This window comes from Ovis aries, chromosome 5 (genome assembly GCF_016772045.2).
Source record: "Ovis aries strain OAR_USU_Benz2616 breed Rambouillet chromosome 5, ARS-UI_Ramb_v3.0, whole genome shotgun sequence".
Classification (NCBI taxonomy): domain Eukaryota; kingdom Metazoa; phylum Chordata; class Mammalia; order Artiodactyla; family Bovidae; genus Ovis; species Ovis aries.
This window is the reverse complement of record NC_056058.1, coordinates 55071878-56191756: the sequence shown is the minus strand read 5'-3', so window position 1 is coordinate 56191756 and position 1119879 is coordinate 55071878. Positions and strand designations below refer to the sequence as shown.

At 40.9% G+C, this 1119879-nt stretch overlaps 6 protein-coding genes, 2 long non-coding RNA genes and 2 other non-coding genes across 39 annotated transcripts; 4 read left to right on the top strand and 6 right to left on the bottom strand.

Moving 5' to 3' along the window:
- Positions 1–153375: 153375 nt before the first annotated feature.
- PPP2R2B (protein phosphatase 2 regulatory subunit Bbeta) lies at positions 153376–675627 on the top strand. Of its 6 annotated transcripts, XM_004008931.6 has the most exons (11): positions 351141–351333; positions 351850–352043; positions 374313–374397; positions 545257–545354; positions 548550–548715; positions 555046–555158; positions 600667–600844; positions 615741–615905; positions 655904–656073; positions 672295–672386; positions 674908–675627. In XM_004008931.6, exons 3-11 carry the CDS (start codon positions 374361–374363, stop codon positions 675185–675187), a joined length of 1299 nt encoding a protein of 432 aa, XP_004008980.1. In that variant the 5' UTR covers positions 351141–351333; positions 351850–352043; positions 374313–374360; the 3' UTR covers positions 675188–675627. The 6 variants fall into 6 exon arrangements, with proteins under 6 accessions (XP_042106552.1, XP_042106551.1, XP_042106553.1 ...); XM_042250618.2 differs by lacking the exons at positions 351141–351333; positions 351850–352043; positions 374313–374397 and adding exons at positions 153376–153498; positions 153619–153696; XM_042250617.2 differs by lacking the exons at positions 351141–351333; positions 374313–374397 and adding an exon at positions 193486–193842.
- On the top strand, positions 244496–244567 carry TRNAF-AAA (transfer RNA phenylalanine (anticodon AAA)). The gene has a single exon. It is a non-coding gene; the product is annotated as a tRNA-Phe (tRNA).
- LOC121819650 (uncharacterized) lies at positions 635313–641938 on the bottom strand. Its single transcript, XR_009600867.1, has 3 exons — positions 641601–641938; positions 639391–639628; positions 635313–636917 (listed from the first exon to the last, which is right to left on the bottom strand). It is a non-coding gene; the product is annotated as an uncharacterized LOC121819650 (long non-coding RNA).
- An 86075-nt stretch (positions 675628–761702) lies between the features above and the next one.
- GPR151 (G protein-coupled receptor 151) lies at positions 761703–765812 on the top strand. The gene has a single exon (XM_012178694.5). It carries the CDS (start codon positions 763244–763246, stop codon positions 764507–764509), a length of 1266 nt encoding a protein of 421 aa, XP_012034084.1. The 5' UTR covers positions 761703–763243; the 3' UTR covers positions 764510–765812.
- A 1719-nt stretch (positions 765813–767531) lies between these two features.
- Positions 767532–818815, bottom strand: TCERG1 (transcription elongation regulator 1). Of its 18 annotated transcripts, XR_003589456.3 has the most exons (25): positions 818740–818815; positions 812450–812675; positions 810233–810385; positions 808924–809257; positions 808508–808627; positions 804385–804627; positions 800085–800147; positions 798728–798928; positions 797940–798052; positions 796928–797016; positions 789931–790091; positions 788762–788818; positions 788552–788618; positions 787434–787484; positions 785939–786074; positions 785029–785118; positions 781717–781835; positions 778271–778421; positions 773952–774116; positions 773517–773699; positions 771916–772095; positions 771175–771258; positions 769780–769880; positions 768879–768974; positions 768588–768606 (listed from the first exon to the last, which is right to left on the bottom strand). XR_003589456.3 is itself a non-coding variant. In XM_027970361.2 (24 exons), the coding sequence occupies exons 1-24, from the start codon at positions 818796–818798 to the stop codon at positions 768405–768407; spliced, it is 3348 nt and encodes a 1115-aa protein (XP_027826162.1). In that variant the 5' UTR covers positions 818799–818815; the 3' UTR covers positions 767532–768404. The 18 variants fall into 18 exon arrangements, 17 of the variants coding, with proteins under 17 accessions (XP_027826162.1, XP_027826165.1, XP_027826163.1 ...); XM_027970361.2 differs by lacking the exon at positions 768879–768974 and having other exon boundaries at positions 767532–768606; XM_027970364.2 differs by lacking the exon at positions 768879–768974 and having other exon boundaries at positions 767532–768606; positions 804385–804543.
- Positions 818816–838163: 19348 nt separating this feature from the next.
- On the bottom strand, positions 838164–838267 carry LOC114115050 (U6 spliceosomal RNA). The gene has a single exon (XR_003589553.1). It is a non-coding gene; the product is annotated as a U6 spliceosomal RNA (small nuclear RNA).
- A 17444-nt stretch (positions 838268–855711) lies between these two features.
- Positions 855712–903747, bottom strand: LOC105606686 (uncharacterized). 2 transcript variants are annotated; one of them, XR_009600698.1, is made up of 5 exons: positions 903475–903747; positions 898007–898121; positions 868053–868130; positions 858915–859071; positions 855712–856864 (listed from the first exon to the last, which is right to left on the bottom strand). It is a non-coding gene; the product is annotated as an uncharacterized LOC105606686 (long non-coding RNA). The 2 variants fall into 2 exon arrangements; XR_006059973.2 differs by lacking the exon at positions 868053–868130.
- A 16426-nt stretch (positions 903748–920173) lies between these two features.
- On the bottom strand, positions 920174–922698 carry POU4F3 (POU class 4 homeobox 3). Its single transcript, XM_015095719.3, has 2 exons — positions 922579–922698; positions 920174–922263 (listed from the first exon to the last, which is right to left on the bottom strand). Exons 1-2 carry the CDS (start codon positions 922696–922698, stop codon positions 921367–921369), a joined length of 1017 nt encoding a protein of 338 aa, XP_014951205.3. The 3' UTR covers positions 920174–921366.
- Positions 922699–969224: 46526 nt separating this feature from the next.
- RBM27 (RNA binding motif protein 27) lies at positions 969225–1033093 on the bottom strand. 4 transcript variants are annotated; one of them, XM_012178689.5, is made up of 21 exons: positions 1032875–1033093; positions 1023076–1023194; positions 1019423–1019547; positions 1014879–1014970; positions 1014018–1014211; positions 1012829–1013092; positions 1011064–1011351; positions 1006891–1007025; positions 999628–999792; positions 997591–997740; positions 995427–995571; positions 994864–995017; positions 992155–992451; positions 990692–990832; positions 986499–986618; positions 985535–985609; positions 985227–985391; positions 983572–983676; positions 983270–983461; positions 978886–978996; positions 969225–976956 (listed from the first exon to the last, which is right to left on the bottom strand). In XM_012178689.5, exons 1-21 carry the CDS (start codon positions 1032931–1032933, stop codon positions 976873–976875), a joined length of 3180 nt encoding a protein of 1059 aa, XP_012034079.1. In that variant the 5' UTR covers positions 1032934–1033093; the 3' UTR covers positions 969225–976872. The 4 variants fall into 4 exon arrangements, with proteins under 4 accessions (XP_012034079.1, XP_004008974.1, XP_042106548.1 ...); XM_004008925.6 differs by having other exon boundaries at positions 1012829–1013089; XM_042250614.2 differs by lacking the exon at positions 999628–999792.
- A 16819-nt stretch (positions 1033094–1049912) lies between these two features.
- On the top strand, positions 1049913–1116729 carry LARS1 (leucyl-tRNA synthetase 1). Of its 4 annotated transcripts, none has more exons than XM_060415881.1 (33): positions 1049913–1050699; positions 1055717–1056156; positions 1059898–1060016; positions 1062009–1062096; positions 1062490–1062570; positions 1064638–1064775; positions 1068039–1068200; positions 1068834–1068946; positions 1069606–1069669; positions 1071254–1071321; positions 1071425–1071650; positions 1074569–1074656; positions 1074740–1074816; positions 1076045–1076098; positions 1077182–1077322; positions 1080543–1080620; positions 1084213–1084298; positions 1084392–1084457; positions 1084684–1084766; positions 1085164–1085302; positions 1086210–1086422; positions 1087816–1087873; positions 1089892–1089955; positions 1093911–1094094; positions 1097982–1098072; positions 1099314–1099454; positions 1100441–1100581; positions 1100818–1100928; positions 1103113–1103223; positions 1106049–1106153; positions 1108128–1108223; positions 1109609–1109741; positions 1114803–1116729. In XM_060415881.1, exons 2-33 carry the CDS (start codon positions 1056124–1056126, stop codon positions 1115006–1115008), a joined length of 3558 nt encoding a protein of 1185 aa, XP_060271864.1. In that variant the 5' UTR covers positions 1049913–1050699; positions 1055717–1056123; the 3' UTR covers positions 1115009–1116729. The 4 variants fall into 4 exon arrangements, with proteins under 4 accessions (XP_060271864.1, XP_060271863.1, XP_027826161.1 ...); XM_060415880.1 differs by having other exon boundaries at positions 1055361–1056156; XM_027970360.3 differs by lacking the exon at positions 1055717–1056156 and having other exon boundaries at positions 1049913–1050051.
- The last annotated feature ends 3150 nt before the right edge of the window (positions 1116730–1119879 follow it).

The window sequence follows — 1119879 nt, the reverse complement described above, 5'->3', positions numbered from 1 at the left end:
GACGGAGGATGGCGCGGTGGGGAGCTGGCGGCGGGGTCCCGCGGCGACTTGGCACGATCTGGAGCCGCCGGCAGGCAGAGCACGCCCCGACTTCCCGGACCAAGACCCGGTTCCCCTGAAGTGACCCCCTTCCCCCCAGCAAGAAGCCCAGGCGGTGCCGGGGAGGAAAGTGGATGTGGGAATGGCAGATTCTTAGACTTCCTAAGGGATGTTACGAAGATCCAAGAGAAGGTTGAGAATTTTATAGATCCTGACCTGCAGGATCATTTAACGATTCCTTTTTCACACATTTCCCCGTTGCACAGCTGGGGAAATTGAGACACAGAGAAGGAGAATGCTTGCCCAGTGTAACGTAATTAACGGAGAGAACCTGTTCTAGACCCGGATCTCTTGGCTCCCCGAGCCCCCGTGTTTAACCTCAGTGCCACTCGAGGTTTCTTTTTTCTCTTCCATGGCAGTTCCTTCTACTTCCCCTCCGTAATAATCAACACGCTTGAAATAACTTCTTACCGTTTTCCCTCTGATTCAGGAGTCACACACACTTAAGCCATTGGAGAATTGACACATAGGTTTCTTTTCTTTTCTCTTTTAGATTTTGAAGATCCCCCGGAGAAGGGTATGGCTACCCACTCCAGTATTCTTGCCTGGAGAATCCCATGGACAGAGGAGACTGGTGGGCTACAGTCCATGGGGTCCTGAAGAGTCAGACAGGACTGAGTTTACTTACACTTGGACTTTTCATAGTTGTTTCACTGTATATAAAATAGATAACTCCTGGCACATAGGTTTCTTACTGAAATGACCAGGGTGTGAGAAGGTGGTCAGTGGTGAGGCAGGGAGACCAGAGGGTGTAGGACTAGTCTAGGAGTGGGTTGGAAACAGTTTATATTCAAGTCCAGCATTCCCCTGCAATGTGAAAATGCCAGCTCTGTGTTGCCAAATATTCAGATTTTAAAAGAGAAGCTAGAAATGAGAACTTCTGTATGAAATGTCCCATCATGTATAAACATTGGCATATTTTTAAAATATTTAAAAACTATGTTGGTCCAACAAAATGCGTCTGTGGCTGATGTGTTTTTTTCAGACTCTACTTTTTAAAATTTATCTAGATATAAAGTTGCACAGAGCCCTGGAACCACCTCGAGGTTCAGTTCAGTCGCTCAGTCATGTTCAACTCTTTGCAATCCCATGGACTGCAGCATGCCAGGCTTCCCTGTCCATCACCAGCTCCCAGAGCTTACTCAAACTCATGTCCATTGAGTCAGTGATGCATCCAACCATCTCATTCTCTGTCGTCCCCTTCTCCTCCTGCCTTCAATCTTTCCCAGCATCAGGTCTTTCCCAATGAGTAAGTTCTTCACATCAGGTGGCCAAAGTATTGGTGTTTCAGCTTCGGCATCAGTCCTTCCAATGAGTATGCAGGGCTGATTTCCTTTAGGATGGACTGGTTGGATCTCCTTGCAGTCCAAGGGACTCTCAAAAGTCTTCTCCAACACCACTCATGGGTATACTCTATCCTAGGAATGTAAAACTTGACATAACCTTGAACTTCAACTGGCCTACTCTCTCCTTTGACAGTGGAGGTCCTGAGGAAGGAACTCCTTAAAAGCCAAACTGAGTTGGTGGCAGAACTCTGTAGAAATTTACTTTATATTGCTAGCTCCTTATGAAAACTTGTTTGAGAGAGGATCATATGATGTAGCTGAACATTTAAAGTGGAATTTTGGTCAATTTCCAAAACAGGACAATCCAATTTAGGAAAAAAAATTTTTTTTTAAGAATTTATTTTGGAGGAGGGCATGTTATTTTTAAGGCACAAATCAGACACCTGACTGAAAATACATTGTTTTTATATAACATCTGGTAGTTTCCAAAATACTTTTGTCTTCATGGCATTAGAGGGGCAGTACAAACTTATTGGACCTATATTATTATCAGCCTCTCTCCACTAGGAGATAACAATATCCATTTTATCACTGAGAAAACTGGCGTTGCAACAAAGTGGGCTGAGACTAGAACGGAAGTCTCTGGAAGCTGCTTTTGGTGACAGTTAGTATAATGAGCTTTGGAGTTTCCAGTTTTAGTAAAGGGCGTAAAGCTCATTTTTATCAGCTCTGATTGATGGAGGATTAAATGAAATAATATATATAAAGCAGCATAGTATTCTTGCCTGGGGACTCTCATGGACAGAGGAACTTGGCAGGCTACAGTCCATGGGTTGGAAAGAATTGGACATGACTGAGCGTCCAAGCACAAGGAACACAGTAAGCACTCAGAAACCGGCCACCTTATGGCTGTTGTTTTCATTAGCAGGCTGCCAGATTTGGCCCCAGTACGGTTCGGATATCTTTTGGCTTCCTGTGTGATGCAGTGGTAGGGAAGGTCCCTTGGAGCAGAAATGGCAGCCTACTCCAGGATTCGTGCCTGGAAAATTTCATGGAGAGAGGAGCCTAGGGTGCTACAATCCATGTGGTTGCAAAGAGTTGGACACGATGGAGCACACATGGTTTGTAAATATTTTTTTTTTGTCAGAACAGTAACTTTTTCTTAAAACTACTCATCGGTCCTAGTGTATTTAGTCATGTAAAGGCTTGGCATACCCTGGGTTTTATAGAAAAAATATTGATCCTTATTCTTGTTTCAAATGCAGACCTGTTTCAAAGAGCTGATTGTGTTTTAACCTTTTCTTTACCCATTCACTCATATTCTCTTGTCCTTATTCCTATCTTAAAGCTGTTTAAGGAGACTGCCATTAAGCAGTTACTCGAGAGACTAACCTAGCCAGATACTTTTATGATCTTTGGAGCCCTCTCGTGGATAGGAGAATGAAGTGACCAGTAAACCAGTGAGGAAGTCTTGTCCAGACAGATTCCCAGAATTTTTTTTAATTTTTTCTTTTATTATTATTGTGGTAAAAGTCACATACTATAAAATATACTGTTTTAACCATATTTAAGTATTCATTTCATTGGCACTAAATACATGGACATTATTGTACAACTCTCACATCCTCCTCCTTAATTTTTCCTAAACTGAAGCTCTCTCCCCATTAAACATTAAGTCCCCATTCCCCCTCCCCACCATCCTCCCACGCCAGACCCCTGGCATCCTCCCAGTATATTTCTGACTTTCTGAACTTGACTATTCTATTCTAGGTACATTGTATAAGTTAGATATCCAGAATTTTTTTTAAAAAAAATGCTTTTTTTGAGTCATGGCTTACAGCACAAATGCTAATACTGCACCAACCCAACCATGACATTTTTGGCTTGAAGCTGTCCACTGGGTTCCACCACATTGATAATAAAGTGACACTTTTTTTCACCAGTAGGTAAAACCTTATTACACTCATCTTACATGCTAGTAAAGTAATGCTCAAAATTCTCCAAGGCAGGCTTCAACAATACATGAACTGTGAACTTCCAGATGTTCAAGCTGGTTTTAGAAAAGGCACAGGAACCAGAGATCAAATTGCCAACTACCTCTGGATCATCAAAAAAGCAAGAGAGTTCCAGAAAAACATCTATTTCTGCTTTATTGGCTATGCCAAAGCCTTTGACTACATGGATCACCACAAACTGTGGAAAATTCTTCAACAGATGGGAATGCCAGACTACATGACCTGCCTCTTGCTTCCTGTGTGCAGGTCAGGAAGCAACAGTTAGAACTAGACACGGAACACCAAGACTGGTCCCAAATAGGAAAAGGAGTATGTCAAGGCTCTATATTGTCACCCTGCTTATTTAACTTATATGCAGAGTACATCATGAGAAATGCTGGACTGGATGAAGCACAAGCTGGAATCAAGATTGCCGGGAGAAATATCAATAACCTCAGATATGCAGATGACAACACTCTTACAGCAGAAAGTAAAGAAAAACTAAAGAGCCTCTTGATGAAAGTGAAAGAGGAGAGTGGAAATGTTGGCTTAAAGCTCAACATTCAGAAAACTAAGATCATGGCATCCGGTCCCATCACTTCAAGGGGAATAGATGAGGTAACCATGGAAACAGTGTCAGACTTTATTTTTTGGGCTCCAAAATCACTGCAGATGGTGATTGCAGCCATGAAATTAAAAGACGCTTACTCCTTGGAAGAAAAGTTATGACCAACCTAGACAGCATATTAAAAAGCAGAGACATTACTTTGCCAACAAAGGTCTATCTAGTCAAGGCTGTGGTTTTTCCAGTGGTCATGTATGGATGGGAGAGTTGGACTATAAAGAAAGCTGAGTGCCAAAGAATTGATGCTTTTGAACTGTGGTGTTGGAGAAGACTCTTGAGAGTCCCTTGGACTGCAAGGAGATCCAACCAGTCCATTCTAAAGGAGATCAGTCCTGAGTGTTCATTGGAAGGACTGATATTGAAGCTGAAACTCCAATACTTTGGCTATCTGATGTGAAGAGCTAACTCTTTGGAAAAGACCCTGATGCTGGGAAAGATTGAAGGCAGGAGGAGAAGGGGATGACAAAGAATGAGATGTTTGGATGGTGTCACTGACTCAATGGACATGAGTTTGGGTAAACTCCTGGAGTCGGTGACGGACAGGGAGGCCTGGTGTGCTGTGGTCCATGGGGTTGCAGAGTCGGACACGACTGAATGACTGAACTGAACTGAAAACCTTATACTTTCCTTTCCCTGTCAATTGGTTGAACTTCATCTAGGGCCAGTCACTCCAGTGATCATGGCTTTCTGTAACACATGCTGAGATTGTCCCCACCAGGACACTTGAACGGCCCTTATTCGTGCATGGACATGGTTCTGAATTCCTTATCAGTCAGCTGTCATCTCAGTTCACCTTTCTCTAATTGAGAGAAACCTTCCCTCAACTTCTTACCTGAAGTTGTTTCCCTGCCACTTTCTCCATTCCCCACCACACTAATTTCTTCCATCTTGTCACTTATCATAACCTATAATTAATTTGCTCATGTAAATTCTTTGCTATGGTTTCCCCCATTGAACCCAGGCCCTGTAAGGGAAAGAATAATATCTGTCTTATTTACTTATTTACCATTATACATCAAATGCTGAACTAGTGTTTGATAAATAGATTATATTTAATTATATACTTGAATTTTTATCATTCTTTTTATTAATTTTTCTTAATAAATGCTCATTTAAACAATTTTTATGCTCTACAGTGTTGTGTTGGTTTCTGCCAAACAACAGTGTAAATCAGCCCTAAGTATACATATGTCCCCTTCCTCTACAGCCTCCTCCCTCCCCCACCCCATTCCACCCCTCTAGGTTGTCAGAGAGCATCAGGTTGAGCTCTGGGTGTTACAGAGCAACTTCTCAATAGCTATCTATTTTTGTAATAGTAATACACATGGTTCAATTCATCATTCTTTTTATTTCTTAGTCCAGGAGGAAAATATAAAAAAGATAGATTACACATCAAAGCAGTAACCATTCAGGATGTAAATGGACCTTTCAGTTCAGTTCAGTCACTCAGTTGTGTCCAACTCTTTGTGACCCCATGAACCGCAGCACACCAGGCCTCCCTGTCCATCACCATCTCCAGGAGTTCACGCAAACCCATGTCCATTGAGTCAGTGATGCCATCCAACCATCTCATCCTCTCATCCCGTTCTCCTCCTGCCCTCAGTCTTTCCCAGCATCAGGGTCTTTTCCAATGAGTCAGCTCTTCGCATCAGGTGGTCAAAGTATTGGGAGTTTCAGCTTCAACATCAGTCCTTCCAATGAACACCCAGGACTGATCTCCTTTAGGATGGACTGGTTGGATCTCCTTGCAGTCCAAGGGACTCTCAAGAGTCTTTTCCAACACCATACTTCAAAAGCATCAATTCTTTGGCACTCAGCTTTCTTCACAGTCCAACTCTCATATCCATACATGACTACTGGAAAAACCATAGCCTTGACTAGAGGGACTTTTGGAGCCATATTTAAAAACAACAAAGACAAGTAAGACATGACAGCTGGACATGAGGATTTTGTGGTTTGAATGGAAGTGTAGCCACAACTTGAGATTGATAGGTGTCCAGTGGGAGCCCCTGGAGAGCACTGGTTACCTCTGCCTGAAGGTGCCAGAAGGTTCTATAACATTTGATCAGTTTCTTGAAGGATGAATGGAGCATTGTTAGAGGGAGAGCAAGGCATTTCAGATCTGCAGACTGGAGGCATAAAAAGCATAGTTTTATGGGATACATGGAAAAGATTTAGTGTGACTGGTGAGTAAGGAGTAAATAAGTATAGTGGGAGTAAGAGGGGATGGAAGAAAGTTCTGAAGAACCAAATACACTGTGCAAAAGAGCTTGAGGTTTAAACATAATGAGTGTGGAAAGCCCTCAGATGTGTTAGGCAGGAAAATGGACCTCTTTAGAGCTGAATTTTAGTATGATTGCTCTAACCTCTCCACATAAGACAAAACTTGATTTTCTTTTGTCCTGATATGCAAATTATTCTGCTACTAAAAGGATAAGTTCTCTCTTGTAACAATAAGAAAATTTTCATTAGGTTTCAAATAAATCATCAGATCTTAGCATAGTGCCTCAAATTTCGGGAGTTCTCAAATATTTGTTGAATGCCATTTAATGTTCAGTTTTTCCTGGTTTGTCCACTTCTACCAATTTAATTACGTGTAGAAACTGCAGTAGCCTGAAGTTTTCTTTTAGCTACTATTTTTGCAAAGACCCTCCATTTTATTTCTCAGTTTCATGAAATGAGTGACATTTGTAGTTTCTAAATGGCCTTTACAAATTCTGTTACCTCAAGTTCACAGTTTCTTTTCACAGCCCATTTCTGCAGGTTTTATCATTTGTGTGCAGTGGGACCAGCATCATGCCAGCAGCTGGAGACACAGAGCTAAGCAGGGCACCCCTGTTCTTGAGGAGCAAGCCCTCGGGTGAGTGAGTGTGCGATATGTATCACAGTCTTCACCACTCTGCCTGCGAGCATGGCATAGTTTAACTGAGGTAGAGGGAAACGATAGGATGTAATGGGAACATTTTATATGTATTGTCCTAAATAAAAAGATAGACATAGTATCAAATAGTTCCCTCATATGTGCTCACTTGAAACTAAATAACTGAAAAAGAGAAAGAGAGGGAAAATGGGTGAGTTCAAATACATAAGAAATAAATAGTTGTGGTGCCTACTCTGTATCCTCATTTGTGGGCTCATTTATTCCACAGCATTCACTGAGGCATGAATAATTTAACTGTCCTCCAGAGAACATGCACAGGAGAGTGCTGTTGATGAAAAACAAATTTTGTTAGTGTCTGGAAGATCTGGGTTTGTGTCTTGAGTTCACCATCTAAAGCTTCATCCCTGTGCAGTTGTTTAGACTCAGAGTCTTTGTTTCTTGATCTGTACAATATGGATGCTTGTAGAACATATTCCCAGTGAGGATGGCAATGAATAGGTGAGATAATGTATGAAAGCACTTTTTGCCATGCTTAGTGCAGAGAAATACCTAATAACTACATTACTATTATTATTACTACACCAAATGTCTCTCTTTTGTACAAAAAGTGTGAAGAATGCCCATCTCACTCCACTCTCCTCAGCACTGTTGGTTTGGAAAGCTCATTGCGGGGAGACCTGGTTGCAAAACTGAACATTATAATAGATACGTATTCTTAGGAGCTCATCATCTACTCAAACTTCGGGCAAATGAGTCGGCAGTTTCAAGTCTAGGGTAATTGGGACATGGTAACAGAAGTTAGGGTGCTTTGTGAGTACGTATAATAAATGAAGTACATGGTCTAATCTAGGGGTGGCGACAAAGCTGTCACAAGAGTGTAGTAGTCAAGTTCAGTCCTGAAGGCAGAGTACACAGTGGTTGTGCAAAGGGAAGGGGAAAAGAGTACTTCAGCCCAGGAGAACAGCATGTGTAAAGCTCTGTGGGCAAGAGAGGGTGGGCTGTGTTCAAGGAAACCAAGGAGCTTTGGTGTGGCCAGGTTGCGAAGGAAGGAAACAGAGAAAGTAACAAGTGCAGTCCCCTGCCTGTGGCAGAGGCAGCGTGCACTGTGTCAGTCACCTAGTCTGCGCGACAGATGCGTAAATCTGTGCCGCTGCATTCTGTCTTCAGAAAACAGAAGCTCAAACTGTTTCAGTAAGTTTCCCAAACTCCCAGCTCTGGTTTACTACAAAGTCAGTGTCCTTCCCACTACACCATAGGCACTATAGGCTTCTTCTCTGTATGGCGTGTGTGTATGTGTGCCTGCGTAGATGCCTCTGTGTGACACAATTGTGATCCCTTCTTCTGTATCATAAATACAATAATCAAAAATGTAACCTTAAAGAGAGTGCCTGCCCATAAAGTTGCTTTTAAGCCAGAAGATTTCAACCTGGCTTTTCTTTCTTTAAAAATAAGTTTATTTTTAATTGGAGGATAATTGCTTTACAAAATTGTGTTGGTTTCTGCCACACACCAACATGAATCAGCCATAGGTACTTTGGCCACCTCATGCGAAGAGTTGACTCATTGGAAAAGACTCTGATGCTGGGAGGGATTGGGGGCAGGAGGAGAAGGGGACGACAGAGGATGAGATGGATGGATGGCATCACTGACTCAATGGATGTGAGTCTGAGTGAACTCCGGGAGTTGGTGATGGACAGGGAGGCCTGGCGTGCTGTGATTCATGGGGTCGCAAAGAGTCGGACACGACTGAGCGACTGAACTGAACTGATACATATGTTCCTTCGTTTTGAACCTCACTCCCACCTCCCACACCATCCTGCCCCTCTAGGTTGTCACAGAACACCAGGTTTGGGCTCCCTGTGGCTTTTCTGATGTCAGTTAAATGATCAACCAAATGATCTATGACTGACAGCTCTTAATATACAGAGTTTTAAATTTCTCAAACCATCTCTGTATATTATAATAAAGAAATGAGACAGTCACAACTTGACTTTGTTCTCTACCTCATTAGTTTATACCCGACTCTTATGAAAGGTTAGATAAAATTGTGACTGTGGGGCAAGGAATTGACCTTACTCACCTATAAATAGTTTGACTCCTTAAGTCACTGGTTCTTTCCTCAGTCCTCTCCTCTCACACGCTCTCTCAATAGTGTTTTGGAGCCTGGTGGGCTGCCGTCTACGGGGTCGCACAGAGTCGGACATGACTGACGTGACTTAGAAGAAGGATACCCAAGAGCATGCAGACTTGGTATTTACCTATCAATAGATAACATAGCAAACTAATAAGTGGTTGCCTACCATCTGCTCTTTCCCTTCTTTTTCTCGGTGTTTTTCTTGTTTTTCTCAGATGGCTTTGCAGTGAACTGACCTCCCATATGACCCATATGAGCTGGCCCTCCGTATGACATGGAGTTGTGTTCGGACAATGGAAAATACATATGATGAAATCACATTTCTTTTTTTTTTTAATTGCCTAGGGACTTATTTAAAAATCTATAAATTTATAAATACATATTTTTCATGCTGAGGATGAATGTTAGGTGTCATTGGATCGGTTGCTGTGTTTGTCTTGGACTCTTCTGTGTACCTTGGTGAATTTCTGAGGATAGTGTTTTTTCCCCCCTAAAAATTACCCTCTTTAGATACAAATGTTTCTCAGTTTCACCTATCCATGCTGGAATTAGAGATGTTTTCTCCTAGAGTTCTTTTGAATTTTTCTATTTTTGGAGGCTATTTCAATGAGAAGTTTGAAAAAGGCAAATATGAAACAATCCAGGATATAAATCAAACCAAGAAAGAGTGAAATATCTTCAGGTATCTCTGAAATTAAGGATAAAATGCTATCCTTTACTTCTCTCAAAGCTGATCTCCATTCAGCGCATGGTTTCTGTAGGGAATAGTGTAGGACCTAGGGTTGGTGGTGCAGACTGGGTACTTTGAAAGGAAACTTTAGATGAACTACATGGAGTACTGTAGGTACTATATTGAAGGTAAATTACTAAATCAATTTCAGTGTATTTGTCCTAGCCAAAGAAGTATCTTTTCCAAAAGTGTCTGTAAATTGTTCAGGTCAGCATGACACAAGTTCACAATGATGTATTTCAGGTGAATTCCAAGTGTGAAATACATGAATACTTAAAGTTCGTATGGTTTCAGTGAAAATCCAAGAAAGGGCCTTATTATCCTTTGTTGGATATCCCTTGTTGTAAGGAACAAGAAATAAAGATAATGATGATGCTAATGAAGGAAAAGAGGAAAAATAGATTAAATCTACTACTGGAAATTTCCTGGAGGTCCAGTGGTTAAGATTTCACCTTCCAAGAATATAGGCAAAACACTCTCAGACATAAATCACAGCAGGATCCTCTATGATCCACCTCCCAGAATTCTGGAAATAAAAGCAAAAATAAACAAATGGGATCTAATTAAAATTAAAAGCTTCTGCACAACAAAGGAAAATATAAGCAAGGTGAAAAGACAGCCTTCTGAATGGGAGAAAATAATAGCAAATGAAGCAACTACAAACAACTAATCTCAAAAATATACAAGCAACTTAAGCAGCTCAATTCCAGAAAAATAAACGACCCAATCAAACAATGGGCCAAAGAACTAAATAGACATTTCTCCAAAGAAGACATACAGATGGCTAACAAACACATGAAAAGATGCTCAACATCACTCATTATTAGAGAAATGCAAATCAAAACCACAATGAGGTACCACTTCACACCAATCAGAATGTCTGCGATCCAAAAATCTGCAAGCAATAAATGCTGGAGAGGGTGTGGAGAAAAGGGAACCCTCCTATACTGTTGGTGGGAATGCAAACTAGTACAGCCACTATGGAGAACAGTGTGGAGATTCCGTAAAAAATTGCAAATAGAACTACCTTATGACCCAGCAATCCCACTGCTGGGCATACACACCCAGGAAACCAGAATGGAAAGAGACCCATGTATCCCAATGTTCATCGCAGCACTGTTTATAATAGCCAGGACATGGAAACAACCTAGATGTCCATCAGCAGATGAATGGATAAGAAAGCTGTGGTACATATACACAATGGAGTATTACTCAGCCGTTAAAAAGAATACATTTGAATCAGTTCTGATGAGATGGATGAAACTGGAGCCGATTATACAGAGTGAAGTAAGCCAGAAAGAAAAACACCAATACAGTATACTAACACATATATATGGAATTTAGGAAGATGGCAATGACGACCCTGTATGCAAGACAGGAAAAAGGACACAGATGTGTATAACGGACTTTTGGACTCAGAGGGAGAGGGAGAGGGTGGGATGATTTGGGAGAATGGCATTCTAACATGTATACTATCATGTAAGAATTGAATCGCCAGTCTATGTCTGACGCAGGATACAGCATGCTTGGGGCTGGTGCATGGGGATGACCCAGAGAGATGTTATGGGGAGGGAGGTGGGAGGGGGGTTCATGTTTGGGAACGCATGTAAGAATTAAAGATTTTAAAATTTAAAAAATAAAAAACTAAAATAAATAAATAAATAAAAGCTATAGTAAAAAAAAAAAAGATTTCACCTTCCAGTACAGGGTGTGTGGATTCAGTTCTTGGTAGGGGAACTAAGATCCCACATGCCCCACCCCCCAAAAAAACCAAAGCATAAAAGAGAAACAATATTGTAACAAATTCAATAAAGACTTAGAAAAGTGGTTCACAGTAAAAAATATCTTAGAAAAATAAATTAAAACTAATAATAAATATTTATTTATCATTTCTTATGTGCCAAGCACTGAGCTCAGTACTTTATTTGCATCCCCTCAGTGCTACCAAGGCCAATTTTCAGTCACAAATACTAGGGCTTCAAAAGGTCAGAGAGTTGGCCCAGAGTCACAGGACAGAAGCCAAGTAGTCTGACCTCAAGGTCTGTGCCTTTCACCACTGTAGATGTTTTTTTTTTCTGTGCGTGTGTGTGTGTGTGTGTGTGTGTTCAGCCACTAAGCTAAGTCATGTCCAGCTCTGTGACCCTATGGACGATAGCCCACCAGGCTCCTTTGTCCATGGAATTTTCTAGGCAAGGATACTAGAGTGGGTTGCTATTTCCTTCTCCAGGGAATCTTCCTGATGCAGGGATCAAACCCAGGTCTCTTGTGTCTCCTGCATTGCCAGTGGAGTTCTTTACTGCTGGGCAAACTGAGAATCCTTTCTTCTTCTGTATGACACTCTTAAATCTGGATTTAGCATACTGCAGCTCCCTTGTCTCCTGAAACACTGATTGGGTTTAGCTCTGTATCTGTGGAGACATCATCAGCCCCTACCTCAGATCAGACTTCCCATCTGTGAAATGAAGACGTTGGACTGAGTTGTTTCTGTGGTCCCTTCTAGTCCTGTTTGTTATTCTGTGATTGTGGAACATGTCCCATGACCCAGCTGGAGCAACCAATGAACACTGCCCAGGACTGAACGTGTTACTGAGATGTGGAAATTTCAGTCTAGGGCAAACCTGGAATGTTGATCACATATTACAGTGCCTGCTGCTTTGACCTCGCTATTCTGGGCACGAACAGTTTTTGAAGAGTTCTCTGAAGTCCTTTGAACTGGGACTTCCTGTTTCTTAGATAAGGTCTTGAAGAACTGGAGAGGAGAGTAGATTATTCAAAAGGTCAGGGCCTGCTTTCTTCCAGGCATCCTATGCTTGAGTTGTTGGGATAGTTTCACCTTCTTTTCCTTTTACTTCAAAATAGTGCGTTAGTTTGTTTTGCAAATTTCCCTTTGCACTGACACTTTAGGAGTGCACATTGACAAGATTCAGTTCAGGTCAGTCGCTCAGTCGTGTCCGACTCTTTGCAACCCCATGAACCGCACCACGCCAGGCCTCCCTGTCCATCACCAACTCACGGAGTACACCCAAACCCATGTTCATTGAGTTGGTGATGCCATCCAACCATTTCATTCTCTGTTGTCCCCTTCTCCTCCTGCCCTCAATCTTTCCCAGCATTAGGGTCTTTTCAAATGAGTCAGTTCTTTGCATCAGGTGGCCAAAGTATTGGAGTTTTAGCTTCAACATCAGTCTTTCCAATGAACACCCAGAACTGATCTCCTTTAGGTTGGACTGGTTGAATCTCCTTGCAGTCCAAGGGACTCTCAAGAGTCTTCTCCAACACCACAGTTCAAAAGTATCAATTCTTTAGTGCTCAGCTTTCTTTATAACTCTCACATCCATACATGACTACTGGAAAAACCATAGCCTTGACTAGACAGACCTTTGTTGGCAAAGTAACGTCTCTGCTTTTGAATATGTTGTCTAGGTTGGTCATAACTTTCCTTCCAAGGAGTAAGCGTCTTTTAATATCATGGCTGCAATCACCATCTGTAGTGATTTTGGAGCCCAGAAAAATAAAGTCAGCCACTGTTTCCATGGTTTCCCCATCTATTTCCCATGAAGTGATGGGACTGGATGCCATGATCTTTGTTTTCTGAATGTTGAGCTTTAAGCCAACTTTTTCACTCTCCTCTTTCACTTTCATCAAGAGGCTTTTTAGTTCTTCTTCACTTTCTGCCATAAGGGTGGTGTCATCTGCATATCTGAGGTGATTGATATTTCTCCTAGAAATCTTGATTCTAGCTTGTGCTTCCTCCAGCCCAGTGTTTCTCATGATGTACTCTGCATAGAAGTTAAAAAGCAGGGTGACAGTATACAGCCTGGATGTACTCCTTTTCCTATTTGGAACCAGTCTGTTGTTCCATGTCCAGTTCTAAATGTTGCTTCCTGACCTGCATACAGGTTTCTTCAGAGGCAGGTCAGGTGGTCTGGTATTCCCATCTCTTGAAGAATTTTCCACAGTTTATTGTGATCCACACAGTCAAAGGCTTTGGCATAGTCAATAAAGTAGAAATAGATGTTTTTCTGGAACTCTCTTGCTTTTTCCATGATCCAGCGGATGTTGGCAATTTGATCTCTGGTTCCTGTGCCTTTTCTAAAACCAGCTTGAACATCTGGAAGTTCACAGTTCACATATTGTTGAAGCCTGCCTTGGAGAATTTTGAGCATTACTTTACTAGCGTGTGAGATGAGTGCAATTGTGCGGTAGTTTGAGCATTCTTTGGCATTGCCTTTCTTTGGGATTGGAATGAAAACTGACCTTTTCCAGTCCTATGGCCATTGCTGAGTTTTCCAAATTTGCTGGCATATTGAGTGGAGCACTTTGACAGCATCATCTTTCAGGATTTGGAATAGGTCAACTGGAATTCCATCACCTCCACTAGCTTGTTCGTAGTGATGCTTCCTAAGGCCCATTTGACTTCCCATTCCAGGATGGCTGGCTCTAGGTGAGTGATCACATCATTATGATTATCTGGGTCATGAAGCTCTTTTTTGTACAGTTCTTCTATGTATTCTTGCCACCTCTTCTTAATATCTTCTGCTTCTGTTAGGTCCATACCGTCTCTGTCCTTTATTGAGCCCATCTTTGCATGAAATGTTCCCTTGATTTCTCTAATTTTTTTGATTACAGCACTGCTATTCCATTTGAAGAAAGAAATGGCAACCCACTCCAGTATTCTTGCCTGGAGAATCCCATGGACGGAGGAACCTGGCGGCCTACCATCTATGGGGTCACAAAGAGTTGGGCACGACTGAGTAACTAAACAACAACAAACGATTCCATTTAAAATGACCTCCACGGATGAAAGGAAATGGTTATGTGGAACACTAACTCCATTTTATTAAGCACCTGCTCTTCTAAAGGCACTTTGTGTACACTAAATGAATTGTGACAACAGTGATTCCATATAGCTATTATTATCCACACTTTAACAGCAAGGAACCTGAGACTCAGAGAAGCTGAGTAACTTACTGAAATAAACAACTGAATCTAAACTAGAATTTGAACACTGGTCAGAGTCCCTGTTTTTCCAAATTCAGAGTCCCTGTTTTTCCCATGCAAGTGGTGACTTCTGCTGTGCAAAACAGCTACAGTTTCTAGTTTATTTGAAAATGGGTGCTACTTATGTTCTTGAAGATTCCAAGTGAACTACATTTAGACATCCGGCTTCTTGCTTTTAAACCCTGACTTTCCCATGCAGAATGACGGGATCATTTCTTCAACAGATAAGAAGCAAGTGTCTTAGAGATTGCTGTATTTTCCCCCTTCTTTGTAAATTCTGTTTCATTAGAACAGAGTTGCATTTCCACTTATTGTAAGAGTAAGTAAAGATGTATTTTAATCATTAGGATAAACAGACAGTATCAATAGAAAGTTAAAAAAAATACTATTTCCATGGAATTCAGGCAATAAGAAATAACATTTCAATGAATCCCAGCGTTTAAAAGAATTTACTTATTAAACTTCAGTTTTGAATAATATAAATTCCAAAATGTGTCTGTTTAAATCCAGTATATAATACTAGAATGCCTGGAGAATCCCAGTGACGGGGGAGCCTGTGGGCTGCCGTCTATGCGGTTGCACAGATTTGGACACGACTGAAGTGACTTAGCAGCAGCCGTAAGTATAAAAAAAAGATGAAAATATAGTTTTGAAATCTAATCATCAATCAGCATTAGCACTCTTTTTGCAGTATCTAAACAAACAAAATCACAAAATTATGGCAGTGTTGCAAACATTTATTGTATGCTTACTCTGTGAATTTAATCCTCACAAAAGCCTATAGATAAATAACTTTTCCTATTGTACTAACACAGACTCTGAAGTTCAGCCAGATTAATTTATGTGACTAAGAAATATGAGAGAAAATATTAGAAACCATATTGGAACCTTAGTCAACCTAATATCACTAGGATGAATTAATCCAGAAATTTATTTATTTTTGAATTCTTTCTCTGGGATGTTCTATTGTATATTATAGTAAGCCTAAATAACTCAGGCAAGGTTACTTCTCATGACTATATTTAAATTATTCAATATATTTTAATGCATCCATTGTTAATCTGATCCTATAATGTATGTGTGTATATGATTGCAAACACCCTGGCTATTCTTATGCAGCTTAGAATTTGGAAAAAATGTTGAAATATTAATTCCATTTTTCTAACTTTTTCTGGACTATAGCCTCTTTTAAATATGGTCTCTTTTTCCACATTCTACCTTTACTGAAAAGCTGTCTTTTTCCCAACCAAGAAGAGTTAGATAAACTTTTCAGTGTGGCATTTTTCTTAATTGTAATTTTAACATTTCACTCTCATGAGACACTCAGTATGTTTCCTCTGCTGTCCAGTTATTTCCTCCTTATATGTTATTTGTTCTTTTCAGGAACAGGAAGTGAATGTTATCCAAATACTAATGAGAGTTAAACTGCAAATTGTATTTCAGCAAATGAGACGTTTCTTTTCTCATATATGGAGAAATTAACAGCTCCAAAATCCTTTAAAAGAAGAAAAATTTCATTAGTAAAGATTATAGAAAGCAATTAGGTTCTGAACTAATAAAATGTTGACTTCCATTTATTTGTTGTCATTCAGTTGCTAAGTCATCTCTGACTCTGCAGCCCCATGGACTGCAGTGTGCTAGGCTCCTCTGTCCTCTGCTCAAATTCATGTTCATTGAGTTGATGATGCTATCTAACCATCTTATCCTCTACCACCCTCTTCTCCTTTTGTCTTCAATCCTTCTCAGCATCAAGGAGTCGGCTAATATCCAGTGAGTTGGCTTTTTACATCAGGTGGCCAAAGTATTAGAGCTTCAGCATCAGTCCTTCCATTGAATATTCAAGATTGATTTTTTTAGCATTGACTGGTTTGATCTCCTTGCTGTCCAAGAAACTCTCAAGAGTCTTTTCCAGCACCACAATTCTATTCCTCAGTGCTCAGATCTTCTTTATGGTCCAACTCTCACATCTGTTCATGACTACTGAAAAACCATCACTTTGACTGTATGGACCTTTGTTGGCAAAGTGATATCTCTGCTTTTGAATATGCTGTCTAAGTTTGTCATAGCTTTTCTTCCGAGGAGCAAGAGTCTTTTAATTTCATGGCTGCAGTCTTCATCCACAGTGATTTTGGAGCCCCCCAAAGTAAAATCTGTCACTGCTTCCACTTTTTCCCTTCTATTTGCCGTGAAGTGATGGGACCAGATTCCATGATATTAGTTTTTTGAATGTTGAGTTTAAGCCAGCTTTTTCACTGTCCTCCTTCACCCTCATCAAGAGGCTCTTTAGTTCTTTGCTTTCTGCCATTAGAGTTGTATAATCTGCATATCTGAGGTTGTTGATGTTTCTCCTGGAAGTCTTGTGATTCATCCAGCCTGGCATTTCGCACCATGTAGTCTGCATTGAAGTTAAGTAAGCAGTATGACAACATACATCCTTGTCTTACTCCTTTCTCAATTTTGAACCAGTCAGTTGTTGCATGTCCAGTTCTGACTATTGCTTCTTGTCCCACATACTTATATTGATAGTTAATATTAAATAGTTTTCAGTTTGCATAAACCAAAGTTTAATCAGAAGCAAAATTCTACTTAAGTTTGCGTGATTTATTGCAGACTCAAACACTTGTAAGCATATCATTAATCAATTAAAAAGGATTATCGTATTAACGTGAAATATAAATATCACTGGGCATGCTTTTATTTAGAGTATTTTTCCCAATTCCTCTGCCATTCCTATGAGAGAAGAAGGAACTTATTTTGGCTTCTGAACAGAAGATTAAATAGGTTATTTGTTTTATACAACTTAAAAATGTGACTAGTAAATAGTGAACAATTTGAAAAATAGAATGCATTCTGCCAAGACCCCAATAGTGTTCACTGAACTTATTTCTTAGCTGGATTATAAAATATAAATCTCATGTTAAATTTACATTTCAGTGGCTTCTTTCAGAGCCCCTAATTTCATGTCAAATTCTCTGTAGTCCCCAATAAATTCCAGGTCTTTTTTATTTTTATGTTTGGTATTCTTTTCTTATGACAAAATTTTATTGCCAAATAATAAATGTAACAAAACTTTTATAATAAAATTCGCCCTTTTAAAGTATGTCATGAGACAAGTTTTTGACAAATACATGCAGTCATGTTATGTTGCTTGCTCTTATCACCTCTGCTGTTAATACCAATTCTTTGACTTGACATTCAACCCACAATTTTCTCACCATACTTTAGTTTACATATTTTTTTTTACAAAGGATCAATTAGTAATTATTTTAAATTTTGTGGGATGTATACTCTCTGATACAACTGCAACTCTGTAGTGTAAAACATAGATGAAAATGTAAACAAATAACAGTGACTATTTTCTAATGAAACTTTACTATGAGTACAAATATTAATTCCATATAATTTTACATTTCACAAAATATTATTATTATTTGATTTTTTGGTGATTTAAATGTGTAAAATCCATTTTTATCTCTCAAGCTATACAAAAACAGGTGATGAGGTGGATTTGATCAATAGGCCTTAATTGTCCGATCCCTGCTGTAATCTGCTGTTGTTGTTCAGCCACTAAGTCATATCTGACTCTTTGTGACCCTATGGACTAGAATCCTCTGTCCTCTACTATCTCCTGGAGTTTACTCAAATTCATGTCCATTGAGTCAGTGATGCTATCTAACTATCTCATCCTTTACTACCCTCTTCTTTTCCTTCAGTCTTTCCCAGTATCAAGGTCTTTTCCAATGAGTTGGCTCTTTGAGTCAGAATTGGAGTTTCAGCATCAGTCCTTCCAATGAATATTCAGGGTTGATTTCCTTTAGGATTGACTGGTTTGATCTCCTTGCTGTCCAAGGGACTCTCAAGAGTCTTCTCCAACACGTAATCTAATGGGTCATAATATCAGAATTCAGTGTAAGGTCTAGTAAACATCTCATCTGGTGCTTTCTTTCTTAAAATCATATACAAAATGAAACTAAAAAACAGTAATGTAATCTAAGGTGTTTAAAAACATTCTATGGAATGTCAGAGAATTTGTGCTGGTTACCTGTAGTGGCTGTCTGGAGTGCTGTGTTGGGAAGAACTTTGAGGTCCGGTCTTGGTCAAATGAGAGAAAAATCATGTTGTGAATGATTGATTATGTCTGCCTTGAGTACTACGGTAGAATCACATCAGAGGGATATTTAATGTAAGCAAAAATTCTCCTGTTTATGCTCTGCTAAAGAAGAGGGTCTCCCGCACTGCAGGCAGACGCTTTACCATCTGAGCCACCAGGGAAGCCCGATAAAGAAGAGGGAGGAGAAAAGGTGGGCCAAAAAGATAGAAGTCAAGGTTGTGTGAATGAATGGTAGCTTGAGGATGAAGGTGAGAACAAATAAATGAACAACAGAAATACCGCAAGCTCTTCTGATTAGCTTCCACTCAGGGAGTATGTTCCTCTTTGTTTGAGAAGATGGGTAGGAAAGTCTTGTTCTCTGTCAGGAATATTCACCATACAGAGACACGCTAGGGTTTAAAATACTTTATTTAAAAATTGCAATGTCCCAAATGTAAGCCACTTACATAATCTAGTGTTCAATCAGAAAAATAAAAGAAATATGTTTCAAGAGAGGAAAATTTGGCTGTGTTGGATGTTTTGAAACATCCAACATAGAACTTTGGGTCTATGTTTAAATCCAACATAGAACTTTCCCAAATGCAATTTTGACTTGCTGCGTTTTTACCTTATGTGATGTACTTAACAACCCAACCTTCTTGAAAGATGTGTTTCTGCTGTAGGTCACAAATTTGACATTCTATGTTAAGCCCAAGACAGCACTGAACATTAAAACTCAATTTTTAACTTTCTTGGTATCCTAACCCCCATGGGTATAAGTGTCTGAAGAATAGTCCAGTGCTTAAGGAAGGGTGCTGCCTTATCACACTTAGGAGAAACTGAGTCAATTCATCCTACTCTTTTGAAGTTAAGAACGACTTTCTAGAATGGTGTCTTTACTCATGTCTTTACTCATTCTTCTCAGGCTTTTATATCTGGAGTAAATACATAGCAGGGCCAGAGACTATTCTTTACCTTTCTAATAACTTTATTGGGTGATCAATCCATGAGTTTACCTTAATCATTCAAGTATCTATACTAACTGTTCACCCTTGCAGCCTTCCTACAGAACAAATGGGATCGGACAAACAAGTGTTCAAACAGTGATACTGAACTCCAGTAATATAAGCTCAGGCCCTGGCTCAGGGTCAACCTTGGCCTCTGCCTGATTGGCAGCCCAGGACCATACTGATAGCAATTTACATAATCATGAGTCATGGCTGCCATTTTCCCATGCTCAACACTGCTTCTATTATAGGGAAGTTGGTTACAGACAGAAAGGGCAAACACAAGCAAGAATTCTAAACATCATTCCTGCCTCCAGTGCAAGGGGTGTGGGTTTGATCTTGGTCAGGAAACTAAGATCCCACATACTGCACAGAGTGGCAAAAAAACCCAAAACATTCCTTTCTTTGTTCTCAATTTATAGATCCTTCTGTAAATCCTTTGGAAAGTATAGAAGTGGCATATTCCAAGTACAGACTGAAGTGTTAATCAGAGATTAAAGATACTCCATTTCTATGCATCCTCTGCCTTGTTTGCTGGTTCTATTCAACATCTCTTATCTTTGGAATAAAGGAAGTACTGTATTTAGCTCTTTTGGCACAAGGGAGCTATTGAGGATAAATGGTATACTCTGCTTCAGTGTAATTCATCAGTTAATTATATTACCATGTAAAAATTATGATAATAAACATTATTGCTCTAACCATTATTTGTGGTATATGACAGATAGGCTTATTTTCCTCCAATTAGTTCTAATTTACCAGCAGATACCCTTTTTTTCTTACAGACTATAACTATCTGCTAAGTACACTCTTCCAAATGACTGGTTAGGCAAGAACAAAAAACCATTGCCTTTGCTGTATATTAACTAGATAATTGGCACAAATAATCCTTGTATTATAAATAGTTCTCTTTCATCCCAGATGCAACTAGAAAGTCAAAGAGAATAATGTGATAGATGAAGAGAAGGATTCTTTCCATTTTCTGGAGGGAACACAGTGCTGCCAGTGTTCACTTTTTTCCCCCTTTCATGATTTCTACTGACACAGCCCGATTGTGTGGCCCTGATAATTTTCCAAATATGTGAAAGATCATATTTTGTGTTGATAAAGTGACATGACAGCTCTCTTTTACAAACTTGAAAATTCAGTACTTCCTAATTTTTGGAGGAAAGTCAATGCTATACAGGTCAAATTAAATGTCTTTCTAAAATCTTAGTGTTAAGATAATGCTTTCTTATTGTGGTAAAAAAAAAAAAACCACACACTATATGAGACCCCCTCTTAACAAAATTTTAAGTGGAAATACAGTATTGATCAGTGGGAGCACAATGTACAGTGGCTCTCTAGAACATTACATCCCTCATGACTGAAACTTCATGCACACTGCATAGCTACTCTGTGCTTTTCCCACCCAGTACATGGCAACCAGTATTTTATTTTCTGACTCTGAGTTTAGCTACTTTAGATACTTTATATTAGTGAAATCATGCAATATTTGTCCTCTGTGTCCTTATTTCACTTAACATAATGTCTTTAAAATTCACTCATTTTGTAATATATGACAACATTTCTATGATTGAATAATATTCCAGGAAATGCACTTTTTAAAAATCCATTCATCTGTCAGTGGACATTAGGTTGCATTCATGTCCTGCCTATTTTGTATAATGCTGCAATGTACATGAGGGGGCAAATATCTCTTCAGGATCCTGATTTCAGTTCCTCTGGATAAATACCCCTAAATTGGAATTGTTGAATCGTATAATAATTCTGTTTTTAGTTTTTTTGAGGAAACACTGTACTGTTTTCCGTAGTGGCTACTCTATTTTATATTGCTATCAATAGTAAGGAATTCCAGTTTTTCCACATCCTTATCAACACAGTATTTTCTGGATTCTTTTAGTCAAGTAGGCCTTAGGAAGCATCACTATGAACAAAACTAGTGGAGGTGATGGAATTCCAGTTGAGATATTTCAAATCCAAAAAGATGAGGCTGTTAAACAATGGAAACAGTGAGGGACTTTATATTTTCCTGGGCTTCAAAATCACTGCAGATGGTGACTGCAACCATGAAATTAAAAGACGCTTGCTCCTTGGAAGAAAAGCTTTGACCAACCTAGACAGCATATTGAAAAGCAGAGATGTTACTTTGCCAACAAAGGTCCATTTAGTCGAAGCTATGGTTTTTCCAGTAGTCATGTATGGATGTGAGAGTTGGACTACAAAGAAGAGTTGGATGCTGAAGAACTGACGCTTTTGATCCTTGGTGTTGGAGAAGAGTCGAGAGCCCCTTGGGCTCCAAGGAGATCCAACCAGTCCATCCTAAAGCAATTCAGTCCTGAATATTCATTGGAAGGACTGATTCTGAAGCTCCATTACTTTGATCACTTGATGTGAAGAACTGACTCATTGGAAAAGACCCTGATGCTGGGAAAGATTGAAGGCAGGAGGACAAGGGGATGACAGAGAATGAGATGGTTGGATGGCATCACCAACCCGATGGACATGAGTCTGAGCAAGTTCCGGGAGCTGGTGATGGACAGGGAAGCCTGGTGTGCTGCAGTCCATTGGGTCACAAAGAGTCAGACTGGACTGAGTGACTGAACTGAACTGAACCCAGCAGGTATGAGGTGCTAACTCATTGTGTTTTGTGTGTGTGCTCCGTGGTTTCTGACTCGTTGTGACCCACCAGGCTGCTCTCTCCATGGGATTATCCATGCAAGAATAGGGGAGTGGGTTGCCATTCCCTTCTCTATTGCAGTTTGGATTTGGTTTTTCTGATGATTAGTGGTATTGGTCCTGGACTTCTCTTTGTTGAGAGATTTTGATTACTGACTCAATACCTTTTTTAGTTATAGGTGTGTTTACATGTTTTATTTCTTTGTGATTCAGTCTTGACAGATTGTGTGTTTCTAGAAATTTATCCATATCTTCCAGACTATCTAGTTTCTTGATATGTGATTGTTCACCACAGTCTTTTAGAATTCTTTTCATTTCTATGGCATCAGGTATCATGTCTCCACTTTTATTTCTGACATTTTTTGAGTCTTCTCTCTTTCTGTCTTAGTCTAGCTAAGGATTTGTCCATTTTGTTGTTATTTAAAAAATTAATACAAAGGCTTGCTTACAGCCAGTTTAGTGATCTCAGGTAACAAGAAAAGGGGAGAGGAAGACTTTGAAGACTGGAGAAGGGAAAAAAGGGAGGATAACAGAAGACGGGATTATTAAACTGGCCTTACTGTAGCCAACTGAGGCTAACCTTGTAGGAACCGTCTGAAGAGCCTATAGGATATTCCCTGGAATAGTCTACCTGAGGATGGATGAGAAGAGTATTCACTGCTACATGTCTCTTTAGGATATTGTAATTCCTAGTAACTTTATCCCACTCTTGACTGTTCCTTAAGAATACAGTCCACATTCTATATCCCCAGTGTCTACTACAATACTTTGTACATAGAAGGTATTTTATTCATAAATACTGAATTAATCAATGAATGTGCTTGCCTCAGTAGTTATTCTGAGCCAAGAAAGGGGCTACGGAAATGCACAGGGTAAATTTAAACTTTCCCTTAAGCAAAGATGATGAATATTAACCCAGAGTCCATTTGAACTGCTAAAATATTAATAAAATATCATGCTGGCCAGAGAGTTCTTTTGGATTTTTCTATAAGATGTTTTAGAAAAACTTGAATGAACTGTTTGGCTAACCCAATACCACAGACGAGGTGGCTTACAAACAACACACATTTACAGGTCACAGTGCTGAATGCTGGGAAGTCCACGATCAGGGTGTCCTGTGGAACCTTCTGGTGAGGCTCCTCTTGGTGGTTCTCAGCCTGTACCTCCTCACTGTGTCCTCATGGCAGGAGGGGCTGGAGATCTTTCTGGAACTGCTTTGTCAGATGCTAGAGATCCCTCTGGAGCCTCTTTGTCAGGTGCTAATTCCATTCATGAGGGTTATACCTACTAATAACATCACACCAGACATTAGATTTTCAATGTATCAACTTTGTGTGGGACACAAATATTCAGACCACGGCATTAACCTATGTCTCTGAATAAGTGCTCAACTTATTCTCTACCTCTTGACCAAGGGTGCTACTGGTGGGGTGGAAGTTTTAATATCCTTCATATTTTTAAAATTTAAGAATATATATCATTGTTCTATAGTTCCTTGTTTATTTTAAACACATCTACAGATGTAGGCAGACACATAGACAGACACACATAAAACTTGCTCCAGAGTTAGACTACCTGGGTTTGAGCCCTGATATATCTATTGTCTAGATATATCAGACAGCTTTGGGCAAGTTGCTTAACCTCTTTGTTCCTTTGATTCTACACTGAGAAAATAACAATGATTCTAATACCTACCTCATGGGAGAATTATAGGTGATAAACCATGTAACCTGCTTTATAAATAGGTACAAGTCCCCCCAAATGAGGAATTTTACTGATAGTGTGTAGTAATAAAATCAGTTTGGGCCAGGGAAGTATATTCTGTGTATCTCTGGCATCATCAGAATACACATTATCAGGGGCAATGTTGAAAGTTTTTAACAGTTGTCTGGCATGAGCATCAACCAGAATGGTCACTAGTCATTAACGATCATTATGGCCCTGCTGGTATGTTGTTGTTCTTGTTCAGTTGCTAAGTCATGTCCAATTCTCTATGACCCCATGGACTGCAGCCTGCCAGTTGGCATCTGTCATTCACTCTCTCCCGGAGTTTGCTCAAACTCATATCCATTGAATCTGTGATGCTATCTAACCATCTTATTGTTTGCTGCCCCCTTCTTTTGCTTTCATTCCTTCCCAGCCTCAGGGTCTCTTCCAATGAGTCTGCTCTTGGCCAGAATATTGGAGCCTCAGTTTCAGCATCAGTCCTTCCAATGAATATTCAGGGTCAATTTCCTTCAGGATTGACCCGTTTGATCTTGCAATCCGAGAAACTGGTATGTACATGCCAAATACAAGTGTGCACTGCTCTTAGAACTTTTCCAATGCAGAGGGCTCCTCTGATACTTCCTGACTCCACTCACTCCCAATTTGCCAGTTTCCTGCATCCTGGGGTGGTCCAGGATTGTGCATGAGTCTGTGCAGGCAGAGTCAGATGGGAGATAGGCTGCTGAGAGGTGAGGAGCTGTTGCCTCTGGGCAAGGGTATTGATTGTGGTGAGGAAGAGCCCTCCCATGCAACTCTTAGACAGTCTTGCTGCAGTTTTAGAAAATCAGGTGTGCTCTGCTGTGGGGGAGGACCCTACATGTCTTTGTCCACGCATAGCACCAGAGCCACCTGGGGTCCCCTTGCCCACTCCACTCTCTCAGCATCTAAGGGCACCAGCAAGCCCAAACTTCCATCTACCTATGGTGTAAGAGCCGCGGTTGCAGGCAGCTCTCAGACAACTGCCGTTTGTCTGCCTCTGCGTGGTTGTGCACTAAAGAGGAAATGTTCACCTTTATTCATCAAAATAGTGACTAGAACAGAAAGCTTACAGCCACCTGATTTCTGAAGAGGGGTAAAGGTTTATCCACTGCCTCAGTTTATCAAGCCAAACAGCTAAAGTGTAATTACTTCCCACTCTATCACTGTGGGATACATGGATGCTTTTGAAAAAGGAAAGAGGCAAACTGGTTTACATGCTCTTTTTGCATCACATAACCTTATAGATTGCCATTCAACACGTAAAAGCTAGAGACATGAACTGATAGGCGTGAATCCCCAGAGACTCTTGGGATCTGTGTCGCTGGATTATTTTTTAACTTACTGCATCAAGAGAAGGAACGAAAAGCAGTGAAAAGAATAGGCGACTATAAGGGCTGGTTTGGTCTCTGACCTGCTATATTCTAACTCTGGGGAAATCAGAAAGTTATTGTCCCCATTCTGAGAGCATCTGGTTCTTCATCTGTATCAAGGTCTTCCTTGTGGACTGTATAGCCTCATTGCTGTGACGCTCTTGAACATAGTCATGAAGGGGTTGAATACATTGCAATGTGTTCCCATCCCCACTCCCACTCCTCAAGTCCTCTGGGTCAGGTCTCGGATGGACAAAACCTCAAGACTGATTACCTCTGGCTGCCAGCTGTCTTCTTCGGGTACAACCTTTCCTTGCGACAAAGGACAAATGGGGCTGCTACAGGAATCTGTATTCTAGTTGTCCGAAGAGCACATCACAATGCCCAAAATGTGGTTAGTAGAGCCAGACATCCTGGAATGTGAAGTCAAGTGGGCCTTAGAAAGCATCACTATGAACAAAGCTAGTGGAGGTGATGATATTCCAGGTGAGCTGTTTCAAATCCTGAAAGATGATGCTGTCAAAGTGCTCCACTCAATATGCCAGCAAATTTGGAAAACTCAGTAGTGGCCACAGGACTGGAAAAGGTCAGTTTTCATTCCAATTCCAAAGAAAGGCAATGCCAAAGAATGATCAAACTACCGCACAACTGCACTCATCTCACACGCTAGTAAAGTAATGCTCAAAATTCTCCAAGGCAGGCTTCAGCAATACGTGAACCATGAACTTCCAGATGTTCAAGCTGGTTTTAGAAAAGGCACAGGAACCAGAGATCAAATTGCCAACATCCGCCGGATCATGGGAAAAGCAAGAGAGTTCCAGAAAAACATCTATTTCTGCTTTACTGACTATGCCAAAGCCTTTGACTGTGTGGATCACAATAAACTGTGGGAAATTCTTCAAGGGATGTGAATACCAGACCACCTGACCTGCCTCTTGAGAAACCTATATGCAGGTCAGGAAGCAACATTTAGAACTGGACATGGAACAACAGACTGGTTCCAAATAGGAAAAGGAGTACATCAAGGCTGTATATTGTCACCCTGCTTATTTAACTTATATGCAGAGTAGATCATGAGACACGCTGGGCTGGAAGAAGCACAAGCTGGAATCAAGATTGCCAGGAGAAATGTCAATCACCTCAGATATGCAGATGACATTACCCTTATGGCAGAAAGTGAAGAGGAACTCAAAAGCCTCTTGATGAAAGTGAAAGAGGAGAGCGAAAAAGTTGGCTTAAAGCTCAACATTCAGAAAATGAAGATCATGGCATCTGGTCCCATCACTTCATGGGAAATAGGTGGGGAAACAGTGTCAGACTTTATTTTTCTGGGCTCCAAAATCACTGCAGATGGTGACTGCAGCCATGAAATTAAAAGACGCTTACTCCTTGGAAGAAAAGTTATGACCAACCTAGATAGTATATTCAAAAGCAGAGACATTACTTTGCCAACTAAGGTCCTTCTAGTCAAGGCTATGGTTTTTCCTTTGGTCATGTATGGATGTGAGAGTTGGACTGTGAAGAAGGCTGAGCACTGAAGAATTGATGCTTTTGAACTGTGTTGTTGGAGAAGACTCTTGAGAGTCCCTTGGACTGCAAGGAGATCCAACCAGTCCATTCTGAAGGAGATCAGCCCTGGGATTTCTTTGGAAGGAATGATGCTAAAGCTGAAACTCCAGTACTTTGGCCACCTCATGTGAAGAGTTGACTCATTGGAAAAGACTCTGATTCTGGGAGGGATTAGGGGCAGGAGGAGAAGGGGACGACAGAGGATGAGATGGCTGGATGGCATCCCTGACTCGACGGACGTGAGTCTGAGTGAACTCTGGGAGTTGGTGATGGACAGGGAGGCTTGGTGTGCTGCGATTCATGGGGTCGCAAAGAGTCAGACACGACTGAGTGACTGAACTGAACTGAAAGGAGAGTAAATTCAAATCTGGACAGGGGACCTGGGAGATGCAGTTGTGTTTAGATACCCAAATCTGTCTTCCCATGCACGCAGCATGTCTGTTCTTCAGCAGTATACATGCCCTTTTAGTGTTAGCCAGACTGGCTTCCCAGGTGGCGCCAGTGTTAAAGAACCTGCCTGCCAATGCAAGAGACATAAGAGACGCAGGTTCAATACCTGTGTCAGGAAGATCCCCTGGAGAAGAGCATGGCAACCCACTCTAGTATTCTTGCCTGGAGAAGTCCCATGGACAGAGGAGCCTGGCGGGCTACAGTCCATAGGGTTGCAAAGAGCTGGACACAACTGAAGCAATTTAGCGTGCACACACACACACACACACACACACAAACTTGCTTTAGTTTCTCTGAACAAGTATGTGAATTCTATAAATTAAAGTTCTGTCGCTGTTTTGAAGCAATAAGAAAAAGATGATGAGATTAAAAAGTTTATTTTTGTTATCAAGATGTTTGTCAACAAAAGATAGAGGAACTGTTAGTGCTTTTAGACAAAATAAATTTTTTTGAATATGTGAATACTGAAAATTATGTTCATTGTTTCACCACATTCTTGAGCAAATAGTTATTTTGTGGATAATGTCTAAGTTGAATTTGAAGGGCTTATCATTCAAAAGTCTAGATCAAGCTATTATTTGAAAGTTATACAAATTGAATGTTTAGAATAAACTATAATGTTTTGTACTTTATTTTTATAGTGATATGGAAATTTCCAAGCACAAACACACTAATATCTCTCAGTTAACTCCTGCATTCTGTATCAATGTCTTGATTTTCTGTGTACTGACTTATGGGGTGAGCTTGGAGCTCTTCAGAGAAAATTTGTAAGAATATGCTCACACACACACAATTCTTATTCAAAATACCAGGGAAACTGGAATATTTCAGAATTGAATAAACAGAAAGCAACTTCTATCTACTGCTCCAAAAGACATGGTCTCCAATTTCCACATATCAAAGCCTGAACAAATACAACTGCTCCTTTAATTTATAATCCTTTTAAAACTTTTTGTGGCCAACATGTTTATTGAATTTTTTCTTTCTGTAAATGTGCTTTGTTTTAGCTTTTAAGGCCCTAGAGAGCAGAAGCATGTTTCAGAACTCTAGACAGATGCGTGTATTCTTTGGATGATTTAATTTTAGCACTTTGTGCCATCAGAGCCAAATAATGTACTCTCGCTCTTCTGGGTCTCAATGAAGCAGGCAAGGAAACAGGGCAATGTAATCCTTATCTCCATTTTTAAACTGAGAGCATTAAGACACTGAAGGATAACACTTCACAATGGTTCTGGTCATCCTAGTTCTAGATCATGTACCGACTCCGTTCACTTCCCTCTAATTTCATTCTCTCCACCTTCTCTTGTGTAACCTCAGTCTAAGCTGCCATCATCTGTTACCGGGACCATGCTAATAGACTTCTAACTGGTTTCCCTCTCCTTATTTTCCCTCCCTCCTTACAATGTATTCCCCACACAGCAGTCCAATCCTATCACTTTCCCCAGGGTGGAATTCTTCAATGATTTCCAGTCGCACTTGAAATAGAATCCAAACTCCATTCAGTTATGACCTAAATCAAACCCCTTACAGTGGAAGTGACAAATAGATTCAAGGAATTAGATATGACAGAGTGCCTGAAGAACTATGGATGGAGGTTCATGACATTGTACAGGAGGGAGTGATCAAGACCATCCCCATGAAAAAGAAATGCAAAAAGGCAAAATGGCTGTCTGGGGAGGCCTTCAAATAGTTGTGAAAAGAAGAGAAGTGAAAGGCAAAGGAGAAAAAAAGATATTCCCATCTGAATGCAGAGCTTCAAAGAATAGCAAGGAGAAATAAGAAAGCCTTCCTCAGCAATCAGTGCAAAGAAATAGAGGAAAACAATAGAATGGGAAAGACTAGAAATCAATTCAAGAAAATCAGAGATACCAAGGGAATATTTCATGCAAAGATGGGCACAATAAAGGATAGAAATTGTATGGATCTAACAGAAGCAGAAGATATTAAGAATAGGTGGCAAGAATACACAGAAGAACTATACAAAAAAGATCTGCATGACCCAGATAACCATGATGGTATGATCACTCACCTAGAGCCAGACATCCTGGAATGCGAAGTCAGGTGGGCCTTGGGAAGCATCACTACGAACAAAGCTAGTGGAGGTGAAGACATTCCAGCTGAGCTATTTCAAATCCTAAAAGATGATGCTGTGAAAGTGCTGAACTTAATATGCTAGCAAATTTGGACAACTCAGCAGTGGCCACAGGACTGGAAAAGGTCAGTTTTCATTCCAATCCCAAGGAAAGGCAAGGCCAAAGAATGCTCAGACTACCGCACAATTGCACTCATCTCACATGCTAGTAAAGTAATGCTCAAAGTCCTCTAAGCTAGCCTTCATTAGTACACGAACTGTGAACTTCCAGATGTTCAAGGTGGATTTAGAAAAGGCAGAGGAACCAGAGATCAAATTGCCACCATCCACTGGATCATCGCAAACGCAAGAGAGTTCCAGAAAAAAAAAAATCTGCTTTATTGACTATGCCAAAGCCTTTGACTGTGTGGATCACAACAAAGTGTTAAAAATTTTTCAAGAGATGGGAATACCAGACCACCTGACCTGCCTCCTGAGAAATCTGTATGCAGTTCAAGAGGCAACAGTTAGAACTGGACATGGAACAACAGACTGGTTCCAAATCGGGAAAGGAGTATGTCAAGGCTGTATATTGTCACCCTACTTATTTAACTTATATGCAGAGTACATCGTAAGAAACTCTGGGCTGGATGAAGCACAAGCTGGAATCAAGGTTGCCGGGAGAAATATCAATAATCTCAGATATGCAGATGATACCATCCTTATGGCAGAAAGTGAAGAGGAACTAAAGAGCCTCTTGATGAAAGTGAAAGAGGAGAGTGAAAAAGTTGGCTTAAAACCCCACATTCAGAAAGCTAAGATCATGGCATCTAGTACCATTGCTTCATTGCAAATAGATGGGGAAACAATGGAAACAGTGACAGACTATTTTTTGGGGCTTCAAAATCACGGTAGATGGTGACTGCAACCATGAAATTATTATTTTTTTTATTTTCACATGTTGTATATATTTATAATAAGAAGTTTTACCATCTTCAGATAAATGTCAGTTTTAGCATTATATGCATTTGTTTTTTGTAGAAACCACATTTCTTTTATTTATTTTTAAAATATAAATTTATTTATTTTAATTGGAGGCTAATTACTTTACAATATTGTATTGGTTTTGCCATACATCAACATGAATCCACCACAAGTGTGCACATGTTCCCCATCCTGAACCCCACTCCCACCTCCCTCTCGTACCACCCCTCTGGGCCATGCCAGTGCACCAGCCCTGAGCACCCTGTATCATGCGTCGAACCTGGACTGGTGATTCGTTTCTCATATGATATTATACATGTTTCAATGCCATTCTCCCAAATCATCCCACCCTTGCCCTCTCCCTCAGAGTCCAAAAGACTGTTCTATACATCTGTGTCTCTTTTGCTGTCTCGCATACAGGGTTATCATTACCATCTTTCTAAATTCCATATATATATGCGTTAGTATACTGTATTGGTGTGTTTCTTTCTAGCTTACTTCAGTCTTTATAATAGGCTCCAGTTTCATTCACCTCATTAGAACTGATTCAAATGTATTCTTTTTAATGGCTGAGTAATACTCCATTGTGTATATATACCACAGCTTTCTTATCCATTCATCTGCTGATGGACATCTAGGTTGCTTCCATGTCCTGGCTATTATAAACATTGGGGTACACATGTCTCTTTCAATTCCGTGCAACCATGAAATTAAAAGGCGCTTGCTCCTCGGAAGAAGCTATGACCAACCCAGACAGCATATTAAAAAGCAGAGACATCAGTTTGCCAACAAAGGTCTATCTAGCCAAAGCTCTGGTTTTTCCAGTAGTCATGTATGGATGTGAGAGTTGGACTATAAAGAAAGCAGAGCACTGAAGAATTGATGGTTTTGAACCGTGGTGTTGGAGAAGACTCTTGAGAGTCCCTTGGACTGCAAGGAGATACAACTAGTCCATTCTAAAGGAAATCAGTCCTGAATATTCATTGGAAGGACTGATGCTGAAGCTGAAACTCCAATACTTTGGCCACCTGATGGGAAGAACTGATTCATATGAAAAGACCCTGATGCTGGGAAAGATTGAAGGCAGGAGGAGAAGGGGATGACAGAGGATGAGATGGTTGGATGGCATCACTGACTTAATGGACAAGAGTCTGAGCAAGCTCTGGGAGTAGGTGTCCATCGACAGGGAAGCCTGGCATGCTGCAGTCCATGGGTGGCAAAGAGTTGGATGTGACTGAGTGACTGAACTGAACTGAACTGTAGCTTACTTGATCGGATGTGATCTGACTCACTCAGATCATCTCCTCCTGAGTTACCTGACTTAATGTGCCTCAGCCACCATATAGACTGATCCTTGATTTTGCCCAAGCTCCTTCATCACAGCTTCTACATTTGCAATTCCCTCTGTGTAGGATCTCTTTGCTCAGATCTTCACAGCCAGCAGCTTCTTATTCTTCAACTCTTGACTTCCCTAACTAGTGAGAACTTCTATGGCCATCATGATTAAAGTAGCCTTCCAGTGGAGACCCCAGTCTCTGTTTAAGGACTAGGTTTGTTAGCATCATGCTCAGCACCCATTCAGATCTGAATTTATCTTGCTTAACTATTTGTTTCTATATTTATTTTCCACTTTCCAGTGAAAGACAGACTCCTTGAGAGCAGGCAACTTGTCTCCTTTTCCCACCAGTAAATTCCAGGCACTATTAGAGTACATGGCAAATAGCAATTGATCAGTTATTATTTGCCAAAGAAAAAATATATGAATGAGTGAAATGTACCATGTCAAGTACTCTGAAATAACTTCAGCAGGTTACTGGATCAGAAGTTCCTTCTGAGAAGGTAGAAGGAAAAGAAGTAGAAATTGCTAAAATTTATGCAATCAAAATGGTATTTCCTTGTCAGTTGGAAATCGAGCTATCAAATAAAAGCAAAAATAAACAAATAGGATCTAATTAAAATTAAAAGCTTCTGCACAACAAAGGAAACTATAAGCAAGGTGAATAGACAGTCTTCGGAATGGGAGAAAATAATAGCAAATGAAGCAACTGACAAGCAACTAACCTCAAAAATATACAAGCAACTTATGCAGCTCAATTCCAGAAAAATAAATGACCCAATCAAAAAATGGGCCAAAGAACTAAATAGACATTTCTCCAAAGAAGACATACAGATGGCTAACAAACACATGAAAAGATGCTCAACATCAATCATTATCAGAGAAATGCAAATCAAGACCACAATGAGGTACCATTTCACATCAGTCAGAATGGCTGTGATCCAAAAGTCTGCAAGCAATAAATGCTGGAGAGGGTGTGGAGAAAAGGGAACCCTCTTACACTATTGGTGGGAATGCAAACTAGTGCAGCCACTATGGAGAACAGTGTGGAGATTCCTTAAAAAATTGCAAATAGAACTGCCTTATGACCCAGCAATCCCACTGCTGGGCATACACACCGAGGAAACCAGAATTGAAAGAGACACATGTACCCCAATGTTCATTGCAGCACTGTTTATAATAGCCAGGACATGGAAACAACCTAGATGTCTATCAGTAGATGAATGGATAAGAAAGTTGTGGTACATATACACAATGGAGTATTACTCAGCCATTAAAAAGAATACATTTGAATCAGTTCTAATGAGGTGAATGAAACTGGAGCCTATTATACAGAGTGAAGTACTCCAGAAAGAAAAACACCAGTACAGTATACTAACAAGTATATGGAATTTAGAAAGATGGTAATGATGACCCTGTATGTGAGACAGCAAAAGAGACACAGATTTATAGAAAGGACTTTTGGACTCAGAGGGAGAGGGAGAGGGTGGTATGATTTGGGAGAAGGGCATTGAAACACGTGTACTGTCATGTAAGAAACGAATCGCCAGTCTATGTTCGATACAGGATACAAGATGCTTGGGGCTGGTGCACGGGGATGATCCAGAGAGAAGATATGGGGTGGGAGGTAGGAGGGGGGTTCAGGATTGGGAACTCATGTACACCCGTGGTGGATTCACGTCAATGTATGGCAAAACCAATACAGTATTGTAAAGTGAAATAAAGTAAAAAAATAAAATAAAATAAATTTTAAAAATTAAAAAAAGAAAAAGGAGGTAAATAATTTTTTTTCAGGTTCGCTCTACTAACAGTCAGGCTAGGATTCAAAACTAAAACTATCTAAGTCTAAAATGCATGGCCTTCTTACTGCACAGCACTGGCAATAAGTGGCTAGGTTTCTTTCACTTAAGACATTGTCCACTGGCATAGTGGTTAATATTATTACATAATTTTTGAAACTGTCATCATCTCAATCAAATATTTACGATGTTTTAGAATCACATTCTTTCTTATAAATATTATTTTTATTCCTCTGAAATTATTGCAGGATGCTGATTCTCTAATGAAATAAAGTGATATTGGCAGTAAATTTCCTCTATTCTGGACCACAAAGACATGCAAAGAGAAGATGAGTTTTAAAAGAGTGCATTTAGTTGGAAATAAGAAACTAATTCTGGGAAACAGATCTAATTGCCTGACTGGAAGCAATCCCAGAGTTTTGAGAGTTACTCTTGAAAATAAAAGGGAAATGTTCTAAGAAATTAAATGGCTGCCTATAAACCACAGTGACTGAACCTCTCATCTCATGAGCGACAGGCTCTGCTGTACAAGAAGTGAATTCTCTCCTTCTAACGAGTGAATTCTCAACTCAGGATCACAGTCAGGCGAACCACGCAGCCAAGTCTACAAATGAAGCCATTTACTCTCTGGGCAATTATATCTGTGGGTTCTACTGTCCACATTATCAGTTATAGTCAGTTCTGTTGTGCTAAGTACAACTACTTACTGTATCGTTTTGTTCTCACAGCAATCCGATTTCTCCTGTTTAATCAATTATGTAACTGAATCTTAGAGAGAAGTGACTTGTCCAAGGTTACACATCTCCTAGGTATTAGAGCTGAAACTCAGTCACATAGGGTAACTTTAGAACCCAAACCCTAAACCATTCCATTATGTTCCATGTTCTTACAATTGAGAAAGAAGCTGACTCTTTTTAAGTGGAAAAAAAAAAATCTTAGCTGGTTTACTTTTTTATTGCAATGTTGCTTACTATAAGTGAAAGCATAAAATCTGCATTTTTTTAATGCTTGAGTGCATGCATGCTTAGTTATTCAGTCCTGTCGAACTCTTTGTGACCGCATGGACTGTAGCCTGCCAGGCTCCTCTGTCCATGGGATTATCCAGGCAAGAATACTAGAGAGGATTGCCATTTCCTCCTCCAGGGCATCTTCCCAACCCAGAAATGGAACCCATGTCTCCTGCATTGGCAGGTGGATTCTTTATCACTTAGCCACCAGGGAAGCCCCCTATTTTTATGCTTAGAGCGTAGATAAAACCATAAAGCCAAAATGCAGTTGGAAGTTAATTATAAAAAAGAATGGTATTCAAATTAACACAGTTTTATGGGGGAAATGGATCTTGCTTTACTGAAACAAGGGTGGGATATATGGTAGTGATTCTGGGGTGGGGATCCTTTTTGATTTTGCGTGCCTCCCATACTGTGGGCCATGATGTCTACCACCGCTTTTCTTTTCCATTGATAATACCAAGGCACCTTGGTTTTGTGATGTTGTTTGTCCTTCCCGTGGCTTGAGCTTGACATTAGCGTATTGGCTCCTCTTTTATTTTCTTGTTAGCCTGTGACAATTGAAATGGTGCAACCAGGTGCCAAGGTAAGCATAAGCACAGGTGTGAATGCAGGCACAAAAACCATGCAGTAATGAAAGTGAAAGTCGCTCAGTCATGTCCAACTGTTTGCAACCCCATGGACTACACAGTCCATGGAATTCTCCAGGCCAGAATACTGGAGTGGGTAGTCTTTCCCTTCTCCAGGGGATCTTCCTGATCCAGGAATAAAAATGGGGTCTCTTGCATTGCAGGTGGATTCTTTACCAACTGAGCTATCAAGGAAGACCTGAGCTATACTTTTAGAGTAATCAGTTCGTTCAGTTGCTCAGTCGTGTCTGCCTCTTTGCGACCCCATGGACTGCAGCACACCAGGCGTCCCTGTCCATCACCAACTCCCGGAGTTTACTCAAACTCATGTCCATTGAGTTGGTGATGTCATCCAACCATCTGATCCTCTGTCATCTCCTTCTCCTCCTGCTTTCAATCTTTCCTAGCATCAGGGTCTCTTCAAATGAGTCAGATTTTCCCATCAGGTGGCCAAAGTGTTGGAGTTTCAGCTTCAGCATCAGTCCTTCCAATGAATATTCAGGACTGATTTCCTTTAGGATGGATTGTTTGGATCTCCTTGTGGTCCAAGGGACTCTCAAGGGTCTTCTCCAACACTGCAGTTCAAAAGCATCAGTTCTTCAGCACTCAGCTTTCTTTATAGTCCAACTCTCACATCCATACATGACTACTGGAAAAACCATAGCTTTGACTAGACGGACCTTTGTTGGCAAAGTAATATCTTTGCTTTTTAATATGCTGTCTAGGTTGATCATAACTTTTCTTCCAAAGAGCAAGCATCTTTTAATTTCATGACTGCAGTCACCGTCTACAGTGATTTTGGAACCCCCAAATATAAAGCCTGTCACTGTTTCCATTGTTTCTCCATCTATTTGCATTGAAGCGATGGGACCAGATGCCATGATCTTATATATAGTAATACTTGTGTAGAAAGTATTATACTGTAATACTTGTGTAGGAGTATTATACAATAATGTAAAAGTATTATACAATAAATATTACTTATACAGAACCATTACAGAAGTATTATACAGTAATATTTGCATAGAAAGGGGTCATCCAGGTAGTCAAGAAGAGCTGGAAGTCAGTGTTTTAGGATAACCAAACTGAACATGAAATTTAAAAAATTTAGAGATGACTGTGAAAACCTGAAGAGTATGTCCCTGAATACCCTCAAGGGTCTGCAGATCCCAGTTTGAGTAGCCATGTTTGCAGTTGATCAATTTGAGTTCAAATGATGATGTTACCGATTTGCCAACTGTGGAAACTGGGTACAAGTTACTCAATTGTTGAGCTCAGTTTCTCCATCTATAGAATAGCAATAGAAGGCTGTTTGATATAGTTGTCATGAGTGTTAATGGATACAGTGCACAAAAATTGCTCAACTTATATAATAAAGGATAAAAGCTTTGTAAATATTTTCTAGTATTGTTAATATTATAATCAGGGTATAATAAGGAAAGTAGATATGCATACAATGAATAAGACCCAGAGAAAAACTGCTTTGTGTCTTTATATGTAGAGCGCACAGTTAGCATAGATAAGTTTGCTATGCAAATTTGCATGGCTGGTAAGTGATAAGGCTGGGATTTCAACCTGAACAGTCTGGCTCTGAGTTGTGCTTTTGAGTTCTTGAAAGAGATTTAAAATTAATAAGTAAAACAGAAGAACGCTGGTAAGCAGCAGAGTCAGTCCATCTGATGCTCAGATCCGTGCACAAATTACTGAGATCCAGGCCTCCTGTAGCAAATGCCACAAAAGATGGAATTTGATGAGCCCTATTCAGTCTTGAGGCACTTCCCCTCACCCTTCCTGGCAAGTATAGCTATTGCTCTGGGGTTCCTCCTACACTGTACATCATACATTTTAATTTTTTGTAAGTTGTTTTTTAATTGAATGAAAGATTCTTTAAATTTTATAGTTTACAATTTTCAAAAGTTTCTCACGTGATTTCGTAGTATCCCGTAATAATCCTTTTCTTTTCCCATATACTGCTCCCTCCCCAGCCGTTTCCCACTGGTAACCACTAATTTGTTCTCTGTATCTGTGAGTCTGCTTCTTTTTCATTTTATTCACTATTTTGTATTTTTTTAGATTCTGCATAGAAGTGACATCATACAGTATTTGTCCTTCTCTGACTTATTTCACTTAGCATAAAGTGTTCGAAATCAATCCATCTGTTCTTGCAGATTATAAGATTTCATTCCTTTTTTATGACTGAGTATTATTCCATTGTGTGTGTGTGCATGTGTATATACACACCACATCATTATCCATTCTGTTGATGGACGTTTAGATTGCTTTCTTATCTTGGCAATTATAAATAATTCTGCTATGAACATTGGAGTGCACGTATCTTTTTGAATGAGTGTTTTTCAGATATATACTCAAGAGTGGAATTGCTGGGCCACATGGTAGCTCTATTTTTTTGTTTGTTGAGAAACTTGCATACCGTTTTCTATAGTTTACATTGTTTATATAGTTTACATTCCCATCAGTGATGTATAAGAATTTCCTTTTCTCCACAACCTTGTCAAAACATGTTATTTGTGGGATTTTTTTTTTTTTTTTTGTGATAGTCATCCTTTCTGACTAGTGTTTAAGTATTAGGTGATATCTGGTGGTTTTGATTTGCATTTCCCTGATTATTAGCAATGTTGAGCATCTTTTCAAGTGCCTGTTGGACATCTGCATTTATTCTTTTGAAAAATGTCTGTTTAGTTCTGCCCATTTTTTAATCAGACTTTTTTTTTTTGATGTTGAGTTGTGTGAGCAGATTATGTATGTTGCATCATACATTTTAAAAAGAAGAGAGTGCTCCCAAGTCCGTACTGACATAAATCACTTAGTTCCAGCAGGAAAGAGTCAAGGACACCATCTGATCTTCCCCAACCCCTAGAGAATGTACTTGCTTCTGCACAGAGTTTAAGAAATTCAGTTAGTTTTCAGCACTTAAATGTCAGATTTTATATAAAAATCCAGGTTTCTTGCATCTGTGGAACAATAAGAATATCTAGAAGCATTGAGCCCATGTTCCCAATGAAGGCAACTGAATGGTGTTTAGCTGCAAAATAGGGACTTGAGCCTTTTACTTTTTTTGTCTTAGTCTCCTCCCTAAAATAATCTTCTCATACCATTAGTGGTAGCCTGGTCCCATAGACACCGATGTGGGAGATGCCTGGAAAGCACTCAGAGTATGTCTGCTACTACCACTGAAGCTGTGTGGTTTTTGTGGGCTGGCTTAGATGCCCAGTACTCTCAGAGCCTGGGACTTGGGCACTGTGGCAGTTGGCAAAAAGTGTCCACAAATTTCTCCTAGCCTGTACACACACCCGTTTATAGTACAGTAATCACCTATGTCGGAGAAGACAATGGCGACCCACTCCAGTACTCTTGCCTGGAGAATCCCAGGGACGGAGGAGCCTGGTGGGCTGCCATCTATGGGGTCACACAGGGTTGGACACAACTGAGCGACTTCTCTTTCACTTTTCACTTTCATGCATTGGAGAAGGAAATGGCAACCCACTCCAGTGTTCTTGCCTGGAGAATCCCAGGGACAGGGGAGCCTGGTGGGCTGCCGTCTATGGGGTCGCACAGAGTCAGACACGACTGAAGCGACTTAGCAGCAGCAGCAGCAGCAAGCCCCTATGTACAAAACTTCAAGTTGTGAACTTTCAAAGATGCCAACGAGCATCTGGTTCCAGCAAGGAACCAGAACCTGTGCCACCAACACCAGATGTGAGTGACATTGCAGCTTGCTCTCCATCTGCTCTCTCTATCCTTCAGCTCTGCCATCTCCCACCTCTCTCCCTCCTTCAGTCAGTAACTCTTCTTGCCTGTTCACTCCACGCCAGGCCCTATATGCCAGCTGTTGTACTACTGTACTTTTCACGGTACTGTACTGTAAGATTGTTTGCTTTATTTTTTGTGTTTGTTTTTTTAATGTATTATTTGTGCAGAAAGTATTATAAACTTATTGCAGTAGAGTGCTATATAGCTGATTGTGTTAGTTGGGTACCAAGGCTAACTTTGTTGGACTTATGAACAAATTGGACTTTCAAACATGCTTTCAGAACAGAACTCATTTGTATGTAGGGGACTTACTGAGTAACTTTGCCACTTTCCCTCTCTGCCCTGGAAACCTGGGCCTGGGCTTGGCTCTGTGACTTGCTTTGGCAGATGGGCATTGGCAGGCTGTGCTTATGTCTTGGGGTTTGCCCTCACTGGCTGTTAGGAAACCTTTGCCACCATGTGACAAGCCCAGCGCACCCACTGGAGGATGTGTGACCACGTGGAGAGATGGGCCTGGACCTGGGAACAAGGTTACCTGTGGAGTCGGTCAGAACTGACCCCCAGATCAGGAGAAGTAAGAAATCACTGTTGTGTTAATGTGGGTTGACTTTTAGACAGCTGACTCACGAGAAGGCAAAGACTTAGAACATCTCCCACGTGACACATACTCCAGCATAAACCCTGATACTCTTGAGGGTCTTCTTAGGAAAGAGAATGAGGCATTCTCTCTACACATACGTTTTAAAGCAAATGACTCATCTGCTTTAGTTTTTAGTGAAAAAGGAGAGCATTAAAATCACTGGTGAGAGGATATTTAAGGTGTGTTTATAATTGGGAAATGAATGTTAAGGTATACATACAGAAAACCAAGGTTAAGGTGATTTTTTTAATTTAAATTTTTATTTTTACTTTATTTTACATTACAATACTGTATTGGTTTAAGGTTAAGGTAATTTAATCAGCTTATAGATGTCAAAGAACACGCAAAGCAGTGTACATAAACCATTCTAAGACAATTCCTTGATAATTTTTCTAATTATCAAGATTCTATTCATGTGCATACAAATTTATTCTTTGAAAATATATCAAAATGATAATAAAATCAACAATAAGAATAAATTCTATATTGAGCTCATAGGTATCCAACACTTTTCTAAGGACTCATGTAGATTTTCTCCTTTAAATAGAACACCCTATATGGGAGGTCCTATTGTTACTATTATTGAAAGTATAACTTACTTAAAATATTGTGTTAGTTTCAGGGCAATAGCAAGCAGAGTGCTTTGGTTATATATATATATGTATATATAAAGCTCACTTTTAATTTGCTAATAGAATAGCAGGATTGACTGGAGGCATTTTTATTCCAGTCCACCAGAGGGCAGTATGAGGCAGCGTTCGCTTTGGAATAAAAGCAGCCTCCACTTTCATTTCTATCGCCGGCTTTTTGCGTTGTTGGCTTTTTTCATTTTAAAATATTTGGAGACGCCCTTAATTTTTAGAACACTGTTCTTTTCCAGCTAAGCACCCTGTGGCTGTGGAAACAGTGCTGGATGAAATGCCTGGGTGCTTCTTTGCTCGTGGTCCTGCATTTGTGATTTTTGAAATCACATAGCTTCCTGGATCAGATTCATTATCAGTCAGTCAGTACTCTGTCTTGTCTGACTCTTCTGTGACCCCATGGGCTGTAGTCCTCCAGGCTCCTCTGTCCATGGGATTTTTCAGGCAAGAATACTGCGGCAGGTTGCCATTTCCTCCTCCCGGGGATCTTCCTGACACTGGGATCGAACCTGAGTCTCCTGAATTGGCAGGTGGATTTTTCACCACACCAGTTCTTACATTCTACAATTTCTAATGTAGAAGGTTCTATGAGTCTTTTTTTTAGCACTGTGCAAACAAAGGTATGTAAAAAGTGTCTCATTTGTTTTCATTGTTATTAATAAATAAAATTCAATAGAACTGAGTTTCCACCCTACCAGGTTGATAAAAATGCAATCTGTAATTATTGGGGCTCCCTACAATTCTCATCAACCCCACTTGCCTTGTGAGTGTTACAGAGTGTCCAAGGATCAGGGTGGAGGCTGCTTTTGTGTTTCCTGAGGTCAAGCAATGGCTTGGGAAACTTCAGCTCTGTCCATCTGTCTACCTGTTTAGAGCTCTTGGCCTACATCTGGTCCTGGCCCTCTGTAGAGCTCTGTGGATTCATGCTCTTCTGGACACTCTACACTGGACCCTCCCAGGTGGCGCTAGTGGTAAAGAGCCTGCCTGCCAAAGCAGGAGACATTAGAGATGCTGGTTTGATCCCTGGGTCAGGAAGATCCCCTGGCGGAGGAAATGGCAACCCACTCCAGTATCTTGGCTGGAGAATTCCCTGGACAGAGGAGCCTGGCGGGCTACAGCCATAGGGTTGCACAGGATTCGACACGACTGAAACGACTGAGCGCGCACTCTTTATTGCAGCGTTTTTCATCTCCTTTGTTGCTCATTCTGTAAACAGATCCTGCTCCAGGTTCAAGACCCTAAGCCAGATCCACAGCCCCACAACCCGACAACCCCAGGCCCCCCAGCAATGATCCATTAAGTGCAACAAAGCAAGGTCTATTGTACCAAAATAGCTCTACCGCATACCTTGTCATAGCAGAGCACAAGGGTTAACCACTGTCCCATCCTCACCAGCATTCCGTCTCCACAGACTTCCATTATTTGCCTTTCTTTTCAGCTGCTTTCCATTGTTTGTTGTTAATTTTAGTAAAAATATATGACATGAAATATACCCTCTTAAACTTCTGAGCATATAGAGCATTTTCTTGTGTTTTTATCCTGTATACCCTAATGACTAAGAAAATTAAGCATTTTTAAACAGGTTGCTAGGTTGACACTTTTGTGAGTGGTCTCTTAAAACTCTTGAAAAACTTTAGCCCGTGTCTCTGTTGTTGTTTTTGTTGTTGTTTTGCTCTTTTTAGAAATTAATTTGAGTTCTTTACATACCATTTATGTTAGACCTTTGTTAAATATATGTGTGATGAATGTATATTCTAAGTCTAAAGGTGATCTTTTCATTTTGTTCATAGTGCCTCCTGATGAAGTTTAATGTGCTAAATCTATCAATTGGGCTCTTTGTATTTTGTTTAAGAAATCTACACTGAAAAAATGGCTGGGGTCAAATTTTAATGAACTGTTGCTTGCCTAACCTCAAAAAACCTTTCTAAGATCTCTTTTAAAAATCCCCAAATTGAAAATGTCCACTTTAAGGATATTAGTTGGTTAAATGCCGTTGATTCAACTAGTTTGCTCATATGAAAGACAATAATGACAGATTCCTACTTTACATGAAAATCAAGGCTAAGGACTTAAAAAACCTATGAAAAGAAAAACTTTTAGAAAAACATATAGGAAAAAGAACTTATTTTATTAAAAAGCCTTTCTTTCAAAATTCAGCCCTGCTCTATTTTGTCAGAGACCCATCACAGTGACTGCAATGAGCAAGTTGTAGTGCAGCAGAGAGACATCCCTGGAGCGGCCAGCCACGTGGCTGTTCATGCATTAGCACCAGATCCTCAAGGGTCTTGACACCAGGCCATAAAGTTGGAATTTTCCCTGGATGATAAGACAGCTGTTGAGAGGTTTCACATAGGAATTTTACATCAGATTTGCCTTTTAGAAAGATATTTCCAGCAGGAATAAGGCATAGACACTGTAAGAGGGAGAAATAGGGTGGAGTAGAAAATGGTGAGAAGGCTGTTGAGTAATCTAGGTGACAGCGTAGGGGCTTTAGATGGGATAGCAGGTGTTATGATGAATAAAAGAAGGGGTGGATTTAAGAGCATTTAAGGAGACAATTTGCTAGAAGCTAGTTATTGGAAATTAGCTTTTTCCTGGTTCCAAGTAAGGTTAATAGGCCACCTAGGAAATACAAAACTGGAAAGAGGCACAAAAGAGAAATCTGAGTACTATGTGAGGGCCAGTTCTGGAGTTGAGGAAACACACCTGTTTCATTTCCTTCATCTCAAAACTCCTCTTTTAAGGAGATGGAAAAAATATCTTTCCTTGGTGAGTTCACAGTTCTTTTACAATAACATTTTCATACTAAAAAGCACGTTATTTGATTTTGATCACATTTTTTATTTTACAAGGAAAAAAATAGAGGCTTCCAGAGTGGTGTTTCCTGGTGAAAGAAAGGATTCTTCAAATTCACAGAGCAAGATGAAATTTAGAACAAATTGATGAGAGGAAATTATGCTTAATAAATGTTCAATTGTGAAATACATGTTATTCACCTGCAGTCCGTGCCTTTTCTGAGTGTAAACACAACGAGGAGCTCATTACTTATGCTAGGAAATGCCTCCCTACCCCACCACTGCCCACGAAAGCCATAAAATGTTAGTGCTTTAGAAAAATGAGACAGTAATGGGGGTTGAAAGAAGGGAGGGAGGAGATTGCTTTTTAAAACAAATTAGTTGGATGAAATAATACTTGTGACTTCTATAGCAAGGATGAATTGGAGACTATATATGCTAATTTGAATGAAGTTGTCCTAAAAATACTTACCTATGAGAAGGGTAAAAAAAGTTTATTTGCTCCCAATGGCAGTTGGGTTTTTTTTGTCTTTGTATGCAGAATTTGCCCCCAACTGTTCACGCACACAGGTTTTTTTTTTTTTTTTGTCTAATACAATTTCTTTGCATTTATTTTTATTTTTTATTGAAGGGTAATTGCTTCACAGAATTTTGTTTTCTTCCAAATCTCAACATGAATCAGCCATCAGTATACATATAGCCCCTCCCTGTTGAACCTCCCTCCCATCTCCCTCCCCATCCCATCCCTCTAGGTTGATACAGAGCCCCTGTTTGAGTTTCCTGAGCCATACAGCAAATTCCTATTGGCTATCTATTTTACGTATGGTAATATAAGTTTCCATGTTACTCTTTCCATAGATCTCACCCTCTCCTCTCTTCTCCCCATGTCCATAGGTCTATTCTCTGTCTTTCTCCACTGCTGCCCTTCAGCAATAAATTCTTCAGTACCATTTTTCTAGATTCCACATATGTGCATTAGAATATGTTATTTTATCTTTCTCTGACTCACTTCACTCTGTATAATAGGTTCTGGGTTCATCCGCCTCATCAGAACTGACTCTAATGTGTTCCTTTTTATGGCTGAGTAATATTCCATGGTGTACATGTACCACAATTTCTTTAGCCATTCATCTGTCCATGGACAGCTAGGTTGCTTCCATGTTCTAGCTATTGTAAATAGTCCTGCAGTGAACAATGGGATATGTGTGTCTTTTTCAATTTTGGTTTCCTCAGGGTATATGCCAAGGAGGGGGATTGCTGGTCATATTATGGTTTTATCCCTAGTTTTTTAAGGAATCTTAATACCATCTTCCGTAGTGGCTGTGATAGTTTCTTTGTATTTTGTTGCTTGAGGAGAGGTGTGTCCAAGTGCAAGCTTTGCAGAGTTGCAGGTAAGAGTCCCAGGTCCCAGGTCTGTCTCATTTCCACTTGTGATGACATTAGCACTGTGGTGGACAATGGCTACCCTGGTTTCCCACTTCACATCTGGCTACCATGTCATCAGGACACATTCATCAGCCCACATTTATTTAATTCCTCTAGTCAGAGGAACGAATGTGCTGCTTGCCTTAAGCCAAAGTTAACAGAAGGAATCACTATGTCCAGGGGACTGAGATGATTTTGATTGACTTTGGGCTATCAGAGTCCACCCTGGAACCTGGAGATAAAGTCAGCTTAGCTTCAAAGTACTGGAGAAGGTGATGGCACCCCACTCCAGTACTCTTGCCTGGAAAATCCCATGGACAGAGGAGCCTGGTGGGCTGCAGTCCATGGGGTCACTAGGAGTCTGACACGACTGAGCAACTTCACTTTCACTTTTCACTTTCATGCATTGGAGAAGGAAATGGCAACCCACTCCAGTGTTCTTGCCTGGAGAATCCCAGGGACGGGGGAGCCTGGTGGGCTGCCGTCTATGGGGTCACACGGAGTCGGACACAACTGAAGCGGCTTAGCAGCAGCAGCAGCAGCTTCAAAGTACAGGACTATTTAGGAAAAGGCTGGATAATGGAATAATCTTATGAGTTCTGCTGTGGTATTTTCTAATAGTTTATACTTGATAAAGAAACTTAGTTGAAGTATGGGTGCAAATTTGAGTCCTTATACTTTTCAAAGTCCTTTTACACTGAATCTCTTTTGATCTCTGTAAAAGCCATTAAGATTTTCAAGGTAGGCAATGGATTCCCTTTCTTCTGCAGATGGAGAAACCAAGGAAGGAAGGACTTGGAGGAGAGACTGAATCTTGGTTGTGAATCTGTGAGAGAGAGTGTGATCTAGTGTTCAATGCTTAGGTTTTGAAGTAGGAGACCTCTGGTTGTTTGGGCAGGTTCTTAGATCTCTCAGAGACTCAGTTATTTCAGCAGTAAACAGGGATTAAAATATCCACCACTAATGACTATAGGAGGAGAATTAAAAGGGGTTATATAGGTGAGGCATGGACTCTCTGGATGGTTCTGAGGACAGGTGTTGAGAGGTTAAGGGTTCAGGTATGAGATAGGCTATCTGGTTCCAATCCCAACTCCATCATCTACTAGTTTCAGGACCTTGACAAGTCATTTACTTCCCTCTGACCTTCAGTTTCTTGATCTACAACATGGGCTGATAAGATAAACTCTTACTAATAGAGTTTCTAGGAAAACAAATTGAAATGATGACTGTAAAACATTTAACACAGTATCGAGCACCAAGTGAGCATCAGATAAGATTTGGGTGTGATATTTTGATCATACGTTAGCTAGGACCCTCAATACAGGTGGTGTGGATTATCTGAGGGTACTGGCCTTCATCTGTAATATGACCAACCAGACCAACAACTGATCCTATAACTCCAGAACCCTTTCCTTTACATGACCTGGGATATACCTTCGTTTCTTTGGTAGGAGTCAGTTGGTGCATGGATGCATACAGCTTTTTTATTTATTTATTTTTTTGACTATTAGGAACTTTTATTATTTTTAAAATAAATTTATTTAATTGGAGTCTAATTACTTTACAATATTGTATTGGTTTTGCCATACATCAACATGAATCTGCCATGGGTGTACACATGTTACCCATCCTGAACCCCCCTCCCATCCTCCCCATACCATCCCTCTGGATCATCCCAGTGCGCCAGCCCCAAGCATCCTGTATCACGCATCGAACCTGGACTGGCGATTCGTTTCACATATGATATCATACATGTTTCAATGCCATTCTCCCAAATCATCCCACCCTTGCCCTCTCCCACAGAGTCCAAAAGACTGTTCTATACATCTGTGTCTCTTTTGCTGTCTCGCATACAGGGTCATCATTACCATCTTTCTAAATTCCATATATATGCGTTAGTATACTGTATTGGTGTTTTTCTTTCTGGCTTACTTCACTCTGTATAATTGGCTCCAGTTTCATCCACCTCATTAGAACTGATTCAAATGTATTCTTTTTAATGGCTGAGTAATACTCCATTGTGTATATGTACTACAGCTTTCTTATCCATTCATCTGCTGATGGACATCTAGGTTGCTTCCATGTCCTGGCTATTGTAAACAGTGCTGCAATGAACATTGGGGTACATGTGTCTCTTTCAATTCTGGTTTCGTCGGTGTGTATGCCCAGCAGTGGGATTGCTGGGTCATAAGGCAGTTCTATTTCTAGTTTTTTAAGGAATCTCCACACTGTTCTCCATAGTGGCTGTACTAGTTTGCATTCCCACCAACAGTGTAAGAGGGTTCCCTTTTCTCCACACCCTCTCCAGCATTTATTGCGTGTAGACTTTTGGAGCGCAGCCATTCTGACTGGTGTGAAGTGGTACCTCATTGTGGTTTTGATTTGCATTTCTCTGATAATGACTGACACTGAGCATCTCTTCATGTGTTTGTTAGCCATCCGTATGTCTTCTTTGGAAAAATGTCTGTTTAGTTCTTTGGCCCATTTTTTGATTGAGTTGTTTGTTTTTCTGGAATTGAGCTGCAGGAGTTGTTTGTATATTTTTGAGATTAGTTGTTTATCAGTTGCTTCATTTGCTATTATTTTCTCCCATTCAGAAGGCTGTCTTTTCACCTTGCTTATAGTTTCCTTTGTTGTGCAGAAGCTTTTAATTTTAATTAGATCCCATTTGTTTGTTTTTGCTTTTATTTCCAATATTCTGGGAGGTGGGTCATAGAGGATCCTGCTGTGATTTATGTCAGAGAGTGTTTTGCCTATGTTCTCCTCTAGGAGTTTTATAGTTTCTGGTCTTATGTTTAGATCTTTAATCCATTTTGAGTTTATTTTTGTGTATGGTGTTAGAAAGTGTTCTAGTTTCATTCTTTTACAAGTAGTTGACCAGTTTTCCCAGCACCCCTTGTTAAAGAGATTTTCTTTTCTCCATTGTATATTCTTGCCTCCTTTGTCAAAGATAAAGGTGTCCATAGGTGCATGGATTTATCTCTGGGTTTTCTATTTTGTTTCATTGATCTATATTTCTGTCTTTGTGCCAGTACCATACTGTCTTGATCGTAGAGCCTGAAGTCAGGCAGGTTGATTCCCCCAGTTGTATTCTTCTTTCTCAAGATTGCTTTGGCTATTTGAGATTTTTTGTGTTTCCATACAAATTGTGAAATTATTTGTTCTAGCTCTGTGAAAAATACCGTTGGTAGCTTGATAGGGTTTGCATTGAATCTACAGATTGCTTTGGGTAGTATACTCATTTTCACTATATTGATTTTTCCGATCCATGAACACGGTATATTTCTCCATCTATTAGTGTCCTCTTTGATTTCTTTCACCAGTGTTTTATAGTTTTCTATATATAGGTCTTTAGTTTCTCTAGGTAGATATATTCCTAAGTATTTTATTCTTTTTGTTGCAATGGTGAATGGAATTATTTCCTTAATTTCTCTATTTTCTCATTATTAGTGTATAGGAATTCAAGGGATTTCTGTGTGTTGATTTTATATCCTTCAACTTTAGTATATTCATTGATTAGCTCTAGTAATTTTCTGGTGGAGTCTTTAGGGGTTTCTATGTAGAGGATCATGTCATCTGCAAACAGTGAGAGTTTTACTTCTTTTCCAATTTGGATTCCTTTTATTTCTTTTTCTGCTTTGACTGCTGTGGCCAAACCTTCCAAAACTATGTTGAATAGTAGTGGTGAAAGTGGGCACCCTTGTCTTGTTCCTGACTTTAATGGAAATGCTTTCAATTTTTCACCATTGAGGATAATGTTTGCTGTGGGTTTGTCATATATAGCTTGTATTATGTTGAAGTATGTTCCTTCTATTCGTGCTTTCTGGAGAGGTTTTTTTTTTTTTATCATAAATGGATGTTGAATTTCGTCAAAGGCTTTCTGTGCATCTATTGAGATAATCATATGGCTTTTATTTTTCAATTTGTTAATGTGGTGTATTACACTGATTGATTTGTGGATATTGAAGAATCCTTGCATCACTGGGATAAAGCCCACTTGGTCATGGTGTATGATCTTTTTAGTGTGTTGTTGGATTCTGATTGCTAGAATTTTGTTAAGGATGTTTGCATCTATGTTCATCAGTGATATTGGCCTGTAGTTTTCTTTTTTTGTGGCATCTTTGTCAGGTTTTGGTATTAGGGTGATGGTGGCCTCATAGAATGAGTTTGGAAGTTTACCTTCCTCTGCAATTTTCTAGAAGAGTTTGAGTAGGATAGGTGTTAGCTCTTCTCTGAATTTTTGGTAGAATTCAGCTGTGAAGCCGTCTGGACCTGGGCTTTTGTTTGCTGGAAGATTTCTGATTACAGTTTCAATTTCTGTGCTTGTGATGGGTCTGTTAAGATTTTCTATTTCTTCCTGGTTCAGTTTTGGAAAGTTGTACTTTTCTAAGAATTTGTCCACTTCTTCCAAGTTGTCCATTTTATTGGCATATAATTGTCATATAGTATTTTTTATTATTTCTGCTTTATCACAGGCTAGGCTGGGTAGAAAAATATGGGAGCCCTGCACCCACACCCAGCTTCTGCTCTGAGGAGATGAGGCATCTTCACTGAGGAGGTGAGTTAAAAACAAAGCCCTAATGCAAATCATGCTTCAGTTATATCCATTTCCCAGATTCAAGGGAAGACTGCAGTGCCAACTTATCTTTGTGTGAAAAAGAAGCAGAACATTTGATGTGAAAAAGGCATGCTTTGACAGTGATTTCACACTCCAATGAAAGGCATTAGCTCTTCCCCTAGAACTGAAAAGGCAGAGTGGAGACCGACCACATGTGTAAAATGTCAGAGAGCACGGCAAGTCAATTGCAGTATTTTAGTGCTTCATATATAGGCCTGTTTCACTTCCTGACATCTGTTTTTAATCCAGAAGCTTACGGAGAAATAGGGTATTGTCCTGGTGAAGAGTTATTTTCTCAACTAAGTCAAAATATTTTATGGAGAAGTGTTGTTGTGAAGCATTTTTCTGATTGTTTGACATTTCAGCGCAAGTGTATTGATTATAATTTATTATAACTGTGACATTAAACATGTTTATTAATTAATTTTAATAGAGTTGTTAAGAGCCAGTTATGCTCACGAGAAAAAATGAAGTAGCAAACACAAATAAAAACAACCATAAGCCAGCAAGTGCTATGGATTCTTGATATTACTTTGCATTTATGTTTTCATGCATTAAAAAAAAAATCTATGGTGCATATTGTGGATGTTTATATATATTTCACTCTGTTTCCCTGTAATAGGACTTCCCTGGTGGCTCAGATGGTAAAGCGTCTGTCTACAGTGCAAGAGACCCGGGTTTGATCCCTGGGTTGGGAAGATACCATGGAGAAGGAAATGGCAATCCACTCCAGTACTATTGCCTGGAAAATCCCATGGACAGAGGAGCTTGGTAGGCTACAGTCCATGGGGTCGCAAAGAGTCGGACGACTGAGCGACTTCACTTCACTTCCCTGTAATATATTCAAAACATCTCTCATGATCATGATATTTTCCTCTCTTTTAAAATTTTTAATTCTTATGAAATATTTTGGACACACAAAAAGGTGTAGAGAATAGCAGAACAAATACTAAGTACCTCTAAACACACACAAAAAATCACAAACAATTCAGTTGAATCTCTTATCACACTGGCAAAATTAACTGTGCATTGGACTTTGGTGTTTATCATTTTCATAAATTGTATGTTCTTTTATGGTACATTTAGGTAGCTTTAATATTTTTAGTACTGTTTCATGTAGTTCAGATTTTCATCTAAGTGGTGTCAGATAGTAATTGTTCTGTAAATTGCCTTTTATATTTACTCTGTGATTTTTTTTATTTTTCAGTTTCATCTATGTTGATACTTGTAGCTCTAGTCATTTTTATTTGAATCATATTCCATTTTATAAATATGACACAAGTTATTTGATCATTCATCAGATGATGGGCATAGTTATGCATGTTCATAGGTATGAATGCAGCTCTATATGCCTAGAAAGGGAATTGAAGGGTATGAATATCCTCAAATTAGTTAGATGTTGTCAAATATTCCCAAAGGGGTTGTATCAGTTCATACCCATTAACATGTTAAGCATCCCATTTCTTTATTTTTTAAATTTTTTTTGTTTTCAAACTTTCTTCTTTATTCTTTTCCTTATTTGGACAGTGTTCTTTATAAACATGAGTGTGTACCATTTACAAAAATATATATATGGAAGCAACTTTCTTTGTTTTCTTTTTTTTCAATTTTTATTTTTACTTTATTTTACTTTACAATACTGTATTGGTTTTGCCATACATTGACATGAATCCACCACGGGTGTACATGCATTCCCAAACATGAACCCCCCTCCCACCTCCCTCCCCATAACATCTCTCTGGGTCATCCCCGTGCACCAGCCCCAAGCATCCTGTATCCTGCATCAGACATAGACTGGCAATTCATTTCTTACATGATAGTATACATGTTTCAATGCCCTTCTCCGAAATCATCCCACCCTCTCCCTCTCCCTCAGAGTCCAAAAGTCCGCTCTACACATCTGTGTCTCTTTTGCTGTCTTGCATACAGGGTCATCATTACCATCTTTCTAAATTCCATATATATGCATTAGTATACTGTATTGGTGTTTTTCTTTCTGGCTTACTTCACTCTGTATAATCGGCTCCAGTTTCATCCATCTCATTAGAACTGATTCAAATGTATTCCTTTTAATGGCTGAGTAATACTCCATTGTGTATATGTACCACAGCTTTCTTATCCATTCATCTGCTGATGGACATCTAGGTTGCTTCCACGTCCTGGCTATTATAAACAGTGCTGCGATGAACATTGGGGTACATGTGTCTCTTTCAATTCTGGTTTCCTCAGTGTGTATGCCCAGCAGTGGGATTGCTGGGTCATTTCTTCAAATCTTCCTCAAGTCTTTAAATATTTTTGACTATCACACAGGTGTGAAATAGTTTTCCATTGTGCTTTTAATGATTGCTTTTATGATTGTGCATGAGAGTGAACAGATTTCATCTGCTTTTTTAATCTGTTTGAGTTTCTTTTATAATATTGGCTTCATATGCTTTATCAATGTTTTAAATTTATTACTTATTTTATAGGTATGTGGAAAATATATGTCTGTGGGAGTGAATACACACGCGCACACACACACATATATACACATATGCTAATCTTTTATCATATTAACAAAATCTTTAGTTTCTGATATGTGTGGCATATGTTTTTGGTGTCTTTTGATGAACAGAAGCTTTTAATATAGTTGAATTTGTTAATTTTTATTTATGCTTTTTGTGTTTTATTAACACTTTTCGTGTCAGAAAGCTGATTTGAGTATTCTCCAGGTTTTAAGGATTTTGCTTTTCACTTTTCGATCTCTACCACACCAAAAGTTGATTTTTGGTTTCAGTATGTAGTAAGTTTTTATCCCCCATATATGTCCCAGCACCATTTGTAGACAGCTTGTCGTCTGTGCTCTAATCTTCAACATCTTCTCTGACTTAGATGGCTCCTGCATATGCATGGATCTGGTTTTGAGCTCTCTGTTTTGTTCCATTGGCTAATTTATCTAAGTATACCAATGTGTTGTTACCATATTACAATAGCTCTCTAATGTATTTTGATATCTGGTGGTAAAAATCTTCAACTTTAATTTTCTCTAAAGTTCTCTGAGCTATTACTGGACCTTTGCAATACACATTAATTTTAAAACTGACTTTTTACATTCCATGGAAAACATATTAGTATTTTGAGTGGCATGAATTTATAAATTTATTTTGGAAGACTTGACATCTTTACTATGTTAATTCTCAATTATTTCTTCATTTATTTAAATTTATTTAAAAATGAAGTTTTCTGATTTTTCTGTAGGAACATTGCATATCTTTTATTAAATCTATTTCTAACATAGTACAATGTACTGCTAAAAATTCATTTGCTAAATTTTATTTATAGTTAAATGAGAATAAAATAATAAAGAATAAAAATGCAGTTGAACACTCAGTTAACAAAATGGGTTCATGTATTATCTTTTATTTTTAATGTAGATAATCATATCATATCCAAATGATGAGGATTTTATTTCTTCCCTTTAATATGAAGTACTATGAAAGTAGATTTAGAGGCATGTCCTTAAACAAATTAAGACAGTTCCCTTCTATTTTTTCTGTGCTAATTGCTTTATTGTTAGTGAGTGTTGATAAAATTTTCTTTAATGCCTGGTTTTGCTCCATCTATTGAGATGAACTGTGTTGTTCTCTTTCAATCTCTTAATATTATGAAATACATTAATTTTCTACTATTAAACGATTTCTATATTACTGGAAAAAATGTAACTTGCTCATAATAAGACAATAATTTTACATAGTGCTGCGGTTATGTAGTGCTAATATATTCTTAGGATATTTGCATTTATAGTCGTAAGTTCACCTAATTGTTAATTTTCCTTATTCTCATGGTCCTCAGGTTTATCCTAGTTTCATGAAATGAGTTTGGAAATGTTTTGTTTTTTCCTGTTTTCTGGAAGCCTGATGTTTCTCTGTGTGATTGGTATAATTTCTTTAATGAGTAAAGTCTCTTCTCATTTTCTGTTGCCTTTAGTGTTAGTTTGGTAAGCTATTCTTTCCTAAAAATGTGTGTTTCTAAAATTTATTTTAAATTGACTTGTTATGAAATTTAAAGTTTATGCTTTAAATTTAGGCATAGGCTATGTGGGCTCATGGTAACATTATTGTCTGAATTCTTATATTTTGGTTGTTTTTTGCCTTTATGTTTGAAAGTTGACTGAATATAAAATCTTCAGCTCACATTTATTTTAGTGTCAAATATGTTACTCCATTGTCTTCTGATATAAAACATTGATATTGATACTTCTGATGATGATTTGATTTTTTTTTCTTACAGTCACTTTGTCTTTTTGCTTATATACCCCAATATTTTTTTCTTTTTCTTTGAAGTCAATAATTATGGCAAAAATATATCTTGTCCAATAAACAGAGAAAAAGATTTACAAAAATCCAGTATCTTCCTCTAATAAATAAAAGAAGCTCAACAAACAAGGAATAAAATAGAACTTCCTCATTCTGATAAAAGACATCTACAAAAAACTCACAGCTAACATCATGCTTAATGGTGAAAGACTTATTTCTCTCCTCCTAAGATCAGGAACAATAAAAGAATGACGGTTCTCACACTTTTTACCCAACATTATACTGAGGATTCTACCCAAAATAAAAAGGCAAGAAAAATAAGTAGAGACATTGAAATTGGAAAGCAAGAAATAAAGCTATTTCCATCTCAGATGATACAAACTTATATACAGTAGTCCCCCCTTATTCACAGGGGATACATTCTAAGATGCACAATGGATGTGTGAAACTGTGAAAAGTACCAAACCCTGTATACATTGTGTTTTTCCTATATATAGATACATAGGATAAAATTTAATTTATAAATTAGGTGCAATAAGAAATAAATAATAACAAATCATAAAATAGAACAATTACAATAATACACTATAAAAAAAAAGTTATGGGCATGTGGTCTCTCTCTTGCTCTCTCAAAATATCTTACTGTATAAATTTAATGTATTTTCCATCTTATTTAAATAAATTTATATTAAAAACAAAACAACAAAAAAGGAATGTTTGGAATCAAGTAGAAACAAAAAACATTCAAAACCAAAAAATAAATAAATAAATACTTACCATGCACAGGGACTGTAACTTCTGCAGGCTGAGTTGTAAAAGCAAAACCAGCATGGACTTCTTTTTCTTTCTTCACAGTTTTGTGGATAGAGTAAGTTTTCTTACTATAGATGTTAGTAACTGTATCATATAATTTTTTTTTCTTAAGTCAAGAACTTTCACCTTTTCACTTAAAGGAAGTACTTTAGAGATTCTCTTTAGCATATCTGAATCACCAGCATCATTACTTTTCAGCTTTGGGATCATTATTAAGTAAAATAAGAATTATTTGAACATAAGCACTGGAACACCATAGCCGTCTGATAACCAAATGGCTACTAAATGACTGACAGGTGGGATATCCTGGACAAAGACATAATTCTCGTTCCAGGTGGGATATAGCAGGATGGTGTGAGATTTTATCATACTTCTTAGAATGGTGCACAATTTTAAATTTATGAATTTTTTGTTCCTAGAAGTTTCCATTTAATAGTTTTAGATCTTGGTTAATTGCAGGTAACTGAAACCATGAAAAGTGGACTCGTTATTGTCGCAAGGTAAAGAAACAAAAGTAAAATTCACTTGAAAAGTTGAAATTATCAACTGCAAGATATATTTTTATTTTAAAGGCATTTGTAACCAGGTATTCTTATCATCAATTTTACCTGTCTCTTGTCTCTGCTGTTTTCCTCTACAGTCGTCTTTCGTAGGCATTTCTTTACTTGTTGTTGCCCTGTAGTGTTTTTTTTTTTTCATTTGACCTATACTGACTTAACAGCTCCACTGGAAAGAAAGCTTCTCTTTTTCATGTTTCCTGTGACTCATAGGATTTATTTGATTGAACCAGGTGGTCATCTATGAACCTAAATGGGACATGTGCTTAGTCCTGCAGTGCGTAATATGGACATGGCTCAATAGTGTTCTGATTGGTCAGACCAAGATAATATGAAATGAAGTAAGGAAGAAAAAAGAAGTGTTCTTTTAACAATGAGTCAGTCAGTCAGTTCAGTCGCTCAGTCATGTCCAACTCTTTGTGACCCCATAGACTGCAGCAATCAGGCCTCCCTGTCCATCACCAACTCCTGGAGCTTACTCAAACTCATGTCCACTGAGTTGATGATGCCATCAGACCATCTCATCCTCTGTTGTCCCCTTTTCCTGCCTTCAGTCTTTCCCAGCATCAGGGTCTTTTCATAAGGGTCAGTTCTTCGCATCAGGTGGCCAAAGTATTGGAGTTTCAGCTTCAGCATCAGTATTTCCAATGAATAATCAGGACGGATTTCCCTTAGGATGGACTGGTTGGATCTTTTTAATGTCCAAGGTATTCTCAAGAGTTTTCTCCAACACCACAATTCAAAAGTCTCAATTCTTCGGTGCTTAGCTTTTTTACAGTCCAACTCTCACATCCATACATGACTACTAGAAAAATCATAGCTTTGACTAGACGGACATTTGTTGGCAAAGCAATGTCTCTGCTTTTTAATATGCTGTCTAGGTTGGTCATAACTTTTCTTCCAAGGAGCAAGCATCTTTTAATTTCATGGCTGCAATCACCATCTGCAGTGATTTTGGAGTCCCCCAAAATAAACTTTCTCACTGTTTCCACTATTTCCCATCTATTTCCCATGAAGTGATGGGGCCAGAGGCCATGATCTTCATTTTCTGAATGTTGAGTTTTAAGCCAGCTTTTTCACTCTCTTCTTTTAATCTCATCAAAAGGCTCTTTAATTCTTCTTCGCTTTCTGCCATAAGGGTGGTGTCATTTGCATATCTGAGGCTATTGATATTTCTCCCAGCAATCTTGATTCTAGCTTGTGCTTCATCCAGTCCAGCATTTCTCATGATGTACTCTGCATATAAGTTAAATAAGCAGGGTGACAATAAACAGCCTTGACATACTCCTTTCCTGAGTTGCAGCCAGTCTGTTGTTCCATGTCCAGTTCTAACGGTTGCTTCTTGACTTTCATACAGGTGTCTCAGGAGGCAGGTCAGGTGGTCTGGTATTCCCATCTCTTGAAGAATTTTCCACTGTTTGTGGTGATCCACACGGTCAAAGGGTTTGGCCTAGTCAATGAAGCAGAAGTAGATGTTTTTCTGGAACTCTCCTGCTTTTTTGATGATCCAACAGATGTTGGCAATTTGATTTCTGGTTCCTCTGCCTTTTCTAAATCCAGCTTGAACATCTGAAAGTTCACGGTTCACGTATTTTGAAGCCTGGCTTGGAGAATTTTGAGCATTACTGTGCTAGCATGTGAGATAAATGCAATTGTGTGGTAGTTTGAACATTTTTTGGCATTGCCTTTCTTTGGGATTAACAGTGGCAAAGAAAGTTAGCTAATTAAAAGTAACCTCTGTCCACAAAAGGATCTCTGCTTATACCATCATTATGATTTTCCCAGCAGCTTTCTGAGATAGGCAGAAGTATCATGTAGTCTTGAGTGATTCCACGGTCTTGAGGATCAGTGAATAAATTGTTCTCAGTCTCCCAAGTGGTAAAATGTAGAGCTTGGGCTAGATTTTTTTTTTTAAGCGGTAAATTCCACTTGGCTTGGATAAAAGGCTCCATAATAATTTAAAAAATTCCCAAGTTTGATCTTCTACAGTTGTTTCCTGAACTCTTTGGGTAATTAGCTAGATTCCCAGTTAGCCCAAGATTTCCAGAGACTCTAGTGCTTGAAATTCAATACAGTTTTCACAACTGTGTTAGCTAGAAACTTCAGAAATCTGCCATTTTCTGTCTCATAATTTATAGCCAGAATGTGACACTGCTAGTTAGTCTTCTGCACATCTTTCCTATCTTTGTGCTTTGGCCCTGGGAGTTCTCTCTCACTGGGATGTTGCCTTCTTTATGAGTCTAACTATTACCCCTTTTTGTAGATGCATTGCTGTTTCCTCCTAGAGTCTTTCTTATCTACCCCAGACAGGATTAAATACCCACCCCCATACTCCTCTCTGTAGGCCTCTGGCTTAACATCCACCACTTTCTGTTGACATTTTCTTTCTCCACCAGGCACTGAGGTAGGTTCTTGTTGGAGGAATTGTAACTTGTTTTTCACTGAATCCCTGGAGTCCATCATAATGCCTCATACATAGTAGGCCCTTCAGTTCAGTTCAGTTCAGTTGCTCAGTTGTGTCCAACTCTTTGCAACCCCATGAATTGCAGCATGCCAGGCCTCCCTGTCCATCACCAACTCCTGGAGTTTACCCAAACTCATGTCCATCGAGTTGGTGATGCCATCCAGCCATCTCATCCTCTGTTGTCCCCTTCTCTTCCTGCCCCCAATCCCTGCCCGCATCAGAATTTTTTCAAATGAGTCAACTCTTCACATGAGATGGAAAAAGTATTGGAGTTTTAGCTTGAGCATCAGTCCTTCCAATGAACACCCAGGGCTGATCTCCTTTAGGATGGACTGGTTGGATCTCCTTGAAGTCCAAGGGACTCTCAAGAGTCTTCTCCAACACCGTAGTTCAACAGCATCAATTCTTTGGTGCTAAGCTTTCTTCACAGTCCAACTCTCACATCCATACATGACCACAGGAAAAGCCATAGCCTTGACTAGATGGACCTTTGTTGGCAAAGTAATATCTCTGCTTTTGAATATGCTATCTAGATTGGTCATAACTTTCCTTCCAAGGAGTAAGTGTCTTTTAATTTCATGGCTGCAGTCACCATCTGCAGTAATTTTGGAGCCCAGAAAAATAAAGTCTGACACTGTTTCCACTGTTTCCCCATCTATTTGCCATGAAGTGATGGGACCAGATGCCATGATCTTAGTTTTCTGAATGTTGAGCTTTAAGCCAACTTTTCCACTCTCCTCTTTCACTTTCATCAAGAGGCTCTTTAGCTCCTCTTCACTTTCTGCCATAAGGGTGGTGTCATCTTCATAGCTGAGGTTATTGATATTTCTCCCTGCAATCTTGATTCCAGCTTGTGTTTCTTCCAGCCCAGCGTTTTTCATGATGTACTCTGCATATAAGTTAAATAAACAAGGTGACAATTTACAGCCTTGATGTACTCCTTTTCCTATTTGGAACCAGTCTGTTGTTCCATGTTCAGTTCGAACTGTTGCTTCCTGACCTGCATATAGGCCCTTAGGTACTTAGAAAATATATACTGAATAAATAGAAGACTACTTTAAGAAAATAAGTACTGCGTCAGGAAAATTAGATGATATGAATGCGACATAGAGAAAAGTTGGCCTGATTAAACAGGTCCCTGGAAAGATGACTTGTTGGTAAAATCTGGAGAACAGTGATCCAAGTAATAAAGTACAAGCAACTAGATGTCACTAGTACTTAAGCTGGAGAAAGAAAGAAAAAAAATTTTTTTAATAATTTTTTTTAACAGTCAAATGGGTTACCCATTTAGAATTTGTCAGGCAGAAAACTATCACTAGAAGCTATTACATTTTCCTCTATAAAAGGTTCACTTATCTTGTAAATAATGACAAGCTTTGTTTGAATAGCACTTTAACATTTGAAAAGCTCTCTGGCTCTATAATCTAATTCTGTCATTTGGCAAATATGTCCTGAAGCTCTATGAAAGACAGTATGTGAAGCATAGAGGCAAATAAGAATTTTGTCCCTGCCTTCAAGGAGCAAAGCCTATTGATAGAGACAGAGGTAAAGAGTTACAACACATCAGGAAAAAAGCTTTATTATAGGGTTTGTGTCCCCAGCATATGGCCCTCTCTCAAAGGAGAGGGGAAAGTAGAAGCTTTGCAGTGAGGGTATGCCTTGGGAGAGGGGAGTTAGGTAGAAAGACAAAGAAGATGTAAAGGATATTCTGCTGCTACTGCTAAGTCGCTTCAGTCGTGTCTGACTCTGTGTGACCCCATAGACGGCAGCCCACCGGGCTCCCCATCCCTGGGATTCTCCAGGCAAGAACACTGCAGTGGGTTGCCATTTCCTTCTCCAAAAGGATATTCTAGACAGACAGAAATGCATCCAGAAAGGCAAATATTGTTGAAATGATAGGAATATGTTCATAAAACAATAGAAAATGATTGTGGCTACAAGTTATTTCATATTCCTCTTTTTAAACTTGTTTTCTGTTCAGAATGTTCTCATTTTTTTTCTTTTTTTAAATTTATGTTTTATTTATTTTTGGCCTACTGCACAGCATGTGGGATCTTAGTTCCCCAGCCAGGGATCAAAACCACACCCCCTGCATTGGAAGCAGGGAGTCTTGATCACTGGACCATCAGTGAAGTCCTTGATACTCCTCTTATACCAAGATGTGGTCCATGGCCCTTCCTCTTGAATCTGGGAAGCCTTGTAATCAATAGAACCCAGAAAAGTGACATGGCCTGGCTTCTGAGGCTAGGTCAGAAAAGGTGATGTGGCTTTTTTTTGCTGTACTGCCAGGGTACCAAACCCTGGGTTACTGTGTAAGAAGCCCATCCCCTTGGAGGTGGATTTCCAAGCTGAGGGGCCATGTGTAGGCACTCAGTTGATGGTCCAGCTGAGCTCCCATCAGGCAGCACTGTAGTCATCTTGTGAAAGAGCTGTCTTGAACATTCAACCCAGGCGAATCCTCAGATGTCTGTAGCTCCAGCTTACATCTCACTGCATCCACAAGGGAGACCCCAAGCAGGAACTAAGCCCTTTCTGAATTCCTGACCTCCAGAAAATCATGAATAAAACAAAATAATTTTAAGCCACTAAATTTTAGAGCCTAGAGTGGGAGAGACATTCTTATGGGTGAGGACAATAAAATAGCCATTGTTTCTGCCAGGCTAGCATTATTTCGGTGATAGCAGTCTCATTTCTGTGGATAACTCTACTGTTCAGTCATGTATTTCAGGCAGGATTGTGCCAGCCAGGCCTCTTGGATGACCCTGTCTTGTGACCATTTCCCTCCTAGTCACAGTGTCTAGTTAAGGGCTTGTGATCCATGACCCAAGGCAGACTATTGTGGCTTTGCCTTGTGACTTGTTAAAATTAGTGAGAAGATGATGTTCTCTTTCCAGAGAATTACTAAATAAGGACTAGGCAACCCTGAAACTTCTGGGGGTAAACTTGTTATTGAGTGGGAAGAGCCTAAACAAGAAAAAAGTCACTATGAGAACAGCAAAGCAGAGGCTGATGAAAAACAGCTTTTCAATGTGACTGTTTGAGCCTTTAGACCCTGTTGTACCTGATCTGCCCCACGCTTTTTTAGTTTCCTAAGTGAGTAAGTTCTCCTCTGTGGGTAAGCCTATTGGAGAGGTGATTCTGTCACTTGCATCTGAAGATACCTAAGTCTTAAGGTATGTAAGATCAGGGTCATAGAGGGCTTTGTATCATAGGCTGGCAAGTTTGCATTTTATTCTCAAGTGATGGAGAGTCATATAATACTTTTAGTCAGGATCAGCATGATGAGATGCGTGCTTTAGCACAACAACCAGCTGCTGTACAAGAGAGGATTGATGATGGTGCTGAACTAGGAACAGAGGGATTGGTCAGAAGGACCTGGTATTAGTCTAGTGAGGATATCCAAATGCCTGAACTAATGTAGCTGGTGGGAATGGAGACAGGGAGATTTGGGAGATACTTAAGATATGAAATCAACAGAATTCAGAAATAGATGGGGTCTTGGGGGGAAAAAAGAAACAAGGATGACTTGTAGATTTCTGACTTATATTCACATGGATTGTGTACCATTGAAGAAAGAATGTTAGCTCCATTTTATGTCTGAGGACATTGAGACTCAGGGAAGTTAAGTGACCTACCCAAGGTTGTGTACCTCATAAGAAACGGAGCCAACCAGATCTTTAGGCTTTAGGATCGCTGCTCCTTCAGCCTGTGTTCAGGCTGCTACGGGCATTGCATTCCTAGGAAACACACAATGAATGTGGGGTTGCTTGTTTTTCAACCCATCACAAGGAAAATGATCTTATTAATAATTTATTTGGGGCCCCTTGCAGTGTCTGCCTCACCACCAAACAAACCCTGCAGGCATTTGTAGCACTCGGGCTTCCCTGGATGACTTAACAGTGTTCATGGGCGGTAAAGCAACTCTGGTCCCAGCCTCTCTGCATTCCAATTTCTGAAGCAGATTATAGACACAGAAGTCTCAAGGGAGAGGAAATCTATTCTCCAAAATGGACTATTGATTTGTACTAAAGACCAAAAGGGTGTGACTTTTCAATAGGTACTCTGGAGGAGGAGAAAGGCAAATAGTAAGGGAGTGATTGAGTGGGAGCAAAGGCCTTGTTAAGAAGAAAAATGTGGAAGAAAAACTAGATCAATTTGGTTTTAAGGCAGATATAAAGAGGTTTTGAACTTTCTGGAAAGAGCATCAGAGGAAGAGAGGAAGCAAGCTGAGTGGTGAGTACTGGTTCTCATACTTTTCTTTGCTGCTGGTTGAGAGGGATGGGGGTGCCTTCGGCTCAGTCCATCTCTCTTGAGCTGGGCTTCACACCTGAAGGGGAGGCTGGGTAGCATGATGGTTAAAGTTCAGGCTCTACACTTGAATTTGACATGAATTCACATTCCAGATCTGTAATTCATTAGCGGTATGAACTTAGGCAAGTTGTTGCACATCTCAAAGACTCATTTTCCTCATCTGTAATATGGAAATGGCAACCCACTCCAGTACTCTTCCCTGGAAAATTCCATGGACTGAGGAGCCTGGTAGACTACAGTCCATGGGGTCGCAAAGAGTTGGACATGAACGAGCAGCTTCACTAATATATAGGTAATAATAGCATAAACCTCAAGAGATCTGCCCTGTATAGTGCCCTTAACCAGACAATATTATCCCCTTAGAACCCAGAGTAGGGAGAAAAAGAAAAAATGTGCACAAAAAATACTTTTCATGATTCTTTGGCTAATAAATTTTAGCCATTAGTGTTGTGATCAGTTTCTTCATTCCTATGAATTATCTTAATAACTCATGGCTTCCAAGAATATAATTTTGTTTTTATTGTATGGATTCTGATATTAATAATAACATCAGTAATATTAACATCCTCCTCCTCAGAGGTCAGTCGCATGGATCCTCTGTGTTGGATCTTGTGTTTGCAATGTAGAGTGGCTGAAATGTTAATGACAGTGTTATCTTTCCCCGTGCCCAAGAAGATTCCATTTGATTCAGTTCATTTCTATTGGATTCAGTTCAGGCGCCACATCAGGCGCTGGGGGGAGAGCAAGGTGCAAACTACATTTTATGCTACAGGAGCTCCCAGTGCAATGTGATTCCTAGATCTTTAAGTAGTAGGAGGTGATCAAATGCTGTCATTTTATACTGAAAGCTCTTTATGCAATTCATGAGAGTAGCATGTGATTTTTGGTACATGTCTAGTGTAATGTTTGGTTCTTAGCTTTTGGAAGGAATTTATGATCTGAAGGAGATCTGATAGTATACCACTTCAGAAACCCATTCATGCATTCACTTGAAATTTCTGGGTCTCATTCATCACAATTTTAAAGACATTTTAATCTATTTTGTCCATATTTAAGGAATAGCTGCTTCTTTAGTTATGTTATATTGTCCAAGTCCTTTACTATCTTGGGGCCACAATGATCTCATCAGTAATACTTTTTACCATCAAGTTTGCTGTGAGTGTCAAAAAAATAACAGTCTGAATGTGCATGGCTATGTACTTGTTAGGTGGAATCTACACACCTGATGCTTTTGCCTATAGAATTTCCTATTCTCCTCTGTAAGCTTTTATTGATAAATGCAATTAGGATAGGGAAACTTCTGCTAAAATGATCCATGTATATTTCATGGATGTTGAGTAGACAAAACAGCCAACATTCATTTGTAGAAAAAATACCTAAGGCTTACAGAGGTTTGACAGCTTGTTCAGCTGTCAAAGGACCTCAGGTGGGTTTTTCTCAGAGGTGCCGGGTAAGATGCACTGGTGCGACCTGGGGGCAGTGGCAGCAGCAGCCACAACAGCCTCCTTCTGGCCTTCACTTTACATGGTGGCTTTTATCAGAGGAGAAAGTTGACACCCTGGACTGGAGAGAATGCTGTAAAGGTCAGGGCATCTCAAGCAGGGAAGGAAGAAGTTCTGAATGAAGCTGGGAAGTTTCAGATATGATGGTGAGGTCGTGAGTCAGGGAAAGGTCGCAAGTGGGGAGGGTGCTTGTAGACTAGCACAAGGTCTTCAAGTTTTGGATCCAGTGAATTTGTGCTCAAATATTCACTCCTTTGCCTACATCCTGTTTGACTTCATGCAAGTGCCTTAACTTCTCTAAGCCTGTTTTCTCCAACTCTAAAATGGAAGAATAAGGCCTTAGTTAACCATCATTATTAGTATCAAATATGATATGTTTTGTAAAGCCCCCGCTCAGTCTACTTACTTAGGAGATGTTCAAAAAGTCTAGTGATGGTTAAGGCTAGCTATGGTTGCTTCTGCTGCTAAGTCGCTCCAGGCATGTCCGACTCTGTGCGAACCCATTGACAGCAGCCCCCCAGGCTCCCCTGTCCCTGGGATTCTTCAGGCAAGAACACTGGAGTGGGTTGCCATTTCCTTCTCCAATGCATGAAAGTGAAAAGTGAAAGTTAAGTCGCTCAGTCGTGTCCGACTCTTAGCGACCCCATGGACTGCAGCCCACCAGGTTCCTCTTTCCATGGGATTTTCCAGGCAAGAGTACTGGAGTGTGTTGCCATTGCCTTCTCTGAGTTATGGTTAGTTATGGTTAATTATGGTTAGTGACTTGTTAGATATTGGTAATGACTTTTCATTGTGGACTAAGCCTCAAGTAAATATATCACCTGTGGAGTAAGACTGACTGAGTGTTACCCGATTCAGATGGGTTTATTACATGGCCAAAAATTAGGCAATGTAATAAAACTAGGGAGAGTTTGACAAAGTCTGAAAATCAATTCATTAAATTTTCAACTTTTTAATTTTTAAACTGAAGTGTAGTTGATTTGCAATATTGTGTTATCTGGTGTTTTGAAAGCAGAAATTAATAGCAGCCCATCCCTAGTCCTGTTTCAGTTTGAAGTCAAGGCCAAGGCTTGAAGTGAGAGATGGAAATAGGCTAGTTGGTCACTAAGATTCAGAGATAGGATAGAGGTCAGAAATATTTGTTGTAAATTAATGGATTAAAAAGATCAATCAGTGCAGACATGTTTTACTTTTTGAAGCAACTGCCTCCTAATTTGTCTGGAAGGTTCTAAGTTAAGATTCATCATTGGAGGTAAACAGGCAACTCATCATTTTATGCTCACTGAATTTTATGTCCAACTTTCTGTGTAGTGGGTGAGGGCCATTTGCTAAATTTCATTTTTACTTGGCCCTGGATACAACTAGCTGGTTACAGGTCAATGTGTGACCTTGCAGAAGTCACTGAAATTGTCTGTGGTCCCTTTTTCTCACCTATGAAGTGGGGATACTATTAGTACCTTGTTTGTAGCCTATGTGTGAAGATTATGTGGAATCGCTTTATAAAGTGTTTAGACTGATGTTTGGCTTTGAATATGTGCTTAGTAAATATTGGGTCACTTTTATAAGTTACTGTCTCAGAAAGAGAATCAAGCTTTAGAGTAAGCCTGTGTAAAAATCCCCCACTGATTGCGTTGATTATTCGCTTTCTGCTTCCCCAAACATTTTAAATGGAAAGATGTGACTTGTAGAGGTGAATATTGTTCACAGTAGCTAGGAGAGGAAAAGCTATTGACAGGGAAAGACTTTCAGGGGGCAGGACTTCACAGCAGGACAAGGAGGATGGAACCCACTGAGAAAATAGAATTAGGTCAGTGAAGTTGGGCCTATGGGCTGCTCAGTGGGAAAATGATCCCACATTAGATCCGTGTTGGATCAGAGGTTGTAAAGTCCGCTTTCTGCCCCTTCTCCCTTCTGATGTGTGAAGAGCCATTTGAAACATCCTTTGTACACTTAATACTGGCCTCTTTTGTTTATTTATTAAATAAACTTTAAACAAGTTTTTTTTTATTTCGCAACATTTGGTAACTTATTTTTAAATTCTATAGTGCTTTACAATTTTTAAAAGTTTCACACATATGATTTCATATAATCCCATAAGAACCCTTTTTTCTCCTTACCCCTATATTGCCCATCCCTCTCCCTCTTCCTTCTGGTGACAACTAGTTTGTTCTCTGTATCTGTGAGCTGCTGCTTTTTTTATTCACTAGCTTACTGTATTTTTTAGATTCCACATATAAGTGGTATTATATAGTATTTGTCTTTCTCTGTCTGATTTCACTTAGCATAATGGCCTCCAAGTGCATCCATGTTGCTGCAAATAGGAAAAATATATCCTTTTTATGACTGAATAGTATTCCATTGTATGTATGAACTATACCTTCTTTATCCATTCACCTGGGTTGCTTGCATACCTTGGCAGTTGTAAATAATGCTACTATGAACATTGAGGTGCATGTGTCTTTTCAAGTTACTGGTTTTGATTTTTTTTTCAGATATATATAGCCAGAAGTGAAATTGCTGAGTCACATGGTAGTTCTGTTTTCAGGCTTTTGAGAAACCCCTATACTCGTTTCCATAGTGGCTGCTTCAATTTATATTACCACCAACAGTGTACAAGGGTCTCCTTTTCTCCACATCCTCACCAGCATTTGTAATTGGTCTTTTTGATGATGGCCATTCTGACAGAAGTGAGGTGATATCTCACTGTGGTTCTGATTTGCATTCCCCTGACCATTAGCAATGCTGAGCATCATTTCACGTGCCTGTGGGTAAATAAACTTTTTTTTTTAAAGAAGAGTTTACAGAATAGTTGCCAAGATCATACAGAGAGTTTCTGTACACCTTTCACTCAGTTTCCCCTACTGTTAACATCTTGCTTTAGCATTTAGCATTTTGCTTTAGTGTAGTACCTGGGCCAAAACTTATGAACCCATATTGATACACTGTTACTGACTAAACATCATACTTTATTTGGATTTCATCATTTTCCCCTCATGTCCCTGATTGTCTGCCCCAGGATCCCATTCAGGATACATATTATATTCAGTTGTCACATCTCCTTAGACTCCTCTGGGCTATTTCTTAGACTTTCCTAGTTTTTGGTGAGTTTGACAATTTTGAGGAGTACTGGTCTGGTATTTTACAGGATGGCCCTCTCTCTGAAGGGTTGTCTGATTGGTTAGACTGGAGTTATGGATATTTTGGAAGAATACCAGAGGTCACAGAATACTACAGAGCCGTTTCATGATATCACATCAAGGGTACATATGATGAACATGACTTATCACTGTGGATGTTGACCTTGATCGCTGGGCTGAGATAATGTTTATCAAGATCTACACTGAAAGATGATTCATTTCTCCCTTTTGCATACCAAACTCTCTAGAAGTCATTATGTGTAGCTCATACTTAAGGAATGGGAAAATTACTTTTTGAAATGAGATGGCAATAGTATCAGCGACAACAACAATAATATTTGTAAACAGGTTTTAAGGGCTTATCACATGCCAATAGCCTTGTTAAAGCTTTCTTCTGTATTAACTCATTTCATCCTCATAGCAGTTATTAGAAATCAAGGCTCCGAATATGATGTGTCTGATATGACCTGGCTACTCACTGCAAAGGCTTCATCTTCAAAGCCAGCCTCTTTGATCATCTCCCTCCTGCCCACCAGTAGGATTTCTAAATGCTTTGCTGTGGTCTGTGCAGTCTGATATATCCTATCTGATGAGTGAAAGAGTCTCTTATATTCTCAATACCTAGGCATTATTCTTTTCATGTCCCGCTGTAAGTTTGGTATACATCCTTGCCCACTCTCCAGGCCTGTGGTGCCCATGATATAGCCTCTCAGATATTCAAGGGTGAGCCTGAGCCCTGCCACTCCCTGGGCCCATCCTCATGACTCAACATGTTGCGTGACCTTGCCCTTCAGTCATGCTGTTCACAAAGGCTCATCCTTCCTAAGCTTCCAAATTACAATAGCCTCATCTTTCATCAGATTTTATCTTTCTTCTCTCTCTGGTATTCTTTTGCAGTAAGGAATATTTGGCAGCTTTACGTTTTGTAAAACAACAACAACAACAACAAAAATAAATAAATAAAAACTGCCTGCCTTTCATCATGAATGTTTTATTCTATCTAGTTGGGAAATCTCGTGAGAGAAAAGAGCCATTTTCCTTGTGAAAATGTGACAGTGAACATCCTTGGAGACAAATCATTGTGCACAATTAATGCCTTTGTGATTAACTTGTGCTTTTCTTCTCTGCTCCCCTCCATTTAATGTGGGTAATCAAGAATCAACCCAGCCTTAACTATTGCAAAGACAGTTGCTCACTGAAGAACAGTGATTCCATCTGTCCTGGGTTCAGAATCTTTCAGAGCCTCAAAGAACACATCATCTCAAAAGACCCACAATGTGTTTTTATCAGAAAATCAGAATGGCCGATGACCATGGAGGTTGCCAGGCACGGAGTGAGTAAATAAAGTAGCCTGGGTCCTGGGATCATACCTCTGTTCTCAGAGCAGTGATGCACTCTGTGACTTCAGCGAAGCTGCTTCTCTGTTCCTGCACCTTTAGGTGTGACCCCGCATCCCTTCCTGGGAGAGGGGACCAGGATGAATGAAACCAGGTTTCCAAGACATCGTGTGGCCCTTTTGTGAGTTAAGTCCTCAGAGGTGAAAGTATCAATTGTTGCCACACTTTCAGTGACGGTTCAGATGGTTCAGGAACAAAAACATGCTTTGAAGGTCCTAAGTTGCCTTACTTAGGGATAAAAGAGAGGGTGAATCAATAGCTGTAGCTTCCTCTCAAAAATTGCAGTCTGTTTATTACTATGATTCTGTTTTCAGGTCTGACCCAGGTTATTACATTAGGGCAGGATTTATCCTGTATTTCCCAGAAAACTAAGAAGTCTTGTAAAAACTGTGGAGCAAAGGCCACAGAGCTCACAGATTCATGCTGGGAAGTCAGAGCTGCCCAGCCAAAACTGCCCTTAATTGCTACAGCTCCAAGAAGTGAAAGCTGCAGTTTCTAGGGAAATTAATGTTTAATGAAAAGCCAAGTGCTTGAAAGAGTTCAAGATGCAGTAAATACTCCAGGGAGGCAAGTTTATCCCCCTGCCCACCTGCCCCCCCCCCCAATTTTTGCTTCCATTTCAGAGATATCCACTAAAGTCGGATGAACTGTTTATTTTTTTCCAGAGTCTTCTTTCATTCACAAACTTTGCAATCAGTGGTTGAGAGATAACTTTGATCCCTTCTGTTGGTTATTCTACTATGATTTCAGTCTTGATCAGATGATGTCATTCATGTGTGTGAATGTGCTCCTATAGGTGGCTCATTTGTAATGACAGCTGTGTAACACACTAATGACTTCACACTTAGACCACTCATGTGCTTCACATGCCTTGACGGTTATTGCATAGTGTTCCAAAAGTCTTAAGAGAAAATGTATATATTCAAGAGAGCAGAGCAGTGGAAGTTAGGAGGGAAATGGGAAGAAAGAGAAAAAGCTCCTTTTCAATATAGGGATCAGATTTTGAGTCAACCCCCAAAGGGTTTTAAGACCCAGACTTTGATTTTGTTGTTCCAAAAAGCTGACTTCTTAACTGTTTAGTAGTCAATCTCAAATGCTTCTGCCAGGTTCACTTGTTATAAATGGAAAAGGTGGAGGAGAAATGACTGGCCCAAAGTCCGACAAGTCATCAGACTCCAGACCAGAAAGCCATGGTTCCCCTGGTGGCTGGTGCCATGTGAACATCTCTGCTCTGGAGCACCAGGGCTACCTCACTAAATGAAACCATGTCCTTGCCCATCTGTGTGGGAGGCCACCTGGTGAGGCACTTCCAACACACAGAGGATGGGCCTGAGCGCAAGAAGGATGGACGTTCAGATCCCAGCTTTGCCACTTTGATAGCAACCTGAGATGCCATCAAAGTTCTCTGAATTTCTGGTGGATAATGAGGCCAGCCTTGCACAGGCACTGTGAGTGGGCCAGAGTCAAGTGTGACTTATAGAGACAATTATATAGATTAACTTTGGGGCTTTTTACTTTGGCGAGTGGAGTATGACATCTGTTAACAAGAGGAAGATATGAATTGCTGGGGCAAAACAAAAGGGCCCTTTTAGAGGCTGCAGGGAGATGGACATGAGGAGAGAGAGAGCAGCAGGGAGGGTGTGTGGAGAAAATTTGAAGCGAAGACTGACATGCTTAGTGGTGGACTTAGTTTAAATTTTGTTGTGTGGAATAGGGTGTTATGCTGTCCTCTGTTCTGTGTGATACCTTCAGTTAAAAAAAAAATCATTACTAAGCTTTTAAAATCAGATGTGTGTGTGTGTGTCTGTGCACGTGTGCATGTATGTATTAGTAAGGAAAGCAGTGATGTTTTGGGATAGGCCAGGGCTCTAGGCAGGCAAGAGGCCAGTGTCAGAACACAGGAAGTTTGCTGCGGCATGTACAACGTATGCAGCGACCCTGACACAGTGTCATGTCCCATGCGTGGTCCTGAATCAAGACCTATTCTGTACCTGTAGAGATTCTCTGATTATCATTTAATAGACTCAGATAAACAATAAATCAAATGTTCATTACATTTGCCAGGCGCCTGGTACTGTGTTAGGCCCAACAGTGGGTGTGACTCAGTATATGCTTGCTGCTGTTCTTCAGTCACTAAGTAACGTCTGACTGCAACCTCACGGACTGCAGCATGTCAGGCTCCTCTGTCCTCGACTATCTCCTGGAGTTTGCTCAAATGCATGTTCATTGAGTCAGTGATGCCATCCAATCATCTCATCCTCTGTCACCCCTTTTTCCTCCTGCCCTCAATCTTTCCCAGCATCAGGGTCTTTTCTAATGATTCAGCTCTTCGCATCGGGTGGCCAAAGGATTGGAGCTTCAGCTTCAGGATTAGTCCTTCCAATGAATATTCAAGGTTGATTTCCTTTAGGATTGACTGGTTTGATCTCCTTGCAGTCCAAGGAACTCTCAAGCATCTTCTGCAGCACCACAATTTGAAAGCATCCATTTTTCAGCACTCGGCCTTCTTTATAGTCCAGCTCTCACATCTGTACACGACTACTGGAAAAACCACAGCTTTGACTATATGGACTATACTATCTGTTTCTACACCAGTCTTTCTCTGTAGCCACACTCTTACACACAAACCTAAATTCCCTGATATAGAGAGGCTTATGCTATAGAGGGGAGGCAATGAAAATCACACGAGGATGTTGAGATCCCAAGTGTCTCAGACAGACAAGAATTTCTAGTGGCTATTATTTTCGGTTCAGTTGGGCAACCTTCTGAAGGCTCCTCATCTCACACTTTAATTAAAGTTAAATTCCTTTCCACAGAATACAAGGCCTGTGACACCTGGCCCTTGATGACCTTTATGATTTCATCTCCAAGCCCTCTTCACTTCCTCAGCCACCCTGATCTCTTCCTTGTTCTGTTTTCAGGAACAGAAACAGAGGAAGTCCCCTACAGTAAGTTCCCTACATACAAATGAGTTCTGTTTCAGGAGCACATTTGTTAAGTCCAGTGTGTTCGTAAGTCCAATGGTTAGCCTAGGTGCCTAATTAACACAATGGGTTATATAAATACTGTAATAGGCTTATAATACTTTCACACAAATAATACATAAAAAGAAAACAGTTTTACAGTATGGTCCCTTGAAAAGTACGGTAGTACCGTCCTGGCATCCTGGGGCTGGCATCCAGTGAACAGGCAAGAAGAGTTACTGACTGGAGAAGGGTGAGGAGGTGGGAGAGCTGAAGAATAGTCAGCAATAGGGGGTGGAGAGCAAACTTCAATTTCACTCACACCTGGTGCTGATGAAACGTATGTCTGCATCTTTAAACAATAACAACTTGAAGGTTCATATGTAAGGGATTTACTGTATTATCTCTGCCTCAGGACCTTTGCACTTGCTGCTCCTTGCTTAGAACATCTTTCCCTCCCTATCCGAATAGCTTAGTCTCTCAGTTCTTTCAAGAGTCTACTCATGTGCTATCTTATCAGAGACTCCTTCCTTGACCACTAACTACATCAACAACCCTCGGCTCCGTTGCTCGACACCTTATCCTGCAAGTTTTCTTCACAGCTCCTGGCATCACATTATTATCTAAAGCAAGGAAAGAGGAGGGAGGGGGGCAGTTATAAAATTGTTTGGAGGGTAGAGTTTATCCAGAATTCTCCAGCAGATTTCCACATTTACTTAAATGGCGAGAAATCTAACTATATCCCCTGGTAAATCTTAGCAGCAAGAGTTGCTACAAAAGTAACTGTTTAAGCTTCCCACCTCACAAAGGGCTTCCCAGGTGGTGCTCATGTAAAAACCCACTTGCCATTGCGGGAGACATAAGAGATGCGGGTTCGATCCCTGGGTCGGGAAGATTCCCTGGAGGAGGGCATGGCAATCCAACTCTAGTATTCTTGCCTGGAGAATCCCATGGATAGAGGAGCCTAGTGGGCTTCAGTTCATAGGGTTGCAAAGAGTCAGACATGACTGAAGGGACTTAGCGCACACACACCTCACATAGGTATGGGTGTTGATTTTAGAAATGTACAACATGAGAGTTAAGTTTTATTTGGGGCAAAATGAAGACGGCAGCCTGGGAGACAGCACCTTGGATAGCTTCGAGAAACTGCTCTAAGAAAGAGAGGGGAAGGTCAGTATATATAAGATTTTGGTGAAAGGGGAGTACATGCAATCAGGCATAAATTTTTCCAGAAGGTTTCTGATAGTCACAAGGAACAGTCATCACTATGAAAAATTTTAATGTTTATTTTAGATATAAGGAGATACAAGAATTGGGCTCATAAACCAGCTCCTGATAATATACTAACTATCTGAAGATCTGTCCTGCCAGATTTCCCCACTGCCTGAGCACAGAATGCCTCATTCCTGATCTCCACCCTGAACTCCTTTTAGGAGGTACTGAAAATCAGCAGCTGCAGCAGCACATGATTGAATTCTTGTAGAGCTAGATGGCAAGTGCCCGTGGCAAGTGCCAATTTGTAGTTGACATGAGCAAGGGACAAAGAGGTTTGAAAGAAAAGCTGTATTAGGTGACCAACTTGTCCATCATGGTCAATACTATTTTTTTAGACTACATTTTGCAGATGGAGAAATGGAAGCCTTAGGGTGTGTTGCTTTTCCACAGGCCCACATACAGTGGTGGCAGAGCCAACATTTGCTCGTGTGTTCTGCTCTCTGAGCCTAGAGTCTGAGGTGTTAACTGTTGTAGTGGTCTATGTCATTATACCGATGATAACCATTTATACAAGTTTGTTCAGTTGAGTTCAGTTCAGTCACTCAGTCTTGCCCAACTCTTTGCAACTCCATAGACTGCAGCATTCCAGTCCATCATCAACTCCCAGAGCTTACTCAAACTCATGTCTGTTGAGTCGGTGATGCCATCCAACCATCTCATCCTCTGTTGTCCCCTTCTCCTCCCACCTTCAGTCTTTCCCAGCATCAGGGTCTTTTTTCATGAATCAGGTCTTTGCATCAGGTGGCCAAAGCATTGGAGTTTCAGCTTCAACATCAGTCCTTTCAACAAATATTCAGGACTTATTTCCTTTAGGATGGACTCGTTGGATCTTCAGGAATCTCAAGAGTCTTCTCCAACACCACAGTTAAAAGTATCAGGTCTTCAGTGCTCAGCTTTATTTATAGTCCAGTTCTCACATCCATACAAGACTACTGGAAAAACCATACCTTTGACTAGCTGGACCTTCATTGTCAAAGTAATGGCTCTGCTTTTTAATATGCTGTCTAGGTTGGTCATAACTTTTCTAGCAACTCATTTCTTCCAAGGAGCAAGCGTCTTTTAATTCTATGGCTGAAGTAACCATCTTCAGTGATTTTGGAGCCCACAAAAATAAAGTCTCTCCCTGTTTCCATTGTTTCCCCATCTATTTGCCATGAAGTGATGGGACCAGATGCCATGATCTTAGTTTTCTGAATGTGGAGTTTTAAGCCAACTTTTTCACTCTCCTCTTTTACTTTCACCAAGAGGCTCTTTACTTCTTCTTTGCTTTCTGCCATAAGGATGGTGTCATCTGCATATCTGAGGTTATTGCTATTTCTCCCAGCCATCTTGATTAAAGCTTGTGCTTCATCCAGTCCAGCATTTCTCATGATGTACTCTGCATAGAAGTTACATAAGCAGGATGACAATATACAGCCTTTATGTACTCCTTTTCCTATTTGGAACTGGTCTGTTGTTCTATGTCCAGTTCTAATTGTTGCTTCTTGACCTGCATACAGATGTCTCAGGAGGATGGTCAGGTGGTCTGGTATTCCCATCTCTTTCAGAATTGTCCACAGTTTGTTGTGATCCACACAATCAAAGGCTTTGGCATAGTCAATAAAGCAGAAGTAGATTTTTTCTGGAACTCTCTCACTTTTTCAATTATCCAACAGATGTTGGCAATTTAATCTGGTTCCTTAGTCAGTTCAGTTCAGTCACTCAGTCATGTCTGACTCTTCATGACCCCATGGACTGCAGCATGCCAGGCCTCCCTGTCCATCACCAACTCCTAGAGTTTTGCTCAAACTCATGTCCGTTGAGTCAGTGATGCCATCCAACCATCTCATCCTCTGTTGTCCCCTTCTCCTCCCACCTTCAATCTTTCCCAGCATCAGGGTCTTTTTCCAGTGAGTCAGGTCTTTGCATCAGGTAGCCAAGTATTGGAGTTTCAGCTTTAGCATTAGTCCTTCCAATGAACACCCAGGACTGATCTCCTTTAGGATGGACTGGTTGGATCTCCTTGCAGTCCAAGGGACTCTTACGAGTCTTCTCCAACACCACAGTTCAAAAGCATAAATTCTTTGGCATTCAGCTATCTATACAGTCCAACTCTCACATCCATACATGACCACTGGAAAAACCATAGCCTCGACTAGATAGACCTTTGTTGACAAAGTAATGTGTCTACTTTTGAATATGCTCTCTAGGTTGGTCATAACTTTCCTTCCAAGGAGTAAGCGTCTTTTAAGTTCATGGCTGCAGTCACCATCTGCAGTGATTTTGGAGACGTCATCAAACCTTGATATAAGTTCACTATGGAGTCATTTCCATCTTAAAGGTAGATACTTAAGAAAAGCATTACATACTGATTTGCTCAGTTTTTCCCTCTCCTGTCCATCCTTCAATAATTTGCTTAAAAGCTGTGAAATATTCAAAAGAGTATAGATGATGAGAGAAACAAATCATAATCTAGGAATTTGATATATGTACAACAAAGACATTATTATTTTAGGACAATATATGGTTCAAGCTTCATGATAAAAATGGAAGTGCCTTTGTATTCTTCCTAAACATATGGTAAAAGTAAACCTACTGGTCTTGTGGATAAATAAGTTGACTTGATAGTATGCATAGAATAGATAACTAATGAGAACCTACTGTAGACCTCAGGGAACCCTACTCGGTGCTCTATGGTGACCTAAATGGAAAGGAAATGCAAAAAAGAGGGGATATATGTATACTTATAGCTGATCCACTTTGCTGTACAGTAGAAAATAACTACCCATATATTATCTGAAAGATAGGACTCTAGCCAGGGTTAGGGATAACGGGAATAATAAATAATGAAAAAAACCCTGAAGCAAGGTCCATTGTAAAGCATTGTAAAGCAACTATACTCCAATAAAAGTTAATTCAAAATTAATAATAAAGTTAAAAAAATGATTATTGATGGAGGGAAGGAGGAGAGAGGGTGAGAAGAAGGAAAGAGGGAAGAAGGGAAAGAGAGAGAGGTGAGGCCTAAAGGTGGTGACTCATCTTTTAAAATTAATTTTTATTGGAGTATAATTGCTTTACAATGTGTTAGGTTTTACTGTACAGCAAGGAGAATCAGCTATATGTATATATATATATAGTTGTGTGTGTATATATGTATATCCTCCCTTCTTTGAATTTCCTTCCCATTTAGGTCACCACAGGACATTGAGCAGAGTTTCTTGTGCTGTACAGTAGGTTTTCATTAGTTATCTATTTTGTATATCATATCAATAGCATATACATGTCAATCCCAATCTGCTGATTCTTCCCACCTCCCTACGTCCCACCTTTCCCCCTTGGTATCTGTAAATTTGTTTTCTGTGTCCTCACTGAATGAAAATTTCTGCTCATCCAGGGTAATTTGCAAGCCAAAAAGCCAAGAAATCTAAGTCCTCCATTTTGTTAAAAAAAAAAAAATGTGGTGAGTCATATTTCTTTTGTCTCATGCTCTTTTTCCCCTAAAGCCTGGTATGAGGCATCAGCTAAGTTGTCAGGGCATCTCAACCCCTAGCCCAGTTATATCTGTGGCTAGAATAGGACCAAGCTGCTGGCATTTGATGCTAACTTAGGAGCTGTTTTGATAGAACATCTTTCACTACCCATATATTATCTGAAAGATAGGACTCTAGCCAGGGTTAGGGATAATGGGAATAATAAATAATGAAAAAAAAACACACTGAAGCAGGGTCCATTAAGGCTTGGGTGCCATCTCCATCACTGTGACCTAAAATAAAAAGAAGAACATAGAAAAGGACTCTTTCAATCTCTGGGCATGAGTTTCTTCATCTCTAAAATAGGGGAGTTAGGAAAAATGATATTGAAGATGCATTCCATCAGTTAGGGTTGTTTGTTTTCAGGCAACAGAAACCAATGGAAAACTCAAACAACTGAAGAGAAAGCTCAAGAACCTGTCTTGGAAGGGATGAAAGTGACAGATGCTTTGTAACATGGGAGTAGTAACTGATATGCTTTCTATTCCCAGGCTATTTTCAGGGCTATGCTTACTGTCTAGCCAGTAAGCATCAGATTGGCCTATGCTAGGTCTTTAAGGCCTCTGGTAAAGAATCCACCTGCAATGCAGGAGACCTAGGTTTGATCCCTGGGTTGGGAAGATCCCCTGGAGAAGGGAAAAGCTACCCACTCCAGTATTCTGGCCTGGAGAATTCCATATACTGTATGGTCCATGGGGGCGCAAAGTGTCGGACACGACTGAGCGACTTTCACTTTCACTGCAGTGGAAGAACAAGAACCTCCCTGATATTCTCCCAAAATAACATCATTGGGAAGGAATCATTATTCCAAAAGCTTGTGTTGGCATCTGTACATACTTTGATATGATGTGTGTATATATGAGCATACATGCATTGAATATCAATTGTTCTTTCAGTTCAGTCACTCAGTTCTGTCTGACTCTTTGTGACCCCATGAATTGCAGCACACCAGGCCTCCCTGTCCCTCATCAACTCCTAGAGTTCACCCTAACTCATGTCCACTGAGTCCGCGATGCCATCCAGCCATCTCATCCTCTGTTGTCCCCTTCTCCTCCTGTCCCCAATCCTCCCAGCATCAGAGTCTTTTCCAGTGAGTCAACTCTTTGCACGTGGTGGCCAAAGTACTGGAGTTTCAGCTTTAGCATCATTCCTTCCAAAGAACACCCAGGGCTGATCTCCTTTAGAATGGACTGGTTGGATCTCTTTGCAGCCCAAGGGACTCTCAAGAGTCTTCTCTAACACCACAGTTCAAAAGCATCAATTCTTTGGCGCTCAGCTTTTTTATAGTCCAACTCTCACATCCATACATTACTACTGGAAAAACCATAGCCTTGACTAGATGGACCTTTGTTGGCAAAGTAATGTCTCTGCTTTTGAATATGCTGTCTAGGTTGCTCATAGCTTTCCTTCCAAGGAGTAAGCATCTTTTGATTTCATGGCTGCAATCACCATCTGCAGTGATTTTGGAGCCCCCCAAAATAAAGTCTGACACTGTTTTCACTGTTTTCCCATCTGTTTCCCATGAAGTGATGGGACCAGATGCCATGATCTTCGTTTTCTGAATGTTGAGCTTTAAGTCAACTTTTTCACTCTCCTCTTTCACTTTCATCAAGAGGCTTCTTAGTTCCTCTTCACTTTCTGCCATAAAGGTGGTGTCATCTGCATAGCTGAGGTTTCTGATATTTCTCCCAGCAGTCTTGATTCCAGCTTGTGCTTCTTCCAGCCCAGCGTTTTTCATGATGTACTCTGCATAGAAGTTAAATAAGCAGGGTGACAATATACAGCCTTGATGTACTCCTTTTCCTATTTGGATCCAGTCTGTTGTTCCATGTTCAGTTCTAACTGTTGCTTCCTGACCTGCATATAGATTTCTCAAGAGGCAGGTTAGGTGGTCTGGTATTCCATCTCTTTCAGAATTTTCCACAGTTTATTGTGATCTACACAGTCAAAGGCTTTGGCATAGTCAATAAAGCAGAAATAGATGTTTTTCTGGAACTCTCTTGCTTTTTCAATGATCCAGTGAATGCTGGAAATTTATCTCTGGTTCCTCTACCTTTTCTAAAACCAGCTTGAACATCTGGAAGTTCACAGTTCAAGTATTGCTGAAGCCTGGCTTGGAGAATTTTGAGCATGACTTTACTAACGTATGAGATGAGTGCAATTGTGCAGTAGTTTGAGCATTCTTTGGCATTGCCTTTCTTTGGGATTGGAATGAAAATTGACCTTTTCCAGTCCTGTACCCACTGCTGAGTTTTCCAAATTTGGTGGCATATTGAGTGCAGCACTTTCACAGCATCATCTTCCAGGATTTGAAACAGCTCCACTGGAATTCCATCACCTCCACTAGCTTTGTTCGTAGTGATGCTTTCTAAGGCCCACTTTTTTAGTACAGCTCTAATCCATGACTTGGAAATGGCGGTGGATTTGAATAGTGGGTAAGGGTCAATTGCAGATCTGTTCATTTATACTGTGAAATTAGCAGCAGGAGGAGGATTAGGCATTGGGCAAACAAAAGCAAGACAGTCTTGATCTGAGTCTGGCTCCTGGTTTAGCAACTTTGGTTCATCAATAAGAATAAAAATTTCCATTTATTGTGTACCTATGATATGCTGGAAATTTTGTGGGATACTCTAAGCCCATTTGTCTTCAATCTTCACAAATTAGGTGTCTGTTGTCCACATTCTTCAGAGAAGCAAATGAGCTTAATTTACATGCACATATCTAGGGGGCATTAATCAGCAAGTCATTTCTTGGCAGCTCTGAAGTGGCTTCCCACGCCCCATTCTTCTTCCAGGAATCCTCTTTTGTTGAAATGTTTTTCTTTAATGTCATATGTTTAGAGTGTCAGGATAGCATTTCTTGGGGGAAATTGATGACATTATGTCTTCAAGGAATAAAGTCATTGACACAAACTCTAATGCCTCTTTGTCCTCCACCTATTTCTAAAAACCCTCAGTGGCAATATTTAACTGACATATTACCATTCCAATTTCCATACAATGTAATTCAATGAAGACAATGATAGCAACTCTGAAAGGCGGGGGATAACTAGAAATTTTATTGTTTAGTCCTGAAGTAAATCTCTATTAACAATGAATTCCAGTTAATTGATGTTCAAATGCAATAGTGCACAGTTTAAATGTACATTGTTTTAATAAATCACTGAAGTTCTCAGGTGCTTTGTCCACGAGAATAACTTAACATCTGCATCCATGCACCTGGCAATCCTTGCCCATTGCATTCTGACTGGAAATGTGAAAGTGCATTTCCTTGTGTTCCTTGCCAGTGCAGTTCTGTGAAACACATCTGTAGGATTCCAGTCTTGGCTAACATCAGCCTCTGAGGATCTTCTTCACTCTTCTTGCAGGTTACAGTGGCAATGTTCTATGTTGTTTCCAAGGGTCTCAGAAAACAATTTATTGTTTCACCCCTAAGGCTGTCCTGTCTCCATTACTTTCCACTTTCTTATAGAACAGGATGAGACTGAAAAAGAATGTAATTAAATGTTAAACTCATCAATGATTTTGGCTTGGTAGTGTAGCCCTGCCGAAGAGAAGCTCCTGCCAAACTGAATGACTCATTATTCCTATGTACCATCATCTCTTTCATCTTGATCTTTGCTTAAACTTGTTCCCTGCCTGTCATGACTTCCCTCATTTCTCTGGAGACCTTGTTAAAACCCAAATTCCTGAACCTGATAGAGTAGGTCTAGAATGGAACTGAAGCATTTGCATTTCTAACAAGCTGCTTGGTGATGCTGAGGATCCTGGTCCAAAATCATAAATTTGAGTAGCCTTGTTCTTGTATCCATTATGATAAGAATAATTAAAGTGCTTGTGGAAGTCAGTTCTGTATTATGATTTTAAGAAGAGGGTTTTAAAAATGAGATGTAGCCATTCTCAAGGTGCAGATGAACATGTATGCACACATGCAAATGTGCAATATATCACCTCCTCCTCTGGAGTAACTGCAAGTGAACTACAGACCATACATCAGGAGGAAACATGAAGTTAAAAATGAGTCTGCCTAGAAGGCCTCTCCAGGTAAACAGTGACTCTGAGCTTCCATTATGAACGCTGCATGAGGGGGCAGGTGGTGGAGCGTACAACTCTTCCAAAGTGGGACCTTGATATGAGATCTCTGCTCTCGGGATCCCTAAAGGGCCATAGCTTCAAACTAAGAGGAAACAAGAAATGAACCCAGTGCTCAGGAAGGAACAACACTGAATGATAGGAAAACTGGAATACACAAACATTTCCTTATGGCAACTCACTCCAGTAGTCTTGCCTGGAGAATCCCATGGACAGAGGAGCTTGGTAGGCTACAGTCCGCGAGGTCACAAAGAGTTGGACACGACGGAGTGACTTCACTTTCATAACTGTAAGTTCATCCTTGTGTGGTTTTGCAACTGAATCACATTGTCTATAGGATATGAAATTCTTCCAGAGGAAAATTTGATTATGGGAAGTCCCAAACTATTAGTATCCCCAGGTGGTTACAAGAAGAACTGCAATTTTTCTCTAAGGAATGAAGCCTTGAGTCAAGCTCCCCAAAATTGCTAGAAGTGAATTTGCAAGGAATCTGAATTCACAAGCAGGCACACGCACATAAATGTACCCGCAGGCAATACACATGGAAATAGGCAGCATGGAAAAGAATGAGAAACAGTAGTCAGCAAAATAGTAAAAAGACCTGTATGATTTTGGAATTACCAATAAGGTAAATAAAGGGGCATCCCTGGTGGTCCAGTGTTTAAGAATCCACCTGCCAATGCAGGGGGCATAGGTTCAATCCCTGGTGTGAGAACTAAGATTCTACATGTCTCAGGGTGACTAAGCCTATGCGCGACAGCTCCTGAGCCCTTGTGCTGCAACTACGGAAGCCCGCGTGCCTGAAGCCTATGTTCCACAACAAGAGAAGCCTCCGCAGTGAGAAGCCTCTGTAACGAACTGGAGAGTAGCCCCTGCTTGCCGCAGCTAGACAAAGCCTTCACATAGCAGTGAAGATGCAGCGCAGCCAAAAATAAATAAATACTTAAAAAAATTGGAAGACATTTTTAAAAAATGAGGGAAATAAAAAAATAACTCTTTGTAGTATGTTTAAAGAAAAAGTGATTACATGAATCATCGTTGTATTTCCCTGTTACTTGCAAATAGTAATTTTTCAAACAATATTAGTTGACTGAATGAAGAAAACAGATAACTGCTTCTTTAATAGAGATGATCAAAATCCAGGGTTTAAACAGTGCTAGAAGACAGTAGTCAGTTATGTTCTCCCAGCAACAATCAGTTGACATCAAGGAGTCAGTTACCCCTAGAAGTTCCTAGGTTAGTAATCCTATACCTTCTCTGAGCCTGGTAGAGCATTTTGTCTCACTCAGAGTGTTAACCTTTCACAAACTTAAATATTTAAGGGAACTTCTGAAGTGTCTAGGCTCTTTGTTGGTCCTGGGTACACATCTTTTCATTCTACAGATATTTAGAATTCTGAAATAAGCTGCTAAGTCACTTGACAGTAGAACAGGAATGAGGGGCTGCTTTGGCATATAAGAAATCTAAAACTTCATGATTGTTGAAAATAACACAACATTTTTACCTGAAATTGAATTTAGAGATAAATTAGACTAAAGTCGTTGAACTTGGAATTCATAGACATTTGGGAGCCCATTACAGGGTGGTGGTTGTTCAGTTGCTCAGTTGTGTCTAACTCTTGGCGACCCCATGGACTGCGGCACACCAGGCTTATCTGTCCTTCACTATCTCCCAGAGCTTGCTCAGATTCACGTCCATTGAGTCAGTGATGCCATCCAACCATCTCATCCTCTGTCGTCCCTTCTCCTCTTGCCTTCAATCTTTCCCAGCATCAAGGTCTTTTCTAATGAGTCAGCTTTTCGCATCAGGTGGCCAAAGTATTGGAGCCTTAGCTTCAGCATCAGTCCTTCCAATTTATATTCAGGGTTGATTTCCTTTAGGATTGACTGGTTTGATCTCCTTGTAGTCCAAGGGACTCTCAAGAGTCTTCTCCAGCACCACAATTCAAAAACATCAGTTCTTCAGTGCTTAACCTTCTTTATGGTCCAACTCTCACTTCTGTACATGACCCCTGGAAAAACCATAGCTTTTACTGGGTTTCAAGGTGTCTTTGAACTTATGGATCATAAAATTTGCATTTTTCTGAAGAACAGATCCACAAACATCATTATATTCTCAAAAGGATCTGTGATCTCAACAAAGGATATAGAAAGATTTTTTTCTATGTTTTTCCAAGATGATGGATCCACTGTCACAATTTCACAGGTACGTCTTTATTTTGAGTGTCAAGCACAGCCCAGGAGAAAAGCTTATCCATTCAAAAATCCCTTCTTTAGTCAAGGCACCCAAAGAGTGAACAGGAGTTTGAGCAAACTCCGGGAGTTGGTGAAGGACAGGGAAGCCTGGCATGCTGCAGTCCATGGGGTTGCAAAGAGTCAGACAGGACTGAATGACTGAACTGAAGTTCTCAATTAGTACTATTTTTATTGTGACTGTCTACTAAAAAAAAAAAGCACATCCTGAGAGTTGTGAATTAAACTTTATTTGGGGCAAAATGAGGACACAGTCTGAAAGACGGCACCTCAGATAACTCTGAGGAACTGCTTCAAAGAGGTAAGGGAAGGTCAGTGTTATACATGATTTTAGTGATGGCATGTGCGGTCAAACATACATTTTGGCAGAAGCTTGCAGCTAGTCATGAGAAGCAGATGTCACTAATAATAATGTTAGTGCTTTTCTAGATATGAGGAGATGTAGGAATTGAGCTCATAAAATCGTCTCCTGAAAATATCTCATATCTAAAGACTTGTTCTGGTTTTTCCCTGAGCACAGAGTGCCTCATTCCTGATCTTCTCCCTAAAATCTGGGTGTGTGGAAATCAGTGGCCTCAGTGGCTAGTGACTTAATGCTTGTAGAGGCAGATGGCAAGTGCCCACATTTTTGTTGGCATGACCATTATGATTCATGCTCATCAGGCTTATTAGAGGTTTTGAGATTTACGGATGATCAGTGGTATTTTAAAAATTAATTTCTATTGAACAACCAGATTGGCACCCAGCACAGAACAGGTGCTCAGTTCTGATTGAGTGAATCCCCTGTTTCATACAAGGCAGGCTCTTGAAAGCTTTGAAGTGAAGTGAAAGTGTTAGTGGCTCAGTTGTGTCTGACTCTTTGCAACCTGATAGTCTGTCCATGAAATTTTGTAGGCAGAAATACCGAAGTGGGTTGTCATTCCCTTCTCCAGGGTATCTTCCCAACCCAGGGATCAAACTGGAGTCTCCTGCATTGCAGGTAGATTCTTTACTGTGTGAGCTACCGGCCTTAGGTGGCTTTGAATATCCTGGAGGTTCTGATGGCCCTGGCTCCTCCCCACCACCCTTTGTCATCTAATCATCTTGCAAAGGGAGAGGGGATATAAGAGTCTTGAAAACTACCACGGTGACTCTGCTGTCAGCCCTGCCTTCATCAGTGAGAAAGCTTTTGGCAGGATGAAAGAGCACAGCTGCGGGAAACAGAGAAGAGGAACCTGATGCATGCTCCCAAAGGGGAAAAGGGAAGCTATTCCTGAGGTGTCAGCAGCCACAGACCTGGAATGACAGATGCTGGCAGACGTGGGCTTGTTCAGGTTTGCTGACAGCAGAAGAAGGTTAGATACCACGTGCATGCTCAGTTGTGTCCGGCTGTTTTTGGATACAGGGAGCTGGTAATACGAGTGGCGATAAGTGCTGGTTGTCATTAATACCATCCTGCTCAGGACATAGGATCTTTGGGCATAGTTTGGGAACAGATGGCAATTGTACAGCCTCTCACTGCTGAATGGTTTTCATAGCTCACACCTTGGAGTGAAAAGTGCCAGGTTGTTCATTCTACTTACCAGCGAAATAACTTTGGTCAAGTGGATACCTTGTATGAATTCCAGTGTCCCCATTCTCCATTGGCTAAGCCACCACCTCCCTTCCCAGCTTGGCCCTGTGAGAACTACATCAGACAGTGGCTGACAGGCACTTTCCACACTTTGGAGGGCTAGACTGATGGTACTGCTGTGACCCAAGGGTTGGGCCTTCTCCAGATACCTCTGCCTCTTCATTCAGGGGAAATGCTGGCTAGTGATTCAGTAAGGAAGACCTACATCAGTGGTCTTTCAGTCCACTTCAGTTCAGTCGCTCAGTCCTGTCCAACTCTTTGCGATCCCATGGACTGCAGCACGTCAGGCTTCCCTGTCCACCATCAGCTTCTGGAGTCCACCCAAATTCGTGTCCATTGAGTCGGTGATGCCATCCAACCATCACATCCTCTGTCGTCCCCTTCTCCTCCTGCCTTCAATCTTTCCAGCATCAGGGTCTTTTCCAATGAGTCAGTTCTTTGTATTAGGTGGCCAAAGTATTGGAGTTTCAGCTTCGGCATCAGTCCTTCCAATGAATGTTCAGGACTGATTTCCTTTAAGATGGACTGGTTAGATCTCCTTGCAGCCCAAGGGACTTTCAAGAGTCTTCTCTAACATCACAGTTCAAAAGCTCCAATTCTTCGGCACTCAGCTTTCTTTACAGTTCAACTCTCACATCCATACATGACCACTGGAAAAACCATAGCCTTGACTAGATGGACCTTTGTTGACAAAGTAATGTCTCTACTTTTTAATATGCTGTCTGGATTGGTCATAACTTTTCTTCCAAGGAGCAAGCATCTTTTAATTTCATGGCTGCAGTGACCATCTGCAGTGATTTTGGAGCCCAGAAAAATAAAGTCTCTCACTGTTTCCACTGTTTCACCATCTATTTGCCACGAATGATGGGACCAGATGCCATGATCTTAGTTTTCTGGATTTTGAGCTTTAAGCCAACTTTTTCGCTCTCCTCTTTCACTTTCATCAAGAGGCTTTTCAGTTTTTCTTCGCATTCTGCCATAAGGGTGGTGTCATCTGCCTATCTGAGGTGATTGATATTTCTCCCAGCAATCTTGATCCCAGCTTGTGCCTCATCCAGCCCAGCATTTCTCATGATGTAATCTGTACTTAAGTTAAATAAGCAGGGTGACAATATATAGGCCTGACGTACTCCTTTTCCTATTTGGAACCAGTCTGTTGTTCCATGTCTAGTTCTAACTGTTGCTTCCTGACCTGCACACAGGTCTCTCAAAAGGCAGATCAGGTGGTATGGTATGCCCATCTCTTTCAGAATTTTCCACAGTTTATTGTGATCCATACAGTCAAAGGCTTTGGCATAGTCAATGAAGCAGAAATAGATGTTTCTCTGGAACTCTCTTGCTTTTCAATGATCCAGTGGATGTTGGCAATTTGATCTTTGGTTCCTCTGCCTTTTCTAAAACCAACTGGAACACCTGGAAGTTCATGGTTCAAGTATTGCTGAAGCCTGGCTTGGAGAATTTTGAGCATTACTTTACTAGCATGCGAGATGAGTACCCTTGTGCAGTAGTTTGAGCATTGTAGTTTGGCATTGCCTTTCTTAGGGACTGGAATGAAAACTGACCTTTTCCAGTCCTGTGGCCATTGCTGAGTTTTCCAAATATGCTGGCATATTGAGTACAGCACTTTCACAGCATCCTCTTTAAGGATTTGAAATAGCTCAGCTGGCATTCCATCACCTCCACTAGCTTTGTTTGTAGTGATGCTTCCTAAGGCCCACTTGACTTCACATTCCAGAATGTCTGGCTCTAGGTAAGTGATCAGACCGTCGTGATTATCTGGGTCATGAAGATTTTTTGGTACAGTTCTTCTGTGTATTCTTGCCACCTCTTCTTAATATCTTCTGCTTCTGTTAGGTCCGTACCCTTTCCCTCCTTTATTAAGCACATCTTTGCATGAAATGTTCCCTCGGTATCTCTAATTTTCTTGAGATCTCTAATCTTTCCTGTTCTATTGTTTTCCTCTATTTCTTTGCACTGATCACTGAGGAACCCTTTCTTATCTCTCCTTGCTATTCTTTGGAACTCTGCACTCAAATGGGTATATCTTTCCTTTTCTCTTTGCCTTTCACTTCTTTCTCTTCATAGCTGTTTGTCAGTGGTCCCTCACAACCCTCTCATTCTGAGGATTAACTCAGCTCTGGGCTGGATGTCTTTACCAGAGTCTTAGCAAGCAGTAGTAGCCTGACTGGGTTCAGTTTAGTTCAGTTCAGTCACTCAGTCGTGTCTGACTCTCTGCAACCCCATGAATCGCAGCACGCCAGGCCTCCCTGTCCATCACCAACTCCCAGGGTTCACTCAGACTCACGTCCATCGAGTCAGGGATGCCATCCTGCCATCTCATCCTCTGTCGTCCCCTTCTCCTCCTGCCCCCAATCCCTCCCAGCATCAGAGTCTTTTCCAATGAGTCAACTTTTTGCATGAGGTGGCCAAAGTACTGGAGCTTCAGCTTTAGCATCATTCCTTCCAAAGAAATTCCAGGGCTGATCTCCTTCAGAATGGATTGGTTGGATCTCCTTGCAGTCCAAGGGACTCTCAAGAGTCTTCTCCAACACCACAGTTCAAAAGCATCAATTCTTCGGCGCTCTGCCTTCTTCACAGTCCAACTCTCACATCCATACATGACTACTGGAAAAACCATAGCCTTGACTAGATGGACCTTAGTCGGCAAAGTAATGTGTCTGCTTTTGAATATACTATCTAGGTTGGTCATAACTTTCCTTCCAAGGAGGAAGCGTCTTTTAATTTCATGGCTGCAGTCACCATCAGCAGTGATTTTGGAGCCCCCCAAAATAAAGTCTGACACTGTTTGCACTGTTTCCCCATCTATTTCCCATGAAGTGATGGGACCAGATGCCATGATCTTCGTTTTCTGAATGTTGAGCTTTAAGTCAACTTTTTCACTCTCCTCTTTCACTTTCATCAAGAGGCTTTTTAGTTCCTCTTCACTTTCTGCCATAAAGGTGGTGTCATCTGCATATCTAAGCTTATTGATATTGGTTAGGGGTCATTATTTTCTTTAAAGAATCACTTTACTGGTCTCAGAATCATATCCTCTTGGATCGGCTCATAACATGGATCACATTAAAGGATCCATTAACGGCAAAGGATCACATTAAATCTTGTGCTTTAACAGCAACAGAATCTGACTTATCCACACATTCTGTGTGTCAGGCACCACTTTGGGTACTAAAGATTCAGAGGTTCCTGATTTCATTGGACTCAGCTTCTCTTTGAAACTCCTTCATCTCAAAGGGGAAGAAACTGGGGCTAGCAGCTCAGAGGTGAAAGCACCTAGGGTGGCCTCTGCCTACAGCAGCTGGAAGCAGGATTTCAGTTCCTGGCCAGAGGTTTAGGTCAGTAAATGGAGTGACTCCTAGCCACCAGACCAATAGTCAGTGACAAGGCCTTGGCTCTTCAGCTTTGCAGAAAAAGAATTCCCACAGAGGTAGAGATTTGTGAATAAATAAAGTGTTTATTAGGAAAAATGAGTATAGTACGTGTGGATAGACACATGGACGGGCTCAGAGAGAGTCATGCCCGTGTGGTAATTTGAATCACTTTTATGGGGCATTTCTTCTGGGTTTCCTTTGGCCAATCATCTTGCCTTGCATGGTTCTTATCTGTATTAGGTATATCTTAGGGACCTCCCATGTGTGCACATGCATCTCTTAGGCAAGATGGATTCTAGTGAAGAGGCCTATGGGTAGTTGACATTACTTACCTAGGGTGATGCCCCCTCCCTTTCTGACCTCCAAGGAGCCTTTCTCCACATGTGTAGTCAGGGAGGTCTCCTTAACTTTGAGAATGAGGAATATTTGATCTTTTATCTCTTATCTTTGTCCATCATCCTGCTTTTATGGAGTTTCTGTCTATAGGGAAGATAGATGGCCTGAACCCATCTATCTTGGGCCTCAAAGGGACTTGGGAGCATCCTGTTTTGATATTATAGCTGAACTGTATCCTCAGCCCAAGGTCTCACTTGTACTCCAGGCTTATTCCCTAAGTATAATCTTACAGACTGAGCAAGTTCTTCTTTTTTTCCCTTCCCTCTGAAGTTACCTGTTAACTCCCAGCCTCAAAAGAATATGGTATGCTATGTCTGTAGAGGATCAGGCATCTTTAGGAGGAGAATGAAATCACTGTTTTACACTGGGCTTTCTTCCCTCTGCATTTTGCTGATGGCATTGTTTTTGCCATACAGCTTATTAACAAGAGAAAAGATGCCAGGGGCACAGCAAATAAAACTCCTGAAAACTTGCTGAGCCTTAGGGGTGACTCCACAGCCTCTTGGGCCTTCTTTCCCTTTGCTATTTTCAGTTGCATCCCTTGCTCTGGCTTGATGCCATATATTAGAAAATTGCTAGACAGCCAGGGGCTTTGTGAGGTTGCCGGTGCCAATTTCCATGGCAAGGGGTGATTCTGGGCCTGGGAAATGCTCCTGCCATTGAAATTACCAAGGTTCCCCAGTGCAGGCACCAAGTCCTCTGTGTCGCCCCTCCCTGGGCATCGTCAAAGTCCTTCAGCAAAACATGGAGCAAACAGAAAAAATAAATCCACATGGGCCATTTTACTCCTTCAATTTTAATTCTTAGCTCTTAATGTTTATTTAGTAGGTGTATGTGTTTAGATATCCCAGTTGAAACCATTCCTATGTGAAGGACATTTCTCTCAGTAACAGTTAACACCACTGGATGCTTTCCATGACCCAGACATAGTGGCCAGTGGCTCACTGCATTGACTCATTTAATCCTCTTAGACTCCTGTGAGATAAACACCATTACCCCCATTTTACAGATAAGAAAATAGAGGCCCAAGAGCTTAAGCACAGGCGGCTGCGAGCCGGCTCAATAAGCATGGCAGAGAGGAGCTACCCCACGTCCAAGGTCAGGGGCAGTGGCCTCGAGTGCCGGGCTGCGACAGCACAGGGACGGCCGAGAGGAGCTGCCCTGCATCCGAGGTCAGGGGCAGCGGCCGAGAGGAGCTACCCCGTGTCCGAGGCCAGTGGCGGCCGGGAGGAGACACCCTGCGTCCGAGATCAGGGGCGGCCAGGAGAAGCCACCTCGCGCCCGAGGCCAGGGGCAGCAGCTTGGAGGAGCAACCCACGACCGAGGCCAGGGCCGGCGGCCGGGAGGAGCAACCTGAGGAGTGGTGGCTGCAAAGGCACAGGAGGGCCTAGAGGAGCTATTCCACGTTGAAGGTCAGGAACACTGGCAGTCCAGAAAGAATGAAGGGATGGAGCCAAAGCAAAAACAATACCCAGCTGTGGATGTGACTGGTGATAGAAGCAAGATCCGATGCTGTAAAGAGCAATATTGCATAGGAACCTGGAATGTCAGGTCCATGAATCAAGGCAAATTGGAAGTGGTCAAACAAGAGATGGCAAGGGTGAACGTCGACATTCTAGGAATCAGCAAACTAAAATGGACTAGAATGGGTGAATTTAACTCAGATGACCATTACATCTACTACTGTGGGTAGGAATCCCTCAGAAGAAATGGAGTAGCCATCATGGTCAACAAGAGAGTCTGAAATGCAGTACTTGGATGCAATCTCAAAAATGACAGAATGATCTCTGTTCGTTTCCAAGGCAAACCATTCAATATCACAGTAATCCAAGTCTATGCCCCAATCAGTAACGCTGAAGAAACTGAAGTTGAATGATTTAATGAAGACCTACAAGATCTTTTAGAACTAATACCCAAAAAACGTCTTTTCATTATAGGGGACTGGAATGCAAAAGTAGGAAGTCAAGAAACACCTGGAATAACAGGCAAATTTGGCCTTGGAATGCGGAATGAAGCAGGGCAAAGACTAATTGAGTTTTGCCAAGAAAATGCACTGGTCATAGCAAACACCCTCTTCCAACAACACAAGAGAAGACTCTACACATGGACATCACCAGATGGTCAACACCAAAAGCAGATTGATTATATTCTTTGCAGCCAAAGATGGAGAAGCTCTATAAAGTCAACAGAAACAAGACCAGGAACTGACTGTGGCTCACTTAAATTGAAGAAAGTAGGGAAAACCACTAGACCATTCAGGTATCACATAAATCAAATCCCTTATGATTATACAGTGGAAGTTAGAAATAGATTTAAGGGACTAGATCTGATAGATAGAGTGCCTGATGAACTATGGACTGAGGTTTGTGACATTGTACAGGAGACAGGGATCAAGACCATCCCCATGGAAAAGAAATGCAAAAAAGCAAAATGGCTGTCTGGGGAGGCCTTACAAATAGCTGTCAAAAGAAGAGAGGCTAAATGCAAAGGAGAAAAGGAAAGATACAGCACCTGAATACAGAGTTCCAAAGAATAGCAAGAAGAGATAAGAAAGCCTTCTTCAGCGATCAATGTAAAGAAATAGAGGGAAACAACAGAATGGGAAAGACTAGAGATCTCTTCAAGAAAATTAGAGATACCAAGGAAACATTTCATGTAAAGATGGGCTCAATAAAGGACAGAAATGGTATGGACCTAACAGAAGCAGAAGATATTAAGAAGAGGTGGCAAGAATACACAGAAGAACTGTACAAAAAAGATCTTCACGACCCGGATAATCATGATGATGTGATCACTCATCTAGAGCCAGACATCTTGGAATGTGAAGTCAAGTGGGCCTTAGAAAGCATGGGGATGACCCAGAGAGATGTTATGGGGAGGGAGGTGGGAGGGGGGTTCATGTTTGGGAACACAGGTAAGAATTAAAGATTTTAAAATTAAAAAAATAAAATTAAATTAAAAAAAGTCCCCCCCCCCCCCAAAAAAAGAAAGCATCGCTGCGAACAAAGCTAGTGGAGGTGATGGAATTCCAGTGGAGCTATTTCAAATCCTGAAAGATGATGCTGTGAAAGGGCTGCACTCAACATGCCAGCAAATTTGGAAAACTCAACAGTGGGCACAGGACTGGAAAAGGTCAGTTTTCATTCCAATCCCAAAGAAAGGCAATGCCAAAGAATGCTCAAACTACCACACAATTGCACTCATCTCATATGCTAGCTAGTAAAGTAATGCTCAAAATTCTCCAAGCCAGACTTCAGCAATACGTGAACCATGAACTTCCAGATGTTCAAGCTGGTTTTAGAAAAGGCAGAGGAACCAGAGATCAAATTGCCAACATCTGCTGGATCATGGAAAATGCAAGAGAGTTGCAGAAAAATATCTATTTCTGCTTTATTGACTATGCCAAAGCCTTTGACTGTGTGGATCACAATAAACTGTGGAAAATTCTGAAAGAGAAGGGAATACCAGACTACCTAACCTGCCTCTTGAGAAATCTGTATGCAGGTCAGGAAGCAACATTTAGAACTGGACATGGAACAACAGACTGGTTCCAAATAGGAAAAGGAGTACATCAAGGCTGTATATTGTCACCCTGCTTATTTAACTTCTATGCAGAGTACATCATGAGAAATGCTGGGCTGGATGAAGCACAAGCTGGAATCAAGATTGCCGGGAGAAATATCAATCACCTCAGATACGCAGATGACACCACCCTTATGGCAGAAAGTGAAGAGGAGCTAAAAGCCTCTTGATGAAAGTGAAAGAGGAGAGAGAAAAAGTTGACTTAAAGCTCCACATTCAGAAAACGAAGATCATGGCATCTGGTCCCATCACTTCATGGGAAATAGATGGGGAGACAGTAGAGACAGTGTCAGACTTTTATTTTGGGGGCTCCAAAATCACTGCAGATGGTGACTGCAGCCATGAAATTAAAAGACGCTTACTCCTTGGAAGAAAAGCTATGACCAACCTAGATAGTATATTCAAAAGCAGAGACATACTTTGCCAACTAAGGTCCATCTAGTCAAGGCTATGGTTTTCCTGTGGTCATGTATGGATGTGAGAGTTGGACTGTGAAGAAGGCTGAGCACCGAAGAATTGATGCTTTTGAACTGTGGTGTTGGAGAAGACTCTTGAGGGTCCCTTGGACTGCAAGGAGATCCAACCAGTCCATTCTGAAGGAGATCAGTCCTGGGATTTCTTTGGAAGGAATGATGCTAAAGCTGAAGCTCCAGTACTTTGGCCACCTCATGCAAAGTGTTGACTCATTGGAAAAGACTCTGATGCTGGGAGGGATTGGGGGCAGGAGGAGAAGGGGACGACAGAGGATGAGATGGCTGGATGGCATCACTGACTCAATGGACGTGAGTCTGGGTGAACTCCGGGAGATGGTGATGGACAGAGAGGCCTGTCGTGCTGTGATTCATGGGGTCGCAAAGAGTCAGACACGACTGAGGGACTGAACTGAACTGAACTGAAGAGCTTAAACCTTTGTCCAAGACTGTATGCTCAGTATGTGTTGAGCCTGGGACTGGAACACAGATCTACCAAACTCTATAGCCCATGTTCTTTTTTCTTAAATTTTTATTGAAATGCATCATTGATTTACAGTGTTGTGTTTCAGGTATACAGCAAAGTTACTCAGATATTTTTTTTGCAGGTTCTTTTCCATAATAGGGTATTACAAGATATTTAGTTTAGTTCCCTGCATAATGCAATAGGTCCTTGTCATTTATCTATTTTGTATGTTGTAGTGTGTATCTGTTAATCCCAAACTCCTAATTTATCCCTCCCCCTCTCTTCCTCTTTGGTAACGATAAGTTTGTTTTCTGTGCTTCTGAGTTTATTTCTGTTTTGTATTTCAGTTCAGTTCAGTGCAGTCACTCAGTCGTGTCTGACTGTTTGCAACCCCATGAATTGCAGCACGCCAGGCCTCCCTGTTTATCACCAACTCTTGGAGTTCACTCAGACTCATGTCCATCGAGTCAGGGATGCCTCCAGCCATCTCATCCTCTGTCGTCCCCTTCTCCTCCTGCCCCCAATCCCTCCCAGCATCAGAGTCTTTTCCAATGAGTCAACTCTTCACATGAGGTGGCCAAAGTACTGGAGCTTCAGCTTTAGCATCATTCCTTCCAAAGAAATCCCAGGGCTAATCTCCTTCAGAATGGACTGGTTGAAACTCCTTGAAGTCCAAGGGACTCTCAAGAATCTTCTCCAACACCACAGTTCAAAAGCATCAATTCTTCAGTGCTCAGCCTTCTTCACAGTCCAACTCTCACATCCATACATGACCACAGGAAAAACCATAGCCTTGATTTAAGTTCATATAACTTCATTTTTATCATTTTTTTAGACTCCACGTATAAGTGATATCATATGATATTTGTCTTTCTCTGTCTGGCTTACTTCACTTAGTAAGATGCTCTCTAGGTCCATCCACATTGCCTCAAATAGCAGTATTTTGTTCTTCTTTATGGCTGAGTAGTATTCCATTGTATATGTGTACATCATCATCTTTCTTAGTCATTAAATGGGACTGCCACTCCACGGATTTCTCCTTGGAGGCAGGCAACAAGAACACAGCAGCCTGACACCTTAAGGCAAGGCGTCTTCATGCTGCTTGAGCCTTGTGAGTCAGCTTATTCACTGGGTTTCTATTCCACTCTGTTTCTGGAGTTTAGTTTTTCTAATAGAATGAATATCTAGTACAAGGAAATTGCATTAATTCCTATTTCATGAGAAGCTCAAGTTATATTAGTGAAATATAGGCTAAATATGAGACTACTATAAGAAGAATAATGATATCTAAAAATTTTCTATTTCTCCTGGTTTATAGGAGGGTCACTACCTATATGTGTGTAATCTTACTAAGAATCCACGGAGGTTCTAAGGGTAGAGTCCAAGGTTGCTTCACTCTGAACCAGAGGCTTAGGGTTATGTTTTGCAGGCAGGACTTCCCTTGTAGCTCAGTTGGTAAAGAATCCTCCTATAGTGCAGGAGACCTGGGTTTGATTCCTAGGTTGGGAAGATCCCCTGGAGAAGGAAATGGTAACCCACTCCAGTGTTCTTGCCTGGAGAATCCCATGGACTGTAGCCTGCCAGGCTCCTCTGCCCATGGGATCGCAAGAGTTGGACACAACTTATTAACTCAATCACCACCACCAAAAATGAATCCAGTTTTCCTACATGTATGAACCCTGAGTGAGTTATTTAACTTACCTGAGCCTCAGTTTCTTTATCTGTAAGATGGGCACAATAGCCCCTTTTGCCTATATATCCTATGAATCCATTGTATTTGGTATAACCCTACCAAATAATAAAATTATTATAGTGGTAATAGTAACAATAATAATACAAAATCACTAGTTCAGTGTCTTCAAATAACAACAATGAAAATAATCAATGTCTGGTTGAACATTTGCTAAAATCCAGTCTCTGTACTAAATATATAATTCCAGCAAGGAATTGCTGACTCCAACATGTAAGATGATCATCATAACAGCTAACATTTACTAAGCCTCTACATATTTTGGAAGCTAAAAATAATAGGTCTACTTTTTATTTGTCTCTCTTTTGTAGATACTTTGAAGGAGCAAAGCACACGTATTCTATGCAATAGGATAAAATCCTACCGTACCTTGCCCCCATCACTCTTTACTCATTTGGTTTTGACACTGATCTAGCTAGTAAGCTTGCTGTGGAGACTCAAAGAGCTTGCATCATAGAACTACTCATTTTAACTGTTATTGTAATCATCATAATTTTTATTATAATCATGAAAAAACTATATGGAGCAGAAATTCAGATTATTGAATGTTCTCATTCCTTCTTTGTCTTTATAGATATAACCTAAGAAAAAAAGTAAAATGAAAACCATTAAAACTAGGCAAATGTCATTGTTGAGGTGGTTTTAAATGCCCCCAATACATCATGTTACTCCCCCTTTTCAGCAGTTAAATCCTTCTTGGCTGAAGCACTTCTGTATTAATGTTCAGGTTCACTCAGACTAAATTCATTTCCACTCTGAATAGAATTAAATGATGTGAAAATTCTCTCATCTCTATTTTCCTTATTAGTTATATAATTGGAAATTTTTAAAGAGTGAGGACTGGAATTTTTTTACATTTCATTTTGTGCATTTCAAAATTAAACAGAATGAGTATTTGTGCCTCGACTATGAAACTTTTAATGGCTCAGAATATTTGTGAAATATTGAAAGCATGTCAGCAGCAACAGGATTTTAAGTTCCATCAAGTCAGCCCTGGAAAAGCCTCTCTTCCCTTTGTCTAGAGGCTGGTATAGCTTTATGTATTCAAAAGAGGCTTGATAAATGTATAAATACAGAGTTTGTAGCTGAAAAACTGAAAAAATAAAAGAACTCATCTGGGTACTCAATAATGAGGTCTTAGCACTAATTGGGCAGAGCTCTAAAAATTCCAAGCTTACTATGATTATTTGTAGAAGCTGTGATTCTTTGTAGGATCCTACTACTGGTTTATTACTATTATTGTTAGCAACAAACAGAGGACAAGAGCTACCATGTTTGAGCCTCTACTACTGTGCCTGGGGCATGCTAGAAGAGTTACATACATAATCTCATTTATTCCTCATACACATTCTGTGAGGTTGTTATTAGTGCATCCATTTGACAGCTGAGAAAACTAAGGCTTAAAAAGTGTCTTCTGTGGTTACACAGCTGGTCAGGGATAGGGCTGGTATTTTTATACCAGGTCCCCCTGATTTTGAAACCATGTTCTTTTCAAGAACAGCACAGCTTTTTGCCTGTGTTGGCTGGACCTTTTCTGTGCTGAAGTTGCATTCAGAACTGAAAATCTCTAGGAATGTAGAAAGGCTAAAAATACCCAACTGTTCTACTCTGTGACCTGCCTGGGGACTGCCTTCAGGAATCTCAGCTAGCAATGAGTGCCAGAAAATATCATTACAACCCCATCAGTCCCCTGGAACACTCAAGTATGAAGACAGATTTGATGTTGGAAAAGCTCCTTATAGATCTGAATGGAAAGGCATTTAATTTGCAAGCCCAGGCCATGTTACATGAGATCAAAGAAAGAGGGGGTTCCCTGGTGGGTTTGAAGATGCATTAAACACACATGGAGCCAAATTTAGCTCCCTTCCCTTTGTCTTGGCTTATGGGTCAAGGATCAGTGTTGCATAGTCACATTGTGGAAACTCTACTGAAGGCATAGTCCCTAAATGAGGTTTCTGAATTATATGTGTGACCTCTAGTGCCTTCTGCATTTTAATTAGGAAGTTTGGAAGTAAAGACCATTATTTCTTCCTCTGAGTTCCCCTTGCTTCAAGTTAATTAAGTTTGCTGCTCTCCAGATGCTCGGCTCGCAGTGCCCTGAGGAAGGGAGACTGTGTGTGAAGGCCCAGAGCTGACAGGAAGTGTCGCCAGATTGCTATGCAGCCGGAGGAGGGCCTGGCCTCCTAAGACCTTGCCGCTGTCCCCGCAGCTTGCCACTGAGAAGCGTCTAGCTGCCAAGGACACAGAGACAGTAAATCTCTACTCTGGCCTTCCGGAGAATGAGACAGATCACTGAAGGAGGTGTTCTCGCCACATTTCCCTCCAGGATCCATGCAGCTATGGCATGAGTAATAAAGCTAATGTGTGCTGAGTGTTCATCGCGCATCAGGCAGTGTTTGTTCTGTGAAATGACTCAGGAAATTAACTCATTATATCCCTTCAACATTTCTATAAAGTAGACTTCACAATCAGCCTCATTGTGCCCTTGAGAAAATGAGGCACAGAGAGGTTAGTACCCTGCCCATGGTAACACAGCTAGTAGAACATCTTTCCGTTAACCCAACCAACTACCCATCAGTATCCCAAACTGCAGTACAAGCACACATGGAAATGCAAACCAGTTTATCTCTCTCATCTCTGTTAGAGGCCTGTCCAAAGTTAATAGAATCAGCAAAAGCATCCCAGTAAAGAGGCTTTTGTAGTACTCCTTCAAATCATTTAACTGATTTCAGAGGCTTACTTAGAACTTTGTGACAGAATCCTTGAGCACTACTATCCAAAAGAAATATATGTCATTAAAAAAAAAAAAGAAATATATGTCATTTTAAATTATCTAGTTTAGTTCAGTCCACTTCAGTCACTCAGTCGTGTCTGACTCTTTGCGACCCCATGAATCGCAGCATGCCAGGCCTCCCTGTCCATTACCAACTCCTGGAGTTCACTCAGACTCACGTTCATTGAGTCAGTGATGACATCCAGACATCTCATCCTCTGTCGTTGCCTTCTCCTCCTGCTCCCAGTCCCTCCCAGCATCAGACTCTTTTCCAATGAGTCAACTCTTTGCATGAGGTGGCCAAAGTACTGGAGTTTCAGCTTTAGCATCATTCCTTCCAAAGAAATCCCAGGGTTGATCTCCTTCAGAATGGACTGGTTGGATCTCCTTGCAGTCCAAGGGACTCTCAAGAGTCTTCTCCAACACCACAGTTCAAAAGCATCAATTCTTCGGCACTCAGCTTTCTTCACAGTCCAACTCTCACATCCATACATGACCACAGGAAAAACCATAGCCTTGACTAGATGGACCTTTATTGGCAAAGTAATGTCTCTGCTTTTGAATATGCTATCTAGGTTGGTCATAACTTTTCTTCCAAGGAGTAAGCATCTTTTAATTTCATGGTTGCAATCACCATCTGCAGTGATTTTGGAGTCCCAAAAAATAAAATCTGACACTGTTTCCCCATCTATTTCCCATGAAGTGATGGGACCAGATGCCATGATCTGTGTTTACAGAATGTTGAGCTTTAAGCCAACTTTTTCACTCTCCTCTTTCACTTTCATCAAGAGGCTTTTAGTTCCTCTTTACTTTCTGCCATAAGGGTGGTGTCATCTGCATATCTGAGGTTATTGATATTTCTCCCAGAAATCTTGATTCCAGCTTGTGTTTCTTCCAGTCCAGCGTTTCTCATGATGTACTCTGCATGTAAGTTAAATAAGTACAATATACAGCCTTGACATACTCCTTATCCTATTTGGAACCAGTCTGTTGTTCCATGTCCAGTTCTAACTGTTGCTTCCTGACTTGCATATAGGTTTCTCAAGAGGCAGGTTAGGTGGTCTGGTATTTCCATCTCTCTCAGAATTTTCCACAGTTTAAATTATTTAAAAAGTAGGAAGAAGCAGACATGAATAGTTTTAATCATATATTTTAAACTAGTAGATCCAAAATCTTACCATTTCAAAGAATATTTTTTTATTTGGCTGCGTGGGGTGTGGCATGTGAGATCATGGATGTGCTGCGTTGAGCAGTCTTCTCTCGTGTTGTGGTGTATGGGTTCCAGAGCACGTGGATGCAGTGGTGGCATGGAGCATGGACTTATTTGCCCTGTGGCATATGGAATTTTAGTTCCCTCACCAGGGATCCAACCTGCGTCCCCTGCACTAGAAGATGGATTCTTAACAATCGGACCTCCAAGGAATTCCCCCAAATCTTATCATCTTATCATTTTGATATGTATTTCATATTAAAAACTGTTAATGAAATATTTTGCATTCTTATTCATCTAAGGCTTTAAAATTCAATGTATTTTACAGCACATCTCAATTCTGACTAGCCACCTTTCAGATGATCAGTAGAAAAATGTGGTCAGTGGCTGTCATAGTAGACAGCTCGGCTCTGGAAAGTTGCAGGGTGGTGGTAGGGGTGATGAGGGGTGGGCAGGGAATAAATAAGGTGTCCATCCTCAAGGAAGCAATAGTACCAGAGGCCAGGAACACAGGGCAATGATTATAGTGCAATGTGGAAAGTAAAATCGTAATGAAGGCACATTGACAGGACATAAGAGGAGCCATAATCCAACCTGTAAAATGGGAAAAATAGAAAAGTCTTCTGGAGGACATGTCATTTGAGCTGACTCAAATGACGAGTAAGAGTAAACTAAGTAAAGTTAGAGAAAGTGTTTCAGGAAAGAGGGTATGTTTTTGTGCAAAAGTCTGAGAGGGCATGAGCTGCTCAAGGAAACAAAAATAGCTGAGTGGGATTGGAGGTCTGAGGGGAAGCACTGTGGCATGATGACAATGGATACATATTTGGATCATAACTCTATCACTTAGCTGGACAAGTGACTTTACGTCTGTAAACTTAATTTCCTCTTCTGCAAACTTAATTTCCTCTTCTGCAAAATGAGAATGATACCATCTACATAAATATTCTTTTAAAGATTGCATAAACTATATACTACAGAGCTACAGTAATCAAAACAGCATAGTATTGGCCCCAAAACAGACATATAGGTTAATAGAACAGAATAGAGAGCCCAGAAATAAACCCACACACCCACAGTCAATCTATGACAAAGGAGGCAGAAATATGCATGGAGAAGAGACAGTCCCTTCAGCAAGTGGTTTTGGGAAAACTGGACAACTGCACGTAAATCAAAGAAAGTAGAGCCCTCCCTCAGACTATATTAAAACTATAAATGCAAAATGGTTCAAAGACCTAAATACAAGACCTAAATACATGGCACCACAAAACTCCTAGAAAAGAACATAGGTAAACCATTCTCAAACATAAACCATAGCAACATTTTCTTAGATCATCTCCCAAAGCAAAAGAAATAAATGCAAAAATAAACAGATGGGGCCTAATCAAACTTAAAAGCTTTTGCACAGCAAAGAGAACCATCACCAAAACAGAAAAGACAACCTTCAGAATGAGAGGAAGTATTTGCAAATGATTCAAGTGACAGGGGATTAATACCTTAAACAAACAAATAAGTCATACAACTCAATATTTAAAAAACCAAACAATCCAATCAATAAATGGGCGGAAAACCTAAATAGATATTTCTCCAAAGAAGACATACAGATGGCCCATGGTGCCCATGGGCACATGGAAAGATGCTTAACACTGCTAATCATTGAAGAAACGCAAATCAAAACTGCTAATCATTAAAGAAATGCAAATCAAAACCATGAGATTTTATCTCACACCCATGAGAACGGCCATCATCAAAAAGTCTACAAACAATAAATGCTGGAGAGGTTGTTAAAAAGAAGGCAGCCCTCCTACACTGTTGATGGGAATGTAAATTGCTACAGCCACTGTGGAAAACAGTATGGAGATCCCTTAAAAAACTAGACATAGAGCTTCCATATGATCCTGCAGTCCTACAATTCCACTCTTGGGTACATACCCAGAAAAAATGAAAACTCTAATTTGAAAAGATTTACATACCCTGATGTTCATAGTAGCATTATTTACGATAGCCAGGACATGGAAACAACCCAAATATTCATCAACAAACAGCTAATTTAAGATGTGGTGTGTATGTGTGAATAAATATATATGTACACACAATGGAACATTACTCTGCCATCAAGCAATGAAATACTGCCATTTGCAGCAGCATAGATGGACCTAGAGAACATTATACTTGGTAAAGTAAGATGGAGAAAGACAAATATTATATGGTATCACTTATATGTGGACTGTAAAAAACAATGCAAATGAATCTATACACAAAGCAGAAACAGACTTAGCAGAAGAACTTTTGGTAAAGGGGGGAGGGAATGGGGGAGGGATAAATTAGCAGCATGGGATATACAAAGTACTATATATAAAATAGATAAGCAACAAGGATTTACTATATAGCACAGGAACTATATTCAATAGCTTGTAATCTTGTAAAGGAAAAGAATCTGAAAAAAGTTATATATAACTGAATCACTTTGCTGTACACCTGAAACTAACACAATATTGTAAATCAACTATATTTCAATTAAAAATAAAGAAGTCAAATGGCACAATGACTTTAGAAATGTTGCATGGCCTCTTATCCTCTAGGGAATGAAAACAAGTTCATAAAAGTCTTGTGCTATAATTTCTAACAGCCTTAAACTTAATTGCCTAAACTGGAAACACCCTGTGGTTAGTCAGTTGGGAAAAAAAAAAAAAAAAAAACTTTTAAAACTCAAACAGTGGAATACCATATAGCGATTAAAAACCAATGATACATGCAACAGCACAGATGACTCTCAGATACAATATGTTACATAGAATAAGGCTTAGATAAGAGTACATACTATATAATTCGGTTTATAGAAAATTCTAGACTAGACAATGCTAGTCTAAGGTGGAAAAAATCAGAATAATGGTCACTTCTGTTTGGGAGGTGGGAGTGGCGGCTGATGGATAAAGGACAAGGGGAAGTATTTTGAGGTGACAGATCATGTTATCTTGATAGGAATCTAGGTTATAAGGGTGTATGATTTTGTCAAAATTCAAGCAAATGCACAGTTAAGATCTTTGCATTTTATTGTATGCAAAATTTGCCTCAAAAGAAAAATCAGCAAACACATACTGAATTGTAGCTAAAGATATGCATACTAAGGTATTTCGGAAAAAGTGTTCTGATGTTGGCAATGTATTTTAAAATGTGTTTAAAATGAGATGGAGGGATGAATAGTTGGAGGTTAGATAAGTTGAAGCAAATGTAGTGCAGTGTTAATGTTGTTCGGGTAGATGTGGGTGTTTACTGTAAAATTCTTTCAACTCTTCTGTTTGAAAATTGTTATATTATTGGGAAACAAAGCTGTGTTTGAAATCTAGTGATAGTACTACCTGTTTTTGTCACTGTCATTGTTGACTTACTAGTCTATGCCTTAGTTTTTACAACATAAAACTGGAGATGTTAACTCTGAGCAAGGAGTATAGAGTACTGACTGTATGTGACCCTGCAAGCTCTGCTATAAACGGCCAGTAAATGTCTTCTGTTTTAACTCCTAAAGCCACTCAGTACATTTTTACTTCAGGAATTATAGGCTGTTCAGTTCACTTCAGTCGCTCAGTCGCGTCTGACTCTTTGCGACCCCATGAATCGCAGCACGCCAGGCTTCCCTGTCCATCACCAACTCCCGGAGTTCACTCAGACTCACGTCCATCGAGTCAGGGATGCCATCCAGCCATCTCATCCTCTGTCGTCCCCTTCTCCTCCTGCTCCCAATCCCTCCCAGCATCAGAGTCTTTTCCAATGAGTCAACTCTCCCCATGAGGAGGCCAAAGTCCTGGAGTTTCAGCTTTATCATCATTCCTTCCAAAGAAATCCCAGGGCTGATCTCCTTCAGAATGGACTGGTTGGATCTCCTTGCAGTCCAAGGGACTCTCAAGAGTCTTCTCCAACACCACAGTTCAAAAGCATCAATTCTTTGGTGCTCAGCCTTCTTCACAGTCCAACTCTCACATCCATACATGACCACAGGAAAAACCATAGCTTGACTAAATGGACCTTTGTTGGCAAAGTAATGTCTCTGCTTTTGAATATGCTATCTAGGTTGGTCATAATTTTTCTTCCAAGGAGTAAGCGTCTTTTAATTTCATGGCTCCTAAAGCCACTCAGTACATTTTTACTTCAGGAATTATAGGCTGTAGTAGAATAATTCATACTGAATAGCTCCTGCAAGTCACCTCACCTCCTGTCTGCCCTTCTTTCAGTCAGGGATACTAACATAGACACTAACAGTATCTTAGGCTTGGTGAAAGTCAAATATGTCTGGGTAAAAAAAAAGTAAAATAGAGCCTATTATCAGAATTATGTAAATTCTGATAAATAAGGGATTTATTTCAGATTTCCTTCATTCTCTGTCCTGGAGACCTTGGTGTATTCTTACACATCAAAAGGGCACTACCAATTCAATCCTACAAGGAATCTCTTCTTCAAGAGGAAAAGAGTTGGGCTGCCTCAACTCAGAATTGTGCTAAGTGTGAATAAGGATAGCAAAGTTCTACGTAAATCCTCTTTCCTGGATCACTGTAGAGTTGTTGAGAAAGGAATAAGGTTCCTCTATGCATTTTCTGAGGTGAAACAGGCATTCTGATGAGCGGCCATCTCTAGCCATCCTTTGTTTGAGCTCTTGGCTATCTGCTGCTGAGGTAAGTTCAGTATGGCCATAGGCAGCCCTGATGGAGGGGAGTGAATGTAATCTCCTCACTTAGGATCTCCAAGGAAAGCATTTGATTATGCAAATTAGCACCCAGTACTTCAGGTACATCCATTATTGAACAATCATGTCTATGGAGATTTTTCCTGGTAAAAGATCTTTCAGGAGGAACACTTCTTTGCAAGCTGTTAATCAGTTCATCAGACTGGATGTAAAATATCATGGCAGCCAGTACCTCAGTCCCATGGATTTTTCAAGTGGAGAATTCCAAAGCTTTCTAAGGCTGTGAATTTTAAAATTCCCATTTCTTAGTACACTAAGCAGTCATTAAAATGTTTTCAAAATGAATAAATGGATGGATGAATGCAAGAATTTGGAAGCATCCCAATGATTGAGAGCATATATTAAAATGAGGTTTCATTTGAGGATGGCCAACTTGACCAGTGAAGAAGAAGTCATTACTGTATGAAGAAGCTGAATGATTCTTTTCCTTTAAATAATATTGCCTTAAGGTATCAATTGTACTGAATTAACTTTGCAAGTGCTTATTTAATCCATCCATCCATTTTAATTTCACTTTAGGCTTCATAAAGAAATAATATTACTTTTGATTTTAACATTTAAAAAAACAGTTAAAATTTTCTCTTATTTCTGCTTCAAAGTCTACAAATTATAATTTTTTATTATTCATAGCTTTTGGAAAAAGCAGTCATTTTTAGTTTAAAAATAAGGCCAACATTGGTATCTAATATATACTCTCAGAACAGAAGATAATTGGCGGCTAGATATTGGGTGGATCACCTGAGACACCAAGTCTTTTCATATCCTAGGGATTCTGAAATTCCTGGGGTAAATAATACTTCACTCACAAATATCTTTTCAAAATTTATTGATTGGCTTCTTGATAATAAACCTCATTTTAATATCTGTTCTTATTCATTGAGATGTTTACAAATTCTTGCATTCATCCATTCATTTAGATACTCATTTTGCAAACATTTATTGCTTGCTTGATATACTAAGCTCTGTGCTATGAAATGGGTTTTTAAAAATGCGTATGATATTGCTTCTATCCCCAAGGAGTTCCACTGGGTAGATGACTCACAAATAGTTAACAACAGTAAAATATGAGATTTATAAATTAAATGTAGCCATTTAAAAAAAATGTTATACGGCAACCAAGGAAGCAATTTCTAGTCCCACTTTATAAATGGATAACACACAGAGGCCCAGATGTGTGACTTCCCCATAGTCATACAGCTAGTTAAGCTAAAACCGGATGCAGAACTCAGGCCTTTTCTTTGCTAACCCAGGCCTTTTTCTATGAAAGCCTACTTTCTATATTTAGTGATTATGCTTGTTGCTTTAGTTAACTTTGCATATCTACTTGGTGCTTAAAAAAGAAACAAAATCACTTTTTCTTCAAGAAAAAAAAGCTGACTTCCCTAATTGCAAGCTTAACCAAGTACTAGGGTATGTATGCATGGTGCATAGATTATTACCGATTAAAATTTGTAGAAAGAAGCAGCTGATGTAGCTAAACTTACAAGAAGCAATATGGCAAAATTGAAGCTCTCCTGCCCTGGGTGTTCACACATATGCCTAGAAAAGTAGCCAGTGTGTCTTGATAGAGAAGGGCCCACAGAGTTTCTTGACACATCTGTGAGTTTGTCAACACTTTTTATGAGTACATTCCCAGGGTAGAAACATTTTGGTTTCATTCTCTAGGAAAGAGCTTGGCAAGAACCATCCTTCAGACCGAATCCAGCCCACCTCTGTTTTTATAAATAAAACTTTATTGCAAACAACCATGTCCCTTTTTCTATAAATTTTCTGTGGTTTCTTTCACTTTTAAACAGCAGAGTTCAGTAGTTATAACAGAATCACATAGCCCACAAAGCCTGAATAGTTACTGTCTGGCCCAGTACAGGAAGTTTGTCAAGCCTTGCTCTTGAATAAAAAGTTTTTTCAACTATTAATTTACCCTACAGATGAGTGTAAACTGGTGCATACTTTCTGGAAAGCACTTTAATCATCTTTATTAAGAAAGTAAAAATGTACATCCTCTTTAATGCAGTAATTCCTCTTCTGTGCCACAGAGCCTGGGTTGAAGTAAAAGGGTGAAGTAATTATTGCTTAGCACTTACTGCCTGCTAGGCATAGGACTAAGCACTACATGCATAATCTCATTTCAGTCTTCCAACTCAATAAAGTAAGTATACCAATAAGAAAACTCAGTTTTCAAGAGTTTAATTTCCCAAGGTCACATCATTAGTAACTTACAGAGAGTTTTGGTACCCCGATTCTAAAGCCAACTGATTTTAAATACCATACATCACTGTCCATAAGTTAAAAAAAGAAACAGATATAATGGTTAGCTATTGCTGTGTAACCAACAAGCCTATATTTAGTGATACCAACAACCATTTTATTGTGCTAATGATGTTATGATTTGGGAATTTGGGCAGAGTACAGAGGGAATGGCTTATTTTTGCTTTACAGTGGCTTTAGCTAGGTTTCTCAGATTTCTTGAATTGTCTCAGAAGGCTTCAGTGGTAGCATATATCCAGACTCTTGATTCTGACTGTTGGCTTGTTTCCTTGGTTTTAAGCCACTTGCTTCTGTTGGGGTTAAAATTTCCAAGATTTCATTGTTCTTACATCTAATGCCTGAGTTGGGCTTACAGGAAGAGCTAGGGCTGGCTAAGCATCTCCCTCTTTTCACACAGTCTCTCCTTTGGCTAGCTCAGGCTCCAGGACAGTTACAGGGTATTCAGGCCTCTTACATGGCTGCTAGGTTCTCCTAAATGGAGTCTTCTGAGAGAAAGAAAGTGGAATGTGCTGATTTCTTAAAAGTTTGTGCTCAGAAACTGGTACAGCATTTCCACTGAATTCTACTAATCAAAACAGTCATAGCAGTCATAGAGCCCACCCAGTGAGGGATATAAAGTCAAAGAATTGGCAGTCATATATTTAATCTATTATGCATTTTTCAAGAGAAAATGCCTTTTGGGGAGAAACATTGATCATATTGATGCCCTTGGGTGATTCTCAATGTATTTTGTCTATTAAAAGACTATGAGAATACCCAGAATGAACAAAGCTGCTTCCCAAATATATTTAACCAAAGAACATTATTTTTGTATTACAACTGTTGATATACTACAGCACTCACTTTATGAAATATTTTTCTAAGGAAATACCCTGAAATGGGATAGTTTCATGTACAGTGATCTTTTTTGCATTCTTATTTGTAATAAGTTCATGTTTATACAGCTCTATGTTAAATATCTGATACTGTTCAAGAACTGGTAAGACAAATAATGTTTCTATAACAGGATATTATAAAGGCATTAAAATTATGTTTACAGAGCGATTTCCTATCTAAAATTATATTTACATGGTAAAATGCTTATGCCAGATTTGCTTTGCTTTAACTGTTCATTTTAAGATAACTGTAGACTCATGCGCAGTTATAAGAAATAATACAGCAAGATCCTGTACATCCTTCACTCAGTTCCCCCAAGGGCCATATCTTGCACACCTGCAGTCCAATATCACAACCGAGAAACTGATATTGATGCAATCCACTGATCTTATTCAGGTTTTATATGCATGTGTGTGTGTATTTAGTTCTGTGCAGTTTTATGTTTACTTTCGTGTAACCACCACCCCAGTCAAGGTTCTGAGCAGTTTCATCACAAAAGCCCCTCATGCCAGGCTTTTGCGGGCACAGACACCTCTTTGCCCCACTTATCCTGGCAATCTCGGCTGTGTTTTCCATCTCTATATAATCTTATCACTTCGAGAATGTTCTGTAAATATATACAATATGTAGTATTTTAAGATTGGTTTTTATTACTCAGCATAATTTTCTTGTGGTTCATCCAAGTTTTGCACATATAAATAGTTCTTCCTTTTGGTGCTAAGTAGTATTCCATGAAATCCTTCCTCAGAGACCAGTGCGAAGAAATAGAGGAAAACAACAGAATGGGAAAGACTAGAGATCTCTTCAAGAAAATTAGAGATGCCAAGGGAATATTTCATGCAAAGATGGGCTCAATAAAGGACAGAAATGGTATGGACCTAACAGAAGCAGATGATATTAAGAAGAGGTGGCAAGAATACACAGAAGAACTATACAAAAAAGTTCTTCATGACCCAGATAATCACAGTGATGTGATCACTCACCTAGAGCCAGACATCCTGGAATGTGAAGTCAAGTGGGCCTTAGGAAGCATCACTATGAACAAAGGTAGTGGAGGTGATGGAATTCCAGTTGAGCTATTTCAAATCCTAAAAGATGATGCTGTGAAAGTGCTGCACTCAATATGCCAGCAAGTTTGGAAAACTCAGCAATGGCCACAGGACTGGAAAAGGTCAGTTTTCATTCCAATCCCAAAGAAAGGCAATGCCAAAGAATGCTCAAACTACCGCACAATTGCACTCATCTCACACGCTAGTAAAGAAATGCTCCAAATTCTCCAAGCCAGGCTTCAAGAACATGTGAACCATAAAATTCCAGATGTTCAAGCTGGTTTTAGAAAAGGCAGAGGAACCAGAGATCAAATTGCCAACATCTGCTGGATCATGGAAAAGCAAGAGTGTTCCAGAAAAACATCTATTTCTGCTTTATTGACTATGCCAAAGCCTTTGACTGTGTGGATCACAATAAACTATGGAAAATTCTGAAAGAGAAGGGAATACCAGACCACCTGACCTGCCTCTTGAGAAATCTGTATGCAGGTCAAGAACCAACAATTAGAACTGGACATGGAACAACAGACTGGTTCCAAATAGGAAAAGGAGTACATCCAGGCTGTATATTGTCACCCTGCTTATTTAACTTCTATGCAGAGTACATTATGAGAAATGCTGGGCTGGATGAAGCACAAGCTGGAATCAAGATTGCCGGGAGAAATATCAATAACCTCAGATATGCAGATGATACCACCCTTATGGCAGAAAGTGAAGAAGAACTAAAAAGCCTCTTGATGAAAGTGAAAGAGGAGAGTGAAAAAGTTATCTTAAAACTCAACATTCAGAAAACAAAGTTCATGACATCCGGTTCCATCACTTTATGGCAAATAGATAGAGAAACAGTGGAAACAGTGTCAGACTTTATTTTGGGGGGCTCCAAAATCACTGCAGATGGTGACTGCAGCCATGGAATAAAAGGGCACTTACTCCTTGGAAGAAAAGTTATGACCAACCTAGAGAGCATATTAAAAAGCAGAGACATTACTTTGTCAACAAAGGTCTGTCTAGTCAAGGCTATGGTTTTTCCAGTAATCATGTATGGATGTTAGAGTTGGACTATAAAGAAAACTGAGCACCAGAGAATTGATGCTTTTGAACTGTGGTGTTGGAGAAGACTCTTGAGAGTCCCTTGGACTGCAAGGAGATACAGTCAGTCCATCTCAAATGAAATCAGTCCTGGGTGTTCACTGGAAGGACTGATGCTGAAGCTGAAACTCAAATACTTTGGCTACCTAATGCAAAGAGCTGACTCATTGGAAAAGACCCTGATGCTGGGAAAGATTGAAGGCAGGAGGAGAAGGGGACAACAGAGGATGAGATGGTTGGATGGCATCACTGACTCAATGGGCATGAATTTGGGTAAACCCCGGGAGTTAGTGATGGACAGTGAAGCCTGATGTGCTACAATCCATGAGGTCGCAGAATCCAACAAGACTGAGCGACTGCTGAAGTATTCCATGATGTGAATGTCCCACTGTTGGTTTGCCTATTGAGTCATTGGAAAACATGGCATTATGTCCAGCTTCGGGCTTTTACAAATGAAACTGCTGTGAACATTTTTATACAGGTTTTTTAAAAATTGAAGTTTAATTGATTTACAATGTTTTGTTTCAAGTATACAACAAAGTAATTCACACACACACATACATATATGTGTGTATATGTATTCTTTTTCCAATTATTTCCTCTTATAGGTTATTACAAAGTATTGAGTATATTTCCCTGTGCTATACACTAGGTCTTTGTTGAGTATCTTTTATATACAGTAGGGTGTATAGTATTGGAGAAGGAAATGGCAACCCACTCCAATGTTCTTGCCTGGAGAATCCCAGGGACGGCTGAGCCTGGTGGGCTGCCGTCTATGGGGTCGCACAGGGTCAAACACGACTGACGCAACTTAGCAGCAGCAGGGTGTATAGTATAATCGGGTATATATTAATCCGAAACTCCTCATTTATCCCTCCCCCACCTTACCACTTTGGTAACTAGAAGTTTGTTTTCTGTGTTTGTGAGTCTATTTCTCTTTTGTATACAAATTCATTTGTATCATTTTTTGTAAGGTTACACATATAAGTGATATCTCATGCTATTTATCTTTGTCTGGATTGCTTCACTTGGTATAATATCTCTAGGTCCATCCAGTGTTGCTGCAGATGGCATTCCCTTCTTCTTCATGGCTGAGTTGTATTCCATTGTATATATGTGCCTCATCTTCATTCATTCATTTGTCAATGGACGTTTGGGTTGCTTCCGTGTCACCACTGCAGTAAATAATGCTGCAGCGAACATTGGAGTACAGGTATCTTTTCAAATTAGGTTTTTCTCCATATATATACCCAGGAGTGACATTGCAGAATCACATGGTAGCTCTACTTTTAGTTCTTTAAGGAACTTCCATACTGTTCTCTGTAGTGTCTGCCCAGTTTACATTTCCACCAACAGTGTAGGAGAGTTCCCTGTTCTCCACACCCTCTCCAACATTTATTGTTTGTAGACTTTTTGATGATGTCCATTCTGGTTTGAGGTGATCCCTCATTGTGGTTTTTATATGAATATAAGTTTTCATTTCTCTAGTATAAATGCCCAGGAGTGAAGTTGTTAAGCTGTACGGTTATAATTTTAAGTGCAAATATCCCCAGCAGAATTGTATTGAAAACTATGTAAAAATATATAGTAAAAAACTAGAAATGAATATCTCTAAAATATTAATGATGGTTACTGCTTGCTGACAGATTTATAAATTTTAAAAACCATTTTATATTTCTCTAATTTTTCCTAACAAATAGAAATTATTTTAAATATAGAAAAAAAATTTTTTTGAAAAATAAGAAACATAAACATGGGAGGGAAAGGGCTAGACTACTTAAATAACTCTAAATAATGAGACTAGATAATTTTAATCTTCTTTAAAATGTTAAGAATTTTCTAAAATTTGAGCATTCATTACCCTTAAAATTGGGATAAAATGGTGTGTTTTAAATGATGAAATTATTCTTGTTGCTGTCTTTAGATCTTAGTCTCTATTTTTCTATAGATCCATATTTTTAAAGCAATTTTCACAACCTGACACTTTTTAAAATACTTATCTTATTTCCTACTGAATCTTGAAACTTCTCTTTTGATGGACGTCTCATGGTACACATTTACCTTTCCTAAATTCTCTACATCAAGTCAGAAATAAACTTCAGATCTCCTGAAAATTAGCTCCAGTTGTTTGGGCCAAGCTTCTGCCCCCTTACTATTTATTACAAAGTTTGAATCTTGCCAAAAACCATATTGGCATACAATATCTTAGCACAGAGTGAAGATGTACATCTAATGGAATTAAGCTAAAAAATGGATCAACAGCCAGTAACTTTCTCTGGGTCTTTTTCTGCCATATTTCATTCTCCCAGCTTCCCACCTGTTTCTCTTTTGTAACCAAATAAAATAGACAGGTCATTCTCTTTACTTGGGACCCTATCACCAATCCATTTAGTAACAGTTAATAATTTGATAGTTACCTTGAAATAAAAATGCCCAAATTTTGATGTTCCCATGGTTGAGTTTCTGTAATTGAGTTTTTATCGTACTTACGGAATATTTTACCTACCAGTATTATTTCATTCTGAAGCACATCTTTGTTGAATCTTCTGTAATATGTCTTCTCCTCACTTCCAACTTCCAATGAATTAGATAGAATTCATTCAAGATAATTTTCATTTACCTATATGCTGAAAAGTATACAGTACACTGAACACAGGCCATTAGTTTCTCTTTATTAAAGACTCCTAGACTCATCTTGCCTGTGAGTGTCCAGGAGTCTCCAGCAGAGGTGTGGGTTGGTGCTGGCCTGCTGCAGGGTTGGGGGCATTGAGTGAAGCATGGGACCTTTTGAAGGAGGTTGCGATTATCTTCATTACCTCCACCAGGGTTTGGCCTCAGGTCAAACAGCAGGGAGGGAACACAGCCCCGCCCATCAGTAGAAAATTGGATTAAAGATTTACTGAACATGGCCCTGCCCATCAGAACAAGACCCAGACTCCCCCTCAGTCTGTCTCTCCCATCAGGAAGCTTCCATAAGCCTCTTATCTTTATCCATCAGAGGGCAGACAGAATGAAAACCACAAACACAGAAAACTAATCAAACTGATCACAGGGACCACAGCCTTGTCTAATTCAATGAAACCATCAGCCATGCCATGTCGGGCCACTCAAGATAGTCATGGTGGAGAGTTCTGACAAAACATGGTCCACTGGAGAAGGGAATGCCAAACCACTTCAGTATTCTTGCCTCGAGAACCCCATAAACAGTATGAAAAGGCAAAAAGATAGAACACTGAAGATGAACTCCCCGGTCAGTAGGTGCCCAATATGCTACTGGAGAACAGTGGAGAAATAACTCCAGAAAAAATGAAGAGGTGGAGCCAAAGCAAAAACAACCTCCAGGTGTGGATGTGACTGGTGATGGAGGTAACCTAATGCTGCAAATAACAATATTGCATAGGAACCTGGAATGTTAGATCTATGAATCAAGGTAAATAGAAAGTGGTGAAACAGGAGACGGCCAGACTGAACATCAACTTTTTAGGAATCAATGAACTAAAATGGACTAGAATAGGTGAATTTAGCTCAGATGACCATTATATTGACTACTGCAGGCAAGAATCCCTTAGAAGAAATGGAGTAGCCCTCATAGTCAACAAGAGACTCTGAAATGCGGCACTTGGGTGCAATCTCAAAAACGAGAGAATGATCTATGTTCATTTCCAAGGCAACCCATTCAGTATCATAGTAATCGAAGTCTATGCCCCAAACAGTAATGCTGAAGAAGCTGAAGACCTACAAGACCTTCTAGAACTAATACCCCCAAAGAGATGTTCTTTTCATTATAGGGGACTGGAATGCAAAAGTAAGAGTCAAGAAAATACCTGGAGTAATAGGCAATTTGCCTTGGAGTACAGGATGAAGCAGGGCAAAGGCTAATAAGAGTTTTGCCAAGAGACTGCACGGGTCATAGCAAACACTCTTCCAACAACACAACAGAAGACTCTATACATGGACATCACCAGATGGTCTATATTCTTTGCAGCCAAAGATGGAGAAGCTCTATACAGTCAGCAAAAACAAGACTGGGAGCTGACTGTGGCTGGGATCATGAAGTCCTTATTGCCAAATTCAGACTTAAACTGAAGAAAATAGGGAAAACCACTAGGCCACTGAGGTATGACCTAAATCAAATCCCTTGCCATTATACAGTGGAAGTGGCAAATAGATTCAAGGGATTAGATCTGATAGACAGAGCGCCTGCAGAACTGTGGATGGAGGTTCCTGACATGTACAGGAGGCAGTGATCAAGACCATCCCCAAGAAAAAGAAATGCAAAAAGGCAGAATGGTTGTCTGAGGAGGCCTTACAAATAACTGAGAAAAGAAGAGAAGCTAAAGGCAAAGGAGAAAAGGAAAGATATACTCATTTGAGTGCAGAGTTCCAAAGAATAGCAAGGAGAGATAAGAAAGTCTTCCTCAGTGATAATGCAAAGAAATAGAGGAAAACAACAGAATGGGAAAGACTAGAGATCTTTTCAAGAAAATTAGAGATACCAAGGGAACATTTCATGCAAAGATGGGCTCGATAAAGGACAGAAATGGTATGGACCTAACAGAAGCAGAAGATATTAAGAAGAGGTGGCAGGAATACACAGAAGAACTGTCCCAAAAAATCTTCACAACCAAGATAATCACGACGGTGTGATCACTCACCTAAAGCCAGACATCCTGGAATGTGAAGTCAAGTGGGCCTTAGGAAGCATCACTATGAACAAAGCTAGTGGAGGTGATGGAATTCCAGTGGAGCTATTTCAAATCCTGAAAGATGATGCTGTGAAAGTGCTGCACTCAATATGCCAGCAAATTTGGAAAACTCAGCAGTGGCCACAGGACTGGAAAAGGTCAGTTTTCATTCCAATCCCAAAGAAAGGTAGTGCCAAAGAATGCTCAAACTACCGCACAATTGCACTCATCTCACATGCTAGTAAAGTAATGCTCAAAAGTCTCCAAGCCAGGCTTCAGCAATACGTGAACCGTGAACTCCCTGATGTTCAAGCTGGTTTTAGAAAAGGCAGAGGAACCAGAGATCAAATTGCCAACATCTGCTGGATCATGGAAAAAGCAAGAGAGTTCCAGAAAAACATCTATTTCTGCTTTATTGACTATGCCAAAACCTTTGACTGTGTGGATCACAATAAACTGTGGGAAATTCTTCAAGACATGGGAATACCATACCACCTGACCTGCCTCTTGAGAGATTTGTGTGCAGGTCAGGAAGCAACAGTTAGAACTGGACCTGGAACAACAGACTGGTTCCAATAAGGAAAAGGAGTACATCAAGGCTGTATATTGTCACCCTGCTTATTTAACTTCTATGCAGAGTACATCATGAGAAAAGCTGGGCTGGAAGAAGCACAAGCTAGAATCAAGATGGCCGGGAGAAATATCAATAACCTCACATATGCAGATGACACTACCCTTATGGCAGAAAGTGAAGAGGAATTCAAAAGCCTCTTGATGAAAGTGAAAGTGGAGGGTGAAAAAGTTGGCTTAAAGCTCCACATTCAGAAAACGAAGATCATGGCATCTGGTCCCATCACTTCATGGGAAATAGATGGGGAAACAGTGGAAACAGTCGCTGACTTTATTTTTCTGGGGTCCAAAATCACTGCAGATGGTGACTGCAGCCATCAAATTAAAAGACGCTTACTCGTTGGAAGAAAAGTTATGACCAACCTAGATAGCATATTAAAAAGCAGAGATATTACTTTGCCAACAAAGGTCCGTCTAGTCAAGGCTATGGTTTTCCAGGAGTCATGTATGGATGTGAGAGTTGGACTGTGAAGAAAGCTGAGTGCCGAAGAATGGATGCTTTTGAACTGTGGTGTTGGAGAAGACTCGAGAATCCCTTGGACTGCAAGGAGATCCAACCTTTAGGATCCAGTCCATCCTAAAGGAAATCAGTGCTGAATATTCACTGGAAATACTAATGCTGGAGCTGAAACTCCAATACTTTAGCCACCTGATATGAAGGACTGACTCAGTTGAAAGGATTCTGATGCTGGGAAAGATTGAATTCAGGAGGAGAAGGGGATGACAGAGGATGAGATGGTTGGGTGGCATCACTGACTCAATAGATATGAATTTGAGTAAACTCTGGGAGTTGGTGATGGACAGGGAAGCCTGGCGTGTTGCAGTCCATGGGGTTGGATACGACTGAGTGACTCAACTGAATTGAAACTCATCTCCCATTTTAGCTAATGGAAGAGATGAGCAGTGTGGGGAAGGGCCAAGAGAATTAAGTGCCTTCAACAGGGTCACAAGAAAATCAGTGATTCTGAGTTTGTAATTTCCAATTTCCACATTCGTGCTCAGAGAGGCTGGTCATTGAGGGCAGGTGGAAAAAGGACATGGCCCCATCTTGTACCAATGGAATCTACTTTGAGGAAGTAACACTGAATCTGCTTTAGTTTCTATTTTCATCCTATAATTGACCCCTTTGCAAAGAAAGCATTATTATTGAACCCTCATTGGGCCAAATGTGAAGAGTTGCTCAAAAAGCGAGGTAAACTACTTCTTCAAGGCAGATTCTGCTAAGTCAGTTTTCCAACCAATTTTGTAAGTGGCAGTAGTTCCGTCATATGACTCCAGACCACAATAAGAAGTTTCAGGGTACGAAAAGTAAGAATTCAGCCTCATTAAGACATGAATTATTTTTTTCTCTAGTGTAATTACCAAGAAATAGGCTTCCCTTGTGGCTTAGCTGGCAAAGAATCCACCTGCAATGTGAGAGACCTTGGTTCGATCCCTGGGTTGGGAAGCTCCCCTGGAGAAGGGAAAGGCTACCCACTCAAGTATTCTGGCCTGGAGAATTCCATGGACTATACTGCCCGTGGGGTTGCAAAGAGTTGGACACAACTGAGCAACTTTCACTTCATTACCAAGAAATATTTCAAATAAGGGAGTAAACAGCTAATGCTTATGGAAAGTTTTAGTTGGCACAAGCTGGAGCTAATCAAACTGATGAATAACTTTGTATCCCCACATTTCAAGTCCCATGTCAAACATACATTCCCAAGAAAGACAGTATTGTCCAAAACACTGTGAATATGTTAGAAATGTCTAATCAGTGGTTTATCCCATCTTTTCTTCCTCCCTCCCTCTAGTAAATATTTGTTAATCACCCTGTCATTCACTGTACTGGGCATTATGGCCAAGAGAATGAATGAATACCTAATCTAAAAGAAAATCCATGTGTCACCTGGCTTCTGTAAACAGTTTCCTTCTGATTCCAAATTGAATATTGCTTTGAGAATGATTCCTCCCCCATCGTTAGACTTGGTTACTACTTAGCACCGAGCCAAGGCATGGAGCATATGACCTAGATCTAAACCAGTTTGCTTCAGGCAGTGATTGATTCAGTAATAGGCATAGTGAAAGTGAAGTCACTCAGTCCAACTCTTTGTGACCCCATAGACTGTAGCCTACCAGGCTCCTCTGTCCATGGGATTTTCCAGGCAATAGTACTGGAGTGGATTGCCCATGAGAAGCAATGGCATTATCATGGGAGTTTTAAGAAAGAACTTCTTTCTCTTTCCATTAGAAGTAAGCAAGAGACAAAGGCTGGAGCTGTGGCAGCCATATTGCAAGCAGTGGGCCTGAGAGTGAAGTAAATATTAAAGATGAGGTCAAGAAACAAAGTAAAATCCTGGTGACATTATATGAATCTTGAATCAAATGATTTCTATAAAAGATCTGTCCCTAAACTGTTCAGTTTTGTGAGCCAATAATCAAATTGTTTTCCCTTTCTGAAGCTTTTTGTGGAGAGGATTTCTAGCCTTTAAACAGATTCTTGACTAATATACATAAGAACAAAGAAAACATATGGCAAGTGCCACAGCAGATGTGTGGGCTAAGTCAAACTGAAGTTCAGGGGACAGAAGGATTACTTCTGCCCGGGGCATGAGAGAAAGGGATAATGTTCTAAGGAGACACCTGCCACCTCTGAATTAATCTAAATGTTGTAAGGATGTTGATTTTGAGTGAAACATTTCCACATTTTTAGAATCTGGCCACAAAGTATCCACAGGCAGAAGGAAAGGCAGATTAGGATTTAGGTTGGAAGCCTAATGCATAAAAATCCATCAATCTTAAAACTTATTTTGAGTATCTACTATGGCTTTTTACTGTGTTTAGAGCTAAGGTAGTTGCAAAAGACGAGTGAGATCTTTATAAAGGCTTCTCCCCATCCAAAGCTCATTCCTCTTATTCTAAAATTTCTTTGGGGTAAACTTTTACTTCTATTCCATTGGGTTAGGTGCTTGGATGGGGCAAACTACATATCTGCAGCTCCAAGGCGTACATGTAACTGAAGCTGGTCCAATGCAGAGTCCCATCTCCTGGGATGTACATAGGAGTGGCTGGAGAAAGGCACGCTATATTCCTTTGGGCTGACTACTGTGAGGGTGTGAACATGGCACTCCCAGCATTGGGGGTGAGCCTCCAAGGAAACAGTACAGATGGAAGCAGATCTGAGAGGCCCAGAGAGACTGGACTGGTGGTATCTTCTGAGCCTCTGGATCCAGCTGTACTTGACCTGACTCTGGACTCTGGGCTACATGAACAATTAAATATCTTGGTTTATTCAATATCATTTTCATATATTAGTATTTTGGGAATGCCTACCATGCTAATGGTACTAAACACTGACTTCAGAGAGCTTATTAAGTGAGGAGATAAGTCTTACAATGATGAAAGAATTTGAGAACACAATGACAACTGTTTCAGAGAAAGGAGACATCAGTGTGAGTGAAAGGCTTTTGGAAGGAGGTGAGATGTGAGCTGAAATATGAATTTATGTATAACTCATACTTCATTTTGTCATGAAGTATGTTAGCAGAACATACTGGGACCTTTTCTTCAGAGCAACATTGACACACATATGTTCAAATAAAATAATGTTCCAATTCTCAAGCTACTCATTTGGCAAGAAAAATAGTTTCATTCCCATTATAAATAGAAGGAGTTAAAGAACACAAGAAAGAGGAAGGGTGAACAGTAAAAACATTATAAAAATTTTATTGAAATACTGTAGTTGTAGTAATAGAACAGTTTTGATAGCAGTAGTAGAAGTATGGTAGTTGGAAGAGGAGGAGGAAGAGTAATGGTAATTATTGTTCAGTCGCTCAGTTGTGTCCAATTCTTTGTGACCCCATGGACTGCAGCACACCAGGCTTCCCTGTCCATCACCATGTCCTGGAGCTTGCTCAAACTCATGTCCATCAAGTCGATGATGCCATCCAACCGTCTCATCCTCTGTTATCCCCTTCTCCTCCCACCTTCTATCTTTCCCAGCATCAGGGTCTTTGCAAATGAGTCAGTTCATTTCAGGTGGCAAAAGTATTGGAGTTTCAGCTTCAGCATCCATCGTTCTAATGAATGTTCAGGACTGATTTCCTTTAGGATGAACTGGTTGGATCTCCTGGCAGTCCAAGAGTCCAAGAGTCTTCTCCAACACCACAGTTCAAAAGCATCATTTCTTTGGTGCTCAACCTTCTTTATGGTCCAACTCTCACATCCATACATGACTACTGGAAAAACCATAGCTTTAACTATATAGATTTTTGTTGGCAAAGTAATGGTAATAGTAGTACTAATAATGGTAGTAGTAATATGGTGATAGTGGTGGCAGAAATAATAGTACTAGTTCTTATTCAGTTTTTCACTATCTCGTTGCTTTGCTACATGATATATATGTGTGTGTGTGTTTCCTTACACAATCCTCACAACAAACCTGAGTGAGTGAAAGTCACTCAGTTGTGTCTGACTCTTTGCGACCCCATGGATTGTGGCCTGCCAGGCTTCTTGTCCATGGAATTCTCCAGGCCAGAATACTGGAGTGGGTTGCCATTCCCTTCTCCAGGGGATCTTCCCAACCCAGGGATCAAACCCAGGTCTCCTGCATTGCAGGCGGATTCTTTACCATCTGAGCCACTAGGGAAGCCCCACAACAAACCTAGGATGAGGCTATCATCATTATCTTTATTCTATATATGGAACCAAGACTTACAGTCAAGGTCACAGAGCCTAAATTTAAGTCCACATCTATCTAATCTCAGAACTTGTGTATTTAACCGCTAGTTATTCATTCCCATTTCTAATCCAAAAGAGTGAGTGTCCGGCATTTGTATTGATACTGATAAAGATGCATAGAATATTTCAGGCCTCAACTTCAAACCAGCTGAAATGCCTTCTAAATGCACATCTGAAGCAGCTACTAGACCAGCCACCAGTCATGGTCCTGGGGCCACTGGCAGTAGGTCCTGCAGATGGAAATATGCTAATGACAAGCTGGGCCATCCTCTTGGGGAATGGGCTTATTTTTTTTCAGCCTTAATTCCTTCATCTTACTATATGCATTTAATACTACATGAGAATTTTATATGTAAGTGAAGTTCAGGTACAAATGCCAGAGAAACAGTTCATCTTTCCCCCTCTAAATCTGAAGGCTTACTTGAGGGCAGTTTATGCTTTTTACTTGGTAAATAAACACTGAGCAGGTGTTTTAGAAAAATCTCTTGCTAAACCATGTTTATGTAATATAATTAACTTTCATCTTTTGGACTTTATTTTAGATCTCCTGCTTATTGAGCTTTTCTAATTTTAATGTGTTTTTAAAGTTCTGAGTTCAGTCAATTCTAGCATGTGACAAGGAAAATCAGAGAGAGTACATTATTAATAAATTGAATCTGTGATTGCCCAGGCTTCTCAGTGGTTCTCTCCTGAAATAAGTCTTAATCCTGTCAGTCATGAGACCTTGTCTGGAGGAGAAAATGGCAGTATTCTTGCCTGGAGAATCCCATGGACAGAGAAGCCTGGACAGTCCCTGGGGTTGCAAAGAGTTGGACACAATTGGTGACTTAGCACACACAGCACTGAGACCTTGGTCTGGGGATCTGTTTCACTGTAGACTGAGGATGGTGAGGTTTTCATATCGACTGACATACCCTGTTTACCTCTTGTATATCTGCACCACCTCCAGGATGGGGAAAATTTAGCCAATGAGACACCCTATTTCACAGACAAGGTGTTAGAAGAATTCAACCTAAGAGAACATTTCAGGAGATCCAAATACTCTGAGCAGAAGCTGAGATAGGAAAGTGCATGACTAATTGGCTCCCGAATTTATGGGCCTGGGATGACCTTAGGCAACATACTCAGCTTTCCTAAGCCTCAGTTTCCATTTCTTCAGAATAGGGGATACCAGTACCTATCGCTTAGGGTTGCCATGAGGACTAAATGAAATCATGCTTAGCACATAGTAAGTCATTAATGAAAATTAGTTGCTATCATCATCATTATGTTTTTAATTGTAAGAACATGGAGATGTGAATCTTTCAGCTCATCGCTTAAGACAAAAATGCTGCCTTTTTGCTTCTGCTTAAGTACATGAAGGCCAGAGCTGACTGACGACTCAGTCGTGTCCCCAGCAACAAAATCTGGGAGGGCGGGGAAGAGAGAGAGACTGAGGAATGAAAGCTAGAACCGCGGGGGGCAGGTACCACAGTTGCACGAATGATTATAACAACTGGGGCAGCGTAAACAAGCATTGGGAAGATGGCCCTGTTTTCTGTAGCCTGTGGAGTGATGTGTCCTTGTCAGTGTTTCCTGTGATGGTCTTAACTTTCCAGAAGCCATCATATTTTTTTTTTTTTGAAAGCAGACCAAGTATAAATAATGAATAAATAAATAAATTGTCCTTTGGGTACCATGCCCAGGGAACAAGTGCTCAGCCAGTATCTTTTAATTCTTTTAAAAGACTATTGCTGATGAAGTAGAATAGAAAGGGCCAATATCTTAAACTAATCAGGAAGGTGCTGTAGACTGAATGATGGTTCCCTGCCCTCCCATCCAATCTCATCTGTTGAAGGCTAACCCCAGGTGTGATGTATTTGGAGATAGGGCCTTTGAAAGGTAATTAGGTTTTGAGAAGGTCATAAAGGTGAGGCCCCTGTGATTGGATTCATGCCCTTTTAAGAAGAGATACCACAGAGCTTGCACATTCTCCCCATCACAGGAAGACACAACCAGAACGTGGCCACATACAAGCCAGGAAAAGGGCTCTCACCAGAATCCAACCATGGTGGCCTCTTGATCTTGGACTTCGAGCCTCCAGAATTATGAAGTGTACATTCCTGGAGCTTAAGCTGCTCAGTCTATGGTATTTTGTTGTGGCAGCCCAGCTTACCTAAGATAGGAGGGTTCTCTGCAGTCACTGAGGACTGATGTGTTTCCTCCCACAGGAGGGTGGGGAGGGGACCTGGGGAATGAGGTGATGCATGGGCTGGAGCAGGGGCTGCCAGTCTGGCCCCGCAACAGCCCAGTTTGGGGATGGGGACAAAGACCCTAGAGTGTAAACAAGTTACCCAGCTGCTTCTGATATGTGACCAGTTATGACAGTCCCTGGTCAGGTGGAAGCGTTGTCAGGCTTTGGAGGGAAGCTGACCCAGAGTACAGACTCTGCCAGGCTTATGGCCTCAGGCTGTTCACCCATTTCTCTGTAAGACTTAGTTTCTTCATCTTGTAGAAATGGAACAAAAGTACTGCTAATACATATTGGGGCCTGCCACCTTCTGAGTATTGTGTAAATGTTCACTGTACATTATTTTTCATAGAAAATTTTATTTTTAAAGTGATGAAAATTAGGGAGAGAGAGAGGCTAAATGCCTTATTGAAAATCCCACAGCTGGTAAATGCAAAGTTAGACACCAGATCTGTGGTTTCTATGAGAGATTGTTAGTTAATTTTCAAGAACTTCAAGAGACTCATAGCTGACATATAGTATTTGTCCACTAAATTATAGTGGCTGCTATTATCTCTGTTGAATCAGTATCATTTATCTTCGTCATTGTTATTTAGGACAGACCTGGGATTCAAGTCTGGGTTTCAATACAAGTTGTCATGTAGAGATGTCATCAAGACCAAAGTATTTTGCCGGAAAACAGGTACCTCTGCTTTTCTCAGATTGAAATGAACTCTTGCAAAAGATAACAGAGCAGTCTATTAAGGTTACTGGTTTTGGAATCAGAAGACTATCAGCTAGTAGTTGTGTAATCTGGTCAGGTCACTTAACCTCTCTGTGCCTGCTTCCTCATCTGCAAAGTGGGCTTACATGACAATTTTACGAGTCAGCTTGGCTGGGCTAAGGGGTTGCCTGGATTGCTCATAAACATTATTTCCGAGTGTCCATGAGGGTGGCTCTGAAAGAGAGTCCATTTGAACCAGTGGACTGTGTGAAGAAGATCACCCTTCCCAATGTGGTGGGCTGTTGTGGTCCTTTAATGGACGGGAACCTGGTGGTCTAGAGTCAACAATAAGAAAGTGAAAGAGAGAAAGAAGCTAGTATTCCCTGGTTTACACAGAGAACCAACAAAACCCTAGAACAGGGCTTGCACCACTCACGAAGGCACAGGGCTTCCTCTCAAGGAGGTCTTGAAAGCCAGGGCAGGAGAGTGAGTTTGGTGGGTTTCCACACTCCAGAGAATTAGCCAGAGCCGGAGTGGGGGGGGGGGGGGGGGGGGGGGGGAGAGAGAGAGAGAGACAGGGACCCTAGTCTCTGGTGGAGCAAGGGTGCTTTAATGATCTTTCTGTGAGTATATATAGGCTGTTATACAAGGAATTTCTTTTGACAATGATAAAGATCAGAAAACCAGCTGTACAGCAACCATTATCAAGGAAACAAGGAATTAGCAATGGTCATAAGGTCAGAAGGCAATCCATATCTCAAGAAAGAGGGTCGTGACTAAGCAGTTTTGTCATAAGGAGAATGTTTACTGAAGGAAGTCCATGCATGCGTTTTATCTCATGACCTCAGTCCTGGGAGCAGCATGCAGCTCCACTCATTACCAGGAACTGATAAGGAACAAAGGACTTATGAGAGACAAAAGCAGCACACAGGAATCCTCCTGTTAAACGTTCCCTGACAATTCCCCCTTATTTATTATATTTGTAAAAAGGGTCCTGATCATTTGAGTTTGTTCAGTTAGGCAGTGGTAAACAACAAATATAATTGTCAAGACAATCATCAAAGTCATAGTTCCAGACCCGACCTTATGAGTAATGTTCTGAAACCATCTGTGTGGGTCTAGCCCAGATAGTTGATCAGCTAGTTGTTTAGCTAAAGTTTCCAAATTAGTGGAAGAGGACAAACTTTTAGAAAAGGTTTCAAAGATTTCTTTTTGTAATAACTGTACATTCAGAGAGGCATTATCATGTATGTTTTGTAAATGAAATTTGATTTGTTCCCAGTTGTAGGCACTGTGATTGAATTGAACAGGAGTCATGCAAAATTGAGTAGAATTCAAATCACATTTTAGTATCACTTGTTTTTGTACATCTATTAATTGATCTCCAACCCATCTGATGGCTGTTTTTAGTCCCTGTATTTCATCTTGAATATCCTCATCTATCTAAGCCTGAGTGGCCCACGTAGTATGAGCATCTTTAGTCCAATTTTGGATAAAATTATGTGTTTGAATTGAGGTTTGTAAAGCAACACCAGTGATAGCAGCAGTGGTGCAAATAGCTATTAATCCCAAAATGTCAAGAATCAGCCATCCAATGAATCGTTTAGATCACCAGAGCAGTTTAGTAAGTAACTTGGAAGCAAGTCCAGCCTGGGACCTTCTTCCCAGGGCTGCTGGAGATTTATTGGTAACCACAGACTACATCAAGATCGAAGAATCAAAAGGGATTCATTTCTTAAAGAAACAGAAGCATTAAGACAAGTATATAATTTGCAATTTATACAAGTTACAGAACGTAAAGTCTTATTGAATTGCAAACTCCCTATAGCTATAACAAAAGGAAGGGGAACACAAGCTTGTATGAAATATGATTGATTATAATGAAAAAAATAGTTAGTATGACTACAATTGGTCCCTGTGAAATGTCCTGTCTAAGTTCCAAGTTCTTCGGTGCTTGCAGCTAGTTTTCAGATGTCCCTTTGTTCAGGCCCAATTCGTTTATTGAGGACAATTTGAGGGCGAGAAGGTGTCATTTCACTGTCAAGCCAGCCAAGAAGTTCTTTTCATGGAAGTGTTTCATTGAACTGTTGGTAATCTTCTTGAGTAACATAATCACATATAGTACTGTTAATATCATTTGAGCAGTTAGATAACCAGATACCATGGGGTCCCCAATCGACAAAGGTGTGATTAGCCATAAACATTAAATTTTCTGATTTAGCTTGACATCTATCTCAATAAATAGGAGTATATTTAAAGTCTTTATAAGTAAACCCCTTACATTTTAACTTTTGTTCTTTTCCTAGAGTTTTGGTAGTATCGATATGGTTTTCATAAAAGGACAAGGCAGTAAACAATTTAAGCAATGTGTGGAAGTTCTTTTTTGGAGGCAGGACGAAAGCCCATGTTTGTTGACTAACATTAATACATAATTTTGTTGGGTCCATGCATAAAGGAAGGATTTCATAGCCTAGAAAAATGTTAATTAGTTTTCTTTCTTCCTCAGGATGAGAGGGCCCCTCCAAGCTCCAAGGAGGGGGCATATGTGTTGAATCATTGGTGGATACTATTGGTCTTATATCTGTCCATTCTACAACCTACAATAAAAGGGGGGTTAGGTATATAGGCCCAATAAATGTGATCAATCAAGTCAGCCTGAGCAGGGGAAGCAGAAGCAAGCAAAGCAAGCATAGTAACAATAATATTTTCAGGATTCCGAGGCAGTCCCTATTGAGAAATCAGATTTTCAGCTTGATTAGTAAGGGTTTTTATCTGTCTCCAAGTAGGGAGATCATAAGGTTGATGACATTGAGTGTGGCCTTTCTTGGAAATTTTTTAAGCCACCATGGCTTGCACTGGAAATTTCTCTTCCTGGGGAAGAATGAAAAGGCAGAGGAGGGGCCAGTTTGCTTTATCTGCTTGAACTGAGACATCCAACTTCATCTACCCTCAGACGTCAATGCCCCCGGTCCTTGGGCCTTCAGATGCATACTGTTACTTACCCAATGGGCCCCTTGATTCTCAAACCTTCTGATTGAATTACACCACCACCTTTCCTGAGTTTCACCCTTGCAAACAGCAGACTGTGGGACTTCTTGGCCTCCATAACCATGTGAATCAATTCCTACAATAAATCTCCTCTTATCTACATCTCTATACATCCTTTTGGTTCAATTTCTCTGAAGAACCCTGACAGCTTAATAATGATTCCCCTCTGAGAGGATGAGTGTAGGAATTAAATAAGATAATTCCTGTAAAACATCCAGCATGGTGCCTGATATATTAAGTACTCAGTATGTGGACGTTATTAATATTTTTTATTATCATTCAGGAAAGGTCTTTGACCTTTCTGGGTGACCCCATCACACAGATGAGAAAATCTTAGACTATGCACTTTCCAAATTTGCTTTGACTTCTGTTTTAGAAGAGCAGAAAATCTGAAGCACAATTGGCATGACCTTGGGTTGTACATTATGTCCCCCTGAACTCAGGCAGGATGACATCCAGGAAAGAAAGGGCAGAGTGGGCTCACTGCTCTCCCACCCAGACAGCTGTCTGTTTCCACTGTAGAGGTCTGATGGAGGTGTGTGGCCTCCCCAGCTACCTACACATCCTGTTGGGCAGGAATGGAACTAGATTCTTACTGCATTTTGTGTAACGGGTCCCAAACACCATGTGACAGTCTCCTGTATGTAGCTGTATTTAAAGGTGTAGAAGGGATGGAGCCAAAGCAAAAACAATACGCAGCTGTGGATGTGACTGCTGATAGAAGCAAGGTCAGATGCTGTAAAGAGCAATATTGCATAGGAACATGGAATGTCAGGTCCATGAAACAAGGCAAACTGGAAGTGGTCAAACAAGAGATGGCAAAAGTGAATGTCGACATTCTAGGAATCAGCGAACTAAAATGGACTGGAAGGGGTGAATTTAACTCAGATGACCATTATATCTACTACTGAGGGCAGGAATCCCTCAGAAGAAATGGAGTAGCCATCATGGTCAACAAAAGAGTATGAAATGCAGTGCTTGGATGCAATCTCAAAAATGACAGAATGATCTCCGTTCGTCTCCAAGGCAAACCATTCAATATCACGGTAATCCAAGTCTATGCCCCAACCAGTAATGCTGAAGAAGCTGAAGTTGAATAGTTCTATGAATACCTACAAGACCTTTTAGAACTAACACCTAAAAAAGATCTCCTTTTCATTATAGGAGACTGGAATGCAAAAGTAGGAAGTCAAGGAACACCTGAAGTAACCGGCAAATTTGGCCTTGGAATGCGGAATGAGGCAGGGCAAAGGCTAATAGAGTTTTGCCAAGAAAATGCACTGGTCATAGCAAACACCCTCTTCCAACAACACAAGAGAAGACTCTACACATGGACATCACCAGATGGTCAACACCAAAATCAGATTGATTATATTCTTTGCAGCCAAAGATGGAGAAGGTCTATACAGTCAACAAAAACGAGACCAGGAGCTAACTGTGGCTCAGATCATGAACTCCTTATTACCAAATTCAGACTTAAATTGAAGAAAGTAGAGAAAACCGCTAGGCCATTCAGGTATGCCCTAAATCAAATCCCTTATGATTACACAGTGGAAGTGAGAAATAGATTTAAGGGCCTAGATCTGATAGATAGAGTGCCTGATGAGCTATGGAATGAGGTTCGTGACATTGTACAGGAGACAGGGATCAAGACCACCCCCATGGAAAAGAAATGCAAAAAAAACCAAAATGGCTGTCTGGGGAGGCCTTACAAATAGCTGTGAAAAGAAGAGAAGCAAAAAGCAAAGGAGAAAAAGAAAGATATAAGCATCTGAATGCAGAGTTCCAAAGAATAGCAAGATGAGATAAGAAAGCCTTCTTCAGTGATCAATGCAAAGAAATAGAGGAAAAGAACAGAATGGGAAAGACTAGAGATCTCTTCAAGAAAGTTAGAGATACCAAGGGAACATTTGATGCAAAGATGGGCTCGATAAAGGACAGAAATGGTGTGGACCTAACAGAAGCAGAAGATATTACGAAGAGGTGGCAAGAATACACAGAAGAACTGTACAAAAAAGATCTTCACAGCCCGGATAATGATGATGGTGTGATCACTCACCTAGAGCCAGACATCCTGGAATGTGAAGTCAAGTGGGCCTTAGAAAGCATCACTACAAACACAGCTAGTGGAGGTGATGGAATTCCAGTTGAGCTGTTTCAAATCCTGAAAGATGATGCTGTGAAAGTGCTGCACTCAATATGCCAGCAAATTTGGAAAACTCAGCAGTGGGTACAGGACTGGAAAAGGTCAGTTTTCATTCCAATTCCAAAGAAAGACAATGCCAAAAAATGCTCAAACTACCACACGGTTGCACTCATCTCACATGCTAGTAAAGTAATGCTAAAAATTCTCCAAGCCAGGCTTCAGCCATATGTGAACCATGAACTTCCAGATATTCGAGCTGGTTTTAGAAAAGGCAGAGGAACCAGAGATCTAATTGTCAACATCTGCTGATCATGGAAAAAGCAAGAGAGTTCCAGAAAAGCATCTATTTCTGCTTTATTGACTATGCCAAAGCCTTTGACTGTGTGGATCACAATAAACTATGGAAAATTCTGAGAGAGATGAGAATACCGGACCACCTGACCTGCCTCTTGAGAAATCTGTATGCAGGTCAGGAAGCAACAGTTAGAACTGGACATGGAACAACAGACTGGTTCCAATAAGGAAAAGGAGTACATCAAGGCTGTATATTGTCACCCTGCTTATTTAACTTCTATGCAGAGTACATCATGAGAAACACTGGAAGAAGCACAAGCTAGAATCAAGATTGCTGGGAGAAATATCAATCATCTCAGATACGCAGATGACACCACCCTTATGGCAGAAAGTGAAGAGGAACTAAAAAGCCTCTTGATGAAAGTGAAAGAGGAGAGTGAAAAAGTTGGCCTAAAGCTCAACATTCAGAAAACAAAGATCATGGCATCCGGTCCCATCACTTCATGGGAAATAGATGGGGAAACAGTGGAAACAGTGACAGACTTAATTTTTTCGGGCTCCAAAATCACTGCAAATGGTGATTGCAGCCATGAAATTAAAAGACGCTTACTCCTTGGAAGAAAAGTTATGACCAACCTAGATAGCATATTGAAAAGCAGAGACATTACTTTGCCAACTAAAGTCCATCTAGTGAAGGCTATGGTTTTTCCAGTGGTCATGCATGGATGTGAGAGTTGGACTATAAAGAAAGCTGACCACTGAAGAATTGATGCTTTTGAACTGTGGTATTGGAGAAGACTCTTGAGAGTCCTTGGACTGCAAGGAGATCCAACTAGTCCATTCTGAAGGAGATCAGTCCTGGGATTTCTTTGGAAGGAATGATGCTAAAGCTGAAACTGCAGTACTTTGGCCACCTCATGTGAAGAGTTGACTCATTGGAAAAGACTCTGATGCTGGGAGGAATTGGGGGCAGGAGAAGAAGGGGACAACAGAGGATGAGATGGCTGGATGGCATCCCTGACTTGATGGACGTGAGTCTGAGGGAACTCCGGGTGATCGACAGGGAGGCCTGGCATGCTGCAATTCATGGGGTCGCAAAGAGTCAGACACAACTGAGTGACTGAACTGAACTGAACTGAGAGGTATACTTCTCAGTGAGCACAAATGTGCACCAGAGATTTTGAAATTAAAGAAATCTGTGGTTGATCCAGAAAAATAAAAGCTCAAAACCCAGTGAACAAGAGGCCCTGAGCTGCCATCATCTGGGGTTTGGGCCTTTCCATCTTTAGCTTTTATAACCAGAAACAGGTCAATTTGTTAATAATTCATTAATAACATCATTTATTATATACTTTTATGATAACATAATAAATGATCATTTATTGGGAATTTACTATGTGGCAGACACCAGGCTAAGTCCTAAATATACATCACTCCTTTTTTTTTAGTTGAAGTGTAGTTGCCTTAAATATTTCAGGTGTAAAGCAAACTGATTCAGTTGTTTTATATATAGATATACATATATAAAATACATATGATGAGATGGTTGGATGGCATCACCAACTCGATGGACATGAGTTTGAACAAGCTCTGGGAATTGGTTATGGACAAGGAAGCCTGGCGTGCTGTAGTCCATGAGGTCGCAAAGAGACACGACTAAACTGAATTTATACATATATATACATGTATATATTTACATATATATTCTTTTTTATATTTTTATAGGTCATTGTGCAATATTAAGTGTAGTTCTTTTTGCTATGTAGTAGGCCCTTGTTTCTTTTATATATAGCAGTGTGCATATGTTAATCACCAATTCCCAATGTACCCACCCTCACCCCTACCCTTTTCCTTTGGTAACCATAAATTTGTTTTCTATGCCTTTGAGTCTGTTTCTGTTTGTGTATAAAATCATTTGTATCAGTTTTTCAGACTCCATGTATAAGTGATCACATATCATATTTGTTTTTCTCTGTCTGACTTACTTCCCTTAGTATGATAATCTCTTTGCACATGACTCTTTGATCCTCATCACTCAATGAGTGAGCTGTCATTTTCAGCAGGGAGACCAGGAAACTGAGACTCAGAGACAAAGTAATTTATACTAAGTCACACATGTACGGCAGAGCCTGGAATTCAACAGAGGTAGTTTGGCTCAATATCTGTAAAACCTGAATTAGCGTTTTTTCAGAAATTTTTCAAATACGTGATTTTAAAAGTATGCTTCATTTTAAAGTGTTATTTCTTATCACATCCAGAGACCCTTTTCCCCTCAACTCCTACAACACCTCTTGGTTATCATGGGAACCAATGAACTGATTGGAGTCAGCTAACTAAAATTTGCTGTATAGAGGCTCTTTGCCCAAACACATCTCTTCCTGCTGGGGAAGGCTACCTGTAGTGCCAATATCTAAGAAAGTATCATTTCTCTGCATGGGCAAACTAATGGGAGCACTGAGCAATTATCTGGAAAATGCAATCGCTGCCAGCAGGCAATAAGAATAATTTAAACCAATAAACTCTTTTCCCTCAACCGCAAGGCTCAGTGTAGGGTTTTCTTTGCTTGTCTTTTTGTTTTGTTTTCCATTGGCTGAGCTTTCCAAATAATTGTTCCATCTGTCCACTTCACTTTGTCTGAGTAGTTGCAGCCCGAGGGGAGTTAGAAGTCAAACGTCAGACATGCAGGGAAAGCTAATGCGTGGGAGGCTGTGGGAAGAGAAATCATTGTCTGTTCTCCTTCCCTGCAGCTGGCCCAGGGATCTGAAAGTAAATTATAAGCACCAGTTGCCCCAGGGAGGAAGCTAGATTTTTGGGAAGGGGGGTGGGGGTACTATTTGGAAGATCCCATTGTCAGGAGTGTCAACTACCAGGAAGGAGCGCTCTTAGCAATAGGGTTAAGGAGGGAGATCATAGCTAAGCCAGAGATGAAAAGTGCAGAGACAGGAAATAACAACCAGAACCCTTGTAACAGCTATTTACTGTGCCCTTTACTCTGAGCTGAGCCCTTGGCTGGACACTCTATGTAGAGTATAAACTAAACTGTATTATTTTGATCCTTCCAACAGCTCTGTTTCACAAATAAGCTGAGGCCCAGAGAGGTCAAGTAACTTGCACAAGAACACACAGCTAGTTAATCAGAGTCAGGATCTGAACTGAGTTTTAACTGAGAACCCTTGCTCTTACCCACTGCTCCTGGCTGCTGTAACCCAGAGGTGCTAACCAGAGATGGAAGTAGAGTTCTGTAGAGGACACAAATAAGATTATAAAAGCCTAGGTACTCTTTATTTTGCATCAATATATTTTACATGCATTAGAAATGAAATGCCTAGATATTCTGTAATAACCAATATAGGAAAGGAATTCTGAAAAAAAAAAGAATATATGTACATGTACAACTGCATCACTATGTCGTACACCTGAAACTAACATTGTAAATCAACTAGTCTCTAACAAAAATTTTAAGATAAATTAAAAAAAATAAAAGAAAATGCTTAGAAGTAAAAACAGATTAGATTTTCAATTTACAAAGGCACAGAGAGGTTAAGTAACTCAACTGAGGCCACAAAGTCAATAAATAGGTTAGTGGAGGATTTAAATCAGAGTCTGTGAACCCAAAGACTGTGCTTTTCAGTATATTAGACAGCCTCCCTTCTTTCTTATGATCAACTTCCAGGTAAAGCAAATGAGCTCTTTCTCTGATAAATAGAATATGCTATTTCTCAAGACACTGAGCAACAAATTAACATATGTTTGCAAAAATGCTATGTTAAAGAAGGTTAAAAAGATTTATAAAATTTAACACTTCTCCCAACATCTGACTTGCTGATGTCCACTGTAAATATCTAAGACTGGGAAATGATAAGCAGAATATCTCTAATCTGTTTGAGGAACCATTTTTTTCATTGTTCAAGATAAAGCTTGGACAATGGTTGACCAATGTATCCACCATAGATATGGCTTTGCTCCTGTGCTTGTGCCTCTGTCTAGCAGAATGGAGGCTTTTTAAAACACCAGCGCTCACACTCTTTGCTGCCTAATACCTGAATCTTATATTGGCTGAGCTGCCAATTGCAAATATGGTAAGGTCTCTCCAAATTTCTATCTTAAATGCTCTTATGTGACCCCTCCCCTGTGGGGTGCAGTGAACCACAAAGAGATCATTCTATGCTGATAAAATATTAATAAAAAATAATGACTTCATTTCTTGAAATATCCTATGGAAGGATCCCTGAAAGGAAATGTCAGTGCAAAGACATGCCTCTTAGTAGTGGAATTTTAAGCACAAAGATCTGCTTATGCCTTGAGGAATGGATTGTAGGGTCTTTCTGATACTAAAATGTAGGCTATGGCAATCTCTCTGAAGATAAAGGTAATATGAGGATAAGAGTTTCAGAGTGATGTTGGAGGTACAGATTGTATGAGTAGGATGTTCTGGTGGGTTGAGTAAGACCACAGAGGAATCCTAGAATAAAATTTCCAATTACCGTGGATGGAAAACTTAAAATTAGGCAGCCATATTGCCATTTATAATCAAGAAAATAGATCGTCAATATTTATTTTGTGAATACATATATATATAAAATGTCTTTTTAACCAATTTTTATTCTTAGAGGATAATTGTTTTACAGTGTTGTGGTGGTCTCTGCCATACATCAACACAAGTAATAATTATATATATATATATCCTTTCCTTCTTGAGCCTTCCATCCTCACCCCACTCTACCCATCGAGGCTGTCACACAGCACCAGGCTGGGCTACCTGTGTTATATATCAGCTTTCTGCTGGTTATCTATTTAACACAAGATAGTATATATACGTCAGTCTACTTTCTCAATTTGTCCTACCCTTCCTTCCCCAACTGTGATGACCAGTCTGTTCTCTACATTTGCATCTCCATTTCTTTTCTATAAATAGGTTCATCAGTACTATTTTTCTAGATTCCATATATATGCGTTAATACACAGTATTTGTTTTTCTCTTTCTGACTTATTTCACTTTGTATAACAGGCAAGAGGTTCATCCATTTCACTACAACTGTTTCAAATTTGTTCCTTTTTATGGCTAAGTAATATTCTATTGTGGGCTTCCCTGTTGACTCAGTGGTAAAGAATCTGCCTTCCAATGCAGGGGATGTGGGTTCAGTCCCTGGTTCAGGAAGATTGTCTGAAGGAGGAAATGGCAACCCACTCTAGTATTCTTGCTTGGGAAATTCCATGGACAGAGGAGCCTGATGGGCTATAGTCCATGGGGTTGCAAAGAGTCATATACAACTTAGCAACTAAACAACAACAACAATATTCCATTGTCTATATGTACCAGAACTTCTTTATCCGTTCTGCTGATGGACATCTAGGCTGTTTCCATGTCCTGGCTATTGTAAATAGTGCTGCAGTGAACATTGGGGTACATGTGTCTTTTTGAATTGTGGTTTTCTCAGGGTATATGCCCAGTGGTGGGATTGCTGGTGATGGTGATTGTTCAGTTGCTAAATCATGTTCTACTCTTTGCTGGGTCATATGGTAGTTTTATTTCTAGTTTGTTAAGGAATCTCCATACTGTTCTCTATAGTGGCTAAAACAAATTACATTCCTACCAGCAGCACAATAGGGTTCCCTTTCTCCACATCCCCTCCAGCAGTTATTCTTTGTAGTTTTTTTCATGATAGCCATTCTTTATTGAAAGATAGCTGACTTACAGTGTTGTTAGTTTTAGGCATATAGCAATTGTGATTCAGTCATATGTATGTATATGTGGTGGTGGTGGTTTAGTCACTAAGTCATATCCGACTCTTGTGACTCCACAGACTGTAAACTGCCAGGCTCCTCCATCCATGGGAGTCTCCAATCAAGAATACTGGAGTGGGTTGCCATTTCCTTCTCCAGGGGATCTTCCCAACCCAGGGATCAAACACAGGTCTCCTGCATTGCAGGCAGATTCTTTACTGACTGAGCTACAAGGGAAGCCCCTTATATGTGTGTGTATGTGTGTGTGTAAAAATATGGGCTTCCCTGGTGGCTCAATGGTAAAGCATCCTCCTGCCAATACAGGAGAGGCAGGTTCAATCCCTGGGTTGGGGAGATACTCTGGAGAAAGAAAAGGCAACCCACTCTAGCATTCTTGCCTGGAGAATTCTTGCATGGAAATTCCATGGACAGAGGAGCCTGGTGGGCTATATACACTCCATGGGGGTTGCAAAGAGGCAGACATGACTTAGCAACCAAATAGTCCCCTGTGCTATACAGTAGGACCTTGTTCTTTATCTGTTTCATATATACTAGTTGCTATCTGTTAATCCTTAACTCATAATTTATCTCTTGCCCCTCTTTTCTCTTTGGTCACTATATGTTTGCTTTTGTATGTCTATGAATCTATTTCTGTTTTATAAATAAGTTCATTTGTATTCTTAGATTCCACATATAAGCAATAAATACATTTTCTTTGTCAGTTCAGTCGCTCAGTCATATCTGACTCTTTGTGACCCCATGGACTGCAGCACACAAGGCTTCTCCGTCCATCACCAACTCCTGAAGCTTGCTCAAACTCATGTCCATAGAGTCAGCGATGCCATCCAACTCTCTTATCCTCTGCTGTCCCCTTCTCTTCCCACCTTCAATCTTTCCCAGCATCAGGGTCTTTTCTAATGAGTCAGTTCTTCACATCAGGTGGACAAAGTATTGGAGTTTCAGCTTCAGCATCAGCCCTTCCAATGAATATTCAGGGCTGATTTCCTTTAGGATGGACTGGTTGGATCTCCTTGGAGTCCAAGGGACTCTCAACAGTCTTCTCCTACACCACAGTTCAAAAGCATCAATTCTTTGGAGCTCAGCTTTTTTTATAGTCCAACTCTCACATCCATACTTGACTGCTGGAAAAACCAAGCTTTGACTAGACAGAACTTTGTTGGCAAGGTAATGTCTCTTCTTTTTAATATGCTGTCTAGGCTGGTCATGGCTTTCCTTCCAAGGAGCAAGTGTCTTTTAATTTCATGGCTGCAGTCACCATCTGCACTGATTTCGAAGCCCCAAAATATAAAATTTCTCACTGTTTCCCCATCTATTTGCCATGAAATAATGGGACCAGATGTGATGATCCTAGTTTCCTGAATGTTGAGTTTTAAGCCAACTTTTTCACTTTCCTCTTTCACTTTCATCAAAAGGCTCTTTAGTTCCTCTTCTCTTTCTCCCATAAGGGTGGTGTCATCTGCATATCTGAGGTTATTGATATTTCTCCCAGCAATCTTGATTCCAGCTTGTGTTTCATCCAGCCTGGCATTTTGGATGATGTACTCTGCATATAAGTCAAATAAGCAGGGTGACAATATATAGCCCTGAAGTACTCCTTTCCCAATTTGGAACCAGTCGGTTGTTCCATGTCAGGTTCTAACTGTTGCTTCTTGACCAGCATACAGATTTCTTAGGAGGCAGGCAAATTTTGTAATTCTAAAATAGCATCAGCATTTAATACCCTTGAATTAAACTGGAGGTATGACCTGAATTAAAGGGGAAGAGAAGATGCCAACTCCAGTGGCCTCTGTGCGGGTCATTCCACTGATGTGGCTCTGCTCTCTGACCTGGTCCAGGCAGGCTATGGAAGCAGATTTCAGTTGGCCCAGTTCCTTGCACAGGAGTCATTAGGAGTAATCACTCCTTTGCATTGTTTTCATTCACTCATTCACCAGTAACTGAGTGCCAGCTACAAGCCAGGAACTGTGGGAGGTGTACAACGGAGAGAGTTAGACCTAGTCACTGCCTTCAGGGGACTGCACTCCACGGAAGATGGTGGATGTCAGTCCACTTCATGTGTGTGTGCATGTTAAGTTGCTTCAGTTGTATCCGACTCTTTGTGACCCCATGGACTATGCCCCATCAGGCTCCTCTTTCCATGGCATTCTCCAGGCAAGAATACTGGAGTGGGTTGCCATTCCTTTCTCCAGGGAATCTTCCCAACCCAGCAACTGAACCCAGGTCTCCTGCATGGTCGACAGACTCTTCACTGCCTGAGCTACCAGGGAAGCCTGGAGTGGGTAGCCATTCCCTTCTCCAGGGGATCTTCCTGACCCAGGGATTGAACCTACTTCACTTGTGTCTCCTGTATTGGCAGGCGGGTTGTTTACCACTAGCATCACCTGGGAAGTCCAGTCCAATTCACACATCATAGTAAATAAGGTAGCTTTGACACCGAGTAAGGAGACATAGTGAAGGAAGGTGATGGTATGTAATGCCTACTTAATATGTAATGGGCATCTGAGGATAACATAGACTCAGCACCTCCTAGCCTGCTCCCCGCCCCCATCTCAGCTCACGATGACTCCATTTTCCCAGTCATTTGGGCCAAGTTCATCTTGGCATCACCCTTCACATCTGTCTTTCTTGCATATCCAACATTCGACACTCCTTAATACCTGCACTGCTACCATTCCAGTCTATTTCTTGCTTGGTTATTCCATTAGCCTCCTAACAGAATTCTTCTTTTTTTTAATTTGTTCTTGCTCTTGTTTCTTTCTGTACCACAGCCAGGTGCTCCAGTAACTTTTTGTTTAGGGTCTAAGGTAAAAGTCCTTGTAGTGTCCTAAGTGTTCAGCCCTAACGATCTGCCTGCTGCCACACCCTCTTTGTCCCTGTTGCCTTCTGTTCCCCTCCTTCCCCTTCGGCAGCCACACTAGTTTCCATAGCGTTCCCAGAACACAAAGCACTTACTAACTCTGGGGATTTTGCAAAGGCTGTCCTCTCTCCCTGGAATGACTTCTCCTTGCTATCTGGTTCACTGACTCATTTTGGCCTGTTCAAATGTCACTTTGTTCAAGGGACCTATCTGACCTTCTTATGTAAACTAATGCCCTGTGTAGATTTTTATGCCCTTTAACCAGCTTCTTTGTGCTTCATAGAACTTGTTGTTGCTGTTCATTTGCTAGGTCACATTTGACTCTTTGTGACCCCATGGACTGCAGCATGCCAGGCTTCCCTGTCCTTCACTATCTCCTGGAGTTTGCCCAAATTCTTGTCCATTGAACTGGTGATGCCATCCACACATCTCATCCTCTGCTGCCTTCTTCTCCTTTTGCCTTCAATCTTTCCCAGCATCAAGGTCTTTTCCAATGAGTTGGTTATTCGCATCAGGTGGCCAAAGTACTGAAGCTTCAGCTTCAGCATCAGTCCTTCCAATGAGTATTCAGGGTTGAGTCCCTTTAGGATTAACTGCTTTTTTTTTTTTTTTTAATTGTCTGTCTGCCCATCTCTTTCCATCTCTATAAGTTTCATGAGAACAGCAGCCTTATTTTCCATATCCCCACAACCCTGGACATAGATGACCTTCAGTAAATATTTGCTGAACAGTTTATTGGATGAACAAATGATGTAATGAGAAACGTAACCCACTAGCCCTAAAGCTTGGGGAAGGGGCCCAATTCCAGTAACATTCAGCTCACGTCGTCTCTCCTGCCATTTTGTGTCCTTCCTACTGTTTATTAATCAGACATCATTTTTTCGCACACAGCTGCAAGAGGTTGGCTAGCTCACGCCCCTCAGAGCTGCGTTTCCCTCAGTAGTTCTCTCCCTATTGATGATAGTCCTGAGTATAGTCCAGTGGGGTTAGTTCAGCTGGTGAGCCATGTGTGTCTAGTCATCTGGGGACTCTAAGCGCCTGATTATTTCAGGAGACCCTCCGTCTCACATCCTGGGCTCCAGCCAATGAGTTCTTCCCCTGTGACAGAACTGTGTGACCTAAAAGAAGCATGAGAGGGAGAAAATTTAGATCATCCAAAAGCAAACCACAGCATTTCCTCTTTTATGCCCTTCTTGACTATCACCTTTGGTACTTAGCATGCATGTAGAGTTTTAAGAAAGGTCTGAATTTACTAATTGACCATTACTAATGGATGCTCCATTTACCAAAAGTACCTTGAGGTTCCTCTTTGAGGTTCCTTTTAACCAGCAAGCTTCCCTCATACCTGTAGGCAAGAATTTAGGTCACAGAAATTCCATCTGCCTTTTATAAAAGAGACATTTGATGGAGATGTGATGAGCAGGGAGGCCTGACTTCTGAATCCAGGTTTGTCTTGCTTAGCCACATGCTCTTGGGCAAACTCCTTCACCTCTCTGTGCTTTCATGTCTTTGCTTGTAATCATTTAATTTATGGGGCTGTTGTGAGGACTCTTTGAGTTCTGCTTGTCTTGGTACCCAGCATACAACAAAACCTCAACATATAATAGTTACAGAGAGCGTCTAATCTGTAAGCGGTTTTCAGTATCTTATTCCTGTATTTCTGCATGCATGTTCTATTATGCTAGGTTGATGGCTGTTGTCATATACATCAGTGACGGTTTGTAGCTTCAGTTTACAAGAAGCCCATGTTGACGTGCTTACCTACTATGAGTGGCTGTCAGGGGCTCCTCCGTGATCCTGGAACAGATTTTATTATATATTTTTAAAATATTTCATGGTTGTGGTGGTGGTTTAATCATTAAGTCGTGTCCAGCTCTTGTGACCCCATGGACTGCAGCCTGTCAGGCTCCTCTGTCCATGGGATTCTCCAGGCAAGAACACTGAAGTGGGTTGCCATTTCCTTCTCCAGGGGATCTTCCTGACTCAGGAATCGAACCCGGGTCTCCTGCATGGCAGGCAGATTCTTTACTGACTGAGCTGTGAGTCTTATAATAGGATAAGAGAATTCAGAATTTGAGTCCTGTGGAAACTCAGAAAATTAAACATTCATGTTGATGTATGGCAAAACCAATACAGTATTGTAAAGTAAATTAAAGCAAAATTAAAATAAACATTTAGATAATTTTTTTTTATATGATAGAAAGCAAAACCTCGTGGAGCAGGCATTAATGAACTTGACTTAGGGCAGTGTTCTCAGTCATGCCTCTCCAAATGGCCTGGAACACATTTTGAATGACCATCCCTTGCAGTATTTTTCATGCCTGCAGATTCTGAGATTTGTTTTCTGTTTCTGTTTGCTGTCAGTGAATTATTTTAGCTTCTAAATTTGCAGATCCTAATTGCTTATACTTTTTTTTTTTTTAACAAAGCAAAAAAAGCCTGTGGATAAAGGGAGTGAAGGACAAGGGTACCAAATCCGGCTGTACCTGCTTAGCTGGCTGGATTTCCTTCCTTCCTATTTTGATGCGGCATTGTTTGATTTCCCTGTTTGCAAATGTGCTCATTGCTTCCCATCTTGCCAACCTCTTGATCATTTTCTTCCTTCAGGAGGAAAAAAAAACCCAGCTACCACCAAAACTTCATTTGCCATACAGTTTAATTGAATTTATGGCAGCTGTCACAAAATAAAACAAAAACCTCACAAATACGAATAGGGCAACTACTAGGATTAAGTAACCTCTGAAGTTTTAAAAGAATTCTTCAAGGCATTTATTTGCAAATTGGACTCTATTTGCATATTTCATAAGCACAATGCAAATGTATTATTTATCAGGTGGTCTAGGCATGCCTGTTCAAATGAATGGTAGCAAATCCAACCTTCATATAAAAAATCCTTGTTATAAATTTATTCCCCCAACTTGCAGGACAAAAGGGCTTTTCAACCCTGACTTTCCTATTTTTTTTTTTTTTTCAAAATACTCCAGACTACACACTAAGAATGACCTTTCTCAGGATTATAGGCCTGTGGATTTGAAAGAATGGCCTCCAGTATATAAAATTACAAGGTAATTTACAATGTCAAAATTGCCCATTCGCATTGAGTTGCATCTATCACAATACCCATTCCAAAAATGATCTTGCAAGGCTTTAGGCAGAAGTACAACCTGCTCACACTTAAGCAACTTCAGTTGTGAATGACTCAGGAGTTGGGTGTTTCATGCATTAATAACTTATCTAACCTTCATGGGCAGGCCTGAGAAGAAACTGATTTTGAGCTGGTGCTGGTTCCTGCTGGTCTCAGACCCCATGGGCCAGAGAAAACCACACTTCTCAGTTCCAGGCAAACTAATGAGTGAATAATCTGCACAGGAGAAAATAAGATTCAATAAGCAGGTCGTTGTTTGGCTTTTTGCCACTTGTGCTTTATGAAGTCACCATCCATTTTAAGTGAAGCAAGTAGGAGAGCTTTTTTTTTTTAAATATGATTGCTGTCTTTGGTGAAAAATAATTACAGGCAGAAAATGCTGAACATAGAGGAGTATTTGCTAAAGCATCTATCAGGGCTTCATTTTTTGCACGTTTCCCTGCACCCGCTGCCCCCCACCGCCCCGGATGCTGAAGGCATTTTCATCCTTGTAGAGATGCACAGTGTTCTCTGTATGAAGAGACTGAGACACTGGTTTAGTGACAGAGAGCTGGCCCTATATCCTGACTCCTTTCTGCTTGCCTGTCATATCATGTTTCTGAGCACTGGTTTTTATCCTGTGGCAACAGCTTCCACCCTAGGATTAAAGAGCTTCTTCTCCTGCTAGTCTAAATAAATTAAACACTTATTTCCTGACCTTTTAATAAGTGCCAAGAGATGTTTTAGGTTCTAAAGGTGAAAGGATAAATAAGACATAGGTCCTGCCCTTAAATAATTTAGAGTCTATAAACAGATGTAAATAAAGAATTATAATGTAATACTATTTGTACTTTGATACTTGACATTTTGGCTAAAGGTTGAATGCAGAGAGCCAGAAGATGGGTAAAATGTATTGTTCTGAAATGATATACCTCTTAAAATCTAAAAATGGCTGGTTTTTCTTGTGGAAGAATTAAAAATGATTGTATAATTATGCAAAGATAATATCCTCTTTTTCCATTTGTGTATGGGGGACTAGATTCAGCTGTAACTGAATAAAGAGTGGCTTCAACATATTAAGTTGGGCATTTTTTCTGCCCTGAAAAGCCAGAGGTAGGCCATTGCTATGTTGGTTCAGTGGCTTAAATATATCAGGGTCAAGGTCTCTGTGGTTCTTTTTCTTTGGAATACCAGGAGACTGTGATAGCTCCTGTCACCACATATTATTCCAGAAAGCACAAAGGGGAACAATGGGATATGGAGGAAAAGTGGCATCTGTATCACAAGACAAAAGATGCTCCAGATACTCCTAGGAGGAGCAGATATGAGTCACATGACCATTCCTAGCTGCAAGAGAGTCTATGATTCCAAGATTTTTGTTTAAACAAGACAGTGGGTAGTAATGAACAAAATCAAGAATCTGTTAGTAAGAAATAAAGAAAGGATGGATAATGCATTAGGCAGCCAGGAGTTTCTGACTGCCCAAAAGTACAAAGTAAGAGGACAATATGGAAGACAGAATAACCATCTGAGGACATAGAGTCTGCTGCAGGAGCTGGGGTTTGATATGGAAACAATAACCTTATTAGAAACCAGAACTATATCATAAAATTGTTTTGATTATGTATAAAATTTCAAAGTTAATTTCACATGAGCAAAGATTCTGATCATCTATGTGATATGACAAAAAAAGTATTCATTGTGTCTAGAAATGGTCTTCTATGGTGACTTATATTTCTACTCTCAGGAATTTTGTAAGAACTTTTCAAAGAATCTCTTATAGTGCTATTAGTTATAGATAATAAAATAGTAACTCAAGGTTTAGGATAATTGGTTTCTCTGGTTAACCCTACCTTTTGCAGGAAACATGGTCTGAGGGAGTGTTGTGGATAAACACACTGAGGCCACAGGGATGATGGGATGCCATGGTGGGAAGCTAGGAACTTCTTAAGGCAAATGAATCTTTTCATTGGATGGAAACATAAACAGGCAAAAATAACTGAAGATAGTTGAGGGCAAAGAGTTATGGAACATAAACATAGCTTAGTAGATTTCTACCTTCCTTTTTTCCTTCCTTTCTTCCAGGCCAGATGACCTAGCTGGTGAAAGCTACCACACATTTAAGGAAGATATAGTACCAACTACATACAAACTCTTCCAGAAAATTGAAGAGAGGTGAGCAATTCCCAACTTATTCTGTGAGGTTAGCAGTCTTTGATCCCAATTTCTCTCATGTATAATTGCAAAAACTATAAACAAAATTTTAGTGATCAAAATCTAACAATATACAGAGATATAGTGCATCATGACCAAATGCAAGCTTACTTTAACATTAAAAATTGGTGCAATTCATCTCATAATAAAATATTAAAAGTAAAATATCACCACAATAGATGAAGAAAAAATATTTCACAAAATCTAACATCCCTGATAAAATCTCTCAGCAAAGTAGAAATAGAATGGAACTTCCTTAACCTGGTAAAAAGGTAAATCAATCTGTGAAAAATCTACAATTAATATTATAGTTAATGGTGAAAAACTTAAAGGATTCCCTTTTCAGTTTAGAAATAAGACAAGCATACCTAATTTCACTTCTTCTGTTAAAATTTTTATAGGAGGTTTTAGCCAATGGAGCAAGGCAAGAAAAATAAGACATATACATAGCAAATAAGCACCAGCAAAGATACGTATTTAGGAAAGTGCACATTTAATACACAATAAGCTACTAGATTCCCAGTAGAATGGCTAAAATATCTGCCTATACAGTGGGCTGGTGTGGATGTGGGTTAACTGAAATTCTCAGATCTGTTGGTGATAACAATCACTTCAGAAAAAAAATCAGTTTAGATTGGCATTTCTTATTATTAAAAACAATTGCACATACCATAATACTCAACTATTCCATTCCTAGGTATTTACCCAAGAGAAATAAAAGCATATGCAAATACCTATACATGAATGTTTCTAACAGCTTTACTTGTAATAACAAAAAGTTGGAAACAGCTCAAATTCAGGTAATGGGTCAGCAAACTGTCCTCTATCCATATAATGCAATGCTAGTCAGCAATACAAAGGTATGAACTCTTAACACAAAGATGTGGATTAATCTTAATTTCCTGAGTGAAGGAAATCAAAAGGAGAAAAGTATATATAATAGACTTTCATTTATATAAATTATAGAGGATACAAGTGAGTGAATAGTAACAGTGAACTGATCAGAGGTGCCTGAGATGGGAGGTTGAGGAAGGTAGGGGGTGGTGAGCAAGAGCTGGAAAGAATGATTATAAAGGAGCAGGAGAAATATTCTGAGGGTGTTGGCTGTATGTATTATATTGATTTGAGTGATGTTTGGAAGTGGTTCAGTTCAGTTCAGTTGCTCAGTCATGTCTGACTCTTTGCGACCCCATGAATCGCAGCATGCCAGGCCTCCCTGTCCATCACCAACTCCCAGAGTTCACTCGGACTCATGTCTATCAAATCGGTGATGCCATCCAGCCATCTCATCCTCAGTCTTCCCCTTCTCCCCCTGCCCCCAATCCCTCCCAGCATCAGAATCTTTTCGAATGAGTCAACTCTTCGCACGAGGTGGCCAAAGTATTGGAGTTTCAGCTTCAGCATCAGTCCTTCCAATGAACACCCAGGACTGATCTCCTTTAGGATGGACTGGTTGGATCTCCTTGCAGTCCAAGGGACTCTCAAGAGTCTTCTCCAATCACCACAGTTCAAGAGCATCAATTCGTCGGCACTCAGCTTTCTTTATAGTCCAACTCTCACATCCATACATGACCACTGGAAAAACCATAGCCTTGACTAGACGGACCTTTGTTGGCAAAGTAATGTCTCTGCTTTTCAATATGATATCTAGGTTGAAAGTGGTAGCATATCTCAATACATGTCAAAACTTATCAAATTTTATACTCTACATATGTCCAGTTGAATACATGTCAAGTTTACCTCCAGAAGCTTTTTTTAAAGAATATAAAGGACTACAATAACCATCTGTTAAGATCTTATGATAAATAATAGAAAATCATTACAAAATAATCATTGTGTATAGGGAAAACTTTCAGAAAAATAATGCTTTGATATATGCTACTTTTTAATCCTATTCCCAAGTGACATGCTAGGATGCATTGGGGGAAGAATAGCTGTCTTCTCATTTTCTCAATATCTAACACACAAAAATTTACATCCGTCTTTTTAAAGTTCTTAGGCACCTCCATTTTCTTTGATTAGTAAACTGGAGTGAGATTACCAGTCAGGCACATTGCTATGTTATTACTTCTTTGAGAGTATAAAAACTTTTTCTTTTGTTCAGCAAATAAATCCTTAGGATGTAGGAACAAAAGAAAAATTAAAATGAGTGGCTCCACTGTCTCACCCACAGCCCCAGATTTTGTCCCCTTGTCCCTTCCTCACTCATACATCCAGTCATCTTGAGTTCTTCTGGATTCTTCTCTCTTAACAATCAGTCAATATAGCCACTATCTCTCACCCTCTTGTCCTTCCTCCCATCAGATGGTTTGAAAGTCAGTTTAGCCAATTAACAATTTGCTTGTTGATTAACCTCTTACAGTGAATAGTTGACGTTCAGTCTCTCAGTCATGTCCAACTCTCTGAGACCCCACGGACTGCAGCAAACCAGACTTCCCTATCTTCACCATCTCCCAGAGCTTGTTCAAACTCATGTCCATTGAGTTGGTGATGCCATCTAACCATCTTGTTCTTGGCTTTCCCCTTCTCCTCCTGCCTTCATCTTTCCCGGCATCAGGGTCTTTTCTAATGAGTTGGCTCTTTGCATCAGGTGGCCAAAGTATTGGAGCCTCAGCCTCAGCATCAGTCCCACCGATGAATATTCAGGATTGATTTCCTTTAGGATTGACTAGTTTGATCTCCTTGAAGTCCAAGGGACTCTCAAGTCTTTTCTAACACTACAGTTCAAAAGCATCAATTCTGCAGCACTCAGCTTTCTTTATGGTCCAACTCTCAGATCCATACATGAAAAATTTAAAACTATAGCTTTGACTATACAGATCTTTATCAGCAAAGTATTATCTCTGCTTTAAAATATACTGTCTAGGTTTGCCATAGGTTTTCTTACCAAGGAGCAAGCATCTTTTAATTTCACGGCTGCAGTCACCATCCAGAGTGATTTTGGAGCCTAAGAAAATAAAGTCTCTCACTATTTCCATTGTTTCCCCATCTGTTTGCCATGATGTGATGGGACCAGATGCCATGACCTTCATTTTTTGAATGTTAAGTTTTAAGCCAGCTTTATCACTCTTGTCTTTCACTTTCATCAAGAGGCTCTTTAGTTTCTTCTTTGCTTTCTGCTATAGGGTAGTGTCATCTGAATATCTGAGGTTATTGATATTTTTTCTGGCAATCTTGATTCCATCTTGTGCTTCATCCAGCCTGGCACTTCACTTGATGTATTCTGCATAAAAGTTAAATAAACAGGGTGACAATATACAGCTTTGGTGTACTCCTTTCCCAGTTTTGAACCAGTTCATTGTTTCATGTCTGGTTCTAACTGTTGCTTCTTGTCCTGCATACAGGTTTCTCAGGAGGCAGGTAAGATGGTTTGGTATTCCCATCTCTTTAAGAATTTTCCACATTTTGTCGTGACCCACATCAGTTCAGTTCAGTCACTCAGTCATTTCTGGCTCTTTGTGACCCCCATGGACTGCAGCAGGTCAGGCTTTCCTGTCCATCACCAACTCTCAGAGCTTGCTCAAACTCATGTCCATCAAGTTGGTGATGCCATCCAACAATCTCATCCTCTGTCATCCCCTTCTCCTCCTACCTTCAATCTTTCCCAGCATCAGGATCTTTTCTACAGAGTCAGTTCTTCCCATCAGGTGGCAAAAGCACTGGAGCTTCAATTTCAGCATCAGTCCTTTAGAAGTTCTTTGTTCATGTACTGATGAAGCATGGCTTGGAGAATGTTGAGCATTGCTTTGCTAGCATGTGAGATGAGTGCAGTTATTTATTTATTTATTTTAAATGTTTATTTTTACTTTATTTTGCTTTACAATACTGTATTGGTTTTGCCATACATTGACATGAATCAGCCACGGGTGTACATGAGTTCCCAATCCTGAACCCTCCTCCTACCTCCCACCCCATATAATCTCTCTGGATCATCCCCATGCACCAGCCCCAAGCATCCTGTATCCTGTATTGAACATAGACTGGCGATTCATTTCTTACCTGATAGTATACATGTTTCAATGCCATTCTCCCAAATCATCCCACCCTCTCCTTCTCCCTCAGAGTCCAAAAGTCCACTCTACACATCTGTGTCTCTTTTGCTGTCTCACATAGAGGGTTATCATTACCATCTTTCTAAATTCCATATATATGTGTTAGTATACTGTATTGGTGTTTTTCTTTCTGGCTTACTTCACTCTGTATAATAGGTTCCAGTTTCATCCATCTCATTAGAACTGATTCAAATGTATTCTTTTTAATGGCTGAGTAATACTCCATTGTGTATATGTACCACAGCTTTCTTATCCATTCATCTGCTGATGGACATCTAGGTTGTTTCCATGTCCTGGCTATTATAAACAGTGCTGCGATGAACATTGGGGTACATGTGTCTCTTCCAATTCTGGTTTCCTCAGTGTGTATGCCCATACACACCAAGTGCAGTTATTTAGTAGTTTGAACATTCTTTGGCATTGCCCTTCTTTGGGATTGGAATGAAAACTGACCTTTTCCAGTCCTGTGGCCACTGCTGAGTTTTCCAAATTTGCTGGCATATTGAGTGCAGCACCTTCACAGCATTATCTTTTAGGATTTGAAATAGCTCAGCTGGAATTCCATCACCTCCACTAGTTTTGTTTGTAGTAATGCTTCCTAAGGCCCACTTGACTTCACACTCCCAAGATGTCTGGCTCTAGGTGAGTGATCACACCATCATAGTTATCTGTATCATTAAGATCTTTTTCATACAGTTCTTCTGTGTCTTCTTGCTACCTCTTCTTAATATCTTCTGCTTCTGTTAGGTCTCTACTATTTCTGTCCTTTATCGAGCCCGTCTTTTCATGAAATGCTCCCTTGGTATCTCTAATTTTCTTGAAGAGATCTCTAGTCTTTCGAAATCTATTTTCTTCCTATATTTCTCTGCATTGTTCACTTAGGAAGGCTTTCTCATCTCTCCTGGCTGTTCTTTGGTACTCTGCATTCAGATGGGTATATCTTTCCTTTTCTCTTTTGCTTTTACTTCTCTGCTTTTCTCAGCTATTTGTAAGACCTCCTCAGACAACCATTTTGCCTTTTTGAATTTCTTTTTCTTGAGGATGATTTTGATCACTGCTTTCTGTACAGTGTTACAAACCTCCATCCATAATTCTTCAGACACTGTGTCAGATCTAACCCCCAGAATTTATTTGTCACTTCCACTGTATAATCATAAGGGATTTGATTTAGGTCATACCTCAATGAACTATTGATTTTCTCTACTTTCTTCAATTTAAGTCTGAATTTGGCATAAGGAGTTCATGATCTAAGCCACAGTCAGCTCCCAGTCTTGTTTTTGCTGACCCTATAGAGCCTCTCCATCTTCAGCTTCAGAGAATGTAATCAATCTGATTTCAGTATTGACCATCAGGTGGTGTCCATGTGTAGAGTCTTCTCTTGTGTTGTTGGAAGAGGGTGTTTGCTATGACCAGTGTGTTCACTTGGCAAAACTCTGTTAGTCTTTGCCCTGCTTCATTCTGTACTCCAAGGTCAAATTTGCCTGTTACTCCAGCTATCTCTTGTCTTCCTTCTTTTGCATGCCAGTCCCCTATGATAAAAAGGACATCTTCTTTTGGTGTTAGTTCTAGAAGGTCTTGTAAGTCTTCATAGAACTGTTCAACTTCAGCTTCTTTGGCATTAGTGATTGGGGCATAGACTTGGATTACTGTGATATTGAATGGTTTGCCTTAGAAACAAGCAGAGATCATTCTGTCATTTTTGAGGTTGCACCCAAGAACTGTATTTCAGACTCTTGTTGACTATGAGGGTTACTCCATTTCTTCTAATGGATTTTTGCCCATGACAGTAGATATAATGCTTATTTGAATTAAATTCACCATTGGTGGTGTTGTGGCTCAGATGGTAAAGCGTCTGTCTACAATGCGAGAGACACGGGTTCGAGCCTTGGGTTGGGAAGATCCCCTGGAGAAGGAAATGGCAATCCACTCCAGTACTATTGCCTGGAAAATCCCATGGACAGAGGACCCTGGTAGGCTACAGTCTATGTGGTCCCAAAGAGTCGGACATGACTGAGCAACTTCACTTTCACTTTCACCCATTCTGGTCCATTTTAGTTCAGTGATTCCTAAAATGTCGATGTTCACTCTTGCCATCTCCTATTTGACCACTTCCAATTTACCCTGATTCATGGATCTAACATTCCAGGTTCCTATGCAATATTATTCTTTACAGCATCTGACTTTACTTTCACCACCAGACACATCCACAACTGGGTGTTGTTTCCACTTTGGCTCAGCCTCTTCATTCCTTCTGGAGCTATTTCTCTGCTCTTCTCCAATAGCATATTGGGCACCTATTGACCTGGGGAGTTCATCTTTCAGTGGCATATCTTTTTGCCTTTGCAGTGAATTGAACCCAACAAAATCAATCCAATAATGATTTCAGTGTAATATCAGTGTAATGGTTACTTCAATTCGATGCAAAGGAAAAGTTTGACTTAAAAAATCTAACATATTGAGACTTCCCTTGTGGTCCTGTGGCTGAGAATCTGCACTCCCAATGCAGGGGGCCTTGTTTGATCCCTGTTCCTGGAATTAAGGGCTTCCCAGGTGGTGTAGTGGTAAAGAATCCTCCTGCTAATGCAGGAGACTTGGGTTTGGTCCCTGAGTCAAGAAGAGCCCCTGGAGGAGGAAACAACAATCCAATCCAGTATTCTTGCCTGAAAAAACCCTATAGACGGAGGAGCCTGGAGGGCTGCAGTGCATGGGGTTGCAAAGAGTCAGTCATGACTGAGCAGGCACACATGCATGCAGGGAATTAGATCCCACATGCTGCAATTATGACTCAGTGCAGCCAAATAAACATAAATAAGTAAAATTTTTTAATTAAAAAATAAAAATATGATAATATTTGTTAATACCTTTGCTGGTTTTGTTCATATGTTCCTGTTCTTCATGAGCTCACTGGTAAGCTGGGTATGTAGAAATGACCTATTTTTCCTAAACACAGTGGCAATTGCTAAAATGGAGCAATATGTAAGATGTTAAGGTAGCAAGTTTTAAATAAAAATAAAAGCCTGCCTTCTATTAGTCTAAGTCTAGAGTCCTCTTTTTAAAATTATAGTATAAATATAAAATTATAGTATAATATACTTTTTTAAAATTTAAAATATAGATGATTTACAATGTTATGTTAATTTCTGCTGTACAGCAAATGACTCAGTAATACACAAATATACATTCCTTTTTATTTTTAACTCTCTCTGATGTGGCAGTCTCTCCTCTTGGAGATCCAGCATCCTAGATCGAAAAGTTTTTATACTAAGTTGTGGCTGTTGTGTTAGCAAGACATACATTCACAGTGAGAGCCTTTTTTAAGTCATCTTGGTCTCCTCATGACAACACAGAATCGCACAATTGTAGGCTGTCTCTATGCAGTTGAATATACATCTACAGCTGTCTCATAGCCAACTGCAAAATAGATTCTTCTCAAAGAAAATTTTTCTGGGCAAGAATCAAGTCCTTCTCTTGCCTCTGTCTCTGTCTCTTTCTACAGAAAGAAGCATGCTGCTGATGCCAAGCCCCTGAAAATAACTCTTTACAGCAGTCTCCCAATCAACAAGGAGCTTTATTGGCTGCATATCACACCCTCTGTTCATTGTATTCCCGCAGCCAAGTTGGCACAGAAGAGGCAGCACAAAGGCTGACCCCCAACTCCGAAAGGGCCCCACCAGGGCAGCGCAAGAAGAGAGCCAGTGCTGGGCATAGGAACACTGGCATCTAGCTCCAACTCTGCTGTGAACTCACTGTGTGTCCCCTCTGGGCCCCAGGTTCCTCTGATTTTAATGAGGCAATTGGACCACATGCTCTCTAAAGGCTGATCAAATTCAGAAATCAGCTCTTACATGAACCTAGAAAGAAGACAGGTGCATGCCTCTGTGGGCTCTCCTCCTGGCCTTCCAGTAAGTGACACTCAGACCTTCCTGAGCCATATTTGTGAGAAGAGAGGAATAAGCATCTTCTGAGATGTGTAGCTATGTGATCTGGTAGAGAATGGCTTATTGACCACATTACCATAGCAACTGGAGTGCCATTTGGTACCAAGGTTCAGGAAAAGGCTCAAGGTGGATAGTTTAAGAGAAACACAATTTCCTTTCTCACCTATGTCAACTTCTTTCTCCCAGCCCATCCACTTTAGAAATTAATATACTTCCCTAAAGAACCTAACAGAAGCAGTAGATATTAAGAAGAGGTGGCAAGAATACATGGAAGAACTGTACAAAAAAGATCTTCAGGACCCAGATAATCATGATGATGTGATCACTAATCTAGAGCCAGACATCTTGGAATGTGAAGTCAAGTGGGCCTTGGAAAGCATCACTACGAACAAAGCTAGTGGAGGTGATGGAATTCCAATTGAGCTATTTCAAATCCTGAAAGATGATGCTGTGAAAGTGCTGCACTCAATATGCCAGCAAATTTGGAAAACTCAGCAGTGGCCACAGGACTGGAAAAGGTCAGTTTTCATTCCAATTCCAAAGAAAGGCAATGCCGAAGAATGCTCAGACTACCACACAATTGCACTCATCTCACATGCTAGTAAAGTAATGCTCAAAATTCTCCAAGCCAGACTTCAGCAATACGTGAACCGTGAACTCCCTGATGTTCAGCTGGTTTTAGAAAAGGCAGAGGAACCAGAGATCAAATTGCCAACATCTGCTGGATCATGGAAAAAGCAAGAGAGTTCCAGAAAAACATCTATTTCTGCTTTATTGACTATGCCAAAGCCTTTGATTGTGTGGATCACAATAAACTCTGGGAAATTCTGAGAGAGATGGGAATACAGACCACCTGACCTGCCTCTTGAGAAATCTGTATGCAGGTCAGGAAGCAACAGTTGGAACTGGACATGGAACAACAGATTGGTTCCAAATAAGAAAAGGAGTACGTCAAGGCTGTATATTGTCACCCTGCTTATTTAACTTATATGCAGAGTACATCATGAGAAATGCTGGGCTGGATGAGGCACAAGCTGAAATCAAATGGCCGGGAGAAATATCAATCACCTCAGATATGCAGATGACACCACCCTTATGGCAGAAAGTAAAGAGGAGCTGAAAAGCCTCTTGATGAAAGTGAAAGAGGAGAGTGAAAAAGTTGGCTTAAAGCTCAACATTCAGAAAACGAAGATCATGGCATCTGGTCCCATCACTTCATGGGAAATAGATGGGGAAACAGTTAAAACAGTGTCAGACTTTATTTTTTGGGGGGCTCCAAAATCACTGCAGATGGTGATTGCAGCCATGAAATTAAAAGACGCTTACTCCTTGGAAGAAAAGCTATGAGCAACCTAGATAGCATATTCAAAAGCAGAGACATTATTTGCTGACTAAGGTCTGTCTAGTCAAGGCTATGGTTTTTCCTGTGGTCATGTATGGATGTTAGAGTTGGACTGTGAAGAAGGCAGAGCGCCGAAGAATTGATGCTTTTGAACTGTTGTGTTGGAGAAGACTCTTGAGAGTCCCTTGGACTGCAAGGAGATCCAACCAATCCATTCTGAAGATCAACCCTGGGATTTCTTTGGAAGGAATGATGCTAAAGCTGAAGCTCCAGTACTTTGGCCACCTCATGCGAAGAGTTGACTCATTGGAAAAAACTCTGATGCTGGGAGGGATTGGGGGCAGGAGGAGAAGGGGACAACCGAGGATGAGATGGCTGGATGGCATCATGGACTCGATAGACGTGAGTCTGAGTGAACTCCAGGAGATGGTGATGGACAGGGAGGCCTGGCGTGCTGCGATTCATGGGATCGCAAGGAGTCAGACATGACTGAGCGACTGAACTGAACTGAACTGAAAGAACATTCACTAAACCAGACAGGTATCTTACTAAATCATCACCATAAGAGGGAGCCGGGTGGTTAAAGAAAAATCTGGTATCAGAAATGAAACTGTCGTTTTAGAGTACTAGGTCTGCAACAGTACCCTTGCTGTATTGAGTCCTCTCCCCTGTTGGGGTCTTGCTTCCTGATCTGTCAAGTGGAAAGAATCAGTCTAGGTATTATCTAAGGTGTCATTCAGTTCAGATATTCTAGCCTGAGGTTTGCAAATTGGTGACCTAGAGATCATATTCAATGTGCAGATGTGATGTGTTTGCCCTGTGTTAGCTCAGACACAGTGTTCAAATTTGAATTGATTGACTACATTTAAAAATTTTGAGTTTATGCATAATAATCCAGATTTCCCACTTCTTGTGAAAATTAAAATCCAGGCAATCTAGTAACACTGGACTGAAATCTTCCATGGCAGCGATTAGCTGGTACTGAGTAGCTGCTGCCCCCTTTGTACAGGTCCCACCGTCCCTGCCATTTCTGAGGTGATCACTGACTCAGGTCACATATCAACTCTTCTGAACATCTGACAGCTAGCCAGCCTTTCCCATCCTAATTGATCAAGGCATTTGTGTTTTTAGCTGCTGTAGCTCTTTTAGGATAGAGAGGTCATGATCCAAACTCTCTTTTCATCACTAATGCCATCACTAGGCAATGATTTTAGTGGAAGACAGAAACTGAGTCTGAAGACGTCCTTGGATGAGAAAACTGGCAGTAACATTGGCTGCTTTGACCTCTCATACTAATCAACAGAGCTCATGAGCCTAGGCAATCATATCTGTGGGTGATGGTTGGAAATGTCACTGACATCCCTTGCTCTGTAACTCTCAGCAAATTAGGAATTCTCTATGAGTTGGTCTTTTCACTTGTGAAACAAGTTGATTGACAATAAGCAAGCTAATTTAGCTTTAGCTAAAATTTCATGAAGGAAAATGAATACTCATACAAAGGCCCGTATTTTTTTTTAATTGTTGAAGTATAGATTTATAATATGTTGATTTCTGCTGTATAGCAAACTGATTCAGTTACATATATATGCATATATATGTACATTCTTTTTCTTATTTTTCCCATTATGGTTTAACAGGTTATTAAATGTAGTTCTCAGTGCTACCCAGTAGAACCTTGTTGTTTATCCATCCTATATATAGTGGTCTGTTTCTGTTAATCCCAAGCTCCCGATCCATCCCTCCCCCTACCGCCTCCCCCTTGGCAACTACCAGTCTGTTCTCTGAATAGATAGGTTCATTTGTGTCATATTTTAGGTTATACATAGAAGTGATATCATTTAATAGTCTTTCTGTTCTGACTTACTTTACTTAGGATGGTAATCTCTAGGTTCATCCATGTTGCTCAAATGGAAAGGCCCATATTTAAATCTGCCTCTGTATGTGTGTGTTTCAGAGTTATACATGTCTGCTTATTTTAAAGCGCTTTTTTGGTGAGATAACAGATGCAGAGTCTACACTTAGAGTCCAAGTTAGGAGTTAGACTCAACTGCTATAGGACTTGCACCAGGACAAACATCAGGAAGAACTTTATCTGTGACTGGTGTTCCCTAAGAGATAGAAGCAGTCCAGACCCAACAGCAGAACTGGCAGTTTAGACAGGACTAGCATGACTCACAAAAGAAGAGTAGAAACTTATCAAAGAAAGCCTAACATTGAAATCCAAGGCCAGAGCTAGAAATACAAGCTAGAAATCCACATTGCAGGTGGATTCTTCACCAGCTGAGCTACCAGGGAAGCCCCAGAAATATAAAAAAGTATCAGCAATAGGCCTGTGGGTTGTGGCCTCTCTATACCCTAATAAATGCTGTGAAATGCCTTTTGTATTTTCTCCCAGAAGCTAATTTTATAGAGAAATTATAGCCCTGTGTAGTCTTAGAGGAGAGACAGGTATTTTCATTACTGACATCTGGAACTGTATTCTAGCTCAGCTTTCCAAATGAGACTTTAGTTCAAGCTGTGTGGTCTGTCTGGGCCTAAGGACTCTATTAGATGGGCAGGCTGACCTGGACACACTGGGAATATTGGAATTTCATGGGTAGGATGACTTTGGCAAAGAGGGAATACTGGAATTCAGACAGCCAGAGTGGAAATCCCAGCTCAGCCATGTCCTAGGTATGGTCTCAGATGAGTTCTGAAAACTTCCTGGGTCTCAGGTTCTTCACCTGTAAAGTGGGGTTCTAGTAGTACCCTCCTTGTAGTGAGAGGAGATGTGAGAATGGGCTAATGCATTTAAAGTATTTAGCGCAGTGTGTACTTCATAGCTACTAACTGAAATTTGCTCAGCTTAAATTCTTCTTTTTATTAACTAGTGAACATTTTAGGTCCTTCACCAATTATAATATTCCTTATTAAATTGCTTGATTGTGCTAAGTGCCTTCAAAATGGACAACTCTAAGAGATGGGTACTGTACTATTACTGTCATTTTTAAAATGGAAAACACAGACTCATCATGTCTGGGGACTTGTGTCAGGTCAGAGCCAAACTACAAACCCCAGCTGACTGCAGAGTGTATCCTCTGCGTGATGACCCTGTGCAGCTTCCATCCAGGGTGCTATCAGCAACAGTGAGAAAAGCAGATGGGCAACAACTCCACTCTCAAGTGATAATGTGAGCGAGGGTTTCCATGTAGGAGTCCAGGAAAAGTCTGTCATGGGTGATGAGGGTGGCTGCTTAGCTCTCTGTGTGTTTTCAAAAGGTCAATTTGGTTTCAATGTTTGATTTTTTTTTTCTGCTAATGTAATCATTCTTAAATGGATAGACTCTGCCAAAATTTGATGATGCAATATTCCCCTTAATTGTAAAACATAGTGGAATTGAAAGGAACATCCATGCTGTTGATAAGTATTCTGCCACTGCTGCCATCCAAAAATGTTCTGAAAAGGGCCATTTTGACTTGAATGTGTGTGTGTGTGTGTGTGTGTGTGTGTGTATAAATATATATATAAGTATATGCATTAGTATTGGATACATATATTTTGGGGAATTGGAAGTCATAGTAAGTCAGAAAATCTACCCCTACCAAAGGTCCAGTTCGAATTCGACAGAAATCCACACCGGCCAAAACAGGCACCACATTCGCCAGAACTGAATGCCCAGCCCTGTGTCAGCCACCCCCCCGCCGCATCACCAGCCCTGTCTCACTCGCCTCTACTCTTCAGTCAGCTTCGACTTTGGCAAGCAGTCAAGAAGGGAACAAGAGAGGTGGGAGTTGTCTGAGTATCTGACCCCTTACTGGCCATTCAGCCATGCACGCTGTGAGACCAGTTTAAAAAAAAAAAAGCAAAACGTCGCCTTTCTTTTCCTCTCTCCCCTCTGACAAACTGCCTCTTTCTCCCTCCACCATCGGCTGGGAAACAATGGCCAGCCTTAGCATTCCCATGAAAAGGGGCAGTCACCCAGGGTGTGGCCGCAGGCCGGCTGTAACTGCTCCAGGACACTGCCAGGGGCCGAGAAGGGACAGCTCGGGTTGCTCCAGCTCAGACTGGTCCTGGCACAGTCAGATGGAGGGGCCAGAGCTGTGATTTGCTGCAGGACGCCATACTTGCAGACCGGGCATCCTTCTAGGAACCACGAGGTTCTCCTCTCCCCAAGATGATACCTGGTGTGCAAGTCATCTTCTAGAAGTGCATAGATTACACTCTGTGTTTCTTTCCTTGTTGGTCTCTTCAGGACAACTGGGGGCCCTCACCTAACCCCAAGTGTCTCCTTGTGTTGCTTTCAGGACTTGGGGCACTCACCCAGGACACACTATGGTGCTTCAGCCAGCTGAAAGGCACCGTGGAGATTGGAGCCACAGAAGGTAGGAGAAAGCTCCTGCTCCCCCTTTTCCTTGCCTCCTTGTGGTTTGAGTTGGTTCCAGATCTGAAATGTTCATCTCTGTGTCCATGAATGTAAGTCCCCACACATCCCAGAATAGCATTCTGAGCTAGAAATGGATTTAATCATCTCTTTCTACCCCACCTCCTTTTTTTTCTGTTGAAGCTTATTTTATTCCCACTAATGAGGCAGCGCCGAAAGAAACTTTCAGTGGAATTGGTTGGCAGAGAGAGGCTAAACCAGGCAAGTCTTGTTTCAGAATGAGCTGTTAGTTCTATAGGATTCTCAAAGCAAACATTTCAGGGTGGTCAGACGTTCATCTCATCCTTCCATTCCATGCTGAAGATGACTTGCCACTGTACCTAAAACACATGGGAAGAAAGAGGAATTCAAATCTGACTTGAATACAAACGGTGGGTACATTGATTCCCCATCTCAGCGTGTAGTTTCCTTTCTGGCTCTCAGGAGATGATTCTATTCCAGGTTCTTTACCTGGGATATTGCATTCCTTTTCCTCCTCCTGAAGAACTTGCATTTAATTCTCTTCACTTTCCTCCCTTATAAGCCTGAGCTTGGAGACCTTTAAGACTTTCCCATAAGATGTCTGTGTTTCAAAACAGCTTAAAGTGAAAGTGAAAGTGTAGTCACTCAGTCGTGTCTGACTCTTTGCAACCCCATGGACTGTAGCCTACCAGGCTTCTCAGTCCATGGGATTTTCCAGGCAACAGTACTGGAGTGGGTTGCCATTTCCTTCTCCAGGGGATCTTCCCGACCCAGGGATAGAACCCCGGTCTCCCACATTGTAGGCAGTCGCTTTACGCTCTGAGCCACCGGGGAAGCCCTAACAGCTTAGTGATAGGCAATTGGAAGGAACTAGAATGGCACTTCTGGGTGTTTTAAATCAAGGTTTACCTGTCATGGCAGAATGTAGTAAGGGTTTCCTGAAGCAGACTATGGAGAAGAAAATGGCAACCCACTCCAGTGTTCTAGCCTGGAGAATCCCAGGGACAGGGGAGCCTGGTGGGCTGCCGTCTATGGAGTCGCATAGAGTCGGACATGACTGAAGCGACTCAGCAGCAGCAGCAGCAGCAGCAGCAGCAGCAGCAGCAGCAGACTATACTGCATGGATGGGAAGTATAGATGCCAGGTGTGGTATAAGACAGATCTGAAACTAGTTACCAGTGAGTGAGGATGTGAATAGTTTGACAGAGTTGAACCAGAATATGGAAACTAACATGCATAAACACATGGAAACTTTGGGGTCATTCTATAGCATTTTAATTCTGAGTAAAAAATTGGTTAAGTAAAAATGCTTTTGAGTAATTTGGAGGAGGTATTTTATCAGCAATCTTGCTTTAATTCATTTCTAGAAGCACAGCATAATTAACGGTGGATATCTTAAAACCAAGCAATTTATGAGTAAAGAGTGAGAGAAAGCACTCTAAGATAAATTAATGACTAAATCTATAGAATTATAGTTTTCTATAGCATTTGCTGTTTTTTCAATGCACAATTAAATGAAGCTTTACAAACAATTCTTACAAAGCCCCTATGACATATACAGAGCAGATTTTAGTAGGCTGATTTATGTTCATCTAATCAAAAATATTTGTGTCTTCTATATAGCAGCACTGACCTAAGCGCTAGGAAAAAAGGGAAGGGAAAAAATGCCTTACTCCCTAACCTTATGAATCTTAAGAATACTGAAGCTCAAGTTAATCAGTTGTTTTAATTCTTGGTTGTGATTCCGAATCACTTGTGCTTTTTAAATAAGAGAAACTTCCAGGTCTTGGAGATATTGACTTAGGGGTTAGATGACCAGGGTGACACAATGTATTTTAATGAGCTCGTCAGATAATTCTGATGATGTGGACTGGCTTTCGGGATCACCAGGCTAGATGACTTGTTCCAGATTATCCATTACTCTCAGACTCTGGACTTAAATCTTGTCTGTGTGACTGTCTCCCCACCTATTATAAGGACTACGAGTATCTACTCAAGGTACAATCAGTGGAGGACTTACTATGTAGTGTTACTCTAATAAGTGGATAAAACATTTTTCTTTTGTTTTTTTGAATGTTTTTTGTTTTGTTTTGTTTTGTTTTTTGAAAACCAAGGTTGTAGAATTCCAAAGTGTTTTTCAACCTTGGAACCTTAAGTAGGATGCCCTCAAGTGGACTGATTTTAGTCCTTAGAGAGTCAGTGTGTGTGTTGCTGCTTATTTAAATACAGTTCAGTTGGAGCCTCAAGAGTGCCAAGGTCCTCTCTACCCTTCCAGATGCCGCCTTCTTCCTAAAACCAGGAGAGGTGAACACCTGAGCAGGGGATCTCAGGTGATGTAATTTAGTCCACCAGTGCCTGCTCTGTTGAAGAGCTCGGTGTCCTTGAAGAAACAAACTCGTGGAAGGGCATGTTTTCTTATTATATACTAAAAACTTCTTATACTAATTTGTACCGACATCTCCTTGATTGTGACTTACGCCGAGTAATTATGAAGATTTTTTTTTCTTCTGAGTATTGCACGAAGGCTACCAAGTTGGAACAGGCAAGTTCTGGATGTGAAAGCTTTAATTTATCTACCTCATTCATGTGTTGTTTTTGTAGCTATAGTCTCTATTTTCCTATTGGATGACCGCTGAAGTGTTCCTAGACCCTATCGTAAACCTAAGAGTTGATGTGTTGGTGGGAGCAGCTGGAAGTTCAAGATGTTGTGATTCTTTTTTTCCTTCTTCTTAATCCCCCTTCTGTATATGTGCTATTAAGCAGACGATGAAGCCTTCCTCTTGAAGATTTAACAAGCAAGGAGAAAGACCCACATTTCTGGGTGAGAAGTCTTTGCCCCTCTGTCTGGAAGAGTGGATTGTGGCTTTTCTCAAGTCTGTCTCTTGGTAATTGCACCTGACTTTAGGACTCCCCACCATAAATTTTTTTGTTTTGTTTTGCCAAGTTGTGCCTTTCCTTCTGAAATTGTAAGTGAACACAATGATAGTACCTGTTTACACTGTGAAGCGGATATTGTTCAGAAGATAGACCAGAGGCTTTCTCACTTGTTAAGCTTAATAACGCCTTGTGAATGTATGATCTGCGGAGAAACCCCTGTAGTTTTTACCTGCTGATGTTGTCTGTCTGTTGGAGAACAAATTTTGAATGGTTCTTTTAAAAAAAAAAAAAAGAATGTAGGTATAGCATTTGCACAGTGCTTTGCACCTTGTGAGTACTCAATATTTGTAAGCAATTATTACAAATATTATAATTAGATCTTCATTCTAATTTTAACCCTCACCAAAACCTTGTAGGTGGTAGATGTTTTTATTCCCACTTAACTTATAAAGATATTACAGCTAAACAAATAAATAATGAACAAGATCTTTGCCAAAGGCTCCCTAGCTAATCAACGGGTGAGCTGGGTTTCAACGCCTTCTACAGGACCCCAACCCCTGCTCTTTAAACACTGTTGTGAACACAGAGACTGGCACATAGTAGGTTGGAATAAGGCACAGGAATTGGCATTTTTCACATATGCCCTTATAATCATCATGGCAGGTGAACAGAAGATGGGTTTAAATATCTGCTGCTCATAAGTGAGTACTGTAACTCACTTGAACTAACCGTTAATTGAGTCATAGAGTCAGAGTCAGAATGACGATCACTCTTAACTTTGATCTTAAAAAAAAAATCACTCTAAAGTGGTGGAAAAATGGAGAATCGCTCTTTAAGAGGAGAACCAGATTGGACCCTAACATGTCCAACTAATACTACCTCAGTGGCAGTTGAATATTTGTTAAGTGAATTAATGAGTGACCTTCAATTAAAAAAAATTAAGGTTCTTAAAAATTAGGGTTTTTACAGTTGGACTGCAATATCCAAGTTGGTTTTCTGCAATGTTCAAAGTCAATAAAAATTATTCAGCTTTTTTCTTTTTGCTTAATGAATTTCCTTTTTTAAAAATTGAGGTATCATTGACTTAGAATATTGTGTTAGTTTAAGGTGTACTTAAATTAATCACAGAAAGTGATTCAGTGTTATACACTTTTCTTCAGATTATATTTCCATTATAAGTTGTTACAAGATATTGAATATAATAGGTTGTTATGAGATATTGAATATAATGTACTGTACAGTAAATCCTTGTTGTTTATCTATTTTATGAATGCTAGTTTGTATCTATTTTGTACATAGATTCATTTGAATTATTTTTAGATTCCACATATAAATAATATCATATAATATTTCCCTCCCACTTTACTTATTTCTATGAATGACTTTTCTGTTCTATTTTTACTGCTTTCTAGCAGGTAACCTTGGCCAAGTCACTTAACGTCCCTGTGCTTAAGTTCCCTTGTCTGCAAAATGAAGATAATAATATAGGTATCAATTATGATGGTGTGAGGGCTAGGTGATTATTGTTGTTATAAGATGCTCAGATCACATTACCTACTATTGCTGCTGCTAAGTCACTTCAGTCATGTCCGACTCTGTGCGACCCCAGAGACGGCAGCCCACCAGGCTCCCCCGGCCCTGGGATTCTCCAGGCAAGAACACTGGAGTGGGTTGCCATTTCCTTCTCCAATGCATGAAAGTGAAGAGTGAAAGTGAAGTCACTCAGTCGTGTCCGACTCTTAGTGACTCCATGGACTGCAGCCCACCAGGCTCCTCCATCCATGGGATTTTCCAGGCGAGAGTACTGGAGTGGGGTGCCATTGCCTTCTCTTTACCTGCTATTACTGTATTATAAAGGAAGGGCTGAGACTAGGTGAAGTGACAAAAATACAGATAAATATTTTAATTCAATATTTTTTAAAAAGCAAAATTACTGAGAAGAATCCATGATGAACAAAATATCAAAATGTTTAATAAAGAAAGGATCAGTATTACTAATTTATTTTTCCAAGATCAATATGGCTCAGTTTGGCACTGTTGCTGCTGATTTAATTAAATGTATATCATGAGTATCAACTAGTAGGATAGATTTTTTTCACATTCCAAATTATTTAGTAGGATATTAGATGATTGATACTTTGGCCACCTGATGTGAAGAACCAACTCATTGGAAAAGACCCTGATGCTGGGAAAGATTGAAGGTGGGAGGAGAAGGGGACGACAGAGGATGAGATGGTTGGATGGCATCACCAACTCGATGGACAGAAGTTTGAGTAGGCTCTGGGAATTGGTGATGGACAGGGAAACCTGGCGTGCTGCAGTCTATGGGGTCACAAAGAGTTGGACGTGACTGAGTGACTGAACTGAACTACAAATCCAACAATGAATTTAGTGAGAACTCATTAGACCTAAAGCACTACCCCAGAAACTGAAAGTGTTATAAAGATAAATATAGTCCAAGCTTTCAATGACTGCACCATTTAAGGGGAAACAGGCATTGGTACAGGAGAATAAGGCATTACATCAACAAATATGATTCGCTCAGTCGTGTCTGGACTCTTTGCGACCCCGTGGACTGTAGCCTACTAGGTTCTTCCATTCATGGGATTTTCCAGGCAGGAATACTGGAGTGAGTTGCCATTTCCTTCTCCAGGAGATCTTCCCGACCCAGGGATTGGACCCACGTCTCCTGTATTGTAGGCAGACGCTTTACCATCTGAGCCACCAGGGAAGTCACCATGATAAGGTCAAGGTGAGCTAAAGACAAAGTACTTTGACTAAAGACTAAAGTGCTTTGAATACAAGAGACTGAAATCTCTTATATTTGAGGTTACTATTGAAATAGTTCTTATCAGAATTCTGATGAGAGGCAATGTGGCTTTATTAGCGAGGAAAAGTTGTAGATGATGAGAAAAGAAGAGACTCAGTATATATTCTGGGGGTAAGAAAGTGGGCTTTAAGGGAGAGATAATATAGGGAATTAAGAGAGCTCCCGGGTTTTGGCCTTGAGCAATTGGATGGTTTGTGGCACAAGTTATTGAGACTGTGAGAAATGTGGAAATGAAGCATGTTTGGGGGTTCCCACCACTCTCTAATGTTCATCATCTGTGAAATAAACTAGCAACAGGGAGATCAACAGAAGAAAACATACACAGATGCATGAACTTTGACTATGTGCATGAAGGCAACCCAGGTGAAAAAGTGAATACTAAACAGCCAGTGAGATTTGAGGTTACCTACCACCTTATTGCCTTATCATACTGTTCATGGAGTTCTTGTTGCAAGAATACAGGAGTGGTTTGCCATTCCCTCCTCCAGTGGACCACGTTTTGTCAAAACTCTCCACTATGACCAGTCATGGGTAGCCCTGCATGGCGTGGCTTATAGCTTCATTGAGTTATGCAAGCCCCTTCGCCATATCAGATCCATGAAGGATCATGGTTTATATACCATCCTAATAGTGAAGAACAGAGGAGCCTGGCATACTGCAGTCCATGGGGTTACAAAGAGTCAGACACAACTTAGCGACTGAATAACAAATACCATCTTGACAGGGGAAGGGGAAATGATGTAGGCCTCTTAGAGGAGAATGAATAATTTTTAGGAAAGATGATTTCTTAGAAGAAAAGATGGAAGAGATGAGAGTTTGTGACAAAGTTTCTGTACAGTGGTGTCCCCTAATCTTCTCTCCTGTAGTTAGTCCATCTGTGATAAGTCAATCTTCCCTGGTTGACAAGATTCCCAGGGAGGGGTCTTATAACATGACCATGAGTTCCTTTTGGAGAATCTGTCTTCAGGTAGATAAAGAGAATTCAGAGAACGCCTCTTCCTACATGTGCTGTTTTTCAAATGACTTCAGCTCAAAATAATCAGTAATCAAAATATCAAAGTAGCATGCTTTGAGGTTGCATGTCCGAAATTCCCTTCTGGAGAGATATCAAGAGCTTCCCTTTGAGCATAAGTGTGAAATGGTTGTAAGACACTCAGGGGTAGATACTAAGAAGGAAATTGTATGTGAATGTGGCTCTTTGGAGAGAGAATGGGAGATGGAGCTGGGAGGCAGGCTGGTATCAGCAACTAGATGGTATTTGGAACCATTGAGCTGGAGCAGACCAGCTCCATACACATCATTTGACATGCAGTCACCCAACAACCTGTCTGTGGCCTGAAGCTTTCCCTCTTGCTGGTGGTTGCTGTCTACATGTTGTTCACTTACTTTAGTTTTTGGAAGATTCAGTTTCTGATTCCCCATGTGCAATTCTTGTGTTTGACTTGCCTAGGATGCACATTTCGTATGTTAATACCTCATTTCATCTCATGCAGTTTTATACTACATCATCCTAGGAACACTTTACATGCTGGAAATTGGCTACACTGGACATGAGACAATTTCTTGAGGTTTTGTGTATGAGTCTGTGCGTGAGAAATCAGAAATATCTGGTGGGATTTCTTGGTTTTCTTCTTAGCTGTCATATATAATCATTTTCTTTCTGCCACTACAATTCTAGAATTCTTTTTATTTCTTCCTCATTCTACAGTTCTTTAACACCTGTCAGTATAGGTCATTTCATCTTATTCACGAGAAATAAACATGGTGTTCTGATTTTCTGCATGACAATAACCTCCTTTCCTGCCCCTTCCAAAAAAGACAAGTCATAGAGGGAAGGATGAGGCAGTCTATTGATTCAGTTGCCTTCAGTTCAGTTCAATTCAGTCCCTCGGTCATGTCTGACTTTTTGCAACCCCACAAACCACAGCACGCCAGGCTTGTCCATTACCAACTCCCAGAGTTTACTCAAACTCATGTCCTTTGAGTCAGTGATGCCATCCAACCATCTCATCTTCTGTCTTTCCCTTCTCCTCCTGCCCCCAATCCCTCCCAGCATTAGGGTCTTTTCCAATGAGTCAACTATTCGCACGAGGTGGCCAAAGTATTGGAGTTTCAGCTTCAGCATCAGTCCTTCCAATGAACACCCAGGACTGATCTCCTTTAGGATGAACTGGTTGGATCTCCTTGCAGTCCAAGGGACTCTCAAGAGTCTTCTCCAACACCACAGTTCAAAAGCATCAATTCTTCAGTGCTCAGCTTTCTTCACAGTCCAACTGTCACATCCATACATGACTACTGGAAAAACCATAGCCTTGACAAGACGGACCTTTGTTGACAAAGTAATGTCTCTGCTTCTTAATATGCTGTCTAGGCTTGTCATAACTTTTCTTCCAAGGAGTAAGCGTCTTTTAATTTCATGGCTGCAGTCACCATCTGCAGTGATTTTGGAACCCAGAAAAATAAAGTTAGCTACTATTTCCACTGTTTCTCCATCTATTTGCCATGAAGTGACAGGACCAGGTGCCATGATCTTCGTTTTCTGAATGTTGAGCTTTAAACCAACTTTTTCACTCTCCTCTTTCACTTTCGTCAAGAGGCTCTTTAGTTCTTCTTCACTTTCTGCCATAAGGGTGGTGTCATCTGCGTATCTGAGGTGATTGATATGTCTCCCGGCAATCTTGATTCCAGCTTGTGTTTCTTCCAGTCCAGCGTTTCTCATGATGCACTCTACATATAAGTTAAATAAGCAGAATGACAATATATAGCCTTGACGTATTCCTTTTCCTATTTGGAACCAGTCTGTTGTTCCAGGTCCAGTTCTAACTGCTGCTTCCTGACCTGCATACAGATTTCTCAAGAGGCACGTCAGGTGGTCTGGTATTCCCATCTCTTTCAGAATTTTCCACAGTTTATTGTGATCCACAAAGTCAAAAGCTTTGGCATAGTCAATGAAGCAGAAATAGTTGTTTTTCTGGAACTCTCTTGCTTTTTTGATGATCCAGAAGATGTTGGCAATTTGATCTCTGGTTCCTCTGCCTTTCCTAAAACCAGCTTTAACATCTCAAAGTTCACGGTTCATGTATTGCTAAAGCCTGGCTTGGAGAATTTTGAGCATTACTTTACTAGCATGTTAGTTGCCTAATGAGAGAAAAATATCAATTTGGCTACCAATGTATGCCATATAGCCTAAACTAAAAATTAATGATAGCGAGGACTTTTCTAGCAAACAGGACTCCTCTACCTAGAAGATTCGCAAGAATGTCAGATCTTTGCTTTGATGTTTGAGAAATGTGGGGATCATAGGAATGATTTTTCAGGTTCCCTTCAGACATCGTGACTCTCCGCTGTCACCCAGAAAGAAAAAGACTGATTGGGTTATCTCAAAGCAGTGTAAAGACTGGGACCCTCTTATTTTATGGAAAGAAGTCTGTGATTGACAGATAACCTTTCTTAAATATTTATGCCACATAAATGGCACAGGGTGATTGTTGTGTTACCTCACAAATCTTAGCCTAAATGATATAGAGCCTTTCTGGCCTCATTCCTCCCACTTCTGGATGTAGGGTGCAGTGGCAGCTGTGTGATTAAAACCCCTGCTTTGGGGAAGGAGAACTCTTGTTTTTGGACAGACACTTTCTGGCTCAACAACTTCAAGCCACCAATATAAGGTTATGAATCAAGTTGTAATTTGAAGTCAGTTATCTTTAACTTTATGCTGGGTGAAGCTACTCAGTTAGTGACCTTAGGTCACTGAATGATTTTCAAACATTATTGTGCATATGAATCACCTGATCTGCATGCATGCTTGCATGCTCAGTCATGTCTGACTCTGATAGCCCACCAGGCTCCTCTGTCCATTGGATTCTTCAGGCAAGAATTCTGGAGTGGATTTCCATTTCCTCCTCCCAAGGATCTTCTTGACCCAGGGATCGATCTTGCATCTCCTGCGTCAGCAGGCAGATTCTTTACCACTGAGGCACATGGAAAGCCCATGTAAATCACCTGAGGACGGTGTTAAAATGCATATTTCAAGGTCCCACCCTTACCGATTCTGGTTCAGAATGTCTGAGATGACAAACCTTGCAAATTTCACAGGCATCTCAAGTAACTTTACCATAGGTCATTTCTGGTGGCTCAGATGGTAAAGAATCTGCTTGCAATGCAGGAGACCCAGGTTCAATTCCTGCATCAAGGAAGATCCCCTGGAGAAGGGAATGGCTACCCACTCCAATATTCTTGACTGAGAAATCCCATGGGCAGAGGAGCCTGGTGGGCTACAGTCCATGGGGTTGCATGGGGTCGCAGAGTCAGACACAACTGAGTGACTAACACTAAATTATACAAGAGACACACCAAGAAATTCTATTTGTTCTTTCCTGACATCAGGGGACTATTGTGAGAGCAGAGCAGATAGCATATGTGAGTGTATTTTGAATGCTTTTTAGAGGAAGGCAGAGTGCCAATAAATACAAGGTTACTGTGCAGCCAGTTTTCTCCCCCAGGCACTGAAGGAAGTAAGAACCTCTCCTCTGTGAGTCAAAAGGAAGCCCGGAATCTCCTCTCTGCATCCAGTCATCTACAAAGAGATTTCCTACACAACTGTACTTTGTACTGGGCTCCAATCCGCTGGAAGCAAAATTGGTCTGATTGTGAACAAGTTGACATGAGATGAAAGCATTTTTCTCCGCTCTGATGGAGGATGTCTTGTTGCAAGAGAGCTGCGGGTTTGCTATGCTCTGAGGGCGCCTTGGTGAGAAGTGGACTCGCAGGAAGTTTGCAAGGCTATGCGGGGGAAGGGAAGCAGATCCTGCACACAGCACTGAGATCAGACATCGTGTTGTCTCTGTAAGCATTAGGTAACGAAACCTTTCTGAGCCATGAAAGAGAAAAAGCTCCATCGCTGTCCATTTCACCCCTGCCCAGATGTCAGTCACTTTGAATGTGTTCCTCAGCAAATATTTATGGAGAACACACTATATGTCTTCTCCACACAACAGTTCAAAAGCATCAATTCTTCAGCACTCAGGTTTCTTTGTAGTCCAACTCTCACATCCATACATGACCACTGGAAAAACCATAGCCTTGACTAGATGGACCTTTGTTGGCCAAGTAATGTCTCTGCTTTTTAACATGTCGCCTAGGTTGATCATAACTTTTCTTCCAAGTAGCAAGCATCTTTTAATTTCATGGCTGCAGTCACCATCTGCAGTGATTTTGGAGCCCCCCCAAATAAAGTATCTCACTGTTTCCACTGTATCCCCATCTATTTGCCATGAAGTGATATGACCAGATACCATGATCTCAGTTTTCTGAATGTTGAGTTTTAAACCAACTTTTTCACTCTCCTCTTTCACTTTCATCAAGAGGCTCTTTAGTTCTTCCTCTTTCTGCCATAGGGTGGTGTTAAAGAAGACTCTTGAAAGTCCCTTGGACTGCAGGGAGATCCAGTCAGTCCATCCTAAAGGAAATCAGTCCCGAATATTCATTGGAAGGACTGATGTTGAAGCTGAAACTCAAATACTTTGGCCACCTGATGCAAAGAACTGACTCATTTGAAAAGACCCTGATGCTGGGAAAGATTGAAGGCGGGAAGAGAAGGGGATGACAGGGTATGAGATGGTTGGATGGCATCACCCACTCAATGGACATGAGTTTGAGTAACCTCCAGGAGTTGGTGATAGACAGGGAGGCCTGGCGTGCTGTGGCCCATGGAATTTGCAAGAGCTGGACACGACAGAGCAACTGAGCTGAACTGAACACCATGTGTCAGCTACCAACTTAGGGAATAAGACACCATTGCTCCCCTACTGTGAGCCATTAACACTCTCCTGAGGGATAGCAACAAGTTGTTGTCAATTGCAATCCATGTGAGTGTGGAATAGATTAGAGAAATAGTAAGCCACCTAGTTCAACCTACAGTGGAGTGGCAGAGAGTGGCAGGGGAGGGTTGCTATGGTAACTGCCAGCCAATCTTAGATCAAAGAAAGGAATAGGAATTAGCCAGGCTTTTTAAACACACAGATGCAAGTTTTATTTAGGTTTAACTAAGGGGCTTTCCTAGTGGCTCAGACAATAAAGGATCTGCCTGCAATGCAGGAGACCCAGGTTCAATCCCTGAGTCAGGAAGATCGCCTGGAGAAGTGAATGGCTACCCATTCCAGTATTCTTTCCTGGAGAATTCCATTGTCAGAGGAGCCTGGAGGGCTACAGTCCATGGAGTCTCAGCCCATTCCTTACCCCCAACCCCTGAAGCTTTGTTAACAAGATCTTGAAAAGTATTGCACAATACTTGGCCACAGTAGAGTACTAATAATGATAGTTCTATTTAATCAGACTTCACTGGGCCAGGTTCTATAATAACTTTAAATATACTATTTAATTTTTGCCACAACAGTAAGATACAAGACAACTTAATCTCATCTTAGAGGGAAGGAAATTGAGACTCTGAAAATTTAAAGATCTGGAGCTTCCCTGGTGGCTAAATGGTAAAGAATCCACCTGTCAAGGCTGGAGACGCAGATTCGATCCCTGGGTCAGGAAGATCCCTTGGAGAAGGAAATGGCAACCCACTCCAGTACTCTTGCCTGGGAAATCACATGGACAGAGGAGCCTGGTGGGCTACAGTCCATAGGGTTGCAAAGAATTCAAGTTGGGCACAACTTAGCAACTAAACAACAACAACAAAAAGTTTAATAACCTACTCCAGTAGCACACCTTTCTGACCTCAGAGTTTGTGTTCTTAACCATGATGATAGTGCATCCCTGGAAAATAGCCTGGTACCAAGAAGGGGCTCAGTGACTACCTAATGAATAGGGCCTTCAGCAAATAATAAATATCAACAAAGCAAAAAAAAAAGAAAATTCATGGTTACCATTAATACAACACTAATGAATGTTTACAGGAGAATGAAATAGCTCATTTGAAACAACTCATCATTATATACATAGCACTTTTCTGCTTATAACATGTATGAGTTATTTATTTCTTAAAATCCCCATGGGAGATAACTAGAGTAGGTTTTATAATCTCACATTACATAGATAAAAGAGATAGCATAGATATTACTTGTCCAAGGTAAGGAGCAGCAGCTGTGCTTTGCTGGAGCAGCCGTGAAGAGATACCCCACGCCCAAGGTAAGACAAACCCAAGTAAGATGGTAGGTGTTGCACGAGGGCATCAGAGGGCAGACACACTGAAATCATACTCAGAGGAAACTAGTCAATCTAATCACACTAGGACCACAGCCTTGTCTAATTCAATGAAACCAAGCCATGCCTGTGGGGTAACACAAGACGGGCGGGTCATGGTGGAGAGGTCTGACAGAATGTGGTCCACTGGAGAAGGGAATGGCAAGCCACTTCAGTATTCTTGCCTTGAGAACCCCATGAACAGTAGGAAAAGGCAAAATGATAGGATACCAAAAGAGGAACTCCCCAGGTTATTAGGTGCCCAATATGCTACTGGAGATCAGTGGAGAAATCACTCCAGAAAGAATGAAGGGATGGAGCCAAAGCAAAAACAATACCCAGCTGTGGATGTGACTGGTGATAGAAGCAAGATCCGATGCTGTAAAGACCAATATTGCATAGGAACCTGGAATGTCAGGTCGATGAAACAAGGCAAATTGGAAGTGGTCAAACAAGAGATGGCAAAAGTGAATGTCAACATTCTAGGAATCAGCTAACTAAAATGGACTGGAATGGGTGAATTTAACTCAGATGACCATTATATCTACTACTGTGGGCAGGAATCCCTCAGAAGAAAGGGAATAGCCATCATGGTCAACAAAAGAGTCCGAAATGCAGTTCTTGGATGTAATCTCAAAAATGACAGAATGATCTCTGTTCGTCTCCAAGGCAAACCATTCAATATCACAGTTATCCAAGTCTATGCCCCAACCAGTAATGCTGAAGAAGCTGAAGTTGAACGGTTTTACGAAGACCTACAAGACCTTCTAGAACTAACACCCAAAAAAGATGTGCTTTCATTACAGGGGACTGGAATGCAAAAGTAGGAAGTCAAGAAACACCTGGACTAACAGGCAAATTTGGCCTTGGAATGCAGAATGAGGCAGGGCAAAGACTAATAGAGTTTTGCCAAGAAAATGCACTGGTCATAGCAAACACCCTCTTCCAACAACACAAGAGAAGACTACACATGGACATCACCAGATGGTCAACAACGAACTCAGATTGATTATATTCTTTGCAGCCAAAGATGGAGAAGCTCTATACAGTCAACAAAAACGAGACCAGGAGCTGACTGTGGCTCAGATCATGAACTCCTTATTACCAAATTCAGACTCAAATTGAGGAAAGTAGGGAAAACTGCTAGACCATTCAGGTATGACCTAAATCAAATCCCTTATGATTATACAGTGGAAGTGAGAAATAGATTTAAGGGCCTAGATCTGATAGATAGAGTGCCTGATGAACTATGGAATGAGGTTCATGACACTGTACAGGAGACAGGGATCAAGACCATCTCCATGGAAAAGAAATGCGAAAAAGCAAAATGGCTGTCTGGGGAGGCCTTACAAATAGCTGTGAAAAGAAGAGAAGTGAAAAGCAAAGGAGAAAAAGAAAGATATAAGCACCTGAATGCAGAGTTCCAAAGAATAGCAAGAAGAGATAAGAAAGCCTTCTTCAGGGATCAATGCAAAGAAATAGAGGAAAACAACAGAATGGGAAAGACTAGAGATATCTTCAGGAAAATTAGAGATACCAAGGGAACATATGATGCAAAGATGGGCTCAATAAAGGACAGAAATGGTATGGACCTAACAGAAGCAGAAGATATTAAGAAGAGGTGGCAGGAATACATGGAAGAACTGTACAAAAAAGATCTTCATGACCCAGATAATCATGATGATGTGATCACTAATCTAAGGCCAGACATCTTGGAATGTGAAGTCAAGTGGGCCTTAGAAAGCATCACTACGAACAAAGCTAGTGGAGGTGATGGAATTCCAGTTGAGCTGTTTTAAATACTGGAAGAAGATGCTGTGAAAGTGCTGCACTCAATATGCCAGCAAATTTGGAAAACTCAGCAGTGGCCACAGGACTGGAAAAGGTCAGTTTTCATTCCAATCCCAAAGAAAGGCAATGCCAAAGAATGCTCAAACTACCACACAATTGCACTCATCTCATATGCTAGTAAAGTAATGCTCAAAATTCTCCAAGCCAGAGTTCAGCAATATGTGAACCGTGAACTTCCTGATGTTAAGCTGGTTTTAGAAAAGGCAGAGGAACCAGAGATCAAATTGCCAACATCTGCTGGATCATGGAAAAAGCAAGAGAGTTCCAGAAAAACATCTGTTTCTGCTTTATTGACTATGCCAAAGCCTTTGACTGTGTGGATCACAATAAACTGTGGAAAATTCTGAAAGAGATGGGAATACCGGACCACCTGACCTGCCTCTTGAGAAATGTGTATGCAGGTCAGGAAGCAACAGTTAGAACTGGACATGGAACAACAGACTGGTTCCAAATAGGAAAAGAAGTACATCAAGGCTGTATATTGTCACCCTGCTTATTTAACTTACATGCAGAGTACATCATGAGAAACGCTGGACTGGAAGAAACACAAGCTGGAATCAAGATTGCTGGGAGAAACATCAATCATCTCAGATATGCAGATGACACCACCCTTATGGCAGAAAGTGAAGAGGAACTAAAAGCCTCTTGATGAAAGTGAAAGAGGAGAGCGAAAAAGTTGGCTTAAAGCTCAACATTCAGAAAATGAAGATTATGGCATATGGTCCCATCACTTCATGGGAAGTAGATGGGGAAACAGTGGAAACAGTGTCAGACTTTATTTTTGGGGGGCTCCAAAATCACTGCAGATGGTGACTGCAGCCATGAAATTAAAAGACGCTTCCTCCTTGGAAGAAAAGTTATGACCAACCTAGATTGTATATTCAAAAGCAGAGACATTACTTTGCCGACTAAGGTCCGTCTATCAAGGCTATGGTTTTTCCAGTGGTCATGTATGGATGTGAGAGTTGGACTGTGAAGAAGGCTGAGCGCCGAAGAATTGATGCGTTTGAACTGTGGTGCTGGAGAAGACTCTTGAGAGTCCCTTGGACTGCAAGGAGATCCAACCAGTCCATTCTGAAGGAGATCAGCCCTGGGATTTCTTTGGAAGGAATGATGTTAAAGCTGAAGCTCCAGTACTTTGGCCACCTCATGCGAAGAGTTGATTCATTGGAAAAGAGTCTGATGCTGGGAGGGATTGGGGGCAGGAGGGGAAGGGGACAACCGAGGATGAGATGGCTGGATGGCATCACAGACTCGATGGACGTGAGTCTGAGTGAATTCCGGGAGTTGGTGATGGACAGGGAGGCCTGGTATGCTGCGATTCATGGGGTTGCAAAGAGTCGGACACAACTGAGCGACTGAACTGAACTGAACTGATGGTAGATAGATTATTCCTCATAGAGATGAAAAGATTAAGACAGATACAAATAAATTTTAAATTGCCCATGGTCTCATAGAGACCAGAAAGCAAACTTTTGAATCCCATACCAGAGATTTTTCCTCTGCTCAATATATAGAGCAATCTAGATTGCCCAGTATACTCAGTATAGGTTGATAGTGGCTTTGGGGTTGAGAGCACTGTGTTCTAGAAGTGCTAACTTTGAATTTAAAACATGTTTGACAGCCTTGAGAATCCAGGGCACTGGTCACATGTCAGCTCAAGGGAAATTCTTCCCTTAAGATGCTTTTCCCTGCGACAGGAAAATTCATCTCAAAACTAATGGAACAGTGAAAGAGTTATTACCTCCTGTTTAGTTCCAATATACCTACTCATTACCTTCTGAGTTGTAGGCATTCTAGGCCTTGGAGATTCAGTAGCAGAAGGGATAGACAATACATAAAGTAAGTGGAATATAAGCTATAAAGTTATAAGGGCAATTGTGGAAAGTGAAACAATTGAGGGTCTAGGGATGTGGGTGTTCGCTTTTAAATAGGATGATCAAGAAGTCATGTGAAAGGTAACATTTTGGCAATGAGATGAAGAAGGTGAGAGAGCAAGTCATGAGGATGTCTGCAGAAGCATAAATGCCCTGGGGCAAAAACTCATCTGGTATGTTCAAGGACTAGACATGAGGCTTTGTTGTTGTTCAGTCATTCAGTTGTGTCCAACTCTTTGCGACCCCATGGACAGTAGCACGCCAGGCTTCCCTGTCCTTCACTATCTCCCGGAGTTTGCTCAGACTAATGTCCCTTGAGTATCCATTGATGCCATCCAACCATCTCATCATCCGTCGCCCTCTTCTCATCCTGCTTTCACTCTTTCCCAGCATCAGGGTCTTTTCCAATGAATCAGTTCTTCGCATCAGGTGGCCAAAGTATTGGAGTTTCAGCTGCAGCATCTGTCCTTCCAATGAATATTCAGCGTTGATTTCCCTTAAGATGGACTGGTTGGATCTCCTTGCAGTCCAAGGGACTCTCAAGAGTCTTCTCCAGCCACCACAAGTCGAAAGCATCAGTTCTTCAGAGTTTAGACTTTATGGTCCAACTCTCACATTTGAATATGACTACTGAAAAAACCATAGCTTTGACCACATGGATCTTTGTCAGCAAAGTGATATCTCTGCTTTTTTAATATGCTGTCTAGGTTGGTCATAACTTTTCTTCCAAGGAGTAAGTGTCTTTTAATTTCATGGCTTCAGTCACCATCGGCAGTGATTTTGGAGTTCAAGAAAATAAAGCCTGACACTGTTTCCATTTTTCCCCCCATCTATTTGCATTAACTGATGGGACCAGATGCCATGGATGTTGAGTGTTAAGCCAGCTTTTTCACTCTCCTCTTTCACTTTCATCAAGAGGCTCTTTAGCACCTCTTCACTTTCTGCCATAAGGGTGGTGTCATCTGCATATTTGAGGTTATTGATATTTCTCCCAGCAATCTTGTTTCCAGCTTGTGCTTCATCCAGCCTGGGATTTCACATGATGTGCTCTGCATATAAGTCAAATAAGCAGAGTCACAATATACAGCCTTGATGTACTGCTTTCTTGATTTGGAACTAGTTTGTTGTTCCATGTCCAGTTCTAACTGTTGCTTCCTGACCTGCGTACAGATTTCTTAAAAGGCGGGTCAGGTGATCTGGTATTCCCATATCTTGAAGAATCTTCCACAGTTGTGATCCACACAGTCAAAGGGTTTAGAGCAGTGGGGCTGGAGTTGAGTGACCAAAGGGAGAAGTTGTGGGAGGTGGAGACAGAGATAAGGAAAAGCAGGTGCAAGTAGGGGGCCTTAGAGACCATTTTAAAGACCTGAACTTCTGCTTGAATTAGATAGAGAACTACTAGTCACAAAATGCTCATTTAAATAGTAGGTCAATAATAAATGGTAAGGTGCCAAGGTCAGAAGCAAAGAGCACAGTTGAGCTTAGGTCAATGTCATAAGTCAGTTTTTCACAAAATAAGCCCTGAGTCAGGTGTCCTGCAGAGTTGATTAATTCCCTGGCTGGAGTACAGCATGCAGAACTCAGATTCTCTCCATCTCCCTGCTTTGCTGCCCTTGGAATGTCAGCTTTGTCCCAAGACAACTGTAGGCATTCAGGGCGTCACATTCAGACACAACTAATTCTGGTGTAAAGACATCGTTGTGGGTTTTTGTTGTTGTTGTTGTTTTTACAATTCTTTTGCAGTGTCCCTAACAATTTCTTGTGATGGCCCTTTGGCCTTAGACTGAGTCATATACTCACTTCTCAACCAACATTAACAAGGAGAATGGGATTAGCCTAGCTGCCCTATGCAGATCAGGCTTGCACAGGAACTTGAAACGGCATGGTCATCTCCAAGTAGAAGATACTGTGATAAAATCTGGGCTTTCCAGCAGGAACCATGCCAACTACAGGAAGCAGAGGCAGACGAATTCTATTGCTGAATGCATGCTAAGTCACTTCAGTCATGTCTGACTCTGCAATGCCATGGACTATAGCCGGCAAGAATCCTCTGTCCATGGGATTCTCCAGGCAAGAATACTGGATTGGGTTGCCATGCCCTCCTCCAGGGGATCTTCCTGACCCAGAGATCAAACCTGTGTCTCTTATGGCTCCCGCATTGACAGGCAGGTTCTTTACTACCAGTGTCACCACTGGGCAAAGGGTAGAAGTTCATTGGCTCGTTCTTTGTAGAACATTCAGTTCAGTTCAGTCACTCAGTCATGTCCCACTTTTTGTGACCCCATGGATTGCAGCACACCAGGCCTCCCTGTCCATCACCAACTCCCAGAGTTTAGACACTTTGGGCTCCAGTAAATCCAAAGGCCAAGCTTCTGTGGGCTGACTTCCTTAAAGCTGGTATCTGGATATATGAGACAATAACTTGCCTTTTGTTTTCTTTTTGTGTTACTAATTAAGCAGGCTCAGCATCATGCCAGCTTATTCCCTGTGTTATTTGTCAATGGAATTTAAAAGCTGAGAATAAATAATTAAGCACATAGACAATGTGGAGAGGTACCTGGTTTTGTGCTCAAGGTTTCAAGGAAGAATTATGGCTTTTTCTTCTGTGTTTATTTTTAATTTATTAGGTAGAGCTTCTTTTTTCAAAAAAAAAAAGAGTGTAGGTACCTTTATAATAGTATGATTAGGGGTAAGAATATTGAATTTCACTCAGCTACTTGTTTGGTAAATATTGAGTACTAGCTGTTGAAAATACAGCAGTACTTGAAATAACCAAGGTCTTTTGTGTTATGGGGCTTTCATTGTAGTAAGTGAGAAAGATGACGAATAAAGCAAGCTTTTGGAAGCACAGGTAATTTCAGATGGTGACAAGTTATAAAGAATATACAATGTGATACTGGGGTTGTGGTCATATGAGGTGATGGGGAACACAACCTCGCATGGTAGTTCTGTGAGGCTTTTTTTAAAGAGGTGAGACCCAAATAATGAGCAGAGTTCAGTTCAGTCGCTCAGTTGTGTCCGACTCTTTGCAACCCCATGAACTGCAGCATGCCAGGCCTCCCTGTCCATCATCAACTCCTGGAGTTCACTCAGACTCACATCCATCGAGTCAGTGATGCCATCCAGCCATCTCATCCTCTGTCATCCCCTTCTCCTCCTGCCCCCAATCCCTCCCAGCATCAGAGTCTTTTCCAATGAGTCAACTCTTTGCATGTGGTGGCCAAAGTACTGGAGTTTCAGCTTTAGCATCATTCCTTCCAAAGAAATCCCAGGACTGATCTCCTTCAGAATGGACTGGTTGGATCTCCTTGTGACTCTCAAGAGTCTTCTCCAATACCACAGTTCGAAAGCATCGATTCTTCAGCGCTCAGCCTTCTTCACAGTCCAACACTCACATCCATACATGACCACTGGAAAAACCATAGCCTTGACTAGATGGACCTTAGTCGGCAAAGTAATGTCTCTGCTTTTGAATATACTATCTAGGTTGGTCATAACTTTTCTTCCAAGGAGTAAGCATCTTTTAATTTCATGGCTGCAGTCACCATCTGCAGTGATTTTGGACCCCCAAAAAGATAAAGTCTGACACTGTTTCCACTGTTTCCCCATCTATTTCCCATGAAGTGATGGGACTGGATGCCATGATCTTTATTTTCTGAATGTTGAGCTTTAAGCCAACTTTTTCACTTTCCTCTTTCACTTTCATCAAGAGGCTTTTTAGCTCCTCTTCACTTTCTGCCATAAGGGTGGTGTCATCTGCATATCTGAGGTTATTGATATTTCTCCCAGCAATCTTGATTCCAGCTTGTGTTTCTTCCAGTCCAGCATTTCTCATGATGTACTCTGCATAGAAGTTAAATAAGCAGGGTGACAATATATAGCCTTGACGTACTCCTTTTCTTATTTGGAACCAGTCTGTTGTTCCATGTCCAGTTCTAACTGTTGCTTCCTGACCTGCATACACATTTCTCAAGAGGCAGGTCAGGTGGTCTGTATTCCCATCTCTTGAAGAATTTTCCACAGTTTATTGTGATCCACACGGTCAAAGGCGGTTCAAAAGATGTGCTGGACTACTGTTTTGACCCAGGGAACAGTAAGTGCAAAGGTCCTGCGGCAGAAGCAAACTTAGCATGACCAGAAGGAAGACCAGAATGGTGGGATGGTGGGTGGGGGGAGGATGAGGTCATGAAGGAGCAGCAGCAGGTTCAGGTGAGGCCTGGAAATCTGTGGCAACCACTTTGTGTCTTGTTCTGGATATTGCAGCCATTGGAGATTTTTAAGTATGGGAGTACCCTGATGTTTTCAGAACTAGTAATAAAATGGAGAATTGGTCATTTGACCTCCCAACAAGGCCTAGGTCATTTCACCGCAATGGAGAACTTTAGTAATGTAACTTTCCCTAAAGTTGTATTGAGGAAGTTAAATCTCGTCTCTAAACTCAGACTTTTTTGTCACATGCTTTTTTGTTTTGCATTCAACTCAGAGGTCTTCATACTCGCCTCTCAGAATTCAACATTACCTGTGGTCTGGAGCTCACTGTGGCCTCCTTGCCGAAGACCACAGTAGGAACTAGTGAAATTTAATTTTAGTCAGTGCCTAGAATTTGACTTTCAAGGCATTGTTGAGATCACTTTAATTGGGGAGTCCACAGAACTGAGGCGTCCTTGGTTTATATATAGTTCAGGGAATGGAGGGATCTTTTTTTTAAATTTTACTCTTTACCATGCTGGGCATTTCAGAACTTTTGTCAGCTCTTTCTTTAAGAATCATGATAACTTGTTTTTCAGGAGTGATTCTTCTGATCACAGTTTAAAACAACCTTTCCCCACATTATGGCAGAAGTCAGTTCTTGATGTGAGCCTACTCTACTCCGTTCATCAAATATATCAGGCAATTTCAGTGCTGACAGTTCTATGCAAACAGTATTCAACCAGTAATGATTTCCAAATATTGATACCAAGTGCCTATTTTCTAAGGAAAATGGATGCTAATTTTCTACAACTTACCATTCACACATGGGTAAGAATTTACATTCTTCCTTTTTATTAGTCTATGATTGATGTAAAGTGCAGCTTCTCATGGGATGTATCTGAGAGAGAATGTATTTCAATAAGTAATTTACAACTTGCTGAAGATAAGCTGTCTTTACAAAATATTTTATTTAATAGCACCTTAAACCAATTCATGAAGCTAAAACTGAAAAAGTAATTCACAAACTCTACCTTCCCCATGCAAATAAAGAAAAACAAACAGCAACAGCAAAATGCCAATCAGCTTTAACTTTTAAAATATTCGATTCAGTTCAGTTGCTCAGTCGTGTTTGACTCTTTGTGACCCCGTGGACTGACTGCAGCTCACCAGCTCAGACTCATGTCCATCGAGTCGGTGATGCCATCCAACCATCTCATCCTCTGTTGTCCCCTTCTCCTCCTGCCTTCAATCTTTCCCAGCATCAGGGTCTTTTGCAATGAGTTAGTTCTTTTCATCAGGTGGCCAAAGTATTGGAGTTTCAGCTTTAGCATCAGTCTTTCCAATGAATATCCAGGACTGATTTCCTTTAGGATTGACTGATTTAATCTTACAGTCCAAGGGACTCTCAAGAGTATTCTCCAATACCACAGTTCAAAAGCATCAATTCTTTGGTGCTCAGCTTTCTTTATAGTTCAACTCTCATATCCATACATGACTACTGGAAAAACCACAGCTTTGACTAGATGGACTTTTGTTGATAAAGTAATATCTCTGCTTTTTAATATGCCGCCTAGGTTGGTCATAACTTTTCTTCCAAGGAGCAAGCACCTTTTAAATTCATGGCTGCAGTCATCATCTTCAGTGATTTTGGAGCCCCAAAATATAAAGTCTCTCACTGTTTCCATTGTTTCCCCATCTATTTGCCATGAAGCAATGGGATGCCATGATCTTAGTGTTCTGAATGTTGAGCTTTAAGTCAAGCTTTTCACTCTTCTCTTTCACTTTCATCAAGAGGCTCTGTAGTTCTTCACCTTCTGCCATGAGGGTGATGTCATCCGCATATCTGAAGTCATTGATATTTGTCCCGGCAGTCTTGATTCTAGCTTGTGCTTCATCCAGCCTGGGATTTCATATTATGTACTATGCATATAAGTTAAATAAGCAGAGTGACAATATACAGCCTTGATGTACTGCTTTCCTGATTTGGAACCAGTTTGTTGTTCCATGTCCAGTTCTTACTGTTGCTTCTTGACCTGCATACAGATTTCTCAAGAGGCAGGTCAGGTGGTCTGGTATTCCCATCTCTTTCAGAATTTTCCACAGTTTGTGGTGATCTATACAGTCAAAGGCTTTGGCATAGCCAATAAAGCAGAAATAGATGTTTTCTGGAACTCTCTTGCTTTTTTGATGATCCAATGGATGTTGGCAATTTGATCTCTGGTTCCTCTGCCTTTTCTAAATCCACTTTAAACAGCTGGAAGTTCACAATTCATGTACTGTTGGAATTTTAAATATTGGGTTGGCCAAAAAGTTCATTTGAGTTTTTCCATTATATCTCACAGAAAAAGTCAAACAAACTTTTTGGCCAACTCAATAGTTGCATTTCTTTTCAAATAAAATGATACTCAGTATCCCTAATACAGACTTGAGGAATGAGGAAGAATGGATTTATCAGAGTTAAAAGCATGAACTCTAAAGAGAGAGCCTGGGATTGAATCCCAGTGGCACCCCATTCTATGTCCCTTTAAATAAGTTACATAAGCTTTTTTGACTGAACTTTACTTTTCTCCTCAGTAAAATGAGGATGGGGGGGGTGGGGGCCGGGTAATAGTTTTCTCCTTTATAGACTTGTCATGAGCAGTAAATCAACCATGTATAGCACAGAACCTGACACCAAGTAATTACTAAGTGAATGTTAGCTATTATGCTAATGAGAGAGCACAGATTATACAAAAATAAAAATAACCTGTCATCCCACCATCCAGGTAATTATTTCTTTAATATTTAATATTTGGTAAATTTGATACATTTTTTTCAACATGAATTTAAAATGTTCATCAGTCTCATGTGTTTAGTAAAAGGATTACTTACACATGGGTGCAAACACAAGCCTTATCTTTGGGAAGAGCAATAAAGGTCTATAGATGATTCTGGGCTCAGTTTCTACCTACATAATGCCATAACAGTGGGAAGGCGATTGTAGATAGCCAATAGCCTCTATGTTATTAACAGACATGAGCAATCTGTTAATACTCATTGTGCTGTGCTGTGCTTAGTCACTCAGTGGTGGCCGATCTTCACCACCCCCTGGATTGTAGCCTGCCAGGCTCCTCCGTCCATGAGGATTCTCTAGACAAGAATACTGGAGTGGATTGCTGTGCCTTCCTCCAATGGATCTTTCCAACCCAGGGATCAAACCCAGGTCTCCCGCATTGCAGGTGGATTCTTTATCATCTGAGCCACCAGGGAAACTATAATACTCATTCAGTTCAGTTCAGTCACTCAGTCATGTCCAACTCTTTGCGACCCCATGAACTGCAGCACGCCAGGCCTCCTGTCCATCAACAGTTCCTGGAGTTCACCCAAACTCATGTCCATCAAGTTGGTGATGCCATCCAGACATCTCATCCTCTGTCGTCCCCTTCTCCTCCTGCCCCCAACCCCTCCCAGCATCAGAGTCTTTTCCAATGAGTCTACTCTTTGCATGAGGTGGCCAAAGTACTGGAGTTTCAGCTTCAGCATCAGTCCTTCCAATGAACACCCAGGACTGATCTCATTTAGGATGAACTGGTTGGATCTCCTTGCAGTCCAAGGGCCTTTCAAGAGTCTTTTCCAACACCACAGTTCAAAAGCATCAATTCCTCAGTGCTCAGATTTATTCACAGTCCAACTCTCACATCTATACATGACCACTGGAAAAACCATAGCCTTGACTAGATGGACCTTAGTTGGCAAAGTAATGTCTCTGCTTTTGAATATGCTATCTAGGTTGGTCATAACTTTCCTTCCAAGGAGTAAGCGTCTTTTAATTTCATGGCTGTGGTCACCATCTGCAGTGATTTTGGAGCCCCCCAAAATAAAGTCTGACACTATTTTCACTGTTTCCCCATCTATTTCCCATGAAGTGATGGGACCAGATGCCATGATCTTCGTTTTCTGAATGTTGAGCGTTAAGCCAACTTTTTCACTTTCCTCTTTCACTTTCATCAAGAGGCTTTTTAGCTCCTCTTCACTCTTTGCCATAAGGGTGGTATCATCTGCATATCTGAGGTTATTGATATTTCTCCCGGCAATCTTGATTCCAGCTTGTGCTTCTTCCAGCCCAGCGTTTCTCATGATGTACTCCATAACTCGTAATCAAAGTATTATTTGTCCATATTATGTTCGTGAGCAAATAGGTAACTGTGATTGGAACACTTCGATTCATACCATACTGTAGTATGAAGGGAGGTTGACAGTCACATCTTATTTCCACATTGTATAGATATGGGAGCCAGGGTGCAGAAAGAAAACAAAACATAAACAAAGCTACAAGTTTCCATCTCCTAGTTACCCCTGAATGTATCCACCACTCAGGTTCCCCTGTCACACTATGGGGTTAGATTAGCACTCTAATCTCCTTTCCAGTTTAAAAATTCCAGGAATCTGTGGTCCCTGACATCTGGCCACCAAACGTCTGTGAGGTTTCTGACTCCTCTGGGAGCCAGTTGTTTTCTTTCACCTAGACACTGAAATACTGGCTCCTTGCCTCACAAAGGTGCATAAAGATGGGGAGAAGCAGGTCAGCAGCCCCTCCAAGGGTCTCTGTGGGGTCTTTGGGGCGACAGTCAGATTAATCACATCAGAAGTTTGGCTTAGCACTCTGGATTTAGCTTCTGATGAAGCCTGGATCCCTCAGCCTCCTCTGAACCTTCCTCATAAAACACTGACATCTCCCAACTTCATCTGGACAGCAGTGGCCTGACAATGGAAAAACAGTTGACTAGAAATGACTTTCCAGAAACCTAACACAGGCATTAAGACAGGAGCCATGCCTATTTTGTCTACCTAAAACAGTACCTGGCACTTATCAGAAATGTGATAAACTTTAAGTTGATTAGAAATTGTATCCGGCACCAAGCAACATTTCCCAGATACTAGGCTCTTGGCCTGTCAAGTACTTTCTAAGATCTGACTTTTTAGTGGAGGCAGCTTGACACAGCAGTGAAGAACACAGGCTTCAGAAATGCAAGAGAATGTTTACATCCTAGTTACTTAGCTCAGAGTATGCATTTAATCTGTCTGGGCCTCTGTTTCCTCATCTACAATATAGAGACAAAGAAGCTACTTCAAGGGACCTTGTGAAGATGAAACTAGATAATACATTTAAAGTATTCATAATACAGCATGGAATATAGTCACTATCAATAAATGCTTGCTCTCTCATTATTAGGGCTAATTGAATCATTATACCTGGAGAAAGGCATGGCAACCCACTCCAGTATTCTTGCCTGGAGACTCCCATGGACAAAGGAGCCTGATGTGCTACAAGTCCATAGGGTTGCAAACAGTCAGAATGACTGAAGCAACTTAGCATACATGCACGAACACAATCATTATACCAACTCCGTGAAGGAGGTATTTCTAATATCCAGATTATGGCTGAAGAAACTGAGATTCAAAGAGTTTAAGTGAGGCAGTGATTCTTCTAGAACTTTCTAGTGACCAGAAGACCTATGATTTAAACCTAGACGTGAACAACTCAAGTGAATTAGTAATGCTGATATGTGGTGGTTCAGACAGTGGGCACTGGAGTCAGGAAGCTGAGTCTGAATCTTGGCTTCATCATTTTCAGTTGTGTGTCCTTGAGCACTTACTAAGAATAATACATCCTGTATCCCAGGGATGTTGCCAGACCTAAATGAGATAATGCTTATTATTCGTTAGCTCAGGGACCTGTACTTAGCAGGAGCCCCATAAATGTTCTTTCATTTTTTTTTGTTATGATCAGCAATGGCCTTAGTCAAGTCCACTTCCTCCAAAAGCCCACCCACACTTTAGAGTCCCCTATGACTCTGTCTTCCTGACTTCCCGGAAAACACACTTGCTTGTGTAGTCTTCGTCCTATGTCATCCTTCCTTCAGAATATCTCAGCTACAGTCTCTGAAATCTCTTGGTCTCTCCCACCCCATTGCCACGATCCCAATTTGGGTACCATCTTTCCTCCTCTGGATGCTGAAACACTCTCCTTGGTTTTCTGCACCCTCCTTGTCTTGACCACCTCCAACCTGTTCTTCCCCCTGTACCTGCAGTACTATTAATCATTTCTTGTGTGCACGCATGTCACTTGACTCCCTAAGTCCCTCAGTGGGCTCCACTGTTCTCAGAATACTTCCAGCCTCACTCGTCATTTTTCCTTGTGCCCCACATGCTCCATATCCCTTCCCCTCCAGCATGCTGCACAGCTGTCGTCTTTGCCAAAAATGTTGTTCACCTTCTTTTCCCCTGGTGCACCCCTACTTATCATTCAGATCTCCCCTTGATTTTGCTTTTCCCAGTAAGCCTTTCCTAACCCTGAACTCTCAGCTTGATGGCCCTTCTAGGAGGTCCTGAATGTGTGTGTGCTCAGTCATTCAGTCGTGTCAGACTCTTTGAGACTCCATGGACTGTAGCCCACCAGGCTCCTCTGTCCATGGGATTCTCCAGGCAAGAATATTGGAGTGGGTTACCATTTCCTCCTCCAGGGATTCTTCCCGGCGCTGGGATGGAACTCACATCTCCTGCATCTCCTGCAGCGGCAGGCAGATTCTTTACCACTGAGCCAGCGGGGAAGCCTGTTTTATTTCATAGCGCTTCCCAAATGCTTTATAATTTTCTTACTCCTTGCATGCTTGCTCTACTAGATCTTAACCCCTGTGGAGACAGAGCCATGTATACTATGTCTACTACCTCTACAAGTCATATAAACAGCCCTAACGCCCAGCACAGGGCCTGGCACATAGTGTACTGAACAAATATTACTGAATAAACGCATGCATGAAATTGGCAAAGTGCAACAAGACAGAGGAAGCTAAGAAAATTCATCCTACTGGCAAGAGTGATGTTTCTTATTACTAGTTCAATGCCCTGTCAGGCAAATTGGTGGATGAGATTCCTTCAAACTTGAATAATTTATCACAGAATAGAGATTCCATTTTTCAATGTGCCAGTATCAGTGGCTGCCTAAAGACCCAGATTAGACCAAATGGCATCAATGATATATTTTGAAACTGTGAAAAAAATTCATGAATATTGTTTAATAGGATTTATACACCAGATCTGTGTGAAAATGAGGTGAAGACTGAGACACGAATAAGTACAGTTAGAGCTCAGTTCTCCTTATTTCTAATCAATGTATTACTTACCCACATTATGCTGCCTGATGTACAATCTAGGAGACCATGACCCTAGACCTGTTCTCTGAAACCATGTTGCTATAAATCAGTGATTGTCATTGTGGGGGTGGTTACGGGAGGGGGGTTGCTCTTCATGTGGATATTCAGCAGTATCTGAAAACAATTTTTTTTATTGTTACAACAATCAAAAAGGTGGGGAAGGATCGATACTGGCATCTAGTAGGTAGCAGATGCTACTAAACTTACAACGCACAGCATAGACCTCCTCCCCCATCCTTCAGGCCCTGCACCCCCAACCTCTCTGCCACCACCAACAGGGAATTATCCAGCCCCAAATGACAACAGTGCTGAAGCTGAGGAGCCCTGCTGGAAAGCAAAGCTTATAGACAGAAACAGAGAGGAATATAAAAGTGTAAATCTCCAAAGATGCAGAGAGACTTGTGGGTGAACGGCCCATTTAAAGGCATGAAGTTTGCATTAAAATATAAAATACTCCGCAGGCCAAACAGAGCTCCTCGCAGGCTGCATGTGCAGTGAGGACTCTCTGGGGAAGTCTTGGCTGAATGAACAAGTCTTGGTCTGTGCCTCAAGAGCAACAAGTGGAACATTTTCTCCCCTGTTACGTCCTGAAAGATTTACTATTATGGCCTCTCAGAATCAAGGGAAAACTTGAATTAAAAGTGTTTTCCAGAGAAGGCATTAAGCCTGATCACTCAAATGCCTTTTCTTGCAAAGGGTGGCCTAAAGGTCAGAAAACTGTCTCACCACCAGGCTCATGTGCCGGTTGCCTTAAAATCCTCTCACGTTCTCATCCCACCAAAGGGAAATCGGGCTGCTGAATATTGGGGCGTTCGGCCAGAATGGACATTGTCGTCAGAAAAATCCTTATGAGATATGTTGTTGTTATCTTAGCATATTATTGCTTTTCCTACTGTTCACGGTTTAATTAAAACCCAGAACTGCACAGGAGAAAAGCAGACAAGGCAATTCCTTTTGAGGAACTGGAAACACATCCTGGATTTACATTGGAATGCTTTCTTCTTACAAAGGCTTTAAGACATTACACAGACTGAATAACTGGGTTGTTCTTTACCCAGCTTGGATAAGGGAGATTGAAGTCCACTGTTTCTGAATGCAAGCCAGTGAGTGCACAGACCCAGCTTAGAAGTTGGAATCTTTATAAATTTAAAGCACATTTTATAATTCCATTGATTTACAGTAAATAGGGGAAAGAGTGAATTTGAGTTGTAAATATATATTAAAATTTTTACTGATATTATTATTTTCATGTTCATAAAGTAGCATTAAGAAATGTCTTATAATAGAATGACTGATAGAAGCACTTATTATTCCCCTATATAATTCCTGAGGTTCCTTGTCTTCAAACTTTTGCTCTCATTATTGCTGCCTATCAGAATGTTCTTACCACTCACATCTCTACAGATTCAGCTTCTCCCCTTCTTTTAAGGGCTATCTCAAATGCCACCACCTCCAGGAAGTCTTCTTGGAATCTGACTCCATGTCCCAATTAGGTATGAGTTTCCTGCTTTGCACTTTACCTGTTACTGTATTGTGGCCTTTCTGTAATTTTTAATATATTCATATTTTTCATATCTTTATACTCTGTTTTTTATTCATCCCCCCACTTTGCCTGCCAGTGCAGGAGACATAAGAGACTTGGGTTCAATCCCTGGATCAGGAAGATTCCCTGGAGAAGGAAATGGCTACCCACTCCAGTGTTCTTGCCTGGAGAATCCCACAGATAGCCCGGCGGGCACAGTCCATGGGGTCGCAGAGTCTAACATGGCTGATGCGGCTTAGCAGGCACACATTCCTACTGTCTTTGGCACTGTATCTTAGAAACAGTAAACCTTCAGTGCATATTGGCTCTCTGGGGTCAGTGATAGGTGGATGCATGGATTTGGTTAGATTCCCCAGCGTGATCATGCTAGGCATTAGCGAACCCTTGCTTTAAATAGGTCAGAAGTAAACTTGACTGCTGCTGCTGCTGCTAAGTTGCTTCAGTCGTGTCCAACTCCGTGCGACCCCAAAGATGGCAGCCCACCAGGCTCCGCCATCCCTGGGATTCTCCAGGCAGGGACACTGGAGTGGGTTGCCATTTCCTTCTCCAATGCGTGAAAGTGAAAAGTGAAAGTGAAGTCGCTCAGTTGTGTCCGACTCTTCATGACCCCATGGACTGCAGCCTACTAGGCTCCTCTGTCCATGGGATTTTCCAGGCAAGAGTACTGGAGTGGGGTGCCATTGCCTTCTCCGAGTAAACTTGACTAGCCCTGATCAAATGTTCACAAATTCCAAACAATTAGACAGAGGAGTTTAGTCTGATTCTAGGTGTTCTGTCCTACATCAGACCACACAGGAGAAAACGTCAAGACCATAAAGTCCAAGTAGCAGCATGGCACCTATACAGCAAGGGCGGGGGGAGGAGTGAAAAGTCCAGGCCGGAATCGAAACTCTTCTACCTGCTTGCACTTGGCAGGTTACTTAGCATCTCTGTGCAAATTTCCTCATGCGTAAACAGATGAAAACATTTACTTTATTATAATTTTTAAGATTAAATGAGATCTTCTAGGTGTAGTGGTTAACCTAGTGGCTAAACCTAGTAAGAACTCAGATTTGGTGGTTTTGTAATGACGATTCTTATCCTCATCTATTAAAATCAAGTCATGTTTCTATGGTTTAGATTTTATATATGGACTTCCCTGGTGGCTTAGTGGTAGAGAATCCTCCTGCAATGCAGGAGATGTGGGTTGGATCCCTGGGTCAGAAAGATCCCCTAGAGGAGGAGATGACAGTCATGGCAATCCTCTCCAGTATTCTTGCCTGGGAAATTCCATGGACAGAGGAACCTGGTGGGCTACAGTCCATGAGATCACAAAAGAATTGGACACAACTGAGTGGCTGAACACACATGCATATTTGCATATATATATATATATATAGAGAGAGAGAGAGAGAGAGAGAGCATGTGTGAGAGAGCACATATCTTTATATATCTTTATTTCATGTACCTATCCATCAATGACCCCCAAACAATGCCAAGGACTATGGTGGTGGGGGCGGGGGAGAAGGATAAGGCACAGAGTGTAAAGTTGAGTAGGGAGGTAAGAAATAAACAAGTTGGCTATTTGCTCCAATGTCTCTTGATAAATTGGGAGAAGTTACTTGTCTATTTTTGTAGGTACTGTAAGAATTAAAATAAAAAATTTAGTGGGAAATGTGCTTGGTTTTATTATGCTTTTTATTCTACAGTCTTTTCAATGAGAGCCAAAATCTTCTGTTCTAAGTGACTACATTTTGTCTCTTTCTTTGCTGCATGCTAGCAGCTGCTCTAAATTGAGCCCGTCCTCCATCTCCAGAATCCTCTTTAGTCTTATCTGTGGCTGCCCACCTCTCACTTGCTTTAGTCATTTGCCAAGACAGCTGGCTCAGCAGACGATCCAGACTGCCAGTCAGAAAAGTGGATCAGGTCTCCACTGACTTCTCAGCTTGGTCTGGGGGGGATGCCACAATGATGGAGAGAGCACACCCTGTGTCCCCACCAAACTTATAGTAATGCAGTGAGTCAAACACTATATAATTTATTACTTTATTTTTTGGAACATATATTGTATTTTTATTTTTTTAAAATTGCCATATAGATGATTTTGTTTCTTTAATCAAATACTTCAGCCATTAAATTAGAAGAACAAATTGCTCTGAAGGTAAATCAGAGGCTTCAGAGGGAAAGAGAGGACCAAAACCCTTCTTGGCCAGCACCTTGTCTTTCAGTCTCAGCTGAAAATGTCATCTCCTCAGAGAAACCTTCCATGACCATTCAAGCAAATCAGCCACTCTAACTGCATCCCTCAATTTATTTTACACAGTCTACATTTTAAAAAATGAAGTATAATTGACAAATAACATTAGTTGTAGGCATATGTATTAATAGTTCTGTTCAGTTCAGTTCAGTCGCTCAGTTGTGTCCAGCTCTTTGCAACTCCATGAACTGCTGCATGCCAGGCTTTCCTGTCCGTCACCAACCCCCAGAGTCTGCTCAAACTCATGTTCATTGAGTCAGTGATGCCATTCAACCATCTCATCCTCTATTGTCCCCTTCTCCTCCCGCCATCAATCTTTCCCAGCTTTAGGGACTTTTCAAATGAGTCAGCTCTTCACAACAGGTGGCCAAAGTATTGGAGTCTCAGTTTCAACATCAGTCCTTTCAATGAATATTCAGGACTGATTTCCTTTAGAATGGACTGGTTGGATCTCCGTGCAGTCCAAGGGACTCTCAAGAGTCTTCTCCAACACCACAGTTCAAAAGCATCAATTCTTCAGCACTCAGCTTTCTTTATAGTCCAACTCTCACAGCTGTACATGGAAAAACCATAGCTTTGACCAGACAGACATTTGTAGGCAAAGTAATGTCTTTTCTTTTTAATATGCTGTCTAGGTTGGTCATAACTTTTCTTCCAAGGAGTAAGCATCTTTTAATTTCATGGCTACAATCACCATCTGCAGTGATTTTGGAGCCCCCCAAAATAAAGTCAGCCACTGTTTCCACTGTTTCTCCATCTATTTGCCATGAAGTGATGGAACCAGATGCCATAATCTTAGATTTATGAATATTGAGCTTTAAGCCAACTTTTTCACTCTTTTCTTTCACTTTCATCAAGAAGTGTTTTAGTTCTTTTTCTGGTGTCATCACTTTCTGGTGTCATCTGCATATCTGAGGTTATTGATATTTCTCCCAGCAATCTTGATTCCAGCTTGTGTTTCATTCAGCCCAGCATTTCTCATATAAGTTAAATAAGCAGGGTGACAATATACAGCCTTGATGTACTCCTTTTCCTATTTGGAACCAGTCTGTTGTTCCATGTCCAGTTCTAACCATTGCCTCCTGACCTGCATACAGATTTCTCAAGAGGCAGATCAGGTGGTCTGGTATTCCCACCTCTTTCAGAATTTTCCACAGTTTGTGGTGATCCACACAGTCAAAGGCCTTGGCATAGTCAATAAAGCAGAAATAGATGTTATTCTGGAATTCTTGCTTGTTTGATGATCCAACGGATGTTGGCAATTTGATCTCTGGTTCCTCTGCCTTTTCTAAAACCAGCACAAACATCTGGAAGTTCATGGTTCACTTATTGTTCGAGAATTTTGAGCATTACTTTACTAGCATGTGAGATGAGTACAATTGTGTGGTAGTTTGAGCATTCTTTGGCATTGCCTTTTTTGGGATTCGAATGAAAACTGATTTTTCCAGTCCTGTGGCCATTGCTGAGTTTTCCAAATTTGCTGGCATATTGAGTGCAGCACTTTCACAGCATCCTCTTTTAGGATTTAAAATAGCTCACTGGAATTCCATTGCCTCCACTAACTTTGTTCATAGTGATGCTTCCTAAGGCCCACTTGACTTCACATTCCAGGATGTCTGGCTCTAGGTGAGTGATCACACCACCGTGATTATCTGGGTTATGAAGATCTTCTTTATATAGTTCTGTGTATTCTTGCCACCTCTTCTTAATATCTTTTTCTTCTGTTAGATACATACAATTTCTGTCCTTTATTGAGCTCATCTTTGCATGTAATGTTCCCTTGCTATCTCTAATTTTCTTGAAGAGACCTCTAGTCTTTCCCTTTCTATTGTTTCCCTCTATTTCTTTGCACTGATCACTGAGGAAAGCTTTCTTATCTCTCTTTGCTATTCTTTGGAACTCTGCTCCCTTAGTTACTTTCAAATATGCAATAGTTTTATTAACTATAGTCACCATACTTTGCTTCTTTATGACTTACTTATTTTTTAACTAGAATTTTGTTCTTTTGATCTCTTTCAACTCATTTTGCCTCCCCCTGCCTCTGGCAACCACCAATCTGTTCTCTGTATCTATGAGCTTGGGGTGGGGATTTTTTGCTGGTGATTTTTAGATTCCACATATAAGTGAGACCATGGTCCTTATTTTTTTCTGTCTGACTTAGTTCACCTAGTGTAATGCTATCAAGTCCCATGCAAGTAGTCACAAATGGTACAATATCCTTCTTTTTAGGGATGAGTAATATTCCATTGAGTGTGTGTGTTTACAAAGCATATCTTCTTTATCCATTCATCTGCCAGTGGACACTTAGGTTGTCTCGACATCTCGGCTATTGTAAATCGTGCTGCAGTGAACATGGGGGTGTATGTCTTTTTGAGTTAGCGGTTTCATTTTCTTTGGATAAATACCTAAAAGTGGAATTGCTGGATCACTATTCTTCTTTTTGCCATCTGAAATAACCTTGTTGATCTAATGTTGACTTGTTTATTGTCTCTCTCCTTCTTCTAAAATATAAACTCAATGAGCTAAACCTTAATACATTATTCACTGCTGCACCTCCAACATTCAGAGGCGTGCCTAGAGTTTAATAGTTACTAAAAATATTACCTTGTATCAGTGGATGAATGAACTAACCAAAAAGAGGTTCCTCTTCCTTGCAGATCAGAATGTACCAGGTTATAAAATTCAGGCATTGACTGGAGAGAGTGGAGAGGATGATGGCAGTTATGTCAGAATTCCCCGTGTTTGGTTCAACTCAATTCAGTCCTGCACATATTTATTGAATTCCTTTTATGGGCCAGGCAGTGAACTTCACACTCAGGATTCAGCAAAGAAAAGTCAAAGCCCTACCCTCACTTAGAGCCTGGCCAGGGAGATAGACATTTCATAGCAATTATAGAAGTAATTGAATAGCGTTTGCTTTGGACCAGGTAGAATTCTAAGCACTTTCATGAGTTACCTCATGTAATCCTTACCGTGGCTCTTTATGTTAGGAGCGATGATGATACCCAAAGAAGAGAGCAGGTATTTTTATCTGTCTACTGACTTCTTAGCACCATGTACAATGCCTGGCATATACAGATGCTGGACAAATAGGATCAGTAATACATGTGTGTTTTTAAAGGGGAGCATGGTATTTGAGAGCCAGTAGCAGATGGATTTGACCCTGTCTGAGGCATTAAGAAACCTCTCTCTGATGTGATATTTAAGGACTTGATGAATGAGTAGGAATTTGCTCTGCTTTGACTTGAGAGTAAAAACCTGGGCAGACTTAGCCTGACTGATATTAAATAAGCTAGTTTCCTCTCTTACCTACCTCCACCCAGAATTTAATTTTCTTAGCAAAATGAAAGACCATGATAATGCAACTTGCCCAAAGGAGGTTGTGGAAACATGCTGAAAGAGACTGATCGGGGTAGCTTTCCCTTAGGAGTTGGGCTTCAGTGAGAGAAGGCAGCAGAACTGGCACTGATGGGCATGGATTGCTTAGGGACCCCCAGCCCCACTGACCCCAAGGCAAAAGTTCCAGTTGAGACTTTGCAGGACAAAGTCGCTTATTGAGCTCCCATGAGTTCAGTTTAAGAAAGCTTGGAACAGCCTGATCCATAGTGCAGCACTCAACAGTCTCCCAATTAATTACTTTTTTTGTTTTGGCCATTTGATGTCAGAACCTGGCATTTAGAAGTCATCTGGGGCATTTGTTGTCCCTGGGCCAGACTCCAGGCCCTTCTCGCATGGCACCTAAAATGGGTCACCTTTATCTTTCCCTCCTCCTAGGCTTCTCATTTCCCTTTCTCTCTGCTCACGGGCCTTCCCTTCAGGCACCTCTGCCACTGCCTTGGAGCCTCCCTTTGCCATAGAAAGATTCCATCCTCCGCTGGCAGCTATGCTCTGATCTGTGATGACATGAGGCACATCAGAGTCTAGTTGAACTTATGGAATAAATGACTGCTAACTCTTTATTTTCTAGGTTTCCAGTAAGACCATTTCCTTTTAATGGGAACCTTTCATAAATAATACCTAATGCAAATTATGGATCTCTTTATGGGCAAATACCATATTATCATCGTTCCTCATACTGGGTTGCTGACACTTGGACAGAATATCAGAGATGGAAGCCAGTCTGTCCTTTGCCAGTGGACTAGACACTCAAAATGTAAAGATGAACATGGTAGGTTGACCAAAACTGCCTAGCACTGGGTGGCCTTGGATGACCCTGTGTGGCTCTAGGTGACTCTGGGTGGCACTGGGTGATCTTGAGTGATGTGAGGTGACCCTGGGAGATTCTGGGTGAACTTGAGTGGCCTGGGTGATCCTGAATGACCTTGAAGAAAAGCATGGATCTTTAATGTTGACCTTTGGGGCTCCATAATCCCAAAGAAACTTTTCAGAACCTCTACTTGCTGTCACCTCTATCGTGCTATATATGATAGTTTATTAGTTCTTTTTTCTGGAAAACATACTCCATTAGAGCAAGGATGGTATCTTATATCCTGTATCCCCATTGCTCAGTCTGATGGCTGATATAAAGTCAAGTAGAACTAATTGTTGGGCAAAAGTGATATGACAAACAATTTATGAGAACGATGTTTGAAAAACTTGCGCTGTTACCCTGACCCTTCAAGTCAAAGCATGAAATGAAATACCTTACTCCAGAGGTTCTCAAATTTTAAGAATCACATGGACTGCTAAATACTCAGATTCCTTGTCTATCCCCAGAGAGTCTGAATCAATAGGCTTGAGAGCTACTGCGATCTTCACAAGATCATCCAGTGATTGTGATGCAGAAACACTGGATCTCCTGGTTTGGCGGGGCATGGGATCAGGGTCTGTTTGTCTCTGGATAAACTATTATATCCTCTCATCCTGTTTTTACTTCCATAAAATGGAGTTGTTCAGAGAATCAAAGAGAGAAAGACACAAAAGCACATTGAGGAGTTCGAATAGTGCAGTGCAAACCACCCACCTGGGAATCACCTATCTGAGGATATTTCAAATCTGGTTTTCCTATTCCTTGCCCGTTCTGCAGATGGGTAGGTAGGGTCCATAGGCCTGGCACTAAATCAGTCATTTTAAACTGGGACTGGAGAAGACATTTATTTTATGACTGAGGTTATGAGGTTCTGACTGGTTGCGAGCGCCCTGTGTCCCGTTAATGTTCATTTATTTATTTAGTTCTTTAAGGAACATTATGGGCAGCACCATCAGTGAGTATTTTTTCACCCAGGAAGTACTTATTGAAGGTCCACCAGTGACTCCGAAGGTATTTACTAAATGCCTACTGTGTGTATCTAAGACTGAGATATGCAAAGTTGAAGCATGTCTCTCCATGCATTCCATAATCTCTTTGCTTAAATAATATATTCCAGCTTCATGATGGACTCAAATTCACTTCATTTGTGGAGGGCACTCCACAAAAATTATAAAATTATAAAATATCTTTCAGAAGCTTTCTCCATTATATGTGGATTCATTCACTCAGTCATTAGCTTATTCATTCAACTAATACTGATTGAGTACCTACTTCATTCAGGCAATGGGTGAGGCACTAGGAGTACAAAGATGAATTAGACATTGATATCTCCCCTGAGAAGTTTACAGTTTCATTGTTTAGATAAGATAGGTAAGTAAATGCCATAAGATACTGTGACTAAGGGCTGATATTACTGTTATAGACAATAGCAATTAAACTTATGAAGCACTTACAAAATTCTAGGCCCTGTGTGTAACCCTTCTATAAGCCATCCTGTTTAGCCCTCATGCTATCCTGTAACATTCTATTATTATTCTATTACTATCCTTATTAGCTCTGTAATAAGACTTGCTCTTGTTGTTTAGTTGCTCAGTTGTGTCTGACTCCTTGTGACTCCACGGACTACAGCACACCAGGCTTCCCTGTCCCTCACTATCTCCCACAGTTTGCTCAGACTCATGTCCATTGAGTCAATGATGCTACCCGACCATCTCATCCTCTGTCACCCGCTTCTCCTCCTGCCCTTAATCTTTCCCAGCGTCAGGGTCCATTCCAATGAGTCAGCTCTTCACATCAGGTGGCCAAAGTACTGGAGCTTCAGCTTCAGCATCAGTCCTTCCAATGAATATTCAGGGTCAATTTCCATCAGGGTTGACTGGTTGGATCTCCTTGCTGTCTAAGAGACTCTCAAGAGTCTTAGAGATGTTAAGTATGTTGCCCAAGATCACACAGTAAGTCAATATAAAAGATTGGCTTAAACCCAAGTGGTGTAATGGCAGCACCACTCTCTTAACGACACCCACTCTTTCATTACTCTGACAGTGTTTGTGGCTGTAGGAGCTCAGAGAAAGCTGACGAGAACAGCGAGAACAGTAAGAACAGCCTTGGCAGCGACAGTTTGGCAAGTGTCTATAATGAACAGGGTGCATCCCATGCTTATTATCTCCTTTCACTCAAGAAAGTGGGAGGAAAACCTTGTTGTTTCCATTTTATAGATCTGGAAACTGAGGCTAACAAGTGTTAAAGCTGTGTTTATATCTTCCCAGCCAATAAGTGAATGCACTGGGATTCAAACTCAGGTCAGGTTGGTCCCAAAGCCTCCTTCCATTTGGCTTATTACTGATCAGGGATTAGATTTCTGTATCTCGCAGGAAGATGCCTCCGGATTTGCTCATCTGTTGTGAATTTGACATTATCCACACAACTAATCCAGACCATTTAGGCATTGTCTAAACAGCACCTTATTTGGGATGGCCCAGCCATACCAGGTCTCAAGGTCTAAGGAAGTGATCGATAACACGATTATCAAAGGGTTAATGTTCCGTCCCCAGCAGTAGTTTGTCATCATGTTGCAGTGGTCCAGAAATCAGGGAGAGAGCATGTCGGTGGAAGAGTGAACTTACATCCTGGCCTGCGCTGACTCTATAATTACTTACAGCTCTAAGTCTTTGCTCTTGTGGGCAGACTAGCACATTTCTCCAATGCTAAATTAAGGATTTTTTCATAGAGAGGAGAGCCCATAAAGGCTCAAAAATTATCCTATCAGATTTCAAGGCAAACTTTACATTAAATCTTATTTTTAAAATTTTCACTCAGGGGAACATTGGTTTTCCTTTATGGGCCATTTAAATAATTTCCTGTGCCTCTGAATTCAGTACAGAAAATATTCACCTGTTTCTCTTTGTCATACTCAATAGTGTATTTGATGGAACTTATAAATCCCAAACTGATGATGTCTTGTGCTTACCTTCCAGCAGTAAGATTTCCAAAATTATTACCATTTCCTGGGTCATAACCAAACCAACTCCCAAATCTAAATCGTTTGTATTTGGCAATTGGTCCTTTCCTTTAATATTCTCTCTCTCTGTCTCTGCAATCTCAGTGAGAGTTTTGGTAAAGTTGTGTAATCCTTGCATCAAGTTCCTTGTTCCAGATTTTCGTATGCCATCAGGGCACACAGGTTGGTGAAAGGCCACTTCCCTTGGGTTTAGCCTCTATTCTTGTGTTGTGGCTTTAAATTTGTACAGCAAATAACTCAGAACCAAGTTATTGCCTCGGCGTGAGTGCTGGCAGGAAAAAACAGCCATAGTGGAGCCCAGAATCTGTCTGTGTTAGCCCTCTGTCACCGACTACTCAACCCAGCGTTTGGCTTCACCTAAATGATAAATGGTCCTATTGTCTGGGTTTCGTATTAAAAAACTAGAACTCAGTCTAGATTAAGCAAGGACAGAGACCCATTTCATTGCTGTACTTTAATATTCCTGAGACCCATGGCTTTACGGCTGGCTCCTTTTAACAATCATCTCTCTCCAGGGCAGAACACTATGCTGTCTTTGTTTCATCTGATCTTTCAGCTAAATAAGAGATGGTCACTTATCCTCACGCCTCCCATATCCTGCTGGATTTCTCTTGCTAAAAGAGAAACTGACCACACGGGAAAAGAGAGAGGTTTCAGGCAGGGCATTTCAGCGTGTGTTTACAGGCAAGACTGACTTACTCAGCAAATCCTGCTCAGAGGAGCTGCAGCCAATGAAGAGGCTATATCGCGGCTTGCTTAGGGGCTTCTGAGTTTGAGCTGCATGCAGAAATGTAAGGCAGTGCTCCCTGGCGCTGATGGCAACATGGGATCCAGCTTCAGTTATTCCTCAGGCTCCCCAGCTCTGCAACACGGGGAGAGAGCCTCCGTAAACATGTGGGTGATGTAGCCAGCTTTAAAGGCCGAGAGAATCCTGATGGATTCAGGACACTGTTTTTTTATTTAGATTTTTTCTTTTGCCTTCTTTTTTGGAAGATGAAATGCTTCTCTCGTTACCTGCCTTACATCTTCAGACCTCCGAACACCATCCTCTCTTCCAGCTGCCACACGGAAGGTACAGACCAGAGAGGGAGAGTGTCTGGGTGGGTGGGAAAAAGTGGGCTGGTGTCTGACTTCCCACAGGCTCTACCGAGACTGCCTTCTGCAGCTCCTAGAAGACTCTCGTGCCTGGCAAAAGCGTCTATCTCACAGACTCAGATCTGCTTCTAAAATCAGTCTGTTTTCTACAAGGAAAGTCTTTTCTGAAGAGCAGGATAACAATTGCAAAGGTGGTCTCAGCACTGATGCAGCTGAGTAGAAAATAATTTAGAAATGTTTTGCCAATCTCCTTGTTCTCTTTCACATGCAAACAAGTAACTGGAACTAACGTTAAGGGGAAAACAAATTGCTGTAGGTGCCACCACATACATTTATCCAAGCTCTCTTGTTTTGTCACTGTCCTTTTAATAACTTGGTGCATGCCCAAGAAAGCAATTAGCAAAATAGAATGGGCTTATTACTGTATGATGATAGAGCCTCTGTTGGTTGTTGGGTTGACTTGCTCAGAGTCTGCACTTGGGGTGCAGGGCAGGAAGATCGCAGCTGAGTTTCAGTGCTTGCTGGCAATGTGGTCTGTGGGGTCCTAAGTCGATGCCTTAAGGCAAGGCTGAGCCGAGTCTTGTACAAACAGTTCCTGGTCCTTTGGGGGACCTTCTCTGCACCCTCTAACCTAGCGTGCTATGCCTACGTGAGGGGGACTTTCTACGTGCACGTGTGCAACGCCTTGTAAACATACTGGCAATTCCCCATCAACTAAGCACTGCAGCTTTCAACATTTCTGGAGTCAGTAGCTGGTCTTGCATCTTCTCTGTGTGATTTGCCTGTTTCTTTTGATCTGATACATCCTAGGAAAAGAGCAATTTCAAGAACAGTCAGTGACTGGCTGTTTTTCAGCTGTAGGGGTTGTCCTACAAGCAGTCCTTGATAGAGGGTTAAGGTTGGTGAGGAACAACAACTCTGCCTCAGGTCTAGACACACTCTTCTGGAAGTGAGCTGGTGAGCAGCCTGTTCTGAAAACCCATGCTCGTTTGTTATCCTCACAGGAAGAGCCTTGGACTAGGGGCTGTGTATTTAAAATAAGAGAAGTGTATATTGTACCATAAAGATGCTTTTTAATCAGTATTCTCAGGAAATGGGAGTAGAAGTTTGGAACTGAAATTGAGGGTGGTATTTTCCATAGGCATTGATAATTCATAGATTTTTGTTTTTAATTTGGATACTTTAAAATGTTACTGGTGGCTAAAGGAGATGGCCCACTGAGAAGTCTTTCTTCCCTCATAGAGACTTAGCAAGTCCCTATATATACTGCGGATAGACAAAGAGTAGCATGGATAGAAATCTCCATGAGGGAAACTTTCCAATTACAGAAGACTTAAACTCATATAGGAAGCTGCCTCAGTGATTTCTGATTGGTGCCCTGCCTCTCCTCCCAGCTTAAACTTTGAGAACTCAAACACTCTGTCTGTTCAGTTGCTGTTTTGTATATGAATCAGACTAAAGACCGTTCCTTGCGCAGACAGACCACCACCATAAGAACTTTCTTGAAGTGTGTTTTATATCAAATTTAACTGATTAATTCCATCAAAATGGAAACCTTGTTTTATTCATGTCAAAGCAAACGATCTCTGAATCACCACCTAAATCAGATTTAAGTGTGTGTGTGGCAGGGGTAGAAAGACTATAAATTTCTTGTAAACCTATTAAAGACGATGGTCAAGGGGAATAGCATCTGCCAGACATTAAGATCATGGATAAGGCTCTGGGGCAGAGTAGAAAAGGCAGGGGTTAAATATCAAGAGGCCAAGGCCCAGTCCCTTAATTGCTTTATGCCCAGTTTCGTCTCTAAAATGGAAATAAAGAGACCTACTTCCAAGATATTGGACTTGCTAGGTAGATCAGTGGTAAAGAATCTGCCTGCCAATTCAGGAGACATGGGTTCAATCCCTGGATTGGGAAGATTCCCTGGAGAAAAAAAATGGCAACCCACTCCAATATTCTTATTTTAGCAATCCCATGGACAGAAGAGCCTGCCAGGCTGTAGTCCCCAGGGTTGCAAAAGAGTTGGACACAACTTAGCCACTAAACAACAGCTGCTGCTGCTGCTGCTAAGTTGTTTCAGTCATGTCCAACTCTGTGCGACCAGGCTCCCCCGTCCCTGGGATTCTCCAGGCAAGAACACTGGAGTGGGTTGCCATTTCCTTCTCCAATGCATGAAAGTGAAAAGTGAAAGTGAAGTCGCTCGGTTGTGTCTGACTCTTAGCGACCCCATGGACTGCGGCCCACCAGGCTCCTCCATCCATGGGATTTTCCAGGTAAGCGTGCTGGAGTGGGGTGCCATTGCCTACCAGGATGTTAAAAATTAAGTGTGATAATTAAAGTTCTTCATAAAACTTACTACATGATACATGCCCTCCATTTTTTAGTCCTATACCCTATGTGCTTTCTTAGATATTCAAGTCTCTGTTATCATACTCTCTTAAGCAATGAAGTGGTTTCCCCCGACGCAGCACAGTGTCACTAGAAACTTGTTACACTTATATAGAGTTTGAGGAGAAAAAGATGTCAGAAGGAATCTGAGTTTATGTTTCTACATTGTTAGCTATCATGTTACTCTATAGTCTATTCTGGAAAAGTTATGACTGGGAACATTTATTTAATTGAAAAAGACAGTAATGATTAACTTGTGTCTGTCCCTGTGAAAGTCAAATAAATCCACACGGTCTAGACAATCCCCTTAAGAATAATTCTGGAACAACTTTAAGAGCGTTAACAATTCCTGGGCTGCTTCAGGGATGGAACCATCCTACTGAGATGACTAGTATTATCCTCCCAGCTTTGCCTTGACTTTGTTTTCTCAACATAGGAAGATCCTGGGGACTGAATCCTAGCTCTACCACTTGCCAACTGGGTGAAGTTGGGTAGTTCCTTTACCTCTCTTAGCCTGTTGTTTAGTTGCTAAGACATGTCTGGCTCTTTTGCAACCCCATGGAACTGCAGCCTGCCAGGCTTCTCTGTCCATGGGATTTCCCAGGCAACAATACTGGAGTGGGTTGCCATGTCCTTCTCCAGGGGATCTTCCCAACCCAGGAATCAGGCCTGCATCCTGCATTGGCAGGCAGGTTCTTTACCACTGAGCCCCCGGGAAGCGATTTCTTTTATCCTAAGTTCCCTCGTTTGTAAAACATGCAAAGAAATACATTCAGAATGCCATACACAGTGTGATGATAATGGTACCCAGCCTGTACTTCTATTTAGTGCATCCAAGGCGTTACCTAACACATTATATACAGCAACACATTGCACATAGGGTAAATCTATAATATGTAGTCAATAAATAGTTCCTTTTTCCTGCACTTTCTCATTCTCATCCCTCAAGCCTGTTTCTTCATCCATCATATAGAGAGTTGGTTCATATATTGCAGTCAAAATTCTTGTTTGAAACATGATTCCACCCCACCACCTCAAACACAGACACACTTGCACTTAACCTGTCGATGACCTCCCCAGGCCTGTGAGGTCCTGCATATTCTGACCCCTGCCTGACTTTCCTGAGTGACCCCAAACATGCCTTCTTGTTGGCTCTCCAGCCATAAGCTGTCTGTCTCCATATTCTCCCTCTGATCACAGATTTGGGGGATGGTTCTCTCTCCCCTCTGCCCCATTCTTTAATTCAAGCCATCGATTCTCAACTGAAGCTGAGAAGCCATCTTTGACCCTCAGCTGATCTTAGCTCTTTTTTAAAGAAATGTATTTACTTATTTGGCTCTGCTGGGTGTTAGTGGCAACAGGTGGGATCTTCGATCATCACTGAAGCATGTGGGATCTTTGTTGTGGAATGCAAACTGTTAGTTGCAGCATGTGGGATCTAGTTCCCTGACCAGGGATTGTACCCAGGCCCCCTGCATTGAAGGTGTGGAGTCTTAGCCACTGAACCACCAGAGAAACCTCTGATCATAGCTCTTTAAGAACTGGGTTTCTTTCCTTCAGAGCACCTATCCTAGCTTGCCATTATGAATAGACTGATACAACTGATTTGTTAGTATTTGTTTCCTTACTGGATTGAAAGCTTTAGGAGCAAGACTCTTATGTAATTCTGCTCTCTGTTTTAACCTCATCACTAGAACAATACCAAGTACACAATAGGTGCTCAATTTTTATTGAAGATTACAAATACCAATATTGTTGTATAGGTAAGTCTTAAAAACATGTGTACAATATTCTGCAAAGAATTACCTTTTATGGGAATGCTAGTTGTTTTAAGCATGGTGGATTGGTGAGTTTTTGGTGGCCATATTTGATTTTATTACCATATTCTAGTAATACTGTAACTTGAAATAAGACACATCCAGAAAAAAAGGACAGCTAAATAGTGCTGATGCAAGAATACAGGTAGGGTTTTGAGAAGACAACTGGATGGTATTCCCTTCTCTGTGAATCCATCAAGTGAGCACATAACTCCCTCCTCCTGATAGGGAAGGATTCATACAGCAAAATGGCTTCAGGAGCAGAGAAGCAAAATTCCAACTGCAATCAAAAGGAAATCATTCCAGACAGGACAGAGGGGCCTAGGAGACCCACAGAATGAGGGAACCAGGAAGGTATGAGGAAACTTGCCTAATATTCTCTGATGGGCCTGATTTGGTACCTGACATGAAGAGCTTTTATTTGGATTATCTTACAAATTGGTGCAGGTGCTTTCTTTAAGCAAAGGGTGATGTGCTGAGCCAGAGACGGTATCCTTTCCCTGAGTTGCCTGGTCATCATTTCATGCTGCAAACCCCATCCATCCTTTAAAACTCAGTCTGAGTCACATCTTTCTAGGAAGACTTCCTCAACAAGTCCGAAGACAGAAGTGTTTTCATGAGTCACATAAACCACAATAACAACAGAAGAGGAAATGAGAGAGAAGCAGCCATAGCACCGCAAAGCCTGTGGGCCTTTGGCTGTGTGCTGGGGGCCATGGCTGTATGATCGCATTGGCCCCTCATGCAACCTCTTGTGTCAGACGCCGTCATCTCCATTTTACAGATGAGGACACTGATGCTCACCACCTTGCCCAGAGCCTTAGTTAGGAAAGTGGCAGAGCCAAGACTCAGGTCCAAACAATCTGAATCAAAACTTGGTGCTCTTCAGGGAACTCTGCTCAATGTTACATGGCAGCCTGAATGGGAGGGGAGTTTGTGGGGACCAGGGGAATGGATATAGGTATATCCATGGTTGAGTCACTCTGCTGAGTACCTGAAACTGTCACAACATTGTTAATCGGTAATGAAATTATTAGTTGCTCAGTTGTGTCCAATTCTTTGTGACCCCACAAACTGTAGCCCAGCAGGCTCCTCATTCCATGGAATTCTCCAGGCAAGAATACTGGAGTGGGTTGCCATTCCCTTCTCCAGAGGATCTTCCTGACCCAAGGATCGAACCCAGTTCTCCTGCATTGGCAGGCAAATTCTTTACAGTCTGAGCCACCAGGCAAGCTAACTGGTTATACTTTGATACAAAATAAAAAGTTTAAATAATAGTAATAAAACCCTAGTAGCCATATATCACATGGGATTGTGTGGGTCTGGTGACTCTTTGGTCTCTTTCTCTAGGCTGTTTGATCTTTGAAGGCTGGTAGATAATAAATTACTGTTGAATAAGACAAAACAAAAACTCAGCGCTCTTGCCCCTTACATTGCATATTTCCTCCTTAAGATCTGCATGAGAATAGCCTTCAGGCTATATGAAACAGTTTAAGTCTGCTGCTATCTCCTGGTGACCAGGAGCAGCTTGAGCACAGGAACCCTGCCCTAGTTGTCCTCGGTCTCTGCAACCTGGTCGGTACAGAGCCAGACTGGGTAGATGCTCAAGAAATCCTTCTAGAATGAAGGACTGAATGACAGAGTGAGTGAACAAACTTATCTGTCTTCTTTCAATCATGCTCCTTCAAGACGAGGCAGGTTCTTTTCTCTCTTTGACTTTTTAAAAATTGGAGTATAATTGCTTTACAATGTTATGTTAGTTTCTGCTGTACAATGAAGTGAATCAGCTATATGTATACATATATCCCCTCACTCTTGGACTTCCCACCCATCCCCCCATACCCTCACTCTAGGTCATCACAGAGCACCGAGCTGAGCTCCTTGTTCTGTAAAGTTCTTGCAGCAGAATATCTTCCAATGATACCCAAAAGCAGGACTGCTGGAAGTACACACACACACAGAGGAAAAATACACTTTTTTTTTCAAACTCTTTACTTGTAGAAGTAAACCAAGCAGTGTTCTCTGCTTTCTAGGCACAGTTCCACTCTGTGTGTATATGGATGTAGGTACAGTTACCTGTTTGTATTCCTCACAACAATCCTATGAAGTAGGTACAGTTACTATCCCTGTGAGTTAAACATGGGGAAACCAGAGCACATAGAAGTCAGGTATCTTGTCCAAGGTCACACAACTATTCACGCAGTTCAGTTCCAAAGTACCTGCCAAGAAAGGATTTTGCTCTATTTTGTGCCTTTTTACATATTTATAGAATTCTTATATGTATTTGGAATTCTTGTCTCGGCCCCTTTCACGTATTTAGAACCAACCCACTCTTTGGGTCCAAATCAAACGCACTTCCACCTACAGCGTTCCCTGACTACTCATTTTCTCGTTGTTACAAATACGCAACTACATTGAAAATCTTTCCCAAGTCACATTGTGATTCTCTGTAACACAGAAATAATATTCCACCACATGAAGGGGTTATTATAAGGATTAAGTGAGACAAAACCTTACATTGTTTGACTCTGCTTTGCATTTCCAGTCTGTTTTCCATTTTTATGTGCAGTAGATGAACAGCCCCTGCTTTCATCTGCAACCAGTCCTCCCCTGTGAGCTGAATCCTACCCCTGAGCCCCACTCAAGCCCCTCACACCTGCACTCAGCCCCTCTCCCTCTGCTCTGTCTTGCCTCTCTACAGGATCCTATGGGGCTGTATGGGGACTCACAGACACGCTGTAAATCAGCTCACTTAAAGTAATCATCTCCTGACCCTGTATCCCCCTCAGCTGCTGCCTCACTCTCCACTCCCCTTTCCAGAAAAAAAAAAAAAGAGCCTTGAAAGGGTCCTCCACACTGTCACCGTGTCTTTTCCTCTAGTTTGCTCTTTCCATCCCTCCACCAAAACAGCTCTCGTGAGAGTCACCAGTAACCCTCTCATTCATGAATCCTGTCATCCTCTGCTGCAGCCCTCACTAGTTTTGGCCCGCGCAATCACTGCTTCCTTCTTGAGAGAGTTTCTTGTCTTGGCCGCAAGGCCACACTTTCTGTTTCCCTCTCCCTCACTGGCAAGTCCTTCTCTGCCTCCCTAGCTGATTCCTCATCATCTTCCCGACCTATAAATATTGGGGCCCCGGGCTCAGTCATCTTCTTAATCTATACTTGCTCCTAGGTGATCTCATGGTTTGAAATCTCTTCTATTCAGTTTATATTTCTAGCTCCAGCTTCTCCCTACAATACAGACTTGTATATCTATCTGCCTACCTAGTATTTCCACTTGGATGCACAACAGAGATCTCAAAACAGAACTCCTGATTTCCTCTCAAGAAAAACCTCCTTGTCCAGCATTTTTCTCCAGCTCACTAAGTGAGAATTTCATTCTCCTAGTTACTCAAGTCAAGCACTTTGAAATTGTCTTTTATTTCCTTCTGTCTCATATCCTTCTAATTCTACAATAAATCCTCAGGCTTAAACTCCTAAAACTTACCCAGAATCCGAACACATCTTATCATGTCCATCACTCAAATGTTTCTTTATCAGAAGCATTTCTTGGCCTTCCTGTCTAAAATAGGGACATCCTGGGTAGCTCAAAAGGTAAAGAATCTGCCTGCAATGTGAGAGATCTGGTTTCAATCCTTGGGTTGGGAAGATCCCTGGGGGAAGGACATGGCAACCCGTTCCACTCTTCTTGCCTAGAGAATTCCATAGACAGAAGAGCCTGATTGGCTCCCGTCCGTGGAGTCCCAAAGAGTTGGACACGACTGAGTCTCACTCCAATGTTAATAGCAGCATTATTTACAATTGCCAAGATACAGAAGAAATCTAAGCATCTATCAACAGATCAGTGGATAAAGATGTGGTACGTATATACACAATTGAATAGTACTCAGCCATAAAAAGGAGTGAAATCTTGTTATTTGCAACAACATGAATGAACTTGGAGGGTATTATGCTAAGTGAAATAAGTCAGACAGAGAAAGATAAATATTGTATAATATCAGGACATATGTAGAATCCCCCCCCCTAAAAAATACAACCAAGTAGTGAAAATATAAAAGAAACAGACTCACAGGTATAGAGAACAAACTAGTGATTAAGTGGGGAGAGGAAAGAGGGCAGGGGCAAGATAGGAGTATAAGATTAAGAGGTACAAGCTATTATGTATAAAATAAGCTACAAGGATATATTGTACAATACACAGTTGCTCAGTTGTGTCAACTCTTTGCAACCCCATGGATGTAGCCCACCATGCTCCTCTGTCCACAGGAATTTTCCAGGCAAGAATATGTGAGTGGGTTGCCATACCGTCCTTCAGGAGATCTTCCCAACCCAGGGATCAAACCCAGGTCTCCCACATTGCAGGCAGAGTCTTTACCGTCTGAACCACTAGGGAAGCCCAATATTTTATAATAGCTATAAATGGAGTATAATCTTTAAAAGTTGTGAATCACTATATTGTATACCTGTAACTTTTGTGCATCAACTGTACTTCAATAAAAAAAAAGAAAAATAAGATTACATTATAGCCAAATGGAAAAAAAAATTCTCACACACACGCATATACACAAATATATACCCCCTCAGTTACCTGTACCCTGCTTTATTTTTCCTCTGTAGCACTTACCTTGACCTGACACGTTATATATCCATTTACTTACTTGTCACCAGTCTTTTTGTGTTCTAGAATCTAAACTGCATGAAAGCAGAGACATTCTCTGTTTGGTTCGTTTCTGTGTGTCCAGTACTTAGAACAGTTTCTAGCACATAGCAAGCATGGCAAAGACGCTTATTGATTGAATATGAATCAACATTTATATGAAATTTTAGTGATAAAGTAGAAAGAGCGAGATCTGAAGCCAGATGAATCTGAGTTCCAATCTCAGACTGATAATTACTTGCTGGTGACCTTCAGTTACTTACCTGGTATATTTCTTTTTCTAATAATATGTCAAAGTATTATCATGAAGGTGAAAAAAATTATTGATAAAACTCCTAGCATAAGGCCTGTGAACATTCAGGGACTTGGACTTATTATTTTTTTGTATCCCCACTGCATTTACCACAGCTGTTACATAGAGGCATTAAGGTTGCATGTTGATTGAATTTTTTGCCTATCTGCATAGCTAGCATTGATTGTGGGTTTGTTATGTGCCAGACCTTGCATTAAATACTTTATAGTTACTTCCTGCCATAAATCTCACAAAAACATCACAAGTATTGATGAATGTTATCACTTTACAGATAAGGGAACGAGGCATTGAATTGTATAGCAGCACTTACTCAAAACCACACAGCTAATATGTGGTAGATGAGGGTTCACATCCAAACTGCCTGACTCCAGCATCCAGGCTCTTAGCTGCCTCCTGCTACTGCCTACAATATTCAGGCATTGTTCTCAGCACATGGAAACTGAAAAAATAGAAAAGATTCATTCCCTTTTTATGAAACTGTGGTCTACCAGGAGAGAGAGAGGCATGGGCACTCAGCTCTAACCGTATGTCTTCACCCTGGCTGTGTATGAGAATCAGCTGTGGAAGGGCACAGGGCTGTCTCCGCCCCATTCTCCATGGAAATTGGCCCCAGGAATCCTGGTTTTTAAGATCCCTCAGGTGCATTTTAGGAGTAATCAGAGGCTAGAAGCTGCGTCTGTGATAAGCAGCAGCCATGACTGACGAATATCTTCAGAGCTCCAGGGAAGAGCTCTGGGAGAAAGTGACTGATCGGTTGTGGATCCCTTTGAAATGACAGACTAAAATCCTGCTGCTGACAGAGGCTGCTTTTGGTCAAGATGTCTGGCAGAGAGGTGCCTGTCCTGAAAGGATTCAAGGTCAGTGCCGTCCTCTTAAACATTCAGTGAACCTCTATTGTGCATTTGTCTGCTTCCCAGTAGCTATGAATTTGCTTCCTGATGTTTTATTCAAGTACTGGCTAAACTATCTACCTAACATAGAGAAAATCACTCAAGTTTTGTTATCTATCAAAAGGGGGATAAAAATGATTCACATACCAAATGTGCATTTGTTCAGCAAATATGATCATTCATACAAAGAGAGTAGTGTGGTTCCAGGTGCAAATAAAGAGTTCGCTGTTGTTTTTATTAATGTGATTCTTATTAGGGAAGCGCCTGGAAATCAACTCCTGCCCTGTGCATTTTGACATGATGTGGTGGAAAATATTCCGGCCCAGCAGTCTGGACTGGGATCAAGTTCTCTTCTGACATTGGTGTCTCAGGAAAATGGCTAATCCTGCTGTGCCTTGTCAAACAATGATATAGCATCAGTAAAACTTGGTGGGATTGGTGTGAAATTGAGGGGTGCTTTGTGCAGTATTTGTCTTGAATATTTGACTATTAAATCATCTGTCTGGGAGTGGTAACCCTATTTTAGGAATTTCTAATAAAAATCCATAACGAATTCAACAGTGGGTAAGAAATAAGAAGGACAGAAAATAATGTTTAAGTAGAAGCCAATAAGGCTCCAGGTACTCTGCATGTATTACTATCACCCGGAGATAATCCTGCCTGTTCGTATCCACACTTTGCAGGTGAAGATGCTGATGGAGGACTGATGAGATGAAATACTGGGTTGACCAAAAAGTTTGTGTTCAGGTTTTTCCATGACAGCTAACAGAAAAATTCAAACGGACTTTCTGGCCAACCCAATATTTAGTTGGAAACACTTTGGCTTTGGAATCTGATAAACCAGAGTTCCAAACATGACCTCAAGTTATGTATCCTCGGAGTGTCTGTTTTTTCTGCTGTGAAATGAAAGTAAATGATGCCTCCTTTTCATATTTATTATAAGGCTAAAGACATTGAACGGCATGTGCCTGGTCGCCACTTAATATACTGTCTCTGCTCTTGCTGTGATGGAATGTTTGTCCAGGTCTCACCAGTGAGTCTGGTCGCAGATCCTGAATTCCCTGTATTTCATCCCACTCCCATCAAAAAAGCTTCCTTTTTTTTTTTTTTTTTTCTTTGATTCTTTCAACCTCCATCACCTTTCCTGGTGCTTGCCTGTAATATACATTGGTCAGTGTTGTTCTGAATTGTGTTTCTGAATTCATTACTTGTCTCTGGTAGTTGTGCCCCAAGGCAGTGCCTACATTTTGACTCAGTTTTAGAAATCTAATAGAGAAATCAACAGTGGTGAAATCATCATTGTTATTAGAGAGTCTGGCCCATTAGTTTTCTGAGTCATTGTTTCTTCACTGGCAGACTGAGCTGGGAGGAGAGAGAGGCTGAGATGGCCAAGGGCTTTGCCTTTCCAAGTGTCTATAACAGCCCAGTCAGTAAGAAAAACAAAGAGGAGGCAAAGATGTGCATGAAAGCCCTATCTGAATCATATACATGGCAATGTCACTTACCTGAATATGTTTGGAGCGAATTCATTAGTCAGGGAACCTCCTTGCAAGAGAAGTTATTAATGTATTTATTCACTTATTTTAAAAATACAAAGAACATCTCCGTTCTTAATGTCAAATATTGGCTAGGCAGTGGGTTCCCTGGTGGTAAAAATAGATATGGTTCAAACCCTGTTGGAAGAAAAACGAATCAAATGAACATAAATTGTGGTAAACGCTGCAATGGAGAGGACATGGAGTTAGGACAGGGCCTCAAAGCGGTTTGCAATGCACAGGGCGAAAAGTATACTTTCCTTGGAGAAGTGTCAGAGCTGAGATCTGGCGAATGAGTAAAACTTAAGGAGGCAGGATAAGAGAGAATCTTCCATCAAAGATCTTGTCACCAGAGAGTCATGGTGAACATGAGGTCCTGAAGGAAGGCCAGTGAGGCTGGTGCACAGAGGCCAAGAAGGAGTTTGGAGGAGATTGAGGCTATGAATACTATGACCCTATGTGTCTCTGTGGTGTGGCTGATGAAACTGGTCTTGATCCAAAGACCAACTGGAAATTATGGAAGTATATGAACTTGGGGAAAGAAGCCTAAAGACCCTTCTGACTGCTGTGACAATAGAGTAGAGAGGCTAAGAGGGACTGGGCATATTTTAAAAAGTTGGCTGCTCAGATGTGTGGTTGCTTTCCTAGAAGCAGTCCTTATTGTTGCGGTGCAGGAGACTTGTATTAATAGATAGTTCTTTGTACTCCCCAAATTCCTCAAGGTGCATTTGCATGTTATTAAAACAGTCTTACAAACACAGAAATCTGGCCACTGTCTTGACATTCAGACAAGGAAATTGTTATTCTAGATGAGCAGTGGCAGGAACACACCAGGTTGTGTTTTGAAGAGGCAATAAAGACTGAGCAATGAAAAATAGAGTGTGTTCACTCTTCCAGATAGAGTGCTCTTGCAAAGCACAATATTTAGAAAGAAGAGAATGGCCGTCTTAGGGTAAAACCATTAAAAACGTCGTCATATCTTGTTTGTTCAACAAGAAATAGCTGCTACATCCAAGCCTCTGGAGAGAATGGTACATATGCTCAGCTGTGTATCTTTATTTATAAACAGCAAGGTGGCCCTCTCAGGGGACTGCTGGCCAAAGGTCACTCTTTTAGGAGCAAAGGTTAGGAAGCCATGTCCTACCTTAATTGTAAACTCATCCTCTCATAGACCTGTAACCCAGATAGCATGTCTAAGCATGCAATGGGAGCCCCAAACATCCTGCAGGAGCCAAGCAGGTAGCAATTACCAGAAAGACATGATATTGGCATCATGTGTGTACAATATGTTCCAGCCCTGACAAAAGGCAACACTAGTTAGATAGAGCCCCACCCCCAACCCCACCCAGCCAGAAAAAAAAAAAAAACACTACTGAGAAAGGAAAGCAAATCCAACCCATGTGCCCAGGCCTTTAGGCCACCTGTTTCCATCCCACAGAAAAATGTTATAGAATTTTCATTTGGGAGATGACCTCTGATTCAGGGACCTTTGCAGGGTCCGTGAACCACCTCACAAAATTCCTGGTAAGATAATGGTGAAGAGCTAGCTTTCTGCCCAAGTAGGCCATTCAACTTCAGGACAGTGCTGACCATGCCTCCATCTTTAAGTTGTGCTGAAATCTATTTCTTAGCACCATCAAGACAGTTCTGCATGTGCACAAAAATGCTTTGCGTTCCCCTCTACAAGTTAAAGATCGTTATTCCCTCTTACTGGAATGTTCTCCCAACCCTACAATCCTTTCTTTCACTTCTTTTAAGGCTTAGTACAGATGTCATCCTTCAAATAGGCCTTCTTGCCTACCTTCTCTGAAAGGACACACCTCCCTAGCACTTAACCTTGGTTTTACATCATATTTTCTCACTGCTTCACATGTTAGATGTTTGCATTTGTTTATCATTGTTTCCGCTCACTAGACCGTAAACTCTCTGAGAGAGCAGGTACTTTGAGCCTTTCTGCCCACTGTACCTGGTACACAGAACATGCTTGCATGCTCAGTCACAAAGTCAGGTCCAGCTCTTTGCGACCTCATGGACTGTAGCCCACCAAGCTCCTCTGTCCATGGAATTCTCCAGCCAAGGATACTGAACTGGGTTGCTGTTTCCTTCTCCGGGGGATCTTCCCAACCCAGTCTCCTGCACTGGCAGGTGGATTCTTTACCACTAAGTCATCTGAGAAGCCCATACTTGGCACATAGCAGGTGAAATATATGATGGTGGAAAAACAGATGATGAATCTTCATGTTGGCAGCAGAGTAGGCAAGTGGAGTGACCCGCGTTATGTTTGCCTTCCTTCTTCTAGGACAATGGTTCCCAAAGTCTAGCCTAAATAAGATTAACTAGAATGCTTAGTTTAAAATGCAGATTTGGGGGCTCCCAGACTCTGCTGAAATTCTGAATCAGTGAAGCCAGAGTGGAGTCCAAGAGCTTCCATTCTTAAGCTGCACTCCAGCATCTGTTGAGGAAGGAACCTCAAGTGCAATAATTCAAGAGGCACTGTCCTAGGTTAACAGGAAAGAAAAGAAAAGCAACACTACTAAATGTTGCCTGGTTTCCTTCCTCCCTCCCTCCATATCTAGCCCAAGATGTGGAAACTGCAGAGATAGAGTCAGAGAGCAATGTTGCTCAAGGGAAGGGGTTAGGGGAACCCATTTGTAAACACCCTGATTCTAAATCTCATTTGGGAGATGGCATGATTGCAGACCTCCAAAGATGGGTGAACTTAGAAGCAAAGGGTTAACATCATTTCCTTCCCTACCTGAACACAGAGTATTTTTCTGAATGGCTGCTGCAGCTGGTGAGTGGGGCAGGGCATCACCTTGGTCCTGACAATTTGCATCAAACCAGATGCATAGCCAGAGCTGGAAGAGACAAGGCAACCAACCATGTTCAAAGCCCCGCCCTCCACCATGCAGAGAGATGAAGTGAACCATCTAAAAGCACACAGCTAATTAGTGTCCGGGGCTTCCCGGGTGGCTCAGCAGTAAAGAATCCGCCTGCCAATGCAGGAGATGTGGGTTCAGTCCCTGGGTTGGGAAAATCCCTTGGAGGAGGAAACAGCAACCCATTCTAGTATCCTGGCATGGGAGATCCCATGGACAGAGGGGCCTGGAAGGCTATAGTCCATGGGGTTGCAAAGAGTTGGACATGATTTAGCAACTAAACAGCAACAACAATTAGTATCACAGAGAGAAGAGAGAAAGTCGCTCAGTCGTGTCCAACTCTTTGCGAACACTTGGACTATACGGTCCACGGAATTCTCCAGGCCAGAATACTGAGTGAGTAGCCTTTCCTTTCTCCAGGATATCTTCCAAACCCAGGGATCGAACCCACGTTTCCTGCATTGCAGGCAGATTCCCACAGCTGGGGCTGAAAGCCAGCCCGTGGTTTCACTGTAGTGTTTCGGCCTCAGTACTCCTTTGTTATTGGTTTGACAGTTCCTGACAATCTTGTGGATACATTAGGATGATAGGCTGGCCCGAGTAGAGACTCTATGTGGAAGAGAGGCAGGGAAAGCCCTCCAAGATACCCTGTAAAGACTTTCCTTCCTTTCCCATGGCAGGCTTGGGTCCTGATAAGCCCTCAAGAGAGAACCAGTTTTGAGGTAATTTTAAATAACCGAGTGAGGTATGTGTAATGATATTATTATTTTAAAGTTTTTTTTAATAAAAGGAAGCTTATTTTTCTTTGAAATTGGCCCTATATACACACAGAATCAGCTGAACAGACTATTATCTGGTATTAAACTTTCGGGAATTTTCTTGTAAGTGCTATCTTCCCCATTTTGTGTACCTAATAACGTGGCTTGGACCAGGGTATGGAACACGGGTTTCTCCATAATTGCACCTCTCCAGTGCCGCTAAGCGATGGGCTGAACTTGATGGTGTAGAGCTCAGGACTGGGGCTATGGGGCAGTCAGATATTACCCAAACAAATTCTCCTCCAACATCTCCTGCTCCAATCTCAGACATGCCACTGCGCCAACTTGCACTTTTCTCTTCCCTGTCTAACTGCCTGATGTGAAGCTTGCTGTGCATGCTGGGAACAGCCTCCTTCAAATTCACTTCATTTGCACTCATTTCCAGTGTTATTTTGGAAATTGTATTTTTGGCTCCAATTCAGATCAAGTCAAAGTGAGATGATAAATGGAAACGATCCTCTGGGTGAAGCACTGGCCAAGGCTTTAGTTATAATTTTCTATTGATCCTCAGACATGCTCTGGGCATCACACAAAATTATTATTATTATTTTTAATACAGCACTATCAGATATAGGCTTCCCAAGTGGCACAGTTATAAAGAATCCACAGGTCAATGCAGAAGACACAAGAGCTCAGTTTCCCTCCCTGAGTCAGAAATATTCCCTGGAGTAAGAAATGGCAACCCACTCCAGTATTCTTGCCTGGAAAATTCCATGGACAAAGGAGCCTGGCAGACTGCAGTCCTTGGGATCACGGAGAGTCAGACATGATGGAGCACACGCACACATCAGATATTGGTGCAGACCTCAGTGAACTGGTTAAAGTCTGAAGATCCAGGGATACCCAACCTTCATTTTAAAGAACCACTTCCCTAGCCAGATGTGGTTTTGATATCTGAAAGAAGAAAGGCATCTTCCACTCTCTATATTTAACTCCTTAAAAGGTTGACTGTGTGGATCACAACAAACTGTGGAAAATTCTTCAAGAGATGGGAGTACCAGACCACCTGACCTGCCTCTTGAGAAATCTGTATGCAGGTCAGGATGCAACAGTTAGCAACACGGAACAACAGACTGCTTCCAAATAGGAAAAGGGGTACGTCAAGGCTGAATATTGTCACCCTGCTTATTTAACTTATATGCAGAGTACATCATGAGAAATGCTGGGCTGGAAGAAGCACAGGCTGGAAACAAGATTGCTGGGAGAAATATCAATACCCTCAGATATGCAGATGACACCACCCTTATGGCAGAAAGTGAAGAGGAGCTAAAAGCCTCTTGATGAAAGTGAAGGAGGAGAGTGAAAAGTTGGCTTAAAGCTCAACATTCAGAAAACGAAGATCATGGCATCTGTTCCTATCACTTCATGGGAAATAGATGGGGAAATAATGGAAAGTGTCAAACTTTTTTTGGGGGGGTCCAAAATCACTGCAGATGGTGACTGCAGCCATGAAATTAACAGATGCTTACTCCTTGGAAGGACAGTTATGACCAACCTAGATAACATATTAAAAAGCAGAGACATTACTTTGCCAACCAATGTCTGTCTAGTCAAGGCTATGGTTTTTCCGGTGGCCATGAATGGATGTGAGAGTTGGACTGTAAAGAAAGCTGAGCGCCAAAGAATTGATGCTTTTGAACCGTGGTGTTGAAGACTCTTGAGAGTCCCTTGGACTGCAAGGATATCCAACCAGTCCATCCTAAAGGAGATCAGTCCTAAGTGTTCATTGGAAAGACTGATGCTAAAGCTGAAACTCCAATACTTTGACCACCTGATGCAAAGAGCTGACTCATTTGAAAAGACCCTGATGCTGGGAAAGATTGAAGGTGGGAGGAGAAGGGGACGACAGAGGATGAGATGGTTGGATGGCATCCCCGACTCAATGGACATGAGTTTGAGTAAACTCCAGAAGTTGGTGATGGACAGGAAAGCCTGGTGTGCTGCAGTCCATGGGGTTGCAAAGAGCTAGACACGACTGAGTGATTGAACTGAACTGAAAAGGTGGACTCCCAAAGCTTCTAACTTAACAGGTAAATAACTGAAGTAAGATACGTTCCAGGAACAGTGCCTGGGACTTAGTGGGGACTCAGTAAACATTGCCTTCATTGTGGTATTCCACCTGCCTTTCTCTACAGACACAACCAAGTGTTGGCTCATTTATTGGTCCTTTTATTAAATGTTTCTTGTGCACCTACAATATGTTTGTCATGGTTCTAGACACTGAATGTGTTTTCAGTCACTCAGTCATGTCTGATTCTTTGTAATTCCATGGACATCAGGCACCTGTGACAATGGGATTTCCCAGGCAAGAGGACTGGAGTGGGTTGTCTTTTCCTTCTCCAGGGGATCTTCCCAACCCAGGGACTGAACCCGAATCTCCTGTGGCTCCTGAATTGGCAGGCAGATCCTTGACCACCGAGCCACTCGAGGCGCCCTAAGGCATTGAACATCTAGGAGTATAAAGATAGTTAGATCTCTGTTCTCATGGCCTAAAGTTCTGTAGAGGAGACAGGTGATAAACCATCACAGCCATTCCATCTCAAGTAAGAAGGGAACCAAGACAAAACAAGACCAAATTTAAAGTGATGAGCTTGCATATCATCTAACTATAGAAATACCCCCCAAATTGGTCTTCTGGCAAATAAGTTTCATACCTGGTGGCCTTGGCAGCCTTCAGAGAACTCACAGCTCCTTTTGGGTGCTTATTGGACGGTATTTCTCAGGTCTCTGAAAACACTTCTCCTTTCCCATCTTGCACACTGAATGGTGGGCAGGTGTTGTCAGTAGCATGCTCTTCCATAAAAGTAATGCTCTCTGAGAGCTGAGGCTGCAGATCCCAGGGAGAGCGTAAATTCATCATATGTTTTTAAAGCCTCCGTGAGGGACCAGGCAGGGTTCCATCTTTAAGGAAATTTAAGGAAGGAAGCAAAGCAGCTGCTACCCCTAATCTTGTGGTGCTTACATTCTGGTTGGGGAAAAAGATGACCACAAGTAGACATCAACATCCAGGAACTTTCAAATAGTCATCAGGGCTGGGAAGAAATTAAAAACAGGATAAATGGAATAGCGAGTGACTCAAGAATGGTGGCTGGCTAGGCATAGGGTGGACAGGAAGAAATATATTTGAGCTGAGGCCTGTCTGATAAGAAGAAGCCAGCCATGCAAAGAGCCCGGGGAAGAGATTTGAGGTAGTTAGTGTTAGTCGCTCAGTTGTGCCCGACTCTGCGACCCCATGGACTGCTGTCCACCAGGCTCCTCTGTCCGTAAGATTTTCCAGGCAAGGATACTGGAGTGGGTTGCCATTTCCTTCTCCAGGGGATCTTTCCAACCCAGGGATCGAACCTGGGTCTCCTGCACTGCAGGCAGATTCTTTACCGACTGAGCTACAAGGGAAGCTTTGAGGTAGAGGTACCTGCAAATACAAAGACCGGAAGGCTGAAATAAATTGGCAGTCTTGCTGAAATACTGTACTCTTTTGTAGTAGACTTGATAGCTTTGTTTAAAAATATTCTTCTCATATATTCATTATACACTTCAAAGAAGCAGAGTATACTAGTAGTTTAAAAACCTTGGATTCTAGAGACACTGTGCTTAAATTCTACAATGGAGTAACTTAATAATTTACCCTTAGAGTCAGACTGCCTGGATCCACTGCTAGATTTTTCCATCCACTAGCTGAGAGACTTCTGTGCCTTGTTTGCCATCAAAAGGTGATAAGACTAGAGCCTGTTGCATGGGAATCTTTTGGTAATAAATTAAGGTAATAAACATACAGTGCTTACCAACACAGGGCAAGTACTCAAAGTATGTCAGCTATGGTAAACCCTCCATTCTTTTCCCTAGGAGTGCATTTTCTTGATCACTTTTGCCATTCTTTTTATCTTACCGATCACTCATTGAATAGATTTCTGAACAATCAAGTGGAAAATAATTTCCCCTAATCTTTAAGACTTGGACACCATTACGGAACTGGATAAATGCAAAGCTCTATGTTTAATTTCTTCAAAATGTATATATTTAGCACTTTGTCTTATGGTTCTTTGAAATACCTCATTTATGAAAATAATTAGCTATTAAATGATGAAAAAAATTGTTACAAGATAACAGCTATATTTCCCTGTGCTATACAACACAACCTTGTTGCTTATCTATTTTATACATGTTGTTGTTGTTAAGTTGCTAAGTCATGTCCAACTCTTCGCAACCCCACAGACTATAGGCTGCCAGGGTCCTCTGTCCATGGGATTGTTCAGGCAAGAGTACCGGGGTGGGTTGCCATGGGTTCTTCCTCCAGGGTATCTTCCTGATCCAGAGATTGAACATGCATCCCCTGCATTGGCAGGCAGATTCTTTACCACTGAGCTATCTGGGAAGCATTTTATACATAGTAGTTTGTGTTTCCTAATTCCATACCCCTAATTTCACTCAGATGGTAAAGAATCTCCCTGCAATGCAGGAGACCGGGGTTCAATCCCTGGGTTGGGCAGATCCCCTGGAGGAGGGCATGGCAACTCACTCCAGTATTCTTGCCTGGAGAATCCCCATGGAAGGAGGAGCCTGTTAGGATACCTACACCCCATGGATTGCAAAAAGTCAGACACACTGAGTGACTAGGCACAGCACAATTTATTTACCCCTTCTCCCATCTCTCTCCCCACCTTTGGTAAATTACCCCTTCTCCCATCTCTCTCCCCACCTTTGGCAATCGTTAGTTTGTTTTTTATATTTGTGAGTCTGCTTCTTCCAACTGTGTGTAAGTCTTCAACTATCTCAAAGTTAAAGCTTAATTTTAAACATTAGAGAAAAAAGACTTGGGCATCATCGATATTCTTGAATGGTTTTCAGTGCAGTTTCTTAGAGGTGGACCTCATGAACACCTCATTAAGTTGGTTCTAGGTCCTGGACCATGTTTTCCTCAGGAGAGACAGTTGGGAATACTATATATTAATAGTATTTGTCCATAATTCTTTTTCTCATTTCCTTGCTTTTTCATAGCATTTATTACCATCAATCAATTATCCATGGTTTTATTATTATGCTTAACCTACAAGAAGAGAACCTCTAAGAGAACTAAGACTTGTTTGCCTTGATCAGTGTACCATCCCCCAGTTCCTCTAACAGTTCCTCTACTGAGTAGAGCTCAGTAACAGCTTGTTGATTGAACTGATATCTACATACCCCTAGAAAAAAATACTAGGGTTGCTAATAGGTTGAGGACCCTTGCTTCTAAAATCATCTAATGTATTTCATGCAGTCAGAGCTGCCAGCTTCTCAGTGACCCAGGAGAGCAATGATTCACAGGGAGGATCTGATCCAATAAATACAAAATATTACATTCATTTATTATTCATTTATTCATGCAACAAATACTTATTAGGTCCTGACTTCATGCCAGGATGTTGGTACACAATGGTGAACAGAAAAGACATGGTCCCTGCCCTCAGGAGATTAGAGTCTTGTAATTAATCAAACTAGTTATTATAAAAAGCATCTTATCACCAGATTTGGCAATATCATCTTTTCATATGAAACTGAAGATTAGAACCTACAGAAGAAAATAAAACCTTCTGGCAATGTGCCAGTGAGTGGGCAGTCAGGAAATGCTATTCTTGGCCTGACTCATCCCTCTTCACATCGCTCCTGGGGGACTGGTTGTTTTCAGGGCTGTCTCCAGATGGCACACGTGTACATTTCCCCATGGCACACCACAGTTCCTCTCTCACCCTATACACACGTGCAAACACACGCCACCCAGTATGAAATGCTCATCAGCACCAAAAACCCATCCTGAGGAACTAGAAATAAAATTCAAAGTGGCACAAAAGCGTAAGCATTTGCCAGTCTGAATACCTCTTTACAGCATGTAATATCACACCCTCGATTTGCCAGCTGCCTGTTGGTAAGACAAACTGGATCATGCAGAGGAAAACTTTCTTTTAGCAAAGAAGCAAAGGCAAATATTGCACAGGAAATCTCAGAGAATTTGCTGTTTGTTGGCAGAGAATCCAAGTCCATATATATAATCTCCAAGTCAAGGGTGAGACCCCATCTTACTTTCTATCCCCAGGTTACTGACTTGGAGCTCAGTTTCCCTTAGATCATGATGTCAGGAGTCACTCTGTCTTGAGTCTTGTCTGCTTTTTTTTCTTTTTATTGAAGTATAGTTTGACTTACTACGTCATGTTAATTTCAGGTGTATAGCAGTGTTTCAGTTATATATCTCTATATATGTATGTATATAAAAATGTATGTATATATTGTGTGTATGTGTGTGTGTGTACTTAGTTGCTCAGTTGTGTCCAACTCTTTGTGACTTCATGGACTGTAGCCTGCCAGGCTCCTCTGTCCATGGGATTCTCCAAGCAAGAATACTGGAGTGGGTTGCTATGCCCTTCTCCAGGGGATCTCCCCAACCCAGGGATTGAATCCTCCCACAATGCAGGCATATTCTTTACCGTCTGAGTCACCATATGTATATGTATGTGTGTGTACATACATATATATGAATATATATATTCTTTTTCAGGTTCTTTTCCCTCTTAGGTTATCAGAAAGTATTGAGTAGAGTTCCTTGTGCTCTATAGTAAGTCCTTGTTGGTTATCTACCATATATACAGTAGTGTGTCTCTGTTATCCCAACCTCCCTCTCATCTGCTATTAACACTGTGGTGAGCTTGTGGTTTTGCCTCATCCGTAGACCATTTATCCTGTAACTCCTTTTGTTGTGATTTAACTGTTTCATTCATATGATTATATTTTACCCCCAAAAGCTGTAGATTCCTTGAAGAGTTGCATGTAGGTATGTTTGGATTCTCAGGTTAGATTGTCTGGGTTCACATGACCCTACGGCACGCTAACCTCACTAACATATAGTTTGCTCATCTGTAAAGCTATGTTTATAACAATATCTTTCTCAAAGGCTTAATATGAAGTTAAATAGGCTAATTCACAGGAACTGCTTAGCAAAATTCCTGACACATTTAATTTGCTTAATAATATTTGCTAAGTATCTCTTTAATATTTTGCACCCCCACCACTGACTGATCTAGACATAAAGGAAGCCACCACTGAAATGTGACTGATTTGAAAAACAACCTTCCTAGCAATATGATTGTGTGACTATATTTAACGGATTTCACATCAAGGCTGATTATCCATATACAAAAAGATAATCACTTTTTATACCTCAAGATATTAATACAGAAAATTAAAATTCTAAGAAAGTTTGTTGAATAGAAGCAACAATTTAAAAAAATACTTTTTTAAACAATTTTTAAAAACAATTTAAAAAAACCACGTTCCAAGTGCTTTAACACAATTCTACCTTCATGATGCCAAATAACCAGATAGAAAAGTAATTAAAAATTTAGCCAATTATCTAAACTCTCCTTTTCCATTAGTTTTCACCAAGACATTTGCAGTTGCAGACAGGCTCTGGGTCCATGAGGTCTCCTATCATCCTAAGATTTGCCTCAACTATTTTTCTCTCTTCATAGTCTTTTCTACTTCAAACTGTACACTTCTTGGTATTTAAATGCATTTCTATGTTGCATGTAATTTTGCTTCTGGCTAACAGAATGAATTGGCCGAGCTAAGCCCTAAGATTAATTGACTGAGCAAAGTCAGCCTTTCTGATTTTCTTGAACTCAAAACCTTGAGAGTCCACTAATTAGACAGTTGTTCTAATAGAGGAAAAAATTCACAGTCAGTGATCTGATTTTGGTTTGTCTTTCCTTCTGGAGAAAATGCTAAGTTAGCTGAGTTCAGAGTTTGCTATCAAAGTTTTATTTGGTCACTATGATACAAATTTCTGTCTCTCTCTATCCTACTATCATTGATAACCTAAAGGATTCTTGGGTGGGGCGAGTCAAAGTGATGCAAATTCCTCCTTATCCTCCATGATTCCTCAGTTCCTGAGGTTCACTTGAGAAAGAAAAATGGAATATTGGTTAGCTTTGTGGCCTTGAGAGAGTAATCGAAATATCACAAACTTCAGAGTTATATAACAGGATCTAATGCAGAGGATTGGTGTAATAAATAAATGAGATAATTGAGCATATTGTCTGGCATAAATAAGAGACTGAAAAGTGAAAGTGAAGTCGCTTGGTTGTGTCTGACTCTTTGCAACCCCATGAGCTGTGGCCAGCCAGGTTCCTCCATCCATGGGGATTCTCCAGGCAAGAAAACTGGACTGGGTTGCCATTTCCTTCTCCAGGCGATTGAGACTAATAAATGTTAAATCATTTTAGTTCCATAAGGAAAGAATATAGGTGGGGGAAAAATATGGATTTTAAGCTTATTTGGGAGTTTGGTGATGGACAGGGAGGCCTGGCGTGCTGCAATTCATGGGGTCGCAAAGAGTCGGACACAACTGAGCAACTGAAGCTTATTCTATTTTTTTATTTTTAAGTAAAGGAAGAATAAATGAGCAAGAGTGGTGGGAATTACCTGGCAGGTCAGTGGTTAGGGTTTGGTGCTTTCACTGCCAGAGCCCAGATTCAATTCCTGGTTGGGGAACTAACATCCCACAAGCCACACTGTCTGGGTGGTGGGGGGCGAGGGGGGGCCAAAAAAAACAACAAACAAACAACAAAAAACAACTATAGAGCAACAATGGTGTGAGAGACCGCTTCTCCCTTCATTTCACTCATCCATCTGTGTATTCCACAAAAAGTAGTATCTATTGTGTGTCATATTATTTTTAGATGCTGGGGAGATGGTAGGCAGTAAGATAATCAAAAGAAAACACATCAATAAATAAGATAACTTCAGTTGGTTAAAAGAGCTGTGAAGAAAATAATACATGACAATGTCATAATGAAAAATTATGTGTCCATAGATGGGATGGTCAGGGAAGCGCCAGACTTGAAGGGTGTGAGGTCATCATTAACATAAAGACTAGGTAACAGGATCCTCCAGACAAAGGGTAAAAGGGACCTCAGGCATCAATGAGCTTGCTTTGTTAACAAAAGGAAGCAGGGCAATATGGCCAGAGCTCAGTTAGCAAGTTGGCTTTATTATTAATTGTAGTAGGAAGCTTGGGTGGTTTAAAACAGGGTAGGGACATAGTATTTTATGTTTTTCTAAATGCCACTTTGGCTTCTGTGTAGAGAATCAGTTCAGTTCAGTCGCTCAGTCGTGTCCAATTCTTTGTGACCCCATGGACTGCAGCATGTTAGGTTTCCCTGTCCATCACCAACTCCAGGAGCTTACTCAAACTCATGTCCATTGACTCCGTGATCACCTTCAATCTTTGCCAGCATCAGAGTCTTTTCCAAGGGGTCAGTTCTTTGCATCAGGTGGCCAAAGTATTATAGTTTGAGCTTCAGCATCAGTCCTTCCAATGAATATTCAGGGTTGATTTCCTTTAGGATGGACTGGTTGGATCTCCTTGCAGTCCAAGGGACTCTCAAGAGTCTTCTCCAACACCACAGTTCAAAAGCATCAGTTCTTTGGTTCTCAACTATTTTTGTAGTCCAACTCTCACATCCATACATAACTACTAGAAAAACCATAGCTTTGACTAGATGGACCTTTGTTGGCAACATAATGTCTCTGCTTTTTAGTAGGCTGTCTAGGTTGGTCATATCTTTTCTTCCAAGGAGCAAGTATCTTTTAATTTAATGGCTGCAGTCACCATCTGCAGTGATTTTGGAGCACCTCAAAATAGTTTGTCACTGTTTCCATTGTTTCCTCATCTATTTCCCATGAAGTGATGGGGCCGGATGCCATGATCTTAGTTTTCTGAATGTTGAGCTTTAAGCCAGCTTTTTCACTCTTCTCTTTCACTTTCATCAAGAGACTCTTCTTCAGCTTCTGCCACAAGGGTGGTGTCATCTGCATATCTGAGGTTATTGACATTTCTCCCGGCAATCTTGATTCCAGCTTGTGCTTCATCTAGTCCGGCATTGACTCAGAGTATAAAGCATCTGCCTGCAATGCAGGAGACCCAGTTTCGATCCCTGGGTTGAGAAGATCCCCTGGAGAAGGAAATGGCAACCCACTCCAGTATTCTTGCCTGGAGAATTGCATGGACAGAGGAGCCTGGTGGGCTACAGTCCACAGGGTCACAAAGAGCCGGACACGACTGACTGACTTCACTTTCTGTCGTTCTTTCTTTTACTCTGCTTATAAGTTAAATAAACAGGGTGACAATACACAGCCTTGACATACTCCTTTCCTGATTTGGAACCAGTCTGTTGTTCCATATCCAGTTCTAACATTGCTTCTTGACCTGCATACTGATTTCTCAGGAATCAGGTCAGGTGGTCTAGTATTCCCATCTCTTTCAGAATTTTCCACAGTTTGTGGTGATCCACACAGTCAAAGGCTTTGGCATGCTCGATAAAGCAGAAGTAGATGTTTTTCTGGAACTCTCTTGCTTTTTCAATGATCCACCAGATGTTGGCAATTTGATCTCTGATTCCTTTGCCTTTTCTAAATCCAGCTTGAATATCTGAAAGTTCATGATTCACATACTGTTGAAGCCTAGCTTGGAGAATTTTGAGCATTATTTTGCTAGCATGCAGAGAATAGAGGGAGTCTGTCAGAGTTGATGGGAAAAAGAGGAGAGGCTTGGACAAGGAGGCAGCAGAGGTGATGGAGAATGGTTTTGGGTAAATTATTTTGGAGGCAGAATCAATAGGATTGCTAATGGATTGGACAAGGAAGTGTGGGGTTAATAGAGGGATGTGAGTGACATCCCCATAATGAAGGCTGACTTTGTATGTAGGATTACATTTTACAAAGAATGAGGATGAGGCCTCAAACCATCCACATCCCTCCCAACTCTACTCCAGCCAAAAGTCATTTCAGAAGAGAAAGTTCAGTCTTCTCACATTTGTTCCACAAATAATCACTCAGTTTCCTTTACTGTGTTCTGGAATAAGTTATGAGTACTGGTCAAACAGTAGGAAGCAAAAAAGACATACCTCTGTTCTAATGGAAGTTATATTCTAAGGGTATGAAATAGAGTATAAATTATAAATAATGAAAAATCAGACACCTTTGGTCCCTACTGATAAAAATAAGAGCAGAATGACATGTTAGTAGTTGGTGGGTTGCTATATTAGAATATTTTTTAAGGAGGGCCTGTGTAAACAGTTTTTTCAAGCAAAATGACTTTGAGTTATGTATTAAACGGCTTCCCTAACAGCTCAGTTGGTAAAGAATCCACCTGCAATGCAGGAGACCCGGGTTTGATCACTGGGTCGGGAAGATCCCCTGGAGAAGGAAATGGAAACACACTCCAGTACTCTTGCCTGGAGAATTCCATGGACGGAGGAGCCTGGGGGGCTACAGTCCATGGGATCACAAAGAGTCAGACACGACTGTATGACTAACTTTCACTTTCGTATTAAGCATCTGTCAGGGACATCAAATAGATCATTATTAGATGTCTGTGTCTAGAATATCAGGACGAGAACAGTTAGAAGTAGAGGTGGTATTTAAAGCCATGGGCCTGGGTTATCATTAAAATAAAAAAGAGAATAGGAGGAGGCCCAAGACCAAGCTCTTGGAATTCTCCAGTATTTATAGGGTATATATGAACCAGCACAGATTGGAGCATCCAGACTTATAGCAGCAAAATCAAGGGACTGTGGCATTAGAACTATATATGCTGAACCTTGTCCCCCATCTTCCTCCACTAGCCTTTCATCCTCAGGGAATTTCAGATAATGATGACTTATATAACACATATAATGGGATTTGGGTAGGGCCCAGCATTGACATCCTGCTTCTCATTAATGTAAGGTGGTACCCACTCAATCAGAATTCATCTGGCCCAAGTGTAGATGAGTAATTGTTTTGCTGTTGGAGGAAAGACAAGGCCTTGCATTGTGGAAACTCTGACATCAATCTGACCTTCCTCCTTTTAAGCTCATAGGCTTTTGAATCAGTGATGCTCTCCAAGGCTGGCAGAGAGGTATCTGATATACAAACAATATTTAATTACTTCAACCAGGCAACATAATGGGTTCTTTTCTAGGGGAGCACAAACAACAAGAGAAATCTTCTTAGAACACTCCAGCTCTATAGAATCCAGCCACTGTTGCACTTCTTGAAACAGCAGGCAGATGCCACAGGATAACCAGGAAGATAGCTTGGTGCAGGTTGAGAGGTATCAGGGAGAAGAAAGGTAAAATCTGGGGCCATGTCATAACAATATATGAAAGTCGTAAGCTAAGAAAATTAAAAAGTTCAACAACTCAAATTAAGAACTCAATCAATGTATTTAAGAGCTGCAGTAGAGATTACTGACCAGGAAAGCATGTCGATTAAATATATCCAGACTGAAACAATTGAGTGAAAAATAAGAGAAATAAGAAAAGAGCCTAAAAGTTACACAGAACAAAGTAAATAAGTCTAACTTTACATCAAAAGTCCAAGAAAAAGAGGAAGAGAGGTAACAGGCAAAATCAATACTTGAGAAGACTTGCTGAAATTTTTCTAAAAGTGATGAAAATCACTGGGCTACAATTAAAGAATTGCTGTAAATGCCACTTGAGATAAATAAAATCATCATTAGATCTACATAGTATTACTGCTAAAAATTAAAAACAAAGAAAATCTTAAGAACAGAGGCAAAGTCATGTTACCATTAAGCAATTGCATAGCTGAGTTTTCAATAAAAATTATGGGATCCACAAGACAATGGCATGACAGTTTTAAAAATACTGAAAGAAAATGCCGCTACTCTAGAATTCTAAGGCTTCCTCGGTGGCTCTGCAATAAAGAATCCTCCTGCCAATGCAAGGGAGGCAAGTTCAATCCCTGGGTCAGGAAGATCCCCTGGAGGAGGAAATGGCAACCCTCTCCAGTATTCTTGCCTGGAAAATCCCATGGCCAGAGCAGACTGGCACACTACAGTCCATAGGGTTACAAAAGAGTCAGACAAGACTTAGTGATTAAACAACAGCTGGGATTCTATATCCTCTGAAAATATCCTTCAAATATAAAGGCAGAATAAAGATGCTTTCAAGTAAATAAAATCTGGGATGAATTATTACAAGGAGACGTGTGTGTGTGTGTGTGTGTGTGTGTGTTTAATGAAAAATACATGGGCATCAACCCAAATCACACAGAAATCTGGGCAGAGCTAGGCATGACCACTAGTGGTACCAGTTGTCAAGCTGTGGTCCCTCCCACTGTGGTACAGGTGTAGCTACCTGGCACTGCTCTATTGACCATCTCTGCTAGTTCCAGATTGGCAAGGCCCAACCAGGAGTCACTGTCAAGCTGTTACAGAGATCATCTTTGGAAACTGGTGTAAAACTCAAATCTTTGAAGTCTTTAAAGTGGCAGCCCAAATGGGAGACCCTTTTCATCAAACCAGCTTCTCTTATGGCAGTGGGATCATATTCCACTCCTTTTCATTTCTGTTCTCATGAGAGTGGGGCTTCAATGATAGCTGCAGAGTAGACATTTTTCCTTAGGATGGAGTGCACTTGTGTCTGGAGGGGATATAATTGGTTGCTCCTCAGGGACATGATGGACAGCATGGGACATAGACAAGTGAGAGCCAGGCAGACATGTGTTTTAAAATTCAGAAATGAATGAAAATCAGTGAGAAGCACTGACTATTGATGAAAAATTAAAAATGATAGCTTTATGTGTTGTTTAAAATACAGGTGAAAATAACATAAAAGGCTGAAGGGAGAGATGAATAGAGTAAGGTATTCAAAATGTTTAAGGCTTTATGTTTTGGGAAAGAATAGTAAAATTGTTAGCATACATTACATATATCTAATAATTATTAGGTAAATATCATAATCTCTAGTGTAACCATTATTTTAAAAGAATAAAATAATCCAAAAGTAACCAACTGAGAGAAGAGAAAATTTTAAAGTTAAAAAAACAGTTATCCAAAAGAAGGCAAAAAAGGAGAGGAGAAAAATATAAAACAAGTGGGGCAAGTAAAATAAAAATAATCATGTGTTCAATTAATTACAGTAATTATAAATGGACTAAAATCTCCTAAGAAGCAAAGGTTCTCAGACTGAATTTTAAAAATCTGTACTGTATATATAACAAAATCTCTTAGCAACTTTATGTGGAAGAGAGCATTTTAACGTGATGAAGGGTACTACAGAAATCTTCTCTCAAATTCCATACTTACTGGGAAAATGGTGAAAGTGTGCTTACTGGCCATTTTTTAATGGCCAATCTTTTTAATTTTAGCCATTCTAATAGGTGTATAGTGGTAACTATCGTGAATTTAATTTGCATTTCTCTAATACCTAATGAAGGGCTTCCCAGTTGGCACAGGGGTAAAGAATCCACCCCCTGACACAGGAGATGCAAGTTTGATCCCTGGGTGGGGAAGATTCCCTGGAGGAGGAAATGGCAACCCACTCCAGTAATCTTGCTTGGAGAAACCCATGGACAGAGGAGCCTGGCAGGCTACAGTCCGTGGGGTCGCAAAGAGTCGGACACAACCGAGCATGCATGCAGTAACCAATGCAGCTGGGCAATTCTGCATGTTCATGTTCTTATTTTCTATCTGTATTTCTTCTTTGAAGTGCCTGTTAACATCTTTTGCCTATTTTTCACTGGGTCGTTTGTTTTCCTACAATTGAATTTTGAGTTCTTTATCCTAGTTATAAGTCATTTATCAGATACATGAATTGCAAATATTTTCTCATAGCCTATGGGTTTTCTTTTTTCTCTCTTCATTTGTATTAATTACTTTTAGCATATTATCTCCTCTATTGATTTATTATCTACACCTTTTTTATTTTTGTGTGTGTGTGTGTGGTTGCTATAGAATTTGTAGTATAAATTTAATTTATTATAGTCTGAGTATTATACCAGGCTATAATAAATGTATAATATATACAGCATTATTCCTTTGTGTTTGTGATCTTTATGCTACTATTTCCACATAGGAAATAGGTGTACATATATACAATATATGTACATATGATAAAACAATTCATTCTTACTCTATTTTGTTTAATAAGTTAGATATTTGCTCGTCACTTTTTAAAAATATATATATATATAATGAGAAAAGAAGTCTTTTACAGTTATGCAGCTCTGAAAAAGCATTGGCCAAATTAATGGAAGCCCTAAAGCAAAGATGGTCAGGAATGGACAGCTCTAACACCCATGCGTCATTTATTTCATTACTTTTGAGCATCCTATGGAGAATAGAGCCTTGACGTTGACGCTATGGTGAATCCTGAAAGGGTGGCAGCTGGAAGATTCAGTTAACAACACTCCTTATAGCACATAGTCCCTGAAGGAAGATCCAAACAGAGCGCTCCCATAGCTGTTATACAGGATAATTGAACTTAGCCTGGGAATTGGAGGAAGGATTATCTAGGACATACGTAAAACAATGACTAAGTGATTAACATCTTTTACATTGGACAGTGGAAAGGCTAGGTATTCAGGCCACGTATGAGAACATTTATTTGACTAGTTGTTAAGGCAAGGGCCACTTTGCTGTATTTTGGTGATATACCCTATATTTAAAACACTCTGTGATTTCAAACTATAACCTTTCAGACTAATGGATATTAATAAGCAAAGTAAAAATACTTAGCTTGCATTAGCTCTCACTTCTCTATATTTTCATAGTTACATCATTTTATTCATTTCGAAAGCTAAAAATCTTCCTTCTAACCCACCCCCATGTTAGTCAAAGATACCTTTATGCATATATCTCATTCTAAAAATATTTATTGAACACCTAATATACTACAAGCATTACCTTATGAACTTTCTCTTATTTTGACTACTAACAGTATCAAGAAATAATTTACATTGAATCTTTTTTACTTAACATGCTTTCCTTGACCTCAGTAGATCACATTTATATTTTTAAACAGCTACTGTTGTGAATAGCTTTGATTGTTGAAGAGCAGTTATTTAAATATTTATGGTCAATCTGTTCCAAAACAATATTGAAAGCAGCAGTGCACAGTTTAAGAAATACATAAAAATCAATGGGGCAAATTTATGTATCAGAAGATCTACATTTCTAACTATGTGCCAGATTTCCCATTTATAATTCTTGCAAATGAAACACTTCGGGTAGTCATAAATACTAACCTCTCTGAACCTTTCTCTGTGAATTATGGTCTTGCAGTAATAAACAAAGAGTAGGATTTGATTTGTAGGCTGAACTATACAAAGCAAAAACTCAATGCTAATGCCTTTGATAATTCTTGTTCATTTTAACTGGCCAAGAGGGAGATGGCAAGAAGTCTTTGATAACATCATCACCTTCTGTTCTAAGTGTACCTAGTGTCTGTCTTGACACATTTTCTGCACAGTAGCTGTCCCTAACTTTGTGTTTGGCATGGAGAGGACATTGTTAAATATTGTTTATAAATTTGATAGTCTAAAGTCAACATTGCTGCTGCTGCTGCTGCTAAGTCGCTTCAGTCGTGTCTGACTCTGTGACCCCATAGACGGCAGCCCACCAGGCTCCCCTATCCCTGGGATTCTCCAGGCAAGAACACTGGAGGGGGTTGCCATTTCCTTCTCCAATGCATGAAAGTGAAAAGTGAAAGTGAAGTCGCTCAGTCGTGTCCGACTTCCAGCGACCTAATGGACTGCAGCCTACCAGGCTCCCCCCGTCCATGGGATTTTCCAGGCAAGAGTACTGGAGTGGGGTGCCATTGCCTTCTCCGTGTCAGCATTGAATGCTGCTTAATTCATCTTGGACCTTGGTTTCCCTGCAAAAGTTCCCATGAGAAGCACAGCCTTACGACACCAATCCCTGTACTGTTGGTCCCAAATAATTTAGTTAACTAGGCTTTCTTTTTTTTTTTATTATCTTTTCAACATTTACTCTAGGAACTATATTTACTGTAGTTTCTAGAATCTAGATAAATGAGATTTTCTATTTAGAAGGGTCTTTAGGGATAATATAATCCAGGAATAAAAAATGTAATTTATTTTAGTTTCTCATCTTAATAGGAAGTGATAAATGATGTCTTAAATGGGACTTAAGGCAGGAGCACCAGATAATGGGATTTGAAACTGAGTCCAACTATCCATCCTGACAGGTGACCATCAACCTCAGCCCAGATGCTTTTAAGGCAGTAATACAGTGCTTTTCAAGGTGGCTCATGTTGTTACTAAATGATAGAAGTCCTAGTTAATTAGCTGAAATCTTCATGTCTACAGCTTACACACTTTGAGTTCTGCTTTTTTGAGTCACATGAAAATCAATATACTTTTATTCTATGTGATAGTACTTTATATATTTGACACAGTTTTTTTGAGCTCCTTTTTCTGTTTCTTAGTCTCCAGTTTTCAGCATCTTTGACATTGTATTTATGATGCTGAAAGTTTTCCAAAAGAAGTTCTGAAATAACTGCAAGGTGTCTGTGTATGTGCATGTGTGTGTCCTAGATTATAATTCTTTCAGGCCTGGAAGACTTCCTCACATGAAAAGCAACACTGTTCTGTTTTGAGTATATTCTAATTCATCTTGGGCTTTAATTCCCTCGTAAAGACATTGGTGCTACCTTTCCATTTTGAAGATCGTTCCCCTTGATAGGATAGATAAGCAATGGAAATGCTAGATGCTTCTCTTCTCTCTGTCATCTGTTAACATTACATCATCTTTTCCAAGCAGCAGGCTTAACCTTTTCTTGTTTTTCTCCTTGCTCCAAATCTAATTTAAAATGTCTCTGCCAAATCTAAGAAACCTTTCAGTCCATATCTTATTTTGCATGGAAGCTGTGTTGGACACTGTTGATCCATCCCCTCTTCTTTAAAAGCTCTGCTCCTTTGACCTTAGCAATTTATTTTCATTTGATTCTCCTCTTCTTTTTCTCTGTGTGTTCCTAATTTACTTCCCCTGTGGCCTCCTCCTCCTCTGCTTTATCTGCTGTGTTTACCAGGATTCTGGTCTCTACATAAACTCTACACTTGAGTGAGTTTCTACACTCTCATGTTTAACCACCCTGTATCCTGATATGGATGAGATGGTTGAATGGCATCACTGACTCAATGGACATGAGTCTGAGCAAGCTCCAAGAATTGGTGATGGACAGGGAAGCCTGGTGTGCTGCAGTCCATGGGGTCACAAAGAATCGGACACGACTGAACTGAACTGATCCTGATGACAGTGAAACCTTATCTTCCTTCCCTGTTGAGGACTCTGAGTACTGATGTTCCAGTTTGAATGGAAACTAACTTGTCATCATCTTCCCATGTGCCCAGCCCCTCCTCCGCTTCTTCTCATCAATATCCTTTCTTGGTGATTGGCATTCCCTTCTGCACAGTCATCCAAACAGAACCCTAAGCTCCTCTTTTCTCCCATCTAGTTCATTACCAAATCCTGTTGATTTTGTTGCCATTAGTGCTTTTTTAAAAATAATTATTATTGGAATATAGTTGTTTTACAAAGTTGTGTTAGTTTCTGTTCCAGCAAAGTGAATCAGCCATACATATATACCCTCATTTCTGGATTTCCTTCCCATTTAGGTCACCACAGATCATGCATACAGTTCTTGATTTCATCTCTCCACCTCTTACTGTATTTCCCTGGTTAGCATTTCATTTTTATAGCTTGGAGCTGTTCAATAGTCTCCAGACCTGCTTTTGTATTGTTGCTATTTGTTTGTTGGTTGCTTTGATTCTAATGTTCCTCAGGTCTAGCTGCTACACGTAGCCACAGGAATCTATAAAACAAAAATATGATCATATCCCTATTCCATTTAAAATTCTTCAGGTTTCCCTTTTCCCTGCAGAATTGCACTGAGTATGCTCTATGACTTGCCTACAACTCTCTCTTCAAATTCACATGCTCATGTTCTTTGCTCTGGAACAGAAGCTGCAGTCACACCACATGCCTGTATTACCCAGCGTGTATCATGCCGTTTCAAGCCTTCTTGCCTTTGCTTATGCCATGTCTTTTGCCTGGATGAAATGCCTATTCTACTCTTGTTCTTTTGACTGATTCTCACTCATCTCAAATAGTTGAGCTCAGATATCACCTCCTCTAGGAAATACTTCCCAAACAACCCATAAGGGCGGAATATGCTCCGATGTTCCCATAACACCCTGGGCTTGCTTCCATTCAATCACTTACTGTGGATATTGACTCTCCAGGGAACCTGTATATAGTGCTCTCTCCTCGGTGACAGGGACCACGTCTTGTTGAATTTTATTTTTGTTCCTTGACTTTCTTTCCTGACCTTACATTTCCTTGGGACTCTTTTATAATGATTTAGGTTGATATTTTCTTATATAATGAATTCTTCTTGTACACTTGGAAACAGAATTTAAAAAACCCTAATGTTAGCAATTTTCATATTCTATGCTAACAATATCTGAGAACTAAAAGTCAGATAAGAATGGATTTACTTGCTAGAGGATGATTGCCAAGAAAAAAAAAAAGCTCTTATCTTTTTAGCAAGTATCTTTAACTTAGAGGAAAATACCTTGGTCTTAATTCTCCAATTTACTCAGTAAAAGTTTACTGAGTACCTAGGTATATAGAGAAGTAAATTATATACTTATCTACTTTCAAAAAGCTTACAACTAGCAGGAAAATAACATATATCAAGGAAGAAATGATATTGGTGATAATAGTGTAATAGGTAATGTTTATTGAGATCAGACTTATGTCTATTATCTTGTTTAACTTCATAGTTATATTGTAAGTAACCTACTACCATCCTCATTATCAGAGAATGAAGACTTAGAGAATTACTAATACACTCAAGGTCACATGCTTAGATTCGTGGGTTCTTTACCACTAGAGCCACCTGGGAAATCAAAACCCTTAGCCCTGTGCTGTACTCTCTGCAATACTATGGTATGCTATGAAGGTGAGTCAGCTAACAGTAAGACTCAGAGAGAAGCGAGCCAGACGGCTTCCTGCTGGAGGGCTCAGAGAAGGCTCCATGGAGGAGGTGGCATTTGATCTAGGCCACGCATGTTGAAAAGTGATAAAAATTTAGACCTTCAGAGAGGCAAGGAAAGGGCATTGCAGACAGGGCATATAGCTTCAATATAGGCGTGGAGGTGGGACACTGTGTAGCACGTGTGCTCAGTTGCTTCAGCTGTGGCCAGCTCTTTGCAGTCGTATGGACTGTAGCCCGCCAGGCTCTTCTGTCCATGGAATTTTCCAGGCAAAGATACTGGAGTGGATTGCTGTGCCCCCTTCCAAGGGAATCTTCCCGACCCAGGGATCGAACCCAGGCATCTCCTGCGTCGCAGGCAGATTCTCTACCGCTGAGCAACCAGGAGTATATAATGTAAAGCAAGGGAGATTGGTTTGGATGAAGCAGGGGAAGAAAGAAACTCTAGAACACAAATTGAAATATTTGTAGGTCATTCTATCTTACTGAGTCATATGAATTTCCTTCTAGAGTCACAGAAAAGCAATGAGAATTTCAGAACAGGGCAATGATATATGAAGATTAATCCCACCAAAGCCTGTGAAACTGATGAGAGAAAAGAAACTGTGTTCTGTGCAGGGGCAACATTAGTGAACCAAACAAAAATCCCTGCTCTCACGGAAGTCTTCTCATTGTAGGAGACAGATAATCAACAAGTAAACAACACACACACACACACATTCATATGAACTCATGTATCTACATGAATGCTGCGATAATTATTTATATTATATGTGGGCTTCCCTGGTGGCAGTGGTAAAGAATCCGCCTTCCAGTGCAGGAGGTGCAAGAGACATGGGTTCGATCCCTGGTCAGGAAGATCCCCTGGAGAAGGGAATGGCAACCCACTCTAGTATTTTTGCCTGGAAGATTCCATGGATGGAGGAGCCTGGTGGACCACAGTCCATGGGGTCGCAAACAGTTGGACGCAACTGAGCACATGCGCGCACACACACACACACACATATATATAGTATTCTATATTATATACACACACTGTGTCTCTGTTACGAGAAGATTTATTTTATATATGTAATATATATTATATGTATAATAATATATACATATATACTTACAAGGCATGTGTCTGTTAGAAGATGATAAATGTTATGGACGAAAACTAAGCAAGGGAAGAAGATAGAAAGTTCCTGGATAGGAACAAGAGGGCATTTACAATTTCGTATAGGACGGTGGTTAAAGGGCTTACTGAGAAGGTGCCATATGGACAAAAGCATAAAGCAGGTGAGAAAATGAGCCATGTGGAAATCTGAGTAAGGGTATTGGAGGCTGTGAGCATGGCGATCACTCATATTTAAAGCACAGCAAAGGATGCTCTGGTTTCTCCTCAGATTATATAGATCTTATACTTTCACTAAAGACAGTGAAGAAGCCATGAGGCTGGAGTGGGCTGGGGAGGGGACAGTGGAAGGAAAAGTGTGCTGAGAGGTTGCATGGATAAGGAGCACTGCGAGGACTTCAGCTTTTTCTGTGAGTGAAATGGAAGCCACTGAAGGGTGCTGAGTCATCGTGTGGTCTGGTCAGACTTTTGTGTTCGTAAAGGAGAATTCTGGTCCTTGGTGGAGAATCTCTGTACGGACGAGAGAAATAAGTGGGGACTGAGCCGGGAGGTTATTCCAGTGTGGAGGACGGTGCCAGCTGTGGACCTGGAGGGTGGTTGCGGATGTGCTGACCAGTTACATGTGGCGTGGGTTAGAAAGGTGCCGAGAATGACTCCAATAGTCCCTGTTCTCAGCAATGACGCCTGAATGTGTTTGTCTTGCTGGGTTTGTGTTGGATAGGTACACTTTTTATACATTATGTTTTTAGCCCTTTCATTTTAAGCCACAAAATTGGAATTTCCTTTTTGACAAATAAATGATATCCCTACAAAGTATGTGCTTATGAAGAAATACATAGCATACTGCTTTTGATTAAGACTTTATAAAGTGCTTTCTCATCTCATTTTCTACTGACAACATTTCTGTATTAGGATGCCCATAGTTGTACTAAAAATGCATTAAATTACCTCCAGATAAAATATCTTGAACCAAAAAAGGACATAAACAAGCTTCAGAAAGTTAAGGAATAATTGCTTTAATAATAATTTGATACTTGGGATAGTTGGTAAATTGGTAGCTATGTCTATATATGCCAAATATCTGGATATAACCTATAAAAATGATCTGTATGATATTAAAATTGGTTGGAACCATGTAGAACAGTACCTTTAGAAGTTCAGATGTTCTAAAATATTTGGTGCATCTTGCATGTCCTAAAAATTTGAGTTTTTTCCACTCTTCAACTACATGTCTTAGTAGGATATAGAAACTTTTACCACCAACTTTAATTTTTCCTTCCCCCTTATTATTCTTCCTCTTTCCTTTTTCTTTTAAAAAAGAAATTTATGTGTATGTATAAATGATTCACTGTGCTATACAGTGGAAAGTAATATACCATTATAAACCAATTATATGCCAATAAAAATTAAAAATAAATAGAAAAGAAATTTGACTGCACTGGCCTTAGCTGCGGCATGTAGGCTCGAACTGCCTGACCACGGATCAAACCCAGACCCCTCTACGCTGGCTGGGAGCATGAAGTCTTAGTAGATCACCAGAGAAGTCCCGTTCTTCTTTCCCTTTCAAAACATATATAAACTTTCTAAGGTCCAAGTTAAGTATTGGAAATTCAAAGAAAATAAGATATATCTACCTTCAATGAAATATTAATTAGGAATCTATCTCTTAACCTCTTTTATAAAGAATTCAAAGTGTTTTAAAGGAGTACATAAGCAAAAAAAAAAAAAAATACATAAATGACTGAAAAGACTGATAAGCAAAAAGTTAAAAAGGTAAGACTAAAGAGCAAAGTTAGAAAAATAACGTGAAGCCAGAAATAGTAACAGTATAACAAGAATGCACATCAAAACATTCTATAAAGTGTTCACTTGGAATTTTCTCCTAACCAGGGAAAAAGAGAAAACAGGACAGGATTCATTGCTATCAACAAGATTAAAGCTCACCAGTTGCTTAAAAGAAGTACATTTTTTTCCTGGTCCTCAACCAGGCAGACAATTTCCCCAGTGAGTAATAAGGCATACTGTGGGTTTTTTATAAAAATTTTCTGACATTAACATAGCAATGGGTTTTATAGGATCGTTCTTACAATATTACTTAATTCAGGGAGATTGTATGTGGAAGCATAGCACAATAACGAGGCCCAACAGTGGGAGGAAAGGACACATCCCCTTATGTTCTGATGCATGAATACTGCTTACCTTGAGAACTGAGTGGCAAAAACAAAAGTCAAGTTCAATTCCCTGAATAGAACTTAGGGTTCTGTTATTTTGGTTCTTGGTTAAAGCTTGACAGTCAACCAAAGCAACTTTGACAACCAGCTGAACTGAGACTAGAATTGATTGCCCCGCATAAGGATAAACTGCTTACGGAGGATAGTGGGACAGAATGGAAACCCCTGAGATTTCCGAGGTGTGCTTGGATGGCGTGACAGTAACAAATCACAGGGGCGCGCCATGGGTGACACTTGAGTCTGATCTCAAGGGCTGGACATGATTTTCTTTTTTTTAGTTTTTATTTTTGGACAATTTTTAAAGATTACTTTCCATTTATAGTTACTACAAAATACTGGCTACATTCTGCATGTTGTATAGTACGCCCTTGAGCCTATCTTACACTCAACAGGTTGTACCTTTTAATCCCTTACCTCTGCATTACCCCTCTTTGCTTCCCTGTCCCCAGTGGTAACCACTAGTTTGTTCTCCATAGCTGTGAGTTTGCTGCTGCTTTGTTATATTCACTGGTTTGTTATATTTTTCAGATTTCATAGATAAGTGAAATTATACAGTATTTGTCTTTCTCTGCCTGATGGATTTCACTTAGCATAATGCCCTCCAAGTTCATCCATATTGCCATATTGCTGCAAATGGCAAAATTTAGTCCTTTTATGGCTGAGTAGTATTCCATTGTATGAGTATGTGCTTTTATGCCACACTTTCTTAAAGGATGGATGTGATTTTGATATGAGAGGAGAGGCCATTCCAGGCAGATGAGTTTAGGAAAGGAGTTAGTTTACACAGGATGTTAACAAACAGTAGAAACTCCTACTTAGTGAGGACTAATGCCAGCAAATTTGGAAAACTCAGCAGTGGCCACAGGACTGGAAAAGGTCAGTTTTCATTCCAGTCCCAAAGAAAGGCAATGCCAAAGAATGCTCAAACTACTGCACAACTGCACTCATCTCACATGCTAGTAAAGTAATGCTCAAAATTCTCCAAGCCAGACTTCAGCAATATGTGAACCGTGAACTTCCTGATGTTCAAGCTGGTTTTAGAAAAGGCAGAGGAATCAGAGATCAAATTGCCAACATCCACTGGATCATGGAAAAAGCAAGAGAGTTCCAGAAAAACATCTATTTCTGCTTGATTGACTATGCCAAAGCCTTTGACTGTGTGGATCACAATAAACTGTGGAAAATTCTGAAAGAGATGGGAATACCAGACCACCTGATCTGCCTCTTGAGAAACCTGGATGCAGGTCAGGAAGCAACAGTTAGAACTGGACATGGAACAACGGACTGGTTCCAAATAGGAAAAGAAGTACATCAAGGCTGTATATTGTCACCCTGCTTATTTAACTTCTATGCAGAGGACATCATAAGAAACGCTGGGCTGGAAGAAGCACAAGCTAGAATCAAGATTGCTGGGAGAAATATCAATAACCTCAGATATGCAGATGATACCACCCTTACGGCTGAAAGTGAAGAGGAACTAAAAGCCTCTTGATGAAGTGAAAGAGAAGAGTGAAAAAGTTGGCTTAAGGCTCAACATTCAGAAAACGAAGATCATGGCATCTGGTCCCATCACTTCATGGGAAATAGATGGGGAAACAGTGGAAACAGTGTCAGACTTTATTTTGGGGGGCTCCAAAATCACTGCAGATGGTGATTGCAGCCATGAAATTAAAAGATGCTTACTTCTTGGAAGGAAAGTTACGACCAACCTAGATAGCATGTTGGAAAGCAGAGACATTACTTTGCCAACAAAGGTCCATCTAGTCAAGGCTATGGTTTTTCCAGTGGTCATGTATGGATGTGAGAGTTGGACTGTGAAGAAAGCTGAGTGCTGAAGAATTGATGCTTTTGAACCGTGGTGTTGGAGAAGACTCTTCAGAGTCTCTTGGACTGCAAGGAGGTCCAACCAGTCTATCCTAAAGGAGATCAGTCCTAGGTGTTCATTGAAAGGACTGATGCTGAAGCTGAAACTCCAGTACTTTGGCCACCTCATGCGAAGAGTTGACTCATTGGAAAAGATTCTGATGCTGGGAGGGATTGGGGGCAGGAGGAGAAGGGGACGACAGAGGATGAGATGGCTGGATGGCATTGCCGACTCGATGGACATGGGTTTGAGTGAACTCCGGGGGTTGGTGATGGACAGGGAGGCCTGGAGTGCTGTGATTCATGGGGTCGAAAAGAGTCGGACACAACTGAGTGCCTGAACTGAACTGAAATAATGATTATCAGTCCAAAAGGTTTGTCTTGATCTTTCTAAAGACTTTCATTTAAGATGCTGCATTTCATGTTTCTAACCTTACATACTGCATCTTTGGAATAAAGGTAGTGCAAATCCACAAGGGACAAACTGGAAAATTGTGAACAAGTTATATGACTTGATAAACTATAGGAAGCCTTGGTGAGGGGGGAGAACGGTTTATTCTCAGGTCTCAAAGAAGTCAGGGTATACGTAATCAGAAGGGAACCTTCAGAGATGACGGAAACAAGAGGTATTTGCTGATGACACTGACTGCTTACAATATTCAGCCCACACTCTGCTTTATGTGTGTTACTATAAACTATACTCAGTTACTATAAACGTATGTGATCAGTATTATTATCATGACTTCATGGCTAAGGAAAAACAAAGGCCCAGAGAGGTTTAGCAATTTCCCTAACGTTACACAGCTTGTAAATAGCAGAGCACTTGAACATAGCAGCTTGGCTCCAGAATGCCTTCTCTTTAGCACCACCCCTCCTGCCTCTCTGTTTTAAGGAAATGTTAGAGCTGGAAGGGTCTTTGAAGTCATAGAGCTCAGTGATTATTGCCAGTGGCCTTTGGCCTGGAGGGATTAGAGTCAGGTGAATTCACCTTTAGGTCCAAAATGTCATGGGGCTCTAAAAACACTCAGTGATCAAATGAATTGTATTTTAATAAAATAGTTCTTAAAAATCAAAATAATGTAAAACCATATGAATAAAATATCAAAATTTAAATAAAGATAGGATCTCTGTCCACAATAAACAATGGATCCTTCTGGAGTTCTTTCTCTGTTAATGGCACCTCAGCCCGGCTCCTGAAGCAGCATCAATATCACCTGGGAAGATGTTAGTAATTCAGATTCCCAGGTGCCACCCTAGGCCTATTCAGTCACACACTCTTGAGTGCAGGGGCAGCAATCCGTGTTTGAACCAGGCCCCCAGATGACACTGATGTGAGTTCAAGTTTGAGAACCACTGGTCTAGTCCAGTGCCTTCATTGGACAGAATGGCGAAAGTTGCCTGTTAGTGGCAGAGCTTGCAACTTCTCTTAAGTTTAGGGCCCTTTCTAGCCTACTGTGTTGCTTCCCCTTCCCTTGATTGGGTATAGCTGGTCACTTCTTAGTCTGTTCTATCTTATATGCCAGGATTTCTGTGTATTTCTTTTCAGTAGGCAAGTCAATTTGCAACTGACGCATTCTCTGTTGATGATGACACTCAATCAGATAGAGAAGGAGCCACGTAAGGTCCTCTGGGAGATGGTTTAGAATAGCGGTTGTTAAACATGGTGGCAAATTGGAAGCAGCCTAGGAGCTGGGGGAAAGTACCTCAGACCTCACTCAAGCAAGTCAGCCAGAATCTCCGGAGATAGGGCTTGAATACTAGTATGTTTTTTCTGTGTGATTGTAATGTACATCCAGGGTTGAGAACCACTGGGTTGGCAAATGAGAGAGGAGCCACGTCCGGTGTTTACTCTCTGTGCACTAGTCATACACTGGACGTCATCCTCACCGTCTTCCTTGTCGTCATCCCCTGCCCACCTCCACTCCAGAATCCTGTCCACATTAATGCATTTCTTGCTCCTCAGTTCATCCACTTCTCCATCCCAGTCGCCATCATTCTGGAACAAGCCATCCTCGTCTCTGCCCTCCGAAGAGTGCTTTCTGCCTGGCCTCAGGCACTTCTTCAATCTCTGCTTCACCCTGGAAGCACAAAAATCATTTCAAAACAATAGTCTGACTGCAGAAGTTGCTCGTTCCCCAACTTTAAAATTTCTCACGGCCTTTCATTGCTCTCAGGATAAGAGAGCCTTCTGAACTCATCTGCCACAGTCCTGGGGGTGCTCAGCCAGCCCACCTCACTCATTCTTGCCTAGAAGTTTGCCATACTCTGGCTACATGCTGTTCCCTCTGCCAGGAATGCTCTTTCCTGTCTTATTTGCCTGGTGAACCACTAAACATTTAGATTTCAATTGTGGTTTTACATCTCAGGGAAACCATCTTGATTTCTCTGAGGAGGGAAAATCCTCCTGTCATAATTTTTGTAATAATGGTTTTCCCTAAAGAACAGGAGAGGGGGGCTGAAATTCACCTGGGACAAGCCCTGTCATCAGTTCTTAGAGCAGCCGCTGCTTCTTATTCGTAACATAAATAACGGTTGCAATTTTGTTTATTCATGTGGCCATTTGAATCACATATTTACTCTGCAATAGAATTTGTAAGGACAGGGACCTCGTCTTCTTCGGTGTACCACTGAGTCCACAGCAGCTAGGTAGTCCTAGGAACACATCAGGTGCTCAATAAATAATTGCTTGTAGAATGAATGGGTGAGCACCTAGCAACTATGGCAGCCCAGAGTGAGTCATTTCATGGGCTCAATGAATTGTATCGGCAAGATCTCAGAACCAGAGACTAATTTTTAATCTAGGTTCTGATCCTTTCAAGCCCTGTTACCTGTGAAAAGGCCTTTGACTTCTTGACATCAGTCTTTTTCTGCAAAGTGTCAGGGGGCTTCTAACTAGGCTTTGTTGTGTCTTTCAGGGTCAGTGGGTGATGGGGGTAGGGACTGGGAAAGACAGAAGGAGCAAATGGGATGAACTCTCTTTTTATCTACTTCTGGGTAGCATTTATTTTGAAGACAAAGTTGCTTGTCTAAAAGAAAAAATAGTTCCCAAACCACTGTGCTAGAAGGTGCCCACAAGCCCATCTGGCTGACATTTCTGTGACAAGAAGTCTTGACTCACACGTACTTATGAGGAGACTGAACAGCTGCTGCATTCAGGTTTCTGGTTTTCTAGAAGGCTGCAAATGGGCAGGCAAATCCAGGTGGGCTTTTATTTTCAGGGGAAAACAAAAAACAAAAAACTGGCATAGTTCAGTGCAGCTGCCTAAGCAAAGCACAGTGATAGGCATAAAGACTGAGTCACTCCCGCTTCCTCAGTTGGCAGTTTAACAGGCTGCCCAGATTGTTGGGTTCAATGCCTGGTGTTTACCGAGAACACATCCCTAGACAGGTGGCTCAGTGTCAGAGATGCAAAGTGCAAAGGCAATGCGAACACTCGCATTTTCGTGGCACTCACCTCGATCCTGTAAGGGCCTCTCTGCCTTGAAGATCCCCTCCCCTTTCTCTGTCCTGAGTCTTTAGGGAAAAACACAATCACAACAAAAACAAATTTTCTTTTTGTATTAATTAAAATGCCTGTCCTAGGAATATGATAGAATTTCCCTGAGGCCTTTGAATCGGGTATGCGATATGAAGGGGGAATTAAACCTATTTTCTGCAGTAATGGGCCTTGCCTGGAGCCCTGAGGGCTAAGGGAAGAGGGGAGGAACGGGGCGTGGCTGGGAGGCTGTGGCAAGAGACAGAGATCTGATTCCCTCCCCCCTTCCCTAGAGTGCAACCCAATTATCTTTTTACATTTGGGGTTTGTATTTAGATTGCGTTTAAATCAAAGGTTATAGAGCTTTTAAAAGAGAAAAAGAGTAGGTCCTGAAACCCACACATTTAGATGATGGAAATAAAAACTCAGCACTTACTTGCCTTAATTACCTGATTTTTTTAGACTTAAGGCTCCTGGGTAATTTCTTTCTTTGTCCATAGAGATGTTGCTAGGCTTTGCTAAAGCGTCTACTTAATTCACAAAAATTAAATTTCATCCATTCTAAAGTTTTACCACCTTATATTACTGGGTCTGCCTTTAGCTCACAATAATGCGGCAAGCCATAGTGATGCCTTTTTCTTCTTTCTCTCCATCTTTCAATTCATCTATTCTCCAACATTGGCAGGTGACAGAATCTCCTGCAGGCATGTCACATCAAGGCTAGCTGGGCCCACCCCACAGTTTCTGATTCCGTAGGTTGGGAAGAGCCCAAGAATTGGCATTTCTAATGAGCTTCTAGGTGAAGCTGGTGCTCCTGGGCTTCCCAGGTGGCGCTAGTGGCAAAGGACCTGCCTGACAATGCAGGAGACTTAAGAGACCTGGGTTTGATCCTTGGTCAGAAAGATCCCCTGGAGGAGGGCATGGCAACCCACTCCAGTATTCTTGCCTGGAGAATCCCATGAACAGAGGAGCCTGGCAGGCTACAGTCCATGAGGTCACAGAGTTGGACATGACCGAAGCAACTTAACATGCATGCATGCTGGTACTCCAGCTTCCAGGATCTACCCAAAGAGAGCCTTGTTTTAATTCAAAAGAGTCCTGGAAATGGAGAGATCAGGGTGTGTGAAGCCCAGGTGCAAGGCCACCTGTGTGCTGGTGTCCAGCTTGCTCAGTCTTATGCCCAGGGCACATCTGCTGAGCTGGATGCCTTGAGCAGATGGTGGTTGAAGCCCTCACTTTGCTGAGTCATCTGTGGTGCTGCTGGTCAACACAAGTGCTTTCACCAGGAACCAGAATAGGAATGGCTACAGGAAAGGATCTGAGAATCAGAAAAGTACCTCTGAAAACAAGTTCACCCCTTCCTTTCCAGATCTGCCTCTCTGGCTGCTGCTTGAAATTCTGCTGTTAGTACTAAGTTTCTTGGTGAGGCCCTGTGCCTTGTGTACCTAGCAATATCTAGCAGGACCAGGAAGATGCCCGGAAAGCTTAACCCCTGAGTATGTTTGGTCCTGGTGGAGGATGTAAATTGGAAAAATGTAGAGCTATGGAGGTGGATTCAATCCTGGGTTTCAGACTTCCAATTTCAAAAGGTGAAGTGGAAGTTCAAAGAGGTTATTTTTCCTAAAGTCCCAAAGCCAGGCAGTGGAAAGCCAGGCTGGGGAAAGCCAGGCTGGGGGGTGGGGGGCGGGGTGGGAGTTGTTTCTGCCAAAAGAGGGCAGGCTTGGATGGAGAGCAAGTTGGGGGACCTAGGAGGGTCTAGGAGCATGAAGGCTTCTGGGAAAGGAGAGTGAGGGGAGGAGGGAATGGGGTGGGGTGGAGACTGCAGCTTACCTGAGTTTCCTCTCTTAATGATACCATCAAACTGGACATGTAGGTCAACGTGGACTTGGTTTTCAACATCCTCATGAGTCACAGTGTCTTACCAGCAGTCTCCTCCTTTTCATTACCTCTCCTACTGCTGGAGTCCAGGCCCTCTGTGTCCCTAGAGCTTCCTTTGTCATTGCTGTTCAGTTGCTAAGTCACTTCTGACTCTTTGCGACCCCCTGGACTGCAGCATGCCAGGCTTCCCTGTCCTTCACTCTCTCCTAGAGTTTTCTCAAATTCTTCACATCCATTGCATCAGTGATGCCATCCAACCATCTCATCCTCTGTTGCCTTCTTCTCCTTTTGCCTTCAATCATTCCCAGCATCAGGATCTTTTCCAATAAGTCAATTCTTAGCATCAGGTGGCCAACGTATTGGAGCTTCATCTTCAGCATCAGTCTTTCCAGTGACTATTCACAGTTGGTTTCCTTTAGGATTGACTTGTTTGACCTCCTTGCTGTCCAAGGGACTCTCCAGAGTCTTCTCCAGCACCACAATTTGAAAGCATCAATTCTTCAGTGCTCAGCTTTCTTTATGGTCTAACTCTCACATCTGTACATGACTACTGGAAAAACCATAGCTTTGACTAGACAGACCTTTGTCACTAAGTGATGTCTCTGCTTTTCCACTGTCTAGTTTTGTCACAGCTTTCCTTCCAAGAAGCAACTGTCTTTTAATTTCATGGCTGCAGCCACCATCTGCAGTGATTTTGGAGCCCAAGAAAAGAAAATCTGTCAGTGCTTCCACTTTTCCCCCATCTATTTGCCATGAAGTGATGGGACCAGATGCCATGATCTTAGTTTTTTGAATGTCAAGTTTTAAGCCAACATTGAGCCTCCTAATTCATCTTTATTCTAGTCCTGAAATCACCCTTCCATACAGTCACCAGAGCTCTCTTTGAGCAAACCTTGCTACCACTTGTGGGGTCTTCAGTAGCTGCCTGAAGCTGACAGGTATCAATCCATTTTCTTGGTATAGCAATCAAGTTGTTGGATTCTCTGAACTCAATCTCATTTTCACTCTGGTGTCCTTACATACTCTTTATGTAAACTCTGTCCCAGTCATATGACCTAGAGCTCCCTGAACATACTCTATACTTCCACATTCTGTTTGTACTTAAGTTAATTCCTGCAACTGTGTCTTCCTACAGCCCAAATGCTCCTCCTCATTTAAGGTCATGCTCAAACTTTCCTCTGAGAAGGTTTCCCCAGTCTACCAATTAGACCTGATTTCTCCCTCTACGATGATCTGGTAGCATTTTTATTGGCAAATCTCTCATGGACCTAGCTGAACTCTATCCAGTGTGAGGATTTCCTTAAGAAATTACTATCCTACTATCCTAGGTCCTGAAAATAGCTGAAAGTAGAAGGGTTTGTTTACCCTATTCCCAGGATTTTGATGACTCCTGCTCAACATTTAACCAAAATTGTCCCTGTGGGTTTTCATTTTTATCGTGATGACAGGGCTGAGATTTGAATTGGGTCTCCAGAGCACACTGAAACGTGACGTATATTTCACAGGCAATACCGCTGACTTTATGAGCATAGGATTGTTCTCTCCATCCAACAATAACAAACTATTCGTGCTGTGACTCAAAAGTCCCGAGGAGGGAATCTTGCCCTCTGGTGCCCCTCTCTATCTTGGGTTATGCTCATGATCCCAGCATCTCCCTGGTCTGACCTTATATCTATCATCTTGAGTGTGCTTTCTCTTCCAGTCTTGTGGAGCTCACAGTCTTGCTCACTAGAATGGACACTGCATTCGTATTTTTCTCTGAGACCCCAGAAGATGATCCCTGACATGTAGTAGCTATTCAGAAAGTGGGCAGTTGAACTTGTGGAAAGGCAGGTGGGTGGACACCATAGACATCCTTTATTTCCTTTCCACTTCTTGGCAGAGTGCCACCATTTGCCTCAGCAAACTGAGAAGTGCCTGCATTATCTCTGAATTCAACACATTCTGCCTTAAAAAATTCTTTTTCAGAATGCTGAACCTATCACTCATTATATCTGCACTTACAATGCCTGCTTCCTTGGGGTCCCAGCCTCAGCAGAGTATGTGGCTTTTTCTATGGCAGATCATCTATTCCTTAATTCCATGGATGATGATGACATTACTATGTGTTAAAAACAGGGCCAAGTACTGCGGATTCAGCAACATAACAGGCATGCATTCCTCCTACTTAGTGATAATAGAAATACTGATCACCATGGAAGCATACTGATGAGAAGTAGAACCTAGCGTGAAGATTCAGAAAGGCCTGACTGAAGAAGGGACATATAAGTGGGGATGGGAAGAGTGTGTAGGAGAAGCCAGCAGGAGACAGAGGATAATAGGTTCTGTGCAGAGGGAACAGGGTTGTGGAAACCTCAGTCATAAGAGAGTACGGTAACTTAAATCACTGAGGCGTCATTGCCTCTGGGAATTCTCCCCTGGTCCTCCTAATCTTGAAATGGAGGCTCCTCCTATATGTTCCCAAGCATCACCACGTCCATCAGCACAGCCCTTATCACTTTGTATTGTGTGTCTGTTTGTATTTGTATTGGGTGTCTGTTTACTAAATTATATATTCGTTATTTATTAAATTATATATTTACTTGTTGATCTTTCCCACTAAGTAATGAAATCCACAAGAACAAGCAGTATGTCTGTCTTGACCATTACTGCATCTCTTGCCGTTGATACAGTGCTGGGTATGTAACGTCTTGAAGGAAATGCCCTACACATAGCCTTACCATTCAACATTGCTGTGTGTGCTTGCCTGCCTGCCAAGCATCCACGCCTGATGTATGGGCAGAGGAGGCCCTGCTAACAGAGAGCTACAGATGTCAGGGAATGAACGCCCCCAGGAGCAGCCGCCGCCAAGGGCTCTGAGGGGCAAGGGATAAATACTACAGCAGTTCTCTTCTCAGGTGGGAGAGCTCTGAGGGGTACGCCCTACAGCAGGATTGCACTCCAGTGAGCCCAGCACTAAACTGCTTGAAAAAGCATTCTTTATCGGCTGCCTTCCCTTCTCACTCCCTTCCTGATGTTTCCTGGCTCCCCTCCCAATTAGACCACTCACAATCAGGTCCTTGGCTCGGGGTCAGCTTCCAAAGGAACCCAAACTAAGATGATCCTTATTAACTAGGTGGCTCCTGTCTCAGCTGCTTGTTTGCTTTATTAAGCAAGTTATTATATCGCTGAGCCTTCACCCTGTCCCCCCGCCTCCTCTGCAAATGCCCTCCCTCCCTCACCAGGTTGTTGCATGGCTCCAGGGATTCAAGGTGCATGAAGAGCCTGCTTGAATGTGTTGTGCCTTGTTACATGCCCATCTAAGGAGCTGGATCACAGCAGAGGAAGAGTTAAATGTCTGGAAAAAGATTTTCTGATTGCCTATCTTGACCTCAAGAACCCCAAATCTGCACTAGTTATTGCTGAAGTGGGTCCATACCCAGAGGGAAAACACAGTGCTTTTAATGAGAGGTAATTTCCTGCAGGTCACACATAGCTCTGGGGCCTGTTCCTGCCTCCTGGCTTAGATTGCAACTCTCTCGAATCCATAGAAACTGGCTACTAACCATTCCAGCGTTCTCACAGAGGGAGCCAGAATTTGGTTTCTATGTGTTTCACATTCGCCTAAAACTGTGTTGGATATTTTCAGTTAAAGTGACAATGAGAGTTGACAAAGACATTGATGGGAACAGTGATGACAGTAGGGGTCATTTTTCAACCCTGCTAGGAGCTAGAAGCTGCGCATTTATCACCAACCTAAAGACTCCAAATAGCGCTATAATGTAATTGTTGTTATCACCATTTTGCAAATCAGGACACTGAGGCTCAGAGAAGCTGAACTGCTGCTCAGGATGAGACAGCGGCAACTTAGAGAATTAAGCTCAGGTACTAAATCCCACTCTCCATGTAATCCTTATTAGATATTCCATCATAAGAGAAAATTGAAGATTTCACTATAGGTAGAGCTACCATAGGTTTTTGTGGCCTTAGCACGAAGTAACATCATCTATCAGAGAACACATGTCAGCAAAGGTTGAATGAGAGCCTAGACTCCCACCTTTAAGAGTCTGTAAGGAAGAAGTGCAACATCTCCATGCAGATGAGGTCAGAGAAGGCCAAGCGGGAATCCAGAACTTTCATCCCACCAGGTGGTAATGAGCCCCCTGGCGCTACAGGGCCGGTGAGGCCCCCATGAGGCACCTGGGAGTCCACCCCTCCCTGGCAGTGATGAAACATCCCCCCTTCTCCCTGCCTAGAAGGGTCTCATAGGATACCCAGCAAAGAGTCAGGACTGTCACCACCACCCACCAGAAACAAGGCGAGATTCTCCCTCCACCCCAAACTGCCATCACTGAAGGAAAGCAGTAACAAGTTCCCACCCTTCTCATCCAGGGAGGTATTAGCGAGGGCTGCTAAGGAGTCAGAACCTCCCCTTCCTACCCCTACTTCTAGAGTCTTCCCTTTCAGCTATCGATGTAGGCAATGAGAAAGCTGGACTCTTACCCCCAGATGACAGTTGCAAAGCTACACCCCTCTCACTTCCCCTTCTGGCAGAACCTTAGGCTTAATATATCTAAATTGTATTAAATAGTCCACATAAACAGAAGATAGAAATTGTCAAAGTCCCTATTGCAGTAAACACAGAAAAAACTATACGAAATGGTGAAATGGGGGAAAATGTTTACTTTGCATTACAGAAAACGTGCTCATTTCTCATATAAATTGATGTTAGAACTCCACAGAAAAATGGGCAAAATAATAACAAAGTTTTAGAAAACACAGGTAGGTTCTTACACATGAACAGATGCTCACTCTCATAAGGTAAATGATAACTACAATTTCACTAAGGTTTCCCTCTTAAATTTGGACTTGACTTAGTGACTCAAATCTAGAGACTAGAGTATGGAAAATGGAAAAAATAAAGTAACATCATAGTGCAGAGATATAGTGCAGACACTTCCCTGGTGGCTCAGACGGTAAAGTGTCTGCCTAAAATGCGGGAGACCCAGGTTCGATCCCTGGGTTGGGAAGATCTCCTGGAGAAGGAAATGGCAACCCACTCCAATATTCTTGCCTGGAAAATTCCATGGATGGAGGAGCCTGGTAGGCTACGGTCCATGGGGTTGCAAAGAGTCGGACACGACTGAGCTACTTCAACGTCAATGTCAATATGGTGCAGGAATTTGACAGACAATACCAAAACTAGATGTAAGATTATTATCCTGTTAGTAAAAAAGGATTATTAACCTATAAGAAAAAAATCCTTTAAGAAAAAAATATCAGAGAAACCTGAATTAAGGGATAGTCTACAAAATACCAACTAGTTCCTCAAAATTGTCAAAGTCATGGAAAAAGACAAGGGAAGATTGAGTAACTGTCAAAGATCAGAAGAGAGAGGCATGATGACTAATGCAATATATCCTCCTGGATGGAATTATGGGGAAAAGGGACATCAGAAGAAAAACTGGTGAAATCCCCCAAAAAACTTGAGTTTTATTAACAGCAGTATGTGTGTGCACTGTCACAAGGCATGTCCAACTCCTGCGACCCCAGTTTTCTGAATGTTGAGCTTTAAGCCAACTTTTTCACCCTCCTCTTTCACTTTCATCAAGAGGCTTTTTAGTTCCTCTTCACTTTCTGCCATAAGGGTGGTGTCATCTGCATATCTGAGGTTATTGATATTTCTCCCGGCAATCTTGATTCCAGCTTGTGCTTCCTCCAGCCCACTGTTTCTCATGATGTACTCTGCATATAAGTTAAATAAGCAGGGTGACAGTATACAGCCTTGACGTACTCCTTTTCCTATTTGGAACCAGTCTGTTGTTCCATGTCCAGTTCTAACTGTTGCTTCCTGACCTGCATACAGGTTTCTTGAGAGGCAGGTCAGGTGGTCTGGTATTCCCATCTCTTTCAAAATTTTCCACAGTTCATCATGATCCACACAGTCAAAGCTTCAGTATAGTCAATAAAGCAGAAATAGATGTTTTTCTGGAACTCTCTTGCTTTTTCCATGATCCTATGGATGTTGGCAATTTGATCTCTGGTTCCTCTGCCTTTTCTAAAACCAGCTTGAACATCAGAAAGTTCATGGTTCACGTATTGTTGAAGCCTGGCTTGGAGAATTTTGAGCATTACCTTACTAGCGTGTGAGATGAGTGCAATTGTGCAGTAGTTTGAGTATTCTTTGGCATTGCCTTTCTTTGGGATTGGAATGAAAACTGACCTTTTCCAGTCCTGTGGCCACTGCTGAGTTCTCCAAATTTGCTGACATATTGAGTGCATCGCTTTCACAGTGTCATGTTTCAGAATTTGAAATAGCTCAACTGGAATTCCATCACCTCCACTAGCTTTGTTCGTAGTGATGCTTTCTAAGGCCCACTTGACTTCACATTCCAGGGTGTCTGGCTCTAGATGAGTGATCACACCATGGTGATTATCTGGGTCATGAAGATCTTTTTTGTATAGTTCTTCTGTGTATTCTTGCCACCTCTTCTTAATATCTTCTGCTTCTGTTAGGTCCATACCATTTCTGTCCTTTATCGAGTCCATCTTTGCACGAAATGTTCCCTACATACATTAAAATAAATCTCAAAGAGTAGACAGGGAGCTAGAAAACCCCTGCTTCCAGAAAAGAACACTGGAGTAGCCAGAACTGAAAGAGATCTCTTCCTGGACACCTGGACACTTTTTGGCATATTTTGAATTTTGAAAGATGCGGGTATCTTACCTACCATATTTCCCCTATCTAAGATGCCATCAATTGCAAAATTCAGCATTCTCGCATGTACAGCTAAGAACAAAAAGCTGCCATTTACCTGTAAGACCTAAAACCGCACTGATTATAAGAGACATCCTGACTTCAAGATGTACATCTTTAGAAGCAATAAATATGCAATTTTCAATGTGCATGTTAGAAACAATAAAACATGCCTTCAAAATAAAATGTTAAAAATGTTTTCAAGAAATATCCATTTGTTTTTATATGTGTAGAACCTGTCTGAAGGGATGTGTGCTGAACAGTTCCAGCAATTATTGCTAGGTAGTAGAATAGGGGCGATTTTTATTTTCTATTCTGTATCCTCTGTATTTTCTAAACCTTCTACAAGGATAAAGCATTACTTTTATGATCAGACAAGTATGTTAATAAATGCAGTGCGAGCCTAAGTTTTAAAGGGGCAGCTTCAGTCACCTTGTTTGTGGTGAGAACGTTTTTAAAAGTTGACCTTGTTAGTGATAAGCCCCCCATCTTCACTCTCTACCTAACAGTCTCCTTTGAAATTTGCTCCTCCTGTCACTTAAATGGTGATTTCCCCAGCTTGACCTCCTTCTCTCCTCAGTCGGTCTGTTTTGACATAGAACCAGTTGTGTTACAGTTCAGGGTGTAGGCTGTGATGCCAGATGGGCCTGCTGTGAATCCGAACCCTGCTTCTTACTGGACAACCACTCCTGGCCTTGGTTTTTCCATCCACAAAATGGGGATGATACCTAAGAGAGTGGTTGTAATGATTAAGAGTGGGTGTGTATACAGTGGGTGCTGGCAGAGTAAATGACCTGTCAACTCTAGTAATGCTGACTTGTCCCTGGATCATCTCCACACACAAGGTGTTGGTTCTAATCTGTTTGCTGATGACTCCCAGATTTACTTTTCAGCCCAGACCTGTGTCCTGAGCTTCAGGCCTCAGGCTTTCTGGATATCCCCTCTTGGCTATCACACACGTATAACCTCTCTAAAACTGAACTCATTAGCACTCAAGCCAACGATCTGGTTTTCCTTCATTTTCTTCTACTTCCAGTCATCTCCTGGTTTGCTCTGGTGAGACACCTCATTCTTGACTTCAGTTTGCTTGATACCACCCCTTACCACCATGTCACACACATACACACACACACACACACACACAGAATCAATCAATCAGTTTGTCCAACAGGTACAAACTTCTTCTCCATCCCCATTGCCGTGTAGGCAACCTTTATCTCTCTCTTAGATTGTGGCAGCATCTTCTGGGCTTCCCTCCATCCTATCTCTTTCCCACACTGCAGGCAGAATGATGTTCCCAATGAGAAATCTAATCAAGGTGTCCTTGTCCAGGCTGTTGTCCTTCAATCACTAAGTTGTGTCCAACTCTTTGCGACACCATGAACTACAACATGCCAGGCTTCCCTGTCCTTCACTATCTCCTGGAGTTTGCTCAAACTCGTGTCCATTGAGTTGGTGATGTTATCCAACTATCTCACCCCTCTGTCCCCTCCTCCTCCTGCCCTCCAGCATTAGGGTCTTATCCAGTGAGTCGGTTTTCACATCAGATGGCCAGGGTATTGGAGCTTCAGCATCAGTCCTTCCAATTTATATTCAGGGTTGATTTCCTTTAAGATTGACTGGTTTGACCTCCTTGCTGTCCAAGGGACTCTCAAGAGTCTATGTAAGCTGTCAATGAGTTCCCGCTAATCTTAGAACAAGCTCTTTTTATATGGTTATACATCCTGTCTCTGTATTCATTCTTTCCCCCAATCTTATTTCATGTCACTGACACTTAATGCCAGCCATAATGGACTACTGTATATTTCTAAAGGGATCTGTTGTCTGGTTTCACTCAAGACCTTTGCACAGGTTCCTTCCTCTAACTGGAACCCACTCTCCACTCTTTGCACAGTTACTGCTCATTTTCCATTAGGCCTCAGATTAGATGACTTTGTCTCAGAAAGCATCTCCCAAACCCAATTCTTGACTGGTTTTGCTTTCCAGATGCTCCCACTGTACCTGTGCTTCTCATAAAGGATTTTGTAATCTTTGCTTGTTTTTCCTCAACTCACCTTGACACTTGTTTTTTTTCCTAATTTTAATACAGTTTTTACAAGGCTACTTTCCATTTACAGCTCTTACAAAATATTGGCTATATTTCCATATTGTATGATACATTCTGAAGTCTTTAATACATCTAAAAATTTGTACCTTCCACTCCCTCACTCCTAAATTCCATTCCCCTCAACTGATAATCACTACTTTGTTCTGTGTGTGTCTGTTAGAACAGTATTTTTAAGCAATTTTACATTGGAGTATAGTTGATTTACAATATCGTGTTAGTTTTAGGTATTCAGCAAACTGATTTAGTAATATACATACATCTATTCTTGTTCAGGTTTTTCCCCTTCTCGGTTATTAGAGACTATTTAGCAGAGTTCTCTGTGCTATACAGCACAAGTAATTCAAAGTGTACAGGGGTTCAGCAAAGTAATTCAGTTATACGTACATACATATATATCTATTCTTTTTCAAATTCTTTTTCCATTTAGGTTATTACAGAATATTGAGTATTCTCTGTGTTATACAGTACATCCTTGTTGGTTACCTATTTTAAATATAGCACTGTGTGTTATGTCAATCCCCAACTCCCAGTCTAGCCTTGCTTGGCCCCATCCTTTCCCCCTGATAACCATAAGGTTCATTCTCTAATGAATGAGTTTGGTGAATCTGTTTCTATTTTGCAGATAAGTTCATTTGCATCATTTCTTTAGATTCTGCATGTAAGTGCTATCATATGATATTTATCCTTCTGTGCCTAATTTACTTCACTCAGTATGACAATCCACAGGTCATCCATGCTGCTGCAAATGGCATTATTTCATTCGTTTTAATGGCTGAGTAATATTCCATTGTATATATGCACCACACCTTTGTCCATTCTTCTGTCCGTGAACATCTAGGTTGCTTCCATGTGTTGATTATCGTACATAATGCTGCAGTGAATGTTAGGGTATATGATTCTTTTCAAATCATGGTTTTCTCTGGATATATGCCCAGGAGTAGGATTATGGGATCATATGGAAGCTGTACTTTGTTTTTTAAGAAACCTCCAAGCTCTTCTCCATAGTGGCCGTACTAATGGGCATGTATTCCCACCAAGAGTGAAAGAGGATTCCCTTTTCTCCACACCCTCTCCAGCATTTGTTCCTAGTCTGTTTGATGATGGCTGTTCTGATTGGTGTGAGGTAACCCACTAGTATTCTTGCCTGGGAAATCCCATGGACAGAGGAGTCTGGTGGGCTACTGTCCATGGGGTCACAGAAGAGTCAGATACAACTTAGAGACTAAACAACAACATCACCTCATTGTAGTTTTGATTCACATTTCTCTAACAATTGGGGATGTCAATCATTTTTCCATGTGCTTTTTGGCTATCTATATGTCTTCTTTGGAGAAATGTCTATTTTAAATCTGCCCATTTCTTGATTGAGGTTTTTTAGTTTTGCTGTAGAGCTGCATGAGCCATTTGTTTACTTTGGAGATTAATTTGCTGTCAGTCCCTTGGTTTGCAAATATTTCTCCCATTCTACAGGTTGTTTTTTTCCATTCTGTTTATGCTTTGCTTTGCTGTGCAAAAGCTTTAAAGTTTAATTAGGTCCCATTTGTTTGTTTTCATTTTTATTTTTATTACTCTAGAAGGTAGATTTAAAAAGATATCGCCCTGAATTATGTCAGAGTCTTCTGCCCGTGTTTTCCCCTGAGTTCTATAGTACCTGGTCTTATATTTAGGTCTTTAATCCATTTTGAGTTTATTTTTGTGTAGGGTGTTAAAGAATATTCTAATCTGGACTTATTTTCGCATGAAAGTGGCAAGGGCTACAAACCAGAACTTGAATTACTAGTTTTGTTGACTGTCTAGACTCACCACTATGTCCACCTCCCTTTGATGTTCCCAGCACTGTTACCAAACCACACTTGGTTCTGCTCTCCCCCACATGCAGTAAAGCCAATCTCTTGACACTGGGTTGTGGTAAAGGAAAGTGCAGTATTTATTGCTGGGTGCCAAGCAAGGAGTCCAGACAGCTAGTGCTTGAAAGGCCCGAACTCCCCAAAGGCTTTCAGGGAAAGGTTTTCAAGGACAAGATGAGGAAGGGGGGTTGTGGGGTACGTGATCAGCTCACCTACATTTTTCTGATCAGTTGGTGATGAGGTAATCAGGAGTAAACATCATCAATCTTCTGGGGTCTACATGTCCGTGAATAGCATATAGTTAGCGTCTTCCACCTGGTGGGGGTTTCAGTATCGGCAAAACAGCTCCCAGACATGGCTCAGAATATTGTCTATAGCCCTTGAAGAGAAATTAAAGATCCTTGACTTGACTTAATGACTAAACTGTTATTATTTTGTCCTATTTGGCTGCTTTCCTTTGCTTCTGCATTGTCTCACTTCTCTAATTAAATTTATTGTTTGCCTACAGTTTGTCTATAGACAAAAGACAGGTGAAAGACATTAGTGGGTTGGGTGGGGGGCTGTTTCTGTTATGGGAAGGCCCTGTAGCGTCCTGCTTAGTTACACAGACACTGACTTGATGCTTAATAAACATTTATTGAAAATGTATGAATATATTAAAAAGATGAATGAATGAACATCAGGAGGCCTACAGTTTCCCTGAGCCTTCTATCTGTTGCTTTGGAGGAAAGGTTCAAGGTGCCTGACTTGACACCCATGGACCATTTTGCCACTATCCTTGGGGTGTTGCCTGAATCTCTTTGCCTTGGTCTGGTGAACCAGGATCGACAGTTCAATAAGCTGAGGCTCAAGTTTCCCAAAGTGCCCGTGGGTGCCCCCTACATACCTTTTCATTAGCGTGTAATTGGCAGACTTGTCCTAGACTCGGGCCTTGGTTGCATTCCTTAGTGGTGAAGGCCACTTACATAAGCTGAGTGGGCTGTCTTTGAGACATATCCAGGGCTTGCAGGGGAAATTTTCCTTCTCTCCATTGTTTGTTTGCTTGCTGCAGTGAAGATATTTTTGGATTTTGGCTGAGTCGGTCTCTCTTTTTGGCCTGTATACCCCTAGGGAATTGCTGCTCCTACAGATGGAAACTAATTGAAGAGTAACTGTAGGCCAGGTCTGGAAACAGGAAGAGGAAGAGAGCTGCAAGGTGCCCTGGCCTGGCCCCTCCCCCTACACCCCCCCCCCCCCACCGCACTACCCCAGGGCCCCACCCCCAGGTCTGTTAGGACTTGAGCATAATTTCTGAGCTGATACATTCCGGGAAGTGCTCTACTGAGGGAGATGCCCTGAGGTTCTCCGCAGCAGAGTGAACGCAGCAGGATGGGCCCCCTAGAAAGACTGCTGGTGCAGAGGAGTGGATCCCAGGTTCCAGACAGGGCTCTGGCTTAGAACCTGGGTAACAATAGGGAGGTTATTTAACCTCTCTGCACCTCAACTTCCTCATTTGTAAAATGGGAATAATATCACTGTAACCCTATTTTGCAGGATTGTTTAAGAATTAGATCATTTGAATCCTGCCTGACCCATAATAAAATCTCAATAAATCTCATCTAGTCATTATATTGAAATGGAGATGCAAGAACTATCTTTGGATGAATAAAGATCTGGCTACAGGAAAAGCAAGCTTGAGATTTAGTTTGGCAGCAAGGCTTTTTTCCATCATTTAACCAAAACTCTGATCTGGCTTTCCAGGACAAAATTAAAAGCCCTGTTTATCCATATATTTAATAGAAGGCAGTGTGTTGCAGTGAAATGAGCAGAACATTGAGAATTAGACAAGATCTGGGTTTTAAATGTGACCTGAGTAACTTTGGGAAAATGACTTTGTTTCTATAAGACTCAGCTTTCAAATCTGTAAAATGGGTAAAATGATAGTACAGTTTACAAAGGAGAGAGGATTAAATAAGATACCATATTATAATGTTGGTCAAAGAGATGTTTTGATTACTGAACTGAAGAAATCACTTGTAGGCCCTAGAAATTTCTGATTCCATGTGAGTGGTGACATGAACTCACCCCTCCCCCCGCCCCCAGCAAGGTGATTGTATGGATTTAATGAGACCATCTATGTGCAGAGCTTTGATCTGTGCCTGGCAAATAAAGATGTATATCCATAAGCAGGAATGCTCTGACTATTAGCTTTATTATTGCTTTTTTTTTTTTTTTTCTAGAGACAACAAAATTTCTGAGCACTGTCTTTCTGCCAGTCTCTGTGTGTTTGGTATGAGGGATAAATGAAGGAATACAGCCTTATATCCAGGAGACTTCCTTCCACTCCAAAGCTGTGGGGGAGAAAATTGGGGGTGGGAAACAGAAATAAATATTTTTAGAAAATGATACGATTTACATAGAAAACAAAAGAGTGAGATGAGTGATGGGGGTGGGGTTACTTTAGTCCCTGGTGTCAGAGGAGGCTGCGCTTTGGCTCAGGTCACATGACCAACATCAGCCTCAGCAAATTAAGACAGTTTTCATGTCTTTGTGTCACTTTGACAACTGCGTGAAGATAAAGGGGAGTCTACAAAAGCATGGATCACTGCATCACTCCATATCCAGAGCTCTAAATTACGAAGCTGAAACCAGTGTGGATGAGATGGACAGAAGAGTGTCTTCCTTAGGTGACCAGGTGACCTGGCGTAACCTCTGCTGATTTCCTTGCCTGCACGTGGCCTGTCCATCCACCAGGTGGCAGTGTTCAATAATGAACGATGACAGCATTATTTAAAGAGGGCCTCTGGCCCACATGAATATTGCAGGCTGCCTAATGAACATTTGCTATGAGCACTAATTACAGTTATCCTTTCTATGGCTGTGCAGGATTCTTGGTCTTGGTACTGTGACAGTTTTCTTCTGGCCCTTCTTTTTTTCTTTTATGGGTGAAATAAGCAGATAATGTTTTTAAATGATATAACGGAGCTCACACATGCCCAGGTGCTGTTCTAAGAGCTTTACAAAAATTACGATGTTGCATTGTTGCACCAGCTTTGTAGTGAGTCAAATTATTCCTACTGTATACATGAAGAATCTGAGGCTCAGAGACTAGCAGCCTGCCTTGGGATGCTCAGCTAATACATGACATTGGTGGGTTCAAACCCAGGTTTGTCTGATGTCAAAGTCTCACTATTACCCATCACACTATCTTGCTCTTTATTTTAAGAATAATGATTATTACTAAGATAAGTATCATTAAAACAAAGCAAATTGTCTCCCATGTTAAGGTGTCATATTCTCATCCATATCACGTTGTTTAGTTGCTCAGTCCTGTCCGACTCCTTACAACTCCATGGACTATAGCCTGCCAGGCTCCCCTATCCATGGAATTTTCCAGGCAAGAATACTGGAATGGGTTGCCATTTCCTTCTCCAGGGGATCTTCCTAATCCAGGAATCAAGCCCACGTCTGCTTCACTGGCAGGCAGATTCTTTACCACTGAGCTACCTAGGAAGCCCCATCCATACTATACTAGCATTAATACTATCAAATGGAGGATTTATGTAGCAGCCACCTAGGAATGGCTGGGAGCTGGATTGAAGGGAGTGGGATTAGAAACACTTTTGAACTTGGAGGAGTGGCAAACAAATATCCAGAGGACACAGGTTTGGTTTGGTTTGGTTTGGTTTTACCATGACTGATAGTCCTCACAAAATATCTTACAGTAAACGGCAATTTTACTTCTAAGATGAAGAATGTAAATCACAGAGAGGTAAAGCTGCTGCTCAAGGTCATACCGAGCTTCACTAGGACCTCTCTGGAGAGTCTAGGGACTTTCTCATTGTCCTGGAAACTGGCTGATCACGAAAAGCCTCAGAGCTCTAGAAAAGTAAACGATCGTGTAATTCCATTACTTTCTGCAATCTACTAGCAGATAGAGGCAAATTAATATTTATATACTTAAGATTTCTATAGCTTGAAAAGGATCATTATCATTTTGTCTCTGGGTGACTGAATGAGATTAAGGAGATATAAATATATAGTTTATCATGATAATTTGGTTTGTGGCCTCACAAATTCCATGGGTTTAGATGATAATATGTTGGAACTGGAAGGAAGTTAAAGACAATCTTGTACAAAACTTTTATTTTACAGATAGGGAAACTAAGGCCCAGAAAGGAGTGAGTCACAGTCATTCAACTAGCTTATAACAGAATCACGCCTAAGTTCTCCAAAGGGGTCCCTCCACTAACTCCCTTTAAAGCACAATTTCAAACTGAAATGCACACCAGAAGCCTGTCCAGAGTGGGTCTTTGTGAGCTAGAGCTGCATGATGAAGAAAGGCCCTAAGATCAAATATATCTGAGAAGCATCAAATAAAAAAACAGAATAAATTTTAACAGGACTTGTCAGAATCTTTCATGTATTAACATTTACCAGGAATCTCCAAGAGGGAATCAGAACATTCAGTTTGCTGAGCCAAAATTATTTGATCTCAACTTGTTTTCTCTCTACCACATCTAGCCACATCTATTACAAGCTCACACAACAGTGTTTAATAGAACATAAATGGGAAACAATGACTTAATTTATCTCTGTTCCCTGAAGTATTTAGTCATGTAACCCCATGTTTAGGAGTGTCTCCTAGGATGCATGTTTTGGAAGCATACTTAGGAACTGCTTCACAGAGGTATGGACAAAACAAAACTGTCTTGGAGTTCCATGTACAACTAGTTTAGAATCAGCCTTTGGAAGGCTCACCTGCCTAGAGGAGATCAGATCTCATCAGAGGAGATGCAGCCTCAGTTCAGTTCAGTCGCTCAGTCATGCCCAACTCTTTGCAATCCCCTGGACTGCGGCACGCCGGGCCTCCATATCCATCACCAACTCCCAGAGTTTACTCAAATTAATGTCCATTGAGTCAGTGATGCCATCAAACTATCTCATTCTTTGTCTCAAAAAGGGCAATTATCCATCGTAGTGAAACCTCCATCTTTGTGAAACCTTCCAAATGAGATCCAAAAACTCAGGCAGTTTCTCAGTCATCTTTTTTTGGAGTATAAGTCTTTATTCACTATTTTGGAAGTTAGCAAAGATGGTAAACTTTGAGTACAAAGAGTTAGGGAGCTAGGGTCTCTAGAGCTGAAATTTGGGGACTCATATAAATGGATTTGAACTCAGGCTGTGTGATGTGTCAGTGGTGTGACTTTAGGCAAATTTCTCCATTGACCTTCAGACTCTTTACAAGGGCAATAACGGCATTATGGAAAAATTGGGATAGTAGTATTACCTATGGGAAAAGATGGATAAAAAATGGAGGGTGCCAAATTTGTGCAAAACAATTTGTTTAAGCCACATGGAGGAAAAAAAAAATGGAGCCCCGACTAACCGGATTTGCTCAGCTGACTGCATATTTAAAGAATAAGAAAATCCAAGTGTGAGTGGAGAACTAACCTGGCAGAGGAGGCAGTGAGCCTGTGAAAGGTGAGCAGGTAGGAGCAGGGGAGAGAAGGAACACCCCACTCCCTACTGCACAGAGCCCCGCTTCCTGTGGCACCAAGAGGAGGGACTGGGAGCAGAGTCTGGGAGACATTTTCACATGTGATATCAGCCCAGGTTTAACCCCACTGAACCACCATAAAGACAGCAACTCACACACAGCAATTGTTTATGCTGACTTTTATTTGAACATAACTGACACCAGGTTATAACTACCACAGAGGGTTTTAGAAAGACTCCCAGGAAATACCCCTTGGTAGGGAGCTCTGCAAAGAGCCTGGGGTTTAGCTCACTTTATCCAACATGTCCTGAAATAACAGAACAGCCCCAGTCCAATCTGTACACATTTAATGTTTTCTCATTAAATTGCATCATCTTCTCAAAGATGAGTCAGCACGGTGAAGGGAACCAGCTGTGGCCTGCTGGTCAGAGGCCTGTGTGCTCCATCAGCTTTGCCAAGAAAGTCTGAGGGCCACAGGCCAGTGGCATAGTCCCCTGAGCCTTGAATCACTTACTTATAAAAACCAGAGTAAGCAGACGTGGTGATTTACGAGGCATTGGACACACACGCGCGTGCACGCACACACACGCACGCATACACACTCCCTCACTCACTCACTCACTCACTCACTCCCTCCCTCACTCCCTCACTCCCTCACTCACTCACTCACTCTGAACTTGGATTCATAGAGGCCTGAGTTCCAATCCCAGCTCTGCCACTCTTTAGTTGTGTGGCGTCTGGCAGGTTCCTTTGCTACCTGTGTAATGAGCGTGATCATAGGACAGGCTGTGCTTGTAATTCTGAAACGGTATTTCTGATTGGGCCTTTGTCCCTCCCTCCCTCCCCCTCCCGCTGCCCAGCCCTCTCTGCCTCTCTGTGCGAGATCCTCCTTTCCCTCACCTAAAAGACAAAGGGGAGCACTGGCAGCAGAGTGAGGATTTTGGAGAGGTGTTAGGCCCTGAACTGACCCAAAATATAAGCATAATGTTCCTCACACTTCTAGTGCTCCTAAAATGCAGAACCCGGGAATGTAAAGAAAGGCCCCCACGTGAACGGATGCACAGAACAAGCTCTAAAAGACCTGGAATGGGAGTGGGGGTTGGGAGTGAGGTGATCGACTCTTTCCTTTCTCCTTCAAGCACAGAGAGGGCTGTGTAAGCGCACGAATCCCAGACTAGCTGAATAAGCTTTGCCAGGCTTCTTTCTTTCTGAAATACCTTAGATGATGACTTCATAATACAGTCAGTGCTCTAGGGACACACCTAGAGGTATGTATGTGCCTAACAGAGGGTAGGGTGGAAAGTCTCTGTAGGTAACTGGACCCAATTATAATTTCCTATCTATAAAATAAATTTTTGGTGGGTTAATATTCTTTATTTCTAATTTGAGGATAGTTGCTTTACAGTGTTGATGGTTTCTGCCGTACAACATGAATCAGACATGTGTGTATATATATCTCCTCCCTCTTGAGCCTCCCTAATACTCTTAATATAATAGAAAAAGCATCATCAAACAGGAATATGAGCAGAAGACATGAAAATGCAATTCATAAGAGAATAAATGCCTAGTAATCACAGGAAAAGGTGTTCAAGCTCACCACTAATCAAAAAATTGAAATCAGGTGATGCTGATTTCCACCTGTCAGGTAGGCAAAAGTTAGAACAAATGATAATACCTAAAGCAGGTAAAGATGGTATACAATGGACACTTTTGGTCAATTTTTTAAAAACAGGAATGTTTTGAAGACAATACCATGCTTTATTGTCTTTATTTTTTGACTGTGCCACATGGCATGCAGGATGTTAACCAGGGATCAGACCTGCCCCCTGTCGTGGAAGCACCAAGTCTTAACCACTGGACAACCAAAGGAAGATGCTACATGGATACCATCCTTTGAGAGGGCAATTCAGTGATATGTAGCATATGTAGCAAGTTTTAAACATGCATATCATTTGGTTTCACAGTTATACTTCTTGAATTTTAAATAATCACAGAAATGTTAAGAAATTTTAGCTACATGGGTGTTCATCACAGTCTGCCTTTTTCATAAACTTTCTGGTGGTTATGAATAATTCTAATGTCTATGAAGAGGAGATTGATAAAATTATGGTATATCCACATAATGGAATATTCTTCAGGCTTTAGAAATCGCAATGTAAAGCATAGCTACAGAATACTTAGTAGAAGAAAGCAAATTACCCAACTAATATTTGTTTAAAAGACAACAATAATAGCTAAACAATAATAACAATAACTTCATGTACATGTGAGGACAAAAGTTGGGACAAGAGTTAAAAATGTTGTGCTTGGTTGACCTGATTGGTGAAGTGAAGAATAATTTTTGCTTAAATCATTTTTTCTGTCTTGTGTAAATTTTTAGCATAACTTGCTTTTACAGTCAGAAAATACCAAAATGCCAGAAAACAGAAAAAAGCATGGAGTATACTAGGGTATATTATAGGGGGAATCACACACAGCGAGGAAAGACTTGCAGCTTCGACATGCTAGAAATAAAACCTATTGTTTGTAGCTTAAGAAATTGAGAGCTTATCTTCCTCAAATGTGTGAAAACCTATCACCTGGGATTTAGGGCTGATGCTCTGCTTGAGAGATGTTGAACTGAGCTCTGACTCTAATTTGTTTAGGTTTGTCTGTACAACCTGGCCCTTTTACATTGAGGTCTGGTGGCTTTCACTCCAATTGCTAGTCCTCTCCTGCCCTGTTGAGATTCTGAGTGATTTTCATTCACCAGAGCATGTGTTTGTCTTTTTTCCCAGTGCTGCTACAGGTGTAGGGTGAGATAATAGATCAGATGGATGAAACTGCTTCTAAGGAGGAGCAGTAAAAGGGCCTTGGATCATCCTGGCTAGTCCCACTAGGGCCAAGGGAGGCAAAGGAGGAGCTTAGGAGAGGGACTTAAAGACAGTCGGTCTAGAGCTAGAAATAGGATGACCACAATTGATAAACCTTAACACAACTGTTTGCAATATTATCTAACAAATCCATGCCTATAACAGGTTAGGGAAGAGGGGTCACAACTTTTCCAATCAACTAAAATTGTTAATGATGTTTCCCTGCTTAAAACCTACTGATGACCTCTCTGTGGCTTTTGGAGTCAGGTTGACAGTCCTTAGCTTGAGAGCCGTGATCTGGCTCCTGAGGACCCCCTGAGCTCTGTCTCTCGCTGTGGCCACCCGTCTGCTTCTAGTCTTCCTTGCCTTCTGTATGTCAGCTGGTTCACATTTCCATGTGTCTCCAGACAAATCTAAACAGGCTTGCAGAGGCCTGTCATCAGCATCACAACTCATGGTGCTCTCGTGCACATCTCTGTTCCTGCATTTCCATTCTCCCCACCCTACTCCTTACCTGGCTCATGTCTGCAAATCCTTCGTTTTTTAATACCCACCTTCAGGGATCTTTCCATTGTCTTCTGTGCCCCAATCCCTGGCTGATTCCGACCCTGCCTCTGACTCCCTGCCTCACCTCCTCCGTTCCATCTGCTCACTCATAAGTTGTTGTGTTCTCTCCTTCCTTCGGGCACTGGCTTAGGGACTGGGTGGAGACAAAGCAGAATGAGGCAGAGATCCTGTCCTCGTGGAGTTCCCAAGTCTGTCAAAGCGTTTGATACACCATAGGACTTGAATAGATCATTACTGTAATCGCTGGTTTCCTTTTGTGTCTTGTCCATCAAACTGGAAGCTTCTCGAAGTCATGGATGACTCAGTCTACTTTGATGCTACAGGAACCCAGTGATCATATGTAAATCACTGAACAATGGAATGAATAAATTAATGCCAATAACACATGTTAGGTAGGCAAGTTTTGACCATGTATTGCAAAAGTTAATTTCTAGTGATTATATTTGGAAGCAAAGATCTGACACTTAACATTTCTAGATTCTTATGGTACTTTCCCTCTGAACTAAAACACAAACCTAGATAACTCAGTATATTTTTCTAACTGATAAAACATCTTACTAATGTTTGATATAGTTAGATTAAGACTACTGTATAAGAACAAAATACAAAATTGGGGCCATTTTAAATAGATATCATCTGCTGTTTTGAATAATTTGATCCCACCTCCAACCACTTATTAACTGGATGATCTTGGGTGTATGGTTTAATTTCTCCATGTTGTGGTTTTCTGATCTCTAAAATGAGGACAATAGAACCCACCACAGAAGGTTGTTGTGAGGTTTAAATAAGCTAGTATGTTGAAAGAACTAGCTCACAAAAGGTTAGGTATAAAGCTGATAGTGATACAGCGCCTTGTTTGAAACAGACAGGGTAGTATCCCATACTGATACTGTGGCCTTTGGAGGCAGACAATGCTATGTTTGTATCCTGGTTCTGCCTTTAATTAACTGTGATTCAGGAGAAGTTACTTAACCTCTCTGAACCATAGTGTTCTCTTTTAATGGGGTTTAATAATAGCTATATCACAGAATTCTTCTTAAAAGAAAATCATGAGTGTAAAGATTTAGGACAATGGAGGGGAGCACATGGCAAGTGATGAATAAATGTTATTTTAAATAGTCATGATAATGAAGTTGTAAGGATAGTTACAGAAGTAAGCTGGCTAACATTGCACCTGTAGATTCCTTATCGCTCCTTAGAGGGAAAATACGGCCCCCCTGGAAAGTACCCATGTAGGAAGATCAACTAGGTGATGTTACTTTCAAAACTGAAATAAAAACGTCTCTCTGAGGCTAACGTCTTTGAAATGAACATGAAGGCTCAATTCAACAGAGTGAAGAACTGGCAAAGACCCAGATAAGGGTGAGAGACCGTGAAAAGTGAGGGTTCTCTTGGGAAATGAAAGCTGTGCTCTGGGTAGATGGTGTCTGGAGTCTGAAAGACTGAGGTCATCAGGAGATCTGTGGCTAATGGTTGCAGCTTGGTCTTATGTCTGAAGCACTCTTTAATATTGGTTATTTGATTAATATCTTGGCACCATTTGGAGAAAGACAGACAATGAATAAGATGTTTGATCATCCCCCAGGTCAACTTCAACTTCTCCAGTTATTTGACCCTTTCTCCAAGCAGTCAACACAGTGGGGTGTAACTGCAATCTTTCTTTAGCATTCCTTGTGTTCCTTATCAAAAGACGTGTACATCTACGAGAATGACAACTAGTGAACGTGGAGTACAGTCCTTGCATTTCTCTTCCTCTAGCCCAACCGCCAGCCCACTAGTCTTTGTCCAAATTAGAAACAGGCACACTTTCTTCAACATACTTTGTCGACACATGTCAGAAAATCATTGTAATAAGTACACAAAATTCTGATGGCTATAATGTGATTGATGCCCCCAAGGATGATCAGCATGTAACCTACATGATGTCATGTGTCAACTGCCTCTGCCTTCTCTCATTGCCCCCAACTTTATCTTCAACAGTCATACTTCAGAAGATGTGTCTGTTTGCTTCCCATTAACCAGCCTCTGCTGAACTTTTACTTCTCTCTCAAGACTCAGCTTAAACACTGTGAGGAAGGCATCCCTAACATCCTTCCCTTCTCTGCAGTAAGTACAGTCCTTTCTCTCTCTCTCCTCACTCCTTGAATTTATCAGCTGTGTTGCAATGATTTGTTTACATGACTGACTCCCATTCTAAACTCTGGGCTTCTAGAGAAAGGACCCCTGAGATCCTTGTGGAAAGGCAGATTCCTGAGCCTGACTCCTCATCTCCTGAATCACAATTGCTGGGCATAGAATCTAGAAAACTGAGTTTCCAAATAAGACTTATCTGGGGCAGGTTTGTTGTTGTTGTTCATTCACCCAGTTGTGTCCAACTCTGTGTGACCCCATGGATTGCAGCGTGCCAGGATTCCCTTTCCTTCACTATCTCCCAGAGTTTGCGCAGACTCACGTTCATTGAGTTGATGATGGCGTCCAACTATCTCATCCTCTGTTGCCCTCTTCTCCTCCAGCCCTCAATTTTTCCCAGCATCAGTGTCTTTTCCAATGAGTGGCCTCTTCGCATCAAGTGGCCAAAGTGCATCAGTCCTTCCAGTGAATATTCAGGACTTATTTTCTTTAGGATTGACTGGTTTTATCTCCTTGCTGTCAAGGGACTCTCAAGAGTCTTCTCCAGCACCACAATTCAAAAGCATCAATTCTTTGGTGCTCAGCCTTCTTTATGGTCCAACTCTCATATCCATACATGACTACTGGAAAAATTGTAACTTTGACTATATGGACCTTTGTCAGCAATGTCTCTGCTTTTTAATATACTGTCTAGGTTTGTTGTAGCTTTTCTTCCATGAAGCAAGCAACTTTTAATTTCAGAGTTACAGTCACCATCCACAGGGCAGCTTCAGTCAGTCAGTCAGTTCAGTCGCTGTCGTGTCCAATGCTTTGCGACCCCATGAGTCGCAGCACGCCAGGCCTCCCTGTCCATCACCAACTCCTGGAGTTCACTCAGACTCACGTCCATCGAGTCAGTGATGCCATCCAGCCATCTCATCCTCGGTCGTCCCCTTCTCCTCCTACCCCCAATCCCTCCCAGCATCAGGGTCTTTTCCAATGAGTCAACTCTTCGCATGAGGTGGCCAAAGTACTGGAGTTTCAGCTTCAGCATCATTCCTTCCAAAGAAATCCCAGGGTTGATCTCCTTCAGAATGGACTGGTTGGATCTCCTTGCAGTCCAAGGAACTCTCAAGAGTCTTCTCCAACACTGCAGTTCAAAAGCATCAATTCTTCGGCACTCAGCTTTCTTCACAGTCCAACTCTCACATCCATACATGACCACTGGAAAAACCATAGCCTTGACTAGATGGACCTTAGTCGGCAAAGTAATGTCTCTGCTTTTGAATATGCCATCTAGGTTGGTCATTACTTTTCTTCCAAGGAGTAAACGTCTTTTAATTTCATGGTTGCAGTACCATCTGCAGCGATTTTGGAGCCCAAAAAATAAAGTCTGACACTGTTTCCACTGTTTCCCCATCTATTTCCCATGAAGTGATGGGACCAGATGCCATGATCTTCGTTTTCTGAATGTTGAGCTTTAAGCCAACTTTTTCACTCTCCTCTTTCACTTTCATCAAGAGGCTTTTTAGTTCCTCTTCAGTTTCTGCCATAAGGGTGGTGTCATCTGCATATCTGAGCTTATTGATATTTCTCCCAGCAATCTTGATTCCAGCTTTTGTTTCTTCCAGCCCAGTGTTTCTCATGATGTACTCTGCATATAAGTTAAATAAGCAGGGTGACAATATACAGCCTTGATGTACTCCTTTTCCTATTTGGAACCAGTCTATTGTTCCATGTCCAGTTGTAACGATTGCTTCCTGACCTGCATATAGGTTTCTCAAGAGGCAGGTCAGGTGGTCTGTATTCCCATCTCTTTCAGAATTTTCCCCAGTTTATTGTGATCCACACAGTCAAAGCCTTTGGCATAATCAATAAAATGGAAATATATGTTTTCAGGGCAGCTTAAGTCCTATCAATTTTTTTTTTTGCAAACTTGATTTTTTTTAATCCAGTATTTTTATTTTTGGGAATCTCCTCAGGTTGATACATTTAGCACTACTTCTTTTTTATACTCACTTTCATTGCTCTACAGTATTCTATGACTTAATGAAGTCCTATCAATTTTGAAACTCACTTCTCTAGAGAGCATGGCATGTATTTGGACAATGAGATACCAGGTATTGTGTTTCACTTGAAGAAAATATTGATTATTCATGTTTTCCCATTAAGGAATGATTTTGAGTCCCAAAATGTGTTAGAAACCCTATGATATAAACATACATGTCTATATTGTCTTCTGGAAATAGATTAACTCTTGCATCTGTGAACTGGTGTGAGTGTGTGTGTGTGTGTGTTTGGCATGGATGGAGTTAATGAGAGGAATGGAGAGCTGAGTTTGAAGTAGCTATTTAAAAAAAAATAATCATGATGACTATATACTGGGTTATTTTAAAAACTTGCTGACTGAGTTGGACATATTTTTCTTTCCAAGATCAAAAGACTAATCTTTGGTCAAATAAAGGCTGATAAAATCATGAGCAAGCTCTTTGGGGAGTGACCAGGGCAATTAGTTTTCTGTGATGACAGCTCCACATAGCTGTAGATCAGATAGGAAAATGAAGACTGCAAGAATTCAGGCAGAAGTTTTTCCATGTGAATAGAGTGTATAGGAGATGAAATTTTAATACAAAAAAATTTTGAACAGTAAATATGTGGAACTTCAGTACCATATAATTGTGGGTTTTTAAGTTAATTAAATCTTTTTGCAAATCCCAAAGAGCGCATGTCATTTGCCTTTGTTCTGTAGTCTAACAACTTTCTTGATGGAGAACCCATTTTTCCACAACTCCCTGGAAAAGTGACTGTCGATTATCACCTAACAAGAAATCAGATTCAGGGACTGATTCCATAACTACTTATGTGTGGAAGTAAATCAGGGCCCCTGCACTGTGAAAGCAAACTCCTTTGTTCCAATTCATCTTGTCCTGAGATTTTTAAAAGAATATTTTTCTCAATAATTACTTAAGAATTTGTCGAATGGCTTTATTTCTACAGGTCTAGCACTGAAAGGGGATGGAGATACTCTATAAGATATTTAAGATGTTTACAATTTATCTGAGGGAAGAAGAACTCATGACATTATTGGAGAACAATTTAAAACTTTCTGCCCCTGAGTGCTGTGCTCTACTGACTTGCTACTCAAAAAGTGATCCAAGGCCTAGTGCCACAGGTATCACCTGGCTCTTGTTAGGAATGCAGACCCTCAGGCCCAAATCCAGACCTACTGAAACAGCCTCTGCCATGTAACAAGATTCCTAAACAATTTTTATGCACATTAAAGACACTTTACCAGTGGATTCTTAAACTAGCATTAAGCTGGATGCACAAGACTTACCTGGGGGTACTTTTTGTTATTCCCTTTCCTAGTCTCCAACCCTAAATATTTTAATATGATGAGTGAGAATGTGAACTCTTGGGGAAGACTGCTGAGATTTAGGTTATGCCTTTTCCTCTCACTAGATGCACCAACAGCTTTCCCGGGGGCTCCGTGGTAAAGAATCCACCTTCCAACGCAGGAATCATGGATTCAGTCCCAGGTCGGGAAGACCCCCTGGAGAAGGAAAAGGCAACCTGCTCCAGTATTCTTGCCTGGGAAATCCCATGGACAGGCCTGGTGGGCTACGCCCTATGGGGTCGCAAAGGGTCAGATACGACTTTACAACAACAAGACGTATTAACAGGCAAAGAATCCACCCTGACTGGGTCTGTTATCTCAGCAAAACAGGGAAGTGATACCTATTTGGCAGGACTGTTGGAAGGATAAGGTATCTGTCATGGTTGCTGGAATATAGAAAGCAATTGAAGAAATGCTTGCTGTTTTTTATTCTGAGGGTCAGTAACTTTTGGGAACCACTGCGCTGTGGCAGTATGCTTGGTTTCTTCCACTGATCAGATCATAGGGCTTGTTGGGCCAGAGGTGAGTGAAGGAAATGCTCAGTAATTCCATCACCACCACACCCTCAACATGTAGACACATGTAGGCACTGGGCAAGTGTGCTTCTCTGCGAATCTGGTCTGTTTTTCACTTCATAAGGTTTCCAGAGGTCCAGCAGATATACTGTCTTAAAATCTGGTTCAGGCATCTTATCAACCTTGATTATTTCACATTAGCAAGGCAATATTTTTACTGAAGTGTCCTTAAACACTTGGGGCTGCTGGAGAATTGAGACCCAGAAAAAATATGTTCCAGAAGGAGTGAGGTATTCAGAAGGGGGAGAGAAATTGTCCCTATTTAGTTCCTCAAGTTGAAAAACAAAAATTTTTCTAGGTAAAAACCAAACCATGTTATCTTTTTTAAAAGACTTTTTATTGGAGTATAGTTTATTTACAATGTGGTGTTAGTTTCAGGTGACGATCCGAGTCTGTTATATACATATACATATATCCACTCTTTTTTAGATTCTTTTCCTATATAGGTGATTAAAGAGTATTAAGTAAAGTTCCTTACGCTATACCATACATCCTTATCAGTTACCTATTTTTATAACTAGTTTATATACACACTATTGTGTCAGTCCCAATCTCCCAATTTATTCTTCCCCACTCTTACCCCCTAGTAACCATGAGTTTGTTTTCTACATCTGTAACTCTGTTTTGTAGATAAGTTTGTTTGTAGGCTGTTTTTTAGATTCTACATATAAGTGATGTCATATGACACTGGACTTGGCATCACTCAGTATGACAATCTTCAGGTACATTCATGTTGCTGTAAATGGTACTATTCCATTCTCTTTTGGGGCCAACTGATATTTCACTGTATACATGTACTACATCTTTATCATTTCCTCTGTTGATGGACATTTAGGTTGCTATGTAATCTTTTCATCTTCAGGACATGCTGATGTAACATGTACTTATAGGGAAAAGAAAGTCAACCTCAGCAATTCCAATGAACAGAGTATTCACACCCCAGCTAGAAATACCTGAGACCTCAGTTCTTCCTTAGTAGCTGACCAAACTAGACACTGTTTAGAAGATATTCTGCAGGTCTCTTTTAATACATCTCTATCTTTTCTCTGTCTTTCAAAGTCTTGTTAAAGTATCCACATTTATCTTTAGATGTATGCATTCTTCCCTAAGAGTTTGTCATTGGACACACTTTCAGAAACAGTTGCCATTTAAGCTTGTTTTTAAGAGTTAAATGGAAATTAAAATTATTGCATAGAAATATTGTAAAGTTAATAAAGATAGTGTTTATTGAAGGGCTCAGTGCAATGTTTAACACAGATTCAGCACTCCATAAAGGGTGACCATTGTACCAGAATTACTCTTGTGCTAGGTGGAATTCATTTCCTTCTGGCAATTCATCAAATTCAGTTTTGTATCATTTTATAACAATTTGTGATTTAAATGGTAAATATTTCTAAAGTGAAAGTCGCTCAGTCATATCTGACTCATTTTAATCCATGGACTATATATAGTCCATGGAATTCTCCAGGCCAGAATACTAGAGTGGGTAGCCTTTCCCTTCTCTAGGGAATCTTCCCTCCAGGGATGATTACCTCCAGGGATCGAACCCAGGTCTCCTGCATTGCAGGAGGGTTCTTTACCAGCTGAGCCACCCAGGAGTTCTCTATTAACACTTCTGAATTCATTTTTGCCTTTCCCTCATGTAAATGATGTCAAGTTCCCCTTCAGTTCAAAGGAAAATGCTTATTCCATGGGAATAGGTGGAAAGTCGGTTGAGCTCCATGCTTGCAGCCAGCTACTTCTGCTGTTCCCTGGATAGAGCCATGCCCAGAATGCCTTAGTAACAGTTTTGCAAGTGATTTGAAAAATCATATTTCATACCTATCATAAATTGCAAGTATAATTTTCACATCCATGTAAGTGTCCATATATATATTTTTAATGCAACGGCTATAAGTCATGCAAATGAAGGCTGTAAATACTTTATCAGAAGCCACATGGAAGATCTATTCCTTATCAGCAGTTTTCTTCAGATGTGGATCTATGAGCATTTATTATATTTTATAAATTATAACTCAGTGATCTGTTTTGATTAGTGGGAAAGTGTGCAACTTGGTACCAGTTATTTGGCTTTTTCTTATAAAGCCAGGGCTTCCAAATAGTGTTTATTATTTTTGATAGATTTCATTTAAGCTCTAATGAGTTTTTTAATCCTTGTGACTGTCCCCCCAAACTGACTGTGATACTAGGCCTCTACCCTCTCACTTATTATCTTCCAGTTCCTATTCATTTGTTAACTTCATGGCAAGTGGATAACCAGCCAGGTTGGCCATTTTCAAAAGATTGTGACTCACACACGTAACAGCTAAATTTGTCACTTACTCTCACTCTTTCCCACTCTCCCCATACCTTGGTCGTAATCTACCACCAGTCTAGACATCACAGACTGCTTGTAACATTGTACCTTATAGAGCACTATACCTCCAAGCAATAGAAACCAACTCTGGCTAGCTTTTGCAAAATGGGAAATTGTTGGCAAAACATGAGTTGAGTAGCTCAGCCAATTGAAAGTCTAGCTGAGAAAGGGCAGGAACCGGGGCAGCTCGGGCTGTCTAGGTATCTAATTGAATGCCTCATCTGGAAGCTATTCAGAATGGATCAGTCACAACCTTGTTGTTTCCTGTCCTTGCATTGCTCAGTTCAAGGTCTGAAGTCTTAAGCGAGAAAACCTAATTAGCTTGGATCACAAGCAAGGCATCTTGACTGACAGTTTCACTGAGATCATTGGCAGTGGTAGAGAAGAGATGATGTTACCAGTCGAATGAATGGGCAAATGGCTGGAGAAAAATCACCACAATCACTTTATGGTATCATTTATCTGGTCTATTATAAATGATGATTATAGAAAACATAGCCATGCAAAAGAAAAATAAAAAATAAAAAGACAGTAAAAGAAGGGAGAGTTGTTCTCTTCCCTCCATGGAAAGATAATAAAAATCATGATAATATTTTCAGTTATTCAGATAGACAGGATTTTATCTGTAGAACTTTTGATTTAGAAAAGTGCTAAATATAGTAAATTTCAGTGATGCTCCAACACTGGGGTGAACCAGCTGTATTAAGTCACCAGGGGGCTTTTAAAACTAGACAGCTGAGTCCCAAAGTCTCAAAAACAAAGTGGTATTTAAATCTGAGGTTTATCTCCACAAGTAAATAAGTAATTTTGAAGGACTGTCATTCTGGTGAATGGAGACCTCAGATAGAACAGCCATTTACCTGGGCTTCACAGTCATGAAAAATCTCAAATGTAGATGATCAATGTTACCTCTACATGAAGTTGTATAGATTTACTGTGTAAGCAACTTGAGACCACTGGGCTCAAAGTAAAAAAATAAAATAAAATAATTATAACATATTTGGGACCAGTGGAAAGATGGTCAGGCTCTGTGGTCTGTCTTTGATAGTGACACCAGGAAAGCTATTCTTGACGCACAGTTGCCCTGCTTGTGTCAGAGGCTAACAGACTCCTAATCATCTGTAAGAACCTACCATATGCATCACCTCTGCCATGCAGCCTTCCTTGACCTACCCAGGCAAATGCTCCCTCTCTTTCTTCTGTTCCAGGAATCACTCATGGAGATGTGTCACAGGTGCAGATACACGACCCCAGACCTGGTGTCTCAAACGTTCTAGGAATAAAGCTCAAGATGTTGTGTTTTCAGTAGACTCTTTAGATGACCCTTATGCGCAGTCACGTCAGGAAGCGTCGCTCCTATTCCCATAGTTTGTATATATACTTCTCTTATCACACATTGACTCAATTAAAATTAGTTATTTACCTTTCAGAGTTCATCTACTAAGTCATGAGCTCCTTGAAGGCAAGGATGTTATTTTAATCAGTTTTTATTCCTAGAACCTAGCATAACTTTCTCGCAATAGATGTTTTTGTATCAAATGAATGAACATGAGCAAATTTCAAAACTGCCAAATTTTCTTTAAAGTCTCATGATTTCTCATAGTGACATATGAATTTAAGAAGATAAAGGTTTAAGGATTAAGTCACTTCTTCTTGCCCTTTCTTTTCTACCAAGTATACCTTCTTCTTATAGTTATATTTGTGTTTTTGAGTACCTATATTATGCCAGATATTATTAGACACCAGAAATATAATAATAATTATTAAATACTAGAAATACAACATAATACACTGTTTATTGAAAATTTATCATGTTCCAGATAGTTTTATTAAGTACTTCACACTGATTAACTCATGTAATCCTCACTGTAGCCTATGATATAGGTATTAATAGTACCCCTAATTTTACAGATGGGAAAACTGGCACAGAGACAGTAGGTAATGTACTTAAGTCACATACCCTAGGAAGTAACTGAGCCAACGTTTGAATTCAGGCAGTATGGATCCAAAGACAGCCTCTGAGCCTGACAATGCCTGCTCTGAATGATCAATAGAGCTCTGTCCCTAATCTTAAGAACTGAAAGCTTTATGGGAGAGACAAACAGTCTCCAAAATATTCTAATGAAGTGTTAAAGTTTTACAGAGTTAGAGAAAATGATTATGAGAATATCGTTCAGGAAGTTTTCAATGTTGCCTTTAAAGGTAGTGGGGGAAAACTATGCTTAAAGATCTCATTGAGAGAATAAATTTGGGTTGGACCATGAAAGACGATTAGTGGCATCTGGCCAAAGGTGTGGCCTCATGAGAACACATGGTGCGTGTGGAGAGGTTTAGTGCGCTCACAGTGTTTCTAAAGAAGGAAATGATAGGTGGTGATGTGCAAAGGCTCAGTGGTGGGAGAGAAGACCAGAGAGGTGTGTGTAGCCTTTAACCTCCTATAGAAAGTCTGATCCAAACTGAGTTAAGTGCCAAGAGACTGTATTGCCTCATTGAACAGAGTCAGGGTAGGGCTGACCTTGGGCATTCAGGACTAAGACTTGATACCCTATGCGAGGCATCCAGTGTCTCTCCTGGGCTTCTGGCTGTTGGCTCCATTCTCTGACCACAGCTCAAAGACTCAGTCATCTCATGCTCCAAGCGCCAAGCTCAGCAACTGAGAGAATGTTTCCACTCTCTTTTGTTGTTGTCCACTTCTCCAACAGTTGCAGAAAACCCACAGAAATCAATGTCATTGACCCTGATGGACCAGATTGGAGTCACATGCTGGCCCCTGCCGTCCTTGACCCAGTCACCAGAGGGTGGAAAGCACAGACTGGCTTAGTCTTAGTCACATGCTCTGCCTGTGGAAGTCGCGAAGAAGTTTCAGAGCACGCGGGAAGAGGGCAGAGAAGAGCCATACCCCAAAGCAGAACTGGGTATTCGTGGCCACAAGATGAGGGAATGAATGCCAGGTGAAAATATACCAAATGTCCACTAGAGTTGAAGCTCAGTTTCGCAGAGGCCTTAAATGTTGTCTGTATACTTACTGAGGCTTCTTTGCATCATATTATGGAGTATTATTCTCACTCTCAAGTGCTGAGGTTTGTCTAGTCACCGGCCATGCAGAGAGCTCTGTGTTGCTTTTCAACTCAGTCTGAGCTGCAAAGAACAAGTTTCCACCTCTCCTTCAGTTGTGAGCATGTTCAACACAGAACAAGAGGCAGGCTCACTAACCATGCTTTGGATTTCAAGAGAAAGCCTCTCAGGCTCCCTTTGCTGAGTGTTTGCCAAAGTTGCCTAAATAGACCACCCCACCCCCCGCCACCCACCCAGTCCCCATCCTATTGGCAGCTGCTTCCAAGGGGAGGTGCCTGTGACAGGAATTGTTTAGATGCAAACAATCCTTGTATAATGGCCTGGCCTCCTCTGGCATGAATTGAGTGCTTACAGTAGTGAAGCCATGTTTTATTTATGCTATTTCCTCAAGACCTCTGGTTAACTTCCCTATTTGCAATGTAAATCAGACACAGGAAAGGTTTTACAAATTCTACATACAGTTCTTCATACATCCACATTCAGTGACAAATTGTAATCTCTTAGCCTAGCAGTTCAAGTGTGATTTCAGATAATAAAAATACTCAACACGTACAAGTCTAGCTCACGCTAATAGACATACAGTCATCTGAGATGCTGGGACTGAGCATCAGACTTGGGGATCAGAAATATAATACCATTCATTACACTGTCTTTTGAAGGGACATCTTTCAGTGGGATATACTGATTTATACCCAGAAGGGAGGAATACAACCAGTATTCAGAAGGGAAGAACTGATTACTATAAATTCAAGCATCACTTAGCTTGTGAGTTCTTGCTGGTGTTCTAATAGACTCCAAGCAAAATAATTCAGAGCCACTTTAATTTTTTTTATTTTATATTAGAGTATAGTTGATGTATAATATTGTATTAGTTTGAGGTTTACCACAAAGTGTTATTATACATATATCTATTATATTTCAGATTCTTTTCATACAAAGGTTATTTCAGAATAGTGAGTAAAGTTCCCTGTGCTATACAGTAAGTCCTTGTTGGTTATCTATTTTATATATAGTAGAGCCACTTTTGAAGGAGTGGAAAGACTTGTCTCTACATCTGGTACCACCTACAACTTGAATGCTTAAGTTTGCACTGGGGGTGTTGTGGTATACTAACTACTAGTTAATTCTCTACTCTTTTGTGTAAAGCTGTTGCTTAAGTGGCTACAGGAAATGGAACATGAGGTTAAAGAGGGTTTAGATGAATTACTTTATAGAATCCTCATGAATAATGACTGAATTGGTTCAAAAAAAAAAAAAAAATGATGGATTAGAATCAACAGCCCAAATGTAAGAAATCCCACTCAGCCTTCTGGTCACCCTTCATTCACAACACTATCCCAGCATTTGTCCTTTGGATGCTAAGTGTTGCTAACAGCTGATGGATCTACTGGCCATGAGACAGGGTCCCACAGTAATATCTTGTCATTCAGAAGATCTGACATAGGTATATGTTATTGCCCTGTCTAGCCCTCAACTCCTTATTGGAAACATTTCTTCCTCCTTACTATCAGCACTGTTGTTTTTCAAATTAGATTGCCTCACATGATAATTTTCTGCCTTCAAAAATTAGACTCATGTAGGCATCATATGAAACCATGTTATCCATGAAGACAAGGCTGAAAATGCCTGCCCTGCTGTCCTGTAAACTTTCAGGAAAAAATAAGTTGCTACTTTTGTTTCCCATCACTCTTCTAGTGGGTGCATCCTGGAAACAACACAGTCCTTAAAAACAGCAGCAGCAGCTGCTGCTCCAGCAGCACACTTCAGCTCCTTAGAACTGAAAGCCTCTGGGTTGCAGCGGAGAGCAAGGTAATCAATACATTGGGCTTAGATGTACCTAAACTGCTATTATAATTCAGGCCATGAATTCTGGCCTAATTCTGGGGAATTAGCTGCTTTCCAAGATAGAAATCTGTTTGGGAGAAAAGAAACATTTATTTTGAAATGAAATCCATTTGGTTAATAATTAACCACCCAGTTTTCGATTGCTTTCCCTAATTCTGTAAATAAGATTTCCTGCATGGCCTTTCCCAGTGATAAAAAGTAGATTGACCATCTGAGAAAAGGATCCTAAGAATATAGCATGTCCCCCTTTCCCTGTTGTGGTAGTTGCATCTGGGGTTTTCTGGCTGTTTTTCCTACTGAATTAATCAGACAATACAGCATACACACAACACAAGAATGGGCATTCATCAGGAGATGGAGAGATTCAGCATGGGTCACTAAGGTGCCATATGCTGACCTAATTTGAAAAGAAACTCTACAAACTGTAGCCGACATACATTAGAAGTCAGGCTGTCTATCTGGGTAATTGGGTTTTTATAAATCCTAAGTTGCCTGTTAGAACATTTCTGTCAGAGACTTGAAGCAGCAAGTTACACAAAGGCACATGTGGTTAAATGACAGAAACTCATCTAATCACCAATTTGCAGAACCTTTTAAATGAAAGCAAAATAGTAGGCTCCTCTGAGAACCCATAGCAGACATTTGGTTTTTCTCCTTCTCATTCAGATGTCCCCTTTTCTTCACAGTATTTCTTTACCCTCTAAATAATTCTTTTTTAATGTTGACTACCAAAGGTGGGGGTGAGGGGTGGGGAGAAGGCAAGGGAAGTAAGGTTTGAAATAACTTTTACTGATAAAATCAGCTTATTCAGGCTATCAGCTTGGAATAAATAGAGCTCTTATACCGCCTACTCAGGCTTCTAGCTTATGTGAATGTTCTTCCTTTTTTTTTTTTTTTTTGCCTTAAATCACAGGACACAATTCTGCTTTTTCAGGAGATGCATTGAGTTTCAATCAAACTACATAAAAACCCAACCAAATGAAATCTAGTGCAGGTCAATGGCTGTAATAATGTGGGAAGGCTAAGAATCCTGCTTTATTTAATGTTATGGTTTCTTTAAACCTTTCAGATAATTTGAGTTTCTCTGGGTTGTATAATTTAATAATGAAAAGAAAATAAGATTGTAACATCTATCTTCTCTCTCTCTCTCTCTTTCTCTTTGCTCTGATCTACAGCTTGAAAATCTCTTTTCAATTCCTTCCCTTCAATTAATGAAATAGTTTCCCACCCCACTCCCACTCCCATCCTGCCTGGAGACACCATTGCCATGGTTACCTGGATACCTCTTCTCAAAGAATATATGTAGCAGCAATTCGGCAATTTAAACGTCTCAGTGTGTTGCACTAAGGAACAGTAATAAGACCATTATGAAACTACTTGCGATGAGAGTACCACTGATGTTACAGTCTGAGATTAAAACTTCAATTTGTATTCATTTACTCACTTAAAGACATGGGGCTGATCTCAACAGCTAAGGAGCAAGACACTGACATGAAATGCCATCCACCCGAGATGAGGTGCTGCGACTGCCTCTTCTTGAACACATGTTGTAGATGCCAAGAGAATAGACAGAATCACCAGCTAACCCAATGGAAAGTTAACCGTAAAAGACCAGTGTGAAGAATCGCGTGTTTTTTAAAATTCTTATTCCTTTCCTTTTGGCCGTGCTGGGTCTTCATGGCCACGCGGGCTCTTCTCTAGTTGCGGCGTGGGTGCCTACTCTCCTGTTGCGGAGCATAGGCTCCAGGTGGACAGGCTTCAGTAGACGCAGTGCTTGGGCTCAGCCATGGTGGCCTTCAGGCTCAGTAGTTGTGACACACCAGCTTAGTTGCTGTGAGGCATGTGGAATTTTCCACAACCAGGGATCAAACCTGTGTCTCTTGCATTGGCAGGCAGATTCTTTACCATGGAGCCACCAGGGAATCCCCAAGAATCCTGTATTTTGACAGCAAGTATTTTTTAATAGTGAATCCATGTGAGTGTCCAGAGGAAGAGAGGTCCAGGGAGGTTGTCTTCATTTTATTTAAAAACATTGTTTTGATAAGCTTGATTTGGGAGCTCTCTTATAGGTCCCTACAGATTTTCTTGGGGAAAAAACAAACATCCCCCTAGTTTCAGCTGTTTTGCCACCAAAAATTTACATTGCATCACTGAACCACGAGTCTGAAACTCTAGCTTGTTACAAAGAGTTTGGGAGATGATTTGCAAGTAATCGTCACTAGTTGTGATAATTAAAAAGACTTGATTTTGCCAATACTGTAATTTAGAGAGAACAAATTAGAATGAATTAAAGATTAACTCTAAAATTTTATATATTCTTACAGTTTCATGGGCTATTTTGAGTAGGAGAGAAAGGGAGTAGTTATAGCAAGAGTACTGAGAAATTTAATTATCCATGATATTAAAGCTAAAAATACTGCTTATTACTGTGTGGTCAATATCATGTTCATAATTGCTTCTTGAAAATGCCTTTTTTTTCTATGACTTAGTAGAGGTTCTTACTAAATAAAACTGATTCCTTCGGGAAGGGGAACAGGAAGCATACTGTATTTCCCCATTCACATTGCCCAAAATACACAGAACTATTAAAAAAAGAAAAAGATCTTCATGACCCAGATAACCATGATGGTATGATCACTCACTTAGAGTCAGATATCCTGGACTGCAAAGTCAAGTGGGCCTTAGGAAGCATCACTATGAACAAAGCTAGTAGAGGTGATGGAATTCCAGTTGAGCTATTTTAAATCCTAAAAGATGATGCACTCAATATGCCAGCAAATCTGGAAAACTCAGCAGTGGCCACAGGACAGGAAAAGGTCAGTTTTCATTCTAATCCCAAAGAAAGGCAATGCCAAAGAATGTTCAAACTACTGCACAATTTCACTCATCTCACATGCTAGCAAATTAGTAATGCTCAAAATTCTCCAAACCAGGCTTTAGCAATATGTGAACCGTGAACTTCCAGATGTTCAAGCTGGTTTCAGAAAAGGCAGAGGAACCAGAGATCAAATTGCTAACATCCACTGGATCATCGAAAAAGCAAGAGACTTTCAGAAAAATATCTACTTCTGCTTTATTGACTATACCAATACCTTTGACTGTGTGGATCATAACACACTGTGGAAAATTCTTAAAGAGATGGGAATACCACCTGATCTGCCTCCTGAGAAATCTGTATGCAGGTTAAGAAGCAACAGTTAGAACTAAACATGTAACAACAGACTGGTTCCAAATCGGGAAAGGAGAACATCAAGGCTGTATATTGTCACCCTGCTTATTTAACTTACATGCCGAGTACATCATGAGAAATGCTGGGCTGGATGAAACACAAGCTGGAATCTACTGGGAGAAACATCAATAGCCTCAGATATGCAGATGACCTTATGACAGAAAGAGAAGAGGAACTAAAGAGCCTCTTGATGAAAGTGAAAGAGGAGAGGAAAATGGCTGGCTTAAAGCTCAACATTCAGAAAACTAAGATCATGGCATCTGGTCCCATCACTTCAGGGCAAGTAGATGGGGAAACAATGGAAACAGTGACAGACTTTATTTTGGGGGCTCCAAAATCACTGTAGATGGTGATTGCAGCCATGAAATTAAAAGACGCTGTCTCCTTGGAAGAAAAGCTATGACAAACCTAGACAGCATATTAAAAAGCAGAGACATTACTTACCCGACAAAGGTCTGTCTAGTCAAGGCTATGGTTTTTCCAGTAGTCATGTATAGATGTGAGAGTTGGACCATAAGAAAAGCTGAGTGCCGAAGAACTGATGCTTTTGAACTGTGGTGTTGGAGAAGACTCTTGAGAGTCCCTTGAACTGCAAGGAGATCCAACCGGTCAATTCTCAAGGAAATGAATCAAGAATATTCATTAAAAGGACTGATGCTGAAGCTGAAGCTCCAATACTTTGGCCACCTGATATGAAGAACTGACTCATTTGTAAAGACCCTGATGCTGGAACAATTGAAGGCCGGAGGAGAAGGGGACGACAGAGGATGAGATGGCTGGATGGTATCACCGACTCGATGGACATGAGTTTGAGCAAGCCCCGGGAGCTGGTGATGGACAGGGAGGCCTGGCGTGCTGCAGTCCATGGAGTTGCAAAGAATCAGACATAACTAAGCACCTGCACTGAAAATACAAATTTTTAGAGTAAATTAAATATCAAAGCAAAGAAATGAAACTCAACTCTGTTGGAATCTCTGCATGGCAATGTTACCATAAACACTTACACACACACACACACACACACAACCTGAATGGTCAAAGTTTAAATATTAAAATATCAAATTATGAAAACAATAGAGAAAATATAGATTCATATTTGATACCTGAGAATAAAGAAGAATTGTGGTTTAGAATTCTGGAAAAGAGCATATTTATAAATATTCATAAATTTAAAGTTTAAACTCGTGTATCTCATTTATACTTATCAATAGGGCAGAGGAAATGGGAAAAATTAGAACTCATGTACTATTGGTGAAAGTAAAAGTTGGTATATCCTTTCAGGAGGATAATTTAGTAATATGAATAAATATATTTTTTCATTCTATGCATTTTATTTATAGGGATTGATCCTAAAGAGATAGTTGTACAAGTAGAATGAGAGTGATGGGTGGGATGGGAGGAGTGGGCGAGGAGAGAGGAAAGGTATATCATAGCATCATTTATTGTAATTTGCATGAAACGGCTGACATCTTTAACTGCTGCTATCCTTCAGCATAACTCATTTCTGATGGTAAAGAAAGAAACCATTTAGGGTGGAATTGATCAAGATAGTAGGGTTAGGAGGTATGGAACTCACATCCCCCCATGAACACATCAAAAATACATCCACATGTGGAATTCTCATTGAAAACTAACTGGAAACTGGCAAAATTCTCCTGTGCAACCAAGGCTGTAAGAAAGGTCCACATCTTAAAGGAATCAGATAGGAACGGAAGAGAAGTAAGTGATCATGTCAAGACCTATGCCCTTGGGAGTGGACTCAGAGGAAAAGGGAGATTACACGGATAGACATCCATCCTGGGGGTTAAGCAGTTCAAGCCACATATGCTGTGCTCAGTTGCGTCTGACTCTTTGCAACCCCACGGACTATAGCCCTGCCAGACTCCTCTGTCCATGGGGAATCTCCAGGAAAGAGTACTGGAGTGGGTTGTTATGCCCTCCTCCAGGCATCTTCCCAGCTCAGGGATCAATCCCGGGTCTCCCGCACTGCAGGCTGATTCATTTCCGTCTCAGCCACAGGGAGCCCACATATAGGGCACCCCGGTCCTAGGTTCAACACAAGTAGGGTGAGCCCCCTTGGCTGGCTGGAGGGCCACTGCAACTAATAAGAAAGTTATGGAAAGCCTGGACTCATGAGGAGTCTGCAAGTGCTGGCTTACTCCAGAGACATGGCAGCCAGGGCAAACTGAGGACCACTCCAGTGGCCACCCAGTTTCCCGCGACTACCCCAGTGTATCCCCCAGCCTGAACTGAGCAAATTTTCCAGCCCACTCTTAACATTACCTTGCATTTCTGCACCAGAGCTCAAGCAGCCACCACCCAGGAGAGAGCTCAGCCATGGGCTGCAGAAATGACTCAGCTAGGGCAGTGCCTGAATGCAGTAGGGTGACCATTACTGCCTACCATAAGCAGACGGTGTATCCGATGTGGTCCTGACAGCTCACAGCAGCAGGGCCATACAGCCTGCAGCACCAAACACACAGAGAGCCCACGTTGCGTGGCTCCACAGCAGGGCGGGGTTGGCAGAGGCTGTGGGAAATGATTGGCCATGAGCGACAAAGGAGACACAGATGTAGTGGGGGCTACCATAGCTGGTCCTGGAATAGGCAGTGCCTCAGAGGCAGCCCAGACCTCTGTCCATGGCTGGCCCACCGCAGCCCATTCCCCATCATGAGCTGAGAGCCTGCACAGGTCCTTCTTGCTCCAGCACTCTTCCCCTCTGGGGCAAGGGTGCTGATGTTGGGAAAGCACACACTTAAAGGGAACAGTCAGCTCAGACCCCACCCTTGGAGCTTCTGCTCCATCCACTTGGGATTGCCCACACACAACACTGCCCCCCTGCAACAGAAGGCACTGGAGCAGAGGGGGAAACCCTGCCTCATACCTGCCCTAGCCTAGCCTGGGGATCCAGCTCCAGCCCCTTCATCTCCATCCAGCCCCGTCTCCCACCAAGGTTACTTGTTTTCTGGTTTTTTAATATAGTTCTTCTCTGTTCATTTCTTCTTTGAGTTTTGTCCCTTGTGGTTTGATGAGCTTCTATAGCAGCATGCTTATACTCCTTTCCTCTGCTTTAGGGGAAATTCCATTTCCTCTACAAATGTAGTAAGAAGATACGCTGGTTCATCATGTCACACATGGAAGAACAAACCCCACTATTAACAGTTCTGCATCCAGTATACTAATCTGGAATTGAATTCACAGTACTTAGAAAAAAGAAGTGAAAATGGCCCCTCCTTAGATGTTACACAGATGACACGAAAGCTGAAGTGGTTCTGAACACATCCCAGGTAACAGAAGCATGGTTTTCCAAAGCTGCTCAAAGGCTCCTTCTTCTGTGAGCCAGGATAAACATCATGAAGCATGTAAAGAGCTCTCTCACTGATGGAGAGAGATCTTCGAAGGATTACAGGCTTGTGTATCATAATTTTCATTTCTTTCCTCAGCCGTATTAAACATGACAGTAACAATGAGCTGAAGGGAAAATGGGTCCCAAGTGTTTTGGCTTCTTTTCAGTATCAAAGGTCAACCACATAGCAGTGAGCCAGAATGTGAACAGACATATGGCATTTGTTTGGGAGAGGAGAGGGTGGGAGGATGAGTGTCCTGTTTTCCAGTTGCCTTCTAAAGTCAGCCTGGATGTCTGTAAAATCTTACTGCGTCTTATGTAGCCTCCTAATCATTTTCTAAGTGCCCTTGGACAATCTTAAGAACCAAGAAGACACAACTCTAGGAAACATGTGCCTCCTGTCCGTGCTGGGTCTCTGGCAAAGTAAAGTGGAGGGTTTAATTGCATCAGGAGTGAATAAATGCTCCAATTCAGGACCAAAGTCTGAACACAAGGGCAAATGAACCAAGAGAAAAGGCATAGCTCTGTGGTAAGATTATAGCTTATGGAAAACATAACACTGAAGTCACTCTTAATATTTTTAGAGTTAACTGTGTTCTGATGCTATTTAAATAAAACTATACCTATCAGTGTGCTCTTATATTAAAGAAATCGGCTGAGTACAGCCAATTCTATGTACATAAAGACCACATATATGTACTTCAAAAGGTTTGGAAGGTAGGGGAAAGACCAAGTATCAGTCAAGAACTTGGGCCATTTTAAATGATATAAACCCAGCTCCAACAAGCATATCTTAAAACAGGAAAGGAGTTCTGTTGGAAAATTAAGGTGTAGAGGGGCCATTCTGTGTTTAAGCACTCATTATTAAACGCGCCTGTCCATCACTCTGCTCTCCTTAGCTCCAGTTCTCCTTGGGAGATGGCATTGTTTCCCTCCTCCTAGAGGGCTACACGTGCCCAGAACAAGTAAGATTTAGCTCTGGACTTGGGTTCCCATGGCTTAAAATCCAAGATGAAAACAAAGAGAGAAATTCTGCTTCTTCAGTATCCATACATGATTCCAGAGAAGTTCTCTGGCGGTTGGGCTTGGGTACAGTACCCGTACCTGAGTCTGTTATCCTGGCCAGTTAGAAGAGGTATTCTGGTCAGCCAGGTCTAGGTCAGCAGCCAGGAGGAAAAGGTGCTTTGATTGCCTAGACATGAAGACAAGTTAGTGTGGAAACAGTAAGTTTCTCCAGAGAAGTGAGGGGACTGTTATCCAGAAGAAGAATAAAGTGATGCAAGGAAGGTAAATGCCAAATGCCTTCTGGAATACCCAAACATTACCCTAACACTGTCCCCTCTTCCCTTGACTTACGCTTCCATGTTACTTGAAATCTCTGTTGTATTTTTTTGTCCAACAGTATACGAAAGAAATATAGATGATTGATAGAGAGATGTATTACATATGAAGCAAAATTGCAGAGCTGACAAGTGAAATGACAAACCCAAGCCTATAAACAAATAAAAATTGATCACAAAATAAAACTTTTATATGAACTGAGCTTTAAATTAAGGAAGAGTTAGATATATAATGTTTGAAAGCACAAAGAACAGCTTATTTTTAAAGCAAGCTATAAATAAATATAAAGCTATATTGAAACCATATATCAAAAGGCAACTCCTGAGGTTTGGGAAAAAATATACAAGTAGAATGCATAGCTACAGGCTTGCCTTTTCAAGCAGAAATTCTATGATTGGCCATTAAAAACTGTCTCTTGTTTACTTGGAGATCAGGTCACTACAGAAAAAGATGGAGTCCAATATAGCACTTCATCCATAAAGTGGGGTATAAGCCACCAAGGCTTTATCCATCAAACAATGGCCTCATCTGTAAAAATTACAAGTGATTAGCAAAAACAAAAACAAAAAAACTGTGAGTTTGTAGCAGGTGTAGTACTTAAGAGACAGAACCAAAGGATTTTCCATTTTGCCCATGGTAAAAATTGAGGCCCCCTCTTGACTTCTGATCTTTACCCTCCCTTCACATTTGTAGGACCAAGAACTTGCCTTGCTTTAGCTCAGGCTCTCATACTTTGCCGATGACATGGCAAAGTTGGAGTTCCCAGACCCCTTGCAGAGTTGCGGTCTACAGTATTTATTTTCTCATCTTAGGTGTCAGCTTTTGAGGGGAAAACCCCAGGTGAGGAAGTATATTTCTGACTGGGAATCAAAGAGCCTCTTAACCAGGGCTTCAGTTGGAACCAGCACAGCCAGACTTGTTTAGGAAATGAGAAAGACTCAGGAGCCTACTCAGTAGAAAATGAAGTTTCTATGTCAAGGTGGTTAATGTTCCGTTATCCACATCCATATATCTACTTAAAAGTCTGCCCGAGTAATGTTTGGTTTTCCAGTTTTTGAGCAATTAGAAGATAGAGAAAAGAAAAAGATCAGCCAAACAACCCCTGTAAACATTTTGACATATGTCATCCAAGACTATTCTTATGTAAATATGAAATGTAAATGTACTTTTACAGCAATAATTTTGTTTTAAACAAGTAATACAAATTACCTGATTTTTTTTAAACTTAATGTATTAGGAAGATGTTTCACCATTTAAATATATTCTCTGTCACTTTATTATAGAATTCTAACATCAAATATATATTTTATATAGAGATATATAGTGAAGAGTTCATGTTTACCATTTAAATATTATATTTTAATGTTATGTAGCACTAATATCACATATACATGTAATATCACATCATCACATATAAATGAAGATTTTAGATTATTTCTTAATTTCTTGTGACTATAAGTAATTCTTTGATAACATCCTTATAAACTGCTATGTTTATTTCCTTCAATTGAATTCCTAGAGATACAATTGCTAAGTTAAAAGTGTTTCCAGAATCTTTAGGGTTTGCATTGTTAGACAAAGTGTCACCCAGAAAGGTAGAAAAGTTTCATTAATTTTTAGAATTTCTGACTTTTTGAAGTGGATGGGGGCAGTATGATCACCATATTATCTTCTCTTTAAAGGCACACATTTTTTTCATATTTAACCATATCTGAAATCAGATTGCATCTAGCAATAGTGACTCAACATGGTATTATAGTTTAAGTTGCAGTGTTTTTGGTTTTTTTTTTCTTTTTTAGTGGCACAAAAGTGACAGCATAGCCATGCGTCAGTGGCATCTTAGATTCAGTGAAATACGGTATTCAGTCTAAGCAATTTTAAGTTTTGGGCCAGCTTTCTTGCCACCCACCAAGCTTCTGGGACCAGTTGCCCTTGCTAACTACTTAGAGTGTGCTCAAAGTATGTAAATTCAATTCAACTTTCATTCAAGTTGCTGTGCATATGGCTCAGGGAATACAAAGACGAACATGACAGTGTTGAGAAAAACTTAATTAGGAAGGTCACTGCATAAAAACCATAGAATGAATTTTACCTCCAAACCTTTGTGGAATGAGACAGGATATAAATAAATAAAAACGTTAGCTACACAGAAGCCAAAGAGAGATGAATTTTAGGGCATCTCTTCCATGTGCTGCCTTTATGGATGCAGATAACAAAAGAGCTCTTCTGAGCATTTCCTTGGAACCATCCTCTTCCTGAAGATGGAAATGCTGCTCAGCCTCACTCACAGGGTTTCTCCTTTCCTCACAATGTGGCCTGGCCAAACCTGCTCCGCCGTCAGAACTCCTCGCAGAGACCACCTCCCTTGGGACGTTACTCTGGCTGCGTCTCTTTCTTCCTCTCTCCCTGCCTTCTGTCAGTGTTGCCTCCACAGTACTTACACACTCAGCACCACACATCATAGTAACCTACTTAGAGACTATAAGGAATGGGGGAGTGGTGTAACCTGGCATTCAAAAGCAAGAGTCTTGCGGTAAGATAACTTCAGCTCAATGCCGGCTCTGCCATGTGTAACCTAGCCATCTGGGGGTGAGTTACTAGGAACCACTCTTAGAAATCTCTATCTTCTGCCCTGCAAATTGAAGTCGATATTGCCTGTTTCAAAGGGTTGTTCAGAGGGTCAACCCTAACAAAACCTATGAAGCCTTTAGCACAGGCGCTGGCCATTGGAAGACATTGAAAAAAGCATTAACTTACTGGCTATCTATTTCCCTTGGCCAACCAAAGACCTTTACGAGAACAAGAAGTATATGTCCTTTATCTCCATGGTCCCAGTTACCTGGCATGGAGTAAATTCTCAATACTAGTGGTTTACAGTGCTTCTACAGAAACACCAAGCCCACAGCCATAGGGGCTAAAAGAAATGAGATAATAGCCTTTTCTTTTCGGCTCAAAAGAGCTTTTTTTGTGTGCTTGGTCAGCGAGTGCCTTCCTACTATCTATCCGTCTATTGAGAGAGGTTTTGTTTGTTTGAGCCTAGTGATGTGAAAAGCAATGGATAGGGCTGTAAGAATCTCAATAGACCCATCTTTCTTTTAGAAACCATTCATAATAATAACTGTCTGGCTTGTCTTATTTTTTTCTCTACCAGGAATCTTAAAGTGATAACAAAAAGAAGCCATTTCACGTATTAGGAATACTTGAAAGTGGTCATTAGGTTTATTTCACTTACTTCCTGTGTCCACTCAGCAGGGGGTGTGATGGTAGTTTGAGGATCTTATTAAACAGCATGAATGATCAGGACAATGAGTGTGATCGTGGGTGGACACAATACTTACAGTGATATTCAATCAACGGACTTCATGCTTATTGTGGGAAAGCGTTGCTCTCTTGGAACTAAAGACTAACCTTTTATAAAGAATAAGTAACTGAGTCGTATCAGGAAGTTACCCCACCCCAAAATGTCAGCACATCTAGCATCGCTGATGCCTAAGATGATGATAATAGTGCTTACTTTCTCTGAGAGATTATTCCTTGAAGAAGTACCATTGTACTTGACCATCATAAAGCAAACAGCTGGAGCTCTCATTTATTGACTACTCTCATCTGCCAGATAGAGACATGTCCCATCACTTAATTTTCCAAGAAGTCCTATGAAGTAGGTATTATATCCCTATTAAATGGATAAGGAGGCTTAGAAGGGATGTAACTCATCCAAGGTGCTGGGAAAGATCAGCACTGTGGATCCAGCCCAGCTCTATCTGATCCTAAGCCTATGCAGACCTCAGGAGTCAGGACTCAGTCCTCATGACGCAATATTTGCTTAGTCTTCTAACCAGGTTTTATACCCTCCTCTTCCAGATTTTACATCTAATGCATACCAGACTTCTCTTAGTTCCTCCAACATACCATTTTGCCCCTCCTCTCCTTCCCCTCTCTTTTTTCAATCCTTCTTTACCTGGCTCACACTTTTGGGCCTCAGCTGAAATGCCACTTCCTCAGAGAATTAATTTCCTGACAGTTTAGCATCATCCTGAGAAATTGTTGGGTCAACCCCTAAGTGCTGCCAAAGCTGCCTGACCTTCACCCATATTAGCATGACTCATACGGTGCAGTTATGTCTGGTGGAATTGTTCACACCCTTCATTAGACTGCAAGAAGCACAAGAACTGGGCTTCCCTGGTGGCTCAGATGGGAAAGAATCTGCCTCAGTGTGGCAGACCACGGTTTGATCCCTGGGTCAGGAAGCTCCCCTGGAAAAGGGAAAGGCTACCCACTCTAGTATTCTTGCCAGGAGAACTCCATGGACAGAGTTCATGGGGTCACAGAGTTGGACACGACTGAGCAGCTTTGAGAGAGAGATGGGGCACAGGAGTGGGTGTAAGTCTGTCTGGTTTATGTTGCACCGTCACTGCCCAGCATCTAGTAGGAGTTCAACACATAATAGTAGAACAAAAGAGTAAAAGCATGAACAAATTGACGGCAGCTGGTAGAGTGGGAATGCATTGCGGTAGGGAAGTGATGACTTCCCATCTGTTTTTCTGCACCAAAGACGAGTCCTGCCTTTCCATCATTCCATATCCAGGCCAGCCCTGCCCGTTTACGAACATTACCAATTAGCGAGGTGGTTCACCTTAACAACACCTCTGATTTCTAAAAAAAAATAATAAAATTGTTCTCTTCTCCGATTTCTCTTTCAGCTTTGATGAAATAAGATCCAAGTTTCAAATATTTGGTTTTAAAAGTTGAGCTACAGTGAAACCCAGACCTTGTTTGAGGCCCCAGATCACACCTGGTCACCCTCTCACCCACGTACACACTCTTTTCCCACTTCACTTGTGAAAGGTTACTTCTTCTAATTCCTCATGGGTTCTGTTTTTCACAATAAGCCACACGCTCCTAGTTTACATGTGTTTCATTTTGCTTGTATTTGGATGCTTGGAAATCTGCCTGAAGTAGAAATTTCAGAACAAAACCAAGCAACCACTAATACCATCACTAGTACAGTTGATAATAAGGATTTTTTCCTTTCATTTTCCCTCAAGAAAAAGGCACCATAGCCAAAGTGCTTATCTGATAGAAAATGAAAAAAAAATCCTCTCAAATAATCATAAAAAGCCTTTTGATTTAAGAGAAATAATTAAGGTGAGGTTTGACCTGCTCACTAATCAGAGGATTGGGTTCCCAGAACAGAGTCTTTGTGCTCGTCTACTTAACCAAAGAGCGACTCGGGCATTCATCCAGAGTACTCCTCAAGGATCTAATATGTTAATTGAAAAAAAAAAAATCTTAGGAAGTAACTTTACAAGCAAACAATTCATCCAATTGGAAACACATGAGATTACCTTCCAATCCCTTTTACTTGAAATCTGAGCTATTGAAGGATATTTTTTGTTTAATCAGAATTTTTCAAAGAACAAACCGAATTTGTTATAATTCCAAGGTAGAATACAATTAGTTTTAATTAAAACAGCACACGATATAATTCACACATGGGCATTTTAACATGCTTAATGCTGTTACAGGTAAGGAAGCACCATTTCCTAAGCTGTCCTTCCAGATTCTCAAGGTCATTTTCATACGTTCACAGTGGTAATATCTCTGGTGGATTTAGCTTTCTCTGCCTGGCCCCCTCCTCCAGTGACTCTCCTCATGCATTTCAGCAGGAAGTGTCCCTTGGCATGTACTGGGTGGTTAGTTTTCCTTTTCTCACTGCTCTGTGATTTTCTTTATCATAATCATGAATGTGATGCTCCTAAAGAAGATCTCAGATGGGAGGAAAGGATGTAACCAGCTAGACCTCTAGACTTTTTGAAAAATATTTATTTGTTTTTTTGGCCATGCTTGGTCCTAGTTGCAGCACACTGGATCTTTTTAGTTGTGACATGCAGGATCTTTAGTTACAGCATGCAAACTCTTAGTTGCAACATGTGGGATCTAGTTCCTTGACCAGGGATTGAATACGAGCCCCCTGCATTGGGAGCACAGATTCTGAGTCACTGGACCGCCAGCAAAACCCCCGGACTTCTAGACTTTTCAGTCTCTTCCTAGCATCTATTGTCCAAAGACTTGATATCTTAGATAATTGAACTGATGCCGTAAAACCAGGATGGAACACTGAGAGGCAGACTGATCAACTGATAAGCTCTAAAACACAAAAGGACTTGAATTTGAGAATCCTGATTTCCTAGAGATGATTGTGAAATAATATAAGAAAAACAGAAATGGAAGGACATGGTGTGACTAGTTCCTGAATGAATGGGTTGAGCTAGTCCAAACAACTGAGTACAGACACACAAAGGAAGGTCCAAAGAGTTTGGAACTCTGCTGATGCCTTGTGAAGAATGGCAGAAAATATACTAGATTGCTGTTAATGACCTGCTCAGGTTGTAGAAAAGAACTGAGATGAATCCACTGACACCCTCGTGGAAAACAAAGAATGCACACACGTATGCACACCCACGAATAAATGCATACGCACAGGCGTAAACACAAACACACAAGTTCTTTTCTAGATGATAGATTACATTAATGATTTAAAGAAGTAACTTCTTTACTAGTTAGTCATTAAGATAGTTAAGACCTGCTTCTCATTTATAGTCAAATTGCAGTTATTCATGATAAAACAAGCTAAGTTGGGAAGAATGAAAACCTGCAGAGAATTCTTAAACCTCACCTTGGACAGTTTCTTTCTACCATCCTTTCTACCATCCACCCAGGCTTTTCCCAAACCTGCTAATGAGGAGCTAAAAGTGGCCTCAACTTTCTCCCCTAAGCCTACCCCCTACTAGAGCTGCTAAGTAAGAATAATGAGATGCCTCAAAAGAACCTGAAAAAGGAGAAAGGTGCTGCTGCTGCTGCTGCTGCTGCTAAGTCACTGCAGTTGCGTCTGACTCTGTGCAACCCCATAGATGGCAGCCCACCAGGCTCCCCCGTCCCTGGGATTCTCCAGGCAAGAACACTGGAGTGGGTTGCCATTTCCTTCTCCAATGCGTGAAAGTGAAAGTGAAGTAGCTCATTCCTGTCCGACCCTTAGTGACCCCATGGACTGCAGCCTACCAGGCTCCTCTGCCCATGGGATTTTCCAGGCAAGGGTACTGGAACATCTGAGTAAATCCCTGTAAGGCCAACAACCCCTGAATCTTTGAATTGGTGCCATATGGTACCCCTGACTGGGCTGAGATCAGTCAAGAAAATGATGCTTTAGAAAGAATAAATGATAGAGAGTATTTCTTCTTTTTTTTTAACTTTTATTGGAGTATAGTTGCTTTACAATGTTGTGTTGGTTTCTGCTGCACAGCAAAGTGAGTCACCGATGCATATCCATATATGCCCTCTTTTTGTATTTCCTTCCCATTTAAGTCACCACAGAGCATTGAGTAGAGTTCCTGTGATATACAGCAGGTTCTCACTAGTTATCTATTTTATACATAGTATCAGTAATGTTTTGTTTGAGCCCTCTGAGCTTCTCTGGCGGGTATGGGGTTTGATTCAAAATGCAATTTTGCCCCTCCTAGCATCTTGTTGGGGCTTCACCTTTGCCCTCAGATATGGGGTATCTTTTTTTGGTGGGATCCAGCCTTCTTCTGTCAATGGTGGTTCGGTAGCAAGTTGCAACTTTGGAGTTCTTGCAGGAGAAGATGAGTGCGTGTCCTTCTACTCCAGCATCTTGTGATATCATACAAGAGTCTGCTGAAGCACCAGGTGTGCCTTCTCAGGGTCCAGATGGAACAAGCTGCCTACAAAGGGCAGGCCCGAGGGCCCTGCTGGGAAGTTCTTCAGATGCCATCTTTCGGGCAATAACATATATGTGTCAATAATGTATACATGTCAATCCTAATCTCCTAGCTCATCCCACCCCCCCTTTCCTCCTTGGTTTCCATGTTTGTTCTCTACATCTGTGGCTCTATTTCTTCTTTGTAGATAACATCATCTCTACCAACTTTTTCAGATTTCACATATATGCATTGATATACGATATTTGTTTTTCTCCTTCTGACTTACTTCACTCTGTATGAGAGCATTTTTGAATATTTCCAAGGAGGCCTGCTGTGAGCAAGCATTCTTGTTAAGAAATTTTATCTGAAGCTACAAGGTCAGCCATCCTCTCACTTTGCTTTCCAATTGTGGAGCAGAAGAATAAAAAACAGGTCCGTTCTACATTCAGAAGCAGTAAGATGGGGAACAAAGGCATGCCCACACAAAACAATGGCATCACATTGTCACTCGCCCGTGTGTTATTGCACAAGGCTCTGGTTTGAGTTACAGAGATATCACTTTCTCCTTTCAACTATTGTTACTGAGAAGAGCACTAAAAATAATTATCCTTGGCACAAAAGGAACAAAATTTTCAGGCTAGTTTGACAAGGTCAAATGAACACCAGTGAAAATTTATATTCACTGGCCATGTGCATAGGGTTGTATGTCTGGAAAAGAACTTAATTATGGTATTTTGAGTAACTGAGCTTCTCCAAGGTAAGTGTGTGGTGTTTGCTGAGCATTTTTCTTAATGTTTAGTTGGACCCAGGAGATGTGTCTCCATCCTCCAAGAGAGAGATGGAAAAATAATACACAAGAGAATTTTTGGACTCATGTCAACTGAGAGAAGTGAGTGTAGGCTTTGACAAGGATGAGAGCATTAGGGTCAGGGGAAAACACAGTATCATTAAGACCCAGGTATGGACTTTACTCCTGAATTTCTATTTCCTTTTCTTTTATCCTTTGAGTTGATTACATTCATATCCACCTTAACACCACTGCCCTTTCTAATGAGTAGTTGAGAAGAGCACTGGTCACCACCCTTACCTGGAAACCTATTCAAAACAGTCTGGTCAATTCCTCCTGAATCCCAGGAATGATAGTTGCAACTCCCTTCCTCTCCAGATCACTGGGTCATTGTTAGAATCCCTCTAGAACCACTCTCCTTCCCCTCCTCCCCTCAGAAAGGACTATAAGTTGAGAGGTCATCCCCCAAATAAAGGCCCAGAAGTGTGGGTGCTATTTAAAGCAATGGAGACACTGTCTCTCTGCTATATTCCCCATGATCAGCCACATGGATGTTTCATCTAGTCCTGACCAAGCCCAGCTCATGTCTGCCTTTACACCTCTGCCCTTGTTATTCCCTCTGCTGTGATGCTACCTCCAGAAAAATGGTGGCTTGGCACTGGGTCCTAAACTGTTCAACTCTCAGTGGAAGTTGCCCCTCTTCTGAAAAGGCTTCTGGACTACCCAACCTAAAGCAGCCCTCCATTCTTCTGCATCACATTACCCTGGCTTACTTCCTTCATACTCCCGTCATTATTAGAAAATGTTCACTCATTAGTTTTCCTGTCTCTTTCCTCTAGAACATCAGTGCCATAAGGAGAAGAGCCAATTTCTACTTTTGTATCTCCAGCATCTAAGATAATATCTGGTAGAATGCAGGCATTCAAATGGTTGTTTAGTTTAAAAACTTGTTGTTCAGTCGCTAAGCAGTGTCCAACTCTTAGTGACCCCGTGAACTGCAGCATGCCAGGCTTCCCTGTCCTTCACTACCTCTGTGAATTTGCTCAAACTCATGTCCATTGAGTCAGTGATGCCATCCAACCATCTCATCCTCTGTCACCCCCTTCTCCTCTTACCCTCTATCTTACTTGTGGGGAATGCTTATTATTCTAGACACTACCATATTATCTTATTTCATCTTATTTCACCCAAAAATGTGATATAGCTACCATCCCTATTTAAAGATAAAAGAACTATGGCTCAGAAATACAAAGAATTATTGTAAATGACAAAACCAAACTACAAACTCAGGTGTCTGTCTTCAGAGCCCACACTCATAACTGCTATTCATTTTACTTATGGTTATTCATTATACTTATTCATTATACTTACTTACATATTACTTATGGTAATATAGAAACCTTTTTTGGAAGTTTGAGATTATGTTCCCCCCAAAATTAAGTTTTTATTGAACAATTCTAAATATTCTAATGAAAATTAAGTTTTTATTGAAAATTCTATTTTCACATTAAGGCACTTGGAAGTTGACACTCCACCATAACAATAAGAACAGAGCTGAACAGACTGAAAAATCAACAACCCTTCTTAGATCTATAAGAGAAGGGAGGGCACAGGGAAAACTGCTGTCCCTAAGATTGGAGAGACAGACAAATACCAGGAATCTTGGCTTATGAGAAACTGCTTTGAGAACCAGTGCCAGGGTAGAAGGGGCTCCCAGGTAGGTCAGAGGTAAAGAATCCACCTGCCAATACAGAAGTCACAAGAGACATGGGTTCAATCCCTGGGTCAGGAAGATTCCTTGGGGAAGGAAATGGCAATCCACTCTGGTATTCTTGCCTGCCGAAATCCCATGGACAGAGAAACCTACTGTGTTACAGTCCAAGGGGTCAAAAAGAGTTGGATACAACTGAGCGGCTAAGCACACATGCCAGGGTAGAAAAATCTGAACTTTAATGGATGAATTGCTGGAGGTTCAGTGTGGATAGCTCTGAGAGTTAAAAACACCAAGGGAACCCTGTCACAGAAGGGCCCACAGTTTTGTGACATTTACCTCCAAGAGGTCAACTAAGTTCTCACAGTAAATTTCAGAGACAAATTCCCTGTACATCTAGCAGGAGAATGGGAAAAGGAACCATTCTGAAATATGACAGAGCCTTCTATTCTTTTTAACAAGGCCTGCCCTCAGGAGGAACTATTAAACATACTGTAACATACTGGGGTTTTATCAGAGCCTACACGACTGAGCGACTGAACTGAACTGAATAGGCATGGAGGAAGGGAAATACCCAATTCCCCCAACTCTGACTTTTCACATGGAGGAGAAGTTTCTACCCAACCCCAGCCCACTCTAGCTATTCTGTCCCAGTGAAGGGGAGATAAAAAAGTGAGGAAAACATATGAAGTTCACAGTCCAGAGGCATAGCCTGATTAAAAGACAGAGACCTAATCACAGGACACGAAAATATGTCCCCATTCCTCCCATCTTTCCATTACACTAGTAAAGGTCCATTTATAGCAGTTCCTTTCACTCAGTACATTACGCCCAGCTACCAAGAAAAAAATGGCAAGATGTAGTAAAAGGCAAAAAAAAAAAAAAAAAATTGAAGAAGCAAAGCAAGCACCAGAACCAGATATGGCAGAGATGTTGAAATGATCAGACTGGGAATTTAGAACAACTATGATTAATATGCTAAGAGTGATAATGGATAAAGTAGACAGCACGCAAGAACAGATGGGCAATGTAAGCAGAGAGATGGAAATTCTAAGAAAGAATCAAAAAGAAATGATAAACATAAGCACTATAATAAGGTATTAAGAATGTTTTTGATGGGCTTCTTAGGAAACTGGATACAGCTATGGAAAGATCTCTGTGCTAAAGGACAAGTTAATAGAACCCTTGACAGTTAAAAGCAAAGACAACAGACTGAAAAAAAAAAAAACACCAGAATATTCAAGGATTTTGGAACAACTATGAAAGGTATAACATACATACGTGTGATGGAAATAATGAAAGAAGAGGACAGAGAGAAAGGAGCAGAAGAACTATTTGAAACAATAATGACTAAGAACTCCCCCAAATTAGTGTCAGACACCAAACCACAAATCCAGGAAGATTAGAGAATGACAAGGAAGATAAACGCCAAAATCCCTACACCTAGGCACATAATTTTTCACACTATGGAAAATTCAAGATAAAGTAATCCTGAAAGAAGCCAGAGATAAATAAAGTTAAGCCCATTTTTTTGCCTGCAAGATTTCTCAGAAACTATAATATGATAATGTATCCCAGGACTTGCCAAGATGAGGATTATAATATCCTGTTTAATTTTTTTAATCACTGGCTCTTCTTTTCATGCAAGTTCTCTAGACATTTCTTTTAACTGTTTTACTCCTAGGGTTTTTTGGGGAACTGTTCTCACTTCCTGGCCTTATCTTCAAGAACACCTACCTATATCAGAACCGTGGATCCACCACTGATTCATTCATTCAATACATATTTTTTAGATACCTATTATGTACCAGGTACTTATCTTAAAAAAGTGTGAAATAATGTATCAATGAACAAAACAAAAATTCCTGCCCTTTTGCATTACATTCTAGAGAGGGGGAAAGACAGATTATAAACAATAAGGATAATAAGTAAATTCTGTCCCACAGTGGATGGAAAGAACTCTAGAGAAAGAAACGAGAATGTAGAAAGAGGTGAGACGGGTGTGGAAGAAAGACAAGAAGGAAGAGTGAGGGAGCAGCGGATAGGAAGGAAAGGTTTGCAGTGTGAAATAGGGTGATCAGGGTGGGCTTCATTGAGGAGGTAGCATTTGAGCGAAACATTGGAGGTGAGAGAATGTCACATGGACAGCCAAGGTATAAGCATTTTGGGAAGAGGAAACTGCAAAAGCAAAGTATTCAAAAAGCCAGTATAGTGTTTTCAAGAAGCATCAAGGAGGCCAGCAGGCCTCAAAAGGAGTAAGAGGCTATATAACAAGAGATGAGATCAGTGAATATAAGCTCATACTGTGTGGGCTTTACTGGTGGCTCAGGTGTTAAAGAATCTGCCTATAGTACAGGAGACCCAGGTTTGATCCCTGTGTTGGGAAGACCTTTGTAAGTCATTAAAAAGCCTTTTGTCCTAAGTGAAATGGGAGCCACTGGGATATTTTGGACAGCAGAGTGGCACAATCAGCCTTAATTTTGAAGAGCATCCTTCTGGCTACTATGTTGGATATAGAATACCTAGGGTCATGGGTCACTCTGGATCACTATGTTGGGTATAGAACATAAAAAAGTCAAATTTATAAGTAGTCAAGTCAGTTGTAACAATCCTGTGAAAGATGTATCTCAGACCAGGATGGTAGCAGTGCCAGAGGTAAGGTGGCAGAGTGTTCTGATTTATTTTTGAAGGCAGAGCCAATAGATTTCCTGATAGTGTGAGAAAGAATGAGAAGAACCAAGGATGGCTCTTAAGTTTTTTGTTTTGAGCATCTGTGGGAATAAATTGAATGTCAATCAAGATGGACAAATCCTAGCAGGATGAAGGAGATTCTAGGTGTGAAATCTGAAGTTGAGTTTTGGGCATGGTCACTTGGAGATGTCCTTAAGTCTTCTAAGTGGAGATGATGTATAGGTAGTTGGAGTTTGGGAGAGATCTAGTCTAAAAATACAAGTTTGAGACGGGCCAATAAGTGAATTGGATTTAAAATCATGATATCTTAACACATTGTTAATCAACTATACTCCAATATAAAATAAAAAGTTAAAAAAAATCTTGAGAATATAAGAAATCATCAAGGGAGTAAGTGCAGAAGCTAGAGGAAAAACTGAACCAATCGAGCTAAGCCTGAGATCCGAATAGAAAAGGATACCAAATCCAGTCTTGACTTGTGAGTAAAAGCAGAACAGGTAGCTGAAGAATTTCAAACTTCAGCTTTGGGGACTTAAAAGTCACAACTAAGCAACCTCATCTCCTGAACTATCTGAGTGCTTGAAGAGTTCTGCCTAGAGTTCTGCTTGAGGAGGATTCTGGGGCCATGTCTGGGCTTAGGCGGAAAGAAAATTGCAGTTGATTAGTGATGTCTGCTCGGAGAAGGCAATGGTAGCCCATGCCAGTACTCTTTCCCGGGAAATCCATAGACAGGAGGAGCCTGGTGGGCTGCAGTCCATGGGGTCGCTAAGAGTCGGACACGACTGAGCGACTTCACTTTCACTTTTTACATTCATGCATTGGAGAAGGAAATGGCAACCCACTCCAGTGTTCTTGCTGGAGAATCCTGGGGACGGGGAAGCTTGGCGGGCTGCCGTCTCTGGGGTCGCACAGAGTTGGACATGACTGAAGCGACTTAGCAGCAGCAGCAGCAGCAGCGATGTCTGCTTCAGTTGTGGAGCGCTGAGTGACAGCAAATAAGGCAGTATCAGATAACTGCCAGTCTTTGCCTAAAGGAAAGACCATGGGACTAAGAATAGATCAAGTGGTATTTGGAGAGTTTACTGAATGTTGCAAGTCAGTTTGTGGGGTTTACAGCAATAGCAGTATGTAACTTATTGCTGAAATTATCTTAAATATTTAAGAAAGATGTTATTGCTCTTGAGCCATTAGCATTTATTGGGCCTAAGTGTGTGAAACAGGATCCATAAAAGAAGAAGAGAGAAAAAGAAAATCTGTAATAAGCAGGATGATCTACATAATTTGTGGACTCAAGACACAAGTGTACAAAGTCAAAACCCAAGGAAGAGTTGAACATTTGGCTGTGGTTCTGTGAGGAAGCTGGGCAAATCCTCTCTCTAAAATGCAATCAAAATGCTGGAAATTTAACAAATACAACCACTTAATGCTTTGGAAATCAACCAAAGACATACAACAATCTGAGAAGTGTCCATGCTTTAGAAACCACTGAACTTCACATGGAAAGAGTAGAAATCTATGAAGTTCTGACCCTAAGGCTTCTTTCATCAGCCTCACCCCAGCTTGTTGGTTCTGCCAAGGTAAAGAGTCCATGATGACCAGGAGCTTCTCTGCCAAAGTGGAGGAGACTCACCCAGTTTGGAAAGGTGGGCAATATACATACTCAGCAAAGCTGTCCGTAGAAATTGTAACCTCGGGTGGGTCAGTGGGGAAGATCACAAGCTCCCCCAGCCTGAGGGTATACTTGTGGGCAGGAACAGCATATTCCTGGCTGAGGCTGTGATGTGTGCTGTGGATGCTGAAGATGGCACAAGCCCTTACACACTTCTGGTTAATCCTGGGCCTGAATGTGCAAGCATAGAAAACTTGAAAGAGTCCAGCAGAAATTAAAACCCACAGGAGCTTGAAAACAGCCTGCACTTTAAGTGTGCTTCCCTACCCACAGATACAACAGCAAAGGATGGAAACCTTTAGGGTTTGAGGTGTTTGAGCACAGCTGACGTGCAATCATTAGCTGAACACTAAGCTCTATAGACACAGAAGCAACTTCTGCAAACCAGGTTTAAAAATAAAATGAAGCATCTATATTTAAACCAACAACAACAACAGCCTCAACCTAGCAGGGGCATTAGTGACCACAGAAGAAACATATTTCACAGATTTAGTTCAGGCAAGTTACTAGACAAAACCAGCAACAACAACCTCCAAGGGAAAAAATACCGGAATTCAAAATAGCTGTAATATCTTATCCAGAATGTTCTACTTTTAAGAGAAAATATGAGACATGCGAACAAATAGTGTGGTCTGTACTCAGGAAAAAAAAAAGTTAATAGAAATTTTCTCTCAATGTTACCAGATATTGGCAGACAAAATCTTCAAAGCAATTACTGCAAATATGTTTAAAGACAAAGGAAACCATGTTTAAAGAATTAAAGGAAAGTGTGGCAACAATAGATGAACAAATAGAGATTCTTAATAAGGATACAGAAAATACTTTTAAAGTACCAAGTGGAAATTCTGTAGCTGAAGAGTACAATAACTGTAAAAATTCACTAAAGGGGCTCAACTGCAGGTTTGAGAGAGCAGAAGAATCGGCGAACTGCAAATCAATAGAAATTACCCAACCTGAGGAATAGAGAAAAAAGACAGAAGTAAAATATACAGAGCTTCAGAAACCTGTACCTTGAAAGATCAAGTGCAGCAACATCTGCCAACAGGGAAACTAACAGGGAGAAAAGAGGAGACAGAAAGATTATTTGAACAAATAATGGCCATAAACTTCCAAATTTGATTTTTTTAAAGTGTTACTCTACACATCTGAGTTCAACAAAAGCCGAAAATGATAAATACAAATAGATCCACATCTCGCCATATCATAGTCAAGTTGTTGTAGACTAAACCAACGAAAAGTCAAGAAAGCTGCAAGAGAACAACCGCTCATCACATGTAGGTGAGCATCAGTACAATTGGAGGCCAGAAGGCAGTAGAATGACATATTCAGACTGCATCCAAAAAATGCCATCAGACAAATATACTATAGTTGACAAAATTCTTCAAAAATGAAGGCAAAATAAAGACATTCCCAGATCACAGTGACTGAATAAATTTGTTGCTAGCAGATCTGTCTTATGAGATATACTGAAGAAAGGAAGTCCTTCAGGAAAAGACATCAGAAAGTAACTTAAATCCACAGGAAAAACAAAGAGCATAATAAGTATGTGGTTTAGTATAAAAGATTCTATGATATAGTTTTATTCATCTTTCCCCAACTTCTTTAAAAGACATAAGATTGAATGAAACAACAATATCAACACTGTATTGTTGCCTTTATAACAGATTGATTTAATAAATATGATGTAACACAAAGAACATTAGAGGAAATGGAATTATACTGGAGAAAATTACTGTATTTTTCAGAATCAAATTAGTATTAATATAAAGAAGCCTGTGGTAAATTAGAATGCATATTTCAATCCCACTAAAAAAATGACCCCCCCCAAATGTAGTAAATTCAATGTAAGAATTACAACACCGCACTGAAATATTTGTTCAACACCAAGGCAGTCAAAAAGGAGCAGATAATCAAAAAACATAGACGTATAGATAGTCACAGGCAGATCTTTGACAAAATTTCTATTCTTTTTGCCCTTGTGTGATTTTAATCTGTGTCTGCTCAGTTGTGTCCAACTCTTTGTGACCCCATGGACTGTAGCCCACCAGAAATTCTGTCCATGGAATTTTCCAGGCAAAAATACTGTAGTGGGTTGCCGTTTCCTTCTCAAGGAGATCTTCCCAACCTAGGGATTGAACCTGCATCTCTTGTGTCTCCTGCATCGGCAGGCAGCTTTTTAGTAGAGGAAACTTAAGATACATTGACGAGTAAATCAATACAGTATCAGATCAATACAGCAAGCAGGATAGCCTACCTAATTTGTGAATTAAGGTTGAAATGAAAATTCAGGGGTCCCTTGTTCAAAAAGTATTAAAAATACCAAGATGGTGACAGCAGATTATTATATAGATTATAAAAGGGCCTTTGTGAGTAAAGGGCCCTGTATGAGTTTGCAAGTTACTCACCCATGCAGCTGACTCTAATAGTAAGAGGTTACCATATCCTATTTTCTCACTCTTTTGATAAACCTCCTTTGGAGATTCACTTCCTCCTGTTGTGGTCTTCTCTGTTGTCTTCCCCTTTCCCATCCTTATATCCAAATTCCCCTGCATTTGGGAGAGACTCATCCTTCACAACTAGATATCTAAGAGATGAGATGCAGGCTGTCACATTAAGCTGAGGCAGCTATGATTCCACCTTGCTACAGATTGCTTTGCATTAAAACCTGTAATTCCTTTATTTGCACTGATTTTATATTTTCAAGCACAATTGTGTGCAAAGGCAGCATGGGGGTCTCAGAAAGGAACATCATTCTCTAAGTAACTGATATTTACTAATCCACCTGAAAACATTTAATGTATATGAAACACAAGCAGCATCTCTGCAGAATCATGCTGGAATGAACTGATCTGCTTGTTAGGATAGACATTACCTCTTGGTCCAGTTGTGCAGGGATCTCATCGTATCTTCATAATTAGGCTTTATGACTACCATTGAAAGCCTTGACTGGAATGCAGTTCACTAGTGCAGACACATTTGAGGGCACTCTATGAGATTATAGATCTCAATCATGCAAGCCGATTCTGCTCCGACTTTGACAGGTAAAATCAGCCTGTTTACCATTTGTGTTAAGCTGCAGTCTCCTATGGTCCTTCAGACCACCATCATACTTTCTGTCTTGAAAAAAAAGTAAGTGAATTTTATGATGAGCATAAAACAAAGTGGTACCCATATACATTGTGAATCTTTTTGTTTCAATTAAGAAAAAAACTAGCTCAAAACAGATTTAGTCATGAGAGAGGAAGAGAGAGTTCAGACTTCCATGTAGCTGAAAAATGTGGAAATAGTCCAAGCTTTGGAGCAAGACTTGATTAAATAGTTCAGCTATGTCATTAACAATTTCTTCCCATTTCTCTTCTTGATCCTCTGTGGTATTTTCCTTAGTCCCAAGGTTGAATTTCTAGCTCCAGGATGGTTTGCCTACCTTCTGAATCTCTTTTTACATAAATGTTGAGCAAAGAGAGAGAAAGAATTTCTTTCCTGGGAGCCCTCTGAGCCATGAAGCAGTTTCCAGTAGCTCCAGCAAACATCTCCTTGTTTCTCACTGGCTTAGACCGTCTTCTGTCTTGACCTAATCACCATGGCAAGACCAATGAGAGGTGCCAATTAGCTTAAACCCATCAGAGTTCCACACTAGGGTTGACTGGGGAGTGCCTCCTCCAAACACATGGGCCACATGGTAGAAATGCTGTTACTGGTTTGAGGAACAACTTTGTGTGCTAAGAGGGTTAAACCACCAAAAGCCCACTGCCCCCACCAATGGGAAACATTGACTATTGTGAAGTCAGTGGCCCCCAGGTCTTGAGCTGGTGACATGGTGCCATGTAACTACAGAGCCCAGGATGATGAAGAGAGCTGGGTGGAGGTGCCGAGAACACTGGGCTGCCTCCTACAATCTAGCTTGCAGTCCAACATGTGAGTAACACCAATATAAATGAAAAGCCATCGAAGGTACCCCATTGTGAATAGCATCCTGACAGACACTGAACTGAAAGGTAGAGTCCTGGAGAGGTGTTTATTTTCTGATGTAAAAAGGTAAGGGGAGCTTTTGTTGACATTTTTGGATATCCAGTACTAGCAATAACGCTTAATGCCATGCACACCTGGGAAAAATACACAAGGAAGATTACCAAGGGGAGGCAGGAATGAGTTGATGGTAAGATATTCATGTATTCCACTGACATAGATCCATGTCTACAGTGTACTTGACCCTGACCTAGGTGCTGTATATAGCACAAAGATAGTTTGGCACAGTGTTTCAGAACACAGGATTTGGAGTCTTTCAGACCTAGAAATGAATCCCAGCTCTGTCACTCAGCCTCTCTGAGCCTTAGTTGCCTCATGCATGTAAGCTGAAGAAGTACTTACTGCAGGCTGGTATTGTGAATATTAAAGGACAAAAATTTAAGTAGAAGTTAAAGCACTCACTCAAGTGACATATTAATCACAACTGTTATCAGTAGTAGAAGTAGTTGTCATTGTTGTACTTTGTGGTTGGTGGTGGTGGCTAAATCATGTCCAACTCTTTGCTACCCAATGGACTGCACAACACCAGGCTGCTCTGTCCCTCACTATCTCCTGGTGTTTGCTCAGATTCATGTCCATTGAGTCAGTGATGCTATCTAACCATCTCATCCTCTGCTGCCCCCTTCTCCTCTTGCCCTCAGTCTTTCCCAGCATCAGGGTCTTTTCCAATAAGTCAGCTCTCTGAATCAGTTGGCCAAAGTATTGGAGCTTCTGCTTCAGCCTCAATCTTCCAGTAAATATTGTTGTACTTAAAAGAATAGTAAGATATGGTTTCTGTTCTTTAGATGCCTGTCTAGGAGAGGAGATATGAAATGTGAACTGAATGAATGTCAGAAAAGACAGAGTGATCAAATGACATAGAAGTTTGCAGGAAGATGAAATTTCTCCTTTCTACTTGGAGCCAAGAAGCCTCTCTGATAGGCATTTTCCATGCAGAAGATAATGGGATCGCATTTAACATTAGGTAACATCTTTGGGATCTTTTCTCTTACGTCGCTTAAAGGAACCAAATCTAAAGTGTCAGTACAAAGGCTGTCAGAGAATGCTACGTGAGTAACGTTGACACTTGCCTGAGAGTTCATTCTCTCGAGAGAGGGTGAATTGCCAGATGTCTCTCCACTGCTCTGCCTTGCCTCACATGGAAACAGGAGGGTTGTGGCCCATCCTCATGGCTAAAGGAGTAGCTGCTTGATTCATGGCTTAGTTGGGGCTATTCGATTATACTCCCAAAGGCATTTGATAATCTGTTTAACTGAGCACAGTCGTTTGTCTTGTTTGCTGACTACTTAGCAGATGGATTTGTGATTTTGGTAATTACCGTATGAACGTTAATAAGACATGATATCTTTTATTAATTAGTACTACATGGGGTTTGTTTTTCAAAATAGCAAAAACTAGATGACTTACAAATATTAATGAGTCACAAGTATTCATTTGGCAAGATTAGCATTTAGAGGTTGTTCATTATAGAATGATTTTCCTCTCTTGAATTTTTCATTCAAGAACAAAGACCAGAGCCATTGTACTGTACTCTGCATCCTAGAAAAGGCTAATTTGGTCTGCTCAGCCAGAAACTGTCTAATTTAGAAAAGTGCTCATTGACACATTTTCCCTTTTAATTCTCTCCAAAGAGGTTTTTGGTGTTCAGAGTATGAACCATTTTCAGAGAATCTAAGTTATGCCTGAAGAATAGTTTTCTAATAGAATTAAATGGGATTTGGACTTGTTTTTCAAAAGTAGATGAGTATTGCTGATGTATTCACTCCCCCCCACACACACACATACACTCTCACATACACACACATACACACGTACATACTCTCACATGCTCACATGCACAGCATTATCAGACACAATGGTGTGCCAGAGGGTGGGAGTAGATTGGTGGAACTTTCGTCCTGCTCTGCAGCACTCTCCCCTGTGGCCAGCCTCTTCCCTGCATATATACACATACATACACCAGCAAATGATTGTGAAAAGCCGTTTCCTAGTGGGGCCTAGCAGTCATGCAGTGATGTAGTGAAGAACAGCATCTCTTCTGGGGTAACCCAGTCAGAAAGTATTTCTGAACAAAGCAGTCAGGTGGTGGGTTGTTCCTGCCCTTCCTGAAGAAGTCTTTTAATGACTCATAGGAGGGTACCATTTCCTGTCAAGATGCAGACGCCTGTGGCGCTTTGAGCCCCCTGCACGTGCTGTTGCTGACAGCTTCCACAACTCTTCATGAAGACCCACCATGTGCCTCACACTGCAGTGAGCCTGGCAGAGGCTTTCTAGGAGTAGGCTGCCTATGCAATGAGGGGCTTACAGCCCATGCTGCTGATTATTGCAAGAGCACACGAGAAGCCCACTAGCTTTTGCAGTAGACTTAAGTTAGCGAAGAGACTCAAAGGAAGAGCCACTCATCTTTTTGTCCAACTACCTTTTTAGGAAATCAAATCAATCCTAATAATTGCTGTAACTTTCCTTGATTAAGTGCCACACATTATGCTAAGAATCTTACACATGTTTTCTTATTTACTCCTACAAAAAAAACCTAGTAATTATGTTTATAAACCCATTTCATAGATGAACAAATCCATGATGAAGATATCAAGGAGCTTCTCAGGTCACATAGGCAGGAAGTGGCAGAGCTGTGTCAGGACTGCTGCCATATACAAACTGGTCTACCAACTTTGAAACTCAATGTTCAATCCAATGGCTGTTTTTTTTCTTACTGCTAGCCATAAAATTGAAACCTCAGCTTTTTTCATCTTTTGAGTTGCTCGTCTGATAGAATATACATATTAAACACTGGGCTTTTTACCCGACTACGTAGTAAGAATCAGAGATATTGGTTGGCTGTGCATGGAGATGTCTTTATAAATTGTGTCCAGTTGGGGCAGGTGAATCTTTCAGCAACACCCCCTTAAAAGTGTGTATGAACATGATTGACTGCCGCCCCCCAGAAGTGAGCATCACTGTGGGAGAAGGTGTAGATGCTGCCGCGTGTCTCAGCTGGGTGGTCTGGTGCTCGGGTTCTGTCTGTGTTGCCTGGGCAACCTTTCTCAGAATGTGAGACACTCACTTTCTCTTCTTTCATGTCGATCTGTGAGAAGGACTAAAAGTTATAGGTTGCCTGTTATCTGCCACTACCTAGTTGCGAGACAAAAGCAGCATTTGAAGAATGCACACCTCATACCCAGGGTGCAAAAAGATGAAAAATTCATCTAGTCTCTCTCATGGAGCTCTGGAATTAGATGGAAGAAAGATCATCTCCCTGAATCCCAGCAGCTTTTTCTACTCCATTTCTTCTCTAAGAGAAGTACTTTATACTAATTGTCTTTATTTTTTCTGTTAAATTTCTGAGGAAATTTTGAAAAGACAATGCTATAGAATGATCATGACATGGGCTTTTGAGAATGACTCTTGGACTCAAGCCTCAGCTTTTCCAGTTGGCAGCTGTGTATCTTTTGGCAAGTTATTTTACCCCTCTTAACCTGTTTCCTCACCTATGAAATGGAAATGCTCATATATAGATTGTAGATACTAGTTGATTTCCCTTCATGTATCCAAGGTCTACTCATGTGGTAGGCGTTCGACTGGATGGTAAAGGAGCTCGGGATTCCTTGGTGGTCTAGTGGTTAGGGTCTGTGCTTCCACTGCAGGCACATGGGTTCAATTCATGGTTGGGGAACTAAGATCCTGCAAGGCACATAGTGCAGCTAAAAAATAAAAAAAATAAAAAAAAGAAATGGTGCCTGCCAGCCTTCACAAACATTAAATCTGGCAGGAAAGGTACATCTATAACCAGTCACTTCTTGTTTTATAACTCCAAACCTGTAGTCCTAGTGACTCCATAACTAGGACTGCAGGTATAGAGTTATGAAATAAAAAATAGAATGAATCATGGAACAAATGACCCAACCTAGGTTAGCTGGAATGTGAGAGAGTCTCCTCCAAGAAAAGATATTTAAAATGTGAGAGTTGAAGTTAGCCAAGTGAAGAGTGAAAGATATGTGTTTGCAAGGAACATATTTAAAGAAAGTGAAAGTACCTCAGTCATGTCTGACTCTTTGTGACCCTATGGACTATACAGTCCATGGAATTCTCCAGGCCAGAATACTGGAGTGGGTAACCTTTCCCTTCTCCAGGGGATCTTCCCAACCCAGGAATTGAACCCAGGTCTCCAGCATTGCACACAGATTCTTTTCCAGCTGAGCCACCAGGGAAGCCCAAGAACACTGGAGTGGGTAGCCTTATCCTTTCTCCGGTGGATTTAAAATACTGGAGTGGGTAGCCTATCCCTTCTCCAGTGGATCTTCCCGACTCAGGAATTAAACAGGGGTCTTCTGCATTGCAGGTGGATTCGTTACCAGTTGAGCTACCAGGGAGGCCCTATATTTAAAGGCTCATAGGCAAAAGAGAGCACTAAACATAGGAAGAACCAAAAGTGTTTAAGTGCCAGTGAGACCAGACCATTCAAGTGAGGAGCAGAGTGGTACAAGCTGAGGCTGAGAGAGAGGCAAAAGTTGATGGAGTCTTAGGGTCTCATAAACTGTGTTAAGACATATGGACTTAATTTAAAGGTGATGGGAAGTCCTCCAGGGGTTTAAATGGAAGTGACATGTGAAGGAGTTTTAAGGACTGAATAAAACAATATACTCAATATAGCACAGGGAACTGTATTCAATATCCTGTGATAAACCAGAATGGAAAAGATTATGAAAAATATATATATATACACACACATACATATATAACTGAATCACTTTGCTGTACAGCAGAAGTTAACACAACATGGTAAGTCAATAATACTTCAATAAAATAAGAGTAAAAAGTAATCTACCCAAAGGCCTGCTACTATGAAGCCACCTCTTAATAAATGGTGGGTGGGGTCCTCGTTATCACCTTCTTTGCCTTCTCCCTTCCTCGTCATATTACCAACTCCCGTTAAAAGGAAAAAGTCCTGCCATGTACTACAGAAGGAGACTTAAGGGTGTCTGTTATGGACACACACGTGAATTCTGAAGGGCAGGTAAAAGCATTCTCAGCAACACCCAGAAGAGGTGGGAAGCCCAGAGGCAAAATTCTCTTCTCGTCTGCTCTTCCTGCTGTGTCTCTGCTCCTCTGCCTTGCTCCCTCCTCGGTGAATTCATACGCTTCTTAAGCAATGAAGTCATCATTCTTTTTGGCAGTTCTGTCCTTTTCATATGGTTTCTTTGCTGCAGTCCAAATAGAAAAATGCAGGTGGACCAGATTATATTTTTCCAAGAAAAGGCAAGGGGCTGTGGGTGGGTGGGCAGGGGGTACATTCTCACGCATGAAGTATGAGAGAGCACCTGTGGAAACCTCAGGTCAGTTGCAAAACAACACGGATCCATACGTGCTTGAGATGAATAAGTGTTGTTTTAGCTGAAGAGAGACGTCACATTGATTGGCACTTTGCTGTTAAATGAAAGCTTTGCGTCTTCAGATAGCAAGCATAATGTCAGGACTAGGTGAAAGGTGAGGAAAGAACTTCACAGCTCTAAGTTCGTTAGACTGTTTATTTTCCTTGTCCTTCAGTGTGTCTTGCCACATTGAAGATGTGGAGGAAGATTGGGCTAAAGGATTGAGATGGCTGCAGTTGGCAGTCGCTGTGGTGTTAGAATATGGATGGGGAACCAGGAGATAAATTAGTCATCTACTTCTAATCCTCCTGCTCATAAAAGAATGTGAAGGGACCCCGTGGAGTAGGTTCTGAAAGTAACTCTGCCATGAATTGCGTGTCCTTGGGAATAATTTTGAGCCTCTTTATAAATAAGAATCCTTACCTGTAAAATGCATTTTTAACTGCATGCAGAATAGCTGATAGATACCAGTGTGCAGGACAGTTTGTTTGTTTTGTTTTGACTCTGAGGAATGTTGTACAAGGGCTGACCCTGCTCTGAGGCACCTACAGGCACTTGGTGAGAAAAACTACATATATCCTCTGGGAGAACACACAGCAAGGATCAAAGAGTGGCAACAGAAAACAGCAGCACTGATACTGAGGTAAGTGAAGGAGTCATTTTAGCTGTGGAACATGGGCTTGTAATCAGACGAATCTGGCTTAGAATACTGGCTCCGTCACATGCTAACCACGTGCACTCGTTAGTTTATTCGTGTTTTAGGTGCCATTCACATGCCTGATACTGGTTTGGGCTGTGTGGGGATAACAGCAACCAGAACACAGAAAGAACACAGGGAAGCAACTTGCTTTATTTCTCTGTCATTCTCTGCCAAGTGTAAACATCTGATTAGCCACATATATGATGAGACCAGAGAGAGAGAACGTTCTCTGAGCGGTCCAAAAAAAAAAAAAATAGGGAACATCTGGTTAGAGTTTCCTTTTTAATTCTTCTGGGTTGGAAAGAATTTAAATAACTCAAACACCTTGTAAAAATATTAACCCTTTGCATCTTTTGGTTGTGGATATTGTGGTGTTTATAACAGATATTTGAGTGCCAACTATGGGCCAGATGTTGTATGAAACAGTTCAAAGTAAATAAACTTGTTTCAGTGGAAAACATAACTGACCCTAAAGTGAAAATCCTGTGTCTGCAAGTCCAGCTTTAAGAGCAGATTCCCTGATAGCTCAGTTGATACAGGATCCACCTGCAATGCAGGAGACCCCAGTTCAATTCCTGGGTTTGGAAGATCCACTGGAGAAGGGATAGGCTACCCACTCCAGCATTCTTGGGCTTCCCTGGTGGCTCAGCTGGAAAAGAATGTGCCTGCAATGCGGGAGACCTGGGTTTAATTCCTGGGTTGGGAAGATCTCCTGCAGAAGGAAATGGCTACCCACTCCAGTATTCTGGCCTGGAGAATTCCATGGACTGTATAGTCCGTGGGGTTGCAAAGGGTCGAACGTGACAGAGCGACTTTCACTTTCCTTTCACTTCCCCACCACCCCTCAAAGGGCGAGAGGTGTTCAAGGAAGGGAGGTGTCTGTTTTCTTAGGAGAGTTTCATTGCAAAAAGGGATGAAAAGAGAGAGATCAGTAACAGTGTTACGGTTACTGGAGGTTTTCTTTGTTTTTGTTAATAGTTTGAAAATATTCGCAAGGAGAATGCAGCACTATAACTGGAACAGAGAGGGGAGGAAGTCAATAGCAGTGGATTTTTCTATGGTGGCTCAGAGTGCGGCATTATATGCAGACCAAATGAAATGGTATACTATCAGGGAACAAAGGGCGGTTCATCAGTGAGTAGTCATTAAGGCAGTGTAGTGGTTCCAGTGGATTCCTCCTCTAAGTGTGCACCTGGATGTGACAGCTCAACTCAGGGTAAAGGAACAGCAGACTCATGATATGATCTTAATGTCTAGGGTCCTGAAATTTCACACAGTGGAAATTATTATGAAGAAATAGTGATAGAGTAAGGGATAGGCAAAATGTGTGTGTGTGTGTGTGTGTGCGCGCACGCGCACGCGCGCACGCTCAGGATACCTTCTTTGCACTGATGGAGTGAAATAGGGAGGAGATAAATGAATGGAAGAGGCAGGCATGCAAAGGGCTGTGGGAAGAATATCAATAGAATACCAGGGTCAGCAGTTTGGATTTTATTCTCAGCACAAGGGGAAGACATTGGAGGATTTTAAGCAGAATGGCATGGTCTGATTTATAGTTTTGTAAATGTGTTTCTCTAGCTTCTTGACAAGTAAACCAGAGGCAAAAGTGGGAGCAAGAAGACTAGTGAAAAGGCTGCTGTTTTCTCATGGAGGCTATGGTGATGGTGGCTTGGGCCAGAGGGGTGGCAGTGAATATCGATAAGGACATACGTGAGAGCTCTGTGGAAAGTAGAACCACAGGATTTGCTGATAAATTAAATACAGAGGATAGGAAGAGAGGGAAGAGAAAATGACATGTTGGATTCTAGCTCTGGAATGTGTCCATTTTAACTGGGACATCCAGGTGAAGATGGCTTTCATGGAACTCACTGTTGATTCTAATGCCTTGAGTAGTGGACTATTTAGAAAGATGCTTTCGAGCTAATGAGTGCCCTTTAAGTATTAGGTCCCAAATCCTACCACACAAGATGTGCCAACTCCTACTGGGTCCCTTTGGAGTTACTATTTGGCCTACCAGATCTGCTTTCAGCACCATCATGTAGCCAAAGAAAATGGCTTTGTTCATAAAATCCAATTCTATAATATTTACTCAACAGGAAGGACATGATCTTTATTCTTTGCCAGTGTCTTTATCCACTGGTGTTTCATCCTTGACTTAGGGCCAACCTGGCCAACAACATTTTTTGTTTGCAACAGCATCTTACCCCATTTGGATGTCTTACCCCAATTTTTCCCACATCTGAAGTGCTTCATTGAGTAGATTGTCACTTTGCCAATAAAGGTCCGTATAGTCAAAGCTATGGTTTTTCCAGTAGTCGCATATAGATGTGAGAGTTGGATCATAAAGGAGAGTGAGCACTGAAGAATTGGTGCTTTTGAACTGTGGTGCTAGAGAAGACTTTTGCGAGTCCCTTGGACAGCAAGGAGATCAAACTAGTCAATCCTAAAGGAAATCAACCCTGACTATTCACTGGAAGGGCTAAAGCTGAAGCGCCAGTCATTAGGCCACCTGATGCAAAGTGCCAACTCATTAGAAAAGACATGGATGCTGGGAGAGTTTGAGGGCAAGAAGGAAACAACAGAGAATGAGATTGGATGGCATCATTGACTCAAGGGACATGAGTCTGAGCACACTCTAGGTGAAGGACAGGGAAGCCTGGCATACTGCAGTCCATGGGGTCACAAAGAGTTGTACATGACTGAGTGAGTGAAGAACAATAACATCCTGAGCTCAAATTTAGAGATTATTGTGAACACATCCTAAAGATGGAGATTGCCAGATATGGGAAATGGTGCCAGGAAAAGATACAAATCATTAACTTTGGGATATGACCTGTATACAGGTAGTGAGGAGGTGCCAGGATGCAGCCCAGTGGGACTGCTGCATACACTGCCACCTCCCTCACCACTGCTTCCCAAAGGACCCTGTGGATAGTCTCCTCTGAGTCCCGGTTACACAAGCTGGGTAAATACAAACCACGAGGCTCCTTTAGCATTTCATCTTGCTCATGACTGAAGGCCCTCTTTAGAGGAAAGAGAAAATACACTGCAATCGATCTTTAAAAGTATTGTAACATTCCAAGTGTCAATATTGGTTTGAAATGATTGCACCATTTTCTGAAATAATGATTTGTGTGAGACATGTCATGAATTATAATTAATGTACATATGCATTGAAGTCCACTTGCAAAGAAACCCTCTTTTCTCTCTCAAACATTGGAAATTAAATATTTATACTTGTTGTGATTTCATATATACATAGTTAATATTGCCTCTCAAAGCCACCTGCTCTGCATCATATGTCATTTTCTCTGCTGATTCTTCATAACCCATGTATTTGGACTTGGGTGAGGCCAACTGAAAATCTTACCAGAGATCATATATATACATAGAGAGTGGAAAGCTCTAGTTAGATCCATTTCAGTAAAACATAGGAAATAAATGGGTTGTCCGTAGTCTCACTGCTTTAAAGGATATCTTCTTACAGTCTAATTCATTAAAGGATTTAAAAGTTTACTTTTTAGTCCTTGAGTTTGAATTACTGAGTGGTGGTGGCGGTTGTTCAATTGCTAAGTCATATCCGACTCTTTGTGATCCCTTGGACTGCAACACACCAGGCTTCCCTGTCCTTCACTGTCCCCCAGAGTTTGCTCAGTTTCTGTCCATTGAGTCAGTGATGCCATCCAACCATTTCATCCTCTTGTCACCCCATTCTCTTCCTGCCTTCAATCTTTCCCAGCATCAGGGTCTTTTCCAGTGAGTTGTTTCTTCACATCAAGTGGCTGAAGTATTGAAGCTTCAGCATCAGTCCTTCCAATGAATATTCAGGGTTGATTTCCTTCAGGATTGACTGGTTTAATCTCCTTGCTGTTGAAGGGACTCTCAAGAGTCTTTTCCAGCTACCATAATTCAAGAGCATCAGTTTTTTGGTGCTCAGCCTTCTCTATGGTACAATCTCACATCTGTAGTCCTAGACTTCCAGGAAAATCATATCTTTGACCATACAGACCTTTGCTGGCAAAGTGATGTTTCTGCTTTTTTTAAATTTATTTTTTAATTGAAGGATAATTACAGAATTTTGTTGTTTTCTGTCAAGCCTCACCGTGAGTCAGCCATCGGTATAAATATATCCCCTCCATCTAGAACCTCCCTCCCATCTCCCTCCCCATCCCACCCCTCTAGGTTGATACAGAGCCCCTGTTTGAGTTTCCTGAGACATACAGAAAATTCCCGTTGGCTATCTGTTTTACATATGGTAATTAAATTTCCATGTTACTTTCTCCATACATTTCACCCTCTCCTCCCCTTTCCCAGTGTCCATAAGTCTGTTCTCCATGTCTGTTTCTCCATTGCTGCCCTGCAAATAAATTCTTTGGTACCATCTTTCTAGATTCCATATATATGCAATAGTATACAATATTTATCTTTCTCACTTACTGACTTACTTCACTCTGTATAATAGGTTCTAGGTTCATCTGCCTCATCAGAACTGACTCAAATATGTTCCTTTTTGTGGCTGAGTAATATTCCATTGTGTATATGGACCACAGCTTCTTTATCCATTCTTCTGTCGATAGACAGCTATTTTGCTTCCATGGTCTAGCTATTATAAACAGTGCTACAATGAACATTGGGGTACATGTGTCTTTTTCAGTTTTGGTTTCCTCAGGGTATATGCCTCGTAGTGGGATTGCTGAGTCATATGGTGATTTTTTTCCTAGTTTTTAAAGGAATCGCCATACCATCTTCCATAGTAGCTCTATCAGTTTACATTCCTACCAACAGTGCAAGAGGGTTCCCTTTTCCCCCACACCCTCTCCAGCATTTATTGTTTGTAGACTTTTTGACGATGGCCATTCTGACTGGTGTGAGGTGATATCTCATTGTAGTTTTGATTTACATATCTCTAATAAGGAATGGTATTGATCATCTTTTCAAGTGTTTGTTAGCTATCTGTATGTCTTCTTTGGAGAACTGTCTGTTTAGGTCTTTTCTCCACTTTTTGATTGGGTTGTTTTTCTGGTATTGAGTTGTACATTTGCTGTCTAGGTTTGTCATAGCTTTCCTTCCAAGGAGGAAGCATCTTTGAATTTCATGGCTGTGGTCCCTGTCGGCAGTGATTTGGGGGCCCAAGAAAATAAAATCTGTCACTGTTTCTACTTTTTCCCCTTCTATTTGCCATGATGTACTGAGTGGTATTTGAAATATATCTATTGTATTTACTGGAGAGTATGAACAGGTTCCTCAGTTCTCCATGTCTCAATATAGTTCCATCTTTTCAAATAGAGATAATCATATAATTCATGGACCATGCCCTGTGGGGTCTTTGGATAAAGGTAAATTAGAGATTTGAAAGGTTGAAGGGATTGTTTTAAGGTGACAAATTTAGAGAAATCCTTGAAATTCAGAAAATAGAGAGGCCTTGAATTAGAAAGACTTTCAGTCTCCTTGGAAACACATACTGGCCTCTGTTTCTCTCCATTTAACTAAGCTAAGAACTTCCTTGAATGTTTCTGCTGTGGATGTAGGGCTGGCTTGAAATTTTGGGCTAAAATGACCAATCAGTCAAATTAGAGACAGTAAGCCCTAGGGATTTCCCCTCTCTTTCTCAAACACAGTATGTTCTTTTATTTTCTTACTGACTGTGCTGTCTTCACCGCTGTGCACCTACTCTCTCTAGCTGTGGCAAGCCAGGGCTGCTCTCTAGTTGTGCTGCGTGGACTTCTCATTGCAGCGGCTTCTCTCGTTGCTGAGTACAGGCTCTAGCGCACCTGGTCCTCAGTATTTGGCGGCCCATGGGCTCAGCTGCCCCACTGCATGTGGGATCTTCCCAGACCAGGAATTGAAGCCATGTGCCCTGCATTGGGCAGGCTCTCATTCACTGTACCACCAGGGAAGTCCAAATGCGATGTATTCTTTGTGAAGAATCTCTTTTCCAAAGCACCAGTCCTTCTTCCCTTCTGCCTTCTCTATCCTCCTGAGTAATAACAAGAACAAACTTTTAGGTAGCATTGTTTTTGTTTTAAGTACTTGGCTCTCTCTATGCTCTGAAATCACAGTAAATAGACACTTCCAGTCAAATATAAACTTAGTCTTGCTTTTAATTCTAAACGTCTTACCCTCAGAGCAGACAGTCGCCTCAGGACCGCTGCATTTCAATAATGGTCTGAAATGAAACACTAGGCAGATATCTACTATAATCCTGGGCACAGGGCAGTTTTAGCAACCTTCCCTGCATGGTGCCTGAAAGTTTCTTGGATATAGATAGGATTTAAACATACCAATATATAATCTCCCAAAGAGCACAGGATCTGTCTTTTTTCCTATTATATTTCCATACCAAGGTAGTACTTGGAGGTTTGTTATGAATTAATAAATGAATGAATGAATACAAGTTAATAGTTGAAAGAAGAAAAGAGATTGTAAACTGTTCCATCTCTTTGTGAATGTGCAGAATGTCTCAGCAACCTTTGTCTGTCCTGAAAATATTGGTTTTCTTCCCTCTGCTCTTTGGTATATAACTCCTGCTTATTCTTCACGTGTTAGCTCAAAAAGTCACCTTCTTCAGGAAGTGGCCATTGATTCCTCAAATGAGAAGATCCCTCTCCTTAGGCTATCTTGTACCTCTCTTACAAAATTTAATATATGCTGTCTTAAATCCGAGGGCTTCCCACGTGGCTCAGGGGTAAAGAACCTCCCTGCCAATGTAGGAGACACAGGTTTGATCCTGGGTTAGGAAGATCCCCTGGAGGAGGAAATGGCAAGCCACTCCAGTATTCTTGCCTGGAGCATGCCATGGACAAAGGGTCCTGGTGGGCTACAGTCCACGGGTCCCAAAGTCAGGCACAAGCGAGCATGCACACAGGTCTTAAATCTGAGTGCTATGCCCGATTCATCTCCCCCTCTGTGGAGAGAACCTAAGTGCAGAAAGGGTACCTTTATTCACTGTTAACCCAGCCAAGCTTGATGTGCTACCCATTCTCAACAAGTACTTATGAACTAAGAAATATACGAAGGTGGCTGCATGTAGAAGAAAATAGGATGGAGGTGTGGCCATGTAGAGAAGAGAGTCATTTGCCCTTCTATGAGGAAAAATAAGTACTCAGAACTGTTGATACAAAAGGCAACAGTCTCCCACATGAGGTAGTGCCTGCCCTGTGCCTGGCTTAGGATAGCCCTGTCAAAGATGGAGCAGCTGCAATATACTGTTTTGCTTTTGCTTTTTAGGGTTAATCTGTTTATTTTTTTTTTTCTTGGATTCGAATTGCTTTACAATGTTGTGTTAGTTTCTGCTGTATAATGAAGTGAGTCAGTTATACGTATACCTCTATCACCTCCCTCTTGGACCTCCTTCCCACCCCCCTCCTAGTCTCACCCCTCTAGATCATCACAGAGCATCGAGCTGAGCTCCCTCTGCTGCGCTGCAGCTTCCCACAGCTACCTGTTTGATACGTGTTAGTGTATATCAGTCAGTCCTGATCTCCCAATTCGTCTCACCCTCCATTTCTTCCCTGTGTCCACGTGCTCATTCTCTATGTCTGCATCTCTATTCCTGCCCTGGAAATAGGTTCATTTGTACTTCAGTATTCGTCACAGCACACTTTGAATAGCCAGGACATGGAAACAACCAAAACATCCAACAAGAGATAAGTTGATAAAAAAAGATGTGGTATGTAAATGCAATGGAATATTCAGTTCAGTTCAGTCGCTCAGTCGTGTCTGACTCTTTGCGACCCCAGGAATCGCAGCACGCCAGGCCTCCCTGTCCATCACCAGCTCCCGGAGTTCACCCAAAACCATGTCCATTGAGTCGGTGATGCCATCCAGCCATCTCATCCTCTGTTGTCCCCTTCTCCTGCCGCCCTCTATCTTTCCCAGCATGAGGGTCTTTTCAAATGAATCAGCTGTTCGCATCAGGTGGCCAAAGTATTGGAGTTTCAGCTTCAGCATCAGTCCTTCCAATGAACACCCAGGACTGATCTCCTTTAGGATGAACTGGTTGGATCTCCTTACAGTCCAAGGGACTCTCAAGAGTCTTCTCCAACACCACAGTTCAAAAGCATCAATTCTTTGGTGCTCAGCTTTCTTTATAGTCCAACTCTCACATCCATACATGACTGCTGGAAAACCATAGCCTTGACTAGATGGACCTTTGTTGGCAAAGTAATATCTCTGCTTTTGAATATGCTGTCTAGGTTGGTCATAACTTTCCTTCCAAAGAATAAGCATCTTTTAATTTCATGGCTGCAATCACCATCTGCAGTGATTTTGGAGCCCAGAAAAACAAAGTCAGCTACTGTTTCCACTGCTTCCCCATCCATTTGTCATCAAGTGATGAGACCGGATGCCATGATCTTAGTTTTCTGAATGTTGAACTTTAAGCTAACTTTGTCACTCTCCTCTTTCACTTTCATCAAGAGGCTCTTTAGTTCTTCCTCACTTTCTGCCATAAGGGTGGTATCATCTGCATATCTGAGGTGATTCATATTTCTCCTGGCAATCTTGATTCCAGCTTGTGCTTCTTCCAGCCCAGCGTTTCTCATGATGTACTCTGCATATAAGTTAAATAAGCAGGGTGACAATATACAGCCTTGATGTACTCCTTTTCCTATTTGGAACCAGTCTGTTGTTCCATATCCAGTTCTAACTGTTGCTTCTTGACCTGCATACAGGTTTCTCAAAAGGCAGGTCAGGTGGTTTGGTATTCCCATCTCTTTCAAAATTTTCCAGAGTTTATATTATGTAGCCATAAAAAGGAATGAAGTTGAGTCATTTGAAGAGATGTGGATGGACCTAGAGTCTTTTTCATACAGAGTGAAGTAAGTCAGAAAGATAAAATCAAATATTAACACATGTATGTGGAATCTAGAAAAATGGTACAGATGAACCTATTTCCAAGGCAGGAATAGAGATTATTTTTATATCATTCATTAAGCAGTTACTTACGGTATATCCAGTGATTATGTTACTGTGATGAGGATAAATTGTTGAGCAAGGCATAAAGATCACTGCCTTCTTGCAGTTTAGCATCTAGTGGAAGAGAGAAAAATAAACCTGGAGGGGTAGGATGGGATAAGAGGTGGGAAGGCAGTTCAAGAGGGAGGGGACATATATATACCTATGGCTGATTCATGCCGATATATGGCAGAAATAAATACAATATTTTAAAGCAATAATCCTTCAATTAAAAATTAAAACATCAGAGATTATCCCCTATCCTAAGATAATTTTGGTATTTAAATGCCTTTAAATTTTTTTCAGTAATCAAATAAATAATCAAACAAATAAATACCAACTATGATTTATTTTAAGTGAAAGAAGTATCTGACAGAGCTGATCTAGACCCTAAGGAAGCAATGACTGAAGTGTGATATGAAGGATGAAGCAGAGTTAACTGTGTGAAAGGGGGGTGGAAAAGCATTTTTGACAGGGAACAGCCTATGCCAAGGTCCTATGGTAGGCAGAGGGATATTAAGCATGATACATTCAAGAGCCCAAAGGAAGACCCATGTGTTTAAACAGCAGAGATTTTCAGGAAGCGTGTTAGAAAATACTTTTAGAAAGAAATACAGGGACCAGAATATACTTCGCTGTGGGGACATGTTAATGATTTTATACTTTATTTTCAAAAGACCATAAGAAACCATTGAAAGGCAGGAGGTAACACAATCAGATTGCATGATATAATATAATTGTTTTAATCAGCTTGTGTTGCCATAATAAAATACAATAGGCTAGGTGGGTTCAACTGTTATTTCTCACAGTTCTGGAGGCTAAAATTCTAAGACCAGGATGCTGGCATGATGGGTTCTGGTGAGAGCCCTCTTTCTGGCTTGCAGACAGCCACTGTCTCACTGTATCCTCACACGGTGGGACAGAGTGAGCACCAATCTCTTCCTCCTCTTATGGCATTAATCCCATCATGGGAGCCCTACTCTCATGAACTCACCTAAGACCACCACACTGGGAGTTGGGGTTTCAATGTGTATGAATTGGGAAGGGGCACATACGACATTTAATTAATAACAACACGTTATGAATAGTAACACCATTGAACAATTAATAAGTGCTTGCTGTGTGCCAGGCAGTATGCTAAGGGCTTTATGTGAATTATTTCATTTCATCCTCTTAGCACAGAGGTCCCTGCCTCCAGGATCTAATGCTTGATGATCTGAGGTGGAGCTGATATAATAATAATAATATAAATAAAGTGCATAATAAATGTAATGTACCTGAATCATCCTGAAACTCTTCCCCCCAACCTGGTTCACAGAAAAATTATCTTCCATGAAACTGGTCCCTGGTGCCAAAAGGATTGTGGACTGCTGCTAGCAAATACGGCACTTGATGTTTCAAGCTCAGGGCTAACATTGGAGTGAAGCAAGCTACAAGCTTACAATGTAAAAGTTCAGAAGGAAGTACTTACTGACAGGGTCGTGTCACCACTCTGACAGTAAATACCTCCTTCAATTTGGCACCCTGGGAGCCTCATTTGTCCAACTCTTACCTAGAAACTAGGTAGAATCAACTTGTTCTAGGTTATTTCCCTGTTTGTAAATGATCAAACTAGGTTTTGAACCCAGGGCTAGAGAGTTCCTAAAATTCTTTTCTATCTCTAAAATTTTGTGGGCTTTTCCCCCCAGTTTTATTCAGATGTAATCGACATACATCACTGTATAAGTTTAAGGTGTACAGCATAATGGTTTGATTTACGTGTGTTGGGATATCATTCCCATAATAGGTTCTGTTAACAATCATCTTCTGATACAAATACAATTAAAAGATGAAAAGAAAAAATTTCATTTAAAAAAAGAACTTCAAATGAACACTCAGCTTCCCTCCTCATTGCTGGGTTCCCATAAAAATGAAATTATTTTCGATGAAAGATTAAATTTCATATTAGGCTTCAAATTGTAAATAGCCAGACTGAGCGGCAATGAATTCAGAGGAAGAAAACTGATAAAATAGAGGATTCAGGCCGTGAAATGGACTATCTCAACATTATATGAGAGATGAGAAAGAATGAGTCAAATATTTAAAAAGTAAACAGGTTTTTCCCATTAATTTTAAGCCAACAGACTGAAAATTAAATCTTCCTTCTGCAATTAGATAAATGGATGTCAATCAGATAGGAAACTGCTAAAGAAATTAGCCATGAGGTAGTCCTTAATCTGTTTTCTGTGTGTGTGTGTTGTGGGGTGGGGGGGGAGGTGGTAGAAATGTAATCTGTTATCAGCACAGGTATGATTGAATTATTAATAATATTGTGCAAGGCCACCTAGAAACCAGAGCTTGGGGACTCTTAAATCTATTCTAATTGAAACAGAGAATCAGCAGACTGGAAAAGACCCTGACTCCTCTCAAGATATGTCACAGTATGTGACACGGAGGACACGTGGGGCTTGCCACACAGTGGCAGCTGCAGGCCGACCTTTTGGCAAATTTAATCTGCAAATGGGTCCCTGGTTAAGAGAGTTAATGCCTTCTATTATTAATGAGCCTTCCTTCTATATTTTGGAAAGCCTGGTTAAACTATTTCATGCCAAGGTATTATGCAGATTGTCTAACTAACAGGAAGATTATGGATGCAAATAAATTTTAAAATGAAAGGTTTTGCTGACCTCTTAAGAGGATAATAATACATGCATAATTGTGAGGAAAATGCTTGCTCACAGATCATCAGGATAAGAAAAGGGGCACATTGTCCTTCCTTGAAGTAGATTGAGGTTAGAATGGAAATCCAGGGACACCCAGAAACTAATGAACTAAATTCAAGAAGTGCTCAAGCTAATACTGTTACTTCCTCTTTCCTGTGGTTTTAATGGGGGAAGGGAATCATAGTCTAGGAGAATGGATGGATGGGGTCCCCATGGGACCTTGAGTAAGTCACTTAATCTCTCAGTGTAAATTTCTACTGTGGGAATAGTTGGTGGTTAGAAACAGCTGGGGTCACTGACCCTGCTTCTTTCTGTGCTGTCCCACTGCCCTCTCTTCGCCCCAAAGGAACTCTTCTACTCCTATCAATACTTCTCCATCTGCTTTTTCTTTGGTGACTGTCTCCAGGGACTGATCTCAAGGTCCTAAAGTAAACCTAGGAGGTTAGGAAAATCCCAGGTCTAGCATTTACTTGTGTGTGTCCCTGGACAAATTCCTCCATCCCCTAGGTTATCAGCCTCTTCTCTAGAACAATCATAGGAACCTTACAGAGCAAGAGTCCTCTAAACTCTCTCAGTTCACAGAGCTCTGACTGTGTCTCAGTAATGCCAAAAGAAATACCAACAATTCCTGTATTAAGTAATTAGGTTACAATAACTTAATATATATTTATGTACAAAGAATTTAGCAGCATTTTAAAAAATAGATGTATATATGAATAACGATTTTTATTTAACTTTTCAGTAATCACAGCTTCTTGCTAATGGGATGTGTGCATCTGTTAATTGCAGCACCGTTTCTTGAGCCTTTGGAATCACATTTGCCCTTAAACGTTCATTTCCCCACCATACTTGCATTTAATCACAGCAGCTGCTAAAATCCAAGCTTTGCAAAGATGTGACAGGTAGCACAATTTAATGTTGAAACTGTGATCTACCTCAAGCTAATAATTTTCCTGGTGTCTGACATATGTGTTTCTCTCTCAAATCTGCCACGGCACCCCTGTGAATTTGCTGTGATGCCCTGAGATACCTTGTGTCACTTGATACTGTGGTTTTAGGAACCGTATTGATTGATTTTTGGATGAGAAATGTGGGAATGGTATATCAAGAACTTGACTTTGAACTTGTTTATAAAATAGTACCTGCTGTGCTGCTTTACATATTTCTAAGGTTATTGTTTATAAGGAAGGGGAAGCATGGTTTTCCTCCTAGGGGATTCTGTGCTGCCAAACACTGATCAGCCAGTTTGAATGCCTAACCAAGTGCTACCTACTGTGGGAGTGAAATATGCTCCCAGAAACCTCACAATTAGGTTGGAGAGGTAGGGTGAACACGTGTGAAACAACAGGAAACAATTCACCAGTTTTAAGTAATGAAGTAGTACAGGATTTCAAAGGCATAAATGATGAAAGTGACTTGGGAGATGGAAGGAGCTGAGAGGGGTCTTGACAAACCAGCATTCAGTTTGGGCCAGGGAGGAGGGGCCCTCCCAAAGAAGGGAACTGGGCAGTCACGGAGCCAGTGTTTAGCACTCTGCAGCCAGTGAGAGAATGCTCACACCCACCTTGCCCTCAGCACCTTCTCCAGCTTCATGAGGACCAGACAACACATGGATGCTGTTGTCAGTTGGCTCCTCTGTAATGACAAACTCCACGAGCGTTTTTTATCTGCTATGTGAAAAGTTCTGTGATGAGAATGTAAGCCAACCTTTGGCAACACCAGTACAGGAAATACTCATTTTGACCTAGGTCCAGGAGAAAGTCCTGCTTGAGCTGGGTCTTCAGGAAAGGGCACGAAGATGGCTTGCTGTATGTGCCACAACAGTCCACCAACTCACTGCTACCCCAAAATGCAGATTTATTTCTTGATTTTACCTTCTACTTCAGTGAATGGCAGCTGTTGTTTTGCCAGTGTATAATCCAATGACTTTCAGATTTGTGCTGATAATTTAGGATGTGAACATTCAGTTTCACACACACCCTACCTTCCTTCACCTTCCCCCTTCCCTATCAGAAAAGCATCCCTTGTCCATCCTCTGTCCTCAGGGAATCAGCTGAGGATTTCTGATCTTCTATTCTGGCCTTTATCCCTGTAACATCCACTTCCAGGTAGAACTCATCTTGCTCTAGGTCCAGGGGTCACTTACTTCTCCCCCATCAGGTCTAATACATCTTGTCACCGTGATTTTTGCCTTTTCCACAATGTCACACTAATGAAATCAATACAACATATAAGATTTTGTTTCTGACTTACTTCACTTGCTGCACTGATTTTGAGACATCATCTATGTTGCATTTATCAGTAGTGAGGTCCTTTTAATTGATATAAATGACAGCAGTATTCACCATTTGGTGGACATTTGGGTTGTTGCCAGTTTGGGACTTTGTATTTTAATGTTCGTAACAATTTTAAGGTGTTATGAACTTTAAAATACAATCTGTGCGGACAGACATTATGTTTCTACTTCTCCCAAATAAATACCTAGGAGTATATGGAATGGTATGTTTAACTTTACAGGAACCTACTAAGTAGTTTCTAAAGTAATAGCATTTTACATTCCCACCAGCTAGTTACGTATGAGAGTTCCAATTGCTCCACACACTCACCAACACTTGATATGGTTAGTCTTAGCAACTCTAGTAGATGGGCAGTGCTTTTATTGTGGTTTTAATTTGCATTTCTCCAATGACTAGTAGTGTTGAATGTATTTTCTCATGCTTACTTGCTTTTTGTATATTTTCTTTGGTGAAGCAACTTCGTCTATTTTGTCCCTATTTTTGTCAGATTGTCTTTATATTATTGAGTCATAAGATTTGTTTTAGATATGGTAGATACACATTCTTTATCAGTTATATTTATATTTTCTCACAGTCTTGCCATGGGAATGATTTTTTAAATCTGGTCCCTGGTGTTAATGTTAATATTTGCTGCTGCTGGACATGCCTTGCGGTGACCCCTGGTTCATTGTCCACATGTGCATTTTCACTCCTGGCACCTTGGGTCCACCAGTGTGTTCATAATATTTCTACTTATCTCTTAGGGACCTGTAGCAACTAACCGTCTCTTTTACCCTATGCTGAGGTTGCAAGATTCTGAGCAGATGCAGTCAGCTGGTTGACGTGAACAGTTGTTACATCTGTCACTGGGCACCACATTGATTAGATGTGAGGTTTCTCCACCTCACAGCAGCTCACAGTCCCTCTGGCCCATAGTTTAGAATTTGAGGCACAAGTTCCCACTGTTGTCTGAGATTTCCCACAACACATCTGTACTTTCTGTCACTCATCTGTCTGTCCTAGGACTGGGCTTAATGAGCCTTATCCAAGACACAGGGAACATCCAAGTACTTGCCCCTCTCATCTTTCTGCTTCCTGCCTCTTGGTCAGACTTTGGTCGCCTTTAGTAATGATGCCCTTATGCAATCAATTTGAATCCTTCCCTATTTTTCTTCCTCATAGAATTAATGCCAAGTTTTCAGTCTTCCAGGCATTGGTGCTAAGTATTTAAAGCCAAGCTTTTGATTTTCAAAAATCCTTTTTGTTCTCATCTCAGGCACCAGATTCTAAGGTTAATCCCTGCTGTAAGTTTTATAAAAATCCAATTAGAAACTAACAAAGGATATAACATTTTAGTCTTTCCGGTTTTATCTTCTCTCTAAATTGTGTGTACAAAGAAGGCTGCTTCTTCTGATCAAATGGTAAGTTTGAGAAAGAGTGAGAGTTACCTCTTAAATTCTACAAAATATTACACTACTGCTGTTGGCTTTCGGTGGGGTTGGAGGTAGAAGTCTATAGGAGAACAGTCTATGTATAGACAAGAATATCACTAATAACTCAGAGACAGGAAGCCAGAGCATATTTTAAAAATAACAATAAAAGTAATTGTTACATTGATCATGATATTGGCGGAATCTACCACTTATTGTGGGTGTACAGTTTGCCAGCTCTGGCTCAAGCACTTTCTTACAAAGTTTGTAATTATTATCCCAATTTTCCTATTGAGACTGAGAATTCTGATGCAACTTAAACTTTCCTGAGGTCAGAAAATATATCTCCAGGATTTTAAACTCCAGGTCAATCTGACTTTAAAGCATATACTCTTAACCATTATTAGAACAGGGGTTCCCAGACTATTTGATGACTTCTATAAAGTGAAAGTGAAGTTGCTCAGTCATGTCCGACTCTGCGACCCCATAGACTGTAGCCTACCAGGCTCTTCCATCCATGGGATTTTCTGGGCAAAGGTGCTGGAGTGGGTTGCCATACTTCTATACCACCTTAAACATTATTGAGGACCCCAAAGAACTTTGACTTATGTATGGAATATCTGTTTATATTTACTTTACTGTGTTCGTTGCTCAGTCATGTCCGAATGTTTGTGACTCCATGAACTGTAGCCTGCCAGGCTCCTCTACACATGGAATCACCAGATGGTCAATACTGAAATCAGATGGATTATATTCTTTGCAGCCAAAGATGGAAGCTCTATTCAGTCAGCCAAAACAAGACTGTGAGCTGACTGTGGCTCAGATCATGAACATTTATTGCCAAATTCAGACTTAAATTGAAGAAAGTAGAGAAAACCACTGGACCATTCAGGTATGACCTAAATCAAATCCCTTATGATTATACAGTGAAAGTGACACATAGATTCAAGGGATTAGATCTGATAGACAGAGTGCCTGAAGAACTATGGACGGAGGTTTGTGACACTGTACAGGAGGCAGGGGTCAAGACCATCCCCAAGAAGAAGAAATGCAAAATGGTTGTCTGAGGAGGCCTTACAAATAGCTGAGAAAAGAAGAGAAATGAAAGGCAAAGGAAGAAAGGAAAGATATACTCATCTGAATGTAGAGTTTGAAAGAATAGCATGAGAGATAGGAAAGCCTTCCTGGGTGATCAGTAAAAGAAGTAGAGAAAACACTAGAATGGGAAAGACTACAGATCTCTTCAAGAAAATCAGAGATACCAGGGGAACATTTCATGCAAAGATGGGCTCAATAAAGAACAGAAAAGGTATGGCCCTAACAAAAGCAGAAGATATTAAGAAGAAGTGGCAAGAATACACAGAACTATACAAAAAAAAGAGCTTCATGACCCAGATAACCATGATGGTGTGATCACTTACCTAGAGCCAGACATCTTGGAATGCAAAGTCAAGTGAACCTTAGGAAGCATCACTATGAACAAAGCTAGTGGTGGTAATGGAATTCCAGTTGAGCTATATCAAATCCTAAATGATGATGCTGTGAAAGTGCTGCACTAAATATGCTAGCAAATTTGGAAAACTCAGCAGGGGCCACAGGACTAGAAAAAGTCAGTTTTCATTCCAATCTCAAAGAAAGGGAATGCCAAAGAATGTTCAAAATACCACACAATTGCATTCACCTCACATGTTAGCAAAATAATGCTCAAAATTCTCCAAGCCAGGCTTCAACAGTATGTGAACCATGAACTTCCAGATGTTCAAGATGGATTTAGAAAAGGCAGAAGAACCAGAGGTCAAATTGCAAACATCCATAAGATCATCGAAAAAGCCAGAGAGTTCCAGAAAAGCATCTCCTTCTGCTTTATTGACTACGCCAAAGCCTTTGACTGTGTGGATCACAACAAATTGTGGAAAATTCTTCAAGAGATAAGAATGCCAGACCACCTGACCTGCCTCCTGAGAAAATGTATGCAGGTCAAGAAGCAACAGTTAGTACTTGACATGGAACAACAGACTGGTTCCAAATCGGGAAAGGAGTACATCAAGGCTGTATATTGTCACCCTGCTTATTTAACTTCTATGCAGAGTACATCATGAGAAACCCTGGGCTGGATAAAGCACAAGCTGGAATCAAGATTGCCGGAAGAAATATCAATAACCTCAGATATGCAGATGATACCACCCTTATGGCAGAAAGTGAAGGGGAACTAAAGAGCCTCTTGATGAGAATAAAAGAGGAGAGAGGAAAAAGTTGGCTTAAAACTCAACATTCAGAAAACGAAGATCATGGCATCCGGTCCCATCACTTCATAGCAAATAGATGGGGAAACAATGGAAACAGTGACAGACTTTATTTTCTGGGCTCCAAATTCACTGCAGATGGTGACTGCAGCCATGAAATTGAAAAACGCTTGCCCCTTGAAAGAAAAGCTATCACTAACCTAGAGAGCATATTAAAAAGCAGAGACATTACTTTGCCAACCAATGTCCATCTAGTCAAAGATATGGTTTTTCAAGTAATCATGTATGGATGTGAGAGCTGGCCCATAAAGAAAGCTGAGTGATGAAGTATTGAACTGTGGTGTTGAGAGTCCCTTGGACTGCAAGGAGATCCAACCAGTCCATCCTAAAGGAAATTAGTCCTGAATATTCATTGGAAGGACTGATGCTGAAGCTGAAACTCCAATACTTTGGCCACCTGATGCAGAGACCTGACTCATTTGAAAAGACCCTGATGCTGGGAAAGATTGAAGGTAGGAGGAGAAAGGGACGACAGAAGATAAGATGGTTGGATGGCATCACCGACTTGACGGACATGAGTTTGAGTAAGCTCCAGGAGTTGATGATGGACAGAGAAGATTGGCGTGCTGCAGTCCTTGGGATTGCAAAGAGTCGGACACAACTGAGTGACTGACCTGAACTGAAGGCTCCTCTATCCACGTAATTCTACAGGCAAGAACACTGGAGTGGGTTGCCATGCCTTTCTCTAGGGGATCGTTCCAACCCAGGTCTTCTGCACTGCAGGTAAGGTCTTTACTGTTTGAGCTACTCGGGATTAGAAGTTAAAACATAGACTTTATAAAGTGAAGTCACTCAGTCGTGTCCGACTTTTTGTGACCCCATGGACTGCAGCCCACCAGGCTCCTCTGTCCATGGGATTCTACAGGCAAGAATACTGGAGTGGGTTGCTATTTCCTTCTCCAGAAGATCTTCCTGACCCAGGAATCGAACCCAGGTCTCCCACATTGCAGGCAGACGCTTTAACCTGTGTGGCGCCAAGGAAGCCCTTAGACTTTATAAACAGTCATTAATTTCTTTTAAAATAACCTATTACATATTAACATCAATAATATATGTTGTGAAAAATGAATATTTTCATGAAAATTAGTAAGAATAGCATTGCTTTATATTTTTTGCAACTCTTTAATGTCTGTCTGACTCAGTAGAAGACAGCTAGATTCTCATATTTGCTTCTGTGTTTTCTGTTGTGAATTCACACATCCCATAGCCTCTGGAAAACCCCACTGTATACTCATGAGAGAATGAGCGTCAAAAGGCAAAAAACACCTAACTATTATGAAAGTAGTTTTGTTCTGTGTATCCCCTCAAGGGTCTTCAGAGATGCCTAGAGGTGGTCAGAACACAACTTGAGAATTACTACGTTAGGATCATTACAAATATATTGATTCATTGTAGCAAACATTTATTATGTGTAGAGAAGAAGTGGACTGTGAACTGGGATGTATAGAGTTGAACCAGTATAGAGTTGAATCATGTGGATAGTGTTAAGGAATGTGATTGTCCTGAAAGCATTTAGAAACCATAGATGGCTTTTAGTTGAGTTTCTTGTGAGTGAAATCAATCTGTCAATAAAATGGGTATGATGGATTGGAAAGAGGATAGAGAAATGGCAACTAGTTAAGAACACTCTAAAGAAACAGTGTACCATCGTATATCCAGAGCCAGATTTCTCAGAATTTTGTGAAAAATAAATGTGTTGATTTACAGAAAAAGCATAGAGCAAAGCCTACTCCATAGTAAGCACTGTCTGTATTATAAGTTTTTGTCGTAGTTGTTGTGCTGTTGCTGTAACTATTAATATTAAATCAGCAGTAATAAAAACTTGAACAAGGCAAAATTGGAGGAACAATTTGCAATAAAGTTCAAAAATTTAGCTGCTGATTGGCTTTGGGAGTGAGAAAACTGAAAATGTGAAAATAATGATATTTTGCCATTTGACTCATGTAGGGACCGAGGAAGTATTTTGACAAAGAATTGATTCTCAGTAAATATTTGAAAGGATGTGAGGACGTGGGGAGGAAGGGGAAGAAGTGGGCAAGGAAGGTGATTTCTGAGCCTTTTGATTTTGAGATGCCTGTGAAAAATGCATGTGGTCCTTAAAGTAGATAAAATCAAGGACCGTATATCAATTCATGTCCCTTCTGTGCTTTAATGTCTTCAGAGGTTTTCTATTACACCTTAGGTTTTATTCTAATTTCTTATGATAGCCTAATACATAATGCTTCTATTTGCGTTTCCAGTGTCATCTTGGGCCATCCTTATTTTCCATCATTTTGGCCCAATATTGCAGTTTCTTCAACCCTCCAAGCTGGTTCCTCACTTCGGGATATTTGAACTATATTCCCTTTCTTACAGTGCTCCAGCCATCACACCAACCTTTCACATAGCTGGATCCTTTGAATTAACTAAATGTTGAGAGCCCTTGTCTGAGGATTCTCCCCAAGTCTCCCACCCCTTGCTTCCTTTTCTTTCCCTGAATCCTGTTCATTATTTTCATAGACTGAATGTTTCATGAGGACAGAGACTTTCTATTTCATTCCTCATTGTTGACTCAGCACCTAGGGAAAGTCCTCAGATATAAGGTCTATCTGTTTCATGAATAAATAAATGGGATCCAGGAGACAGGCTGAAATCAAAAAAGAGCATTAAAATGTAGAGGAGTCTGTGCTTTAGCTTGAATTTATTTGTACTGATATATTAAGTTAGCACCAATAAGCTGGTGACATTTAATGGGAGCTGCTTGATGATGTTTGACTTCAAAATTAGATGTGCCTCAATTTATGAAATCTCCTTAATCATATTTACCCATGTTGTCAAGTGGAACGCTGAGCTTTAAAAGTTGCCAAGGTAGAACAAGAACATAATGCTCCTTTACAAATGGCATAAGCCTTCCCCCTTACCCCAAGTCCCAGCAGTGGATGACTCCACATTGTAACTCCTTCGGCTTGTAAGCTGCCGTTGTGTGTCCAGAGGCCCAGTGATTTGCTCCAAAAGAAGGATGGCGGATTGACTCAGGTACATTTTCTGACTCTGCCTCTTCTTCATTGGGTGGATCTATCAGTAATTCTCACCTTTGAATGGTAAAAATAAGCCTTCTGAACTGAACTGAAGAGAAATGTTGATATTTCCAGTAAAGCATCTAGCAAAAGAATAGCATAGCAAAATAAACATTAGGTTCTCTTGCTATTTATCCACTTCATTGAAAATATAGAATTTTTGTTTGAAAATCTTTCTGTCTTGGAATTTCAAAGTTGTTGTTTCACTGTTTTTTAGGGACTAGTGTTGCTGAAGAGTAAATTCCAATGACAGTCTTAAAAGTTACTGCCAAATAGATGGCCTGTGTTTTCTTCCAGGGAACTTTTAGGAACTTCTCTTTATCCTTGATACTCTGAAAATTCACAATGATTGCATAGCTGTGGGTCTTTCTAAGGCAATGTGGACACCCAGTTGTTCCTTTTGATCCTGAAGACATGGGTTCTTTGATTCTTTAGTGAAGATACATATTCTTCAAATATTTCCTTAATAATTTCTTTCTTTTTTGATATCCTAATTATCTCTTTGTGGTACTTGTATTAGTTAGGTGTTGGGCTTCATAGGATAATTTCCTAATTCTATTCTCTCTTAATAATTTCTGTCTTTATATTTTTTGTCCCTTTTTGCTCCAGCTTTATTGAGATAGAATTGACAAATAAAAACTATGTAGTTAATATGCGATGTGATTTTTTACATTGGAGGATAATTGCTTTACAATATTGTGCTAGTTTCTGCTGTACAACAATATGAATCAGCTATAAGTATGCATATATCCCTTCCCTCTTGAGACTCCCTCTCCCTCCTCCCATCTGACCCCTCTAGGTCATCACAGACAGCTGAGCTCCCTCTGTTATATAGCAGCTTCCTCCTAGCTATCTGTTTTTCATATGGTGGTATATATATGTCAATGCTACTCTCTGAGTTTGCTATTTTTATATATGTATATATTGTGAAATGATTAAGTAGGTAAGTAAAGTCACTCAGTCATGTCCGACTCTTTGTGACCCCGTGGACTGCAGCCCACCAGGCTCCTCAGTCCATGGGATTCTCCAGGCAAGAATACTGGAGTGGGTTGCCATTTCCTTCTCCAGGGGATCTTCCCTACCCAGGGTTCGAACCCGGGTCTCCCGCATTGGAGGCAGACGCTTTAACCTCTGAGCCAATGATTACTACAGTCAAACTACTTAGCATATGTATCACCTCACATAGCTACTGTGTATGGTGAGAACACTTAATATGTATTCTCTTAGTAAATTTCAAATGTACAATATGTTGTTATTAACTATAGCCACTATGTTCTACATTGGGTCTCCAGGATGAATTCATCTTATAACTGAAAGTTCTTATCCTTTGATCAGTTTCTCTCCATTACTCCCTTTCTCCAGCTTCTGGTGACTACTATTCTACACTCTGTTATTATGAGTTCAATTTTATTTTTTTTAGATTCCACATACAAGTGAGATCATGCAGTATATATTTTTGGGTGTCTAACTTATTTCTTACAGAAAACTATCCCCTAGTTTCATCCATGTTGTTGCAAATGGCATGATTTCTATTCTAAGGCTGAATAATATTCCATTATATATCTTATTTTTTAAGAAACAGTATATATAGCTGTCACTCAGTATCCAAGGGAAATTGATTCCAGGACCATCCCCCAACACCCTCACCTCGTGGATATCTAAAATCCCTTATATAAAATAGCATAGTATTTGCATATAAGAATGGCATCACCGACTCGATGGACATGAGTTTGAGTGAACTCCGGGAGCTGGTGATGGACAGGGAGGCCTGACATGCTGTGATTCATGGGGTCGCAAAGAGTCAGACACAACTGAGCAACTGAACTGAACACTCAAATTCCTGTATACTTTAAACTATCTCTAGATTGCTTACAATGCTTAATAACATATGTGAATACCATATAAGTATAAGTGTTAGGTAAATAGTTGCTAGCACAATGCAAATTCAAGTTTTGCTTCTTATGTATGTATTATTTTGGCTCTGCTGGGTCTGCGTTGCTTTCGCATGGCCTTTCTCTAGTTGTGACGAGTAGTGGCTACTCTTTGTTGCTATGTGCAGGCTTTTCATTGCAGTGGCTTCTCTTGTTGCAGAGCGCGGGCCCTAGGCACATAGCCTTCAGTAGTTGAAGCTTGCAGGCTTGGTTGCTCCATGGCACATAGACTGTTTCAGGACCAGGGATCGATCCATGTCCCCTGTATTGACAGGCAGATTCTTATCCACTGCACCATCAGGAAAGTCCAGTGTTGCCTTTTTTAGAACTTGGAAAAACTCACTCTAATGCCTTTAAATCTTGGAATATTCAGTCTTATTTAATGTGTAGGTGTATAATGTTCTGAGTAATAGAAAAATGAATCACCAAAAAAAAAAATCCCACAGAAATGGATTTTTTAAAAGTTTAAACAAAAAAGCCTGAAGATTTCTTTATAGTTTCATAAGTTTCACAAGACCCTTTAAACTGAACAGATTTTTTGAGAGAATTATTCCAGTGACTGTTAAGGTGTTCTTTTCAAAGAATGATGGGGATTATATTAATAGCTCTTCATGTTTTTTTTACAAACAGTTTGTATATATCAATACTTACATGAATGGAAATTTCCAAAGGAAAATATAAGTGCAACTATGATGGAGTTGTTAACAGTCAGGTCAAGCTGGATTTGAACCCCAGGCCTGCCCCATTCTACTTGCTCTAAAATAATTAACATCTTTGAGCCCTAGTTGCCTCACCAATAAGTGATACTAATATTATCTCCTTCATGGGATGGTCATGAGTGAGAGAGATAACGTGTACATAAAGAAATGAGGACAATGCCTGGTTTTGGTAAAAACTCATCAAATGGCTTCAGGTTTGATTTTGAGGTAAACAGCTTTTACAGTTTCATTGTTTACCGACTTCTTTAAAGTAAGGGGGAAAAGGGTACTTATTCATAGACTCTATGAAGGTTGTGTAACCCTGCTCACCTTCAGATTAACTCTTTTTAATGTTTCTCTCTGTCCCTCTGGGTTTTTTTTGGGGTGGAGGGGGTCTACATTTATTCTATTTACTCAGCCTTCAGAGGATTACAAAACTGAGTCAGGCCATCATCTAGTCAATATCATTTAGCCCCAGTGAATGGACAAGCAGTAATGACTCCTCCAGACTGTTTGTTTTGCCATTTTGATAATTACTTATTGAAGAATCACTGGCTAATTTCTGACATGACAGGTTTTGATGTCTCCCAATTATGGGCACATTATGTAATCTGTGAATTAGAGCTATTGTCCTATCCTGTGGTAGAGATAGACTTTGCCGCTCCTTATTTGCTTAATACAGTTACATCCAAGAGCCAAGAAGATAGGGATTCTTTTGATAATATTTATATTCATTTTGAGGAAAGCTATCAACATTTACAAGGTGGCATGGATATATGCAAATATTGCTAAATTTGTAGGAATGAGTTTATTTAATTCAAGCATACTAGCTAACAGCTATTTACAAGCTTGGGAATGAAAATCAGTTCTAAACTTTCATTTGATAAACAGCTCTTACTTATTGAGCCCTACTGTATACACAGTGCTGAAATGAGCCAACTAACTGCTGATGAGACAGAGTTTTTAATTCATGTATTTAACAAAATATATTTACTTTAGGCACTAGGGTTACAAATAGTGAATGAAAAACAGACATGATTTTGTCCTTTGGAGTTTACTGGCTACTGAAGGAAACCACCGGTAAATGAACAGTCATAGACATAAACATAGAGCTACATTTTGATAAGAATGATACAGGAAAGATGCCCAGTGCTAGAGGAGTAACATAGAGAGGGGCTGACTTTGCACTGACAGGCATCTTTCCCTGCTGAAAGGCTAGTTAATCTGAAATGTGAAGGGTAAGGAAGCAGACTCTGGGTGGAAGAGGAAGGGGCCTTCCAGGCAGATGCAAAGGCCCTACAGTTGGGTGTGTGCTTTCAGGGAGTTGAAAGGACAATGTATTTTGACCTAGAGGACAAAGAGGAGTGGATGTGTGTGATAAAGCTCTCAGTTCCTTCTCTTGTAATATCCCAAGCTGCCTTTCTAGTTTGGCTTTCATTCACCCCTTTATTCATTCAAGGAGTCAACAGATGAATTCCATTATCCTATGGCAGGCACAATGTTGGGTACGGATACAACAGTGAATATGTCCACAGACTCTGGTCCCAAAGATGTCACAGGAAAAGGGAAAAGGATGCCTGGGTGCTGTGGGGTCACAGAGGGAAAGCTTTCATCTTTGCCATGAATTACCAGGATGAGGATGAGAAGAAAGAGAATTTCAAGCCAAAGAAAACATATGTACACAGGTTCAGAGGCAAAGGAATGCTTGGCAAGGCAAGAAACCTTGAGAACTCAGGGAGGCTTCCAGAGTAGATTGTGAAGACCTGATTGGATGAAATGAAGGGAAAAGAAGCAGGCAGTAACCAGTCCTTAAAGGGTCCTTTAGGCTGTGTTGAGGATCTTAGATATTTTTCCCCCAATAGTCACAGGGAGCTACTTAAGAAATTTAAGCAGGGAATTGGTATGACCACATTTGTACTCTAAAATGATCATATTCATGCCAACATGGAGCATGGATGATTGGCTAAGAAGCTACTGCAGACATTGCTGAGGGAAAATAATGGCCCAAGTTAAACTAATGGCAGAGTGAATCAGTAAATGGGGACAGGCTTTGTGGCCATTAGGAAGGGGAAGTTTATAGGACCTGGCATCTGACTAGATGTACAGGAGAAGGGAAGGTGTTAAAATGTCTTTGGTTAAGGATGGTTTTCTGTTTTGGGCAGCTCTGTGGACAGTGGGCACCACTCAAAAGAAAACACAGAAAAAAGAGTTTCTTAATGTGTGTTTCTTGATCTGTAAAGTAGACATTATTTTAATCATCTTGTAGGGTTGCCTGTACTACACTAAGAACTAAATCCCTGGCACAGAAATGTTCAATAAACAGCAGCAATTATTACTATGGACAAAGGTGCATAGAAGCAGTTAGCCACTGGTAACAGGAGACAAAGTGGTTACCAAGTATGTCAGTGAAGACGTGGCAGGGCTACTGGGCCAAGCCTGAAATGATGAGTGGCACATTTCCACGGCATCAACGGAGGGATGGGTGACAGGAAACATTCTTGGGAGAGATCACAACAGGCACAGAGCTCAGAGTTCTTCAGGAAACTTAGAAATGGCCCACTGTTCCTGGAGCATAGGACTTGTGGAGGAGACAGCAGACGATGAGCTAGAAATCCAGGGCTTCTGAAAGTTCTATAAACCAAGCGGAATAGTCTGTCATCTTCCACCCCAGTGTTTGCCGAAGTTTTTCTGTAGAATATAAATTTCCTCTAGAATGTTAATAGGGTCAAATTACTATGGAAAATTCTGGTTTAAACAAAATTAACTTTATTGCCTTTTTAAAACTGTTCATGTATAGCGTCACGGGTTTAATGGACATGAACTTGGGCAAACTGGGGGAGATAATGAGGGACAGGGAGGCCTGGCATGCTACAGTCCATGGGGTCACAAAGAGTCAGACATGACTGAACAACAACAAAACTTTGTTGCAAGATTTCTCAGAGCTTTTTTTCCCCATGTTTCCAAAGACAATTAAATTCATTTCATAATTCAGGTATAGGCTTCATTTTAGAATTAATTTTCATATTAATTTTGTACTACATTAGGTATTTATAAAATCATTTTTGTTTTCTCATCCATGTATTTTATATAAATTCACCTCTTATTGACAGTTTTATGTTTAATATTCTGCTGTGGTGGGTTTTAAAAAATTTCTTAATTGGAGGATGATTTCTTTACAATGTTGTGTTGGTTTTCTGCTATATAAATGTGAGTCAGCCATAAGTTCACATATATCTGCTCCATGTTGAACCTCCCTCCCACCTCACATCTCTGAGTTTTTTGATGGGCATTGCAAATCCAACAAAAGGATCTATCATTTTATTTTTTCTCAAATTCCATATGTCTTTTCCTGGAATACTGACTGGTACCTCAGATAACTCTAACACCATTGAGTTTAGAAAACTGCCCCAGGCAATGGGAAACCACTCAAGGATTTAAAGCAGGCAAGAGAGGACCAGATCTATCAGTTATAGAGATCGTGCTTACTTAGTGAGGAGGATGGATTGGGAAGGTACTGAAAGCTTGATGGTCTCGGGAGTTCGAACGAAAGACTAAGACCTCAAATTCATGCATGTCAAAGATGGGGCAGCAGTGGAAGGGACTTGTACATACAGTAGCGTGCATGTGCCCATGTGTGTTTTAATAATATATTGGGACACTCAGTGCAAATGCTGCTTATAGCCTGTAGACACTAAGGAAAGTCTTCATCAAAAAGTATGAAGCACTTTATCGATATGAGGAATTACTATTTCAAGGATCTTGTCTATTTGTGATACCTTTTGATCCTTCTTCATCCTATCAGACACTTTCAAAATCAGTTTCCCCAACTAAATATCAGAGAAGTCAAGAGACTTGCCCAGACCTCCAGTTGAGTTCAGTCGCTCAGTCATGTCTGACTCTTTGCCACCCCATGGACTGCAGCATGCCAGGCTTCCCTGTCCATCACCAAACCCCAGAGCTTGCTCAAACTCATGTCCGTTGAGTCAGTGATGCCATCCAACCATCTCATCCTCTGTTGTTCCCTTCTCCTCCTACTTTCAATCTTCCCCAACATCAGGGTCTTTTCTACTGAGTCAGCCCTTCTCATCAGGTGGCCAAAGTATTGGAGTTTCAGCATCAGTCCTTCCAATGAATATTCAGGACTGATTTCCTTTAGGATGGACTGGTTGGATCTCCTTGCAGTCCAAGGGACTCTCAAGAGTCTTCTCCAATACCACAGTTCAAAAGCATCAACTCTTCAGCACTCAGCTTTCTTTATGGGCCAGCTCTCACATCCATACATGACTACTGGAAAAACCATAGCTTTGACTAGATAGACCTTTGTTGGCAAAGTAATGTCTCTGCTTTTTAATATGCTGTCTAGGTTAGTCATAGCTTTTCTTCCAAGGAGCAAGCGTCTTTTAGTTTCATGACTGTCATCATCCATAGTAATTTTAGAGCCCACGAAAATAAAGTTTGTTTCCACTGTTTCCCCATCTATTTGCAATGAAGTGATGGGACCAGGTGCCATGATCTTCATTTTTTGAATGCTGAGTTCTAAGTTCCTCTTTACTTACTGCCATAAGGGTGGTATCATCTGCATATCTGAGGTTATTGATATTTCTCATGGCAATCTTGATGCCAGTTTGTGTTTCAACCTGCCCGGGATTTTGCATGACGTACTCTGCATGTAAGTTAAATAAACAGGGTGACAGTATACAGCCTTGATGTACTCCTTTCCCAATTTGGAACCAGTCCATTGTTCTGTGTTCATTTCTAACTGTAGCTTCTTGACCTGCACATAGATTTCTCAGGAGGCAGGTCAGGTGGTCTGGTATTCCCATCTCTTTCAGAATTTTCCACAGTTTATTGTGAGCCACAGTCAAAGGCTTTGGCATAGTCAGTAAAGCAGAAATAGATGTTTGTCTGGAATTCTCTTGCTTTTTAATGATACAACAGATGTTGGCAATTTGATCTCTGATTCAAATCACACACTACCTGTCTGCTGTGGGATTAGCACTAGCCTTTTTAGGTTCTGGATGGGAATTCACGTTTCAGTTGCAGAGGTCAATGCTAAAAATTTATGTGCCCATAAGAGACTAATGAAGTATTGATTAACCACAATGTAAGGATTTAGAGGTATTCACCTGGGCGAGAATGGACTTAGCATGTAAGATGGACAAATGACATACTTGACTGAGCTCTGAAGCAGAACTAGTACATAATTTGTGAGGCTTGATCCAACATAAAATCGGGCCTTCTATTCAAAGAGTATAAGGAATTTCAAGACTAATAGCAGAGCTTTAATGCATATAAGTGACATATATAGAGCCAGGGAAAAGCAGACTTGATCCTAGCTCTTCTAATTTCAAGTCCAGGACTCTTTTCATTATATCTTACATACTTAGTCATTCAGCTGTTTCGACTCTTTGCAACTGTAGCCTGCCAGGCTTCTCTGTCCATGGGATTTTTCAGGCAAGAACACTGGAGTGGGTTGCCTTTTCCTCCTCCAGGGAATCTTCCCAACCCAGGGATTGAATCCACAGGGATCGAGTCTCCTGTGTCTCTTGCATTGCAGGTGGATTCTTTACCCACTGAGCTATTGTGGAAGCCCTCTAAACTAAGACTTGAGCTGGAATTTAATGAATACTTAGAACATTCCTAAGTTGAAAAAAAAATAAGCAAAATATTTTTAGCTAGGAGGAAAAAGTAGAAGAGAGGACACAGAGGTAGATATATGCATAACATGGCCAATAGACTAGGAAAGTGTCCATCTGCTAAAGGCTGGCATCTCTCCATGAGTCCTCCCAACCTTCAAGGCAGGGCCAGCCCCATGGCGCAGTGACATATTCAGTGTATGTCATTTCTATGTATTAAAACTCTGCTGTTAGTCTTGAAATTCCTTATACTCTTTGAATAGAGGGCCCCATACTTTTATGTTGGATCAAGATTCACAAATTATATAGCTAGGCCTGCTTCAGAGCTCGATCAAGTATGTTGTTTGTCCATCGTACATGTTGAGACCATTCTCGCCCAGGTGAATACCTCTAAATTCTTACATTGTGGTTAATCCACACTTGATTAGTCTCTTATGGGCACATAAACTTTACCATTGACCTCTGCAACTTGGATGTGAGTCTCTTTCCAACACCTAAAAAGACTGATGCTAATCACCCAGCAGACAGGTAGTGCATGATTGATGTTGAATGACTCTATGCCTCCACCGTGAACCACTGACATGAACAGTTTCACATTTGCTTGTAATGAAACCATGTATTTGAGTCAACTTTTGAAAAAGCAGGTTCAGGGGACAAGCACATCTGGCAAAGCAATTCAAGAATGAGAACCAGAAAAGTGAATAAATCTGGTGTGAATATAGACATCAGAGCATGTAATAATGACAGTCTGCAGTGCCTCCTAACAACAGCTAACATTGTTTAGCTTTGTTTAACATCATTATGTGCCAGGGACTGTTTTAAAATATTTTGTATATGAGAACTCATTTAATATTTACAACAACCCTATGAAGTAGATACTATTATTGGTATTTTGCAAATGAAATTGAAGAACAGAGAAATTGAGTAAGTTGACCAACATTAGAATGTTAGGAAATAACAGAACCAAGATTTGAACTCAAGCTGTCTGGAACTCAAAAGCCCCACCTTCAACCCTTCTCATCTTACACTTGACTGACCCATCTGAGAAAGGAGTCTCCCATCTGGCCTTGCATCATTGCTGTTGAGTGCTATCTGTGTGATAGCTATTATTAGTCTCCCTGTAAAACTATATGTGATTCATGGGTCGGGAAGATACCCTGGAGAAGGAAATGGTAACCCACTCCAGTATTCTTGCCTGGAGAATCCCATGGACAGAGAAGCCTGGGAGGCTACAGTCCATGGGGCCAGAGAGTTGGACATGACTTAGCAACTAAACCACCACCACCGAACCATGAGTCACATATATGTGATTCATATATGTGGGGGATAGTATCTGTGTAATTCTGAACTTGTATTCAACTTGGGGCCTTTCTTTGTTCCTAGGTCTTTTTTTTTCTCCTTTTTCTGTCCATGAAATAGATGTAATGAATCAGCAGTTGGAAGCAGGAAATACTCTAAACTATTTCTTCTGAGGAGAGAATTCAAAATCTTCATTAAATTCTCGGAAAGGACCTGTGACCCCCAACATGTTAAAGTCACTGCTCAGGGCCTTATGCTACTTTTCAGATGTTAATTCATAAACTTTGATTATCATACTTTGTTTATCCTTGTAGTGCTACAGATGCCAAATGGAAATTACAGAGGTCTCTGTTTGAAGGATGTTTAATACAATTGTTGATATTTTCATTCTGTATGATACCCATAAATATTTATTGAGTTTTAAAATATATTCAAACTTGCTTCCAAGTTCAAGGTCCAAGTAGTGCTTGCATTCAGCTCTTATAATTTCTCTTTCTAGTATAGTGATGGCCAGGGTGTTATCCTTGTTTGCATAGCACTTTAAACTTATCAAAATGTTTTCCCATGTAATAAGTTAAGATTACTGTGATATGTCCTATAGCTTCCAAAGGTGCCTATAGTTAGAAACTTCATTCCAAAGAAGGAGAATGAGGCAGAATGTGGTGGTATAGGAAGAAGACGATTAGAGATGATACTCAGTGAGCTGAAAGGCTTTCTTCCCAGACATCTGCAGCCTTGGGTTGGGGTTGGGGGTGGGCAGATAAGGTCCATCTGTAGCTCTTCCCTGACCCATCTCATGGGAGAGAGAATGGGGCTGAAGAAGATAAAGAGGAGCAAGGAGCTTGCTTATTTCAATTATATCCAGGGTTGGACCCTGGGACTTTTTTCCCTTTCAGTTTTATTGTGATATAACTGGCATACAGCACTATGTAAGTTTAAGGTGTATACCACAGTGATTTAACTTACATACTGTGGAATGATTTTCTCAGTGAGTTTAGTGATTACCTATCATCTCATATAGATGCCAAATTAAAGAAATAGAAAAAAATTGCATAATGAGAACTCTTGGGATTTAGTCTGTTAACTACTTTCATATGTGATGTATAGCAGGGTTAATTATATTGATCATGTTGTTCGTTGTATCTCTGCGTGCATGAGTGCTCAGTGGCTTCAGTCATGTCTGACTTTTTGCAACCCAATCGACTGTAGCCCACCAGGCTCCTCTGTCCCTGGAGTTTTCCCAACAAGAATACTGGAATAAGTTACCATGCCCCCTTCCAGGGGATCATCCCAACCCAGGGATTGAACCCACATCTCCTGCATCTCCGGCATTGCAGATGAATTCTTTACCTCTGAGCTGCTGGGGAAGGCATTATATCTCCAGTACTTATTTATATTGTAAATAGAAGTTTCTTTTTGACTACCCTCATCCACCTCCTTTACTCCTCACCTCTGGTAACCGCAAATCTGATCTTTTTCTGTAAGTTTATTTGTGTGGTTTTTTGTATTTGAAATATAATTGTTCCTATAACATTATGTTACTTCCTGAGGTTATGCAACAAAGTAATTTTTTCTATACGTTTCAAAATGATCACAAGTCTAGTTATGATCTGTCAACAACGTGACAAATTGCTTATCGAGTGTACCCTCCACTCTATATATTCCATACTTACAACTCATTTATTTTGCAACTAAAGCTTGTACCTCTTTAATCGCTTTCATTTATTTCTTCCCTCCCCCCACCTCCCTCCCCTGTTAACTACTTATTCTCTGAATCTGTAAGCCTCTTTCTATTTTGTCACATTTGTTCATTTGCTTGGGGTTTTGGTTGTTTTTAGATTCCATGTATGAGTGAAATCATATGATATTTGTCTTTCTCTGCCAGACTTATTTCACTAAAGGTGATACTCTCTGGGTTTATCTATATTGTTACAAATGGCAAGATGTCATTCTTTTTAAGGTTGAGTAATATTCTACTGTGTGTGTGTGTACCATGTCTTTATCTAGTCATCTGTTGATGGGCACTTGGGTTGTTTCTATATCTCGGCTGTTGTAAACAATGCTACAATGAAAATAGAGGTACATACCTGTTTTCTAACTAGTGTTTTAATTTTCTTTGGATAAATACCAAGGCGTGGAATTGCTGAATCATATGATAGTTCTCCTCTTAATTTTGTTGAGGAATTCCCACAGTTTTCCACAGTGGCTGCTTCAGTTTATGTTTTCACCAACATAAGAGGGTTCCCTCTTCTCTATATTCCTGTGACTTTTAAAAGAGAGTCATAATTTATCCCCTTAATACTGACCTTAAAGTCTTGAGGAGTTAAGGTCGACTTCGCTGTCCAATAACTTTCGATTTAGCTTCTTAAGAAACGGTTGTGTCTCCCGAAACAGCAGCTGGGGAGTCAGTGGAGGGTGTGTGTGGGATTCAGGAACCCGGTTCTGGGTGCCTTGTCTGCCAACCAGGTGAACCGGGCAAGTTTGTTCTTTTCTGTAGGCTTCAGTTTCTTCATTACCAAACGTACGGGCTGGAATTAATGATCTCTCATCCACCTTTTGTCTGTTTGTTTCTTGACCATGTGGCTTGTGGGGTTTTAGTTCCCTGACTTGGGCTGTGTAATTCTCAGACCAGGAGTTGAACTCAGACCCTCCACAGTGACAGCATGGAGTTCTAACTACTGGACCACTGGGGAATTCCCTAAGCTACTGTTTACCATGAACCTTGTTGAGTATGTATTTGGTATGACCTGGAGTTACCTAATTTTTTTGGCATATGCACAAATTTATTTTTATAAAGTTGGGGTCTTAATGCATATGCTGTATTATACTCTGAGTTCTGCAAATAAGGAGTTAGCTAATTTGCAAAGTTTAAGGGCAGAGTTACCAAGACTGTCTTCACTTCTGACATCAACTGCAAATTTGAGGGGTTTCCCAAAACTACCCTCAGTTTCAATAATTCACTAGGTCTCAGAGAACTCACAGAAAGCTATTATATTTGTGGTTGTAGTTGATTACATGGAAAGGACACAGATTAAAATCAGCCAAAGAAAGAGATACATTAGGGCAGTTGGGGAGGGTTCCAAACTTGCAGTTTCCATTGTTCTCAGGACGCATTACCATCCTGGCATTGATGTATAGCAATATGAATAAAGTATTGATACTCAAGAAAGCTTACATAAGCCTGGCGTTCAGAGTGTTTATTGGAGCTCCATTATATAATAGACATGATTCATTGATTGCCCACGTTGTTTGAACTTTGTCTGCAGCTTGACCCAAATTCCCCACAGTAAATCACATGGTCTTTCTGCCGTGGTTAGTCCCCACCGTAGAACTGTTGGAGGGAGCATCTCCCACTCAAGACAAAGACACTATTATCACGCCCAACACAGATTATCTCCCAGAAGCTTAGGGCAAAAGCCAGGCCTCTCTCTGGGCAAGGAAAAATTCTTTAGTATTCAAGAATCCCGGATTTACTGTTTATTGATATCCCCACACACAGTTTGATCCATTTTTAAACAAACATACATTGACTGTTTCATTATTTCTCGAGGTACATAAGAGTAACCAGCAAGTGCCAGGCACTGCTCTAGGGCTAGATAGAATGCAGGTCTTCCCAGAAGTTATGTTCTCATGTAATAACCAAAGCCAAATAAATACACTGTCAGGTAGCAATATGGGAATAAGGAGTGCTGGGAGAGATGACTTCTATTTTATTTAATACAGAGCAGTCAAGAAAGGCATCTTAGAAAAATCCATTCTGGCGTGACACCCAAGTGAGGTGAAGCTCTGAGCTAGGCTGCTGATGGAAGGAAGGCACTCAATCCAGTGAGAACAAGCAGATGCAGAGGACCTGGGGTGGCGCTGCTCTTCCTGGTGTGTGTGGCAAACAATTATGTCTATGTGTGGGGTAGAGGGAAGAAGTGGGGTTGAGACAAGAGCTGGTAGCTGCAGGTGAGAAGTGAAAAAAGAAAAAGGATAGAGCTCCAGCTCCAGCCAAACCTTTCCAGCATTTTAAGAAAGTTTTACCCTGAATGTGTAGGAAGCCAATAAAGAGCTTGGAGCAGAAAAGTGACAAAGTGATTTGCATTTAAAAGGCCCATTCTGCCTGCTGCACAGAAACTGTTCTGTAGGAGGGGGAAGTAGGGATCACACACTCATTAGAGTCTATTGAGACCATCATGATGAGATGCGATGGTAGCTGGAGCGTGGTAGTAGCCGTGGAGGTGGTGAGGAGTGGCTGGAGGCTGGATGCATTTTGAAGTTAGAGTTGGCAGGATTTGTTGATGGACTGGAAGGATGTGGGGAATGAAAGAGGAATCAAGGAACAGGCAGTGGAGCTGGTCTGGTGGGGGCAGATTTAGGGATTGGGCTGCCTGGTAGATATCAGGGAAATATCAGGTCAGCTGTTGGTGTTACTAGCCTGGGGGTCAGTGGAGAGGTCCATGCTCGATATTTATGAGATTTTACTGTCGAGTGAGTGGCAAGCTAAGAGACTGGATGAGGTCACCTTGGATGGGACTGTGGATAGAGAAATCTGAGAACTTTGAACTCGAGGGTGCCTGGAGAGGTCAAGGCAAGCAGTGAGGAGGAGCCACGGGTGACCCGGAGGAGTGTGCATTGAGGATGAATCAGGAAAGGCTAGTACCCGGGAATCAGTGAAGAAAGTGTGTTTAGGAAGGAAGAAGTGTTCAGCCATACACACAAAACTGTTTGCATGCAAGTGTTAAAGGCCATGGGGTTAGGTTAGTCTTCAGAAATCACACCACTCATCACGTGACCACACAGTTCCATTCTCTGATCCAATCCAAAAGACTCTAATTTAAATTCTCAGCTGGATTCCCATAACTACACCTTTACATTTCTCCACCTTTAATGGCCATAATAGAGGCCAGATACCTAGCTGTGAAAATTCCTTTTTTAGTAGTAACATCTGGTTATGCGGCTGCTTCTACTGGCTGCTGTTGAAGCCATAGGTGTTGAGCTAAACATTTGGCCTATTTGGATGGTAATTATATGCTGACTGAATTACATCTTTCTTGCTATTTGTTATGTATTGTTTTATAATGTCATTTTAGTGCTTTTAAAATCTTGATCTTTTATCCTTCTGTTAATTCAGCTTACTAGGTTTAGGGGGAAATGCAGATTGGGTTCCAACTTACTATTACATATATATATATATGTATTATATATATATATAGAGAGAGAGAGGTATATAGGGGGTTGCAAAGAGTCAGAGACAACTGAGCGACTAAGCACAGCACAGCATGTATATATGTGGGTGTGTTTATAATTTTTTCTTTTATTTTTTAAAAAAGTTTTGGCTGAGCCACTCAGCTTATGGGATTTCAGTTCCCTGACCAGGGATCAAACCTGGGCCCTTTGGCAGTGAGATCTCAGAGTCCTAATCACAGGATTACTAGGAAATTCCCTATATATATTTTTTCTTTTTTTCTTTTAATTTTTATTTTTACTTTATTTTACTTTACAATACTGTATTGCTTTTGCCATACATTGACATGAATCCACCACGGGTATACATGCATTCCCAAACATGAACCCCCCTCCGACATCCCTCCCCATAACATCTCTCTGGGTCATCCCCATGCACCAGCCCCAAGCATCCTATATCCTGCATCAGACATAGACTGGCGATTCGATTCTTACATGATAGTATACATGTTTCAATGCCATTCTCCCAAATCATCCCACCCTCTCCCTCTCCCTCTGAGTCCAAAAGTCCGCTCTACACATTTGTATCTCTCTTGCTGTCTTGCATACAGGGTCATCATTGCCATCTTTCTAAATTCCATATATATGTGTTAGTATACTGTATTGGTGTTTTTCTTTCTGGCTTACTTCACTCTGTATAATCGGCTCCAGTTTCATCCACCTCATTAGAACTGATTCAAATGTATTCTTTTTAATGGCTGAGTAATACTCCATTGTGTATATATACCACAGCTTTCTTATCCATTCATCTGCTGATGGACATCTAGGTTGTTTCCATGTCCTGGCTATTGTAAACAGTGCTGTGATGAACATTGGGGTACATGTGTCTCTTTCAATTCTGGTTTCCTCGGTGTGTATGCCCAGCAGTGGGATTGCTGGGTCATAAGGCAGTTCTATTTGCAATTTTTTAAGGAATCTCCACACTGTTCTCCATAGTGGCTGTACTAGTTTGCATTCCCACCAACAGTGTAGGAGGGTTCCCTTTTCTCCACACCCTCTCCAGCATTTATTGCTTGCAGACTTTTGGATCACAGACATTCTGACTGGTGTGAAGTGGTACCTCATTGTGGTTTTGATTTGCATTTCTCTAATAATGAGTGATGTAGAGCATCTTTTCATGTGTTTGTTAGCCATCCGTATGTTTGTATTAGTTTAAATAGTTGTGAGTTTCATCAGTTTAAAGTTACTTAGTTTGGTTTTAGTTCCCCACAGTCTAGTTCAAGTCCTTGGTAGATGAAAATTTTTCCTTTGAAATAATGTGATAAAACTCATTTTGTGAGTTTACAAACAATAAATGCTGGAGAGGGTGTGGAGAAAAGGGAACCCTGTTACACTGTTGGTGGGAATGCAAACTGGTACAGCCGCTATTGAGAATTGTGTGGAGATTCCTTAAAAAACTGGGAATAGAACTGCCATATGACCCAGCAATCCCACTGCTGGGCATACACACCAAGGAAACCAGAATTGAAAGAGACACATGTTCCCCAATGTTCATCGCAGCACTATGTACAACAGCCAGGACATGGAAGCAACTTAGATGCCCATCAGCAGATGAATGGAAAAGAAAGCTGCAGCACGTATACACAGTGGACTACTACTCAGCTATGAAAAGGAACGCATTTCAGTCAGTGCTAATGAGGTGGATGGACCTAGAGCCTGTTATACAAAGTGAACTAAGTCAGAGAGAGAAAGATATATACAGAACAAAATATATTGTATGTTAACACATACATGTGAAGTGGCAACCCACTCCAGTGTTCTTGCCTGGAGAATCCCAGGGACAGGGGAGCCTGGTGGGCTGCTGTCTATGGGGTCGCGCAGAGTCGGACACGACTGATGCGACTCAGCAGCAGCAGCAGCAGCAGGATGGTACCAATGGTCCTACATACAGGGCAGCGAAGGAGACACAGGCATAAAGAACAGACTTCTTGACTCCGTGGGAGGAGCGCGTGGAATGATTTGAGAGAACAGCATTGAAACATATACATGACCGTATGTTGAATGGATGACCAGTGCTAGTTCAGTGCGTGAAGCAGGGGACCCAAGGCCAGTGCTCTGTGACAGCCCAGAGGGATGGGGTGGGGAGACAGGTGGGAGAAGGGGTTCAGGCTGGAGGGACACATGTATACCTATGGCCGACTAATGTTGATGTGTGGCAAAAGCCATCACAATATTGTAAGATAATTGTAAGATAATTAATTAAAATAAATAAATTTAAAATACACTCATTTTGTGAATGGAATAATACTTTTGGAATAGTTCCTCTATACCTGTGCTGTAACCACTAGGAATGTGTGGTTATTGAGCCCTAGAAATATGCGTATTTTGGAGAGGTGCTATCTGTGTTGTAAAATGCACACCAGGTTTCAAAGACTTATAAAAAGGGTGTAAATACATTTGTTAATTTTTCTGTATTCTATATATGCTGAAATGAATGTTTTTGGTATATTGGATTAAATTATTTTCCCCAAATTTTAAACCTTATTAAAACTAATTTCATCTGTTTCTTTTCACTTGTTAGTGTGGCAACCTGAAAATTTACAACTATTAATGTAGCTTGTATTGTATTTCTTTTGGGTAGAACTGTTCTGTGTGTTTGGTAGCATATATATTTACATTACTGTCTCTCATTTTTCTGGTGTGCACAAAATGTTTTTATTTTTTTCACTACAAAGTTTCATCCTAAAAAGCATTTCATAGCTTTATAAATTTTTAAAATTTTCTTACTATAAAAATGATCATGTTCTAAAGTTTCTTTGACAAGAATATGAACCACAAAGAAAGCCACACTTAACTACTCTCAAGCATCTTCATGCATTCCTTTTGTGATACACACATTTTTTCCAAAAAAAGGGGATCAGTCAGTATACATTGTTTTTTGACTTTTTCAAACAATGTGACATGAACATCTATCCTTGTCATTACATACTTTTAAATTGTTCTGCACTAATAATAACCTGAGGGATATACCATACTCCTAGAGGTAATAACAGTTTTATGACAGCAGTAGTTTTTTAATCTTTAATAACAGTTTTGTTGAAACACTTCTTTTTCCTCTTCTAGTTTTATTGACATACAGCCTTGTATAAGTTTCAGGTGTACCACATGATTTGAGTGACATCATGAAATGATGATCACAGTAAATTTAGTGAACATTCATCTCATATAGATACAGAAAGAAATAGGAAAACATTTTTTCTTGTAATGGGATTTACTCTCTGAGCTTTCATTTGTAACACGCGCATTGTTTGTGTGCTCAGTGGTGTCTGACTTTTTACGACCCCATAGACTATAGCCTGCCATCCTCCTCTGTCCATGGAATTTTCCAGGTAAGAATACTGGAGCAGGTTGCCATTTCCTCCTCCTCCTCCTCTTCCCAACCCAGGGATCAAGCCCATGTCTCTTGCATCTCCTACGTCTCCTGCATTGGCAGGCAGATTGTTTAATAAAGCAGTGTTAATTATATTTATTATATTTTACCCTACATCTCTAGTTTACCTTATAACTGGAACTTTGTGCCTTTTGAAACATCTTTTAAAGTATTCAGTTCAGTAATTTTTAGTCTATTCAAAGTTGTGCAGCTATTGTCCTTAAGTAATTTTAGAATATTTTCATTATTCTAAAAAGAAATCCCAAACACACAAGTAGTCACTCTTATTCCCCCATCTCAGCCCCTGGCAACTAATCTACTCTGTCTCTATGGATTTGCCCATTGTGAACATCTCCCATAAATGGAATCATACAGTATGAGGTGTTTTGTGACTGGCTTCTTTTATTTAGCATAATGTCTTCAAGGCCCATCCATGTTGTAACATGTATTAGTACTTCATTACTTTTTATAGCTAAATAGTAATTATTTTTAAATATATCACATTTTATTCATCCATTTATCAGCTGATGAATATGTGGGTTGTTTCCACTTTGGGGAAATTATGAATAATGCTGTTATGAATACTCATCTACAAGTTTTGGTATAAATATGTGTTTTCAATTCTCTTGGGTGTATAACTAGAAGTGGAATTGCTGGGTCATATGGTAACTCTGTTTAACATTTTGAGGAACTGCCAAACTATTTGTGATTGCACCATTATACAATCCCACAAACAGTGTGTGAGGGTTCCAATTTTGCCACCTCCTCACCAACACAATAGTAGTGATTTTCAACTGAGAGGCTATTCATTCTTAAGAGGTACAGATCAGCCTCCAGTGGTGGGTGGTTTGGAAAAAGACCTCCAAGTTTCTGTGGTGACCTCAACCCACCCAACACACACGCATAGCCAGGCTCCTATTTGTTTGACTTTGGGTATGTTATTTATCTTGAGTAGCCACAGTTAAATGGAGATACCTTTCCTTATAGGGGCAGCTGTTAGAATTAAATAAGATAATGCTAGTGAAACCCTTTGCACAGTGCCTAGTACATAATACATGCTCAATAAACATTAGGTGTTAATATTATATCAATGGCTCAATAATTTCCCATTATACATACACACCATAATTTGCCGAGACAATTCTGTTGTTGGCACTTAGGCTTGTTTCCAGGTTTTCATGATTATAAACAGTGCTCTGAGAAATATCCTTATGGCTAAATTTTTGCCCTATATCCATGATTATCTTCTTAGGATAAATTCTGTAATGTGTTATTGCTTGGTGCATTTTAAAGAAATGTGAAGACATTTCCCAATGTATTTTTTTGTTTATTTAAATTATCCTGAACTATTTCTTTGAGACATGTCATCAGGTACTAAAAAATATACCACTTTAGATTTGCTAAACTGGTTTCAGAAATCCTTACCTTGCACCTAACAAATATAAGGCAAATACAAACCTACAAGACAGTCCAAGTTTAACTCTTAAATGACTGAATGAGAAAAGGCTCTCAGATCTGGACTTTTGAATTTTTGTACCTTTTCTGTCATTGCTTCAATATCCTAACTAGACAAGTGCCGTCAGTGAAATTAGGCACAGCGGGTGTTTTTGTTTTGCACTGAGCTGAAACACGGGCAAAAATGAAGTGGCAATAGAGCATAAACAGCAGAAAATAACTATTCATTGAGAGCGGACATGTACCTCACTTTCCTTACATCGTCAGATCTAGGAACTTTGCAGGGGCCATCACTCACAAATTCGTCATGGCAATTTCATAACCAGCTTAGGGAGGCTCAGACAGAGGCATCGGGTTTCCTCTGGTGGATATGGAAGTGCTTTATGGTAAAGGTAGGATTTTTAAGAGTTATTTGATCGGATGGTAAAATGTTCTGAAATTTGACAGTTTGGGAGATTGAGTGTTGAGGAACTGAAAGGAACTTTGTATAGATTAGCACATGTAAGTAGAAAGATATATCAACAATTCATGTGTTTCAACTGGCTAGCGTAGTAAATGTTTACAAATCAGTTCTCTGCCACCCCCGCCCCTAAGCCAAAGCACTGATTTATATAGGCTTTTTTAAAAAAAATTTCCATGATATAAATATCCCACCATGGCAGATTTCGGATTTTAAGCTACCGACATGATGTCACTCAAAGATAAAAAGATGTGTGTAATCGACACAATCAGCTCTCAACAGCCAGCACCTCCCAGCTCCTGCATATAACTGTTTATTTTAATAAGTTTCTCCACTTGGATAACTGAGGGAACATGGTACTCAGTGAAATCCATTAAGTATATCCAGAATCTAGAATTAATACATTTTGAGAACAAGATGTTTTGTTTTCTTTTCCTAGGTTAAATGCCAATGCCAAAGGCTCACTCATGTGGTATTTATTACATGCTCTAACACGCACAAAAAGGAATGGCAAACCTTGCTAGAAACTCAAGAGATCATCCTCTGGGTGGTCATGGCAAACCATCTCAGAGAGGCAGTTGTGCATTTGGGGCTCCGTGATTTAGAGAGGGATTCCATAGGATTCCCTGATAGACAGACTTGATTAGGCCTGCACTTACATATGTGAAAATCAAGAAAGCATAATTCTGATTCCTTCCCTTTGCACAAGACTTCCTGACTTATAAAGGGCTTTTTATAAGACAGTAAGGATCTCCTATTTCTAGTGACTAGGGCTCATTAAGACAGATTGCTAGGTGGTTAAACTCAGGTTTCTAGGTCACTTGTGTCCATACATCTGACTGACTGGTGGTGCATCTCTCCAATTCTCTGCAGACAGAGACCCCAGTGAGCCACTACCAGGGGGCCAAAGGGACATTTTAGTGAGGCCTGGCTATGGGCCAAGCTTGTATTAAGCGCTTTCCTTACACAGTCTCTGAAGCCACTCAACAACCCTATGAAGTGGTTCCTATTATTTTCTTTCAGTGTTGTAAATACAAAGGCTCAGAAATGTTGAATTACTTGCCAAAGGTCATGAAATTCATAAATGCCTGAGCTAAGACAGAAAACCAGGACTGTCTGATACCGTTAGCCTATATTAAGAATCTCTAGACTGGCTTAAGTCAAAGATTTTAATAAAATTGTAGATATTTAATGTGCTAATTGGATAGCATGACCTACAAAGGGTTTCTAATGTAGGCAGTGCTAACCTAACTGGGCTGGGGGTATGTGAGAGTGTTAAGGGAGGGGGGAACATATGAAAGATGATGAAAAAAAGAATGTTTTCCTGTGCTGTCATGATGCATTGTGTAACTTAAGAGGGCTGTGTATTTGTAACTGGCCTTTTCTGTGTACAGCACAAGCCTGAATTTGGTCAGCCTTTCAGACTGTTCTCTGCTGCCACTTCTGCAGCCTGTGGGCCCCCTTTCCATAAACCATAAATTAGATACTAAGTTCCATGACAGCAGAGATGACAATACATTTTCAGCAGTGATATTGCTGAAACTCTAGACCTATCCCAGTGGCCGACATGGTAGGTGCTTAAATATTTGTTCAATATTGACAGTGATGATGATAGTAAATACTCAACAAGTCATAGCAGTATACTCTTTCCAAGTATTATCATTTAATCATCATTTAATCATCACAGAAACTCCATTAAGTAGTAGTATTTTTCTTTCTAATTTATAGATTAAAAAAACATAGGTTGGGAAATCTTGCAACTTTGCTCAAGGACATAATAATAAATGGCAGAAAATCAGTTTTGCTTGATAGCAGAGCCTTGGCATTTAATATTATACTCTAGTCTGTTAATTTATAATGCATGTTGTATTTGTAAGAAAGCTCATATTTCTAAAATCAGATGATTGAATTTCAGTTTTGTGAAAGAAAGGAACTCTGTCCTAACCGTATCGCAGTACCTACAAAAATTCTTGTCATGTATTAAGTGCTCAGTAAGTATTTTCATTGCATATGCATACAGGAATGGGTAGGACAATTGTTTCCAATATGAATAGGCATTACAATCTAGAAATTTACTCACAACACATTTTCTTGTTGGGCAAGAATTTTAATAAAAGTAGAGCTTTAAAACCTAAATATCACTGAACAAATTCAGTAATTTACTCATTCATTTATGAAATATTTATCTCCATTCAGTAAATATAACTGAGCATCTACTAAGTGCTAAAGAAAGCTGAGTGCCGAAGAATTGATGCTCTTGAACTGTGGTGTTGGAGAAGACTCTTGAGAGTCCCTTGGACTGCAAGGAGATCCAACCAGTCCATCCTAAAGGGGATCAGTCCTGGGTGTTCATTGGAAGGACTGATGCTGAAGCTGAAACTCCAATACTTTGGCCACCTGATGTGAAGAGTTGACTCATTTGAAAAGACCCTGATGCTGGGAACGATTGAGGGCAGGAGGAGAAGGGGATGACAGAGGGTGAGATGGCTGGATGGCATCACTGACTCCATGGACATGAGTTTGGGTGGACTCCAGGAGTCGGTGATGGACAGGGAGGCCTGGCGTGCTGTGGTTCATGGGGTCGCAAAGAGTTGGACATGGCTGAGTAACTGAACTGAAGTGCTAGATACTTAATAGCAGAGATATAGTGGAATGGTTGACAATTATAAGTAAAAAACTATTACAAAATGCAAATGTTCCATGAAGAGGAAAAAAAAAAGATGTACAGACAAAAAAATTCCAAAGGAAGGGAATATGGGGAGGACAAGGAATGCCTCAGTAAAGTAGGGACAGGTCAGCTGCAATGCTGAAGAATGCCAGGAACACAAGGAAGGGGAATAGGAAATGAATGGCAAGGGGAAATGCCGAAAGGTTTTAGAAAGAACTTGACATGTTGGAGGAACAGAAAGAAGGTCAGTGAGTCTTCTGAGAAATGGTCTGTGTAGTCCTCTTACAACCACTGGCTTGCACAGGGCTTCCTTCACTTCCTGAGCTCCTTTATTGCACATTGTTGTGTTAAAGAACAAAGCCAACAGGTGTATTTTTCTTGGTTTTGGTTGGAGGGGCTAGTTCCCCACTGTCCATAGTTGAAAAGAATGGTTCACAAAATAGAAATCTTGGAGTCTTCTTATCTACTTAATGGATAGCCATCTAATTTGCCTCCCCACAACTTGTGTCTTAGGAAAAAACTTGTCTATACTGTTGAATAAAATAAATGCAAGAGGAATTTTGCAGAAAACAGGGAAGGAAAAATTTAGTAAACCCAGGGGTTTGATCTCTGGCAGGGACACTTCTGCCATTGGTTACAGTGGAAAATTTCTCAGGCACAGCCTGGCTAACAAACCTGGGCCTTCCTGGTTGATCTTGTAACTCTGTTCCAATATAGCCCACCTCCTGGGAAGATAAGGGAAAGAATAGCTTCCCTGGTGACTCAGATAATAAATAGTTTGCCTGCAATGTGGGAGACCTGGGATCAGTCCTTTGGGTCAGGAAGATCCCCTGGAGAAGTGAATGGCTACCCACTCCAGTATTCTTGCCTGAAGAATTCTATGAACTGAGGAGCCTGGCAGGCTACAGTCCATGCGGTCACAAAGAGTTGAACACAACTGAGCAACTAACACTTTCACTTTTCATCTCAAATACTACTCCAAGGTCTCCAGTGGCAACTAAAGGTCATTTCGATTCAAAGCAAGATATCTTCTCACCACTTTAAGATGAATTTAGCTTTTCCCCTCTTCCCCCTCCCCCTACCCCCTTATGCCAATCTGCAAGAGAAGCTGGACTGTATAACTACGGATGAGCTGACCACTGGAGTCTTGGTGATGGATACGACTCATAACATGGAAGAACCAGCCATGGCAACTGGCACTGAAGTGGATTACATCAATTTGTACATCAGTCTTCATCTCTTCCTGGAATTTCATATGTGAATTTGGCACACACAGACAAAGAAGTAGGGAAGACTTAATCACCAGATGAGAATTAAATGGAGTCTTTTGTAAGCTGAATATTATATATCGAAGAATATTTCTTCTATCTTCTCCCAGAGATAAGCAGTTGGTTTCTGGAGATGAGGACCTTGCCATTTTTCACCTGCCAGAATAATGTTTTCTTCATGGAAGTCTAATGGCAATTCCCAACCTCAGTTAAGGACTTGTTTTCCCATTTTTTTTTTTTTGAACTTCAAATACTTTCTAAATTGTGTTAGCTGAAGCATTGTATGTATATAATTAACTCACAGATCCCTCTGGGCTCATCCAGCTAAACTTGTGGAGCTTAACTGAGCAAAACATTCGCTGATGTGTCTCCCCTGCAGTGACGCTCACTGAAATGAATACCTTCAACAAGAGGAAATCAGGGACATTTCTTGTCCAAATTGACTTTCTAGTGCTTTGGGTTGCTTCAGAAATGATTGTTGTTTCATAACAGTAATGATCTCATTTTCTTTCAAATATGAAATCTGCGATTTGTCAATTCAGGGAAAATTGGGGGCGGGGCGGACTTCTGTATTTTCTTCCTAGGTGAAGTAGGAAGACAGGCCACTTTTTGATATTCTTTGGATCTTTGAAATTCCTCCTGGGAAACAGTGGCGCTCTGGGGGCACAGGGCTCCGATGTACCTTTCACCGGGAGAGTAAATGTCAGCGGTTGCTGCAGTGCTGTGTCTTAGCAAGCAAAACCCACCGGAGGGGCTGGAGCAGTTTGACCAAAACTGAGTGCAAAGGGTTAGGGAATATGGACTTTTTCAGAGCATGTTGACTAGATTCATAATTCGACCCTCTTCCTCCTTCTGCTAGTATAGACTTAGATACCCCCAGTTAAAAGTTATTTTTGACTCTCTGCAAGGGAGAAGTCAGCACTTATCCGCAGAAAAGTTCTGGCCTCTGATTCCCCATTTATTTCTAACCCAGAGAAGGGCTTAAGCTAGGCTGTGAGCATTCTCTGCTCTCTGGGTGAGCCTTCGAACCCCAGGCTTCACCCTTGACCTTCATCCAGGGACCCTATGCTTGATAGAAGGGTGAGCAAAAGAAGCTGAGATGTAGACTTCCTGTTTGCTCATGGGAACCTTCTCTTTGCTATCCTGGAGCACAGGTGTCTGAAGAAAGGCGGTGAGCTAGGGGACTCTGGGTGCCGGAGTAAACGCTGCCCTGAGCTGCGTGGCGCTGGGCGGGGAGGGAGGTCAGAAGAGCGCGTCTACGCTTTTCACGTCAACCTGCGGAGCTGGATGCTCGCTGCCCAGGTGCGGGTTGGCGGCTGCTTGCGCCCCACTGCAGCAGAGAGCAGACGCAGCCTCTGCCTCAGCCACCACCGCTGCTGGGGAAAGAGTCCTGGGGCTGCTGACGCGGTTGGGAGGAGCCTCGCCTTTAATGCACCAGCCGCCTCCAGCCTCCTGCAGCAGCAGCGGCAGCAGCAGCAGCTGCGAGTGCGCGCGTGTGGGTGTGAGGGTGAGTGCGCTGGCGCCGGCCGCCGAGCGCCCTGCCCAGCTCCCCACCGGCTGCCGAGCCCCCGCCAGCCGGAGCCGCCCTCCCGTGGGACCAGCACCCTCCTCCGGGCCGGGCCAGCCTGAACCCTGCCCTTGCCATCTCGCCACTGCAGCTCGGGTCCAGAAAGGCACCATTTTGTCGCGGCTGCCCGCTCTCCCAGGGGGGAGGAGGGATCTTTTTTGCATTTCGGAGCGGCTGCCAATGAGGGGAACCTGTTGGGCATCTCCCCAGCCCCGCTTGTGAGCGCCTCCCGGGGCGGCGGGCGGGACCAGACCCCTCGGGGCACGGCGCATCTTGGCACCCCAGAGGCGGAGGCGGCGGAGGCAGGCGCAGCATCCTCGCTGGGAATTGGAGCTGGAGTGAGCGCACCGCGGGAGGAGCCGCCGCAGCCTCGGAGATCCCGGGCGGAGGAGGTGACAGCTCCATTGCCGGGTTTTTATTTTTTTTCTCTCTCCGCCTCCCCCGTCTCCTCCTCAGGCTCGGACCATGGTGCAGTCCCACTGGCTCCCCTGCCCCCCTCTCCTGTGAGACTGGCTGCGGGGAGGGAACATGGATACTTGTCTGCCGGCTTCTGGTTCCCACGCAAGTAAGCCTGCTGTCAATGGAGGAGGACATTGATACCCGCAAAATCAACAACAGTTTCCTGCGCGACCACAGCTATGCGACCGAAGGTAACGCCAGCCCCACCGCATTCCGCCGCTGGGGCCGGGCGCAAGTTGCGGATCGCTGAGCTCCGCGGGCGGCAGGGCGCGTAGCGGCGCAGACTCCTCCGGGCCCCGGGGCTGGGGCGGGGGCTCGGCCCGCAGGGGCAGCTGCCCAGGCGCCCCACATCCATCCGGGCTCGGCAAGGCAAGCTGGGTGTTCAGCAGCAGGTGGACCCGGCGCCCGCGGGAGTTATAATGGCCCTCGGGGATGAGGTTTTTCAGGGTGGGGCTCCAGGCTGGAAAAATGACTCCCGCTCCCAAAAGCAGATGACCCCTCCCCGAATATATGTGCAGGGGTCGGTGAAGTGGGGGATAGGTAAGAAAGAAGAGGGCCCAAGAGGACCATGGGTCCTCCTCTCCCTGATCGGAATGATGTGTCTCTCAGTGGCTGCAAGGGAGGGCATGGTTTCATTTCCTGCCCGTTAATCTCCCGGGCCGGGTTACCTGGTTAGACAATCAAAAGCCCAAAAGGCCCGTCCCTAAAGGGCGACCCTCTCTCCCTTTGGAAGTGCATTAGCAAGATATAAAAAGGTGGCTCGGGAAACAGCTTTGGGGCGGCGAGTGAATGAGTCTGACACGTGGGGCGAGCAATGCGATCAGTGGGGCCTTTAAAAATCACCATTATGAATTCTGCAGCAGTAGTTTCTGCTGAATCAACAGCCAGCAGAAAGCAAGAGGGTTCAGTAAGCTGAGCTTTGCCAAGAGGTGAAATTGTCGTGTCTCTCTCTCTCTCCCTCTCTCTCTCTCCCTTTCTCTCTCTCTCTCCCTTTCCCCCAGCTTGTTCTGACATTAGCCTGAGTGAGGTACAGGCAGGAAAGGAAAGTCAGCAGGTGGAATCTCATTTGCCTTTTGTGTGGGAATAGAGAGTGGGGGCATTTCCAAATACCAAAACTTTTGCATTTTTGCTTTCATTTTCTACCTGTCGGCCTTTATCCTTCAGCACTCCTGTACAATGTTGCATGGTCACATTGTAATACCCACGTGAGAAAATGTGTGTGAAAGGGTTTTAGGAACATGTAGCAAGGCATGTTCATTTCGGATGATTCCTGCTATTCCTGGATGCTAAAATTTCTGTCACATTTAATCGCATCAAGACTACTAGAGAAATGTGGATGGGGGTGGTAAAGAGTTCAAGTTCTGAAAAGAAAAAGACACACAGTTTAGGGGTAAAGGTGGCATCTTCTATAAACATCCCTGAAAGTTTCAGGTAGAATGTTCAGCGCTTTTGAAAATAAATGCTTTATTCATCATCATCATTGGAGAGCATCACGCCTAATATGTCCGTGGTTCTAGACAAATCAAGCAGAGCTGTATGAGCTCTGGCCTTCAGGAGCTTAGAGGTGGTTTTTAAGATGTTCAGCTTGTCCCTGCCCCATACCAAGCACCATGCTTACTGAGTCTTTTTACTTGCCTGGTGACAACATGATTGTTAGATGTTCTTCCCCGGTCTTAGTGCTTTGTCACTGACTCACCAGGTAGCATATGATCAGCTTTGGGTCTGAGCATAGCATCCAAAAAGAAGTTAGTTTGGGGTCCATTGTCTTTGGGGGCACACTTTTTTTTGTTGTTGTTTGAGACAACAAAGACAGAGGGTTGCCTTCACATTTTCTTCTGTATTGCCTGATGCCTCCAAGTGCAGGCAAAGGAAACTTACTGAGCTAGGAAGATGGGAAAATTGAGGTCATGTGTGTAGGAGTATCATCTGTAAAATGAAGAAATGAGTTAAACATGGCATTCTTCATTGCTTTCAGGGCCTTAGATAGACCTAATCTTTGTTCCTCTTTGATGCCATTTTGGTAGACTCTGATTGCAGATAAAATATCTGGGTTCATATAGCCTAAAATGAGGTAGAGTTTATAGCAAAGAATTTTCTAAAATCTTTCCAAATCAGCCTCCTTGGATCACTCTCCCCACCCCAAACCCCGTGCCACTACATTCAAAACTAAACAAACCTTTATTTCACAGTACATTTTCAAGATTTGTTGTTGTTGTTTTTTTAACCTGAGCTTAGTGAAAGTCTGGAAAGAAAAAAATGGTTCTTAGACAATGTAAGTTGTCTTTTTACGTGCAATTCCCAATTGCATTTTATTCATCAGAAGAGCATCCTTCCTCTTCTAATGAAAACCTCAAAAGTGCTAGCACACCTTGAAGGAACACCGCTAGATCAAAATATTCCTTGTTAAAATCCTCTGCATTTGGGACTTGCCCAAAGTTCTCTTCCCCTTTTTTAACTGAAACCCACCTTCTGGGGAATTAGTTTCTAGGTCCTCTACAGACTTTGCTTTTCCTTTTGTCTTCTTTGATATTTCTGCATTTTCCTATCTTGCCCAGATATGTCAGCTTTCTTTTTTCCTGCAAAATTTCCTTTGCATTTATGTCTGAATTTTTCTTCCCTTTGCTCGGATCATTCCACACTGCAGTATTCTATTTAAAGCTGAAAGGTTTTTGCTGTGTAGTTAGTGTGAAGGACTCCAAGCTCAATTTGCATTATAAGTGGTAGCTGCAGGCAAGTTCATCCAGCTAAGAGCAATGCAAATACTAAAGGACACTTTTCCCAAGCTTTTCTGTCTTCTCTCCCTCTCTGTCTCTCTCTGTGGGAAAAGAATGCATGATGTACATTTATTTAAAACATTTCTTATAACTTTTGTTTTATTCTGAGTATGAAGTTACCACCTTCACCTCCCTTTTTTAAAAGTTGCTGTCTTTGAGCATCTCTCTTGTCCAAGCACTGTATGTACTGAGATTTTTGTAAGTAGCATTTCAATATGTCCACACCCGGTTAAGTGGATCTTGTGATTTCCAATTTTAATAAGAAAACTGAGCAACTGAGGCCCAGAGATGACACTAATTAGTCAAGGTCACACAGTCAGGGTAAAATTTGTCTTCCGACTCTAAACTGTCTGATGTGCTCTTCTATCAGAAAATTCTGCACAGCTTCATTTTTCTTTAACTATTAGCTCCTGTTATGAGGAAGATCACAGTGGTTTATCTGTGTGTGTAAATAATGTTCCCTTCTGAGGGAAAATTCTTTGCAGGGATCATTTGAGAATGTCCATATAGTGTTATCCAGGAGGAAAAGCATTGGTAGGCTTGGCTTTTATCTTTCTGATTTGTTAGAACCAACTAAAACTCCCTCTCCAATAGGGCAATCAGAGTTTTCTAGATTAATACTTCTATTCTCATGGGGCAGAATAAATGTTCTACACAGGAGGAGTTCACAGGAATGGCAATCTGGTTAGAAGGCGAAGTCAGATAATTTGTTGTTTAACTATTCTTTTCTCAATTTCCTTAGCCATAAAATGGGAATAACAGCAGAACCTATGCCACAGGGGAAAAAAATTTATAGTCTATGGGGTTGCAAAGAGTTGGGCGTGACTGAGAGACTTTCACTTTCAATGTAGGAAAAGCACTCAAGACAGTGGCTAATACAAAGCCAGACCTTGACAGATGCCTTCAGTAATTATAGCTGTTGCTATTTGAACTTAAATTGCATTTGTATTGCAAGCACAGTGTTTTTCCTTGCATTGTTGTTGATTTGGAGTGATCTTGAGGGAAGGGCTAGTGGAAATAGGAGAGACATCCCTAAAACCCAGCACAGTCTCTTCTTGGCTTATCCAGTAGCCGTGGATAGCCTCTTAGCAATTTGCCTTAATGTATTGGGTTGGCTGAAAAGTTCATTCGGGTTTTTCCATAATATCTTTCAAAAATAACTTGCTGGTTATATTCTGGCAGCAAGTTCTGTCTTTCCTTAGAGGCCTTTAAAAACCCATACTACTTGGTACATATTTTTAAAAGAAGAACAAATCTACTTAGTCTATGTATGAAAGAAAGTGAAAGTGAAGTCGCTCAGTCATGTCCGACTCTTTGTGACCCCGTGGACTGTAGCCCACCAGGCTCCTCCGTCCATGGGATTCTCCAGGCAAGAATACTGGAGTGGGTTGCCATTTCCTTCTCCAGGAGATCTTCCCAGTCCAGGGATTGAACCAGGGTTTCCCACATTGCAGGCAGATGCTTTAACCTCTAGTCTATGTATAGTTATTATATTAATATGATATCATTACTACTATGTAACTGTTGATGCTTTCTGACTTTAGTTCCTTCAACAACTATTAATTGACTTTCTGCAGAAGTGATCCTGCATACTCCAGTACATTGTGTCTGTTCTCATGGAGTTTGAAATCTGGTGGAAGAGGTAGACATTAAATGAACAATTTTCCAAAGAATTGTGTAGCTTCCAATTGTGATGAGTGATTTTCAGGAAAAGTACAAGAAAAGCACAGGAAAAGCCTTGAGATGATTTGTAAAGGAGAAAGGTACATATAATTTAGATTGAGGCTCATGGACTGCCTCAGACAAAGTTTAAGCTGAAAACCAAGGGATAAGTCAGGAATGAACAGGAAGGAGCTGAAGACATTTCAGGTAAAAGGGTCAGTAGGTCCAAAGTGCAGAGATATAAAATAGTCTGACAGATTCAAAGAATGAGAAGATGCCTAGGGCTGAGTGTAGGGAACAAGAGGAAGAGGACTGAACATGAGACTGAAGCCTGTAGTTTACTTTGGAATGGACCAAACCAACAAAGATTAATATTAGGAGAGAGGAATGGATAAATAGACAAGCAGATGATAGAACAAATATAAAATGTTAATGGTAGAATCCAGGTGGTCAGTGGATATCCACTGAAATTTTTCTTTTCAACTTTGCTATCTGTTCAAAAATGTTCATAATGTTTCAGAAAAGAAACTGGAGAGGTATTTAGGGATTAGGTCACGTTGAACCTTGTTGACCATAAGGAGTTTGGACCTTAGCCAAAGATGGATCGAAGACCATTAAAGGATTTTGATCAGGGGGGAAATATGATCAGGTTGGTTTTTGCAAAGCTCAGGCTTGCTGCTGTGTAGGGTGGGGCCAGAGAGCTTGCTAGGAAGTGAACTGGAGTGAAAGCAGGGAGACAATTAGGAAGCCATAGCTGTTCTGTAGGATGGTATCACGAGTAGCGATGGAGATAATTCCGTAGATTTGAGATACATTGTAGGAGAAGAATGGATCAGGCTGACTTGGTGTGATAGACTAAGTGGAGATGGAGAAATGATGGAGATGGTGTCAAGGAAGACTTGCCATGAGGACAGATGCATGATGGGGCTGTTCACTGAAACTGGAAAAACGACTTTGGAAACTGATGAGGTGTGTGAGTCATCTAGCCTCATATTGAGACTATCAAGTAAGCTTTGGATATTGGTTCTGAAGCTCAGAAGAAAGATCTGGACTAGATACATAATTTGGGGTGTCGTGGGTATATTAAAGGCACTTAATAGTATGTGAACAGTTGAGATGCCTAGAAGAGCCTTCCATAGCAGTTTGAGCCCTGTGGGTGAAAAATTTCAAGGAAACTGATCTTGGCTTCATATAAAGCCAAAATTATAACAGAACAGAGTACCTTGGTATAAGCATAATTAACCACACACTTAAATTATTCAAATAACCCTGTATGGCCATTTCTCAGAAATGTGATAGAATAAGAAGAAACCAGTCTTGGGTGAGTTGAGTTCACAGGGTCTCCAAACGTGAGATCTGTGTGATCTGTGAAATGTTACAGCTCTTTAGGGGCACAAGAATCAAAGAAAGAAAGTAAAGGCCCCTGCTTCCTCCTCTCTCCCTATCCATCCCATGCACCGTCAAGAAAAGAGGGATGCTATAATGAATAAAACTAGGAAGAAACGTGAAAATGACTTTTCATAAGAAGCTAATGAAAAGGCATCAGAAAAGTAAAAAGATGTGTCATGATGGAGAGCTGCCTTGTATTAATAGTTCCTTAAGTTGCTTTGGTATTTTTATGCAAATGCAAGATCAGAATAGTATTTCCAATGCATATGGATGAATGTTTGAGTTCTCTGCTATTCTCAGAAAAATCTGAAATGGAAGGTGGGAAGAAGCTGCCTTACAGTATTATAAATGACCTTTCCAGGGATAGGAAATGTTCCGCTACTAAACGAAATAACCAGAGTGCATTGAAAATCACTAGCAAGTATTCATTATTAGCATTCAGGTCTCCAGGGGCTATCCCAGCCCTTTATGAGGGCTGGTCAGAAATGTACCAATAAACCTGGGGTGAATAATATTAGGCGAGTCCTGTCAAAATACTGGTAATGCTCAATGAAAAGAGCACAGCTGTAGACTGACACTCCTAAATTCTAGCATTTGCATTTATGAAGAAACTAAGGGTCCAGTTTAGATGCTTAGGCGAGGGAAGAGAACGAACGTTTCTTCAGTTCTGTCTGCATTCCAGTCATTTTCATAGATGTTTCTCACGGGTTTACTCACTTCATCACCTTAAGCAACTCTGAGAGAATACTTGCATTAGATGCATTTTTCAGAATAAGAAATTGCAAGGTTTGGAGAAGCAAAGACATTTATGTATAAGGTCGCAGACTTGTAAGTGGCAGAACCAGATTGGAATCAGTGACTGCCTGGATCTAGGCAAGAGTTCTTTGCCCATCCCTGCTGTCTCTTGTTTGGAATTTAGGGGGAAAATGCTGGCTGTGTTCAACACTCTGCATACATTCCCATGGTGGCCATTCAGTTCACCTGGTCCATCTCTTCCCAGTAAGGCAGTGCATGTGTCTGGGCCTTCCTCTTTTTTCCACAGGGAGGGAGCTGAATTCCCCTAGCTGATGATGCCAGAATCCTTAGCTAACTTACTCCTGTAGGTTTATTTTCCTCTATTTATAATAAGGGCTTCCCAGGTGACACAGTGATAAAGAATCACCCTGCCAACGCAGGCAGAAGATGTGGGTTCAACCCTGGGTCAAGAAGATCCCCTGGAGAAAGAAATGGCAACCCACTCCAGTACTCTTGCCTGGAAAATCCCATGGACGGAGGAGCCTGGTAGGCTGCAGTCCATGGGGTTGCAAAGAGTCGGACACGACTGAGCGACTTCATTTTCACTTTTCACTCTCATGCATTGGAGAAGGAAATGGCAACCCACTCTAGTGTTCTTACCTGGAGAATCCCAGGGACAGAGGAGCCTGGTAGGCTGCCATTTCTGGGGTCACACAAAGTTGGACACGACTGAAGTGACTTAGCAGCAGCAGCAGCCAGTATTCTTGCCTGGAAGATCCCATAGACTGAGGAGCCTGGCGGGCTATAGTCTTTGGCATCACAAGGAGTTGGACACAACTGAGCACACTCACACGTGTGTATAATAAGAAAAGAAAGAAAATATGAAATTGAGCAATCAAAATATGAAAGTTACCTGGCTTTTTATAGCCCTCTCCATGTCCCTCCACCTAGGACACTCACAATGAAGTTTCCACTGAACCATCCAGGCATCTCTTCTCCAGAGCTGATGGTAACTCATGTAATTGCCTGGAGTGAAAGGAGTGGACCAGAGCCAGCTGTATGATGGCTGATGTCCTTTTGCATTGAAGTGAAGGGTAGGGGTGTCAAAGGACTTTTGTTGGCCAGTGGTTCTCTACCTATCTCCCATTAAAAAGATGAATTTGCTTTCACCAGACTTCATTTCTACCATCCAATTTCCTTCTGTTGCCTTTCCAATAGAACTCTGGAATAAAGCTAAAAATCAGCTCTGACCTGACAATCCAATCCTGACATAACCCTCCCACTGGAAGCACAGATTCTTTTTACAAGACCACTAGGAGTTTTGTCATAAATAATCCAGGAACCCTTGAATTCTTATGCTCCAAGTTCACTATTGAAATAGTGGGGAGTGGTGATGATAGGATGTGAATGTGTGAAATCCATGGACAACTAATTAGTATTAATGGTTTCTTTAGAGAAAGGATCATTGTGGGTAATGGAAAAGGATGGGCATGTAGAGGGGTAAGTCAGACTGTCATTTCTATGCTGTAGAGGAGAGAGGCCTGATTGATTCCAGCAACTGTGAAGAAATGAAGGGGCGAGAAGATGCATGGAGTCCCAGGGTCTGGAGGGCCCTCTGCAGGCAGGATTTTAACATGAGAAGGATGAGGTCTGCCAGAAGGAGTGTGCCGAAGAGTACCGTACCTATGAGGCCGTGTATTCAAGGTGTACTTGACACTGGGTTACTGACAGCCTTCTCCATCATGCATAGCTGATTTCACTGCTGAGAATCCATTAAGTAATGAACCTGAAGTAGTCACAGAATGGCAGGTCACCTCCTCTGCTTAATGCTGGGGACTCAGCTCTGTGACCCCCAACGGATGCACAGGGTGCTGAGTATGGAAAAGCTGTAAACGGTTCTAATGAGGGATATTGCCGCAAAATGTTGAGTGCTCCCAGATGGTCTGAAAGGAAAAACCTCGACCCCTAACTACAAAATACCACCAGGAAGTATTTTACCAAAGAGGAGAAGAGCTGAACAAGAAACTTGAGGAGAACAGCATTTGCTCATGTAACTTTGCAGAAGTCAAGTTGGGGCCAAGGACACCCAAGTTAGGAGGACCATTGGTTCACGACAGCTGTACTGTTGTCGTTCATGTTCCTCTCTGCCTTGATGTCTTTATTTATAAAGCAAATAATGCAGAAATGCCTTCTTACTTGAAAAGATTCAAGCTTTATGGAAGTAGATAAAAACAAAGCATGGATCACCATCCATCCCTGCACCCACCCACTTCCTTGTCCAGAGTTGCCATTGTCAATAGTTGCTGAGCTTCCTCATAGCCAACTTCGTATGCATTTTCATACATTTACATATCCAGGTGCAGATACACATTGAGGGAAAGACTATTTTTTCATGTAACTGAATGCATATTGTTTGTTTTATTTATGCTTTGTTTTTTTCCCATTCAACGATGTATGTGAAAGACCTTTTTGTGTCAGGACACCTACATCTCCCTTGCTCTTTCTAATGGCTGCCTAGTGCACCATGGTATGGCTATACCATAGTTTATTTAGTGGTTCCTTTGTGGCCAGATGGAAAATTGCTTCCAGCTTTTTATATTATAGAAGATGCTGGAGTGATTATTCGTGTGTGTGTGTGTGTGTGTGTGTGTGTGTGTGTGTGTTCTTGTTGACGTTCTCCTTCCTAATTTTATCATCTTTCAAAGCCAAGATATTTGTTCTCATTTCTTAGCAAAATAGCAAGAAGGTATCTCTGGTCCTTCATTTATTCTCTAAGTGACCTTGGATAAGTCCTTTAACCTCATGAACTTGAACTTCTTAATATAAGAAATATCTGGCATTCCTATATATATGTGGATAGTATATATGTTCTGCAACCACTGTGGATTTGAGTGTTCATATAAGACAATGTTGATGACTAGCAGTCGTGGAGGACCTGCTTTGTGCCACAAATAAACTTGAGATTTAAAGTATCTTTCTCGTTGATACTGTCCTTATACCTCTTTAAGTGAAAATTTGAAACAGTGAGATTCCTTGTCCAAGGTCACCCAAGAGTGGGTGGCAGAACAGAAGTCACTTCCAGGTCTGTCAGTATAGTACCTGGACACTCCTGTTTTGAAAAAAAGGCATGATATTGATACAGGAAAAAATTATTCATTATTCTAAAGAAATTCTCCTTTGAATCACTACTGATACAAAGGGTCTAATTTTTATCAAGAATTTGAAAATGAACAGAGGAAAAATAAGGCAGTGCAGTCTTTATTGTTAGGCAGTAGTTTGGAATGCCCATGAGAAGACTTGCATGTTATTCTCAGTCTTGCTACCATAATTAGTTGCTTTTATTCTCTTGGCTTCCATTTCCTAATCTACTAAAATGAGGTTGAAGATGGGGGAGGGAAGGCGAGCTATCAGTGGATTTTTCTGGCTCTAAGTTTCCGTGGTGCCCTATGCCTGTATTTGTGATCACTTGGCTCTGTTTTGTGTGTTATGACATTGTGCTTGGGGGTGAGCCTGGGAGACACAGACGTAGGCTTAAAATGTATGCACTGATGGGTCAGACCATCCTCCTGGCAAGAAGGCTGTGGTGCAGCCAAGAGTGGAGACAGAATGAGAAGCATCTCTTTGCCAAAAGCTGCTGCAGATGGAGGAGCCAGCCTGCCTGGGAGGCCCATGACTTTGAGAGGAGCCATTTGGCAAAGTTATTGGCAGGAGCTGCCTTGCAGCACGAATGCTGGAGACCGTCCTGGGCTGGAGTGAATCAGGGATGCAGCAAAGGTGGCTGGTGGAACAAATAACCATCTGGTGAGCAGGGCACTGCTCATCTTGCCGCACCGACAGGCAAGAGCAAGTGCCAGTTGGTAAGGCTGAGCTCTCAGTGACATGATCTGACAGGCACAATAGACTGTCTCCCTCGCTATTGTCTGCTCCATGGAGGAGGTTGTAAATCCCAAGTAAACTTGGTTCTTTCAGAAACCAGGAAGCCCCAGTTTCTTCTACTGTTATAAAGTAAGAAAGAAAATTCCTCAAAATTATTTATCGCATTTCTTGCCGGCTGCTATGGTGGTGGTGATGGGAGTGTGGTGAAATAGAAATTCTTGCTCTCAAGCACCTCTCCATCCGTTTGAGCAGATGTTGCTCTGTCCTACTCAAAAGGTACTTAATCATATAAGTACCCAGACTGGGCAAGTCTGTGCTACATTTGCCTCCCTTGAGACAGTGGAATTAGAGCCTGCCTGGCTCTAGACACCCCCTCCAGCAACACCAGTTCTGAGGCCTTGGAACAGACCCTCCATCTCTGATTCTTTTCTTACCTGTAAAATATGGTGCAGACTGAGGCAACATGCCCCCTGTTAGCATGATATATTTTTAAACATTATACTTATTTATCTGTTTTTGGTTGTGCTGGGCCTTAATCGCTGCTCAGGATTTCTCTTGTTGGGTGAGTGGAGGATACTCTCTAGTTAATGGTGTGTGGGCTCCTCTTGTTGCGGAGCACAGGCTTTAGGGCACACAGGCTGCGGTAGTTGTAACAGGCGGGCTCAGTAGTTACAGTTCCCAGGTTCTAGAGCACAGGCTCAGTAATTGTGGCACATGAGGGCTTAGTTGCTCTGTGGTATGTGGGTTCCTCTCAGATCAGGGATCGAACCTGTGTCTCCTGCATTGGCAGGTAGATTCTTTACCGCTGGAGCCACCAGGGAAGCCCCTGACATATTATTGTTTATACGTGAGCACAGAATACATACAAAAGAATCCCTCTCCAAGCATTTGGAACCAGTAGTTGGTGGTAAATTGGAAAAGTTAAGGCAGAGAATCATAAAAATGATACACCTATTATATTTACTAATTTATTTGAAGTTTAGCTGATTTACAATGTTGTATTAGTTTCAGTTGTAAAGTGATTCTGATATATATTCTTTTTCAGATTATTTTCCTTATAGATATTACTAAATATCATGTATAGTTCCTGATACACCTGTTTTAAGCAGCATTGCCTAATTTTGATGAAAAGCTTCTTGAAGAATCAACACTTAATCTTTGAGTATGGGTGAGACTGTTGACTGGGGCACATATTCTTCTGGCACAAACCACACCCAAAATGACAAAGACCACGTCTGAGTTTGGTTTCCTTGAGATTGAATGAGAGTATAGTCCCCTGAGAAGCAATCTGAAGTACAGATCCTTCTAGGTTTTCACGAATGTCCCCCATATTTTATCTTTCCCACATTTAATTAACAATTTTTGATCATCTTTTGAAAGCATTCAACTTAGTTTTCATGTCAGACAGTCATCACTGTCCATGATATTCAGTTAAATAACCAGTACAACTGACCTCAAGGGATCTGGGAACCAATACAACTGACTTTCAGTCGACATGCAGCTCAAACAAAAGAAGTGGAAGTGAGCCAGTGGACCAGAGATGAGCCTAATAAATTAGCTGTGAATGTAGAACATGCTGGAGACACATTTTACAGAGGGACTTGAAAGCATTTTGTCATCTGATGAGTCATCTTAGAGATCTATTAAAAGAGCTTCTATTGTAATTATGATAAGGAGGAGGAGCCATCATATACTGAGTGCTCACAGTGTACTAGGAATTGAGTTAAGAACTCTGTTTATACTATATATGATGAATTATATATTATGTGTATATATATTGTGTACTACATTCGTGTGTATACATAGGATAATGGGTGTGGGGTGGGGGTGTACCATTTAATCCTCACAACAATCCTCAGCTGTATTAACGTTAATTCAGTTAAGGCTGAATTAGGTGAGACTTTTAGGTCTTATTCACCACTGTCGATTATCCATCTCCTAGTCTAACATCTGGCAAATAGCACTCGTCACATGTTTATTAAGCAAATGAGGGAATATATGATGAAACTTAGAGACGTTGTATAAGCTGCCTAGCATCAATCAGCAGCCTCAGGACTTTGAATGCACATATGTCTGACCCCAAAATGTATGTTCTTAAGAACAAATTTAGTTCTGTTATAATAATTTTTTTTTTCACAAAGCTCTTGGACATGTACTTTGGATCCCATATTTCCTTAAGAATAACCTGCTGCTGCTAAGTTACTTCAGTCGTGTCCAACTCTGTGCGACCCCACAGACGGCAGCCCACCAGGCTCCGCCGTCCCTGGGATCCTCCAGGCGAGAACACTGGAGTGGGTTGCCATTTCCTTTTCCAAGGCATGAAAGTGAAAAGTGAAAGTGAAGTCGCTCAGTCGTGTCCGACTCTTCGCGACCCCATGGATTGTAGTCTACCAGGCTCCTCTCTCCATGGGATTTTCCTAATAGGATACAAATCTGGGATTATCTCCACTTTACGCAAGTATGTGGATACTTGAGAAGAGGGTCAGTAGCTTGTCCTGTAAAGGGCCAGATAGTAAGTATTTTAGTCTTTCCTGACCATATAGTCTACTCAACTCTGTCACTTTAGCATGTGGGCATAGCTGCATTCTAGCATTCTATTTATAAAATCAGGTAGTGGCCCATAGACTGTAGTTTGCTGACTCCTGTTCAAAAAACTGGAACACAATAAAGTTTTAAAAAATGTTGATCTTCCAAGTGAGTGGCTGCAGTAAGTGCTACAAGATACTCACCTGAACAGGAATGGTTCTGTGGGGAAGGTGGGGTCTTGGTGGGATGCCGACAGGTGGAGAACAGTGGCGGAGGCATTCCTAATGGAGGGTGGACTGTGTTCTTAGGAGGCAAAAGCAAGCAAGGGAAATGCTATATTCCTGAGCAAATGAGCGGGAGACTATAGAGACAGCAGACTGTCTGATGTCCATTAGAACCTGCATACGTCCCACAGGTCTTCCGGGTAGTGTCCCTGTGACTGCTCACTCAGTGGTCACTTTAAACATGCTTATTATATACAAGGCACCATGCTAAAAATAAAAGAAAAAATCCAGGTATGTAATTAGAAAACAAAAACCTGATGCAGACTCTGTTCTCATAGAACTTGTGTTCTTTTGGAAAGATACATGTTATACACAAACATAAGAGCATGAACATAAATCTTGTTAAATGCTATGTAGGAAAAGAACAGAGGCTGTGAGAGAACAAAATATGTGCTCACTGATGGAAACTAGGACTATAAAGAAAAGTGTAAGAAAAGAATTGATCTCTAGCCCCAAACATAATCATATAAACATTTTTTGATGTATTTTCTTCCAGGCTGTGTGTGTGTGTGTGTGTGTGTGTGTGTGTGTGAGAGAGAGAGAGAGAGAGAGAGAGAGAGAGAGGAGAGAGATGGATGGATGAATAAAGGAATTATATGAAAAAATGTATCATATCTGTTTTTGTTTTGTTTGTTTTGGTCCCACACACAATACTGTGAGCATTCTTCTGTAACGTCCCATAGTTAAACTATAATTTTGCCAGTCACCCAATGCTGGACGTTTAGACGATTTCCAGTATTTTGATGTAATATTTGTGTGATAAATGATTGGATGTATCTAAATCATCTCTCTGGTTAGTGTCTTAGGACAAATGTCTACGTCAAGATTGCTGGGTTAAATGGTACAAACAATTAAGTATCTAGATCATATTAATCAATTGCTTTCTTAAAGTACTGTACCAAGGAGCACTTTTGTAATTGCTTTGGCTCTTTCCCACTTTTTCTAGTCTGTGTTTTTCCTCTGCTTTACCTTGTCACACATTTTCAAAGTGTTCAAGTTCATCCTAGAGAACATATATGGGGTGAAAATCAGGAGAAAAGGAAGTCATAAAGACAGAATCGTGGAGCTTTAATTTGAACCTGTTGCCCTTATCCTCCCTGAAAGCCCTGGTGCTTTTTTCCGTCCTCGTGGGAAAGCAAGCTCAGTGCTCAGCGGAGCCATGTATTAAACACATGGGTGAGTAGCTTGTCCTCTGGGATTTAGTTGCCCACCTATATTAAATCAAATGACTTTCTTGGTTCCAGGGCATCGGTTGTAGATAAGTACGTGGAACCTGGTGACCCAGAAATGTTAATTTTCCTCAAATTGGTGAGAAGGTAGTTTCCAAGAGTGATTGACCCACCATGACAACCTGTATGGCTGTTTAATGAACTAGCCTCTTGTGAGGTTCAAATCTGATATTTCTGAAAGCTGTGTTAACTTTTTCTTGTTAATACTATCTGTGGTAAATGTAATTTGAGCCCCAATAAATCTGAGAAACCTAGACTCTATTATTTGCTCAAGATTTCCAGACATCCCCAAATTGGGAAAATGATTGTATGGCAATGAAAAGTAAAAATCGTATAAACTACCACTGGGATTGCATTTTTGGTGAGTGGTTTTGGCCCCTCTAACAACCCTTGAACAATGCAGAGGTTAATTAGATATAATTTATAGTCATCCCTCCATACTCCCGGTTCATCTGCATCCAGATTCAGCCAGCCACACACTGTGTGGTACTCAAGCATTTCACTATTTTAAAAATATCCATGTTTAAGTGGACCTGGGTACTTCAAACTACATGTTGTTCTAGAGTCAGCCCTGTATTGGCTTTCTGTATTTCACCAGCCTTTGGGGATTATAGTTGGAGTCAGTCTGAAGTCTCAGTTCTTTTTGACTTGAATATTTGTGGCATTTTTCTCCCTTTGAACTATCTGGAGGTATTATTGTAGAATACTGAGTTTTTTCACTTTTTATTTACAATTTTATGAAGTATTAAAAAATAAGACACAGTTTGTGACCTAAGTGCCTAATAAATAGACTTTAAAAGATATATGGCTGGCTGGCTGGCTGGCTGACTGGCTGGCTGGCTGGATAAATGAAGAGATGGACAGTTGAATGGATAAAGATTTGTTTGGTTAGTAGGTGAGTTGAATGGGTAAAGATCTGTGTGGTGAGGAGGCAATCCAGCTGCTTCCTCAGAAGACTAAAAATATTAAAACAGTTTCTAGAAGCATCACGTTTCAGTGATGATTTGAGATGGTAATATTAAAATCTACCTTTCATTTCTTTTCTCTGCTGGCTATGAAGCCAACATAGGTGGGGTGGAGTGAGAGTATTGATTAGGGGAGGGCAAATGCATGGGAACAAGCTTCTAGGAATTCATCAGTGGTGCTAGTTTAAAAGAAAAAGATGTGACACAAGGGAGAAGAACTGTCCTGGGAACGTGAGCGTAACAGGAGATACTGGGACAGTTTAGTGCCTCCAACTGATGTCTCTTGCAATGATTAATATCTGATCCCATTCCAGATCTGTCAGATTAGTCTGGGTGAAACTAACATACTATGCTTTGGAAGTTAGAACCCTCTAGTCACTTCATAGGATGTAAGAGGAAAGTTTTAGGCACAGTTCCATTTGGGTACAAAGTGTATTTCCTTATAGGTTCCCTGACCCGTTGCAGGGTCAGAGATCAAAAGCCTACTAAGGTCTCTCCAGGACCTGAAGAACTCTGTGCGCTGTAGCGAAAAATGCAAGAGGAATCTGATTATCATCCTGGGCTTCTGCTGCCAACATGCTTACTCAGTCCCTAAGCTTCCTCAGCACAATTTGAGATGGAAATTTTCCGATCAGAATTTTTCCTATAAGTCTAAGAAACTTGGATTTGAGCCCATTGCACAGGCCAGGTTCCCCCCCTCCCTTCCCCCGCCCTTTTCCAGTTACTTGACAAGCAGGCCTTTGAGTTGCTCATATGGATGCCTTGATCTAGACATTGGCACGTGCTGAAAAGGCAAAACACACCTTCCTCCTTTGGTTTGGACTTTGAGAAGATTAGTCTGCTCACCATTTTCTCCTGTGCTTATAAGTCTTCCTGCCTGTCCCTTTGTCTACCTGAGTCTCTCCTAATGGATCTTCAAGCCACACAGGCTGGCTTGTGTGGGGTCCCCCACCACCTCAGCCATTCGTGCTTCCCTGTTCCTCTAAGTCACCCAGGACCTACATGACCTGCCTCCAACCCACATTTTCCAATGACATTTCCCCTGAACTATTTGAATGACTTAATCATCACAACAGTCTTAGATGTATAGTCTTATCCCCATTTCATAAATGAGAAAACTGAGGTCCAAGTCCAGACAGCCTGTCAGGAAGAGGCAGACCTGAATTTTGTCTTCCCAACTGAAAAGAAATTCTGAGAACACAGTCATCACATCTTTACTCCTTTAGCTTATGTTACAGAGGACAGTGTAATGCTTGGTGTCCATGTGTTTAGTACCTGGCTGTTAACCTGGATCTGAGTTGGAGAATAAATTGATTATGCCTCCATAGTTAGGACAGCAGCCAGTAACATATTCTTTATGTGGGAGTTTGAACTTGGGGCTCCCTATTTAACATGTTGAAGCCAGTTTCTCATACTTCTTCTAGGGCTTAGATAATGGGGCTGACGTCAAAAGTTGTGCTGTATATTTCTGCAGTCACTTGGAAATTGTACCAGCTCATTAAGAGCATGGCTTATTATTTATTCATTCATCCATTCATTTGTTAATGTGTTTGTTCATTTTACTCTTTAACCATTCAGCAAGTATTGATTGAGCAACTGAAATGTCATTCATACCATATGAGTTGGTATATGATAACATCCAAATGAAAATGTATATAAAGAGTTATTAATATTGGTTATGAGGGGGAGGGGAGAAGTGAGCAAAAAAAAAGACAATTTAAAAAAATTCATCACATTGGTGATAAAACAAGTATATATAGTGTAATTTCTCCCATATACATTTCTCTGTGAACTGTGAGAGTTCAGTTAACAGACTCATCAAAATACCAGTGATGGTTATCTTGGGCTAATGGAACTTTTATTTTTACTATTTATCTTTTCTAATGAATGACAGTTTTCAATACCTGTATGCATTGTTTACACACTAAAAATTATAAAGCTGTCATTGTAGTGAAAAATAATTCATGGAGTATCTATTATGTGCGAGGAATAAGTCTCTGGCTATCAATGTACTAAATATTCACCCGAGCTCTTCCTATTTTCTTGGAAGTCCCATTAGTAACTCTTCAAATAAAAATCGGTTTGAAGAGTAGTGAAAAGTGGACACTGTCAAATTCTGTAGCAAGAATTCCATTGAAGTTCTCTTACCTGTAGGTTCAAGTGAAAGCGCTTTGGCAATGAGCCTGGCTCTTAGGTTTAGAGCTCCTTTGGTCTTGTGTCTTGGCTTAAACAGTAAGGGTAAGACGATACTTGTGAGCTCAACCTATCATCTCATAAGGTGGCTGGAGAAGGGTCTTGGAGGAGTCAGTGAAAATCAATTGCAATGATGGAAAAGTCATCGAAGAAAAAATGTCCTAAATCCTGTGGGTTGGAGCCAGCCGCTCTGTACGTAAAGAATCTCACCGTCTGTGTTTATTGACACAGAACGTAGTTTTAATTACCCTGAAGGAATTTCTGGCATGTTTTGCCTAAGCCAGTCTTAAAATGTTTAATCAGTAGTTTCATGACAACCAGGCCCACTGGCAATGGGGGCACCTGGGGGCAGCTGGTCAAGGGTAGTATATTGCAGAGTGGCTATTAGTATAGAGCAAAAGTATGCTTTATCAGAGAGACAGAAGCAGGAAAATGAGATGGCCTTGACTTTGAAAAGTTTGGCATGTCTCATGTCTGAGAAGCCTGGGTTTCCTTCCCAGTTATTGACCATGATCTAAGCAACCTCCATAACCTCTATTTTTTGTATATTGAGGGTAAACTTTGGTGAGATGATATAAGACAGAGTTTGAGCGACTGATCAAGGCATCAGCTTTATTGCTTAACGACTAGTGACTTGAAAAAAAAAAAAAAAAAAACAGTGAATTTACCTTCCAAATACAGGCCTAGGGAAAATGTACACTTTTTTGTCTTAATCACAAAACATTTTAAGGAAAGTGCTATAATAGGAAAAGCAGGATGATGGTGTCACATCATAAAGCCATCTTAATCTATCAGATAACTTGAGAGGAAGCCATAGCCCAAGGTGAATGTGAAGGCACCAAAGACATTGTTTCCTTGATTTTAATCTCTTTGTTCTTGAATCCCTTAGTTGAATCCTCTCAATAAGAAGTAAAAGCAATCAATAGTACTAAATACTGTCTTTTATTCACCTCTCCAGGTTAAATTCCAGATGAAATTTCTCTTTTTCTCCCTACATAAAAATGCCCTTTTCCCTGTCTCTTGTTACAGCTGTCCCAACCAATCCGCATATAGGCTAATTTTTACTTTTTGATGTAGACGGCAAAGGTGAATAACTTGGCACCTTGAAACCTGAATAGGAATCTAAAGGTGTCTTTGGCACAATATATTGAGCCCCCACTTGTGGAGCTACCAAGAGTAGCTCTGTCTTATTTAGTGACATAATGGTTTGCTGATAATCCTTTCTGCTTGCACAGAAAGGTTTCTCAGTCTACTTCGTAGGAACATTCACTGCACACTTCCCTGGTGGCTCAGAGGTTAAAGTGTCTGCCTGCAATGTGGGAGACCTGGGTTTGATCCCTGGGCTGGGAAGATCCCCTGGGGAAGGAAATGGCAACCCACTCCAGTATTGTTGTCTGGAGAATCCCATGGACGGAAGAGCCTGGTGGGCTACAGTCCCCGGGGTCACAAATAGTTGGACACAACTGAGCGACTTAACTTTAAACTTTCAACTTTCATAGAGAAGTGAGGCCATGGGAAATGAGTCCCTTTTAACCATCAAAACAACTGGGCAGATAGTTCCATGGATGTCCTTGGTGTACCAAGACTAATTGTCAGTTTTAAATAGTCCCCTTTCCTCCTACCTTTCAAACTAGTCTTCCAGTAGACCAACTTGGCTAACCAGGTTGTTAAGTCAGTGGCCAAATTTTAGGCAAGGAAGGAGTTACTGAAATAATAACCCCCTCTTATATTTCTGATGGAATTTTATATTTCTGCAAAGTATTTTCTCAACTCTTACCTATGCGGCACAAATTTGGAGAGCAGGTTTTATTTTGTCTCATCTTCTCACTGAGAAAACAGACCCAGTGGAGCTCATCAACTTGTCCACGATCATGTGGCTGGTTTCTAGTGGAGATATGATTGAGGTCTAGATTCTGATTCCGAAAACAGAGCTCTTTCCCATGAGATTAGAATACTTAAATCAAGCTTCGTTGAACTCTTGAGTAGATGAAATCTTGCAATTTGGGGAAAGGGTGTTCATTTTGCAAGACATTGGCCACCTTCATCCTAAGCACCAGGTTGTTTGGGTAGAGCAGTGTGGCATATTAACCTTTGATTGTTGGTCTTGGTTGTGGGATTTCCCATTCCCAAGGTTATTTATTGTTACCATTGCCACATAGGCAGGTTTGGGCCACACTCCTGGCCAGTGGTGCAAGCCTCAAAGAGGTAGAGTTTGGTGATGATAAAGATGTGGAACAGTGGACTTCGTTCTATTTCAAGACTGAATACAGAACTCAAATATCTAACTCACAAATAGCTGCCATATGGGACAATAAGAAAATAGGCAAGAAAGACAGTGAATTCATCACTACCGACACCATCCTTATCCCCTGGAAACATAATCCAAGGAAGGGAAGTTAGATTTACTGAGTGGTCCTTACACGCTAAGTACCTATTTTGTTTCCTTTGCATTTAATTCTGTGAGCAGTGTATTCTTTATTAAGAAGCTGGGCTCAATAGTTAAATCCTCTAACTATAATTACCCATATGTAAAATCACGACATGAACGTGGGCAAACTCCGTGAGATGGTGAGGGACAGGGGAGCCTGGGGTGCTGCCGGTCCGTGGGATTACAAAGAGTGGAACATGACTTGGCGACTGAACAACGACACCACTATCACGACAGTAAGAGTAACCACCTTCTAAGGCTGTTGTAAGGATCAGGTGAGATAGTATTTGTACAATGGTCAGTTCAGTGCCTAAAATAGATTGAACATTCATTAAATGGTTGCTTGGTTGTCTTTAGTATTTCTAGAAGCCTTAAATGATCCTAAGTGTTATTTGCTCTGGGCCAAACATTCTTTCTGCCCTCCAAGTGCCTAGAGTTCAGAAGTATACTAAAAGGTATACTCCAAGCATTAAGAGCTCTGACTCTGAAAACCACTGAGTTTTTCTCTGGACTCCATCCCTCACTAGTTCTATGAGCTTGGGCAAATTATTAAACCCTTCTCAGCCCAGGTGTCTCCTCCTTCAGTTCAGTTCAGTCTCTCAGTTGTGTCCAGCTCTTTGCGACCCCATGAATCGCAGTATGCCAGGCCTCCCTGTCCATCACCAACTCCTGGAGTTCACCCAAACTCATGCCCATCGAGTTGGTGATGCCATCCAGCCATCTCATCCTCTGTCATCTCCTTCCCCTCCTGCCCCCAATCCCTCCCAGTGTCAGGGTCTTTTCCAATGAGTCAACTCTTCGCAGGAGGTGGCCAAAGTACTGGAGTTTCAGCTTCAGCATCAGTCCTTCCAATGAACACCCAGGACTGATCTCCTTTAGGATGGACTGGTTGGATCTCCTTGCAGTCCAAGGGACTCTCAAGAGTCTTCTCCAACACCACCATTCAAAAGCATCAATTCTTTGGCACTCAGCTTTCTTCACAGTCTGACTCTCACATCCGTACATGACCACAGGAAAAACCATAGCCTTGACTAGACAGACTTTAGCTGGCAAAGTAATGTCTTTACTTTTTAATATACTATCTAGGTGGGTCATAACTTTCCTTCCAAGGAGTAAGAATGAGGCTAACAATGCTTAACTTCTTAAGGTTGCTGTGAGTGTTAAATATGTATTACAGTGTATATAATGTGCTCAGGACAGTGCCAAATATGTAGCATGTAATAAAGACTAAATCATGTTAGGTTGTCTTTTCACGAATATTACTTCAGTTACTTAACTGTCCTAAAGCAAAATCATTGCTGTCAAATGACAGTTGTTTTGATTACAAAACAGAAACAGGTTAATAACCCAACCTTAACCTTTGATCTAGTATCAGTTCTGGCTAGTGGTGACTGGTCTCTTTTAAATAATAAATATAAGCTCATAAAATAATAAATGGAATCTTATGAGAGACTTAGCCAACTGCTCGTCTCTTCTAAATATGAGATAAAACATTGAGAAATGAAAATCCATTATCTACTTTAGATACCATCAATAGGATAGTCTTTAAAGGTAATAGCTTTGAGATACTAAAAAATGAATAATAGATTAATTATAAACCTCTTTCTATATTAGTGGCATCTTGAAGCTTTCTATTAAGACTTAATTTTGTTAGTTTTGAAAAAACCTTGCTTCTTTATTTTTAATACTTCTTATTTTGCCTGATTCATAGATTCTGCTAGAGTATAATCTTATAACTCCGAACACTTCAAGAGAAAGGGAGCCTCCTCTCATCAGTGACATGACTTCTGTTTCTGAGTGCATCTAACTGCTTATAAGTTGTTCTGTGTATCAGAGTGGTCTCTCTTTTTCACCATTGCTCCTAGCCCCACAATATGAAACCTTACCTCAAAAGCTTAGTCCTGGGCACATGATCCCTCTTTAACTATATGAAGATAGCTCTCCTAACCACAAACTTTCTCAAAACTCCCTAGAAGCCATATGACTGTTGTTTCTACTCTTATGTTAGTAGATCACTTGACGTGTTCCTTAAACAGAAATTGCTGGGCTCCCCCCAGAGTTTCTAATGTAATAGGTCTGGGATGGGGCCTAAACATTTGCTTTCTAAGGATTTCCCAGGAGGTGCTGTTGCTGGTGGTTCACAGCAACGTTTTGATAAACACTCTTCCCCCAAACCCAAAGGCAGCGCGCTTTGTGTTAAGGAGGCTGAAGCCCAGAGAGGTTTTGTAGTGCTGGTGGTGGTCCTTCAATAGCCTGGATTTTGACAGGCCAAGAGCAACCTCGCAGAACGAGACTGGAAGGGGGCACCTGGGGAGTCTGTAATGCACCTGTGTATGTTAACAAACGTTGTCGCTTCACTGCCTCCTGGAGTCTGGATCTGAACCCCGTGTTTGTCACAGGACCCAAGGGAGAACCCAAGACAGAGAATAGTGGCACAATAATGAAGCATGAATTATCCCGATGAAATCACCTATGGAAACAAAGGTATTAGTATTATTATTTATACCTACTGTTCTTAATAAAATAGCCATATGGAAGTGTCAGACAGTTCCCATTCCTTAAAAGTTGTGCTGTGGGACTCAAATCTATTAATTCACATTCGGAAAGCAAAGTATAGATAGGAAGCATCGTTGAACTTACTATTTTATAATAGAACTAAGAATGTGTTTTGATGAGATGTGTTGGTATCTGGCAAAGACAAATAATAATTAGCCAAGAAATGACCAAAAAGAGATTGGATAAGATAAGAATAGACCCTGCTTTAGGAGACGCTAGAGATGTATGTCGAATAGGCTGGTGAACCAGATGAAGAAAAGAGCTGAGGTCAGCAGACAAAGAAAGACAATGTGGGCTTCTTAATCTGTGTATGATGAAGAATGAAGCATCTTACTCAATGAGTAATTTTGAATTAGAAAGCAGATCTAGAAATCACTATGTGGGAAAGACAGTATCTTCCAACCTGTACTAAATATTTGAAATCCCTTTTATTATAACCCCTAAATAGTCCCACCTGATTTGGAGGACATAGCATGAGGACTTTTGCTGGCTTGTTTTTATTTGTTTCTTGAAACTGTTCAGGGAGACCCTTTAGCTTTATAGCCTTGACATGTGGCTGCAATTTGGGGGCCCTGGAAAATACAATTTAGTACAAAAGAACTATTTTAAGAAAAGAGAATCATCAGAGATTTTTCCCTTGAAGTGGAGTTTGTAACAGATGTAGATAAGAACTCGAGACAGGGTGAAGAGGAAGACAGAAGAGTCCCTTTTGAGAAAAAGAATGGGGAAAGAAGAGTTTCCAAATAAATATTTTTTATAGGGAAATGAAACAGAAAAGGTGGTCAATGACTTAGCAGGAGAAGAAAGCAAATTGTATATTTATGTGTATGTATATGTGTTTATGCATATTCTCCATCAGTCTATAAATAAGGATGTGTCAGGCATTGGTGTCCCAAGGAAATTAAACAACCTTAGCTTTATACATTGATATAAACTCCATACAAGTTAAATTCCTTAATGTGTTTTCTTAAAATAAGATAATAAGAGAGCAGGGTTTGTTTTTAAATAATACCTTGTGGGTATTTGTGATGTGAGGTAGAGTTCAGCTCTTTCATTGCTCTGGAAAAATTTACACTTTTCCATCTGACTTATTTTAATAACAGGTATATTTCAGTATGGGGCTTCCCTGGTGGCTCAGCGGATAAAGCGTCTGCCTGCAATGCAGGAGACCCGGGTTTGATCCCTGGGTTGGGAAGATCCCCTGGAGAAGGAAATGGCAACCCACTCCAGTATTCACATATTTCATTGTAATTTCAGTGTACGTTTTTATCATTCCTACCAACCAAATCACGTTTTCAGTGCATTCTAATACAGTATTGATTGGAGGGAGGGCTGAGTTTTATTTGGTTTCTCCTCAGTGATAGTACTTTAATGAGATAAGATTACATGAACTTTGAATAGATTTCCCTGAAGCTTCCAACTTTTATGCCTTCTTTACCTCCTCTGAGAGGGAGGGGAGGGAAGGACTGAAGTATTTGGTTGGTCGGTCATGTTTTTGGGTCTGTATCATGTTAGACTCAAAATTTCCAAGAGCACTAAGGCTGCAAGTGAGAAAGCTCCCCCATGGTTCAGAGTGAAAAGATTAAGTGCTTGTTTGGAGGGAAAATTGCAAGGATGAATACTGGCTTTTCATCATATCTCATCAAGTCCACATGTTGCTGAAAAGCACTTTCAAAGTAAGAAGATTGTGCCCTTTCAAAATGCTAAGGGGTTAAGGTTCGTAAATAAGCATAAGGTATGAAATGAATGTGTATGTATGTGTTAACATAATGTAAGTTCCATCCAAGGCATTATTTTCACAAGTTAAGCTACTTTCTTCAGAAATGGACTCTGCTAGAATTTGGTTAAGATTGCCTTGAGGTTTCAATGACAGGTTAAAATTATGTAATAGCAGTATAGGGCCTGAAGTCATGTGCTGCAATCTTTGATTGCCTAAATTGTGCTCCAAAGAGAAACAAGACTTTGAGACGTAGCAGCAGATTGGCATGAAGGGAATTCGCCATTCATCCCTTCCTTTCCTCAGCATTTACTGAGCATTTACTGTGTGTTGTGCTTTGTATTGAGGATGCAGAAGTATAGTAGACACACCCAGACTCTTCTGTTAGAGGAACTCAAATCCTCATGGGGGACCCAGACAGAAAACAGGCAGTTATTATGTAGTCTGAGAAGTTCTGTGATGAGGGGAAGACAAAGCACTGTGAGATGATGGAGGAGGGCTCATGAAGGAGGAGATGGCTAAACTGGGACCTGATGGATGAGGAGGAGGAAGGTGAAGGGAAGAGGGATGAAGTGCTCCAGGTAGGGATGATGGTATGGGTCAGAAGAAAAATGGGTTAGTCCTACCTGACTTAGTTTGTTGACTTCAGAAAAAAGTCCATCTTGGAGATGTAGTTTCCTTATCTTCCTGTGGGTACTGGTGGGGGTGGAGGGGGCGGGGAAGATGATAGTGATAATGGTTCTGGCAAAGATGGTGGCCCTGACTGGTAGGGAGAGGAAAAAGGAGGTAAACAATAGCCATTCACATTTCCTGAACACTTACTAGGCGCCATGTTTAAGCATACTAAAGAATTTCTAAACATTAGTTACCAACTTGAGTTTTATAATCTCTAGATAAGGTAGGCATCCTTATTATCTCTGTTTTACAGGTGAGAAAAGTGAAGTTTAGAACGGCTATGTGACTTGCTTAAGGTCATCCTGCTAGTAAGTGGAAAAGCCAGGATTTGAAAACAGAAGTTGACTCTAGAGTCTGCATTTTCTACTGTTACTATGTTGTTCATAATCTAACTTTTTCATGGGGATGATATAGAAATGAGTGTGGCAGTTTATTTCAGATTTTTAAACAGCATGGGACTCTTTGCTGTCATTGTACATGTTGAGCTGAGCGTGAGTCCTGAGCTTGGTAGCTAACCTAGAATAAAAAGTAAAAATGGTTTAAGCCATATGTGGGCTTCCGTTACTTGTCTTGTTAGCAGTCCCTTTTAATTCCATGGATTCAGCGCATTAGTAGTCAAAAGTGGCATTCCCTAGGGGATATTTTTTGAAGCAACTGAACATTAGATGAACTGGACCATGGATTTGCTCCCAGATGACAATTGTTATGTTAGAAAGTCCTCAAACATTTCTGAGATCGTTAATTTCTGTTAATCACTCCATGTGCCTCTATGAGTGCTTGGCACAAAGTGAAATGGAGGCTTGGCAGTTCTCCAGTTCTTTTCAAGGTCTTGGCTTCTCATAGGGATAATTCAGAGCCCCAAATGTATTCTTAAAAAAAAAAAAATCTCTGGGCCACCTGGTTGACATACACACACACACACACACGTGTGTGTGTGTGTGTGTGTGTAAAAATATATATATATAGATATATTAAAGTCACTTGGTCATGTCTGATTCTTTGAGACCCCATGGACTACACAATCCATGGAATTCTCCAGGCCAGAATACTAGAATACTGGGGTGGGTAGCCTTTCCCTTCTCCAGAGAATCTTCACAACCCAGGGATTGAACCCAGATCTCCCACATTGTAGAGAGATTCTTTACCAGCTGAGTCACCAGGGAAACCCGTGTATATATATATGAGAATATGTGTGCATAAACATATACATACACACACGTATTCTCATATACATATAAGAATATATATATATTCTCAACCTTGCCTCTACTTTTTTTCCAGATAGACTCTCTTCCTGTCACTTCAATGTCTGACAGTCTTATCTGCACTCTAATCAGCCACTGTGTTGTTGTGAACTTAGGACTGTCTGCACTAGTGACACACAAGCAGGCCCACGTTGCTGGCCAATGGATTAGCCACCATTGAGAATAATTGAGAAAGTTCAGAGAGAGGCAGTTGTAAGCTCTTTGGGCACAGAGAGCATGCCTCCACTCTACAGGGAATGGCTGGTTATAATCTACACTAGGGAGATCTGCAGTGAACTAAAATAATAAATTCTTCTGCATCCTAGTTGAATTCCAGAGGCTAATTGTTAGTTTAAGTCCTGCTTGAGGCCCCAATAGTTGGGGGGTGGGGTTCCTTTTGGAAGCTTGATTGAGCTAATGCGAAAGATGAGGCTATAATTCAGATATACTAGTGAAATGCAAACAGTTGCATGCATTAATGGTCACTAATGACCTATAATCAAGCTATGATTTGTTAGGTTAAAGATGCAATTCGTTTATTTGTTCAGAGGTGTAAATGGAAGAATTTATCAATCTGCTGATTGTTCTTCTCTGTTGGAAATGGTGGACAGGAGCATAGTCTGGAGCTGTGGGACCTCGGGGTGCCACTCTCTGTCGCTGAGATTCTCCCAGCTCTAGCCCCTCTTAGATCTACCATCTTTGTCAAACGGGATGAAGAGAGTACTCTTCTGGCGCCCTCTCTTTGTGACTTTTCCTCTTGCTAAGCAAGCCCCTACAGTAGTAATTTTTCTCTTTTTTCTTCTGCTCTGGTCCCAAGCTTCTACTAGCTGATTTTCTCAAAGTAGTACTATTTGCTCAAACATGTAACGCATAAATATTGAGAGCCAGTTATGTTCCAAACACTGCCCTAAGCCTTAAGGTTTGATTTTCAAGAGAATCTTGTCTCAACCTCTGCAAAATTTACAATCTCTCTGTAAGTATCTTTAAAATTTTCTGTGACAGTAACTACTCCTTGCAGTGCTTATCACCAAAACCACTCAATGAAAACTCTCTTGGTATGAAACAGATGCTCTGTTGAGATAGGCATCTTTGAGAACAAGGCACTTTGATCTTTCGGGGGTACATCAAAATTGGCACTAGAGATTTTAAGGGATTAGAATGACTCCTTAGAAAAGATAGACCTGGTATCTTCCCTAGTCTTTTATTTAACCCAAGGAAGTAAATACATATAAATCCTTATGGGAGACCATGACATTAAAATGTAAAATCCTTTCATCCTTAATCAAGTGAAAACACTGTGTTCCACTTGACATGCAACCACAGAGCAATAATGATGCAGGTTGTCCTGGCGAGGCACTGGATCACTTGAGAGCATGCTGAGACAGTGGGAATGATCACACTCCCATAGCACATGACTTCTTTTTAAATTAATTTTTATTGCAGTATAGTTGCCTTACGATGTTGTGTTAGTTTCTACCGTACAGCAAAATCAATCAGTCATACATATGCATGTAGCCCCTCCCTTTTGTATTTTCTTCCTATTCAGGTCACCACAGTGCTTCAGTAGAGTTCCCTGTGCTACACAATATGTTCTCATTAGTTTTCGATTTTATGCATAGTATCAGTAGTGTATACGTGTGAATTCCAATGTCCCAATTCATCCCACCTCCATTTTTCCCTCCGTATCCATACGTTTGTTCTCTATGTCTCTATTTCTGCTTTGCAAAAAGGATTATTGAAGGCAATGGCACCCTACTCCAGTACTCTTGCCTGGAAAATCCCATGGACAGAGGAACCTGGTGGGCTGCACTCCATGGGATCGCTAAGATTCGGACATGACTGAGCGACTTCACTTTCATGCATTGGAGAAGGAAATGGCAACCCACTCCAAGGGTTCTTGCCTGGAGAATCCCAGGGGGAGCCTGGTGTGCTGCCATCTATGGGGTTGCACAGAGTCACACACGACTGAAGCGACTTAGCAGCAGCAGCAGTATACCATTTTCTAGATTCCACATATATCCATTAATATACGTTATTTGTTTTTCTGTTCGTGACTTACTTCACTGAGTATGACACTGTCTGGGTCCATCCACGTCTCTGCAAATGACCCAGTTTCACCCCTTTATGAGGCTGAGTAATAGTCCATTGTATATATGGCCACATCTTCTTTTAGCCATTCCTCTGTTGATGGACATTTAGGTTGTTTCCATGTCCTGGCTGTTGTAAATAGTGCTGATGTGAGCACTGGGCCATAGCACATGACTTCTTTGCTCATCAAAACTAATCACACTCACTTGCAATTTACTCATTCGAAAGGACTATCAATCTGTGTTGGCTTCTCCTCCCCTCAAAGGTGAGAACTTGTGTCTTTCGCTCAGCATTTATCCCAGAATCTAAAACAGTGCCTGACATACAATGAGTGTGCTCAGTAAATATTTGTTGAATAAAATCCAGGCACAATGATGAGAGGTTGAAAGTTAATAGTAGCATTTGTGATTTTGTAAAATAAAGCAAAATTACTTGATAACAGTGATCTTAACAATTAGTACTAGTAAAGCATTAGGACACCATAGCTGACCTCTTTGGCATAAGATTATTTTTCACATCCCCTTTATGTTCACTTCCACATAATACTTCAGTGTACTAATGACATATTTGATAAAAGGAATTTCCTATATCTGTGGCCTAGCAGTGACATTTCTTACACTCATCACAAGGGTGACCAACCACATTTCTGATGTGAAATGACATATCCTTGAGAATCCAAAGAGGAGCTGTAATGTTCAGGAAAGTCTTGGCAATAGATAGGTGGATTGTGTGGTCATTTTCCCCTTATTCAGTAGATGTTTTGGGAGGCACTTACTGTATGCCTGGCATGGGGTTAGGTGCCAGGAATGTGGAGTAACAAGGCCATCTGATGAAATATATTAACAACAGACTAACAAAGATAAATCTACGACTGTGACAAGCACTGCAGAGGAAGAGTTTGCTATGAGAGTGACCTGGACAGGGTAGGCATCTCAGGTGAAGAGGTGAATGGGCTAGATCCCGAAGCCTTAGTAGGAGTTAGCTATGTTGAAGAGCAGAGGCCAAGATGTATTAACATGTGCAGCAGTAGCAGCAAAAAGAACATGTGTTCAGAGAAGTAAAAGGGGACCCCTGTGGCAAGGTGGGCATTGGACGGAAGCCTGATCTTGCAGGACCTTGAGGGCATATGACGCCTTTATTGTTTTTTATCCCAGGAGTCAAGCAGAATGTTAAAATGTAGGGAAGATGGGGAGCTGTGACCCAATTTGTTTTTCAAAAAGATCATTCCGCTGCATTGTAAGGGACGGAATGGAAATGATCTGGAAATAGACAAGTGATTTTGTCATATGAAGCTGACACAGAATGTACATCACGTATCCCATGTAAGGCAGCCCCCAATATAAAGCAAGTACCCTTCCGAAAGATTGCAGATGGGCTCCTCCAAGGTATAATATAGACCTCTTCCAGTCTCCTCTGTGTCAGTGCACACGCTCACCCAGATAAATTAGCATCATGGATGCAGAGTGTCACATTAGCACCCCGTTTCCCATTCAGCTGATGTATCACTTGAGCATCTTTCCTTTGTACTTTCCCCTTCGCCTTCAAAGGCTGTTCTCAGGTCTTATTTTCCTTCCCAGAAATGTGAGATTGGTTTTATGCTGTTGCTATTAGAGTCATCCCCCACTTAGGGTCTAATCCACTGGGGCTTTGTGCCTGTTTGTCAGGAACTTCGAGCATATATTAAGACATTATACAGGGTGGAAGCTCTATTTTGACAATGATTATGCCTATTATCTCTTTTAATATATGTAAATTGCTGTGGAGAAACAAACCATTTTATGCCACTTGAATCCTTTTCAGGGAAGTCTGAATCCTTTTTGTGTAGCTTAGATGTATTACTATCATTTTCCCTTCACGGAGTTGAATAAACACACTTAAATCAGACCTTTGTTAGTGTACCCTCTTGTACTGTTGCCCTAATAAATTGTTGTGAGTTTAGTCTTTGAAATCCATATTTGGTGACATTTGCAAATTCCCCTGTAGTCTCTTCCAGAACTGAAATTATTGGGTCAACTCAGCAGTCAGTCAATACATGTGTTATAGGTGCCAACTGTATTTGGGATACAGCTGTGAATAAAGAATAATACTACCTTTAAGAGGCTTGTAGTCATTGCCCATTGTTGTCATGGAATTTATAGAAAAGCAAGAGCAGAAGGTTAGAATGATGCATGTGGTGATGAATTAGAGTTGGAGACATCAGAAAGAACTCCTATTAAACTTTATATAGGTACATGTTAGGGCTTCCCGGGTAACTCAGCTGGTAAAGAATCTGCCTGCAATGCAGGAGACCCTGGTTCGATTCCTGGGTTGGAAAATTCCCCTGGAGAAGGGATAGGCTACCCACTCTAGTATTCTTGGGCTTCCCTGGTGGCTTAGATGGTAAACAATCTGCCTGCAATGTGGGAGATGTGGATTTGATCCCTGGGTTGAGAAGATCCCCTGGAGGAGGGCATGGCAACCCACTCCAGTATTCTTGCCTGGAGAATCCAATGGACAGAGGAGCCTAGTGGGCTATAGCCCAAGGGGTCACAAAGAGTCGGACACAACAGAGCACAGGAGAGCACAGATACACATGATTGCATAAAGAAATAGTTATAATTATGTGACTGTATATGGATTTGCATATTTCTTTCTGTGTCAATGAGGAGAGCCTAAAAGAAATGACACCCCTGTGGCAAGAGGCACAGCTGGCACCCAGATCTTGATTTCTGAAACCATTCTTCAATAAAAGGAACAGGAATCCTTGGAGAAATATCTGACTTGGGGACTGGAAAAGGAAATAGACGAGATGTCAGAGTCTCTTAGTGCCAAAATGGAAGGAAGTGCTCAAAAAAGAAAAAAGAAAAAAAAAAACTACATTGATGAGACTATGTCAACAGGAGGAGTTCCCAAAGGCTCAAGTGGAATAATTATAGAAAAAATAAAGTAGTGTTGGACTGTATTGCAAAGTATAAAATAATGTCCGTGAATCCATACTGATATAAAGAAAGAATTAAATACATGAGCAAATGGAAGAGAAGAGAAAAATCTCCTCTGCAGAATGCCAAATAAATTATATAGATGACTCAGACTCAAGGGCATAATTCCCCATTTCTTAAGTGTGGACCGCACATAGTCTTCTCTCTACAGAGTGAAGTTTAGGAAGGTGGAGAATGAGGACAGGAAGCTAACTTTACAAAGGAGAAATCGGACAGATTTTACTTCAGCTAGTGATCAAAGTCCACTGGAACAGTCATAAACTATGTTAATAGGATGTGATGAAAATGGCACTTAACCTCTGTGATCTTCTGTCAGGAGAAAAACATGAGACAAATTCCAGTAGAGGGGCAATATACAGTATCCTCGATCATATTCCTCAAAACTGAAGGTCACCAAAGGCAAGGAAAGTCTGAGAAACTGTCACAAAAAGAGCCGAAGAAATCATGACAACTAAATGTAACAGTATCCTAGAAGGGATCCTAGAGCAGAAAAAGGACATTAGGTAAAAACTGAGAAAATAGAAATTAACCTATGGACTTAATAGTAATATATCCATACTGGTGTATTAATTATAACAAATGTCCTATACTAACATAAGATGTTCATAATAGGGAAAATTCTGCAAGAGGTATATGGGAATTCTCTGTGCTATTTGTTTAATTTTTCTCTCAATCTAAAACTTTTTAAAAATTAAAGAAAAAGAACCTTGTAGTTTAGTGAGGGAATCCAGTAAGCTGATGGGCAGTTATAATGTGGTATGATGAAGGAGGACGTATAGCGTGATGAGGAGAAACAGTGGGGCATCTCACTGGTCCTTCAGATCCTGACTTGACCACTTTAGGCAGTTTACTCGACCGTCTGATTTTGTTTCCTCATCTCTAAAATGGTGATGTGGGGACTTCCTGGTGGGCCAGTGGTTAAGACTCCACGCTTCCACAGCAGGGTGTGCAGGTTCAATCCCTGGTCAGGGAACTAAGATCCCACATTCTGTGTTGCTTAGCCTAAAAAAGAAAGAAAGAAAGAACTCCATGACAACATTTGTAGCATGTAACAAGTTTTAAATAAATAAATAAAATGATGATAAAACCTTCCATGAGTCCATAATAGGCTTCAAAGTCAAACTACAGGAGCTCAAACTCCCAGCTGCAGAGCTAGCTGATTCCCTAAATCTATATGGACTTTAGTTCCTTATCAGCCTACCTACCTCAGAGAATTGTCCTGAGGTCTGGCATAATACCTGTGAAATACTTAGGACCAGTTTCAGCATGCTGTACTAGATAAATATAGGCTTCTATGCCTGCTCAAGGATTTATGGTGGAGACTCAGTAGAGTAATCATGGAGAGCGCCTCGCACAGGCCTGCCATGTCATAAGCCCTCTAGTGGTGGTGGCGGTGATGGGGGGGGTGAGGGTGAGGGTGGGTGTGGGAAGGAAAAGTTGCTGGGGGTCAGGAGAATGCCCTTGCCTTGAATCCTACACACCAGACACAGTGGTTTTCCTTGACTCTAAACTGAGAACAGGATAGGAGTTGAACTGACACAAGGAAGGTGATGGATATGGGCTACAACAGAAGGAACAAAAGTCAAAAGCCAAAGGAAACATGGCACCTTTAGAGGACTTTACAGGGTTGAAATGGCTGGAGTGTGGACTCCTGAGGAGGGAGAAAGAGGAGAAGTAAAGTGCACCTAGCGTTTTGTCAGGAACTGAAGGCTAGGTTAAGGATTTAGGACCCATTTATCCTTGGGCTTCCCTGGTGGCTCAGAGGTTAAAGCATCTGCCTGCAATGTGGGAGACTTGGGTTCAATCCCTGGGTTGGGAAGATCCCCTGGAGAAGAAAATGGCAACCCACTCCAGTACTCTTGCCTGGAGAATCCCATTGACGGAGGAGCCTGGTGGGCTACAGTCCACAGGGTCGCAAAGAGTCGGACACGACTGAGCGACTTCTCTCACTCACTCATCCTTGGATCAACATAAAATATGTACCCTTAGGCTCACTCTGGCTGTTGTTGGAAAAAAGATAGGTTGTAGGTAGATCATTTGGGAAGCTATTTCAGTTCTACAAGTGAGATATCATCATAGGGACTCTGGAAGTAGAGTTTAAAGAGTGTGAAGTCCAACAAGAGAAGATCCTGCCAACAGTTTGTTAGTGTGTGGAAAGGAGCAACAAAGATCCAAGGAGACCAGAGAAAAAGACAGAGATTTATTTGCTGGACAGTTTGGAATATTTTAATATACTTTTGAAATTGTTGTCTCATGGTCATGGTAATTCTGTAAAATAGATGAAGTGAGCAGAACCACTTCCAAATCAGAGATGAATGCAGAGGCTTTGAGAAAGTAATCACGTGGTTAGTTGTGGCCAAAAAGGACAATGAGATTATATCTTTAAATTTGTACCTTTTTTCTCTCTTGTGAGAGAACACCAATGACTTTTCTGGTCTTATAGTCCATTACAAAGCCCCCTCCCCCCCCCCCCCACCCACCCCCCTACCACTTTAAGGAATGGATAGAGTAGAATCGGACCACATTTCCCTTGGGACTATTTAAAACCTAATCTCCTGTACTCCAGTACTGCTGAGGGCAGGGGGACAGTTTCACAATCTGACTTATGATAAAGTAGTTTGATTGCAAGCCCCAAAATAACTAGATTTATGTACTTCGCCAAGAAGAATGTTCAGTACACTACCAAGTGTCATTGAATAGCTAATAAAAATAATGGAATCAAGACCCAACTTGGTCATTATTCATAGCTGACACCTGGATAGTTTTTAAGCATCAGGACAAAAAAGTCTGCATTTAAAATTTATTTTAACTGAATTTGCCAATTGAAAGTCTAGGAGCCAGACTTTCTAATAGTTAGTACTTGGTTGTAGGACAATTGGGAAATGCAAACAGTGCATTTAACCTGGGTTTTTCTTTTCCTTTTGGGAGGGAAAAGGAAGCAGAGTCAGTTGGAAAGAATAGCTCTGTTAAAAATGCTGCAATGATACTTTAACCATGTGTCTTTTACCCAGGCATAGTTAATGCTGCCTTTTGGATGAGATGGACCCCAAGTAGAATTGGTACTAGTGAATAATTAAAGAACAGAGAGAGGACTACACACATTCTGATAGAGAAGGTGTTACTGCCTCTAAGTTCTGCTTTGAGTTTTGATGCATTTGATTTTTATGTTATAGGGAGAATAGAAGACCTTGAAAAATTCCTCTCATCTTTAAAAATCCCAGCTCAAATTCTGTATTTCCCCCAAAGTCTCCTTGACTATGTCATCTCTTCTGAACCCCAGTATCAGGGATTCTAATTCGCAATGCTTATAAAATAACATATTGGCCACTATTACTTAATGCATGTCTGCCTTGCTTCTTTTGCTGGTTGTAGCCCCCTTGAGGGTAGACTTTATATCTTTTCCTCTAGAGGGATAAATGCATCAGGTCAGGGACATATCTGGTTCTTTTATGACTTTAATTTCATCTCAGTGTCTCACATGTTATAGACAATCAATGAATAATTTTGAATGAGCAGTTCTAATATTTCAGCATCATTTATAGCTCTGATTTTTATGCTACATATGCCATACTGGTGATTGAAAAGGCCATTTGTTTTTTATTTTTAATTAGAGGATAATTACAGTATTGTGATGCTTTCTCCCATACATCAGCATGAGTCAGCCATAGGTATACGTTTGTCCTTTTCCCACCCCTCTAGGTTGTCACAGAACGCTGGCTTTGGGTTTCCTGTGTCCCACGGAAGACTCCCACTGGCTATCTATTTTACGTATGGTAATATATATGTTCCAGTGCTATTGCATAAAACCAAGTTGTAGTCAAAATAGGACTATTGGAAGTGATGGAATCTGAGGCTGATCTTTGAACTCTGGCTGTCGAGGACCTGCCAAAAAACATGGGGTATTTGCGGACAGTCTAGGTTTTATGAAACTCTCTGTTGGTTTTATTTTTAGTTAAATCCTAGAACAGTACTTTTAAACCTCCAGTTGACTGAATGATTACTTTGGTCATTCTAAAGACAGAGAAAACAAACTAAGATTTGTCACTTTACCTAAGCTGTAATGTTACATATGTTATCTCATGTAATTGTCAAAAGAACCCTACAAAGAGGCATGTATTTCCTTCTATTAGTTGTAAAAAGAGTTTCAGAGAGGTAACTAATTGATTTGGATTTTAAGTTCTGTGAGACCCAAGTATCTGATACAGAGGAATCATTCAGCTAAATGTTTGTTGAATTAAATTTATTCAAAAGTCCTTGATGGGGCAGCAGTGGACCAAGCCTAAGCTATTGGTCCCTTAAAGCCCATCCTCTTTCCACTACTGTTTTTCCTCTAAGGAAAATTTCTTGTAGAGAAAACACAGAACCAACAATATTAGCTTTTCATTTTTGCTCTTAGCTTTTTCTGCTCAAGCTACATAAAACTTGAGTTTTCAACATTTGGCCCCAAATATCATTTTCCTCTGTGCTGTTTGCCCAGAGATGATGCTAAAGATAAACTTGACTTCCTGGCAACAACTCAGCCAGGAACTGAGAACTGTTAGAACAAACTCTTCCTGATACCCTAAGGGAACAAAAATAAACATTTGGAAAAAATAAAGTTGCCATAATGGTAACACTCCTTGCATTTTAGTCTCTGTCTCCTCCTCCCTACCCCCAGGGTAGAGTGGGCTAGTCGCCATCCAGACACAGCCCAAAAAGCAGCAAGTTAGAACTTTATCTTGTTTTATTGTTCTGCTTTGTAATTTTATTTTTAACAGAATTCTGGCTCTCCAAGTCACTGATGACTACTCCATGTGGTCAGCAGATTTAAAAGTCTTTTCCTAAGCTATAGTTAAAAAAAAAAAAAAAAGGAGATAGTAAGTTTTTTTAATTTTATTGGGGTATAATTGATTTACAGTGTGTTAGTTTCAGGTGTGCAGCAAAGGGAATGCTTTATGTATGTGTGTGAAACTGTTGGTTGCTCAGCTGTTTCCAACTCTTTGTGACCCCATAGACTGTATGCCCACCAGGCTCCTCTGTTCATGGGATTTCCCAGGCAAGAATACTGGAGTGGGTTGCCATTTCTTCCTCCAGGGGATCTTCCCAACCCAGGGATCAAACCCACATGTCTTATGTCTCCTGCATTGGCAAGCGGATTCTCTATTGCCCATGCCACCTGGGAAGCCAGTATTAGTTATCTATTCCAATCCTCCCCTGCTTCTCCCATGATAACCATGCTTGTTTTCTACATCTGTAAGTCTATTTCTGTTTTGTAAATCAGTTCATTTGTTTAGATTCCACATATAAGCAATATCATATGGTATTTGCCTTTTTCTGTCTGACTAACTTCACCCACTCGGAGACGGCAATGGCACCCCACTCCAGTACTCTTGCCTGGAAAATCCCATGGACGGAGGAGCCTGGAAGGCTGCAGTCCATGAGGTCGCTAAGAGTCAGACACGACTGAGCGACTTCACTTACAATTTTCACTTTCATGCACTGGAGAAGGAAATGGCAACCCACTCCAGTGTTCTTGCCTGGAGAATCCCAGGGATGGGGGAGCCTGGTGGGCTGCCGTCCATGGGGTCGCACAGAGTCGGACACGACTAAAGCGACTTAGCAGCAGCAACAACTTCACCCAGTATGCCAGTCTCTGTATCCATCCATATTGCTGTAAATGGCATTCTTTCTTTCTTTTTTACGCCTGAGTAATATTCCATTGTGCATATGTACCACATATTCTCTATCTACGCCTCTGTTGATGGACATTTAGGTGGCTTCCAAGTCTTGGCTATTGTAAATAGTGTTACAGTGAACACTGGGATGCATGTATCTTTTCGAATTATGGTTTTCTGTATATATATGCCCAGGACTGAGATTGTTGGATCACTTGGTAGTTATATATTTAGTTTTGTAAGAAATCTCCATACTGTTTTTCATAATGGTTTTACATACATACATACATACATACATACATTCAGTCGCTCAGTCATGTCCGACTCTTTGCAACCCCATGAATCGCAGCATGCCAGGCCTCCCTGTCCGTCACCAACTCCCGGAGTTACTCCTACTTATACTTCAAGGCCCAAGTCAAATACCATCACTGCCTAAAGTCTCCTGACTCTCCCTGGGAAACATCACTATTTGCTCTGCAGTCTCACAGCACTTTGCTCAAATCTCTATTAAAGCACTTACCTTGTGGTCTGAGACTTAGTGGTTTACTTATAGGCTATGAGCAATTGTAGAGTGGAAGCATATCTAATTCACTCCTGTATCTCCCGTTTAGCCGATAGGACTGGCTCAGTGTGTGCTGTCTTTGTTTTTGCTGAATTAAGACATTCTTAATTCATTTGACATGTCCTAAATCTATTTCTCTCCATCTCTATCTAATTCTCTCTTAGCTGAGTGACAGCGAGAGCCTCTTAAATGATCTGACCACTCTCATTCTTACTCTTTTCAATCTTTACAGGGCAGATACACCTTCACAAGAGTTAGAAAATCTCCCCACCCCCCCCCCCCCCCCCCCCCCACCCCCGCCCTGCTCCGCTCCCTGCTGCCTCAAGTGGTTAAGTTAGAAAAAAGTGCCCCTTCTAGGCTGATACTAGGAAATCTGAAGAAAGAGGCCTTCTCTTTTCAACAAAGTTACCAAATTGACAGGAATGAAAATGAAACTAGCAACTCTAGCAATGAAAGCCTGCTCTAGTGGTCTTTGCCACTGCACTGAGGGATGCATTCTTGAGACTGAAGTTGACTAGAAGGAAGAAAGATGGAAAAGGACAGATTCCTGATTATGTTGTTGAGCACCTGGGTTCAGCCACACCTGAAAGAGATGTCTTTGGGCTTTTCAGTCACCTGAGCCGGTTAAGTTACCTTTGTCCTCGAACTAGTTTTGGTTGTACTATAGCCATTTACCACCTAAGCAGGTCAAAGCATATACCATTGCTACATGCTAAGAGTATAACCTCAGATATGCCGATGACATCACCCTTATGGCAGAAAGTGAAGAGAAACTAAAAAGCCTCTTGATGAAAGTGAAAGAGGAGAGTGAAAAAGTTGGCCTAAAGCTCAACATTCAGAAAGCGAAGATCATGACATCTGGTCCCATCACTTCATGGGAAATAGATGGGGAAACAGTGGAAACAGTGTCAGACTTTATATTTTGGGGCCTCCAAAATCACTACAGATGGTGATTGCAGCCATGAAATTAAAAGACATTTACTCCTTGGAAGAAAAGCTATGACCAACCTAGATAGCATATTCAAAAGCAGAGACATTACTTCGCCAACAAAGGTCCGTCTAGTCAAGGCTATGGTTTTTCCATGGTCATGTATGGATGTGAGAGTAGGACTGTGAAGAAAACTGAGCGCTGAAGAATTGATGCTTTTGAACTGTGATGTTGGAGAAGACTCTTGAGAGTCCCTTGGACTGCAAGGAGATCCAACCAGTCCATTCTGAAGGAGATCAGCCCTGGGATTTCTTTGGAAGGAATGATGCTAAAGCTGAAGCTTCAGTACTTTGGCCACCTCCTGCGAAGAGTTGACTCATTGGAAAAGACTCTGATGCTGGGAGGGATTGGGGGCAGGAGAAGGGGACAACAGAAGATGAGATGGCTGGATGGCATCGGTGACTCGATGGACATGAGTTTGGGTAAACTCCAGGAGATGGTGATGGACAGGGAGGCCTGGTGTGCTGCGATTCATGGGGTCACAAAGAGTCGGACACGACTGAGCGACTGAACTGAAGAGTATAGCATCACAGTGTGACTCAGGCAAAGCATTTCTGCAAGACTAGAGACCAGATTGCACCAACTTATAATTCCTAACAGTATAGAAAGGTTCCCTTTTCTCCACACTCTCTCTAGCATTTATTGTTTGTAGATTTTTTTGAAGATGGCTATTCTAACTGATAGGAGGTGTGATACCTCACTGTAGTTTTGATTTGCTTGATATTAAGTTATTTTTCAATTTACTCTCATTTAAATATTTATTTGGTTGTGCTAGGTCTCACTTGTGTCACACAGCTGCAACTTCAGTTGCAGCATATGGGGTCCAGTTCCCTGACCAGGGATTGCACCCAGGCCCTCTGCGTTGGGAGCTCAGAGTCCTAGACACTGGACCACCTGGGAAGTCCCGATATTAAGTTTTATAGGGGCAAGTTCTAATTCTTATACTTACCTCCCATCTGATGCAAATACATGGTTTTTAACTTTTAAGAAAGTGCATCTGCATTTTAGGACTGAATCTGATCTGTGCTTCTTTTAATTCAAATGCTACATAAATAATGCTTGCCACCCCTACCAGCATCAAAAATATGAGGCAAGTGATAATCTGACTGAAGAGGAGTTTTGTGTAGAGCACAATGAGAGCTAGCTCCTAACTAAGTAGAAGTTACGAAGGGAGACTGGAGGTCTCTGTGTGGAACAGTCTCTGGTACTTAGCCATCAAGGAGTGGAAGAGACAGGCTGGGGACATGGTCCTTTTACAGGGAGGATGTTGTTCAGTTGCTAAGTCATGTCTGACCATTTGCATCGCCATGGACTGCAGCATGCCAGGCTTCCCTGTCCTTCACCATTTCTCTGAGTTTGCTCAAACTCATGTCCATTGAGTCAGTGATGCCATCCAACCATTTCATCCTCTGTCACCCCCTTCTCCTCTTGGGAGGATAGAGATCCCCTTTAAAGAGGTGATAAGGGGGCAGACTGAGGAAGATTGAGCTAACCTCTTTTGCCTCTTCTGACCAGGATTTCTTTAATTCTCAATCCCCAAAGTGCCCTTTGCCCTTGGAAGTTAGGAATTTGTTTTGTTGATTATTTCAAGGAAATCTTATCAGGAGAGACAGTGGTGGCCCAAAGTATATAAAGATTTGTTAAATAAGCTAGTATATGTTAGCCAGAAACATGTTAATATAACACATGCACAAATGCACACGCAAACTATAGGGATGGGGTAAAGGGCAGATGCTTGGCATATCTTGGGTCCTGTTCCCACCCTCACTTTAAGCTATAATCTACCCTCATCTTTCTGCCCGTATCTTCTCCCTCCTGTTCATCTGCCCATTCCTCTCTCCCTCCCTTCTTCCTAGCTCTGTGATCTTGAAAAATCATTTAACTACTCTGTGCTTTAGCTTCCTCTCCTATAAAATGGAGATATGTGTGGCTCCTTGCAAATTCATTGTGTTAGAGAGAATTAATGCAAAATACCAACACAGACTCTGGCAAGTGGGAGACAGCTGTTTTTATTTTTCTTTCATGCATTTTATTCAGCAGGTAAAGACTTTAACACCAGAATGGATATATGCTAGGCTCACTTTTAGGGATATAAACATAGAACCACCAAAGGCTCATAAAATACTGAGAAAGACATTCTTTTACTGCAGGTTGGAACTAGGGAGCAAACTTAGCCCAGAACTCAGTTTAAATACCCAGATTCCTCAAGAGTCAACATCTGTGATTCCTCTATTCTGGAGGCAGTTGTTCCCTGTTTTTGAATTTCCTAGAGGTATGCTATCCAAAAAGGTCATCACCCATGTGGCTACTGTGTACTTGAAATGTAGTTATTTCATATGAGATGTGCTCTAAGTGTCAAGGGCTTCCCTTGTGGCTCAGCTGGTAAAGAATCCCCCTGCAATGGTGGGTGACCGGGGTTTGATCCCTGGGTTGGGAAGATCCCCTGGAGAAGGGAAGGGCTACCCACTCCAATATGCTGACCTGGAGAATTCCATGGACTCGCAAAGAATCAGACACGATTGAGTGACTTTCACTTTCACTTTCTAAGTGTCAAGTACACATAAGACTTCAAAGACTTAGTTCAGTATATAACATTAATAACATTTTAACGTTCAGTTCAGTTCAGTCACTCAGTCGTGTCCGACTCTTTGCTACCCCATGAATTGCGGCATGCCAGGACTCCCTATCCTTCACCAACTCCCGGAGTTCACCCAAACTCATGTCCATCGAGTCAGTGGTGCCATCCAGCCATCTCATCCTCTGTCGTCCCCGTCTCCTCCTGCCCCTAATCGCTCCCAGCATCAGCATCTTTTCCAGTGAGTCAACTCTTCGCATGAGGTGGCCAAAGTATTAGAGTTTCAGCTTTAGCATCATTCCTTCCAAAGAAATCCCAGGGCTGATCTCCTTCAGAATGGACTGGTTGGATCTCCTTGCAGTCCAAGGGACTCTCAAGAGTCTTCTCCAACACCACAGTTCAAAAGCATCAATTCTTTGGCACTCAGCCTTCTTCACAGTCCAACTCTCACATCCATACATGACCACTTGGTTGCATGTGAAAATTACATTTTTAATACATTGGTTAAATAAAATATAAGTTATAAAATTAAAGATAATCTTTTTTTTTTAATGTACTTACTAGAAATTTGAAACCACATGTGTGGCTCATATTTTATTTCTTTCAAACATGCTGTCCTAGTGCTTCACTGTGGCGCTTCATGGTCACACGATTTTCTTCTCCCATCTGCCATCTGACTGTCTAACATATTTGTCATATGGATTATTTTTGCTTCTAAATTATAAACTCCTCCAGGATGCTACCATTATTATTGATACTGCCATTTGTCGTCACAGCACCTAACATCAAGACTTCAATACATATTTGTTGATGGATGAATGGATGCATGGATGGATACATGGGCAGGAGCTATATTCTGAAGCCTGTGAGTTTCAGAGGAACATAGACTCTTAATGTGTTTTATGTAGAAGACAAGTTCAGTGGCTGCAAATTGTCAAAAAGTCAGCTGATCTCACCAAGAGAGTATTGTACCAATTATTCAGTAAAGATCTGAGCGCAAGGCTGATCAATATGTCCTCAGACTACCTCTGGGTTTACAGCTAGCTTTGTGACCTTGAGCAATGACTTGTCGCTAGAAGGAACAGTTCTCAGAACTGCGTAAATGTTTGTGCTTTGCATATGACAGATACGTGGCTGCCACTCATTTAGCAAACTGCAGAACCTGTAAGACACCCTCTACCCTGAGAGTTCTAGAAGTAGAGAGAACAGTAGTTACTAAGGATTCATCTCAGGAAAGTAAGCAAATAGCATTCCTGCAGGAGCTAAACAGAATCAGCTATGACTGGAGTCCAGTTAGCTGGAATTTGGAACAGAGTCGTCTCGTTCTGACTCAGTACCTTAAGCCAAGGAAATCAGAAAGTAAACACAATTCTTGCCATGGTTTCCAATACAATAATCTTGACAAAATACCCTTGTGTAGGAGACTGCCAGTGCACTGCTGTCATATGGCCATAGAGGAGACTTTCTTTTTTATGGTTTTAAAATTTTATTTTTTGAAATATAGTGGATTTACAATGCCATGTTAATTTCTGCTTCACAACAAAATGATGCAGTTATACATCTTTTTCATGTTCTTTTCCATTGTTTATCACAAGATATTGAATATGGTTCCCTGTGCTATACAGTAGGACCTTATTTTTTTTAATCTATTCTCTATATAATAGCTCACATCTGTTAATCCCAGACTCCCAGTCTATTCCTACCCGACCCCTTTCTCCTTGACAACCACAAAAATCTGTTCTCTCTGTCTGTGAGTCTGTTTTGTAAATAAGTTCCTTTGTGTCATATTTTAGCTTTCATGTAAAAGTGATATTGTATGGTGTTTGTCTTTCTCTTTCTGACCTCACTTAGTATGATAATCTCTGGGTCCATTCATATTGCTGCACATGACATTATTGTATTCTTTTTTAAGACTAAGTAATATTCCATTGCATATATGTACCTAGTCTTCTTTATCCATTCATCTGATGATGGGCATTTAAGTTGTTTCCATGTATTGCTGATGTGAATACTGCTGCTATGAACACAGGGGTGCATGTATCTTTTTGAATTAGAGTTTTCTCTGTTATATGCCCATGAGTGGGATTACTGGATCATATGGCAACTCTATTTTTAGTTTTTTGAGGAACTTCCATACTGTTTGGAATTTTTTTTTATCACATTATCAGAGACATTCCCCAGTGAAGAGCCTTAAGAAGTTTTTGGTGAACCACAGCCAAAATACACACTGTAAGATATTTCACAGGAGTTCATACTCCAAGTGGGTGGGGGATGTGTGTGTGATACGGGTGGGGAATGAGTTAGAATTTTTTTCATGCATTTGAGAATTCATCAACTGGTATATCGACTACAGTATGTTTGTTGGTAGTTTAATGGGCAGAGAGTTTTGGGCAGAATTACTTGTAGACCTAATAGTGAATTTTCTGCCACAATTTGAAAACTAATAAGGATAATGAAAATAATAGATACTGTTTATTATGTATTTTAGACATATTGTTGAGTATTAAATATAAATCAGTTCAGTCGCTCAGTTGTGTCCGACTCTTTGCGACCCCATGAACGACAGCACGCCAGGCCTCCCTGTCCATCACCAACTCCCAGAGTTCACCCAAACCCATGTCCATTGAGTCACTGATGCCATCCAACCATCTTGTCCTCTGTCATACCCTTCTCCTCCTGCCCTCAGTCTTTCCCAGCACCAGGGTCTTTTCCAGTGAGTCAGCTCTTCCCATCAGGTGGCCAAAGTATTGGAGTTTCAGCTTCAACATCAGTCCTTCCAATGAATACCCAGGGTTGATCTCCTTCAGAATGGACTGGTTGGATCTCCTTGCAGTCCAAGGGACTCTCAAGAATCTTCTCCAATACCACCGTTCAAAAGCATCAATTCTTTGGCACTCAGCTTTCTTCACAGTCCAACTCTCACATCCATACATGACCACTGGAAAAACCATAGCCTTGACTAGACGGACCTTTGTTGACAAAGTAATGTCTCCTTTTTAATATGCTGTCTAAGTTGGTCATAACTTTCCTTCCAAGGAGTAAGCGTCTTTTAATTTCACAGCTGCAATCACCATCTGCAGTGATTTTGGAGCCCAGAAAAATAAATATGAATGATTGCATTTATATATCAATTAGATTGGTGGTGTGGTCATCACCTTATTACCAGTCTCAGGAAGGTTTTGCATCTTAACCACAAGTCACACAACTTACCACTGGTGGAGCTGGGACCCTAACCCAGATCATTAGGCTGTAATGATCATAACATACAGGGTATCTTTGAAGAATTAGCAGCATCTGTTTTCCTTACAATAAAACAGTTTCTGGTTAACCTTAAGAGGAGGAGATATTCTTGTCACCCTTCCACACAAATGATAAGTCTTCTGCTGGTTATCTGTACCATGCAGCCTCAGGCAGAGAGGAAGCAGGAAGCATAGAATGGCGGAAGATACCAGGAGGCTACTTCTGGGCCTGTTTAAAGACTGTAGACTGTGAAGGCTGGGATTCACTGAGTTCCAAGGTTTTGTACAGCGTTCTAGTTCTCTACGTCTTGGAAACTTGAGGAAAAGGAGGGATGGGAAACAGTGGTCATTCCACTCCGCATTCACAATGGAGAGCCGGCAAACCGAAGAGGAGCATCTTCTCTAGCACTGAACCTCCGTCGGAAGGTTGCTGAAGTGGGCTTGGTGCTGAAGTGGTGGACAAGAAGCTCTGAACAGTCTCTGCAATTTCTATGTGACTTGGCCACATTTCACAATCCACAGTTTATTTCTTGAAGGAATATTTTAGTATTATTTTCTTCTCAAATATAATATATGAAAAAAATCATATAATGCTAAATTGTGTTATTGTTAGCCATGAACATTTTTCCCCTAGACTGTAACTATAAATGGGTTAATAGGTCCTTAAAATATTTTGAGATCGTCTTTTATTCTGATTTTTGAAATCCAGTTTTGGAACATAAAACAGAGCTTGACCTTTCTGAAAAATCATAAACCTTTATTATTTTTCATTTGGAGAAAGCAATCAGCATGACTTACAGCTCTGAGCATTGAAAATGAAACCTGATAACAAGGATGTTAGGTGGGTTGACACAAGTGAAATATTTATAGCTAAACGGAAACAGAAACTGTTTGAAATCATTCCAATCATCAGGAAAGGTATGTAAAGCAGGGTGAAGACTTTCAGCTCTTGATTCAGGTAGAATAATCCTAATTCTAGTTCTGCCACTAATTAGCTGTAACCTTAATCAAGTCACTGTTCTGTCAAAATGTCAATGCCATCATCTGTATAAAGCATGAATAATAACAATGGGACTCACCTCCATAGAGTTATTATGCAAATAAAATGGATTATCTGTGTAAAACACTTAAGACTTTGCCCCGTGCATTGCACAGCCTCAATAAATGTTAGCTGCTACTCTTATTAGACAAGTAATTTACCATGTTTAACAAGTATCCTTTTTTAAAATTCTAGACATCATAAGATTATATTTTACCAAGGAGATCATTAGACAATAGATTTATGTCACCAATAAGTAGTAAGAGCATTTCACCAGGTCTGTTTTAGAGCCACATTAGCTAAAACCCTAGGATATGGCTAGAAATGGCAGTCATTCCTTAAAGAGATACGCTGACTCACATAATGAGTCATCTCTAATTTCCCTACAGTATTATGTGAAAAATAAATACAGTTCTGCACCTTGAATGTTATTTGGTTCTTTGGATGTCGACTATTGATTGTTGAGAGACAGGGGATCGATAATAATAAATGTTTGAAGTTGTCAGCTGTGCTGCTGTGGGGAGGATGGGAAGAGAGAGAGGGTGAGGGAGAGACAGAAAGACAGAGACAGACCACTCAGTGGTCCATCTCATTACTTCCCAGTCACCAGAGCTTAATGTGAAAATGCCTTGGAGGATGAGAGAGCTGTTTCAACACATCATCCCCACAGTAAGTAAGATATCAAGGTTTCATAACCGTTGAATGCCCTGCCTTGTCACGTTGAAGGCAGAGCCTGGGTAGAAAACACTGTATTTCCATTGCCAGCATCCAAACAGCCAGAGGGAGTTTGGTGTGATGATACAGACAGGTTTTATTTCAAGGCAGCCTAAGATCGTGGCTTATTCAGATCCTTACATATGCTCTTGCTATGACTAGTGAAAGGCTTAAAGATGACAATGAAATTATTAGCTAGTTAGTATTTTCCTTGAGAAGGAAAGAAGCACAGCAAAAATCTCCTGGCCACCTAGGAATGCAAAAAATCCTTTTGTGGAATGTGCCAGTTGAAGCGCTGCGTGCTGAACTCACACATAATGTGTCCTTTTTGATGAGCTTGATACATTGGCATTGAAATCATTTGAAAGCAAGAAGCTAATGTGGCAGATTCAGAAATGAGAATGCTAGAAACAAAGTAAGCAAAAGCAGCCTGTGAGTTATCTGCTGAAAGTATCTAGAAATGTTTTAAGTCATTGGCCCTCTGGTATTAACAGAAGTATGACAACATGGCTGAATCTATCTCCCCTGCCAAGTTAGCAGAGAGTATATGATGCATTCACCTCAATTACTTTATGAAATGATAGTATGATAACAAGTCACCTAATGACCTTGGAGGTAATAAATATTGAAGCTGGTATACAGATGAGCCCACTGGTTAATATGTGATACATGCAGCCTGGCTAACCAAGCTGGAAGACGAGTGAACTAATGTTTGTTAAGATTCAGACATCACACTTGTCCTTTATGTACATTATTGCTTTTAAGAGTCGCATCAGCCTTATTGAGTGGATATGCTTATGATGAAGGACTCATAATAGCTGATTTTCAGGCAGGAGATAGCCTGTGTCAGATAGCGTGTTAAGTGTGTGACATAAATGATCTAATTTAGTTGTGACATTGCTATGAAGTATGGGAGACTACTCACAGTCAGCTCTATATTTACATTTAGAGCTATATTTAGCTCTATACTTAAATTTACTCTACATTTAGCTATATATTTACAGATGAGTAAACTGAGGAACATTGATCAGATGCTCCCAGTCAGCATTCACACTCAGATATTTCTACCTTTAAGAAGCACTGTGCATATTGTTGCTCTTCTGTCACTAAGTTGTGTCCAACTCGTTGCGGCCCTGTGATCTGCAGCACTCCAGGCTTCCCTGTCCTTCACTGTCTCCCCGAGTTTGCTCAAACTCATGTCTGTTGAATCAGTAATGGCATCCAAACAACTCATCCTCTATCATCCCCCTCTCCTCCTGCCTTCAATCTCTCCAGCATCAAGGTCTTTTCCAATGAGGTGGCTTTTCGCTTCACGTGGCTAAAGAATTGGAGCTTCAGCTTAAGCATCAGTCCTTCCAGTGAATATTCTGTGTTGATTTCCTTTAGGATTAACTGGCTTGATCTCCTTACTGTCCAAGGGACTTCTCCTACACCACAGTTCAAAGGCATCAATTTTTTGGTGCTCAGCCTTTTTTATTGTCCAGCTCTCACATCCATACATGACTACTGGAAAAACCATAGCTTTGACTATATGGACCTTTGTAGGCAAAGTGGTATCTCTCCTTTTAATGCACTGTCAGTACTCTTGCCTGGAAAATCCCATGGATGGAGGAGCCTGGTGGGCTTTAGTTCGTGGGGTCGCTAAGAGTCGGGCACGACTGAGCGACTTCACTTTCACTTTTTACTTTCATGCATTGGAGAAGGAAATGGCAACCCACTCCAGTGTTCTTGCCTGGAAAATCCCAGGGACAGAGGAGCCTGGTAGGCTGCCATCTATGGGGTCGCACAGAGTCGGACACGACTGAAGTGACTTAGCAGCAGCAGCAGCAGTTTTATCATAGCTTTTCTTCCAAGGAGAAAGTGTCTTTTAATTTCGTGGCTGCAGTCACCATTCAGACTCATTTTGGAGCCCAAGAAAATAAAGTCTGTCACCGTTTCCATTGTTTCCCCATCTATTTGCTGTGAAGCGATGAGACCATATACCGTGATCTTATTAGCTTTTTGAACATTGAGCTTTAAGCCAGCTTTTTCACTCTCTTCTTTTACCTTCATTAAGAGGCTCTTTAATTCCTCTTTGCTTTATGCCATAAGGGTGGTGTCATCTGTGTATCTGAGGTTATTGATATTTCTCCCAGAAATCTTGATTCCAACTTGTACTTCATCCAGCCTGGCATTTCACACGATGTACTCTGCATTTAAGTTAAATAAGCAGGGTGACAATATATAGCCTTGACATACTCCTTTCCCAGTTTTGAACTAGTCCATTGTGCCATGTCTGGTTCTAACTGTTGCTTCTTGACCTGCATACAGGTTTCTCAGGAGGCAGGTCAGGTGGTCTGGTATTCCTATCTCTTTAAGAATTTTCCACAGTTTGTTGTGATCTACACAGTCAAAGGCTTTAGCATAGTCAGTGAAGCAGAGGTAGATATTTTGCTGATATTTTCTAGCTTTTTCTGTGATCCAGCGGATGTTGTCAGTTTGATCTCTGGTTCCTCTGCCTTTTCTAAATCCAGCTTGTACATCTGGAAGTTCTCGGTTCACATACTGTTGAAGCCTAGTGTGAAGGATTTTGAGCATTAATTTGCTAGCATGTGAAATGAGTGCAATTGTGTGGTAGTTTGAACATTCTTTAGCATTGCCCTTCTTAGGGACTGGAATGAAAGCTGAGCTTTTCCAGTCCTGTGGCCCCTGCTGAGTTTTCCAAATTTGCTGGCATACTGAATGCAGCACTTTAAGAGCATCATCTTAAGAAAGAAAAAGAAGAGGAAGTATCTATTGAGTATTGACTGTGTACCAGGCACTAGACTATATGTTTTGCACAGAAGATCTTGCATATCCTCGTGATCGTACTGTACCTATTTTGTTGCTGAGAAAATAGAAGCTTAAGTTAAGAACCTGCCCAGTTTTATACAACTAGTAAGATGTAGACAAAGACTGTGGACTCATTGAAAATGATTCTGGTCATTAATCGTTAGTAGTTTAGTGTGCCTAAAATAGTAAATAGTTTAGTGCCTAAACTATTAACCAAATTGCTGTAATAAAAATAGATGGTCATAATTTAGGACTACTGCTGCTGCTGCTGCTAAGTCACTTCAGTCATGTCCAATTCTGTGTGACCCCATAGACAGCAGCCCACCAGGCTCCCCTGTCCCTGGGATTCTCCAGGCAAGAACACTGGAGTGGGTTGCCATTTCCTTCTCCAGCGCATGAAAGTGAAAAGTGAAAGTGAAGTCGCTCAGTCGTGTCCAACCCTCAGCGACCCTATGGACTGCAGCCTACCAGTCTTCCCTCTAATGTAAGGACAGTTACAGGAATAAATGTGAGTTCATTGGTTAGAACCTGGATTCTCTGAACAGTCTGAGACATCCTGGATTCCTTACCCACCTGTTTGAACCTGTCACCTTTCCCTCTTTTGTCTAGGTCAGTTTTATTTGCTTTATTTTCAGAACTCTATATGATATCTCTATGAAATAGGTTACACGTACTTAACACACAATCCACTAACTTCCCTTTCCTTAATGTGTGGGAGCAGAGAGTGTCCATCTCAGCCCCAGCATCTTAGCTGAGGCTGAACCTCTTGCATTTAGCTGTGCTTGGCTTCACACAATGTGATTCTACACACGTTGTAGACCAAATGAGAAGATATGCTAAATAATACCTGGCCTATTTTTTAATGATGATGTTTTGCGTTGCATACATGCATTCCCATTCATCCCCATTCATATTTCTATGCTTAAAAAAAATAGAACTCATATTTTGTGGAACTTACAAAGGTACCCCCACCAAGATATTTTAGTCATTCAGTTTTGTTCTGAATCACATATTAAAAAGTACTTTTCCTTGTATCACATATTGAAAAATAGTTTTCTATTTATCACCTATAATATCAGAAGTTATTATATATTGCTAAAACAGACAAAAAATTAGTGTTATAAAACTTAGTCCCCAAAGAATCATAACCCGAAGTTAAACTTGGTAGCTGTGTCACTCTTGTTTTGCAGTATATTTTTCTTTCTCTCATTAGAATAAAAATGAACTGAGACCATAATCATGTTAAATCACATTAAACAGGCTTATTTTCCTTTAGTGTTTTCTTTCTATAAGGAAATGTCTAATGTGTTATTCAATCCATTTGTTTTCCCTTTTTCTCTGTCAGAGAAAATATTTCTGATTAAGACTGTCCAGTATCAAGGTTTATTTTTTCCTTAATTAACTGCCAAATTGTTTCATTCCTGATTTTCTGTATCAGGATTTCATTTTACTAAGTCCTCTGGATGTTTTTAACTTTGTAACCTACGTAAGGAGTTACGTGAACAACAGAAACAGTGATAAATCAAAAGTAATTTAGAACCAGAGTTGAGAATTCCAAAGGAAAATTTTTTTCCATGGAGAGTTTGGCTTGCAATGAAACAGAAGTGTCGTGTTTTTAGTGTTGTCTGTTTTGTGTTGGAAAAAAATAGATCATCTTTTTGTCCATACAGTCACCCTGTGGTATTATCTCCATCTGGCTGTCTCTACAGCCCTGGGCCTCTTAGCTCTGCGTAACTGTGTACCAGCAGCTATTAATAGCTGAATTCTACAACAGTCTGCTGTCACAGATGGAATCTGAGCTTCTAAAGACTAAGACCATAAAAACTCATTACAAAGAAAGAGGTACATTCTTTGGCACTTAATGCAATTAAGCTATCTATAAATAATGAGCATTTTTTAAAGGCATATACCAAGCCCTGATTCTGGTTTGAGGATTTGATCATTGATTTGGTCCTTGATACTTAAGTTTCTCCTTTATGATGATAGTAGTAACTGAAACTCTATATGTAAAATCGCAAGAGAATGCCTTGTTTTAGAGAAAAGTAATATTTAACTTGGGCTTCCCTGGTGGCTTAGATGGTAAAGAATCCGCCCGCAGTGTGGGAGATCTGAGTTTGATTCCTAGGTTGGGAAGATCCCCTGGAGGAGGGCATAGCAACCTACTCTAATATTCTTGCCTGGAGAATTCCATGAACAGCAGAGCCTGGTGGGCTACAGTCCATAGGGTCACAAAGAGTCAGACACAACTGAAGTGACTTAGCACAAAGGCATCTTTATAAGACCAACCTCCATTAGAAAAGACCCTGATGCTGGAAAAGATTGAGAGCAGGAGGAGAAGGGGACGACAGAGGATGAGATAGTTGGATGGCATCACCGACTCAATGGATATGAGTTTGAGCAAGCTCCCAGAGTTGGTAATGGATAGGGAAGCCTAGTGTGCTGCAGTCCATGGGGTCGCAGAATGGACATGACTTAGTGACTGAACTGAATATTTAACTTGAGGGAAATATAGGATTACTATAATAAATATTGCATTAATACAATAGGAAATTCCATCATAGCAAATGAAAGGGTATGAGTAAAAACCTTTGAACTAAAGAATCATAGAATCCACGGAAGTATATTCATGTCCAAGTAGGAGAGGTTGCTTCTTTTTTTATATATATATTTCTATTGTTTTTATTTTATTTTTTAATATAAATTTATTTTAATTGGAGGTTAATTACTTTACAATGTTGTATTGGTTTTGCCATATATCAACGTGTATCCACCACAGGTATACATGTGTTCCCCATCCTGAACCCCCCTCTCTCTTCCCTCCCCGTACCATCCCTCTGGGTCATCTCAGTGCACCAGGCAGAAAGAAAAACACCAATACAGTATACTAACGCATATATATGAAATTTAGAAAGATGGTAATGATAACCCTGTATGTGAGACAGCAAAAGAGGCGCAGATGTATAGAACAGTCTTTTGGACTCTGTGGGAGAGGGAGAGGGTGAGAGGTTGCTTCTTGGACTCTGTCCATTGCTGGGGCCAGGATACCCACATGAAAAAAAGCATCTTTGACTGTTTCTCTCTATATATAATCACGTTCCCCCTCCCCGCAGTATATCTATGGATACTCCCAACTGTTTTCCCCCTAAGCAAGACAGAGTTTGCTCCCTCTAAAGGAACTGTCTTAGCGTTTCTGGTTAAGAGTATAGGAAGAAGATGGAAAAGGAGATTAAAATCTATTTCTGGACCCTCTTTCTCTGTGATCCCCTTGCTTCTCCAGTATTTACCAAGAGAATTACAGGATTTATTAAATCAGATTAGCTGCTTTTGTCATCTGTTCTATACACAGTAATATCAGTGATGCAGTGAGACTAGGAAAATGAAAACCCAGTGCTTCTTTATCAATCTTTATCAATACTTACCACATAAATGAAAGGGAGAAATTTTCACATTAGGTTAGAATGTAGGTTTTATGAAGGTGGAACCATACTGGTTTTGTTCATTTCTCTGTCTCCAGTATTTACTACAGTAAATATTATTGAATAAATACATAAATATATCAAGTTAGGGCAGCTTGTATGCTCTTGAAAATGGTCCATATAAATTCCTTCACAGTTCTGTGGTGAGATATAATTTCTCAATATTTTCTCGATGTGAAACATTTAGAAAATAATATATTCTAAGTGCCCTTTCCCTATTATTTCCATGTAAGTTTTTATAACCCATGCTACATTTTTGGATATGTAAGAACAGAACTTCCAAATACAAATTTCCTATGATCCTTTGAAAGGGATTCTCCTGTCAAATTACATAAATTCATTTAGGACCACAGCTAATCCACAGTTAATTCAAATCCAAATTTGAAATTTTCTGCCAATAGCTGTTGGGGTAGGGGTGAGGGTGTGGGCTTTCAGTGTAGGGTAATAATCTCTGTCAATTCAGTTGGCTCATTTATTCTTTCCTTCATTTATTCCAACTATTACATAATCCCCTATGATGTGTGTAGCATAAGGGGTACAGTAGTGAGTATGAAAAAAAAATAGCCATGACTTCAAGGATCTAATGAGGATCCATGAGAGGATGGGGAGAAAGCAGGATATTAACAATCAATTTCAATGGTAGAAACTCTCAAATTTTAGTTCAACTAGTTATTGAGCACCTACTATGAATCAGTCTCTAGTAATGTTAAAGAAATAAGGTATAAATGTATTAATAATCATATATAATTTGTTAATATATATTAAATATCTATGTAGGAAAATGGAGATACATCCCAGGATAATACAGGATTAGTTGAGAAATATATGGTATAGTTAGCGGTGACAGGAATGAAGAGAAAGTTTAAATTACCGTGATTAGAAACCATCTGTGAATATTCATAGAGAAAGAATATAATCTGGGTCTTTAAGAATGGAAAGGATTTAGATGGAGATGGAATTGCACAATAAATGCAATTTTAAAATAATGTAATTGTTAACATTGCTAAGTTTTGAGTTGTAATAGAAAAAATAAAAATTACACCAAATATGTCTTATTTGAATCCTTTGTATTGCAGTGAAATAGCTTCTAAGTGGTTTAGAGGTACTGAACTTGTCGTTTGTAATCAGTGCATGTGTAATTCCAGGAGTCTGTCCCCCTCTCACTAGTTGCATCATGTGATCTGGGAATTTACCTTGGATTAGAACTCATAAGGCAAAGATTGCAGTAAATTTCCTTTTATCTCTCTGCTCCCAGTAGGACTTGTTTTCATTATTACCTCTAATGTGCTAGATAATGTGATCTCAGAAGTTCTTCTCCAGCATAAGGGACCAAAAGAATTTTGTCCAGCTTCTAGGTTCACCAAGGTCCAAGAACCCATTCAGATATAGAGGGCTATGGACATGATGGTGAAGAGAAGGAAGCTTTTGATTCAAAATAATCTGGTTTCAAACTTTGGCTATACCACTCTATTGCTTTGGACAGGTTATTTAATCACTCCTAGATCAGTTATTTTGTTAAAAAATGAGTGTTCAGATTAAATTCAGTTCAGTTCAGTCACTCAGTTGTGTCCGACATTTTGCGACCCCATGAATCGCAGCATGCCAGGCCTCCCTGTTCATTACCAACTCCCGGAGTTCACTCAGACCCACGTCCATTGAGTCAGTGATGCCATCCAGCCATCTCATCCTCTGTCATCTCCTTTTCTTCCTGTCCCAAATCCTTCCCAGCATTAGGGTCTTTTCCACTGAGTCAACTCTTTGCATGAGGTGGCCAAAGTATTGGAGTTTCAGCTTCAGGCAGGCCTACCAATGAACACCCAGGACTGATCTCCTTTAGGATGGACTGGTTGGATCTCCTTGCAGTCCAAGGGACTCTCAAGAGTCTTCTCCAACACCACAGTTCAAAAGCATCAAGTTTTCGACACTCAGCTTTCTTCACTGTCCAACTCTCACATCCATACATGACTACTGGAAAAACCATAGCCTTGACTAGATGGACCTTTGTTGGCAAAGTAATGTCTCTGCTTTTAAATATGCTATCTAGGTTAGTCATAACTTTCCAAGGAGTAAGCGTCTTTTAATTTAATGGCTGCAATCACTATCTGCAGTGATTTTGGAGCCCCCCAAAATAAAGTCTGACACTGTTTCATTAGATAATGTATATATACATAGCATGCTGACTGGAGCATTGTTTAAATGAATGACAAGTACTGTAAGGTAGAGATAATGAACCTGGAGATGACTAAGCATTTGGATCCTAATTTTTAAATGCTTTACTCAAAACATTGAGTAATATTCAGTTCCATTTCCAGCGTTGTTTACCTTATTCTGGTCAGTCTCTCCTTGCCTCTGTAGACTCCTCAGGCATGAAATCTAAAAATAATTATTTTAATTATTATGAATTCCACATGCCTGTTGGGAATTAGAAAGCCAACAAAAACTTTCACTGTGAATGACTATTTCACTGTCAAGAATATTTTAATATGTGATGCTAAAAAAGTTGGTATGATAAATGCTTATAATTTTATAGCTCATTAGTTTTCAAAGCACTTTATAATATTGTACTTGACCCTCCTAAAACGTTAGTAATTGGGTGATATTTGCTTCTTTTTACACATAAGGAAACTAAGGCACAGAGAATAACTTAACTCAGTCAACCAAATTACCCAGCTAGTAAGTGGTAGAGCCCAAATTTGAATCCAGATATTTCAACAAGTCCATGACTATTTTCATGACTCTTGAGCTTACAGTCCATTTAGAGATATAGAACAGTTACAAAGAATAATGCAACCAAATGCAAATTAATATATCTCATTACAGTTAATATCTAAAAGTACAGAGAGTAAAAATGAAAGATTTTAGTGAGATAGCGTAATCAAAGCTTTCCAGGAAATTCAAGTATGAGAAGAGTCTTTTTCCCCCCAAGTAAACACAGAGATGTGGGTCGCAGTACTATTAAGATACCGTCTCATTTCTGAATGTGTGTCTCTTGAGGAACCGAAGGGGAAAGAGCTGTTTTTTCAGCACCACGGACAGCACAGCAACTCTAAAGGGTTGTTCCGTATACAACATGAACAAAGTCCTGTCTGTTTGATAGCATGAGCTCTCTGAAGCCCAGGGGAGCTGACCTGACCTTGTAATGTTCACTCAGTGAGGAACGTAAATTTAAAATAGCAGTGGAGTTGCATTAAATGCTTATTCAGGAGGTTTCATTAGTGTCAATAAGTATGACACATTTGAAATTATTGATTTTTGTATTTTTCTCAATTTAGAACTAGGAAAGGCTCAATTAATTACTGTGAAGTGCCTTTATACAACCTTCTTTCTATGTCTGTTAAAGCCCATTTAAATAATTGCCAGTCTATCACAGTTGAGTTTCATAAATCTACTTTTTTAGTATATGCACTTCCTCCCTCTTTTACCCAATGCTTTCTCCCTAACTCAGCTATTCAGTGTATGGCTAACCCTCCTCTGTGATGATAAAAGCCAAATGGAAATCTATAGATGCTAATTCTGTAGCTTTTGAAGAATTGGCCCTGGGGAGTCAAAGGGCTGACTCATACATTAAGAAGAGTAGAACAGGGCTGCTATGCAAGCAATATCTCCCCTTTGACCATAAGACCAGAGAGATAGTTGTGAGGAACATAAACTGAGGCAGCCTGAGCTGGGGGCACCAATTTGGACACCTTCCTGTGATTTTTTTCCATGTCATGAATCTATCTGAGTTTTAAGGCTGAGAGGAGGGCTGGGAGGAGGAGACTGACTCTGTGTTCCTTTTGTAATAGAAATAACCTCACATTCAGTAAGCTTCTCAATTTTCAGTTATCATATTTGACATGATTACATATATCCAATCAAAATCCTGCTTTCTGTAATTTTCTGTGGTATCTGATAAAGAGGAATTTGTGACTCAGCTATTTAAAAATGAAGAAGAGGAAAATCAAATTCATTGAGAGAGACCTTGCAGTTTGTGCCTGAATTCACTTTGCATGTACATCAATCACTGAAGACCTAGAAAGAAATGGATTTCCAACCCTAACCTTTCAGATGGTACTTACTTACTTGTTTAGTCACTAACTTGTGTCTGACTCTTTTGTGACCCCATGAACTGTATGTAAGTTCCTCTGTCCATGGGATTTCCCAGGCAAGAGTACTGGAGTGGGTTGCCTTTTCCTTCTCCAGAGGATCTTCCTGACCCAGGGATCAAAGCCACATCTCCTGCATTGGTAGACAGATTCTTTACCACTGAGCCACCTGGGACGCCCCTGCTTACTTGTTAGCAAGGATCATTACAGTATAAATTTGGTTTGAGTCATTTTCCAACTTTGCTCTCTAAAGTCAACCTGAAACAAAACAATAGGGACTTCTGCTTTGCTAGGTTTTACAGAGTCACTCTGCTAGATTATAGGTCTTGTTACTGTTTCATGTTATTGGGAGAAAAATTCAGCAGGATAAAGAGAACTACTTCATCCTTCTGCTTGAGAAGAATGTGTATTTGTCATGGATAATTGAGATTCCAGAATTTTTCATTTTAAAGGAAATTGATCATTATGACATTGCAAATGAAATTTCTAGATCATCTTAAAGTTAATCATAGAAATTAAATTATTATACTTTAAAGACCCCTTCTTCCCCTCTTGATGCACATTTTTTTCTTTGTGTGGTATATCTTCTAAGTTAACTCTCCGGCAGCAGAGCAAGTTCACCAAAAGCAGTGACATGCAGACTGTCAGATAAAATCTCCAGATTGAAACCAGAGCTCCAGGGGCTGAGCTCCAAGCTGGAGAAGAAACATGTGTGACCTTTTGGTTCAAATGGAAGGAGTGTCTCTAAATAGTTCTCTTTGCCAAAAAACTCAGCTTTCCTTGGTTATAAATAAAAACAAGAGTCCTTTGTTCTCAAAGATGTGAAAATGATGTTCTGTATTACCTCATTTCTTCCCAGGAGTTCTAATTTTGAGGACTGTATTGCTTTTAGGTTCAAGGATATTCTGTCAGTCTAGATTGCTAATGCATAGAACGATTTATCTTGGAGTTTTACTGATGCTCATTCATTCATCCATTTCGCAAATATTTTCTGAATACCTACTATGTCCCAGGAACTATTCTAGGTGCAAGAGGTAGAGCACTGAGCAAGATCAACAAGGCATTTCTCTGTTTTCTTGGACATTATAGTCTCATGAAGGAAAAGATCCAAAGAGCAAATAAGAATTTATAAGATGATAAATGATAGGAAGAGACAAGAGCAAGTAAATGTTATAATAGAGAGTATGGGCAGTCCATTAAATGGAATAGAAAGGGAAGTTCTAGACACTTAAGACCTAAATAACAAAAAGGTACCAAAAAGGGGGAAATCTCGGGAATGAGGACTCCCAGAGAAAACAGCAAATGCAAAGGAGGCAGTAATGATGCTGGAGAGTGTAAAGAACAGAGACCAGTGGGGCTTGAACATAAAGAATAAGCGGAAAGATAGAGTGACAGGAATGGTAGGAGGTTACAGACCACATAGCCGGTTAGAGGTCATGACACGAAGGGTGGTTATATTCTGAGGGCACTGTAAAGTTTGAGGAGGGCTTAAAAGTAAGCAGGGAGGGAATGACGTGATTGGATTTATGCTTTCCAAAAGAGCTCTTTCAAATCTGCATTCTCATTTGCAAGGCTCTGCTCTAAATTGGGGAGCCAGTCCTTTTTCTGGCATCTTACTGACTTGTTATTTTACTAATTTCTTTTCTTGTAAAATAAGCATATTTTAACAAGGATCCAGCACAGTGCAAATGATTAGATAGCTATGCTATTTTTAGATGGATTCGTTTTCTTAAATATGAGTCATTGTTTTACATGTAATAGGACGTTTGAAAGCTGAGTTCTTGTCTAAGCAGGGCCACTAATTTACTGTGTCCTGAGCCAAGTTACTTATGTTCTCAATCTGTATTTCCCCATTGGCATTAAAGGAGAAGGTTAATACCTTTTTGCTTACCTTGTATAACTCCTGGGGAGCACTGGTCTGAAAGTATACTTAGTTCAGTCACTTAGTCATGGCCGACTCTTTGCGACCCCATGAACTGCAGCACGCCGGGCCTCCCTGTCCATCACCGACTCCCAGAGTTCACCCAAACCCATGTCTATTGAGTCGGTGATGCCATCCAACCATCTTATCCTCTGTCGTCCCCATCTCCTCCCGCCCCCAATATGCTTATTATAAGATTGAAGGAACTGAAAACTAAATCCATTCATACAGTTGAACATTTGTTGAACACAGGGTACAGGGAATCTGAATAGTTTTGATAATAATGGTTGTCTTTGAATTGAGTCTTGCCTACATGCTAGGTAGTATGTACTTTTTCATTTACTTCTGATTCCAACCGTGATCTCTGTTTCTGAAGTGAGAAACTGGGATTTGGAGAGTTCGCTTTCCCAAGCTAGTAAGAGATGGCCAAGATTTTATCCCAGCTCTGCTTTCTCTCATGTTGTAAATTCTGCTTATTTCAGGACTCCAGTGCCTGGTAGGGAATCAAGGCTAACAAAACTTGTTGGTACACTGGGATCTGTCAGCCTGGAATGGGGAGGGAACAAGTTCAGCTGATTTCATGGAGGAGAGGTGCTTTGAATTTGACGTGGAAGGACAAGTAAGAACTTCCAGGGACATTAATGAGTGGTATGATGGTGAAGCAAGGACATCTTAGGGGGAAAAATAGCCTGCACAGAGGTCTCGAAATGGGAGAGAAATATGGAGTAGGGAATGGGAGGCAGGTTGGTGTGACTTGGTCATGTGTTCTGTTGGATCTGTGGATGTGTGTGTGTGTTGTCTGTGGATATATATATATATATATATTTTTTTTTTTGGTGTTGAGAGTGTGTATTTGTGTGTGGTTTTTCTCTGTGGAGTGTGTGTGTGTGCGCGCGTGCATGTGCTTAGAGCTGATGGGAGGGCAGGATGTGCCTGGAAATGCCACTGTCAAGGCAGGGGAATGACAAGTTGGGAGGCCTGTTTGGAGGCTAGTGCACACATCCAGGTGAGAGATGGCATGGACCAGAATTAAGACAGTACGGAGGAGTAGGCTTATTAGGGCAGTATTTTAAAGACAAAATCAGTAGTGCTTCTCTCTATGTCAAGATATTGCTGAGAAAGTGACCCAAGACTCTAGTTTGGCAGTGGTGTATGTAGATGGAGTCCCAGGAAATTAAATGAGGAAAGAGTAGGCAGAAGGAGTTTTGGAGAGAAGATGAGATGGGAGCAAGTTTGGGAGTCTCTGGTTTGGAGCAGTCTGATATCCACACGGAGACACCAGTGAAGGGTTGGATTTGGAAATCAGGGCCAAAGCTTAGAGAGTATGGCCTAGAGGAAGAGCTATGGGAGGAAAGGTCCCCACACAGGATGGCCTTTCTCATATAATACTGGTGTGCTCTTGTGATCGCATTTCTCTCTTAGATAGCATTTAAAGCTCACACTGAACATCAGAGATTCTCTCGGGGAGCTTTTGTCCCCCTCAGAAAACAGTCACCCACAAATGAGCGCCCATGGCAACTGTTTTTCTTCTTAGGCTGGCTGTTGCATTCTACTGAGCATATTTTTAAGGACGTGTTGTTGTGTGCTAAGATGCTCAGTCATGTCCAACTCTTCGCAACCCTTTGGACTGTAGCCCACCAGGCCCCTCTGTCCATGGATTTTTCATACAAGAATACTGGAGTGGGTTGCCATTTCCTCCTCCAGTGGATCTTCCTGCCTGAAGGAATGTGTCTTCTACCTTGCAGCCGGATTCTTTACCATTGAACCATTGATATGTCCCTTATTTCCTCAAAGTAAACTCATTTTAACACTTTTTGAAAAGGGGATTTTTGCAGAAACTAATGCCTTTGGCTGACGATTTGTTATGTAAGTGAATATTGAAACACTCTGGTCAATAACATTCGAGTAACACAGACATGTTAATATATCTCTGGTCAATGAGTCGTTAATATACATTTATCTGAGAAAAGCATAGAAAGGTAAATCTTATGGGAGAGAGTTACAAGCATTCCAAAGTTAACTAGAGCTGGTTTTTGACTAGTACATTTTCTGGAAGTATCTTTTGTCTCCCTATTCTATTAGTTGAGACAATGGCCAGTTGACACCATTGGAATCTCCGTGTTCAAAGACAGGTGTTGTGTTACAATCCATTTAGTTTCTGCTTTCCTGCGATTGTGTCTCTGTCAGTATATGCCCATCCCAACCCAGTGTTTTCTTTACTTTAGATTTATTTCTTAAGACTCTGCCCTTCCTTATGTTTTTAATCTTTTGCAAAGAATCTTATTGTGACTAAAGGAGAACTCTCCACATAGCCCACTGAGAAACTGTTGGTGGAGATAAAATGTCTTTATCTGACAAAGCAGAAGAAACAGGAAAGCAAAAGCCTGATGGTGAAAGTGATGAATCAGCTCAGATTTACAGATTTCTTGGCCCCAAAATAGTTCATTTTTTAAATATATTATTCAGAGCAAGGCCTGAGCAAAAGAAAGAATTAGAGCTGATTTCCAGCTGGAGATTTTGTGCAGGAGAAGAAAGCCTACATTGATTTGTACGCATAACTGACCTTGGTAGGAGTGTTTGATTTTCAAATGAAGAGAAGGCCATCTGTTGGTTCTTGGGGCTTGGGGGATGAGGAGGAATAATCACTCTTTACAGCATGCTGTGCTTTATTCCTATTCAGAAACTTGTGAAGGCCTGGTCTTAATTCATCTTCAGACATTATCCTTATTTACAAGGAAGTCAGAACTTGAAGATTACATGTTGGCTCAAGGTCACCCGAGTCTATTTCACATGAAATAGACTAAAACTCATATCTCACAATTTCCAGGCCAGCATCCTTTCCATTGACTACCCGTTAAACAATGGAAAACTCTTGACATTTCTTGTTCTGTGATCTTGGCCAGGTCACTTAGTCTCTCTGAGTCTCAGATTTCTCTCATTTATAAAGTAGAAATAATAAAACTACTTCATTGGGTCATTGAGAAAATGAAATAAGCTAAGGTGCATGAGAGTCATATCCGCACATCATTGATGTTCAAAATACGTGTGTTCCCTTGAAACAATGGGGCTGATATTGATGCTTCTCTAAGGTATTGTCAGTAAAAATGTAATGGTTTATAATCATGGGTGTCTCCCTATATGAAATAAGGGTGAGGAGAAAATAATCCATCAACCAAATGGAAGGAACAGAGACTAAATTAGAAATAGTATGAATATCTCCATGATATTTTTTAGCAGAAATGGATATCCTTGGAATTCAATTCATTCATCCATTCAAAACAATCTATTGGATATCATATGCATATTGAAATTCCTAACTGACTCTGCCTGTCATCTTTATGAGTGGGGTTACTTTAGATGGTGTTTTTGGAGACCAAAGCCGTGAACTGAATTAATCCTTTAAAACTGATACCAAAATAAGTAATTATTAGGGAATGGGTGACAGAGACATTTGACTGTTGGTCAAAGAGATAAAATCAAACTTCATAGAGAGGTGCATATAGAGCTTTCAGTATACACCAAATTGTTAATGATTGCCTGGTAGGAATGAACTTGGGGATGGAGGGAGATTTTTATTTACATGTTTTCATAAAGTGTTTAAAGGGCTTCCCAGGTGGTGCAGTGGTAGAGAATCTGCCTACTACCAATGAAAGAGACCCAGAAAACTCAGGTTCAATCCCTGGGTTGGGAAGATCCCCTGGAGTAGGAAATAGCAACCCACTCCAGTATTCTTGCCTGGAAGATTCTGTGGACAGAGGTGTCTGGTGGGCTACAGTCCATAGGGTCACAAAGACACATGACTGAGCGACTAAACAACATGCTTTTAATTAGCTGGTAGAATTTCCAAGTGATTACGAAAACATACAGCACATCTTTTGACATTACTGAGAATGCATGCCTATAGCATTTAAAAGATGTTTTACCATAAGCCAATATTACTTGAGTAATTAAAAACTCTAATTGGAGACTTTCAGGCAACTAAAAAGGACCTTTTCGAATCATATTTCACTATCCAAATAAAAAGGGGGAAGGAAGATAGCCCTCTATCTTCGGTGGTGACCAGGCTACACAGATACACTTGTGTCAGAGGATGTCCAGGTTAGATGGTGAAGAAAAATGTGTGTTAGGCTTCCTGGTTAACGACACTGGGAATGATTATCTTGGGAAAGAGGACTTGTGCAGGATAAGTACCTCAAGTGTCATTCTGATTGAGATTTTAGGATGACTCCCAGCTGGGAGGAGGAGCCAGAACAGCAAGATCTTGACAGTCTAGATTGATGGGCCAAATCTAGTAATAACACAAATCATATGGGGATCAATGCCAATATCTTCCCTGAAGTCTATAAAGCCACCTGCATGCACGCAGGGAGGGGAGTAGCCTTTAAGAGCAGCTCATCAGAACAAGCCTCCAGGGTCTTAGTTAGCTCTAAGAGTGAGCCGAAAGAATGCTGTGGCTGCCAGGAAAAGGGATATGGTGTTTGGCAGCATGAACAGAAATCTAGTGTCTAGTTTAATTCTTAGCCAGTGGTATGCATCAAAATCACCTGAGAGTCTTTTTCCAATTCTTTTTCCAAATCTGAGCAGTCCCCACCCTTCAATCTGACTATTTTCCAGTCTAGGGGAAGGAGAAGGAGGGACTAAACCATATGAATTTCAGAAATGCTGCTCCCATGTAGGCCTCTGATTTTTAAACATTGGCCTATATCAAGGCATGGGCCCCCTTGGCCTTCTCAATGTCAAAGGATTTTCAATCTGAAATGTTTAATTAATTTCTGAAAAATACTCTAAAAAAAATAGTAACCTGTGTTTTTATGGCTGTAATTTCAGGACAATAGTTTTCATACCAGTTTGCAATCTCACTCAAAGGGGTTTTAAATGAAATAGGGGAGTAAAGTTAGGATCAGTAGGGTATGCAATGTTTTGTCATGTGACGTCCTCATTTAATATTCTAATATGAACACTTTTCTCTCTTCATCAGCATGGCTTTTAATAGAGACATAAGGCATCCATTATAGAGGTACCAAGCTTTACCAATTTCCTCTCGTTGGACATTCAGATCTTTTCTGAACTTTTTCACTATTATTATTACACTATACATGCTTGTGTGAACCAACACTTTGAAGAGGAATATTGACACAGCGTAGTGAACAGGATGGCAGGAGTTTCGTAATCTTGACACAAGGAACAGCCGAAAGAACTTTAATCTGGAGAAGATTTAGTAGGCTTGGAGGAGGTGGTAAATATATTCAAATATTTGCAGGGAAATCAAACAGAAAAAGAAGTTGGTATGTTTTGCCAGCCTCAAGGGGACAGTTAACAAAAATTGCCAGGAAACAGCTTTCAGGGGAAGGTAATAAATTTTCAAGTGATTAAGTTTTGAAGGTCCTGCTTGCCCCATCCTTAGGGATGCTGGAGGCAGGGTGAGTTAGCATTTGTAAAGGAAGTAACTGAGGAAACTCGAATTTCTGATGGCTAGGGGAAGGGAATTGCAGTCCCAAAGTCCTGTAGCAGGAGCTACAAGCCAGCAGTAAATAGGTTTGAGCTGATGGACTCTTCTAAAACAATTTGAATTCAAATGTCTTTGGGCAAAACATTCACTCCCCAGTTTATTTTACATGCGTGGACTCCTGTTTTATTTCACCTGCTTGGGCTCCCGAAAGCTTTTAAATTGATGAGTTCTTAGTAGATGCTGTTCAAATCCTTTGATGCTGTGAATGTCATTCATTCGTTCAGATGCTTACTGAACATCTCTGTTGCCTGCTCAGTTGCTTGGTATGTCCGAGCCCATGAACTGTAGCCCACCAGGCTCCTCTATCCATGTAATTTTCCAGGCAAGAATATCGGAGTGGGTTGCCATTTCCTTCTCTGGGGGATCTTCCCCACTCAGGGATTGAACTCCATGTCTCTTGCATCTCCTGCCCTGGCAGGCAGGTCCTTTACTGCTAAGCCACCTGGGAAGCCCTATGGAGCATCTACTGTGTGCTAATTAGTGTGTGAGACGCTAGATGAAGAAATAAACTTGACAACTTTTGTGCCTTCAAGAGCTCTGCAGGAAGAGGGTGGTGTCAAATGAATGGAGGCTGGAAAAAATAAATATGGAAATTCAACTCTGGAAGGTCTAATCTGGACCTGTGGTTGCTACTAACAGTAAGGTGTATTTGACTTGCCAAAAAGAGGAGCATTTATATCCGAGTTCTCAAGGAAGGTCGGGGAGCTTCTTGGAGGCACCACCCATCCCCTGCTCCCAGCAGTTTGGTGGAAGCAGAGGCAACTGGCACATCCCTCAGGGCTGCAATGAAGGAGATCCTGGTCCTGGGAGAGGAGTAGTACCACTGGCTTTGTATCCCCTTTCTCCCTTGGTGATGAATCATTCTTGGATTCCATGTAGAGGAGCTTTGAGAGGAAGCAGGCGAGATTTTTTAAAAACTGGTAAGTCAGAAAACTAACAGCGTTGAAAAAATGTAAAAAGAGACAGAAGAAGCTGGAGTTCTTAGCTCTGTCCTTTTCTTTGGTATTTACTTCATGAGGGTTTTTTTACCCCCATTTTGTTGCCCATAATCTATTTGAAAGCGTCTGTTGAATGCATATGGATTTCTCAGGCAGCTAAGTCTGTAAAGAACCCACCTGCAATGGAGGAGACTGTCTGCAGTACAGGAGACATGGGTTTGATCCCTGGGTCAGGAAGGTCCTTTCGAGAAGGAAAGGGCAACCCATTCCAGTATTCTTGCCTGGGAAATCCCTTGGACAGAGCTACAGTCCACGGGGTCATAAGAGTTGGATATGACGTAGGGTCTAAAACCATCACCACCACCACACTGAGTGCATACTTTGTACTGGACTCTGTGGTAAGTACTCTGTGCACAGTAGTCCATTCATCCTCATGATAATGAGCAGTCCCTTTTGTAGATGGAGGAATCCAAGGGTCAGAGTTCATACTCAGCAGGTGCTGGAGCCCTGCCTCTGTCACTGCTCTGGACCGCCTTCTCCTCCTGCCTCTAGTCGTGATTGGCTCCCTTCTCTGTCCTTTCCTCTCCTGTCCTGTCTGAACTCTTGCCATCTTGCCAGGACTCTTCCATCTCACTCTCTCCGCTCTGTCCCGCTTATTCCTGGATTGTACTCTTCTTGCCATTTGTCTAGGTGCCCTTTGTCCCACCATTGATCCTTCCTGCTGGTTAAGCAAGCCCCCTTATCTTTTGATTAGTTCACTGTTGGAGAGCCAAACACATTCAGGCAGCAGATTTTCTAATAACCAGAGTAGCAGCAGAGCAGAGCAGTGGAAAATGGGAGGTTTTGATTGTGTGTCAGAAGGTGGAGTTTCAGAAAGGCCATGCTGTATTGCTAAAAATCACCTTCCCCCCTGACTCATTTCCACTCACTGAGGACTCTAGCACCTCCCAGTGCTTGGTTGGGTTTGTCCCCGCGGAACAGAGCTACCTGTGTGTTCTTGCCTTAAGTGTGACTGCCACTGACTTCAACAAAAAAGCACTTTATTCTTGGAGTGACAGCCTGCTTTGTACAAAGTTCTAGGAAGCTGTGCTTAAAGAAGCTGCTTCTGCGGTTGGCAGGGATGTCTTTCCCATTCGTGAGTAATATAACCCTACTCCCCAGTTCTCAGTATGGAATATGAATGGGTATATGTGTTCCATGTGTGTGCTACTGTGTGCTGTACACATATACACATGTGCACGCAGTACTGCTATACCCTAGAGTCTATTTAACGGCAGAAGAGCCCTGTGAAATTAATGCTGTTCTCATCAGTTCAGTTCAGAGAAGATAACTTACCCAACCATAAACAGCTAAGTGTTAGAACCAGGGCTCCTCAGTTCTGCTGGACTCTAGGATTTTCACCTCTGGGTCATCCCGTCAGTCCTTTGTCCATGAGATTCTCCAAGCAAGAATAGTGGAGTATGTTGCCATGCCCTCCTCCAGGGGATCTTCCCAACCCAGGTATCGAACCCGAGTCTCCTGCATCTCCTGCACGGGCAGGTAGATTCTTTGCCACTGAGCCACCTGGGTAGTTTTATACCTTTTTAAGCCCTTTCACAACTGTTTGGATTTTATGCTCACTCAGTGAGGTCAGAGAGCCAGGTTTTAATTTCCTTTGTTTTGAGCTAAAAGGCAAAGCCTTCTGCAAAGTTAATCATCAGGTTTGGAAATAATGGATGCTAAAAGATAGGTAATGAGACTTGGCAAGCATCACAGAGCTAACTAGATAGTAATAAAAACCTCAAGTTCACCCAGATCTCCTAAATCCCAGTTTCTTGCAGCGTGTGAAGGGAACATGAATCCGGGCTCCTGATCTCTTGGGTTAAATGGACAAGATGTCTCTCACCTTCACCAGGGACTGGGAATTCATTCAGCAAATATTCACTGAATTATTATTGCGTAGTTTCAGGAATTGAGCCAGGCCTTAGCAAGGCAGTGATGGTCATTGCGGGTATCTGCATTCATAGGGCTTAAAGTCTAACTGGGTAATCATTAGACAAGTCATTGCTATAAAGTTGAATGTACATAGAGGGAGCAAATTGCAGGAGAATGAAAGCCGTGTTTAAGATTCAAGAGAATGCTGAGGGGGGGCCACATGGAGATGGTGGTAGGGGAGAGGGTTTTCAAGGCAGAGGAAATGCTTAGAGCAGAGAGATGAGCCCAAGAGAACATTTAATATGGACCAATAGAGAAGAGTCATAGAGATTTGAAGTTGGCAACTGAGAAATTGTGGCAGTGTGACAATCTAGTGGAAACCGAGAGCACCCAGAAGTTTGCTGAAGGTGCAAATCCTGGCTTCAGCATTCATAACCTGTGTGACTTTGGATGAGTTTCTTAATCTCTCTGAATTTCCTAATTTGTAAAGGGAAATGTTAATACAAGCTTTTGCAAGGTGAGTCATCAGGCTTGCAAATAATGAGTGCAAAGCACCCCACCCAGTGATGGCAAAAGGCACCACTACTCACCAGCTGCCCAAACCTGCACCTTGGGAGTCATCTCTGATTCCTCATTTTTTCCTTCATCTCACCTCCCAACACAAAACAGGTCAGCTGGCAAGTACTTTTGCAGCAGGATGGGGAACCCCTTGTCTAACACTCACAAATGAGTTGGCCAAGGAGACACACATGCTGATACAGCAAGAGATTTTGTTGGGATGAGGTGCCTGGGTAGAGAGCAGGAGGGTAAGGGAACCCAGGAGAACTACTCTGCCACGTGAATTGCAGTCTTGGGTTTTTATGGTGATGGGATTAGTTTCTGGGTTGTCCCTTCCCGGTCATTCGGACTCAGGGTCCTTCCTGGTGGTTCATGCATTGCTCAGCCAAGATGGATGCCAATGAGGACGATTCCGGAAGGTGGTAGGACACGTGGCTCCTTTTGACCTTCCCCGAATTCTTCTGGTTGGTAGTGGCTTGTTAGTTCTGTGTTCCTTACCAGGACTTCCTGTCATAAAATAACTCACGTGAATGGTTACTGGGGTGCCTAGCCAGGGTGGGCGGTTTTAGTCAGTGTGTTTCCCCTAACACTTTCTGTAATCCCCCCACATATCTTGGCAATTCCTCCCTTTATCCCCACACCACAGTGTGAGTCCAAGCTGCTTTCATTCCGCACCTGAACCAAGAACACAGCCCCACCCAGTCTCCCTGCTCCACTCTCCACCTCATCCTCCACATCCATCCATTCTTCACAGCTCAGCAGAATGATGGTTGAAAAACAAAAGTGCATGTCATTGGGCTGCTTCAAGCCAACCAGTCACTTCCCCGTGCTCTTAGTAGAAAACCTAAATTTCTTAAGTCCAGCCCCACAGTAGGGCTACCTCCTGCAGAATGGCCTCAGCTCCCAGCCTGTCTCACTGAGCTCAGCCCACACTGGCTGTCCGCTTCATCTCTCACCTTTCAGCCAACAGGGATAGGCCACCTCCTCAGAGAGGGTCTTCACTGACCACTATCTAAACACACCTCCCATATAAATTTCTACCTGACTACCATATTTCTTTCATTCCCAGCCATTGTTCAAATTCATCATTAAACATTTATTTGGGTGCTTACTAGAGTACTTGTCTGGTTCACTTGATAGCTTGAGAACTTTGTGAGACTAGACTGTTCTGTTAGGGGCTCAGCAATTCATAGCACATGTCCAACACAAGATAGGCATTTGATCAACATTTCCTAAATTAGAAAAATGAAAGTGGAGCTCTCAATAAATAATAGCTATTTGTATTCATACATGCCTTTCAGGGAGACTGTTGTGCTGTGTCTGGTTAGGAGCGTTTGGAAACGGTTGTCTTCTGTTCCCATTATTTGCCTCAATTTCCAAAGTAGAAAGGCTGGCAACCCAGGGGATGGTTTTACACCTCACAGAGAAGGGGAAGATCACTGGGATCACTGGAAAGCTCTGTCTCAGAGCCCCTCAACTTTGGATCCATACACAATTTGCAGGCAAATTTTTGACATATTTTTTTGCTGCAGCTCTGGGACATTTATCACTGGAGAAGTGGGTACTTATACACACTCCTGTGTTAGCAGCTGGCATTTCTGCCTGGAGGATTTTACATTTACAAGGTAATAATAAAAGTGGCATTAGAACCTACGGATGGTCTGTCCCATAGAGATAAATGTTGATTGCAAACTCCAACACGGAAGTGGGATTGACTAGAAGTGTTATGGGGTAATTTAAGGCCCAGTAGCCGAAGTCCCTGGAGCTGCCTTGGCCAGTCAGTTCTATTTTATTTCAGGGAGGAAATAAAACTCTGCCTGATTGGACTTTTTGTTCCTCTGACAGAAATGAGTCGTTGTCACCATGAATCATAAAGGCCAAGGCTACAAGGCTGGCAGTGCACGCTGAAGCCTGACTTCCCCTCTTGTGGATGTGGTCTTTGAACATGAAATCAGGGTTGTCTTAGGGCTCGCATCTTGTTGGATAAACAAGGTCTCTCAGTTCTTCCCCATGCAGCCTTTTACCCCATAGTGGAAGGATGCAGAGATGAGTTATCTAAGAGTGTACATTTGAGAGTAGAGCATTCAGGACTCAGAAGTAATGAGTAAGGGGCAAGGTCAGTGATGGAGTAGTAACATTCAGCAATTTAATTCTCCAAACAACATTATCTAATAAAACTTGCTCTGATAATAGGAATACTCTAATTCTGTGCTGTCCAGTATGGCAGCCACTAGGCACATGTGCGTACTCCCTGTTTGAAATGTTGCTAATGCAGTGAGGAGCTGAGATTTTAATTTAAATTTGAATAGTCATGCGTGGCTACTGATGACCACATGAGACAACACAGCTCTAAAATACTGTAGGATTAAGAGAAAGGCAGCAAGAATGATGTGCAGGACACAAAAGTTGAGTGGGGATACCTAGGGAAAGGTGCCACAGGAGTTATGACTATGTGGCTGGAGAGGGCGTGTCCTATGGTGATCAAACTCATGCACCCTGGTATGAGACAGATCTGGGTTCAAATCCCAGTTCAACTAAATTTCCAGCTGTATAATCCTATGCTTGTCAACTTCTCCAAGATTGATGTTTCTCATCTGGAAAATAAGGATAAAAATAGAGCTGCTCCCCAGAGGTGCTGTCAGTTCAGTTCAGTTGCTCAGTCATGTCCGGCTCTTTGTGACCCCATGGACTGCAGCAACACCAGACCTACCTGTCCTTCATCAACTCCCAGAGTTTACCCAAACTAATTTCCTTCCAGTCGGTGATGCCATCCAGCCGTCTCATCCTTCTGCCCCCTATCCCTCCCAGCATCAGGGTCTTTTCCAATTAGTCAACTCTTCACTTGAGGTGGCCAAAGTATTGGAGTTTCAGCTTCAACATCAATCCTTCCAATGAACACCCAGGACGGATCTCCTTTAGGATGGACTGGTTAGACCTCTTTGCAGTCCAAGGGACTCTCAAGGGTCTTCTCCAACACCACAGTTCAAAAGCATCAATTCTTTGGTGCTCAGCTTTCTTCACAGTCCGACTCTCACATCCATACATGACTACCGGAAAAACCATAGCCTTGACTAGACGGACCTTTGTTGGCAAAGTAATGTCTTTGCTTTTGAATATGCTGTCTAGGTTGGTCATAACTTTCCTTCCAAGGAGTAAGCTTCTTTTAATTTCATGGCTGTAGTCACCATCTGCAGTGATTTTGGAGCCCCCCAAAATAAAGTCTGACACTGTTTCCACTGTTTCCCTATCTCTTTCCCATGAAGTGATGGGACCAGATGCCATGATCTTAGTTTTCTGAATGTTGAACTTTAAGCCAACTTTTTCCACTAATACTGGTACATTTTGTATCTTAGCAAACTTGGTCTAGTATCTTTTCATGTGAAATATGATCTTTGTGTACCTAAACACAGATCTAGATAGCAGCATTGGCAAACTTTGTGACCAAAGAGATAGGGGAGGAACTGGGAGAAATTACTGGACTCGTTTAACTGTGCAGAAATATACATAGAAACAACAAAATATGCCATGTCTCCTTGGCCATCAATAGCAGGTGCTGCAGCATTTCATGAGATGGCTGTTCTGTAAAAGGCCAATGCACTGGACCATATATAGTAAGATTATAGAATAACCAAGCTCAACGGCATCCTGAGGACCAGTGATTGTCAGGCTTTCATGCGCAGATTACCTGGGAGGCTTGTTAGATGCAGGTCTAATTCCATGGATCCGGGGGAGGCCTTTCTCACAGGCCCCCAGGTGTTACAGAGGCTGTTGGCCCTGGGTCCACACATAGAGTATTAAGATTATTGGAGCACTTAGAGTCCAGGACTTAAGACCAATACCCTATATTCCTGATGAGGAAATGGAGACCCAGCGGGAAGGTTTTAAGGTCATGGGACAGTGAGCACTGGAACCAAGACTAAACTCTCCTAACGTGTGGGCTGCTCTGGTATCAAGTGCCTTTTTGCCCTTCCCCAGTCGGCTAAAGTCTCTTGCATTACATGGTACTCAGCAGTTTGCAAATGTCCTTCAGTCTTATACTTCTTTTTCCACTTGTCAGCCAAGGATAATAAAGGATGTAGATTACTCCCACCCCTTATCCCCACTCTTCCAGTTAGTGACTACTAGTTAAGCTGGAGCTAACATTCAGATGTCCCCACTCTTACCCCAGGGCTCCTTCCGTTGTACCAGTGCCCCTCTGTTACCCCATTTCTTCATTTTAAGCGAGCTCCAGGCTGGATGTGATGAGGGCTGACCCCCTAAGTCTTTCCAGGGACTTAGTGGCTCATCTCTACGCCCTTTTGGGCTTTCCTCATAGCTCAGTTGGTAAAGAGTCTGCCTCTGGTGCAAGAGATCCAGGTTCAGTCTCTGGGTCTGGAAGATCCCCTGGAGGAAGAAATGGCAGCCACTCCAGTACCCTTGCCTGGAAATCCCGTGGTGGGCTGAAGCCCATGGGGTCGCAAAGAGCTGGGCACGACTGAGCGACTAACACTTCACTTCACTTCACTTCAGGGGTTCATCTGCATCTAGGATGTTTCTCTTGTTGTTTAGTCGCTGAGTTGTACCTGACTCTTTGCAACCCCTTGGACTGCAGCACACCAGGCTCCCCTGTCCTCCATTATCTCCCGGAGTTGGCTCAGATTCATGTCTACTGAGTCGGTGATACCATGTTACCATCTCATCCTCTGCCACCCTCTTCTGCTTTTTCCTTCAATCTTTCCCAGCATCAGGATCTTGGAGAAGGAAATGGCAACCCACTCTAGTAGTCTTGCCTGGAGAACCCCATGGATAGTATGAAAAGGCATTTAGGAAAGCACACAGCAAAAATGAAGGAGTAGAAAGGGTCAAGTCTCTTCTTTCTCTTTCTGCATCACCAAACACAGGATTCTAGAGCAGTTACCACCACGTGAGCAGGAGTGGTGTGTCTAAAGCCTGAACACAAGCCATTTCCAGGAGTCATAGATTTTATCCCAAGGGAGCCTAAAATGAATGGCAACTCTGAGTGGGAAAGGTGGAAATAAAGCACCCCAGAGTCGGCACCAAAGAGAAAATGTTTCCTTGGTGGCAGGAACTGCAGTTTCTTAACACACCTGGATGAGCGAGATTGCAACTTAGAACAGTTATTATCATTGTTGCTGACTCTGAGTGACCTTAGATAAAGGCGTGTGGGTGTGTGTGTTCCGCAGCCGAGGCATACACACGCCCACTTACCTCCCTGCTTTCCTGTATGTCCAATGGCATACACAGTTCACATTATCATCCACCTCATTTCACACTTGTGTTGTTAAGATGAGTGAAGTGGTACCTGCAGTTCCCCTAGAGAATTCTGTAAGATTTGCCCTTTATCTCCCTATTATCTCTCTCTGCTTCAGCGCCCATGGTAGGGTCAGTTTTCTAGGTCTTTGCCATCATATGATTTGGATTCTAAGAGATAAATGTCAAGAACTAGAAATTCGGATGTGTTAAGCTATTGATAATTGAATGGATTTGTGGCCTCTGCCTATCAGGTCTGGGTCACAGATGGAGCCATGTATTTTGGGCTCCCAACTTGGGTGAGCTGGCAAATATCCCTGAGACACATCCCCTCATGCATAATCTCAATTTGTTGGGATGCTTTGTGAAATAGTAAGGTATCCTTAAATAAAATAACACTTTCAAACCAATCCATTTTTTTGGCTGAGGCATCATTTAGACATATCTGATTTACCATGTTCCATTGTTATCAGTGAATTCTTTCTAAGGATTAATACTAATACAGATCTGATTGAATAGGAGGGCTTTAGCTCATGCAAAAACTAGTGTATTAGATAATGTCACCACTCCGTCTCCTGCCCCAGTATCTTCATGGTTAAATGGGAAAGATCTGCTTTCCATTTTCAAAACCATTGATTTTTTACTGCAATTAGAGAATGAAGAACTAGACAAGGCAAGATTCTTTTCCCTCTTTAAAAATCAGCACTCAAGGATCCCAGCTGTTCTGTTGGCTTTCTCCAGTTCCAGGGGTGGGGGTAATGTTCCTTGAGTCAGCATGCCATCTTTGCTGTGTAAAGCATACATCTGTAGTCTTATAGGAAAGTCTCCAGGTGACCTCGTGCTCAAATAACTCAGAGTCCCCAAATGGTTTCCCAGTCTTTAACCTTCCATATGATAAGAACTGTGGATCTTTCTGAGCACAGTTTGACCTGCATTCTATTGATCTAATCATTTGGCTAATCACTCTCTGCAATTAAATCCCTCTCCTTGCAATAAAGTTAATCCCTTCCCAGCCCATAACATCCGACCCCCGCAGCTTAAGGGAAGAGAGTTGCTGTTGTTTATGTTACCGTCTTGGGACCCCATTAGCTTTATCCTGAAGGCCAAAGCAACTCTTGGAGCTGGAGAAGTTGCCCCCTCTTCGAATTAATGTTAGAACTCCTTTCACTTCTAGTTACAAAGCCCCCACTAGGGTGCCTCCCTCTTTCCTCCTCCAGAGCCCAGCATGAAGTGTGCACCACTGGACAGTATGCTTTTCCTCAAACAAGCAGCTTTTGTTTGTTGTCAAGGCCATAAGCCCACACTTTGCCATCACTCTGTTGGCCCCCTTTTCTTCCAGTTTGAAGAGTTTTACTATTCAGTATGTAATCAATTTCAGAAAGTCTCCCATCTCTGCCCTACCTGTATCCCAATCTTTCTAAGGGACTTCTTGCTGCTTCTAAACAGAACCTGATCTTATCTTTCCCAGCAACATTCATTCAGTCGTTCACTTGACAAAAATATGTATTGAACCGAAAATCGCATAGTTTATAAGTAGCAGGCTTCAACACAGGGGTGCCAGACATAGGCATTCATATTCCTTACCATGACCCCAGGCTGACAAGGCTAAGCCTTCCTTTTATTTTCAGGAGCTATGTATATCCCAGGGTTTTGAGAAACTTAATTTGCTAGATCTGTTCATGATGACTCAAGTTGTATGACTTACCTAGAATATAACATTTTTCAAACATTTATTCTATTGTGGTTTTCTTTCCTTACTATTCAGTGAATATTTCTCTTCACATAGAGAATTTTTATTAAATGCCTAATTAAAACTGGTTGGATTCTCACTTATAAGTGTTCTCAGTTCTGAATTTAATTTTAATGATGTGTTGAAATATTAATGACCTTTATCTTTTAAAGTGTCTCAGTTGTGCTAAAGTTAACAAATGAGGCTGATAAAAAGCCAGCCCTGTATTGGAACATTCTTCTGCACAAGGCTTTTCCTTGGGCTTGCGTTGCTCTAATGGTGGGTTGTACACAGCACTGACAAATACACAGTGTAGGAAAATTTGGCATCACAAATTGCCTGGGGATTTGGCCTGCTAATAAATACTTTAAAAATGCTCTAACTCAGGCTAAGTAATAATAGCTGTAAAGCATTTAGAGGAATCGACAGTATTGGGCATGTGTTCTATGGGGTAAACATTTGGATCATACAAAGCGAGCAATAAGCTAGGGTCGTGTATTCTCCCTTTCATGGCATGAACATTCCTTATGGTTCTGATTTTAGCTCCCGGAGCATCTTATTAATGTTCATTGTGAGGACAGGAGTAAATTTATCTGAGGCTCAATTCTAATAGTAGTATTGGACTCCTTCCAGTTCCCTAGAAGTCCTTTGGGTTCCAATCTCTTGCATAACTCAAGTTATGGTGCTGAGCGTTGGGGCATAGCTTGAAGATTTGGTGTCTTTTTTTATGAGAATGTCCTTTGCAGAAACACCTTGATCCATCCCTGTCCCACCCCTGCCATTATTTGGAGCGTCCAAGCTGAGGGACAATTGTTTACCAAGCTGCCAACAAAACCCTACTTGTGGGAAATCCCATGTCTCATCTGACAGAATAACTCGGACCATATGTTCAGGTCCCAAAGCTTGGGATTTTTCTGAGCAAGTTCATATGTGCCTATTTGCATCACCTGGGGATATTGAAATTCCAAATGCAAGTTCATTTTCACATAACTCATTATCCTCCCTTGAATTTGGTACTTAATGTGAACTTTGGCAGCAGATGGACCGAGAGAGAGATCATATTCCAGGAGCGCTTACTAATTCTTTTGTGCTCACAAATACATACAGATAGTGATAATTTGCACTCAAATGAAACTTGGAGAGCCAGGCAGTGCCCTTAGGTATTCATTTGCCACCACCCCCTGTTGAGTTCTTGGGTAGAATTTAATTATCCAACAACTTTGGGAGTAGCTATGCCAGATGTTAGGTGCTGACCTAGACACTTCAAACAGAAGGATCTGGTACATTCCAGAGAAAGCAGTTTAGGAAAGCGGGACTCTCAATAGGACTGAAAAAGGAGCATGAGACTGGGGCTGAGAAATTTGGGGTGAGTTCCTGGAGCCAGATGTTACTCTATAAGCCCCAAGAAACACTAGGCATTTGTGAGTGTTATTTGGGAAGGTCTGGGAGCACCCAACCCCCAACCCCTGGCCTCTGTTAGACAAAGAATCTCATCATTTAGAATGAGTTGAGGACTAGCTTTTGTCTGTGTACAATAAAATCAAAAGTACCTAGTTAATTTGAATGATAGACACACTGAGCTGCTCCTCTCTCACACTCCAGTGTGGTTAAGTAGGTGCCCCTTGAAGCACTTAGTAATCTTCAAATTTAGGCTTACCATGGAGGAAGTTATTATTGTAATTATACTTTGCTATTTGTAAAATATATTACTAGTATTATGAGAATAGCTACCATTGATAAAATGTGGACCAACCACTGTGCTAAGCCCCTGTACATCCCTTTCATTTTCATAACAACCTTATGAAATAGGTAATTATAAATTTCCCATTTTATGGATGAGTGACTGAATCTCAGGTTTGGAACATGACTGCCTGAGATCCTGAAGCTAGTAAGAGGCAGAGACGGATAGCCTAACTCCAAGGCCCATGCCTTTCTCCAGCATCTGATGACCCTGTGCCAGTCTCTACTCCAAGAGTTAATAGAGGGGCTCTATTAGGTGCCCTGTGTCATCTACATCTTGTCCAACCACAGCTGATTGGACTAGAAGAGAAAGACTGACAACACAGCAACCAATCAGTAGGCTGGCTATGACTTTTGATGTGGCCTGACTATGCCAAAGCCTTTGACTGTGTGGATCACAATAAACTGTGGGAAATTCTGAAAGCAATGGGAATACCAGACCACCTGACCTGCCTCTTGAGAAATCTGTATGCAGGTCAGGAAGCAACAGTTAGAACTGGACATGGAACAACAGACTGGTTCCAAATAGGAAAAGGAGTAAGTCAAGGCTGTATATTGTCACCCTGCTTATTTAACTTATATGCAGAGTACATCATGAGAAACGCTGGACTGGAAGAAACACAAACTGGAATCAAGATTGCCGGGAGGAATATCAATCACCTCAGATATGCAGATGACACCACCCTTATGGCAGAAAGTGAAGAGGAACTAAAAAGCCTCTTGATGAAAGTGAAAGAGGAGAGTGAAAAAGTTGGCTTAAAGCTCAACATTCAGAACATGAAGATCATGGCATCCGGTCTCATCACTTCATGGGAAATAGATGGGAAACAGTAGAAACAGTGTCAGACTTTATATTTGGGGGCTCCAAAATCAGTGCAGACGGTGACTGCAGCCATGAAATTAAAAGACCCTTACTCCTTGGAAGAAAAGTTATGACCAACCTAGATAGCATATTGAAAAGCAGAGACATTACTTTGCCAACAAAGGTCCGTCTAGTCAAGGCTATGGTTTTTACGGTAGTCATGTATGGATGTGAGAGTCAGACTGTGAAGAAAGCTGAGCGCCGAAGAATTGATGCTTTTGAACTGTGGTGTTGGAGAAGACTCTTGAGAGTCCCTTGGACTGCAAGGAGGTCCAACCAGTCCATTCTGAAGGAGATCAGCCCTGGGATTTCTTTAGAAGGAATGATGCTAAAGCTGAAGCTCTAGTACTCTGGCCATCTCATGCAAAGAGTTGACTCATTGGAAAAGACTTTGATGCTGGGAGGGATTGGGGACAGGAGGAGAAGGGGACAACAGAGGATGAGATGGCTGGATGGCATCACTGACTCGATGGACATGAGTCTGAGTGAACTCCAGGAGTTGGTGATGGACAGGGAGGCCTGGTGTGCTGCGACTCATGGGGTCGCAAAGAGTCGGACACGAGTGAGCAACTGAACTGAACTGAATAGCAAAAATAAATAAATAAATAAATAAATGTTGAGGTTATCAGATCCCTTCTCTTGGAAATTTAGACAGAAACATACCACCAATGTATTTAACTTTGAAAGTTTAAGAGGAAATGAAACCATGAGGTCAAGTTGGGGTTTGGAGGTAATAAGACAGCAGTGAATAGGAGTAAGTAAAGAAATTCATTTGGTGGAAAGAACACAGGGGAGAAACCTTGAGAAAGGAAAAAGGTAGCTAGTAGCTAGGGATGCCCTCAAGCCTTGATGTTTTCCTCGTTTTGGTTTGTGGGGCTCCTTGTAATACATAGTTGTAAAGCGAGATGATTTATGTAAATCACCCAGTAGAATGTTGATGCATAGTTAAATAATCAAGTCAGCAATATTATTATGTTTATTGTTAGTGAAATTTTCATGTAATTTATCTCTTATTCAGAATATACAAAACTTCCTCTTATTCCCAGTTTACCAAGGTGTGTACAGCTATGGTTGTGAAAAGCGATATTTCATCCTTGAACTGAATTCCTTAATTGTTATAATTTATAATTCAAATTTCAGCTTATGATTATCTTAGTTTTCTTTCGGATCGATTCCACACCCACTAATGAACTAGCATGTTGAGCAATAGGGAGCTATTCCCATAATCTGTTTTCCTCCAATCCCTCTTCAACTGCTAATGAGAAGTACCATGGAGACATCAGCCATTAGTATACATAGGCTGGTATAAATCATGGCCCATGGATCATTGAGCATCTTTGTTGTAAAACAAATGGCCTGTGGTCAGTTAATCATACAAAGAAACATCTCCAGGGCCTCCTGGCTTTATTCATAACCCCTAAATCCGTTTGCAGTTTTATAAACAGAACATCTGTTAAAATATGCAGAAATTACAGTGATAGTCGTTAGCAGAGAGCTATAGAGCTTTGGCAGAGTTTGTTTTTTTTTAAGCTTTTGATGGTAATCTCCTCTGTGATTCATGCTTCATTCACATTCTTGCTGTATCTCTTTTGTTCCCCTCTGTTCTTTTGGGTTACAGCACTTTTAACCCAAGACTGAAAAGTAGACATGTGTTGTCCCAGGCTAGGTTGGCACCATGCCATTCTGTAACATGACTGTAGCCCAGAAATACTCCCTTGCAAAATCATGTATTTCGGGTATGCAATATGCCTAGCCTTAAGCAGCCAGAAGGTGAGAAACCCTAATTGGTTTCACACTTCTTTTATTGACCTTGGACTATTGCAGTACTGGCATTTAACCAAAAGTAAATAGAGCTCCCCACTACCACCACCCCAATCTCATTCTCTCAAACTCTCTCTGGGTTGAAATTTTCACTGTGTTCACATTTAAATTAGCCTGGTGCAAGTCACCTATAAGACGAAGATCAGGAAAAGTATGGTCATTGCCAAGTAACAAGATTTGATATGAGAATCTAGCTTGGCCCCCTCCTTGTTAAGTGAAGAAATTTTTATTCTACCTAAGAACTGGAGAGCTAGATAAACTGCCTTGAGCCTTGGCTTTTTTTCCATCTGCCATGGAATAGAAATCAGCAGACATTCCCTACAGATATTGAAAAGTCACCTCTGAGTGTTCAGTGTGTCCGTCACTTATCCTTTTCTATACGAGGTTTTATAAAGTCTCAGGCAGAATCACTTTGGTTTTCACCCTAATAGGTCTTTCTAAATGGGCCCACAAGGAAAAAGAAGACAACACAATAAAGTGGAAAAGAGAGCAAACTCTGGAGTCAAACAGACCTGAACGTGAATCCCAGATTGGCCAGTTGTTAGCTAGCTGTCTGCCCCAGAGAAAAGGAACTCTCAAAGCTGCATTTCCCCATCTATAATATTAATGCCTTCCTCATAAAGTTATGGGGAGGGTTCTAAGAGGAAACCCCGAGCAAAGCACCTAGCCACGTGCAGAGCACCTAGCCACGTGTCTGACACATTGGTAAGTGCTCAGTGAATCTTAGATCCTAATTGTTGTTACTTTTTGTATTTTTTCTTAGTACTTACACATGATTAGCTGTGCTAGGTGTTGATTTTAACATTAGTAGGACTTTGTTTTTCAATACTGATGCAATTTAAAAAGGGAAAGTTGTTCAGTCCTGTCAGACTCTTTGCGACCCCATGCATGGACTATATAGTCCGTGGGATTTCCCAGGCAAGAATAACGGAGTGAATAGCCTTTCCCTTCTCCAGAGGATCTTCCCAACTCAGGGATCAAACTCAGGTCTCCCACATTGCAGGCAGATTCTTTTCCAGCTGAGCCACAAGGCATCCATTTGTCCCAGAATATTTCCTGAGCACCTGCTTGCTGCAGTACTCTGCAGAGTGTTTATGGCATGTGAACACGGATCCTCTGGCGTATGTTTTATATATATATATAATTTTTATTTGTTGATTTATTTCTGGTCACACTGGGTCTTCTTTGCTGCACACAGGCTTTCCCTAGCTGCGGCGAGCTGGAGTGACCCTCCAGCTGTGGTCTGTGGGCTTCTCACTGCAGAGGCTTCTAGATGCATCCTTCAGTAGTTGTGACATGTGGGCTCTAGGCTGCGGGCTCAGTAGTTGTGGGGAATGGGCTCGGTTGCCCCTTGGCATGTGGGATCTTCCCAGATCAGGGATCAAACCCATGCCCCCTGCATTATCCTCTGTAACAGGGAAGTCTGTTCTCTGGCATATCTTTAGCAATAAGAAACTCATGGATATGAATCAGCATAGAACATGTTATAGGGAAGATCCAAACCAAGGATTGTGGAACTTGAGGATCAGAGGAATAAATTACCCCTGGGAAGCACTTCACTGGGGAAGGTCAGGGAAGCGAGGGTTTGAGAGACTTGACAAATCTCCCCCATGACATGTTGGGGAAAAGGGAGGTTAAGTCTCACTGGAAGATGAAAAACAAGCAAAATGAGATGACGGAGTGGAAAAAGTCGGGATAACATCGGCAAAGCATGGGCCAATTTTCGTTCTGGGGGAATCAAAAAGGATTGAAGGGGAAAAGCCAATTAGAGGATCAAAACCAGACTCGGCAAGCCCCCGAAGACACAGGGGGTTAAAACAGACAGCTCCTGAGAAGGACACTAAAAATAAGACAAATGCCTGTCAGGAAGGGAGTAGTTACTAAGGGTGACTCTGAGAGAAGATTAATGGCACATGCGTTCCTTTCACGGCCGCCCTGAGACAGGCTCCAGTTTTCTCCCATACCCATGGCATTTCCGGGCACTTGTGGCCACACGGTTCCCTACCAATCTGTGAGCTCCAGTAGCTCAACCCAGGCATCTAAACAGGCAGCAGTGCTCTAAACTTTCAAAACGAAAATTGCAGTTGTGCGTTGGAGTCTGCAGTGCCAATTAAAGTGTCAGGCTTTGAAGCAAACAAATACAGATAACAAAGAGGAGGATAATGTGTTAAAATTAGGTTCTCAGGAGTCCCCTCATTAATTTAGAGCTCACGAGACAGTTGCTGCGTGTTTGATAAATACCATTTGACGACAGGAACAGGCTGGTAGTGGGAGATGCCCAGCAGACAGTTCTCTTTCAGCACGTGGTTACAAATATATCTTGTTATATCATACTCAGCACAGAGGCAGCTTCTTTCAGCTTTACAGCTCTTATGAACGTTAATCCCTCCAGGGGCCAGAAAGACACGGGTTATTGTCCTCCTGCTAAAAATAGAGAAAAGAAACAAAGCAAAGAGTGCTGGTTTTAAACATCAGGACAGTGAGTTCAGCATGCGTGGATTCCCCCCCTATATAATGTTCAGTATACACAAAGCTACAGCATAATTAAATCAACTGTGTAAATACCCAGAGGTGGTTAGTGGGGTAGCTTGTGGAAATGAAAAAATTAGCAATAGTGGCATGGATATTTTAAACAGCAATTATTTGCTTTATGTGATGACAAGAATCCACAGATGGTGCATCAAGTTATAAGCATCCTGAAAGCCTTTAAAGCATCATTGTGTTCACATTTCGAATGAGAGCCCATGTGGATGTACCTCATAGCCCTTTATTCTGTTGACTGCAATAGGACAGTGCTTGTTATTGCATGATCGTGGTGGATCATCCCTGTGCTGTTAGGACACAGCAAGGATGTCAAGAGCTAACAATGTATCAACTCCCAAAATGTTCAGAAGAGTTGAGCTGATTTCCTGTTCCACCTTGAAAGGGGGATTTCCTCCAGTATGGGCCCATGGACTGGTGATGTCAGACTGATTCTTCCTGTTGCCAGTGGTTCCATTTCAAGTCACTGTCTTCTCCTCAGGCGACCAGGAGAAGATCTTGAATAATGGCAGTAAGCACAGGTATATGGACTTACCAAGATTCAATGGTCTGGGTAAAAGCTTGGGCTTTCTGGCCAGATTTAGGCAAAGAATGCCTTCTGGCAATGGTAGCCACCAACAGGCGCTTGCTAAACTTGGTCCGTTTTATTTTCTACCCTTGTTTGTATACGGGACTGCCCAAACAGCAAATCTTAATTAAGCATCGGCTATGGGCCAGGTTCTTTGCTGCTGTTTTGTTAGAGAAATAGTGTCTCCCATGGGTTATTGTCACTTTGATTTCAGGGATCTTGTCTTATTATCTTGTTTCCCCCTGCTTGTGTTTGGCACATAGGGAGCCCTCCAGGAGTGTAAATGGAAAGAAAAAGAATTATCTGCCATTTGCAGCTACCAAGGCAGTCAGATGCCAGGGAAGTGGCTTTCTGTCTCTTCATCACCCATACCTGTTCCTTAATAAAAATTGCATTGCCCGTGGTGAAGGCAGGTGGGTGATTTCAAGTTCTACTCACTCCATGCTTTTATAATCAGTTGACTGTCAGGCAGTTATGTACATAGACTTGGAAGCATGGGAGCAGATCGCCTGAATGCCCTCCTTTAACTAGTACATGTGGACCTATCATGAAGATGCCCTTTTTTTTTCATTTCTGCATGAGATGATGCCACTGCATTTTGAAATCCTCTTCAGATGTCAGATCCCTGCAGTGCCACTCTCGTGTGGGTGTTCTCATCCCATGGTGTAGCACCATTTGAGTCAGCAGCAAAAATCACCGAGGGAATGGCTACAGGGGGAGAGGTGAAGCAGAAATGCTTATCAGGCAGGAACTGGGCAGCTGCGTGCAATACTGAAATGCAAAGTGGCCGAAAGTAGGGCTCACCTGTGCGCATGTTTATACCCAGAGCACGTGTGTTGATAAAAAAGGATAATCACCAATGATGGCAGAGCATTTATGGTATGCCAGACACTACTACACTAGGAATTTTATGTATGCTGTCCCATCTAATCTTCCTAAGAATCCTGATAGATACTTTCCCTAGCCACATCTATGGATGAAGAATATATCCGTTTCTTATCAATACTCAAGGCCACGAAACTGAGAGTCCCTGATCTTCATCATTATACTGTACTGCTACACAGTGTTAAATACAGCAGGGTTAAAAGATTGAATTGCTGATGGACAGTTGGATAGGAATGAGAAATTATTCCTTCTTGCCTCCATGTTTTCACTTATACAAAAATATGGAGGGGAGAGAGAGGCAGAAATTACTGTCCGTTGTCTTGATTTTCCTGCTTTAGAAATTTGTTCAAATCCATTTCATAGCCTCCCAATGAAACTAATAAATTGGATGAGTCAGTGGCTCTGAAAAAAAAAATCTGAAATTAAAATTAAACTCCACTATATTAATATGGTGATTATTCACATCCCTAAAATAGAGAAAATTTGTAAGGACTGTTTTCCAAACCCTAAGTAGAAACAGAAAGCAATATGATGTGCAAACATTTGGCAATGGCATTTGGTATTGGAGGAAATCATTTGTGCAATTACCTCTAGAGTCTGACCAAATTGGGAACAAATATTAGCTATTTTCCTCATGTTTTTCTGGGCTTACTCAACTGCTGAGTTATTGGAATTATGTACATTTCTGAGAAGCTCTGTACTTGTCTATTTCATGAAAACTAAAAAAGGAAGTGGACGTTCACACTAACCCACTCTGCTTATAGCTCTGCTTTAGCATTTTTAAAATAAAGGATAGTCACTTATTAGCTTAACTTAAATGCTATTGCACTTTGATTGCGACTGTCACTGGGTGAAGGTATCCAATTAAACTTGGGTCACTACTAAAAGTGTAGGACATAAATTTCTCACATATCTTGTCTTCTCAGTGAGCATTTAGTAAAAATCCACCATTTGCTGTGCAAAGTTCAAGCACCAATTTTATTTACTAATACAAATAAATAAAGACTAAGATTAATTTTAGTTCAAGTAAGGAGTTGCTTTGGGCTGCCCAGGGCTCAGTGGTAAAGAAGCTGCCTGCCAGTACAGGAGAGTCAGGTTTGATCCCTGGGTTGTGAAGATCCCCTGGAGAAGGAAAATAGCAACCCACTCCAGTATTCTTGCCTGGGAAATGCCACGGACAGAGGAGCCTGGCAGGCTATAGTCATTGGGTTTGCAAAGAGTCATATACGACTGAATGACTAAACAACAACAACAGCTAGGAGTTGCTTGCTAGTCAGCAAAAGAAGACTAACAGTTTTCATGAAGCATATCAAATTGTTTCTCTAAGCTAAGCTGTAGTCGTTAGCTATATACAGATATCTTCCTTTCGCCCCAGTCCCATTTGTGGAGCCAAGTTGAATTAAAGTCCAATTCTAATGGTCCTTTTGGGGGAAAAGCTAAAGGACAGAGGTAAGCCAAAGTAGATTTCCTATGGTAGTGCTTTTTAAGTAGGTGTTGAGAATTTCCTGAGACACATATCAAAATGCTATTCCCAAGGTCTGTTCAGTATCTATTAAATCAGCATCTAGGATGGTCATCTAGAAACCTGCATCTTTTAGCAGGATCCAAGTGAAGCTGATATATACTAAGTATGGGACCCACTGAGCAAACAAATTTTCCTGTGTTTGGATACAATAACTTCAGTTCTTGTCTTTGGTCTTGGCACTGTGTTTGTAGCCCAGTCTAGCTCCAGGGGCAGAAAACCAAATTATTTTAGCTTAGTTGGCCATTCTTAGGTCCTGTACACTGTTTTTATCACTAATCCTAAACATCTATCAGTCAATTAAACAATTCCATTTGAGAACAGGTGGCAATATTGAGTAATAGTTACGAACACAGACTCTGGAGGTGGACTTCCTGGGTTTCAGTCCCAGCTTGACAGCATACGTGTTTATACACAGTGTGTTCTTGGCCAAGTGGCTATGTGATCTTAACTCCTTTAAGCTTTGATTTCTTCATTTCCTATAAAATGAGGAGAGTAATAATTACTGAATTTATAAGGTTATCATGGGTATTAAATGAGTGGGTTAATTTAATGAATTAAGACCTTAAATCCTCTCTTCTCATCTACAATTACTCTCTTCATTATTTCATTTCACTTTGTAACTTGAAACACTGTTTAAATGCTGACTACTCCCAAGTTCAGGTCTATAGTTCATTCCTCTCTCCTGAACTCCAGACTTATATATCCAGCTTCTTCAGGTCTCCAAAGAAGACCTGCTTTCATGTTCAGTAAAACATCGCAGACTTCAAACTGTGAGATGCTGATCATTTTTGAACAATCTTTTTCTACCTGCAGCTTTCTCTGTTGATAGCAACTGTATTCTTCTAAGTTTCTCAAGCCAGAAACCTTGGGGGTCATCATTGACTCACATCCCACATATAATGCATCAGGAAATCCTATTAGCTCTTTCAAATCTATTCGAAACCAAATCTCTTTTTCACCACTTCTACTGCTATCCTACTGATCCAAGCTGCTATCTCACAGGCATCATTGCAACAATACCTTGCTTCCACCTTTTCCTCTGAGCCCCAAATCTTTTCTCTACACAGTAGCCAGACTGATTCTTGTAAGAATTTAGGTTTGATCATGTCATTCCTCTGTTCAAAATCTTCAGTGACTCTCCATCTTACTCAGTGAGAAAGGGTCCTTATGGTGTGACTTCAGTTTCCTCCCTGAGTTCACTCTTGTTGCTTTCTCCCTGCTCCACAGCCTTCTTGCTGCTGCTTGAAATCACCAGTCCCCAGGGCCCTAGCCCTTGCTGTTTTTTCTGCCTGGACTGCTCTTCTCCCTGATATCTGCACAGCCAATGTCTTCACTTCCTCAAGTCTTGATTCAAGTATTGTCCTTTCAGTGAAGCCTATATTGACTTGTTGTTCAGTTACTCAGTCATGTCCTACTCTTTGGGACCCCATGGACTGCAGCACATCAGCCTTCCCTGTCCTTTACTGTCTGTCTCCTGGAGTTTGCTCATATCCATTGAGTCAACAATGCCATCCTACCATCTCATCCTCTGTTGCCCCCATCTCCTCTTGCCCTCAATCTTTCCCAGCATCAGAGTGTTTTCTGCTGAGTCAGCTCTTTGCATCAGGTGGCCAGAGTATTGGAGCTTCAGCTTCAACATCAGTCCTTCCAATGAATATTCAAGATTGATTTCCTTTAGGATTGACTGGTTTGATCTCCTTGCTGTCCCAGAGACTGTCAAGAGTATTCTCCAGCACTGCAGTTCAAAAGAATCTATTCTTTGGTTCTCAGCCTTCTTTCTTATATATATTTTTTTCTTTCTATATTGACTAATTATTTGAAGTTGAAATCCCCTTCCACCTTTGGCTTTTCTGATCTGCCTTAAATGATCCTATTTTTTTTCTCATAATAATCTTCTAATATACAATATACTTTATCATATTATCATTGTTATTGTTTATTATATATCCCCCCACACTAAAATCTGTGCTTTTAAAAAAAATTGTTGTTTATTGCTATAACCTCCAATGTCCTTGAACAGTACCTGGCATATAATAAGTGTTCAGATATTTCTCGAGTGGAGGAATACATGAGCAATTTGAAGTTGACTTAGAATATAATTTAGCTTCTCGCAGATTTCTATATTGGCTCTCGAGCTGTTTGACATTTTTTGTCACTCTATTGGCCAGAAATCTTTTGGTTGAAGGGCTGAAAAAATCCTTCTGAAATTTTGCTTAATCAAGATTTTGGCACACATAAATTTAGAAGTTTTTTAAAAAATAGCTTCAGGTAAGGCTTGATCCAGAGCTCAGCTAATTTCTAATGCTAATTTCTCTGCTCTGCTTTTTGTGTAGACTCAGCAGCGGTTCCAGGCTCTCCATTTGTGGTAGAAAATTGGCTGTCAGAAGGCAAGGCTTCACATCACCTTAAATCCTTAGGAAACATCTCCTTACATATCATTAGGTCTGTTTGGATTCTGTACCACTATCCCTATGTCTATTCCCTGTACTCAGTGAGATGGAATACCTAATGGACATAAGCCCAGTAGGGTCTAACTCTCATGCCACACGAGCACGAGAAAGGAAAAAGAACTGATTGTTGACAGAAGAAGGAGAGAATAGTTGTTGTGGAAATGTTGCAGGGAGGGGGACCCCTTCCAGGGCCCAAAACTGGGCTCTTGTCTAACATTCGGAAATGAATTGTCCGAGGAGATGCATGTGCTGATAAAGCAGGAGATTTTATTGGGAAAGGGCGCCCAGGTGGAGAGCAGTAGGGTAAGGGAACCCAAGAGAACAGCTCTGCCACATGGCTTGCAGTCTCGGGTTTTATGGTGATGGGATTAGTTTCCGGGTTGTCTTTAGCCAATCATTCTGACTCAGAGTCCTTTGTGGTGGTGCACGCCTTGTTCAGCCAAGATGGATGCCAGAGAGAAGGATTCTGGGAGGTGGTTGGACATGTGGTATCTCCTTTTGACCTTGCCCAAACTCTTCCGGTTGGTGGTGGCTTATTAGTTCCGTGTTCCTTAGCAGGACCTCCTGTTGTAAAACAACTGATGTAAATGGTTACTATGGTGCCTGGCCAGGGTGGGTGGTTTAAGTCAGTGTGCTTCCCCTAACAGAAACAACCAATGGTATGGTATAGTGAGTGCACGCTTATTAAGTAAAATATGATAGCATAACGTTTGGGGGATTCAAGCCAAAATAACATATGGAAGAACTGATGGATTTCCTCATTCATTTAAGAAGTGGAATAGCATCTGCAAAAGCACAGAGGTATGAAAATGTTTGACATGTTTGGAGAGCTATGAGGGGTTGGCGTCAAGGAAGGGAAAGTAATACGTTAGAATCTTCTCAGTGTAGCAACAGAAGTCTGGACCTAACCCTCACTGGTTCAAGTTGGATTATATATATATTTTTAGGCCCGACCCACTCATTATCGAGAAGGGGATAGACTATGCCAATTAGCTCAGTTCCGGCCTTAAAGACACACAAACACCACACACAGCAGCTTAGACTGAGATAAAATTAATATTTTCTTAAGAGAGGAGAGGAGAATTGATGCTGAAAAGGCATAAGAAGCAGAAAAAGACCTGTAAATCATCTCAGAATAGACCAATGAACCAAGATATGTTGATATGGACATACTTTTAATGTTATATGACATCAAGTGCAGTGGTGATAATGTGAGATACGGCGTGAAAATTGTAGAATTCCCTGCCAATTCTTTTCAAAAAGGCCTATGCGATTTCACTCCAAAGGTATTTTTCCCTTTGCTGTTCTGCTTGTGGATCTAATCAGGAAATTGAGGATTAAAATTTGAAGTCCTGACCCTTCTCCTAGTGTCCATTTTATTTAGCCCTAAAGCAATATTCTACATCCTGCTTCTCTTCAGTGCCAAGTACAATATGCTGTGAACAGTCATAACCTAGTCCTTTTTTCTTTTGGGCATTGGCCACATCTTTGGAGAAGAAAATGTGGCTGTCTGATCCAGGGTGTTGTTGGGGGGAATATTCAGACATGGCTCAGTGCAGAGGTACACGCGGATGAAAACAGACTCCCCGTGCTTGTTGCACATCGTGTGCTCATCCCCCTTTGCACGCTGATCTCCTTTGCCTTGCTGGCATAATTAAGCCCTCCCAGTGCTGCTGCCCCAGATTCTAGTCCATGGGTATGGAGAACCACCCTCACCCGTGCCAGCCCCCAGCATGTTCCCTTGTTAAATTATGCATATGCTAATGAAGTGTGAAAATCAGCCAAATAACAACTCTTTCTAATCATTTAAGGTCCCAAGAGTAAAGGGGCTTTTTTTTTTTTCCTGTTCTCTTTATTTTGGGGTGGTTGTTATGATTTGCAAGCCAATCCAAAGCACAGTTCTCTGGGTGTTTCTCCTCTCCTGGTTTCTTTCCACAGAAATGAGAGTAATTGGCATTCTCACTTCTACCTCGAGTGAGGAGAGTCTTCTGGAAAACCAGTGACCCACTGTGCCCTTTTCATTTGCATCTAGGGCTGGATAATCCCTAGTTTTACATTCATACACAGAGCAGTCCCCAAGGGCAATTAACTAGACTACATTATTTCCTGCCTCTTGGAGGGCCAGTGTTTGGAGAACATCCCCCCAGAGATGGGGCATGCCAAGGCCCTTGTGTTGTGATTACATTTTACTTTCGCGTCTTTCAGTCAAGTCTCTGAGTCTGGGCAAGTCCATCCATTATCCTTGCAGACCTAGTAACTTTGTCTGATAATCTGGGCCTTGCCTGCCTCTCTGACCATCTTCTATACTCTCCTCCCAATCACTTGCCTAGTACCTCAGTTGCTTTGGTCCATGTGTATGCAGCTCTTCCCTCTTCTTAGAAAGCTTTATCCACAGATCTCCTTACAGTGACTTCCCATCCTTCTGGTCTCAGCTCAGTTGTCACCCCTCATTCATCAAGGCCAATCCTGACCACATAGTTGATGTTGAATCCCATTTATCATTACATCATTTTCATATGATATAATGGGCTTTCATTTAAAGCCCTCCTTACTGATTTTGCCCCGTCCCTTAGGTTTATTGCCTCTTTCTCCTGTGGGCAGGAGAAGTTGAGAAGCTGTCTCCTCTGCTGCCACATCACCAGGCCCCAGCACATGCCTGGCACACACAGTAAATGCACAGTCAATGTCTCTGCATAAATCACTAGTGTTTTGTATCTTTGGACAGTTTCTCATGGCTGTTTTACCCTAGACTATTTGCTCCTCCAAGGAAGGGACTTTGTTGTATTTATATTTGTTTTCCACGTTGACCGTGTATGCTAGATATGCTTATAATACAGACAGTTACTTGACTCCAAAATCGCTAATGACAGTGACTGTTTTACTGAAAGTTTTATGGAGAGATTTGGGGGAGGGTTGCATCACACAGCCCACTGCCTCTTTCCTCTGTCCCGTGACTTACCCACTTGCCCCCAAGTTTCTGGTATTTTTTCCTTCCTCTTCACCCTCACATCCCCTCTGAAATTCTCTTTTCCCTTCCTTTGTCCTGAGAAAATCAGCTGTTGCCTTCAGCTTCCACCCTGCACAGCAAAACAGAAGTCTCCTATTGATCTAACAGTGGCCACCTTTCTTTCCTTAAGCCAGCTCCCTGGGGACCTGAACTCACGGCAACATATTTGAATGAATAAATCACGGCAGAGATGTTATCTTGGTCCTGAGTCCTTCTTTCATTTTATTCATTTATTCAGCAAACATTAATATTTTAGCCAAGTGCCGGGGGTACAACAATAAGTGAGATGGATTTCCTGATGCTAAGGTCTCAGGGAGAAACTCAGGAGGATGAATGAATGCCATGGTTTGTGGGAGCTTAAACCCCAGAGCAGAGACACTTGCTTCTGTTATTGCAGGGCATCTCGTCGTAAAGCAAAGGACTGTCTTTCAAGAAAATCCTTCACCACAGATTTTAAAGGGCTTGATGCTATGCATCAAATGGATAATTAATGAGAACTTACTGTATAGCACAGAGAACTCTACTGAGTGCTCTGCGGTGACCTAAATGGAAAGGTAATCTAAAAGAGAGTGGATATATGTATATGCATAGCCGATTTCTCACCGGAACTAGAACAACATTGTAAAGCAACTATACTCCAATAAACAAATCAGTGAACTAATTAAAGGGCTTAGCTGCCCTGGTGGCTCAGATGGTAAAGAATCTGCTTGCAGTGCAGGAGACCCAGGTTTGATCCCTGAGTCAGGAAGCTCCCCTGGAGAAGGAAATGGCAACCGACTCCAGTACTCTTGCCTGGAGAATCCCATGGACAGAGGATCCTGGTGGGTTATAGTCTACAGGGCCACCAAGTGTCAGACATGACTGAGTGACTAACACTTCACTTTTCCAGATTACCTAATGCTAATTATCTGCCCAAACTCCACCTCCCTACTTTGGAGAACAATGATTTGTTTTAACCGGGGTGAGCTAAAGAGAAAAAACGGCTACTGTGTGTAATTTACCATCGCCTGTGAAAATTGAAGCTGAACTGTATTTTTTAAAGTTTCAGAAGCATTTTTTTTTTCTCTTTTTTCCTCCAAGACACAAAATCTAGCTAGACTCAGAGGAAGCCAGCATGTAGCCGAACTGCAGGAGAAAGCTGGAGGCAACTCCAGAGATGTTGACACAAGAGTCTGGAGGGGAGAGAGACAAATTCCCACCACCAGCTGGAAAAGCAGCTTTCCACCAAGTCTGCTCAGTTTTAATGCTGCCTTCCAGAGCAGAGATGGCAAAGAGAGTTAGCCCCTCTGCACCTGACACAGTGGCTCGAGGAAGAAAGAGATGTGATGCTTGGGTCAGAGATAATTTGTGTTTTTGAAGCAGAATGTTATTACCACACCAGTCAAGGTTTGAACTTTAAGAAGGAAAAATACAAGGATTGGAAACTAGTGCCCCATAAGCTGCACTCCGCCTAAAGATGGCATTCATTGGCGAGTATAGGTTTGGTCCACTGTTTAAATGTTTTAAATAAGTTGCCAACACTTAAAACTCAGATGATTTTTTGAAGGCGTGTTTGTACACGCTAAGTTGCCTTAGTATTGTCCAACTGTTTGTGACCCTGTGGACTGTAGCCCACCAGGCTCCTCTGTCCTTGGGATTCTTCAGGCATGGATATTTATTTATTTATTCATTTGGCTGCTCCAGGTCTTAGTTTTGTAGCATGTGGAATCTAGCTCCCTGACCAGGGATGAACCTGGGCCCCTGCAATGGGAGCTCAGAGTATTAGCCACTGGACCACCAGGAAAGTCCCCAAATCAGATGATTTCATAATATCCATATTTCCATCTTCCTTGAAAATTCTGATCCCCTGGCCACAGTGAGCACATAGATGCTTCATGGCCACAGCTAGCAGAGTGGGGCAGGTGACACTCCTGCTCATCATGCTGAGACTCCAGGCTGCCACAGTGCCTCCCCAGCCTGCTCCATTCACGGAAATTAGCTGTCAGGCATCTGAGTCTACAACCAGCACAGGCCGTGGGAAGGAAAAGAACTGAGGCGTCATAAGCACTGGTTTTGTTTGTTTGATTTTTGACAGACCTGAAATTCAAACCTAGATCTGCTACTAAAGAGCCCACTGACCTTGGACAAATATGCTTCAGTGTCTTCATCTGAAAAAGGGGGGCTTTGTTAGAAGAAGTACTTCATAATGTTGCAAGGCATGAACAAGATATACCCTATAAAGCATTAGGCATTGGACTGGGATTAGAAGCAGCATAAAGTAAATAATGTGTCTTCATTAGCTTGGTCATAAAGAAAAGGTTGTTGAGATGGTTGAATTAAAGGGAATTGTAGAGGTCTCACGCTTTTACTGCTTTCAGGAGTCTTCACTTTCTCTGAAGACTGATCTGTAAGGAGAAGGAACTTGATAGGTTACATTATACTCAACTGTGTCTTCATTTTTTTTCTCTGCTGGTTTGAGGGGCTACGTGAAGAGATAGGGCATCAAATCAAATCATCCCTCTCTGAATAATACTGAGAATGAGTCAAGGAATAAAACAGATTGTAAAACAGTAAAGAGTTGTAAACTAACTCAGAGAACACAGAGGGCAATATAAATATCTTCAATTGCCTGTAAGTCACCTGGCCTCCAGAGCAGCTCGCTGGTGGATATGGTGGTTGTCAGTCACCTGGCCTCCAGAGCAGCTCGCCGGTGGATATGGTGGTTGTCAGTGGCTCCCCGGGTGCCCTGAGTGATAGCAGCCAGGGGTTTCAGGAGAGGGGGCTGTCTTTCTTATCAGATACGGGATACACAGGAAGGGACCAACTTCCTGACTGGTACCTGGCTGACTATCTCCAGAAGCACTTAGCTTGACAATCTAGGTGAACCACAGTGATGCGTTTGAAGCAGTGTTTGCTGACTTGTGTGCCTCAGAGGAGTGGAAAGAAAGGGACAGAGGGTGGGGGCTGTTCTGGAGTCATCCTGCAACTCAGAAATGGCCCTGCTGAGGAACTTCTTCTCGATAGTGTTGTATACACTCTGGGTTCTCTTTACTTCTCTGTTTGCAATCCAAACTTTCACAGTTGATTCTCCACCCCATTTTGTTTGTTTCTGAATCTGTTTCTAACTTCTGTGTCTGGTGCTGAAACTTCATCTTTCTGACTTGTTAGTATGTCTAAGACTGAACTCTTCAAGTCAGTGACGCTCTATAAAATTAAGGTATGGGAACCTTCTTTTGTGAGGTGGCGGTAATTACCGCAATAGAAAAATAAATGATGTTTTAGTATCTGTTTGGCCGTCATTCTTCTTAGGAACTAAAATCTGGGGGAAAATAAATTGTGTTGATGTATTTGTCAGTCTGATCTAGTACTTTTAGTAGTAAATTTAAGACCAACATATAGTCGCATTGTATGTATTTAGAATTCCAGTTCTGAACTGATGTTCTTTCTGATCTGCCTTTACCAGAAGTTATGATACTTATTAATATGTGAATATGACAGATAAGACTGTGGTGGAGGAAATGGTCCATACTCCCAGAGTGTGGTCTTTTTATATATTTTTTATTAGAGGATAGTTACTTTACAGTATTGTGATGGTTTTTGCCAGACATCAACATGTATCGGCATTAGGTATACATATGTCCCCTCCCTCTTGAACTCCCCAGCCTCAGAGTGGCATCTTGAATCAACTGTACACCAGTGCTACTAGTGCCAATATGTTTCTTACTTGATTGAAATAGATCTGGAAGAATTTTTTATTCATAGCTGTTTTTCAGGGTGATATGGAAATATCCTTGATGTAACAGTAATGACTATATTTCTTATACAGATACATCAAAACTCATTCTGTTAGGAGATCAAGATTATACTTGTCCCACTCTTAGTTTTAGTTACTGAGATTCCATATGGAATTCCAGAGAGGTAGACAGGTAGTTTGATAAATAGATTAGCCTTCATTGAGAAAACCTTCTTTGCACATAGCTCCATAATACAGACAAAACTGGAAGTTGGATGCAACTTTAGGGAGAAATTAGATGGGAACATTCCATTTTCTTATTTTCATTTTAAAAAAAGAAAGTCTAAATTTTTAACCAGCCTATTGTTCTTCTCTTGGGAGGTTTTGAGGTATCTTCATCAACTTTCACCATTACTGAACATCATCCTCATTTGGAGGCCAAGTTCTGTAGGTCTAGGAATTATCTGTTGAATCAAACACACAAGGGCACACACAAAAAGACACACATACACACTCCCATCTTATCTCTCCCTGATATCCTCCTGATGTGATAAGTCACCCATGTAGTTCACTAAGGCAGAAACTCAGCTTCTTGCTACTTCTACCACCAGCCCGATAATGACAAAATTACTGCAGAGCCCTTGGATGGAGTTGCCACTTGGTGATTAACGTCCTTGGTCCTGAGAGGCTTTGTCTCCTGTTCATAGAAAATCATTACAGGGACTTGCACGTTCGTTTTTCTGCACTTGTGTGTCTGGTGACAGTTGCAAAGAAAGGCACCTACATTCAAGAAATTTCTTTTGTGTTAGATGAATGTTTTTAAAACTATTTATAGCCATTGACATTAATTATTTCAAGAATACTGTGGTTTTCACTAACTAGAAGAATTATGTAGACTGTAGAAAATAGGAAGAAATGCAGGAAAGCATAAATGGAAAAAATTTTAACTATTTATGCTATTTAACCAACAGTTGAAGAGAAAATGATAGGTTAGGGACACAGGATTCCTAAAGCAACAAGAAGTAGATTCTGTGGACATTTTGGTGGAGATGTTTTTCCCTTTATTCCACACATATATCTTTTTGTTTCCCCATCTATTTGCCATGAAGCGATGGGACCAGATGCCATGATCTTAGTTTTTTGAATGTTGAGCAGGGAGGCCAGGCATGCTGCAGTCCATGGGGTCGCAAAGAGTCAGAAACAACTGAGCAACTGAACTGAAATCTTTTTGAACTTTTTAATCTTATATTAGCCAATTAACAATGTTGTGATAGTTTCAGGCAGACAGCAGAGGGATTCAGCCATACATATACATGTATCCATCTCCCCCAGCTCCCTTCCCTTGCAGGCTGCCACATAACTTTGAGCAGAGTTCCCTGCACTGTGCAGTACATCCTTGTTGGTTATCCATATCCAATATAGCGGTGTGCGTGTCCATCCCAAACTCCCCACTATTCCCTCCCCCACTCTTCCCCCACCCAGCAACTATAAGTTCCTTCTTTAAGTCTGTCCACACATGCATTTTTAACAAAATGAGGAGGGCTTATGCTGTAGTACACCCCTTATACAGAGCCCATGATACTTCCAGTAGTAGCAACTGAAAATCTTCAGCCTTGTTGGTTATTCAGTGCAACCTGAGTCATAAATTAAACCTGGGGATGGGACTGTGGCCATGACTGCATCTGTCATAAAAAATGATCACAAATATGTCATTGTCATCTTCTATCATATGGCTTTTTTATGCATAATAATCTGCTTTATACGTGTACCTTGGTTTATTTAGTCTGGCTTCTATTCATAGACACTTGGCTGTTTCCAGTTTCTCAATATCTTAATAATATTTACTATACCTTCATAAATGTGTATTTGGGGGAAACTTCCTAAAAGGTCACTTTGAGCCAGAATATATGACAGCAGTTTTGAGGAATATTTTCTGCATTGATAAATCATCCTGTATTCATGTTTCTATTCACACTTAATCCTCCTTTGTCTCTCTTGATCTCTTTCTTTCTTCTCCCCCTGCCTTTCCCCTCTCCCCCCCAACTCTTTCCCTCACCATCACACACACACACACACACACACACCATCTCTCCTTGGTTAAATCAAGCACTTGATGTAGTGAAATAACCAAGGGGTGTTCAGAAACCAAGGTGGTCACCATATCTGAAGCACAGATTGGAAAACTATGAGCCAACTCTATAAAAAAATAAATGGGCAAGAAAGAAAACAACTTTTCTCGAGTTAGAGGATCTCATGCCTTTTGTTATTGGTACAGTGTGTTTTATACAATGAGTGAAAATCAAGAGAAAGCAGAAAATCTGTTAAGAATCAGGAGTAGGGCAGTCATTGATAAGTAGACTGGGAGCATCTTTTTTGTCTCTTACTTTGTAAGCTGGGGAGAGATCATGGGTATAACACAGAGGTGGGGAAACGTCTGTGTCCTGAGCATCCTAGATTAATACTGAAACTGAGACAATCTAAATGGAAAGGGGTTCAGAATGGCATCTTTCTTTCGATTTGAAGCATCAGTGTCAAGACTCTCAATATCCACAAGAGAGCTCTAGTTCTGTGGCAGTGGATGAGGAGAAATCTGGATTGGTCCAAAATCCACTTTATTCACAGCATCTTCCTTCTCACTTGGTTTGAATCTCAATTGGATTAGATCTGGTTCAAATGAACTCTTTTCATAAAGTATCACATTAGGGCAGCGCTGCCTCTAGGAAAAGTCATGATCGTTTAAAAGGGAAACTTATTTTTCCACTGGTAATAATTAAGCACTATATACTTCTTGTGTAAAACTTTTGCCTTGTTTTCCATTTCAGATCTCTTCTGTTCTGTTTTCAGGGAAAATGCCTTGCCTTGGGGTTATGTGGAGCCAGGTACGCAGATAAAATCCGAAATGCTTGCTTGCGCATCCGTTTTCCAAATACCCAGATGTTTGTGTTCATGCAGACTAAATATCCAGGTCGTCCAATGACTGCACACATTTGAATAGCTGGCATTAGACAGGCAACTGTAATGCCCAAGTTTTCTTTAAGCGTGTAACTCAGAGACATATTTTCACGTCTGTTCATGGTAAGTTAAGAATGAAAAGAGAGAGAGAATACTATAGTGGCTAAGAGCAAAGTTTTAGACTTAGACCTGGGTTGGCATACTGACACTACCATTATTAGCTGTACAGCTTGAGGATGAGTTTGCTTAATGTGTCTGTTTTCATTTCCTCACTTGTAACATGGGGACAATAATATATAAACATGGTGATGCTGCTGCATGTTTGAGGAAGTAATTCTATATAAAGAGCTTAGCATAGTTCAGAGCCAATAGTAAGTGTTCCATCAGTAGTATTAACAGTTTTAATCAACAGCAACTGGGATGTGGATGAGAATTGGAAGGAAGGTGACTTGGCACCAAAGACTCTAGCCTTATGAAGCCATAGATATTCCTATTCTTCCATGCGATTCAATCAGCATACGTGTTGTCTTAACCATTTTAAATGAGATAAGATATACATGATTGAGTGAATGGATGAATGAATGAAATGGACAACAAGAATGCACTACTGTGTTCTGGATAGTATTTGATGTAGACTCAGAGAACAAAGTTTTCATGCATCAGCACCTGGGTAAGAATGTCTAACAAGAGAGAATGCTAGCAGCAAAAGGCACAGTGATTAATTATCTTTTTATTTCATGCCTTCAACAGGCATTTGAGATTCTGTGTCTGGCCAGGCACTAGAGCAAAGCATGGGATGTTTGAAGGGAAAAGGAACAATCTCATTTGGCTGTAGCCTAGAGTGGAAAGAGGAATATGCCAAAGATTAAGTTCAGTTCAGTCACTCAGTTGTGTCTGACTCTTTGCAACCCCGTGGACTACAGCATGCCAGGCTTCCCTGTCCATCACCAACTCCTGCAGCTTCCTGAAACTCGTGTCCAAGTCGGTGATGCCATCCAACCATCTCATCCTCTGTCGTCCCCTTCTTCTCCTGCCTTCAGTCTTCCCCAGTATCAGGGTCTTTTCCAGTGAGTCAGTTCTTCACATCAGGTGGCCAAAGTATTGGAGCTTCAACTTCAGCATCAGTCCTTCCAATGAATATTCAGAAAGATAAAGTTATAAAATGTTATGCTTAGCTTTTGGGTCTTTTTCTGGCAAGTTGGGGGAGTCACTTTTGCTATAGGACAGTCTGAACCACTGCAGCATTGTATCCCGAGCACCCTAGGGTCTGGCAGTAGGCAGTCAGCACACATTGGTTCTCAATTTTAGAAACACAGTCTCATTTTTCATTTTTATTTTTCTGACTGTATAAATTGTGTGCTTGTTTTCAATAATTTTTAATATCCTATAATCAAATCATTGATTTATTCATGCTTTAGATACTTTTTTAAACATGTCCTCTTTCCCAGATTTTATGCTAGGCACTGATCCCAGAGATAATTAAGACTTTTGTTTGTTTCCCCCACAGCTCTACCAAGTGTTCTGCACATAATAGGTTCAAAATAAATGGTAGTTCTATATTAAAGAACAAGTGTTTTACAGTAGGAGAAAAAAAATCTACCTCCCTATCATATCATTCTTGACAATTATGTTTCCAGAATGATTGGATTGAGCCAGTCTATGGAATACAAGAAACCCACTTAATTTCATGTCCAGTCTTTCCAATTAAAATAGAAACTAAAATGTGTTCCCTGAAACTCAGCAGCATACTTCACCTTCATTCTCAGCTTTGTCCAGAATGTGTACTATTAATGTAGGAGATGATGCTGTCTGTTCAAGACTTTGGACTGAGCAGAGAGAGGGAGGCACACATCTGCCTTATGCAGAGCCTATGAGTTTCCAGCAGCGGCAACCAAAACTCTTCATTTCAGCCTAGCTAATTATGCAGGACAACCTGCACCGTTAATTGAAGCCGAGGATGAGGCTATGACCAAGCGTGTGCCTGTGATGTTTATGAGCTGTAAGGTCATTGCAGAAAACAGCAAGGAACATAGTTGTAATAGACTGTTGGCCTCTAAGGAAATTATTAATTAAATTTTATCTTCTCCCCGGCATGCTTCAGTACCACCACTATGGGTCTTTAGACCTGGGGAAACTGCACCTCAGTAATAACTGGCCTTATCATCAGGCTGGCAGTCATTCAGTATGCTCCTTTGTCTGACACGAGTCGTGAACTGCAGTGTGGGATGTCAAGGTTTTTGCAAATGCCAATCGCATGCCTCACTGTACCTCGGGCCCAGGGTTCAGATCTCACGATAGGAAATAAAGAATCCACAGCAGGCGGAGTAATCCATTTCTCTGGACAAGAGTTGTAGGCGCAGTCCTGTTTCCAGCAGCCAGCCCATTCAGTTTCCAGTGTTATCTCCAGCAGGGCTAGCATCACTCTCAAAAGACCAAAGCAGAAGTTCCAGTGTCACTGTGTGGACACCATTTAGATGGAGTGCTAGTTTTTCAGTCTTTGGCTTATGGTGCTGACTTGACAAGAAAAATCAGAGCCGAAATGTCATTTCCAACTACTTTTCTTTGAGTGATTTCCCAGACGGCTTGGCTCAGCCCACGAATCAAATGGCATTTTCCTTGCTGTTGGTAAGCGCTTGCTGTGTCAACCAGCTGGGTTCCTCCTGCCCCACACTGGATCCCCTGCGTTAAATGTGTTCTGATCAGCTGGCGGCTATTCCAGGGACTCACACAGCAGATTGGAGTCCAGCTCTGGTTTTCCATAGATGGGCAGTCCTGCCCCACTAATGGGGATTTAAGCACCTTCTTTTCAAGCGAGACAGCAGGTCGAGAATATAAGGCACAGATGTGTATGATTAGATTTAGAGTTTTCCAAATTGTTGCTTAAGCAGGCCTTCTGTGGCCCAGCTCTCTATGTTGATGACTGGGCCATTTGCCCCTGGTTTAGACATTTGAGACACTCACCCCACCTCCTCCCTCCACTCCTCTTTGTTATAGAAAACTCAGGATAGAAAAGATCTAGGAGGAGGGAAAATTTTACTTGAGAGATCGTTAACTGAATGCCATCAGTAAGATCAAGAATGAATAAAACAGTCTCGAAAAGGAAGAAAACGAAGGGACAGGGCTGACGATAGCCTTGACAATTTCCACTCAAATGGTCTCCAAGTAGGCTGCGATATTTGAGGTTAGCATCATATGTGGATATCACATTTGTGTCTTGATCATGGCCTTCCTAATCATGTCATATCCCCCCACTGGGAAGACTCTGGTGCAGACAGTTGGGGTTAGGAGAACTTTTATTTTCTACGTTGCAATATGGTTGAGAAATCTGGCCCCCTAAAATCCGTTCTGGAATTTTAAAACTATTTTAAGATGATGTACTTTATGAAAACTTGATAAGCTCTTTGGACACGTTGGGAAGGAGATGGATAGAAAATAGTATTTTCAGTGAATTTATCACTAAACCAGGATAGAAATTGTTATTAGTAATGCTGAATGGAACGCAAAGAGTTGCTACAGCTTAAGGACGAAAGAAATGTGCCAATTGTATACAATTCTTATAGGAACTTACTCTTTTTAACTTCATTTTTGTTGGAGTTTCATTGCTTTACAATATTGTGTTAGTTTTAGCGCCAGCAGAATGAATCAGCCATACATATATCCCCTCTTTTGGACTTCCTTCTCATTCAAGTCAGCACAGTGCTTTAAGTAGAGGTCTCTGTGCTATTCGGTATGTCTTCATTAGTTATCTATTTTATATGGTATCAATAGTGTCTTTGTGGCAATCCCAAGCTCCCAATTCCTCCCACCCCACCCCTCACTTTCCCCCTTGGTATCCATATATTTATTGTCTATGTCTTGCAAATAAAATCATCTATACCATTTTTCTAGATTCCACATGCATGCGTTAATACACAATGTTTATTTTTCCCTTTCTGACTTACTTCACTCTGTATGACAGTATTTAGGTCCAGCCACATCTCTACAAATGACCCAGTTTCATTCCTTTTCATGGCCAAGCAATATTCCACTTCATATATGTAGCTTAGACTCTTAAAAGTGGCAGGCAATTTGGACCCTTATCTTGTCCAGCATTCTGCCATTTGTGTGATTCCTTCTAGCATCGCCCTGCTGAGTGATCCTCCAGTGTTTTGTGAATAGCCTCAGCCCTCAAAAGTTGGAGCCCTCATATTCCTTCTCTAGGGAATCTTCCTGACCCAGGGATCGACACGGTTGGGCACTGGCAGGCAGGTTCGCTACTACTGAGCCTCCAGGGAAGCTCAGGCTGTTTCTACCTCCTGGCTACTGTGATTTTCCTGTGTGAACATTGGTGTAGAAGTAGCTGAATTCCTGCTTTCAATTCCTTTGGATATACACACCTAGTGGTGGAATTGCCAAGTCACATATTTATGTGGATATACAGTTTCCCCATCACCACTGTTGAAGAGACTGTCTACTCCATTGTATATTCTCGGCATATTTGTGTGTGTGTGTGTGTGGGTTTGGCTCTGGGCTGTCTATCCTGTTCCATTTGGCTACGTGTCTGTCTCTGTGCCAGTATCACACTGTGTACTATAGCGTTGTATAGTATTTTGAAATTGTGATGCTTCCAACTTTGTTATTCTTTCTTAAGAGAGCTTTGGCTATGCTGGGTCTTTTGTGATTCCATATAAATATGGGGATTGTTTTTTCTGTTTATTTAAAAATGCCACTGGAATTTTGATGAGGACAGCATTGACTCTGTAGATCTCTTTGGGTTCTGTGGGGGTTTTAATAATACTGTCTGCCAGTCCATGAGCGTAAAATGTCTTTCTACTTGTTTGTGCCTTCTTTAATTTCTTTCATCTGTGTTGTATAATTTTTGAGTACTAGTGTTTCACCTCCTTGATTAAAGTATGTTTTTTAATACTATTATAAAAGGGATTGTTTCCTTAATTTCTCTTTTGAATTGTTCACTGCTGCTGTATAGAAATATGGTTGATTTTTGTGTGTTGATTTTACATCTTTTGCAACTTTGCTAAATTTGTTTTTTAGCTATAATAGATATTTTGTTAGGTTTCTTTAGGTAGAAGATCATATCATCTGTGGATAGTTTGCCTCCTTGTTTTCTGATCTGGATGCATTTTCCTTTTTTTCCCAATTCATCTAGCTAGAACTATGTTGAATTGAAGTAGTGAATGGGCATTCTTGTCTTGTTCCTAGCCATAGAGGACAAGCTTTCAAACTTTCACCACTGAGTGTGATCTAAGCTGTGAGATTTTCATAAAACTTGAACAGTCCATATGAATCTTTGAATTAATTTTTAAATTTCTACCCCAAAATGCCACCAGTAGAGTTTTCATAGCAAGTGCACTGAATTTGTATATGAATTTGGGTTATATATACCACATTTGGTAGTTTTATCATCTTAACAGTATTGACTATTGAACATTGACTATCTTCCCATTGATTTTTGGTCTTTAATTTCTTTCAGCAATATTTAGTTCTAAGTGTGCAGTCTTATATCTCCTTGGTTAAATCTATTTCTAAATGTTTTATCCTTTTTATGCTATGAATAGAGTTATTTTCTGAATTTCCTTTTTGGATTGCTTATTGCTTATATAGAGGGGGAAAATCTGATTTTTGTGTATTGATTTTGTATACTGCAACTTTGCTGAATTTATTTATTAGCTATAACAGGTTTTTTCCCTGAATTCCTTAGGGTTTTTTAAGATCAAGTCACCCACAGATGGAGATAGTTTTACTTCCAATTTATACTCCAAATTGAATAGTTTTTATTTTTTTTCTTACCTAATTGTTCTAGCTATAACTTTCAATGCCATGTCAAATAAAATGATGAAGCAGATATCGTTGTCTTATTTCTGATCTTAGGGGAGAAGCTTTTGGTCTTTCACCAGTGAGTATGATATTTGCTGTTGTTCAGTTGCTCAGTCATCTCCGACTGTTGTGACCCCATGGTCTGCAGCATGCCAGGCTTCCCTGTCCTTCACCATCTTCCAGAGCTTGCTCAAACTCATGTCCATTGAGTTGGTGATGCCATCCAACCATCTCATCCTCTGTCATCCCCTTCTCCTGCCTTCAGTCCTGCAGGAGTATGATATTAGTTAAGGGGTTTTCATAAATGACCTTTATTGAGTTCAGAAAGTTTTATAGCTTCTATTCCTAATTTTGGAGAAGGAAATGGCAACCCACTCCAGTGTTCTTGCCTAGAGAATCCCATGGACAGAGGAGCATGGTGGGCTGCTGTCCATGGGGTCACACAGAGTCGGACACAACTGAAGTGACTTAGCATGCATCCCTGCCTTGGAGGAGGAAATGTCAACCCATTCCAGTATTCTTGCTTGGAGAATCCCAGGGATAGAGGAGCCTGGTGGGCTGCTGTCTATGGGATTGCAGAGTTGGACATGACTGAAGCAACTTAGCGGCAGCAGCATTCCTAATTTATTGAGTCTTTTTTTTTTTTAATCATGAAAAGGTGTTGGATTTTGTCAAATGCTGAGATGATCATGTGTTTTTTCCTTCATTCTATTAATTTTATGTGTAGTATATTGATTGATTTTCAGGCCCTGAACCACTCTTGAAATCCTAGAATAAATCCTCCTTGGTCAGGGTGTTTAATCTTGTAATAGACTGCTGAATTATTTCCCTAGTATATTGTTGAGGATTTTTGCATCAATATTCATAAGAACTATTGGTCTATAGTTTTCTTGTAATATCTTTGTCTGGCTTTGGTTACCATAGTAATGCTGGCCTCATAAAACAAGTAAGGAAGCGTACCCTCCTCTCCAGTGTTTTTGAAAGGCTTTGAGAGGATTGGTATTAATTCTGCTTTAAATGTTTGGTAGAATTCACGATGATTGCATCTAGCCCTGGGGTTTCTTCATTTCGTTACTAGTTCAGTCTCTTTGTATGTGTCTATTCATATTTTCTTTCTTCGTGAGTCAGTTTTGGTAATTTGTGTGTTATCTAGGAATTTGTCCAGTTCATCTGGGTTATCCAGCTTTTGATGTACAGTTGTTCATAGCAGTCTCTTATAATTTTTTGTATTCCTGTAAGATTGGTAGTAATGTTAATGTACTCATTTTTTAAATATATATTTTTGCCATCATTAGGGTGTTTTCTCTTGATTTTTACTAAAAACTGGATCCCAGAAGCTTTTGCTGCTTCGTCCTGGATCTGATTCTGTATTTCTTTTACTCAGTTTAAGATAAATTTAAAATGTACTAGTGGCAGTGGTAATAATAGCACCAATAATAGCTGCTGTTGTTTGCTGTTGTTTAGTCCGTAAGTCATGTCCGACTCTTTGCCACCCCATGAACTGTAGCCCACCAGGCTCTTCTGTCCATGGGATTTCCCAGGCAAGAATACTAGAATGGGTTGCCATTTCCTTCTCCAGGGGATCTTCCCGACCCAGGAATCGAACCTTTGTCTCCTGTTTGGCAGATGGACTCTTTACCACTGAGTCACCTGGGAAGCCCCATGCGTTCCATGTGCCAGGAACCGTGCGTGAAACAGTTCACAGACATCATCTTACTTAACTCTTATAAAAATCCATGGGAGCTATTACCATCCTATTCTCTATGTTTTTAGGAAAACTAAGACACAGTGTAGTTCAGTCATTCACCAAGTTAGAATATCAAAGATCTCAGAGAATGAAAAAAAGAGAAATTTCATCTTGCTTGGATTAGTTCAATACTTAGGAGTCCATAAAATTCACCAAGCCTACAAAAGGCACATTTTCTCTCATGTTTTGCCTATAAGTACTAAGATATTTTTTCTTTCTGTGGCTGACATTACTCATTAGCACAGATGTCCTGGGTCGGGGGAAAGGGGAATGTGGGAGAATGGACTATTTGTAAGAAGAGATGAACTTTGAGGAGCGCCCGTCACTAAGTGCTAGAGAAACAGATAATCTGGATAACTCACAGTAAAACAAGAGCTCAACAGCAAATAAAAATGGCTTCTGTGGTTAAGATATTTCAGGCAAAGCTGGATCACTGGAGAGACAATTTTTACTAATATAGCTGTTTAGTTGTTTTATTTTTTATATACAGAACAAAACTTAGAGACCACCCAAATGTAGAGCAAGCTGAAAGGATATGAAAGAAGGAAGGGATAGGCTTTGATTACCTTTGGGTTCTGTGTGTCATTCAGTCCACTTACCCTGTATTCTTTCAGACAACATTTATTTCAGTAGGTAGGCCATAATTTGTGATTTTGGTGGGTGTGCTAATATAAAGGAGAATGTACTCTGTTTCCCTGGTCAACCAGACACTGAACAAGGAAATGCAGAAGTGGAGACCCTTTCCACTGATTTAATTCAATGCTGGATCATGTAAACCACAGTCTGAAAGAAGAGCATGAAGACTGGTTCTACTTTGTGCAGATTTTTTTGAAAAGATGAAATGAGAAGTTCAGGGAGAAAAGATACCACCTTCCCAGAACTATATCAGACATCTTAATCACGGAAAGTCCAAAAAGAGTTCCTGGAACACAGATGATAGGACCCATGAGGGTCACTTCTCATAACCCACTGCATTTTCCAAGTCACTCTCCGTCAGCTGGATAACACTGTGTAATCCCTTATGCTGATTTAAAATTCCATCAGAGGGAACTAATGTGTTTCTGTTCTGGAGGTTTGCTGTGGTAAATGCATTACTAGGTTAACTTTATCTTCACTATTACAGGGGTCTTTTAGGTGCTAATACAATTTTAAAATAAAACAAAAACTCTTCTATTTGAAATGTGCTTTTCACTTCTGAACTCATTTGTGATGTTTATTGAGTACTATTTGACATCTGAAAAGCTCATATCATGTACTTTACAGGCAGAGGAGCCTTCACAATAAAAGAATTAGACAGTCAAACCTTTAAATGATATGGGATCAGTCTAGTATTGGGCCCAAATGAGGGCCTTACTCCTTTGTGTATTTTAATTTTCTGATAAATGAGCAAGGTTGGCTATTCTTAAGCTTTGTTGCCACAGACATCTTTCATCAAAAGAAATCTCACATGTGGGTATGAATAAATAAAGTAAGTGAAGGCACCAGTTGAAGAAGGAAGAAGATTGTATCACTCTTCTTCTCTATAGAGGCCTTGAGGGGTTCCAAGGAGGACTTTGCAAGGTAGTTTTTTGGCTCCATTATTGAAAAGCATTCCACTGAAAGGAATTCAAATGTATAAATGCATTCCTATAATAATGAAAACAACAACATAGAAGGATATAGACCAAACAGTTACTATTCCTACCTTCAGCCTCCACTCCCCTGACCAGAGGTCACTGCCGTGAGCAATTTTGTGGGTATCATTATGGATATTTTTTTCTGTATTGAAAAATGATAAATATATGTATTGCTAATTAATGTATAGTTTTAGGATTTCAAAATATACATTCTGTGTGCATTTAAGTTCCGTAAGAGTGTTTGTCTGTGTTGTTCATTAGTTTATCTAGTGTCTAGAACAGAGCTTGACCATATAGTGAAAGTGTTAGTCACTTAGTCGTGTCCGACTCTTTGTGACCCCATGGACTATAACCTACCAGTCTCCTAGGTCCGTGGGATTATCCAGGCAAGAACACTGGAGTGGGTTGCCCTTTCTTTCTCCAGGGGATCTTCCTGACCCAGGGATCGAACCTGGGTCTCCCATGTTGCAGGCAGACTCTATCTTCTGAGCCACCAGGGAAGCCCAAACATATAAACCATTAATAAATGTTTGCTGGATTAGGGACTGAATTATCCTGCAACTTGCGTTTTGTGTTCAGCAATAGGTCTTAGAGTTCTTTCCCTGTTAGTACATTTAGAGCCATCTTATCCTTTTTAAAGATTGCATCATATTTTATAGTATGAATATTCCAGACTCTAACACCTTTCCTACAGGTATATTTCTAGTTGTTTCTAACTTTCTACTATAAGCACGGCTACAATGAATGACTCTCAATGACTCTTTGTCATTTGTCATGTACGGGTACAAGTGCATAGCATCGTTGACGAGGGGGTTCTGATTTCAAGGATGTACACATTCTGACTTCCTTTAGGTTGATCCCTAGATTTCTTTCTCTTCTACCAAATGACAACAGAGAAGAACTGATTTGATAGAAAACTGATCATTTGCCACTACTCTGTTGATATTTAAGTTTGTAACTTCTGCTATAAATCATCTACAGGGCAATCCCTTCTATTTAAACCACATGGACCTTTCCCCAGATTTAAATTTGACTTAATTTTAGCTAAATCCAAGTATGCTTCAGGTCAACAGGTTCTCATGTAATTGACCTGACAATTATTGACAGCACAAGATAAGTCTTTAAAAAAAAATTAGTAGCACCTGTTCACAATGAATTTATTGGGTTTAGTGATCAGAAGCTGAGGCCTTATCATCTGTCTCCAGGTTGTCAAGCCACTTATCATGGCCTTTGAAATTTCTGTATTGGTGCTGAGTGATGAATGAACATCAAAGAGGTGTTTTCCTGCTTTTTCAGTCATCTTGGCTATTGACAATGGCCAGACCACGGGATTAGGCCTGTCTCTAGAATTCTGGCACTGGGAGCTTGAGGTCTAAGATAGGAGAATATTTTTGAATGTCCTCCTCCATCTGATGCTATCTCAGAATAATTCAGCTGGAGTGAAACCTCAGTACGATTTCTATTTATTTGTATTATCGTTTCCACAAAGGGAAAGCTGTCTGTGGCTTTCACAATGCAGAGAGCCCTGTGGAGCTTGGCCGGCCCACCATGCGTAAGTAGACTCTGATTTTGATTAATAAAGAATGTCTCCGTCCATATGGGGCTTTGCTTTCTTGTGTGGAGGTAAACAAACACATCACTCCCTGTAGGCTGACCTTGGTGGAAAGCTGCAAGTCCCCTGTACGACTGCTCCTGCCTCACTGAGCTAGTTCCTGCCCCCCAAATACGTTCTGCTCTCCTGAGTCCCGCCTGTGCTGTCGCCGCTTCCTGACACCAGGCCCCCTGCATTCTCAGGTCACCGCTCAAATGACACCTCTGCTGTGTTTATACCCTCCGGTCCACGCAGCAGGTTTGCTTGCTCCTTCTACTCTGGCCCGTGGCCCTTGGCACTGTTCTCTGTAATGGTACACTGTAGGAAATTTGGCAATATAAAGAAACACAGAAGGAGGAAAATTAAATTACCTGTTACCACACCACCTAGGAACTTCTATTAATTTTTTGGTATGCACCTTTCCAGTATATTTGTTTCTGTGTTCAATATATTAAATATATTTCTGTACAAATATATATATTTCAATGTATTTGCATACAGATATAAATATATAGCGTACATACTATATTAGGGCTTTCTTTGGCTCAGTGGTAAAGAAATCCACTTGCCAATACAGGAGACATGGGTTCGATCCCTGGGTTGGGAAGACTTCCTGGAGAAGAAAATGGCAACCCTCTCCAGCATTCTTGCCTGGAGAATTGCATGGACAGAGGAGCCTGGCAGGCTCATGGGGTGGCAAAGAGTCAGACATGACTTAGTGACTAAACAACAACAACAACATACTGTATAAAACTTGTTTATATATCATTAACAGTGTAACACAACTACTTAACAATATTTTGTGAACAATTTCATATGTCATAAATTACAGTAAGTTTTTCCAGTATTTTATCTGATGCTTAGGATAATTAAAAAATTATTCCCCATACTTATACATCTAAGTTCTTCTGATTCTTTTTTTACTATAATTCATAATGCTATGGTAAACGTCCTTTTGATAAATCTGTGTATACATAGTTGATTATTTTCATAGAGTTAACTTTTACAACTGGTATAACTAAGTTGGAAGACAAGTGCATATATATTTCTAATGATTTTGATGAGTTTTACTAGGTTTTATTCTAACACCTGCCAGAATGAAAGTCATGTATGTACCTATTTTTCAATCTCACTTACCCGTAGTTTCTTTCAGAACAAGAACTTGCTCATGTTTGAGTTTATATTGTCTGAAATAGTACCTGACCTATAAGAGATGCCAAGGAATATTAAATAATTGAATGGCGAGAAAAGAGAAAAATTGGTGGCATGTGGCTCATGGCACTTGAAGTTTATCCATAAACTAATCCAGATCCTATTTAAAGCAATATTACCCAAGGTGTGTTCCATGTCAAGAAATAGTAATTAACCTCCGTTATGGTCCTGGACTACAACTCTCCTATGCACACAGTGAGTCTAGTGAGGGAGTTAGACAAAACAGGTTAAATAAACAAGAAATAATTAAAGTTTGTAATAAACACACAGGAAATAAACAGGATACTATCATAGAATAGTGCACACTTGAGCCTGTATCAGCATCCCCTGGAGGCTTGTTAATACACAGATAGCTGCCTCTACTTTCCATCCGAATTTCTGATTCAGCAGGTCTGGGGCAGGGCACGGGATCTTGTGTTTTTGACGGGTTCCCAGGTGGCTACAAAAGCTTTGTGTAAAGAGAAGATAGCTAAAATGAGACCTCAAGGATGGGGCTGCTGCTGCTGCTAAGTCACTTCAGTCGTGTCCGATTCTGTGCGACCCCATAGATGGCAGCCCACCAGGCTCCCCTGTCCCTGGGATTCTCCAGGCAAGAACACTGGAATGGGTTGCCATCACCTTCTCCAATGCATGAAAGCAAAAAGTGAAAGTGAAGTCACTCAGTCGTGTCTAACTCCCAGCGACCCCATGGACTGCGGCCCACCAGGCTCCTCCGTCCATGAGACTTCCCAAGCAAGAGTACTGGCGTGGGGTGCCATCTACTCACAAACATAACAGCTATGGAAAGTCACTAATTAAAAACTAGGTAAAGAGAAGGATGGGAGGGAGAGGCATGTAAAGTCTCAGAAACAGCATTTCAGGCTGAAGCAAGAGCAGATATCCAGAAACAGGAACGGCTTCCCTCCTTTAGGAGCTGGGAGGAAGCCACTGGGGCTGGAAGGTACTGAGGAAGAGAATGATGAAAGCTGATGTCAGAGGGGCTGGTTTCATCATCAGATGATGTCGAGCTTAGAGACCATGGGGGAAGGTTGAATTTCACCTTAACACAGTGAAACACCAACAAGAATTCTAAGCGGAGAAGGAAGGAGCTGTCATTCGTATTTTAAGGAGATCTCTATCTGTTGAGAGGAGAAAGGATGGGAAGTTAGCAGGAATAGCATGAAGATGTCAGTTTTGGAGACCATGACCGTGGACTTGGGTGACAGATGAGGTTGACCTGACCTAGGGAGTGACATTGGAGATGGCAAGAAGGAAGGAATGAAGCTCTGTTTCAGCCCCCCAAAATGTTTGTGGCTACCACCAGTTTGGAACCAATTTTTAACTGCTAGACTTTTCAGAGCCTCTGGAATGGAAATGTTCATTGTGACTCCTAGGGAGATATTTTTCCCTAGAGCTCCTCAAGCAGTTAAATGTCTGTCACTGGGCAACCTAGAGGGGTGGGATGGGTTGGGAGGTGAGAGGGAGGTTCAAGAGGAAGCAGGCATATGTAAACCTATGGCTGATTCATGTTGATGTATGGCAGAAACCAACACAACTATCCTCCTATTAAAAATTTAAAAAATGTCATTGGGAGTTGATAGTTGAAGCTCTGGCCCTCTGTTGGCCTCAGTAGCAGAGTCTTCCTGTCTAGTAGGAAGACTCACTCTTCATTCACATTCCATGTAAGCTACAGAGTAGGGCAGTGGGCAGTCATCAGTCTCCTAGCTAAGGGTGGAGATGGTCTTGGGAGCACAGTGCCATGGCCTGCTGGCTTCAGGGAAAATGTGAAGTAAATGAAATGTGCCTATAGATTAGATGACTATAGAGTCTGTGCGTTCTTTGGATTCCTTGAACAGGTAAGAATAGGGATGCATGTGAATCCAGTTTTGAGGATATGAGACCCTTTCATACATATGGCTGCTTTGTGATTGCCTCCTCAATTTAATCTTTTAGTGGAATCTCGACATATGCAAGGAGGCATTCAGGAATGCTACCTGAGACATTTTGTGCTATTACTGTTTCTGCTAAGCTCTTTGTGCCACAGGGCAGGGGAGAGGGATGGGAGGTTTCACCAGATGAGAGTTGCTTCACAGCTTACCGTGTGTGTGTGTGTGTGTGTGTGTGTGTGTGTCACTTTGAGCACTGAACCCCTCTGAGCCTCAACTTTGTCATTCAAAACTGGAAATAATAGTATTCACCTCATGAAGTACTTCTGGGAATCCTCAAATTCATTCAGAGAAAGATTTTAACACAATATTGGCCATAATAGTAGTTGCTACTGTTATTAGAGGGAACTATGTGTTTTCCATCTCAGCTTTGATCAGATGTTAGCTTGTCTGTCTCCAGCTGCCTGAAACCTCAGACCACTGTCGCGCCTCTTCTCCACCTTTGTTCACAGTTCTTCCTACATGGGATGGTCTTTTATACCAAGTGATATCTCTGAAACACAGTCATTCCTCTAGCCACATATTAATTTAGAGAAATTTCCTCTTGTATTTTTTCCAAGGCATCTTATTTTAAAAATGGAATGAATTTTCTTCTTTGGGACTGGAACTTGATTATTTCTTTATCATCAGCAAAATATCTCACAGACAACTGAATATGTGATAGAGCAACTTTTCAAGAGCTGGTAGAATTAGCAAAGACATCCTTCCGCATTTAAGCGAGGCACAAATTTCAGGATGTAAAACGGAGGCTTTACAGGAGACTCCAGTGGTTCACTCTTTTCTTCCTCATTATTAGTAACTTAACAACCATTTTCTTTTAAAAGAACATCTTAAAATAATTTTTTAATCACCAGACTGTGACAAGTGGAGAATCTGAAAAGATGTGTCCCAAACAGGTGGTCTAAACACTTTCCCAAGGTGACTCTCTGCTGGACTTGTAAGTTACAACACGAGAAATGGTGTGTGTCAGGGTGACTTAATTAGGTGGCTTAATTAAAGTCTTTCTGATGTCTATTTGGGAGAACTAATGAGTTTCTTTTATCAAATTTATTCCAAGCACTTCCTGAGATGCAAAATCTGAATTAACTAACTTCTCTATAAATCTGATGAGGAAACCAAGTTCTAAAAATAACATGTGCAGTGCTGGAAGGATCTGGATGAAAGCATAGAAGCCAGCTGAGTGGATGTTAAGAAAGAATGTCTGATCTTGATGTTTTCAAGCTTGGCTCAATCAAAATACTTCTGCATCTTAGAGTAGTACAGGCGTCCTCAATAATAAGTCAGATGCCAATAGGAAGGGTTGGATTCACTTCACATTATGGAAAGTGTATGTTGTTCCCTCCATGTTCTGGGTACTGCTCTTTGAATACAGGAGTCACCTTGAAATTCAGAGGACTAAAGAAGAGAGAGTAAACCTTATTTCTCTTATGCTGTTAAACCTCCTTATGAAGCTTTTTTTTTTTAACCAGAATAGTAGCAATTCTGAAAATTATCCAGTACTATGTGGGAACACACACAATGCCTAGACATGGGTTTCCTGTGCTCAGTCTCACTATAAATGTTTTTAAAGGCTTTCAGAAATCATATCAAAACTGTATTTTAACTTATAAATGGAGACATTAACAGGCCTACTGTGGTTATTATTTACAACTGTGAGTCTGAGTGACCTTTTTTGAAATTAATATTCAATTTTCTACAACATATAGAAAATCCTTACCTATTTGGAACTTTAAAAGAATATAAATTTGCTAAAGTAGTATATCCGACACTTTAGATAAAATCTGCTTATTCCTTCTGAAACCTCTGTTTCCAGCTATGCATTTTCTACCAAGAATTTAATCATTGGCCTTATTAGCTCTTCTTACTTCTGAGAAGAATAGAATTCTTAATTGTGTTTCAATGAAATATGTAGCTAGTTTTTTCTTCATACTTTGCTAGTAACTGTTGATGGTTTACACACACACATATAAATCATTCTTTGTGGGGTTTTCTCACTTTCTTTAGAGATGGAAATCTAATCCGTTAAAAAGTAAAATCCAACTGGGTACATTTTAAAGACATTTAATGACTTTATTTAATGACTCAGAAATCAGGCAGCATCCTATCTAGCAGATAAAAAGAAACTCCAAAGAGCTATTCAGAATGGAAGGCTGTTATAGGCAGAAGAGGACAGGACAAGGAAATAGTAGATTATGTCTTCTCTGGGGGGCAGAAAGGGTCTATCAGGCAGATTGCCTCACTGGTGTTGACCATGAAATTCCAGACTGACCAGTTAAGATGATATTCCTGGGAGAGGTGGAAACTGCAGTTAGTTTAGGTATAGTCTTGGTTTGGTGACATGAGCTTAGCATTAAGTGACTCCATAGGGGGCCTGTTGGCTATTTTTTAAAAATTTGCTCCTATTGATCAGACTGTCAGCTTAACTGAGAGATGTCATAAAAAATTAAGGCATTAGTGCCCTTCTAGCCTTTTACTGATCCTCTGTGTGATATTCACAGGTCATGGTGTTGTAGGAAGGGGGACCCGAAACTGGGCTCTTGTCTAACACTCAGAAATGAATTGTCCAAGGAGACACATGTGTGACAAAGCAAGAGATTTTATTGGGAAAGGGCACCCAAGTGGAGAGCAGTAGGGTAAGGGAATCCAGGAGTACTGCTCTGCCACGTGGCTTGCAGTCTCGGGTTTTATGGTGATGGGATTAGTTTCCAGGTTGTCTTTGGCCAGTCATTCTAATTCAGAGTCTTTCCTAGTGGTGCACGCATTGCTCAGCCAAGATGGATGCTAGCGAGAGGGATTCTGGGAAGTGGACTGACACGCGGTGTCTCCTTTTGACCTTTCCCGAACTCTTCCAGTTGGTGGTGATGGCTTATTAGTTCCGTATTCCTTATCAGGATCTCCTGTCATAAAACAACGCATGCAAATGGTTACTGTGGTGCCTGGCCTGAGTGGGCGGTTTCAATCAGTGTGCTTCCTCTAACAATGGTGTTTGGGTTTTCTTTCATTTGGCTGACAATCTCTCTGGAATTCATAGGTCATGACTTTTAGGGTCACACTTCTTTAGTAGATCATTTTCTTCATGCCTTTTCCAGCAGTGAAGTCATAAAGAGATCATTTTCTTGGTGGTTAGCAGCTATGAAGATGCATTTAAACTTTTGAGAGAATACAGCCTGCCAGGGAGATGACTATTTGTTGTTGTTGTTCAGTTGCTCAGTCGGAACTCTTTGCAGGTTTGCGATTAATTATGACGTAACAGCCAATCGACAGGCCGGACAACAGGGCGCTCTAGCCCGCCTTGCTCTCGCTAGTCCGCAGCAGCGTAGAGCCGGCGTTCTAGCTCGCGGAGTTGGCTTCCTCTTCTCGCCTGTCCAAAAAAAAAAAAAAAAAAAAAGAACTCTTTGCAATACCATGGACTGCAGCACACCAGGCTTCTCTGTCCTTCACCATCTCCCAGAGCCTGCTTAAGCTCATGTGCATTTAGTTGGTGATGCCATCCAACCATCACATCCTCTGGTGCCCTCTTCTCCTCCTGCCTCAGTCTTCCAGTCAGGGAGATAACTAGTCAAGGAGATGACTATGCCTATTATTAAGTAGGTTAATTCCCAGTGTTTGGAGTGTACTTCACAGATGTGGTTCCCAATCTAAATCAAATAAGTCAAAGAAAGCACTCACTGCAGGAGTCACCTTCTCAAGCCAAGTTGAGCTGAGTTTCAGCTTCCTCACAAGTGTTAATCCAAGAGTATCAGGGAGTGTTCGTTGCAGCACAGACACCTCCTAGCTCAGATAAAACGTAATCAAGGGCTGTCCTGTTTTTCAAGATCAAGTTTGACTGGAGTGCCTAGGGATTTTCACTGGACAGCTATTGCTTTAGCAGCACATTTTGCAGTATCTTTAAGAGTTAAGGAGAGGTTCCTGATCATAGTTTCATGGACGTTTACTCCTGACTTAGCAAGTAGGAGGAGAAGGCAATGGCACCCCACTCCAGTACTCTTACCTGGAAAATCCCATGGATGGAGGAGCCTGGTAGGCTGCAGTCCATGGGGTCGCTAAGAGTTGGACTGAGCGACTTCACTTTCACATTTCAGTTTCATGCATTGGAGAAGGAAATGGCAACCCACTCCAGAGTTCTTGCCTGGAGAGTCCCAGGGATGGGGTAGCCTGATGGGCTGCTGTCTATGGCGTTGCACAGAGTCGGACACGACTGAAGTGACTTAGCGGCAGCAGCAGTAGTAAGTAGGAACCTGCCAAAAAAAAAGAGTAAATCCTGAATCGTGAAAGCTTCCTGGTAGGTTCTTTCTAATTCAGTGATGCAAATTCAGGAAAGTTGATCAGTAGGGTGTCTCAGTTTGCTTGTGAAAATTTATGGACACAGTTAGATAACCAAAGAGGCTTGCTTGGTTATGTACTAGCCATCTAGGCATTCATAAGCCCAAGGAGAATGAATGATAACCAGCACAGACAAAGGTAATTCCCATCAGGGCACAAGCCACTCCCACTAAAGTGGCACTGTTAATGCACAGTTCAGACTTTTTGATGACAAATGTACCAGTCTGAAAGGTAGATTTCAGACTCCCCTTGTCAATGGCCTAGGAGATGTGTGTGATGACGTTATCTTTCTAGGTCAATACCACAGTACCAGAGAGAAAGGGAAGGAAAAAAAGTTTAGCCAAATTCTGACCCATCTTCTTGGGGGAAGCAGTCTACCTTGATGTTAGCTACTTGTCTCCCTAGTCAGTTACGTTTGGAGATCACCAACATGTCCATAGTTCCCAGGGCCAGGTGGAGCCTTCTTCAACTGTGAGATGTGCCCTCTGTGAGATGAAACGTCAGTTCAAGCCCCTGAAGTCTGCCATTTAGGCAGTGAGGAAGATGGGTTATAGTTCCTTCCAAGGAGATTCAAGAGCAGGCTTTGTTCTCAGTGATTCTAAATAAGAAAGATGGGAGAAAATTGGGAACATTAGTTTGGAGAGTCAAAGAAATATTTAAGAAAACTAGATGAGTTTGGGATCTGGTTCGGTTTAGAAGCATATGTAGCAAAACCTTAAAGACAGTTAACAAGACTAGAATCTAATATCTACAAAAGTACAGACGTAATTTTTATGTGTACAGTCACCTCCATTTTCTTTCAAAGATAATCACAATAAAACGAATTTGTTTGCATTAAACCTGCCCTGGTTATTTATGTAAGTTCAACAAGAATAATGATTGACCACCTAAGCTTTGGCCACATCTGAGTCTGTGCATGTCTCTCTCAAATATGACATAACAGTCAAATTGTTGGTAAAAAAAAAAAAAAAAAGTGCTGCTAGTTGTATTCTGTAACAAGGAGAACTGATTCTATTTGAACTTAAGTAAATAACTACATTGTTGTGTTAGACTACTTAAGCATTTTTGAATTATGGAGGAATCAGATAAGGAGAAAAACACAGATGTTTTATCTTTGTTTACAAAAATATGCTTTCCCAAATTGCTTCACAACATGGTTTAAGGAGAAAGATTTCCTTAAATCTGGAAAAACAAAACATTAAGGAATGTTTCAATGTTTCAAACAAAAAGACATTAAAAAATGTAATCATCCTCCTCAGCACATTTGGTCCCATGTAATTAATACTTGTTTTATTTGAATCCAGTTTTTCCATTAGCTATGGAAGTTCTTACGCATTTCAGTTTTATGATCATAAAGTTATCAGAAACTTGTATTTGTCAAAGTCTTTTCCATGACTCTCCTTGAAGACTGAAATACTTTTTCAGGAACTTTTGCAAAGGCAACAGAGTAAAACAATAACTCTGTAAATGACAAAAGGCATCAAAAATGGTTGAAGAGCTGATGAGCATTCATTACAATGTAATTGACGAGGAAATTGCGGTATTTCTGTGACATATTTTCAGAAAGTAACTAGAATTGTGATTGATAACATTAGATTTCCAGGAATTTCACACAATTTCTGGAACAGTCACATCATCTACCTATACAAATACATCACAATGAAGGTTTAATATTATTTGACAGCGCTTCCCAGACTCTTAATATATCCAGTAAACCTAATTGGTTTAACATCTCTCTTTTTCTAAGGAGAGGAAACAAATCTTTTGTCATTTTCAGGAGGCCCTTTGGAAAATCCCAAAATGAGTTCTAAGTCAAAAAGGCTATTTAGAATTTGATTTGGGAAAGTTTGTCAGAAATAGCAAAAGATTTTAAAACATTTGGTCAAATAGGATCATAAGTCACTGTGAAATAGTACTTATCCATTTGACTGTGATGACAACTGAAGACGTCACAGGCAATTACAGAAAGTTAAAAAGTTGTACAATTTCTTATTAAGAGGAAGCCAGTAATATAATAAAACTTGTCCTTTCAGCAGATGACAGAAAACCTACCTAAGTACATTATTGACATTAAAGCTTATTTTTGAAACTCATATAATGAATTCATTCAATCTCATCCAGCTTGACCTCATATAAAATTCTTTTCCCAAGGTTCCTTTTCCACAAATTTTTTGTCCTTTTATTTTCTATTTCCCATACTAAAATAAACAGTCTCATTTTAGAACAAAATTGCTTTTTTTCTCAATAAAAACACATCTCTATTCTTTGTATTCTCATTTACCAAAAAGACGCACTACTTTCTTTGCATATGGAGATGTTCCCCATATTATTTATATTAACTTTAATTATGTATTATATATACATATATGTATGTATCCACTATTTAAATAAAATATTTTATACATTATATATAAAGTGATTTTATAAGCTTTAATTAAATATATTAGAATTTTTGATCATAAAAAACCTTAATTTTTAGTGAAAATAAAGTAATCAGTTGCTAACTGTCTTTTATATTAGCATTCTATGGCTTGATATATTTGTAAACATTTTTATAATTTCTAGAAACATGCTTTCTCACAGTAAATTTTTTCATTGTGGCACAAATCATATTTACTAAGAGAATCAGGTATCTTTAGTTTCTCTGTAAAAGGAGGCAAAAAATAAACTTGTGTTCAGTAATTAGTGTTTCAACATAGTATCTTATTTAGAAATAATCTAGATCTTTAGTGACTATCCATTATTTAATTTGAATGATGAAGCTCCAATATTTTGGCCACCTGATGTGAAGAGCCAACTCATTGGATGCTGGGAAAGACTGAGGACAGGAGGAGAAGTGGGTGACAGAGAATGAGATGATTGGATGGCGTCATTGACTCAGTGGACATGAGTTTGAGCAGACTCTGGGAGATAGTGAAGGACAGGGAAGCCTGGAGTGCTGCAGTCCATGGGGTCAAAGAGTCAGACATGACTGAGTGACTGAACAACAATAATTTAACTTAACTAACAAAACCTTAATGTTTCAAGTTACCAAAAAGATTTGAGGAAACCATTATGCAAGTTCACCTAAAAACTTCTATCCTGTTTGCATCTATCGATTCACTTATTCTCAAGGATAATGTTTAGACTACCTAGAAAAACTTCTTGTGATGTTAGACAAAGTCAGCTGTCATCCCCATTTGCTCACAGATTTCAACAGATACATAGTTATTTGACCAATAACCCAAGTAGAAAAGTTGTACATCTGAATTATTTTTAATGCTCTTAATTCTGAAGACATACCTACTTTAATCAATAAACCTAAACGAGCTTTTATTTACCACAAATTATCTCATGTCACATAAATCTGAAAAGCATTGGAGTTAGTTTCTATTATATTTCTTAATTTTCAGTTCAGTCGCTCAGTCGTGTGCGACTCTGTGACCCCATGAGTTGTAGCACGCCAGGCCTCCTGTCCATCACCAACTCCCAGAGTTCACTCAGACTCATGTCTGTCGAGTCGGTGATGCCACCCAGCCATCTCATCCTCTGTCGTCCCCTTCTCCTCCTGCCCCCAATCCCTCCCAGCATCAGGGTCTTTTCCAATGAGTCAACTCTTCGCATGAGGTACCCAAAGTATTGGAGTTTCAGCTTTAGCATCAGTCCTTCCAATGAACACTCAGGACAGATCTCCTTCAGAATGGACTGGTTGGATCTCCTTGCAAGAGATCTTCTCCAACACCACAGTTCAAAAGCATCAATTCTTCAGTGCCCAGCTTTCTTCACAGTCCAACTCTCACATCCATACATCACCACTGGAGAAACCATAGGCTTGACTAGGCAGACCTTTATTGGCAAAGTAATGTCTCTGCTTTTGAATATGCTTTCTAGGTTGGTCATAACTTTCCTTCCAAGGAGTAAGCGTCTTTTAATTTCAGGAATCCTTAATTCACATAGTGCTTAATTTTATTCAAACCAATTAAATGGAACTCTTTATACAATTATTTTGGTAATGTTATCCAGAGGTAGAAAATACCGTACATCTATAACATATATACTTCTTGTTTGTTGTTTAATTGCTAAGTCATGTCTGACTCCTTTGCATCCCCATGGATTGTAGCCCACCAGGCTCCTCTGTCCATGGGATTTCCCAGGCAAGAATAGTGGAGCAGGTTGCCATTTCCTTCCCCAGGACATCTTCCTGACCCAGGGATCAAACCTGCATCTCCTACATTGGCAAGCAGATTCTTTACCACTGAGCCACTCGGGAATCCATATGTATAAACACACATAAATATATAGACAGATGCAAAAAAGACCTTATACCTCCTCTTTTAAAGCGACTGCCATGGATCAGGTACAATAATACAAAATTCACTAATTATAAAGAAGTCCTAACCTTAATTATTTTCTATAGACGAAATAAGATTACCTGCTCCAATGGGTAAAGTTTTTGGTTTTTTGTTTTTTACTAATATTAGTAAAGAGACACTTCCAATATTTTTTATTCACCAAAGTTTTAAAAGACCTTTCTCCCCTTTTGTTTTTTTGTTTCTGATGTGAATTACCTCTCCAAAGTTGGCATTTTAAAGAAATGACCTATATAAGAAGTCCTGGAGCATTTCTGGTTTGGTGAAAGATTTGTAAGATAAGGACAGTTGCTTTTAATTCCCTGAGGAATTGGGTTGCAACTTAAATGACATCATAGGTTGATCTACCCATAAATTGTTTTACAAAGGTTTTATAAGGTTTTTATTTTCTTTCCTTCTGGGTACATAGTTTTATTTTAGCTTAGGGGAGGGTGACTAAAAATAAATTTCTATCAGGCTCTGAATATCAGCTTCCAATCTGGCCAGTGTCTGACTACAGAGCTACTTAAAAATTCTTTTAAATATCTTCTCCGCCTTCAATGGGTACAAAACAGTAAATATTTCTGGCAGTTTGAACAACCTCATGGACTTGAGAGGCATCCCCAAAGAGTGCAAAAGGTTTTTGTTTAATCTCTGTCTTTATTGGATACTACACACAGAGATACAGGAGAACTGACTCTGGTGTGAATTTTCACCACTAGCTGGCTTTGGCCAGATTTTCCAGGATCCCATGTGCAGGCTCCAAGTGGGATTTAAAGTAGAGGGTATAACTCTGTATATACCAGACTTTGGCAATGTTTATGAGTATTATTATTACTTTTGTAATAATAAAATTGGAAAAGACCCTGATGCTGGGAAAGTTTGAGGGCAGGAGGAGAAGGCCGCGACAGAGGATCAGATGGTTGGATGGCATCATCGACTCAATGGATATGAGTTTGAGTAAACTCTGGGAGATAGTGAAGGACAGGGAAGCCTGGCGTGCTGCGGTCCATGGGGTCTCAAAGGGTCGAACATGATTGAGTGACTGAACAACAACAGTTAATTTTAATTTCCCTCAGCTGTTTAATGAAATAATATAGCATTTGACCAGGAAATTTCTTGGAGTCGCATCAGTTCTGAGAGGTGCCCTGAGCCCTCCTTTAGGGGCACGTATGAGGGGATCTGAGTTAACGCTGAAAAATTCACATAAAATTTTTGGGGACAACCTTTTTCCAGTGCTTCATTTGATTTTAAATGAGACATTGACCCCTAGGCCAGCTTTTTGATGCTGGACCCCTAGGAGAATGTAATGGGTGAGTTCTAGGTATTGTTTTAGGTGGTAAGCCTTGGATCTGTTGTACTGTGAGAGCAATAGCTTGGTGGGTTTTGTTTATAATTTTACTCCAAAGTCTTCACAGTGCTCACTATAGTCATAAGTTCAGTTGAACTGGTGATGTCCAATTTTTTCCATCAGTCCCCTAATCTCAGGAGAGAGTCCCTTTACAAATAGGGCATCTAAGACAGGTTGAGTGACCTTATCTGTTATATGAAACCCAGAATGCCTTAGAAAGAGAGCTTCCAGATGAACCTGAAAATCAGATTCATCTCTCTCTTGAATAACAGACCAATTCGCATGGGCAGGGAAGACTAGGAATGACTCTTAAAAGATCAGTTTTTTGTTTTTTTTTTTTTTTAGCTTTTTTGGTCCATGAGGGGACCATGTTGAAGACTGAATACTTCAAGTATGCCCTTGAGGTTTTGCCATTCATCTTCCTTCATCCAGTTTGGAGCTTCACTAGGTCCACCAGCATGTGCCAGGGCTGACAAAGATCAGCAGCCTCATCCTCTGGCCCACTGTAACAGCTCTAAATGATTCAGAATCTTTTGGGATTCCTCCTGGGTTTAGGAGATTCTTTAATTATGACTCTTAGTTCAGTCTTTGGCCCAGGAGTGAAGGGTGCTAAGGAGGACTGCCTGTAACCTGGGGTGGTTTGACTTGAAAAGGCAGCTGTTTAATAATCTCTTCAAAGTGGAGAGGCAGTTGAGAGAGAGAAGGAGTTGAAGATGAGCGCTCAGGTAAAGGAGGATGGAGAGGAGCGGTAGGAGCCACGTCAAGGTTGCTGACTTCTGGTACCTCTCATGTCTTCAATTTTTCATGAGCCTTTTGCAGTGAATCTTTCAGTGAAGTTATTTTGGAATCTTAAAGCTTTTTGGCAGCTTCTGCATTCTGCATACCAATTGAAACAGGTATCCCATTCTGTTTGGTTAATTTGGGAACCTTTGCTTTCAAGTCACTTAAAAATGAATGATCTTGTCTAATTGGAATGTTCCCCATAATGGACATGCTAATGAGACTGCTTTTATTAAGATTTTGCCATTTTTGTAGATAGCTAAAGTTCTTAGACATGAAATAAACACATGTGCTGGAATCTTTTGCTCTTCTTTAGATTGTAAGAATCCTATTATTATTATTTTAGATAAGACTTTGGGTCTGTCATAGGCAAGCAAATGTCTAAAGGGGATGTGCTACTGGGCTGGGGATTGTGGGGTGTTTAATGGTGTATCTCATTGCACAGACGTTTCCTTGATGTTGACAAGTGACCTGGTATCACTCTAACTCATTCCTTGAGCAACTTATCCTGACACAGGAGTCTTATAATTAGGTGGTGAGTGCTCTGGTAGCTTTAAATGCTCCATCCATACCTCCCAATTTTGCTGATGTTTATCTTTTGAGATCTCCATCAGCAATACTTTCTATCCACAAAAAAAAAAAAAAAAAAAAAACCAAGATAATGAACATGCACCTTAGCATCAGCTCAGTTCAGTTCATTTGCTCAATTGTGTCTGACTCTTTGCAACCCCATGAATTACAGCAGGCCAAGCCTTCCTGTCCATCACCAACTCCTGGAATTCACTCAGACTCACGTCCATCGAGTCGCTGATGCCGTCCAGCCACCTCATCCTCTGTCATCCCCTTCTCCTCCTGCCCACAATCCCTCCCAGCATCAGAGTCTTTTCCAGTGAGTCAACTCTTCGCACAAGATGGCCAAAGTATTGGAGTTTCAGCTTTAGCATCAGTCCTTCCAGAAGACAACCAGGACTCATCTCCTTTAGAAGTGACTGGTTAGATCTCCTTGCAGTCCAAGGGACTCTCAAGAGTCTTCTCCAACACCACAGTTCAAAAGCATCAATTCTTAGGCACTCAGCTTTCTTCACAGTCCAACTCTCACGTCCATACATGACTCCTGGAAAAACCATCGCCTTGACTAGATGGACCTTTGTTGGCAAAGTAATGTCTCTGCTTTTCAATATGCTATCTAGGTTGGTCATAACTTTCCTTCCAAGGAGTAAGCGTCTTTTAATTTCATGGCTGCAATCACCATCTGCAGTGATTTTGGAGCCCCCCAAAATAAAGTCTGACATTGTTTCCACTGTTTGCCCATCTATTTGCCATGAAGTAATGGGACCAGATGCCATGATCTTCGTTTTCTGAATGTTGAGCTTTAAGCCAATTTTTTCACTTTCCTCTTTGACTTTCTTTTTTTTTTTTTTTTGCTTTTATTTTTATTTTTATTTTTTTTTAAATTTTAAAATCTTTAATTCTTACATGCATTCCCAAACATGAACCCCCCTCCCACCTCCCTCCCCATAACATCTTTCTGGGTCATCCCCATGCACCAGCCCCAAGCATGCTGCATCCTGCGTCAGACATAGACTGGCGATTCAATTCACATGATAGTATACATGTTAGAATGTCATTCTCCCAAATCATCCCACCCTCTCCCTCTCCCTCTGAGTCCAAAAGTCCGTTATACCCATCTGTGTCTCTTTTCCTGTCTTGCATACAGGGTCGTCATTGCCATCTTCCTAAATTCCATATATATGTGTTAGTATACTGTATTGGTGTTTTTCTTTCTGGCTTACTTCACTCTGTATAATCGGCTCCAGTTTCATCCATCTCATCAGAACTGATTCAAATGAATTCTTTTTAACGGCTGAGTAATACTCCATTGTGTATATGTACCACAGCTTTCTTATCCATTCATCTGCTGATGGACATCTAGGTTGTTTCCATGTCCTGGCTATTATAAACAGTGCTGCGATGAACATTGGGGTACATGTGTCTCTTTCAATTCTGGTTTCCTCGGTGTGTATGCCCAGAAGTGGGATTGCTGGGTCATAAGGTAGTTCTATTTGCAATTTTTTAAGGAATCTCCACACTGTTCTCCATAGTGGCTGTACTAGTTTGCATTCCCACCAACAGTGTAGGAGGGTTCCCTTTCTCCACACCCTCTCCAGCATTTATTGCTTGCAGATTTTTGGATCACAAAATCCAGATTCTGACTGGTGTGAAGTGGTACCTCATTGTGGTTTTGATTTGCATTTCTCTAATAATGAGTGATGTTGAGCATCTTTTCATGTGTTTGTTAGCCATCCGTATGTCTTCTTTGGAGAAATGTCTATTTAGTTCTTTGGCCCATTTTTTGATTGGGTCGTTTATTTTTCTGGAGTTGAGCTGCATAAGTTGCTTGTATATTTTTGAGATTAGTTGTTTGTAGTTGCTTCATTTGCTATTATTTTCTCCCATTCAGAAGGCTGTCTTTTCACCTTGCTTATATTTTCCTTTGTTGTGCAGAAGCTTTTAATTTTAATTAGATCCCATTTGTTTATTTTTGCTTTTATTTCCAGTACTCTGGGAGGTGGATCATAGAGGATCCTGCTGTGGTTTATGTCTGAGAGTGTTTTGCCTATGTTCTCCTCTAGGAGTTTTATAGTTTCTGATCTTACATTTAGATCTTTAATCCATTTTGAGTTTATTTTTGTGTGCGGTGTTAGAAAGTGATCTAGTTTCATTCTTTTACAAGTGGTTGACCAGTTTTCCCAGCACCACTTGTTAAAGAGATTGTCTTTACTCCATTGTATATTCTTGCCTCCTTTGTCAAAGATAAGGTGTCCATATGTGTGTGGATTTATCTCTGGGCTTTCTATTTTGTTCCATTGATCTATATGTCTGTCTTTGTGCCAGTACCATACTGTCTTGATGACTGTGGCTTTGTAGTAGAGCCTGAAGTCAGGCAAGTTGATTCCTCCAGTTCCATTCTTCTTTCTCAAGATTGCTTTGGCTATTCGAGGTTTTTTGTATTTCCATACAAATCTTGAAATTATTTGTTCTAGTTCTGTGAAAAATGTGCCTGGTAGCTTGATAGGGATTGCATTGAATCTGTAAATTGCTTTGGGTAGTATACTCATTTTCACTATATTGATTCTTCCAATCCATGAACATGGTATATTTCTCCATCTATTAGTGTCCTCTTTGATTTCTTTCATCAGTGTTTTATAGTTTTCTATATATAAGTCTTTAGTTTCTTTAGGTAGATATATTCCTAAGTATTTTATTCTTTTCGTTGCAATGGTGAATGGAATTGTTTCCTTAATTTCTTTTTCTACTTTCTCATTATTCGTGTATAGGAATGCAAGGGATTTCTGTGTGTTGATTTTATATCCTGCAACTTTACTATATTCATTGATTAGTTCTAGTAATTTTCTGGTGGAGTCTTTAGGGTTTTCCATGTAGAGGATCATGTCATCTGCAAACAGTGAGAGTTTTACTTCTTCTTTTCTAATTTGGATTCCTTTTATTTCTTTTTCTGCTCTGATTGCTGTGGCCAAAACTTCCAGAACTATGTTGAATAGTAGCGGTGAAAGTGGACACCCCTGTCTTGTTCCTGTCTTTAGGGGAAATGCTTTCAATTTTTCACCATTGAGGATAATGTTTGCTGTGGGTTTGTCATAGATAGCTTTTATTATGTTGAGATATGTTCCTTCTATTCCTGCTTTCTGGAGAGTTTTTATCATAAATGGATGTTGAATTTTGTCAAAGGCCTTCTCTGCATCTATTGAGATAATCATATGGTTTTTATTTTTCAATTTGTTAATGTGGTGAATTACATTGATTGATTTGCGGATATTGAAGAATCCTTGCATCCCTGGGATAAAGCCCACTTGGTCATGGTGTATGATCTTTTTAATGTGTTGTTGGATTCTGATTGCTAGAATTTTGTTGAGGATTTTTGCATCTATGTTCATCAGAGATATTGGCCTGTAGTTTTCTTTTTTTGTGGCATCTTTGTCAGGTTTTGGTATTAGGGTGATGGTGGCCTCATAGAATGAGTTTGGAAGTTTACCTTCCTCTGCAATTTTCTGGAAGAGTTTGAGTAGGATAGGTGTTAGCTCTTCTCGAAATTTTTGGTAGAATTCAGCTGTGAAGCCATCTGGACCTGGGCTTTTGTTTGCTGGAAGATTTCTGATTACAGTATCAATTTCCGTGCTTGTGATGGGTCTGTTAAGATTTTCGATTTCTTCCTGGTTCAGTTTTGGAAAATTGTACTTTCTAAGAATTTGTCCATTTCTTCCACGTTGTCCATTTTATTGGCATACAACTGCTGATAGTAGTCTCTTATGATCCTTTGTATTTCTGTGTTGCCTGTTGTGATCTCTCCATTTTCATTTCTAATTTTATTGATTTGATTTTTCTCTCTTTGCTTCTTGATGAGTCTGGCTAATGGTTTGTCAATTTTATTTATCCTTTCAAAGAACCAGCTTTTGGCTTTGTTGATTTTTGCTATGGTCTCTTTTGTTTCTTTTGCATTTATTTCTGCCCTAATTTTTAAGATTTCTTTCCTTCTACTAACTCTGGGGTTCTCCAACTCTTCCTTTTCTAGTTGCTTTAGTTGTAGAGTTAGGTTATTTATTTGACTTTTTCTTGTTTCTTGAGGTATGCCTGTATTGCTATGAACTTTCCTCTTAGCACTGCTTTTATAGTGTCCCACAGGTTTTGGGTTGTTGTGTTTTCATTTTCATTAGTTTCTATGCATATTTTGATTTCTTTTTGATTTCTTCTGTGATTTGTTGGTTATTCAGAAGTGTGTTGTTCAACCTCCATATGTTGGAATTTTTAATAGTTTTTCTCCTGTAATTGAGATCTAATCTTAATGCATTATGGTCAGAAAAGATGCTTGGAATGATTTCGATTTTTTGAATTTATCAAGTTTAGATTTATGGCCCAAGATGTGATCTATCCTGGAGAAGGTTCCATGAGCACTTGAAAAAAAGGTGAAATTCGTTGTTTTGGGGTGAAATGTCCTATAGATATCAATTAGGTCTAACTGATCTAATGTATCATTTAAAGTTTGCGTTTCTTTGTTAATTTTCTGTTTAGTTGATCTGTCCATAGGTGTGAGTGGGGTATTAAAGTCTCCCACTATTATTGTGTTATTGTTGATTTCCCCTTTCATACTTGTTAGCATTTGTCTTACATATTGTGGTGCTCCTATATTGGGTGCATATATATTTATAATTGTTATATCTTCTTCTTGGATTGTTCCTTTGATCATTATGTAGTGGCCTTCTTTGTCTCTTTTCACAGCCTTTGTTTTAAAGTCTATTTTATCGGATATGAGTATTGCCACTCCTGCTTTCTTTTGGTCTCTATTTGCGTGGAATATCTTTTTCCAGCCCTTCACTTTCAGTCTGTATGTGTCCCTTGTTTTGAGGTGGGTCTCTTGTAAGCAGCATATAGAGGGGTCTTGTTTTTGTATCCATTCGGCCAGTCTTTGTCTTTTGGTTGGGGCGTTCAACCCATTTATGTTTAAGGTAATTATTGATAAGTATGATCCCGTTGCCATTTACTTTATTGTTTTGGGTTCTGGTTTATGCACCCTTTTCGTGTTTCCTGTCTAGAGAATATCCTTTAGAATTTGTTGGAGAGCTGGTTTGGTGGTGCTGAATTCTCTCAGCTTTTGCTTGTCTGTAAAGCTTTTGATTTCTCCTTCGTATTTGAATGAGATCCTTGCTGGGTACAGTAATCTGGGCTGTAGGTTATTGTCTTTCATCACTTTAAGTATGTCTTGCCATTCCCTCCTGGCCTGAAGAGTTTCTATTGACAGATCAGCTGTTATCCTTATGGGAATCCCCTTGTGTGTTATTTGTTGTTTTTCCCTTGCTGCTTTTAATATTTGTTCTTTGTGTTTGATCTTTGTTAATTTGATTAATATGTGTCTTGGGGTGTTTCACCTTGGGTTTATCCTATTTGGGACTCTCTGTGTTTCTTGGACTTGGGTGATTATTTCCTTCCCCATTTTAGGGAAGTTTTCAACTATTATCTCCTCAAGGATTTTCTCATGATCTTTCTTTCTGTCTTCTTCTTCTGGGACTCCTATAATTCGAATGTTGGAGCGTTTCATATTGTCCTGGAGGTCTCTGAGATTGTCCTCGTTTCTTTTAATTCGTTTTTCTTGTTTCCTCTCTGATTCATTTATTTCTACCATTCTATCTTCTATTTCACTAATCCTATCTTCTGCCTCTGTTATTCTACTATTTGTTGCCTCCAGAGTGTTTCTGATCTCATTTATTGTGTTATTCATTATATTTTGACTCTTTTTATTTCTTCTAGGTCCTTGTTAAACCTTTCTTGCATCTTCTCAATCCTTGTCTCTAGGCTATTTATCTGTGTTTCCATTTTGATTTCAAGATTTTGGATCATTTTCACTATCAATATTCGGAATTCCTTCTCCGGTAGATTCCCTACTTCTTCCTCTTTTGTTTGATTTGGTGGGCAACTCTCCTGTTCCTTTACCTGCTGAGTATTCCTCTGTCTCTTCATCTTGGTTATATTGCTGCGTTTGGGGTGGCCTTTTTATATTCTGATAATTTGTGGAGTTCTCTTTATTATGGAGCTTCCTCACTTTGGGTGGGGTTCTATCAGTGGCTTGTCAAGGTTTCCTGGTTAGGGAGGCTTGTGTTGGAGTTTTGGTGGGTGGAGCTGGGGTTCTTCTCTCTGGAGTGCAGTGGAGTGACCCGTAATGGGTTATGAGACATCAAAGGTATTGGGATAATTTTGAGCTGCCTGTATATTGAGGCTCAGGGGAGTGTTCCTGTGTTGCTGGAGAATTTGCGTGGTATGTCTTGTTTTGGAACTTGTTGGCCCTTGGGTGGAGCTTGGTTTCAGTGTAGGTATGAAGGCTTTTGATGAGCTCCTATTGCTTAATGTTCCCTGAATTCAAGAGTTCTCTAATGTTTTCAGGCTTTGGGTTTAAGCTTCCTGCTTCTGGTTTTCAGTTTTATTTTCACAGTAGCCTCTAGACTTCTCCATCTATACAGCACCGATGATAAAACATCTAGGTTAAAGATGAAAAGTTTCTCCACCTTGAGGGACACTTAGAGAGGTTCACTTTGCTTCATGCTGACGTGAACTGAAATTCTCGAATGCAGAAGATTCTCCAATCCACAGTCACACTTGTTAAAGGAACAGACGAGTCGTTTAGGACCTTAATTTATTTCCTGGCAACTGATGGAAATGAGACATGAATCTAGGAAGTTTGCTTCAGAGCCCAGGCCCTTGACCACTACATAGTGTCCACCCTTCTTCATTACATAGTTGGGGTCATCCATGTAGTATCAATTTTTTTTAATGTCTTCGGAAAACGGAGGTCACTGTCAGTTGCAGAAGAGATATCCAATTGTGATTCACTCGTTTTTTTTAACAAAAGAAATGCAAAATCTGCAATTCAGGAGATGCAGGACACACAGGTTCAATCCCTGGGTCAGGAAGATCCCTGGAAGAGGAAATAGCAACTTCCTCCAGTATTCTTGCGGATGACTGGCCAGCTGTTCCTCTGCTTGTAAGTACTGGATGTAAAATGAACACTATACCTCAAGTTTCTGAATCTTCAGCAGGAAGGATTCTGTTTCAATAGCATGTTCCAAGGAAGTTTCCCTTTGAGGATTCCACAGGAAACTTTCCAAGAAAGCAGCTTCCTTTTGGCAGAATTCTTCATTCTTAAAGACGTCCTTCCAGGTACCACTACTACGGAGAGCGCAGCTTGCGGGACCAGCTCTCCGTCAGTCCTTCCTCTTTGACTTTCATCAAAAGGCTTTTTAGTTCTTCTTCATTTTCTGCCATAAGGGTGGTGTCATCTGCATATCTGAGGTTATTGATATTTCTCCCAGCAATCTTGATTCCAGCTTGTGCTTCTTCCAGCCCAGCGTTTCTCATGATGTACTCTGCATATAAGTTAAATAAGCACGGTGACAATATACAGCCTTGATGCACTCCTTTTTCTATTTGGAACCAGTCTGTTGTTGCATGTCCAGTTCTGACTGTTGCTTCCTGACCTGCATATAGGTTTCTCAAGAGGCAGGTCAGGTGGTCTGGTATTCCCATCTCTTTCAGAATTTTCCACAGTTTATTGTGATCCACACAGTCAAAGGCTTTGGCGTAGTCAATAAAGCAGAAACAGATGTTTTTCTGGAACTCTCTTGCTTTTCCCATGATCCAGCAGATGTTGGCAATTTGATCTCTGATTCCTCTGCCTTTTCTAAAACCAGCTTGAACATTAGGGAGTTCACGATTCACCTATTGCTGAAGCCTGGCTTGGAGAATTTTGAGCATTACTTTACTAGCATGTGAGATGAGTACAGTTGTGCGGTAGTTTGAGCACAGTAACAAAGAGATGTTACTGTGGACTGGTCAGTAGAGGGCCTTGTGTGCACCACCAACAGTTCCCAACATGGAACAATTTTGGGGGGACAATCGAACCAGTAAACCCCAAAGAATGGGGACTTTAGACTGATTCCAAACAAGTGGGAAACTGCAGCAGTTTTCACCGTGGAATCTGGGGACAGAACCAAAGACTGGATTTACAGTCAAATGGCGAATTGTGGACTGAACCAAGGGCTAGGGGCTTGGCTTCCAGTTGGAGCTACCTGCTGACTCAAGCTAACCTCCCCTGGACTGAAAAGCCAATTAGACTGGGAGCTCAGTGCAGAGAACAGAGCTCAGAACCAATGACCTTTGGAAACACAGAGAAAGAGAACTCAAAGGGTTCAAAGGGCACCATGTTTCTCCTTGTTCCCAAAGTCAGCAGAAGTATACTTAAAAAGATCTCGTTGCTACCACCAAATCTGTTAAAAGGCAAAATTCAACCAAGTGAATTTTAAAGAGGTTATTGGCTTTACTTAGTGATTTATGAATTGGGCAGCATCCGCTCTAGTAGAGAGAGCGGAGCACCTGTACAAAATGGAAGGCTGTGGTGAGCAGAAGAGGGGTGAGAACAAGGAAGGCAGATCATCTCATCTTTCTTTGGGGGATGGAAGGGATGTATCAAACAGAGCACCTCTCTAGTGCTGTGAGCAGGAGATTCCAGGCTGACTGGTTGAGATCACATTCCTGGAGGAGGCTAAAACTACAATCGGTTAGATACTATGTTTCAAGTTTGTTGACCTGTGTTTAGCATAAGTGACTCCATTTTGGGCCTGTGGTCTGTTTAACAATATAGACATCTTTTGGCTGGCACAGTGACCAGCTCTTGAGATTAGAGGGACTTTAGTTGTCTTAAACCAAAGAGCTGGAACCTATGACTTCCATATTAAGGTGACTTCCAACAAAGTGAAGATGCCTAATAGAAGATGATGAACTCACTCTTGCGGAAGCAGCTGAAGTGGACAAATACATGGTCAAGGAACAGGGACTCTGTGGGGACAGGAAATGTGAGAGCCAAGAGAGGCCTGTGTGAAACAGTTTATCCATTAGGAAATGATTAAGTGTGCAGAAGTCATCCTTGGTTGTATGACTGACCTCAGACATCCACAAGAGGTTATGGACTTGTTGGGTTGGAAAAGAATGAAGAAATACACCTTAAACACTCATGACATAGTAGCTCATCCTGTCCACCCTGAAGCCAGTAATGTGTCTCAATGCCAATCCATCCTTTCTTCAGCCAGTTCAGTTCAGTCAGTCAGTCATGTCTGACTCTTTGCAACCCCATGGACCGCAGCACGCCAGGCCTCTCTGTCCATCACCAATTCCCAGAGTTTATCCAAACTCATGTCCATTGAGTCGGTGATGCCGTCCAACCATCTCATCCTCTGTCATCCACTTCTCCTCCCGCCTTCAATCTTTCCTAGCATAAGGGTCTTTTCAAATGAGTCAGCTGTTTGCATTAGGTGGCCAAAGTATTGGAGTTTCAGCTTCAGCATCAGTCCTTCCAATGAACACCCAGGACTGATCTCCTTTAGGATGGACTGGTTGGATCTTCTTGCAGTCCAAGGGACTCTCAAGAGTCTTCTGCAACACCACAGTTGAAAAGAATCAATCCCTCTGCGCTCAGCTTTCTTTATAGAAATAAATTTCATCCCTTCTTAAAGGCTCGTATCTTCTCAGGGAGCATTCCATCGAAAAGGGGCCCACAAGGCTTCCATGCCCTTCTCCTGCTCATGGCCCCAGCCTTAGGTCCCTGCAACCCACACACTCCATGGTATTCCAGGCCTGTCTGTCTTCAGTGCTGTTTCATTAATCTTGGAGGCCTGGTCCACCTTTCTTCATGAGGCTGACCTCCTTTATTTTATTTTATTTTTGTAAGCTTTGAAGTTTATTTATTTATTTTTGATGGTGATGGTCAAAAGACTGTTGCCATGCGGCCTTTTCTATAGTCTCCTTTTTCTTTGGCGGGAAGGAGCTGCTCTCTAGTTGTGGTGGACAGGCTTCTCATTGGAGTGGCTTCTCGTATTGCTGCGCACGGGTGGGCTTCAGTAGTTGCAGCTCCCAGGCTCTAGAGCACAGGCTCAATAGTTGTGGCTCATGGGCTTAATTGCTCCACGGCCTGTGGTATCTTCCCAGACCAGGGATCAAACCCATGTCTCTTGCACTGGCAGGTAGATTCTGTACCACTGAGCCACCAGGGAATCCCCAAGGCTGACTTCCTTGTAAGTTCTATCTTATGCATAGTGAGCTAGTTGCCCGTCTCAGTTCCTCCCGTCACCTTGTACATTCTCTCTTCTATGAAGTCTCTCCTAAGAGTTATATTAAAATGTTTCATGTTCTTATAGAGAAGGACTCTAGCCTTATTCACCTTTGGGTTCCTAGCTCTCAACAGAGTCTGTTGCACATGGTGGTAGGTGCTTAGTTAGTATTCTTTGCACAAAACTATGGAAACCTATGTTACAGCATTTACTTGGGTGGCTAATAAATCATGTTCACTGCCTTTGGCCTCTTTGGCCTTGCTCACTTTCTTACAAGCAACAGAAAAGCTGGTTAATAAGCTACCACTTATTGAACACTGTTCAAGAGCCAGGCTGTGTGCTGGTCGCTTTACAGGCATCGATGTCCACTGACTTGCCAAACAACCTTAACTGTTTTAGTGCTTATGCTTTCCAAATGAGATAACTAAGACTCAAAGAGGGTGAGAAAATTCTGAAGGATCCACAGTGGACATTCAAACAGGCTGTGTTCTTGCCACCCCTCCACCTGGGATGCTGTCACTGTGTGTGTCCCTGTTTATAACAGCACTTTTCTCTCCCATGCCCTGGAGCCATTTCCATTTCCTGCTTCGTGTTTACTTATAAGACTCTGAGCAGATCATGGAGCAAAAGCACTTGGATGTTAGTGACAAGGACATGATTGCACAGTTGAAGGCTGATGTTTTAAGTGTGCATTCAGTTCAGGTTGTATTGATTTCTGCCCTCTCCACTTTGTTATGGCCAAGTGCTCCGGGCAGAAATCTAACACGACAGGCTCAGAAAACTGTTCCTAGGGTCAGGAGGGTCACAGGTTTCTCTGCACTGATGTGTGGGAACATTAGCCAAATGACAGAGGCTCAGCCAGAAGACTTTAAGTGACTACAGTTGGATGCTTAGAAATTTATTTATTTTTGACTGTGCTGGTATGTTCTACACAGGTGACTTAGTACCTGCCAGCCTGAGGCAGGGCAGACCTCAGCTTGGTCTGGTTTGCTCCAGGACAGTAATACTAGTCAGTCAGGCTTTCTGTGAACACAGAGCCTTTGTTTAAAAACATTTTTTTATTAATTTTTTTAGAATTGTTGGTTTACAGTGTTGTGTTAGTTTCTGCTGTACAGCAAAATGAATCTGTTATATGTATGGATATATTTACTCTTTTCAACATTTCCTTCCCGTTTAGATCACCATAAAGCACTGAGTAGAGTTCCATGCTCTATACAATAGATTCTCGTTAGTTATCAATCTTATCCATAGTAGCGACTATGTCAATCCCAATCTCCCAGTTCGCCCTACCACCCCTGCACCTTGGCATCCATATGTTTGTTCTCTACATCTGTGATTCTATTACTATTTTGCAGATGAGTTCATCTTGACCATAACAGCTTTACTACATTGTAACTTCTTATCCACCTGTTTCTCGTCCCACCTCTGAGTTTCTTAAGCACAAGGATTAGATCGCATGCACCTGTTCATTCACTCAAGTCACAACGATTAAGAACATACTGTGCTTCACTTCTGTGCTTGACTCTGGATGGATAGGGATGGATAGTATAGATTAGACGAGAACTCTGTCCAGAAAGCGTTTGCAAACATCTGAGAAACAACTACTAGAAACTGTTATGAGAACTCTTAGGCATTTTATTCATCTTTGTAGCCCAGAATCTTCACCTAGCACCTGAAATAGCAAGCGTGCTGATTATTTCTTGAGTCCTATTTATATGCCTGGCACAAGGCTAAGTACTTTATATTCATGATCTTATTTAGTTCCCACAGCTTTTCATATAGAGCTGTCAGTACTATTACTGTCCTCATTTAATAGGTGGGAAGTGTGAAGCATCCAGGAAATGCTTGCGCAAATCCAGAGATAGTCGTACACTTGAGCCCATATTGTTCAGTTGTATTGTCTCTTCTCAAAATTTCTCATCTGGAAGATTATCCAATATCCTTCAGTAAACCATTCTTATATTTTAGCCAACATCATTAACTTTTTTCTCTTTAACATTTTATTCATTCAAGAAATTCTGCCAGTCCCAAGAGCATGTCATATAAAATCATAGCGTTCCATTATGTTAAGTGGCCATTTGGAGTTGGAGCTGTTTAAGAAGAGCCATCAGTCTAAGGTGGGTTTAGACTAGAAGGTGTAAGCCCTAAAATAAATGGAAAATGTAGTGCTTGTCACTTCCTCCTAAGCTTCTTTGCTGCTGCGCGGGTCCTACAGAGAACTCAGAGAAGTTTGCTATCTGACGGGTATCTTAGATCAGTGACTCCCACCGTTTTCTCCATCATCAAGCCAGAGAACTACTACTATTAGCCATCATACATTGACCATTCACTACCCACCAGGCATTGTTCAAGGGGCTTTCCATACATTTTCTCATTACTGTAATTATTTTCCTCATTTTCTAGATAGGAAAACTGAGATTCAAAGAGAGACTGGACACAGTCCAAATTTGAACTGCAGAGCCCAGACTCACAATGTGTGTGTGTGCATGCTCTCTCACTTAGTTGTGTCTGACTCTTTGAGGCTCTGTGGACTGTAGCCCATAGAGTTCTCTATGGGCTCTCCAGTCCATGAGATTTCCCAGGCAGGATCTAGATTGGATTGCCATTTCTTTGTCCAAGGGATCTTCCTGACCTAGGGATCCAACCCACATCTCCTGTGTCTCCTGCATTGGCAGATGGATTCTTTACCACTGAGCCCCCTGGGAAGCCCTCCAGACTCACAACACTACCCTCTAGTTATTTCTATCAAAACCCATGGCAGACGTCAATAGTAATTTTTCAAGTATGTGTCTTAAGGGTGAGGGGAGTAGAGTTTAGAAAGCCCCCTCCAAGTAGTCCTAATATATTTCCCACCCACAAAATCACAACCAAGCATATAGACCATATGGATAGACCCAGATGTATCTCAAGTTCTGAAGGGTCTCCTGACCCCACCAGCCCCTTGGTCTCTTCTTTCCTTAAACCCAGAGCCTATTTAGATTAAAATTTTAAATGGCAGTTCACCAAGTAATGTCTCTTTTTTTGAGGCAAAGAATAATGACTTTATTTGGAAAGTCGGCAGATAGGAAGATGGCAGACTAATGTCTCAAAATGACCATCTTTCATGTACTGTTTTACAATAGCCTCTTAGCTTTCACTTGGGTATGTTGTCTGCCCTTTCCAGCTGAGCCAGAAGTTACTTGAGGGCAGTGTTCATGTCATCTGTAGAGCAGCTGCATAACATGGTAGGGCACACAAGCACTTAATAGGTGCCACTTGTTTGCTGCAAAAGAGACAGGCTAGGTTATTAGGCTCTGGAGGCAACTAAACCCAGTTTCCCACTTACTATGAGTAGCTGAGACCCAGTGAAAAAAATATGTAAATTCCATTTACTTTATTTGTGAAATATGATTAGAACAACACCTCATAGGTTTGTTGGGAATATTCAGAGGGTTCATACACACCACTTGGTGTAGTTCCTGGCACTGAATAAGCACTCAATAAACAAGAATTAGTAACGTTGTTCTTACAGAAAAGCTGAATTCCTTGGACGTTTGATATTTGTTCCATGCTGGGCTAAATGCTTTGCTTGCAATTATCTCATTTAATTTTTTTCTTGTATATAGAAAAGGTTTGTCTGCTTCAATGAGACATACCTTTCCTGTTACCCCAAAGTTATTTAAGAACATTGGCTGCTCTCAGTGTCTACAGAGGCAAGTTGCAGGCTGCCAGGCACAAGTATGCTATCGCAACACACTCTTGGTAATCTTTAGCCTTCTCATAATCATTAACTGCTAACAACAGCTAAAGCAAATGTTTTGCTTTTTTATATAAATTACAGTGGATTCGGATAACTGTGATACTCTCCCTCCCTCTCAATTCTGTCCCTATGCCCTCTCTCTCAAGTTAAAGAAGAAAGGAAAAATGGGTGATTAATCAGAGCATCTCACATGGACACTTCTTCCTTGTATGTTGCTGTACAAAACAGAATGAGGGCCACTGGTCCAGGCTCTGTGTGGTATCAAATCTTTTAGAACCTAGGGACACTTACAGGGCAGACAGAGAGCAGCTGTTTCATTCACTGTGATCCAGACCAGGAGGAACGGTAAGTTCTTCAAGGCACCAGTCTGTGTACTTTACAGAGAAGTTACAACAGGCTGTGTTGCCCTGTTTTGTTTTGTCTTATCAATTTGGTGCTAAATAACAAGCTAAGAGATTTCTGGCCACACTACAGAAAGTATGCTTTGGTGATTGATAAAGGAATTCTGCACAGCACAGAGTTTTCAGGGCAGTGAAACTACTCTGTCTGATACTACCATGGGGAGACATGTCATTCTCCACTTTTCCAGACCCACCAAGTGGACCCTAATGTAAACCATGAACTCTGGTCGGCGGTGATGTGTCCATGCAGGTTCATCCACTGTAACACTGTACCACCACTCTAGTGAGGGATGTTGATGCTTGAGAAGCCCATGTGAGGGGGACATGGACGGGCAGGAGAGAGGAGGGAAATCTCTGTTCCTTCTGTTCAATTTTTCTGTGACCCTAAAACTGTTACAAAACTGCTCAAAAAGATAAAGTCTATTATAAACAAAAACAGGAATCCAGTCCTGTTAAACAAACATGAATGTCTGTTATGTGCCAGACTATGGGATAACCTTGGGGGTGGGGGGAACTAAAATAATTAATTTTGCATAAATTGCACATCTTTGGTGAGAAAAATGAGTACATATCCTTAGTAAACTGAAGCCTGGGAAGAGAGATAAGTGAGAATACAATCTCAAAAACATTTAATGAGGGTTCTGTGAAGATGCTTACAGTAGAATAGAAAGGAGATGGGATGCACCTAATTGGACCTGGAAGTTAAAGTAAGAGAGGCTTCCCGAGGTAGGTGATAACCAAGCAGAGTTTTGTAGGATGAATAGGAACTTTCCAAGCCCACAGAGAGAAAGGTGGAGACAGTTCTTTGATAGCATAGAACAGATGTAATTCTCTTGCTTACTGCCTGACACTAAATATGTTGTGGAGGTGACTTTAAACTCAGTTTTAGTTTTCTGCAGTGGATAATTCCTTTCTCCTGGAGTGTAATGAGATTGGCTTAATTAATGTTTGTAAAGTTTTCTGTAGTCTTTGGGTTAAAGGTGAAGTAGAATGGGGACATCTATTACTTATTATAGCTTCGCCAGCATCTGATCACATAAGGAAAAAATCCCTGGAAGGTCATTTCTAAGAAGCAGTATTAATCTGGTGGCTATTAAGCCTTATGTAACTTACTGGAACAATGAAATAGCAAGGGAAAACAAAATGACATCAACATGAAGATAATAATGAACTTAAATCATAAGCCTTATTGCCTTACTGCAGCTGCTGAGGATGAGACAAGCTGGAAGTATCTAAACTTAACTCTGCCACTGCCTGGAAGCTTCTAATTAAAAGTTTTCAAATAAAATCAATAAGTTTTGACATAAAGGAGCAGATGGCTTAAGAGAGAGAACTGAAAGACTGCAATAGGAAAGCAGTGCGCTTTCACTTCACTGAAAAAACATTCCAAGTAGGAGAAAACAGAGACCAAAGTGGACCAATTTAGGATGCTAGAAAGGCAGGATTAGGCCCTATTCCGTCATAAATGTAACTGTGAAATTTTAGTTCATGGCACTGCTAAACCCAGCTGTTGCCGGAATCCAGACAGGTGAAATAGGAGTGATATTCTGTGTCTCCCACAAAGGGATGTTTGTCCATTCCCTGGCGTGGTTTTGTTCATTCTTCCTTCTTTCATTCAGCACTGGTTTATCGAGCACCTATGAAGTGCTGGTACTTTGCTGGGGAACAAAAATCAGACAAGATTTTGTGCCTCTTAAAGAACCAACTTAGTGAAGACCTCCTTTGTTGGCTAACTAAATACAGCAAACGAAAATAGTTAAACATTGTTCAGTACTGTGCAAACATTTGATGTTATTTGACAGTATTGATGATAGTACCATACTTGTATTTTATGAATTTGATAAAATACCCTCATGTGCATTATAGTTGTGCTTTCCTGGTGTCTCAGATGATAAAAAAATTCTGCCTGCAATGCAGGAAACCTCGGTTGGATCCCTGGATTGGGAAGATCCCCTGGAGAAGGGAATGGCATTATAGTTAATCCTCCTGACAGATATCTGGGGTAGATGTTGGCAACTTGCAACCCAGAGGAAACTGAAATTCATAAGATGTGGGTTCTTGCCCAGAATCATGAAGCTGGTTAATGGCAGAGCTGAGACTTGAACCCAGCTCTTCTGAGACTAGTTGACACGTTCTTTTGCTGCTGTGGGTTAACCTTTGGGACAGTCATTTGGAATTTCAATCATATGACCATTGTAAAGCTCTGATCCAAAGAGAATGCTTGTATGAGCAACTCTCAGCAGTGCTAACATCTCAGATGTGTGTATTGAGAGGTGCAGGTGGCCCACCAGGCAGAAATAGGGCATAAACAGAACACTGATGCGGGCAAAATGAATCCAGGAATAGTATCACTACTTGAGGTCTTTGTCTGGACTTGCTGATGCAGCAGGCACGGGGAGCTCCGTGTCCTTCCTGGGTCATTTTCATTTGGATATCAGCCTGCCTGTGTTTACTCAGGTTCAGTTCAAGGCATGGAAAGGTTCCCTTTGACCTCAGTGCCTTGTGGAAAATGGAAGTCAGGCTCTGTGGGTTTCCTTGGCCTTCAGAAGCCAAGGCGAAGTCAAGGCAATGAGTTGCACTTGAGTGCAGACAAGTCATGGTTATTTCTGGACCTTCCTTGCCGTTGGGTTCCACAGAGTAGTTTTTAAGTGCCCTGTAACTTGGAATACAGGAGATACACAAATGCTCCCTCTCCCAGATTTCACCTGTTTGCAGATTTCCAAGATCCATATATAAATTTGGGACACTGCAAGGGAACATCTATTAATATATGGCCTCTTTGCAAGATATACATCAATTAGCAATGCTCTCTGGGTTTTCCTGACACCTCTGCAGGTCTAAAAGCAATGCCCTCTTCAAGGTCACCTCAGATGGTGCCCCCTTCTCTGCTTCTCCACATCGTACCTCTGAACACCACTGGCACTTTGTAGTTTTCTGCTGGCAGGTGTCTCTTCAGTTATCATGTTCCTGCTCTAGTCACCCCATTCCCCAATCCTCAGCCCACGTGAAAGCCAGTACTCTCTTCATATATATGTGTATGGGCGTATAATAGATATTTATCCATGGTACAATTACATATGTTAAATTTGTATTGAATGCCATATATTTAAATAATCTCTATGAAACCATGTTACCCCTCTGCCTCACACCCTTCTGTGGCTTCCCTTTCCATGCAGAACAAAACCATAACACTTGCCCATGGCCAGAACACACCCAGCCCATCTCTCTGCCGTGGTCCATCAGCTCCTGAACTTGCCCAGCTCCTTCCTCCTTCACGGTTCTCATTTATCTATTCCCTCCACTGAGACTGTTTTTCCTCCCATGTTTTGAAACACTGGGTCTCACATTCAAAAATCAAATAATACCTGTTCCCACTCATCCTCTAACTCAATTCCCCATTCATAACCCTGCTACCACCTCATTCACTTTTGATTTTGTTTGGATCTGACTGACCCACCAGTAATGCACGTCTCCTAAGGGACCCTTCTGATACATCCTCAGAGCTGGGCACTGTGCCCAGCAGACAGCCTCTTAGTCACACCTGGAATGAGTGAAGGATGTGTCTCGTGACCCACCCGCCCTAAAATGCAGCTCATTGTATGTAACAGTAGCAGCAGCAATGGTTGCCAAGTGTTGGTGATGCACCAGACACTCTTCTAGCATCCTGTGTGGATTCATCCATGTATTTCTCATGAAAATCTATGATGTTTGTGCCATTTTAACACCAGCCCCACTTTTCAGATGAGAAAACTGAGAAGTTTGGTGATTTGAAATATTTAACAAAGAAGCAGTTTGCTCAAGACTGAAAATGGCAGAGCCAGAATTCAAGCCAAGGTTCTGAAGTTCCTGCATTTACCTTCTCACCTTCCTGTCTTCCTGTAGCAGAGTCACATACACATTTGAGTTCACTGAAAGAAACTAGATGCATGCTGTGGTGTGGGGAAGTTAACCAGCCTCACACCTGCTACAGTGTACTCTTAGAGCGTGGCATCATTATTTCTTTAGTGTGTCCCTTTGAAAGGAAAACCAGAGTAATCTCTGCAGATGCTGGGTTTGAAAGAATCATTGTCCCTCATCAGAAAGCATGATTAAGAGCCTCTCTGCCCGTTAAATGAGGCAGTGAATGCTAACACATTTTGTGAGAGTATAAAATGCTCTATAACTGTTAGTTATTGTTATTCCCGAGCTCCATGGGACAGCAGCTTATGTTGCAGAATTGCGGGTTCAGAATCCTTCAGAAGTAGTAAATCTACCCAGTAGTCAAGGAAAGGAAATGCCTCTGGTTTATTTCCTTCCATCATCCCGAAAACTAAACAGAAATTCATACTTCTCCTGTGTTTCCAAAATCCAGGGTCAGAGATATGCAAATTTAAATACGCAGGCTGCTTTTAAATGATACATGAAAGGGATTTTTGAAATGAATGTGCTGTGATTGAATTTCTGGTCAGTCACCCAGAAGGCATTTTGCACTAGGCTCTGGACCCAAATCCACTGAAAATGCATGAAACTTTGGTGCCTGCAGCCAGTCTAGCCCCAGACGGAGATCAGGGTCCTGGCCACAGAACTTCCATTAAACGATGCAGACCCCCAGGCTCAAAGTTGAAAAACAGATTAGCACAAGCCTAAAAGAAATCCAGTACAAAGTCACTTTAAAAATACCTTTTCTATAACCTTAGCCTGACGACATAAACTCTTTGATTTCAAGCTGCTTGATAAGAACAGTGTGCATTAATATATAACTTAGTTTTTTCAATGGAGGCACTTTTGTCAGTTTCAAAAGAATTTGGCTATTCTTTGGGAGTAAGAATATTGTGAATACCAATAGATAAGACACATGGATAAAAAGAATCACTTATTGTGTGTGACTTAGACTGAGGTGATTTATAAGAGTAACTGACAGGAGTTGGCTTTCTTAAGTATGGTTGGAGAGCTCTGCTAATCACCTTGTTTATTATTAAACAAGTTTGCTAAGCAACCTTCTTTCTTAGAGATGATCAAAGGTAAGCTTCAGCCTTATATGACTTACCATGAAATTCTCAAGTAGTGGAATTTTAAAGTACATTTCCTTCCTTTAGCTGTTTTTGAAAAGTATGCCAGTAATACATGTACAGGGTCTTGTGCAGCAAAAATAGAGAATGTAAAGCTAATTTCACCTTAACTCTCCCAATCCCACTCTTCAGGGTACCCACTCTTTTGGTACATCTCCTTCCAGGCTTTCCTCTATACATTTGTCTCTATGTATTAAATTTTTTAAATTAATGTTCATATAGATGGTATACTAGTTATTGATTATTGTCACAACACTCAGCAGTTTGAAATCACGTACCTTTCATAGCTAAAACCTTTAGTATTCTAAGAGTGAGGAATGCATGGATGTCTGTACTGGGGGTGGGAGGAGTTCTCTTATGATCTCTCATGAAGATGTAGTCAGGACATAAGCCAGGAAGGCAGTCATCTGAAGGCTGGACTAGAGCTGGAGGATCTGCTTCCCTGATGGCTCACTCATGGCTGTTGGCTGGAGGCCTCAGTCCATCATTGGCTGCTGGCCGAAGACTGCTGCCTGGGCATACTGCGGGGCTCCTTTAGTGTTCTTATAGGAGGGTAGCTGGCTTCCTCTAGAGCAAGTGATGAGAGAGAGAGAGAGAGCAGAAGGTATCGAGGAGGAAGCCCCAGTGCCTTTTTCTGAACTAGTCTTGAAAGTGACACACTGTCATTTCTGCCATGCTCTGTTCATTAGAAATGAGTCACTACATCTGGCCCACACGCAAGGGGAGGTCAATCAGGTTCCACTTGCTACAAGGAGAGAATCAAATTTTAATAGTTTCTGGACATAGTTTAAAACCACCACATATGTCATACAGCACATAGGATTCAATAGTTGGCTTTTGTCCCTCAATAATCTGTTTTATGATGGACATATTATTTTATGTGCTATTTTGTTATATGTATTGGCTTACTCTTTTAACCACTGCATACTATTCCCTTCTTTATTTAATCATTCTCCTCTTGCTAGATACACCTTGAACTTAATCTCATATTTTCTTAGAAAACACAGCAGAGGGGCTGCTTGCTGATGCCTCTTTAACACAGGTGCCAGGATTTCTCTAGTAAAAATGCATTGAAGTGGAATTGCTGAGTTGAAGGATTTTACCATAACAATTAGTATCAAATTGCCCTCCAAAGTGGCTATTCTTATTTTCAACCGTTTGTTCATCCCCCCACCAGACGCTTGGGAGGACTTGTGGTAGAACTAAAGTTATCAGGTAAAATACCTTAGGGGACTTGGAGATAATTTGGACCCTTTTCAAGTATAGACTTGTGAGGGGCATGGGAATTATCCCTTTTGACACCCACTTTGCTCATGATTACAGCTTTCCTGCTTCAACTCTGCTTGATATAAGCAAAAATCCCAGAGCCCATACCTCAGGGGACAGGGAGACTTAACTGTTGTTTACAAAGTGCTCAGAGGTTTTCAGGTACAAGGTGCCCCTGGAGAGCCTGGTTGATTAATGTTCATTCAAAACCACTTCCTGTATTCTGGTAGCCGCTGAGAAATCACATGCACCAATCTAGCTTGTAGATTTGAATGCAAAGGAAATGCCATTTCAGTAGCAACTATTCCTGGACTCTGGCTGAGCTTTCCTATTGCAAGTTACTGATGCATAAAATCACTGAATCTTCTGGGCCCTCCCACCATATAACTTATGCTTACTTTAAAGTCAACAACCATACTGACTTCCTACCATTTAAATTGTCCAGTGTCCTTGGCTGGCAAGAATCATTAATAGCAGCTACCAACCATTTGACAGCTTAACTTCACAAAAGGGCTTGGCCTGATTGATTTCTGTTTATTTACTGTGCCGTCCCTCATTAGAATGGTTGGCCTGATCCAAAATAGTGTGCCATTGAGACAACCATCATTCACTCATTCAACATATACTTATTAAACCCCTTCTGTGTGTAAGGTACTGTGTTGTTTGATGTTTATGTGTGAGAAGAGTAAGGGTAATCAATCACATATTGATCCCCTCAAGAGTTTGAAATCTAATGATAATTATTATTAGTTGTTTAGTGTTTCTTGTATATCAGGCACTGTGCTAAGCATTTTATAAACATCAATACCTTTCACCCTCAGCAGTCCTGTTGAAGTAGGTGGTGGTTGTTCAGTTGCTCAGTCACATCCGACTCTTTGCCACCCCATGGATTGCAGTGTGCAAGGCTTCCCTGTCCATCACCAACTCCGAGAACTTACTCAAACTCATGTCCATTGAGTTGGTGATGCCATCCAACTATCTCATCCTCTGTTGTCCCCCTTTCCTGAGTATTCAGGGTTGATTTCCTTTAGGAGTGACTGTAGGATTAAGCAGGTGTTGTTGCCATTTTGCAGACGTGTCATGATAAATGCAGAACCCTAGTTTTGTCATGAACCAGCTGCTCATCTTTATCTATGTTCCTAACCCAGCTGAGCCCCAGTGCTTGAGAAGACTGGAGAAGTTCAGCTTTTGCCAAAATATTTACTCTCACCAGAAGCACCATGGAAACCGGCATCTACAGTCTGAGCATATAGCCTACTCAGAGATCCCTGAGGCCCACGGGGATTTCTCCTGTGGATCTCAGCTCAGAGCTGCTTGCCCTGTGCTTACCTGACAAGGATGGATCCCCAGATCACATGCTGTCAGAGCTCTGGGAACCTTCCCTTCTGAATTCTTAGCACAGAGGAAGCCCATGTGTGTAAGAGTATTTACTGCACTCCACCAGGGTGCTGTAAGCTCCAGGGGGGTGCACATTGTACTTTTTGTGCTCAATTCTGCTTTCTCAGACTCTGGCACAGAGTTTGGACCAAATAATCAATATTATTTCATTGATTAACTGATTGCCTTATTCAAGGTTCTGAAAAGAACCACGCTAAGGAAACTGCAGCCTTATTTAACTTGTCTCAAACCATCCAAGCCTCATTCAACGAATATTTATCAACCATGTCCCATCATCTAGGCTCTGAATTAGGTACTGAGGATGTAGCAATAAGCCAAGTAGACATGGTCCTTATTCTCTTGGGGTTGGCATTGCAGTCAGGAAATTCAGATGATCAATTGTTGAAATAAAAGGATAAAGAGAATTTCAGATATGTGGTTAGCCCTGAGAAAAAAATTAAACTGAGAACTCTCAACTGAATCAGGGGTGGTCAGGAAAGATGCTCCAAAAAGGGGACATTGGCATGAGGTGGAAATCATGATGAGGAGCCAGTCTTGTGAAGTTGTAGGTACAGAATGTTCCCTGTGTCAGTAAATGTGCTTGATCAGGACAAAACCCTGAGTGTCATCCTTGACTCCTTCCCCTTGCATACCTGTCTCTTCAATCTCCAGACCATTTCAGATTGGCCAGCTTCTCCCTGCCCTCATCGCTACTGCACTGGTCCAAGCCGCCTCCCTCTCGCACCTGGACTGTTGTGATGACCTACCAACAGGATTATCTGTCTCCATGTCTCTACCCACTGTCTGCTCTCTGTAAGTCAGATCATGTCACTGCCCTGCTCAAATCCGTCAATGCCTTCTCCTTACACTGAAGGCCTGTGTGAACCATGCCCTCAGAATCTCACAGATGGGGCCTCCTCTCCAACCTCAGTTCCTGCCGCCCTCATGCCCCACGCACTCTACCCTCCACGCTGCTCCCCGAGTGAGCCAGGTGCGTTCCCACTTGGGCTCTTTATACTTGTGGTTTCTTATTGCTGGGAAACTCTTCCCCCTATACTTCTACTGTCTGCTCCATTGATTCATTCAAGTTCTAGTTCAAATAGTAACCAGAAGCCTTCCCAACTCCCTACTGAAAATGGTAACATTATTTCCTGTACCTTAACATTGTCTAATTTTTCTTTATAGAACTCCTCACATCAACCACATGTTATATGTCTGTCTCCCCTATTGGAATGTAAAGCCAACGAGGGTGGGAACTGAGCCAGCTTTATTCACTGTTGTGTTACCAGTACCTGGAATTGTGGTCCTAAATCAATATTTCTTGGATGGATGGATATAGACAGATGGATGAGTGAATGGACGAATGGGTAGGTGATTGAGTGGATGGATGACGAAACACAAGAACTTGAATCTTTATATATTGGAAAAGCAGAAAAAAGGCAGGAATAGGGAGACATAAGAGGAGGCTGTAGAGGCAAGCTGAGGTCAGATTCTACCCCTGTAAGTGATTTTAAGAAATTCAGAATTACTCTAAGAGGCTGGAGAAACTGTCACCTCTACAAAGCTTTTGCTTTGTAATTCCTCTAAGAAGGGACATGATATTTGGAGAATCCTTGAATTACATGACCTCTTCTGTATTACTTTCTTTGATACCCAGAAACAAAGCTTTGCCCTGTGCTTTGATCCTATCAATGTTTGCTAGAGATACTATGGATTAAACAGCACATATGAATTAGCTTCTCTGAGTTACTGTATAAATTTACTTCCCTGGGAAGTCATCTCTGACCTCCCAAAACAGAGTTAAGGGTCCTGCCACTTGCCGCCACAGCTCCAAGTGGTACCAGAGCAGGCGGTACTGCTTTGTGGTGTCTGTTTCTCTGTTACTTCCACTGGCGTGTAAACTTCTTGAGGCTGGAGAGCCTCTCTTGTTGGCTCCTTCAGCCCAGAAACGACAGAGAGTTGGCTGGTATCTGGATCCAGTCCATCAAGGTGTGTGTTTACCTGTTTCATTTTATGTTATGATAGCTGCCAACATTTTAGATTTTTAAAAAATTGATTTCTGGCTTCCATTGAAATTTTACAAGATGTGAAAATGCTGTGTCCATGGTCTCAACAACTAGAGAAATTAAGTAGCTGCCTGTTCCTAGGCAGCATGCTTTCTCCTGCAAGCCACAGTCCCCACCACTCTCTATTACTTCCAATGTTGAGGGTGAGATTATCTTGTCATTTAGCAGATGACTGAGTTTTTGTTTTGTTGTAGTCAAGAAATATAATTCTGTATTCAGTTTGCCATCAAAGAAGGCTACATGTTGTTAAACATGGTACTTAAAGCCCCTTTTGGAAAGTTAAGTTTATGATACTAGTCCCAAAATAAACAAGTGTTGTTATTTGGTATTTAAAATAATGGGCCTTCCCTGACCACTTGACACAGAAAAGGTATTAATTTTCTCCAAGTTGGTATACAGACTCTATAATTCCTAATAAAATCCCACCAAGATTTTTTGTAGACATAGATAAGATTATTCCAAAATTTATATGAAAAGTCAGAGGAACCATAATAGCTAAAATAATTTTTAAAAGAATAATAAAATAGAAATCAATCTATTTAATAATAATGAAGACCATATAGTAGTAACAGAGGGATAGATTTACAGATCTGTGGAACATAATAAAGACTCCAGAAACAGCCATGCAAATATGCCCAACTGATTTTTGACTTGTAGTTTAATGAAGGAAAAAAAGTTTTCTTCACATAGTGCTGGAGCAACTGCATCCATAGACAGAACATGAACCTCAATCTAAATCTCACAGTGTACACAAAAATTAACTCTAAATGGATCGAAGTCTCAAGTGTTATATACTTTATGAACTTAAAGTTATAAACTTTTTAGAGACAGAAAAAAACCAAAATCTTTAGGATCTAGGTTAGGTAAAAATGTCTTACACTTAACACAAAACATGATCCATAAAAGGAAAATTAGATAAGTTGAACTTCATCACAGTTAAAAAACCATTTGCTCTGTAGGGACCAAAAAAAAAAAAAAAAAAACCTGTTAAGATGAAATGTCAGGCTAAAGACTGGGACAAAGTATTTACAAACTATCAATACACAGCAGACAAAAAGTAGTTTTTAAAGTATATAAAGAGCCTCAAAATTCAGCATAAAAAAGATAATAATCCTAGAAAGCAGGCAAAAAAAAAAGTGCAAAGACGTTTCACCAAAGAGGATATTTAGATGGCAAATAAACACTTCAAAAAACATTCAATACCGTTGAGGAAATGCTAATTAATACTACACAATAAGGTATTACTATGTATCTATCACAGTGGCTAAAATAAAAAGTAGTGACAATACCAAATGCTGGTGAAGATGCAGAAAAACTTGATCTGTCATATATATTTTGGTGGGAAAGTAAAATAGTATACCCTCTCTGCTAAACCATTTTGCAGTTTTTTAAAAACTAAACATAATCCAGAAACTGCACTCCTTACATTTATCTTAGAAAAATGAAAATTTACGTTCACACAAGAAGCTGTACAGCAACCTATACACAGTGTCTATAGCAGCACTCCTCATAGTTCGCCCGAAACTGAAAACAACCTGGATGTCCTCTAGTGGATGAGTGGTTGTAGAAACTGTGCTGTTGTTCAGTTGCCAAGTCGTGTGTGACTCTTTGCAACCACACATAAATCAAAAGAAATCATATGTTTTATTTCATCTTAACTACAGTTGCTCGTAATGACAAATGTGCCCCCGTTGGACTCAACACAGCTTCTCAAACTCTGAAATCACCCTGGACACAGCCAGCTTCACTTTCTGTTTTACCTTGTTTTTGACACAGTGCTTGTTTTGATTACATTAACCGCCAAAATCCAGCTTCGCAAAGATGCTGTGTTATTAAAGGAAATAAACCGCACACTAATGCTAAAATGTGAGTTCTCTTGTGCTAGTTCTCACAGATCCAATAGACGGTGATTGTTGCTGTTTTTCTCTCAAAACTTAAAACATCCTCCAGCATACGTGTGAGTTTGCTGAAATACCATGGGGCACTTGACACAAACTGGGAGCTGCCGGTATAATGGTTTACTTTGGCCTCTTCCAAAGCAGAATGCAGTAGACCCAAACCGTTTGCTTCCTTCCTGGGACCTTCCCACTTGGAATGAGCCATCTGCTCCCAGACATACCTATGTCCCCAAGATGATCTCACAGTCAAACCACCCGCCTTTAGGGAGCAAGAGTCATTTTCTGTGACTCAGCCAAGGCAGAGAAGATGTTTAGGAATGGATGCTGAGGCTCATTCCAAAGATAGTATGCAATTTGGGAAACTCCTCTTCTCCCAAAATTAAGTTCCACAATAAGCACCTAGAAGGTGACAAGCACAATCCTACTTACAAAAAGTCACAAAATCCTAGGTCACAAAAGTGAGTTAGGCCTTGCCTTGACCCCAAGCCCTTGAGTAATGGTTCTTCCACAGATGACAGACAGCAATGATGTTATGGAGAAGCTTTGAAGTCTGCAGACCCTAATTTAAGCCCAGACTCTACCAACTTGTTAGTTTGGCCTTCCTTAGTCTTAGTTTCCATGTCTGTAAAACAGGAGTTAAAATGTCTGCATAACACCTTTTATCTAACAGGATCTAATGAGATAAATATTTGGAAACTCAGAACCTGATGGCCAGCATACAGCAAACATCTATGAATATGTTTGCCATCTTTTTATTAATAATCACTAATTGCCAACCAAGGTGACTTTGTCCAAGGGTGAAAGGGAATCCAAAGAACAAGATGTATTTCTCATGCTTCTCAGAAGAGATGGGCATATCAGAAGATGGGGGAGAGGAAGGAAATGAAGGTTTTGTAATGTCAGAGAGAAGCTGAAGAGCAGAGTTACACTGGCCTGGAAGTTTCAATCTCCTCTCCCTTCTGTAGGCAGAGAATAAGTGCTTGAGAGCTAAATTGATCTGTTCATCCCCTGTTCCTTTTTTTTTTCCTGTTAAATACATCCCTTAAAAGTGATGAGCTTTCTTCCTCCTGATTCTGGCTGTCACTCAGGGACTGTTTTACCCAACGTGTGCCACATATGACATTTTTTCCCCCTCCTAGCCCAAAAATCATTTCAAAGTCAGACTTAATATTTCTTCGCAGATGTTATGTCACCTAGGCACCAGTGATCAGTGTTGCAGAGTTGAGGTGGATCTGGTGGGGATCTCTCTCTAAGAAAGTGAGATGATGTGGGAGGCCATAAAGCAGCTGTTAATTTCCCTCTCAAAGTGAGGAGGATTATGCTCAGTGGTGGAAAGCCGTTCTCTGGGTCCCCAGCCTAATTGTCTCAATTAGCACGCTGCACGGTCATCACAGGTGTAGCACATAATAGCTCTAGAAGGTTTTCATAGCCAGGCCAATTAAAATCTGTCATGGCGCCAGGAACTACCAGTGTGTGCGCCGTAATGCCAAAAGTCAAAATGAGTTCTCTAAATAATAATTGCTTGCGTTTTGGGGACAGTTTACAGTTTTCAGCACATTTACACTTCCTTAATCTCATGTGCTCCTCTTGCAGAGGGCAAGCCGTTTAGGTGCGGAAACCAAAGTTGAGAGAGATTTAGTGATTATAGGTTTATTATTTATTGCTGTTATAGATTTAGTGATATAGTGATAATATTAATATTATTTTAGGACCCCAGTCATTGTGCCAAATTGCTCTTGATATTAAGTCCTTCAAGAATTTCCTCTAGTCCATATGGCAGTAACTAACATCTATATATTATTTAACAGCTTACAAAATGCTATTGCATCTATGTTTTTGTTGGGTCTTCCAGAATATACTGGCAACCCACTCAGTATTCCTGCCTGGAGAATCCCATGGACAGAGGAGGCTGGTGGGCTTCAGTCCTTAGGGTTGCAAAGAGATGGACATGACTGAGCATGTACCATAATATAGCACGGCAAATCAGTCTTCATTATCCCATTTTTATGTACAAAACTCAAAACCTTAGAATATTTGTTGAAATTCTGCCTCTCGTTTTTAAAAAAATTTTTTATTTTACTGAAGTATAATTGCTTCACAATATTATGTTGGTTCCTGGTGTACAACAATGTGCATCAGCTCTAAGTATACATATATCCCCTCCCTCTTGAACCTCCTTTCCACCCCCTACCCCATCCCACCCAGGTCATTACAGAGTACCAAGCTGAGCTCTCTGTGCTATATAGCAGCTTCCCTCTAGATATCTGTTTTACGCATGGTAGTATATATATGTCAATGGTATATCTCATTTTAGGGTCAAGGAAGCTGGGGTTTCAGTGAAGTTATATCACTTAAGGGTAGACAGCTACCAAGTGGTGGGACTAGGATAAGAACCCAGGCCTGCTGATTCTGATCCAGCATTCTCTGCTGCCTTGCCTGCATGCCCCCCTCTCTTTTTCCTCTCTCTTGAGAGGTGCATTTTAGTCTTGGGATCCACTAAGAAAGTGCGCTGACACTGCTATGAAAACACAGGTGTCTCCTGTTGAAAGACGGAAGGGCTTTGGGGCCGTGATTTATTTTCTTAGTGATTTAGGAATGGGTAGTTTATATTTTAAACTGATCAGAAACTTGACCTCTGGGCTCTTAACCACCTGATCCCTGTGGTGCTGAGCATGTTTGGTGAAGGGACTTGTGTTGGTTTACTGGCCACCCACCCGAGGCTGGTGGTGCATTTCAAGGGCCCAAGGGGCTATGAATGTGCATGAAGGCAGGATAAATGTCTTCACAGCACAGCAGGCTAAGAAGTTGAAAGACGGCCTGCCTAAGGGAGAAATGAGCTCTAAGCTGTTCATCAGAACCCTCCAAAATCTCTTGCAGTAAAATGTTTTGTTCTTTGTTTCTTAGAGATGAGAAATGAGGAGGAGCCCCTTCTGGGCACTCCTCATGATTTTTTATGTTAAGGCTGAGCCCCTGAGCACAAATGATTGCCTGGCTAGTGTCCTAGGAGTGATGAACCACAGGGTGGTTCCCTGGTGACACGTGTGAGGATAGGAATGGAATTTCACATTTCTCACTGCTAGAAGGGCAATGCTTTCCACCCATTGTTCAGTCTGAAAGCTCTCTTCAGTCCCAGCCTGTGAGTTCTCCCTGGAGGAAGGCAGAGAACAAATTCTGCATTCCCTATGGGGCATTGAAGTCTACGGGCCAGGTTCCTTTCTCCCGCAGAGCCAAAAATGATGATTTCCTCAAGAGCAAATGGTTTCCCTTGCCTCTTTGGCTGCAGTATATCTGCGTCTGCTCTGCCATTCCATCAAAATCTGGGGTGCAGCTCGAGGAGCCAAGTTGACAACATCTCAACACAAATGGCTTCTTTTATACTTGAAAGAAAGAACTGGAATTGAAGGTGGGAGAAAATGTAGGAACAGCCTACATTTTTTTCATATTTTTAAATATGATTTTAAAAAGAACAGGTATCTATTTAGGTAAATGCATATTTATTTACAGATGAGTATGTATAACCATATATAGATTTAATTTTTTTTTGCCACTTTTATAAAGATGTTTCAGAGCATGGTACGAATAAATCTGCACTTGACTTAGCTTAATGCAGTGGCATTGATTTCTGCCTGCTAAACCATGATTCTCTCTCAGTGGGGGAGGATCAATAAGACCAGGGAGGCCCACTTCTGCATGTCATCAGTCTTGGCTTTAATCTTGGCAGTCCTGGTTACAGACCACTCAATCTGGAGGCATACTGATTGGCACTGATATTTTCTTGATGATTTTGTGATCATATTTGGGGTGTGTTTTATATTCTGACTCGGCGTATGGTTCCTCTTCCTTTGGGCTTTATAGTTTGGTACATGTTTTCTCCCTTATGCTGCAGACGATCTATTGGAGGAAAGCTTGGGGAAAATTGATTTCACAGAGAGAAAAATTGAGATAATTTATAAACAGAATCAGAAAAGAAAAAAAATTGTAAATATAGTATCTTAATGCTTGCTGCTGCTGCTGCTGCTCCTAAGTCACTTCAGTCATGTCCAACTCTGTGCGACCCCATAGACAGCAGCCCACCAGGCTCCCCTGTCCCTGTGATTCTCCAGGCAAGAGCACTGGAGTGGGTTGCCATTTCCTTCTCCAGTGCATGAAAGTGAAAAGTGAAAGTGAAGTTGCTCAGTCGTGTCCGACTCTTAGCGACTCCATGGACTGCAGCCTACCAGGCTCCTCTGTCCATGGGATTTTCCAGGCAAGAGTACTGGAGTGGGGTGCCATCGCCTTCTCCGATCTTAATGCTTAAGGGATTTAAATTGGAATAGATTTGAGGGAGGAGGCACTGCATCCAATAAAAATGCCATCAGAGTCACTGGGCTTAATACTAATTCCCTCTCAATAGGCATAAAGGAGCTACCTTATATTTTCTTTCTCTTGAAAAAGGCATGCCACATGTGTCACATTCAGGGAGAGTTCTAAATGTGATGCCTGCTAGTAACCTTATTTGATAGTTGACAGATTTTCAACAAAGTCACATATGTACCAAATGTGTAGATCCTATATCATTTCCCAAGTCTTTTCAGCCCAGCATTCACTGAAAACCCCATTAGGATGGACAGTTGGTCGTTTTAGAAAAGGCGGTGGGGAGAAGAAAAACAATTCTTTCCCCACCCATCCAGCCATTCATTTCCTACCAGTTAATAATTCACACCCATCTTGCAAGCCTAAGACTGCTGTGGAAGTGTGTTAAGAGAGAAACAGAATGCTAAGCATAGAACCTGGTTTGTGAATTACTGTTTTCGTTTCCTAGAGCAGCTTTAACAAAGTACCATGAATTGCGTGCCTTAAACAACAGAAATGTATTGTCTCCCAGTTCTGGAGGCTAGAAGTCTGAAATCAAGGATCAGTAAGGTTGGTTCCCTCAAAATCTGTGATGGAGAAACTGTTCCATGCCCTTTTCCTGGATTCTGGTGGTTACTGGCAATCTTTGGTGTCCTTTGACCTACAGATGGATCACCCTGATCTCTGCCATCCTGTTCATATGACTTTCTGTGTGTGTGTATGTCTGTGTACCCCAATTTTTCCTTCCTACAAGGACACCAGTCATCTTGGATTAAGGTCCCCCATGACTTCATCGCAACTAATTACATCTTCAGTGACCCTATTTCCAAATAAAGTCACATTCTGAGATATTGGGGGGGGGTGGGGGCAGGGCTTCAGCGTAAATTTTGTTGTTGTTGTTCAGTCACCCAGTCATCTCCAACTCTTTATGACCCCATGGACTGCAGCACGCCAGGCCTTCCTGTCCTTCACCATCTCCCTGAGTTTGCCCAAGTTCATGTTCATTGCATTGGTGACACTGTCCAGCCATCTCATCATCTGGCGCCCTCTTCATCTTTCCTCAGTCTTTCCCAGCATCAGAGACTTTGCCAGTGAGTCATCTGTTCACATCAGATGACCAAAATACTGGAGCTTCAGCATCATTCCTTCCAGTGCATATTCAGGGTTGATCTCACTTAATATTGACTGGTTTGATCTTCTTGCTGTCCAAGGGACTTTCAGGAGTCTTCTCCAGCATCACAATTTGAAGGCATCAATTCTTTGTCATTTTGCCTTCTTTACAGTCCAGCTCTCACAACTGTATGTGACCACTGGGAATTTTAGGGTGACATGATTCAACCCATGGGCTTCCCTGGTGGCTCAGTGGTAAAGAACCTGCTTGCCAATGCAGGAGATGTAGTTTTGATCCCTGGGTTGGGAAGATCTCCTGGAGAATGAAGTGGCAACCCACTCCAATATCCTTGCGTGGGAAATCCCATGGACAGAGGAGCCTGGAGGGCTATAGCCCATGAGGTCACAGAGGAGTCGGACACAACTGAAAGACCAAACAACAAATTCAACCCATAACAATTACTGTAGATTTAGTTTAATGTTTCAATTATGTCTGTGCTCAGTCATTCACTTGTGTCCAACTCTTTGTGGCACAATGGATTATAGCCTGCCAGGCTTCTTTGTCCATGGGATTTTTCAGGCAACAGTACTGGAGTACTTTGTCCCTGGGATTCTTCAGGCAACCCAGAGTAGGATTGCCATTTCCTCCTCCAGGGGATCTTCCCGACCCAGGGCTTGGACCTGTGTCTTGCATCTCTTGCATTGGCAGGTTGATTCTTAACCACTAGCACTACCTGGGATAGCTTTTCTTGATTTTTTCCTTCGTTATGATCTACCCTGTTTATACTATATATTCAAATTTGCAAAGAACAAAATGAAGAAATTAGAATATTGTTGTGTAGTGTGTGAGTATCTTCAAGCAGCACTGGCTGAAAAGTTAGAGAAGATATCCAGGACATCAGAGCATTCATGGTCATAGTAGAGGGATCAGGAGAGTCTGCAAGCCCAGTCCAGCAAGGCAGCAAAGCGAGCCATTCATTACTCCCAAAGCCATCCAGTGTTGGCAGTCTCTCCAGCCTTAAGATCCTGGTATCCTCTCGTAGTAAGCAGACAGGCAGCAGTCTGCCCAACCTCAACAGATGGTGTGGAGTCCCTCGTGCCACTGGCATCATGCGTCCCTTAGATTTATTAAAACGCTCTCAAAAAAAAAAAAAAAGGCATACCCTTTGGGGCCATAAAGTCCCAAATCTAGCAATTTCCTGCTGCATCACAGCAAAGTACCTTCCCCCCAGCCCTGTCCCTCTGGCTATTGATGGTTAACCAGTAATTCCTGAAAACAGTGCTCTTCTGACACAGGCACAGCATTTTCCTTTGTAAGAACGTGGGCATACACACCGAGGAAACCAGAATTGAAAGAGACACATGTACCCCAATGTTCATCGCAGCACTGTTTATAATAGCCAGGACATGGAAACAACCTAGATGTCCATCAGCAGATGAATGGATAAGCAAGCTGTGGTACATATACACAATGGAGTATTACTCAGCCGTTAAAAAGAATTCATTTGAATCAGTTCTGATGAGATGGATGAAACTGGAGCCGATTATACAGAGTGAAGTAAGCCAGAAAGAAAAACACCAATACAGTATACTAACACATATATATGGAATTTAGGAAGATGGCAATGACGACCCTGTATGCAAGACAGGGAAAGAGACACAGATGTGTATAACGGACTTTTGGACTCAGAGGGAGAGGGAGAGGGTGGGATGATTTGGGAGAATGACATTCTAACATGCATACTATCATGTGAATTGAATCGCCAGTCTATGTCTGACGCAGGATGCAGCATGCTTGGGGCTGGTGCATGGGGATGACCCAGAAAGATGTTATGGGGAGGGAGGTGGGAGGGGGGTTCATGTTTGGGAATGCATGTAAGAATTAAAGATTTTAAAATTTAAAAAATAAAAAAATAAAATAAAATAAAATAAAATAAAATAAAAAAATTAAAAAAAATAAAAAAAAAGAACGTGAAGGCTTGATGCCTCCAGAGCCCATTACGTAGACAGATTGGCCCCTGAGATAATTATAAGAAGATAGTCTAATGGGCTCGATTAAGGCAATCCCATTACCTCCGTGAAGAATCACTGGTGAGGTGCAAACCCAGAGGAAGTCTCCCCCACCACAAAAAATACCTAGAAACAGAAAGAGCATTCAGTCCACATGTTTATATTTGGAAACTAGGTTGCTATCGATCTGGAAAGCAGGATTGTGGAAGGAGAATATTTTTACTCCATTCTGTTTCAAAAGAATTTAGGATGACATACAAGGGTGGATCAAATATGACATGACTGAATAAATCAAAAATTAGGTGACCTAAAATTGTAGTGTCTCAGTATTGGAAGCCAACTCTCCAGGGAAGGCAGCCTTGCCAGCTCTAGAAATGGTTGATGGATGGCTACCCAGCCCTTCCTGACCTAACAGGACCCTCAGAGCCCTGAGAGGGCCTCACCTCCACCTGAGAGAGGCAGTCCCTGGCCTTGATGTGACCCCCAGCTACTGACTCCAAGCCAGCCTCGAGACAGGCAAGAGAGTGAAACATGTATGGGTATCTGAAAGAAAGCAGACCATCTTCTGGGATATCCTGCCTGTTTCACCCCACGCTCCCAAGATGAGGGGATTTCTGTGGATATAACACAAGACTCTCAGCTTATAATTTACATGGGGTCCCTTCCCCTGCCACCACCATCTCCAACTTCAGATTATATTAATAAGTACATTTTTTAATTAAAAGTATATGGAAGATGTTTTGAAAGATGAAAAAAAACATTAAATCACTAAATGAACATTAAGAGGGAGTATCATGCTCTTCTCTGTCCAGACCCTCTTCGTGTCTGGGACATACATATTAATGTAGAAGAAAGGCCACCTGCTAGTTTGGAACCTTCCTTCCTGAGTGCCTCTTCTTCATCAACCAGGTGTTTTCAAAACCCCTGTGGTGAGCATAGGACTTACCTGAAGAGTTTGGTAAATTGCAGATTCCCAGGTCCTATCCCTAAAGAGTCTGATTCAGTAGAACTGGAGCCAGGCCTGGGAATCTGCATTTTAATGTATTCTTCTAGTGATTATGAGCTTCATGGCCAATGAAACATAATGTGAGATGTGCTACGCTCTCCTATGGCCTTCCCTGGTAGCTCAGCTGGTAAAGAATCTGCCTATAATGAGGGAGACCTGGGTTTGATTCCTGGGTCAGGAAGATCCCCTGGAGAAGGGATAGGCTACCCATTCCAGTAATCTTGGGCTTCCCTGGTGGCTCAGCGGGTAAAGAATCTGCCTGCAGTGTGGGAGACCTGGATTTGATCCCTGGTGTTGGGAAGATCCCCTGGAGAAGGGAAAGGCTACCCACTCCAGTATTCTGGTCTGGAGAATTCCATGGCCGGCATGACTGACTGACTTTCACTTACATGCTCTCCTATGGTTTTCTGTCTTTTAAAGCAGTAATTTTTGCATTCCTAGCCTATCATTCCTTCAAAATGGATTTTTTTCCCCATATGTAACACTTGTAAAGCTAAACATGCTCATTTTTTAAATCAGATAATATGAATAAAAATCATCAATTTTCCACTATCAAGACAGAATTATCATGACTAGTTTCATGAATATCAGAACTTTGTTCTGTTTATATATGTTTGTGTGTGTACGTAATTTCTATCATTTAAAAATATTAAGTTTGCTGACGCAGATTTGTGAAAGAAAAGGGGAAGGAAGTGGCTCCTGCACAATATTTTTCTTTCAGTAATAATAATAATAATAAAGTGATTACCTTTTTTCCCCTTGGGTTCTCTGACTCTAAGGACCCTATGTTTACAATGACTTCTTTCAGCAATGCTTTCACAGTTCCTTATAGTTCTACTCAAAACATTTTTCTTTGAGGACTAGGTAGCTATGAATTGCCAATTTAGAAGACATGAGGGAAATTGGTACACTTTCTTCAAGGTTCCTTTTAAAAATATTCATTTATTTATTGGCTGCATCCGGTCTTAGTTGCAAGAATTGGCATCGTTCGTTGCAGCTCATGGTCTTAGTTGCCCTGCCACAGGTGGGATCTTAATTCTGCAACCAGGGATGGAATCCAGGTCTCCTGCATTGGAAGGTGAATTCTTAACCGCTGGACCACTGGAGAAGCCCCTCTTCAGGGTTCTTTTCCCTCTTCTTGCAAACATTGTCTTCCTACTATAGAACTGTCCTCTTTTACCACCTCTCCATCTTCACTTGGAAATGTATGTGTACCAGTTCATTTTTCTACCTTTTGTGCTCACTGTCCTTTGATGTTTCACCTCTGAGAGGTCTTTCCTACCTAGAGAGAGCTTTGAGTATCTGATGAAAATTATAATCCCTCACTCCTGAAAAATTATATGTATTTACACCCATGTTTTTGCATATAATTTCAAGAGGTCCAAGGAATCTAAGAACCCTTCTGATAATACATCCTCAATAGGCTGAGTCCCTCAGGCCTACCAAGAAGTAGCAGAGATGTTACTCATGAAAATGTGTATTCAGCCTCAGCTACCCAGCATATACTGCATTTATTCCCTGGAGACACAGAGAGAAATAAGTAGGAACTCTGTCTTAAGCCTCTCTGGATACTGGTAGAGGCAGATGGAAAAACAGTGACCATAGCATATGAGAAGCACTGTGATAAAACACAGCGAGGGCTACAATCAAATGCTCTTAAAACACAACTCTCACTTCTCCCCTTAAAACCTTTGGTGTTGCCTCTTCCTATTTTCCATGAAGACCTTCGTCATAAATCTCAAGCTTACTTCACCAGGATCATGTGGACGTGGCTCTTTCTTTTGCCCAGCCCTGGCATGTCATGCTCCTACCATATTAAATTCTCGTCTGACCCTCGAACATGCCATGCTCTATGGATCTTCTTACACGATGTTCCTTCTGCCTGGCAGGAAGGGACATTTCCTTCCCCATCCTTGGCCCTTTGGTCAGACTGACCTTCATTTGTCCTCTACCTCTAGACCTAGGATTCTTTCTCCAGGGAGCTTCCCCTGTTCCACCAAGTTCAAGTTAGATGCTCCCCCTAAGTGCTACTAGGGCACTCTGTACTTACCTTCATGCTTATCACACTGTCTTACAATTACCTCCTCATATATCTGTGTCATTGACCAGACACTGACACAAGGACAGGGACTATCTTGCTCATAGTTCTAGTGTTACAGCTAATGTATAATAGTTAATAAATATTGAATTAATTTACCAATTAATTTAATTCTCAAACCTCAACAGAATTAGTTTTAAGCTTTCTAGTGTAAGTCAAAATGGAGAGCCCTCCTACCTCTGTATTCTCTGAGAAATGTGATCCATAATTAGAACTTTAGCAGCATCTGATCAAGCTGCTCTTTGCCTGTAAGGAATCTGGCTCTCTGTTACTTGGCACACACAGAAGCAGGGACAGAGCTGCGGCCAGTTAATTAAGAGATGTTCACCTGTCACTTGCCTAGCACTCTGCAAAATACTTCGGGGAGTCACAGATGTATGAGCTGCCTCCTTCAAGAACTTGTTGTTGGAAACACAAGAGTTCCCCATATGGAATCTAGGTAGTAGATAATTTACTGCTAAATTATATAATAGAGATTATATGATGACATTTATGGCCACACTTATGGCAGAAAGTGAAGAACTAAAGACCCTCTTGATGAAAGTGAAAGAGGAGAGTGAAAAAGTTGACTTAAAACTCAACATTAAGAAAACTAAGATCATGGCATCTGGTCCTATCATTTCATGGGAAGTAGATGGGTAAACAATGGAAACAGTGATTTTATTTGGGGGGGCTCCAAAATCACTGCAGATGGTGATTGCAGCCATGAAATTAAAAGATGCTTGCTCCTTGGAAGAAAAGTTATGACCAACCTAGACAGCATATTAGAAAGCAGAGACATTACTTTGCCAACAAAGGTCTGTCTAGTCAAAGCTTTGTTTTTTCCAGTAGTCATGTATGGATGTGAGAGTTGGACTATAAAGAAAGCTGAACACCGAAGATTTGATGCTTTTGAACTGTGGTGTTGGAGAAGGCTCTTGAGAGTCCCTTGGACTGCAAGGAGATCCAACCAGTCCATCCTAAAGGAGATCAGTCCTGGGTGTTCATTGGAAGGACTGATATTGAAGCTGAAGCTCCAATACTTTGGCCACCTGGTGTGAAGAGTCGAGTCATTTGGAAAGACCCTGATGCTGGGAAAGATTGAGGGCAGGAGGAGAAGGGGACGACAGAGGATGAGATGGTTGGATGGCATCACCGACTCAATGGACATGAGTTTGAGAAACTCTGGGAGTTGGTGACGGACAAGGAAGCTTGGTGTGCTGCAGTGCATGGGGTCACAAAGAGTTGCACCCGACTGATTGACTGAACTGAACTGAACTGATAGCCACTTCTAGCTCATCTGTGAATCTAAGGTTTTTAATAGTGTTACTGAACCCAGATCTAGCTTCTTGCTGCTCAAAGCCAATAAAGAGACAAGGTTGATTTTGGATGCTGGCAACTAGGGGTAGTGGGAGATGCCTGTCTAGAGGTCGACTCCCCACCTCCCCTCAACTGACAATCAGTGGGCAAGAGCTTTTTTAGACAGAGGGAGGGGGCTACATGCAGAAACAGTACAGTCAGCTCTGACAGTCATCCTGAAATTGGTTATCTGCGGTCTGACCAGCATCTTGCTTGTTTTAAGTAGAGTAAATCTTCAGTTCCATAGTCACTTGGTCTCTATCACTTGAGGCTAGTTCTTGGAATTGTGGTAGCTTACGTCATGGCTACAGTCTAGTCATCATGTCGTTAACTTCTTCCACCTGGTGGGAGTTTCAGTCTGTATAAGACAGCTCACAGGATATGGCTCAGAATATTATCTATAGCCCATGAGAAGGAACTAAAGGTCCTTGGCTGTGCTTACTGACTAAACTATTATTATTTGGTCTCCTTTGATAGTTTTCCTTTGTTTCTGCATGTTCCCACTTCTCTGATTAAACTTGCTCTTTGGCTAAAGTTTTTCCACAGGCAGCAGGTGGGCAGAGGACATGGGAGGACAAGGACCACAGAGTTCTGCTCCACTTCAACAGCACTTCACTGAACTAAACTCTCTTGTAGCTTGAGAGTGGGGATCATGTGTTGATGATCTCAGGTTGAGCATAGTCCCATGGTCTGAGATGGTACCTGACAACTATTTGTTGAACCAAATATAGTCAAAAGAGAGGAAGACATCAATACATATGACATCTGGGTAAAGAGTTACTATTAGCTATTTGACTAGGATGAAAGATTTGTATATTTAACAACACTGGGGAATCACTGAACATTGCACTGGGGGCTATGACAGACACACTAGAATTAAAATGGTGTTAATGAAACAGTCTTCAGAATCTGGTGTTCCTGATTCAAATCCCAGCTCTTCTGTAGGCTTGCTGAGTAACCTGCCATCCATTTCATAGATAATTGTTAAATCATGTTATAGGCAAGGCAATATGCTGGATGTTAAAGAGGTAAAATTAAATATTCCCCACAAATGTGGGCTCTTCAACCCCTTTCCTCAGTTTCATTACCTGTAGTGTGAGTCCAGCAATATTTTCTTGGCAAGCCACTGGAAGAGTTAGGTGTGATATATAGGAAAATGCTCAGTACGCTCTTGACATGTCATAGATGCTTCGTTGAAAGCATCTATGACACTAGAAAGCACAGTTCCTGTAATCTAGTCAGGACATGTCAATGAAAATTCAAGATCCAGCTAGAGCTCACTGTCAGCATGGTGGCCCTACCAGCTATGGAGCACATGAAATGTGGCTAGTCTAAATTGAGAGGTGCTGTAAGTGTAAAACCTGTAAGAAACAGGTTTTGAAGACGTAGGATGTAAAAAGGAAAATAACTCACTAATAACTTTTTTGCTTATTATGTGTTGAAAGTATAATATTTTTAATGAATTGGGTGAAGTAAAATGCATTAATTTTCCCTGTTTCTGTTTTAAATTTCTTGTTGCTCTAAAAAATTTGAAATTACATATGGCTCACATTACTTCTTTTGGGAAGTACTGCACTAAAGAATAAAAGTTGCTGGTTTTGGAAAGAACTAATTAGAGATGCTATTGACCCAGAGACATGTCCCACAGAGTAGGGACGGAGCAGGGACGAAACCTGCGAGAGATCGTAGAGCGTGATCCTGATTTCATACTCTTGTGATGGTATTGATAGTAGTTACCACATAGCACCAGAACGTTTCCATTCACTTTAATTCTTCTGCCACTTATGAAATGTATCTGTTTGTCTACCTGGGAAAGGAGATGATGCCAGGGGGTAGGGGAAAGCATGCAAAGAGGTCCTTTCTTCTCACAATGGCTATTGATGTTGAGCTCATTTGGAAGAAGTGTGAAAGCAGGTGGGCTTTAGATGGAGTCTGGATGTTAGCATCTTTCTTTCCTACATGATCTTGGGTAAGTTACTTAACTTCGCTGAGCTTCAGTTTACTTATTTAGAAAATGATGGTGCCAAAGGTAACTGCATCCGTCTGCTCAGGCTGCCTTAATGAATACCATGGACTGAGTGGCTCTAACAACAGGGCTGTGTTTCTCACAGCTCAGCAGACCAGAAGGCCAAGATCAAGGTGCCCGCTGATTCACTTCCCCTGCAAGGACACCCTCCCTGGCTTGTAGAGTCGACAGCCACCTTCTTGTGGTGTCCCCACACAGCAGAGAGGAAGAGAGAAAGCAAGCTCTCTGGTTTTTCTAGGTCACTAGCCCCATCATGCAGGCCTCGCCCTCAGACTTCATCAAGCCTCATTACTCCCAAAGGCCTCATCTCCACATGCCATCTCCTTGTGGCATGGGACTTCAGCATATGAAATTGGGCATCCAGTCCATAACAGTAACTGCATCATTAGATTTTTGAGTGAATTCAAGGAGCTTGTGCATACTAGGAAGGTGGTATGGTATAAATTTTGGTCAACTGTTAGATTGTCACCATAGCCTCTATTTTTTGTATTTACATGTCCTCAGCTCCAGAACATTGCCTGCCATATATATCATATTTGGTGTTCAATAAATATATGTCAGTTGAGTTATAAAATTTATCAACCAATCAAGCAACAACTGTTTCAATTCCTGAAACACCTGTGTTATCAGGTAGGCTCCAGCTTCTCGTGCCCTGTAGATCATATCCCTGAATGTGGATATGAGGACAGCCTCAGGTGCTGAGAACAGGTCATAGTGAAAGAAAAAAGTGAAGTCACTCAGTCGTGTCCAGCTCTTTGTGACCCCGTGGACTGTAACCTACCAGGCTCCTCCGTCCATGAGATTCTCCAGGTAAGAATACTGGAGTGGGTTGTCATTTCCTTCTCCAGGGGATCTCCCCAACCCAGGGATTGAACCCAGGTCTCCCGCCTTGCAGTCAGACGCTTTAACCTCTGCGCCACCAGGGAAGCCATGCTGACAGTCAAACTCTCTTGCTTTGACATTTGTGTCTGTCAAAGTTGGCTCCACCCTCAGGCCACTCCTTAGCCGCCCAGCAATGCCCTTGGTTTTATTTCCCTAACCCTGTCTTCTTTTTTTTTTTTTTTCCAGTATACCCAACCATGAGATTCCTTTTCTACCATCCAATTTAATAATATAAAACCTGCCCTGATTTAGAATCTCTTTGGCAGCTAATCGAACCTTGAAGCATTCTATTAGCTCTCTGTATTTGTGCTAAGCCCAAACTGACGCATCTGGGATTATTATGTAATAACTTGGGCTCATTTCTGGTCAGTATATACCATCCCTTTTTATTCTGTAAATCCCCTCAGGGCTTTCTTTCTGTTTGCAAGGGGTGAGAGAAGGGGTTAGAAAGGCTGTGGTTAGGGGCTTTGGGATAGGGGCAATGTTTGCTATGAGTTATTATCCCGCACTTATCAGTATTAAACTGGATTTAACAACTCATAGCCTAGGATTTAAATGATCTAAATCTTTCTTCATTTGGCAGCCTGGTTTCCCCTGTTATTTATTGTGGGACCCAATTCATTATTATCAGCATACTCAGAGGCTTGCCCTGTGATGCCTTCACAGTCAAATGATTTATACAAATAATAAAAAAGATAGGGGTTCCTAGCAATGAGATCCAAAGCAATTTTTTTCTCCCTTTCCCCTCATCTGGTTCGGTTCATCTTTTACACATTAACCCTTAGCCCTCTTACTTCTTCTCCTAGGAAATTCATCCTCAGCCTCCTCCTGGGCCTGAGAAGGAAAGGCTTTTGACAGGGATGGGGAAGTGATGAGAGCTGTGGTCCAATTCCAGCGTAAGGAGTATCAGGTCTTTCTGTGGGAGGCACCATGCAAACCCTTCCCACACATTGCAGGATTTTGGTTGTCACAGCAGCCCTTTGAGCTAGGCATTGGTTTTATCCCAGCTTTTGCCTCTTGGTCTCCCCAGGATAGGTGGAGTGAGAGGAAGAAGGTGCGGGGGCAGGAATCAGGGCTGGGCATATGCCTGTAGTATCTCCAGAGGGAATACTGGTACCAGTGGTGTAGTGTGGTGGTTAAGAATGTGAGCTCTGACATCCAACAAACCAAACCGGCTCCTTTACCTATTAACTGGAATGGTGAGCAAGTAACCATTCAGCGCCTCAGTCGCCTCTTCTGTAAAGTGATAATGAAGTACCCACATAGGGGATCGTGAGGACTGAATGAGATGTCACAGAGAGGGCTCTGAATTCATTTGTCCATCTGTGAAAAGGGTGTCTAATTCATTTCACCTTCACAACAAGGCTATGAGGTAATATGTATAAAACACTTCAAGCAGTGCCTGGAAATACATGTTATAAAGGTTAGTTGTTACTATTCCTGCTACTGTGATGACTATGCTACAACTACCATCACCACCACTATTACTGCTGCTGTTGTGGTCATGATTCAGGGCAAAATTCAATAGAGAAGGTGGGTACTATCCAACCACTGGGTTGCAAAGACCTTGAGGTAGATTGCTGGTTGGCAGAATTTAACCATCCATGATAGTGACCATGCCTATACTACTGTAAGAAAAATGATGTGTGTGTGTGTGTTTTACTTTTCTTGCCCTGTATCTACCCATGCCCTTCTCAAGCTCAGTGCCAACTCGATGCCTTTCTCAGGCTTGCCTAGGTGAGGTTTGGTCTAAAGTTCCAGCCCAAGCTGGAAGGAACAGCCTTTACTCAGAAACTCAGTATCCTGTCCTCTTACTTCTCTGGTCTCAAGCTTTAGTAAGTATACATATTAGGTCATATGCTTTTGCTGAAAACCAAGTATTGATGGATACGCTATAGAAATCTTACTCACTTATTTAAAATGTGGGGCAAGGGTACCTCTTTCGGGAGCATCTGCTGCATTGAAGCAAGATACAAGTCCCCCCTCCTCCAATTTCATATCTTGTGAAAAAAAATTTATGCTGACATTGATCTTAGGATAACCCTTAGCAATCCCATAAATGCTTTTTTTTTTTTTTTTTTAAAGAAACCAGCCCTGTGCTTTGGAAATCCAATAAGTTTTATGCTGGCCCTTACAACTTGCTTCAAATGTGCAACTTGAATGTTTTATAGCTGATTTGAGTCTCAGTTGCAAAACTGCACCCCCATGGATGTACATTTGTAACGGAAGTGATGCCAAGAGTTCACAGTGGCCTGAAAGTCCAGATTTGGTCCAGATTTTCTCTTGTACCAACCTATACCTAGAGCCAAGAGTAATGTTGAGTGCTCCAAAATATTTTTGCAGTGTGTGTATGGCAAGAATTTATAGGCAGTGGATAGCACTGTTCTCAACACAACTCTTCTTATGCTGAAAGCAGTGATAGCAGAAAATTGGCTTTAGAATCAGTCTTCTCAGCTAACTGTGTGGTCTTGAGCCCTAAATCTCAAGTTCCCCAGCTCTAAATGTGTGTAGAACCTCATAGAACCATTTGAGGATTAAATTTTTTAAAAAATAACATTTAGACTGTGCAGCCCCCTTCCTGACACTAAGTGCTCAAAGAAGTGTTAGCTATTAATATTTTCTGTTTCACTGGTTTGCATATTCCTGACTTTGTACATTCCATAAATGTTACTGATGTTGTCTTTGTTGATGATTTTGCTGTGAAAGTAATAGTCTTATTCATGCTGTTACTGTTCATGGTAGCAATCATAAATTTTACCTTTGCTGACTTATAAAGCCTTTTCCATTTCTCCTTATATTTCTGCAAGTTTGCCCTTTCTTCCTAATTTCGAGGCCACTGTCACTGTGGAAATTCCAAATTATTCCTCCTTTCTATTTGTGTCGGTCCCACCATTTCCATCACCTGTCACTTAGTTTTCACTTGCTCTGCAGAGGAATGGGAGTTGCTGTGAGCTCGGAGCTGAAAGCCTGAGGCATGAGACAGAATATTACCATTTAGCAGTGCTGTAGCAATTGTATGAAGCAGGGCTCTGCAAACATTTTTCTGAGTGTATGTTTCTTAGAAATTCTTTTTTCTCTTACGGTCAAGAAGGTGCGATTGCAATTCTGATTCTCATACTCAGCCCAGTGTTGAGTGGCTTACCTCTGACCTTTCCCCATAACTGAGCAACAGAATAATGAATGATGATTCCAGCTGCCTTCTTCCCTCCCAGGGTAACGAATGAGTCAGCATCAGGGACTTTGCCAGGAGGCCTGAGTCATAAATATCCCTGCAGTCCATCAAAAAGCTCCACAAAAGGCTGTTTTTAAACAGTAAATGAGGAAAGAGTCCTTGGCCTTTGTCTTAAATCATCAAGTCAGTGGGAGATATTTATGATTCTAACTTTGGGGTCAAAGCAAAAAGCAAGAGCCAATCATAGAGATAAGAGAAATGAATTTGAACCCATTGTGAGACGATAAACTTCCCATAGAGGAGAGATGAAAAAAAATTCAATGAACATACCCTCTTTGCTCCCAAATTCCTGTCAGTCATGTCACGTTCTTTCCCTATCTTTCTCGACTTTATTAAAGACTTATCAGATGCCAGGCCTGGTGCTAGTTCCTTTATTTGCATTATCTCACTGCTTTCTCACAATCAGTCTATGAAAGAGAGACTTTTTTCACTGTTTTGTAGAAGAGGAAATTGGGAATGAGAGTGACCTTGGACCCCAGAGCCTTTGGACTGCAGAACCCTCCCTCTTAATTACTCAGTTAAATTGCATACAAGGCCAGGAAAAAATGAAGATGGATCGAAAAATATACAGAAATGCAGAGTCTTCTCTCTGCTACACAAAATACTAATTACCTAACAACAGATATAGTATGGTGTAGTTAAAGTCTTGGAAAAATAATTTTAATTTTTCATTTCAGTACTATAAACAGAGAGCCCTTAAACAGATACCCCAAGACCGTAAAAAGTGCAAGCCATAGACTGTATTCCTGAGGATGCACCAAACACCAGGGACCCCCAGTACTGCAGATTTGGCAGACATTTGAAATGCCAAGAATTGTGGTCATTGTATATATCTGAACTGCCCCATTTTTGTCTTCATCCATTCTAGCTTACTTGAAGTGCAGTCTGCCATCAGGGATGACTTTGTGATATGGATAATACTTGATTTATGAGAACATTAGCAAAATATGATTGTTGGGTTTGCTAATAAAGAGGATATTGGAAAAGGAGCCAGCTGGCATGCCACACATGTAGCTCCGGCAGGGAGACACATCTAATCTGTGTTTTTCTCTCTAAACTCACACCTTGGAGGTGCCTGGAACTCCCCACCCCCTTACCCACTCCCACCCCTGCCCTTCCCACTGAGCGCCTGGAAGGCCTCATCAGTAGCTCCTGAAAATGCAAAGAATATCTCTGTCTACATTTCCTGGCCAGACTCCCCATGGCTATTCAGACTGCTGTTTCTAATGATTAAAGGATAGTCTTACCCAAATGTGGGAGCATTACTGTGTCCAGATGACAAGGGCAGGAGAGCCAAGTCCACCGACAGGATTTGGAGTTGAGCAGACCCACAGAGAGAGGTTGGCTCTGTGATCTTGGGGGTGCAAGGAACACAGTTTCTGAGCACCATTCTCTCCTCCAGGAGAAAACACACGCACACACAAGTTAGTTTTCACTGCTTAATAAGTTTTAAGTTATTAATAAAATTTTAAGACATTTCATTTGTAGGCCTCATACTATGGGATGAGTAGTGCAGGCAATTAAGCCTTTTTTGTTCTCCTTTTCTAATTCTGAGCTCTACTAGGTAACACTGAGTTGGTGTTGTCTGTCTTCCTTGTTCTGTTCTATGTATCAAAGCTCACACACAGTCAGTCATTGGACTGTCAGTCCCTTATAGAAATCTCTTTATACAACCTGAGGCAGTCATGCCTTTTTTTTTTTTTTTTAGTTTTTTATTTTTTAAATTTTAAAATCTTTAATTCTTACATGCATTCCCAAACATGAACCCCCCTCCCACCTCCCTCCCCACAACATCTCTCTGGGTCATCCCCATGCACCAGCCCCAAGCATGCTGTATCCTGTGTCAGACATAGACTGGCGATTCAATTCTTACATGATAGTATACATGTTAGAATGCCATTCTCCCAAATCATCCCACCCTCTCCCTCTCCCTCTGAGTCCAAAAGTCCGTTTATGTGTCTCAGTCAAAGGGACTTGTAAGTGCCTCCGTCTGGATTTTTATACAGCTCTCTGTGTATCCTAAGGGTGGCCTATGGGCACTTATGAACACCATGGACTCGGGGCAATTTACACAGCAGAGGAGACTGTGGGACATCCTATGTAGGGCAATTCTTGCCAGTAAGACATTGTGAACCTGAAGTTTGAACCTCCATCATTGTTAAAATATTGACTCAAGGACCAGACAGCGCAGGTTTGAATCTTGGCCCCACTACTACCTGGCTTTAGAATGTTAGGCAAGTTACTTTACCTGTCAAAGCCTCAATTTCTATGTTAAATGGAAGTAATAGCACCAACGCATAGACTCGTGTGAGGATCGAGTGAGTTCATGCATGTATATTGCTTAAAAGAATGCCTAACACGTTGTTCAGTACCTGTTAGTTGCTGGTGATATTGTCAGCAATGGGAGGTGTCAGGATAGTACCCTAATCCTAACCCTAACCATACTCAGCCACACCCTCTTCTGCAGAAGAAGCCCTTTTGACCTCTCAGCTTCCTGGAGGCAAAAATTCTCGTGCTCAACTCTTTGTCCCCAGCAGCCCCAGGACAGTACCTGATTTGGCATAGAGGCTTCATACTGACTCCTTGGCTGAAATTGACTAAAAGCCAGTTTTCTTCTGGTTATGTGGTGCCTAATGAGGATTGACTCTAGGCTTTGCAGGTGGGTATGTCATGGTGGAGAAGGAAACTCCACTGGATGGTCCCACTCTTTGCCCCTCTTCTCCCAAACAAATTCTTCCCTTTAATCCTTGACTGCTTCAAGACAGGAACAGAGCAAGACTCCAGACAGTAGAGACTGTGAAAACCAGAAGCTGTTTTTAATTTTTTACTTCCATACGCTTCCCTCTCCATCCATCGTATCAGCTCATGATGTTTCCCAAGGGACACGCCAGAACATCAAGGTTACTCTATCATAATTTTCTTGTTATAATCTTCAGTCCTCTATGTGCTATGCTGGGCTTAAAGGCAACTGTGAATGGGAAAGACACAGGCCCTGCGCTTGTAGGGTTCGGGGAAGAAGATGGACAAATGGGTGGTATTTGTGTGTTCAGTTCTGTGTCAGGAAATTCAGAGTGCCTTGGGAGTGTTAGGAGAGTACCTTGACTATTTAAAAGTAAGGAAGACTATTTAGGTTTAGTAGAAAGCAAGACCCTCCTTAATAAAACATGGCGTAGGGATAGTGTTGTGAGTTTCGAGATATCCTTGTTCTTTATGATATTTTCTGTGCTGAGAAGAGCATGGTACATGAACAATCAGGTTATTTCTTATAGCTCAGTGTTTTATGATCAGCTTATGCCACCTTCAACATATGGAGGAATTAAGATCATTTCTTCCCAAGGCCGGTTTCCTAACATTTAGATGCACGCATACATATCCTTGCTCCCAGACACCTGCATCCATTTCCCTGTGGCTGGCTATTTCTTCCTCTGAAATTTTTTTTTTTTTTTCATTTTCTTTCTGACAGTCTCGTGGGAGAAAGATAGTTTCTTCATGCTGTGTTTTTACTTTCCATTTTCCTGATAAAACTGTATCACTGCAGAGGAAATCAAATCTAATCTTCAATATATTTAGCATGAAAGCAATAAAAAGCATTAATTCACTCCAGAAAGAGCAAAATGCAGTCGGGTACTCAAAGGAAGAATCACCATGGAAACTGTTTTCTTGAGATTCTGTACTCTCCAGGCTCCAGGCATGACTAAGTGAAGAAAGGAAGGCAAAGAGAAGGGAGGAAACATCCTGCCCTTTCTGTTGTCACTAAAATGCTGCAAAGGAATTGCCATGAATTATTGATTGCATGAATAGAAGTGTATATGAATTAGAATTATTAAAATGTTGTCTTTTAAATGAGTATGTAAGAACACACTGAGACCTTGTTCCTCACTGTTCTCCTTTCTGTGCTGTCAAAATCCTGTTGAACAATCAAAGAGCCATCCTAAGGTCAAAAGTTTGCAGAGAAGCACCAGGAATTATGGTGATTAAAGAATCATGTGAACTAGCACTAAAGCAGAATGCTTTTGTATAGAACTCCCAGATACACTTGCTTTTGTATACCACTTCAAGATCGTTATAGTTTCAGAATTTTTTTCAAAGACATTAAATATGTAAAGATCAGAGACCAGCTTTTGCTTTGGGGACTGTGTTAATGGGATGTGATGGAATTTCCCTAAGGAGTTTCTCATGGATTAAATTCTTTCTGTGTTTATAGGTACATGTATATATCTCACAGTGAGCCAACTCTTCTTGCGTTCTTTTTACCAGCTTATAGGTTTTTTTCACTGAACCTGCTCATCTGTCTTTAATAGCTCTGATAATAATATCTACCAGGTGTTAAATGATTCCTGTGAGTTAGTCACTGTGCTGAATCCTTTTCATAATATTAAGAGCATTGACATTTATTTGGATAATGTATTTCATTTAGCAAAATGGCTAATTCAATAGATAGTCACTAATAAGTTCTAAAAGAGATCAGCCCTGGGTGTTCTTTGGAAGGAATGATGCTAAAGCTGAAACTCTAGTACTTTGGCCACCTCATACGAAGTTGACTCATTGGAAAAGACTCTGATGCTGGGAGGGATTGGGGGCAGGAGGAGAAGGGGACAACAGAGGATGAGATGGCTGGATGGCATCACCAATTTGATGGACGTGAGTTTGAGTGAACTCTGGGAGATGGTGATGGACAGGGAGGCCTGGCGTGCTGAAATTCATGGGATCGCAAAGAGTCAGACATGACTGAGCGACTGAACTGAATAAAATAAGTAATTATGTTTCTATATAATTCTCAGGACAACCCTATGAGAAAGTCCCCATTTTACAGATGAAAAAACCTGAGTTTTGGTGATGACAGTTGTTCACACTGCCTCACAGAACCAGTGAGTTACAAAATGTGGATCTGGAACCCCATATGAACACTAAATCCATGATTTTGAGAGCAGTACTAGGTTTTCATCCTGAAGGACATAAACAGCCTGTCTTTTTCATCTCTGTACAAACCCATAGCTGCCAAGGGACTTACACAGGTAAGCCCTCACTGTGTTTATAACAAACATATATTTAGAATCTATCATTGTGCCAGGCACCATATTAAATATAAAACTTGAAAATAAGAAGTTTCTGCCTTCAGTGAGCTTACAATTTTCAGAAAGTGTTGGCATGAATGAACGAACCAGACAAAATAGTCAAGGGTTCAGGGAAGAGAGAGGTTAATGACATTGTAGAGGATGGATTCTTCCTGGTCTTTCCAGGATGGGAGGATCTTCCAGAAGGTAAAAGCGAAAGAAAGAGAAATGAACATGAGGTAAGATGGTGTGATAAGCATGGAGGTGGGAATGCGTGAGAAGAGTCTGAGGACCTGTGAGAAGACCAGGGCATGTGATTTGGAAAAGTGAGTTTGAACAAGTAAGTTGACAAGTGGGCCAATTAGTGAAGAACCTTGAACTCTGAGGTAAGTAGGTACAGATTTTATCCTGTCAATACATGTGAGATTCAAAGCACCTTTTTGTTTATACTGATGTATCAGTTTGAGTAAAGTGTATTATCTTCTCATGTTCATCTTGATGACTTTTTACATATGTATATATGCAAGTCATCATTCCCTAGATCAAAGTATAGGATATTTTTAGGACTACATGTCCCCTCCTACTTAAATCCTCTGCATCACCCAAGATTATCACTATTCTGACTTGTATGTGAGTGTTCAAAGAGAAGTGATAAAAAGGGAAATGATGAAAGTTTACATGGACATTTAATGACTTCTAGGATGGAGCATGAAGTATGGAGGTGAGACATTTCAAAGCAGGAGACCAGCTAAGAAAATGTCACAAGATTCAGATTCCCTCTGTCCATCCATAGAGTTATATTTGTGTTGAGCACCTGATATGTGACGGACCCTACCCTGAAGATACAGTAGTAACCAACATACACTCCCTCAAAGAAGAAACTGACAAATAGACAGGCAGTTACTTTACATTACGGTTAGGTGCTGAAATAGGAAACAGAGCTGCTCTTAAAATGGGCACCTAAGCCAGAACAGGAAAGTCAAGGAAGGCTTCCTGGAAGGAGAGATGTCCAACCTGAGGTCTGAGGACTGAAGAGGGGTTGGCCAGACCAAGGAAAAGACTGAGATGGAAACAGTTCCAAGCAGAAAGGGAGCAGGTACAAAGGCCCAAAGAAGACAGATGGTGTGGCCTTGTTGATGTAGAGGCCTGAGCAAGAGAAGAAGAGAGAGAAATGAGAACGTTTTCCAATTCAAAAAATAGCCAGACTTAGCAAACATTATAACAGAAGAACCATGTCAAGCTAGTTTTTTTTGTTTTGTTCTTTTTTTTTAACATCAGGATATGAGTGTGGCAACCTGGTTGTACAACAGTCTGTATCCATTGTTCAGAAAATAGCAGATGTTCAGTGTGGCTGGCATTTTCACTGTCATTTTTACTGTAAGCAGCCCACCTAGTTTCAGTCATTTCTGTTTGATCTTAAACCAGACAAACCAGTCAGGCACTGAGATTTCCATCTTTCACCTCCCTCCTTTAGATGAAGCTCTTTTCTTGTTGTCTGTACATTCTTTACCTCCTGTTTTCTGGGTTGGTTTGGGCTGTGCAAAGCAGCCCAGGCCACCCCTCTCTCCTAACTTGTCCAACATGCTTCCTGGTGCAGCTTTGAGAGAGCGATTGAGTTCATATGAGCCCTTCTCTCTCGTTCATCAGCAGGTAACTCAGTAAACAGAAGAGGCCTTGTTAGTCCTGCAGACCTGAGTGTAGTCCTAGCCCTGTTACAAATTGTCCTTGTGACCTTGATAAGCAAATGCCCCTGGGCTTCAGCTTCCTTGTATGAGCTGTGAGTGGTGAATATAGAATCTAAAGCAGCAGATCTCTGGGAGAGTGCCTGACGCAGAGAAGGTCTTTTATGATATTATCCAGAGGTAGCAAATCAAAGTGATTAAGAGTAAAGACTCTCCATGTAGACTGCCTGTGATAGGAGGCTCTGCCAAAGGCTAGCTGAATTCTTCTGGGTAAGTCACTTAAGATCTCAGTGCCTCAGTACTCTCATCTGTAAAATGGGGATGATCACAGTGACACCCCACCTCAAGGTGAGGGTTAAACGAGGCTTCACGTGGAGTCTGGTGTGCGTGTGTGTGTTTATATCCTTTATTAACAGTGATCATATTGATGTTAATAATTATAATTTTGGTGTAGTATTTGGCTATATATGTGAGAAGAGCAGTGCTTGCCTACCTCATAAGGGTGGCTGCCAAGAGCAGCTAATGAAGGGGCACACATGGCCCTGTGCCAGGTACACAGTGGGCCCCCGATAATGTTTGTTGAATGAATGAGAGCAAAGTGCTTCTCTATAAATGTTGTCTATAAATGTTTCATCGTAATGATCAGTGGGAGCTTCCACACAGAAGGAAGTGCCAAAGAGGTTCGTGGGGTGGCAGCCTGGGTTCAAGCCTGGTGGATTCTGATTACGCTGAACAAAAAACAGATTCGGATCAGTCTGTTTGGTGCCGTTGAATCTGTGCCAATGAACAGCAAAATGTGATTTCATGTTGGTGGAGTGCCAGGCGCAGACTTACAAAGCAGAGTGAACCCTGCCGATTTCCAGCACCCCCTCTCTCCCCACCACGGTGGGCCTTTCTTACCTCTGAAAGAGCTTCCGGATGTTTCACAAAATCAGGTCCCAGATGTTGGAGAGACTTTTGCAGACAAGGTAATCAATCCATTTGGTGGCCAGATGCTGTCTGAGAATTTTCCTACTACAACACTGTGAGGCTCTAAATTCATTAGAAACATAAATTAATTAAATCTAATCAACGCTGGGTGATGCAGAAGATTAAACAGTGAAAAACAAATACATTTCCAACTGGGTCATATTGGATGCAGAGAAAACATTCCACTTCAGTGCTGAAAGTCAGGTTAACCCTTTGAGTGATATTCTAAAAAAAAAAAAAAAAAAAAGTTGGCCAAATCTGAGGTCCCAGGTGAGGCCGTGGTTCTTCCCGAATAAGACTCCCATAGTGAGGTCATTGACTTTTCAAGAGATAAATTGTCTTTTTCTATGACGTAGAAGGTTTCTGGAGTGGTTGTACGTATTAATAATGCTCTAATATGAATGAAAATCTCCACCATTCCCTAATCATGACAGGCTTCTGAAGATAGGTGCTACAAAGGACTTTGCATGATGCATAAAGCAGAACTTCGCAAAAGCATTATGTAATCAGATAAATTTGGAAACAGAGTAAAGCAACTTCCTTTATTCCACACAAGAATAAATTACCTGAGTTCAAGATTCTTGTTTATCAATGCTGAGTTCCGAACATCTAGAATGGTGCCTGGTATGTGGGAAATATCTATTGTTGTTGTTCAGTCACTCAGTTGTGTTTGGCTCTTTGGAATCCCCTGGACTGCAGCATGCCAGCCTTCACCATCTCCCGGAGCTTGCTCAAACTCATATCCATCGAGTTGGTGATGCCATCCAACCATCTCATCCTCTGTTGTCCCCTTCTCCTCTGGCCTTTAATCTTTCCCAGCATCAGGGTCTTTTCCAATGAGTCAGCTCTTTGCATCAGGTGGCCAAAGTATTGGAGCTTCAGCATCAGTCCTTCCAATGAATATTCAGGACTGATTTCCTTTAGGATTGACTGGTTTGATCTTTGAAGTCCAAGGGACTCTCAAGAGTCTTCTCTAGCACCACAGTTCAAAAGCATGAATTCTTCGGTGCTCAGCCTTCTTTATGGTCCAACTCTAACATCGTGGATGAACTTCTTTCTTACAGAATTTCTGAGTCTAATTTCCCCAGATGAGTCCCTGAGATAGCAGCTAATGTCTGAGCTGTTTCCCAAAAGGGTTTGATTTTTTTTCACACAAGGAGCAAAATCTTACTGCTAGCCCATAGGATATAACTTAAGAGAATTACGTTCTTAAGCATTGTTATATTGCACCCCAGTCTTTTGTGCCATGTCCTCCACCCTCAGTTGAAATGGAACTAGAAAAGATTCACCTTGAGTATGTTGTGAATTTATGAGGTCAGCTTCTGGGTTGCAGACCTTCCTCCAAGGATGTGCTTATTGGCTCAGTGGAGAGGTCAGTCTTTAGTTGTGGAATTAACACACTTGTATCTGCCAGTGCAGACAAATGGCCTGAGGCTGTGTGGATAGAGAGGTTTCTGCCTTAGGGGCAGTCTTGTGGGGGTATTCAATTATAGAGGATGATAGTGAACAGTCCAAGGCTAGTCAGTCGCCTGCAGAGGCCAAGTCACATCAGAAGTGAAAGGGGCTTCCCAAGTGGCACAGTAGTGAAGAATCCACCTGCCAGTGCAGGAGATGTGGGTTTGATCCCTAGGTTGGGAAGATTCCTGGAGAAGGAAATAGCAACCCACTCCAGTATTCCTGCCTGGAAAGTCCCAGGGACAGAGGAGCCTGGTGGACTACAGTCCATCCATGGGGGTCACAAAAAGAGATGTGACTTAGCGACTAAACAAAAACAACAACAGGGGAAAACCTCAGGAGCATAAGTGGGAGCTGACGTTTGCCCTCAAGGTTGGGGGTACACTAGGGAGGGGTGGGAGATAAGGCAAATTCAAAGCTTTGTGCCCTTCTATAGGGGGCAGGCACTTCCCAGTTCAAGCCAAGAGTGTAGGGATACCAGCCTAATGGTGCCAATCTTTTTATTCTCCTAAGGAAACTGAAAGTCTGCAGTTTTAGATATGAAACTCACAATTTTGAAATATTGATAACTCACTCAAAAAATTGGAAAACTGTGGGTTAACCTTGCAGTACCAAATAAAACAACTCTACTTGGGCAGCCAATGTAACTGGTATCATCTGTCCTTTGATATGGACTGTGGAGCCTTGCTCTGCCTTCCCTGGGATTCAAGGGAGGGACCCATTTGGATAAACTGCAACAAATGCTCCTATTTACTGAGCGTCTATTAATACATTGTACTAGGCGTCATCTACTAAGCTCCTTACCTTTCTTATCTCATTGAATCCTCATAACTCACCTCAAGAGTAGTGCCAATATTATTCTTAGTTTCAAGATAAGGAAAATGAGGTTCAGAGGATTCAAATAACTTGTCCAAACTTTGGCCTGGAAAGTCCCATGGACAGTGGAGGCTGGCAGACTGCTGTCTGCCCATGGAGTCACAAAGAGTCGGACACAACTGAGCAAATGAACAGACAAAGCTATAAGTGGAAACCTGAATGGTATCTCCCTGACATTTAAAGTGAGGCTGTTAAACATTCAGTGTTAAATACTTTTAGGTAAAGTCTTATTCTAACACTTATTTTGTGTTTATATATGTCAGACACCCATTCTCAGTGCTTTGCATAAATTTATTTATTTAATCCTCAGTACAATATAATTTCCATTTTACAGCTGAAGTGATGGGGCGAAAGGTCAAGAAATATACTCAAAATTAACCAGCTAGCGAGTAATGAAGCTAGAATGTAAACTGGCATTGCAAGACTGCAACTGACCACACTCTAGAATTACCTCTCCAAACCACACCCTAGATAAGGCATATAGAAGGTGCCCAGCAAAGAGCTTTCGTTGATACTGAATCTCATTTTCAGTCATGTAGACTCTGGGGATGCTCAGCCTAAGGGTGTGGTTGTTGGTACCTCTAGAGAGCTATGACTTCAGCTGCTGTTCTAGGTGACTCAGTGGCACCTGTCACTCATGCTAACTGCAGGCATGCAGAGCGAAAGCTAGAAGCTGGCTCAGCCACTAATGGACTGTGTAATCCAGAAATTCCTTCTCAGCAGTGGAGCAGTCCAATTCATACTGCATGTTTGGCTGAAGTAGCTCGCTGGGTCAGACTCCTTGGCCTATAAGCATCTTCCCACCCAGTCTCTGGCTCTTTGTTTCTTCCTGAAACTGGAAAGGGTGGAGACTGATTTAGACAAGGGCCAGAATTTGAGAATCAGAAGGGTGTGTATACATTTTACAGTGCATGTGTTTTCATGTATGTGGTCTGCTAAGGGGAATGAGAAGGATGAGGTAAACATTGGTTTTAAGAAGAATGAGGCAGATGGAACTGGTTTTTAAAATTTCATAATCATACAGGACTGCTACACCCAGTTCAACTAAAACCAAAAGTGTGTTTGTGTGAGAGAGAGAGAGAAAGAAAATAGTATCAGAAAAAGGATATGAACCCAAGTGATCAGGCAATAACTATTAACAAATACTCCAGAAAATTATACTTTCAATGAACAGTTACTATGCGTCCACCACGTGTCAAACGTTGGACTGTGGTCAAGGAATACCAAAGTGAAAGAATTGGCTATGATCCCTGCCCTGGTGAGTTTTATAGTCTTATAGAGGAGAAGGACATCAACAATAAACACCCAGATATATAATGATGAATTCTGAAAGATGCTTTAAAGGGAAAGAATAGAGTCCTACAAAGGGCAGTGTGGAGTGACTTCAGGCTGCAGAATGAAGGCAGGCTGTCTGAAAAGGCCTCGCTCAGGAAGTGGTGTCTAAGCTGAAATTTTTAAAATGATTAGCTCTTATTCAAGGAAAAATGGGAGGGACAGTAGTTTAGGGGAAAAAGAGAGCAGGTCTATGTTTATAGACCTCTGAAGTGGGGAAGAACATGCGTTTATGAGATTGTGAAAGCAAACTGGCGGGGCCAGAGTGTATTGAGGCTGGAAGGTCAGGGATGTGATTGAAGGTGAGGTGTGAGAGGTGGGGAGAGCATTTCCTTAGTGATAAATTAGCAAAAGGTATTTATCCCAAGACTTCCTCAAAGTGGCTGCTGGTACGTTTTTGATTTAATTTCCATTGAAGACTCAGGCAGTAGGTATATTCAAGATTGTGGCCAGTGCTGAGTCTGCCCCTTTAGTGTTGAATGGTCTTATTCCTTCTATTGCCTGATAAAGTATTGACATTTAATGTCTTCCTATGGACTTTAGAGGAAATAATCAATGCTTCAAAATCAAGGCCAACAAACTTGCTAAGGTGTGTGCTAGAAAGGAATCTTGCTAGTGCAGCTAATAGTCATTGACTTTTAATGCCCTAGGCTTTCCCATACCTCCAAAGGCAATAACTTTGGTTGTTGGAATCAGTACTTGACATATTCCCAAAAGCAGAATCATTAGAGATGTGGCAATATGATCCTATTTCCATTCTTCTCCCATCTGCTATGCTTGGAGGGATTGCTCCTGACAATGGCCTTGGTACTTGACTTCTCAAGTACTGATTTTATTTTAGGGATGTCTCAGGCTGTGTGTCTATGGTAATAAAACATTAAAAAAATAATAATAAGCTGTAGACAAAAATGGAGCATGTGTAACTTTTAAATTTATATGCATTACATGGGCCAACAACCAACTGTCCCTACAAGAATCCTAAATCTCCAATCATGGACCACTTATGTCATGTTTGCTATGCACGGAATGAGATCTTAGATACTGATAATATTGATAAAAATGCTCCCTGTCTTCAGGGAACTTATAATCTAGTTAAGGAGACCATATATACACACACACAGGATAGAAAATAAGTCACAGGCCATAAGAAGGTGCAATCTAGGTTAGTCAAGTTTTAAATGGCAGCTATCCTTCTTTAGAGAGACTCATTTCAACTGGATCTTGAAAGGGCGGGAAAAGAGGGTAATTTTCTAGGTGAAATTTACTGGTAGAGTCAAAGATGAGTGTAATAGGATATAATAGGAACCCTGCCTTAATTAACTCATTTCAGTAAGGAGAATGGAGCAAGGAGACATGTGAGAATATCACAGCTAGCATGTGAAAATATAAAGAGTTGCAGGGGGTGTGAGGAGGAAGGGGTGTTTTCCCAATCCAAGGAGATCATGAAAAGGTTTAGGAGGTAGGTGGCATTTGAACTGGCCTCGAAGGATTCATGTATTCAGTTTCCCTTCAGGCTCTCAATTAGAATTCTGTGCAAAACTTATAAGTGCCAGTCCCTAGGCAAGGGCTGCAGACTAAAATAGTAAGATCCTGCCCTCAAGGGGTGTACTGTCTAGGAGAGTAAGATGTCAGCAGGTACCCACGATGGAAAGGACATCTCAGGGAAATGAAATAGCATGACAGTTGGTCAACAAAGACCATTTAGCCTGGGGAGCCTGGAGAGTTAAACTTTGCTCAAGTGTCATCTTGTGACAAGGAATATGAAAGATATGATGGAAAGGTAAGTTGATGCCAGAAGAGCCACTCTCCATAATAAGAAATACAGCCTGTAATTATATATGAAAGATTTGGAAAAGATAAGAAAAAAAAAAAGGAAAGATAGACAAAAGGGAATGGGGACAAAAAATACCTATGGTATAGGGGTGAAAGTGAAAGTCGCTCAGTCACGTCTGACTCTTTGGAACCCCATGGACTATACAGTTCATGGAATTCTCCAGGCCAGAATACTGGAGTAGGTAGCTGGTCTCTTCTCCAGGGGTTCTTTCCAACCCAGGGGTCGAACTCAGGTCCTCTGCTTGGCAGGCAGATTCTTTCCTGCTGAGCCACCTGGGAAGCCCAGATGTATAGGGGAATTCTGCTCAATTTTATGTGGCAGCCTGGATGGGCAGGGGGTTTGTGGGAGAATGGATACATGTATATATGTGTGGCTGAGTCCCTTTGCTGTCCACCTGAAATTATCTCAACATTGTTAATCATCTGTATTGCAATACAAAATTAAAACTTAAAAAAAAAAAAGGATGGTGGAAGAAAAGGAAGGGAGAGCCAAGAGGCAGGTCAAGAACTTGGAACTAGAATAGGGTTCCAATCTCTGCTCCTCTGACCATCAGCCTTCCAAACTTGAGAACGCTGTTTAACTTCTCTGGGCTGCCATTTCCCCATAGAGGAAGATACTGAAATCATGGAGTTGGAGTGACAATTAAATGACGTCATATAAAACATAAAACACAGATCCTAGCCAAAGGAAGTATTTAATAAGTGAGGATGATAATATCAATTTAGGAAGAGACATACATTAAGGGGCTTGTACCATGCCTGGCATGCAGTCAGCCAACTAATGGCAACCCACTCCAGTACTCTTGCCTGGAAAATCCCATGGACATTGAAGCCTGGTAGGCTACAGTCCATGGGGTCGCAAAGAGTCGAACATGACTGAGCGACTTCTCTTTCTTTCTTTCTTTCTTTCTTTCTTTTGTTAAAGGAAAACTGTGCTTTTCTAAACTCTGCAATACTGGTATTTTTCTGAGACTGAAATATCTTGAGGCCAGGTCAGTAGCCAGTTCATTTCAGTGAGTCTCCTGCATGACAGTTGCATTCCACTCCCTGTAGCCACTGTGATAAAGGAATGTGCAGTCTAAGAGTTTTCCATTAAAGACTGACTTCCTGGAAGGGAGATCTACAAATCACTCGGAAATTTTCTGGCACCATCACCTGGGCCTGGCCATTTACAAAGTGTCTGTAAATCTTCCATGGGGCAGGATGAGAGTGGGGGGTGTTTTTCATTCCCGCCTGACAGACTTGTTTCTTTCTATATGATATTAGGAGTAATGGATAAAGTTACCCAAGACAGGCCATGAGGAGGTCAGGCTACCCACCCACGCAGAAGTGATCTTGTAGTTGTCGCATCATTTTAAAGTGAATACAGGTGAGCAGTCTTCTGCCTGGTAGGCAAATAGGAGCTAATGGACCTTGAGCTGTGTAGCAGAGGAATAAAATCCTTTCTGCTCTCTGCTTGCTTTCTTTTTTTCTTTTTCAAAAGAAAAAAGGAGAGAAAAGAGGAAAAGGATGGAAAGGGCGTAGGGAAAACCAATGCAATATTGTAAAGTAATTAACCTCCAATTAAAATAAATTTATATATTTTTTTAAAATACATGAAAAACAAAATGAAAAAAAAAGAAAAGAGGAAAAATTGGAAGGAGAAGAGGGAAGGGCAGAGGAACCAAAAAGAAAACCAAGAAATTGTTTTCCTTTCATGGTGATCACGTGATCTGAGATGTTTTATGCGAGAAGCTCATACAATTCTAAATGTTTTGAGAATCCTGTGAAACCCTGTGTGAATGTAGAGTTTCGATCACGTTTTTCTTCCTCTCCATGTTTTGGCTCTGGGTATGAGTTGAGCTTGTGCAGGTTTTATTTCAGCTGTTAGCGGTGGGCCAGTCCTAGTTTCTGGTTTGTTTCTTCATACATTCATTTGCTAACTCGTTCAGCAATTCTACCCTCTTCATCTCTTCACCATTCATTTCCCCCTGGCTGTTGAAATGTTCTCACTGGCATATACACATGCTGTTGTTTCGATGATCGGACAAGAACACTTTCTTGACCCAACTGCCCATCATCTTCCACATCGTTTTCTGTTATGTGTTGCAAAACCCCTTCAAAGAGTTGTCCACAATCACTGTCTCATTCCTCTCCTCCCGTTCACTCTGAAACCCACACCAGTTTCACCCCCACTGTACCCCAGAAACTATACTTGCCGAGGTCAAAAGTGACTCCTGTGATTCAGATCCGAAGGTCAGCTGAAGCCTTTTCCCTTGCCCATCAGCTGGATTTGACATGATTAACAGCTCTTTCCTCACACTTCACTTGGCATCCAGAACACTAAGCTTTCTTGGTTTTCCTCCTCCCTCACCAGCTGCTCCTTCTTTGTCTTTTTACCTGATTCTCCTCTTCTCCCGTTTTTTTTTTTTTTTTTTTAGCTGTTGGAGTGCCCCTAGGTTCAGTTGTTGGTCCTCTTTGCTTCTTTTACTCCCCTCACTCCTGGAGATCTCATTCAGTCTCATGGCCTGAAAAACGTCATCTGAAAGGCTAATAACTCCCAAATTTCTGTCACCAACTCAGACCCCTTTCCTGAACTCTAAACCCTTATTTCCAATTATCTACTCAGTATCTTCAGTTATATGCTGCACATGCCTGAAACTAAATGTCTGCTCTTCCCCCAAGATGGCTGTTTCACCCACAAACTTCTAATCTCAGTGATGGCAATCTACCCTGCCAGTTGGTGAAAGTGGAAACCTTGGAATCAACCCTGATTCTGCTCCTTCATATGCCTATCCGATCCAGCAGCAATTCCTACTAGGTCGGCTCTCAATATACATCCGCAGCGGGACCACTTCTCCTCACCTTCACTACCAACCCCTTGGTCTGAGCCGCTGTCATCTCACCTGGATTATCACCAGGACATCACCTGGATTATACTCCCTGACTCCGCTTCCGCCCTCTACAGTCTGTTCTCAGCACTACAGCCAGATTGGTACTTGTGAAATGTCAGACGATATTGCTTCTCTATTCTGTGCCTCCCAACTGCCTTCCATTTCATTTTCTCCTCACTTTTTTTAAAATCAGAGTGAAATGTACCACAAAATTTACCATTTTAACTACAGTTGAGCCTTGAACAGCTGCAGGGATTAGAGGCACCAACCCTCTGTGTAGTCGAAAATCTGGGTATAATTTATAGTCAGCCCTCCGTATCCATGGTCCCTCTGTATCTGTGGATTCAACCAACTGTGGACCATGCCGTACTGTAGTATTTACTCCTGAAAAAAATTCATGTATAAGTGGATCTGTGCAGTTTAAACCCATGTGGTTCAAGGTTCAACCGTATTTTTAAGTGTAGGTTAGTGGTATTAGGTACATTCGCATTGTTATCTCACTTCCAGCAAAAGCCAAAGTGCTTGCTGTGGTCCGCAAGACTCTACATTATCTGAACTTCCTGTGTCTATTTGCTTGTTTTTCCCTGTTGGCACTGTCCTAGCCACGCTAGTCCTCTGACACTAGTCCTTTCTTCTCACCATCTCTTGCCTCTGTCTAGAGTGCATATCCTAAGATACCTACCTGGTCATCTCCCTCTCCTCCTTCAAATCTGCTCAGGGAGACCTATCGAAACCACCCTATTTAAAATCTAAGCCTCCGTCTTATCTCAAGTAATCTTAATTCCCCTTACTCGGCTGTATTTGCTTCCCATAATACATAACATACAATGCAATTTGTTATGTTTCTTTATTGTTATCTTTTCTCCACAAGTGGAACGTAAGTTCTATAAGGACAGATATTTTTATCTATTTGATTAATTGATGTATATCCAACCTGGAATAGTATTTGACACATAGTAGGTGCGCTCAGTGAATATTTGCTGAGTGAATGAATAGAATGATGAATGAGTCTATCAGTGTTTAGTCTTTTCTGAGCTTTCTATGTTTTGTATTATTCATTGGTATCTAAACTGCTACATGAACATGAAATTGAATATAATGGATTTTCTACATATCCAGTTTTCAGTGGATAGAAAAAAGCAGTAAGGATGTACTATAATGCCTTTGCCTGATGAATATTTATTCAAGATCGGGTCATGCTGATGAGAAAAATCAGCACGTTTATTTATTCTGTCTTTTACTATTTGCCTACTAGGTGTAAAGTATCTATTCAGTCTTTAAAATAGGGACATTATCCAAAAGAGAGTAACATTTTATTCTAATTTTCAAAATACTGCAACTCCTAGCCAGAAAGAGAGGAAGGGTGGGGAAGAGGAATAGAGAGGAAAGAAATGGATATGGAAAGAGAAATACTGATTCACAAAATTGTAAATAGCACATTTGGTTCTGAGACTTTCCATTATCTTTGCTGAGACTATTGAAAAACCATCATAGCATACTACATTAGGAACAGTTAGTAGAATCTTTATTTTGCTTGACATAGAAATGTCATATTTTAGAAGGAAAAATCTGAAAACATTTTTTATTCTTTTCTTTAAACTTACCTGCTGCTGCTGCTGCTGCTAAGTTGCTTCAGTCGTGTCCAACTCTGTGCGACCCCATAGACAGCAGCCCACCAGGCTCCCCCATCCCTGGGGTTCTCCAGGCAAAAACACTGGAGTGGGTTGCCATTTCCTTCACCAACACATGAAAGTGAAAAGTGAAAGTGATGTCACTCAGTCGTGTCCAACTCTTCGCGATCCCATGGACTACAGCCTACCAGGCTCCTCCATCCATGGGATTTTCCAGGCAAGAGTACTAGAGTGGGGTGCCATTGCCTTCTCCATTAAACTTACCTAGAATTTAACAAAGGGACATAGTGCATTTAGTGTTAATTTTGTCCTTTGGAGAAATACAAGAGATTTTTCTGAATGCAGAGCTACGGATGGGATGTGAGTTACCTTAAGTTCCGGTAGTGACTTTATATTGCCCTCTAGACCAAAGCCATCAATAGGATTCTTATTCTGTTGCTCAAAGACTTCATTATAGGGTCTTTGAACAACCTATTCTCCGACATTATTTTGATGTATCCCAATTTAGCACTACCTCCTAGTCTTCTAGGTAGAAAGCTCCTTGAAGGCAAAAACCATGTAGCTATTGTTAGCATATCCCTCGTACCCAACCCACTGATGTGCACATAATAGGTGTTCATTAGAGTCCTTGCATCTCAGACCTAATTGCTCAAAATTCTCTTGCTACTACATGCCCTCTCCCAACTAACACCCTATCCCAGAACCCTCTGTTCACCAACCCATCCACTCTCTTCTCTCCGTACGATTTATAGAAACGTGCCAATGCTACCGACACTTTGTAGGACAAAACCTCTTCTTTACTGATCAATCCATCTTGTTCTAAAGTTGTACAATACTCACTGTTCCAAATAAGAGCTTCCCCTTGCCTCACACGCCTTAAAAATGTTTCTTACATTCATCCAGCATAAATGCTTTGCTCACTGATACTTTGTTTGGGGTTATCCATCTTCTATGTGTTGGTCCACTTAGACATTGGCTTTTCTGGCTCTCATTCGATGGTCAATTAAAGGAAAAAATTAAGAAGCATCTACTATATACTAAGACACTAAGCTAGGCACTGGGCTTTCTAGTGATGAACAAGTTCCTTATGGAGTTTATATTTTAGAGACCGGGAAAGGCATTTAAAATGGCTCTGTTACCATTGTAATAAATGGTAAAGGTACGCAGTGATACCTGATGGAGCAGAAGTACAGGGAGCCAGGAGGCTGCCTCCCAGAGGGACTTGTCTACGTCTGGGGAGAAGTCGTGCAAGGCTTCCCTTAAAAAGTGACATTAGAGCCAACTCACAAATTCCTTTAGCTCCCACAAGGCAGGTACCATGTCTTTCTGAGTTCAGAGCATCTGGTACAACAAAATTTTTGATGCAAGACATGCCAAGAGACTCCAATGCCTGCCCAGGAGCTCCTGTTCCCCCACAGATGTGATGGGTTTTCTCATCTTGGACCTGGGGTCCCGCTGACTTTGAGGTCAGTGCTAGATGATCCCATATTATGTACATAATAGATCTGAATGATTGACAGAATTTGTATCACCTGAGCACTTAATTACTCCTCTGCTTTCTGAAAGAGTAGGTGACAGATGGTAGACACCTTTCCAGCAGATTCCACTGTAAACCACACAGGCTTGAGGGCAAGTCTGGACTGCTACCGAGCTCCCACTGGCTTTCTCTGTACTTAGAGGACTTACAATTTTTCAAATTCCTTTGCCCTTTAGACAAGTTTTGTTCCACCAGCAGAAAAGTCTCTCTTCTCAGTTTCTGTGTTGCTGGAACTTGTTTTGAATGAAAGGCAATCTCCATGAACCCACATGTCCTGGGTTGCCTCAGACCTGGTTAGTGCTAGGGATTTGGTCAGTGTGGGGAAGCTGTGTGCATTTTAATGGGAACAGCATGACATTCATTACTCACCTGCTTCCTACCATCTGGATTTTCACAGCTCAGCAAGCATGGTGGGCTTACTACACATTAGCTGGGAGAAACTTGGCTCCAACAGAGGATATGGCTAAGTCCATTTGAAGTCATAATTTTATGATGGACACCATGATAAATTGTAGGGGGAGGCATTCTATCCCAGTAAACTGATTTCATATTTGAATGGTCAAAAAGTAATGCACCATTGCCACACAGGGGAAGAGGGAAAAAACAAACACTTCAATATTGGAAACTAAGTATGTAGGAAGGAAAATTGATTGTATGATAGAGGGAAGTGAAAATGTGAGTATGAGAGTTTGTGCCTGGAGGTGGCAGGACAAGAGATCATTTTTTCCAATTCAATGCACATTAATAATCTGGCCCTGTACACAATGCTGTCGGGAAAACAAAGATGGAAAGCCATGTCTATTAGTAAGCATTCAGATGCACATAGCAAAAAATCTATCTTGCAGTGGCTTAAACTGCTAGGTATCTTTTGTTTAACAAGTCCAGACTTAGGCTGTCCCTACGGTAGGCTTTTGCAGTTAAGTGATGTCACTGGGGACATTGTCCCTTTCTTCCATCTGTCAGACTCAGACTTTTGGCCTTAGACTTAGTGCCTCATGGTCACGTGATGGCTGCCACAGCTCCACATATGGCTACATAGAACCACATCCAAAGTAGTATTGTACAAGGAGTGTGTCAATGCAGCCAGAAGGCTTCCCGTCACTTGCTTGCTTCCTTTTATTCTGGGAAGAAAATTTTTTCCCAGATTTTTGCCTCCCTGCCCCTCAAGAGACTTTTCTATGTGCCCCATTGGCCAAATTTGGGTCACATGGCCATCCCTAGCCAGAAGCAGTTCGCATTTTCAGCCTCTACAGTGGGACAAGCAAGGAAGAAAGGCAGTGGAGAGGAGCAGCCAAATGAGTGTATTGGCCACAGCGCACTCTCTGCCCTTCATGAGCTTGGTCTTCACAGGTCTGACGTTTAAACTGTGGCCCTTTTCCAGCACTGTGCTTGTGGTTAAATAGGAAGCAGCGGTTGTGATAAAGTCTGGGGAACTGGGGCTGTTGGACCCTTCTACCTGCATTCTTTCCTAGAAGAGGACTACCAGCGCCAGACTGAAGTTTATACCAGTATACACAGAATTAATCATATCCAGATGATTAGAATAGATTCAGTAGCTAAAATGCAGACACCAGTTAGGCGACAAAGGAATCAACTCTGGATCCAACAGAACATGTATATTCTATGTACTAGGTCAGTATAGCAAGCATGTGGCACGTGTACAGCCTCTTCACTTGCCAGTGCCCATGGCAGACTTGACCAGTGGATCGCAACACCCTCCCACCAAGCCCAGCTATGACCTCAGTCTTTCTCAACGGGCAGCTTCTGCCAATAGACCAAAATTGGTGAGCAAGAATAGATCCATCCGCTATCACTTCTCAGAACTTGCTATTTACTGCTATTGTCACTAAAGCAAAGTCGCTCAGTCGTGTCCGACTCTTTGCGACCCCATGGACTGTAGCCCACCAGGCTCCTCCATCCATGGAATTTTCTAGGCAAGAGTACTGGAGTGGGTTGCCATTTCCTTCTCCAGGAGATCTTCACTAGGACCATGCTAAAGGAAAGTGACAAGTAATGTCAAGAAGTTAATGCTACTGAACCAAGGACTCAGATGGCATTGCAATTAAAGGCAAAGGGACATTTGAGTCAGAGGGCAGAAAACCTCATGTATAAACCTAGTTTGCGATATAGGTTAATAAAGATATATTGATGAATTGACCTTCCCAATACTCTAAAAACAAAATTACAAATAGTGATAATATCTAAGCAATAAGATGAAAAAATAAAATCTGACTCCAGCTAGCTAGAAGATGATCATTGACTAGAAATTGAATTGAACCATGTGTGTAGAGAAACCTCTGTATTTACACACACTCCTTTGGAAGCTCTTATATATCTGTCAGCTCATTTCACTCCCATAATTTTATTCCTTTTTGAAAACTTGTTCACTGTAGAGAGGCAATATGAAGGAACTTTTTAGGAGGAGGGTGATTAAACTGTTTTGTCTCATGACAGTGATAGTGGATACACATCTAGATGCATTTATCTAAACTCATAAAACTATATGCTGCAAAAAGTGAATTTTATCATATGGGAATTAAAAAGCAAATTTTTAAAAAGTCACTGAGGTAAATGCTAAAATCTTGTATTCAATTTGAAAGTCAATTAACATTGCTTAAAAGTTAAAAATTGTTCAAGTATTTATGATCAAGGGGCTGGATGGCATCACGGACTCGATGGACGTGAGTCTGAGTGAACTCCGGGAGATGGTGATGGACAGGGAGGCCTGGCGTGCTGCGGTTCATGGGGTCGCAAAGAGTCGGACATGACTGTGCAACTGAACTGAAAAAATTAGAAAATACTGAAAAATTAGAAGACTATAGAAGAGTAAATTTAAACATCTGTGTCCTACCCCAAAACAATATCATTTGGTACTCTCTCTGACAGACATTTTCCTATGATTATTTGTGTGTATATGAGTTAATTACTCTCTCTGGGGGGCTATGTCATGTCATATTCTAATCATCATTTTGGTATTAATGGAAGTATATACTGCTCTGTGTATGTGCACAGTTGCTCAGTCGTGTGCGACTCTTGTGACCCCACGGACTGTAGCCCACCAGGCTCCTGTGTCCATGGGATTTCCCAGGCAAGAATACTGGAGTGGGCTGCCATTTCCTTCTCCAGGGGAGCTTCCCCACCCAGGGATCGAACACGAGTCTCTTGCGGCTTCTTCACTGGCAGGGGGATTCTTTACCACTGAGCCACGAGGGAAGCCCACATATTTTTAAACACATATTCCTAAACTTTACCAGTTTAGGAAAAAATACCAAATTTGAGATCATTTTAGGCATATTATTTTATTACCTGACTTTTTAAAATTTTACAATATATTAACATCTTTTTGATGTAACCCTTTTGAACACGATCCCAGTAGTAGAGCAGTACTTGGGTATATCTTGTTTGACCAAAACCAGACTTCCTTTCCCCCTGCCATTTTGATGGGAAATATATTTCAGTGTACTATTTCAGTTATCCACAGAAAACCTTTTCCAAGAAATGGATGCTGACTTTGGACTGTGAGCCAGAACCCAAGGAGGAGTCCACAATGTTGTAAAGATGGAAGGAGTTGTTTTAACTCCCACTGGGGAGTCTAAGAATCCCGTTTGTTTAATGATCCACAAAGTCAGGGCCAATCTAACTGGAAACCCCTGTGTGCGTGACAAAGACCCCGCAAGTCCCCTCACTGCAGAAGCCACTGCAATTAACCCCAGCATTTCAGCCTTGAAGAGCACCCCCCCAATCCTTTACACAGAGTTGCTGGCAGCTACTGCCATTTTGCCCCATTGTCATCAGCTGGGAAACCCATTTCCCATTCTTGCTGGTATCTTTGCCCTGGCAGAAGAAACAGCAGACTCTGCTAGAACCGACCTCCTTGTCAGGAAGAAAGCCAAATATTGCTCACCGAGAACTAGTCCACTGATACAAGTACCGTATATGACCTTACCGTATTATCTCCAGATGTTTCCAAGATGAAAGATAAAACATGTAATGGGCTCTGAAGGCTAAATTGTATTACATTCTTATTTTAACCCCTGTGATGGATGCTGAGAGGTCAGTGCTTGTGATGTGGTCAGTATGCTGAGAGGTCAGTGCTAGTGATGTGGTCAGTAAGATCTTGTCCTATCAGAGGACTTGGGTTTAGGTCCTAAGTCTACACTGAGCATCGTTTCATCAAAATAGTCACCCTGCTACTGAACTACGCAGCGCCTAATAACTATAGTCAGCCCTGGCATTGCATAGACTCCAGCCTAGCGTGGCACCAGGGGAGTCTACAGCATGAGCAAGAGGATCGATCCTTCCTTCTCTTCAACTTCACAATCACGTGCATATAAATGCCAAGTCAGTTTCTATTATTCAGGTAAATGGAAACTTTATGTGTGAACTTGTTAGTCTGGAACCTTTGAAGGATGGTGAGATTGATTTTGAAAGTGAAAAACCCGATTCGAACAGTTCCTATTGCGCTAGAAATGGGGTTACCAGGCCACCATCTAGTGGAAATTAAATCAGCACGAACAGATGTGGAGCAGGGCAAACGTCATACCTCCCAGGGCTTCCTTAAAAAAATCATGTTAACTACACTTGACCTCTATAACTGCTTTTGGCTTCTGCTTTTTGTTTTTAGTAAAAAACATGCACTTCATTCACGTCTTTATAGAACAGAGAGAAAAATGCTCAAGTATATAACTTTTTGCATAATAACGTGACTCGGCTGCACCCTTAAGAAAATGAGATGTGGTGAATACTTATCATTTAAAGGCAAAATGTCCTCTAATCGAACTTGATGAATTGAACTTTAGTTGAACTTGATGATTGACTTCTGTTGACCAAGATATCACAAGACGTTATTGTCTCTGGGTTTGTTGGTTTATTGTTATTGCCATATCCTCTTTCTGTACTCAACAGAAGTCATGTTGTCTTGAGCAGTGAATGTTTTCTAATTTACACTGCTCTACCAAGAGCATGTTGCAAGCACAAGAGCATTGTATCTAAAGTTTCCCTCTCTTGAATTTGGAATGTGGGGTGATTCATGAGTTTTGCATCAATTATTAAACAGTCACAGATGAAGATACGCAAAAGATGGATAGGGCAGTAAAAATACTCTGGTTACACCTATTGGCTTAGCCATGATAAATGAGTCAGGAAACGCAAAAGTTCAAAACAGGTATTAACTTGAGTTGCCATGGCATACGTTTTGAAGGGAAGAAGACAATACCCAGATATAAACAGCCTAGTATACAGACCAGCTCCCTGGCAGAGTTAAAAGCAAGGTAAGAACTTGGCAAAAGACTAAGGGATTTCAGCATCCTGCCATGCCAGTCAGTCTTTCTCTGTCAAGTTCCTCGAGGGAGACATAGCACGATGATAACACTTGGAAAACAAAGCAGGCATTTATATACCTCTTTATATACCTCCTTATATATATCAGGGGACAAACCTGATAGCCCATAGTGCAGAGTTCTAATAATACTGCCTTGGATCACGTGGCTTAGACTTGAGTTTGAATCCCACCTTGCCCTGTGCATCTTAGAGACATTTTCACAGAATCCAGGCAGAAAGATAACATGCATGTCATCCTTGGGAGACTGAGTTTTGTTTCACTTGGAGTGACATTTTCTTAGAAACTGAGCCAGAGCCCAATCTTAGAAAAAGTTACTTACCTCTCCCTTCCAATACTCAGTGTCACCAAAAGGGAAGACTCATTTCTTAGTTCAATACACTAGCCCTAGAACCCGTGTAGAACTCCAATGTCTGCGTTCATGTTGCTGCTGAGAGGAAGGGCTTCAGATACCCTTGGGCAGAATCTTGGGGCTTTCCTGGTGGTTCAGTGGGTAAAGAATCCACCTGCAATACAGGAGATGTGGGTTCGATTCCTGGGTTGGGAAACTCCCCTGAAGAAGGAATATGGCAACCCACTCCAGTATTGCCTAGAGAATCCCATGGACAGAGGAGCCTGGTGGGCTACAGTCCATGGGGTTGAAAAGCGTCAGACACAACTGAAGTGAGTTAGCACACACACACATACACACAAGCGGAAGCGGAATCTTAGCCCTAAATACATGAGCATGGCGCTGTTAACTCACGAGCCTGGGCTCCCATCACCCTCTCATTACTCCCTGCTTCTCTTTCCCTCCGGAAGGTGTCTGGCTCGTTTTTTAGTGCCTGAAAGAAGCCTGGAAGTGAAAAGAAACAGCAGTGTCTGCTTTAGCTTCTCCCCAAAGCCAGGAAGCTTGGTGAATAACCTCATTGCTAGCCACTCACTGAAAAGCCAGAGCAGCCGCTAATGTGAGAAGTGTCTCCTAACACTCGAGTGTTTCTCAGCGGGGCATTCTGAGGCAACTGGAAACAAACAGGCTTCTTGTCCCCTCTGTACATGAGAGTGCTTTGCTAAGACACACAAACTCTAACAAAGGAAAGTGGTCGATCATTCCCTCAAGGTGACTGGCTTCCCAGCATTGCTGGGCTCACCTGCTCCTCCTCGGGCTCTTGTTCTAAAAACAGGTTTTCTAAACTTGTATCAGGGAATAGCCATGCAGCTTATTTTGTGTTTCCTTAAGGTAGTGTTCGTTTGGAGGGCTCTTCTTGAGTGAATGGATGGGATGTCCAGTTGAGACTGTCAATAAGGAATGGAGTGGCCTTTTCTGGAAGGAGCACTGTAGAGACTGAAGCGGGTGACTCACAAACCATTTTAATCTGATAGGATTACATATTTTTTTAATGTCATGGCACTCAAAAAAAAAAATCATTGGTTGCCAATATATAAAACTGAAGAGGTTTTCATGTAAAGCTCTGGGTTTCCAGCTTCTTTAAAAAAAATATGACATCCTGTATTTGTGGAATCTAAAAGAGATTGTACAAATGGACTTGTTTACAAAACAGAAACAGATTCACTGACTTAGAGAACAAACTTATGGTTACCAAGGGGGAAAAATGAGGGGAAGGGGTGTTAGGGAGTTTGGGATGGACATGTACACACTGCTATATTTTAAATGGATAACCATCAAAGACCTACTGTATAGGACAAGGGACTCTGCTAAGTGTTATGTGGCAGCCTGGATGGCAAGGGAGTGTGGGGGAGAATGGATATATGTATATGTATGACTGATTTCCTTTGCTGTGCACCTGAAACTCTCACAACATTGTTAAACAGCTATACTCCAATATAAAATAAAAAGGTTTTTTAAAAAAAAATCAGAATATCTGGCAACACAGTTGGCTTGAGCCAAGTAGCCACTTGTCTTTTAAGAGGAGATGCAAGCTTCCTACTTCACCTAATTTCCTTCACTCCCCATTCCCTCGTGGCCCTGTAGGATTTGAACCTGCTACCACTGGGGTCAGTCATCTAAGACGCCAGAGCAGAAATCATGAATTATTCTTTTAAATGCGCCTGGCTTGAAAGTGATTATAGGTTATCTCTTATTCTTTTTTCTTCTGCACAAAGAATGACCATTCAAAACATTTTCATGTACGGAAAAGGACAGTTAGAAGCAAAGTAGAGAATTTCACACTACTTACCTAAATCAATCGGGCATATAAAGAAAATCCTGAAATGATGATATTAAAGTAAGATTTGAGATTTGAATTATTCAGGGATAACTGCCTTAGTTTTCCAGCTCACTGTCTCCCCTTTGCTTTCCTTACATGGACACAATCTTCAGAAAGTACTACTGTCAAAGGCCACAGTCATAATTCCCCCGCCTCCTTTTTTATTTTTTTTTAACTCATTTGCACTCTCGGTAGTGATTGTTGGAGCCCTGTGGGGGAATAATTGCAGAGGAATTAACCTCTGACATTTTTCTAAAAATAGCCCTAATAAATCCAATCATAGGTAATTTACCTGTCCATGTTCCTCCAGGGATAACCAGTATTGAAGAAAGGCTTGGCAGGCTGGCATTCCTTCAGCAATTATCTGTGATCTGAGTTCCTGGCGCCTGTGTATTTTCTCTGTTTAGAGATATACAGTACAAATTTCCCTCTTCCCTCTGACCTCGTGACCCTGTTTTCTCAGCACCTTTCTCCTCAAGTTGCAGTAAAGCCCTGCTCTTCCAGAAGGGTGTGGTGGGCTTACCAGAAAAGGCAGAGCATTTCCAGGGTTCCTCCTTGAATTTCCAACTCCTGGCGTTTCCCGGATAGTTCCTCTGAGTTGTGTCCCTTCATTTTTGATGTCTGAGCTTCAAGCATCTCAGCCCTGCTTATCAGCCTTCAGTCCTCATTTAGATTCCACAACTGCACCCCATTTGGGGAAGTTTCTTGTTGTAGAAGAAAGGAGGATGCAGAAGGCCATGGGTGGGAAAAGAGTCTGTGGTTGGTAGAAATTATCAAAGAAAATTGCCATTTCCTTGAGCCATAAGGAAATTCATTTTCTATTGCCCAAAACAAAAGAATCTGAACGTGCTTTTTCCTTTTGTTCTCTCCAGTTGTTCCTAGAGACCGCCGTGCAGTGCGGGCATCTAGGAAATTTACTTCCCCAAGTGCCACTTTAGTGGCACTTCAAATACAGGACATAAAATCCTTGTAAATTCCACGGCAGAGACAAAGCCCTGAGCCCTTAAATGCACAGAAAAGTACGTCTATTATCTATCGTTTGAAAGTAAGTGTGCAGTTACTTAAATTGCCTTTGTCTTCTTCTTTTCAGCTGACATTATCTCTACGGTAGAATTCAACCACACGGGAGAATTACTAGCGACAGGGGACAAGGGGGGTCGGGTTGTAATATTTCAACGAGAGCAGGAGGTAAGTGGCAGTGAATGCAAAATACCCATTTTCTCTTCTTTTTAAAGGAGGCCTCCCACTGTTTCTTAATCCTTATGTGTCGCCCTTAACCTTGCTGCTTGGCTTGCAAACTAAAAACTGCCAAAAAGTCATTAACATCAACAGTTGCACAGGCTCACAAAAGCACCTGGAATTAGAGCCTTTTCTGGACAAGGTCTTCCTTTCCAGTCCTGGGTACTACACATTCAAAACGACCTCACTTCTCTGGATCTGCAAAATTCCACAGGCGCTTGTAGAACGTAACACCTGCTTTCTCAGTAGGGTTAACTCTCTTGGATATAGAAATTCAGGGACTCCTAACAGAATACTTGGGACAAAAGATACAGCCCTTCCCCAACAGATTTGAAAGGATAACTTGGGTCAGAAAAGAAAATGTAGCTCCCTCTATCAAAGCAAGTGAAATCCCAGAAAATGACATCTGAGCAAAGAACATGGCTCACACTTTAATATGTGCATGCATGCTAAGTCAATTCAGTTGTGTCCAACTCTTTGTGACCCCGTGGACTGTAGCCCACCATGCTTGTCTGTCCATGGGATTCTCCAGGCAAGAATACTGGAGTGGGTTACCATGCCCTCCTCCAGGGGATCTTCCTGACCCAGGGATCAAATCCACATCTTTTATATCTCCTGCATTGGCAGGTGGGTTCTTACCACTAGCACCGCCTGGGAAGGCAACACTTTACTATGGATGACACGAAGTTCCCTGCAGCTGAATCCTCTATGCCTTCCAAGCAGGAGTCGTTAACTCCCAGTGAATCTTGAAAAGCCCGTTTCTTCCTGAGACTTGGGTTCCACTAGGAATCGCTTCTCTTTTTCATATAAATTGAGGTTTTTGGGGGTGTCTGCTTCTGCTCCATCAAAACAGAATTATGGCCTAATTTTATTCCCTTGGCCTCCCCTGGCATGGTCCTGAAGCTTACAGCAGGCCAGTCTGTGTTCAAGTGACTCTCCCATCTGCTACTGCCTGCCTCAGAGGTTTCACCCTGTGCGGCATAGCGGGAGGCCCCCTGTGTGGGAGGGAGGCTTCACAAGAGACTTCCCTAGCAATTTAAAGCCTGCTTTGTGCCTCAAAGCCATTTGTGTTCCATCTCCCCTCCAAAAAGGGAAGTCTCATTTAGAGGTGATATATTTGGTAATTGCACATTATTTGCAATTAATTTCTATAAGGGCATGGTAATCCCTCGGGGTTCTATATGAATTCAAGTGTTCAGCATTAATTCAGGCACCCAGCCTATTCCATTGGCCCTGGAAACACGAAAATGTGGTTGGCAAGTAGAAACTAATAGCTCTTCGTGACCTGGAATTTTTCCTGCTTTTCTGGAGCTGCCTACTGCTAATTGGTCTGGCACATACTCCACACACTTGACAGTCTGATTTGGATGGTAGCAAATCAAGGCTCTTAAAAATTTATCGTTCAGGTGGACTAGCTCTTTCTGCAGTAAACAGGACAGGAGCAAGTATGTCAACCTCTAAAGTCCTTTTAAAATTGATTTTTAAACCTCCTTCTTCAATTTTTTTAATCCAGTTAGGTTCATAGTAATGATAAAGAGAAACCAGAGGAGCTGTTTAGCATAAATTACCCAAGGCAGCATGTTGCCAGTAATATTCAGTTCCGTGTTTCCCATTAGCTATTTATAGGTTTTACCTATTTTAATTTACTGAAATATTTGGGAAGCCTGATTCATTAGTAGACTGAAGGGGGACACATTTTCCAAAGGCGAGGGTTTTGTTCAATAAGGAAAAAATGTTGAAGATAATAACGTGCCGTTCACTGTTGAGTTTTGTGGCAAGGCTTGGGGTTGAATGAACACTGAGCCTGAGAAACACAGACATGTGGCAACATCTAAGTCAGGTCTCCTCTCAGCTTCTGTGGGTGACTCCTGTATATGAATGCTTGAGTGACACCATCCTGGAGAATTTGCTTAAAGAACCTCAATGTCCTCACGAGTACCTTTAACACGTGGGCATCAGTACCATCACCTATCAGTAAACTGAGGCTTGGGTTTGAATGTCCAGTATCCACCCAGAAATAGTATTTTTTTTTAAATTTAAGACTTTAATTAAGAGTCATGTATCTATGACAAATGCCTAATAAGACCTGGATATGAATTTGTGCACACAATTTTCCCAAGCCTGAATCTTGAGGCTCTTGGTCACAAGATCCTAAAATGCAAACCTCCCCTCCATCTTTCCCTTCTTCCCTTTCTGTCTCTCACACCCTCTTCTCCTCCTGTCCACTCTTCTTCTTTCTCTTGTCCCTTTCTCCACACCTCCCCCCTTCATGTTCTGTTCTCTCACCATTTATTTACTGTGTGCGCTTTGCATAATCGATGCTAAGGGAAAGCCCGTGTAAAGTCTCATAGTTCTCCCAATGATCTGCATGTCTTCTCTGCCCTCACGTCTGTTTTTTAACTCATGATGGGAAAAGGAGAGGGAGAGATCTGATCCTAATAAGCTGCGTGTCATTTTAATATCTCTGAGCCTGTTTGGTCCATTTCCCTGCCCTGGGCACCTCTCAGAGAATCTGTGAAGATCTGATGAGTTATAAAAGGCCAGTGAGGAGTGCAGATGCTACAGTTCTGTGTTCTTCGTAAAGGACTGGTATGCATCTATCTGGACATCAGCACTGGATGACTCACTCCTGAGGGTGTCTGAGACATCCATCAGGACACAAAATATTATAACATCTATTGATTCTAACATCATGTTGTTGGGACTTGCCTGGTGGTCCACTGGTTAAGACTCCACGCTTCCACTGAGGGGGTGTGAGTTCGATTCCTGGCCTAGGAAGTTCTGCGTGCTGTGTAACACAGTCACCTAAAAAAAACTGGTGTCCTGCTTCAACTTCCATTTCTACATATATTTTATGATGTACACCCTATGTCCATGCAGCAGTTTATGTATATACTTTATAAATAAAAATATGTAAACATTGGAGGTGCCAGTATTTACCACCAGGGTTGCACAATCAAATGGCATGAGGCCACTGAGCTGAAGAGGAACCTGTGGTCAGCATAGTCCTGCCCTCAGCCCACTCGGACAGGGTCTGCCTGTCCCACCTCTCATGATCCTGCTCAAGAAAAGGAGGAACTGGTGAATTTTCAGTTGGCTTACATGATTTAATCTTTGGTGTGTGTGTTTTTTCCCTTCTTACAGAGTAAAAATCAGGTTCATCGTAGGGGTGAATACAATGTTTACAGCACATTCCAGAGCCATGAACCCGAGTTCGATTACCTGAAAAGTTTAGAAATAGAAGAAAAAATCAATAAAATAAGATGGCTCCCTCAGCAGAATGCAGCCTACTTCCTTCTGTCTACTAATGGTATGTGAAGGTGACTTACCTTGTTTGGTGTTTTCAGAGATATAGTCAGCAAACCATATATTTCAATCTCTCTTAGCCTCCATTTTCCTTTTTACCTTGCCGGCTGTTGAAAAACGTAGAAACCATACTTGCAAGATGCCTAGCAGAGTGCCTGACTGAGAATAGAAACTCAGTAAATTGTACTTACTCTTTTTTAAAAAATAACAAATTTATGACCGAATTCTGTGAGACTTGTTATCTGTAGTTTTTGACAAATACAGATTATTTCCAGGTGTTTTTGGAATGTGACTTCCTGTCTTAAGATTCACTGAATGTTATTCTGGGAACACGTTTCAGGAAACGAAACATGCCTTCCCTGTATGTTTGGCACACTCAATAGAAGTTATTAATCCCTGAATATATTTGGGGATTTGGAAAGCAGATGTCTTTGACACAAGCAAGCTCCCTACTAGGAACATAGGTTAAGAAGAGAGGAAGGAAAGTATAGAAAGTGAAAGTCACTCAGTCGTGTCCAGCCCTTGACACTCCATGGACTATAGTCTTCGAGACTCCTCTGTCCATGGACTTCTCCAGGTAAGAATACTGGGGTTGGTAGCCATTCCCTTCTCCAAGGAATCTTCCCAACCCAGGGATGCCATCAAAAAATGGATCAAATAATGGGTTCTTCTCTTTTTCCCTCCACACTTTTCTTACATCATTTATTGGTTTGGGGGGGAAATTGATATAAATGGAACAGAGAGAGAGGATGTTGAGGGTTGCATAGAGAGCTTAATTCTATACTAATCTTTAAGCTTTTATACAGTGGAATTACCAACTCTAAAGGTTTTTAATACCCTACTTGAAAGAAGCCATCTATGCTCAGAACAATTCAGAATAAAATCAAATACAAAAGGGTGCTAGTTGAATAGCATAACAATTAAGAGGATTAGTACACAAAAATTAAACACCCTCTGCCAAACAAATAAGCTGGAGAGAGGCTTATTTCATCATCCTCTGTGTGAGTCTTTGAGGAGTATACGTTTAAGTATAAATCAAGAAACATTGGGTTTGCTTTCTGCCTATCTCCAGCATTTATTAAGAAAGGGTGATGCTCATATGTCAAGATAAAACACAATGCAGACTGTGTATATACAATGATCAAGCCTATATTAACATTTTTAAAGACTGAAATGAAACACACTGAAAGATTTTTCGTGAGTAATCTTATGCATTATGAGTGACTTGTCAATTTGTTACTTTTATTGTTTTCATTTTCTAAGTTCTCACAATTTTTATTTTAAGATTATGGTAAAAGAAGGAAAGTTTTTAATGGATATGAACCCCCCAAATCCCTCAAATTTAAAAAGCCAGTGTATAAATCTATAAAGTATTGGTTCTGAAATAGCCAGCATAGGGTTATTCAAGCATAGCTTATCTCAACATGACCAGATCTCCACTCATCTGTTCCTCCAGATTCCAAGTAATTTAATTCTTCCTCATAAATGTATTTATTGTTTTGTTTACATTTTTGTGTTAGTTGTTCAGTTGTGTCCGACTCTTTGGGACCCCATGGACTGCAGTCCACCAGGCTCCTCTGTCCGTGGGATTCTCCACACAGAAGTACTGGAGTGGGTTGTCATTCCCTTCTCCAGGAGATCTTCTGATCTTGATATCCCAAAAGTGAATTTGTTTCAAGTTCTTCTCTTTTAGTTTTGTGTAAGTGTTACTCAAAGGCTCAGCAGACTCAACACAACTTAGGATGGAAGAAACTTCTGATGATTTTGACTTAATTACTTCAGGCAGAGAAAAAGTATCTGATTATCTTCTCTAGGCTAGCTTTGTATTATGAAATTTAGCCTATTGATTATTATAATAAAAGTTAAAGACGTAAAAGGCATATTAAGTACTTTGTGGGGGGATGGGGAAGGAACCAGTGAAATGCAATGAAGATTAATTATGTAGCATCATGTTCTGTTAATTGAGTTTTTAAATAGTTTTTTGATTAACAAAGATATTATCTTCCCATTTGGGATGCTATTTCATATGCCACCAGCATCTCAAAATGATTCTTAGAAGACAAATCCCCATGCTCATATATGATTTTCTTTTTTATACTAATATTGAGGTTGAGAATTCCCCTTAAGCCAAATAGGTTAACATGCAAAAATTAATGGAAGACAATCGGAATTACTGCACAAAAGAGAAAATGAAGATAGATGATAAGATTGTGTTTAAAGGTGCCACAAGTAATGATAAACTATTCAGAGAGCCAGCCGAAAGGAAGAAAAAGCCATTACTCATGGTATCAGCCCCATGTTTCTCAGACTTTTTTATCCACAAGCTTCAAGATACTGAGTCAAGAAAAATTGTGATAATAAAGTCAAGAATGACTCCAGGCATCATGACCATGGGGAATTGAATTGAATTCACCATCAATTATCTTTAAAAAATTGTGCTTATCTCATTATAGCTGGGTACAGTTTTTAACCTTCTGTTAGAATACAGTCCCAGCTTTACAGTTTTTAATGAAAAATAAAACCAACATTCAGTTGTGAAGCTAGACCTTAAAATTATTCACCAGCTGAAGACACATTACGTTACTGAGATGTCTACTTCTATCATAATACCTATGGTCAGATGAAAAGGTATACTTAATTTGTTTTCCATGCTATGAAAGTAATAATTGTTTATTGTAAAAAATTTAGAAAATTCAGAGAAGCAGAGTGAAGATAAGGAAAGTATTCCTATCCAGAGAGAACCGCTATTAATGGCTTTTTAAAAGGAATAGCAAAGTGACATGGATAAATCTGTTTCTTACCAAAAGTGAGACATATTCTATAACTTTGCAACCAGATTTTTAATTTAATAATATAACATTTAGTAACAGGAATATCTTTGTAATTGTGAAATATTTCTCCTAAAATACTGTAACATTTTCAATGACTGCATAGTATTCCATTGTATGACTTTTCTATAGTTTATTAATGTCTCCCATTCCTAGACCTTTAACTAATTCTCAGTTATACATTATGTGGAGATAGATGTTGGTATAAATAGATAAATGATTGGGGGAAAGGCATAGTATAAGCTATGTATAGTATGTTACATTTATTAAAAGCAGTTATACAATTCGGCATCCAATGTAATATAAGGATATACACAAAATTTTCATAATAGTTGTCTTTGTCTAGTGGAATTGAGAAAGTTTTATTTTTTTACTTTTATATTCATTTTCATTTTCTACAATTATATGCACCAGTTTTACAATAAAATGAGAAATATAAATCTATGTATGTGGTATTATTATAGGTTTGCACCCCTCTTCAAAAAATGCATAGAAAAAATACTGCAAACTGTAACTGTATTATTAACTGTACTGTAAACTGTTGATAATGGTGGTTAATAATGGTGGTCCTGGACTGGAGGGATTTTAAGAATTTTTATTCTTAATGTTTTACCTCTATTTTCTCTTTCTTAGTATAGTAATTTATCATTCATAATAAGAAAAATATGAGAATTGTCTTGCCATTAGGATAGAATACATTCCAAAGCCAAACAATAGAAAATAATTGGTACTAAGATTCACTGATTTGGGTTGTTCTAAGCTCTAGTAGCTAATCTACTCTGATCTCTGATTCGTAGTTAATCAAGTGACCATATAAATATGGCCCAAGTTTCATTTTCCCACCTTAAAAAGCAGGTCACTATGCAGTCTGTATTCGGGAAGGGGAGGACCAGAAGACCATTGATAGAAAGTTCTAAATTCAACCCAGCGTCTAGGAGAGGCTTCTTTGCCTTCTGTCCTAGTACAAGGCGGGCTGAAAGCACAGATCTTACCCTTAGCAGACTTGACAGGAATGCCAGCAGGCACAGCCAGCCTGTGTGATGCCCACATGTTAGGAAGCGGGGGCCCTTCTCTGTTAGATAGCCAGATTATGGCGGGAAGCCCACGTCACCATGTGGTTGGTGCTCTTCAGACTGAGAACAGGGCGCTTGCAGAGGGGAGATGGAGGAGGGAGGTGAGGAGCAGAGAAACTAGGGAATCCTAACACAGTCAGGGTAAAGGGGTGGCTTTCCTCCCCTGACAGCCTTGCAGAGAGGAAATAGGATGTGCTGATGTCGTCATGGGATGCAGCTCATGCTGTCAGAGCAACATCTTATTATGGCAGAATAGTTGCCCAGTTTCCTCATGCCAACAACAGCCGCCATCTGTGAACCATCATTAGAAACCCAACATTGGGTTAAACTCTCTACATGCAGTCTTCCATTTAATCCTCAAAGAGTCCCATGAGAAAGACATTTGCTTTCCCCAATTTACAAATGAAGAAACTGAGGCATAGAGAAGTTAAGTATCTCTGTCTGTAAGACTGGAATATTAGGGACATACTTATATTAAAAAATTACTCCTATTTCTGCAATTCAAACTGAGCTGGCTGTCCTGCACCCCTTTTCCTGGCCTATCTGCTACTCTCATTTGTGTGCCACTCCAAGACCAGTTAGGCACCTACTGCGTGGGGATCCCAGTCCCCGGCCACATGGTGGCTAGAGTTGGAGTGGGAATGTGGCCCAAGGTTGTCTGCTTTCAAAGCCACCCCATGCAAGCACAGAACAAGACACAGAGGAGGCAACGGAGTCCCTGCCATCCAGGAGAAAAATGAGAATAGATAGCGAACGCAGGATCTGACAAGAAAGGCCTACAAAGGTGTGCAGTCACAGGCATGATCTATTTGACCCAAATATGTTTCCTTAAAAAATGGATTAACATATGCACACTACTATATGTTAAATGGGCAACAAGGACCTACTTCCTGCACAGCACAGGAAACTATACTCAACATTTTGTAATAACCTATGAGGGAAGAGAATCTGTAAAAGAATATATATATGACTAAATCACTGTGCTGTACGCCTGAAACTAACACAACATTGTAAGTCAACTCTACTTTAAAAAAAAAACATAGAATGGAGGGCCTGCAAATGGGGCATGCCACCTCCAGCTCCCCTGAGACCCCAGCCCTTTCGCTCATTCCCCTGGCACTGACTACCTCCCATGAGCATTCAAGTCCTCACCTCTGTTTTATTTGCTATAGAGAATGACAGGGGTCAGGAGGTGGGGTAAAGTCCTGGGACAGTATAAAGGTGAGAAAAGTCACTTCCAGCCAGAGACTCAGAAGAGAGACTGCAAGGGGAAAGCATTTGGATGAATCTCCTTCTCATGTTACTTCCCTGAGTACTGCTAGCAAGAGGCACTGTATAAATGAGATGCATTCATTTATCCACCCCACCCCATATTTATTGAACATCCAAGATGGTTGGATGGCATCACCAACTTAATGGACATGAGTTTGAGCAAACTCCAGGAGATAGTGAAGGACAGGGAAGCCTGGAGTGCTGCAGTCTATGGGGTTACAGAGTCAGACACAACTGAGCAACTGAACAACGACAACCATCGTAGGTGCTTGAAGATGTAGTTAGGAATACAACAGACTGAATCCCTGTCTTCGATGATTTTATGTTCTAGGGAGGAAGGCAGGATAACTAAGATGCTAGGTAGTAAAATGTACTTTGAAGAAAAATGAAGCAGGAAGAGGGGGTGGAGAATGGTGAGGGAAACATCTTTCTGTAGGTTAATTAGGAAAGGCTCCTCTGAAGTTGGGACATAAACAGAGAGAGCAAAGTGAAGGGACAAATCTTGTGAAAAGAGGATAAAGGGCTTTCCTGGCAGAAGGTGCTGCTAGTGCAAAAGCTAGTGCAAAAGGCAGGAGTAGCGTTAGCCCATGCAGGGAGCTGTAAGGAAGCCAGGTGGCAGAAATATGAGAGGTGGCAGAGAGGAGGGTGGACAATGAGGCCATACAGCGTGAGGCCCTAGGGGTGCAGGTGATGGAGGGCCTTTTGGGTCATGTGAGGGACAGTGTTAGTGGGGGGGGGTGTGTGTGCAAGCATTGGACCTACGCCTCAGGGTTATTGTGAACACTGAATAAATTCTCCATGGCAATTGCGAACATGGTTATATCGTTAATTCTATACATGTTGCGGCTACTCTTATTCAAGGTTCAGGGCATATTTTTATTGAATGAACCCAATTAATGTGTAAGTTATAGCTTTAACAGTCCATTGTCAGGGAAGCCATTTCTCTCAGCACAATAAATGGTTTTCTTTGGAAGCATGAACTCTGCCCTCAAAGACCTTGAGATGTGCACACTGTAGTCCTTGGCGTGAGCCAGCTTCCATAGCAGTCCCGTCCACTGACCTCCACTTTCCCTGCCCCACCACCCCACCCCCATCCTGCAAAAAGAAAAAATAGACTTCTTTACGAGCTTACTCTCACTGTCATTATGGTCTCCTCCACAGATAAAACTGTGAAGCTGTGGAAAGTCAGCGAGCGTGATAAGAGGCCAGAAGGCTACAATCTGAAAGATGAGGAGGGCCGGCTGCGAGATCCTGCCACCATCACCACCTTGCGGGTGAGCACAACTGTCTTTCAGTTTCCTTGGCAACCAGAGTCAGGGGAAGTCTGGCCACACACTGGCTGCTACTGAAGGTTACAACTCTCAGGTGTGAGGAAGGGAGATCAGGCAGAAACCCAGGCTACCTGAGTCTCTGGCGGCAGATGAAGGAGCAAGAAGGCACCAAGCTGTGATGACTGTAAGTCCATGCATTTCCTTTTGTCACCAAGGACTTGCCCACAGGACCACTACACAGTACTATGTTCCTAGCCTCAGCCTCTTTCCTTCATCAAAAGCGTCTTGAGCATCTTCAAGGTACAGGGATGGGACTATTCATATGGGAAGTTGGTTGATGCAGGATATGAACTTTTAAATCGAACAGGCACAGGCCTGGATTTGAATTCTGCCACTTACATAGTCACATTCCTTTTTCCTTTTTTGTTTAATTTTTATTGGAGTATAATTGATTTACAGTGTTGTGTTAGCTTCAAGCGTACAGCAAAGTGAATATGTTATACATATATCCATCCTTTTTTTAGATTCTTTGCTCATATAGTCCATTAGAGTATTAAGTAACATTTCCTGTCACATTCTGTTTTTGAACTTCAGTCATGCAAGTTATTTTTAGTTTCTCTGTCTGTAAAACAGTGAACCTAGTACCTCACTAAGGCTAAAATGCAGTATGGATGGAAAGCTCTTACTCCCTGGCTGATACTCCAGAAATGATCTCTACTCTTAGTCTAGGTAGCTTCCTCCCTGCCACTGAGACGTGCACAGTCTGGTAAGAAAAGAGGATGCGTAGGACTAATATGTAAATGTTTATAACACTACACAGAGGGAGATAAATGCAGTGAGAGTCAGAGCTGCAGTTTGATCAAAGGAGGAAGAAATTATGTTTGGTTCTGGGAGACCAGGATAGGTCTGGCAGGGAAATGGTGTTAGAAACGGATTTCTAAAAGCTGACTTTTAAAGGATGGCCCCTTAGATAAAGAGTAAAATGATTTAGGACTGGGTGATGACTTTAGTTTTGGAGTGCTTAGTGTGAATGGTAAAGCAAGCAGGTTTTGAGACCAGCCCTGGCTCCAGGCAACTTCCTGAATTGGGTAAAATATGTGCTTTCAGATGCCAGCAGCTGTACTAAAGACTGAAACCTAGGGAAAGAGATGTAGAAGTTGTTGTTTAGTAGCTAATTCATGTCCAATGCTTTTTGCAACTCCATGCACTGTAGACTGCCAGGCTCCTCTGTCCATGGAGTTTTCCAGAGAAGAATACTGGAGTGGGTTGCCATTCCCTTCTCCAGGGGATCTTCGCGACCCAAGGATCAAAGCCATGTCTCCTGCATTGACAGACAGATTCTTTACCAATGAACCACATAGGAAGCCCAGACACAGAAGTACTTATGGGAAAAAGGTTGTTTCCCTACGTTTAGAGAGAGATGTGGGAACTGAATGATCACTGAGTTCCACGATTATCTGGCTTGTCGGTTTGTTCATTCATTCACTTGCTCATCTGTCATTCAGCAAATGCTTTTTGAGCGCGCTCTTTGCTGGCTATAGACCTGGGCTGTTGCATGTGTATGCAGCAGTAATTGATACCTGCTCTTCTGCTGAGCTTCTTCTGGGCCAACAAACATTGGTGGCTGTTTCCTCCTGTCTGCCTGTGCCTTCAACATGGAGAATGGCCTTGGACATCCACCTTATCAGACTGGGTCAATGCTCTAACTGCTCAGAGGTTTTGGAGACCCAAAGGCAGAGTAGTGAAGAGTATGAACATTGAGTTGGTCTCTCCTGGGATAGAATTCTGGCTCCATTCCTCTCTGGCTGGGGCCTTGGACACATTACTTAAGTGCCTCATGCCTGCCATATCATATCTGCACAACAGGGATAAGGGATGGTCACTACTTCTTGGGATTGTTGTGAGGATTCAGTATTAATGGTTTAGTATTACTCTCATCAGCAGCATTTTCATGGGCTCCAAAATCACTGCAGATTGTCATTGCAGCCATGAAATTAAAAGATGCTTACTCCTTGGAAGAAAAGTAATGACCAATGACAGCATATTAAAAAGCAGAGACATTACTTTGCCAACAAAGGTGTGTCTAGTCAAGGCTGTGGTTTTTCCAGTAGTCGTGTATGGATGTGAGAGTTGGACTGTAAAGAAAGCTGAGTGCTGAAGAATTGATGCTTTTGAGCTGTGGTGTTGGAGAAGACTCTTGAGAGTCCCTTGGACTGCAAGGAGATCCAACCAGTCCATTCTAAAGGAGATCAGTCCTGGGTGTTCATTGGAGGGACTGATGCTGAAGCTGAAATCCAATACTTTGGCCACCTGATGCGGAGAGCTGACTCATTTGAAAAGACACTGATGCTGGGAAAGATTGAGGGCAGGAGGAGAAGGGGACAACAGAAGATGAGATGGTTGGATGGCATCACCGACTTAATGAACATGGGTTTGGGTGGACTCTGGGAGTTAGTAATGGACAGGGAGGCCTGGTGTGCTTCGGTTCATGGCGTCACAAAGAGTCAGACACGACTGAGCGAATGAACTGAACTGAACTGATCTGAACTGATTACCACCTAGTGATAGTAGGTTGTCTACATGTTTGAGAAAATTCCTATTTTCCTTTTCATATAATTTTTATACTGTTGTCATCACTACTTAAGGTATTGACTGATGTCTACTAAGTGGCAAGCACAGTACTGGTGATACAGAAAGAGTGAGATAGCATTTCACCCCTCAGGACTTTGCAGTCCTATGCGGGAAATGAATCAGGGGGCCACTGGGGAGTTTATAACGTGAACTTCTGCCTAGATGTTACCTTTCTCTTGTTCACTTTGTGGATGGAATTTCTCAGGTGCCACCTCCAGGCTCCACTATGAATTCCAGTTGTCCATGCCTCCAGTGAGATTTCGTACATCTATTTAGCTTCTAGGAGAATTCCATTCCCATGATAAAGAGGAGAAAATGACTAAATTTCACTAGCACAGAGATTGTCCCCAGAATGACACAGTGATGTTATAAAGTGGACTTATACATATCACACATGGAAGGAGACCCTGACTGGGTCTGGTTGGCTGGGACTTAGAAAACCCCAGTTCTGGTTCTTGTGTCTTATTAACTCTCTGTGGGCCAGTGAACTACCCTGGGCCAATGAATCACATTTCTTCTCTCCACACTTAGTTTCTAAGCTACTGAACAGAGGATCACACAATGGCAATGGTCCTGCAACTGTTATAAATGAAGCCAGTTATAAATGGAGATCCCAGGACTCAGTCCCAGTGATCCTCTGCAGCAAGTTGAGGGGTCCAGAGGGATCAGTATTTTTATCATGAGCCCCTGGTGAGTGAGACAAAGGGATCTGTTATCCCTGGACTTTTAGCATGTCTAAGGCTCTTCCAGGCTGTAGCTTTTTATGGGCCTCTGTTACTTTTTGATCATTTCAACAGTTAATACACCAACTCATGAAATGCATTCGTTATCATATTGTAAAACTCTCGTCTACCTTCCTAGGCTTTCAAGTATCCTCATTTCAGTGTAAACATCCACACTCCGTTGTTCTTTCAGTGCAAACACTGAAAAGGCCAGCCTTCTTTCTCTCTGATTCCAGTGGTAGAAGAAGAAACACCAGGCAACCCTGAAAACCATCGTTTCAGAACAGGGACTCCAAACAGAATAAGCTGATGTGATATTAATCCGAACATAATTTACTAACATGCTCTGCTCTTGAAATTCGCATTGCCAGCAACTGTGGCTTTTTTCCCTCTTCCCTCGTTCACTTCATAGTTTCCAGTTCTACGTCGATTTTGCGAGTGAGAATATTTAATAATACCCGACAGCTAATTAATCCTCACTGAGTAATGAACCTGCTATGTTTCAGTGCTGGGAGGCTCAGCTTTTCAAAGTATGAGTGTGGTTATTTTTTTTTTTTCCTTTTTTCATGCAAGATAACCTTTCAAATCCACTCACTCATTACCCACAGTGACTATGAGAAGCATTTCTATGAACCCTGTATTTCCTACTAAGTATTATAACATTCAAAGTAATAATCATGATGAGAGTTTAATAATAACACCTTATAAGCTGTAAAATACCATTTTTATCACAAATTGTTTACTTACCTAATTCCCTGACTCATCTTGAGACCAGTCAGTGAGGAAGGCAGGACTGGCATTTGGCAGGTAGAGATGCTGGGAGCTGGTATTTCTTGTGTACTGACTGTATGCCATGTTGCATGCTGTACCTGCATTGGCTCTCCATGAGGTACAGGTCACTGCTAAATTCTGTTGGACCTGTGAGCTTCACAGAGTTTCAGTAAGATGTCTGAGACCAGACAAGGCTGAGCGTCAAACCCTGATCTACAGGGCCCTGAACCCTTCAACCTGATGCTGCCTCGGAGAGGGAAAATGACTTTACCCAGTGTCTGTCACCTGGGTACTTCCAAGCTGGGACTAAAGATCAGGAGCTATGGCTCTTCACCTTGGACACAGACTCTGGGCCTTGAAATGGTTTTCTTAATAATCAGTGCTCTTATTATGTGTGTGTGTCTCTCTCTCCCTTTCTCCTCTCTCATCCACACAAGCACACACATTTCCAGACCTCTGACCTCACCTTGAGGTCTTACATAGTTCTACTTAGCAAGATTCTCCATGCCCTTCCTTTCAACTTCCCAAAGCCTGCAGCTAGGAGGCCCTTTCTTGGCAACAGAAACTCACAGTTGAAGTAATTTAATTAGCCCAGGAGGGGAGCTGGGCGGTGAGAAATCACACTTAGCGCGTGTGTCCGTGCAGAATGAGCCTGGAGTTATTAGTTCCCTCATTAGGCTCAGCTGCTGAGGAAACTCAGGCCAGGTGGAAATGTGCTTTTGAACCAGTTATGATACAAATATTGAGTCTGGAAGGTGTGGGCTCCCAACCTGTGACTTGCCATAACCAGCCCTCTGTAAAATGAAGGGGATGTAATGAACTCAGGCTTTCTAATGGATATTCCTTATAGCTGATAATAATAATAATAGCCATGTTTCTCGAGTACTTACTACAGGCCAGATGCTGGATCATATATCCTTGTATCATCTTGTCCTGACAGTGACTCTCTCAGTAGGTTCTGTTATCCTTTCTGGATCATCCAAAGCCTCACTCCTTCATTTCTCTGCTCAAGTGCCACCTTCTCAGAGAAACTGTCCTAGAATTCTGTAGGGAAAACAGCACACTCACATCTTCCCATTCACTCTTGGTATCCTTACCCTGCCCCTTTTTTCTTTGTTTCTCCTTATAATCCTCTCTTATTGTGAATATTATAATATTATGTTAACTTCTGGAGGCTGGGTAGAGTTTGGATAAGCACAGTAGCACTGAAGCTCTCATAGCCTGTGAGAAGGTTTCAGTGTTGAGCCCTAGGAGGCAGACAGAAGATCCATGGGTGTGGGAATACTACTTCAAAAAGTAAGGGGTAAAACAACAAGGTCCTACTGTATAGCGCAGGTAGCTGTACTCAGTAGCCTCTGAAAAACCATGATGGAAAAGAATACAAAAAAAAAAAAGTATACCTATATATAACTGAATCACCTTGCTGCACAGAAGAAACCAACACACTGTAAATTAGCTGTGCATCAGTAAAAATAAACAAGTGCCTTCAGAGAAGAAGCTTTTTAGAAAAGCAGTCCGCAGTGCATATATCTTTTTGGATTACAGTTTTGTATGGATATATGCCCAGGACTGGGATTGCAGAATCATATAGCATTTCTATTTTTAGTTTTGTAAGGAACCTCCATTCTGTCTTCCATAGGTGGCTGTACCAATTTACATTCCCACCAAAACCACTGCCCCCTCTAGTCTTAGCTTTTTTCCTGGCCAGATGTATCATTTGTCCACTGTTGGCCTCCCCTCCCACTTCCCTAAAATGTAGGCTCCATGAAAGCAGGAACCACGCGTCTTCTCTCCTGTAGCTCAGGCACATGCTAGATACTCAGTAAATGTTTGCTCAAAAATCTCAAGGATAGAAAGTGGCGGTGCTGGGATTTGAACCTAGTCCATCTGACCCCAAATCTGATGCTTTTCATTATGATTCCCTACAGCTGCATCCTAAGAAAATACTAATTCATGGTTTCAGAGCAGGGGGATTTCATTATTTGGGAGTCTTGAAATTCTTTGGCAAAGCTTTCTTAATGTATGAGCTACATTTTGGGGGAAGTGGAGGGCAAGGGTGATGGCTGCAAAGGCTTTTCTGCCGAAAGCTGAGCACACAATCGATGCACTATTTTTTAGAATAAAGGTTAATTATATCATGGTTTTACACACGTGCCTTCTGCTTGTGACTAGTTCTGTCAGTTCAGGATGCACACATTCTTTAATTTTTGATTGAATATAGCTGATTTACAATGTTGCGTTAATTACTGCTGAACAACAAAGTGATTCAGTTACATATAAGTTCTTTTTTCTATATTCTTTCCCATTATGATTTATCATAAGATATTGAGTATAGCTCTCTGTGCTATACAGTAGGACCTTGCTGTTTATCCATTCCATATATAAAAGCTTACATCTGCTAATCCACCTCCCACTGCAGCTGTCCCCCAAACCTCCACCCTTGGCAACTGCCAATCTGTTCTCTACGTCATTTCTTTTTCATAGATAGGTTCATATGCGTCATATTTTAGATTCTGTATGTAAGTGATATCATGTGGTATCCGTCTTTCTCTTTCTGATTTACTTCACATAGTCTTTAGATACATCCGTGTTGCTGCAAATGACATTATTTTGTTCTTTTTTATGACTAGTATTCCATTCTATCTATACCTCATACAAGTGGAGTCAAACAATATTTGTTTTGTCTGCACTTAATGTATATTGAAATACATTTTTAAGGTTAACTTAATATTTGTCCTACAGATTATACTTCTTTCCCCCTGTGCTAAACAGTAGGTTCTCATGAGTTATCTGTTTTACATCTAGTAGTGTCTGTATGTCGATCCCAATCTTCTAATTTATCTCTCTCCTTTCCCCACCAAATGTGCTTATGTTTGTTCTCTGTGTCTGTGTCTCTATTTCTTTTGCCAATAGGTTTATCTGTACTATTTTTTTCTGGATTCCAATATGTGTTAACACACAATATTTATTTTTCTCTTTCTGACTTACTTCACCCTATATAACCTTCTCTAGGTCCCTCTATGGCTCTGCAAATGACACAGTTTATTCCTTTTTATGGCTGAGTAATATTCCATTGTATGTATATGTGTGTGTATACCATTGTGTGTATATGTTATATTCCATTGTGTATATGCTGCCGCTGCTGCCAAGTCACTTCTGTAGTATCCGACTCTATGCGACCCTATAGACGGCAGCCCACCAGGCTCCTCTGTCCCTGGGATTCTCCAGACAAGAATACTGGAGTGGGCTGCCATTTCCTCCTCCAATGCATGCATGCATGGTAAGTCGCTTCAGTCAAATCCAACTCTGCGACCCTGTGACCAGCAGCCCACCAGGCTCCTCCATCCACAGGATTCTCTAGACAAGAATACTGGAGTGGGTTGCCATTTCCTTCTCTGCGTTGTGTATACAAATATACATCTATATCTTCTTTATTCATTCCTCTGTTGATGGATATTTAGGTTGTTTCCATACCCTGGTTATTATAAACAGTGCTTCAATGAACACTGGGGTGCATGTGTCTTTTGAATTATGGTTTTCTCCAGGTATATGCCCCGGCATGGGCTTTCTGGGTCATATGATAGTTCTATTTTTACTTTTTTACTGGACCTCCATACTGTTTTCCATAGTGTTATATCAATTTACATTCCTACCAACAGTGTAAGAGGGTTCTCTTTTCTCTACCCTCTCTTCAGCATTTATTGTTTGTAGATTTTTTAATGATGGCCATTCTGACCTATGAGGGATAGTACCTCATTATAGTTGTGATTTTCATTTCTCTAATAATTAGAGACATTGAGCATCTTTTTATGTGCCCATTGGCCATCTGTATTTCTTCTTAAGAGAAATGTCTATTTCGATCTTCTGCCCATTTTTGGATTGGGTTGTTTGGTTTTTTTGTTGTGGAGCTGTATGAGCTGTTTGTTCAGTTCAGAGGCTCGATTGTGTCTAACTCTTTGCGACCCCATGAATCGCAGCACACCAGGCCTCCCTCTCCATCACCAACTCCCAGAGTTCACCCAAACTCCTGTCCATCAAGTCGGTGATGCCATCCAGCCATCTCATCCTCTGTCGTCCCCTTCTCCTCCTGCTCCCAATCCCCGCCAGCATCAGGGTCTTTTCCAATGAGTCAACTCTTCACATGAGGTGGCCAAAGTACTGGAGTTTCAGCTTTAGCATCAGTCCTTCCAAAGAACACCCAGGACTGATCTCCTTTAGAATGGACTAGTTGGATCTCCTTGCAGTCCAAGGGACTCTCAAGAGTCTTCTCCAACACCACAGTTCAAAAACATCAATTCTTCAGCACTCAGCTTTCTTCACAGTCCAACATTCACATCCATACATGACCACTGGAAAAACTGTAGCCTTGACTAGACAGACCTTTGTTGGCAAAGTAATGTCTTTGCTTTTGAATATGCTGTCTAGGTTGGTCATAACTTTCCTTCCAAGGAGTAAGTGTCTTTTAATTTCATGGCTGCAGTCACCATCTGCAGTGATTTTGGAGCCCAGAAAATCTCCGTTTCCACTGTTTCCACTGTTTCCCATCTATTTCCCATGAAGTGATAGGACCAGATGCCATGATCTTCGTTTTCTGAATGTTGAGCTTGAAGCCAACTTTTTCACTCTCCTCTTTCACTTTCATCAAGAGGCTTTTGAGTTCCTCTTCACTTTCTGCCATAAGGGTGGTGTCATCTGCATATCTGAGCTTATTGATATTTCTCCCAGCAATCTTGATTCCAGCTTGTGCTTCTTCCAGCCCAGCGTTTTTCATGATGTACTCTGCATAGAAGTTAAATAAGCAGGGTGACAATATACAGCCTTGACATACTCCTTTTCCTATTTGGAACCAGTCTGTTGTTCCATGTCCAGGTCTAACTGTTGCTTCCTGACCTGCATATAGGTTTCTCAAGGTCAGGTGGTCTGGTATTCCCATCTCTTTCAGAATTTTCCACCATATATTGTGATCCACACAGTCAAAGGCTTTGGCATAGTCAATAAAGCAGAAATAGATGTTTTTCTGGAACTCTCTTGCTTTTTCCATGATCCAGCAGATATTGGCAATTTGATCTCTGGTTCCTCTGCCTTTTCTAAAACCAGCTTGAACATCTGGAAGTTCACGGTATATTTTTGAAATTAAGCCCTGGTCAGTTCCATCATTTGCAAATATTTTGTCCCTTTCTATATGTTTGTGTTTTTTTTTTTAATTTTTATTTTTACTTTATTTTACAATACTGTATTGGTTTTGCCATACATTGACATGAATCCACCATGGGTGTACATGTGTTCCCATTTTGTTTTGTTTATGGTTTCCTTTGCTATGTAAAAGCTTGTATGCTGCTGCTGCTGCTCAGTCGCTTCAGTCATGTCTGACTCTGTGCGACCCCAGACGACAGCTCACCAGGCTCCCCCGTCCCTGGGATTCTCCAGGCAAGAACACTGGAGTTGGGTGCCATTGCCTTCTCCGAAAAGCTTGTATATATAAGCTTAATTTTTTTGTTGCCTTGAGAGACTGACCTCAGAAAACATTGGTATGATTTATGCCAAAGGTGCCAAAGAATGTTTTGCCTGTGATCTGTTCTATGAGTTTTATGGCGTCATGTCTTTAAGCCATTTGAGTTTATTTTTGTGTATGGCAAGAGGGTGTATTCTAACTTTATTGATTTACATGCAGCTGTCCAGCTTTCCCTATACCACTTGCTAAAGAAAGGACACACACATTTGTGTGACTTTACTGGATTAACATTTTCCACCTGAAATGACCTTGATGTTTGCACATCCCACCCATTGGTAGCAATTTAGACACCCTCCTAGCCATAGTCTAAGGCACCATGGCAAATAGGCATGGGCATTCACCAGCTCTGAATTCTGAATCTTCAGGATTATTGCTAATAGGTCATGGGATTCGACAGGTTAGCTAAACACACTTTTTTCCCAAAAGTGATCGTTTTGGTGAAGCAACTAGTTAAACTGCCTGGTCTGCTTTTTAGCGAAATGATTAAACAAACCACTGGTTTTAGTTTACTAATAAAAGTGGCTGCATTGATTCAGCCCTTCCTAGTGATAGACTCTGCATTGAGCAGTTTTGTGTACATATTACAGTTTGTTCATCATCACAGTCCTGTGGCTTATGCATCATCCCCATTTTATAGATGTGTACATAGGAGATCAGGGAGATAAGCGTCGGCCTCATAGATGATAAGTGGCAAAGCCCAGAATAGAGCCCAGGTCTGTCTGATCCCATAGCTTCCAGTCACCATCATACAGAACTATTTATTGCATGGTTCTTGATCTAGACAACAGTGAGAATAACAACATCGACACGTAGAACTTTTCATTTTGTTACCCTGTTTATTGAGTGCCTACTATGCACCAGGCACTGTATGAAGTACATACTACAAAGTGGGTCTTACAAAGATGAGTGAAACACAGTCATCCAGCGGCAAGGAGGGGAGCCTTACAAATGGCTACAATCTGAAATCAATTCAAGCAGTGGATTTCAAAGCACAGTGCCCCTCGGTCACTTATATGTATATTTTAGAACACAGTCACTGGCCTCATCACTAGGAATTCTGGTTGCAGAGGTCTGAGTCACACCCAATGTCTTTACTGACCAGCTCCCTCCTAGAAACCGCCCCAGGGGATTCTGATACAGGTGATCCCTGGGTCAGACCTTGAGACACCAAATCAGATAAGCATCCAGAGAAAAGCACAGAAGATCACCATGGTCGTTCAGAGGAAGAACAGAAAGAGAGAGGGATAAGACTAGGAAAGAGTTTGCAGAATGCATGTTTCATCCTGGGCGGTGGGCATGGGGTAGGGGGAAATGGTAATCATTTCATGCTCCAAGGCTCTTGGGAGTCAAGCAGGACATGCGCTGTTAGTTCCCTGTTTCTGATAACCTGGATGTGAATATCTCCACAAGAAAAGAGGAAGATCTGGGAGGCAGAACTGAGGATCAGATGCATTGTGTCTAGACACAACCTCTGTGCTCTCTTGCTGCCCCTGTGATAACTGTGGTGACGCTCACTCTGGGAGAATGGGTAATCCCAGGCCCATGGTGGGGCAAATTATTGGTTGAGGCAGGATCGCCATCAGTGCCTTAGGTTTTAATTTTGGGCTTACACTTTGACAACAGAGGCCTCTTAGGACACAGATACAGCCTTCCCCTACCCATTTTTAATTTTTCTAGACTTCACTCTGTGGTTCGTTGCTGCTCTGGGGGCTTCAGAGCCAACCCTTTTACAGTTTCAGCCTTCCTTTCCTTATATTTGTTGCAAGTAACAATGAAGTGTTTAGTTACTGCAGTGCACAATCAATCAAGGCTGTTCCATATTCACAGGCTCACAATGGCACCCGGACGGCCCCTGGATTAGATTAACTTTGTGAATGTGTCACTCTGGGGTGGGTAATTTCTCAACCTCCGCTCATTCCCCCTCCTGTCTCCACGGGGGGATATTGTGATCCCCCATTGATTGACTGCCCTGCAAGAGGATGCTGGCATGTGATGTGTGTAACTCAGTGGGATGCACATACTCTGTGTTTATGAAAATAAATAATCATTTCTGTTATCGTTATTGATTGCCATCATTATCTGATTCTGTCGGTCTGTATCATGGGGTTTCAGTTATGGAATCAGAAGGCACTCCACAGGAATCTCAGGCACTACCCTCCCCACCAAGCCTTGGTATTTTGACACGTTCACCTTTTGGGGGTGATGGTTATAGACGTCCCTGTCCTGTTCTTTGGCTAATATTCAGTGAGACAAAGGAACTACTTCCATTGAAATAACAATAAGAGCAGCAGGCACTTGTTAGCATTTGCTCTCTTCCAGAGATGCTCCTTTGCTACTTTAATCTTCAAGGTAAACCTGTAATGTAAGTACTAAAATGGGCTTCCCAGGAGGCTCACATCTGCCTGCAATGCAGGAGACACAGGTTCAATCCCTGGGTCAGGAAGGTACCCTGGAAAAGGAAATGGCAACCTACTCTGGTATTCTTGCTAGGAAAATCCCATGGACAGAGGAGCCTGGAGGGCTATAGTCCATGGGGTCACAAAAGAGTTGGACACAACTGAGCATGTATACATGCGTGTAGGTACTGAAACAAACCTCATTTCAGAGATGTGGGACCCAAAGCCAGATTGGTTAAATATCCTGCCTCAGCTCAGACACTAGTAAGCAATAGTACTTGGACTTGAATTCATGTCTCCATGATCCTAAAATCCATTCTACTATTCTGCCTCTTGTGCAAAATAGAATGCCTGATATATTCATCTGAATAGCTAATATGAACCAAAATATGAGTAAACAGAGGCTAGAAAAAAGAAACAGCGGTGAAGTAGATGGTAGAAGTTGCTGGAACCTTGGGCACAGGTGAGGTTTCTGTTTTGTTGGAGGGAGGGGAGGTTTGGAGCAGAAAGGATGCATGGGTTTAGACCATGGTTCATCCAATCTGGATGATCATCAGAGTCTAAGAATGTCTTAAGTCATCCCCAGCTGGCCAATTCAGAATCTCCAAGCACAGGGCCAAGAGATTTACCCATAGTTCTCGGCTATATTCCAGGCAGTTCTGAATATCTGCTAGGCTTGAGTACCACTGGCATAATGACTGATGAGGAGAACTCCAAAGTTCTGTGATTTGATTTTGTAAGTTCTTTCTTTGCCTGCTTCCCTCTTCCTACCTCAAGGTTCTATACAGAATAATCTGAGGGCAACATTGTTATCCAGTGTGATTGGTTGCCTTTACAAGCAGTGAGTGATTTAGTGTGGGTTTCTTCTACAAGCCAGGCTCACTTCAGCCTCCTGCTGGGCACAGGCAAGCCCCATCTCATTGCAGCCCAAGAGCAATCCTACGGGCTGAATACTGTTTTCATCCCCATTTTACAGACACGGACATTTGATTCAGGAAGCTGAAGGCACTTGCCCACGGGCTATAGCTACTAAGGGGCAGAGTCACATTTTTTCAACCAGGTTCAGTATGACTCCAGAGTGCATGATCTTTAACACCACGTTACAGAGCCTCCAAGAAAGGGCTCAAGCTCTGACCACATCTCAGCCAACATCTGTGAACCAGAACTCATCTTGCATTCTCTCACAGAGATCATGCTCTAAACTAGAGTAACGTGCTGACGGTACTGACAGGATGCCTCACCGTCACCAGATGCTCAGTGTATGTCGTTACCTTTCTCCTTTCCTTTCCCATCTTGTCTTTCATTTGGACACCAGGAGTTTCCAGAAAGTCTGATGAATATTTTGGAAAAATTCAAAGCAGCATTATGTTTTGATAAGAGCAAATCCAGCCATCCATTCTGCTTTATTTTGAACGTCTGTTTGCACTGAGCCTCTGAAACTGCCTTAGATTTAGAGTATTTTCACTGGCAATAAAATATTTTCTTTCATCTCAAAGTGACCTTTGTTATGCTGCATTTACCACGTAGTAATTAGATCCAAGATAAACGTAAATATAAGCAGAATCCTATACCTGGCTTAAGATCAACTTTTCTTTGTCCCTTGCTCCCAACCCCTTTGGAAGGCATCTGTGGCTCCTCGGATGTGATAGAAACTATTAAGAGTAAATGACAGTCCCCACAGATACACTCCATGACAGCGGGAAGCTGAAAAGTCCACTAGTATCGGAAGAAGAAAAAGATCATATTAGAAAAGGAAACCTCAATGTTTCTGTGGTCCCTGGTGGCTCAGTGCCACCAGGGAAGGTCTGAATTTTGGAGACACGGCCAGGACAGGGCAGGCTGCCAAACTTTTCCAGGCTTTGCAAGCCAGGATCTTATCATTATGTCAAACCTAATTCACACTGACCCAGATGGATTTTTCTCAAAAAAGAAGTCATTAGAATAATTTTCTTCATCTTTTCCTTTAAAGAGCTCTCTGTATACTTTTAAAGTCAATGGAAAATCCAAGACATAGTTGGATGATTGGAGGATGACAAGTATCTACATTTTCTGCATCTTTCAGATGGAATTATCTGAATTATCAGTGTCATGGGAACGACCTTATCCATAGACCAGGTCCTGGCTCTCCAATGTGAGCTCACTGTTGGCTGGAGTGACAGGTGTGAGGTCCAACCCCTGAAACAACACATGTGTGCATGTGTGTGAGTGTAGGCGTGCATGCAGCACAAGTATGAAGGAGCTCACTGTTCAGGAAACCTTAAAATGTTCACATGGCCTAGAGCTAATGTGTAGTGTTTTTCCATTAGACTTATTTAAATAGAGATCAGAATATGAACCTAGGTTCCTTTTGCTCCCAAGTTATGCAAAGAACTCATTTGCAATCACAAGAAGAATTTTAGGGCCTCTGGTCATTACATGTAAGAGTGTTCTAGAAAATGATTAACACAAATGGATTTGGAATCAAATTCAGTAGAAAATGCAAACACTTTGATCTTAGGACATTGCAAACCAGACTTCAACTGATGCACTGATTTTAAATGCCTGTCCTTACCAGAGAAAAAGCTTTTGAGTATTTTTCTAGAGATGCGAGTATGGAGGAAGATACTTTCTTTTCTTTGGTGCATAAAAGTAAGAAACTGCTGGAGAAAATATTTTATAAGTGTGGCTTTATGTTAAAGGAGATTGCTATCAATGGAAAAAAAGATTTAATTCTCTGGTTTCCTTAGAATGATTGAGCCAGAAGGGAAGAAATTTCAACCAAAAAGATATTAGATTTGTGTGTATTTGAGTGGAAGAGAGTAGATCACACTCTTGTAATTTTTTGTTTTCATCAGATGATCAGTTGAGTTCATGTTCTTTACCAGAAATAATGTTAAAAGCGGTGGGAAAAGCAAACATACAAGCATCCATGCTCACAAATGTTTATTGCTGAAGAATATCTGGGAAATCCTAGCTTAAATACATTTAAACAAATTTATTTGCTTTGCAGTTTCTCAAGACCTTTAATATATGAATATATCAAAGTCTAAGAAAGAGATCGTGTGTGCATTATTTACCACCAAACCTGTTTGAGCATGAAAAACCTTTTTCTCAGTTCATGGGATTACTGTTCTTTTTAACAGTCTACTCAAAATGTGGTTGTTGGCCCAGTGCCGGTCCACAACAGGATAAAGAGCTCGTACCCGCATATGAATCATTCGTGTCATTAATCCGCTGTGTAGTTCAGCTGACACTTTTATTTCCCATAGCAAGACTTTCGCAATGGATGAAGCAGGGCTCTGACTCTGGCTTGAGCTCCTTATCTTGTCATAGACTATTAGCAGCCAGTTCAGGGATCTGTTATTTTGAGTAATACAGGGATAGACCTCACTTTGGGAGATGCTGGCTAAAAGAATTGGGTCAGGGAACAGTGATCAGCTTGGCAGCGTTTCCACTCTCATTTTCCTACCATCCAGTCTCAGAATCCCGTGATGGAGAAAGAGCCTTAACAGAGTCTCCCTCTTGACATACAAGTTCATTAACATTATTTTTTTTTCAAACTTGAAACTTTTTATTTGGTCTTGGGGTATAGTTGAGGGCATCAGAGGATGAGACAGCTGGATGGCATCACTGATGCAATGAACATGAACTTGGGCAAACTCCAGGAGATGCTGAGGGAGGGGGAGGACTGGCATGCTGCAGTCCACGGGGTCACAAACGGTGGAACACGATCTGGCTACTGGATAACAACATAGCCGATCACCTACATTGTGGTGGTAATTTCAGGTGAACAGCAAAGTGACTCAGCCGTATGTTTACCTGTATCCACTCTCCCCCCAGACCCCACTCCCATCGAGGCTGGCACATGACATTGAGTGTAAATGACCTTTCCAAAATGCCTAACTATCCCTTGCCCCCGGCAAGTGTAAGTTCATTTTCTAAGTCTGTGAGTCTCTCTCTGTTCTGTAACAAGTTCATTAACTGAGCACTTTCTAGTGCCTAACATAGTTCCAGGCACTCTGCATGCTTGCTCACTTAATCCTCCCCTTAGTCCTATCAGCTGAAAACTATTACGGTCATTTCACAGGTGAGGAAACTGTACTCTGTATAGAGGGAGTGACTTGTGCAAGGTTGTTCGCTAGCAAGTGGCGGAACCAGAGTTCATCCCTGACTGTCTGACTGCAGACCCTCCACTCTGAACCACCATGTTATCTGGCCTCCCAGCAATGATTCTTAATGGTCGCAGTCACTGTGGATTTTAGCCTATCATCAGGACTTCTTGATAGAGAAATGACTCTTCAGCCAATCTAAAAACCATCACTGTTCACAAATGTCTCCTTCTGTATAATCTATCATCTATCTAATATGCATTTGTTTTAAAAAGGCTCCATATACGTAGTCATGTGTTGTCCCTGCCCTCCCACAGGTTTTATAATCCAGTGAGGAATTAGCTGGCTATAAGCTTCTGTTTGAAAATAGTAACAGCATCAATCTTGTGTCCTCATGCCTGACGTCACAGTCTGTCCTGTGGTGTATTTAAACACTGCCTGAACCTCTTCTCACCATTTTCTCTTCTGCCCTGTGATCCCACTTCCTCTGATTATTTTCAGGAGTTGCGAATTATGCAACTTTGACTAAAATAAGGACATTGTTTAATGCCAAAACATCCAGACACGACGTGAAAACTTCGTCCAGTTATCCTGCTCTGTCCATTCCAAGCATGCAGATGTTTAGAAACATCTGAAAGCTCAATTTTTAAAAAAAATTCTTAGTTTTTCAAATGCAAAGAGAATCTGAGAAAAGCATCCTGAGGGGGGATCTATCAGTACAGACGAGAGTAGGAGTTGTCAGCTTAGATGCTGAGGCAGAAGTGACAGAATGAAGCCACACTCAGTTACCATGATTCGTTTCCGTAGTAAAGTCATTTCTGTATGGGAACTTGCAGATGGCTGATGAGATGGGCCTTTCCCTACTTGATCGTGAAATCAGTTAAGAACGTGGGCGCCACCTCAGTCTCTTGCTTATTCATTTTTTCACTAATTCCACAGGTATTTATTGAGTGTCATAGACCCTGGCATTACGGCAATGAACATGAATGGCAAGTCCCTACCCATGACCTCATGCCCCCTCAGTCTCCTTTGGTAGAAAGGGCATGGACCGGATGCCCTTAATATGAAACTGACCCTGGGTGGGTGGCTGCAGAGGAGAGGTGGCAGGTGCATGGGAGAGCAGAGGATGGCAGAATTGATCCATTCATGAGCACAGAGAATAATTTCCTAAGCAACTAACAACAGAGCCAAAGCAGGAGGTAGGTAAGGAGAGAAGTGGGAGGAGCCTTCCAGGCAGAGGCTGGAATGCCATGGGCAAAGGCTTTGAGGTGGGAAGTTGCACCAGAGAACGGGGGATGGGATGAAGGCCAGAGTGGCTGGAAGGCTGAACACAGGAGATATGTGGTCCCTGCCAGATGCAGGTGACCAGGCAGCCAGATTGTGGCCTGACCATCATAGGCTTTGCTATATGCTCTTTCTCCCCAAAGCAATGCAAACCCTTTATTCTTGGCTCCAGTCATTTTTTGAAATACCTCTTCTGTGCTCAAATGCCTAAATATTCAGCACCCAAGTCAGGATGTACACCAAAGTACAAAAGTTGCCAGTACAGCCTAGAAGGTTCCTGGCGGATATGATGAGTCTAAATTCCAGAAGCCAGTGGCATTCTGTCCGTGTCGTCCTGTTGCCCCCTAGCCCTTGGCTGTCACTGTTTTGATCTGTGTCAGCGCATGACCTCCATGGAGCTCCTCCAGTGTCAGAGCGTCCTCTCTCTAAGATGAGCCCTCCCCTGAATGACTGAATTGTTTGGCGGGTCACCGAAGCTGACAGCTCCCTGTTACACAAAGGAAGAGATAAGCTTCCGATTAGTCCTGGGGCTGGAGGAAGCCAAGATCGAGTGCACCTGTCAGAACTACTTACAACATATAAATCATTACCTCAATTTTCCATGCAAGAATTGGACCAGAGAGAAAGAAGGCAGGGACTGAGGTTGGGAAGCAGTGCAGAACCACATCAAAGAGCTCTTGCTTGGCTCCAAAGCAGGATTCGCTCTGCTGTCCATGCGGAGAGAACGGGGCCCCAGGCCCAGAAGGACCACAGAGATAAATGCCCACTGGCTCCAAGAAGGGACGGGTTGTTTCTCTGCCTTTTCTGAATGGCACTAATCTAGCTTTTCTATCACTAATCTAGCAATGCAGCCACCAAAGCTCCCACGGGCTCCAAAGGGGAGTGTGTTCTGTACTGCACTTGCTCTCTGCATGATCCTAGATTTTCCTATTGTGTGATCGCCGTAGTCATCATTGCTACTGTTGCCATTTTTCTTTCTCTCATTCACTACACAGAAATCTCTGAGAGCAAAGGGCCAACAGCGGCTAACCTGCTTCTCCATCATCCAGGATATCGGGGTATTTCTAGGGACAAAAAAAACCATAAAACTGAGAAAAGATTGAATGAAGGAGAGGAAATCAGAAGATGTTCAGTAAAGATTTTCATGTTGAAACTGACGGGTCAGTGCCCAAATCTTCACTGCTTTTCACATCCATAAAATACCGAGTAGCTAGCAAAGCATGACGGAGAAGGCAATGGCACCCCACTCCAGTACTCTTGCCTGGAAAATCCCATGGATAGAGGAGTCTGGTAGGCTGCAGTCCATGGGGTCGCTGGGAGTCGGACACGACTGAGCAACTTCACTTTCACTTTTCACTTTCATGCATTGGAGAAGGAAATGGCAACCCACTCCAGTGTTCTTGCCTGGAGAATCCCAGGGACGGGGGAGCCTGGTGGGCTGCCGTCTATGGGGTCACACAGAGTTGGACATGACTGAAGTGACTTTGCAGCAGCAGCAGCAAAGCATGAGAGCCTGCAAGATTCCAGTTGGAGAAACCCCAGCAGGCAGTAGGCTACTAACTCAAGATTGCTGGGAGAAATATCAGTAACCTCAGATATGCAGACGACACCACCCTTATGGCAGAAAGTGAAGAGGAACTAAAAAGCCTCTTGATGAAAGTGAAAGTGGAGAGTGAAAAAATTGGCTTAAAGCTCAACATTCAGAAAACGAAGATCATGGCATCTGGTCCCATCACTTCATGGGAAATAGATGGGGAAACAGTGTCAGACTTTATTTTGGGGGGCTCCAAAATCACTGCAGATGGTGACTACAGCCATGAAATTAAAAGACACTTACTCCTTGGAAGAAAAGTTATGACTAAGCTAGATAGCATATTCAAAAGCAGAGACATTACTTTGCCAACTAAGGTCCATCTAGTCTAGGCTATGGTTTTTCCTGTGGTCATGTGTGAATGTGAGAGTTGGACTGTGAAAAGGCTGAGCACCGAAGAATTGATGCTTTTGAACTGTGGTGTTGGAGAAGACTCTTGAGAGTCCCTTGGGCTGTAAGGAGATCCAACCAGTCCATTCTGAAGGAGATCAGCCCTGGGATTTCTTTGGAAGGAATGATGCTGAAGCTGAAGCTCCAGTACTTTGGCCACCTCATGAGAAGAGTTGACTCACTGGACAAGACTTGATGCTGGGAGGGATTGGGGGCAGGAGGAGAAGCGGACGACAGAGGGTGTGATGGCTGGATGGCATCACTGACTTGATGGACGTGAGTCTGAGTGAACTCCGGGAGTTGGTGATGGACAGGGAGGCCTGGTATGCTGCGATTCATGGGGTCGCAAAGAGTCGGACATGACTGAGTGACTGAACTGAACTGAACTTAGCCATAGACCTCAAGAAACACTCTTGTGTTTCATCTGGTCTACTCTCGTCAGAGTGGACAGAACTTTGGGGAACCACTTCATTCATTCCTCAGGATAGACAGAGTTAAGTCTGATTCCCAGAGCTTTGGAAAGGGACTTCTGTCAGTGGCACTTGCATGCAAAGGGGATCAGATGTTTGTCCAGCCTAGATATTCCTGCTGCCAATGATGGAGGAGTCTGCCTTCTTTTCCACCCTTCCTATAGTTTAAAGAGAAGCATATCTTCAGAACTACAACAGCCTGAAATGGGTTTGCAACCAGTTAAAATTCCCTAGGACCTGGGAAAGAAATGCAGTATATTTTATGTTAACAAACCCAAAATATGAGTCAAGACATGGGGGCTGAAGAAACAAGTCACATGGGTACTTTAAAATAAAACAAAATCATTACCTGTTTGCTCAGAAGGTGTGAGCAAAATGTCCTCATTGCTGGGAGAAATGTAAGGCCGACTTATTTCTGTTTATCCTCTGGTAGGAGAGGGAAACCCACAGTGGAAACCATTCTGGGAGAGTCTTATGTAGGGATTAACAGACTTCAGAAGAAGAGCTCTAGATTCAAATCCCACCTCTGTGTTTTTGTGACTTTGGGCTTTGTAGTTAGGCTCTCAAAATATCAATTTTATCATCATTCAAGTACTTGCATCATAAGACATGTTATCAGAAACAAAAAAAATACTACCATAGTATCCAGCTTTTCATACCAACCATTCCATAATAGGTAACTAGCTCCAAGATTGGGATCAGGAAGTCTCAGAACAGAGAGACAACTGGTAGACCCCAGCTGCTGCTTATGGATAGAAGTTCTGAGATAGGTGAGAGGGAAGAGACTTCTAGCTTGATCCTACAGCCAGAGTCAATTTGACTAAGACATAGCAACCCCAATGTTTAAGACTCTTTAGTGAATGACATATCCCTGGCCAAAAGGAAATTCCCATTAAAGATTCTTAATGAAACTCTGTAAGCAAAGATTAGGAGATAGTGGAAAATAAATCATCAATTTGAATCTCTCTGGATAAATTGAAGTTAAGTGTGTTCCCACCCTGCCATACCTATTTTCTAAGGATCAGTGAGCTTTCAGGTTGTCAGTGGGCTAAGGAGTGTTACATGCCTTAGTAGTAACTCTTTGTAGTGAAGAAGCTGCCGCCATGTCTCAGGTGTGTGGCCTCAGGGACAGTGGCATCATGAGCTGATGGAAAAGTTGTTAAGAGTTGACCCAGGACTCTGGTTGTGAATCTGCCTTTAGATTCTCTGCCTCAGCCTCCAACCATCAGTCAATCAAAAATGAAGAATTTTCTGCCTAAGGTCAAAGGATCCATTATCAGATGTTAGACCTTCTGTCTTTATTTTCTGTTAAGCAATAAAGAGAAACATTCCAAGTAGATCACTTTTCCTTAAATAAAAACAACCCAAAAAAGTTCTCTTGATATTTTCTCCTTTGTCTTGATCACTTGAAAAAGAAAAAAGAAAAATTATATTTTCCTCTTCCAGCACAAGCTCATTACCAACCTGTTTAGCATTTGCACATTCAAATACAACATTGAACACCAAAATTGACTTTCCAGAAATTTCTCCCTTAATTGGTCTGTTCTTTTATAGAAAGCATTCTGCCAGCATCTGTGGTGAGATAAATTCTGGAAAAAACAATGTGCCAGGCAAAATTATCAGGTAGAATTAGATTGCTCTCTATTTCTGTTTTATAACAGCACTGTGCCTTTGCATAATTTTTTCTGATTATCAAAAGGGAAAAAGCCATAACTCAGGCAGATGAGCTTTATTGGCATCAGTCCTTTCTGGAGAAGAAAAAAAAAATGTATGACGAGAAGCATTTGCAAGTGTCGTGTATGTTGAAAGATTGAAATTCCAAATAGTCTGTAAACTTAGCTTGCCTAAATCTGCAACCTTAAAAAATGAAAATGCCTCCCTATATTTGGTGTTATTGCTCAAGAGCTGGGTTTGTCTCACTTTTCTATAATTCAAGACAAAAGAAATTGCATGCCTAGAAATATATCTGGAGTAAAATATCATTTTAAATGAAAGAGTTCTCATAGAGGAAAATGAACAGTTGGGGAAAATCTTGAGTCAGACTCCTACAAAGACGTGGAAATTAACAAGTTAAATGAACTCCACAAACTGAACAGCTGCATACACTGCTTACGCAGGAAGGGAGCTTTGTCCTCTACCTTTATTTGTTTACATGCTGAACCATAGTATATTCTATTTTCCCTAGCTGCCCTTTATCCTCTCAGATTCTACCAGTGGTTTCCGCTGTCAAGAAAGATGATGTAACTTTCATCTGTAATGTTTGGATGGAATCTGCTTACTTTCTGTGTCTTTCAAGGCGTCCCCCACTCCAGCGGTGTCCTGGTTGAGAAGCTGTTCCCTTGCGTTTGATTTTAAACTCTTCTCTTTCTGGGAGAGTCTACAGAAATCCATTGAGCCCATTCCCTGAGCAAATCCAGGTCTTCTCTGACTCTATCTTTATTAGATTTAGAAATATTCAGTCCTAAGTTTCCTGTACTCCAAACAGCTTCAGATATCTGTCAGTATCAAGGGCCACTGGTATCATTTGATCCTTGTTCAGCATCAAACCCAGCGCTTCAAAACAAACAAACAAACAAAAATCAATGCTTTGCCTTTTGAGGACTTGAAGACAAGAATCATACTCCGTAATCTTCTTCCCCTGGGAAATTTACATCTCTTGCCTCTTTGGACGTCTCCCATTGTGGAAACTGCAGCAAATAATTTTCCTCCTTTATGTCTTTCTTTCTGGCACATTCTTACTTGTCAATCAATAAATTACCCCCTGCCAAGCTCCAGCAGCCTGGCTTCCTTCTTTACCACTTACATTCTTCTTTTGTGTTTGGAAAAGAGCTCATTATTTTTCTCTTGACCTCCAGTGAGATCTTGTCTTTATTCTCTCTCTTTGTTTTGCTTATCATTTAACTTAATTCTCAGTCCAGCAGTGCCCATCTGCACCTGCCTCAGTTCTCTTCATTTTCCCCTTTAATAACCAGAAGTTAATGAGACTACTATTAGAGTCACGTGCTCCTTTTCTGATCACCCCAGGATAAGGAAATGGGATTTAAATAGCAGTAGCAGGTCATGCTATAAAGGAAAGGCCACAGTAAGGATCTCAGCTCGTCAGAGAGGTAGTTTTCTGCTCTCTGGGATGGATGGGGCTTCTGGTCAGAGCTGTGCCTCCATTTCCTCATCTGAGAAATGGAGTTAACCATCGCTTACCATCCCTGCCTTGTACGGTGGCTGTGAGGATTAGAGAAGGTGGATCATGCCATGTGCTTGACGCGGCAGCATATGGCAAGCACTCTAGAAGCATCACATGCTGTTATGGTTATAGGAAGCCAGCGTAAGAGACACAGTCCCACACTTTTTTAGGTTTGGAAGCTGCAGCCATACATAGGTAAGAGAGATGGAGTCAATGACCAATTAAGGGTCCCAGCTGTCTACAGTGGGTTCCCCTTATTTGCAGGGGATACCTTCCAAGAACTCCTGGTGGACGGCTGAATCCGCAGAGAGTACAGAGCCCTAAATATACCTTGTGTTTTCCTATACTGTGTCTTTTACTATGCATAGTTAGTTCAGTTCAGTCGCTCAGTCGCAGAATCGCAGCACACCAGGCCTCCCTGTCCATCACCAACTCCCGGAGTTCACTCAGACTCACGTCCATTGAGTCAGTGATGCCATCCAGCCATCTCATCCTCGGTCGTCCCCTTCTCCTCCTGCCCCCAATCCCTCCCAGCATCAGAGTCTTTTCCAATGAGTCAACTCTTCGCATGAGGTGGCCAAAGTACTGGAGTTTCAGCTTTAGCATCAGTCCTTCCAAAGAAATCCCAGGTCTGATCTCCTTCAGAATGGACTGGTTGGATCTCCTTGCAGTCCAAGGGACTCTCAAGAGTCTTCTCCAACACCACAGTTCAAAAGATCAATTCTTCGGTGCTCAGCCTTCTTCACAGTCCGACTCTCACATCCATATGTGACCACAGGAAAAACCACAGCCTTGACTAGATGGACCTTAGTCGGCAAAGTAATGTCTCTGCTTTTGAATATGCTATCTAGCTTAGTCATAACTTTTCTTCCAAGGAGTAAGTGTCTTTTAATTTCATGGCTGCAGTCACCATCTGCAGTGATTTTGGAGCCCAAAAAAATAAAGTCTGACACTGTTTCCCCATCTATTTCCCATGAAGTGATGGGACCAGATGCCATGATCTTCGTTTTCTGAATGTTGAGCTTTACTTTTTCACTCTCCTTTTTCACTTTCATCAAGTGCATACATACCTACAGTAAAGTTTAACTTATAAATTAGGCACAGTAAGAGGATATCTGAACTGCTGGCATTACTACTCTTGTGTGTTGGGGCTATGACTAAGAAAAGTAAGGTTTACTTGAATATAAGCACTGCAATACCCTGACAGTCAATGTGATAACCAGGAGGACTGCTAAGTGACTCACAAGCAGGGTGTGGACAAGGGGGTGATCCACGTCCACTAGATTTCATCATGCTACTCAGAACAATGGGCAATTTAAAACTTATAAATTGTTTATTTCTGAAATTTGCCATTTAATATGTTTGGATTGCAGTTGACTGTAAGTTTGGATTGCAGTTGACTGTAAGTCATGGAAACCACGGAAAGCAAAACCATGGATAAGGGGGAGTACTACTCTATTTGTTTATGCAAATAACTGTGTGAAAAGGCATGTGAAATAGCATTGAACAATCCAAGAACAGAGACTATCTTATCTGTTGTCCTATTCCCAAGACCCAGAACTGTGTTTTACACAAAGTAGTGAAAGTATTATTCATGTCCTACTCTTTGTGACCCCATGGACTGCATGCTTCTCTGTCCATGGAATTCTCCAGGCAAGAATACCGGAGTGGATAGCCTTTCCCTTCTCCAGGGGACCTTACCAACCTAGGAACTGAACCTGGGTCTCCAGCATTGCAGGTGGATTCTTTACTGTTTGAGCCATCGGGGAAGCCCAGATGTTTGGTATCCTATTCCCAAGACTCAGAATTGTGCTTTACACAAAGTAGGTTACCTATAAGTACTTGAAGTCAGCATATATTAATCACCTAACATGTCCCAGGTACTATGATGGTCCCCTTCAAAGATTACAGTGTTCCCTAAAGTCTGGGCTATTTACTCTTGGTACAAGACCCAGCTTTAAGTAATATTAAATCACATAACTGAAGTTTTTCTCTTTTCATTTCTTTTTAAAATTGCTCTGATTACATGAAGCCCAAAGTCTTACTTTGAGTTAATATTGTTTTAACCTGTCTAGTAACACTTACTTTTTTAAAGATTTTTTTAATATGGAACATTTTTATAGTCTTTATTAAATTCGTTACAATATGGCTTCTATTTCATATTTTGGTTTTTTGGCAATGAGGCATGTGGGATCTTAGCTCCCAGAGCAGGGATCAAACCCGCACCCCCTGCATTGGAAGACAAAAAGTCTCAACCATTGGACCACCAGGGAAGTCCCTAGTAATACTTATAAATCTAAATTTTTTAAAACCAATAGTTGGCCTTGAGCTCTAGGTCTTTCGAGGTGACCATATCTGGCTAGAATTTAAGAACATCTTTTTTCTCTTGTATTTATTTTTATAACATTCTTTTGGGCTTTTTTGGCAGTTCTTGGAAAACTAGTTTTTTGTGTGTTGCTGTGATGTGAAGTTCCCTATCAAAATTAATAGAGTTTGCTAAAAAGCAGATTCATTTAAAGAAAATATTAAGTTATTTACTTTTATTATTTATAGTCTGGGTAACTTAAAAAAAAAATTTGAAGAGGATGCTAAAGAAGAACTGAGGTTTGACAAGCCCTGGTCTGCAAGTATTTGGGAACTGTTTAAAAATCAAGATATTCAAACCCAACTGAGTTCAAATCTCAAAGTGTAGATCTGGGAAATCTGTATTTTCTTTTTCTCTTTAATAGCTCTCAGGTGGTTCTGATGAAAAAGCAGTTTAGGAATCTCTGAATGAGAAAGTATCCAATTTTCTTTATTTAAAAAAGCTTTTTAAATCAGTCAACAAACGTTAGACTGCTGTGTATCAGGAAGGGTCTGCTGTGTGTCTGCTGTGTATCATGACCTTTGCGTTGGGTGCTGTCAGTAAAGTGGGAAACAACATGGAGGAAGGAGGCCTTGCCACTGTGAAGCTTACGTTCTAGTAGAAACTCATAAATGGTGCTCCCTGAGTTTCTGCCTGCTTAAGAATGGTGCTTCTGTGCTAAATCACAACCCAAAAGGATATAAACTCTTTATAACTTTGTGGACACTCTTTGGTTCTGTTTGTGACGTGGAGTTTACTGCGGTGAGAAGTCTGAAACCAGCCTTATTTTTACCTCTTATAAATATGACTCGTTTTTAAAGCTCTGCATAACCCATACATCTTCTTTATACCTGAAGTGAGATAACTTCATCAGAATATACTTGATATTAGCTTTCTATCATTTTCTGTTGGTATACTGTACCCTTTCAATCTTTTCTGTCTTGGATTTAAGTTTTTGTCTCAGGCATTTTTTTAAAACATGTTTTAAGTATTCTTTCCTACTCACTACTTTTGATCTCTTCAATAATATATACATTGGATTCTCTTTCTTTTCTGTATGTATCATCTGCTTTTACGACTGATTTTTACCTCAGCGCTTTTTCACTTTGTTTTGTGTCATTTCCTCATGCTTATAAACCATGCTGATAACTATGTTTATCAGATTTTTCTGTTTTATTGTCCTTCAAAGCAGCTGCTGCTGCTGCCAAGTCACTTCAGTCGTGTCCGACTCTGTGTGACCCCATAGACGGCAGCTGACATCTCTGTAATTGTTTTATTCTCTCTGTCATTTCCCTCCCAAGTTTGGCTAGATTGTTTCTTACCTGTATTCAGCATACCATGTAAAAAAGCGTTTCAGTTTTTTCTCCTACCTTCACTCACTCTCTTCCCCCTCACAGTTCACAGGCTGAAAATCACATTGCACTTAGTATACTTTTCAATTGTAGATTAGATCATTTGTTACTGTTAAGAGCCTAAGATATTTTCCCTTATCACCTAGGATGCACACCAAAGTCCTCGTTACTCACGAGTCCCTGTAATTGATCCCTGCCTACAAATTATTTGAGTTTCTTGCATTATTTGACCCTTTGTCTGTCTTCTTAGTTTGTGATATGCTTTTGGAAAAAGATGATTCCACAGGCCTAGATGATTCCATAGGTGTAGGCTACCAGTAGTGCCTTGCATCTAGAAAGTGCTCAACATATATTGCTTCAAAATAGTCACATTAATTCTTTCAAGCATCAAAATATCTTACTATAAGGTTAGACCTTGACAAAGGAAAATAGAAGATCCCCAGGATAATCCAAGGAAGAGTCTGAAAACTATCAATATTTTTAGATTCCCTGATGGGGTAGAAAAAGTATGGGCTATGAATTCAGATTGTGTTTCAATCCTGCCTCTGCTGATCCTGAGTGACCTTGTGACTTGCTATGTCATTTAACTTCACTGAGCCTCAGTTCTTTAACTGTTTGTAAAATATTGAGCAGATGATGAGGAATTTTTTGTGAAGTTTACTGGAGATAATGGTACACAGGAAATAGTAGAGATTTGAAAAAGGATCAATCAGTAAAGGGGACAGTTTTGCACAGGCTAGATTCCAAAGTCATCCCATAAAAATACCTTTTAAAAATCCCTTAAATTACCCATATGGTATAGTGTATATAGTTTTTTATAAACTCTGTAAAAACTAATATATATGCATATATATGCATAATATAAAGAATAATGCACAATCTAAAGTGAAAAGTGAAAGTGTTAGTCACTCAGTCATGTCCAACTCTTAGTGATCCCATGGACTATAGCCTACCAGGCCCCTCTGTCCATGGAATTTCCCAGGCAGGAACACTAGAGTGGGTAGCCATTCCCTTCTCCAGGGGAATCTTCCTGACCCAGGGATCAAACCCGGATCTCCCGCATTGCAGACAGATTCTTTACCATCTGAGCCACCAGGGAAGTACAGGCTAAAGCTATAACTAAAATGCCAAAGGCCATTTATGAAAATAGACTTCTTTAGAACTTCATAACTCATTCCACACATCAAGGCGCTGGAAGATGAGCTCCACAAAGACAATCTGTGCAGACCTACTGCCCACATCTCATACCCTCTCGGGTGCCATCGAATGGAATGCAGTTGCATAGTCAACATTATTTAAATGTGTTTCTGTCTCTCTTTCTTCTGACTTATGCTAAGCATATATGTTTGCATCTACCTATTAATGCATATATGGTATCATTCAGGATACAATTATTTCTAGATGAAGGGCAAAATAAGTTCTTAGCAGAATGTGAGATAGGTGGAAGTCAGGGAGAGTAATTTGATGTTCAATCACAGTGACTTTTCAATGAAATGCATATTTGTCCTCTTTTCCCTCTGTATTAGTTTCCCCTTCCTTTTCACTTCGAGCCTCAGAGCTTTATGGCTTTTAAAGAGGTCTTCTGCTTTGCCTATTTGAGAAAATAGTTCATATTTCTCCCTTCAGGAAGGGAAAAAAAATTAATGGAGCTTATAATCCTATGAGTCAGCCTCACATGCTGTAAGCTCCACCCCGTCACCCTTCCTCCTCCACCCCCGTCATTCTATCGGCTCACATTTCACAAAACCAGGGGGCAAAGGAGAGGTCAAGAATGAGTACGGAAATGGAGGACACCCTTGAAAACTTGAGGGGAGCAGAAAGGATGTAGAGTTCTAAAAGGACACAGCACCGTGCTAGCGCACGTGGAGAGAAAATTCAAGCATTCGTGTGCAGGATATGGAAAGACAAAGTGGATGTGTGAAAAAGATCCCCGGGTCTTAGTGAATAATAACAGAAAAGCGTCAGTTAAAACTAGACCAGGCATACGTCATCCTAAATAGTACATTGTTCCAGAAGAAGTAATTACCAAATCTTATGCAGTTCAGGATATACTCTTATTCTAATACAGTTTAATGATCTAATCTAAAAAGCTAATCATGTGATTGCTGTGTAAGATTGACAGACACATGGGGGGAAATTATGAGAGAGAGTTGAAGCAATGTATTTATTGCTTGAAGCAGATTGAAAGGTAATCGTAGCAGCATTCCAAACAAAATAAAAGTTCTATCCAGGGAATAGTGACCAGTTGTGCTTTATTCTCTTTGAACAAGAGATTGCTAGAAGTCAGTCTGGATTATTAGCACTAGGAACTCAAGTTAGGAAATGATTCCAAGAAACCTGTTAAAATTGTGCCAATTGGAAGAAGGAAGCTAGAATTTTGAACTCTTAAAAATATCGGAATTATTCTCCACTGGATTGTGTGCATACATAGCAGGGGGAGTGAGGAGAGTTCTGGAGCCATCTGGATCGAGGAAGACTTAGGTAAGGGGGAGTAGATGGAAGTGGGGTGAATAAGGGGAGCTGAGCATTGCAGGAAAAAGGTATGGAGGTGATTCTGAATGGGGGATGTTCAAAGGCAGGGGTGAAACCTCTTGGAAGGTTCTGACTATATGTTTCATTCTTCCTACTGCATTTTCTGCCCTGTTGGTTCCCTGCTCTCTTTTTTTCAGAAGTCATTGGCAACACTCATTTCCTCTTTTTTAATTGGAATATAGTTTCTTTACAATGTTATGTTAGCTTCTGCTGTGCAATGAGGTGAATCAGCCATATGCATACTTACATTCCCCCCATCATCAGACCCCGCTAGGTCATCACAGAGCGGGGAACTGAGCTTCAGTGCTTCCAGCAGCTGCCCACTAGCTGGCTATTTTACGCATGGTAGTGCACTGTGGTAGCACTGTATGTTTACAGTGTGGCGTAAGTCAGGGCTAGAGTGAAAGTGTGGTGGAGTCAGCCATGTTCAGACTGGCAAACAGACAGAGCTAGCTTTTATTGGCAAAGAGACAGAGGCAGGGCTGACACAGAGAGAAGCAGTTGAAGAAACCAGGACACCCCTATGAGAGAGAGACACAGAGACAAAAAGACAAGGTCAAGTTCCCCAGACCCCTAACAGCAGGCTAAGCCCCTGTTCCGTTTCACACACTCCGTTTTCAGTCCTGATCAACTGCAAGATTTTTCTCTCCCACAATGCTCCTTTTTTGTTTTTTAGGTTTTTTTTTTTTTTTAAGTAAATTTGAGAAGGTTTCTGTTTCTTGGCATCCAAACAGTCCAGACTAGAATAGAACTCCTCGCAACCCCCTCCGTGCTTTCTTCTCTCTTTCCTCATTCCCGTCTCTGGAGGCTCGCCATCCTTTTTTCTTTATAGTCCTGTGTGCAGCTGCTTTTCTCAGATACTCTTTTCTCATCCTTGTCCCATCTCCTCTGTTCTTGGCCCATTCCTACTCTGTCTCCTTGGAACTAGCAAACCTCCTTCTGAGTTCTCTCCTCCCCCACCCATTTCCTGTAACAATTTTATTTGCCAGAATCATTACCTTTCAAATTCAGCCCCACCTCTCTGAAACGGAGGATTTAAGGCACCTCCCACCCTCCCTCCAGACTTCAGGACACTGGCATTGTCCTCTCCATATACCTAGTGTGTTCACCCATCTTCTAACCCATCATCTTCACGGTGCAGAAAAATCCCATTTTCCAGAATCCACAATTCATTAGACTCCTCCCACCATCTCCCACATTCACATAGGTACTCTTTCATATCCCTGTATTTCCCTTTTAAGAAAAAGAGATAAATCCTAGGGACAGAATTGAGGTAATCACGTTCAAAATAGTAGAGAACATTTGACTTGACATTAGCTTATTTGAAAGACCTAGGAATTTTAGTTGACACTGCGATATGGCCTGTTACTGAGATAAATCAATGTGAAGTTGTTGAGGTAGAAAGCGCATGTCTTGTCTAGAAGAATGTAGGTCCCTCTGTGTTCTGAACTCTGGTAGACTGTGTTAAGCATGGCAAAGCATCAGTAGGGATGACCCAGGCATGACCACTGGTGGGGTAATAAAGATTGGAGGCTAAGTCTTGGTGTGATTGAATGGACAGTGGGGTGGACTGAGAACTGTGCTCAAGTATCTGGAGAGCTTTTGCATAGAGGAAGAGGTATACTGGCTGTCTGTCAACCCAAGGAACTAACAGGTGGACAGTTAAGGAAAGTGGATCTAAATTCAAAGCCATGCTCATTGGGAGCTGCTTACACTTTTTTAAGAGGAGTCCAGTGCAGGCTGAAGAATCCTGAGAATCCTCCCTAGCTGGACATTGGAGGCAAAGATCTCTCTTCTCTTCCTTTTATATTACAAAACTAATGTAGGATTATAGCATCAAATCAAACAATCCTGTACCATGGGCCCACATGTTCAGGTAACTCACATTACTAGTTTGGCGTGTATCCAGTCACACCATTTTCTGTATGTCCGCACAAACATATATTATCAACCTTAATAGATGGGTATGATTTTGTTTATTTTTACAAATTCGAGATGATACTTACACACTCTGCTCAGTAATATAAACATCCCTCCTGGTCATTCATCTTCTGTGAGGTAGCTGTCAATATTCTAAAGTGTGGGTATACTATAACTTATTAAACCAGTCCCCTATTCACTGACAGTCACCTGTTTCCAGATTTTGTTACAATGTAATTATAACTAACAGTGCTGCAGTGAATGGTCTCAAGCATTTGTCATCATAAACCAATGTCCAGTTTTCATAGGATAGTTTCCATTAAAGCAGGTTTTGCTAAGTTGAAAGATATGTGCATTACTGTATTTTAATAGCTGCTTTTTCCTGTTGCATTCATACTCCCACCAGCAAATGCCCATTTCCTCTTACTATCTCCAGACAGATGTTATCAGTCATTTTGCATATCCCAGTAGAGACTCTACTGAGAAGGGAGTGTAGGATAGTGGCTAAGGATAAGGATGCTCTTGGTCAGAATACCCAAGTACCCATCTGAGCTCCAACAAGCACTAATGTGTGACTTTAAGGTAAGACACAGTATTCCTTTGTGTCTTAGTTACCCTTACTTGCAGAAAGAGGTATAATATGAATTCCTACCTCATAACATTATCTTGAATATTAAATGAATTAATGGTTAGAAAAAATTTAGAAGAGTAGCTGGCATAGAATAACATTTTATAAGATTAAACGATTAATAAGATTGATCTTTCTGTAAGATTAAAGATTTAAAAATCTTAACTTGCATCTTCTTGACTACTAATAAGGTTGGACATATTTTATATATTTCTTGGTCATTTGCTTCTAGCTTTTTCTAAATTTTCTGTCCATATCCTTTGCCCATAATTTTTTACTGAGTTATCTTTTTATCAATTGAGGGAACATTTTCTGTATATTATGAATAGTAACTCTTTTCTATCCGTTTTCCCTTCCATAAACTATTTTTAACCATTTATTAAAATCAGGATGTTTTAAGTTAATATTAAAAACCTCATCTGGAACTATAAAAATAGTTCTAAACTCATATAATCTCATACTCCAAGCATTGTTAAGAGTTCTTTGTATGGACTCTTCCATTTACCCCTCCAATTCACTGGCTCTTAGCTTTGGCTCTACATATTGATCCCTTCTTGTTGTTTAGTAGCTCAGTCATGTCCAACTCTTTGCAACCCCATGGACTGCAGCACGCCAGGGTTCCCTGTCCTTCACCATCTCCTGGAGCTTGCTCAAACTTATGTCCATTGAGTCAGTGATACCATCCAGCCGTCTCATCCTCTGTCGTCCCCTTCACCTCCCGCCTTCAATCTTTCCCAGCATCGGGGTCTTTTCCAATGGGTCAGTTCTTTGCGTCAGGTGGCCAAAGTATTGGAGCTTCAGCCTCAGCATCAGTCCCTCCAATGAATATTCAGGATTGATTTCCTTTAGGATTGACTGGTTTGATCTCCTTGCAGTCCAAGGGACTCTCAAGAGTCTTCTCTAACACCAGAGTTCAGAAGCATCAATTTTTCGGCACTCAGCTTTCTTTAATGGTCCAAAACTCACATCCAAACACGACTATTGGAAAAAACCATAGCTTTGACTATATGGACCTTTGTCAGCAAGGTAATGTCTCTGCTTTTTACTATGCTGTCTAGGTTGGTTACAGCTTTTCTTCTAAGGAGCAAATGTCTTTTAATTTCATGTCTGCAGTCACCATCTGATTTTGGAGCCCAAGAAAATAGTCTGTCACTGTTTCCTTTGTTTCTCCATCTGTTTGTCTTGACCTGATGAGACCAGAATTGATGCTTTTGAACTGTGGTATTACAGAAGACTCTTGAGAGTCCCTTCGACTGCAAGGAGATCAAACCAGTCAATCCTAAAGGAAATAAATCCTGAATATACATGGGAGGGACTGATGCTGAGATGGAAGCTCTAATACTCTGGCCACCTGATGTGAAGAACTGACTCATTGGAAAATACCCTGATCCTGGGAAAAGCGGAAGGCAGGAGAAGAGGATGACAGAGGATGAGATAGCCGGATGGCATCACTGACTTGACGGACATGAGTTTGAGCAAGCTCCAGGAGTTGGTGATGGACAGGGAAGCCTGGCATGCTGCTGTCTGTGAGGTAGTAAAGAGCTGGACACAACTGAGCAACTGAACTAAACTGATGGGACCAGAGGCCATGATCATCATTTTTTAAATGTTGAGTTTTAAGCCAACTTTTTCACTCTCCTCTTTCATCTTCAAGAGGCTCTTTAGTTCATCTTTGCTTTCTGCCATAAGGGTGGTATCATCTGCATATCTGAGGTTATTGATTTTTCTCCCAGCAATCTTGATTCCAGCCTGTACTTCATCCAGCCCAGAATTTGCCATGATGTACTCTACATATAAGTTAAGTAAGCAGAGTGACAATATACAACCTTGACATACTCCCTTCCCAATTTTGAACCAGTCCATTGTTGTGTGTCCAGTTCTAACTGTTGCTTCTTGTTTCTCAGGAGGCATGTTAGGTGGTCTGGTATTCCCATCTCTTTAATGAATTTTCCACATGTTGTTGTGATCCACACAGTCAAAGGCTTTAGAGTAGTCAATGAAGCAGAAGTAGATGTTTTTCTGGAATTCTCTTGCTTTTTCTATGATTCAACGGATGTTGGCAATTTGATCTCTGGTTCCTCTGCCTTTCCTAAATCTAGCTTGAACATCTGGAAGTTCTCAGTTCATGTACTGTTGAAGACTAACTTGAAGAATTTTGAGCATTACTTTGCTAGAATGTGAAATGAGTGCCATTGTGTGGTAATTTGAACATTCTTTGGCGTTGCCCTTCTTTAGGATTAGAATGAAAACTGACCTTTTCCAATCCTGTGGCCACGGCTGAGTTTTCTAAATTTGCTGGCATATTGAGTGCAGCACTTTCACAGCATCATCTTTCAGGATTTGAAATAGCTCAACTGGAATTCCATCACCTCCACTATCTTTGTTTGTAGTGATGCTTACTAAGGCGCACTTGACTTCACACTCCAAGATGTCTGGCTCGAGGTGAGTGATCGATCACAGGGGCTTTCAAAACGCTAGTACTTGGATTCCACCCTCCAGGCATTCTGACTTAACAACACTCTCCCCACCACCACCACCCAGTGGAGGGCCCCAGGCATCAGTTTTTAATTAGAAGTCTCATTTGATTCTAATGTACACCCGGGGATGGGAACCAGACAATGCAATCCTGAAAAGTCACTTCGTTTCTGATTCAGAATACCACTGGTAACCACTACTGCCATCTGTTGGTAGGAGGCAGAACTGACACAGCTTTGTTGCATCGTCTAACAGCTTTGCTTATACTTATGAAAGGCTGTGTTTCAGAGCTCTTAGAGAGTCCTCTTTGTATACACACACACCTTTTCCGTGTAATGACTTCTCAGGTAACTTCCAGCTCTAAGATTCTTAAAGTTTATATCAAATTTATACTTACCGTCTTCGATCTGTGGAAGTCACGGTAATAAATGACAGAATATAGTGTGACCCTCCTGAGGTCTTGTTGATACTTGGTTATCAAAGATTCAGTGATACTTATCCCAGTTGTTAACAGGAGAAAGTATATGGGAAGAGTTCAGAAATAGTTCCATCAACAGCAGTTAAAAAAAAAAAAGAAAACAATTGTTGTGATTAATCCTAACCAAACTAACTAAAAATTAAACCACTGCCTCTTCCCATCCCATCCCCTTCCCCACCTATAAATGTTAACTGAAATTTTCCTCTACTGTGATATTTTAAGATGTCTCCTTTTTTCCTGTGGACTTGCACAATGTGAAACATCAAGGGAAATAACAGAAAAGGCAATGTACAGGGAAGCACACTTTGAGAAATAGCAATGTTGGCAGAAAATGGAAGTGTCTGGGAGAAAAAAAAAAAAGATAAAACTGGCAGAATTACAGGCTGCTGCATGGGCTGGTAATTAGATACTGAGTTTATCTTCCGAGCGAAAGATATTTTCCCTCTCTTTTTTTGTAGAGAGGCCAAAAGAAGTCAAAGACACTGAGAGCATGAAATTGTTAGTCTGCTATAAAAATCATCTTCAATGCATTGAGTTTAAAAAATATGTATTAATTCCCCAGGCATGTTTTATGGGTTGTGTGTTATTCTTGTAGTTGGCAATAAGGGATAAGCCTTTGAGAGATAGATCCTTCGTGTGTGAGTGTGTGTGTGTGTGTGTGCATATATATATATATATATATATATATATATATATGTATATGTATATATATGTATATATATATATGGACTTTTTAAACCAGAACATATTTATGAACTGAAACTTTTTTCTGCTGATTGTGGAAGTTAATATTGAGTTTCTTTTATCCACCCTTGATTTAGAGTCTTTCCAGAAATATTTTCTTAAGAACTGATTTCTCAGTCTCAGAACTTTAACCTTTTGATCCAGGTAATTCTTTGCTGCTAAAGGCTGACCTGTACATTGCAGGGCTTTTAGCATCATCCCTGGCCTCTACCCAATAGCATACACCCCATTCTGACAATCAAAACTATCTCCAGACAGTGTCAGATGGCAATTTGGCCTCCAGTGAAGAACCATTTATATAGAGAATGCTTATGGCTCTGTTTTTGGGGGGGTGAGCTGTCACTTCAAAAAACAATTTACCTGATTCCCCAATCTAAATTAGAGCCCCTATTTCTTTTAATGAAAGAATAATTTTGCCTCTCTTGAAGCAATACACATCTTTCTATAGCATCCTAGGCAGTTTGTAACAATGTGTCTACCTTGAGACACTAACTTCTTTCTTCCCTATTAGATTTTAAGTGCCACAACCAACCTGCTTTTGTTCACCCGATACACGTACCACACAAAGCAGTGATTGGCACTTAATAAATGTTTGTCAAATGAAAGAATATAATTCTCAGATATTTAAGACCCTGAAGCACAAAGCCTGATTTGCACCAAAGGGGTTTTTCCTCTCAGGCTTATTTCAATCCATATGACAAAGCCAGTAAAAGAAGAACTCAGGGACATATTGAGGCTGTTGAAGGGTGTGATCTGGGAAATCTAAAAATTATATTATTTGGATAGGATTCCCTGGGGGTTTGGCGGGGTGGTGTTGAGTGGCAGTTTCATTCTGGAAACAACAGCTCTAATATGTCGTTATAAACCAGAGCCAACCTCTCACTCCTGCTTTCTGAACTCCATCCACCACTGATCCTTGGAGGAAACAAGTTTTTTTATTATTTTTTTTAACCAGGGTGAGGCTTAATGCTCCATTAATTCTCTGAGAGAAAGTGTCGCAGGACCCAGAGAGATGTTCCTAGGGAGGGTGGACCTTGCTCCATACAGACTGCACAAGAGGCCTTTAAATGCTTCTTTTCATGTTCTTTAAAAAATGGAATTAAGATGCATATTTTTTAAGATGAAAAGTGACTGGCATTCTTCCCACTGAAAATGGGAAGTAATTTAATTTGTGAGTGGTTTATTTTATTTGACAGTCTTTGTACGTACTCGATTTGGTTTGTTACACCAAATTACCCTTTGATAATGGGTACACAGAATGCCAGACTCTGCCCCCCAGGTTGGTTTGATAATTGGATGAACAACCATATTGTTCAAGGTTTTCATGACAATGTGGACAGAAGCTATTAGGAAAACTCCTAACCAGAAAAGCCTTCCGCTTTTTTTTTCCACCAACAAAGTTAATTGCTACCCAGTGACCAGTTATCCCACTAGCCACTTCTCCTGAGCAATGCTAAGTTCTGTAATCATGACTGAATTCCCTGGGTGGATAAAAGGGATGTCTACACTCTGAAGCCAATCGAAGTCAGAAAATCTTCCCTAGGCAATCTCTCAGGATGGACTATTTTTTTCCTACAACTCGAAGTTCATGGGAAGGATTCTAGTAATAACGATCATAGGGGCTGTAGCCAGACTGCCAACAAGGGTAATGCCATCTCCTGGTATTTGTATGACCTTGAGCAAGTTTCACCACTTCCTTTGCTTCAAGATCCATACCTGTAAAGTGGGAAGAATATTAGTACTTACCTCTGAAGATCACAGTAAGGATTCAATAACATAGTGAGCATAAAGTGTTTAGCACAGTTTGGCAAAACGTAAGCTCTCCAGAAATGTCTCTTTGGTAGACGGTATGTATCAGGCCCTGGGCTAAGTTTTCTTGGCAAAGCTATAGAGGAATGCTATCTGTAACATTATGGAAGAGAGTCTTGACATGGAGAAAGGTGAAGTAAGAAGCCCAGGGCCATGTGGCTGGTAAATAGCCCAACCAGGATTCAAGGCCAGGTCTACCTGACTCTGAAAACTCTCTAACACCACATAACTTCAAATTTTGTGCTTGTGTGCCGCCTAGAAGAATTTTGAATAACCACGTACCTTCCTGAGCATCTTTCAGTAGGCAGCTAAGCGCTTCCATCATAGCATTAAATACGTAACAGAGGATGTGGCTTCAGAAGTATTTTGAACATAGGCAGTTTAAAATAAAACTGTTATATCACCTTTTTAATGTGTGAAATTTAAACACCATTGTAACTGGATACCCATCAATATCCATTAAAAGAATAAGGAATAAATTTCTTTAAAAGTCATAACTTTACATTGTTCCTTTTTCTTCTTTAATTTTGTGTTTTCACTGCAACTTCCTCCAAATAAATGTTGAAAACTCTTTTTGATCATTTCTATAACAAAAATAGGTTTTTCCCTCCCCGTGAATGTATAACTATAAAGCTTTAAAATTCTCTTCTGGGTTTAATTATCTCCAAAATTATTAATGGGACACAATTGACCAAAACAGCATAAAACACAATTCTGATTTTATTAGAATTTCAAGTTATAATTTTTGAGATTTTAATTTTATTAGAATTATTTTTTTAGAAATCTTGTTAGAAATTCATGTGATAATGAGCTGGGTGATGGGGTCATTTGTGGGGCTTTGATTAAAGATGTCATCTGTCCCTCCCTGAAGTGTTTTATACCATGGATAACACACCCCAGTAAGATTCAGGATGGGGAAGGTTTATCTTTCTTTTCCAAAGATGAGAATGAGAACCTCGACTGTGGGTATATCCTGACATAATTTGATTTTAGGAAGGAAAGTATATTGTTTGTTGTCATTCAGTTGCTAAGTTGTACCTGATTCTTTGTGACCCCATGGCCTGTAGCCCACCAGGTTCCTGTCCATGGGGATTTCCAGGCAAGAATACTGGAGTGGGTTGCCATTTCCTTCTCCAGGGGATCTTCCTGGCCCAGGGATTGAACCCAGGTCTCCTGCATTGGTAGGCGGATTCTTCACCACTAAGTCATGGTTTCCTTTAAAACTATTTCACAAAGTTCTTAGGAAGTCATCACATTCTCCCGTTTGAAGACAGCTCCCCTGCACTGCTTAGCTGGGTCGCTTTGAAACAGGGATATTTATAGCAGGACCCAATGGCTCTCCCATCTTCAAGATGACTCACTCCCTCTTCCTTGACTATGAAGTCTGAGTGCTTTTTAACTGTTGGCTTTATCCCAAACTTACAGTAATTGTCTTTGGAGAATCACAGAAGATATTTCTTAAAGGAAGTCCAGGAAAGGCATGATGGTGAACATGAAGTGAGGCTGAAATCTGGAACTTTCTACCCTTTCCTCCAGCTTTACCATTTAGTGCTTCTAGGTGGAATGGTGTAGTCAGCCGAGACCCCACAAGTCCTTAAACCTGTGGTCCCAGAGCACTGGGGTCAGAGTTCCCTGCACCAAGGAAAAGGTGGACAGTTCCCATCTCTTGCTTGTCTAGATCAAACAAACATGGTTTTAGCTTCCCAAAAGAGCTGATTATGAACAAGAAGGAGTGGGTAGGGGGTTGCGTATTCTCTGCCCCCACTAAGCTTCATAAGAATACTCTGTGTTGACTGTCCAACATATAGTAAATGGTTAATAATGTTTGGGGAAGGTTTTATCTGGGGCCAGCATGTGGTCATGACATTGCTATGTCAACTTCCTAACTGATGACACAGAACCCCCCTAACCCCCTCGTCTGAATATATGCTATCATTCTCAGTATAGAGTAATCTTAGTTATTGGGGAGGGTGGGGAGCATCTGTTGAATATTGACAAGGAAATACAAGCAAACATGGATGTAAGTTGGTAGCAATTTTTTCAAAAGGCCCAGTCATGTCAATTCTGTTGATTGTACTTAGTATCCAAGGGTATTCACATTTGTGTGCTGAACTCGGTCAGGTTCAACCCAAAGTTACCGAACAGCTGGAATCCGTGCACATCCTTGTACCAGTGGCCTCCTCTCTCTCCCTTCTCCATAGCTGCAACTTTTCCTCTGTTCTTGAGCTCCTCTCCAGCCATCTCTTCTCTCTCAGGCTCTTGCCTTGAATCTGTCAACTTATGGAGGCTCTGGAGGTTGCCATGGTGAGCACAGCTGTGGTTTTTTCTCTGTGAGGAGCCCTCACCTCCAGCCCCTCCCCGGCTGTGCATTTTCACAGATGTCATGTAAAGTGGGGGCCCTCAGGGGCTTCCAGGACTGTGTCCCCCTTTCTCCATGTGTCTCCAAAGGGGCCTCTGTGACCTGCTGACACCCACTTAGGTGCCACAGAAGACTGTGATGCATCACCACCAAGGTCACCGAATAAACCAAATGACAGTGACATTCGTTTCGTTAGTAAATGGATTCTGGGAGGTGAAAGATGGTCTTGTGTTTCCCAAGACCAGAGGCAGGAAAGATAATGAGAAAGGTGTGAAGGAGGAAGACTGAAAGATGGGTAGAGAGAAACGGAAGGTGGGGAGAAAGAAGGGAGAGAGAGCAACGAGGAAGGGCTTTCTTAACAGGGAGGGGTCAGTATTGGGCAGCCAGTGATCTTCCTATCCCCACAATCACACCTGTGACCCAGCCCTGACTTCTGATCTTCCATCTCCTGCCACTGTCTTCCCTGCTCAATCCTCTCCAACCACAGAGGCCCTTCCCTGTCCCTTCTATCCTCTGAGCACTTTCCAACCTCAGGGCCTTTGCACTTGCTGTTTCCTCTGCCTGGAATGCTCTTCTCCAGAGCGCCACGTGGCTGCTGATCTCCCTACATTCGGCTCTCAGCTCAAATATCCTGTCCCCAAGGGAGGCCTCCCATCCCCGCTCCACTCTCATCAGTTCTCCATCCCCTCACCAAGCTCAGGTTTTTCTTCATGTCTGATGTGGAGGAAGACTTTATTTTGCATTCTGAGTGAAGACAAAATCACTGCCCACCCCCTCCATGCCCAGAAACCCACGGAATCACACTCTTCACCTTGTACTTTCCTCCCTCCCGTCTGAGCTCTGCACATACTGGTCTCCCCAACTGAAGCACCGCTCCCTCTCCTCCTCGTCCCCCACTTTCACCTGGTGGATTCCCACAAACCCATCACCTCCTGCTCGCTCAGCAGTCCTCTCCTTTCTGAGGTCTCCTTTGTGCTCCCCAAGCAGATACAAGCCCATTTAGCTGACACTGCCCTGGGCAGTGCCTGCTGACGTCCATTACAGCCAGACGCCCTACACTGAAACACCCGTGTACTCACTTGTCTCTCCCACACACCCAAGCGTGCCCCTTCAGGCCCAGAGGACAGAGTGGCCAAGGACTTAGACTTCAGAGTCAAGGAGTGACAGGCCTGAGCATGAGCTGTGTGACTTGATACAAATTACTTAACCTCTCTGGTCATTTCCTTATCTGTGCAGCAGAGATCATATTCACTGAGCTAAATCATAGGCTACTGATGAGGATTCACTGATGAACTGCTTAAGAGTTGCTTAACTTTATTAGCAGTAAGCTGGGTCAGAGGATGGTGAGTGAAGGATGTGCCATGTGAGGTGGGGTAGGGGTAGGGGCACAGAAGACCTCTCTCAAGGGGTGATCATTGAACAGAGCCCTGAATCATGTGGGGAAGGAGCCCCAGGGCACCCTGGGGTTCCCCACATCCCACTAATATCCAGCTGACATAGATGTCTATAAGCCTCGTGGAAGGATAGACTCTGAGGCTGCTCTCTTGGTCTGTGAAACTTTATTTGGTGGCTACTCTAACAGAGTACCGGTTGTCTTGACAACCAGGCTGCGTTGCTTATGCTTTGCAATCATGCGCAGGGCTATGAGCTGAAACTGAATCAGGGTTGGGGAGGAGTGTGGGGTGCCTAGGGAGGGGCAAGGATTCCAGCAGCACAGTCCTTGGCCACCTGCGGCCTCCAAGGGCCAAGGCTGGCCCCGTTCTCATTCGCAAGCCTACTGGAGCACCAGCCTTGTCTCAGGGGGTCTCGCCCCACAGCCACTGCCGAGATAGTGCAAAAAAGAGGGTTTGAACCACCAGTTGAAGGTCCTGGCTTGATCCTGCAGTTTGTCGGGTCCTGTGGAGAACAGCTCAGGCACCTGGTATCGGGACAGAGGAAGCGATCGGATGAGTGGCAGAAAGTCGGGTTGTGCTGGCAACCCCCACCAGGTGACCATGGGCATGGCACGTCACCTCTGGGGTTCCTGACTTCCTCATCTGCAGAATTCAGGAACTGTCTGTGGTGGTTGGTCTCAGACTTTCCTTATCCATAGTTACTTAAGCAAGATGTGAGAATCCAAACATATTACCAAGAATGGTGAAGGTCGTAAGGCCTAGACACCACGGCCTCCCACTGTGCCCCCCACCCCCGACACACACACATCATGTGACAGCCTCGAAGGAGCCTCCAGGGTCCTTCCACGACTCAGTGTTTCACGAGTCAGTGTCACATCCAGATGGCACAGAGTCCTTCCAGAGTGTTAGCCTGAACCACATCAAGTTATTGACATGTGACCATTTTTGACTTGCAAAAGTGGCCTTTTCGTATTTCGTCCTAAGCATTTCTTTTGCAGCAGCAGTTCTCTGGGCTCACCCTGGAACTACATTGTCCCAGTTCTGCTCCGCTCCTTCCTCTCTGTGTGACGTCAGACAGGATATTTCACCTCCCCTGTAAAATGGCAAACAAGGAGTCTTCCTCGTGAGGTCGGCTACTGATAGGGCTGAAGGGCAGGGTTGCTTTAACTAGTGACTGCTAGTACAAGAAGCCCTCCCTGATCTTACAGGGAAGACCCAAATGATTGCCCGTGGGCTGAACTCAGGGAACCTTATCCCACTCTTCTCCCCGCCTGGCCCCAGAAAGAGCATGTATCCAGAGCAGATAGGAAACACAGTCCCAGCGAGGTTTCCTAGCTGGTCATCCTGTCCAGTTGGTAAGCTTGAACCACCTTCCCTCCTCCTCCCTCCTTTGACACGGTGTCCCTGGACAGTGAACAGCCTTGACCTGGGCGTGGGGAGGGTGTTGGAACATCACGAGTGATGGTTGTCGCCTGGCTTATCTGGGCAGAGCATTAGCGCTCCCTCCCCAGATACCTACCCAGAGCCTCCCCATTAAGTGCTACATCATGGAGTATGTCAGCCTGAATTAGCAGGCAGGCCTGTCACATGAAGCTGAAGCTCTGAGCTGGCAGCCCCCACTTGGTAATGCCTCTTGATCCTAGCTGTCATGTTCCCTCCCTGCATTGCCACAGCCACAGGAAGCCTGTGCAGACAGTGAGGGTAATGAAGGAGGCCCAGGGAAGAGTTTAGGCAAAGCCCCAGGAAGTCCTCACAGATTCCATTGCTTCCCTAGCCCTGGGGAACCTGCTTTCAGCGCCACTACCTTGGGGAGGTGAGCGGAAGTAGGGGAGTACAGAGCTCAAAAGCTCCAGGTAGGGAATTCCTTTGTGACAAACCTCAAAGCAGGGCATGTATCTATGAAAGCGCATGGAATAGACACCCTATTCAAATGCCATGGACATCTCCAACCCCAAATTAAGATTTCTAGAAGCAGCTTAACCGCAGAATTCTACAACTACCACTACCTTTATTACTGCCCATAATTCTATCAACTCCATAAATTCTATGGGCCCTGTACGCATGTCCCTTACAGAGCATTTATCACTTCCTATCATGTATAATATCTGAGTGTGGTGTGATGCAGTGGGAAAAGCACTAGCTTTGCAGTCAGATAGACTCTGCAATCATATTCAGACTATGTTTCCTACAGCTGGGCAATTCTGGGCCACTGACTTAGCTTCTCTGAGCCTGAGTTTTGTCTTTATCATGGTGCTTTGTACTACTACTATCTGTTTCACAGAGTTGTCAAAAGAATTTCCTGAAGTGGGGCTTGAAGGATGATTGACACAGTCAGTGCCCATTAAATACGTGTGGGAGAGTTTCTAAGGCACTCTTCTTACCCATTACAAAGCCTTAGCTCAGAATAGTATCACCATAGCACCTTCCTTTTCAAAGTTCTACTTCATTCATCCTCTATAATTTGTTCTCCCCACTACATCAGGAATGATCTCACTGAAACTTTGATCCTTATCATATCAAAATCATTGAAGAATCCTTTGATTTCTTCCCATATCTCTTGGGCTGGTGGGCTACAGTCCATGGGTTCACAAAGAGTTAGACACGACTGACTAACACTTCCACTTTTCACTTTCATTTATCTTAGGGTGGTGGCAAAAATCTCTTTGGGGGCCTGCCTCTTGCCTACCCTGTCACTTCGTCTCCCACCGTGGTTCTCATCACTCTCTGTCTCAACTACACTGACCCACTGATATTTCATTCTTGCGTTACCCTCACCGTAGGACCTTTGCACATGCTCTTTCCGCTGACTGGAGCATTCCTCCTGACCCTCCTGACCTAGTAAATCCCTTCTCATCCTTTAAGTCATCCAGTTCATACTTCCTCAGCAAAACCTCTCCAGACCTCCATGACCAGGTTAAATCCTTCTTTGTGCTATTTCCTCTCCTTTTGGGTGCTTACTACATTTTATTATGAGATGATTTCGTACCTGCCTCCACCATCTGGGCCAGCCAGATGAAGGCAGGTGTCTGGTCTGGCTCCCCAGTTGAATGTCCCCCCTGCCCCCCTACACTAGGACCTTGTACAGAGCTCAAGAAAATGTTGTTGAAAGGGTGAATAGGAGGTTGAACTGAAGGGCAAATCATCTCAACAGATCCCAACCACCCTTCATGATAAGTAGGGCACAGTGGATATTTCAGATAGTATAACCAGAGCCCAAAAGAGGCAAGATAATTGCTCAAGCTCACACAGCCTGTCAGTGAGGGGTGAATCTGTGGTCAGAACCAGCTCTCTTAGTTTTTGCCTTCCCTGGGCCTCTGCTATAGAACCATCATCCACAGCAAGGTAGAGGGCTTGTGAAGACTTTCCCTTCCATCCCACTCCGGGTTTTTAGAGGATCCCTGGTTCTTCCTACATCCACATCTCAAGCTTCTCTGATTTCCAGGATATCCAGTGCCACATTTGTATAGGATTCTATGTTTCTTCTGAATTCTTCAACTTTTTTTTTTTAAGATTTTTGTGATGTGGACCATTTTTAAAGTCTTTTTTTAATTTGTTACAATATCACCTCTGTTTTATGTTTTGGTTTTTTTGGGTCACAAGGCATGTGAAATCTTAGCCCCCCAACCAGGGATCGAACCTGTACCCCCTGCATTAGAAGGTGAAGTCTTAATCACTGGACCACCAGGAAAGTCCCTCATGTGCAAAACTATGTAACTGTCTGATTCTTTGACCCAGAAGAAGATAACAATTGTTCACGTATTCTCTCTCATTCATTCAACAAATACTACGTATCCTTCATAAATCAGTAAGATGACCATATAATTTATCGTCCAAATGAGGACAGTTTTGACATGACAGTGTACACTACCTTGTTGATATACAGGTTAAACCAAGATCTTCCCAGATAAAACAATGGGTTCCCTATATTTTAATGACTGATTTTGGGCTACTAGAATCAGGTGATTATATGCTTTCCCAAAATTCTTTTAAAAAGATTAAAGATAGAACCAGGATGGGGCCTAGGCTCTCAAAGCCATGAAGACTAAATTTTAATCTCAGTTGAACTAGACATTTCTAAAAATTTCTACAACTTCCTTTTGAAACTAGATTTCATGTTTTAAAAAACAAACAATCTGAAACAACATCTCTGGCAGCTGTTCCCCTGAGAGGAGGCCACTTGAAAAAAATCTTAGAGTCTATAAAGGATGAAATTGCCCATCAGGGCTAAGGGATGGTGACATTTTTTAAAAAGAATGAAACTAAAAGGCACCAAAGGAAATCGGAACAGCATGTAATTTATCCGTCTCTTTCTCTACCTTAGATCTCCTTTGATGTGATGTGGTCGTGATTTTGTGTGTGATAATGAATGATATAAACACGCACACTCTTTCCTAATGAGGAGCTTTGGTTCTAAAGCAATTTCTTTCTCTTGCATCCCAGGTGCCTGTCCTGAGACCCATGGACCTGATGGTGGAGGCCACCCCGCGAAGAGTATTTGCCAACGCGCACACATATCATATCAACTCTATATCAGTCAACAGCGACTATGAAACCTACATGTCAGCTGATGACCTGAGAATTAACCTATGGAACTTTGAAATAACCAATCAGAGTTTTAGTATCCTTTCTTTGGGGCCAATAACTAGTTGGCTTGAATCAAGACTATTCAGGTATGAGCAAGCTTGGGAGGAAATGGAATAGAAAGGGTTAATCACTATCAAAGACTTAGCACTTGTGGAGATCTGTTCCCTTTTAAATTATATTGGCATCTGTGATACTCTTTCATCCAAAGTTAGGGAGGTATTGAATTGCAAGTAGTGAACCAGGACTACCTTTGGGTTAGAACACTGAATCACTTCCTTTATGCAGAAGCATTTGTGTGTCATGAATTAGAACTTTATCAGCTATAAGGCCAGACCCTAGAGTTCAGTGTAAGGTTCCTTCCTCTTGTTGATGGATTCACAAATGGCCTGTATCTACATTATGGACCACAGTTGCACAGGAGATGGTTTTCACTGTATCATAATAATGAAAGTAATAGTGGATTTGTTGAATTCCAGGCACTGCGCTGGGAGCTTAACATATAGAATCTCATTTTGAAAAGTGCACATATCATAACTGTCCAGCTTGATGAATTTTCACAGGCAGAGGACTCCTGTATAAGTAACAGCTAAATCAGAAAATCAGACTTGAATAGCAATGCTCATGTCCCCATCATACTTCTTCAGTCTCTTCCTACCAAGACTATATTGGATATAACAACCCCATATTGAAATTATTATTATCTTCTGTTTAGCTCATATTTAAAGAAATCAAGACAACTGCTGAATGAGTAGATGACCCAGCATTCTCGTCCTACTATGTTGACCCTATATTTAATATTAAAATCAATCATTCATTCAACACCTATCATATGGTCCATCCCACCACAGACCTGATTTTTCACTTGAATTCCCAATCTTAATGATTTCACCACCCAGGCAGCTGAGTAACTGATGTAAGAGTCAATATTGATCCTTTCTCCCAGTCACCAGCCTGTCCACCCCGCAACCCAGTTTGTCCACGAGCCCTGGCTTTGCTTCCTCTAAAATATACCTCAAATCAACTCATCTCTCTCCATCTCCACTCCTGCCAACCCACACTAGTACTGGCCCTGGTTCTTTCACCTTTGTGACTGCAGTAATCTACTCTCTGGCTTCTGTTCTTTCTTGCTGTCCTACACGATACATATCCCACATAACAGAGTGGGCCTTTCCACATGTAATTCATATATCATTCCTCCCAGGACTAAACCACACTGGCAGTTTCCTTTTGAGCTTAGAATAAGGTCCAAGTTCTTAATCTTGGACTGTAAGCTTTCACATGATCATGCCCCTGCCTCCCTCTTTGCTGTCTTGTCATACCACTCTCCCCTAGGTCACTCTTCTTCAGCCACCTAACCTCTTTTCTGTTCCGCGGTAATGCTTGTTCTTCCTTCCGTTCTCTGCGCTTGTTGTTCCGTCTTCCTGGAATACTTTGCCCCCAGAGTCCCCAGGGCTAACTTTTTACTTGTCATCGTATAGACTTCAATCTCCTGTCACCTCCTCAGAGGCACTTCCTCCCACTAACTCCCAAGTAACCCCCAATAACCTTCTATCCCTATTAACTTCATAACACGTGTCACTATTTGTAACTGTTTCTTTTTTATTTAATTTGTATATTTTGGGTTTCCCTGTCTTTGAATGTGAATTTTATGAGAGAAGGAACTTTGTATGATCCACTCCTGTATCCCAGTACCTAGAATATTCTGACACACAGAAAGTACCATTTGATTGGACATGTCAAGTTTGAACTACTAGTAGGTCACTAAAGTGGGGATAATCCATTAGATAATCAATAATGAAATAGAATCTGGCAATTTCACCATAAGAGTATATTAGTTATAGTAAAGCTCTGAATGTTCTGATATGAAATAGAGTCCATAATGGCTCAAGCATATGAAAGATTATTTCTCTTGTAAAGTCCAATATTGCTGATCTCCATCAGCAAGCAGCCTCCTCCAATCAGTGATTCAGAGATTCAGGTTCTTCCCATCTTGTGGTTCCCAGTGCCACCAAGCCTCATCTGCATCTGTACAGCAGAAGAGGAAGATGGTGTCGGACCACACAAGGAGACTCCTATGAGCCAGGTTCTAAATTGCATGCATTCCGTTAGCTAGAACTCAATCGCATGAGCACCTCTAACTGTGAGGCTGGCTGGGAAATGTGGTACAGCTGTTGCACATAAATAAAAAGACCTGGTTTAGATGCTCAGTCACCAGGTCTTCACCACAGAAGGGTCTCCCAAGGCTTTTCAGGGAAGGCAGCTCTAAGCCAGTGGTGGGGATTATGGAGACTGAGAGCTGACCACTAAGGCCATGACTGACATCTTTTGTTGATCACAGAGCAGATGGGACATATTGTCTGAGCCTAGGAGAATCTGCCCACAGATTTTGCCTGGAAGTGCAGCTGCTAACAGAACGAGTGTGGGTGGTGGTTCCCTGTCTGCCTTGACGTCTATTCCAAGAGCCAGAAATCTGTTCAGGCTCAGCTGCTGTCACTCTGAGCTTCTGCTGCCCCAGTCTAGGTGACATGTTTTCTGAATTTTGCCTCTAGGGCTTCAAGAGGGAGCGAAGTTTCTTTAGGCACTTTAGGAGACAGATGCCTTGGGGAGAACGCAAAGGGGAAGTATTAATAGCACAGTTGAGGTTATATTCTGCAGATGTGTGACAGCCTGCCAGATGCTGGCATACAAATGAGCCCATGCCATTCACCCTTAAAACAGCCATATGTAAAATAATCATTGTCATCATGAGAATGATGATAACTGATATCTATATAGTTATTTTCATCCAAACCGCCCTGAGCACTAAGCAGACTGTACAAACTTGGACCCTTTAGCTTGCTGTCTCTGAAGTGCAGCCGCCTCTGGGGTAGGAAGCGGCCGTCTTTCAAAGCAGCCTTGGAAAAGCACCAACCACCAGACAGGTCTTCTTAAATCAGATGTTGTTTAGTGTCATTTCCATGGTGCTTCTTCTCCACTGAAAGAGGCAGAAGAGACATGGTTCTGGATAGAAACGTGTGGGATTCCCAAAGCGTGGTATGAGTAACCCTGACATGGGAGGCAAGCTACTTCTAAATACTATGTGGATGTTGTTTGTCTTCATAATTACATATTTATAACAATGAATATTATAAAATACAACTGTCATATCCTATGATATCACAGATACTGAAAAATCCATTTAAATTATATAGTGCGTGTATGTAAAGAAAAGTACTAGTAGCCATTAAGGCAAGTGGGGTTACAATATGGTTTTCTAAAGTCATAGCTTCCAGTGACTAGCATTTGGTGTGACATTGGCATTGTGCTTGAGAACACAGTCTTTGGAGTCCAATAAGCCTAAAGTTCTCACCCAGCTCTACTACTTGCTGGCTGTGTAAGCTTTAACATGGCTCTTAACTTAGCCAAGCCCCTACATCACGATCTGTAGAGAAGAGCTCTGTCAAAGAGGATTGTTTAAATTTTGTAAAAGGTGTTTATAAACATGCACATATACTCATACATATGCGTATATATGCGTACATATATGCTTAGGGCAGTACCTTGCTAAGTAAATGATCAGTTAACAGGGACCACACAATCCTAATTATCGTAATGATTATTTAGTTGTATTTATCTCTTGCTGTACTGGGTCTTTGTTGCTGCACTCGGGCATTCTCTGGTTGTGGCGAGTGGGGATTCTCCAGTTGTGCAGCGTGAGTTTCCCATTGCGGCGGCTTCTCCTGTTGCACAGCATCGGCTCCAGGCACATGGGCTGCAGTAGTTGTGGCTCATGGACTTTTGAATACTGACTCAGGAGTCATGGGGCAGGGGCTTAGTTGCCTTATGGCATGTGGAATCTTCCCGGACCAAGGATCGAACCCGTGTCCCCTGTTTTGGCAGGTGGAGTTCTTAACCACAGGACCACCAGGGAAGTCTACAGTCATAATTATTGTTGAAAGTAAAAGGAAACTAGAAAAGTTGAGTGTTAGAAGGGTAGATTCTATTCTGTTGAATTTATTATCTGGGTCTTCTCAGTTCTAGACAACCCCTTCAATTCTGCTGTTTGGTGTTCTTTGCAAGATGTTGCTCATTATATCCTAGTTACCAGATATCTGCAAGGTCTCTGAGGTCCAGGCCTTGTGTTTAGCACCATATCAGAGGGAAAGATTCCTAGCCTTATGGCACCTGGTCTTGTATCCTCTTCCTTCCAGCCACAGTCAGCCTGTCCCTGTTTTGTGTAACAGGTTCTAGCATAACATGGCCAGACTTTGGCCTTAATGGGTTAACTACATCAGGACAATAACAACTCATTTCTAGATTAGTGGTTTTCTAGGGCAAAAGGCAGCCCTGACTTTTCAATAAAGGAAGGATATTTCTTAATTATGAAAAGTATGATATACCTAGGATCCTTTGAACTCTGTTCTCAGTTCTAAGAAGGAGTTGACTCTGGGCTTCTACCTAGTCCATTTTGGAACCTATTAAATAAATCCATATCAAGTAAAAGTAATGATACAGCCCTCCACAACTATATACTGAGACCTAGTTTGTGCTAGGCACTGCATTAAGCCACGGGGATACAAGAATAAAAAGAAACAAATTTTCTGCCTTTAGAATGACATTAATCAAATAATTACACTAATGAATATATAATTAAAAACTGACGTAAACCCTGCAAAGAAAGGAAATATGGTTTGGTGAATGCATATTTTAAAACCTGATGTAGACTAGGGAATAAAAGAAGGCTTTGCTGAGGAACTGATTGTTGAGTTGAGATTTGTAAGAAGATGAGCATGAGCTAACTTGGTAAAGATCAGTCCATCATGTACAAAGGTCCTGTGGTAGGAGGGAGCATGATGTGTTGGTGGAACTCAAGGAGGTCCAGAGAGTGAAGTAAATTTATAAGCAAGGCTGGAAACATGAGCAAAGGACATACCTTATGTAACCCCAGTCTCCAAACATGAGACAGAGGATTTATCTGGGAGAAACCAACTGGATTCCAGGGTGCTTCATCTCTGAATTGGTCTTTATCACCCCCTCTTCATCAGCCTCCCTTGTCAACTGAGGAGAGGTCCTTTTGGATTTTGATTCCCTGATCATAACCATAGCTTTTGGCTTCTAGTTTCTGTCACTTTAGTACCATGGACAGCAGCCTTTTAACCCAGTAGAATTTTTCTGGGCAGGCTTTGAAGGAAGCTATGGGGCTTCCCAAGTTTCTCTGCTGTTGCAGCTTTATCCCATGGCTTAATGCAGTGCCTAGCACCAACTAGGTGCTCAGTATATAGTTGCTAAGGACTGTATCTTTACATTCACTTGATAAGGATTTATTTAACAAGTTGCATAATGGACTACGTAGGAGCCCAGGGTCAGCTCCTTCTTAGTCCTATCCACAACTGCACATGTCAATCTTAGTCTGACATTTAGTGTAAAAGCAGAGCATCCCTTCCTATGGCGCATCCAGCACATTGGCATGTGTGTACCAGAGCAACCCCTTCCTTGCCATATTAAATGCCACCTTGGTGGATTTTCCCAGGCCTGGTGCCTTGCTTGTGTGGTTGCTGTCCCTCTGCATCTGAAACCAGATCTAAGGCTTTGGGGTACTGGGGATTTCTCTGCCCTTTGAGCCTCATGTTATCAGGAGAAAGGATGAGAAAGCAACTCTGCAGACTTCTTCTGGGGCTCCTTGAACTTCCTTGGAGTTATGTCACTTAGTATTTGGGAAGGCAGACTCTGGAGTCAGAGTCACTGGATTTGAATCCAGCTTCCTCTCCTAAAAGCTGTGACCTTGACAAGTGTTTTAACATTTCTCTGGCCTTCAATTGCCTCATCAGTTAATGGGGATAATAGAAGGTTATTGTGAGGTTTAAATGAGGTAGTCATTAGAGTACTTAGCTGAGTGCCTGGCACAAAGTGAAGACTATAAACAGTAGCTTTTATTGTTGGGGGCATATTTCAAGTTCCCTATTCTTCTTACCCTGGATCCCATTCTTGTTCCTTGGATCCCATTCTCTCCTAAGGAAAGCACGGGTTAAATGACCTACACCCAGGTGGTGCAGGGGTAAAGAATCTGCCTGCCAGTGCAGGAGACATAAGAAATTGGGTTCGATCCCTGGGCTGGGAAAATCCCCTGGAGGAGGAAATAGAAACCCACTCCAGTATTCTTGCCTGAGAATCCCATAGGCGGAGGAGCCTGGTGGGCTACAGTCCATGGAGTTGCAAAGAGTTGAACACAACTGAGCGACTGAGGATGCATACATCCAGGCCTGGTGTCTTGGCCTATTGACCTACTGTGAGTTTTCTGCATCATAAAAAAAAAAAAAAAAAAAACCTTGCCTAAAGATGACAGCTAAGTCGCAAGAATAAATTAAAACCCAGAAAAATATAAAGATTTTTATTTTATTGGAATATAGTTGATTTACAATGTTGTGTTAGTTTCTGCTGTACACCAAAGTGAATCGGTTATACATATACATATATCTACTCTTTTTAGATTCCATTCACATATAGATAGTTACAGAGTATTGAGTAGAGTTCCCTGCAGATAGCTAATGAGAACTCATCAACGTTTCCTGAGCACCTTCGGTGTGCACTGGAGATGCCAAGATGAATAAAAAAAAAATCCATCCCTGATATCATAGTCCTGTCATCTATAGGGAGGGTGAATTCAACCAGAGAAGCAAAACCAGTAGGAGAGGGTATATGCAGGTATGGAGAGAGAGAGACAGATTGGCATATTACAGTGAATTAGCCTGACAAACCCAGAGTCTTTAAGGCCAGCAGTCAGGCGCAGAAAGACCACAAGAAGCTGGAACACAAAGGCAGGAACACCACAGGCCACATTCACATACGGCCATCAAGATGGAAGAGTGAGAGGGAAGGGAGAGAAGCTGTGGTCTCAGCATCTGTTGGGGTCTCTTCCTCAAGGAAGACCTAAACCTTACTTTAACTGCCTTCCAACAAACTAGTTCAGGCCCACCCAGGATAACCTCCCTTATGATTCTATTAAAGTCAACAGACTGGGGCCTTTAACCAGGTCTGCAGAGTCCATTATAACAGCATGTAGATCACTGTTGGACTGAACACGCGAGAACCTGTACGTGTGTGCAGAGTGGCTGCTTTCTCTCTTTTGTCCCTCAATTCGCCTGAGAGAATGAACCTTGTTACCCCACCACAACCAGAAACATTTTAGAAATATTGCGCTTTACCAAGTTAACATTTCACAGAGCTTCCAAAGTGAGCATGTGGACAGAGGGAGACAGACACGTAACCATACTAGGGAGGATGAGACTGACAGTTTTTTGGGGGGTGGGGGAGGGGGTGCCTCTATGAAGTAGCAGGTGGATTACATCATCTCCCATAGTTTTCTTCCTTTCTTTGTTGATAAATTCACAAGTTCAAAGGCATTTAAAATGAAAGTTAGGTAGTAACTGGCCACAGGATTTGAGATTAAAATCTAGGCCTGTTGTTTGTTGTTTAGTTGCTAAGTCATGTCCAACTCTTTGCAGCCCCATGGGTGTAGCCTGCCAGGCCCCTCTGTCCATGGGATTTCCCCAGCAAGAACACTGGAGTGGGTTGCCACTTTCTTCTCCAGGGGATCTTCCCAACCCAGGGATTGAACATGCCTCTCCTGCATTGGCAGGTGGATTCTTTACCACTGAGTCACTGTCTCACTCTTACATTCCAGGAAAATGCCCTGTATCACAGTATCGTAAGTGTATTCCTAGAGGTACGGTCAAGGTGCTATGGATACATAGGTAGGAAGGATCATGAAAGAAGGGCTGGAACATTTCATACAGAAAGTAACACGTGGATTGGCCTTTGAAGGAAGTATTGAGTATTTTCTAATGGAGAAATTTCAAGCTCTGTGTCACATGAATAAGAAAGAGGCTGTGGTTATGGGACTTTCAAGTACCCCCCACCCACAGTTGTAAAGGACATCTTATCCCATGTCTTTTGCAGCTCAACACACATCCAAAAGCACCTCCTGGGGCACCATGTGTCTCTTTGTCAGCCCTCTCACAGTGAGCCTAGCAATTGGCAAAGCCCTCCATGAGTATTTGCACATTGGCTTTTTTTAAGCTTTTAAGAGAGGAAGATCCCTCGGAGACCTCTCTGGAGATTTTCAGTGTGTTGCCATCAGGCAGCAAGTCCTTTCTGCTGACAAGATCTGGATGGCTTGTAATCACTGCTTTCTATCCAAAGATTAAATTCAGACTTTGGGATAAAGATTTCAGATAAACTCTTGCTCCCTAAAACAGAATCCAGCTCTAATATGCCCAGTTTTCAAGGTCATGATAAGGCTATTCTCCACTTTCAGTATTGGCAGACTTGAAGCGCTATCTGAAAAGCCTCGACTGCTTTTGAACATGGGTGTCTTACTCAGGTAAATCTAGAGTCCAGTCTCTGACTGACAGGCAGACTGGCCTCCTGCTGGCTCTGCTATCAGTAGTTGGCTTAGAAAGGGGAGGGAAAAAATCTTCTCAGTATCAGCAAAATTAGCAGAGATAAAGACAGAAGCATATGAGAATATCTTCAAAAACTCACAAACCTAATACATATAAAAGTTATCTTTGGAAAAAAAGACATGTTTTCTTTGAAAGTCTGGATTATTCAATCCACTGCAAAAACATTTAATAAATAACTTCTTCTCCATTGTCTTATTTGATCATCAAAATTTCTCAGACTAACAGAGTTAACAGAATGATACCCATTCAAAGGCAAAGAAATTGAAATCCTGAGAGAGAGAAAATGACTTTCCCGTATCTTGGAGCAAAATAGAGTTGGAAACAAAATGAATTCTAATCTTTTGGCCCCACTTGTTACAATTTCAGTATTTATCACAATATTGTCTTCAGCTTTACCCAGAGATGCGGTTCCTGGTTTCTCAATTGTCTCATAGATGGTTCTAAGCCAGGGAAACTACTTTATTCACTGTCTGTTTTCTTGGTTTAATAATATGGATTCATTGTAGATATTATAAAATGACCTATAATCTCACCACCCAATTTTGTGTATATACAAGGAATTTACATCACAATTTTAATGCTGGTTAATTCCACAGTAGGGCTCAGAAAAATAAGGAAAATTTTTTAAATTCTTAATTTATCTAGAAAGTCGTATTCTGTTCAATCTACGGTCATACACAAACAGAAACACACACACACGTGTGCACACATACACACTGCCCATTCACACACATATACTTTCTCCCTTCCCTGTTTTGTCTATTTAACAGTTATTACTACCTAATAAACTATATATTCTATTTCTTTATCTAGCTTGTTTAGTGACCATGTTCCCTTCTAGAAAATAGGATCCATGGTTCAGGGGATTTTTTGATCTGCTGTGGTCACAGCTCTAGCTCCTGTGCCTGGAATCTATCCCCGGCAGATTCTTTGTGAATATTTATGAAATACATGAAGGAACAAATGGGTGAACCCAAGCTAGCATTATTAAAGGACAATTTAATACTAGCCTTAAAGTCAAAGCCCCCTGTAATATGTATTTTCTTCCATCCTGTTCTGTCTCTCTCTTTCTTTTTACATGGCTATGATCAGACTGTATATATTTTGTATCTAACTTACCTCACCTAAAATTATACATATGTATGCTGCTAAGTCGCTTCAGTCGTGTCCGACTCTGTGAGACCCCATAGACGGCAGCCCACCAGGCTCCCCTGTCCCTGGGATTCTCCAGGCAAGAACACTGGAGTGGGTTGCCATTTCCTTCTCCAATGCATGAAAGTGAAAAGTGAAAGGGAAGTCGCTCAGTCGTGCCTGACTCTTAGCGACCCCATGGACTGCAGCCTACAAGGCTCCTCCGTCCATGGGATTTTCCAGGCAAGAGTACTGGAGTGGGGGTGCCATTGCCTTCTCTGATACATATGTATAATAAGCATTAAAAAAAAAATCTTGTCTTTTTCAATCTTAAAATAGTACAACTTCACTGAAAGAAAATGTAGAAATGAAAAAACTGATAATTGAAAAGAAATTCATAGACCCACCCCAGTAGAAATATCAATGACATTTGGTAGTTTTGCCTTTTAGGCCATCAGTTTCAGAGTATACATTTTAAATGACATTATGGTCACACTATAGATAGAATTTTTCCTTCAAGTTGTTTAACAGACCTGGCATTTCATTGCATAAACAATTTAATGATATCAACCAGAATTTACTCAATCATTTCCCTGTTTCTGTGTATTAAGGTTGTTGTCAGTCTTTTTCCTTTACAATGTTTCTATATACATTTTTATAGAAAACTTTTCCAAATTTGGGATCAAGGAAATGATTCTTGAATGGTCCCCATCTCCCCTTGAGCATCCTACCATAACCCTCTTCATCTCCTTACCCCACCGCTGATGTAATTTATGGCCTTGGCTTTTTATTTGTTTGAAGCTGATCCCTTAAGAGGTGACCTCCTAGTGTCTTCAATTATTATTTTAAATGATGCCTTAGGCCATTGCCTGGCACAGCAGTGCCCTCACCTTCCCACCTCCTGCCTTCCAAGCGTAGAGCTCAGCTGCCAAACTGGCTGTGCCCCCTCCCGTCCCCAGCACTGCCCCCAGTCCCAGCAGAGAGGCATATTAACCCCTTTTGTTAGCAGAGGTAATTTGCCTGGGCTCAGCATTAATAAGGAATGCCATAAGCAGTTGGGGTCAGGATGAACAGATCTGTCAAGCCCCAGGGTTAATTTAATAGCAATCTGTTGGCTGTCTGCCTTGTATATTAGCCGTGAATCCATTGCTCTGTTTTGCCTTTGCTGTTTAGTTCTTTGGGACAACAGGGAAATAATTTGGATACAGAGCTCGAAAAGATGAGGAAGAGAAAATTGACTGTCAACATGCATCATTCCATTTCCAAGATAATACAGGGAGCCAGGCATTACCCCCTTCCTTTCTGCTTCCCTCCCAGCATGAAGGGCACACCCACACATGCCGGAGGTATGTGTCTCCCTTGAGAGCTGTGTAGGAAAAAGACTGACTTTACAGAGAATGCATGTAAAATGCTCTCTTGTCATCCCCACACACTGTTGAATTTTTGGAAACTAGACTCCTCCTAAATGTTTTTAGAACTCAGAAAATCCTCCATCAGTTAACAATTCAAGAAATCCTTTATCGTGTTTCTGTCTCAACTTACATTTCCTAAAAAAAAAAAAAAATCACATCAGAGAACACAAAAATCCTAGGTCAGATGCTGGGTCCAAATTCTGGTTCTGAAAAATATAGTGCCCAGAGTGGTGGGCGAATTGAACAAGCACCAGCTCCAAGCAGAATCCCTCTCAGATAAGCCAGGGGAGTTTCAAAAGAGCCAGAAATACATTGCTGGGAAAGGCCGGCTCTGTGGGGGCCATTCATCAGTGAAGAAGGATGGCATGTGGTCAGGAACCAGGCTCTAGAGTCGAACAAACCTGGGTTCAGACCCAGCTCCACCCGCTACCATCATATAACATTAAGTAACGTACCTCAGTCACTGTTTCCTCTGCTCAAGAACAGGTCTGTTAATAATATTAGCATCATAAGGATGAGGTGAAGATCAAATGAGACAGTGCATGGCACTTGATGAATATTGGCAACTACTTTTTATTTTCGTATTATCTTCCTTGTTGTCCTTATCATCACAATTACTACAAAGAGGATTGGAGTCATGGCTTTCCTCCGGAACCCCATAAATTCAGACCCAAAGAAGCACTCTATTTAGTCACAAGGAAGATGCTTGGGTGTGAGGGATGGTGGGCAGGCTTGGAGGTCCAGGATGGATGGCGGGGAAGGAGAGAGGAAGGGTCCAGAGGCAGCAGCCCTAAGCACACTCAGTTCTCATGGTGTTCTTGAAGGTGGAGGATGCTCCTGGTTTCATATATATGTTTAAGCACTTCATTTTCACACGTTCTAACTTGCGAGCTTTATTTTTAGGTGAGAAAAAAAGTAACCAATGTAGATGTAGCACCTCCCCTCCCACACAGCCAAGATCCTTTCCAGTTGAGCTTGTTTTTAGAGCTTTACTGGTAGAGGTTGAGAAAGCTAACACCAGATTTTCTTGCCCTATTTTGGGAAAAGAGAAACATGCTCACTGGCACAGTGGAGTATGGAGGCTCTTTCTGGAGGGAAATGAGATCTGACAACAGCTGAACACTAACCTCTGCTCACCCCACCCTGTATTGTAGCCACAAAGCCCAGGGCATGCATGGGTCGGGGGCTGGGGAGAACCCCCGAGCTGCAGCTTGGGGCCTTCTTCTGGGGGAAAACAGGCTCCTGTTCCCCAGCACATGATGCTAACTGTGATAATACTTTAAACTCTGGGAGCAGTTGAGTTGAAAGGTAGTATTTCATGAGTCCAGGGGACCTACATTCTCCAGAGACACAAGTAATATCTGCATCTGGGTTGCTGAGGGAAATTGTAGCAAAAGGTAATGTTAGTTCAATCTCAAGCTAATTTTAGAAAGAACCCAACAGGATTTATAAGAGATAATTGAAGGAGAAAGAGGCACAACCAGATACGCAGCCATTATTGCATCAAACTACATGCCAGAGCATGGGTGATGTTTGCTAATAGATGACTACTTTGTTAGCGCTAATGTGACTAAAAATATCAGTGCATTTACTCACTACTTTCTTAAACTCTAAGGAGGAGATTAGGCCACCAACCTCACAAAAAAACATAGACTTTTATCCATCCCAGTCTAACAGCATTGTCTGTCTCAAGTTATTGCTTGTTGATTCAGTGCAGTGTTTTCCAAAATGTGATTCGTAAGTTCCTGGCAACACACATAAATGTGTTCATTTTAATTATTAAATGCCTTTATTTCAGGTGTGTTATTTAAAATGTAACTAGCTTATTAAGCTGATGATTTCATGAATATTGGATTGCTGATTATGAGGCTGAGTAAAGAAAAAAGTAAGTCGATTTAAGTTCACCCATAGAAACAAATGTTAAGTTGAAAAATGCTACCTGGTGATAAACAGGTGGGGCAAAAGCACAAATATGGTTCAAAAGTGAGAATCATTTTGGTTCACAGCATCCACATCAAGAGACCTCTTCCTATGCAGGTTCTCAGACAGCAAGCCCTCAGGCACCTTCCTACCTGCACCCAGGTCCCCCACGCTCTCAGTAGGGATGTGAAATGGATCAGCACAAACTCACTCCCACTAAAGGTGTTTGTTTCTGTTAGGTCACCATCGTATTGATAGATGAAAGGCCTAATGTTTCATTTCAGTACACAGGATATGTTCCTTAAAAATAGAGGTATGATGATTCTTCATCAAAAAGGAAAAATACTCAGGACAAAACAAGGAAAACAATGATAAAACTAAGGGTGTATTACATGGGAGGCCAAAACTATCCTGGCTGTACAGTTGGATGGCTTCTTTTTAATACTTGAGCTCCCACACAAGCTCTAAAGCAAATCACAGTTTATGGAGATTTGAGATCCTGTATATCTTCAGTAAGAGAAATTTTGCATAATTACTAAAAAGTGCAAATCTTGCACCTGGGATAAAATCCTACCACTGCCACTCTTTAGCCATGTGACTTGGGGCACGTTACTTACATACTCTGAGACTCTGTTTCCACCCTTTAAAAAACAGGGATAAGTAAAGTGTTGATTAGAGAGCTGTTATAAGGATTAAATGAAAGAAAGCACACAACGTGCTTTGCACAGCGATTGACCTTTAGTCAGTGCTCAGTAAATGGTGGCAGCTGTTATTATTATAATTTCCTTGACATATTATTTTTTTATTTTATTGCAGTAAAATTATTTTATAATTTTGTGTTAGTCTCTGCTGTCCAATGAAGTAAATCAGCTATAAGTATGCCTATGTCCCCTCCCTCTTGAGCCTCCTTCCCACCCACCCCCATCCCACCCAGCCAGGTCATCACAGAGCACCAAGCTGAGCTCCCTGTGATATACGGCAGCTTCCCACTAGCTGTCTGTTTTACACATGGGGTGTATATATGTCAGTGCTTCTCTCCCAATTTGCACCCCCCCACCCCGCCTTCCCTGTGTCCACAAGTCCGTTCTGTCCATTTGTGTCTCTATTCCTGCCCTGCTAATAGGCTCATCAGTACTATTTTTCTAGATTCCACATATATACATTAGTATATGATGTTTCCTTTTCTCTTTGTGACTTACTTAACTATATGACAGCCCTAAGTTCACCCACATCTCTACAAATTATCTACTTTCTTTCCCTTTTATGACTGAATACTATTCCACTGTATATGTGTACCAAATCTTCTTTATCCACTCATCTGTCATTGAACATTTAGGTCGCTTCCATGTCCTGGCTATTGTAAATAGTACTACAGTGAATGTTGGGGTATACATGTCCTGTTAAATTATGATTTTCTCAGGGTATATGCCCAGTAGTGGGACTGCTGGGTCATACGGTAGTTCTGATTTGAGTTTTTTGAAGAACCTCCATAGTGGCTGTCTCAATTTACATTCCCACCTAACAGTTCAGGAAGGTTCCCTTCTCTCCACACCCTCTCTAAAGATCTAAGGGGTTTTGTGGGAGAAGATTCACAGTCTGCCCTAGATATAATTTATCAGCCCAGGAGTTTGGTTAAAATTTCAAATATATCAAATTATTTAGTTGTGATGGGACTGGTTTCTTAACCACTGTTGTAAAATGAGAAATGAAAGCCCTTGCAGCCTGGCACAGCTTAGCCTGACTGCATGAGCAGGTAACATTACTGTGGATGGAGCATCTACATGTTACGGGTGATGGAACCCTAATCAGGGCCTGGGGAGACCTGAGGTCTAGTTCTGCCTTTGGCCACTGAACACCCCTGGGCCTCATCTGCGTGGGTCCAGTGATAGCTGCCTGTCTGCTCAGAGTCCTGATGAGGATCCTCCGTGTGCTCAGTGCTGACCTGTTCCTCTAGATAAAGCGACGATGCTTAGTCACCGCTGAGGCACCCCTCCCCGTGGTCCCCTCCTTGACTCGTCTGTGCCAGATATCGTGGACATCAAGCCAGCCAACATGGAGGAGCTCACGGAGGTGATCACGGCGGCCGAGTTCCACCCCCACCACTGCAACACCTTCGTGTACAGCAGCAGCAAAGGGACGATCCGGCTGTGTGACATGCGGGCGTCGGCGCTGTGTGACCGGCACACCAAGTGTGAGTAGCCAGCCGCCCCGGGGCTGATGGAGTGGGTGCGCCGCCGGCCCCTGACATGCAGAAGAAGCAGCAGGAGGGCCTGGGGGGCGTTGCTGTCCTTCCCCACCTCAGACACACCAGGAGTAAGAAAACTACACATGTGTCATCCTGACTCGGGAGTCAGCTCCAAGTCTGGTGTTTGAGTAAAGAGAAAACCTCATGTCGAATCCCACCAACACTGGCTTTGGGCCGTGGAATACAGAGGTGAATAAGACATGAGTCCTGTCATCATCACATTGTGATATGATCTGAATTACGTTTTAAGATCCCTCTTGCAGCTCTGGGGAAACGAGAACCTGAGGACGAGAAGCAGGGTTGGGAAGACCAGTTAAGAGAGGGTTGTGCTATCAGGCAGGAGACTTGGGTGGCCTGGACAAGGACAGGGTATAAAAGTGGAGAGGAGTGGGTGGGTTCTGGATGGATCTTGGCAGTAGAATGAGCTGGACTTGCTGGACAGTGGGGGAGCCTGCGAATATACAGGCATCGAGAATCGCACCTGGGTGACTAGGTTCATGCTATAGTGTGTATTTGGAAGTTGTTGAGAGCAGATCTTAAGAGTTCTCATTGTAAAGAAACTGCAGCTCTGCATGGTGATGGATGCTAACTGAACGTAAATATTTGCACTGTATACATATATCAAGTCCTTATGTTGCATGAAACGAATATACTGTTATATGTCAATTATATCTCAATTTTTTTAAAAAAAAGGAGCAGCTGAGGGGCAGGGATTATTAGCTTCGTGGAGAGGGTGAGGCTTTGAGAAGCAGCACCCTAGAAGGCGCAGTGGTTCTAGTGGGCACTCGGGAGGGCTTCAGAGAGGGGGGTGGGGTCGAGTTCCCCAGGCTCACAGGCCTAGGGGTCATGCTGGAGTTTTCATGGTGTTGATGGCACACAGTGGCTCCAAACTCATGGGGGCTGAGTGGTTGGCGGCCAAAGGCTAAGACCAATGTAAGCAAGGGAAGCAAGAACCAGGTGTAGTGGACAGGATGGACCTGGGGCTAGTGGAGAGGTATTCTAGAAAAGAAAACACTTCCTGGAGTAAAGGTTACTGGAGGGCCGCCGTCATCCGTACCCAGGGTCAGGCTAAAGAACGTGCAGCACCCAAGATGCTCAGGAGCCACAGGATCTGTGTATCTGGCCAGCACCATCTTCCGGGGCCGCTCTGCCACTGCAGCTTGCCGTGAAGAACTGGGAAGGAAGCCCTCTCTCCCCCAAAGCCCCAGTTTTTTCATTTCAATTCCTAGTGACGTGAGTGAAATGACGATGTGGCTGGGAGTGGGGTATGAGGTGTGGCTGGGAGTGGGGTGACCATCTGGATCATTTTGATCATGTCCATGTACTCCTTTGCTGTGAGGAGTATTGCCCAGGGGAGCTGGTCTGACTGGTGTGGTGGGCTGTAGATCATGTGGATCCTGGAGTCATACAGACCCAGGTCAGAGCCAGGCTAATCTCTTATTAGCCATCTGACTTTGTCCAACTTTCCCTTACCTTTCTGAGCCTGTTTTCTCATATGAAAAATAGGTAAAATAATATCGCCCACCTCATGGGTTTGTTGCAGGGCTTAAATGAGATAATCATTAAGAACTGTTAATGAGATGTGTCATACTAAGTGTATTTGATGCTTCTGGAAGATTTTGATTCAGATGTTCCACATGTCTAGTACTCAGTAGTCGTGTGTAGCTACTATATTGGACGGTGCTGACTTAAGACTGACCTAAGACATTTCCTTCATTGCAGAAGGTTCTCTTGAAGACTACTGATCTGTACTATTGGCTCCTGAGGACGTGGACTTGTTCTGTTTTGTTCACTGTTGTTTCCCCAGCACCTAAATTAGTACCTGGCTCGTGATAGATGCTTTATCAATGTTTGTTAGTGTCTGTGCTGATATCGATCTTTGAGCCAACAAGGGAGGCTGATATGGCTGGTATCTAAAGAATGACTTGGAGAAGGAACACGTGAAGTTCAGGAGGAATGCGAGAGCCTGATCATAATGGCCATGATAATGGACTTAAATTTTGTTTCAAACTCAGTAAACAGCCACTAAAGTAACCAGAGGACTAATCTGACTACAATTATTGTTTTGGAGAAGTTGCTTAGACTGCAGAAGAAGGATGGATATTGGGTTCTGTCTGGGAGAACAAAGGGACACAAGGAAAGAGGTTAGGAAGATCCTGTAATGAACACAAGGATTTCTTAACAATGCATTGTTAAATTAAGGGCACAGGATTCTTTCTTTGGTGGAGGTGGCTGTCCTATGCATTGTAGAAGGCTTTTCACAACTAAAGATGACTCCAGACATTGTGAAATATCCTGGGGTGAAAATTACTTCTAGCTGAGAACCGCAGATCTAGACTAAAATTTATTGGCAGGTCTTCAACACAATCTTCTTGTATCTGTGATCTGTCCGTTACATATAAGCATTCTGAGGGGTACAATGGAAAGGTAAGACATCTCCCAACACTCAAGCAATGTCAAGTTTGGCTGATGGGGCAAGATGTACCCTGGACACCCAAATGAGTGGTGGAGACAATTAGGGGCGTGGACATTCATAGGGGCGTGGGACATTGGAGGGAGACCTCAAAGTGGGGAGGCAGAGGCTGAGGAGTCATTTGAAGCACAAGTAGGATTTGGTTAGGTGAGAAACAGACAGAAGGGTGTTTTTGGCCATGCACACAAGGGCACGGCCTTCAGAGCAAAAACCTGAAGTTAGGAAGTGATGTAGCACCTTTAAAGAGTCTTAGCAAGAAGTGTTAGGTTTGGGTTAAAGAGGAATATGGAGAAAATGAGGTCAAATAGGTATGAAGGTTTATATCAAGTCAGTAGTTGAATATCAGCGTCAAAAGTTTATGCCTCCATTCATTCATTCACTGAGTACCTGCTCTATACCCAGAGTCTGGCTCCTCTGATAGCTAGTCCTTCTTAAACTTCTGCACCAGGTATAGCACTCCCAGAGCCAGACCATGAACCTCGCTGCTGTGAAGGAAGGGCAGTGAAAAGCAATTCAGCCTCTCTGATGTGCTCTGGGTGGCCTGGCCTCTCAGCAAAAGCAAAACGCCACACACCTGGCAGAGGCCCAACACCTGAGGGGACATGCTGACCACAGACGATTTTCTTTGAAGTCTTATTTTTCCATCTGAAAATTTCACATAGGTTTTACATTTTATTCCCATAAAATGACTACTTTCCACTTAATTTAATATTTACATTTCTGCTGCTGCTAAGTCAAATCAGTCGTGTCCGACTCTATGCGACCCCACAGACGGCAGCCCATTAGGCTCCCCCGTCCCTGGGATTCTACCCATCCCCAAATTTCAAACAAAATTAACATTTCCAAAAGATGCAACATTTATCTATGGCTTCCTATACTACTTCGTGCACCCTCATATCCTCGTCCTCCTCCTCCCTGACCTCACAAGTGAACTTTTTAGCTAACCCAATATTTTGCTCACATTGTATCACAAAGGACTGACATACAAACAGGTGCTCAGTAAATATTGATTCCATAAATAAATTTATGCCTGAGGGTTGAAATAAATGACATGTGGATTGTGGACTCATAAGAAGACATATGGAAAGAGAGTGAGGGGGTGAGGACCAGTCTGGGACATGGTCCCAGCTGTACGGGAGGTGACATGAGTCGTCTAACTGGGCTTAAAGGGCCACCAACCCAAAGTGGATGGCAGAGATGGCACGAGAAACCAGGTGTGTTCACAGCCCAGTGTGGCAGATACCAGCCTGGGCTCTGGCATCAGACAGACTCACACAAGGGCTGGATAGTGAGGAGGAAACTGCCTAGAAGGCTCGGTGAACTGTGAACTCAAGATGGAAAAAGGATAAGGCCTTAGAAAGTTCCAGAATTAGAATGGCTTAGAGCAGAAGCCTCAGAATCAGAACTCAGCTCTGACACTCAGCAGCTGCGTGACCCCCCAAATCAGGTTATTGAATCCCTCTGAATCTCAAGCTCCTCCTTTGAACATAGAGATAATAAATACTGTCTCATAGGGCTGGTTATTCATGAGGAGCAACTGTCATTGCGTGTCGAAGAGCCAAGCCCTGAGTCAGGCGCATGGAAGTCAGCAGACGTCAGCAGCTGTTACCACAAGTTACTCCTCCTGTGCGTGCATGCTAAGTCACTTCAGTTGTGTCCGATTCTTTGTGACCCCATGGACTGTAGCCCACCAGGCTCCTCTGTCCATGGGATTCTCCAGGCAAGAATACTGGAGTGGGTTGCCATGTCCTTCTCCAGATACTCCTCCTGATTGCCCCCGATTTGAGGCTGGCGGCTTCAAGGAGGTCGAAACTCCAACCCTCCTTCCAGATACAGATATGTAAGCCCCGTTATTCATTTATTTAACTAGTACTTATTGACCACAAACTATATGTGAGGTCCAGTAGTACCTGACTCTGGGACACAGTGATGAGCAAAGCCAGGTCTGCTTTCTTCCTTCTAGGAGCTCAAGGTCAGTATTGGTGAGGGTCTGCAGAGAAATGGAGCCGGTAGGAAATATATATCTTTTACACATATATATGTATAATATATATACACACACATACATATGCATACATGTGTGTATGTGTGTATTATATATGTGTATATAAATATGAAATAATTGTTAGAAGTATTTGGGTCATGCAATTAGGGAGACCAACAGGTCCCAAGACCTGCAGTGTGCCTGCAGGAGACCCAGAAGAGCTGAGGAAGTACTTTTAATGCACAGACCGGCAGGCTTGTGGTCCAAGAAGAGCCAATGTTCCAGTTCAACAGCGAAGGCAGGGAAAAATTGATGTCCATGCCGGCAGGAGTCAGGCAGCAGAATTTTCTCTTACTGGAGGGAGGGTCAGCTTTTTGTTCTATTCGGATCGTCAGCTGATGGAATAAGGCCCCACCCCCATTAGGAAGGACAATCTGCTTTACCTAGTCTGTTAATTTAAATGTTAAATTCACTTAAAAACAACCCTCCAAAAGCTGCAGGATTATGTCTGACCGAATATCTGGCCACCCCATTGTCCAGTCAAGTCGATGCATAAGATGAACCATCACACTGTCTGAGGAAGGAAGATGCATTCATCAGAGAATCCCAGATAGATATGACATCACGACTGTAATAAGTGGTATGAAAACAGGCTTGTGGTGCTGGGAAGAGATATAACAAGGACCTTATAACCCAAGGCAGTGACCTCTGGGCTTGTGCCTAAAGATGGAGAAGCTCCCTGAGGAAGATACTGGGGAGAATCATTGAACCCACACATCCAGGTGTCCCTGGAGGCTGCTCCTCCCTACAGTCTGGGTCGCACGCAGCCCTGGAGAAGCAGAACCCAGTGGACAGTCCCTAGGGAGGCCAGGAGCTAGCCGGCCATTTGCAGACCCCTGCCGCATCCTTGCCTCCCCGCGCCCCATCCAAACACCGACAGCACTAGGAATTGCCAGCCGCCAGCCTCCTAATCTAATTAAGGAGCGAACGAAATTCATTTTCTTGACTCAGTCCAAAGCGCCGACCTTCCTCGGTGAGCATCTCCCTTTGTTTGGCTGCTGCAGTGGCGGCCCCAGCTCCCGCCAGCTGAGAAAACAAGTTCAATCTGACCTCGCGCCTGACATTTCATATTGATTTTCTCCATCCTCCTCCAACGCCAGCCTTCCGCAGACCATGGTTCAGCCTGGGTGTGCAAACGGAATTGAGACAGTTCATCAGAGTTCAAAATGAAAAGCAACATTGGCTTTCGGAGATGAGCTCTGAGAAGGAGGGTATTTAATAACCGTCGGTGTTTAATCAAAATGCCGAGGAGATTCGTGCTATCAGAGCTGCATATATTAATTTCCATATGTCCCTCACTCTGCATACTCAGCAGGGGTTGGAAAGGATGATTCTCTTCCTCATCTCTTGATTTTTTTTTTCTATGGCTCCTGGCAGTAGTGACAAGGGTTGTGTTTGCAGTTTGAGATTCTAATGCCTGAAACAATAGGGTGCTGATGGCAGCAGCAGGGGCTGAGCTGAATTTTGCTTTTCCCTTTTAATGTGTGAGTTTGGGGAGTTGGGGCTTCCCTGGTGGCTCAGTGGTAAAGAGTTCACCTTCTAATGAAGGAGACACAGGTTCGATTCCTGAGTCAGGAGGATCTCCTGAAGGAGGAAATGGCAACCCACTCCAGTATTGCTTAGAGAATCCCATGGACAGAGGAGCCTGGCAGGCTACAGTCCATAGGGTTGCAAAGAGTCAGACGCTTAGCAACTAAACAGCAATTAGGAGTCGAGTGAAAAAACTGGCCAGATATGGTGAATGACAACCAAGGAAATGAGAGAGACATTAAATTTAAACTCCATTCCAAGCCCCACAGGAATCTGGTCCCTGTCCACCTTTCCATCCTCAATCCCTTGTAATCTGACCACAATGGCCTGCTTTCTGTACCTTCGGCACACTCAGCCCTTTCCTGTCTCAGGCCCTTTGCACAGCCTCTCCCCTGCCTGAAATGCCCTCCCACAGTTCCCTCCCTTGTCTGGACTACTCTCATTTTTTTAGGTCTCTGGGAAAATACCTCTCAAAGAGGACTTCTCTGTTTCCCTATCTTCACTCTATTTCTACTACATCACCCTACTTTATTTCCTTACATATTTCTTAGTTCTCAGCTATAGACATTTTTCTTTCTCTGTCTCCCTGACTAGAATGTAGACTTCATAAAGGGATCTGTGCATGCTATGTCACTTCAGTCCTGTCCAACCCCATGGACTATAGCCCACAGGCTCCTCTGTCCACAGGATTCTCCAGGCAAGAATACTGGAGTGGGTTACCACGCCCTCCTCCAAGGGATCTTCCTGACCAAGGGATCGGACTTGCCTCTTATCACATCTCTTGCATTGGCAGGCAGATTCTTTTTACCACTAGCACCACCTGGGAAGCCCCCATAAAGGCAGGAACTTTATTTCTTTTACCTGCCACTGCATTACTAACACTTAGCATAATGCCCAGCTATAAGTGAGGCTTCACTGAGCAACTGTGGTGGAAAGGCAGGCAGGTGGGAAAAGGCAGTTGAAAGAAGGGGTTTTCAGTTGTGAGAGTTGTTATAACAGTACCATGGGCTGGGCAACTTAAAAATCAAAATGTAATTGTGTCCCTGTTCCGGAGGCTAGAAGTCGTGGACCAAGGCGTCACCAGGGCTGGCTTCCTCTGAAGACCGTGGAGAAAGGCTGTCTTCCAGGGCTCTCCCCTTGGCTTGCTACTGACCATCCTCTCCCTGTGTCTTCATGTCATCTTCTCTCTGCATGTGTCTGGGTCCCAAATGTCCTTCTTATAAGGACACTAGTCATACTGGATTAGGGTCAACCCTCATGACCTCATTTTTAAAATTTAATTACAGCTTTAAAAATCCTACCTCCAAATGTGGTTATATTCTGAAGCCCTGAGGATTAGGACTTCAATGTAAGAATTTGGCAGAGGGGGTACACAATTTGGCCCCTCGTAGAAGACCTGAAAATAATCCAGAGCACAGTTCCTGGGGCTGACAGATCCAGGGGTGGGTTCCGGGCTTGTTCGCCACAGGCAGCCTGAGCAGGCTGCCAACGCTGATCCTTTCCTAAAGGTGGTGAGGGTGAAAAGTGGGCATGGACCTGGGGCGCTTGGTGCAACCCCAACCTGTCATGAGCACAGAGTGCTTGTGGCTCTTATTGAATGAGGTGGGGACCAGAGGACAGGGGCAATAAGACCTGTACGTGGAGCCTCTGCACCTCCCCAGGTGTTCTCTGGTGATGATGTCTGGGTACTTTCATGTGGTGTGGAAGCATAATTTCTCTCTGAATAAAGGGGACTTTAACTGATTTTCCTGGAGGAGGGCATGGCCATCCACTCCAGTATTCTGGCCTGGAGAATCCCATGGACAGAGCAGCCTGGTGGGCTACAGTCCATGGGTCTCAAAGAGTTGGACATGACTGAAGCGACTTAACATGCATACAGGCAGGAACTGATTTTAGAGGTGATGAGGTGCTAAGAGGTCTGTTTCCTACTCAAAAATCATGCATAAGCATCCTGAGTAAGCAGTGTTTAACAGCATATAAGAAAAGCAGAAGCTTAGGTGTATGGGATTGCCAGATACACACCACTGAATATAAAGTAGATTTAACAAAATAAGCAAGAACCTAAGGTATAGCACAGGGAACTGTATTTCATATCCTGTAATAATCTACAGCAGAAAAGAATATGAAATATATATATGTATATATATAACTAAATCACTTTGCTCTACACCTGAAACTAACACAGTATTATAAATCAACTCTCCTTCAATTTAAACAAGTCATTTTAAGAAAACTAGCAAGTGGAATCCTCAAATGGGAGTGAGAATTGAGAAAGGGGTTCCATGAAGGGCCATAGAGATGTGACTTGCCAGCGACCTTTGGACGCAGTTAAAGATGGAACATGCTGGGAAAGGCTTTTGATAAATGTTAAAGCAGGATGCAGGGTTACAAACCCATCCTGAATTCAGCAGTGTGAAGATAAGGACAAGGGGTTGTTCATGAAAGGGATGATGTCAGGGCACTGAAATGCAGGCAGTTTTTCTATTTTCCAGATTCTCCCCAAGGTTGCAGTTTTACTTCTTTAATTGGAAGAAGCTTGGTGGCTAACCAGAGAGCCTGCTGGGTGCCGCAGCTTCAAGATGGACAAAAGGGATTCCCTCCACACACACCCTGGACAGCACCTGTTTTAGGTCCTTAGGATGGGCAAGGCAGTGTGGAACCTAGGATGAACTCTCCTGTCTTAGTCCATTCACGCTGCTGTGATTGAATACCACAGATTGGGTGGCTTAAACAACAGACCTTTGTCTCTTGGCTCTGGAGGCTAAGAAGTCCAGGATAAGGCACTAGCAGATTCAGTGTGTGGTACAGACCTGCTTCTTGGTCCATAGATGGCCATCTTCTTGCTGAGTCCTTGCACAGCAGAAGGATGTGAGGTACCTTGGAGTCTCTTTTTCATAAGGGCACTAATCACATTCATGAGAGCTCCACCCTCATGACCTAATCACCTCCCCAACCCCTCTTCAGATACCATCACACTGGGCGTTACATTTCAGTGTAAGAATTTCCTTTTTGTTTTTTTTTTTTTTTTTTTGGCTACACCTGATCTTAGTTGTGGCATGAGAGATCTTCATTGCAGCATGTGGGCTCTTAGTTTTGGAATGTGGGATCTAGTTCCCCAACCAGGGATTGTACCTGGGCCCCCTGTATCAGGAGTGTGGGGTCTTAGCCAGTGGACCCTCAGCATACAAATGTAAAGGGCCACAGTCATTCATTCTATAGCATTGCCTAGAAGCACAGCCCAGATCATGTCACCTTTGTTTCTTCCCTTCTGTCAAACTAAACTGAGAGTAAACTCACAGATAGGGCCAAATCAGGGGAGGAAAATCAAAGTGGTATTCACTGTCAGTCGACATCCATGACCTAACTGGGTGATCTTAAACAGGTTACTTAACCTGTGTCTATATTTGCTCACCTATAACATATGACTAGTAGCAGCACTTACCTTATTATGGAGCTTATGAGGATTAAATGAGAAGACACCGTGAAGCCTTAGAACAATGCCTGGCCCGTGAAAGAGCTCCATGTTAGTTATGGTTGCAAAGGTGATGCTGTCTTATTTCCCTTCCACATGTGTCTACTAAGACCAGGAATGGGGTGGGAAGTAGCCGTGGTCATTATGTAATCATGGCAGCAGGCTTAATCACAGCTAACTTCAGAGGCATTTACAATATTAAGAGAGTAAGCCAAGGTCCTGACAACCCTATGGGGGCCAGATGATTATTAGTCACATTTGATAGATGAGGAAACTAGCTAAGAGAGGAAATGATACTCTTACGGCCACCAGAGAGCAAGTGACAACTGGGGTTTGATCCAGACACACACCTCTTAACCAGGACTCTAGAAATCACTTATTCAGCTAAGATTTATTCAACACCTACTCATTCCTGCCTTTAGGGAGCTTTCATTCTAGCAGAAGATATACAAATGAGTGAAGTATTAATAATTTCTGACATTGAAAGAAGCTATAAGAAAATTAAAGGACCGAACAGTTGCTGGTGCAATGCTATTTCCCTGGGGTGGTGAGGGAAAGTCTTGGAATTGAGGCCTGAATTATCAAAAGGAGCCAAACAGAGAACACCAGAATAGGAAGACCCTGACACAGGAACAACCGTGTGTGAGTACCCAGAAGTGAAAAGACCTGTGCTTGGAGACTGATGCGCTGGGGACCAGTGTGGAGGGTGAGGCTGAAAATGTACACTGGACCCAGAGCATGGGGAGCCTCATGGGGAGACCAGACTGCTGGGTTTCATTCTAAGTGTGACAGAAGCTAATAGACAGCTCTAAGCAGGGAAGTGAATACTCTGTTTATGGTCCTAAAAGAATTCTGAAAAAAGATTGGCAAGCCTAGAAGCACTGAGACCAGTTAGGAGGCTCACGCCGTGATCCAGAATTAAATGATAGTTGCTGTGACAGGTGATAGGGGTAGTGATGGGGTGATGAGTGGATGCACATAGAATCTACTGAGGCGGTCAGGCTGAGAGGACTTGCTGAGAGGCTGAAAGTGGAGAGGTGACAGAAAGGGAGGTTTTGCTTGGAGCTGCCAAGGGTATAGTGGTAACATACCCTGATGAGACAGGAAGAAACAGGTTTGACGTGCAAAGACCAAGGGTTCTGTTTTGGATATGTTTAGATTGAGATGCCTGTGATACACCCAGTTAGAGAAGTCTGATAATAGTTGGATACCTGAGTCTGGAAGTCAGGGAAGAGGTCTGGGCTGGAGGATAGAAATGCAGGAGTCATGAGTATCTCATGGTCTTTAAAGCCTTGTAGGAAAGAGGTGCAGATGCAGAGTCCAGGATGGAGGCCAAGCATTTACCAGTGGGGTCGGGGGAGAAGCGGGCAGCCTCTTATAAGAGACTGAGGATGAGCTGCTAGGGAGGTAAGAGAAAAACCGAGGAGCAGAGTTGGACGGAGGGAGTGGTAGGCATATAAGCCAAGAGAAGAGAATGATTCAGAAAGATGCTGGGATCAATTGTGTCAGATGCTTCTGAGAAGTCAAGAAAGGTGAGAGCAGAGAAGTGAGTATACGATTTGGTCTCTTGGAAATCTCTGGACATTAACTAGTTAATTAAAGTCAAAGCAGCTAGCAGACTGACTGCCTGGCACATAGAAGGTTCCCAGTGCACATCTGCTGGATGAAATCAATGGCTGTGTGAGCACCAGGCTCAGTGTTTGATGACACAGGACAGGTTCCTTGGTTACATCTTAATTCTTCATCATTTGGCCAGACCTGCCAGGGATGCGGGAGCTTGGTGGGCTGCCATCTATGGGGTCGCACAGAGTCAGACAGGACTGAAGTGACTTAGCAGCAGCAGCAGCCCCACTCATTACCTGCCCTAGAGGTCCCATCCTGTTGTCAGGGAGTGGCTTGTGCTGGGGACTTGCAGGAGGGGAGGCTGGCCTCACAGGGTCTTGAAGGCCAGAGTGAGGAGCCAGGGCTCCTCTAAGCAGTGGTGATGGGCAATCCTATGGCACCTGTCCTCTTGTATTGCTCTACTGGTCACTGTGCTTCCCAGCGTCATTCTATCCTTGCCCCAGGGCCATTCCACACTGGCAAATAGGCAGCTCGAGACATGGCCACAGAAATTCCCTCCATCAGATAAAATCAAGATGGGCTGGCTGTCCAGGGGTAGTCAGCAGCAGCCCTGCCGTGCACTTAAATCTGCCTGTCACGGGCCTGGTGTGCACAGAGTCTGACTTTTCCATGCTGTGGGCAAAAGGTATAAGCACTTTTAGCCTGAAAGTCTGAGATGTGTTAGTGAATAGTGTCATCAGTGGGAAAACAACTTGGTTTTCCGTGTGAAAGGGGCAAAGTTGGATGCCTAACCTAACAATCTAAATCAGAAATTCCATCTTCCCCACCAAAGCTGCATCTAGTGAAAGGGTCTGAGTATTAGCTTTGAGCCCTTCTGTAGTTCAATTAAGTCTCAGAGCAACCAAACCAGATTGATTTTTAGTAACTCCAGATTACAGATGAAGCACAGAGAGGTAAAGAAACTTACCCCACAGCCTGGATGGGAGGGGGGTTTGGGAGAGAATGGATACATGTGTATGTATGGCTGAATCCCTTCGCTATTCACCTGAAACCATCAAAACATTGTTCAAAAAAGAAAGAAAGAAACTTGCCCCAGATCACAGTGAAAGACCCAAGTTTTGAGCCCACGTCTGTCTGCTTCCCAAATCCTTTTCCTGGGTATATCTGATAGCAGGAGAAAGAGTGTGATCTTTTTCTAACATCCAGAAGGATAATCACAGAATTCCATTGCATACAGTTCCCATGGGTTGGATTCCTCAACACAGCAATTTCCGATGGCAGCATAACTCTGCCTTTACGCAGAACATGAAATCCACTGTCTCATTCATCACCTTCATCTATAAACTTAATTGCCGAGTCCTGGCTTTATAGGCCACTGGACCCCTTAATAAACCTATGGCTCATTCCCCTGATCTCTGATGGAATGTGTCCAAAGGCATCAGCCCTGGCTACAGCTGCAATGCATCATCAAACCTCCGAGGTTTGACACAGCTTCTGAAAGGGGTTCAGTATTGACTGGGGGCGTAATTAACAGTGTCTGTTTCAGGGGAGTTTGGTTAGGTTAAAACAACAAAACCTTTTATTAAAATGATTTTGCCTGATGACAGGATTACAAACACACACAGACACCCACCCGCCCCCCTCCTGGAGAAAAGCCAGAGCCTTGCTCCAAGCTGCAGAATTCACTGAACCCTGCCCCCCAATCCAGCATCTACCCCGTTCAAGCTTAGTGGCAATTAGCAGCAGAGCAGGCAAGGCCCAAGCCTAGCAGTAAAAATAGAATCCCTCCCCTCTTCCTCATTTCCATTTTTGATTAATTTAACCAGTTCTGTCAATTAGTCATCCTGGAGACTCCAGTTGAGTGGATTTTCCTAAGAAAGGGAAAGCTTATTAATTTTGGAGGCAAGTGTCATTCATTAGCAGTTAACACTGTCCCAGGCCCTGCCCTCTCCCCCTCGAGGGGTCTTGGCTAGAAAGGCAGGGGAGGCTGGCACTGGCTCCGGCACATGGCTGCAGCCCCAGAGACACACAGGACAGGAAAGCTTGGCCTCGAGGTTAGATGTGACTGTGGCTGCTGTGTGCTTGGCGTGTCTCAAGGGCACTTGCCTATCATCATTGTTTGTGACAAGCCATCACTGACAAAGCAGTCATAGACACTGGGTGAGCATTTTCAACGTGAAGTTTGAGAGAACCCCTGTCAAGGGGATACCTGGAGAAATTTTCCCCAAGGAGGGCCACTGGCCAGACAGAGCCTGGGGAGGGCTCTGAGCAGGGCAGGATGGGTCTTAAAATAGCCCATCTCTCCCTGCCAGTTGTTGCTGTTCAGTCGCTAAGTTGTATCCGACTCTTTTCAACCCCATGGAGTGCAGCACGCCAACTATCTCATCTTCTGTCACCCTCTTCTCCTCCTGCCTTCAGTCTTTCCCAGCATAAGGGTTTTTTCCCAGCATAAGGGTTTTTTCCCAGCATAAGGGTTTTTTCCCATGAGTTGGCCCTTCACATCGGGTGGCTAAAGTATTGGAGCTTCAGCTTCAGTATCAGTTCTTCCAATGAATATTCAGGGTTGATTTCCTTTAGGATGGACTAGTATGATCTCGTTGAAGTCCCAAGAGACTCTCAAGAGTCTTCTTGAGACTATCCCACCAGAGAGGATATCAAAGCTCACATTTCCTCCTTGTATTTAGTTTCCTATAGCTGCTGTACTGTAGTTCTGTATGTCAGAAGTCTGACATGGATCTCATTGGCTAAAATCCAGGTGTTGGGAGGGCTGTGTTCCCTTCTGAAGACTCTAGGGGACAATGTTTCTTTGCCTTTTGCACCTTTGTGAGGGCATCTGCACTCCTTGGCTTATGGTCCCTCTCTCCGTCTGAAAGCCGGCAACAGGGGAACACAGCCTTCTCATGTCTGTCGCTCTGACTGTCCTCTTCCACCTCCCTCTTCCACTTTTAAGGACCATTGCCGTTACACTGGGCCCACACAGGTAATCCAGCCCAATCTCCTTATTTTAAGGTCAGCTGATGAGCAACTTTGATTCCATCTACAGTCTTAATGCCCCTTTACCAAGAAAGGGAACATATTCATGGGTTCTGAAGATTAGGACATGGACATATTTGAGAAGTCATTATTCTGCTACCATACTCTTCAAGGTCACCAAGTAGGCTAAGTGCCCTCCATCAGAGCATGTGATATGACAGGTTGAAATTACCTGTTTCCGTTTCTGTCTGTCCCTGCATATTATAGTTCCTCCATAATGGCTAAGGCTTTTTATTTTTCCCTTCGACACTTTACTTAGTGGGGCTACTGAGTAAATGCTTGCAGGACAGCTAGAGTAGGCACCCAGAGCTCCTCTTTACACAGATGAAGAGGTTCACACTGAAGAGTGGCTGACCCCATCTGGGTTCATTCATTTCTAGTTTTGGGAATGCTTTGGAATTTGTAGACAATTGAAGAGGGGTCTATGAAATGATGGTAATCAGCCTACTATTCATTTATTTAATATCTATTGTTGCTACTGTGTGCCAGGGGCTGTTTCAGGCACTAAGTAAATGGTCCCTCCTGCCCACATGGCACTCTATCCAGGTACAGTAAGAGAGACAACAAGCACAGAGGTGAATAAGATAACACAAGATTTGGTGAAAGTGTTTCTGGAGAAGCCGCAGCCACGGATGCAGAGGCTGTGAATCTGTGCTGTGCTTGGCAGGTCAGGGCAGAAGGAAAACCAATCTGGCTGCCAGTGGTATCAGGAGAAGGAGCACGATGAGGGGAAACGGGAGGAGGAGGAGGCTGGTGGCTCAGATCTCAGGAGAACTCTACACTCAGGGTAATCACTCCCAACACCCCTGGATCCTCATCCCTGTTGGAGTCTATGAAAAAGGCTTGGGAGCTAGGCAACATAGCCCTGTAGGCAAAGGGAAAGAATTTAGCTTTTATTTTATTTAAGAAGGAAAATTTGGTAGGGTTTTAAGGAATAACATGTAATGTTATTCGGTTCAGTTCAGTAGCTCAGTCGTGTCCGACTCTTTGCAACCCCGTGGACTGCAGCACGCCAGGCCTCCCTGTCCATCACCAACTCCTGGAGTTTACTCAAACTCATGTCCATTGAGTTGGTGATGCCATCCAACCATCTCATCCTCTGTCAGCCCCTTCTCCTCCCACCTTCAATCTTTCCCAGCATCAGGGTCTTTTCAAATGAGTCAGTTCTTCGCATCAGGTGGCCAAAGTATTGGAGTTTCAGCTTCAACATCAGTCCTTCCAATGAACATCCAAGACTGATTTCCTTTAGGATGGACTGGTTAGATCTCCTTGCAGTCCAAGGGACTCTCAAGAGTCTTCTCCAACACCACAGTTCAAAAGCATCAGTTCTTCAGCGCTCAGCTTTCTGTATAGTCCAACTCTCACATCCATATGTGACTACTGGAAAAACCATAGCCTTGACTCAATGGACCTTTGTTGGCAAAGTAATGTCTTGGCTTTTTAATATGCTGTCTAGGTTGGTCATAACTGTTCTTCCAAGGGGTGAGTGTATTTTAGTTTCACGGCTTCAGTCACCATCTGCAGTGATTTTGGAGCCCCAAAAAATAAAGTCTGTCACTGTTTCTGCTGTTTTCCCATCTGTTTGCCATGAAGTGATGAGACTGGATGCCATGATCTTAGTTTTCTGAATGTTGAGCTTTAAGCCAACTTTTTCACTCTCCTTTTCACTTTCATCAAGAGGCTCTTTAGTTCTTCTTCACTTTCTGCCATAAGGGTGGTGTCATCTGCATATCTAAGGTTATTGATATTTCTTCTGGCAATCTTGATTCCAGCTTGTGCTTCATCCAGCCCAGCGTTTCTCATGATGTAGTCTGCATAGAAGTTAAATAAGCAAGGTAACAATATACAGCCTTGACGTACTCCTTTCCCTATTTGGAACTAGTCTGTCCAGTTCTAACTGCTGCTTCCTGACCTGGATACAGATTTTTCAAGAGGCAGGTCAGGTGGTCTGGTATCCCCATCTCTTTAAGAATTTTCCACAGTTTGTAGTGATCCACACAGTTATACTTGTAGATATATCACTCTATGGCCATGAAAAAAATGAAGCATCAGAAGGAAGAGTGGGTGCTGGGAGAAGAGTTAGAAAGCCATCAAGATGGTCCAGGCAAGGGGTGATAGTGGCTTGGACTAGATTAGGCTCATTTGGGCTACATTTTGAATGTGAAGTTAACAGGAGGTTTGTTTGTGTTTTTTTTTTTCCTTTGGAGTATACTTGATTCCAGATGGTAAAGAATCTACGTGCAATGCGGGAGACCTGGGTTTGATCCCTGGGTTGGGAAGATCCCCTGGAGGAGGGCATGGCAGCCCACTCCAGTATTCTTGCCTAGAGCCTGGTGGGCTACAGTCCACAAGGTCGCAGAGCTGGACGTGACTGAGTGCCTAACACTTTGACTTTTCATAGTTGATTTACAGTGTTGTGTTAGTTTCAGGTATACAGGAGAGTGACTCAGTTATACATGTAGACATATCTATTCTTTTCAAAATCCTTTTACCATTTAGGTTGTTAGATAATATGAGCTGAGTTCCCTGTGCTGTACAGTAGGTCCTTGTTGAAAGTGAAAGTCACTCAGTCATGCCCAACTCTTTGCAACCCCATGGAATAGTCCATGGAATTCTCCAGACAAGAATACTGGAGTGGGTAGCCATTCCCTTCTCCAGGGGTTCTTCCCAACCCAGGGATCGAACCTAGGTCTCCTGCATTGCAGGCGGATTCTTTACCAGCTGAGCTACCAGGGAAACCCAGGTCCTTGTTGGCTATCCATTTTAAATACAGTTGTGTATATATGTCAGTCCCAAACTCCAGTGAATCTCTCCCCCTTTCCCTTCCCTCCTGGTAACCATAAATTCATCTCTAAGTTATGAGTCTGTTTCTATTTTGTAAGTAAGGTTTTTTTGTATCATTCTTTTTGATTCTGCATATAAGTGCTATCATATGATATTTGCCTTCCTCTGACTCACTTCTCTTAGTGTGATAATCTCCAGGTTCAAAACCCAGAAAAAAACAGACATGGAAGGTGAGGTTGAGGGAAAAATCTAGAATGATGCCAGCACATGCCTTGATGAAGGGCAGTGAATGAGTGGGCAAAGACTAGGGGAGGGACAGTATGGCGTGGAAACACAAATTCCATGGACTGGAGACTCACGAAAAAGCAAAGCATAAAATGGTTAACTGTTTACCTTTTACTGTTTGGGCTTCCCTGTGGCTGAGACGATAAAGAATCTGCCTGCAACACAGGAGACCCAGGTTTGATCCCTGGGTTGGGAAGATCCCCTGGAGAAGGAAATGGCAACCCACTCCAGTATTCTTGCCTGGAGAATCCCATGGACAGAGGAGCCTGACTGGCTACAGTCCATGGGGTCGCAAAGAGTCAGACATGACTGACTAACATTTTCATTTTTCACTCTTTTTTTTTTAAACTGTTTAGCACTTTACCATTTACAAAACCCCTTCTTATCTGTTATCTTTTATTTATTTACTGGCTGTACCATGCAGCACATAGAATCTTAGTTTCCCAACCAGGGATCAAACCCATACCCCCTGCAATTGAAGGGTACAGTCTTAACCACTGGACCTCCAGGGGAGCCCCTCATCTGTTATCTTAATTGGTCTTCATAAAACCCTTTGAGTTCAGAGTCTTTCTTCCTTTCTACAGCTTGAGAAAATCAAGCCCCAGAAAAGATGAATCTAGTACACTGACAAAGATCATGGTTTACCATGGGTTTATTTCTTGCTTCATGTAATGAATTCAGCCACCTTCAGTGCTTGGCCAGCACTGGAGGATACAGAAGGGAAGGAGGGACTCTCTCGTGTGTAATTGACACATGTTTAAGTATATCAGCTAATTTAAGCCCCCTGTGCGGTTCACATAATTCTATTTTGACAGCTCTGTAGGTGGCATCGATAACTGAGTTGTGAGATCAGCTGTCCAGTCAAGCAGCTTTCCGCCCCATCCGTGCAGGTCCCTTTATCTGCTAAATTACTCAAGACACCTGCTGGCCTGCCGTCATCATCGAGCACAGCCCGGAGGCAGCGGAGGGCAGGGGAATGCTCATCCCTGGGGGGCTTGTAATGATACTTGCTTTTATCGTCTCTTATATCTTTAACCTGAACATTAGGATTTAAATAGGACTTATCTCTTCGATGGTCATCCTTAATCCTGGGGTCAACTAGCTCATCTTGAAATTTTGGTGTCATTCGAAAACCCCTATAATGTAGGGAAATTGAAGAGTTACATCTAAGATACATGGGATCATCAAGCTTAGGGAAAAGATGGAGAGATCAAACAAAGCAAGGAATGGGTCAATAAGTGTGAGCAAGGTTTTGTGCTAAACACAATGGGATAGACAGCCTCATACGATGCAGTTACTGCTCCAATGTAACATGGTGGGATAAGAGGATGTGAAATTATGGAAGGTTTCTAATAGAAAGTTCATTTAAAAATTGAATTTGAAATTTAGGTTCCCAACATTAAAGACAGAAAATAATGTTTACTAATGCTGACCAAATAATGTTTACTCTGAACATGGTGTCAGATGTTAAAATGAATTGTGGTATCAAACATCATCCTCAAGGTATCCTAGATGTTCCCCCAAAGTCCTGACATGTAGCATTTTTCAGTCACTGTTTACTAAGAACCTTCTCTATTCAAAATTCAGAACCTTCTCTATTCTCTATTCAGGGCAAAAAACTACATATCTGTGTTGCTACAAAACATGGTCACTAGCCCCAAGAAAGGTTATTAAGAAGTAGAGGCATTTTGAGGATAGGGCCCAATGTATCATGGCTACTAAAGCATAGTAAATGGATGGATGGGTGAACAAATGAGTGAATTAGACACGTTTATAAAGGATCTAATATTAGGTAAAATGTGGTATGTGTTCTTTTCTTAAATCATATGTAAATAAAGGTATTGAATGTTAGCTTTTTTCATAAAAGTGAAAATCCTCTTTGTGTTTCTTTTAGTTAGGTTAGTGAAAACAGATGCTAGCATAGGTCTTTCATAAAAGCAAAAGGGCATAAGGCGAACATTCGAAATGCAGGAGATCCCCTGCCTGCTGTCAACGGCCAACGGTGTTGGTTCTACAGTCAGACAAACCCAGTGCGGGTATCTTGAAGTTCTTGGACTTGAACTTAACCTTCCTCTCTAAGCTTCAGAGTCTCCCTCTATAAAATGAGGACAATAACAGAGCCTGCATAATTGAGTTGTGAGGATTTAATGAGATAATGCCTGGCCCACAGTAAGCAGTCAGTGTTTATTTATAAATGTTTTATTCTTAACACAATAATCCAGGAGTGCAGAGATACAGATGAGAAAGTGGAGACTCAAAAAAGCAAGTAATTTATGTAAAGTCAAGAATGGAGCCTAGATTTAAACCCCAGTGTACAGCCCGGGGTTGAAGCTGTTGATAATGTCTAGAAAGCCTTCCCATTATTTCCCCCCTGGGCCAGAGTGGGAGGAAGCTGGGTAGGCCAGGTAGCTGGAGAGCAGAGAACAGCACAGGCATCTCACTAGTGGAGTCTGGCTTCCAGGAAATCAGCACACCATGGTGCCCTTGTTTTCTGAGCCATCTACTTAGGGTGACCCAGTAGGCCTGGCATGAGTCACAGCGGAGATGAAAAGATCTCTTACTCTTCAGCCAAATTAAAAATGAGAACTGGGCACAGACAGTCCCCCCTCCTCTTGTCCTAGTCATTAAGCATTAAAGTGCTTGCTAAGGGATAAAGCCTTTATTTGCTCCAGTGATTGCAAAATGTGTCTTCTCTCTGCATCCAAAACCAGAGGCTTCCAGGTCCCAGAGGTCTCAAAGTGGTGATGGTATGTCTGGAGCCAGGGGGAGGGCCTACCAGGTGATACAGTGCTCAACAAAGCTGATGACTCTTCTGTACATCACCACTGGTGCATGATATTAGGTCCATTAAGAGACATCTCTGCTCGGATTAATTCTCTGTGGTCAGTGAGAACACACAGCTAATGAAGTCCAAATCAGAGGTTTAAGCCTTAGACCAGTTCATTTTACTAGGGCTATGCCCTCGGAGGTGGGACAGGGGGACTCCCTGTGTCTATGAGCGCCAGACAGGGGTACCCTCTCTAAACATTGAACTGGAGGAGAAATGATGCAGAATAGGGGGACAGTAGGGTCCAGTTACAGAACCAGAGCTGGGTTCACATCCTAGCTCTGCCTCTTCCTGGCCTGGGACAAAGATAGATGGCTCTCTGATGCATCATGACTACTAAAGCATACTAATGATACGTGTTTATAAAAGATCCCATATCCACTAAAGTGTAAAGCAAGCAGGTTGTGAGAGTGGAATGGACTATCACACGTAGTTAGCACAGTGTCTGGATGCGAGGCAATGACTCCATCTACTTGAAGACAGTAGCTCTGACCTCTCCATGTATGCAAGTTCCAGGCACATTCAGGCACAATGCTGTCTGTCAGTAAGTCAAGAGCAGTGTTTTCCTGTCGAAAGCCAGCGCTGAGAACACAGAGGCAGAGCATGGGGAAGACAGGGAGGCAGCGAGCGGCCCCCACCAGCATCCCTCCATGCTGTGTGCTTGGGCTGTGCCCAGACCCTCCTTGTCCCGCTCTGCAAGGATATGACTGTCAGCAGGGAGCTGCTCCTCTCTCCCTTTCCGTGTTTACGCCTCTCATTGCAGTGATTATGTAGACAGCCTAGAAAATGGGGGCATCTTGGGAGTGCAGCCCTGGCCTCGCGGTGCCATGACAACCAGCTTTCCAGCGATCACCCCTAATAAGGGCCACACACTCTCGGTGTCTGCCACCTGGGCAGAGGTTCCCCGGGGAGTCTGAGCTTCTCTCGGAGCAGCTGCACGGAGTTTCCTGTTGGAAACAAATTATGAGAGGGAGAAAGAGAAAGCAGGGAGGTAAGTTTAACCTGTGATGTATTAAGTGTGCCTAGGGGCCTGTGTCATGTTGCTGAAGCCCACTGGCTATAGGAACACACAAATCCACAGCAGGAGACATACAGCCCCATGAACCCGCTTGTTGTCTCCCCCGCCCCCCAATAAACAGAGGGCTATCACAGTGAAAGACCAGATATGTCGGCTTGTACAGCTGGGCCTCGCTGCTACCACATTTCTTCATTCGGCTCCTGTCAAGACACCCACTGCCAGCTCATCGTCTTGTCTGGACTGGAGCCGCCCTTTCTTGCTGCCAGCTGGCGACAAGATGCTCCTTCAATAAGTATCTCTCCAGAATGGTGTTTCTCCAAAAGACACCCGCCCCGCCGGGCTAATAAATGATTAATCTTCACAAAGGGAGGACAGTCAGGCTCCACACGAATAAACTTGCCTGTGGATGGGAGGCCCAGTTCAGCCTTTAGATTGGCAGGTGAGCCCTCGGCCAGGCAGGTCCTCACTTCCCCTGTCTTTAGATCACAGAGTCCAGCTGAGGCTCCTTCAGGAGAAAGATCTAAGCCCAGAGCGAATGAGCGGGGAGCACGTGGCCCTTAGTGTCCCAGTCTCTCCACGCCTCTGTTTTCCTGAGCGGTGAGATGAAGCTCGTTCAGGCGGGGAGCATGTGCTGTGCTTATCACTAGTGCTGCCTTTCTGACTTACCACTAGTCATTCCCTGAACTAGGATGACTTACCTGTGAATTCCGAATATATATATTATTTAAAGATTTATTTTAAATAATATATATATTTTCAGAATTTACAAGTAATGACATGACTGACCGACTAAGCACAGTACAGGAAGTAATAGGGAAAAGTATGGAAAGTGGCCGCATTATCCAGTGAGAGGAAGAAAAGGGCGTGGTGGTGGTCAAGGAAGGCTTCGCAGAAGAGACAGTGAGCCCTGATGGCTGAACAGGAGTCAGAGAAACAGGGGAGCAGAGATAGAATGGTATTCTGGACTGGTTTTAGCCCCCGATATTTATGCTGATCTATTAATCCCCAGCGTCACAGTTATGAGGCAGTAGGACCTTTGGGAGACAATGAGCTCATGAAGGTAGAGCCCTCATGAATACAACATGTGTGTCCATGTGGACACAACAAGAAAATGACCCTCTGCACCTGAGAGCAGAGCCCTCACCGAAATGCAACCATCCTGGCGCTCTGCTCTCAGACTTCCAATGTACATGTATGTCTGTTGTCTGTAAGCTACCCAGTCCGTGGTATTCTGTAATAGCAGACAGAACTAAGACAGGAAGGGAATAAGCATGGACCAAGCTCTAGCACATGCTAAGTGCTCCATAAACATCGGCCATCATTAGTGAAGCATGCAAACCAGAGGTCACAAACTGCAGCCCACAGGGCTTACAGGTGACTTCTTTTTAATTGCATCCTAAAAATTCTCAATTAGTTGTTAAAAATGAAGCATCAGGGTTCCATGGAAAATTTGGACTTCAAAATGAGATGATCAGGCTATGCCAGACCAACACTTCTGGGTGGTCACAGTCAGCTGGAACTGAGTGGAAACTCCGGTTTGCCACAGTCCCTAGCACTCCCTGATGTATACCCATGCATGCTTCGTCTCTTTCACCACCCGATTGGCACCTGGAGAAAGGAGTTCTCTGACCCCAGCAGAAATGACAAATAGGCCAGTCAGCTGCCATGGAGAGTTTGAGCCAGTGAGAACTGGGCAGTAACACTGGAGTGCTGATCTGGGGCCTGATAGGAATGGCCCTGCATGCCAGGCCCAGTGGGCGGGACTGCTGGCTACTCGTGGGGGGCATCACTGTAAGTGACATTGCTTTGGGAAGAGTTCTCGTGGGCACAGCAGGGTCACACGCAACCTCATGTTCTGCTGCTAAATCCTGATGGTCTGTGAGCTAGCTGCTTGACTTGCTCTGCTTTGCTGTCACCGTGTTCAAGTTTTTCTGGATGGTGTCAGCCCATGCGGGCAGCAACCAGGATGCTGGGAGGAGATGGTGGCTGAGCTGTGACGAACCCAGCCCAGCTCGCTCTGGTCTGCCTTCTGGGCCAGCTGGAGAGGAGCAGCTGCTGAAAGGGAGTAGTCTCTTCAGGGACCTGCAGGCAGAGCCAGCAGCCGCTGGGGCCCAGAAAAGTATGAGCAGCTGCCCAGAGTCAGTGGGGAGAGCTCATAAACCGTATCTCCCCCTTTATGGGGGCTTCCCTGGTGGCTCAGATGGTAAAGAATCCGCCTGCAATGCAGGAGACCTGGGTTTGATCCTTGGGTTGGGAAGATCCCCTAGAGAAGGAAATGGCAACCCACTCTAGTATGGACTGTCTGGGGAAAGAGGAGTATTAATTTCCTGTTATTACTACATTAAATGACCACACACTTAGTAAACGCAGTGACTTGAAACAGTAGAAAGTTACCATCTTACATTCCAGAGGTCAGAAGTCCACCGTGTTTATCTTGCTGGGTCTGCAGGGTGGGCTCCTGCTTGGAGCTTCTGTGCAGGGGTTGGGAGGTGGGGGAGGTGTCTGCTTCTTGCCTTTTCGAGATTCTGGAGGCAGCCCACTTTCCTAGGCTCCTGGCCCTTCCCTCCATCTTCCAAGCCAGCAGTGGCTGAGTCCCTCTCACACTGCATCCTCTGACACAGCCTCTCCTGCCTCCTCCTCCTTCATACAGAGAGATGCTTGTCATTACTCTGGGCACAGTCAGATGATGCAGCTCCAACATAATTGCCCCCACTTTAAAGTCAAGTACTCAACAACCTAATTCCCCTCTGGCATGTAACACAGTCAGAGGTTCTGGGGATTATGATATAGACATCTTGGGCGGGGGTGAAACTTAGCAGCTTTTTTTCCTTCAGTGAAAAATAAAAGCACACCCCCCCATCCCCAGCACAAGTAAATGGTCCCACTCCTTGTTGAAGGAAGTGCCAAAGAGCACAAGATCTTTTCCATCCAGCTCACTCTTGTAACCCTAACACCTATCAGAGCGCCTCACACCTACCAGTCAGTCAAAATATGTCGGTTGAAGAGTACGTGACACTAGTATTTGTCGCCTTCTGATCATGTGTCAGGCACTGAGCTAGGTGGATTCTGACAACCATGCAAAAACAGGAACAGATGTCTGCATACTGAAAGTATTGATTCTGAATCTTGGTACAAAAACTTGACAAAGACAATCCAGCCTGTAAATGGTGGAGCATGGGTTCCAACCAGCTGTCGGCTCCAAAGACCACTGACATCTCCTGTAGCAGCAGAGAGACATTCCTTACTAAATCTTAGCAAATCTTCCTAAGCAATGATCTCATCTTCCAGCCTTCCCACACGAGCAATCTGTGCTGCTAGTCCCAGGCTCGCACTGTCCCCTCAGCTATGTGTATCACCCAGGCACAAACTCATGCTGGTTTCCCTGTCTAGCACAGGCAGCACCCCTACAACCCCAAAACGTATTCATCGAGAGTCAGCAAGCTCTGGTCTGCAGGTCATGTCTGACCTACCTCCTGCTTTGGCACAACACCAGCAAAGAATAAGTTTTTACATTTTTTAATGATTGAGCAAAAAATCAAAAAAGAAGACTGTTTCATGACATGTAAAAATTAGATGACATTGAGATTCCAGTGTCCATAAACAGAGCTTCATTGGAATAGACGCTCATCTGTTTACATATTCTCTCTGCTGCTTTCATGCCACAGAGGCATGACTGAGCAGCTGCAACAGGAACCAGAGGGCCCTCAAAGCCTAAAATATTTGCTACCTGGCCCTTGACAGAAAAAGTTTGCCAACCTCTGATCTATCTAGAGCTGACTAGTCATTCAAGGTTCAGCTCCGTTAAGTCTTACCCAGTCAGAGCAGCTGAGATCACATTACCCCAGATTGTCTCATCATTTCTGCTTGCCTGAGAATTTTAGGTCCATTTTTTTCTATCTAGAAAAAGATGTTTTGACTCATTATATCTTCACTTTGAATGATGATTTATTTTTCAATATTTATTTATTTATTTGGCTGCCTTGGGTCTTAGGGGCAGCACGTGGGATCTCTGCTGCGGCACGTGGGGTTTTTTCATTGCAGCGCAGGGACTCTCTAGCTCTGGTGCGTGGGCTCAGTAGTTGCAGCACGTGGACTGAGTTGGTCCACAGCATGTGGGACCTTAGTTCCCCGACCAGGGATCAAACCTGTGTACCCTGCATTGCAAAGCAGATCTTTAACCACTGGACCACCAGAGAAGTCTCCAAATGATTATTTATTAAAAGAGATGATATTATGAATTATGATACATGCAGAAATATCATGGAAACAGTTATTCAGAGGCCACAGTTCTCTCCTAGATGAACTGTTCCTGCTCCATCATGCTGTGCACTGTGTTGCTACAGTCTTCACTGTTAAACAATCACTTGTAGAATTAGTGAAGGTCTGTATGAAAAACAAATTGTAAAAATAGAGCCCACTGGGCTTGGTCGTTTCCCAGTTCAGAATCCGCTGAGTCTTCATCTGATCCAAGCTCCAGTCTCCAGCTCATGTCTGGAGACTATGTCATTATGCCCACAGTAGTACAATAGCCACTAATTAAATCTTAAACTTCTCTCGCTCTCCTTAGCTGGATAAAGGCAAGCATTATCGGTCTATGGGCATTCTTACTTACCGTGGGAAAACTGTTGGCCATTTTTCTTGCTGGAGAAAATTATTCAATGTGTCTTCTGTACAGTAAAGATTACTGGCTGCATCTCAATCAGTGAGCCTTTCCTCTCCAGGGGCAAAACTGTGGCCTGCACATACCTCTGAAGGAAAATTGCCATCTGCCTTACTCTGTAGGAAGATTGCCAGTTGTATCCCCATTGTGGGGAAACTGTCGGCCGTGTCTCCAAACGGAAAAGCCTGCCAGCTGTGCTTCTGCACAGAAGAAATGTCAGCAGAAGTGGGCGATTTAAAACCCTGTGTGTGATTCTGAGTCTGTTCCCTTTTTACCCCCATCCCCAGTTTCCTTTACTCTCTCTCTCATGTGCCTGAGTCATCAGAATGGGGGTGGGGCGGGGAGGGGCTGACCGTGTTCAGCACCAAATGAGAGGTGCATATACTGAGGAAGGTATATATCAACTGATGGTCCAGAGACAAGCTGTTGTGTGTCCATGTAATGGCCCAGGTAGAAGACCTAGAAATCGATTTAACAACCAGTAGCTCTTAAGATCTGGTTCCAGTGGAAAAGCACATCAGGCTTCCGGACTCATTGCACAGCAGGCTTGCATTAAGCAGCACCACTTCTGCACTGTTGCTGCCTCCTGTGTTATTGTGGGTACAAGCCCTGTGCTAAGCACTTGACGTGAAAGATCTCATCTGTTCCTCAGCCACACTAGAGGGTATATATTCCTCTGACATCTATTTGACAGATAAGGAAAATGAAGCTTGGAAGGATCAAGCCACTTGTCCAAGGCTTCATAACATAAGCAACAGAGCTGACTTTCCACCCAGACTCGCTGAGCTTGGAACTACCTGCGCGCTCAGCCCCCACGCCATATGCGACAGAGGCGTTGGGCCCCCTCCTGACCCTCCATCCTGGGCGTGAGTTCCTGTGCAGTGTCCAGTGTGAGGTCCAGAAGGAGCAGCCGGCCCAGGATCAGCCTTTACCTGTGGTCTCCCTCCATTCTTTCTTCTGCTGTCGCCAGCCTCTTCTCCCAGCACACAGCATGCTGCCTTTCTCCTTTGCCCCACTTGTCATAAATGTAGGTTTAGGTTTCTCCAAAGTCAGCAGCTTCCTTCTTAACTCTTCCTCTCTCTGATCTGTGGTTTTGACGCTTTCCCATGATTCCAGTATCTTATTCAGGTGCCAGTCATCTGAACTGTCTGAGGTGCCCGCCCTGGGCCAGGCACCATGAAAGATAACATCATGGTACTTTTTGGCTCCATTGTCTGTACATGTTAGAACACAAAACATTGTACCAGACACCTATTATAGCCTATAGGATTTGAAAGGAAGTGTCAGTGCTTTTTAAGAAAAATTTTGTTGGAGTATAATTGCTCTACAATCTTGTGTTAGCTCCTACTGCACAGCAAAGTGATTCATCTATGTTGTTCAGTCTCTGAGTCATATCCAACTCTGTGACCCCATGGACTTCAGCACACCAGGCTTCCCTGTCTCACTCTCTCCTGGAGTTTGCTCAAACCCATGTCCGTTGAGTCAGTGATGCCATCCAACCATCTCATCCTCTGTCATCCCCTTCTCCTCCTGCCCTCAATCTTTCCCAGTATCAGGGTCTTTTCCAATGAGTCAGCTCCTCGTATCAGGGGGCCATAGTATTGGAACTTTAGCTTCAGCATCTGTTCTTCCAGTGAAAATTCAGGGTTGATTTCCTTTAGGATTTAATACATATATCCCCTCATTTTTTGATTTCTTTCCCATTTAGGTCACCACATAGCACTGAGTAGGGTTCCCTGAGCTATACAGTAGATTCTCATTAGCTACCAACTTTATACTTAGTATCAATAGTGTGTGTGTGTGTGTGTGTGTGTGTGTTGTGTGTATATATATATCAATCCCAATCTCCCAATTCATCCCACCCCTCCCTTTTCCCCCGTGCCATCTGTTTGTTCTCTACATCTGAGTTTCTATTTCTATTTTGTAAATAAGATCATCTATATACCATTTTTCTAGATTCCACCAATGCACATTAATGTATGATATTTGTGGTTCTCTTTCTGACTTGCTTCCGTCTGTATGACAGTCTCTAGATCCATCCACATCTCTACAAATGACCCAATTTCATTCCTTTTCATGGCTGAGTAATATTCCACTGTGTATATGTACCTCATCGTCTTTATTCATTTCTCTGTTGACTGTAGCGTGATAACCCAAAGTAGATTCTGAGGAGGTCTGTTCTGGAGAAATATTGGGTTGCAAGTGATTTTCCAAGAAAAATAAAATGGAACGGGGGAAGGGAGGTGGTTTGATTCAATAAGATTTGAAAGCAGGATTAAAGCAGTGGTTCTCAACCAGGGGCAACCGTGGCCTTGGGATTTGGCAGTCTCTGGAGCCATTTCTGGTTGTCTCAGCTGAAGGATGTGGTTTAGTGAGCAGAGGCCAGAGATATTGCTAAACATCCTACAATGTGCCAAGCAAAGAATTTTCTGGCCCAAAATTCAGTACTGTAAAGGTTGAGAAATCTGGATTCCTAGATAAAATTTAATAATTAAATTTATTTTTAATGGAAGGATAATTGCTTTACAGTGTTATGTTGGTTTCTGCCAAATAGCAACATGAATCAGCCATAGGTCTACCTACGTCCCCTCCCTCTTGAACCTCCCTCCCATCTCCCTCCTCTCTAGGTTGTTACAGAGCCCCAGTTTGAGTTCTCTGAGACATACAACAAGTTTCTATTAGCTATCTATTTTATATATGGTAATGTATGTTTCCATGTTACACTCTCCATACATCCCATCCTCTCCTTCCTCCCCTCTCCCCATGTCCATAAGTCTGTTCTCTATGCCTGTGTCTCCATTGCTGCCCTGCAACTAATTTCATCAGTACCAACTGTCTAGTTCCATATAAATGTGTGAGTATATAATATTCATTTTTCTCTTTCTGACTGACTTCACTCTGTATAATAGGCTCTAGGTTCATCTGCTGCATTAGAACTGACTCCAATGTGTTCCTTTTTATGGCTGAGTAATATTCCATTGTGTATGATGTACCACAGCTTCTTTATCCATTCATCTGTCCATGGGATCTAGGTTGTTTCCATATCCTAGCTATTGTAAATAGTGCTGCAGTGAATGCTGGGGTACATGTGTCTTTTTCAGTTTTGCTTTCCTCAGGGTATATGCCTAGGAGTGGGATTGCTGGGTCCTATGGATGCTGAGAGGGATTGGGGGCAGGAGGAGAAGGGGGACGACAGAGGATGAGATGGCTGGATGGCATCACCGACTCGATGGACGTGAGTCTGAGTGAACTCCAGGAGTTGGTGATGGACAGGGAGGCCTGGTGTGCTGCGATTCATGGGGTCGCAAAGAGTCAGACACGGCTGAGCGACTGAACTGAACTGATGGTGGTTTTATTCCTGGTTTTTCAAGGAATCTCCATAGTGTTTTCCATAGTGGCTATATCAATATATCAACATACATTCCCACCAACAGTTCAAGAGGGTTCCCTTTTCTCCACACCCTGTCCAGCATTTATTGTTTGTAGACTTTTTTTATGATGGCCATTCTGACCCGTGTAAGGTGATATCTCATTGTAGTTTTGATTTGCATTTCTCTAATAATAAGCAATGTTGAAGACCTTTTCATATGTTTGTTAGCCATCTGTATGTCTCTTTTGGAGAAATGTCTCTTTAGGTCTTTTTTTACCTGTAGGACTTCTCAGCACTTTTAATAGATTAATTGCATCATCGACCCCCCCACCCCAAATTGAGTAGGACTTTCCAAAGCTCAATTGACTGCAGCATCTGGAATCCCTGACAAATTCCTGAGTGTTCTTCTGGAGTCATGATGAGAAGGCTAGCCTAGGATAATGGGCATTAGTAGAGGAAGCTGACCCTGCTTTTTAGCAGTTGTACTACAATGTACTGTGCATTTGTATGTGTTTCTGTTTGGAGATTGTAGTGCTTTTAAAATAGTGTCCTGATAACTCATTAGTTTTGAAATTTATTTTTTTGAAATATACTCTCTATTCTCTTCTTCAGCTCCAATTATATGTATTAACTTTTATCAATGTATTCTCTGTTTCTGTGAAATCTTTTTATATTCTCTATTCTCTCTGTTCTTTTGGGGGAGATGTTCCAGTTTATTCATTCTCTTTAGTTGTATCTGCTCCACTGCTAAATGCCTTTATTGGATTCTAATCACCCTTGTTTGGTTCTTTTTAATATATTTTCTAATTATCTGTGAAAATTCTTAATCAAGCATTTTATTTGTTGAAATTATGAAACAGTTATTTTAAAGGGTATTATATCATCTGTCTTTACTTGCTCTGTTTTATTCTGTTTTAAAAAGTTATTTGCCTCTGGGTTCCCTGGTATATTATTTTTATCTTTTTAATTGAGACTTTAAAATAAAAAGTAGAGGAAAGATGAAAGACAAGACCAGTAGAATTCGTCAATCTTATTGTCTGCGAGCTGGGAGGGACCTGGTTGGCAATCCTACCTCCATCATATTACAGACAAGGAAATCAGTCCAGAGAGTTGATGTTGTCCAGCCATTCAAATGAGAGACAATAGAGAGAGATTAAGAGCTTAGGCTGAAAGCAGACCGAGAGCATCTGTGCCTGCTGGGACTGATTTGTGGAAAAGCAAAATAAGATCTGTGAATAGCAAATGAATTAATGCATGTAAGGCACATGGCGTAAGTGGTAGCTTAGCAGGTAGTAAGTATTATTAAGAGCCAGCTAATTTGAATCCAGCATAGATTCCACCCAGCATTCTTGATTTCCAGTCTGATGTTTTTCCTGGTAGCCCATGGTGGGCAAGGGAAGAGATAAGAAGGAGCAGAGACATGGAAGTGGGCATGCACAGGCATGTCTAAAATACGAGGGAGTCTACTGTGACTTGATTGTTTAAACAGAAACGATACTGACAAAGCAAGGAGAGGCCAAATTGTGGAGGCAGGGTTAGTGAGGCACAGATGGTCAGTAGAAAGGCCATCTCTACTACTCATTACCTGCATGATCCTAGGCAAGTTACTCAACCTTTCCTGATCTACCTCATCTATTAAATTAGGACAGTGAGAGTGCCTTCCTCATAGGTTTGAACATTAAATGTGATGATGAATGCAAAGCATGAGGACCAAGAAAGGGTGGTAGATGTCATGATCGTTGTTGTTAATGTCATTACGGGGGTCTCCAAGACACAAGCATCTGTCGGCAGGTCTGACACGTCCTCAGTGAATAGTGCTGTGCTGTTAGGATTCTCTTCATGGCTGCTTCCTCCTCTGTCATGGTTCTCTTCTTTTCTTCTCTTGATGTCTTCATTTTCTAAAAGCTAGTCGCAAACCCTGCAAATCAGCAGGATTTCTAATGCCAAGCCAAGGGTCTTCAGGAGAAATACCAGTTCTGATTTGTCTTGAGATCTATCACTCAAGCACTGGACCCGCTTGGACCACCTATTCAGTAAACTACACAGAATGCAGTGATGCGCCACTTGCGTTCCACAAGCGCGCTTCCCAGCACCTTTATTCCCACACTGATGATGCAGTAAACTCACTCACTCACATCTGCAGCGCAATCTGTGGCTTGTTTAATGTTTATCTCCTCCCCTAGCCTGTGAGTTCCACAGGGATAGGACGGGGTCTCTTTGGCATATAGTTCAGGGCCTGGCATGCATCACCCAACAAATACTTTCTAATTTGCGTGTTCTCGGTAATGTACTAAGTGTAGCATGTGTGTGTGCATGCACACAAGAGACACTTAAATACTGAAAAATAATGGCTCAGCCTGGATTAGTGAAAAACTTGAATTACAGGTGACTTGTATTTTTCGTACTTTTCAAGGACTTCAATCTGGATGAATAAAGCATTGGTTTGATAGATTCCTTTTAGGACCTGCTTAGTAGATAAATATTATTTTCATTTAAAAAATAAAATGGATCATCAATATTGATTCATTTAACATATTTACTGAGCACTTCCTATGTTCCAGGGAATATAGTAGAATGAAATAGACAAGAACCCCAACCCTTATAGAGTTTGTATTCTATAGAAAAGACAAATAAAATCTTTCAAATGTCAGTGCACATAAACTGGGGAGATGGACAGAGGGAGGAAAGGCTGCCTTGTTGATGACAGACCACAGGGATTAGAATCCAGGGGTAAGAGATGTCCTGAGGGCCTGGACTTCCTGTGGTGAGGGTCTTGACAGGGTCATGCAAAGTCCTGGGGACCCAACCTTTGCTTGCCAATGATGGAGTAAAGCCTGAACTCTGGAGCTTTCGATAGAGGAGTTATGTACCTTAAGTGTTTGAAATCGATTCATTCCCTTGAGGACTTGTGTTGTCAACAGACTAGAGTAGGACTAGTCATCATTAAGAGCCCTTACACTGACTTTCATCTAGCTAATGCACAATAAAAAAATATTTAGTGTGAGACTTCCAGCTTTATAGGTCCATGATGTTATGTAGATACTACCCTGGTATTTTCTTACAGCTCCTAAAATAAGGTCTTGTACATAGTTCAAGGCAGCACTGCACCATGATTAAGAACAGAGACTTTGAAGTCAGACAAACCCAACTTCAGAATTCTACTTCAGGTAAGCTATGGGCTTCCGAGATGGTGCAGTGGTAAAGAATCCGCCTGCCAAGGCAAAAAATGCAGGAGATGCAGGTTCAATCCTTGAGTCTGGAAGATCCCCTGGAGGAGGAAATGGCATCCCACTCCAACATTCTTGCCTGGAAAATCCCACGGACAGAGGAGCCTGGTGGGCTACAGTCCATGGGGTTGCAAAGAGTCAGACGTAACTGAATGACTAACACACCCACCCACACACACACTCAGGTCAGCTACTCCATCTAGCTGTGTTGTCCTTCTATGGGTTGCAAAACCTCTCTGTGCCTTAGTTTTCACATCTGTAAAATAAGAAATCATGGTTCCCACTTTGTAGGATTGTTATAAGGATTAAATAAGATAAAATATGAAAAGTTTAGGGCCTAAAATATAATAAGCTTCCCATAAACAGTAAATATTAATAGCACTGAATATCATTGCTGAATGAATGGAAGGAATTCGTGGAGCTAATATTAAGACTTGGATAAGCACAGACATGTAATGACCTGCAGTGCTGTGCAGGTAGGCATGTTATTTATATTCTGGTCTCTGCATTCTACATGAACTTGTGATGGGTTGATTAAACATTCTCTTTTTTCATTTCACCTCCATCTTCTGGGGCTGTCACTTTAAGCCTTTACAGTGCTGCCACACTGGCCTTCCAATATGCCTACCATTTGGAGAACATATTCCTAGGTATAACCTTGTAATACTCATTTACATATTTACATCATTTAAATAGCCCCCAGGTTCTGTAGTCTTCAGCCCCAAATTCTCAAAAGAGTCTTTTTTATTGAAGTGTAGTTAACTTACAATGTGGTGTTTCAGGTGTACAACAAAGTGAATCAGTTATACATATATATTATTTTTCATATTCTTTTCCATTATAGTTTATTACAGGGTATTGAATATAGTTCCCTGTGCTTGTTGCTTATCTGTTTTCTATTTAGTAGTTTGTATCTCTAATCCCAGACTCCTAATTTAATCCTCCCCCCAGGCTTCTCTCTCTCTTTGGTCAGTCTTGTCCAATTCTTTGTGCCCCATGGACTGTAGCCTGCCAGGCTTCTCTGTCCATAGAATTCTCCAGGCAAGAATACTGAAATAGGTAGCCATTCCCTCTTCCAGGGGATCTTCCTGACCCAGGGACTGAACCCAGGTCTCCTGCATTGCAGGCAGATTCTTTTCTGCCTGAACCTCCAGGGAAGTCCCCCAAGAGGCTTAGTAAGTGAAATATGATTGGCTAATACAGAATCAGTGCATACTTTTCATGATAAAAATATCAGCAGCTGATATTTACTGAGGACCTGCTATGTGCCAAGCAGCATGCCTATTCTGCAGCTGGGAAAATGGAATCTCAGAGTAGAAAAGAAAATGTGAGCAGCTGATAAGTGACAGAGGCAGGAATTGACTGCCATCACTGTGCAGTTTTGCAAAGTCCTTCCCGTTTACTGACTCAAGCTCTCCAAATGCACTGGGTAGGGGCAACCAAACTTCAGGGCCATCGTTCCTCTCCCTATGGGGATGTTTGTATGGAGCATGCCTGGAGTTTCTAAGTCCCTGGTCCTAATGAGATTACCTTGCAGAGAAACTAAGGTAGAAATCTAGTATCCAACTATGAGGACACCAGCCGGAGTCCAGGGGCCTTGTTAGTGCTTACCAAGAGGTAAGGGCACAGACTGAGACACTGGGTCAGAGACGGTATCGAGTTCATGTTCTTCTGTTTCAATGAGTTTTTTAACTCTCAAGTTCAATTCTGATTGATGAGGGTTTTGTTGTTGTTGCTGTGAAAATTAGTGTTTTGGTTTGGCTCATGGTATAATTCAGCAAGACAACTCATTTGATTGTGCTAGATTTTCTACAAAGAATTTGGGTTAATTTTCTATTTTATATTGGGGGTATAGTTGATGAACAAAGTTGTGTTAGTTTCAGGTGTACAACAAAGTGATTCAGTTATACATATACGTATATCTTTCTTTTCACATTTAGATCATTACAGATATTGAGCAGAGTGTCCTGTGTCATTCACTAGGTCTTTGTTGATCATCTCTTTTAAATATAGTAGTCTGTATACGTCATCCCAAACTCTCAATTTATTCATCCCTCCCTGCCCCTTTGGTAACCCATAAGTTTGTTTTCAAAGTCTGTGAGTCTGTTCCGGTTTTGTAAACAAATGCACTTGTGTCATTGGTTTAGATTCTGAATATAAATGATATCACATGATATTTGTCTTTCTCTGACTTACTTCACTTAGTATGATAATCTTCAGGCCCATCCATGTTGCTGCAAATGGCATTTCATTCTTTTTAATGGCTGAGTAATACGCCATCATGTATATGTACCATCATTATCCATTCATCTGTTGGTGGACATTTAGGTTACTTCTGTGTCTTGGCTCTTGTAAACAGTGCTTTTTTGTGGTATCTTTGCTTTTGGTATCACGGTGATGGTGGCCTCATAGAAGGAGCTTGGGAGTGTTCCTCCCTATACAGTTTTTGGGAAGAATTTCAGAAGGATATGGTGTTAGCTCTTCTCTAAATGTTTGATGAAATTCACCTGTGAAGCCATCTGATCCTAGACTTTTATTGGGAATGTTTAAATCACAAGTTCAATTTCAGTACTTGTGATTGGTCTGTCCATATTTTCTATTTCTTCCTGGTTCAGTCTTGAGAGATTGGACCTTTCTAAGAATTTGTCCATTTTATTGGATTTGGTTGCTTGTAGTAGTTTCTTATGATCCTTTGTATTTCTGGAGAAGGCAATGGCAACCCACTCCAGTGTTCTTGCCTGGAGATTCCCAGGGACGGGGAGCCTGGTGGGCTGCCATCTATGGGGTCGCACAGAGTTGGACACGACTGAAGCGACTTAGCAGCAGCAGCAGCAGCAGCAGCAGTGTCCATTGTAACTTTTCTTTATTAAGGAAAATTGCTTTACAATATTGTGTTGGTTTCTGCCATACATCAACATGAATCACCCTCAGGTATACCTATGTCCCCTCCCCTTTGAACCTCCCTCCCATCCCATCTCACCCCATTGCAACTTTTTATTTCTAATTTTACTGATTTGAGCCCTGTTTTTCTTAATGAATCTGGCTAAAGGTTTATCAAGTTTATTTATCTTTCCAAAGTATGAGTTTTTAGTTTCATTGATCTTTTCTATTTTTTTCATCTATTTCATTTATTTCTGCTCTAATCTTTATGGTTTCTTTCCTTCTACTAACTGGGTTTTGTTCCTCTTTCTCTAGTTGCCTTAGGTGTAAGGTTATGTTGTTTGAGGCTTTTTTTTTGTTTCCTGAAGTAAGACAATATTGCTATAAACTTCTCTCTTAAACATTTTTTATTTTTTATAGGAGTATAGCCACTTAACAAACAATGTTGTGATGGTTTCAGATGAACAATGAAGAACACTTAGCCATACATATCCATGTATCCATTCTCTCCCAGACCTCCTCCCATCCAGGTTGCACATAACATTGAGCAGAGTTCCCTGTGCTATACAGCAGGTCCTTATTGGTTACCCATTTTAAATATAGCAGAATCTACATGCCCATCCCCAATTCCCTATCCTTTCCCTCCACCCTTAACGTGCCCCCTGCCCCAGCAGCCCCAAGTTCGCCTGTTAGAACAGCTGCCGTGTTTCGGATCCTTGGGCTTTCATTTTCATCCGTCTCTAGGTATGTATTTCTTCGACATCTTCAGTGATCCACTGGTTGTTTAGTAGCATATTGCTTAGCCTCCATGTGTTTGTGGTGGTTTTACTGCAATTTTTTTTTTCTGATAGTTGGTTTCCAGGCATATAGCATTGTGGTTGATGCTTGATATGCTTGATATGATCTCAATTTTCTTAAATTTACCAAGGCTCCCCCTCTGGTTGCCAGACCCCAAGGCTGGGGAGCCTGACATGGGGCTCAGAGCTTTCACTCCTGTGGCAGAACTTCTGTAGCATAATGATTCTCCAGTGTGTGGGTCGCCCACCCCGCGGGCATGGGGCTTGATTTTATCGTGATTTCATTCCTCCTACCATCCCATAATGGCTGCTGCTTTGGATGTATAATATCTTTTTGGTAGGTTCCGCCATTTTTTTTGTTGATGGTTGTGATTTTGGTGTTTTCATAAGAAGAGGTGAGATCACGTCCCTCTACTCCACCATCCTGTCTCCACCTCTAGATTTTCTACACAGCATTTCATAGCGACTCTGTGAGTGCATTGAACAGGCAGGAAGAGAAACTCTTGGGGGAAGAGTTACTCAGTAACCTGCAGGCTGATGTTTTGTTTAGCCTAAAACTGTAATAGAAGCACTTACCAAGCAGAATCATACTCAACTACCATTATGGTAGGTCAAAAATAATTAAATGTAGGCAAATGTGTATAGCTCAATGTCATGCAAGCTAACCACTTTTATAAGGCCAAGATTTTGTTAAATTATCTGGCTTTGGTTCCAAACAAGCAACAAATATTTTTTAATTTATTATTTATTGAAGGATAATTGCTTCACAGAATTTTGCTGTTTTCTGTCAAAACTCAACATGAATCAGCCATAGGTATACATATATCCCCTCCCTTCTGAACCTCCCTCCCATCTCCCTCCCCATCCCACCCCTCCTGGTTGATACAGAGCCCCTGTTTGAGTTTCCTGAGCCATACAGCAAATTCCCATTGGCTATCTATTTTACATATGGTAATATAAGTTTCCATGTTTCTCTTTCCATAGGTCTCACCTTCTCCTCCCCTCTCCCCATGTCCATAGGTCTATTCTCCACTGCTGCCCTGCAAATGTTCTTCAGGACCATTTTTCTTAATTCTATATATATGCATTAGAATATGAGATTTATCTTTCTCTTTCTGACTCACTTCACTCTGTATAATAGGTTCTAGGTTCATCCACCTCATTAGAACTGACTCAGATACGTTCCTTTTCATGGCTGAGTAATATTCCATTGTGTGTGTGTGTATATATATATGTATATACCACAACTTCTTTATCCATTCATCTGTCAATGGACATCTAGGTTGCTTCCATGTCTAGCTATTGTAAATAGTGCTGCAATGAACAATGGGGTACATGTGTCTTTTTCAATTTTGGTTTCCTCAGGGTATATGCCTAAGAGTGGGGTTGCTGGGTCATATGGTGGTTTTATTCCTAGTTTTTTAAGGAATCTCCATACCATCTTCCATAGTGGCTGTATCAATTTACGTTCCCACCAACAGTGCAAGAGGGTTCCCTTTTCTCCACACCCTGTCCAGCATTTATTATTTGTAGATTTTTTTATGATGACCATTCTGACCCGTGTAAGGTGATATCTCACTGTAGTTTTGATTTGCATTTCTCTTAATAATGAGTGAATTAAGCATCTTTTCATGTGTTTGTTAGCCATCTGTATGTCTTCTTTGGAGAAATGTCTGTTTAGGTCTTTTCGCCTACTTCTTGATTGGGTTGTTTTTTGGTATTGACTTGGTTGAGCTGCTTGTGTATTTTGGAAATTAATCCTTTGTCAGTTGTTTCATTTGCTATTGTTTTCTCCCATTCTGAAGGTTGTCTTTCTTACCTTGCTTATGCAAAAGCTCTGCAAAAGCTTTTATGTTTAATCAGGTCCCACTTGTTTACTTTTGTTTTTATTTCCATTACTTTAGGAGGTGGGTCATAGAGGATCTTGCTTTGATTTATATCATCAAGTGTTCTGCCTATGTTTTCCTCTAAGAGTTTTATAGTTTCTGGTGTTACATTTAGGTCTTTAATCCATTTTATCTTTGTGTATGGTGTTAGGAAGTGTTATAAATTCAGTCTTTACATGTAGCTCTCCAGTTTTCCTAGAACCATTTATTGAAGAAGCTGTCTTTGCCCCATTGTATATTCTTGCCCCCTTTGTCAAAAACAAGGTACCCATGTGGTGCATGGGTTTATTTCTGGGCTTTCTATCTTGTTCCATTGGTCTATATTTCTGTTTTTGTGCCAGTACCATACTGTCTTGATGACTGTAGCTTTGTAGTATAACCTGAAGTCAGGAAGGTTGATTCCTCCAGCTCCATTCTTCTTTCTCAAGACTGCTTTGCTATTCAGGGTCTTTTGCATTTCATATGAATTGTGAAATTTTTTGTTCTAGTTCTGTGAAAAATGCCATTGGTAATTTGATAGGGATCACACTGAATCTTTAGATTGCATTTGGTAGTATAGTCATTTTCACAATATTGATTCTTCCTACCCAGGAAGATGGAATCTCTCTCCAACTGTTTATGTCATCTTTGATTTCTTTCATTAGTGTCTCATAATTTTCTATGTACAGTTCTTTTGTCTCCTTAGGAAAGTTTATTCCTAGATATTTAATACTTTTTGTTGCAGTGGTGAATGGGATTGATTCCTTAATTTCTCGTTCTGATTTTTCATTGTTAGTATATAGAAATGCAAGTGATTTCTGTGTATTGATTTTGTATCCTGCAACTTAAGCAACCAATGTTTATTGAACATTTATGTGCAAAACTCTTAGTACAAAGATAAGAAAAAACAAAATTCTGCCTTCAAGAAGCTCACATCCTAGGTGAGATAAGCTGTGGATTGTTAAATACTAATGTGAAAAATGACGCTTTCTTTGGGACAGAACCCAGGCAAATGGTAAGTGAACGGGCCAGACCAAGTGTGATAGGACTTCAGAGAAAAGATCATTTGGTCTAAAATAAACAATATGTAAGTAAAAGATGAGGCATATGAATCAAGCAAAATATGACACAATTGAAGGAGGAACCATCAGGACATAAAAATGGGAAATATCCAGAGGTATGGTATATATTCAGTTTGAACTAGAGAAGTTCAAAAAAAGGTTAGAAAGATGAATTAAGGCAGCTTACAATAAGCTTCAGTGTCTTTCACTCCTGTAAGTGAAAGTCAGCTGACTCTATGGGAAAAGAAAAGCAGCAACTGGATACCAGAGCAAATAGAAAACACAGACAAAAGGCTTTGTAGCCAGACTTTACCTATGAGACTGAGGCTCAGGAAAGTTAAATAACTTGCCCAGGGTCACACAGCTAGACAACGGTAGTCTGACCTTAAGCCTAAGGCAGTCTGGCAGCAAAGTCCCGCTATTAAACATCATGATCCAAGAGAGATGAATACATATGTTCACACGAAAACTTGTACATGAATATTCATAGCAGCATTATATGGTATATAATATATAGTATAAAATATATGTATAGTATGATTCCATTCATGTAAAATTTTTAGAATAGGCAATTTCATAAAACAAGAAAATAGATTAGTGTTTGCCTACGGCTGCAGAAATTAGGGAACAGGAGTAAGTGCTAATAGGTATGAGGTAGTTCAGGTTTTTTTGTGGGGGGAGGCGATAATACAAATGTCCCAAATTTAGGCTTTGTTGATGATTGCATGGTTGGTGGTATTATCTTTAATATAATAACATAAAGTATAAAATTTAGATGAGTAAATCCTATGGTATATGAATTACATCTCAAAAAAGTAGAAAAAAAAATAAGCATCTAAGAAGACTGCATTTTGGTATGTAGCAATGTATACCATTGCTGGTATCACAATGATACCTAGCAACCATGGGGAAATGTGAAACAGAGTCTGTGCAAGCGGTCAGCTCTGTGAATGGGACAAGCCCCGTGAGAGTCCTTCCATGAGAAACATGATATAGAAACCAATCAGTTAATAAGGAGGTACTAAATTTGTTGTGTTTTGCTTTTTGTTCTGCAGTTTTTGAAGAGCCAGAAGATCCAAGCAACAGGTCATTTTTCTCTGAAATTATCTCTTCAATTTCGGACGTGAAGTTCAGCCACAGTGGGAGGTGTATCATGACCAGAGACTATCTGACCGTCAAAGTCTGGGATCTCAACATGGAAAACCGCCCCGTCGAGACTTACCAGGTACAGACCCCTGCCCGCGCACATGCACACCGGGCCCTGGAGGGCTCCGAGTCAGCCTCGGCCTGCAGGGGCTTACAATGTAGAGTAAAAGACACCGTGAGCCACTTCGATATCCAGAAACAGCTGGTAGGTAGGTCAGTGTACTAACCTGGAGGCCCTAGGGATTACAGGCTAGGAAGAGGGAATGGATTGGCAAGAGAAGTTGGAGGAAAGTGCTGGTGAAATGGGTAAGAAACTGAGAGGTGCCTGGAAGCCAACTGGAGAAACGTCTCAAGGAGGAAGTCACCAACTGCTGAATCAAGAGTTGTTGTTGAATCAAGAGAGGACTGAGAAAGGGCCACTGGATTTAGTGACATGGAAATTATCAGGTGACAGAGGTGAAGTGGTAGGGATAAATGTCTGATTGGAGTGGGTTCAAGAGAGATCATAAATGGAGGATGTGAACGCAGTGAAATTTGGAAAGAGTTTGTTTTGAAGAGGAACAGAGAAATCGGGTAGTAGCTGGAAGAGGATGCAGGATTGAGGAAGGCATCATAGCTTGTTTTAGGGTGACAGAAAGAAGCCAGTAAAGAGTGGGCTAACTGAAGCAGTCAGCTTCTCAAGGGAACATACTCCGTTGCAGAATTAGATATAGATGAGTTGGACCATTCATCCATCAAAGGAAAGCGAGAAGAGTAAAAACAGCTACAGATGCAGATTTGTGATGGGAACATACAGATGGTTTCTGCTTCTATTTTCCAGTCAAACAAGAAGCAAGATCATTAGCTGAGTGAGAAGGGAAAGTGTAAAATATTCCTCTAAAAGAGCAAATTGACTAGGGCACTATGGTAGGGTTGCAATGGGATCCACTCATTTACATATTTTAAGACAAATCTGTGTGATTGTATGTTTCTTCCCAGCCACATGAGCCTGCCTGGTTCAGGTAAGGAAGGGCAGAAAGTTAGATTTAACCAGTGGTGGGCTTTTACCAACTGACTACAAGGGAAGTAGGGAAAAAGGCAAGGTTTTTGAAGGTATTGATTAAAGGAGTGATTGGAATGAGGGCCACTGAATCTAAGGTAGGTAAGGAGGGAAATGAAGAACTGATAGAATCAAAACACTAAAGGGCTTGAACTAAAATGATAGGAGGCAGCAATAGGGTGATATTTACTAGACAAACAGTTACAGTGATGACAAGGCTCATAATATGACCATGAAAGCAAAGGACCTCATTGAAAAGAATGAGGCTAAGTAAGAGTCCAGAGTGTTTGAATTCCTAAGAATGATGGCAGGAATGGTGATGGAAGAGAGATGGAGGCACTAGAGAGGCTTCCAAGCCTGAGGCGGAGGGACTGTTGATGACTGTAAGAAGGATGGGGAGCAGGAAGTAGTGTTTGATGGCATGACTTTGAAGGAGCTGAGGCAGGAATGATGGTCCAGAGGACCGCAGAGCCCACTCACCTTGGCACACGAAAGCAGAAGTCCAGCGGCCACACGAGAGGCCTCGGGAGAAGCAGGAAATGTTCAGAGAGGAGGCTGAGGACACTGAGCACTTTGATGGCTGACTGTGATGCTGTAAAAGGTTTGGGGGCCAGAACTGCAGATGAGGTGGAGGTAGTCTGGTTAAGCCCTGTGGTTCACCTTGTGGTTCAAACAGCATCCCCTGTGTGCTTGCAGTCTTACTCCCCACTAACCCTTGCCCTCAGGCTCCTGCTAACAGCCCAACCATTTGGTGTTAGGTGCGAGAACTAGAAGCTAGGAGGGTGTTGTTGACAGAGGTGTGGCCTGCTGGAGAGCCCCAGCTAAAGAGTGGATTAGGCTACATCGTGGGGGAGCAATTGGTACTTTATTTTTTAATTATACCATATTCATTACCAGGATCATAGTAAGTAAAGAAAAGAATACTTGTATAGAGATAGGTTTTAAGCGTAACTAGTAAAGTAAGAATTAAAAACTGAACCGTTAAAACTATGTTTTAATTGTTCCTAAGTAAGCATTGGGGCTTCCCTATTAGCTCAGTTGGTAGAGAATCTGCCTGCAATGCAGGAGACCCTGGTTCGATTCCTGGGTTGGGAAGATTTGCTGGAGAGGGGAAAGGCTACCCACTCCAGTATTCTGGCCTGGAGAATTCCACGGACTATACAGTCCATGGAGTCGCAGAGAGTCCAACACAACTGAGCGACTTTCACTTCCAAGTAAGCATTACCCTGGAGAGGAGCTTGCCTTTCTCAATGGGTCTGAAACTGACTTTTCTTCCAAAATGAAAGCTTCATTTTTGTGGCTGCATTTTCAACAGCAGATTTCTCAGCTAATCTATGGTACTTTTATTTTAGACAAAGACTTAACAACAAAGCTAGCTAGCTGTGCCATAAAATAATTAGCATTTTAAACTCATGGTTCTCAAACTACATTTAGCAAGTGGTAAGTTTAGAAATCTTTGTAGAATACTAAGAAATAGAACCCATGTATGGAAATTAAACAATGCAAAAATTTATTTTAGATGGTGTATTTGAAAGCAATCTAGTTAAGTTTATATACCATACCAAAGGTGGTAATACACTATATCAGAAATGGTAAACAGACTCATTGAGTGAGTGTCTGGAACACGGTTAAAAGAGATTATAAGGTCAGCAGGCTCCACAAGTACATGATGTGAGAATCTCTGTGTTGGGAGACTCGGCCTAGGGTCAAGAAGGCCATACCCAAGCTCACTGGAACAGAGCAAAGAAACAGTATTTGGAAGATGGAGAGAGAAGGATCAAATAGGATGAGCCTTAAGGTAAGGCATCCACGTGAGTGTACTGAGAGGGAGAAACAGTTGGATAAGCAGGTTTCTATGGTACAGGCTTCTCAGAGATGTTTCTTGTGTCTGGGTCTTACCTTTTTCTCTCCTCGGATGGTGAACAGTCGATGTTCTCTGCCTAACGTTTCTTTTTTACAACAGTATATATATGGAGTATACCTTCATAGTCCATAATCTTCTCCTGTAGATGTCCTCACCTGGAGGTAGTCAGGAGCTCCCAGAGAGTAGAGGCTGGAAGGAGAAAATAAGGGTTCAGACTAGGTTTTCCCTTTGAATCTTTCCTGACTTTTAAGGTCTGGAGAACCTTTGTGCTGGGAGACTCTATTTGTGCATTCTTCTATTTCAGGGATTGACAAACTGTTCCTGTAAAAGGTTGTCTTTTAAGTCATAGAGTTCTTGGTGAGGTGATTCCTGCAGTAAGGGGCCCACAATTTCAAAGTGCACATGCTGTGTTTGATACTTATCACTCACCTGGAGGGTTTCTGTAAAACAATGCCAAAGGGGAATGGTCAGGGGACAGGCTGAGCAGGACCTTAAATGGCACTGCCCAATTTACAACCCTTAATGCTCTGCCCCCTTTAATCCTAATTATTCAAGGCGCTATTTGGTACTTCCCCTACCAAAAACAAATTTGGGGTGCTGACGATAAAATAAAATAGTATTGTAGTCCCCTCTTATCATTTTATAATTCCTTGATCATTGCAGAACTCTAAGAAGCCTGCATTATAGAAACCTGCTTAACCAAGTGTTTCTCCCTGCTCAGAACACTCATGGGTATGCCTTACCTTAAAAGTGCTCTGTACAGCTGGTAGGAATGTAAACCATTACAGACACTGTAGAGAACAGTATGGAGGTTCATTGCAGAACTAAAAGGTGAGTTAACATACGACTGAACAATCCCACTCCTGGGCATACAGCTAGAGAAAATCATAACTTGATACATGCACCTGCCCATAGAACTACTTACAATAGCTAAGACATAGAGGCAGCCTAACTATCCATCACCTGTTGCCGATGAGTGGATAAGGAAGATGTGGGCTGTGTGTATATATACACACATACATACCTGACATATATACGCACAGGGATATTACTCAGCCATTTGCAGCAACACGCATGTTCCTAATATTATCATACTAAGTAAAGCAAGCCAGAGAAAGACAAATATCGTATGTTATCATTTATATGGGGATTTTTTTAAAAAATGATAGAAATAATTTATACTCAAAACAGAAATAGTCCCACAGAAGTAGAAAACAAATTTATGGTTACCAAATGGGGAAAGGGGAGATAAATTTGGAGTCTGGGATTAACATAAACACACTACTGTATATATAAAATAGAGAATCAAGAAGGTCCTACTGAATAGCACAGGAAACTATATTCAATATTATATAATAACCTGTATAGGAAAAGAATCTAAAAAACAATGCATAATGTATAACTGAATCACTGTGCTGAAACCAACACAACATTATAAATCAACTATAATGTAAAATCAAAATTAAATTTTTTAAAAAGTATAAGGACTGGTCTGGTGGGAAGGAACTCTGTCATCAATTACTAGCACCTCACCTGAGCAGGGAGATACACAGGTGATAGTTCTAGGTGTCTTCATACATCTATCAGTTGATCTCAAGCATGTTTCCAGGAATAAGAAGCTTAGCCTTAAGTATTAATATAATGAACTATTTTCACATTTTCCTGTAGAATAGGGGTTGACAAACTGACCTGTGGGCCAAATCCAGCCCCGCACCTGTTTTTTGAAAAGCAGTTTTATTGAGATTGTCTACGGTTGCCTACAAGGGCAGAGTCGGGCCATCGTGACAGAGACCATATAGCTCACAAAGCCTAAAATATTTATTGTCTGACCCTTTACAGTAAAAGTTTGCCAACCCCTGAAATAGAAGAACAAACCAATAGAGTCTAACCTTGCCAGGCTAGAGTGGTCTATCCACCATACACAGCAGGCTCCACAAGTATGTCAAGTGAGAACCTCTGTGTTGGGAGACAGCGTAGTGTTAAGAGGGCCATACCCAAGCTCATAGGAGCAGAGCAAAGACGCAATATTTGGAACATGGAGAGAAGCATCTAATACGACAGGCTTTAAGCTCCCTCTTACTCTGCTCTCTACGTGCTTCTTGTGTCTGAGTCTTACCTTTTTCTCTCTGATGGTGGATGATGGTGAATAGTCAGTGTTCTTTGCCAAAGCTTTCTTTTTATGAGAGAATATATATATGCAGCATACCTTCATACTTAATGATCTTCTCCTATAGATGTCCTCACTTGGAATTAGTCAGGAGCTCCCAGAATGTAGATGCTTGAAGGAGAAAACAAAGGCTCAGACTGTGCTGTTCCTTCCCATCTTTTGTCTTTTAACACCTAGTCATAGAGTTCTTGGTGATGTGGTTCCTGCAATAACAGGTCCACACTTCCACTCACCTGTAGCGTTTCTGTTAAAAAAAAAAAAAAGCCAAAGGGGAATGGGTAGGGGTCAAGAATGGTTCACAAAGAAGGGCACAGACTAAGCCAGATCTTAAAAGGCACACAACTGCCCAATTTATAACCTTACTGCCCTGCCTCCTTCAATCCTAATTATCTTTGGGGCAGCATTTGGTTCTCCCTCTACCAAAAATAGATATTTGGGGTGCTTATATTAAAATAATATTCTATTCCCCTCTTATAATTTTATAATTCCTTCATCATTGCAGAACTCTTGAGAAGCCTGCTTAACCAAGCATTTCTCCCTGCTCAGAACACTAGTTATGTATGCCTTTGCTATAGAAGTGCTCTGAACAGTTGGTGGGAATGCAAATGAGTACAGCCATTGTGGTGAGCAGTATGGAAGTTCCTTAAAAATATGAAAAGATAGTTACCATAAAACCCTGCAGTCCCACTCCTGGGCATACATCTGGAGAAAATCATGATTTGAAAAAACACATGCACCCCACGGTTCCTAGCACTGTTTACAATAGACAAGACATGAAAGCAAACTAAATGTCCATCATCAGTCACTGATGAAGGATAAAGAGCATGTGGTGTATGTATGTGTGTGTATATATATGTGTGTGTATATACACACACAGTGGAATATTACTCCAGCCACTTGCAGTATGTTTAGACATAGAGAAAAGAAATAAGCCAGAGAAAGGCTAATATGATGACACTTTTAACAAGGATTCAAAAAAATGATATAAATGAGCTTATATATAAAAGAGAAATAGACCCACAGACATAGAAAACAAATTCATGGTTACCAAATGAAAAAGGGAGGGGATAAATTTGGAGTTTGCATTTAACATATACACACTGCTGTATATATATATAAAATAACCAAGAAGTTCCTACTGAATAGCACAGGGGACTATATACAATATTATAACCTATATGGGAAAAGAATCTGAAAAAGATAGATATATGTATGTCTGTAACTGAATCACTCTGCTGTACACCTGAAACACACAACATTGTAAATCAACTATAAAATAAACATTTTATAAATTTTATACTCCAAAATAAAATTAAAATTAAAAAGATTATAAGGACTGCTCCAGCGTGTAGGAATTCTGTCATTAACTACTAGCACCTTCCCTGAGCAGGGAGACATACAGGTGATACTCCTAGGTCTCTTCATACATCCCCATCAACTGATCTCAAGCATGTTTCCAGGAATAGGAAGCTGTAGCCTTAAGCATGATGACCTAGTTTCACCTTTTTCTATGAACAGGGGTTGACAAACTGTGACCTGTGGGCCAAATCCAGCCCCCTTTATTTTATAAAAGCAGTTTCATTGAATCAGCCACACCTGATCGGTTAACTATTGTCTGTAGCTGCCTTCATCCTGTAATGGCGGAGTTGGGTCACTGTGACATTGTGGCTCACAGACCCTAACACATTCATTGTCTGACCTTTCACAGGAAAAGTTTGTCAACCCCTGAAGTAGAACAAACCGAGAGAGTCTAATCTTGCCAGGCCTACAGTGGTCGATCAGTCATACGACAGCAGGCTCCACAAGTGCATGATGTGAGCACGTCTGAGCTGTGAGGCTCAGCCTAGTGTCGAGGGGGCCACACCCAAGCTCACGGGAACAGAGCACAGAAGCGATATTTGAAACATGAAGAGAGAAGCAGCTAATAGGATGAGTCTTAAGTTCTTTCTTGCCCTGCTCTCTAGATCTTTCTTGAGTCTGTGTCTTACCTTTTTCTTTCCTCTGATGGCAAAAACCCGATCTTCTTTACTTAAGCTTTTTCCTACAATAGAGTATATATATGCAGCATACCTTCATAGTCGATGACCTTTTCCTATAGATGTCCTCACCTGAAGGCAGTCAGGAGCTTCCAGAATGTAGGTGCTGGGAGGAGAAAATAAGGGCTCAGACTAGGTTTTCCCTTGGAGTCCTTCCTGACTGTTGTCTTTTAAGACTTAGTTATAGAGCTCCCTGGTAATGTGGTTCCTGCAATAAGGGGCCCACATTTTCAAAGTGCGCATGCTTTGTCTGATACTTACCACTCCCCTGTGATGTTCCTGTAAGACAAATTTCATAGGGGAATGGTCAGTAATGGTTCCTAAAGAAGGGGACAGGCTGAGCCAGACCTTAAATGGCACACCACTGCCCCATTCTTAACCCTTAATGCTCTTCCCCTTCAATCCTAATTATCTTCAAGGCACTATTTGGTACTCCCCCTCTGAAAACAGAAATTTGGGGTGACTATACTAAAATGAAATAACATTCTATTCCCCTCTTATAATTCTATAATTCCTTGATCATTGCAGAACTCTGAGAAGCCTACCTCATAGAAGCCTGCTTAACCAGGTGTTTCCAAAACCTGTTCTCTCCCTGCTCAGAATACTCACAAGTATGCCTTCCCTTAAAAGTGCTCCCCTTCAGTCGGTGGGAATGTAAATTGGTACAACAGTATGGAGTTTCCTTAAAAAACTAAAAAGAGCGCAGAAACAATATTTGGAACATGAAGAGAGAAGCATCAAATAGGACAAGTCTTAAGTTCTTTCTTACTCTGCTCTCTAGATGCTTCTTCTTATGTCTGTGTCTTACCTTTTTCTCCCCTCTGATGGTGAACAGTTGATCTTCTTTGCCTAAGTTTTTTTCTACAACAGAATATATATGCAGCATACCTTCATAGCCAATGATCTTGTCCTGTAGCTGTCCTCACTTGAACGCAGTCAGGAGCTCCCAGAATGTAGGTGCTGGGAGGAGAAAATAAGGGCTCAGACCAGGGTCTTCCTTTGAGGCCTTCCTGACTTTTGTCTTTTGAGACTTAGTTATAGTTTTTGGTAATGTGGTCCCTGCAATAAGGGGCCCACATTTTCAAACCACACATGGTTTGATATTTACCACTCACCTGTGGTGTTTCTGTTAAGACAAATGCCAAAGGGGAATGGTCAGCAATGGATCATAAAGAAGGGGACAGGCTGAGCTAGATCTTAAAAGAAACACCACTGCCCAAATGATAACCCTCATTGCTCTGCCCTCTTCAATCCTACTTATCTTCATTGCACTATTTGGTACACCCACTACCAAAAATATAAATTTGGAGTGAATATACTGAATATTCTATTTCCCTCTTATAATTTTATAATTCCTTGATTATTGCAGAACTTTAAGAAGCCTGCATTACAGAAACCTGCTTGACCAAGTGTTTCTCCCTGCTCAGCACACTCATATGTATGCCTTCCCTTAAAAGTGCTCCTTTCTGTTGGTAGGAATGTAAACTGGTACAGCCACTGTGGAAGTTCCTTAAAAAACTAAAAAGACTGTTACCACGTGATCCAGCTATCCCACTCCATGCATATATCCAGAGAAAACCATAATCTGAAAAGAAATATGCACTGCAGTATTCATAGCAGCACTATTTACAGCAGCCAGAACATGGAAGCAACCTATATGTCCATCATCTGTCTCTGATAAATCGATAAGGAAGATATGGTGTATATGTGTGCGTGTGTGTACATACACACAATGGAATTAATACTCAGCTGTAAAAACAGAATGAAATATTGCCATTTGCAGCGACATGGATGCATGCAGAGATTATCATACTAAATAAGCCAGAGTTAGACAAATACAATATTTATATGGAGGTTCTAAAAGAAAACTATACAAATGAAATTTCATACACAAAACAAATAATCCTACAGACATAGAAAACAATTTTGGTTACGGGAGAAAGGGTGGGAAGGATAAATTAAGAATTTGAGACTGACACATACATACTACTTTATATAAAAGAGATAACCAACATGAATCTACATGAACTATACTCAATATTATGTAATAATCTCTAAGGAAAAAGAATCTGATAAAAAGTAGACATGTATGTATACAAAATGGGAAAGGGGGGAATATTAAATATATAAATTGGAGTTTGGGATTAACATATACACACTGCTATATATAAAACAGACAATGAAGAAGGTCCTACTGAATAGCACAGGGGATTATATTCAGTATTATGTAAAAACCTGTATGGGGAAAGAGTCTGAAAGAGAATAGATATATATGTAACTGAATCACTTTGCTTTATACCTGAAACACACAACATTGTTGATCAACTATACTGTAATGTAAATAAAAATAAAATTTAAACAAATTTTAAGGACTGGGCCAGTGTTTAGGAATTCTGTCATCAACTATTTGTGCCTCCCCTGAGCAGGGAGACATACAGGTGATACTCCTAGGTCTCTTAATATATCCATCAGCTGATCTCAAGCATGTTTCCAAGAATAAGAAGCTGCAGACTTAAGTATAATGAGCTGTTTTCACATTCTCCTATAGAACAGGAGTTGACAAACCTGCGGGCCAAATCTAGCCCCGCATCTGTTTTTGGAAAAACAGTTTCATTGAATCAGTCACACCTGGTCATTTACCTATTGTCTACAGTTGCCTACATGCTCCAAGGGCAGAGCTGGGTCATTGTGACAGAGACCTATGGTTCACAAAGCCTAAAATATTATTGTCTGACCCCTCACAGAAAAAATTCATCAACCCCTGAAACAGAAGAACAAAGCAACAGAGTTTAATCTTGCCAGGCTAGAGTGGTCTATCAGCTATACACAGCAGGCTCAACAAGTACATGATGTAAGAACCTCTGTGTTGGGAGACTCAGCCTAGTGTTAAGAGTGTCATGCCCCAGCTCATAGGAACAGAGCAAAGAAACTATTTGAAACATGAAGAGAGAAATAGCTAATAGGATGAGTCTTAAGTTCCCTCTTACTTTGCTTTTTGTGTCTGTGTCTTACTTTTTCCTCTCCTCTGATAGTGAATGGTTGATGTTCTCTGCCTAAGATTTCTCTTTACGACAGAAGATATATACACACACATATAGAGAGAGAGCTTCCCCTGGGGCTCCGTTGGTAGAGAATCCGCCTGCAATGCAGGAGAACTGGGTTCGATCCCTGGGCTGGGAAGATCCCCTGGAGAAGGGAAAGGCTACGCACTCCAATATCCTCTCCTGGAGAATTCCTCGGATTATACAGTCCATGGGGTCGCAAAGAGTAAGACCTGAGTGACTTTCACTTTCATATATACATATGTGTGTGTGTATGTATGTATGTATGTATGTATTCTATGCAGCATACCTTCATAGTTACTGATCTTCTCCTGTAGACGTCCTCACCTGGAGTTGCCAGAAGTTCCCAGAAACATAGATACTGAGAGGAGAAAATAAGGGCTCAGACTAGGTTCTCTCCTTGAATCCTTCCTGACTTTTAGTTATAGAGTTCTTGGTAATGAGGTTCCTCCACTAAGGGGCCCACACTTCCAAAGCACACATGTTTTGATAATTATCACTCACCTGTGGTGTTTCTGTAAGACAAAATTCCAGATGAATGGAATTTTGAAAAAAATATTGGTATAAAGAAAAAGATTGGTGTGTATATATACATGTGGTGGTGGTTTAGTCACTTAAGTCATGTCCGACTCTTACAACACCATAGACTGTAGCCCACTAGGCTCCTCTGTCCGTGGGATTTCCCAGGAAAGAATACTAGAGTGAGCTGCCATTTCCTTCTCCAGAGTATCTTCCCTATTTAGGGATCGAACCCACAGACCTGCCTCCCCTGCATTGGCAGGCAGATTCATATACATATTCAGCCAAAAAAAGAATGAAATAATGCCATTTGCAATGACATGAATGGACCTAAAAATTATACTAAGCAAAATAAGTCAGAGAAAGATATATATTGTATGATATCACTTATATGTGGACTCTACAAAAAGATAATACAAATGAACTTACATATGAATCAGAAATAGACACACAGACATAGAAAACAAATTTATAGTTATCAAAGGGGAAAAGGCAGGGGGGATAAATTAGGAGTTTGGGATTGACATATTTATACTACTCTATGTAGAAGATAGGGAGAAGGCAATGGCACCCCACTCCCGTACTCTTGCCTGGAAAATCCCATGGACGGAGGAGCCTGGTAGGCTGCAGTCCATGGGGTCTCTAAGAGTCGGACACGACTGAGCGACTTCACTTTCACTTTCATGCACTGGAGAAGGAAATGGCCCAACCCACTCCAGCGTTCTTGCCTGGAGAATCCCAGGGACGGAGGAGCCTGATGGGCTGCCGGCTATGGAGTCTCACAGAGTCGGACATGACTGAAGCAACTTAGCAGCAGCAGCAGCAGCATATAGAAGATAAAAGATACAACCAACCAAGTCCTACTGTATAGCACAGGGAACTATACTCAATATTTTATGTAATGACCTATAAGGGAAAACAATCTGAATAAAAATATACCTGAAAGTAACACAACACTGTAACTCAACTAAAACTTCAATTAAAAGATGGTACTCAAAAAAATAAATAAAAGTTTGAGGAAATATTGAAAAAAAAAAAGTGCCCCATAACGGATAAAAGGAAAGAGTAGGGAGAGATAAGATTTAAAAGAGGATCTATTTTGCTCATCTTTTTCTTCCAAAAGGTAGGAGATCTGGAGTATGAGGATAACAAACGTGGCTTCCTTTGCCTACCGGATTAATTCCAGCTTGCCTCTGTTCCCCTTCAGAAGCCCACTCCTCTTCCTCGTCTCCCTCTGTTACACAGATCTTGGAAGCAAGTCAATGATAAAGTCAAGAAAAGGCAAGAATTAGGCTTGCTTTCTAGAAAATAGATCAATTCTTGAGGTCAATATCTTCCAACCATCAGAAGAAAAGTATGACCCCAGTGGATGTCCTTACCTCCCCCATCCCTTTCTTTCAAGGAAACAGTCTGCTAACTGGGGAGAAAGGGAATTAGAGTCAAGACTTATAGTCAAGGGTTAGGCAAACTATGACCCAGAAGTTGCCACCTGTATTTGTAAATAAAGTCTTATTGGAACACAACTCTTAACTCATTCATTTATGTATTATGGCTACTTTTGCATTACAAAGGTACAGTTGGATAGTTGTAACTGAGGCTACATGACCCACAAAGTATAAATATTTACAATTTGGCCCTTTTTAGGAAAAGTTTGTGAAGATCTAGCATCAGCCCTCTCTTTGTCCTGGGACTCTTCTGCTTTACTTAAAGATTCTTCACAATAACTAGAGAACTTCAACAAGCAGAAATGGCCCTACAAACAAAATGGCCTTCCCTATTAGATCTGAGACACTCCTAATAGGCACAAGAGGTGGTAGGAGAGGAAGGGAGGACAGTGAGTTAATTTATGGCAGAATTCCGAAGCTTAGGACACAAGCCTTGCCCTCATTCTCCCCATCTAACAAAGCCATAAGCCCAGCTGCCAATGGATTCACTTGTCACCATAACCCTGAAGCAGATACCCTGAAAAGGACCACAGCTATTCGGGAACACGAGTGTAAGGGTGAAGGAAGTTAATTTGCAGAGTTAGAAATCTTTCCTCTGTCCAAATAAGAGTTTTTCAAATATCCCAAACATCTACTGCAACATGGAATGAATCTGACCTTATTCCTCTGCCCAGGGCTAAGCACACAGCTGAGCCTCTGAGCTCAGCATCTGACAGAACCCTGGCACAAGGGAGGAGAGGGGCCCAGGCTGCAGAAAGAGAGATCATGAACCATCACTCTTCATCTAAACCAAGTCACACTGTGCTTTCCATGACATCTTTCTGCCTTCACCCAGTTCTGCCTGCCTCTTGGCCTCACTTCAGTTCATCATCCCAGCTGTCTAGGACTGAGACTGCATAAGGCGAGTCCAGTGAGGCAGAGCGAGTGGGAGGCAGCTGCTAGAGCTGGCAGGAGCAGGCGCGCCAGAACCCAGACCCCCGGTTCACTTCCCGTTCTGTCATTTCCTCTGCTGTGTGATCTTGGACACGTGATGTCATACGCTGCCGTGCATGCTCCATTAAAGTGAAGAGAATGATAGTACCCACAACCTAAGATGATATTAGAGACGAGACGAGATCTTATGGATAAAGAGCCCGGCTAATAATAACAAGCTGGCATATTATGTATGCCTAATGTCATTACCACTCCCCACAATGGATCTCAGGAAGAACTGAAAATGGCACCCAGATTACTGTGCTCCAAGCCTCAATCACTGGCCTACTCGCCATACTCACCTGAGTTGCTGAATGCAGCTGGAGAGAAACACCCAACCATGCTGACCAGACTTATTTGAAATTCACATCTGGGTGGCTAACAAACACGCGAAAAGATGCTCAACATCACTCATTATCAGAGAAATGCAAATCAAACCCACAATGAGGTACCATCTCACAGTGGTCAGAATGGCTGCTATCAAAACATCTACAAACAAACAATGCTGGAGAGGGTGCAGAGAAAAAGGAACTGTTGGTGGGAATGCAAACTAGTACAGCCACTATGGAGAACAGTGTGGAGACTCCTTAAAAAACTGGAAATAGAACTGCCATATGACCCAGCAATCCCACTGCTGGGCATACACACCAAGGAAACCAGAATTGAAAGAGACACGTGTACCCCAATGTTCATCGCAACACTGTTTACAATAGCCAGCGCATGGAAGCAACCTAGATGTCCACCAGCAGATGAATGGATAAGAAAGCCGTGGTACATATACACAATGCAGTATTACTCAGCCATTAAAAAGAATACACTTGAATCAGTTCTAATGAGGTGGATGAAACTGGAGCCTATTATACAGAGTGAAGTAAGCCAGAAAGAAAAACACCAATACAGTATATTAACACATATATGTGGAATTTAGAAAGATGGTAACGATGACCCTATATGCAAGACAGCAAAAGAGACACAGATGTAAACAGACTTTTGGACTCTGTGGGAGAAGGCGAGGGTGGGATGATTTGAGAGAATAGCACTGAAACATGTATATTATCATATGTGAAATAGATTGCCCGTCCAGGTTCAATGCATGAGACAGGGTGCTCAGGGCTGGTGCACAGAGATGACCCTGAGGGATGGGATGCGGAGGGAGGTGGGAGGGAGGTTCAGGATGGGAAACACATGTACACCCATGGCTGATTCATTCAAATGTATGGCAAAAACCACCACAACATTGTAAAGTAATTAGCCTCAAATTAAAAATTGAAAATAAATAAGAAAAATAAAATTCATACCTGGGGACTTCCCTACTGGTCCAGCAGCTACGATTCTGCACTCCCAATGCAGGAGGCTGGGGTTCAATCCCTGGTCAGGGAACTAGATCATGCCACAACTGAGAGTCTGCATGCCCCAACTAAAGATCCCGAGTGCCACAACAAAGGTGGCATAGACAAAATGTTTTCAAAAATAAAATCACATTCAACAACTTCAAGCAGCCCTCAGTGCCTTCCAGGAGCCAAGCACTGTTGCCAAGCACCTCCCCGCCCCTGGCCTTTTTCACGCTCAGCCGATAACCTTGCTTCTTATTTCACTGAAAAATGAACCCGGAGAGGATTGCCACATAGTCCAGGGCTGCACTGTGCACGCCAGCATCTACTGGGCATTCCCCCCTTGCACAGACATTTCCAAATTATCCAACCCCAAAGTGAACATGGCCACTCCATCCTTCCGCTTGGTCAAAAGCACGATTCAGGAGCCATCTCTGACTCCCATTTTCCTCTCCACACTTGACAGTGGCTCCATCCGCAAGTCCTATCAGCTGTCCTTCCAAACTCGGCAAAACTCTGACCACCTCCCACCACTGCTCACCTTGGTCCAAACCATCATCTGTCGAGCAGGTTACACCCGGCCTCCCTGCCTTTGGCCCTGCAGGGGCTTACAGTCTGTCACAATACAGCAGGCGCAGCACCCTTCCCATGACGTCTGTTCACATCACTCAGAGTAAGGGACCTGTGGGAACTGGTTGGCACACGCTGAGGCCCCCCACTCTGCTCCTTGCCACCCTCCACCCCACTGCCTCCAGGACTCCTGCCTCTGGGCCATTATATTAGCTGTTCTCAATGCTTAGTAGCTCAGTGGTAAAGAAACTGCCTGCAATGTGGGAGACCCAGGTTCCATCCTTGGGTCGGGAAGATCCCCTGGAGAAGGACATGGCAACCCACTCCAGTATTCTTGCCTGGAGAATTCCAGGGACAGGGAAGCCTGGCTACAGTCCATGGGGTCACAAAGAATTGGACATGACTGAGTGACTAACACTTTCATTTATGCTTGGAAAGCCTTTCCTTAGATACCACTGAGAGGCACTCATTTTCTCCAGGTTCCTGCTCCAGTGTTGCCTTCTCAGGTGAACTTGACTACTCGCCCTGTATAAATAATCCCCCAGAGCTCCCACTACCCTTTTTCCACTTTTTTTTTTGTTCTCATTTTATCACCATCTAAAATATCTTATACTTGTTATTTCACAGCAGAAATACAACACTGTAAAGCAATTATACTCCAGTTAACAAATAAAATTTAAAAATCAAAAAAAAAGAAAATATCTTATGTATTTACTTGGCTACACAGTCTCTTCCCCAACACTGGGAGGAAAGCACCCCAAGGGTATTCTGTTCGTGGCTCTATCCCAAGCATAGAGCTGGCATTCAACAAATATTTATTGAATAAAAGGCTGAATGAATGGTGCTGTCTAAATGGGCTTAGACTTCCCTGGTGGTCCAGTGGTGACGACTGCACTTCCTCTGCAGGGAGCATGTGTTCAATCCCTAGCTGGGGAACTAAGATCTCGCACGCGCTGCATGGCAAAAAATAAATTAAGTTTTTTAAAAGATACTGACCAAAAGTGAAAAATAAATAGGCGTAGAAAATGGGAATCCCCTACTTACTGTGCCCTGTTCTATGCCACCATCTATATAAGTGAGTTTGTTTAATCCACATGTGCCATGTAAACAACTCACCAAACCGTCTTAAAGCCCCAAGGCTGAGAAGGGCTAAGACACAAAACTATCTGATTCAAGCCACATTTACACTGGAAGAACGAACAGCTCCCATTCAAAGAGGAGCTCCTCACAGAGGAATCATTTTAAAAAATATTAATAATTAACACCCTCTTAATATGTTTTTCCTGCCCCTCCAGGTTCACGACTACCTCCGCAGCAAGCTGTGCTCCCTCTATGAAAATGACTGCATTTTTGACAAATTTGAGTGTGTGTGGAATGGGTCAGACAGGTAAGAAAGGTCTGGTGGCTGGGAACCTTCCACGGGGGGCCCTCTCCGTGCACTGGCCCTGAGCCATGTATACTAAGGGGGTGCAACCAAAGAGCCATCAGAATCGGCCCTGAGGCCTGGCAGGGCTGCACCATGTGGCCCAGCAGGTGACCTCGGGGTCAAGTCTGGAAAGGAACAGGTGATGGGTAAGATCCTGGACTCCTCTTTCAGAACTGGATCAGGTGACCCTTTAACCTCACAAAAATCCTACCTTATACAGGCAAGACCCTCCCAGAGCTGGGTCCATGCACCTAAAATGAAGCTCCCCTGGCAAATTTTGAGGATGAACCATTCCAATGACTGTAAAGTGTACTGTCTGGATGGGAAATTATCCCTCGAACTGCCAGCAGGGACTGGCCTAAGGCCTGGTGGTCATGAACTGAATTCTCATCAGCCTCATTTATTCTGTGCCCTCAAAGGGATTTATGACTATTTGAGGCCTTTGGTTTCAACAGTACTTCCTATTACCTCCCTGCAGTTTCTTTTTGGCTTGACGAATAGATGCTGCTGTGATTTCCAGAAGCCAGCCCAGGCTACCAGGGGGGCTGTTCCTTAGTGAAGGCAGCACCAGCAGTCCTACTGAAAAGCAGGGAAATTCTATCACTGCAAAGCATTCAGAAGGGTGAGCTTCTAGTGAGCACAGGCTCTACCTCTCTGACCCCTGTTGGGTTTTTTGGGCCAGTGATCCAAAACCAGCCTTCCACTCAGCAGGCCTAGAAGGAGTCACCACATGGTAGACAACCCAGATCACACCACCCAGTTGGTGGAGGCCAGAGGGCCCAGAGCAAAGCAACTGTTACTTAGTTGAACAAAGACCCTCAGAGGAAAAGTAGCTATCCCTGCCCTGTTATTTTAATTTCCATCGGTAATTTATTCATTGTTCATTATGAATAGATTTTTTTAATATTTGTGGTTCTTTTTGTTCAAGTTCCCCTTCTATCTGAACCAAGACTCAAAACCTATACCTACTAGGTACTTTCACACATCATGATTTTTTAATCCTGACCACCATCCATCAAAATTACTTTCACTGTCCCCATTTTACAGCTGAGGAAACTGAGACTCAGCCGGATACTAGTTCAGGAGTTTGGGCAGATCACAGTAAGTAGTAGAGACAAGAGGAAGAATTTAAATCCTAAAATGAACATTCTTTCCACCACATTACAGATTCTTTCCATAACCGAGAAAATGTTATTTTTGGTCCAGATAAGATTGAGATTACTTTTTTTTTTTCCCCAAAAAAAGACTTTCTCCTACGGTTTAAAAACAAGTCGGGTGGTGGTAATGGAAGCAGAGGTCAGTGCGTGGGAAGCAATAAGGCCAAATGGCTTAATGCTTGTGCTCCAGCATCTGGCAGATGTGGGCTGGAGGCCCAACTTGGCTACTTACTGGCTGTGTGACACCATACATGCACTCACTTTTCCTCCTGTGTAAACCCCTTAACATGGAATGATGGAAAAGGAAATGAGGCTAGGGGTAAAGCACCCAGCACCCCCACGTGATGAGATGATAATTGCTCACCCTATTTCATGGCATCGGTTTCCCAGGCCAGGGTAACAAAATCTAGCCCTTGATTAATTTCCGGGACAACTAACAAATACCCAAAAACTCAGCCCCCTGGCCAGGGCTCAGTCCTGTCAGTTTTCCTTCACCTTCCTCTAGCCCAAGACAACGAGATGCAAAGTTCTCCCATCCTAACCAGCCAGTTGGTGCCTTACCCACAAATAAGGCCAAGCCCACCTCTCTGGGGGTCAGCCATAAGAGGGTGCTGCTTGAGGGACATTATGTTTCCCTTGGCCTGTCACCATTAAGTAGAGTTGGTTCATGGCTTCTGAGAGGCTCTTGGCACCCCCTGCTCTCTTTATCAATGAGAGATACTCCTGAGAATGGATAGCTCTTGTAGGAAAGTAGGCAACCATCTGTAAGTCCACTACAAAGGCTTATTTCCTCATCCTACATCCTTTTAAAATTCTAATTTTTGTTTACTCCCTCCCAAGACCAAGATGAGATCCATTTTTTAGATAAGTTTTCAGAAAAGGCAGAATTTCGATCTAGTTTATAGCGGGAAGAGGGCACGATGTCAGCATCCCTCAGTGCTGATGCCAGAAAGCCTTATCAGTCGAGCAGCACCGTCACTCCTACGACCGCCAGGCTCTAAACGAACACGATACAAGGACGGCTATTTTCAGCATTCCTATTCTCATGACTTGACTGCAGCCTCAGAATCCTGATGTGAAGGAGGTGGGCTGGGATCCTTAAAACCACTAGACTGACTTATGGAACAAAATAATCTAAAGGAATCTATTGATAAATAGCAAGGAGGGCTATCATCACCCTTCACCCAGCCCAAGAGCTTGCTTTCCTTAGTGCTTCTAAAGTCAGTGGTCACACTACAAAGCCTGCTGCGGTGTTCGGTCTCTTAGCTGTAGAAAGTCTACGTCTACGGCACTCAGTCACTCCCTGTTTCCTCTCTGCCTTGCAGCGTCATCATGACAGGCTCCTACAACAACTTTTTCAGGATGTTTGACCGCAACACCAAACGCGATGTCACCCTTGAGGCCTCGAGGGAAAACAGCAAACCCCGAGCTATCCTAAAACCACGCAAAGTGTGCGTGGGGGGCAAGCGGAGAAAAGATGAGATCAGTGTCGACAGTCTGGACTTTAGCAAAAAGATCTTGCATACAGCTTGGCATCCTTCAGAAAATATTATAGCAGTGGCGGCTACAAATAACCTATATATATTCCAGGACAAGGTTAACTAGGAGGACAAGTTATTACTTAATAATCTCACATACTGAATACTAGTCAAACACGTTTTTAAATGTTTCTTTGGGTGTTCATTTGATGCATCGACTTTAATTTCCCTCTGCAGGAGACAATTGGAATAGAAGTCCATGGAGTCCAACCTTCCCACATCCCCAGTTCTAAGAAACTTTTGTCAAACCCAGTAGGTTCTGGGACACTTCTGTTTAGAATTGAGAGCTGCCAGCTAACAGTAACTCTTCCATAGTTGACTTGAATTTCTGATGCTTTTATTGCCCCGTTTGCTCTGGTGGGTCCAGTGTTTTGTTTCTAGGTGTCTGCTGAGATAAAATGAGGTTGTCTGTAGTATTTAAAGAGAAAAGAGATAAGTTTTTTTTAATTAAGCAATTCCATTTGATTGAAAAAAAACTCAATGAAAAATAAACACTGTTTACTCTTAGAGAAATTCTCCTTGTTTTTTGACAAATCAGAACCAGTCAGCACCCCCCTGCTCCTACAGCACTTTTTTTTTTCCCATTTTCTTTTTCATGATTTCGCTTGAGCCAGAGATTTATTTCACGAGGCTGCGAAGAGGATGCAGAATGGGAAGGGGAAAGGACCACATCAACAATGCTATATTCTTTTTTCGTAAGTGCCATAGAAACAGCCTGAGAATTTGGCCAGGAAACCCCATGAATGCTTCAGGGGACATCAAGAGAACACATCGCTTCTCAGAGTTAGCTTGGCAGGGCCCTGTGGGGCCACATTCCATCTGTCGCTTTATTGCTCTTGCTTTTTGTCATTTTAAATGGCTCCATATAATCCTCTACTTACACGTTCCTTGGCTTTTTCCCTTCACCCTTTTCCAGCTTATTTATTCCCTTGACTTCTAAAGGCCAAGTCCTTGTTGTTTATGATCTGGCTCCTAAATGCAGCAGTAAGCTGATGGGCTGGGGCACCTCCCTGAGAAAATGTGTCTCCCAAAGCAGCCCCCGCCCCCTTTCCTGGGTTTTGTAACCCAAAGTAACACTCCATCTATCTCTACTACAGCGAGAACAAAAACAGCCAATGGAAAACGCTGCTCTGTAAAGGCTATTCAAGTGCTTCTGACCCACCATAAGTTTACTAACCAAAAAAACAGACCAGAGAACTCTTCTACAGAAATGGAATATGGGGGAATCAAGAAGCTTTGACATCAAAGTGAAGTCTGCTTGAAACTGTAGAGGCTGGTTCATCACCCCCCTCACCCACTTCCGCCCCCTGCCATTGAGGATCCAGACATGTAACTTCCAGAAGTTTCTCTGTGGTGCACCTCTGGGAAAGAGACTAAATTAATTCAAAAGATGGAGAAATTTGAAACAGAGGCTCAGGGAGGAAGTGGGAGGTCCTCCAAGCCGGGCCTGGGCCCCATGTCTCCATTCCTCTCACCATGACTCATCTCCCCTGACTTGCATTTAGTGACTAGGAAATGGCTTGAGATGAGGATTTTCCTTTTAAAGAGAAATTTTCTTTCGCTTTGTATGTTTATTAGAAGTCCCAACTTTCAAGTGTAATTTGTTTTGAAAGAGAAAAATAGTGAAAGAACCATCTTTCTAGGCTAAGCTATTACCCACTTAATAACAGCTTTTTGGCAAGGAAATAACTATCTACTTAAGCGAACACTTTTGTAAGACGTGGCTCAATTTCAGAAACGTTAAAATATGAAAAAGCACATCTCAAAACTGAGGGAGCATATGGATGAAGGCATGCCTTTTTTCTCCGTGTTTATCTTTCCTGCAATAAAAGTCCTGGTGGAAACTCTCTGGGCAGGATTCCTGGCCTGATGGGGACCAGGTTCTTGGAGGAGATCCAAGAAAGCCATAGAAACTTCTCCAACTCACACAGAATCATGGTATCAGGACAGACAGAAGGACCAGCAGGCTCCTGTCCTGAGCTGACCATCAACTCCCTCATGGCCTTTTCTCTGCTTCCTTGAGACTCAGCCCCTCTATCTGTACCAGCTGACAGGATGAATCATTGTTCCTCTAAATTTAGCATCGACCTACCTTTATACTGTTACTCATTTCACACTTAAGTCACCTTTTCTAAAAGCAAGACATAGCCTCCTCCCAACAAATGTTCTTGAAATGTCAGCTTCAATGTTTTGTTCTAACACTAAAAGAGTCACATAACCATTAATGAAACAAACATGCACCCATTCACCACCTACAGGCGATTTGTGAACCCCAGGATGCATGCTTACCGAACTTGGGGAACACTGAGTTCTGATGCTGCAGAACACTGAAGCTTTTGGAGGCATTAGAGACTTGCAATGGTCAGTACAAATTAGGAGTCAAGCTTGCTTCTCAGAACACATGCCTAAACAATTCTGGTCACGGCTTTAAGGGGTTCACAGGCCCACCTACAGCCTATCTGTGGCCTTTACCTCAAAGCTCGCACACTAACCCAGTGCCTTCAGCACACAGATGTACAGTTTGAGATCTGCAGAGTGGGAGGACTTTGCAGACGACATCAATGCTAAGAACAGAGGGCCACCATCTTCCCCATTACCCCCAACAAAGGAGGCACCAGAGGCAACATCCTCGACTCATATGCGGAAACAGGAGGGGAAGGCCCTAGAGACCAGCGCCCGCCACCATGCTTTAGCAACGACCTGCTCTGTGCCGGTTATGGAACCAGGTATTTACACTTGCCATCTTCTTCCACCCCAGTGCTGGTGATCTTCTTGGCTGATGGTGCCTAGAAGTCAGTCCCTTTTCCAGCTGACACTCAGAGTTATGTGGAAGCTGACTTACCACCTTTTCAACAGCTTGTTGGGCTCTCAGATGCCTGCCCTGCAGCAATAGTCTGTTCCTGGGGCAACAGTCCATTCCTGATATTTTAACAAGCAGTTCAAAAGCTGAACTTTGGCAGACATCCACACTTTAACTTCCAGAGGAAAAAGATGAGTTTGAACAAAACAAAGAAGGAAGACACAAGGCAGCATGCAGCAATGGGGTGTCCATAGGTGAACGGGCAGTAGGAACCCCTGTGCTTCCAACTCCTTAATGTCTGGCTTCTGCCTTCAGTCTTCTGTCTGGTACTAGGGAGGCAGGGGAGTATTTCTCAGCCTCTCATTGGCCTCGTAATTAACTCAATATGCATTAGGCAACCAGCACATGTAAGGTGAAACAGTTGTCAATGAAAGGAACAAAGGTGAAACTACAATTCTTTTAGTTCAGTGACCCGATGAAGCAAGTCAACTGTCTCACTTGTATTTCTTTTGAACCTGCAGGGTCCATTATAATAAAAATTAGACCCTCAAATGCTTCATCACCGACAATGTGGGAGACCATTTCCTTTCCTTCAAACCTACAGAGCAACTACCCAAAGCTTCCCTCTGAACCCCCAACCCTGGGCCCCATTCTTTCATCAGCCCCTCTGCTGACTGCCTGCAAGAGTCAGGAAGGCCCTAGTAGGCCTAATAATAAGGCTTTGTGAGGACACTGGAGTCCACAGCCTGAATAGAGGAGACCTTCCTAATTTGTTTTCTTCCATTATGGCCGTGTGTGGATGAGGATGGTGTGTTTTAACACGACCCTCAATGACACAGCAGCCCCTGGTTCACCCCTGGGAAACAGTCACACACTGTGCCTGTCACACCTTAACTGTCCTCTTGCCCCTGCATGTCTAAGTCAAGTCTCAGGAGCCACTTTCCATGGGAATGGCTCGCCTGGTCAATGGAAAGAACATGGATCGAGGGCACAGGAAATGCAGATCCTGCTCCTGGCTCTGTGGAGTAACTGGGCACCCTGGGCAAGTTATTCAGTGCCTGTATCAGTCACATCACCTGTAAAACGGTCAGAAAGCCATCAGCCCTCACTCATGGAATGATGATAAGGGACACAAGAAACTCATTTGTTTATAACTGCTTTGATAAGCTTAAAACCCCACAGAATAGTAACAGCAACAATATTCACTGAGGACATATGACTGATTTCTCCTCATCTCCTTCTCTGAACCCCATGAGATCCATGCCAGGGTTATTTCCATTTTTGCCACTGAGGAAATAGACTCAAGTTTTCAATGTAGCCTAAGGCACATAGCCAGTAAGTGGTAGAACCAGGTCTCCAACTCAAAGTTTCATACTCTAAAGCTAGAGTTTTGAAAATACTGTTTTTTATATATGAGGGTAGCTAACACTTACTGAATGTTTACTATGGGCCAGGCTTTGTTCTACAAATTTCCCAAGTATTAATTCATTTACCTCCAAAACTCCAGACACAGATACATAATTGTTCCCATTTTGCAAATAAGGGAACAAAGAGATGATATAACTCGACTAAGTTTGTACAGTTCACAAGTGCCAAAGCCAGACATTTTGGTCAGAGTTCTTATCCTCTCTCTCCATCTCGTGTGTGTGTGTGTGTGTGCAAAAAGAGAGAGGAGAATATATACATAGAGAGAGAGAGAGATGAAAGTTACAAATTAGAAAACAAGTTCCGGTAACATCCTGTAAGTTCATCAAGGTTAAATATTTGTTGAGCTCCTGGTATGTATCAGCCCTAGGCACAGGGCTGGGGTTCCTGACATGCGTAAGCCACTGGTCACCACCCTCCCAGAGATGATAGCCATGTGTGTTGGGGACATATTTACAATGTATACAGTGCAGAAATGATACAGAGAAGGAAATGGTTAACTCATGAGGACTGGTAGTTAAGAAAAAGTTTCTTGGAATAAGTGACTCCTAAGCAGAGCTCCAACGCAGTTTTCTCAACAACAAATGAAACACATGGACGTCCCTGGTGGTCCTGGGGTTAAGACTCTGCATTTCTACTGCAGGGGGGCCTAGGTTCAGTACCTGGTTGGGAAAGTTCCAGATGCCCATGGTGCAGCCAAACACACACACACACACACACACACACACACACACACATTTCCAAGAGAGAACAACATATATGAGTTACTGAAGCAAGAATGGATTTGGCATGGGAGCATGAAATCAACTTTTCTCTACTTCTATTAAAACACATTTTCAATTTTCCAAAACTGACTTACCCCTTATTTCTTTCATTTATCCAATAATAAATATTTATTAAACTCCTATGTCTAAGGACTGTTTAAATGTAAAAATAGATGGAAGGAAAGAATAAAAGGAAACCAATAATTATGAGCACTTATTAGGTAGCAGGTGTTAGGCGAGGCACTTGTTTAAGTCCTTACAATCACTTGATGGGTAAATACACTATTCCATTTTTCTAGTTGATGAACAGACTCAAAAGTGACAGAGTCACTGTGAGTGACTGTGTCAGATGTTTTATCTAGACCTGCCCTGACCCTGATCCTGTACTTCTTTCAAGGGAATGCATAGCTATCTTGTCTTGTTTCTTTCCACTAGTTAGGATATTCACAAACCATCTCTCTGCAACCAAACATTGCCTGACAGCTAACCAGGAAAACAAATTTCCTCTGTCATCAAAGCAGAGAGTGAGGTCAAGTGGCTCCCAGAGGTCTCCAACCCCTGACCCTAACCTTATTATTACTGTTTAACCATCCCCCCAGTTAAGACCTTCCACGCCCCATTGGTTAAACTGCTGGTGGCAGAACTAAGGTGATCTGTGTCTCAGCCAATTCCCGCCTCAGATGCTGTGAGGCAGGAATCACTCAGATCACTCAAAAGCAGTGATCACTGTGGGATCAGAAATAGGAGTTTGGTGATTGTTTCCAGATTCCCAGTCCACTCCCTACCCTGTCAAGCCTGATCTCTTGGATGGACAGACTATTCCCCACCAGAGCCCCTTGTGCCATCTCAGAACTCCCAGTTGCAATCCCAATCACTTGGCTTACTGTAGTCGGTTTGAGTTGAAGAGAGCATTTCTCCTGAACTCATTCTTGTGTGGGAACCCTGAGACCACAATAAAGTGGGACCATCCACAAGTCCTTGGATTCCTGCTGTGGTTAGCTAGTGAGACACAGCCTCCCAATCAAAACATTAAGTTCTCGTGGAGGTCAAAGGGAATCCCAGGAAGGCTGGAGCAGAAGCAAGGGGAGAAGACTACCTCACTGGCAAAGCTAAAAAGCAGTATTGGGGCACTCTGTAAGCAGTCTCTCAGCTGGGTGATTTTCATGCATTCATTTGCTCAGTCCTCAATAAACAGTTAAAAGACTGGTCATGCCAAGCCCTGTGCTAGAGTGGTCTTAGGGAAGGAGTCGTGACAGTCCCTGTTTTCACAGGGCTTATGGGGTCATGGAAGAAGCCAGCAAGCCCCCAGGCAATGAGAGCAGCAGAAGATCAAGAAGGTTAAGAGCCCAGGGTCCGGGACTTCCCTGGTGGTCCAGTGGTTAAAAATCCGCCTGCCAGTGCAGGGAATGTGGGTTCAATATCCATGGTCCAGGAGGATCCCACATGATGCAGGGCAACTAAGCCTGTGTACCACAACTGCTAAGCCCACACATCACAACTTTACTGAAGCCCCCGAGCCTAGAGGCCATGCTCTACACAAGAGAAGCCACAGCAATAAGAAGCCCGCATACCACAACGAAGAACAGCCCCTGCTCGCTGCAACTAGAGAAAGCCTGTGCACAGCAATGAAGGTCCAGTACAACCGAAAACAAATAGATAAAATTTTGTAAAAAATTTTAAAAAGGGCCCAGGATGCTTGCCTGGGTTGAAACCTAAACTTCACCACTTATAAGCTGAGCGACCTTACTGATAAAATAAGGGTAAAAATGGCCCCTGTCTTATCAAATAGATGTGAAGATTCCTAGCCAACAAAGAGTCAACACGTGTTTCTTCCTTGTGTTCTCTTAGTACTGTACAATGGCACATGTAGGCCCTCCTAGGCGAATACAAAGGAACCCAGACCACAAGTTCCCCAGAGGAGATGATGGCTACAGTAAGCCTGAAAGATAAGTGGGGAATGAGTTATCCAGGGGATGAGAGAAGAAAAGAGTGCTCCGGGTATCAAGATGGTCTAGGTAAAGGCAGAGGAGCATGGTGTATTGCAGGAACTTACAATGTTCTGGTATGACTGACCAATAAAACACAAGAATGTAGACCAAGAGAAGTAAGACGACATGAGGTCAAGGGACAGCAATGCATGATATGAGAAACAGCGATGCATGGCCTTAGTGAGGTTTACATATCACTGGAGGGTACTCCTATAGCTAGACTATGATCTGCTCAACTAGGAATCATAGTTCCACAACACAGCAAATATGAATGGTCCGGGCACAGGGAGTATACAGAAAAACTCAGCTCAAGTGTCAGCTCCTTGGAGAGGACTTTCTTGACCACCCTAACTTCCAGGAGAACCAAGGTATTCTTTATTCTCCCCCTTCTTACAAAACATTGAGAAGGGCCAGGCTCATAATGCGTTTGTGCATGCTTAGTCAGTCAATTGTGTCCAACTTTTTGCGACCCCATGGACTGTAGCCCGCCAAGCTCCTCTGTCCATGGGATTCTCCAGGCAAGAATACTACAGTGGGTTGCCAGGCCCTCCTCCAGGGATTCCTCCCAACCCAGAGATCAAACCCAGGTCTCCTGCATTGGCAGGTGGGTTCTTTACCACTAGCACCACCCTCTGGTATTCTCCCCCTCTGGTATCCCCATAGCATTGAGAAGGGTCTGGCACAGGGTAAGTGCTCATAAAATAGTGGTTGAATGAGTGAATGAACAAACAAGTGAGAAAGACAGGCACAGCCTCTGCCCTCAGGAAGTTTACAAGCTGAGCACAGTCCCATGGGAGTTTAAGGGAAGTTTGGTATAGGTCATCACAAGACTGCTCAGATGAGCCAAGGAATGAAAAAGAAAAAATGGAAAGCCAGTGAGCCAAGATGTGTTCAGAGCAAGTGACTGAGCTCAGATAGCAGCATTAGTTAATAAAGCACATGTGTGCCTGCCTGATGCATTATGCTTCCAGCCGCAGTGGGCCTTCGGGGGCCTCGCAAAGCATACAAAAAGGTTGACAGCTTACAATCAATACCGTGTTCACTGACGCAGGAAGCGACATTATCACATCCAGGATATCACTCCCACATCCCGGCTCAAGCACTAAATATTCCCTATAACAAGGCTACGGGAAGTGACAGGAGCTATTACTTTTAACCCTTCCACATGGAAGCAAGAGGTGAGGCGAACCTTTCCCTAGATGTGCTTAAAGGAAGGCAAGCCAGTTCCCCCAGAGAAACTGCTCAGAGCTGAGCCCACGCTTAATACAGCAAGACAGGGATGGGGAAGATTGGCATTTTCATTTGCCTGGGTGTCCACAATATAGAAGGGGAGGTTCTGTGGGCAACTGAGAGGCACAACAATAAATTAGAAGGGTTGGCAGGATGTGTGAGGTGTGAAAGCTACATTCACTCGCATGCCCAAGTCACTCTAATAAAAAAACAACTTAACTGCCACCCACCACCCCCGGCCCAGATGGCTTTCTTATTTCACCTTTTCTGACTGTGGCATAATTGAAAGTCATATTTCATCTAGGCCAGTGATTTCCAACGCCAAGTGCAGGTGGCTTATGAACAGTCAGCCCAAATTCATCAAAGAGAGCAGCAAACAATTGCATGTTAAACAGCACCCCTTTCTCAGCAGGGGAAGCGGGCCATGTCACATCCCAGCCCCCACACAGTTCCGCTGACAGGTCCACTGCGGCCTGCTTCCTTAGCCTCTGGGGGGACTCGAACAGGAAGAAGGCTGGGGCTAGGACAACCAGGGCTGTTTTCTTAGTTCCGAGGTGCATTTATTTAATGGCAGCCTCCATTTTCCAGCCCCTCATTTCCTCTCTGACAAGATGAAAGATATGGCTCTTAGTTTTCATATTCTTTTTGAAAAGGCAGAAAGGTTAATTAGTTATATTTGAAATGGTTCTTAAAAAGAATCAGCTGAAACTCAAAGATGGTTATATTCATTGAAGATGCGACAAACACCATAGAAGATTATGAAGTGTCATCGTGGAACAAGAAAGCTCAATTCAAAAGCTAAAACTTTCCAAAGTACAGAAAGAATACCACTTCAGGAAGGGAATGTGGTTCAAAGCAGCTCTTCCCTTTGACCAGCACAGGAACAGTTAAGGAACTCCGTCGGTGTCAGATGATGTCCCGAGAGGGGCATTGCGGACGCTCCTGCAGGAGCAGTGATTACGGCTTTTCCCTCTTCTCCAGCATTAAACACATGATGGATTTTTCTTAACATCACACACACACAAACATGTACACAGCCTCAACATCCCGCTAACAGACTCCCCCTCTCTCATAGAATCATCTCTGAATTTGTGATCCTTCCTTTAGGAATGGCGGATGCTTCCCGGCTGATTAAGGACACAGCCTGGAAACAAAGGCTGTAAATTTGCTTTACTGTATTTTATATCAGGACCGGAGATCCATTTACAAATGAAAACCCCACTGGCCTGGTTGATAATAAACTTATATGACTCCACATGAGACTGTAACAACTCTTTTTTTCACCTGCTCATGATATTGCTTACTTTGGGTGGAATAAATGTCCTGGTGATGAACAATAATTGAACATTATTGGTTGTGGAGACATTACAATTGACTGAGGCACTTTCACAACTAGAAGAGTGATGCCAACTGCCCAAGGTTATACACAGAGTCACTCCAAAACCACCACTGAAACCAGGTCTTTGGAATCTCTAAGATCTTATTTCATGATTATTTTTCATTTTTTCCACGTGTCTAAAACCAGTGGGTCAACTCAAACCTAGACTGAAGGTCTTGGTAAGATATTTAATTTCTACTCAAGGAGCACTTCAGCATTTCTGCCTGCAGTACCAAAGACCGTTTCCCCAGTGGTGCTCCGAGGACTGCCTCATACCCAAGTTCCCTGGTGTCCAGGTTGGCACAGATTCGTACAGATAGATCCACTGCATTTATTCACATGACACATTACTTATCTACAAGAGTAAATGCTATCGTGCTGCATAGCAGAAACACATTTTAAATCAATTATTTCCAAAACTTTTTTGAAGATTAAATGCTATAAATTATTCACACCTGACCATGTGTTTCAGAATAAGCAATGTAGGTAATCAAGGCATGATTTCTGTCCTCAAGGATTATAGTCTTAACAGAAAATGAAATTCCAACAGGTGACTTCAATATAACATGGCTAAAGTAATGGCAGAGATGTGCGTAAGTGATCAGGGGTGAACAGAGTTAAAGAATATGATCTCCTGGAGGTGAAATGAAGTTCAACCCTAGAGGAGGACAGGGCAACCAGGCGACCAGCGACGTGAGCAAAGGCACAAGGCTGAGAAGCCCCACCTGTCTCTGAGAACTACCATCAGGCTGATTTTGCTACAGACGCTTGCCCAGAACTGCCTGGAGTGCTTCTAAGAGACCGAGGCCCAGACTTCAGAAGGCCATTTAGAGAACTTAGATGTCCTTAGCAGCCAACGGAGTACTACTGGAAGATTGATTTTAAGAAGAGAATGAACATGGCTGGAATTTACATTTCCAAAGATCCCTCTGGCAGCTGAGTAAATGACATATCTGAAATAGACAAGATTGAAAATAGGAAGCTGTTGCAGTGATCCAGGAAAGCAATGATGAAGGGCCCAAATTAGGGATGGAGAAAAGATTGAAAAGGTGGGATCAACATAATGTAGAGACTGACTTGATGAGAGCAAAAAGAGAAGTTAAAGATGCCCAGGTGGATAGCTCAGGTGATCAGCAATGGCATGAGCAGAGTTGGAGACTAAAGGAACAAGAGAGAAGGGTTTAGGGGCAGGAAAAGAGAAAGATGAAGAGTGTGATTTGGGACACAGTGAGCTCAAGCAGCTTCTGGGACAGCCAAATGAAGGGAGAATCCCAGCAGACATCAAGATAAAAAGATCTGTGGCCAAAATGTCATTGATAAGACGGAGAGGTAGTCACTAGTGTGTCCCGGCTTTTATGGAGAGGATGACATAGGGAGAGAGTAGAGAGAGACCCCATAGGGAGAGAGTAGAGAGAGACTACACTGGCTGAGGAGAGGGCCCTGGGGAGCAGTATGTTGAGGAATAGACAGAGCGGGGCAGCCGCCCAAGCAATAGAGAAGGAAGCAGTGAAGTCAGGAGAAAATTGGGGACAAAGGATATCATGGAGATAAGGGAGTAGAGCTCCCCCACTGAAAAATGCACTTCCTATAAATCTATGTTAAAAAAGCCAAACAACCTAATGTCCATCGATGGATGAATGTGTAAAAAAGATGTGGCACTCTGTCACATGGAAATATCAAAAGGAATATTACTCAGTCATAAAAGGGAAAAAAACTGGGTCATTTGTAGAGATGTAGACGGACTTAGAGTCTGTCATACAGAGTGAAGTAAGTCAGAAAGAGGAAAATAAATATCATATATTAATACATAAATGTGGAATCTAGAAAAATGGTACAGATGACCCTATTTCAGGGCAGGAAAAGAGACGCAGACATAGGGAACAGCCTTACGGACACCGTGGGGAAAGGAGAGGGTGGGGCAGATGAGAGCAGTACTGACGTATGACACCATCACGCGTGGAATATGCAGCCAGCGGGAGCCTGCACCACAGCACAGGGGCCTCAGCTCCGTGCCCCGCGATGACCCAGAGGGGTGGCACGCGGGGGGCTCACCATGGAGGCGATGTGATGCACAAAGCTCACTCACACTGTCGCACAGCAGAAAACGAACACAGCATCTTAAAGCAACTAAACCCCAACTAAAAAAATGTATATAAATTCAGCAAAAAAGTGGGTAACAGACTTGAAGGCAATTCACATATAATATCCAGAAAAATTAATGAACCATAGGAAATGTGCTCCACTTAGTAATCAGGAAAATGTCAGTAGTATGAACGGCTGCAAATAGAAGGGCTGACACTAACAAGCATTGGCAAAGCTTTGGCACAACTGACACGCTCACACACTGCTGGTGAGATTATTGATCCACCACTTTGAAAAACAACTGTGGCACTATCTACTAACGTTGGAGATATTCACACCCAGTGACCCAGCAGCACATTCTAAGTATACACCCAGGTCATTTATGCCCATGTACAGCAAGAGGCAAGTTCATAGCAACACTGTGTGTAAATGTTAAAATTAGATAAGAACCCAAATGACAACCAATAGAACAAAACAGTATGTTCCTCTCAAAGTGTGCAATTCTATCAAAAATAAGTGAACGACAACTTTAGCCAACACGGATGAATTTTACAAATAGTAGGTTAAGTAAGAGAAATCAAACAAAAAATATTTGCTTCGTGAATACAGGTATATACAATTCAAAAGCAATTTTATAGATTCACAGACAGGCAAGACTGAACTATAATGTCTATGACGCGTACTTAGGTAGTAAAACCATAAAGAAAAACAAGGAAGCAGTCATTATAGAATTAAGGACAATGGTTATCTTTGGACAAAAGGTGTGACTGGGAAGAAGCATTCAGAGGACTTTGAAAAGCTCTATGTGTGTGCTCATTCAGTTGCGTCCGACTCTGCAATGCCATGGACTGCAACCCACCAGGCTCCTCCGTCCATGGAATTTTCCAGGCAAAAAATATCAGAGAGGATTGCATTTCCTCCTTCAGGGGATCTTCCCAACCCAGGGAGTGAACCTGTGTCTCCTGCAGCTGCTGCATTGCAGGTGGATTCTTTACCACTGAGTCACCTGGGAGGCTCCTCTGAAAACTGACACAACACTGATTCACCATTCTAAAGGATTCCCTTGAGAATAATTCACTAAGGTTTCCATTTGTGCTTTTCAGTTTTCTGTATATTATATTTCACAAACATTTTTTTAAAGCTAAGAGAAGTACGCAAACCCTTTGACTATATGACAGTGTTACATGTTGGGGAAAACAGTCCTGACTACATGCCAAGAGCCCTACAGGGCATCATTGAATCACAAGAGAGGACATGTTTACAATGATGACCATAAGTTATCAAGAAAATACCAAGTTCATTCTGCATGTGCTGCTGGACAAGGCAAGGAAGCATGAAATACATAAAAAACAAAGGCAAGTTACAGAGGTTGCAGCAGAACACCAGTGTTCAACCTAGGAGTTGAGTGTAAATTCAAATTCTCTCCCTTCCTTCCAGGACTGTTCCTCATCCTTCTCTCTTCAATTATCTTTTTCTTAACTCTCCCGAGAAAGAACAGCACTGTTACTCTCCAGCTTCTAGTGGGGAATAAATATACCATCAAGAAACTGGGTGGAAACATCACCTTCTCAAGATATCTGGGTGCATTGCTGGACTATTTCCATCCAATATTTCCATTTGCCTTATTAAACAGCAAAATGAACTAAACAGAGCATTACTAATGCAGCCCACATTTGTTTTCACTATCCAGACTTCTGCCCTCTTACCAAAAAATCTCTAGATGTCTCTTAGGACAGGGCCTCCCAGGTGGCTCAGGGGTAAAGAATCTGCCTGCTGCAGGAAGCACAGGAGATGTGGCTTCAATCCCTGGGTCAAGAAGAGTTCCAGGAGGAGGAAACGGCAGCCCACTCCAGTATTCTTGTCTGGAGAATCCCATGGACAGAGGAGCCTAGAGGGCTGCAGTCCATGGGGTTGGAGTCGGATACAACTGAGCACAATCTTAGAGCAGACGGCTCTCTCCCAGCACATACCCATTCACATACCTTGAATGAAGCTGACCTCACTCTTAGCTCCAAGGATGGAGCATGATATCTGGGCCAAGCCAATGAGCCTTGGCCACTGTTCATAACAGATGACCTAAGTCAGGCCAATCAGGGCCAGCAAGGGTGAATTCTTGGACTTAGTTTGAACAATGAGAGAACTGAACATGTTCTTTCTTGAAGAATATGAACAGAAAGGGGTTAGAATCAGGAACAGCTACAGCCATCTCGCCACCATATAAGCCCAAGAATGGTAAAATCCAGTAGAGTAGGAGTCAGTCAACTCCCCCTATGAAGGGCCAGACAGAAACACTTTAGGCTTTGCAAGCTGTACTGTCTGTGCTGTAACTGCTCAAGTGTGCCTTTGCAGCATGCAAACATAAATAAATGAGGGTGGCTGTGTTCCAATAAAGCTTTATTTACAAGAATAAGTGGAGGTGGAATCTGGCCTGTAGGCCAGAGTTCTCCAACCCCTGTTTTAATACATAGGTTCTAAAAACTAGAAATATCACATAGATGTGAATCCTGCCTCTCTTATGTGCATAGTCCTAAACAAGTGACTTCATCTCACCATACCTCACTTGCCTCATCTATAAATGGAAATACCTACCTCCTAAGCAGTGACTGCAGCCATGAAATTAAAAGAGGCTTGCTTCTTGGAACAAAAGCTAAGACAAACCTACACAGTGTATTAAAAAGCAGATATCACTTTGCTAACAAAGGTCCGTATAGTCAAAGCTCTGGTTTTTCCAGTGGCCATGTACAGATGTGAGAGTTGGACTATAAAGAAGGCTGAGCACTGAAGAATTGATGCTTTCGAACTGCGGTGATGGAGAAGGACTCTTGAGAGCCCCTTAGACAGCAAGGAGATCAAACCAGTCAATCCTAAAGGGAATCAACCCTGAATATTCACGGGAAGGACTAACGTGGAAGCTGAAGCTCCAATACCTTGGTCACTGGATGCAGTCAGCCACTGGAAAAGACCCTGATGCTGGGAAAGATCACGGCAGGAGCAGAAGGGGGCAACAGAGGATGAGACTGTTGGATGGCATCATCGACTCAATGGACAAGAGTTTGAGCAAACTCTGGGAGATGGTAAAGGACAAGGAAGCCTGGCATGCTGAAGTCCATGGGGTCGCAAAGAATCGGATGTGACTAAGCAATGGAACAATAACAACAACCTCGTAGACTCAAGAGGATTAAATGAATTAGTGTCAAGTGCTTAAAACAGTGCCTGGCATACTGAAGTGCTGTGTGTACTCCCTGCTATCACTTTTGTCATCATCATCTCTATCACAGGTGCCAAGAAAAAGAAACCGGGCTTGTATCACTGGAGCCCAAGATCAAAATGGACCCATGTTCTTAGCCCAGGCTATTTAGTTGCATGAGGTAATAAATTCCATTTTTGCTTAAAACAGTTTGAACTGGTTTTTCATCTTATAACTGAAATTACGCCAACGGAATAAATGAATGAAACCCAGATAGAAATGACAACAACCTGACAACTGTATGCAACCTTGCATCACAGACATCACCAATCGAACACAGCATTTTCTCTCACTAAGCTCAGACAGGGCCTTAGACGTGGCTGCGCGCTGAATTATATCCCACCCCCTTCATATGGTGAAGCCCCGTGTAATGGTATTTGCAGATGGGGCTTTGGGAGGCCATTAGGATTAGTTGAGGTCAGGAGTGTGGGGTCCTTAGGATGGAATTAGCATCTTTATAAGAAGAAATAGTACGGGGCTTTCTTCCTCTCTTTCTCTCCACCTGCTCACACTAAAGAAAGGACACATGATAGCACAGTGAGATGACAGCCATCTACAAACCTAAGAGAGGGTTTGCACCAGTCACTGACCCCGCTGGCACCTCAGACTGCCAGTCCCCAGAAGGAAGAGAGGCAAACTCCTATTGTTTAAGCCACCCAGTCTACGGTGTTTTGTTACAGCAGCCCTGGTTGATTAAGACAGACATGTTTTCCCCTCAAAACAAGACCTAAGCAGTCTCTCTCAATCAATCAAAGTCAGTACGTGAAATGAAACCTCTTTATCCCTGCTTTAAGTCATGAATTCTAGGGGCTGATCCCGAGTAATATTAATGAGCTTTGTAAATGGTCTCTTTAGCATATGCTTGTGAGAGCAAGAAATTTGCACAAAGTGCTATATACATTTTGAGATGTGTAATCTCCATCTCTAACTTCTCATTTATGAGTCTTTATTCCATTTCAAATCCATATACTTTAAACTGCCTGCAAAAAAAAAAAAAAAAACACTTGAAATCATCCTATATTTCTTTCTCTTTTCACCAGGCACCTTTTCTCTTAGAACATGCAATAAATGCTGTTTGCATGAATGAGGCCAGTAAAGGCTTGTAAAGAACAAGTTTCTCCTCTTACCTAGGAAGTGATAAAATTAATAGACTTGAAAATGTAGTGTGTCACTGATGAATGTAATGTCCTTAATCTACAGTAGAAAAAACAATCACATAATTGATTTGTTTTACAGTCATAGAAAGAGGGGATCTTGAATTTAAAATGCAAATGAGCCAAGAACCTGGATATTTTTCTTTTAATTAGCTATTGCTAGCAATATTCCATGGGAGAAGGCAATGGCAACACACTCCAGTACTCTTGCCTGGAAAATCCCATGGACGGATGAGCCTGGTAGGCTGCAGTCCATGGGGTCACTAAGAGTTGGACACGACTGAGCGGCTTCACTTTCACTTTTCACTTTCATGCATTGGAGAAGGAAATGGCAACCCACTCCAGTGTTCTTGCCTGGAGAATCCCAGAGACGGGGGAGCCTGGTGGGCTGCCGTCTATGGGGTCATACAGAATTGGACACGACTGACACACTTTGCAGCAGCAGCAACATTCCATACTTCCCAAATCCTTAGCTCACAAGGTGGGAATACCACTGCCACCTCCCTGAAAACCTATTCAGACACATTTTGTCTCCTCAAATCAATAGAGATAGCATATGTTCATTAAGAAAAGGATTCCTGGTAATGCTACAGCTATTTATGAACTGTGCAGAGCTGAGGTCCTCAAACATGAATCCGCATCAAAATCACCCTGAGCGCTCATTAAAACCCACACTGCAGACGTTCCAATTCAGTAGGTCTTGGGTGGTGCCTGGGAACCTGGATTTTTAACTAGTTCTCAAGTGATGCGATGCTTAGCTACAAGTGAAATATTTGTGTTAGTTTTCTACACCAAGCAATAAATTACCACAAACTTAGGACCTTTGCAAAACACAAGTATAGTCTCTCACTGTTTCTCTAGGTCAGGAGTCTGGCCATGAGTTAGCTAGGCTTTCTGCCCACAGCCTCCAAGGTGCCAGAGCTGGGGTATCTGTCCATTATTACAAGGGTGTTGGCAGAACTCATTTCCTTGCACCTGTGGAAGTCATGGAAGCTGTCTCATCAAGGCCAGCAGGGGGGTTTCTCTCATACTCTGAAACTCTTCCGCCCTCAGGATGACAGGGTCCCGTTTAAGGACTCACCTGATTAGGTCAGGCCCACCCAGGTTAATTTCTCTTTGGATGAACTCAAAGTCAACTGATGAGTAACCCCATCTCAGGAGGGCTATCCCATTTATTCACAGGTTCCACCCACACTTGAAATGAGAGGATTATACCAGGGGGAAGAGAAGCAGTATACACCAGGAACTCCAGAATCATGGAGGCCATCCCAGAATTCTGCCTACCCCTACCTCTGTCACAGTACCTAAACTCACAATATTGAATTATAAATTTGCCTATCTGTTCCCTTATTGAAAAGTACCATTTTATATCAATGTCCTCAACACCAAACACTGAGTGCCAAAAGATATTCCATAAACACCAGATAGCCAAACTAACTGATGAATTCTATACTATTACCTCCTAGTGAAGACCTTTTCTTCCCTACTTGTTTCAACTTTAACTTGAAAGCTTCTGGAAAAAGTAAATGACACATGTGATTACGTGCAATATAACTGGACAAAATAACTGAGGAAGGAAGCAATAATAATCCTAAGCAAAATTCTAACGACGTGTGCACAATTCTGGCTTCAGAGGGTAACACACTTCACATAACAGATATTTAAACATTAACTAGGTTTCAGTTGAGATTGCTGAAAGATTTGACACGTATGCTTTGAAGCTTCATCTTGTGCTTGACCACAGTACTTCAGTTTATAACTGTTGTCATGCAAACAGCCTAAATGTCCTTCAACAGATGAATGGATAAAGAGGCTGTGGCATCACGTATACAGTTAATATATGTATTACGAATATACGTATTCAGCCATAAAAAAGAATGCATTTGCAGTGACATGGATGCAATTAGAGGTTGTCATACTAAGTGAAGTAACTCAGAAAGAGAAAGAAAAATACCACATGATATCACTTATATGCGGGATCTAAAATCTGACACAAATGACCCTATCTATGAAACAGAGAATCACAGATGCAGAGGAGAGACTGCTAGTTGCCAAGGGGAAGGGGAGGTGGGAAAGGGATGGATTGGGATTCGGGGATTACCAGATGGAAACTGGCATTTACAGAATGGATAAACAGCAAGGTTGTACTGTATAACATGGGAACTGGATTCAATATACTGTGATAAACCACAGTGGAAAGTATGAAAAGGAATTTATATGTGTGTGTGTATATATGTGTGTGTGTGTATAACCAAGTCACTTCGCTGTACAGCAATAATTAATACAACATTGTAAATCAACCATACTTCCATTAAAAAAATAAACTATAACTGTCATTACTATTTATACTGATCATTTGAGCACTGACTATACGCCAGGCGTCATGCTAGATGGTTTGAAAGCAAACATTCTCCTCTAGTATCCCATTAGGAGTACAGATTATCTCTCTTTTTCACTACTTTACCAGTGTCAACCCAGTGTCTGGCCACTTGTAGGCTCTCAGTAAAATGAGTGACTGAAAACCCTTGGAAGAAGTTATTATGCCCATTTCAAAGATGAGGAAACGTGCTGAGAAATTAAGTATCTTGCCTAAAGACACAGAGACAGGATTCAAACTCAACTGCTTCCCTCCAAAGTCCACACCCATTAATACTCTTCTGTAATACTTCACTTCTCAACTGTGGAATTCCCATATCACAGTAAATTTTGGCAGTTTAAAAACGGGACTTAAATTGGCCTAAGTCTCTTAAACCAGCTTCCCTGGTGGCTCAGACAGTAGAGAATCTGCCTGCAATGCAGGGGATCCAGGTTTGATGCCTGGGTCAGGAAGATCCCCTGGAGAAGGGTATGGCCCATTTCAATATTCTTGCCTGGAGAATTCCATGGACAAAGGAGACTGGTGGGCTGCAGTCCACAGGGTCACAAAGAGTCGGACATGACTGAGCAACAAACACTTTCACTTTTCACTTAAACCAAAGTCTTTTTTGTGTGTACCAGTCCCGGTTCTTACAGGGATCTGCCTGTCAAGCAAGCCTATTTTAAGAGAGGAAAATGAGAAAGAGAACCACCTGTTATAACCAAGGCCTACACTCCTGTAAGTTCATACCGCACACTCTTTCTTAGGTAACGTAAGGAAGAGCACTGACAACATTTAGGATTTAATCTGCATGTCTTCCCTAGATGCTAATGGTTTCTGAAGTCCTCACCATCCTTGAAAGACCTTGACCTTTGCTTGACTAAACCCCAAGTGGACATTTCAAATCCTTCCCATGAAATAGAAAATTAACCCACAAAACATTGTGTGGGAAAGACACAAGGGCTCTAAGAGTTAGTGCCATCTGGGAAGTTGGATGCTCAAAAAATACTGGGATAAAGAAACAGAAGTAGGCTGGCAGGAAGTGTAAACATGATGGTGTGTGCGTGCGTGTTAAGTTGCTTCAGTCACGTCCAACTCTGTGCAACCCTACGGACTGTCGGCCACCGGGCTCCTCTGTCCATAGGATTCTGCAGGCAACTGGAGGCGGTTGCCATGCCCTCCTCCAGACGATCTTCTTGACCCAGGGATTGAACCTGCATCTCTTATGTCTCCTAAATTATCAGGCAGGTAACTTCCCTAAAGGCTCTGGTGAGGACAATCATGAAACAGGCTTATGACTTTTCTTCTCTGAGCTCAGTCACACATTTAATTAGAGTCACCTCCCAGAGTCCCTGGCAACCAAGCAACCAAAACCTTCTGATGACATGTTTAGAAGAGAAATAGAAATCAATAGTGCTAGAGACCTCCCTTGTGGACACATTCTAGGGTATCCTTGGGCTCACACCTTGACTGTGTTCCCACCCACGTGGCCACGCTCCAGGCTGCCACGGTTTCACCCTGTGCTGCCACCTAGTGGCCACAGCTGCACAGCCCAAAGTGTTGTGCAAGACCCTCAAAGCAAAGTCTGACACACAGACCCCAGCAGGGCTGGGGCCAGTAATTTTGTTCTAGTTTCCTGCAGAGGGGTGCAAACTTGACAGCTGAGGGGAGGTGCTCTACAGTTTCAGTGTGAAATACAGCCATGCCTGCCCACTAGTTCTTTGTTAACAGTCCATGAGAAATTATGTACAGAAATTGAAAGCAAGCATTTAGAAACTCTTATAGTGGGGGAACTGAGGTCCCACATGCCGCAAGACAACTAAGCCTTGCACCAACAATGAGAGAAGCCCACAAGACACAAGAAGATCCTGTGTGCTGCAGCCAAGACCCAACACAACCAAGTAAATATTAAATTCTTATAGAACTTTGACAGAGTAATTTTAGGACTACGGAATCTAGCAATCAAAATCTCAGTATACTTTATTTTGGCATAATAAGCTTTATTGTGTTTTGGCAGAGTTTGGGGAACACTGGATTTCAGAGAAGCAACAATAGATCTGCAGACATTTAAAGAAGAGGCAAAGGCAGATGTTTGTGAAGGGGTCCTTGATATCAGTTCCGAACATTCCTGAGACTTGATTACCCCCATGTCATTAGGGGCTTCTTAAGTGGCGCCAGTGGTAAAGAATCACCTACACGAGACACAGATTCAATCCCTGGGTTGGGAGGATCCCCTGGAGAAGGAAGTGACAATCCACCCCCGCATTCTTGCCTGGAAAATTCCATGGACAGAGGAGCCTGGCAGGCTGCAGTCCATGGGGTCACAAAGAGGTGGACACAACTGAGCGACTGAGCACGTGCACACATGTCATTAGATTCAAAAAACATTCCTGAGTCCTTGTGATGAACATTCCTTTTCTGCTGAAACTTGCTCATGCAATTTTACGGGCCTTGAAACTGAAGTCCTAGTGAATACATTCTCATCAATCTCGGAGGAGGAAAAAAGCCCTACTGGTCTTTATCCTAGTTTCCTAAGAACGTCTCCTAACCTGAGGCTCCATCAAAGCAATTCAGAACAATCACTCTTTCATTCTCATAAAACGGTGGTTTATGGAGGAATCATGGAAAAGAGAAGGAAAATGGTTGAGACAGAGGAGCATTAGTCAATCAACATGTAGAGAGAGCCTACTAGGTGCTCTCATTTAGTGAACGGGTATGAACAGGTATATGCAGGTTGCCATATGTAATTCAGGGCATAATGGGAGGAGTGCTGACAAGTCAATAAACAAGATTACTGCAGAGAATGATACATACAAAGAAGGAAATTATATATGACAGGAAAAACAGACCAGCCCCACAAAACCACCAGCTAAGACAAGGAGGAAGATGAAGTAGGGAAGAAAGGCCAATAATTATTTTAAAAAATCATTTATTAAAAACTCTATGCCAGGCCTGCTGAATACTTTAAGTACCCTCGCAACAACCCTAGGAAATGCTGTTGTCATCCCCATTTTACAGATGGGGGGAATGTTCAGAGAGATCCCCTAACATGCCCAAGATAACAAACAGTTGGGAAGACATGAAGGCAGGGTATGAAACTAAATATTTTATCCCAAAGCCCATACCATTAACCACTCATGGAGAGCAACAGAACAAAAAGGTGAGCCTCAGCAACATGACTATTTTATTTATTTTTTGGTCACTCAGAACAGTCAGGCTCAAACACTCTTGCTTCTTAGAAAAAAAGGACCATGAAATCCCTTCACATATATATTCCCTTCTGAAAGCCAAAAGCAAAGGCCTCCTGTTTTGTGAGGCTGGTGGTTATCAGTTAGTAGAAACCAACAGTAGCCAAGTACTTTAGGCCACAAAAAAGCTTTTTTGTAATTAAATGAAGTATAGTTTGTTTACAACATGTTTGTTTCAGGTGTACAGCAGGGTGATTCATTTATATATACATATACATGTATATATATTTATACATACATATATTCATTTATACATATATATTTATATAAAATATACACCTAAAAAAAGCTTTTATGTGGCCCAAAGCACTTGGCTACTGTTGGTAACATAAAAGCTATCTTTGCAGAAAGCATCTCACAAAACAGAACAGGAAATAAAGTTGGATCTTATGATGCTATTTCTCCAAGCAGTGGCAAGAAATGGCCGTAAGATGTCTCTTCAAATCCATCAGATGTACAAATGCCACGAATTTAGGCTGAACCGCGATTCAGTGAATCACTGAACATCTGGACTGGATTTCCAACATCCAGAAGAGCCTGGGGCTCAGGTCTTTGCTTACAGACGCTACTCAATCGATCACAAACCCCCTCCACCCTTTAAGCCATGTCCTCCCTCTCTCCAGGGCGTACCTCTCTCCCTCTCACTCTTTTTCTCTTGATAGGTTAATGCATGTGTTTTCTAATAACAGTTTCGGGTGACTGAAGTCGTCCATCTTCTGGAACTTATTGGTAGGCAGATTTTGAATTTAGGCCCCATAATCAGCTCCAGGCAGATCCCCTGACATCCAGGCAATGAGCAAGGATGAGCACAAGAAAGCTGGGTGCCTTCAGGTATGGAAAAGATTTATGGGACGATGGCTCTAGTGCAATAAAAAAAAATCCATTCCAACTTTAGAAGTCTAGAATTTTTGCTACAACCTAAGATAATTTTATTGGATTTACCTGCATGATACTTATTAAGTAAATGTATACTAAAGCAATTTTTAAAATATATTTTATTATTTTAAAATTAACTTGGTAATTAACTTGATCACTCAGTTGTGTCCAAGTCTTTGCAACCCCATGGACTATATACAGTCCATGGAATTCTCCAGGCCAGAATATTGGAGTGGGTAGCCTTTCTCTTCTCCAGGGGATCTTCCCAAACCAGGGATCGAACCCAGGTCTCCCACATTGCAGGTGGATCCTTTATCAATTGAGCCACAAGGGAAGCCCTTAGTAAAATTAGTTCTCTGCAAACACACCATGTGCTATTCATTTAAGAGTTTTAGTTGACCAGATATCACTAACAATAATATTAAGTGCTCAACAAACATTATTTTTCTGTCAGATCCCACCAGGCTAAGTGTTACTACAGCCCTATGGTGTAGAGAGTATTATCCCCACTTTAAGGAAAAATTAAATTCAAGCTTAGAAAGTGTTTACCAAGGATACCTCAGGTGAAACTGAAAGTAGCTCAGTCATGTCCGACTCTTTGCGACCCCATGGACTGTATAGTCCATGGAATTATCCAGGCCAATATATTGGAGTGGTAGCCATTCCCTTCTGCAGGGATCTTCCCAGCCCAGGGATTGAACCCAGGTCTCCCACACTGCAGGCAGATTCTTTATCAGCTGAGCCACCAGGGAAGCCCACTTCAGGTATGATTCAAATCTAAACTCAGGAGACAGGATCAAGAGTAGGAACGCGGTGGGAAGACCTGAGTTCCTCTTCCCCCATTGAAGACATCAAAACCACAACTACATATAGAGCAGTTCTTGCAGAGAATGACCTGAAGATTAGCAGAATAGCTCTTGACCACCACGGCTATAAAGAAAGAACCACATGGAGTCTGGTAGGAGTGGAGGAGAAGCAATCAAGCCCCTAGTGGGTGACCCAGAAGAGGAGAAGAGTATTAGAGGCTCAGGGATCTTCCTTGAGGAGCAAGGGTTTGACCCCCAGACTAGGCACCCCGGCCCTAGGGTCTAGCACTGGAAGGATAAGCCCCCTTGGCTGAATTGAAAATCAGTGAGGCTTACTGTAAGGCTATAAGAAACTAAGACTTTGCTCTTGAAGATCATGCACAGACTTGCTTGCTACCAGTCTTAGCACAGAGGCAGCAGATTAAAAATTGCCAGGTGCTCTCGTCAGCTTACCAAGACTGCCCCAGAACACTGCCCACTCTCCAACCCCCACTAGGCTCTTGCTTCAGAGAGCGGCTCCATGATATATTGAAAGTGTTGAAAGGAAAATACCTACAATCGAGGATACTCTACCAGGAAGATTATCATTTAGAATGAAAGAAGAAATAAAGAATTTCTCATGCAAGCAAAAACTAAAAGTTCACTAATACTATACCTATCCTAAAATGTTAAAGACTTCTCTTAAGGGGAAAAGAAAAGGCTACAACAAGAAGAATACATAAGAAAGAAAAAAAATCACACTAGGAAAGGCAAATATATAATAAAAGTAGTGGATCAACCACTTAAACAAGCTAGTATAAAGATTAAAGGATGAAAAAATTATAAAAATTAATTATACCCACAATAAACAAGTGACAGGATAGACATGAAGATGTAAAATATGACATCAAAAACCCAAAATGTGGGAGAAGGGAGTAAGAAATAATGTATATTTTTTCCAAATGTATTTGAACTTAAATGACTGCCAGTTTAAAACAAGTGGATATAGTTACAGGTCAGGAAGATATCCTGGAGAAAGAAACGGCAACCACTCCTCACTCCAGTATTCTTGCCTGGGAAATCCCATGAACATAGGAGCCTGGTGGGCTACAGTTCATGGGGGTGCAAAGGAGTCAGACATGACTTAGTGACTAAACAAACAGCATATATGAACCCCATGGTAATCACAAATTAAAAACATAATAAATACACAAAAACTAGGAGGAAAGGAATACAAGCATACTATTAGAGCAAATCACCAAATCACAAGGGGAGAAACCAAAAGAAGAATAAAAGAACAGGGAAGAGATACAAAACCAACTGTAAAACAAGTAACAAAATGCCAGTAAGTACATAACCATCAATAATCACTTTTCATCACTGGACTAAATGCTCCAAATAAAACATAAAGGGTAGCTGACTGGGTAAAAAAACAAGCAGACTCATTTATATACTGCCCACAGGAAACTCATTTCAAAGCAAAGATATACAGACTAAAAGTGAGAGGACAGAAAAAGATACTTCATGAAAACAGACACTACAAGAAAGCAGGGATAATATTTATAGTACTCATATTAGACAAAATAAACAAAGAAGGGCCCTCTATATATAAAGGGATCAATACAAGAAGAGGATTAACATATATGCGCCCAAAATAGGAGCACCTAAATACATAAAGCAAATACTGAGAGACATAAAGGGAGAAACTGAAAATGATGTAATAATAGTAGGGGACTATAATGCCCCACATATATCAATGGACAGATCATTCAGACAAAAAATCAATACAGAAGCAGAAGCGCAACAACAGATCGGATGCACTTTAGTAGACAGCTACAGGGCATTCCATCTAAGAACAGCAGAACACAGATTCTTTTTAAGTTCACATGAAATATTCTCCATGCTAGACCACCTGCTAGGCTGCAAAACAAGGCCTCACAAAACACAGCAAAATATGCTTCAACAAATTTAAGAGGACAGAAATTATATCAAGCATTTTTTTTTTCCGACCACAGTGGTTTGAAACTAGAAACTAATTACAGGAAGAAAAATGGGAAAAACTCAAACATGTGAAGACTAAACAACAGGCTACTCAAAAAACAATGGGTAAATGAAGAAATCAAAGGAGAAATCAGAAAATATTTCAAAACAAATGAAAGAAAAAACACAACTTTTCAAAATCTGTGGGATGGAGCAGAAGCAGTTCTAAGAGGGAAATTTACAGTGACAAAGGCCTACCTCAAAAAAATTAGAAAAATTTCAAATAACCTAACCTACCCTCTAAAGGAATTAGAAAAAGAAGAACAAAGCCCAAAGTCAGCAGAAGGAAGGAAATAATAAAGAGCAGAGTGGAAACAGAGACTTTTTTTAAAAGAGAAAAGATCAATGAAACTAAGAGATGTTTTTTCAAAAAAATAAACAAAATTGAAAAAACTTTAGCCACACTCATTGAAAAAAAGAGAATTAAATAAAAGAAACTAGAAATGAAGTTTCTATATCACAGAAACACAATTATGAGAACAATATAAAGAGGAAAACAATAGAATGAGAAAGGTTACATACCTCTTTAAGAAAATTGGAAGTACCAAGGAAACATTTCATGCAAAAGCAAGCACAATAAAGGACAAAACCCAGCAAGGACCTAACAGAAGCAGAAGAGATTAAGAAAATGTGGCAAGAATACACAGAAGAACTGTACAAAAAAAGCTTTTAATGACCCAGATAACCATGATGCTGTGGTCACTCTCCTAGAGCCAGACATTCTGGAATGCCAAGTCAAGTGGAACTTAGGAAGCATTACTACGAACAAAGCTAGTGGAGGTGATGGAATTCCAGCTGAGCTATTTCAAATCCTAAAAGATGACGCTGTTAAAGTACTGTACTCACTATGCCAGCAAATTTGAAAAACTCAGCAGTGGCCACAGGACTGGAAAAGGTCAGTTTTCATTCCAATCCCAAAGAAAGGCAATGCCAAAGAATGTTCAAATTACCATACAACTGCGCTCATTTCACATGCCAACAAGATTATGCGCAAAATCCTTCAAGCTGGCTTCAGCTGTACATGAACTGAGAACTTCCAGATGTATGAACTGAATTTAGAAAAGGCAGAGAAGGGAGCGACAGAGGATGAAATGGTTGGATGGCATCACTGACTCAATGGACATTAGTTTGATCAAACTCTGGGAGACACCGAAGGACAGGGAAGCCTGGCGTGCTGCAGTCCATGGGGTCACAAAGAGTTGGACAAAACATAGAGACTGAACAACAACAATAAGCAGTTACACATCAACAAACTGGACAACCTAGAAGAAATGGATAAATTCCTAAAAATACACAATCTTTCAAGACTGAATTAGGAAGAAACAGAAAATCTGAAGAGACCAATTACTAGTAATCGAAGAACTGCCAGCAAGAACAGAAAAAGTCCAGGACTGGACAACTTCATAGGAGAATTTTACTAAACATTTAAGGAAGAGTTAATACCTTTACAAACTACTTCAAAAAAATTAAATTTCCCAACTCATTCTACGAGCCCAGTATTATCTTGATTCCAAAACCAGACAGACATTAAAAAAAAAAATTATAGGCCAATACCCCTGATAAACATAGATACAGAAATACTCCACAAAAGATTGGCAAATCACATTCAACAAAACATAAAAAGGATCATATACCAGGAACAAGTAGGATTTGTTCCTAAAATAAGTGGGATTTATTTCAGGGATGCAAAGGTGGGTCAATATTCATACATCAAACAATGTGACATACCACTTTAACAAAACAAAACATTAAGATCACACAATCTTATCAATGCAGAAAAAGCAGTTAATAAAATCAGAGATTTTCCTGGTGGTACAGTGACTAAACTCTGCGCTCCTAGTGCAGGCAGCCCAGCTTCAGTCTCCGGTCAGAGAACTAGGTCCCACATGCCACAACTAAGATTCACAGGCCACAGCTAAAAATCCCACAGTTCAGTTCACTCACTCAGTCGTGTCCGACTCTTTGCGACCCCGTGAATCGCACCAGGCCTCCCTGTCCATCACCAACTCCCAGAGTTCACCCAAACTCATGTCCATTGAGTTGGTGATGCCATCCATCCATCTCATCCTCTGTCGTCCCCTTCTCCTCCTGCCCCCAATCCCTCCCAGCATCAGGGTCTTTTCCAATGAGTCAACTCTTTGCATGAAGTGGCCAAAGTATTGGAGTTTCAGCTTTAGCATCATTCCTTCCAAAGAACACCCAGGACTGATCTCCTTTAGGATGGACTGGTTGGATCTCCTTGCAGTACAAGGGACTCTCAAGAGTCTTCTCCAACACCACAGTTCAAAAGCATCAATTCTTCGGTGCTCAGCTTTCTTCATAGTCCAACTCTCACATCCATACATGACTACTGGAAAAACCATAGCCTTGACTAGATGGACCTTTGTTGGCAAAGTAATGTCTCTGCTTTTTAATATGCTGTCTAGGTTGGTCATAACTTTCCTTCCAAGGAGTAAGCATGTTTTAATTTCATGGCTGTAATCACCATCTGCAGTGATTTTGGAGCCCACAAGCCACAACTAAAGATTCCATATGCTGCAACTAAGACCTGGTGCAGCTAAATAAATAAAAACTTTTTAATTTAACATTTAATCATGATAAGAACTCATAGAAAGGGGGATATAAAGGGAACATACCTCAACAGAGTAAAGGCTATATATGATATAACCACAGCAAACATACTAAGATCAGAAACAAAACAAAACACACCCATTCTCACCACTTTTATTCAACATGGTATTGGAATTTTGGGGCAAAGCAATTGGACAAGAAAAAGAAATGAAAAGAATCCAAACTGGAAAGGAAGAAAAACAACTCTCACTGTCTGCATGTAACATGATACCATATAGAGAAAATCCTACCCAGAAGTCACCAAAAACTACTAGAGCTTATCCGTGAATTACAGATTGTAAAGCTGCAGGATACAAAATTAATGCAAATAAATTTGTTGCATTTCTATACACTAATAATGAACCATTGGAAAGAGAAATCAAGAAAATAATGTACAATTATATTAAAAAGAGTAAAATACATAGGAATAATTTTAATCAAGGAGGTAAAAGATCTAAATTGTGAAAACTATGAGACACTGAGTAAAGAAATTGAAGATGATATAAATAAATGGAAATATATTGCACGCTCATGGATTAGAAGAATTAAAATTGTTTAAATGTCCATACTACCCAAAGCAATCTAGATTTAATACAATCCATATCCAAATACCCATGACATTTCTCACAGACCTAGAATAACATTAAAATGTGTATGGAGCCACAAAAAAAAACAAACAGCCAAAGCAATCGTGACAGGAAAAAAATGCAAATCAAAACTACAATGGTGTACCACCTTACACCACTCAGAACAGCCATCATTTTAAAAATTTACAAATAACAAATGCTAGAGAGAGTGTAGAGAAAAAGGAACCCTCTTATATTGTTGGTAGGAATGTAAATTGGTACAGCCACTATGGAAAAGAGCATGGAGGTTCCTCAAAACACTAAAAATGGAGTTGCCATATGACCAGCAATCCCATTCCTGGGCATATATTCAGATCAAACTATAATTCAAAAATATACATGAATCTCTCTGTTAAACTATTCACAATAGTCTGTGGCACTATTCACAATAGTCAAGACATGAAAAAAACCTAAATGCCCATTGACAGATGAATGCATAAAGATGTAGTATGTATATATATATATATACACACACACACACACTTATATATATATACATACACTTCCCTGGTGGCTCAGATGGTAAAGCATCTGTCTGCAATGCAGGAGACCCAGGTTTGATCCCTGGGTTGGGAAGATCCCCTGGAGAAGGAAATGACAGCCCACTCCAGTACTCTTGCCTGGAAAATCCCATGGACAGCAGAGCCTGCTAGGCTACCATCCATGGGGTTGTAAAGAGTCAGACACGACTGAGCGACTTCACTTTCACTTTTCATACACACACACACACACACACACACACACACACAATGGAATACTACTCGGCCATAAAAAAGAATGAAATAATGCCATTTGCAGCAACAAGGATGAATCTAGAGATTATCCTACTAAGTGAAGAAAGAGAAGGAAAGGGAAGGAAAATCCTGTATGATATCACTTATACGTGAAATCTAAAATGTGACATAAATGAACTTATCTTCGAAATAGAAACAGACTCACAGACACAGAGTTGTGGTTGCCGAGGAAGAGGGGGTAAGGGAGGGATGCACTGGGAGTTTGTGACTAGCAGATGCAAACTATTAAAGAATGGATAAACAACACAGTCCTACTGTATAGCACAACGAACTATGTTCAATATCCCGTGATAAACCATAATGAAATGAATATGATATATGTGTACATGAATCACTTTGCCATACAGCAGAAATTAACATGACATTGTAAATCAACGATACTTCAATAAAATAAATTTAAGGAAAGAAAAAGAACTAAGCTGGAGGTATCACACTCCCTGACTTCTGACTATACTACAAAGCTACAGTAATCAAAACAGTATGTACTAGCACCCAAAACAGACAAACACAACAAAACAGAATAGAAAGCCCAGAAATTAACCCACGCACATATGGCCAATCAATCTATGACAAAGAAGGTAAGACTATATAATGAGAAAGGGCCGTCTCTTTAATAAGTGGTGCTGGCATATCTGGACAACTTGCAAATAAAAGAATGAAATTACAACATTTTCTCACATCATATACAAAAATAAATTCAAAATGAATTAAATCTAAATGTAAGACAAGAAGCCATAAAACTCCTATAAGAAAAAATAGGTGTGTGTTCTTTGACACTGGTCTTAGCCATATTTCTTTGGATCTCCTTGGGAAAGGGAAAAAGCAAAAATAAACAAAGGGGACCCAACTTAAAAAGGGGATCAACTTAAAGGCTTTTGCAAAGTGAAAGGAACTGTCAACAAAATGAAAAGACAACCTACTGAATGGGAGAAGATATTTGCAAATGATATGTCTTATAAGGGGTTCTTATCCAAAATATGTAAAGAAATCATATAATTTAACATCAAAAAATAAAATAATAATCTGACTTTAAAATGGGCAGAGAACCTGAATAGGCATTTTTCCAAAGAAGATATATAGATGGCCAACAGGCACATGAAAACATGCTCAATATCACTAACCAGGGAACCACGAAATCCACAGTGAGATATCACCTCAGATATGTCAGAATGGCCATTATCAGAAAAGTCTACAAATAACAAGTGTTAGTGAGGATGTGGAGAAAAGAGAACCCTTGTGCACTGATGATGTGAATGTAAATCAGTGCAGTTACTAAGGAAAACAGCATGGAGTTTCCTTAAAACGTTAAAAATGGTATCCAAAGAAAACAAAAACACTAATTCAAAAAGATGCAGGCACCTCAATGTTCACAGCAGCATTATTTATGATTGCCAAGATATGGAAGCAACTTAAGTGTTGACAGATGAATGGATAATGTGATACACACACACAATGGAATATCACTCAGTCATAAAATTTTGCCATCTCCAACAATATGGACAGACCTAGAGTGTGTTATACTTAATGAAACAATTTTGACAGAGAAAGACAAATACCTTATGTTTTCACTTATGTGTGGCATCTAAAAAATAACTAACAAATCTAACAAAACAGAAACAGACTCACAGATACAGAGAACAAACTAGTGGTTACTGGTTGGGAAAAGGGTGATGGGAGGGGCAAGGAAGGGGATGGGAGGGGCAAGGAAGGGAATGAAGAGGTACAGACTACTGTTGCTATCGTTGTCACTAAGTTGTGTCCGACCCTTTGCAACCCCATGGACTGTGGTCCTCTGTCCAGGGGATTTCCTAGCCAAGAATACTGGAGTAGGTTGCCATCTCCTTCTCTAGGGGAGCTTCCCAATCTAAGAACTGAACCAGAATCTCCTGCTTGGCGGGCGAATTCTTTACCTCTGAGCCACCTGTGAATACTATTAGGTATAAGTTACAAGGATATAATGTAAAGCACAAGGAACATAACCAATATTTTATAATAACCTTATATGGGATATAGACTATAAAAATTTTTAAACGCTATCTTGTACATCTGAAACTAATATAGTAATTGAACTATACCTCAATTTTTTAAAAAAAGGAATGATAAGCAAATAGAATTGCTACATCAGATAAAAGAAAAGGAGCGGGTACAGTAGCTTCCTAAATCACCTGACATGGAGGTGGGCATCTAGGGTACTGAGTAAGAAAGTCCAAATCTAGTCCTTAAGCACTCAGGAGTGAGTAGCTCCTGAGCTTGACCTATCAGCTTGACCCTGTGTTTCTGGTTCTAGTTAAGGGTCGGATAAAATACCAAGGGATCATAGGGACCGGGAGGAGGCTATACTACTAACACAAAGCTTTGCTCTGAAGTAGCCCTGTATGATTCTGTCCAGAAACACGGGGCAGGATCATGTTGTCATGGGCCATTGGTGCTCCCTTCTGGATAGCCCCTACTCCTTGACTTTTGGCCCAAGTTCTAATCTGGACAATCTGTCATCTGCTGCCTGCCTCTATATTAATAGTTTCCTCTCTGGCCTTCAGTATATTTATTGGTAGAATGGTAATCTCTGATTATCTTGTATTCATGGAGTGATATGGATATGAAAGGATTTGGGGAGATACAGTAAGTTAAATAGAGTGGGGCTGGGAGGTGGAGCAATGACTTCTTCCCAATTTGGCCATTCCTGCTTCAGAGCCATTCTCCCAGGTCCCAGCCTCCAACTCTATCCTAACCTTTTGATAAATCTTTGCCTACCAAGGGGCAAAACTACATGTTATCCCAAGGAACAGGGACGACTATTAGACTCAACTTCCTCGCTTTACCAATTCCTCTGACCATTCTTCAGCCTAGAAACTGGGACCACTTTCATGATTGGTGGAGATTACTGACTGGTCACAAAGGGAGTGGCGTGGACACTTCATAGAGGGCATTTCCATTATGAATGGGTGATGCGCTCAGCAGTGTGACCTAACTGCTGGACCAGGTCTGAGTTTCCACCAGCTACCGATTTTCACAGGATGAGTATGCACAGAGTGCCAACTGAAAAAAAGACAAGAAAACTACCTGCAATTTCCTCCTCTCAGTTCCAGCCTCCACCCCCTCTTCCTGCTCCTTCTTGCTCTCACTGTCCAACTCACCTTCCTCCCCTGTCTCCTCCATCTTTTAGCCCTTGGCCTCCTCCCCAGCACCATCCTCCTCTCTCAGTTTTGAGCCCCACCTGTTTCCCTCCTCTGACTAGCGTCATCCCTTCCTGCCACTCTACCTTAAGGATTTCCAGGGCCAGCTCTTCCGCTGTTCCCTGCAGACCATCCACTTGCCACCCTGTTCGTCTTGGCCCATTGTCTCTTTACTCCTTTGTTCTTGCCCCTACTCCTCCTCCGACCCCTTCTAGTCCCTTGGACTCTGATTCTCACTAACACTCCAGCTACCCTCAAGCTGGTAATTCACAAGTATCGTCCTGGAGAGATGGGTTGCCTACAGGGGGACTAATCTGATGAAGTTCTATCAGGAATTAGATTGTGGATTCCCTGGTGGACATAGGGAATTCAAGATGACGGTCAAACAACATTCAGCATAAAAGGTAAGCTCAGTTCCTTGCAGGACCTTCTCCATCCTCATTATCTTACTACTATCCCTAGTTTGTCTTCATCTTCATCTTGTCACATCTCTTCAGATGCCGGAGACATCTTCAACAAACTCCTTTCTTCTGTCCCTCTCCTCTCCTGCCTGATCACCAAGTCTGCACAGTTCTCTACATTTCCGATTGACTTCTCCATGAAACTTGCTCTGTGGCCACAAAGCAAATAGTGAGACCAGTGACAGAGAAGGTAGAGAAGAGGGAGGAGCAGAAAGCATCTTATCTCAAGGTGGGTAAGTTCTATTGATCTACCCTGGGTTAAAGTGAGCCCAAGCATGGGTGACCCCTGAAAACTCACATATGGGGCACAAAGTCCCTACTCCAGATATATGGGAACTCAAGGGATTTTAGTCTGGTTCTTCCAAGACTCCCATTTATTTTCTGTATCCTGGGATTCTAGAACCTTGCCAGGGACTTTCTGCCCCTGAGAAGAGGAGGGGACCCTCCACTGTGTTCTCATCAAAGAGGTAAAGCTTGAGCCTCTTTCTCAGTCAGCTGATCATACCCTAGAATGTGGAAGGTAGCAGAGACTGGAAGGCAAAGACAGGTCCAGATCCTACCTAGAAGACAGCATCAGATGAACATGTATTATTTTTTAAGTGCTCTCTTCAAACTGATATATGATTCAATACAATCTCAATCAAAATCTTTACAGATATTTTGGGGGAACTTAGCAAGTAATTTCTATGGAAAGGCAATAAACCGATAATGGCCAAGATTCTCTTAAGAACTAGTAGGAACAACTTCCCTACCAGATATCAGGACTCACTGTGAAAATTATAGTAGCTAAGATAGTGCTAAGTTATTAACATGGCTGGTTCTTTGCAGTCTCCCAACATAGCAAGTTATTCCTAAATCTAAAATTATAGTAGTTAAGCCAGTGTCTACTGGTGTAAGCAGAGACAAATAGACAGATGGTGTAGAACGGAGTCCAGAAACAGATTCACACATGTGTGGATATTTAAGACAGAAGTTTCATGGGGTTAGGGCTATCTTTTCAATAAACTGGTTCTGAGTCAGTTGGATATTCATATAAAAAATTTTAAGCTAGGTTACTACCTTGCACTACACACAAAAATTTCAGAAAGAACATAGATATAAATATGAAAAGGTAAAAATAGTAACTCTTTTAGAACTGCTCTGGTCATGCTTGGCTATTAAGCGCTTGAGATGTGCTATTACATGTAAAATTCACACTAAATAGTAAGAAAAAGACAATACAATCTCAACTTTTATACTGAAATGCTGAAATAGAAATAATCTAAATATACTGGTTAAACATTTTTAAATTGTTCAGTTGCTAAGTTGCATCTGGCTCTTACATATCCAGACCCTTCAATCTCCACAATTCCACTAGATTGTCCAGACTTCTATTTCATGAAACTGTCATCAACAGCTGCTGCTAAGTCGCTTCAGTCGTGTCCAACTCTGTGCGACCCCATAGACGGCAGCCCACCAGGCTGATCTGTCCCTGGGATTCTCCAGGCAAGAACACTGGAGTGGGTTGCCATTTCCTTCTCCAAGGCATGAAAGTGAAAAGTGAAAGTGAAGTCGCTCAGGCGTGTCCGACTCCTAGCGACCCCGTGGACTGCACCCTACCAGGCTCCTCCATCCATTGGATTTTCCAGGCAAGAGTACTGGAGTGGGGTGCCATTGCCTTCTCTACATCTCCAGTATCAACAGCTACTTGGCAGAAATAAAATATTTTTCAAAATCACTCTAAAATCCACAGCAGACTTGTATTCTCCAAGACGGGAAAAGAAGTGAGTTTTCCCTGTGGCTAAAAGGCTCTACCAACCATGAAGTGTTCTAACCCATCTCACACAAGTCACACTTATAACGCCTTGAAGTTCTCAACAGCAATCTCCTACTTTATCTCTTGTTCCCTCGTCCATACCACCTTACAAGTGAATTATTTCACCTCTCTGAGACACAAGGCCTCATCTGACATGGTAATAATAACGGAACCTAAATCTTGTAGCTGTTATAAGGATTAAGTGAGATCATATACATAAAAAACTTAGAAGTGATAAGTCAATAAACCGGGTTACTGGGGTCCAAGAAAGGAAAGGAATTTATTTTTTACTGAGTATTTATTTGTATGATTTAAATTTTTACCATGCAAATGTACTAATTTTTTTTAACTGTTGAAGGTCATTAAAATCAATGGTCCGGCTCGAGTCTCTCTGCCTGGATGAAGTGGAGAGACCAGGCCCTGGTGGTCTCATCTCCAAGCTTTCAGAGCCTTGGATGCTCCCTGTTCTCCTCTCCTGCTGCCTTGACCGACCAACCACCTATGGATCTCAGAGTTACCTCCTCAGGGTTACAACTCATAAAAGCACAGCCCCAAATTAGGATGTCATATGGAAAATACTATGACAGAGGTCCACAAATTTTGAAATGTGGTTCCTGGCAAGCTGAGTAGATTTGGATTTAAACTGTTGAGCCCTCAAGCTCAAATATTTGACAGATGCTCTAAGGCTTTACAAAGCACAAAATAAATGGTGTTTTTTGAGATATCCAATTCCTCTACTTCCTTATGGGCCACTAACCACAAGGGCACTGGGGCGACCCTCTCCCAACTCTAACTATTAGCTCAAAATACATCCCTGAAGTGACAAGAGAGCTGCTAGCTTTGTAACAGTAAGTAAGATGCACAAGAACTCAAGCTAGAAATCTGGAGGGGGCGGGGGTGGTGGGGAAACATTCCCCATTGACGAGGCATCTTTTGGTGGTAAGGTAATCAGAATGAACACAAATCCTTTTCCTGGATTATCACCCTCTGTCTTGCTGAAACCTAGGGGCTAGTGCTAGTGGTAAAGAATCCACCTGCAATGCAGGAGTTGCAAGAGACAAAGGTTTGATTCCTGAGTTGGGAAGATCTCCTGGAGGAGGAAATGGCAACCCACTCCAGTATTCTTGCATGGAGAATCCCATGGACAGAGGAGCTTGGTGGGCTCCATGGAGTCGCAAAGAGTCAGACACGACCGGGCTCTGCCCACCCACCCACTGGATGCAATCAAGTAGTGATTGCTAACCAAGTTCTTTTTCATACTTGTCCTTCTGCTACCATGACAGACAACCTCCAGGGGAAGTCTTCCTAGACCGTAAGAAAGTGACATCCAATCTGCCAGATTTTCTCCTACCTAAAAAGCTTGTCTGTTTCTCTCTCAAACTATGCTGTGAGGTCATTTTTCTTTTCTCTTTTTTCCTGCTGCACCACATGACTTATCAGATCTTAGTTTCTCAACCATGGATTGAACCCGGCACCACACAGTGAAAGAACTGAGTTCTAATCACTGGGCAGTCAAGGAATTTCTTCTTTTATTTTTAAAGGTGAAAATGTCTTTTTCCCATTTTCATAGCTTTATATCTTAGTTTTCAACTCGGTCTAAACTCTCTCCCACCGCCCAATCACACTTTCTCCAGCTGATTGAGCTGACCAGCTTCTCCAGGCCCACATGTGGGAAGCACAGGAAAGCCACAAGACGAAGTCCACTTCATTTAGGTCTTCTTGGCTGACATTCAACAGTTAACCTACATGGGCAGATGATGCCATCTTGTCTGTAAAAACCCCTGGAGTCCCACAGGATTCTGTTTCCCCAAAAGCCCCTGCTGTTCGGAGTCGCTGAGAATCATGTCTTAGGTGAACCGAAGGACTCCAGCTGTTGCTGGGGCAGAGGGGATGCAGAGATTGGGGTGGGGTGAGCGGGCTGGGGAGGAAGGAGCCTCTTAATTGTCTCTCATCGTTGCTGTAGTCTCCGCTACTGGGAACTGAAACTGAGTCCCTTACAACTGAGTTCTCTGCTGAGTTTATGATTAAACTCTCTATCCAAAACTTTCTTCCCTTCCTTGTCCCACCTGATTCCCTCAGGACGGAGGAGTATCTAAGGAAAGGAAGAGGGACTGAAACCACGCAGGATCCTGTGAAGTATCCCCAGTGGCAAGATCTCTCTTGTTTGTAGAGGAAAGAGGCTTTAGTCTCCTAGGTCTTTCCTGAGTTTCAAAGAGCAGATTCAAGCTGGTGACTAGTTAGAGAAGCGATGGGACACAAACAAAGAAGCAGCTAAGCAAGATAGCTTGCACGATAGCACAGCCATAAAATAGAGCCCCAGTTCCTTGTCAAGGGATGTATATGTAACAACCTGACATACATTTTTGAGTTTTATTGCAGAACCAAAGACCCTCACCCAGGTGGAAGATGGTGACTATCTGCTGACCCTAAGCACATAGACCCCAGACTAGATGAACTAGAAGACTGATGATTAAGATTCCCAAAACAGCACCCTGTTACCTCACCACGAACCAATCAGAACAAAGTCCAGGAGCTGCAACCCTCACCCCAAATGCTGCCTTTCAAAATCCTTCCCTGAAAGCCACTGGATAGCTGAGGTCTTTTGAGCACAAGCCTCCTGTTCATTATCCTTGCCTGAAGTGAAGCGTTAGTCACTCAGTCATGTCTGACTCTGTGACCCCATAGACTGTAGCCCAACAGGTTCCTCTGTCCATGGAATTCTCCAGGCAACAATACTGGAATGGGTTGCCATGCCTCTCTCTAGGGTATCTTCCCACCCCAGGGACTGAACCGAGGCCCCCTACATGGCAGGCAGATTCTCTACCATCTGAGCTCCAAGGGAAGTCTTATCTTTGCTTCAGGTCGGTTCAGTTCCGTCGCTCAGTCGTGTCTGACTCTTTGCTCCCCCGTGGACTGCAGCAGGCCAGGCCTCCCTGTCCATCACCAACTCCTGGAGTTTACTCAAACTCATGCCCATTGAGTCGTTGATACCATCCAACCATCTCATCTTCTGTCATCCCCTTCTCCTCCTGCCTTCAACCTTTGCCTGCATCAGGGTCTTTTCAAATGAGCCAGTTCTTCATATCAGGTGGCCAAAGTACTGGAGTTTCAGCTTCAGTATCAATCGTTCAAAGGAATATTCAGGGTTGATTTCCTTTAGGATGGACTGATTGAATCTCCTTGCAGTCCAAGGGACTCTCAAGAGTCTTCTCCAACACCACAGTTCAAAAGCATCAATTCTTCAGCACTCAGCTTTCTTTACAGTCCAACTCTCACATCCATACGTGACTATTGGAAAAACCATAGCCTTGACTAGAACGGACCTTTGTGGGCAAAGCTTTTTAATAGGCTGTCTAGGTTGGTCATAACTTTTCATGCAAGGAGTAAGCATCTTTTAATTTCATGGCTGCAGTCACCATCTGCAGTGATTTTGGAGCCCCAAAAAATAAAGTCTGCCACTGTTTCCACTGTTTCCCCATCTATTTGCCATGAAGTGCCATGATCTTAGTTTTCTGAATGTTGAACTTTAAGCCAACTTTTTCACTCTCCTCTTTCACTTTCATCAGGAGGTTCTTTAATTCTTCTTCGCTTTCTGCCTTAAGGGTAGTGTCATCTGTGTATCTGGAGGTTATTGATATTTCTCTCAGCAATCTTGACTCCAGCTTGTGCTTCATCCAGCCCAGTGTTTCTCATGATGTACTCTGCATAGAGGTTAAATAAGCAGCTTGACAATATACAGCCATGATGTACTCCTTTTCCTATTTGGAACCAGTCTGTTGCTCCATGTCCAGTTCTAGCTGTTGCTTCCTGACCTGCATACAGATTTCTCAGGAGGCAGGTCAGGTGGTCAGGTATTCCCATCTCTTGAAGAATTTTCCACAGTTTGTTGTGATCCACATAGTCAAAGGCTTTGGCATAGTCAATAAAGCAGAAATAGATGCTTTTCTAGAACTCTCTTGCTTTTTCGATGATCCAGTGGATGTTGGCAATTTGATCTCTGGTTCCTCTGCCTTTTCTAAAACCAGCTTGAACATCTGGAAGTTCATGGTTCACGTATTGCTGAAGCCTGGCTTGGAGAATCTTGAGCATTACTTTACTAGTGTGTGAGATGAGTGCAACTGTGCAGTAGTTTGAGCATTCTTTGGCATTGCCTTTCTTTGGGAGTGGAATAAAATCTTTTCCAGTCCCGTGGCCACGGCTGAGTTTTCCAAATTTGCTAGCATATTGAGTGCAACACTTTCACAGCATCATCTTTTAGGATTTGAAATAGCTCAACTGGAATTCCATCACCTCCACTAGCTTTGTTCGTAGTGATGCTTCCTAAGGCCCACTTGACTTCATATTCCAGGATATCTGGCTCTAGGTGAGTGATCACACCATCGTGATTATCTGGGTCATGAAGATCTTTTTGTATCGTTCTTCCATGTCTCTGCAAGTAGATGCTGTATACCCTTCCTCACCACAACCCAGTGTCGGTAGATGGACTTTGCTACATGGTGGGTAAGCCGACTCAAGTTTGGTCCAGTAACAGAACTGTGTCAAGAAACCAACCCTCAGTTTGAAATATGGGCTCCTTTGGCTAAAGTAGGATTTCCCAAGGACATTCTAAAGAACACACATTCTACAGGATGTTACTAAAGCTGACAGACAAAAGATTCTCCAGTTAAGGCCAGTGGAGAATGCTATAATAAAAAGGGACTGTCAGATCTCTTCATTACAGGACTCATCAGAGCCTTTATTGGGCAAACAGTCTGTACACCTACAAGAAGGAGATCTGACATGCAACATTTCTGGTTATTGGACCACAAAGTCTTTCTTTGAGCAAATCATTGCATGGTTACTATTCTGCAGAACACCCTCAGAAATGTGCCGCCACATGAAATCTCTGCAAGGGTCCTCTTCACAAGTATTCCTGTCTGGTTACACCAAGGGATTAGCAGCAATACTCTCTAAAGTCCTCACCACCCCTCTGATTCCATGACCAGTTGAAGATGACAAAATATCAGAACCCACTACTTCCTGTTTCATTTTAACTGGTTCAGGACTTCTTTGTTCAATTCAATACAAACAAGAGGGGGGAAAAAAAAAAAAAAGCAGTAACCACCAGCTAGGTTACCTTTGCTCTGAGCAGTATCTGCCAGGTCCCCTGTAGGGTTTCTGAAAATCTTCCTATGTGCTCTAGAAAGCAGGTTTCCCATTTCACAGAGACAGAAAATAGGCCTGGCATGTGTTACGTAGCTTGCTCAGAGCTGAGAGCTCCTGAACAGTGTGTGATGCAGAACTATCTCGTGATCAGCGGGAGACAAGTCCCTCAGGAAAGTTCTGGGGACCAAGGGGAGAGGATGCTCTTCATAGAAGCGGCACAAGAAATATTAGCATGAGCTTGGCTTCCAGAAGTCTGCCCATATGGCATACTGGGACTAGCACAGGTCTGGGCGCTCAGAAGGCTCGCAATATAAAGCTCTGAATAATGTCACCCTCTGCCTAAGGATATGCAGTCCTCAGAACAGAGCACACACAGAAAAGGAGAAAGCCAAGGGAGAGAGACAGCGGGGACAGGAGACCAGGGCCCATGGAGTCACGGCCCCAGTGAGAACATTCCCAAGGCAGGGAATAGCTGACACATTTCATGACCCATATCTGCCATTTTTCTCCCCTAGATTGCAGGGTAGCCAAAGCTTACAAAATACCTAGGAGCATCCTCTCTTTCCTCCCTCCACGCTGGTCCACATTCAATCCCTTGGTAGAGTCTCTCAGGACTAGCCCTGAATTCAGCTAGCCCTGAATCCCAAAGCTCTCAGATCTGCTCCTGAGCCCAGTCACCTACTGACAGCTTTCCACTGGTGCAACCCCAGTCCAAACCACCACCGTGTCTCAGCTTCTCGACCACAGAGCCTCTCCCTGCTCTTCCCACTCCTGTTCCTCCACCACAACCCATTCTACGCAAGCTAAAGCGACCTCCCTGCCTGAACCACGAACCAAAATATGTCACGCACCTGCCGGAAATCCCGTTGTACAAGAATATAAGCCAAATCGCTTATCCTGGCCTCCCAAGTTCTGCTTATCCCTCGGATCATCTCAGACCACACTATCCTTTCTAAAACGACTTCATCTCCTTCCCACCTCAGACTCAAACTCGCAGCCCCCTTTGTCTGGAACACTCTTCCCGGAGATCTTCACATAACTGGCTCCCTCCTGCCTTCCAGGTGACGGCTTCATTATCGCCTCCTCAACAGCCCTCTCTCTGACCTCACACCACACTCCACGCTGCATCATGTCACCCTGTGTTATCACCTTCAAAGTGCCTGTTACACCTGAACTTGCTGGTGTATCTGCTGTAGACTGATTTTTGGTCAATCAGGCTTGAATATAAGCTTGAAGAGCGGAGGACCTTTCCTCTTGTTCAAAACTTGCTCCATGGCCCATAGTATGAGCTCAGGAAGCAGTCACTCTGTGAATGGATAGATAAATAGTGCCTGTGTTGGTGTTTCTCTGAGGGAATGAATTAGGGGAGTCACGTCTACTGGTGAGAAGGAAGCTGGGGATGGAGACTGTGCCTGTAGGACCAGCTCTCCAGCAGAAGACGCTCCTGCACAGAAGACATCTAAGCTTCTCCTCAGAACCTTCAGACACTCTGAAGAACAACTCGGTGGCCCTCCCACATAGTGTGTCATGAAGCACCAGTAGCTCCATAAGGTTGAGGGACTCGGAATTATGTGATCTAGGTTACCTAATTTAGTCTTCACAACCACCCACTGGAACTGGCAGGATCCCTAAACTCACAAGATGAGGAAATGTAAGTTTGGAAAGGCTGAGTCATTGCCTGGTGGTCGAGTCCTTACACTCCTACACTCTTCGTCAACAACTCTGTGTGCTGGGCTGAGTTATATTTGCTCTGTGGCATTCACCATCTTCTGAGACACCCATTTTTGGTATCATCTAGTGCTGGGGAAAAAAAGCTTCCTTGAGTCAACTGAGAGAAAATGGCATTTTCTAGACAGCCAACTCGAGGTGATGGCAGAATTCAAAGGAAACTTAGGAGCATTGTGTCCACAGATGTATCAGCTCTTTTTCACCTCTGGAAGGTTGAGTCTCTGCCTGGTAGAGGGTAAGACAGGAGAAAAAATGTTCCTGAAAGAAAGTCTGAGACTCCAGCCTTCCAACGAGACCACCACAGAGGAGCTGGCACTGAATTCCAGCACAGTCATGGCTGGGGTTGGAATTTATAACCTCTAGTTTTCCTGGCTCCTCTTAATGTGATTTTTCCCTGCAATGATATCTCTGAGTGATGAATAATTGACATAATATTCAACACATATGAAGATCGATGTGATCCCAAGGCTATCAATCTACCCATTTTAATGCTTCCTTTGCTTACATCCCTGATGGGCCCAGAGATGAATGGGGGAGGGGAGGTTCTGCAAAGTCTGAGGGTGAAGGTGATAGTACAGCCTCAAAGTACGGAGTCCCCCGGATTGGGTGGGGGTGGGGAGAAGAATTTGGACTCTGCAGTGCTTTGTTAAGACTCCCTGGGGAGCTACTAGTCAGGCTGAGAGGCAGCCCCCAGTGATGAATAGTCTTCTCAGGCCTTTATTTCTTGGTGTCTTTTCTGTTCTCAGTCATAAGATGATTGGGAAGGAATATAGATGCAGGAACATGCACACACACAGATAAATACATCCAGAAAGAGATACGTAGGGAGACACAGACACAGATACATGCACACACACTGGATACATATACACAGAGATACACACAATCTGCTGAGTTTTCAGACAGCCTGCTAGGGTGCTCCCTGTTTAGGTTTAAAAAAAGTCAGAAAATAAATGACTGCAGGGTGAGGTTTGTCTCAAAAATCAAAAAGACAGGGAGAATCTTCCAAATTTAGGAAACCTAGTATCTTGTTTGAATATGGATAAATTCTTTCAAACTAGATTTTGAGAAATATTCCGGAGGCTCCTTTGAATTCTCAAGAATCATGGGATCAATTCAAGGACAAACATACGCTGTAATTTTAAGTTTCTCAGCTTGCTTTTGTGAATGGGATCCTGTTTAACCTATCTGTTAACAGTGATAATAATAAAACTCTTCCTAGCAGTGAGACCAATATGTATGAACACAAGATGTTGAAGTTTCTGGTAACAATAATTATTCTGTTCTATAAACTTTATTTAACATTTCTAGCATCCCTAGCATGGAGAAGGCAATGGCACCCCACTCCAGTACTCTTGCCTGGGAATCCCATGGATGGAGGAGCCTGGTGGGCTATGTCCATGGGGTCTCACAGAGTCGGACACAACTGAGCGACTTCCCTTTCACTTTTCACTTTCATGCCTTGGAGAAGGAAATGGCAACCCACTCCAGTGTTCTTGCCTGGAGAATCTCAGAGACAGAGAAGCCTGGTGGGCTGCCGTCTATGGGGTCGCACAGAGTCGGACACCACTGAAGTGACTTAGCAGCAGCAGCAGCAGCATCTCTATAAAATCCATTTCCCCAAGTGGCCCAAAGCACTCTAACCATATGTTTTAACTACAATTTTGCCACTTGGCTATCCATGGTCTGAACTTTTCAATTAGTCTCAAGGTGATTTGATAATTTAAAATAACAGTGAATATGATCCAGTGTCATCTGATACAATTACAAAATATTAAGAATCTCTGACAGAGAAGAAATGACAGATATTATTAACTGAATTCTTATTCATGCCAGACATTCTACATATAGCTTTTCATTCATTAGCTCATGTAATCCTCACACCATGCCATAAAATGCACTGTTAACCCTATTTATAGATGAAAAAAGTAAGGTAAAGAAAGATTCAACTGTCCTGTACTAGGTGAGTGGCAGAATAAAGTTGGGATCTTGCTCCCCATCCTCAAATTCTGACATAAAGCCCATGCTCTTAACAACTATTAAGCCCAGGCTCATAACATTATTGTATGTTATTTCTCAGTGGCCAAAACTCAAACACATTGTTTTGGGGAAAATGGTGGAAGGGAAATCAATTGGAAGCTTATGCATTCTAACATATGCCCCTCAAAAAGTTGTAATCATTTTTCAAATTTACTATGGTTTCTGAAGTCATAAAAATGATACCTTCCATGCTAATAATCCCAAGTGATAGTCAACCAACAGAACATAAACTACCCTTATTCCTTAGGAAAATTAGAACAATTCAGGGCATTTGCCACCAACAAGCTTCAGGTAATCTATGAAGCCCCTCCTAAAGTGAAAGTCAAATTTATCTGTATCCACGTGCATTTTTCTGGGATAAAAGCCCACAGTTTTGACTGGTTTTGCAAAGAGCTACAGGACCACTACATGAGAAATAATATTTAGATACTGCATGCTTTCCTTGGCAGGAAAGCTATGACAAACCTAGACAGTGTGTTAAAAAGCAAAGACATCACTTTGCCTTCGAAGGTCCGTATAGTCAAAGCTATCCATCTTTCCAATAATCATACCTTTATGGGAGATGGACCATAAAAAAGGCAGAGTGCCAAAGAATTGATGTTTTTGAATTGTGGTGCTGGAGAAGACTTCAGAGTCCCTTGGACAGCAAGGAGATCAAACTAGTCAATCTTAAAGGAAATCAACCATGAATACTCATTGGAAGGATGGAGGCTAAAGCTACAATACTTTGGCCACCTGATGGGAATAGCCAACTCATTGAAAAAGACCCTAATACTGGGAAAGACTGAAGGCAGAAGAAGAACAGGGTGATGGAGGATGAGATGGTTGGATGGCATCACCGATTCAATGGACATGAACTTGGGCAAACTCTGGGTGATGGTGAGGAACAGGAAAGCTTGGCGTGCTGCATTTCATGGGGTTGCAAAGAGATGGACATGACTTGGGGACTGAACAATCACTGTACCAAAAGAATAGCACCTAGAAATTTCATCTTCCTCAAAGGTGCCCACCAATAAAATACCAACGTTCCAAGGAATTAAAAAGGAAATTCTATTAAAGACATATGATTTGGAACTTTGCTAATAACTGTATACCCTTATTCATATAAAGCATAACTCTTCTTGACTCCTCTCAAGCAGTATCTGAGACAGCCTTAGGAAGGAAAAGATTCTTCTGAGTCACTTTTGGCCTTAGGCAGTCTTGTTGGTATTGTACCAACACTTAGCTTTCCCTAATTCAGATGACCATTATATCTACTACTGTGGGCAAGAATCCCTTAGAAGAGATGGAGTAGCCCACATAGTTAACAAAAGAATCTTGAAATGCAGTACTTGGGTGCAATCTCAAAGACAACAGAATGACCTCAATTCATTTCCAAGGTAAACCATTCAACATCACAGTAACCCAAGTCTATGCCCCAACTACTAAGGCTGAAGAAGATGAAGTTGAATGGTTCTATGAACAACTATAAGACCTTCTAGAACTAACACTGAAAAAATATGTCCTTTCCATCATATGGGATTGGAATGCAAAAGCAGGAAGTCAAGAGACACCTGTAGTAACAGGGAAGTTTGGCCTTGGAGTGCAAAATGAATCAAGGCAAAGGCTAACAGAGTTTTGTCAAGAGAACACACGGGTCATAGCAAACATCTTTTTCCAGCAGCATAAGAGATGACTCTACACTTGGACATAACCAAATGGTCAATACTAAAATCAGATTGATTACATTCTTTGCAGCTGAAGATGAAGAAGCTCTATACAGTTAGCAAAAATAAGACCTGGAGCTGACTGTGGTTCATATCATGAACTCCTTATTACAAAATTCAGGCTTAACTTGAAGAAAGCAGGGAAAACCACAAATCAAATCCCTTATGATTATACAGTGGAGGTGACAAATAGTTCAAAGGATTAGATACAGTAAACAGAGTGCCTGAAGAACTATGGATGGAGGCTTGTAACATTGTACAAGAGGCAGTGATCAAAGCCATCCCAAAGAAAAAAGAAATGTAAGAGGGCAAACTGGTTGTCTGGGGAGGCTTTACAAATAGCTGAGGAAAGAGGAGAAGCAAAAAAAGCAAGAGAGAAAGGGAAAGACACCCATTTGAATGCAGAGTTCCAGAGAATAGCAAGAAGATGAAGAAGACCTTAAGTGTACAATGCAAAGAAGTGAACAGTAGAATGGGAAAGACTAGAGATCTCTTCAAGAAAACAAGCTATCAAGGGAACATTTCATACAAGGATGGGCATGATAAAGGACAGAAATGGTAAGGATTTAACAGAAGCTGAACAGATTAAAAAGAAGAGGCAAGATTACACAGAAGTACTATGCAAAAAAGTTCTTAATGACCCAGATAGCCACAATGCTGTGGTCACTCACCTAAAGACAGATATTCTGGAGTGTGAAGTAAAGTGGGCCTTTTAGGAAGCATTACTGAAAACAAAGCTAGTAGAGGTGATAGAATTATAGATTACAGCTGGGCTTTTTAAATCCTAAAAGGTAATGCTGTTAAAGTGCTGTATGCAACAAGTTAGCAAATTTGGAAAACTCAGCAGCAGCCACAGAACTGGAAAAGGTCAGTTTTCATTCAATCCCAAAGAAGGTCAATGCCAAAGAATGTTAAATGGAAAAAGCTGAGTATTGAACAGTATGCTTTGTATGTTTTTCTTACTTTGGTTTGTTTTGCTTTGGGGGTTTTATATTTAGCTTGGTTTTCTTTAATTTAAAAAAAAATGTCTAATTGGAGGATAACTGCTTTATAATGTGCTGGTTTCTGCTATACAACACTGAGTCAGCCATAAGTGTACATATGTCCCTTCTCTTTTGAATCTACCTCCCACCCCAATCCAATTCCACCCCTCTTGGTTGTTAAAGAGCACCAGGTTGAGCTTCCTGTGTTATACAGCAGCTTACCACTGGCTATCTATTTTAGATAAGGCAATGTATATGTTTCGATGCTACTCTCTCAATTCGCCCCACCATCTCCTCCCCCGCTATGTCCACAAGCCTGTTCTTTGCCTCTACTTCTATTCCAGCCCTGCAAATAGCTTCAGCAGCACCATTTTCTTAGACTCCACATATTTGCATTATTAGATAATATTTGCTTTTCACTTTGACTTACTTCACTCTGTGTAACAGGCTCAAGGTTCATCTACCTTACTAGAACCAACTCAAATTAATTCCTTTTTATGACAGAGTAATATTCCTCTGTGTGTGTGTGTGTGTGTGTGTGTGTGTGTGTGTGTGTGTGTACCACAACTTCTTTATTCATTCATCTGTAGATGGACATAGGTTGCTTCCATGTCCCAGCTATTACAAATAATGCTGCAATGAACACTAGGGTACATGAATCTTTTCCAATTATGGTTTTCTCAGGGTATATGCCTAGTAGTTGGAAGAGGAAATGGCAACCCACTCCAGTACTCTTGCTCGGAAAATTCCATGGATGGAAGAACCTCATAGGCTACACTCCATGGGGTTGCAAAGAGTCAGACATGACTGAGTGACTTCACTCACTATGCCTAGTAGTGGGATTGCTGGTAATATGGTATTTTTATTCCTAGTTTTTCAAGAAATCTCCATACTGTTCTCCACAGTGATTATATTGATTTACATTCCCACCAGTTGTGCACCAGTTGTGAGGGCTCTCTTTTCTCCATATCCTCTCCAGCATTTATTGTTTGTAGATTTTTTTGCTGATCTGACTGGTAGGAAGTGATACCTCATCGTAGTTAGTTTGGTTTTAAAAAAGAAGAGAACAAGGTGTTAACAAGAGAAGATAAACATACTTGCTTGTTTTCACACTAATTTCACATAAGAAACGAACACGCTATTTCCAGGGAGGAGGAAAGGGCAAGAGAGAGGCATTCAACTGTTTAGCTTTGTAACTCTTGAATTTGAAATCACATAAAGGAAAGTATTTTTTAAAATTATACAAGACAACTTAAAGTATAATAAGCCTTCACCTTCATTTTCTATGAATTCTGCATTTCTAGTGTCCTTAACTGAAATATATGTATAAACAGCTTCTTTCTAAAGCCAATCATGGAAAGTTCAAGCACATGAATTGTCATACCAGCTTCTTACAGCTTAGAGAACTCTATCAATCATTCCAAGACGTTTAGAAAATATTCCTGCTTTAGTTGCAACTTCAGCAATGTATATTTACAATTATTTTGTTTCTATGGTACATGACAGTATGATCCGTTTGAAGACAGTTTAAACTGCAATGAGCAATCCACATTTAATTTTAGATTTACTTTGAACGGTGCTACCAAAAAACTCTCTCAGGTAAGGTGATACTTGGTGGACAGAGTCCTTCTGTGAATTCTAATTTTGAATTTGAACAATCAAAGACAATCTCTGACCTGTCACTACTTCCTCTGCTTGGTAAATTTCTTTGATATGAACTCAGAAAGCGTCTTAACTTCAGATGTGTTAAAATGAAGGGCAGGGAGGAAAAGGACACAAACACCCACAAGCATGGCTAAATTTTAAAAGACAATACTAAGTGTGGGCAAGAATGCAGAGCAGTTGGAACCATCGCATACTTCTTTTTTTTTAATTTAGAAATTTATTCTGTTTAATCCACAAGTTTTATATAGCTTTAGTTTAAAAAAAAAACAGAAGCAAAAACAAAACAAAATCGCATACTTCTGATACAAATGTAAAATGGTACAATCACTTTTGAAAACACTTTGGTAGTTTCCTACAGTATGACCGATAAGTTTCACTCCTATATTCCTAAGAGAAGTAAGTGCATTTGTCCACAGTAATGCATCTATGTGTCCGGAGCATCCTGGTAGCTCAGTTGTAAAGAATCTACCTACAATGCAAGAGATGTGGGCTCAGTCAGAAGAGCTCCTAGAGAAGGAAATAGCACCACATTTCAGCATACTTGCTTGGGAAATCCCACGGACAGAGGAACATGGCAGGCTATAGTCCATGGCGTTGCAAAAAGAGTCAGATGCAACTTAGTGACTAAACAACAAAATGAAGATGATCTAAATATTCCTTATCAGGAGAATGATGAACTGTGGTATATCCATACCATCAAATACTTCTCAGCACTTAGGGTGGACTACTACAAACAACAACTTAGACGAATGTCAAAAACATTATGCTGAGTGAAAGAAATCAGTCACCAAACAAAGAAATGATCTCATCTACAAGAAATTCAAAACCAGCCCAAATAATCTCCAGTGGTAGAAATTCTCATAGTGATTGCCTCTGGTGAGAAGGAAGGGTTGCCTGCAACAGGGAACAAGAGAGGATTCAAAGTGGTGGAAAACTACCATATCTTAACCTGGGTGATGGCTACACACATGTATGTATTGTCAAAACTCATCAAGTTACACATTTAAGAACTGTGCGTGACTCTAGATGAACTATTCGTTAAGTATTGTTAGCATTAAAAAGATAAAAAATCTACAATTGAGAAAAAGTGTTACACAGTTTTGTTTGTGAATACGTAATACCCAAAAATGAGATTGAAACAGAAACCTGCGCAATCCTAAAAGCAATAAGTAGGAACTCAGTAAAAGCAAATCCCATCTCAGGACTAAACTGACTGCCTTCACCCTGGCAATTTGCTCTCTTTTCCATCTTGCGGAGCAGCTGGAACAGATTACTGGATTTGTCTTTAGAACTTAATCTTTGAGAATCTGACTCAAGCAATGAACCAAAACTCTGGGGAAATGACTACAAATATACCACTTTTGCATAGGAACCCAGGGGCATGAAAATGATCTGAAGACCATCCACAGAAGCCAGGGTAGGTAGCCCTGAAGAGATGTTTTCTCAGACTCTTTGTTCTAACATTGGAGGTTCTTTATTTTCTAAACCAAACCAATGGCCTCTAAAATGCAAATTGGTACACTGAAGTACGGAAATATTTATTGTTTTAATCAAAAAAATAAGTACTTATACTGTACTAATATTTAACCTATGTTTAATCAGTAATAGACATAGAATTTATAAATATATATAAGATAAGATTTTCTACTCAAAAATTTGTATGCAAGCATGCCAAGTTGCTGCAGTTGTGTCCAACTCTCTGTGGTCCCACAGACTGTAGCCCTCCAGGCTCCTCTGTCCGTGGGACTGTCTAGGCAAGAATACTAGAGTGGGTTGCCATGCCCTCCTCCAGAGGATCTTCCCGATCCAGGGACTGAACCTGCATCTCCTGCATCACAGGCCAATCCTTTACTGCTGAGCCACCAGAGAAGCCCACTCAAAATTTTGTAAAAAGAGATATATGACATAAAAAGTGCAGAGCCCTCTCTTCTCTTTTAGACCTTCAAATTTCATAAAATTTGCCCACCTACCCCCAAAATGGAGACCCACATGTTTTGGGGGGTTGGGTTTTTTGCCTTTTTGCCTTAAGAAAAGGAAGAATGATTCCCCAACTTTACCATAATTTATAAAGGAAGACAAAAAGTGGTAGGAAGGACATAGACTCAGGAATTTTTTAATCCTTTAAGACAGAATAAATTCAGCTTTTTAAATAACTCAATACATTATCTTGATTTTTTTCAAACTTCACTGGAAAAGGAAAAACTCTGCAAGGCAGTTCTAGCGCATGGTCTTATATGCTCATCTCCCTGAAATCTCAATTCTGTTTTAATTTGCCTCCACCAAGCTTGCATATGAGAAGAGAAAGAGTTCAGGCATTTTTTTTTTTTTTAATGTACAACACCAATGCCCTTGTAGAAGAAGAAGAGAAGGAGGAGGAAGAGATACAGTTCCATTCTCACTTGCATTTCTGGCGGCACCCAGCCTCTCAGCATTAACAGGGCTAGAGCCAGGAAAAGGAACCCTAGAGGGAAATAAATACAAAGAATACATAGCCTTCAGAGGCAAAATAAGTTTGTTTTTTTTTTTAAAAAGAGCAATATCCACAAACATCTACTGTCAACATGTCCTACACCATGTCATATTGATGTGATCTTACTATATGTCTTTTGACAACTAAAACCTTGCATAACCAGTAGAGAAAGACACTCAAAGAGGTTATTTATCAGATGTCATCCAGGTAGTTAGAGAAAGAGACTTGAAATCAGGTCTGCCCAATATCAAAGTCCATCCTCGAACTCAGAAACAGGTCCTGTGAGATAAAGCAACTGCCAAGGTCATAGATAGAGCTCTGGCATAAACCTTGGGTTCAAATTCTACTATTCCTCCACAGTGACCTTCAGGATTGTCCCTCTGAATCCCCAATATTTTCCCCTATTAAATGGGGTTATTACTGCCTATATCCAAGAGTTACCTTGAGGATTAAATGACATAAATAAATATGTAAATAAAGCTCTGAGTACAGTAATTGGCACATCCCAGGAGCTTGACAAGTGCTGGTCTGAGGTTCCCCTGCCTTGGCTGGATCAGCATGGTGCTATTTTCTCAGAAGTCTCCACTCAGTCCCAGCCCTTCACGCCCATAGCTCTGCAGAACTCATTCCAAAGGGAAATGCACATGCCCCACTGCTCTAGTAGGACCCAAGGCAGGCACTCTCCACTGCAAGTCTATCCTTCACTGGCTCCCGGTAATGAATCCCGCTTTTAACCAGCCTGATGCAGCCAGGCCTCCTATTCCCAAGCTGAAGCCCATTAGCATACACAGCCCCATTTACTGATAAATGCATGTAATTTGTTTCTAGTGTGTCACTGTTTTATCACTGCTTCCTGTCTTGGGGCTCAAGTGATAAAGTTTTATGTAGTTGTGGGGGGTTTTTTTCCCCCTTTTAATTGGAGCTTTCGATTTCAAGAGATTAAAAAAACAGTGTTGAATTTAAAATCATCCATGGGTTTGCAATCCTTTGGTGCATTAAGAGAGGGGAAAGAGTGATGAACAAAAAGGGGAGAAGGAATCGAATAGATCAAGCGGGTAAAGAAAATCAAGGCTGCTCTGTGTTAAAGGGAGAAAACACCTAGTCATGTGTCTTTTCTAAGGAAAAGGCCCTTCCGTTCTTTTTCTCAGAAGCTGCAACACCATCTAACAGACCAGGCAAGCAGAGGTAAGGGTCCTTTCAATCGGCCAATGGAAAGAACGATTCTGGTATCCGATGTGTGTGGGATAGAGTTCCAGCCCTGCCACACACCCATGACCTTGGTCAAGTTATTTACCTTATGTGAGTTTCAGTCTCCTCTCCTGTAACATAGGAAGAATAACAGCACTGGATTCAGAGATGTGACAGGGTGTTTGGTTGAAAGCAAGAACAGTGTACTGGGGGACTTTCCTGGTGGTCCAGTAGTAAAGAATCCACCTTCCGATATAAGAGATGTGAAGTCGATCCCCAATCAGGGTGCTAAGATCCCACATGCCGCAGGGCAACTAAACCCATGTGCTGCAACTACTAAGCCCACGTGCTCTGGAGTTCACAATGAAAACCCAGAGCAGCCAATTTTTTTTAAAGTGTGTGTGTGGGAATTCACAGAAGTCAAGATGGACACCCTGCAGGAGCTGTAGGACCCCCAGGCTCTCTGACCACTGGGCAGTACCTCGTCGAGAACGCTGCCACGGCAGGGCAGGCTCCCATCCCGTCTCTGCCCTCATAACTCTCGGCTCAGACTCACATTCAAAGAATCCAGCAGGAGTGTCTGAGGGCTGGCCTGTCTGCTGGAGGCAGGGAGCGGGAACATGAGGCATCCGTGGAGCTGGGGCCCTGTCTGGACCCGCCTCCCGCAAGGGAGAGTCACATGAAGACATGCACAAGGGTGACTCCCCCACCCCAGCCCCAGGGAGAAATGCCTACCACAATAGGATGATTGTGGAGAATAAATGAGAAAACACACACAGAGCCCTTAGCAACTTACTAGAACCTAGCAGATGGCCAATAAATGGCAGCTATTATTATTGCTGTAATTAGCATTATTTTCAGCGACTACCACCCTGGCTGCTGGGGGGATCCATGCAGATGATAGAAATAGACTCATTTTAGATGAATTCATGATGAGAGTCATGGGGAGAGGATGGAACTATAGACAATTCAAAATAGAGGCCAGTGCCTCTGACACCTGAGAACACCAAGTCTACTCATGAACTACCCTTGATATCACTGTCAGCCTGGTCACCTCCTCACCCAGGGACCATCGTCTGCTCTGCAGCTAAACCAACCCTGGGATGCCAGGGCCTCCCCTGCATTTTCCAGGTTTTACTACACCACACGCAGGCTTCTTAGCTCCACACAGGAGGGTTTTTCCATTTTAATGACTTGCCTCAACTCGCATGTGTAAGAGAAGAGGGATCTGAGGTCCTCCTGGAGTTCACAAACAGGCTCCGACAACCTTGTCATTTAAAAAAGGGCACGGGCATGTTTATGCACTGTTTGCCTCAAAAACATGGGTAAAGCCTAAAGATTAGCCCAGTGTAACTATGCAGAAAATGAAGCCTGACATGGCAATTAATTCTTTGCATTCCTCTGCTGTCTACAACAGGGATTTTTTTTTTTTTTTTTATGGTCCGAGTTCTCAGCACAGATTCAAGTCCTATTAGTCAGCGGCTTAGAGCTAAAATTAAAAGTGAAATACTACCTTGGAAGCTGTGGTCCTGAAGTCATTCTGATATTGCAGAGGAAGAGAACTGTTCTCTTAAATATGTGTGGTCTGAATCGCCTCTGACAGTCCTAAACTGACCCTATATTGCTTTGTCTTTTCTCACAGCCAGGGTATATGATGGTATGTACATGATAAAGCTGAGGCCTTGAAAGGCCAGAAGAGTTTTTTTAAATTAAAAAGAAAACAATTGGTATAACTGAATCACTTAGCTGTACACCTAAAACTAACACAACATTGTAACATTGAAAGTCAATCATATTTTTTAAAAATTTTTTTAACAAAAAGAAAAGAAAGAAACCTATTTAGTATTGGGTAAATTTTAGTGAAGTTAAGAGAAAATCTAGCATTGAGTGTAAATTCACCCTCCACACCATGCCAAATCTTTCACTCATCCTAATAGAAAGTTGTGATCCAACTTTGTGAGAGTGATAAGGCTAAATGATGGTTATCAGTCAAAATTCAGTTAGAAGTTAATATACTAGGTAGTCATTCCTTCATCTGAACAATCTCAACACAAGGCCTACTGTCTGCCAGGAACCATGCTGTGTCTGGGGCTGCAGGGCAGAAATAGTGGCAGTCAGGGACCCTGGAGATCTCCCAGGCTACGCTAGTGATTGTACAAAGAAACACAAAGTAATAAAAGTTGCCAGGACTATCAGAGGGATACTCTCTCCAGGTAAAAACTGCAAGCTTCTCAGGGCTCCCCTGGTGGTCCAGTGGCTAAGACTCCCAGATCCCAGTGCAGGGGTCCCAGGTTCAAGCCCTGGTCAGGGAACTAGATTCCTCAACTAAGAGTCCATCTGCCGCAACAAAAACATCCTCCCATATACTGCAACTAAGGATCCCATACACGGCAACTAAAACCCAGCACAGCCAAATCAAATAAACAAATATATATTGAAGAAAAGAAAAAAAAAACCACCGAAGGCTTCTCTGAGGAAATGAGGCCAACAAGCTGAGACCCAAAGGATGTGAGTTGGTACCAAGGTGAAAAGTGGATGGCGGTAGGTGGAGAGGAGGGTATTTTGTCAGGCAGAAATTCAACTTGCCTTTATCCTCAGCCCTCCCCTGGAAATTCAAAGGTCCCTGAACATCATCATTAATAGGCTGGGAAGCATATTCCCTAGACCTGGCGTGCCAACAACCTGAAGGACAAAATTCTCAAATTGAAACTTTGTCAACAAGGCAATGAATATCACACAAGTGAGAGTAAGGTCTGGTTGATTCCTGCCCTCCACAGTGCCCGGTTTAGTTCTGAAGACAAGCTTGTAAGCAGTTAAGGAAAATATGTAGGCTGTTCAATGCAACAGCCTACATAAAAGAAGGCAGAGTCTTCCATTCATTCAGCAAATATTTATTTAGCAGTCATTATGGACTCAACATTGTGTGGGAAACCAAAATGACTAAGACTCATTCTCTGGGTCAAGAAAATAGGATTCACCACACACCTATCAGGTTGGCCAAAATCCAGAACACTGACACCAGATGCTGAAGAGGACGTGGAGAGACAGGAGCACTGTTAGAGGGGATGCACAACGCTACAGCCACTTTGGAAGAGCTTCCCAGGAAGACAGTTCCTTACAAAACCATGATCCAGTAATCATGCGCCTTGGTATTTACCCAAAGGAGCTGAAAACTTGTATCCATACAAAATCCACAAGGATGTTTACAGCCGCTTCACTCGACTGTCAACACTCGAAAGCAACCAAGATATCCTTCAGTAGGTGAATGGATAAACTGCTGTTTATCCAATGAAATATTATTTGGCACTAAAAAGAATGAGTTACCAGGCCATAAAAAGATGTGGAGAAAACTTACATGCATATTAGTAAGTGAAAGAAGTCAACCTGAAAAGACCGCCTCTTAGAAAATCAAACTCTAGGGACTTCTCTAGCAGTCCAGTGGTTAAGACTTGCAGTGCACTGAACCTGGGCTTGATTCCTGCTCAGGGAGCTGATCCCACTTGTCACACCACAACTAAATATCCAACGCTCCACAACCAAGACCCAGCACGGCCAAATAAATTAAAAAGAAAAGAAAATCATACTATATAATTCTAACTACATTTAAAAAAGGCAGAACTCTGGGGAAAAAAGAGCAGAATTATTGAGACAATAAAAAACAATAGTGGTTGCAGAGGAGACAGGGTGTGTGAGAACACAGTGATTTTTTAGGGCAGTAAAACTACTCTGTATGATATAAAGGTGGATACACAGCATTATACATTTATCCAAACCCATAGAACATACCATCTCAAGAGTGAACCCGAAAGTAAACTGTGGACTTCAAGTGATTATTATGTCAACAAAGGTTCATCCTGGTGAAAATTATACCATGCTGGTAAGTGACATTAATAAGGGGGGAGGTTATGCACATGTGGGGACAGAAGGTATACAGGAAATCTCTGCACCTTTCTCTAAGGGTTGCTATCAACTTAAAACAGCTCTAAAACAAAATCTTTAGAAAAAGAAAGATAGAGCTGTTGTTGCATCTTTAGGAGGAGTAGAAATTGAATTGGTGGGAAAATAAAGACATGTAAACCCAAGGAGATGTAATGGAGGAATGAATAAAGTCAAAGAAAAGGGACTAAATGTCCAGTTTCATTGTAACTGAAGAGCTGATCAACTCTGTTCACTCTGTACCCAGGGCAGAAAATAGTAAGTGACCTCCATTCTACTCTTCTTAGATAGCAGGATCTTACCTTCCAGGAAACCACTCCTGATAAGCTAAAATATGAAACTTATCCACCAAAATTGTGGCACCATTTACAAATCCGGGGGAGAGAAGAGAGGGAGCTGAGCTTGGAGGGGAATGCTGTGTCCGAATGTGTGTGACCCCAGAGACAGCAGCCCACTAGGCTCCCCCGTCCCTGGGATTCTCCAGGCAAGAACACTGGAGTGGGTTGCCATTGCGTTCTCCAATGCATGAAAGTGAAAAGTGAAAGGGAAGTTGCTCAGTCGTGTCCAACTCTTAGCGACTCCATGGACTACAGCCTACCAGGCTCCTCCGTCCATGGGATTTTCCAGACAAGAGTACTGGAGTGGGGTGCCATTGCCTTCTCCTGGAGAGAAATAAAAAAGGCTAATATGTTGGTAAAGATGTGTCTAGGTGCAAACTAGGAAAATTCAGCAAGACCTGTTAACCTGGAAATCAGCCTCAGAAAGGTGCTTCGAGATCAATATTCACTCTCTTGAGCCCTCTCTGCTAGAGAAAACCACAAATCCAGGCTATTTTGCATAGGTATGAATAAGTTCTTCATTTAAGAGGTTACAGAATTGATTGTGGAGACCATGTAGCAAATTGTGCGACTGCAGCAGTGTGTTAATGGACTGGCCTAGAGTTTTTTTCAAGCTTTATTCATACCATTTCTGTTAGCGAGTGTAGAAGAGGTGGTAATGGCCATACTAGAAACTAACAAAGACTTTGTCCTTGAAAGATAAGACGAGCACTGAAGGAAAGTACACCTGTGTGAGTCAAAGGCTACCTATGTTAGGCTTCAGTGCTACCAAAACCCCATCTATTGGACCATGTAAGTTTCACAGTTTTGATATATTGGACAATGTATAAATTGGCTAAAGTTTATTGAGCCTGTACCAGTCATCATTTTTAAAGCATTATGCTCCAAAAACTCCACATTATATATGAGAAAAAATGGGACATGAGGTTAAGAAATTTCCCTGAGTCATACTACCAGGAAATCATAGAGCTGGTATTCAAACCCAGTCAACCTAGCTCCAGAGGCCACCCCTAACTAGAACACTGTTCTGGCTGAAGCATCTCTGTAGAGTGACATTGTGGGAAAACTGACCTGACTAGTTACTGAAGATGTCAAGGGATGAGAGTCTCTGGAAATGCAGAGTTTTGATGGATAGTATATACCCACCGTTTTAAGAACATACAGAATAGCATTTAACTAGTGGAGAAAGATAAGCTGGGGCCTCCATGGGTGAGAACACGACACGATTACGCATTTTCAAAGAACATTAATTTAATATAGCATGTGTGTGCTCAGTTGCTAAGTCCTGTCCAATTCTGCGACCCCATGGACTGTAGCCCGCCAGGCTCCTCTGTCCATGGGATTTTCCAGGCAAGAATACTGGAGTGGGGTGCCACTCCATTCTCCAGGAGATCTTCCCCACCCAGAGATCAAACCCACATCTCTTGCATCTCCTGCATTGGCAGGCAGATTCTTTACCACTGTACCACCTGGGAACTAAACACAAACTCACGATTGACTTATATGTGATATATACAAAATCAATTACACAATTATATATGTGTGTGTGTGTGTGTGTGTGTGTATGAGAGAAAGAGAAGGTCTAAGGTAATGTTTATTTACTGATTGGAGTTCAGTGCAGGAGGCAAAAACCACTCTAATATGTTAAGAACAATGAGATTTAAATCAGAGATAAGATGCAACATCAGTGGAAGAATTCACTGAATGGTATTAATATTAAAAGGCTGCCTCTAGGGTCCTGTGGGAGTAGTGAGGACTGTTCACCAAGACTTTTCAGCTCTCCACATTCTAGGCACACTTCCTAACCCCTTTGTGATTAGGTGGGACTTGACTAGTTATGACCATTAGTTTTTTGTGTGACACGTATTGCTTCTAGGTTAGAGCATTTAATTGCCAGCACGATTTCCCTATACCTTGCCACCCCTTCACATGTACCCAGCAAAGGAGGGGTTGATGCCTGCTGCATCAGTGTAAATCCTAGTTTGAGGCAACATGAGGCACAGTCCTTCAGCAATCCACACCTGGCACATCACAGAAACAAAAGAAATTGATTGTAAAAAGAAAACACACTTCAGGTTTCAAGGTTGCTTGTTACCCCAGCAGAACCTCACCTATGCTGACTGAAATGGGTTCTGATTTCAAGATTATAACCTCCACAGCCACAATCCAGAGGGCAGGGACTATTGCTGCCAGGGAGATGTCAGGCTATTACTGTTTCCATAGCTACCGCCACTGCTGAAGCCATAGCTTCTCCAGATGGTAAAGCTAAATAAACTGTGACTGTGAAGTCCAGCTACTGCCAACATTCACATATATCAGCAGCACAAAAGTCTCAGGGGAAAAAAAAAAAAGAATGGTCTTTGCCTCCCTTCTACCTTCAAAACCTCCAGGGCATCTCCTTATCAAAACTTAAACCTCATCCAGTATGCTAGTGGCCAGAGTCAGGAAAAGGTGGTTCTTAGCCTGCCAGCCTCTATGACAGAGGGGTATAGGGACACAGAAGGTTATGGAAACAGACGCTGAGTGCCAGAACTCAGTATCTAGCACAAATTCTCAGTGTGCTCCAGGGACCCTCTGCCTCAGAACCGTGGGGGTGCATACCAGCAAATGTCAAACATATATGGTCAGAATCTCAGGAAGTCTGGGCATCTACATTTTGACAGAGCCCCAAGAATCCTTTGATACACACTAAAGGTTGAGATCCTCTGGACTATAGCAAAAGGAATTTACCTATAAAAGTGATGGTGAGGCTAGGGGGGTGGGGTGTGGAGAGAAAGATTCAAAACAAAATGACTCCTACACACAAAAAAATTGTTTTGCTATTTTAATGGTCCCCTATAAGGCTTATGTTTCTTGCATAGTTTTAAATCATATTACATTTGCAAATCACAAAGGTTATATTTAGACTTCAGAGAAAATAAAACCCAACTCCTTCATTTTAAAAACGAAGAAAATGAAGCACAGACAGGTTAAGAATTTTCCTTAAGGTGAAATATTTTTAGTCAGAGAACTCTGTGGACCAAAGACATGACTGAAAACCAAATAAATCAGATTTGACCTCAGAAGACAAGTCTATTCACCAGCCACCTGAGCATTACCCACAGATCTCAGTAACGCTTAATGTAGAAGTTATAAATGGGCAGCACTCAAGCCACAACTGTACTCTTTTACTGTCCACTGTGTATCCTTTTAACACTTGAGCTAACATCTACAATTCAGGAGATTTCATGTAAAAATCTATGTATCTGGTTGCTGACAATTAGGTCCTCTGGGAAGCAGGTGCGAATCCCCTCTATCTTTGCTTCAATTCCCACCCCTCCTTACTGTCTCCAGGAATTTCATGCTGAGGGTCAATGGCCATTATTACCATGCTTGAAATAGATTTCTTTTCTCACTGCAAAGAAAGATTTCTGAAGCAGAAACAGACTGCCAGACGTCGACAACAGATTTGTGGCTGCCAAGGGAACAAGGGGTAGGGGATGGACAGGATTGGGAGGCTGGGACTAAAAGAGGCAAACTATTATATATAGGATGGATGGACAGCATGGTTCTACTGTATACCACAGGGATATTGATATATATATTCAATATTCTGTAACAAACCACAGTGGAAAAGAATATGAAAAAGAATATATCCATAAAAAAGAGGAAAAGATTTCTCAAAACTATATGTTGATTAAAACCGTGTTGAGTTCTTAGACCTTCCCATTTCATTCATTTTTGTTGCCAGCCTCACCACTGTCCCCTCCCCACCCCAACAGCCCTTCATCCACGACAATTTGCTCCTCTGGCCTTAGAGCATCTGGTAGCATTCAGGTCCTGAGGACAGGATTGAGGCATAAGGTCTGAACTCCAATTGAAGGGAGCCCCCACCTGGCCACCTGCAAAACAGCACCCTAGGGAGCTCACTATTCTCACATTCTGGCACAGGCAGGGCAGTCAGAGCATTCTCCATACTGGATACCACTGCGCTGTGTGTTTGAGGTAATTAGCTTGGCTCTAAAATTAGCAGTTAAATAAATGTTAATGAACATCTGTTCCCAATAAACAGGATAAATTGAAATTAATAATGGTTGTATTCATTTAACAAATGAATTACCCACATTTTAAGTACACCGACATCACACGTGTGATCTCCCGCCAAGCCCAGCCAGTCTAAGAAAATGCATTTAGTGGTGAAACGGGGCAAACTGGGAGCTGAGCTGGGCAGACACCGTGCCACCCAGTCTGACAATACCAAGTAAAGATGTGACTTCTTTGCTTGTTTTTACTTTGAAAGGTAAGAATAGAAGATAGATTTAATTGCTTGTGGATCTTTAAAAGAACCCAGCTGTGTTATGTCCTGGGGTGGGGGTTAAAAAGAAAAATTCTAGAAACATGGAGTTCTTGGGCAGTGAGAAGGACGTGAGCTTTCGAGGGACAGATTTGGCTCAGTTGCCTCAGTTTCCCTACCTGCATAATGGAAACACCAGTTTTCTCATGGGATGGTGGTGAGCTTCTCATGAGATCATATGTAAGTCAAGTAACTAGCCCAGTGTGTGCTGCATAGCATTGCTTATGTTAATTTATATACATATTCATTTCCCTCTATTTCATAAGGGAAAAAGCAGATTCCAAAAAGGACCAACTCACAAGTGGATCAAGCATAGATCTGGAGGACTTCTCCGGTGGTCCAGTGGCTAAGACTGCGCTCCCAGTGCAGGGGGTCCAGGTTTGATACCTGGGAGGAGAACTAGATCCCACGTACCCCAACAAAGATCTTGCATGCTACAACTGAGACCCAGCACAGCCAAATAAATATATAATGAATTTTTAAAATACAAACACTGATCCACCAGAGCCCTAGCTTTCATCATTCACAAAACAGCCATGTATTGTCCAGGGTGCTATTCCAGGCAGGGATGCAGCATGACAAGGGTTCTGCCTGGTGGAGCTCCCACCCTGGCTCCTCATGATGCTCGAGAACTTCCAGGGAGTGACCTGCGGGACCAGAGGTCAGAGGAGAGGGTTGGATGGCTCCCACTGGGACCACAGGAACAAGTGAGGGAGCTCCTCCCTGACAGGACACTAAAACCAACTCCTGGAGGAGAACCAAAGGCTGCCAGGAGAAGGGCTCCAGGAAGAGTATTCCAGAGAAAAGAGCAAGTGTCAAGACGTTGAAGTGAGAAAGTGTCCTGGTATATTCCAGCAAGAAGATCAGATTGGTTAGAGCACTGGTTACAGGGACGCTTTCACTTCTAAAAGATCACCCTGAGGCTTCCCTGGGGGCTCAGCGGTAAGAAATCCGCCTGCCAATACAGGAGCCACGGGTTCAACCCATGATCTGGGAAGGCTCCGCACGCCATGGAGCACAACATGCCTGCGCTCCAGAGCCCTGGAGCAGCCCTACTGCAGGCTGTGCTCGCCAGAGCCCATGCTCTGCAACAAGACAAGCCACAGCCCCGAGAAGCCTGCGCCACAACTAGAGAGCCCTCTCCCCACAGCTAGAGAAAGCCTGCACAGCACCAAAGACTTAGCACAGCCAGAAATAAATAATGAAATCACTTTTTAAAATATTAGGGGAAAAAAAAGAGAGAGCACGCTGTGTGCCACATGGGACCAAGGCAGAAGACGGGAGATGAGAAGGATCTGGAAGGCAGTGACTTCAACTAAGGTTTGCCATAAATTGCCCAGCCTACCTCTTCCCATGTAAAGTCATCCTCCCCATCCCAGAAACCCCTACAGCACATCATGGTCATGATGAAACACAAGTTTGTGACTGAAAGAAGCGTTACAGCAAAAACCAGCAGAGTCCTACACAATCTCCCTCCAGCTTGGAGCTGGGCCTTGAAGGTAACACCAAGGCTGCACAGAAGACCTTGCTAAGACTTCTCCATTCACTCCGTTGTCTGTTTCCCTACTCCCAATGTCCACACCGCTCATTATCAGAGTGGAAGGACTCAATAACCATTATGCGTTCAAAATATTAATCTACCATAGACATACGTAATATTTCAGAATGTTTAATAGATCTTAGCCTGATCTGAATCTCAACTCAACCAGTTTCTACGTGGTCAATTTACTGAACCTTCTTTATGTGTCAGGAGAAAGTCAATAATGGGAAGAACTTTGGACATAGCATGTCAAGCTTATACTCAGCGCTCAGTCAATGTCAGCTCTCAGTAATAGGCCCCCAATACACAAAGGTCTTCTCTCTTATTGACATAAATCCTGTGCCACTGATGGCCAACATGTACTGTAAAACGAGACACTTCCATTCAAAATGAGAAACAAAGTTGGTGGTAAAATTACAGAATAGACTGGAGGTTTTATGCTTTAAATAAAAACTAATTTAGGGATCAAATCAGTGGCAAACTCATTAGTCTCAGCAGACAACTCTATGGATCCAGTATTAAACTGCTCAAAACTTTACAGCAGAAGAACATGAACATGGGCAAAGTTATGTAAGACAGAACCCTCATCCACAGATGGAAAGGGTGTAAAACCAGAGAGCCAGTTCAGAGATGGATTTGGCCAAATCTTATCCATTTTTGAATGTGTACAAGCTTCAACTGACCAGTTTAATTCTCAAATATCTCTTCTAGAATATGACACTTACTTTGCTCTGAAGGTTTAAGTCCCCCTAAAATTCACTCTGACACTGGGAAAGATTAAAGGCAGGAGAAAGAGACAACAGAGGAAGAGATGGTTGGATGGCATCACTGACGCAAAGAATATGAGTTGGTGATGGACAGGGAAGCCCAGCATGATCCAGTTCATGGGGTTGCAAAGTCAGACACAACTGAGCAACTGAACTGAACTAAAAATTCACTTTGGAATCCCAACATTCAATGTGATGGTGTTAGGTGGTGGGGCCTTTGGGGGTGAGTAGGTCATGATGGTGGAGTCCCCCTGAATGGAATTAGTGCCCTTATATCAGAGACCCACACAGCTCCCTAGCCCTTTCTAGCTGGTGAGGACATAGCAAGAAGTCATCAGTCAGAGAAATCTGGAAGAAGGCCCTCACCTGGCCATGCTGGCACCCACATCTTGGACTTCTAGTCCCCAGAACTGCAAGAGATGCATTTCTGTGCTAATACCACCCGGTCTGTGGTATTTTGTTATAGCAACCTGAATAGACTAAGGTAACACCCAAGTGTGCCTAAAAAATACTGTATAAAGGTATTCATTACACTACTGCTTGTAACAGTGAACAGCTGGAATGATTATCATGGAGAAATAGCTTTAAAATCACAGTATTTTTAGAATACAGAATACTATGCATAGTGAGTGAAATGCGGTAGAATTATACTGGGTTGGTCAAAAAATTTGTTTGGGTTTTCCCCATAAGAGCTTACAGAAAAACCTAAACAAACTTTTTGGCCAGCCCAATATGTACTAACATGCTAAGATCTCTAAAACATACTGTATGGGGTGGGGGTTGGGGGGAGTTGGGGTACAATATGTAAAAATAATGCTATGCAACCGCCAATAAATTTGGAAAACTCAGCAATGGCCACAGGACTGGAAAAGGTCAGTTTTCAGTCCAATATCAAAGAAGGGCAATGCCAAACAATGTTCAAACTACCACACAATTGTGCTATTTCACAGGCTAGCAAGGCAATGCTTAAAATTCTTCAAGCTACACTTCAACAGTACATGAGCCGAGAACTTCCAGATGTACAAGCTCTATTTTAAAAGGCAGAGGAACCAGAGATCAAATTACCAATATCTGCTGGATCATAGAAAAAGCAAGATAATTCCAGAAAAATATCTACTTCTGCTTCATTGACTACACTAAAGCCCTTGACTGTGTGGATCACAAGAAAACGTGGAAAATTTTTAAGAGATGGGAATACCAGACCACTTTACCAACCTCCTGAGAAAATGTACACAGGTCGAGAACCAACAGTTAGACTGAACCAACAAAGTTCAGTTCAGTTGTTCAGTCGTGTCCAACTCTTTGCGGCCCCATGAACTGCAGCACTCTAGGCTCCCTGTCCATCACCAACTCCTGGAGTTTACTCAAACTCACATCCATTGAGTCAGTGATGCCATCCAATCATCTCATTCTCTGTTGTCCCCTTCTCCTCCTGCCCTCAATCTTTCCCAACATCAGGGTCTTTTCAAATGAGTCAGCTCTTTGCATCAGATGGCCAAAGTACTAGAGTTTCAGCGTGAACATCAGTCCTTCCAATGAACACCCAGGACTAATCTCCTTTAGGATGGACTGGTTGGATCTCCTTGCAGTTCAAGGGACTCTCAAGAGTCTTCTCCAACAACACAGTTCAAAAGCATTAATTCCTCGGCACTCAGCTTTCTTTATAGTCCAACTGTCACATACATACATGACTACTGGAAAAACAATGGCTTTGACTAGACAGTCCTTTGTTGACAAAGTAATGTCTCTGGTTTTTAATATGCTATCTAGGTTGATCATAACTTTCCTTACAAGGTGTGCTGCTGCTAAGTCCCTTCAGTAGTGTCTGACTCTGTGAGACCCCATAGACAGCAGCCACCAGGCTCCCCCATCCCTGGGGTTCTCCAGGCAAGAACACTGGAGTGGGTTGCCATTTCCTTCTCCAATGCATGAAAGTGAAAAGTGAAAGTGAAGTCGCTCAGTTGTGTCTGACTCTTAGCAACCCCATGGACTGCAGCCTACCAGGCTCCTCGGTCCATGGGAGTTTCCAGGCAAGAGTACCAGAGTGGGGTGCCATTGCCTTCGCCATTCCAAGGAGTAAAAGTCTTTTAATTTCATGGCTGCAGTCATGATCTACAGTGATTTTGGAGCCCAAAAAATAAAGCCAGCCACTGTTTCTGCTGTTTGCCCATCTATTTGCATGAAGTGATAAGACTGGATGCCATGATCTTAGTTTTCTGAATATTGAGCTTTCAACCAACTTTTTCGCTCTCCTCTTTCACTTTCATCAAGAGGCTCTTTAGTTCTTCTTCACTTTCTGCCATAAGGGTGGTATCATCTGCATATCTGAGGTTATTGATATTTCTCCCAGCAATCTTGATTCCAGCTTGTGTTTCTTCCAGTCCAGCATTTCTCATGATGTACTCTGCATAGAAGTTAAATAAGCAGGGTGACAATATACAGCCTTGACGTACTCCTTTTCCTATTTGGAACCAGTCTGTTGTTCCATGTACAGTTCTAACTATTCCTTCCTGACCTGCATACAGGTTCCTCAAGAGGCAGGTCAGGTGGTCTGGTATTCCCATCTCTTGAAGAATTTTCCACAGTTTGTTGTGATCCACATAGTCAAAGGATTCCACATAGTCAATAAAGCAGAAATAGATCTTTTCTGGAACTCTCTTGCTTTTTCGATGATCCAGCAGATGTTGGCAATTTGATCTCTGGCTCCTCTGCCTTTTCTAAATCCAGCTTGAACATCTGGAAGTTCACAGTTCCAATATTGCTGAAGCCTGGCTTGGAGAATTTTGAGCATTACTTTACTAGCATGTGAGATGAGTGCAATTGTGCGGTAGTTTGAGCATTCTTTGGCATTGCCTTTCTTTGGAATTGGAATGAAAACTGACCTTTTCCAGTCCTGTGGCCACTGCTGAGTTTTCCAAATTTGATGGCATATTGAGTGCAACATTTTCACAGTATCATCATTTAGTATTTGAAATAGCTCCACTGGAATTCCATCACCTCCACTAGCTTTGTTCGTAGTGATGCTTTCTAAGGCCCAGTTGACTTCACAGTCCAGGATGTCTGGCTCTAGGTGAGTGATCACACCATCGTGATTATCTTGGTTGTGAAGATCTTTTTGTACAGTTCTTCTGTGTATTCTTGCCACCTCTTCTTAATATCTTCTGCTACTGTTAGGTCCAGACCATATCTGTCCTTTATCGAGCCCATCTTTACATGAAATGTTCTTCTGGTATCTCTGATTTTCTTGAAAAGATCTCTAGTCTTTACCATTCTGTTGTTTTCCTCTATTTTTTGCACTGATCACTGAGAAAGGCTTTCTTATCTCTCCTTGCTATTCTTTGGAACTCTGCATTCAGATGCTTATATCTTTCCTTTTCTCCTTTGCTTGTTCATAGATCTCATGAAAAAACAGAGTTCACATGGCACTTTGAAATTCAACTGTTGGAATCACCAATTTTTTTAATTTGTTTATTTCTGGCTCTGTTGGACCTTCATTGCTGTGCATGAGCTTTCTCTAGCTGCTGAGAGCAGGTTCTACTCTTGAGCTGCAGAGCACATGCTCTAGGCCCACGGGCTTCAGTAGTTACTGCACGTGGGCTTGGTTGCTCTGCGGCGTGTGGGATCTTCCTAGACAAGGGACTGAACCTGTGTCCCCTGCATTGGCAGGCAGATTCTTAACCACTGGACTACCAGGGAAGCCCCACTTGCAAAAATAAATTCTGAAGGCAGATACTCTTTCAGACACGTAACAACCAAGTAGTCTGTATCTGTTAGCTGTCTTGGTCCTTTCAGGCTGCTATAACAAAATCCCACATACTGGGCGGCTAATAGAAATATTTTTCTCCCAGTTCTGGAGGCTGGAAGTCTAAGATCAGGTGCATATGGCCAAGTGAGGATCATAAACTCATTCTATCTTGACATGGCAGAAGCGGCTAGGGAGCTCTGTGGGTTTTCCTTGAGAAGGGCACTAATTCCATGCTTGAAGCCTCAGCCCTCATGACCTAATCACCTCCTAAAGGCTCCACTTCCTAATACCATCACCTTGGGGGTTAGGATTTCAACATATGAATTTTGGAGGGACATAAACATATAGACCATAGCACTAGCCAATATTCATATGTGGCAATTTTAACTAAAATTAAATAAAATGAACTGGATTTCCCTGGTGCTCCAGTGGTTAATAATCTGCCTGACAACATAGGGGAGACAGGTTCAATCCCTGGTCTAGGAAGATTCCATATGCCACAGGGCAACCAAGCCCATGAGCTCTAACTACTGGAGCCCACGCTCCCTAAAGCCCATGCTCTGCAACAAGAGAAGTCACTACAATAAGAAGCCCAGGAACCACAGCTAGAGAGAGCCCACGTGCAGTCACACAGATGCAGTACAGCCAAAAATAAATAAAGTTTTAAGTATAAAAAATAAAATTAACTATCCAGTTCCTCAGTTGCACCAACCAAATTTCATACTGGACAGTCCAGAGAGACCATTTCCATCATCTTACAAAAGGCTATTGGACCTTGCTGATCCAAACTACTGGAAGCAGGGAGGGAGATATGAGGTTGCGGTTCTGTTTGATTTTCTTTGTAAATATATCATTTGGATTTAATTAGAAAAGATCAATCAACTTATGGTCTGTGTACAAATTTGGTGAATGATATTCTTCAACAAACATGTTAACATGTTAATGCCATTTTACTTACATGTAAAAGCAGTTTCAAAGTTACAGGTCTACAATCCTAGGAAGGTAACTATTCAACCCAAACACTGACTATTACCAGAAAGTTCTTGGCATTCCACTTTTTTTTTTTACTTGTACCTCATGACATGTGGGATCTAGTTCCCTGACCAGGGATTGGACCCATGCCCGCTGCATTGGAAACACAGTCTTAACTACTGGGCCACAAGGGAAAACCCCTAAGTGAACAATCAGAAGTGCAGCTTTATATTAATAAGATAATCAGAGAGATTTAACTCAAATGTGATGTTCCCCAGTTTGCCGATATTCTCTATCCGTTTCCTCTAGGTCACTAAATAAAAAGAGAATAACCCTAACTCGAAACTTCTGTGTCTACACTGCCTTGACTTAGTGCTTCTCATCCCACTCCAAGGAACTTGTTGTGTACAGTTTTAACTAAGCTTTTAAGCAAAGCTCTCTTGGGGGGTTTAAAATAGCTTTATTTCAAAGCTGTGAGGGGAAGGAAACATGGCAATTACAAGGCCAGGGTGGCAGGAATGCAAAGAGGAGGAGATGGTTGAGATAAAATGGGAGAAATAGCCCTGGAGAGGTCTATCTTTAATCTAAGGAGCAGTAGGAGGGCCCTGGAGGATTATAAGAGGACAGGGAAGAATGCGGAAGCAGGAAAAAGTTGATCAAATCTGAGTTTTCAAAAGGTGACTCTGATTGCCTGCTGAGGAATATTACAAAGAGCAATGTGGGAGGAGGCGGGGGAAAATGCAGACAGAGATCTCAGCAGACTAACACGGTGGAAGGCAGGCTGCGAGGCACCAGCCAGAGGGTCACTCCATCTCCCAAGTTAAAAACAAGACACCATCCTGACAAATACAGAAGTAGATACAGGGAAACAAGGCAGAGTATTTAGAAGTTCAACAATCCCACAAAATCTGGATTGTAATGCTTAAAGTAATTTATTACTTGAAGGAGAATGCTTGCTTAACAAGCAAGCCAACTCCTATCAGAATTCCATAAAAATGTATCATTCACCTTGAAATTCTAATCCCGGTGGAAACGGCACAACTTTCCCCTAAAATATTAAACCCAGTCTACTTTTATTGTCTCTACTCTACTCTTCCCTCTTTTAAAGAAATACTATGGCAATGTCCTTTAAGAAAAAGAGAAGAATAAGTCTGGGCCATGTATTGATATAATCCTGAGATTCTTGGCGGACCACAGGCCAAGTTCAGCCCACTAATGTGATTTTTTTTTTTTTTTTGGCCTGAATGATGCTTTAAAAGAAATTAAACTATCTTTTTAAGTCAGAAAATTTTAGGGAGAAACCTGGAATGCTTTTTTCTCCTGAAAAATCAGAACTGGCAACATGAGGGCTTTCTTTCACAAAACAACCATCAGCTAGAACTAACTGCAAGCTTGTGCTTTCAGACCTGGGACCTCTCTCCAGCTCATTAACATCACCACCCTCACCATCTAGGTATCTGAGTTCACACAGGCTATACACCTCCTTGGCATTAGCATCAGCAACTGTCTCTCGCCCTCTTCTGACCATTCCGTGCAACTGCACTAAACTGCCAAGTTATTCCAGCCTGTTGATCGTCTGCAAATAGGTCAGCCACTCAAAAACCAAAATTCTTTATCAATACCAAAACAAAAATTCCTCATCTCCTCCCAGCATCAGATGATATGTATTTAAGAAATGCAAACTGGATTTTGTTTTCACAGACTATCATTTGAAAAGTGCACAAGAATGTCAAACACAAATCTCATTATAGTATAATTTGTGAATGGAATTCAGAATTACTTCACTTACATAACAAAGCTTTAATTTTTTCCCCAAAAATAGCATATTAAATCATTTTCCACCACATTCCTGAATATGATTAAGGCACGATTAATTTCATCCTGAAGTTTCTGTGAGCTACACTGAACTTAGCCATCCCAAAGACTGTGAATTCTTATCATGACATGGTGCTCACAGTAGCCGTCACAGGGGTTCTTCGTCACTGAGCTACTGCCAAGGGCAACACTCCAAGCAGGGAAAGCCGCTGCCTTACAGGGTAGCCCCAATCTGCATGCAGATTTGATAACCAACTCCAACCAGATGTGGGCTTCCCTGGTGGCTCAGGTGAAGAATTAGCCTGCAATGCGGGAGACCCGGGTTGGAAAGATCCCCTGGAGGAGGGCATGGCAACCCACTCTTCTTGCCTGGAGAATCCCCATGGACAGAGAAGCCTGGCGGGCTACAGTCCATGGGGTCACAAAGAGTCGGCCACGACTGAGCAGCTAAGCACATGCAGCATACCAACCTCATGTACTTAACAGCTCCATTTTGAAAGTCATATATTCAACTAAAGAGATTTCCGCTCTGTTTTTACCACTATTCTCTTCTCTCTAAAGATAAAATGTGACAAGAGAGCAATGCTTTGATCACACCCTGTAAGCTAATCACCAATTTCCAACTTGCAGCAGCAACAGCCAAAGAATACAGAATGTTAAAACAAATATTTTTCTGCAGCTGAACCGGAAGTCTGGGGGTAATTGCCAAGTGCCCTAATCAAAAACTCCCGTGGAAACATGACAAAACCCACAGGCGTGTAAGACCAATCCAAATTAGCAAAAATGGAGAATTGTAAATTTTGCCGAAATTCTGTTTATCATGGGGTCCCAGCAGAGCTCTGCTCTATAAAGCACTTAATTAATGTAGAAGAATAAATACTTCAACTACATATATTTGCTTGTAATGAGTGTACTTTCATCTCTTAAATTTCCAGTTTCCTGGGATTCCCTGAGACCCGATCAGGGGCTCTACAAGATCAAAACTAATTTTTAGTAATACTAAAATATGTGCCTTTTGCACTCTCATTCACTCCTGAGTATACAGTGGAGTCTCCTAGAGGCCACAAGACGAGTGATACTTCCACAGACCGAATGCAAAAGCAGACAGGAGAATCCAGTTTCATTCTATTAAGCCAGGCTTTAAGGAGATTTGCAAAAATGTGGAAAAACACCACTCTTCTCACTCACTTTTCCTTTTTTATTGTGGCCATGCCACGCCACTTACAGGATCTCAGTTCCCCAACCGGGGACTGAACCCAGGCCCCAGCAATGAAAGCCCAGAATCCTAACAGGCAGGCCATCAAGGAACTTCTGTTGTTGTTGTTTTAGAAAATATATTTATTTCTTATAAAACTATTGCTTAACATTAACATGTACCAGGCTGATTACAGTTTCTTTTAAATGAATTAATATTTTAAAATTTTCTTACATGGAATGCTATCAAAATCAAGAAGTTTAAGTAGGAATTTTCCTAACTATGCAGTTTACAAGAAACAGAAATGGATGAATGAGAGAGAGCACTGAAATGTACAATAATAATAAAACAGAAAAATAAATCATAAAAAAAGACAAAAGTTGTTTTTGCTCTACCCAGGTATCAAATCTGTGCCCCTGTGGAAGCACAGAGTCTTAACCACTGGACCATCAAAGAAGTCCCCTCAAAAAAATTTTTTTTAATTTTCTCAGCTTTAGTTTCTAATAAGATCAATATCAATAGATATAATCACATAAACAAAAAGCTCTATGGCGTTCTCAATAATTTTTAAAGGATAAAGAGGTCCTCTCAGACCAGAAAGTCTGAGAACCACTGTTTTAAACACAGTTCTCCTACTGTTTCCTAGATTAAGCAAATGCTCAGAAAACTGACTCATTAAGAATGTGAGAGTTGAACCATAAAGAAGGCAGAGCACCAGTGAATTGATGCTTTTGAATTGTGGAGTTAGGGAAGACTCTTGAGAGTCCCTTGGACAGCAAGGAGATCGAACCAGTCAATCCTAAAGGAAATCAGTCCAGAATATTCATTGGAAGGACTGATGCTGGAGCTGAAACTCCAGTGCTTTGGCCACCTGATGCAAAGAGCCAACTCACTGGAAAAGACCCTAATGCTGGGAAAGACTGAAGGCAGGAGAAGGGGACGACAGAGGATGAAGTGGTTGGATGGCATCACCGACTCGATGGACATAAGTTTGAGCAAGCTCTAAGAGATAGTGTATGAAGGGGAGCCTGGCATGCGGCAGCCCCTGGGTTGCAAAGAGTTGGACATGACTTAGTGAGTGAACAAAAACAGAAAACTGGTTTTACCCTAAATAATCCTTTTTACATCACTAATGAAAAGCTGGGGTCAGACGTTCACAGTTTGGTCCTGAACGCCCTAGCAGGCCCAGCACCCACCTCCACTCCCAAATCCACTTCAGTTGTTCAGCTGGGGAATACCATTCTATCCCACTTGCTAAAGACCATGCTTTAGAGTGATCATAACAATCACAACCCATCAGGTTTTGAGATTTGATGAGACTTACCCTTTGCCAGGCATGCAGCCTTCCCTCATCCCATTCACAAATTAGTAACAAGTGTTAGTAACAGCACCTGGGGTAGGGTGGGCCCTCATTAATCCTCAGTGATGATGGTGGTGATGTTGCTAGTGATGGTTGCCTGACAATATTCCTGTGAGGGATGTACTGGTTACATTCCCCATTTACAGATAAGGAAACTGAGGCACAGAAATGTCACCTGCTCAAGTTCACACAGGTAATAAGTGGCAGAGCTGGGAATCCAGCCCAATTCTACCTACATCTCAAGCCCACGGGCCAAACACCTGCCTCGCTGTACACAAGAGGTTCTCATGCTTCACCATGTGGATGAGTCATCTCAAGTCCCTGTTAAATGCAGACTCTGATATGAGAGTTTGGGGTGGGACCTGGGATTCTGCATTTCTAATGGGTTCAAAAGCAGTACCCAAGCAGCTGGACCTCAAGCCACAATTTAAAAGACTGTATACCTCCTCTCATGGGCATCTGGTACCATTTTTTATCTGTGTTCATTTTCCTTGTGTACACTCAAATATGCTTATTCTAAAGTAATTTTCATCCATGCCCCATTCAACAATAGTCCCTAAACTTCATTCAACTTTTATTTTGTATGTTAGTCACTGATGCCTACAAACTACTTTTATTTTTTATTGAAGTATAGTTGATTCACAGTGTTATGTTAGTTTCATGTGTATAAAGTGATCGTTTTATGTATACATATTATATATTTATAAATCTTTTCCAGATTCTTTCTCTTATAGGTTATTACAAAACATTGAGTATAGTTCCCTGCGCTATACAGTAGGTCCTTGTTGGTGTATCTGCTAATCCTAAACTCCTAGTTTATCCCCCCTCCCTTTCCGCTTTGGTAGCCATACGTTTGTTTTCTATGTCCTGAGTCTATTTCTGTTTTGTAAATAACTTCATTTATATCATTTTTTTTAATTCCACATATAAGTGACATCATATGGTATATGTCTTTGACTGACTTCACTGACTATGATAATCTCTAGGTCTATCCCTGTTGCTACAAACGGGGCAAAAAAAAACAACTCCCTTTAGAACAAACAAATGCACTCCTTTCTTCATCAACCAACAGTGTTTTGAGCTGTCCACAGAGGGCAGTGTCTGTCCATCAGTGGTTCAGGTTAGGTAGCAGGCTTGGTAGGGTTGTGGAATTGAGTGATTACATGAATGTATTAAAAACGAATGGGAAAATGAAAAATTAAATTGCAGAAGCATAAGTGGCCAGAAGCATAACTCCCAAATGTAACACCATTGATTCAGCAATAGCCATAATTAAGTATGCCCAAATGAAATAAAGAGGAAAACTATTTGGCCTTAGTAGAAGCTTTATAACAATCAACTGTGTTTGTTTATGAAAGACAAGGAAACTAAGAACTTGTCTGATGCCAAGAAATAGACCAAGTATTAATGCTAAAGCCAAGTTATTATTAGGTATTTTATAATATTTATTAATTGTACCTTGAACAGAATTCGGCCTCATCTTCCCTGTGGTCACCTCCACACACACACACTTCTGGCAAAAAAAGTCTTTTAAGCAATAGTATTGCACACAGCACACAGAAAGAAAGACTGGATTCATGTATGATGTAATCTAGCAGGATCCCCAGAGAAGGCAATGGCACCCCACTCCAGTGCTCTTGCCTGGAAAATCCCATGGACGGAGGAGCCTGGTAGGCTGCAGGCATGGGGTGGCTAAGAGTCGGACACAACTGAGCGACTTCATTTTCACTTCATTTCCTGTGTTGGAGAAGGAAATGACAACCCACTCCAGTGTTCTTGCCTGGAGAATCCCAAGGATGGGAGAGCCTCGTGGGCTGTTGTCTATGGGGTCGCACAGAGTCGGACACGACTGAAGCGACTTAGCAGCAGCAGCAGGATCCCATTTGAAATCACAAACACATATATCATTTATTTGTAAATCTGGATAAAGACATCTATGGAAAGGTGTTCACCAAACCACTGAGTTACTTTCACATGAAGCAGGCTGCTGTTGAGAGGGGAGCCCAATGAGGAAATATCTAGGTTCTGATCCATATGAAGGGAGAAATACCCACCTCATATGAGAAAGAGAGATGGTGCTTATTAACATTTGCTCCATTCACCAGGAACTCCTTTGACAAGTCATTACCTACTATTACAGTTATCAGAAAGCAAGCCTATTTCGGAGACAAGTTGATCCACTGGAGCACAAATGCTAAAGTCAGACTACCTGGGTTCGATTTCAGGCCTATCACTCACTAGCCACGTAATTTTTGAATCCATTACTTCTTGAAATGGAATGCTTACGCTGGTCAGAATGGCCACCATTAAAACATATACAAACAATAAATGCTGGAGAGGGTGTGGAGAAAAGGGAAGCCTCTTGTACTGTGGATGGGAATGCAAATTGATATGGAGAACCGTATGGAGATTCCTTTAAAAACTAGGAATAAAATTACCATATGACCCAACAATCCTACTATTGGGCATATACCCTGAGGAAACCATAAGTGAAAAAGACACATGGACCCCAAAGTTCATCACAGCACTATTTACCATAGCAAGGACATGGAAGCAACCTAGCTGTCCATTGACAGATGGATGGATAAAGAAACTGCGGTACATATATCCAGTGGAATAGTGCTCTGCCATAACAAGAGTGCATTTGACTCGGTTCTAATAAGGTGGATAAACCTAGAGCCTTTTATACAGAGTAAAGTAAGTCAGAAAGACAAATATGTATTAACACATACACATAGAATCTAGAAAGCTTGTACTGATGAGCCTGCGTGCAGGGTAGCATTGGAGACACAGACATAGAGTGTAGACTTGTGGACATAGTGGGGGAAGGACAGAGTGGGATGAACTGAGAGAGCAGTACTGAAACATACATATTACCATATGTAAACAGACAGTCAGCGGGCATTTGCTGTATGACTCAGGGAGTTCAAACCAGTGCTCTGTGACAATCTAGAGGGGTGAGATGGGGTGACAGGGAGGTTCAAGAGGGAGGGGACAGAAGTATACCTATGGCTAATTCATGTCGATATATGGCAGAAACCAACACGATTCTGTAAAGCAATTATCCTCCAATTAAAAATAATTTTAAAAAAGAAAAAACAAATTAAAAATAATAAAATACTGCAAGGAGGAAAAAAAAAAGATTGGGTGAGATGAGACCTTGAAACAGATGCTATAAAGAACTCAAAGATTTAAGCTGATTCAGTTATCCAGGAGATCCCTGTACCCATACAACACAGGAAATACACACTTTGGTAGCAAGATTTAAAGCCAATTCACTGATCTCTACAGTCCACAGAGTTGCAAAGAGTCAGACTCGACTGAAGCAACTGAGTACAGCACACACAGCATAGCACACTGATCTCCAGTGTCATTTGGAATTTATGCACAAGGATAGCTCTTTCTTGGGGGGGGTGGGGGGGGGGAAAGGCTGGTTCTGGGTGAAGAATCTACCCAAGGATGTTGGGAAGAACTCGACTTGTATCAGTGACATGAGATCTAAGGAGCCCCCTTTTCCTCCACTTGTACTCTTTTTCCACACAAACACAACAGAGAATGTTCAACTACCATTTTAAAGCTGCAGATCATGTAATGACAGACAGTTGCGTATGAGATGATATAAAAAAAGGCAAATTAGCAATAGCATACAGCAGGATCCTTTCAAAATTATATATGCGTGTACCAGAGGCCATAAGCATATAATTATATCACATTTCTGTTTAAGAGTAATAAGGGCCATTCTTTCCCACCAAAATATTTGTGTGTGTAGAAAATGTATTTGAAAATATATAGAGAGAGATACCTGGAAAGTATCATAGTTCACCTTTCTATGCAGCATTTCCTCATAAACCCAGGAACATTCCTGCCTCTGAGTTTTTAAACTCTTTTCTAGACTCTGTCAGTGACTTACATCTCCTAGAACAGGATCCCCAACCTCCAGGCAGAGGACCTCCTATCAGATCAGCAGTAGCATTAAATAAGAAATAAAGTGAACAATAAATGTAATGGGCTTGAATCATCCCAAAACCATCCCCTACCCACTCTCGGTCCATGGAAAAACTGTCTTTCACAAAATCAGTCCCTGGTGCCAAAAAGGCTGGGGACCACTGCCCTGGAGTTTCAGGGGGGCACCCCAAGGGCCACAGCAGGAAATGAGGGGAGGGCCTCAGGAACCAGGACCAGGATTCCACCCAACACTTGCTTCACATAGGACAGCGCTGTTTCGTTTTTTGGGTTTTTTCTGTCATGTGGCTTGGCTTGTGGGATCTTAGTTCCCTGACCAGGAATTGAACCCAGGACCTCAGCAGTGAGAGTACAGAGTGCTAACACTGGACCACCAAGGAAGTCCCAGGGCAGCTCTCCCTTTGTCTCAGCTATTGAGCTCCTGCCTGTGACTTCACCTGAAAAGGTGTCTTCCACAGCTGAAGTAGATGCGAACATCGCTGGCCGCAACATTAACTTGGTACTTTCTTTACAGCATTTCCGATGATACAGTCTTATGCAGCATTACAGGAAATGGCAACCCACTCCGGTATTCTTGCCTGGAAAATTCCATGGACAGAGGAGCCTGGTGGGCTGCAGTCCATGGGGTCTTGAGGAGTCAGACACAACTGAACGACTAAGCACTAAGCACACTAACATTATAGGTGGTCTTTTCACCAAAGTGCACGCTGTTCCCCAGAGTTGTTTCAAAGGCTGGACAGGACCTTCTTATTTCCTTGATTCTCCCACAATTTCTAGACCATCTTTTCACAGCTTCTTGTTGAATGACTGAAGAGTTCTTCCACTAGGACATCCATCTTTAGGGGAAACTGTCAGCTAACCAGCTCCCCAGGTAGTTTTATCAAAGACAGTAACCATTTTTCTAGATTCCATATATATGCTTAGAATACAATATTTATCTTTCTCTTTCTGACTGATTTCACTCTGTATAATAGGTTCTAGGTTCATTCCCCTCATTAGAACTGACTCAAATGCTTTCCATTTTAAGGCTGAGTAATATTCCATTGTGCGTATATGGCTGAGTAATATTCCATTGTGCGTATATGGCTGAGTAATATTCCATTGTGTGTATATGGCTGAATAATATTCCATTGTGTGTATATGGCTGAGTAATATTCCATTGTGTGTATATGGCTGAGTAATATTCCACTGCGTATATGGACCACAACTTCTTTACCCATTCATCTGTCCGTGGACATCTGGGTTGCTTCCATGTTCTAGCTTTTGTAAATAGTGCTGCAGTGAACAATGGGATGCATGTGTTTTTTCAGTTTTGGTTTCCTCAGGGTATATGCCTAAGAGTGGGATTGCTGGGTCATATGGTGGTTTTATTCCTAGTTTTTCAAGAAATCTCCATACTGTCTTGCAGAATTTATTTACAGGTCAGCAATGGAGAAACTGACATAGAGAATAGACTTACAGACATGGGGAGAGAATAGAGAGGGTGAGATGTACAGAAAGAGTAACATGGAAACTTACATTACCATATGTAAAATAGACAGCCAACACGAATTTGCTGTATGACTCAGGAAACTCACAGGGGCTCTGTATCAACCTAGAGGGGTTGGATGAGGAGGAAGATGGGAGGGAGGTTCAAAAAGGAGGGGATATATATATACCTATGGCTGATTCATGTTGAAGTTTGACAGAAAACAACAAAATTCTGTAAGGCAATTATCCTTCAATTAAAAAATAAATAAAATTTTTTAAAAAGACAGGACTCAGTGGTCTACAAATTTCTACTGACTCTGCCCAAGACACCTGAAATCCTGTTTTACTATTATCTTCCACCACAAAGACACATTCTTTATAGGAGCACTTTCTGAAGAAGCTTTCAACAACCATTCTTCAAATGACATCTGATACCAAGAAACTGTCAAAGATAGTATTATGCTCAAAAGTAAGTAACTGCATGGGCCTGGGCTAAACCAAAACATCAGGTATTAGAAGAATAAAGACTGGGCTCTCCAATACAGAAACCATTAGTTGCACATGATTATTTCTATAATTTAAATCACACGAAATTTAAAATTCAGTCCCTCAGTTGCTCTGACCACGTTTCAAGTGCTCAACAGCCAGATGTGGCTGGCAGCTCCCACACTGGATAGCACAGATACAGAATATGCCCATCGTCACACAAAGTTCTATCAGGTAACACTGATATGAAGGCCACCAAGTTTATTGTTTCATGAAGTGCTCTGAAGAACACTAGCCTGGTAAGATGCTATGCATGCTAAGTCACTTCAGTCGTGTCCAATTCCTTGTGACCCTATGGACTGTGTAGCCGCCCAGAAGCCTCTGTCCATAGAATTCTCCAGGCAAAAGTACTGCAGTGGGTTGCCACGCCCTTCTCCAGGGAATCTTCCCTACCCAGGGATTGAATCTGTGTCTCTTACATCTCCCACATTGGCAGGCAGATCCTTCACCACTAGAGCCACCTGTAAAGCCAAGATGCTATGATTTGGGCTCAATTAATATGAAAATGTCTGTACCCTAAACCCCCTGCTTTCCAGATTAAAGCATTAATATAAGGACTCTCCAAGACTCATGCTCCAACATCACATAGATCTGAGTTTGAATCCCAGCTCTGCCACTTATTAGCAGTGTGAGTTTGAATAAGTCACTTAACTTTGAACTTCAGTTTATTTGATAAATGGGAACAGAACTCCTTTTTGTACTGTCACAAGAATGAAATGAGATAATCAACATAAAATTTAACAAAGTGCTTCACAGATACTAAAGTCTCAACAAATGGAAGCCTTGATTACCATTTTTAAAGTGCAGAGAAATTCTGTTTAATTCTGTTTAGTCCAGCAAGTCCCCAATGTACTACCACCAAACTTTTTAGAATACATGGAAGTGACAATAATAGATTTCCAGAAGATGCCTATGCCCTAACCCCAGAAACCTGTGACTATTCACCTTACATGACCAAAGGGACTTTGCAGATATGATTAAGGTAAGGATTTGGAGATGGAGAGACTTTCATGGATTATTCAGTGGGTATGATGTAATCACAAAAGGAGGCAGAAGGGACAGAAGCCAGAGAAGGAGATGTGACGATGAAAACAGAAGTTACAGAGAGAGAGGGAAAGATGAAAAGGAGCAGGACCCTATGGTCCTTGTCCCCCATGTCCTCCATCTGCCTTTTGTCCGTGGAGAAACTGTAGCCAAAGAGCAAGTTTAATTAGAGAAGTGAGAAAATGCCTAAACAAAGATAAACAGTCCAACAAGACTAAACAATAACAGTTGAGTCATTAAGCACAGTTAAGGACATTTATTTCCTTCTCAAGGGCTATAGATAATATTCTGGGCCATATCCTGTGAACTGTCTTGCCGATATTGAAACCCCCATCAGGTGGAAGACGTTAACTACATAATGACCAACCTTGCCTCTTTACTGGCTTTTGAGTGGGGAGCAGCTGGACCCCAGTTTTGGTTACAAAGATGCTATGCTGCTGTCTTAGCAGATGAAGGGGCCAGGAGTCAAGAAATGTGAGCAGCCTCTAGACGCCGGAAAACACAAAGAAATGGATGCTCCCCTAAATCCTCCAGAAGAAATGCAGCCTGCTGACACCTTGATTTTAGGACTCTAGGTCTCCAGGACTGTAAGATGATTTGTGTTGCTTTCAGCTGCTATAAATTCATGATAATTTATTACAGAAGCAACAAGCAACTAATACAGAACACCTGAAAACATCTCTCAGTATACTGATTTATGTTCCACTGCGAGGTTGATCTGGGGGAAGAGTTGGAAGCAGAATCAGGAATCCAGGGTCTCTCTTAATCCAGCAACTAACAAGTTCTGAAACTACTGGCAAGTCAAAAACCTCTGGGATGCTTTAGTTTCTTCTATACAAAATAATGACAATATCACCTCTTCTACCTAATTTTTAAAATGTTTATGAAGGTAAAATTTATAGACATCACAGGAAGCACTCAAACTTGCAAAGTTCAATGTTTCAACTACTGAACAAGGAGGGAAATAATGCACAACCAAATAAATAAATAAAAAGCAAGGTGGAAAAGTTTTAAACTTTTAGAAGAATTTCCTAAACTTTCAACAAGGAATGAGGGACTGAAAAATGTTAAACAAGTTTTTGTTTTAATGCACTCAGCAGAATAGCTGATTGACAAACATTTTGTACCCAGATTGAAACATTTGAAATCAAACTCTAATCCTCATTCCCCTTCATCCAAACACCTTTTCTTTCCAAGATATGGAGGATGATATTTCATTACTGAGGATTTTTTAAAATTAAAAAAATTTTTTTCCTCCTCAAAGTAAACAGGAAGGCCAACACCTATAGACTGCCTCTTCCATTTTAAAGAGGAGGGCAAAGTCTGGGACTCAGGGATGGCAGCGTACGCTCTTTTCTAATAGGCCCCCAGAGACAGCATGGGATCTCTGAAGGCTGCGTGTTCCATGCCCAGCCCATCTAGTCCTGGGATGTCTGAAATGTGCACAATGATGCCACTCTACCTGCTGGATTTGGGAGTCATGGAAACAGCTCCAGCTGGTGCTGAAGAGAGCATCACACCCACAGTAGCCACTTAGCATGGACAAGAACGTGAAAGAGTAAGATAACAAAAACCACTGAATTGAACGTTCACTGGGTGACGTGTGCGTGTATGTGTGCTAAGGGTATGTGAACTCTCTCTCTAGAAAGCTTTTTAAAAGGAATACGAAAAAATTCACTGTACAAGGTGGACGTGGCAATAAAATTTTGATTTTTTTAAACAACTAGACCTTCCTCTAAATAATGGAATGTGTCATTCAGTAAGAATCCACAGCAAACTATACCCTACAAAAACAAAATAGCTGTAATCAGGAATGCGTTCATTGCATTCAAAGCGTGATTTTAACCATTCTGTACCCATATGTGTGTGTTAGTCCTTTACTTGCTGTTCTAGGACTATGGCCTCTACAAAAAGCAACTTGTCATCTTCACTACTTGTGAAATCAACCCCTGAGACAGTTCTCCCTAGGGTCATTTTGGACAATCAGAGCCTCTCATTACAACCAAAATCAGAGCTTCAGGACTTCCCTGATGGTCCAGTGGCTAAGACTCCACATGCCCAGTGCAGGGGGCCCAGGTTTGATTCCTGACCAGGAACTAGATCCCACGTACTACAACTAAGACCCAGCCAGCCAAACAAATAAAATATTTTTTAACAAAAATCAGAGCTGCAATTATAATTTCCATTCTAACAATGTAAAAAGCAAACAAAGTCTTGCAAAGGAAAAAACAGATAAAAGGAAATACATCATCATATCAACCACTGCTGTGTTTTATAAGACTGGAAATTTGGTTTCTAGAAAGGAAAGTTTAAGTTCTCAGCTGATACATTGCAGCTACCTCCTATGTTCTCACCATCCTCTTGCTTTCCAAAGAGGCTTCCCATCTACATCTACAAATTTTACCCTTGTTAAAGTCAAAACACAAGTTATTAACAGAGGGGAAAAAGTACAGCAGGAAGAAGTCCGAAACAGTATGAAGAACAAAAAATAAGAGACTCCTAAATCCTGGTTGCTGCCCAGCTACCGAGAAACCAAGTGACCTAGAACAGGTCACTTACACTTTCTAAGCATCTCCCTCCCCGTCTGGAAAATTGTGACACAGACAATCCAAAAGGGTCCCTGGCAGATGCAACAGTCTGCCGTTGTGGGGAAGGGTGCAGATCGCCTGACTCCCAGTCAGGAAGGTAAAATACAGCAGGATGGCCATCCAGTCTGGAAACATGTGCCAACACATAATAAACGGTTCCTACAACAGAATATTACTCGGCCATAAAAGGGATGAAATGTGAGTCAGCCGTAGTGAGGCAGACGTACCTAGAGTCTGTCATACAGAGTGAAGTCAGAAAGAGAAAACCAAATATCATATATTAATGCATATACGTGGAATCTAGAAAAATGGTACTGATGAGCCTATTTGCAGGGCAGGAATAGAGACAGACGTAGAGGACAGACAAGTGGTCATGGGGAGGGCGATTGGGACTGACGTATATACACCAGCGTGTGTAAAACACACAGCCAATGGAAACCTGCTGTGTAGCGCAGGGAGCCCAGCTCAGAGCTCTGCGATGATCTAAACGGGTGGGATGCGGGTCCTGGGAGGGAGATGATTCACGTGGCTGTACAGCAGAAATCAACACGATACGGTAAAGCAATTATACTCCAATAAAATAAACGGTTATTGATGTAAATAAGGTAAGTTGATGACCTATGTATCCATACCTGGTGCCCATTCTGTAACTAACAGCACAATCCATCTGCTCCCACCATCTTCCCCACGGTGGGCTTAAGAGCCGCTTAACCGACAGCAGAAACAAAAGGGACGGGGGAGGTGCCGGCTCGTCGGACCCAGCCAGACCTACCCCTACTCACGTTAGAGATGGAAGGTCACGCAGCTTTGCACCCGCAGCCTGGAACAACACTCCAAGATGCCAGACAAGAAGTAATGGGACACGCCACTCGGGAAGGCCCCACGGCAAAGGATGCCTCACAAAAACCAGGAACTGTGATCCAGAAAGGAGCACTGTGAGCGGACCGGAGAGAGGACGACTTCAGCAAGCAAGGCTGTCCTCAAAGGAACCACCAACCGGTTTACTGACCTTGGGAGTGGGAGCGCGGGTGGCAAAAACGCTGCAGACCCGAGGGCTGAGCTCCCTACTGCCGGAAGAGACGGAACCGAGAGCTGTCTAACAAGCCAACCAAAGGCAGCTGGCCAAACCGCCCCGCGCGCCCCCACTCTGCCCCTCCCAGAGCTTCCGTGCAACATTCAGGGCCTGACAGCCCACAGGTGGAAGCAGGTTATTCTCAGACCCCGCGAGCCAGCCACGCTCACCTCTCTGATGAGAAGCGGCTGTTCTCTGGCCTTGGCTCCTCAGCCAGTATCTCGCAGCACTCTCTCCACAGCTTCTCCTTTGTCCATCTCTCCGACTACCTGGTAGCTCCTGGAGAAAATGGGACTCTTCTACCACAGTGGGTTCCCGGAGGCTGGCGTTGGGTTTGGCCCAGGGAAAGTGGCTCAGCAAATATTCACTGAAAGAAAAATAGATGGAGTCTGGGGTAGCGCCAAGTGGGCCAGGCACCTGCCTGCTTGAGGCCTTGCAGACAAGTGCTTCCAGGGGTGGGAGTGAAGGTGGGGGTGGGGGGAACCCAGAGAGCAAGAGGAAACCCAGCAATCCCCTCTGCCCTTTCTCTCTCCAGCTAGGGATCTAGAACCCCGACTTCTCTTCCAGGACTCATGGAACAGCTCCCCTCCAGAACTCAAGAGGCTGGGGCCTTCAGTTCCCTCCTAGGACCAACGGAACCACACTCCAGTTCCACACCTCACACCTGCTTCATATAAGGTCCAAGCTCTGATCCTAGGCCCTCAGCTTCTCTCCTGAACCCAAGCATCATGCAGGCTTCCAACTCCCACTCAAGACTATGGGGCCCAAGGTACCTATCCCCTCGCCAGGACTGAGGGATCCCAGACAGCCAGCTCCCTCTCTAGACTCAGGGATCCTCTATACCCAGCACCTCTCTTGGACTCAGGAATCGGAAGCACCCAACTTCCTGTTAGACCCAGGGTATTCCAGGTCCCCGACTTACCACTAGAGACCTAGGTACATCAGTCCCAGCTCCATCCTAAACTCATGATTCCAGGTCCCCAGAAAAGAAGAAAAGAATACATGAACTTTATATTCCCAGTGCACAAGGGCTCAAAACATGCTTGTTGAAGTGACCTATAGTCCATTATTTGGGCCTTAGAATATTGGCCTTGGTTGGATCAGTTTCACAACTGTAGTGTTTAGAGAACAGTGAGTACCCAGAACATTCTTAGTGGGGCAGAATAGCAGCCTACCGCTTACCAATACTTACTCTGGAACCCCGACTCTGGGGTCAGACCCATGGGGGTCTCTGTCCCAACTCTCATCTAGTAGCTGTACCACCTACATTCCCACGGGGGTGTTTGTTGTTGTTCAGTTGCTAAGTCACGTCTGACTCTTTGAGAACTCATGAACTATAGCTCACCAGGCTCCTCTGTCTATGGTATTCTCCAGGCAAGAAAACTGGATTGGGTTGCTATTTCCTTCTCCAGGGAACCTTCTGACCCAGAGATCAAACCCACATCTCTTGCATTGGCAGGCGGATTCTTTACCCAAGTCACGAGGAAAGCCTCATAGGCAAGTTATTCACCTCTTTATGCCCCAAGGTCATCACCTGTAAGAAGGAGAAAGTAATAGTATTTCTAGGAGCTATTGTGAAGATTTGGGGCATAGAATGCTTAGCACAAAGATGGGCACTGAGGACTCACTCAAAAAAATGGACGTTTTTATTATTCCCCCTTCCCTGGATGGAACTGAGCTATAGGATAAACTTTACCTGCTCCTAGTAAGAGCTCACACCTAGTTCTGCTTTTATCAGGAGCCACTTAAAATCTTAGCCACCAATTTGCTTAGCCTTGGTTCTTTTGAACTGGCTGAGGTCCCTTGTAAATTAAAAATTTTTAAAGGAATGGGGCATGTCTATGGCTCAGATTTATCTATTTTCTTACCGTTTCTCAATTTCCAAGAGTTATCTCTTGGCATCATCACTGCAGGTGGTGTCCCTGTCAGGGGAAGGATGCACAGACTGGAACCCAACTGAGGTACTTGTTGGGGATGGCTGCCCTGTTGCTGGTGTCTCAGCAGGCATGTGGAAACAGAGGGAGAGGGCTCCGCCAAAAGCCCATTTCCAAGCTGGGGAAGCCAAGCCTCAGGGCTCTGAATCCCAGCATCCTGGGATTCCCTTCTCCCCACGGCCCCTTTCCACCTAGTACTGGCCTTTGGTTTGGTCCTGCCAGATCACAGTCTCTCCCTGGCTCCGCATAGTATACTTTAATCACAGTCTCAGAATGCGATATTCCCTCTTACTGGAGGTCACTCAGCATTCTAAGAGCTATGACATCTGCTCTTTACCTTTCCTCCATCCCAAATAACTCTTTTTAAAAAAAGTTTCATTGAGGTATGATTCACATACCATAAAATTCACCCATTTTCAGTATACAATTCAAGGTTTTCAGTACATTGTTACAGAGTTGTATAACCACCCCCACAATCCCAACTGAGTACATTTTTCTCACCCCCAAAAGATGCTTTGTGCCCATTTGCAGTCACTCCCATTTCCCACCCGTAGCCCCAGGGAACCACTGTTCTACTTTCCATCTCTATAGATTTGCCTTTTCTGGATATTTCATATAAACAGAATCTCACAATACGTCATTGTCTCTGGCTTCAATTGACATAGTATTTGTGAGGTTCTTACATGTGGCAGCATGTATTCCTTTATATTGCTAAATACTAGTCTATTGTATGAATACAGCCATTTCTTTATCCATTCAGCAACTGGTGGAGAGCTGTTTCCAGTATTTTGGGGTGGGGGTGGTGGGTTGTTTTCAGTTTTCGTCCCAAATACTCTAAGTATTTTTACTGTACTTCTCCATCCATCTCATCCAAATCATTTCTCTTCAAGATCCCTTCTATCAAATAAGAAAGCGGGGCTTCCCTGGTGGCTCAGATGGTAAAGTATCTGCCTGCAGTGCAGGAGACCTGGCTTTGACCCCTGGATCAGGAAGATCCCCTGGAGAAGGGAATGTCTACCCACTCCAGTATTCTTGCCTGGAGAATCCCACAGAGTAGCCTGCAGGCTACAGTCCAAGGAGTCGCAAAGAGCCAGACACAACTAACTGAGTGACTGACACTTACACTTTCACATACTAGGCAACTTCCAAAAATCAATGAAAATAAGGAAACTTGGCAAATGTCCACCAGGCATACAATTGAATACTGTATTAAAAAAAATTTTTTTAACTATGTGCTATGAAGAAAGATCAAAATAACTTGAATTCATGATATAAATAAGAAAAATGCATAGGATGTAATTCTTTTAGGTTGGCTAAGTTATACTTATCCTCTAAATGGAAATGATGTTAAAACAAAAAGTGGATATAAGGTACATACTGCTACATATTATATTTGTCTAATATCTAGATGCACAAGTGCTGGTATATCAAAAGATAAACAGAAACTTGGATTGGGTGATGAATATTGCCAAAGGAAAGAATTCCTTTTTGCTATAAGCACATAGTCTCATTTTGATTTTTATATCTAATGATAATCCAGGAAGAAAACTCAAAAGTTTCTGAAAACCAACTCTCAATTGGTTTGGAAAACAATGTATATGTTTATGTGTCTATGCATATAAGCGTGTGTGTGTGTGCAGAGAGAGGGCACGAGCACAAATGTGAAAAATTGTTGACAGCTGGAAAATCAGAATGATAATTCTTTGTACTATTTTTGCATTTTTCCCTATAAGTTTGCAATTATTTTAAAATAAAAAGTTAGAATCAAATTTCTATGCTTTTAAAGCCTTTTCAAACTCATTTAGCTTTTTGCTTTCTGTATCTTCAGGAGCCTGAGCATCCCAAGTTTATAAGCCATAATGTAAAGTAGTATTTGCTTTCTGGTCCTGAGCTCATCTCTTCCACATACATCAAGTAGAACTCTCTCTGTTGTAGCCTGTAATTCACAAGACATTCATTTGCTCTAAGTAGTACTCAGGGTGTGTCTCTGCACACCCTGCCCCCAGCCATTTGCCTTCCCATATGATGGTGTGGGCCTCTTCACCCCAAAAAATGGTGCTATTGAGACTTGATATTTCACTGTCCACAGCACTAACTAGAGGTTACTGTGAGTTGCTGGGACAAGACGTCATTACCCCCACTGTTTCATAGACACAACTACTTCCTACAGGGAAAGGAAAACAGAAAAGATAATCAAGAACCACTGACAGCTTTGCTGATATTCAGTATGTTTTTATTGAGTCAGTACTTACTTGTTGAGTTCTGGGATTTCAGGGAGTTTTTTTTTTTTTTTTTTTTTTTTTTAGGGAGATTTTAAATGTCATCCTTAATTTCCAGAGAAAAACTAGTGAAAGCAGAGTTAGAACCAGAACCTAAAGGTCAGATTCCGAGCTCAGCACACTTTCCACTATACGACATTAAGCATTTCTGACTCAGCACAGAGTAGACCTCAAAATCCTTTCAATTCCACAAACTCTTCTCCATGAACAATTCCAGCTCCTCTGACCTCCTCCAGAGTATCTTTCCACTGCCTATCGTAAAATTTCAAGACTGGTTCTAGAATCTTTTTTCTTTTCCCAACTTCAAAATGTCGTTTTCTTTAAAATCTCTTACATGCCTTCTGCAAATAAATTATTTTCTTTTATTTCATTTGTCTCCATAAATCCTTTAGGAATTCTCTCTAAAAGAAAATCTAATTCAACATTTGGTTGGTTTAATCACCATCACTTGTTTAAGAGTCTTCTTAGTATGTAAACTCATTCTAATGCACTGTTCTAAAATCACCACCTCTAAAAAATTCACAATAGACTAAACTTAGAGTAATCCATAATTAGACTTTTTAATAGGACTTCTTACCAGCAGCTTTTTTTTTTTTCCATTATCCAGTTCTGCGCATTTGATCTCAGCCAGGTGTTGATAGGCTGAAGTGGTGGTGCTGTTTAGCCGCTAAGTCATGTCCCGCCATGGACGATAGCCTCCAGGCTCCTCTGTTCATTGAAATTCTCCAGGCAAGAATACTGGAGCAGGTTGCCATTTCTTTGTCCAGAGGATCTTCCTGACTCAGGGATTGAACCCATGTCTCCTGCATTTGCAGATGGATTCTTTACCCGAAGCGGTGGTGAGGTTTGGGTAAAAGAAGAGGAAGCTCATTCCTGCAGCTGAAAGGGGAAGCACCAGTTCCTTGAACAGGGTGGTCCCGACTCACATCATAACATCCCTGGGAAACCTGATAGAAATGCAAGTTTGGGGGCCCTACTCCAGACCTGATGGATCAAGCCGTGCAGGTGATTCTGAAGCGTGCTTACGTTTAAAGAAGTGGGTTACTCATATGTGGTGTTGACTGTGTTACAGATGCGGGTCTAGATTTAAAATCAGCTAGTTGAAAATAATTACCTTGACTGGCTCTAGCGACCCCCCAGGAACATAACCCACTTACATGCTATGTTCTCATTTATCATTGATGGGTCTATCGGGGGGTTTTTCACTCCGCTGGGCTGATAATGTCATTAGACTTGCTAATGAGCAGCAACCATGAGCTCCTGCTGCTTGTCACTCAATGCAGTCAAGGACTAGCACACACAGCAAAGAGCTTAGCAGTCAACCTTCTTCACAGTCTGCTCTCAGGGAATAAAGCAAGGGGAGGGCCCAGAGGTGTCATTGGACACTGACGATGACGTTATTTATTTCCTACACCAAAGAGCCAAGGCAGAAAGACAAAAAGAAGCTAACTTTTGCAAGTAGGCGCTAGATGGAAGGGGATGCACTGACAGCTGCCTTGGCAGACTCCAACACCATGAACGTGTCTTCTGCTCACCTCCACTTTGCCGGCGGGTACCTGCCCTCAGACTCCAAGGACTGGAGGACTCTAGTCCCAGCTCTCCTGGTGGCCATCTGCCTGGTGGGTTTCGTGGGGAATGTGTGTGTCATTGGCATCCTCCTCCACAGTGCTTGGAAAGGAAAGCCATCCATGATCCACTCCCTGATTCTCAACCTCAGCCTGGCTGATCTCTCTCTCCTGCTGTTTTCTGCACCTGTCCGAGCTACAGCATACTCCAGAGGTGTTTGGGATCTAGGCTGGTTTGTCTGCAAGTCCTCTGACTGGTTCATCCACACGTGCATGGCAGCCAAGAGCCTGACGATTGTTGCAGTGGCCAAGGTATGCTTCATGTATGCGTGTGACCCAGCCAAGCCAGTATGTATCCACAACCGTACCATCTGGTCAGTGCTGGTGGCTATTTGGGCTGTGGCAAGCCTGCTACCCCTGCCAGAATGGTTCTTCAGCACCACCAGGCATCACGCAGGTGTGGAAATGTGCCTTGTGGATGTGCCCGCTGTGGCGAGAGAGTTCACATCAACGTTTGGTAAGCTCTACCCGCTGCTGGCATTTTGCCTCCCGCTACTCTCTGCTAGCTTTTATTTCTGGAGAGCTTATGGCCAATGTCAGAAACGAGGAACTAAAACTCAAAATCTTAGAAACCAGATGCGCTCAAAGCAACTCACAGTGATGCTGCTGAGCATTGCCATCACCTCTGCTATCCTGTGGCTTCCTGAGTGGATAGCCTGGCTGTGGATGTGGCATCTGAAGGCTGGAGGCCCGGCCCCCCCACAAGGTTTTATAGCCCTGTCTCAAGTCCTCATGTTTTCCATCTCTTCAGTAAATCCTCTCATTTTTCTAGTGATGTCAGAGGAGTTCAAGGAAGGCTTGAAAGGCATATGGAAATGGATGATAACCAAAAAACATCCACCTACTTCAGAGTCTCAGGAGACACCAGCTGATAATTCCCAGGTCCTTCGTGACAGTATTCCATCTCTGGAATCCCCACCATTCATGTCAGAGAAAGAGAAAACTGGCTCTCCTTCCTTCAGCAAAGAGAAAGCCGAGAAGGCAGAGATTCCCATCCTCCCTGATGTCGAGCAGTTTTGGCATGACAGAGACACAGTCCCTTGTGTACAGGACAATGATCCTATCCCCTGGGAACACGAAGATCAAGAGACAGGAGACTGTGATGAATAGTTTCAAAGCAAAATAAATTGTGGTTACTGTATTTATTTATAATGCTGCTTATCAGTACCATTGACTTTGCCATATGAAACATAGTAGAATTAATACCATTAGGAATTACAAAAATGCTTTGCAGTCTGCATTTGCAAAATGTACAATTTGGTTAAGTAGGACATCATATTAGAGTAACTATGTTATCATCTGGCTGTCAAAGATTTAACTGCTGTATTTAAGATGCTTCTGTCAGAAGTGATTGATTAGAAAGGCCAGCTCTTTTTTCACTTGTCCAGTGGCTGTTTCCCTGGGTAGTCTGTAGGGCCAGCTGTGTACTGGCTGGAGGAAAGCTTATGTCAGAGGCTCAGTCTCCTTCCTTTTAGTTTCTTCCTGAACCTGCTAACTAACTTTACCTATCAAACCTTATTTCACATAACCAGAGCTCAATACTTCTAAGAGATTTAACATATAAATTTTAACGTTATCTTCATTTGCTTTAGAAATGTTAATTTACTTGATGAAAATCCATAATTTCCATGACTGTGTGTTGCAGAATAAGGAACATCCTTATTCTGATCCTGAGCTAATTTCAAACCATGGCTTATTTTACAGGCAAAGTCTAAGTGAATTCAGACTTTGCCTCATGCAAAAATCTGCTTCACTGATCTTTTTAAAGCACCTCAGTGAGTTTCCAGTTTCTAAGTCTGGGGATTTTAGCAGTTAACACTGAACTTAAGCAGTAAAACTAAATTTTGTGCTTCCAAATATATTACCAGTATAATTTGAGTAACAAGCAATAACTGTTAAATGTATAGCATAACACACACCCAACAAAACAATTATATGTCTTCCCCTATTAAATATAAAAAAGATATTTATCCATGATTTTTAGTTACTCTGTAATGGAATTCTAGGATATTGTCACTGAGTTCTCTCTGGAGAAAAACAAAACTACATTTAGGCTAAGCAATGGAGAAAATATAGAAACATGCTGTGGATGGAATTTTTTAATGTACAGTCTGTGGCTTTGTTTATTCCTTATAAATGGTCATGATTTACTTTTTTAACACAGAAGATAGGGCTTTTTGCCTTGGTTCGTAACATATTTCATTTTAAGGCTCACAAAAGCACATTAAACTACAATAAACACAAGTATCTAAAATACCGTCTTGTGAGGCAACAGTTATATAATAGGATTACCTTTAAAACTGTGATGAACTATCTCAATTAAAGACTTGTGATCATTATCTATTGTAAATGGAGGATGTAAGCTTTCACTATTTCAACTTGTAAACAAATAAAAACATTAGGTTTTGCTTCAGATAGTTTTGGAGACTTAAGCTTTGTCTTGAATGCTGCTTTCAAAATTATCATTTAGCACATGGGGGCTTTACAGGAAGGTGAGAACTTAACACTGGCACAGGTATCAGAGAGTAAGGAATCATGTATTCTTAAAAAGTTTGCTGATAAGCACCAAATCAAAATGAAGATACTGAAACACAATGTAACTACAATGACCCTGTCATTAATAAGAACCTAATGGGGGTGTGTGTGTGTGTGGTAAATTATGAGTTTAGGTATAACATACACACATTACTAATTAAGAGATTAACAAGGACTTGCTGTATAGCATAGGGAATTATCCTTGTTATCTTGTAATAACTTTTAGGGAAAAGAACCTGAAAAAGAATATATATGTATATACATATAAAAATGAATCACTGTGTTATAATCTGACACTAACCTGATATTCCAAATCAACTGTATTTCAATTAAAAAAAAACACCTAATATACAAAGTCTTGACCTGCCCCCTTAAAGAAATCTGCATAGAAAAGTTTGATTTATACCATATGTGGTTAATTCCAAGTACTTTACAGCAAAAGTAGGCAACTAAAATAGGTATCACCAAATCATTTTCTTCATAGTTTTCTACAGTGTGAAACAGCGTACTGAGCAGGCACACAACACTATGTGGATTTCAGAGTAACAAAATAAATATTCCAGAAACTTTACCTTTGTAAGACAATCTTAATTCTATAATAGTTGTTTCTTTTGTCACGCATTTTCAGTTTCACTTCAGACTTCAATCAATGGATTTATGTAAAAATATCATCTATTACCAATTTTATAAGTTAAAATTGTAGATAATCCATTCTACAGAAAGAAAGAGAAGTCACTGAGTCATGTCCAACTCTTTGGGACCCCAGGGACTGTAGCCTACCATGCTTCTACATCCATGGGATCTTCCAGGCAAGAGTACTGGAGTGGGTTGCCATTTCCTTCTCCAGGGGATCTTCCTGACCCAGGGATTGAACCCAGATCTCCTGCATTGCAGACAGACGCTTTACCCTCTGAGCCACCAGGGAAGCCAACTCTACATATAGAGTCCACATAATTTCTGTGGCGCTTAATATATTTAAGCTAAGCACTATATCACAGAGATATGACTGTGTTTTTGTATGTGTGTGATGTGTGTCTGGGTCTGTATGCATATAAAACATATCTATTGCCGTCCCTTTTTAAGGTTTTGTCGCCATTGTAGAAGGTATGAGATAACAGGGAAAATAAATTATCCTATTAACATATATTTCTTCTTAAACATTTTATTTATGGTGGTGATTCAAACTAGAAATCTATGAAGGAATGAATAGAGATCTTTCTAAACTGGCGAGGTAAAGCTAGACAGAATAACCAGGAATCTAAGTTTCATGGTATGATGCACTCAACACACTGAAAGGAATCCAAAAAGGCATTCATCAATATGTTAATATAAAAGATGAGAACAAGAAAACAGACAAACATCAGCATCTTCTTGCTATGAAGCAATAAGATATTGCTACGAGACTGAGCACCAAAATGGTTCTTTACAAATTTCTTCCCTTTTATGTATGGTACAAGTAATTTATTATATTCAAGCCTTTTAAATGACGTTGATACTCAAGATTCAAACCTTCTTTGCAGCATTTGCTGCTGCTTTTAAGAACAGGTTTAAAAGAAGTATTTATACATTATATAACAATAATCATATACAATCCACATATATAAAAAGGGTTGGTTTATTGTAGTTCAAATACATAAACTGAACATTCAAACATCTTAAAATTAAACTTTAGAAACAAAAAATTAACATTCAAATAGGAGTATAGTTTACAAGGAACATCCAAGAAAGGTAATTTGTTGTCTAATCCAGAATATTGATAAAGATCACTTAATGGTGAATAAAATGTGTTTAACCAGCAGTCCTAGTCTGGCCAACATGTTAGTTATGACTGTGGCTCCATACCTGAGAAGAAATTCCTAAATAAATCTTCTCTTAGGCTAAACAACAAGACTTGGCCTATAATTCAAAGGGGATAATCAAAGCACATAAGTGAACAAATGAAACTATTCTTTAGAGACAAAGGTCAAAGTATGTCCATTATAATAATCTTAGCCTCTGGAAGATAATTCAATTTTCAGTGTTTTTTTCTTTTACCCGCTTTAAAAAACAAAATCAAAACAAACAAACCCTAACTTAGGTTTTTTTGGGGGGGAAATCTGTGGTATTTGCATCTTGCAAGTTCAAACCACAAATGCTCTTACATCTTGCATGTATTATAACACTGCTAGAAAGAACATCACCAAAAGTCACTGACTTCCACATCTCATAAAAGGATGATTTTTTAGCTTTAAGATTTTAGATTTACTAGAGACAGCCTATATTTGAGTATGTAAGTCAGTCATGCCATACAAAGAAAAGCATAAATATTTCCAAAGTGTTCTCTGTTCAGAAACTGTTCACGGATGCTTCTCCTTCTGCTCATCAGATGGTTCTGCAATAGTCTGACTAATGCACATACATGTAAAAACCTGAAAACTGGCTCATGCAAGCGTTTTGAATGAACAGACACCCTGTGGAAGAGTATTCCAAATTATTTTGTTGATCGTCTTGTGGGCTCTGACGCTGTGGGAGGTGGGGGTGGACCCCGGCGATCCAGGTCATCCACATACGCCACAATCAGTTTACGCCTCTCCTCTGGCACACAGTCTAGTACTAGATACCGTTTGTCGTTCTGCAAAATTTTTTCTACGTCTTTCAGGTGCTGGTCAGATTCCTGGATTAGCTTTTTGGATCTGAAATAAGAAAAGAAGTCCAAGAATTACTTACTGCTGTTCACAGGTCTTTCAGAAATGAACTGGAAATGTCCATCTAGTTCCTAATTGTGTTTCCATTTTTTTTTTTTTTTTAAAGAAAAATTTCACTGCAGTGGTCACCTTTGTAAGTCGCCTCAGCAAAGACTCCAAGGAGTGAAAGGGCCTCAGAAGCTGAATTACCCTCCCACCCCTGCTGGTGGTCCCTCCAGATCAGGGCTGAGGGTGGGTGGGTAACCTTGCCCGTGCTGTACCTGTTCTGTGGATGAACAGAGGACTTCAGTCTGCGGGGCTGCCAATCCCAGCATCTTTCACAAGCTTTTTCACTTTCACATCTTTCACTAAATTAACTACAAAAATGTAGAAAGAAGTCTTACTTCACATCTAATTTAAAAGCCCAAGCTGATGCAAAACATTAAGGATCCTGACCAAAAAATCCAATGACAAAATCCTAAAAACCACACCCTCAGCACTATCTATCCTCCCGTGCATACCCTTCATTAAGATGTTTCAAATTTTTCTCTTAAAAGAAGAAAAGTTGGAGCATGAAACAAAAAATAGTTTCCTGCACACTGACTGCTAAGCGATATAAAACTGTTTTCCCGATGACACCTTGTTAGGGGGTGGGGAACTATTGGGTATGTTACAGCAAAATCTTGTTTTAAAGTGCTGATTTTATAATTTTGAAGTTTTAATTTAAATGTATCCAGCAAACTGCTTTCATCTGAGAAAAAAATGCATTTGCTGAGTTTAAATAGGATGATTTCAAGCTTTAGAATGAACACACTAAATATTTAGTCTTCAGAGGAGGAAAGATAATTAACAGTGAAGGATTTTTTTTTAAGTCTCTTCATGAAATACAATTTTTATGTATTTGAAAATACTTCTGAAAAAGCAGTGAAGTAAAAACAAAAGAGTGTTTAAAAAATAGATGGGTGGGTAACGCAAAATAAGAATTAACATCTGGGCCCTTTCTTAAAAAAAAAAAAAAAAAAGTAGATATGGGCTGTATTCAGCCTTTGAGAAAAGTTGGCTTCTTCTTATTCCTAAAAATTAACAATGTCAACATGTGTGTGAATGCAAAGTAGGCTTGGCCATCAGAGTAGGACTAGTAAAGACAATGATTGGCGATATGGAACATTTCATTGCACATACCTATATGTTATAAATTTGGTCTCTTTCAAAAGTGTCCTGAAGTCAGCTTTGGCTGTGATGTATTTGTCTCTGATGTATTCTTCAAACTCTCTTTGTTTTTTCTGCAAAAAGACAGTAAGATTAGGGAGAAAATTCCACTAATTCCAAAATTATTATCAATTATTTATTAAACTAATGAGCGATAAGTCACAACATAAAATAATTCAAAAGAAAAAAGCAGTAAGACACATTTCTGTTCATGCAACATTCATTAAAGGTAAAATCTGCAGTGTACATTTTAAAGGTAAAAAGCAAGAATAAGAAACCATATATTAGTAGCAGCTAATATATGTTTTATGCTATAACCATATATTGGGGGCTTGCTATGTGCTACACTGTGCTGAGGCTTTTATAAAATATCTCCTTAACCCTTCATCACAGCTTCACATGGTAGACACTCTTAAAAATACAGAAATTAAGGGTTAAATGTGCATTCCTAAAGACTGTATCTTCAAGCACAAAAATAATGTGGCATAATTTACAAAGTAATACTCAGAACTTTAGTAAGTTCAACTGAGCATTTAGCTCAGTAAGAGAGCTTAGTAAGGGACCAGCAAAGACATGCAGAAACTCCAAGCTTTAAAAAGGCATTATTAATTCTAAACAATCAGAAAATTTCAGAGACTGCATGGATCTCTCAGCTATCCAGCTACCACACTTTTCTAATCATGTATATTTTGCGGTCCATACATCTAAAATTTAATGGAGTAGGAGGGGGAAGAATATTAGATCATGGGCTTTTTGAACTCTAGACCTAGAGAAACCAACCAGGATGAAGAACAATGGGAAGAAGGAAAATATGAAGGCCGAGGGACAAAATGGATGGGAATAAGCTACACTTTCCTTGACATCACTCACTAATTCAGACCCCTGGTGAGTTTTTTTCCTACAGAGGAGTCAGAGTGTACCAGAAGAGGGCTTCTACAAGGTTCACACAGCTGAGGCTCCCCTAAGTTTCTGGGACATGAAGAACTAGAGATCATGTTATGTTTTCCTGCTGTCGTGGTTGTAAGGGTTAAGCACTTTTGGTAGCCTAGCACCAATTACCAGCCTGAATATATCTAGTGGGACCTGACTATACAATAAATAAAAACTACAGCTTCATTTAATCTCTTAGAAGATCCCAAAACACAGGTTTAAACCCAACGATTAAAATTTTAAAGTTCCTCTTGTGTTGTCTTGCTAAAGATATTATACAAGAAAGAAAACATAAACTTAAAATTTAACATTTATTTCTTTCAACATTATTCACTTAAAACCATCAACCTCGTTTTAGTCAAGATACTAGTGCTGCTGATTAAGCACCCAATTAATATTTATAAACTGAAAGTAAATCTCAAGACAAAATTTTCTTACCCTGTCACTGGAGGAGAATTTAATGCACCGAGGATCTTCCTTAATGATTTTTTTAACTTCTTTCCATGTGGATGTTAAGGTAATCTTTGAAAGACAAGTGAATAAAAAAACAGAACTGACTTTTCTTGAGGGGTGATACATCATAGCACACAATGATCTGCAATCACTCATTAGGCCTGAGTGTGATGGGACTAGTGAGGGAGAGGGAGGCAGCTTTAACGCAATTTCTTTTTGTTGGCTTGCCACAAGTTATTTTCATGGCCATACTGTCAAGTCAAGGTGACCTGTGACAATCAACTGCAAACCCTGTATCTCCATGGGCAATATCATAACTTCTAAAGAAACCACCACCAAAAAAGAGATCAAATAGGAGCAAAACCAGCAGAGAGCACTAACTGCCAAACAAGGGGACGAAGGTACCAAATTGAAAATTGAGCAAAAGAAGGGATCTATTAAATCGATCATCAGGAAGCATCAATGTTCACACACAGATAAGAACATCTGGAATTACTAAGGGAATAGATATGAACTTGGCACTGGGAATACAAAATAAAAATGAAGTAAGTTCTAAATAGTAAGAGTACCATTTCACTTAAAAAACTCAGAGAAGAGCCATGAAACCCATGAACTTCAGTAATGGTCCTAGAGACAATGACATTAAAAATCACATCAATATTTTACTTATAGGAATTATTAACAAAGATTCATCTAGATTAAAGCAGAAAAGTAGAAGACTCTTACTGCAGAAGTTTCATCCAAAAGTTGCCTAAAGTGCTCCCTCTTCTTTTTGGTAAGTGCTTCAATGTGTTCATTAAAAAGCTTCTCTTTCTCCTCTCTTTCCAACAAGGATCCAGATTCCCAGCGGTGATCTTTCCGTAGAGTTCTCCGAGTATCAGACCAGGACACATCTGAAGAACGTACCTAAAAATAGAGAATGCTATCCATCACCTGAGACAGATTTATCTTTTTATATTTCGTCAATAAAAGACTCATTCATTTTGTTTAGGAACAATACACTTAATAAAAAAAAGCTTCTGATGACTCCATCTTAGCCAAGCAGTAACTGAAAATCTACTCCTTTAAAACCAGAAATCTCATCTACCAGAGCACATCTAAGCTATATAGTATGCGCTGAGAGGGAAGAAGGATGCAGAGAAGTTATTGCCCATAAACCATGGTCCTTAAGAACTTTAAGTTCCTAGGTACTTTACTGAAGACCTTACCAACTTCTAGTAGTAGAAATGGATATAAATAAGAGAGGAAATGGACTGTCTTACAGCATAAGCAGCTCACCAGATCAAAGAAAAAATTTCTTAAGGTCAACTTGGGACTTAACTATATCCTGGAAGTGACACTTGCACATATAAGCAGGAATGAACATCATTAAGAAGATAAGAGAACAGACAACGTGATAGCTCTGGCTGGGTCTGCAACCAGCAGAAAGGCATGCTACATGGATAGCAATGGCATTACAAGTTAAGTCACCCTGCTGCCAACACCATGAAATACAGGATGCTGAAAAGCCAAAAAAAAAAAAAGTAATGAAGAAAAATATAAAAATATTTATTTACCCAAAAAAAAGTACCTAAAAACATATCAAGCGAACACTGAGCTTGGCACTGGGAATACAAAATAAAAAAGAACTGCCAGGAGTAGCAAGGACCTTCATTCTCTTCAAGCAACAGGGAGAGTGACAAGAATCAGATGTGCCTTTTACAAAGATTTCTGTGATTGCCATAAAGAGGATGAATCGGGGGGAAGCAGAGGCAGGGAGAAAAAACAGGAAACAACTGTAACTGCGCAGGAAACAGAAAAAATGTCACTGAGAACCGACCAGGATAAGCAAGGGAAGAAATCAGAGGAAGCAACAGGAGTGATGACAGGAGCCTTGTTAAAAGAAATAGTAGGAGAGACAGTTAACAAGGAGGAAAAAGCAAGCAGAACAGTAGGGTGGCCTGAGGGCATTCACTGTAGGGACAAAAAACCCTACATATCTGAACAACCTGGGTAATACAGGAGGATTTTTTTTTTAAGTCCCATTCAAGTATATGATGATTTAAGATGACTTCATCAAGGACAATTTTTTAAAAGCTCTGAGACTAAAAGATTATGAAATTTTACAAATACAAAACATCAAACTTCTGAAAATATTAAATAACTACGATTTCCTATTCTACTGGTGTTAATACCAAGTACTCAATTTTAAAATACTTTATAGGTAACTTATAAATTACAACTCTCAGAGTCAATTTAAAGAATATTAAAATGTCCACTAATGAGATAATATAACAGATTTCTAATACCCAATACTTTACAGAAAAAAGCAAAACAGTAATATATACCATATCAGACAGAAGAGCCTTGAAATTCTGGATAGCTTCTTCTCGTTTGTGCTGTTCTCTCTCTCGATCTATTTCTTTTGTTTGTTCTGAACGAGCTTTCTGAACCTCTCTCTCACGTTCTCGAAGGCTTGCCTCAATGCGGGCTTGCCTTTCAAGTTCCTTTTCTTTTTCTGAGTCTAAATTCTGTAAAAGTGAAATTACCAACTCCATTAACATATGACCCCACAGAATAACTAGTTTGCCAAATACAAGGTTTCAAACCTAGTTTTTACCAAGAATATACCTAAACACTCATTCCAAAATTAATTACTAAAGGTTCTATTAGGAATACCAACAAGAAAAATTCTAAACCCTGAAGAAGTGGCAAATACCTTTATAACGCAATTAACAGTTTTACTATTCCATGGTTACCATGAAAGTAAACACAATGGTTACCTTGGCTATTTTTTCAATGTACTGTTTGAAAAGGTCTTCTCTCATGGATGAACTATCCACTGCTTTGTAACGTGGATCACTTTCTACTTTATCTTTTACTTTGCTCCATCGAGACTGACTGTCCAAGTGATGATTAGATAGTAGTTCAAAGAAATCCGATTTAATCTATATTTCAAAACAGGTGTAAGGTGGGAGGAAAACAACATGCCATGAGAAACTCTTCATAAAGATTTACAACTAGAACAAAGCTCACTGACCTTAAAGATGAGAATAATACATTTAAAGTGAAATTTTAGTCAAAAACAAAAAAGTATCAGAACTGCTCTTTTATGAGAAATTAAAATTCAGGCTTATGAACATATGGCAAAAATACTTCAACATCAATATGGTAAGAATATTTTTTAAAGTAGATTAATACAACTGTTAAAATTAATAGAGGAATTTGGAAACAGCTGCACCCAAACAGCAAGTCTTATTACAAATCTGAAACTTACTGTCAAAAGTGTAAAAACAAAAAATAAACTTTTATATTTTGCTTTAAAAAAAGAGCAATGTTTTTACCTTTGTATGTATAAGAAAACTGTATAATTTCTATAATTAGTCATTTCTAAAACAAAAAACCTATATTCAGATTTCTTGCACTTTTTAGCCATTAAACATGTATGCCTTCACCAGAATATGTGTCAATGAAATTATGTTAACAAATTAAGTACCAAATTAGTAACATTATACTAAAGATATTATGTATCAATCCTTTAGTGTCAACATATGCAATACTTAGAAAGCCTCTTCCCAATTTTACTTTTTATTTTTTAATACGAGAAGAAGAGAATAAACAAGCATTTGTTTCTATGGACTTTGAGGATCCATTTTAAAATTCAGTCTCATTTAGGTTATTGTGTATTGTTACCAGTGAAGACATCTGAGGTAGCTAAACTCATTTCAGCAGAAGATTCTAACCATGTCAAGATCCTCTCTTACCCACAGGGATTAAATATGCTGTCCCCCCATCTGACCAAGGGAATGAGAAACAGAATTTCTGTGGGGCCACAAAATAAAATGAATCATTCCTTAGTTCTATTTCAACCCTCTCCCTTCTCCCTGTAACTTCATTTCTCCTAAAAGAGGATTAAAAGGGAGGTGGATGTCCTTTTTGGAAAACACTTGTAAGGTTATAAGAAACAGAGCTTCTGTATTAGAGACTTTTCTAAAAGATAAGAACTATTCAGTATATTTCTCCATTCATGGAACTCTGCTCTTGACTTTGTTTGGATTAATAAGAAATAACTCATAAACCCAGTATTTCTAGATAGCAATAAAGAAACTACTTGATGTAATAGCAATGTAACACTTTTTCTGTTCATATCTACTTTGTATATGACACAATGAACACTAAATTCCCAGAAAGCAAAATTTATGTTAATAAAATAGCTAAGCTGCATCAAATAAGAATCTTTCTAAACTATAAAATGTCAATTATCATTAGCAACAATTCAAGACCCTATCGTCCCTATTTTCCTCTCTAAAAATAAAAGCATCTTACCAACTAAGCTGTTTAGTTAAGGGAGAAATAGTCTCCTCAGTCAAATGTACTGCAACAAAAAATGTTTAGCAGCTAATTTGAAAGAGAGGGAAGAGAGAAAAATGCCAACTTTATAAAAGGATTAACCCCATTATGTGCAGCTTCAAATCTGTTGTTCCAAAAAATAAATTATTTGAAACAATAATAAAAATTGGTTAGAATAATAATAATAAAATTATTATCAAACAAACAAAAACTCAAGGGTAGCTACTCTGGTAAACAAAACTGCCCAGTAAAAGTTTTAGGGGCATTTTTAAAATAAAACTACCCATGAAAGCTACATGAAAATGATGACTGCACTCTAGTTTGAAAATCCCAACTAAAGAGAGAAAAAAGTATTTCATCAAAAGTCAGTATCATTCATGAGTTTTGACTCAGCAAGTAAATTACCTTTCAATTACTACTATTCAGCTATTGATTCAATTATCTGTTACAAAGACCAGTTAGGAATCATAAGAACAAAGAAATTCCAATGTTATCAGTTTATTATTCAATCATACACAGTTAAAACGCAATTAAAAAATGTACTTCAGGACTTCGCTGGTGGTCCAGTAGTAAGGAATCCTCCTGCTAATCCAAGGAACATGGGTTCGATCTCTAGCCTGGGAAGATTCCACATGATGTGGGACAAGGAAGCCTGCGAGGAACAACTATCAATCCCATGTACCCTAGAGCCTTTGCTCTACAAGAGAAACCACTGCAACAAAAAGCCCACATGCCACAACTAGAGTAGCCCTCACTTGCTGAGTCTAGAGAAAGCCCGTGTGCAGCAACAAAGATCCAGCACAGCCAAATGTAAATAAATACTAAAAGAGAAATTTTTAACGTACTGCCAATATACTTCATAAGAATATACAGCAGCAGTCATGAAGAGATGAAACTTCATTAGCCAAATACTTCTCAAATTTGAATATAAAATATACATTTAAACCTCTACTTTCAATACCTAGTTAGTAATTGACTTTGCATTCTTTAAATTGGCTAAGAAAAGTTTCACTTTAGTAATTTCCTATTTTCCCCCAAAATGTAACAGTACATGGCTAAACCTTTAGAGAATTCAAATTTTACAATCAAAAGAAAACAAAGCTGAATAATTAAGTTTATTTAGATGTAATGTTTATTTAATGTCTTATTTTAATTAACACATTCTGGACACAACTCTCATTACTTTATAAGAAAAAAGACTGCCCCTCCTCAAAAGCAATGTACCAGAACCACATGAGGCTGAAAGCACCACACAAGTGTAGTGAAGTGTTGCTTATTGTATGTCTGACTCTGTGCGATCCCGCGGACTGCAGCCTGCCAGGTTCCTCTGTTAATGGAATTCTCCAGCCAAGAATACTGGAGTGGATAGTCATCCCCTTCTCCAGGAAATCTTCCCAACCCAGGGATTGAACCCAAGTCTCCTGTACTACAGGCAAATTCTTTACCATCTACGCCACCAAGGAGATGCCAATTCTTTCCTCATCAGAGAATTACCATTATCAGTAACTGAACAGCTGTCAGACCAAACTGACTGACAGGCCACACAGCACAAAACTGAAAAGTCTATTCACTTGTTATAAAACAATACATAAAATAGCTACAAAAAACATGTTTAGAGAAAGAACATCAGTTACAAATGCAAAAACATTCAATTTGTTTAAAAGCAATCATATGATATCAGTAAGTTCTTACTAAAAGTCAATCGTAGCAAACAATTCATTGACATGATTCTAATTCAACAGACAAAATGCTTATGTAAAACTCAATCTTCCTCTGAGAAACACCATCATTTACTCCCAAAAAAGTTAATAGTGAAAGGATTCTGGAAAAATCTACCATGAAGCATAATAAATCACATAATCAGGAAATTTCAGTTATTTCTGACAAAAGTTATTTCACTTAATACTGCTGTTATTGTTCAATTAAAGACGCTTCTTTTCAACAACAGTGGTGTTATTTCCACAACATTTCTCAATAGAATTTGAAATATTTTAACCCTCTGGAATTAGAGGCAATTTTAAATGTCAAGAATAATAAAGCTTCAGAGGTTCTTTTTCTCCATTCAAAAGCACACAGGGTCACTGAGAAGAGAGGCTGCATGTTTTGATGGTTCACGCACCACTGGTGCCACCTCCCTACCAGTGTGCCTCCCCAGTGGTGTGCTCCTCTTCATTTGTGACACCACTATCAAATGACATTTGGAATTCATTAATCTTTAATAGCTGACCTTTAATTCTGATAAGCAATAATTCATATGTAAGATATGTTTACTAAAAGATTAGAAAGTCACTAAAATGCTATCTTTTAGAGGGCAAAAAATATAAAGAAGCTTTTTGAAAAATTTAAATGTTACTGCCTATGAAGAACCTTGAAATGTTAGCAGACAAGCACCAGTGAACAGCCTAATAACCAGTTCTGGATTTAATGGGCACAGAATTAACAAAATATAAAGAAAATCTATGCAGTTTCGTGACATTACTAAATGTGCATTATGGAAGCAGTCAAACACACACACATAAACAATTGTAAAAGGTAACTTTAAAAGCTAGACAGTAAATATGGCTCTTGTTATTGGGTTGGCCGAAAAGTTTGTTTGGGTTTTTCCATACATACAATGTTATAGAAAAACCAGATGAACCTTTTAGCCAACTTAATATTTATGCCCATGAATGAGATTAGAAACAGCACCAGGTTAGTCCCTTCCCATTCATACTCCCATCAATTACACCACTCGAACCAAAAACCTTCTTACCTTCTCACCTCTTGTCTTCGAATCTTCTTTCTCTTTCTTCCTTGCAGCTGCCACAAATTCATTAAACAAGGCTTCTCGATCTTTCATCTTTTCAATTGCTTTAAATCTTGAATCTTTAGCATGCTTGGCTGCAAATTCACTAAATGTAACTCTGCAACAAAATGGCAAGTGTGCTAACTTTGGTAGAGCTATTTCTACTTAAAGAAAGGAACAGATGATATCATCTTCCCATTAAGAGTATGTGCCAACAAGACAATGAGTCCCAACATCTACCAACAGAAAAGAGTAAAAGGGCTGAAGAGTGAAAACATGGTTAGAGCTCTGTATTACTATCAGCATGATGTTAGGGGGACAGACATCAGAGAGCAAAAAATCTGTGTATTTCTAGAAACTTCAGAGTTCCTTTAGTTCCACTCTAAGATGAGACTGAGTAACTCTTCCTGAATTAGCTCTCTCTCCAAAAGCAACTATAAAATCAGACAAAATATATGAGGCAACTGATTTCAAGCACTGGACAACAAGTAGGGTAAAACTGTGTAAGAAGCCCCATGGCCCCTCTGCCTCAGGACAATTTCCCAAAATGCAAACAGCTAGAGTCCAAAAAGAGTACAGCAATCCCCATGAGCTAGAAGCAGCAAAGATCAGAGTTGGGGGTGCTAAAAAAAAATGGCAGAGGAAGAAGCTATAGAAAGAAGGTAACCCAGAAAAATACCATTTAGAAATCCCCCATGAGTAAGTAGACAGCCAAGACCAAGCTATAAAACAGCAGAAAAACTACTCCCTGTACCAAACTGCTACATGCTTAAGAGCAAAAAAGAGACAGTAGACACTAAGAAGTGTTGGAAAAAGAACAATATGAGGACAACAAAACCCACAAAAGATCCACAGGGAGACAAAGCTGGAAGTTTGACAAAAACAATTCCCACTTTCTGAGATTCACAGTAACAGCATAAAATCAAACCTAAAATTAAAGGCATCAGCCTGTAACTGAACTGCCTACTAAAACAAGAATCCATACTCTTGAGAGAAAATACCTATTATTCCACAGTTTTCAATATTCAATTAAAAATCACACACATACAAAGAAACATGTGATTCACAGGAGAGGAGGAAACCTTAAGCAACAAAAAGTAACCCAAGATACCCAGATGTTGCTTGAGGTATAGACAAATCTTTTAAACTACTATAATTATATTGGAAGAATTAAATAAAAATATGTTCAAAGAATTTAAAATAAGATCAAAATGGATGAACAATTAGGTAGCTTCGGTAGAAATATGGAAAATCAAGTCTATGAGGGACAATGAAACCAAGTATTAAAGAAGTTTTTCCATGAATAAAAGAAGCATTTCTAAAGCTTTCATATATTTGGATATATTTCAATATCTGAAGCTTTTTACCTTATTATATATAGTAAGAATTCAAATGCTCCCATGTTTAGCTTATTTTTAGAGGTGAAAAATAAAACTTACGTTTCCCTTAAAAACCATCTATCTCAATACAAAAATAAAATACTTTATCTCATGTATTAAAACAAAGATTAAGTCCAATAAATCTGTTTTCTTTTCATGTTAAATTAGGTACCCTACTTTATAATTAAGAAAAAGTATTACAATGATTAAAGAACAAACTTCTTAAAAATGTAAAATCAATGAACAAGTGAGAATTCAATCATTTAATACATATTTCTATTACTTAAAAAAGGTTTAAAAAAAGGTAGTAAATTTTTTTTATCAGAACAGACTAAAATGAAGTTTTAGCATTAGATTCCATAGAGATGTTTTCATATGACTCATGTTTTAACTCCAAAAATGCTATTGCAAAGGATTTATAATAGCATTTTGCTATATACTTTATAAGAGACACAACAGTTCTTTACAGAAAAGTGTGAGCGGGATAGTTTTTGGTGATAATGGATGAGAAAGAGTAATAATGACTTGAAGTTAACCATAGGAAGTACACCTGAAATTTCCAACAAAAAAGAAAAAAGACATAGAAAAAACAGGCACTAAAGTTAGGTAATTCTTCCCAGTCATTCTTTCCCTTGGAATATACTCTAGTGCTTTAGAGTTCTGTGCTTGTGGTCTTTTTCCAATTCAAAGAAAGTCTATGGATGGTATTTTCTCAACTTTAGTAAGTTTTTCCTCTTTGTTTCATACTTATTAAAATGGGTCCTAATCTCTACGCCAATTGTCAAATCCGTCAATTTAGCAATATGGCCCAATGCCCCAAGTGGTAAGACTTCCAGTTCTATGCCTGATGGCTTTACTTTCTGATATAACCTGCATACTAAAAATCACTCAAACAATTTTATCTGCCCCAAAAGAATATTAGTAGGGTACTGTGATACAGCAAGATTTAACTTTTCAAATCTACAAAAGAGAAATCTCATTGGAGTCTCAATTATTCCCAGATCCACAAAGGGTTTTTATGGATATATTTTCCGGAATCATTTGGAAGTAACCTGTAGACATCATGAGATTCCATCAATAAATATTTCAGCATGCATCTCCTAAGAGTAAATTCTTTTCCAAAAAATATTTTATAACAGAGTCACAACTACACGGGCCCATGAATTTTTACTCTGTTGATTAAGAAAAAAAGCCCAAGATCTCCTGGAGAGTCTCAAACTCTATTACCCTTAAACAGTACCATTTAACCCAGAGATTCCATGATTCTACCCCATAGTTTCAGAAATTCTCCATATTCTGGGATATTCATAGCAATTTAAAATACTGCAATCTAGTTGAAATTCTACACTTACTCAGTGAAGTGACCTAATGTGTATAAATCTTACTTTCCTTATTTCTAAAATAGGTAGGATATGAGCACCTAAATCATATTGGCTGTTTTGAAGACTGAATGTGGTAATACACACATACATATGCATGTTACTTTAACTGCATATATGTATAAGTTCATATATCTAAGATATCCAGTAATTGATGACATTATTATAATCCTAAGCATGTAAGTTTAAAATATCTCCTTTCCTTCAGCCATCTTAAATATTCAATATATACTAACAATCAATTAGAAGTGTCGAACAATCATCAACACATTTAGAAATTTTTAAAATGAAAGATCCTACATTATTTCAATTCAATCAAAATAATATCCCTGCTCTGCAATTTATTATGTGTAAACCTTTAAGAAGACAGTAGATTTTTAATCATTTACTAGTTTCAGAGAAAGAAACTTATTCTCAAACAGAATCTTTTAAAACAAGCTACCTCCTTGAAAACCAGTGCCTCAGGAACCAGTACCAGGAATCCTCCAAAGAAAATGTATTAAGAAAAAGATTCTTGGAAAGCCAGAAACCAATAATCAAACAAGAAGCTTTTCATGTCTCCAAATCCAAAAGATATATATATATATTTTTTTTTTAACTGATCTAGGAGAAAATACATACATGCTTTGATATTTGACAGTAATAAACCATATACCTCGGATTAAATTTTGCTTCCTCCATCATTTTTTTGAAATCTTCCTTGGCTTGCATTATTTTGTTTTTCTTTTCCCTGCGTTCTTCCTCTGCCCTGGTCTTTACATACTGATCAAATACCTATTAGAAAAAAAACACAAATCAATGTCAGTCTTTCATACTGGTACTCTAAATACCAAACTATAGAATCTATGAAAAAAAATGCTATGTCAATATCTGTCCCAAAATAGGAAAAGTATATTAATTATAGGTAACTCAACTATATTACAATGATCTATAGCAAATCTCAACTTTAAAGCTTCAACTGACAGAATTACATAAGCATACAAGTCCTGTTTTTAGGCTTCCAGAATTAAAAAGTTAGAAGCCTGTGCCTGATGGCTTTACTTTCTGTACAGGTTTATTTTTAAAATTTTAAGCAATATAAAAAGTTAAAGAGAAATCTCAGTCTTCACAAATCCCTTTTAGAAAAAACATCAACAATATGGATGGAATCTATACTGGAATCTTATTTCTGTGCTTTTCTTTAAAATATAATTATTTTCACCAAAATGTAATCATGCATACATATATATGTATGTATATACATAGAATATGTATATTCTGTGTATTTTTCTCCATTTAATAATGTACAGTCAAGATTATGAACTGAACATACATATCTATTGCTTGCTTTCTTGAAACAACAATAAAATGACAATACAGGATCTCCATTTTTAAGTTACAAATCAGTAAGAACAGAAAAATGGGGGAACTCTGGGAACTTGAAAAGCACAGGCAATAAAGGATTTGGCAGACAAGAGAAAGCTGACCCTAAACCAGCAGTCAGGAAACCAAGAGCCAGTTTTTAAAATTAGAGACTCCTTCACTAGCTCGAGAATTGACAGCACCAGATACCCATGAAGTAAGGACACAATACAGCTATCACAAAGATTTTGAAAAAGCAGTTTAATCACTAGATCCTCCTTGCCAATTTTATGTATCTGGGGCACTTTTGAAACTCAGTAAAAGGCAAGGAGTGATTTTAGAAAGCAAGGGTTAGCAAATCACTATCTGTTGGCCAAATCTGGCCTGCTGCCCGTTCCTATACAGCCTAAGAATAGTTCTGATACTTTTAAAGGTGGGGGAAAAAATAGAAAACTTAATTACACATAAAATTAAATAAGATTCAAACTTCAGTGTCCACTCATTCCTTCACATAAATCTACAGGTGTTCTCATATCACAACAGCAGAGTTACACAATTATGACAGAGACCATACAGCCCACAAAACCTGAAGTATTTATTATCTAATCCTATATGTTAACATTTTGCTGACCCTTCCTCTAAAAGGCAAAACCGTCTCTGGACTGGGAGAACATAAATTAGGATTGAGGCAAACTAGACTGAGAAAATAGACCACGTTGAGGAAACATACCATGTTGAGAAAATATACCATGTTATCAAGACTCAGCCCTTATCCAGGATCTCACCAGCTTAAAAATGACCTGCTCTAGAGGATCTCAATAAACCAGCTGAAATCATCCTACAGCAGGGCAGTTTCTAACCTCAGCACTGACCAGACCATGTTCAGAAGCATCTCTGGCTGCCAGATGCCAGCAGCACTCCCTCACTGGGGCAAACTAGAATGTCCTCCAGTGTAAAAAAACCCTGGTTGAGAACCACTGTTCTACAGTAAAGCCAACAATTGTTAAGAGCCCACCCAGATGCTAAGAGAGCCCAAAGAGCATTTTAGTGCCTTGTTCTTAATCATTAGCAGTCAGGGTCTACAAAGACATCTAAGCAAACTCTCAAACATCAACGTCCCCAGGTTGTGGTAGGAAAAGACAGACGGTAAAATAATTTTAGATGAGAGTTCTGAGTGCTACTGACAGTAATGAAGGCAAAGAGGTTGATCAGAAGGCATCTGGACAAGTATCTGAATGTAAATGATTTAGTAAGCTATGGAAACACCTGGGGGAAGAACACTCCAGAAGAGGGACTAGTAAGTATCAGAATATTCCAGTACTGGCCAAGGCATATCAGTGTTAGTGAAAAAATGAACCTAAGAGCCTTGAGAACTATGCAGACATGAGTATATAGAGAATCTTACAGCCATGAAAACTTTATTCTAACTCAAACAGTAAGCAGTGCACATTTTTCAAGCAACAGAATACTGCCTTAATTTATCATTTAAATTTTAAGATTAGTCTGGCTGCTGTGTGGAAAAAGAACTTGACTACAGAGGACAGAAAGAATGGAGGAGGCAAGGAGTTCAATTAGGCACCACAATCACAGTATTTTGAATTAGGGTTTAGTGAGGGAAATGGTAAATAAGAGGTTGGATTTAGAAAAGGTTTTTGAGGTAGACTGTGCTGATAAGACTTGAAATGCATAGTGGGGAAAGTAAAAAATCAAGGCTAATTTACAGGTTCTGATAGGGCCATCAACTGAGTGAAACTGAGACCATCACACATGAAGAGTTTAAAATAAAAAAGACTACTGTGCATGAAATACAGGTGTAAATACATATGGAAAGTCATGTCTTCCTATTTCGAGTCTCAAATACATTTCTGACACAGTGTAAACTTCCTCTTTTCATAAAAAGTCTATGATTAGACCTAAATTATTCCAACCATTAAATTATAAATATGGAAGATGGACAACTACTTCTACCAAATGAAATTGTGTACCTCAAGAGCACTATAGCAAGTGGTTCAACATACTCAATGTTTTACACAGATCAGTGTCAGGGTGGTCCAGGTAATTCAGGAAAGTTCGCAGTGTGCAATACTTTAGAGGAAGCATTCACTATGAGATATATATCACTGAATCACAATGGGAATAAACAGCAGCTCGGTAATAAGGCAACTCTAGTTCTTATAATTCTAGTTCAGTAGAGACCTGAAGAGTCCATTAAGTTTATTATGAAAAGACATCCTAACAGCTGCCACTTAACAGATGTATATGTAGAAGGTGTGAGATAAAACATGCTGAGTCTTGTCTGTCTACAATACAGATACATATATATGTATATACCGACACACAATAGTTGGGAAGGCTCAAACACTGCAACTATCAGTTCGTAAGAATTGTCCAGTAAAAATTAATAAATGTACATGAATTGATTTTGAAACCTTTGTATAACATCAGTATATATGAAACATAAGGACAAAATGTTCATGAGGCAAAAGCCATGTCCATAATGGCAAAAATATCAAAGTATTTCTGAGGCAGAAATGTCCACACAGAGGGTCACTAAGGTATGAAAAGGTTCAATTTAAAAGTTATGCTGGCAAGGGATATACATTTCTTACTGTTATTTTCATTTTACCTGTTTTCTCTCTTTAGGATTGAGCAGTAAGTACCGAGGATCAAAAACTATCTTGTGCAACTCCTTCTCCCATGTTGAAAAAGCAGACACCTTTAAAATAAAAAAAAATGTATTGCCTCATAAATTAAGTTGGCTCTAAAAACTGAAAGGTCATATAATTTTGCTTGAAATCTACGGGACGTCTACTTAAAAAGGACACATAATAAAAACCATACTGCAGTTTCCATCACTAATAAATGACAAGCAGTGGGAGGCTAGGCAAAAGCAAATTTCCACACTAATTGGCTCTGAACATTTCTATATTATATAGAAATAACACACTTAATTACTCATTAAAATAACCACTACTGTGTGACATTTTAAAAATCAGTACATCAGAAAAAGCCTTGAAGATTTGCATTTTGATTTCCCAAGCTTGCTCTAGTCTTGTGAACAATGTTGTGATGTAAAGTTGAACAATTTTACTTACTCAAATGAATCTGTGAATATAATCAAAAGGTTGAAATCCCTTCGCAATTAAGCTTCATTAATAGTAATATCATAAAGTACCAGTACTCCTTTAACCAAAAGCCATTCTATAGATATTAAAAGAATCACATTTACCTTACCTATCCCGAGTAGTCCGCCATTCTGTAATGTTAATACTCGTCATATTACTCACCAAAATTTAATGACCCAATAAATGTTAAATGTTATTTGTACTTAAAAGGATAATAAAATGGCATTTAGTTAAAACATAATATAATTAGCCAAGAAAACGGCTATCTGAAAAAGAGCACAGTGATTTGACAGGCTTCCCTTATCCCGCCCCCACGACATGAGCACTAACCTTAGATTTGACCTTTTAGCAAGACATATTTATATTACTTATACAAAACAGAAATATCTCCCCCAAAGATTGTTTTCTGACCCCTCTCTCTAGCAGCATGTCCTTGAACTGCTTCATTCGGGCCTCCAGAGGGACAATGGCCCTTTCTCGGGCAGCTTTAATTTCAGCTTCCATGGCAGCTTCTTTCTCTGAATCAATGTCTTTATTATCGTCTCTCCTATAAAAAAGAAAATACAGGCATCAACTGACAAAATATTAATATGTAATCTTACTAAAATCTTAAAATCACTGGAATATTCAAGACTCACTACTGAGCAGAGTATTTTTGGCAAAAACAAATTATACTGAGCTTTTCAAATCAACTCTAAGGGATAAGCAACTTTCATTATAATAATAAAGTTACAATGAGCTTCTAATGATGTTACAGTGGCTACATTGTTAGGAAAGAAAAATACCTTTAATATGCTGTCTCTCCCTGATACTACTTGATACACAAAATAAACGACCTTACTTAAAAACAAAACTTATCCAATATTGCAATAAACTCTAAGTGTTAGAATCAAACAGCACAGAATATAATTTTTAGTTTTTGAAATGATATAGGAAAAACAGTATTTTCCAAAATGTTTCTACATTATAAATGCATACGATTTTTAATCTAAGAAAAACTGGTAAAAGTCTTACTAATCTCAAATATTTATTTTGAAAATAAAATATCTGCAAATTTGGCCAAGTGGATATGTGAGATATATACCTTACCTACCTGACATTTTTTTTACTCACTTTCTGGGTGATAAGTTGAGATTTAAGTTGAAGGACAGGTCCCAGAGAGCAACATAGGCCCCGGAGTAGTTAGGTGGAATTAGAACTGTTCATCAATGACTAAACTACTTCTTGTTTCTCCAAAAGTGCACCTCAGGGCTAAGGGCACCCCTGCTGTTGTACAGTACTCAGGTGACATTGTGAACATGAAATCAAGTCACCTCTCACACATCTGCCCTATGAAGAAGGCCCATTCATGTGAATAATCAAAGAAAGTAATTCAGTAATATTCAGGTGTGTTTAAGCAGATCTTCCATCTTAAATTCGATCTGTTTTGTATACACATAAAATTGGTTCATATTTCCTGCATAAACTTAAGGGAATTAGGAAAACAGAACATTAGGAAATTCAAAATCATGCTATATAGGGAAATGAAGGTAGCCCAGGAGATTTAAATGGAACTAAGGCTAGCCCACAAATATGGTGAGAGGTATTTAGCAATTTAGGGAATGAATCAAAAATAGAAGATATAATCCGTGACCTGCAGGAACTTAGCGAGATAGTCTGTGACCTAAGATATGCACAAAACAAACAGGTAAAAGCAATTTGCCAAACAATATACCCTCTTATAATAATTTATTTAAGAACTATTTATATAAAGAGTTAAAAGACAAGAAATACAACTAATGAAAACAAATAACCTTTAAAGAATTATACTAAATGAAAATGTCACAATACAAACTATCACTATCTATCTCAATAAAAGAAATAAAAGAAAAACTAAGCCAGGAAAAACAGGCTTTTAGCTTTGTACCTAAATAGAGAAGCTCGGGCAATCCACATAAAGGACTTCTTTGACATTCTCCTGATAAAAGCAGTTAAAAACCTTACAGAGTTGTCTATAAGAACAAACAATTAAAAACAACCTAAAAGTTTAACATTGTAGGAACATCCAAAATCATGGTACATAAACAGAATGAATACAGTCATTTATAATAATTAAGAAAACAAATTCTTATTCTAGATTTTTAAAAGAACACAAATTCAGTTGATTACAACTAATAAAAAAATACATTTGGTCAAGAACTAAAAAGTCAACTGTAAAAATTCAAACAGCTGTTGTTACTGTAGTCAATTATGAGTCACACTTTAATATCTGAATTTCTTTAACACTGTTGCCAATAAAGAAACTTTTTTAAAAAAAGAAACACCCTTAACAGGGGTTGTCTTACTGATTTCTTGCCATAATTTGGCTGCATTCAATCTGTCCTCAGATAAGGACTATGATAAACCAATCCATAATAATGTCTTCAAACTTTCCTTCTTGCTGCTAAATAATGGTCCCATGCCTCCCCCACTCATATACAAACACCTTCTACCCCACCCATTCACCCCCCATAACTAGTAACATTCATATTTTACTGCACACTGGTCAAACTAAGGCTTCCATTTATACCACTCTCTTTCTCTCAGAGCACTTTCTAATAATAATAGCCTCAAGGGTTCCCTCTTCAACAAGTAATGACCACGGATACAAGGACTAAGTGAAGTGACAAGTATATAAAAAGAGAGAGAAGTCTGGGTCTACATTTATCAGATTTTTGGAACAGTATCTGTTGGGGTCTACATTAGGAAGGACTTTTTTTATAAAATTCAGGTGTAATGAATTTCTGAAAACAATTTATCATAATAATGTCATTTGGCTTCATAATACATATTTAAATAACCAAAACTCTCCCACATCTAGAAACAGAAGGGACACCATTTCTACATCTTAAACCAAGGCTTAGTAATAGGCCTAAAGAGAGCAATGATAACTTCTGCCTCCTAACACACACACATTACCTGTTCTAATCATGAACTGACTGTAGCCTAATCATCTTTTAAAGTTAAAAATCTACCTAAATTACATAAACTATAAGTATTACTTACTTCCGTTTTTTGGCTTTAACAGGTTCATCTTCATTCATTTCTTCCATTAATTCTTGTTCTTCTTTAACTATAAGAAAATTTAATTTAACTGTCAGAATAAAAATAAGCAAGCAACAATCTAAATACTTAGGTATGAATCCTTCTGCTAACCACTGCTAGAACACTTGTGTCAGCAGTATTTTTTAAAGCTGCAACTTATAGCTCACTCACTTGCACTCATAGAGAACTGCCACTTTTGGATGGACAGCATTGTCGGAGTTGGGTGCCCTGGCAAAAAAAATTTCAAAAATTATGAATAGTTATATGCATATATTATACAATTTTTCTTTAATAAAATTACTCAACTATTTATCTATCTATAACACTTCTTTAAAAAACAGTAAACAAATCGTGATAATTCTACAACTCCTCTATTACTCTTCCCTTTACATTAAACTTGACTCATGCTGAAATTTTTATTAACATAAAATTTATCAAATAAATGAATACTGTATTCATTTATCAAATAAGTGAATATTTATCAAATAAATGGATAAAACCCTTATACCTTTTGCACCAGGTAGACCAAGTTCCAATAATTTGGAAATCACTAGCAAGCAGAAAATGTTAGTACCATGTGTATACATATAATATATGAAGATTTCTCAATTATTATAAATGATATAATCAGGATTTGTTTCAACTAAAGTATTAAATGAGTCATTTATCATGCTTCTATACTACATAAAGGGTTTTTTAAAAAACACGATCTTATCAATACCATGGCAAATTTTCAATAAAAAATGCAATAAAAATTATATACAAATATTTATATTTACTATATATCTTATATACTGAAAGGCTGTCTGAGGGTAAGGTGAATTAAAAGATTAACTCTTAATAAGGTGCAGGTGTCTCTCTAGTCCCAAGAATAAGGTTTACTTCCCTAAATTTCATCAAGTTTAAAAGACTGCAGTTTTAGTTAATGAAATTTTAATAAACAATATTTTAAAAATACTCTGCACAGCTTGATTATTTCAAAATATGTAATACTAATCACAAAAGGTGCTAAAAGGCTCACTGAGGAGCATTTTAGTACCATTAATAAGAATGAAGCAAGCATCAGCAGTACCAACGTATCCTGGACTAACTGACAACCTTGAAAAGAACAAGATGTTTTTAAAATACATATATAAATATTTTACAAACCATAATTTTATCCAAATTCTTTATTTTTTAATTATATGAACTCAATTTAGAAGAGCAGTTTACTTTCCATTTCTCAAATATTCCTTTCCTTATATTTCTTGAAAATAGACATTTCTAAACTGCCCCATATATTCCATAAAAATATTAAAAGAATATTAAAATTAGAGGATAAATCCTAATTTAAGACTTACTTAGTTTCTTCACTTCTTCCATTCCTTTTTTATGAGGGGGCTCTTGAATAATTTTGTCAACATCTGCCCTTCCAATCAGATCATCGGGTCGGTCCCACATAGAAAGACGGGTGGTAGGATTATAAAAGAAGACCCTCTCATCACCAGTCCAAACAACACACCTAGGAATAGATTTAAACATTTTCTTACGTTATGGAACATATTTTATAGTTAGGTCTTTTAATGCCATCCAATCAAAAGGGGAAGTGGTATTGGTGGTTAAGGACACGCTCATATTATTATTCCTTACAGAGAGCCAAATATGATTTTCAGAACAGGAGAGGTGACTGGCTATGGGTGAGGTAAAACAGCAACTCAACATACTAACAGAAAACTAGGAAAAGCAAAATATTCAGGATCAGTTAGAGTGCTCAGGAACATGTCTGGCACATTTAGTGTTAACCTATCACAAAAGATGAGCCTAACAGCAAATAATCTGACCTATTACATAATACTTACTATTTCTTACCAAACCAGACAGACTACAAACTCAAATGCAATTATTTATGAAGCTTTTAATAACTGACTATATCAAGTATTTAAAAATAAAAGCACCTATTGTGCTATGACACTGTAGCCCAGTACAACCCACTGTTCCTATTAATTACAACTAGAAACTCAGCAACAATATAGAAAAAAACAAGTACATAAGAACTCTCTAAGGTTTAAAAAAAAAAAAACAGATATGGAGTCAAAATTTAGAGAAGCAAGGGTATAAATTTCTTCTCCCTCAAACCTCTGCTGAGGCCCCCGGCTGCACAGTAATAGTAGCACAGGCAGCTAAAACTAAGAGAAATCAGGTCTTTATGACCAGATAATTAAAGTTAATCAACAGCTGCCAAGCTCAAGGTAACCTAGATGTTAAAATTAATCAGACAAAGCCTCTATTGTTGAAATAATCAAACACTTTACAGCAGCAATTATAATTACACTTGATGAGATAAAGAAAAACAAAATAAAGATAAACCAAAACTTGAAAGAAGACAGAGGTTCTCAGCAGAGAAACTGTTAAAAAAGGGAAAAAAAAAAAAAAAAAGAATGGTGTTTCAGGACTATATCAAAATGCCTAACAGACATGTCACTGGGATCCCAGAAGAGAATATTGGGGCAGAAAAAATTTAAAGACAAAATGGCCCAAAGATATCTCCAAATTTGGTAGAAGACATAAATACTAAGGAAGTTCAGTGAACCCCAAACAGGATAGATTTCAAGAAAATCAATTTTAGACACAACATAGACAGATGGAAATCGAATATAAAGAAAAATCCTCGAGAGCAGCTAACAAAAAGTATGGCAGAAAACAAACAGGGAAACAAGTCCAGGGACTGTGGATTTCCTACCAGAAACCACAGAGGCGAAAATACATTAAAACAACATCATTAAAGTCAGGAGGAAAAAGGAAATGCCAACCTAGAATCCCATACAGAGCAAAAACATCCTTCAGGAACAAAGGAAAAGAAGATATTCTCAATGAAGGGAAACGAAGAGATTTCATTTCTATCAGAATCACCCTGTAAGAGTTTTTCAGGCTGAAAGGAAATGATACCTAAAAAACTACCAAACAGCACCTGGATCTTTAGTAATGAAGGGAAAAAAAAACTGAAATGGAAAATATCAAAGATTTTTTTGCTCTTAAGTTCTTCAAAATATGTATGAAAAATCATGAACAATGCATTTTGGGGTTTTCAATGTATGTAATAGTAATACATATGACAACTGTAACATAAAGGTCAGTAGGTAAAAGGTTAAAAAAGAACCTATATGATAATAAGGCTCCCACATTTTACATGAAGTGCTACAATGAAAGCTCTAAGTAGGCTATGATGGTTAAGTGGGTATATTATAATACAAGAAAAACTAAAAATTAATGCAAGGAGATATCACCTGAAAGCCAAGAGATAAATTATTAAATGGAATGCTAGAAAATGTTCAAATAATTCAAATGAAGAGAGTAAAGGGCGAATGGAGGAACAAAAATAGAGAAGACAGAAAATAATAGGTTTAAATCCAACTGAAAGTTACATTCATGTTAACAGCCTAAACACTCCCATTTAAAAAGCAAGAATTGACAAAGTGAGTAAAACCACAAGACACTACTATAAGCTGTTTTAAGAGACAAACTTTAAACATAAAATTATAGAAAGCTTGAAAGTAAATGTATGGAAAAAGCACAAGACAAAGGGTATGAGAGAGAAACAGGGTCTTTTCATAATTGTTAAAAAAAAAAAAGACAATCAGGAACATGTAACAACTGTAAAACATATAATAAGCCTGTTTACAGAGCTTACAAGTAGATGAAATAGGCAATTCCACTCTTATAACAGATTAACAGAACTCTCTCAACAACTGCCAGACCAATGAAACCCTAAAACAACAGTACCAAGAAAGACCACCTGGTGAACAATTAAAAAAAAAAAAAAGTCTTAATGAACTTGAAAGTATCAAAACCAAAGGAAGCGCATTCTCTGACCACAGGACGATTAAATCAGTACAAGTGAAATACAAAAAATTCAAATTAAGGAACTGAAACAAAAGACTTCTAAATAATATGAGTGAGTCAAAGACAAAAATCAAAAATAAATTTTACAATAAAAATTGAATGGCAATGAAAATACAACACATCAAAATTTGTAGGCTGGTGCTGAAGCAGTGCTTAAAAGCGAACTACGTTAAGCTTTAAACGATAAGAAAAGAACACTAATGACTTAACAGTAATTTCATAATTACTAGAAAAAGAAGCTAGAAAAAGTAAAAAGTAAACCCAAAGTAAAAGGAAGTAAGAATGGGCAAGAGTGGAGGGGCCCAACCACCCTAAAACTTTGTGGTCTTTATGCAAAGACCACAAAACAGGCAAACTTTTGGCTTGACTGGTCCAGAATAGAGAACAAATCACCACTATGTGGAAAGAAAAAGGGGTATCACCACAGATCACAGACATTTAAACAATATTAAGAGAAAAATAATAACAGAAACATTCAAAGGACACTAAGAAAATAATTACAACAAATTCAACTTACACAAAATAAGCAAATTTCCTGAAAAATACAACTTAACCAAAGACAACAGAAGAAACAAACAAAAAATGGTCCTATAGCTATTAAAGAAGTTTAAACTGTTACCAAAAATCTTCCCCCCAAAAACTCTGACCACAGACAATTTTGTTAATTCTATAAAACCTTAATGAGAAAGTACTATCTTACAAACTTTTTCAGTAAATAGAGGAACAGAAATTACCAGCCACCATCCAACTCCTTTCCTGAAACCAGCAAAACCCTAATACCAAAATCCAACAAAAACATTACAAAAGAAACTTATGGATTCACATGCCACAAGTATAGATGCAAAAATACTCAGTAAAATATTAGTAAATCAAATCCAACAATACATTAAAAAGATTAATCTACCATGATTAAGGTTTATTACAGAAATGCAAAGTTAAACAATCAAAATTCAGAGTAACTCTCCATATTCAAAGAATATAAGAGAAAAACTCATTTCAAAAGATGCAGATTTATGATAAAAACATTATCAAAATTTTTGAAAACCATATAAGCTAATATTATATCTGATATAAAAGACTGAATTTCTCCCCCTAAATGGAGAAGAAGGCAGGGAGGTTCATTTCTTCTACTTAGCATTGCACTGATATAATAGTCCTAGCAACAAGAATAATTACACTGGAATTTTTTTCTTGGGATTTCAGAGCATAGGTTTGACTTTATTTTACTTTTTTGTTCTTTAAGAATAAAGAGGGATCAAAAATTAGAAATTTGCTAGGTTCAGTAAACTTTAGTTTCTGGTTCTAAGAAAGTTTTTAATGTTTTGACAAAACAAAAGTCTTTAAGGTCGTGGAGACTTGTAACTTTTCCAATTGGTTACTAAGACTGCATCAGAAAGATTTAGCCTGCCATAAAGGCAGAGGAACCAGAGATCAAACTGCCAACATCTGCTATATCAGAGAAAAAGCAAGAGAATTCCAGAAAAACATCTAATTCTGCTTCATTGGCTATGCTACAGCCTCTGACTGTGAATCACAACAAACTGGGATAGGAATACCAGACCACCTTACCTGCCTCCTGACAAACCTGTGTGCAGGTCTAGAAGCAACAGTTAGAACCGGACATGGAATAATGAACTGGTTCCAAACTGGGAAAGGAGAATGTCCAGGCTGTGTACAGTCACCCTGCTTATTTAATTTATATGCAAAGTACATCATGAGAAATGTTGGACCACATGAAGCACACAAGCTGGAATTAAAGACTGCTGGGAGAAATATCAATAATCTCAGATATGCAGATGATACCACCCTTATGGCAGAAAGTGATGAGGAACTAAAGAGCCTCTTGATGAAAGTGCAAGAGGAGAGTGAAAAAGTTGGCTTAAAACTCAACATCCAAAAAATGAAGATCATGGCATCCAGTCCCATTACTTCATGACAAACAGATGGGGAAATAATGGAATCAGTGAGAGACTTTATTTTGGGGGGCCCCAAAATCCCTGTAGATGGTGACAGCAGCCATGAAATTAAGACGCTTGATCCTTGGAAGAAAAGCTATGACAAACATAAGACAGCCTATTAAAAAGCAGAGACATTCCTTTGCCAACAAAGGTCCATTTAGTCAAAGCTATGGTTTTTCCAGTAGTCATGTATGAATATGAGAGCAGGACCATAAAGAAAGCTGAGCGCTGAAGAATTGCTGCTTTTGAACTGTGGTGTTGGAGAAGATTCTTGAGAGGACCTTGGACTGCAAGGAGATCCAACCAATCTAAATCCAATCTAAAGGAAATCAACCCTGAATATTCACTGAAGAACTGATGCTGAAGCTGAAGCTCCAATACTTTGGCCACCTGATGAGAAGAGCCAACTCCCTGGAAAAGACCCTGATGCTGGGAAAGACTGAAGGCAGGAGGAGAAGGGGATGACAGAGGACGAGATGCTTGGATGGCATCACCAACTCAATGGACATGTGTTTGAGCAAGCCCCTTAAGATGGTGAAGGACAGGAAAGCTTGGCGTACTGCAGTCCATGGGGTCGCAAAGAATCAGACATGACTGAGCGACTGAACAACGAAGTCTAAGTGAGGCTGCCTTTATTTGCCATTCACAATTTGTTTGTAACCTGTGTTGGATTTTAACTTATGAAAAATTTATCTTTGAACTTATAGTATTTGAAATTTCATATTTACCTAGACTGGCATGGTGACTATTTTTATTTACATATTTATATCAATTGATTAATTGCTGATGCATTTCTTTATTTCCATAGGTTTTTACTCGGTATTATGAAAAACTGAAATATACAGAATATTCAAAGAATGTCTCTAGAACAGTGAACACAATATACTGACCATCTAGATTTATTTTTTTAGATTTAGACTTAATATTTTATCACTATCCTTCCTCTGAGTATCTTGCCAGTCTTATTTTTTTGATATATTACATGATGCAGATTATCAGTACACTTCACCCTAAGCACTTTATCATGCATATTATTAGCACAAGGTAGTTTTGTGACACAAGAATTCTTTGTCCATGTGTTGAGTGCTTAGTTCTTTCTGACTCTCTGCGACCCCGTGAATTGTAGCCCTCCAGGTTCCTCTGTCCATGCGGATTCTCCAGGCAAAGAATACTGGAGTGGGTTGCCATGCCCTCCTCTAAGGGATCGAACCCAGGTCTCCTGCACTGCAGGTGGATTCTTTACCATCTGAGCCACCAGGGAAGCCCTGGTGACACAAGAATTCTTTGTCCATAGTATTTCTATTAATTGTGAAATGTCCTGACAGCTTCTCACTCCACACTGACAGCTCATAACCCTGGAGCTGTATTAGCACAACTAGGTAGGGAAATAACCAGAAAAAAATCTTAAACTGTCTTTAGTAATCATACTGTTGCTGACACTACTGGTCTTATCTGTGGGAAAAGTAAATGAGTAAATATGCCAAAAGGCCAGGTTTTTCGATCTCTGCATTACTGGCATTTGGGCCAAATAATTAATTCTTACAGGGAGCTGCCCTGTATATGGTAGGGTGTTTAGGAGCAGCCCAGGCCTGTAACTACATGCTTTTAATACCTTCCACTTACGACAACCAAAAATGCCTGCAGACTTTGCCCAACATCCACTTCAGGGAGGAGGGGGCTAAAGGGAGGAGGCCAAAATTACTTCTGGTTGAAAACCACTGACCTAGGCAAAAATCAGCAATGACCACTAAAATCACACACACAAAAGGAACAACTAGATGTATCCTGAGGGAAAGGTCATCATCAGTTGGTCTGCCAAAAAGATCAAACATAAATTTCATCACATCTCTGTAACTGCCTGCTAAATTTACAGGAAATTCAGAATGGAGGATTCTATTAAAAAGTACCACTAGGATACAGTAATAAAACCCAGACTGTGGGATTCTATAGAACAAATAATAAAACCAAGGAGAAAAAAGGAAACTAAGGTTGAAAGGGAATCTACACATTACAAGACTCAAGAAACAAGCCAACTCATTGCCATGAGTAGACCGAATACAGATTAAACAGAATAGGTAACTAAAGTCCTGATGTGGGGAGAGGAAGAAAAGGGAGAACCAAACAAAAAAAGGAAAGAAAAACAGACTACTCAAAGCTAAGATAAAAAGATGTACTTTTACAAAGTTCTCATAAACATACTCATTTATGAGAATATATATAAAAGCAATTTTTAAACATTTCAAACAATAAAAAAGGAGATTCAGGATCTTACAGTGGTTCAAATCTGTAATTATAATCAGTAAATATTAACAGAGTTCTGTGAGAGCAAGACACTGCAGCAGTTGAGTTTTAGATTTGAGAATCCAAAATAAAACCAAAAAACATTCAGTATTTGACATACTTTTTTTCAAGTACCTTCTCTATCTATTGTGTAATAATGTAATAATCAAACATGGCAATAAATAAATAAAACAACTTACTAATTAAGTAACCTACATACCATGGAGTACCAGGAATAGGGGTAGTAGCTACTGGCTTTGCCTTCTGGGCAGCTTTTTCTTCCTCAGTCATCTCTTCTTCTTTGGGCTCCTATGGGAAATTGTATTACTCCCATTAAATTCATATCACAAATTTATACTTGAATATCCCACAAACACAAGACTGCAAATACCTTAAAGTAAAACTAACATAACGTCTGTTGCTACCATAGAGAGGGGAGACTGAGTCAGAATTTCTAAATCTTTGCCCCTTAGGCAGAGCTGAATTCCACGACAGTAGAACCCATTGGCTTCCCAGATGGCACAGTGATAAAGAATTTGCCTGCCAATGCAGGAGATCCAAGTTTAATCCCTGGGTCTGGCAGATCCCTGGGAGTAGGAAAATGGCAACCCACTCCAGTATTCTTGCCTAGAAAATCCCATGGACAGAGGAGCCTGGTGGGCTACTGTCCATGGGGTTGCAAAGAGTTAGACATGACTGAGAAGGCATGCACATAGAAATAAAGACCCCGTCAGAAGATGTTTCTAACTTAGAGAGTCACTAACTATCTGAGTAGAAACAAGGAAAGGGGTATAGAATATTCGATTTCTTCATTTAAGGTTGTTTCTTTTTCTGCTAAATTCCTTACTAAGCAGAACATCCAAAAAGCAGAGCTCTTTTAGTGCTGTTCAGAGATTATTCCATGCAAGAAAGGACAGGTAAAATACAATGAACAATCCCCAAATATGAAGTTGTACTTAAAATTATAACATGTACCAGTCTGTAAGTCAGGAGGAGACATCAGCTCTGGTCTAGGGCCCTTTCTTTCTAGGGGGTCTTTGGTTTCATGTAAGAAGTAATTTAATGAAATTTTCAAAGGGAAAATTAAATTACAAATTTCAAAGAACCCTAAAATTTCAGGGATCAGATTTACAGCAATTATCTAAAACTACAGCAAACAGATTTTCAGTTACCAGTAAACTGCACCCAACAATCAACGCTGGCTCTCACGTCAGTAGGAAATGGCCCTTTACCTCCTTTATCTCCTTTATTGGCTCTTCTTTAGGATCCTCCTCCTCCGTCTCCATTGGCAGAGGTTCTTCAGAAGGTTCTTTAATTGGCTCTTTAATCTTCTCCTCTAGTTTTTCTATTAAAAAATGGAGATAACATCATGCAGTGATTCTGATGTAACTTCTGATGAACTCTGAGACTAAGAAGTTAGGATATTCCATTTCTAGCTTTTTACCACAAAAATAAAACATTCTTCCTGTAATATCATACTCAACTTCAAATACCTTGCTATAGTAATTAGGAAACTGAGCAGAAAAGAACTACTGATTTCAGAAGGACATAAAAGTCTTATGTTCATGTATCATTTTTGCTACAAATGAAAGGGATAACATATTAAAAAAACAGAAACAGGGTATGAGTCCTCTTCCTCCAAGGTTCCAACAGCCTAAAGTTTTTCTTCAGCACACACACAATACACACATTCCTTCCTGGTCACTACTATCAATCTCAGTAAGCATGATGACAGTAATTCAACAGCTAATTAGGCAATTATGCAATTCCTGACAACAGTAAAAAATATATCTGTTACTGTGGACATATAATTTAACTTCTCTAGATGGTAAAATGACAGACAAACCTGTAAGCAGAACAACTGTGGCTTTTTAAATAAATACATTATCAATTCAGTGGAAATAAATAATCCAACACTATATAAACAGAAAATCCCTCAAATGTTTTAAAAAGGAATTAATTCAAAATTTCAAATACCATTCTATGTATACTATGTCCCACTAAGTCATTACAACTATACCTTTTTCCTTTAGCTCTTGGGGTTTTTCCCAGGTTGATTCTAATGTTCTATTATTATAATAATATGTCTTCCCATCTGCTGTTTTATATTCAGTCCACTCAGAAACTGCTGTTGCTCCAGCTAAGGTAGCAGGTGAAGCTGCAATAGCAACCTGGGGATGTATCATAGGTACGATAGGAGGGGCCATTCCTGGCAATACACCTAAAAGAAGAATAATAGAAAATATCAGATCCAAGTACCAAATTGTGATACAAAGTAAAACTTTAAAATATGAGCTAAATCTTTCTATTAAACATCAATAAATGAATGAGCCAACTGAAACAAAAAAAAATCATATAAAATATTATTTAATTACTTAAATCTGGCTTACTTCTAATGCCTAAATTAGATTCAGAAATTCAACCCAAGAAGTACCTTAAAGTCAGAAATTTGCGTCACACCTATAATGAAATCTTGATAAATCATAATAATATAAAACTATAAAAATGATAAGTTCTCTAAATTTTATAAAGAATTTCTTAAGTTCTAATGACATCAAAGCAACAAGCACATTTACTAAGAATATTTCCTGAGGTAAAATTATTTTCTTATTCTAAGACACCTAAAAAGGATATGAATAAAACTCTATTTCAAAGTAAATTATTAAAAAAATAAATAAGCAAAAATAAGTCCCTGACTTTGTTATCAAATCAATTTTAGCATACTAAGTGATGAAGTCACATAGCCCTGTAAACTCTGACAGTTTATTATTTTCCAAAAAGAGAGCAAAATTTCTTTTATTTTTAAAAGATAAGCCAAGATTTATATTTTTCACCAGACAGCTAAATAAGCTGGTGCTACATAATCAAGAATGTGAATTAAAATTGGAAAAAAATAATTTTCATATCCTATACTAGAATTTAAGTTTCAGGTAGTTAACTTCAGTAACTTTAAAATGCAATTTTATACTATACACACACAAATATTCACACACATAAACTCACTAGCATGCAAGCATAATCACATCACTTTACACATGGAAATGATTTTTTATATTTAACTTAAAAACACACATCAAAAATAAAATTAAATGTTATGAATATGAGAATGAAGTTGTTTACACTTATTACAGAAATCAAGATATAAAGTGATCTGACCTTATTTGCTTTTGTGAACCAACAAAGCTAATACTACAGGCAACTGGGAAAATTAAGTGTTGGCCAAATATGACAACTGTATTTATACTGCTCATTAAAAAGAAAAATATAAAAAAAAATCCACTCACTTGGGCAAAATAAATAAATAAAAGGATAAACAACAACATTCACTACCATGCCAACTTACAGACAAAACAAACTAAGATGGTTTTAAAAATTACCGGTCTTGGTGGTAGCGACTGTCTTTACATACGGGCAGCTGACTATTTGCATCATTGCTACACCTGTAAAATGGATAAGCAAGCATACGTTGGAAAGCTGCCATTGTATGTCGGCTACCACTGGGATTCAGGGAAATAATTTACCACTACAATTTAGAATGTTATTTCCAAATGAAAAAGACCAAGGATGGAGTAAAATTTCTGTTTGACATTTTGTGGGAAGTGGTGCCAAATTCAATGATAACTAATTCTAAGTTATAGCATCAATTACCTTTTCATCAAACCAGCTGGTAATTTTTGAAGGAGTCTCAAGAGTTTAAAGTCAACAAAGGAAGAGTCCCTTCATTACATATGCATAACAGGTTTCCATGTGGGACATTTTGCCACAGGACATCAAGTCTATGCTGCTTAAGAAACCAGTGAAAGGCAGACACAGCATGGCACTGACAAGACACCTTCTCTGTGCTGCTGCTAAGTGGGAACTACATGCAGAAGCAGAGGCATGGAGCACAACCATGCAGAAGGAGAACAGTAAGATAGGACAAAGAGTGAGGGAGCAAGGAAGAAAATTAAGTAGGAGACAGATCCAAATACTCTACTGCAAATACTAACAAGGGCAAGGATGAAGAGGAGGGTAGCATTCAACTGAAGACAGAATATCCACGTGTAGTGCCTGCTCTGTGGAATGCCGTGGGCTTGGGACACTGTGGAGGTAGGCTATCAAATTAAGAAAAATACAGCCCCACTGATGACTACATGGGTTGATTAATTTAGAAACCTCAATTTGTTTAAGCTAGCTAAAGGAATGGAAATTACGTACAGTTCTGAGAAGAATGAAGCCTCATCACGATGCAGTACAATGATGATAAAAAGGGATTGAAAGGAAAAGCTGGAAAACTAAGATTTTTTTAATTGAGGAAAGTTGAAATTAGAGTGAATTTTTAAAAATTTTTAAAGGAAAAGGCCTAAAGCAAAGGGTTTGGAAATTAAATTTTATCTCCTATTTGTTTTGGCTAAAAAAATACTAAACCTATTTTGGTACTGACAAAAATTAAAACGAATAAACTATTTTCCCCACAAAGTACATGAAAAGGAATTCTTCATGATTCAGAGAAAAAAATTAAAGCTAAACCCCTGGGTTTATAAATAATGTGCCTATGTTCACTCACACACACACAAAAATACTGCCAATTTTTGCAAACTGCCTTAACTTCTTAATTACATTTTACATAAAAACATAAAGCTAAACCTTCTATTAACACTGAAACTAAAACAAATGCACTGGATCATAAAAGCATGCTGAGTAGCTATATTTACAGTTTTATTTTCCATGTTTAAAGAAAGCAATGGAAAAATTCATTTGGTTAAGGAAGTTACAACATGTATTAGGTTTAAATTAGTATAAATACTGCCATCTGCAGGACCACTGAGCCTAGTAAGCCAGCACTAGAAATTCAATTCTTAGAATATATTAACTTTATTCTCAAAGATTGTTCCTGGAGACATTCCCCAATAAATAATTTCAACTATACAACTAAAACAGAAGAAAATCCTACCTACTGATATTTAGGCCTAACTGCCATTGTCTAATATCAACTGGGCCAACAGAGAACTCTTATATTTGACTATCACAGGTCACGATAAAAGAACATGTCTCTTTCCTCTCACGTTGAAAAGACCAAATTAAGGTTTTCTGAGGGTGACTATAATATGCATACCATGAAGACTCACAAAATAACCAAAGAGCTAAATTTTTAGTCTTCTTTTTACTCTTTTTAAATTTTTTTTAAATTTTATTTATTTTTTTAGTCTTCTTTTTAAAAGGAGCATTTGTTCAATTTCCCTACAACTCCATCCATCCTCAAATTATGTTCTACCAGGAAATTAGAAAATTCCATTTAGTATTCTGGATAATCCTGATGTCACTGACTATAAACTTCTTAAAATTCCAAATAAGATTTTACAATAGAAATCCTATAATCCTAATCCAATTCACTATCCCAAAGCCCACCTCTGAAGGTTTTATTTTACACCTAACTCTTCCACTCCTTTCCTTCTTTTTGTTTGAGTATCCCCTCTTTAATCATCCTCAGAGCCATACTGCTGTCTCAAACAGCATTTAAGGCTCCAAGAATAATTACATCCAGATCCCCCATTTACCTTACTATAAATATTCAACAAATATTACTTCAAAAATATTAATATTACTTTCTATAAAAAATTAGTTCCCTCTCCAAAGAATCTTTGGTATCATGCACAAAATTTTATAGATTATCTAATTCAGGTCATCTTCCAACTGACCTACAAAATGTCATTAATGGCTGCCATTTATTAAACATCTTTTGCTGTCAAACTTCACAGGTGCTACCTCATCTGGTAACCCAAATGTTTACCAACTGTAATGGTGGGAGAGGGCCAGAGAAGACCAAAATATTCAAAGACAGCTGTAACTGAAGGGATTTTATTGTGAGAAAATTCCACTTCCTATAAAAATAATTTTGGCTATTCTTTGGTACTAGCAAGAGTAGCTACTCTTTGCTAGTCACTGGTACTATTAAGAACCTCCATAGCAAAACCACTCTTTTAGATAACAGCCTTTCTAATGTTTCATACATGTTATTATGCTACCTCTCAATCTTCTCTCTACAGAATTAACAACCCCAGCTCCTTAAGATGACTCAGAATTCAGGATCTGGTCTTAACACTGTCCTGGCCCTGAAGCAGACCAAGAGTGCAAGAGGTTATATCATGCTTTTATCCATTTATCACTTCATTTTCTACAAAGAGTATTCCAAACAGGAAAGTATGTAGCTGTTTATCTTTAATTTTGAAAAAGGGTAATACCTAGTATTTGAGAAAATTTATTTTCTTCTTACTTTCAAATGATTTCAGTTTCTTAAATATTATATACTATGCATTATCTAACACTACAAGAACATGAAAAAGATTTTACAAAAAAACCCACTAATTCTTAAATTTCTGGCTTCTTTCTTCCTCAGGTATAATAGCTGAAAGTATTCTTTTCAAAGTAGTTACAAGGAAATAGACAATTAGAGCAACAGTGATAATTCATGTGTACAACTCTTAACAGCTGTATCACAACCCTATTTTACACAAAAACTAATGCAATAAAGCAGCAGTCACGTGGAAGAAATGTGAAATTAGACAGGAGGCCTAGGTTCTATTCATCTTTGCTACAAACTAGCCTTGTAAACTCGATCTCTTTAGTGAAAGTGTCACTCGCTCAGTCATGTCCAACCATGGACTATAGCCCACCAGGCTCCTCTGTCCATGGGATTTCCCAGGCAAGAATCCTGAAACGGGTTGCCATTTCCTCCTCCAGGGTATCTTCCCAACCCAGGGATCCAAACTGGGTTTCCTGAACTGCAGGCAGATTCTTTACTGTCTGAGCCACCGGGGAAGCCCTGACCTCTTTAAAGGATCAATATTTTCAACTATAAATCTAGGAGAACAGACGGTGGATTAAGGAGTAAATGTGTCTGACAACAACAAACACTCTCCTATTTAGGATGCTGAACACTATCACTGTTTAATTCCTATGGGGGAAAATTTACTCCAAAATCTTTTAATTCCTTTTCTAGTTGAAATGATTTCCCCTAAGAAAATAAAACACATGAATTCACTGCAATTATGTAAACATTTAAGTGCTATGTTATACTTCACAACTGTTACACGGAAGCATGCGTTTTGTTTCACACGAATTTTTAAAATTATATGACTCACAATTTTTTCAGTATAACATCATTATTACGAGCACAGTATTTGGATCTGAAGTGCCCAGACTCAAACCCCAACACCTTATCAGCAGCTATGTGACCATGGGCAAATAACCTTAACCTGTCTGTGTATCTACCTCCTAAGATGGTGGTGAAAATTACACGACTTGTTACATGTAAAGTCCTTGGACCAATGGATGATATATAAATCACTTGTGGTAACTCTTATGACGTGATTTCTTAACTTCATACAGTCAATCCCTTAAAATATGGCATTTAGAACATATTTACACAGAAAGATGATCACTTTTAATTCATTGAGGCCATTATCCAAAATGAGTGTAGCTTTAAATGTGGCTCTAATTTTAAGACATGTAAACAACAATAACAAAAAAGGACATTTACCAAAACTGAAGAGAAAATATTGCAGTTAGCCATGAATCTTTCAAAAATGTTTCAAACAAGTGAGATTCAAGGCAAATTTCAAATGTAACAGACACATGAGAACAAACTAACTGACAATATGAAACATAGCTGGGAAACCGCTATCACCCGCCGGTTACCTGGAAGTGGAATTGGCATGCCGGGAAGGGGGACTCGGAACGGAGGCACCATGACAGGAGGGAAAGCAGGGATTGCTGCTGCTGGCTGAGGCACTGAATGCGGAACAGCAGGCGGCAACGTCTGCGGGTGCGGCTGAGGAACGGTTTGCACAGGCGTGGCTGTAGGAGCAGGAGTTGAAACACTAACTGTAGGCGTGGCAACTGAAACGGCAGAACTTGGGGTCTGATCTTGTGTTGTGGGTGCTGATAAGAAATAAAACAAAAATATGTATCACTCGTTCATAAACGATTTTACTATACTCATTCATCATTCACTCATTCAGTATTTAAGGGCCCATTCCATGCACTGCAAGCTATTTATAACAAGGTCTCTGTCTTCAAGAAGCTTGAAAATAGTCAAATGAAACACAAAAAATAACTAAAATACAAAGTGAGATGGGATAAATGTACAGGAGTGTGAATCAAGACCCAAAGACCACTTCTACTGTGAGACAGTACAGAAAATTTTATACTGTGATGATAGGCCTTGAAAGATTATGATTTTAACAAGGAAAATGACAAAGTGAAAAGAGAAAATAAGCAAGTGGTGAGAAAACTGAGTAAAAGCAAAGAGTAGAGGACAAAAAGGAATTGTTTAGAAAACAGAAGGCAAGCAGTTAACTAGTCAAACACTAGGCATACCAACAGAACCAGTAAATTACAACTGGAAAGGTAGGCAAGAAGCATAATCTGGGAAGCCTTGAACACACAACTAATGAGTTTGCACTCGACTGGGTAGGGAAAGGGAAGAACTCATGTAAATGCAGAGACATAATCTAAAAGAATCAACACCAAACTATATCTGTATACACTCTCTTGTTTTTACTACACAGGCTTCAGATTTGATTTTTCTTTTTTAATAAGAATGCATTCACGTGTTATTGTTATTTATGTGACTTCATGAATGTAAAAGGGATGGGTGGAGGCAGAATGAAGGTTTCTGAATGACAGTAATAATCACTGTTCATTTGATGAATTAACCTGGCAGATGCATAGGAAGAAAAGGAAAAACAGAGATGTGAAAATCAATTTCAACACATCTGGAGTTGTCCAAGAAAGGAAGAACAGAGGGAAAAAGATATGCAATAACTCATGACTGACTGGATATGAACAAATGGAGTAAAAAAAAAAAAAACAAAACACGGATTTCTTTATAATTATTTCAAAATAAAAAGGTTAAAAAAAGAGGGGAAAAAAGAAACCACTCAGGTTTCCAATGTGAGACCAGGAGACTGTGAAATTTAGGATAATCTGGTTCTGCTAAAACATTCTTTTTAGATATGAAAAATAAAAACATTTCACCCCCGGTAATCGCACAGAAAATCAAACTGTGACTCTCGAAATATATAAAATTCATATTTCCCTTCTTTAAAGTTTCAGTTCTCAAATGTAATACAGTACAAAACTAAACCATCTAGTTCCAAAACAAAATTTGTTTTTATAATTCATTGGTAACAAATACGTCATCTTTATCTTGACAGAAGGAAAAATGTCAAACTTTACCTATATTGGACTAAGAATGAATTCATCAAATTTATAAATAAAACAGTGCTTTCCCAATCTTTATGCCAATTTTATTCTAAGGGAAAGCACACTGTTTAATGCAAACCACCCAATAATTCAATTGAAAAATTTGTCACTATCTTTCCTTCAGCTCCTAACAATGAAAAACTCACTTAGGCTGGGAAGATGTGTGCAATTTCATACTTGTTAATGAGGGACTCACCTTGGCTAAATAGACAGCAGGGCCAAACAAGTATCTTCAGGGGCCCAGGAATGAATTGGTGGTCTAGCATAGACCTAGCCTTAGGGTACAGTATCATATTAATATAATTTTATAACAGTGTGAAAAATACAAATTACATGCAACATTTGCCCAGTCCCATACATATACCATTTATCATTTGTAATCTACTGCAATGGCTGAAAATATATCTAGTTATTTCCCAACTTCCCTGAGAAGTAGGATTTCATCAGCATTTTTCACAAACTTGCACAAGATAAAACGAGTTTAGGCTCAACTGGGGTTAAAATATAAACTCCTTAATTTTTAGTTCCATTTACCCACAGATTTATACTGCAGTTAATAGAATTACACTTTTTCAAAGTATTATGGTAATAGTACTTAGTAATATTTGTTAAAATTATGATAGAAAGTACTGGAATCAGGAAAATGAGTTAGAAAGGGATCAAATTTCAAGGGGAAAGGTACACCAATGGAGGTGGCAGAAAGTATTCACTCATCCTCTTGCTGAAACAGGATTTTCTGAATTTGATTAGTACCCGCAAGTCATGACAGAAAAGGGACAAAGGAAATAAAAGAATTAAATGAGGAGCTGGGAGAATGGTAGCTAGGACTTTATAGTAAGTAAATTTCTATTAACTCCATTTGCTAAAATGACTAGTATAACACTAGAACTCAAAATATACTACTAATCCAGCCTCGGACCTTAACTAAAGACAAGTGACTACCTCTAAGAGATGGAAAAAATATATTAAGAATTATAGTACGGTAACACTTCATGACAGTAAATCAAGCGAAATAAAAATAGATGTCAGGAATACTCAAAGACAACATCAAAACTGATGTTTAAAGGCAGTAAAAAGAACAAGATTTCACTGTTTTGTTCTTAGAATAAAGATGTTCCTTTCTATCACTAAAGAGTAGTGCAAAAAAAAAAAAAATGAAAACACAGGAATTCTGAATAAAATGGTTAATAACCACAAGACACTTATGGGCCTACTGACAGACCACTCCAATACAAAATGGAATATAAAGAGAACAGTTTAAAGTTTTTGGATATCCACTTTCCTTAACAAGTACTACGGACTTCTCTTTCCGAAGAAGGCAGGGAAAAAAACAGAATCAACACAGAGCCTCCCCCATAGACCCACACTGCTTTTAACGATCTCCATCTCCCATTTCAACCAAAAGTACCCCATAAAAACTGGCAGCTTTCTGCCTTGCCGCACAGATTTAAGAAACATTTGCCTATAAAAAGGCAAAGATCCTCAACCAACTAGCTAGTATCACTGCTAAACTTCTATATTTTCAGAATTCAACATAGCTACAGAAGAAATCAGACTAATAAAGCATCATTTACATCTTTCTATTAAGCATATTTTCTCCAAAGCGATCTAAAAAATATCAGATAAGGCCTTTAAAAAAACTGTCTCCCTATCACAGGTACCCTACTACTTCGGTTACTCCTTGTATAAATAAAATCAAACTTTAATTTTTAAAATGACTAGATTTCTCTTATTTCTTATAAGATAATATACACTAATAATTCCCTAGTCCCCAAAGCTACTGGTGGAGGGAGAAGAGTTTCTTTTCTCCCCCTTATTCTCACCTATTATCCAGGTAGGAAAAGACTCTAAGGATTGTAATTGCCTTATAAGGATAACTATGTATCTTCATATCATATTAAATAATCAAATCAGTAAAATTATTTAAATATTTGGGTGCTCAATCTGAACCTGCAGAATAAGTACAGCATTTATATATAAAAAAACAAACCCAGAAACAGTATCATAACTATTAATGACAGTCTTTTAAGCAAATTAACATTCTTCTCTCCTCACCCCTGAAATCTGTTCATCACTGCTAATCTTTAGAGAAAAGACGTACCTTTGGGCTTCTGTGATTTCATACCTGAAAGTTCTCTTACCTTTTGGACTGCTTCTAACTCAAGTCCTCATTACATCTGCCTGCACATCACTCCAAGGCCTATCTACCTTTAAACAAGATTACTGCAAGTTTTCCTAAGTTTCCCCAATTTCAACACCAACCAAAAAATGAGCACAAGAAAAAATCTTCCAGAATACTGAATTTATACAAACCACCTAGCGCCTGCCTGCCTCACTCATCTGCCTGGTTCTTAAAACTCTCTATAACCTGGTCTCTTATTCAATATATTAACTAATAAAAATCCTCCCACCTAACAATCTTACAAACTATATTTACCGTCATTTCCTGACCTATGTTTCCCCCATCTGAAACACCTCTCTGAAATTTTGAACCTATTCAAATCCTATTACACACCCTTTATGATCCATCTTAATACCCATGTAGTCCACTCACTTGTCTCTCCGTTTTCTTGAATTCTTATATCTTCTAGCTTCGCTGTATAACTCTGCACACTATTTTCTAATTGTTTCACATGCATTTTTCTTGCCTCCTCAATTAGAAAAACTGGAAACTCTGCAAGATAGGGGCCAAGACTCACACTTATTTTGCAAATCCACAGCACCCAACATTACTGTTGGCCAAGTTGAACAGCTAACTCTGCACTTTTCCAGTTTAGCTTCATGAATTTCAATTGAACAAATAATTTCTTCTACTGATACAAATTTTTGTTTTAGCCGAAAGTCTTAATGTCAAAAATGTATTTTAAATAATATCAAGGATAATACTTAAACTAGGACCATAAGGGAATGCATTCCTACTTGTCCATTTCTCTAGTCCCTAAATGAAAACACACGCTGACTAATACTCACTTGATACCGTCTGCGAAACTGAAGAGGCAGTTGTGGTGGTGGAAGTGGTAGAGGATGGGGTTGATGATGATGTTGAAGTAGATACTGCAGGTGCTGGGCTACTGGTCGTGGGGGTGGGAGCACCGACTGCTTGCGCCTGCACTTGCACTTGCGCCTGAGCCTGGGCCTGGGCCTGGGCCTGGGCCTGAGCTTGTGCTTGTGCCTGGGCCTGTGCTTGGGCCTGAACCTGCGCCTGGGCTGCAAGCATAGGCGTCAGTTCTGACTGTTGAATAACCTTAACTCCATCTGGCTTGGTCCATGCAGATTCACGTGTCCGAGCATTATAATAATAAACCTGCAGAAGAAGCAAAATCATCAGTTTCAAAGAACCTGTCAACTATTATGTATAAGTAATATAATTATATTTTGTCTTAAATAGCATTTTTTTAAAAACCTAGAAAAGAGAAAGTACATCAAAATTGGCTGTTCATATGAAATTATTGGTAATTTTCCACTTTTTCCTTCTTCCTCAATTTTCTATAAAGAGCACATTGTATTTTTAACACATCAAAAAAGGAGAACCAAGGCTATGTTTTGTGCACAGTTAACACAGCAGATCTAAGACCACTATCCCTAGAAAGCCACTGTCCACCATTCCCTAACTGATAGGAATGGCTCAACTATTTACGCAAACAATGCAGTTTATGCTCTATACCTGCCTTCCTTCTGGAAGTCTGAAATTTGCTAAGTGCAAGACAGATGGTACCAGATATAGGATCAGTCCCCAATGAAAACCTTGATTCCTCAGCTCAGGACAGCGTCCCTGGCAGACAACACTTTATCAGTGTTTTCACAATTCCATGGCACAGGAATTAAACACACTGTTATGAGACTCCAACTGAAAGGACTCCTGAAAGCTTGTGCTTGGTTTCCTTCAGACTACGCCCCATGCACCTTTCTTTTCTTTGCTGGTTTTGCTCTGTATCCTTTTTCTGTAATTAGTCATAGCTGCAAATACAACTACCTGCTGAGTCCTGTGAGTTCTCCCAGTAATCACTAAACCTGAGAACTGTTAGGGGACCTAAGGTGTGTATTTAAAAACACAGGTTTCAGAATCACAGGCAAACCTATGAAGGTGCTCCAGGCCACCTCATGTCTGTGCAAAAGTCCAATCAAGTGAACCTTTCCTGGAGTCCCGCCCTACCCTGGCTTACTTGAGTTTCATTCTTGATTGGCAAGGATACAGTCACTGATCTCAATCTGCCAAACTCCCAGGTTTTACTCTTCTGTCACCAAGAAGGTAACAACCTAACTACATTTCATAATTTACCTTCCCATCTGGAGTTTTATTTTCAACCCATATCTCCTCAGTAGGAGGCAGTGCTGGAGTTCCAGGAGCAGTCACAGGAGGCATTCCTGGTGGAAACATCATACCAGGAGGAGGAGGCATGGTTCCCATGGGTGGAGGCATGAAAGGTGGTCTCTGTTAATTCACAAGAAGTAATGTCACTTGTGTTTGTCTTTTTTCCTTCAAATTATTACTAAATTCTACCCAAAAGGTAAGGCACTGTAAGAGATATTAGCTTTATAGTAAATTCAAATACATTTACCTAAGTTGTTGTGTAAGCAAAGTTTTTCTGTAATAAAAATGATTACCAAACAAACTAGAAGAAAGTATGTCAAGATACTAATAACAGTCATCTCTGGGTTGTAGAATTATAGGTGAGTTTTGCTTTATTATTTATACCTTAACTGCTAGTTCATATATTGGGCACTAGATTACTTTCAGAAGAAAAAAACTGATTCTCTTAACACCAGCCACCCAATGCCTTGACAGCTCACCTACAACAGGAACCAAAAAACTGTAAGAGAAATGTTATTTTACAAATAACAAGTAATAACTTAAAAAGAAAAATCAGATATACCTAACCTTTTATTCTCTTTTCCTATAAGAAAAAAATTATTAGCTAGGAAAACATTTATTTCCTAGTTTTCAAATAATAATAATGTAGCTCACCAAAGATGCTAACATTACTAAGTTTAAAAGATACAGTAAAATAATTATTCACTTTACTTTTGGGAGAATTTAAATGGTATATATTACAATTAGAAAAATAAATCTCCTGAAACCACCACTGATTCAACACTAGCCCTCATAATTCCTTCAATGATTGCTGACTCAACCCAAGATCCTGAATCAAAGAATTTAACTGTAACTGCTATATCTTACTCACTAAAGCAGAAAAAAGGTCTGCAATTCTGAAAACAGATTTTGAACAGGGATTAAAAGATTTCCTCTATAATCTACAAGTAACATTAGAACTTAATTATCCAAAGCATCTTAATCTGGATAATGGAATTGGCACTATGCCAATAATGTGAAAGTTATCTGAAAATTATTTGGATTTAATGTAAAATCACACAATGGTCCATCAAGACCAAAAAAAGCATCACATTAGGAAGCATCCCATTACAACATCTGATATATTTCCATTAGAGGGTTACATTAACCCATTACATTTTATAATATTCTACAAGGAGGTTTAACTCTTAAAGGCACAAAGTAAATTCACATATAACAAGTTATACCACAGTCAACAAGTCAAAAAGTTACTTCATATTCTAATTCTAAAGAAAATATAAAACCATTTAACTGTTTAAGAGGGCTGGGGGAAAAGGAGGGACAGGCTGTTATTCTAGGAAGGTAACAAAATAAGCAAAGTACTAAAATCTGGTGTTTCTGCCATAAATACAATTCTATCAGAGCTAACATCACTTAAATAGTACCTCATTATCTCTATTTTTAGTAAACTCATTCTTGATTATCTAAACTAACAGGAGGCATGTGATACTACTGTATTTGGTTTCAGAACTGTACAGGTTAAATAAACAGAAAACTCAAATAGTCAAAAAGAATATAACCTCAAAAGTAGGTATTTGAGAGTTGATACCTTCATAACTTCACTAAAGAAGGATATATGCTTCCGGTTAAAACACTAGGAAAATTTCCATTTAAGGAAATTTCACAAAAATTCTATTTCTAAAACTGAGACACTCATATTTTTTCCTGGGAAAGGAAAAAAATTCAAATACTGTGCTTACAAAATGTGCTGATTGTCACATTCTAGATTCTATACTAGGGATCATTCGTGGAAAAAATTCTTCAGGAATAGATAGAGATATATAGGTGTATTTAAACTCATTAGTAATATGTATCATTGAAAACAAACATCGCTCTCTTTACACATAAGCTTTCAAATATCATTTCCCATAAAGAATATTAAAGACAATGGTCAGAGATGAAAGCAAGTTAGAACTACCTTATCAATCCTAATATACATATTTTTTCATCACCATATAAATTTCCATTCTGAATTTCCATATGAATTATCATTATCAGTGCTTTTGAAGCAACACATTAGTATAAAGATGTTCTCTTTAGTTCTCATTCTCCTATAAACCCAAGAATACAAGTTTTAAAACCAAAACTCATACATACTATTGACACTAACCTCAACAAAGAAATAGCTATCTCTACATTCTTTACCTGAAGGTGTGGAGGGCCCATAGGTGGAGGAATCCCTCCTGGAGGAGGCATTGGTGGCATATTAGGATCAAAAGGGGGACGTCCAAATGGGGGCCGAGGTGGTGGTGGAGGGCCTCGCATCATACCAAAAGGTGGAGGAGGTCGCATCAGAGGTGGTGGGCCTCGCATCACTGCGTTTGGTGGGGGAGCTGGGCCTCGGAATCTCAAGGCCTGCTGTTGAGCCATCCTGTATGGGAAACCAAAGAATAAAATTTTCTTTCTCAAAGTAAGAAAAATATAGCTACTAAACTCTGATTACATCAAATTTTTAAAGCCCTTAAGAGCAAGCAGAGTTGGAAACTCATCATTTTGTATCACTGTAGCAGAGTGCATCAGTAAGAATGATCAATGGACACCAAATCTAGGAGGAAATGAGGGGGTTATTTGCATGGTCTTAATGTATCTTCCCACATGTTTCTTACAATAGAAATAAGGATAAACAAAACACTATGGAATAGAGAAACTGACCTAATACAACTGAGAGGGACACAATACCACCTAGTCCAAGCAAAATGTTTAACCTCAACATAATAATAATGAGTTATTCGACAAACACAAAATAATGTTCTAACCAAGGGGGGAGCAGGAGTATATTCTTCAGAAATGCTGTTATAAAAAGAAGAAAAAAGGAAGGCTGTGGAAATGTTCTAGATTAAAGGAAGCCCAAGAGACATGACAATACAATTCCAACTCTAGACAGGATACTAAACTAGAGGGAAGAAATACAATAAAGAACATCCTGCATTAACAGACAACACCTGAATAAAGACAAAAGATTACTTTTTATCAGTGCAAATTTACAAAGTAGGTAACCGTGCTGTTCGTCAGAGAAGATCACTATTCTCAGAAAACAAGCACTCGAGTATTTAGAGGTAAAGGGCCATGCTGTGTGTGGCCCTTTACCACAAATGGTTCAGAGTAACAGAGAGCACGTATGTGACCAAGCAACAAAGGAGAATAGGTAAAATATTAACATTAAGCATACTATTTTTGTTTCTGCGACTTTTTGGAATCTTGAAACTACTTCTAAACACAATGTTTTTATAGCAGGGGAGTCTAACAGCTTAAGACATAATTAGCATTCTCATATAGAAGGAAATGCCCTTCTGTACACTGCACGCCACCCCAGTCCTCAATCTCTAGCTAAACACCTTTATTTTCTCCATGGCATTCAAGCAGATAAGCAATATCACATTAGATGGTTTTCTTTATCTCCTAAGTGCTTTTTTTTTTAATAATGTTTTAACTCTTACAAGTGCTTACTGGGCTTCCCAGTTGGTTCTAGTGGTAAAGAACCGGCTTGCCAATGCAGGAGACATAAAAGATTTGGGTCAGGAAGATCTCCTGCTGGAGGATGTGGGAACCCACTCCAGTATCCTTGCCTGGAGAATCCCATGGACAGAGGAGCTTGACCTGCTACAGTCCACAGGGTCACAAAGAGTTGGACACAACTGAAGCAACTTAGCATTCACACAATCAACATAACTCTGAAATAGATTTTATCAACCTCACTTTTAAGGCACACGAAAGTAAAACAACTTGTCCAAGGCCACACAGCTGGTTCAGTGGTAAAGACAGTATTCAAACACCAGCGAAAGGCTCTTACAAACTACACCATGCTATGTAAGCCCCTTTAGAGCAAGAATTGTCTGTCCTGTTCACCTTTATATCCCCAGCACATAGTTATTTATGCCTGCCCATATGTCTGCCCATAGTAGGGCTCAAACAGAGCTTCCTTAGTGGCTCTGAGGGTAAAGCGTCTGCCTGCAACACAGGTAGACCTGCGTTCGATCCCTGGGTCAGGAAGATCCTCTGGAGAAGGAAATGGCAACCCACTCCAGTACCTTTGCCAAGAAAATCCCATGGACGGAGCAGCCCCGGTAGGCTACAGTCCATGGGGTCGCACAGAGTCGGACACAACTGAAGCAACTTAGCAGCAGCATAGTAGGGCTCAGTATTTGCTGAATGCACCAATGAGTATGTAGGTGATACTGTACCTTATAAATAGGGTATGTAGAATCTTATAAAAATCTTTACTATAATATACCATTGTGAATTTACTGAGCATCTGTCACAGTCTACCTAGTAGCTACAATAATTCTCTCCATTATAAACATGAAATTTACATTCCAGTGCTCAGGAGAAGATTAACCATTATATCCTCATGTGCATCTGATAATAATCATTCTGACACTCTGGCCTCACCAGATTCTTCCAACTTTCCTACATTTTTCAACCCTGTGCTTAAGACTACCCTTTCAACTTTCTCTAAATTTTCCACATTGTAGTTCAATTCTGACATTTAAAAAAATCCTAATAAAAGAACCAATTTGCCTTCTAGGAGAGCACTAGGATTGTAAACACATCCAGAACTACTATACCAAACACATTTCACCAAATCTGCAAATCATCCTACACTCAATGGTAGAAGTATGAGTTAAAAGCAATGACTGAAGAAACAATAATCAGCCTTTTTCAAATTATACGCACTCCCAAAAGGCTGATGGTCACTGTTACCGAAGCAATGTCTTAACCTTTGGGACAGGAAAAATCTTCACTAAGGAAAGATATTCCATCTCAGCCTTCAGCTATACATTATTTCTTTCTTTTGAATGTCACACTTTCTAGCTATAACTTAAGTATTTTAGGCTCTAAAACCATGGGAAGTCAAATCAGGGCTCTGCCTTCTGTTTCAGGCTTCTTACATAGTTTCTGAGCCTGAATATACTCAGATTTAAGTGAGGGGCACTGGGGACAGAAATGAAACCTCTCTCTCTGTTCAATAAGATAATCCCCGTGAAACATTTAGGATGGTACCTGTGACACAGTGAACTATTTTAACCACCATTACTTTCATTCTCCCACAAAACCTAGCATAGTACTCTAACTGAAAAGGTAGATGCTTTCAAATGTCTGCAGTGAAAATGGTAGCAAAATTCACATAATTTCCTCTATCGACAGCCTCAAGTTGCCATTTTCTAATGTCAGATATGTATAGCACATGTGCTGAGCTCTTTATATGCAGTTTATCACAACAACCTTACCCGAAGTGAAGGGTTAAAGAAGCTAATGAAGTACCTGGAACAGTGCTCAGCACATTTTTATTAGTTACTATTGCTGTTACTACAACATCAGTATAGTAACAGTAGTAATCAAAACCCATAATTTAGTGACTACTAAAATTACCTTGTTAAAACAGCATTAATATTAGTAGCAGTGTTAATATTATTATAATCATTATTAGCAGGCTCTATATAACCTGGCCGTTGCTGATCTCTCTACAGACTCTAATCCTTTTGATCAACTACTTCATTACCCTAAAGCCTCTGCACTTGTTTCCTCTGCCTGGCATGCTCTTCCCCAGAGCTTTATGTAACAGACTCTCTCATTCTTCAGTTTAAGCTCCAAGTTCTTTCCCACCTTAGTCTCTCCCACCACCTTTCTATCTCATTACCCAATCTGAGTTTACAACTATGAGGTAAATGCTATGAAAAAAAATCTCACACTTATTTAGTTTTATATTACCTATACTCACTAGTATTTTCTCCTTAGTATACTGATGCCACCCAGAGCCCAGAAGCCAGGTGTTCAATTACTGTTTTAATAATGAGAGTGAACCCTAGGTATTTCTTCTATACCAAGCACATTTATAGGGACATTATGTACTAAGCACTAAGTACATGTACTTAGTACATGTACTAAGTCTTTCAATCATCACAAAAACTCAATGAGATAAGTTTGGCACCGGTTTTACAGAGGAAACTATAGCACAGAAAAAGAACTTGTTTCATGTTAGTTAGTGCTAACACCAGCGTATTCTTATTCCCAGTATACAGTTGAGGAAATTCAGACAAGCACCTTGTCATAAGTCATAAAGCATTAATAAGTAAATAAAGGCCCTGGGTAAAGTATCTGTACCAACATGACTCTAAAAGTTATCTTAATGATTCTTACTCATAAAGGAATAGAAAGGTATTTGGATCTCCAAATAAATCTTATTGTGGATTATTCGCATTCCTACCACTTTGGATCTTTATGAAAATAGAAGCATACACGCATGAACAGAAATGCAGAAATTTTTTTCCAAGAACAAATTATTTCCCTCAAAGTACTATATCTAGATATGTAATCTTCCCAATGGTGAGGACTGCAAATACTTTAGCACAACAGAGCAAAAAATTTTAAATGCTGATATATGGGAGGCAAATTATAAAGTAGACTAAGTGAGGAAACCTAGGTCTTAATCCAGACCCAGTGACCTTGTGTAAATCTCTTCACACTTGTAGGCTGATTTCCTCATTTGATGTGGTTAGTTTGAAATTTAGATCAATCTTAATTAACATGGAAGCTCCTGGAGGACAAAGGATTTTAGTCTGGTTCAAGACTACTGCCAGCACCTAGGTCCGTGACTCTTACATAGCACACAATAAATGTGAGCCCAATAAATAGACCATCTCTAAATCTCCTATAACAATTTATTTACAATATATATACCTGAAAACCTGATTCTCGAGGCACTATGATAGTGACAACACCATGACATATATTCAGAATACAAAAACAAAAAATTAAGCCCCAATTTCTGTCATCAGAGGCCACAAAAAACTAATTCCTCTTAAAACATGAGAAATGATAAAATAAAAGTCTGTACCACATGCTGTGGAAGGAATTTCCAACCCCAGAAGTTAAGGTATAAAACATTTGCAAGAGAACACCTAATTTAAAGCACTATTCAAATCAGTTTTGCAGCAGTGTCTACACTTACTATTAATAAAATCTAAAAGGCTACTCACTGTAAAACTGAGAAGATACTCTCTTAAATGCAAAGTAATGTTTCCAAATCAATCCATAAGGCTAGCTTAAGTACCTCTGGAGATCAGAATCAGGTATAACCCTTTCATCACTAATACTAAACGACCCTGGCAACCGCACTGTGATCACTTAGTATTGAAGTATACACGTGGGGTTTAAAAGATTTGAGATCCATCCCTGAAATAAGACTTTATTCCTGCCAAACTAAAAATTTTTGTGACAATTCATCCTCTCAAAGACATGCTTTTTCCCCTCCTGAAAACTTTATAACAATACCCAGTTTCCTTATACAATTTTATCTGGAGCTCTAGACAATGCTAGTGTCCTCGTAACTTATTCTACTCTTCCTCATTCTCAAAGGATGTCAACGGGCACTATTCAGAATGGGGGCTAAACATCTGAAATGCCATTTTTTTCCATCCAAGAAAAAGACAGTATCAAACAGACGTAAAGCTCTGTACCTCGTTTTCCTTAAAAACCACTGACTAAAGATTTTTCTCTCCACGACACTTAAAAATTCCAGAGGCAGCCCAGAAACCAGGGCGAGAAAGGTCACTGCTGCCGTCCTTAGGGAGACAGCGTGGGCAGACGACTAGAAGGGAGGAGGACAGAAAAGTGCAGGATCCCAAGCCTGGCTGCCGGCGTTCAAGCCACTTCCTGAAGCCAAGATTCTACCAAAGACACCTGGCTCTACGTCAGTTTCCTCACCTGAAGGATAGGCAAGTCACTTAACTGAAGGTGGCTCTTGCTCCGGGGCCTGCAAAACGAGAAGAGCAACTACTCCAAAAGGTGGGTGTGAGGATCACAAGAGAAAACACTAAGAAAAGGGCTCTCTGGCTCTCGGAAGCACGAAACAAATGACTGCCGCTATTGTTACTCCTCATAAACTCGGGATAAGGGATCAAACGGTAAGAGAAACGGAGGCCGAGTGAAGTTAAAGGAAAGCAAGCGACGTGGGCAAAAAGGAACCAGGCGGAAGCGGGGACACCAAAAGGCGGCGGAGGACGTGAAGAAGGCCGAGCCAGGACGCCGAGGAGTTGCCCCGCGGCATGGAGGGCTTCAGGGAGGAAAACTGGGCCCGCGGCGGCGCCGAGCTGGGAGTCAGGCTGAGGGCCGCCCAAGCGGAGGCGGACTGCGTCTGAGGCGGGGCCCCAAAGCGGGAACCCCGGGCCCAGCCTGTGGGCCGCAAGCTGCTAGGGGCGCCTGGGCCCCACGAAAACGGAAATGAGCGCCCCGAGAACCCACAGGAGGCCGCGGCCGAGACCCGGCCCGGCTCCCTCATTCAACCCGCCTTCCCTTCCCCCTTCTCCAACCCCATGCGGTCCCGGCTCTTAGCCGCCGCGCCTCCTCAGCCCACCCTCCACCTCGGTTCTCCGCGCTGCAGGCTTAGCCCCTGGGACGCCAGAGCGCCAAGATGTAAGGTGGAGCAGTGCCCTTACCTGAGCTCCCCGGGGTTGAATCGCTCACCGTCTCCCCCGTCCCCACCACGCTCCGCCATTACAGAGGGCCGCTTTCATCCACCCGCCGACTGGGCGTCCCCTATTGGCCGGGTGGATCGTCAATCCCGCGAGAGAGAGGCGGAGATAGCAAAGATCTGTAAGGTGATTGGTCAAACTCTCCATCAATCCCCAAGGTGAGGGTGGTGTCTGCCTTATTATTGGTTAAAGGGCCCGCCGACTTTAAAAGCGGTATGGAGACAGTCAGTTGATTGGTTGCTCAGAGGCTTTATGGGAAAACGAGACTTAAGCAACGAGGAGCCGCCGGCGCCCTCTCGAGGTTAGCGTAACTAGGTCCTCCCACGTACGGCTAGGCCTGAGGTAGCCACGTGTCTGTCGGCTTCCAGGAAAGCCAAATGTGGGGCCATATTGTCCTCGGGCTGCCGTCTGTGGGGTCGCACAGAGTCTGACACGACTGAAGCGACTTAGCAGTAGCAGCGGCGTTGTCCTCGTACCGGTCATATTGGCTCGGGCCTTGACCATTTCTATTGAGTGAGCCAATCAAAAATCGACCTGGGTCTCCGGTAAACCAATCACAGGGTTGTTGTACAAACGAGCTGTTTCCCAGATTTTTAGAATCTAGAGTCCTAAGGGGCCACCACTCCAGTACTCTTGCCTGGAAAATCCCATGGACGGAGGACCCTGGTGGGCTGCAGTTCATGGGGTCGCGAAGAGTCGGACACGACTGACCGACTTGCCTTTCACTTTTCACTTTCATGCATTGGGGAAGGAAATGGCAATCCACTCCAGTGTTCTTGCCTGGAGAATCCCAGGGACAGGGAAGCCTGGTGGTCTATGGGGTCGCACAGAGTCGGACACGACTGAAGCGACTTAGCAGCAGCAAGGGGCCACCAGTTTGCTGCTACTGCTAAGTCGCTTCAGTCGTGTCCGACTCTGCGCGACCCCATGGACTGCAGCCCACCAGGCTCCCCCGTGTTATTAAATGATATATTACTAACCACAAGAATACCTGTTAAATTGTATTCAATAATTAGTTGCAGGCTAATGAGTGTTACAAATTGCTCTATTAAGTTGGGGGAAGGAAACGTCTTGGCAATTTATAATTTAAACCCTATGTCCTTCAATTTTAAAGTATACTTGTGTAAAATTAGCATACCCTAATACTTCCCTGGTAGCCCAGACGGTAGAGCGTCTGTCTGCAATGCAGGAGACCCAGGTTCGATCCCTGGGTTGGGAAGATCCCCTGGAGAAGGAAATGGTAGCCCACTCCAGTATTCTTGCCTGGAAAACCCCATGGACGGCAGAGCCTGGTAGGCTACTATCCATGGGGTCGCAAGGAGTTGGACACGACTGAGCGACTTAACTTTTACTTTTAATACCCAGGAGGAATTCTGAATATTTATTAAACTTTTTATTAAAAACAAAAACCTTTTGGATGCTGGAGTTTCAAAAGCACGATAAAGAGGAATTCCACCATTAAGGAGCCCAAAATATTAAGCTAATGATAGAGATTTTTTTACTCAGACCTAGGGGCTTGCCTGGAAAATCCCATGGATGGAGGAGCCTGGTGGGCTACAGTCCATGGGGTCGCTAAGAGTCGGACAGGACTGAGCGACTTCACTTTAACTTTTCACTTTCATGCATTGGAGAAGGAAATGGCAACCCACTCCAGTGTTCTTGCCTGGAGAATCCCAGGGATGGGGGAGCCTTGGTGGGCTGCCGTCTATGGGGTTGCACAGAGTCAAACACGACGGAAGTGACTTAGAAGCAGCAGCAGCAGGGGCTTTCCAGGTGGCACAGTGGTAAAGAATCTGTCTGCCAGTGCAGGAGATCAAGAGACATGGGTTCAATCCCTGAGTCAGGAGGATACCCTGGAGTAGGAAATGGAACCCACTCCAGTATTCTTGCCTGGAAAATTCCATGGACAGAGGAGCCTGGGAGGGCTACAGTCCATGGGGTGGCAAAAGAGTGAGACAGGACTTAGCGATTAAACAACAAACCGCCTATACCAATCACTGTCCTAATTACTTTCCAGGTATTATCTGTTTTAGGCCTCCTAAAAAGGCTTTTTAGGATTTGAGTACTATGAACAGCCACAGTTTATAGATGAGACTGAGACACAGAGAAGTTAAGTAACTTGTCGGGGTTTCAGTTCAGTTCAGTTCAGTCACTCAGTCGTGTCCGACTCTTTGCGACCCCATGAATCACAGCACGCCAGGCCTCCCTGTACATCACCAACTCCCGGGGTTCACTCAGATTCACGTCCATCGAGCCAGTGATGCCATCCAGCCATCACACCCTCTGTCGTCCCCTTCTCCTCCTGCCCCCAATCCCTCCCAGCATCAGAGTCTTTTCCAATGAGTCAACTCTTCGCATGAGGTGGCCAAAGTACTGGAGTTTCAGCTTCAGCAGCATTCCCTCCAAAGAAATCCCAGGTTTACACAGCTAATAAATGGCAGAACCTGGCCTTAAACCTGAGATAGTACAGCAGCAAAGCCTCACTGCTAAACACCATGATCCAAGAAAAACTGAAAACATATATGTACACAAAAACTTGTACACAAATATTCATAGCAGCATAATTCATAATATCCAATATGTCTGAACAACTGATGAATTGATTTAAAGACATGGTATATCTATACAATAGACAGACATGGTATATCTATACTTGGAGAAGGAAATGGCAACCCACTGCAGTACTGTTGCCTGGAAAATTTCATGGAGTGAGGAGCCTGGTAGGCTACAGTCCGTTGGATTGCAAAGAGTTGGACACGACCGAGTGACTTCACTTTCTTTCATATCTATACAAAGGAATATTATTAAGTCATGAAAAGAATTAAGTACCAATACATGCTACAACATGGATGAACCCTGAAAACTTTATGCTAGGTGAAAGAAGCCAGACACGAAAGGCTACATAGTATATGATTCCATTTAATGAAAATATCCGGAATAGGCAAATCCATAGAGACAGAAAGTAGGTTTTCAGGAGGCAGGAGCGACTGCTAATGGGTACAGGATTTCTTTTTGGATGATGAAAATGTTCTGAAATTACATAGTGGTGATGATTGCACAATTTGGTGAACATACTAAAACCTATTGAATTGTGTACTTTAAAGGATGAATTTTATTGTATGTGAATTATAGTATTTCAATAAATACCATGCTATACTGAATCTCAGTTAAATATTCAAAATTAACTAAGCATGAGAAAATGTGATAAGACCCAAACACAATTCTGATCATAAAATTTGGAGAAGGAAAGTATGGTTAAAGTTTCATTAAATATGTAACATTTAAACAAAATGGAGCTTGAATGAGAGTGAATGGTTAGATCCCCCTTTTCAACATCAGCAAACTCCAAATCCTGGCAAACTATTCGGAAAATAATACTTGTACAGATGACCCATGACAGACTAATCCCCACTGCTGGGGGGGACAGGGGGACAATCCTCAAAATAGATACCTCATAGAAAGATAGTCACTGGCATTAATAAACGGTGAAAACAAACTGTCAATTTGAATGAATGGAAGAAACCCCTTGGGGAGGGGGCAGATTGACAGCAACTGAATTATAGATCCTAAAACTTAGTATATCAAAGTGAAGTAACAGACAGTGTTGGCTTAAGACTAATTAATATTATCAGGGCTCTAAGTCCTGGCTATGACATCACTCTTCAGAATTGACTCTTGAGAAGTGGTTCCAATGCTAAATCAGGTTTTTCTTTTTAATAATTACCATTTTGAACACCTATTTTATACCCATGGTATCATAAACTGTTTTTAATCTCTTCAACAACCCTTTAAGGCAAATGTATTGTCCCGTTTTACACAGGGGGCCCTGAGGCTCAGGAGTGAAGACTCACCCTAGAGTGTAGAATCTGATTCCAAGTTCTCTCATCTGGATGGTGCCATGCGTCACTTTCTCATGGGTTGTTCAACTGAAGACATACAACATGAGTCTCTTCACGGGGCTGGTGACAACGTGGCAGTGTGCTTCTCCTAGCATGACCAATTCAATAGAGAGAGAGAGAGAAAGGGAGACAGAGACAGAGAGAGAATGCCCAAGATGGAAGCCACAGACTTTCCGTAACCTAGTATTGGCAGTGAAATTCCATCACTTCTGCCTATATTCTGTTCATTAGAAGCAAGCCAATAAGTCCAGTCCACACTCAAGGAGTAGCTTGCATAAGAGCTAAATACCAGAGGTGGTACCACTGGGGACCATCTTACCTACCACACTTTCTTTTAGGTCTCAACTTACACAATTACTTCCTCCAGGAAGCATTCTTCAAATAGAAAATCTGACCTCTAGCCACCCTCATCTAGGTAATTTCCTCTATCATAATTCTCCTATGACACCCAAGGTATCTCTGTAACATCCCAATCACTTTTCACTACCTACTATAATATTTAGCATTATGTCTATAATATGTCTTACATATTTTATCTTATTTCTTATCCTGTCAACTCACTTTATTGTTTTTAATTCTGAAGTACTTCAAACTATAAACATCATAACATTCCATCCCTAAAAAACATTAAATCAGTATTTATATATCTCTTAAACAAAATTCCCACATATCAAAAATAACATTTTCACATCTACCAAAGTCACAGAAATATCAAATCCATATTCAAGTTTCCCCAACTGTCCCTAAGATGTCCTTTTGAACACGTTTGGTCAAATCAGGATCCAATTCAGAATCATGCGATGTGTCTGGTTGCTATGTCACTTAAGACTGTTAGCCTAGAATAGTCCCTCTTTCTCGTGACACTGACTTGCTGAAGACCCCTGGCCAGTTTCACCTTTTGGATCTGATTACTTCCTCTAACACTGTAATTTTTATAAGCTGGAAGTTAGATCTGAAGACTTGATCAAGTACAAACTGAACATTTTTATCAAGAACTCTTTCTAAATAGTAGTGTGTATTCACATTAGGAGACACGTATCTGAATTTCCTACCCTTAATGACTGACATTGGGCTAAAGGAGATGACAGCTCAATCCTTACATTGTATTGTTATCTGCACTATTAATAATTATTTTTGGACAACAGTCATAAACCAGGCCCACCCATCTCCAGCAAAATTGAACAAATATCACCCTACCTAATAACCATTAACCTAATGGTTTAATGATTGTATTTTTTTCTGAATCAGTACTTTCCTTTGGGGTAGCAAAATAGTGATCTTCTAACTATATGTTACCTTCTACATTTACTAACTAGAAATTATTCTGAAAGTTAAAGATTTCTTTCAACAACAGGGGCTATTGCCCCCAATTACAGTTTCTATGCTAAAAGTGGATAAGCGCTTAGTTCTTTCCCTTTCCTTATCAACTTTCAAAATAAAATGATGGTTTGATAGCTATCTCAACTGAGGACAAATTAGTCTTTCTGACATCTTGAAGTATTACTATGGACTCATGGGTTTTCCATTATTCAGTCCATTTCAAATAACTACAATGAATAATTTTTGAGGCTAGAATTTTCATATGTTATCCATCTTCTTTTCACAACAATCATCTAAGTAAGGTACATCACTATCTCTTTCACATAGCAAGAAACTAGGACAAAGAAATAGCTAATATAGTAACTTCAATGTCCAGTTGGATACAGAATCCAAGAGAATAGGAATGTATTCATGTTTTTCAATCAGTTTCTCCTGAATGTAGCTCAGTTCAGTTCACTGAGTTCAGTTCAGTTGCTCAGTTGTGTCCGACTCTTTGCGACCCCATGAATCGCAGCACACCAGGCCTCCCTGTCCATCACCAACTCCTGGAGTTCGCTCAAACTCATGTCCATCTAGTCGGTGATGCCATCCAGCCATCTCATCCTCCGTCGTCCCCTTCTCCTCCTGCCGCCAATCCCTCCCAGCACCAGAGTCTTTCCCAATGAGTCAACTCTTTGCATCAGGTGGCCAAAGAATTGGAGTTTCAGCTTTAGCATCAGTCCTTCCAATGAACACCCAGGACTGATCTCCTTTAGAATGGACTGGTTGGATCTCCTTGCAGTCCAAGGGACTCTCAAGAGTCTTCTCCAACACCACAGTTCAAACGCATCAATTCTTCGGCGCTCAGCCTTCTTCAGAGTCCAACTCTCACATCCATACATGACTACTGGAAAAACCATAGCCTTGACTAGACAGACCTTAGTCGGCAAAGTAATGTCTCTGCTTTGGAATATGCTATCTAGGTTGGTCATAACTTTCCTTCCAAGTAATAAGAGTCTTTTAATTTCATGGCTGCAATCACCATCTGCACTGACACTGTTTCTACTGTTTCCCCATCTATTTCCCATGAAGTGATGGGACCGGATGTCATGATCTTCGTTTTCTGAATGTCGAGCTTTAAGCCAACTTTTTCACTCTCCTCTTTCACTTTCATTAAGAGGCTTTTTAGTTCCTCTTCACTTTCTGCCATAAGAGTGGTGTCGTCTGCACATCTGAGGTGATTGATATTTCTCCCAGCAATCTTGACTCCAGCTTGTGCTTCTTCCAGCCCAGCGTTTCTCATGATGTCCTCTCCATATAAGTTAAATAAGCAGGGTGACAATGTACAGCCTTGATGTAATCCTTTTCCTATTTGGAACCAGTCTGTTGTTCCATGTCCAGTTCTAACTGTTGCTTCCTGACCTGCATACAGGTTTCTCAAGAGGCAAGTCAGGTGGTCTGGTATTCCCATCTCTTGAAGAATTTTCCACAGTTTATTGTGATCCACACAGTCAAAGGCTTTGGCATAGTCATTAAAGCAGAAATAGATGTTTTTCTGGAACTCTCTTCCTTTTCGATGATCCAGCAGATGTTGGCAATTTGATCTCTGGTTCCTCTGCCTTTTCTAAAACCAGCTTGAACATCTGGAAGTTCACGGTTTATGTATTGCTGAAGCCTGGCTTGGAGAATTTTGAGCATTACTTTACTAGCGTGTGAGATGTGTAGCTCAGTACCAGTCAATAAATGTCAATGTGCAAATTAGTTAATGATTATCACTTCTAATTGACACCAAAAAACATTCTAATACCTACTGAAGACTTCTGGATAAAGTAACATCTGGGATTAACTTCAAAATAAACAAAGATGGGGAGCACCAAGGTCAGGGAGAGAATGTGAGGGGAGGGGAGCAGATTACAGATGAAACAAGATTGACTGTATCTTGATAACTGTTGAAGCTAGGTGATGGGGAGATGAAGGTTTGTGATACTACCTTCTCTGCTTTTTAACATTGAAGTTGCCCATTAACAGAGAAAATATTCTAAGCCCTTGAAATATTAAAACCTAAGAAACTTTCTAAAAGTATTTAGACTGATAACTAAAGTAATAATGTACTATTGCTGTTGCAATAACCCACCATCTTAGAAGTTACCTGAACTCTCCATTAAACAAATGTGTCAGACCAAGTGTTCTGATTTTGAATTCAGAAGATAATTCATTTGTCCATTTGGCAAACTCATTCATTTGCCAATCTGAAAAACATTTAATGAGCACCTATGTGTGCCAGGGATTATCATAGTTGCTGAAGACACTGTCCATGGAGTACGTAGTCTAGAAGGGAAAGCAGATAAACCAAATCTAAGACAGTAAAAATTGTTGTGACTGACCATGATGAGGCTTTTAGCTAAGACAACGACAGCAAGACTGGAGAAGAGGGGACAAGTTCAGGAGCTATTTTTTTGTCCAATTAGAAGTTTATTTAATTCAAGTTGGTCAAAGATCAGAGATATGAAATGTTGCAAATATATCATCAAAGATAAGCTCTAAACAAATGGTCAAGTATAATTGTGAATTTGTAATCTTTTATAGATTCATCCTTATTACGTGTAGGTCTTAAAATATACAGAACTTTTCAGAAAACTATTTTTTAAACAGAATGGAATCACCACAATGAGGTCACAGATATGATAGCAAAAAAAAAAAAAAAAAAGACTTTAGAAACTTTTAACTATTTGTTCATTTTTCCGCAACTGTGGGTAATCCATGCTTGAAATCCACTGTCCCTGGTGGCTCAGATGGTTAAAAAAAAAAAAAAAAAAAGAATCTACCTACAATGCAGGAGATTCAGGTTCAACCCCTGGGTTGGCAAGATCCCCTGGAGGAAGAAATGGCAACCCTCTCCAGTATTCTTGCCTGCAGAATTCCGTGGACAAGGATCACTGCAACTTCTCTGTCATAAGCTGTCTAGGTTTGAATCCTGGGTCCATCTTTTACCAGCTGTGTAATTTGGGACAATTTATTTCCAGTCTTTGTGCCCACGTTTGCTCTTTCTTAAAATGGAAATAATAATTATATCTCCACAAAGAGTTTATGTGAGGGTTAGATGAATGTAAGCCCATTTAAAATGTCTAGAACAGGGCTTAGAGTAAGTGCTCAATAAACATTAGCCATTACCATTTTTATAAATATACTTTTTATTCTTATTATTTTATCTCTTCTTACTGTCTTTCTTAGGTCTCCATGTCTGAATCATTGTCTGTTTTACCTGGTTCTCTCTGTTGCATAAACTGCTCCAATTTTCTCATTGGTTATCTAAATATCACTTAGCTAAGTAATAAACAGGGCCTTCCCAGGTGACTCAGTGATAAAGAATCCGCCTGCAAAGCCAGAGACCCGAGTTTGGTCCCTGGGTCAGGAAGATCCCCTGGAGAAGGAAATGGCAACCCACACTAGTGTTGTTGCATGGGAAATCCCTGGACAGAGGAGCCTGGTGGGCTAGAATCTACAGAGTCACAAAGACTGAACGGCTAAACAGCAACAGCAAAGTAATAGATACAAACTGTTAGTCTGATGTCCAATTCATAATGCATATGTCTGGTAAAAACAACCAATATAAACTGAAACTGAAAATCCCTACCATTGCATGTGGTAAAAGGTGGTATTGACCAAAACTTTACTGAAGATCAAATCTTAAAGTGCAAATCTGTAAAATTTGACCAAGAAATCTTAGACCTGGTAGAAATAATAGTCATTGAAGAAACCTCACACAAACAATATAAGTGGTAAAATCTGATGCAGACAGAACTGCTGGACGACTCAATTCTTCACTTTGAAAAATTTTGTAAATTTATTTTAAAATTTCACTTTGAAATTTAAATGGAGAATTAATTCTGAAATAACTTCAGTAAATTAAAAAAAAAAACTAATAGTGAAGCAAATGGGAAAATCTTATCTAATATAGAAAACTATTCCAGAAATGTATTGGTGTTTGGGGGTGATTATTTATTGGAGTTTATTATACACTGGATTTTTCTTCCTGAAAATGCTTTCTCAATGAACATATGACAGTGTTGGTATAATTTTGATTCAATGTCAAAATGCCATTAGGAGAACTTCCCTGGTGGCCCACAGCTAAGACTCCATGCTCCCAAAGCAGGGGGCTTGGGTTCCATCCCTGATCAGAGAACTAGAGCCCAAGTGCTAAAATGAAAAGATCCTGAAAGCCCCAACTAAGGATTCCACATGCCCCCACTAAAGACTGAAGATCCAGCATGCTGCAGCTATCAACGGCACCACTAAATAAATAAATAAAATGCCATTGGCATCCAAAGAATTAGGGTCAGGATGAGAAGGATCAAGGGGCATGTGTGTGTGTATTCAGGTGCACACGTGTGTACAAGAGAAGTTTGGGAAAAGCAAAAGGTAGTGTGGCCTCCTAATGAGGGCACATGTTGAATATCCCCCATGCTATGAGTAATCTCCTGTTAACCTAACTGATGGGCCAGAGATACAGTAGTGCACAGGCATCAGGGTCAGGTAGACTTGGGTTGAAAGAGGGTTTCAGCACTCACAAGCTGTCACCCTGCAAAAGTCACCACCTCCTGAGCTTCAGGGTCCTCTTCTGAAAGCAAGAATGTCAACAGTACTAACCTCGTGTTATCAGGAGGACCCCCTGAGACAATGCCCCTGGCAGGTACCTGACTTGCAGTCTTGCTCTCAGAATGGATGCTAGCCACCATTATTTGTGAGTGTTCTACTTTTGCTCTTGAAGTTACTCATCCAGCTGGCAGTCAGTGAGATGAGTAACTTTGAACCAGGACTTTTTCATATCATATTTCTTTGCTCCCTGACATCCCCAGCCCAGTTTCCAGGACCCCAGCATAATGCCATGTTTTATCATATTATCCCAGTGATTTTTTGCTGTATGTTGAGTGCCTATTACAGAAAGAGACACAAAAGGGGAGAAATAAAGAGGGTAGGGGGTTGGGGCTGAGACATATGGGGTGCATCAAAGGGCCGCCAGACAGCTGGTGAGCAGGGAAACGCTCCTGGGTGCTAGGTCTTAATTAGCTGACAGGTGGGTCAAGGCTTGGAAGAGGTGGGAAACAGTATGTTTCATTCAGCCTCTCAACTGCCAGAATAAGAGGCTGCACCAGGCCAGGTTCCCTAACACTCCCACTCCTCCTGGCTGAGTTAGTACAAGTGAAGATGGTGCTCCACTTCACCTTGCAGAAGCCCTGGGCCAAGGGAAGAGGAGCTTTGAAGAACAGATTTGATAATTACAACTTCCAAGAAAGGCTCTGAGCCACTTTGCCTTCAGCTCGCACTCCACTTCCTCCGGTCACATTTTCCCTGACACTGAAATACAGCTGGGAAAGACAGCTCAGTGCCCTTACAGTCGCTGTGGCTTCCTCAAGCCACGGCCTGCTCTCTCTTTGATGAGCCTGCGGGGCTGTAATTCTCATCACCTGACATTTATGGGAGGCAGCGTATTAGCAAAAGGCTTTACAACCATTTTTATGAGGGCTGCCTCCCTGAGACCTGTCAGGTATAATCACCCAGGCCAAGCAGAAGGAAAGAGCAAACACACGCGAGGAATGGCTCTGGGCCCCTGGCCCACAGAGCACCCACAACAGAGCCCGCAGGTGCCACATTTCTTCTATCGCGTGTCACGCCTGATTGGTTTGCCCTCCTAGCCCTGGCAGCTGTCAATCATCCTCTGCCACCTCCAACTCATCAGCGGGTCCTGAAGCTGCAAATCCCAAAGGCACCTCCTGTCCATCCGTTTCTGCCAATCGCCACCACCACTCTGGTCCAGCCTGCCTCCCACACAGCCCCCGCCTAGCTCTGCCTCCTAGTCTTTTTTTTTTTTCCCAAGATTAAAAAAATTTTTTTAAGTCTTCTTTGAATTTGTTACAATATTGCTCCTGTTCTATGTTTTGGTTTTTTAGCCCTGAGGCATGTGGGATTTCAGCTCCCCTCCAGGGATAGAACCCACATCCCCTGCATTGGAAGACAAAGTCTTAACCACTGGACCACAAGGGAAGTCACATGCCTCCTAATCTTGTCCCCTGCCCTAATTTACTTGATCCACCCAGGAGACAGAGTGATCCTCTAGATGTTTACTTATTTCTTTACTGTACATACCTTGTAAACTTTCTGATATGAGTATTGTTACTCCAGCTTTCATTTGATTTCTATTTGCATGAAATAACCTCCCATCTCCTTACTTTCAGTCTGTAAGTATCCCTAGGTCTGAGGTGGGTCTCTTGTAGACAGCATGTATTCGGGTCTTGTTTTTGTATCCATCCACCCAGCCAGTCTATGTCTTTTGGTTGGTGCATTTAATCCATTTACATTTAAGGTAATTATCAGTATGTATGATCCTATTACCATTTTCTTAATTGGTTTGGTCTGTAAAGCTTTTGATTTCTCCATCAAATTTGAACAGAGTTTTGCTGGGTAGAATATTCTTGGCTGTAGGTTCTTCCCTTTCATTACTTTAAATACATCATCCCACTGCCTTCTGGCTTGCAGAGTTTCTGTTGAGAAATCAGCTGAGAACCTTATGGGAGTTCCCTTGTATGTTATTTGTCATTTTTCCTTTGTTGCTTTTAACATTTTATCTTTGTCTTTTTATCAGTTTGATTACTGTATGTCTTGGTGTGTTCCTCCTTTGGTTTATTCTTCCTGGAACTCTCTGCAGTTTTTGGATATGGGTTGACTATTTCCTTTCCTGTGTTAGGAAAGTTTTCAGCTATTATCTCTCCAAATATTTTCTTGGGTCCTTTCTCTCTCTCTCTCTCTCTGGCACCCCTACAATGTGGATAATGCTACATTCAGTGTTGTCCCAGAGGTCTCTTAGGCTGTCTTCATTTTTTATTTTTCATTCTTTTTTCTATATTGTTTTGCAGCAGTGATTTCTTCCATTATGTCTTCCAGGTCACTTCTCTGTTCTTCTGCATTAATTATTCTGTTAGTGATTCCTTCTAGTGTTTTGTTCACCTCTCGTTGTTGGCTCTTTAGTTCTCCAGTAAAATTTCTTGCATATTCTCCATTCTTTTTCCAAAATCCTATATCATCTTCACTATCATTATTCTGAATTCTTTTTCTGGAAGGTCGCCTATCTCCAGTTCATTCAGTTGTTTTTCTGGGGTTTTATCTTGTTCCTTCATCTGGAACATAATCCTCTGCATTTTCACTTTAACTTTCTGATTATGTTTTTGTTCTGGAGACTCAGTTGTAGTTCTTCTTGCTTCTTGTCTGCCCTCTAGTGGAAGAGGCTATCTAAAAGGCTTGTTCAAGTTTCCTGATGGGAGGGACTGGGGGTGGGAAAAACTGGGTGTTGCTCTGGTGGGCAGGGCTGCAATTAGTAAAACTTTAATCCAATTGTCTGCTGATGGGTGGGGCTGTGCTCCCTCCCTGTTAGTTGCTGGGCCCTGGAGTCTACAGCCTCTAAGGTAGAGCTAATGATATCCTCCAGTAGGGCCCACACCAATGGGCACTTCCCAGAACTGCTGCTGCCATTTCCCCTGTCCCTGTGGTGAGCCACTGCCACCCCATGCCTCTGCAGAAGACCCTTCAACACTAGCAGGGAGGTCTGGTTCAGTCTCTTGTGGTGTCACTGCTCCTTTCCCCTGGGTCCTAATGTGCACAAGATTTTGTGTGTACGCTCCAAGAATGAGGTCCTCATTCCCTCAGTCCTCTGAGAGTCCTGCAATCAAATCACACTGGCCTTCAAAGTCCCATCCCCTGGGAATTTCTAGCCCCTTTCTGAGTCCCCAGGCTGAGAAACCTGATGGGGGCCCAGATCTTTTACAACAGCGGAAGAACTTTGGTAGTCCTATTCTCCAGTCTGTGGGTATGGGATTTGATTTCGTCATGACTGCACCCCTCCTACCATCTCATTGCAGCTTCTCCTTTGCCTTTGGATGTGGGTTGTCATTTTTTGGTGGATTCCAGCATCCTGCTGTCTAGAGTTGTTCAACAGCTAGTTGCAGTTTTGGTGCTCAAACAGAAGGAAATGAATGCACATCCTTCTGCTCCACCATCCTGAACCAATCCTAAGCCTCATGATACTTTTGGGAAAGTCTATTGTAAATTCTAAGACAAAAAGGTCCTACTGAGAGAATAATCTTTTAAAAACAAAAACAGCGATGCTTCAACAGCTTCCTCTATTGCTAAGATTTACTCAGAAGAAAACCCAAGTTCCTTTGCAGACTGCAGGGTCCCTCCATGACCCAGGTCTCTCCCCTCCCCTCTGGCTTCCCTCCACGCTGACCCCAGCTCCCACATCAAGTTCAGGGACCCAGCAAGCGGGTTTATACTCACTACTCAATCTTCTCACAGAGCTCTTGGCTCTTCTCTCAGCTGGTTTTGTCTCAACCTTCCAGTCTCAGCTCACATGTCACCTTCCAGCTCCCCAAGTCTTAAATTGCCTGTTAAGTGCTTTCAGAGCCCACGGAACAAACTTTAAATGTCTCTCTCTCTCTTTTATTTTTTAACGTGTGCATACTGCTTTACTTACTTTTGGCTGTGCTGGTCTTTGTTGCTTCACACAGGCTTTCTCTAGTTGCGGTGTGTGGGCTTCTCACTGTGGTGGCTTTTGCTGTGGAACACAGGCTCTAGGCACACAGGCTTCAGTAGCTGCAGCATGCAGGCTCAGTAGTTGCGACTTGCTGGCTCCAGGGCACGTGGGCTTCAGTAGGCACAGGGGCTCATCAGCTGTGGCACTGGGGCCCTAGAGCGTGCGGGCTTCAGTAGCTGTGACATGCTAAATGTTTCTATTTGTTGACTTACACACAGTCTGTCTCCTTTGCTAGAATGTACATCCCAAAGCAGAACAGGGACGTGTATTTTTCACTGTTGCACTAATCCCTAGCACCATCGGCACAGGGTGTAGGCAAAGTATACTTACACACAGTAAATATGTATAGAACATTAAATGAAAGGATGAAGCGATCCACCGAAAAGCCGCCTCCTCTCAAACTCCCTGCTAGTCTTCATCATAATCGGTAGAGGGCAGCAAAGACCCTGTGTTGTCTGACTTCTGAGGTTTCCACCAGAAACTCCAGAAAACGTACTCTCCTTTGCCAAATAGCAGCCTCAGATTTATCAGGAATCTTGGGGAAATGTCTTGCCTTAAACTCTCTTTCCTCTCCTTATTCCTGAAGCCCTCTTTTCTCTGAGCCATTTACAGATTTTTTTTTTTTTAAGATTTCAGGGACAATGATCCTTAGAAATGAAAGCAGATGTTGTATTGATTAATGGCCTGGAGCCTTACCTTCCTGCCAGACGAGTTTGTGTGGAAAAAAAGACACTCCTGTCATAGCTGACAGCTGTGTGGGTTGTAAGGATTTAGGCTTTCCCTTATGGTGTTTGGGAAGGAGCAGGTACCAGCTAGGCAGCTGCTGTTTATGTTTTGAGCACTTGTAAAAGCAGGTTGTGTGTGTGCGTTTCTAGTTCTGTCTTCCGCCTGGATCCGTTTCTGCTTATTCCATCTTCGCTTCTTCTTTAACGATCTCCCACCCGGAGCAGGAACCTCAGCATCTGCTGCCTTTGTGGGTTCCTTTACCGAGAATGCACCCTGAATCCAGGTGAGTCAGCAGTAGAATTGGCATCCACACAATCCCAGGATGGTGTTTTCATTTGACCTCTACTCCCCAAAATAGGTACTGAGACTTATGACTTACCAGGGCTTCCCTGACAGCCCAGGTGGTAAAGAATCTGCCTGCAATGCAGGAGACCCCGGTTCAATCTGTAGGTCAGGAAGATCCACTGGAGAAGGGATAGGCTACCCACTTCAGTATTTGGGGGCTTCCCTTATGGCTCAGCTGGTAAAGAATCTGCCCTGGTTCGATCCCTGAGTTGGGAAGATCCCTGGAGAAGGGAAAGGCTACCCACTCCAGCATTATGGCCTGGAGAATGATTTATGACTTACCAAGCCTGGGTGTGTGCTCTGTGGTACAGGTACAGTTTGACTGAAAGAATCAAAGAGAGGCAGAGTTCCTCAACCTCAGTGCCACTGACATTCTGGCCTGGATAATTCTTTGTTGTGAGAACACTCTAGGATTTTGGCAACCTCCCTGGCCTCTCCTCATCAGATGCAGGTAGCACCCACCCCTAAACTGTGATGACCAAATATTTTTTCAAACAATGCAAAATGTCCCCTGGAGACAGGTTCCTACAATTTCAATCTTGAAAGCCATTCTTTTGAGGATCATGGTGGAAATCTTTTGGGGTGTCTTTCCAGCCTGAGTCCATGACCCCTTTCTCCTACCTCTGCTCCTCACTATCCTGTGCATGTGTGCTGTGACCCCAAAGTCTATGGACCAGGCAGACTGGATGTCTGACCCAACTTAGGTCTCAGCTTCTTTCCTTTCCAAATTCCTTTGGGAATTTGAAACTAGGACCCAGGGACTGAGTACCACCCGGGTTCTTCAGGGGGATAAAACTCTAACTCAAATTTAGAAGATGTAGGCAGATGTATGATAATGTGGGGAACATGAAACAGGCATCCTACTGCAGAGATAATGAAATAAACCACAAGGGAGGGGGAGGGAGGACAAATTAGAAGGTAGGGATTAACATACATACACAACTGTATATGAGACTGATAGCCAAAAAGGACTACTGTATAGGTGGGAAACTCTACTCAATATTTTGTAATAATCTATAAAAATCTAAAAAGAATATATAGAGATATGTGTGTACTTTGTATGTGTAACTAAATCACTGTGCTATACACCTGAGACTAAAACATTGTAAATCAACTATATTCAATTTAAAAATAAAATCAAATAAACTACAGAGAAACCCACAGGGAAGAGGCAGACAGAAGGTGCCTCGTCCTGGCCCTTTCTGGTTCTAGTATTTCCTAAGGATAGGCTCAACTTCCTGCCTTGGGTAGGAAGTACGTTGGTAACTATTAATAATTCCTCTTTTGTGCTAGGACAGTTTTTGTTTATTTCTGAGTCCTAACTAGTACATTCTCTGTAATCTAGAAGTCAAGTCATAATCAGAAAACACCAGGGATCTGGGCAGTTGGGGGAATAGTAGCTGACCCACCTCTCCACTCCTCGTGTGCTCTGTCCTTCTTTCTCTAACAAATGGCTTCCTCACTCTCTCTGTGGAGTTTTTTTTGCCTTAACCTTGGCTTGTCGTGGCCTCAGGTGCCGCAGCCTCAAGTCAACTTCTGGTGGTGCATTCGCTAACAGGCCAGTTTCTTGGTTCAGATTCCTGGGCAAGAGAGTCTGACTGGCTCATGTGGCAAAATACTATCAGCTGCCGATCCCACAGTCATCCCTCCCAATTAGTTTTGCTCAAGTGAACAACCCCAGGTGATGAACCAGAATTGGTTTGTTAAGGGCGATGAGATGTAAAAGAAATCCTCCTGAGGGGCTTATGGAAAGAACTTTATTCCTGATACAAGTGGGCAAAGCCCAAGGAGGAGCCAGTCCATCCCCTTCCTGCACACTCTGGATATGTCTGTGAGGACACGACATGTGAAGCTGCTGTGACAGCCATTTTGCAACCATGAAGTAAAGCCTAGAGGCCGAGAGAGAAGAGGCCTCGGACCTCCTTGAGCTGACAAATTAACAACCCTGGAGCCATGTACCTTTGAACTTCTTGTTACATGAGATAATTAGGTATCCTTACAGTTTAAGCTACTTTGACTCTGGTGTCCTGTTACATGAAGCCAAAGGATCCTGACCAATACAATATAGCTCATCTTTTCAGAACAGGTCACTGAGGTCCCAGGTCACCAGCTGGCTATCCTGTAGATTCACTGTCTTGGAGTGACACACCCACCTCCTAATCCATGTGTTTATTCCCCTGCTCCAAACTTCTATGAAATATCCTTAACCTGCAGAAAAGTTGAAGAAATAATACAGTGAATATTGACATATCCCTTACTTAAGATTCACCGGCTGTTAATATATGCAGCTAAATGCTTCATGTGTTCATTGTATAATATTTCCATATACTTGGAGGTGTTTTTTCACTGAACCATTTGAAAGGAAGTTAGAGAGCTTATGAAACTTCACCCCAAAGTATTTCAGCAATTATCTCCTAAGAAACAAGGACATTGTCCTATATAACTAAATTGTCATTACAGTAGATTCAATACGTATCATGTTATTCTATGATATAAAAATCTTACTAAATTCTTCAATTTTCCCAGTAATGTCCTTTGAGCCTGTTTTGCTTTTTTCTAGTCCCATATTCTACAAAAGCTTTTTTTTTTTTTTTTTTTTTTGGTCTTTCCTGTCACTGACTTTCAGTTCAGTTCTTTTATAGAATGTTCCATAATTTGGATTATCCAGTTACTTCTTCAGAATTAGATTTATGTAAAAACTTTTAGCAAAAACTCTACAGAGGTGATGTTACGTCCCTCTCAGCACATCACAGGAGGCACAGAAAGCCACTGTGTTCTATTACTGGTCTTGCTAAAGTTTAAACAGTTAATTAAGGTGCTGTCTGCTAGAATGCTCCACTGTAAAGGCATCTTTTCAAACTTTATATAATTAATAAGTAATCTGTGGGATAACACTTTGAGGATATCTTGTTTCCCAACAGCTTTCACCCGATGTTTTAGCAGCCATTCATAAGTCTTGCCTGAATCAACTATTATATCAGTGATTACAAAAATCACTTTTTAAAAAATTTTATAATTTCCTCTACATTAACTGGCATTCTATTTAAGAGCTTTCTCTCCCCTCACACTCCATTTTCTTGAGTATTATGAACTTGGATTTTTCATTACCACTAAGTTTCAATTTTCAAGTTGGCCCCCTTAAAGCGGGGAGCCCCTTCTAGCTGGTCTCTGTCCTTCAGATGTGATCCCATCAATGTCTAAGCACTTCTTTGCTCTTTAGCAGAGGAAGCCCCAAGTTCGTTTGGTACTTTCCAGACCTGGAATCAGCCTTTCTCCAAGAAGGCCTGATTCCTTTTAATGAGAAGTAGTTCATAGAAAGCAAGAATTGGGTGCTTATAGAGTGCTCATTGCTATTGAAGTGTCATGGTGTCTAGGTTCTTTCAGTAGACATAGCCAAGAAGTATGTTTGATTTTAAATCATTAATTTATCTTGATCCCCAACTCCAATTGGGCTTCCCTAGCTCAGTTGGTAAAGAATCCACCTGCAATGCAGGAAATCCCGGTTCAATTCCTGGGTCAGATAGATCTGCTGGAGCAGGGACAGGCTACCCATTCCAGTATTCCTGGGCTTCCCTTGTGGGTCAGCTGGTAAAGAATCCTCCTGCAATAAGGGAGATCTGGGTTCAATCCCTGGGCTGATCATCTGGAAAAGGGAAAGGCTACCCACTCCAGTATTCTGGCCTGGAGAATTCCATGAACAGAGCCCATGGGGTCACAAAGAGTCAGACATGACTGAGCAACTTTCACTTTCCAACTCCAATTCAGCACCAGAAAAGTTTTCTTCTTTTCCCCCAGTCCATATTTTTATCTCCTTTCTCTCACAGTGAGAACCTAGTTTTCAATCCAACATCAATATATTCATTAATACTCACTTGCTCCTCCCTGCAGTACACCCAAGAGTCAGAATGCCTGTTCTCAGTACCTTTATCAACCATACTACTACTACTACTAAGTCACTTCAGTCGTGTCCGATTCTGCGACCCCAGAGATGGCAGCCCACCAGGCTCCCCCATCCCTGGGATTCTCCAGGCAAGAACACTGGAGTGGGTTGCCACTGCCTTCTCCAGTGCATGAAAGTGAAAAGTGAAAGAGAAGTCACTCAGTCGTGTCCGACTCTTAGCGACCCCGTGGACTGCAGCCTACCAGGCTCCTCTGTCCATGGGATTTGCCAGGCAAGAGTACTGGAGTGGGTTGCCATTGCCTTCTCCTTACCAACCATAGACCTACTCATAAATTCCAGGTTGTTTGTGGCACTTTTTTAATCCCTAGAATACAGCCCACTAAAGGTAACAAGGTCTGTTAAAAACCTTTAAACCTTGAAATAGATTCATTTGTTTCTCTTTATACTCAATGTTAGGGTTCTCCTAATATATTGATTTAATTTTTTGTGATAGTGGGCTTTTTAACTTTCTATAGTTTTATTAACATATAACTGATATATAATATTTGAAAGTTTAAGGTATACAGCATAATGATTTGGTATATGTATACACTGTGATATGATTACCACAGTAAACTTAATTAATATCTGTAACAAAACTACAGACTGCTTTACAAGTTTGCATGTGATCCTTGTGCAGGGGCCATGTTAATCATCTCTGCATTATTTCAATTTGATATGTGCCACTGAAGCGAGCACTAACTTAATTAATTTGCATATGTAAAACAGCAGCATGGTTCAAAAGTCAAAACTATATTAAAATGTAACTCAGAGAAGTTTTAACCCCGTACATAGCCAATTATTAGTTTCTTGTTTATCCTTTAATTGCAAAAATAATCAAATGTGTATGTACATACACACACATATATCCTCATTTTGCCTTCTATTCAAATGGTAGCACACTATATACACTCCTCTCTGCACCTCATTTTACTTCATATTGTTTTATGTTATATACATGCAAGTATTTTATAGCACTTGTATCTCACTTATTTGCTCTCTCAAATGTATTTGGTATTTCAGCTCAATTGCTCAGTCGTGTCCAGCTCTTTGTGACCCCATGGACTGCAGCACACCAGGCATCCCTGTCCATCACCAACTCGTGGAGCTTCCTCAAACTTATGTCCATCGACTAGGTGAAGCCATCCAACCATCTCATCCTCTGTCATCCCCTTCTCCTCTTGCCTTCAATCTTTCCCAGGATCAGGGTCTTTTCCAATGAGTTAGTTCTTCGCATCAGTGGCCAAAGTATTGGAGTTTCAGGACTCCAATATGAGTAATGAATATTCAGGACTGATTTCCTTTAGGATTGACTTTAGGATTTGGTATTTAGGAAGTTTTAATTTTTATGATTTGGTATTTAGGAAGGTTTTATTTTTATGGTTACTTTTGTAAAGCTAAAATAACCTCAGTCTCCAACCCTACCTTAATTTTGTTATTTTCTAATGGTTCCCCAACAATACTGAACAGTCAACAATTTCTTTTCCTCTCTCATCTCTATCCACCAGCATCTTATTGCAATAAATATCCTTTACCCCCATCAGCAACAAGTATATTCAATAAGTATATTCTATATTCTATCTCTAGTCAAGGCTATGGTTTTTCCAGTAGTCATGTATGGATGTGAGAGTTGGACTGTGAAGAAGGATGAGCGCCGAAGAATTGACGCTTTTGAACTGCGGTGTTGGAGAAGACTCTTGAGAGTCCCTTGGACTGCAAGGAGATCCAACCAGTCCATTCTGAAGGAGATCAACCCTGGGATTTCTTTGGAAGGAATGATGCTGAAGCTGAAACTCCAGTACTTTGGCCACCTCATGAGAAGAGTTGACTCATTGCAGAAGACTTTGATGATGGGAGAGATTGGGGGCAGGAGGAGAAGGGGACGACCGAGGATGAGATGGCTGGATGGCATCACTGACTCGAAGGATGCGACTCTGAGTGAACTCCGGGAGTTGGTGATGGACAGGGAGGCCTGGCGTGCTGCAATTCACGGGGTCGCAAGGAGTCAGACATGACTGAGCGACTGAACTGAACTGAACTGATATTCTCTCTCTCTTATCATTCTTCCCTTTAATTATTGTATAATATCTTCTTTGCCTGAGCATGTACTCTTCTTACAACCATCATAGTTTTCTGAGTAAATATATACTTAATGCTCGCCATCAGTCTTTATGCCGATGTCTTTTCATTTTCATTCTCTAAAAAGCCTTTCTTCAGTAAATTCATGGGAGCAGTATTCTCTGTTTCTTTCATGTTCATCATTTGTGACCTGTTAGCTGGATATAAAATCTTTGGCTGACATTTTCTTTCCTTGAATATCTTCAATATGTTACACTATCTCTTCTGGAATAAAGTCTGAAGACAATTATTTCTTTCCCATCAAGGTGACTTGATATTTTGACTAGATACCCAAATGATATTTTTCTTTCTTGTAATGACCAGAAGTTTGAGAATATACCTTGACATTAGTCATTCTGGATTGATTTTCCTAGGTAGTATCAAATCTCTTTTTCCTAAGGAAAAATTTTCTTAAAAGTTTGCTTTTTAAATTTAAATTACTTTTAAATTTCCATTGCTTTTTTCTTCCCTGTGTGTCTTCTACTATATATGGCTTGTTCATTTGTTTGTTTACCTTCTACATCCATCACTTTCTTTCAGATCTCTTTGATTTGTTGGAATTACCTCCTTTTCACCTATTGTTTATTTAAAGGTGTTATAATGTATTTATTCACTTCTATTTTTCCAATTTTAATCTCCATTTCTCAAATGATTAATATTAATTCTAATTGGGAGTTCTCCTACATTTCTGAGAGTCTCTAATTCTGATTTATATACTTCTTTCCTGTCTAATATTAGTTTATTAGTTTTTTTGAGCTCATTTTGAAATAGTTAAAATTTTCATGTCTTATAAGCATGTCTTCCTTGTATATTTTCATTGTTAGAATGTTATTAGACTCTTTTTCCTTTCTTTTTTTGCAATGACTTAGTGTTGGACTTTTTTCTAGTTTTATTGAGATACAATCAACATAGAACATTGTATAAGTTTAAGGTATACAATGACTTGATATACTTATATATTGCAAAATGATCATCACAATAAGGTTAGTTAACACATCTGACAATGTTTGATTTGAACACAATCTTATTCTATTATTTATTTTTATAGGAATTTAGTTTTTCCTTTATGAAGAAAGGGTGAACCAGGGGTAACTTTTCTGGCTTCATTATTCTAGATTTCCTTCTTCTGGTATCCTTATCAAGAATTTTTTTAATGGCCTTTTATACGTTCTGAGATGTAGTTCCTCTGCTCTTTTATCTAGACTTTCTTTTTCCTTTACTTCTATTATCCCATACTTGCTCATTTGGATTCTATTCTCAGAAGTCTTCTTTTGTTGTAAGGTTTTCTTCTGAAAAGCAGCTTTGTAATTAAGTTGAAGTTCAAAGAGCCAAAACCATCACAGCTACTTTACACCTTGTCTGGGACCCCATACCCCCCATCTTTACTGAAGTGTAGAAACCCCCTCACAGTCCCAGTAGTTGTTCTCAGATTGGTCTACTCTGATTTTCAGTGAGCCAGAAATGGTATGGACCTAACAGAAGCAGAAGATATTAAGAAGAGGTGACAAGAATACATAGAACTATACAAAAAAGATCTTCATGACCCAGATAACACAATGGTGTGATCACTCACCTAGAGCCAGACATCCTAGAGTGCAAAGTCAAGTGGGCCTTAGGAAGCATCACCAAGAACAAAGCTAGTGGAGGTGACGGAATTACAGTTGAGCTATTTCAAATCCTAAAAGATGATGCTGTGGAAGTGCTGCACTCAGTTCAGTTTAGTTCAGTCGCTCAGTTGTGTCTGACTCTTTGCAACCCCATGAACCACAGCACACCAGGCCTCCCTGTCCATCACCAACTCCCAGAGTCCACCCAAACCCATGTCCGTTGTGTCAGTGATGCCATCCAACCATCTTATCTTCTGTCGTCCCCTTCTCCTCCTGCCCTCAATCTTTCCCAGCATCAGGGTCTTTTCAAAAGAGTCAGCTCTCTGCATCAGGTGGCCAAAGTATTGGAGTTTCAGCTTTAGCATCAGTCCCTCCAATGAACACCCAGGACTGATTTCCTTTAGGATGGACTGGTTGGATCTCCTTGCAGTCCAAGGGACTCTCAACAGTCTTCTCCAACACCACAGTTCAAAAGCATCAACTCTTCTGTGCTCAGCTTTCTTTATAGTCCAACTCTCACATTCACACATGACTACTGGAAAACCATAGCCTTGACTAGACGGACCTTTGTTGGCAAAGTAATATATCTTCTTTTTAATATGCTGTCTAGGTTGGTCATAACTTTCCTTCCAAGGAGCAAGCGTCTTTTAATTTCATGGCTGGAATCACCATCTGCAGTGATTTTGGAGCCCAGAAAAATAAAGTCAGCCACTGTTTCCACTGTTTCCCCATCTATTTGCCATGAAGTGATGGCAAAAACAAGACCGGGAGGGGACTGTGGCTCAGATCATGAACTCCTTATTGCCAAATTCAGACTTAAATTGAAGAAAGTAGGGGAAACCAGTAGACCATTCAGGTATGACCTAAATCAAATCCCTTATGATTATACAGTAGAAGTGAGAAATAGATATAAGGGACTAGATCTGATAGACAGAGTGCCTGATGAACTATGGACAGAGGTTCGTGACATTGTACAGGAGACAGGGAGCAAGACCATCCCCAAGAAAAAGAAATGCAAAAAAGCAAAATGGCTATCTGAGGAGGCCTTACCAATAGCTGTGAAAAGAAGAGAAGCAAAAAGCAAAGGAGAAAAGGAAAAATATACCCATTTGAATGCAGAGTTTCAAAGAATAGCAAGGAGAGATAAGAAAGCCTTCCTCAGTGATCAATGCTGCACTCAATATGTCAGCAAATTTGGAAAATTCAGCAGTGGCCACAGGACTGGAAAAGGTCAGTTTTCATTCCAATCCCAGAGAAAGGCAATGTCAAAGAATGCTCAAACTACCACACAATTGCACTCATCTCACATGCTAACAAAGTAATGCTCAAAATTCTCCAAGCCAGGCTTCAACAGTACGTGAACCATGAACTTCCAGATGTTCAAGTTGGATTTAGAAAAGGCAGAGGAACCAGAGATCAATTGCCAACATCCATGGATCATAAAAAAAGCAAGAGAGTTACAGAAAAACATCTACTTCTGCTATATTGCCTACGCCAAAGCCTTTGATTGTGTGGATCACAACAAACTGTGGAAAATTCTTCAAGAGATGGGAATACCAGACCACTTTACCTGCCTTCTGAGAAATCTGTATGCAGGTCAAGGAGCAACAGTTAGAACTGGACATGAAACAACAGACTGGTTCCAAATAGGAAAAGGAGTATGTCAAGGCTGCATATGGTCACCCTGCTTATTTAACTTATATGCAGAGTACATCATGCAAAATGCTGGGCTGGATTAAGCACAAGCTGGAATCAAGGTTGCTGGGAAAAATATCATTAACCTCAGATATTCAGATGACACCACCCTTATGGCAGAAAGCGAAGAAAAACTAAAGAGCCTCTTGGTGAACGTGAAAGAAGAGAGTGAAAAAGTTGGCTTAAAACTCAGCATTCAGAAAACTAAGATCATGGCATCTGGTCCCATCACTTCATGGCAAATAGATGGGGAAACATCAGAAACAGTGAGAGACTTTATTTTCTTGGGCTCCAAAATCACTGCAGATGCTGACTCCAGCCATGAAATTAAAGACACTTGCTCCTTATAAGAAAAGTTATGACCAACCTAGACAGCATATTAAAAAGTAGATATATTAGTTTGCCAACAAAGGTTCGTGTAGTCAAAGCTATGATTTTTCCAGTAGTCATGTATGGATGTAAGAGTTGGACTATAAAGAAAGCTGAGCTCTGAAGAATTAATGCTTTTGAACTATGGTGTTGGAGAAGACTGTTGAGAGTCCCTTGGACTGCAAGGAGATCCAACCAGTCTATCCTAAAGGAAATCAGTCCTGAATATTCATTGGAAGGACTGGTGCTAAAGTTGAAACTCCAATATTTTGGCCACCTGATGCAAAGAACTCACTCATTTGAAAAGACCCTGATGCTGGGAAAGATTGAAGGCACGAGGAGAAGGGAACAACAGAGGATGAGACGGTGGGATGGCTCACTGACTAGATGGACATGAGTTTGAGTAAGCTCTGGAAGTTGGTGATGGACAGAGAAGCCTGGCGTGCTGCAGTCCATGGGGTCGCAAAGGGTTGGACACGACTGAACGACTGAACTGAACTGAACTAGCGCCAGTCTTAAGAGTTCTCCTGTTCTCAGGTCTATCAGATACCACATGGCCTCCTCCTGCACAGACCCTGATACGATGTGGGTCTTGAACTACTGGTAATTTTCCTCCATCTGCTCATATTTTGAGGTTCATGAGAATATCCTTTTCATCCAGAACAAAAATTTGAAAAAGTAAATGTTAATCACGGAGGAATTGGCTTAAAAATGTAGTATAATATCATTATGGTTATTAATAAGGTGAAATCAGTGGTCAATTTTATGTAACAATATGAAAAGCAATATATTGTTAAACAGGAGATACAAAGCTTTTATATTATGACATAATTAATATTTTTTAAGGTCTTAATACATATTTTTAGGGCTTCCCTGGTGGCTTAGTGGTAAAGAATCTGCCAGCCAACTCAGGAGACATAGGTTCAACCCCTGATCTGGGACGATCCCACTTGCGGAGCACCTAAGCCTGCACCACAACTACTGAGCCTGTGTTCTAGAGCCTGGGGGTGGAAACTACCGGGCCCATGCCCCACAGCTACTGAAGTCCGTGTGCTCCGGAGTCCATGCTCTGCAACAAGAGAAGCCGCCTGCAATGAGAAGCCTGCACACAGCAACTAGAGCACAAGTCCTGCTCACTGCAACTAGAGAGAAGCCCACATAGCAGCGAAGACCCAGCAGAGCCAAAAATAAGTAAATAAAAATTAAATATTATATATATACTTTAATGTTAAGAATACATGTATGTATATATTAGTGTAAAAGATGCCTAGAAAAAGGAGCACCCATTTATTCAGGTACTGGTGGGAGGAAGCTATGTCTACTTTATACATATGAGTTGTACAGATAAGTAATATTAGATTCTTTTATTGAGCTTAAGTTGGCCTGTAGATCTGGTCAAGAAGGGCTCCTACCTTGGACCTCATTTGTGAGAGAGTCTGATAGTCACGAACACACAGTGAAATGGTAAGCTTGTTAAAGACCCTATGAGATTGGGTACCCACTACTGACACAGAGTAGCCATCATCGTAAACATCCACACTGATGACTAACACCATTTAGGTTGAAGAAAATGCTTCTGCACATCTCTTGCTCTCTGTTCTGAAAGCAAAAGGTACCTTAACTCAATCAAATGTCAAGAAGAATCATGAGTTGTCCTGCTGCCAACAGCATAGGACACTGCTTAGCATAAGGAGAATTTGAGCTGTGGAAGCATTTAGGTAAGAGAAAAGACAAATTAATTCACTTGTCAAATCCTTCCTCTCAGATGTCATGAATGCTATAGATTCTTGCATGATAAAGTATCATTTCCCGGGAGTACTGAGCGTCTACTTTCTTGCTTTCTTCAAGTTCCAGCTTGTAGACCTGTAAGCACTCATGAATAAATGCAGTATTTTCAATAATTACATATGGCAGCCAGAGAACATTTTACAATATTAAACAATATTATCCTTATATCACGCTTCCCTGGTAGCTCAGGGAAGAATTCACCTGCCAATATAGGAGACACAGGTTCTCTCTCTGGGTCAGGAAGGTCCCCTGGAGTACGCAACCACTCCAGTATTCTTGTCTGGGAAATCTCATGGATGGAGGAGCCTGGTGGGCTACAGTCCATAGGCTCCCAAAGAGTCGGACACAAAGGAAGCAACTAAACAATAATCCTTTTACCATTTTTATATATACTCCAGATATAACACGTTTGAGCATATATAGCAATTTTTGGCATTGGAAACTGATGGATATTGAATATAAGAATTATAAATAATTTTATGCTTATGAGAATATAAGCTATAATGACATTTTAAAACTAAAGTAAGAACTAAGCTTTATTTGAATAATTTTTGTTTAAATTGTAATGACCAACCATTATTATTTTGATTTGTTTTTAACTTTAATAGTTTATTTTAGAAGAAAAATGACATTTTGAAAAAAGGAAGTCCCTATTCTGTGAGAGACAACAAATAGGAAAAATAATTTTGATTTTCAATATTTTAACATCTCTTTTAATTGTATTCTTTTTTTTTTTTTTTTTAGTTCTACCAGTTTATTGCTACCAACCTGTCACCCTCCACCCTCATGCACACATGCTTAGTCATGTGACCCCATGGACTGCAGCCCACCAGGCCCCTCTGTCCATGGACGTTTCCAGGCAAGAATACTGGAGTGGGTTGCCATTTCCTTCTCCCTTTAATTGTATTTTTGATGACATATATTCAAACTTGGAACCTTTTGAATATAATTACATTTTATCTTTTAATTCTATAGATCATTGAAAATGAGAACAAGTTGAGACTGGGATAGCAACACGAAACATGACAGTAAGGCTCAGAAAAGTAAGGACTGAAAAGATATTAGAGAATATTCAAAGAGATGGTCTGCTTCATTTTTTAAATTTCAGACATTGAAAGTAAACAGGCTTCTGCTGAGCATGACCCACACACAGTTCACAAGCAGGTATTACAAGTTCTTTATTTAATGTATTTTAGCTACTATGCAAAACCAGGAAATGCACAAGCAAAGTATATTTACCATCCATGACTCAAAAAGATTGAATGAAACACCTATTACTTTATGTTCTTCACTAATGAAGTTTTTTTTCCTGGTCAAAACAATGAAACATATGTTTTTTCTATAAAATTCACAACACATGCGATTCTGGCCTACCCATCAGAAGATAAATTGCAAAAAAAATTTGGCAACTTGATGAGAAATATGAAATCTTTGGATCTTTATTGTTTGTTGGAAAGTGATCCTGGGAAAAATCTGTCATATCCTTCTGAAACCATCTGATTGATTCAGGAAAAATGTTAAGTTGATTCAAATTATTGGCTATGAATTTTCCATTGAATAAATGGCAGAAAATTTAATATTTCAAACAAAAACAAAATGTTTTTCAAATAGAGAAAGTAACCACAGAAACTTTTTAATATCTTAAGATGGAAGACCAAAGTATTTTGTTACTATTATTACACATATCACAGTCAATTTTCACAATTAGTTTTGGCCAGGGGAACCATTTGTGACTAGAAATACTTAGGTTCTCAATTAAAAGAATACAAAATGTTACCTGTACCAAAAACAAACAAAACCACAACATATGCAAAAACTAGAAGTGAAAAATAAAAGCCCTAAAGAATAGCAAACAGGGAACTTCCTGGTGGTCACATGGTTAAGAATCTGCTGTGTAATGTAGGGGACACAGATTGAATCCTGGTCGGGGAACTAAGCTCCCACATGCTACAGAGAAACTATCCCACATGCGGCAACTAGAGAGCCCTTGCACCACAAGCAGACTGGATGTGACTCAATGAAGATCCTGCAGGCTGCAATGAAGACCCGATGCAGCCAAAAAATAGATAAGTAAGTATTAAAAATAGCAAATAGTAATCAACCAAGAAACCAGTAAACACATAAATACTAATCTTGGAATGATATTCTTAAAGAATAGTCACAGGATTCAATATTTTGTAATAACCTGTAAGGGAAAAGAATCTGAAAAAAGAATATATAATACATATGTGTATGTGTGTGTGTGTGTGTGTGTGTGTGTGTATATATGTATATATGTATGTATACATGTGTGTGTGTAACTGAATCACTGTGCTGTATACCTGAAACTAACACAACATGGTAAACCAACTACAAGTTAAAAAAAAAAATAATCACAGGTGTTCCATATTTAACCAAGCTTTGCAAGACAGTAGCACAACATCTATAGAAAACAATGGACATTTTCTAGTTTGGTAGAAAAAATATGATGTCAGAAAACTTTCAAATTTGATGTTAGAATGTAAGATAGATTTTTTAAAAGCCATATAAAAATAGATAATTCAAAATAGTATTAAAAATGAGAAAAGAAATTACACATACAAGTTTTAACATTAATGACAACTAATTTAACTAGAGTATGCTAGGACAAATCATACTGAACAACTAACATACATCATGTCCAGTCATGACACGACCATCACACAGTCATGTCCAGCTCTTTGCGACCCCATGGACTGTAGCCCACCAGGCTCCTCTGTCCATAGGGATTCTCCAGGTAAGAATACTGGAGTGGGTTGCCTCGCCCTCCTCCAGGGGATCTTCCCAACCCAGGGATTGAATCCAAGTCTCCGCATTGCAGGCAGATTCTTTATTGTCTGAGCCACCAGGGAAGCCCAAGAATACTGGAGTGGGTAGCTTATCCCTTCTCCAGGGGAACTTCCCAATCCAGGAATCGAACTGAGGTCTCTTGCATTGTAGGTGGATTCTTTACCAGCTGAGCTACCAGGAAAGCCCAACATTCAATGTACATATGGTCAAACTATCAAAAGATAAAAATTGAGGAAGTCAAAATGAACATTTTATTGGTTTCACACAGACTGTAAAAAGTGGAACTACAAAACCAACTTTGAATTTCGGGCATTGATGGAAAGGGCACGCTAATGATAATAGCCACTGGGAAGGAACAAGTGTTATTTTTGTGAGCCATGGACAATGCATTATTTGAGTTTCTTATTCAGAGACAAATTCTCAGCCATACTAAGTGATAGCATTTTTGGTGCAATTCAATGATTGCATAGGACATTTTCTATATTTGTCCAAATATGAAATGTCTTGATTTTTAAAAACATGTCATATTTACCACTAAAACTGCTTTCAGACACACAAACAAAAAGTTAACTAAATGCCATTAAAACAATAAAAGTTAATTTACACAAAGTAACAAGATGCACTAGAATTATACAAGAAATAAAAGATGATCATTATGTAAAGAGAATGGTGATCTTTAACAAAATAAATATTTTTGAATTTGCAGTGCCCACAGCTATCTTTGAACTGCTGCTTGCTGTTAATAATATTAGCCAAAGCTTGCAGAAACTTCAAAATTCAAACTGATACAAGTTTGGCTCTTCCCCTTTTTAAGATGAATTCTTTTTAACTTAGAGAAACTCTTTTCCTTAAATTGAAATAAACTGTATGTGAAGTGTGTAACAAATGTGACATTCCTATAAAATATAGGAAAACAAAAACAAGTAAATATTTTTATGCAAATAAAAATATTTGCATCACTATAAAGAATGTGTATGTACTCAGTCGTGTCTGACTCTGTGACCCCATGGACTGTAGCCCGCCAGGCTCCTCTGTCCATGGGATTTTCCAGGCAAGAATATGGGAGTGGATTGCCATTTTCTCCTCCAGGGGATCTTTCAGACCTAGAGATCGAACCTGCATCTCTTGTGTCTCCTGCATTGGCAGGCAGATTCTTTACTGCTGTTCCACCAGGCCTTCCCCATAAAAAGAATACTTGCATACAAATAATCTCCAAACTTCTTTTCATTTATTTACTTTGTGAGTGTGTGTGTGTGTGTGTGCTGCGCATGGGCTTTATCTAATTCTGGAAAGCAGGGAGCTACTCTCTAGTGGTGGTGCATGGGTTCTCATTGTGACGGCTTCACTTGTTGCAGAGCATAGGCTCTGGGCACACAGGCTTCAACAGCTGTAGCATATGGGCGCAGTAGCTGCGAGTTGCTGGCTCCAGGGGGCACAGGCTTCAGTAGTTGTGGCACATGGGCTCATTTGTTGCAGCTCGAGGGGTCTAGAGCACAGACTCAGTAAGAGACATGGGTTCAATCCCTGAGTTGGAATGATCCTCTGGAGGAGGGCATGGCAACCCACTCCAGTATTCTTGTCTGGAAAATTCCATGGACAGAGGAGCCTGGTGGGCTACAGTCCATGGGGTCCCAGAGAGTTGGACATGACTGAAGCAGCTGAGCATGCACACACATACACATGGACCAAAGTACAGTGTCAATTAAATAGAGATTTGAATAAATCCTAGAAAATTGCCAATTTTTGGTCTTCCTTATAATATTTCAATCTTGAAATTTCTTAAAAAAGGACATCAGGCTTCCAGTTGGGGCGGGCTTCCAATCTGCTGGGTGCTGAAGGGTAAGAAATTAATATTTTCTGGATCGAGATATTGCTTTGAGAGACTGTGAGAACTGCAATATAAGCGGTAATGATTTATATGATGGATTCGAATATTTAATAATATTTCTATAAATAATAATTAACATAAGACCCTATCATACTATTTGGACTTTAATGTATAAACTTCATTGTTAATTTCTGAATGTAAATGTTACTACAATAACGTTATTGACTATTTCAGTTGCTATTGGCTAAAGAAAAAGTTTTTTCCATATTAAAAATAACTTTTTTTCTTTTGAAGTTTTTATTTTGTATGGGGGTATAGCCAATGGTAGCTCAGCTGGTAAAGAATCCACCTGCAGTGCAGGAGACCCTAGTTCAGTTCCTGGCTTGGGAAGTTCCCCTGGAGAAGGGATAAGCTACCCACTCCAGTATTCTTGGGCTTCCCTGATGACTCAGATGGTAAAGAATCCACCTGCAATGTGGGAGACTTGGATTCAATCCCTGGGTTGGGAAGATCCCCTGGAGGACAGCATGGCAACCCACTCCAGTATTCTTGACTGGAGAATCCCCACGGACAGAGGAACCTGGTGGGTTATAGTCCAACGGGTCACAAAGAGTCAGACACTACTGAGCAACTAAGCTCAAACATATAGCCAATTAACAGTGTTGTGACAGCTTTAGGAAAATAGTGAAGGGATTCAGCCATACACATACATGTATCCATTCTCCCCCAAACACCCCTTCTATCCAGGCTCATATTAAAGTTAATTTAAAAATAAAAATATAATGACTTAAGCAAGGTTGACTAATTTGGCATTGCTACCATTAGAATGCAAATTATGTAAAAATCATGATTATAACAACATAATTAGCAATTTTGCTAAAATGAGGGAAAAATTTTATGTAATAAATATATCATAATGTATGAATTATGTATGTCTTTGTCAGCCAAAGAACAAAACTGCCACATCTGTGCAAAAAATTAAAGATCAGCCAACTTTAAAGTTTGCTAATATTCAGTCATATAAAACTTGTTCTCCAGATCTCATATATGTGTTCTTACCACAGGAGAAAAGAAAAAGAATGTTTAAGGACAAAAAAGACCAATATTCAATTTTGTTTTAAGGTAGGAAGGATAGGAAATATTTCACTATATTTAACAGTTGTTAGCTTGTTTATTGGAGAAGGCAATGGCACCCCACTCCAGTACTCTTGCCTGGAAAACCCCATGGATGGAGGAGCCTGGTAGGCTGCAGTCCATGGGGTCGCTAAGAGTCGGGCACGACTTGAGCAACTTCATTTTCACTTTTCACTTTCATGCATTGGAGAAGGAAATGGCACCACACTCCAGTATTCTTGTCTGGAGAATCCCAGGGACGGAGGAGCCTGGTGGGCTGCCGTCTACGGGGTCACACACAGTCAGACACGACTGAAGCGACTTAGCAGCAGCAGCAGCAGCAGTAGCAGCTTGTTTATAACTTTTAAATATTTAGACATATACTTCTCCATTTATACTTTTGCCCAGGTCCGTAAATTCAGGGGTGGGTGTAATTTAGTATGTGCTCCTTTTATAAGTACTGCTGACCGTTAAGTGCTTCTCATGTTCTGGGCACTGAGCTGGGTACTTTTCATACAGTAGCTCACAACACCTCTCAGAAGCAAGGGAAATATTCTCATTTCATTTTACAGCTAGGGAAACTGAGGCTTTAGCGGGTAAATACTCTGCTCAAACACGGTCAAAACTGAATCAAAAGGACATTTACCGTACCCATCCTGAACTGGGACTAACTGTTAAGGCTGACAGAATACTGGGGAATGGCCTTTATAAGTGCAACACATCTTCCGTGAAAGGTCTCATGCTGCCTGAAATTCCACCATTATATACTGATTCCTTCTAGTTTTAAAGTCTTTCCAATCTCTGAAAGAAACCAATGGAACGCAAATACTCCCAGGTGGTAAAAGATGATAATGTGTAAAGCCAGGTGTATTTTTCATATTTTTTCCACCAAAGTAACCCTTCAGACCAAAATTGAATTTTTAACCCCTAAAAGTTTTAATGTTCAGCCCAAAAGATGCTGATCAATTTCTTTTAAGTCTTATGTTATCTCTTTAAAATCATGCATATATTTTTCTCCATACTATATATGATATATATATGTATTAAATATAAAATGTTTCCTCTCAGGCTTCCCTGGTGGCTCAGTGGTAACAAATCCATCTGTCAATGCAGGGGACACAGGTTCAATCCCTGATGCAGGAAGACCCCACATGCCACAAAGCAACTAAGGCTGTGTACCACAACTACTGAGCCGGTGCTCTAGAGCCCAGGAGCCACAGCTGCTGAGCCCACGTGCTACAACTACTGAAGCCCACGCTCCCTAGAGCCTGTGCTTCACAAAAGAGAAGCCGCTGCAATGAGAAGCCCAAACAGCAACGAAGACCCAGCACAGCCAAAAATAAGTAAATAAACAAAAAGTTAGTTAAAAAATGTTTCTCCTCCAGCTCTCCAAGTAAAAATGATGCTTCAGAAAATACTCCATTTTCCTTTTAGAGTTCAAGAACTTCTTGGCATATTGTATAGCCCTCTGGCTTGGAAAGCAGAGCTTAAACTGCTATCGTGGGCACTTGGGTGGGGTTTACTTGACCCCAGGTGAGAGAAAGGTCCAGCAGAAAAATGAGAAGCTGAATTAACTACTTCTTGATTTAACTCAGGACCCATCAGGTTCATTTTTTATTTTACTCATTTTCCTAAGTCACTTAAAGTCTATCTCTGACTATTTTGAAGGAGGTGAACTGCCATCTGAATGCAGAGTTCCAGAGAATAGCAAGAAGAGATAAGAAAGCCTTCTTCAACGATCAATGCAAAGAAATAGAGGAAAACAACAGAATGGGAAAGACTAGAGATCTCTTCAAGAAAATTAGAGATACCAAGGGAACATTTCATGCAAAGATGGGCTCGATAAAGGACAGAAATGGTATGGACCTAACAGAAGCAGAAGATATTAAGACGAGGTGGCAAGAATACACAGAAGAACTGTACAAAACAGATCTTCATGACCCAGATAATCATGATGGTGTGATCACTCATCTAGAGCCAGACATCCTGGAATGTGAAGTCAAGTGGGCTTTAGCAAGCATCACTACAAACAAAGCTAGTGGAGGTGATGGAATTCTAATTGAGCTGTTTCAAATCCTGAAAGATGATGCTGTGAAAGTGCTGCACTCAATATGTCAGCAAATTTGGAAATCTCAGCAGTGAGATTTCCAGGCCACAGGACTGGAAAAGGTCAGTTTTCATTCCAATTCCAAAGAAAGGCAACGCCAAAGAATGCTCGAACTACCGCACAATTGTACTCATCTCACACGCTAGTAAAGTAATGCTCAAAATTCTCCAAGCCAGGCTTCAGCAATATGTGAACCGTGAACTTCCTGATGTTCAAGCTGGTTTTAGAAAAGGCAGAGGAACCAGAGATCAAATTGTGAACATCCGCTGGATCATGGAAAAAGCAAGAGAGTTACAGAAAAACATCTACTTCTGCTTTATTGACTATGCCAAAGCCTTTGACTGTGTGGATCACAATAAACTGTGGAAAATTCTGAAAGAGATGGGAATACCAGACCACCTGACCTGCCTCTTGAGAAATCTGTATGCAGGTCAGGAAGCAAGTTAGAACTGGACATGGAACAACAGACAGGTTCTAAATAGGAAAAGGAGTACGTCAAGGCTATATATTGTCACCCTGCTTATTTAACTTATATGCAGAGTACATCATGAGAAACGCTGGACTGGAAGAAACACAAGCTGGAATCAAGATTGCCAGGAGGAATATCAATCACCTCAGATATGCAGATGATACCACCCTTATAGCAGAAAGTGAAGAGGAACTAAAGAGCCTCTTGATGAAAGTGAAAGAGAGTGAAAAAGTTGGCTTCAAGCTCAACATTCAGAAAACGAAGATCATGGCATCTGGTCCCATCACTTCATGGCAAATAGATGGGGAAACAGTGGAAACAGTGTCAGACTTTATTTTGGGGGGCTCCAAAATCACTGCAGATGGTGATTGCAGCCATGAAATTAAAAGACACTTACTCCTTGGAAGAAAAGTTATGACCAACCTAGATAGTATATTCAAAAGCAGAGACATTACTTTGCCGACTAAGGTCCGTCTAGTCAAGGCTATGGTTTTTCCTGTGGTCATGTATGGATGTGAGAGTTGGACTGTGAAGAAGGCTGAGCGCCGAAGAATTGATGCTTTTGAACTGTGGTGTTGGAGAAGAGTCTTGAGAGTCCCTTGGACTTCAAGAAGATCCAACCAGTCCATTCTGAAGGAGATCAACCCTGGGATTTCTTTGGAAGGAATGACGCTAAAGCTGAAACTCCAGTACTTTGGCCACCTCATGTGAAGAGTTGACTCATTGGAAAAGACTCTGGTGCTGGGAGGGATTGGGGGCAGGAGGAGAAGGGGATGACCAAGGATGAGATAGCTGGATGGCATCACGGACTCGATGGACGTGAGTCTGAATGAACTCCGGGAGTTGGTGATGGACAGGGAGGTCTGGCGTGCTGTGATTCATGGGGTCACAGAGTCGGACACGACTGAGTGACTGAACTGAACTGAACTGAACTGAACTCCTTGTCATTAGCGTGTGCAGGAAGACTAGACAAGTTTGCTTGGGAAGCTATGGCAGGCAGGGCATGGAGAAATTAATGAAGGAACCTTTCAAATGTGATACCATGTGATCCTGCAAGTTTCTAAGTCATCTGCAGCAGTGATTTCCAGAGAAATGTATTCAATTTAGTAACTATTTATTCAGTACTTTTTAAAGTGCCAGAGGTTATGCTAGGCAATGGTAGACAGGACAGTCTTCTTGAAACTAAGTTGGCTGCAGAGAGCTATAAACCAGCACGGTAGTTATGGAAGTTCAGGGGAGGGATCCAAGCCTGAAACTGTGGAGCTGGATCCTGGTAGGTTTCCAGGAAAGGGCAGTATCTAAACCGAGGTTTGAGGAATGAATAGAAGTTTGTCCAGGTCCTTCTGGAAGCCACTATGGTTGTGATTAATTTGAGCTAGTTTTTAGGTCCCTTCTCTGCCCTGCTACACTTTGTTCACTGATCCTACCAGTCAACACAAGCTATTTAGGAATGAAAGTGCTGACTTTTTAATTATCCATTGTAACCATGAAGGTGCAGAAAGAATAAGTGGTCCATCTCACGACATAAAACTATATCAGACAGAGGGACTAGATTTCAGGCTTTGGGAATCAAAGCTACTGGACAGATCCTAAAGTCATTTTACATATTCACAGCTGTTTAATCAAGGGGAAGGGAGGAGGCTGAGGCATACTGCATTTGCCTCCTGGGCTGTGAACACAAAGGAAAGAAAATATTGTGAAGGGAAGAAGCAGGCTCCTCCTTGCAGTAGTATGTTTTTCGGCTGTCACACAGTAGACGGCAGAGCCAATAAGCCAGTCTGCAAAACTGCCAGCTAAAAAAACCAAATCCTTTGAAGTAGCTAATGAATACACTCTTTTTAACTTACTCCGATCTCATCGCTGAGAGCTGTGCAGTTGCTCCTGGGCAGAAGTTTCACTAATGTAGGGATGTTGACTGGCCACTGCATCAAATATTTATCAAGTCACAGATGGGAATCTACAAAGAGTTTGCAGAGAGGTTTAGTGTCTCCCTTTGGTTCTAGGGGAAGCACGTCAGCACTGCAAAATGCAAGCCCTCAAATACATACCTTTAAGCTTAGGTGTATGGTTGCTGACCCATTTAAACAGGTTAAGTGGAGCCCGATTTAAAGAAATCACTTTTTTTTCCCCTTTAAAGTAAAAGTAGTACATTTTTACTGTAGACATTTTTAGAAAATATCTTTACACACTAAAAGAAGAAAAGAGAACTTACCCATAATGTCACCATCCAGATATACTGTTCATGTCTTTTAAATCAAAACTAAATCATCCTTCATCCAGTGTTCCGTACCTGTTTCACTCTTCTGCTTTTCTTGTTTAACAATATATTCTTAACATATTCATAAGACATTATGTATTCCTCTACAGCATATTTTGATATGTTTACACTATTTCAGTCTATCAATGTGCCATGATTTACACAACCAATCTCTTGGGATTGGATATTTAAGTTGTATCTAACTCTTTACTATTTACTGTAAGTGATGTCCTTGATAAGTAGCCTTATAATTAATTACTTGTGCACAGTTATATTTTCCCAGGCAAATAAGTGGAAAAGGAATTGCAAGGTGGAGTTAGGCTGACACACCAGTCTGCATTTCCATCATCAGTGTATGAGAGGGAGTGGGGCTGTCCTTTTTAATGGGCTATCAGCTCGCCCATCTCAAGTGAGATGGCCTTTGAGGCCACTGAGAGATACATATTGGTCTAGGAGTTTGGGGGTTGGTTTATTTGCATATTTGTTTGTTTTTGTAACAGTCTCCTTGAAACTTGAACTTTTTTCTTCTTTAATTTAACAGCTATCTTATTTCGCTAATCTTCCATCTTTATTTAGTTACACTGGAGAGAAAGAAGGATCTCTTCAATGATAAACATCAGTGCCTGGGTTCAATAAGGATTTATGGCTTGCTGTTTTGCATTGTTAGTAACCACAACTATAATGCTGGGTCTATCAATACCTTTTTCCTCTAACTATAGAAGGCAGGCTGTTTCCTGCAATTGAAGTCTCCTAGAACAGAGATTCAGTGATATACAGAAAAAAAAATATTGTTAAGATAAGACTGCCAGCTTTTTATTTTGCCAAGTAAAGCTATTAGAATAATTACAAGAAACAGTGGTCATCTACTATCATCAAGCAACCACTAAAGCATGAACACTTAACACACAGGCACTTGTACCAAGACAAGAAGAACACAGTTCCAGAATAAAGTACTTTCTTACCTAAGAAAGAACAACTGGCATTCTTGCACTGACATATACATTGTCCTTATTTTTCTTCTCACAAAGGATTTGGAAACAGCGTCTTGGATTGGCATCAGTCAGTGGACCCTGGCTTTAGAACCACAGTCTCCCAGGCTTCTACGGGCAGCAGGATCTGACCAAGTCCTCTTCCTCCCTGGAAGAGAAAGAAGTGAAAGAAACCCTCTAATTCCTTCCATGTGTCTCTTCCTACTTGCCTGGTCTATGGGGTGTTCCCAGGCTGCAGTAATTTGGATATTTTTCTCATGACTTGCCCATCTCCACAAACCACCAATATATTATTTATTTAGCATTTGTTTTAAAACAACATTTTCTTAACTTCAAATATAAATATATTTCAAAGAGAAAGTTAATGCCTTAAACATCAATGGAAAAACCAATACTGCTTGTAATAAATAAAGCAAAATAATGTTATTAGATTCTAGATCAAAAAAATTACCTGCCAAAGGTTCTAAGACAGAGTCCTACACCTCCTTGGTTTCAAAAGAGAGAGGTTAGTAAGTGAAAGGTGTTATAAAGATATATAGGAGACTCTGCCCTTGGCAGAACAAAAGGAATTAAAAGAGAACTGGAATAGAAATAAACTTCTTGCCAGGTGAGGTCATGTACTTTGATGCCCTGTCTGTGTGCTCCAGTAGGGGTCCAATCGCTTGGAAAGCACCAGTAAAATGGAAATAGAGTTGGATGTGGTTTTGAGCCATGGCCTGGCCACTTGTTGATTAAAAACCCTCAGGCCAATCACTTCACCTCTTCTTAAAACCTCAGCTTCCCCAGCTATAAATGAAATGGTAATAATCTCTATCTAATAGGGATATAGTGAGGAATACAGGAGAATTGTTAGAGCATTTTGTAATTTCTGAAATACTATACATGCCATGAAGGATTAGCCTCACTTGTAGTGTTTTTATTTATGGGGATCAGATATTTTTCCCTGGCCCAGGATATACTTCCAGGCCAAACATCCCACTATAGCCTAAAATACATTAAAGGATTTAGTTCAGTTCAGTTCAGTCGCTCAGTTGTGTCCGACTCTTTGCGACCCCATGGACCGGAGCCAGGCCTCCCCGTCCATCACCAACTCCTGGAGCTCACCCAAACTTATGCCCATTGAGTTGGTGATGCCATCCAACCATCTCATCCTCTGTTGTCCCCTTCTCAAGGATTAAAGCCTTTAAAAATGAATTACTGGATCCCAGATCATGTAGGATAAGTCCTAGTGAAACCGAACTAAGCATTCTTAAGAACTGTAATTGTGGGACTTCCCTGGTTGTAGAGTGGATAAGAATCCACCTGCCAATGCAGGAGACATGGGTTCAATCCCTGGTCTGCGAAGACCCACATGCCGCAAATCAGCTAACCCCGAGCGTCACAACTACTGAGCCCACGCTCTAGTAGTTGTGAGCTGCAACTGCTGAGCCCGCATGCTGCAACTGTTGAAGCCTGTGCCCTAGAAGCCCATGCTCTGCAACAAGAGAAGCCACTGCAATGAAGAGCAGCCCCCACTCACCGCAACTAGAGAAGGCCCATTAGCAGCAGCAAAGACCCACCGAGACCAAAAATAATTAAATTAATTAAAAAGAATTTTAATTATATGATCAATGGCTCTAATTATCAGGAGAGAACTGTGCTTGGCTTGTTCACTTCTATGTCCTTTGCACCCACTTCAGGGTGTGGTACCTCAAAGATGGTCAGTAAATGCTGTGTGAATAACTGAATGAGTGAATGAATGAATGAGATGACATCCCTATGTTACACCCTCGTCTTTGTAGTAGCTATCTATCAGTGGCTTTTTATCATCCAGTACTGTATTCATCATGTCTTTAATGTTCTATATTTTATGATGCTTTGACATCTGAGGGCTTGTAGACCCAGGGAGGAACTGACCCTCCCAGGGGTAGCTAATTCCTAGAGACAGCAAACAATTTACCAGTGAGTGCATCTTTTATCATGCAAACCAATCAATCCTGAGTCTCTACCCACTGTTTTCCTCCTTTCATCAGGCTCCTGCCTTCCTGGACACCATCCCCTTATGCTAAATCACCCAGGACTATGTACCAGACAACTAAGGACCACCTCTGTGGTCTACAGTCCTCCGAATTACTCAAACTCTCCAATCCTAAACCTGCTCAGCTGTTTACCCTTCCTAGCCCATCCCTTCCTGTGCAAACCACAATACAGGCTCTTACCCAAGCTCTCCCTTCCTCCTTCTGACTCCTGGTGCTTCGCTGCTGTGGCCTGGCCTGCACGCCCCATCCTCTTGGGAACTCCAAGTAATAATCTGTCTTTCCAATGGCAGTCATCTCCCAATGTGTTGGCAGCCATCTCCTGATGTGTTGTCCAGATCTGAACAAAAACAAAATCCTAAGTACATTTAAAGACAAGTTTCAAGCCTGAGAACCCACACCAATTCCAATCTCAATTCACAATTTCAGGGAAGCTATTCTCACCTATGGCTTAGGTAGTAATACAAGCCAGTCAATTGGTCACATCCCGAGTGTCTCAGAGATGGATCCATGACCACAATAAAGTTGAAATGAGTCTCCTACTGGGACAAAAACTTCTTGCTGTTTTTTTCCTGCTGGATTAGAAACTGCAAGAGTTTAGGTCCAGAGCTATGCAGCCATTTTGCTGGCTAGAGGCAAACAACCTGTTTGAAATGGAGTCAATCAGAGAAAGTTGAGCCAAATGACAGAGGAAGCGAAGTCAGTTCCTGGTAGCATCACCAGAGGCAACCCCACTCCTGGACTTTGCAGTTACCTGTGTTTAAGCCCACTGGTATTGGGTTTTCTGGACTTACAAATAAAAGAGACCTAACCTACAAGGTTTTCTTTCCCCTTTTCTTAACACCCAAAGCCACCTGTGGAGATATTTAAAACTGCAAAGTGGATTAATCCAGTTGCACAGTTAGTGTGTGCCGAGCACTGTGCTGGGCCCTCATGATGCTACATCTAAGATGACCCTGCAAGAGCTTCAGTTTAGGTGGGAAGACAGACATGCAAACAATCCAGGGAAAATAGAGGAAGAGCTTTCCCAGAGGCCCCAGCAAAGGCTGTGGAGCAGGGAAGGAGTCACATCTGCCTGGAGGCCTGCCCTCCTCAACCCAGGATGAGTTACAGCCGTGACTTAGCCGGTTCCTGTGGGATTGGCTGATGCAGAAGGTCGCCGCTTCAAGAAGCATCAACTCTGATGAGAGCTGACATGGAGGGGGGATTTCCTGTGTCACTGTGCCATGCTTATTTCATTCATTCTGTTCCTTTATAGGGCAGATATTATTATTCCCAGTTTAGAGATGACGATTCTTCCATTCAGGGGCTTAGCTCAGGTAAACAAAATCCTACTCAACTCAGTGGTAGAACCCAAATGCAGGCCATGACTCCAAAGGCCAGGTGCTTCCTTGCCAATCCACTCCCTTGTATTTACTGAGAGCTCCTGGTGCACCAGACTCCACCCCATAATTGCAGAAGAGAAAGCAGCTCTCCAAAAGCGTTCCTTACTTTACAACAGAATTTGCCATAGGATTCTTTTACTGTATTGTCATTGTTCTTACTCAGCCACTAAGTCACGTCCTACTCTTTGCAACCCCATGGACTACAGCCTGCCAGGCTCCCTTTGTCCATGGGATTTCCCAGGCAAGAATACTGGAGTGGGCTGCCATTTCCTTCTCCAGAGGATCTTCCTGACCCAGGGATCGAACCCGTGTCTCCTGCTCTGGCAGGTGGATTCTTTACCGCTGAGCCACCCTTTTACAATACAGTACATGGACAACAATAGTCAACTTAGAAGAATCTTTTTAACACACAAGTGATTCTAAGGGCCATATCTAGTGAGTAAAATGAAGTCCACTATATGCACGCATTCTGGCTCAGGACTCCAGCCTCTCATCTGAGATGTCTCCACCTGGCCGTCCTCCGAGAGATGGAGCAGCCAGGTGCAGCGCTAAGTAGCAAAGACCCTCCTGGGCCCCAAGATCAGGATTGCCTGAGGTTGGAAGGGGCGGGCGAGATCTCCAACCGACATGGTCAGCGAACTGTGCCTTTGCTTCCAGCAGAGCATGTGGGGCTTCTGAGAATTTCATCATGCCTGATGGAGGCACCAGAGGCAGCCTGAGCCCCAGGCATATCGGCCACCTTGGCAGATTTCCCTTTTAAGCTTCATGTTGCCTTGTCAACCTCATCATCCAAACCAGTTCAACAAACAATTTATTAGGCTGGCAGCCCCTCTGGATGCTGCAACTTTTCTTCAAGAGACTGTTGGCTTTTCCATTCTACTTTCATGATTGCCTTTCCAGAGGAAAAAGGATGCATCATTCGGCTTGGGTAAGAAGTGTATTATATGAATATGGACATGCAGTTCATATACTAGCTATGAATATTCATAGGCTCTCTTGGACATATCACATCAAATTTGTGTGAGGGAATAAGTATTTGATTTTAAAATCAAAGTTAATAGGATGCTTTTAAATTGTCATTAGGTTCTTATTATAAATGAATGCATTTATATTAAATTTGGATTAGAATTAGATATAATTCACACAGTACATAATTAGATAACTAGCTTTCTTCCCTAAATGGTATTTCTCTAAGATCTTTTTATGATCATTTAATTTCCAGTCTTTTGAAACAGATCTGAATAGACAGATTGGATTTTGTAACACATTATTGCCTCCTTTATTTCAAAATTGCTATTTTAGGCTTCTTGACAACTAAGAATAGCCTTATTTTTTTATGGCACTTTTTGCAATGGTCAGCCAGGAAAAATTGGGAGGTCACTGCCTTGTTTTACTCTGCTTGTTCACAGATCTTCTCTGCAATCAGTTTTCAAGCCTGTAAAATTATTTTATTGTTCACTTGTCACATGAAATATACAAGTCTTGAGAATGACAGTCACTGCCATTTGCCAGTGCTTACCCTGCCATCCACTGTGCTGCGTACATCATAGCATGTTCAAATCTCATCTGTAACCTAGAAGGCAGATATTATCTTTTCTTGCTCTATAGTCAAGGAAACCAAAGCTCAGAAAATTCAAGTTATCTTGCCAAAGAAACCTAGCTCATGAGAAAAGGAGATGGGTGGCCAATGAACGCCAAGTCAGTACACTTATCTTGCCCATTTATTATTTGATTTCATAGAGTTCTGTTTCTAAACACTGGAGAAACTCTGGGGAACAAAACAAAGACCCCTGTTTTCAAGGAGCTTGCGATCCACCAAGCATGCCAATCCAGCCTGAATTCTAAGTCAGGACTCCCAGCCACAGATGTCGTAGAGGATGCCTGTCTTCAGCATAACTGGATTCCCCAGCTGGTTTGAATCCACTGCTGAGCATGTCTCATTCTCGAGGGTTCAGGTTTATATCAATGTCTAACTCAGTGTCTGCATCCTTATAAATTCTTAATAAGTAGTTGTTGCTTGACATTTAGGCTTCCAAAAAGAGGTGAGAGCAGGTTGTTTCAGATGATATCCCCTTAAATATCCCTTTTAACATGTTCCCTCTTTAATTTTACTCTTGACCTGATTTCTCTCTCATTCTTCCTTGGCTGCAAGTGCCTGAGATGACTTGGAGGACGGTACCAAATGGACTGCCATCTTACGCCTCACACAGGCATTGCTATTGCACCACCACCCCACCACACTGTAACCTGAGGACCAGGGCGAAACTCCCCAGGCTGCGTCCCTCCCCTTCTGAGGCTGCCTGACAGTCAGGGCATGGCTGGCTTCCCATTCCTTAGTGCCTCCAAAAAACAAGAAGGGAGATGAAAAGAGGTTTGCTACTGTCTCAGCCCTTGCCATCAGATTTATAGTGCCTGCCTCTTGATCAGCCAAAGAAGGGGAGATGAAAAAGGCCCATCAGCCCTGCCTGCGCTCTCGTGTCTATGTCAGAACTGCTTCTTCAGCCTCCAAAGCATTTGGAGCTTTCTCACGGCAGGAAACTAAAATGCTTTTTTCCCAGACATGATCGCTTAGGTCCTCCCCAAGCAGTGGGACCTGCCTGTCTTCCATTGGCATCTTTCATCTTCGTTTACAGTCCCTCTTTTGGAGCTTCTTCAATTATTGATGGTGTTCTGAGTGGAACGTCCATGGCATCTGCAAGGTTGAATCGGGGTGTGAAGGATGGGGAAGAGGAAGGTAACACTGCTGTGGTCCCAGCCTCAGCGGTGGCCTGTGTCCTCTTCTCAGTACCCCTTCCTCCACTGCCCCTGCCCAGCACAGTGTCCGTGAAAGAAGCTTGCAGTAAATGAGTTTCTCTGGATGCAGAGGCCCAGATGGTGATTCTTGTGTAGTGATTGAGAGGGACTACCCTCAGAAGAAGACTCTAATAGGGTCACGGACAGGGGTTAGAAAGAGGGAGAGCAGAAGACAGGACAGGAGAAGGAGCCTGGCAAAGACGGGACTTAGGGAAAACCTAGCCGAGAAGCGATCTCCCTGGGATCTCTGTGGAATGAACTGCATCTCCGAGGTTATCCTGCCCAGGCAAAGGAGCTGAACTGTCACGCTCCCCCTTCAATCAGCCAGATGCCACGCCATTGCCACCTCTGGAGGCATCTCCCACCATGTGGCTCTCTGCAGGCGCGGACAGCTCTTTTGAGCAGATTACAAATATGTGAGCCAGTAGCAGCCAACCTCTACAGGGCTGGTGCAAGGATGTACTGGCCTAATAAAAGGATACAGGTTGGGTACCAACTGCATCTGCTACAATGCTCGAGAAACAGTTTTTGAGACTGTGAGAATGACTCAGCAGTTCTGATCGTGTTGAGAATATCTGTTAACAAGGCTCCCTCCCTCCTTTCCTCACTCTCTTCATCAGGTACTTTAGTTAACTAGTCTTCAGGGAACTTAGAGTCTAAAAGTCAGGCAGTGAACGAGGAAATGAATAAGCATACAAATAAAATAATTCCAAATTGTTACCACGGCCCCAAAGAGAGTTGCAGGATAGAGGAAAACAGACAACGGGGACAGGCAGCTATTTGAGGTGAGGGGGTCACCGAAAGCTTTTCTGAGTAGGTAGGTGACGTGTAAGCTGAAGCCTGAAGAGAGAGGAAGATGTAATTCAGAGAATGCTGGACAAGGCAGTTTCCACAGAGGGTAGCATCAATGTCATGTCCCGTTGCAGAAAGGTGCACATGCTCTCAAGACTGAGTGGAGAGAGGTGCGCGTGCGCTCAGGATTGACGGGAGAGAGGCGCACATGCGCTCTGGATTGATAGGTGAGAGGCGCACAAACTCTGAGGATTGACTAGAGAGACGTGCATATGCTCTCAGGACTGACGCAACATCAGACGTGAGTTATGGGGGAGTTTGACTTGGCCCAGATGATGCTGAGCCCTGTAGGCCATGGGAGGGAGTTTAGATTTAACTTAACTGCAAGTGGAAACGTACTCAACTCTGTTTAGATGTGCAAAGGAAATGTTTCTCTATTTCCTCACATAGATCCAATCTTAACTTTTCCCTAACTTCAGCAGAAACTTGACATTTCAATATTTATCTTATCTTGGTCTCAGAAAATGCCGGGAGGATTTGCCTGCCCTCCCCCACCAATGGCCCCTGAGGTATGGAAGAGGACAGACAAATCCTTGTGGGGGGCAGGGAAGGGCCTTGGACCAAACGTGGGTCTTAGTTAGGGTCTCAGAATCTTTTCTGGAGAAGGCAATGGCACCCCACTCCAGGTCTCTTGCCTGGAAAATCCCATGGACGGAGAAGCCTGGTAGGCTGCAGTCCATGGGGTCGCTAAGAGTAGGACATGACTGAGCGACTTCACTTTTCACTTTCATGCATTAGAGAAGGAAATGGCAACCCACTCCAGTGTTCTTGCCTGAAGAATCCCAGGGATGGGGGAGCCTGATGGGCTGCTGTCTATGGGGTCACATAGAGTCGGAGACAACTGAAGCAACTTAGCAGCAGCAGCAGCAGACTCCTTTCTAGACTCTGCAGCAGGAATGGGCCCTTGCCTTCCTCTCCTTTCCTACCTGCTGCAGAACTGAGTGAGCATGCCTGTCTTACTACCCCTGGTGGTAAAGCCCCAACACCCCAGCCCATCTATACCAACTTCCATATTCCTGGTACTACAGACCTTGCAGCCTGCCCTTGAGTCCCGTTCAACTCTGGGTTCAGGGGTCAGCTTGCAGTCCTTAGTTTTTCCATGGTCAATACACTTTCCAAACCATTCCACTGCAGCCCTCCACGGAGCACAAGGGAGCTTCTGGATACTTTCTGTGCTATAAAGGGCCAAGGTTAGATTTTTTTGTGATTTAACTCTATCATTCCATGCCATTGGTTTTACCCCGAAGTGACTCTTCCACATTTGGCACGGGCAAGGCAGTCTCCTCCCAGAGGCCAAATCAGAATGAGGAAGCCAAGTGAAAGTTTCCTTTCAATCCACCTAGCAGGAGGCAGGCACACATGTTTCACCATCTCTGTCCCCTAATCTTACCCCCAGGCCCCCTGGAATAGAGGGCCTCAGCCTCCCTCTCCCTCTCCTTTGGTGTGGACTTCCTGCATCCATTTTTGCTTCCTCCAGGACAGACATCCCCATTCACTCTCACCAGAAGTTGCATGCAATAGCAGATGGCTGTTTGGACTCTTCATGGGGAAAAGAATGGTATGTTAGTTTAAAATTTCCAAATTATTACTCCTGTTACAAATAGTATAAAAAAGATCACTGCAGTCACAGTGTGGAAATGGAAGAAACAGTCTGAAACCAGCTTATTGTTCTCCAGGGGAGAGTAGCTTGAACTTATTAGTAGCTTGAACTGGAGTTACAGTGGTGTTGGGGAGAAGTGAACAGATTGAATACATATTTTGGGAGTATATCTGATCAACAGTCTACTTAACAAGTCTTCACTGAGCACATGCTCTGAACAAGGCCCAGAAGAGACACAAAGATGGGGAAGACATGTTCTCTGAATTCAAAATGCTTATAAAACAATAGGCAAGACACATTCTTTTCTAGCCACTTTGCCTTATTTCCAAGGGGGATGCCAAATAACTTGATAAATATCAAAAGTAATGAAAGTGTGAATGTTAAAATACAGTAGATAAGAGAAGACATGTAATAACATTTTATGCTAGGTGAACACTAGAATTATATATAAGGAAGATCAGAAGTACGAATTACTAATGGTAGACTTCCTAGGTCCAGTAAATGGTTAATGGGTTTTCAATACCATCATCCCCACAGTGGTTATATGACCTTGGATAAATTACCTAACCTCTCTTAAGTCTTATTTTCCTAAAGCCAAAAAAGGAAAAAAAGATGCACTAATAGCCTCTACTTCACAGCATTGTGTGAAGAGTCAGTGAGATTATATATAATAGGCACTTCGGATATGCACTGACTCACAACATATACTTTTTTACCTATCAACTTAATTGAGCATTAGTCACATACCTTTACTTCACTTCCCTGAAATGCACTTCCCCTGACTGGATACTTCTCCATGTTGATAGGATAGTTTCCAGACCATGCAGTCTTCCATGGCAAAAATGGCTGATATCAATCAGCCGCTGATATCCACCCAGCACTGTCTACCTAATACTTGCATAGAGGATGAGAACTCACCCATTATGAAACCTCTCATCTGATTGGAAGTATTAGTCGTTAAATATGTGAATAAGGAACAACACAAAGCAGCGTTGGTGGCTTCCCTGGTGGCTCAGTGGTAAAGAATCTGCCTCCCAATGTAGGAGACACAGGTTTAATCCCTGGGTTGGGAAGATCCCCTGGAGAAGGAAACGGCAACTCACTCCACTGTTTTTGCCCGGGAAATGCCATGGGCAGAGGAGACTGGCAGGCTACAGTCCATGGGGTCACAAAAGGGTCAGACTCAACTCAGCCACTAAACACCAACAAGGCAGCATTACACTTACACTTAGTGACTCTTTCAACAAACAATTACTTAAGGCATGTAGAGTAATAGATAACTGGCTTATTCAATCCTCCCAGCTGCCCTCCCAGGAAGGCATTATCAACCCATTTCACGGATGATGAAACTGAGGATAAGTACTTTACCAAAGATCACACACCTAATAAATGTCAGATGTCAACCTGACTCCAAAGCTCACACTTGAATATGTGTTACCAGCCAGTCAATAGATACTTTTAAGTTCCACCCATGGACCAAGACACTGCTGAGCTCAGGGTACTCAGTTTGGGCAAACTTCCAGGCTGTGATATAGACTGTCAGAGGATAGAAAAGTTAAATGTGTGTCACCCTGATAGGAGGACACTGAAAAGGCCCAGAACAGCTTGTATGACTCTGAAGAAGGTTTATAGCATGGCTTAGAAGCAAGGTTTAGAGTCAGACAAACCTGGGGTGAATTCTAGCTCTGCCACTTAACAAGCTGTGTACCTATAGGCAAGTTGGCTTTACTTTTCTATGCCTCGGTTTCCTTATCAAAAAAATGGGAGGAAAATCTACTTCTTAGGGTAACTGAGAGCATTAACTGAGATGATGGATGTGAAGGGCTTTGTCAGTGCCTCACCCACAATCTGTACTTTTAAATGGTAGCTGCTTTTTGATAGGGCTTCCCTGGCGGCTAAGACTCTGCCTGCAATGCGGGAAAATTGGGTTCGATCCTTTGGGTTGGGAAGATCCCCTGGACAAGGGAATGGCAACCTATTCCAGTATTCTTGCCTCGAGAATTTTCCATTGACAGAAGAGCCTGGCAGGGTACAGTTCATGGGGTCGCAAAGAGTCAGACATGACTGAGCGACTAACACTTTCACTTTTATATGATGTTGGATAAAACTAGATATAAATGATGGTGAAAATCCTGTTTACAGCATTGCAGTGTTTCTTGGTACGACACCTGACCCCAGGAAAGCTTATATAACTTATTTTGTTAAACAAGCTCAGGGGATGTGATCACAAAGTAATTTAATGTTGACCCCTCTGTTCATTTACACCTGCCCTGTGGAGTGAGTTCTTCTTCCACAGGATAAATATTTAGGCTGGTTCCCATGACTGTTCTGTTTACTCTTAGGCAACTTATATTTACTTTAATTCATAAAACATGGTCTCAGTTTGGTAATTAAGATACCCAGTCACCATGTAATAATAAATATATCTAATATAACTTAAAGTCAAATGTTCAGCTCCCCTGCCTTAGCACTGGAGTTGGGGAATGGGATCTGATAGACTTCTGTAAATACTTGTCATTCCTAACTCCACCTAACTCCTGCAGGAGAGGCAGGCTGAGGGAGCAGAGGTAACAGGATGTTGGGCTGGACCCCACAGGTCTGCAAGGCCTGCACTTGCCCAGCTTGAAGACTGAGGAAAGAGCCCAGATTCAGCAACACAGACATCAGTGGTCTGATGGACAGGGAGCTTACATGTCTGAGGCAAGGTCCTGGAGCAACACCCCAGTGTGCAGTGGACAGCGGGCAGGACAAGGCATTAGTCTTCACTCCCTGGGGTGGGGAAAGAGATTGCCAGTTATAGGGAGAATTGACATCAGGTTGGCTCATTAGTTACCAGGGAAACCAGCAGAGGTGCACACCACTCACTGCGCTTTGATAAGAACAGTCACTAGTTGGGGCCCGGGACAAGTACATAAAGGTCAGTCAGTTGTAAGTAGGGTGTAGGAGAGGCAGGCTGGTCAGGCAGGGGATGTAGAGAGAGCAAGAAAGAGCCATCGTGAGTGGCCTGACCATACACAGAAGCAGGAATGTTCTCCCTGGACAATGCCAATATTAGACTTGGCAGAAGTGTAAAGCTCACTCTCTTGAGAGGTTTCCTTGCATTCATTGAGACCCACATCAGTGCAGATTGCTTGCTTAATGCCTCCTATTCTGCTCATTGCTTATGGCTCCACCCATCACCCCTGGGCATCTTAGCTTTCACTTCCAGGTTTTTTTCTACCAAGGCCCCCTTGCCTCTGGTGGACTTTTTGGGCAGAATCTGCAATGGCCCCAAGCTGACTTTTTCTTGCATGTGGTCCATATCTGATGATGGGAAATACTCAGGTATCCTTTACTCCATTTAACTCTAGGAGAACAATGATTTCCCAAGGTTCAGACCTCCATCATCAGAGGCCACTAGGCCAACCTCATCTTCCTTAGATTTCTCGAACATGGCTCACAGCTGTCCACTGCCCACTAGAAACAGCAAGTGACTCATTTTAAGTTCTTTGATGGTCTTGAAGTCTTTTTCCTTGGGGTTGAGGTGAAGCACAGCCTCCATGCCTCCCCTTGGGGTGAAGAAATCCTCTTCAAAACTCCTCTCATCTCCAATTAATGGCCCTTTTATACCCTTGAGGTGAGCGGGGGGGGGGGGGGTGGTTCTTAGCCACCCCCTTTGAAAATGTTCGTATCTTGTTCCAGCACCTCACTTTAGAATGTGCCTTGGCCAAAACTTCCCTTTTAACGTGCTATTACACTTACAACTCAGTGAATGAGCTAATGACTCCTCCCTCAAGGTGGGTGGGAAGGCGCCCTTAAACAGCCATTACCAGACCCCAGTTCTTCTCCTAACCTCAGCCCAGTTTCTCCAGGTGACCTTGGAGCAGACCTTTCATCGCTCTGGGTCTCAGCCTCTTCTCTCAGTGAAATGGAAATCAACTCTCTGTTCTGGCCCTCTCTCAGGGGAGGTATTGTGAGGAATAATAAGGCAATGCCTATAAAGTGCTTTAAGTACTTCGGGGAAAGACGTTGGCTAAATACCAAATGATAATAATAACACCGTCATCATCATCCACATTATTATTCATGGGTTGAGAGGAGAAAGCGGTTGCTGATGGTGTCTTTGCTCTGTGGGAAGGAGGACTACAGGCCCCAGGATGTTCTATCGATAAGTCAAAGCCAATACATACAGAGCGCTGGAAGTGGAAGTCATCTAGCCGTAAAGGCTGAATGTGCATGCCCATTTGTATTTGAAATGACAACAACCTACTCCGTTTCTCATTTAGTATTTTTATAGTCAGTGCCCAGAGCAGCTAGAATTGAGGGGAAATTGCATTCCTTTTCTGGTAGATGAGGGAGCAAAGGGATTACATTCTTCTTTAATATCTTATATTTGACTACCCACCTCTGTTCTTTTTTTTGAAAAAAAGATTTTTATTGGAGTATAGCTGCTTTACAATGTTGTCTTAGTTTCTGCTGTACAACAAAGTGATTCAGCTATATGTCTACATATACCTCCTCCTTTTTGGATTTCCTTCCAATTTAGATCAACATAGAGCATTGAGTTCTGCGTGCTATCCAGTAGGTTCTCATTAGCTACCTATTTTATACACCATACCCACCCCTTTTCTTACCGTATTTTTTTTTTCTATACTTCCCATATTTCTCTCAGCTCTACCCTCCACGCCACCCACTCCCAAGTGGAAGTTCTGATCAGAGGCAGGGGAGGAGTCAGGTAGGGGAGAAGAAGCAGAGAGGATCAGAGGTGAGCCATATGGGGAAACAGACTCGAAGCGTGGGACAGAGAATGAAGGGTCTCTGTCCTCTAAAACTCTGATCCAAATTCATTCATTCTTTTGTTCGTCAAGAAAAGAGTGTCACATTGTGTCACCCACATGTTAAGGGCCAGAGCCAAACCCAGAATAAGAGGCAGCCCCTGCCCAAATTTCAGCCCTTTAAAGTCCTGCAAAATGTTCACTGGAGGCCAGGTAGGACAGCACAATTCCCTGATCCGATGATCTTTATCCAATAATGCAACTATGTGGAATTGATAATGCATTGCCTTCAGAAGCCTTTGTCTCAAATGATTCCCAAGTTTACATTTCTGGTTCTCAAGGAAAATTTTCTCATCACCATTCCAAAGGAGCAGCATATAGTTTGAAATTCACAAGATGATTCCCAAGTGTGCGGACATCTTAAAATCAGTTCAGTTCAGTTCAGTTCAGTCACTCAGTCATGTCCGACTCTTTGCTACCCCATGAATTGCAGCACGCCAGGCCTCCCTGTTCATCACCATCTCCCGGAGTTCACCCAGACTCGCACCCATCGAGTCAGTGATGCCATCCAGCCATCTCATCCTCTGTTGTCCCCTTCTCCTCCTGCCCCCAATCCCTCCCAGCATCAAAGTCTTTTCCAATGAGTCAACTCTTCACATGAGGTGGCCAAAGTACTGGAGTTTCAGCTTTAGCATCATTCTTTCCAAAGAAATCCCAGGGCTGATCTCCTTCAGAATGGACTGGTTGGATCTCCTTGAAGTCCAAGGGACTCTCAAGACTCTTCTCCAACACCACAGTTCAAAAGCATCAATTCTTCAGCGCTCAGCCTTCTTCACAGCCCAACTCTCACATCCATACATGACTACTGGAAAACCATAGCCTTGACTAGACAGACCTTAGTTGGCAAAGTAATGTCTCTGCTTTTGGATATGCTATCTAGGCTGCTCATAACTTTTCTTCCAAGGAGTAAGCGTCTTTTAATTTCATGGCTGCAATCACCATCTGCAGTGATTTTGGAGCCCCCAAAAATAAAGTCTGACACTGTTTCCACTGTTTCCCCATCTATTTGCCATGAAGTGATGGGACCAGATGCCATGATCTTTGTTTTCTGAATGTTGAGCTTGAAGCCAACTTTTTCACTCTCCTCTTTCACTTTCATCAAGAGGCTTTTAGCTCCTCTTCACTTTCTGCCATAAGGGTGGTGTCATCTGCATATCTGAGTTCAGTTCAGTTCAGTCGCTCAGTCGTGTCCGACTCTCTGCGACCCATGAATCGCAGCACGCCAGGCCTCCCTGTTCATCACCATCTCCCTCTGAGGTTATTGATATTCCTCCCAGCAATCTTGATTCCAGCTTGTGTTTCTTCCAGGCCAGCGTTTCTCATGATGTACTCTGCATATAAGTTAAATAAGCAGGGTGACAATATACAGCCTTGACATACTCCTTTTCCTATTTGGAACCAGTCTGTTGTTCCATGTCCAGTTCTAATTGCTGCTTCCTGACCTGCATACAGATTTCTCAAGAGGCAGGTCAAGTGGTCTGGTATTCCCATCTCTTTCAGAATTTTCCACAGTTTATTGTGATCCACACAGTCAAAGGCTTTGGCATAATCAATAAAGCAGAAATAGATGTTTTTCTGGACTTCTCTGGTGGTTCAGACAGTAAAGCGTCTGTCTACAATGCGGGAGACCTGGGTTCGATCCCTGGGTCGGGAAGATCCGCTGGAGAAGGAAATGGCAATCCACTCCAGTGCTATTGCCTGGAAAATCCCATGGACAGAGGAGCCTGATAGGTTACAGTCCATGGGGTCGCAAAGAGTCGGACACGACTGAGCAACTTCACTTTTCTGGAACTCTCTTGCTTTTTCCACCATCCAGTGGATGTTCGCAATTTGATCTCTGGTTCCTCTGCCTTTTCTAAAACCAGCTTGAACATCAGGAAGTTCACGGTTCACATATTGCTGAAGCCTGGCTTGGAGAATTTTGAGCATTACTTTACTGGCGTGTGAGATGAGTGCAATTGTGTGGTAGTTTGAGCATTCTTTGGCATTGCCTTTCTTTGGGATTGGAATGAAAACTGACCTTTTCCAGTCCTGTGGCCACTGCTGAGATTTTCAAATTTGCTGGCATATTGAGTGCAGCACTTTCACAGCATCATCTTTCAGGATTTGAAACAGCTCAACTGGAATTTCATCACCTCCACTAGCTTTGCTCGTAGTGATGCTTTCTAAGGCCCAGTTGACTTCACAGTCCAGGATGTCTGGCTCTAGATGAGTAATCACACCATCATGATTATCTGGGTTGTGAAGATCTTTTTTGTACAGCTCTTCTGTGTATTCTTGCCACTCTTCTTAATATCTTCTGCTTCTGTTAGGTTCAGACCATTTCTGTCCTTTATTGAGCCCATCTTTGCATGAAATGTTCCCTTGGTATCTCTAATTTTCTTGAAGAGATCTCTAGTCTTTCCCATTCTGTTGTTTTCCTCTATTTCTTTGCATTGATCGTTGAAGAAGGCTTTCTTATCTCTTCTTGCTATTCTTTGGAACTCTGCATTCAGATGCTTATATCTTTCTTTTTCTCCTTTGCTTTTCACCTCTCTTCTTTTCACAGCTATTTGTAAGGCCTCCCCAGACAGCCATTTTGCTTTTTTGCATTTCTTTTCCATGGGGATGGTCTTGATTCCTATCTCCTGTACAATATCACGAACCTCATTCCATAGTTCATCAGGCACTCTATCTATCAGATCTAGGCCCTTAAATTTATTTCTCACTTCCGCTGTATAATCATAAGGGTTTTGGTTTAGGTCACACCTGAATGGTCTAGCAGTTTTCCCTACTTTCTTCAATTTTGTGGTGGTAAATGCTTGAAGACAAGTTTCAGACAAAGCTACTCCTTACCTCCTACATTTCTCTAGCTTCAGTTTCTCCATATGCAAATTGAGAATAAAGATGACTGCTCTGAATGTATACTTCCAGAGAGGCTGTGTGATGCAATGGATGGTGAAAGTAGTGCTATGCTGTGATTCGCTATCCAGTTGGACGCTATTATTACTGAACTCTGGTTCCACCACGCTAAGCACTGTGCTAAGTGAACTTGCCCCCTGAATTCTACACACCTGGAGATCTGAGCACTAAGCTGCCTGGGCAGTTGAGAACTTGCTGTTTTCTGCTCTAGGAGTCTGTAGGCACTGAGGGGCTAGACACCCAGCTTTTTTCTTCTGTATTTTCAAAGTTTATACAGATAGTATTTTTGTGGTTACAATGTAATACATCGTGTCTTTGCAAAAAAAAATCAGAAGATAGAGAAAGATATAAGGAAGCAATTTTAAATATTATATGATCTTAGAACTGTGAATTTTAACGAGTATAGCTTGCTAAAGTTTTTGCTATGTATTCGCACCCAATTTTTTTCCAAGGATGGGTCTTTTATATGCATTGTTTTGCAACCTGCTATTTGACCTCAAAAATATACTCTGGAAAGCTTTCCACCTGCCTTTGCTTCCAAGGCTCGCTGGCCAGATCTGGAGGTTTCTTACTGATACACAGCAGCCCCTTTGAGCTCTTCCAACATCCTTTAAGGTCCCTTTGATGGTGTATAGTCACTTTCAGCAGCCACAAAAAAACAAGGAACGTCTCCCCTGCTCAAAGCAATCCCGATTGGGTACATTTGCAAGCACCACTTGCTGGGTTCAGAGACTTTGACATCTTGTCATTTCCCCCCCTCTTTTTCAAATTTCAAGTTGAAGTTTGATGTTGAATTTAAAATGTTGCCAGGGGCTGCCTGCAGGGCCCTCAGGCTAAAACAGTGGCAGCATCTGCCAGGGGAGACACACAGGTCCTTCTTCGGACCATGGCAACATACAGCTGGCATCTAAGCCCAGCAGAGAACGGGAGAAACGTGCCTGTGTAGGGAAATTCAAGGATCACTGCCTTAAAAAAAATCAATCTTGGCAAGTGCTTACTCATTTTATTTGGGTTTTACAACTAAATACCTGTGGGACATTTGTGTTCAGATCTTTCTAAGAGTATGGAAAGGGAGCAGCAACTTGTGGCGGAGACACCAGAGCTCGTTAAATATCTCAGGATCCTGGATGAATGCTGTGAAGGGGACATACATGCAGGTAATCAGCAGGTTTCCTTCACGCAGTTGGGCAGTTTGCTGAGATTGAGAGAAGATGCTCTCAATGTGGATGTGCTCTGGAAGCAGGAAATGCTCTCCAGATGAAGTCCTGAATTCACCGACATGGCTGTTTGTGCAGAGAGACTGGAAGGACTCCCATGGGCCTGGAGAGAGGAGAGTGTCTCTTAAGAGAGAAACTCAGTGACTGGGAGAAAGGAGAGGGAGAGGGACTTACTTTTCACTGTAGGTCTTTTTTTTTTTTTTAATTTTGTACCATAAGTATGATTTGCCTTTCAACTAAATAAATAAACAAGCTAAATGGAATCTTGACTCTGAGGACACATCCTTTAGGAGAAACACTCTGTTAAAGGCAACTCTTCCTCGCGCCTTAAAGCATGTTAAGTCCACGGAGTCTTTTCACTGAACAGAACTGCTGGCCTCATTCTTTCCTGAAGAGTACTCTTCCTTTGAAAATAAAAAAGAACACTCCAATAAGAGAATCAGCCCAAAGTCTTAAATTATTATTGTCTTTATGATTTGATGTGCTATGTATTTTCTGACTGTGAGAAAGAAATGAGGGGCTCAGGTGGCATTTATAGCTGTCAATTAATGAGACTGACTTGTGCATGGGTCTTGTGATTGCACAATGTTACTTAATAAAACCTTTTATAAGTAACACTGTATATAAGAGGGCTTCTTAGATGGCGCAGTGGTAAAGAATCTGCCTGCCATTGTAGGAGACACGAGAAATGCAGCTTTGATGCCTAGGTGGAAGATCCCCTGGAGAATGGAATGGAAACCCACTCCACTATTCTTGCCTGGAGAATTCCATGGACAGAGGAGCCTGGTGGGCTACAGTCCATGGGTTCACAAAGAATTAGATGCGACTGAGCATGAGCACGAGCACATATTATATACTTCTAATATATGAACATTAACATACTTAGTCTATCATTCCAGCCCATTCACACTTCCAGTTATGTGGCCTTGAACAAATTATTTAACCTTTCCGAGCCTATTTCTTCATATCTAGAATGGGGACTAATAGTAGGACCTACTTCCCAAGGCTGTTATGAATTAAATGACAATGCCTATATGGGCTCAACAAAATTCGCATTATTAGTTTTTCTTTTTCTTTTTTTAATCATTTACTGTCTTTGGACAGAATCAAATGTTGACACCTGAAACTGATTTATAGGTATACTGAGAAGCAAAGATGGCTGTTCAAGGGAATGAAAGCTGTATAGAAATAGACTCAATGTCCCAAGGTCTATTATAAATCCTCCTGAACAAATCCACATAACTCTCATAAGCATCCCTTCCGAGACAGTGTGCCTCTCTGTGTGTCTTTCTTTGGATGGCTAATTTTCTTTTACTATCCTTAACTTTACACCTTTCTCTCCCACAAGTTGTGTTGCACAGAACCAAGAACAGAACCAGCCATCGTGTCCTATGAGTGCCTGGGATTCAGCTTTCACTGCTCAAGGGTGAAAGCTGCTCCTGTGATGACTATGGTAAATTACAAATGCTGGGAGACACCACGAGGAATACATGTATCTAAAATTGCTCATCCTTTTTTCCTTCCTTTCAATGAATAATGATGGAATGTCAGCTAGGGGTAGGCACTCTTCTCTACCATAGTTCCCAAGTGGGGACTACTTCGCTCCCCAACAGACATCTGGCAATGTCTGAAGACGTTTTTTGTTGTCACATTTACAGGAGCTACTGGCAACTAGAGGTTAGAGGCCGTTGTTGTTGTTCAGTCCCCCAGTCGTGTTCGACTCTTTGCGACCCCACGGACTGCAGCATGCCAGGCCTCCCTGTCCCTCTCAATCTCCTGGAGTCTGCCCAAGTTCACATCCATTGTATTGGTGATGCCATCCAGCCATCTCATCCTCCGGTGCCTTCTTCTTTCTGCCCTCAATCTTTCCCAGCATCAAGGATTTTTCCAATGAGTCAGCCATTCGCATCAGATGACCAAAGTACTGGAGCTTCAGCGTCAGCACTTCCAATGAGTATTCAGGGTTGATTTCCCTTAAGATTGACTGGTTTGATCTCTTTGCTGTCCAATGGACTCTCAGGAGTCTTCTCCAGCACCACAGTTCAAAGGCATCAATTCTTTGGTGCTCAGCCTTCTTTATGGTCCAACTCTCGCAACCATACGTGACCACTGGGAATACCACAGCCTTGACTGTATGGAACTTTGTTAACAGAGTGATGTCTCTGCTTTTTAATATACCATCTAGGTTTGTCATAGTTTTTCTGCCAAGAAGCAATCATCTTCTGATTTCATGGCTGCAGTCACTATCCGCAGTGATTTTAGAGCCCAAGAAGAGTAAGTTTGTCACTGCTTCCACCTTTTCCCCTTTTATCTGCCATGCAGTAACGGGGCTAGATGCAATGATCTTAGTATTTTTTTTTAACATTTAGTTTTAAGCTGGCTTTTTCACTCTTCTCCTTCACCCTCATAAAGAATTTCTTTAGTTCCTCTTCACTTTCTGTCATTAGAGTGGTATCATCTGCATATCTGAGGTTGTTGATGTTTCTCCCACCTGTCTTTATTCCAGCTTGTAACTCATCCAGCCTGGCGTTTCTTACGATATGCTCAGCGTATAAGTTAAATAAACAGAGTGACAATAGACAGCCCTGTTGTACTCCTTTCTCAAGCCTGAACCAATCAGTTGTTTCATATAGGGTTCTAACTGGGTGCTGCTTAACATCCTGCAAAGCACAGAACAGCAGCCCATCACAAACCTAAAGATCAACAGTGTTGCAGATGAGAAACCCTGTTCTAGAGGCTTGGGAAAGTAATACCCCCAAACAGTTAAAGATAAATAAATCCTACAAGAAGTCAGAAAACAGATTGTTAAAATAATAAGTAAATTGGAAGGTGACAGGTACCGTAACACAAAAGACAAAGTTGAGCAAGGTAAAGAGAATCAAGAGAATGGGACATGGCCCATGTTATGAAGGTGAGTGGATGAGATCTGATCAAACATTACAGGGAGGTGAGGAAAGCAGGCAAATAATGTGTGGGAAGAACATTCCAAGAAGATGGAACAGTGACAGCACAGACAGAGTGTTCTGGCATATTCATGCAACAGCAAGGAGACCAGCGTTTAGAATGGAGTGAACCCAGTAGAGGATGAGGACCGGGAGGGAGCAGAAATCTAGAGCACACAGAGCTTTGTGGGCCACTGTACAGATGTCAACATCTACCCTAAGGAAATGTCTTGAGTATAGATATGACCTGACTTGACTTATGTTAGCTGCTTTGGTGAGAACAATGCAAAGAGGGGCAAGCATGCAAGCAGGGGAACCCAATTCTTAGGAGCTGCTGTATGAGAATGATGACAGCATGGGTTAGGGTGGTAGCCATGAAGGCAGTGAGAAATGGGCGGATATATTTCGAAAGAAGAGTTAACAGAATTTCCTGGTGACCAGATATGAAGAATGACTAAGTTTTTGACCTGAGCACCTGAAAGGATGGGATTACAATAAACAGAGACAGAGAAGGCTGGGGCTAGAGCAGGTTTATTGAGGAAGATCAGGAGTTCTGTCCTTGGACATATTAAGTTTCAGGTGTATATCTGAATAGAGATGTCAAATCAGCAGTAGGATATGCAAATTTTAAATTCAGAGGAGAGATGGATGCTGGAAATTTACATGTGTGAGTCAACAGACTTGAGATGGGACTTGGTGAGATGGCCAGTAGAGAGCAAGTAAAGAGAGAAGTCCAAGGACTGAACCTGAGGCACTGCAATTAAGAGCTGGGAGAGGAGAGGAGGACGCTCAAAGGAAATTGTGAAGGATTAACCTAAAGGTAAGGGAAAACCAAGAGAATGTGTCATTCTGAAAGCAAAGTAAAAAGTGAGTCAAAGAGGTGATCAACTGCTTAGATACTGTTGATGGGTTTAGGATGCTGAGGGCTGATTAATTAACCAATGAATTTGACCAAGGGCAGGTCATTGATTAAATTAATGGAGGAGTTCGGGTGGAGCTTGATTGAACTGGATGCAAGAGAGATGAAAAGTAGAGGAACTGAAGACAGGAAACACAGACAACTCTAGAGAAGTTCTGATGAAAAGGGGAGCAAAGAAGTGGGATAGCAGCAGCTGGTGAGGGGAATGGAGTCAAGGGAAGGCTTTTTTAAGATGGGATTAATATGCTCTAGAGAGCATAAACTGGTTATGTGGGGAGTACGGACAGATTTTTCAAAGTTATTAATATGTCTTAGGGTAAGTGAGAGGAGAGAGGATTTAGTACCGAAGCAAAGGCATTGGCTTTGGATAAGACTATGGAAAGCTCCTCTATAGTAACAAGAGGCAGAGTAGGAGAATGAAGATGTTGGGAAGTTTAGGTTTGGTTGTAGTTGCTTCTATTCTCAGTGAAGCATAAAGCTGACCTGCCAGTTGAAAATGAGGATTGTGGAGGAGGCATTAGAAACTGGGAGAGGACATGTGTAAATATTGTCCAGGATACAGGAGGATGGATGAACCAAGGGCAAGTGACACGATTGCCTGGTGGGGCCACTTTAGTTTCAAAGTCATCTTTTTAAAGTGAATCCATTTGAGGGGGTGATGGGCTTTCATCCAGCACATTCAGTGGCGAGGACACAGGCTCAGAGTGTGAAGGTGTTAGACTGCACCAAAGCTGGTGGTTTTCATCAACTATGAAGTGACAGAGAGCAAAGTGATTAAGGATATACAAAAAGGAAGCGTCATAATAATTCCTCTCAGTACTTAAGCTATTTATCTTTTCAAAATGTGCATTTTCATAATGAAGGTGTGATCATGTAACATGGAAATGGGTAAAAAGCACTTTGTTGAGTCAGCCAGCATCCATATTTGCAGCTTTTCATGAAGCTTGAAGCTTCACCAACATGAAGATGTCACCTAGTCCCATCCTCTGTCTGTTTCCCTAAGCAAGTGAGACTCTCTTTTGTATTTTGTGTTTCCTAAGAAGATGCCACCATTCCCCAGAGAAAGCTAAGACTAATGTCTAATCACCCAAGCTTACAGAAAGTTTCCCAAATAGCTTAATCAAACTTCCCTCACTCTTTATTTCCTCATCTTGTGTTTATGGTAGTGATAAAAAGTGAATTGCCAACTTTTCTTACATTATTTTATGTTATTAATTAATTAACTAATTCATGAAATGTGTAATGAGTACCAATGATGAACGAGATACTAGTGTAGAATAGTGGGACGCCCCGGTCCTTTATCTCCCTAACTATACAGGCAAGTGGTTAAATACGGGTGATTTCAATATGCTGTGATAAGGCATGTGACTGGGTGGCACGGAGTCTCATGTGGCACATGATGGAGGCACTCTTCTAACTGACAGGGAGAAAGAGGAAAGGAGAGGCACACGGATGGCTTCCAGGAAGAAGAACATGGAAGCTGAGCAAGACTAAGTGAAAAGCAAAAGGGATGTGTGTGAAAGGCTGAAGGAGAGAGAGAGAGAGCAGAGTGTGAGATGTTCAATGTGCCAGGAGTTCAAGGAGGCAGGAGAGAAGCAACAAAAAGATGAGGCTGGCATGGCTGGCAAGGGCAGTAAGGAAGGGCTAGCCAAGAATCCAGACTTGATCCTAAAAGCAGTGGAAGCATTGACGGGTTTTAAACAGAGAAATGACATCATCAATTGATTTATGCTCTGAAAGATTCACTCTGGCTGACACACTCTGGTGTGGATAAAGAGTTGAAGGAAATCTCCTCTGCGGATAGCTGAACTAGCCGGAAGGCCATGCAGTGAGAGTTGATGGTGACTTGGAATAGGTGCATGGCAGCGGATTTAAGAGATTTTTTTAAGATTTAAGAGATGTTTTAGTTGGTTGAACTGATAGATCTTGGTGATTTATTGGCTGTGGAAAGTCAAGGAAAACGAAGAGTCCAAGAGGATGTTCCAGTGTCTGACCAGGAAAACTGGGTGGCTGGTGATGCCATTTGCTGAAATATGCTACATAAAAGAATAAATAAATCAGTTTTGAAAATTTGGGCTTGAGGTATCCATGGCATATTCAAAAGAATGTTCTCGAGGGCTGTTATACACAGGGTCTGGCACTCAGGGAGGTGAGAAAGAGAGATATGTACATTTAAGACTTATCTGCAAATAGATGCCAGTTGAGGCCATGGGAGTGAATAAAACAACCCATCATCTGTGTGCAGTGTGAAGAAAGGAAGACCTAAATCAAACCCCTGAAGAACACCAACATTTAAGAGATGGGTAAAAGAAGGAGCTTCCAAAAGTAGCTGAGAAGAATCAGCTGGAGAAGAAGGAGGGAAAAAAATCAGGAGAATGTAAACTCGTGGAAGCCAAAGAAAGAGGTGCTTTAAGATGGAAGGAGTGGTCCCCAGTACAATACCTTCAACAGGCCAAATAAAATGACATCGAGAAAAGGCCCATTTGACTTGACTATGGCAGCTGTGCGGGTAGATACCAGATTGTAGTGAATTAAAGAGTAACACGGACATGAAAAATTGCAGAAAACAAATGTAAACAGTCTCTGAGGAAGTGTGCTGTGTCTCCATGCAAAAATAAGAAAATAAAAGGGAAAACTGAGTGCAGATTTTCACACAATTTATCTCTTAAAAGACAACTTGGTCCTGGGGGAAACATCTTCACATGAGTTTCCAATATAATTTCCTCAATCTTCCATCTTGTTAGGGAGCACAGACTCAGTCAAAAATGGTTATTATGATGCTGCTGCTGCTGCTGCTGCTGCTGCTGCTGCTGCTGCTATGTTGCTTCAGTCGTGTCCAACTCTGTGCGACCCCAGAGACGGCAGCCCACCAGGCTCCCCCATCCCTGGGATTCTCCAGGCAAGAACACTGGAGTGGGTTGCCATTTCCTTCTCCAAGGAAGAAATTATAAGTCAGCACAAATTTCCCTTCTTGGGACAAAATGATATTTCTTGAAGTGGGCCCCACAAATCTATCATCTGCAAGTTGTTTTTGTGACTGTCCTCAGAATGCTTTGCAGATTTTTCAACTTTCTCTTTAACCACTGAAGCATCATGTAATAAAAGCTTTACATGGTAGGGATTCATTAGCTAGGTGAAAAAAACAGACTGGTTAACTTGGGCCAAAAAGTGGGGAGCTTTTTTAACAAAAAAGCTATGGAGGAGCTCACACAAATACACAAAACTTTAGGAACTATAAAGGGCAGAAACCATAGCAGTTTGGGGCATCTATGTGGCTGGAGCTGATAAGAACTCTCTCTTGAGGGTAGAACTCTCAGGGAACAGCATGGCCTACTTGGGTCACAAACCTAGCTTGTCCAAGAGAAGCAAGGACACCTTGATTGATAGCTTTATCAAGAGGGGCAATGGTTGTTCCCCAAGGACAAATGAAGTGCTGGAATAGGAAACAGAAGTGGCACATTCACCGCAGCCCTGGAAGATTCAAGTCCTGGAGAACCTAGCTGCACACAAGACCTAATATGTGCATGCATGCTAAGTCACTTCAGTGGCGTCCGACTCCATGAGACCCTATGGACTGTAGCCCGCCAGGCTCCTTTGTCCATGGGATTTTCCAGGCAAGAATACTGGAGTGGGTTGCCATTTCCTCTTCCAGGGGATCTTCCTGACCCAGGGATCTATTAGACCCAAGTCTATTACGACTCCTGCACTGGCAGATAGGTTCTTTACTACTAGTGCCGCCTGTGAAGCCCAGGACCTAATATAGTTGACCCTTGAATAACAGTTATTCAGACAGTGTGACTTCTCACCAACACTCCTTTGGCTATGGTTTCCACCTGCCTCTTCTTTCTCTATCTCCTTCCTGGGCTTAAACATACAGACAAGTCTTCAACACTATAGCAGAACATACTGTTGTCATCTGTCTGGCCCATCTTCCTCATTCCTCCAAATTAGAGTTTCAAATCCCCAAAGTCAGCCTGGGACATTGATAGATGGAGAGTCTGAGCTCTGTACTTCTCTTACTTGGCTCATTTGATTATCAGAGACAGCTGAAATAGAAAATTCAGACCCCAAAGTATGTTCTGAGTCTGGATGATTCCATTTGGCTGAATCCCCAGACAGAAGAACTGGAGAGCTATCAAATACCCACTTTCCTTTGTGCTGGGCACATGCAGCCAGCTGAGAGTCCTAATGTCTTTGTAGTAAATAACCTCACACAATTCATTGTCATTCCAGACTACAATTGTCCTTTGTGCATCTCAGTCATCTCTTAATTGTGTGCAAAAAGAAACATCAAGATCTTTCTCTTTTTAGCTCAATCATGGAGAAAGAGTTGCTGAGCAAAAGGGTTATAGGCAAATAAGACTCTCCTGAAACAAGGGTATTATTTTTCAAAAAGATGTATTTCTGCAAAGACACATGTAAATGATTTGAGGACTGTTTTGTTTTGTTGTTAAATTAACTAATACTCACTTTTCCCCTTGGCTGAGTTCAGGGGCTTCCCTGGTAGCTCAGCTGGTAAAGAATCTGCCTGCAATGCAGGAGACCCCGCTCCAATTGCTGGGCTGGGAAGATCCCCTGGAGAAAAGATAGTTTACCCACTCCAGTATTCTTGGGCTTCCCTACTGATTCAGTTGGTAAAGAATCTACCTGCAATGCAGGAAACCTGGGTTCGATCCCTGGGTTGGGAGGATTCCCTGGAGGAAGGCATGACAACCCACCCCAGTATTCTTGCCTGAAGAATCCCCATGGACAGAGGAGCCTGGTGGGTACTGTCCATGGGGCCACAAAGAGTTGGACATGACTGAGCGACTAAGCACAGCACACCACCATGAGTTCAGACGGTTTCACTGCTGCCTAAGCTTCAGTCTTTCAAAGCATGATAATGTGACAGAAAAGTGTTCTGGCGCTTGAAGGAGCCAGCCCAAGAATTCAACTCCACTCTTTACTAGTTTCATTCCCTTGAGTTACATTAATAAATGTTTCTGAATCCCGTTTTCTTTGTGTATGAAACAGAGTTTGTCTTGGTCTTAGTGAACAGTGCGTAACAACACATAGTACCTGGCACAAAGTAAACATCCAATGAATTTTAGCAGTTATTGTTACTTTTAGCTCTTATTTAAATTTCTGTGCTCTCTTGCTATGCTAAACACTACTTGAAAACAATTCCTTGTTTTTTGGTTTTTGTTTTTTGAGTAGAGATAGCTCTTTGGACAATTACCCAAGGTAGAATGAAAGCAAGGATGGGGGAGAATGAGATAAAAGAAGCATGGTCATCATTAAGATACCTGCCACTGTAATTGCTTTGGACAATGAAGGCGTGTTTCCATCGGAGTCTCCTGAGAAACCTCTCTACCTTGTCCCCAGAAAGATCTGGAAGCTGGCACATTTATCAATAGTTTGTATACACTCTTCACTATCCTTTGAGGATAATAACTACTCTACACTTTGGGGCAGAGCTTATGTTCTGCCTGAGCAAACTCATGTGGGCTGTGCTGGAGAAATTCTAAGATGAAAGATAAAACAAGAGGTGCTGTCAGTGTTAAGCGTAATTTTCCATGGAACTGTCCACCCCAGGTGTGACTAAATTTAGACGTTTGGACAGCAGAAGTACTTGTGATGGAATCAGAAAGCAATTCTTAAAAAAAAAAGTTTTTTACTGTAAAATTAGAAAATGCTTATTGTAGAAAATTTGGAAAATATAGAAAAATAAAGAAAAACACAAAAAAATGACCCTTAATCCCACCATGAGAGATAATCATTCCTAACACCCTAATGTTATCCATTCACATATTAACATATGCCCTTTTTTGTACTTGGTTCTTCCAAGTATTAAAAGAGCTGTTAGTTAAAGGAACCTTGTTCATATAGATGAATCCTTTTTTTAAGGATTAAAAAAATTTTTTTTAATTTTTGTTGAGATTTAATTACTATACCATAAAATTCACCTTCTTAAACTATAATATTCAGTAGGTTTTAGTATATTTTTCTAGGTTGTGAGACAACTACCACTAATTTCAGAAATTTTCATCATCTCCACCCAAATCCCATAACCTTTTCCTTACACTCCCAGCTCTTGGTAACCACTGGTCTACCGTAAGGTAGACTGGATCCTAAGGATTCATCTGTTCTAGACATGTCATATAAATGGAATCTCACCATATAAGCCTTTGTGTCTGGCTTCTTTCACTTAGTGTAATGTTTTCAAGGTTTATCCATGTTGTAATATGAATCAATACTATATTTTTCTGGCTGAATAATATTCCATTTAATGGCTATAACACAATTTTTTAATCTATTTATTGGGTGATAAACATTTAGATTGATTTCACTCATTGACTTTTATGAGCAATGCTGTTATAAACATTGATGTACAGTTCTTTTGTGGACATATATGGTGAATCCTTTTGGAAAGTATAAACTTTTCAAAAATAAAGTAGATCTCCAAAATGCTTTCCATAAATGGTGTTATGAATGATGTTTCCATGAATGGTGTCTACCAGAAAGAAGTTGAAGTCCTAACCACTAGTCCTGGCAAATGTGACCTTGGAAATGTGGTCTTGGCAGATGATCAAGTTAAGACTGTGTGCTTATTTAAAGGGGATATTTGGACAGCGAGATAAGCACCCAGGGGGGAGGCCAAGACGAAGGCAGAGGTTAGGGTGAAGCATCTTCAAACCAAGGGATGCCAAAGACCAACAGAAAAGCACTAGAAGCTCAGAGAGAGGCCTGGAACGGCTTCTCTGCCACAGCCTCCGGAAGGGACCAACCATGCTGACACGCTGACCTAGGACTTTGAGCCTCCAGAACTGGGAGATGGCAAGTTTCTGTTGTTTAAGCCACCCAGTCTGTAGCGCCTTGTTATAGCAACCCTTGGAAACTCATGCACACTGGAATGAGGAAAGATCAGTGATCTGAGGTTAATGGATGTCAGCTTTACCATCAATTTCTCTTCCCTTTGTCGGCATGGATATTTTTTAGTGTTTTGTTTTTGGCGGGGGCTTAGATGTGTTTTGTCTTTCAGATGCCTTTTAGATGTGTTTTGTCATTCTTTTTTAGCTCTTTATCATTCTGTTTTTTGTTCTGAAGGCCTAATTCTATCCACTGAGCCCTTAAATTTCCTTTGAGCTTACAATATTTGCATAGCACTTTTGGAAATTAGCTACTATTCAAGGTCACTCTTACCTTGTCCCTACTTAGTACGTTAGATAATTATTCCAGTTTTGGTGGTCAGTGACTCAGGCTACTTATGGGTATATATTAGACATAAATGGCATCCTTGATTCTAAAGTATTCCTGGATTCAAGAGGAGACTCTTAGAGAAAACTTGTCTCCAGAAAGTCTGTGGGAAGAAAATATTAGTCAAGGGTAAATTTTTTTTTCCCCTAAATTTAATGCTTAAGAAATGTTGATCCATTGGGAAAATAATCCTGGGATCCTGGCATGTGCTCCTTAGTAGAAAATCAAGTAGAAAATCCATAAAAGAAAGAATGGAGGGAGATTCAGACAGTATGGGGCCTATCAGTATAGCAAGGGAATTGGAGTGGCCAAATTATTATATATTTTTATTTTGAATAGCAATAGAACAGAAATATCAATTATAGGATTCTGCTTAGCAGAATTCACAAATGAACCAGAGTTACATATAGTGACATGGACAAATCTCCAAAACAGGAAGTTTAAAGATACTAATATAGCAAAAAAAAAAAAAGAAAAAAAATTTTTTTCCCTTTTACTGTGCATGGGTAAAATACACCTAACTTTAGCAGAACAGTTACTTCTGGGAGAATATGAATAGCATAAAAAAAATAAAACCAAATGTGGAAGCACTTGGATAGTGTTAAGCTAACAAATACTAACTCTGTTAGGTAAGTTTATATTCATCATCACCAAATCACCCCAAGAGTCTGAAGAGGTAGCTAATTTTATCATCTCTGTTTTAAAACTGAAGAAGCTGAGGCAATAAGACAGTTGGTAGGTTTCCGTGGTCTCAACTGCTGGTGAGTTTCACCAGTCTGTGCTCTTAAAATCTACTCTAGGGAAGGGGTTCCCAAACTCCACGATCTAATGCCTGATGATCTGAGGGGGTGCTGATGTAATAATAATAAAATGCACAATAAATATAATGCACTCAAATCATTCCTAAACCATCCTCCTGCCCTGCTCCCTCTTCTCCGTGGAAAAACTGTCTTCCGCAAAACCAGTCCCTGGTGCCAGAAAGGTTGAGGACTGCTGCTGTAGGACTTTCTACAAATGTTAGAAATACTAGATTGCAGGGGATATTATTATTACAGATGAACAGAGCAGTTTCAATTCTTCTGCTAGAAACTCCTCTGGAAAAGCAGGCAGTTTAGATGGATCAGATGCCCAGTCAAACCTCAAATATTACACTTGGCTTAGAGGACAGCTAAGCTCTTCCATGAAGCTGGGGGAGGAGGGGTAAATGGCAGCATTTAGCTTCTGCGACTGAACCGTGCAGGCGTTGGAACCCTTCCACCCACTTGAAAAGCGGTCACCCATCTGACATTAATAGAAAAAGACCATTAAAAAGCTTTATGCTATTCTGTTCTCCTGGTTCTGGTCCCTCTTTGCCTTTGTTGCTGCTGGCATTTTATAAATTATGGATGTGCCTAGGTGCTGCTGTTCCCCTGCTTCCTCTGTAGTGCCGCTCGCTCCCTGCGCCTGCATCGCATCCTTCCTCTGAGCAAAGGACCGAGCGGCCCAGACCCCACATCAGTGTAATTAGCGCGCCGCACGCAGCTCGGGTGTCAGGAATGCTTCCACTCACTGCCAGCCCTCCGCCAGCCCCTGTCACTCACGCGGAAGTCAGCCAGGCGGCGGCAAGGCCAGCGGCGCAGGCCCCGCAGTAGGGAGGGGTCGCTCAAGGCGGAAACTCGGGGTCTCCTGCTGCTAGCTTCGGTCTGGGGACAACTCCGGAGTTTGGCGGCTGCCTCTGACAATGTGGAAAGGAGGAACGTTGATATCTGCCCTTTGGCCCCAGAGGAAGCAGAGGAGGGAGTAGAAGGAAAGTGGGGGGAAAGTCTTGAGAAGCCCAGGGCTGGGATGGATTTGGGGGAGCCCCCAGACCCCATATTTCCAGAAGTATGCTGCTGGCCAGATACCCAGTATCCGGTGGTAAGGAATGTTTTGGGGTGATACACTAAGGAACAGCTTTTATTTGAATGGCTTTACATTTATTTTAAAGTTGATAAACAGAGATAGAGATAGAAACTGATGGACTCATCAGACCCACACTCATAGTTTCATGAATATTATTGTTAAAGCAGACATACTCCTGTGTTCAACTCTGAAGAAAAATTAAACTACACAGTTGATATGCAAAGATGGCAAACTTGATAAAGACACAAATAACAGAACTGCAGGGATTCTTAATAGTTTGGAGGGTCATGAATTCAAATAAGAACTTGATGGGAAAAAAAATTTTTTTAACAACTTGATGAAAATAGAGGACTTGCCTGCACCACCACCTCCCCACACTCAAATACAAATACTCATAAATTTAGAGTGCAAAGGCAAGGGTTTTGCAGGTCCCCTGAAGGCCTTTCTCTGACCACAAGTATTACATGGACCCCACGCTGAGACCCTCTGAGCTATACTAGGAATTCTCCAAGGCAAGAATTGGGCCTTTTTCCTCACTGTATCCCAACTACATCGGAAATGCTCCGAAATGTTTGCTCAAGAAATCCATGAGCTGTAGTTCAAATCCTTTTCCCCCACCCAGAGGACCCCAGGAAGATCAATGGGCTTGTCCAAGATCACAAAGCTTAGGCAAAAGCCCTGTCTCCGGATGCCCAGCTACTCCACTAAATGTTTCTGTCTCCTCCTTACTTTTGTCCCCTTTTTAACCACCCCCACTAATTCTGCCTATGTCGCCTCCCAAGAATCCGTTACATTAGGAGTCCAGAGATGGACCAGAAAAAAGTAGATGAGAAGGAAAGGCAGGATAGATGCAAAGAGGATGTCAGGTTTGGTCCCAAGCCCTCCCTCCTGACACTTCTGCCTCATCTTCCTCCCAAGCACCTGTGGTCAATAGAGGAGGTACAGTACAAAGAGGGTAGTGAGCTGAGGCTGAGAAGGCGATGGCACCCCACTCCAGTACTCTTGCCTGGAAAATCCCATGGACGGAGGAGCCTGGTGGGCTGCAGTCCATGGGGTTGCTAAGAGTTGGACACGACTGAGTGACTTCACTTTCACTTTTCACTTTCATGCATTGGAGAAAGAAATGGCAACCCACTCCAGTGTTCTTGCCTGGAGAATCCCAGGGACGGGGGAGTCTGCTGAGCTGCTGTCTATGGGGTCGCACAGAGTCGGAGATGACTGAAGCGACTTAGAAGCAGCAGGAGCAGCAGTGAGCTAAGGACCGCCCTCTGTGCCTTTTGTTAGTGACGGCATGGAAGAAAGATACAGGTATATAGGTTTATTTTCCTTGGAGTGTTCTACCTAAGTCCTTTCCCGGATAGTTATGAGTGAGATGTACAAAGTTTACATAAGAGACCCATTAATGCTCCATCTCTGGGGTTAATATTTAATTAGACGACTTTTTAAAATGAATGCTATTGTAGGGGAAGCTGCTTCAGTGCTTGTCTCTTTCCTCTGGGATTCAGTGCTCAGACACAGAATTCTGAGTCCCTCATGGTTCCCATAGAAACCCTGGTGACTCCATGCCAGTCACGGCAGGCAGCAAAGGCCTAGTGGCGACCCCAGGTGTAGGAGACTTAAATATACTCTTGAATCTCCTTTAAGGATGCAGTCAGGGACCATCTGGCTGACTACCTAGATCCAGTGTCAGGGACACCACTATTCCAAAGGCAGTCTATCCAATATTTGGACCATTCTGATGGTGCAAGAGGCTCTCTGTAGATTAAGATCAAATTACTAACTTCTAGTGGTCTTAATTCACCAAGTTGTGGCCAAAGAAACCAAGTCTAATTCCTCTCTTATGTAGTAATTCCTCTAACTATCATTATTATTTGAGTACACATGTGGGTAAGGTACTATGCTAAGCAATTTACATACACATCTCACTTAATCCACACACAAGCATGTGACATAGGTATCATTAGTGTTCTCATTTTTCAGATGACCTGCACAGGGCCATCAGTAAACATCAGAATGGGACTACAACAAATCCAGGTGTGCCTGATTCTATACTGCAAGCTTTCTGCCATCATGCTGTACAGCCTCTTTCCATTTCCCATAATACAGTTCATAAGATACTTGAAGTAAGCACTCATGTTCCCCATCCTATCCCGACTTGCTGAGGCTTCTCTTCCTAGTCCCTTCATCCCAAGGTGAATGGTTTCTGCCTCCTTATCCCTGGGAGCCAACCCTGGTGATTCTCCTGTACCTACTCGGTCTATGCCCTACTTCAAGGGGGATTGCCTACAATTCAGCTCAGCATTCCTGCTAGCTAGTTCATTCAGAATACCATGACCTTTATACTCCCCACATTCAATGCAGACATTGAAGTGTGAAATAGAATGAAATTTCTTTTTTTTCTTTAGATTTTTTGATGTAGACCATTTTAAAAGTCTATTGAATTTTGTTATAATATTACTTCTACTTTCTGTTTTGGTTTTTTGGCCCCAAGGCATGAGGGATCTTAGCTTCCCTATCATAACCACTGGGCCACCAGGGAAGTCCCAGAATGAAATTTCTGTTGGTTTATATTTTATACTGAGGCTTTACTCAACCCACATGTGTTTTGTTGCATGAAATTTTCTTTTGTTAAACTGTATTTTTCAGGCCTTTGTCTTTGCAGTTGTTTGTTTGGAAGTATACATTTTTAATTTGCACTTCTCACTCTTTCAATCCCATCCTAAAAGTTGGTCCATCACTCCAACTTCTTGAGATATTTCAGAACTTGCCATTCATTGAATTTGTTCTCATCTCCCAACTCTGTGCTGTTCCCACATGTGATCAGCTTCCCTTTCAGGTTCCTAAGTTGTTGACAAATATTAAATAGCAGAAAGAAGAGAGCCTGAAGTTGCACATGTTTGGGTACTGCAGGGGCTTTGTGTGCCCTGCCCAGGCTTCTGTCCACCTGATTTCAGCACAGAGTGTGGATAGCTAAAGGCACATGGCCTGCATTTAGCGCCCCCTCTGGTGTCTCTGCTCTTCTGCCTCCAGGCTTTCTTCTAAGCCAAGGATGACCACTTATTCCTGGCAAAGCACAGCCTGGAAGTCAGGAGGGAGCTGAAGTTTCCAAGAACAGTCCTCTGTCAGTGGTACATAGGTGTGGATAAATGCCCAGCTTTCCATCGTTCAAAGGAGAGGGACCATTCAGCTGAAGCACAGATCACATGGTTCTCAGAGGTTTGCAAGGGAGGCTGAGCTCTAGTTGCTCCAGTGATAACCGGCTCACAAGTACACCCTGAATGTATTAGCTTTTCTTCATTGTGTCTCACTTTCCTCATTCTCTCAATCAGTCTTTTGAGAATCACCTCTCACAGAAAATATCTGCTCCCAAGTTTGTGTCTCGGCTTTCAAGTAACCTAAACGGAGGCAAGTATGAAGTTGGGCAAGCAAAGAGATGGAAGGTAGATCATCTTTGTTTGATTCAGGATTTTCATAAATAGTTTATGTTTGAATTTTTTGTTAAGAAAAAGTATATATTTAAAAATCAAGAAATTTTTGAACTAGAGAAATGAAGGAGGAAATCTAGCCACAATACCATACCACCTTAAGATTACTAGCCAGTGTTTTTATATGTTATATTTTTATGTAATTTTTAAAAGTACATTCATTTTATTAGTTAGGACTTCTTACATTGGTAGTACAAGAGCAATACAAGCATAATCTCTCTCTAAATTATGAATCATAGGAATCCTAATCCATTAATTTTCTTTTTTTTCCTAGTCCCACATATACACTTGTTTTTCTTCCAGTTTTGTTGAGAAACAATTGACATAAAGCACTATATAGGTGTCCAGGATAATGATCTGATATACTATATTTCTTTTCAGTCTTTCCAAAATGGTCCAAGGGCATGGGGTCTCCTCAGAACATAAGAGTAACCAAAGGAGAAACATGCTCCACAGAGTGTAGACCATCTTCAAAGGTGAGAGGCCCATATCTTACATTTTTAACGTAATGTTTCCTTATTTGTTCAATGTTATCAAGTAGTCCAAAAACCATTACTTTCAATCGCACTCACTGTTTAACATTTATCAGTTTCCCCAGGCGTCCTTGACCTATTGAAGGCTATGCCTTTGTTTTATTTTTCTTTTTCTTCTGAGCACTAGCTCAGTGCCTGACACATACCTAAGTGTTCATTAAAGCTCATTAAATTAATGAGCAAACACATCATACTTTATTTTGGCCCTTTTGTATGGCTACACATGAATTTTTTTCCAAATTTTCAAGACTTTCATTCATGCTATTGTATACATATGGTATTTAGAACATCTTGGGTTTTCTACCACCCATTCTCTCCCTGCATTTATATCAGCCTCATTCATACAATGAACTTTGGTAATCCACTTCATGTGAAAAGCGGTGGAGCGAACAGCTCGCAACATGTTACCTATTCCATTAATTCTGCAGCCCACAAGCAGGAGCAGTTCAACTTAGATAAACAAACCAAGAAGGTAACCCTAAACTTGCCATCCCTATTGGAAATTTCCATTAGGGTTATTCCATGTTAAGTAGTACTCCACAGGTTTTCTGAGAGGACACATTTCAATTTCTTCCACTGATCACAGACTTGAGAATGTCCAATTTATTTACCTGCTGATATCACTTAGCTTTATAAACACTATGCCAAAGAATAAATGGCAATTCAATAATAGTAATAGTAGATCAAATTCATTTTTCATCTCTAATATGCCAGATACTTTACATATGTCATCAATCACATATAATTGTCACAGTATTACTCTGAGGTAGCTATTATTACTATCTCTATTGAATAAATGAAGAAATGGGGGGGCAGAGATTAAACAAAATGTAATTGCCTGGGGTTACACAGAAGAATAATTTAAAATATAATTTAATGTTATAGAATAAAAATTTTTTACCAAGAATCAAATGTTAACTGCTAGAACTGGTTTTATGAATAGGGATAAAAGTCACATGATTAAATGGTATAACCTGAAGGATTATTAAAATATTGTCCTGACACCAGAACTTTACCTATCACTTTATCTTGCCAAAGAGATGGCAAGATCTCATCTTGATGGAGATCCCATCATGAACTTACTTTTTGAGTTATGGCATTGCCTGCAGACCAGTTCTGAAGAAGAACCAGAACTGCCCTGGTTGGGCCAGCACATGAAAACATTTGCACCCCTTGGCATGTGAATCTAAGTTAGATTGTCAGACTAGCTGGCCACATGGTTCTCAACTCTGGCTACACATTATAATTATTATCTTGAGAGAGCTTTAAAATACACTGCAGCCCAGACCTCACTTGTTCCCCTAGAGATTCTGATTCAACTGAGCTGAACTGAGGCACAGACAGGCATGAGAATCCCTGAGCCAACGGGATAAAACCATGAAAAAAATGCAGAACAAGTAAGATTTGCTGAGAATATCTATTCTATCATGATCTCAAGTAAAAAGGCAACTCTCCAGTTCAACATGTATGTGGAAAATACTTAAAAACAAAATGGGGATTGGAAGACACTGAAGATAAATTTTCTCTGTGTTTGCCTTAGGCCATCCTGTTTTGTTAGAGCTTTATCTTGGAATTCTCAGTACTTACATGGTTTCTTTGATGACAAATGGGGTCTTAAAATACAGGGTTCAAAGGACTGGGCTGGGTGTGAAATAGGAACAGTACTAACCAGAGATAAAACCAAGATGAAGCAGACAGTTCATTCAATTCATGTCTCACTATGACAGGGGCAAACAGAGAATTAGGAATTTGGCCTGAAGCAACAGGATGGGAACTGAAGAGTTCAGAACAGCGAAGTTGAACCAAGAACAGGTAGAATGGCCTGGAAAGGTTCCCTGGAAAGGTTCCCTAGATAAGCAGGGCTATTACAGGCACCTGTGCTATGACCTCAGGTAGAGAAGGAGCCATTGGTGGCACTGAGGACACTGAGCTGGTAGAGAATTCTCCTGTCCTTGCAGGAAATTCAGTCCAGCACCTAAAGAAAGAGTCTTTTCCTTATCTTTAGAAGATGAAGCATTGTATCCCACTGAAGGAGTAGTGTTAGATATAATTAATTTATTGTTTGTCTGCTTTTTGCTGGTGCTCAAATTATTTCATTATCTCATTTAATCCCCACAATAACTCTATGACATAGTTATTATTATTACTATTTTCTGGTCTAGATATGGCCAGTTACTCAGCATCAATTTCCATCTTCTGAAGGTAGCTTCCTGTTTTGGAGAGGCTAGAAAGCTAGTAATTCATTTCCAGACTCCCTTGCAGCTAGGGTTCTAGATGTGAGATAGATTCCATTATGTAGATGCACTCAGGCAAGATTTAGAAGGCAGAAATAGAGTGAAGTGTCATTTCCTGCTATTGTACTGTTTTCAGCTGGCAAGAAAAAGTATGGAGACACTAACATTTCATCTCAAGCTTCCAAAGGCAGCTGTGGTGGTAGTGGCAGCTGGTTTCAGTGATCCAGTGTCCAGATCAGACATTGCACTGGCAATGGAGGCTTTCCTGAATCCTGGACAGCAGCCAAGATGGTGTGCTCTGGGCCTCAGTTGTTCCAGTGGTGAGCTACCAATTACTGCCAAGATTGTGACAAAGATTATAGCTCCCCTAATATTCTGAGAGTCATCCCTACATGTCCAATCTACAGCCCAAGCATTCAGCCCTCCCACCAGTTCCATAAGTACTTCATTCCCAGGAATAAATCTCAGTGCTTCAAAATTCTTAGGGTGATTTCTGTTTCCTGCACTGAAGCTTTTTTATGGATGAGGAAACTAAGTCTTAAGAGAATGTAAACAGATGTTCAAAATTGCACAGCTAAGAATACATGGATCTAGAATTCTACACTTCATTCAACAGAAAGTATTTCACAATTTAGAAGAACAAGAGTGAGGCATTCACGGGCTATATTTCTTATAGATTTGACAAAACCGAGTAATGCAAAGCCAAGTTCACATATCCTCTCTTCCCACTTTTAAAGCTATGAGTTGCACTTGTGATTGCGGTAAGTGCTTAACTTAATTGGTTTGCATCCATGCCGGGACCTCTGGGATGCCACTTACATAACTCATCTACAGGAGTCTATCTTGCCAATAAGTACTTGCAGAGGCTCTCACTCAATCATAGCCACATAAAACACAAAGCTCAGTCCTCTGCAACTAGCTACTTGCCTACTCTAATTCTTAGGGTTCAGAGAAACTAAGGGCCAAGGAATGACAGTAGCTGACATGTAGTAGGCACTTCCTGTGTGCCAGGTACTATTCTGCTATTTTCCATTATTTTCTGGTATCATCCTTACAACAGCCCTGGGAGGTCAGCATGGTGATGACCTGCAGTTTAAAGATCAGGATGCTGAGACGCCCAGAGCTCAAGTCACTCACCCAAGGTCAGGTAGCCAGGGGGTGGCAGAGCCTAAATACCAGTTCAAGCACCCTCTTATTTATCATGCCATGCTGCCTTCCAGTCATACTGAGAGTGCTTTAATTTTGTGTGTAAATGGCATGAGATCCTCTCTGTAGGAAGGTCAGGAACAAACAAACAAACGAATCATGAGTGATGGCTTCCCTTGGGATCAACCCTCACGCTTGTCCCACCCCAGCCCCCTCAGAATGCAGCCTCTCCCAGACGCCACTGGTCTGGAGTCTCTAACTGCTCTGAACAAGACAAACCGCACATGATCAACCTCACTGCAATAGATTGTGGGGCTACATTTGTTTTCTCCATCCTTCTCTGTGTCAATATGTTGCAGCCATCTCAGACATGATGGTTTCCCTTTCCATAAGCATACAGGGCACAGATCTGGATAGTCAGAGCACAAATGTGTTGGTACAGAGAAAGAAATCAAAGATATTACTAGAAAATGGTTAGACCCTCGGCAGGCTCATGAAAGTTTAAAAATCAGAGTAAACACGAGGCTCTCTAATTAGATAGCCCTCTTTCTCCTGCCCAGCATTTCTACCCGATTCCCATTTCTCCTAGAAATAGATCTTCAGGAAGGCAAGCATCTTTTTAAAATTCTGTGCTACAGAGAGCCAGACTACGATGGTTCTGTCGAAATTACAAAACACTATACTTTCAAATAGCTGCTGAATTATTTAGTGACTTTACACTGTCCAAATGCTGGGCTCTTTGGGTAGACAATGTCTTGGTTTCCCTCCTATTTCTTTTGTTATGACATTCAGTAAATGGAGAGATATTGCTCTTCTTAATAATTTATAAAATAATAATCCACACTAAGGATCAAGCTCCACTCTTAGGTTTGGGGTTTTGACTCGGGAAGCCAAGAGAATGAGCAGCTCAAAATTCTCTTCCAGTTCTGTAAAGTGATTGGTGCCAGCAGGCTCAGGCTTCACTTCTCAGGATTCTTTCTCATGTCAGTGTTTTCTCCTTCCTATAACTCTTCCTGTATCTTACTGTGACTTCTTGAAGTATAAGCTGTATTTGCTATCACTTCTTCCTGGGAGCTACCTGATTTGGTCTTAAAGTGAAATACATATATTAGAACCAGAAAGCAGGACAATGCATTTTGTCACGCATCTGACATTTCAAAGATTCCTATCTACTTTGGCAAAGTTGTTTTTTTCCTCATCTGTTCCAGAAAAAGAGAAAGATGGAGAGAGACAGAAAGGAAGGAAAGCTAAAAACGAAAGAGGGAGGGAGGGAGGAAAACAAAACTAAAAAGGAAAGGAGGAAAAAAAGAGAGAACAAGGGAGGGAGGGAAGGAGTGATGGAGGGAAGGAGGGGAAAAAGAAAAAAAAGAGAAAACCTATTTAAGATGAGGATGGGCTTGCTTATGCGCCTATTCTTTTATCTCTAGGGCGCACATACATCCCCTAACTTCTGTGTACAGTTCACTGCAAGGTTGACACGAATTCTGTGATGGTTATGGAAATGATTAAAATGAACAGCTATCCACTTATCTACGATGATGGAGTTCTGATAAGCTATGTAATTCCTCAAGAGCTGGGATCCTGCCTTTTTTCTCACTGTATCCCCAGTGGAGTTTAGTGCAGTACCTTGCATGTCCCTCCAGTAAATATTAACTCAGTGCTTACAGTTCTTACTGAGGACACACAGATGAGTAAGACATGGAGAGTAAGGACATAAACAAACATGATACCTGTGATGAGTGCTATACAAATGGCAAGTCGTGTGGGAGACCAGAGGAAGGAGCTCCCAGCTGACAAGGCTCAGGGAAGACAGGGAAGCACCACAGAGGAGATGGCCTTGAAGTGAAGACTTGAAGGGTGGATGGAATTATGCCAGGGAGAGGGAGCAGCATGCGACAGTTACAGCAGCAGCAAAGTATGACCCAATGAGGAAAAGGGATACTTCTGAATGTCTGAAGCAGAGAATCCATGCGGAGTCTGAGCACGTGGAGTGGAGGCAAACAGATGCATAGAGGGACCTGTGGGACATGCTAAAGATGTCCTGGGAATGCCAGCCAGAGTGGGAGACAGAGGCATTCTCTCACAAGGCTGCCGGGCGCATTCAAGGCACATGCTTTGTGGAGAACAAATTGACAATATCTATCAAAAGTACAAACGCATAGCCCCTCCAACCCAGCAATGACACATCTAGAAATCGTCCCATAGAGGTAAATGGTGACGTCATGTAGGTACAAGGTTACCAATCATAGCATTGCTCATAAAAGCAGAAGACTGGGAAAAAACCTTCAATTCCATCAGTGGGGATTGGCTGAATAAATCATGATAGATCCCTAGAATGGAGTACAATAGGAAGCTGTAAAAGAAAGAGAGAGAGAGAATGAACTCCTTATATACTAACAGGGAATAAGCTCCATGATGCAAGTATAATAAGAAAAGCATAAAACAGTATACATAGTTTGTTACTATCTTGGAAAAAAAAACACAGGAAAACACCTATTCATAAATACGTATTTATACACATGCACATGTAAATAAGCCAATATATATGCTTAGAACTAGCCAACTTCCTCTAATAAGAGGAATAATAAGAGGAAATAATAATTTCTAATAAGAAATTGACAGTAGCTCTGGGTGGATAGGAAGAGGAGTAGAAGGGATTTTTAACTGTATGCCATTTTGCATCTCTTCAGTTTTGAACCATGTAAATGTACTGAATGTACCACCAAGTCCAACAAATTGAATATAATTAAAACTGGAAAAAAAAAATGGAACTTTCTTGATGGTACAGTGGTTAAGATTCCATGCTTCTGCTGCAGGGGGTGCAGGTTTAATCCCTGGTCAGGAAAGTAATATCCCACATGCCACGTGGTGTGACCAACAAGAGAAAAAAAAATTACGAGGCTACTGACCCAGGCACACATAAAGCAGTGAAGTCGTGGAGGTGAGCTTGGAGGAAGGGCTCAGGTGAATGTGATTTTACCTGTCCTATTTTGTGCATTTACTATACGCCAGGCACTTTATACACAGTAAATCATTTCATCCTTCCTACCAGCATGGCACAGTGATAAAGAATCTGCCTGCCAATGCAGGAAACACAGGAGAAGTGGGTTTGATCCCTGGGTCAGGAAGATCCCCTGGAGGAGGGCATGGCAACCCACGCCAGTACTCTTGCCGGGAGAATCTCATGGACAGAGGAGCCTGGAGGGCTACAGTCCATGGGGTTGCAAAGAGTCAGACACAGCTTAGCGACTAAGCACACACACACCACCATAAAAGCTTTTACCAGCCCCATTTTACAGATGAAGAACCTAAAATTCAGAGAGGATGCATGACTTACCAAAAAGTCACACAGGCAGAGGAAATGCTAGAACCAGGATTCAAACCCCTACCCCCATGCCACTCAGGAGGCTTCAGTAGCAGAAGAGCAGATGGTCAGATCTGGAGGCAACGTGCTGTGAACAGAGAAAGGGAGAAACCTCAGACAGAGCATGAAAACATTTAGGCACCTCTGAAAGATGGTGCTCCAGAGGCTCAGGAGAAGAACCAGGGCAGGAACCCAGGTCTGTGGGCTGGAAACCTGAGTGATCCTTGAGGAACAGATGGTTCCTTTGTCCTGAGACTGACTTTGACCCACCAGGAGAAGCCCAGACAAACTCTCCCAGCTCACTGTCCCCTGGGGTCTGCTGGGAGAACATGCGCCCCTCCCTCTCCAACAGGAAGGGGTTCCCTGGGGTGCCGTTTAGCCGGACCGGGCTCCATACTTTCCTCTCCCATCTCCCTGCGGTATCAAGTGTGTGACTATTGATTTCCTCCCTGCATTTGTTTTTGTTATCCATTATTTATGGGATCATTTTTCCATCCTTCGTGCATGAAGGCAAATTTTGTGTAAAAATCAATTGAGTGAGCGCCGCCGATGGCTCGTTGCGTTTTCTTGGCTTTCATCTCTGAGGCACCAGTTCTCCAGAGAGGCAGAGCAGAATATGAGGGAGCATGCCAAGATAGGAAAGGGAGGTGGGGGACGGGGCAGAGTTCCGAAACCCGCTTTAAGAAACCTATTCCTTTGGTCAGTGGCTTTTGGTCCCTGGAACAACACACTCTGTTGAGCTCACCTGGAGTCTAAGTAAGGATTAGTGTCTTCTTGCCCTGATCAGATCCCCCCTTCCCTTGCCTATTTGCTGGACTGAAGTCTAGAAAAGGGTGGGGTCCCAGCTGCAGAACCTCTTCCATTTCATTTAGATTTATTTCAATGTAGACCTCCTCCAGGATCAAGGCCTGGGGGCCTGCTCCCTAGTGGCTTAACCTCAGGACCCCAGGAAAGTCATCCCAAAAGATTAACCATGGAGAAGCGGTATTAGGACAGGACTGATATTTAATAAGCAGGCCAAGCAGTTCACATATATTCTTTTTTGGGTTTCAGCACACCTTATGAGATAAGCAGAATGAAAAGAAGAGCAGAAAATCCAAGTTAAAGTCCCTACTTTGCCCTTTCCTAGGCTGTTTGCCCTTGGATAAGATATTTAACCCCTCTGTGCCAGAGTTTTCTCACTTATAAAATGATAAGGCCAGTGCTTACCTCCAGTGAGGGCCTGCATTTAAGTATAGGTATCTGTTACATGGTAAGGACATAAAAAAATCATCCTCAGCTTAAATGTCAATTATACAAGGAGCCCATCCCTTTTTACGCCAACAGAAGTGGGCACTTTCAATCCTAGCAGTTATTTTCCACTGTATGCATATCACACTTTGCAAGTCTCTACATTATTTGTGCGCTGCCTGTCTCTTCCTATGCTCCAGTTAAAACATAGGCTCATTCAGGGTGAGCATCTTGTCTGTACTAGTTGAGTGACCACACAGCACATAGTGGAGACTCAATGAATGTTAGCTACTATTATCACCTTTCTCATTTTCCACAGAAAATGAAAGTACAGAAAGTACAGAAAGGCTAAGCTATGAGTCCTGCCCAAGGACACATAACCAGTAAGTGGTACAGCTGGCATTCATACCCACATCTTTCAGACTGCAAAGCCTGTGATCTTTCCACTCTCTCAACTTTCAAGTTGTCCATGAGGTCAAATTCAGGTTAATGGTTAGGTAAACTAGAAACCGACAAGGTGTCTCCTAAGGCACTGTTCTCCCTGCCGCATCCTCTCCCCTCTTCCATCTTCCCTACAGTTTAGCAGTGGTCAAGATCTGGGGCTACATTTCTTAACAGGTGCTTCTGACTGAGTCATCAGTCCTCCAGAGAATGTCCTCCTCCACTCTCCAGCATCCTGAAGCTGGAAAACCAGCTGCATCAGAGTTAGCCCATCCACCCTGCACACTGGGCTCAGGACAGGTTTCGGTAGGGTACAGTGTTGTCAAAGTGACAGCTCTGCACATGACAATGAGGCACAGAAGTTTCAAGGGCTCTGCTCCAGGCTGAGTCTCTCAGAGATTAGGAATGGATTTTTGTAAAACTTGGCATTATCCTTCATTTCTCCAAAAGCCTGAGCTATATCACCTGCAAATTGGCACTTGCCATCTACCTTCATGAGGATCAAATTATGAACCACTATAGCTGACCAGCAACACCCCCTGAAAGGAGTTTAGGGTGGAGACCAGGAATGAGGCACTCTGCTCTGCGGAGGGGGGGGGGGGCAGGAACTGGCAGAACAGGTCTTTGGATACTTAGATATTTTCAGGAAAAGATTTTATGAGCCCAATTCTTGTGTCTCCTCATACCCAGAAAAGCAATAAAATCCTTCATGGTAACGTATGCTCCTGGTGACTAGTAATAACCTTCAAAAGACTAGCAGAAACCTACAAAAGATATGTGCTTAATTGCATGTACACCCCCTTCACCAAAATCACATATATACTGACCTTCTCCCTTTGGAGCAGTTTCTCAGAGCTATCTGAAATGCTGTCTCCCAAGCTATCATCCTCATTTTGCCCCAAATAAAACTTAACTCACACATTGTGCTTTTTTTTTTTTTTTTTTAGGTTGACAGGGTCAACCACAAATTGGCACTTGCCATGGGTGCTTGCCATCTATCTCTACAAGGATTAAATCATGTGCTGCTGCAGCTGCTGACCTCCAACACCCCCTGAAGGAGTTCAGGGTGGAAAGCAGAAATGAGGCATTCTGTGCTCCAGCAAACTGGCAGGATAGGTCTTTAGATAGTTAGATATTCTCAGGAGCTGATTTTATGAGCCCAATTCTTATATTTCCTCATAGCCAGAAGAGCACTAAAATCCTTCATAGTGATGACTGTTTCTTGTAACTAGCAGAAGCTTCATAAGACCAGCAGAAACTTTCTACAAAAAAATATATTCTTGATTGCATATACTCCCCCTTCACCAAAATCACACATATACTGTCTTCCCCCTCTGCCTCTTTGGAGCAGTCTTGCAGAGCTATCTAAGGTACTTTCTCCAGGGCTGCAGTCCTCATACTGCCCCAAATAAAACAACTCACAACTCTCCCATTGTGCATTTTTTTTTAAGTTGACAACAACAACACAGAATTTCTCATTCAACCCAAAGTTTTGTTTGATAAGACTCTGTCCCACTTCTCTTCTAGATGAACAAGCTATTCTCTTTTCGAAGGGACTTTTTAAAAGCAAAAGGCTCAAGATTTGCTGGGGGGATACTCTGTGAGCGGCAGAGCTTTTTTAAAGTGAAAACACTTTAGGATTTTCCAAGACCAAGATGTCTCCCAAAGATCACTCAAGGATGTGTGTATGATTCAAAGGGTAGCAAGCAAACCATTCTGGAAGCCTCTAGAAGATCTAAGAATTGCCAAATATTGGGAAAGATTTTTTAGAAAAGACCCCAAAGAAGTCCAGGGGACCCTGGAAGAAATCTTAGACCAAGGGTCAGAAAACAATGGCCTGCAGGCAACATCCAGCCCACTGCTTGCCTTTATAAGTGTTGCAGAAACACAGCCATTTGTTTCTATTTTACAATAGAAATGTGGCTGCCTCTGCATTATAATGGCAGAGTTAAGTAGTTGCAACAAGGGCTGCACAGAGGCTAAGATATATGCTATTACTATGTTGCCACGCTGTTTCCCAAACTGGGTTATAAAGAAAACTGCTGCTAAGTCCCTTCAGTCGTGTCCGACTCTGTGCGACCCCATGGATGGCAGCCCACGAGGCTCCCCCGTCTGTGGGATTCTCCAGGCAAGAACACTGGAGTAGGTTGCCATTTCCTTCTCCAATAAGCTTCCCTCAAAACAATGATGACAGTTTTAAGGGGGAATAAAAAGAAAGAAGGATCACTGCTTGACCATACTTTTGAGAAACGCTCTATTCTAGATTCCTGTCCTAGAGATTCATTCACATTCTCAACTTATAAAGGACTTCAAAAAGTTCTGCAGTTAAAACAGAAACAACAACAAACCTGCTTGAAAATTTCCCAAACTTATTTTACTTTCTGACATGATACTTTTTATATTGAAATAGTATTTTATGAATTATCAGTAGTATATAAGACCACAACTTGATAAAAATCCATATAGTTCCTTGTTATTCATATTTCAGTCATTTGCATGACCTTTATGAAATTTGTCCTTTGTATATACCAACCATATATTATTTATTAAACATATTTACTAAAAAAATTTTACTAACATTTTTCTTTAACTAATTTCCTTTTTAAACTTGATCTCAGCCAGGCAACAGTATCCATGAAATTATGGGCTTGGGATGCATGTGGTGGAGAGAATAAGTGTTGCTACAAATGCAGACCTGTTTTTCAGTCTTAATTATCCACGTGTCACCCACAAAGGAAGACAAAACACACTTTAGGATATATTGCTCTATCTCCCATTGCCTAATTCACTAGCCATAATTAACTTCTAACTTTAAATTTAGCCCTTCAGTCAAATTAGCCACATTCCAAGTACTCAGTAACCACATGTGGCTAATGGTGCATTGGACAGTACAGATAGAGAACATTTCCATAATCACAGAAAATTTTATTGGCCAGCACTGGACCTTTCAAGAATTTTTTAAAACTATTTAGTCATTGTTGCCTCGTTTGCCATCCCCACTCCCACCCAATTTTATATAACTCTCCCAGCAAACTCTGAAAAGCATACTTATGGGGGTCAAAGTCAACACTCTCTGTTCATCTTATTGCCTCACCAGAGTCCTTTCCTCCCTCCCCTCATACTCTACCTCTCTCTCACACATACACACACTAAAATGCCATCAGCTCCCACCCTTTGGTCTACATTCAAGAGACCCAGGGCTGTCCACAGAGATCCAAGGACCAGTCTAGAACATTCTCCTGGGTAATAGTGACATGGGAGCTTCATCATTCTGGGCAGCTGGATCCTAACATGCAAAAGAAGATTGTAGTAGATCAGAGATCACAAACTGGCGCTCTGTGAGCTAAATCTGGTTGTATGTGTGTTTGGTTTACTTGAATTTTTTTTGCCTTTACTTTAAAGAAGGAACGATAAGGAGATATCACATTTTAGAAATCTAGCATTCCAAGGACCTCCCTGGTGGTCCAGGGGTTAAGAATCCACCTGCCAATGCAGGGGACAGGGGTTCGATCCCTGGTCTGGGAAGATGGCGCCTGCTGCCAGACAACTAACCTTACATGCAGCAACTACTGAGCCCGTTTGCCTAGAGCCTGTGCTCTGCAGTAAGAGAAGCCACCATCATGAGAAGCCCTCCTACCACAACTAGAAAGCAGCCCCCACTCCCCAAAACCAGTCAAAGCCCGGGCAGCAACAAAGACCCAGCACAGACAAAAATAATTTCACAAAAAGTCTAGCATTCCAGCTTCTCTTGGAAAATCAGATTTGCTCACCTCACACGGGGTTCACTTCCCCAGATGGCAGTCACTGGCTGATGCTGAATAACTTCTGCCGCCCTTTAGTGGTGAACCTGCCCTCCAGTTCACCACAGTTGCCACATTCTCTGCCACCTTGTGTGCGGTTAATTGTTCTCATCTCCATGGCCTTCTGGCATTTGAGTCTGTTGCTCTGCAAGGATCATTTCAAAGGTTGCATCAGTTACTTTCAACTGATGATTTCAAACATGTGGGTGTTCTCTCCTCAGGGATAGTGCAGTGGTTCTTTAGAGACCTAGGACAAATGGTGTAATGAATGGGAATGAACTGGTTTTCAACAAATGCCCAGTCTGTGGAAACTTCATCTACTAGCAACATTGACAAGTCTGGGGCTAGTCTAGTATTCTCCTGAATATGAACATCTCCAAGCCTATGCCATTTTTTACCCAATGTAATATATTCTTGGCTTCTAGAGAAATAATACTTAGATTTTGAGGTCACAGACTCAGTGGTCTTCCCTGGTAGCTCAGTGGTAAGGAATCTGCCTGCCAACCCAGGAGACTCAGGTTTGATCCCTGGGTTGGGTGGATCCCTTGGAGCAGAAAATGGCAGCTCAATTCATTATTTTTGCCTGGAGAATCCCCGCGGGCAAAGGAGCCTGGCCGGCTACAGTCCGTGGGATGGCAAAGAGTCGGACAGGATTTAGGGACGAAACAACAGCAGCAGCAACAACAAGGGTGGAAATATACATATAAAAACACATAATTTTGCATACAGTGCAGTTTCAGGGTACAAGATTCTCTCCACCAAAACCTATCCCTGATTCTTTGAAGAGCCCGGAGACCTTAGTTCCGAATCCCGGAACTGGAGACTTCCAGTCAAAGCAGGAAATTGCGCACAGCACACAGCTCCATTCTCTCTCAGAACCGAACCTTAAAACGATGGGTAGGGACTTGCCTGGTGGTCCAGTGGTTAAGAACCTGCCTTGCAATGTAAGGGACGTAGGTTCAATCCCTGACTCGGGAACTGAAAGCCGACACTCAAAGGAGCAGCTTAATCCGGCGTGCCTCCGGCGGCGTGCCTCCGGCGCATGCGCACTGCGGAGCCCTTGCTCCACCACCAGAGAGTCGCTGCGCTCCCGCGAAAGAGTCCCAGTAGCACACGTCTCTGGAGTTAAGGCGAAGATGCAAGTGGATGGCTTGGTTGAGAGTTTATGAAGAAGCATTTAGACTGTTTACCTTACCCACTTGGCACAGGTAGGCAACTTTCTCACTGAACCTGGAAGAATACTGGATATTTATTCACTAGAGAAAAAAATGGTTTTTTTAAGTCATTGTATTTGAGATATCAGCCATAGTTAAGGGTCGGAAACCGTACTGAAAACAGAGAAATTAAGTACAATTTTACATTCTAAATATTAAAAACCCCATTCCTGTTCCCTCACTGAGCACCTTGAACATCAGCTGCCTGAGGTGTATCCTCCGAACAGGAAACTGAGAGATCAGCCATTCCAAAATAAAAGAAAAAAATCTGCCATTAGACAATCCCAAGATCCCAAGGAAACAGCCCAGCCATGTTACTATAGATAGAACCAAAATGAACAAGGCCATCTCAGATGTGCAGAGCTTCCAATCAACTTATTACCCAATTAACCAAACAATTTCTAATACAAAGCACAGAAACCAGGGTAGTTCATACTAAAAACAAAAGCACTTTGGAGGAAATAGATTTTGAGGGAAGAAGAAATTAAAGAGAAACTATTAGCCATATTAGAGATATAACTGAATAGAACTCAGAGCTCCAACTAAAAAGATAGCATTCATAAAATTTTTAAAAAAAGATTTTTTTTTCCTTAATTTAAAGGAAAAGACCTGTTAGATTGGTTTTTAATGATGGGATAAATTTAAAACTCAATAGAAGGGTTGAAATAAAACATTTAAGAAAACATCACACAAAAGGACAAAGAGAAAAAATGTAGAGAAATGATAAATCAGGGAGCCAATTCAGATGGTTCAATATCAAAACAATAGGCATTCAGAAATATGAAAAAAATGGGGAAAAAAAACCCAGAAAATTTCAAAGAAATAATGCAAAAGAATCTCCCAGAATAAAAATTGTGAATATCAAGATTGAAAATTGCTCAGCAGAATATACAAAATGAATATGCTATGTGTAAGTTTCCAGAGAGATAAAATAGGTTTCTTACAAAAGTCAAGAATGTGAATGGTCTTGAACTTTTCTATTGTAACACCTAATGCTAGAAGGCAATGGAGTAATCTCTCTAAAATGGTTAGGGAAAGTTAATTCTAACCTAGAATTCTGTACCTGGTCAGATAACCATTCAAATGTAAGAACAGAATAAAGACAGTCTTTGATTTGATGGCTTTCAAAAATACTGTCTACATTGCACTTTTTCTCAGTGAACATGTGTACCACCTAAATAGAGCATAAACTGAAAGAGAAGATAGAGACTTCTGGGAAACAGAGGATTCTATACAGGTCCATCTAGTCAAAGCTATGGTTTTTCCAGTAGTCATGTATGGATGTGAGAGCTGGACTATAAAGAAAGCTGCTGCTGCTGTTGCTAAGTTGCTTCAGTCGTGTCCGACTCTGTGAGACCCCATAGACGGCAGCCCACAAGGCTCCCTTGTCCCTGGTATTCTCCAGGCAAGAACACTGGAGTGGGTTGCCATTTCCTTCTCCAGTGCATGAAATTGAAAAGTGAAAGTGAAGCCGCTCAGTCATGTCTGACTCTGTGCGACCCCATGGGCTGCAGCCTACCAGGCTCCTCCGTCCATGGGATTTTCCAGGCAAGCGTACTGGAGTGGGCTGCCATTGCCTTCTCCAAAGAAAGCTGAGTGACAAAGAATTGATCCTTTTGAACTGTGGTGGTGGAGTAGACTCTTGAGAGTCCCTTGGACTGCAGGAAGATAATACCAGTCAATCCTAAAGGAAATCAGTCCTGAATATTCATTGGAAGGACAGATGCTAAAGCTGAAGCTCCAATACTTTGGCCACCTGATGCAAAGAACTGGCTCCTTAGAAAAGACCATGATGCTGGGAAAGATTGAAGGCAGGAGGAGAAGGGGACAACAGAGGATGAGACAGTTTGATGGTATCACTGATTTGATGGACACGAGTTTGAGCAAGCTCAGGAGTATGATGGAAAGGCAGGCCTGGAATGCTGCAGTCCACGGGGTAGCAAAGAGTCAGACATGACTATGTGACTGAACTGAAGATCATGGTGAAGGGGGATCCCAGGATGACAACTGCCAGCAGACCTGGAGAACAGCTAGCTCATCCTGAAGCAGGTCAGAAGACTCCAAGAGAAGTCTCTTTGAGGAGAATACACTGATGAAACACTTTAGGTGTTTGAAAGTTTTGAACAGGGGTTTGTATAAATGGGGAACATTTGGGGTGCTTTTCTGAAAGAGATGGGAATACCAGACCACCTGACCTGCCTCTTGAGAAATCTGTATACAGATCAGGAAGCAACAGTTAGAACTGGACATGGAACAACAGACTGGCTCCAAATAAGGAAAGGAGTATGTCAAGGCTCTATATTATCACCCTGCTTATTTAATTTATATGCAGAGTACATCATGAGAAACGCTGGGCTGGATGAAGCACAAGCTGGAATCAAGATTACTGGGAGCAATATCAGTAACCTCAGATATGCAGATGACACCCCCCTTATGGCAGAAAGTGAAGAGGAACTAAAGAGCCTCTTGATGAAAGTGAAAGAGGAGAGTGAAAAAGTTGGCTTCAAGCTCAACATTCAGAAAACGAAGATCATGGCATCTGGTCCCATCACTTCATGGGAAATAGATGCAGAAACAGTGGAAATAGTGTCAGACTTTATTTTTTGGGGCTCCAAAATCACTGCAGATGGTGACTGCAGCCATGAAATTAAAAGACGCTTACTCCTTGGAAGCAAAGTTATGACCAACCTAGATAGCTTAGTCAAAAGCAGAGACATTACTTTGCCGATGAAGATCCATCTAGTCAAGACTATGTTTTCCCAGTAATCATGTATGGATGTGAGAGTTGGACTATAAAGAAAGCTGAGTGCCGAAGATTTGATACTTTTGAACTGTGGTGTTGGAGAAGACTCTTGAGAGTCCCTTGGACTGCAAGGAGATCTAACCAGTCCATCCTAAAGGAAATCAGTCCTGAATGTTTATTGGAAGGACTGATGGTGACGCTGAAACTCCAATACTTTGGCCACCTGATTCAAAGAGCTGACTTGTTTGAAAAGACCCTGATGCTGGGAAAGATTGAAGGCAAGAGGAGAAGGGGACGACAGAAGATGAGATGGTTGGATGGCATCACTGACTCAATGGACATGAGTTTGAGTAAACTCTGTGAGTTAGTGATGGACAGGGAGGCCTGGCGTGCTGCAGTCCATGGAGTCTCAAAGACACAACTGAGCGACTGAACTGAACTGACCTGAATAATAAACACAGAAAACAAAATTTTAAAATGCAATGATTATTAACATCCTCCCAAATTAAATATTATGCAGGAAAGGAAAAGTAACTATAGTATCTCACATGGCTCAGCAGCAAAGGATTTTGAGAGTAAAACAAACGAATTTTGATCTACTCAAATTTGAGATTTAACTATATTGGAATGGTGGCAGAATGGGAATTAGAGTAGGGAATGAGAGACAGCTTAATCTTCATCTCACTACAAGGAACTAAACAATAAAAAGAGAACAATATAGACATGATATTTAAAGATAATGAAGTAAGACCAAAAAACCAGTTTCAAGGGTTGAAAGTGATTGCTCTGGGGAATCAGGGCGTTGGGGAGGAGACTTTGGGGACAGCTCTTTATCAAACCAAGCCTTGCTAAACTATTTGAATCTTGGAACTATGGAACTTTTATTTCTTAAAAAAATTAAAAAGAAAGAATACTGAAGTGGCTAGCCATTCCCTTCTGCAAGGAATCTTCTCAACCCAGGGATCGAGCCTGGGTCTCCTGCATTGCACGCAGATTCTTTAACGTCTGAGCCACCCGGAAAGTATCACCTAGCTCCTAACTAATCTCAATCTAGAACACAACCTCTGTTCCCTGTTAGTATCAAACCTTTCATCCTTCATTTGAAAAGAAACAGCTCTTCTCACACTGTTCCCAATTTAGAAAACCATTTAAACTAGGTTTAAACTCTGAGGAGTCCAGCTACATTATATACAGGTCAGCAGTTGGTTTACTCTGGAGAAGAGGCATCCATCTCAGCACAGCATGTACAAAGAAAAGGGCCATCTAAAAGCTGGATTCATGCAACAGGGAGCCCACAGTGGGGCACCATCAGTGTCATGATCCCATGTGGCTGCCAGGAACACGCACCTTCCGCCCCACTTGATTGTTTCTTCCTCTTATCGTTTTTTTCAAAATATCATAGTCAAGCTCCACAATTTGCAACCAACCAACGTGACGCACACTCACCAGGCTTCAGAGGTTATTTTCTGTCTCTTCCCATTTCTCCCTGCAGAGGAGGGCAAGGGTGGGGGGAGCAGAGAACAGTATTAATAAGATTAAATAGTCTGCTAACAGAGATATTCAGAAACATTAGAACTAGTTCTCCCACACCACAGACAGGTAAAGGTCAGATGAACCTGGCCAACTGCTCACGAAGAAATTGGTCCTCAGTCCCAGAAATGAGATATCCTAGTCCCCCAGTCTGAGTGGAAGCTCTTTGAGGGAGGGGCCTGAGTCCTGAGTTCTTTGCTGAATCCCTAGGGTCTTGAGTAGGGCCTGTCACAGAGTAATAACATAACAAATAATTGTTCAACTAACATATTTTTAGACCTCAGTTATTTCCTTTTTATTGAAGTATAGTTGATTTACAATGTTGTGTTAATTACTGCTGTATGGCAAAGTGATTCACTTATACATTTTAATATATATATGCATTCTCTGTTTTATAGTCTTTTCCATTAAGGTTTATCACAGGATACTGAATGCAGTCCTCTGTGCTACACAGTAGGACCTGTTGTTTATCTGTCCTACACATAAAAGCTTACATTTGCTAACCCCAGCATCCCACTCCATCCCTCCCCTAACCGCCCCTCCTTGGCCACCACAGTCTATTCTCCACTAGACCTCAGCTATTCCTGATGAAATCAAACATCTGCATGGAAGCCAGAGGAGACCTCGTTCTTCTTCGTTCTTCGGTGTACTTGTGCTAGACACAGTACAGTATTCATAAACACTTTATAATTGTATTTATAAATGTTGGGTCAAATGATCTTTAGAGGCTTGAAACACTGAGTATTTTATGTTACCTGTCCTTCTGTATGAAATTTAAAACACTACCTCATAAAATACATGGGAGGAAGTTCAGCACCATTTTGAACTTGATGACTAGTATACTTTTTTAAATACCAAATACTGAAGTCTTCCAAAACACCCTTTGTTATGTTGGGGTTTCTTTCCTTTGCAAGTATGCAAAGCACATGTTTAGACTGGTAAACTGGTAACTGAGCCCTGGCTCAGAGCGTTCTCTTTAGCCTGTTGCTTCTGGAGCATTCAAGGATCCAAAAGAAAAACTCAAAACCACTAGCCAGTCCTCACAAGCACTGTGACGCCATGATCAGGGAAAGGAAGACAGGGAGGGAAAGAACTGAAGGATCAAGAGAAAAGAAGCTTTCTCTTAAGGAAGAAAAGATGGGAAAGAACACAAAGCCTGTAGGCAAAAGGCAGGCAGGGCCCCCAATCTAGTCCCTAGGCTAGAAATCCATTTTTAAATAACAGCTCCTCAGGGATGCTCCCATTCTCCCCTGAAGTCTCTAGTGACTCCCTCTGCTCACACTCAGTGAGTCATCTGTTGTTAGATTCTTCTAATATACTAAGTTGATAAAAGCGCAGAGCCCAACATTTTAATTTTGGTTAGTTTCAAGTACATTATCTTGGCATTCCAAAAGGCAAATGCAAAGGACAAATATTTTTAAACAATATTTGCTTCCCATGCTCCTTTAAGGGAATTGTGCCTTTTTTTTTTTTAATGAGATAGTTCCGTTATATTTTTCAGTGGAGGCATCCAGGAATGAACAACCGTCTAGAGAGGAACTGGCTCTCAGGTCAGAAGGAGATGTCACCTCTTTGCAACCACATATCTGAACTGAAATCTACACTGTCATTCACTGAAATCTCTGTTCAGATCCTCCACTCAAGAACTCATAGTACAGAACCCTCCTTGGACCATGGTGACTGCCAGAGTTTTCGTTTTCGTATGAAAATGAAATTTTTCCTCTCTGTGACTTTCATTTTCTACTTATTGTACCCTTTGTGCCCTGCAGAACAAGAATAAGGCTTCTTTCACATAGGAGGCCTACAGATTTTACCTGGAAAACATAAGTCCATCATGTTCTGTAGGAGCAAGCATGGTATAGTGCAAAGAGTTCAATTCTAGAGGAAGACGATTCTGAGCCTCATGCTAAGTTCTATCACTTATTAGTTGTGTGCCCTTGGACATTCATAAATATGGGTTAAACTAGGTTTGTAGACCATTTTAGAAGGGGCAGTGTGTTGATTGTAGGAATATTCTATACCTTAAAATTTCACCCTTGGGATTTCCCTGGTGGTACAGTGGTTGAGACTCAGAGCCTCCACTGTAAGGGACTTGGGTTCAGTCCCTGATTGGGGAACTAAGATCCCACATGCCATGCAATGGAGCAGAAAAAAAAAAGAATTTAATCCTTGCCTTCAGTCACCTTTGAAGTGAAGGGATGTGGTCAGGAGAATAATAAGTAAGAATGGCTCATTCATGCACTCAGTGTCAAATGTTCGTTAAATACCTATTATTCTAAAGTGATTAGTAGAGATATTGCTTTTTAATGTTATATACTAAATACATTTTACACTATATATTTACTAAATTTCTTTTAGGTCTCATTTTTGCCCTACAATAAAGAGGTTGCATGAGACTTATTTTCAAATTAGGCTGCCTGTCAGTCTGCAGGGAGTGAGTGGTTGTAGCCAAAGGTTCTGGGTGTTGCAACAGTTTACTCTATGATAAGTAAACTCCCACGGCAATGGTCGGGAGGGCATAACAGTAGCAGCTGTATTGCGAATGGAACACAAAATTTATACCACCTTTAATGAAATAAGAATTGAATTTTGTGTTTAGGGCTATTTTCTCAAATTCCAGGGTGGGGGCATTTTGGTTAGGAAAAAAAAAAAAAAACCTGTAAGAAACATCTGTCCAAATCTGAGCAAATAATCAGAGACACATGGAGAGATGGTGAAGAATATAGATTCCTGGGCCCCTGGAATGACAACACCATATTCTTCAGCCAGTGAATCTCTAAGAACTCATCTTGGCTCATGTTCTAGGATTCCATGTTTCTGACAGTGACAATATAAAGCATTTGAGTAAATATGATTAACACTTTTTCTTTGTGATAGGAAAAAACCCTACTGTGACAGTCAAGAAATACAAACCTTCCCCTCAATGACCTACTAGAATTAGTAGAAGATTAGAGCCATGCTACACAATGCCGTAAGTTACAGTCAAGAACTGACAGTGAAAAACCCAAGAAGTAAAAGCTTGGAATTAGGGGGAGGTGGTCAAAAGATTCACACTTGCAGTTATAAGATAAACAAGTCCTGGGATATAATGTAGAGCATGATGACTAAGCACTACTGTGTATTATTCTATATTTGAAAGTTGCCGAGACAGCAGATGCTAAAAGTTCTTACACAAGGAAAAAATATTGGAACTATGTAAAGTAATAGATGTTAACTAACCTTAGTGTGGTAATCATTCTGCAATATATACAAATATCAAATTGTTAAGCTGCACACGCTAAACTTACACAATATAATATGCTAATTAAATCTCAATGAAACTGGGAACGGGGGAGCACTATAAAATCAACTGGAGAAATTCTGGTTAAGTCGGAAATGGAAGAGTCGAAATTGAAATAATGTTCCTATCATTTCACTTGAGCAATGTGACCAGTAACACAGACCCTCAAAAGCTGAGTGAGCTCACAGCTGCAAACATTAATTCAAGTCAGAAGGTAGAAAAAAGTGAAGATCCACCAGCAGAGAACAGGAGCTGATCATCTTTCTCTTATTTGCGGATTCGGGCCAGAGCCGTGATAGGATTCGGTGCCCTGCCCAGCCCACAACAACCGCCTTCTGCTCCCCACTGGGCTAAGTCTCCCCAGGCCTTCCAGAACTATTAGTCTAACAAAACGTTTTAATTTCATCCGGCCTCCTACTCCCACCCTGCCTTTAAATTTTAAACTTACAAACTGTTGTTGTCTTTATTTTTCCATTAAGAAGTAGAAGTTGTGTTTCTGCCACATGGTTTTAGAAGCCTCAGTGCTTGGAAACCCAGAAACTTGGAACTAACCTTTTGTCCAGCACCACTTTTTTACAACTGCCCTTTTGAAGACAAGATAGAAAGATAAAATAAGCTGAAACAAATACTGAATATAAGACATGCCAGTGTCTTTACACATAAGCTCATATAAATTGAGCAGTGGCAGCTTCAGAAGTCATGTGGTCCAATCCTCTCATTTTACTGAGAAGGAAAGAGGGGGCCAGAGCAGGGACACCTCCAGCTCAAAATCTCAATTCTAAGTGTAAAAAGATTGGTTTTTTAAAAAAGGCCTAGATTTTGACCCCTAATGTAGTGCTTTTTTCACTCCATCACATTACCTCTTGGGAGACTGACTATTGATCTGAAAAATAATTTTGCTAAAGCCATTTGGAATCTTTATTGACAATTGGCTCATGGTCTAATTAACACTTTATTTTTGCCTTCACTAAAGTTCTTCCCAGTTTCCTAAACTGGTTTCAGTGTTTTTGGGTATTTAACTATAAATTCAGATAGTCACATAAGGAAAAATCTTTAGATCACCTAGTCCAAGAGGTCTTAACCTTGGACCCAAAGCCTCCTGGGTTGAACCCAGGGATTCCAGGGTTGAACTCTAAGTAAAGTTAGCAGAACTTTTGAGAGCAAAGATGTGCATTTTTCTGGGTTAGGAAAACTGTTTTCCTCAGATTCTCAAGGAAGACTATGAACCCTCACTAAAACTGAACTATTATCTAGGTCAATTTCTTCAAGTTAGAGTTGCAGAAACTGAGACATGAATAGAGTTACCAACCAACCTCACGTAGAACAGAATAAGGCCTGGAATTCAGGCCTCTTTGTGCACCCTCCAGGAATCATGTGACCTGTGCTCTGCCTGCTGACCAGAGGTGATTCCCATTCTCCCAGTTACCTCTCTTCCAGTACAAGCTTCTCACTACAAGAGGAATTCATTGAGACAATATGTTGGACTCGATACAAACCCACCCTGCCCTGGAACAACGGTTCCCTGTACTTCTTCCAGCAGCCAAGCAGGATCACCACCTAGAACTTCTGGCAGAGATTGAGTTCATATCCCAAGGCACTAGGCTCCCTCTCATGTGGGTGCTCAGCTGGAGTTTCTGCAGTCTGATGCTCAGTCCCTGACCTTAGGTAGATTATTAAATGCTGTCATCCACATCATCCCCAGATAGACTGCTTTAAATTCTATTTGGAAGGCTAGAACTCAAATCCACCTATATGCATGCTTCATCCTCACAGGCAGGCAGTTCTTATATATTTGTGATGTCCACACCTCCAAATTAGTTTTTGCTCACAAAAAAAGAAAAAGAATAAGAATTTTCAACTGCATACACAGTTCATATTTTTAATTATTGATTTTATACAAAACTTCTTAGCATACTTGGTGTGGGGAGATTATTCAGGATTATTGTATCTCTGGTTCTCTGATATCATAGCAAGAAGTTAATGCAAAGTGACTAAGAATGACAAATCAAGAAACAGTGGCTAATAAAACATCTCTGGAGTATATACAAGAAATTGATGTTATTTCCCTTGAAGAAAGGGAACTGCGTAACTTGGGTCAAAGGTGAGAGAAAGATTTTCCACTGCAAATTTTCTAATTCTTTTGAATTTGAATCATGTATTATTTAATTAAAATCTTAACATTTCTTAACATTCTTAATAATCTTAATATTCAAATAAGCCTTGCATTGAGAAATAGTGCCAACAATATATATTTTGATATAATTTACTTCCAAAAAAAACACAACTAAACGTGGTCATGTGGCCCTTCTGATTCAACTTTTTAAACTATGTGCATAAATTACTTTGACAAAATGTAAAACTAATTAAAAAAGAAAAATCATCCCAACCAACTTGTCTTATATGGGTGATGGAACTGGGATAACCACTCAGGTTGCTGTATCTCAGGCTGGACCTTTCCTTAACATGAACAGACTCTTGGAGTAGTTGGTGTCTAAATGCAGTCTTTTAATTATTCTTAGATTAAGACATTTTTAGAACATTTGAATAAAATTGACCTCTCCTCATTCTGATCCTCTGTGCTAATAATTGTACCCTTTTTTATTCATTCAATTACAAGCAAATTGACAGGAGACATTTATATGAGGCAGCTTAAACCCCAGCTAATGGAGTGCCTAATGACTAATTGATCAGATCCCAACCCAGAGAGCAGCTCTGAGTGGCCTAAAGGAATTTATGCAATTAGTTTAGGTTTGGTAGAAATTGAGTGCATATGAAAGCAAGCTTTTTATGGTCTTGATTTATGAGGGCTGGGCATTAACTATATCTGCCAAGAGGTGATCTGCTTAGCAAAGCCTCAGGCATTGGGGGCCAATGAGGTGGGCGTGGATGTTGGGTCGGAGCTGGGCTGATGAGGGCAGGGGGGTTGTGAATATAGGAAAGAGATAGTGGCCTCAGGAGTGGGATTCGGGCAGAGGGCTCTTGAAATTACGGTGGTCCCCACTCCCGATGTAATTCAAAGGAGAATCAATATTAAATCCTAACTATGTATAAAGAAGTCCAATGAAATTCTGATTTTACCAAGATGAGCAGTAGGATTTGTGTGTGTGTGAAATTCTGAAACAAACTCAAAAAAGGAGTACTATTTCGGTACCAGTTTGCCTGGGTCGGATTGGGCCTAAGGATGGAGCGGAGAACTGATGTTTTTTTAGAGACAAGTCTCCACGCGTTGAGGACCGGAAGCAACAGTGGGGAGGACTCCCTGGAGGAGCCAGGGACCGGCGCGGAACCCTCTCTCGGAGATGATCCTCCCCAAAGTCCGAGGGGTGGGGCGGGCTCCCGGGCCGGAACGCAGCAGAAGGGAAGCCCCTCCGGAGGCGCCAGGCGGAGCCCGGCGAACCTTGACCCCGCGGGGGAACCCGGGGAGCCGGGCGGGTGCGGAAGCGCCGTCACAGGGCGGAGGGAAACCTGACCTGATCGGAAAAGAGCGATCGAAGGCGAGGCTAATTTGTCCGCTGGGGTCTTCACTGGCTCCGTCTGCCCGCCGGGCGGGTTACGCCGGGGCTCCCGCCGCTCCAGGAGAGAGAAGAAAGATGGGGAGAGGGCTCTGTGCGCGCCCTGGGGACGCGGCCCGCCCGCCCCTGCACTTTGGGGCCAGACTTTCGCGCCTGAGAGGTCAGAGGGAAGCTGAGAAAGGGTTGTGTGAGAGACGGGTAACAGAAAAAGGAACAGAGATGTGAGAGGCGCGGAACGGAGACGAGAAGACCTGCAACCCGGCGAGGACGGCGGGCATCCTCACCTTCCACCACCTCCCCAGATCGTGCGGCGACTCCAGCCTAATATGACACGGCTGCTCCTCCCCCATTCCTGGAGGCTCCCCTTCCCTGTCCCTCGCCAAGGGTGAGGCGAAGAAGCCAGTTTTTGCCAGCTCTCTCCACCAAACTGCTAAGTTCACGATCCGCTCTGGGAAAGTTACAGAAACACTCAATGCTTCCAAGTTCTCATCTGTAAAATGGGCTTAAAAAGGATACCTGCTCATGGTGTTGTTGAAGGATTAATAAATTAACGCACGTTAAGTGCTTGGAAAAAAACCTCACATATGGGAAGACCTCAATACGTGTCAGATACCATTATTATTCATTTATCCAACGAACACTTGTGGAGCGCTCACTCTGTGTGTGGCCCTGCGCTTGATTCAGGGAGGCAGGAGGGAAATGGGTCTACGTGGTGCTGGCTCGCCCCAAGTGTTTTATTGCTGAATAAATAAACTGGGTGCTATCAAGGAGTAATAAGGACTAAGACAGAAATTCTACAAGGCAGTCTGATGGAGGGAAGAACGGTTTTAAGGTAGAAAGAGTCGGCTAAATCCCTCCGCCCTTCTCTGGGCCTGTCTTCGTGCTCTGCGCTCCGCATCCATGCTGAGGCAGCCTAACCCCGGGCCCCACAGTGGCTGGAGAGCGGGGAGAACAAGCCGGGGACTCCATACCGGGCTCCTCTTCTGCCCGCTGGAGCCCCACCCCTTCGGGTGAAGCCTTCACCGAGTCTGTCACTGACAGTTGATGTTTGCCAGGAGTCTACAGAGGAGCAAGGCTTGGGTCCAAGGAGCTGTCAGAGGGTCAAACCTCTTAGTGGGAACTAGACATTGGCACCATGGACTCCTGAAAAGCGAATTCCTCCTTCCTTCCTAGCCAGGATGCACAGAGTGCAAAGAGGTTTCTTTTATGCTTTCTAGCTTGCCTCCGACAGACACAGCTCTCACTACTCCCATTTTGTACATGATCAGATGGTGGCTTACAGAGGGAAACAGTTGATCCCATCTGACTCCAAACCTGGCAATTTGCCCCTGCTACATAGCCTCTTATTTTTCTGAGTAAAAGTAATACTTTAAAGAGAGTATCCATTCATGCCTCCTATGTGTCAGGCCCTGGGCTTATGTGATTTCATTTACTCATCAAAGCAATCCTGAAAGACAGTCTTTTTTTTTTCCCCCAACTTGACAGATGAAGGCACTGAGGCTCAGAGTGGTCAAGTCACTTAGTCAAGTAAGAGATGGAGTTCTGTCCACTCCAGAACTGGAGCAGTTTATATCTTAGCAGAAAAGTAAAATAATCCAGGCACAAAGTAGGGCCAAGAGAAGGTCAGGCACACCCAACAGGGCAGGGGTCACCGCCCCCCATCCTGGAGATTCCTCTTCAAGGTCCCCAGGGCCCATGTCACAGAGGACCCCATCTCTACCCATGATCAACACAGAGGGAGGCAAAGCCTCTTCTAATTTAAACAGGAAGGAAACTTTGTCTTCGAATGGAAGCTTGATATGCAGACCACCACCTTGGCCCTGGCCCTACTCCTGACTTGTCTGTTCCTGGTGGTCTCTGTTTTTCCTCATAGTCCCCAGAATCCAGAGAGGATTGCGCTAGAGGGGTCCTTTCATTTACAAAACATTCAGTTATTCTACAGATATCAATTGTTTGCCACTCTGGGCCAGATCCTGAGCTGGCACTGAGCTTGAAACAGACAAAACTCACACTACCTGAGGCCAGAGGAAGTTCCTGGCCAGAGATCACACAGCCTGGACCCAGGAGCCCGGAGTTCCTACCTCCACATTCTGGCTGCCAGGGCTTCAGCCATGCTGACTTGTGTATGTCTGGCTCATTGCAGGTCAGGCCCTGGTTCCAGCCAGGCAGGGGCCTAGAAGCCTTTCTCTGGTCCACAGATAACTCTCAAAGTCCCACCAGGAGAGGCCAAATGCAGCTTTCCATACAAAAAGCCCTGAGAACTGGCCTCCCCTTCTCTTGGCACAGGCTAAAGAAACCCCTAGCTGGGCCTCTGGGCAGTGAAGGCCACCAAGTTGATAGGACTTGGGAAAAGCAAATTTGCTAAACAGTGCTTTTCAACTACTCTTCAAAAAAATGTTGTGCTGTTTTACAGCCATCAGCACAGCCTTAGAGAGGTGATGTGACTTGCGCAAGGTCACGCGATTAGGAAATGATCCACCAGGATGCAAATCAGGCCTGCCTGAAGCCCAAACCGGCTGGTACCCGGACCACCCCCCCACACACCACCGCCTCCTGCTCCCGGCCACATACACACTCCACCCCTCGAGAGGTTTGTGCCTCCACCGGACGAATAACAGAGGCGACTGAACAATTCCAGAGAAACCGCAGCTCCCAGTGCTTCCTGAACAAGCCCAAAGAGAGAGGCAGCGGCGCCGGCCGGGCGCACTCGGGGGGTGGGAGAGGGTGGGACGCGGCATGGACCGGGCCGCAGCTCCCGCCCGCAGGTAGAAACTTGTCGAAGTACGGTGCGCACACGGTCCAGGACTTCTGAAGCGGCTGACGCACAGAGGCGCGGGTCGCATTCAACACCCCGCCGGGGCAAGAGTGACACAGACCTTGCATTCAGGCGACTCATCGCGCCCTCATCAAAAAAAGTCCCCCAAACTTTTGATGTTATTAATACAACAAACAAATAAATAAGCAAATAAAAAAACAGCAGGGAACTTTTCGAAAAAGGAGATGGAGGCGGATATCGAGTTCTTCCCCGGGCCAAGAAAGCCGAAGGCTCTTACCTGCAGGAAACCTCTCAGCCCGCAAAGGCGCGTCTGTCTGGAACGCTTCGCATCGGCGCGGGACTTTCACGGCCGCCTGCTCTGCAGCCCGGCTGGGCTCCGGCCGTGTGTTTTATACCACTATGGGCAATTAATATTGCATCAGCCGTATTTTAAATTTTCAAAACCCACAATATAATGTAATGGCATAAGGGCATTTATTATTAAAGGACACCCGATGGAGGGGAGGTGGAGGAATCGCTGGGGCTGTTGCGCAAGGCGGAGACGATGAGCTGAGGTGCAGGGGTTGGGGGCGATCCCCAGGTTTGCTTTGGCAGTAGGGGGGCGTGCTGCGCGGAGGGGAGACCTGCTCTGCTTCGAATTTCAGGCCGGACGTGATGACCCAGAGTTCTTTGAAGACACGGTGGGGAAATGTACAGAAGACTTCTGGGCTTGGAACATTCATTTTTAAATCATGAAGGTGTTTCTGCGGCTCACAAATAAGATTTCCTCCCTTTTAGAGTGTGTCGGAGAGAGAGTGAGAAGGAAACTGGCATCTGTTAAGCACCTATTGTGAACAAGCACTAAGATAGGATCTTTGCCGCAGGTATCTTTTTACCACCGCCACCCCCATACACCCCCTCCACACACACACACACACACAGAAGCCAAGATAGACGGTGGAATAACCTGAACGATAATTTCAAATGAATTTCTGAAGTAATCCCAAAGAAGTCCTAACGACTCTGTCCCAGCAAAGAACTCCTTCCTCTCTCTTTGCATCTCTCTGTTCACCTCCCATCTAGCCGTTTGAATCTTTTAAAATAATGTTTCCTACTAAGAGCCAAGCACCACCAGATGGCTTAAATAAACAATCTTACTCAGTCCTGACAATAACTTTGTGATAACTATTAGCAGTCTGTTGCTGCAGACAACCAACGGAGACTCAGAGAAGTTTAAGAAACTGGATTCAGGATCATTCAGCCAGTGAGTGAAGGTACTGGGGGCTCCTACTCCCATTAGTCAGGCCTAAAAGTTTTCAGTCTGAGTCAAGTTGAACAAATAGAAGCTGACAGATTTGCACTTGGGGAACTGTGGAGGAAGGATCTGGAAACTCTGAGGTCTAGGGAGGGTCTGGGTGAGAAGATAAGGCACCCAGGGAAAAGGAGCAAGGAGAAATAATTGCAGGAGATTGGCCTGCTAGAAATGACAGTTCAGCCCTTCTAGGTTCTCACTTTTAAATCCTTACAGAGACTAGTACTCCTTAACCTCAGAGAAAGTAAAGCACCGCGATTCGGGTTGAAAAATAAAGCATTTATTTTAGAAGTTAATTCAAGGGGTAAAGAGAGAAGGAAACAATATTTTATTTGCATCTATTCGGACAACAAAACCAAAGGTCACACAGCAACACGCAACTTACATGAAGCAACGAAAGAGAAAATGTGATGGGGCCAGAGGGACTGGAGTGAAAAGGTCCCAGGCCAGTGGTTTGGCCCCACAATCAGCTCAAAACTGAGTGAACCTCCACCAAGAGGTTGGGGGATGGAAAAAAGTGGTGGTAAATAAATAACAGTAAACAACGATGCTAACAGTAATAAAAGCGCAACGAGGTGAGCCGTGTTAGAAGCACTTGCATATGCTCCGGAGAGTTACAGTTACTTTCGTTGGGGCAGCCGCCTCTACGCTGCTCTGAGAGTCTGGCTGGAACAGTGAGCAACGGTCAGAGAGTTCTCAGTCCGACCGCAAAGCTACCAATCCTCCGCCTTCCTGCAGGCAGTCTTTACCTCTCAAACGGCCAGCAGATCGTGGAGGATGGGCCACAGCAGAGGCCGGCTACTGTTTGCAAGCCAGCTACAGGGTTCCAGCATTTTCAGTTACTGAAAAGGGCCCACTTTTTCCGGAGCCCACCCTATGGCGGAGAACACCTCGGAGCCGGCAACTCTGCACATTTTCCGTGAACCTAATCCATGCTACCTTAGATAACTTACAGCAAACCAAAGGATGAGATGGATAGAATTTAGGTGGGGAAGGGAATATAAGGCTATCCTTTGGAAACATACGTGTATTTTATATACTCTAAATAAATCTCCAGTACATGTTTGTACCCCACTTAGACTTTGTATTATTACTTATCACTTCCTTCCCATCCCTTCACCCCTTGTCTAATCACGCTAAGCAAAGTGATACCTTCACGCCAGAGTCTTGCGGTCGGGCTAATTGATTATCCCTTACTTTTGGGCTCCTGCCCTGAGGTCGCGCAGTCCTGGGCGCGAGGGAGATTTTCAGCACCACGGAGAGCACAAGTCCCTCCAGGCCTGCCTTTCCTGAATTTTTTTCTTAGCGCCCAAACTTTTCTGGTGGGAACAGAAAGGAAAGAAGGGGAAGGGAAGGCCGGGAAGCAATTAATTAGGATAAAGGGGAAAGTCTGTGACTTCGGGGGTGAGAGCCTGACCTGCCAGGAAACGTCTTAGAGCCCCCATAACCGTTCCCCCCAATTCCAGGGGGACACACACTCAGCTCTCCCGGCCCCGGACACCGTGCCCCGTCGCAGTCAGTGGACAGCCGAGTACTTCATTCGTTTCTGTTTCTGTCTCTGGTTGCAGAACCAGACCCTCACCACGTTCTTTTTAAGGTCCAGTTTCTCTGCGATGGCCGCGATCTTTTCGGATGAGGGCCGCGGCTGGATTGCAAAGTAGGCCTCCAGCGAGCGCTTCTCCGGCGCCGCGATGGACGTGCGTTTGCGCTTCCTCTCACTGCCATTGAAGAGCTCCGGCTTGCTATTTTTCTCTCGATAGGCGGCCTCGGCTTCCTCCAGCCAGGCCTGGAGCACCGGCTTGAGCGCAATCATGTTGTTGTGCGAGAGAGTAAGAGACTCGAACCTGCAGATGGTGCTCTGGCTGAGCGAGCCGACGCCGGGGATCTTGAGGTTGGCCAGGGCCGCACCCACGTCCGCCTGGGTCACCCCTAGCTTGATGCGCCGCTGCTTGAAGCGCTCAGCGAAGGCCTCGAGCTCTCGCGGGTCCGACTCCACGTCGCTGAGGCAGGCCGGCATAGCGCTATGAGGCGCCACGGCATGTGGGTGGCTCATGCCCATGGCCTGATGCAGGTGGCCCATGGCGCCCAGGTGGTGCGGGTGGATCTGGGCCGGCATCACCGAGTGCTCCGGGGCGCCCAAGCCGCTCACGCTCAGCGTGGGCGAGATGTGCTCTAGTAAGTCGCCCTCGAGGCCCTGGTGCACTGCGTGGTGCGGGTGCGAGGTGAGCGCGGCCGGGTGGGAGATGGGCACGGTGGACGAAGTGGACGTGCAGGGCACGCTGCTCATGGTATGGTAGGTGGCGTCGGGCTTGAACGGATGGCTCTTGCCGTGGGAGACGATATCCACCGCCGCCAGAGCTTCGGCGCGTGCCAGCAGGCTCTCATCAAAGCTTCCAAATATATTACCCTGCAGCTGCAAGCAAGAAGGCGCACAGCACGGTCAGTAGGGAATACTGTCAACTCAGGATTAAAACACATTTTCAAGCAACCGAGATGCCTCTCCTCAAAGCCCAGGTCATAAAAATTAATACGGAGACAGAGGCTCTGCTGGAACAGACGTGTGGATCACAGACATGAATGAGAGAGAGAGCGCGCCGGGAGAGAGCGCGGGGGAGACAAGCAGAGGGGTTCAGACAGCGGCGATTGTTCTGGGCGACATGAAAAAAACATGAAGCAAGTGCCTGTCAAAAAATGTGCCTTAGAGCGGTAATTATGCGCCACTACGTACCTGGGGGGCTGGGAGACAGACTCGGCGCATGGCCTCGGAGCCGGAGTGCAGGCTGGAGAATTTGGGTTCTTGAAGCACCGGGTGCATGCCGAAAGGCTGCTTGGCGTTCATGGCCATCATCTTCGCGCGCCGGGCAGGGAGGCAGCGAGGGACATGGATCAGGCTCTTCTCACTTGCTCGCCGCGCTCCAAGTGAGCGCCGCTCAGCGCCCGCGCTCCCCTCGCCCTCTCGCTCGCTGCCTCCCCTCTCCCCCACCTGCTTCTTCACTCATCTTACAAGCTGCCTGCCAGGAAAGGCCCGGGCGCGCGCAGGCGTGCTCACGCGCCCGAGACTCGCAGGGGCGGCCCGGGAGGCGAGGCCAGGCGGCAGCTCTTCCCGCGCCTCTGTGCGCGGGCCCCCGCCGCCCCCGCCCCAGCATTTATACCCCTGCTCGGCCGGGCCTCCCCGCGTCCGCCCCGCCCCGCCGGGCTCCAGCCAGCAGACCTTCCGGAATCTTACTTCTTTGCGGACTTTTTCTCCCCAAAGTCCCAACCTTTCCATCCTGTCCCAACTCGCACAAGCCAGACAGAAGGGCAGCCTCGGGCCAGGAAGCTGACCGTACCCCAACCCACCGCGCGCACGGGCGCGCGCACACACACAGACACACTCACTTACTTTGTCGACCCGGCTGCCGCCAAACTGCCCATTTCCAGGGCGCTCCTGGCCCCACGCCCGAGCGGTCCACTAGAGTCCGGCCCAGCCGCGCAGCGAAGAGGCGCCTCCAAGCGCACAGACGGGCTCCGGGGAGGATGAGAAACAACCAGGAGGAGCCCCCAGTGACCTCCACCTCCCAGTCGGCCGCGCCGGTGGATGTGGGGAAAGTAACTGCCTGCCCAGGCCAGGAGGCCTGAGGTCTCCTCCCCGCACTTATCTTTCTTGCCTTCACTTAAAAGGACAATTTGCGCCCCCCCAGCTCCGTCTCCCCAACCAGCCGACTTAAGGACAGCCCAAAATTCAGAGTATTTTTTAGAGCGGTTACCGTTCAGGACTGCCCACCGGCCTTGGGAGTGGGTGAACAGACTTTTCTTGGGCCGCTGACGCTTACAAGCCCTATTCCCCAAACGACAGCTTTCATTTTTAAGCTCCTACTATGTGCTGGGCAGTTTAGAGTGTTAGCTCCTGGTGTCCTCACATCCTGCAGAACTGGGCTGTGATGCCATTTTACAGACGAGGAACACGCGTGTCGCTGAGGTTTGTGCCCAACGCAACACAACTGGTTGGCTGAGCCATTCACTCACTCGTTCTGTGCTCGTTATCCGTTTTCCACATATATTTACTGACAGCCTCCTATGTGCCAGGCGCCACGTCTGACGTCCCGGGCTCCTAACCGCTTGGTTACTTTGTCTTCCTTCCCGAAGTTTCCTTCCCGTGCGGCCCGGGGTTAGTGCTGCCCCGCCCCCTCCCCTCTGCTCCCGGCTGCTTCCCTAGTTTCTCCCTGTCTTTCCTCGCCTTTCCCCGCGCTAGGAAACAGCGTGAATAATGCATGGGGAATCCTGGGCCCGCGGCCGCCTGCGCCGCCCTCCGGGTTGGGAGAGAAGCCCTGTGGGCCCAGCTGAACCCACCTCGCCGCCGCCTCCCCCGCGGGGCGGCCTTCGGGTTTCAGTGATGCTGGCAGCCGCGCCTGAGGGTGTGAGTCGGGGTTCCCAGAAGGTTAACGGAGTGGGGGTGGGGGGTGGCGGTGGGGTGAAGGGGCCACCCCCAAGCTAAGAGGTCCGGCCAGGTTCGGCCTCCCCCACCTCCGCTCCTGCCAACCCCCCATCTCCGAATCGGAGCCTGTCGCCTGGCCTGGATCCGGTCCTCCAACCCCGGAAGCCACGCGCCGCCCTTTCACTAACCCTTTCTGGGCCTCGGTTTTCCGAGCTCTGAAATGGGAGTTGACCTGCTGTTTGTTTGCCTTCTTGGGTTCTGGTGAAGAAGCTTCCACCTGGAGTAGAACTGAAAGCACTCAGTCAACTTCCTGACAGCCTGATGCCTGGGGGCGCAGGCTCTAACCTCGGATCTTGCTGGCGGAGAGGCCAAGAGCCACCTTAGAGTCTGCATATGGCGCTTTCCTCATCCGTTACCCTCCTCCTCTGATAGTTGGGGGGAATGCACAGATACGCATTTGGTACCGTGCTTGGCACACTGAAATCATGGACTGAATGTTTTTTCCTTTATTCTTTCTCCTTCAACTTAGAAATCTGTTGGGACCAGGAGTGGCCTAGGTCCTCTCTGTGGAAAATGGTTTTTCTGCAGGAGCAAACTGGTTCCTTGCTGTCCTCTGTTCATCTGCTTTGCACCACACTCCATGGTGAGGGCTGGGACACAGATGCGGATCAGACACCATCTCTGCCCTCACAAAAGCACCAGTCTAAAATCCACTTCAGGAAATAGTCTATCTCATGCACAAGAAATTGACTCAGCCACACAGAGCAAGGCTGATGGGATTCTTGAAGTCTAGAGTACACATAAAAAACACGGGCCTCTGGAAGACCAGGCGTAGGATAGAATTCAAACACTGGATGGATGTGACCCTGGCTGGGCCTCAGTTTACCCAGGAGAGAGGGCTGGACTAGACCATTGCTAAGCCCTTCCAGCTGAAGCAAAAGACTACTGTTCTGGTTAATTTAAATGCAACACATTGTGAACAAGTCAGGAGCTTCTCTCCAGGAATTTTCAACTCCTTAGTAGCTAAGTGTAGCATTATTTGATCACTCACCAGCATTTATGACCACTTGTTCTTGTTTTCTGAAGGATACTAGAAGCCAAAAGGATAAGCGGAGTGGGAACCTGGGGATACTGGGTCCTCCAGGGAAAAGAATCTATAATTTGCCTGGCTTTATGGTGCCCTGAGACCCTAGTTGTCTGTGAAGCAGAACCCCCTAGAAATGGAGGGAAAGGCCCATCTACATCCATTCTTCCCTGTTTTGTTTCCCTGGGGCCTGGACATGCTGGCCAGGGTCAAGGTCAAGCAGGGGTCAGAGAAAGAGTTAAACTAACTAGCCCTCTTAGGCCTCCAGTGCAGACCTTCGGCTCACCAACACCCACTCCAACATCCTGAGGCATTAGGATCATAAATCAAAAGCCCTGCTTGCATCAGGCAACCTGTGTTCCCTGGGTTTCCCCCCGCCCCTGCTCTTCAGGAGGGTCTACCAGCAGCTCAGGGCGGCCAGCAGTAAGACGACACCCATCCTCAGGGACCAGTCTTACTGAGAAGGCTCTGGAGACAACACACTCGAGAAGAAGGAAGAGACCATTCAGAAAGCAACTGGAAGGAGAGCCCCAGAACAGTCAATAACATCATCTATACTGTACAGAATTTGCAAACTTAAATTGTCAGGGGCAAGTCTGGTAAAATTAATTAGCTGAGTGTATAAAAGGGAGGATTGGGACTATGGTAAACTGGGGATCGTATGTCCCCACCCTCACCCTCATGGCGTTAAATTACAGTTAAAGCACTCACACATGCAAACATCGTGTATGGACTAAACAAAATCTGTCTGAGGGACAAGGAAGGACCACATGGCCATTTACACAAATGGGAGGCATAAATGGGGGCATGTCCATTGTACAATCATTTCCAAATACTTGCTGAATACATATTGAATCTAGAAAAAGGGTACAGATGAACCTATTTACAAGGCAGGAATAGAGATGCAGATGGAGAGAAGGGACAGTAGACACAGTGGGGGCAGGGGGCAAGGATGGGGAAGGTGGGATGAATGGGAGAGTAGCACTGACATACACACAGCCATGTGTAAATGCATAGATAGTGGGAAGCTGCTAAATAGCACAGGGATCTCGGCTCAGTGTGGGGAGGGAGGCTCAAGAGGAAGGGGATATATGTGTACATATGTTAATAGCTGATTCACACTGCTGTATGGCAGAAACTAACACAACACTGTAAAGCAATTATATGCCAATAATAAAGTTTAAAAATAATAATAATACCTGCTGACAGCTGGGCCTTACGATAGGTTCTGCAGGTATAGAGCGCACTGCTGGGGGGCTTACAGTCAGTGGGGCACTAGAACTGCTACATGTAACTCTAAGTCAGGACACAAAGCACTATGTTCTCTGGAAGGAATAGCCCAAGAGAAATGCTGGGAAGGGCAAGGGAGGCATTTTCCCTGCTGGTCACTAGTTTTCAGCTTTACTATGAGTAGGAATCATCCACGACCTCTTAAAATACAGCATCCTAAGACCACACGCAGAGATTTGACTACAAGGACTAAGGTGCTTTTTAATAGACATTCATGATTTGCATACAGATGTTCTGGGACCATCAACTCAAAAACCTTGCCCTGACACTTGTTATCTGATGAGGATGGTGTTAAAGCCCTGACATAATTGTGTAGGTTTCACCAAGACTCAAACAGAGAGTCTTCCTTCTTTCAGTCTTTTGCATCTTCTTCTATTATATCTTGGAAAGGACATATGTTTTATGGTCTCTGGTTCTTGAAGGACCCTGGGACTCTTTGAAGGCGAGTCTTATTTGTCACTGTGTGTACAGGTACAGGCACCACGCAGGATCTTAATATTATGATTTGTGTTGAATGAATGCATGCATGGATGACAGCCTCTCCAGGCCTCTGGCCTGTTATGATGGTGACAAGAGGAACCACACAAGAGGTTCCTTGTGTGCCAGGCTGTTGGCTAAGTGCTTTAGAAGTATTGTACACTGAATCCCCATCAAGCCTGTAGGGCTGATGTCATTATCTCTATATTACAGATGAGGAAACTGAAGCTCAGAGCGATTGAGCTGCCTAAAGCCAGTTAAGCATGGCAGAGTAGGGACAGGAACTCAGGTGTCTGACTCCCAAGCCCACGCTGAAAGCTGGCTAACATACTGGGCTGACACCACCCCAGCCCAGGGGTTAAGGGAGTGGGGTGAACTGGCCTTTACTTCTTTTTCAGAAGACCTTGCTTCCAGAGGCTCAGAGTCTGGCCCTGCTCCAGGCATGCTTCCGGCTGAGGCCGAAGAGAAAAGACAGCAGCTATCCCCTCCCACCTCCATCTCTGGCCAAGCTCTACCCTCCAGAGTTGGGGAGAGACAAAAGGGATGGAATGGGAGATGGTCCCGAGAGGGTGGCCCGAACTCAAGATGCCATCGCGGGGAGGCAGCTGGTGGAGCTGCCTGGCCAGGTGTTCGCAGCCACCCGCCTCGGCTGCCTCTCTCTTTCTCTCATCTCCTTTCACAAAGTTCTCACATGAACCCGCCGCCTGCGCAGCTGCTGCGGACTCGCCTGTCGGCCGCTCGCCTGGCATTGTCTGCGCGGACTCGGAGGATCCGAGATGCCCAGAGGGACTCAGGAGCCTGGAGCCGAGCATCCCCTCCGTGAGGGACCGGCACGCGCCCCGAGCCCTCCCTTGCCCCTGGGGTCCACGTCGCAGCCAAAGCACTGGCTGACAGACTCCAGGCAGGGCCTCCGTTTCCTTATCTGAAAAATGAGTGGACCAAGCCAAGGGATCCCCAAGAGCCCTTCTCCATCATGCATTCTTTCACTGGATACATACATTTATTGAGTGCCTACTGTGTGGCAGCCACTACGTTAGGAGACAGGAATTCAGCTGCAAAGGAAACAGTCCCCAGCTTTCACCTACAACCCCTACGACCCCTACCCGCCACCAGCTGATGCTTCAGCAGAAGATGAGCAATAAAGAAAGAAAGCTTTCAGTAGTGAGAGCTGCTACAGAGAAAATAAACCAGGGTGATGGAACAGAAAATGCAAGGACAGAAAAGGGAGGAGTAACCTTTGAATCAAGACCTGAAGGAGAAAATACAATATAATGGGGAACAACATATGTGAAGGTCCTGAAGTGGGAGCAAGTTTGGGGCATTCAGGGAAGAGCAAGAAGGCTGGTGGGGGTGGGGGGAGGGTAATATGGTGGGAAAAGTGAGGAGAGACATGGAGGATGGCAGAAACAAAGAGCAGCTGCTGGATTTTGCAGCAAGGTTGGGTTTTGCTCCAGAGAGAGTGGGGAGCCACCCGGGCACTGAAGCAGGACATGATAGGATTTGAGGTCTACTTCCAGTGGTTTGTAGGAACTGGATGCAGTGATCCAGAGTGGAAGAGAGAGACCCTGAGTTTTCTAGGTTTAATCCTTGGCTTTATGGGGAATCTGGGTCAATGGTTTGCATCTGAGGTGCCATTCCCTAGGGAAATCTCCACCACTCACCCCGCCATACCCAGTGTAGCTCCCCTTTGTCTTCTTTTTTGAGCTCCAGACACTGTCACATGTGTTGAGAGCAGCATGGCCGGTTCTGTTTGTCCTTAGGAACCTGGACTCAGTTAACACATGGGGACTTTCCTGGTGGTCCAGTGGTTAAGTGCCTGTCAGTGCAGAGGACACAGGTTCAACCCTGGTCCAGGAAGATCCCACATGCCATGGGGCAACTAAATCTGTATGTCACAGCTACTGATGCCCACACACCTACCGATGCCCACACACCTAAAGCCTGTGCTTTGCCACAAAAGAAGCCACCACAGTGAGAAGCCCACACACCGTAAGTAAGAAAGCTCAGAGGTCAAAATCATAAAGTTAATTCCCCCATGGCTTGGTTGGTTGTCATCTCTTCCAGTGCCAAAGGATTAGGCCATTTCTCTTACCCAACCAGCTTGGCTGTGAAGAGGCAGCAAGGGGTGATGGACAGTGTACAGCAGATGTGTATTCAAGCATGAATATGTAACTAACCTGCTGCATGGCCCTGCACAAGTCACTCTAGGACTCTGGGCCTTCTCACTACAAGAGGGTCAGGGCTGAAACAAGTGATCAAGTGAAGTTGCTCAGTCGTGTCTGACTCTTTGTGACCCCGTGGACTGTAACCCACCAGGCTCCTCCATCTATGGAATTTTCTAGGCAAGAGTACTGGAGCTGAAAAGTTAGGCCTTTTCAGTGTGGATGTGTCAAGGTTGTAAGTGTAGATCTTGGAGAAAGTGTAGAGGCTAAATCCATCTCCATGAATAGAAACCACATTCTGATGGTTCTCCACGTGCTCTGTAAGCAAACCAGGGGCCACCACATGCTTGCTGAGCACCCGCCAGCTGTGCCTCGCACGTGCCAGGCCTGGAGATGGGATGATAAACAAGGGATACATGGTCACTGCTTCAGGTAGCTTGGCGTCTGCTGTCATCTTATTCAGTCTTCACAATACTCCCTGGAAAAGAGCACCATGCCTCTGCCTTTTCTTTCTCCATAAGGAAACTGGCCCAGAGAGATGAAGTACCTTGCCTACCAGTGCACAGCTCAGTGTTTCTTACTCAGCCTGGTTCTGTGCATTATGTCTCTTAGTCCCCACAGCCACCCTCTTTAAGAAGCAGGTACTATTTTTACCTCTGTTTCTCAGAGGGGAACCCTGAGGCTCAGTCAGAGAAGTTAAGTGTGTTCCTCGAGGTCGCACAGGAATAACTGGCAGGGCAGGAATACGATTTGAACTCAGGTCCGCTGCCCAGAAACCACAAGCTTTCCTGCGCACACTAGACTCTCCAAGAAAATGGGTTGACACTTTCTGTCACCTGTTCACTTTAAGCCCTGGATACAACAAAGAGACGTGGAGCCATTAACCAGCCTCTGTAAATTAAAAAAGAAGAAGGAAAAAAAAAAAAGGAGAAGGAAAAGAAAGGTAGAAAAGAAAAAGAAAGAGGGAAAATAAGTGAAGGCTTTGCTCCCATCAGGGGGGAAATCGGCGTCTTGTCGCCTAGCTCCATGCCCTGATTTATGATAAAAAATTTAGAGGAAATCATTTATATTTTAAAGGATCTAAATAGCTGCATGAAAGTTTTATCTAAAGTGCCACTGTATTTATAGGCAGTTCTTCCATGCTGGAGGTAATTAATAGATGTATAAATCGCAGGGCTCCCGGCTCTCCTGCCTCCAGGGCTGGATGGCGACTCGGGCCTTGGCACTTGGGGACCGAGTGGGAGGGGGCAGGGCGGCAACTGTAAAGAGATGTGCTCCGGATAACAACCCCTGGCCACACCCCCTGTTTTGTGAGACCTCAACTGGGACCAGGAGCTATTTCATATTAGACTGACAAAAGCAACCTCAAGTTGGGCTACAGTTCCTGGCCACCTGATGTCTAATCTCTTTTCAGGACTGTCCAAAAAGAGTTCAAAGGCTCAGCCCCCTTCCCTCTTTCCTGCCCTGGGGCCAGCACCAGGGGATAGACTGCACCTCTCTAGAGGGCTTATAACCCCGGAAGGTCGTGGCGAATGAAATCTTGGGCTCCCTCGCTCCCCCTCCCCAGCTTTAGCCAGACTCCCATTTCCCTGTGTGTGCCCCCCAGCTCAAGGACACCAGGCACTTGTTTTGGAAAAGGAAGCCAGTTGCGAGAGCCCGAGGCTCTCGACTTACTTTAATTAAGGCCCTGAAATATTGATGGTTTTGGCTCTGTCTGTAGCTGCCACACCTTATAAGCTGGGAGAGAAGCCCAGGGATGAACAAGTTAAGGAGAGCCAGATGGTTTCCCTTCAGAAACGCCATACAAAACTTACAGAGGTGTCACCACCCTAGTTTAGCCCGGAGCCCTAAATAATTGATGGATCTCCTGAATTCGAAAAGAAAAATCCACCAAAGTGGAAATAACAGTGATGACTCACTCAAGGTTGAATCTTTGGGAATGGGGAAGGTGTGCTTACCTAGTGGCTGAGAGTGGACAGCCTGGGGAACAAAGAACAGCCCCTCTGCCCTCTTTGGGTTCCTTCCAGTAGTGCCATGTTGAACAGCTTTCTGTCCAAAGGTGGGACAGATAGAACCTTCTCCATCTAAACACACTCTTTTCTTTTCCTTGGGAGACTAAGGGGTGGGCCTTCTTTACTGAGGAGAAACTGTCTGACTCCCTTTTGAAATCTCTCTAATGTCCCATGCTCTGATAACGTACCCCCCAAAAGTGGACTTAAAAGAAACTCACACAGCCATCTATTTACTACCATTAAATTTAAGCTGGAGGATAAATATGTGTCTGTGTGTGTGTGTGTGTTTTTTTTTTTTTGCTTGCCCTGTGGCTCTAAACACAGCACAACTGAAAGGGTTGCCATCCTGGGGCATCGAGAGTATCTTCACCAAATAGATTCACCTATGAGATTTAGAAGGGGAGTGATGTTGATGCTCGAGGTGGTGGTGTGGAGACCTTGTCTTCCAAGGCCCATGTCTTCTGTCTGGTCTAACCCACTGGGTGAACTGGGGTCAAAGGTTATCTCAGCTTTCAACATAATTTGATCTTACCATTGACATATTTTAAAATATTAGTCCAGAAGCGTTTTACAGATGGCTGCTTTCTCTTTGCTAAAATGCATCACTTTACAAACAATACAAAACACTATAAGCAAATACTATCCCCTTCCACTTCTTTCTGTGTATATTTATCTATAACATTTTATTTCTTAGTTTTTCAATATAACAAAACAATGAAGGTCTGACCTTATGAATTGGTCTAACATCCAAGTTCTTGTGGGTTAGAAATATCACTGGTGGGTCAGCGGTAAAGAATCTGCCTGCAATGCAGGAGCTGCAGGAGACACAAGAGATGCCAGAGCTGAGGGTTCAGTCCCTGGGTTTGGAAGATCCCCTGGAGTAGGAAAAGGCAACTCACTCCATTATTATTGCCTGGAAAATTCCATGCACAGAGGAGGCTGGTGGGCTACAGCCCATGGGGTTCCAAAGAGTAGGACATGACTGGCCGCGCACACACACACATACATACACTCACACTCAAACACTCACACAAAGAAATACAGGTAACCTGGAAGCTCTTTTCTACTATTTTTTTCAGAGCTTTTTTTTCCCTCTGAAAATGGCAGTTCATCCATTTCTTCTGCTCTTGTGTCCTACTTCCTGAGCAGTGTAGAGATTTTTGCATGCAAATGGAGTCTTTTAAAATTTAAAAGCAGGTCTGGTGGTAAATAGAAGGATCTGGAAGTGAATGTCACATTCTAAGGGGCTGTAAGTCTCAGGATAGAGTAGGTGGGTCCTCTGTTACATTTCATTTCACATTTATAACCTGCTTATTCTCCAAAGAGCATATTATACATAATCGGCCAGATTCAGCGCAGTAGGAAATGACTACATCGTTTGTGAATAAGTGGTAGGTCTTCCGGATAGTTGAGACTTTGATAACGACTATGAGTGGGAAGTGGCCATGTGATAGGGAATGGGCAGAGGATTTGGGGAGTCATGGAAGCCTTTTCTGAGTTGCTAAGACCTTAATGAAGAGAAGGAACCAGTCATATGACAAGCTCTGGGGAGAGTTTCTAGGCAGAGGGAGCAGTAAGCTGGGGATGAGTGTGCAAATCCAAAGACCAGGAAGGAGGCTACTGTGGCAGGAGCCAATGAATGAGGGAGGAAAAGGAGAGGAGTTTGGAGAGGTAAAGGGGTTAAATAGGATGTTGTAAACCGTGCTTAGAAATGTCTGCTTTTCTCCAAGTACAGTGGAAGGTTTGAAGGACGAGAATGATACATATTTTGATTAATGTCTTATAAAAGGGGACAGAACCCAGGGTAGAGGTAGGCTGGAGGTAGGGAGGTTGTCCAGAAAAAGGGGGGTACTCTTGCTGCCTCCTCTGTCTGGAATGCTCCTCCTTGGACAGTCACAAGGCTCACACTCCCTTCAGGAGGCAGCTGAACTGTCCTCTACTCAGTGAAGCCTTCCCTGAGGTATCTACTTAACATTTTGACTATCTTGCTCCCCCTTCATTTCCTCTGCCCCTCCTGGCTTTATTTGTCTCCATAGCACTCACTGGGCTTCCCTGGTAGCTCAGCTGGTAAAGAATCCACCTGCAATGCAGGAGCCCCCAGTTCAATTTCTGGGTCAGGAAGTTCCTCTGGAGAAGGGATAGGCTCCCCACTCTAGTATTGTTGGGCTTCCCTGGTGGTTCAGATGGTAAAGAATCCGCCTGCAATGTGGGTGACCTGGGTTCAGTCCCTGGGTTGGGAAGATCCCCTGGAGGAGGGCATGGCAACCCAAGACGGTATTCTTGCCTGGAGAATCCCCATGGACAGAGGAGCCTGGTGGGCTACAGTCTGCGGGGTTGCAAAGAGTCGGACACAACTGAGCGACTAAGCACAGCCCAACACAGTACATAGAGCTCATTATCCTCTATATTTTACATGAGATATGAGATTACTTTTTTATTATTTTGTTGTCTATTTTTCAAATAGAATATGCTTGATGAGGGCAGGGATGTGGCTTTAGTCCCTTCTCTACACCTAGTGTCACAAACACATGCTCAGTAGATATGTGCAGAATAAATGAGTTAAGCTGACGTGAGTTTTGATGGCCCCTGACTTTTATAGATGAAGATGACTCAATCTGCACCACCAATAAGGTACGTATTTTGAAAAAGTTAGCTTCATCCATACCCCTCATTCAGGCTGTCATGTCTAAGGGGAGGCCACACAGCGTTTTGTGATCTTGAAAGATATCAAATGTGGGGGGCATCAACCTCACCTCATACTCTGCTCCCCATCATTCTACTCTAGCCCCATGGCCTTTCTTTGTGTCCCTCAGACATGCTAAACCCATTCCCATCTCGAAACCTCTGCCTTCATGATCTTCTATTTAGAATTATCTTCCCCCATTTCTTTCTTTTTTAAATATAATTATTTACTTATTTTTGGCTGTGTTGGGTCTTTGATGCCACACAGGCTTTTCTCTAGTTGTGGAGGGTAGGGGCTACTCTCTATTAATAGGTGCAGTGCACAAGCCTCTCACTGCAGAGGCTTCCCTTCTTGTGATCATGGGCTCTAGGGCACAGGCTCAATAGTTTTGGGGCATGGGCTTAGCTGCTCCACAGCATATGGAATCTTCCCGAATCAGGGATTGAATCTGTGTCTCCTACATTGGCAGGCGGATTTTTTTTTTTACCAATGAGCCATCAGGGAAGCCCCTCTTTCCCCATTTCTTTACTTTGGCTCGTTCCTCCTTGTCATTCAGTTCTTAGCTCAAATGTCCCCTCCTCAGAGAGAACTTCCCTAACTTTCCCTGACCACCCAATCAAAATTATTTCCCTCTATCTCCTTCCCTTTACTGGTCTCGATTTTATGCCTTTACATTTGTACTTTTCAACCTAGCTCTCTAATTATCTGCAAATGACTCTCTCCCTTATTTGTTTACATGTTTATCACTCATGTACTTTTACTGGAATGTAAGCTCAATGAAAGCAGACAAGGTCAGCTTTGTTTTTCATGGACTCTCCAGTGCCTGACGCATGGGAGGTGCTCAAAATGTGTGTTGGATGAGTACGTAAGTGAATAAATAAGTCAAACAAGCTAGGCTTGGCCTAGAGGTGAGGAGTAAGTGATTGGCATTGCCTGGGAAATCCAATTCCCATTCCCTCCTCCCTTTTAGACCACATTGCCTTCCCGATGTATGTGGGAAAAGATACCTGAAAAGATAAACAAGAGGAACTGAAACTATTCTCAGCCCAAACTCCAGGGGAAATGCCGAGCTCTTGCACAGGAAGGAGGAAGCATGTCCCAGCCTTGGGAGGATCACTGCTTCCATTGTTCACCTGAGCCTTTGGGTCAAGAAAGCAGATTTCTGACATCATAAAACCGATTAGGACAAAACAAAAAACAAAAAAAAACTCAACACTGGCTATGACATGACTGTTCCATTGTACAATCTGATCGAGGAAATGTATCTAGGATTACCCAGACAGTCAATTATTCATGAGCTAAACGTCCAGGCATCAATTACCTGGCCTGATGCTCTTATTCATTAAGGAGATTGAACAGCCCAACTTAACAAAGCAGGAGAAAGTTGCTAAGTAACAGAAGTTACCTGACCAGCTCACAACACTGCAATCTCCACAATATGAGTCTTTTCATGGCAAGAAAGTGCCCAGGGATCACCAGAACAAGAGATCAAGTGGTAAACACCACTGGGGCTAGTTTCAGCTTCAGAAACAGGAAGGGGCTGAGGGTAGATGGGCTGGATTTAGAGACAGCAGAAACAATGTGCAAGACAGAAGCTAAGTGCATTTGCATCATTTTTTAGATTCCACATGTAAGCTAGGTCATATGATGTTTGACTTTCTCTGTCTGGCCAACTTCACTCAGTATGATAATCTCTAGGTCCATCCATGTTGCTGCAAATGGCATTATTTCATTCTTTGTTACGGCTGAGAAAACATAAATAGACTCACAGACATAGAAAACAAACCTACAGCTACCGAAGGGGAAAGGGAGGGAAGGATAAACTAGGAGTTTGGGAATTAAAGTATACACACTACTATATATAAAACAGATGAGCATCAGGGACCTACTGTATAGCACAGGGAACTATACTCATAATTTCGTAATAGTCTATAATGGAAAAGACTATTTAAGAAGAATATGTATATGTATAATTGAAACACTGCTGTACATCTGAAACTAACACAACATTGTAAATCAAATATTTCAATTAAAAAAAAGTTTTAAAAGACATAAATGAAGTTACCTTTTTCCAAATGAGTGATATTTACCAGGAAGAGTAAGAATATTTCACAACACACATTGTTAATATTTTAGTTAAAAGTCAAAGATGCTTATTTCAAATATAATTGAACAAGATTAGACTATGAGCATAATAATTTAAAAAGTCCCCTGGGTGCTACAAAGTCTTGGATTTTTTTCTCTCCAGGCATCCATATGAGACTGAGTCTAAAAATCATTGTTAAGGACAGGGAAATGTATAAAGAGGATACAAAAGTTTATATAGAGATCATGGCTTTATACATGCAACGTAATTAACCTTCTCCTTATAAAAAGTTGTTCCACTGTAGATAAAAATATAATCCTCTCAACTGCTACTTCCAGTATGTTTCTATGTAACTTTTATAATCAGAAAGAAAAATAAAAAAAGGACTTACAGGGAATTCCCTGGCAGTCCAGTGGTTAGGACGTCAGGCTCCCACTGCTGAGGGCCTGGGTTCAATCCGTGATCAGGAAAGCTGCACGGTGCAGAAGAAAAACAAAATCAGATTTGAACACCAGGACTGTAAGGAAAGGAGCTGGTGATTCTGGCTTTAGCTCATATAGGGGTTGACACAGGATTATCAGAAAATTAGGATGCTCCCCGTATCCACTGCATTGTTCCAGGGCCTCATGTGGTGTTCAGTTCAGTTCAGTTCAGTCACTCAGTCGTGTCCGACTCTTTGCGACCCCATGAATCGCAGCACGCCAGGCCTCCCTGTCCATCACCATCTCCCGGAATTCACTCAGACTCACGTGCATCGAGTCCATGATGCCATCCAGCCATCTCATCCTCGGTTGTCCCCTTCTCCTCCTGCCCTCAATCCCTCCCAGCATCGGAGTTTTTTCCAATAAGTCAACTCTTCTCATGAGGTGGCCAAAGTACTGGAGTTTCAGCTTTAGCATCATTCCCTCCAAAGAAATCCCAGGGTTAATCTCCTTCAGAATGGACTGGTTGGATCTCCTTGCAGTCCAAGGGACTCTCAAGAGTCTTCTCCAACACCACAGTTCAAAACCATCAATTCTTTGGCACTCAGCCTTCTTCACAGTCCAACTCTCACATCCATACATGACTACTGGAAAAAACATAGCCTTGACTAGACGGACCTTAGTCGGCAAAGTAATGTCTCTGCTTTTGAATATGCTATCTAGGTTGGTCATAACTTTTCTTCCAAGGAGTAAGCATCTTTTAATTTCATGGCTGCAGTCACCATCTGCTGTGATTCTGGAGCCCAAAAAAATAAAGTCTGACACTGTTTCTACTGTTTCCCCATCTATTTCCCATGAAGTGATGTGGTGTAGACAGGACCAATTACATAATTTTGGGGGACCAGTGTAAAAGAAAAATGTGGATCCCCTTGTTCTAAAAATATGAATAATTGTAAGATGGCCATCGCAGAGCATTAAACCAAGCACAGGGCCTTTCCAAACAAGGACCTTGGACAACCGCTCAGGTTACACACCCTTGAAGTGGGCCCTGGGTTGCAGGTTGCTCAGGCTTCAGAGTGAGACAGACTCTGGTGAGGCCAGGCTTCACCTTTATCAGCTGTAAGGTCTCAAGGAACCTCCATTTTCTCAGAGGTAATAATGGGGGCCAAATGAGGATTAAGGGAGACTTGCCTGGCTCATACTAATCACTTTGGAAATAACTGTCTTTAATGCTGTGGAAATGTTAATGACAAATAGTGACAATGGAACGGGCCCTTCCAGGCCTGGTGCTAAGTGTTTGCATGGAATCACGCAACAGACTCCGCAACAAGGCAAACCACTTTCCTTCTGCACTTGAGTATCACTTGGTCACAAGGTTCAATGGAATTCCTTTCTTCTCACAGCTGTGAGCACCTGAGAAGGGCCTGATTTGGGTTGATGTGAATTTTTCATGCAAAGTGGAGCTGTCACAAGAGTTTGATGGCTGAGGTTCATTCTGAACCAACCAATGTGGCCGTTTCATTCCCTCATGACTTTTGATGGTAATGGGCGTAGCTGTGAGAAGGAAATACACGGTCCCTAACCTCAGGGAGCTTACCTTCTAGCAGGGAAGACAGACATGGCAGCAGTCCATCATGACTTATGTTTAATCATTAAACAAAAATAATGAAAGGCATCGTAATGAAACCTTACAGAGAAAAGCAGTGTGATGAGAGTCTATAACAGGGAGAGCTGCTCTGGTCTGGGGATTAAAGAAGTCTCCCTTGACTTTCAAATCAGTCCTAAAAATTCCATCACTTTATGTCAAAAATTAACTTTAATTTCATGTACTAATGGGGGAAAAAGTCTCACATATATGTTGACAAGTTCAGTAAATCCCTTCCCAGAAAGAAACATTTGGTTTGATGCCATCTATAAAGCATGCAAAATATTATTGTCTATTGATACAAATATATAGCATAAAGGCATGCATGGGAATGAAAAACACCAGAATCAATGTAGTGAATCCCTTGGGGGTAAGGGTGAAGGTTGGAGTAAAGAATATCACTGGGGAGATTGAAGTGTATTTGTATTTTATTTATTTTATTTTATTTCTAAGTGTATTTATGATATTTTATTTCTAAGATAGATACATGGGTTAATTTTATTCTCTATGCCTTTCCATATTTTTGAACTATTTCAGTTTAAAAATATAAAGTTAACTGAAGTCTGCATGAAGCATTTTTTATTAGTTCTCATTACCACAGAAGAGATGGTAACGTCTATTCTCCAAGAGAGTACAGGAAATGGAAATACATACATATCAATTCTAGCACATATTACAGAGTAAATAAACTCCAAGCCCATAAAAATGGTTATTAGGTCGAAAAATTTCCCGGGTCCTATAAGTTCTTCCCAGAGATCCTGTATATAAAACACAATGTAAGTAAAGAAAAGAAAGGCAAGTTTTAGAAAACCAGTCCTTGGGAAAGCAACTGTTCTTGTAAACTAAGATTCTTTGGTGACTGTCTGGACCTCTTGAGAATTTCCTTTATCTTTATTTGGGAAGGAGGCAACCAGAAGGGAAAGCAATCCAGGGAAGGCAGAAGTAACTGGAACCTCAAGTTCTCATCAACAATACCAGAGTCAAGGCACCAGGGCACAGTGCCCTGATCGATGACTAAGTGCATGGGAATGGTCCAACCTCACCCCCATTGTAAATGGCTTTCAGGGGTACCCCTTGGAAGGGACCCCTCAACTTGCACACATCCCTGGGCTCTGAGACTGAGGTCAATGCTAGAATAGGAGAAACAGTGAACTTCCTTGATCAGAACATTGCCTTCTGAGTCCGAGGTGGGTCTCTGTGACAGTCCTTAAAATAGCCATCAAGGAGTAACTGGACCGGCAGCCAGTTATTGATCATTCAGCAGAGTGCTACAGCTGCCATCAGGCCAGAGTAATAGAGAGACCATGATTGTGCCCTCCCCTGGCCGAACCCATTTCCCCCAAATCCTTATCACGGACCCAGAACTAAAAGCCCTAACTAATTTGCTACCCCAGCATCACAGTGTCTAATAATAACCTCTGATAAATGGAGATAAATAGTGTTTGGAAGGTGGATAGTGCTTTCCAGATTGACAGCCCAGTCCTAGGAGACACAAAGGCGTCAAGCCATCATCCGAAGTAAAAGTCTGTAAAACCATCAGCAGTAGAGGCTCTTTCCCACCTTGGGCCTGTTTCTATGGGCCTACTCAATTGTTAAATCCATCTATCCATCCATCAAAGCATGGGTCAATGTCTATCTATGTCAGGTTCCGTTTCAGGTTATGGGATATGAAAATGCTCAGGATTTTGGCCCAGAAGAGCACACGATCAATGTTGACCACATATACCCACTGGAAATAAGTCCTGGCCTAAGATTTCTGAGGAAAGATCTTCCCTCCAGTTTCAATATGCCACGTGAATTAGCTAATGAGATGAACGATGAAGGCCAGATAGTCTGGCCCAGGAATGGCCAATAAGCTTGCTATGTTCCTGTGTCATTTATACTCAGCTGGTGATGGTTGTCTGGAGCACTGTGATGAGAATGACTCTGAGCACACACTCAGATGATTGGAGAGAATCTGATGGTTTTGATTACTGACGTCTGTGACAAGTGACAAGTGAGACAGCAGTTGCACATGTTTGCTTCTCTGGTGCAGTGAAAATGCACTAGAAGACTATAGGTAGAGACTCTGATTTTATTTCTAAAAATAACTGTGTATCTTAGGCAAGTTAGTTGCTTTCTCTCTCTGTTTTCCTAATCTATAGAACTATAGATTATCTATAGCAGGGGTCCCTAACTTGCAGGATCTAATGCCGGATAATCTAAGCTGATGTAATAATAACAGAAATAAAGTGTATAATGTGCTTGAATCATTCGGAAACCGTCCCCCTCCTCCGTGGTCCATGGGAAAATTGTCATCCATGAAACCAGTCCCTGGTGCCAAAAAGATTGGGGACCACTGAATAGGATGGTGATGTATGCTCTGCTCTATCTTCCTCTCAAGTTTGCTAGTAGGAATCAAATGAAAAAATATACGAGAAAGTATTTATCACCATATATTTATAATTACATTGTAGGTTAATACTGTACACAAATAATTAGGCTTTAATTGGGGAGGATAGAAGGGAAGCAGGCATAATAGTTCCTATTTTTATAGATTTAATTTTGGTTTTCTGTTCTGCCCATACTACAGAAAGCCCTTGCACAAGGCTGGTCTTTTTGATGTCAAGTAACCTTCAAAGTAGGAGAAGAGCACCAGAGAATTCAGATGACCATTTTATCTACTACGGTGGGCAAGAATCCCTTAGAAGAAATGGAGTTGCCCTCATAGTCAACAAAAGAGTCTGAAATGCAGTACTTGGGTGTAATCTCAAAAATGCTAGAATGATCTCTTTCCATTTCCAAGGCAAACCAATGTAATCCAAGTCTATGCCCCAACCACTATGCCAAAGAAGTTGAAGTTGAATGGTTCTATGAAGACCTATAAGACTTTCTAGAACTAACACCAAAAAAAAAAAAAAATGTCCTTTTCATTGTAGGGGACTAGAATGTAAAAGTAGAAAGTCAAAAAATACCTGGAGTAACAGGCAAGAGTACAAAATGAAGCAGGGCAAAGACTAACAGAGTTTTGCCAAGAGAACACACTGATCATAGAAAACACCCTCTTTCAAAAACACAACAGACAACTCTATACATGGACATCACCAGGTGGTCAACACCAAAAGCAGATTGATCATATTCTTTGCAGCCAAAGATGGAGAAGCTCTATACAGTCAGCAAAAACAAGATCAGGAGCTGACTGTGGCTCAGATCTTGAACTTATTGCCAAATTCAGAAAAGCAGGGAAAACCACTAGATCATTCAGGTATGACCTAAATCAAATCCCTTACAGTTATACAGTGCAAGTCACAAACAAATTCAAGGGATTAGATCTGACAGATTGTCTGAAGAACTATGGATAGAGGTTCATGACATTGTACAGGAGGCAGTGATCAAGACCATCCCCAAGGAAAACAAATGCAAAAAGGTAAAATGGTTGTCTGAGGAGGCCTTACAAATAGCTGAGAAAAGAAGAGAAGCAAAAGGCAAAGGAGACATGGAAAGATATACCCATCTGAATGCAGAGTTCCAAAGAATAGTAAGGAGAGATTAGAAAGCCTTCCTCAGTGATCAATGCAAAGAAATAGAGGAAAACCATAGAATGGGAAAGACTAGAGATCTCTTCAAGAAAATTAGAGATACCAAGGGAACATTTCATGCAAAGATGGGCTCGATAAAGGACAGAAATGGTCTGGACCTAACAGAAGCAGAAGATATTAAGTAGAGGTAGCAAGAGTACACAGAAGAACTATACAAAAATGATCTTAATGACCCAGATAACTACAATGATGTGATCACTCACCTACAGCCAGACATCCTGGAGTCCAAAGTCAGGTGGGCCTTAGGAAGCATCACTACAAAACTAGTGGAGGTGATGGAATTCCAGCTGAGCTATTTCAAGTCCTAAAAGATGATACCATTAAAACACTGCACTCAAGATGCCAGCAAATTTGGAAAACTCAGCAGTGGCCACAGGACTGGAAAATGTCAGTTTTCATTCCAATCCCAAAGAAAGACAACGCCAAAGAATGTTCAAACTACCACACAGTTGCACTCATCCCACACGCCAGCAGAGTAATTCTCAAAATTTTGCAAGTGAGGCTTCAACAACACGTGAACCGAGAACTTCCAGATGTTCAAGCTGGATTTAGAAAAGGCAGGGGAACCAGAGAGCAAATTGCCAACATCCTTTGGATCATCGATAAAGCAAGAGAGTTCCAGAAGAACATCTACTTCTGCTTTATTGACTACGCCAAAGCCTTTGACTGTGTGGATCACAACAAACTGAGGAAAATTCTTAGAGAGATGCGGATACCAGACCACCTTACCTGCCTCCTGAGAAATCTGTATGCAGGTCAAGAAGCAACAGTTAGAACTGGACATGGAACAATGGACTGGTTCCAAATTGGGAAAGGAGTACATGAAGGCTGTACATTGTCACCCTGCTTATTTAACTTATATGCTGAGTACATCATGAGAAATGCTGGGCTGGAAGAAGCACAAGCTGGAAAATATTGCTGAGAAAAATATCAATAACCTCAGATATGCAGATGACACCTCTCTTGTGGCAGAAAGCAAAGAGGAACTAAAGAGCCTCTTGATGAAGATGAAAGAGGAGAGTGAAATAGTTGGCTTAAAGCTCAACATTCAGAAAACAAAGTTCATGGCATCCAGTCCTATCACTTCATGGCAAACAGATGGGGAAACAATGGAAACAGTGATAGACTTTATTTGGGGGGGGGGCTCCAAAATCACTGCAGATGGTGACTACAGCCATGAAATTAAAAGACACTTGCTCCCTGGAAGAAAAACTATGCCAAACCTAGACAGCATATTAAAAAGCAGAAACATTACTTTGCCGACAAAAGTCCATCCAAAAGTTATGGTTTTTCCAGTAGTCATGTATGTATGTGAGAGTTGAACCATAAAAAAAGCTGAGCATCAAAGAACTGATGCTTTTGAACTGTGATGTTGGAGAAGAGTCTTGAGAGTCCCTTGGACTGCAAGGAGATCAAACCAGTCAATCCTAAAAAAATCAGTCCTGAATATTCATTGGAAAGGCTGTTGCTGAAGATGAAGCTCCAATACTTTGGCCACCTGATGTGAAGAACTGACTCATTGGAAAAGACCCTGATGCTGGGAAAGACTGAAGGCAGGAAGAGAAGGGGATGACAGAAGATGAGATGGGTTGGATGGCATCACCGACTCTAAGACGATGAATTTGAGCAAACTCAAGGAGTTGGTTATGGACATGGAGGCCTGGCATGCTGTAGTCCATGGGGTTGCAAAGAGTCTGACATGACTGAGTGACTGAACTGAACTGAACCACAGAATTCCTTACAAGGAGGGAATAAAGTTCTCACAAGGACCATGCTCCTGAAGACTGGTCCCTAGTTCAAGACAAGGGAGTTGGTTTACGATCCCACACACCCTAAGGCCTTTGAGCAACAGGTGTCTGAACCCCCACATCATGACAACTCTCTCATGGTTACTCCTTTTCATGATGCTGGTGATGATAATGATGATAAAGATAAAGATAGCAAGTGATGCTGTGTCAGGCACTTAAGCACAAACTTCCTTCCAACTGTTCCATGAAGTATTCTCATTTTATTTTTATTTATTTACTTATTTGGCTGTATCAGGTCATAGTTTTGGCATGCAGGCTTATCCCTAGCTGTGGTACTGGGGCTCAGGAGTTGTGGCTTGTGGACTTTGCTGCTCCACAGACGTGCGATCTTAGTTCCCTGACCAGAAATCATACCTGTATCCCCTAGATTGCAAGGTGGAGTCTTAACCACGGGACCACCAGGGAAGTCTTAAAGCACTCTCATTTTAGAAAAGAGTTGAACAAAATCTTAGAAGGCTAAGTAACACCCATCACAACAATGTTAGTCGTGGCCATCTGAAAGCAAAATCTGTTGAGGTCTCACTCACTGCATTCTATTGCCATCTGTTCTGGAAGTCTCCAAGGCAGGTGGCATAACCCCCAACAAAGAGGAGTTCATACCCCAGGCTAGAAGAGGGACTAACAGCCCTGACTGCCTCATTAAACTGGGATTTCTGTGATTCTAAACCCAGGAACACCTGTGGAAAGGACCATCGCTTTAAGCAGAAGGGTTATTTCTCAGAAATAGGCAACTTGAGCAAGTCAAGGTGAGCACAGTTAACCCAGGGATGTTGTAGTTCTAGTATTCATGATTTTTTAATAAAGTACTTTGGATTAAGTTCTAGCAAGGCAGCAAAAATTATAATTTTCTCCCATTTCACTCACATCACCTGTTTCTGTTCCCAGAACTCGTAAAATTTCCATTTTCTAATATCATGTTTTACAGAGCCCTTGTCCATAATGTAGACCACATCCTTTTAGCATTTACATCCTAGCAGGTAAATAACATTAATTTTAAGAAGTTCCCATCATATGCTTCTTAAGAACTAGCTAAAATCTATATATAGTACAAATGCTTGGGCCTGTCTAGACCACCAAGAGGAACTACTCTGTCATAGAACATAGGGTGAAGTTTGTTGAATTGACAGCCTCATCCTATTCACTGATTTCAAAACATCTTGTGGAAACTTTACATCTTAAATTGTGTCTATTTTGCTCACCAAGTGGTTACAGGGACTTATAGGTGGGCAGCATGGCCAGATGGCACTCAGCTATTCAGTCTCAAATCCAACTCAAGCTTAGGAGCTAGAAAATCCTACCCTTGGGTAGGAAAGCTACAAAGAGTAATTCATCTGCATTCAGAATATGGTACTTATCAATATAAAAATCATAAGGTTGTTTTAAGGGGAAAAATCAATCCACATGTATAAAGTGCTCAGGGTCTAAAACATGTAGATCTTCATTAACATCAATACCTGGTCCCCTTGTTATGGAGGCGATAGTGGTTATCATGTCTATCTTTGCACTTCAGTACATAAAGTTCTGTCTTAGTCCTTTTCATGACTGTATAGTATTCCATTCTAAGAATGTTTTGTGATTTATTTATTCATCTGTATTTTCTGAATTTCTGTGTTTTCTGAACTTCTTATGCTGCTGCTGCTGCTGCTGCTGCTGCTGCTAAGTTGCTTCAGTTGTGTCTGACTCTGTGACCCCATAGACGGCAGCCCATCAGGCTTCTCCATCCCTGGGATTCTCCAGGCAAGAACACTGGAGTGGGTTGCCATTTCCTTCTCCAATGCATGCAAGTAAAAACTGAAAGTGAAGTCGCTCAGTTGTGTCTGAGTCTTAGCGACCCCATGGACTGCAGCCTACCAGGCTCCTCTATCCATGGGGTTCTCCAGGCAAGAGTACTGGAGTGGGTGAACTTCTTATAGGTAGTAACAAAAACATTTTTGAAGACTAATACTTGCAGAGAGTAATTCATCTGCATTCAGAATATAGTGCTGTTACATTCAATTACTTGTCCCTGCTACTAATTAGATATAAAGTCCTTATTAAACACACATTTGTAGATAAAAGTGAAGTGCTAGTTTGGAGTTGTTGAAGAAAGTCTCACCTAGCTGATCTTTAAATAATAAACAAATCAATTTTCCCATATCACTGCTAATTAAGAATTCTAGAGAGACCTAGCATACCTCTATTTCAAGAGGTATCTAGATGGCACCCCTCTATTTCAAGAAAGTTCCATCTGTTTATTCTTTGTGATGTTTAACAGTATTCAGATTGCAAACATTCAGGTTACGTTCAAGTAGTTAAATGTCATTAAGAATCTGAGCACGAATTTCAGCCCAGCACTTACAGAAGCATGATGTTCCAGACAGTGTCTCCTTCTATTACACTGCAATGGGCAAGGGCACTGCCTAAGAATCCCGCATTCACATGCAAACAAGCGTGTACACAGATACACACGCATGCATATATGTTCTTTTTCACATTATTTTCCATCATGGTTTATCACAAGATATTGATCTATATTTGTGCTATACAGTATCTTATGTATTTTAAATGTGTAAACACATATTTAAAATATTCCTGGGTGGTCCAGTGGTTAAGAAGCCACCTGCCAACTCTGAGGGCACCAGTTCCATGCCTGGTCCAGCAGGATCAGGCATGCCAGGAGCAAATAAGCCCCTGTTCCACAATCACTGAGGCCCCGCCCTAGAATTCCTCCACAGTGACAAGTGGCCCTTGCTTGCTGCAACTAGAGGAAGCCCTAGAACAGCAACAAAGACCCAGCGCAGACAAAAATTCATTAATTAAAAGATTTTTAAATGATTAAAATGGAAAAAAAATATATCACATACACTTTTTGGACTTCCCTGGTGGTCCAGTGGTTAAGACTCTGTACCCCCTTCCACTGCATGAGGTGTGGGTTCGATCCCCGGTGGGGAAGCAGTGAGCGTGGCTTAGCTCCCTCTGTGTTGTGAAGCGGCAGCCATGCGTGGTAGCAGTAGAACGAGTGCCTTGAGTCTGTCCCATTCAACAGAACTGGATGAGAGAGAATTGATGTATCCAACTCCCATTTAGAACTTGTGGCATGATAGTAACCTCCCAAAAGTCTTTAAATCCACAGACCTGGAAAACAAAATGTTTGGATGAAACACTCCCGGATCTGCCCCCGCTTAGTCCACAGTAATGGCCAGTGCTAGAAAGGTGAGGTGCAGTTAAGACAGCAAGTCAGGCTCTGGCCACGATCTGAGGTTGGGAAGTGTTCCATCAGCACGTGTTTGCAACAATCAGAATGGCAGCAGGTAACAAGGAATGCTCTCTCCTAAACAGGGACCCAGAAGATGCAAGTGAAAGACAGCATGCATTAGATCTGCCGGGAGTCTGTGTGCAATAATGGCTTAAGAGCACCAGCATTACAGACAGAGGGACAGGAGCTGGACTCCTCGTTTTGCCTCTTCTCAGCAGTGTGACCTGGGACAAGTTAATTAATCACTCTGGGCTTTAGTTTCCTCATTTGTAAAATAAGGATACTATTAGTACCTACCTTCCGGGGTCAGTGTGAGTGCTCATTACTACAAGTACCAAAAAATAAGCAAGTCCCCGTACGAGAAAGCTATCTTCCCTTGTTGTCCAGTCGCTAAGTCATGCCCAACTCTTTGTGACCCCATGGACTGTAGCCCGCCAGGCTCCCCTGCCCATGGGATTTCCCAGGCAAGAATACTGGAATGGGTTGCCATTCCAGGGGATCTTCCTGACTCAGGGATTGAACCCACATCTCCTGCATTGGCAGGTGGATTCTTTTTCGCTGAGCCACCAGGGAAGCCCTTTGATCTATCTGTTCAGTTCAGTTCAGTTGCTCAGTTGTGTCTGACTCTTTGCGACCCCATGAACCACAGCATGCCAGGCCTCCCTGTCCATCACCAACTCCCGGAGTTTACCCAAACCCATGTCCATTGAGTCAGTGATACCATCCAACCATCTCATCCTCTGTCATCCCCTTCTCCTCCTGCCCCCAATCCCTCCCAGCATCAGGATCTTTTCAAATGAGTCAGCTCTTCACATCAGGTGGCCAAGTCCCTCCCAAAACTCACATGAGATAACAACAGCAGCCGTAAGGGTAGCCAGCATTTACTAGCATTTATAAAGGGCAGGCATCATGCTCAGCATTTATAGCACCATTGAATTTGATCCCTACAGCAAGCTCAGGCAGCTGGTATTATTTCTCTCCCCACTTGCCAGAGTGAAAATGGAGGCACATATTGTTAAGTAACTATGGTAATGGAGAGAGGAAGTGTCAGAACCTGGACTTGAACCTGGGGCTGAGTGACTTCAGAAGCTGCCCTCCCGAGGATACTGCATCCAGCAATGAGGAAAGCCATTAAGAAGAGGCAGAGATAAATTCATGCATAACTGGCGGGCTCAAGCATGGGCTACGCTTATGCGGTTTTGCAGTTAAAAATTCATTTTTACTATGGAAAATATTATTTCTCTAAATAATACTTGCTCCCTTCAATTTCTTCCTTCTCATGCCATAGTGATCACTGACCTGAGAATATTTCACAGTGAGTGAGTACTGCTGAATGAGGAAGAAAATGACACATTTTAAAATGTTATGGAATTGGTGAGGGCTATCAGAGAACTTTGCTGAACTTCCACAATTCCCTAGTTATAAATGGAAAAAATGCAACTTATCTCTAAAAAAATGTTTTGTCATTGTGTGCACATTATAGAAGCATTAGCAATATAGAGAAGCAGAGGCAATAAAAGCAATTCAAATTCTCTTTTTAACATTTTAGTATATGTCATCCTGCCCTTTTTTATCTTCTAGACAGTCATGTTCATTCATACAACAGTTCATTTCTACCACCTTTCCCCTAAGTTCTCCCCTCACTGAATGCTGCCTGTCCCCACAATAGTACCATCATTTGTCTAGTTGTTCAGAACAATATTTTGGAACGATGTTTGATTCCTCTCTTGAACACCCCACCTCCAACCCATTGACCAATCTCATTTCCCACTTTCTAAACACATCTACTTCCAAGGTCATCATGTCTAGACCACCATCCACCCTTGCCTTCAAACTGACCTGCTGACTTCTGCCTTTATCTCCCTGTCTCTCTAGTTCATTCTGCAAACAATAACCAGAGTGATCCTTTTAACCCTGGAAAAGGGATAGGCTACTCACTCCAGTATTCTTGGGCTTCCCTGGTGGCTCAGATGGAAAAGAATCCACCTGTGATGTGGGAGACCTGGGTTCGATCCCTAGGTTGGAAAGATTCTCTGGAGAAAAAAAGAGCATCATCACATCATATCTTTGCTCAAAATCTTTCCATCACACTCAGAATAAAATCCCAAGACTTATCCAGGGACCTACAGAACCTATATGATCTTCTCCCATCCCCCACTGCCCCTACAGTCTTCATCTCTACCCCATCCCACTCTCCACCCTGCTTCCTGCAGGAATAGCAGGGCCTCCCTCCTCTTCCCGAACTCACTCACCCATCTGTCTGGAGCCCTCTGCTCTCAAACAAGTGTATTTGACTTGTTTTCATGCAGATCTCTGCTTTATTTTCTCATGATCTGTCTTTCCCATCAGAATGAAACTCCATGAGAGCAGGGGACTTTGTGTACCTCGTTCGCTGCTGAGGTTCTGTGCTCTAGGGCAGTTCTTATGTCTGTCAGATAGGAGATATACACGTAGATGAGACTAAAAATTACACAAGCAAATGTAAATCTACACCTACGATAAGTGCATGTGCTAGTCAGGATAAGCATGGTTATGCTGCAGTAACAAATAACTCTCACGTCTCAGTCATCTCAAATAACACAGAACTGTTTCTCTCTCACACTGTGTCCATCCTTCTGCAAGGGGGATGGGAGGTGGTCTCTGTCCAGGTCACCTCACTCAGCAATAAAGGCTGACTGAGTCTTTACTGTTGGACAGTTCCAAGCCCATGGGAAGGAAGAGAGATTAGAGCAGACCGGACTGCTTTTTAAAGGCTTTTAAAGGGAATTGGTACATTCTGCTCCCATTTCTTGGGCCAAAACAAGTCACGTGGTCACATTTAACTCCATGGAGGCAAGGGATGTGTGATCCAAACTTGTCCCTAGGTGAGGGAAAGCAGAAGTACAGGGTGTCTGCAAAGTCTGAAAACACTGAAGAATCATAATGAACAGTTTATTGATATCATAATTTGTAAGAGATTTATATTTTCTTGTCTCCAGATTTCTGCTACCTTGTATTTGGTCAGCGGTATTCATGACCCTCACCACGCTATGCAGAAAATGTCCTTTTCATCTGTGGTGACTCTGAGAACATAGAATGGGGATCTGATCCCTATTTGTGGGAGAGGTGATATTTGAGCCAAGATCTGAAGGATGTGTAGCTAAGGAAGAAGGAAGATTTCTTGGGCATTAGGCCTGGGGTAGTGGAAGAAGAGTAGGAAATGTAGCAAGTGAGACAGGAGCACAGCCCTGTGTGACGTGCATTTGTGTGTGTGTTAGGGGGTGCATATGCATGTTGTATTTTTACAAAATGAGTATCAAACTCAAATTGTTTTGTAGCTTGTTTTTTAAAATTTAGTTTTATATAATAAACAACTTTCCTTGTTATTATACACACTAATACAACTTGTTTTTAATGACAGATAGAATAGCATTATACAATCAACTCATAATTCATTCAACCCATCTCCTATTGTTGAGCTCTGAAATGACTTCAATTTTTTCACCCCTGTAAATGACACTACAGAAAAGATTCTTGTAATTTATTCTTCACACTCCTCCACCATTATTCACTTTGAATAAGTTACTCAAAGCACAATTGCAGGGTAAATGGGTACACACAATTTTTAATCATTTTTTTAAATGAATTGACAAATCATCTTCTGAAAAGCTTCTGTCCCTCTGTACTCCCACACACAACCAGTATGGCTGTACCTTAGCGTTCAGACCTTTGAACCTTCCGGTATTGCACTATTTTCTAGCATAGCACATTATACTAGAGTCGATGGAGAGTTGGGAGGAGAGAGATCTCCAAGTGCACAGAGATATTTCATTGAGACGAAACAGCCAAAGTCATCTCTCAGACAGTAGTTTCCAGTAAGTACCCATCATCGCATCCACAATATAGATCTCTCTGGCAGCAAACAGTTAGGGGCCATATAATTCAGGAGTCATTGCTGAAGCAGATCAATGGGTCCAGCTCTTGATAACAAGCTTTCACCCGCAATTGAGAGCGGGGGCGTCTGTGCTTCTCTTGACTGAGTGACCTGGACTGTGAATGGTAAATCACCATTCAGCCCTCCGCGGGAGGCACTTTCTTTTCCCAGCCCAGCCCTGAAGCAGCGGAAGGGGAAGCAGTGCGGCTTTGCGGTTTGATGAGAGGGCTGGGCCATTAGAACTTCATGTCCTCTTCGGGGCTCTGCTGGTGACTTCTCCCCGAGTCTCGATACTGTCGGTCTCCTTTTCCTTAGTGGTGAAATAGAGACAGCGATGCTGGCCTCTCCCACAGAAAGAACACACACAAGTGTTTAAAGGCTTTTAACACAAGTGGGCATCCAGAAAAGAAATTTGGTTGCCCAGAGTAATAATTAATTTTTCAAAAACACTATTGAGTCAGAGTTTCTGTTGTGTCACTTTAAAAACAATCTAGGTTTCATGGTCACATAAAGAGGGCAAGTCAAAATGAAGGCACTGATGGAAAATAAGGTATGTATGGAACTTCCCTGCTGGTCCAGTGACTGAGACTCCGCACTTCCAATGGGGGGGGCTCAGGTTTGATCCCTGGCCAGGTAACTAGATCGACAAGCTGCACCTAAGACCTGGTGCAGCGAAATAAATAGGTAATTATATTTTCTTAAATGCTATATATGTATATATATACATACACATACACACATATATACACATATAAATAAAGAAAAATACAATATGTGGTAAACTTTCTTTGTGCCTCAATGAACCAGGAAGCAAAATGATATTAAAATAAGAGGCTCATTAGATGTATGAAAACAATGTAGAAAAAGTACTCTTTATAATTATGGAAAGATAATTTATTCTTGAAAGAATAAGATGATGAAAGCGGCATGATCAGCGTGATTCTATGTTTTAAATTTTCGAGCATCCATATATGTAAATACATGAAACACGGAGAGCAAAACTCTACAGGCGCATGCACACAATTATCAAGTGGTTGTCTGTGGATTTTCACTTTCTTCCTTTTGGCCAATCTCTATTTTCTGATTTTTCTGCAACACACATAAATTACTTGAGCACTAAAAATTACTTTAAAGTAAGTGATGAATATTTTAGAGGACAATGATCTTTGTGAACCTAAATAGCAAATAAACCGGGAAGCTTTCATTAAATGTATATGGACACAATCCAAAACTGAGTAATATGAAATATCTGTTTTCATTGGAAAGATACAAGTAAATCAAAGGGAGAAGGCATTTCCTGACTCGAAGTAGACATATTCAGGGACCTGATTAGGAATAGTTATTGACTTTTGTTTCACCACTTACTCTGTCTCCAAATATCCTTATAGATCAGAGTCTCCTTCCCTGCCGATGATGCAGAATTTAGTCTCAATCATAGAGCCGATTATCTCTCCTTATTATACCAGCAGTCATCAGTCCGACCCCCGGTACCACACTGTCCCATGTAAGTCTGGAGGGGTCTCATGGCCCATCACATGCATCCATGTGCATCCAGGTACAAGCCTACTGTGCCAAGTAACACTAAGTGCTAAGAGCAGTGGGCCCATGACTATTACTATAGATGATAACAAGACTATATATGGTGGCTCCTCTTGTGGACTGCTTGGGGAGGCAGACAGTGAAATGTGGAAAGAGCAGGAAGAGCCAGCGCTTATGAACCTGATCATCTTCCATCACCGCTTCAGTTGCTTTACACTTCAGCTTTGCTTTGGGGAACTCACCTTTCCTGAGTGGATACAATCTTGGTGGGACTGTCAGTCAGGAGTCCTGCCCTCTTCTGGCTGATGGTTTGGTACAGGACTGCAGGAGGGCTGGGGATGTGTTCTCTACATGGACACTGAATGGATTGATAAGGGCTAAGGAGCTCACTCACAACAACTGCAACACCCCAGAGTTGGGGCTTTTCCTTCCAGTTGCCTCAGAACTGCCTAGTCTCCCACTCCTCGAGATTTTCAGGCCTTCCTTCAATTCTGTATGCTACTCTATATTTCCAGTAATTCTTTTTTTTTGTTTCAGTTAACCAGATTTAGTTTCTATTGCTCACAACCAAGGAACCAAAGAGATACAAAGCCCCCTTTTCATGGACCACTTTCACATCCAGTCTTCCGAGTCTTTCAAAGTCATGGGATGATACGGCATAATGACAAACGTGTGCCTGGAGTCTGGTGACAAGTGGTCATAAAATATCTATTATTTTATAATAATATAAAATAAATGCACACACATATAATACAGTGCTCTGAAAATAGTACACTTTTGAAATTATGCGTAGTCCACAAGCACCATCTGCTCTAAAAAGAAAAATATTCTGATTTACAAGTAATGCAAAATAAATTGAAATCCTGGAAAACATAACCCAAAGCAATGATGACAGAGCAGCAAAAGTTTTGTGACCCCACCAAGTCAAGAGCTCTGAATGGGAGAGGGGGATAAAAGAAGCAAAGATGGGATGACATAACCTACAAACTGCTCTAGGCTGAGAATCAAAAGAGCTGGCTGTTAGGATAGAATGATAAAGCTGATGACTCCAAGCATTTCTAAATGACAACACCAAGGTCTAGAAAGGAGATGTCATTATTTCTCATCCTTCTCTGTCTTTGTCCAAATCCCAAAAAGACAGTCTGGCCAATTCTGCCAACAGAATCCAGTGACTGCTTTCCTCTGGGTCAGGTGTCCACCTATGGTTCAATCATATGCAGTCACAGGAGAACAATGTCACAGAAAAGAAAGACACAGGAGCCCAGGCCTATGGGAGGAGAGAACAGTTATGCAGGGGAAAGGTATTGCTGGATCATATGGTAGCTCTATTTTTAGTTTTCTGAGTAACCGCCACATTGTTTTCCACGTGGCTATGCCCTGGTGTTTTATTTTTATGAGATATAAAAATTTTACTATTATTATAGCAGAAAAAATGTAGTTATGAATAAAAGCACTCTTTTCTCTCTGCCTGATATCAGTTTCCCCCCTAAACTCATAATCTGATATTAACTTTTTGCAATATCAATCTGATCTTGGAAATAATTCTTTATTATGATGAGTTCTTAGGCTAAAGCGGAATGAACAAGCCAGAAATCCCTCTTTCATCATATAAGCGTTGATAATTGATTTTTTTTTAGGTGATGAGAGAAAAGGGAGCACAGTGCTCACTAAACCTTGATTCATACAATGAATATTAACATGAAGCAACTGCCTCCCTTTAGCTCCCCTGCCTCTGCCCCCACAGCCTGCCTCCCTCCCTCCTTCCTGTGTGCATATCCCTAGCATTGTCCCAGCTCCTGTGATGTACCCTCCCAGGACCATCTTCAAGAGCCAAAGAAAAAAAAATACACTTTTTATTGATTTCATTTCATATACATTTATGCTGTTGGTTGGCTGCTTTTATGTTACATGCAACCTTCAGAATTCAGGTTGGCTATGTCGTGCCACGGTGTGCAGGAGGCCTGCAGAGAGAGCGCCCCTGGACTTTAATGGGAGCCGAGTACATTCAAAGGAAGAATTTTGCTTTCAGTGTGTTTAACATTGTTTGCCTAGAGTTCTGCCTCCACAGGGGCTGACATCTGTGTAAGACAGCAGGGAGGGCAGCTCCGGGCCTCGACCCTGCTGAGAACAAAGCCGGGACACCTGAGAATGAAAGGGCTTGCGTCCTTCAAAGCTTTCCTAAGCCAGCGTCATTTCTCATTCCCTTGTACATCTTGACACATTTACCACCTACGTCTGCCTCACTAAACAGCTCATCCGCAGCATCGCTGTGCCAGTTTACAAACTCCACATAAATGGCATCATATTGTATGCATCCCACTGCCACTGGTTCTTGTGGATCAACATTCTGTTTTGGAGATTTATTCACATCTCTCAAGTTCATTCATTTTAATAGCTATGGGGCACTTGATTGTTCATCATGTTTTATTTCTTAAGCTGAGTGATGGGTACCTCTGGTGTTTGCTGGATTCTTCTCTCAACTTTGGAAGAAGTCAGAAATACTTCATGGTTTAAGGAAAATAGAGTGAGTGCTGTATTGTGGGTTCTCCTGACATATAATGCCACCGGCAGTAACATGTGGCTGTCCTGGTAGATAGCAGAATGCAGCCGTCCACTCACCCACTCTCCTGACTCTGGAAGCTTGAGCCCAGCAACTCATAGTTTTATAATAACACCTAGTTGTATTTACTGAATGTGGATGTGGTACCAGGCACTGTGCCAAGTGATGTGAGAGGCTGATCTCATTTAGTCCTCATAACAATACTATGGCTTGGGGGGTGTCATTATTATCCTGTGTGTATAGCCTGGAAGTTTGGTGATTTGAACAACATGTGACATGTAGGCAGATATGGAGCCAGTATTTGAAAGCAGGCCTGTCTAGGCACTTCCCAGTGGCTAAGGGGCTTTCCAAGTAGCACTAGTGGTAAAGAATCCGACTTCCAAGGCAGAGAGACTCCAGAGATGCAGGTTTGAGCCCTGGGTCAGGAATATCCACTAGAGGAGGAAGTGGCAACCCACTCCAGTATTCTTACCTGGGAAATAGCAAGGACAGAAGAGCCTGGTGGGCTATAGTCCATGGGGTTGCAGAGTCAGACATGACTGAGCGACTAAGCAAACACACACACACCCCCCAGTGGCTAAGACTCTGAGCTCCCAAGGCAGGGAGCCCGGATTCGATCTCTGTTCATGGGACTAGATCCCACATGCTGCAACTAAGAGTTTGCATGCCACAACTAATGATTCCACGTCCACAATGAAGATTCAGCATTCTCAATGAAGATCAAAGATCCTCTGTGCCACAACTAAGACGTGGCATAGCCAAATAAATAAGATAAATAAATTACATAGATAAATAAAAGAAAACAGGCCTGTTTGATCCCAGGATTCGTTTTGTCACCACTATTCTCTATCAGGATTCGTTTTGTCACCACTGTCCTGTATTTTTCCATAGTTGGGAGAGGCCATCGGCTTGGTCTGGATGCTGTTCGTCTGTTCCCTCCTCAAGAGACTCTCACTCAGATGCCACGGGTAGGAAGGAAGGATTAAAGTAGCCATGGGATTGTAACTCTGCTCAAGCCCTTCTTCACTCTAACAATAAGCTGGTTTGATCTATTGATACATAACCAAAAGGTTCAAAGTGCTTCCCTGGTGGCTCAGAAGGTAAAGTGTCTATCTGTGATGCAGGAGACCCAGGTTTGATACCTGAGTTGGGAAGATCCCCTGGAGAAGGGAATGGCTACCCACTCCAGTACTCTTGCCTAGAAAATCCCATGGATGGAGAAGCCAGGCTACAGTCTATGGTAGGCTACAGTCTATGGGGTTGCAAAGAGTTGGACACGACTGAGCGACTTCACTTTCACTTTTCACTTTCACCGGATAACATCCACACCTGCTCCCACGCCACCTGGGAACACAGGCCTGTGCCCAGCGTCTGTCCCCTGACACTAAGGCTCAGCATCTACTCCGTGGCAGGCCAAGAGGATCCTTTGGGGGAAGGGGGTCTTAGATATTCACGATTTTTCTCCAAATATGCTTACACTGAGAGTTATTGCAGGTTTTCTTTTCCCTCTTCCTGTCCTTTCTTCCTACTCTTCTTCCTCTTCTTTAAATGCTAAAGCATTTATATTATTTAATGTGACGATTTAAAATATTCTGACTTCATATTCTCATGTTGGTACTTCTTTTACTTTCTAATATAGTAGGACCCTTACAAACAGGGCGGTGGCTTCAATGCTGAGAAGCCTTGCGTAGGCCCTGGGGGAAGAGGAAGGGCCAGGGTCTTATAGGTCACTCACCTGTGTGCTGGCAAGCCCCTCCGGTGCTCAGAACACTCCAGATGTTGCAACTACCAGACAAGAAGAAGCCTTTGCATGGTTCTGTACTCACTGTCTGTAGAAGGCCTGATAGAAGGTAACATGGGAGATAGCTGGTTTTGTTTCCTTGTTTGTTTTTACCATATGTTCATCCAAATCACACCGGGTGTAGATGAGCAGCTACTGAAAATTGCTGCTGCAGGACTAAGCTGACAAGTGACACCTCTCAACTGCAACCTTCCCCCCAAACCTACTCTGACAGCCTCGCAGCTATTAATTCTATTTTGCGGCTGCGCTACCAACCTCCAAACCTCTGGGTGACAAAAGGAAATAAACTTCACGCCTCTGAAAAAAAAAAATCAGCATTTTATTCATCAATCAGTTGGACAAGATTGCTTCCTAGCCAAGGATCTGACCTGCTGTTTTAATAATTCGAAATGTCCTGAGGAAGACCGCTGCTTCCTCTATAAGACGGCTGTAACTTCAGGCGCTTGCGACAAAATCTGGGTGGATTATTAGACAATTTCACGCTGGTTTGCAGAGTGATTAAAACAAGTGGCCTTGAATGATAGCATATGTTATAAAGAGATGGAGCCTTTCAGTTATAAAAGATGTATCCATCAAGGGAAAGCAAACACAAATTAAAGTTTGATGAGCAATTGGATATTAATTGGTACTAACTCTGCTTTTTATGTCATTTTGATGTGGAGTGGATCGTAAACATGGTAAGCGATGCTAATAATGTATATTCACTTCAATACAACTTTATGGCGCCATTTATTATAGAAACCAATATTGCAATGGAGTTGTGAGAGCTGGTGTGCACTTCTCCTGTCGTGTACCTTCACCTAACTCTTGCCACACGGGCTCTCAGCTGGCTACATTGCAGTTAACAGTTAGACAGCTGAGAATTGTTGCCTGAACGATGAACCAATTCTATTTTTTTTAATTTTTATTTTTACTTTATTTTCCTTTACAATACTGTATTGGTTTTGCCATACATTGACATGAATCCACCACGGGTGTACATGCGTTCCCAAACATGAACCCCCCTCCCACCTCCCTCCCCATAACATCTCTCTGGGTCATCACCGTGCACCAGCCCCAAGCATGCTGTATCCTGCGTCAGACATAGACTGGCGATTCGATTCTTACATGATAGTATACATGTCTAAATTACAGTGGAAACAAATTTCACAGAAAACTGTCTTTATATAGTTTTCCCCAGAATTTTTTCAACAAGTTGTCTATTCTTTTCTGAATTTAGACAGCAAGCTCAAAAAAAAGGAATGCCATTTCAACATCATTAAAGAGACACTAAATAGATCCTGTAGTGCAGTCTAGGGCCTCCCTGGTGGCTCAGTGGTAAAGAACCTGCCTGCCAATGCAAGAGATTCAGGTTCAATCCCTGGGTCAGAAAGATCCCCTGCAGCAGGAAATGGTAACCCATTCCAGTATTCTTGCCTGGGAAATCCCATGGACAGAGGATCCTGGTTGGCTACAGTTAAAAAAGAGTTAGACACAACTCAGCAACTAAACAGCAACAACAAAGTGTAGTCCTATAAATAGCCAACATGCTTTATGTGAAATATAACCCAACATAATTTATCTCAAATGTCAAAGCAATTTTTTGCACTTTTTACAATAGTGATAAATAGTAAAAGAAGAAAATAAAAACTGTCTTAAAAAAAAAAAGTTAAAATGGGCGCTTACTAGATAATTAGTTCCATGATGTCTTTTTCTCCTTTAACAATCCATTTGGACAATTTTATTTCATCTTACCTGGATTCTTAGGCCAGCTCTGCCATTTCTTCACTGTGTGACTCTAGGCAAATTACTTAATCTCTCTGTACTCTAGTTTCTCATTTGTAAAGTGAGGCTGATAACATGCACCTTCAGGATGACTGTAAAACTAAACGAGATATTTTATAAACATCTTTAAAGCTATTATTTAATACTTAGTGCCATGTTTAATGTGCTCAAAAAGTTAGCTGTTTTTATTATAATAACATTATTTATAATGGATGGGGTCTATTAAGCTGTATTGCCAAACTATAATTTATTTAATTAAACTAATAATGCTGATCTTTCAGGTCGACACCAACATTTCTCATCAGTACCTGGCACTGTTACTTTGGGATACATCTTCAGAGGCCACATGGCTAAGAAAACATCTAAGAAACACAGCTTTTCTTGCCTGCAATGGTTGCCATTACTTAGAATTTTAGCATAGCCCTATAGGAGATATACTTTATCAGTACATTGGAGCTACTTACTTCCATATTATTCTACTAGCTTTATTGTTTTGTTTTTAAATCAACCACAGTTTGCCTTGGTTGGATAAAGTATAGCTAGTTTAGAGCTAGTTTCAGCCAGTTTAGAGCTGGGCTGAATAATTTCTTAAGATCCTGGGTACTTTGTTGATATTGGGATAGGAGGGGCTTTGCCTATTTTGGGTGTCAGAACCAGGCAAACCCTGATGTGCATTAGATTTTTTTTTTTTTTTGCTAAAGTGCTCAGGGAAGTATTTCACAAGTATTTTCACTAGGCTATTTGCCTCAGAACCTATATTTTTATTATCTGCCGATTAATTTGAACAGATTATTTAAAGTGCATGTACATTAATAAATAGCAAGGGAGGGAACTAAAGATGAAACTGGGCTGAGGGTTCTATCTGTTTATTCACCAAGAGGAAGCCCCCAGCAGGTAATGACTCACGGTTGATTCACAGTAAAGAAGGAAGAGGATCAGTGCAGAGACAGAGGGGACCTTTGGGTTTGGGGTTGGTCTGATGAAAAGGCAAGTTTATTGTAATATTTTATAACTATTTCAATACAATACATAGTTACTATTTGGATTAAATTTTTCTTTTTAAAGCAGATCTGCCTGGAAATGAGGAAACAGATCACACAACAGACACCAGGTAGTGGAAGGCCCTTAGCAAACCAAAGATGCTTAGCATCTCATTAAAAGAGGTTTGGTTTTGTTTTTTCTTGCCATGGATGGACTCACACGTCATAATTTTCCTGCAAAAGTAAATGGCCTGTTTTCAAAATAGGCAGAGAACCCCTGTTCCTTAGATCTGCCCTTAATTCAAGAAATATATCTAACTGTAGTCTAACAAGAGTCGGTTTCAGAAGAAATTAATGAGGAGCAGCCATTTATTATTTATGCTCTGAAACAGTAGGTCTGCTAATGTTCTGCTAATCACCAAAGCTGAACAGATGTATCTTCAGAGAGACATCTTAAAGAATAGAATGAGTATAAAAGAAGCACAAATAGAAAAAAAAATACATATATGACAGGAAACAAGAACAGTGAATGTATCACTGTCCCAGAGACAATGTGTGTTCAAACTGCAAGGCACAGTAAAACTATCAGAGCGAGTTCTGTTCACGTTTTCCAACATTTAAGGATTATATTAAGCAATAATAATAGGAGTTGAATGTAGGGGGTTACAACTAATACTGGAGAATGAAAAGAATGAGCCTGTTACTCTTGAAAACAGCATTTAGAAAGCTACCCAGCTGCCAGAAAACATTCAAAAAGCAGCCTCTTTCGTGGAGGTTATGTAAGAAGTAAGGTCGTAAATTCTGAAATCATTATATCCAGTTCTGAAATGATTCAAACCTTTTTTTTTTTGCCTTCATACAAAAGTCTACTGATTCCCCTTTTGAGCTGAAAATGTTGAGTGAAGCAGTTCCTATAATTCCATGAGCCACAGTCCCAGAGTCACAGTTGGAGTGGGGCCTTTTCTGAGAGCTGGGATATCTGGATTTAAATCCTGGCTCTTCCACCTAATAGCTTTGCAATCAGGCAAGATGGCCTCTCAGTACCTTGATTTCCTCCTTGGCAAAATGGAATAATATGACCCACCTCGAAAGGTTATAAAATGAATTCTCAGGGCAGCCCAATATATGGTGGTACAGGACTGGGTCTTCTATTATGTTGGCCAAAAAGTTCTATTGGGTTTTTCTGTGACATCCTATGGAAAGCATGGAATTCACATTCTATCTGGTCACAGCTTCCACAATGAATGGTGACCGGCTCCACCTTGCCTCCTAACTCGTAGTCTCAGTCATGCTGATGTTTCTCATCATTCTTCCAGTAGAACACAGTTCCTCACATGTTCCACAGAAGCTCTGCAAGATGGATACATCAACCTATGACCAAAATGGGAGCTGAGAGCAGATGGGTCTGCTATCCAAGTCCTTTTTCCACTGTTCCTATTCTGGCCCAGCCTGGAGACTAAAGATTAGAACTTTTCAAAAACATTTGTATCACTCAGATCTTGTATCCAAAGAATCACAGGGGGGCTTCCCTGGTGGTCCGGTGGTTAAGAATCTTCTTGCCAGTGCAGGGGGTGCAGGTTTGCCCAGGAGCAACTAAGCTCACACGCCACAGCTGGAGAGAAGCCCATGCACAGGAACAGAAGATCCCTCACGCCACAGTGAAGATCCTGACACAACCAAATGAATAAATAAGTTTTTCTTTAAAAAAAGAGTCACAGGGAATGACTCCTCTTTGAGATATCCTGCTTGTGGACATGTCGTCGATACAGGGAGTGATCCTTGGAAGTACTTCTCACCCTGCCTGCTAGAATCACTTGGAGAAGTTAACAAAGTTAAAATTTAAAACATTTTTAAAATAATGTTATTTATTTATTTTTGGCTGTGTTGGGTCTTCATGGCTGCGAGAGCTTTTCTTTAGTCATAGCAAGCGGGGGCTACTTTCTAGCTGTGATGCATGGGTTTTTCATTGCAGTGGCTCTTGGAACATGGAACATGGGCTCTAGGGCACTTGGGCTTCAGTTTTTGCAGCACATGGGTTCTGTAGTCATAGCTCCCAGGCTCTACAGCACAGGCTCAATAGCTGTGGGGCACGGGCTTAGTTGCTCAGTGGCATGTGGGGTCTTCCCAGATGAGGCATCAAACCCATGTCTTCCGCATAGGCATGTGGATTCTTTACCATTGAACCATCAGGGAAGTCCTAAAATTAAGATTTAAAACTATATTTATATTGAATGTGTGTGTATATATACTCAAGTTCCTCTCTAGGACTGCAGAAATAGAATCTTTGTAGCTGGAGCCCAGTAACCTGCATATTTTAAAGTTCCCCGGAACCTTCTGGTGTGCACTCAGATGTTGGAGCTACTACTCAAACTCAAAGACAGGGATTCTCAACATCCTGTGTCACAGCATAATTGCATGTCTCACACCATTTGCTGTGATTTAAAGAGTGTCCACGTTTATGAAATGTCATAAATTAGGGTGGATTTGAAGTTAACCCCCCCCATAATGAAGTCACTCTCCCTCACTCATGGTTTCTAATGTTTTCTTGCTTGGAGAGAAGAGGGAGTCATATAGCTGGTGCATAAGCCAGTGTCCTGTCCCATCTTTGCAGGAGTCTTGAATGAGTGAGTGCTGTTGATGGGTCCTTAGCCAACGTGGTTGAAATATTGCTTTGCTTACTAGAAAAAATAGGGGTGGGCTGCTATTTTCAATTGCTCTTACAATACACTCACGAGTGCCTGCTGCTCAGGTGACTGTGCATTACCCACCACGTGGGGCAGGGCAGATGCTGCCCTCTCCTGCAGTAGACCAAATAGCACCTTCTTCTGTGGCCAGAATGACTCTCTCTCCTTTCACATAAGAACCTCACTCACTAGCGAGAGTCCGCCCTGCCTCCATAATCAACCTCTCCTTAATACGTTTTCCCCTCTGTGCCTACTCATCTGAGATGGCTTCAGTCAAGGACCCACACAAGACTGTTGAGGAAACAGATAGGAAACAAGACAAGAATGACAGATTCCTGTAGTATACATCCTTCCACTGCTTTCCACCATCCCAAGCACCTACTCCTTTAGCAGCCGTGAACCCTGGACCAGTCATCAGGTTATGGAACATCACTTCATAGCAAATAGATGGGGAAACAATGGAAACAGTGACAGACTTTATTTTGGGGGGCTCCAAAATCACTGCAGATGGTGACTGCAGCTGTGAAATTAAAAGACACTTGCTCCTTGGAAGAAAATGACCAGCATAGACAGCATATTAAAAAGCAGAGACATTACTTTGCCGACAAAGATCCGTCTAGTCAAAGCTGTGGTTTTTCCAGTGGTCATGTATGGATGTGAGAGTTGGCCTATAAAGAAAGCTGAGTGCTGAAGAATTGATGCTTTTGAACTATGGTACTGGAGAAGACTCTTGAAAGTCCATTGGACTGCAAGGAGATCAAACCAGTCAATCCTAAAGGAAATAAGTCCTGAATATTCACTGGAAGGACTGATGCTGAAGCTGAAGGTCCAATACTTCAGCCACCTGATGCAAAGATCTGACTCCTTGGAAAAGACCCTGGTGATGGGAAAGATCGAAGGCAGGAAGAGAAGCGGATGACAGAGGATGAGATGGTTGGACGGCATTACCAACTTGATGGACATGAGTTAGTGATGGACAGGGAAGCTTGGCATGCTGTGCAGTCCATGAGACCACAATGAGTCAGACATGACTGAGCAACTGAACTAAATTGAACCGAACCACAAAGAGAGGAGAGCTTATTACCTAAAACCAAGCTCTCTGGAAGTAGCACATTACCTCATTTATCCAAACGTGGGGAAATATGCGGGTGGCTCAGGTAAAGAATCCACTTGCCATTACAGGAGCCACAGGAGCTGCAGGTTCAATCCCTGAGTCGGGAAGATCCCCTGGAGGAGGAAATGGCAATCCACTCCAGTACTCTTGCCTGGAGAATTCCATGGACAGAGGAGCCTCGTGGGCTACAGTCCATGGGGTTGCAAAGAGTGGAACTTTACTAAAGCGACTGAGCACACACACAAGAGGACGATATGCAGGGACTGGAAAAAGCCTATGTGCCATTAGCTGTACTAACAAAATCAAACCCACACGCCAACAAAACTTTCTGTGTCACTTCTGTGTTTTATTAAACAACATGACCTGTCAGGCCGTGCAACTGGCACTGCTTTCTGTACACACACCAGCTACATCCAAAGAGCCACTCAGGTGTACGGCAACAGTACACTTAAGTCTTTTGACCCACACTGGGTATATTTCCATTTCTCTCTCCACAAAGTTCGAACCTGAAAAAGCGAAAGTGTTAGTCGCTCAGTCATGTCCAACTCTTTATAACCCGACAGACTGTAACCCACCAGGCTCCTCTGTCCATGGAATTCTCCAGGCAAGAATACAGGAGTGGGTTGCCATTCCCTTCTCCAGGGGATCTTCCCCACCCAGGGATGGAACCTGCATTTCCTGCATTGCAGGCAGATTCTTTACTATCTGAGCCACCTTCTAACCTGAAGGCTGTGCTTATTTGCCATGTGAGCTGTAAAAACACATAAACTCTCACTGAGTCTAATGGAACACATCTGACACAAATACTTTATAAACCATAAAAATGAAATAAGGTAGAAAGAGTGAAAAGAGAAATATATTGCTAATTACCAAAACTGGCAATCCTCATATGTTTTGTGCCACACTGAAGCAAACTTTTCTAATTTACCTACGAAGCTATTCAGAATGACAATTTCCAACCTCTCTTCCACTCCAGTGATTTGCACAAGCTTCTACTCAGCATTTTTACTTTCCAGGACACATACTATCAACTTTAAAAAGCAACATCCAGAATTACACCTATTACTAAAATATCTGCAGGATGTATGTCAATAACAATTTAACCAGCTAGTGGGAGAAAGGAAGAAAATTAAAGAGCTATTCCAGAATTTCTCTTCCCTCTGTTGCCAGCCTCTAATTGCTTGAAAGAAGCAGGTAACTCTTATAAAAATCTGAGCTATTAAGGTTATGCAAGAATTAGCTTGTATGAGTGGAAAGAATATTCCCTCCGTGTTTATTTGATAAATTAATATACTCCTTAAACAAATAGGCAAATGACACTTATTTGTTTCTGATGCAATGCAATGGGTGACTAAGTTCTTCAAAAATTCTGTAAGTTCATTTTCAGTACTAACCACCAATGCACAGAGTGACAATAGTAAATGATCTTTTCCTCCATGAAGCCTCAGCTTCTTTCATAATCTATTATTGCAGAGTGGAAAGTAGTATAACATTGTAAAGGTTTGAATGATATCAGTAATTCTTAGGCTTGTTGCCTGAAAAAAACTCTGTGTGAGCTATAAGAGAGGCTCATTTTTTTTCTGTGCTGTTTTCCCTTTGGGGTTACAGCGTAGTAGTAGAATGGAACCCACAGGTGATATTCATTACCAGTGGAAAAGCCCCTCGTCCCAGATCTAGTGCAGATAGAACCAGTACCAAAAAGTTCACAGCTACTAGCCCCCTGTTTTGATTTTACAGTTGAAGTGCAACTCTGCCCATGGCTTCTGGGTATTCACACTAGGTTAGTCACTCCAACAATAAGAAAGAATAAGGCAGAAAACAAAGAGGGACTCCCAGTGAATTAAGCATGGTGCCCCCAGCAATCCCTGAGAGAAGCATATTGCTATAACCTCCTTTCTTCCTAAAAGGGAATTCTTTGCTACAGGGAATGGGTTGTTGTTTTTGTTTTTTTCTTTTAAAGAAGACAAATTCCTGCAGTTTTATGAATAGAGAGGTGATATCCTGAGGAAGCGTAAAATAAAACAGAGACTCATAGACCTAGAAAACAAACTTACGGTTACTAAGGGTAAAGATTGGTTTGGGATGGATATGTACACACTGCTGTATTTAAAATGGATAACCAACATGGACTTCCTGTATAGCACAAGGAACTCTGCCCAATGTTATGTAATAACCTCAATAGGAAAAGAATTTGAAAAAGAATAGGTACATGTATTGATATATGTATAACTGGAATTATTTGCTGTACACCTGAAACACAACACTGTTAATCAACTACTCTCCAATATAGAACAAAAAATAAATTTAAAAAAAAGAAATGTGAAGAGTCTCAAAGGAGAATACCTCCATCTGGTCACTTTAATGGTGTGGTTAAGTCTGAAGTAAGGAGGGGAAGCAAGCAGAGACAAGGTTCCGTCTTCTCCAGAGCAAAATATGTGTCTATTTTCAATCTGAGTGTTTAAAACACTTTTATCTCCAGAATGTTCAATAAGTCAACATGTTTGTTTAAATAATTACTATAGAAACTGAAAAAGAAGTGTGTAAGAGTTTTAACATGATCCTTTTCACAGGGTCTATCACCTCACTGATAATTTTACAAACAGATGGAGACAATGACAGCTTGCTTTTAAATATTTTCTTCCTTCTATGCTGAAACACACAAGCCATGAACAATTGGTACAGGTATTTCACATAATTTGTACTAATGATATATCTATTCAAGAGCTAATTCCAGTATCCTCCAAATATATTTGGTATGGAAAATAGTTTCATTAATTTTTCCACTGTAAATATTTTCCTTTGGCCATACCCTAAAGCATAATTCACTGACTATGATGTACATACACTTCACGGAATTGCTCAACCAAGGAAAAATCTCATTTTGTCAAAGAGGTTCACAGTTTTCTGGTGGGGGCAGATCACAGGGCAACCAGTACAGGTGATTCTGCAGTGTGACTCTGTTAAGCAAATTCCCAGTCAGTTCAAAGGGCTTGAGACTTTGGGGGAATACTTAGGCTTTTCTGTGGTACATTACATAAGCACATAAAATACTTACATTCTTCTGTGGAAGACTAGACAGGAAACCAAGCCCCTTCATCCAATTGAAGTCTGAAGCTTGGAAGATGGTCAGAACATACTATATTTGACCACTTTGTGGCTATGCGTAATATTCACTAACAATTGGTTAAGATTACAAAATATCATTATCTAGTGTCTGGTGGTCTTTATCTCCTTGATTAATGTGACATATTAAAGAAATATAAAGGTGCAATCTCAGATATAAAGTATTCACCTCTCTTCTCCAACATTGCTAAGCATATTTAGGTGATTCCACAAGATTAACAACCAAAGTAGGAAATTCAGTTGTAGTTGAAAACAGCTCCATTCAGCTCCAAACAGCTCCAGGACAATCTGATGAAGCTTTGAAGATCTGCTAATAAAAGTTTGCATTTCACGGGGTACTTTCAGAGGTATTATCTCATTTAATGCTTATTTCAATCCTGCAAGCAATAAATGGGTTCTGAAATTATAAAGCACATTTTATGTGTAAACTGAGCATTCAAAAGATTGATTAACCTCAGCTCATACAGCTATTGGGCTTCTCAGGTGGCGCTAGAGGTAAACAACCCACCTGCCAATGCAGGAGACATGAGATGCACAGGTCGGATCCCTAGGGTTGGGAAGATCCCCTGGAAGAGATCATGGCGACTCACTTCTTGCCTGGAGAATTCCATGGACAGAGAAGCCTGCTGGGCTACATTCCAGAGTCGCAAAGAGCTGGACATGACTGAAGGGACTTAGCACGCACCGTACGCATGCGCGCGTACACGCATGCACACACGCACGCAACTACTAGTACGTTAACACAGAAGGAAGCAGTGTTAGCAGCTGTGCTTTGGGGGCTTTCCCGGTGGTCTAATGGTTAAGAATCTGCCAATGCAGGGGACACGGGTTTGATCCCTCTGGGAACATCTCACCACATGCCACGGCGCAACTAAGCCCAGGCGTCATACCTGCTGAGTCACTGCTCCGCAAGAAGCCACCGCAATGAGAAGCCCGCCAACCGCAACCAGAAAGTAGGCCCTGCTCTCCGCAGCTAGGGACAGCCCCTGTGCAATAATAAAGACCCAGCACAGGCGAAAGTAATTTTTTTTTAAGCTGCACCTTTAAGTCAGATTGTATTGTGGCTTCAAATCTTGGCTTTGTTTTGAGACGATGACCGGTCTGTGCCTCAGCTGTCCCTTGGATGGAAAGGGGAAAATCACGGTATACCTCGTAGAGTAAATGAGAATGTTTGAAACACACAGTACAGAGAGTCACATGATGAGCACTGAAGTAGTGTCCAATTGAGTTTGACACCACGCCTGGGCTCTCTCGACCCCTGAGGCTAAGGAACACCCCAGCTGTAGGAGAGGAACTTCCTTCATCAGACCTGTGGGTCTTAAACATTCTGCTCGCCATCCCTCTCTGACTGGGAATAGTGGAATAAAAGTACACCAACAAAAAAAAAATGGTACTATGCTTAAAGAAACCAAGACTGAAATTGAAAAGAAACAGACTTACAGGAAGTACATCACTGAATAAAAATAGCCTTCACAGTTTCAAGTTTACAATTTCTTTTCAGTATAATTTAAATTGTGGTGAAATGAAACAAAAATACACTAAATAAAAGGCAGAAAAGCGTTGTTCTTTATGAGACTTCCCTAGTTCTTCAAGTCATTTATGCAACAGTTATTAAAAGAACTTCTACTTGCAGGCTATTTTACCTTGTCAAATTTTTAAAATTTTCTTATTTATGAAATAAGAAAAAAACCCATTAGGTTTCTGGGCAAGGCTGGTTGGTCAAGGATTACCGTACTAAAATGTTGAACACTATCAAAAGTCATTGTCATTTTCTTCTAAGTATTCAAATTTTCTTTGGATTCTGACTCATGAAGGTCACAAAGAAAGGAAAACAAGTGATACTCTCTGTTGTAACCTATTCTTATGCTCTGAGTCTGTAAAGTATCAAGCTGTGTGATGATCACAGAAACCTTGAAATGAATAAAAAGGCAGTTCTCCTGGATCATACAACAGGAGAGACAAAATACACTGTGTACTATTTTACAGACAATGTTCAAAGCTTTCTGGACATGTTTGAGTGTACCAGTAGGATTCTTCAGTTTCTTTTTCCTAGACACAGCCTTTTCTGAGAAAGTGATAGGTGCCTACAACTCTTAAATAGCTTTCCAAAGATACTATGAGCTCAGTACAAAAGCTAGCCATAAGAAGAATCCTTATAGTACTTACTTAAAACCTTAACTTCTACATAAATTTTAATCATTGACTTCAATCTTTAAAGACTTTGGTCCAGCTTTATCTGATTTATCAATAACAGTCACTGGAAGGTATGAAACTAAGAGTGGCTGAAACTTCTTTGACATACTGTGGTCTCAGGAGGCAACACAGCACCATTCTATTGCGATGACTCCAAATAATTTTCACATGAATGGCTAAAGTGCAGAAATGTATAATTTATTAAGATTTAAATAAATCACAGGGAGAGAAGTGCCTTAACATAATTGATAGAAATTTTTCAAAAGAAAATAAATAATTCCAAGAAATTAAGTTCTATGTATAAAATTCTTCCTCATCTTTGATATTTCAAAGCAAAATGTGCTCATAATGCTTTAAAAAGAACATGTATGCTTTTTTAGCATTTGATGAGTTTTTTTTTTAATGACTTGATCCAAAATTTAGAGGAAATGCCTTTCTAAAAAACTGTTAACCTGAAGAATGTTATAATCATTCTTTTTTTGTCTTAGCAATTTCCAGATACAGTTCCCATACTGGAAATATTCCTAATAGCTGCTAAATTTCTCAAGAGTAAAAAATTTTTTCTGTTGAATCTATTAGAACATGTCTACTTTTCTCACGGGCTGTTGAAAAATGAAAAAACCCCTTTCTCTCAGGGGTGCTAACATCTTTTCCTTTTTGCCGATGACAATTACTACCGTATCATTAGTAGCCAACAAACATCTCATGGTTGCCAACATAGCTAAAATTAGAAATCCACAGGATTCAGAATGACATTACTAAAACAAGAAATCTGAACATGTAAAAAAATAACTCCATAAACAATAGAACAGTGACATGAACATCAGTTTTATTCACTGAGAATATACTCTTTTAAAAAAGTCTATGGCATAAACATAACTATGAACAAACACTGCTATTCTCAGCACTTTCTGTCTAGAAGATTCAGTATACTATATGAAAACATCATTAAATTAAAGCATATAAACTTATTTATGTACACCATGATTTTTTTAATGCTAAGGTTAAAAGGAAGAAGGCACCAGAAATATTGAAAAACACAAAGAAGCAAGGTAGAAACACTCCAAGATTATCATAATTCTGTTTGCCACAGGGAAAATATTTAAGATAAAATTGAAAATAAAATAAACATAGGATATAGCCAAATTATTGTCAAATGTATCAAATTGGCTGGCTGTACATTATGGAGGTCACAGAAAATTATTACTTTAAAATGCTTCCACACAAATTAGCATCTATAAACACTATGCTCTGTGGTTTCCAATATACTACCTAAAAATAGCATTGCTCCCCAAGGGAGCCTGGTTCCAATCCAAGGCAGATGAGCTAGATGGAGCCAGAATGGCAGTATTTGACAGACACTAATAAAAAAGACCAGTGACATTCCACAGACTTGCAATACCCCATTTTATTAGAAGCAGCAGAGCAGAAAGGTTAAACACAAGCACATGGGAGTCAGACCCATGTTCAAATCCTGGTCCCACCACTACAGGCCGTGTGACCTCAGGGAAGCCACTGAATCTCTTCTAAACTCAGTTTTCAAGGCCAAAGGGAACAAGGGAGCACCTTTTTCAAAGGGCTGCTTCAAGCAGAATGCAGGCAAACTACTGAACTGTGATCTGGTTCACAGTCTGCCTTCAACACATCTACTGAATTGAATTCACCAAAGTGAAGAGTTTATCAGCCAGTTTAATAGAAAATAGTTACTTGGCACCACTTATCAGAGAAAGTCAAGTTTTATTGCTTAAGGAATCCAGAAAGGATTGTACATGGACAAGAGGGTAGAAATACTGAAATGTACCAATAATGTATTTTCCATGATCTATGTTGATTTCATTACTTTGCAGATACTGGTTTTCTCCTATGGATTTCTGAAAATATGGCAAGCTTCTCACTCACATGTTCTCCATCTTTCCCTGTATACTTTAGGAAGGCCCAGACATTTGTTGTTGCTGCAGTTTAGTCGCTAAGTTGTGTCCTACTTGCCATGCTCCTGTCCATGGGATTTCCCAGGCACAACATTGGAGTAGATTATTTCCTTCTCCAGGGGCTCTTCCCTACCCAAGGACTGGTCTCTTGCATTTCCTGCAGTGGCAGGCAACTTCTTCACTGCTGAGCCACAAAGGAAGCCCCACTTCTTTCTTATATAGGGGTTTATCAGTATTTGCTATTTCTTATGAACCTACAGGAGAATATGTTTTAAAAGGGTGAAATTCAATTCCAAAATTCAATTTTGGAATATGTCCAGTTTTCTCACAGAGCTATCAAACCTGGTTTGTTTTTTAATGATTTTTAGCTAAGGTGAACTCTCAGTGCAAAATTAAATTCAATGCCAAATAATCTTTTCTTGATTCACAGACACTAAGTATTTGTAGTAACATGGACTTTATGGGCAGTTTTTTTTTTTTAAACATAAATAATTCTTGCAAATTGCTTTAAATTTCATAAAAAGTAGCACCAATATTCTAGTATTCTACTCCCTTCTCAGGATAAACAATGACAAAAATATAAAACTGCAGGAAAATTCTAAAAGTCACTCATAGTTATCTATTACAAAAATTAAAAACTATGAAGTAACTTCATGCTCAAGAGCACCAAGTAATCAATAAAGAGACTGATGCATACATTATTTTCACCTTTGATTTATTTTGTAAAATTTATTTTTGGCTGCACCTTGTGGCATGCAGGGTCTTATTTCCCCAACAAGGATCCAATCCATACCCCCTGCTGTGGAAGTGTTGAGTCAGAACCACTGGACTGCCAGGGAAGTTCCTTTTATCTTTAATTTTTAGACTAAAGGTCAACTTCAGAACCCCAGACTACTTTTCCAAGCAAAGCACAGAAGATAATATTTTATCATTTATATTCAAAATCGTATTGACAATGTCACAGGAAGAGGGATTTAAAAATGCAATTCACCCTGCAACTTAATAGGCTGGTGTTTTCCAAACTGCAATTCTGAAAGCAAAAGAGTGGGTCCTGCCTGACAATAGAAAAAAATATCAGGTGCATATAAAGTTGTAAGGGCAAGCAATGTCTGGTAAACTTTTTGTTTGGCATGTATGTACATATACATTGGGTTACAGTGCAGAATGTTTTCTACTCTTGAATTCAGTTACTGCTCTAAGGCCCACTAAATTTTGCCTTCTGGAGCCCCCTACAGGCTTTAAATGTTAAAATCTTGAGTTTTACAGTAAATATAGTAAGCCTTTTGATGGAGGGTGTTCAGGAACTAGAACTTGATTGTTTACACAGGAACAGTCGCTTATACAGATAAATAAGCAGCCTTTGGTCTAAGAACTGAAACTAATGTGCACAGCCTCAACCTTGAAGTTATACCATCCTCAAAAAACCATATTAACTTGGCAAGGTCAATCTTAGCCCTTCTTGTTTAATTTAAAATTAAGAGAAACGTATCAGTATCTCACAAAAGAAGCTGTTTGGGGGCAAACTAAGAAGAGACAGAATCACAAGGACTTTAGTCTTGTTAACAAGACATTCACTTTTATGAGGTTTTCACAAAGCAGTGTTGAAAACTCAAATCAACAGAAATGCAGCCAGGCAACTCAAAGGCTTATTCCCATAAGCCTACTCCCCAAGAATGGTTTGAGTAAAGAGCAAAAATTTTGATCAAGTACTATTACCCCGACTCAACTGTTTTAAGAACTAAGGGGTCACATATCAAAGTAACAGAACTCTATGAAGTGATTAGAAAACTGAAGGGCTGTATAGGTAATACAGGCTTCCATTGAGAACAAACTAATAGGCTATAGGCTAGGGCATTATTCCCTTGCTCCTCTTTCATAAGAGGAAAAATATAAATACAAAGTAACAATGTTTATCATGCTTCCTGACTACCACAACCCAAAATAAAAATTTGAAAAAAAAAAAAATTTGCAGACTTTTTGCAGAAGCCTGAGGAGACTAAAACCACAAATATCCTACAATCATCAAACACTATTCTGACCTTAATTTCACCTGTATCAAGTCACCCATCTCAAAGTGTTTGGGATGGTTTAGTAAACCTAAGGTTGATTACAGGACCAGGTAAATGGTAGATGATCCTGTAGAAAGGAGATCACTTGGCAGTAAATCAATTTAGCATAAATGAAGGTGATTCATAACACATCAATTAGAAGCAGTTTTTTTTTTTTAAATCAGTGTTGGTTGGCTCCTCAAATAGATCTTTGAGACTAAAAGTGATACAAAATGGACAGGTCTGACTTGCAAAATTTTGGTTCCTTTAAAGCAAACCTGGCACATCTTAAAATGATCCCATAGGCTAACTTACATACTCATCTTTATTGGAACATAACTAGACCCAGTCTAGGTACTACATTTTGCAATTCAAAATGTATCCTTGGCTTTAAAATAATTTCCACCAAAATTAGTAAAAACTTCACATAAAGCCAGTAATTTGTTTAATGAGAGCTCCATTTTAGTAAAATGTTTGACTTGTTACTATTAAACAAATGTAACTATGTTCAGAATTATGCTTGCCCTCCCCCAAAAGCCTCAGACTAATGTTTACTATAAATATATACTGTATAAATTACAATCTATTCAAAACAAATGGTAACACAGCTTATTTGCTACTTAATTCATAAAATATGGCTAAAACTTTATTTGAAAAGAAGGAAAATGAAATTTACTCCCATTCTTTAGTATTTTCCTGTATAAACTGAGATTTGAGGAACGACTCTTCTTGGACAATGAATAAACATTTGGAGGGAACTATATACAAAGAGATTTCAAAACAAGAAAATGGGAGCCCAAACGATATACTTCCTTTTCCCATCACCACCCAGTCCTCTTGATTAAGATCACTCCTTCTCTTGTTATTCCTCACTAAACAGCCATCACAGTTACTACAGTTTAAATTCAAGGTGTTCTTTCTTTTCTCTCTATTGTGCTTATGGGAAATATCCTTCCTACTGTTTGTTGGCATCTTGAATATCCTCAAGATAATACTAAAATAACTGCTTTTGTAAAATAGTTTGTGCTTTTATCTGGGATACCAAGACCCATTCATGAACAAACTATGCTATCAAGTTTACTTGTAACACGTTAATGCCCTTCCCTTTTGCTTCCAAGAGCACTCTATCTATCAAAGGAGTTATTCTACTGAATATTTAATAGTCAGTGATTTTGGTACCCAAATTCAGATTGAGTGACGTTCTCTCATGTACATGAACTCAACATAAAACACACAAACATATCCATCACTCATTCATTCTCACTCAAGCAAGCATACACACACATTTTCTTTCTTTCCAGAACAAGCCAGAATTACAGCTCTTTTGGTGATTGTTATAATTTTTGGAATGGTTCATAAATTTTGCAAATTCTTTTAAATTTGGAACTTTTATCTTTTTTTCTTTCTTTTTTTCCCAATTGTGAACCATTCCATATTGCATCTTTATTGCAAAAGTCAACATGCTTCTTAGAAATTCAGATTGTAATTGATAAAACAAACATTACATATATGAATTTAAATGTATAAACAGTTAGAAATTCAACAATATCTCCTATTATACTATTACACAAGTTCACAATTTTGTAAAAACTATAATACAGGCATACTATACATCAAGAGGAACCACTATTCCTTTTCACATGATTTTTTTCTTTTTTTAAAATAATGATCTATACCATGGACCTTTCTTCTTCCACCCTAACAAGACATTTTCCAATTTATCACCTTAGCTAGAGACAATGTTTTCTCAATGTTACAACATGAAGCAATTGAGGGAAATTCTACATTCCCCGGGGTTACCTTTTTAAGCCTGGGCAGTAAGCCACTAGTAAAACCAAGCTGACCAAGCCAGGCTGGTGGTTGTTATTGCTCAATAGCTACTTAGAAAGATGTCATACACATTCAAAAGAACAGAATTTGCCTCAGATGGTATGTGCTATTTCTGTAAGTGAAGATGCCAAGAAAACAAGTCATGTTTACTTGCTTTTAAGAGAAATTCTAACGGTTTGGGATCTCAGCCCTAAAGGAAAAAATACATACATTCAACTAGTTTATGCCAATCTTAACTTAAATTTTCCAATATTCAATGCATATTTTGAATTATTTTTGAGAGTCAAACATTAGAAATGACATTTTGAAAGAGTTTTAGTCCTATTTAAGGTGTATCAAAAACTAAGTTTTAAAGGGCCTAAAAACTTACTGGAAAAAGTGTCTATTCTTCACTTTAACATCCTTCTCTTTCACCCCATCTCCCCCAAGAACTAAGAAATCAAACAAATCCTTAACTCTCTCTGTACTGAGAGTGTAATAAGATGTCAATTTTAGGTTAAAAAAAAATCATATGAAAAGGAATCTCATTCTGCTGAACTGTCTACTGAAAATTTTCTTACAGCTCCATTAATTTACTGTAATTTTCAGTTTCCAAATACAAAAATACAACAATTCTTATTGAAATCTATACGCTGGTAGTTTTAGTACACAAAAAAAAACCCAAACAAATTATTTACAAAATTATACAGTTTAAGAAAAAACTTTGTACAAAAAATATATAAATCCTTTGTTCCCTCTATCACGTTTAAACTGTCAGGACTCAAAATATTCACCACAATGAATCTTTCAAAATATATACTGACTGAGCCACAGACATCAAGAAAATTTCATTCGAGATGATGGAGGAAGAAGGAGCAAGATTGCTTATTCTAGTACCCCACTGCGATGTTTTCCTTCTCTTATAAGCTTTGTGTTATCAGAAATGTCATAATAACCTAGAAAGAGGAAGTCCTTATCATTATGGAGGGAAAATTTCATAAAAACTTAAAAATGATCCTGGTTTGACACATCATTCCAGGAAAATATACAGAAGAGGAAAGATAATCAGAATGTGGGATTTAACTTCTTATAGCCAAAAAAATCTAGAGTCCTGATGGTTTTAAATTTCTTAGTGAATAGTTTCTACTGTGAGAAACAGTCTCTTTACCTCAGGAAACAAAATCCTTGACATGGTGATCACCAAGAACCTTCTGAAGCCAACAGAAGGTTTCAAATTTTCACACCACACATATTATAAAAACATAGATGTATATATCCTTGAAAAAGTGATATCCTATTTACATTAATCATTTTATTTCCCCAGGGGTCAATACAGTGTAGTGTTGCTCCTCTGCTTTTCCATCTAACATTCAGAACACAAGGACATAAATTTACAGATATATTTTACTTAACAGATACTCTATACTCTATACAGTGTACAGTAAAAATGCACACAGTGAAGGAAACTGTCTACTGAAGATGCATATGTTCATGGATAGCAACAAGCTACAAAATTATGAAAATATAAGGTCATCTGATCAAAGTCAAGTTATGACTCCCATTTATTACTAGCATACCCATCCCCCTACCCCATCTCCCCCCCCCCCAACCTACCCCCAGTCACCTCACCATCATGGTTTAAATTTAGGAAAAGCATTTCAGACACTTTTAAACCCTTTTGCATAACTATTAACTGAAATGAAGCTTAAAAAAAAAAGCTGGTGACTCTCCCCACAAATCCTTCCATCATTCTCATTAAAATATCACTTATTTATCAAGGTGCTGGTTTAAACTTTTTATTGGAGACTGACTTTTGGTGGCCCCAAAGAATCACTTATCTCAGTAATGGGTAAGTAAGGCTATTAATAAAAAGACAGAAGAAAGAAAATGGGGATGAGAAAGGGGCAACAGATAAAAGCCTTTTTTATAGTCTGAAAATATGAAAAAAAAAAAAACAAACAAAAACCCATAACTGAACCAATGCTTGATAATTTCAAAGCAAACTAAAACTCAGTAGCAGAAGTTCAGAAGAGTTAATGTGATGACAGAATGGAAATACCACAGAGCTTGCCTGGCACTGAAGAACAGTTATGATTAACACTAAAACAGTACTCACTGCTGCATATTAAATCCCCCCAAAATTTAGATTGAATGTAAGTTGGGCTCCGCCTCAATAAAAAAATTAAATTTACATTTCTTCCAAGACAACTCTTGAAAGCCAAAGGGTATTTTAATTACAAGTATCTCCTACTGTCTGACGACCCACCCATAACAGCTGAGAGTTAAGAGATTCCAGGCGATTTGACATTTAATGAAATTTTATCAGCAGATTATAATCCAAAATAAAATTTCTGAACACCCTGTCATTTACATCATAATCCAACACCAATAGAAACAAAAACAGGTGGTGTGGAAAATAAGGCTCTAGAGATTATCCATGTCATTCCTGTGGATCTTCACAACTGTGTAAAAGTCACTAGGCCTTTGGTGCTTTAATATCATGAACAGTTATGAGATGTATTTAAATAGCAAACTTGCTGTCCTTACACCTACTGTGTCAAAAAGAAAAATAAAAAAAATTTTTTTTTGGCTCATTGACTTCTTTAAATAATTTTAAAAAGTTGTTCTTCTAAACAATATTCCTAAAAATTATACAAGTCGCATCAGATTTCATCTTCGCCATGAACGAGACTCATATTCATCTTCGTCTTCGTCGTCGTCATCATGCAAAAACAAATCCGAGGTTTCTGTTTCCTGAAAAAAAGAGGGTAAAATCTGCTCAGTGGCACAAGAAAACTAAGTAGAGTACTTTTTAGGCCAAAGAACAGACTAGTATACAGTGCCCAGACTGGATTTACAAGTGATAAACTCATAGAATATCTTTAGTAAGTAAGTAAAGTCATTCAGTGTGTCTGACTCTTTGCGACCGCATGGACAGTAGCCTACCAGGCTCCTCTGTCCATGGGATTTTCCAGGTGAGAGTACTAGAGTGGGTTGCCATTTCCTTCTCCATGGGATCTTCCCAACCCAGGGATTGAACCTGGGTCTTCAGCACTGCAGGCAGATGCTTTACCATCTGAGCCACCAGGGAAGCCCAAGTATCTTTAGCGGCAAGAAAAACTAAAAATGTTTAAAATACATATACATACACATACATATATATGTGTGTGTGTATATATATATATATTTGTCTCCCTTGTTAATTTTGCTAGTTTAATAGGAGAAGACTTCCATTCTAATATCATCAGGAAAATTAAAAAACATATAAATGTTTAGTGGGGGGTGGTTACCTATGACACGTTTTTGATTAATTTTATTCTATTATTTTAAAAGTGAGAAAAATAAATAACCACTTGAACTTCTGAATTTTTCCTCTGCTGTTGCTGCTGTTAAGTCACTTCAGTTGTGTCCGACTGTGTGACCCAACAGACAGCAGCCCACCAGGCTCCCCCGTCCCTGGGATTCTCCAGGCAACAATACTGGAGTGGGTTGCCATTTCCTTCTCCAATGCATGAAAGTGAAAAGTGAAAGTGAAGTCGCTCAGTCATGTCTGACTCTGTGCGACCCCATGAACTGCAGCCCACCAGGCTCCTCCGCCCATGGGATTTTCCAGGCAAGGGTACTGGAGTGGGGTGCCATCACCTTCTCCGGAGTTTTTCCTCTAAAAGCCAATTATTTGTGAGAGAAGAATATAATAACTTTCCTATGACACTGATATTCCAAATCTACCATAAAAATCTAAAATCTTACAAACATAACAAAGTATCTACAGACATTCCCAAAATACCAAGATTTTTCTGTTCTTAACAAGGGAAAAGTTTCTCCTTTTGTAAAATTTTCTGCTGTAGGTAAAATTACCCATTTGGTCAGGAAAACTCTTGATCAGCCATAAATGCTTGCTATCTTTTAAAACCAAAATTACAATGAATGAGGAATAACTTGCAATGCTCCCTAAAGTGTCTACTTTAATAAACTAACTAGAAATATAGGGGTAAAAAAGCAATATTAGTTCCCATTGTTTTAAGAAGCTGATTAATTACCCACTTGGTCAGGAAAACTCTTGGTCAGCCATAAATGCTTGCTATTTTTTAAAATCAAAATTACAATGAATGAGGAATAACTTGCAAGCAGTGCTCCCTAAAGTGTCTACTTTAAGAAACTAACTAGAAATATAGGAGTAAAAAAGCAATATTAGTCTCCATTGTTTTAAGAAGCTGATTAATACTTATATTATTTAAGTCCATGGTTTTGCTATTCTTTCCTCTTACGTCCAACTTCTTTACACTCTCACTTTAATGAACTATACATAGAAAATAAGAAACTCAAATCTATTGCTTATGGAATTTGAATAAGTGAAAACTAAAACAACCAGATGCAATTTAATTGTTCCCTTAATCCACATCTTTATTTAACAAAATAAAAATGTCCAGAGCCCCAATAAAGCCAAAATAAATGCAAACTTTATAAAAAGAATAGTTTCGCCTACAACAGAAAATAATCCCCAAAAGAGCTTTTTCATTTCTGCACCTGTCCTGATTCTTTAATAAACTTCTAGACTAGTGTTAATCACATGCATGAAAAAACTCACTATGTATTTTAAAATTTACATTATTTACTTTAATGTCAAGAAAAGCATATAACTGGAGAACAATCTAATTCAACTCTTTTTAGTTGTTAAATTACCTCCTCCTTGACTTCTTCTTCCTCAGTCTCAGTGGATACAGAAGGCACCTTGGTCTTGTGCCATGATATTTGTAGCCGACGGTCTTTGAATTTTGACCCTTGGTTTGCAGGCTAAAATAGATTTTAGAACACAAGAGTTTATACTCACATTTACTAATGATTTCTTCAAATTGTGTGCTATTAAAAGTTTAATGATTATGTGAAGGAAAAAAAAATCTGTTAAAATGGATCTACAAATAATCTCCAATGAGAGCTAGAAAAAGTGATGTTCTCTTTAATTAGAAAAACATGTCTGGCTTTCCCAGGATAATCCATGATTAATGCTGATGCCACATAAATTTTAAGATTTGTCTTGGTTTGGAAGATAATTTATATACAGTCATTCTACTTGGAAAAATCATGATGAGGACAACAAGTACTACTTTAATATGATTACTGACATTTCATATTGATAATTACAAATTCAGAGTAAAATCTTATAGATGTAAATATTTAAAAATCATCTATTCATCTCATGACATCCCTTCTATCCCAATCTATATCTGATTAAACTGTTTCCATTTCCTTTCCCAAAATGCCATACGACGACAAACACTCCACGGCACATCTATGCATCCCACAAATGTTAAACACTATCCTGCAGTATTTGTTTTTGTTTGCTTCTGTGAACGTGCTCAGTTGTGTCCAACTCTGCAGTCTCATGGACTGTAGCCGACCAGGCTTCTCCGTCCATGGAATTTTCCAGGCAAGAATACTGGAGTAGGGGATCTTCCTGACCAGGGATCAAACCCAGATCTCCTGTGTCTCCTGCACTGGTAGGCAGATTCTTTACCACTGAGCCACCTGGGAAGTCAAACACTATCCTACCTACCTCAGGGTAAAATTACTCAGTTTCAAATGTATTTCTTGTTATTACCATCTAAACATTTTTTTCCCTCCCCATCAAATTTCAATAAGAGAAAACAAAAAACTCGTGGGATATATTAAAATGAATATCAGAATTACTCATTTTAATATGTCCCATGAGTCAAAATGTTTGTGTTTACCATCTTTTCAAAATTAGGTAGTTACTAAGTGAGTAGATATTAAAAGTTATCATGAGGAACAAATTTTTCTCATGTGAGGTGACAACAGATGTTAACTAATTTTATAATCATATATGTATATCAAATCATTATGTTGTACATCTGAAAATAATAGTGTTATATGTCAATTATATCTTAATAAATCTTTAAAAAAGGGCAACTTGTGTAATTTGTTGATTTGTTGTTGTTATTGTTCAGTCACTAAGTCATGCTTGACTCTTTTGCAACTCCATGGACTGTAGACAGCCAGTCTCCACTGTCCATGGAGTGGGTTTCCATTTCTATTCTCAGAATGATCCAGATCTTCCCGACCCAGGGATTGAACCTGCGTCTCCTGCATTGGCAGGCAGGTGAATTCTTTACCACCAAACCACCAGGGAAGCTCCTAATTTGTGTAATAGACATCCCTTACTCTATCCTTTAACATATGATGAATTATAGAGACTTGATCAGCATTCTGTTTATTCCTACATTATTTAAATTCTTTCCAGTTTTACTGAAGTATAACTGACAAAACTGTAAGATATTTAAAGTGTACAACGTGATGATTTGAAACACTGGGAAAAGATACCCTTCCTCCTTTGATCAACACATCCATATCTCACAGATTTAGCCTTTAGGGAGGGGGCTAGAACATTTAAGTTCTAACCTCTTAGCAAATTTCAATTATATAATAGTCTAATCAACTGCAGTCACCATTAAGTTCTTAGACTTTGTTATTTCCATTTTTAAATAAAGATACGTTACTTTTACTAGTAAGAAAAAGCAATATAAAAATTTTAATCTGTATTAACTGGGTTGCTTTCCAAAGAAGGCAGTAGTTCTATCCTCCAGAAGGAATTTTAAGGCATTAAATGTATTATATTTCTATTAATATTATTGAAGGAAGAGGAGAAATTTAATTTGCATGCAGCCAGGAACTAAGAATATAAAACTCCCACTACCTAACTTGCAACAAATAAGATTAATAAGTAGAATAAAGATGTATTTTAACATCTTTAAGTTCAAGTCAGGAACTCTCATACAACACTGATGGGAATCTAAACTGAAAAAACTGACGCAGTTTACTCAACAGTTTCATCTACATCAACAGAAATGCATACATATATTAAAAGACATCTAAAATAATGTTCATTGCAACACTGTTCATAAAAATGAAACGGAAATAATCCAAATACCTATCAACAGGAGAATTGAAAAGTAAATTGTGGTATGTTTATACAACTGAAAACTATACAGAAATAAAAATAGCAAACAACTGTTACATGTAATAACATGAATAAATCTCAGAAATATAACGTTAAGAAAAAAACCAAATAGACAGACACACTTCAAAACAGCTTCACTAAAACCCATCAACCGGTGGGAGGGGGGGGTCCATGTTTGGGAACGCATGTAAGAATTAAAGATTTTAAAATTAAAAATAAAAAAAAAGGAAAAAAAATAAAGGTATTTTTAGCTAAAAAAAAAATAAAAATAAAAAAAAATAAAACCCATCAACCATCTTTTCATTCAGATATAGCCGCTCAATGAGCTTTTCACAATCATTAAGGACAGTAAAAGGATACTAAAAACATACATTTTACTTTAGCCTCTGTGAGATATGAAATACCTCAAAGAAGAGCTGCCCTGTAAGTTTGTCAAATCTACTTTCAATAATGTCTCAGGCATAAGTATTTCTGTTTTGTTGTTGGTTTTTTTTTTTTTTTCCACAGAAAGCACCCTATACTGCCCAAGTACCTGTTATCAGAGTGTTTTCTAGCACTCAAGACTGTCTGACAGCACCCTGTCAAGACAAAAAACAAACTACAAAACACCATCAAAACTAACAGTAGTGTCTCGTTCTTTAAGCTGCCTCCTGTGCCTTGGCTTTCTTTGCTCCTTCCCCAAATGTCTGGACATGTCCCATAATGCACAGAGTGTTATATTTCAGACTTTAAAAAAAATGTATGTTTGTAAAACTTGGTTATTATAACTATTCTATAATGACTCTACTTATGAGAAGGGCAGAGAGCCAATTGAGCATGACTTCTGGGTTAAAACTTAAACATTTACATATACATCTCCATTAACCCTCAGGATAGAGCAAAGCAGCTTCCCACCTCACAAGATAACCACCTTTTTTAACAAAAACTTTCTGCAGAGCCAAATTTATGAAAATCCTGCTTTATATTATCTAATGTCACCTCAGCAGAGCTGGCCATGGCTCTAAACGCCCAACTATTTGGCAAGGAGATTCAAATGTTTATAATCGGCACTGAAGGACAAAAATCAACGTTCACTCGGGCTCCAGAAGATCACCCTGTGCACACACAGTGCTCCTCCACCTGTTACCTTCTTTACTCCTAAAAGAAGTCTCTTAAAGACAATCTTCCACTTTACAAAAAAATAACTGTCAGACTAGTGAAAAGAACTGGCTCGAGAGTAAACAGGCTACACCCAAGATGGCTCTCAAATCTGGACATTTTATAACAAGCTAGCGTTCTCCAATGACAAGGGCAAAACAAGGTTAATGGGCATCAAACTAATGAAACTATAGTGTGATGTCTTGCTGTGTAAGATTTCCTTCACCACCGTTAGGGCTGAAAATGCTTCTCTCAAAAAAGTTGTTTGAGGAATAGGAACTTTGGATGTCAACAGTAAACTGTGTATTATCACCTTGGTACTGTATGATCTCGGTTGACTTTCTTAAGCTTCACTTTTCCCATCTTTATATGTGGGATTTTACATGTACTTTATACAGTTATTTAAGATTACATGAGATCATGCATGAAAATGCTCTAGCACAAATAACACTCAGAAAATATTTATTGAATGAATTAATGAATGGTTAGAAAGAGAATATATACAAAATAATAGAAACATTTACCTGTGGCAAATATTTATTTAAATGTTTGTCTAAAAGTAAGTGGTCATCACTGTATATAGAATATAACCAAGCATGACACTTCTAACAAATTTTTCCTTTGGATTTCATCTCCATCCCAGACTATTTTCATTTATTGGTACCTGGAAAGCCATGTAAACACCTAGTAAAAGATGTAATAAACCCTAATGCAAAAATCAAATATACCTTTGGAACAACTTTTGTCACTACAAATGCATTTATGTGAAATATTATGGAATATAGCATGAGCTACTTCTTGACCTTCAAATATATTAACAGGAATGTGCTAATATCCATGATTTTACAATTTAATTTTCTAATCTATAAAACATTTGACATTTATACAGAAGGCAGCAAGGAAATGCTGACTACAATGATTTTACAGTTAGCACTTACTACTTTAAAAACTTACTGAAAAATGCTGAAGTAAGTCATCTTTCTCCTCCTCCATGAAGCCCCCAACTGTGAGTGCTTTGGGGCGGTGGTCCACCACCATGTGATTTAGTGAACCCCTTCCTCTCCCTCCACGGCCTCGGCCTCTCCCTCGACCTTGAGAGGACATCGTCTTTCCTCGACCCACAGGTAAAATACCTAATCGTGCAGCCTGAATAACAAAAGATAGAATATAATATATAATGTTGGACTAAACCTTGGAAGAGAGGGAAATTATTTTTTGAGATGTTAACTGTAATAGGTAACTCCTCTTAATCTCACCTCAACCTGTAACTGATTGAGTTTTTTCCGTAACTCTGTTGTATCTTCTCCTGAGGACAGTCTCTTGTGAAGGTCCAGTTCAGTATCTAATAGTTCTTTTTGGGCCTGTGGAAAAATTAAGAGTAAAAATGTATTTTTTAGACAACTTATAAAATCTTGTTCAGAATATTACACTTTTAGAATGACACAGATCTCTTCTGGGTAAATGTGAAAGCATGAAATCTCTTCTGGGTGTTTTAAGGAAAGTAACTTGACAGAAATAATACTGAAAACATGTAGCGTATAATGTTATCAGTAATAACAATAAAAAGTATTACTGCTTAATAAGCAAGTAGTACAATATGCTTAAGATGGCCTAAAAATCAGACACTGGAAACAGTCACCCGAGATGAGGGAGCTGAGAATGATTATCACATAAAAAAAGCATCATAACTGAAACACGATGGTGCAAAATAAATTATACAGTAAAAATTCACTAATAATACAAATAAACAGTTATAATCATTGCTTTCAGATCTGAACCCTGTAACTATTGCCACTCTTTTTCTTTTTTAAAGGAACAAATTATCAGTCTTTAGCTGGTGTGACTTTGAGAGATTTTCTTCCACCATATTCTCTTCAATTTCTAAAATTAAATGTTCTTTCCATAATTGGGGAAGCTTCAATTAAAAATAACATTTTTATTACATATTTTAAAAGCAAAAGCAGTCTTTTTTATCATAAGTTAATATTTTAAACAAAATTTTATTGGATTATATAGTTGATTGACAATGTGTAAAATATAACCTTAAAGAAACACTTTACATTCTTTTACTAACAGAAAACCACAACTTCAAATGCAATACAATACTGTATATAAAAATTTACATTCTATATATCTGACAAATTTATTCCCAGTTCTCAAGTGAAGTGAAGTCGCTCAGTTGTGTCTGACTTTTTGCAACCCCATGGACTGTAGCCTACCAGGCTCCTTAGTCCATGGAATTTTCCAGGCAAGAGTATTAGAGTGAGTGGGTTGCCATTTCCTTCTCCAGGGGATCTTCCCGACTCAGGGACTGAACCCAGATCTCCCGCACTGCAGGTAGACACTTTACCATCTGAGCCACCAGGGAAGCCCTCTAATTCTCAAAGGGCTGCAGATTTATCTAAAATCCTACTACAGACCTGTAGAATAATGATAGAACCTCACTGTAAAAGCAAACATTCTGCTACAGTAAGGAAACAAATAGAAATTAACAAAATTAGACTTAAATAGATCTAGAACTCTTGACTATTGTTTTCAATAAAAAGTCATACTTTTACCCACACTAAAGTCAATGCTATCTTCTGACTATTAAAAGAGATGGTGTATTACAACGTAATTGAAGAATTATGGAAAGAATTGATGAAAAGAGGAAATGTCTCTTTCCTTGTCATCACTCTAGCAGTTACACCCTCAGCATGAAGAACAAAAAAATTTCAGTTAAAAATATATCTTTGTTGAAACTGGGTAGTATCTGTTCTTTCAAAGGGAGTACATAGCATTTACAGAAATATTTAAAAAAAATTGTTGCTAGTGTCTCACACTAGTTACTTAAGGTTCCACTGAACTTTCAAAAGTGCCAAGCACACCACAAATGTTCAATAAGCCTATACCGAAAGAAAGATGCAATTACCTCTGTTTTTGTCTTTACTTTAGATGGTGTGGAGACTGCAGAAGATGTTTTTAACTCATCTTTCAATTGTGAGATCTTTTCTCCAAGCTCTTTCAAAGTCTTCATTATATTTGCTCTCTCTTCTGGTTTCATGTTTTTGTTTTTTTCTAGCTTGGATATTAACATCTATAAAATAAACAACAAAAAAAAGTGAAACTATGCTTAGTAAACTCTAATACAAATAACCTTGAAAATTTTGGGGGAAATATCTTTGGAAAATCCATTCTGTACATCAATTCCAGCAAGCAAATAATGAATGTTTGTCTTACCTTTTGGCATTCTATTTGTTTTTCTAACATTTCTTGCCTCTTTTTCCTCATATCTTGTTGTAGCTTCATTGCTTCCTGTATGAACAGGTAAGTTTCTCATTACTAATTTTTTCCTTACAAGTTTGCCAATGATACATAAGGCTACTATAATCTCAACTCATCTCCCCTGAGTCATCCCTTACACAAGGCAGCTCTTCCTCCTAATCAAAAAACAGCTGACCAGATATGAAACCTTTAAACCTATTTTCCCAACACTTCCAATATAAAAGAGTTTACATTTATAATTATACTTTAATATTTCAAATACTGAACATAAATTAGCTGTATCTATGAGGTTTATTCACTTAAAAGACCTGAATGCATATGTAAAGAAAAACAAGAGCTGTTTTTACCTCCCCATGTAATAAGTCAAATATTTACTTTTGAAGTTTAAAGTCTAAAAATGTGAGATGCAGCTCTAGGTTAGAAATGATAGCAAAATCTATCTGGAAAATGTCATCTCTGACCCCTCTGTTAATTGAATCTCTAATTATACTAATACATAAACATCTATTTTATTTGAAAAACTATGTGAGTTTAAATCTAAGATGATAATTGTTATACTTCATGTGAAACATTATCTAGTGTACAAAGCCAGAAAGAAATTAAGAGAAAATAATGAAATAAAAATATCTGTTTCTTGCCCTTCTCTCTCCCTTGCAGGAAAAAAAGAAAAAAAAAAGGTCAACTCACTCAGTGTCTTTAATTTTTATATAGAAAAAAAAATTCTTTCCTTGTGCTTGATGTAGCTACTAAGGCAACTAACTGCAAAACAGTTTTCAAGTATACAATGCATCAAGCAGCAGTTAAATAAACATTATAAGTAGTTCCATAACAACATTGAATTGTTCAAGTTATTAATACAATCACGTAAGAATTCAATAGATCCTTTCCTTTTGAAGAGAAGAAAAATCAGGATTGTTACCTGCTTCTTTTTAAGAACTTCTTGGACATCATGAGATTTTGATCCTGAACAAAGTTTTGAAGGTGTCTTTAAGTTTGAGGAGCTATAAATCATTTTTGGATGGCCTGGAGTTGAAAATATCTAGGAAATAGAAATATGATTAAATCTTAGTAATGCCTTAAAATAATTTTTTAAAAAGACTGCATAAAATTTTTTTAAGGAGAAAATTTTGGCTATTTTTACATTTAAAAACTCCATTTATAAAACAAGTTCTTTATACATAAACTCAATTATCATTCACATACAAAACCTTTTTAGCAATAATGTTGCACTCCTGAATATAAAGAAAATTTTCTTTTCTTTACATTTTTTTAATTGGGAGAATAACAACAACTACTTCTGACATCTAGGAGCCAGACTGCCACTCATAGTTGGGACTCAGTGTTCCCTTGTTAAACATGAACAATTTCATAGTATACTGACTTCAGACAAGGCCACTCTTGTGGATCATGGTGGATCAAGGCAAAAATAAAATCATTCCATGACTGAACACAAAAACACCTGTAAATACTACCCAAACTATAAAATGGCTAAACTCTACCCTGGCTAATATGAATGACTACAGCTTCTTTACTAAATACAGTTTTGGCCTAATTCTGGTCTTCCCTCCTTCTAGGTAAACTTCTTAGGAAATCTGATCATAGCATTACTACTCTTTCTTTTAGCCTTCCCCCAAATTACCTAATACAGCCAATGCTAAAATAAGCCCATGCTGCTGCTGCTGCTGCTGCTAAGTTGCTTCAGTCGTGTCCAACTCTGTGCAACCCCGTAGATGGCAGCCCATGTTAACACTCTCTAAATGACAGGTTCCATGGTTTCACTGTGTATACTTCCTCACTGAATAATAAACTCAACTTGCTCAACTAAAGATGTGTTTGTGCAGGTCTTTGGTGGGGGTGGGGTGGCTAATGTCATTAAGCTATCTTCCACAAGTGTCAAATAAAAACCCATGTTTCTAATAATCGCAAACCCTCCTAAGAAGTAAGGTTCTTTGCAAATGTTACAACCAACCATAAGACAAGTAGCCAGCTCACAGATCTAATGTTGCAAGCAAAATGGTGTCTGTCTTTACTCTGCTCATCTTGCTATTTAGATTCCTTGATGAACAGATGACTCCAGACAATCTTCCCCTCTTTAAGGCATAGCAGAGCAACATACTATACTATAATCTCTCTGGTCAAGTTTTCCCTAACATACTCCAGTCCTATTTTTACATTAACTTTGAATATATCATATAAGGGACACAGATAAATGTGTATAATACTAAGAAATTATAAACACTTAATATAATACTAAGAAATTTGTAGAAAATTCAATCATGTTGTATATACAAATACAAAACGTCTCTCAATCAAACAACATTTAATTGCTCTAAAAATTACTTTAAATACACAGGAAACTGAAATACTGTAGTAATCTGCACAGATGATGTTCATGTCATTATTATTTATCAAAATAAAAATACCAATAGCTATAATTTACTGAGCACTTATTACATTCTTTTGTGTTTTACCAACAAGAAATTTTTTAACCCCCACAGCAACTGAGTTTATTGAAAGGGAAACCAATGCTTGTCAATTAACACAGCTATTAAGAGTCAGTCAGCACTGTGTGACTCCAAAAACTGTGATTGTTTTTGTTTTTCCATCTTTTAGTATCAATGATTTTTAAGAAACAGAAGTACAAATTCATATATATATATAAAATGATGCATCCATAACTAAGCAGCAATGATCAATTTACATTATTTTATGTAAAATAACATTGTTATATTTAAATCCCCAACTATATACTCATAACAAACACCACATATTATTTTATGTTTTTTTGTTTTTTTTTTAATGGCTTCATCATGAGGTACATGGGATCTTAGTTCCCTGAATGAGGGGGTCAAATTCATGCCCCCTGCATTTGACACGTGGAGTCTTAACCACTGAATTGCCAGGGAAGTCCTTGTGAGTATTTCAGTTTTATCTCTAAAAGATAAGGACTCCTTTCTTTTTTACATAAAACCACAATATGATCATCACACTTAAATGGTAACAATTCTTTAAAATCATTAAATATTTACAACTCCAGATTACATTATAATTTTCAAAACATTTTCCCATATTTGAATTAAGATCTACTAAAGTCCAGGAGGAGAAGGGGACGACAGAGGATGAGATGGCTGGATGGCATCACCGACGTGATGGACATGAGTTTGAGTGAACTCTGGGAGTTGGTGGACAGGGAGGCCTGGCGTGCTGTGGTTCATGGGGTTGCAAAGAGTCAGACACGACTGAGCAACTGAACTGAACTGAACTGAAAGTCCATATAGTATAATTGGTTGTATTTCTTTAAAGCCTCCTCTAATTCTGTTTCCCTCTCCATATTTTTCCTTTAATAAAAACATTTATTTGGCTCCGCTGGGTCTTAGTTGCAGCACGTGGAATCTAGTTCCTTGACCTTGGATCAAACCTGGGCCCCTTGCCCTGGAAGTGTGACGTCTTAGCCACTGGACCACCAGGGAAGTCCCTCCATATCATTGTACATCACTTGTTGAAGAGACCAGGTCACTCGTCCTGTTGTATTCACCAAAGGATTCTGTGGTATCCTTTAACATGTTTCTCTGACCTCTGAATTTCCTTTAAATTGGTGAAGAGTTCTAGAGTCTTAATCACACTTTTTCACTTTTTGAAAGGATGCTAGTAATCTTTGACAAATTCTTTGCTTTCTGGTTTGACAAAATATTCTAGGGCTCATCTGGAACACTGTCAGCCCCATATTTGGGAACAGACATTTCTTCAAGGATCTCTGGTTCCTTTCAATGCTGGGGACAGGAGTGTCAGGGTCATTACCATCAGGCTGGGTTATTGTTTCTAGATCTTTTTAGTGGACAGAATTGAGATGTTCTGGAGGTTTTTAAAGTTGTCTAGTTTCCTCTATCCTTGCCGTAACCACCAAGATTTAAATTACATGGATTACTTTTGTTCTTTTTTCTATTATAAACAAATACTTACATGTGTTCACTGCCCCTACTTTCTAACAATGGCTGACTACATTTTTTGTTCCATTTTATTTCCTTTATTTAATGTATCCTGATAATCAACTCATGGTATATATAAAGATACTCCTCATTTCTCTGCAAAGTTACACATATGCTTTTGGGTGGATGTACTACATTTTTAGTAACCTACTGCCTACTGATTGATATTTGGACTGTTTCCAGTCTTTCATTATTGAACAGTCTATGTTTCCTAGTCTTGCTCATACGTCTTTTCATAGTTTGACAAGTACCTCTTTGGCATAGATCCTTAGAGGAGGATTACTGGTTTAGAGTAAATGCATACATAATTTTACAGCATAATACATAGACAATGCCAAATTTCAAGAGGGTTGTACCATTTAGCATCTCTGTCAGCATATAAATTTCAGATCCTGGTAGAAATTACCATGGTTTATTAGGTAATTTTAAAAATGGATCTAATTTTTTTTTTCCATCAGGCTATCCAGTCATGCTAATACCATTTACCAAAAGCCCATACATTCCTCACTGATCTCAGATAATGTGTTAGCATATAATATATCCCTATTCTTAAGTCTATAAATCTCAGTCTCAGATTTTGTTTTAGTGCTCTCTCATGTGCCAGTATCAAATTGTTTGAATTGTACAGATTTCACAGTGTTTTTAATATCAAGGAGAGCTATCCCCACTTGTTCTTTTTTAGTTTTCCTAGCTCTCTTGGGAAGAAAACAATCACCATTCTAGAGAGTAGTCATACAAATATATTTTCAAAAGCAAAGGAAACTAGTTAAAAACATATTCCAAAATTTGATTTTTCAATTATGACTGAATCCCCTTCATGATGTTAATTAAACATGACAAATGATTAAAGAAATGGGTTAATAAAGAGATCTATTAATAAATGGCTAAAATTCTCAAATTCCCACTTAGCTTTGAATAGAAAAAGAAAATTTAACTAGCAAATTTCTGGCTGAATCACTGAAATTTACGGGAAGTTGACCAGCCAAATTTAAGATTAGCTGTCACCACTATCTTGATTGAGGAACTAAAACATTACAAATCTGGGTGATAATCAATTTGTTAATTTCTTTGTGCCACTGAACAACTCCAATTCTAAATATATTGAAAGGTTCACAGAAATGTATACCTGGCAATCATCTCCAGCAGCACCTGACTGATTCAACAAGTGTGCTGCATCACTCTGGTTACCACTGGCATGTCCAAGACGATGCTTCACAGGAACTTTATTAAGAACATATGCCCCTGATGTCTGCGGTTTGCTCATCATCTGCATATACAAAATAAATACATTTGTGGCAGAAGTTTTTTTTTTTCAGAAGTTTTTTAGATGTCTAGGAATGATACAAATTTAGAACAGTGATTACCCTGGGGAGGAAGACACAGGAATGTGAAGATAGAGTGCTTCTATTATTTATAAAGTATTTTTTTTAAGTGAAGAGGTAGACATACAAATGACTGTTATTATCCATACTCTTTTGGATGTCTGAAATATATCACAACGTAATTCAAATATATGTGTATGTACACTCACAAATAAAATTAGTAATTTTTCAATGTTCCCTTCAATTATGTAATGCTGAAAGTAATTATGGGTTTTGACAGTTTAACAGGAATAACTGTGATAGGAGCACCCTAAAAACATAACACAATCTAAGGCTGCATTAACAGCACGGGGTCTAATGGATCACAGAGGTGACTGTATTACTTTTATACACCATTTAGCCAACACCTAGGGAAAGCCTTTACCTTCAGGACCTAACAGGAAATGGGATACAGACAAAAGAAATGCAAACTTAACTGCAAATAAACAGGATGGTGAATGGAGTTAATACTAGGTCCTGTTAAGGAACACGCTTCTTATTCTGAGTATATTTAATTCAAACAAAAGAATGCCTAGGAGATTACCAATATCATCAATATCTGAATAGTTCCATTGCAGGGTGATTTGCTCTTTCCTTCGTTCATCTATTCATTCAAATATGTTTAGAGCACTATGTGCCAGGCCTTGTTTTAGGCACCAGGGATAGAACAAATAAAACAAGACAAAATCCCAGTCTCCTGGGCTCCCATTTCAGTTTTAAAAGAAACAGAATATTTCTATATGAGAAACAATAGGACAAGAGGGTGGGTATAAGAGTGATTGATTCTAACACAAAACAAAGAAGTTGTTCTAGATTCAGAGTTGTTCAGTGGTGGATGGTTATCGTAACTGAGTGCTGAGAAGAAGGTATTTCTTAAACATGAAGATTTATGGGCCTTGTATCTAGAGACTGACCCTGTAGATCTGAGAAGGTAATACCCAAAAATGTGCACCCAGGTAAGTGATTCTAGCACAGTGCTTCTCAAACTTCAAGATACCTAAAAATCATATGGACAGCCTATTAAAACAGATTACTGAGCCCTACCCATTCAGTAAGTTGAGGTGAAGCCCAAAATTACATGTCTAATGAGCTCCTAGGAGATCAATGCTGCTGGCCTACAAACCAAACTGACTGGCTCTGATGTAGAAGACCAAAGACATCAAATCGAGAAACAATGATCTAGAAGACGACCTAAAGGACCTTTAATTCCCTGTGAACCCCAGATTACCTTCTGAATGCCTCCATGTACTGATGAGGGAGGAGACTGGGCCACCAGCACCTGCTGCTGATGAAGGTGCTGCGGCAGGTGATGGTGCTGCTGTGACAGATGACTAAGTGTTTGTTGTTGTTGCAGGAGCAGCTGTGTTGGAGACTGTAGTGCTGGTTGCTCATTATTTTCCCTATGCCACAGGACTCGAATGAACCGGTTGTTTAGAACTGCTTCCGTACTAGAAATGGCTTTTCTGGCCTCTTCATTAGTAAGATATTGGATGAGGGCTGCTTCTGGATCTCCCTTAAAAGCAACCTATTAGAAAAAACAACAGCAACAACAAAACACAGAAATGAATGATTATAGGCAAGTAAATAAATAAATTACTGATAAAGCATTCAAAAGCAGAAAACAGCCTGCTGAAATCCATTGTGAAGTATATGTAAATAAAAACAGTTATCTCTTAAGGTAACATATGTATTTCAATATTATATAAAAGGAATACTAGATTATTTAATAATCCTAGTGATGTTACATACCACTTGGGAAAAGATATAAGAATTCCTTCCTGATATCTTACATCCAAATAAACTCCAGAGACAGAAAATGTTTTACAATAAACAAACAAAACAACCCACAAAAACCCAGGGAGAAGAAGTGAACATCTGTATACTCTGAAGGTCTGGAAAGCCTTTTTACAACACATCTATAAATGCAGGACCATAAAGACAAACAGCAGATTTGACTAAATAAAATCTTAAACCACTGTCAGTCCAAACAAGCCAAAAACAAAACAAATGACAAAATGAGAAAGTAATTTTAATATATATGACAAGCAAAGGTTTGGAAAAGCATTATTATACTGCCTTCACTTAAAAAAATGAGCAAAGTACTGCAAATGGTGTATATAAATTAGAGTCTACCTAGGAATAAAAACAAAGCAAATTCAAGTAAGTACGATTTTTCACTTATGAAACTGGTCTAAAAATTTTTAATGGATATGTATTAATAGTTTTGATGAGGCCTCATAAACTGCATTTGGGAGTACCAATTTGGCTGTTCAAATAAAAAGTTTTAAAATGTCCTTAATTTCAGCAACGTTTTAAAAATAAAAACGCTTATCCAAAAGGGGCCTTACCATAGAACTGTTTCTATTAAAAAAAAAAAAAAACATGTAAATTTCCCCAGAGAATAGGGGAAATTTATATAAATTATGGCCTACTGCTATGGACTGAATTATGTCCTCACTAAATTCATACATTGAAGCCCTAACCCCCAATGTGACTGCATCTGGACACAGGGCTTTTAGGAGGTAAACAAGGTTAAATGATATCAAAGGGATAGGACCCTAATCAGACAGGACGGGTGAACTTACAGGAAGAGATCTCTCTGTCTCTTACCCTCCCTCTCTTTCCAACATGTAAGCACACAGCAAGAAGATGCCATCTGCCAGCCAGGATCCATATAGGCTAGTATCTTGGGTTCCAGGCTATGGTATTTGTTATAACAACCCAAGCAGACTAACATACTCATCTACATTAAGCTACCTACTTTTTCTAAATGCCATAAAGAATAATGACCTAGGAACAATTTAAGAGAAAAAGGTAGTTAGAAATAGGTAAATTATATTTTGATTTGATGGCAACACTAAGTAAACTGGCTGAAATATCAATTTAAACATATCTTCTACTATATTACCCTCAATTACAGGATAACACTCAACCATCAAATTGGTAAATTCAAAAAATTAGCAAGCACATAGCAAAACATAAAAGCTATGATTTACCTGATGTTAAATTTTAGTATCTAAAATTCTCACAATTAGAACCATACTTAATCAATTAATATTTCACAAAAGCCAGTTCAGTAGACAAAAATACAATCTTAGAAACTACCAAAAGCTCACTACCTAGTTAGAATACTGCTGCTAAGTCACTTCAGTCGTGCCCGACTCTGTGCAACCCCATAGATGGCAGCCCACCAGGCTCTCCTGGCCCTGGGATTCTCTAGGCAAGAACACTGGAGTGGGTTGCCATTTCCTTCTCCAATGCATGAAAGTGAAAAGTGAAAGTGAAGTCACTCAGTCGTATCCGACTCTTAGCGACCCCATGGACTGCAGCCTACCAGGCTCCTCCATCCATGGGATTACCTAAAGCAGGTAAAAAAAGTCATATGTCCAGACATAAAACTACGAACAAAGATACAATAACCAGCCCAATGTCTTTCAGGAAGAGGTTCAGAAAGAAACCAAATGAATTCAGGAGACAAATTCAGCACAATTTCAACGTAAAGTTGAGCATACAAATACATGGTGGGATTTAAAACACACAGCAGAGATGATCAAACTAATCACTGATTTGTTTAAGCAAAAGTGAGCTGTTTCCAAAGATACACTATGGTCTAGTGGTTAAGAATCTGCCTGCCAATGCAGGGAACACGAGTTCGATTCCTGGTCCAGTAAGACCCATATGCCACACAGCAACTAACCCCATGCACCGTAACTATTAAGCCCAGGTGCCACAACTATTGAAGCCCATGTACCTAGAGCCTGTGCTTCACAACAAGAGAAGCCACCACAATGAGAAGCCTGCACACTGCAACAAAGAGACCTGCAGCAACAAGAGAAAGCCCCCACACAGCAATGAAGACCCAGTGCAGCCAAAAAGAAAGAAATCTCTAAGAAAATACATTATATATATGGATTCTCACCAAAATAGCCACACCCACCTGGATATTAACAATAGTTCCAAATTTGCTGAAGTGTTCATTGAGCTTGGTAATGTTGTTCAATTCCTGAGGGATTTTCTTGACTTCTAATTTGGTGTTTGTATACTGATTCTTTCTCAAGAATCCTGGTTTATTCTGATTGTTATTCCCTTGTCTGAAAGGAATATTAACAGATCTTAGTTAATTCTCCTACATTATGCCCTAGGCAAGAGATATTTACATTTATTCAAGTGTCCTCTATAAGCACTTAACATCCTTCAGATATTAGTAGGTAACTTTCACATTATCGTTATTACATAAGAAGAGAACAGGTGCAAAGAAAGACTGATGTCTCAATAATTATAAAACTGGGCTAGGCCTAGAAATTATTAACATCTGTTATCAATATTCTGTTGATTTTTTAACATATAAGACATACTAATGACGCCTCTGGGAACCTTAGCTTTGATACACATAGAATGAAAATTAATAATTAATGACAACTCTTAATTCTACAAATTTACTCATGCAAGCAAAAAGCCAAAAACATCAATTAGATGTTACTAATAAGCAAGTCCTCTTACTTTCCCAACCAAGGTTTCTTTGTGAGCGGCCCTTCCAAACCACTCATGGCTCTTTTCCGGCTATCAGGTTCAAGAACTACTCGGGTTATATTACTATTAATTGAAACAGGGACCGGTGGTTCAGTCTGGATGACGATGTTAGCAGCTGTTGATGACAAAAATTAACATTACTGGCAATGCATTATATTTGGGGAATTTCAAATGATTAAAATATTTAGTCCAAAAGTTAAAAATCACTGTGAATAGTACCTAATACTACCACTTCCTTTTCAGAAATGTTTAACAGTAAGAATAAATTATCAATTGCCTCCCTTTCCTCCTTTTTTAAAGATACAATATGCATGTTTAAAAAGTCCTAGCCAACTTTAATGACTGAGTCAAGCTAGGATCATGAATGGAAAGGGAAAAAAAAATCAGTGTAACAGTGTTGCAGAATGAGATACTTAACCTCATACCGAAGTACCACTCTACAAATTATTTACTTTGCAACAGAGAGCTAAACAATTACTGCTTTAGGTAAGTGATCAAATTTATTAGACCATAAACAGAGTGGAATACTTATCTCCTTACATGATTCAACAAGAGGTTCACATGGATAGGATACTACTATGAAATTACGATTTTCTTATGTGTGGCAATATTGTGCTTATATAGTACTGTGTCTTTTTCTCAGATGTAGACTAATCTCCAAAATTTACTTTCAAGAGATTCAAGAAAAGAAATGTAAAGGGAGAGGGGAGGAAGGGAGAGAGGAGTGCAAACAACTGAGCATTCATGCCCAAAGCTGACAAAACGTGAACAACTGGTTAATCTAAGTGAAAGTATCTAGGTGCTTATCGCACTTCTCATTTGTAGCTTCAAAATTATTCAAACTTAAAAGCTGAAAGGAAAATTCAAAGCTAATATTATAAATTAACACATTTCATTCACAGTAGTTAGGACTAATAAAATATTGGGTTGGTCATAAAGTTCGTTTGGGTTTTTCCGTAAGATATTATGGAAAATCCCAAACAAACTTTCGCCAACCCAACACTGTATTAATACACTGACCTTACAACAGGTCATCAGTAGAAAGAGGTGTGCAGAACAAAAAAAGCAAATACCAACACAAAACTACACATGTTACATTCTGAGTATTCTTCATGACTTTTAGCAACTCCACCAAAAGTAAAATTAATAGCAAAGAGTAACAACTGTGGGGCTGAAACCATATCTTCCCACTAATTTGGTAACAATATATCCATTATAGCACAGAAAGAAAGAGCCTATTCTTTGGAATTAGATTAATGAGCTAATTAATCTAGCCTCTCTGAGTTGGCCTGAGTGTCTTTAACTGTAAAAAGAGAGTAAAAATATTAATAGTGCCTCATTTAAGGAGTTGGTGGTAAGATACATGAGAGATAATAATGTATTAAAAAGCATTTGGTTTAGTCTTGTAGAGTTAACCTGTAGTGGCAATAATACTATTAATGGAAGTAAAGAACAGTAAACAGAATCAAGATAAGAAGGTAAGAACAGAAAAATGTCTACCAGATAATTAAATTAGGAAAATATGAGGATGGCCCATGGGCAATCATTCAAATTGAAGTTAAATACCAGAAATCTGACTATAATAAGTAAGAAACTGGAATCTCATCAAATTCTTTAACCAAATTTGTTTTGAGTGGAGATATTAACCCATATTAAAAGCAATACTTACATTTAATCTTTTAAGATTTGTGGTTATACTTTATAAAAGTCCTAACATACGGTTATAATCATGAATACTAACAAGAGTCAAAGAATAATTTTATGACAGTGTTTTAAGTTCTGTGTTATTAGTATGAAGCATAGCTCTTAAAATACAAAATAGGCCATTAAATGATTTTATTCCTGGAAGAGGGATCATGTCCTCTTTCTATCTCTAACATCCAGCACAGTGCCTGGAATAGCCTAAAGTCCTACAAAAAGAGCAATTAGTCAACATTAGTATTATTTTTACTTAAAAATAAATATATTCTGCTTAAAGCTTTAAAGTAACATTTGGACATAGATATTCAAAAACATTTATGGGAGATCATTACATAACACCCTTCAGAGATAAAGAATTTTTAGACCTTAGTGAGGTCAGTAATGCCATGCCCAAATGACATTTAGTACGGCAAAAAGTTAAAGGCAGTATCACCTCTTGGATTTGCATCCATATCTCCAGATGTTAGGCCAATCAGGTTTGGGCGCTGTGTCTGCGTTCTTGAAAAAAACTGTCTATATTGAGATCTACCAGAACTGGTAATACTAGGAGCTTCTGGATTATAACCATCAGGTTCATAGGTATCTGAGGGAAAACAAAACAACAGAACATGTAACAATCAAGAGTAAACAATTTATTATAAAATAACCACAAAAATGAATTTTCTTCAACAAATAAAATTATATCAACCCACATATATTTCTCTTTGAATTAAGAGTATATAGATAAAACCTACTGAGCATCAAAGAAACAAAAATGCTCCAGTCACAAAATACAGACATGCAAATCCATTCTGAATTATGGATATGTTTCTGGATTCATTTACCTAATGTCATTTTTGTCCTCTATAATAATCACATAATTAAAACTTCACTGCGCATTTTTAACAGAAATGTTCACATATACAAACACCATATACAAATGACTGAGTTTCCTTTGTAATCATGTCTCACCACTTTCTAGGTATTCTTTTAATTAGAAGAGAAACAATAAATCTATTAACTTGGTTATCTGCATTTCTTTTTTTGGGCCACACTACACAGCATGTGGACTCTTAGTTCCCCAACTGGAATCAAACCCACACCCATAGCATAGGAAGTGCAGAAATCTTAAGCAGTGGACGGCCGGGGAAGACCCTGGCTATTTGCACTTTAAACTAGAGAAAAGATTCAATTTCACATGTAAAATATATTTTAAATGTTGTATTTCAAACAGCTAAATAAGCTAAATTTTATATTTACAAATGTAATCATTATCTTACTACCACCTGCCTCATCAACACATTTTTATCATCTTCTCTATATTTTCTCTACAACCGAATATTTAATTTTTTATTTTTTTTTTTGTCCACTCTCTGCACAGCATGTGGGATCCTAATTTCCCAACCAGGGATGGACCCCAAGCTCCTGCAGTGGAAGCATGTAGTCTGAACCAATGGACCACCAGAGAAATTACTAAAAATTTAATTTTTAAAATTCTAATGCTAAATAAATATTTTATAAGCATTGAAAAAACATTCTGAAAGTGTTGATCTCCAAAACATCCTCTGCATCCTACACAGAATCAAAGATGAAGTGAAGACAATGATTCTTAAATGCATTTATAAATCCTTGCATCTCTTTTTTTTCTTAATGGAAAAATTCCTTTGTGGCTCATATTAGGTTTTAGCTACAAGATAAGGTTCCTTTCACATTATTAGCCCATCAGTTCTATAATTCAGAGTATAAGATCAGCAAATTATGATTTAAAAGTTTCCAGTGATTAATACAATTTGGTACTCCTGACAGAAAAATCTCCTACATTAAGGCTGCAAAAAGTTTTAAAGAAGCTACATAGTCAAATAGCCTTGTTCTAATAATTCCTGGGATCACACAGAACCCCAAGAAAATGGAAGGTTCTTTAGTTAATTATGATGAACTGAGATCTAAAGGCAAAGTGAAAAATGTTAAAAACCTCATGAGACACCCTCAAAGCACTCCACATATCTTCAAAAATGTCAATAGGAGGGAAGAGTTTTCAAGAAATCATTACACACTGTCATTCCATACAACAGGGGCAGAGGGGAAAAAACACATGTTTATCCATGATCAGCAAGAAACCACATGTTTTTGTTTTGTTTTAGAGAAAAATTAACCTAGCTTTTCTTGTAACATATAACTGATTAGAAAACATTCAAGTAGATACTCTTCCTATCTGCTGGATTAAAAACTAGTTCAAGGAACTCGCATGACCTTAGTTACCGAGGCACAGAAAGTAAATACAAAGGACACCGGAGATGACAGACACACAGGAGGCCTAATCATCTAGGGGCACTAGGGACAAACCGAAGGAGCAGAGAAACAGAAAACAAAACCACCTGGGAGCTTTAATGGGAATCTGTGATAGCAGATCAGGATACCAGGTCACCTCTTAGGCTGGCCAATTTATGGTACAAAAGATCAGAGGTGGATGGCCATTTGTAGCAAAGCTTACCTGGGACCAGAGGGGTGGGGCTGGAGACTGAGGTATGGTACCCAATGGAGGATCCCATGAGGTTTCGAGGTGGCACCAAACGAGCTGCCAACAGAGGAGGCGGTGTCCCCAGCTGAAGTCGCTCAGATGCAGCAGCACCATGTTCACGAGAGTACATGGGCTGTCCTACAGAGGAAAGAACAGGAGGGCAGCTGGGGTTGGAGTCACAAGCTTCTCTTAAGTCGTGATCTACTTCCTGAGACTTGAGTCAAGAACAGAGGAAGTACACCAATGGGAATGGTACTTGAGAAAGATGCTATTAAGATTCCTTCTAACTCAAGAAACAGACATGCAACTGGGTAGGATGCACTGAGGTATAAAGAAAGATAAGAATTAGGTAGTGTGACTGCATAATGTCCGTTTTTTATCATCTTAAATGGAATAACTACACGCTGATCTTACCAGAAACTGATCTACCATATCAGGTTATTGACAAAGGAGCCCTGGGCTATTATTCATGTAGTTTAATATCCAGGGAGACGTGGTTATGAAAGCTGTCATACCCATTAAAAAAAATAAAAACAATCCTCCCAAATTCATATAATTTCAGGTATGCATAAACTATTCCCCTATCTGGGAGCAGAAAAAACAAATGTAATAAAGGAATTAAAAAAAAAAAAACCCACCACAAGCATACTCTCACGGAGAATAAGAAATGTTCAAAAGAAAAACATAAAGACAGCGAAAATCTGCTATCCTGTAAGTAAGTGGACAACAAACAGACAAGAGGACAAAAATCCCACATGAACAGACTAGCCACTGTACACATGAAAGTATCTCAGATATTATGGACCACTTTTGGAAAGAAAGCACATTTAGAATTCATAGATGCAAAAATGCCAGAAACAATGAAGCCAAATTTTGTAGAACAAGATTAAAAAAGACAAGGTATCAAGGAGCAAAACCTCTCTTTGGTTGGTTATTTAATAGTATCTTTTCCATTTACTACTCCATATGGGACCTATTTTTAAGATTTACTCAATATTTTGTATCTGAAGTCAGACATTCACTATGTGACACAAGACAAAGTGAATTTAGATTTTTTTAATATGATATTCTTATGAAGCTGTAAAAATTCCAGAAGACTTTTAATACATTTTAATAAGACAAGTCAAAAGTAACCACTTGATTTCACAGTAAATGTAAAGAAGAAAATGGATATGCTATATTTTCCAATACATGGAGAAAAGGTGGCAAATCATACTGTATAAGCAGACCACATAATTGTGTGCTTAGCACCAATCTTTTCAAAATTTACATGAAAAAAGACCAATCATTACATTGCAAAAGCAATCTAACATATCCTCAATGATCTGAAAATAGCTGAAGCATGATATACTGCAGAGAATTCCTTGCAGAATGAAGTCATGTGCTAAAGAGAAAAATGGGAAGTACAATCTCAGTTTATATGACTAGGTTAAATTTATGATAAAGCATTTCATATAGCATGTATATTTAATTAATAACTATCTCAAAGTAAATGAGAAACTAAAAGGCTAGTTTGTACAATGCCTTTTTAAAATGAATGACAAAGAATATGCATTCCTATACTTCAGAAAGATGGCTGTTTATTCAAATGAGGCCTGATTTTCTTTAACATCTATTCAGGTCTCTAAATACTATGTGAAAAAGAAAGAGTTCCTTAGATAAAAGGTTGATTCTAGGTCTGGATAGAAAATTTGTATGATGAGTCTGGTATACCTTTGTATAATGCTCCAGAAGCAAGATGGCTACCAAACAACAGCATGTAAAAAATACAACAAAGCAACCCGCAGAAGCCAACATGAAGAGGCTTCCCATGGTCAAATAAGAGCCAATCTGAACACCAAAAAAGGCCACAATGGGGTGAAACATACCAAACATTAGAAATCCATGAGTTCATAATGATACTTAGAAAAAGTACAGGGGTCCCTCTGGAAGATACTTGGAAACAAACTCATTTTCTGAAAACCGATAAATTAAAGGACAGAAGCATTTATCCTGTCTTTCCTGTAAAAAGTGCATTTCAGGTTAACCAAATGGTGAACACTGCCAAGTTCTACTTTGTAGACTGTCAGCCAATAAATGGAGAAGAAATCATAGAATTAGAGTATCACACTTTTATAGCCCCAGATGAAGCAAAGAGAACTGGGCAGGGATCACAAACAACCAGCAGCAATTTTTTGAAAGGATGGATCAGGATGAAAACACCTGTACACAGTGATCAATATTTATAACACAGAAAGGAGACAACTTGATATTGTACACCAGGTATATACTGCAGTAGGAAGTACAAAACCCCATCAGTAAAACATTCATGCAAAGTAAGGAGGAAAAAAACCCCAAATGTGACCCTATTAATCTAGATCCAGATAAATCTCCAATTTCCAGAAAAGACAGGGGATAGAGGAATGCATTAAATGACACCAGCAGATGCAAGATATGCCAAGTCTAGATTATGGAAAAATTCTTTAAGACAAATTATCTGCTCCTTCAACAATTAAGTGTCAACGGGGAAAAAAAGAGGTAGGAGAAATTGTTATAGATTCAAAGGCTTAAGAAACTTCTCAACTAAATGTAATGTGTAACTTTGCTTGGATTCAGCTTCAAATGAACCAGATATAAAGGAATGTCTATGATACAACTGGGAAATACAAGCACTGATTAGATACTTGACAATAATACCTGTTATATTTTGGGACTATGATAAAGTATAGTAATTGTGTGTGTATTTATCCCTTATCGTTCAGAGATTTATAGATTAAATCGTATGTTTAGAACTTGTTTTTAAATAATCAAGTCAGGAGTGAGTTACAGATAAAGCAAGGTTAATCAATATATTGATAAATGTTGAAACCAGCAACTGAGTAATGAAGATTACTATAGTGTTTACTCTCTTAGGTATATTTGAAATTTTCCATAATAAAAGTTTTTAAAAATCAAGTTGGTTATAATGATGGTGAAGATAAGCCAGCCACAATTTAGATTCATTCACTTTAGTTTTTTCTCAAACTTTTATTGGAATATATTTGATTTACACTGCTGTGCCAATTTCAGATGTACAGCAATGTGAGTCAGTTAAACATAAATATAGGTGTGCGCATATATTCTTGTTCAGATTCTGATTCAATTTAGTTTTTATCAGTGTAGAGTGACTGAATAATTTAAAAATGCAAGTCTCCTAAGTTCATGCTCCTATCGTAAGTCATTCATATATCTTACATGTCTGACTGATAGCAATATTTTCATTCTCTAGAGTCAGATGAGCAACTAACACACACACAATGTTAACTCTAGTCTTTTGAAGACAGTCTTTATTCAAACTAAAATTTTAGCTACTCTTTGTAATTCTCCTGACTTTGTCTTTAAGAGTATTCATAAGGGGAAAAAAAAAAAGTCTTAAGATGAGTTTTAAACTGAAAGCTCAATCAGAAGAAAATAGAAAGCTGTATCTTCCAATTATTGACCATATTTATTATGTGTCTTCTCTATTAGAATCCAAGGTCCCTGGCATACCTTTTAAAGTTCTAGGGCCTAAATGGTGCCTAGCACATAGTAGGAACTCAATACTTAACAGAATGGATGAAAGTTTATTTACTAACTGCATCCCAATGACATTTAAGTATTTCTTAGGATGAATACCTTTATGTGATATTTATCAGACATTATTTGAAATGGGCAATATGACAACTAATGCAAAACAAATCCAAGTAACACACGAGGGGAGAGAAAGTCTAGACAATATACAACTCTATCGGAGACTGACTTTTCTAGACATCAAAATCTGTGACTGTGCACAGAAAAATGTTATGTACTTCACAGAATCAAATGAGGCATCTCAAGTTTAAGAATATGCTTTAATAATCTTATACAGCTAATAGGAAATATATTCTCTGAAAGATAAAAGTAATTTATGTAAATTCACCTGAAGACTGACAACTGCCTTCAACCTAAGAATCAATCTTTAGGCTGTTATATTTTACTACTAATCTTTCACACACTCAATACAAGGAGCTTAGCAGGTACAAAATATTTCTATTACATCGTCTTCAAAGAAGCAAAAGAAACAAGTCAAATTTAAAGGAATATACTTTAAAATGGTTCTGTCCTATGAAAACAAAGCAAAACAAAACCTCAAACCCCCAAACCATACACTGAACTGGCGAGACTGAATTTGGGTAAAAATGCTTAAGTATGTCAAAGGAAACAGTTGTTTTTAATAGGTGTTTTTCCATACACTTCCAACTACATTTCATTATTTAAACCCTTTTCAGAGTATCTGTGACATTTTCATTCAACAAAAAACAAATTTCATAGTTTTCCTAAATTATAACCATACTTGCCATTCACTTTTAAATAGTATTGCCAGGAGCCCGATATACCCTACACAGTTTTACAGTGGGGAAATTATTTTTCTCCTTTTAACATTCAATTGTCCTCTTCAAAACTGAGTGATAATTAGACTAGATGAAGGTTTTAGTTCGGGCAGAATTAGTTCCTTTGTTACATGTATTTCTGAGGCACTCTGTTGCTTTATTTTTAACAGCAAAATACATTGTAATTAGTTTTTTGTGAGTTTGTAATTTTTGATATATTTCTTTCCCACTATTAGAATTTTAGCTTCTTAGGAGAAAAATCATCTCTCACTCATATTCCCAGTAACCAAGCATTGAATAGACCCTATTCCTACCTCTAAAATACCAGATTTCATTTTTCAATGTTTATCTGGGTCCCTATTGATTAAATTTTCACAACTGTCATATGATATGCTGTTCTTCACTTATACACATTTTCTATGCTATGAATATTAATGATGATTTTTTTTAACTACAATTTTTTTACAATATTTTTTCATTAAAACCAAAAGGGAGCTTTTGTCATACTAAGTCAAGTAACTGAGATGGAGAAAGACAAATATCATATGCTATCACTTATATGTGGAATCTAAAACAATGGTACAAATGAACTTATCTACAAAACAAATACTCACAGATATAGAAAACAAACCTATGAATACCTGGGGGAAAAAGAGAAGTATGGGACAGGGAGGATAAACTGGGAGACTGGAATTGCCATATACACACTACTATATATAAAACAGGTAACGAGTAACGAACTAGTATATAGCACAAGGAATTCTAACCAATTCTCTGTAATGACCTATACAGGAAAAGGATCTAAAAAAAGAGTGAATATATGTATAAATGTAACTGATTTGCGTTGCCGTACATGTGAAACTAGCACTACACTGTTAATCAACTATACTCCAACAGAAACTTTTTTTAAAAAGCTGAAAAAAAAAAGCGGGATTTTGTGCCACAAAATTAGATATACATTTGCCCATAATTATCTGAAGTAGAAAATAAAATCTAATGTTGGAGGAAAAATCCAAATGGAATCACAATGTTAAATTTAACAATATTAAAATAAATCATAATTGCCACATTTTTTAATAAATTAAAAACAAAATGAAATTTTTATCATGAGTCAAAATGCTAAATTTAACAATATGAAAATGTGTCATCTGCAAAAGACTTTCAGATAAATAACCCATTTTTCATATTTACAAGTCTAAAAGCACTAAGAACTAATGCTAAAAGCTGATTTAGGGAGGGGAAAGATGAAACAAGATTGGTAACGGTTGAAGCTGAGTGATGGGAACATGGGAGTTTATTATACTACCTTCTTTATTTTTATGTATGTCTGAAATTGCCCATAATTAATGAGAGCAGTAAAATAAGCATTGTAACAAGATACTATAGTAATTAGAAGACTGTGAGATACTAAAAGTAAAACAAAATGGCTAATTATTTAACTATCATATATGGTTTCTGTTTTGAGAAAGCACAGCGGAACATAGGAGGAAACAGTAGCACTGAAGAATTCTCATAAGGAACTGTCATGGTTGGTTTTCTCAGGCAAACTAGCTTAGCAGCATTATATGGTGTAACGTGGAGGGAAAGTGGGGGTAAAATATATTGGAGTCAAAAAGATTGCAGGAATAATCGAAAATGTGAAGTGATTCAAGTGTGGATGAGGGCAGAAACCATAGCAGGAGGAGAGAGAAAAGGATGTATCAAAGAAAAGGAGGAAGAATTTTCCAATTAACTAGAAATAAAAAAGCAAAGCAATGAGTCAGTCATGATAGGGTTTTCAATTCTAGGTGATTAGGTGGGTGTTATTTACATTAGCAAAGAAAGACAGGGATTGTGGAGGTAATAGAGACTTAGGGGAAAATAATAGGTTTTGATATCAGAGAGGCTGAAATTTATGGAGACAATGATAACTACAAAACTATAACAACTATTCCTTATGTATAGCTTAAGGTGCCAGATACTATTCTAGATGCTTTATATGTATTAACATATAACATGTTTCTCCAAAATAACCTTAATGAAGTGAGTAATGTTACTATTATTTCTGTTTTACTAAAGAGGAAATTAGTATACAAAGAGGTTAAGCAACTTGCCTAAGGTCACAGTGATATAAATGATGGAACCAGAATTTGAACCTAAGCTTAATTACTTTCCTGAGTTGCCTCCCTAGGTCATGACAGAGATTAAGAAATGTTTATGATAAACACAGTTACAAAAAAGGTGAATTTATCTATAAAGTTACCTAGCTCTGTAAAGAAATTCTCACAGTCTGACAGTTTTAACAACCAACTACTTTATTTTTAGGTTTCTGAAGAAAGAAATTTTTCTTTTAAGCCTCTGTAAACTAAAAACAACAGTAACAAAAACTATGAAACATAAAACATAGGATTCAAGAAAAACATTATCACAGCTAAGCATCAATGTTATAAGACAGTCTAACCACTAAATACTATAGTTTAAATGATGCTATGCTCGTTTCAGCATTACAAGTTAAATAATTAGGTGTGTTTTATCTGATCTTTTGTATGCTCTTAGGAGGTAAGTCTTAGGCTTTGGAAATTCTATCAGAAGAGCAATTCTTGAACAGAAACTTCAAAATATAACTTCTTTAGGAGAAGAATGTTGCTACACTATAGGAGAGAAGACTTCTCCAATACAGAAGGCCTTGTCCTTCTCTCCCATCATCACACAAAATTAAAATAGGGTTACAGAGCATAACCACACAGTAAACTGCCCTGTACACATAAGTATAATTTTGTATAAATAGTCCTTAAAATAGAAATTAACTGTATTTTTTTAAATGTTCTGAGAAAACATCTGGCTTTTCTATGCTCTAACAATTTTATTAATAAATCAAATGTATACTTACGTTCTGACACTGTATAAAGGAGGTTCTGGGGTAAAGGAGGAGGTAGTCTTGCTCCTACTGGTGCAAGATTGGGCACTGCACTTGTCCCAGGCTGGTCACGGTTGTTGATCAAGCTTGACTGTGTTATGGGTGGTCCTACAGACAACAAAAAGTGAGAGCTAGAGCAGTAATGTTTGCTACATAATAAAAACCCTCACTACACCAGGTACAATAAGGATATTCACACATAAAATACCTACTTTGGTTTAGAACAGAATAAAGAAATTTGATATGAGCAGGCTTGAGCAATGAGAGCATTATTAATTTAAATGACATTTTAGTTCTGTAATAGACTAATATAGGGTGGAAAAAGGGCAGAACTGGTTGCATCTGGAGGCTGGGAGTAGAAAATGGCCAAGAGATTTGAACAAACTTTCTGGGGTGATAATAAAGTTCTATAGAACTCTTAAGTTAATGATAAACATGTTTGAGTGTATCGATGTCTAGAATGTACTGTGAAATGCATTAAAACTAAAAATGGAGAGATGGAAAGATATATGATGACACAACATGAAAAAGAAAGTGTGAATCACTCAGTCATGTCTGACTCTTGGCAACCCCATGGACTGTAGCTCACCAGGCACCTCTCTCTATGGAATTCTTCAGTCAAGAATACTGGAGTAGGTAGCCATTCCCTTCTTCAGGGGATAGTAAAGTGCTAATTGTAGAAGCTAGATGGTACTTGTTTCCTTGAAATTTTTCTTGGCAAAGTGTTCAGGGGGAAACAACACTCTTAGATTTAACTTTTACACAGATATGTTCCCCCACGATCTTTTATTGTGGGAATTTCTGTATATCAAAGATGCCTTTCTATCTGAGAAATTAAATCTCAACTTGAGTTTCACAATTATACCATTTATGTGACAATATTAAATACTCACAACCCACTGTGAAAAGAACCATATTGCTGTTGACCAAATCTATGCGTTAAATGTATACAAACTTTCATCAATTTTACTGAAATGTGTTCTATAAAGAATGTTACTGCAGGAAAGCTATGCAATGGGTACATGATATCATGTTAAACTATTTTTGAAACTTCCAGTGAGCCTTAATAATTTTAAAAATTAAAAATTTTAAAAAGAATTGAAAAAGTACCACTTAAATAAACTGAAAGATAACCATTTTTTCAAATAATTTGCCAACTCTTAAAACATTAAATGTCTTCAGGTAGGTATTTTCTTATACCTCTGTACACATGTAAAAAAATCACAATGGTATGATCACTCACCTAGAGACAGATATCCTGGAATGTGAAGTCAAGTGGGCCTTAGGAAGCATCTACAAACAAAGCTAGTGGAGGTGATGGAATTCCAGTTGAGCTGTTTCAAATCCTAAAAGATGCTGCTGTGAAAGTGCCTCACTCAACATGCCAGCAAATCTGAAAAACTCAGCAGCGGCCACAGGACTGGAAAAGGTCAGTTTTCATGCCAATCCCAAAGAAAGGCAATGCCAAAGAAAGCTCAAACTACTGCACTATTGCACTCATCTCACATGCTAGTAAAGTAATGCTCAAAATTCTCCAAGCCAAGCTTCAACAGTACATGAACAGTGAACTTCCAGATGTTCAAGCTGGTTTTAGAAAAGGCAGAGGAACCAGAGATCAAATTGCCAACATCTGTTGGATTATCGAAAAAGCAAGAGAGTTTCAGAAAAACATCTATTTCTGCTTTATTGACTATGCCAAAGCCTTTGACTATGTGGATCACCACAAACTGTGGGAAATTCTTAAAGAGACGGGAATACCAGACCACCTTACACTCCTCCTGAGAAATCTGTATGCAGGTCAGGAAGCAACAGTTCGAACTGGACATGGAAAAAGAGACTGGTTCCAAATAGGAAAAGGAGCACGTCAAGGCTGTATATTGTCACCCTGATTATTTAACTTATATGCTGAGTACATCATGAGAAATGCTAGGTTGGAGGAAGCAAAAGCTGGAATCAAGATTGCTGGGAGAAATATCAATAACCTCAGATATGCAGATGACACCACCCTTATGGCAGAAAGTCAAGAAGAACTAAAGAGCCTCTTGATGAAAGCGAAAGAGGAGAGTAAAAAGTTGGCTTAAAGCTCAACATTCAGAAAACGAAGATCATGGCATCCGGTCCCATCACTTCATGGCAAACAGATGGGGAAACAGTGAAAACCGGGACAGACTATTTTGGGGGGCTCCAAAATCACTACAGATGGTGTCTGCAGCCATGAAATTAAAAGACACTTGCTCCTTGGAAGAAAAGTTATGACCAACCTAGACAGCATATTAAAGAACAGAGACATTACTTTGCCAACAAAGGTCCGTCTAATCAAAGCTACAGTTTTTTCAGTAGTCATGTATGCATGTGAGAGTTGGACTATAAAGAAAGCTGAGCACCAAAGAATTGATGTTTTTGAACTATGGAGTTGGAGAAGACTCTTGAGTCCCTTGGACTGCAAGGAGATCCAACCAGTCCATCCTAAAGGAGATCAGTCCTAAATATGCATTGGAAGGACAGATGCTGAAGCTGAAACTCCAATACTTTGGCCACCTGATGCGAAGAACTGACTCATGTGAAAAGACCCTGATGCTGGGAAAGATTGGAGGCGGGAGGCAAAGGGAACAACAGAGGATGGGATGGTTGGATGGCATCACAGACTCGACGGACGTGAGTTTGAGTAAGCTTCAGGAGCCAGTGATGGACAGGGAAGCCTGGTGTACTGCAGTCCGTGGGGTCACAAAGAGTAGGACACGACTGAGCGACTGAACTGAACTGACACATGTAAAATGACTGCTGCAGAATTTTCTCAGTTATATTTTAAAAATTCAGTCTTATTTCTGTTTTAGCTCAACTAGCAACTGTTTTTTTTAAGTGATCATTTTTAAATATTTCTAATTTTGGTGAATTTGATAACAGCATATTGACCCCCCCTTTTTTTTTTTTGAAGTCTTTTATCAGTAAAGAGATTCATACCGAAGTACATACTGGTGAAATGCTCTGATATCTAAAAAATACTTCAGGGAAAAAAAGTAAAAAAAATTGTGTGGGGCAGGCAAGAAGAATGAGACAAAAATAGCTGAATATTAACCACTGAATTTAGATGATGAAACATGGAATATTATTATTCTACATCTGTGTGTATTCAAAAGTTTCCATTAAGGGGAAGAGAAATTGGATGAAGGCAGTCAAAAGACACAAACTTCCAATTATAAGATAAATAAGTACTAGGGATATAATGTACAACATGATAAATATAATTAACACTGCTCAATGTTATATATGAAAATTGTTAACAGTAAATCCTAAGAGATCTCATCATCAGAAAAATAAAATTTATTTTTACTATTTCTTTAATTTTATACCTATATGAGATGATGGATGATCACTAAACTTACCATGATAATTACTTCATGATGTATACAAATCAAATCAGTATGCTGTACACCTTAAACTATACAGTGCTGTATGTATATAGATTAATATAACTGGAAGAAGAAAACCAAGAAAAGTTCCATAATAAAATGTTTTAAAGAGTATTTCAATATTCTCTAAGAGATTTTCTTTAAAGATGCTGCTCCTAAGTTGCTTCAGTCGTGTCCAACTCTGTGTAACCCCACAGCTGGCAGCCCACCAGGCCCCGCTGTCCCTGGGATTCTCCAGGGAGGAATACTGGAGTGGGTTGCCATTTCCTTCTCCAATGCATGCATGCACGCTAAGTCGCTTCAGTCGTGTCTAACTCTGTGCGACCCTATGGACAGCAGCCCTCCAGGCTCCTCTGTCCACAGGATTCTCTAGTCAAGAATACTGGAGTGGGTTGCCATTTCCTTCTCCCCTTTAAAAATGGAACTTTCACTAAACTACTGGCATACTTTTTTTTTTCTGACCTCTTCAAAACACTGGCTTTCTATCAACAAGCAAGATTTTGACTACAGGTCAATATAGGTTAGGGCACTACTAATAAAATTTACACTTGGAGGTACTACAATGATGCAATATGACACTGGGTAAAAAAAAGGGAAGAACATCTTAATTATGGGAATATATTCCAAATTCTATTAATAATTTATTTTTCAAATTCTTAAAATCTAGTGTCAAGTTACATGAAAGGGATGGATTCCTCTAAATATTCTTCACTAAAGAAACTATATATATACTTACTTGGTATGGGAAGCACAACAGAAGGTGGAGGCTGGCCATGTCCTTGGGGAACAGGAAGTCTCATGCTGTGGCCAGGGCCTGGGCCAGGGCCTGGGCCTGGGCCTGGGCCTGGGCCAGGGCCAGGGCCTGGCATTGGAGGCATTAACATTCCAGGAGGTGGTGGAGGAGGAAGCCCAGGAGGAGGTGGAGGGAAAGGAATCATGCTTGGTAGAGCAACTTCATCAACAACCAGAGGATCATTTCCATGATCAAACTGACAAAGGTCACCAAGTACACAAAATCCTCTTTCTGTAAGAATCAAAGATAAATTTCATTATGATCTACACAGAGTTCAGCAAACAAACAATTCCCTGAAACGTCCACCAATCTGATTTATGGAGTGCTTTTTCTGCAAGGAATTTAAAGCCTTCTTAGTGTTACTCTGTTACCATTGCATATTCCTGAGGTAGGAACAGGTGTAGTCTCTACTTGCCATACTGTGACACTATGCTTTACTGAGACAGCAAATAATCAGGTCAAAAGCAGGCTACCAACCACTCTCAGATTAACTCATTTGCTATTGAGTTTTCATAATAAAAATTCAGATATTTTAAATAACAAAGGTAGAGAGAATAAGGAACGTGAATTAGATGACCTACTTTCAACTATCTACTTTAATCATATTATTCTAAAGCAACCATTTTTGCTCTAAGTTGAAACTTTAAATTATTCAACTGAGTATTATGTTCCAGGTTATTCACTGCAGAATTGTAACAGCAAAACATCTGAAACATCCCAAAAGTGTCATCAGTAAGTTTAAACACATTTTGTACACAGAGAATACAAAGAAGTATTAAAAAAAAAATACTGAAGAAGCTCTTTATAGTTACTATATTTACATAGGATGACTGCCAGGAAATAATGTTAAGTGAAAAAAAAACAAAATGCATAGTATGAATGAAGTATAAATAGTATAAAGTACAATAACATTTATGTTAAAAAGAAGGTGGGGGAGAATATGTTTTTATGTACACATGCATAGATTAAGTGGAAAGATACATAAGAAACTGACAGCATAAAATTGGCTTTGAGAAGATCTTTGGGGCTGGGAGACCAGGGTGAGGGTGAGTTAATGCCTGAATCATGTGATTCTATTCCCTACTTAAAAATAAGTAAAAAGCAAAAATATATATATTCTCTATTTAAAGAAAAAATGTTATGATGTCTAGTCATTTGCTATAAATAATACAGGCCTGGGAGCTGTAGAAGTATACATGAAAACAAGACTGCCTATAAGTTGACAACTGTTGATATGAGGTCACAGATACACTAGGATTAATTATATTACCTTGTGAATTTTTGTGAATATTTAAAATATTCCCATAATAAAAAATTGAAATAAATGCACACATAACACCGATCCATTCATTCAAATGGAAAGTTAGCAAGTTAAAACTGTAAGTAGATTATACATGCTTAACAAATCCCCAGGGTCAAACAGCACACAAAAAAATGACAATTCCTAGTGTCTACCAAATTCTGCAGTGTAATTACAGTGTCGGAAGTAAAGAGGAAAACAAAACATAAATTAAAGGGTCAAATCTGAACACTATGTTAACAAGAACCAAACTATTATGTCCAACAAGTAAAGAAGCATATGCCAAAAGAGATTCTCCTCCTCACTCATCCCTTTTAATAACATCCAGACTGTAATGAAATGGTATGCACTACTAGCAACATTTACTTTACTAGTACTCTGGGGTACAATATAAAAGAGAATTTTTACCATCATAATCTCTGCATCGCCTCTTTGGTGGTGGGTTTCGACCAAAAGAATTGGAAGAGCTATGATTATTATAGTAATTAGACCAACTCTCCGTTGTGTTTTCAGAGTGGTGCGCAGGTGCGATCACAGTAACAGTGCTGGGAATAGACTGTGCCCCCGAGGAATACTGCTCAGAAGAGTTTGGAGCTGGTGCAGACACAGGCACATAGGAGCTCTCCAAGTCATTCCTTTCACTCTTAAACTTTGATCTTTCTCTATGTTCTGCTTTGGAGACAAAATAAAGACAAGAAACAAGTAAGACCAGACTTCTATGTTGTTAAACTATATTTATTTTCTCACAGAAAAGGCAAGATGAGAATACTGAAGTAAACTTACTGAGCTGTCCATATCTTAAAATGCTCTCATTATCACTATAGTCTAAAACCAGGAAAATCAACAATGTGATGGATCTTCACCAGTAACTTGTATAAAATCATTTTTATAACATCAACATCAATACATAATGAAGAAAGATCAGTTTCTCTACTGACTTAGTAAGAATGCTAAGAACTGACTTTCAAATTGATATCCTGGGATATCAGAGGTTGGGATCTCAGTAATCTACTGCCATTTTTTTCTTTTTAAATACTCTAGCCAACCTTAAAGCAAATCAATTATTTTCAGGCAGGGGGTGGGGGTGTGGGTATGGAAAGAGGCAACCCTCTCCCACCAGTAATAGTTTTGTTGATTAAAGGACATGTGTTTCAATTATATAAAATGACTTAAATTTAGACATGTCCTATGATACCTGAACAAATGGCTTCTTTTTCTTCAAACTCCTTTGACTCCACCCTGAGAATAGAGCCCTGATTTTGTAACAAAAATCAAGTTTTTGTGACACAATTACAGCTTTTACATTGCTCAGACATATTAAAGGTTGCTTGTTGGTGTTCAGTCCCTAAGTCATGTCTGACTCTTTGTGACCCCATGGACTGACTGCAGCATGCCAGGCTTGCCTGTCCTTCACTATATCCCGGAGTTTGCTTAGATTCATATCCATTAAGTCAGTGATGCTATCCAACCATTTCATCCTCTGCCGCCTCCTTCTCCTGTTGCCTTCAATGTTTCCATCAAAGTGATGTTCTGACACCCCTGTGATACAAGAAAACAAGCAACTGTAGAGTTTTAGGGGGAAGCCACTTGGACTCACCAACACTCCTATTTGGATCCCGGTCTTTGCTGCGCCCCCGGCTTCGACTCCGACTTCGACTCAGGCCTCGGCTCTTACTCCGGCTCTTACTCCTGCCTCTTCTCCAGTCATACTTCTCACGGTACAGTTCATTCCGCTCATAGTACCGGTCGTAGTCTCTCCACTTGCCATCTTCTCTTTTCTTCTCCCGTGTCCTGTAATATACAGATATGAAAGCCATAGATACACTACAGAAACCAGACAGAAAACAAATCTGGAATATGAATTATCCTCTGTGATTCATCAAAATTCGTAACTTCTAAGCTTTTCCAGAGAGCCGTAAAACCACTGCGTAATTCCTCTAATCCATTACATAAAAAGAAAAAACATTCTCTTCAAGTATACTGGGTGGGGAGAAATGAAAAAAAGAGGTGAATCCAAAGCATGGGGAGGGGTAAAAGGAAAAACATATTTAAAACTAGAAAAGACAAAAAGCTCAAAGCAAAGAGTTCCTAAACAAAAACTAATTTTTTGATGGTAGGCTGACGAATCAACATATAAATTGCACTACTTGTAATATAAAATGCTATGGACAATTTTAATACTGAGCACCCCTAACCAAATGGAACATTTCATTAATATTCTCTAAGGAGACTGCTCCCACCCCTGAGCTCCTGGGGAAAGCAGATAATGATTATTGTTTATAAAAGGAAGAGAAAGTATGACAAAGATAAAAAACACAGGGAATGGAAAAAAAAATTACTTCTCTAATCATTTTACAATGAAAGGAGTAGAGCATATGTCAAAAATCCTGCTAATGTCCTTATAAGGTAACTGAAAAGTGAGTTATCAATATTTTCCTAATTAAAGATAAACACAAACCTTCGTTCGCTAGATTCTGAACGAGTCTTCTGGGGACTAGGGTATTTCTTTTTTCTGCCATCTCGTTCTTCCTCTGCTGGCTCCTGAAACACCTACATGAAAATATTCGTTAGAAATAAGAACAGTTCTTCCATTAATTATAAAACACATCCACTTGATAAATTCTTCTGGCCACAAGAGAGGTCATAAATATACTTAAATATTAAAGTCAAAAAAAAAAAAAGTCAAATCACATCCCCCAAAGTTGGTCAACAGGAAAAAGTAAAAAAAGATGTTGAAATTACTTTGACAGCAATATGTTAAATTTTAAATATCACCCTAATAGCAGTGGAGGAAAACATTAATTCATTCTTTAAAATGTAACAGTAAAAATAACAAATCTCTACTTCTAAGTATCATATAGTAAAACGGTTTGTGTGTTTTCCTAATTATAAAATATATTCACAATATAATTCATTTGAGGAGAACTTTAGATTTATTTCATAGACAAAGTTTAAGGAACAAATGGTTAACCACTGCTATAAATCTAAGTATTTCATGTGAATTATGGAAAAATGGTATCAGAATTATTGGAAATGTTAAGGCTTCTTTAAAAACTTAAAGTCAAGATTGACCAGAAATACAGAACTAGTGATTCTATTAAAGTTTTTTAAACACAAGTTAATCTCATAACAAATACATGGCACTTCCCTGGTGGTCCAGCAGTACAGAATCCACCTGCCAATGTAGGGGACATGGGTTCAATCTCTGGTCTGGGAAGATCCCACATGCCTCAGGGCAACTAAGCCCATGCACCACAACTACTGAGCCCAGGTACCTAGAGCCTATGTTCCACAACAAGAAAAGCCATCTCAATGGGACACCCGCATACCACAACTACAGAGCAGCCCCTGCAACTAGACAAAGCCTACACGAGCAACGGAGACCCAGCACAGCCAAAAATAAATAAGTTAAAATATATATATATGGCCTTTACTAGAGAGAAATTAAGACAAATGAAGACATCTGGAAGAGCTAAACAAATGCCCATCTAATGAGAGGCTCGTTTAAAAATACACAAATCAGGAAATGAGTGAATGGAACAGAAGATAACAATTTAGTAAAATCCAGGCAACATAAAATGGCAGCCACAATATGACAACCATATGTTGCTGACAAAAACATTCTACAATTCTTAAACTATATTTAAAAATCATTCTCTCTACCAATTCACAGGAAATACAGAGGATACAATCAGCAAAATCCAGAGTCAAAAACTCCAATTTCTGGAGCAAATGACTCAGTTTTTTGCTGAGCAAAAATGACCTGCTCAGCAAATGACTGAGTTTCTTCAGTCATGAAGAAACTGTTTCTTCAACAAAATAAAATTTAAGGGAAAGGGGGTGATGAAAAGAAAAGAAATATACAGGTAAGTAGGAAGCAGGGGGTTAAAAGATATAAAGAGACTTAAAAGATATCAACTTGGAGAACTTTATCCTTCTTTTTGCTTTTGTATATTCTATTTTTTTAATGGACATCTATTAATTCACTCCTTGATTTTTCCTAATTTTAGGGAAGTAATTTTCTAAACTATTAATTAGTCTTTCTAACGGGAAAACCTATTCTTCAAAACTTAAAGGACCCAAAATAATAAAAACATACAGCCAAACAAAAACCTGTGTATGAATGTTCATAGCAGTATTATTTATGATAGATAAAAGTATTAACTATTTGCTTATTAATACAAATATCCATCAACTGATGACTGGATAAAGAAAATGTGATATATTCATAAAACAGAATATTATTCAGCCATGAAAAATAAAAGAGGTCCTGATACATGTTACAATGTGGAGGAACCTTTTAAGTGTTATGCTAAGCAGAAGAAGCCAGCCACAGAAGATTACATACTGCGTACTTCCATTTATATGAAATGTCCAGAATAAGCAAATTTAATGAGACTGAAAATAGTAGTATATTGCCTGGGGTGAGGACTGGGACTGGAAGCGCCTGGAAGTAATGGCTTAATGAGCATGATCTTAGATGCTGAAAATATTCTAAAATGGATTATGGAGATGGTTATACAATTCTGAATACAATGAAAATTATCACATTTATATATTTTAAATAGGTGAATTGTAAAGTTGGTGAATTACATATCAACAAGCTGTTTAAAAAGGTCAAAAGGGCATGCACAATATGAATGAATATCAGGTAAAAATAAGCTAAGGAAGCTAGACAAAAGAGTATAAGACTTTTACATCCAGGTAGCATCCAGTAGGTTAAGGAAGCTATATTAATTGTTCCCATGGGTATGGAAATCATACAAAGATCAAGAAATCCAAAGCCATATGGGTGAAATCTTATTCAGCATCCTGCGGTACATTGCCAAACATGATTTTTAATCTCAAGTATATTTAAATTGAAAATAAATGAGTGCTTCCTTGTTATATAAATAAAATGCTTGATTTGTACAGATTTTTTTAAAAGTTTGTATGATTCTTATTACATAAACTGAAAAAAACAAGAATACACTGTATCTCTGGTAGCTCAGACAGTAAAGTGTCTGCCTACAATGCAGGAGACCTGGGTTCAATCCCTAAGTCAGGAAGATCCCCTGGAGAAGGAAATGGCATGGCAACCCACTCCAGTATTCATGCCTGGAAAATCCCATGGACCGAGGAGCAATCCATGGGGTGGAAAAGAGCCGGACACGCCTGAGCAACTTCACTTCTTCACACTGTATTAGAGATAAGAGTAGCAGTAACCTTGGCATGAGGGAAGTGAGAGGGAATATGTAAGAAGGAATTAAAAAAAAAAAAAAAAGACACTTCAGCCAACTCGATTATTTAGATCTTGACTCAAACAAATGGGGAAAAAAAATGGACATTATCAACAACTGGGTATCTGATATTAAGGAGTTATTGTTACTTTTATATACAAGAATATTTGGAGGCTTTAAAAATATAACCTTTTAGAGATACCTATTAAATATTTATGAGGATGGCAAGTGGCTGAAGGTACAAAAAAGACAACTTCCTCCCTTCAATGTTATCTAACAATTACTATAAACTATTACATTTATACACTATTCTACAAGCTATTATTTGTCGGTAATAACAATTAGGTTATGTATAAAAGCTAAGAAAATGGAAAAAAATGCCAGACATTTGGGGTAGTATACATAGAAGCTGATATCTATTTTCCATAATTTTCAAAATTAGGATTTACTGCAAAGATACAAAATGAAATAGAGTAACAATTTGTTTTTTTTTCTTTAACTGTTTTTTCAAAACTCAAGATAATGTAATTTTCCTCATTCAAATGAGCTATCTTTCAAACAGACACTTTCAATCCACCGACCTTCAATGACTCTAAAAAAGGACACATGTTGCAAAAATTTTAACTTATTATACAAAGATGTAACCTATACCTTTTTAAAAAAATTTCCCTGACCAGGGATTAAACCAATGCTCTCAGCAGTGAAAGCACAGAGCCCTAAGTGCTGCACGCGGCATGCTTGGCTGCTTAGTCGTGTCCAACTCTGCGACCCCATGGGCTGGAGCCTGGTCTGGAGCCCACCAGGCTCCTCTATCCATGGGACTTTCCAGGCAAGAATACTAACGTGGGGTACAATTTCCTTCTCCAGGGGATTCTTCCCAACCCAGGGATCTAACCTGCATCGTCTTCCATGTCTCCCGCATTGTAGGCCGGTTTTTTACCAACTGAGCCATCAGAGAAGCCCTAACGTAAAAGCATTAGTCGCTCAGTCCTGACAGACTCTTTGCGACCCCATGGACTTTAACACACCAGGCTCCTCTATCCATGGAATTCTCCAGGTAAGAATACTGGAGTGGGTTGCCATTCTCTTCTCCAGGGAATCTTCCCAACCCAGGGATTAAACCTGGGTCTCCTGCATTGCAGGCAGATTCCTTACTATCTGAGCCATCAGGGAAGTCCAAGGACATGTTGCCTTCCCATCAGGGAAATAAACCCTGGGCTCCCACAGGACAGGTGGGGATACTCACCACTATACTAACAAGGACCACCAGAATTCCCTAACCTATAACTTAAACCAAAAATTATACATTATCCAGTATAGAAGAAAAGTTTCTTCATATTTCCATTACCTGAAAAAACATACTGGGAGCCCATTCTTTTTTTTTAAGTGATGTGTAATTGATTTACAATGTTGTGCTAATTACTGCTGTACAGCAAGCAAAGTGATTCAGTTACATATATATGTATATATATATACATACACACACACACACTTTATATTGTTTTCCATTATGGTTTATCATCATAGGATATTGACTATAGTTCCTTGTGCTGTACAGTAGGACTATGTTTTTTATCCATTCTGTATATAAAAGTTTACATCTGCAAACCTCAAACTCCCACTCCACTTCTTCCCCAGTCCTTTCCCCCTGTGCAACCCATCAGTCCTTTCTCTATGTCCAATTAAAAGAGAATAATTTTTACAGAGGTCAAGTACCAACTGAGGATGATATTGGTAATAAGACCTAAGAAGTCCCTGCAAGCAAAAGAAAACTTTACATTACCTCTTCTTTAATTTCTTCTTTTTCTTGGACTGGTGGTTTTGGCTCAGGCTTAACTGGTTCCAAAGGAGGAAGGTAGTTCTTAGTATAGAGACTTTCAAATAGCTTATCCACAAAACCTGAAGTTTCTAAGGAGAAAATATAATATGTAAGTGTTACACAAAGGGAAATGAGGAATAACTAGTAGATAACCAAATGTTTGACAACACACTCTATTGGCAAAGTTGAGGAAAGTGGGACATCTCATTCACAGCTGGTGGAACTAAAAATGAGTCTAACCCTTATGGGACAGAATCCCACTTCTGGGGTTTAAAACCCTTTAAAGATACTTGCACATGTACGAAATGATTTATATGCAAGACTGCCTGTTTGAGTATGTAAAAGATTGGCTACAACCCAAATTTCCATGAATAAGAGACTAAATCATATGACAATCAAACAATAACACACAGCGCCTATAAAAAGAGTAAGTAAGAATGCTCAAACTACTGCACAATTGCACTCATCTCACATGCTAGTAAAGTAATGCTCAAAATTCTCCAAGCCAGGCTTCAGCAATACGTGAACTGCGAACTCCCTGACGTTCAAGTTGGTTTTAGAAAAGGCACAGGAACCAGAGATCAAACTGCCAACATCCGCTGGATCATCGAAAAAGCAAGAGAGTTCCAGAAAAACATCTATTTCTGCTTTATTGACTATGCCAAAGCCTTTGACTGTGTGGATCACAATAAACTGTGGAAAATTCTGAAAGAGATGGGAATACCAGACCACCTGACCTGCCTCTTGAGAAATCTGTATACAGGTCAGGAAGCAACAGTTAGAACTGGACATGGAACAACAGACTGGTTCCAAACAGGAAAAGGAGTACGTCAAGGCTGTATATTGTCACCCTGCTTATTTAACTTCTATGCAGAGTACATCATGAGAAATGCTGGACTGGAAGAAACAAAAGCTGGAATCAAGATTGCCAGGAGAAATAGCAATCACCTCAGATATGCAGATGACACCACCCTTACGGCAGAAAGTGAAGAGGAGCTAAAAGCCTCTTGATGAAAGTGAAAGAGGAGAGTGAAAAAGCTGGCCTAAAGCTCAACATTCAGAAAACAAAGATCATGGCATCCGGTCCCATCACTTCATGGGAAATAGATGGGGAAACAGTGGAAACAGTGTCGGACTGTTTTTTTGGGCTCCAAAATCACTGCAGATGGTGACTGCAGCCATGAAATTAAAAGATGCTTACTCCTTGGAAGAAAAGTTATGAGCAGCCTAGATAGCGTATTCAAAAGCAGAGACATTACTTTGCCGACTAAGGTCCATCTGGTCAAGGCTATGGTTTTTCCAGTGGTCATGTATGGATGTGAGAGTTGGACTGTGAAGAAGGCTGAGCGCCAAAGAATTGATGCTTTTGAACTGTGGTGTTGGAGAAGAGTCTTGAGAGTCCCTTGGACTGCAAGGAGATCCAACCAGTCCGTTCTGAAGGAGATCAACCCTGGGATTTCTTTGGAAGGAATGATGCTAAAGCTGAAGCTCCAGTACTTTGGCCATCTCATGAGAAGAGTTGACTCATTGGAAAAAACTCTGATGCTGGGAGGGGTTGGGGGCAGGAGAAGAGGACGACCGAGGATGAGATGGCTGGATGGCATCACGGACTTGATGGACTTGAGTCTGAGTGAACTCCGGGAGATGGTGCTAAAGAGGGAGGCCTGGCGTGCTGCAATTCATGGGGTTGCAAAGAGTCGGACGCGACTGAACTGAACTGAACTGATATGATCAACACTCCAAAATATAAAATTAAATACTGTATCCATATATGTTTGCATTAAAGAAAACTCTGAAAGGATACAAAAATGACAAGGTAATGCACTGGGGGTGGGAAGGGATCAGATGAGGTGAGAGAGACTTTCATGATATACCTTTATATTGTTAGATTAACTAAATTGCCTACTCAAATATTTAAAATATTTTTAAATTAGTTGAAAAATAAATTTTGACATGAGAATGGTGTGAAAACATCATTTTATGTTTTAAGTAAAACATGAAAAAGGCTGCTCTATTTTGTTAACTTTTTCAGACTCTTTAATGGAGAGAACCAGAGAAGTTATTAAAAATTAAATGTCAAGATATTTATATTATGTTATTTAAACCAAATTTAAGTCACTTCCATGGGTCCTATCCCTCAGGAAGAGCTAAAGAGGATATTAAAAGTATAATACAGATTCTGCTTACACTGCAACTGTTACACGTTTTACACAAATAACTATTTCTAAAATGTCAAATTTTTTCTTCAGAAAAGCATCTTTTCATAAACTTTTTAGGTTATTAATTTGTGCAGTAAGCATTTCCATGATTATAAAATGGTAAGCTCTTCTTACACATAACTTTAACACAAATTAATCAGACCATTCGAAAGACTTTATGATCAGAAGACTGTTTTCACATGCCTATGTATTTCTTAAGCACTTTTTAAAACATGTATTACTTTTGTAATTTAAAAGATACACACATTACGACTATCTTTAGTTAAAACTAAGCAATATTAATTAATAACATTTAGAAAATACTCATCTGTACTGAAAGAATTCTATATTAATTTTGTATAAAAAGCCTTAAAAACGCACAAAAAATATATAATTCTTTGTTTCAGACTGAGAAGCCATATGACTATCTTTTCTTTTTCAGAAGATACTTCAGCTAAAGGATCCTTTCTCATTACTAACAACTATCTCAACTAGTAAATATAAAATATCCACATTCCTGTTTGTCCATTCAGCAATATTTATTGAGTACCTTCTATATGTCAAGTCTGTAGGTTTCGACTCTCCAATTTTAACAATGGAAAAGACATACGGGAGGCGGAGAGAGACACACACGGATAAACAGGCAGATTAACATATAACATGACAGGAAGTAACAAATGTCATGAAAAAATAATAAAGCAAAAATGGGAAGAGGAGAGAGTGACCTATACTGTATGTAGGATGTTCAGGGGAAACCACCCTGAGAAGATGACATTTGAGAAGAGGCCAGAAACCATGAGAAATCGTGTTTCAAGCAAGGGTAAAACAGTGTTCAAAAGCCCTCAGCTGTGAACATGTTTGCCATGCTGAACAGCAAGGTGGTCCATGTGGCTAGAATGGAACAAATGACAGGGAGTGGGAGGAGATGAGGTCAGAGAAGCAGCAGGGAGGCCCCTAGGAAGCTCGGCAGACTAGGAACAAGATTTTGCTAAGATGAGAAGTTAAACACACACAGAGAAGAGGCGCATGCCCATTTCTTCTTGCATATCAAGAAGCCCCAGTCAAGAAGGAGAAAAACAGTTACCTTCATTGTCTTAATAAACAGTAAGAATAAGCACCTTCATTATCTTAAAAATTGTTACTCTTTAACCATTAACTTAGGCTCTACCACAAGCTCCAAGGATTCATTCACTTAAAAAGTACTTGAATTACCACTGCCTCAATATTGGAGAGGAGCAGAATAGGAAAGGGAAAAAAATTTTGCTGAATACACGATAAATAATTAAACATGAAAAGGTATATTCAAGTATTTAAACAACTCTGACCAATTTCTTTCCTTTCAAGCTTCAAGATTTTATCAGGAAGTTTTAAATTTAAAATCTCTATTTAAATACTTGGTTGAAGGCCTATAATAATTACCTTTTTGTAAAAATACGTCAAGTTGATCGGCACAAAAGGCTTTCAATTCTTTCTCAGGTTTGTCCTTCTTGACCAGTGCTACAACATAGTTGGCTAAGGCTGAAGGGTCAGCATCACATCTAGTTAGACAAAGAGAAAACAAGTATTTTTAAACATTTTTTTCAAATACTGATGTCATTAACGAAACCACCCCTATTTTGGAAGGCTTCAAGTAAAAACCTTTATTTTAAAAAATGACTGCAAACACGGGCAACTATCGCTAACAAAGAGCATATTTTTATATATATATTACAGTTAAGTTTTTCTTTTCCTGCTTATTTTTATAAAATAATGTGCCTCCTATTTTCAATGTTCCAATTATACTCAGAACTTTGGACTGAATCTACATTTATTTACTCTCAATGGTAATAGGGAAAGGGTGGCAATGGACTCTTAAGGTGCAGCTTGACTCCCAGGCTGTAGAAGGGCTATAGATCTGCTCAGGAACTCTGTTCTGAGTGATCAAAGAAGAAGCAGGGTAACTGATGGGACAGCTTTTCCATTCTCTGTAACGCCAAGCACCAACATCTAAAAATGGCAATTTCTACCTCTAATCTCTTCAGTGAGTATTTTAGGATCATTTTAAGACAAAAAGTAAGAACACAAAAAGCATGTCACCTTAAATTTTACTGGCAAAAACTTCAGCAGCTATTAGGAAGAAAGAAAAGACTGGGGAGTTAGAACAGGAAGGGTAAGAGAAGTGCTGAAAGGGCAGCAGAGATAACCTTTATCTACGTCACTTTCTTTCTAGTCAGTAGTAACCTGGCTTTGCCATTCCAAATTATCTCTTATGCCAGGGCGGCACAAGATCCTTGAGTTGCCAACTCCTAATGTACAGCAATCCACCAGACTTAATATTTTATATATATTACAAGTAATAGAAAGTTTTCTCCTTATAAAAAATATACATACACATGCTTATATATTTATATTCTATTTTCCCCATAAATGTACATTTAAGTGTCATATATCCTTTGTGGCTTCACAGCACTGTTGTGAAGATAAAATGAAAAAACTCAGAATGACAGGAAGTAAAATCATTATGCAAGCAAAATGATTATATCCCTATAAAACACTAATCTTATTCTATGATCCTTGGGCCTCTACTATAAATCAGAAAGTTAAAAAAGTTCCAGCTCAAGGTATCAATCACATTTCCAATAACATTATGAGATTAGTAAGTAAAAAACAACACCCTTACTTCCTTTCTAGTATATACTTTTAAAACATTTATGCACCAAATTCTGAGAGCAAATTTCAATTCTATCAATTTTACAAAACTCAAAACTAACTTAAAAAAAAACGATGGGCAAATGTCAGACTGCACTAGGGATCTAAGTACACGGATGATGAGTTATGTATTAATTAAAAGAAAGCTGGGGTCTTAAATAAAACGATTGTATTTTGGAGAATTATGAACAGATTACCTTAATAAATCCAACTGCTAAATTCTAAAATGGACATATAGCATCTCCACTTACATTCAAAACACAGAGAGAAAGGATTTATTTATTTAAATAACTAAGAATGGCAGAAAAGAAGCAATGTTATTTTCCCTGATCTTACGGGAACCTTCAAGGAGTCTCAGGACCTAACAGGTATAACACTGAGTAAGAGTATGAGGTTTCCAGTGAGAAACAGGCAAAACTCAGATTACTGGAAAATGAGGGGAGTTAAACAAATCCAGGTTATCTTATACATATAGTTTGTATTCAGACTCTAAAAAACAAATGCAGAATTAGGTTGTTTCTGATGAAATACATTTTGATGTAACAGTGATAAAACTCAAGATGAATAGTTACAAGAAGGTAAGAGTAGACACCAAGAAAAGAGTGATTATAGATTCTAAATATTTGTTTAATATGAATGAACAAGTGATTGTTAATAAATGATAGTTTGAATTCTGCACCAAATACAAAAAGCACATTTATAACCAAAGGAATGGGACCATTTAAATCTAACAGCTCCTACTATGTATCCATAAAGTGCACTAAGAATGAAGGAAATCACCAGTCTGAAATAATGAGTCACATCAATTGAATGATGAAACAAATACATTGGGAAGTTTTTGCTGTGACTTTTTTTTGTACCTTTATGATTGCTCTTATTTATTCTTTCATCACCACTTACCATATACTCTTTTAAAACTGACATTAAAATAGTATAGTAGCTATGGTACCAATAGTAGCTATAATAGCTACTATAATAGTAGCTACTATTACAGCTACTATTAAAATAGCTACTATTATAGCAACTATAATATTATAGCTACTATTATAATAGCTATACTATAATAGTAGTAGCTACGGTAGTAGCCATACTATAATAGTAGCTATGGTACCAACTTTCCTGGACAAGGAAAAGGCTACCCACCCCAGTATTCTGGCCTGGAGAATTCCATGGACTGTACAGTCCATGCGGTTGCAGAGTCAGACGCGACTTAGAGACTTTCACTGACACGGCCATGATACCAATACTAATAGTAGAGCAAAAAGACTTTCAGAAGTATGTCACAAAAATATGAGCATGACTAAGACCCTTGATGGAGAAGGCAATGGCACCTCACTCCAGTACTCTTGCCTGGAAAATCCCATGGATGGAGGAGCCTGGTAGACTGCGGTCCATGGGGTTGCTAAAAGCAGGACACGGACTTCACTCTTACTTCTCACTTCCATGTATTGGAGAAGGCAATGGCAACCCACTCCAGTGTTCTTGCCTGGAGAATCCCAGGGACGGGGGAGCCTGGTGGGCTGCTGTCTATGGGGTCGCACAGAGTCGGACACGACTGAAGCGACTTAGCAGCAGCAGCAAGACCTTGATAGGTTACAAGACGAATGCAGGGCCACTTCCTACTTCTCTTACACAAAAACAGTACCCAAAGAGTATTTAAAATCTTTTTGCTCTTGGGACTTCCCTGGTGGTCCAGCGGCTAAGACTCCACTCTCCTAATGCAAGGCATCTGGCTTTCAATCCCTGCTCAGGGAACTAGATCCCACATGACGCAGCTAAGAGTTCACATGCTGTAATGAAAGATCAAAGACCCCATATGCTGCAGTTAAGACCCAGTGCAGCCAAAATAATTAATTTTTTAAAAAATTCCCTTTTAGCTCTTCATTTATAACCAAAGCTTATGGAAATTCATTTCTGCTTAATTATAGGGACAAAGTATATCTTGGAAAGAAATTTTAAAATTATGGGGCCATGGCTATGTTCAACACATGTTTCTAGACAAAAAGGGACTTCCATTATAACAAAGAGATTAGGAAAGGTAATAATATACACCAAACAGTACTATTCTATAGTCTTTAAAAGGTCTTAATAGCATGTGTGTGCATGTGCTAAGTTGCTTCAGTTGTGTTTCTTTGCAGTCTTACGAACTGAAGCCCACCAGGCTCCTTTGTCCATGGAATTCTCCACGCAAGAATACTGGAGTGAGTTGCCACGCTTTCCTCCAGGGGATCTTCCCAACCCAGGTATCAAACCCACATCTCTTATGTCTCTTGCACTGGCAAGTGGGTTCTTTACCATTAGCCCCACCTGGGAAACCCCTTAACAGCACAATCAATTATTATTCATTTTACAGATACCTAAATTTGTAAACATGTAAAGACAAATCAAGTGATCCATTCAAAACCAGGGAGACAGCTTACCTGTGGAACTAAAACTCAGTTTCAATTCCATGCAAGTAAAATCTATCACAGCATATACATTTTTTCTAATGTGTATCTGCACAACAAATTAATGTGTTCTAAGCCTCAATCGGTAATCACTTTTCAGTTAAAGAACCATAAGAAGTTTCCTAAAGTTTAGCGGAAGTTACAAATGAGGATTCTTTTTAAAACTCACATCTTGCATAATGTTCTACAAACATGTTTCCATTATCTATTTTTATTTAAAAGAATAAAAATTACTTAGAATGAATTTTTATCACGAGAAGTTAATAGAAATATTGCCCAGAAATGTCTTATCTGTAAAAATCTCAAATCTGTCTTTTTTCTTCTTTATGAAATCACCATTGCAGGTATTAACACATCTGCTGAGCTATCAACTTAGCCTTGCAGATACTTTTAGTAATCTGATTTTCTCAATATGCTTAGCTGGTGGCTACTGCACTACTACTACTGTGTAGGAAACAAAAATATTAGGTCTTCCACGTCTTTTCAAATGAAAGCTTTCATAGTCCCCATTATTAGTTAGGGGCTTTCATGAATGAAGACGATGTGAAAGAAAATATCCCTAGATTTATCTGGAGGGGAAAAATAGATGTTACTCAGTTGCAGACACCATTGTGATACCCTAGCACAGACACACTCAGAAAATGAGACTACTTAAAAAAAAAAATCATACTTTTCTAATTGTGACCAACCTAAATACACATATGAGGACATTGATTAGACATTTATTAAATGTTAAGGAAATGACAACCTTCTTGCTGGGTAATGGAATTACTTTGAGCAAGACAGACCTTGCCCCTCAGTCACAAGGAAATGAAAAAAAAAATTATAGTACAAAATATCAAATGGCTAAACAAAGAGATTAATAATGAAGTAACAACACTGTGAGAGGACGAGACAAGACATTGGTAGGAAACGAGGCTATGAAGGCAATATATGGCTCCTAACCTACAGCAAATGGGCCAGAGAAAGTGAAGTCAGAAATATTTAGGAGTCAGGCCAAAGGACATAAGAACAAGTATGTTCCTAACTTAGTATACTAAAACTTGCCAAGAAGTCTTTGGGCCAGAGTAAGTCTTCTATGAAATAGTGAGTGGTCTCCTTAAATACATCCTACAGAACTTTAGAGGGACATCAATTCTTTGAAGCTACTACATACATTTTAGAAAATTATCAATACTTTTCAGTCTTAAGAACATACCCACAAAATACTCATTTTATCCTTGCAGTTCATTTATTAAAAGGTGAGATCTAACAAGCTGGTACATGGTGATTTTTCTTCCCATTTGAGCAACTGCAGAGATTTCTAGTCAAAATTAATTTGGTAAGGATTGCAAATGTACAAACAGCATGTAAACTTTAGAGTTCAACCCAAATATACACCCCAACCACTGCATCAATAGAATTATCCCAATGAACATTACTGTGTCTTTCCCATCATACTCAGAAATGACACAAAGTCAGTGTTTTACAGCATTTTGTTTTTTTTTACAAAGACCTTGATATGGCCTAAACTCACAGAAACTGCACATCAGGTTGATGGGTTTCTCTACCAATTCTTGTCTAGGGCCTGCAATGAGAACCTCTCATGCACTAGACTGATTATTCTGTAAGTGGGAGAAGGACTTAAACACTAGTATTAATAAGTATCTTTGCAAAAAGAGTTTAATATATTTTCACATTTCAAAAACCGTAAAATTCATTTATATTTAATGATTCTGGTACATAAAATACTTTTTATAGTCTGCATCATTGCGAGATAGGTAAAAGGTAAAAGGTTAATATAATTAATTGTTTAACACAGAAAGGTGAGAAAACTGTCCAAAGTCAGTGACTTAAATACAGATCTAGAAACTAAATGCCCTGCATCGCACAATGATGCTCTACCAAAACAGATGACAGATAAACGGATAAATGCAACTGTCCAGAAAGTATTACAAACCCTATCACTCTCTTCAAAACATGTATCAAGGCAATTTTGGGGGGGTTATTCATAGCTTTTTTTTTTTTCCTTTCAGTTTGACATATAATTGACATACGGAACTATTTATGTCCGAATTGTACAGCATTAATGATTTTACTTACATATATGAAATGTTACCATGATAAATTTAGAGAACATTTATTTCACACAGATACAAAATAAAAACAAAAAAACACGTTTTTTCCTTGTCGTGAGAAGTCAGGATTTTATCTCAACTTTCATATGTAACACACAGCAGTGTTAATTATATTAATCATGCTTCACATTCTTAGTACTATTTATCTTGTACCTGGAAGTTTGCACCTACTTACTATCCTCGTCCAACTCTCCTCACAACAACCCCACCTCTGGTAATAACAAATCTGATCTCTTTTTCTATGAGTTTGTTTGTTTTTGAAGTAAAATTGACTTAAAGCACTTATGTTAGCTGCTGGTGTACAAAGCTGTGATGTGGTATTTCTATACATTACAAAATTATTATCACAAGACAAATTTTTACAATAAACCTAATAAGCAGTAGTGAATTAGATGTACTTATACATATCCAATATATATAAAATAAAAATAACTTAAAACATTCTTCATTAAAGACAACATTTTTGGTAGAAATGCATGTTTGTTATTTTAAATTGCTTGCTTGAATGTTTTCTAAACTTGTAGAAATTTCTCCACTGGCTGATTTATCCTCTAGATTTACTTAGAACCTTATCTTTAAGGAGTCCAGATAGTTCAAGTGAACAGTTATTTGTAATAAAAAGAAATCATGACATGTCCTACTCATGTATAATCCCTACAGTAGTCTCTATAACTAGGATATCTAGAAGATTTTGAAACTGAAGAAAGATGAGGACCCCAAACAAGATCTGTGTTCAGTCTGTTCATGCAGCAGTAGGAAGAGAGATAAACTCCTGGACTAAGATGGTTTCTCTCCCTTTTACTGCACTGCCAATGAAAATGGTACTGGGTGGCCCGCAGCTAGTTCAGAAGTGTTTTCTTCTAGACTCCCTCCTCCCCCTCCCCATCCCTCCTCTAATAAGGTAACAGATATGCCCCACATCTACAAAAGGAGTGGAAACAGATAAGCTCTAACAGAATGAGATTTCTAATTTGTCTATGGGGCACAAACACATACAGACTAGACTGATTTCATAATATTCTGCTACATGACTTCATTTCACTAATGACAAGGTGGACCATACTTAAAAATCCCTACAAATCTAAACCTTTTATAATTCAGTTACTTTTTTTTTTTTTTTTTTTTTGGCCATCCATGTGGCTTGCAGGATCTTAGCTCCCAGAATGGGGATTGACCCAGGTTCACGACAGTGAAAGCACAGAGTCCTAACCACTGGACCACCAGGGAATTCCCTAAATTTAGAAATTTTTAAATTAAGCTAAATAAGAAAGTGCAACAGGAAATCATGTACATAGCTACAGTCTGATTAAAACATATCCACTGCAACTACATTATATGAAAGCCTGACAACTGCTCTGAAATGCTATGTTGTAGCAACATGCCAATCTCCCATGAAAATTTTCTTGAATCTGGAATATGCAAAAAGTAAACTTACAAATACAACTCACTTCAGCATATCATTTCTTACATTTTAGGATATCTAAACAAAAAATACTCTCCCATGTCAACATACTAAGAATGAGAATATATGTGACATTTCCACTTGCCTTTACTATTATTAACACTTTCACCCAAAACCATTACCTATGAGTTAAAAATAAGTATTTATTTTGTAGTTTATTTTGTAATTTTGTAGTTCTAGGAAAATTATCTACATTATTAAGTCTAAGCAGTGATTTTAGATCTTTCTTAACACTAAAAAAGTAACAAAAATAATCTTTAAAAGAGGCATGATGTGACCTTTACGTTGAAGTTATATCTCAAAACAAGTGGGGAAACTAATCATTTTGACAGATAACTTTTATCCGTGAAAATTACAAAATATATATGAACAAAATCAGTATAAATCATCCAAAAAATCTGGTGAAAACACCCTAGGGACACTTAAGTTCCCACCCAAACTAAACTCTGACAATAAGAAAAAAATAAAAAATATTACCCAGACCAAAACATTTTAGGGAGCTTTAAAAAAATAATTAACTATAATATTAAAACTTGTCACCTTCTACTGAAGATATAAAATACATATTTAATACTTTTGGAAGTATTACCAACATTTAATACTTTCAAAAGTATCCACCATCCAAGTAAAAACACAAAGGTTCTCCTGTTCTATATTTTAATAGACCTTTTTCTATTCTTAGCCTCTTCCATATATGGTCAATTTCACCAACTCTACTTCATGATTTCCCACCTTCATCACAATCCATTTCCACCTTTGTGCTCCAATCTTGATACTGTATGTAGGAAAAGTATGATGCACACTCAAGAGGCCCATATTCTTCAATAAAACTTTTAAGTGTGCCCAGAAGTCATCTGCATTTTACTTAGACCATCACTAATGTAAAACTCAGAAGTCCTCAGTGTACATTCATTCCTACCTGTGCTCTAGTCATACACACGTCCTCAGAAAGCAAATACCACTTTGGACATCAAAATTCCCTTAATGCTGTCTCACCTTCCCATCCTACCATCTTCACAAGGCTGACACACTGGACTACAAATGAGTCTTCCTAGGTGTTAGAATCCCACCCCAAGAAACAGAAATAGCAAAACATCAAAAGTTAGTTAATAGGGTTTCTCAGGAGCACAAGGAAATAGACAAACAGGGAAGTAGCAGTCTCCTAACAACCAACTTCACTACACCTCCCGAATTACCCTTTATTTCCACCTCTGCAAAAACTCAATTTTTCCACTAAAATTATTTGATCTAATGAATCAAAGTCTGCTCATGTCTTCTTCTACTCCTTTTCTTTCAGCCAGAAAGCCCTCACCTCCAGTAGGAGGAAAAGTAATAAGTAGAAATGACAAAGGGGCAACAAACGATTCCTTCCCTTCCCATGCCTTCTTTCCCAAGAGAGTTAGTTATCACCTCCTCCCACCCTCCCTCCAGCTTTTCCTCTTCGCTTACAGAGATACCTTTCAGAGACTACCTATACCCCAGTGTCCCAAATTAACATTTCAACATCTCATCCCTTTAAAACGGTTACAAAACCAACAAAAAGTTCGTATCTTCGCTATTCCTTTATTTCAAGGGTCCCAACAATATTTCCACCATACTACTCCAGATATCAGAAACAAGCCCCTCACCAATAATCCTACACCCCAATCCTCTCAGTAGTTACAAAACTCTTTCCACTACCCGTTTCATTATTCCAATACCTGCATCTAAAAATCCCTTGGTGCTGCCGGTATACCCCTTTCAGCCTGTTCTCCAATAAAATTAGATACTCGAGTACTCCTTTCAACCCCCAATCAAACTTACAAAAACCTCACTTTTCCCAACCCCTAATGGTATTTAAAAATCATCAGCTTTCTTGGCACTATCAACTCCTCAATAATAGCATCCCTTAATAGGCTTATCAAATTCCTAATAATTCCCAAAACACTTCAGTGTCCACAAATCCCTATCCACTACCCTATTTTAATTCAATATACTTGAACCCTTAGAACTCATCAGTAATCGCTATAAAGCCTTTAATGTCCCTATTCTCCTTTTCTTCCTTCCTGCTTCCTAAAGGTCCCCAATACTCCACTTCTAGATCGTTTAGTCCCGGAATAATATTGTTTGTAAAACCCTTGATATCCTGCTACTCCCTTCTATTCAAATCCTAAAATCCCTCAAGAGCCCCGATTACTCTCTCAGTTCTCAAAAAGCAGTATTTTAAATTCCCTCACTTCCAGCTACCCTTTTGAGCACCCCAAAATGTGTATTTCAAAAGCCCTCGCTGTCCTCCCCGCGCCGCCCCCCCGCCCCGTTCCCAGAGCCACACCGCCTCTACGTCCCTTGCTCTCCTCCCCCCACCCCCCTACAATGGTGATAGTACTACAGAGAAGACGTCGCCGGGACCTCCCGACCGCTGCCCCTCCGCTCCGCCCTCCCCCACGCCGCTTCCCCTCCCCCCACGCCCCCGCGGGCCCCCAACGCCCACGTTCGCCAGCCCCGGCCCAGCCTGCCTCACTCACATCGGCTCCAGTAACTTGGCCAGCCAGGACTTGAGGGCATCCACATCCTCTATGAGCATGGTGCAAGGAAGGCGGGCTCGGCCGCCGCTCTTGTTAGGGCCTGCCGCGAGTCGCCCCCCGCCGCCTCCTCACGCCTTCTTCACAGCTCCGGGTGCCTCAGCCCACCGGGCATCTTAGAGGACTTCAACCTACTCCCCCGGCCGGGGCCTAACAGGAACTAACCCAAGAGCCCTCGCTCAACCTAGGCCGACGGCACAGGAGGCGGGGAGATAGCGTCGAGTGGCGAGCGCTGGAACCAATAGGAAGGAGAGGGCCGTGCGCGCAAAGCCAATGAAAAGGCTCGTTCACCCCGCCCGCCGGTCGTACCCAGTAAAGGAGGAGGGATTTAGCAAGGTAGGTAGAGAGCTTACGTGAACTCCTGGTGCAAGATGGTATCTTGGAGAAGGTGCTGTGGCTCTTAAAGGGGCCGCGGCACTTTTTTTTTTTTTTTAAGCACGCCGCCGCCCGCCGCGGAATACCGGTGTCTGTGCTGGGAGTGCCTGGGGGAACCCGGTGAGCCCCTCAGCCTGGTTCCTTCCTCCCGTTTTTTTCCTGGAAACACACACTAGTGTCCCGAAATGACTCAGCTGTAGTAAATCTGCAACATAACGTGCAATACGTTCACGTTCGACACTGTGCACAGAACGCAAAATTTTACTTTTTTTTCCTCACACGCTCATTTTGCTCGGCACGCATGCTGGTATCTTTTGCTGCTGTGCTTAAATTATGCACAATGCTATGGCAACCCTTCCTTGGACTCCAATAATCGTCATTTTAAAAACGTGGCGCAACGGTTGCAAAAGACAGAAGCCATTTCAATTTTATCAGTATTTTTAGTATATTCTCTATAAGGAAGAAAAAGGATTCCATTTTTTAAAAAATTCTCTTTTCATTGCTTCTCTAAAGTTCGATGGGGATTTTGTGCAGGGAAGATGTTGGTCAGCAAAAAAGTTTTTAAAAATAATATTTAAAAAATTGAAATCACTGAAATGGGCAAATTGGTTTGTACTAGATAAAAAATTCTCTTTTGGAGTTTTGAAATGACTGGCTTGGCACTGGTGTTAGAATGTTTATTCAACAACGATTACTGAGCACCTGCTATACACCAGCACTGTGTAAGGCACTGAGATTCCAGTGGTGAGCAAAACAAACAGTCCTTCTTCCTAGAAAGCCGGACAGTTTATGAGATTATGCATTGTAATCATAACATTATGAAAAATACCTGATGAGCATACACCTCATATAAAAGAGATGGGTCAACCCAAAATAAGCAGGCAGACTGTAATATACGTATGTAGCAGATGTAGGCAAATTTTTTCTGTAAAAGTCTCAGTTCAGTCAGTTCAGTTCAGTTGCTCAGTCGTGTCCACTCTGCCACCTCATGAATTGCAGCACGCCAGGCCTCCCTGTCCATCACCAACTCCTGGAGTTTACTCAAAGTCCATCGAGTTGGTGATGCCATCCGGACATCTCATCCTCTGTCATCCCCTTCTCCTCCTGCGCCCAATCCCTCCCAGCATCAGAGTCTTTTCCAATGAGTCAACTCTTCGTAAAAGGCTAGACAGCAAATATTTTTTGGTTTTGTGGGCCATGAGGTCTCTGACAACTACCCAACTGTGCCCTCTTGGCATGAAATAGGTCATAGGTAATATGGAACAAATGACTGTGGCTGTGTTCCAATAAAAGGTGTATGAAAATTTCAACGTGAGAGTGTTTTCATGTGTCACAACATATTATTCCCTTGATTTTTTTTCTCCAACCACTTTAAAGTGTAAAAGTTATTGTTACCTCACAGGTGTCCAGGAACAGGTGCCAACATGGTCTGGCTTGCAGGCTAGTTTGTGGACCCCCTACATGTGTGTGCACCCAACTCTTGGCAACCCTGTGGATTGTAGTCCACCAGGCTCCTCTCTCCATGGGATTCTCCAGGCAAGAATATTGGAGTGGGTTGCCATTTCCTCCCCCAGGGGACGTTCCCGACCCAGGGATATAAGCCGCGTTTCCTGTGTCCCCTTCATTGGCAGGCGAATCTTTACCCCTGAACCACTTGGGAAGTGACCCAGGTGGCATTATTGGTAAAGAACCCGCCTGCCAGTGCAGGAAATGTAAGAAACCTGGGTTCCATCCGTGCGTAGGGAAGGTCCCCTGGAGGAGGAAATGGCAACCCACTAAAGTATTCAGTTCAGTTCAGTTCAGCGGCTCAGTTGTGTCCAACTCTTTGCCATCCCATGGTCTGCAGCATGCCAGGCTTCCCTGTCCATCACCAACTCCCGGAGCTTACTCAAACTCATGTCCATCTACTAGGTGATACCATCCAACCATCTCATCCTCTATGGCCCCTTTCTCTTGTGTTCAATACTTCCCAGCGTCAGGGTCTTTTCTAGGGAGTCAGTTCTTCGCATCAGGTGGCCAAAGTAATGGAGTTTCTGCTTCAGCATCAGTCCTTCCAGTGAATATTCAGGACTGACTTCCTTTAGGATGGACTGGTTGGATCTCCTTGCAGTCCAAGGGACTCTCAAGACTCTTCTCCAACACCGTAGTTCAAAAGCATCAATTCTTCGGCGCTCAGCTTTCTTTATAGTCCAACTCTCACATGCATACGTGACTACTGGAAAAACAACAGCTTTGTAATGTCTCTGCTTTTTAATATGCTATCTAGGTTGGTCATAGCTTTTTTTCCAAGGCGCAAGTGTCTTTTAATTTCATGGCTACAGTCACCATCTGCAGTGATTTTGGAGCCCACAAAAATAAAATTTCTCACTGTTTCCACTGTTTCCCCATCTGTTTGCCATGAAGTGATGGGACCAGATGCCATGATCTTAGTTTTCTGAATGTTGAGTTTTAAGCCAACTTTTTCACTCTCTTCTTTCACTTTCATCAAAAGGCTCGTTAGTTCTTCTTCGCTTTCTGCCATAAGGATGATGTCATCTGCATATCTGAGGTTATTAATACTTCTTCCGGCAATCTTGATTCCAGCTTGTGCTTCATCCGGCCCTGCATTTCGCATGTTGTACGCTGCATGTAGGTTACATAAGCAGGGCGACAATATACAGCGTTAAGGTACTCCTTTCCCAATTTGGAACCATTCTGTTGTTCCAAGTCCAGTTCTAACTGTTGCCTGCACACAGATTTCTCAGGAGGCAGGTAAGGTGGTCTGGTATTCCCATCTCTTTAAGAATTTTCCACAGTTTGTGGTGATCCACACAGTCAAAGGCTTTGGCGTAGTCAATAAAGCAGAAGTAGATGTTTTTATCCTTATCTGTAAGAAGGCAGACAGGATGAAAATCACAATCACAGAAAATTTCAGTATTCTTGCCTGGGAAATCCCCTAGCAGGCTCCAGTCCATGGGATTCCAAACAGCAGACACAACTGAAGAGACTTGGCATGCACACATGCACCTGGGAAGCCCGGACCCCTTACATAGCGAAATAATAGGTAAAAATAAAAGTGAAACACACTTAGAAATTATCTGGTGAACTTCCTTCACTGTTATCTCCTACCCAACTCTGCAGCTGAGTCAAGTCCACAGAGACTAAGTAACATCTGGATCTTCTAACAGCAAGCCCAGAGCTTTGACACATTCAGCTGTTACCTTTTCTTCTCTCTCTCCTCCTCTTCTTGCTTTATCCTTATCCTCATTTTCCCTTCACTTCTTTCCCCTGCAGAGATGAAGTATTACCCACAAATGATAGATATTTTAAAAAGAGAAATGTAAAAGTGATTTGCTTAGGCCTGCAGCTAGGCAAGAACTTGATGGCATGATTGATATGGAACAGGAAATGCCTTTTTCACAATAAATCACTCTGCTGCCAGAATTTCAAAGTACTTTTCAAATGTAATATTTATAGAACAAATTTCCAAGCCTTACTTCAGAGATGAGGGTGCCGAGATACGGGCTTTTTAGTGACCGAGGGCGTCATTTAATCAAGACTATTACAGGGAGTAAAACAGACATGATTATGATAGTCATATTTGGGTTTGCAGACCATGGATAGTTTTTTCCTTTTCCCTATTTTTTCAAGTTATGATGTCATTACTTTTCTAAACTGAGTAGGATAGCATTGATGGATAGATATAAGCTCAGTATTTGAATATAGATGTCAAACTCGAAACCATACCTTGAGAAAGTGGCATCTATGGAAGAGTCGCTTTTCCAGAAGTGGAATACAATACGATGAATCCCACTCCATTTCCTAGATAGTTGGTCAGTAGCCACGGTCCAGAGTTTTCCTTATGCTTTATTTGTTGTATGCATAGAACTGACTCATCTGAAGTCCACGAATGAATGAAGTACTGATTTCAGTCATTCAGTTATTGGGCTACCCTGAAGAGAGTGCCTACACATATGTACTAATTCAACATAACCTATATTAAGCACTGTACAAGGTACCAGATTCTGTGTGCTGGGCTGGGGCAGAGACATAAGTTTGAAGAGTTATATCCATTCACTGGAGAAGGCAATCGCAAGCCACTCCAGTACTCTTGCCTGGAAAATCCCATGGACGGAGGAGCCTGGTAGGCTGCAGTCCACGGGGTCGTGAAGAGTTGGACACGACTGAGGGACTTCACTTTCACTTTTCACTTTAGTGCATTGGAGAAGGAAATGGCAACCCACTCCAGGATTCTTGCCTGGAGAATCCCAGGGATGGCTAAACCTGGTAGGCTGCTGTCTATGGGGTCGCACAGAGTCGGACACGACTGAAGCAACTTAGCAGCAGCAGCAGCAGCAGCCATTCACTGCCTTTTGGGAGCTCAGATTCTGGTGGCCTGATAGGCATTGGAAATAATAATCAAATTCAAGATTGTTGAATACTTACCCTATGCTGGCCGCATGCTAAATATCTCAGTGTATTGCCTATCTGGCTCAGAGTACCCCTGTATAGTAAACAATATTCATAGTCAAGAAAATTGCATCCCAGAAAGGTCATGAAGCTGGAGTGAAGAGGCCCAGCCTTGACCATGTGTGTTAGATTCCAAAGCCCACACCTGTAACTTTCACTTAATCACCTCACTGGCAAACACTGAAATATGAGGTTCATTCAGCAAATACATATTGAACCCATTACCATATCTTAGGCACTGCTCTTGGATAATACAGAGTAAAAATGATTTCAAATAAATGTTCTTTCCTTAGTTAAGGTGGATGTTAACATGAATACTTAACAAATATTGACTTTTCTCTCATTTTATTTGCATAGAGGAGAAAGAAAGAAATCAAAGGAAAAAAGAGATTATTAATATTGGACATTGAAAAGAGAGAGTAACTACAAGAAGAAAAGACATGCTTATTCTGACCAAGTTCTCTTCCTAGGCTTGAGGGCAACTATGTGTTTTCTCCACCAGGAAGAGCTGTCAGTGGGTGATTTCGCACAAGTGTTGTCAGGGGTAGACAGGCTTTGCAAAATCAGACTGCGTTGTGCCTATTTTGGGGCAGGAAGGCTGGCTGAGGGGGATTGGTCCTTATTCTCCAACCTATGAGAATGTCCCAGACTTATAATAAAAGAAGTGGAGAGTCATCTTTGAATTTTCTCTGTGACATTTACAATCACAATAGACTTCCTTCACATGCTGTTAAATTGAACTTTGGTGGAATTTCAAACTAGGAAGCTCATGCTTACAAACAGACCCTGTCATGTCTGTATATTTGTAAATAATCAGCTAATTGAACAGCACACCCATCAAAATGTCAGTCTTTCCTGAGTTTAGGTCCCCTGGAGCAGCCCATCTGGCTCAGAGAAAAGTTGCTTTAGTAAAAGTCTGTCGAATCTTCCTTATACAAAGTCCAGGTGAGTGGGCAGCCAAATTGCCAGTCAATCAGAATAGTCTCTTGGTTATGGAAATATCGATCGTTTTCCTAGGAGAACTATATTAAAAGGATTTTTTTTAAGAAAGTTGTTTCTCTCTAAATACCTCTAAGATTGGCTAATATATATTAAAAAAAAAAACTGGCAACGCTGAATGCCGATAAGGATGCAGAGAAACCGGATCATTCATACTTTGATATAGTGTAAAATGGTACGGCTACTTAGAAAAACACTTTGATATTTTCTCTAAAAACTAAACTTGCAACTACCATATGACCCAACAATTACACTTCTGGGCATTTATCCCAGAGAAATGCAAACTTCTGTTTACACTGAAAAACCTGTACTCAAATGTTTAGAGCAGCTTTATTTATAATAGCCCCAAACAAGAATCAGTTCAGGTGGCCTTAAACAGGTGAATGGTTAAACTGTATAACATACCGTGGAATGGGACTCCATGCTTCCCTCCAGTAAAGAAGGAACTGTTAATACATGTGACAATTTGGATAAATTATGCTGAATGAGGAAAAAAATGCAATACAATATGTAACCAATCCCCAGAGGTTACATATTGTGTGGTTCCATTTATATAAAAGAGGACAGAGATGGGGGTGTGAAGGGAAAGTGGCTATGGTATTTTAGACTAATGAATTAATTTTTGGCTGCCCTGGGTCGTCATTACTGCATCCCGGCCGAGAGTGGAGGCAACTCTCTAGCTGAGGTCTGTGGGCTTCCCAACTGCCAAGGCTTCTCTTGTTGTAGAGCACCGGCTCTAGGGTGCGCAGGCTTAGTAGCTGTGGTGCACTGGCTTAGTTGCCCGTGACATATGGGATCTTAATTCCCCAACCAGGGATCAAACCCATGTCCCCTGCATTGGTAGACAGATTCTTAACCATTGAACTACCAGATTAGCCCCATGAGTGTGGTTTTAAAAAGGCAACATGAGGGATTCTTGTGGAGCTGGAACTGCTCTGTATCTTGACTGCCAGGACGGGTACAGGGAACTACAGGTATGATAATGCTATAAAGAATTTTACACACACACACACACACACACACACACACACACACACACAGAGACGTGCACAAATGATTACATATAAAACGTGTCAATATCAATATTCTGATTATGGTATTCTATAGTTTTGCAAATGTTGCCATCAGGGAAATTAGGACAAGTGTGCAAAAGTTCTCTCTGCATGATTTCTTACAACTGCTTATGATACTACAATTATCTCAATTTTTTAAAAAGTTGGTTCACATGGAGAGAGCCATGTCAACAGGGAGGAAAGGTTGAAAGTGGCATCTCTGGATGTGTGGACCAGAATTAGTCCACGTGCCATTCTCTAAGAGTTTCATAGGGGCCTCAGTCTGCCATCCTTCTTGCAGATTAGAAAAACATCCAGGAGAAATGTGGGAAGCATCACTGCAATAATAGTAACTTTATTTTTTCAAGCAGGAAATAGCAACAGTAGACTGACCAGACTCCAGTTCCCTCTGGTTACCTCTCTGATATTAGAAGACAACTGCCCTCTCTTCCTTGGGTTGAATAAGCCCATTGGGATTTGGACACAGCAAGTAATAATAACTCATACTCCTTGTGTGCTAGGTACTCTGCCAATCAACTTTGCATATATTAGCCTCTTTTGGTTCCTGCATTTAGCCTTTCTTTCTTCCAAGAAATATTGATTGCCAACCTATCGAAGGCAAAGTGCTGTAATAGGCCTTGGTTCAGTGAAGAAAATATGCATTGTCTTGGAGATCTGGTTTAGCATCAGGAGAACGGTGACAAGTTAACAACTATATCATATAGCTGGATACATTCTATAAAGAAATAAAACAAAGTGAGGGGCGAGAGAGTGATGGGGAAGTTAAAAGGACTGAGCAGTGATCTGAAAGCAGTGGTCTGACAGTTTGAGGAAAGGAGGAAAGCAATGGGATGAGCCAAGAAGAAAATAGTGGTTGAGGAGATCAAAGAGGTAGTAAGAAGCCAGATCATGGAGGACGTTGTTAGCCATGGTAAGAACTTTGAATTTTTGTTCTGAGTGAGACTGCAAGACACTGAAGGTTTTAAACAGAGGAATCAAATTATATGATTTAGGGTTTTATTTTTAAATAGTAGCTATGGTTATGGCTACGGCTGCCTCATGGTTATCAGACTGGAGGGGACATAAGTGAAGGAAGGGAAACCAGTTAGGAAGGAATATGTTGGTTTGGACCAGACTAGCTCTGAAAGAGAGAGTAAGAAGTTAAATTCTGGATGTATCTTAAAGGTAGAGTCAAGGAGTTTTACTGACAGAATAATTGTTGGTGTAAGACATAAAGAGAAGTCAAGGATGAAACCAAGGTGCTTGACCTGAGGTGGGGAAAATGAAGGAGGAGCAGATTTAGAAAATGGCTGGTAGATCATGAATTCAGTTTGGGCCGTGAATTAGACATTGTCTTAGACATTAGACATGGTGGTGGCCATTCTCCAAGATGGCTGCCAACAATCCGTAACTTGTTAGGATCACACTCATGGTGTCCTTTGCTCCCACACTGGATCAGGGCTTCTCTGTATGATCAACAGAATACATTGAAATGACAGTCCTTTACATCTAAGTCTAGGATAAGAGGTATTGTAGCTCCTATTTTGGACCTCTTGTTCTGGGGGAAGCCAGTCACATGTCCGAAGGCACTCAATCAACCCTTCGGAGAGGCCCAGATTGAGAAGAACTGAGACTTCTTACCAACAGCCAGGACCAACTTTCTAGCCTTGTGAGTGAGCCATGGTAGGAGTAGATCTTCCAGCCCCAGTCACACCTTCAGATGACCACAGCCCTGGTCAGCATGTGACTGCATTTTCATGAAAGCCCCCCAAACCAGAGCCATTCGGTCAAGCTGATTCCAAACTACTTCTGACCCACAGAAACTGTGAGTGATAATAAATGGTTATTTTTGGGAATTCCCTGGCAGTCCAGTGGTTAGGACTCTACACTTTTACTGCTGAGGGGATGGGTTTGATCCCTGGTAGGGGAACTAAGATCCTTCAAGCTATGCAGCATGACCAAAAGTTAAAAAAAAAAAAAAGTTGTTTTAAGCCCCTGAATTTGGGGTAATTTCTTAGGCAAGACACACAATATAAAAATCCAAGTGGAGGGAATTCCCTGGTGACCTAGTGGTTAGGTTCTGGGCTTTCACTGCCATGGCCTGAGTTCAGTCCCTGGCTAAGGGACTGAGATCCTACAAGATGCGCAGTGTAGGGAAAAAAATCCAAGTGGAAATATCAAGTAGACAGTTGAGTCTAAGAGTCTGAAGTTCATGAGAGATGGGGCCTGGTGTTTAAAACTGTGGATCTATCAACATTGTAAAGTGTGTTGAAAATCATGGGCCTGGAAAAGACCATCTAGGAATTTAGTGTATCGAAAGAAAGTCCATTAGGGCATACTCCTATTTACAAGGAAAGGGACTAATATGCAGTAAACTGAGAAGACTTGGCCAGTGATGAGGAGGAGAACAGAAAAACAAGAAATGTGCCTCAGGAAAGATGGAGTTTTCAACTATGTCTTGTAGTAAGATGTTGTTGTTGTTTAGTTGCTAAGTAGAGGCCGACTCTTTTGTGACTCCATGGACTATAGCCCACCAGGCTCCTCTGACCGTGGGATATCCCAGATGAGAATACTGGAGTGGGTGGCCATTTCCTTCTCCATCAGGTAAGATGGGGACATAGAATTGACCATTGAATTTGGCAATATGGATAAGGAGGTTATTGGTGATCTGAACAATTCCATGGAATGGAGGAGGTGAACACACAATTGGAAAAAGTTTGGGAGAAAAAGAGAAGAGAGGAATTGGAGACAGTATGACAGTTCTCTTGAAGAGTTTTATTGTAAAGGGGAGTAGAACAAAGAGATATGATGGGATAGGGAGGACGTGCTTATATTTTGTTCTGTTTTTCTTTTGCTTGTGTTAGGTTAGAAGGTATGTATGAAGGTGGATGGGTGTGATCTAGTAGGGAAAGAAAATTTGATGATGTGGAAGGTGAAGTGGGCAACTGTGGGAATAAAATCTCTTAGTAGGAAAAGACAATGAGATTTAGTGTACAAATGGAGTTTAGGTCTTAATAGGAGCCCCGATTATCCATGATAAGTAGAAAATAGAGCTCATGATAAGGGGCAGAGGTATAATGGTAGATATAGTAAAAGGAACTCATGGAAGTTCTTTACAGTTTGCGTCTATGTTTTCAGTGAATTAGGAAGGAAGCATCAGTTGAATGTGAGGAAGGGCTGCTGGGTGCTTGAGAAGAGAGGTGTGAGGACAAAGCATCTTAGGTTTCTCAAACATTTCAAGTTCCTTCTTACCTCAGTGCCTTTGTATTTGCTGGCCCTTTTGCCTGGAACTTAAAAAAAATATTTTTTTCTTCCAGTTTTATTGAGATATAATTGACATGACGTGTGTGTGCTCAGTTGTGTCTGACTCTTTGTGACCCTAAGGACTGTAGCAGGCCAGGCTCTTCTGTCCATAGGATTTTTCAGGCAAGAATACTGGAGTGGGTTGCCATTCCCTCCTGCAGGAGATCCCCCCGACCCAGGGACTGAACCCACATCTCCTTCGTCTCCTGTATTGGCAGGCAGGTTTACTGCTGACCCTCCTGGGAAGCCGTGTCTGGAACTCTTTTCCATACATCTTTTTTCTTTTTGTGTGTTAGGTTTTAGTTGCAACCCTTGGGATTTTTGTTGAGGTGCGTGGACTCTTGCTGTGTCACATGGGACCAGTAGTTGTGGAGCAAGTGCTTAGTTGTCCTGTGACCTGTGGGATCTAGTTCCCCAACCAGGGATCTGGGATCTTTGTTCCCAGGGATCAAACTTGTGTCCCCTGCATTCAAGGTGGATTCTTAACCAGTGGACCACCAAGGAAGTCCCTCCACACATCTTTTTATGGTTGACTTTTTCTTGTCAGCTCAAATATCACCTCCTTAGGAAAACTTTCTCTGACCATCCATCTAAATTAACACTACATTTCTCTTAGTATTATTATTATTATTAGTGTTATAGTTATTCTCTGTCACATAATCCTGTTTTATTTTCATAGCATTTTTCATGGTCTGAAACTTTTTCATGAATTTATTTTCTTTACCTCATCCTAACTAGAATTTTCATGAGGTCAAGGATTTTGTCTTCCTTGTTTGCATTATATCTTTAGTGCTGAAAACAAAACCTGGTATATAATAGATGTGCAATAAATATTAATGACTAACTAATATAATCATGAAAACAATATTGCTAGGTAAGTACTATTATTGTTGCTATGTTATGGGCCTATGCAGATCAAGTGATTTGTCCAAGGTCATACAGCAAATTTGGAATGGGGGTGTGCTTGATTCAAAGTCAGGCTACCTGGCACTAGAGCCCACATTTTCAGATACTACCTAGAATAGCATCTAGAGGAAGATACTGACTTCTGGCTACACGGAAAATGGGAGCCTGGCCAATTACTAGAGAAAAAATGTAAGACCATGATTGTGCTCCTAATTTACATATTTGAACTTAGGGCTTCCCAGGTAGCTCAAACATATAGAATTTGCTTGTAATGCGAGAGATCTGGGTTTGATCCTTGGGTCCCATGGAGAAGGACATGGCAACTCACTCCAGTATTATATTTAGACCAGTCTGATTTCACTGATACTGTAAAAATAGGAATCCCAAATATAGTAAATGCACAACCTAATTTTAAAAATATAGTCACTGAAATTGGAAGCTGTGTAATAAGTGACTGGCTGTCTTTACTTGTTTGTTTTCTCCTCCTCCCTTTCTTTCTTTTTTTTTTTTCTCCCTTTCTTCTTTTCCATCTGTCTATCCTTCCCTCTTTCCTTCTATTTCATGTGTGCATGTATGTGTGGCTGCACTGGGTCTCTGTCGCTGTGCATGGGCTTTCTCCAGCTGTGGTGCTAAGGCTTCTCACTGTGGTGCTTCTCTCGTGGAGCATGGACTCTAGGCATGCAAGCTTCAGTAGCTGTGGCCCACCCACTTAGTTGCCCCGAGGTATGTGGGATCTTCCTGGACCAGGGATCGAATCTGTGTCCCCTGTGCTGCCAGGCAGATTCCTAACCGCTGGACCACCAGGGAAATCCCATTCCTTCTATTTCTGGAGGCCCTTGGTGATGGAAATGCTGGTAGCAGTTTGGATAGGCAGGTTATTTAGGAATCACACGCAGTGTTTTGATGACTCAGGTGTCACATTTCCCATATGACCCTGTAACACCCTGGCAATGCTCGGTGGAATGTTGACAAGAGCAGGCTGAGGCATGTGGATCCTGAGTCTGCAGTGGGATGGCATGAATGAGTGACTTCCCAGTCCTAAGAATTACAAGTATCACTGCTTTAGGAGAAATCTAGGCAACAGGGGCTTCTTGAAACTTTGGTACCTAGAAGTGCAACTTCTCTAATTTGGTTACATTTGTCTTCTTAATTAATATGGCTAGTTGTTCCTAGCTCACGTCAGTCAGATTCAGAATTCCCATTACCTGAATGACTAAATTAGTTCATCTGGGCTGCTATAACCAAATACCATGGATTGGGAGGCCTATAAACAGCAGAAATTTTCTCATGGTTCTGAAGACTGAAAGTCTGAGGGCAGGGTGCCAGCATGGCCACGTGAGGGCCCTCTTCCATGTAGAACACTTCTGTTTGTATTGTCACCAGGTGGAAGAGGTTAGGGAGCTTGTGGGCTCTCCTGTATAAAAGCATTGTATCCGTGCATGCTAAGTCGCTTCAGTCGTGTCCTACTGTTTGTGACCCCATGGACTGTAACCCTTCAGGCTCCTCTGTCCATGAGATTCTCTAGGCAAGAATACTGGAGTGGGTTGCCATTTACTTCTCCAGGGGAATCTTCCAGTCCTAATCCCAGGGATCAAACCCATGTCTCTTCTGTCTCCTACATTGGTAGGTTCTTCACCACCAGTGCCACCTGGGAATCACATATAAGTACATTAATCCCTTCAAAAGGGCATCATCCTTCTAACCTAAGCACCTCATAACTTGTAATACTCTCACATTGAGCATTCAGATTTCAACATATGAATTTTGTGAGGACCCAAAGATTCAGACCATGACAATGATCAAACTGGCTTCCAGTCCACTTTTCTTTCTCTTTAATCTTTCTTGAGCACTTAGACCATGAACCACACTAATTACCTTCTTTGATATAGGTCATTTTAGTTTCACAGCAAGCCTAGGAAGTAGGTTCTATCATTACCCACACATTATATGTGAGGACCGGGAGTCCCAGGGTTGAAGGAGTGGAACTAGCACAGGACAAAGCTCCAAGTCAGACCTAGACATCTTACTCAAAAGCTTGTGAGCACCACACACATACATACACTTTCTCTGTTGCCCATTAACTGTTGGAAATTGGACACAGTGCAACCCCGGGATTAGCTAAAGTCCATAAATCCTAGAGAATCTTTCCTTCTCTTTATATTAATCACCTAGACTATAAAAAATAATCTGTCTATCATTTAGGAAACATAAAAGTAAAGGCAGAACACTAATGTCGGAAAACAAAATCATTTAAAAACAAAGGGTGAGGGACTTCCTTAACAGTCCAGTAGCTAAGACTTAGCTCTCCCAATGCAGGGGATGTGGGTTTAATCCTTGGCGGCAGAACTGAGATCCCACAGGCCATCAGATAATGCCCAAATAAATAAATACATTAAATAGCCTAAAGAAAAAAAAAAGGTGTCTAATAGGGTAGGGAAGTGACAACCATATTTATTGCATGCCACATTTGTGAGACAGAAGTGTGAAAATAAATGCCCACAATTCCTTCCTTGGCCCGTGTCATATAAAGGTTGGGAAGTTAGGTAAATAAGCATGAAAAACAAATATAAAGGGACTCAGAGACAAGCCAAAATTAATTATGGTTTTATGGATCTCAATTTAGAAATGCTGACTCAATTGAATCCAGTAGAGTGACCAGTGGGATGGATTTGGAAAACAAAACAAAATGAAATGAGCTCTGTTGTGGAATTTTAAAGAATGAGTGCAAATGATTTGACAATTGGTGAAGGTATACCACACAATTATATGGTGCTAACTAGCTCAGTCAGGCTAGGAAAGAGATTTATTATGGACTGCAGGCAAGCTTTTTCTATTTTAATCAGATTCGTGTTTATAGACCAATTTTCCTAAAATAATAATAAAAATATCTGACATTTTAAAGTGTTTACTATATGCTGGGCATATATATACACATACATACAGGGTTTATATCTATATACATATTATTTCTTTAATCCTCATAGCAATCCTATAAGGTGCTTACTATTATTACCTTTAAACCAGACTGGTTAATTGAACTGCCTGAGGTCACCTAGCTAATAAATGATGAACTTGGTTTGATTCACAGCCTGAGATCTTAACCACTCTGCTACTTTTCTAATTTCATTTATCTAGAGAGGGTATTCCACATAGCAGAACAAAGAATGGGTGTGTGTGTGTGTGTGTGTGTGTGTGTGTGTGTGTGTGCGCTCGCGCGTGCTCACTCATGTCTGACTCTGTAACCCCATGGAGTGTAGCCCGCCAGGTTCCTCTGTCCATGGAATTTTCCAGGCAAGAATACTGGAGTGGGTTGTCACTTCCTCCTCCAGGGGATCTTCCCAACCCAGGGACTGAACTAGCATCTCTTGCATCTCCTCCATTGGCAGGCAAATTCTTTACCCCTGTGCCACCTGGGAAACTCAAAGAATGAACACTTCCCAATCAAAAAGCCATATTATCAAGTTGTGGTAATTTTCATTTTTTAGATATTTCTGGACTCTGTTTACTTTTCTTCACCTTGATTGTCACCACTATAGTCTGAACTACTGTCATCTCTCACCTGGACAATTGCAACAGCCTTCTGCTTCCACTTTTTATTCCTTTCAATCCTTCTTCAGAAAGATCTTTATGAAACACAAATAGGACCATTCCCCTTCCTCACTTAAAACACTTACTTCCATGGCCTCCCATTGCTTCAGTGTTTGCCTCTTCCACTAGAAAGAGGTGACAGCGCCTGTCTTGTTCAAGTGTTGTATCTCCAGCATCTAGGACTGTGCACTGGTTATAGTATAAGCGAAATAAATTTTTGTTGAGTGAATGAAAAGCAATGACTCTTGAAAAAAATATCACTTAAATAAGAAAGTTAACAAGGATGCAGTTGGATGCAGGGAAGTAGCTTTTTCATAATTTTCACAATTTACTATCACAGTTCAGTTCAGTTCAGTCGCTGAGTCGTGTCCGACTCTTTGCGACCCTCGCAGCACGCCAGGCCTCCCTGTCCATCACCAACTCCCGGAGTTCACTCAGACTCATGTCCATCGAGTCAGTGATGTTATCCAGCCATCTCATCCTCTGTCATAGGAGATGTTTAATAAATATTTGTTGTATGAACAATGTGGACTGGAAGCCGATGAATCAAAGATGACAAATAGTACTGGTTAGGGCAGAATTGGAACAGGAAATCCTAACCATAGTTATAAGAGCTGTGGAGGATGAGGATCCTGTCTTTCATTCATTCAATAAATGTTTGTAAGACACCGGCTATGTGCCAGATGCTATGTGCCAGACACTATGTTAGGCAGCTTCTGCTGTCATGGAGCTTATGTCTAGTGATAGGTCAACGAACAATTCAAATTTGGTTAGATAGCTTTCACAAGGGAGGGCAAGAAGGAGCTGCTTTGGGGAACATCAAGAAAGGGACATTTAACCCAGACTTGGGCTGTCAGGAAGTGATGTCTAAACGGTTAGTAGCTAAAGGTGGAGGATAATGGGGAGTATTTTTGTGTGTAAGAGTACAAAAGCAAGGGAACCACCGGTAGGTTCTCTATAACCTAAGGTTCCTTCTTAACTTCTTCAGCCACTGAATTTTCATTGAGCCCATACCACGCTCCAGGCATTGTGTTATGCCATCATTAAATTTATATGTCAAAACTAGTTGTTGAACAGTGTAAATATAATGTACATTATACATATATAATTTAAATTTTATTTTTGTTAAAATTTTCATTAATTTTTTTTCCTGTTATTCTTTTAGGAAGACACATTTCTGGCCTGGGCACACCTCTACCCCTCCCAAGTGCTTTGTACAATAGATGCTTAATGACTGTTTACTGAATTGACAAAGGAAAGCATGTGAGAGTAACTAATCTGACAACCAGAAAGTAAAAGCCTTGGATCCATTTTTTTCAATAGATCTTTCTTTGATGATGGAAATTGTCTGTATCTGCAACTGTCCAGATATAATAACAACTGGCCACATGACTTTCCAGCACATGAAAAATGGCTAGTGCAATTGAAGAACTAAATGGCCAAGTGTGTCTAGTGACTAGTACCTAGACAGCTCCATGTTGGTTGGTGACACAGAGGAAACAATCTCAACTAGGGACTGGGACCAGGAGGTTTCCAGCCTCTCCTTTAATACATTGCTGCTGCTAAGTCGCTTCAGTCGTGTCCGACTCTGTGCGACCCCAGAGATGGCAGCCCACCAGGCTCCCCCGGCCCTGGGATTCTCCAGGCAAGAACACTGGAGTGGGTTGCCATTTCCTTCTCCAATGCAGGAAAGTGAAAAGTGAAAGTGAAGTCGCTCAGCTGTGTCCGACTCTTAGCGACCCCATGGACTGCGGCCCACAGGCTCCTCCGTCCATGGGATTTTCCAGGCAAGAGTACTGGAGTGGGGTGCCATTGCCTTCTCCGCCTTTAATACATTGGAGGTTGTTAAAAAATGGCTTCAAAATGTTTAAATTCTGGACTTTCGAATGCCACCGACAGTCATATATATCTGTGCACAATGGCAAGTCATAATTAGCACTTCAGTTACTGAAGACGAATACACTTTGCTTCCTGGCATCCTGAAAGGACACCCAACCCAGCTATGTATGTCGAAAAGGTTGAAGGCCAGGGAACCCCACGTCAGTCATAGCGCCCTCGCTACCGTCAGCGACCCTGAACTGCATCATGGGCTTTGTAGTTAGGGCTTTGTAGGTCAACATGTTCATGACGTCACTACCGGCGTCCCTTTGAGTGGCTTATCGATTAGACTTCCGGTAACCTATTGTTCTCTGGGAAATGTGGTCAGTATATGCCTGCAGGACGTGGGTTTTAGGGGTATGAGAACTACAATTCCCAGAAGGCTACGATATACCCCCGGAGGTAGTTAGTGCGCCAGAGATTGCCTCATCAGGCATGCAGTGTGTGCTTTAGTGTCGTGTTAGGCCTGGCAGTCCCGAGAGGGAGGGGAAAGATAGTAACCACTCCTTTGGGGGGATCACCGAGGTCACTGTCGTGGGTTTTCACAGTTTGCTGGGCGGCGCCATGGCGGTGAGTTTTGGCGGGAAGAAAGTTCGCTTGGCTGGGGCTTGGAACCCGTCTGGCTGCATTCTCCAGAGTTGGGGCTCCATGTGGCAGCCACTGTCCTGAAGGGAAGAATCATTTTCTAAAAAAAAGGGGGGGCCTTGCCGCTCACGTTTAAGGCTTGGCTGTTGTGAGGACTTGCCTTTTCGTGCTAGCTGATGAGCCAGGCCCTGGTATCTTTAACTTTACAGATTACTTCATGTCACGTGTGTTATTTCACCTAAGTTTCTAAAAGCTGATTTGTAGAAAGAGTATGTAACATTGATTCCTCCTTCCAACACAAGTTGTTGAGCGCCTCTTTGTAAAATAGACAAACTTTTCTGTATTCATGGTGGTTACCTGTGTGCGCGCTACATTTTAAAGTATGCGGTAAAATATGTCAGGTGCGGGTAAGTGCTGTAAACAAGAATAGATCAGGAAGGAGGATCAAGAATGTCTTTGCCCAAGTGCTGCTGCTGCTGCTTCTAAGTCGCTTCAGTCGTGTCCGACTCTTCGCGACCCCATGGACTGCAGCCTACCAGGCTCCTCCATCCATGAGATTTTCCAGACAAGAGTACTGGAGTGGGGTGCCATCGTCTTCTCCGTTTGCCAAGGTGACAATGTGGCAAAAGCGAGGTAGGGGAGCAGGCCATGCAGTTATATGAAAGAAAAGATTTCCGAACAGAGTCAACCGTGTGAGTGAAAAACAAGGAGGATTGTATGTTTCAAAGGAGGGGTTTTCCAGGGGAGATGGTGATGATGCTGATGGTGTTTGTGTGGTGGTGGTGGTGGTGGTGGTGGAGGTTGACCGATGATTGGATGTAGTTCATGTAAAGCCTTGTAGGTCCTGACTGAATGAATGGGAACTTAGCGTTGTCAGGTGGAAGGGAGTTTGGGATCCATGTTCACACTGCTGTATTTAAAATGGATAACCAGCAAGGTCCTACTGTCCAGCATTGGGAAACTCAGCTCACTGTTACCTGGCAGCCTGGTTGGGAGTGGAATTTGGGGGAGAATGGATACAGGTATATGTATGAGTCCCTTTGCTGTACACTTGAAACTGTTACAGCATTGTTAATTGGCTGTATTCCAATAAAAAATGAAAAGCTTTTTTTGAAAAGAATGGAAAGAAAGGGAGTGGAGATGATGAGTGTAGACCTCTTTTGAAGAATTTTATAGAGACCAAAAAAATGGGGTAATAGATGAAGGTTAAAAGAGGTTTTCTTTTTTTAAGGACAGTAGAAATTATATTGTGGTTGTATGCTTATGGAAATTGTCCTATAGAAAGGGAAAATGGATATAGAAGAGAGCAGTGATGTTCCTGTATAGAATAGAGGAAGTGAGATCAGATCTACTAAGAAGTAGAATTTTGATTCATTTGGTCCCGTTCTGGAGCTCATTCTCTTAATCATTGTACTATCACAATTGTAAACTAATGGGGAAATTTCTTTTGCAAGCTCACTCCTATAATGAAAGTTTTCTAACTCTGATAGAACCCTTATAATAGTAAAGTGTATAAGATAATAAACGTGGAGTAGCATGGATGTTCTTGCCTGGAGAATCCCAGGGACGGGGTAGCCTGGTGGGCTGCCGTCTATGGGGTCGCATAAAGTTGGACACGACTGAAGTGACTTAGCAGTAGCAGTAGCAGCAGCATGGATGTAAAATTAGTTTTTACTTTATAATTGAATGTGTGAAGAGTAAGCAATATAATTTTCTTCATATCATAGAAATATTTTATAGAACTTTTGACACTTTTAATCCCTTTTAGTTACATGTCAGAAGACTTTTAGAGGGGACCAGGGGATGTGATGTACTAGAGATAATAAATAGTCAACTTTAAAATTATTTTTAAACTTTTCATTTGGAAAATTTAAGTAGTGAACAAAGTAGAGATAATAATAGTATTATGTATTTCCATGTACCCATCACCCAAATTCAGTAATTGACAGTTTAGAGCCAGTCTTGTTTCTGTTGTATCTTTCCCAGAACCTCCACTTCCCCGTCTTAAGATTCATTTTAAGCAAATTAAGGCACTATATGATTTCATCCATACATATTTTAGTAAGTTTTAAAAAATATAATGAAAAATTCTCTTAAGACATAACCACAATCCCATTTTGATATGCAACAAGAAGTACCTGATGTCCAGTTGTCTCTGTGTGATAATGGTTAGCATTATTGAGCATTTACCATGGGTCTGGTAATATGCTAGGACTTCCCTGGTGGCTCAGACGGTAAAGCGTCTGCGTACAACGTGGGAGACCAGGGTTTGATCCCTGGGTCAGGAAGATCCTCTGGAGAAGGAAATGGCAACCCACTCCAGTACTCTTGCCTGGAAACTCCCATGGATGGAGGAGCATGGTACGCTACAGTTCATGAGGTCGCAAAGAGCTGGACACGACTGAGCAACTTCACTCCCTTCACTCTGGTACTATGCTGGGCTTCCCAATTTGCACTAGTGGTGAAGAACCCATCTGCCAATGCAGGTAGATGTGGAGAGACGTGGGTTCGATCCCTGGGTTCCGAAGATCCTCTGGAGGAGGGCACGGCAACCCACTCCAGTATTGTTGCCTGGATAATCCCATGGACAGAGGAGCCTGGCAGGCTGTAGTCCATAGGGTCGCACAGAGTCTGACACAACTGAAGCTACTTAGTGTGCATGCACACTGGTACTATACTAAGTCCTTCATGTGTGTTATATCTTTTAATCCCCATATTAATAGTAGAAGGTAGATATAATTATTACCTATTAACCTCATTTTATAGATACCCAGAGAAATAGAGGCTTAAAGAGGTTAAGGGTCTTGTCTAGGTTCTATAGCCAATGGCGCTAGGCTATGGCCAGAGTACTAACAGAAAGCAGAAATAAAAGTGAGAAGATGAGAGTTTTTGTCCAGTCTGACCATTTGCTGGCATGATGATCTCTGAGCTTCAGATTCGTCATCTTTGAAATAGTAATCCCTGGTCTGCCCATTTCTTAGGGTGATTGTTGCCCATCTCTTAGGGTTGTTGTTAATATCAAAGAAGTTAGGGTTCAGTTCAGTTCAGTCGCTCAGTTGTGTCCGACTCTTTGCGACCCCATGAATCGCAGCACACCAGGCCTCCCAGTCCATCACCAACTCCCGGAGTTTACCCAAATTCATGTCCATTGAGTCGGTGATGCCATCCAGCCATCTCATCCTCTGTTGTCCCCTTCTCCTCCTGCCCCCAGTCCCTCCTAGCATCAGGGTCTTTTCCATTGAGTCAGCTCTTCACATGAGGTGGCCAAAGTATTGGAGTTTCAGCTTCAGCATCAGTCCTTCCAATGTACATAAAAGTTGTAATAATTGCACAATGCTATACATGTATAGTTTATTAGCTAGTTCAGTGGTTCTTTACTGGAGGTGATTTTGTCCCACAGAGAACAGTTGGTCTGGAGACTCTAGATCAGGACAGTTGGAGGTATGCTACTGGCAGCTAGTGGGTAGGAGCTAGGGGTGTTCCTAAATATCTGGCAGTGCACATGCCAGTCTCTGAAAACAGAATTATTTGGTCCCAAATGTCAATAGAGCTGAAGTTTAGGAACTTTGCTGTCATTAAATAGCCAATTGTTGGAAATTCTCTAATGGTCCAATGGTTAGGACTCTGTGCTTTCAGTGCAGGGGCCAAGAGTTTGATCCCTGGTTAGGGAACTAAAATCCAACAGGCTACGCAGCATGGCCAAAAAAACCCCAAACAAAACTGAAAAAACCCCAGTTGTTTAGTTGAGTAACCAACGAAGAAACTAAGACTTAGCTTGATCAATGACTTGCTCAAAGTAATACAGCAAGTTGGTGATGGAGCCAATATCAGATTTCATTACAATTGACCTTGGTGGTTTTGAGAAACAAGGTTTTCTGAAAAGCAGAGACCTCAAAGAAGAGCTTTCCTGCATTTATCATCCTCAGTACAGTGAAAAGAAACAGTACTAAGCAATTTATGAAGACTGTTGCTTTCATGTCCTTCTTTAAAGTGGGTGACATGGTCATTTTTAGGCAAAAAATATTTGTCATATGACTTCTGTGTCTGTTAGCATTGTATGTGGTGCTGAGGTGAGCATAAAAGTTCTAAAAGATGCTGTCTGCCAGAAGTTCACAACCCAGTTGGGTAAATGTCAGGAATTATTCAGTTGTATGCAGTGGAAGCCAACTTAAGTTGATTTAAGGAGAGAGGAATTTAGTATTGATACACTGGGATTTCATATGACCCATGACCCTAGCATAGGAAGTACAACTAGGCTTCATGAGGTCTTAGATACTTTTCCTTTGTGAGCCGCTTCCTTTGTAAAAAAAAAAAAAAAATAGAAATTATATTTGACAATTGTGTTGGTATAAAGACACATATGAATATTACATATTAAAGAGTTTTCTTCTATCCCAAAATTTATTTTTTCTCCTGGTTTTAAAAGATACTAAAATATTTTGATGAGCCCCTAGAAGTATTATGGGCCCTATGCAGTGTGCCTGTTCCATCTATAGGTTAAATGGCTGTTATGAGTTATACAGGCTGTTTTAAGGGCTGGACAGAAGAGATTTACTTTCTTTTGCTGAAAACTGCTTTGGCAGAACCCAGAAGCATAGTTCCTGTCTGAATTCTCCTGGAACCATATGCTTAACTGCCTCTGATGCACTACCCTAAATAAGACTAGGCTTCTGTTGCTCAAGAAGAATGGGAAGGAATGGATATCGCATAGGCAAACTGCCGTCTCTGCCATAGCTTTTTTTCAAATGGTAGTCCTTGTATGCTGGAATTGAGAATTGGTCAGCGTGTATAGGAATAGAGAGACTTAAAGGTTACTTGTTAAAAAGAGGATTTTGCAGTAAGAGGGGGCAAAGGAGCTGAGGTCTAGATGAAGTCTTTTAGAAGTCTTTCAGAAAAGACTGAATCCATGGAGGCCCTTATTCTTTCTTGGAAAAAGAAATTTCCAACTATGTTATACATATACACTTAATTTTATGGAAGTTCTTAGGAAAGACTTTAGATTGTTTAGCATCTTGATTCAAATATGCAACCCAGTTCTTACTCTTATTTTCTATGGCCACAGTGTGCAAAAGCTGGCAATGTGTTGCTTACTTCTCCATTCATTTTACTGTATTTTGTTTGTTTGGTTGTGCCGGATGTTTGTTTCGGTGTGCGGGGTCTAGTTCCCTGAGCAGGGACCAAGCCCTGGCCGCCCACATTGGGAGGGCAGCATCTTAACCACTGGACCACCCGAGAAGTTCCTCACTTCTCTCTTTTTCCTCACTTCTCTTTTTAAATCTTTAAATTTTTGACAGGTACTTGTGAGCCTGTTATAAGCTCATTACTTCATGGCAAATAGAGGGGGAAAAGGTGGAAGTAGTGACAGATTTCCTCTTCTTGGGCTCTAAAGTCACTGCGGATGGTGACTGCAGCTATGAAGTCAGAAGACGTTTGCTTCTTTGCAGGAAAGCTGTAACAAACCTAGATGGTGTGTTGAAAAGCAGGGACATACTCTGCCGACAAAGGTCCGTATAGTCAAGGCTGTGGTTTTCTCAGTGGTCATGTTCAGTTGTAGAAGTGAAGTGAAGGGTTAGTCACTCAGTCGTGTCCGACTCTTTGCAACCCCATGGACTGTAGCCCACCAGACTCTTCTGTCCATGGAATTCTCCAGGCAAAAATACTAGAGTGGATTGCCATTCCCTTCTCCAGGGGATCTTTCCAACCTAGGGATTGAACCCCAGAGTCCTGCACTGCAGGCAGATTCTTTACCATCTGAGCCACATGGGAAGCCCCACAGTTGTGAGAGTTGGACTGTGAAGAAGGTGGAGCACCAAAGAATTGATGCCTTCAAACCATGGTGCTGGAGAAGACTCTTGAGAGCCCCTTGGACAGCAGGGAGATTAAACCAGTCAATTCTAAAGGAAATCAGTCCTGAATATTCATTGGAAGCACTGATGCTGAAGCTGAAACTCCAGCATTTTGGTCATCTGATAAAAACAACTGACCCATTGGAAAAGTCCTTGATTCTGGGAAAGATTGAGGGCAGAAGAAGAAGGCGTCAGAGGATGAGATGGCTGGATGGGCATGAACTTGGACAAGCTTCGGGAGATGGTAAGGGACAGGAAGACCTGGTATGCTGTAGTCCATGGGGTTGTAGAGTCAGACCTGACGGGTGATTGAACAAACAAAATATAAGCTTAGATGTTGAGGATGTAATGAGCAATGAGACACAGTCCCCACTGTGAATAAACTTAGAGTCATCGTGAGAAAGATAGATATGATACTGTGTGATGAGTGCTGTCATAGAGGTAATACTGATAGGTAGGGACATAATAAGAATAGTACTTGATCCACTCTTGGGGATTCAAAGTAGGTGATTAGCTGAGAACTGAAGGATGAGCTAGTTAGGCAAAAAAGATCGGTGAGGAATGAGGGTGGAGAGAATAGCTTGAACAAAGGCCCAGAGGGGACGGAGGAAGTGTGACAGACTTGGAAAAGTACAGCTGGCTTGATAGGCCTAGAGTGATAGTGAGAGGGAAGAGGAAGGGACCGGGCAAGGATGAGATAAGAAGGGCCCTAAGTGCCCGGGTTACGAGCGTGGACTTTCTCCAGAGAGCAGTAGAGAACGTCTGAAAGGGAATTGAATTGATTGTGTTTGTATTTTGATATAATTTCCACGCGTGGCAGTTATGATCTGGTCAGGATTTATAGAAATTAAAAAATTGCTTATTTTTATTTTCCTTTGGTTATTAGATAAACTTACATCCATGATGTTTCAAGCATGGAATTGTTTCTTATTTCCTTTTTGCCTTTGTGGCAAGGTCCTTTTAATCCATCGCTGTACCTCCTCCTAGTAATTTGACATTTCATCTTTTCTGTTGCTTGTTCTCTCCTGTCTTAAACTTACTTAAAAAAATTAAAAGGAATAATAAATCATCCTTTGATTTAAAATGTAGAAAACTGAGGGAATTCCCTGATGGTCCAGTGGTTAGGACTCTGTGATTTCAGTGCCGAGGGCTGGAGTTTCATCCCCGGTCAGGGAACTAAGATCCTACAGGCAGTGAAGCACAGCCAAATGAAAAAAAGAAAAATACATATATAAAGTTGAAAATAGTAAAACAAATTTATGGTAGATTTATACTGAATCTTACCTAATTTTAATACTCTTATTTTTATCATACAATACAGAAGGTATATTTAAGATAGTTATTGAAGAAATAGTAGTACTTTTTTTTTAATTGCCCAGAAGTACTGTTTGCATCATTACTTCAAATTTATGTAACCATTAAAAAAAAAGCTGTCTAAAAATAGCAGCATATCTGTGATTCGAGTAGAAAGCATGTTTTGAGTTGTTGGGTGTAAGTACAGAGGGAGGCATGACATGACTTGGCAAGGTTACCTGCCTAGTAGGTTGTAGATGTAGAGCCCAGGTATTTTCTCATTTAAAAATAATGCAGCATCTGGAAACGTTAGCATATAAGAAGGGGATGAAAATCTAATTTTGTTCAGGTAATTTTGTATAAGAAAATAAAATTCTAGACACTAATATTAAGTTTTCAAAATGGAATTAGATTTGTGTATGGTATCCAGCTTTCACACTTGGCAATTGCATGAGTGCTGTGTTCTTCAGCACACCTGCTTTTAGCAGCTAATTCTTTTTCACAGAGTCACAGACTGAGAGGGAAGTTATAGCCCTTCTTTTTCAGAGTTGGAGTGATCCATGTGTATTTTTTCTGTTTATTTTCATCCAAGGGTGGCATAAGGAATGATGGGAATGTTGCCAGATAGATCCAATATGCTGAAGGCATGCTTGCCATTTTCTTTCTTTTCTTCTTCTTCTTCTTTTTTTTTTTAATATTTACTGATTTATTATAACAGATATGACTCAGAAACAACCAAACTGAAGAGGGGTGGAGGGCAAGGTGTGGGTGGAGACGGATAATTCAAAGAGCTTCCATGTCCTCTTCAGGCGGCTGCTCTCCCAATACGTCTACACGTTGACCATCCAGGAAGATCATCGAGTCTCCCCATTGAAGAGTTTTTATAGATCTTAATCTTCAGCACCCCCTTCTGCTTCCCCTTCTTAGAGATCAGTAGCCTGAATTTCTAAACCTCTAACCACTTGATCTTTTTGGTGATCAGCCCCATCCTAAGGCTATTTTAGGGTCTCAGTCACCCCATTAGCACAAACTCAGGTTGTTCAAAAGCAGCTCGTTAGGAATAGCAAAAGATACTCCCATCACTCAGGAAATTCTGAGGGTATTAGGAGCTCTGACCAAGAACACAGGACAAAGACCAAATGTATTTCTTAATATCCTCTGTCTAGTAACCATTTTTGGTTTAAAGGCTATGTTTCCTAATATCAATATAGTTACATCAGCTTTCAGTTAATTCAGTTCAGTTCAGTTCAGTCGCTCAGTCGTGTCTGACTCTTTGCGACCCCATGAATCGCAGTATGCCAGGCCTCCCTGTCCATCACTAACTCCCAGAGTTCACTCAGACTCAGGTCCATCGAGTCGGTGATGCCATCCAGCCATCTCATCCTCTTTCGTCCCCTTCTCCTCTTGCCCCCAATCGCTCCCAGCATCAGAGGCTTTTCCAGTGAGTCAACTCTTCACATGAGGTGGCCAAAGTACTGGAGTTTCAGCTTTAGCATCATTCCTTCCAAAGAACACCCAGGACTGATCTCCTTTAGGATGCACTGGTTGGATCTCCTTGCAGTCCAAGGGACTCTCAAGAGTCTTCTCCAACACCACAGTTCAAAAGCATCAATTCTTCGGTGCTCAGCTTTCTTCACAGTCCAACTCTCACATCCGTACATGACCACTGGAAAAACCATAGCCTTGACTAGATGAACCTTTGTTGGCAAAGTAATGTCTCTGCTTTTGAATATGCTCTCTAGGTTGGTCATAACTTTCCTTCCAAGGAGTTATTAAGTCTTTTAATTTCATGGCTACAGTCACCATCTGCAGTGATTTTGGAGCCCAAAAAATAAAGTCTGACACTGTTTCCACTGTTTCCCCATCTATTTCCCATGAAGTGATGGGACCAGATGCCATGATCTTCATTTTCTGAATGTTGAGCTTTAAGCCAACTTTTCCACTCTCCTCTTTCACTTCTTTCATCAAGAGGCTTTTAGTTCCTCTTCACTTTCTGCCCTAAGGGTGGTGTCATCTGCATATCTGAGGTGATTGATATATCTTGATTCCAGCTTGTGCTTCTTCCAGCCCAGCATTTTTCATTCAGTTAATTAGTATTAATTAATTAACCAGTTTTTAGTTAGTACTTGCCTAGCATATTTTCTTTTAATTAATAATATTGTTGTATAATTTTTGTTTCATTTAAATTTCATACTAATAGCCTGCTAACCATTTTGGGGAGAAGTTCTTTATCAACTTTCTTGGGGGAAAAAAAAAAACATGTAGATGACTAATCCTCCTGCAGCCTGTATCCGCTGGGCCTCACCGTCCTCCTTTGGTGGCAATAATTGTAGCTGAGCAAGCAGGCACTGTTCTATCCTATGCTTTTTTTAAGTATTCCCCTATTTTAACTAAATAGGAATATTTGAAATCAGTGTTTTATTTATTGTAGTATCTAATTAAAAAGAATTTCAAAGCTTTTTTATGTATTTAAGTAAGTCTTTAATCATCCCTTTGAATTTGAAGTGGATAACCCTATCAGGTCATGATAACCCTAATTTTTAATCTTAACTCATTTAAATTTCAAGATAACCATGGAAAGATTATCAGTAAATGGCTCACTTCTGTGTGAACCCAGATCTTTTTTAGCTTTTTTTTAAACAAGTTTACTGAAATATAGAGTGGATTATTCTGTATCTGTTGCGTCTAATAGGAAAGAAAAGGAACAGCCAAAGTGGACTTTTTGAAGAAGATTGAGAAAGAAGTCCAACAAAAATGGGATGCCAAGAAGGTGTTTGAGGTCAATGCATCTAATTTAGAGAAACAGACCAGGTGAGCAATCATTTGTGAGGTTCTTTTTGTTATACTTCCAGAACCATTGGCTCAGAAACTGCTGTGTGGCAGGAATAAAGTAGATTGTATTTATAATGGCTGAAACAAGCTGAAGGAGGTGACTTCCATTTTCTCTATTTCAAATTAGCATCCTCTTTCCTGTGGAATTCTTAAAGGGTTTTTTCCTATGTAAAAGTTTTTAAAAAAACTAGTATTTCTCATAGTTAGACAAAGGAGAGTGTTTTTAAGTTTTGTCTTTGCTGACTGATAAAAGGATGTCTTTCTGTTACAGAGAATCATATTATAGTGATAATTATCTCCAAAGGCAGAGAATATAAATTTTGAAGGGTTTCTGTAATCTTATTTTATAAATGTATATTGCCTTGATGTTAAGAATTGATAATAACATAATTAAATGGTATTGGGGAAAAAACAAAAAGTAACTGCTGCTGTACAGTACCATGGTAAATATGTGCATCAATTATAAGTTGAGTTGCAATTTCAGATATGTTGGAATGTAGCAAAACGTGCTTCTTAGAATTGAGGATATACATGGACAATAGCAATAATAGTAGTCATTATTGAACATGTGTTGTTCAAATGCCAAGGCAGTAGGAAATATACTTTTTTTAAACTGTGTGTTCTTGTTTAATCTTAATAATGCTTTAAGTTTACCAATATTTTAATTCTTGTTTTATTGATGAGTATACTAAGACAGAGAGGTTAAGTAACCGGCTTAAGGTTGCATAGCTAGGAATTAATTGACAGGGCTTGGACTTCTTATCAGGACTTTCTAATTCCAAAGTCTATCTTTGCTGTTAAGCTGCACTCCAATGGAATTCTTTTTCTAAGAGAGGAGAAGGATTTGCTCTAAGACGAAGTTTCTGATGTTATACTTTATTTTTTCCAATTTTTTAAAAAAAATTTATTTGTTTATTTGGCTGTGTTGGGTCTTAGTTGCGGCCCCCGGGATCTTCGCTCTTTGTTGCTGCATATGATCTCTTAATTGAGGCTTGTGGGATCTGGTTCCCTGACTGGACATGGAACCTGAGTCCCCTGCATTGGGAGCATAGCATTTCTCTGGTGTTATAATTTAAACTGGAATTTGAAGCTTCTATTTGGTTCTAGAATTTTGGTCAACTCTAAAGTAATTTAAAATAATCTAACATGAATTTGAAAACTCTTTTGCTCAGTGAAAGAAAATGAACTGAAGAAATTTAGAAATATAACATTGAGTGAAAAAAGAGAATTGAGGAATCTGTGAAGTAGACCGTATTTAAAATATAGCTCACAAGTGAGTGAAACTAAATGATGTTTAAGGGCATAGACATATGTGCAACTTATTAAAAAACAAAGGAATGTCAAAAGTAAATTTCAAAATAAGGTGATTTCTGGCGGGAGGATGGGGAGGAGCACACAGGTAGCTTCAGTGAATTTCTAAGTTGGATAGGGTGCTTACAGGTGTTCATTGTGTTTTATAACTTACATATGTCTGTTTGATATACTTGTCATTAAAAAAAGGAATAAAACATAATTAAGCAGCTTTTAAAAGGTGCTTTTTAAAGTGAATTTGCCACATATGTATTTTGAGGATGTTTTATTTTACTTGAGGGACTTCAAATTGCTTTATGTATAGTGAAAGCATATCTCATTTAATCAGTAAAACATTAAGGTTTTCTATTAATTTTTTTTGTATATCTTTTTTACTCAGTGTTTTAGCTTAAGTTAAACCCTTCAGTATTTGCTACAAGGATATTTATTTCTTTAATAGCCACCTATAAATATCTTATTTTTTTCTAAATCAAAAATATATTTCAATTATAGAGACCTTTTAATTTCTGGATTTATAAATTTAATTTTTGGTATATTTTAAATAACTAAAATTTAAGCAAGTTACTTACAGTAAAGTGTTCCCTTGACCCCACCCTTAATTGTTAAAGGAATTTAACATTTTCTTTTTTGTACTTTCTTTCTTACATGATTGTTTTGCAGCAAGGACAAGTATTTTGTAACCTTCCCATATCCATATATGAATGGGCGCCTTCACTTGGGACACACATTTTCTTTATCTAAATGTGAGGTAAAGCTTCTTTTTTGTTTAGTATAATGGAATGGAGGGTCTTTAATGAATACTCTTTTGAAGAAAATGACATCTATAGAATTTATTTCCTGTTAAGGGAACTTAGAGTTCCTTAATTTTAAGCATGGTTTTTATATTTAAATAATTTAAGTTTTCTATTTTCACATGCTGTATGTGTGTGTGCACAGGGTTCTAGGTATGTGTATATGTTCAAAAGTAATTCTTAGGTTGGTGAAGACATAGAAAAAAGTGTAACTCTGGAATGACTATAACATCTAACTGGTGCTCTAAAGGAAGATGGAAAGAGAAAAACAAAACTAATTGTGAAAAGTCAGAATTTTGTATTCATCTAGCATTTAAATTTGTAGTTTAAAATTGATTTTCTCTCTGTAGTTTGCAGTAGGGTACCAGAGACTGAAAGGGAAGACTTGCCTGTTTCCTTTTGGTTTACACTGTACTGGAATGCCCATTAAGGTAAGATTGCTTGGGGATTGTTGTATACTCTTTTTAGCCTAGAGCAAATAGTAATATCCAATTCAAGAATTTGAAATAGGGTTTTCAAATACATACTTCTGTACTATGTTAAAGTATTTTTTTGAAATGAATTGAATTTATTATAGTAAAATTAATTTTTAGAAAACATTTGAAGAAGTGCTTAAAGGGCAAACATTAAGGTCTGAGTGATTTCTAACTAATTTTGATATCTTTTGGTTACCTTATATATTCACATTTCTGTTTTAGAATTAGGTAAAGACTACTAACAAGTACAGTGGACACTGTTTTGTGCATTCATGGCATATATAGGCTGTTGGCCTAAAATAATGAACAGTTCTATTTCAGTCATTTTTGTGTCTTAAATTTGTCATAAATTTATATTAAAAATAATTTTTAATATAAAATGGGCAAGAAAAACACATTTGAAAGGATTCCCTAAATCCTTGGGAGTTGGGAAATTTAAGTTACTTCTTTTTATGTGCCAGTCTTTTGTTTTGAAAAATGTCCTACCTATAGGGAAGGTAAAAGGATGGTACAGTGAACAGCCAGATACCCTTCACTTACAGTTACCAAATATTAACATTTGCACAGTTGCTCTAGTTCTGTCTCTCAGCATACAATACATGCATGCTTCGTCTTTCTTCGTCTATGAACTCATTGAAAGTAAGTTGGCAGACATCATGGCGTGTCACCCCTAAACACTCCAGCTTTTATCTGTTGAGAACAAAGCCATTCTTCTACATTGTCACTATCCCATTATCCTCTCCAAGAAATTAATCATTGATGTAATATTATCATTATCTAATCTATAGTCAAATCTCCCTAGCTGTCCCACAATGTCTTTTCTGACAGGTTTTTACTTTTTATTCTTCCCACTGTCTGACATCAAAAGCCGTATAAGTCAACTTGTATCATTTTAGTAATATTAATAATGTCCATGTTTCTTCATTCTAAAGTTAACTTTTCTCTTTTTTCATTAAGAAGTAATTTATGGAATGATACCTTAAGACCCTTTGAATATCTAGTTACCCAATAACTCAGTCGTTTTAGCATCCTTTCATGATCCTTATCTTTCAGTAGTTGAATTTGTGGTTGTAAAATGATGACTTTCTAGTTGTCTCGTTTTTTCCCGTTTATTAACTGAAATTCTTTTTAGAAGCATCCCTTCCCTTTTTGAAGATTCACAATTCTATATTTGTATTTTTTTTTAAACTTTAACACTGTATGCTGCTGCTAAGTCGCTTCAGTCGTGTCCGACCCTGTGCGACCCCATAGATGGCAGCCCACCAAGCTCCTCCATTCCTGGGATTCTCCAGGCAAGAACACTGGAGTGGGTTGCCATTTCCTCCTCCAATGCGTGAAAGTGAAGTCACTCAATCGGGTCCAACTCTTATTGACCCCATGGACTGTAGCCTACCAGGTCCATCCATGGGATTTTCCAGGCAAGAGTACTGGAGTGGGGTGCCATTGCCTTCTCCATTGACACTGTATACGTGGTGTCATCTTTGTTTGTGACAGTGAGCTCATTATAGGGTACACTTGAAAAGAGCTGAAGTTGTGAATGTAGGTTCATGTTACAATTTCTGTAGCTCACTAGCTTTATAACCTTGGGTAAATCACTTCACCTTTCAGTGTCTGTTTTCTAGCATATTATCTCTCGTCCTACCTACCTAGTAGCCTTGTGATGGTAACTAATATAGTATATGTGACAGTAATCTTTAAACTGAGAAATGTAGTTTTTAGAGTTGTTTTCAATATGATAATAATATATCTTTATTCTTGTACTTCTGACACCTAACATAAATTATATTGCATTGAGTAGTCTGGGTATTGAATAAGTCATTGCCAAGTAAATGAAGTAAATTAGTGAATTTTTAGGTACATGATTTGTATCATGAGTTTTCTGTAATGATCTACACATCTATAGATGTATTGCTAAAAAGTTCAGAGTCAGTGTTAGTTGGCCATAGAAACAACAAAAAGACTCAAAGTGTTTCTACCTTGGAATTTTTAACTTTACTGCCTCTAATGTTGTGTTTTTTGTAGGCATGTGCTGATAAATTGAAAAGAGAAGTAGAACTTTATGGTTGCCCCCCTGATTTTCCAGATGAGGAAGAGGAAGAGGAAGAAATCAATGTTAAAACAGAAGATATAATAATTAAGGATAAAGCTAAAGGAAAAAAGGTTTGGTAACTTGATGATACTTATTTTGGTTGAAGTTTTATTTATATTTGTCAGATTTATATGTACATTCCCAGAGTAACAATATAGTAGTATCTGACACATAAAGTGTAGTCACTAATTTTTAAAAAGTAATGAAGCAAAAATATCTTTCTCACCTTTTGATTGCCTTTTCCCCCCTTTTTACTTTATTTTGAAATAATTTTAGACTTACAGAATTGCAAATTGCATAGGGTTCCTTTACATCTTATATAACCATAGTACAGTCCTCATATCTAAGAAACCAACATTTGAACAATACTGTTTGAGAAACTACCAACTTCATTTGGTTTCACCAGTTTTTCCTTAGCACTGTTTTTTGTTCTAAGATCCTATCCAAAATCCCATCTTGTATTTGCTTGTCATGTCTCTTCTGTCTTGTCTTCCTGATCTTAGTGCTTCTGAAAAGGACTGGTCAGATAACTTATAAAGTACCTCTTGTTTTAGGCTTGTCTAATGCTTTCTCATGAGTAGATTGAGAGGTGTTGTGTCTTCAGTGAATCCAATCAAGGAGTATAAGATATTGATATGTCTTATTACTGGTGATGTTAACCTTGATCATTTGGTTTAGGTGGTATCTGTCAGGTTTCCTACTGTGAAGATTTCATTTTTCCCTTTGTGATTCATGTATGGTTTGGGAGAGATACTTTGAGACTATGGGAATAACATCTTGTTTTTTTAAAAAATATATATTTCCTCACTAATTTTAGCATTCATCAGTGGATCTTGCCTGCGCTGGTTATTGCTGTTTTGTTCTAATGTTGATTTTCTGTTTCCCTCATCCTTCTACACTTATTATGTGGAGTTCTTCTGTTTCTTCTTCATTTACTTATTTCTTTTTTGTATCAGTGTGGATTCATGCATATTTATTTATTCTTTGAGTTATAATCTAATACTATTGGTTTTTGTTGTTGTTGTTGCTGAGTTATTGTTATTGCTCAGATTGTTCTAGCATTGGCCATTAAGGGAATCTTTAGGTTGGCTCCTTTGTCCACTTGACATGCCCTCATCATCTTTTCTTTTATTCCTTTTTTTTTTCTGAGCACTTCTGTACTTTCAGGTGCCACAAGATGCTGCAAGCTCATTTTCTCTTCTCCCTATTTTAGCCCTGGAGTTAGCCACTTTTCCAAGGCGTCCTTTTTCCTCTTATTGAAAAATGATATTTAGAAACTAAATTCTGAGTGCTAGGTATGCTCATTGTTTCTAGGTCTTCTCTGTAGAAAGAGCAAGGAAATATGTGTATGTCTACTGCTAAGTTGCTTCAGTCGTGTCCAACTCTGTGCAACCCCACAGACGGCAGCCCATGAGGTTCTACCGTCCCTTAGATTCTCCAGGCAAGAACACTGGAGTGGGTTGCCATTTCCTTCTCCAATGTATGAAAGTGAAAAGTGAAAGTGAAGTTGCTCAGTCGTGTCTGACTCTTAGCGACCCCATGGACTGTAGCCCACCAGGCTCCTCCGTCCATGGGATTTTCCAGGCAAGAGTGCTGGAGTAGGGTGCCATTGCGTATGTATGTGTCTGTATTTACTTCTTTGTATTTTTTTAAAATGAAGTTTTTTCTTTTTTTTTCTTAATGTAAACACTTTATTTATTTTTGGCCATACCAACCAGGAATCTTAGTTCCCTGACCAAGGATCAAACCCACACCCACAGCAATGAAAGAGCCAAATCTTACCTACTGGATTGACCAGGAATTCGTGTATTTTTTCTTTATTTAAAATATTTTTTCCTTTTCTGTTATGGTTTTTTTTTTTTTTGTAGCATATTGAATATAGTTCCTTGTGCTATATAGTAGGACCTTATTGTTTACTCATCTGTGTATAATAATTTAAATCTGCTGATCCCAAACTCCTAAACAACCCCTCTCCCACTCCCCTTGTCTTTGGCAATCACAGATCTATTCTCTATATCTTTGAGTCTATTTCTGTTTCAAAGGTAAGTTAATTTGTGTCATATTTTAGATTATCCACATATAAGTGATATCATATAGCATTTGTCGTTCTCTTTCTGTCTCTATTTTTTCTAAGTGCATACTGATGCCTCTGGCTCTATTTTAGCACCACAGGGCTCATTCTAGCATTCTTCCTTTGCTTATTTGTGACTCCTTTCTCCAACAGTAGGGAACCTAGCTCTCATTATTTACAGCATATCTGTTATTTGTTCAGTTGTCTACCAGTAGTTACAGAACAGTTTTACCAACTAAAATACATTGGTTGTGTATAGTTCATTTTGTCTTTAGAATCTAGTCAACACACTATTCCCTACTCCAATACTCTTGCCTGGAAAATCCCATGGATGGAGGAGCCTGGTGGGCTGCAGTCCATGGGATCGCTAAGAGTCAGACACGACTGAGCGAGTTCACTTTCACTTTTCACTTTCCTGCACTGGAGAAGGAAATGGCAACCCACTCCAGTGTTCTTGCCTGGAGAATCCCAGGGATGGCGGAGCCTGGTGGGCTGCCGTCTCTGGGGTCACACAAAGTCGGACATGACTGAAGCGACTTAGCAGCAGCAGCAACATGCTATTTTCTAGTTACTTCTAAAGTTCTTTCTTTCCTACCCCTTTAGTGTGGTTATAGCATGCATTTGTAATACAGTTAGATAACTTTGTCACAGTCTGCTTTCTATCTTGAGTTCCTCCAACATCCTGGTCAGTTTTTTTTTTTTTTTAATTTACATAAAGTAAAATTCACTCTTTGGAATATATCATTGCCTTGGTTTGACAAATGCACAGAGTCTTGTTTCTGCCACCACGGTACATAGAGATCGGTTTCCTTAGTCCTGAGATTCCTCCTCCTACCTTTTTATAGTTTTATGGTCCAACACCTTTGCCCACCTTCAGTCCCTGGCATGTGGTTACTTTTTTGATATTGATAAATGTTGGAAAAGGAGGAAACTCTTGTTAGTAGTTTATTCATAACTAAAAAAGATTCATGTGGTATTTGAAGAAAAGGAAATAGAGAAGGTTTGGTGCTAAGAACTTATCTTTGTGATGATAATTTTTTTATGGTTCCATCCATTTACTTACCTTTGGTGTTAGAATACAGGTTTGGCATATAAAACAGTACATCCAGATTCTGCAGTATTCCTATATGTCAGTAATATTGTTTTAGAGTTAAAAAAAACTACCAAATAGGATCATTCATTTAAAATTATTATGGTTCTGGAGTTTGTTAACTGGTTGTTAGTTGTTCTTTAATGGAGTTTGGTTTTGCTGGTTATTTTCAGAGTAAAGCAGCTGCTAAAGCTGGATCTTCTAAATACCAGTGGGACATTATGAAGTCCCTCGGCCTTTCTGATGATGAGATAGTCAAATTTTCTGAAGCAGAGCATTGGCTTGAATATTTCCCACCACTGGCTGTCCAGGATCTGAAGAGAATGGGTTTGAAGGTATGCTGGTCACCTCTGTAGTTTAAGGCAATGTGAAGAACACAGTTATATTCGTGTGACTATACAAGATTTGGACCGCCTCTTAATTTAGAATAATATATTCCATCAGTATTCCACGAATGGCTTGGTACTGTTATTTTCTGATTAGAACCACATGGGCCTTGAGGTAAGCAATGAAGTATTTTAATGTTTGTTGTTTTGGAATATATATCGATAGACTAGCAATTAGTAAAAAGGAGTACTGTTCAAGTGAAGAAACCCACAACATTGTAAATTAACTGTATTTCAATAAAATAAAAAAAAAGAGATTTGAAGAAACCCAAGTGTGGCTTGAATATTTAGGGACACAAAAAGATGTTGTTTCAGGGTTCCTTCTTAATTTATTATAATTCCTATATGTTTAATATGTAAATATATATGTTTAAAAGCTTACCTATTAAGCATAAATTAATGTGATAATTGTGACATATATTTAATAGATGGAACTTGAAGTTTTTTGGTTTTCTTTTGACATTTGATATAATTCTACATTGAAAAGTTAGGAGTAGGCGAGTAAATAATTGATTCATGGGAATTCCTTTTTATAGAGACAATATAAATTTCTAAAAAATTACCATTTCCTTTCTCCTGTAGGTAGATTGGCGCCGGTCCTTCATCACCACTGATGTTAATCCTTACTATGATTCATTTGTCAGGTGGCAGTTTCTAACATTAAAAGAAAGAAGCAGAATTAAGTTTGGGAAGCGGTGAGTTTGTTGTCCTTCAGTTTAATAAAGCAAAATCATATAATTCCTGTATTGTAATTCACTGTGCCCAGAGCCTACTTTTTTCCATTATCTTTTCTCTTTTTATAATTCCTCGTTTTGTTCTCTTATTTCTTTTGATTTCCTTTTTGTCTGGCCAGTGTCTTAATTTCTTTGAGCTGCTTAGCGTTTGTGACAAATAGAACCTGGGAGAATGGGGGTCTCACTAAAGATTCTACTTTTATCGTCTCAGGAAAGATTCTCTTAAGTATTCTAGCCAAGTAGAAAAATAATTATATTGTGTTTTAGTTTATCCTTTTGCTGTATAAATTGTTCTATAAAGTTCTCCCTTGATCATATGGGCTCATTAAAAGGTATTTGCATTTCAAAAGCTTATTTATATTCTACAGTCTTCTGTTTCATACCACAAAGCCAAGATCAGTGAATATTTTTCAGTGGTATTACCTTTGATGAAGGCAAAAAGCTTTCATTGAGTAACTGTGTTGGCAACAAAATTCCCCATAAAAGCATAAAAATGATGTAGACATTTACTCAGAAGTTTTAGTTAGAAGAAATATTGTGAGATGTTAGGAACAACACTGACAAATCCATTAGGATAAAACTTGTACAGTGTAATGTTTGTCATTTATTTTTTATTTTAGGTATACCATTTATTCTCCAAAAGATGGACAGCCTTGCATGGATCATGACAGACAAACTGGGGAGGTAATTATTTGTGACATAGAATATTTATTGTAATAATTCTTAATGTGGTCACAGAGTTTAAGAAATAAATCAGAAACCTAAAAATAGCTTTATTCCAGTATTAAGGTATAAGTCATGATACTCTGGTGGCTGTTAAAGAGGGAGGCAGATTGTCATCATAGGTAGCTGTATCTTCTCTAGAACCTTTTCTAGAACTTTGGTGGTAGGTTTAGCTGCATCAGCTTGTGCTGGAAAAGCACATTCTTGAGTTTTTTTTTTTTTGGGTCACTTGGCTTGCAGGATTCCCAGATCAGGGATTGAACCTGGGTCCTTGGCAGTGAAAGCGTGGTGTCCTAACCACTACACTGCCAGAGAATTCCTAGAGAAGTAGATTCTTGAACCTTACCCCTAAATTGCTGAATCAGAAGCTCTGAGGGTGGAGCCCAGGAATCTGTCTTTTAATGTATTCTCTGTGTGATTCATATGCCTGCTCATGTTTGAGAAGCACCACTTGGAGAGTGCATGGTTCTAAAAAGAGACCATGAGGAAAGATAATGAGATATGTGGTTCACTCATGTACACAGATTCCATTTATACTTGCTTTGGTCACATGCCTGCTTATTTTCAAAGTACTTCAAGTCATGCATGACATCAGTTCATTCTGCATTCCTGGAAGACACATTAGTGACATTGTTCCCTGTAATACTTGGATGAAGCAAGGTTAAATCATTCGTCTAAATCCCTGGCAGAGTAAATCAACAACAGTGAACTTTGTAGTCCCTATGAGTGTGTCATTCTCTGTTACCACCTTTGAACACATTCATAGGCTAGTGACTACCTTTCAAAATCAGCCTTCAATTATGATGTAACTTATCTGACAGAAGTGAGAGTTGATCAAAATTTTGAAAGATTTGAGAGCCTTCAGAAGGCTAGTTTACTATGTTAAGCTTTAATATAGTCAATGATAGCAACATCTTAAGTTTCAATAGTACATTATAGTTTTTCAAAGCATTTTGTCATTATCATTATGTGTCATTATCTTATGTGTTCCTCAGGACAGTGCTGTGTTAGGCACAGCACAGTTTTTTATTTTTTAAATTTTTAATTAATTTTATTTTTTATGAAGAAATGAAGGTTCAGAGTGATTGTGACTCCTTGTGGCAGGCCACAAGTGAGGGCCCAAGCTAGGTTTTGAATACACATCATTTGATCCCTGGTCCATCGTATGTCTGTGATGACTGCTCTGTAGGATTGATATTGATTGTATCTTCTAACTCCCATTTTGGCAAACACTGTTTTGGCTGATTAATCCAAGTCACTCTCCCCTTGTTCTTCCCTCTCGAGAGAGCTCTTAGCAAACCTTACTCAGTAGTCTGGACCTCCTTGACCAGTTCTGTCTGGTGTGGGGTAGGATGGTGGTCTCTCAAGTCATTTCTTACACATTAGGCTTCCATGTGGTCAACACACCACTGACACTCTTTTCATTGGAAGGAAGAGTTATTCTAGCAGTGCAAGAACCCATCTTAGAAATTTGAATCAGATCTCTTGCATAGATTAGTAGGTTTAATGCAACTCTTTTCTCTTTCAAATTTTTATTTTGTTTAGGGTGTTGGACCTCAGGAATATACTTTAATCAAGTTGAAAGTGCTTGAGCCATACCCATCTAAATTAAGGTAGGTTTGTCAAAGAATTGTGGCTTCATCTTTTTGAAACATCAGATAGTCGTGATAGAATCCACAACATATTTTGTGTAAATGTGTGTTTTTTTCTTCTTAGTGGCTTGAAAGGGAAAAATATCTTCTTGGTAGCTGCTACTCTCAGACCTGAGACTATGTTTGGACAAACAAACTGTTGGGTTCGCCCTGATATGAAGTACATTGGATTTGAGACAATGAATGGCAATATATTCATCTGCACCCAAAGAGCTGCAAGAAATATGTCATACCAGGGCTTTACCAAGGACAATGGAGTGGTACCTGTTGTTAAAGAGTTAATGGGAGAGGTAAGTTGGGTAGTGGAATTTATTTTAGGGCATGCATTTGGAGGAAAATGTCAGAAATGAAATTTGAGAAAAGAATGTTTAAAAAAACATGTTAGTTGAGGTATACGTACAGTCAAGTGTGTAAGTCGTAAGTGTGTATTTTGGTATGTCTTCAAATGTTATGCACCACTTAAATCAAGGGATATACAGTTGGAGCACTCCAGAAGGCACTCTCCTGTCCATTTCGCATCCCTGCTTCTGCAGAGGTAACCACTAACGTGACTTAAGTCACCAAAGATGAGTCGCTCTTCATGAACTTTACATAGTGAAATTATATAGTCTGTACTCTTTTATGTCTAGCTTCTTTGGCTCAATGTGATGCCTGTGAGATTCACCCATGTATATGTAGTAATAGTTTGTTCTTTTTGTTTGCTTTTTAATTGCTGTGGTATATTCATTGTGTGACCATATCAGTAAAACAGCATTTTTATTTATGTATTTATTAGAAAATATTTTTTTTTTGACCATACTATGTGGCTTGTGGGATCTTAGTTCCCCGACCAGGGATTAAGCCCCAGGCCCCTGGCGGAGGAAGCATGGAGTCCTAACCACTGGATTGTCAGGGAATTCCCTAAAATAGCATTTTTGAATCTTATGTTTCTGCTCAGTAATTATCTGATTGAAAAATACAGTTCTCCTCAAGAGATTTAGTATATAGCTGCAGTAGACATTATATTACTCCTTTTGAAAAATGGGTCATTTTTGCTGTGCGTGGGCATTCTCTAGCTGCAGTGAGCAGGGGCTACTCTCTAGTTGCGGTGCTCGGACTGCTGCCTGCGGTGGCTTCTCTTGTTGCAGAGCACAGGCTCTTAGACACATGGGCTTCAGTAGATGTGGCACATGGGCTTAGTTGCTCCATGGCATGTGGGATCTTCCCTGATAAGGGATTGAACCTGTGTCTGCTGTATTGGCAGGTGAATTCTTAACACTGGACTACCAGGAAAGTCCCGATACTACTTTTTTAATATGATTACCCGTGTTCCTGGTATGCAGTAGCAGCTGCTTTTTTTCTGGAAATGAAGTCTTGATCTTAACTAAATCCCCGATGGCTCAGCCAGTAAAGAATCTGCCTACATTGCAGGAGACCCAGGAGACTTGGGCTGGATCCTTGGGTCGGGAAGATTCCCTGGAGGAAGAGATGGCAACCCACTCTAGTATTCTTGCCTGGAGAATCCCATGCAGAGAAGATCCTGGTGGGTCTCAGTCCGTGGGGTCTCACAGAGTCGGATATGACTGTGCATGAGCACGTGTAGTATCCTTAGAGTTTATTTTACTTATTTACTAGGGTGTTTTATTCCCTTTGGTTAAGTGCTGATCTTTGGTATCTTAATAAAAAATCTTTTAAAAGAAAAAGATGAGTAGAATACCATCTCAATTCTCCTTTTGAATTGGACTTTTATTTCTTATTTTGTAAATTTACTTTTTGACTAGATTACTAAATATTCATAAGACTCAAAATTTAAAAGACAAAAAGAAGGGATTCCCTGGTTGCCCAGTGGTTAGGACTCTGTGATTTCACTGCCAAGGGCACATGTTCCATCCCTGGTTGGGGAACTGAGATTCTGCAGGCTGTGCAGCCAAAAAAAAAAAAAAGAAAAGGTACACAAAATACTCCCAATCACTCAGTTCTCTCTTCCATAAGCAGTCAGTGAAACCAGTGTCTTGTGAATCCTTCCAGAAGTATTTCATGTATATATGAGCAAATATATACATATATATTCTTTAGCCCTCTTTTTTTACACACAAATGGCAGTGTATTTCATCACATTGTTTGGTGTTTTACTTTCTTTTTTACTTAGCTATTTCTTGGTAATAAACATCTACTTGTTCTCATTTCTTTTTTTTGGCTATGCCATGTGGCTTTTAGGATCTTAATTCCCTCACCAGGGGTTGAACCTGGGCCCTTGGCAGTGAAAGTAGTGTCCTAACCACTGGACTGCCAAGGAATTCCTTTTGTTCTTATTTTTTACTGTTACACAGTATTCCATTGTTTGGCTGTGCCACAAATTATTTAATGACTCTGTATAATGGATATTTGAATAGCTTTGTCTGTTATAAGCAGTCCTGCCACATCTCATTAGTTCCTAATGTTAGAGTTCCGTCTGAGAGGTTTTGGGGAACAGTATTAATGACAAAAATTTTTTTTTTCTTGCTCTTACATGCAACTTCTTTCCTTGTTAATTTGAGCAGATTCTGGTATGAGGGAAATGGGTGATATAATTTTAAAAATAGCTTTAAACTGTTAATGATATTTAGCCTTTATCAGTATGGCTCCAAATTCTATAAGCAACTTATGTATATGGGTAAAGGAAACTATATGGAATTGAAAAGTGCATTTCTGTAGCATCTTCTTTTTTTTTTTTTATTTTAAAGAGAAACTAGATATGTCTTCTTAACTGTCTTTTTAATTATTGTTTAAAATAGAAACTCAGAGACATAATATTCTATCTTGTTGATGTCTCATATTTAATTAAGTGATTAAAAAAAAAATCATTTAAAGTCTTAGTTGTTTCCAGGTTTTGCTAATGTAGTTAACACAGCATTGGGCAGATTCTCAAAGAATCTTTTGAGGTAAATTCCTAGAATTGGATTGCTGGGTCCAAGCTGTGTGAACAGTTTTGTGACTCTTGCTGTGGATTCCTATATTGTTTTCCTCAAGGAGTGCAAAGTTAGAAGCAATATGTTACTGTACTAATTTCCTCACAACATTACAAGATTTGGGCTTTATAATTATTTTCAGTTATTTCTAGTCTAGTAGGTAAAAAAGAATGAGTATTGCTGATTACTAGCTTCTCATGGCTTAAAATATAAACATAGTTTTAAAATTTAATGATTAGAATAAGTTACTTCCTCTTTATACTGATCTTTTTCTTACATAGGATATTCTTGGCGCATCACTTTCTGCACCTTTAACATCTTACAAGGTGATCTATGTTCTCCCAATGCTCACCATCAAGGAGGATAAAGGTAAAGAGTTAACTTCTTTGTAGAAATTCTTTGGTGGACACATTCTGGTTGTTAGTAGTTAATTCCACATTTTCCTTTACAAGGCACTGGTGTGGTCACAAGTGTTCCTTCTGATTCTCCTGATGATTTTGCTGCCCTCAGAGACTTGAAGAAAAAGCAGGTAAGTTTCTGTGTTTCATGTTCACATTTCCTCTTTCTCATCGCATTTGTTAGGCACCACTGAACTATTGGATTAGGCTGAAAAACTATGCAGATATCTTTTTTAATGCTATCTTTAACCTGTTTCTTGATATTTATATGTTTTCCTGTGACTTGAATTTTAAAAATAATATTTCATAGAACCTTGTTTTTTTTTTGGCTGTCTCACGAGGCATGCGGGATCTTAGTTCCCCAACTAGGGATTGAACCTGCGCCCTCTGCTGTGGAGGCGTGATGTCCTAACCACTGGACGGCCAGGGAAGTCCCCGTAGTATCTTTTTTAAGACTTTTTTTTTAGGGCAGTTTTAGGTTCATAATAAAAATAGAGAGGAAGGCACAGAGGTTCCCGTGTAATACCCCCTGCTTCAACACCTGCATAGCCTCCCCCATTGTTAGTGTCACTCACTGGAGTGGTACGTTTTTATCAAAGGTGAACCTACATTGACGTCATAACTGCCCAGAGTCCATAGTTTACCTTAGGGTTCATTCTTGGTGTTGTACATTCTGTGGGTTTATGCAAACATTTAATGACGTGTGTCCATCATTATGATATACAGAGTATTTTCGCTGCCTTAAAAATCCTCTGTGCTCTTGTTCATCTCTCTTCCCTTCCACTCCTGGCAACCACTGATCTTTTTAATTGTCACCATAGTTTTACCTTTCCCGAAAGTCATGTAATAGTTGGATTCATATGGTATGTAGCTTTCTTAGACTTTCTTTCAGTTAGTAATAAGCATTTTGGTTTCTCATGTCTTTTCATAGCATGATAGCTTGTTTCTTTTTAGCACTGAATAATATTCTGTTGTCTGGATGTATGTTTATTCATTCACCTGCTGAAGAGCAACCTGATTGCTAACAAGAGAAAGTTTTGTAAAAACAAGTTTTCTGATACTTGCATTTTCATTGCAACTGGAATGTGAACTTCATTTTAAGTGATATGTGTGTGTCTGTGTGAACTTTTGCTTTTGACTGTATAGTTTCATCATTTAAGCTATTCAGTCTAACTTAAACTGTTTAGTTTTTAAAAGTCATACATCCCTTCTTGAGATTTTTTTCTATAAAATTAAAAAATTGGTCTTTATGGAGAGAAGAAGAAAAATACTGTAAGAAAATTTTAGAGGGTACTTCTCTTAATGATAATACCAGAAAAATATTGATCATTAGTGTTAACTTCCTTTTTGTTTTTGTAGGCTTTACGAGTGAAGTATGGAATTAGAGATGACATGGTCTTGCCATTTGAACCTGTGAGTACATAGATGATTTGGAATATTAATGTCCATCTTTTCATTAGAGGAAGAAAAGAGCTAACACTTATAACAGAATTAAATAATTGGTTCAGTTCAGTTCAGTCTGTTAGTCGTGTCCGATTCTTTGTGACCCCATGGACAGCAGCACGCCAGGCCTCCCTGTCCATCACCAACTCACAGAGAATGAAAATAAGAGGGAGTTTAAGAGTTTACTTACTTTAATTTGATATCTGCTGTGATGGATAAGAGCAAACAAAAAACTTTAACAGTAGGCATTTTCTTAGCTCTTGGCACCTGCAGTTCAAGAACAAACAAATAGTTTGCCTTTTAGTATCACCAATTCTGTAGTAACTTATTTTCTAATGTGGCAAATTTCCAGGCTTCTAAAGATAAAATTTTGCCATGTTACTCATGAATGTTTATGTTTTCATGTTAGTGTCTTTAGAAATGTAAATTACTAGTTAATAATTTTCATGGAGACTCCAGAAGACTTAATATAAATCAGAAAAAAGACCATCCATAAATTTAGTTGTTTACATCATTTCGCTGGCTTCCCAGGTGTCGCTAGTGGTAAAGAATCTGCCTGCCAATGCAGGATACATAAGAGACTAGGGTTCAATCCCTGGGTCTGGAAGATCCCCCGGAATAGGAAATGGCAACCTACTCCAGTATTCTTGCCTGAAGAATCTCATGGAGAGAGAAGCCTGGCAGGCTACAGCCCATAGGGTTGCAGAGTGTTTGACATGACTAAAATGGTTTAGCACACATGCATGCATCATTTTGCCAGTTTCGAGCATTATTCAGTAAATTATATGCCCAGTGAGGGCTTGAGAGCTGTGGAAGCTATATGTGTAGTGAGGAAAGGACGCTGTGGGGGTTGGTGCAGAGAATTTGGGTGGTTCCTATGGACAGTAGGAAGATAGATTCACATCTGGATGTTTTTCCTAATGTGTGGAGCTGACCTAATGATATATAAAATCTCATATGACTTCATTGGACAGTGGAGGCAAAGGACTATGCCCATAAGGCTGTTTTTATGTTCATTCAGTGTGAATAGTTTCACATTTCTCTTTTTTGCAGGTGCCAGTCATTGAAATCCCAGATTTTGGAAAGCTTTCTGCTGTAACTATATGTGATGAATTGAAAATTCAGAGCCAGAATGACCGAGAAAAACTTGCAGAAGCAAAGGAGAAATTGTACCTAAGAGGTTTTTATGATGGTGTAAGTAATATTTTTGTTGTCATTTTTGTTTGATTTACGTACTCCATGATCTTTGATTTCCTTCTTAGTAATTTAGAAAAAAATATAGAAAAATTTAATATAATTTCAGCTGTGTCCTGATTTGAGAGGGATTACTATAAGATATGAACAAAGCTAGTGGAGGTGATGGAATTCCAGTTGAGCTGTTTCAAATCCGAAAAGATGATCCTGTGAAAGTGCTGCACTCAATATGCCAGCAAATTTGGAAAACTCAGCAGTGGCCACAGGACTGGAAAAGATCAGTTTTCATTCCAGTCCTAAAGAAAGGCAATGTCAAAGAATGTTCAAACTACTGCATAATTGTACTCATCTCACACACTAGCAAAGTAATGCTCAAAATTCTCCAAGCGAAGCTTCAGTAGTGTATGAACTGAGAGTTTCCACACGTTCAGTCTGGATTTAGAAAAGGCAGAGGAACCAGAGATCAAATTGCCAACATTCCTTGGATCACTGAAAAAGCAAGAAACTTCCAGAAAAACATGTATTTCTGCTTTATTGACTATGCCAAAGCCTTTGACTGTGGATCACCACAAACTGGAAAATTCTTCCAGAGATGGGAATACCAGACCACCTGACCTGCCTCCTGAGAAATCTGTATGCAGGTCAAGAAGCAACAGTTAGAACTAGACATGGAACAATGGACTGGTTCCAGATTGGGAAAAGAATACGTCAAGGTGGCGTACTGTCACTCTGCTTATTCAACTTACATTCAGAGAACATCATGTAAAATGCCGGGCTACATGGAACACAGGCTGGAATCAAGATTGTCAGGAGGAATATCAATAACCTCAGATATGCAGATGACACCACCCTTATGGCAGAAAGCGAAGAGGTACTAAAGAGCCTCTTGATGAAAGTGAAAGAGGAGAGTGAAAAAGTTGGCTTAAAACTCAGCATTCAGAAAACTGAGATCATGGCATCAGGTCCCATCATTTCATGGCAAATAGATGGAGAAACAATGGAAACAGTGACAGACTTTATTTTCTTGGGCTGCAAAATCACTGCAGATGTTAACTGCAGCCATGAAATTAAAAGATGCTTGCTCCTTGGAAGAAAAGTTGTGACCAACCTAGACAGCATATTAAAAAGCAGAGACATTACTTTGCCAACAAAGGTCCATCTAGTCAAAGCTATAGTTTTTCTGGTAGTCATGTATGGATGTGAGAGTTGGACCATAAAGAAAACTGAACGCCAAAGAATTGATGCTTTTGAACTGTGGTGTTGGAGAAGACTCTTGAGAGTCCCTTGGACTGCAAGGAGATCCAACCAATCCATCCTAAAGGAAATCAGTCCTGAATATTCATTGGAAGGACTGATGCTGAAGGTGAACTCCAGTACTTTGGCCACCTGATGCAAAGCACTGACTTGTTAGAAAAGACCCTAGTGCTGGGAAAGATTGATGGCAGGAGGAGAAGGGGATGACAGAGGATGAGATGGTTGGATAGCATCACCGACTTGATGGACATGAATTTGAGTAAACTCCAGGAATTGGTGATGGACAGGGAAGCCTGGCGTGCTGCAGTCCATGGGGTCACAAAGAGTCAGACATGGCTGAGCAACTGAACTGAACTGATTATAAGATTATGTTCTTCTCTTTCCAAATTTCTTTTTTTTAATCTATTTTGGTCCAATAGTATTACAGAAGTTCCATTTTTGTGCCCCTAATCTCTGAGTGAGTTTCTCAAGAACATTTTTAAGGTTAGTTCGTCTTATTATGCAATACACGCCAAAGGTTTATTGCATGGACAATAACCGGTCCCTTTGTTCTCTTAATGAGATGAAATTTTAAATAAGCAGTTTCATTCAGTTCATTAATTTACTTGTTAATACAACTACTACATGACATCTTAGCACCATTTTTGAACCTCTCTTTTCTTCTTACTGTACATATGTTAATGTGGCTTACATTTCCATGGAAAGAAGGTGAGGCTAGAGAAAGTAAAAACCCAGTCAAGTTGTTAGTAACTTGAGGTTGAAATGAAGATTTTTAAGGCTGTAAATGAGAATGTTTTTTACTTTTGCTTTCTATTTCTCTGTATGACCAAATATTGTTTATATGTTTTCTTTAAAACTCAACTCATCCATGTTTTAGATGACACTAAAAGCCAACACTAATATAGCACTTACATATTCACTTATTTATATCTCAAAATGACCTTGCAAAGTAGGCACTTATTCCCATTTAACAGATAAGGAAATTGAGGTACTAAGACACTAAGTAATTTACCCAGTATCAGCCAGATAGCCAGGTCAAAGCAGAGCTGGAACTCAAACTAGGCAACTTGGCTCTAAGATTTGTGCTGTTAACCCCTGTGCCATGATGATCAATAATCTATAATTTCATAATGATGAATTAAATAGATGTGGAGCATTTTGGCACGTTAGAGGATTGGAGATGAAAATAGAAAACATGTCTTTCCACTTAAGGTAGAAAGTGTTGGGAATTCCCTGGTGATCCTGTGGTTAGTACTCTGCATTCTCATTGCTGAAGGCCCAAGTTTGATCCCTGGATTGGGAACTAAAATCCTACAAGCTGTGAGGTATGGCCAAAAAACCCCCAAAATCTCAAAAATATAAAACCTGTTTGAAAGAGTCAACAGGAATCAGATAGATGGAGGTCAGTATCAGTCGGAAGGGAATGGTGTCTTAGCTCTGTGACAGCAGTGGGCAAGGCAGTACTTTGCCTGAGAATTAAATCTCCCCATTACATAAAAGGCAGAGTTGAGAAACAGTAGGCCTTCCTCTCAGAGCCAGGTTTATCACATGGCCAGGCAAAGGAGAATCCTTGCTGGCAACAGATGGAGTTGAAAAGAGAAACCTAATTGGGGCTGAGCTGCATTGGTTCCGTTCCTTCCCCCAAAGCCTTCAGGAGTGATGTGAGTTAGGGCAGAGGAGTTCTCTCCACATGGAAACCTAAGAAGTGGGAAGGAAGGAAGTGAACTTTTCTTTCTAATCATGTTCATAATACATATCCTGATTACACTAAAAGAAAAACAAGTGTGTTATAAGTATTAATTGTCCAAGCTGTGCCAAAATAAAGATGTATGGTTATAAATGTGATCAATTTCACACTAAAAATATCTTGGTTGTTTGTGGAGGTAAGTTTAGGTAGGAGAAAGTTTAAGGGGGGACCCAAAGCAAATTTTAATTGTATGTGTTTTTACACTTCTTATCCTTTTAGGTAATGTTGGTGGATGGATTTAAAGGACAGAAGGTCCAAGACGTGAAGAAGACTATTAGAAACAAGATGATTGACACTGTATGTAATAGACTATCCCCTGAAAGCTGTTTTAGAAGCGCTTTTGGTTCATAGACTTTACAATGTTAATTAGCAATTTTCGGTAGTAGAACCTGGAGCTGTATTAAAGATATAATTTTATTTACATATAAAATTGAAGACATGTTTAATAGTAGCAATTCATTTAACCTGAACATCCCACCTGTAATGTTGATGAAGGTAATGGTCTAAAGTTGGCATGTGTAGATTACATACAGTGAACTTTAATGATGCTTTCTGGCAGTGACCATTTGTAGTAGTGGTAGTTAACAATTCTTTCTGTAGTGCTTTACTTCTTGCTTTCATCCTTTTGCCCCTCTTCACTTTTGTTTAATTTTTGTTGTTGTTGAGTTACTTAGCTGCTGAACTTTTGAAACTGAATTTTTGTTTTTGATAGTTACGTATCCCTGTAATACAGAGAGACTGTGGGCTGTAAGACTTGTTAAAAAAAGGCAGCAGTTTCCTCTCCATTCATCCACATCCTCTTAAATTTCTATTGCTTGGACAGGCTTTCTTTCATCTGTTTTGTTATTTATTTTAGTATCTCCACCTCTCTTACAGATCTCTAATCTAAACGCTTGAAGTGTAATTTAAAATTTTTTCAGTTTTAGGCATTAGCCATTGATTTCCTGCTATGAAAGATCACAATTTAACTCTTCTCCAACCTGTGTCTTCCCCTCTAACCTCACATTTGTATATACTTCTTCACCCCACATCTTCCTAGTATAGGTATATTATAACTTAGGTTAGAGAGGTAGTCAGTGTGTTGAGACATGGCTGATCCATAATGTAGTGTACAATGAGAATTTCTCTTCCTCAGCTTTTGATTTTCCTTGGAGTTAATAACTGTCTTTTTTTTCTTTCTCTACTTTTTTTTACTTTTAAATATAATTATAGACACTTCATCCCCAAACTCTGTCCAACTGTTTATTTTTCTTTTCTATACTTTCAAACATATCAGTGTGCTATTGTTTACATCTTAGAGAAAGTTCTCTCAGAGCCTTCCAGCCTGTTGTAGTCATCTGGACTGGTTGCTTACTGTAGGCGGGCACAAATGTCATCTGGGATGTTCCTCCACTGTTGCTTAGGATTTCCTTTGTTTTTTTTGAGTTGAATCTCCTTGATCCCATGGGTGCTTCTTTCTTATTTACTTTCTTGTTTTGTTGAAGCTCTGCCTCTAGAAATGTTCCTGGAAAAGGGTACTTGGAAGGTAAATTTTGTGACCTTCTATATCTGAAATATCTTTATTCTGTCCTCATACTTGAATGCTTGGATGTAGGATTCTGGTTTAGAAATAATTTTCCCTTAAAAATTTGAAGGCCATTACCCATGGTGTTCTGGTTTGGTGATGCTGTTAAGAAGGCCAAAACTGGTATGGCATGATCTATGTCTCTCCTCCCTCCCCAAGTGTATAGCATCCTCTTTTTTGAAATTTCATGATGATTTATTTGGTGTAGATTAGTTTTCATTCATTCTTCAGGGTGTAGGATCGGCTCCTTCAGTCTGGAAACTTATGTTCTTCAATTCTGGGAAAATTAACTTTTTGTTTAATTGTTTTATCCCTTCTTATTCTTAATTTTTGTTTTCAGAATTCTTTCTATTCAGATATTGGCTCTATTAGACTCTGGAAGTTCTTTTGCTTTTCCTTCTGGGGGAGTCCCTCAACTTTTTCTTCCTGTGAGTTTTTGTGCATTTGTTTACTCTGTGTTTTTTATATCAGCTCCACATGCTTATGCACGTATGTATAAATAAATATTCCTAAAAAATCACTAGATTTTTTTCTTTGTGTAGAAAATTTCAAACATAAAAAAGTAGAGTAGTGTAATGAATTCCTGTATACCTCTTACTCAGCTTGAGCATTTACCAACTCAGAGCCAGTTTAAGGACTTATGTTTGTTATCTGATCTTTCGTGATAGGATGCTGCAATTCTTATTTCATGAATATGAAATTTTAATTTCTTATTAGTCTGAGGAAGGCTATTGATTTTTAAGAGTGCATGCAAAAAGATGATGGGAACCTTTTTGGATATAGGTAGGACTTGTCACTGGGAGAGATCTGGAAGGTCCATTTGGGCCAGAGGGAAGCCCTGATGTTAGCCTTGTTGTTAATGAGGGCTTTGTGGTTTGTTAGGTTCCCCTCAGAAGATTCTTCAGTTTCTGGCTTAAAGGGTCTAAGCTAAGTGAACATTCTGGGAGCTAACATGAAGGAAGATTGTTAGAGTGGGTATCAGTACCCCTGTGCTGACTTTCTCTTAACCCCCCTCTTTTCACTATGAAACCCATTCCCTCAACTTTGTCCTCCGGTTGGGAAACTGTGTTGTCCTCTCCGGAGCGTAAACCCTCATTGCTCTGCAGGCACAGGGAGAGGCAGCTACCGGTTTCCGTAGTGTGGGGTTAGGGTATCTGGTCCTAACTTCTTTAAAAGACTTCAGTTAGTCTTCCTCTTCCCAGCCTCATGTTACCTCCTTTTCCAGAACTGTCTTGTGCCACAAATCTTGAGTCTTTTGGAGGTTCTGTAATGCAAGTGAAGTGAAGTGAAAGTAGCTCAGTTGTGTCTGACTCTTTGCAACACTATGGACTATCCAGTCCGTGGAATTCTCCAGGCCAGAATACAGGAGTGGGTAGCCTTTCCCTTCTCCGGGGGTTCTTCCCAACCCAGGGATTGAACCCAGGCCCCTGCATTGCAGGCAGATTCTTCACCAACTGAGCCACAAGAATTCAGCTTTCTCTCCTGTGGGCTTAGGATTCAGCTAGCTTCCTTTGGTCCACTAATCCAATTGTCAGTCATTCTGCTTTTTAGTTTCCAAAATTTGGTTGATGTTATTTCTCTCCCATTCTTGTCTTTATAACTTCATACCATTAAAAAGAAAACCTCTTTGTTGTCATTTGTTCCAATTTCGAGAAGGAGCAGAGTTAATTGAGTGTCTGTTTTTAATTTACCATTGTTAAACCAAAGTCCTACCTGTTTCAGTATGAAGAGCTTGCATTAAGTACACAGAGCAGTGAATCATTTTATGAATAACAATGCTGAATCTTATTTTAAAAAACTATCCTAATAAGCTTGGGATTGTAACACCTTAAGAGATAATTGTTTTAATATTAAAAATAAAATTTATGGTCAGTTTTCTAGTGGGAATTTTTCATGATACTATAAATCTTTAGTAATATTATTTTCTATATCTAGTTTTCATGCATGTGTTTTTTTAAAGGCAGTTCCATGCATTTAGTTTCCAATTTTTATGTTTTTCTTATAACAAAAATAGAAGGCTGCCATAGCCTTCAAACCATAGTAGTAGAAGCTGTTAAACATTTTTTACTCTGCAAAGGAATAAGCTGTACCTAGGGAAGGTGATCCACCTAATTAATAAAGATGCAGGCCTTTTCAGAAACAAGTGGTATACAGTAAGAAAGGCAAATAACTTCTACTCTGGGAAGAGGGAGGACATAGTGAAAACTTGCAATTTAGTTATTAGTGGTAGAGCATTTTTTTTTTAAGTTACTTCTTTTCTTATCCTTGAGGAATAGAGATTGCTTTGACATAGTATCTGACATATTTTTATTTACTTTCATCTAGGGAGATGCATATATTTACATGGAACCAGAGAAACAAGTTATGTCCAGGTCTTCAGATGAATGCGTTGTGGCCCTGTGTGACCAGTGGTTAGTTTCTTTTATAGATAGCAAGCAGAAATTTTTTCCTGTCACTTTGCTTATCCTTGACTTTTTTTTTTAAATCAATTTGTCCACTCCCAGGTACTTGGATTATGGAGAAGAGAACTGGAAAAAACAGACATCCCAATGCTTAAAGAACCTGGAAACGTAAGATGGGAGAAGGTGCTGGGGAAGGGGGAGTGTTAGTTGCTCAGTCATGTCCAACTCTGTGAGTCTGGACTGTAGCCTGCTAGGCTCCTTCCATGGAATTCTTCAGGCAAGAATACTAGAGTGGGTTGCCATTCCCTTCTCCAAGGGGAAGGGGAAGGAGATGAGAAACGGGGAAGACAGTGAAGCTGAAGAGGAGAAACACTTTATATTCTGCTCTGTCCAGGTACTGTGAGGAGACTAGGAGGAATTTTGAAGCAACCTTAGATTGGCTGCAGGAACACGCTTGCTCGAGAACTTACGGCTTAGGTAAGCAAACTTCAGGTTTCCGTGTGAATGACTTTTCCGGTTACATAGCAGGTTAACCCTTTGCCATTTTCCCTTCTCTTCCATTGTTTTTCTGAGCTGGAAGTGAGAGGTTTTTGGTTAGTGGGTGAGAGAAACTAGGATCTGGTCCCCGCTCCTGTTCATCTGATGGTAGAAGTATCTAACCCATATAGTTTTATGGTGCAGTTATTTTTAATAGAAAATTTCTAGTGCTTCACCATTAAAAAAAAAATTTATCAGTTTATATTATTCAAGTAAATTTAAGAACTTACAGAAGTAGCTTTGTCAGTGCTAGAGACCTGCTTTTGAAAATGTGAATTCTGGGAATGAAGTGTCTCTTAGATTCATCTTATGCGAATTTTCTTCCTTTTACTTGTAGGTACTCGTTTGCCGTGGGATGAGCAGTGGCTGATTGAATCGCTCTCTGACTCTACTATTTACATGGCCTTTTACACAGTTGCACACCTGCTGCAGGGAGGTAACTTGCGTGGGCAAGCAGAGTCTCCGTTGGGCATCAGGTTGGTAAATGGATAGAGGAAGAAAGGTGATTTGTTAGCATGAGATATAATCTTTTGATTTATGTATTGAAAATGCATTTTTTTAAAAAAAATTAATTTATTTTTGGATGCATTTGATCTTAGTTGAGGCAATATCTTTGTTGTGGCCTTCTGGATCTTTAGATGCAGTGCAAGGACTTCTCAGTGCTCAAGCTTCCTCTCTAATTGTGGTGTGCAGGCTTCAGAGCGCATGGGTTCTATAGTTGCAGAATGTGGGCTTATTTGCCCCTTAGCAAGTGGGGTCTTAGTTCCCCAACCAGGGATTGAATCCATGTCCCCTGCATTGGAAGGCAGATTCTTAACCCCTGGACCACCAGAGAAGTCCCTGAAAATACTTTATAATAATTAGTTTTTATAAGAATTCATTTAGTGGAATTTTGTTATGATGGTTTTGCTGTTGAATTGAGAAAAAGTAATAAATAACCCCTCTGTTACCCACTCTTTATCCTTATGGGAGTCTCTTGTTCTCATTTGTTACTGTAGAACAGAGAAAATGATTTCTGGGACTTCAGTGGTGGTCCAGGAGTTAAGAATCTACCTTGAAATGCACGGGATGCAGGTTTAATCCCTAGTCGGGGAACTAAGATCCTACATGCTGAGGAGCAACTAAGGCTGAGTTGTGCAACTGCCGAGCCTGTGTGCCACAACTAAAGAGTCTGTGTACTGAAATGAAAGATCTGGCATGATGCAATGACAATCCCCCATGCCGCAGCTAAGACTCAGCACAGCCAAATAAATGAATAAATAGAATAAATGCTTAAAAAGAAAATAGATTTCTACTTCATGGTTGGATTAGAATGCTGTTTTTTTTTCAAAGAAACTATATATGTTCTATTGTTGTTTATTCGTTACTTTTGTTTTAATACAGACCACAGCAAATGACCAAGGAGGTTTGGGATTATATTTTCTTCAAGGAAGCTCCATTTCCTAAGACTCAGATCCCAAAGGAAAAATTAGATCAGTTAAAGCAGGAATTTGTGTTCTGGTATCCTGTGGATCTTCGAGCCTCTGGCAAGGATCTTATTCCAAATCATCTTTCATATTTCCTTTATAATCATGTGGCTATGTGGCCAGAAGAATGGTGAGTGCTAAAAAAGATGTAAACTAAACGTATTGATTATTGACAAGGGTTCCTTGTGGCTTCAAATATACTGATGTTATTGTAGAGGGTAAGGTTAGATTTGCCAATACATTCTTTCTCTTACATTAAATGTACGGAAGGAGAAAGTACACCTTCTCCTATTATATCCAGAAATTCCCGTACCTGCTTTGGGCTGCCAAAGCATTTCACATTTCAGATACTTTGATGGTCAATCAAATATGCTTGACCTATTACATGACTCATTTGACCTGTTAAGATGCTGAAATAACAGGCAGTTTCAAACAGAGCCTAGGTCATTAGAATGGGAAGGAAACATCCCTTTAGAGCTGAGAGCCCCAAGTTTCCAGTATTAAGTCATGATGTTCTGACTAGAATCTGGATCAGAGATGCATTTTTAATACCATGTGCTCAAGAGTATTCCTTCTGTCATCTTCCCTTTTGACCCAGACATGTCCCTGTGTCTTTCTCTCCTGTCTTCAAGTAGCTGGAGAAACAAACACCTCCCACTATTCAAATTTTATTTTGCAGAACCGAAGCAATCTCATGGAACTTCTTGTATTTAGGGTGAGATTGCATTTAGAATGAGATTACATTTTCTTTCTCAAGAATAAAAGAAAGATTTTGAAGAAGAGGAATAAAATAAATCTGATGTGGTTCTTGTCATTCAGTTAGTTTTCTCTGTTGGTTTAAATGTGTTTTTGGAGAAATCAGGTGTCTTAAAAGTACTTGTTAGTAACATGGTTGAATATTTATCCCATTGCATCAAGTTTTGGACATATATGAGGGTGTTAAAATTATAGATAAGTGATAGCTTCAGGTGCTTATGTTACCACTGTTATAATCACTTTTAGTAACTCATGTAATTTTCACTGCAACTTTTCGTGGAAGATGATCTATCCCTGGTGGCACAGTGGGAAAGAATCCACCTGCAATGCAGGAGATGTGGGTTCAATCCCTGGGTCGGGAAGATCCCCTGGAGAAGAAAATAGCAACCCACTTCAGTATTCCTGCCTGGGAAATCCCATGGACAGAGGCCCCTGACGGGCTGCAGTCCATGGGGTTGCGAAAGAGTCAGACACAGCTTAGTGACTAAACAACAAAGATCTTTTTATATCTCTATATATAGCCCGACCTGTATTTTTAAGATAGTTCATAGTATTTCATCGTATGACTGCACCATAATTTATAAACCAGTCCTTTTACTAATGGATACTTGTTTTCATTTGTTTCCTGTTATAAACAGGACTCAATAAATATCCCTGCACATTTGCCTTAAGAAATGTTTATGACTCTTAGCATTTACCTCAAGTTTTTAAGGCTAAACCATAATCTTTAAATTTTATTTTCTATCTTTAAACATTTACCTGTCAAGTGATAAATGGCCTGTAGCTGTGAGAGCGAATGGACATCTCCTCCTCAACTCTGAGAAGGTAATGCTTATTACCTCTTGAAATGTTAGAATTCTGCAGAAATGTTTTTCAGATTTCGGATGTTGTACTTTCTTAAAGACATAAAGAATATGAAAATCAGAGAGTTAAAAATCTTGCATTTAAAAGTTTTAGTATTACCAGTGTAAATTAAAGATTTATCTTTAAAATTGAGTAAGTGGAGTAGATAGTATTAATTGAGAGGTGGGATGAAGAAAACTTTCCTATATAATAATTGTGTTAGAGTGACAGATTGTTATCAGAGAAGAGAGACAGAGAAAGGGACAGGAAATATAAAGATTTTAGCTTTGTGATCCTACAATATCTTTCTCATTAAGTTGAGAAAATAATTTGGTGGTTTTTTGTTTTTTACTGTGACTAGCCACTAAATTAGAATAATAGAATTCTGGAGCCTGTAGGATTCTTAAGTGTTATTTAATGCTTCTTTCCAGACAGTATCTCTCTCCCTATACTACTGCAACTTCCCCTATTGCTACTAAGGATACTACAGTTATACTAGTAGTATCATAGTAGTATAATGATAGTACATATATTAATATATATGATTTTTTTAATGCTTCATAAGTATCTGATTATTCAGTATCCTCAACAGGAGTTATACCAACCTCTTGACAAGCCCTTTTTTGCCCCATAATGCCTTTGTGCACATGAGAAAGGGGCACGCTTCCTCAACTAAACAAAAAAATTAAATTGCAATGTTATATATTTCTCATTAATAACAATTCTAACAAGTTGGACCTGTTCCAACCATTGAATCTTGATATATCTGATGGAATATTAATGATCAAAGAATATTCATTGCTATATCATAATGAAAATAGTTATAGATTTAAACAAATAGCAGATGAGATGAATTGCAAAATGGGATATTTTTTTAACCAGTGCCCTAACAGGGAATAAAAAAAGTTCATTTAGGATAACTTGTACATTAGGCTGAAAAATAGCTACTTTATAGATTTTGTTAAATTAGCAAGGACTTTTGATTGTTGAACTCATTTTTTCTTTGTAGGTCAAAGTGGAACTGTATATGTATTTACATATATATGTGTGTCCATGTGTGTATATGAGAGTACAAATATAAATCCTGCTATTAATATAACATGATGTTTCCTTTGGTCTCCACATTGTTGTGTTATATATACACTGTTTGTTCCTGGTAGAGGGCTTTCCTGGTGGCTCAGACAGTAAAGAATCTGCTTGCAATTCAGGACATCCCATATTCAATCCCTGGATCAGGAAGATCTGCTGGAGAAGGGAATGGCTACCCACTCCACTATTCTTGCCTGGAGAATTCCATGGACAGAGGAGCCATAGGGTCGCAAAGAGTCGGACATGACTGAGCGACTAACACTTTCACTTAAGTTTCATACTCATTTTATTACAAGATTTTACTGCTCTGTAGTAGAAACTTGATAGAATGGCCACTTCTCTTTGGTGTTAGCAAAGTTACCAAGCATAGCAGTTTTTTAAACAGTAAAGATTGGTGGGCTGTGCACAGTGCCTACTTACTTGTGCTGCCCTGAGGCAGAGCACAACTTGAATAAGCAACTGTTGTGACCCTAATGACAAGAAGTTTCCTAAAGTCCTAATTTTGACCTAATGAGCTTGTCCATTCATTTCTGAATGACTCTAATTGTTACAAAGCTCTTATAACCAGCTGAAGTGTTCCATAGTTATAGTGTAATCATTCCACATGTCTAAACCAATTCCCAAGCAACAGTGTCAGTTAATGGAAAGAGCCATGGACTGAGTGTCACACAGGAGATGTTGTCCTGGCTTTGTCACTGACAAGATTAGTTACTCAGGCAAGTCATTGTATTGACTGGATTTCAGGTTTTTCCTCTGTAAAATAAGTGTAAGGTGTCTTTTCCTTTGCATGTTTCTAATCCTTTTTATCTTTATCTAATTATAGCCTGCTCATTTAATTTGATGTGGCTGATCTGGTTTATTTTATTTATATATACTCTTACTAAAGCCTTATCATTGACTTTCTTTTTCAGATGTCAAAATCCACAGGCAACTTCCTCACTTTGTCCCAAGCTGTTGATAAATACTCAGCTGATGGTGAGTATAGGTTTTTGTCCTTGCTGCTGCTTAGTGTCCCCAGTTCTCCTCAGACTGCAGAAGGCAGTTAGCATACTTGTTTCAGTTTCATTGCTTTTCTCTTTAGCTTTTACCAGTACTTTAAAATATTCATGTTTTCTTTGTGTACAAGCGACATAATTTTTAAAATATAAGAATTGCTAATATCTGTTTAGAAACAAATTTAAGCTAAGATTATTAGAGTCTTCTTTCAAAGGAAACTCACTGTTAGTGCTGCCTGATTTGTTCCTAATTTCATGCTGGGGTAAGTTGCTTCAGTCATGTCTAACTCTTGGTGACCCTATGGATTGTAACCACCAGGCTCCTCTGTCAGTGGAGTTCTGTAGGCAAGAGTACTGGAGTGGATTGCCATGCCCTCTGCCAGGGGATCTTCCCAACTCAGGGACTGAGCTCACATCTTTTATGTCTCCTGCATTGGCATGTGGGCTCTTTACCAGTAGTGCCACCTGCAAACCCAATTTCATGCTATTTCTAAAATTAAATAGTTGGTTTGTAGAGACGTTAAGACATTTTTTTTTTGAAAAATATGTTTCCCCTGACTTCATTGCTATTTCATTTAATCATTACTTTGTCAAGAGAAAAAATGTACTCTCTAACCTGCAGGAGCCAGTCCTTCCTTATGTAACCTAGCCTTTGGTCATCATGGCACTTCTTTTTGTTGATCAAGGCTACCACAGTTTGAGACTGTGCTGAAACGGATGGGGAAGAACTAACTAAGTTGCTTAGAAAAACAGTATTTTGACAACATAGTAAGACGAAAAGAACTCTACACAATAGTAGTTAGTTTTTTTTTTAAAGAAGTGTATATTAGCAGTCTTGGAACTTTTATATGTTTACTGGGATTGAACAATATTGTAGGTGAGAGCTCAGTGTCAGAAGCTATAAATAAGTTAAGAGGAAATGCTCAAATGAACTCCCTGGTGTTGGATTGGAATTGGCAGTATCAACATAAACTCATGGGTTTTATTTTTTATACAGACAGACATAAAAATAAACGTAGGGACTTCCCTAGTAGTCCGGTGGCTAAGACTTTGTGCTCCCAATGGAGGGGACTCCAGTTCAATCCCTGGTCAGGGAATTGGATCTTACATGCCGCAGTGGAGATTGAAGTTCCCGCATACTGAAACTAAGACCCAGTGCAGCCAAATAACATAAATATTTTAAAAATAAATAAAAATAAACATAGATTTATGTGTGGGTTAGTATACATGCATTTATTTCCTAGTTTTGCTGAGAGCCTGTGGATACTGAAACACTTGTTAACGGTGAAACACCTGGCATTCAGATCTTGGTTTCTAAATACCATTCTCTAGAAAAAGGAACTAGGGTCCTAGGAGCAGGGATTGATTTGAGGTCTGGAGTAGGGAAAATACAAAATGAGCATGGACTATTTTATGATGCCAGAAAATGAGAAAATGTTTAAGAAAGGATGGGGACAGTTTCAAAGGGCACAGGAGCCAGCTTGAAGGGGCTCCCAACTGCCCAAGCAAGAACTTTTTAAGAGACAAAGTAAATAATATAGTATTGAATTATAACCCCTTGCATAAATTAAATATTCATGAACCCTTAGGGATATATAGTAATAACTGAATAAGTAAGTCGGAGAGTGGGGACTGTTCTTCTTATCAGAATTCCAAGTAATACATGTGGAAGAATTGAGTGAAATATAAAATCATCATTAGAGAAACATCATAGTAATATTGTCACAGACAAGATCCATCAGTTCAGTTCAGTTCAGTCACGTCCAACTCTTTGTGACCTCATGGACTGCAGCATGCTAGGCTTCCTTGTCCATCACCAACTCCCGGAGCCTATTCAGACTCATGTCCATCTAGTTGGTGAAGCCATCCAACCATATCATCCCCTGTCATCCCCTTCTCCTCCCGTCATCAGTCTTTCCCAGTATCAGGGTCTTTTCAAATGAGTCAGTTCTTCGCATCAGGTGGCCAAAGTAGAGTTTCAGCTTCAGCATCAGTCCTTCCAGTGAATATTCAGGACTGATTTCCTTTAGGATGGACTGGTTTGATCTTGCAGTCCAAGGGACTCTCAAGGGTCTTCTCCAACACCACAGTTCAAAAGAATCAGTTCTTCGGCTCTCAGCTTTCTTTACAGTTGAACTCTCACATCCATACATGACTACTAGAAAAACCGTAGCTTTGACTAGACGGACCTTTGTTGGCAAAGTAATGTCTCTGCTTTTTAATATGGTGTCTGCTGCTGCTGCTGCTGTGTCACTTCAGTTGTGTCCGACTCTGTGCAACCTCATAGACAGCAGCCCCCCAGGCTCCTCTGTCCCTGGGATTCTCCAGGCAAGAACACTGGAATGGGTTGCCATTTCCATCTCCAGTGCATGAAAGTGAAAAGTGAGAGTGAAGTTGCTCAGTTGTGTCTGACTCTTTGCGACCCCACCATGGACTGCAGCCTACCAGGCTCCTCCATCCGTGGGATTTTCCAGGCAAGAGTACTGGAGTGGGTTGCCATTTCCTTCTCCAGTATGCTGTCTCGGTTGATCATAACTTTTCTTCCAGGGAGCGTCCTTTAATGTCATGGCTGCAATCACCATCTACAGTGATTTTGGAGCCCACAGAAATAGTCTGTCACTGTTTCCATTGTTTTCCTATCTATTTGCCATAAAGTGATGGGACTTGATGCCATGATCTTGGTTTTCTGAATGTTGAGCTTTAAGCCAACTTTTTGACTCTCCTCTTTCACTTTCATCAAGAGGCTCTTTAATTCTTCACTTTCTGCCATAAGGGTAGTGTCATCTGTATATCTGAGGTTACAACAAGATCCATCAGTGGTTGCCAAAATCAATGGATGAAAGTGGGAAAAAAAAAACAGCAGGTTATTTGCATATTCTCAGAGTATTTATCCCAAGACACTTCTTTATCACAAAAGGAAAAATAGTAACTTTACAGTGGAGAGACTTGGCAGACACTACCTGACCACATGAGGAGGGTTTGCAATAGCAATAGTAAATCATATCAATATCATGTACCTCCCTGATAATGATGCACTGAGAAGACATACAGCACCACTCTTGTGATATTCTTGCCAGAGGTTCATAACCTCCATTTAATCATGCAAAAACATCAGATAAACCCAAGTTGGGGGAAATTCTGTTAAATTCCTGACTACATCAGTAGTCAAGGTCCAGGACAGACTGAGAAATGGTCACGATTTGAAGAGACCAAGGAAATAAAACAATCAAATGCAAGGTGGGATTCTGGATTGAATCCTAGAACAGAAGAAGGATATTAGAGAAAAGGCTGGTGAAATTTTGAATTAAGTTCAGTGAAAGTTTCCTCTTTTATAGCAGTATAGGCTTCCATTGCAAGGATGTCCCATAATTTAATTGATTAGACTCTTACAGATGGGTGGGTTGTTTTTGTTTTTTAAAAAAATATTTTAGGATGGAAGATTTTGTTTTAAAAATTGTTAATAAGAAATTTTGTTAATAAGAAACCTGGAAGAATCTGCTTTGAGAAGTAAGAAAATATGTATTTGTGCACACAAGGCACCACTCTATTTTCTTATGCATTAAAATAATCATAATATTTTGCTGCCTTTAAATGAGGCTGAGATGTTGATAGGGATATCTTTCCCAAGTTTAGCATTTTTTCCTCTGCCTCATTAAAGATCACTTTATCTCATTAGCACAACATGCCTGAGAAGAAACGCATATTGATGCTGAGTGTCTGCAAATCAATATAGAAATTCAAATATTTTAACAATATCATTATGGATTCTGCTTTTGGTGATCTTTATTTTTGCTGTTGATCCATGCAGTGCTTTAAAGAACTTGCTGTTTCTTAATTTATATGTGGGCTTGGCAGTGTACCCACCTGGACACATAGTTTATATTCAGTAACTACATTTTTAAATGATCAATTAATTTTTTTTCTTCTTCTTCAAGGAATGCGCTTGGCTCTAGCTGATGCTGGTGACACTGTTGAAGATGCTAACTTTGTGGAAGCCATGGCAGATGCAGGTATTCTCCGCCTATATACCTGGGTGGAATGGGTGACAGAAATGGTTGCCAACTGGGATAGCCTAAGAAGTGGTCCTGCCAATACCTTCAATGATAAAGTTTTTGCCAGGTAATGTATAGTCCCCAACCACTTTTACTCTAAAGACTTGCTTAGTCCTGGTGTGTTTTTAAATTTTCTTTTTATTTTAACTCTTCAAATAAATTTAGATGTTAATAATAGCAACTCTTCATTGAAAGCTTACTTGTGCTGGGAACTATGCTAAGTACTTTGGATCCATTCTCTGATTTTAGCCTTATAGCAGTTTTATATAATGAAAATATTATTAGCCTTCTTTCTTTCTTTGGCAGTGTCAGATCTTAGTTGTGGCATGTGGGATCTTTACTTGCAGGATTTTTTATTAAGTTGCAGCATGCTAACTCTTAGTTGCAGCATGTGAGATCTTGTTCCCTGACTAGGGACCGAACCTGAGCCCCCTGCATTGGGAGTGCACGGTCTTAGCCACTAGACCACCAGGGAAATGATGGTTCAGTTCAGTTCAGTCGCTCAGTCATGTCTGACTCTGCGACCCCATGGACTGCAGCACGCCAGGCCTCCCTATCCATCACCAACTCCTGGAGTTTACTCAAACTCATATGCATTGAGTTGGTGATGCCGTCCAACCATCTCATCCTCTGTTGTCCCCTTCTCCTCCTGCCTTCAGTCTTTCCCAGCATCAGGGACTTTTCCAAGGAGTCAGTTCTTCGCATCAGGTGGCCAAAGTATTGGAGTTTCAGCTTCAACATCAGTCCTTCTAATAAATATTCAGGACTGATTTCCTTTAGGATGGACTGGTTAGATCTCCTTGCAGTCCAAGGGACTCTCAAGAGTCTTCTCCAACACCACAGTTCAAAAGCATCAATTCTTTGGCGCTCAGCTTTCTTTATAGTCCAACTCTCACATCCATACATGACTACTGGAGAAATCATAGCCTTGACTAGACGGGACCTTTGTTGGCAAAGTAGTGTCTCTGCTTTTTAATATACTGTCTAGGTTGGTCATAACTTGTCTTCCAAGGAGCAAGCGTCTTTTAATTTCATGGCTGCAGTCACCATCTGCAGTGATCTTGGAGCCCACAAAAAAAAGTCTCTCATCGTTTCCATTTTTTTCCTATTTGTCATGAAGTGGTGGGATCAGATGCCATGATCTTAATTTTCTGAATGTTGAGTTTTACCAATTTTTTCACTCTCTTTCACTTTCATCAAGAGGCTCTTTAGTTCTTCTTCAGTTTCTGCCATAAGGGTGGTGTCATCTGCATATCTGAGGTTATTGATATTTCTCCCGGCAATATGATTCCAGCTTGTGCTTCATCCAGCCCAGCATTTCTCACAATGTACTCTGCATATAAGTTAAATAAGCAGAGTGATAATATATAGCCTTGACGTACTCCTTTCCTGATTTGGAACCAGTCTGTTGTTCCATGTACAGTTCTAACTGTTGCTTCTTGACCTGCATGCAGATTTCTCAGGAAGCAGGTCAGATAGTCTGGTATTCCCATCTCTTTAAGAATTTTCCACAGTTTGTGGTGATCCACACAGTCAAAGGCTTTGGCGTAGTCAAAGCAGAAGTACATGTTTCTGTTGATTTTTCAATGATCCGGTGGATGTTGGCAATTTGCTTTCTGGTTCCTCTGGCTTTTCTAGATCCAGTTTGAACATCTGGAATTTCATGATTCATGTACTGTTGAAGTCTGGCTTGGAGAATTTTGAGCATTACTTTGCTAGTGTGTGAGATGAGTGCAATTGTGCGGTAGTTTCAGCATTCTTTGGCATTGCCTTTCTTTGGGATTGGAATGAAAACTGACCTTTTCTAATCCTGTGGCCACTGCTGAGTTTTCCAAGTTTGCTGGCATATTGGCATATTTCCAAATTTTCTGGCTAGGGGAGTCCTAGCTCTATTTTATAATTAAATAAATTGAAGCCTAGAAAAATTTTAATTTTTCATTAAATGCCTCAAAGCTAGTCATTTCAGACTTGGGATTTGAATTTGTTTGTCTCCAAAGCCTATTTTCATGACCGTTGCACCATGCTGTCTTGCATTAGAGGAGGACGGAATGGTTAAAGGAAAAGTAGCTTAAAAGAAAAGAATTGTCTTTTTTTCTTGCTTCATTCATAAGATATATATCAGTCTGTTTGTATCAGGAACCATCCTAAGCACGAGTGTTACAAAGATGAATTAAGACTTGATCATTCATTGTAGGAGGAGAGAAAAACACTTCTCTGACCAATTACAATAGTAGGAATAGAGGGAAATTAGAGGAGGTGGTATGTGAGTTCTGAGTTTCTTAAAAAATAAACTGAAATTTTGAGGGAGAGGAGAAATCCATGCAAAGAGTGTGGTATTTCTTTGAAGCATAGTGTGTGGAGGGCAGAAGTAGGAGATCAGACAAATTGGGGCCACATTAGGCCCAATTCTGAAGGGCCTGAGGTAGCATAAGGAATATCTTTTTTATTCCAGTGTCCATTGTTTAAAATGCAACAATTAAACCTGACTATAGTCTTATTAAAAGTATTTTCAAATTGCACTTTTGACTTCATAATCAAATTTATTGTGTTCTCATAAATAGGGTCTCTAAGCAGTGTCAGATGACAGGACTCAAGTAGATAGACAGTGGGAGGCTATAATAGTTTTAAGGAACACAAAGATGGTTTTGTGATAGAGCAGTATGAAATGTTTCAGGCATTGTTCTCATATTCAGTTCAGTTCAGTCACTCGGTCATGTCTGACTGTTTGCGACCCCATGAATCACAGCACACCAGGCCTCCCTGTCCATCACCAACTCCCAGAGTTTACCCATACTCATGTCCATCAAGTTGGTGATGCCATCCAGCCATCTCATCCTCTGTTGTCTCCTTCTCCTCCTGCCCCCAATCCCTCCCAGCATCAGAGTCTTTTCCAATGAGTCAACTCTTCGCATCAGGTGGCCAAAGTACTGGGATTTCAGCTTCAACCTCAGTCCTTCCAATGAACACCCAGGACTGATCTCCTTTAGGATGCACTGATTTGATCTCCTTGCAGTCCAAGGGACTCTCAAGAGTCTTCTCCAACACCATAGTTCAAAAGCAGCAATTCTTTGGCACTCAGCTTCCTTCACAGTCCAACTTTCACATTCATACATGACTACTGGAAAAACCATAGCCTTGACTAGACAGACTTTTGTTGGTCTGCTTTTGAAATAATGTCTCTGCTTTTGAATATGCTATCTAGGTTGGTCATAACTTTCTTCTAAGGAGTAAGCATCTTTTAATTTCATGGCTGCAGTCACCATCTGCAGTGATTTTGGAGCCCAGAAAAATAAAGTCTGACACTGTTTCCACTGTTTTCCCATCTATTTCCCATGAAGTGATGGGACCAGATGCCATGATCTTCATTTTCTGAATGTTGAGCTTTAAGCCAACTTTTTCACTCTCCTCTTTCACTTTCATCAAGAGGCTTTTTAGCTCCTCTTCACTCTGCCATAAGGGTGGTGTCATCTGCATATCTGAGGTGACTGATATTTCTCCTGGCAGTCTTGATTCCAGCCTGTGGTTCTTCCAGCCCAGCGTTTCTCATGATGTAATCTGTGCATAAGTTAAATAAGCAGGGTGACAATATACGGGCTTGACGTACTCCTTTTCCTATTTGGAACCAGTCTGTTGTGCCATGTCCAGTTTTAACTGTTGCTTCTGGTCTGGTATTCCCATCTCTTTCAGAATTTTCCACAGTTTATTGTGATCCACACAGTCAAAGGCTTTGGCATAGTCAATAAAGCAGAAATAGATGTTTTTCTGGAACTCTCTTCCTTTTTTGATGATCCAGCGGATGTTGGCAATTTGATCTCTGGTTCCTCTGCCTTTTCTAAAACCAGGTTGAACATCTGGAAGTTCACGGTTCACGTATTGCTAATATATGTGGAGGTTTTTTTTATACCTATATACACTTGCCTTTAAACTCAGTTACTTTTTTTCCATACTCCGTAGTGAAATGAATGCAGGAATTATAAAGACAGATCAAAACTATGAAAAGATGATGTTTAAAGAAGCTTTGAAAACAGGTTTTTTTGAGTTTCAGGTAAGCTGTTAATTTTCATAGTATAAAATAGTCAATATAAATATTGCACATTTCTTTTTTTTCCTCCTGCTATAGCATAATGACTCATCTTTTAAATGGAGAGTGAAAACTTGTAAAGTCTTCAGTAAATTATGATTTTAAGTAGTTTTCTTGGGTACTTTTTCTATTATGTTCCTTTATATAAATAATTCCTTAATATAAATAATTCTGTTCCTAGTTGAGCTGTGAGTTAATTGAGGTTAAATCTGAAAATTAGTCATGTTTTCCAGAAAAGCATTTTAAAATTGATTTAAAAAATAAACGCCTAATTGTAAACTAATTGCTGTTAAGTTTGAAAGCAAATGTTTTCTGGGATTTTCCACAAGGTGTCAGTATACCCTCAAGTTTGACAGTCCAAGCGCTTAAAGTAAAAACGTAGCTTTTCTCGGTTTTGTAGAATATCACATTGGGATTTATGTAATTTGGTTTTCAGAAATGTGGTTAAATAAGGATAAGTGCTGAGCATATCAGTGTATCATATTTATAGGCTTTTTAGTACTTAATATTTGTTACTTAGAGCATTCACCTTAGTACCCAGTTTAAATTGTTCAATTTTTATGTCCATTACAAAATGTCTTTTTCAGATATTTCTTTTGAGAATTAGTAATATAAAAGTGCAATATTCTTTTGTTAGGATTGATAATTTTTTTTTTTTTTACTGAAAAACGGGGTTAATCAAACATTTATTTGATCTTGTAATTAAGAGATTTCCTAATCATAAAAACAAAAGAACGGAACACTAAAAAAAAATACTGATGAATTTGGCAACACAGGTAAGAAAATCACAACTGAAATCATCTTAAAAATACAGTCAATTGGAAAATTACTTACAGTCTGTATTTTAGTATTTTTGACACATCAAAAAAAAAAAATACAGATATCCAAAGAAAAATAACCAAAGGATGTGAACAAACAGTTCCTCTAAAGAGTCCTAAATGGCTAAGAAGTGCTTAAAAAATGTTTAATAGCAAAGGTCATCAAAGATGTACAGATTTAAACAATTTATTGTTATGGACCTAAGGATTGATACATATTTATTTTCAGAATCTTAAGAATAAAGCAAAACCTTTTCAGAAATTATGAATTTTTAAAAGACTAAGTACTTAAAAATGCATTAAAATAGAGATATTGAACTTTTTTCCTTTAATTTTATTTCAAAGAAGTAGGGGGAGAGAAATGATAAAGAATTCCAAATTTTGTAGGCCGCAAAAGATAAGTACCGTGAATTGGCCATAGAAGGGATGCACCGAGACCTTGTGTTCCGGTTTATTGAAGTTCAGACGCTTCTCTTGGCTCCATTCTGCCCGCATTTGTGTGAGCACATCTGGACACTCCTGGGAAAGGTAGCGTTATGCATTTAAGATGTTCTGTGTGATTTTGATTTTTGTCTCATTAAATAATGTTACTTGCAAGAAAAAGACTGAAAATGAGTACTGTTAAATATAATGTTGGGTTCATCATCTCATAATTATTACAGCAGCTTAAATTGAAGCTGTCTCCTTTTTAGACAGAAACATCATGTATGAGTCTTTATATACACACTATGTATATTTTACTTTATGTGTGTTGTTTATCACCTTCTTATTAGGAAATATTATAATACATTTGAATACATTCAAATATATATTTTAATATATGTATAACTAATAATGTTTTTCTAGCTGTTTGTTTTTAAAGGTGAACATATTGAAAGATATATATAATGTTATGAACTGCTTATAAACAAAGGTAGAAGTGTATATTTGCATAAATATTCTTTTATATAAAATTCCTGGCATATATAGGGCTGCATATTCTGGGATATTATATTAGCATTCTTACTGTGAAGGTAAATTTAATTATTTCTCTCAGGCTTGCAGATAAACAGATTGGTTGGTTTAATAACTCCTTTCCAGCCTTATTAGCCAAGCTCTTCTGTATTTTTTACTGTGTGAAGAATGCAAAAACGTGTTCATGAAATATATTCCAAATAGCCATACTTTCAGTACTAGATGTATTAATAGGGTAAAAACTGAGAGTGTGTATAATTTATATAATAATGATTAAATTTAGGCAAATTAGCATTACATAATTTTCTTTGAAAGTGAGCATATGTGTGTGGGTATTAATATGCTTATACAAATGGATGCTAATTAAGGATGTAGAGTCAGACTTCACAGCTTGAATTCTAGGGAACATTAGATCAGGGGCTGAAAGTGTGTTCTATGTAGTCAGGTTTGAACTTTGAGCACACAGTTACAGATGGTAGCCTTGGTATGAAACTGTAACCAAGAATCATAAAATAGTTGTGTTGTCTAATCTCAGTGAACCTCTTTTTTTTTTTTTCAAGCCTGACTCAATTATGACTGCTTCATGGCCTCTGGCAGGTCCTGTGGATGAAAGCTTGATACGTTCCTCACAGTATCTCATGGAAGTAGCACATGACCTTAGGCTGCGACTCAAGAACTATATGATGCCTGCTAAAGGGAAGGTGAAGTCATTTTTTTAAGAGTCATTACTTAAAAGTTATTGGTCAAATAACATCTAATAGTGATGAAGATAAAGACAACTTTCGTTAAAATGTATAGGGCTATTTTCATTATTAATGCAGTTCTGTAATATGATTTTTTTAATGTTAAAGGAAGTAGTGGTATACACTGGAAGTTTATTTCATTTTTGGTGTATATAAAAATAAGTAGATGTTTTTTCCTTTCTTCTGCCCTATAGAAGACTGACAAGCAGCCCCCTGAAAAGCCTTCACATTGCACCATCTATGTGGCAAAGAACTATCCGTCTTGGCAACACATCACCCTGTCAGTTCTACGTAATCACTTTGAGGTAATTCTCTCAGTAGGCATTCCCCCTCCAAGCAGTGTTGTGTACTGCTTATACTGGTTTTGTTTTCAGGATGTTGGCAATGTCTAGGGGAAGGAAGAACGGCATCTTCGTTTAATTACCTTTAGATGTGGAGTGTCCTTTGTGGCTCTTAAATGGATGCTGAGGGAAAAACTGTTTCATTTCTGAAACTTTCATACAAAAATACTGGATCTAGTAGTATATAATAAGAGATGTGGAACTTTTTCATATATTGGTTAAAATTATGAAGCAAAAGAACTAAGTTTGCCTTTTGGTTTCATTGTACCTTGAACACTGGGATTCATGAAATCTTAACATTATGATGTTTGAAATCTTTGAAGCTTGATGCTTGAGTAATTTAAAAGAAAGTGGCCAGTTTGATAACTACCAGTAGAAATGGAGAGTTTGGTGTTTCCTTTTTTTTTTTTTAAGACTGTCAGGTAAATCACTATTACATATGATAGTTATATTTGAAGGAAACTCAATATTTAAACTTAATTCTAGGTTTTCCTAAAGAAAAAAATTTACCTGCCTTTTTCCTTTCATGTTCAAAATATGGAAATAAATTTATATGTTGTGGAATTTTTGCCTAGGTTATAAAGAATAGTTATTGGTGGACAGAAACCATTAAGGTGCACTTGAGAAAGAGACAAAGTAGGGATTATGGCCAAAGCATAAAGTGATAATATAAAGGAGAAGTCCATAGCTTTGATTTTCTAGACCTTTATTGCAATTTTGTCTCACTACTTTTCATAGTTGCCCAAGAAATACTTATGAGAATTTTTAGATTTGTAAGACTTGATGGAAAGAGAAGAGCAAGTGTTTTCGTAATCTTTGTGAACCTGATTTTATGGGGAAGTATTTCTTCCTTTGATTGTGTATAATAGAAAGAGAAAGTAGCTCTTAGAGTCTGCTTATAGATTTTTGACTTATGGTAAATAAAAGAGTTAAAAGCTACTTTGGTAGTCAGAAAAATGAAATTGTGCCTCAGTGGTTTATATATTCATTATCAGCATTTTCAAGGAAACAGCAGAAGAATTCAGTATGGCATGGAATATCCCAGGTATTAAAAAAGACCCATCACCACTGTTCTTTTAGAAGCTATACTTTTACTTATATTCATTGACTAGATTATATAGTTTGGAATCAACATCATCTTTTGACATTATTTGGAATGACCAGCTTCCTTTAAAATTATCATTTGTTTTTATCCTAAAGAACTCAAAGAGTGTCAGTTTATAATCCAGAGGAATGTTCTTATGTTTAGTATGACACTTATTCAGTGACATAGGGAAAAGGAATGTGTCTCACCCTCTCCTTTTCTTTTCCTTATGTATTTCAAAGCAACATTTTTGCCAGTGGAGAAAATATTTTTTCCTGTGTACTCTAGTAAAGGTTAGAATTGAATGTCAATAGATTATTGGAAATCTTACTATATGTTATTTTTCTTTTAGATTTATTCCCAACCCTTGGCTTTGGTGCAGTGCTTTTATATTAAGGAGAAAACAGGTCATCCAAAACTCTGAAAAGGCCACTTGCTTTATTACTCCTCTGTTGATGTTTGTAGGAGTGAATTTAAATTTAGGCAGCACATTTGGGACGGTGTGCATATTAGTGCTTATAATACTTACAGGTAGATAGAAATTATTATTATTATTATATTTTTATTATTTTAAAGAAATTATATTCTTTTTTCACATTTGTGGTAACAGTTTATAAGAAGAGTGCTCAAAAACAGAAATTATATATATCTTGTATGATAGTTGTATAATCTCCATTTTGCTTGACTAATGAGTTGCTTTTAGAAGTTTAAAGACAAATGAGATCTTTATAGACCATTTTATCACCAGGTAGGACTAATGTTATGATCCTAAGAGTGTCATTAACATAAGGAAAAATTAAATACTTTGCATGATGCACTTGCTTTTCTCCTCTGTCCTAAAACACATGTGTCCTTTGAATTTAGAGGAAACAGGAGACTCTTTTTTGTATTATTCATTTACCTTTCACTTCCCCATGATGCTGGAGTGTGCCCCCTCTTCTGCTCTTCTCTATCAGGCTGGTGGCCACTGTTTCATTTCTGGCCAGTTTCTTATAGGCATATCTACTATCTTACATTATTTTAAAAATATTTTTCCTCATATTCCTCTCCCACTCTTTTTTTAGAACAACAGTGGAAAATTGCCTGATAACAAAGTCATTGCTGGTGAACTAGGCAGTTTGCCAGAACTGAAGAAATACATGAAGAAAGTGATGCCATTTGTCGCCATGATTAAGGTAAGCTGTGGATCTTGTGCAGCTGTGATCACATGGGTAATGATGGTTAGCTAGGATCGTAGAAGGAAGAGGAAAACTCTGGGCAAGAGCTCTCTCAGGAAATCTGCTAAAATGACTTTTCAGTCAGTGGTTGTGGAAATGAATGATTATATTTGGGTTTTACCTGTGAAATTGCTGAGTGTGTTAAAATATGTATTGTGAAAGAAAAATTGGTTTAGAATTACTGCACTAAATGATTCTCTTCATGTTCTACCTGCCCTTCTTTTCAGTTTGAGGAGGAAGCATATTCTTTGGCTTCCATTAGGGTCTTTTTACTAGATCCTATTACTGGAAACAGGATTCTACGTTTGTATAGGTTTAGCTTATTAACAGGATAAATGTTGTTTATAGCGGTTAGACCAGGGTTTCTCATTAATGGCTCTATTTGTATTTTAGGTTGGATAGTTCTTGGAAGGCTGTTCTCCTGTGCACTATAGGATGTTTAACAGTGTCTTGACTTCTACCCACTGGATGCCAGTAGAATTTCTCTCTCCCCAACTCAAGTTATGACACTTAAATGTCTCCAGACATTGGAGACATTTATTTCCTGGTTGTCTGCTCCCCAATTCCAGCTTCCCCATTGAGGGCTTCCCTTGTAGCTCATTTGGTAAAGAATCTACCTGCCATGCAAGAGACCTGGGTTTGGTTCCTGGGTCAGGAAGATTCCCTGGAGAAGGAAATGGCAACCCACTCCAGTATCCTTGCCTGAAGAATCCCATAGACAGGAACTTGGCAGGCTACAGTATGAGGTTGCAAGAGTCAGACACAACTGAGCCACTAAGCACACACACATTGAGAGCCTTTGGGTTAAACTCTTAGCTTTCTTCATATAGATAGCTGATCTATTGGATTTCTTGACAGAGAAACAGAAACAAAACTGAATGTTGCTTAAGATCCCAGACTCTGGGGGCAGACAGATCTTGGCCCCAAATCCTGTTTTCTGTTACTTCTTAGTTTGGAGGCCTTAGACAGATCACTTGAATTCTCTGGGCCACAGGTTTTTCATCTATAAAATAGGAAATTAATAGAATCTACCTTTTAGGAGTGCTGTGAGGAGTAAATGAGTTAATACATATAACACATTTTAATACTACTTGTCAAAAAGTAAGCTCAGTAAATTAAAAAAAAAGTTAATCAGTGTCTTCCCCCCTATTAAGCATGTAATGATTATTATGCTTTAGATTAATTCTTCAGCCTTGGAGGCTATAGATGCCTTCCTGATAAGAAAGCAAAACTCAGAGCTTGTCCTGTATTAGGGTAAATTGCTTCTAGGAGAATTAAAAGGCTTTCCTAAGGACACATAGTCAACTGTCTGAGCCTTATGGTATTTGAAGTTTCAGAAATAATTGAGACTCTTGGCTTGACCTACACTAATCAACTTATGTTTGTGGATATACTCATAATTCATTGGTTTTCAGCTAGTGCCATCGGTCCAACGTCAGATCCATTGTCAATATGGGAATCAACAAAATATCAACAAAAATCAACAAAAAAAAGTCAACAAAAAATCAACAAAATATTGTTCATTGCACAGGCAATAAATTTTGGTGACATGCTTTACAGAATCCAGTAAAACCGATTTTAAATAATGTTAGATTCAAGGGTTGGCTTTTTGAAAAACCAGTGTTAGAATTTTCAAGTAGTAAAATATTTTTTCAGTAATGATGATTTGCCAGGCAAATTAGTGGTTTGTAACTTTGAAAAGTGTTTAATAAATCTGGGAATAAGAATAGTTTTCTAGCACTTTATGGGAAAAGAAACAACTTGGATGATAAATGAAGGTAGTGAGCATCAAGAATCGTGTCAGGTCACTTTCATATAAATAAAGGAAACATATTCTAGTCAGGTTAGCTATATTTGTGCATTTGAGCATAGTTCTTGAAGGTTGCATCTTGAGCAGCAAATACTTTATTTAATGTTAAAGAAAATTAAGAATAAGGAATTTTTTTTTAAAGAAATGGTTTTTATGTTATAGAATTATCCGAGTACCCATTTAAATCAAGATTTTAAGATATTTTAAAATTTATAGGGATTTTTTTGTTTGGTTATATACTTATTTATTTCATTTTGGCACCCTTATTTTTTTTTAATATTTATTTTTAATTGATCAATGATTGGTTTATAATATTGGTTTGATTTCTGTCATATATCAACATGAATCAACCATAGGTGCACATATATACCTTCCTCTTAAGTCTCTCTCCTGCCTCCCACCCATTCCCACCCCTCTAGGTTATCACAGAGCCCCAGTTTGAGTTCCCTGAGTCATAAAGCAAATTCCCATTGGCTCTCTATTTACATATGTTTGTATATGCAACCATGCTACTCTATGTCTGGTTATTATTAATTTACTATTCCTTGAAATAGTCTTATTGATGTGGTACCTTAGAAACTTTTAATTTAATTTTTTTTTTTTTAGTTAACTGAGGAATATTTTAACACACTTGTTTGATTCCTTGTCAAAGCAAGTTCTTTGGATCTGCTTGTTAAGTCAGGCTAAATAAACAATGATGAAATCATATTTCTTTTATAAATCTGAAAACCTGTCCTCTAGTCTTTTCCGTGCTGTCTTAATCTTATCATACTTTAAATTATAATTACGCTCAGCTAGTAATTTCATTAGTGAGCAAACATAGATAAGGGAAACCATGAGTCCAAGGCCTTTCCTTTAACTGTTCAAATTTGAAGATTTTATCACTTGAGAGACTGATTGCTTTGGCGGAAATATGTTTTTTTCAACATATTCTTAATGTGATTTTGCTTTTCAAAACCACTTTGGCTGTTAGGAAAATCTGGAGAAGATGGGACCTCGTGTTCTGGATTTGCAATTAGAATTTGATGAACAGGCAGTGCTCATGGAGAACATAGTCTACCTGACCAACTCTCTTGAGGTAAGAGGGGCCCGGGGTTATAATAACTAACTGACTATAGTTAACAATCCAGTTCTGTTGTTTTATAATAAGCCTTTTTAAAAACTTCATCTTCTATGTTTAGTACCCTTGCCAAATATATTGTAGGGGGAAAGAGAATGGGTAGTACAGGAGTTACGGGAAGAAGAAATCATCTGTTACCTTATTTCACTTATCAATTATTCTGTATCTAAAATACTAACTGTATATGCCCAAGTTTTCTCTTCAAAATGAGGAAGAGACCTTATAGTCATATACTTTCAAAATCTCTTATATTATGGAACACTCTGAATTGCTTCTTTTTCCCACTTCCCTTTAAGACCTCAGATTGACAGATTTGGATTAAAATCCTTGATTCATGATATATCATCAGTGGTCCATGTTTGGCCCTTTTTTCCCCCTAGTTAGTAATACATGAACATCCTTGAATCTACTGCCCAACTCAGGAAACAGAACACTACCAGTAGCTTTCACATATTTGAGTTTCTCCCCATCCCATCTTCATGCACCAGGGACAGTTTAATATATAGATTCTAAAAATGCTGTCTCTCATTCAACTTAGGAAGAAGGAAAGATAATTTTCTATAGAAAATTGTGTTAGAGGACTCAAAAAGTGGTTCTAAGAATAATGAAAGCCTGGTGGCTCAGATGATAAAGAATCCACCTGCAATGCGGGAGACCTGGGTTCCTTCCCTGGTTTGGGAAGATCCCCTGGAGGAGGGCATGGCAACCTACTCCAGTATTCTTGCCTGGAGAATCCCCGTGGACAGAGGAGCCTGGCAGGCTACAGGCCATGGGGTCACAAAGAGTCCGACACAACTGAGCGACTAAGCACAAAAACAGAACAGGTTTATATTTCAAAAAAATTGTTTTATGAAATATGGGAATGAAAGAAACAATCATTTCTAAGTAAATATTTTATGTCATGTAATTATAAGTGTGTGGGTTTCCCAAAGAATCTGTCTGCTAAACAGGAGACACAGTTTCGATCCCTGAGTCAGGAAGATCCCCTGGAGAAGGAAATGGCAACCTACTCCAGTATTCTTGCCTGGGAAATCACATGGACATAGGAGCCTGGCAGCCTACAGTCCAAGAGGTTGCAGAGAGTCAGACATGATTTAATCACTAAACAACAGAAACAACAATTATAAATGCATAATTAAGTATTAGTAGACATCTATTTTATGTATTTCTAAATGTTCATATGTATTCATGGAAATAAAACACTGCTTGGATATTTTCATTGGGACAGTGGGAACACTTTTTATTTAGGGTCATCTTATATTCATATATATATGCAATTTGCTACATATATTGGGCTTTTCCGGGCTTCCCTGGTAGCTCAGCTGGTAAAGAATCTGTCTGCAATGCGGGAGACCCTGGTTTGATTCCTGGGTTGGGAAGATCCAGTGGAGAAGGAATCGGCGACTCACTCCCATATTCTTCGGCTTCCCTGGTGGCTCAGCTGTTAAAGAATGTGCCTGCAATGCGGGAGACCTGAGTTCGATCCCTAAGTTGGGAAGATCCCCTGGAGAAGGGAACGGCTACCCACTCCAGTATTCTGGCCTGGAGAATTCCATGGACTCTATAGTCCATGGGGTTGCTAAGAACTGGACACGACTGAGCTACTTTCACTTTGAGCTTTTCCATTTATTTGAGTGAAAGCCTTTTATCCTCTTTATTGTTTTCTTGTAGGCAGCAGGTAAATGTCAGATTTCCATATAGAAGATGGTAAACATGATTATATAAATAACATACTATGAGACATCCAAGATGAGTGTTAAATAATTGATTATAGATTTCATTTAATGTTTATATGGAAAATAATAAAATTGCACAGATCATTTCATATCAAGTGGAGAACCTAGTTTTGCTATTTGATGAAATGAGGTGATGATTAATTTCAATCATATTAAGTGATACTAATGACTTCCATTTTTTCCCCTCTCTTTTTAGCTAGAACATATAGAAGTCAAATTTGCCTCTGAAGCAGAAGATAAAGTCAGGGAAGATTGCTGTCCTGGGAAACCACTTAATGTTTTTAGAACAGAAGTAAGTTGAAAGAATCTCACTAAATCATTACATTTTAAAGCTGGAAGAGACCTTACAGAGCTTTACATCTAAACCCATCAGTTTGAAGATGGAAGCAAAGTGAGGTCCAGAGAAGTTAAATGATTAGTTCGACTTAGGCCACATAGTTGGTCAGGAGTGGGACTGGATTTCAGGTCCTCTAATTCCCTAGTTAGTCCAGTCCTCACTTTTCCTTACTCTACTGTTACGGTTAGCATCAGATGTTGCTTGTGATTTTAAAAATAAGAATATGATTTTCAAAACGTGACTTAAAAAAAGATAGTGGACATTGAAATGTGAGACTTTTAAACAGAGAGAGGGAGCTTTCATATTTCGGATGAGTTTTGGTTTGATAATGTTATTTAATTTAAGACTTTTGGCTTCTGGCATAAACCAGATTGATGAATCATTTCATATTTTGCTTGTAATGCTTTTTATTAACTCTTAAAGAATCCATTCAGAATGGCAGCATTTGGTAAAGTCTGGTGGAGTGCCATTGTGAGACTCCATGAAATGCCCTACTTTTCTTAATAAGCAGAAGACTTACATAGATCCTGCTACTCTTAGCACATTTCATCAAAGACCCAGCAAACAGAAAAGGTCTCTTTTGAAAGAATGAGGTAATGATGATCATGCAGACCTCCTGAGTTTATCATCAGATTATAAATAGTCTCATTACATTAAGATATGGTAGCTTCAAAAGTACAGTCATTTGAGCCATGGAGATAGGTACATGAAATAGTGTTCCCTATGCAAATGTGTTTATTTCAAGCTACTTTCAAGCATTCCCTTAAGCTACTATGTATTTACGTTTCATAACGCTCAGTTAACTCTTTCACTTAAAATAATGAGTATTGTCTTTAACTATATAGCTTATACAATGTGGAAAGTAGTATGATATAGAACTGAGTTTATGCTCAGTAAATGTGAGGCTCTGTCTCTTTCTAGCTATGTGACCTTGGGCTGCTTTATTAATCTTTCTGGTTTTCAGCTTTTTATCTGTGAAAAGAGGTCTTAAGGAACTGCTTTTCAGGATATAGGGATGATGTCTATAAAGTACCATCATCTGGTACCTAGTAGGAATTCAGTAAACGGTGGTAGTTGTGAAGAGAAAATAGAATCGTTGTTACTATCCATCATCAGTACAGATATGTGTACTCATAGTCACCCTTATGCAGGCATTTGGTTATAAGCATGAGCTTTTGTACGTCTTTTCTTTCATACTTGAGTATCCTTTGATCTTGATTTTAAAATATCAGAATTAAGTCTGTATTTCCTTGGACATTAAAAGTCTAGCAGACACTCCTCTCTCAGCAGTATTCAGATTTGATTTCTAATTAATAGTCATTTTCTCTTTATTTTCTTAGCCTGGTGTATTAGTTTCCCTACTGAATCCTCAACCATTCAGTGGCCACTTCTCAACCAAAATTGAAATCAGGCAAGGAGATAACCGTGATTCTATACTCAGGCGTTTAATGAAAGTGGACCGAGGAATCAAAGGTAAATGGCTTCCCTGAAGTGCACATTTGGCACTAGCTCATGGATTTGTGAGTTCTAAGCAGCAGGAAGAAGGAAGAGTAACTGGCTTGCTTAGGGACAGTCATGTAATGTGGAAAGAATATTGGACACAGAATCAGGACACCTATCTTCTCTTTTGGGACCTTGTGGCTAGGTAGCTTGGTGACTTGGACATGTCACTGAAGCTCTAAATTGATTTCTCTTTTCATAAAATGAGCACTGGATTACGTATTTTTCCAGGATTCCATCTAGCTTTATTTTGAAAAATATTGACTGATTGGTTTGGCTGCTCCAGGTCTTAGTTGCACTATGTGGGATCTTAATTCCCTGACCAGGGATTGGACCTGGGCCCCCTGCATTGGGAGCATAGTCTTAGCCACTGGACCAGCAGGGAAGTACCAGGATTCCATGTAGCTTTAAAATTATAACAAGCAATTTCCATCTCTCAGGGATATTCAGAATTAAGCAACATATTCCCTTAATATTCCAAATTAATCTGCTTGACTGAATCTGTTCCTGGGGAAGGAAGAGAAAAATAATAAAATTTTTTGTGTGTCTGTCATGTGTTCGGAGAAGGTGATGGCACCCCACTCCAGTACTCTTGCCTGGAAAATCCCATGGATGGAGGAGCCTGGTGGGCTGCAGTCCATGGGGTCACGAGGAGTCAGACATGACTGAGCGACTTCACTTTCACTTTTCACTTTCATGCATTGGAGAAGGAAATGGCATCCCACACGACTGAAGTGACTTAGCAGTAGCAGTCATGTTTTAGTCATTTAATCCTTTTACAACTGTCTAACATTGAGGGTATTATTTCCCTTTTGCAGATGATGAAGTAGAGGTTTGCATGGCTAAATAACTTACAAAGTTCATACAGCTAGTAAATCTTGAAGCTGGAATTCAAACAATTCAAACATAGGTCTTTGTCTGTAAAGCTCATATTCTTTCTTTTAGACAATATGCCTCTGGGTAAAATATGTAAATAGTCTTAATTTATTAGCAAGATTAAGTCTATATCTTTTATGATTAGATTTGATATAATAATTTGTAGCTCTTTTTTAAAATCACTCAGCTGATCTTATGCGTGGAGGGAGTTAGTGTGTTTCTAAATTATTTTTCTTCCAAATTATGAAGACAAATTAATGTTGAGATTCCCTGTTTTGCATGATCTCTCCCTTCTCTTCTTGATGGCAATCAAGAGTTGATTGGGCCACATACCATCAGTATAAAAATTTCCTGAAAAGATATAAAGATCCCATACAGTAACCTAATTTTTCAAACTGTATTCAGGGTAACAATATTCCATTTACATAGAAGACTTAAAATAGCCCTGTTTCATTCTGCCATGCATTTTTTGTTCTCTCGAAATTTTTGAGAGACTGTTGTGTGTGGTGTGTGTGTGTAGAGATAAGTGTGTATGTAAAGACTCCTGTGTAGGTACTAAGGGTTTTGGGGAGTCCACAAAGTACTGTTCGCTAGGAGACTGCATCTCCTGAAGGAGTAGGGGACTTAACTACTGAAGTACATAGTCTTTAAGGAGAAGCTGCTGATACAGTAAGAGAGGTGTGGGTACGACTTGCAGCAGAGAGAAAGGCGAGCTCATTTATTTCCAGCTGTGGTGATCGGGCTGGTCTTATGGAGAAAACATCATTTGGATGGGTCCTGTGAGGGTGAAGGGAATGTGTGTGCTTGCATGAGGGAAATGCTGATGACTTGTTTCACTGTGTACCAGCAATATGTTGCTGCTGCTGCTAAGTCGCTTCAGTCCTGTCCAACTCTGTGCGACCCCATAGACGGCAGCCCACCAGGCTCCCCGTCCCTGGGATTCTCCAGGCAAGAACACTGGAGTGGGTTACCATTTCCTTCTCCAATGCATGAAAGTGAAAAGTGAAAGTGAAGTCGCTCAGTCGTGTCCGACTCCCGGCGACCCCATGGACTGCAGCCCACCAGGCTCCTCCATCCATGGGATTTTCCAGGCAAGAGTACTGGAGTGGGGTGCCATTGCCTTCTCCGAGCAATATGTTAGGACTGGGAATTTTTGTTTTTTGTAGACATTTTTAAAAATTGAAAAAATTGCAGTAAAATATGCAAACCATAAAATTGACCACCTTAATCATTTTTTTGAGTGTGTAGTTCATTAGCATTAAATACATTCATATTGATGTGCAACCATCACACTATCCATTTCTAGAACTTTTTCATCATCCCAAACTGAAACTCTATCCATTAAACAATAACTTCCCATTCTTCCTCCTTCTAATCCCTGGCAAGAGCTCTTTTATTCTGTGTATTTGACTCTCCTAGTTACCTGTATAAGTGGAATCATACAATATTGTCCTTTCGTGTCTGTCTTATTTCACTTAGCAAAATGTTTTCAAAGTTTATCTATGGAGACATTTAGCATGTTCCCTCAATAAACCAGGTACTGTAGAATGATAGTGCCATTCTTGCAACTTATAGGCCACAAAAAGCAGAACTTGAAAATTTTGAAGTGTGAACATACAGGAAGCCATTTTGTGGCCTTCCTTTTTGCTGTTTTATGTTGTGTATATTGGTCATGAGAAAATTTTGTAATGGGAAGAACTCTTAACTCTGAAGAACAATATAATAGCTTCTAAAGAAAATAGGTATTTGTGTGCACCCACTGGACAGGATAATTATGAGGTTGTAGTGCATAAGAGGCTTTATTCGTGTATTGGAAATTGGATTATATAATATGTTAAACCTGATTTACCTTTAAATACTCTCAGATACAGCACTGACTAGGTTTTTCGGAACTGTACCAATGTGTTTTGTCCAGCTTGTCTTTTCTCACTGAACTTCTGGCATAATTCTTACTTCCTTTGTTATTCTAGCTGTGAATAATGTTATCATAAAGTGCTTTAAGTTTGATATTAGTAGCTGCTGTGAATTTTGGAAAATAGATAGAGAAATATTAGGGGGAGTTTGCAATTGATATTCCTCCAAGTATCTACAGAAGAGCTCTAAACTTAAGACTTTTCCAAAAGCCCTCAGGATACTTTGATATCTAAGAGAACTGAGTATGTGAAATGAGAAAAGCGTGAAATTCAATAACATACTTCTCTGTCTGCTACGATAGCCAGCAAGTTGTCCAATTAGTGCCAATTGTATTGAGGGTGATTATGATCTAGGTCCAGGAGGAACTAGGAACTAAAATCATCATTTCACTCCACAAAGGCTGTGGAGTAACTATTTGATGATAATAACTTTAAATCACTCAAAACTCATGCCACATATGAACTAATAATTTGGAGGTGAAAAGCTCCATTTCGCATTATCAATCCCTAGGGACTTTCAATCATTCTCATCTTTTCTCTAAGTGCCTTAAATCTTGTGTAGTTGCAGACTTAAATTTCAACATTTTCAATGATAAGACAGGTCTGGGATAAGAAAAGATAGTAAAGCCACTAAGAAAGCCCCAAGAATTTTATTTGCAGTAATGAAGTACATGGGGAAACATCAAAGCAGATGTGTTTTGTCACTTAGGAGCCTGATTGGGTATTAAGGCTTCTTTGAAATAGTTTAATTCAGAATTGCTTGGAATGATGAGGGAGGTCTGTTTCAGAGAGATTGAGACAGAAAGACAGAGGCATATCTGCAGTAAAAGGCCTTGTGCATAAAATCTGCTGGCAGGACTTGTCATTGCTTCCGTAAGAAAATAATTTGATACCACTGATGTGCATGTTGAATTACAATAGCTATTAAAGTGAATTGTATTCTTCCACTCAAATAAGACCATGGCTGTCATGAAGACTGGGGCTGCTTCTTTCTCATTTTAATTATCAGGGCTTGTGCTGTATCTGGGGATAGATTATATGGCCTCTGCAGAACCTCTGTAAAGACTCTTAGGCAGGATTGCCTTCATGGTAGTTGCAGGTAATTGCTCTGTAAACCCTCAGATCCCTGCTCTAAGCTTGTCATCCTTTAGTCTTTGTTTCCCAAGGATAAGAGAATGCCTGGATAACTTGTACTCCTCAAATAGCTGCCAGCTGCATTAATGTCTCCTTTTATCTTTTTTTTAAAATCTTATCCCTCTCATGCTAAGAGTCATAGTCTCAAGGCAGCATGAGGGAGTATGGCTTATGGACCACCCAGCAATCTACTTTAGAAAAGGGTGGGAAATAACTCAGAAGATATCTTCAGTTTCCATAGATCAAGTTAAGCATAAACTAGCCATGCTACGCTTAGAATGAGCAATAAGCCCAGAATCAGCATTTGTAGTTATTTATGGTGTTTTTCCACCTTGTAAAATAAAACCATTTGATGTTGAAAAGTCTCAGAATTGCTGAAATAAATACATTTCTTTTGGGCTCAGTTGTTGGCAGGATTGTTGCATCATAAATTTGTTCAAGGGACAAGCGCTTTCTTTGCCAGGAGCTGTCTTATCATCTTGCACAAGAGCAGATCAGGAAAATCTCAAGCAAGGGAGGGTTGGAGCTCATCCAGAAGCTCAAAATTCTAAAGTCTGTGCCCTTTCCCCCTGTTCTCCTTTAGTTGTCTCTCATCAGCTTGTTAATACACTTTTCATCATTTAAGCAAAACAAGAATCTGGTAATGCTGTTTCTTAGAGTAGTAATTCTGTTTCCAAAATTATCTTCCAAAAGAAAGCTACAATTCTTGCACTTTTAAATATTCCAAGAAGCAAGACAAGAAAAGGAAAAAAAAACTTTTAGGTTTTTTAATGTTCTGAAAAATGGTTAATTGAAGTGTATTAAAAGTGATTTGAGAGAGCATGTAGGATAATGCTCAAAAATATACTCAGTCCCTCCCCTTGGTTTATAATTCCAGAAGATGTGTTATACAGAAGTTCTGCCAGTTTTTGATCTGGGTGAAAGCTGACAGAGGATGAAGATTTGTTAGATTTATGTTTGCTTTCTGAGTTTGGGTCCTGTTTAATAACCTGATGAACATATTTTTTAAGATATAATGAGTCTGTTTAAAACATGAATTATGAGACTCAGCCATGGGTTTGAGCTAGTGACTGTAATTAAATGTTCGTATTGCTACTTTATTTTGCTGTAGACCTTTCCAAAGTGAAACTGATGAGATTTGACGATCCAGTGTTGGGGCCTCGGCGAGTTCCTGTCCTGGGAAAAGAGCACACTGAAAAGACCCCCATTTCTGAGCATGCTGTTTTCCACGTGGATCTCATGAACAAGAAAATTCATCTTACTGAAAATGGGCTACGGGCAGATATTGGTGATACAATGATCTATTTAGTTCATTAAACAAAGGCACAGGAGATTTATCCTGGTTTCTGAGGATATTACCGTTATGATTGTGCCTGTAGGTAGGCTCTGAGAACCTTAGGCTGGACCTAAATAGATTTAATTTCTGACCATCAGATTCTGCATGTACTCGTAACTATACCAAATTTTCTTCAATTCCTGGACCTAATAAATTTTTTTTCCTTATTGAGGCCTCAACTAGAAATAGTTTGTACCATACTTTGTTTTTTTTTTTGTTTTTTTTTTTTAACAGATGTTTGCTGTTTCCCAGAAGCTGTGAGTACTTCAGGTTAATGCAAAAGTGTCGGTATGCTTCTTGTATGAGGTGTACTTCATGTTATTTATGAGGGGTAAGGAGTAGCTAGCAACTTTTTTATTACATCCATTATGGAGTTAGCTGTTTTTCTTTTTTAAAAAGAAGAGTAATTAGATCATCAGTTTTGCTTTTAAAAAGAACTCTCATGATGATTTTAAAAGAACAAATGAGAATATTTTGATTTGATTGTGATCACTCAGTATTTTGTATAAAGAACAAATAGGTCTTAAAATAATTTTTTTTAGCTTTGATATATTCAGTTAGCCACCAATAATATTTTCTCAAGGCTAGTATTGATAATTTATAAATAGTTATTTGATTATACTAAATTTAGGTGTTTTAAAGGAGAGGATTTTTTCCGCCCTCAGAAATCTGCATTTATCAGATTTGCTTTTAGTCCAGTTGTGTTTAAAGATCAAGCCAACAGTATTGCGTATTTATTTTTTTATCCTTTCTGGAATGTCTTTAGATATTGTCTGTGTCATCTCTTTTCATATGAGGAAAAAATATTAGATATTGACTGATAGCAATAAAAAATTTGCATTTCTTGAAGGATTTCATGTGGAGAAAGACCAATTCTGATAATTCTAGGAAACCTGAATTCTAACTTTCAGATCATGTGAAGAGATTTTATTGAGCTTCCTTAGTTTGCTTCATACAATTTGAGATTACAGGGCCTAGTTGAATTCTTTATTACAGAGTCATTAAGACAAATCGTAGAATGTTAGAACTGCACTATCCTTTAGAGAGCATCAAGCACATATCATTGTTTATCTGCTAGGAGCAGGCAGCATAGCAGAGTAGATAAGATTACATGCTCTAAGGTCAGACTAGCTAAGTTAGATTTCCATTTCTTCCACTTGCTATTTGTGTCCTTTTGGCCAGTTACTCAACCCATTTCTTCATCTATAAAATGAAACTAATAATGTACCTACTTTCTAGGCTTATTGTGAGATACTCAGAGGAAACAATCTAGGAAAATCTTACATATATATTAATAGCGTAGTACCTGCCAAGTGGTAAACCTTCTGAAATGCTGCTGCTGACCTTCAATGATTGGTACTGCATACTACTATACTACTATATCAGGTTATAGTAGTAGTAGTAATAATAGACTTAGGACTAATAGGATTATTGTGGCTAATAATCATATCATATTTGTTTGGTTCTTTTGGGGCAACTAATTTGTTTGCCCTCCATTAGATTCTTGTTGCTTCCTCAATCTGCATAGCTGTAGTCACTCCCTAAATCAAAGTAAGTAATCCTTCCTGAGGCCTAAACAAAGGTTACTTGGGTTTAACTTGGCAAATTAAATGAAATGTGCTTGGTCAAAAAAAGAAAAAGGAAAATAATTTTAGTATTGTGAGTAATTGTGCCTGTTTTAATAAATGAGCCTATGAACCTATGCTTCCTTGGATTACAGGTGAGTTGGGATTCATGGATTCTCTGTTCCCTCAGTCTCAATTCCAGTCTCTCTCTCTTAGAATAGATGTCTTGCTAGACTGAATATGTTTTTTGTGTTTAAAGATATGTAAGTTTTGTATAAGGAAGCCTCTAAATGTAAGCCTATAATTTTATTTGATGTGCAACTGAAAAAAACAGCAATTAATTGAAACACTGAGGGGAAAACAAGTTGCATTGGGTTTATTGTATTAATATCATAGGAGCTGGTTACCTTCCTAAATGAACAATGAAACAGAATTCATCAACAAAGCAAAAACCTATGTAATCACCTCACAGTCAAGGAATAGCACAATGCCAGCACCTCAGAAGCCTCCACGCATAAAGACAGACTTATGGCCCAGTGTATGAACAGTCTTTATACATGTTCCATGTGAGATTTTAAAGAATGTTTATTCTGCAGTTGTGGAGTTCTACATACGTGCATTAGGTCATAGATGCAGATTGAATTGTCCAAATCTGTATCCTACCTTCTGTTTTCTTAGTGTACTCTCCATTTTGGAGACGTATTAAATCTCACGACCCCGGATTAATACATTTCTCCTCTAGTTCAGACAACTTTTGTTTTATATATAATATTTTATGCTGTGTTTGATGCTAAATATATTTTGATCTACATAAAACAGTTTTTGTTTTACATATATTATGATGCTTCTGATGTTATTCAGAAGATTGAATAACATCAGTCTTCTTTTGGTTAGTGTTCATGTAGAATATCTTTTTCTATCCATTTACTTTTAACCTTCCATAGCTTTATTTCATTTTTACATTTTATTTTGCCAAATTTTAAACCTATCTAAAAGTTAATCAGCCAGTAAACACCCATATACCTATCAGTGAGATTTATCAGTTATTAACATTTTGTTTCATTTGTGCTCTCTCTTTAAACTTACATTTTAAAAATTTTCTTTTGGAATAGTTTTAGCTTTATAGAAAAGTTGCATCTAATGTATGGAAGGGAGAAGGCGGTGGCAACCCACTCCAGTACTCTCTCTTGCCTGGAAACTCCCATGGATGGAGGAGCCTTGTGGGCTGCAGTCTATGGGGTCGCTAAGAGTTGGGCGCGACTAAGCGACTTCACTTTCAGTTTTCACTTTCATGCATTGGAGAGAAATGGCAACCCACTCCAGTGTTCTTGCCTGGAGAATCCCAGGGACAGAGGAGCCTAGTGGGTTGCCATCTATGGGGTCGCACAGAGTCGGACACGACTGAAGTGACTTAGCAGCAGCAGCCGCAGCAATGTATGGAAAGTTCCAGTACACCCTTCATTAGTTTCCCCTAATGTTAACATTTTATGTAACCTTGATTCAGTTGTCAAAAATAAGTAATATTGGTACACTGCTATTAACTAAAGGCTTCATTAGGACTTTACCAGTTTTTCCACTAATGTCTTTTTGCTCTTATAGGATCCTATCCGTGATACCACCTTGCACTTAGAATATACTTTTTAAAAATTTTGAGCCATTTGACAGTAAGTTGCAGAAACCATGACAATTCATTTTTCAGTACTTTAGCATGGCACCCCTAAGAACTAGGACATTTTCCTGTGTAAAACACAATATACACATATCTTGCCCGAGAAATGTAACATTGGACATATATTTTATATGCACAGTATAGTTTAACAATATTAGGTAATAAGCATTCCTAATACAGGAAGTAATAAAATTTCCAAAATATCTCATCAGTAAATTTTTTTCAGGATCTATTCAAGCATTACATTTTGTGTTCATGTCTCTTGATCTCTTTCACACTACGACAGTTTCTCAGCTTTTCTTTTTTAGTCTTTTGTCACAGTAAAATTTTTGACGGGACTCTATGCCAGTTGTTATTAAGCTTGCCTCACAATCTAGATTTGTCTATTTTCTCCTGGTTGAATTCAGATTTAAGTCTTGGCAAGAGTACTACATGAGTAATATTTCCCATTGCATAATGTATTCATGATTGCTGGATTCATATATTGTTGGCATATTCCTATTACTAATGATGCTAAGTTTGATCATTGATTAAAGTAGCATCTTCAGATTTCTCAACTGAAAAAGTGATTTTTCCCTTTTATAATTAATAAATATTTTAAAACTTATGTGAATATCCTGTTTGCTGGCAAACTTTCAGGAAGTGGTTGCACTCATGTATCATTTTTCTGCCAGTAACTACACTGGTATGAGAGTTCTTAATTTTTATGATTTTTTTCTCCATTTATTAGGTATCATTCTTCTGTAAAGAAGAGATTTCCCCTTTGTTTCCAATTTTTGTCTTTCTTCATTCTTTACAAACCGCTATGGACTGATGGATTCTTTTTTCATACATGCCATAACATATTACTATCGTTATGCTTTGACTGCCCAAATTTTCCTGAGTTATTACCCAGTGGGAGCCCCTTTAAGCTGGTTCCTGTGTCCTTTTGCTGTCTCCTCATCAGTCTTGGAACATTTCTTTGGTTACCGGTATAAGAAGTTTCCAGCTCACCGTGTATTGTCCTGTCCCAGAGCAGAAATCAGTTTTTTTTCTCCTAGGAGCCCTGCTTCTTTTTAATGGAGAATGGTATTAAGAAATCAAGATCTGGGTGTTTTGTGTGCTCATTGCTCCTAAATTTTTTTTTTTTAGGACTTTCCAGTGGACAGAGCTAAGAAATATATGTATACATATTTTTAAAATCATAGTTTTATCTAACATGACAATTCTTCCCAGCCTTCTTCCTGAAAATATTTGTATTTTCTCACAGAGTGAGAACTCTGGCTCCCAAGAACCTCAGTATATTTACTCATTTGGTCTGTTAATAATTTTAAAATTACCAATCCAGGGCTACTATGAACAACAAGTTTACTAAGTAGAGTTCAATATAGATTTTTTTGGGAAAAATATTGCAGTTCTTTATGTCCTTAAAATGTTCCACACTAAAACATATAGACAAAGCATATAGAGAAAGTTCAAATGTTACCTGAATGAATTGCTTTTCATTTGTGGTTTTAATACAGTCATTTGTTTCTCTTTTCATTCAATTTTATGCTTTGTTTTTTCCCTTTTTATTTATTTTTTGAGTAATTAAAATACTTCAGTTCAGTTCAGTCGCTCAGTCGTGTCCGACTCTTTG

Bases quoted from the DNA above. Each gene is read 5' to 3' on its own strand.
- TCERG1 (XM_027970361.2), bottom strand. From the start codon at position 818,798: ATGGCGGAGCGTGGTGGGGACGGGGGAGACGGTGAGCGATTCAACCCC. The intron at 808,628-808,923 runs GTGAGTATTAGT...CCTATCTTGCAG, and splicing joins AGTTTCGCAGACGGTATCAA to AGTTTCCAGTTTTTCTAATT. The intron at 769,881-771,174 runs GTAAGAAAATTT...GTCTTTTTGCAG, and splicing joins AATTCTCCTCCAGTGACAGG to AAAAAACAAAGAGAGTTTGA.
- POU4F3 (XM_015095719.3), bottom strand. From the start codon at position 922,698: ATGATGGCCATGAACGCCAAGCAGCCTTTCGGCATGCACCCGGTGCTT. The intron at 922,264-922,578 runs GTACGTAGTGGC...TCTTGCTTGCAG, and splicing joins TCTGTCTCCCAGCCCCCCAG to CTGCAGGGTAATATATTTGG.
- LARS1 (XM_060415881.1), top strand. From the start codon at position 1,056,124: ATGGGCATGAACTTGGACAAGCTTCGGGAGATG. The intron at 1,068,201-1,068,833 runs GTATGCTGGTCA...TTTCTCCTGTAG, and splicing joins TGAAGAGAATGGGTTTGAAG to GTAGATTGGCGCCGGTCCTT. The intron at 1,077,323-1,080,542 runs GTAAGTAATATT...TTATCCTTTTAG, and splicing joins TAAGAGGTTTTTATGATGGT to GTAATGTTGGTGGATGGATT.
- RBM27 (XM_012178689.5), bottom strand. From the start codon at position 1,032,933: ATGCTCATAGAGGATGTGGATGCCCTCAAGTCCTGGCTGGCCAAGTTA. The intron at 1,014,971-1,019,422 runs GTAATGTAAAGT...ATTTTCATGTAG, and splicing joins AAGAAGAAATTAAAGAAGAG to GTGTTTCAGGAGCCAGCAGA. The intron at 1,011,352-1,012,828 runs GTAAAAATTCTC...TGATTCTTACAG, and splicing joins GCGATGCAGAGATTATGATG to AAAGAGGATTTTGTGTACTT.
- GPR151 (XM_012178694.5), top strand. From the start codon at position 763,244: ATGGAAGGGGATGCACTGACAGCTGCCTTGGCAGACTCCAACACCATG.
- PPP2R2B (XM_042250617.2), top strand. From the start codon at position 193,769: ATGCTTCTCTCGTTACCTGCCTTACATCTTCAGACCTCCGAACACCAT. The intron at 193,843-351,849 runs GTACAGACCAGA...TCTCCTCCTCAG, and splicing joins TTCCAGCTGCCACACGGAAG to GCTCGGACCATGGTGCAGTC. The intron at 656,074-672,294 runs GTACAGACCCCT...CTGCCCCTCCAG, and splicing joins GCCCCGTCGAGACTTACCAG to GTTCACGACTACCTCCGCAG.